General features: G+C 44.3%; 6 protein-coding genes across 32 annotated transcripts; 1 reads left to right on the top strand and 5 right to left on the bottom strand.

Moving 5' to 3' along the window:
- Positions 1–97,950: 97,950 nt before the first annotated feature.
- Positions 97,951–586,096, bottom strand: MYO18A (myosin XVIIIA). Of its 24 annotated transcripts, none has more exons than XM_068270110.1 (48): positions 585,755–586,096; positions 570,672–570,820; positions 525,381–526,500; positions 423,677–423,751; positions 417,156–417,194; positions 412,137–412,205; positions 408,113–408,200; positions 403,579–403,685; positions 402,577–402,753; positions 393,478–393,688; positions 390,868–391,010; positions 386,242–386,342; positions 384,926–384,989; positions 381,128–381,272; positions 364,847–364,858; positions 363,009–363,185; positions 354,113–354,203; positions 342,095–342,287; positions 334,729–334,815; positions 311,497–311,638; positions 302,317–302,476; positions 299,180–299,366; positions 295,988–296,222; positions 291,866–291,975; positions 247,574–247,639; positions 244,858–244,986; positions 232,948–233,091; positions 221,394–221,483; positions 216,397–216,516; positions 207,718–207,829; positions 204,886–205,013; positions 202,913–203,067; positions 200,552–200,675; positions 195,157–195,357; positions 179,879–179,989; positions 178,839–178,943; positions 178,599–178,745; positions 170,573–170,686; positions 166,375–166,491; positions 163,824–163,907; positions 144,928–145,065; positions 142,469–142,654; positions 138,248–138,387; positions 137,142–137,186; positions 125,170–125,292; positions 119,059–120,455; positions 104,823–104,858; positions 101,591–101,678 (listed from the first exon to the last, which is right to left on the bottom strand). In XM_068270110.1, exons 3-46 carry the CDS (start codon positions 526,395–526,397, stop codon positions 119,063–119,065), a joined length of 7,602 nt encoding a protein of 2,533 aa, XP_068126211.1. In that variant the 5' UTR covers positions 526,398–526,500; positions 570,672–570,820; positions 585,755–586,096; the 3' UTR covers positions 101,591–101,678; positions 104,823–104,858; positions 119,059–119,062. The 24 variants fall into 24 exon arrangements, with proteins under 24 accessions (XP_068126229.1, XP_068126230.1, XP_068126232.1 ...); XM_068270124.1 differs by lacking the exons at positions 525,381–526,500; positions 570,672–570,820; positions 585,755–586,096 and adding exons at positions 427,439–427,531; positions 428,770–429,492; positions 438,195–438,256; XM_068270125.1 differs by lacking the exons at positions 525,381–526,500; positions 570,672–570,820; positions 585,755–586,096 and adding exons at positions 427,439–427,531; positions 428,770–429,492; positions 435,962–436,046.
- LOC137547008 (lamina-associated polypeptide 2, isoforms alpha/zeta-like) lies at positions 563,798–566,629 on the bottom strand. Of its 2 annotated transcripts, XR_011026433.1 has the most exons (3): positions 566,417–566,629; positions 564,355–566,323; positions 563,798–564,000 (listed from the first exon to the last, which is right to left on the bottom strand). XR_011026433.1 is itself a non-coding variant. In XM_068270108.1 (2 exons), exons 1-2 carry the CDS (start codon positions 566,477–566,479, stop codon positions 564,854–564,856), a joined length of 1,533 nt encoding a protein of 510 aa, XP_068126209.1. In that variant the 5' UTR covers positions 566,480–566,629; the 3' UTR covers positions 563,798–564,853. The 2 variants fall into 2 exon arrangements, 1 of the variants encoding a protein (XP_068126209.1); XM_068270108.1 differs by having other exon boundaries at positions 563,798–566,323.
- A 35,098-nt stretch (positions 586,097–621,194) lies between the features above and the next one.
- LOC137544811 (gap junction delta-2 protein-like) lies at positions 621,195–639,965 on the bottom strand. 2 transcript variants are annotated; one of them, XM_068265898.1, is made up of 3 exons: positions 639,839–639,965; positions 622,844–623,808; positions 621,195–621,674 (listed from the first exon to the last, which is right to left on the bottom strand). In XM_068265898.1, the coding sequence occupies exons 2-3, from the start codon at positions 623,798–623,800 to the stop codon at positions 621,648–621,650; spliced, it is 984 nt and encodes a 327-aa protein (XP_068121999.1). In that variant the 5' UTR covers positions 623,801–623,808; positions 639,839–639,965; the 3' UTR covers positions 621,195–621,647. The 2 variants fall into 2 exon arrangements, with proteins under 2 accessions (XP_068121999.1, XP_068121998.1); XM_068265897.1 differs by lacking the exon at positions 621,195–621,674 and having other exon boundaries at positions 622,605–623,808.
- Positions 639,966–658,032: 18,067 nt separating this feature from the next.
- On the bottom strand, positions 658,033–673,059 carry LOC137547007 (beta-crystallin B1-like). The gene is made up of 6 exons (XM_068270107.1): positions 672,960–673,059; positions 669,044–669,130; positions 665,326–665,444; positions 664,687–664,819; positions 664,020–664,162; positions 658,033–659,627 (listed from the first exon to the last, which is right to left on the bottom strand). Exons 2-6 carry the CDS (start codon positions 669,107–669,109, stop codon positions 659,459–659,461), a joined length of 630 nt encoding a protein of 209 aa, XP_068126208.1. The 5' UTR covers positions 669,110–669,130; positions 672,960–673,059; the 3' UTR covers positions 658,033–659,458.
- A 61,244-nt stretch (positions 673,060–734,303) lies between these two features.
- On the top strand, positions 734,304–749,600 carry CRYBA1 (crystallin beta A1). 2 transcript variants are annotated; one of them, XM_068270106.1, is made up of 6 exons: positions 734,304–734,411; positions 740,174–740,238; positions 744,024–744,142; positions 746,668–746,809; positions 748,376–748,518; positions 749,250–749,600. In XM_068270106.1, the coding sequence occupies exons 1-6, from the start codon at positions 734,381–734,383 to the stop codon at positions 749,395–749,397; spliced, it is 648 nt and encodes a 215-aa protein (XP_068126207.1). In that variant the 5' UTR covers positions 734,304–734,380; the 3' UTR covers positions 749,398–749,600. The 2 variants fall into 2 exon arrangements, with proteins under 2 accessions (XP_068126207.1, XP_068126206.1); XM_068270105.1 differs by having other exon boundaries at positions 740,174–740,274.
- Positions 749,601–776,899: 27,299 nt separating this feature from the next.
- Positions 776,900–858,339, bottom strand: NUFIP2 (nuclear FMR1 interacting protein 2). Its single transcript, XM_068270104.1, has 4 exons — positions 858,007–858,339; positions 805,716–807,410; positions 784,937–784,969; positions 776,900–781,738 (listed from the first exon to the last, which is right to left on the bottom strand). Exons 1-4 carry the CDS (start codon positions 858,227–858,229, stop codon positions 781,686–781,688), a joined length of 2,004 nt encoding a protein of 667 aa, XP_068126205.1. The 5' UTR covers positions 858,230–858,339; the 3' UTR covers positions 776,900–781,685.
- Positions 858,340–1,072,713: the final 214,374 nt, after the last annotated feature.

Here is a 1,072,713-nt window from a genome sequence, read left to right as displayed (position 1 = left end):
AATCCCCGGGGTCCTGCCGGTTCAAAGCACACAAGGATCTGACTAAGGTCTGAAGCCTTCACTGCGAAGTGTTAGCTAGAGCAGACAGTGAGCAAGTGTCAGCACAGCTCTTAAATAGCCCGGGTAAGCAGGCAACCATGCCCCTAAGCCGCTTGGCCAATCAGGCACTGGAGGTGGAGCCATACGTGTCAGCTGACAGGTGATCAGCTGACACGCTTCCTTAGAGTATAAGAAGGGTGTCGCCGACAGCGCATGTGTCCACCCTCATTTGCAGTCTGAGAATCATGCGGCCGGATCTCTGCATGACATCCCTGACAATGCGGGCAGCCGCACCGGAAGTCCCATATGCGCTGCCAGCGGAGGCAGCAGAAACTGACATGGTAAGCGCAGGATTACTGACAACTACATAATAATATAATAATAATATAATACTGTAACTCGTAGCTTTAGTGTCTCACAGGGAATCTCTGACTGGACCCTTAAATAATTAGTAGCACTTAGTCAGTAGGCACACTGAAATGTTAGGGAGTCTTGTCCAAGGACTCCATACTAGTTAATTGTCGGCTCCAGTTATTGTTATCTCCCTTGGTTATACTTCTGCTTATCAACTGCTTGTAGTGGAACATTGCCAGACAGATGTACGCCTACATATTTCCCACATACCTTTAGCTTCCCCTGTTCGCTGTAGATACAGCTATAAAATGGAGTATTCCCTAAATAATGCCTCATTTTATATTCCTTTATGTATATGGCCAGCGAAGCAACACAAAGAATTTAAAAGGCCTTTGCCTCAGGCCCTTAAATGACAAGTCTGCAAAAAAAAATCAGAATTCTACAAGAGATTCAATGTAAATATGCTAAGCTACCGTGTCCCCAATCCCAATACACATCACATTCATAGAGTAACTCCAGGGAGGAGAGGTCACCTTCACTAATACTTACAGTACACTACATGCTTTAATATTCCATAGTTCACTGCTACAAAAAATAAACTGATATAGTGTGGAAAATAATATTGTGATCCCCTACTAAATTTGTAAGTTTGACCACCTACAAAGAAATTAACTGTGCGCAGTTTCACTTTAATGAAAAGAGACACAAAAATTCAGAAAAAAAAACATAAAAAGTTAAATTTGTTTTGCATGTCATTGAGTGAAGTATTTGATCCCCGAAAACCCGGACAGAATTCTGGCTCCCGCACATTATGTGCCCAATGTGGGGCATAGATTACAATCAATCAATTATAGATGCTCAACTCATCGGGCCTGATCCAGTTCACTTTTCTCTCATGTTTTTCTCCTAGGTCAGGGGTCTGCAACCTTTAAGACATAAAGAGCCACTTGGACCCGTTTCCGAAAAGAGAAAAAAATTGGGAGCCGCAAACCATTATAAAACAAATCGTTAGCAGATATGACCCCCCATATGCACAAATTGTTAGCAGATATGACCCCCATATGCACAAATCGTTAGCAGATATGACCCCCATATGCACAAAATCGTTAGCAGATATGACCCCCATATGCACAAATCGTTAGCAGATATGACCCCCATATGCACAAATCGTTAGCAGATATGACCCCCATATGCACAAATCGTTAGCAGATATGACCACCCATATGCACAATCCTTCAGCAGATATGACCCCCCTATGCACATATCGTTAGCAGATATGACCCCCCATATGCACAATCCTTCAGCAGATACGACCCCCATATGCACGAATCGTTAGCAGATATGACCCCCATTATGCACAAATCGTTAGCAGATATGACCCCCATATGCACAAATCGTTAGCAGATATGACCCCCTATATGCACAATCCTTCAGCAGATATGACCCCCATATGCACAAATCGTTAGCAGATATGACCCCCATATGCACAAATCGTTAGCAGATATGACCCCCCATATGTACAATCCTTCAGCAGATATGACCCCCATATGCACAATCCTTCAGCAGATATGACCCCCATATGCACAAATCGTTAGCAGATATGAACCCCCATATGCACAATCCTTCAGCAGATATGACCCCATATGCACAAATCCTTCAGCAGATCTGACCCCAATATGCACAGTCCTTCAGCAGATCTGAAAATAAAAACCCATTTACTCACCTAGTCAGAAGACCTCCTGTCACGAACTCCTCCTGTCCCGACCTCCGGTCCCGACCTTGTGGCGCGCAACTCCCACGATCCTCTTCCTACGTCACGTCCTGCCTGCATTACACTGCAGGGCTACGGGAAAATGGCCGCCCGAAGCCCTGCACTGCACTGGTCTGGTGGCCTCTCTGATAGGGTCAGGCTGCCGGCCAGCGACAGCACACGCGCGCCGCAACCACTGAAACCGGAGCCGCGGCGAAGGTGAAAAAAGAGCCGGAGCCGCTGGTTGCCGACCCCTGTCCTAGGTGATATTTTTTCACCTTATCAATAAATGCCTTTTAAGCCACCAGCAAGCAGGAAATACTCAGAGTAATTTTTATAGTAATTTTCACCTACTTTTTGGTATTTTTTTTCAATTGCAGAGTGCAGAAAAGGTTATTTTAAATAGGAGATCTCCTAGGAGAAAACTTATCAGAAAAAGTGAATTGGATCAGGCCCAATGCGCATTAAAGCACACCTGTCCACAGAATCAGTTTCTTCCATTACAACCTCCCCATTGCCATGGGCAAGAACAAAGAGCTGTTGAAGGACATATGAGAGAAAGATTGTATACCTGCACAATCCTAGAACTAGCTTTAAAGAGAAACTCCGACCAAGAATTAAATTTTATCCCAATCAGTAGCTGATACCCCCTTTTACATGAGAAATCTATTCCTTTTCACAAACAGACCACCAGGAGGCGCTGTATGGCTGATATTGTGGTGAAACCCCTCCCACAAGAAACTCTGAGGACCGTAGTACTCCTGGCAGTTTCCTGTCTGTGAACCTTGTTACATTGTGGGAAATAGCTGTTTACAGCTGTTTCCAACTGCCAAAAATGTCACCATGTAATAAATGTCGGAATGTAAATTAGGGAGAAGAAAGATTTTACAATGGGCAAACACTGACTAAATCATTTTTACATAATTATTGTAAAAATGAAACACTTTTTTTATTACATTATTTTCACTGGAGTTCTTCTTTAAGACCATTTGCAAGAACTTGTTCGAAGGTGACAATTGTTGGTGCAACTATTTGGAAATGGAAAAAATATAAAATGACCATTATTAGCCTGTGGTCTGGAGCTTTATTCAAGCTCTTGCCTCATGGGTATGGATGATCATGACGATGTTGATGGATAAGCCCACAACTGCATGAGAGAGGCTTGTTAATGATCTTAAGCCAGTTGGGACCACAGACACCACTGGGACCATGGAACACTCTTGGTAACACACTCTATCACAATGGATTCAAATCTTGCAGCACCCAGAAAGTCCCTTTTGCTCAAGAAGGTACATGCAAAAGCCTGTCTTAAGCCAGAGAAGAGCAATTTAGAGAAGGTGAGAAAGTGCTGTGGTCACATGATACTAAAATAGAGCTCTTTGGCATAAAGTGGAACATCCATGTTTGGAGGAAGAAAAATACTGAGTATAACTCAAAGAAAACCATCCTCACAGTCAAGCATGTAAGTGTAAACATTTTTCTTTGCAGCTGTTTTCCTACTACAGGTATAGAACAACTGCACTGAGAGACCAATGAACTTTAGAGTTTTGGATGAGAATCTCCTTCCCTCAGGCACAGCACTGAAGATGTGTTGTGGTTGGGTCTTCCAGCATGACAATAACCCAGAACCTAATTCCAAGGGAACAAAGGAGTGGTTAAAGTAAAAAACATATTAAGGTCATAGAGTGGCCTAGCCAGTCTCCAAATTCTCAGTCCCATAGAAAATGTGTGGAGGGAGCTGAAGCTTCCTATTGCCAAACAATCAATACAGACCAAATACAAAATAATCACAGCTTAATTAACATTAATAGCACACGCCATATTGTTATGCTGTTCAGGCATTCTTGTTATGCTAATCAGTAGCTCTGTGGTGTCCCTCACCTGCAGGTAACACCATATGCATCTGCCTGGTTTACTTAATCCGAGATGAAAAACTAACGATAACAAGTAACTTGTTTATATATCTTATCTAAAGATTAGATAATGTACACAGCAAATCTAGCTGCCAACAGCTTTAATAGAAAATTATTATTTCTTCCTGTGATACAATGACAGCAGCCATGTTTGTAAACATTACACAGAGGCAGGCTTAGCTGTATCTTGAGCAGTTAGCCTGTGAAAAAAAAACCTAATCCCCCCTCCTCCCTCCTCCTCCTCCTCTCTGCCTCTGAAATCTCTGGCTAGTAACACCTCCTCCTCCTCCTGCCCAGACTGAGCTCCCATGAGCCCTTGATACTACCAAGGCTCTCTGAAAACCTGTGGGCGTGGCTTCTTTAGTTTATAGGGAATTAGAGCATTAAAACAAAAAAGTATTTAATTTGGCTTGAGGAATGCCCTATAAACAATAGGAAAGGAACACAATTATGCAATAAGTAAAAGTTCACCTCGGATCCACTTTAAGCCCCAAAATGGCCCTAGTTGTGGATTATGTCCCAGCATTTAACAAAATAATAGCATCTTGAGTTTTTCTAAATGTATGTTTGTTGCCCATGTCTGCAATCTAATAGCCAGTTGATCTTCATACTATGGTACCCATACACTGTTACCATGCTCCATCTAATTGTGTGCTTTATCTTTACACCAGTAAACCCCTGATACTTTTCAAGGTGGGAGGGGGGATATGCAGCAGGGCCGGATTTACCATAAGGCACTGTAGGCACGTGATGGTGGAAAGGCTGCTCATTCCCCTCCCTGAGTGCCTCCCTTCCTCCTTCCCTATGCAGAGTCCTGATGAGAGTGTAAATGAGAGGTTACTTACCCAGCTTTCTGCATTCCACTGAGGAGATCTTCCTTCAGTCAGGGGCACCTCTAGCTACTTAATACTGAGGTTCCTCTATCTACCTAATACTTGGGGGGCACTTCTAGCTACTTAATATTGAGGGTACATCTGACTACCTAATACTAAAGGGTACCTGTAGCTACCTATGACAGGCAAGGGAAGTAAGGGAGAATTGACAGCTGGGCCAGCCAGCACACTTGTGATGCAGTTTGATGGGGGTTTGTAGGTTCATGGAGAGTGAAATCTTAAGTGCCCGGATATCTGTGCCTATAGGCTCCGGTGATGTAAATCCAGGCCTGATATGATGTGAGTCTTAAGCCAATGTTTTGAGACCACTCTGAGTCTCTTTATCAAGACATCGCAATGGCAGCCCTGCAGCAGCACATCACATGCACAAATCTACATACTTCCATATTCTCTCTATTGTTGTGATGCCTTAATAAAGAGACCAGGCATGGTCTTGAAATGTTGGCTTTGCTCCTGGTTATTCTGGACTTGATCCTCTGAAGATGGTTACATATAAATATGTTGTTCGTTTTTAATCGCACTATGCAGTTTATAAATGTAACTGTGTTCTGTCCAGTGCTTTTTGTTTAGTTTACAAGGTGAGCCTTGTTTTACAATGCATGCATAAAGACAAGCAACAGCCTGTTTTCTGGTTACAGTTCAATGTCATCTGCTCCATTCTCTCTCCCTGGTGCTTTGTAGAAAGGGCAGGAAGCTGTTCCATAAATTATACTGTGACATTGCTCTTGTCAGTGCAGAGAAAGGTATATGTGCTGCTGTTACACAAAGGCCTTGCTACTATTATAAATGGCAATTTCTTTCCTACCTGATGGTATTGTTTAGCACCGTGTTTGTGGATTGCTATTTACATAGCGCAATAAATCTGAAATATGACAAAAGTCAATCAATGCTCTAGATGTGTCCATAGACATTAGTTGAGGGCTGGACAATTTGTATCTAATATGATTTTACCAGGAGCTTTAAGTATAAATATGGTTTTGCGGTTTCATCACTATCACTGTTTATGCCTATGGATACACAAGGCAGTGCAGGATCATCCACAAGACAACCTACAGTCCTGGCCAAAAGTTTAGAGACTGTCAAAAATATTGGAAATTAGAAAAGTTGGTGCTTACGTTTTTATAATAGCAGTTTGCATACACTCCAGAATGTTATGAAGAGTGTTCAGATGAATTGCATAGCCTTTCTTTGCCATGAAAATGAACGGAATCCCCAAAAAAACTTTCCACTGCATTTCATTGCTGTCATTAAAGGACCTGCTGAGATCATTTCAGTAATCGTCTTGTTAACTCAGGTGAGAATCTTGATGCGCACGAGGCTGGAGATCTTTATGTCAGGCTGATTTGGTTAGAATGGCAGACTTGACGTGTTAAAAGGAGGGTGATGCTTGAAATCATTGATCTTCCATTGTTAACCATGATGACCAGCAAAGAAACGCATGCAGCCATCATTGTGTTGCATAAAAATGGCTTCACAGGCTTGTGGCTACTAAGATTGCACCTAAATTAACAATTTATAGGATCATCAAGAACTTCAAGGAAAGAGGTTCAATTCTTGTTAAGAAGGCTTCAGGGTGTCCAAGAAAGTCCAGCAAGTGCCAGGATCGTCTCCTAAAGAGGATTCCGCTGCGGGATCGGAGTGCAACCAGTGCAGAGTTTGCTCAGGAATGGCAGCAGGCAGGTGTGAGCGCATCTGCACACACAGTGCGGCGAAGACTTTTGGAACATGGCCTGGTGTCAAGAAGGGCAGCAAAGAAGCCACTTCTCTCCCAAAAAAACATCAGGGACAGATTGATCTTCTGCAGAAAGTATGGCGAATGGACTGCTGACAGTACTGGGGCAAAGTCATATTCTCCGATGAAGCCCCTTTCTGATTGTTTGGTGCATCTGGGAAAAAGCTTGTCAGGAGAAGAAAAGGTGAGCGCTATCATCAGTCCTGTGTCAGGCCAACAGTAAAGCATCCTGAGACCATTCATGTGTGGGGTTGCTTCTCATCCAAGGGAGTGTTCTCACTCACAAATTTGCCGAAAACCACAGCCATGAACAAAGAATGGTACCAAAACACCCTCCAACGGCAACTTCTTCCAACAATCCAACAGTTTGGTAAAGAACAATGCATTTACCAGCACGATGGAGCACCATGTCATAAGGCAAAAGTGATAACTAAGTGGTTTGGGGACCAAAAGGTTAACATTTTGGGTACATGGCCTGGAAACTCCCCAGATCTTAATCCCGTTGAGAACTTGTGGTAATTCCTCAAGAGGCGGGTGGACAAAAAAACAAACAACTAATTCTGAGAAACTCAAAGAAGTGATTATGAAAGAATGGGTTGCTATCAGTCAGGATTTGGCCCAGAAGTTGATTGAGAGCATGCCCAGTCAAATTGCAGAGGTCCTGAAAAAGAAGGGCCAACACTGCAAATACTGACACTTTGCATACATCTCATGTAGTTGTCAATAAAAGCCTTTGAAACGTATGAAGTGATTATAATTATATTTCAGTACATCACATAAACAACTGAAACAAAGATCTAAAAGTAGTTTAGCAGCAAACTTTGTGGAAACTAATATATTTGACAGTCTCAAAACTTTTGGCCAGGACTGTAAGCAGGTGCCTGGGGCCCAGTAGCTGTCAAAAAGCTCATCTGCCACCTTCTATGACCCCTCTCCACCTCAGATTACCAAAAGGACCATTAGGGCCTATTTCATGTTATTCCATCTCTGGCACAAGGGTATGGAAATGCCCCCAGTACTGGCTTCTCTAGAGGTAAAGTAGTGGTAATATATAACACCTAGTGGAGTGGTGGAAACAATAGCTCCTGTGAAACCTGCCACTGTGGGTGATCCTGGAAGGCCCCCCAGCAACACTTCACCAGCCAGGGGCCCTCTACACTAGGTAAACTTTCTCTTCACACCATCTGGCTTTAAGATGAATTACCCTTGGAAAAATGCCATCACTAACCATGAGCACTAGTGTTGCAGAAGTCCACACCTAATCAGGCTATATAAGTTCCAGGTATGTAACCCTCATTATTATACATTTTGACTTCAGTTAAACAGGAATAGTACATACTTTCCTTGTGAGAAGTTTGCCTGGTTTACTTATGCTGGCAGTACCTAGGATCAGCTCACACCATTTTGACCAGATTTTATCGAATTTGGTGGGGCAATTTCTGCTCTCATATTTCATCTTAATGCAGGGCAGAAATGTATTAATGGTGTTGATAAATTTGTTCTTTGTTGGCAATCCTGATTCCAGTGACATAGGAAAACCTTTTTAGCTGCATGAAATAGGTCGAATATCCCCAAAGTGATCAAGTAAGTAAGTCTATTCGTGCATCTAGGATGTATGTTTTGATAAACCAGCAGCCAAGAATCAGTCCTACAATCTGACCCTCAAAAATTGCCAGTCCAAGGCACGACCAGAACATGTGCAGGTAGGTACCGATATCCAGGACCCAGTCTGGTACACATTTCTGATTCTGAATGCGAACTAACCATCTTATGCAAGCAGTATGGAGTGAAGTACAGCACATCGTAAGGATACATTTTAAGTGCATTTGATGGTCTCTTACAGAGATCAAAAACTCTGAGCCCCTGCCAATCACCTGCTCTCATTCCTCCATCTCACCTACATCCGTAGTCTATTAGTCTATTAATCTAGTCTATAGTTCATGTAGTCTACTCAGAGTAGGACCCAAGTTTTCTATAAGAAATGCATAGTTATGGCAAAGTCCATATCTGCTTAGTTGCTTTTCTCACATTTACGGGCATCCACAGGTACCTACTAGTAGGGATTAGAGTTGGGCCGAACGGTTCGCCGGCGAACGTGGTTCGCGCGAACGTGGTTCGCGCGAACGTAGGTGGTTCGCGTGCGGGTACCGCACGCGAACCTTTTGCGGAAGAAGTTCGGTTCGCCCCATAATGCACTGAGGGTCAACTTTGACCCTCTACATCACAGTCAGCAGGCCCAGTGTAGCCAATTAGGCTACACTAGCCCCTGGAGCCCCACCCCCCCTTATATAAGGCAGGCAGCGGCGGCCATTACGGCCACTCGTGTGCCTGCATTAGTGAGAGTAGGGCGAGCTGCTGCAGTCTCTCATATAGGGAAAGATTAGTTAGGCTTAACTTCTTCCTGGCTGCATACCTGTTCTGTTCAGTGAGCCCTCAGTCCACTGCATACCTGTACTGTGATCCTGCCACTGCATACCTGTTCAGTGATCCTGCCACTGCATACCTGTTCTGTTCAGTGAGCCCTCAGCCCACTGCATACCTGTACTGTGATCCTGCCACTCCATACCTGTTCAGTGATCCTGCCACTGCATACCTGTTCTGTTCAGTGAGCCCTCAGCCCACTGCATACCTGTACTGTGATCCTGCCACTCCATACCTGTTCAGTGATCCTGCCACTGCATACCTGTTCAGTGATCCTGCCACTGCATACCTGTTCTGTGAACCCGCCACTGTATACCTGTTCTGTTCAGTGGACCCGCCACTGTATACCTGTTCTGTGAACCCGCCACTGTATACCTGTTCTGTTCAGTGGACCCGCCACTGTATACCTGTTCTGTTCAGTGGACCCGCCACTGTATACCTGTTCTGTTCAGTGGACCCGCCACTGTATACCTGTTCAGTGAACCCGCCACTGCATACCTGTTGTGTTCAGTGAACCTGCCACTGCATACCTGTTCTGTGAACCCGCCACTGTATACCTGTTCTGTTCAGTGGACCCGCCACTGTATACCTGTTCAGTGAACCCGCCACTGTATACCTGTTCTGTTCAGTGGACCCGCCACTGTATACCTGTTTAGTGAACACGCCACTGCATACCTATTGTGTTCAGTGATCCTGCCACTGCATACCTGTTCTGTGAACCCGCCACTGTATACCTGTTCTGTTCAGTGGACCCGCCACTGTATACCTGTTCTGTGAACCCGCCACTGTATACCTGTTCTGTTCAGTGGACCCGCCACTGTATACCTGTTCTGTTCAGTGGACCCGCCACTGTATACCTGTTCTGTTCAGTGGACCCGCCACTGTATACCTGTTTAGTGAACACGCCACTGCATACCTGTTGTGTTCAGTGAACCTGCCACTGCATACCTGTTCTGTGAACCCGCCACTGTATACCTGTTCTGTTCAGTGGACCCGCCACTGTATACCTGTTCAGTGGACCCGCCACTGTATACCTGTTCAGTGAACCCGCCACTGCATACCTGTTGTGTTCAGTGAACCTGCCACTGTATACCTGTACTGTTCAGTGAACCCACCGCATCAGTGCGCATACCTGTGCAGTTAAGTGAACCCACCTACCTACGTGAGTGCACGCAGTGTGATATACCACTCCGTGCATACCCGATATGGACAAAACAGGTAGAGGAAGAGGAAGAGGTAGTGGCAGAGGCAGAGGAAGGCCACCCGGCAGGTCTGCGCGAGGTCGTGTAAATGTAATTTCGTGTGGACCTGGCCCACAGTACAGTGCTCGGAAGAAGGCACGTCCCATCACCTCCCAAGATTGTCAGGACGTGGTTGAGTATTTAGCGACACAGAACACCTCATCTTGCTCAGCCACCAGCGCTACTACTAGCACCACTTCCGCTGCATTTGACACTTCGCAAGAATTATTTAGTGTTGAAATCACTGATGCACAGCCATTGTTGTTACAGCCAGATGAATTTTCACCAGCTAATATGTCTGAGTTACGCGGCAACACTATGGATGTAACGTGTCAGGAGGATGAAGGACCTACTGATGGTGCAAGTTTGGATTTGTCTGAGGCAAGCGAAGCTGGGCAGGATGACTACGATGATGACGGTAATAGGGATCCTCTGTATGTTCCCAATAGAGGGGATGAAGAGGGGGACAGTTCAGAGGGGGAGTCAGAGAGTAGTAGGAGGAGAGAAGTTGCTGAAAGAAGCTGGGGCAGCTCTTCGTCAGAAACAGCTGGTGGCAGAGTCCGGCACCATGTATCGCCACCTATGTACAGCCAGCCAACTTGCCCTTCAGCATCAGCTGCTGAGGTCCCCATAGTGCCCACATCACAGGGTGGCTCAGCGGTGTGGAAATTTTTTAATGTGTGTGCCTCAGATCGGACCAAAGCCATCTGTTCGCTCTGCCAACAAAAATTGAGCCGTGGAAAGGCCAACACTCACGTAGGGACAAGTGCCTTACGAAGGCACCTGGAGAAAAGGCACAAACAGCAATGGGATGGCCACCTGAGCAAAAGCAGCAGCAGCACACAAAAAAAAAGTCACCCTCCTTCTCCTCTTCCTCCTTCAGGTGCATCATCTGCTTCTGCCGCTTTCTCCCTTGCACCTTCACAGGCACCCTCCTCCACTCCGCCTCTGCCCTTGAGCGGTTCCTGCTCCTCTGCCCACAGCAGCAGTCAGGTGTCTGTGAAGGAAATGTTTGAGCGGAAGAAGCCACTTTTGGCCAGTCACCCCCTTGCCCGGCGTCTGACAGCTGGCGTGGCGGAACTGTTAGCTCGCCAGCTGTTACCATACCGGCTGGTGGACTCTGAGGCCTTCCGTAAATTTGTGGCCATCGGAACACCGCAGTGGAAGATGCCAGGCCGCACTTATTTTTCGAGAAAGGCCATACCCCAACTGCACCGTGAAGTTGAGAGGCAAGTGGTGTCATCTCTTGCGAAGAGCGTTGGGTCAAGGGTACACCTGACCACGGATGGCTGGTCTGCCAAGCACGGGCAGGGCCGCTACATTACCTACACAGCCCATTGGGTGAACCTGGTGGTGAACGATGGCAAGCAGAAAGCGGCGGACCAAATTGTGACACCTCCACGGCTTGCAGGCAGGCCTCCTGCCACCTCCTCTCCTCCTGCTACATGCTCTTCGCTGTCCTCCTCCTCCTCCTTGGCTGAGTGGCAGTTCTCCTCTCCAGCTACACAGCCCCAGCTCCGCAGGGCCTATGCTGCATGCCAGGTACGACGGTGTCACGCCATCTTAGACATGGCTTGTCTCAAAGCGGAGAGTCACACTGGAGCAGCTCTCCTGGCTGCTCTTAAGAAACAGGTGGATGAGTGGCTGACCCCGCACCACCTGGAGATAGGCAACGTGGTGTGCGACAACGGCAGCAATCTGCTTGCCGCTTTGCATATGGGGAAGCTGACACACATACCCTGCATGGCACATGTCATGAATCTAGTGGTTCAAAGATTTGTGGCAAAGTACCCTGGCTTAGCGGATGTCCTGAAGCAGGCCAGGAAGTTCTGTGGGCATTTGAGGCGCTCTTACACAGCCATGGCACGATTTGCAGAAATTCAGCGTAAAAACAACATGCCGGTGAGACGCCTCATTTGCGATAGCCCCACTCGCTGGAACTCGACCCTGCTCATGTTCTCCCGCCTGCTAGAACAGAAGAAAGCCGTCACCCAGTACCTCTACAACTGGAGTAGAACGAAACAGTCTGGGAAGATGGGGATGTTCTGGCCCGACAACTGGACACTGATGAAAAATGCATGCAGGCTCATGCGGCCGTTTGAGGAGGTGACCAACCTGGTGAGCCGCAGTGAGGGCACCATCAGCGACTTAATTCCCTACGCGTACTTCTTGGAGCGTGCTGTGCGTAGAGTGGCGGATGAAGCTGCGAATGAGCGTGACCAGGAACCGTTACGGCAGGAACAGGCATGGGACCAATTTTCATCAGACCCAGCTGTTTCCTCAACACCTGCGGCAGCACAGAGGGGGGAGGAGGAGGAAGAAGAGAGGTCGTGTGCAGAAGACGAGTCAGACTCAGAGGATGATGAGCAAGGTGTTTCTTTGGGGGAGGAGGAGGAGGAGGAGGAGGAGGGGACAGCGGCAGGAGAACAACCGCAGCAGGCGTCGCAGGGGGCTTGTGCTGCTCAACCTTCCCGTGGTATTGTTCGCGGCTGGGGGGAGGAGGTTGACTTACCTGACGTCACTGAGGAAGAGCAAGAGGAGATGGAGGGTACTGGATCCGACTTTGTGCAGATGTCGTCTTTTATGCTGTCCTGCCTGTTGAGGGACCCCCGTATAAAAAACCTCAAGGGGAATGAGCTGTACTGGGTGGCCACACTACTAGACCCTCGGTACAGGCACAAAGTGGCGGACCTGTTACCAACTCACCGGAAGGTGGAAAGAATGCAGCACATGCAGAACCAGCTGTCAACTATGCTTTACAATGCCTTTAAGGGTGATGTGACAGCACAACGCCAGCAAGGTACCACTGCCACTAATCCTCCTCCCGTGTCCACGCAGTCAAAGACAGGACGCTCCAGCGATCTCATGGTGATGTCGGACATGCGGACGTTCTTTAGTCCAACGCCTCGCCGTAGCCCTTCCGGATCCACCCTCCACCAACGCCTCGACCGGCAGGTAGCCGACTACCTGGCCTTAAGTGTGGATGTAGACACTGCTGTGAACAGCGATGAGGAACCCTTGAACTACTGGGTGCGCAGGCTTGACCTGTGGCCAGAGCTGTCCCAATTTGCCATCCAACTTCTCTCCTGCCCTGCCGCAAGCGTCCTCTCAGAAAGGACCTTCAGCGCAGCTGGAGGCATTGTCACAGAGAAGAGAAGTCGCCTAAGTCACAAAAGTGTTAAGTACCTCACCTTTATCAAAATGAATGAGGCATGGATCCCGGAGGGCTGCTGCCCGCCCCAAGACTAAGTCAGTCCCCGCACACACAGCATCTCTGCCTGCACGCCGTGTGACTGGCTGCCTGGCCTGCTCCCAGTCCCTCCCAGTCCCTCCACACAGCATGTCTGCCTGCAGGCCGCTTCACTACCTTCTCCGCCACCACCAACAGGGTCCGGGACTCCAGGCGGATTGCTGAATTTTTTAGGCCGCTGCTAGCAGCGGCCGCTGTAATAATTTTTATGGTGCGTGTACATGACTGCCTAATTTTTCTGGCTGCACTGAGGGCAGCTGCAACAACAAAAGAAAAGGCATGTACATGCGCCCATTCCCCTTCGTGATCATTACCTTGCCGTGGTGAAGGGGCTTGCGTATCACAATGAAGCAATGACCGGCGCCTAGATGAGTGTCTCGGGGGGCACACAAAAGATAATAAGGTCGTTGCTTCATTGTGGTCAGACCAAATTTGATCAGCTGGACAGTCACTGTTCTGTCATTCAGCTACATCAGCCAGGCCGACCATATGGGCTGTAAAGCCACCAAAACCTGCACTCTCGCCATGGTGCGCACCAGTCCAGCACGGCCGTCACTAGTACAAACAGCTGTTTGCGGTGCGTTACACGGTGAGTTTGGTGTGTCAGTGTGAAGCAGTACCTTAATTACACTACCTGATTGATGTATACACATGCAAGATGTTTTAAAGCACTTTAGGCCTGTCATTTAGCATTCAATGTGATTTCTGCCCTTAAAACGCTGCTTTGCGTCAAATCCAGATTTTTCCCGGGGACTTTTGGCGTGTATCCCACTCCGCCATGCCCCCCTCCAGGTGTTAGACCCCTTGAAACATCTTTTCCATCACTTTTGTGGCCAGCATAATTATTTTTTTTTTTCAAAGTTCGCATCCCCATTGAAGTCTATTGCGGTTCGCGAACTTTAACGCGAACCGAACGTTCCGCGAAAGTTCGCGAACCCGGTTCGCGAACCTAAAATCGGAGGTTCGGCCCAACTCTAGTAGGGATAGTAGGTGAGATGCAAATCATACAGGATTATGAAAATTATGTATGCAAATGTCTGCAGCTTGAGAATGGAACAATCAAATTCTGCCAAGAAGGAGTTTGGTGGGTCCATTTCAAGCGGAATACATTTGCATACATAATTTGCATAATCCTGTATGAACTCGGAACGATTTGCATCTCATTGACTATCCCTTCTCACTAGAGAAAGATAATCAAGTGTGGGGGATATTTTATCCCTTGCGGACGGATCTTTTTTTTCCTCTGCATTGAGGTGTACAAAGGTGCTCCAGGGACTGAACCTGATGGACACATGTTTTTTCAAACTGATTAAATATGTAATATAAAGGTTAGCAATACAAAGCTAAATTCAAATCCAAAATATGAGCCAAACATTCTATAATTCCGGATACGCTCAGACAGATGGGATATCCATTTTTAATGAATGGAACATATATTTCATGAAATCTGAAACACTGACAACAGCCAAGCCAGCAGAAATGCAGTACACAAAAACATAAATCACATATAGCAACCAGACTGCTGCATGTATGAAAAATGGATTGCCTATAATGATAGACTGTATTGTCTTCAAAAAGGTTAGAAGAGGACAAGCAGCCGATGACCTGCTATGGAAAGCATCACCACTTACACTGCTGGGCAGGGCTGGTTCTTTCCACAATGTGGAAAAAGTAACTTGAGAGACCCCCCCTAGCAATGTCGCCGAAAATGTAAGTCTAATTGACCACCTGTTTTGATATCTGTAGGTACATGATATAATTACCAGATCTATCTCTGAGCTACTTAAAGGACATTCGAGCTGTAAAAAAGTTAAGCTTTACTGACCAGCGGCGCCTCCCAGCCCCTAGTAGTCTATCTGGTCCAGTGCTGCAGTTCTGCTGCCCTCCAGGGGGCCACTGTCACCTCCGTAAGATTAACGACCCCAACTCGGTTGTGGGCTCCTGTGCAGAAGGTCTGTGCGCCTCTTGCGATCAGGCTCCCATCAATTCTGTGTTTGCACAGCTCATAAAGACTGAAGGTGCGTACACACACTACTTCCGCCAACGACGGGTCAGCGGATCGTTCAGAAACAGCCTTATCAGTCTGTTGACAGCACGTCCACACGTGCTACTATCGGCTGAACGTCCACCCAGCGGGAGGGTCTGACGGACCCGTCGTTGGCGGAAGTAGTGCGTGTGTACGCACTTTTAAACTGCGCAAGCTCAGAACACTTCTGGGCACAGGAGCACGTTCACGAGAGGGTCAGTGCAACTGATGCGCTAGCCCAGATAGACTTCTGGGAGCTGGAAGAAGCCCTAGGTAAGTAAAGTTTTTTTTTTTTTTTTACAGCTCGGACATCCTTTCAGTCTGTCATACACTACGTTTTTTTTTTTTTTCTCAAATAAATTTTTATTGAAAAATTTAACAAGGAACAGTAAGAAGCAAATACATGTCATAAGAAGGATATGTAGGTTAGTACATGTGGAATACAACATTTGCTTGAATTTTGGTACAGTTGTAGGTCTTCTGGTAATCTAGTTGCATGTGCAGAGCTTGATTATAACTTAGAATTAAACCTATTTAATTCTATTAGTCATCTTAATTAACATCTCGGATAGATGATAATGGAAATAGGATTTGATGGGAAGGTAGTATGTTATCTGTGGGTATATTTAAGATAACCCATCATATGCAACCTTTACACTTATGGGTATTTATTGTATGCACCATTGAAATGTATTAAAAGGGACAGAAGGAAAAAGAGAGAGAGTAAGGGTTGAGCAAGGAGGGGAAGTTACGGATAGGGGTGTAGGGGAAGGGGTGTAGGAGGAGGGGGGGAGAGGGGGGGGGGGGTCGTGGGGAACATGTCCGCCTCCAGGTCAGGTCGTTCAATGCTAGTTGTTAGATCAAGTTGATATGGTGTTGAGTGTAGGGGGATCGGGATCCCTTTGAAGGATGGACTTAGCTTTTTCTGATTCCCTGAAATCTATCCAGATAGCCCACTTATTGACAAAGGATTCATGATTTTCTAAGGTCGGGGTGAAGAGGTCCTCCAGTCGCATAATACCGTTAATTTCCTTAAATAATTCCGCCATACTGGGGATTATGTTTGATTTCCAGTGTCTGGCTATTAGTAGTCTCGCTGAGATGAGCAGAATTGGGGTTATTGATTTTTTGATATTGGAAGTCCTGCCCGGTAGCAGAGTTAGGAGCGCTATTGAGGCTTTCAAAGGTAGGGATTCGCAGTACATTTGCCTGTGGACCTCAAACACCCCCACCCAGAACTCTTGTATTTTAGGACAATCCCACCATATGTGAATATAGGTCCCTATAGATTGTGAGCACCTCCAACACTGGTCCGAGCTATCTCGATTATATTTAGACACCTGGGCTGGGACCCGGTACCATCTAGCGTATATTTTGAAGTTTCTTTCCTGAAAGTTCAGGGAAACTGAGGATTTGTGAGTTAATTCAAAGATTTTTTCCCAGTCCTCTGCTGGTAGAGTTTGTCCTAGGTCTCTGTCCCAGGTGTCTGTCAGCTTTAGAAGATCTCCTTCGCTTTTTGTACAGACTAGTAGGGAGTATATCATAGAGACCTTATGATTCAAGGAAGAGGTTGTAGCACAGAGCCTTTCAAATGCAGTAAGATTTCTGTGTATGTTAGCTTTGGAGATTAAGGATTTGTAGAACCAGGAAAGCTGGGACCATGTTAGCCAATCTATTTTAGGAGGGTTTTGTGGGTTGCCTATAGACTCTTTAGGTATGAGCTTGTTAGAGGCAATGATATGCCTTACTTGAGGCCAGAAGTTCCTGTCCCAACCCAGGTATGAAGGATGTTGAACTCCAGTGGCTAGGCTGGGGTTGTCAAGAAGGGGGGTAAGTGGGCTATAGAGAGTGGAAAGTTTGAGCCGGTCTCTAATGTCCCTCCATTTTCTTAAAACAATTCGAGCCCAGTATGCAATGTCTTCAGGTTTCGGTTTCAATTCTGTGGGTAGCCATAAAAGTGCTCTTGGGTCTAGTTTAGAGGTAGCTGATTCCAGGGTGACCCATTGTTTGCTATTTCTGTCCTGGAACCAGTTGAGTACATGGGTTAGTAGTGTAGCATGGTAATATGTTTTTATATCCGGCAAACCCATGCCTCCCTCTGATTTGGGTCTAGTGAGGAGTTTAAATTTTGTTTTATGGGTCTTGTGTGACCAGATAAAGTTTAGTAAGAGGGTTTGTAATTTTTTAAGGAAGAAACCAGGTAACCCGAGAGGAATGGCTTGCAATGTGTAAAGGATTTTGGGGAGGGTGTCCATTTTGATGACATTAATGCGACTGGACCAGGTGAGTCTGAGCTTCGACCAGTTTTCCAGTTCTTGTTGGAGTTTGTTTAAGAGTGGTGGGTAGTTTAGTTGAAAAATTTTACTAAGGTCGTTGGGGATCAGGATTCCTAAGTATTTGATGTGATTGTTTTGCCAACGAAAATTGAAGGAATTTTTGAGAGTGTTGACTGTGGATGACGGTAGGCTAATATTGAGTGTTTCGGTTTTAGTAATGTTAATTTTGAAATTGCTTACGTCTCCAAATCTAGATAGTTCAGAGAGAATGTGTGGGAATGCAATGTGTGGGTTGGATATATATAATAGTAGGTCATCTGCAAAGAGGGACAGTTTAAAATGGTGTTCACCAATTTTCACACCTTGGATTGAGGGGTTTTGTCTGAGTGCTATGGCCAAATGCTCCATGCAGATTACGTACAGTAAAGGGGATAATGGGCATCCCTGTCTAGTACCATTTGTGATTTTGAAGGCGTCCGACAGGGTTCCATTTACTCGGATTCTGGCAGTAGGATTATGGTACAGTGACATTATCTTGTTCATGAAGGCCTCCCCCAGTCCCAATTGCCTAAGGGAGAGCTCTAAGAATAACCAATGGACCCTGTCGAACGCCTTCTCGGCATCCACAGACATAATGCATAGAGGGATTTTGGATTTTTTGGCGTGATGTATCATGGAGACCGTCTTTAGGGTGTTGTCTCTGGCCTCTCGCCCAGAGACAAAGCCTGCTTGGTCGGTGTGGATTATTGTGGGGAGTATGGGCTTAAGTCGTTCAGCAAGTATTTTTGCGAAGAGTTTTAAATCAATGTTTATTAGAGAAATAGGTCTGTAATTTACACAGTAGTTTGAATCCTTCTCTGGTTTAGGGATGACAGTGATATGCGCTAGAGTAGTTTGGGATGTAAAGAAATGAGAATCATCAATTGAATTGAATGCCTGCAGCAGGATTGGGGTTAAGATGCTGGAGAATTGTTTAAAGAAGGCTCCAGAGAAGCCATCAGGTCCCGGGCTTTTCCCTTTTTTGATAGACCCAATGCAGGCCATCAATTCAATTTCCGTGATGTTCTGGTCTAATTCCTGAATAGTTTCGGGGGGTAATATACGCAGGGGAGTAGAGTTTATATACGTAGCTATTTTTTCTTTTAGTTTGGATGGGTCTAAGTCATGGAACTTACCTTTAATGTTGTATAGGGAGGTGTAATATTTATTAAATTCTTTCGCAATATCAGACGTTTTAAATTTGGTCTGATTCTGAGAATTTTTGATAGAGAAAATATTAGTAGAGTTCGTGGTTGGGTGGAGGGATCTAGCCAGGAGAGTGCCGCATTTACCTCCGCGATGGAAGAACATACTAGAGGATTTTTCCCTAGCTATCAGAGTATTCTGGTCCAGTAAGGATAGTAGGGTATGTCTGGTGTTGGAGAGTTTAAGATCTGTGTCGGGTAAGTATTTCTTTTTCAATTTGTTTTCAAGTTCATCTATCTCTAGGAAAAGTTTTGAAATTTGTTCATTACGTTCTCTTTTGAGTCTAGAGCCATGAGAGATAAATACCCCACGCAAGACACATTTCAGTGCCTCCCATTTGGTGGCAGCTGGTGTTTCGTCTTGTTCGTGGTTAAGGTAGAAGTTTTCTATGGTCCTTTTTACTTCTGCTGAGCAGATAGGATCATGTAGTAGGTTATCATTTAATCTCCATTGGCTCTGGGCTCCCTGGGACCTGTATAAGGTAAATGAGCAAAAAATTGGAGCGTGGTCCGACCACAGCTTATTACCTATGGTTGCTTGGACTTCCTTGTCGAGGAGTCTTTGAGACGTAAGAATATAGTCTATTCGACTATGTGATTGATGGACAGGGGAGAAGAAAGTGTAATCTTTAGTGTTTGGGTGGAGGGTTCTCCAAGTGTCTACCAGATATAGGGACTGTAGTTTGGATTTGATTTTAATCAGAGTGTTCCTGGGGAGTGGTGTCCGTTGTGAAGAGGAGTCTAAAAGTGGATTGAGACAGAGGTTGAGGTCACCTCCCAAGATTATATTTCCCTCAGCAAATTGTGTCAGTTTAGATAGGTATGAGAGGAAGACATTTCCTTGGTTCTGGTTTGGGAGGTATATATTGGCCAAGGTATATTTGACGTCTTGGATCTGGATTACTAGAAAAATGTATCTCCCTTGTGTATCTATCTGTGTTTTGAGTACTTGTATGTTGAGGGTTTTATGGAATCCAATCGAAACACCCTTGGATTTACCTATGGGATTTGGGCAGTGATACCACTTGTTGTAGTATCTGGATTTAAATAATGGTACTTCCCCCTCTTTAAAATGGGTTTCCTGTAACAGAATGATAGAGGCTTTTTGCTTATGTAGGTGGTATAATATCTGAGATCTTTTAGTGGGGACATTAAATCCTTTAACATTGTATGATGCTATTGTGCATCTATCCATAGTTTAGAGTTCGGAGTAGATGGATAAGTATGTGCTTAGGGATCCTGTCACTCAATATGATTAGTGCCTTTCTCCTAGTGAGGCAAACATATCTCCCATCTGGTAGGAGGATGGGGGAAGGGAGGGGTATAGGTGGGAAAAGAAAGAAGAGTAAAGTAATAGTCTGAACTAGTAACATAGATATCAGGCAGGTAAAGAGCCTGACGAAAAAACCTTTAGGTTTTGTAGCACATCCCAAGGCGGGCCATCGGGTCAAGGCCATTGGGATGAATGATTTGGTGGGAGGTGGAAGCCAACAGCCGATTCCATTAGCTCCCATCAAACCAGGACTCATATGAATGATGAATAACATAACGTATAAAACACAGCAGCATAAAAAGCAGAACAATTCACCCAGGGTGGTATTTTTGCTATAAAGGTCATTAAAAATACCATTAGTTAGGGGATCTGGTATATGCTAGTGGGGGTAGGTGGAGGAGGGGAGGGGGGGGGGGAAGCCAGCACCCAAAGGATCCTCCCTTATATAGATTGGAATCCGGATTGAAATCAGGGATCCAATGTGAGTGGAATATGGAATAATAAGGAGTAACTTTGGGTTATCACATAGTATCGTGGCATGAGGCATTGCTGGGAATCTGGCTTTGTTAGGGGTATTGATTGAGAGCAGGGCCCCTCAGAGCACCTCCCCCATCCCCTCGGGTCTCAGGAGAGACAGTAACAGAATAAGATGGAGTTGTAAACATGAACGGGGAACAGTAGGTAAAAGAACAATTTAGCATAGCAACATATCAACAATAGGCCTAAGCTAAGTAAACCAAACTTTTATCCCATCCTGTGTTCAGGTGGATTGCTATCTGGGTAACAGTGGGTTGGACCCATATGTATAGAGTAGGACAGCGTTCACATAGCTGTTAGTGGAGTAAAGTTATCTGTCGTCGTTGTTTCTATTGGGTCTGGCGCGGTTTGGGACTCTCCTCCACCTCTCTCTTTGTGGGGGGGCAGTGGTGTCAGATTGGATTGGCCATTCCTCTAGAGTGATCTCTGGCAGATCAAAAGTTTCTCTGACTTTTAATAAGTCGTTGGGGTTGTTGAAGGTCACTGACTTGCCATCTTTATTGATGTGTATTGCAAAGGGGTATCCCCATCTGTATGTGATGTCGCGGTCTCTGAGGGTCTCTAGTAACGGTTTAACAGCCCTACGTAGTTGGAGGGTGAGGCTAGAGAGGTCAGGTAGTAAGTGGACTTTAACCCCATCAAAATCGACATTTCCTTTCTTGCGTGCAGCGAGCATAATGGCTTCCTTTTCTTTAAAGAAGTGCACTCTGCAGATAATGTCTCGTGGCCTATTTGGATCAGTTCTTGGAGGGCCTGCTGCTCTGTGGGCTCGATCGATTTCAATTGTGTTGTCTGCAGGTGCCCCCAGGAAAAGATTGAATATTGCTTCAGTGGTGGCCATGATGTCAGGAGCTTTAGTTGTTTCAGGGACTCCTCTTATTCGTATATTATTTCTTCTATGTCTGTTTTCTAGGTCATCTATCTTCATATATAGTGCTGCAATATGTTTGGAGTGTGCATTGACGGTATTCTGCTGTGCCTTTAAGGAATCTGCAAGTTCCTCTTGATCTTTCTCAACAACCTCCATTCTTTGTGTTACATGTGTAAAGTCCTGCCTGAACTCAGCCATGTCCTGTTTATAAGTTTCCATAATTCTGGTGAAGCAGCTCTCCAGATCCTGTTTAGTGGGGAGAGATCTTATATAATCATGTAGTTCTACCTCTACATAAGATTCGGCAGCGTCAGAGCGTGTGGGGGATGCCAGTGCAGGAGATGGCTGGCTCGCGGATCGGCCTGGGGAGGGTGAGGCGCTCATATATGCTCCTTCAGGGATGGGGTCATCTTGAGAGGGACTTCGGATTTGGGCCGGGGACGTAGGCCTACCTTGTGTCGCTGCCACGGAATTCCGTGGTGAGGACCCCTCCGGCTTTGGACTCCGGGTTGAGTCTCTTTGTAAGGACGCTTCAGCGGGCCCGGACTCAGATGTTGGAGAAGCTTTTCCCTTGGGCGGGGTAGGTGCGCCGCCATGTTGTTTTCCGCTTCTTTCCTCCTCCGATTGTGTGCGCTGCCTCTTGTCTGGGGGACTGTGAGGTTGGTCGTGCGGGCGAGTCTCCTCCAGCCCCGCTGCTGTTGGGGAGCTTGCTGGTGAGGTTGTGCCGCCCGTGCGTGGTGATTGAGAGCCGCGGCTTTTCTTCTCACGTTGGGCCTCTGCCATGTTGCCGCTCTCCCGCTCTTGCAGTCTCCCCTCGAGCGGCCTCAGGAAGCGTTTTATCTGGGAATGAGATGGCGTGGTATGCTGGGCTTTGTGTCCTTTCTTTCTGCCTCCACCCATGAGCTTTTTTAGGTGGTTAGAGGGTGCTGTGATAGCGGTTTTGAGTCCTGGTAGTGGGAGCTCTGCAGTTATGCGTCCTCACGCGGCCATTAGCAAGCCACGCCCCCCACTACGTTTTTTTTTAGTAGATCAGGGAGACTACATATACTGTATCTCCCTGATATTATCCTTTTCCTTGTCTGCCACCATTGTTTAATATTAGATTGTATTCTTGCAATAATCTGATCTAATATCGATTGCAATGCTAACTTGCACGGTTTGATCCAGAACAAAGCTATGCTTGTTTTCAGTAGACTTCAGTAGTATAATTAGCTTCTGTAAGAGTCTAAATCCCCACTCTTTAAGGAAAAATCCATGTTTGTAATAATATTGTTGTTATTTGACACTATTAAAAACGATCTTTCCCTTGCAGTTTGTAACCATCTATGTCCCAAACAGTGAGCTCAAATTGCACTTCTTTGCAACCATGGCAACTGCAATACAGAGTATCTGGAACTCCTACCTTGATGATGGTTTAACTAGCTCCACAAAAACAGGAGACATTGTTTATTATTTTGAACACCTGCATTAAACCACCAAGCTGTTATTGGACACCGAGATACTCCGGTTGTTTATTGCCTGATGAAGTGGGATTGTGCCCGTGAAACGCGTTGCAGTTATATCTAGGAGTATGTGAATAAATTATTTCTACCTCAAGCGACAGTATCGTGTCTGTTTTGGTGTGGCTGGTCCACCACCGCCACCCGAATGTTTTAAACCTTTTAGCATATTTCATCCTTTTGACGCCTCTGTTCATCCTTATACCAAGTTCTCCACCCCTGGTGGAAGGGTGGTACACCCTTTTTCTTCTATTTACAGAGAGCGATATGTTAGTCCTGAGTGGGGAGAGGCCTAATCTCCCCACCTGCCTATACAGTGGTAACTCATGTTTGTAAGTATAATACTTACGATCCAATTTCTCTCCCTGTACATACATACTACACCATATTGGGCGCTCGGTTTTTCTGCTTCATTAATCCACTGGCGGGAATTTTAAAGCTCCAGTTTCCCTATTAGGGCTGGTTCACACGGCAACTGGCGGTTGTCCCATGGCATCTAGGTCAAATGCTTTTCTGCACACTTGCAGATCAATGGTGATTGTCATTTTTCACCTCTGCAGGGGGATACGGAGATGCGACATTAAAGAGGGACTCCAGTGAAAATAATGTGATAAAAAAAGTGCTTCATTTTTACAATAATTATGTATAAATGATTTAGTCAGTGTTTGCCCATTGTAAAATCTTTTAAATCCCTGATTTACATTCTGACATTTATTACATGGTGACATTTTTACTGTTGGCAGATGATGTAGCTGCTGCATGCTTTTTTGACAGTTGGAAACAGCTGTAAACAGCCATTTCCCACAATGCAACAAGGTTCACAGACAGGAAACTGCCAAGAGTAGGTACTCAGAATTTCTTTGTGGGAGGGGTTTCACCACAATATCAGCCATACAGTGCCCCCTGATGGTCTGTTTGTGAAAAAGAATAGATTTATCATGGGAAAGGGGGTATCAGCTACTGATTGGGATAAAGTTCAATTCTTGGTCGGAGTTTCTCTTTAAGAAACCCCTGGAAGCTGCATGTTGCTTCCAGAGTCGTCTGAAACGATGGGAAAAAAATCAGGATCAGAACGTGGCATTGGTGGAAATGACGGTAAAAGTACAGGACAAGCGCTCCTATTCACTTGAATGGGCAGCGTTTACCCGACAAGTGTCCCGGCCGGCGTTAAAACGACCCGCAATCGCCTATGTGAACCAGCCCTTAATGTTAGAAGTGTTGTGAAATAGATGAGTTTTACTGTATACATTCATCATTAATTCTTACAACATGCAGAGCCGAGCAGCACACACTGCATTATTCACAACAGAAATGGAACTGCCCTTTAGATGTCTGTCGCAGTGTTTCATTAGTTCCATTAGTAGAGCACAGCTGTTTTCTTTGTTTGTTTATTATTTATGTCCTTGTTTGCCCATTTTTTAATAAATGGAGCAAACAGTATTGTGTTATCTTCCTATTCATTTTTCTAGGGAAAAAAAGTAGAAATTCATTTCTGTGACCATTGTTTGAAATAAGATCAGGTTTATGTAAAAAAATGCTTTAATGGGTAGACTGAACAATCTTAACAGGGAATTACACAAAGGTAAAAATTCAATATTCCATTTAAGATACATAAACATGAAAATAATAAAGGGGATATTAGATATTTTGGTCATTGCTGAAAGCTGAGGGTCCTCTCACATCTCGAGGGTCACTGCCTTGCTCCAGAGAAACAATCACAGCATATACAGGTAAACACAGTTACCCTGCATGCTTTGTATGTATATGAGGTTTGCAGTGAGGACAGAACTATCTAAGATGTCTTAACTACGGCAGAATTTTTAGTTCAATCCCTACTGTGACATGACAGGTAAGCTTTAAAGTGCAACTTCTTAAAAAAATTGCTATAAACATAAGGCAGTAGCACACAATTCATTTTGATTTTGCAGCTAAGCCTGGTGTCTGTACTTTGTGTGTGGACTGCCCAGAACTTGAGAAATAAGCTGCATGGGGCAAGAGCCCTTTTACTCATTCTGGTTCTCATTTGTGCAGATGCAAAACGGGCACGGTAAGTGCATCTGCTCGGGGAATGCATTTCATCCAATTTGCATCCGCTTGCAGCCATCTGCTCTGTCCGATCGCGATCACCACTCATGCGTCCTTACGGTTCTGCCTCTAAAGACAGCTCTGTTTGGTCTCTCCTACAAAGCACAGAGGCAGGTAGGGGCATGAAGGTCCCCATAGGAGATGATAGACCAATTATTCCTAGCAACAGGGAGAATTTTCATTGGTCCACCATGAACCAATGAAAATCCTCTTGTTGCTGAGGATACCCATTGGTCTTTTCTCTTTTGCAACCCTGTAGGGATCCCCATGCTTCTGCCTGGCACTGATCTGTGTCCAGCGACGCAGTGGAGGAGTCAACAGCATTGGAACCGAGGAGACATGTGGATATGTGCAGGATGGCAGAGGTTGAAGCGGGCAAAGCAGACGCAGGGACCAGCCGAGTGAGAATGGACAGTGTCTGTTCTCATAGGCTTTCACTGCATGTGTTTTCCTTGCCAGAAAAATGCAGCAAGTTCAGACAATGCAGCAGACAGATCCATTTTTTTTAACAAGTGAAAGCGGATCTTATTTTTAACTTTAGGATCTGCTTCCTGCGCTGAGTAGAGCTTAAGAGTATGGGTACTTTTTTTTAACAACTCCAACAATCTAACCTACACTGTCGAAGTAGCCTACATCCCATAGACTTTTACTATCCCCTCCCCCAACCCTAACCCTCCTGGTATACGTTTGATAGTGAATGTAGGCTGATTTGACGTGTAGGTTATTACGTCGGAACACCCTGGCCCTGGTTCCCACGTGGACTACATCTTTTGTGTTTGTTCTACAAGTACTTTTGCAAAATGCATATGCAGACAATTTTCCATAGACTCCCAGGGAATCTTTCATATTATAGGGGAGGTAGTGCTTGCTCCTTGTCTGCACTTTTTGATAATCATTACTGCAATGTCATTGGGTAGGAAAAAAATAGGAACACAATTGCATACTAAAGGAGTAAAAAAACAAACAAAGTACAGACACATCTGCAGTTATGCAAACATGCGCGCATTAAATAGTGTGGAAGGGACCTTTGGAACACTGCAGAATGGTTTTATTCTGTATGCACAAATAATCAAGATAAACAAGGGGAAATAATGCCATTAGCCTTTCAAATGAGTAGAGCTGAACTAAAGGGTTTGTTTACTGATGATGAGTACATAATCTGCTGGAGAAAATAACCTTGTTTCAACTGGACATATTGTTGTGTTCCAGATGACATTTCATCACCGACAACCTACAAGTTCTAATAAAGTGAAGGAAATGTGCACACTTATAGACATGCAGTCTACTTTCTCCATCTGAGACTTAATTGACACACATTGTGCAGGATGTTAATTATTTAACAAGAAACCGTAACCAAGGATTGAACTTCATCCCAATTAGTAGCCGATACCCCCTTTACCATGATAAATCTTTTCCTTTTCTCAAACAGATTATCAGGGGACTCTGTATGGCTGATATTGTGGTGAAACCCCTCCCACAGTGTGATGTCAGCACCAGGGTTCTGACATCACACTGTGGGAGCCTTGTTGCATTGTGGGAAATAACAGCTATTTCCAACAGGCAAAAATGCATCATCTCTTTCCACGGACATCCCCTGCCAGCAGTAAAGATGTGTTGTGACCATGTGATAAATGTCAGAATGTAAATCAGGAAGAGGAAAGATCTTACAGTGGGCGAACACTGACTAAGTTATTTACGTATAATTATTGTAAAAATTAAGCACTTTTTTTCATTACGTTATTTTCATTGCAGTTCCTCTTAAAGTTCCCTAGCTAAAGGCACCCTATATCACACTGGGTAAGCTGACTTTTTGACACCCAAATTTTTGGTGTAAAGTGTGGGGGTTGTCTTACACCCCAGGTTATATACAGCCTGGAGCTCTAGCAGCCAGTTCAGAAGCTGCCAGGTAGATGTGGGGATTGGAGCCAGGACGGGTAGATATGCATGCTGCAGCACAGGGCCGGAGCTAACATAGGAAAAAATGGGCATTTGCCCCAGGGCCCCTGAGTTTGTAGGGGCCCCAAGGTGTCCCTCCCCCATCTTAACTGTTGCTCTCCAGGGACTCTGCAGAGTATTTGGCAGAGTAGCGTCTCAACTGAGCTGGCGGGCAGGTGAGACACTACACTGACATAGACTCTGCAGAGGTCCTAGGGAGCACAGTTAAGTTAGTTGGTGATTGGGGGAGGGCCAGCAGCCACCTCAGGGGCCCAGGAGGGAAATTTGGCTGCAACAAAGGGCCCCTAATAACGCTTTTTGGGGTGTGTCTGTTGGGGGGCCCCCAGGCTAATTTTGCCCTAGGGCCCAATTGTTACTTGAACCGGCCCTGCTGCAGCATGCTCCATTGCCCACTCTGCACCCCACAACCTCCAACACCTACACTGTGTGAGGGGCTATGGCGGCACATGGAGGGCTTGGCGTATCAGTGGGTCATAGCTTTTTGTCTATTCTTTAGGTCATAAGTCAGGGGGGAGGGAGACATTACCCATAGGCAGGCCTATACGCAAGTATACAGTATGTGTTATCTGTAAAAGGTCTAGACTCTTTCAACCTTCCCAGCAAATCATTTTTTTATTTCCTGTCTGGTCCTCCCTAAGCAGGGTTGGCGGACTTCTACCCCTTTTATTATCAACATACAACATGATTACTTTCATTGTTACAATTTGTAGACAAAAAATTCAGCCAAGAAATATAATCAGTTAACATGTTCATAATGATTGTCAGCTATTCTGTTAGCAGGAGAGAGTGGATTACATATACATACAATGTCTTTCACCTCCTTAGTAGGAGTGGATTTCTCCAAAGGCCATGCAGGCTGTGGACTAGGGCAGAAGCTTATGGGGGGCTGCTATACATAGAATTAGAGAGGGTCTTGACTCTGCGCATTAGAACTAAAGAAGTTGCTCTGTAAGAAGTCGCTCTGTAAGAGCGGTGAAACATATCTTAGAGCATAAAAAGCTGTCACTTTCTTTAAGCCATAGACTCTGAACAAGCAGGCACAGCATGTTCTCTGACCTGATTAGCTGCATGCTTGTTTCAGGTGTATGATTTAGCCACTTCTTTCCACCAAAGAGGTTAACAGGACAGCCAGGCAACTGGTATTATTAAATATATATATATATATATATATATATATATATATATATATATATATCAGCCTCTGTATGCTTCTATTTAAATGATCAGCCACCTCTTCCAAATGCAGCAAATCCCAGCCTCCTCCTTGTGCAGCAACCGCCCAATGCCCTGGCCTTTGTCGCCATTCCAACAATTACAAGATGCTACTCCATGAGTTCTCATACACACAATCATCACTTATGATGAGTGCATAAAACACTTCAGTTGTCTATCAGCCATGGGTCAGCTTGCTGAGCAGTCCTGTCCACATAAACAATAATACCATACAATGCAGTCTAGAATAGAAGCCCTGTATTGCTGCTCACATTTTGCTGCCTAGAAGCTGAATAGCACTGTGTGAATAAAGAGCTTCGTGATCAGTGATCATAACGACATTGGCAGCTTCATATACAGATGAAATTAGGAAGTATTACCTTGACAGCGGCTGCATTGTAAAATCTACAATGAAATCTTTTATCCACATTCTACTTGCCATTATCCTATGTAATGGTCTGTGTAGTGCAGCATGCTTTCATTTCCTAACATACAAAGATGATCCGCCCGCAATAATGCAGCGTTACTGTGATATTGCTTCTTTTATGATTCCGCCATGAGGTATTGTTCTTTCTTGGATTCCTTTAGTTCTGAGAAAGACAGAATTAGGTTATCAGGCAGTAAGTGAATAGATATAATTTGTTTTTCTCTGGTATCTGTTATTAAGGAAGAACTCTTTGAGGCTGTAATTGAATCTACAAGTCTCATATCACGAAAGCCACAAGCAGTTTTTTTTTTAATTTTGGGGATATGAAAAATTTGAAATGTTTTAGTTTGTTTGGGGTGGGGAATTGAGACTCTACAGCGTCTATAAACAAATAGCAATGCAGGAGAGGTGAGTGCAAAGCTTTGTTGTGATTTGGAAGGACTTCGATAAAACTACACTTTGTAAAACAGAAGAATAAAGAGCGATACTGTTACGTGTTACATTGTGTGATTGGCTCTAGAAAAGCCCCCAATGAACGGACTTGTTTTGGTTGAATATATTTAGGGGTGAGGCCTGGACTGCTTATTTTGTTGTTAGGCTCTATACATCATTGTCTGCATGCATCTGCACTGTAAACAAAATGTGTATTATACTGAGCTTATTACTGCAATTGCAAAGCTGCTACGCCACTCACCTTTTAGCGCACCTCAGAATGACCTAATATGACTCAAGTCAAGGTTTCAGACTTCAGCTACACAATTAGAGGTGTAGCAAACAGTTTGAGGTGAACTTTGGTGGTTCGCGAACTTTTGCGGAAGTTTGATTCGCCCCATAATGCACTATGAGGGTCAACTTTGACCCTCTGCATCACAGTCAGCAGGCACATTGTAGCCATTCAGGCTACACTAAGCCCTGGAGCCCCACCCCCCCTTATATAAGGCAGGCTCGCCGGCCATTACAGTCACTCGTCTGCCTGCTATTAGACAGACTAGGGCGTGCAGCTGCAGATTGTTCTCCTAGGGACAGATTAGTTAGGTTCTTGGCTGCTTAGCTTGCTCCTGGCTGATTATTATTGCTTTTATAGCACCCCTCAACAGCTCTTTTCAGAGCTAATCCTGTTCTTTTTTTGTGTGTGTGTGTGTCAAACTGACACTTTTAATGCAGACACAGGCTTGCTAATTTCATACTGTGTGTGCCACTGCCAGCAACCCAGCACATTCAGTAACTACCTGTGTGCAGGGCCGGATTTGTACTTTTTACCACCCAAGGCCCACTGTCATCAACCGCCCTCTCCAACTATTAACAACCTCACCAATTACCGCTGCCAAACAGAAACATTCCTCCACAATAAAAGCAAAATATATTGCCCCCTGGGAGGCTGCGGAAGTATATTTCTAACAGGAGCACTAGAGGTAGCAGCACCCTATACTATAAGCTATGTTGCCTGTACAGCAGCATAGATCTCTATGTACCCCAGACAGAACTTACATGTTTACAGGATCCACTGTGATCAGCGACACATATGGCACATGTCAAAAATTGGCGCATGCACATTATGCTCTAGTGCTCCGGTGTGAGATTTGGAAATCGTTAGAATGATTCAAAGTTCTCTCCCGGGGGCATTCTGTTTTACTCTGGGAGAATTCACTCTCCCAAAAGTGTGTCAGGAAATAAAATTGTGTGTGTGAGTGATGTGTGTATATGTATGGTATGTGTTTGATGTGTGCAGATATATGCAGTATATGCGTGATACTTGTATATGAGTGGAGTGTATGTGTGCGATGTGGATATAATGTTGAATATGTGTGTATGATGTGTGCATATATATGTGTGTGTTGTGAGAGGGAGCAGAAAGAGATGGGGAGAGAGAGAGGGTGAGAGAAAGAGGGAAGGGTGCAGAGAGAGGCAGGGAGAAAAAGAGGTGGTGCAGATTTAGATGGGTAGAAAGAGGGGTGCAGAGAGAGAGAGAGAGAGAGAGAGGGAGAGAGAGAGGGGAGCAGAGAGAGACGGGGAGAAAGAGGGAGAGGAACAGAAGAGAAAGAGGGGCAGAGGGGGGGGGGGCAGAGAGAGAGGGGGGCAGAGAGAGAGGGAGAGAAAGAGAGAGAAGGGCAGAGAGAGAGGGGGCAGAGTGATGGGGAGAAAGAGGGGCAGAAAGAGAGAGAGGTGGGGGGAAAGAGGGGCAGAAAGAGAGAGGTGGGGGGAAAAAGGGGCAAAAAGAGTGAGGGGCAGAGAAAGATGGGGAGAAAAAGAGAGAGGGGCAGAGAGAGATGGGGTAAAAAAGAGAGAGGGGCAGAGAGAGAGGGGATCAGAGAGAGATGGGGAGAAAGAGAGGGGCAGAGAGATGGGGAGAAAGAGAGTGAGGGAGGCAGAGAGAGGGGGGCAGAGAGAGGGGGAGAAAGAGTGAGGGAGGCAGAGAGAGGGGGGCAGAGAGAGATGGGGAGAAAGAGAGAGAGGGGCAGAGAGAGGGGGAGAAAGAGAGAGATGGGGAGAAAGAGAGAGAGGGGCAGAGAGAGGGGGAGAAAGAGTGAGGGAGGCAGAGAGAGGGGGGCAGAGAGAGATGGGGAGAAAGAGAGAGAGGGGCAGAGAGAGGGGAAGAAAGAGAGATGGGGGGAGAGAGAGACAGGGAAAAAGGGGGGGGGGGGGGGACACACAGAATCTTACTAAAGCTATCTCCTTCCTCCACACGCTGCAATGTCAGCTCCAGCAGCAAGGCAGCTGCAAGACTTTTGACCTCATCTGACCTGGGAGGATGATAGCTGACACAGAGGCTGCCGAGTGCTAAATAGCAAAGGGGAAAGATATCTAGCTAAGGCTGAAGTCACGGGGGACAGAGGTAGAATAATGTCATGTAACTTGAGGAGGAGAGGAAGCTGGGCAGCATCGGCAGCATACACACTACACAGGTATAGCTTATGTTCACTTTCACTTACAGAGTGCAGGCAGGGTGCAGACGCTGAAAGCTGGAGCCAGGGATGTGCTCAGCAGATAAATAGGGAAGGGGGTCTTCTTGTTCTCCTCGGTGCCTGTGCCCTGGGGCTCTCATGCATCCATCAGCCCCAGCGGCAACGCGAGACCTCCCATCTACAGTCTCCTGGTCTGCACTGTGCTTCAGTGGAAGGCATTATAATTGCCAGAGTGCGCCCTGCTGAAAGATCTGCACGCTGTCCCTGCCGCCACTTGGATGCCTGGAGCCTGAACTGCCTGGGACTCAGGAGCGAGAATCTGCCACTGGTGCAGGCAGGCTCACTCAAATCCAGGCAACATCACTCCATTGCCGGTGCGCACGCTTTCGATCTCCTCCTTAGTACTCCGGCTTCCTCCTCCTCGTAGACAGGCTACCGCAGCCGCCTCCGCCTGCTCTGCTCACTTCACACACAGTCAGAGCAAAGCGGCCAGCGGGGCGGGCAGCTCAGCTAACAGCCTCGGACACATGGAGGAGGGTGACAGCTGCAGTTAGACTGTCACCCGTGACCCGCCCCACAAACAGTAGCAAATTTTGTCACCCTAGTCCTGGGCTTTGGAGGCCTTTCCACAAATCCGGCCCTGCCTGTGTGTGTGACAGGGAGCTGCACATTGTACTACCCAGTACTGCATATATCCAGTACCTGTTGTGTTTACTTAACCCACCTCATCACTGCATATACCTAGCTTTGTGTTGCGTGAACCCAGCTCACTGCATCTAACTACCTGTTGTGTTGAGTGAACCCAGCTCACTGCATCTAACTACCTGTTGTGTTGAGTGAACCCAGCTCACTGCATATAACTACCTTTACTGTTCAGTGAACCCACCTCACTGCATATAACTACCTTTACTGTTCAGTGAACCCACCTCACTGCATATAACTACCTGTTGTGTTTAGTGAACTCAGCTCACTGCATATACCTAGCACCCCCCCCCCCCCCCCCCCCGAGATGGACAAAATGGACAAACCAGGTAGAGGAAGAGGTAGAGGCAGACCCAGAGGAAGGCCACCAGGCACCAGCAGGTCTGTGCGAGGTGGTGTTGCTGTGATTTCGTGCGGACCTGGCCCAAAATACAGTGCTCAGAAGAAGGCACGTGCCATCATTTCCCAAAATTGTGAGGATGTGGTTGAGTATTTAACACAGAACACCTCATCTCCCACAGCCAGTGCCACCAGCGCTAGTACAAGCACCACATCCGCTGCATTTGACACTTCGCAGGTGTTATTTGGTGGTGGTGAAATCACTGATTCACAGCCACTACTGCAACAACAAGAAGTAGGCGCAGGTACACCACCTCATACGTCTGAGTTAGGTGGCGATAGTATGGACGTAACAAGTGAGGAGGGGGATGATGAACCACCTGAAGTTGGTGCAGTTGTGGAGGTGTCTGAGGAAAGCGAAGCTGAGCAGGAGGATTATGATGATGATTATACGGATGCCACGTATGTTCCCAGTAGAGGAGATGACCAGGGGGACAGTTCAGAGGGGGAGTCAGAGAGGAGTAGGAGAAGATGACTCCATGATAGAAGCAGAGGGAGCTCGTCCTCAGAAACAGCTGTCCGGCGCCATGAATCGCCAGCTATGAACAGTGTCCGGCACCATGTATCACCAGCTATGGACACCCAGCCAACATGGCCTTCAACGTCGGCTGCTGATGCCACCGTAGCGCCATCACCCCAGGGGGGCTCAGCGGTTTGGAAATTTTTTAACATGTGTGTCTCAGATCGGAGCAAAGCCATCTGTTGTCTCTGCCAGCAAAAATTGAGCCGTGGAAAGGCCAACTCTCACGTAGGGACAAGTGCCTTACGAAGGCACCTGGAGAAAAGGCACAAACAGCTATGGCAAGAACACCTGAGGAAAAGCAGCACCCAAAAGACAAGCCACCCTCCTTCTCCTCTTCCTCCTTCAGGTGCATCATCTTCATCCGCTTTCTCCCTTGCACCTTCACAGCCACCCTCCTCCACACCGACTCTGCCCTTGAGCGGTACCTTCTCCTCTGCCCACAGCAGTACCCATCTGTCCGTAAAGGAAGTATTTGAGCGTAAGAAGCAAATGTCTGCCAGTCACCCTCTTGCCCGGCGTCTGACAGCTGGCGTGGCGGAACTATTAGCTCGCCAGCTATTACCATACAAGCTGGTGGAGTCAGAGGCTTTCTGTAAGTTTGTGGCCATTGGTACACCACAGTGGAAGATACCAGGCCGCAATTATTTTTCACAAAAGGCCATACCCAAACTGTACCGTGCAGTTGAGAGGCAAGTGGTGTCATCTATTGCGAAGAGCGTTGGGACAAGGGTCCACCTGACCACGGATGCCTGGTCTGCCAAGCACGGGCAGGGCCGCTACATTACGTACACAGCCCATTGGGTCAACCTGGTGACCGATGGCAGCAAGCAGGGAGTACGTGGCTGCGCAGCGGACCGACTTGTCACACCTCCACGGCTTGCAGGCAGGCCTCCTGCCACCTCCTTTCCGCCTGCTACATCCTTTTCGCTGTCATCATCCTCCTCCTTCTCCTTGGCTGGTGCCGCGATCTCCTTTCCAGCTACACAGCCCCCGCACCCCAGGGCCTATGCTGCATGCCAGGTACGATGGTGTCACGCAGTCTTAGACATGTCTTGCCTCAAAGTAAGAGTCACACTAGAGCAGCTCTCCTGGCTGCTCTTAACAAACAGGTGGAGCAATGGCTGACCCCGCACAAGCTGGAATCGGCAACGTGGTGTGTGACAACGGCAGCAATCTCATTTCCGCATTTATTTTGGGAAAGCTGACACATGTACCCTGCATAGCACGTGCTTAATCTGGTCGTGCAAAGATTTGTGTCCAAGTACCCAGGCTTAGAGGACGTCCTGAAGTAGGCCAGGAAGTTGTGTGGGCATTTCAGGCGATCTTACACGGCCATGGCACGCTTTGCGGACATTCAGCATAGAAACAACTTGCCGGTGAGACGCCTGATTTGCGATAGCCCGACTTGCTGGAATTCCACTCTGCTCATGTTCTCTCGCCTGCTAGACCAGGAGAAAGTCGTCACCCAGTACCTGTATAATTACAGTACAAGGACACAATCTGGGAAGATGGGGATGTTGTGGCCCAACAACTGGACACTGATGCGAAATGCATGCAGGGTCATGGAGCCCTTTGAGGAGGTGACCAAACTGGTGAGTCGCGCTGAGGGCACCATCAGCGACTTGATCCCCTACGCTTACTTCCTGGAGCGTGCCGTGCATAGAGTGGTGGATACAGCTGTGGAGGAGCGTGAACGAGAACAGTTACGGCAGGAGGAGTCGTGGAAGCGATTTTCATCCGAACCAGATGTTTCCTCAACACCTGTGGCAGCACAGAGGGGGTAGGAGTAGGAAGAAGAGGAGTCGTGTGGGGAAGGAGAGGAGTGAGACTCTGATGATGATGATGAGGAAGGTGTTTCTGTGAAGGAGGAAAAGGCGGCGGAAGAAGAACAACCGCGGCAGCCGTCACAGGGGGCTTCTGCTGCTCCACGTTCCCGTGGTATTGTTCGTGGCTGGGGGGAGGAAGAGGAGTTGCGTGCCGTCACTGAGGAAGAGCAAGAGGAGATGGAGAGTAGGTCTGCATCCAGCTTTGTGCAGATGGCCTTTTTCATGTTGTCCAGCCTGTTGAGGGACCCCCGTATCAGAAAACTCAAGGCGAATGACCTGTACTGGGTGGCCACGCTACTAGACCCTCGGTACAGGCACAAAGTGGCGGACCTGTTACCAACTCAACATAGGGCGGAAAGGATGCAGCACTTGCAGAACAAGCTGTCAATGATGCTGTACAATGCGTTTAAGGGTGATGTGGCAGCACAACGCAATCAAGGTACCACTGGCAGTAATTCTCCTCCTCCCAAGTCCACGCAGGCAAGGACAGGACGTTCCAGCGATCTCAGGGTGATGTTGGACATGCGGACATTCTTTAGTCCAACTCCTCGCCATAGTCCTTCTGGATCCACCCTCCACCAACGCCTGGACCGGCAGGTAGCCGACTACCTGGCCTTGAGTGTGGATGTAGACACTGCGAGCAGCGACGATGAACCCTTGGACTACTGGTTGCGCAGGCTTGACCTGTGGCCAGGGCTGTCCCAATTTGCCATCCAACTTCTCTCTTGCCCTGCCGCAAGCGTCCTGTCAGAAAGGACCTTCAGTGCAGCTGGAGGCATTGTCACTGAGAAGAGAAGTCGCCTAAGTCATGACAGTGTTCAATACCTGACCTTTATCAAAATGAATGAGGCATGGATCACGGATGGCTACTGCACGACCGAAGACTAAGTCAGTCCCCACACACAGCATCTCTGCCTGCAGGCCACTTGCCTTCTCCGCCACCACCAACAGGGTCCAGGACTCTAGGCGGATTCCTGAATTTTTAAGGCCACTGCTAGCAGCGCCTGCTACACTAATTTATCTGGTGCGTTTACATGCCTGCCTAATTTTTCTGGCTACACTGCGGGCGGCTGCAACAAAAAAACAAAAGTCATGTACATGTGCCCATCCCCCTTCGTGATCATTACCTTGCCGCGGTGAAGGGGTTTGCGTATCACAATGAAGCAATGACCGCCGGCTATTTGAGTGTCTCGGGTGGGGGTGGCAAACAAAAGATAATAAGGTTGTTGCTTCATTGTGGTCAGACCAAATTTGATCAGCTGGACAGTCACTGTTGTTCTATCATTGAGCTACCACAGCCCGGCGACCATATGGGCTTGAAAACCGCCACGGCCTACACTCTCGCCACGGTGTGCACCAGTCCAGCACGGCCGTCACTATGCAAACAGCTGTTTGCGGTGCGTTACACAGTGAGTTTGGTGTGTCAGTGTGAAGCAGAACTCTAAATACACTCCCTGATTAATGTATACACATGCAAGATGTTTTAAAGCACTTTAGGCCTGCAATTTAGCATTCAATGTGATTTCTGCCCTTAAAACGCTGCTTTGCGTCAAATCCAGATTTTTCCCTGGGACTTTGGGCATGGATCCCACTCCGCCATGCCCCCCTCCAGGTGTTAGACCCCTTGAAACATGTTTTCCATCACTTTTGTGGCCAGCATAATTTGTTCTATTTTTCAAAGTTCGCCTCCCCATTGAAGTCTATCGCGGTTCGCAAACTTTTCCGCGAACGGAACCTTCCACGAAGGTTCGCGAACCGAAAAGCGGAGGTTCGCGACATCACTATACACAATGGCAGGCGCCTTTAACATCCAGGTTGGCTGAATCACAAAGGTTATTTATTCCTCTTCAGTGTTCTCTAAGCTTAGTAAGTGCATGCTCTTTTCCCCTGCTAGAAATTTGGAAGGTGCATTCCTGTGCACACTTTTTACAAAAACGCTCACTGGCCACTTTGTTAGGTATACCTTGCTAGTGTAACCCTCTCTTCCTTACACCATCTGGGACACTTCCAAATTTCACACTCACTCGGCCACCAGCTCCTCCAAACATAAGCTCTAAGTGGACTCAAAGGGATGACTTTTGACTCCTGTGTTTTAATGCTTTATTGAGGCAAAGTGCACTTGGCTGGAGCCTGTAAGACAAAAGGGAAACAGTGCCACAGTCTGGAATACTGTCAGGCCAACAACCCACCTCTTCTACAGTCAATCTGTGCACTGAAGTCTACAGTCAATCTGTGCACTGAGGTCTACAGTCAATCTGTGCACTGAGGTCTACAGCCAATCTGGCACTGAGGTCTACAGTCAATCTGGCACTGAAGTCTACAGTCAATCTGTGCACTGAGGTCTACAGTCAATCTGGCACTGAAGTTTACAGTCAATCTGTGCACTGAGGTCTACAGTCAATCCGGCACTGAAGTCTACAGTCAATCTGTGCACTGAGGTCTACAGTCAATCTGGCACTGAAGTCTACAGTCAATCTGTGCACTGAGGTTTACAGTCAATCTGTGCACTGAGGTCTACAGTCAATCTGTGCACTGAGGTCTACAGTAAATCTGTGCACTGAGGTCTACAGTAAATCTGTGCACTGAGGTCTACAGTCAATCTGGCACTTAAGGCTACAGTCAATCTGGCACAGAGGAGACCAAACCAACTGGCAAAATACACAGAGGAGCTTTCTGGAAGAGTCCATTGTTAAGATTCAGTCTGGTAAAACTTCCTCAGTTTTAGCTAATGGCACATTTAAAGAGGTTTATTTGGCCTGTCCAAACACTTTGTTAACAGCTTTTGAACATATTAAACTATGTTTAACAAGTGAATTTTGCTGCAACTCTTTTTGCCATACAAAATGTAAGGTGGACAGGAAGTGACAAAGTAAGCAGGGAGGAGCAGAGGCCCCAATTCTCACACTACCCCTCTCCCCCTCCTCCTCTTTCATCTCCTTCTAGTGTCTTTAATTTCCATTCATGATTCCCAACTCTAACCCCCACTCCTAGTGCCTAACACCTCTCAGTAAACCCCTGTGCCCCCCCCCCCCAAAAAAAATAGGCTACTCAAACTACCCCCTATGTTATCCATCCTAATAGCTAATCAGCTCCTAATTGCCAATCTACTATCTGGCATGCCGTGCCCACAGATCACCAAATGGGTGCCAGCAGGGCCGGTCTTAGGTTTCACAGCCCCCTGAGCGAAACCTGATTTTTGTGCCCCCCTTCATCCTCTTCACGCATGCGCGCACACACACGCACTCACACACAGGCCCATATGCAATTCATCTTTTCTCCTAGGACAGTAGTTCCCAACTTTTTTTGACGTCATGACACATCACGCAAAATGCTCAGATCTCTGTGACACGTCACATATGTATAATAGGAAAAATACTATTAATAACCACAAATGGATGGAAAGAGTGCATTATCCTGAATATACTTAAAAATGAAGGCTCGAACCTTTCAGAATTATTAATAAAAACAGTCAGTGGGACAGTTAGCCGCCACCCAACCCTGCCCCCCCCCCCATTTAGAATGATAGCACAGCACCGACAATTTGCCCCACGTGTTATAGCTGCTGTGCGCCCCCCAAAAAAACGCCACCCGATCTCACGTGTAGGTGCCCTCAATATAGGTTGCCAAGCATAGGTGCCCCCAGGGCCGGATTTGTACTTTTTACCGCCCTAGGCCCATTGCCACCAGCCGCCCCCCCCCCCCCCCCCCAACCATATCAATACACAAATGCAAAACACAATAACCCCCCTCTTATATCCCACCATTTAGCAGTGGGTCCCTCTCTGATCGAATAGGTTTCTTTATTGTGCAAGCGTGGCTGAGGACAAGTATGTCCACACTGGGTATGCGTAAGTGAGTTTGGTGCATGCCCAGTAGAACTAAGGCACGTAGCTGTTTTCCTCCATGCATTTCATTTTGCTGGGCATGTGCGGACCTTATTTGCACATGCCCAGTACAGATACGGTCTCGCTTGTGTACTGAAGATACCTATTCGTCCAGAGAGGGATACAGCACTAGAATAGTGGGGTATAGGGAGGTATGGCTCTAGAGAATGTCCAGAGGCTCCCCACTACTAAGGGGTATCTGCCAGGGTAGGGTAAGAATAAATGGTCTAGCCAGGGTCAGTGTCTCCATAGGGGCAAACTGCAAACAGCCCCCAGCATGCCCCCCTCTATAGAGACACGTTAGCTTCCAGCATGCCCCCTCCTCTATAGAGACACGTTAGCTTCCAGCATGCCCCCTCCTCTATAGAAGTACCACAACTCCCAGCATGCCCCTACCCCTCCATAAAGGCATTACCGTTCTCATCATAGGCCCCCCGTCCACATAGGCACTACAGCTCCCAGCATGCTCCTCCCCTTCCAGAGGCACCACAGTTCCTAGCATGCCCCTCCGTCTCCTTATAGTATCGTGCTGTCCCCCAGGGCCCCGGAGCTGGCTGCCAGACCTCCTACAATGTGAATTGAGACCAGGGGGTTACGCCAGTCAGCTCTAGGGGACATGCCAATACTACATGGAGGAGGAGCATGCTTGGAACTGCAGTACCTCTATTGGGGGGGGGGGGGAAGCACAGTGGTGCCTCTATGGAGTGAAGGGTGAAGCATGATGGGAGGAGTGGTACCTCTTTGGAGAGGAGGAGCATGCTGGGTGCAAGGGTACCTCTACAAGGGGGGGGGGGGGAGGACATGCTGGTAGCAGTGGTGCCGCTATGGAGTGGGGGGCATGCTGGAACCACTGGTGCCTGTATGATGTGGGGAGGGGGGCATGCTGGGAGCAGTGGTGCCTCTATGGAGTGGGGGTGGGTATGCTGGAACCACTGGTGCCTCTATGGAGTGGGGGCATGCTGGGAGTAGTGGTGCCTCTATGGAGTGGGGGTGGGCATGCTGGGAGGACTGGTGCCTCTGTGGAGTGGGGGGACATACTGGGAGCAGTGGTGCCTCTGTGGAGTGGGGGGGACATGCTGGGAGCAATGGTGCCTCTGTGGAGTGGGGGGACATGCTGGGAGCAGTGGTGCCTCTGTGTAGTGGGGGGACATGCTGGGAGCAGTGGTGCCTCTGTGGAGTGGGGGTGGGTATGCTGGGAGCACTGGTGCCTCTGGAGTGGAGAGGGGGGGCATGCTGGGAGCAATGGTGCCTCTATGGAGTAGGGGTGGGCATGCTGGGAGGACTGGTGCCTCTGTGGAGTGGGGAGGGGGGCATGCTGGGAGCAGTGGTGCCTCTGTGGAGTGGGGGTGGGCATGCTGGGAGGACTGGTGCCTCTGTGGACTGGGGGGACATGCTGGGAGCAGTGGTGCCTCTATGGAGTGGGGGTGGGTATGCTGGGAGCACTGGTGTCTCTATGGAGTGGGGAAGGGGGGCATGCTGGGAGCAGTGGTGCCTCTATGGAGTGGGGGGGGGGCATGCTGGGAGCAGTGGTGCCTCTATGGAGTGGGGGTGGGCATGCTGGGAGGACTGGTGCCTCTGTGGTCGGGGGGACATGCTAGACGCAGTGGGGCCTCTGTGGAGTGGGGGTGGGCATGCTGGGAGGACTGGTGCCTCTGTGGAGTGGGGGGACATGCTGGGAGCAGTGGTGCCTTTGTGGAGTGGGGGGGGGGGCTTTCTGGGCACAGTAGTGCCTCTATGGAGTATGGGGGAGCATGATAGGAGCACTGGAGCCTCTATGTAGTGGGGGTGGGCATGCTGGGAACAGTGGTGCCTCTGTGGAGTGGGAGGGGGAGCATGATGGGAGCAGTGGTGCCTCTATGGAGTGGGGGTGGGCATGCTTGAACCACAGTGTAGCCTCTAAGGAGTTGGGGGGCATGCTGGGAACAGTGGTGCCTCTGTGGAGTGGGAGGGGGGGCATGATGGGAGCATGATATGGAGTGGTGCTGGGGGCAGAGGTTAGAGGGGTATGGGGGACAAGCATGCAGTCACAGAAGCTACAAGCATAGCAGGAACTCACAAGCTGGCAGCTGCTGCAGTAGTCACAGGATGTATTCCCAGCCAGTAATCCGATCCTCCAGCTTCCTGCACTGAGGTGCCTCTTCTCTTCTCTGTGTATGGTGAAAGCTGCACCCAGAGCCATGCTTCTCTGCCTCGGCTCTTCCCACCATGTGAGCTCCACACACAACATCGGAGCAGCTGATCACTTCCTCCCCACTGATTTCCTGTGTGGCTGTGTCGGGACTCGAAAGGGAGGTGAGAAGGACAAACAGCTGCTGTGGCCCTGCGGATTTGTGCACGGAGATCTCTCTGCCTGACTGAGCCCGGGGGGTTTCTGGCTTGCTATCTGTGTAGCCCCAGCGGCGTGAGAGATCTCCGTGCAGGCGCAGCTGCTGTGTCCCTCCTTGCAGACTGACTGGCCACTGCAGCGCTGCCACTCCTCCCCAGACTCCTCTCTGTAGCCGCCCGCTGGCTGCAAACACACACGGACAGGCAGCAGTGTGCACAGCGGGCGGCTGTGGTTGAAACTGTGAACGGTCTGTGGAAACTGTGGGGATAGGAAATGGCAGAGGCGGCTCCCCACCCGCCCCAAACATTCTGGCGCCCTAGGAACCAGCCTCGGGTGCCTTTCCCTAAATCCGGCCCTGGGTGCCCCCAGTATAGGAAGTCAGTTGAAGGTCTCCATCACCCCTATAGGGAGCCAGGCGTAGGAGCCTCCAGTATAGGTAGCCATGTGTTGGTGCCCTCAGTATAGGTAGCCAGCTATAGGTGCCCCCAGTATAGGAAATCAGGTGTAGGTGCCCTCAGTATAGGTAACCAGCTTTTAGGCGCCCCTTTGGAAGCCGGCGCCCTGAGCGACCACTCTGGTCGCACAGGTCAAAGGCCGGCTATGGGTGCCAGTTACCCAGCAATTGCATTGGCATCTATGAGATGCTTTCCTCAAAAGGCGCCCAAACAAGCTGATTTGGGCTGAGCCTTTAATCTATTTTTATGTGGTTTATGGTTTATGATGCTTTTTGGTTACTGCTTCTATTAACAACAGATGGTTGTGGTATAATTAGTATTGAGAGTGCCACACCAGGTTTCATTTCATTACTCTAAGCAAATTGCATGAGCAGGAAGATGAGTATTTCAAAATGTTCTGTACAAAAAATGGAATCTGCACACCAAGCAATATACTGTTGTCATGGATGCAAATCAATGAAATTTGAACAGCCTGGTAATTCTATAAAATCAAAACATGCTTTATAATGAAATGGCAAGTTATTATTTTTTTGCCATTAAAGAGGAACTGTCGCGAAAATCTTAAAATTAAAAAAAAACACATACAAATAAGAAGGATGTTTCTTCCTGAGTTAAATGAGCCATAAATTAGTAGAAATCTGACATTACCGACATGTTTCGGGTTAGACCATCTCTCTATAGGGGATTCTCAGCATGGCCTTTTATAAAGACACAACCTTAAAAAGATTTATACAAAGATGCTGACAAGCCTCCCTGCTAACTGTACACTTTTTTTTGGCAGTTGGACAGAACAACTACAATTCACTAAGTGCATTTTGAAAATAAAGAAATCCCTGTGAACCCCCCATGAGGAGATGGGCTAGTCCAAAACCTTTCAGCTCTGTCAGATTTCTACTACATACTGTAAGTGACAGAAATATTTTTCCCTAATTGGTGATTTAAGTGACAGCAACATAGGAGAAAAGTAATGTATGGCTCATTTTACTCTGGAATTAATATATGGCTTAATTGTGTATGTTTACATATATTTTAAATGTTAAGATTTTCGTGACAGAGGTCCTTTAAATTACAAAATGGTTTGCATAGACCTAATCAATGCTATATCTAAGTGTAAATAAAATGGGAGTTTAACTTTAAGGCGTGCTCTTATTCAGTCACCTTTTGCGTCTCAAGCTTTACGGTGCAGCAAGTCTCTGAATGGCTATTTGGGGTGAGATGAAAACCTGCGTCCTGCGGGATTGGCACCTGAACTGCCAAGAGGTTCAGTGGGAGACTGGATAAATCTTCAAAGTAGAAATCCCCATTAAATTATCCTCTCTTGAACCGAGCTTCAGTCGCTAGAAGATTTATTTGCAGCATTTTTGTAACACCAAAGGACCATTCCCAGCAGCCCTGGCACATTCCAAACAAATGCCTTCTATTTGATGAAAGTTTCAGTGACTTGCTACCTTATTCTATATGCTGTATCCTAGGACGGCACCCAGGAGATGACGGAGTGCAGTGGACTTTGAATGTGGTGCTTTATTATTGCTGCATGGCTGATGTATCCAGACAACTTGCTATTTTCTGTTTTAATTGTAACACTAATGCACAGAGGAATTCCTTTAACCACTTAAGGACCGCAGTCTTTTCACCCCTTAAGGACCAGAGCCTTTTTTCCATTCAGACCACTGCAGCTTTAATGGTTTATTGCTCAGTCATACAAGCTACCATCTAAATGAATTTTACCTCCTTTTCTTGTCACTAATACAGCTTTCTTTTGGTGCTATTTGATTGCTGCAGCGATTTTTACTTTTTATTATATTCATCAAAAAAGACATGAATTTTGGCAAAAAAAAGATTTTTTAAACTTTCTGTGCTGACATTTTTCAAATAAAGTAAAATTTCTGTATACATGCAGCGCGAAAAATGTGGACAAACATGTTTTTGATTAAAAAAACCCCATTCAGTGTATATTTATTGGTTTGGGTAAAAGTTATAGCGTTTACAAACTATGGTGCAAAAATTGAATTTTCCCATTTTGAAGCATCTCTCTCATTTCTGAGCACCTGTCAGGTTTCATGAGGTGCTAGAATTCCAGGATAGTATAAATACCCCCCAAATGACCCCATTTTGGAAAGAAGACACCCCAAAGTATTCACTAAGAGGCATGGTGAGTTCATAGAAGATTTTATCTTTTGTCACAAGTTAGCGGAAAATGACACTTTGTGACAAAAAAAATAAATTAAAAAAAGTTTCCATTTCTGCTAACTGGTGACAAAAAAAAATGAAATCTGCCACGGACTCACCATGCCCCTCTCTGAATACCTTGAAGTGTCTAGTTTCCAAAATGGGGTCATTTGTGGGGTGTGTTTACTGTCCTGGCATTTTGGGGGGTGCTAAATTGTAAGCACCCCTGTAAAGCCTAAAGGTGCTCATAGGACTTTGGGCCCCTTAGCGCACCTAGGCTGCAAAAGAAATGTCACACATGTGGTATCGCCTTACTCAGGAGAAATAGTATAATGTGTTTTGGGGTGTATTTTTACACATACCCATGATGGGTGGGAGAAATATCTCTGTAAATGAGATTTCTTTTGATTTTTTTACACACAATTGTCCATTTACAGAGATATTTCTCCCACCCAGCATGGGTATGTGTAAAAATACACCCCAAAACACATTATACTACTTCTCCTGAGTACGGCGATACCACATGTGTGACACTTCTTTGCACCCTAACTGCGCTAAGGGGCCCAAAATCCTATGAGTACCTTTAGGATTTTCACAGGCCATTTTAAGGCATTTATTTTCTAGACTACTCCTCACGGTTTAGGGCCCCTAAAATGCCAGGACAGTATAGGAACCCTACAAATGACCCCATTTTAGAAAGAAGACACCCCAAGGTATTCCGTTAGTAGTATGGGGAGTTCATAGAAGATTTCATTTTTTTTCACAAGTTAGCGGAAATTGATTTTTATTGTTTTTTTCACAAAGTGTCATTTTCCACTAACTTGTGACAAAAAATAAAATCTTCTATGAATTCCCCATACACCTAATTGAATACCTTGGGGTGTCTTCTTTCTAAAATGGGGTCACTTGTGGGGTTCCTATAATGCCCTGGCATTTTAGGGGCCCTAAACCGTGAGGAGTAGTCTAGAAACCAAATGCCTCAAAATGACCTGTGAAATTCTAAAGGTACTCATAGGACGTTGGGCCTCTTAGCGCACCTAGGTTGCAAAAAAGTGTCACACATGTGGTATCACCGTACTCAGGAGAAGTAGTATAATGTGTTTTGGGGTGTATTTTTACACATACACATGCTGGGTGGGAGAAATATCTCTGTAAATTAAAATGTTTTGATTTTTTTTACACACAATTGTCCCTTTACAGAGATATTTCTCCCACCCAGCATGGGTATGTGTAAAAATACACCCCAAAACACATTATACTACTTCGCCTGAGTACGGCGATATCACATGTGTGACACTTTTTTGCAGCCTAGGTGCGCTAAGGGGCCCAACGTCCTATTCACAGGTCATTTTGAGGCATTTAGTTTCTAGACTACTCCTTACGGTTTAGGGCCCCTAAAATGCCAGGGCAGTATAGAAACCCCACAAGTGACCCCATTTTAGAAAGAAGACACCCCAAGGTATTCCGTTAGGTGTATGGTGAGTTCATAGAAGATTTTATTTTTTGTCACAAGTTAGTGGAAAATGACACTTTGTGAAAAAAAACAATACAAATCAATTTCCGCTAACTTTTGACAAAAAATAAAATCTTCTATGAACTCGTCATACACCTAACGGAATACCTTGGGGTGTCTTCTTTCTAAAATGGGGTCACTTGTGGGGTTCCTATACTGCCCTGGCATTTTAGGGGCCCAAAACCACGAGGAGTAGTCTGGAAACCTAATGCCTCAAAATGACTGTTCAGGGGTATAAGCATCTGCAAATTTTGATGACAGGTGGTCTATGAGGGGCCGAATTTTGTGGAACCGGTCATAAGCAGGGTGGCTTCTTAGATGACAGGTTGTATTGGCACTGAAGTGCAGGAATGTTCTCAAATCGTGACCTGGACATGGCAATTAAGTCGTACCAGCAGTGATCAGAAAAAAAATTTCTGTCAATGTGGTGGGGCGGGTGAGGGTTTGGCCGGGTGATCAGAAGCCCGCAGGGGGCATATTAGGGCCTGATCTGATGGGTAGCAGTGACAGGGGGTGACGGGGTGGTTGATAGGTGATCAGTAGGTGATTACAGAGGAGAATATATGCAAGCAATGCACTGGCGAGTTGATCAGAGGGGGTCTGGGGGGCTAATTGAGGGTGTGGGCGGGTGATTGGGTGCCCGCAAAGGGGCAGATTAGTGTCTGATCTGATGGGTAGCAGTGACAGTTGGTGACGGGGTGCTTGATGGGTGATCAGTGGATGATTAGAGGGGAGAACAGATGTAAACAATGCACTTTCGGAGGTGATCTGAGGGTGGGTCTGCACGCAATCTGAGGGTGTAGGTGGGTGATCAGGTGCCCACAAAAGGCAGGTTAGGGTCTGATCTGATGGGTGGCAGTGACAGGTGGTGACAGGGGGTGATTGATGGGTGATTGACAGGTGATCAGTGGGTGATTATAGGGAAGAATAGATGTATACAGTACACAGGGGGGAGGGTCTAGGGAGGATCTGAGGGTGTGGGGGGGGGGTGTTCAGGAGCCCCCAGGGGGCAGTTTAGGACCTAATCTAAAAAATAGTGTTGAGATAGTGACAGGGAGTGATTAATGGGTGATTAGGGGGGTGATTGGGTGCAAACAGGTGTCTGAGGGGTGGGCAGGGGGGGTCTGATGGGTGCAGTGGGCGATCAGGGGGCAGGATCAGTGTGCTTGGGTACTTACTAGGAGGGCTGCAACCTGCCCTGGTGGTCCCTCAATCACTGGGACCACCAGGGCAGGAGGCAGCCTGTATAATACGCTTTGTATACATTACAAAGCGTATTATCCGCTTTACATGCGGCAGATCGGGGGTTAAGATCCCGCTTGGCTGGAGGGTTGACGTCGCGGGTGGACACATCCAGCGTGCAATCCCCGGCCAGCTAGTCCGCAACGAGCCGCCGCCGATCGGCGTATTGCGGTCGTTGCGGGCTCCACTTTGCCGCCGCCCCTAGGTAGGGGCGGTCGGCAAGTGGTTAAAATCACAATCCAGTAAAATATATATAGATCTATATATATATATATATATATATATATAGATCTATATATATATATATATATATATATAGATCTATATATAGATCTATATATATATATATATATATATATATATATATAGATATATATATATATATATATATATATATATATATATATATATATATATATATATATAGATCTATATATATATATAGATCTATATATATATAGATCTATATATATATAGATCTATATATATATATATAGATCTATATATAGATATAGATCTATATATAGATATATATATATCTATATATAGTTGGTTGGGAGGGGATCAAGGGATACATGGGAGGGAGATCTGGATTTTTTTACACTAAAATCGCACAGCCTGTCACGGCTGCAGGCTGTGCGTCTCTCCCTGTCACACAAGATCCACAGTGACGGGGAGAGGGAGGCGGAGAGGGAGGCGGAACGGCAACTATGTTGCCTTTCAGAGGGTGATCGCTGTGATTGGCTCACAGCGATCACACGGCAGGGAGCCAATCAGTGACGGCTCCTGCCGATACCCGGAAGCCTTAGCTGTCATAAGACAGCTAAGTGCAGCCGGTTCGGTGCGCGCGATCGCGGCGGGGAGCGGCGGCGCCGGTGATAGAGATCTACGCCCTGCCAGCCAGGAGCCCATCAAAACAGGGCGTAGATCTCTATCACCTTGGTCCTTAAGTGGTTAAGAAACAGCTATCATGCTTAATGAAGCTACTGTAAAGCCTGGTGCCACTGTTCTATTAAGCGATTATTTCCAGCTCTGTAGGGAAGGGATGCAGAAGTATTCTATTTTTATATGTGTTTATTAATCTTTTATATCTTCCAGCTTGAACAGCCTGCTCTCCCAGTACAGAGCCAAGAAATCATCACAGACTACGCGTTTTATAGTGCCCATATATAGGAGATGACAGAGGAGACATTTCTCACAGAATGATCATGTAAGGCCAGTGTAACAGATAGATCCCTCTCAGATCATTATCTGATCAAAGAGGGATCTATTTGATCGAATACCTACACACACTCTACACAGATTTTCAATAGATTTTGGCATGAAATCTATTGAGAATCTGAGCAATAACAAAGAACCAGAAATCCAAGGCTTAAAAATACAAAAAAAGCACACTGACTAAGGTTGACAATGTATCACAATAATTTTTTATTAGGGACTTATCCCTTTAAATAAAAACAAAATAAAACTAGGGGTTGGCAAGAAGGCACAAGGTATGATGGGAAGCTGCAGGCTGTGGAACGCATGAGAAGTGGCACGGCGAGCGGCACTAGGATGTGAGAGGATCGATCCTGGGTAAGTGATCTGCCATTTACTTGTTGCACTACCATCGGTTTGTGTACACTTATAAGTATTCTCCCAGGTTCAGTACTGGTGAGACAAAAAAAGATGTGAGGGGCTCCAGACTGCACTTATACCCGTTTGGCGCATACTTGACCTGAGGAAGCGGCTTACGCCGAGAAACGTGTTGTCACTGTGCTCTGTGGAATTCAATAAATTGAAACTTTCTTTTTTATTATATACTCCTTGTGAGACACATTTTTTTACCAAAAACCTAAAACCTTGTTACTAATTTTTCTATTTGGGCGCCTCCTACAACTTGTCTAGTTTCTCCCAGGTGGCCTCTATGCATTACTTTCATAGGGCCAAATAGTGTATGATATTTATTTATCAGGTGTTACTCATACATGCCCATATACCTTGTGCCTTCTTGTAGCCCTAGTTGTATTTTGTTTTTATTTAAAGAAACAAGTACCTAATAAATAATTATTGCGATACATTGTCCACATTAGTCAGTGAGCTGTTTTCTATTAATCAGCCATGGATTTCTGTTTTTTTGTTTTTCCAAAGTATTTATTGCCATGGAAATGTACCTGGTTTGATATTTGGTGCTCTGTTTTGTGTTTTTAAATCTATTGAAAATATGTGTGTACTGCCTGCCTGGTCCTCAGGCCTCCCAACCCACCCCATGGGCCATGCAGGGTGCTGGCACTTTCTCTCTGTCTCTTCTATCTCGGGGAGCTGTGTGTCCCGTGACTAAATGCTAGAGGCCAAACACAAGAGGCACCATGGCACGTACCATACGTGGCCACTAGAGGCCTCTAGTATTTGCCTCTAGTGTTTGTCATGTGACACACAGTTCCCCAGGAGTGAAGAGACTGGAAGAAGCCCCAGCAGTAGAGAGAAGAAGACACAGGAGGAGGCATCAGAGGACAGGTAAGAATAGCTCTGCTGCTGCATCAGTCAGCCTACAAATCGAACACTGCTAGAGACACGCTCCCAAACTTCCACCAATTAATCTTCCATCCAGTGCGACTGACTGACCTAATGGGAATAATTTGCATCATTCATTTCTAACAAATTCATTCAAATGATAGAGTATCTTTAAAAATATTGACCAGCGTGTGGCCACCTTAAGTGTTCATAAGGCTCTATACAAAGTCACAGTTTGGCACCCCCATCTGGACCAATGAATCTTTCCTTCCATTCTATTACATATTAAGAACCATAGAACTAGATTTGTGTTGTTTGTATTTGTGGATTAAACAACACTCAGGTTTCTGGCGCTACCCATATGGTTACGGTGTTAAAAGAGTTCAAGTATATCCCCAGAGTACAGGCCTTGTGGATCCCAATCCAAGAATGATGCCTTTCTGACATGCTCAAGTTATGTCCTGTTGGTCCAGTTTTTAGGTTACAGGCAGGGCCGGATTTATGGAGGGGCCACAAAGGCCTGGGCCTTGGCCCGCTGTAGAGATGGCCCAAACTGTTCCCGGTGAATTTCGGTGGTTCGTGTTTGCGGTCGAATGCGAACTTTTCCGGAAGTTCGGTTCGCCCTCGTAGTGCATCATTAGGGTCAATTTTGACCCTCTACATCACAGTCAGCAGGCACATTGTAGCCAATCAGGCTACACTCCCTCCTGGAGCTCCCCTCCTCCCCTTATAAAAGGCAGGCAGCGTCAGGCATTGGACTCACTCGTGTGCCTGCGGTAATTAGAGAAGGGAGAGCTGCTGTGCAGAGACCTATAGGGAAAGCTTAGTTAGGCTCTTGTAGGCTTCTTAGCTTGCTCCTTGCTGATTCTTATTACTAAAAAAAGAACCCCTCAACAGCTCTTTTGTGAGCTAATCTTGTTCTTGTGATCTTTTTGCATGTGTGTGTGTGTGTGTCCCACAGACACTTGTGTTGCATAGACAGCCCTGGTAATTCCTACTGTGTGTGCCACTGCCAGGCCCAGCACATTCAGTGACTACCTGTGTGTGTGACAGGTGCACATTACCCATCACTGCATATACTGTACCTACCTGTTGTTCACTGTGCACCCACCCACTTACGTGAGTGCACATAGTGTTACTGTGCCTGTCCGCTACCTGTCTGTGTGTGACAGGTGCACATTGTAATACCGATCACTGCATATACCTACCTTCATATACCACTCCGTGCATACCTGTTAACTGTACCTGTGTGACTGCACATTGTATTAGTCAAGTCAGTGCATACCTTTCACTTCATCCCCCCCAGTATGGACAAAACAAAAGGCAGAGGCAGGCCACCTGGCAGGTCTGTTGAAGGTCGCGCTGTTGTGATTTTGTGCGGCCCTCGACCGAAGTACAGTGTTCAGAAGAAGGCACGTGCCATCAACACCCAATATTGTCAGGACGTAGTTGACTATTTAACACAGAACACCTCATCTTTCTCAGCTTCCACACGGAAGCGTGACATATCTTCCTCCTCCTGCTCTGATTCTGGCACCCCACTTAACACTTAGTCGGCCGCCAACACCAAAGTTCCATCACCCCAGGGCTCACCGGTGTGGACAATTTTTTGTATGTCTGCCTCAGATGAGAGCAATGTCATCTGTACTCTCAGCCACCGAAAATTGAGGCGTGGAAAGACCAAGACCCGCGTAGGGACAACTACCTTACGAAGGCACATGACTACAAAGCACAAACTGCAATGGGATGACCACCTGAGGAAAAGCAGCACACAAAAGCAAAGCCACACACTGCAGTGGAAGATACCAGGCCGCAATTTTTCTAAAAAAGTGATACCTAAACTGTACCGTGATGTTGAAAGGCAAGTGGTGACATCTCTGGCACACAGCGTTGGGTCAAGGGTCCATCTCACCACGGATGCCTGGTCTGCAAAGCATGCTCAGGCCTGTTCGAAGACGAAGTCAGTCCCCGCACACAGCATCTCTGCCTGCACACCATGTGACTGCCTGCCCCAAGATTAAGTCGCTCCCCACAGAGCAATTCTGCCCGCAGGCCGGTTGACTGCCTTCTCCGCCACCACCAACAGGGTCCAGAACTCCAGGTGGATTCCTGAAATGTTATGGCCGCTGCTAACAGCGGCTGCTATAATAATTTTTCTGGTGCGTGTACATGCCTGCCTAATTTTTCTGGCTGCACTGCAGCTGCAACAACAAAACAAAAGGCATGTACATATGCCAATTCCCCTTCGTGAGCATTACCTTGCCGCGGTGAAGGGGCTTGCGTATCACAATGGAGCAATGACCAACGGCTATATGAGTGTCTCGGGGGGGGGGGGGGGAGGCACACCCAAGATAATAAGGTAGTTGCTTCATTGTGGACAGACCAAATTTGATCAGCTGGACAGTCACTGTTGTTCTATCAGTGAGCTACCACAGCCCGGTGACCATATGGGCTGGAAAACCGCCACGGTCTGCACTCTCGCCATGGTGCGCACCAGTCCAGCACGGCCGTCACTACACAAACAGCTGTTTGCGGTGCATTACACAGTGAGTTTGGTGTGTCAGTATGAAGCAGTACTCTAATTACGCTCCCTGATTGATGGATACACATGCAAGATGTTTTAAAGAACTTTGGGGAAGAACAGATAAAAATGTTAGCTGATGCCCAAGGGAGCTATACATTAAAGAGAGGGGCACAGTACATGGAAGAGGGTGCTGCTGCACATGGAATGGGAGGGGCACTGCTGTACTTGGAATGGGAGCCCCAACATACTTGCCGAGAGGTGGAAAAATTATAAACCCGGCCTTGGTCACAAAGGTCCGCTTTATGGGAAAGTTCCTTATTAACCTACTATTATTACAATTTATTTATACAGCACTGTGTACTTCTGTGGCAGTGTACAGAGTACAATACAGACAACAGTGTGTACCATAACAAATACATAGTTCACACACTATAAACTCAGAACATTAAGTTTCATTAACATGCATAGTTAGTATGTAGTATGGTAACATTCAGCAATACAGGTACGTGTTTATTTGATAGTATAAGCAGTGGCATAACAGACGAGGATACAGAGATTAGAACTGTACTGGGGTCCCTAAACAAGAGGACCTACTAGCTCTCTAGTGTACTGGCAACATCTTTATATGCACTTTGAATACAGGTAATCATTACTGTGTTTCCTTTCCTCTGCTTACACTTCACTACAGCTGTCTTTGGAAATAGGTTAGGGTGAGACCTATGGACGGTTAGGGTTAGTCGTCTGGAAGGTTAGGGTTAGAGGCTAGGGTTACGCATCTGGAAGGTTGGGTTAGAGATTAGGGTTAAGCATTTGGAAGGTTAGGGTTAGAGGTTACGATTACGGTAAGCATCTGGAAGGTTAGGGTTAGAGGTTACGGTTGAGCATCTGGAAGGTTAGGGTTAGAGGTAAGAGGTTACGGTTAAGCATCTGGAAGGTTAGAGTTAGAGGTTAGGGTTAGGCATCTGGAAAGTTAGGGTTAGAGGTTAGGGTTAGGCATCTGGAAAGTTAGGGTTAGAGGTTAGGGTTAGGCATCTGGAAGAGTATTCCAGCAGGAAGGGAGGTTAGGGTTGGGTGTTGGGGATAGAAATACAATTTTCTGATAATAGAACAGATAGGGTTGGGTCGGTAAATGAATGGGTTACATGTGAAATTACCCAGAGGAACAGCATTACAGAACCAATATAGTGGAGATGTTATTGATACATGCAATATAAGCTTTTACTTGCAGCAAATCAGCGTTTGACTATTGCTTATTCATCTATTTAAACTTACCTAGGCTAGAGAGTTTTTCTTTTCTCTTTTTTTTTTTAACTATGGCTGATGCACTAAATATTTATCCAGAGCTTTCATTTCTTACCCTTTTCTCACCTTATCTATGTAATGCATTTTCATCACCTAGTGAGTAAAAAAAAAAACAATACAAAAAAATACTAAACTCAAGGTGAAAAAATGTCAAACTTTCATTATTCCCTGACAATTTCTTTGGTTATTTTCAGTGTCTTTTTTTCTTTGCTAAGTGCTTTAGAATTATTACGTAGGCGAAAGGTCAAAAGAAGCGCTACGGGCATCAGGTTCAATATGTCCTTCTCTTTTTTACCTTTGCTCTTTGTTGGAGAAGCAGTAAAATTTAGCAACCTCGGACATAAGGTTCCACAAAGTACTCCACATATTATCTAGATTTCACTGCACTGATAACTGGTTTAATATTTGCTCTTTGAAGAGTTTATAAGTTATATTGTAGGCCCTAAATAGAGCGTGGAGTGAAAATCTCCCATGTTGAAATCTAGAGATTTTTAGGTTTGGTGAAGTTCCTGTGTAAACACAGTTACCATCCATTCAGGGCTCCCTGGTTTTAGGGAGGAGACAATTACCCACGAGGTTGCTACAGTAATTTGGCCCCCCCTGTGTGTCTGGTAATTTGGGCGCCGCATAGAGCACAATGTTAATTGCGTTTATAATGGCGCCTACATTATAATTTGGGTGCTGGAGACGCAGGAAATTATTTTCCAGCTATCTGATAGGTCAATTTCAATGTCATGAGAGGAACATTGCTGCTCATTTAATTACTGGTTCAACATTACATATGGACATCAGCCTTTTTTGAGTAGGTCCTTGTATTTATTAATGTGATCCTCTGTGATGAGGCAGTGGCCCCTTATTCAATTCACTTTTTTCTCCTAAATTTTCTCCCAGTTGGTATTTTCACTTAATTTTCTTTAAGCATCCAGCAAGCAAGACATTTCTCAGAATTATTTTGATAATACGTTTTCACCTAGTTTTTCAATTGCAGAGTGCTGAAAATAGGAACTTCCTTTAAAAAAAAAAAAATGTCAGCACCCTTATGGGGCTGATTCACTTTAAGTGACTCCGAAAATCTCTAAAGTTGATGGGGAACGATCTGGCAGAAATCTTAGCTGGTTAAGGAACAGATGGCTCCCGCGTAATCAGAGAACCTCTGAGCGGGGCTGCATCTGTTTTCTGGGTGTTGATGAAATAACGCAGGCAAAAAAAGGAAATAAAAAAAATGCAGTTGAAAGGCAAGATCCCCGCAAAATCTAAAAGACACTAACGAAACTGGGAGATGCTAATGGTGTATTCAGAGATCTGCCATGGGTGAAATTTAATGCTGCATAAGAGACGGCAAAGCAGAGAGGATGCAGTTTCTCACAATTACATTAAAAGCAAAATAATTGTGTCTGTCGCTCTTCACTCAATCTGAACATACAATAAATGAGAGGAAGAAGAGGAATATTGGGCTGTCAGCATGCTTCAGCAGGGGCTGAGAACAAGCAGCAGAATTATTCTGCACAAGCTGAACTGTGGATTTAGATTTCATACAGGCTTACATATAAAGTACACTATACTGTATCACCCTCTCAGACTCCATATTGATGCTCCAAGCAGAGGCGGCCTTTGGGGAGGGGGGGAAGGCAAGTGGCCCCACACCTGAAAAAGGCTCCCGCACCCTTTGTGACGGGAGAGCGGGCATAGTAGTTACAAGTCACCTTCCTTCCACCGATCCCCCGCAGCCTCTATCTCCTCACTCCCCTGGCATCCATCGTGTTGGTAAAAGCGCTCCCTGTGATGACGTGACCGCATGTCATCACAGGAAGCGCTGTTATCAATGCGACAGATGCTGGAACAGGAAGGAGATGGAGGCTGCGGGGGATTGATGGAAGGAAAGTTAGTTGTAACTATAATGCCCGCTCCCCCCACCGCTGCGGGGCACCTACCTATCTAACCTACACTGGAGGCACCTACCTATCTAACCTATAGTGGAGTAACCTACCTATCTAACCTATACTGCGGGCACCTACCTATCTAACCTATACTGCGGGCACCTACCTATCTAACCTATACTGAAGGCACCTACCTACCTAACCTATACTGCGGGCACCTACCTATCTAACCTATACTGGGGGCAGCTTCCTATCTAACCTATACAGTGTGTGCGTGTGTTTCCACAGCATATCTTTGTGTGCGTGCGTGTGTGCGTGCGTGCGTGCGTGTGCGTGTCTGTGTGTGTGTGTGTGTGTCTGTGTGTGTGTGTGTGTGTGTGTCTGTGTGTGTGTGTGTGTGTGTGTGTGTGTGCACGCGCACATACAGCATGTATGTGTATATCCACAGCATATCTGGGTCTCTAGGCCCCGCATATGACACTCTAAGGCCGCCTCTGCTCCAAGGGACTCCAGTACCTGCTCCCACCTGTCCACACCCCCAGACACCTGTGGCCTAGTCACCTAAAGTAGCCAGTGCAGGGTGTGATTATTTCCTGCTTCCCCAGCTACTCTATGGTTCTGTAGTATAGATGGCCTTTCCTTAGAGGAAATGGAGAAATCATCAGAAGTAGAGTAACTGGTGCCAGTTACTGTGGGCAACTACTTCCTTTCTACCTGATAGATGGATGGATTAAGAATAGCATGCATTATAAATAAACATTATTCCACGCCCAACTCAAGGCACGTTTGTAATGATCAAGAACTACCATATTGACACTCTGAAGTGTAAGAAGCAAAATTAAGGTTTTCCTTTTCAGTCAACTTTATTCAAATAAAAAGTTGCAATACAATTGAACAATTTTGGTTGCATCATCAGACCACAGCCAAAAGAATGCAAACATAATGATATAGAAGAAATAAATAATGTCCAGGATAACTAAATTCAGCAAAGTACAAAGCATTTAAAGGGAACCTGAAGCGAGAGGTATATGGAGGTTGCCGTATTTGTTTCCTTTTAACCAATACCAGTTGACTGCTGATCTCTTCGCCTGCAGTAGTGTCTGAGTTATACTCCTGAAACGAGTAGTGTATGTAGCTAACCTTGTTAGAAACATATTGTCCAATTGTTTGTTCTGAGTCTATGGCTACAAGTATTAGAGGCAGAGGATCAGCAGAAAAGCAAGGCAACTGGTATTGCTTAAAAATAGATAAATATGACAGCCTCAATATCCCTCTTACTTCAGGTGTCCTTTAATTTACACTCTGTACACATGAATGGTCATTTTAGCTTTTAAAGGAAATTCGAGGTGACATGTGACATAATGAGATAGACGTGTATGTACAGTGCCTGACACACAACTATGCTTCATTCCTTTTTTTCTTTCTTTGCCTTAAAGAGTTAAACATTAGGTATAAAAGTGACAGTTTCTGCCCAGGTCGGGACTGGTTCGGACTAGGTCAGACTATAGCATAACGCTCACTGGTGAGGAGGAATTACATCCATAAAACTTTTTCCTGTCAGTAAATGGCTTCTGATAGCAGGAGAGAGATAAAAAGGGTCAATAGGTCATATATTTTAGCTCTTGCATACTTCAATGAATGTGTCATTGAGCAGAGACAATGACAACTGTCATAACTTAAAAAGTAGATTTAAATTTAAAATAAAACTGTGGGATGTCCTAAAACGTCATTTTTAGGAGGAGCAGGATAAATACTATTGTTTATTTCATCAGTTTATTTTCACCTCGGATGTCCTTTAAGAAAAACAGGTATAGAATGGCGGTATTGAATGTCACTGGTGAGAACCACATTCATTGAAGAAACTGACTGAGTAATTCAGCCCACTATCCTCAGAGAAAGTTATGAGAGGGAGTGTAAAGGACAAAATGCTTTAGCTAGTTCTAGTTCTTGAGAGTCATCTGCAAGGATCTCAGTATCTGACTGACAGAACTAACTGGCCTTTGTCAAGATCTATAGTTTTAAGATAGGTAGACAAGGCCCACAGGGTAACAGGAAAGAGAGAAGAAAAGAAAGTAGGTAGAGGAAGGAAGAAAGATAGAGCCTATGTAACAGTCTTCACATTCTGGAGGAAGGCATAGCCATATTGGGATTGCCAGAAAGGTGGAGTGATCAGCTTACACACCTAATAGCACTTTGTAAAACTAGGTTTTTTTTAACAAAACAATAATATTCTTCTAATATAAATGCCTAAGCAGAGGAGAAATGCTAAAGATAGCCTTATGTGTGAGACTGATAACATTTCCGTTTTCACAATTAAAACAGTAGATTATATCCTTAATTTATTATAATAAGAACTCTGACCAGAATGTGAAGGGCAGATAACTCAAGGCTATGGATGGTTATTGCCAGAGGGTCCTTTGCTGCATATCTTCCTATTCAGTCCTTATTTTATTATTTGTTCATCTGGATGAACTCCTCATAGTAACGTATACCCATAGTACTTCTCTAAGGCTGCAGGCTGCAGACACAGGCACTGTATGTTAGATGGGACTGGATTATTCAGTAGGATTCGTTCCACATTATGGATCATTAGTTCATAAATCCTGTGGACATATTTACGAGTCACACATAATACTCCAACTACTCAGCCTTCTTATCATATATCATATTAGAGGGCCTTAGAAGGAAAAATATATATATACACACATACACACACACACACACACACACACATATACAGGATCTTCTCAAAAAATTAGCATATTGTGATAAAGTTCATTATTTTCTGTAATGTACTGATAAATATTAGACTTTCATGTATTTTAGATTCAAATACACACAACTGAAGTAGTTCAAGCCTTTTATTGTTTTAATATTGATAATTTTGGCATGCAGCTCATGAAAACCCAAATTTCCTATCTCAAAAAATTAGCATACTTCATCCCACCAATAAAAGAAAAGTGTTTTTAAAACAAAAAAAGTCAACCTTCAAATAATTATGTTCAGTTATGCACTCAATACTTGGTCGGGAATCCTTTTGCAGAAATGACTGCTTCAATGCGGCGTGGCATGGAGGCAATCAGCCTGTGGCACTGCTCAGGTGTTATGGAGGCCCAGGATGCTTTGATAGCGGCCTTAAGCTCATCCAGAGTGTTGGGTCTTGCGTCTCTCAACTTTCTCTTCACAATATCCCACAGATTCTCTATGGGGTTCAGGTCAGGAGAGTTGGCAGGCCAATTGAGCACAGTAATACCATGGTCAGTAAACCATGTACCAGTGGTTTTGGCACTGTGAGCAGGTGCCAGGTCGTGCTGAAAAATCAAATCTTCATCTCTATAAAGCTTTTCAGCAGATGGAAGCATGAAGTGCTCCAAAATCTCCTGATAGCTAGCTGCATTGACCCTGCCCTTGATAAAACACAGTGGACCAACACCAGCAGCTGACATGGCACCCCAGACCATCACTGACTGTGGGTACTTGACACTGGACTTCAGGCATTTTGGCATTTCCCTCTCCCCAGTCCTCCTCCAGACTCTGGCACCTTGATTTCCGAATGACATGTAAAAGTTGCTTTCATCCGAAAAAAGTACTTTGGACCACTGAGCAACAGTCCAGTGTTGCTTCTCTGTAGCCCAGGTCAGGCGCTTCTGCCGCTGTTTCTGGTTCAAAAGTGGGTTTATGCTTCCATCTGCTGAAAAGCTTTATGGAGATGAAGATTTCATTTTTCAGCACGACCTGGCACCTGCTCACAGTGCCAAAACCACTGGTAAATGGTTTACTGACCATGGTATTACTGTGCTCAATTGGCCTGCCAACTCTCCTGACCTGAACCCCATAGAGAATCTGTGGGATATTGTGAAGAGAAAGTGGAGAGGCGCAAGACCCAACACTCTGGATGAGCTTAAGGCCGCTATCAAAGCATCCTGGGCCTCCATAACACCTGAGCAGTGCCACAGGCTGATTGCCTCCATGCCACGCCGCATTGAAGCAGTCATTTCTGCAAAAGGATTCCCGACCAAGTATTGAGTGCATAACTGAACATAATTATTTGAAGGTTGACTTTTTTTGTTTTAAAAACACTTTTCTTTTATTGGTCGGATGAAATATGCTAATTTTTTGAGATAGGAAATTTGGGTTTTCATGAGCTGTATGCCAAAATCATCAATATTAAAACAATAAAAGGCTTGAACTACTTCAGTTGTGTGTATTTGAATCTAAAATATATGAAAGTCTAATGTTTATCTGTACATTACAGAAAATAATGAACTTTATCACAATATGCTAATTTTTTGAGAAGATCCTGTATATATATATATATATATATATATATATATATATATTGTAATTTGGAGAGCAATACAGAGTAACGCAACTCAGAAATTGGGGTTAATGTGGAGTATCACAAGTTTAATTCTTTCTTTAGTAATTAATAATAATTCCTTTTTTTCTCCTGTCAGACTCAAAGCGCTTGCGAGGCAGCCATAAGAGCGCACTCAGTAGGCAGTATCAGTGCAAGGGAGACTTGTCCAAGAAACTCCTTACTGAATAGGTGCAGCTTACTATACAGGAAGAGCCGAGATTTGAACCCTTAACCAGTACACTATCCAGCCACCATCTTTAAATGACCTTTAATGGGTTGTTACTACAAACCGGCCTTACAGTTAAAGGAAAACTGAAGTGAGAGACATTTGGAGGCTGCCATATTTATTTCCTTTTAAACAATACCAGTTGCCTGGCTATCCTGACCTTTCTGGTATTAGTAGTGTCTGAATCAAACACCTGAAACAAGCATGCAGCTAATTCAGTCAGACTTCAATCAGAAACATCGGATCTGCATCCTTGTTCAGGGTCTATGGCTCAAAATATTAAAGGCTCAGCTGGACAGCCAGGCAATGCATGTTGTTTTAAAGTATATGTAGTTAGGGGGTATATGTCCCCAGTATATGTAGTCAGGGGGTATATGTGTCCAGTATATGTAGCCAGGGGGTATATGTCCCCAGTATATGTAGCCAGGGGGTATATGTAGCCAGGGGGTATATGTGCCCAGTATATGTAGCCAGGGGGTATATGTCCCCAGTATATGTAGCCAGGGGGTATATGTGCCCAGTATATGTAGTCAGGGGGTATATGTCCCCAGTATATGTAGTCAGGGGGTATATGTCCCCAGTATATGTAGTCAGGGGGTATATGTCCCCAGTATATGTAGTCAGGGGGTATATGTGCCCAGTATATGTAGCCAGGGGGTATATGTGCCCAGTATATGTAGTCAGGGGGTATATGTCCCCAGTATATGTAGTCAGGGGGTATATGTCCCCAGTATATGTAGTTAGGGGGTATATGTGTCCAGTATATGTAGTCAGGGGTATATGTGTCCAGTATATGTAGTCAGGGGGTATATGTGTCCAGTATATGTAGCCAGGGGGTATATGTCCCCAGTATATGTAGCCAGGGGGTATATGTAGCCAGGGGGTATATGTCCACAGTATATGTAGCCAGGGGGTATATGTGCCCAGTATATGTAGCCAGGGGGTATATGTGCCCAGTATATGTAGTCAGGGGGTATATGTCCCCAGTATATGTAGCCAGGGGGTATATGTCCCCAGTATATGTAGCCAGGGGGTATATGTGCCCAGTATATGCAGTCAGGGTGTATATGCCCCCAGTATATGTAGTCAAGAGGTATATGTGCCAGAATAGGTAGCCAGGTGTCCCCCCAGCAGGAGGGGAGCAGCGCAGAGAAGACGGAGAGCTGTGAGCAGCGGTGGAGAAGGAGGCCATCTCCCCCCCTTCTCTCACCTCGGGCTTTCATTCCCTCGCTTTCCCCTCCACAAGTAATGTGCGCGGGCAGCGGGCGGGACTTACCTCTCCTCGTCGTAGGAACACCGGATCTGCATGCCGCAAGTCTGGTCTGGTTCAGACCAGAGCAGCGGCACGCAGATCCGGCGCCGCAATGAGGAGAGGTAAGTCCCGCCCGCTGCCGGCTGCCCGCGCACATTACTTGTGGAGGGGAGAGCGAGGGAAGGAGAGCCCCGAGGTGAGAGAAGGGGGGGAGATGGCCCCCTTCTCCACCGCTGCTCACAACTCTCCTTCCACTGCGCTGCTCCCTCCACACAAGCCAGCGTGGACGACGTCCACCCTAGGGAAATAGTAAGTGGACGCCGTCCACCCCCCACTCAACCCCTGCTCTATATGTACGTTGATCGGTTGTAACCATTAATAGACTCCTCCCCTGTGTACACCTCTCTGACACTGCAGCTGTCCTTGGCAGGCTTTGGTGCTACATATCAATTGCTATATATAGAGAACTTGAGGGGGCCCAATGTAAAACTCACACTGGGGCCCAGAGCTCCTAAGCCACGCTACTGTCCACTACCTCTAATATATTTAGCCGTGGAGCCTAAACAAGCAGGCAAATGCTCTGCCTGAAGTGTGACTGAATTAGCCACATACTTGTTTAATGTTTGTGACTTAGACACTACTGCAGCCAAATAGATCAGCAGGACTTTCAGGCAACTGGGATCATTTAAAAGGAAATAGATTAGGCAGCCTTCTTTATACCTAGAGTTGAGCCGAAATTTTCGTAATTTCGCATTACTATAATTACGCATGCGAAATTTGCGATTACGATGCGAAATTACGGTAGCGTAATTGCCATTAAAATCGTAATTGAAAATACCGTAAGCGTAATTTTCAACGCGTAATTTCGCGTTTCGTTCATGCCGTAATTTCGCATTAAACGCTACCGTAATTTCGCGTTAAACCGTAACGCTCGGTATAATATAAAAAAGCCGCCGACTTTAAGGGTTAATAGCAAAGCCCCCTTAAATGCTAAGAGCCTCAAATTTGGTGAATATATTAAGGAGATCAGGAGGAATAAGAGGAAAATTTTTTTTTTCAAAAAGACCTTATAGTTTTTGAGAAAATCGATGTTAAAGTTTCAAAGTAAAAATGTATACATTTAAAAACCCGCCGACTTTAACGGTTAATAGCAAAGCCTGCTTAAAGTTTAGGAGCACCAAATTCCTAGGGTATATTAAGGGGATCAGTGGGAATAAGAGGAAAATTTTTTTTTCAAAAAGACCTTATAGTTTTTGAGAAAATCGATTTTTAAGTTTCAAGGGCAAAAATGTCTTTTAAATGCGGAAAATGTCAGTTTTTTTTGCACAGATAACAATAGTGTATTATTTTTTATAGATTCCCCCAAGTGGGAAGAGTTTTACTCACTTCGTTCTGAGTGTGGGAAATATAAAAAAAAAAACGACGTGGGGTCCCCCCTCCCAGACCCCTTTAACCCCTTGTCCCCCATGCAGGCTGGGATAGCCAGAATGCGGAGCACCGGCCGCGTGGGGCTCCACACCCTGACTATACCAGCCCGCATGGTCCATGGATTGGGGGGTCTCGGAAGGGGAGGAGCAGCCAAGCTTTCCCCTCCCCCTCCGAGCCCTTGTCCAATCCAAGGACAAGGGGCTCTTCTCCACCTCCGATGGGCGGTGGAGGTGGAGGCCGTGATTTCCTGGGGGGGGGGGGGGGGGGTTCATGGTGGAATCTGGGAGTCCCCTTTAAAAAGGGGTCCCCCAGATGCCCACCCCCCCTCCCAGGAGAAATGAGTATAGAGGTACTTGTACCCCTTACCCATTTCCTTTAAGAGTTTAAAGTAAATAAACACACAAACACTTAGAAAAAGTATTTTAATTGAACAAAAAACATAACCACGAAAAAAGTCCTTTAATATTCTTAATTAACCATTAATACTTACCTGTCCCTTTAAATAAATGATCCCTCGCAATATCCTCGGAAATGTTCTATCAGTTACAATGTGACAGTTATTACAATGTAACAACTTTGTTACATTGTAACTACGCCGCACCCGACGCCACTCGCCGCTCAGCCACCGCATACGCGTCCGTGCTGCACGGACCCGACACAGCTCTGAGCTATATAGCTCAGAGCTCTCTAAGCATCTTTGTATTTGGGCTCCAAGGAGCCCCATTGGTCCTTAGCAGACCAATGGGGCTCCTTGGAGCCCAAATACAAAGATGCTTAGAGAGCTCTGAGCTATATAGCTCAGAGCTCTGTCGGGTCCGAACTCCGTGCAGGACGCTAAGTTCCGCCGGCTCCGCTGCCCTCCCTTCCTCTCCCACGTCACCCACATGTCACCCACATGTGGGTGACATGTGGGTGACAGATGTGGGCGGGGGGGGACAGCGGGGGCAAGCGGGGACTTAGCGTCCTACACGGACGCGTATGCGGCGGCTGAGCGGCGAGTGACGTCGGGTGCGGCGTAGTTACAATGTAACAAAGTTGTTACATTGTAATAACTTTGTTACATTGTAACTGATAGAACATTTCCGAGGATATTGCGAGGGATCATTTATTTAAAGGGACAGGTAAGTATTATTGGTTAATTCAGAATATTAAAGGACTTTTTTCGTGGTTATGTTTTTTGTTCAATTAAAATACTTTTTCTAAGTGTTTGTGTGTTCATTTACTTTTAACTCTTAAAGGAAATGGGTAAGGGGTACAAGTACCTCTATACTCATTTCTCCTGGGAGGGGGGGTGGGCATCTGGGGGACCCCTTTTTAAAGGGGACTCCCAGATTCCACCATGAACCCCCCCCAGGAAATCGCGGCCTCCACCTCCACCGCCCATCGGAGGTGGAGAAGAGCCCCTTGTCCTTGGATGGGACAAGGGCTCGGAGGGGGAGGGGAAAGCTTGGCTGCCCCTCCCCTTCCGAGACCCCCCAATCCATGGACCATGCGGGCTGGTATAGTCAGGGTGCGGAGCCCCACGCGGCCGGTGCTCCGCATTCTGGCTATCCCAGCCTGCATGGGGGACAAGGGGTTAAAGAGGTCTGGGAGGGGGGACCCCACGTCGTTTTTTTTTATATTTCCCACACTCAGAACGAAGTAAGTAAAACTCTTCCCACTTGGGGGAATCTATGAAAATAATACACTATTGTTACCTGTGCAAAAAAAAACTGACATTTTCCGCATTTAAAAGACATTTTTGCCCTTGAAACTTAAAAATCGATTTTCTCAAAAACTATAAGGTCTTTTTGAAAAAAAATGTTTTCCTCTTATTCCCACTGATCCCCTTAATATACCCTAGGAATTTGGTGTTCCTAAACTTTAAGCAGGCTTTGCTATTAACCGTTAAAGTCGGCGGGTTTTTAAATGTATACATTTTTACTTTGAAACTTTAACATCGATTTTCTCAAAAACTATAAGGTATTTTTGAAAAAAATTTTTTTTCCTCTTATCCCTCCTGATCTCCTTAATATATTCTCCAAATTTGAGGCTCTTAGCATATAAGGGGGCTTTGCTATTAATCCTTAAAGTCGGCGGCTACCTAACATTGATCCATGCGTCAACTTTTCCGCTTGGGAGCATGGCCATACGCATTAATTTCGTAATATCCACTGTAATGCGAAAATTACGCGAAAAATTACGCTTACGCGAAATTTCGCGAAATCCTTCTTCATTACGATTATGTACTTACGGCCATAATCGTAATTACGCGAAATTTCGCGAAATCGTAATTACGTCATTACGCTCATCTCTATTTATACCTCTCACTTCAGGTTCCCTTTAAACGATCTCTGGATATATGTGATATTTAGCTGTATTCAGTACTTGGTTTTACTCTTTTATAGTCGATTCAGATATCTCAACCTAAGTCTCACATTTAGCAAAGTGGGAACGGTTGTGAGGCGATGATATATTCCTGTATTGTAGGGCTGATTGTTTTTCAACAATGAAAATAACAGTATAGCCAGGAGATGGGGTACTCCACAGGCAAAGATGCAAAGTACTATAGATATTTCACTATTGTAATATCATCCAGTCATCTGTCATAAAGCTTCAGTGTATTGTAATGCGCTAGCTGAAGGTCATTGTGAATGAGCAGCACATGGCCGTGTGGCACCAGCGAGGATAAAGGCTCCCCTTAATACATAGCTGCTTTTTCTATTCCATGGCTGAACTGGTACTGCAAAGATGGCGCCATCAATCAGAAGCACACAGTGTGTCAGGTTTAATAACCTTTTCAGCGCAGAGGGGGAGGAAGGTGTTTCAGAAGGACCCTAATAATATAGCATTTAAGTGACAAATAATAGTGCCAAAACCCTGCAGCCCTTGGGGTGCTCCGGATAACAAAAGCACAATGAAAAGCATAAAGTGGAACTCCAGTCATGCTTTTTTTTTAAAAATGTACGTTGCAGAGGGAGAAATTGTGTTTCCACAGGGGAAATTTCCCCTCACTGCCACATAACAATCACAGGCATGTACACTTATGACACATATCAGACATTAGATACACAGGGGCTGTTGTCAGCTGCCAGTCTCCTGAAACTATAGTCAATAGATTGTACCATCTTCTCTGTCCTTTTAACCTCACCACTGTCCACAGGTAGGGGGGCACGATGGCTGGCTGGTGGGGCCCATTTGGGTGATCAAAATCGATGTTTGTACAGCAAGCTTTGGCTATAAGGTGATAAAATTAAGGCCAACTAGTTCAGCAATGATAGGAACTAAAAGTAAACAACACACACAGAACTCAGAGGCTTTTGAATAGAGCAGATTGTCCAAATGATGGTGCTATTATGGAAGAAAAGTTACCTACAGATGTACTTGGCTAGTTGGCTTGCATGTTTTTGGTCGTATTCACAGTGCTACGTTGCGGAGCTGCGTTATAAAGTCTTATATGCAGCTCACCGCACTGCAATGATAATCCTATGGGCCGTTCACAGTGTGACTTTATCATTATGTTGAAAATGTTGTGTTGTGGTAACTCACTGCTTGCAGTGCGTTACCTCTTAACGCAGACACGTTGCGACTTTAACGTCACATTAAACCGCAACGTCCCACTGTGAATATGCCCTTAATCCTTACTTGTTAGCAAGCTGCTCCTGTGTGAACAGACCACAGAGAAATCTTTCCAGACCCAGCCTGTGTCTGACGACTCTACAAGCAAGAGGAGGGGAAAGAGGCAGCAGGGAAAGAAACAGTGTGTGTGTGTAATTCCTTATCTTAGTAGCCAAGGTTTGCTGCAGACTAGAGCTTGTATTTCACAGACAGGAGGCGTTGAATCAGGATAATAACATTTATTGGCTGATTTAAAAGAAAAACAGTAAGTTTTCAGCTGGTAAGCATTCTTCAGACTTTATTCCTGTTGACAGACAATGTTAGAATATACAATTAGGAGGAGGTAGAGAGGTTTTTTGCAACTATAAGTGTCATCCAGATACATAAATTACAAGGGATCTTGCAAGGATTGTGGGGTACTTATGGCAAATAGATAAGATCCATGGTTTATAAAAACGCCTACAAAAACTACAAAGACATGGAGAGGTTTTTTTTTACAGACCCTATCTTGTTCAGTGTGCGCTGCTGAAGCCTGGAAACAGTTAACTGTGTTACTTGGGGAAAAGGGGGTCAGGGGGCCACAGTGATTTCAAAGGGGGGGGGGAGTGCCCCAGTGTAACGCCACCACTGACTGTCCATCTTCTAAAGTAACTATCATTGCACCAATCATGCAGGGAGCGCCAGTATATTTTAGCATTTCCATCTCTGCCATTTACACTAATGAGTGATTTGCAGGCCCAAGTCTGTCAACTAGCAGAAGAGATGGACAGGTGACAGAGCCAGACACGTCCATGGTAGTAGATCCCCATCACTGATCCACAGTATTGGAGCTGTGCTCGTTGCTACCTCAAAAATTCTTCCTCTTGGTCCTTTGTGTTTTAGCGCAGGTAACTGTACTGTCATGTACTTTTGTGGTTGTAATAAGCAGATGGGAATTGGATCCAAAGTTGTTGCTTTTGAATTCAGACAGTTCCGTCCCCATGTCTGAATTCATTTCTGTGGACCTTCTGCCTAGTAAACAAAGGTCTTATGAGTTCACGTTTTAGCAAATTAATGTAGAGCATGTATTATTATTAATTCTATTCATAAAGCGTCAACTTATTATGCAGCGCTGATCAATAGATAAGGTTACAGACAATAAAACAGAATGCCCAAACATATGACCGTGCATTCCCAGAGAACGTTTAGGTACGAGGCTAGATTCATGAAATCAATGGCGTGGTGATCAAGTAGTCCAGGTAGTTTAGTTATTCAATGGGAAAGGTGCATGATCAAGTAGGTAACATAAGGGGAGTAAACCGTGCCCAAAGGCTTACAATCTAAATTATTTAGTCTGTATATGAAAGGGTTAACTGATAGATTGGGCAGTAAATGATAAGAGATAACCATGTGGGGGGGGGGGGGTCACAGGTAACACGCATGACTGTAGCATAGTGTGCAGTAGTCAAGCAACGGGGAAATGTGGGGCGTGCTAATCATGCAAGGTGCGCTAACACGTCAGCATAAGGAATGGCAAAATGGCTGTGCGTTCCTTGCACACGGCAACCTTACCAAACTTTCCTGCATATGTCTCATAAGTGCCTACACTCCATTATGCCATTCTCTGCAAGAAAGGAAGTAGAACAACAGTGTTCTGGGTACTTTTCACTGACCGGAAAAAAACTAGTCATTTTTATGGCCTATCCATAAATTTATAGGTTGGCAACCCTGCGAGCGGGGCATTTTTTTATACTATCCTTATGCTAATCTTTACTCCTGCAGGAGTGAGTAAATGTGTGAGAACATGTATTGTCTTCATGAATACTTAATGAGCTACATGACTGGAGGTGCAGGATATATATTTTCTGCTAAAAGGTTCCTTTTTTGTTCCCCTCACAGAATGTTGTGAGGTGTGGCGGAGTCCCAGATACTAAAGAGACATGCTCTCCATCACAGCAAACAATGCCGCTCCCACCACAGCCCCAGGCAGAGGGCCTCCGCTCTACTTCTGCTGCGTTTCCTTTGACAAGCTCGCTGTTCTGCTCCAGAGGGACATGGATTTCCTAGAAAACAGTTGTGCATATCTGAGGAAAACATTTGCATTCAGGATTGTAAACATCCAACAATTAACTAAAAACAGCATTCTCATATTGACGATTCTGGAGGGGCGTGAAGGAGTGGCCACATGAATATTCAGGACGGGCTTCAAGCAGAGGCAGAGTAATTATACTGTATATAAGGAAGACTCTGGTGACAAAACAAAAGTGCTTTAAAGCATAAATACTTTTTTATTATAAATCGAGTATAGCATTGAAGCAGCTACGCAAGTCACCTTTTTCTTTAATGAGATTAAAAATTTAATTTCCAGTTTGGTGCACAGTCAGCTGTGATTTTGTTCAATTGTTTAATTGCCAGGAAGTTAAATTTTCCATTCTCTGAATTCCTGGAAACAGTACATTGTTTGGCGCATGTAACATCCTCAAATTCTCATATTCTGCATTTGTACTCTACAGCATAGAGAAGGAAGTAAACATGAGGCATATATGTGAGATTGTCAATATGGCCTGTATTAAGTTTTGAAGTGACATTTTGCATTTGGCCACTAGATGTATGCAGTTGTAACCTAATCCTGCTGAAGAGTGAACATGCATGAGAGGTGGAGCCTGGCAGCTCTGAGGAGACCAGGAAGTGAAGACTGAGACATGGTTGTTTTTGTGGAGAGCTTGTCTGTGAAAAGGGCAATCTGGATCCATCCAAGCTGCAGAGAGGCTGACCGTTGTTTACTCCTTGATTCCTGCTTGCTAGAGTAGAGATTGTTCCCACTTAGCTGCCCTAAGTTTAGGATTCTATGCCAGCTACCCATCAAGGCTGCAAGTGTGGTTCCAGGCTCTGCTGTATCCGCCAACGGCTAGGGTTGATCCTGCAGTTCAGCATGACTTGTAGGTTCTGCTGTATCTGCCATCGGGTAGAGGTGTCCTGTTGGACAGAAGTGGGGACTCTGGTGTATAGGGTACCCTGTGTATTTCAAATCTTGTTGTGTTTGTAACTGTTACTGTTAATACTTTCCAGTAAAAGTTTTGGTTGCACTAAGCTGGTGTCTGTGTCGCCTTCCTTATTCCATAACTTCGCTGCATCCGGGGGTAACCCCTCGGTACACGGTCTTACATATACACAAAACATTGGTGAAGGTGCTGTGTTTAGAGAGTACACAGCAATTTTACTGTTAATTCTGCTCACAAGGTAGCATGCATTGTGAAATTAGCGCAACCCACGTAACCTCAGTAATGTGAGAGTTGCTATAGCAATGCACACTATGCTACTTGCTCAGCATGCATTACTCTAAGAATGCATTCGCTTCTACCTTTCCCAGATGTAGCACCCATCAGTATAGGCAGTCAGAGAGTGCCCCCCCCCCCTCCCCAGTAAAGGTATCCAGAGATCCTCCACTACAAGCGTAGGTAGCCAGAGGCCCCCATCTAGGTAGCCAGAGATCCTCCAACCCCTGTCTAGGTAGCCAGAGATCCTCCAACCCCTGAATAGGTAGCCAGAAAGTCCCCACCCCCTGAATAGATAGCCAGAGAGCCCTCACCCCCTGTATAGTTAGCAAGAGAGCCCTATCCCTAGTGTACGTGGCAAGAAAAGGGAGAAGTCACTCACCTCTCCAGGATCCACATGGTTTGCATCCTTTTCCTCCTAGGCGTCCTGTCTCACTGGTAACAGTGCAGCCTGCAATCATGTAAGCATCACGTCATCACAGGCAGCAATGTCACCTATGAGATAGGATGCCTAAGAGGAAGTAGATGCATCGGCTGTGGATCCCAGAGAGGTGAGCTAACTTTAGCTCCTGCTGTGCACTCTACATGCACTTATGCTTTCCCTCCACGTTCGTTGTCCTGTCCCGCCTAGACTGTCCCTAAGAACAGGTCTGCAGCCATAGCTTGGTTGTTTTGTTTAAGAGACCCCTGTACACATTAGCTGGGGAGGCGGTGCTTAATTGGTAAGTTGATAGAATAGTTCCATAAATGAATCCTTAACCTTTATTAGTAGGAAAGTCGAGGAAAGCACAATCGTATTGCAGGGGTTGATTGTTATTTTCAGTGTGAAACAGCCCTAAGAATATGCTCAGGTGGCCACAGCACACAGCAAAGAATGCTTACCTAAAATATACCAGCTTGGTGTCAGGTAGACCATATGCAGTGTTATCTAATGAGTTGAGCAAGCAGTAAGCTGCAGTACTCCATAATAATCTTTGTACAAGGTAATCCTGTTTACCGCAATGTTTCTAAATCCATCCCTAAAAGTGTTGTCTCGCTGTCACCAGTTTATTGCTGCAGCTGCCTTCACTTCTGCTTACATCACCAATGTGGCAGTGACGGTAAAGAAACTTAGGCAGCGTGCACGGACACCCACGTGGCTTTTTCCCGAAGGCTTACCGCTGATCATCTCTAGCCTGCAGCGATAAGCCATGATCTTGGACTGCCAGCAGGAGTGAAGGGATGGAACTTTCGTCATCGTGCACGGACTCCCCCGTGGCTTTTCCCTGGAGGCTTACTGCTCATCATCTCTAGCCTGCAGCGGTAAGCCCATTGCACACTCCCCACAACAATCAGAATCAGAGGGGGACGGGAATGCCGCTGGGACACGGGGACAAGATAGAGGAGGACAGAGGGATGGTACAGCAGCAGGACACAGGGGACAAGATAGAGGACAGGGGGAAACAGACACATAGAGGAGGACAGAGGGACGGAACAGTAACAGGACACAGCGGGACAAGATAGAGGAGGAATGAGGGAAGGAACAAGAGAGATGAGGACAAAAATGGGCTCGGAATAGAGGGACAGCAGCAGGACACAGGGGGACAAGATAGAGGAGGACAGGGGGACTGGACAGCAGGAGGACAGGGGGACTGGACAGCAGCAGGACACAGGGGGACAGGACAGCTGCAGAACACGGGGACATGATAGAGGAGGACAGGGACACAGGGGGACAATAGATTTTTATGACTTCTTTTCATATACAGTAATGTATGCCAATACATCAAACTAAATTTTGCCTGGAGTTCCACCTGGTGGCAAGAAATGGTAAACATAAAATAAAAAGTTAATATTTCAAGCTAATATAATTTATAAATAAAAATAACTGACACGGAATTTCTTTATACTTTTCAACAATTTTTAGCACTGAAAGTAATAAAACCAACACTCCATGGTTCAATGGCAAACCATGTTAATTTATGGCAAAGTATGGCATATGGGCATGTTCGATGTTACACATCTGTAATAAGTACTGGCAAGGCAAACTCCCTCTGTTGTGCCGCTGTGGAGTGCATGATCCAGCCGGGGTGTAGGCCACTGCACATGCATGATCCCGGTCTCTCTTGTTGTGTCATTGCTACAGGACTTACCTAGAAATGTGTACAATGCAGGTAGGTCACATTTTACACATCACCTCCACCTCTTAAACTGAACCTAAACTGAAGTAATGAAAAAGAGATTCACTTACCTGGGGCTTCTACCAGCCCCCTGCAATCACCCTGTGCTCATACCAGTCCTTAATGATCCTTAGTTTCCCCACCGCAGCTTTGTTTCATTTTCGACCGACTGTCATTTCGCGGGCCATTGTACCCGCGTGGCCCTGGCCGTGTGCATCCTCGTTCGCGTTCCCTTCAGCAAGAGAGTCCTGCGCAGGTGCAGTACGAGGTTTTTTTTACTGTACCTGTGCAGTACTCTCTCGCCGGTGTGAACACGTATGAAGAAGTGCGCAGCCCTGACTGGCAGATGGCCGAAAACTAAACTAAGCCGCAACAGGGGCTAAGCAACTGACTGCAGGGGGCTGGTAGAAGCCCCAGGTAAGTGAATCTCTTTTTAATTACTTCAGTTTAGGTTCATTTTAAATACATTTTAAACAGCACTTCTTGTCAGGAAGACCGGAAAGATAACTGCAATGCAATACACGAGTAGCTACAGTGCAGACACATTTGGTAGAGACTGTATTCACTGTATTCTTTTGGTAAAAGCAGCATCGCACTTAGGCCTTATTTATAGTAGAAGTTGTGCCAATGCCTGGAAACCACATACTGTATCTAGCAGTTTACCAAGTGTTTACAATTATGGTGGCTGTCAAAGGCTATTAGCCACTTTTCTTTCGCGCACTGCTCCTCTAGTGTTGGCTTCTGCTGATCGCATCATCAGCAGAAGCTGTCACCAAGGAAAGCTGTGCAGGAAAGGAGAGGTCTGCAATCCCCGCGGGATCCATGGATTAAGTGAGACGCTGCCACTACACTGCTAATTATACACAGGGGTGCAGGAGACATGGGGAGGGGTGGAGCGGACACACATGGGGAGCCAGGGACACACTAGGGGAAGAAAGGGGGCACAAGGACAGAAGGGAAACAGAAGAGTGCAGACTGGGGACAGAAGGGAACAAAAGGGTTTTTGCCCTCTAAACCTAGGTGCATCTTAAATGGTAGCAAATATGGGTACATACACTAGTTGAGGAAAGTTCTTGCAACCCAAGCACTGCACATTGTGTTTTTTATCTGTCCTCAATGACAACACTCCCTGATAGCTTTTGTGTGTACATCCACCTCTGACTACACAGTTTTAAAGGTCGGTTAAATGCCATAGATTACCACCCTCAAAGCAACTGGTGCAAATAAGGTCTAAATATAGTTTGTCTAGTTTTTTTTAGGTTTTATGAGAAGAAATTAGAAAAACACAAGCATTCTGAAGTAAAAATAAATTAACCACTTTCTCCTCCTGGACGTAGAGCTATGTCCAGGAGGCCATGTGCGCTCCCGCAGCTGACCGCACGCGTGCACGCGTGCTCCCAGCCACGGATCGTTAGCCCAGGAATCAATTAATCGGGCCATGGTGCCCGATCACTGATTCCTCTCCCCCGCAGAAAAAGCAACAGCTTCTCTCGGAAGCCTAGCTTTTTCTGCCTCCTACGCCCCTCTAAGCGTACATGTTACGCTTAGAGTGACGTCATGTAAACAAACCTAAGGTTGCCATCTTGTGGCCAAAAAGTAAAACTACATCTACATTTAAAAAAAAACAAAAACATATTTACATTAAAACAATTACTATTTACATCCCATTCTCCCAAAAATACCCTAATAAAATGTTTAATAATAAAAAAAAAAAACATTACAATGAAAAAAAACAACAACACATAAATATTTACCTGAGGGTCTAAACTTTTTAAATATCTATGTAAAGATGAAATATTTCTTTTTTTTTATTATTATTATTATAAGCTTGTAAATAGTGAGGGATGCAAAATGGAATAAATGCACTTATTTCCAAATAAAATTGTCACCATACATTGTGATAGGGACATAATTTAAACGGTGTAATAACCAGGACAAATGGGCAAATACAATACGTGGGTTTTATTTATGGAGGCATGTATTATTTTAAAACTATAATGGCTGTTACTGTTAAAATGCATTTACAGTAAGGTAGCGCTTAGCAAAATGTACCACCCAAAGAAAGCCGAATTGGTGGCGGAAAAAAACAAGATATAGATCAGTTCATTGTGATAAGTAGTGATAAAGTTATAGGCTAATGAATGGGAGGTGAACATTGCTCGGATGCATAAAGTGAAAACGACTGAGGGCTGAAGTGGTTAAAATAACGTGGCCTGCCTCCTCCAAACTGATTTTTTTTTCATCAGTGTGCTTTACCAGATCATGACAGAAACACAGTGCTCATGATATGGAACATTCGGTAACCATCAGATGTTAAATACTATTGTAGAATCTTCCCTCAGCTGTCAGGCTAAACTGAAAGGAGCACAATGCTGCAGAACTTATTATGGAGCTGCTGTAACATCATAACAATGGAGGAGATAGGAAGAGGAAAAAATGCAGACAAGTGTCAGAATAATGTAGCGAGTGAAGCAATAAATAACCTGCGGAACAATGATCCAGCTCCCTATCTTATTTCATAAACAGCTACAAAGATTATGGGATTAGCAGCTTTAGCTCCGGGCCTTAAAAGACTGAGTAAAGCTAATGCAATACTGCTGTAGTGCCATATGGGTCACAAACTTTTATACGGCAGTCTGAGATTGCATTATCTGGCCACGGACAGCATGGCATCTCTGGTAGGACAGATGGCACCGCTCCAGAGATAGTGGAAAACTATTTATCCTGCAAGATTTATTTGGGGTTTGGATGAAAAATAATGAGCTCCCCCCCTCCCCCTTTTTTTTGTAGCCGTACAGATGCACTGCTGAGGCTTCAAAGTCCAGTCATAGAAATTGGACAGTACAGCTTTCAGTATGAGGGGGGATGGCATCAAACTGCCTGTGTTACAGCTTATTTTCACTAAAGCGGACCTGAACACAGAATTTCTTCTCTGCTCTACAAGATACGCAACAGCATAATAACCTTCAAAGGAAAGATTTGTTACAGTTGATACAAATCCTGCCGTAAATCTGCAGTGTGTCTACTTCCTGCTTTCATAGAAGCAGATATATTGTTAACATCCTCTGTTTACAAATTCCTGAGAGGAGAGGGATTCCTGAGAGGATGCAGCTGAGAGATCAAATTACAGTGGTGATTAGTCACAGATAAGGGGGAATTAGACAGGCTAAACTCTCTGCATTTGTTTTCCCTCTGTCCAGTGCAAGAGTTCAGGTCCACATTAAACCCTACGGGTGATGTTCAGTCTGCAGAGCAGGTTCTCGACTTGCCTGAAGCAATCTGGTGAGGATATGCCCCCTTCCATATATGTATATCATTTCTGTCCGCTCCATATAATATCTGTCCTTAACATATAACCGTCAATAACATCAAATAACTGCTCCACTCTGTACAGAACACATCAGGCCCAAAGGGCAGCCGAGCATTAGGCTACATTCACAGTCGTAGAGGGGCGTTGTGGTGTAGTGTTCAATACTGCAAAGTGTTTTCTTAACCTCATGGTTAATATAGTGGTGACGTAGTATGTTACGGGGAGCACTGGTCAGGCCAAGGTAACAATGTCATCCACAAAATGAACCTTGCTTCAATTCACAAATTACACTTTTTATTAAAGGGGAACTTCAGCCTAAACAAACATACTGTCATTAAGTTACATTAGTTCCTGCACAGCTTTCCTTGGTGACAGCTTCTGCTGATGATGCGATCAGCAGAAGCCAACACTAGAGGAGCAGTGTGCGAAAGAAAAGTGGCTAATAGCCTTTGACAGCCACCATAATTGTAAACACTTGGTAAACTGCTAGATACAGTATGGGGTTTCCAGGCATTGGCACAACTTCTACTGTAAATAAGGCCTAAGTGCAATGTTGCTTTAACCAAAAGAATACAGTGAATACAGTCTTTACCAAATGTGTCTGCACTGTAGCTGCTCGTGTATTGCATTGCAGTAATCTTTCTGGTCTTCCTGACAAGAAGTGCTGTTTAAATTGTATTTAAAGGGAACCTAAACTGAAGTAAGTAAAAAGATATTCACTTACTTGGGGCTTCTACCAGCCCCCTGCAGTCAGTTGCTTAGCCCCTGTTGCGGCTTAGTTTCATTTTCGGCCATCTGCCAGTCAGGGCTGCGCACTTCCTCATACGTGTTCAAACCGCGAGAGCGTACGGCGTAGGGACAGTAAAAAAAACCTCGTACTGCACCTGCACAGGACGCTCTTGCTGAAGGGAACGCGAATGAGGATGCGCACGGCCAGGGCGCGTAGGTGCTGTGGCCTGCGAAATGACTGTCGGTCGAAAACAAAACTAAGCCGCGGTGGGGAAACGGAGGATCAAATTCAAGGGGAACATCAGCCTAAACAAACATACTGTTATTAAGTTACATTAGTTATGTTAATTAGAGTAGATGGGTAATATAATCTCTTACCCACACTGTTTTAAAAGAACAGGCAAATGTTTGTGATTTCATAGGGCAGCCATCTTTTGCATGGGGGCCGCCATCTTTTTGTTTGAAAGCAAGTGACAGGAAGCATGAGACACAATTCCAACTGTCCTGTGTCCTGATCACCCCTCCCAGCTCCCAGCTGTACGCTTCAAATCTCAAATTCAAAAAAAAAAAAAAAAGGGAACAACCACCTCAGAAATCCCATCATGCTTTGCACAGCATCAGGGGGAAAATGCCTGGGCAGTTCTCTTCTGCTGTGCATCTAAAAATGAGGCTTGGGTAAGAAAAACAAACTTCTGATGCTGTGAAACTGTTAAAGAAACACATTGGCCTCAATTCACTAAGCTTTAACAAACACTTTATCAAACGTTTGATAATTTACCTCATGGGTAAAATCGAATTTTGAATTCACAAAGGTGTTATAGATATTGAACGTTTTATCAATAAAGCATTCGATAACTATATAACACCTTATTGAATTCAAAATTAGATTTTACCCATGAGGTAAATTATCAAACGTTTGATAAAGTGTTTGATAAAGCTTAGTGAATTGAGGCCCAAGTCTTTTCAGTGCTGCTGAGTTGATTTTTTAGTCTGGAGGTTCACTTTAAACATCACTGCAAAAAACAAAGTAAATAAAACCCATTTAAAATATGAGTGCATACTTGCTAATGATTACTTCACAGTCAGCTGCAGAGACACACCACACCCCTAACCATCACAATCGCCTACACAACATACGCTGGGATCCCAATTCCACCACATTAGATCAAACAATTTTCCCAATACTGAAAGGTTGGTTTGGATCATACTCATTAGGCAGGTGCATAAATTTAGGCACTTTTGTCATTTTATTGATTCCAAAAAATTTAGAACTAATTATTAGAGTTGGCTCGAACCTCCGATTTTAGGTTCGCGACCCTTTGAACGTGAACATGCGAAAAAAGTTTGCGAACTGGCGAACTTCGCGAACCGCCATAGACTTCAATGGGCAGACGAACTTTCAAAACTACAAACACTAATTCTGGCCACAAAAGTGATGGAAAAGATGTTTCAAGGGGGTCTAACACCTGGAGAGGGGCATGGCGGAGTGGGATACACGCCAAAAAATCGTGGGGAAAAATCCGGATTTGACGCACAGCAGGGTTTTAAGGGCAGAAATCACATTGCATTGCTAAATTGGAGGCCTAAAGTGCTTTAAAACATTTTGCGTGTGTATACATCAATCAGGTAGTGTAATTAGTGTACTGCTTCACACTGACAGACTAAACTCACTGTGTAACACACCGCAAACAGCTGTTTGTGTAGTGATGGCCGTGCTGGACTGGTGCGCACCATGGCGAGAGTGCAGGCGATGGCGGTTTTCAAGCCCATATGGTCGGGCTGAGGTAGCTGAATGACAGAACAACAGTTACTGAGTGTCCAGCTGATCGAATTTGGTCTGTCCACAATGAAGCAATGACCTTATTATCTTCTTGGGTCAGGTGTGCCCACCAACACACTCATTTAGCTGTTCATTGCTTCATTGTGATACGCAAGCCCCTTCACCGCGGCAAGGTAAGGATCACGAAGGGGAATTGACACATGTACATGCCTTTTGTTTTGTTGTTGCAGCCACAGTACAGCCACAAAAATGAATCCACCTGGAGTCCTGGACCCTGTTGGAAGTCAAGCGCCCTGCGGGCAGAGATGCTGTGTGGGGACTGACTTAGTCTTGGGGCAGGCAGTCACACGGCGTGCAGGCAGAGATGCTGTATGTGGGGACTGACTTAGTCTTCGGGCAGGCAGTAGCCCTCCGGGATCCATGCCTCATTTATTTTGATAAAGGCGAGGTACTGAACACTTTTCTGACCTAGGCGAATTCTGTTCTCACTGACAATGCCTCCAGCAGCGCTGAAGGTCCTTTCTGACAGGACGCTTGAGGCAGGGCAAGACAGAAGTTGGATGGCAAATTATGACAGCTCTGTCCACAGGTCAAGCCTGCGCACCCAGTAGTCCAGGGGTTCATTGCTGCTCAGAGTTTCTACATCCACACTTAAGGCCAGGTAGTCGGCTACCTGCCGGTCGAGGCGTTGGTGGAGGGTAGATCCGGAATGGCTAAGGCGAGGTGTTGGAATAAAGAATGTCCGCATGTCTGACATCACCATTGCTAGAGCGTCCTGTCCTTGCCTGCGTGGACATGGGAGAAGGAGGAAGATTACTGGCAGTGGCACCTTTATTCCGTTGTGCTTTGACATAAAAGCACTGTAAAGCAAACTTGCCAAATGGTGTTTCAAGTGCTGCATCCTTTCAGCCTTGTGGGTATTTGGTAACATCTCTGTCACTTTGTGCTTATACCGAGGGTCTAGTAGCGTTGCCACCCAGTATAGGTCATTCCCCTTGAGGTTTTTTTTATACGGCGGTCCCTTAACAGGCTGAACAGCATGAAAGACGCCATCTGCACAAAGTTGGATGCCAACATACATCTCATCTTGCTCTTCCTCAGTGATGTCAGGAATCACATCACAGGGGGCTTGTGCTGATCACCTTTCCAGTAATATTGTTCGTGGCTGGGGGGAGGAGGAGAAGAGGTGGCAGCAGGCCTGCCTGCAAGCCATGGAGGTGTCACAACTAGGTCCACTGCACAGCCACGTACTCCCTGCTTGCCAGCGGTCACCAGGTTGACCCAATGTGCCGTAAAAGTAATGTACCTGCCCTGACCGTGCTTGGCAGACCAGGCATCCATGGTCAGAAGGACCCTTCACCCAATGCTGTGTGCCAGAGATGACATCACTTGCCTTTCTACATCACGGTACAGTTTGGGTATCGCCTTTTTTTTTTTTTTTAAATAATTGCCTTCATAAAGGCAGTTGTCCCTACGTGGGTCTTGGTCTTTCCACGACTCAATCTTTGATCGCAGATAGTACAGATGGAATTGCTCTCATCTGAGGCAGACACACACAAAAAAAAACCTCCACACCGCTGAGCCCTGGAATGATGCCACTTTGGTGGTGGCGTCAGCAGCTGACCTTGTAGAGCATGTTGGCTGGCTGTCCATAGGTGACGATTAGAGATGTGGCGAACATCTCTGGGTGGTTTACTACTTCCGGGTCGCTCTGACCCAGAGTAGTACACCTGCGTTGCCCGGCGGAGCGCGTCCTAGATCGCGCGCCTGTTGCCGGGCACTCTCTGCGCATGAGCGTGACGTTGTTCATGACGTCACGCACATGCACAGGAAGTGCCCGGCAACAGGAGCGCGATCTAGGACGCACTCCGCCGGGCAGCACAGGCGTACTACTCCGGGTCAGAGTGACCCGGAAGTAGTAAACCCCCCAGGGATTCAGAGATGTTTGCCGGCGAATGGTTCGGGATCCGTTTGCCACATCTCTAGTGACGATACATGCCGCCAGACACTGCCACCAGCCGTTTCTGATGACGAGCTCCCCCTGCTTCTTTCAGCCTACTCCTACTCCTCTCTGACTCCCCCTCTGAACTGTCCCCCTGGTCATCATATCTATTAGGATCCCACGTGACATCCATGGCAGTATCATCATAATCATCCTCCACAGCTTCGCTTGTATCAGACACCTCCAAAACTGCACCAACAACAGGTACTTCATCATCCTCACACCTTACGTCTATAGTGACGCCTAACTCAGACATATGAGGTGGTGGTGTAACATGCTTAGCGCCGTCATCTTGTAACAAGAATGGCTGTGAATCAGTTAATTCCCCACCAAATAACTCCTGCGAAGTGTCAAATGGGGCAGATGTGGTGCTAGTAGTAGCAGTGGTGGCTGCGGAGCAAGATATGTCATGGTTCCGTGCGGAAACTAAGGAAGATGAGGTGTTCTGTGTTAAATAGTCAAGTACGTCCTGACAATCTTGGGAGTTGATGGCACGTGCCTTCTGAACACTGTGCTTTAGTCCAGGGCCGCACGAAATCACGCCACCTCGACCTCGAATAGACCTGCCAGGTGGCCTGCCTCTTGTTTTGTCCATATTGGGGGAAATGAAGTGAAAGATATGCACTGACTTGACTAATACGATGTGCGGTTACACAGGTGCAGTGAAAAGGTTGCAGTGACTGCTGGTACAACAATGTGCGGTCACACAGGTGCAGTGAAAAGGTGACTGCTGGTACAACAATGTGTGGTTACACAGGTGCAGTGAAAGCTATACAGCGACTGCTATATAAAACAGCGTGCGGTCACACAGGTGAAGTGAAAGGTATGCAGTGACTATAATTACAAATGTGCAGCTGTCTCACACACACAGGTACAGTGAACAGGTATGCAGTGACTGGTATATAGCTCAGCTCTGCCTGTTCAGTAAGCCAGCACCTATTTCAGTAGGAGACTTTGGGCAAGTCTCCCTAACACTGCTACTGCCTACAGAGCGCGTCCTAGTGGCTGCAGCTCTGGCGTTTGAGTCCCCCAGGAGAAAAGCGGGATATAAATGTCCTGTGTTTGTTTGTTGTTGGTTTGTTTGTATATAAAACTGCGCGCTGTTACACAGGTGCATTTAAAGGTATGCACAGCACGGACTTGTATTACTAATGTGCAGCTGTCACACACACAGGTGTAGTGAAAATGTAGGCACTGAATGTGCGAGGCCTGGCACAGTATAGCAATTAGCAAGGGCCAGCTGCATCAGACAGGGCTGTATATGAAAGTGTCAGTGGGCCACACACACACAAAAAAAACACATCACAAGAACATTAGCTCTTAAAAGAGCTGTTTTGGGGTGCTTTTTAGCAATAAGTATCAGCAAAGAGCAAGCTAACAAGCCTAACAAGAGCCTAACCAAGCTTTCCCTAATCTCTGCAGCAACCTTTCTCCCTTCTCTCACTCTTCTCTTAACACAGCAGCAGACTGAGTAAGAACATAGCTAACACTGCTGACTTTTATAAAGGGGAGGGGGCTCCAGGAGGGAGTACAGCCTGATTGGCTGTCATGTGTCTGCTGACTGTGATGTAGAGGGTCAAAGTTTAGCCCAATGATGTAGTATGGGGTGGGTCGAACTCGCGTAAAAGTTCACGATTCGATGTGAACCACACCGATGTTTGCGCAAATAAGTTCACGTGCGAACCGTTCAGGCCATCTCTACTAATTATTGGAACTCAAATTGGCTTGGTAAGCTCAGTGACCCCTGACCTACATACACAGGTGAATCGAGGGTCAAGTGTAAGTTTCCCTCTTAATTTTCTTTGAAGAGTAGCAACATGGGGTCTCAAAACAACTCTCTGATGACCTGAAGACAAAGATTGTTCACCATCATGGTTTAGGGGAAGGATACATAAATCTGTTTCAGAGATTTCAGCTGTCTGTTTCCACAGTTAGGAACCTATTGAGGAAATGGAAGACCACAGGCTCAGTTTACGTTAAGGCTCAAAGTGGCAAACCAAGAAAAATCTTGGATAAACAGAAGCGATGAATGGTGAGAACAGTCAGAGTCAACCCACAGACCAGCACCAAAGACCTACATCATCATCTTGCTGCAGATGGAGTCACTGTGCGTCGTTTAACCACTCTGCGCACTTTACACAAGGAGATGCTGTATGCAAGAGTAATGCAGAGGAAGCCTTTTCTTTGCCCACAGGTATGGTAAAGCACATTTGGACAAGCCAGCTTCATTTTGAAATAAGGTGCTGTAGACTGATGAAACTAAAATTGCGTTATTTGGGCATAACAACAGGTGGCGTAGTGGTTAGCTCTCTTGCCTTGCAGCGCTGGGTCCCTGGTTCGAATCCCAGCCAGGGCACTATCTGCAAAGAGTTTGTATGTTCTCTCCGTGTCTGCGTGGGTTTCCTCCGGGCACTCCAGTTTCCTCCCACATTCCAAAAACATATGGATAAGTTAATTGGCTCCCCCTAAAAATTGGCCCTAGACTACAGTACTTACACTACATAATATAGACATATGGCAATGGTAGGGATTAGATTGTGAGCTCCTTTGAGGGACAGTTAGTGACAAGATATATATATACTCTGTACAGCGCTGCGTAATATGTCGGCGCTATATAAATACTAAATAATAATAATAATAATAACAAGGGGGGTTATGCATGAAGGAAAAACAACACAGCATTCCAAGAAAACCACCTGCTACCTACAGTAAAATATGGTGCTGGGTCCATCATGCTGTGGGGCTGTGTGGCCAGTGCAGGGACTGGGAATCTTGTCTAAGTTGAGGGACGAATGGATTCCACTCAGTATCAGCAGATTCTGGAGACCAATGTCCAGGAATCAGTGACAGAGCTGAAGCTGCACTGGGGCTAGATTTTTCAACAAGACCCTAAACACAGCTCAAAATCCACTAAGGCATTCATGCAGAGGAGCAAGTACAACATTCTGGAATGGCCATCTTAGTCCCCAGACCTGAATATAATTGAAAATCCGTTGTGTGAGTTATGCTGGGAATGCACGGTACGTTTTTTGCTAAGAATCGTTCCGATAGATGCCTTCGATGATAAAATTCCGACATGTCCGATGTTCCGCTTGATTCTTTTCTGCTCGATTTCTCATACAAGTGAATGGAAACAAGATAAGAAAAACGAGTGTAAGATAAGGGAATCAAGCAGAAAATCGAATGGCTAATAGATTGCGCGCCAAATTAAATGCGCAAAACGGAACGTGTATTCCCAGCATTAAAGAGAGCTGTCTATGCTTGGAAGCCATCAAACCTGAATGCACTAAAGATGTTTTGTAAAGAGGAATGGTCCAAAATACCTTCAACCAGAATCCAGACTCACATTGGAACCTACAGAAAGTGTTTAGAGGCTGTAATTTCTGCAAAAGGAGGCTCTACTAAATATTGATTTCATTTCTTTTTTGTGGTGCCCAAATTTATTCACCTGCCTAATTTTGTTTAAACAATTATTTCGCACTTTCTGGAAATCCAATAAACTTCATTCCACTTCTCAAATATCACTGTGTGTGTCTCCTACACCATATATTTAACTGACTTTTTTTATTGTAACAACCAACGATTTATACAGCAAAATCATGATGATTAACAAGGTTTCCCAAACATTTGCATCCCACTGTACATATAGTTATGCAGACATGTTTCAGGGCTGGTACACATATGAGTGCTAGCGTAATCGCAAACGTTTTTTCCTGAGGCTATTTCAGGCATGTGCCTAGTGATTTTTTAGGCATGCCTAGCAATTTTTGGAGTATTTTGGTGTAGCTGTTTTTTATTGTTTTGTACAGTAGAGCTGGAACTAAACAACTTCTGTAAAAAAACGGTTGGAAAATCTCTCTGTTCTGACGTTTTTTTTTTAAAGCGATTTTCCACTTTTTTTTCATATACCAAACATGGCTGAATTGCCTCAGAAATGCTGCAGGACCCAGTTTTGGGGGAAAAACACATTGCTCTGGTGTGATCCATCCCATACAGATACATTAGCCAAACACTTCTGAAAGTGCTAGTGTTTTAAAAAGCGCTCAGAAGCACTCTAGGTGTGCACCAGCCCTAACACACAGATTGATCTTACACTCCACTGTGTCCATAATCAGACATAATAAGGTCACTAGCCTGTGTGTGATAATTATCCAAGGAATGTCTCCTGAGGGCTGGCTGAGTAGAAGCAGTCTGCAAGTGGTTTAACCTGTGTCTACTTTTCCTATGATTTTATAAGTGCAGTCATTGGAACATTGCTGCAGACTGAGACATGTTATTTTTTTTTACAAACCCTGGGTAGCTCAGTATGTATAATTCCTGGTTTGACAGAGTGGCGGGCACATGCAGTCATAAGAACAATGGTACAGAGAGCAAACAGTTTTTATTACGGACCCTTAATTTTTACTGGACCCTTATCAGTTTGCTGCCTTTACACAATGCTGCTCTGATATATGACTTGAGGTCGGTTCATGGTAGATCCGCTTCTGACAGGCTGTTGTCCTGTGCTGACCCCGAGAGCTGCATGTAAAGTCTCTTGATAAAGCAGGTCAGAGGAATGCACATTGCAGGAATAAAAGTCCATGAGGCATACCAAGACATCTAAAGGAATATCAAGGTGACATGTGACATGATAAGATAGACACATGTATGTACAGTACAGAGCACACAAATGACTATGCTGTGTTCCTTTTTTTCTTTCTCAGTCTGAAAGAGTTAAACATCCGATATGCAATTGACAGTTTCTGTCCTGGTCAGGACCAGGTTGGACTATAGCGTAACCCTCATTGATAAGGCATTACAGCCATAAAACACTATCCTGGCAGCAAATGGCTTCTGAGAGCAGGAAAAAGATAAAAATGGTCAATAGTTCAATGGCATACTTCAATGAATGTGTCATTAAGCAGAGGCAATGAAACAATAAAAAAAAACCTTAAAACTCAGATTTACACGTACAATTAAACTGTGGGATTTTTCAAAAAGTAATTTTTAGGCATAGTTTATTTTCATCACGGTATTCCTTTAAGGTGCCCTTTAACATATTTTCGATAAAATCATTTGGAAAGAAAAGCCCCTATTTAATCAATCCACAGCACAAAAGTATGCAAATTATTCCTAATATTGAAACCAGTTGTAATATCTGTTAACAAAATACATCACGCCTATTGATAACGTGATCATCCAAGATCAGTTGGGTCCACCACCTCCTCTATTTTCAAACAATTCAATCAGAATAATTTGAATGAAAATATAATAGTTCCTTAAACATTGTATTGTGTGGCTTCTTTACATTTATGGTCCCTTAGCGTTCCCCAGGTTTCTCCTGCTGTAGTAACGCAAACCTGCTGTGTTACCCAACAGAGCAAGGTCTTCTAGGGATGATCAATGAAAAGCAAATAATACTCCTTGCATTGAAATTTCACGTAAATATTATGCAGCTTGAACTTGGATCAATAAAAATTGACAGGAAGTTATTGGTCCAATTTCAAGCTGCATATATTTTACATGAAATTTGAATGCAAAGAGAAATTATTAGCATCTTATTGATCCTCCCTACTTCCTTTCTCTCTCTCTTAGTTTCAGTTTTGTGCTGCGCTTCCAACCTTCACTGATTACAGACAAACAGACTTTCCTTACCACGGATTGTACAGCATTCATGTGCAGATCAGAAAGATCCATGGACATTGAATTCTATTGTGCGGTACCTTATTAGATGTAAAAACATGATTAAAACTGGTCACAAGCAATAAGAGGAGAGAGCTGCACTACTTAGGGAGTGTATTCCAGCAGATCCCCTTGCAAGCAGCGGTACCCTCATCCAGCAGATGGATACTCCATGGACCAGTGTTATTCTTTGATGGACATGACATGCTTGTAGGGCATCATTATGTCTGCCTGCCTACAGGAGTAACATTAATTAGCACAACTGGCGGCAGCCCTGCAGGCGACTCCGGATTCCAGGGAATATAGTTTTTGGGGATTTGGACTGGCCCTCGCTTTTTTCTGTACTTTAAAAACAACATAGCAGAATGTTAAAAAAATGGAATTTATCGGACTGTCATAATAGGGTTGTATGGGCTGTTTCTTCTCCAGTAAAAGCAAATCGGACTACAGGATTTTGGCCACAGTTCATCAACATCAAGCGGATGATGATAATGGAAGTGAACATTTATCACAAAACATCAGTTGGCATTCTAAATGTCAATTCACTGTCCTCATTGAGGTTTTGTGATTTTTACAGTGAGAGTGTTCTCTGAGTATACTGGTAGGTGAACAGAGGCGCCAGTAGAATAAAAGTACATAACATTTTAAAAAAATTGCTGGGAGGAAGTGGTGGACTTGCCTTCGTTAAAGCAGACACCAAGGACCGCAACGCGTACGAACGCACGCCATCCGCGTTTGTGTGCGTTGCGTGGCTGATCCCATCACTGAAAAGTGAATAGGACAGCCGCGCGTTTTGACAAAATCTGCGTCCTGCATGCGTTCCCGGACCGCACAGGTCCGGAACGCATGCAGTGTGAACATCAGACAGTGCAGTCTATGCACTGTCTGATGTCGTGCGTGTTGGCCTCCTGCACGCGTTTCCAAAACGCGGCTGGAAACACGTGCAGTCTGAACGGGCCCTAAGGGCCCTTTTACACTTAATCAGTTGCTCTCAGTTAAAAGAGAAAGAAAACTGATTTTCAAAGTAAGTCCCATGTTTTCTTATGGCATCTTTCACACTTAACGCATTTTAACTGAAATCTTCTTCCCAATGCACTGCTATGGAAAAAACACGCACTAACGCACACCAACTGATTAAGTGTAAAAGGGCCCTTAAGGCCGGTGTCCAGTAGGAGCCGCAGCCCAAATCGCTAAGCCGTGACATGCCTGGCTATAAAGATTCGGCTGGGTGCTGTATAAATCTGTAGCATGCCGCCCGATCGCACCGCAGTGCGTTATGGACAGCAAGCCATTAGTTAGATAGGCAGCATTTCCCCGCCCCTCTTATTGAGAGTTGAAATTGATTTAACTTTGCAAGAAGCACTGGAGGGATTCAGCCTCAGTGTTAAAGCGGACCTGAACTCAGAACTCCTCTCTGCTCTAAAAGATCCACAACAGCATTATAACCTTTAAACAAAAAAACATGTCTTTGTTACATCTGATACAAATCCTAAAATAAATCTGCACAGTTTCTACTTCCTGATACATGGAAGAAGACATATTGTTTACAGTCTGTGCCTTCAAATGGGCTTATCTGCCATAGGCAGTCATGTGACACAGGGGGGAGATCAAATTACAACTTATGATTAGACACAAATCGGGAAATTAAACAGGCTAAACTCTCTAAATACATTGAGGGTGCATTTCTTTATGTTTTCCTTCTGTCCTGTGCAACAGTTCAGGTCCACTTTAACTCCTTGGGGAGAGCTGCCTCAGCAGAGCTCCTGCAGTCTATTCACATATGCTGATAAGAACTATTTAGACACTTTGATCCCTGTGAACTACAGCATTGGATTTCTTTAGCTATTCTATGTAAAGACTTTTCATTGTGCGCTGTGCAAGAGTTTAGTTCCAATTTAAAGCACATTTCTGGTGTAGACAAAAAAATAATGAATTGTGTTAGTAATATGACTGACCAGATCCCCATGTGTGGCATGTAGCTCTGCTCCTTTGCAGAAAAAAGGGTCTCAGCCTCAACATAGCGGAGTTATGCGTTGGAACCTGGCTAAAACAGGGTTCTGGGGGGTCTTATAAGGACCTGACACTTCTTCTACATTTACACTTAATTAGTTGGAACGCATTGTTTTTTTCTTCTCCATAGCAGTGCATTATGAAAAATCTTTCAGTTAAAACATCTATGCAGTGAACTGAGCTATTGGGAAACATGGGCATTACTTTGAAAATCAGTTGTCTTTTCAGTTATAACTGAGAGCAACTGATTAAAGGATCCCCGAACTGACATGTGACAATGAGATAGACATGTGTATGTACAGTGCCTAGCACACAAATAACTATGCTGTGTTCCTTTTTTTCTTTCTCTGTCTGAAAGAGTTAAATATCAGTTATGTAAGTGGCTGACTCAGTCCTGACTCAGACAAATTCCAACTATAAAACACTTTCCTAGCAGAAAATGGCTTCCGAGAGCAAGAAAGATACACAAAGGGAAATTTCTTATCAGTGAGGGTCACACTGTAGTCACTTCCTGTCTGAGTCAGGACTGAGTAAGCCACTTACATACCTGATATTTAACTCTTTCAGACAGAGAAATAAAAAAAGAAACACAGCATAGTTATTTGTGTTCTAGGAAATGTACATACACATGTCTATCTCATTATGTCACATTTCAGTTCGGGTATCCTTTAAGTGTAAATGGGACCTTAGTAATAACTTTACTCCATTACCATGTGTTAGTAATAACTTTGTAATTAATGTAACAATAGGTTTTCATTTTCACCAGAGGTATGCTTTAAGTTATTACATTTGTAGATAGATAGGTAGGGGAGGTGCACACACAGGCTCCACCCCTTCCTGTGTATGGCCGTCAGGAAAGTAAAATAGTTGAGAGTCTCTTCAACCAAACTAGCCAAATAAAAAATAGCTGAGGTTGTAGCACAATTATTTAAAAAATAAAAAACAGTACAATACAGATGTAATCAATGTGTTGTACGCAAAAGCAGGGCCTTGCCCTCTCATTTAGATCAATGCCCCACTTGTTTCTAATATGCAGTCCTGGAACCTACGTAAACATCGTCATTGGCTTTTGAGGTGCTTTCACCGATTACTGGAAGGCCTTTCTTGTTTTCATATTCCCCATTTATTGTACATGTACCACCGCTGGTCCATCACTTTGATTAGATTCACCTCTTGCTGTCACATATAAAGAGGCAAAAATTGTCTCAACAGCTGCTTTACAAGCCTGAAATAGCTCTTGTGGAAATAACAGTGTTTAAATCACACGGCTTCAAACATGGCGTTGTTACATTTGATAAACATCCCCAGTTGTGAACACAGCTGGCATTACTAAGCTTAGAGCTGTCCAAAATTCACCTCGCTGAGTAGCTTCCGACTTCTGTCCTTTGTGAAACGGAGCCAGGGATTGTAGACTTGACCTAGTATTATATCCTTTTGTATCAGATACTTTTCAGTCTCTTCTGTTCAGACTGTACACAGTGTGTGGAGCTATGATCCGGCTGCATCACCGACCATCACAACCTTGGGAAAACTACAGGTAATGTCACTAAAAAGGCCATTCCATTTATAGGAGTTTAAAGAGTACCTAAATTATAAATTACAGTTTGCTTTAAACCTAATAAAGTGCCAAGATATACAGAATCACACATAATAAAGTGTGATTTTTCTCACCCTCAGGGTCCGAATTTCACATATAGTCTTGAAATCCCCTCCCACAGTGTAAAATTGGGCCAGGGTGATTTTGTTTTCTTTCCAAACCATAGGTGCAAAGGATGCTGGGGGATTGATGTCATAACCCCCCCCCCCATGTCCATGTGATGATCACATTCAGGCAGGCAAGCATCTGAAATAAGAATTATAGCAAGCCAACAGCATAAGACCGGCTGCAGCAGTTCTCCTTTCTCTTTTCTCTCCTACACACTGTGAAAAAATATGTTATTTGATCCAGGCAGGCAGAGAGCAGGGGAGGGAACCAATAAAAGGGGAGGACACAATGCTTTGGCAAGGCTTCAGCATGAATAGAAATAAGGAAGTGCTACTACATACTGTATATAAATGTGGGTCTGTTCTATCCACTACAATGTATTTTCCTCTAACCCTAACCGATAAACCTAGCCTAATGAACTTATTCCTAGAAGACCTGTAGACCCTTACCCTAAGCTCCTCCCATAACCTAACCAGTTTCTAGTCCTCAGTAGTCATTTTCATAACTACCTTTCATGAACATCATCAACATAATTCTCAAGTGCTAAGCAACTTAATAAATTGCTCAAATACTTATACCCCAAAGTTACAGTGTGCACAACAAATAGTGTATGCTAGCTGGGAAGGTCTGTCATTGACATTGACTGTTACATGCACTCTGTAAAGTGTTTTGTAATGAGTTGGAGCTGTACAAATGCTGAAAATAATAGCTAAACATGTTGAAGGTGAATTTTATTGGTTCATTGGCATAAGCGTAAAGCCTGGTACACACCTTCAATTATGATTGGACAATCACTGACCAATTTTACCACCTCCATGTAGTTTGAGCGTTTACCTACACAATCTTCTCAAAGTATTCAATCTCTGTTAGCCCTCATACTGCATGGAGGTAGTACAATTGATCAGTGCTTGGCCAGACACAATTGAAAGTGCATAGCAGGCTATAGGTTATGTACAAACATCCAATTTTTACAGGAACAACAGAATGGCTGGGTTCTGCTCATCTGTGATAACTCAAAAGGAAGTGCTGAAACTCCATCTGAAATTGAAAAAAGTATTCAATATAAATGACCAACATTGATGTATCATTGAATTCTTTGTTTTAGAATAATGTTGTGAATTTGACCCCATCCCTGTTTATTTTGGTTGGCACCTGCAGTGGGTACATTTAAGACGCAATTCAGCCTCCAGCTATTGCTGGCTGCAGATTTGTGCTGTTTATATCGTAATTTGGGCTCCTTCTTAACCGGGGCCCAACTTACTAGTGAGCGCAACTTGAAAATAGACCAATCAAATGCAGTAGCTGGTGATGCCGATTGGTCCACCTCCAAGTTGCCTATTACCTAACAAGTAAGGTAGCACACAGGGATTTACTAATCTCCCTGCAGCCTGTCGCCTAACAGGTAACGTAGCAAACTGTGTAACAGATTTTTAATTCTCCCTGCACCCAGCCAGCTTACAAGTGAGGCAGCACACTGTGGCCAATACGCAATTACCTTTATCGCTCGAGTTGTCTCGAGAGATATTTTCACACATTGAAAAAAAAACTTTTTTGGTACTTATGCAATTGTAAAGTGATGAAAAGTTATTTAAAAGTAAATCTGTAAAAAAAACAAACAAAAAAAAAAAAAACAGTCCTTGGGGGTTACTTACCTCAGGAGGGAGAAGCCTCTGAACCCTAATGAGGTTTTCCCTGTCCTCTTCACCCTCCGTATCCAGCACTGGCAGCCCCTGAACAGTGGCGATGTAAATGGTTACCTTCCGTGCTCCTGTGCAGGAGCAACTTTCCAATGGACTCCAGTGGGCCGATCTGGTCTGCTCAACTGTGCAGGTGTTTTATGCCTGTGCAGTAGAGCAGACCCAATCGGGCTCGCTATTTCCGCTGGAGCCCATTGGAAAGCCACTACTGCCCCTGCGCACAAGCGCAGAAGGTTCAGTGTGATAAGTTCCGATAAAGTTAACGGTGAAAGGTGAAAATTGTTCTGGTTTTTAAGGGGAAAAACCCTTGGAGGTTAAGTGGTTAAAGAGAAGACATAAGATTATCTCCTAGGAGAGACCATTAATTGATTAAGGGGCTGTGTAAGAGATTTACTAATCTCCCTGCAGCCCTTCACCTAACAAGTGCGGTAGCACTGCACAGTATTTTACATCACAGTCCAGGTGGCTTCATGCATCTCTGGCCCTTCTGCCTTTCTTGTAGTTGTGTAGAAGTGCCTCATGAAACGTCTTATTTCTGAACCCTTTTTGGTTCAATATATGTAATTATCCTTTAATTGAGGAGTTTGAAGTGGTCTGTGAATCAGATGGTCTTGTAGAAGCTGACACAGATAAAAGGCTGAACACTATCAAAATCAATTTTAAGAAAGTTAATGCAAGGAGGACATCTTTAATTCCTTTTAAAAAGTACCTGTTCTGTATTGGCTTTAGTAGTATCACAACGTTTTAACGGCTATGTAAAAACAATGGCACTTTCCAGATTCCTCCTACAGATTTGCTGTTAGATACTTGTCTGAGAATGTAGAAGTGTCTGAATCTTGGCCATATATTTTTGTTTGTTTTTGAGTATAGGGAGTTGACCACAAAATCATTATTTTCATGGTTTAAAGGGGAACTTCAGCCTAAACAAACATACGGTCATTAAGTTACATTAGTTATGTTAATTAAAATAGATGTAATATAATCTCTTACCCACCCTGTTTTAAAAGAACAGGCAAAGGTTTGCGATTTCATGAGGGCAGCCATATTTTTGGCTGAAAGGAGGTGACGGAGCATGAGACACAGTTCCAACTGTTCTGTGTCCTGATCACTCCTCCCAGCTGCGCACGCTAGGCTTCAAATCTCAAATAAAAAAATAAAAAAAATTGCCCCAAAACAGCAGGAGAACAATGTCATCAGAAATCCGATCATGCTTTGCACACGATCAGGGGAAAAATGCCCGGAAAGTTTTCTTCTGTGCAGCTAAAAATGAGGCTTGGGTAAGAAAAACAAAGTTCTGATGCTGTGAAACTGTTAAAGAAACACCAAGCCTTTTCAGGGCTGCTGAGTAGATTTTTAGTCTGGAGGTTCACTTTAAAGCCCCCCCCCCCCTGCACATAGCAGAACACATTGCTTGCTTGCAAGCGAGCCACACATCTGCAAAGCCTCTGCCCTGGATCTGATCTCAATCCCCATCAGGCGACATTGTGTGTACGATCCTTTGCAGACCAGCCTGTGTGGGGGAGAGATGACAGTTATACAAACACCATACTGGAGGGTAGGCAGAATATGAGATGTGGGCTAGGGCTATACTAGCCACCACTAGCAAAGGGACAGGTTTTTTTAAACGCTTCCTTACAGTGTGCTGTAAACACCACTCTTCCGAGTGCATACCCATCCCTTTCCTAATGAAACAGGAGACTGACAGATGGCATGGAAAGGGTGTAGATGAACTAACTACTTCCACTAGTGACTTAGATTTGGGCTAGTCAGAGTATTGAGCCAGGCACATGATCACACATGCAGGCTCATTTCCATGCTTGCCTGTTGCATGGGTTGATAAATTAACAGTGAGTGAAGACAGGTTCATTAATTACTAGTTTGGGTGCACTGATGTGAGGCAAAATTACAGCCTGGCATAACATACACTTAAAATGTCTCTCAACTCATGGACTTTATTAGTTGTCCTACCTGCCGCTGACACAAAGTGTTGTCATCTTTCTGAAAATTACAATCCCTCAACCCCAGGTCACAAAGGCTAGTGCAGAAAGCAGCCATCTTGCATAATAATGTAATATGCACTTCAGTCCATTAGCACAACACTATTTTCCAAAATGTGAGGCTTTCTCTCAGTTTAGACAGAAGCCACTATTAAAGAGTGAAATGTTACATAAAACAATCTTGGCAGTCTGGAGAGCTCAGTGATAAGGCACCTAGGAGAAAAAGAATATAAACCTAGGTCCATGATAGACTGCATGCCATCAGGCTCTCTGACATGCTTTATGCTGCTTTAGACAATTTGATAAGTTTAACCCTCCTGGCGGTTTGCTAAAAAATCGCCAGGGGGCAGCAAATCTTTTTTTTTTAATTTTTTTTTTTTTCATGTAGCGAGACAAAGTCTCGCTACATGATAGCCGCTGCTCAGCGGCATCCCCCCAGCCCCTCTGATCGCCGCCGGCGATCGGGAGATCCCGTTGAAAGAACGGGATCTCCTGGAGGGCTTCCCCCGTCGCCATGGCGACGGGGCGGGATGACGTCACCGACGTCGTGACGTCAAAGGGGATTCCTATCCACCCCATAGAGCTGCCTGGCACTGATTGGCCAGGCAGCGCACGGGGTCTGGGGGGGGGCGGCTGCGGCGCGACGGATAGCGGCGGATCGGCGGGTAGCGGCGGCGATCGGGCACTGCACGCAGCTAGCAAAGTGCTAGCTGCGTGCAGCAAAAAAAAAAAATTATGCAAATCGGCCCAGCGGGGCCTGAGCGGTGCCTTCCGGCGGCATAGCCCGAGCTCAGCTCGGGCTTACCGCCAGGAAGGTTAAAGTGTTCCGATCGTCAGCATTTCTACTTTGCTGTAAAAGATTCCTCACAGCTTAAACGCTACTATCCCAGAATTTTTTTCAGCAGAACATCACTGAAATGGTTGAACAAAGCACCTTGTCCTGCTATTCAGCTTTAAATCCGCATTCAAACTGGAGATAACAGTATCTTTGTTTGCATTCCAATGTTGATACACGTGTGTAAACACAGTGTAACAAGTGAAAATGAGCTCTCTCTGAAGCTCTGTGCTTCAAGTGTGTGCTCAGAACAGCTAATTAGAAGATGTTAATATATAATAAAAAGCAGGTTGAATAAAATGCAATGGCAGTTTTCAGGGCAAGATAAACTACACTTTGGAAACTTGTAATTTGTAAACAGAAAATATTACTTATGCACAAAAGCAAATATGATAACTGCATGAGTAATAAAAAGTAGGAAAACACATTTTTATTAAATGTTATGTCGGAGTTTTAGACTTCTTTAACCTAATATGGGAGAAGTGGGCTACTTACTGTGATAAACAAACTTAAATTATTTTGTCTTATTCTTGAGATATATTGGATGTTGCTTCTTAACCGCTTGCCGCCCGCGTCACGCCAATGGGCGTGGCCGCGGCGGCAGCCCCAGGACCAGCTAACGCCGATTGGCATAAAGCCCTTGCTCGCAGTGCAGGCATCTCCTGTTAGTGGGCGGAGCAGAGCTCCGCCTTCAGTCTCCAAGCGGCGGTTGCCGCTCAGGAGACTGTTAGATGGCGGAATCGCCGTCTAATTACATTGTACAGCGCTGCGATCAGCAGCAGCGCTGTACTGGGGACAGCCGTGTGACACGGCTGTCCCCATGGGACACTAGAGAGCGATCGGCTCTCATAGGCAGAAGCCTATGAAAGCCGCATCGCCGTTATTGGCTGGCTGTGGGGTGGGAGGGAGGGAAAAGAGCGAAAAAAAAAAGGCAGATTTGGTGGGGGCGATCAGACCCCACCAACAGAGAGCTCTGTTGGTGGGGAGAAAAGGGGGGAGGAATCACTGGTGTGCTGTGTTGTGCGGTCCTGCAGCTTGGCCTTAAAGCTGCAGTGGCCTTTTTTTTACAAAAATAGCCTAGTCTTTAGGGGGGGTAAAACCCCCGGTGCTCAAGAGGTTAACTGTATGTTCATGCGTACATAGTTTATTGTTCTTCTCAGACACTCTGGTAATGCTATATAATGGGTAGATATTTCACATATTGCCAACTTTGATATGTCGGTCATACTTTTTGACCATGCTCTGTTTTACTGTGTACTCTTGCCCATCCAGATGTTTGGCTTATGATGATATGCTATATGTGACTGTTTGTACTTAATTCTGTATGCATCTGAATAAAGCTTTTTCTATATAATAATAATAAAAAAAAGAAAGAATGTAAACCTATTACACTTTTCAGACATTTTAGGGACACTTGAAGCAAGAGCGATATGGAGGTAGCCATATTTATTTCTTTTTAAAGGGAGTCTGAAGTCATTTTTTCTTTAAAAAACAACCAAACACTTACCTAAGGAAAGGAAAGGCTCTGTTAAATGGGATATATGACAGTCCTAAGAGCTCTTTCACATTAGGGCAGATTTTCTGCGTTTCAACGCAAAGGGTAAAGTTTGCGTTACCCAAGGTGAAATGAAAGTCCATAGACTTTCATTTTAGCTTTCACATATAACGCAGCCTTTTTGTGCGTTGCGTTACACTGCACCCAGGCGCAGTTTTTCGGCCGACGCTAGCTTTATGCGTTACAATGGTAGTCAATGTAAAACGCACACTATGCGCGTTTTTAATCCGTTAACGCAGGCAATCAGTCCCAGAATGCAACAGAGGAAATATGTAGAAAGTTGAAAACTAAAAGAAAAAAAAATTACCTGCGTTTTTCTATGTGCTGTAACGCATTGAAAATGGATTAAAAACGCACACTCACTGCAGTGCAACGCATATCAAAACGCATTAAAACGCATACAACAAAACGTATGCTTTGAGCGTTCTCCAACGCAAGCTCTGATGTAAAAGAGCCCTAAGGCCCGTTACACACTGAAAGCGTGCAGGAGAACGGCTTCTGCACGCGTTGCGGCGTGTCGTCGTGAAACTCCGGTGCGACGCTGAGTAGCGGCGGTAGTAGTTAATTAACCCGAAGGGGAAACGGCGATTCCCGACGATAAAATGCGCTGGGACGCGTCGTACCGCAACGTTTCGAAACGCAGCGTCGGGTGTGAAAGGTAAAAGGAAAGTCTATGGACTTTCCTTTTACTTTGGTTAACGCAAAGTATAGACTTTGCGTTAAAACGCGGAAAATGGGCTCTGGTGTGAAAGAGCCCTAAGGAGCCTTCCTGTTCCACTCATGGTCCCCACGTTCCAGTGCTCTCCAGTCAGACTGCGCTCTGCTGCTGCCCGAGGCTTTGGATGTCTTCAGGATCCCAAGTGATCCCGAAGACGTGCCGCTCTGTACTGCGCATGTCCGAGCACGCTGACTCGAGCGCATGCATGCCTAGTAAGGAGCTGCCAGTCTTTGGGAGTACTCAGGCTCCTGAAGACTTCAGAAGCCTCCTGCGGCAGGAGATTTGAACCCGGGATCCAGCACTGGGACGGTGAGAGGAAAGGGAAGGCTCATTAGGACCCAGAGCCTTCCATTTCCTTAGGTAAGTATCAGGTTTTTTTGTTTTGTTTTGTTTTTCTTTTAAAATACTTCAGACTCGCTTTAAAGGACACCTGAAGCGAAAATAAACGAATGAAATAAGCAATTGTATCTATCTTCCATCTCCTAAAAATAACTTTTTAAGATATTCCACAGTTTTACTTTATGTTTAAATCAACTTTTTAAGTTTTAACTGTTTTATTGTTTTTGCTCAATTTTTTTTACTTCATTGAAGTACACCAGAGCTAAAATCTATGACCTATTAACCCTTTTTATCTCTTTCCTACTCTCAGAAGCCATTTTCTGCTAGGAAAGAGTTTTATAGTTGGAATTTCTTATCAGTGAGGGCCACACTGTAGTCACTTTCTATCTGAGTCAGCCACTTCCATACCTGATATTTAACTCTTTCAGGCAGAGAAAAAAAAAGGAACATAGCATAGTTATTAGTGTGCTTGGCACTGTACATACCCATGTCTATCTCATCACGTCACACGCGTCACTTAGGGTATCCTTTAAAGGGGAACTGTAGTAAGAGTTATACGGAGGCTGCCATGTTTATTTCCTTTTAATCAATACCAGTTGCCTGGCAGCCCTGCTGGTCTATTTCTCTGCAGTATTATCTGAATAACACCAGAAACAAGCATACAGCTAGTCTTGTCAGATCTGACTTTAAATTATGAAACACCTGATCTGCTGCATGCTTGTTCAGGGGCTATGGCTAATAGTATTAGAGGCAGAGGATCAGCAGGGCTGCCAGGCAACTGGTATTGCTTAAATGGAAATAAACATGGCAGCCTCCATATACCTCTCTCTTCAGTTCCCCTTTAAGCAATACCAGTTGCCTGGCTACCCTGCTGATCCTCTGCCTTTAATACTTTTAGCCATAGTCCCTTAAGAAGAATGCAGCAGATCAGGTGTTTTGATATTATTGTCATCTGACAAGATTAGCTGCATGCTTGCTTCTAGTGTGATACAGACACTACTGTAACCAAATAGATCATCAGGGTAACTGGTATTGTTTTAAAAGGAAATAAATATGGCAAATACTTATCACTACAGGTTACCGTTAAAGGTTTTTTCTTTAAAGAGGAACTGTCACGAAAATCTTAAAATTTAAAACACATACAAATAAGAAGTACATTTCTTCCAGAGTAAAATGAGCTATAAATTGCTTTTCTCCTATGTTGCTGTCACTTACAGTAGGTAGTAGAAATCTGACATTACCGACAGGTTTTGGGTTAGTCCATCTCTTCATAGGGGATTCTTATCATGGCCTTTAGGGCTCTTTCACATTAGGGCAGATTTTGTGCGTTAACGCAAACGGCTAACGTTTGCGTTAACCAAGGTAAAATGAAAGTCCATAGACTTTCATTTTACCTTTCACACCCGACGCTGCGTTTCAATGCGTTGCGGTTCCGACGCATCCGGGCGCAGTTTTTCATCCAATGCACCTGCAAGCTGGCGGTTTCCATCAAGTTTAATTACCAGCTACCGCCGCTGATTGCGTCGCATCGCAGATACCCGATGACACGCCGCAGGCAGACAACGCGTGCAGGAGAACGGCTCCTGCATGCGTTGTCTAATGTGAAAGAGCCCTTATTATTTATACAGGACATTTCCTGAAAAAGATTTATACAAAGATGCTGGCCAGCCTCCCTGCACACTTCTTTGGCAGTTGGACGGAGCAACTGCCATTCACTAAGCACTTTTAAAAATAAAGAAAACCCTGAGAACCCCCATAAGAAGATGGGCTAGTCCAAGATCTATCGGTAATGCCAGATTTCTGTTACTTACTGTAAGTGTTCAGAATTACTTTAAAGAGTAGCTCTAGGTATATTTGCCCATTCTCCCGCCAAAAAGAAAAAAAACAAACCTGCAGAGAGAAGCATTTATCTTCCCTTCCACTTTCACTAGTCCTGCATCTTCAGAGGTTATCATTTAACATAGGTTAACAGAGGTTAACATAGGAGAAAAGTAATGTATGGCTCATTTTACTCTGGAAGAAACGTACTTCTTATTTGTATATGTTTACATGTATTTAAAATTTTAAGATTTTTGCGACAGAGGTCCTTTAAAATCCTATGTTATGGTTAATCTACTGGAGCAAATGGGAAAGTTTAACTGTAGCTCCACTTAAAGTATTATATATCATTTAAATAATACAAAATAAAGCAAGCATAAAATATCCAGTCTAATTTTTGTTTTATTGACCGTCACACAGTTGACTAAAAAAAAAGCTGCAGCTCAAGAACTTCCATAGTATGCATATATCACACCTATGTCACCCCACTAACATGTGAGAAAGTTCCTTTAACAGGGATATAGACGTGGTTTTTTTCTTAATTACAGGAATTTCCTCAGCTAAAAACTCTGCTGTCTGAACCTGCAGTGAGCAACTGGAGCAAATCTTTAAAATCACAATTTCCAGTAGAAACAACCATTTTGAGGGTGATTGTGACGACCATCTCCCAAGTAACCAATGGTAACACTGTGTTGTGAATTAATTACATTGGCTTGGACAAAATGGCTGCTTCCAGGATGGTCAAGTAAGTTGTAAATACTTACCAACTATATTTTTACATTAAATTTCCATTTTGGAAAAAAAATAATAATTCAAGGCCCTTTATATTTAATATGCAACTGAACATGTGACAGATCAACTGACATTAAAATTACATGAATAAAAATTTACTTCAAGCAACGTTGTACTTTTTTATTGCACGGTTTTCTTGAAATCACCATGAAATCTTAAAATTAAAAAGCAAGTTTAAAAGAAGGAGAGAAATTAGTACATATTCTGTGCAAAACCACAAGATGGCTGCTTTTGTTGCTCCTACCGACATCTTAAAGGGAACCTAAACTGAGAAGGATATGGATTTTTCCTTTTAAAATAATACCAGTTGCCTGACTCTCCTGCTGTTCGTGTGTCTCTAATACTTTCAGCCACAGCCCCTGGACAAGCATACAGATCAGGTGCTCTGACTGAAGTCAGACTGGATTAGCTGCATGCTTGTTTCAGGTCTGTGATTCAGCCACCACTGCAGCCAAAGAGATCATCAGGACTGCCAGGCAACTTGTATTGTTTAAAAGGAAACATCCATGTCCCTCTCAGTTTAGGTTCCCTTTAAATACCACATCATTTTCACCTGTTATTCTCTGTAACTATGGTAACGGAGGTGAATGCTGCCATGCAACTTCCAATGCTGATGTTTGAGTGTATTTTGTAAAAAAACAGGTTCTATTCATACTTCATGAGTGACTTTTGTGTTCTGTCATGTAGTCACCATTCGGGGTAGGAGGGTAATCTGACAGGTCCAGCTATCCACTGCAAACTGAAGAGGTAAGCAGAGACATGTCACACCCTTATAAAGGCATGTCCCTCCACTGTGAGACCAATTCATTCAGCAATGGTAGATGTGAGCTCCTTTGAGGGACAGTTAGTGACAAGATATATATATATATATATATATATATATATACACACACTGTACAGCGCTGCGTAATATGTCGGCGCTATATAAATACTAAATAATAAAAATAATAATAATTCAGTCAAACCCCTCCCCTCACCCACAAATAAGCCAAGCTCTTGAAAGCTGCTCAAGCCTCAGTCTACACATGACCCTCCTCTGCACTGTGCTGGCTGTGTGGGATGGTTTACCTGTAGTAATTTTACTGACTTGCATAAATGGCTGGTGGACAGAATTTTCATTATTTTCATTATAAACTATCTATTCATATGTCTTTATTTCAGACAGAGATTTTGATGCTTGTGTTCAGAATTACTTTAAAGAGTAGCTCTAGGTATATTTGCCCATTCTCCCGCCAAAAAGAAAAAAACAAACCTGCAGAGAGAAGCATTTATCTTCCCTTCCACTTTCACTAGTCCTGCATCTTCAGAGTTTATCATTTTTCTTGCACAGTGGTGTCTGAAGAGAGAAAAGGTAGAAAACTACTCTACCAAGATGGCTGCCACATGCCTCTGCTTCCTGTCACAAGGGTATTTGCAAAGGCAATGAGTGTTTTTGCTGGGCAAAGCTACTACTCTTTTACTTGTCCCATAATTCCTATGACCCACTTGCTATCACAGTGGCATCAGGCAGAACATGGCTTCAGAAGTTTGCAGATGGGAATTGGAGGACCAGTGGGGCTTTGAAGCTTGACAAAAAATAAATTCATTTCTATAGCTGATTTTTTTTTTTCCTCAGGTACCCATATTGGTACCAGGGCTGCATATCAACTCACCAAAATACACTAAACAGTCTAGAACTGGAAGAAAAATGGCAGCACCTATGTCTCTAGTCCTACTACTAACAGGCACATACTGAAGTGTACCGGTTGCCTGGGTGAGGGTGGTGTAAATCCTCAGTGAAAACTTAGCAGGAAGTCATAGAATGGAAGAAACTATCCAGAAAATAGACTTCTATAGAATATTTTGCTTTGTGCCAACATATGAAGAAAACAGTGGGAAAAAACAATGTAAAAATGGCTTAAATAAATAAGCAACATTTCCTATGAAAGAAGGAAATAAAAAAAACTTTTCCTAAACATGTCTTGTAGATTTCCTTGGGTCTTCAAGTGAGTGGACATGTGCCTACTCTTTAATAATCACACACAATGGTCACAGACAAGCAACAGGTACACTTTAGCTACAGGATGTCTGGTGTGAGGCACAAGCAGACCCTTTGCCTCAGGAAGAGTGGCCTTCGTAAATTTCTAGCAAGTGCAAAAATTCATACAGATGAATGAAAGTTATTAAAATTTTACACCGTGGCTTGGGACAAATCATGCTGCCAAGAACTTGCATGTACAAACATTTTAACATTCTTTTTGCATATCTGTAAATAAGATTGCTACATGTACATACATTTTTTCGTAACCAAAATAGTTTTACATTTTTGGTTTTACATCGCGATAGACCAGTACAAAAACACTTGATGCAGGCCCTTCTAGCAGGCTAGAAGCTATAGGAATACTGTGTATTTCTTATCATCGGTTTGTGAAGGAAGAATATCGTCCTTGGTTACCCACAATGCAAAACTAAAATTTTTACCCAAGCTGCTCTTTTTTTTTTATATCATCTGCATTCCTGTAAAGAGCGAATCAGAAGTATGACCCCACCAAAGCCAGCCTGTGTGATCTTCTTTCTTCTACTTCCTGCCTCTTCTTCAGTTAAACAGAAACCAAGTGTATATACATAATAAACATATGTAAATAAAAAAAAAGTACAGGATGCTCACTTTGAGGGGTCTGGAAAGCATTAAAAGAATCACTCAGGAGGGCAAAAGAAAGGCACCATTTCAGCGCAGTGCTCCACGGAAGCAGCACCTGTAATGTGCGTTCGGGGCTGCATGTCCTAGTGTTTACAGATAGAGGGAGCTCTTACACCCAAGGACAGTGGAAAATCCAAACTATTATGTTATAATCCAACAATCAAACAGGAAAGAAAAGGAAAAAAAATGCAGAAAACAGTAGATCAGAATAATAATTTATCTGTTTCCTCTTCCACCAGTCATCAAGCATGAACACAAGCTAGATGGATTCAATGGAAGCCACCTATAACCTAAATGCAGAAATCAGCTGATGCAGGGAGATCGGTGGGATCTGGGCAAGGGTGGAGCATCTCGCTAAGTCTGAGATGAACGTTATTTGGAAGCCAATGGACTGCTTAGAGGACATCTACAGAAAGCACATGCCTCAGTCCAAGGATGTTGCAGCATTTTCACATTCCACAGCGTAGCAGCGCCCTCGTATGGTCAGCGCAGTCAGGATAATGCTTAGGAGGATTTGGCTTCTGTGTCGCTGTCGCTCAGGTAGCTCCTCGGAGAATATTTAGATCGGTATGAGTTCTCAAAGTTGTCCCGCTCGTCATCACATCTGTCATAGCTTAGCGGTTTCCTATACGATGGGGGGCTGGCAAGGAAAGAAAAATGACCCAGGTTAGTTTCTACAGCACAGACCTTCGTCATACTTTATCATTTTTTAAGAGGTTTAAAACCCAAACCCAGTGTAAGATTTCCAGACAAGCAGAATTATGCAGAATCAATCAGAATCACACAGTGATTTGTAATTCTAAACCAGAAATGGAGGTTATCAGACCAAAGCTTGAATCAATAAGTGAAAAATATGGACAGTGGCATTGCCAATTCCCCTTTTAAAAGAAAGTTACTTGCCTGACTGTTGTACTGATCCTCTGAGTCACTGACTCTGAACAAGCTCATGTCAACTGTGGTGGGAAGAAAGCTACGTGTTCATATTGAAAGACTGGCTGGACGCTCCTCCCTTATCCCATGTCGATCGTGAAGAGATAGGGGGAGGAGTTTGGATAGAACAGCGCTCCGCCTGTCTATAAAGCGGAGAATAGGAGAAGCAGGAGCAGCGCTTCTCTCAACTCCGCTGAAGGGCAACACTGCTCCTCTCCGCTTACCTCTTCTACCTCACGTTGCTTCCACGCAACATGAGGAGAGTGAGATGCCAGCCCTGGAGCGAGAGGATGGAAGCACTGCTACTCCTTTGCCTATACTCTGCATTATAAACTGGGGCAGCACACAGGGGGTTTGAAGCTGGGGGAGCACAGGGTGGGGAAGCCACGATCACCACCAGGGAAGCTAGGCACCATGGAAGCAAGACTGGGGATTGAGGGGGGTGGGAAGCACAAGACCACCAGGGAAGCTATACTGGGGAGGGAGGGGGAAAGCATTAGGTACCAAGGACTACACCAGACAATACACTGCACTCTTTGCTCCTACTGGCTGTTGGCGATCCTGCTCAAGTGGCAACCGAGCTTTAAAGTACTGAAACTGTGCAGGTTAGGGAAATTGTGGCATTACCCAGAGATACAAGATAGGTTTCAAAATGCACCATAACCTATCCAGTATATTTGGATGGAGTCGGCCTCTGAGTACACCTAACTTGATCCACAGTACAATTATCAGCTTCAGAAAGATCCAGTGTGCGCTATTGCATGCAATTTCAGAATTGATGTTAAGGATTGGGTGTTCAAGCCACATGCAGCAACAATTAAACAAGTGTGTTTACAGAATAGTGGTTACCTTTATCCGGTCACATATTTTGTAAGCTGAACCAATGTTTGGCAGAATTCAGCATATTTACTTAACTGCTAATTCTTTAGAGCTGGAGGACTGCCCTGCCTCATAATGCACTGGTGGACTTATTGGAAAAACAACCAGTACATTGACCACCGCACCCAGCTGAAACATTTTAATATCTTATCCTAGTAAATAGACAGCTGGAGTGGATTATGTCTTTTCTTTTCCAGTTTTAAAAATATAGTCCCAGTGTTTCTAAAAACAGCAATTCCAAGATTGGTTCAGCCTACCAAAAAAAAAAAAAGCTATTGCCTACATACATGAAGCATGTTATGCCAAAATCAGTGTGTTTTTCTGCTAGAGAGACAGTTCCAATAAACTAGGGCTCATATAAACTGGTTTTACATTAGCGATGCCAGCGTACACTAACCCTCTAACCCAATGTGTGAGCTTGTTGTTCGGTGCCTTTCTGTACTGGTGCCGATGGTTCTGACCAGCTGCAGGGGTTCCGTATGAAGCCAACTCTAGCATATGTTAGAGCCGCCTTTTCCTAGTCCCTTTGTGCCAGGAAGTCACTAACAACTCACTCAGTGATGCGGATATGTGAAATTGGTACTTGCATATTAACCCGCTGACCACAGATTCAGCAGCTGACCTGGCTGAGGGTGCTCTCACACTAACTTCTCTCCAATGCCTAACACTATAATACTACCTCCCCCCACACCTCCCTCCATTGCCTAACACTAACCTCCCCCTCTCCTTTGCTTAACACTAACCACCCCTCTCCTCTGCCCAACACTATCCTCCGCTCTCCAAAGCCCAACACTAACCTCCCCTCTCTTCTCCTCTGCCTAACACTAACCTCTCCTCTCCTCTCCTCTGCCTAACACTAACCTCCACTCTCCTCTGCCCAACACTATCCTCCGCTCTCCAAAGCCCAACACTAACCTCCCCTCTCTTCTCCTCTGCCTAACACTAACCTCTCCTCTCCTCTGCCTAACACTAACCTCCCCTCTCCTCTGCCTCCAATGCCTAACACTAACCTCACCTTTGTGATTCCTAACTCTAGCTCTTCTGAATAATAGCAGCCAGCGTGGAATCCGCTTCAAACAGCTGTTCATGCCCAACCTGTGGTCCACAGGCTACACAAGTACTGTTAAATCTCTTAAGATGTCCCATACATTTGTCAGTGTCTACAGTGGCCATGTTAGTGAAAGCATAGGATAAGAGACCCAGGACTTTCATACAGGAGGACAACTGTGTTTTTAAATAGACACGTATTTAGTGAATGGCTTTTTGGTCCTTTCCAGCTTCCATCACTAAGGTCTCATTCACACTATGTGCGGTGTTGTCAGTTATGGTGCATCGCACGTTTTGTGCAACTCTCATCTTGCCGTTAACAACAGCGAAAGTGTTCTCGTGTATTGTGTGGTAATGCCCGGGAAAACTTTATCGCAAGACGTGCGTGATTTTCCATTGTGTATAGCGTGTTGAAGCCACCGATGTGCACGCTAAAAACTGGCCCCACTTCACGTGTCTTGCATCGAGAACGTGTGTGAAATCATGTTTATGCACAAATGGTCTAGTGAGATTAAGGCCTTTACTCATCTACAGTATATGCCCTATATAGTTCTTTCTAATATGCATGTGGATTTTGCAATGTAATAGAACTGGTAACAGAGGTGTCTTGTGACCTTATGCCTGTATCAAGTGCATCTAAGACAGTTGACAGACCCATATCAGCGATTTGCTGTCAATAAAGATGTGAATGGCTAGACTTCCTGTACTAGATTTCTCTCTGTTTGCAAGACTGTGTTAAGCTTACTTTGCAATTACATCAAATACACAAACTTGCAATGCTTTACCAACACCAGCTTGAAACAGAGAGCTATGCCCTAGAGTTGTTCACAGAGGTTTTCCAATAACATGCTTCATCTGTAGATAACAGCACCTCATTAATTTCTGATATCCAGATCTTTGATTGGACAAGGAAACGCAAAATACTTACGCTGTACATACCACATTGATTGGGCTTTCCTTTTACCTGTCAATGAACGATGTAAAATTCACTATTTTCCACATCAACCACTCAAGAATAACTTACTACGGTTACAAGAGCACATCAGACCTCAAACCAAACTCATTCCAAATCATGCATCTTCATCTGTTTCTGGTACTAACAATTACATTTGACACTTTTTTGGTTTCAATAACATAAAATATTCAAAAAACATTGTATTGTTACTTGGTTTATTGCTATAAAACCAAATGATGGTGCCATGTGGTTCCAATGGATGTGCCAGTAAACTGCAAAGTTTAGCTACAAGTAATCAACACCATTATGGGATGATGGGATGATGGAATGGGGAGGAGTACAACTATTACTTAGTACATTTTTCTGCTAGAGTTTTGAGGGCCATTTTGGAGTGATCTGTACTTGAACCCTAATTTTTTCCACTACTGACACTTTGTTAGGCAGTTATTTAATGCCATACTTCACAATGACACAACATGTACTTCAAGGAAGAACTAAGTTTGAAAATTTAATGAAAAAGTAGTGTGATGTAGTGAATGGAAGCCCCATTAGCTTGAACTGAAATGACCAAAAAGTGGAGATAAACACCAAAAATGATTATCAAGTTTCTTAGGAATGTCCCCTCTGTTCTCCATTTTCCCTTTGTTTGGCAGACAACTCTTCTCACACCTTTTATAAATTAAGCAGTATGCACAAATAATGGCTAACTGAGAAAATTATACACACAAAAAGGTGATATCTAAAACTTGCTGTATCTACATTATGCACAGCGGGAGACATGGCAGCGCTTTCAGACAGAGGTTGTACCCGATTGATCTATCTGCATAGATGTGCAGAGCTCCAAAAGCTGGACAACAACATTACACACCTAGCACTCAAAGCAGGTATAACAAAGGAGGGTGTTCGCTTCAGTAAATAATTTGTGCAAATAATTTGTTTTGCATTCAAGGCATGTATTTAGCCCCAGTGGGGCTCTGCATGCCTCTGTTGGTTTTCATTTCAGGTGCAGCCTTGAGCGCTGTCATTTGTCTGCCTGCGTGATGAAATGTGTATACCATTTATGATTAGCAGCACATCTATTGTTTTTCTATTATCTATTATGCATTACAGAAAAAAAATATACAATTTTAAAATCAATTCAAATAAGAAACCCATCAAATATTGCAAAATAAAAGTTTTGTTTTTGGTGCTCCTGCTACACCTGTACATGGTAATATTTTTATAAAACATTTTGCTTTATTATAGCTATGAAACACTTTGCTTATAACAGCAACCAAGGCGGGTAAGTTGCTAAACGCTTTTGCTGCTGGATTGCAAAGACCAACATACAGTATGTATACCTTCCATTATACACTATTTTTTGGACTATAAGACTCACTTTTTCTACCCCAAATTGTAGTCCCTTACACACTCCAATGAGTTCTGGTTCACCATGAGCTTGCTGGTTAGTCTCTACCCCAAAAGTAGGGAAAAAAAGTCACTGCGTCTTATGGTCCGAATGCAGGGAGTTCCTGACTTGTGAACGCCTGCCAATACGAACCTCCAACCTGCCGCAATGTTGGGGACTCCCTCTACTGTGCCCATCAGAGGAGGACATGGGGACAGAGGACACACGGGGACACAAAGGGGCATAGAGGAGGACACAAGGTGGGACACAAAGGGCCTAGAGGGGGACACAAAGGGGCATAGAGGAGGACCCAAGGGGCACACGACGGGGCCTAGAGGAGGGCACAAGGCGGGACACAAAGGGGCATAGAGGAGGACACAAGGGGGACACAAAGTAGCAAAGAGGAGGACACAAGGGGGACAGAAGAACACAGGGGGACACAAGAGGGACAGAGGAGGACACAGGGGACACAAGAGGTACAAGGGAGCATGAGCTACAAAGGGGGCATAATCCACAAGACGCCCCTTCACCATGGATGCATCAGGTTAAGTGTATCAATATTTTTCCCCAGGTTTTTGTCCTCTAAACCTAGGTGCGTCTTGTGGTGAGGAGCGTCTTAAAGTCTGAAAAATACGGTAAATACACAACGTGTACTGAAGAATTTTTGTCTTAAATTGGAAATCCTCTTTATAACGCTATATACGTTAAACAAAAATAAAATGTTTTTAATATATACACAGCATAATCTTGTTATAGCAAACTCTGATTTAATAGAGCTTAGGGTATAGTAAACGAAATTACCAGGTCCTGGCCAAGTGCCATTATAAGTATATGGGCGTAACACCTGGCATAGCAAACCTGGATCTAATAGAAGTTCTGTTATAGTGAGCCTGTTTTTGGCCCCTGTGGTATTCTGTATCTGGCTATAGTAAATAGTGGGCAGGAGCATGCATCATACTTTATGTGGCGACCCATGAGCCGTGGTTGGTGGGCGAACTGTCAGCCACTTGTAGCCTGCTATCTGCACACTACTCCAGAGCATGGGCTAAAGACCGCAAGCTGCATCTACTGGTGAGACCTATGCTTTTTGAATAAACTGCTGCCTAATTACTGAGGTAACTGCTCATCAGTGACTTGGCTGCAAAGCTGCAATATCATCCAGGCTACATAGAAACGTGGACAGAGGAGCACACTATAAGTACTGTACCTGCATTAACTGGTGAGACCTATATTTCCTGTGCAAGCTGTTGCGTGATTATTGCATATTGAGCACTGTGTATTGCGATCTAGCTTATACACTGTCTGTGCTCATTTGCTGAAGCAATAAAAAGAAAAAATGACTCCCAATTATTGACCGAATTAAAATACAGTAGTATAGTATACTTTTATGTGCTTAAGTATGACAATTTCTGATATAGTAACCTTCTGATATAGTAAACTACTTTGCCTGGTCCCTTGGAGTTTACTATAAACAGATTCTACTGTATTTGCCAACAATACATTTTCAGTTCTTAAAACAATCTGCTAAATAAGTTGGATATGTTATTTTATTAATTGCCTTAAGTGTTTTGGAGGTAATAGTGCAAGAGCTGTTGTTGTTGTGTCCAGCATTCACATCACACCTTGCAGAGCACATTCACATAGATTCTCATTATCACAAAGACGGGATTCTTCCCATCGCCAACACTAAGTGCCTCATGTGCGCGCCTTAAACAGTTAAAGCAGGAACTAGCCTCATCTATTCTAATGAATTGCCATCATCATCATTTATTAACAGAGGTCTGCAGAACCTGAGCAACAGCACAATGCAGAAAGAGAAACAGCATCATTAAGTACCGCTCGCTACCATTCAATCATCATGCGGCTGTGGACAATAATCCATTTAATGGATGCAAATTACCCTCTTCCACTAATTAATACATGTAACCCTATGAAAGCCATGGCCTATGCCTACACAATAACATTTTATACTAGCTCTAAGCCAAAACCCCACCTGTCTGTATTTCCTACTTGCTGTATATTTGGCATTTCTATCATTATTTATTTTGACCTGTTCTTTGAATCACTGTACTGAATCACATGCATCATTGCATGAATACACATACTGCACTAGTTCCCCATACTGGCTGAGACTGATGTGTGCTTCAGGTGACCCTTGGTAATCCGTATGTAAAAATAGTGAGGCCATGTTGTGGTGTCCAGGCCCCAGGGTGGTAATGATGTCATTTTGACATGTGACACTGCCACGGGAACTTCTAGCAGTGCTTGAATGTCAAGGACTTTCAAACAAATGTTCATCTATGCCTACCTTTCTCTGCCAGCCACACTGGAGGAACAGAGTGGTACGTAGCCTATGCCGTGACAGGGCTCACATCACATGACTACCTGGGTCCTCAGCCAAGGGCATAGCAATCAGGACTGTGGAGTCGGTACAAAAATCATACCCAAAAATTGCTCCGGCTCACTCTGACTATAGAGTGGGTACAAAAATCATCCAACTCAAACTCAGACTCCTCAGTTTATGAAACCAGTGACTTCAGGTACCCCAGAAATTGCTCCAACTCCTCAACTCAGACTCCACAGCTTTGGTATCAATTGCCAAAGCAGCTGCTATGGGGACCAGGTGGTACTTGATGTATTTACCATTAACTTTCTTGTGTTCCTCCACCCTATGATTTTGTTTAAATGCCAAACAACTATATGCAGTGTAGATTATATGAGTATTTAAATTGCCCAATGAACTCATATCCATAGGGTAGGGGCAGGTGGCGCTGCTCAAGAATACCTACATATTATGGCCCCCCCCATAATCTCTAGCTACGCGCCACTGTCCCCAGTTAACAATTCAAAGTATTCAATTACTTGATACATTTATTTATTTCCTGGTTGTGTTCCATCATTTGTAGGAGCCTTAGCACAGTAGGGTGTCCATTTGGTTAAATTTTCTTACAGAAGAGGTCTTCTCACCTTAGCAACAAAGTAAAATAAAGTTTGATATTACTTTGTACGCACTTTTTAGTACTTTTTCAGTTGTCAAGCGCTAAAAAGTAATTTTATGGATATGGCAAAAATGATATTCTGGGAGAGAAAACTCTGAGAAAAAGGTTACTTGAATAGGGGCCAAGGAGTCATAAAGCTAACCTGTTACCACAAAGTGCCTTAAAGTATAGCTGTTATGTTTCAGTGAATATTTGAATAAAGTCCATAGCAAATATTACCCAAAGGTTGCCCCAGTTACTTCTGTGCATCCTCTTTTCTGTCAATCCCTTGCCTGCCTTCTTCAGACAGAATAAATGAATAAAATTATTGTCACTATAACAGGATATCATTGTTCAAAACATACCACTATAACCATCTCCTTTTGCCCGGGACGTAAATAGAGACTATTTCTGTGCAGGGAGAGAGCTACTGCATCAGTTGTTTGCTGACTAAACGGCTACATCTTTAGACTCCTTTAAACTACTGGCCAATCAAAACCCTTGTCTTATCTAAGAGAAGGAAGTGAGGTCATTGCTGGATGCCACATCATCTCTAGCAACCTTAAAAAATGAAAGCAATGTGATCCATTAGTGGTGCTTCAGGTCATCAGTACTGAAGGCATTTTTATACCAGCCAGGTACATGCTGCCTACCAAAACATATGCAGGCCCAATATCATTATTATACAAAATAATCAACTGAGTTAATTATACAATAAGGTAAAAGTCTAAATGCACTGTGATTACTATCTGTGGTAAGCTGGCAGTGCACTTGAAACTCATAACATTTTTTTACGAACTGTAGATCACTCCGTGAGAACATAGCAGTGCTGGTGGAGGCGGGGTGAATCTGCAGGGAGACATCAAAGAGGCTTTCCAATCGGATAGCTGAGAGCTAGTTAGTAATTGCTTATACATGCACCCACTGTACCCTCCCACCTCGTAGTCTTGATTTTCTACCCCTATGAATCTTCATTCGCCTCCAAAATGCACCCTTCAGGCAGAAACAAATTGTGTTGAAGTTGTGCAAATTGCAGGCACGCCGGAGTATTAATCCAGATCATTGAGCGGAGGGGAGATTGAAAAACAAAGGATCTGTCAGGGAATTTCGCTGCCTGCCCTGCGAGGATTCTCTTAACTGAACAAACAAACGAGCACTCTTAGCCCGGGAGCATCGGCAGGCGGCTCACAGGTGGAAGGCTCATGTAAAATGCCAGCAATGAACATGTTTCTGCATTGTGCGTCTGCAGGCTACATATTGTACAATGGAATAGGGTGTCTATCTACGGACACAACTAGGCTGCCAAGCCAGTGTGTGATAGGTTAAATGAGGTTTGTTGTTTGGAGGCTTTACTGAAGGTTTACAGCAACTTGTTATGCTAACAGAGCACAAGATCTGACATCCGCACATTACACTTCAGTTCCCTAAAACCAAGAGTGAAAAATAACTGCTGGTGCGGCTGCTGCTTACTGGAGAACACCACATTTACTTACACATGTGACATGCTAAAGTGTCTTAAGCCCCTTCCCCATTTGCGCACTGCTTGCAACGCAGGTGGCCGTACATCATATACGAACCCTTGTGTTGCTCTCCTATGCAGTGCAGATGTCCTTAATTTACAATGAACAGGATCACACAGTGTTGTGCGCAAATCTGCCTGGAACTAGTGATGGGCAAACAGTGCAAACGATTGTTCATGAACTTATTATATAATAACAGATAGGAACTTGAAATAAACCATGCAGGTCTCTACTGGTTCTTGTAGTCCCATGCAAACTGAATAATGTTGACTGGCCAACTTTAGATCTTTCAGCAGTGTACTAATTATGATGGAACCTGAGGCCCCCAGTAGCGCCCGGCCCTACCGCTCACATCCGCCATATTAAGAGCTATAATTACAGCAAGCAGCAGAGCGTTCCGTCTCTCTACAGCTGATTCTACTTGTGGAGTCCGGGACTAGTCTGGAGGAATCTCTGAACAAGGCTGTGCAATGCAGTGCAGAACAGCCTGGGTCACAACTGGGTGGCTACACACATGACGTCGCACCAGGGCTGCCTTCAAGGCCATCATAGGTGGGACTGCAGTATGGAGCCCCAACTGAGTCTGGGGCCCGACAATCAATGGGCCCCAACCGAACATATGTCACAGAATGTACAGTTTACGATTTCGCATTGCAATTTTTGTGATTTTGCTATGCTTGTGCATTGCCATTCTCATTTCAGCAACCACCTTAAATCTAGGGGGTTCACTTCAAATATAGGGGGGTAGGGGAGTTTAAGGTGCTCTGGAGCCGCAGATTCTGACCCCTGGGATAGGCCACAATGCTACCGACCTGGACAGTCCCATCAGCAGGCCCTGACCACTTTGGGTTTGCTGGCGAGATCTCGTTGCCAGCTGTGCTCACTAAAACTGGTTGAGTTACTCTACAGACTGGACAGGTCATAGTATATTCAGGCTGTATGTTCAGCTTTCCTTCCCTCTGACTGAATAATACGCACACAAACCATTCTCAGCTTTAGTTCCATCTGATTTAATAAAATGCATACAAACCATTCTCAGCTTTGCGGATGAACCATTACTTCTATTAAGATGTGAGATTTTGAGTCATGAAAGATACAGTGCTGCAGAGATGATTGCTCATTCACTAATGGGAGCATCTCAAGGCTCTTGACAAATGTCAGCAATGTCATTACTTACTGCTGCTCCAAATATTTGCCAAATCTGTTAAGAAAGCAGCTCATTTATTTGCAAAATACACAAATTAATATGTAATAAGGGTTGATGTTTCATTAGTAAACTAAACACACCTTAATTATAAATCTTAATTACAAGTGAAAGGAACCAAATTGGGTCTACCTACTCCTGGCAATGCAAGCAGAATTCATAATAAATCAGGAAGTGCTCTCACCTAATACTTCATGTAGGATTTCTCAAAGTCCGTAGTCAGATTAATTACTGAAGCTCATCAATCTCTCCAAATTTCATAGACAACATAAGTAATATCTGATATATATATATATATATATATATATATATATATATATATATATATACATACACACACACACTTTTTTTTCCTTCTTATGGTGCTGTCACTTGCAGTAGGTAGTAGGTAGTAAAAAGCTGACAGATTTTGGACTAGTCTATCTCCTCATGGGGGTCATCTCAGTATTACTTTTATTCTGTACAAAAGCGCTCCCAGGAAAGGATCTATACAACAATGGCAGCCAGCCAGGGCCGTTTCTCTCATGAAGCAAGGTGGAATATATGCATCAGGCACAGAGATTTCAGGGGCAGCATTTTTGTACTGTGTGTACTTTCCTGAGGAGAAATAAAGTGGCTGAGGGTGAGCAGTTTGTTTGTCACAGACCCACAGCCAGCCAGTGTGCTATTGTGTTGAGCTGCAGCATGTCATGTGAGAACATTAAATGAAGCAGAGTAAATTGTCGGGTGCTGTGTGATCATTCCAAATCGGGGGGGGGGGGGGGGCGGGCACATCCTCAAAAGTTCGCCTCAGGCAGCAAAAAGTCTAGAACTGGCCCTGTAACCAGCCCCGCTCCTACTTATTCGGACGCTATTTTGGCAGTTGGACTGACCAACTACTTCTCACTAAGTGGTGTTGTAAATAAAGAAATGAAGGGCTGGACCTGTCCAAAACCTGACAGACCTGTCAGATTTTCACTACCTACTGTAAGTGACAACAACATAGGAAAAAAAGTAATTTATAGCATGTTTGCTCTAGAAGAAAATGTACATTTCACATGTATGTATTTTACATGTTACAACTTTTTTTTGCAATTGTTGTCCTTTAAGAAAATGACTGCTGGAGGAGCCCCTGATCAGAAACATTTTAAAGCATTTTTTAAAGCTTATTCATAAATAAAAAGTGCCTATCCAGGACTAAGAGTGATTTGTTTTTTAAATTGGGCTATAAATATTTTAGAAAAGTCTTGACTTGCCAATCATTTATTTATTTTGGGTTTCTGAACCTTCCACTATAGTCAGTGAAGCCAACAATCACAAAATGCCGCAGTTGTGCAATTAAAACACTCTTCAACCCATATAATGCCACTATAGTTAAGTTCCTACAAATTACAGATTATTATTCAAAGAAGAAGTGTATTGATTTTTTTCCCTTGGATCCAGGTTTCTAGGCGATGTAATGCATCGTCCTCCCAGTAAACACAAGTCACTTTATAATAACCAACTGTTTCAGGTATTAATGTGCAATAATCCAAATCACACTAGCAAAACCACAGCAGCATCAAGTGAAAGCATTGACAAAAGAGCAGCTATGAATACAATCATATGTGGGGTGGCTATTTATCACCCATTGCAGGTCAGCAGACCCGGGCAACAATAAATGTAATAGGATAGCACAAACTTCGCTTAAAATCAAGGCAATATGGCAATGAAAAAATAATCATTAAAGAAAAAAGCACATTTAAAAAACAAACAAACAAAAAACTTTTTTGAGAACAGGCTTAGCGCTGTTCGAGTCCGCAAGTGCGGTGGCCACAAGGCGGCACAAGTTGTGGATCCGGAATGTATCAGTTCCGGCTACAATAAAGTAGCCGGAACTAGATACATTGCAGTGCCAGAAAGGCACCGCAAGCATGGGGGATACCAACGTGTGGTCCGGGCCCCCCAAGTGGCATAAGACCGGTGCTGGAAGCATCCGGTCCTATTGCCAGTGTGATGAGAAACATCCGTTTCTCATTGCACAGCATGGGCCGCATGTTCGGGTCAGGATCCGGCCCGGGTCCGCAGCCGCACCGGGACGGACTGAAAAATGGAGCATTGTTGGAAAAAAGCCGGATCGTCCCGGAGCTGCGTTCCCGGATCGGATCCGGACGGTCGCATGAGTGTGAATGGATACATTCATTAACAATGTATCCATTCACCATCCGCTGTGTACGGAGCGTTCCGGGTCCGGGGAAGCCGGACCTGGAACGCTAATGTGAACCGGGCCTTATAAATCAGAATGGAGGATTGTTATGTGAAAAAGCAAAAGCATCCTACCTCTCTTGGAAAGGAAGGGTTACACAATGAAGTAGTAGATTGCCGCAAAGAGACCATGGATAATAAAACAGGCGACAAGAACTGCAAACTGCTCCTGCTGTGCAAATTAATTTTCAGTCTGTTTGCTCACTAGCTTCTTTGACAAAAAGCGCTACACGATGCTTAGCAGAAGTACGATTTTCAACAAATATGTAAAGACGAGTATTTGCATTTCTGTGGATCACACAACTATCTCCTTTCAGAACTGGAAAGATTGAGGTCACTCTACAGGGAATGCACAGCTGATACAGAACAGCCTTACAACAGAAATGTGTCCACTGTTTACACTGTAGCAGCCGCCAAGGAGACCCATACATCAATCAATAAAAACACAAGACGTTGTTCCTCAAAAGATAGGGAGAAAATGTTTTTAAAAAACGTGCTGCACCTATCTAGGGGTAATTCCGTGGCTCAGAAATCAAGCACATATTTTTGCATGCATTTTTTTGCACCACATGCATTCATTTGTAAAAACACATTCAAGATTCTCCACAGCAGTCCAATGAAAAATAAAAACCATGCGTGATGTCCCCGAAGAAATGCAGCCATCTACCCAAATTTTTATTTAGCAGAAAATGTAAAAACACACACAAAAAAAAACGTACACAAAGTGAACTGTTGTGAACTACCTATTGGCTTAAATTGGGTGTGCGTTGGTTAGTTTTTCTCTTTTTCTTCTCTGTGGAACAATGTGCGTGAACTTGGCCTCAGAGTAGCCATCAGGAGGTGAAGGGAGACAGCAGAAGCATGTCAGCGTTTCAAATCACCTTCCCCAGGGTTAAAACACCAGTAGCCATTCTTCTTACAATCCTCGGAAGCTCTGGATCCCTCAGGTGAGGTTGCCGTTTGTCGTCATGATGGCAGACGGTAATCTCACTATAGGGTTACAATGCCACCTGGAGGACAGAGGGAGAATTGCAGCGCTGGATCCTGGGAAGGTAAGTAAGGCCTAGTGCACACCGGAGCGTTTCCGCTGCGGTTTGCGATCTGCTTGCGGGTGCGGATCCGCTAGGGTAATGTATTTCAATGGGCTGGTGCACACCAGAGCGGGTGGCGTTTTGCAGAAACGCATACTCCCGGGCTGCTGCAGATTTTGGATTGCGGATGCGTTTCTGCCTCAATGTTAAGTATAGGAAAAACGCAAACCGCTCTGAAAAACGGCACTTCAGAGCGGTTTGCCAGGCGTTTTTTGTTACAGTAGCTGTTCAGTAACAGCTTTACTGTAACAATACATGAAATCTACTACACCAAAAACGCTACACAAAACCGCAAAACGCTAGCTGAAACGCTGCAGAAAAATAAGAAAAAGCGTTTCAAAATCTGCTAGCATTTTGCGGATCTGCTAGCGGTTTTTGGTGTGCACCAGGCCTAAGTGCAGGAACTGCTGTGGATCTCTCTGCGGTGTAATTTTTTTTCTCTGGTTTTAGAGTGTAAAAGCATGGGAAAAAATTGCACCACCCTTAGACCCTAAAATCTGGAATTAGTTATAGTCCCAGGGAGGTTAAAGGACGACTGTAGAAAGAAGAATATGGAGGCTGCCGTATTGGTTTCCTTTTAAACAATACTAGTTGCCTGGTAGCCCTGCTGGTCTATTTGGCTGCAGTAGTGTCTGAATAACACTAGAAACAAGCATGCAGCTAATCTTGTCAGATCTTACAATAATGTCAGAAACATCTGATCTGCTGCATGCTTGTTCAGGGTCTATAGCTAAAAGTATCAGAGGCAGAGGATCAGCGGGGCTGCCCAGAAAATGGTATTGCTTGTAAGGAAATAAATATGGCAACCTCCATATACCCCTCGCTTTAGTTGTCCTTTAACCTCCCTAGCGTTCTGGACGAGCTAGGCTCGTCCAGAGACGCCGGAGGCCACCACTCAAGCCCTGCTGGGCCGATTTTAATATTTTTTTCTTTAAAAACACACAGCAAGCACTTTGCTTACTGTGTGTCCTACCCGATCGGCGCCGCTCGCCGCCGATCCCCGACACGAAAGAGGGCTCCCCCTCGCACAGCCTGGCCAATCGCCGCCAGGCTGCGCTTTGGGGTGGATCGGGAGTCCCTGTGATGTCACAACGTCGATGACGTCACTCCGCTCATCGCCATAGCGATGGGGGAAGCCCTCAAGGAAATTCCTTTCAGAACGGGATATCCTGACGGGCATAGGCGCCGATCAGAGGGGTGGGAGGGATACGGCAGGGAGGGGGGTATCGTGTAGCTAGCGTTAGGCTAGCTACATGATTTTTAAAAAAAATTAGGTATTAAAAACTATGCGCAGCCGTGCGGCTGTGCATAACGAAACGCCCAGCAGATTAAGGTTTTACACTTATTTTTTGTGTTGCGGTGGGAATGCGATGCCCTGCCACATCCCACCCCAATGCAAAAAATGACAAATGATCCTGCTGAGTTATTTACATAGTGCCGCCTCACGCTCAGTGACGTATTCCCGGCTGGACAGGAAGTATGTGACTGGGATTCCCGTCGGCCCACATGTGCGCGCCACCCTCCCGTCAATTAAATTGACTCCCATCACCCATTAACCCCAATGACTTCCATCACTGCAGAAGTCATACAGTAGCACACTGATGACTTTGCGATTGGGAAACTTCTGGTGCAATGCAAAGCGGAAAGTGTGTTAGGCCATTGACTTGCAATGCCCTTGCGTTACCTATGGTAAAACATGGTAGGGTAATGCAAAGCACACTTGCAACGCACACTTGCAATGAAAGTGCAAAAAGGGCCTAAAAGAAAACAAATACATGCACCATAATAGGTAAACAGCACCATGTAACATGTGAACAATATTATTTCATAGATTTTTTTTAATAAAAATATTTCATATAATTACAGCATGTTTCCATTTGCTAGGATTGCATGCGCTGTACCTCATAGTGCCGGTTTTAAAATATTACTTTTTACTGTTGCTTTGGTGTCAGACGTGAATCCCCAGACTAAAAATCTGCTCAGCAGAACTGAAAAGGCGTGGTGCTTCTTTAACAGTTTCACAACATGAGAACTTTGTTTTTCTTACCCAAGCCTCATTTTTGGCTGCACAGAAGCTAAGCTCCGCCCGATCAAAGAAAACTGCCCAGGGATTTTTTTCCCCTGATGAGGGGTGATCAGGACACAGGACAGTTAGAACTGTGTCTCATGCTCCCTGTCACCTCCTTTCCACCAAAAAGATGGCTGCCCTCATGAAATCACAAACATTTGCCAGTTCTTTTAAAACAGGGTGGGTAAGAGATTATATTATATTCTATTTTAATTAACATAACTAATGTAACTTAATGACAGTATGTTTGTTTAGGCTGAAGTTCCTCTTTAAGGACTCCGATATCCAGTAAACTGCCTGCAGCAGTTCTAATGCCTTTTTGAAATAAAAGTGACCCCTTTGATTATGATTAACTACACTATGTTCTCACTTTCTTGTAGCCACCATGGCTGAGAGATATAAAAAAAACATCAAGCAATGGTTTCCAAGTAAAGCACTAGCAAAGTAGTTGGAAGGGCAACTAAGGTATGTACAGATATCCCCCGAGCGATGAATATGAAAGGGTCATAGCATAACTTATCTCACCAGCTGTGTGTTCATACTGAATTATGCATAAAGTAAGGGCCCTTTTCCACTAGCCACAATCTGCTTAAAAAAAGTGGATCGCCGGCGTTTTGCCAATCGCTAGTGCACCGTGATTTATAGGTTAAACCACAATGCATTTTTCCATTAGCGTGTTACGATTTTCCACGAATCGGAATAGTCAGGCTGCACAATAATTGCTGCGATTGAGTTTCACTCCCGACAGCTCACGTCACAATCGCAAGTGGAAAAAGAAGCTTTTGCAAGCTCAAAGGAAATTGCGCTTGCAAGTGAAAAAGCAGCCAGGGGGCTCATTTCCACTAGGTACAGATTTGCTGCATTTTTCCCTCTGTGAGCTGCATGGGGAAACGCTGCCCATCTGTGGAATGGCTTGCCGTCCAGATCGCACTGCGGTGAAATCAAGGACGACATGCTACAGCTTTATGCAGCATGCAGCTGAAGCCTAAGCCAAGCATCCAAACTGCTACTATGCAGCAGCCAAATCGGAAATGGACGCAGCTCCCAGTGGAAAGAAGTCCTTATGCAGCATCACACCTTCTCTTAAGGTGCGTACACACGCACTACTTCCGCCAACGACGGGTCTATCAGACCCTCTCGCTGGGCGGACGTTCAGCCGACAGTAGCACGTGTGTACGTGCTGTCGGCAGACTGATCAGGCTCAGTGGATCGTTCAGAAACAGCCTTATCAGTCTGCCGACAGCACGTACACACGTGCTACTGTCGGCTGAACGTCCGCCCAGCGGGAGGGTCGGATAAACCCGTCGTTGGCGGAAGTAGTGCGTGTATATGCACCTTTACATGTATTTGTCTATTGAGCTATCAGCTGGCAAAACCTCCAGAAGAGATATAGATTAACCTGGACCTGGAAGAATTAAATTAGATACAGAAATAAGATACAGAACAACATTAGTAAACAAAAGTATCAATCTGCAGGTATCTGCAACAACAAGCGGGGTGATTTACTGCCATATACACAACAAAGATGCGGAAGACGTGGTCATCCCTAGTTTTACCATGAAGAACCTGACAACTACAATTGGATCGCTATTTTAACATGAGGCACTGAACTCTGTAAAAATGATTATGATATGTTAACAGAATTGTTAAGGGAACTGCAATCCAAATTTCACCCTGAGTTAGTTAGTAATCCACTCCGTGCAGAACATGCTAGGTCCACTCACAAGCAAACACCTACTGTTTTAATCACTTTCTGGCCTGTATAAATATTTCATCATCAGACTGTCCACCTGTTTCTTCCTCTTCTTGTCGTCCTTCTTTGACTGTTTATTATTTTTTTCATCTTTTCTGTCACCCTGAAGGTTGTCCTCCTCGTCATCATCTAGGTCCCTATTTTTCGGCCCTTTTTTCACACTGCTACCACTACGGTAGGATACTGTAGAACCGGATGAGGAGTCAGACTCGGATGATGATGATGAAGATGAAGAGGATTTCGATTCTTTCTTCTTAGATTTCTTCTTGGATTTTTTTGAGCGCTTCTTAGAACTTTTCTTTTTGTGCTCTTCCTCAGATTCAGAACTAGAACTACTTTTTCGGGCTCTGCTTTTCCTACTTGGTGCTCGAGAAAAGTCCATAGCTGAGGCTGATCTCTTCAGTCCAGAAGAGGACTCTCCTTTTTCTCTCTGTAGGCTCTTCACACTCCTTACGCTTTTTACATCATCTTCATCGTCAGAATCAGGATTGAGACTCTTTCTCTTGAACTTTATTGGTTTATAGCTGAGGACCTCATTAATTGCTGCCTCAAGATCGGGATCTAAATAGCTACGATGGGAGACTGGCTGAAGATCTCTGTTCTCTATTTCATTTTCTTCGGACCCTGGTGTCCTTGCTTGAGGAGGTACAGAAAAACTACGCCCAGAATGCTGACTGTACAAAGAACGAGTATCACTAAATCCAATACTAACAGAGTCATCAAAATCATCTAAACTCCTACTTGCCATAGACAATCGTGTGTCTGACCTGTTTCCTAAATTAGGGCTTTCCAGTCCAAAGTCAGAACGTCTGCTCAGCGAAGGACTTACAGTGGACAAACCATTACGCGTCTCATCTAATTTTGAAGTACTACGTCTTAGGTTTGGGGGACTGGTAAGGCCAAAGCTCAGAGTTGATTTTGTATCGTCATCCTCTTCTAAACCCCGTCTGCTGGATAGACGACTGGACACAACAGACACTTTATCAAATTCTGGACTTGCGATTGACCACCTCTTCTCAAGTCCTTTTCTTGCTCTACTAGAAGCTTCAGTAAATGCTTGAGAAACCATAGATGAGCGGTCATCCAAGTCTTCACTACCCTGAGATTTTCTCCATGAACTTACTGATAGTGTATCATCAAGAACACTTCCAGTAGTGTCTTTCTGAACCTTCCGGAAAGACCTGTCTGGGGACTCTGGCCTTTCTTTAAGAGTGGAAAATAAGGAATCCACATCACCTTTACCCCCTATAGAGTCTTTAATATTTGCCCTTTTTCTATAGCTGAGGGAACTCATGACAGACACTGGTCTTTCATCCACTTCCTTGCCTGGTTTGATTGGCTTGGTGTCTTTTCCCTCCTTCAAATCAGTGCTTAGGCTAGGTCTTTAGTTTAGAATATGAATGGGATTGTGATGCATGAAAAAACAGAGTAGAGAAGACAGAAAGAGTTAAAAAATAATAGCAGAATGCAAAAGAAAAACAGTGGGTAAACTAGATTGTAGATGCAATTCACAAGAAAACAGAGAAAAAATTAAATCAAAATAGATGTATGTTAAAAGCCATATAAAACTATGCAACTTAGATTACTTAAGTTCTATTCAACTATCTCCCGGTTGTTTTCAGGGTTGTGGCAGCCTGGGTTCTCTTGTTCATATATTCTGGGACTGCCATGTTGCGTCCCAATTTTGGGTTCAATGGTGTGACCTGTTTAATGAAGTTTTTATGACCCAGTTTCTCACAATGTCTCCCAAGCTCTCTAGTATCTGCACAATGATGGTGTCCCTGGGGCTTTCTGTATCATGTACAGGTATATGTTGGTACCAGCTCACTGGTCAATAGCCTATAAATGGAAGCCCCCTGATTTAGCTATTCAACTGGACAGGGATAGACTTGACTTGATTATATTAACGGATACAGTGTTCTCTCCAGGCTCTTATAGCCAGGTGCTCCACCCGGGTAGTTTTGTGAGCACCTGGCTGTCAGCAGCTCACCTCCTCCTGTAATGTGAGCACCTGGCTGTCAGCAGCTCACCTCCTCCTGTAATGTATGCTGTAAGCAGAGTTCTGAGGAGAACACTGGGATAGAATATTCTATGCTAGCATTGAGAACTTGGAGGCTATTTGGGAGGAGTGGATTGTATACCAGGGGTTCTGATTTGTACATTATTGACTTCCTGTGTTTGGTACATTTGTTGCTTGTCTGGTGAATACTAGATTGTTGTCTATATGATCTGGATACCATATTTCGATGTATATCATGTTTTGCAAGGTTGCTTTTATATTATTCTCTTCATTGTATTTCTAAGTGATATAATTTCAGTATGCTGTATATACTGTTTTCCTATGGCCTCAAAAAACTGGTAAAATAAAACTATGCGACTGCAAATATTTGCTGGAAGTCATTTTAGTAATTATAGACTTCTGCCAGTAAGCAGGGAATCCATCCTATAAATTCATTAATACTGGGGCCTAAAGGCCCATACACACGGACATACATTTGTCTGTAGTTGTTGGGCAGCGACAAACAGACAAGAGACAACAGCATATTTATGACAGCAACAATGCAAGTTCGCAACAGTTGTACACACGTGACAACAGAAAGAGTGAAGACACGACGGAAGCTGTCTGCCACAGACCACGTATAGTAGTAGTACAATGGTAGGGACTCGCCGCCCGTAGAAGACTTTCGTACACACAACAGGACAACAAAAAAGCAATGGTTCCTGAGACAAAAGTCACAAGAGATTCACCAGATGAATCGCTCAAACATGGCTGTGTGTGCAGAAAGTCTTTGTCGCTTGCCGTGTCCACACAAACAAACCGTTGCTCAACACGTGTCTGTACAGATATTTGTACGCCGTGTGTATGAGCAACCATTGTCTAATGACTGATCACTTATGCAAATGTGCTCTATGGTCAAAGAAATGGGTGACACAGAATCCAGCACAAAATAGATTAAGGCCAACTTGAGCACGATGCCTCTGACTAAATTATTTTGGCTGGATTCAAAAATTAAGAGCTCATAAGGAGTCTTTCCTATCTCAACAATATGTCTTGAAAAATGAGGATAACGGCTCTTTGAGTTGTAACGCTTTTGCCTGATGCTAATTGCTCGGAAATGACTAATGTGTAGCGTGATTCAAGCTGGCGAGAGAGCACCCCAAGTTATAAATTGTGATTGGTTTCCTGCTTAATGACGCATGCAATTTGTTGATGACCCTCGGAAGAGGAATATGGGCTGAGATAAACAGCCCTCCTTGAAGAAGTCTTCCGCATCTAGTGCCCGCCTAATGACTGAAATAGACTGTTACCAGTGCCGATTTGTGAATCAATTCCTTAATGCTCGGTGCTCGGTGCTCGATCTAAACACGAGCATCAGAAAATGATAGGTTGTGTACCTGAAATAAGTGAATAATTTATTGCAAATTAAAATGTCAGCTCTGGGGTGAGGATGTTTTAAATAAAAACACATGCTATTCAGGGTCCCTATTCATTTTCTTTATGCGAAACCAGCTGTCACAGCAGAATCTTTGGCGCTGAAATCTGGGAGAATCTGCAATTGTTTCTATAATGAAAGACACAAATATAGAGGCGAGATGGAGAAACAGATGGTAAGTGTTGAGAAAGGACGTACGCTGTATATTTTAAAGGAAGCCTACCTGTAGAACTTAATTTTGTCCTCACTGGACCTGAAACAGACATCTAAGAGAAGAAAACACATTCATCTTTCTAGCTCCTAGCCGTTCATTTTCCATTTTCAAATCTATTCCAGGAATGTATTAGGTGCGAGTTTAAGAATGATGGAGCATGGCCTACACACAATTTTGTAACACAAGTATTAGGATCCACAGTTCTCCATCACTTGGACAGAACTAAAGCTGACCACATACAGTGATCAGAGCTGATCTCTTTCAGCATACTCTAATCTAAATTCTGATTGTTGTATAATAGTGGACAGTAGTGAGGGTCATGTCTAGGACAACTCATGGAGAAGCTGATAGATTTGCTAAGCTCTGATTTGCTGTGATCACTTTGATCACATCCTGCTTTAGCACATGATTATGATGTGTGCCGGGCCGGATCTCTCTCGACACTTGGACTTCTCCATGAATTCTCCTAGACATGACCATAACTAGTGGGCACGCCATTCTATTCTGAATGCTATTAATTGTTTTATAATGCTTAGTGGGATACAAAAACAGTATTTTGTGGTCTGACCAGTTGCTAAGGTATTATTTATTAATTTTGCAGTATTGATTAATTTTGCATTCAGTATTGCATGAACTTTACATTTTGTGTAAATAATTTTCTGGACTGTCCTGTCTAATCCAAAATTGATATTCTGTCAGGACCATTGCTGTGTGTGTGGTCAGTTATATAGGATACATTTCATCCATTTGATATGTTTTAGGGTGTTTTATTTGGTAGAACACTTTTTCTTTGCTACAGTTTTTTTACTCTCTGTAATCCTGGTTCATATAGTTAATTTGGTGTCCTCTGCACACCTACGTATTAAAAATCTGTTTTGACCTATTCTGTTCTGGAATGGTCACACCTTCAGTAGTGTAAACCTTCATTTACCTGCACTCATTACCTGCTTGATATCACTTAATACATTTACTATACTGACTGATGGAGAACAATTAATTGCCATAGCAGAGATGTTTTGTTGAACAAACATACGGCATAGATTTCGCCCAGAACTAGGTTGCATAACTGCTTCAGGTAAAAGTTTACTGACACTAATGGCCCGTACTCACGGGCTGCAAATGTTGCCTGTCGCCAGCACACGTGAGCGTGTGGGCGACAGGCCGGCGACAGCTCCTCGCCAGGTCCCTCCGCGTACACACGCGGAAGAGGGACCAGCGGCGAGGCGGAAGCTGTCGCCGACGTTCCTCCTCCCTCCGCCGGAAGCTCCATATACTTTAATGGAGGTTGCTGTCGCTAGTCCGCGTACTCACGCGGACTAGCGACAGTTGCGGCGGGGGTGCGGCGGCGACTGTCGCCATGCGATTGAAACCTTTATGGCCCATACTCACGAGGGACTTTTGTCGCCTCAACACGCGGCGCGGGCTTGTTGCGGCAACAGGTCGCCCGTGAGTATGGGCCGTTGCACGCGCGCGCACCCCGAACTGTCGCCCGTCGCCATGCGATTGAAAGTTTCAATCGCATGGCGACAGTCGCCGCCGCACCTCCGCCGCAACTGTCGCTAGTCCGCGTGAGTACGCGGACTAGCGACAGCAACCTCCATTAAAGTATATGGAGCTTCCGACGGAGGGAGGAGGAACGTCGGCGACAGCTTCCGCCTCGCCGCTGGTCCCTCTTCCGCGTGTGTACGCGGAGGGACCTGGCGAGGAGCTGTCGCCGGCCTGTCGCCCACACGCTCACGTGTGCTGGCGACAGGCAACATTTGCTGCCCGTGAGTACGGGCCATCAATCGCATGGCGACATGAGTGACGGGCGACAGTTCGGGGTGCGCGCACGTGCAACGGCCCATACTCACGGGCGACCTGTCGCCGCAACACGCGCGCGCCGCGTGTTGAGGCGACAAAAGTCCCTCGTGAGTATGGGCCATTAAGAGGACAGATGCTCTGCTGAGACCATTTGGTCCTTTAGAGGGAGGAGCAAGGAGTGAAGTGGAAAGGGGGGTGCAGAATACTTCTTCCTGCTACTCACAATGGGAAGTACCATAGCAGACAGCCAAGGTTTTACCCACACAATGGATCTCAAAATCAGAAGAACCTGACACCCTGGAACACCTGTACATGCACTAGACTGTCAAACCCAGGGAACGCTCTCTACTGCTTATTTTAGGAGATGAAAATCCAGTATTTTTATGTAGCTTACCCTAAGCTGAAAACCAGGCCGACAGCTTTCATGGAAAACAGAATCTTGTAAAACTAAGTACACTAGATACATTTATTGACTAAATCATAAGTCGACACGTTCAAGGGCTTCTTCTTTGTGGAATAACCAGAGGAACATTGTTGTTAAGCTTTAAAATGCTTAAACTTGCTATTGCTGCCACATTACATGATAGAAATCAAGGCATGGTTAATTGAAAAAAAAAAAACTACAATGAATTACTATCCACCAACCTTGAACTCTTTAAACTGCCATCATCTGAAAAGGCTTTGGAAGATCCTTTGTTTTTCGACAGCCAAGACTTCACACCATCCACTCGATCCTCCAGTTCCGAATCTGCATCTGAATCTCCATCGCTATTGAATAACAATAATAAAATACACTCAATACAAAGGCGAGGAAAGAAGCAAGAAAAAGCATGCAGTTTTTTTTTTATATAAAATGTGTTAGTCAGAATTTTACTTTAACAGGTGAAGAAAGGTCCAGAGGAACACAATGAAGGAATATTAGACATTAGTGCATGTTGGCGTTCCTGAATTTGTTATAAGACAAAGAAAACAATATCACCAAGACCTGAAACATTGTTCAAGTAACATAGTTGGTTATTCTTTTTTTCCCCATTTTGGGGCATTCAAAAGGTGTAGAACGCATTTTACTGCAGAATAAAGTTAAGAGGAAAACATAAAATCTTTCTATAAACAGTCAAATGTGTGAGGATTATTCTTGTATGTTACAGTAAAACCCACAGATTTCCTATAGCATTAAAAGCCCTTCTTATTTGAATGTATATATTTACTGAAGAGAACTTCGGGCCCTTTCACACTGGCTTCATTCTGTTTGCTTTTTGAAAAGGTTTGCTCTTTCCCAAACGCAAATACAGTATAGTTACAAAAGAAATTGTGGGAATGCATTCACACTGAATGCATTTCGGATTTTCTAAAAAAGCAATCGTAGTTGAGCTGCATTTCTCCTGCGTTTCAATCAAGGCCAATATAGTGAAAAGTTTTGCGATTGCATTTTGCGATTTTTGGTGTGAAAGAGCCCTTAGGCCCGGGGCACACCACAGAACTGCTTCGCAATTTCAGAAACCACTTATGATTTCTGAATCGTAAAGTGCCATGATTTTAAACAGGATTTTTGGAGCGATTTGGCCCTGAAGCCATTGAATGTGATTGCTCCAAAAATTATGCAGGCAGCCAAAAGTATCACAAAGAAATGTTTCAGCCATCAAGAGTTTAATATCTGTATGGAAATGTATATAGTTCATTGCAGTCCCCTTTCCTAGATCTCCAGAATACTGTCCATTCCTGAGGTTTGCAGACAATGCTGTTGAAATTGGAGTTTAGTGCATTCTGTAGCATTCTGAGTTCCCAGGAAACTGTGCTACAAACAGTTAGCTGACTTAACCTCTGTGTTTTAACACAAATTTGCACAGCGGACATAAATGCATGTACCTGACACCATACTATATGTATGAAGATGGTCTGATCCCCAGTATGGAAGCCCTTGGGGATGTGTATTCTCACCCCTGCTATGCTTGTACAGCACCAGTCACTGCACTTCCACAGACCCCTCTGTAAAGGTTCTGAGGCTTGCAGATGGCCCAACAGTATCCGAACTACCACATAATTACTTTTTGCATGGGTTTACTCCAACATGCCAAAAACATATTGATAATTTCCTTGATTCTCCCCAATATTGGTCTTCGACTAGGATACCAAGATTAGATTAGACTATGATTGTAATAGGGCTTAGATGAGACAGGAAATCTCAACAAGAAAAATCCAGACTAAAAAAATAAGAGTTTTTACTTTTTTTTACTCTGGCAAACAAAACTTTCATTGTGGTTTTAGACATTCTATTTTTTACTTCCACAGCTTACTATGGATTTATCTTTGCTATGTAGCACAATGGGAAGGTAAAGCTCTGCTGTATAGATATGCAGTATGGGGAACTGCTGCAACCTGCTCAGACATATAGAGAACTCAGGATGCAACTCCAGCTTGCAGCATGCCTTCCAGGCCTTCACCAAACAAGCTGAAAAACAAGCCAACTAGCTGGGGAAAGCACTAGCTGGGGGAGCAATGCCCAGTCTACTTACTGGGAGCTGCCTGTTTTCTAAAAGGTTCTCTAGGTTACATGATGGCCTTTTCCAAAGGGAATCCATTTGGAACCGCTGCATCAAATACGAAAATCACGTGAATAATAGCAGTGTCACCTTTTACCGACAATAAAAAAAAAATCTGTGAGTTTACTATGGCTTTAAAGCCTATATGCACTAATTTGCCTTAAGGTGATCATTAACAATACTATTCTTTGGACGATCGATTCTCCGATTAGATTGTAATATTGATCACATCGATCCATTTTAGATCGATTACATCAAACTGGTTGAATTGGACAGCTCCTATCCTTCCGTTAGTGGGCCCAAATAGTCGTTTCTGATCGATCGTTCAAAGAATCATATGGTTAATGGCCACCTTTACAAATGGACTTAGTTTAATATATTCCAAAGCACTGACCCTGACTATGTAGATCAGGCATTCTATCTGCATTGGCTGCACAGCTGTAGCCAATCTGTGATTTAAACTGCTGAAGTCAAGTTTCAGCATCAAAGTCAACCAACTGGCATTATTATAAAGGAAATAGCAACATCAGCTTCTACATGCCTCTCACTTTATATTTCTTTTAAAATATTTCACTCTGAGGTATGGTTTCAAGACCACAGCTAGCCAATGGTTCCCTGGCATGCCATTCCTTATATATCTTCTCACAGCTATATTTGCTCACTAACACAGACGTCACAGAGTCATGATTTTGGCACTTTTGATATCGTTTGAAAGCATTATGGCACGAGCTAGATTTCCTCTTTCAAACCTGCACTTTGCGCTGACAGAAGCAATAGTCTGCAATCCAATTGTCCCACAGAATTCCCACCTAAGTATTTTTTCCACAGACTCCAACAGCGCCTTGTTGCTTTTAAAGTCTACTAACGTCAATCTGACAGCCTGGTAAAGGTTTCGGATCAAATGGAAATGCCAATTGCGCTGCCGACAGACTCACTCAGGCAGCTGCTTGCAAACCTGAAAGCATCACGGGTAATTTAAGCCGACTCGCCTGTTACAATAATTTAAAATCAATAAATATTTCAGCATTTCTGGCCTGGCGTCCGTATTGGAGATGACTAGAGCAGAAGGCTGGGCGGCAGGATAGGCAGCAAGCGCAAGCGGATATTTCAGCCAAAGCAGCGTTACATAATATTTAGTGATGCTCTGTAAAGAAAACTAATTTGCTTCACCGAGTGTATTAAAAGGCGGCTGTCACGGCAATGTGTCATCAGCCCAACTCTTCATCCTCACACCGGCAGCTGGTGCAATTCATCAGGGAGATTGCTTTACAGCCAAACTTACAAAAAAAAACTGCACAAAAAGACGGGAGCATTTGAAATAAAAGATGCTCTTAAAAGACGTTCACACCTTAATACAAAGGATTTCACATAGAAACAAAAAAGAAAAAAAAAACTCTGTTAAGGACCTGAAAGAGTATCGCTTTATGCTGGTTTTCTTTCTGACGTCTGGAATTAAATTAAGGATAAGTGCCGGACTTAAAGGCCAAGTCCACCCATACTGAAATACTAAGTTTGGCGCAGAGACGTACCTACAAGGGAGCAGCCCCTGCAGAGCAGATTTACTAACTTTACCTTCCTCTAACTAAGGGGTCTATCCTTCCGATCAGGTGTTTTTATGGCTAGATTTGCTATGAGTGTGAAGATTAGAACCACGCTTGTTTTATGACCCAGGCTGTGAGGATCACCAGGGGTAGGCAATAAATACGGAGTGAACATTGAGGAGCCCATCAAAGTCTTGCTGGGAGGCTGGATGATTTGTACTTACACCCGTGGTTTGGTGCCCCAGCTTCTAAAATTTCCAGTGTTATCTCACTTTTCAGGGTCAGGGTAATGCTGAATGTGTGGCATGCAAGACAGCTGTACAAGGGGATGTGGAGGGGAATAATAGCTCTCCCTCTTTATTATCCTGTCTCCAGAATCCCCCAAAACAACTCAACAACTGCTTCATTCAACATTATGAACCAGAGCTTATGAATAGGAGTTTAAATAGCAGACAGCTCAAAAATGATTATGATGAAGCGTCTATTGGCCAGAATGTGGTATCAGACTTGCCCACAAAAGGAAGTGAATGCCGCGGAGGATCCACGCGGCTTATAGCCTATAGTGTATTAAGTGGATGGCCAGTAAGCAGCAGGAAGGAGAGAATGTAAGGCAATGGCAGCCATGAACAGAGACTGCCCAGATGTTACAGGCAATGTTTGAGCAGGTGTGCAGAGGCTGTTCTGCAGACAGTAAGGCCTGGAAAATGTTCACATATGCAGTAAGGCATTTGACACCCTTCATTCTACTTCCATTCCACTGGGTGGTTGGTGGAGAACCGAGAAGCAGAAAAGCGTATTAAACAACCCTAAGCAGTAGGGGTGGGAAGTAATCCCCCCCAAAAATTAAAACAAGAAAGACTAGTGGGGCACTGTATAGAATGTAAAGAACAATGGAATGCAATAATTAATAGCTCATATACAAATTATTTATAAACCATACTATTCATTAAAAATAGTAGCTACAAAAATATGATTAAGTAAACAATTTGAGCCTGCCAGGAGAAAAGCGCAATACAAGTTTTATGTGTCTCGTCTATAAAAGAGCATTCAAGAAAGATGTCACATTTCAGAAGTAAACATGGGGACATTCCTCAACTTAAAACTGAAAAAATGTGGGGGATTTTGTCAACTACAGTACAATTAATTAAAATATTTAAAAACTCCAGAGAAACTTTGGTTCAGAAGGGACAAGGCCAAAAGCCAGTATTGGAAGGCCACAATCTTTGAGGCCTCAGGCAGCAAGCGCTTTTGTCACTTCAAACAAGTTAAAGAATGTACGGTTGTCAAGGTTGCAAAGAAAAGTAGTTGTAGATTAGATTGATATTTTGAAAATTATTATTATTAGCATTAAATTGCAAAAAAGACTTGTGAAGCACTGCCCTACATTTATGAGAATTTTATAACAAAGGTGGATTTTCCCTTTGATTTTAGCTTAACAAGCACATTTATTCCAAAACTAACTCCTGAAATACAGGAATCCACCAGAATATAAATCTACAAATACATTGTAAAGATTGAATATTATGTATGCTGAACTCAAAATGGCCATAGCAGGGCAGTGGAGAGTAAACGCAAATGCAGACACCTCTAAGTGCTACTTGGATGAATTATTCCAACAGGATCCTTTCAAAACATTCTGCTTGATAGTTCTGAAGCACCACTAATTCATCATCTCCAGAATTTGATCTGAAAAAAGTTTGGTAGACCTAAACATGTTTGATATATTTTGTGAGAACAATACAGTGTACAATACACATTTTCCCTGATGCTGCAGTTCTGTTCATGTTATTCCTCCAGGCTCTGGAGAGCAGTGTAAATGTCCATGTTACATAGCTAGCATGTGAGGTCAGGGTATCTGTTCATATATTTCCCAAATTCTCTTTCATCTCACATGAGACCGAGTCCGTGACAAGAATTAAATACCTCCCAACACATTTGCTATGATAATGTCCATCAATTTTAATGAAGGCATTAATTGACGGAGCCAAGAGGGCTAAAAGGACAAAATACTAATTGTAACATGACTTTGCAAGATATCAGCTGTAAATGTACACAGCTGTAGTTACAGCAAGGGGAGCACCTGGAGGAATGAGGTGAACTATACAACTATAAGCAGCAGTGTCTGATGTGGTCAACATAGGTAATAAGTAAACCAACACAGAGGCACCTGGGAAATTTCTAAACTGAATAGATTTACAGGCTGAGAATATCCGCACAGTTACCAAGAAAAGCCAGCGGACACCCGTAATACCGACTTATGAACAAATCATACTCTGCCCAGACTTTCACAAAGGGTTTTTATACAGAAATAAAAGATAAGACTTCATGTCACTAACTATTTCTCAGGGGAATAATTGCTCTAATACAATCTAGAGATAATTGTTTTCTGGGGGAAGAGGGGAGACAATGAAAGGACCACTATTGCAATAAATTGTAACATTTAAAATGTGTGCACATACTTTAAGTAGTACATTTCTCCTAGACTAAACAGCATTATAATACGCTTTTATCCAATATTGCTGTCACCTCCAGTAGGCAGTAAGTATCTGACAGATCTGACAGGTTTAGTAATAGTCCATCTCTTCATGGGGGAGTCTCAGTATTCCCTTTATGCTTTGAAAAGGCACTGCTTTGAAAGGAACTACAAAGCGAAGCCAGCCACCTCCTTACTAGCCTACACACTATTTTGCTAGTTGGACTTAGCAATTGTCACTTAGTAAGTGTTTTTTGAAAATAAAGAAAACTTTGAGAATCCCCCATGAAGAGATGGGCTACTCCAAATTCCGGTCATACTTTTACCACCTACTGTAAGTGACAGCAATGTAGAAAAAAATAAAAGTAATGTACAGTGCATTTTAGTGAAGCAGTTTGTTTCAGTGCATGGCGCGCAGAGTTTAAGCTGGGCACTGCTATAGCACTAATGCTATAGTACGTGCCCCGTGAAAGGTTAGTTTGGGGTACAGGTGATCACCAGCTCTCCGTCCGAGCTGCTGTGTTAACGCTGCCGAGAATTTGAGTGGCAGCAGGGTGAGCCATCATTTGGCTCAACTAGCGCCCCGTTCACCGGCGATGTTATAATATGTACTGTACGCCATTTTACTCTGGGACAAATGTACATTTCATATATGTGCATTTTGAAGAGGAACTGTTGCGCAAATTTAAAAATTTAAAACACATACAAATAAGAAGTTCATTTCTTCCAAGTAAAATGAGCCATAAATTACTTTTCTCCGATGTTGCTGTCACTTACAGTAAGCATTAGAAATCTGACATTACCGACAGGTTCTGGACTAGTCCATCTCTCTAAAGGGAATTCTCAGCATGGCCTTTATTCTTTATAAAGTACGGTGACCATACGTCCCGCTTTACCCGGGACAGGTCGCGGATTCAGGGTCCCCTGTCCCAGGCTGCATGAGGTCCCGGGAAACATCCCGCTTTTAGCTGCGGGACGTCCCGGCCTCGGGACTCTGGCCACCATATTGCATGAACTGGCCACGGCGTCTAATAGGACGTCTAATAGTTCATAGCCCGCAGCCCCGCTGCCAGCCTCCATATTCTCTCGGCAGGCAGAGCAGGGCTACGGGAAGATGGCGTCCGAACCCCTGTACTGGAGACTATTTGTGTCTTCAGTACAGGGCTTAGGTGCCATCTTCTTGTAGCCCTGCTCTGCCTGATTGTCAGCGCGGGAGACTGCAGGAGGTTCACCCGCGGAGCTGCGCGCCAGAGGCCGGGAGAGAAGACTTCTGCCAGGTGAGTAAATTCCTTATTGTTCCCCAAATTGCGTTTATTTTCTGGTGAAATGTTCCCCAAATTGCGTTTGTTGTCTGTTGAAATGTTGCCCACATTGCGTTTATTTTCTGGTGTCTGGGGTAACTGTTGCTGCATTTATTATTTAATGGTCATAGTTGGCTATATTTGCTGCTTTGGGGTTACGGTTACGCTCCGCCCATACGTCATGGCCACGCCCATTTTTCGGGCTTTCAGCACTCCTCTGCATGCACGCCCGCCCCTTCTGGTCCCGTTCTCCCTCCGCTCTACACAGTCTCTGCGCCCCTCCCTGCACGGGACACACACACACAGGAAGTCAGACACAGAGACGCAGAGACACTTGCATATGATTATAGATTCCCTGAAAAAGATTAATACAAAGATGTTGGCCAGCCTCCCTGCTCGCTGCACACTTCTTTGGGAGTTGGACGGAGCAACTGCCATTCTCTAAGTGCTTTTAAAAATAAAGAAAACCCTGAGAACCCCCATGAGAAGATGGGCTAGTCCAAAATCTGTCGGTAATGTCAGATTTCTACTACTTACTGTAAGTGACAGCAAGATGGGAGAAAAGTAATTGATGGTTTATTTTACTCTGGAAGAAACATACTTCTTATTTCTATATGTTTACATGCATTTAAAATTTTAAGATTTTCGCGACAGAGGTCCTTTACATTTTACACATTTTCGCAATAGTAGCCCTTTAACCGACATGTATATTTTTGAGCATGTACATATAAGGAGAAAAAGAAACTTTTTGTAAATAACTTAGCAGCTACCGTATAAAATGCTCCCAGCAACAAGCAAGGAATACATAGGAGGACAAATTGCTGCACAACTGCTTCCGAGGATAATAACTGTCCCCTGCAGTGTGTGAGGAAAGTGATGGCAGCTAAAGAATTGGCCTTATTTAACAACTTCCTCCTCAGAGATGAATAACCATTTGATGGACCAAGTAAACAGTGTGTTTAAAGTGAGTATGGGGAAGCAGAGCCCATAATGATTTCTTATTTGACTTACACCTACACAGGGACCCAGCGAACGTGTAAATCTGCTTGACATATGTAGCTGTACTATAAACTGCCACCTCCTCTCGGAACACAGAGACATCCGTCAGCTGCCCCTCCTCGCCTCCGCCCCGGCACACCGCTCATCTGATTCCCGACACCGCTGTGGAACTTTGCTAAATCCATTCCCTGCATGCTTAAAGCAGTTTCTGGTGACGCTGTCTGAATACAGAACGCTGCCCTGCTCTCATTATGTGTGGAGGGAACAGCAACAGGGGCCGCGCTGCTAGTAAATGGAAATAATTTTTTCCTGCTTGGCTGGGTAATGGCATAAACAGCAACACCATCTCTCCTCGCCCCTTAACCCCCTTGTGCCTCCTTCATATCCTTCCCCGCCATTTACCAGCGCAGCAGAGGCAGCTGGGAAGGAGCCTCGCGGGAGAGTGTCGCCAACGCCGCTCAGATTGAAAGCATGCCTGGAAACAGGTATGTAGCATTAGCTGCAATCAGCAATTTATTCCCCAGCATTAGACTTTTTACTGTCTAGAGACCTAGAATATATTGCAGCTTCCATATGCCTAGTAACTCATTATCATCCATTCTCAGCAAGCAAAAAACCCCATCTGCTTACAATTAAAGATGATCCGCCATCGCAAAATAATCAGGTCACTAAGTTTACAGTCATGAAATCCACATATTTCAGAGAGGAAATTAAAACTCTGCTCTAGGCAAACATAAAAAGACACCACTTAGTACAGTTTTGTATGAAAGAAAATTACTTTTAAAGTTCTACATGGCTCGTGTAATTACCATAATCTACTTGCTACAATGTTTTGAATGGTGGCACACAATGGAGACTGGGCGTGGCAGAATAGCGCTGCCAGTCCTAAGCGGTGAGCTTTCTATGGCTAGGTTCACTGTACTTCAAAGCGGTTTGTTTTCCCCAACAAAACCAACAGACATGTCCACAGATTTTATGTCAAAGAGTACCTGAAGGGAAAAACGTGCCCCCAAAAGGTACTTACCTTAAAGAGGACCTAAACTCTTCTACAGGAAAGAAGGAAAACACAGAGAAACTCACTCCATTTGTATTTAGAGATAACAACCTAATTCTCCCTTCTTTGCTAGTAATGAGTCACTATAATATAAACTGTCAGCTCAGTCCCGAGGTTTGTGCCAGTCAGACAGGTAATATGTTAACACGGGGTTAACCATGTCTGTGCTCCTATGAAACCAGGAAGTAACTACACTCCAGAATCTCAACAGGAGCTGTGTGGGCTGTAACAAAAATATTTTTCTGTAAAGGTTATTATGCTGTTGCTTATCATTTAGAGCAGAGAGGAAGTCCTCGGTTTAGGTCCGCCTTAAGAGAAGGAAGCCTCTGGACAATCCAGGCTTCTCCCGTCCTCCTACACAACACCTTTCCAGCGCTGTCCCCTCTGCAAAGCAGTCAACAAGCCTTGTGTATGGCTCGCGCATGTGCAGTAGAATGGACCCGACTGGGCTCGGTTTTTCCACTGAAGCTCGAGGGGGTCTGGGCTATTACATAGGTGCAGTGTGGCTGCACTTCAGGGACTGATCACTAGAACGGCCTGATAGAGGAGGACGGGGAAGCCTCTGGAGGCTTCCCTTTCTCGAGGTAAGTATCAGATTTCTCCATTTACAAACCTCACAGGTTTGCTTTGAGTATAGGATCGATTCATTCATGTCCCGACAAGACTGCTATGTCCATTATGTCCGCTGTTGTGACAGAGCACAAAGTCTCATCTAGCGTAAATTTTCCGGTCATGTCTAGCAATGCCCTTTGTGACATGTCTCTCATAACGGAATGGTGAGAACTGATGGTGGTACGATCACACCAAATTTTACATCAGATCCGCTTTGACTGTCCATGGCACGACCATGTTGTAATGTGAATCTAGCCTATTAAAGGGTGAGGGCATAGTGTAGCGTCTCTATTCACAAGAAGAGAACAGCAAAGCGGTCCATGTGGCCAGGCTGGACTACACGCCTGTATAACTGTTAGCAGATTCCGTTATAACCTGAAATTTCAATCCTCAATTTGCTTAATAGGTTTCCACTTTTTTTGACTCTCCGTAATTCCTGTTTGCACAGGAATGAGGCAGGCCAGAGCAATTCCCCGCTAGATACACCTCTGCTATCTTTGCAACTTATCTGCTGTGATGATGATTTATTTTGGCTATATTAACTTAAAATGTTACAACCAACAGGAAGGATATCAAGGAAATTTGTTTGTCCTCATTCTTTGGTCTCCCTGAAGCAACGTCTAGGTATCCAAAGGCATCTTTCTCTGGTGCATGGAATTGTAGTTACTTATAAAGTTTGAAATAAAAAGACTTTACATTTTGCTAAACTTTACTTCATATTTGAAATAAAAGGGCAAGGTAAAATTGGCTCATTTAATAGATTAATTCCATTGTATCTGAAAGAACTAAACACAAAACCACTTAGATCTTTGTGCGTTCAATGATAGTACTAGGTCTACTCTAAAGTACAACTGTCACATAATAAAACCATGGCGTTATATAAAAAATTACAATTAATAATGATGCTTAAATGGCTTCAATAAGGTCAAACATGTTCATCATATGCATCAAAGCCATACATAGTATGGTAATCATTTTAGTATTGTATAACATCAGCTATAAACAAAAGCAGTTCAATGTAGAGTTCAATGATTCCTGTAAATCGGAAAGTACAACACAAGTACAGATGTACAAGAGGACTCCAATCTCTCCAGTACCTGCAGTTCTCATACACTTTTGCCAGTAATAGTTATTGCTTATCCCTACAGTGATTCTATTCCAGCAAAACTAAAAACTAATGAGAATGTGGTCTTTAGTGTTATGTGGCTTGTCTTTACGATGATTTATGTCTATAACAATAATCGATTATTATTTTAAAAAGAACTAGCAGAAATAGCCTCCCATCCATCACCAGTTCAGCAGCCGACCTCCCCAGTGAGGTCCCAGCCACCAGTTTGGAAAGCTCAGATCCCCGCAGAGAATCAGCAAAAACAACTAAAATAACAAGACTATTCTGACATCACATTGAAAGAGGCTTAAAGAGAACCCGAGGTGTGTTTAAAGAATGTTATCTGCATACAGAGGCTGGATCTGCCTATACAGCCCAGCCTCTGTTGCTATCCCAAACCCCACTAAGGTCCCCCTGCACTCTGCAATCCCTCATAAATCACAGCCGTGCTGTGAGGCTGTGTTTACATCTGTAGTGTCAGTCTCTGCTGCTCCCCTGCCTCCTGCATAGCTCCGGTCCCTGCCCCCGTCCCTTCCCTCCAATCAGCAGGGAGGGAAGGGATGCAGGCGGGGACTGGAGTTCTGGAGGAGGCGGGGAGAGCAGCAGACTGACACTATAGAGATAAACACAGCCAGCTCTGACAAGCTGTTTGTCAGCAGCGTGGCTGTGATTTATGAGGGATTGCAGAGTGCAGGGGGACCTTAGTGGGGTTTGGGATAGCAACAGAGGCTGGGCTGTATAGGCAGATCCAGCCTTTATATGCAGATAATATTCTTCAAACCCACCTCGGGATCACTTTAAAGACAACACATGTTAAAAAGGGAAATCCTTAACAATGTAAGGGGGATTAATTAAACAGACATGCAGTTGTCTGGGTCAGTCAGGAACCATGCAGTTATTTAAGGAATCTTCTTGGGGAAGGTAGTTGTAGTTTAATGCATGCTGAAGTTAAGGGACATTATAAATACATGACATTATCATGTCCTCACTTTTTATTCTTGCGTTTATGATACTTGGTCACCATATCCTGTAGACTGAAAACATGGAAATAAAATAAATGCATGAGAAAATGTCAGATGAAAAAGGAATAGAACATGAAAAATGCAGCAACCGGCCTTATCATCCTATACCATGAAAAAAATTGTGTGAGAAAATACAGATTTTTGCTTTCCAATACTGCAATGAGATAATGAGATTTGCTACTCTACGGCAATGTGTACGTTCTGTGACCAGTCTGATGAATACGGTATGGATAAGGTATAATGACCATGACAACGGATGACTGTCTTCATGACCATGTCTTTATGTGCTAAACCTCTGAGTAGGCTGAAGGTGGATCAAATGTAGGAAATGTGTGACAGGGTCCAAAATGCATGAGTGGAACATTAAAAAAGCCAAAAACTACTGTCATATGATGCCTAATTTTGTAGCTTAAGCTGATCATATGACCAATGAGAAAGTTATTTAGAGCCCGTTCAGATCACAAATGCGGATGGCTATGCGTGCGGAACACGTTCGGAACGCAACGCGTATGAACGCACGCCATCCGCGTTTGTGTGCGTTGCGTGGCTGATCCCATCACTGAAAAATGAATGGGACAGCCGCGCGTTTTTGCAAAATCTGCGTGCAGCATGCGTTCCCGGACCGCCAGGTCCGGAACGCATGCAGTCTGAACATCAGACAGTGCACTCTATGCACTGTCTGATGTCGTGCGTGTCGGCCTCCTGCACGCGTTTCCAAAACGCGGCTGGAAACGTGTGCAGTGTGAATGGGCCCAGTGTATCCAAGGAGGTATAAAAAACAAAAAACAAATAAAGACTACTTATCCCAGAAGGAAAGCCTCTGGATCCCATGCAGGGCCGGTTTGAGGGGCCCCAGGGCAAGCTTAAGCAGGGGGCCTCTCGCAGCCCCCTCACTGCTCCCCAGGGCACTTTCCCTGTTTTTAGACAAGTATCTATTTTTTATGTTATGCCACTTAGGGTTCTCTTTGAAAGCTAGACAGAGCTAGTTCTATATCAATCTGCTTGTAGACCTGCTATTACTCTCGTTACTGCAGCATGCGCAACCACCATGAGAGAGAATACATGTTCCTCACCTATTAATAAGATCTTCGTTATCATCACTTTCCATCTCATCTTCAATGGCTGCCTGAAGATCTCCAATACGCTTAAAAGCAAGTTTCAGATCTGCCTGCAAACTCTGATTTGCAGCTTCTAAGCTCTCCAGATCCATCTCCTATAGAAACAAATATAAGAAAGATTTATCAGTCTAGGTTGCAGGAAAGTTGGGTAGCTGCTGGCATTATACGAATTCCAATTTGCACCACCCAGTAAACTTTTAAAGTGACATTAATTTTTCCCAGATGATAAAGTAATATTAGGTTTTGAAAACAAGAAGTATTGGTGCATATTGACAGCAGTTCTTACATCAGGGGAATAAAGAATATCTGTAGTTAAAAGTATCATGGTTTACAAATATAAGGCCACTTATTTGCAAAAAATCAAAAAGATCCCTTTAACAAAAGGGCCCCTAAAGCCCCATACACACACTCAACAGCGGTCTTTTAAGGCTCGTACACACGCCGTACTAAAGGCAACGACGGGTCTGTTGTCTGCCCGGCGGATCGCTCAGAAACAGCCTTATCAGTCCGCCGACAGACTGTACACACGCTGTACTGTCTGCTGAAAACCCGCCCAGCGGGAGGTGACGACGGACCCGTCATTGCCTTTAGTACGGCGTGTGTACGAGCCTTTAGGATCTCACAACTTTTCTTGTGAAACACCTAAAATCTCTTGCTATTGTTCAAGCAGCTGATAAGACAGATAAGAAGACAATCCAAATGTTGTATTGACTTCTTATCAGCCGCTTGAACAATAGCAAGAGATTTTTTTTAGGCGTTTCCCAAGAAAAGTTGTGAGAGGCGAGCCTAAAAGAGCGCTGTGGAGTGTGTGTATGGGGCTTAACTTAATTAACTTTTATCCCAATATTTCTCAAGGTTCATACACACCTACCAACTATCTGTCCAACTAGCTGACAAACTTGTCTGTTAAGCCCCATTCACACGCTCAACAGCGGTCTTTTATGCAGCACAATTGTCTAACAGCTTTTGTTGCGAAACAAGTTGAAACAACTAAAAAAAAAAAAAAAAGTATTTTGCTATTGTTCAAAAAAGCTGATAAGACAGTTGAATAGACTCATCAGCTGTTTGAACAATAGCAAAATATTTTTTATAGTTGTTTCAACTTGTTTCACAACAAAAGTTGTATGACAGACAAGTTTGGCAGATAGTTGGACAGATAGTTGGTAGGTGTGTATGAATCTTCACAGGAGATGTTCTCAATCCTTAATAATACATTTTGTGAGCATCTAGCAAGTAAGAAAATAATTAAAATATGGGTAATGTTTTTTTAGTAGATAAGATAAAAAATTATCTCCTAAGAGAAAATTCAGGAAAAACTTTAATTGAATAGGGGCGTATGCTTGTTGACAAACTGTATAGTATACAAACTTACCTGCCTCACTAAGGGCACAGTTCCACTAGCCGGACGCGATTGCATCCAGCCGGGGGTGGCTTCCCGTAGTTTTCCAGAAGTCTGGATTCGTCTGTCACTGGCTGCTAAGGGGTGCTAGATGCATGCTGCGGAAGTCTGCAGCATGCCATCGATAATTTCCCTGGGTTGCATTACATCATGAATGAAACTTCTCCACTGATATGCATTGGCTTCAGTGATGTGATGTGAATTCGCAGCTAGTGGAAACAGGCACTCATAAGTATAAAAAAAAAAAAAAAAGGCTGTAGAGACCTGTTTCACCACATTGTATTCTCTTCCAGTACTGCCTGTTGCAGGAGGCAAGGCACACCACCAACCACCGCCCTGACCCTATACCAGATCTGCACTACAGCAGATGATGCTTTCTAGGCTAGAAAACAAATGTGAGGCCACACATCATGGAGTTCTGCACTGCCTTCTAGACAGGAAACCAAACTCTTAAAGGGATCCTGAGGTGAGAAGGATACGGAGGCAGCCATATGTATTGCCTTTTAAACATTACTAGTTTCCTGGCAGTCCTCATGATTCTCTGCCTCTAAAACTTTTAGCCATAGACCCTGAACAAAGCATGCAGCAGATCAGGTACTCTGACTCAAGTTTTACTGAATTAGCCATATACTTGTTCCAGGGTTTTGACTCAGACACTATTGATGCCAGAAGATCAATGGGGCTGCAAGGCAACTGGCATTGTTTAATAGAAAATAAATATGGCAGCATCCATATCTCTCTCACCTCGGGTTCCCTTTAAGACTCAAGTGGATAGGAGAAGCCTAGTGGTACCATTGTAGAGCTGATGTATGGCTATGTGGTCGGATAGGTGTGGCTACAGTTGTTTCTGCAATCAGATCCCAGTATTAGAAAGTCCTGTCTGCACAGTAACTGCCACAGGTCCACATAGGCTTGTTTTTTTCCAAATTAAGACTAAGATGAAAGTGATAACACTGTGTACAGCACCTTTAGTGAACAATGTTCGAACGTAAAAACCTCCTTTGTCTGTTCTACCTTCCTTTTAAAGTGTAACTGTTGTGCATAAAATAAAAAATCAATTCTTTATTTTTATCTGGTTATCAAGTAATAAGGATGCTAACCAGGCAATCCAAAAGTTAAAATCACTATTACTTTTCTTGTTGATAAATGATCATTCCCCAGTTTACCTGACTTATTTGCTACACACAAAATTGACAAAATTTGGTACACAAAAGAGAAGTTGCAGGGCATGTTGGGTTGTCCTTTTGTGCTATTCTACTTTACCTTCAGACTTAGGGCTCTTTTCCACTATGAAATGCAATCGCGATTGCGATCGAGATCGCAATCGCGTTTCAATTTCCACCATGCGATTGCGATTGAGCTACTATACTCATAGTCCAGCTCAATCGCATACAAAACGCGGCAGGACAACGATTGCGCTTTGACCAAAATCGCATCGCAATCGGATCGCACTAATGGAAATTGCTGCTGCAGTTTCCATTAGTTTAATGTACCTTGCGATCAGAAGCAAATCGCAAATCGCAGGCTAGTGGAAAAAGGCCCTTAAAGTGGACCCAAATTAAAAATACAAGATTTCAGAAATAAAATCTGTTTCTAAATTATAATAATAAATAGCAGCCTTTTTTCAGCTGCATGATGACAAATATAAAATATTTAACATTTATTGGAGGAACCCCTTCCTTTTTTTCAAATTGCCGGGACAAAATCTGGCAAACTGGTGGAGTAGGTGGTGTCCGGCAATGGAGGAATTGCTAATGGCTGCCCCCAGTATAACCCTAGTTATGAAAAGAGAAGGGTTAAAAGCATGCACTGAAATGCTCATAGGCTTGAAGGAGAGTTTATTTATCTTTGTATATGTCAGAGTGGTGCAACTAAATATTTTTAATTAAAAAAAATGTTTAGTTTGGGTCCGCTTTAACTAATGCGGCCTGATAGGCTGAAGCCTTTTTCCCTCCTGTTTTCCCCACCCACACCTCTGTTCCTCTCTGATTGGCCAATATTTCTCATGCTGAGACAATGCACTTTCTATAGTGAAGGGCGAGCAATGCACACGCAATCAGGCTGAGGAGAGTAAGGGAGGAAATGACATCAGGATTGGCTTCAAAATAGACAGTTAAAATGGGAAATGCTAAGAAGGATTTTCTCTTTTTTTTACTGTAGAAAAATCTCTAAAATCAAACCATGCACAGTGCAATACATATGTTATGTAAATAGAGCAAGTATTTATCTACTTATATATCTGGGTTTTATTCTGAGATAGTATGGCTGACAGCTCCTCTTTAATAATAAAGACAATACAATAGGGATGGACCAATGTTCCCCTTTGCATTGTGTGCGCCTGGTGTGCAGCCCCAAAAACTCATGCAAAGTTTTCTTCATACAAAAATGTCTGAGTTACAAAAGATGCCATTGGTGGCCTAAACATCTAGCATTCTTTAGTTTCATATCAACTGCAGAATACAAAATTGTGTATCTGTGTTGTAACGTAGACCTTTGGCTATCACACTGTAAATGCATCCATTTATTCTGCAGAACCAGCGTTGATGGAGAAAGATCTGTGTTCATTCCTTAAAAACATGGGACATCTCTAGGGACTATCTCCGACTCCTCTAATTGATAGTCTATCTTTCAATGAATATTTAATCAGTTCATAAAACAGCAGCCACAATATTGTGTATGCAATAGGCTTGCTTTTGGCAGATGCAAGTCTAAGCTGCTTGGAGCAAACAGACAAAAAGATATACGACCCCATGATTTAGGAGGACAAAAATAATCACCAGCTCATGTCTTTTCCGACTGGCTTCTGCCTCTTTTTTGGCCAGTTCTCCCATTTCCTCCTTCATGTCTCTAAGCTGCCGCTGCATCCTCTTGTTCTGCTCCTTCTCCCGGTTCTCCGCTGCAGCTCGCTGGTCTCGCTCCTCCGTCAGCTTGTCTATGTTTTCTTTTAACCGGCCAATCAAGCTCTGCAAGAGGAACAGAAGGAACTGAGTGATGAACTCAAAATTAAGAAACTCTTGTCAGATATAGGGGAAGTATAAATATAGGTGCGATATCTGCACCTTCTATTCATTTTAGAACATGGCTATTTTTAAATAATCGTTTTTAGAGCTCAATCATTTCATAGGATTAAATTAATAAAGTTTCCATCTGTGCGTGAGAAAATGTATTAATACTGTCAGGCCTTGTTGACACTTATTAGAATTTGCATGTGTTGTGCGAAACTGTGATTTCACGTTTGTCGTACATCTAATGTATTTCAATGGCATTGTATTCCTGTGCGATATCCAATTTGTGTTTAAAGCAAATTAACGCAGAAAAATCCAGTTTTGTGCGGAAAATCCCATGCCAATTTGAAATTACATTGATATCTTTGTAAATTAACTATTGGTATGCAAGGGAAAAAAAACAATTCATACATAAAAAGGTGTGCAAATATTGCAAAGCTGTGGAGGAAAAAAAATTAAAACAAAATACCCCAAAAACTGTAAACAAAAACCCCCCAAAAACCCAAAAAACAGATTTGTGCATATGGGAAATCGCATGCAAAATTTGCAAGGATAAGTGTGAATGCTGACTCAAAGGTTGTATTTGTTCCTTGCAATTTCTTCTAATAAATGACTTCCAATGTCAAACAGTATATCTATACTTTACACACCTGGGGCTTCTTCCAGCCGGGGCAGCCGTCTCAGTCCCTCGCCGCAGCCCCGGTCCTCCTCCGTGTCCCCGCTGGCCGCAATGATCGTGACCAGCCTGCACAGTAGATGTGTGCAGGCGTAGTACGCGCCAGATGACGTGGACGCATGGGCACAAATGCCTGCGCAGGAGCAGAAGAGCCAACGTATGAGAGGCGCAGGAGACTTGGGTGCAGGATACAGCTGGTATATGGCTGATTCTGCTGCTGCACAAGTCCCGGCCATGTTAAATACTATTCCCCCTCCAGGCCTGCCGTGGATGGTAGGGAATGAAATAACTTGGCTTCCAGCAATTAACATTTCACAGGGACAGCGGCCGGTGGTTTCCGTTGTGTTTGCCATTTGCGATTAACGCATGCGATTACTGCCACGCACCCAATCAAGCATGCCAGCCCAAAAATTTTCAGCATGATCCATACATGTGACCAATCCCCCTCCCCCCTAAAATGGATAATTTGATAACTAGAACCAGCCCTGACTGTAATATTAATCTAAAACAAAAACTGTAAGATACTTACCATATATACTCAAATACAAGTCGACAACGTGTATAAGTCGACTCCAATAGTCAACCCTCTTACGCTAGAATTTTTTAATGACTCAAGTATAAGTCTACCCAGCAAAGTTAATGGCTGCACTTGGGGCTCAGGAGGGGTTAATAACTGCACTGCATACAGTATTGCAGCCAATAACCTCTCCTGTCCCTTAAGTGCAGCCAATACCTCCTGCAGGCCCCCCAAGTGCTGCAATTATTCACTCTCTTTTATGCAGACCAGTATTTCCCCTCTGCCCCTTTCCTTGTTAATTGTTGTGGCCAGGACTTTCAGACCTGTGTTTTCTTGGCATTTCCTTTCCTCAAATTATCACTTACCACAGGGTAAATTGCTGCAAATGGGAATGGCAGTAATAGTACACATATTACTCAGTGTGCTCAGTGTTGCCTGTGACTCGTGTATAAGCCGACCCCTATACTTTTATGAAGTGAATCAGACCTAAATTTCTAGACTTATACTTGAGTATGTGCAGTACATAGCTTATGGCAAGCTGAAGTGTTTTGGCAAAAAGCTTTTTTTAAGCCACGCTGACCACACTAAAATCAGATAACCATTATAGGTATTATGAAAATAATCCTGGAGATTCCCCATCTTGTCATTATATCGAAATTCACTTGTGCGAAGTGGAGGAGCTTGTGTTGTGTTAAATGCAGGCTTCTTTACCAAAGGACCATCACTATGGACTGTTCAGAGGTCCTGTGGAACCCTGTAGTAGTCTGCAGTAAAATACAATTGCTACGTACGTTGCCCGATGAACTACATCGGTGAAATCAATACGAAGCAATAGACCTTACTTCTCTGAAAGAGTCAAAGCTGTGCTTACAAAGATACTCTCTGCGCCTTAAAAAAAAAAAAAAAAAAAAAAAAAAAGCACCTGTAGCCGCGGTGCCAGAAAAGAGGGCTTTATTGCTCATAAAGCTGTCATTTCACACCTCAGAAACATGTCAGCTTACAAAGCTATAGCTGGAACAGAATCCAGGCTCCACTCACCTCCATGCGTTTCACTTGTGTTCTCTCAAATTCCAGCCGCGTTTCCAGCTCTCGGATTTTGGCCTCCTGTCTGCTCACGACAGATTTATCCACCATAGACTGCTCTAGGAACTCCAGCTGACTCTGCAAGCCTTGTAGCTGCACAACGAGAAACATGTGTCATTACAATCACCAAACAAGCAAAGGAACGCTGCCATTACAAAGCATTTAAAATCCCCTGACTGATATTTAAAGAGGTATTTGCATTGTTCTGAACAAACAAATACAGAAAATGCCTGTACCGGCTCCCATGACAATTGTCCTGGAATAAACTGCTGCATCTCCTGTTTCATTAGCCTTTCTGAACAGGATGGATTCTGATGTGACTGTGTACAGTTAGTAATGAGCAGAAAATAGAATATCTGCCACTACATTTCTAATATTTTGCCAGCCCTTCGTGGCCACGTTCACGGCATTCAGCAGGAAGCACAGTGCACACTGTGGGTGGTTTAAGCTGCAAGTAAAATTTTCTTCTGAAAATTATAGAAAGGAGTTGGAGGCTTTTTAGAGTGCTAGTGGACTCACCTAAAGGTGGCCCCTAATGATCCAATCTTTTTCATCCAATTTTACCAAATCTATGTAGTAAAAGGGTACATTTGAGTGAATGTATTCAATGGCTACTATAGGCATTTCTCTTATATTACATAGAAATGGTAAGATTGGATGAAAAAGATTGGATTGTTAGTGGCCACCTTAAAGCGGAATATAACCCTGCATTTCAACTTTGCTCTAAAACATTATTTACAGCATATTATATGCAACCAGAATTTTTTTATTACTAGACCAGCATTGGAAGGGTTACACACAGAGCTTTAAAGTTCCGTGGAGAGACATCGGAAGTTTATATAGATACATTTAAGTAAACACAATGTAACAAGTGAGGAATGTGACTAACTCTCTCTCTCTGTGTCCGGGAGCTCCTGCACAGTCAGAGTGTGTGTCACATTCCACACTTGTTACATTGTGTTTACTTAAATGTATCTATCTAAACTTTGGATGCGTCTGGATTTCTCTCCACTGAACTTTAAAGCTCTGTGTGTAACCCTTCCAATGCTAGTCTAGTAAAAAAAAATGCTGGTTGCATATAATATGCTGTAAATAATGTTTTAGAGCAAAGTTGAAATGCAGGGTTATATTCCGCTTTAGGAGAGCCATTAAAAGTGGCCCTAATACACCAGTTGCCTGGCAGCCCTGCAGATCTTTCTGGTCAGTAGTGCTGAATCACACACCTGAAACAAGCATGCAGTTAATCTTGTCAGATTTTTTTGTCAGAAACATCTGATCTGCATACGCTTGTTCAGGGTTTATGGCTAAAAGTATTAGAGGCAGAGGATCAGCAGGGCTGCCAGGCAACTGGTATAGTTTAACCTCCTTAGCGGTAACCCTGTGCTGGAACACGGGGTAAGCCGTCGCGGAGGATTCCTCAGGCTCTGCTGGGCCGAATTGCATAATTTTTTTTTCAAACACACAGCTAGCACTTTGCTAGCTGCGTGTTTGTTGCGATCACCGCCGCCGATGCGCCGCTACCCGCCGCGATACAGGCCCCCCCATACCCCTTGCGCAGCCTGGCCAATCGCCACGTCACTCCGTTCGTCGCCATGGCGACGGGGAAGCCCTCAAGGAAATCCCGTTCAGAACGGGATTTCCTTATGGGCAAGCGGCGCCGGCGGCGAACGGTGAATACGGGTGGACGCCGCAGGGAGGGGGGGAAGCATGTAGCTAGCGCTAGGCTAGCTACATGCTTAAAAAAAAAAAAAAGTGAAAAAATCCCTCCCGCACCCGCACAGCCGCACTTATCATACCGCCAGGGAGGTTAAAGGAAATAAATATGGCAGCCTCCGTATCCCTCTCACTTTAGGTTCCATTTAAGCCCAGAGATGTCAGAAAGTAGGTGAAGCAAATCTGCAGCTGGACCATTTTCCCATTGCTTTTATATTCTGAATATTTGAGAGAGCGGAGTTGGAAACCATAAGGCAAATTCTCCTGTCCGTGTCTCTGGTACAAATAATTTTTTTCACCTCTCCTCTGTGGACATCCAGGTAAAGATGGCAAATTCAGTATGGCAAGACACACTTAACTGGAATTTAGGGATTTTCCCTCTCTACCAGAAGAGTTTTGTATTGCTGTCTCAGCCCCTGCTGAAGAGACCCACTTTATTTCTTGCCTCTGTTATTTCTCATTAACTGTGAGAAAGCATGTGAGGTAATTTTACTGAAACGCCACAGAAGTGGGCATAACATGCCAAAAGAGGGACCAAATGTTCTCCACTATCAATAAGCAAAATAATACTGTTGATAGTGGGACTTTAACCCTTTAACAGCCAATTTATTTAGAGGCTTGAAAGTGCTCCAGGCAAATTTATTTTAGCACGTTTTTATTTATTTTTCTTGCTTCTAATTTGTACTGATATAATGTGAATTAATGACACCTTGTCACTAGGGGGCAGTGTGAGACAATAACAGAGGACTTGTGATTTCAGTTTATTTTCTGCTAGTAGGGAGAAATCAAAGCACTCCAAGAATTTACAGCACGAGTTCTGCCGACTGAGATCAAAAGCAGTGCACTTGTCTCAAATGAGATAGCTCTATTGAAGCTGCTAATGGCTTAAAGAACTACTAAAAATCTGACTGGTTTGGACTAGTCCATCTCCTTATGAGGGATTTTCAGGGTTTTCTTTTATTCTTTTCAAAAGCATTCCCTGAATGGCAGTTGGTAAGTCTAACTGGCAAAATAGTGTGCAAGAGAGTAGGGAGGCTACTACTATTTCGGCAGTTGGACTTGGCAACTGCCTTTCAGGAAATGCTTTTGAAAGCAAAGAAAACCCAGAGAATCCTACTTGAGGAAATGGACCAGTTCAAAACCTGTCAGATTTTAAGAGCTTGCCTTTTTTCCCCTACTACAGTGGTCCTTTAAGAAAATGATATTTCAGAAACGAGGATTTTATCCTAAAGCTAAACAGAAGGACATCACATCTGACTCACTGGCAACACAGAAGGAACTTTCTTACCCTGCAGCATTACAAATATCAAATATAATAAGCAACTTTAACACTGTTATCTGAACACGAAAAATGCTCTTTAATATAGTGGTAAGGCAAAGAGAAGCAACGAGGTGTGAGAAACAAGAAAAGAAGGTTCAGATGGCAATGGCTAATGTACGGAAAAAGCAAAAAGAAGAAATCAAATATATTGACTTCTTCCTTCAAGTCTACATTAATCCACTGCTGAATAAGTGTCCTCCCCGCCACCCCTTTCCCTTCCAGGATATCGACTGGGAATTACTTAATGTGCTTTATTTACTTAGCCTCACTAACATAGCTCTTAATTACCGACAATGAATGTATTACGTGAAGGAATTGCATAGCGGAGTCATGCTGGGTTGGGAAAAGGTCATGGGGTTATTTGAACTCTCTGCTATCCTCTGAATGGGACAGATGAATATACTTCAGGAAACACATCATTAAATATCCCACATGCTTTCAGGTCAGACTATTGCATATCGCTTTACAAGCCTTGTTCAGTCACTAAGTGTGCCCTCCTATGCGTGAAAAAAGGTGCCTGGAAAAAGGAGCACAGGGGATTGCTGCTAGTATAATTAATGATATTCTACTACCTCATTCCGATCTTTACCAATATTTTACCATGACCTAATCTGACTGTACTCTCACACAGAACCCTCCTTCTACCCATGCTACTTGACCGCATCACACCACGGGAGTCCTGAACCCAATGCATGGCAATGGAACAGTTTCCACTTAGTGCATTGTGTGCGGAGCGATCAGAGAATCCGCCTGCCATCCCCTCCATACACTTTCACATTGGGAGATGCGGAAGTGACACGGACACCAGCCGCACTCGCATCACTGGTTAGTGGAAATGGGCCCTTAACCCTCCCTCTACCAATGCCTAACCCTCCTAACACCCCCCCCCCTCCCCAGCATAACCCTCAACCCCTCCCTGCCGCAAAGCCATGACTTGCGCATCAATAAAGGCACTTGAAGGCCCGAGGTTACCGATAAAATAGCTGGAGGTGGAGTTACCTGCTATGCAAATTGCAGCTACTGTATATAGCGGGCACAAATTTTATCTGTAGCCACGGGCCTCCAAATGTCACTTTATTGCAGCTAATGGTTGCTGCAGCATTGGGTGCCCAAATTTGTCAGCAGTGCCACTAATCGCGGCCTCGCTTGAACGGCTATCATTGCTGCTTATCGTGGCTTCGGGTGCCTAAATTTCCCCGCACTGCTGCTACTCGCAGCTTTTCTATCTGTGTTCTATGGCAGCATCCTTTTTTCCAGTGCGCCGCTCACACCTAAATTCTCTGTACTCCTTCCTATACCCTATAATATTATCTCCATCTTTTAGAAAAAACATTTGCAACCATGTTCTAACTGCGGCCAGTCACGTGAAAATGTGTAACTATTTACTATTCTACTGCTGATGGAAAATTACCTGCAACCTAGTTTTTCCTGGTCACTCTAACCTGCTGCTGTTCACACATCGGTCATCCTTCCCTCAGTTTAGCACACAGAAGAGGGGCTATTACACTGTCCGCTGTACATAACAGTATAGCATAGTGACACACTTTGCTTACCACAGTGCTATGCTAGTGGAGTGGTGCTGTGTAAAAAAAATTAGCAGAAACAGCAGTCATGGGTAAGCAGATAAAGCTAGAGTACAGGACATTTCTCATCAGACAATGGAGTGTAGACTATTATTCAGTCAGCATTATTACACGGCAAAGCTTATTTTGACCAAGAAAGCAAACTTGATTTCTGTCAGCAGATTCTACCCAATTCATTTGACAGCCCTGCATATGTAGACTGCATAATACTGCAAGGTTTTGGTCATGTGACAAAATGTGACAAATATATATAGTATGGGGCAACAAACAAGGTATACTTTCAAATTGTAAACATAGGCCCTCATGCTACAAAGGTATGGCGAAACCAAACAAGATTGTATCATACAGAACACATTAGCACCTTCCATAGTTCTCTTGTTTGAGATAAGTGCCCTGCTTTTGACCTTAGTCTGCAGAACTCATTGTGCTGTAATTCTTGGAACGCTTTGATCTCTCTCTCTGCTAGCAGAAAATATAGAAACTGAAAGCAGAAGTCTCTATTATTGTCTCACACTGCCCCCTAGGGGCCATGAATACACATTACAGCAGTACGAATTAGAAGCAACGAAATAGAACAAGTAAGAAATTTTAAAAAAGTGCTAAAATAAATTGGCCTGGAGCACTTGCAAGCCTCTTGATTTCTTAATAATTTGGCTGCTAAAGTGTAAATATAGATTTAAGGTCTATGATTGATGTTCAGAAGGTAAAACAAAACTTTTTTTTTGACGTTTGTGGTAGAGTAGAGATGGGTTAGGACTTTTGTCAGCTATTGAATTGTTTTCGGTGCCAGTTACGGCCTTTTACCATCAGAAATGAAATGATTTCTGCTAAACTTATAATGAGGAAGTTACTTCTCTACACACAGTTGGTTTCATGTCCTGTAACTAAACTCACAGATACATGAAAGTCAATTATATTCCTTCTCTTGAATAAACCCTTACCGTAGGCTTTTAAACGTACGGCAACTGTTTCAGGTCTAGCCGCTATCTACAGCTACAGTTTACTGACAGCCTTTGTACTGCAGCAGCCACCACTGAGAAACACTATCCCAGATAACACAGCGCAGAAGACATGCAGGCACTAAAGCCCCCATGTGATCAGTTTCCTATCGCAGCCATTTTGTCCTGTAGAGGTATTGCCACAGGCACCTTATACTACAGCTTTCTACCCCATAGAAATCATCGCTGGGTGTAAGCTATGCACAGCTTGAGCTACGCACACAGTACAAGGAAATAATTTATGCAAAACATATCTCCAAGCCTGCGGCTCCTCATCACCTGAAAGCCCACACATTAATTCTGCATCCCAGTCAATCGCTTTTTTTCCAGCTGAGTAATTTTTTTCCCTCCTGGCTCATCTTAAAGCACCGAAAACACAGATGATGTGACCACAACACTCTTTAAATTAATGGTGCATGGTGTAATGTATGAACATATAGATTCATGTTAAAAAGGAAAACGGAAAAAAAAAGAAAACAAGTGGGATCAATATTTTGGGCTGTGTCCATGAACCCTGCAAGACTACCCCAATATACAGGATTTGTTCTCATAGATTACATTATGGCTCATTAGTCTGAAACTTACAGGTTTGTGCTACAATCTGCATTAGTGTCAATGTTTTGCTTGACTTTCTCGCTCATATTTTTTGTTTGTTGAAATGTCAACAATTATTTGCGATGGCCCTGGAAATAACTGTCAGATTAACTGATCAAAATCCCATGTCTGTCTGCACAAATAGCTTCCATGCTAGGTTATATACCGTATTTCGCGCCGTATAAGACGCTCCGGCATATAAGACGCACCCAGGTTTAGAGGGCAAAAATCAGGGGAAAAAAATAATCAAAACCTGGTCTGGAGCGTCTATATATCAGGAGCGTCTTGTACATGTCCTCCCCCAAATGGTGTCCTATGTTCCTCATGTGTCCCCCATGTGTCCTCCTGTATGCCCCATGTCTCCTCGCTGTGTCCTCTGGTGTGAACCCCTTGTCCTTCCATGTCCTGGACTCCCCCCTGTGTCCTCCTGTTAGACCCCTGTGTCCTCCTGTCAGCCCCCTGTGTCCTCCTGTCAGCCCCCTGTGTCCTCCTGTCAGCCCCCTGTGTCCTCCTGTCAGCCCCCTGTGTCCTCCTGTCTGCCCCCTGTGTCCTCCTGTCTGCCCTGTGTCTATTTGTCAGCCCCCTGTGTCTATTTGTCAGCCCCATGTCCCCGCTGTGCCTGGCTCGTGTCCCTGCCTGCGTCTCCTCCCTCCCCCTTGTGTCTCTGTGGCCCCCCCGCAGTGCAAACAGCGGCAGCAGCAGCTTACCTCCTCCATCTTGCCCGCGGCGAAAAAAGACATCCGGCTTCTCCGTGCGGCTTCCTTTAGTGTCAGGCTTCTAATGACGCGTCATTGATGATGCGTCATTAGAAGCCCGGCACTAGAGGAAGCCACACGGAGAAGCCGGATGTCTTCAATCGGCGTGGGCAAGATGGAGGAGGTAAGCTGTTGCCACTGCTCACACAGGGGGCCACAGAGACACAAGGAGGAGGGAGGTGACGCAGGCAGGGGGGGAAGCCAGGCACAGCGGGGACAAAGGCAGGGAATCCCCGATGGCGGCGGGTCGGCGGCTCGTATCGGCAGGCGTTCGTAAGTCGGGGATTCCCTGCCTTTGCCATATAAGACGTAGGGACTTTTCCTCCCCACTTTTTGGGGAGAAAAGGTGCGTCTTATACGGCGCCAAATACGGTACATACCAGAAATGGTACATTTAAAGGGAACCCGAGCTTAGAGAGATATGGAGGCTGCCATATTTATTTCCTTTTAAAGAAAATCTGTACTTCCTGCTGCAATCCTGGCTTGTAATTGCCAGTTTTAGGCAGTGTTTACAAACAAAAGACATGGCTGCTAAAAGCTTGTGATAGGCTGAGAGTAGCTGAGTCTGTGACTCATACAGAGCATGCAGGGGGCCGGGAGAAGGTGTGTATAGCTTCTATCCTATCACAAGCAGACCAGCACATCCCTGCCTGAGTCCAACAAAGCAATCAGAGGAAAGAAGATTAGATTATATAACAGAGATAACACAGCCACTGTGCAACTAGGAAAGGCTGCAGTAATCCAGACCACATTAGAACAGGTATAGGAACTTATAGGATAGAAGAAATAAGGATGAAAATTTTGTTACAGAGTCTCTTTAAACAATACCAGTTGTCTGGAAGTCCTCCTGATCCTCTGTCTCTAATACTTTCAGCCATAGTCCCTAAACCAAGCATTCAACAGACTCAGCTTTTACTGGATTAGCCATATGCTTGTTCCAGGGTTTTGACTCAGACACTACTTATGACAAAAGATCAACAGGGCGGCCAGGCAACTGGCATTGTTTACAAGGAAATAAATATGGCAGTCTCCATATCCCTCTCACCTCGGGTTACCTTTAATTTGTAAATAGTCTCCCTGAGTGTTTATGTGGCATTGTTGCCAAGGCACAACATTAGTTCTTGCAAAGTAACTTTCAAAGTAACTTTCCAGGGAGACAGCACCCAGATGTAAGAAACTGGGAGTGAGCCGGTTCCAAGCCTCGGCAGATAATATCACCTGCAGGGCAAGGACATAAGCACATGCATGACATTTACCACAAAGGTAAAAAGGAGTTACGAAAAGTCGTTTATAAGTGTTTCTGCAATCTCATTGGGTGTTATTTTATAGAGTATGGCATCCTTTGGAGCTTAACAAACATGGCTTATAAATCTGCCTAATATTGTATACTTGCTGTTTAAATAAGTTTGTGAAACAACAACTAGATAAAGATAAACCACTTTAGCCTCAGCTTCAGTATATCTATGTCCTCTGTGACTTCATGTAAGCCACAAGGACAGAGACAATAATCTTGCAGCGGAAGCAAAGCTGTGCATGATTAGGTTTGCGCCTGTGTACACCTCTGGCACTATCTGCTGCAGTAATAACTGGTGAAAGGGAATACATGTTCCCTGAGCCAATAAGATTAATTTTTACCATTAAAAATACTTTTCTCAGCTCATAGTGAAAAATACACACTGTAGCATTATTTCAGAGACAAATATCCTCACCATAAATGTGCCAGAAACATAATATAAGTTTTGTGATAAACAGTAGAAACAGTAGCGGTTTTTATTTTTAAACTGGAATTGGTAAATAATGCGCTTTTTGCTTTGTACCTCTTTTTACCATTAAAATGCATAAAAAGTAAAACTGTTCCAAGGGAAAAAAAGCCATACAATGAAAGTCGTTTGCCTTGAGAACAACAATATACATTTCATTTAGATGTCATAAGTAGAGATAAAGTTATTGCTGATTAAATAGAGACATATACTGTAGCTAAAATGTTGAAACTGCTCTGGTCCATAAGGGGAAACAAAGGTCTGAAGTGATTAACCACTTTACCCCCGCCCGTACGAATTTCTCCGTCCCTTTTTCCATCCTTTAGCCCCCAGGGACTCAGAGATCCGTACTTTCTGCGCTCCCGCCGCTGCCCGCTCGTAAACACGACGCCCGCCGCTAGTAAACACGCCGCCACCCGCTCGCCCGGAGATCAATGAACGGGAAAATCCATTCCCGTTCGTTGATCTAAGCCCCGCAATGATCCGCTGCTCTCCGATGGGCAGCGCGATCATTGTGAAAACAAAAAAAAAACATTTACAGCCTCCTAGTACTTCCTGCGAGCGTCCGGAAGGACGCTCGCAGGTCGCAATAAACAAAAAGTTACTGTTGCCATCTTGTGGCCAAATAGTAAAACTACACCCTAAGCATTTTTTACATAGAAATAAATTAGTGTTACACAAAAAATGTACTCATTACCTCCCACACTCCCCATTTTTTTTTTTTTTTGTAATAAAAAAAAAATTAAAAAATTTACACTTAAAAAAAATACATAAATAGTTACCTTAGGGACTGAACTTTTTAAATATTTATGTCAAGAGGGTATAACACTGTTACTTTAGACGCAAAACTGAAAAAAATGCACCTTTATTTCCAAATAAAATATTGGCGCCAAACATTGTGATAGGGACATAATTTAAACGGTTTTATAACCGGGACAAAAGGGCAAATAAATTTCATGGGTTTTAATTACAGTAGCATGCATTAGATTCAAGATCCAATCCTATGGGCGACATCGTGGGGCTGAGGCTGGACAGATATGTAGTCAGCCTACAAGCTGATGATGCGTTCTGTTGAAATGTATGGGGAGGAGGGAAAACGGAGTGCTGCAATGGTGACTTCCAGCAGCGTGGCAAAAACAAAGCTATGGGGGTGTCGCTAGTTCTTTGCGCCAAGATCAGCAAAACAAAAAGTTCCAAGTAGCTAAAGTAGCTGATCACCTGCAACACTGCAACATGCAGGTATATGGAGAACCTGGCCTTGCCCAAATCAGAGCTCAGAGCCAAATTAACAGCTATAGGCTTCTATTAATTATCTATGCTGCGGAATAAAAAAGGTGGGCCGCTCATGGAAGCCTCACAGATCCGGCGAGCCCTGGAGCGGCTTCCCGCTTTGGAAAAAATTCAGCTAGAATTAGGTGATTTAATGAGGGATGTTTGTAATCACATCACAATCTGCCGAGCGTCTCCAGAGTCATTTCAGAAAGCAAATGGCTTGAGAGCGAAAGATGTGTGTCATTATTTGGGCTGTAAAGGTTGAGGTTCTATCTTCAAGCCTGGCATGGGTTAATTGAGTAAATTGCTCCTCTTTTTTTCCTCTAATACGTCTAATGGGAGGATGATTTGCGATGCTTTGCACGTTATTAGTTGCACGCCTCTCTGCTGATCCCGCACATAAGCATGGTGTGCAGCAGGCTGCCTGTCTCGCAGTATTAATCCTCAAACCCCTGCAAAGCTCACAGGAAATATTAGCCGAAAATGTACAGAGAACAACTAAAACGCTGTTTGATCTGCAGTGAGAGTACAATTATAACTGTAGCTTGCTGTGATTAATCAGCGCTGGATCTGAGGATGGCCATGCAAGTCAAACTGGTGTATGGCCAGGGCCATTTTCCAGCTGAGGTAACCAGCCAGATGCCTAGGGCTCTATCTGTTGGGTCACCATAGATTCATGTGAAGCACACTGTTCTTTATGGAGTTTATACACAGCTGCGAGTTACATGAAAGTGGGGGTGGAATGGTAATCTGTCAACACAGGAATCAGCCTCCTCTATTAGTAGAACAGTAGTGGGTTGGCAGGTGCAACTGATGTGCTACTTAAAGTGACCCCAAGGCGAGAGTGATATGGAGACTGCCATATTTAGCTCTTTTATGAGTTCAGGACCCTAGGCTTACACCCCCCCCCCCCACTAGTGACCAGGCTATTTTTTTTTTCTTTACAATTTAGTGCTCTGCAGCTTTAATAGCTTGCTGCAGAGCCATATCAATTAACATACAAGTGAATACCCCCTCCCCTTTTCTGCCCACCAACAGAGCTTTCTGTTGTTGGGCTCTAATGGCTGGTGTAAGGTTTGTTTATTTTTGTATTTAATTATCTTTTTTTTTTTAATACATTTCTCTATTTTTTAAAATTTTCATTACTCCCCTCATTCCCCCGCCAGCCAATCAGGGCGATCCTCTCTCATAGGTATCAACCTATGTGCGATCACAATCTGATTGCGATCGCAGCCTCTCTAGGGGAAAGCTGAGTGACATGGCTGTCCCCAGTACAGCGATGCAATAGATCGCAGCGCTGTACAATGTGAATAGATAGCGGTGTCAACGTCTAACAGTCTAATAGCGGCGATCGCCACTGGTAGACACTTAAGTGGGGATGCACGTGCATTTTATTGTTTTATTGATCGAGGTCCTTTAAGTAAAGGATTCTTTACCGTAAGGGTAGTTAAAATGTGGAATGTATTACTACAAGAAGTAGTTATAGCTAATTTCTATATTTGTGTTTTAAGTGGGCTTAGATGCTTTCCTTGCATTGTAGGACATCCATGGCTATGATTCCCGGTGGTGTTGATCCAGGGATTTTATCTCGTCTGGAGTCGGAATTTGTTTTCTCCCTTTCAGGGTTAATTCGTCCAAACCTTGTAAGGGTTTTTTGTCTTCTTCTGGCTTCACTGATATACGTGAGAGTGCAAGCTAGTGTCATACGTTTTTCTGGTTGAACTCAAAGCACATATGTCTTTTATCAACCCAACTAACCAGGGCCACCATCAGAAATCTTTGGGCCCCACACTGGGCAAACCTACTGGGCCCTCCTCACGCTCCTCTGCCCCCACATGGCAAATCACAATTTTTGAAGGCCTGAACACACAAATGTCTGTGTGTCTACTTCATGCTCTCCCATGGCTGGGAGTGTTCTGTGTATGCTTCTTTCGTTAAGACTGTTACTGCGCTTGCACAGAATGCTCCCAGCTATGGGAGCACAATGGAGGAAGAGCAAGACCTGAAACAGTGTATGCGCAGGGCCCTGCAACCCAGCTGGATTGTGCGCTCTTCACAGGAGCTTAACAGTTTGGACTGGATGGGTATGGAGGGAGCTGACAGACTACAGGGGGCTGGAAGGAGCCCCAGGTAAATAAAAATACTTTTCTCCTATTTGTCTAAGGTTTACTTTAATCACTAACTGACTAAGGTAACTCCTGGATGAGTCTCCTGGCACCTCGTACCACATTTATGGGCAGCCAGAAAGACAGACACAGAGTGCGGCTGGGGTCCATGTGTGGCACTGTTTGCCGGGCCCCAGATTCACTCGGGCCCCATACAGCAGTCCTACCTGTGATGCCCTGAAGGCGGCCCTGCAACCAACTCTGTGGCTCAAAACACACTAGGCAGAAATGCTTGTGTTTTTGTAACTAATACAAATCTATGGGCCGCTTGTAAAAACACATATAAGTGCCATTACATAGTGCGTTTTGGAAAACGCACAACCTACTGCAAGATTTTCAAAACCGCATGTAGAACGCACATAATGCATCTCAATGGAGATTCAGAGGAATGCATTCTTACATGTGTTGTTTTTTTAATTATGCTACTATATTTTACTTTATTGATCAATGATTAGTGACATTAATAAAAACACAAATGCAAAACGTACAAACAACGCACTAAACCGCAAATGCAAAATTCAATCGCAAATGCATACAAAAACACATCAACAAATAAAACCGCACAGTGCAGAAAACCCATGTTCTTCCAGCCTGTAACTATGTATGCACATCAGTTAACACGAAAGATCTCATAATGGAGTAATGAGATCAGAAGTGCTCATATACTGATACCATACAATCTTATGAAGCCAGAAAAAAATGGACAAACTAACAATTATTGTCAGCTCGAGCTCACTGGGTTGTGTTGAAGTCGAGGGAGACTGTTTCTGGGGTAGAGATATTGCTCCGTGGCGTCTGTGTTGCACCGTCGGCCAAAACGAACAATTATTGTGCAGTATAGGACTATACAATGTTCCTGGCTGGCAGGAGAAAGCAAAAAGAAAGGATATAAGGCCATCATCTTATTGACAGCTCTAAAGCCCAATCTACACGATACGATTCTTTGTACGATTAGATTACGATTCTATTTACGATCAGATTAAATCCGACATGTCCGATCGGGATTCTATTCGATTCAATTTAAATTGCTATGGCAAAACAATGGCAAATCGAATTGAATCGAATCCTGATCGGACATGTCTGATTTAATTGGATCGTAAATAGAAGTGTAATCGAATCATACAAAGAATCGTATCGTGTAGATGGGGCTTAAGTCCAAAAAAGAGGCCAAAATGGAGGTGCCTCCAATAGCAATTAGTGACTCCGCATCCTGACAGGAATTCATATCTGATTGGCTGCCACAGATAACACCTCTGCTTTTCAATTGGTGCAGTTTCTTAGGAAAGAACTGTAAAAATGATTTGCGCTACGCTGAAACGCCACAATATAATGACAGAAAAAAAAAACGCCGCTACATCATCAAGTACATGCACCGAAACCTATTTGCATTCACTTTGTGCTCGAGTGTTCTAATTGCATTAATAAAGATACTGTCAATTCTGACCTCTGTCTGCATATACAATCTTGCTATGACTTGTGTAGCAATTAAGTTAAAAAGTAGATAAAAGTCCCTCAGAAAAGATAAAAAGGTTCTACTTTCAAAGCAATTATGTGTTTCAAGTTTATCGCATTATTCCCAGGCTTTCTACACAACCAGAGTTATTAGGCATATTAAATCTGTACACAGCAATCATCCATGGCTTCTACATAAAACTAAATTATTTCTACAAGTACGAGCGTTCCTGAGGCACATTCCACGATTGGCTGGCACTGTATTTCTAGGAAAATTATGGGGGAGGTTAGCAGAACACTAGTGAAGCTTCTATGCAGAAAAGAGGTGGCAGTGGAAGATGAAGAACGCAGCGGATGTGATCTGCTATGCCTTAGGCTACAATGTCACTGTCATGTGCAGAAAATAGCAGCTCTCTGGAAATCAGGAAATTAATATAATAGGGATGCAAGAATGTGTGTAGGTTTGAAGCTCGCTACCTCATGGTGGGACCTTGGCAACGTCAAGTAGAGAATTGCCTGTTGAGGTGAAGTATGGTGGGGACTTTGTAGGCCCCATGCCGCTACGGTACCCATGAAGGCCTAACAGGAATCCCAAACAGAGATTGCTGAAGCGAAGTCTGTGGAGTTGATGGACTCCCATCAGAAGCCTCCTTGGGTGGCAGAACAAGGAACACTGGCTAGATATAGAAGTACTGGGGTGGCCCAGGGTCAACCAAAACTAGCACTGCTGCCTTGCGGTAGAAGGTGAATCCAAAGGCTAGGGTCTATTTCCACTAGGATATTACATATTACATTTTACCACATGCAAATTTTTGTATTCTTTGTGAATTTTAGTATGCAATCATTATATGGGAAATGGAAGTATGGTGCAGAAATTTGCAACACGCAGTCCATATTTTTTCTGCATTACACCACATTTGAAAAAAACAAAAAAACAACCTAATTCAATGAAAATGACTACATTGACATTGCATTTAAGTTTCGATGTAAATAATCACATTGTGATTTCGCATTAATTAGCAAAGGACCCTAAAGGAAGGGACCCCGACAGAAAATCAGAGTGCCTGGAAGCTTTAGGTAGCAGCTGCATCAACAAAATTGGGTGCTGAAAGCCAATGACCTACACAGCAAATCAATACTGAAACTAAAGCGATGAAAGAATGCGTGAGCCTGATTCTCTGCACATCAACAGGCATTGTAGACAGGAACCGGGGGTCATGATATGACACTGCAGGGCCAAGATGGTGTGCATTTATAATGTGATCAGGATTTTACAGTTACCGTGGTAGTAAGTAAATCACGCTCTGAATGTAGCATATGTTATATTTATACTTTTTGCAATTAGGGGATTCCTTGAGATGGAATTTTATTGCCACTGGAACAAGCTTTGCCCAACAAAGAAACCAGGAGATACGAGCAGTGGCCTTCTAAGTCATCCAGTTTAGGCATCAAGAACACATTCCTTTAGAACAATGTCATATGCAAGTTCTACAGTTTTATGTAGGTGCAAAACTCAAAAACAGAACACGTCTCTGGTCTACTGAAACCCATTCTTTGTGTTCTGTATCCACTGAATGATGATGGTAATGTGACTCCAAGGGCAAGTTAAGCTCGTCACAGCTGGCCTGGAGGTGGGAAAACAGAGGAAGCAGACATATTCACAGCTCTGAGCTGTATTTACTATTGTTGCCATAGCTCTACACATGGGGCCTCATCAAACTGGCCGAGATATAAACTGTCTCTGTTGCCCGGAAGCACTGACATGAATCTGGTTGCTATGAAGACTACAGGGGCTGCTGTCAGGAGTGCAGAAGACTGTCGTCTACACCAGCATAAATCAGAGGACTTTATAGCACAAGGATGATTTTCTCTGGTTTATATTTACAGAGATTATTATAGATGTATCAATAAAGTGAAAAACGAAATCATCACTAAACTTGTCAGTTTAGCTCTCTTGAAATTACTTTGCTTGAACTGTGAGCTCCAGAAACCCCTGTAATGAAGCCGTAAAACGCCACTTCTTGCTGCCAGATGCCAAGATATATGACACAGATATATGCGAGTGAGGCTTAGCTTGGTACACCTCCCTCCATAGCTAGAACTACTGCCACAGGAATGGTTGGCAAGGGGTGCAGCTGGGAAATCAGGTCCTTTATCCCTCATGTTGGACTGCACTATGTCGACTTTTTCTACCATCTATTATGAAGTGTGCAGTGGTGAGACCTCTACATCAACTGCAAATTCCAACTTGAAACTCAAAGCTGCTTGTTTTCGATGCACAATAAATAGGAAGGAGGAACTCAATTGGGTCAATAAATTTGCGTTTATTGAGCCAATTGAGTGCCTCCTTCCTATTTATTGAGTTACATCTGTTTGGATTGGTGACCACAGGAGGATTAAGCACCGGCTGCCTAGGCTGAACCAGGCCTAAGGAAGGTGAGGGCCACTGCACTCCCTTATGCTGTACTGTTTTTGGTGCAGACAAATAGTTGATGGGGGAACGGTTAAAGTGTACCAGAGCTCCCCCCCCCCCCAAAAAAAAAATGGATACATACCTGGGGCTTCCTCCAGCCCCATCAGCTTGGATCGCTCCCACGCCGCCGTCCTCCGATGTCTGCAGCGCCGGTACTGGCTCCCACTTCTGTCAGTAAGCTCCAGTCTATGCAAGAGAAGTGTGCTCTTTGCATATCTCTCCAGCAGCTGCTGGAGAGATACGCAGAGGGCGCTCTTCCCTTACGTCAGACTGGATCCGACTGACGGAAGTGCGAGGACCTGGTACCAGTGCTGCAGACATCGGAGGACGGCGGCGTGGGAGCGATCCAAGCTGATGGGGCTGGAGGAAGCCCCAGGTATGTATAAATTTTTTTTGGGAGCTCTGAGTCCCTTTAAGGTTAGCTGTGGTGGGTGGTTAAGGTTAGGCTTCCATAGAGGGAGGATTCAGTGTCAGAACATGGTTAAGCTTTAGCTTATAATACGGGAAAAAAACTCGTTTCAGCTTCACCAGGCTTCTTTTTTTCCTCTGTGCCCTTTTTGCATACATGTATTTTGGGGAAACACTGACATTTTTTGTATCTAGGGGAAATGTTGCTGCATTATGTGTATTATATGGGAAACGCTGCCACATTATGTATATTTCATGGGAAACGCTTCCGCATTATGTGTATTTTGGAGACACACTGACTTTTTTTTTTATCTAGGGGAAAAGCTGCTGCATTATGTGTATTATATGGGATACGCTGCCATATTATGTGTATTTCATGGGAAACGCTGCTGCATTACAGTGATGTGAAAAACTATTTGGCCCCTTTCTGATTTCTTATTCTTTTGCATGTTTGTCACACTTAAATGTTTCTGCTCATCAAAAACCGTTAACTATTAGTCAAAGATAACATAATTGCACACAAAATGCAGTTTTAAATGATGGTTTTTATTATTTAGTGAGAAAAAAACCCTCAAAACTTACATGGCCCTGTGTGAAAAAGAAATTGCCCCCTGAACCTAATAACTGGTTGGGCCACCCTTAGCAGCATTAACTGCAATCAAGCGTTTGCGATAACTTGCAACGAGTCTTTTACAGCGCTCTGGAGGAATTTTGGCCCACTCATCTTTGCAGAATTGTTGTAATTCAGCTTTATTTGAGGGTTTTCTAGCATGAACAGCCTTTTTAAAGGTCATGCCACAACATCTCAATAGGATTCAGGTCAGTACTTTGACTAGGCCACTCCAAAGTCTTCATTTTGTTTTTCTTCAGCCATTCAGATTTGCTGGTGTGTTTTGGGTCATTGTCCTGCTGCAGCACCCAAGATCGCTTCAGCTTGAGTTGACGAACAGATGGCCGGACGTTCTCCTTCAGGATTTTTTGGTAGACAGTAGAATTCATGGTTCCATCTATCACAGCAAGCCTTCCAGGTCCTGAAGCAGCAAAACAACCAGACCATCACACTACCACCACCATATTTTACTGTTGGTATGATGTTATTTTGCTGAAATGCTGTGTTACTTCTACGCCAGATGTAACGGGACGCGCACCTTCCAAAAAGTTCAACTTTTGTCTCGTCGGTCCACAAGGTATTTTCCCAAAAGTCTTGGCAATCATTCAGATGTTTTTTTTTAGCAAAATTGAGACGAGCCTTAATGTTCTTTTTGCTTAAAAGTGGTTTGCGCCTTGGATATCTGCCATGCAGGCCGTTTTTGCCCAGTCTCTTTCTTATGGTGGAGTCGTGAACACTGACCTTAATTGAGGCAAGTGAGGCCTGCAGTTCTTTAGATGTTGTCCTGGGGTCTTTTGTGGCCTCTTGGATGAGTTTTCTCTGCGCTCTTGGGGTAATTTTGGTCGGCCGGCCACTCTTGGGAAGGTTCATCACTGTTCCATGTTTTTGCCATTTGTGGATAATGGCTCTCACTGTGGTTTGCTGGAGTCCCAAAGCTTTAGAAATGGCTTTATAACCTTTACCAGGCTGATAAATCTCAATTACTTTTGTTCTCATTTGTTCCTGAATTTCTTTGGATCTTGGCATGATGTCTAGCTTTTGAGGTGCTTTTGGTCTACTTCTCTGTGTCAGATAGCTCCTATTTAAGTGATTTCTTGATTGAAACAGGTGTGGCATTAATCAGGCCTGGGGGTGACTACAGAAATTGAACTCGGGTGTGATAAACCACAGTTAAGTTATTTTTTAACAAGGGGGGCAATCACTTTTTTACACAGGGCCATGTAGATTTGGAGTTTTTTTCCTCACTAAATAATAAAAACCATAATTTAAAACTGCATTTTGTGTTCAATTATGTTATCTTTGACTAATAGTTAACGGTTTTTGATGAGCAGAAACATTTAAGTGCGACAAACATGCAAAAGAATAAGAAATCAGGAAGGGGGCAAATAGTTTTTCACATCACTGTATGTGCATTTTGGGGGAAATGCTGCCACCCTATAAAGGAAGGGGGCTCATTAACTACCTGAACTGGGGGCTGTACTAGACTAGAGGCACATTCGGCTTACAGGATGGGTGGTGGTAGGCTACCTACACTGGTCTGGCACCTCTGTCACATTCAAGATTGCCATGTGGCCATGAGTCAAAAAGCAGCTGAAAACACTGTGCCCTCTTGTGTGCTCATGAAAGGACTGTGACAGGCACACCTAACATGTCATAAACTGAGATCGCATATCATATCAGCATACATAAGAAGCAGTGCTGATTAATATGGAGCACCTCCTTTCACATACTTTACAGCTTCACTTACCTTTTCTTGCATCTCTTGTTTCTCTTTACTGGCCTCCTCCAGCTGAGTCTGCAGGTCATTGATCTGCGCCAGGTCTCGGGAGGACTAAAGGACAGAATGACAGGCTTCAATAGGTTGCTTAGTGAGAAAAGGATTCTTTCACACAGAGAGCAAGGAAATATTCATTATGAAGCGGTCGTACAACACACAACAAGCTCTACTCAATCCCTGGGCTCTCAGGCTCAGCTTACCGAGCTGCAGCAAAAATCAATTTGTTTTATTTACATTACAAGCAGTTAATCTATCGATAAAGTTGTGCATTTAATTAAACTGGATGTTTCCAGGCAAGCAAACTTTGCACACTGTCCGCTGCTCCTACAGGCAGAGCACGCACCACATCCTATTGAAAACCACAGGACACAGCCTAATGCTGGGTCCACAGAAACTGCATAAGCAGGGACTTAGTTCCAGCGAGACTTAAGAAATGGTAATGAGCACGAAATGTGAAGAAAGTATCGAAGTCCTGAGCATGTTGCCCCAGAATAATAAGACAGTGGATGCAGTTTTTCAGGTTTTCTCCCATTAAGATGTGACATACTTGGGTAGAGATGCAAAAACTGGCTACACATAAGCAGTAGGGATTTGTATGGAGTTATTGAGTAGTCTCATGTTGAGTAAGGAACTGAATGATGCCGAAAGTTAGAATATTGGTAATATATTATTGATTATACAACAAATCCTGAACTCAGGTAAACATAACAAATTACACAGAAAGGAGTGTACCAACGTATCGCCCAGATTCCTTCCTCTTCTATATGAAATAAGTGGGTTGGGGGGATGAAACTCCTCAGATCACGATCCAGTTGAAGGATAGGCCAGTGTGCATTGATTATTTTCTTAATACTTGGTGATTGCTTCGTATAAGTGCTAATAATTCTCATCGCACCCGAGTTCTATTGTGTTTTCTCTTTGGGACATAGCAATTCCGTTCTCTCGGTAGATCTAGCTTTAAATTCTGCCTCCTCTAGAACTCTCCGTGGGTACCCTCTATGTCTAAATCTCTTGTGCAAATTGCTGCATTCCTTCTCAAATTCTGTCTGATCAGAGCAATTTCTGCGCGCTCTGAGGAATTGACCCTTCGGGATTCCTCGTTTCAGAGGCTCTGGGTGATGACTCTCCCATGATAATAAGGAGTTGGTTGCTGTGGGTTTACGAAAGATACTTGTATCTAACCCCCCCTTCGCTTAGAAGTGAAACATGTCGGGTTGTGTGGTGGAGGTTGTGTGATTTTATAATTATTGGTATTGCAATTGGGCCTGGGTTACTTAGTGACCCCTTCATTACTGACAGAGTAGGACTTGCAATACTTTTAGAGTATGTATATTGTCAGTCAGACTACTTTTTAATTGAGCGATAAAAGTTAAATTTTATCTCAGAATTAGTATAGAGGGACATTTTGTTATGTTTAATATATTATTGCCAATATTTTATTGACTTCCCTCTCACCTATGCCTAACAGTAACCCCCCCCACACACACAAAAAAAGGCCCTCTCATAATCCTACTCCTACTGATAGGCGAACCGCACCACTGTTAACCCGCTAACTTCTTGGCACCCAAATCAAGCACCCAGAGGACCATGGCCGCAAATTAACATTGCTGCCATTGGCAGGGCCTGGTGTAGCCGATCCCCAGAGCCGAAGCACCCCATGGCCACTAGTTTACATTGCGGTCTATGTGAAAGTCTGGTGTATCTGGTGCTCAAATGACCTGGTCCGAGCAGAAGAGTATGCAAATCCATCTCTATAGTGTGAGTGCCTGGCCACCTCCTGAGCCATCTATTCTTTATTGCCTTATGAAAGGAACCCTCCAGTGGTTCCTAAAACATTGACTGTAATCAGGGGATTAAATAAACATTTAAACCTATGTATCTAAAGTAATTGCGGGAAAATATTTGTTTTATTGATGTAACATCCTCCAACCAGCTTAAAGCACCTGCAACACAAAACTCAAAACTAGGGTGCAGGAACATTCTGCAAAAACCACTTTGGTCAAGGGAAGGCGCGGGATTGGTACAAAGACTGTAAATTTGGCCACATGTATTCTAACACAATGGCACAATGACAGCATAATTACTATATTATTTACAAGAGGAACGGATGTACATTTTTCAAGTGTTAATGTTACTTCTGCGGCCATTTTGATGCGAAGAATACTTAGCCGGATTCTCCAGAATTGCTGGAAGATGCTAATAATTCACCAGGACCAATGAACCCATCATCAGCAGCAGAGCGTAACTACAAAGCATGGGGACCCCAGGAAAACTTTGATGGGACCTCCTTAATGGGCAAGGGGCCCATCTTACAAGGATCATAAAATAAGTGTGGCCATAAGGATTTTCACACAAAAATTCCAGATCTGGAGTATCGGAGAGAGGGATGGCTAGTAGTTGGGAACCCCCCCTTACCCCTGGGCCCCCCTATGGATGCAGAAGCTGCTCCCCTGTAGTTATGCTCCTGGCAGGCCTACCAAGGAGGCTATTGTAGTATGGCATGAATGTTAATGGAATTCACCTGAGACACAGCTGCTTTGTGCTTCTTCATCAGCTCATTCATGTCCTCCTGGTCCTCCTCCATCCTGCTCTGTATCTCATTCTTCTCTCTCTGCAGGCGGCTAACTTGTTCCTCCAGCTGCCAATTAAACATAGAAAATATTAAAAGCGACTTTAAGCGTGATAGACCGCCACTCTATTCAAATTAATAGATATGTTTTTTTTAAAAAATGGGGATAGCTTTTTGCATCTTTCACGTAAACGCTGCAGTAGGTCCCGTTGTCTTGTATTGGACGGTTGAGCGCGTCCATGCTACCTCGGGGAGAGGGCTCAAAACATGATGATGAAACGCTGGGAACTGATGCTGAATGCTTTACTGCTCGGTAGCAGGAGATTGTTTAATATTGGCTAACCAAACTTCCACCAACCGCCCACCAAATGCCAGTCTGAACCAGCTCATAGGGCCTGAGCCCACTGATGCAGTTGTGTCCACTTTTCAGTTACACATCAATGTTACAGATGCTGAAAAGCAGACAGAAGTGGACACAACTGCGTTAGTGGGCTCAGGCCCTTAGAAGACAATATACAGTACGAGGATATATAGTCAACTCTATGCTGCACTTCAGCTAGCGAGAGGAATGGATTTGGGAGGGGTGGTAGTTTTAATAAAGAGAATAATGCAGGCTTCAGAAAGTTAATGAATCTATTAGCACATCATTCCAAAGCAAAACGACTTCCCTGGCTCGGCCTGGCTGTCATCTATCTTATTACTACTGGGGGAAGGAAACTGGACACAGCTAAAGAGGGAAATTTATTAAGCTCGGTTTAAATGAAAATGTCATTTTGAGGCTGCCTGCCTTCTACTACTAGCTTTATTTCTACAGAGGGAAAATAATGAGCCAGGAAAATGTGTCCAGCAATACAGAGGTTAACTGAGGACAAAGCCGTCTATAGGGGACTCCGTGCAGCCGTGACGGTCGCCATGCTGGCTGAACGACTGTAATAAGCTGGAAACGCAGGTCAATCTACCAGAATCATAACAGTCAATGGTTTAATTAATCAACGTTTCTGTATTGGGAACGATCTGTATTACACAGATTAACCAATCACAATCTTTTCTTTCCATCCTCCAGTACCACAATGGGGGAGTGAAGGGACTAAGTGATTGCTTTCTATGAGCTGCACAGAGAACCTGCAGACCCTGATTAAGGAAGTCACGCTTTATTCATTTCCATTGCTTTAAAAACCTTCCACCAAAAGTCTTCATTCTGCTCTCCCTTTCAGCATCCTGGTCTCATACCTGCTCGAGTGAATAGGCTTCAATTTGCTATAGATGGCAGTTAAAATGTAATATTAATCGGCTTTATTCCTGAAGTGACCTTGCTACTTTTATTTTTTGCCTCAGAGTTCAGAGATGAGTTTGTATGAAACCACAAACTTTCACGGAGTAAAACTGGAATGACGGTATATGCAGCAAGAGCAGGAGGGACATTATTATTATTATTATTACGGTTATTGATTTGTATAGCGCTATCATCTCTCATTACGCTGTACAGAGTAGGGAAGTAGATTAATAAATACATACATCATGCATAAAACAATAAGAACATAACATCCAACAGAGAAATGTTCCCATAGAACAGGTGCAATAGAGAGGGTAAAGCATAGGAGTGGAAAAGCTAAAGAGCAGGAAGAAGATGCCAGGAGGAGGAGCCACACACAGCAGCACAGCGAGAGGCTAGAAAGAAGATGGCAGGAGCCACACGGCAGCATATGCAGCACAGAAAGAAGCTAGAGAGCAGGGAGAAGATGGCAGGAGGAGGAGCCACACAGCAGCATGCAGCACAGTAGTGATGGGAATTCCGGCTCTTTTAAGAGCATCGTCTCTTTTGGCTCAGCTCCCTTTAAAGAGCCAGCTCGGATGGCTTTCAAACGGCTCTTCATTTAAAGAGAAACTCCAACCAAGAATTGAACTTTATCCCAATCAGTAGCTGATACCCCCTTTTACATGAGAAATATATTGCTTTTCACAGACAGACCATCAGGGGGTGCTGTATGACTGATTTTGTGCTGAAACCCCTCCCACAAGAAGCTCTGAGGACCGCGGTACTTTTGGCAGTTTGTTACAATGTAACAAGGTTCACAGTAGGCCTGAACGATTTTAGGAAAAAATTGAATTGAGCGATTTCTGTCCAAAATTACGATTTCGATTCGATTCACGATTTCCTTCAAATCAAGCTTTGTTCCCCCCCTTTGTGCCTCTCTGTTCCCCCTCTGTCCCCGTCTCTCATTGTGCCCCCTTTGCCTCTTCATGCCTCCTCTGGGTCTCTCTCTTGCCTCCTTTGTGTCTCTGTGCCTCCTCTGTCCCCCAAGTTGCATCAGTTCTGGACATAGCTTCAAGCACTAGTCCAGCGATGCCCGTCTATCCACTTTGCCTCCTGCAGGCTCTAATGCACGGCATACTTCCTGTATATCATGTGACATACAGGAACCCGAAGTTTTGCCAAGCACAAGAGGCGGCAGAGGGCGATAGAAGATCGAAGGTATGTTCAACGCTGCGGGCACTGGGACTTTGGGAAAGTTTGAAGGCGCTTCTTCAAACTTCCTCATGTGGAAATGACGTGATCGCGATATTCGCCGCTTTGACGATTCTGAAATTGTGATCTTGGTGATCGCGATTTCGATTTAAATTCGATTTATCTTTCAGGCCTAGTTCACAGACAGGAATTTGCTGTTTACAGCTGTCTCTAACAGCCAAAACAGCTAGCAGCAGCTACATAACCTGCCCACAGTAAAAATGTCACCATGTAATAAATGTCAGAATGTAAATCGGGGAGAGGAAAGATTTTACAATGAGCAAACACTGACTAAATCATTTATACATAATTATTGTAAAAATGAAGCACTTTTTTTTATTACATTATTTTCACTGGAGTTCCTCTTTAATACCATTAGATGCCACTCAGTTGCGGAAGAAAAGCCCCGCCCTGTCTCCATGACAACTCCAGGCTGCTTCCCTGAGTGGGGCAATCCCTCCTGCTGCTGCTCTGCAAAGCTGTGTGGGGTGGCTGAGGCATCGGCTCCTCTGATTCGCCTCAAAGAATCGGCTCTTAGAGCCGGCTCATTCGCGAACGACCCATCACTAGCGCACTGGTGAGTGACTCACAGGCATCGGCTCTTTTTAAACTGAGCATCGGCTCTTGTCGTTCGCAGCAAAGAGCCGGCTCGTTCGCGAACGACCCATCACTACAGCACAGAAAGGAGCTAGAGAGCAGGAAGAAGATGACAGAAATACCAACCCTCACCAGAACTTGCTTAGATACACTCTGACAGGCTATGTCTATACAGCCTTATGACCCTTACTGCAGTGCCCAACTTAAATAGTAAGTCTGTGGAAAGCGATCACGACTGATTTTCCAGCCAGTACTTTCTGGTATAATACTACTGACAGTGGCCATAGCCATGTTATCAATGCACACAGACCTGGGCATACATCAACGATTGCACTGGTGTATAGGACAGCAACGTGGGACTCCGACCATATGCTATAAAGCCATGCTCTTGTTACTTTCTTGATACATTTGTACGTTATACTATAAGCCATCCTTTGCTCCAATACAGAGGCAGATATATTGGCAGGCTAGCAAGTGTGGCCATAGCTGTAAATGGACTGATTCTAGAGGTAGATTAAGATGATATGGGGGTCTAGACAAAGAAGTAGGTTCGACTCCACCTTATGGTTTCTTTGGTAAGCTGAGGAACGAAAGGTAAAAGAGAAGGTAACAGCTGGACCCATAAACACCTCCTAAGCCCAAAGCACCTGCCTAGGCAGACTTGTAAATGATCCTAAAAATTCCATGTTCCGGTAGTTCAAACAGCATTTAAGCCTGAATTCATTTTCTCCTACCTTATTTTTCAAAAAAAGAGCACTGCAAAAAGGGTGCTAAGGCTGTGAAGCATACAGATATATCCTAAGTGGGCATTGTGTCTGGTTTGACACAGGCTCACTAAAAGCATGTGCAGACTGGGTACAGGTGTCATTTGAGAGAACTGATATATCACAGGTACAGATGTCGTCTGCCAGTGAGCAAGGTGGAGCCTTTATCCAGCATTGGTAATGTACAGGAGGAAGAATACATCCCTATAGAAATGTGAGAGTATAGGGGACTGCTATAGCACAGCACAAGGGACAGAGGCACAATCACCACCCTGAATCTTACCGCTGCTTTTGCTTTGGAAATATCATCAATCTGAAGATGGAGATCCTCAATTTCTACTTCCATAGACTTTCGAGCTTTCACTGCGGCGGCGCTGGTAAACTCCGACTCCTCCAGCTGTAAATGATGGAGAGAATAAAAACGGGGTGAAACATGGGGAAAATGCATCATCCATCTGCAGAGTCTCTGCCGTGCAGCGCAGTGATGGAATGCATTATCTCCCAGGCATGGGCTGAATGATTCTTCCGCTAACACAAGCAAACTTGAAGCTTTCCTCTGAGAATAGCAAACAGTCACAAACAGCGTCGGACAAAATGCAATTATTATTTTATTCTAAAAGATTTGCCAGCCGCCAGAAAAGTTAACACCTGTAGTGAATGAAACCACCCCTGCCATTTTCCTATAATAGTTTCTTCATCTGCTCAGACAATTAAAGAGTTAATAGGAAACTGTAAGCAAGATAATATTTTACAATTGAAAGCTGCCAGAAAAGACATTACAGTATAGACATAATATGAGGCTAGACCTCGGTCCCAAACGGGGTGAGAACAATAACCCTCTCGGCCGCTGGTACTGAGGTGCAGAGCAGCGGCAGCGGAGGTTCCTTGTGCGTACCTCGGAATTCCCCTCCCCCAAAATTTTGCAGAGCAGCCACAGTGGAGCTTCATACTTTACCTTATTTTGGCAGAGGGGCAGGTCCTCCTCACACACTCTTCATTTCACTAGCCCACACAGGGAGTTGTGGCCTTACTTATCTTTCTGGGGGCACCAGCATATTTAAGCGCCAAAAGCATTAAGGTATAGGAATGATGATCTTTATGTATCTGCTTAGAATATAAATTCCAACACATGAATAATGATTAACCAAAAAAGGCTAAATGTAAGTCTCTGCAGACATAAAAGTTCATTGCCAGATCTGGGGATGGGGAACAGTGTGTTAAGGATTACTACTATTTAAAGCATCTATAAAAGTGATTATTACCAGCACAGGACCAACAGAGAGCTACTACTGTGATAGAGGGTGGACCCTTCAGGTCCCCTCTGGCCCAAAGGCCCCAAGGCGGTCGCTACCTCTGCATCCCCTATTGCTACACCTCTGAACATTACATTCATGTCACCTCCAAGCTATTGGCTTCGGCCATCAAGCATACTTATGTGACAACTGATCTACTGAAACGTAAAGCAACAACCACATCTTACAACCCCATTGTTATGGCTATGAGCACATTTGGACCTAGGTTGTTGATTATAAGGTTATAGCTATAGTATCACATTTCCATAAATATCTTGTAAAACACTGAAGATATGACATGCTGATACAAAGTACAGTTGTGCTCATAAGTTTACATACAGTACCCTGGCAGAATTAATGGTTTCTTAATCATTTTCATAGAATATGAATGATAACACTCATGGTTAGTGGCTGGCTGAAGCCATTTATTGCAAACAACTGTGCTTACTGTCTTTAAATCATAACCACTACAAAAACTACCCAAATGACCCTGATCAAAAGTTTGCATACCCCAGTTCTTAATATTGTGTATTGCCAGTTTGTCGTCTTTTGCAGTACGTCAGGATGAGGCTCTTTATCTTTTCAAACATTGAAGCTGCCCATTCTTCCTGGCAAAAAAAGCCTCCAGATCCGTATATTCTTGAGTTGCCATGCATGAACTGCACGTATGAGGTCTTCCCAGAGTGGTTTCATGATATTGAGGTCAGGAGACGGAGTTGGCCACACCAGAACCTTCACGTTATTTTGCTGTAGCCAATGACTGGTTGACTTGGCCTTGTGTTTTGGATCATTGTCACGTTGGAATGTCCAAGTATGTCTTATGATCAAGATTCCTGGCTGATGAGCCCAAATTTTCCTCCAGTATTTTTGGTAACTTCCGGCATTCATATTGCCATCAATTCTGACAAAATTTCCTGTGCGTTTGTAATTCATACATCAGCAATCTACCACAATTTTTCACATTAGCTATGGTATACCTTGCATCATAGGTTTTGTTGACTTCTCTCCAAATATAATGTTTATGGTTGTGACCAAAAATATCAATTTTAGTCACATCACTCCAAATGAATTTGGGCTAGAAGGTTTGAGGCTTCTATCTTGGCTCTTTGGCATATAGTAAGTGGGTAGTGGGATACTTGAAGGCATTTGCGTAGTAATGGCTTTCTTCTGGCAACTCAAACATGCAGCCCATCTTTTTTCCAAGTGCTTCCTTATTGTGCATCTTGAAACCGCAAAACCACTTTTTTTTTTAGAGTCTTGAAGTTATTTGTGGGTTTTTCTTTGCATCCCAAACAATTTGTCAGGATGTCGTGGCTGAAATTTTAGTTGGTCTACCTGACTTTGGTTTGGTTTTGAGCAGTATTCTTAATTTTCCACTTCTTAACCACCCTGGCGTTCTGATTAAATCGCCAGGGTGGCTGCGGGAGGGTTTTTTTTAAATAAAAAAAAAACTATTTCATGCAGCCAACTGAAAGTTGGCTGCATGAAAGCCCACTAGAGGGCGCTCCGGAGGCGATCTTCCGATCGCCTCCGGCGCCCAGAATAAACAAGGAAGGCCGCAATGAGCGGCCTTCCTTGTTTTGCTTATATCGTCGCCATAGCGACGAGCGGAGTGACGTCATCGACGTCAGCCGACGTCCTGACGTCAGCCGCCTCCGATCCAGCCCTTAGCGCTGGCCGGAACTTTTTGTTCCGGCTACGCTGGGCTCAGGCGGCTGGGGGGACCCTCTTTCGCCGCTGCTCGCGGCGAATCGCCGCAGAGCGGCGGCGATCAGGCAGCACACGCGGCTGGCAAAGTGCCGGCTGCGTGTGCTGCTTTTTATTTCATTAAAATCGGCCCAGCAGGGCCTGAGCGGCAGCCGCTGGCGGTGTTGGACGAGCTGAGCTCGTCCAGACCGCTCAGCTGGTTAATTAGAGTTTGAACTTGGCATTCTCAATTCCTTGGATATTTTCTTATATTCCTTTCCTGTTTTATAGAGATCAACTACTTTTTCCCGCAGATCCTTTGACAATGCTTTTGCTTTCTCTATGACTTGGAAGCCAAACAACATCAGTGCAGCAATGGATAGAAAATGCAAGGGTCTATCAGGACATACACACCATCTAATTACAAGAAAACAAACCACAGGTGAACATGGGTACCTTTTGATAGCCATTAAAACTTGTTTTTGTCAAGTTGAGTCTATGTTATCAGGCCAAACCACCAGGGTATGTAAATGTATGATCTGAGTCATTTAGGTAGTTTGTAAAGTGATTATGATTTAAAAAGAGTACAGTTGTTTAGCAATAAATCACTTCAGACAACCACTAACCACGAGTTAGAGAAAAGTTTTCGTGTTTTTTATATTCTCTGAAAAATGGTCAAGAAATCATAAATTCTGCCAGGGTATGTAAACCTATGAGCACAAATGTAGTCAAGTGTACAGCTTGTAAAACGGCGTAAATTTGGTACACACAGCTATGCCTCTAGTGAGATAGTGTATACTTGGGAAAACCTTTGGCTACCTATATTGGGTGGGGGATAACTATACTGGAGAATAGGTAGGGCAGGGGGTCTACCTATGCTGTGGGGGTCTGCCTATACTGGAGTGCCACCTTTGGCTACCTACATTAGTGGGCTACCTCTGGCTACCTATACTGAGGGAGGCATTTGTGGCTAAATAACTTTTACAGAGGTAACAATTTATTTGTATAAAATCAGGACCAATATTGAAGGGTAGAGGTCACTGTAAAAGGATGTACTATGAAAATATAAATTATATGCTTGTCTATTATAAAATACAAAACCACTAACCATTTCCCCCAACCCCTATAGTGTAATTTTGTTTTTTTGCGTACACAGACTTTATTGTACGGGTGGTAGTGTCATTCAGATGACTCAACCCAATGGTTCTGTCACTTGAAAAATGCAACAGTTTTACAAAATAACGTGTGCTGCATTCTGGGAGTTCGGGAAGTAGTGTACAGTCCCGGATGGCCAGTTTTCTTCCTGTAGTAGAGGTGTGTTCCAGCTGCGGTGTTTGGAGGGTGTTCTATGTCACTTTTCTAATGATGCTGGCAATGCTGTCTGTTCCACTGTACAGAATGTAGAAAGAAATGCCATAGGGACTATAACTGGGAGGGAGAAGTCCCCAAAATAATGATGAATGTAATGGAAAATAAAAAATATTTAAAATAAAACGATTGTCTTACCTCTAAAAAGAAGTAAGCTTCGAACGCCTAACAAAAAGATAACCCTTTAGGCGCTCTGAGCTTACTACTATTGCGATTCAGACACTGCTTGTGATTTGATCTGTGGAAGCGCGCTGTGCTCCACGAAACACGTTATCGTCTTAGTGTCTGATTATTATACCTTATTTTGAAATTGGCATTACCCCTTCTTTTTAGAGGTAAGCCAGTCATTTTATTACATATGTACATATATATATATATATATATATATATATATATATATATATATATATATATATATATATATTTTTTTTTTTCTATTACATCCATCATTATTTTTGTGGTGCCTTCTCCCTCCCAGTTATACCCCAGTATAGATAGCCACCACACCACAGTACAGGTAGCCAGTGATGTACCTCCCCCGTACAGGACAATAATGTCAGTGGCAGGGCTGGGCCGAGGCAGAGGCAAGAGAGGCTCCAGCCTCAGGGCACAGTGTAGGAGGGGGCGCACAACTCACTCAGCTATCATACTACTATTGTGTTTGAAGCAGAGAGAAATAAAAAAAGGGGATACATGGCAGTGACTGCAAGCCAGATAACTAGAGATTAAGGTGTTGGGGGCCATGGGGCGCATCTTAGTCTAATAGCAATCAGTGTGTGTGACGGCTGGGGTGGGATGGATTTGGGGGTGGGAGGGGGCACACTTTGGTGTATCAGCCTTGGGTGCTGGAGGACCTTGTCCCGGCTCTGGTCAGTGGGGATATGTAGCTTCCTGCTCCGCACAGTAATTGTGCAGCATCCTTCAAACGCAGGAAGTGAGCCATGACCTCACTTCTCCGTCTGAAGTATACTCCGTGATCACTGTGCCATTCTCCCCTCTCTTCCTGTTGCCCCTGATCTGAGGTATGTGTGTGAGTGACGGGGACACAGTGGCAACCGTACAGTACAGACAGGGCAACCCTGGCAGCATGGAAGGCCGCTGCTGTGGGTGAGGCCCTAGGTGGCCTCTTGGTTCGCCTGAGCCGAGCAGCACCCCTGGTTACACCCTTCTGAACGGTGTTACTGAATAATCCTGAAACACTATACAAGATCAGGCAGTTCATTCTCAGGTCAGGGATGCACAACTCTTTCCACAGAGCAATTACCTCCATCATTTTTCTAGTGTAAATAAAGGACAACCGAAAACAAATTAAGGTCGGCTATCACATAGCTGTACAGGCAACACTTCCACTTTTTCAAAATGGACCCAATAAAGAGAACATGACAAGTACACTTTAAATGCGCAGACCGTCTAGGCAATCTGTGTACAAAGAAATAACGATCTGCCACAATGCGGGCCCATCAGCCGCTGATAGGTCTGGAGTGTTGTAATCCCAGGAAGAATTTTTAATCAGATGCTCCATTTGTCTCTGGATGCTTTTCCTGTGAAATGAATGTCTGCTGCTGTTGTGCTTCTGTACCATCTATCTGGCTGCTATGAAAGAGCATACTTGAAGCTAGATTTATAGCCAAGCAAGTCTTGCCTGGTAAAATATTTCCCCAGAAGTAAATAACATTTCAGCAAATGGAGAATTTATGGTGCGGCGGGAGGAGGGGGGAGAGGATTCTGGGACAGCCACACATCATAGGAAGCCGGGCCACCATTCTGCTCTGCATTATGAAATGGTCTCTTGGGAACTTCTCCTCAGCTTTCTGATAATTGTTTCTGCCCCTTCAGAGTCCAGTTGAAGAGAACACTGTAAAATTTGAGCTTGGAGGTTTAGACGCTTACATCCTCAAGCTGTCACCAGCCCATCGCCAACACTCCACATTACACACACACACACCTAATATAACCTTTCTTCTCAAAAGTGTACCCGTCATTTGTACAGAGAGTTTGCTGGAAAGAACAGTAACTCCTTCATTACAATGAAAATAAATGGAAAATAAAGCAGACCTGGTCAAATATATGCTCACTGGTGGTGATTTATATTACCTGAAGTGTGAGGGATATGGAAGCTGCCATATTTAAACAATTTCCGTTTAAACAATATCAGTTGTCTGGCAGTCCTGCTGATCTTTCATGCCTTAGTAGTGTCCCACCTGAAACAAGCATGCGGCTAATGTAGTCAGACTGCAGTCAATCATCTGATCTGCACGCTTGTTTAGAGTCTATGGATGAGAGTATTAGAGACAGAAGCTTAACAGGGCAGCCAGGCAATCTGTATTGTTTAAAAGGAAATAAATATGTCAGCTTCCATATCCCTCCTAGTCCAGGTGTACTTAAAGAAAATCCCTTGGCTTGGTGCTGCCTACTGGAAGTGCGGTCTATCCCTGAGGTCTATTTTGGGGAAACAGTCTTTTACAGGAGGTTTTTGATTAGGGTTCTGTTATAGGAACTATAAAGAGACAGGGGGCACACCATCTGTTAAAGATCGATGAGAAACACTATATGTTATTGGGGTCTATTATGGGATCTGTATTTTTACTGGGACATACATGCTGCCTAATTATGTTATTTCGGCAAAAAAAACTGGCCCAATTTTGTTATTATGCTGCCTAGTTTTTATTTGGGGGGCATGTTGCTTCCTTGTTATTTCAGGGACGTTGTACTGCCTGCTTACATTTTTGGGAGGGACCAGATGTCTAATTATTATTAGTGGGACTACCTACTTTGCCACTTAGTCCACAGCATCATAGTAAATGCAGGACATTGGGTCCCTGCTCTGATTGGCCGAGGGAGATGCCAGTCATGAATTAGGAGCACAGCATACAGTCCCTTGCGAGCCCACCCACACAACTATCGGCGCCAATAGACGGCGTGACCGTGAGGGGACCGCTGCTATGGGACCTTATAAAGCTAGGGGCAAGTCAGTCATGTCTCTAGTTGAGTGCACTGGCTATAGCTTTTGAAACAAGGAAGGCTACTGGATATGCTAAAATCCAGTGTAGTGACGTAACAAGTGACGCAAGAATCCACATAACCCCCATGGATTAGCTGCAAATGTAGACAAAAACTCTATGGAGGCATTATGCAAATTATATCTCACTCTGGCATCCTGTGGTATACTGTTAGCAGCAACAAGACACATGCGGCTGGATAGTGTAATGGTTAAGGGCTCTGCCTGTGCAGTAAAACCAGCACCTATTCAGTAGGAGATCTTGGGCAAGATTACCTAACACTGCTATTGCCTATTGAGCGAGTCCTAGTGGCTGCAGCTCTGGCACTTTGAGTCCGCCAAGAGAAAAGCACAATATAAATGTTCTGTGTCTTGACATGTCTTGTAAGTGTAAGGTAGGCGTGACTCATGTATTGCATAGAAGGAGAAAGCAAGCCACATATCGGTTTAGCCTGCAAAGATGAGGCTATGATGCTTTTTTGTTATTTTCTTTGATGTTGCATAGCACTGTTAAGAACTTTTGCACCTTACATTCGCCCCTGACAAAGCCCCTATCTTTTATGGGGTGAAACGTGGTAGTTCATGTCTATGTCACGGTTTCTGTAGGCTGATTAGTTTTAATACAACTATAGTAAAAGGTCAATTTTAAATCTCCTGAACCAGTATAATATTGTGTTGTTCTATGGTAGAGATTAGATTATGAACTTCTAGGAGGGCCAGCTAGTAACATGTACTTTGTCCAAAAATATTAAAAACAAACAAAACAAAAAAGACATGGGCCAAAAGAACCCAAGTATATAAATGACAGGAACATGTCAATAAATAATGCTAAAGGAAAGGAGCCGACATCCAGAACTGAATGGCAAAGCAATGTTTGATGATTACAGAACATCTGAACTCTTCTTACAATCACAGGCCTGTGGTCATCACAAAGAAGGGTTATCACAAGGAGAAACGTTAAGTACCTGGCTTCTTAGCTGTGCAATCTCGCGCTTGCTGGGTGCATTGTTCTTTAAGTGGTCCAGCATGATTTGAGCATCTGCAAGGAGAGCTTTTGTTCTCTTCAGGTCTTTTCTCAGACGTTTCTCAGTCTCGAAGTCCCGATGACTGACCTGAGACCAGAAAAGAGCATGGATCAGGATAGAGAAAAGCTGTGCGGAATATTGTGGCAGACTCTGCAATGTCAGCTGCAGAGTTCACCATACCTGTTCGCTAACGGAATTCAATCTGCTCTCCAGGTCTCTCTTCTCTCTCAGCACCTTCTGTTTGTCCTCATATTCCTCTTCTAATTGAACCTCCATCTGTTTCAGCTGTTAAAAATGGAAATTGAGGTAACGTCAGTGGAGAATTCTGACACAACAGACACCATGCTCTAATCCCAATTATGGGCCGGAGTGAAGGTTACACTTCGTTTTTGCTGTGAGATATTGATCTACTGTTTGGACTGTATCTGGACAGCAATTCCCATGTCACATGGATGAGAGCGTTGTTGTGATTTATACCATTCTTGTCATAGCTATAAACTGTCGCAGCATCAGCCATCTATTTTTGCACAGACTCTCAAGGATTCTCGAAATTTCGGTTTCATCATCAGTGTCCCATGCTGGCGACACTACTGCTACAGACAGACACTGTCCTATTACATCTGCAGCAGAGGTATGTGATGGCTTATGCTGGATGGAGGCACACACACACACACACACACACACACACACACACACACAAAACACACAACAGGGGAGAAAGGACAGCGCGCCCTAAAACCAGGCCGCATCTGAAATGACTACCAACAGAGCCGTGCAGAGTCCCCTGGAGGTAAATACACACCCAAACAAATGCTAAACCAGGCACTAGAGCCCTAACCTCTGAATGAAAATGGAATGCACATATGAAATACCAAATGGGCGCAAATAGCTATAAGGTAAAGTTAAATTTTTTAGACAGCAGGGAGAGGTGGCAGCAAGAAATGACAGATGCAGCATGGCTTGGGAATTGCTGATACCTCTCCATGCAGTACATACACACACACACACACACACACACTAACAGGGCCAGATTTCTGGATAGGCCATCAGTTTATCTCATTAGTTTACTTTCACTTCAGGTTCAGTGTAATATCATACAGAGCAGGGCTGCTGGATCACTCATGTTAGGGTTTTAGTAAATCAGGCCCAATATGCAGGTGATTGACATCACATGTGTTATTCAAATCAACAGCTTTGAAGGTATGGCTTAAAAATATTACCTTTTTCTGACAAGACTGGCGGATCTCCTCCACCTCCTCGTCTTTGTTCTCCAGTTCCTTGGAGTGTGACTGGCGGAGCCGCTCCATCTCCATTTCCAAGCGCAGCTTAGACTAGGAAACAACAAAAACCTTTATTATTCAATACCAATTCACAAAAAGTCTTAAAAATAACCAGTTACTGTCAGTGAGTATAGGAAATGCTCGTCCCCACTTTGGTATGTGGATCTCTACCTGGTGGTGTTCATGCCCACAAAAATTAACCAACCATTAATAAAGGAGCTTGTAAAAACTCTCAAAGGAGGATGATGAACAACAAGCGGTTTACTTTTCCTCCTTCTTGTTCATCGGAGTGCCTCCTTTCTACCCTTGTTCCTCGGGATGCCTCCTTTCTGCCCTTGTTCATCAGGGTGCCTCCTTTCTACCCTTGTTCATCGGAGTGCCTCCTTTCTACCCTTGTTCCTCGGGGTGCCTTCTTTCTGCCCATGTTCCTCGGAGTGCCTCCTTTCTACCCTTGTTCATCGGAGTGCCTCCTTTCTACCCTTGTTCCTCGGGATGCCTCCTTTCTGCCCTTGTTCATCGGGGTGCCTCCTTTCTGCCCTTGTTCATCGGGGTGCCTCCTTTCTACCCTTGTTCCTCGGGATGCCTCCTTTCTGCCCTTGTTCATCGGGGTGCCTCCTTTCTGCCCTTGTTCCTCGGGGTGCCTCCTTTCTGCCCTTGTTCCTCGGAGTGCCTCCTTTCTACCCTTGTTCATCGGAGTGCCTCCTTTCTACCCTTGTTCATCGGGGGAGCCTCCCTTCTGCCCTTGTTCATCGGGGTGCCTACTTTCTGCCCATGTTCCTCGGGGTGCCTCCTTTCTGCCCATGTGCCTCCTTTCTGCCCTTGTTCATCGGGTGCCTCCTTTCTACCCTTGTTGTTTATCAGGGCACCTCTTATACCTGCCCCATTTTAAAGAGGATCTTTACTGAATATAATTTAATAAATAAAATTGCTTATATTAATTATTCGCAGTTTGCCAATCTTTCCTTACCCTGATTTACATTCTTACATTTATCACAGGTGGCAACAGTTTTAATGTTGGCCAGGTGCATCACTGCGGCATGCTTGTTTACTGTGTGTTTCGATACCAGCAGAAACAACATCTGGTCTCCCAGAGTGCACTGAAAGGAGAAGCTTTGTGTCATGATAGCCTAGGCTAATCATCACTGGGAGGGTGAGGTTACAGAACATTATATAAGGCACCAAAAGACAGTTAAGGAACATCTTGCTGCAGGGTACAGCTTCCCATACAAATGTCTGTTTCGGATTTCTTTCAAGGGGTAAATCAAATTCCAAATCCAAGCATAAAAAAAAAATTGAAAAAAAATAAAAATCTATATCTGCTGTCAGCAAGAGCCTGTTACCCCTAACACTAGAAATAAATGGCTGCTGTTTTTTCTACAGACGTATCATGGTTGATGTTACATGATGGAAACTGAAATTATCTAGAAAGCAGTGGGTGGTTCCTTAGGAATCAAAAGTGCAGATCTGAGGCCAGGGTGTGACAGACAGTGTAAAGTAGTATAAAATCCCTGTTGGCTGCCAGCACAGTATTGTATTGTATTTATTGTATTGTATTTGAATTAAGGTTGGAGGACTGTGGATATTAAATCAGTAATGTACAGTATTTGTATGTAGCTGCTTAGTATTTATATAGTGCTGACATGCTTCACAGCATTTTACAGATTTTATAGTAAAGTCACTAACCATCTATTATGTGTATATCTATGCATTACCAGCTATAACCACAGGGAGGCAGTGAGTTCTAGTAACACATTTCTTACTATTTCCTGTGTCTGTAAAGCCAAGCTTACCTCGGGTAATGTCTTTTCCAGTAGTCCGAGTGACAGCACCCCTCCTATGAGACTTGTCTCCCTCCTAAACTTTGGACAGGAAGCTAGAAGATACAAATTTGCATAACAGGCAGGCAGGAGTAGTATATAAAGATGTTACCCACCAAAGGTATCCAGTTATAAAAAAAGACACGGACAACATATGCTGCTGAAACAATACTTTAATTATCCCCTCTAATAGGGTGGGCCGGAGGGGTGCTGTCACTCGGACTACTGGAAAAGACATTACCCGAGGTAAGCTTGGCTTTCCCAGAACGTCCTCCTGACAGCACCCCTCCTATGAGACGATAAACAAGAACATTATACACTAGGGAGGGACTACTGCCTGCAACACTTTTCTTCCAAATGACAGATCAGTATTGGCTAATAAGTTTAGTCTATAATGTTTCACAAACGTATTTTGGCTGGACCAGGTGGCCGCTCTGCAAATCTGCTCTATCGAGGCGCCTGCCCTCTCTGCCCAAGATGTTGATACGCCTCTTGTGGAGTGAGCTTTAATCGAGGTTGGTAAAGGTCTCCCTTGAGCCCGATAAGCCGCAGTGATAGCTTGTCTGATCCATCTTGCAATTGATGGTTTAGAGGCTTGCCTTCCTTTGAATTTCCCCGCAAACAGCACCAACAAGGCATCTGATTTTCTCAAAGATACAGTCCTTTCCAGATAATGAAGGATACACCTTCTAACATCCAAACAATGAAGTTTCTTCTCCTTCTCATTCGTTGGTTTATCACAGAATGATGGCAGAAAGATCTCCTGAGATCGATGAAATTTTGAAGACACTTTAGGAAGGAATGCAAAGTCTGGACGCAGAGTAATCCTATCCTCTGAGATAGTACAATAAGGTTGCTTAATGGATAAGGCCTGAAGTTCGCTGACTCTCCTGGCTGTGGTGATTGCCAGAAGAAAGGCCGTTTTCAACGTCAGAAGTTTATCCGGAATCTGATCCAGAGGCTCAAAGGGATGTTCACAAAGACTCTGCAACACGATATTCGAGTCCCAAGGAGGCACCTTAGATATCACCACCGGCCTGAGACGTTTAATTCCCTGAAAAAAACGAAGAAAAAACTCTTCCTGAGCTAATCTTCTTTCTAAATATACACTTAAAGCTGCTGTCTGAACTTTAAGAGTACTGGCACTTAATCCCATGTGAAATCCATCCTGAAGAAACTCCAGAGCTGAGGCGGAAAGTGTAGGATCATTATCCTTTCTAGTACACCATTCACAGTAAATGTTCCATGTTTTTTGATAAATCTGCCTCGTAACCTTCTTGCGGGATTGTATTAACGTCTCAGAAAGTCCATCCGAAAACCCCTTTGATTTCAGGATTCCCCACTCAACCTCCATGCTGAAAGGTGAAGGCGCTTGAGGTCCGGGTGAAGAACTGGGCCCTGCGACAACAGATCTGTTCTGAGTGGAAACAATATTGGTTGACATATTGCTAACTTCTGTAACAGAGCAAACCATGGTCTTTTCGGCCAGAAAGGTACTATGAGGATTACTTGTGCTCTGTCCTGCATAATTTTGTTCAGAACCCTTGATATTAGAGGTATTGGAGGAAATGCATACACCAGGTTCAACCTCCACTCTATGGAGAAGGCGTCTATCTGCCACGGATTGTCCTTTGGATACAGGGAGCAAAAGTTTTGACACTTTGAATTTTGCCTCCTTGCGAATAAGTCTACTGCAGGAATGCCCCATGCCTGACTGATCTGAACAAATACTTCTGGATTCAGAGACCACTCGTCCTGTAATATCGCTGACCTGCTGAGATAGTCTGCTACAACATTGCAAGTCCCCTTCAGATGAATCGCCCTGATGGAAGATAAGCTGTTCTCTGCCCAATGCAGAATTCTTGCTGTCTGAGACCACAACCGAGGACTTCTTGTCCCTCCCTGATGATTCAGGTAAGCCACTACACTGCTGTTGTCGGACCTGATCAGGACGTGACAGTGCTTGATCTGATCCTTGAAGAATTGAAGGCCTCTCCATACTGCTTCCAGTTCTCTGCTGTTGGAGGATCGTCTTGCCATTGTACTGGACCACTGACCCTGTGCTGGAAGAGAGTCCATGTGAGCGCCCCACCCCCATGTACTGGCATCCGTCGTTATGATTCTTTGAACTGGAAAAAACCACATGCGACCTTCTGACAGGTGAGACAGTTCCTGCCACCAGTTTAATGACACTTTTACACTGTATGGGATCAGAATCTTCCTTTCTAGGGCTGAAATAGTCCTGTTCCAGCTCCTTAATATCCACAACTGCAGGGTCCTGGCATGGAATTGACCCCATTGTACTGCAGGGAAGACTGAGCTTAACAGACCGAGTAATGCCATGGCTTTTCTTATACTGATGGCTCTTGATTCCTGAAAAGAAAGAACAGACTTAAGTACTGCCGAAATTTTCCTTTCTGGGAGAAAAACTCTTTCTTGGCGGGAGGAAAAAATAAATCCCAGATATTCCATAGACTGGCTGGGTATTAGTGCAGATTTTGACCAGTTAATTAACCAGCCTAAAGACTCTAGACTGTCAATGCATAATTTAACCTGATCACTTACAGACTGTAAAGAATTACCCCAAATTAGTAAATCATCTAGGTAAGCAATGATGTTAATGGATCTACACCTTAAGACTGCCAATACTTCTGCCATCACCTTTGTGAACAGCCAAGGGGATGAAGCTAGCCCAAAAGGTAACACATTAAATTGGAAATGTCTTACCTCTTCTTGAAGGTGAATTGCAAATCTTAGGAACTGCTGGGACTCTAGATGGACTGGCACATGCAGGTAGGCATCTTTGAGGTCCAGAGAAGCTAGAAAACAGTCTTTTTGCAACAGGGTTATTACAGAATTCACATTGTCCATTCGAAACTTCCTGTATTTTACGGCCTTGTTCAACCCCTTTAAATTTAGAATAAATCTGAAGGCTCCCTGAGGCTTTTTTATCAGAAAAACTGGTGAGTAGAACCCTTGGCCTCTCTGGCAGGATGGTACTTCTCTGATCACTCTTTTCTCCAGAAGGGAAACCACTTCCTCCTGTAACGCCTGTCTTTGGTCTGTTGACCTTGGTTGCGGAGTTACCACATACTGCTGGGGTGGGGGATATTCGAATTCTATTCTGTACCCTTCCAATATTATTTTCAAGAGCCACTGACTTGTGAACCGCTGGCACCACGTTTCGTAGTAGTGGGAAAGCCTTCCCCCTACTGGAATACTGGCGTCATTGCTTATTGGGTTGGTTGGGCCGGGGAAAAAGAGCCTTCCCTTTTTGGTTTCTACTTGGAATCCACTTTTTCCTAGGTGGGATCTTTGCCTCAGGTTCCCTGTTGCCACTGCGAGCTGGGCCCTTGTACTGAAAAGCTCTCTTTTTTGTCGGAAAATTTTTCTTATAGTCTGAGGTTCTTTCTAGCGTCTGGTCTAGCTTTGAACCAAATAACAGCTCACCTTCACAGGGTAAACCACATAACTTGGAGCGAGACGAATTGTCCCCCTGCCAAGTCTTCACCCATATGCCTCTCCTTGCCGAGTTAACAAGGGCAGTTGTTCTGGCTGTTAATTTAACCGTGTCATCCGCTGCATCTGTTAAGTAATTAGTAGAGAAAGAGACTTGGGCCAAAACGCCCTCCTTTCAGGGTCATCCCACTCCTTCCCAATCATTGACTTTAGAGAGGAATGGACTGGGATGAAGCAATTCTGGGGTTCCGCCAAACTCACGTACATCTGATCCAAGGGGGTCAAGGATTTTCGCTCCACTGTTATACCCATAGTGCTCTGCATAGCAGACAACAAGTCCTTCATTAAGTTAGGTGCAAAAGCGAACTTCTGAGGAACCTCTGGGTTCTCCTCCTCTTCTCCAGAAATTTCCTCTAAAGATGAAATTTCTCCTTCCTCTCCTGATAATTCTGAATCCCCTGACTCATTATCCTTCCTTTTACGTTTAGCTGCAATTTGATGCGGTGAAGTGGGAACCTGTAAGGCTTCCCCCACCTCAATCACCAGGGCTGGAGGATTTCCGTCTAAAGGAGCAGGTATAGCACCAGTAACAGAGGCTGAAGTAGAAGGAACTGCAGACTCCGCCAATGTAGAATCCTTTATCTCTTTAATGGCCGAGGCCATCTCAGACCGCATCCACCCCATCAAGTCCTTAAACACCACTGGGGATTCCTCTTTGACTACTTTCTCTCTACATGACTGGCAAAGTTTCTTTGTAGAGGAAGAATAGAAGCGTGAGTTACACATAACACAGCGTTTCTCAGTTCTGCCCGAAGCTTGTCCACCTTGAGTTTGCTGAGACACCGATTTCTCCTTATCACTTTTTGAGGGTTTAGGCTAAAAAAGAAATAAAGAGACTATCAGCCTTACAAGGTGGACCCAGACACTTACAAACAGCCCTCTCAAAGCCTGATAACCTCTAGCTCACCAGAGAGGGGATAGCGCCAGACTCCGCAGAAGTCAGAGGAGAAGGGCCTACAGCGTCCTCCATGATCACCGACAGCAATGGTGATCGTGGCTCAACATATACATATATATACCTCTCGGAATTACCTGCAGCTGAAGTCAATTTTCTTTCCCCGCCGCGGCCCCTGCCGCTGCCGTCAGCTGACACGTCATGCGGGACGCATGCGCATGACGTCACATCCGCCCGGAACTTCCGGTATGCGCTCCTGCCGCCATAAAGCTTCTGCATCTCTGGGAGAAGCCTCCTCCACGCTGTGCGCTGGACCAGCCGAGTCCCCTGCTCAGCCTTAGTATGCCCGCGCTGCACCGCTGCCCTCGCCGCCTGACGTAGTAGCACTGGAGACCTCTCAAAGCGTCCCGTCCGGGACAGGAAAAACAACTGGATACCTTTGGTGGGTAACATCTTTATATACTACTCCTGCCTGCCTGTTATGCAAATTTGTATCTTCTAGCTTCCTGTCCAAAGTTTAGGAGGGAGACAAGTCTCATAGGAGGGGTGCTGTCAGGAGGACGTTCTGGGAAAGATAGTTGTAAATAAACGTGTTTGTTATTTCGTGTGTTCTGGTCAAGAACCATTAGCCCTGAGGTCTGATTAATATGTGTTTCTCCTAACTTTTATATTAGGTTTACAATCGAATATAATGCCTACCATAGTCCTTTGTCCATCATAATCTAGGGCCAATTTCTTTTTAAAGTGGACCTGAACTCTTGCACAGGACACAAGGAAAACATAACAGAAATGCACCCTGTATGTATTTAAAGAGTTTAGTCTGTGTAATTCCCCCTCATTTGTGTCTAATAACCCCCCTGTGTCCCATGACTGCCTATAGCAGATAAGCAGATAAGCCCATTTGAAAGCACAGGCTGTAAACAATATGTCTGCTTCCATGAATCAGGAAGTAGAAACTATGCAGATTTATGATTTGTATCAGTTGTAACAAATAAATGTTTTTTTGAATAAAGGTTATTATGCTGTTGTGTATCTTTTAGAGCAGAGAGGAGTTCCGAGTTCATGTCCACTTTAAGGGAAAAGCCAATGAAGGGGCAATGCAGACACGAGGAGGACATATAAAATCTATGCAGATAGTGCCCTTGCTGACCACAACACGACTAAAGTGTGTTGTAGTAGATCAGAGACCTGTCACAGTACATAAAGATGTTTCTTACTATCCTGGACCAATGCTTTATTAACAAAGTCAAATTAATATGATAGTTACTGAAGAAAATAAGTAATGTGATGAGTTTTTCTAGTCTACTACAGCTAGAAATAAAAAGGTAATGTTGTGCCCGATTATCAAATGTTTCATGTGCACTACCTTTTAATTGAATGACGAAAATGGTAATTATTATACGCTAATTGTTTGTGGGGCGAAGGAGACCGGTGGGACTGAAGGACCACACAGGGGGAAGATGCAGGTAGTCTGTGACATCGCGGTGGGTCAGTGGGCAATCGCAAGTTGGGAACTCCCAGTCTTTGGAATATAAGACACAAATTTTTTTCTCTCCCCATTTTTAGGGGGAGAAAAGTGCATCGAATATTGTTTTTCATTGGAGAAAAAAAAAACCCCAACATCTTGGAAATGGACCAATCGAAGTCCTCAGCTTCTGCATTATTTGACTGGTCCATTTCCAAGCCACATAAAATTAACATAAAATATGCATCAACTCAAAATGATTAGCATCTTATTAGTTAATATTGTGCCAATTCACTAGAAACTACAGCAATGACATTACTACTTCCTGTAGGCTAAATAAGAAAAAAAACGAACTCATGAAAGCTTCCTCAGAAACCTCTGCTCATCCTGCACAGATGCACAAGCATATGATAGGTGGTCCAAGGATTGATCTTCAGAAGCGTAGCTAGGGTTTTCAGCACCCGGGGACAAAGACCGGTTTAGTACCCCCTTCCCCGTGGTTAGGTTTGCTGTGCTTGTAATGCTCTCCTTTGAGCGTCTGTGCGCTACATCCCCCTTCCCCCACCTACACACACACAATCCGCTGTTTTGCCATTATACACTCTGTTATTAGGTCTTCACTAGGACTTTTTACCCATGAACTAATGGCTGCCGCATTAGCTTTACTTTACACACATAGACTGCGCTGTCGAAACTGCTGGCAGCTCTTCCTGCTAGCTAGCCACACATTCTCAGGGAGCAGGGCTTTTCCCAGCCAGGCATGGGCACCTCCACTGCTGTATCTAGTTTCTCTGGTGGGGCAAGGTGGAAGAGGCCACAGGATAATAGCTAATTCTGTGCATCATTGAAGATATGCCGCCAAGGGCAGCCACTGAGCTCCTCTAAATCACTGCGCCCAGGGACATATGTCCCCTCTTGTTCCCCCCTTAGCTATGCCTCTGCCGATCTTCTACAACAAAACACTCTGAAAAAAATGGCTGTCTCTAGTCTGATAAAAACTGCTGTGAAATAATATTTTTGCTTGCCCTCCATTGTTACTGAAAAAATCCACCATTTACTTCAAATTTCTGAAGGGTCCATTTGTGCTTTTCTGCAACAGCTTATTCTACTCCATTCTGCCTACGCTCTGATCACCGCATTGCGTTTTAGTGGGCTAATGACTCCCTTAAACAAATGTTAGGCATTGAAAATAAGAACAGTGAAGACCAGGCTGGACCATGCACCAAAGTGCTGCAGAAATCGCTGATGTAAGCAAAACTATTCTTACTGCTTTCACCTGCCAAACCCCACTCACAATGACTTGCAGCATTTGTCAGAGGTGTTCCGTAGAATCATACTCTGGTGTTACGTGATACAGGTGCTGCTATTCAAACGGACTCAGCACAGAATATCCGATAAACTTCCCAGGAAGTTTACCCAGGAATTAATCAGCTCATCTCGCTTGCTGATACTGATATTTCTAGAATTATTCAGAACACAAGTATGAACTGTGAGTGGTATCAACCTGTTATATGGTTCTGTATACAGGGTGCAACTATTAGCCGAGAGATGTGGGGGCCCTTACTACTTACCCTCTATCCCTCCGATATAGGGGCTCCTTCTCTAGGTTAAGAATGGATGTGGCTATGCTTGGTATGTGTGGGAGGATCATGTTGGCCACACGTTACATGACCTCTGGGCAAGTGGACCCCAGGCTGGTGGAGCGACCAAGAGAAGATAGGGAAAGGGGGTGAACATTGAATTGGGGCAACAAAATTTTTCTGTGAGCCTCTATGATTTGTAGTTACACCACTGTCTGCTTGGCTATCTTTTAGCCTTAACGGGGGAAGGGGGGGCAACCGGCTCAGCTTGAGCAAGACGAAGAAATAACTGTATGACAACCAGTCATTATTATTATTATTATTAATTGAATTTAAAAAGTATCAACACATTACACAGCACTGGACATTAAATAAGGTTACATACAATGCTAACAAGGGTTGGCAGACAGAACTGTAGCACAGGGTCATACAAGGAAAACCGTGTACAAGGAACATGATCATGCGATTTGGGATCCGGTCACAGAGACCCAGTAATTCAAGTCCAAGTCAGTCCATTGGCAAGGTGCTCAATGATTAGGGTGCATGACCAAGTAAGATACACTGGGGGGGCCTGCCAAAGGCAGTCCGAAACTACCTTTTACTGGTGCGAAGCGACCACTGACTAAAATAAATTCTGCCCGGTGCTATGGGTTGCTAAATTTTGCACAAGATCATGCTTCTCTACAGTTTTGGTAAAAAAAAAAAAAGGCCTAAAGTACTAAATTGAAGCCAAGATACTCAGCAGACCATCCCACCCCAATCCCTCAGCCAGCCATCCTGCTGAGATGCCTTCAGTGCTTATTCTGCAAGCATGGAAGGATCCATCAAAACAGAAAAGAATATGCCTTTAAAACACCCCCCGGCGTGCAGTAAAGCAGAGTGAGTGTCCCCGAGTGGTGCATGCAGAATGGAGACTCGCAGGCCCCAGGCCACATTTCCTACAAAGAGATGATATAAGCAGTGAGCAGAAAGCACTAAGTGCTGAAGGTATAGGAACTGAGGCCAAGCAAGTCTCCCGATGACCATTCATCTCTCTGGCCCATTCGCTGACTCTGCAATTGCTCCTTGATGTGCGGACAGCTAATGGCACTTCTTTAACTTTTACGGCTACCAAGAGGAAGATATATAGGAAGCGGCTGGAGAACAGTGATGCTAGGCAGCGGCGTATCCGATGAACAAGGACATGAATTCTCACCGTTTATTCTATAGCGGCTGTGATGGCAGCCAGGAAACTCGTGCTGAGCAGTCTGCGGCTGAACAGCTTCCTCCGCTCTCCTCCCATACCTGTTCCCAAGCCAGCAGAGAAGATTTACACAACAAGCTTATGGCTTTTCCTCTACCTCAGGAAACAATCTCCTTTCCAGCAAGCCCATTTAAAGCCCATATTTTAATTGTTGGCACTGGAATAAATCCACTAACTGATTTACTAATGGAGAATGCTCCTTAAAGAGAAACTCTAGGAAAATATACAAAACAAATACAATAACATATTCCACAAAGCATCTATTTTAAAATTAAAAGAATAAGACAAGACAAGACAAATAACATTTATATTGCGCTTTTCTCCTGGCGGACTCAAAGCGCCAGAGCTGCAGCCACTAATAGGACGCACTCTATAGGCAGTAGCAGTGTTAGGGAGACTTGCCAAAGGTCTCCTACTGAATAGGTGCTGGCTTACTGAACAGGCAGAGCCGAGATTCGAACCCTGGTCTCCTGTGTCAGAGGCAGAGCCCTTAACCATTACACCATCCAGCCACTACTAAAATAATACAATTGGATACCTGTCAGCAAGTTTACAGAGGCGCCAGTAGTGTAAAATTAGATAAAATTCTTAAAAACAGGGAGGCCGTTGGTGGACCTACCTCCCCAATATAGACACAAGATAATGTCGAATTTTCAACACAAAAATAGTTTATTTACATACTCCAATTTAATTGCAATGTGTTTCGCGGGCTCAACCCACTTCATCAGGCTATAGACAGGAGTATAACACTTGTAGTCAGGATCAGTCTGCTTAGCGCCTTAGGATTATTCTGGAGTTCTGTGTTAGGCATTGTTAGACGGAAGGGTTCTGTGTTGGGCATTGTTAGAGGGAGGGTTCTGTGTTAGGCATGGTTAGAGGGAGGGTTCTGTGTTAGGCATTGTTAGATGGAAGGTTCTGTGTTAGGCATGGTTAGAGGGAGGGTTCTGTGTTTGGTGGCAATGTTAGAAGGAGGGTTCTGTGTTAGGCATTGTTAGACGGAAGGGTTCTGTGTTGGGCATTGTTAGAGGGAGGGTTCTGTGTTAGGCATGGTTAGAGGGAGGGTTCTGTGTTAGGCATTGTTAGATGGAAGGTTCTGTGTTAGGCATGGTTAGAGGGAGGGTTCTGTGTTTGGTGGCAATGTTAGAAGGAGGGTTCTGTGTTAGGCATTGTTAGACGGAAGGGTTCTGTGTTGGGCATTGTTAGAGGGAGGGTTCTGTGTTAGGCATGGTTAGAGGGAGGGTTCTGTGTTAGGCATTGTTAGATGGAAGGTTTTGTGTTAGGCATGGTTAGAGGGAGGGTTCTGTGTTAGGCATTGTTAGAGGGAGGGTTCTGTGTTAGGCATTGTTAGAGGGAGGGTTCTGTGTTAGGCATTGTTAGAGGGAGGGTTCTGTGTTAGGCATTGTTAGAGGGAGGGTTCTGTGTTAGGCATTGTTAGAGGGAGGGTTCTGTGTTAGGCATTGTTAGAGGCAGGGTTCTGTGTTAGGCATTGTTAGAGGCAGGGTTCTGTGTTAGGCATTGTTAGAGGCAGGGTTCTGTGTTAGGCATTGTTAGAGGCAGGGTTCTGTGTTAGGCATTGTTAGAGGGAGGGCTCTGTGTTAGGCATTGTTAGAGGGAGGGCTCTGTGTTAGGCATTGTTAGAGGGAGGGTTCTGTGTTAGGCATTGTTAGAGGGAGGGTTCTGTGTTAGGCATTGTAAGAGGGAGGGTTCTGTGTTAGGCATTGTTAGAGGGAGGGTTCTGTGTTAGGCATTGTTAGAGGGAGGGTTCTGTGTTAGGCATTGTTAGAGGGAGGGTTCTGTGTTAGGCATTGTTAGAGGGAGGGTTCTGTGTCAGGCATTGTTAGAGGGAGGGTTCTATGTTAGGCATTGTTAGAGGGAGGGTTCTATGTTAGGCATTGTTAGAGGGAGGGTTCTGTGTTAGGCATTGTTAGAGGGAGGGTTCTATGTTAAGCATTGTTAGAGGGAGGGTGCTGTGTGAGAGCTTGGTTAAGTTTTTTTTTAACATCGGTAAAGATTACCGATATTTTAATATTGCAATTCAGTAGTAGAATTTCACTAATTTTGAAGATATTCTACTAGCAGCAATCCCCTGTGCTCGTTCTCCCAGGCACCTTTAGCACAGCTACAAGGAAACAGAACCTACAGTGTCAAAGTACTACCTTTGGCAGTGCATTTTTAAATTACAAAAAAGAATTGTTTAAACTCTAAGTAAACTATTACATATAATAAAAGGCTAGTGGATTTCAGCCAGGCCATGACTGAAGCTACTCTTTGGAATCAATGTGAAAAAAAACTTTCTAAAACAAAGAAATAGAAAATCCTACAAATGAACGTTTTGTCAGAACAAAGCTATCACAGTTATTACAAAAATATCTTCAGTTTGACAATAGTGAATGACATACTGGATACGTTTTTCCTATTACTGTAACAGCTTTATTGTGACTAATATTACATTCATTCTTCATACAACACTTGCCTGCTGTAACAAAATTCCTTCTATAAATAAAACACTTATTTGAATCCTTCATCTCAGCCAGTAAGCTATCATTTTGTTTACCGTGCACAGCGTGAACAATGATTCACTATGTCTACACAAAATTACTTTTTTTCCCCACACTAAAAAGATTCCCACAATAAAATCTGATTTGCTGGAAATGGTGGTGTGCTGCTGTTTAATGGACCAAGCATATGTCATTACTCCTGTAATTTACATACACACTGAAGACAAAGTGAGGGCAAGATGGAAGTGACTGTCAGTAGCAGACAGAAACAGGCTTCTAGCGGTTTAGTCACTACGGCTAGAGCTAGGACATCCCCTAATCATTATGATAGGGGATGTGTAGGGAAAAAAAGGAAAGTGAAAATTCCCCTTCAGACATTTTGCAATTAGGCCTTTTGCTCCAAGTGTGCCACCATTACAAGGAAGGAGCAAGGGGGAGCCGCTACACTCGCTTTATGATGCCAAATGGGAGCAGGGAAATCAGGTGCCCAAACCATAACTGAAGAAGGATGTCCCGCTACCCCAGATGGTTGGGTAGTAGGGAAAATCTTTAGTCCGACATCATAATACACAGATAAAAGCTCACACGTGTCGGAGCAAAGTGTGGCTCCTAAATCATAACTATCCTGCTTCAGTTACTGCCAGCATTACAGCATCATCCGACTAAAGATAGCCATTCATTATTCAATTACCACTCGATTTTTTGTTTTCGATCGATATTGCAATCAATTATGCTGCAGCTAACTAAAAATTAACATTGTGGAATTAGCTTTTAATCGATTTTAGCCTGTAATATTGACTGTAATATTGTTTAAAAACAAAATTGAGTGATAAATGATTAGTGTATCACCAGTAGGGATGATCATGCCATGAGTATGTCAATTTATATGCAGCTTGAAAATGGACCAATCAATTGAAGCCTTGGTGGGACTTTATTGGTCCATTTTCAAGCTGCATAAATTTACATACATATTTAAATAATGATGCATGAACTCGGACACATTTGCATCTCATTGATCATACCCAACACTTGGGCTATTGTAAGTTATAATGTGCCCATAATCTACGATGCAAACATAAAATCAGTGCATTAAAGGCACTGTAGAAAAATATAGCAAAAGGCAGTAAATGATTCAGGATACCCACTTTTATTGTCATTTTCCTGGTTTCAGCATCAGAGACACTTCTTATATCTATATATTGCTGCGCATTGGTATGTAGCCCCTCCCTCCCAGAGAGGTTTAGCCTAGGCTGTTTAGTTATGTGTAATTCTCTCTCTCTCTCTCTCTCTCCCCTCCCCCCAGCCTTCTGGAAGACCAGGTATATTTTGTACTGGCTTCGGATCTCTCAGAAAACCACCATTTTGCAGAGCTTGCCTTACAGGACTAAATATGTTGCCACCTGTGGTAAATTTCAGAATGTAGATCAGGAAAGGGTTTAGAGGAAACATATTACAATGGGCAAACACCGAGTAAATAATTTATAAATGAAGACAGACAGTGGTTGTGGTCCGACCAATATTTGCATGTCTGTAGGTTCATTGAGGTTATTGCCCTGTTAACACCCATATTATGTCTGCTTAACGGAATACCAAACACAGTTGAAAAAGGATACTTTTAAGTATCTGGGGCTTCCTCCAGCCCCCTGTAGTCTTGAAGGTCCTTCACTTCCTTCCCGCTCCCCTCTCTTGATCTGCTGTTGGCTCCAGTAAAGCTTGAAAGTCATCTGGATAGTGCACTACTGCGTATGCATTAACCCAGTGGCACACCTCCTCAAATGCGTTTCTGTAGCATTCTTGCGGATGCGTAGTTCCGAGTCTCAGTAAACTGCGCAAGCGCAGAATGCTGCCAGCGACAGGAGCGCGTTTAAAAAAAAAAAAACAACAGCTCAGTGGAGGGGACAGCGAGGGACCTTTAGACTACAGGGGGCTGGAAGAAGCTCTAGGTAAGTAGAAACATACTTTTTCAATTCGGCTCCATATTCCTTAAAATTATCCATTCAGTGCTTCTATTATTTTCTAAAAGCCAGTTATTGGGAGATATGGCTATGCTAAATTATTCTTTTCCCATACTTAATTTATTTTTAATTTTTTAGCTCATCACCTTGAACAAAAAACAATATAAATGTTATTGTGTCGTGGTCTTTTTACGTCCCACAAAGCAGGCACTCCATTGTCCAATAACGGTACTGAGGATTCCATACCTGCTCCAGCATTTGAATCGTTCCTGCCTGTTCATCAAGTTCTTCTTCTTGGTCTTTAACTTTGGCCTCTAAGTCTCGGAGCTGCTTTTTAACCTTTGCCAGAGAAGCTTCATCCTTGGACTCTTGACACGAGACGTCCTGAAGTTCAACCTCCAGCTGCTCCACCTTGTGCATCAAGACGGAGATCTCCGAGTCTTTCTCCTGATCAAAAGGATAATGTATGCATGTTAGACTCTCCAAGGACAAACATTTTAATAATTTATTTATCTACGGCAATTGGATAAGACAAACAACTTTCAAACATAGTGAGCTTCAATCCCGTCAGGTGAAAACACACCGTAAAAACTGACATGATTGCTATTGGAAAAGAGCAGCTATTTTCAGACGTAACAAATATCAGAGGAGGTAGGAAAAGACAGAATTACAAGAAAGCGCTGGCTTATTGATTTTCAAGAAGTTTAAGCTGGTGGAAGAGAGAATAAAATGTCATCCCGCTGAGATAAGCACACCATGTAGCGCCCGTGTTTATAAATGAAACAAGGGCTTTTTAAAGACACAAAATTCTCATTAATTCCTGGATCGCCTTACGGAATGGACTTTACTGGGAAGAGGCCCTGTTAGCAGTTGGAGCTGATTTGTAAAACCTCATACAGTGGGAAATTATGCTGCACACACACACATTTTATTTATTCTTTTAAAGGGGAACTGAAGAGAGAGGTATATGGAGGCTGTCATGTTTATTTCCTTTTAGACAATACCAGTTGCCTGGCAGCCCTGCTGATCCTCTGCCTCTAATACTATTAGCCATAGCCCCTGAACAAGCATGCAGCAGATCAGGTGTTTCAGTGGTTCAGACTTATAAGTCAGATCTGACAAGACTAGCTGCATGCTTGTTTCTGGTTTTAATCAGATACTACTGCAGAGAAATAGACTAGCAGGGCTGCCAGGCAACTGGTATTGATTAAAAGGAAATAAACAGGACAGCCTCCATATACCTCTCTCTTCAGTTCCCCTTTAAGGTAATCTGCTGCCTGCAAACCAGAGCGAGAGAAAAATGCCTATCATCAAGACATGGAAAGCAATAGTCTAAAATACTTTTGATAATATTTGAGGAATCTTAAGGAGGAACTTTTTCCTAATCAGTAACCACGAGAAATCTTTAGCTTTTCTCCAATAGATCATGAGAGAGAGACGTCTGTATGGCTGATTTAGTGGTGAAACCCCTCCCCCAGTGTGATGTCAGGGCCATGGCCCTGACAGCTTCCTGCCTGTGAACATCATTCTATTGTGGGAAATAACAGATGTTTCCAAATGCCAAGCAGCATCTCCCCTCTAATATTGTACATACTAACTAGCAAAAAGCCTTCCCATTTCAAAATGGGCGCTAGGCAATTACCTAGTCCACAGCCATGTCACACCTGCTTGCCTGCGACCTCACGCATGCGCACACAGCTGCAACCCCCAGTGGCCGTCACAACCGCTGCCCTAAGCCAGCCCACGTGCCGCACAGCCAGCCCTGACACAGGACTCAGAGACAGGGAGATTATTATGTAGGAATAAAAATCAGGTGTAGGTGTGTGTGTAGGTGTGTGTGTGTAGGTGTGTGTGCGTAGGTGTGTGTGTGTGTAGGTGTGTGTAGGTGTGTGTGTGTGTGTGTAGGTGTGTGTGTGTGTGTAGGTAGGTGTGTGTGTAGGTAGGTGTGTGTGTGTAGGAAGGTGTGTGCGTAGGTAGGTGTGTGCGTAGGTAGGTGTGTGTAGGTGTGTGTGTGTGTAGGTGTGTGTGCGTAGGTGTGTGTGTGTGTAGGTGTGTGTGCGTAGGTGTGTGTGTAGGTGTGTGTAGGTGTGTGTGTGTGTAGGTGTGTGTGTGTGTAGGTGTGTGTGTGTGTGTGTAGGTAGGTGTGTGTGTAGGTAGGTGTGTGTGTAGGTAGGTGTGTGTAGGTGTGTGTGTGTGTAGGTGTGTGTGCTTAGGTGTGTGCGTGTGTGTGTGTGTGTGTGTGTGTGTGTGTGTGTGTGTGTAGGTGTGTGTGTGTGTGTAGGTGTGTGTGTGTGTGTAGGTGTGTGTGTGTGTGTGTGTAGGTGTGTGTGTGTGTAGGTGTGTGTGTGTGTGTAGGTGTGTGTGTGTGTAGGTGTGTGTGTGTGTGTGTGTGTGTATAGAGGTGTGTGTGTGTGTGTGTGTGTGTGTAGAGGTGTGTGTGTGTGTGTGTGTTTAGAGGTGTGTGTGTGTGTAGGTGTGTGTGTAGGTGTGTGTGTAGGTGTGTGTGTGTGTGTAGGTGTGTGTGTGTGTAGGTGTGTGTGTGTGTAGGTGTGTGTGTGTGTGTGTAGGTGTGTGTGTGTGTGTGTAGGTGTGTGTGTGTGTGTGTGTAGAGGTGTGTGTGTATGTGTTTAGAGGTGTGTGTGTGTGTGTGTAGGTGTGTGTGTGTAGGTGTGTGTGTGTGTGTGTAGGTGTGTGTGTGTAGGTGTGTGCGTGTAGGTGTGTGTGCGTGTAGGTGTGTGTGTGTGTGTGTGTGTGTGTGTGTAGGTGTGTGTGTGTAGGTGTGTGTGTGTGTGTGTAGGTGTGTGTGTGTGTGTGTGTGTGTAGGTGTGTGTGTGTGTGTAGGTGTGTGTGTGTGTAGGTGTGTGTGTGTGTAGGTGTGTGTGTGTGTAGGTGTGTGTGTGTGTAGGTGTGTGTGTGTAGGTGTGTGTGTTAGTGTGTGTGTGTGTGTGTAGGTGTGTGTGTGTGTGTGTGTGTGTAGGTGTGTGTGTGTAGGTGTGTGTGTAGGTGTGTGTGTGTAGGTGTGTGTGTAGGTGTGTGTGTGTAGGTGTGTGTGTAGGTGTGTGTGTAGGTGTGTGTGTAGGTGTGTGTGTAGGTGTGTGTGTGTAGGTGTGTGTGTGTAGGTGTGTGTGTGTGTAGGTGTGTATGTGTAGGTGTGTGTAGGTGTGTGTGTGTAGGTGTGTGTGTGTAGGTGTGTGTGTGTGTAGGTGTGTATGTGTAGGTGTGTGTAGGTGTGTGTGTAGGTGTGTGTGTGTGTAGGTGTGTGTGTGTGTAGGTGTGTGTGTGTGTAGGTGTGTGTGTGTGTGACTGTCTGGGTTTTTACCTGTCTGCCAGCTGTAAAGCTAATGACCCAAAGCCTCATGGTGGATTAAACAACATGAACAAATGACACAGCAAATATCAATCAATTCTTTATCTATCTTTTTCCCCTACCACTAGCTTTCAGTATTTTGACAGCCACAGAAAATAGGATACATTTGGAGATGCAATCTGGGCTAATTGAATCACACTACAGCGTAAAAAAGCAAAATACAAACATTTATTATAAATTATTGGCAAACAAATGAGCAAAACTAGGACATTCGCTAACTCTTCTTTTTGCAAGCAGGCATCAGTTTTCAGAGAAAGAGAGATTGCTTGCCAGAGCACTAAGCATTATCCACTCTGGTCAGAACTACTTATCGCTTTCCAGGGGAGCCACTGCTGTAAACAGATTAGTGACCACTGAGTGAAAGGATGTGCCTGTATGTGCACATTTTTATATGGCTACGGGGTCTGTGAGACTGCAGATGCTGGGCTACTGAAATTTGACAAAGTAAAGTTCTTCTTTCTAAAGGGACCTGGTAATGGATGGTTACACTGCAAAACTGATGGCATGGATGCATTCTGTGCAGATTATCCACAACCCTGCAGGCAATGTCAGTATACTAGGCCCAGGACCTTCTGAGCAGGGATCCTGTAAACGGCCAGACTTTTTGGTATGGGAATAAAGCCATGTTTCTCCCACCCTCAGTGCACCATACGGTAGCTTCTACACCAGTGTTTCCCAACCCTGCCCACCAACAGTGCATGTGTTGCAGAAAACCACAAACATGCACAGGTGAGGTAATTTGTGTCTCAGCAGAGCTGATTAACTACCTGTGTGGATTTCCACAAAACATGCACTGTTAGGGGGCCTTCCGGACAGGGTTGGGGAACACTGCTCTACACCACTGCAGAGACCATGTAGTCGTGTTCAAATGTAATACAGAAAACCTGCAGTTGACCATTATATTTCCTTCTGATTGAAGGACATGCAGTGGCTAAGAGAAACAACAACAACCTTTTAACTTCCCAAATCAAGGCTGCAATTTGAATCAAAGGTGTAAGCCTGAAACTTGTTATCATGGTTTTGAAAACAAGACTTCACTTTGCCAAGCACAACTAAACAAATAGTTGACTGTAACATGTTTTATTGAGTTCCTTCAAATCCCCAGGCAGTCAGTTTATTCTACAGGACTAAACAGCACTGCTATTAAAAAAAGTAGAAATCTCGAAATTTAGAATAGATTATACATTTAACTGGAGACTTGGGAGTTCATACCTGGGATTATCTTCATGACAAATACCAAATAGTAAGACATTACAAAAAAAAATAGACATTGGTTTGTCTCTTTTCTTAGATACCAATTACAAATATGTCCTCAAGTGGGAAATAAACCTGCGTATAGATGCCTGGAATACTATTCCAAAGTTGTCTCTAAACCTTGCTATTATAGAGTCAGCCTACAAAGTCTTATTTCATTGGTATTGGGTCCCAGCTAAGAAGAGTCATATTCCTGGAGCAGGCATTGGTCTATGTTTTAGAGGTTGTGGAGTAAAAGGAGACATGATACATATTTTTAGTCATGTACTATGCTGTCTAGCCATAGGTCTAGGATTTTCAGATTATTATAAGCTTTATTTGGGATAGCGGTTCCACAGGAACCAAAGTTTGTTCTTTGACATTTTCCCATAGAAAACTTAAATAAGCATCAAAAAATCATTGCAAACTTTATCTTTGTAATGGAAAAGCAGACCATAGCCAAACCATGGAGAAGAAGAATTATATATTTTAAGAGGTCAAATCCAGGATTGCTACTTTTATGATCCAACAACAACAGATAGCTGGCGTGCTTGATGACCACTCCACCCAGGTTGCTAAAATTTGGGATCAATGGAGACAAACGGTGGCTGTATGGTAGGGGGGAAGGGGAGGGGATGCATCACTGGGATTTTGGGCGACTTAATTTCTTAAATCTTTTTCTATTTATTCTTTCTCAATCTTTCTTTAATCTCTTCCTAAGAATTACGGTATGTCGTTGCTTGTACACAAGGTTTGAATCTAAACTCTTAACTTCAAAATATTGGAGAACATAGCATTAACTAGAGAGACTCAATTCATGGTAAAAGTGTGCATTTGAACACCCAATTAGTTGGAAGTGTTCGAAACACAGGATCATATGCATGGTATCGGTCTTTGTAATGTACAGTATTTTTATGATACAGCTGTTGGATTGTAAAACTTTTGAACTAGAAACATCAGAAAACACGTTTTGACAGCCAGGGGTTCCATCAGATGTTAGACCTGGGAGAGTTTGGCTATTTTTATGCAATTCTCACTCACCTCCAGCTGTTGACGGATGCTGAAGACCTCAGACGTGAGCATATCTTTTTCTCGGCTTAGTTTTTCCTTCATGATCTTCTCCCTCTGTGCCTCTTCCTGTGCTTGTGCCAGCTCAGTGTCAAACCTGAGGGATGAGTGTCAAGCTTAGACTAAGGAATATGAACAATGAGGTATCCTGGGGCTCTCAAGTTCCTGTCATTATCAGGAGTTTCTACCATCAGTATGAAGAAATGAGAATCATTTCTCCCATCTTAAAGCATAACTGAGATGGCTTAAAAAAAAAAAAAATATACATACCTGGGGCTTCCTCCAACCCCCTTCAGGCTAATTGGTCCCTTGGCGTCCTCGCGGGCCGCCTGGATCCTCCGCTAGGTGGCTCGGTTATTCTGCCAGTCAGTGCGCACTCCCCCATGTGGGAACGTTCTGCCTGGGCAGTAGTACTGCGCAGGCACAAAATGCTGCCGGAGACAGGGACATGCAGCAGGGCCACACGTGCAGTACACACTGATTCGCAGAGTTAACGGGGAATCTAGGGGAGGAGCCAGGTGGCGGAAGAGGTCGTTGAGGGACCAATTATTTTTCAGCACAAATGGGCACAGGCGTAGCACTAACCAAACATAATGGATTATTTATGTGTGCTGATTAGAAGGGGGCCAACGCAACTCTGCTGTGTTCGGTTTCTTTCAGAAAGAAACCATCTAATCTCAGCAGATTTATAAAAGCATCTCCAAACATCTTTAGTGGGGTGATATCAAAAGTGACACAGAAAACCTCATCTAGTGAACAAAAAAAAAAATAATTTAATAAATTATGGCAACCTTTGCCAGGGTCATAATAAAACTTTTGTGAAGGTTGCTGAAAGGAGCGATACGTCTCTTGCTGAAGCTCGTAGTGAGAAAATTGTGACACGGAGACACGTCAGTAAGTGACCCTGAAAGCAGCCGTTTGCTTCCAGGGTCTTTTGAAATGTTGGGGGAAAAAAATGGGATCAGAAGGCAGTGTTCATGCAAACGACGGTACAGGAGATGCCCATTCACTTGAACGGGCAGCGCTTTACTGATGTGAACTGGCCCTACAGCAGGAAAGGCTGCCTATAGTGTGTGTTTGAACAGTGGCATAGCTAAGGCGCAGAGGCCCCCCGCCAAGCACATCATATATAACTATTAATATGGTGCACCAAAAACTCCTAAGGACAACCACGATCCCAGAGGTGCAAGTAGGGGATGGGGAACAGTTTGTTAAAGATTACCACTATTTAAAGCATCTATAGAAGTGATTTTTACCAGCACAGGGCCAATAAAGAGCTAATTCTGCCATTGAGAGAGGCGGTGCGATTGCCACCTCTGCATCCCCTATTGTTACGCCACTGTGTTTGAAGCAAAGATTACACCCATCAGTGTAGAAAAAACACACATTCAAACGTGGTTTTCCGGACAATATGCACATTGTCTGTGTTATCACACATTTTGCTGAAGTACCTCAATAACTATCAACGAAAAATACACGGGGTGTAAAATTATACTGTAGGGTTGTAACTTTTTTTTCTCCTGCATGCGACATTCGCATGTAAGTGTGTATGATCTCATTGATTTAAGGTGCGTACATGCGCACTACGGAAGCCAACGACGGGTCCATCAGACCCTCCTTTCAGCCGTAGTGCGGTACGCACCTTAACATTGGTTTTAAGTTGTAATGCGAAGTGTTAACAGACCCAGAGACTTTTGCAGTTGATAACTTTTGAAGGGCAAAAAAAAACCGTTAGAAAGTATTAATTCCAAACGGTATGCTTATTGAATACTGAAGTTGATTATACTTTATGGAGTTCTCCTTTAAGAGAATGTGCTGCCTTAAGCTAAATACTAACCTACGATGGATCGGGGAGCTTCACAGCAAGGATTCAAACAAGGTTCCCCAGATCCTACCTGCGTGAACATGCAACAGCACATGACGGGGCCAAACGAGAGTTCAAATGATCGCGACACTTTGCACGGGAGTCATCAGGGATCTTAAAGATCTGATCACTCATTGCTCAAAAACATTGGCAGTAGTCAGAAGAATAGTGAACAAAATGGTGAGGTGGGTACGAGTCTTTAGGGAGATCTGAGGATCACTGAGTTGGAAGGAAATCAGGAACAGGAAGCCGGAAACACAGCATGCATGTTGCATGTACTGTATAAGGAGAAAATACTGCCACCCTAATCAACACACATTATAAAACATACACACAAATTTAGGAAAGGCTTAACTCAAGTTGGTAATATAATACACAAGGAGCTGAACATGGAGATCTACCTAAACCTCAAGGCAACAGAGTCTCCTTAAATGTAGCCAGATCAATGAGCAAATGATGAGTTTACTGACCTTCGCTGCTTTTTCTCCAGATCATGGTTTCGTCCCTGATTCCCCTCTAGATGAAGCTTGGTATCTTGTAGCTCGGTTGTCAGCCTCTGACATTTCTTCTTAAGTTGCTGTAGAGTTCTCTGTGTCTCTTCATTATCTGCCTGCAGATCTGCCAGCTGAAGGGAAGAGAAAGTGCAGGTTTTATAGCAGACAGCTGGGCAGCCTGTACTGTCAGAGGACATGACTTTCCTGGCTACGAGGTTATCAGTTTGTCTAGCAGTTCAATACAGAATCATACTGAAGCACTAATGAAGGGCTGATTCATATGGTGGTCTGACAGCATTAGGTCCATCATTAGTTACACACTTCAATGTAAAGCTGTGCACACACGCTGGATGGAAGTCATTCACAACAAATGACACATGGACAAAATAGAAGTGAACAATGGAAATTGAATGACCAAAGACTGTTCTCAGTCACAATGGCCTCAATTCACTAAGCTTATCTCCTGTCTTTAATAACGTTTCTAGAGTTGTTACCATGGTGATAAGGCATGTAGTATTCAGGAAACATTTTACCTCATGCAAATCTAAAGTTAACTCTTTTGTCTAAGTTAACTCTTCAATCCTTAAAATAACTCCAGAGTTAAAGACAGGCTGTTAATTAACTGCGTGTGAAAATAACTACAGAGGAGGTAAATTAACTACAGAGGAGGTAAATTAACTACAGAGGAGGTAAATTAACTACAGAGGAGGTAAATTAAGGAATGAAGAGATAAGATAACTCTCACACTGTGTGGAGGTAAGTTTTCTCTTGCTTTATTATCTCCAGCATGATCTTAGTGAATTGAGGCCTTTGTCTGCTCAGTGGATCATTTTAAATAGAAGATGGAGAATTATCTCCTAGGAGAAAACTAAGGCAACAAAGTTAATTGAATAAGGCCACATGTGTTTATTATCCCTTTCAATGAAAAAACTGAACAAAGGCAAATTCTAAGTAGGCTTGGTACTATACTGTATGTGTACCCACTAAAGAACTGCTAGAAATCGGACATTGAGCCCTATCCTCTTTTAGGTATCTGCAGTTCTCTTCTGCTACTAGGACACAATATGATGGATAGGAAGCATGCTTTTCTCATCCAGGATAATAAAGAATTCACCTACCAAGCTGTCACTATCTACCACTCTGTGTCCTCTAGCAGACAGAGGAAGGGGTCACAGCATCTTCCAACAAAGCTAACTATGGCTGCACGGATGGAGAAAGACCCTGAAGCTGGGCATCACTGTTACCTGTGAACAGTACCTGACATTTTATCATTTTATTATATACTAGGAGTCTGGTACAGACAGGCTCTCATAACTACCTGCATCCTTTGAGGAAAATGCTTAATTACCGTATAAACTGGAAATTAGCTTCAACAGTGTTTTTTTTTCCCTAACTTGGTCAAAAAGCTGTGTTCATAATACTGAAGTTAACCACTTAAGTACCAACAGCCTCTGCCCAGAGACCGCTGGTACAGAAACGGCGGAATCCCGACAGATAACGATGAACCGCCGTCACCACCGCACGTCGGGAACCTAGGCCATCCACTCTGCCGTCTCTATGACGGCAGAGTTCCTGTGAGCCGGTCAGGAGCTGCTTACATTGGCTCCTGACCCTGTCTTTCAATGTAAGCCAATGGGCATTGCTTACATTGAAAGAGAGGGTCAGGAGCCAATAACATCAGCTCCTGACCCGCTCACAGGGCTCTGCCGTTATAGAGACAGGCAGAGCAAGTGAGCTGCGACGGGACACGGCAGGGATTCAGCGTCGAGATCGGAAGGAGCGACGAAAACGACAGATGTGCGCAGCGGCGGCTGATTGAAATTTACGCCCTGCCCGTCAGGTAACCACCAAAACAGGGCGTAGATTTCAATCACTATGGTCCTAAAGTAGTTAAAATAGCATAATCGGCAGAAAGCATTATATAACATTGATTAGGGGATCAGACTGACCCTCCGCTCCAGCTGCCTCTTGCCCTGCTGTTCCACTTCCAGCTTATCCTCAAACTCCTGCTGCATCCGCTTCTTTGTGAAGTCAATTTCACGTACTGATCGCTCATATTTCAGGCGCCATTCCCCACCTGCAGATAAAATAACAATGAACAATACTTATAAGCACTTAAAATCAGCACAATGGCAAAACAATGCTAATAATCAATACTCAGTAACTCAGCTTTAGGTATACATAATTTCCAGTGTAAACACTGAGAAAGTAGAGTATGTATGTATTTTTAAGTATGTGTCTCTATACTAGCTTATATTAACCACTTTTGAAGTACATAGTCCGTAGTATTTCCCCAAACCACTTCCTGCATAGCGGACTTTAATTGCTACGGGCCACAATTATCTCATAGATTTCTGTCTATGCCCCGCCCCCTTGTACTGTCAACAGCATAATGATGCAATGCATTCAGTTTACTAATTCCCAATTCTCTGGGTGGTTTAAAAAGACAATTGTGACAACTGATGAAGTCCCTGCCTGACAGTTCCTGTTTCGCAAAACAGGAGTAGCATGAATAAAGACCATTCGTATATGCATTCTTCTAGCGAGACATTGGCTCCTTCCAGCAAATTATACAGCCTTATTCCCAGATAGCTGCAGTTTCTTAAAGGACACCAGAAGACAGCGGGATGTAAAGGTTGCCATATTTATTTCCTTTTATACATTGAAAAGAGTCCAGCTCGGGCTCCGGCAGAAATAGCCGAGCCTGATTGGGGCCGTGCTACTGCGCAGACGACTCACGCCTGGGCAGTGGCGTGGTCCCAATCCAGCCTGGCTCTTTCCAAAGAAAGCTGAACAGGACAGAGCGCCTGCGAGAGCTGCTGACATGCGTCGATAAGCTCTTTTTCGGGGGTCCAACCGCTGGAATGGAGAGACGGAGGAGGAAAGGGAAGCCTTATTTGGATCCAAATGCTTTGCCCTGCTATGGTACCACATAGGGCCACTTTTTTTCCTTACAGGTACACTTCAATGGACATCAGAGACCAAAAAAACGGTGTAATAGAGTACATATTTTTGTTACTAATGGCATCCTTTGGCAGGCTGTGTCCCCCCCCCCCCAGTCTGCCTCCTTTCATCCATTATAAATCCCCTTAGTAGGCCACAATTAGTAATTGACCCTCGGGCATGCCAAAAGAATTCGCATTGTTTTTTTGGTCTTGGATGTCCTTAACGTTTGTATGCATTTGCTGCATGCTTATTTCAGGTGTGTGATTCAGAAACTATTAATACATTTAAAATCAGGAGGATACTAGGCAAGTGGCATTGTTTAAAAGGAAATAAATATGGCAGCCACCGTATCCCTCTCACTTCAGTTGTCCTTTAAGGAATCTGAGGAGATCTCCAAACATCTCCAGTGGAGACATCAGTTGATTGAGCATGCCTGGGTTGGATTAAAAAAAAACTGTTTAAAAGGAAATAAGAATGGCAGCCTTCATATGCCTCACACTTCAGGTCTCCTTTAACAGAAAGTGGAGCTCAGATGCACTGATTATTCTGATTCATCTTTTTATCTTCTTCATACAGGGCATTCCCAAGCTGGCACTTTAATCCTAAAATTTGCTAAAAAAGCTCTTATTCTGGAATTGAGACATAAAATGCTGCCCAGAGCTCTTCAGAGGGTCATAATCAGGATGTCTTTACACTTCCTCAGCTTATAGGTACCACATAACGCAATCTTCCTGCACATAAACATGACCACATAAACCCAGCAGAACACTATTTAAAGCAAATCTGAGATGAAAAACTAACTATAACAAGTAACTTGTCTATATATCTTATTTAAAGTTTAGATAGTTTACACAGCACATCTAGCTCCAAACAGCTTCAATATAATATGATTATTTCTTCCTATGATGCAATGACAGCAGCCATGTTGTTTGTAAACATTACAAACAGGCAAGCTTATCTGCATCTTGAGTACTCAGCCTGTAAAAAAACCTAATCCCCCCCTCCTCCTTTCTGCCTCTGAAATCTCTGGCTAGTAATACCGCCCCCTCCTCCTGCCCAGACTGAGCTCTCATGAGCCCTTGCTACTGTCTGAAAGTGCCTTGGCTCTCTGAAAACCTGTGGGCGAGGCTTGTTTATTTTATAGGGAATAAGAGTATTAAAACAAAAAAGTATTTGGCTTGAGGAATGCCCTATAAACAATAGGAAAGGAACACAATTATGCAATGAGTAAAAGTTCATCTCGGATCCACTTTAAAGGACCATTAAGTCTTAAATTACAAGACAATCTAAAAGGAAAGAGCAGTCTAGTAGCATGCACAAATCCATTAGGTAAATATTCCAGAATACCCAAGCAGCTCGGAGTGACCCAAAACAACTAGGGAAGTATAGGGACCAACAGAGAGCGAAAAGCCCTCTTACTAAGAAAGCAATGCTTGGTGAGGTTTGCCTTCTTAAAACAGAAGGAACTTGTGATAATTCATATTTAAGTGTGTAACTGTGGTTACCCACAATGCCCCACTGCTGAATATGCAAAATATCTCTTTATGCCCTTGAAGCCAGGCTTACATCCAGAACAGTTAGTCTATAGCAAGCCTATAACTTTACATTTTACAGAGCCACATCAACCCAACATGCAGACAGCCTGTTTCAGATAGTTTGTCCTCCCCAGAGTCTGGCTTCAGGGGCATAAAGATTTAACTGGCATATTCAGCGGTGGTGCATTGTGGGTAACCAGTTACAAACTTAAATTTGAATTATCGTAAATACCTTCTGTTTTAACAAGACAAACCACAGTCAATATTCCAGATATCACGCGATATATAAGGAAAGCGCACCAGAGTCATCATCATCCATCTCGCCATTGAGGTCTGCCGCTCGGATCAGCCTTGCTTCCATCACCTCCACTTCCATGGATTCCATCTGCTTCTTAAGGGCATCATATTTTGCCTAGGCACAAGAACACTGTTATAGCACAAGGTATAACCCACACATACCTATCATTCTGGAATGTCATTGAGAGGTCAATTTCACAGCATGCAAATTCAATGTCAATTGTATGCAGCATGGAACTGGGCTGATCACACATACTTCCTGTTGATTTGGATTGGCCCAACTCCAAGCTTCATATAATTTGCATAACCGTTGCATGCAAGCTGGAAAAATTTGCATCTCATTGGCAATCTCTATTCAAGACCAGTTTAGAAGCCTCAATGCAGAATTTCCATTAGTTCTTGTGCGCTAAATGAACAGATCATTGTTATGCAGAAATAAGCAGTCTGTATTTTACTTGTAAAATTCACAATATCCCATGACTTTCAGTGACTTTAACCACTTCCGGATTCTCGGTGCGTATATATACGCCCCTGAATCCTGAAGTGTATTCAATGCGGCCGTTCCATGTCAGTTCACGGAGGGCGTCTCCGTGAACACCCTGCGAGCCGCAGATCGTAAATGTAAACACACGGGGAAGACCTTCCCCGGTGTTTACATGTATACGACGCTGCTGCGCAGCAGCGCCGTAGAGGAGATCGGTGATCCCCGGCCTCTAATTGGCCGGGGATCGCCGGCATCTGATAGGCTAAAGCCTATCCCATCAGGCGCAGGACGGAAATCCGTCCTGCGCCGCTCACAGGGGGAGGGAGAGGGAGGGAAGGGGAAGGAGGCTAGGAAGCGCTGCGGAGGGGGGCTTTGAAGAGCCCCCCCCACAAGCGCAAGCAGTCGGCGGCGATCAGACCCCCCCAGCAGGACATCCCCCTAGTGGGGAAAAAAGGGGGGGGGGGGAAGTCTGATCGGCCTGGCTGCTATCTGATCTGTGCTGCGGGCTGGAGAGCCCACGCAGCACAGATCAGCACAAAATTTCATGGTATGGAAGTGGTTAAAGGAATAATCAGCCAAATTATAAAAAAGCTGAATTACTTCCCTGGGGCTTTCACCAGCCCCCTGCAGTCGACTGTCCCACGCTGACAGCTCCGCTCTCCGCTGCCGGCCCGGGGTTCCCGCATGGTGCAGAGGATGACCTCTAGGTAGTCCTCAGTGCACTTGCGTGAAGCGCTGCTGTCCATCAAGCCCACGTTGTACGTGGCGTACTGTGCAGGCGCAATAGTTCTGGCCTGCACAGTAAGCCGCGGACAACGTGGGCTTGATTGACAGCGGCGCTTGCACAGGCGCGGTAGAGGATGCCTGGCGAGACACCGTGCGGGGACCCCAGGACAGTGGCGGAGAGTGGAGCTGTGGTGTGGGACAGTCGGCTGCAAGAAGCTGGTGAAAGCCCCAGGTAAGTAAATAGTTTTTAAATAATTTGGCTGATGATTCCTTTAAACTAAGCAAACCTGAATCGAAAATAAACTTATGAGATAATGAATTGTGTGCGTAGTACAGCTAAGAAATAGAACATTAGTAGCAAAGAAGATAATCTCATATTGGTTTCCAGTACAGGAACAGTAAAAAATGCTCAGTAGTTATCAATGCAAAAAAAAAAAATAAAACAACCTTCTCGGAGCAATTCGACACACTGGATTGAATACAGTCCTGTTTTCTGAAGAACTTAGACAGCCAAGAAACAGTGAGAGGCAGCTTCAGATAGGGTTTGACTGCTGACAAGTTCAAAGGGTCATTAAATCTGCTTTGATTTATACAGGTGAAACTTGAAAAATTAGGATACCGCGCAAAAGTCCATTTATTCAGTAATACAACTTAAATAGTTAAACTAATACGATTGTGTTTCTTTAATTCTTACTTATTGTTCCTTTAATTTTTTTCATTTTTACCATAGTGTTAGTTTGCAAACTGGGGTAGCAGTGGACTACTTGAGGCAGTTCTGCTCTTTTTAGTGACAGAGATGGTGCAAGAGGTTGTCAGATCAGTGTATTCAGCGCCCGTTATTTTATGTGTCATTACTCTATATATCAGCCAGAACCACTGGTTAGTGCAGTAATGCCAGACACACTACCCATTCATATTAATTGAGACCGGCATCTCTGGTAGAACTCTGGAGACTACTTCATAGACACTTTAAAGTGAACCAGTTGGAAATCTGAGCAACAACAGCTGTTCATCAAATTCAACATACATATTCAAAGGTTTCCATGAAAACTGTATTTCAACATAATCCAGAATTCCATAGATGCATTCGGCTAAATTAGCATGCAAAATATCTTCTCCTGCAAAGGTCACATTAGGTGCTGCATCCTTCATCGCTAAAGTCTTACCATTGGTCAGTTAGCCACAATGGATGGTTTCGCTGACCAATGAAAAAGCTTAAAGAGGATCCGAGATGAAAAACTAACTATAACAAGTAACTTGTCTATACATCTATCTAAAGTTTAGATAGTTTACACAGCAAATCTAGCTGCAAATAGCTTCAACAGTTTATGATTATTTATGCCTGTGATACGATGAGAGCGGCCATGTTTTGTTTGTCACATTACACACAGGCAAGCTGATCTGTATTTCCAGCACTCAGCCTGTGAAAACTTCACTCCCCTCTCCTTCTCCCTGCTGCCTCTGAAATCTCTGGCTAGTAACCGCCGCCTCCTCCTTCTCCTGCCAAGACTGAGCTCCCTTAAAGGGACACTTAAGTCATCCCCAAAAAAATGAGTTTTACTCACCTGGAGCTTCCAATAGCCTCCTGCAGCTATACGGTGCCCACGCCGTCTCCCTCCGATCCTCCTGTCCCCGCCGGCAGCCGCTTCCGGTTTCAGCGACAGGAGCCGGCATGCAGGGAACGCGAGTGATTCTTCGCGTTCCCGGCCACAATAGCGCCCTCTATGCTGCTATAGCATAGAGTATATATCATATAGCAGCATAGAGGGCACTATTGTGTCCAGGAACGCGAAGAATCACTCTCGTTCATAGCCTGTCGGCTCCTGTCACCGAAACCGGAAGTGGCTGCCAGCGGGGACAGGAGGATCAGTGGGAGACGGTGAGGGCACCGTACAGCTGCAGGGGGCTATTGGAAGCCCCAGGTGAGTAAAACTCATTTTTTGGGGGGGTGACTTAAGTGTCCCTATAAGCCCTTGCTACTAAGGCTCCAGAGTGCCAAGGCTTGTTTAGTTTATAGGGAATTATAGTATTAAAACAAAAACAGAAAAAGTATTTAGCTTGAGGAATGCCCTATAAACTATATGAAAGGAGCACAATTATGCAATGAGCAAAAGATTATCTCGGATCCACTTTAACTCGCTTTCATTTTGGTTTCAGCTAGCCATTTGTTATCTTGAGCTAGAGGCATACATTGGTCACGGCTAACCTTACTGTGCATTACTATTTAATCATATATGCAGTATCTGTTGCCCAAAATGAATTTTTGCAGTAGCAATACAGCACACAAACACTCTACACAGGATTCCTGTCATAGAGTGATATGAATGCAGATAGCTGGAACAGGTGACAGCATCAAATCCTGCTAGCTGATGTCAAGGTTTTCCCTTTAAGGGGAGCTAGACGCCTCTGTACTACCAATGTCATCTCCTGCAAGTATACAAAGGTGTGCCTAGACACAAACACTGCTGGGAAAATGTATCTTGTCAAACCTGAAAAGACTAACACAAACAACAGAAATAAATAATATGAATAGCGCTACAAGCAGCACTGTGCAAATCAAGGCCAGAATGTACGTTTTCAAAGGAATCTCCAGCAATTCCAGATATGATCTCTTGCTGGGATACCATAAGTGAGGATCAAGTCATTCGGGCGGGAGCGGTAGGGGTCTAATAGATGCCTGTTTTAACGGTAATTGGGAACCTGATGCCTTCTGGCTATTACATAGGATACATCGATTTAGCTATTACATCGATTTTCCGATCGATTTCCGTTCACTTCTATGATAATCTATCAGAAAATTGGTCAAAATTCAGATCAGACGTTGAAAAAAATCGATCTTGGAGGTAAATCTGCCAGAACCTGGACAGACCTGACTCATACGCCAGGATCCTTCTACTCGACTTTAGCTCGGCGTTTAACACCATCAGCCTCCTAACACTTCAAGAAAATCTTGCTGCCCTCGGAGTCCACCCCACCCTCCGCCTCTGGATCACGGACTTCCTAAGTAATAGATCCCAGGCCGTCAAGCTGGACACTATCATCTCCCAACCAAGGACCACCAATACAGGGGCCCCCCAAGGTTGCGTACTGTCGCCGTTCCTATTCTCCCTATACACTAACAATTGCAGGTCCACCGCGGACTCCGTCAAAGTCCTCAAGTTCGCTGACGACACCACCATCGTTGGCCTCATCTCTGGTAATGATGAGCAGGAGTATCGCCACCAGATTGACAGAATTTGCCACTGGTGTAGGGAGAACGGGCTAGTCCTCAACACTACAAAAACGGTTGAGATGATTGTCGATTTTAGGAAACGCGCCACCACCTCACCCCCGATCAGTATTGACGGCACGGTAGTTGAGAACGTCCCCTGTGCACGCCTCCTTTTCACGACAATCTCTAAGGACCTCAAAACAAAAGAGAAAGCCATCCATATAGCAAGTAGTGGTAATAATAAATTGTAATACACTTAGGTACCAACAAAATATGAACAAGTTTATTAGGGACTTATCCCTTTAAAATCAAATAAAACACATAGCAGGGGATACAGGTTTGCTGGCACAGCAAAAATGACACATACAATAATGGTCATCAGCCACAAAATAAAATATAATATTGCACAGTATAACGGAGACTAATCTTGAAGTAAATGCATTCATATATATAAAATACAACAATCCTCCTATCAATCTCTAAGGACCTGACTTGGAAAGCCAACACTACCTCAACCCAGAAAAAAGCCCAGCAGAGGCTATTTTTCCTACGCCAACTAAAGAAGTTCGGTATGGCCCGCGAGCTTCTGACGAGTTTCTACACTGCCACAATTGAATCTTTCCTCTGCTCCTCCATCCTGGTCTGGTATGCTGGCTCCTCCGCCAGCGACAGACACAAACTGCAGAGGGTCATCAGATCAGCGGAGAGAATCATCGGGAAACCACTCCCCTCGCTTGACCAGATTTTCAACTCTAGACTGCGCTCCAGAGCTCAAAAAATCACTAATGACCCGTCCCACCCAGGTTTCCGCTTCTTTAGTAGGCTCCCCCTAGGCCGGAGATTCCGATGCATTTACACCAGGACCACAAGGCACAGGAACAGTTTCTTCCCCTCAGCCATAAATTATCTGAACTCTTAGAACTCTTAGATCCCTCCTCATCCTACCAAGACAAGTGGTGTCTGGTAGCACCCAGCCTGACCACACGGCTGCACACTTCATATATACGTGTTCAAATGTGTCCAAATGCTGTAACCCTTTATATTGTCTGTCTGCTTACATATATGTATCGTTATGTCCTGCCCGTTCTCACACTAGCCCTGTACTTGCCAAACCCAATTCCGGGCACGGCCCAGTCGTGCTTGGCGAAATAAAAGATTCTGATTCTGAGAAAATTGTTTCGTGTGTACCTTGCATTATGGCTGTAATTTGCTTATCAGTGATGTTTACTGTATTCCAAAAAAGTACTGACAAGACAGAAGCTGAATTTCCATGCCTAAAAATTAACTCTTTCAGGCAGTAAAATAAAACCAGTAAAACCACCTGGATATTTATATGTTTTGCACTGTACATACACACGTTTATCTCATGTCACCTCAAGTACACTTTAAATATACCCAATACTAATTGGGGATGAATGGGAGTAAATGTTAAAAGTACTTCCACTTTAAGTCTTCAATAAGCTGCAAAACACATGACCTTCTAAGATTTTTTTCTTAAAGCTATAACTTTATCGTGCACACAACTTAATAAATAGCCCATTGCAGTCTCTTAATCTACACATGGTAAATAGATCATTATGAAAGTGTAATTATGTCACCATTAGTAAAACAAATGGCAGCCATTAATGCAATGGTGCTGAAAGGGAAGGGAAAGCTCACATTCATCTCACAGGGTAGAGGATTCTCCGGCAGACTGTCTGAAAGGAAGCTGCAAAGTGACAAGAAACCCCAACTCTATGCCCCGGCTGTGAGGACGATGTCTATTATCTCCATACAGCCAGGCATTCATACATGTGAAAAGGACTCACTCCCCGCATTAGCCCTGGCAGACAAAACAAGTCTGAAGTGTTCTCAGTCACAAGAGGTACTCTGACCAGAGAGCTTACTGCCAATCTCTTCCACTCTATTCCAGTGCTGCAAGTAATCGGTATTATTAGAACTGCCGGCAAGAGTGATCTGAAAAAAGGACAACACAAACACAGAGCGCTTAGTGGGAAGAAAAATCCTGCAGTTCCAGAGATGGTGGTAATGCATTAGCAAGAACACCGGCTCCCGCTGAACGAACGCAGCAGTACGGGCCTGTCAGACCCTCTTTCATCATGGCGTCTTATTCTTACAGAAGAATGTGGCCAAAAGGCTGCAGCTACATCTGCGCTACCAGGCAGATGGCCTGACAGAAGCTCCCCACAACAAAGTCTACACAAGCCTACACCAAAAGGTACGCAACTCGGGATGAAAGATTGCTTTCAAATTTTTGGATCGACTATGAAGAACCATCTGTCTGTTTAGTAAACAAACACACATAAAAGCTGCATATGTGTACTTATGTCCCTGTATGCATAAGGCGATTAGGCTTTAAAACTGCCTTCAAACATTGAAAATTGTTAATAGTAGCAAAATGGGCCTATTTCCTATGCATGATGGAGGCAGCCAGTTTGTATGCAGAATCCAGGTCTAGGTTCACAGAGTCCATGGAGTTACTGATGTATGTGTTGGCAAAGGGCAAACCAACTATCTTAAAGTGTACCAGAGCTGGTATAAATAAAACGTTTTATACATACCTGAGGCTTCATCCAGCACCATACGCACGGATATGCTCCCACGCTGCCATCCTCCGTCTTCCCGCAGCTCCGATACCGGTCCCCGCACTTCCGTCTGACGTAAGTGAAGTGCGCGGTTTGCGTATCTCTCCAGCAGCCGCTGGAGAGATACATAGAGGGCGCACTTCTCCTGCGCAGACTGGCCCGACTGACTGACGTGCGGGGACCCAGTATCGGAGCTGAGGGAAGACTGAGGATGGCAGCGTGGGAGCATATCCGTGCGTATGGGGCTGGATGAAGCCTCAGGTATGTATAGAACGTTTTATTTATACCAGCTGTTTTTTTTAAAGGTTTTCTTGATGGGGGGGGGGGGGACATAATAAATGTGAATATTAGGTGTGTCATTCCCCAAACTATGCAACTATACACTGTTGCAAGGAAGTGCATTATGGCTAGAAATCACAGATGCAGTAACCAGACAAAGTGTCTCACCTTGAGTTTAAAATGAAATTTGATTGGCTGCCACAATGCCGCTTTTCTCCCTGAGGTTTGAATAGTTCTACAACAGCATTGTGCACCTATATGCTATAAACCAGGACTGTGGAGTGCGTACAAAAATCTTCCGACTCCAACCCAGACGCCTCAGTTTATGAAACCACGACTCCGACTCCAACTACCCAACATGGCTCAGACTCCTCGACTCAGACTCCTTAGTTTATGAAATCAACGACCAACTCCAACTGTCCAAAATTGGCCCGACTCCGACTCCAACTGCGACTCCACAGCCCTGCTATAAACACCTACAAGGCAATCTAGGCAGATGCCTAAGGCCTGCTAGGTGTCCAGAAGCCTGGATGGCACAAATTTTACCTTCTCAACCTCAACAACAAAATGAAAGCAGAGGAAGCCAACACAGCAAGCCAACACAGCAATATTGGCTATGGCTCTATTTTGTCTGCATCATTCTCTGCTTTGCATGCCACACAATGCTAGAGGTATATATAACAAGCAGAACCCCGAATATGCACACACAAGCTTATAACAGCAGTCCCACTGCAATGACTTAAAGGGACTCCGAGCTCCTCTCATGGGTATGACTTTAAGCCAGACGACCAAGAAAGTCGTGCTATGACCCCTCTGGAGGAGCCTCTTGCAATAGCCATGCGTGTCACTTCCTCTTCCTGCTTCATTCAGTGATGCACTTCTCTAACAGAGAAGATGGGGTGACCCGGAAGTTATAACATAGCCAAGATGGCAGCCACAATTTTTAAATTGAACAAAAACTATTTGGTGTAGAACGGCAATTCAGGCATCAAATGAAAGAGGAGAGCACAAGCTACAGAAATGTATGCATCTTTAAGTACTTTGCAGTACTGGTCGGAGTCTCTAAGCTCAGGAATGTATTATACATTGCTGGCCTGTATATGCAGCATGTGGTAAACGATAATATTTCTTATTCTGCAAGGGATCATTTGTACGAGTGTGAGTGTGGTATATATCGGCATTAAACAGGTCTGCCATGCCGCAGGTTTTCATGCCACAAGGGGTATGCCCTAATAAGGTGCTCTGAAGGGCAGCAGTAAGGCAGACAAAGTGAGTAAGGAGTCAGCAAGTCAGACTTTTGAATCTATCAGATCATATGGCAGGAGATAAGAGAGGGATGACTTGCCTTGAAGCAGTCACAGCCTGTATGGGGAGGATGGAATACTAAAAGGTTTTACCTGCAGATCCTTCATGTCTTTTTCCACCCGCAGCCTCTCGGCAGTCTCGGTCTCCAGTAGCTGGGAGGCAGATTCTCCTGTGTTTCTCTCGTCTGTGAGCTCTGAATTCAGTTCTGTGATCTAGAGTAGATTAGCAGAAAAAAGTAGAAATGCTATTATTGTTTGGTAACAAAAATATAAAGGAAAGCACTCCAGTAAATGTGGTAACAACATCTTTCCTGAACATTACAAACCGCTCAGTGATCCCATGCAGAACTAAAATCTACCCCAAAAACTGCCACTGCAAATCGAAAGTCTGGCATTTTGCAGGGGAAAAAAAAACAAAACACATTTTTTTTTTTTTATCTTTCAGTAGTAGACTTTTTCTTGCAGTTTAACATCTGTGGCTGAAGCTGGGCTTATTGTCTTCTACCTGGTCTTTTACAGGCAGTACTGAAATGGACTGGTGGAGGGTCTCTGCAAAACAAAACCTGCCAGAGGTACAGGAAGTGTGCTGGAAGAAGGATCATACTGACATCCAATTTTGATTGGTGAATGATTAGCCAATTTAACCACTTACAAGTAGTATGAGGGCCAACAGATTTTTAACCCTTTCCAATTCTATGTTGGACTATGTATATGGTAAAATCAAAGTTGTGTAGGCACCCTCAGTGCTGTTCCCTCAGACAGACAGCTCCTACAACATTAGTTATTTCTCTGAGCCCATTATTCTAAATGGAAATACGCTGCAGTACATTTTTAGACTATTAAAAGGTGATGTTGCAATTAGGACCTGGCTACCTGTGAACTTTTGAGCTTCTACTTTTTATGTTACAAAAACTGAACATTTTTATAATTGTATTTTAAATGTACTTCAAGTGTATCTTTTTTAGAGCCAATTTACTTAAAGGAGTACTATCGATTGAAACGACTTTTTTTTTTTAATACTCTATATTAGTGTACACATTACCACTAGTGCTAAGGGCACTTTATTTATTCACCCAGGTCTCTCTCTCACTATCCCTGCTTAAAAATTCATTTCTCACACAGCTCAAAGTAGTTTGGGTCACCCTGAGCTGCTTGGTTACTCTGTCACACAGCTCACAAATATATTTCACTGTGTCACTCACAGCATGCAGCAGACATGAGGAGAAATAGGCTGATCTGAGGTGGTAACAGGTAACTAAATGAGCTGTAATATTGCTGGAATATAACAAGCTATAACACTAGTCTGTGTTTACACTCAGACTGGCTGCCTACTTGAGGTGATTCACTCCAGGCTGCATCCACTTTACAAGCTGCTGAGAGGGGCAGACCACTGTCTACAATTAGCATTATTAGTATCTTTATCAGTCAAGAGAAGCTAAGATAATAAACACACATTGCTAGAATCTTTAACCCCTTACCACCATATCAATAAGATTCTTTCAGCAAGGTGATAATTAAACTATAAACTGAGGAGTTGATAGCATCTCCCCTTTGCAGAGACATGGTCTAGCCCTCTGGGAGCCCAGTATTAGATACATTTTGTATCCAACACTGACGACAAAACTGACGGAGGATTTTACAGCTGAGAGGAACAGCTGTGTGAGGAATCAAATTGCTCTTAGTACTTGCCCTAATGTGTGCTACAACATACAGCATTTAAAAATAAATACATACATCGATAGTATTCCTTTAAAAACATCAAGACACTATAAAATATGTAATGTTAGAATAACTGTTTACTTTGAAAAGAGGTACTTTGTATTTAAAATTAAATAAAAAGTAGGTGTCCTACTGACTCCCGCCATCACCTTATGTTGTTTTCTACAAATGTGGTCCCTATATAAGCCCTCTGAGGATCAGTTTAAAGCCCAGCTACCGACACAAGTGTTTTCCTCCTGTTCTGTGGACACTCGGTAGCTAAGCTTGTTGTCGGTCAATAATCTCATGCATTATCTGATGTAATACCTCTTCTGAAGCAGCTATACATGGGTCAATACCAGCATGATCCAGCAAACAGCCGTTTGCTCCCTGATAGGAAACGGATCAGGTATTAGTGATCAATATTAACACCTTAATCATTCAATCCCAATTAGATTTTAACCGAAATTTAAATAAATGATTGATCCGCTAACGCTGTACTGCCAAGTACAATGCAATGTAGCTGTCAATCCTTCACCCCTCCACCTTCTGCTGGCTTGAGAAGGATTTTCTGACATGCACGAGCACCCTTTCAATTGATAAACCCTCTGAAATCACAGAAGACAGAAGTTGATCAATTGTCTATGTTGGAAGCAACTGATGACCTGAGGATTAGATGGCAGATCAGTAAGAAAAACAAATGCATGTGTGGTCATCCTTAAAGTACACCTGATGTGAAAGAGATATGGAGGCTGCCATATTTATTTCCTTTTGAACAATATCAGTTGCCTGGCAGTCCTGCTGATCTTTCTGGCATCAGTAGAGTATGAATCATCCACCTGAAACAAGCATGTGGCTAATATAGTCAGAAACATCTGATCTGCATGCTTGACGGAGTTTAGCACGGTAATGCACTGCGCGCGTTTTAACGATTACAGTGAAACAAACTTTTCATTGACTATGCGACACTGCTGTCACATGAGACACAAAGGTCACTGGGAACATGGCCTTATACTTTTAGCTCTAGACCTTGAACAAGCATGCAGATCAGATGTTTCTGACTAGATTAGCCACATGCTTGTTTCAGGTGTGTGATTCATACACTACTGATGCCAGTAAGATCAGCAGGGGAGCCAGGCAACTGGTATTGTTTGTGTCATTGTATCCTCAGGGCATCTGTTGCTTCCAACATAGACAAATTATCAACTTCTGTCTTCTACGATTTCAGACGGTTTATTGATTGAATCTGAGCCGGAATATTGTGTGATTTTTTGCACGCAACCTGGAAATTCCGCCAGATCCTTACTTTGCATTTCTTCCTCTGCTCTGAAGTCTTTAATGGCTCATTCTTTAATATCACATATTTTATTTTCACACGAAAAGCAGGCAAACTTTAGCTTCATATTAAAAATCCCCGTGCCTAAAATGATTTCCAGTAGTAACCGAGGCACAGAAGTGGGCAGCATGCTAGCCACGGGCACCTTTTGTCTCGCTGAGTGCCAAGCAAATGAGAATAAGTTATGAACAGGGTAAAATAAATGTGTAGATTAAGAATGAATTCTGTGGAATTACAATTTTTCCGATCTGGAATGGTATTTCCGCAGTGGAAATCGGTATCCAAAAATCGGAATTCTGTGAATACAATATTACAGGGACTCCGAGATGATTTTAGGACAATCTCAAGACTGAAGAATTAGGCTAACCCAGTTGTATGCATAATGGCATATATCCGCAAAATATAGGGGGTTCAAAGAAAAAACAAAAAACTGTTTTTTTATTGCCTAACTTTATTAACAAAAAATGTAAAATAAATAAATAAATTCTGTGCAGATTGGAAATTCAAATTTCTGCGGAATTTGGAAAGACACTGGTCGGAAGTAAGCTGGCCCCCCTACAATCAGCACAAATACAAATTCCATCATGATTGGTTAGTGCTAGGTTTGTGTCCATTTGTGCTTCAAAAATAAAGATTTGTGCTGCTTTTATTTTGCAGATAATATCACTTAATATTTCCAAAACAATCCCATCACCCAGCCCCCATACAACATCCTACAGACACGAAACTGGTGTGGGTGGGTAGTGCTGTGAAGGTGCTCATTTCTGCTGCAAAAATCAACTTTCTATCTTTTATAGTTTTTGAGATATATTTATGTTTTCATAACGGTCAAAAGTTCACTCAGGCTCACTCCGCCTTTGTGATGTTGTCGGGGGGCTGAGTGAACTTTTGACCTATATAAAAATGTGAATATGTCAAAAACTATAAAAAAGATAGAAAGATGATTTTTGCAGAACAAATAAGTACATGCACAGCACTACCCACCCATGCCAGTTTTATGTCTGTAGGTTGTTAAATGGGGGCTGGGTGGCGTACGTTAAAAAAGGGCGCCGGGAGAAAAGGGCGCAGGGTTTTAAAGGATAAGCATGAATAACGTTTAAAAAAAAAATTGTGCTATATTTCGTTTAAAAATAATGTTTTATAAAGTTATAAATCATTAAATAATGTGTATGAAATCGGCAATTGTAAAAATGTTAATCTTCCCTGTTTAAAAAGTGAAATTTATAATAACGTTTTATAAAACATTAATAAGAATGTTACGAACGCTATACCTAACCCTACTCTCACATAGAACCCTCCCTGTACCTATCCCTAACCCCTAGACCCCCCCTGGTGGTGCCTAAACCTAAAACCCCCCTGGTGGTGCCTAAACCTAAAACCCCCCTGGTGGTGCCTAAACCTAAGACCCCCCTGGTGGTGCCTAAACCTAAGACCCCCCCTGGTGGTGCCTAAACCTAAGACCCCCCTGGTGGTGCCTAAACCTAAGACCCTCCTGGTGATGCCTAAACCTAAGACCCCCATGTGATAAGCATTAATAACGTTTTAAAAAAATATTGTGCGGTTTTTCGTTTAAAAATAATGTTGTAAAAAAAAAAATATTGTACTGTTTTTCGTTTAAAAATAATGTTTAAAAAATTATAAATCATTAAATAATGTGTAATCATGAGAAGCAGTTATAAAACATTAAAAGTCTCCGGGCGCCGCTTTTAAAACATTATTTTTCTCCGGCGCCCTTTTTTCCTGTTGGGCGCCCATTAAACGATATTTATTATGGGAGTGAATGGCGGCGCCCTTTTTGTCCACCTGCCTCATGCGCCCAAATTTCCTGCTATTGTTTTGGAAGTAATAAGTGCGATTATCTTCAACATGAAAGCAGCACAAAATCTTAATTTTTGTAGCACAAATGGGCACAAACGTAGCACTAACCAATCATGATGGAATTTTTATTTGTGCTGATTGTAGGGGGGCAGCTTCACGGAGCTCATTTCTGACCATCCCTAGTGTAGATGACTGGTATGAAAGTGTATGACTGAGGGGACTGTGGTACGAGGGTTACCCTGCTCTCCAGGCGGTCGGTGTTCAATCGAAGCTCATTCCTCTCTTTTTCCGCTTTCTCCACTCTGCTTTTCATCTGCTGTATTTCCTCCTAGAGAAAGAAGACATGAGGAGTTACATTTTACAGTATACATTAACAGATAAACAGTTTGTGTGAGGTTACTAGAACTACTAACAATCCAATCAGTGAAGTAAACAGAACTCCACAGAAAATCCCCAGTGCTGGCGCTCTACGGAGTTCCACTTCAACACCAGCAATGCCGTCAGCTAGAATCATGTGACCTCTGGAACTTGATTAACAGTGCGCCTGACTGTGCATGTAATTTATTCAATGCATAATGCTTTTATCTGTTCAATAAACCATTATATATAATTGAAACAAGCTTTCACAACATTCCCCGGCAAATGACAAGAATATAAGGAAAATAATGACTAAATAAAGTTGTGCTGGGTTTTGCACGCAGCGCTCATACACACATTGTACAACAGTGAAAGGGATGCACTGCCTGTCGTGTTTAGCGCTGTTGCTTTGTACTAGAGACAAAAGATTGTTCACTTTGTTGAATTGTCGAGTCGTAACTACTAAATTGTTGATATTTTCTGGAAAATTTTGAAACTCATAATATCATTTGGAATTTTCTGGTATTTTTGAAACTACGGGCTCTCCCTATATGAATCTTTTGTTTTACTTACCGTAGCTGTTTTTCTAGGCCTTAGGCCTTCTAGGTCAGATGGAAATTTTGTACTCTACCTACTTTCCTTGGTATCTCCAATATGCTTTGATTTGTTACTTTCTAGATTTACTGGTTACTCTGTATTTGTATTATAACCTATATTGTTCATATTTAAAGAGACACTGAAGCAGAAAATAAATGATGATATCATGATTTGTATGTGTAGTACAGCTATGAAATCAAACATTAGGCGCAGAGACATGAGTCTAATATTGTTTCCAGTACAGGAAGAGTTAAGAAACTCCAGTTATCTATGCAAAAAAGCCATTGCGCTCCACAACTTTCAAAGTCGCAGAGAGCTCTGTCTTCTGAAGCTTGTTATCTCAACTGTCAGTCACAGTACTTTCTTTTTCTTTCCAGAGGACAGGTCAATAGTTCATTGGCCTGCACTGTAAAATCATTTAGAATGCTGAGTAGTGTATAAACTGCAAATATTACAGAATGATGCAATGTTATAAAATATATATATATATAACTGAAAATAAAAATATGAGAATACTTTCTTTTCTACTAATGCTCTAGTAATTATCCGTACTACACAACCAATTCATTATATCAATTTTAGTTTCGCTTCAGTGTCTAACGACTGTCTTGAACTATACTGATTAGAACATTAGGCATTTTGAATACCTTCTGGCTTTTCTTTACTCTTCTGATGGGCCCAGAATATTTTACTGTACCTGACACTATATACTTATTCTTCAGAATACTGTATGTATGTTGCTACTTATTTATTTTTTTCCTTCAATAAACATTTAATGTGAAAAAAAGTTTGCCTATCAGCATTCAGATCGGCAGGGCTGCCAGGCAACTGGTATTAAATTAGGAAATAAATATGGCAGTCTCCATATACCTCTCAGTTCAGGTGTCCTTTAAAGGGAACCTAAACTGAGAAGGATATGGATTTTTTTGTCCTTTAAAACAATACCTGACTCTCCTGTTGATCCTGTGTCTCTAATACTTTAAGCCACAGCCCCTCAACAAGCATGCAGATCAGGTGCTCTGACTGAAGTCAGACTGGATTAGCTGCATGCTTGTTTCAGGTGTGTGATAAAGCCACTACTGCACCAAAGAGCTCGGCAGGATGCCAGGCAACTGGTATTGTTTAAAAGGAAACATCCATATCCCTCTCAGTTCAGGTGTCCTTTAAGCAAGTCCAGGTATCCAGTGGACAGCAGTACGCGAGCCAGCAATACTAATTGTCTCTGTCTGCAATGACTAAATATCAGCAATCTGCTTTTGAAGTAATTATTGTTGCCCTCGCCCTAAATACCTTTAAAGATTATAAATGTCATTCCATCAGACAGGTTGGGTGATATACAAAGACACGTTTGTGATTAACAGGAAATTTGATCAACAGATAGGCCGTAGTTGTAATGAAAGTGGAATATGAATAATCAGTTGCACGTTTCCTCTGAACAGCGGTACATCTGTGATGATTAATTCATTAACAGGGATTCTAACTTGGTTATTACTGGAGCTGTGGTCATTGGCTGTAATTTACAGTCAGCCTTACCCAGTGTGACCTCTAGTGTGTGGATGTGAGCGGAATGCATGTATGCACCGTGTGTAGTCTTCCTGAAAGTGAATGTTATGTTGTTCCCAATCTGACACTCCACATGAACATAAATGTTATTCAAGTCCAGTTCCTAGTCTGCCATACAAAGCAATGTAATGCTACAATGGTCATGTTCTAGCTCCCCTGTAGACCAGAGATTCGTCAGCATGTTCAATGGGTAGAAGATGTTTTGAGTCAGAACAGTGGTACATTCACCATGTACTGGTTCCCTTTGGGACCAGTAATTGGCCTTCATTTTTCCAGAGTAGTCAGTGTTACAAGACAATGTCTGTAGTACTCATAGCACCTGCAAAGATAGCCGTAAGGCTATGATGCAGTTTTTATTATTTTTCTGACATTTGCACTATTTATTTTAAATAGCACTGTATGCACCTATGCACTTTGATTTCCCCTGACAAAGCCCCCATTTTTGAGGGGGGGGTGAAACATGTTGGGGTGATGTGTTAATAATAGCAAATAGTTCATTCTGGCTCAGAGGGCAGACTCTAGGTGGATATAAACTGATACAGCCACCTACTTAGCCTGCAAACTATAATTGCCTCTCCCAAATCAGTCTAAAGCAGCCTTAATAATTATATTTATAATTTTCAATCATTGAAGGCCTACTATTTATAATTTTTTGTACTTTTTTTTATATGTATTAAGTAAAAGCTAAGTTTTTACGTTCTATATAGGTATAGAATTGTGTTTTGATGTACTCATAGTACTGCCAGACTATATGGTATATGAATTTTTGGTAATACGGTGATTGCAATAATTTAACCCTGCCAAACCGATTCCCAACACTAACCTACCCGTACCTACGCCCAACACTAAGCCTCCCCTGCACCTAACACTAAACTCCAATTAACTTATGTCTGGCACTAGTGGCGTGCCAAATTTGATCAGAACCTGGATGACAAAAATATCCTAAACACTGCTTACTCAACTTGCTGCAATCTCCACTGTTATCTGTAGTTCTGCTACTCTGTACTCAAACTATGTGTGCCGCTTAGAGCCCCCTTCGCTGTCCAGAGTTTGGCTATATATTAGACAAACCCCAGGGCCCAAATTACACCCATCTATGCTCCCGTCATTAGCCCAGAGCCTGGCTATAAAATAACAGAAGCAAGGAACACCCTCATCAAAATGACTCAGTAGGTACCAGCATAGCGGCAGATTACATAGTGGTCTATGGCAGCCCCCAATCTCTAGAACGGCCGAGCACCATAACTATCTGCTTTGTCTTGAAGGTGTAAGATGATTATAAGAACACAACATGGCTGCTGTATGATAAACACCTTACAAGACCTTTCCTTAAAGAAGCACCTAAATCTGGTGCTGCATGATCTCGCTGTAGAGCAGGGAGGACAAAATAGTACAACTGCCACTTCACCAACACAAAGCACGCTTTGCATAGTAAAATTATACAATGCTTAGAATTAAAGGGAGCCTGAAGTGAGGGGAATATGAAGACTAACAATGTATTTACTTCGTTTTAAACAATGTAAATTGCCTGGTTGTCCTGCTAATCATCTGCCTCTACCCATTGAGACTGAACAAGTATGCAGATCAGATGTTTTGACTGAACTCTGACTAGATTAGCTACCGGCTTGGGTTCAGCTGTGTGATCTATACACTAGTGAAACAAGAAAGACCATCAGGGCAGTCAGACAACTGGTATTGTTTAGAAGGAAGAATAAATAAATATGGTCACCACCATATGCCCCTCACTTCGGGTTCCCTTTAATGACAGTTTGGGGCTAAGTTGGTGCCAAGACATGCAAACGGTAAAATACTTGGTTTATGTTAGAGCATTGTCACTGCAAGAGTTCAGGACAAGAGCAAGGAGTTGGAGAGATGCAGTTAATAAAGGGATACATATATGCTTGTCACAGGAATTAGAAGGCACAGTCACAGGAAAAGGAAGGGAAGCTATGGTTACAGGAAGAGAGGAGGTACAGTCACAGGAAAGTGAAGGGAAGCTACAGTTACAGGAAGAGAGGAGGTACAGTCACAGGAAAAGGAAGGTACAGTTACAGGAAGAGAGGAGGTACAGTCACAGGAAAAGGAAGGGAAGCTACAGTTACAGGAAGAGAGGCGGTACAGTCACAAGAAGAGAGAAGGTACAGTCACAGAAAAAGGAAGGCACAGTCATAGGAAAAGGAAGGTACAGTCACAGAAAAGGGAAGGTACAGTCACAGAAAAGGGAAGGTACAATCACTGGAAATGAAAAAGAAGTTACAGTCACAGGAAAGGGAATGGAAGCCACAGATCATAGGAAGCGAGAAGGTACAGTCACAGAAAAGGGTATCTATAGTCCAAGGAAAGGAAAGGTAAAGTCACAGGAAAGGGAGGGTAGCGTCATAGGAAGGATTAGGTTAGTATTAGGGTGAGGGCCAGGCAACAGTGTTAGAGATTTGGGGGAGGCTGAAGATTGGGGATAGTGCAGGATACAGGGTGGGGTGCAATGCGTCTCTGCAATATGCTGCAGGAAGCCAGGACCCAATTCTAGTGTACTCTTTCCCTGCTGTTAATATGTTAAAAAAAAATCCTCCAACAGTGAGCTCCTGAATATCTTTTGTTGCTTATTTGAAGGTTAAAATAAGGAGGTGAGATGTGCTGCACAGACAGGCATACACTATTATCATCTGCTGGTGGTCCATTTCCTCAGGGTTATTAGAATTCACACATGGGAATCCACTGATGAATTACATTTGGTCCCCTTTCATTCTGAACCACAGTAAAAAAAATCCAGGCGAGATCCCCCCACCATATCCACCCTGCAGCTCCTGATAATCATAAACATATTCTGCGCCACTCCTCCTCACTCAGACAGACCCCCAGAGGGCAATAAATGGAATGTGAATATCTCTAACCAGTAGCAGTTCAAAGCCAAGGGGAGGAAAGGCAGCAGGTCTCTCAGCTCACATTAATTCAAATGATCACAGTTCTTCTGCTTCTCAGGGTTATATTTCATGTAATGGTTGTCAATGACCATTCATTAGGACAGTGCTGGAATGCATAGACTAATACTAGCCCATAAAGTGAACCTGCGAATGATCCCAACATTCATAAACAGACCCTGCTGCTCGAGTATATATACCACAAGGTGCCAGGAACTACCTCACTTTTATAAAGTTACCCTAGGTGTAAAGGTTAGGATTTGGAGCATAGCAAAGAGGCCCTCTGTCCTGCGCACTAATCACAGCATCAGTGAAAGCAGAGGTGCTCAAATTGGTTGCAGTGTCACATTACACATGCGGAAAACACTGTCTGTGTGATGCAAAATACTTCATATTTTCCTGCTCAACAATGGGTCAGGAGAGCATCACTACCAGTGTTTGATTTCCAGATGGTCAACATGCAGGTTAAGCAGCGAAGCTTATGCTCACTTGTCCACCAGTGCGTTTCCTCTCTTCACCACGGGGCTCTCCTCCCAGTCTCTTTTTTCCCCCGGGGTGCCTGCATCACATCACAAATGATGGATGCCTAACACTACAGGCCTCTAGTGGTTACGTAAAGTATGGAACACGGTACCTGTAGAGTTTGGCCTTTAGCATTTGTCATGGGACACGGGCGCCCAGATGAGAAGACAGAACTGGGAGCCAAGAGGTGGAGAGAAGAGAAGATCTGGTGGATAGGTGAGTGTAAGCTCTGCACGGCCTGGGGGAGGACACCTGAGAGCCATGGCAGGCAGTGCGCACAGTTTTTTTTTATAGAACATGGGTCACTTACAGTTCAAAACTGTACTGGTATTAGAGCTGTTGAGACCTCTGCAATCTCGGACCTGGGGAAGCTCAGGGCCCTGGGCAATTCCCCAGTTTAATCTCCTATGGAAGCACTGGCCCTGATCATCTTTTATGCATGGAGATTCAGAGTTTTATTCAAAGGAGCAGGTTGAAAAATGGAAAACTTGAGAAATTAAAGTTAACGAGCGCTATACTGAATCTGCCCTAAGCCCTGGCAGGTCCAGTGGTTTCAAAGGAGTTTGTCCAGTGGATTCCTGCACTTTCATTGGCCCAATAGGCTGACTGTCAAGTGACAAGCAGCCCACTGGGCAGAGAGGACGTTCTGAGTTAGGTTCGCTTTAAGAAATAATGACGTTTGAGAATGTACCAATGTGTCACTGAAGTAGGAGTGTGCCAGGCGCATGCCAAGTGATCTTACTCTGAAGCCATTGAATATTTTGTATTCAAATCTACTTTTAAGTCCAGCATTTATATGTTCCATTCTTAGGCTCCTTAAGGCTGCTCTGAACAGTCTAAATAGTCTTTGCCAGGGTTATCTTTATATGGCGATTCTGGCATGGCACCAAAAGACAAGCACTTCTGCTGTCCAGGAAAACCAACAGTAACTGAGAAGTCAAGCAAGGATTTCAGGAAAGCAACTCTGCTAGCACTTAGGCCCCATTTACACTAGCTCAAAACCCTAGCGGTTTTTAAAAACCGCTAGCCCATGTAAACCTATGGCAGTGTTCTCACTGCCGCGTTTGCGTAGCACCGCTAATCGCGATCGCTCCCAAAACACTGCATTGTCCAGGGATTTTTCCGCGTTAATTGCGGAAAAAAATCACTCCCGCAAAACACTGGCGGTAATCACTGGCGTTTTGCGCTTTTAGGTGTGAATGGGGCCTAAAAGGACAACTGTAGTGAGAGGTATATGGAGGCTGCCATATTTACTTCCTTTTAAGCAATACCAGTTGCCTAGGTGTGCTGCTGAGCCTCTAATACTTTCAGCCATAGACCCTGAACAAGCATGCAGTATATCAGGTGTTTCTGACATTATTGTCAGATCTGACAAGATTAGCTGCATGCTTGTTTCTGGCGTAATTCAGACACTACTGTAGCAAAATAGATCAGCAGGGCTGCCAGGAAACTGGTATTATTTAAGAAGAAATAAACATGGCAGCCTCCATATACCTCTCACTACAGTTGTCCTTTAAAAGGGTAATCACATTACTATAAATCAATGTGAAGGACGAGAGTAAAATAAGTTTTTGTTTGAGGCTGGATTCACATATGGCATAGCATGAAAGACTGCGTGTTATGTCACGTTAGGTTAATTTTGTGTGTGGTTTTTGTGCATTTTTACTGCATTTTTGGTGCGTTTTTCATGCGTTTTAATGCGTTTGCGGTTCGCATATACAAAACCCATATGAGTTTTGTGTGCGTTTTCCATGCGTTTTTATATTCCCATTTATGCAAATCACTTGGAAGACAACAGAAAGTGAAAATACAGTAAAAAAAAATATTTGGGGGGCAGGGGGGGACGCATATAAAAACGCAAACCATTGTGTTCCCATTGACTTGCATTATGTGCGTTTTGGCAGCATTCCTGCATAATATGCAACAAACCCAGCGTTTTTGAAAATGTAGCTTTGAAAACGCATATGTGTTTTTACATGCATTTTTTCCTACGGCCCATAGACTTTCATTAGAGGCAAAAATGCAGTGTTTTCTACAACGCTAGCATTTCTGCTATGTGTGCACCCAGCCTCATAAGAAAAATGTGTCCATGCTCTACAAGTCATTTTGTACTTTCAAATGGAAAGATCCTTTTTTATTTATAACATTAGTTGGTCTAAAAGGACCTTAACCCTCAAATAGTATTTTCAGCCCTGAAATTAGTAAGTTTTGATGTCATGGGCGTAACAATAGGGCCTGCAGCCCCTGCTACCGCTCAGGGCCGTTTTGGGGGGCTGGAGGGGACGCAGCAGGAGGGGAAAGCCATGGCCACACTCGGCGAGGGGGGAATTAGTGTCCGGGCAGCGGGCAGATACATACCTTCCTTGTGTTCCACCGGGAATGTTCCTCTTTCTAGCTTCTGCCGTCACTTCCTGTATAAACAGGACGTAGCGGCAGACACTAGAGCGAGGAGTATCCGCAGTGGAACGCAAGGAAGGTATGTATCTGCCCGCTGCTGCCCAGACACTAATTTAAGCTGGAGGGGATTGCAGAGGGGAGAGCCCGAGGTGAGGGACCATCCCCCCTCCCCGCCGTGTGGCCATGGCTTTCCCCTCATGCTGCGTCCCCTCCAGCCCCCCAAAATGTCCCTGAGCGGGCCCCGGGGAGGGGGGGGGGGCGTGAGAATCTATGCAGGGGGACCTGGTGGCTCCTAGTTACGCCCCTGTTTGGTGTACTAAGGTACAGCTTATACCACAATGCTTTATTACGGTACCTCTAATTCTTCTTACTTCAATTGGCTGCACAAAGCATTGCAAATCTGGAGTGATCACTCACAGTGATCAGCACCCTGACACACCCAACTGCCATTGGGCTGTTGGTAGAAGTATGGGATGTCTTATTCTCTGCATTAAAACGGACCCAAACCAAACATTTGTTTAATTCAAAATATTTCGTTGCACCACTCTGACACATACAAAGATAAATAAAGACTCCTTCAAGCCTATGAGCATTTTTAGTGCATGCTTTTCACTCTTCTCTTTTCATAACTAGGGTTATACGGGTGGCAGCCATTACTTCTGAGCTTAGTAGGAGGTTTTAGATCATGGGTGTGTTTGTCATCAGCTACCCTTTCTCACAGGGGCGTCATCTATGTGAAATCTCACACAAGCTGAGATCACCTCCCCCGTGACATCATCAGTAGCAGCCTGTGTTTTTTTTTTTATTATCTCCTCCACCAGTCTGCCAGATTCTGTCCCGGCAATATGAAAGGAAGGGAGGTGTTCCTCCAATAAATGTAAAATATTTAATATTTTATATTTGTCATCATGCAGCTGAAAAAAGGCTGCTATTTATTATTATAAGTTAGAAAATAGATTTTATTTCTGAAATCTTGTATTTTTAATTTGGGTCCACTTTAAGTCAATTTCAGAAATCTTAACTAGATTTCTTATGTTTTGGTCCCCCCCCCCCCCTTTCAACTTGGAAGTGGGCTCCTATCCCCCCAAAAGAACCTCTTTTGCAATAAACTTACTGTGTCTGATCTGCACTGGCCCAATACCAAGCTCCATACAATTTGTATGCAATCTGGAATTATTCATGTCTCTTGGACCTTCTCTACTTCTGAAGATATAAGGAAAAATTGAGAGCCTACTATGGCGTATTTAAGAATCAGTTAAGAATAAAAAAAAGAGAGTACAGTTATACTTGCAAGTGTTGGTTACAAATAGGTAACCACTTTATAGGCAGCAGGGAAACCTAGACCCATCCCCTATAGGGAAGTTAAGAGGTGTCACTCTCTGTAGATAGGAGAAATGGGGATATACCCCCCCACCGTAGGTGGACTCAATGTATGTGTAGACGAGGCAGAGGAGGTGCCACGCTTGCATGGAATTGAAAACAGCTGCTCCTGTTTTATCGCCTGAGGAAGTGGCCTGAGGCCCACAAAATGCGTCACAAAGTATATTTTGGAGTACACAAAGTTTTTGATGCTAATCTCGTGTTGAATGAAGATGAGGGGGATGGGGAGCTGAGTACTACCTCCTCTATTTTTATTCATTTTAATATTGTTTGATCCTGATTTGGCGCCTCTGTTTTACCATCTACACATCTCTACTCATCAGAATTTTTAATAAAGTGGTGGATTGGTGCCCATAGAAATAAAAGTAGACGTTTGTATGCGCATACCTGAGAACAATGTGAGAAAACACAACTGAGCTTTTACCTTCATGCAATGCCTATGGCAGTGATCAGGAAGAGGTGTGCAACATTAAGGGCCGTCCTCCCAACCATATGGACATCAAACAGGGATCTGCACAACCGTCCGTTGCAATCTCAGAGATTTTATTGAAAATCAACAGTCAGATATACAAATGAGAATAGCCTAACATGTTTCACACCCCAACAGGCGCTTACTCATATAGGCTATTTTGCTTTGTGCCCCTTGCCTATTGATTTTGAATAAAATCTCTGAGTGAGCAATGGATGGTTGTGTGGATCCTTGTTTGATGTCAAATCAAAATCAAACTCTTAATTATACTACTGTTAGTTGGAAGCTAAAGATAAAAGCATATTGCACAAAACTGCAACTCACTGCACAGTTATTTTTTACTATTTTAAATGGTGGCTGTACCCAGGAAACCTTAGGAAGGGGCCACATGTACAAAAAAAACAAAAACAAAAAACATTGGATTCTCTATGGAATGTGCACGTATTTCTGTTTAAAATGTTGTGTTCCTGCCGTATAATATTGCACACCGCATGCAATTCACATAGACTGGCAGCAGGAGATGGTGGGTGGCACGCGCCCTAAAATATACACTATACATGACAAATCATCCGTGGAAGTCATTTTCCATAGACACAATGTGGTCCCTGCCTTAGGGTACTTTTACGCTGCAAACTTTGCATTTTTTTTGTAGCAAAGGACAATATATGGTGCAGTGCAGAGGATTTTGTTGAAATAACATGCATCATGATGTGCATTTACCAGGTGACATGCGCAATTACAGTTGAGGTGAAGCATACTTCTATGTACTGTATGCATCACACTCGTAGCATGCAATGCAACTTTTCAACACCCTTCCAGGATGCACAGTACTAAGTTTATAGAGTTAAAAGCCCCTTCGTAAAGATGATTCTACTGATGCCCTATTTTACACATCCAAATATTCGTACTTCCACTCTACACATTATTATACTTCTCCTTTAAAGTGAACCTGAGGCAAGAGTGATATGGAGGCTGCCATTTATTTCCTTTTAAGCAATACCATTTGCCTGGTTGTCCTGCTGATCCTCTGCCTTTAATACTTTCAGCCATAGACCCTGAACAAGCCTGCAGATTAGAGGTTTCTGACAATATTGTCAGAACTGATAAAATTAGCTGCATGCTTGTTTCTGGTCGAATTCAGATGCTACTGCAGCAAAACAGACCAGTAGGGCTGCCAGGAAACTGGTATTGTTTAAAAGGAAATAAATGTGCGCTTCCATATCACTGTCACCTCAGGTTCACTTTAAGAAATATTTCACCAGAAACGTAGAAAACAAACTTCCTAAAGAAGGGCAAGGAGTCCAAAGCATGTCAGATCTCACCTGTGCTATTTGCTGCTCTGTAACCAGTTGTGATTATGTTCTGCCTCGGAAGAAACTAATAATGAATGCGATATCGATGGCGAATGATTGAGCTCCCATCTGGATTTTTTTTCAGCAACTTTAAAATTGCTCAAATACCAACCACAGCAGTTTTCACTTTAATCCCAGAAAGCAATCCCTGATGGATTATCCATTAGACCACAGACTGATGTAAAGTGAATGCTTAAATAGACTGGCAGGGGTAGCTGCGTCAGCCATCATACGTACGTCTTTGCCTCGGATCTGGTCCTCCGTCAGCTGCACCTGTATCAGCGGCCGGACGGTGGTGAACAGCTTCCACCAAGGCCAACCCTTCACTCCTTTGTTCTTCTTGATGTTCTTCTGGATGCAGCGGATAGCAAGCTCTTGGATCTACAGCAAAAGGAGTAACAGTGATCGGTCAGTAAGAGAGAACAGGCTACCAGCATGCCAGCTGCACACATCATAATAAATCAAAAACAAAAGAGGCAATGTGCGGGCGACATAGCTGGAAATAAAGAAAACAAGCCGCCTTCAGCGGGCAGGAATAATGCCAAAGACATCACTGAGATAAAGTGTAGCCAGCACGCCTTGTAAGGCAGAAAGGAGAGGAAGATGGAGAAAGATCATTGCATTGCAGCTGCAGAGATACAGAGCTACAGCTGGCCATGAACATGACATTATGGAAGGTGATAGATGTTCTGAAGACTTTCAATAACCAACTAAGGTTTGAGCATGAAACCTAAAGTTACAGGAAAGCTGAAATGAGAGGAATACGTTAGGTCTGACTGTACTGAATCCAACAGGACGGATCATATTGAACGACAATCGTTACAAAACTAAAGTGTGTACAGTTATCTGCCGAGCACGATCGTTACAAGGGCCAATGCGCCTGCGTTGGATTCTGCACAGCTTCCGTACTTCCTGTGTAGTGCGGCCCGTAAAGATTGTTACATTACAAATTTCAAATAAACTTGGCAAGTTAACAATCATATATTTGTATCTATTGTAACCCCATGTTTGTGTGTTTTTTTATATATATATATATATATATATATATATATGCATATATATATATATATATGCATATATATATATATATATATATATGCATATATATATATATATATATATATATATATATATATATATATATATATATATATATATATATATATATATATATATATATATATATGCATACATATACATATACATATACATATATATATATATATATATATATACACATATACACATATATATATATATACATATATATATATATATATATATACATATATATATATATATATATATATATATATATATATATATATATAAATATGTACGCAACATTTCCCTCTGATCATTCTTTTCTGCGAGAACGATTGTTAAATGTGTATGATGATTGCTGCATCCCATCGTTGCATTCCAATCGTTCTAATATTGTTTATCTGGTAACTATCGTTCCTTGTAAACGATCGTTATCGCAAGTGTGTACGTAGCATAATTCTAATGCTATCTGAATCCCTGACCCAGAGCCAGTATGCAGACCAGGTGCAAAGATTTTCTAATTCTAAAGCTATCCAAATCCCTGACCCAGAGCCAGTCTGCAGATCAGGTGTACTGATTCTCTCATTCTAATGCTATCTGATTCCCTAACACAGAGCCAGTATGCAGACCAGGTGCACTGATTCTCTAATTCTAAAGCTATCCAAATCCATGACCCAGAGCCAGTATGCAGACCAGGTGCACTGATTCTCTAATTTGAACGCTATCTGAATCCCTGACCCAGAGCCAGTATGCAGATCTGCATGCACTGAATCTCTGATTCAAACACCATCTATCTCAGTCCCGGATGCGGAACCAGTATGCAGTTAAGTTCTTCTAACAATATCTCTGTATAACCAGTATGCCGTTCTGGTGCGCGGATTCTTTCATTCAAAGGCTATCTGAATCACTGACCCAGAACCAGTATGCAAATTGGATGCATGAACTCCTAACTGCATTATTGTTCCAGGTCCATGATTCACAAGACACTACATAATTTAAAATGTCAGTATGACAATTTCACTCACATCAAGTTTTCTGTAAACAGAGGCACTGACATTGAATTATTTGACAAGTGTTCTATAAAACAGAGATCAAATATAAAGTCATAGTGCATCAAAGGTGAACCTCTGGTACAAAAACCCATTCTTATCCCATACTTATCTAAGAGGAGGGAAGCCTCTGGATCCTATAGAGGCTTTCCACACCGTCCTCTGGTCCCCTATTGTCGAACACGGCACCCAAAGAATTGCTACAAGGACTTGTCAGAATGAACATCGCGGCCACGCTCCTCTTCAGACGTAAGCGTGACTGTATTGTGCCTGCGCAAGTCAGCCACTGCGCCTGTTATGCTGCTTTCCAGAGCCTCAAGTGCATGAGCGGCTCTGTGCTAGTGCGAAGGCGCAGCTACACATGCTAGAAGGGAAGCATGGCCCTGATGTTCATGGAGGTCCAGAAAGGTCCTGGGCAGTGGGGGTGGTCCAGAGGACAGCATGGGAAGCCTCTGGAGAATCCAGAAGCTTCCCTCTCGTTAAAGAAGAACTTTAACAAAGGATTGAACTTCATCCCAATCAGTACTTCCTGCTGGGCAGGAAGTACGTCACTGGGATTCCCATCGGTCCGTGTATGCAGGACGTGACAGACCGCACTCCGCTGTTTACACTTACTGCGTCACCCAAAGACTTCCATTACCCCCAACACTGTGCTTTAAGGGTGGTGCTTGTGGCAACGCGCTTCAGCCCTTGCATCGGATCAGATACTTCCGATGCACCGCAATGGACGACAATAGGTTGAAAGTCTACATAGACTTGCATAGCTTTTGTGGCCCCTTGCGATAAAATAAGGCAATGCAATGCAGGTTTAACCTGCAAGTGTAAAAGGGGGCTTAATCACAAAGATGCAAAGGAGCATTTTCATTACAGAATTAAATAACCTGGTAAGCCTTTTCATGGATTCCAAATGGGCAGCAATATAGCAAGCCTCACCACCCGCCCCACCCCAACACCACAGCTAGCCGCTATCTGCCTGTTTATTTTGCCTCCTAATTCACAGCTATCACAACAAATTGCAATGAACAATGCACCGCTGCTTGCTCCTGTGGCTGCGCATGTACTATGGGGCATATGCAATGGCTTTCATGTGACACTGTCACCTCTTTTACTTTTAAAGTTCATTTATTTCAACATACTTTTTCCTTTATCTGCACAAAAATGCCCCACGGGTGGCATCTGCGAAGGAAGAATGGAGTTGTGGAGTTTGAGGTGTCAGGTCTTCCTTGTCTATAGACTTCTGAGACAACTCCCGAGAGAACTTCATATTTTCCCCAAACAGTTGCCAGTTATAACAATTCTAACAACAGTCGCTAGGGAAGGCCCACAGCAGCTATCACTGGGATTGTGCAACAGGAAATCTGATGTAAGCGGCAAGTTCTAACCCTCCCACATAAAAAGATTAAATGCCAAAATCTTCAGTTCTGACAAATTAATTTTTCCCCTATGATTATTATTGTTATAAATGTATATAGCGCTGTCATCTTCCACAGAGCTTTACAGAGTATATATTTATGCCATCTTCCTCAGAGAAGGTCACAATCTTACCTCTACCACAATCATTATCTAACGTCCCTACCCTAGTCCATTTTTTTGGGGTGAACAAATTAACATATCAATATGTTTTTGGAGTGTGAGAGGAAACTGGAGTGCTCAGAGGAAACCCATGCAAACATGAGAAGGACATAGACACCCTGGCTGGGAATTGAACCTTGGACTCTAGAGCTGCAGGACGCGAGTGCTATGCACTCTGCCACTCAAAGAGGTTGATTCATGAACGTTATCACGCTGACGCAGCATGAGTTAATTGTTACAGAGCGAGTTCATTATTGTAGGGCGACTTAATTTTAGTGCACTCCCGCTACACACAGTCCTGGCAGTGTAGTGTGCGCTTCTTAGTAATGGCGGATCCTTTTAAATGCAGTGTGATAGTGACGTATTAGCGGCTGCGCTAGTGAAGTATCGCAGTCACGCAACGTCACTAACGTGCGGGATCTAGAAGGATCGGCCGTTACTAAGGAGCACACGCTACGCTGCTAGGACCAAGTGTAGCGTGCGAGCGCTAGAATTATTAACTCGCACAGAAAGAATTAACTCATGCTGCGTCAGCGCGATAACGTTCATGAATCAACCTCAAACTGCAGTAATGGTGCTCAATGACCACGAGATACGAACACTGTGGGCCATTTAGAGCAGTGCTGTCCAACTTCATGGGCACGGAGGGCCATTTTTTTTTCAGACCCCATGGTGGAGGGCCGAAGGTTCTTGCTAGAGCCGCAGGCCCCCCCCCCCCCCTGGAAAAAATGCAATTAAAGGATAATTAGATTGGCAGCACTTTTCACAAAATGCAATTTAAAATAATGGTTAAGTACGCGCGCCAGAAAACACAAGGGTTCCATTGAGCAGCGCGCATAGCGCGCCGCACCGGAAAATGGGTGTGGCCATGGACCAGAATGCGGGTGTGGCCACGGGTGGAGACAAATTTACATGAACTTAGCAATGTGGGACATTAGATTAGGACAGTGGTGGTGAACCTTTTGGAGGCCGAGTGTCCAAACTGCAACCCAAAAGTCACTTATCGCAAAGTGGCAACAGCAATTTAAACTACATACAAACGTTTTAACTCATACATGAACATTATGGAAAATCCAAGTTGAAAATAAACTGTGAAGATAAACAATTTCATCCATCCTACTCCTGAAAAATGTGGGTTTTTTTTAGAACCTCCCAGTTTTATTTTCCGTTTTAAAAAGCTAAAAAAAGTAGGTTTAATGCTATTGTCTCATGATGACGATTCAGCTTTTCCATAGTCTCACAGTTTGCAATCATGTGACCCCCAACAAGACAAATTCAGCAATCATGAGGCCCCCAACAAATCATGAGGCCCCCAACAAGACAAATTCAGCAATCATGATGCCCCCAACAAGACAAATTCAGCAATCATGATGCCCCCAACAAGACAAATTTAGCAATCATGAGGCCCCCAAAAAATCATGAGGTCCCCAACAAGACAAATTTAGCAATCATGAGGCCCCCAAAAAATCATGAGGCCCCCAACAAGACACATTCAGCAATCTTGAGGCCCCCAACAAGACAAATTCAGCAATCGTGATGCCCCCAACAAATCATGAGGCCCCCAACAAGACAAATTCAGCAATCATGAGGCCCCCAACACGACAAATTCAGCAGTCATGAGGCACATAAATAGACAGCATTTCACATAAATAAGCAGAATGCCCCTTTAATATGGTAGGCACCTCTCACCTGGCTTCTAAATTCTCCTCTACTGGCTGCTGTGCCTGGCAATAGTGTTTTGGGCCGGATTGGGGATGATGTGTGGGCTGAAATGCCAGGTGACAGGTGTCCCCCCAGTTGAGGTAGTGACAGGTGTCCCCCCAGCTAGATAGTGACAGGAGCCCCCCCCCAGGCTAGATAGTGACAGGAGCACCCCCCCAGCTAGATAGTGACAGGAGCCCCCCCCCCCCCAGCTAGATAGTGACAGGTGCCCCCCACTTAGATAGTGACAGGTGCCCCCCACTTAGATAGTGACAGGTGCCCCCCACTTAGATAGTGACAGGTGCCCCCCCAGCTAGATAGTGACAGGTGCCCCCCCAGCTAGATAGTGACAGGTGCCCCCCACTTAGTGACAGGTGCCCCCCACTTAGTGACAGGAGCCCCCCCCCCCCCAGCTAGATAGTGACAGGTGCCCCCCCCCTCCAGCTAGATAGTGACAGGTGCCCCCCCCCAGCTAGATAGTGACAGGTGCCCCCCCACTTAGTGACAGGTGCCCCCCACTTAGATAGTGACAGGTGCCCCCCAATTAGATAGTGACAGGTGCCCCCCACTTAGATAGTGACAGGTGCCCCCCCCCAGCTAGATAGTGACAGGTGTCCCCCCCCAGCTAGATAGTGACAGGTGTCCCCCCCCAGCTAGATAGTGACAGGTGCCCTACCCCCCAGTTAGATAGTGACAGGAGCCCCCCCAGCTAGTGACAGGTGCCCCTACCAGTAGCGAGCCCGTTACCTCTGTGTCCCAGCTGGCCTCTCCTGTGTCCCCGCTGGCCTCTCCTATGTCCCCGCTGACGATGCCGCTGCTGCCTCACAGATCAGACCTCACAGATCACGGCGACTGAAGCAAGCAGAGCGCGCGCATGACACCCGCGCGGCAGAACGTCACATGCGGAAGTGACTAATGATTCACTTCCGCATGCGACGTACTCCGTGCGGGTACCATGCGCCCTCTGATTACCTCAGTCGCCGCGATCTGTGAGGTCTGATCTGTGAGACAGCGGCAGCGGGGGGACATAGGAGAGGCCACAATAAGAGGGAGCAGGCATGGCGCCCATAGCGCAAACCATGCCTGCATCCCAGGGAGACGAGCGGGCCGCAGCAGGTGGCCTGGCGGGCCGGATGCGGCCCGCGGGCCGCCAGTTGGACAGCACTGATTTAGAGCATTTTCCCTTTGGAGTTCAAGTAACTAAATCTCTACAAAACACCGGCAGGCCACAAAAGCAGGAGACCGTTTTACTTCCTGAACGATCATTTACTTGTAAGCATACAGTATGTGCAAAATGCAAAAGCTTGTACTGGTCACATCATTGTCCCTAGCATATAAGCAGTAAACAAATGACAAATTAAACCTAATTCATTGCCAATAGATGCTACACACAATCACTAATTCAGCCACCCTTCTTCATGTACAGCAGTTCCCAGTTTCCATGTGCAGCAACCATCATTTTGTGTACAATCATCAAGTATAGCCATTACTCATACCAATAAACCTGCCCTGCATCCTACATGCAGCCCTCCTCTATCCATGTGCAGCATTTCCCCTCTATAAAAAGCCTATATACCAATGCAAGGATATGTATAAAAGATATTGAAGAAACTCAAAAAGGTTTATATGCAAAAATACAAAGAGTCTTTATTGAAGACAAAAGTCGTGCAAAATATTCATAAAAGGTATCCTTCAAGAAGCATATTCCATAGCAGAGGATGGTGAACATACAGCAGTGATTAACATCAAGATTAGTGCAATTGTAAGAATTGAGGCGACAACGTCGACTTGTTTCGGGATAGACCCTTCATCAGGCCTCCACATATAAAGTCAAATGTGGATAATTACTGCATGATCTTAAGCAACATCTGGACAACATTAAGCCGGGTAAGACCACTGGTCCTATTTTAACACACAGAGACCGCACGTAGCAAGGGCTGGAGAAGAGTGGTTGCCAGAGAGAGAGAGTGGTCTCTGTGTGAGAAAATAGGACCAGTGGTCTTACCTGGCTTCATGTTGTCCAGATGTTGCTTAAGATCATGCAGTAATTATCCACATTTGACTTTATATCTGGAGGCCTGATGAAGGGTATATCCCGAAACAAGTCGACGTTGTCGCCTCAATACTTACAATTGCACTAATCTTGATGTTAATCACTGCTGTATGTTCGCCACCCTCGGCTATGGAATATGCTTCTTGAAGGATAAGACTTTTGTCTTCAATAAAGACTTTTTGTATTTTTGCATATAAACTTTTTTGAGTTTCTTCAATATCTTTTATACATATCCTTGCATTGGTATAAAGTTTATGTGAGTGTTGTGGCACACCTAAAGGATATTGTCCCTCATATCTCCCTCTCTATGCAGAATATAAAAAGCCGAGGCAAAAGATCACTGGGAGGGTGGGGCTACATACCAAAATACAGCAATATACAGATATAGGCAAAGACAGATTTATCCTTTCTATACCCCTAAGCCAAGTACGGTATGTTGTGGTTCCCATTTCTTGTGCACCTGCCTCTTCCATGTATATCATCCATGAACAGCAGACCCTTTCTTTAATGAAGCTCCCTCGAGCATCAGTTTCTGTTTATCATGTGTTCCTCACCATTTTCAGCTTCCTCCTTCATATGTAGCAACTCCTCGTTCACATCCAGCTGACCATTGGGTGTAGCCAACCAAGGCCCAGGCCTTTGTGACCTTTCCAGAAATCCGACCCTGAATAAAGGAAGTGTTTTTGATGCTGAAACTAGTATAATTACCGTAAGGGTTGGTATCCTGAATCATTGACTGCATTCTCCTATATGTCACTAAAGTGCCTCTTTAAGAAACCGTAGATGGGCTGGAAACTTACTTTTGCTTTAGAGTTACATTATAGTCAATTATTTCACATATGCCTTTTTATAGAGTTAGGCAATATGTTCACGGATTTCATCTAGTATTAATTTAGCGCTGCTGGGTTTCCTGTCTAATGAGAGTGGGAAACATATTGGGTGCTAAACAATGGAAAAGAATATTGTAGCGTAAGGACAGAGCTTCCATCTGTAGTTGTGTTTCATGCACAGAGGGGATCCTCTCAAACAAGATGGCCTCTCAGTCTCATACATGCAGTAAACTCCACTTGCTTCTAAATTGTTTCCATTTTCTGTAGTGGAAATTATTTGTTTGAACCTCACAATCTGGATTGTGCAGTATGTAGCGTGTACATCAAACACGGCAGTGCTACAAGGGTGAATTACATACTAGTGTTTCTTTATCAATGATTGTGTAAGAACTCCAGGATGAAGACTCTAGCACAAGAGGAGTCCTGTCAGCCTCACAGAGAAAGATCAGTAAAGAAACAGAACACACTCGTGATTTATAAAGAGGAGCGTAAGGGCTGGTGCACACCGAGCAGGTTTTTTGGCGTTTTTGCAGCCGCTTGCGGCTGCGGATACGCTTGGTCAATGAATCTCAATGGGGTGGTTCACACCAGAGCGGGAGGCATTTTGCTGAAACGCATACTCCCGGGGTGAGGCATTTTTTGGATTGCGGAGGCGTTTCTGCCTCCAATGTTAAGTATAGGAAACCGCAAACCGCTCTGAAAACGGCAGTTCAGAGCGGTTTTGCAGGCATTTTTGTTACAGAAGCTGTTCAGTAACATCTTTACTGTAACAATATATGAAATCTACTACACCAAAAACGCTTCCCAAAACTGCAAAATACTAGGTGAAACGATACAAAAAAAAAAAAAAATAAGAAAAGCGTTTGAAAATCTGCTAGCATTTTGCGGATCTGCTAGCGGGTTTTGGTGTGCACCAGGCCTAACCAAGGATTGAACTTCATCCCAGTCAGTAGCTGAAACCCCTATTCCTGTGAGAAATCTTTACCCTTTCTCGAATGGGGGGTCTGTATGGCTGATATTAGGCCAAATTCACAAAGCTTTTTCACCTTATCTATGTTACATATTTAAGCTCACAAAGAGCAAAATATAAATAAGGTAAGGAAAGTAATATTGAAATGAAGTTAATCAGGAACAACTTACTTTGAGTGATTATTTTGCTTGTAAAATGTGCTGAAAGGTGATTTTTATTAATTGGGTGATAAATAAGTGATTTATGAGAAGTTTCGTGCAGAGAGGCCATTGTGAATAAACCCCTCCCACAGTGTGACGTCAGGACCTAGGTACTGACAGTTTCCGCTCTGTAAGCCTTGTTATATTGTGGGAGATCACAGCTGTTTCCAACTGCCAAGCAACCAGTATCTCTCTCTGTGCATATGCAGAACTATAAAACAAACAACCTTTTTAGCCTATCGCAATGTTAGTTAGTGGTTGTGGTTATAAATAATTGCAGTTCTTGTCTGCCGGTAGTAAAGATGATGACTGGCAGGCTGATTGTGGACTAAACAACATAATGAAATTACATGGCAAATACCAATCATTTCTTGATCTTTCTGCCATTATTTTTTTTTACCTCTCACTTTGCAATATATTGATTTATTTTTTTCCTCCTTTTTGCTAAAATTCCTCTTGAAACTGATTCTGAGAGCTTGGCATAGGAATCAAAGATTCCCAAGTTACCTAGCCTGCAAATGTAAAGCTTAAAACACATAGCATATAGTGATTATAGGAAAGGGTAGCAACACAAAAACAACCAGTTAGACTTCCATTTACAGCAGGGATACCGATTTAAGGAAATCTCACTAGAAAGAGTTATTGAATCAAGCCTTAAAGCCCCACTCAAGAAACAAAATGTTTTCTAAGCCCTGCGTAGGCACTAAGTTGTGGAGCTTTTCTTCATCTGCATATAAGCTCTGCGCTTAGCTAATGTCAAATAAATGACTCGGAGGCCTTGTTCACGTGTACAGCTGTATTCATGACCTCGCTTGCATGTGTCCACAGTAGCGATACATTTGAATATGAAAGAACGGTATATAAAAAAAAAATGAAGTCCATTGTAAGTGATCAGGCTGATTTATTGATTAATTAAAGGTTATCGAGGTGGAGTAAAATAAAAAAAAATAGTTATGCATTTAAGAAGAGGGAAGGCTCTGGGTCCTGTCGAGGCTTCTTATATCATGCTGCCCCCCACCGTTGCCTGCATGGACCCCCCAAACAGCTTCTCAGATAGGTTCCCGTGGGCATGCTCCTCTCAGTGTAGGAGTGCGGCCACATTGTGCCAAGTAAGCTGAAGCAGCTCATGCAGGAACCACTCCATGTATTGCACAGGTGCAGTTGGGACACGCTTGTGCATGAAGAAGAGCCTAGCCATGATCTTAAAGGGGGTCCCGGGCAGCAGCGTTGGTCTCCAGGATGACATTGGAAGCCTCATGTGTGCGGATAGCGGTTGCCTTTTTGGTGTATTTGTTAGATTTTTGCATTTTGGGGATAAATGCTGTAGTTTATCTAGCCTCCCTTTAGCACATTTATATTTTGAGGACTTTTGCTGCGTGTATTCTCAAAGAGGACGATGTGCCGGCTCCACACTGCCCATTTGACTCAGGATCAGGCCAAGCTAGTTTCGCTAGACCAGTTTCTGAACTGGGTGTCAGTGGACAAATGGACATGTAGAATAGTCTATGCCTTCCTGTGGGCCTTGTCAAACCAGATATGGGAACATCCATTGCAATAAACTTGCTTTCAGTTTTATTAAACTTCTTGACTATATTTAACAGACTTTGTTTCACTCATTATTTCATGATCCTCTGGCCTTTTGACTACACTTAGGTTTTCAGATGTTACAGTCATAGGCTATCAAAACACACAAGACAGCTGATTTGGAGGCAGCATGGAGACGCATTCTTGCCCTGCAGTGTTAGGGTTCAAATTTGGATCTACATGGTGTTTGTATATTCCCTGACTGTTTCCTGTCTGTGAATCTTGTTGCATTGTGGAAGATAAGAGCTGTTTCCATCTGCTAAGCAAGCAATATCTCCTTCTGTGCATAGAACTCTCAGGAACAAACATTCCGCATAGATCACCTGGCAGGACTAAAGATAATGCTGCACATTAGTGTAGTCGCACTACCACTAGTTTTTCTAACCTTTTATCATTTGCAATTCTGATGTGACCCCTGAGAGGATGGAAAAAAGTTTTACCATCTAACTGCAGACTTAAAAAAAAAAACCAACTCCAGATTGACTGAATCATTATTTTCTGCCATGTTCTTCAGCTTTAGCACAGCAACCCTCAGAAGCTCCTGCATGTACTAGAAAACTGTGGCTGCTAATCATGCAAAGTGCTGAGGAAGGACTGGTGAGAGTGGCAGCGCACACAGGACAGTCACATTAAGTCACTTTCTTCTAGGCTTACTGTACAATCCAGCTCCAGGCAGTGAGAGCAGAAGACAGTATGTGCTAGAAGAGCTACTGAAACTGACATGTATGTGTGATTGAGGTATACTTCTAAAACTTCTAAAGTGCAGACATCAGGAGCTGTACTACCCGCTGAAATATAAGACCCCCTTCTGGAAAGTTTTCTGACAGCAGTTTGAGAAACCCTATCTACACAAGAGTGATAAGGAGACAGCAGCTGCTCTTACCGTATCACTGTGCTCAGCCCCAGCTGTGTGACCATCTTTCGATAAACTAACTGAAACACAGCTCAGCCGAGAACAGGCAGACAGAGGGACCTGCCTGTCCCTCCCAAAAAACAGAGACGTGACCAAGGAAACCCCCTCGTCTGACATCAGCGTGTGATCTTTTATAAAAGGCGAGCAGTTGACCATTTTAGGTTAGTGTGAGAGTGGAAAGCTGCAGGACTCTATTTGGAAGAGCAGGCTGAGGCATTGCTTTCACTGTACCTTTCTCTTCTTGAACTGCTGCCTTGCCAGGTAACCTCTGCATGCAGCCTGGAATAGTATGAGGTTCTTTCGGGTCTGCTCATCCCTCTGCTCCTCGAGTTTTGTCAGCGTGCCAGCTCGGAAGAAAACCTACAAAAGACAAAGAAAAGGAAAAAGTAAAGCCCCAGACCAGAGACGCCTGCAAAGTGTCAGTTTCTGCAGACCCTCTTCTGCACTTACTGCAGTAATCCCCAACAACAACTACTGCAAAGGAATCTGCATAACATTACCAGCCTTTACATCTCACTGCAATGTGTACTCTCCTGACAATATCAGTGGAGAGGTCAATAGGGAGCGCAGTTCAGGTCAATGGCAAGTACCGATCAATGGGAACAGTAGCAAACTTGTGATCTTGGGCAAGATGCAAAGCAGGTCATGTCAACTTAGAATGTAAAACTTGAATGCTATATCCCAACTGCGGCATGACAACACTTACTGGCTCTCATCCTTTGCTGAATACCGCAGGCCCAAAAGCTGATCTTCTGCGCTAGTTACATTAGCCGTTATGTTTACATAAGGCACTTTGAAGGGCGGGGTTAGCATTCTAAACACAAAAAAATGAATGTCCTGTATTCTCTACATCCCAAACAAGTGCTGGTTTGGATCTGTAATATATAAACAGAGGCCAGTGTTTAGAATACGTAGATTCACTAGAAGCAACAGAATGACCTCGTCTTTATCAGTGAGAAGTAACGAGCTGGGATTCCACAGCCTCACCCTTTGCTGTCTGGGCAGTGTGCTTGGCACCGCTGGATCTATCGGGGCAGGAGGAACTCCTGATGGACCTCAGAGGATGAAAGTGTTAACCAGCCAGGCCCAACTCGCACTCTGTGATTGCCATGCCTATGTTGCCTGCCTCATTTGCATGAGGAATTCTGCCTGTAGGAGGCAACTCCTGGTCAGTGCATAATGCGAGCCACAGAGCGCCCAGTGCTTTATTATCCCCCATCCAAGCAGCGCATTGTGTGACAGTGAATGGCAGATAAGTCTTCTGCATTCTGCCATAACCACTGAACATGACGCTGCTTTCTGCCTCTCCGCTGATGGGAAAGCTTCATTCATGTAGGATGTGATCGCTGGCATTTTATGAAAGGGACTAGGTCGGTCTTTTTAACTCCTGCCAACAGTGATTATAAATTCCTGCTCACAGATGTAGGAGCAGCATGAAGAGTGAGCAGTGCGACACGCGTACATTACTGCTCACAATGTGCAGAGAGAAACAATGGCTTCATGAAAAAAACATAAACGAAGAGGAGTTACATTATGGTAATTGGCCAAATTGAATATATAAATTTTGATCGTGGACGGACAGATAGACTGACCACAATCGTTAAATATAGGCCTTTTGGCTTAGGCTACAAACACTACTCTAATGTTTTAGTAGATTACATGTTAGATTTGAAGTAAACAAAAAAAAATGTTAAAAACCAAGCAGGTTTAGCTAAGAAGCTTTGGGCCTCAGTACAAGCTTAACAGTGGGCCCTCCAAGCACGCTATACAGAATGTATATGGCACAACAAAACCTGCCAAGGATATCCACAGTATGAGAGGTGTAAGCATCATAGAAATCAGACTCTTCATATGACCCCGCCCCCTCACTAGTGACCTCTTCTCTGTTGGGCAGGAGATGCACAACTGGTATTCCCATCAGTCCACGCATGCGAGCTGTGCTCTCGTCGTGCACACTTACTATGTCGCCTAATGACTTGCATTGCTGCATAATCCGTGTGGTAGGCATGGATTATGCGAAAACGCACTGTAGACCGTGTCAGGATTGTAACGATTTTGATACCTCCAGTGCACCACGTCAGGCGAACGGTGCAAGTCTCCATAGAGTTGCATGGCCCATGGAAGTGGGCAAGGTGCCTCAAAGCATATATAGAAGTGATGATTGCTAGAAAAGCACTAATGGAGAGCTGATGATGTAGTTGAGGGAGGGCCCCGGTGCGGTGGGAAGCGCTGCACCCCCTATAGCTAAGCCACTGCAGATTACAGTTTTAAGGAAATAGAGAAAAATCTTAAGCCCCACACGCTCAACAGTCGTCTTTTATGCAGCACAATTGTTGAACAACTTTTGTTGTGAAACAACTTGAAACAGCTAAAAAAAAGTATTTTGCTATTGTTCAAAAAGCTGATAAAACTGATAAGACGTCAATTCAACTGTTCTCAGTCTTATCAGCTTTTTGAACAATAGCAAAATACTTTATTTTTTTTTGCGGTTTCAACTTGTTTCACAACAAAAGTTGTTCAATAATTGTGCTGCATAATGCTGGGAATACACGGTTCGTTTCTGCCATACGTTTCTGCTCTCGATCGTTTTTGCCACTCGATTCTGCATTCTATTCTCTTATCTTCCGCTCGTTTTTCTTATCTTTTTCCATTCACTTCTATCAGAAATCGTGCAGCAAGATAATCGAAAGAAAGATCGGACATGTCAGAAATGATCTATCGAACTATCTAATCAGCTAAAAAACGAACCGTGTATTCCCAGCATTGAAGAACGCTGTTGAGCGTGTGTATGGGGCTTTATGGAATCTTTTGGAAGATCATCTGATAAATAAGGAACTCCGAAGCCCAAGGGTAAACATTTCTAGAACACAAAAGTCCTGCTAAAAAGAAGACATTGGAAAACAGTTAAAGATACAAAGATACAAATGATGAAACAAAGTAGACGTACCCGGCTCAGGCCCATGTGATAACTGCTCTTCTCAAGGTCCAGGGATTCTAGAAGTTCTTCCACGGCCTACAAGGGAATAAGAAGAAACATTTTAGATCATTTAAAAAGAAGGAGATTTCTTACATGTGAGGTCTCTGGTGTGGCGTCTGTCTATAAAAATTGTTCTCCCTTGCTGCAACGGCAGATTATGATTTGCTGCTGCAGGGTAGCACAGGCTGCAATGGGTCTATTATACCCCCCAGGCATATTCCTGGGGCAGTGTCTTCTGTATTAAGCAGTGACCATGCAGGTGCCCATTAACATTAATGGTACAATATTTTCCTTGGGTGCAATCATGCGATGAGATTTTTACGATCAAACTGTGAAGAAAATGAAACCATTCTATGGTCGTTTGGAATACAGAATTTTGTCAACTCGAATGTTGGATTATACGATTGAATCTCAGGAGAGAATGTGCCCTAATCGACCAGTTTATAGAAGCAATTGATAATTATCATCTGATTACTTATGATCCCGACAATGAACCCATCTGAGGAAAATATTGTAACATTAACTAGCACGTTTAGAGCTTAAAGGACAACTGTAGCAAAAGGGCTATGGAGGCTGCCATTTTTATTTTGTTTGAAGTAATACCAGTTGCCTAGCTATTCAGTTGATCCTCTGCCTCTAATACTTTTAGCCATACACCCTGAACAAGCATGCAGCAGATTAGGTGTTTTTGACATTATCAGATCTGACAAGATTAGCTGCATGCTTGTTTCTGGTGTGAATCCGACACTACTGCAGACCAATAGATCAGCAGGGTTGCCAGGCAACTGGTATTGTTTTAAGGAAAATAAATATGGAAGTCTCCATATTTTTCTCACTTCAGTTGTCCTTTAAAGGTCATCCTTTAGTTCTCAGCTAAAAGAAGGGCAGCCAGCCCATTGGATGATGGTGACAGTCAGCAACTGGCAACAAGTCAGCACTGATACTACTCGCTCATATTATGACAGTTCCACTTAAAAGTCTAAAAGTAAGGATTTAGTAAGTAATGGAAATTTTAGCCCACAAAAATGGAGCAGGTAATCCAAATTCTGGCTCATTTTCCCCACTTAAAACAGGACCACCCTTCTCTCACAAGGCAAAAGAAGAAATTACTTAGGGTAAATAGAGTACACGTAAAATAAAACCAAATCATAAAAATAACAATCCCACAGTTTTCTGCAAACTCTCACAACAAAAGTAATGCGCAACTGGCTATGGCTAGTTCACACTTGGCCATTCCCTACCATACAGCTATTTCCTTCTGTACACCATGTTGCAGCCTTACATCTGCTCATAGAACGACAACACAAGTGCCATTTCAGCTACCCATCTGCTTCTCAGATGAAGTCCAAATGAGCACATTACACATTAGATACTGCTCTTTAGCTCCCAACTGCAGCACTATCGCTTCAAATATAAAGCATAAAGCAGGTACTAAAGTGGCAGTGAAAGTGTTACATGGCTGAGTGCTTTTTATTTGAACAGACTTTATTCAGGGCTGTGCTGGAGGTGTCTGTATAACACTACTTCAGCTACACAGCTGCCTCCCTGGACTCCTGTCACATTGCCCAACACTCCTGTTACACACTGGAGCCATGTTATTCTGATTCTTACCATTTAAAGCAACATGAACCTTTTTTTTTTTTTTTTTTAAACAAGTAACAAAACAGCTTGTTAATTTTTACTATAAATACATAGTGAAACAACATCGTAAGGGAAATGTACATTGTTTAATTAACCCATTTTATTTTTTATGCTCTCAAGAAAAACTAAGGTCCCCTACATCACTGCAACCAAGTTGCTTATAATGCAGGTTCATATCAGGGTCTGAGGCGTAATTGCAGAGCTACATTTGGCCCTGACCGCTGCCACCTATATAGCCAATATCCAAGGCACTCCCTCCTCAGTGTGACTGTACTGAGGGTCTAGTGACCCATTCCTCTTCCTCACATTATAACCATAGGTCAATTCCAGATCTTTCTGAGTCTATGACAAAACATTCAGCTTCCGAACGTTATTTTATTTGTATAGACCGTCATTTCAAAGGGCTCCCAAAAGCAAAATGCCAGATGGGTGTGTCATATCCTGCTGCAATCACTCGAAAACACCATTACAATGCATCTTGCACATCATTCATGCAGGAAGATGGGTGTTTCTGGTCACTCTGCACTGACCAAAGCTTTACTGTTGCTATAGTGGCAAAATTGAATAAACTGAGCTGTTGCTGTCATGAAAAATTCTAATATCATAACGTAAGGACATTAATTCTGAGGCTGCATTCACAGTGGGACGTTACATTATAATGCAACATTAAATTCACAACGCAGAATTACAACGCAACAAAAAAGTGGCAACGCACATTAACACTGTGTTACCATTGCATACAGTAGGTACAGTAAAGCATACAGGCAATGAAAAGTAACATGTGCATTTAGAGGTAATGCACTGCAGCAGTGAGTTAGCCTAACACTACACATTACAATGGGGCGCTAACGTCACACTGTGAACTTCCCATAGGATTAGCATTGCAGTGCGGTAAGCTGCGTTATAAGACTTTATAACGCAGCTCCGCAATGTCCCACTGTGAACGTAGCCTGAAGCATTTTTTTTTATTCTTTATTTTTTTGCAAAAGTGGAATCTGGATTCAATAGGTAAAACTTATAACTTGTACATGTGTACACAAATTTAGAAGTACATCTCCCCTAGAGTGAAATCCACTATAAATTACTTTACCAAGATCCTGTCATTTACAGTAGGCAGTAAAAATCTGACAGATCTGACAGCTTTTCGACTACTCCATCTCCTCGTGGGGATTCTCACCATTTCCTTTATTCTTTAAAAAAAAAACACTCCTTGGAAAGAATCTACATAAAGATGACAGCCAGCCTCCCTACTCACTTGCTCACTATTTTGACAGATGGACTGAGCAACTGATGTTCAGGAAGTGCTTTTGAAAATGAAAAAAATTGAGAATCCCCTATGAGGAGATGGGCTAGTCTAAAATCTTTCAGAGTTTTAAAACTTCTTGCAAGTGATGCCGACAAAAGGAAAAAATACATTTATAACGCATTTTACTTTGGAACAAGTGTACATTTTATACACATGCATTTTACAATTTTCCGCCATAGTGGTCCTATAGAGTAAGTTCTACAGTGGAATCCCTCTAAAATGCTGCCTTTCCTTAGGGGGCTGGATAGAGGCTTAACTTCCTCCTGCCAGGGACAAAACAGCCATTACTTTTCAGCCAATCCTCCAATGGAGACAATACAAGCCTATTTAGCACTGCTTGTCACGACTCACATTTCCTGCTAGAGAAGGCTGCTACCCACTGATTTATAATACTCATTAACACCTTTACTTCCAACAGAACATGCGGTACATAAATATTAATACAGCCTCATGTACATCTGATGCTGTGCACAATGCTGTGTGCTGCAGCACTCGGAACTCACATAATTACTTGTCTTTGAAGGCTGGTAATCTAGCATTGGGCATAAGGTTAGAGATAGGAAGTCGCTTTAGAACTCATATACATGTAACTAAATGTACCTGCTGTAAATTAAGCATCACATACGAAGATACAGCAGCTCTGTACAAATTCATTATTTTATATGCAAGAGGAATGGGGTGTAGTACTGAGAAGTACAGTCTCTTAATGTACAAATCTCCACTGTCTAAGCAAGGGAAAGAAATCAAGTCAATCAAAGCCACTGGCTGTGACCTGACAAGCTGCCAGCTAACTGCTCACCAGCTAGTGGCTTTGATAGGCTAAATGTTTCCTTTACTGCCTAAATGTGCATATTCGGTGATATCTCTGCTCATCACTATAGATTACATTTCTGAGTTATGTAGCACAACACACAGCAAACAGGAGCAGCGAGCCACATATAGCTGAGAGGCAGATAAATCTAAGGCTCCAACCGTAGAACGAGGAAATAACCCTAAGGGGGTGGGGGGAGGGTTTAAAATATACCTACCTGGATGATCTATACGGTCTCCAGACACCTTCAGTCTCCCTTATTGGATTTGGCCTTCCCTCCTTGTTGCTGTAGCCACCGTTTGGAACTTTGGTGGTATCTCCAGGGCGAATGCAGTGTCCATCCATGAGCCCCCTTTATATGCGCTACCGCATGGCTGTGTGTAGCAGCCATAGCCGTGAGTGTCCAGGGCATGCGCAGTTCCGAATAATTACAAAATGTGATTGCCCGGGGTATCTCTCAGCCCCGGCTGTTGTGCATGAGCGCATGATACCCAAAAGCACAGAGTAGACAGTGTATGTGCTGAGCTCCGACTGGTCCAGGCGGATCTACAAATAGGAGTTACAGCGGCAAGATGGAGGGGAGGCTGGACACAATAAGGCACCTGGAGGTGTCTGAAGAGCTTATACATCATGTAAGTATATCTGTTACTGTAACTGGCATATTAGTGGCTGCTATTGCTACAGTGGTGGCTGATAACTTCCAGGCAAACAAAGGGGGCAGAGCGGCGACACAATGTAGCCCCTGCATGCAGCACTGCAGCAATGCCCTGTGGGCTCGCATTGAATTAACAACTGTACAGAACTTTGGGGGCCTTCAGTAAAGGATTGGCAGGCCGCTTTTGGAACCTGTGACGGACCTTTGGACTTGTCTTCATTGCACCCTGTCCCACAGTCGCAACTTCCCCTCACTGACAACTCCAGTGGTGCATGTCATGATAGGTGTCACTAGAGGGTGTCAGACAGGAGGAATCCTGGGGTTGCCGAGACGGGTAACTATTCCAGCCTGCTCCGCTCGCTCCACATACTCTGTATTTGGTGGCCAGGCAGGAACGGGGGTAAGGCTGGCACAGGTGAATCCTCAGGGCTCTGTGCACAGGGGCTTCTACCTCCTGAGCCTCTGCCTTAGCCCAGCCCTGCCCCAAAGCACTCTCCAATATAGACCTTCTATAGTAAAATGTTAGTGTTTGTTCAGCTCCCATACAGACGTGTCTTGAACTACTGAATTTTGTTATTTGTTTGCTGCTTTCACAAGTGTTGTATTCAGCCACACAGGACCTGTAATTAGTCATTAGCGAGTGAAGCAGTTCAACTGCAGAGAATCTTTCATTTAGACCACTCTGTTCTTAACTCTTACAATGAGAAAAAGTAAAATTAACACTGCCTAGTTCTAAGTAGGACTGGTACTACACACACACTTATTTATCATGTTACATGTTCTTTGGAAGCCTCTTTCAGCCCTGCACTCTCTCCCACATTGCCATCTTCTTATTGTGATGGCCCACCCATTTGAGGGCTAATAAGGCTTATGGAACGGTTTCTTTGGCCAATGAGATTTTGCCTATATTAGAGCATCACTGCCAGCCTGGGCTGCAGCCACGCAGGGGCGCTGCCAGCGTACAAGCGATGCACGCCCCTGCTTTGTTATGGGCTGCTTGGGGCCACCAAAACCTTCGCTGCACCCCTGCAGCCACACAGAACTTTTCTACATTTAGAATACTGAAACAAATAAGACTTCAAAGCTATGAATAGTGGACTACACATTTATGGGGCACCACAACAACAAACAGAATTTATAGGAGATACACGGCTTTCACAAAAACATCATATTTCAAACGTCATGTTTCTAATTTTCCCATTCTGTTAGCATAAAGCTCTGCAAGCTCATTACACAGCCCTGCTCTGCGCAGATAAGCAGCAGCAATGACAGCCTCTAGGTATAGAGAATTGCTGCTGCTGCTGCATTCCTCAGAGCACCAATATACACCACAATAAAGAAAAAATCTTTAGCTTTCTAATTGATTCAATCATTTAATCAAATTGACTGGAAGTCAAAAGCATTAATCAAAAAGTACAGCAAATAGAACATTCCTCCCCCTCCCCCCCAAAAAAAAAATCATATTGAAATATTTATTATTCTTGAATTGCTGCATTTCCGTGGGAATTTGTCTGATGGTAGTATGGTCATTTTCAGTAATTGAATGTTTTCAGTCAATGGCAGCAAGGTAGCATAGTGATTAGCACTCTGGGTCCCCAGTTCAAATCCCAGCCAGGACACTATCTGTGAAGTTTGTATGTTCTTTCCGTATCTGCTTTGGTTTCCTCTCATACGCCCGAAACCGTAGCTAAGGAGCTGTGGGCCCCGATGCAACTTTTACAATGGGGCCCCCCAAGCACTCTATACGTGACAATTGATACGGCGCACCAAAACCTGCCAATGGCAACTACAGTGTCAGATGTGCAAGAAGGGGATGGGGAACAGTTTGTTAATAATTACCACTATTTAAGGTATCTATAGAAGTGATTATTATGAGCACAGGACCAATAGAGAGCTAATACTGTAGTTGAGGGAGGGCCCTTCGGGGCCCCTCTGGCCCAAGGGCCCCGATGCGGTCGCTACCGCTGCAACCCCTATTGCTACGCCCCTGCCGAAACATATAGATAAGTTAATTGGCTTCCCCCTAAATTGTCCCTAGAGTGACTACAATACATGCACTACACGATACATACATAGACACAGGACCATGGTAGGAATTAGCCTGTGAGCTCCTCTGAGGGACAGTAAGTGACAAGACAATATAGACTCTGTACAGTGCTGCAGAAGATGTCAGCGCTATATAAATACTAAATAATAACAATAAAATATGAATGAATGATAGGTTCACAGAAGGCATTACATTTCCTATAACAGCTAACACAATGCGAAAGTTGTGCTGCAGGTTATCCGTGCGTTGCATACAGTCAATGAAATTTGCTTTGTTGGGATGTCGCACGCTGTTATATCGCACTGGCTGCTCTGAGAACGTTGCCTAGGTGGTGCATTTCAGTGGCATGTTCCGCATTACAACTGTTACATCACACCACAAATATGGCCACGCGTGGCCAGCATTCTAGACACAAGATCTTCCAACAATGGACACAAAAGAGGAGAGATCTCAGACTTCCACACAAAGCTGCTTTCTTCAGGTAATAAGTGTACTTGTCTCTGATACACTTTAAAGAGAACCTGAACTCAGAACTTCCTTTCTGTTCTGAAAGGTAAGCAACAGTATAATAACCTTTAAAGAAAAACATTTCTTTGTTACAGCTTACAAAACTTCTGCAGTGTGTCTACTTGCTGCTTTTATGGAAGCATGAAAAGGTTTTACATCCCGTGTTTACATATTAGCTGTGTCTGCTGAGGACTGCTGAATTGTGCTGACACAGCTGAGAGATCAAATTACACTTGTGATTACTTAAAAATGATGGGAACGCACGCTGAGCCATATCCTCAGACTCCATGCTGTCATGCCGACAGCAAACATTGGCCTACTCAAATCATCATAGTAAGGAAGCTACCTGCGTACTGTGGGTTCTTCATGTACCTCTAATTTGACATAACTGCGATTATTTAAATCCTGTTATGAAGCATACTTTTTTCCTGAGAGGTTGATTGATTCAAGCCATTTACGCGATAAAACATAGCAGGGAAATTCATAACTCCTGAAGAAGTAAATATTATATGGTCCGAGGTTTCACGAAACACGTCGAGAAATTGGTTGTTTACCACGGCTGTACATAAACTGTTAAATATATGGATACATTTGTCCCAACGAGGATTTCCATGATACTTATATAGTGGTGGACAGGATTTAAGGGACAATTTCCAGTTTCATGGTACCCTTATTGGGAACTATGCACAATGATTGTAAACTGTTTAATCATGACTTTTCTGTAATGGCTATGCGGATACTGTGGATTTGTATTTATGTGAATATTTTTTTTTTAAATCAGAATCAGAAATCTTTTTAATCGCCAAGCACGACTGGGTCGTGCCCGGCATTGGGTTTGGCACATACAATTGCTCAGAGAGAGAGTGAGAGTAGTAGCAACATAAGAAAAGAAGCATAGTCATGCAATAGTACAGTATAAGGGCATAGACATATCAAAACATACAGTATAATCAGTAGTACATTAGTTAAAGATATATAATAAACTGATGGTTTAATTGGTTATTGAATTGAATGAATGGATCAATACTTACCTATTGAGGTTGATGACAAGGTTTTGTCTACAGTATAGTTCATCCCCTTTAAGGTCCCTGTTTACCCACAAATAAGACTTTCATCTTAAAAGGGGACACATAAGGGGATCACTTTTACCTATTGTAGTATTTCAACTTGACTAGACCGATTGGTCACGTCTTGGGTAATTTGTTTCAAATGATGGTGAATTAGACAGGCACTTCTCTCTAAAAACTCAGTTTTCCTTGTGTCCCGTGCAAAAGTTCAGGTCCACTTTAATAAACTCTTCTTGCACTATAATGAAATACTCACTACACCCTCAAGCAGCAGTTTCTAATCACACTTCTCCCTGCGACATATTTTTCCCCCTACTAATATTTTTCTAGGCAATAGGGTGAACCGTATCTACTGCAGAACATTTCTATTCTGGAGACGGCAGAGATTGCCTACGTTATCAATTCTGTATGTGCGCAGGCATAATTCTAAAACTTAATCTCAGATACTTAACTGCACAGGTGGTAATAGCAGCCCATACATTAAATTACTCCAGAGTCTCATTCCTAGACATTGTCTAAATGTCAGGATAATAAAGACAGAACTGCTAGCCAAGTGAGGATGGATAGAGGCTGTCATGCTGCAAGTCTACCTGGCATTAAATAACCGCACTGAACAATGAACACGGCTGCATTCGAGCAGATCAGGACCTCAATATTTATGCTGTATATAAGGAATGACAAATCAGGCACAGGGCACAAAGTGAATATAAAAAGCTATGAAGATTTCGGAATGCACAAATATACAGGGGAAAAGGGAAGGTTTATGCTAGAATACACACTGTACATCTCCCTCTCTCCTACATAATGCAGGGGAAAAATAAAGAGATCCAGGGACAAGTAAGCCATTATTGATTTGTACAGCATCAGCAACTTCCTCGGAGTGTACAAATAAGCGGTATGTAATGCAAACTATTTACATGCAAACAAGGGCAACACCGAGGACACGCTGCTGAACAGAACATCGAAACGTACAATGTACATACCCGCAAAGCAAGTACAGTAGTCCCAAGATACGATAGAAGAGAGAGACTTGCCCAAAGAAGCTTACAGTCCAGAAGGCTATTGAGAGGACACTAAGGGCCTGTTTCCACTACATGCAGATTGGATGCAGAATGGATGCAGAAAAACTGACTACAATGAATGTCTATGGGCCTGTTTCCACTAAGCTCAATTTTTCTGATGCAGATTTTCCCATAGGCATTCATTGGAGTCAGTTTCTCTGCATCCATTCTGCATCCAATCTGCGTGTAGTGGAAACAGGCCCTTAAGGTAAAGGCTTGTACACACACGCCTCAATATATGATAATGACCGCATCAGCTGATAGTCAGGTGTGTGTCCAGAGGTCCTCAACCAGTGATGGCCATTTGGAAAGTCAACCGCTAGGTGGGTCAAGTTGGCCAAGTGGCGGCCAACTTCTTTGAAGATGCCGCTTCCCCACCCGTCATGCATGCACCATTCTGTCATCCCTTGGTCCCTTGCATAGCAACAGAATGTGCTGTCGGCTACACAGCTGACTTTGCCTGTACAGGCCGGCACAGCGATGTCGCCAAGGTGATCGAGTCCTGATCTCCGACAGGTGACATCAGTTCTTGCGAACAACAAAGTCCCACCCCTCACATACAGGATACACTGTTTAGCTAATATTGTTTTTTCTGGGTCCTCATATGTTCATATCTGACCCACCAGGGGAATCCAGAAAGAACAGAAAACTAGACATCCTGCAGATAATACAAGTATTCTGTTCCCATCGCAATTGCATCTTTTCCATGTCATAGAAGAAGATGGAGAGCATGGAAATCTTGTCGGAGCTGTGCTTAACATTTTAACAGCAATTTTTGAGGGAGTCCTAGTTGTCACAGGGGTGACTGCCTCCTCAGAGGGAAGGGGGGAGGGGGTCAGTTAAGACTGATGGAGTCACGGAGTGGGACAGTGGTGGTCAGACGAGCCATGAAGGGCGACAATAGCAGCACGGGAGGACACAGGAGGCACAATGACTGCATATGGGGACAGTGGAGGTACAGTAGGGCATAGTGGAAGCAAAAGGTGACAGAGGCAGCATAGAGGTGACCCAGGTAGACACTAGAGGCACAGAGGGGACAGAAGTGACACAAGGTAAACAAAGTGAATGCATAGGGTAAACATAGGTGGCACAGAGGGACACTGGAGGCAAAAAGGGGGACACTGGAGTCACAGAGAGCCACAGTATTCCAACTTGCATACAAATTCAAATTAAGAAAGAATCTACAGACCCAATCTTGTTCATGAACTGGGGACTCTCTGCGATGACTACACTGGATTTCATGCATCTTAGACTATAAACCCATTTGAACCATTTATTTCAGTACAGCTGCAATGTTTCCACAAAACATTCTACATCGCCTTTGATTTTTCTTTTTAAGTCTTTTTGTTTTAATCAATACACAACTCCCGGTTTGACCGTGCGTCTCGACCACGTACAATACCTGCATGTAAGTTATGTGCCAAATTATAATGTACATTTTATTTTACGGGGTGCAGTTAATTTAAAATGCACTTTTTAGTTACTCTTATAAAATACATTTGTTTTTAGAACAATTTATATAATAATATGGCACATCATAAAAGAAAAAAAGCACAGCCACTATGTAAAGTAGCCACCATCAAAAAGATTCATCCAGCACACAAGACAACATGTACAAGTCAATAACTTTTGTTTTCCTTACAGTAAAAGGTTTATTGAGACATCACAGGGAGATAGAGCGCCTGGATTGCTTTTGTGTCTCTCTTGCTGTTCTTACGATACATATTAAAAGTTAAATTATGATGGTGCACATTAAAGCAGTTTGTTTATGAAAAAAGGATTAAACGGCAAGTTTTTTTTACTAACTTTTTGTGTTCCTCCAGCATTTTAGCATTTTATCTCCAGCTGCCAGTGCACAAATTATGTACAGAGCAAAAGAAGATAAAGCTAAGTGTGCTGGTCCTTTGTGGAAGGAGGAGCAGTACGGTGACATCACAGCGTATGCATGTTAACCCTATCCATACTCTGGAGACAAAGACCTCACGTTTCCAGGCAGATCTGTTTATTGTGCATTCTCAAAATTCCATCAACAAAAACATGGCAGATAATTTTACAATTTATCCATTAAAAAAAAAAAAAAATCCAAACAGGACAAATTGAATTGCCCAAAATACTGCACATAGTGCTCATAGCGGCTCTACAACAGAGTAGGTGTATATATGACATTGCTCCCAATACTGGAGATATATAGGAAGAGCTGCTACATCTTAAAGGGCAACTGAAGGAAGAAGGATATGGAGGCTGCCATATTTATTTCCTTTTAAGCAATACCAGTTGCCTGGCTATCCTGCTAATCCTCTACCTCTAAAGGTGGCCATACACTGGTCGATTTGCCATCAGATTCGACCAACAGATAGATCCCTCTCTGATCGAATCTGATCAGAGAGGGATCGTATGGCCACCTTTACTGCAAACAGATTGTGAATCGATTTCAGCCTGAAACCGATCACAATCTGTGGAGCTGCCGCCCCCCCATACATTAGCTGTTCCGCCGACACGACTCCCCTGGTCCCGGCTGTCTTCTTTCCGCGCTGGGTTCCGGACCGTTCCTGCAGCTACTGAACTTCCTGTCCAGGGGATGTTTAAACAGTAGAGGGCGCTCTACTGTTTAAACTTCCTGCAGGGACAGGAAGTTCTGTGTAGCTGCAGGAACGGTCCGGAACCCAGCACGGAAAGAAGACAGCCGGGACCAGGGGAGTCGCGCCGGCGGAACAGGTAATGTATACCCGCTGTATTGCGTCGGTCGTCGGGCATTCGAACGCCGCTATCGACGCACTCCCGACCCGCTGGCGATCAAGGAAAATCTTCCACACAGACGGATCGACGGGAACGATCGATTTCGGACGGAAACCGATCGTTCTGTCAGCGGTATGCGCTGCGATTTCACAGCCGATTCGATCACTGTGATCGAATCGGCTGTATATCGGCGGGAAAATCGTTAGGTGTATGGGCCCCTTAATACTTTTAGCCATAAACCCTGAACAAGCATGCAGCAGATCAGGTGTTTCTGACATTATTGTCAGATCTTAAAGATTAGCTTCATGCTCGTTTCTGGCATTATTCAGACACTACTGCATCCTAATAGACCAGCAGGACTGCCAGGCCACTGGCATTGCATAAAATATGTCAGCATTTACCTCATGTTTTACCTCATGTTTTACCACATGTTTTACCTTATGTTCTGAAATGGAGAAAAATCTTTCAGAATTGATAAAAGAAGAGGATAATACCTCATGAGGTATTTTACCTACCAAAAAATATTTACCTCACAGAGCTACCAGAATTGAGCCCAATATGTACTTTGCTGAGGGTTGCGTGAAACTATGGCCATTCTTTGCACCTCCTTATTTCTGCCGAGGCTTTTTCTGCCACATTACCAGGTCCTATGTACTATTCTGAAATTTATGGTTGCAGCCCTTTTATCCTGATAGAAATAATGTTATATATTTTTATAATGAAATTGATGTATTGTGTACCGCTGGCTTCATTTCTAGCAGTGAACATAGATATTGTGCACTGAACTATTGGTTGGCCAGTGAGCAGCACTACTGCATGAGAGAAGGTGTTTTCCTCCAGAAGGATTCAGCGTCAAAGGTGTGCTCCATCTTCACCTCGCTATAGCAATTATTTTTAAGTGACAGAATGGTAAACTTAAAGAGGAACTTTAGCAAAAAGGGGTAAACAAATTTGCCATGTAATTTGTTCATATCGTTTGATCCACAATCCGCCTGCATGTAATCATCTTTACTACTTGCGGACAAAAAAAACTAGGCAGCACCAACTGCCATCATCTATAACCACACCCGATAACAATGTGATAGGCTAAAAGGCTTTTTTGTTTTTGTTTTTGTCTTATTCTCATAGATACACAGTACAAATGCACAGAGGGAGTTACTAGTTGCTTGACAGTTGGAAGCAGCCGCTATTCCCCCACAATGCAAAGAGGTTCACAGGCAGGAAACTGTCAGGACCTAGGTTCTGACATCACACTGTGGGAGGGCTTTCAACACAGTATCAGCCATACAGGAACCCCCCCCCCCCCCCCCATGATCTATTTGAGAAAACCGTAAAGATTTTTCATCAGAAAGGTATCAGCTACTGATTGGGATGAAGTTCACTCCATGGTTACAGTTACAGTGCTCTTTAAAATCTCACATGTGTAAAAGCCACGATCACATATGCCTACAGGTAGCTGAACGCTACAATTTAGAACAAAGTGATCTAATCAGAATGAGCGGGCCTGTGTAGGGGTGGGATTAGAACACACAGGATTCCTGCAATCTCTACAGCTCTTGTACAGTATTCCTTATTACTGCAATCAACAGCTTTTGAGAAAGCCACAGATAACCAAACTATTATCTTCAGATAACTCCTTCTATTCTTGCAGCAAAGTTTGTAGTGGGAGATACTTGCGCCGCAGTACGTTCTTCACAATCGCTTTGTGTAGAGTGCTGCAAGTTCAAAAAGTTAATTGGAAAGGAATAAAATCATTGTACTAGTAAATAAGAAAAAAAAAAAGTACTTTTGTGAACTGGAGCGTTGGGATTAGTTTGTAAATTAATGATGACTCATGCAAATAAGCCGTTTAGCATTTCTAATCTTCTGCCGGTAGGGAACGTAATTTTATTAAGAGTAAAAGGATTGTTCTCCACAGGCCTCTGCAGCAGGACACGTTGTGTGCGAGTTCTCTCGGGTATTAAGGGATCAGCGGTGTTTAATGTATAGCCATGAAGGCTCCCTCTGCTGACTCCATTGTGTTTATGGCTTATGTCGTTGTGTGGAGTGACCCGATAAGCACTGCGGGCTTTATGGACGGTGACTTGACCCCGGCATATAAAACTTTACAACAGAATTTAAGAGTCAAGTCCAGACTTCCGGCTAAAGAAAATAAATTGCACTGAACAGTCACCACGCTGGAGATATTGTGTGCCTGCTTCACCTGCGTAACCAGAGTGGCCCTGCTTTATCTGTATTTACCACTGTATGGGGAGGGGGACTGCTCATCAAATGGTCAGCCTCCTCCTTGTATAATATAAAATGGTCTTCCCAAAACAGAAGGTATTTGCAATACTTTAACAAGCAAATAACCCCCCCCCCCCCCCAAGTAGATATTTCTGGTTTCCTTCGTAAATCAGTGTACCAAATAACAGCTGGAAGGTGGAAAATGCTTCAGGGCAGGGGTGTCAAACGCAATCACATAGGGGTCAACATCTAAAACTTAGTCTAAGTCATGGGCCACATTGCTTACTATTGAACAGTCTCAAAGTAAGGCTTTGTTTCCATATGCTGCACATATGGAAACGGGGTCGCAGGAACATCAGAGAGTGCATAGACTGCACTCTCTGATGTTTCCATACATGTGTTGCAAGTGCATGGTTGCCAGCATTTCGGGGCGATTCTGCCCACGATCCCATTCAGTGTAATGAATAGGATCGCAAGCTCCACCCACCCGGGAGTGACGGGCGACGCAGAGCTGCACTGAGCACACGGCTCTGCATTATTAAAATGGAAATGAGCCCTAAGTGGCGTAGCTATAGCAAACAAGGAGGGCTACTTCCCCCTCCACCTTCTGCAGCGTAGCGCAGTGGAGCAGTTTAATATTAACCTGCCCAGTGCTGCTTCTGCAGAAAACTATCAAAATGAAATGTGGGCCAAGGCAAGCCTTCACGTAACCCATAGTCTTTTAGGTAAGTTGAAGGTGGGTCCCCAGAGAAGGCCCCATGTTTATTTTGCTGAGGTAACCCATGGGTTGTTGCTGCACCCCGCCTCAAACTGACATTTCCGGTGTGCTCCTCTGGATGGGAAGGCCATGTGCTGTTCTTTTCCTGCTTACAATGATGCCTATTTAAAGCTCTGGAGGGCCCCATAGGATGGCAATGATGGCCACATTTGGGCCGCGGGCCTTGTGTGACTCCTGTGCTTTAGAGGGACTAGCATTTATTCCTCCATACACTAAGGATAAAAAATACAGGAGATGGATTGCCTACGTCCTTCAACAAAAATCATGGTGTAACGATTGTGGGATTCTCTCCGTGATCAGCGCACAAGACGTGCGCTGACACTGCGGAGATCCTCCACAAGCGTGTAATTTGCGGGAACCCAGCAAAAGGTGCAATGCACCTGTAGAGGGAAATTCCTGTCGACAGGGGGAGCTGTAGAGTGCAGAGGAACAGCTCCTCTGCCCTGCCACACACGCCAGACAGGAATTGCACGAAGGGAAGAAACGCAGGGCAAGATAGCCCTGAAAGAGATTGAGCAAAGGGACAGATTGTATGTGTGTGCACCAAACTAGTCGCCAACCTGCGACGGTGCATACACAACAGCAGATATGAAGTAAGAACGCAATCGCGGGATAGGCGATTGCCAGAGGTGACACAAGGCTACAGCAAGGCAGAGCACGAGAGTAGCAAAGGCACAGCAAATCATACAATGAGGAGATAAGGAAAATAACAAACGCTAGCTAAACACGAACACCGCACTCATTCGCAACAGTGCACGCGTTTGTGCGCGGTCCCCGCGTGATAAGCACAACAGAGACAAGCACGCCTAACTAACCACCGACAGACAAACATGAAACAGAGGACGCGAGCGCTTGCTTAACGGTTACCTCACCGAGCCTCCAGCAAGCATCCGTAGCAGACAAGACAGATACACGGAAACAGGAATACGTAAGAGATACGATCCACTGCTCTTTCCGTCAGAGCGAGTGCGATCCAAGTAAGGCAACAACAGAACAGAAGGGCCTACCAGCAACAACCGCTGCTCTGGTTAGCACCCCACGAACAGACAGAACAGGCAATACAAATAATGCAATCCTAGCTGCACTAGGGAAACCTGCCTAGTGCAGTCCCAGGAATTACTCTAGGCTAATCTTCAAACAAAGAGCAAGGCTGACACTCCAGGCGAGTGTTCCACAGGACTAAAGGTCCGTACACACGCCGGACTTTAGGCAACGACGGACCTCCCGCTGGGTGGGCGTGCCAGCGACAGTCCGGCGTGTGTACGCTCTGTCGTCAGACTGATACGGCTGTTGCCTAAAGTCCGGCGTGTGTACGGACCTTAACTCTTATGACCAGCAAAGGACTCTGGGAAACATAGCTCTTTATACTGCCAGTCATCAAAGTAGGCAGGTAGGGGATTTGCATAACTAGTGTATGCAAATTCTTCAGCGGCAGAACAGACCAGAAACTTGTAATGGAAAGACAGGTCTCTCTTGCAGAGACCCGCAGCCCACAGACTAGAGGAATGGTCAAACAGCTGTCTGCCAGTGCATCCAGCTGAGCGGATCATTACACATGGATTTAAAACCTGAACAAAAAAAAAAAAAAGAAGTCCTATACATTGAATGTATTAAGGGTAATTTTGTACAGGTGGACTCACATTTTTCATACCACCCTTTAATAAAATAATTATGAACTTAATGATCACAAATTGTACTAATTTGAAGAGAACATGTCCGAAGCCTATTAAGCCTAGAAGCACTCCGCATTACCGCAAATTGGGCAAATCCTATAAAATTCTAGATAACCATTATCAGGGAAAAGCAAACGTACATTGGTCATCGTATAGCTCAGTGCTTTTAGGAAGTTAAAACGTACATCGGCAGAAAGCTGCTGCACGGCATTGTGCAAAGTGGCTAAGTGTCTCACACATTATGCTACTGGAGTACATTTTTTTCCATCTAATAAATAACACTTTTATAGCAGGTCCCCTATGCTAAAAGCATTATTTTCTCATTTAGATCTATAGTAGAGGGAGGACGTAAGTGTTTAAATCACTGTTCTCCTCAAGCTTACAGGAACAAACACAATTTAAAGCAGTATGATTAGTTTTCTCCTTTCCTACAAAATGGATTCCATAATTTCATGCTCAGCAGGAAAGAGAGGATGTAAGAGCCGCAGAAACACAGGAATGTAAGAGTTTTTAGGTGATGCTAGTTTCAAAGGACCAGGTAAAAAAACACAGCGCCTCCACATTCAGCAAAGTATCAAAGAGGCAGTAGTTTTAATGCAATCACCTAGGACTTCATGTGCTACCACCACCTCCAACAACAGTATCATGCGTCATCGTTTCAGGGTCCTGCCCTTTGTCAGGTCAGATGTGAAATCCTGAGGTGATCGGGGCTGTGGAGTCGGTACAAAAGTCATTTGACTCCTCAGTTTATGAAACCACTGACTCCAGGTAACCAAAACTGCTCCGGCTCGTGACAATGTGGTCCTGCGAAACCGCTGGCCACCGTCCCTTCAAAGCAGAGAAGGATGAAGCATCGGTAACAAGTGAACTCCCTCAGAACCTGTCCGCTTGTTCAAAACTGAAATGGTGCTGAAGTTTGGTGTTCGGCAGTATTTCACAGGCCAAATTCAAACAACAATAGCCGTTTTTATGCCCAGTGTGGATACCAAAATATCTTCCGCTGTGCGGTCCAACATACAAGTAAAGTTAGCTAGAAAGTTCATCCTTTGAAATGATTTGACCATGTCTGGTATCGATCAGCTTGCTTTAAAATTGTATGCAGCTTGGGACTAAGCTAATCAAATGCATTTGCTGCTAATTTCAATTGGTCCAATTACAAGCTGCCTGCAGTTTACATGTAAATTTACATGTAAGCCACAATTCTTTGCAACTTATGGACCATCTCTAATTGCCAGTGACAAGGTATTCTTATCAAGGCAGTTTAAAGCAAACCTGTGAGGTCTGTTGCAGTGTATTTTGGATACTTAAAGGACAACTGAAGCAAGATGGATATGAAGGCTGCCATATTTATTTCCTTTTAAGCAATACCAGTTGCCTGGCTATCCTGCTGATCCTCTGCCTCTAATACTTTCAGCCATAGACCCTGAACAAGCATGCAACAGATCAGGCGTTTCTGACAAGATTAGCTGCATGCTTGTTTCTGGTGTTAGTCAGACACTACTGCAGCCAAATAGATCAGCAGGGCTGCCAGGTAACTGGTATTGTTTTAAAGGAAATACATTTGCCAGCTTCCATATTCTTCTCTCTACAGTTGTCCTTTTACTCAGGAGGAGGAAGCCTCTGGGCCCTGGAAAGGCTTACCAGTCCTCAGCCAGGAATGCGCCCCACAAAGTGCAGCTGCATTGCGCCTGTGCAGTAGTACGAACCTGCACAGGCCCGATCGGGTCCTTGCTACTCCCCAGGTGCAGACGGTTTGTGCATGCGCAGTAGCATGGTCCTGATCGGGCTTGGCTTTTTCCCAGTGAAGCCAGAGACAAGTGCTGTGCCAAGGACAAGAGACAAGTGCCATTGACAAGTGTTGACAAGCAGCTTTTCAGGGGTCCCAGTGATGGAAAAGACCAGTGGAGGAGGACAGTGGAAGCTTTCTTCAGGATCCTGAGGCTTCCCCCTCCCTACAGATACACTTTAACCACTTGCCGACCGCCCACAGCCGATGGGCGGCAGCAAAGTGGACGCCGAAAAGGACCGCAATAAGCCCAAGGGCGTTGCGTCCTTTCGGCATGCCGGGGGAGCGATCGAGTCATTGATGACGTGCGCTTCCCCCGGCAACTGGCTCCGCCCACCCGCGACGACAACTCGCCGGCCGTTCGGAAGCGCCGGCAGGTTGTTAACCCCGCTATCGCCGCTACAAAGTGTATAATACACTTTGTAATGTATACAAAGTGTATTATACAGGCTGCATTCTGCCCTGGTGGTCCCAGTGTCCGAGGGACCACCAGGGCAGGCTGCAGCCACCCTAGTCTGCACCCAAACACACTGATCTGCCCCCCCCCCCGCCCCTGATCACCCACAGCACCCCTCAGACCCCCCCCCCTGCCCACCCCCCAGACGACTGTTTGCACCCAATCACCCCTCTAATAACCCATCAATCACTCCCTGTCACTATCTGTCAACGCTATTTTTTTTTTATTCCCTAAACTGCCCCCTGGGGACTCCTGATCACCCCCCCACCCCTCAGATTCTCCCCAGACCCCCCCTCCCTGTGTACTGTATGCATCTATCCCCCCTGATCACCTGCCAATCACCCTCTGTCACTGCCACCCAACAATCAGCCCCTAAGCTGCCCCTTGCGGGCAATCTGATCACCCACCCACACCATTAGATCGCCCGCAAACCCGCCGTCAGATCACCTCCCAAGTGTATTGTTTACATCTGTTCTCTTCCCTAAACACCCACTAATTACCTATCAATCACCCCCTATCACCACCTGTCACTGTTACCTATCAGATCAGACGCTAATCTGTCCCTTGTGGGCACCCAATCACCCGCCCACACGCTCAGATTGCCCTCACACCCCCCCTTATCAATTCGCCAGTGCATTAATTACATCTGTTCTTCCCTGTAATAACCCACTGATCACCTGTCAATCACCTGCCAATCACCTATCACCCATCAATCACCCCCTGTCACTGCCACCCATCAATCAGCCCCTAACCTGCCCCTTGCGGGCAATCTGATCACCCACCCACACAATCAGATCGCCCGCAAACCTGTCGTCAGATCACCTCCCAAGTGCATTGTTTACATCTGTTCTCTTCTCTAAACACCCACTAATTACCCATCAATCACCCACTATCACCACCTGTCACTGTTACCCATCAGATTAGACCCTAATCTGCCCCTTGCGGGCACCCAATCACCCGCCCACACGCTCAGATTGCCCTCAGACCCCCCCCCCCCCCCCTTATCAATTTGTCAGTGCATTATTTACATCTGTTCTTCCCTGTAATAACCCACTGATCACCTGTCAATTACCCATCAATCACCCCCAGTCACTGCCACCCATCAATTACCCCCTGTCACTGCCACCCAACAATCAGCCCCTAACCTGCCCCTTGCGGGCAATGTGATCACCCACCCACACCATCCGATCGCCTGCAGACCCACCGTCAGATCACCTCCCAAGTGCATTGCATCTGTTCTCTCCTCTAAACACCCACTAATTACCCATCAATCACTCCCTGTCACCACCTGTCACTGCTACCCATCAGATTAGACCCCTATATGCCCCTAGGGAACCCAATCACCCGCCCACACCCTCAGACCCCAGCCCTGATCACCTCGCTAGTGCATTGCTTGCATCTATTCCCCCACTAATCACACCTTGAGACACCCATCAATCACCTCCTGTCACCACCTAGCACACCTACCCATCAGATCAGGCCCTAATTTGCCCCGTGTGGGCTCCTGATCACTCGGCCAAACCCTCAGATCCCCCTCAGACCCCCTTCCGATCACCTCCCCAGTGCATTGATTGCATCTATTTTCCCCTCTAACCACCCCCTGAGACACCCATCAATCACCTCCTGTCACCCCCCCTTGCTCTCCTATCCATCAGATCAGGCCCAATACAACCTTTCATCTAAAAGGCCACCCTGCTTAAGACCAGTTCCACAAAATTCGCCCCCTCATAGACCACCTGTCATCAAAATTTGCAGATGCTTATACCCCTGAACCGTCATTTTGAGAGATTTGGTTTCCAGACTACTCACGGTTTTGGGCCCGTAAAATGCCAGGGCAGTATAGGAATCCCACAAGTGACCCCATTTTAGAAAAAAGACACCCCAAGGTATTCTGTTAGGTGTATGACGAGTTCATAGAAGATTTTATTTTTTGTCAAAAGTTAGCGGAAATTGATTTTTATTGTTTTTTCACAAACTGTCACTTTTCACTAACTTGTGACAAAAAATAAAATCTTCCATGAACTCACTATACACCTAACGGAATACCTTGGGGTGTCTTCTTTCTAAAATGGGGTCACTTGTGGGGTTCCTATACTGCCCTGGCATTTTAGGGGCCCTAAACCGTGAGGAGTAGTCTAGAAACCAAATGTCGCAAAATGACCCGTGAAATCCTATAGGCACTCATTGGACTTTGGGCCCCTTAGCGCAGTTAGGGGGCAAAAAAGTGCCACACGTGGTATCGCCGTACTCAGGAGAAGTAGTATAATGTGTTTTGGGGTGTATTTTTACACATACCCATGCTGAATGGGAGAAATATCTTTGTAAATGGACAATTGTGTGTAAAAAAAAAAAATCAAAAAATTGTCATTTACAGAGATATTTCTCCCACCCAGCATAGGTATGTGTAAAAATACACCACGAAACACATTATACTACTTCTCCTGAGTACAGCGGTACCACATGTGTGGCACTTTTTTGCACCCTAAGTGCGCTAAGGGGCCCAAAGTCCAATGAGTACCTTTAGGATTTCACAGGTCATTTTGCGACATTTGGTTTCAAGACTACTCCTCACGGTTTAGGGCCCCTAAAATGCCAGGGCAGTATAGAAACCCCACAAATGACCCCATTTTAGAAAGAAGACACCCGAAGGTATTCCGTTAGGAGTATGGTGAGTTCATAGAAGATTTTATTTTTCGTCACAAGTTAGCGGAAAATGACACTTTGTGAAAAAAAACCCAATTAAAATCAATTTCCGCTTACTTGTGACAAAAAATAAAATCTTCTATGAACTCACCATACTCCTAACGGAATACCTTGGGGTGTCGTCTTTCTAAAATGGGGTCACTTGTGGGGTTCCTATACCACCCTGGCATTTTTCTCCTATGTTGCTGTCACTTACAGTAGGTAGTTGAAATCTGACAGAACCGACAGGTTTTGGAATACCCTGTCTCCTCATGGGGGGTTCTCAGGGTTTTGTTTAGTTTCAAAATGCACTTAGTGAATGGTAGTTGCTCCGCCCAACTGCCAAAAAAGTATTCGGTGAGCAGGGAGGCTGTCCAGCATCTTTGTATAAATCTTTTTCAGGGAGTGTCTTTATAAAGTATAAAGGTCATGCTGAGAATCCCCTATGGAGAGATGGACTAGCCCAAAACCCGTCAGTAATGTCAGATTTCTACCACGTACTGTAAGTGCCAGCAACATAAGAGAGAAGTAATGTATGGCTCATTTTACTCAGGAAGAAACGTACTTCTTATTTGCATGCGTTTTAAATTTTAAGATTCTCGCGACAGTTCCTCTTTAAGGGTTGAAAACAATGTATGGCTGTCTGTAGAAATTTCTCAGGTGCCCCATTATGCAGAACCTCTCATGGCCCGTTATGGCTGGAGGGTCCTACTATCCCTGTTCTTCAGTCCCTGAATCGCTTGCTTCTCCTGCACACAGTAAGTAGAAACAATGCATTGGGTCACTTCTGCCGTTATGGATGCCAGCATCTGACTTGCATGGGGCAGCAGGGACAAGGCAAAGTGTCCTACATATTGCACAATGGGTCAAGACTGCTCCCTAGAAGTAGTGTAAAAAATGTAAAATAGTCTTAAAACAAAGTGTAAAAAAGCGCACATAAAGGCAACTGGGGTGCATAAAAAAAGGCATATTAGAGATTGCCACAGCCATGTAGAATTAATATTAGAGGCATTACTGTATTAAATTAAATATGGTAAGAAATAACACTTTTTAGGGTAAAATGGAAGGTCTCGCTTACCAAGAAAGGTTAGATAAACTGGGTTTATTTAGTCTAGAGAAAAGACGCCTTAGAGGGGATCTAATTACCGGTAACATGTATAAATACATCAGAGGGCAATATAATAGCTTGGCGGATGAGCTTTTTGTCCCTAGGCCTTCTCAAGGGACTAGAGGACATGATCTGCGCATGGAGGAAAAAGGTTTTAGCCATTTATTTAGGAAAGGGTTCTTTACAGTAAGAGTGATTAAGATGTGGAATGCATTGCCACAGGAAGTCGTTATGGCAAACTCTATACCTGCATTTAAAGGGGGCTTAGATGCTTTCCTTGCTTTGAAAGACATCCATGGCTACAATTACTAGGTTATGCCTAATGATGTTGATCTAGGGATTTTATCTGATTGCCATCTGGAGTCAGGAAGGATTTTTTCCCTTTTGGGGCTAATTGGATCATGCCTTGTGGGTTTTTTTCTGCCTTCCTCTGGATCAACAGGGGTATGTGAGGGAGCAGGCTGGAGTTGTACTTTGTACTGGTTGAACTCGATGGACGTATGTCTTTTTTCAACCAAAATAACTATGTAACTATGATACCTATTTACAATTCAGCAGAATATTAATTTTCACCATTTTGCAGAAGTGTGAAATTTTAAACATATTTGTAACTTACTAATGAAACAAGTTGGTCTATTTAATGTAATGGGAACCTTATGCTGTTTTTATATGTGCTAATATAAGTTTTACTGCATTTCACAGAAAACCTTGTTTTGCAGATCTGCAAAAAAAAAAATAACTGGATGAACAAAAATTGCTAATATTTAATTTTATAGGTCCTCGGGTCTTTAAGAAAATGAATGTGTTGGGATTGTTTATTCAGTTCTATATGTGCCAACTGAGTTTAATTAATGCACTTTTTTATGCATGTGTAATAAAACAGCAATCCTTGGCAGAGAAAGAGTTAAAGAGGCACTGTAATTACATACAGTAGCATATGATACATTATTCAGAATACCCAATTATATGTTAATTATTCTTGTTTTGGCATAAAAAAAATGTCCTATATCTATATATTGCAGTATATATGTAACCCCACCCTTCCAGTGATGTTTTGCCTAGGCTATTCAGTTATGCAGCCGTCTGCCTCAGATCAGTAAACAACACCACAGAAGGGGAGCATCCACCAATGATTCAGCATGCAGACCCAGGGCAGAACAAACAAAGCCAATATACAGTCAAAGAGAATAAATATATCCTTCAGGGGTATAGATTTATCCTCTATTATTTTGGTTCTGCCCCAGAGCCCTCTGGGAGGCCAGATGTTTCTACTCACTTCGGAACACAAACATTCTGTAGTGATGCATTTGCCAGCAGTAAAGATGTTGCCACTTGTGATACATTTAAGAATGTAAATCAGGGTGATGGAAGATTTTACAATAGACACTGACTAGATAATTCTTAAATGCATATTATTAACCTTCCTGGCGGTAAGCCCGAGCTGAGCTCGGGCTATGCCGCCGGAAGGCACCGCTCAGGCCCCGCTGGGCTGATTTGCATAATTTTTTTTTTGCTGCACGCAGCTAGCACTTTGCTAGCTGCGTGCAGTGCCCAATCGCCGCCGCTACCCGCCGATCCGCCGCTATCCGTCGCGCCGCAGCCGCCCCCCCCCCAGACCCCGTGCGCTGCCTGGCCAATCAGTGCCAGGCAGCTCTATGGGGTGGATAGGAATCCCCTTTGACGTCACGACGTCGATGACGTCATCCCGCCCCGTCGCCATGGGGCGGGATGAACGGGATCTCCTGATCGCCGGCGGCGATCGGAGGGGCTGGGGGGATGCCGCTGAGCAAAAAATAAAAAAAATAAAAAAAAAAAAGATTTGCTGCCCCCTGGCGATTTTTTAGCAAACCGCCAGGAGGGTTAAATATAAACTATTTTAATCATTAAGTTACATTCAGTAAAGTTGCTCTCAAGGTCATAAAGGGGGTAAGAGACGCTCAGGAGTGTATACAAGAGTTAAAAACAATAAGAGAAAAGGGGGAGGAGGCTCACCTCAATAGCAACAAAATCATATATAGAAATATTAATTTTTAATAAGCACAGGTAACGCGTTTCATGTTTCTCTGCCCACTTCCTCAGGCCAAATAAAGTACCGAAGGGTTTCAAAGGCCACATGCAGAGCACCCCTTTGCACAATTCACCAGGCAAAATAAAGTGCCAGAGACCCAAGAAACACGTTGTTAAAAATTAATTTTATTTATATATATGAATTTGTTGTTCTAGAGGTAAGCCACCCCTCCCCTTTTCTCTTTTATTTGTTTTTAAAGGACAACTGTAGTGAAAAGACTATGGAGGCTGCCATATGTATTTCCTATTAAGCAGTACCAATTGCCTGGCAGCCCTGCTGATCTATATGGCTGCAGTAGTGTCTGAATAACACCAGAAACAAGCATGCAGCTAATTTTATCAGATCTGACACTAACGTCAAAAACACCTGGGGCTCGATTCACAAAGCGGTGATAACCCAGTTATCACGCCTAAAAGACTTTAGGCGTGATAACCTTTGCACCACTGAGTTATCACCGATTTGTGCTGCTCTTCGCGCGAAGCTACAGCGCGTACGCGCGCAAAGTCCCATAGGGCTTAATGGGAGCTTCGCGCGAAGCGTCGGGTGCTGCGCGGAAAACTTTGCGCGCGGAAAATTCGCGCAAGTTTTTTCTTATCACGCCTAAACTGAGTTTAGGCGTGATAAAGGGCTTTTCACAGGCGTGCAAACACTTTGCACCGCTTTGTGAATCAAGCCCCTGATCTGCTGCATGCTTGTCTCTGGCTAAAAGGATTAGAGAAAGAAGATCAGCAGGATAGCCAGGAAACTGGTATTGTTTAAAAGGAAATAAACATGGCAGCCTCCGTATTCTTATCACTACAGTTGCCCTTTAAAGAGACACTGAAGCGAAAAAAAAATTGATGATATAATGATTTGTATGTGTAGTACAGCTAAGAAATAAAACATTAGGAGCAGAGACATAAGTCGAATATTGTTTCCAGTACAGGAAGAGTTAAACTCCAGTTATCTATGCAAAAGAGCCATTGAGCTCCACGACTTTCAAAGTTGCAGAGAGCTCTGTATTCTGAAGCTTGTTATCTCAAGTGTCTAGCAATGTATTGGTTTTTTTCTCTGCAGAGCACAGTTCAAAAGTTCACTACCCTGCTCTGTAAAATAATTTAGAATGCTGAGTAGTGTGTAAACTGCAAATATTAGAGATTGATGCAATGTTATAAAAAAAAAACTATAGCTGAAAATAAAAATATGAGAATATTTTCTTTGCTACTAATGTTCTAGTAATTATCCACACTACACAACCAGTTCATTATATCCTATTTTTTTTCTCTTAAGTATCTCTTTAACTTTGTGCTTGCTTCACTCCTTGTGAGGGCTAAGTCTGGTCACCACGTAGCTGATGCCACGTGTCAGGACCTTACTCCTGTTTTTTCAAAATTGCGACCGTCACCACCCTTCTCTGGGTACCCGAGTGGACTTGGGTTTGTGCATCTCCAACTGCTTCCAGTGGTTGGTTGCTCCCTATGCAACCTCCCCTTGTATTAATTATACCTAATTTTCATTTTTATATTGTGCGACGTACTGCACCAATTAGGTTCCTGTAGTCTCTGTGTTTTCTTTTTAGGGTGTTTTGCTCACCCTTCCACACAGTTCTTTAAGGTCATGAGTGACGAAGGGTGTATTTGTTGAATCTGAGGTTATTGTAATGCTTTAGGAAGAATTTTTTCATCAAGAAAAGTCCAACTGACTTGGCGCTGGGAAAGTATGAGGGAGATTAGGGTTAGACAAGTGACAGGGATACATGCAGAATCTGCTGACAAAACAAAAACAGATTCCCAACCACATAATCAATATTCAACGCCATCACCCATGAAATGTATGCCAAACGTCTTGCTTGCTGTTGTATTCGTGTTCTTGTATGGCTATTACCATTTTGCATTCTTCCAGGGATTCTTCCTCTTTGATACATGGAACATACATTCTTCAGAAAGGCCACGGACATGACTAACTGAATTCACCCAGGTTTTATGGCTGATCCAGCTGATCGCCTCCCAGCAGCCCTTGAAGGCATCTTTGGCTTTCCATCAGAATTAGCCGTCGTGGCAGAGCATGGACAGACACATCATAGCTGTCCCTGAGTTTCACTCGTATTTTTTCGATTACTGTTGGCTTTGTTAAGCAAACAAGCTAAACCCCGGATTGAATTCCCAACGGCAATCAGACACGCACAGGCGGTGCATATTACATGAGGAGTCGGCTCCAGCAAACAGGCTGTCAGTTTACGGAGTCTCGGGGTGATATTTAATGCTAAACAGTGAAGAATAGCACAGTTTTTTTTCCACAGCACAGTAAATGGCATTGAGCTGTGCAGATGCTCAGGTGACAATTTCACGGGCTGTACAATTATACAAGATGTTGAGTGCTGCTGCATTTAGCATTTCGGTGTTGTTGTTCTGCTGAATGCCTTGTTCTGCCAGCTGAGACAGCAGCTCAGGGCACAGCTCATCTCACTCCCGGTAAAAAGGTTATTATTGGCACTTTACCGGGGATGATGGTTAACCACGAGTTTCAAGGTGTATGCTACATAATAATAAACCATTCAATGGACAATAACAAAGGCGAGATGTGTTTGGATTATGTTTAAGGGGGGATTTCGGAGAATAATATGTTTTATACGGTACTATGCCACAGCAATATATGCCTTTAGATAAAGTCTATTTGTTGTGGTTAGATACACACATGCAAAAATGATCAGCTTGAAAGGCCAGTGTGCTTCCTGGATGCCATCTTTAAAGGGACTCCGAGCAGTGCAAAAACTATGATAAGATGCATATCATTTTAAAGCTCTCTTTCTCCTCTTTCCAATGATATATAAACCGCCGCCCTACGCCTTTTAGTTTTCGCTATTTTCACAATTGAAATTGCCGTGGCTGAGATTTAGATCGCGAAAATAGAGAAAACTAAAAGGCGTAGGGTGACGATTTAGGGGTCGTCAGAAAGGGGAGTAAAAGAGCTTTAAAATGATATCCATCTTTCCATAGTTATATTGTATTACACAGGACGACACTTTCCCCAGTGTCAGCAGCTTCATTCAGCAGAATGGAGCTGCTGACTTTAGGAAAAAGTCGTCCTGTGTAATACAATATAACTATGGAAAGATGGGTATCATTTTAAAGCTCTCTTTCTCCTCTTTCTGACGATCCCTAAATCGTCGCCCTACGTCTTTTAGTTTTCTCTATTTTTGCGATCGAAATTGCCGCCGCGGCAATTTCAATCGCGAAAATAGCGAAAACTAAAAGGCGTAGGCTGGCGGTTTATATATCATTGGAAAGAGGAGAAGGAGAGCTTTAAAATTATATTCATCTTTCCATAGTTTCTGCACTGCTCGGAGTCCCTTTAAGTGTCTACTCTAGCATTTGTTAAATAGAAGTACACTGACCACATAGAGGGACACAGGAACAGCCATTGGCCATTGGCTGTTCCTGTGTCCCCTTATGTGGCCAGTGTAATGATTGGCTGCTCCCATATCTCCTGCCTGTGCCTCCCTATGTGGTCAGTGTAATGATTGGCTGTTCCCATATCTCCTGCCCGTGCCCCCCTATGTGGTCAGTGTAATGATTGGCTGTTCCTATACCTCCTGCCTGTGCCTCCCTATGTGGTCAGTGTAATGATTGGCAGTTCCCATATCTCCTCTCAGTGTAATGATTGGCTGTTCCTGTGTTCCCCTATGTAGTCAGTGTAATGATTGGCTGTTCCTTTGTCCCCTTATGTGGTCAGTGTAAAGATTGGCTGTTCCCGTATCTCCTGCCTGCTCCCCCCTATGTGGTCAGTGTAATGGATTGGCTGTTCCCATATCTCCTGCCTGCACCCCCTTATGTGGCCAGTGTAATGATAGGCTGTTTCCATATCACCTGTCATTGTTCCCCTATGTGGTCAGTGTAATGATTGGCTGTTCCCATATCACCTGCCTTTGTTCCCCTATGTGGTCAGTGTAATGACTGGCTGTTCCTGTGTTCCCCTATGTAGTCGGTGTAATGATTGAATGTTCTGGAATCTCCTGCCTGTGCCTCCCTATGTGGTCAGTGTAATGACTGGCTGTTCCCATATCTCCTGCCCCCCTTTGTGGTCAGTGTAATTATTGGTTGTTCCCAGGGGTCTAGTCCAAGGAAAAGAGGCGAGTGGACTCACCCTGAAAAGCTCTGCGCCGCACATTGCGCCAAAAATGGGCGTGGCCACGCATAATGTGGGGTTGGTCATGGGTGGGGCCAAATTTACATGACCTTAGCAGTGATGTAAAAGGTCTGCCGGGGAAGTTTGAGCTCTGCCGTAGTGTATCTTCCGAAAATAGATATAATCTGACAGCATTTCACCAAAAAGACACGTAATCTGGTAGACGTTTATCCAAAATACAGATAATATGGCAGTGGTTCCCCAAAATAGACAATGTGGCAGTAGCAGTTCCCCTAACACACACATAATCTGGAAGCAGTTCCCTAAAATACACGAAACCTGACAGCGGATCACCCAAAATACACAACACCCAAAATACATGTAATCTGGCAGCAGTGGTCCCCCAAACATACACAATCTGGCAGCAGTTCCCCAAAATATGCGATATCTGGCAGCAGTCGTTCCCCTAACATACACATAATCTGGCAGCGGTTCCCCAAAATACACTTAATCTGTTAACAGCGGTTCCCCAAAAATGCAGATAGTCTGACAGCACTTCCCTCAAAATAGGTACCCCCAGCATAGGTAGCCAGGTCTATAGGTGTCCCCAGTATAAGTAGCCATGAGTATAGCTGTCCCCAGAATAGGTAGCCAGGTGTATAATGTACCCAGAATAGGTAGCCAGGTGTATAGACGTCCACAGAATAGGTGGCCAGGTGTATATGTTCCATAAGTAGCCAGGTGTGTAGTAGTCCCCGGTATATGTAGCCAGGTGTATAGCTGTCCCCAGTATATGTAGCCAGGGGGTATATGTCCCCAGTATATGTATCTAGGGGTATATGTGCCCAGTATATGTAGCCAGGGGTATATGTGCCCAGTATATGTAGGCAGGGGTATATGTGCCCAGTATATGTAGGCAGGGGTATATGTGCCCAGTATATGTAGGCAGGGGTATATGTGCCCAGTATATGTAGGCAGGGGTATATGTGCCCAGTATATGTAGGCAGGGGTATATGTGCCCAGTATATGTAGGCAGGGGTATATGTGCCCAGTATATGTAGGCAGGGGTATATATGCCCAGTATATGTAGGCAGGGGTATATGTGCCCAGTATATGTAGGCAGGGGTATATTGCCCAGTATATGTAGGCAGGGGTATATTGCCCAGTATATGTAGGCAGGGGTATATTGCCCAGTATATGTAGCCAGGGGTATATGTGCCCAGTATATGTAGCCAGGGGTATATGTGCCCAGTATATGTAGCCAGGGGTATATGTGCCCAGTATATGTAGGCAGGGGGATATGTGCCAAGTATATGTAGCTAGGGGTATATGTGCCCAGTATATGTAGCTAGAGGTATATGTGCCCAGTATATGTAGGCAGGGGTATATGTACCCAGTATATGTAGCTAGAGGTATATGTGCCCAGTATATGTAGCCAGGGGGATATGTGACCAGTATATGTATCTAGGGGTATATGTGCCCAGTATATGTAGCTAGAGGTATATGTACCCAGTATATATAGCCAGGGGGATATGTGCCCAGTATATGTAGCTAGAGGTATATGTGCCCAGTATATGTAGGCAGGGGTATATGTGCCCAGTATATGTAGCTAGAGGTATATGTCCCCAGTATATATAGCCAGGGGGATATGTGCCCAGTATATGTAGGCAGGGGTATACGTCCCCAGTATATGTAGGCAGGGGTATATGTCCCCAGGTAGCCAGGTGTGCCCCCAGCAGAAGGGGAGCAGCACAAAGAAGGAGAGCTGTGTAGAAAGCGGGGAAGGGCGGACCTCTTCCCCCCCCCTTCCCTCACCTTGGGACTCCTCTTCCTGCCTCTCCCCTCCAGTGTTTTTAAATCTTGGTGGCTAAAGTGGGCGGAGACTTACCGCCGTTCTTCCAGCCGCTGGATGGAGCTCTACTCTGTGCACGGCTAGTCTTGTCTACTCAAGACCAGACTAGCTACGCACAGAGCAGAGCGTCCCTTGCGGCTGGAAGAACGGCATTAAGTCTCCGCTCACTTTAGCTGCCGAGATTTAAAAACACCGGAGGGGAGAGGCAGGAAGAGGAGCCCCAAGGTGAGGGAAGGGGGGGGGGGGGAAGAGACGTCCACCCTTCCCCGCTGTCCACACAGCTCTCCTTCTCTGCGCTGCTCCCCTCCACACATGCCAGGGTGGACGGCGTCCACCCTCTGAAAAAAGCAGGTGGACGTCGTCCACCCGCGTCCACGCCCCACTCGACCCGTGGTTGTTCCCATATCGCCTGCCTTTGTTCCCCTATGTGGTCAGTGTAATGATTGGTTGTTCCTGTGTCGCTCTCTATATGGTCAGTGTAACATTCTTTTTCCATGAAAATACACAATAGGTCTTTGCATGGTGTGTTTTAAACATGGGTGTGGCGCTGTGTACATGCAATTGCAGTAAGTGGAAATGTAACTTTAATTAGATCACTTATTGGAATTTATTTTGAATACAGGCAATTCCTGGGTCACACATGTTCAACTTGCATACGATCAGCTGATACAAACAGAAACTGGCATTATAAAACTATAAGTGAATTGATCTGATTTAATTTTCACTGTGTACATACAATCTTTAAAGAGAACCCGAGGTGTGTTTAAAGAATGTTATCTGCATACAGAGGCTGGATCTGCCTATACAGCCCAGCCTCTGTTGCTATCCCAAACCCCACTAAGGTCCCCCTGCACTCTGCAATCCCTCATAAATCACAGCCGTGCTGTGAGGCTGTGTTTACATCTGTAGTGTCAGTCTCAGCTGCTCCCCCGCCTCCTGCATAGCTCCGGTCCCTGCCCCCGTCCCTTCCCTCCAATCAGCAGGGAGGGAAGGGATGCAGGCGGGGACTGGAGTTCTGCAGGAGGCGGGGAGAGCAGCAGACTGACACTATAGAGATAAACACAGCCAGCTCTGACAAGCTGTTTGTCAGCAGCATGGCTGTGATTTATGAGGGATTGCAGAGTGCAGGGGGACCTTAGGGGGGTTTGGGATAGCAACAGAGGCTGGGCTGTATAGGCAGATCCAGCCTCTGTATGCAGATAATATTCTTCAAACCCACCTCGGGTTCTCTTTAACGTTTTGTGTCTTATCATAAATATGATTGTACTGTACAATTTGATACAATTTTGTATCAGAAACTAGTATATTGAGATCATTTTGGGTGTATTTGCGATCAAAATAGTATTGCTGTAAGGTCCTATTTTCACTCTGTATATACAATCTTAAAAGTTTATGTCTTTGATCACAAATTGCATCGATCTTAATTTTGATAGAGTAAATAAACCTATCCAAAACGGGCTAAACATTGATAAAAAGATCTAACTAATCAAACAAGCATACAAATTGAACAAATCTACAGTCCCCATCACGTTCGTTAGCTGGGCACTACCTGGTACTGACTTTCGTCTGCTTGTAATATGTTCCGAATACAGCATTGCAAACCCAGCCAGACAGGTTATAAAAACAAGTTTAAAAGGTACTAAAAGTAAGAAAAGTAATATTAGACTTAAGATGATATAGGACAACTTACTTTAAATACTATTTGCGCTTTCTAATGGCAAAAAAAGGAATTTTACTGATAAGATTGAGAAAAAAGCTGGATACAATAGAACAAAACAAAGAAAAGCAAAGAAATGCTGTGTTTCTGGGTATAATTTCTATGCACAGTATAAAAATATACATTATAGACAAAAACGCTGAACGTAAACTGTTCAATTACCAATGTTTGCTTGTATAGTCTTCCTTTTATCGTATTGTAATTCTGCTAGATCAGGTTAAACACAGGAGACTTTCTGTCCTATCGATTCATGGCAAGTAGTATTCTAGTCACAGGTGCACTTTGAATAAAGCTATAAAAGGCTTCAGAAGAGTTGCACACTGATGACCCATCCATTAATGTTATTTTCAATCATTGATAGACTCTACTCTGCCCCTTGTGACCTTCGCTGCCCTGTAAAGATTACCTGTTCTAAAACTTTGAGAATGATTTCTTTACAGGGCCATCACAAATGAATGCTGGGGAGAAGATGGCACAAATAAAGGGGTTTTAAAGGGAATCTGAGGTGAGAGGGTTATGGAGGCTGCCATATTTATTTCCTTTTACACAATGCATATTGCCTGGCTGCCCTGCTGATCCTCTGGCTCTAATACTCTTAAAGAGAACCCGAGGTGGGGATCTTAGAGTTAAATCTATACACAGAGGCTGGGTCTGGCTATAGTGTCCAGCCTCTGTTGCTAGTTGAATCTTCCCTAAATCCCCCCTGCGCTCCGCTCTCCCCCCATAAATTACAGCCGCGCTGTCGACACTGAGCGCGTCGCAGCGGGCTCTGTTTACCATTTTAGTGCCACTCACGCCGCTCCCCCGCCTCCTGCAGAGCGCCTATCCCCGCCCACGTCTCCTCCCTCACCGCTGATTGGAGGGAAGGGACGCGGGCGGGGACCGGCGCTCTGCAGGAGGCGGGGGAGCGGCGTTAGTGGCACTAGAAAGGTAAACAGAGCCCGACAGCACGGCTGTCATTTATGGGCTAGAACGGAGCGCAGGGGGGACTTACGGGGGATTCAACTAGCAACAGAGGCTGGACACTATAGCCAGACCCAGCCTCTGTGTATAGATTTAACTCTAAGATCCCCACCTCGGGTTCTCTTTAAAGTTACCCATACATCTTGCGATTTTGGTGGCCAAGAGATGGATAGACCCAGGGACTGATCTCTCTCTAATCAAATCTGATCGGACAGAGATCTGTTGCCCGCCATAAACCGCAGGCCAATCCCTGATCCATTTTAGCATGAAAATTGGCTGCTGTCCTGCTAATGTTTTAGTCCCCCGTCGCCCCACCCCCTGGTACCTGTGCAGTTATACTTTGCCTGCCACCGTCCTCGTATTCCCACATCTATGCCCCCGCATAGTTGCCAGCATTATAGCAGGTGGGGCCACATATAGCACACGTGACACACACATGACGCTTGCGATTAACGCATGCCGCTAATGCTGCACACCCGATCGAGTATGACGATCCGAGATTTTCCAGCATGTACGATCAAGACATGCAACCAATTTCGGCTCGAAACTGGTCCCATCGGCAATCTGGCATGCACTTGGCAGTACCGATTTTCAGCAGACTCGATTATAATCAGAGGCGTATCTAGAGGGGTGCAGGTATGGCTCATGCCATGGGCGCCCCAGCAACATGGGCACCATGCCTGCTCCTGTGTTGCGCCGCCATACCTGTCCCCAGGCCCCCTCGTCAATCAGACCTCAAATCCGATTAGTTCTGTTATGTGAAGAACATGGTTACTTAATTTTTGTATGTAGGCCGCACTTGGCTTAATGTTAGAATAGAGTACAGAGAGGGAATAAGAAGAGATATTTCCAAAAAAGTAACTTTAGCAATATGCCAAGCCAAAAAACATAGGCAACTTTAATACATGCGGGCGATAAGGGTTGTTGTTGTTAGGGGGGAAGGGGGCTCTGAATGGGGGGGCCCAATTTCAGTGTTTGCCATACGCTCTATATTACCCAGATATACCCCTGATTATAATTATCCAATTGGCTGGTAGATCAGCCACCAAGTTGAGTAATCTATGAGCACCTTTAGCCATAGACCCTGAACAAGCATGCAGATCAGTTGCATCTGACTGAGGTCTGACTAGATTAGGCACATCAGGTGTATGATTCAGTCACTGCTGCAGCCAAAGAGATCAAGAGGATAAATAAATATGGCAGCCTCCATATCCCTCTCACTTCAGGTTCCCTTTAACACCTAGCAGATGTCCAAGTTCTCGGAAAGAAGGTCTTTGATTGGACAGTAAAGGTGGCCATACACTTATAGATTTGCAGCAGATTCGACCATCTGATGGATTTCTGTTGAATGCCTGTCAAGTCGCATCTGACAGGAATCTATCTGATGTGTGCCACACACTAGGAACAGATTTCCAATAGATTTCAGGATTAAATCTATTGGAAATCGATCTAAATGCATTATTGGACCATTAGATCCAATGCAACTATATGGGCCATGCTGCTGGCAGCAGATCGACCTAGATTTTCCACCCAGTGAGATACATCAAATCGGCCACCAATCGATCGAAATCGGCCTCAAATCGTTTGATTTGCTAATTCGATAGAAACTATTTCGGTACTTATCCGTTAGCCGGGCGCATCCTCTAGGTGGCGACAAAACTCCACCAGAGTTACATCTTTCCCTACTATCCATGTCGGCCTGGAGGGGGAATAGTAATTAGCGCCACCTGCCGGATGCGCCCGGCTAACGGATAAGTACCACTATTTCTTATAGATTCCATCGAATCGATCTATCGATGGCTGAAATCGACCAGTGTATGGGCCCCTTGAGATGCATTAGAGGGAACATAAGAATATGCTTTATTTCCAGCTCCATTTGAAAGACAAGGGCACTTTTTTGTATAATTAACATTTCCTACATTTTCTGTTCTGGGCTCCAGTCACTGGAGAAGAGAGGTGCAGTATTATAGTATGCACTATGTATTTTAAACATGATTGAGCCTATTGTAAATAATACAGCCAACACGGATGCAATGGCTCAGTGCATCATCTCTACTGCATGTACTATTTATGTTACACACACAGATTACAGTCTCCACTTGCAATGATGCATCCCTAATCAATGAAGTCATTCGTGCATTGATAATACACAGTGTCCTTCTGCCCCCAGTGACTGGAGATTTATTGGAATCTTCGACTGGTAAACTGTAAAAGACGGCTTCACCTGACTTCTTCATTAAACAAACAAGATCATCCTACAGAGATCGTTCTCAAATAATAAAGGAATGCTTAATAAGGCCCAAAGCGACGAGGAAAGTGCAAAGGTTTTAAAAGAACCTTGCTGTGAGCAGATGGGTGAACTATACTGCAGAATGGCACCTTCCCAGCTCCATTGCCTGTACTTTCTACGCACCGCTTACTCCAAAACTTATTTTGCAAAAATATGGCATCTAAAGTAAAAATAGCCGAGAAAAATAATATTAACCCTTTCCAATACTATGTCAGACTAAAGACTGACACTTTGCAGCAGCACCAAGTAATCCCGAAATTACTCTGGTGCTCTTGCAAGGGGGGCAAAGCAACAGCATGAGTCGGTTTTGGCCCTGCCCCCCAGCCACCGATGCAGAGCACAAAGCTCTCGTATCCCTGCGACTGGGTCTTTTATCCCCGGTCACCCAAATCCCCCCAACACCCTGGAAAAAACAGGTGCTGGGCAGGGGGACATGGGTTATCGGGGAAAAGGACTGGAAAGGGTGATCCCTTAGACCAACCTTTTCAGAAATTTGTATCACTTTTATCGCATGGAAATCTTCAAGTACCACCAGTGATTTCGCAAGGTGTCAACAACTCAATAAGTGAAAAAAAATGATAAAGTATGTACACTTATTATTTATTGTATTTATAAAGCGCCAACATATTACTCAGCGCTGGCCAATAATTAGGGATACATACAGTGTTAACCAATATTACACTTAATAGGAAATTTGTGCCTGTTTCTCTGACATCAATCTTTGCAGTCGTGGCTGCAGAATACACACTGATAGAATCAAGTCAGATTCCAGCTGAAGACCTTCCTTTCTTTAGTTTTTATACATGTCAATGAAAAAAACTCCTTCTCACACAAGTACAGTATGTGGAACCAAATTGCAGTAAAGCTACAATAGCTTTCCTCCCACTTCTGGGTGCAAATCTCTCTCTAATCAGATTCAATTAAAGATAAACCTGTCTCTCTCGAATCTGCCCACAATCTTCTGATGTATGGCTGCCTTATGCTGGATACATACGGTGCGTTCCCGCACTCGATTTCCAGCTCGATTCCCGTCGATTCGTTTATTTCCAACATGTCAGATTTTCATTTCAATGAATCGTTAGGTCGAATTGGCATACTTTACATGCGAATCGACCTAACAATCCATCGAAATGAAAATCGGACATGTTGGAAATAAACGAATCGACGGGAATCAAGCGGGAAATCGCGTGCGGGAACGCACCGTGTGTATGCAGCATTAAGAAGTTCACCATTCAATGAATATCTAAATAGAGCAGCCCCCTCCTCTGTTGTGCAGAGCAGTCACCCATCCTAGCACTGCATATTTAAGCTCTGATAAAGTTGACAGTGGTAGTAAAAAAATAAATACAAATCTATGTGTCATTACTAACTTCCTTCTGCCTACTAAAGGGGATCACAAAAAAGTCAAACTTTGAGGGTTTCTTTAACAGTACGTTTTTGGGATGTGGGAGGAAACTGGAGTGAACGCAGGAAACCAACACAGACACAGGGAGAACATACAAACTCTGTGCAGATAGAGTACTGGTTGGGATTCAAACTGGTGACTCAGTGCATGCTAACCTCCACATTGAACTGTATTCCATCCATACACATATATACGTACGTGCATGCATGGTTTTGCTACACCAAGTGCTGGATATATGCTGTACCAAAGTAAAAAAAAAACAAGGGTACTTATGTGCTAGCTAGTGATTAGTTCAGGTAATATCAAATAAAAAAATATGTAGCAAGAACTATCAAAAATATTGAGACAGGACACGCACGCACGCACGCACGCACACACACACAGACACACACACAGACACACACACAGACACAGACACACACACACACACACACACACACACACACACACACACCACACACACACACACACACCACACACACACACACACACAGACAGACACACACACACACACACACACACACACACACACACACACACACACACACACACACACACACACACACACTCTGAGGGGCAATAGTAAAAAAAAAAGCAGATCACACACACACACAGGGATTTCTAAGGGGGGATTCCTGAAAGGTTTCTCGGCAAGTTGCGCACTACTATGCATGCGCTGGCGCAGCATTTGCCCACAAACTACACACGATGCACTGCGTTTGCCTGCAAAATACATACGCTGCACTGCGTTTCCCCGCAAAATACACAGGGTGCCCCCTCAGTAGAGGTTTTCATCTTCCATATATCCCTATATACATTATCCCCAATATACACCCCTATATACATATCTTTTCACAGTGCATCTGCCCTGCAACTTCATACCGCAGTGCACCGACTACAATGTAGATTCTAAAGCCCTGATCTAGAACTAGGTCACAGAATAAGAATGAATTGTTTGTATAAACATGGTGGAACACTGATCATGGTTGCTTTTTGGAGTCCCAGCCCAAATGACATCACACATGCACCTCACTTTGTATATGCCAGTAGTCACATGGGGCACCCATGCGGAAATATAGCAAGAACACTCGAGGGACAGTGTGACACACTTATGTCCTTTCCAGGGCCGGCCCCAGACTATTTGCCGCCTGAGGCAAAAAAAAAAAATTCCACCGCCACCCCCCCCCCCCCCCCAACGCTGCAGGAAGTGACGTCAGTGGAGCGCACGCTTGGAACGAGGAAGAGGTGAGTCCTACCCGCCCGTGCCTCTTACACATAGCGGCTGCTTGTATTTAACGCTGGAGGGGAGCGGAGCACGGGGGACCCAGGCGAGGGAGGGGGGGGAGTCCGACCCCCCTCCCCGCCGCTAGGCCCAATACCCCCGTCCTGCCAGCTACCCCTCCAGCTCGGCGGCCGGCTCCCCGCACCCACGGACGGGCGGGTGCCGCCCCTGGAATTTTGCCGCCTGAGGCAAAAGTTTCACCCCGCCTCATGAGCGGGCCGGCCCTGGTCCTTTCCTTCACCACCATCTCTACTAATCCCTCAAATATGTCCCTCTCCCATCTCGGATATCCCCCTCCCCCTTTACCAGACCACCATCTACCTCAGTCAGATAACTTCACTATAGTATGAAACCCTACAGGCCACATACATACTTAGTACTGACAGGTGGAAAAGCCATTATGATTCAATCGTAGTGAAAGAATCTGTCAGTAACAGTTGATGCATGTATGGCCAGCTTTAGGTTAGGATAACTAATAAGACTGGAGAGAGAAGGTGAAGCAGTTGGTTAGAAACTAGGAGCTCCATAGCAGCAATAATATGCTGCACGGGTGTGTAAGGTAATTTGGGGCTCCGGTGATCGACCGTGAATTACATCTCCCTCCGAGTTGCGATGAGTCGGAGGAGGAATAGTATTTAACGCCACCAGGGAGTTTAGCGGCAGTAGGGAGAGCCGTCATTCGGCTCACCCTGCTCTGAACTCACCAGCGGTGTACTATTACTTATGTGAAGGAACAGTGAAGAGAGAGGGAAGAAGATATTTGCCTCACCAGGATTACATTTTTATTTAGATTTCCTGTATGACAAGAAGACACAGGCCTCAATTCACAGAGCTTTATCAAACACTTTATCAAACGTTTGATAATTTACCTCATGGGTAAAATCTAATTTTGAACTCACTAAGGTGTTATATATTTATTGAACGTTTTATCGGTAAAACATTCGATAAATATATAACACCTTAGTGAATTTAAAATTAGATTTTACCCATGAGGTAAATTATCAAAGGTGTTATATATTTATCGAATGTTTTACCGATAAAACGTTCAATAAATATATAACACCTTAGTGAGTTCAAAATTAGATTTTACCCATGAGGTAAATTATCAAACGTTTGATAAAGTGTTTGATAAAGCTCCGTGAATTGAGGCCACAGACACCCAGCACTAGGGGAAGATGGAAACAAATGTGAATTAGGGAGGGCTGGTGCACACCAAGTGTTTCGGAGCATTTTTCAAATCGACAATGATTTGAAAAGCGCTTGGCTAATGTTACTCTATGAGGGTGTCCCCACAGCAGCGTTGTGATTTTTCCAATATAGTAAACACGCTGCATGTAGCATTTTTTAGGGGGAGCGATTCATTCACAAATCGCTCTGAAAATTGCTTCACAAAATCGCACTCGCAGATTGCTAGTGATTGCTATTGCAATTTTGGCGAGCACTAGCCCAGAGAAAAGAGGGAAGAGACTGAGATGGAACAGAGAGGTTATGTGTATTCCAGTTCCACATCACACAGAGGCTACTTGCCTGTAATATGACTTCTGTCCCTGCCAGTCTCTTACACAAGCTGCCAGCACCCCTTCTGGAGTCTAGGGACTGTCACCCCCAAATCCCCTCGGTGCAGCGGGGGAGCGCTTCCTGGTTGGGGCAGGGCTAACCGCTGCAGCCCTGCCCCACGCGCGTCTGTCAGCGCGTATCTCCGCCTCTCCCACGCCCCTCTCAGTCTTCCTTCACTGAGAGGGGCGGGGGAGAGGCGGCGATGCGCCGCTGATAGACGCGACTGGAGTCAGGGCTGCAGCCGTTAGCCCTGCCTCCAGGAGCGACCAAGTGTACAACCAAGTCTTGCGGGGGTGGGTTTGGGGGTGAAGGGACCCCCGTTTAGCGGCAATTTAGCAGGGGCACACATGCCCCTGCTAACTATGAGCTCTGAAGCGAGATTTATTCTCGCTTCAGAGTCTCTTTAAATATGCAAATAATTCTAAGGGGATGCAGAATTATGCAAATGTTACTACAAATCTATGCAGCTTGAAAATGGGCCAATCAAATCAAATGCTTCACTGCAAGATTTGATTAGTCCATTTACAGTTTAGATTTTCATAATTAGCATATTGAAGAAGCATAGAAAGCCCATTCTCACTTCCCAGGGGGAATAAATGATGGGGAGTCTTCAACAGACTTGGCTAGACTTCCCAATTTCAAAGCCCAGCCATGCCCCCACCCACCCATTCCATGCCTCACTCTGCCTTGCCCATCCCTGCCCCCATACTCCTCAGATAATATTTTCAGGTCTTAAAGGACAAGGAGAGGGATATGGAGGCTACCATATTTACTTCCTTTTAAGCAATACCAGTTGCCTGCCAGTCTTGCTGATCCTCTGCCTCTAATACTTTTTAGCCAGAGCCCCTGAGCAAGCAGGCAGCAGATCAGTTGTTTGACATTATTGTCAGATCTGACAAGATTAGCTGCATGCTTGTTTTTGGTGTCATTAAGTCAGGACTGCCAGCAGGGGCGTAGCAATAGGGGTTGCAGAGGTTGTGACCGCATCGGGGCCCCAAAGGGCCCTCCCTTCACTACAGTATTAGCTCTCTATTGGTGCTGTGCTCATAATAATCACTTCTATAGGTACTTTGAATAGTGTAATCATTAACAAACTGTTCCCCATCCCATTCTTGCACCTCTGACACTGTAGTTGCCATTGGCAGGTTTTAGTGCGCCGTATCAATTGCTATGTATAGAGTGCATTGTAAAACTTGCATTGAGGCCCACAGCTCCTTAGCTACCCCACTGACTGCCAGGTAACTGGTATTGTTTAAAAGGAAATTAATATGGCTGCCTCCATATTCTTCTCACTTCAGGCGTCCTTTACAGCACACCTGAACTGAGAAGGATATTGAGGCTTACAAATGTATTTATTTCTAAACAATGCAAATTGCCTGGCTGTCCTGCTGAGCCTTTACCTCTAATACTTTTAGCTATAGAGGCGGAACAAGCATGCAGATCAGGTGTTTCTGACTGAAGTCTGACTGAATTTGCCTAATGCTTGTTTCAGGCATGTAATTAAGACACTACTGCATGACTGACAGAAAAGTGGTATTTTCTAAAAGAAAATAAATATGGCAGCCACCATATCCCTCTTACTTCAGGTTCCCTTTAAGGCCAATCTCAAGGCCCGGCAGCTATCAGGTTAGTTGGCGAAGGTGGGTTGAAGATGTAAGATGAGAATGACAATTGACAAAAGGTGCCCATTGACGGTACATTTTTTTTTTCATCAGATATGATCTTTCGATATTATTTTAATGATCGTAACTAACCAGAATGCACTTATCGATTGTTCACATTCACTGAATGATTATCGCTTGCCTTCATAAACAGCAAATATTCTATAAAATTTGATCATTAAAAACGCATGGAAAGATCGCATTTGGTGAAAAGATTGTACAGTTAATGGGCACCTTAAAATACCAACTATAGAGACTTGTATGAGCCAAAAACAATTCCTTGGCGAAATAAAAGATTCTGATTGTGATTGTTTGTGACAGCAGACAGTGCTGCTGAGGTAAACAGGCTAGTCTTGCTATATCTATAGGTTTGCAAGGACCCTCTACAGATTCACTTGAAACGTCCTGATTTGCTTCATATTTCTTATGAGTTCAACAGTGGATAAAAGAACATAAAACAAAAATATATATCGATCCTAACAAGTCAAGGTTCTCTGATTTAGAGAGTAGCACGAACTGAGTGAGGATGAATAAGGAGCTTGTGGAATGCCATTATTGAATTACTGATAACTTACAGCCCGAGTGCAAAATTCTACATATGTCTGCAGCATTGAGAAAGCAGCATTTATTCCACCACAGAACAAGCTTTGGCCAAGCCTAGTGCTAAATTCTCGCTTGGCAAACCCTCCGTTTTCATAGTCTGCACAGCAAAGCACCGCTGCTGTGAAAATCAGTTGCCACCACATGAGTTACAGAGAAAGATATCAAAGTGGAACGGGTCAGCCATATAATTTACTATAGAAATTCAATTCAGAAACATTGGGCCCAGCGCCAGCAGCACCAGAGGCAAAAACCTGCGTTCTCTCAGAACGTTACCTGCCAGATGCTGAAAATCACTCCCTCACAGAAGCATCAGCAAACAGCTGAAAGTCTAACCATAAACACTAACAACTGGGCTTATCATTATAAATACAAAGAATGGGGCTCATAGAGAAAAATCGGGAGAAAATGGAGGAGTCCGTGCGACATATCCAAGCTGTGCAGCAGTACAACGTAATCTAGCAAGGATGTGCCCATGTGAGCATTTATACCAAGGGTACCAAGTTAAAAGGAACCCTAAGTGAGAAACATATGGAGGCTGCCATATTTATTTCCTTTTAAAGGGCGTGTACAATGCAAGTATTTATACTTACCTGGGGCTTCCTCTAGCTCCATGAGGAACATGGGCTCCCTCACTATCCTTTCTGGCTGCTCCGTTGTCTTGTAATTCCCCCCCCCCCCCCCCCAGTAATCAGCCGGGAGTATTCTGCACCTGCACAGGCAAAGAACTCCCCCAGGCATGATTACCGGGGGGATTACAAGACAATGGAGTGGCTGGAGAAGATGGCAAGGGAGCCCACACACCTCATGAGGCTAGAGGAAGCCCCAGGTAAGTATATACACACCCATTATACACATCTCAGGTACACTTTAAGCAATATCAGTTTCTTGGCTGTCCTGTTGATCTATTTGGCTGAAGTAGTGTCTGAATCACACACCTGAAACAAGCATGTGGCTAATAAGCTACAACACACTCTAGGCATAAAAACTGAGATAAACTGGCAAGCCTGATGAACTGACTTGTCCAGGGTACATGGCTAAAAGTATTAGAGGCAGAGCAGAGGATCCACAGGACAGCCAGGTAATGCGTTTTGTTTAAAAGGAAATAAATATGGCAGCCTGCATACCCCTCTCGCCTCAGGTTCCTTTTATGTTCTGAAGATCTAGAGCCAGCAGGATTTTTGTAGCGGGATCAGAACAAAATGATGTCACTTTATGATAGTGAGTAAAGCCATTTGAATCATTTGTGTATTCCATTGTAAACCAGGCATAAAAGCTATAGCTTTTAATTTTATAGAGTCATTTAACATGCAGGCAGCTGTTCCAGTCTGTTTTGGCATTCATCGGTGGAAGTTTCAGATTCGTCCAGACTGTATGTGTACGGCCAACAAGAGCAGCAATATGAGGTGCCCAGATAAGCGCGTTCTACTGTTCTGAAAGTCAGATTCTATACTTTGCAGTGTGTTTAACGGCCTTAAGCAAATTTCAAAAATTATAGTGGCTCTTGTTTTTCATAACTTAATTTCTATACTGGTATATACACCACACACTTCCTGACTTCATCACTGTTGGAGTAGTTGGCGTGGCTGTTATAGTTGTAAACGCTCCACTCCCTTCTAGTGATTGGCTTAGGATGTGACTATGGTGCAGCATTGAGAAGCAGCATTCTGGGTACTGGACAGGTGAAAGATAACCTTGGTGAAAGGAGGAGCCGAGAGGTCTGCTTGGTGAGGATGGCCACATAAAAAGCTAAGTTAAGGACCCTTTTGTGTTCATCAAGGAGGGTAGGAGGAAGGAACATTTATTTTATAGCTATACTCTTTAGCTGGTAATCTTATACGTTCCACTCTAAAAAACCCACATCTTACACTAAACAACATAAAACAGCTGTCTGCAAGTTGGGAAAATATTATAAATTATATAAAGTAAACTATAAGTATGCCACAAACCATCAGTTATGAATGAGTATCGGACCTAAAGGCAGTATTATGCAAATTTTGTAAGCAGCATTTAAAACAAAAAAAACCCCAAAGGCCAATGGATTCCCACCAAGGTGGAATTTAATTGGTCCATTCTGAAGCAGCCTATCCCTGGCTTGAGGTTCTAGTGTTCGTACAACTGCAGTTATGTCCACAACGTCAAAGATGAGAAATAATTTTAACAGACTGTTTTAAGAAAATGTAAAAAAAAAATGAAATTAAAACATCTAACGAGACCCTTACCCTCTTCTCATCGGTCACTATGTAGTTGCGGCCATGCTTTTTGGTAAGATGAGGAACCAGTATGTCAAATCTGCGTCTGAACTCACAGAATACCATATTATCAGGGTAGCCTGGAAAAACACAAATGAAACAGATATGGTCATAAATGCACAGTCCAGACACTGTCAAAAATGAGATTAAACTTATCTGAATTCTTAGTCTTAAAGAGAACCAGAGAGGAAGCACCCTCATATATTTTACTACATTTATCAGTGGGAACATGACAGTAAACACCTACCCTGCTTTTAGTTTCATTCTTATCTGCTTAATTAGTCTGTTAGCAGCTGTGATAAGAATCCCCAACTGAGCCTTCAGTCTAGGTTTGACCTGGAAACATAGCTGAGTCACTCTTCTGTGGAGTCTCTTCAAGTCAAAGCCTGCCCCCTCCTGGCTCAGCTTTGTATACTGAGAGCTCTGATGACATGGGAGGGGCTGCTTCTGCTGAGAGAGAAGCTCTGAAACAGACAAGTGTGGCTGCAATATGATCTGTGTGCTCTGTGTGCACTCTGCATAGATAATGATGATGACTGCAGTTTCATTCCTATGAGAGACACTTCCTACACTTCCTGCACATCTTACCAAAATGAAAGCACACAGATGAAAGGCTGCAGCAGCCCTGCTTGTCTACAGTCTCATAGAGGCTAGACAGCACAGCCAGAACAACTCATAAGCCGGAAGCAGAAGGGATATGAGCTGGCGGCCATATTGGATTTTTCCTGGAGCAATAATGGATAAAAAAACACACAAAAAAGGCCCACCAGAGTGGCGAAATCATCAGGTAGAGCATTTATTCTTTACAAGCTATCGACTGATATGTGAAACGTTTATCTCTGGTTCCCTATAAATGTTATCACAGCAAACGTTTAATTTGTAAAATACAGGCGATTCTTATATTTTTGTTATGATTTTTTTTACGGATGAGCTTTCAAATGCGTTTAGGTTTGTATGAAATGGAAGTTTTATACCTGTGGGCTGCAGTGGGGAGGTGTTAACTTGTCGTGTTACATATGGCGCTCCACATCACTTCCTGTTTCCTTCTTCTGGCTTTAAAGGAGGAAGTATCAGAGTAACGTGCCATGTGATATGGAATGCAACAGCCAGAGGCGTCGACAAGGATGATAGCCCCCTGCCGCGGCCTGTGAATACCGGTAGTCGAAACGCACACTTAAGCTCATCCCTACATTTTCTACTTCTGGGCCACGAGCATTGCATTGAATAATTTAGTCAGTTCATACTCTGGGCTTAACGGAGCATTAAGTAATAAGCTTGGGAGAGGGGGCAGTGAAGAGAAGCAAGAAGTTCCCAAAGTGTTAAGGACAAAGCAAATTGACAAAAAAAAGAAAACAAATTGTCACCACTGATTGTTTGTTGTTTAAACTTTCGATGGGTATGATATGGGGGGTGCTGGTACAGACATTAGCCTGATGACTAAAGTAATCATAAACCATGGTTAAGTCACTAAAGGTTTAACTTTGCCAGGCACCACAGACACCTAAGCTACTAGACTGCAGGAGCCTCCACAGACTCGCACAACCACCTTCTAGTTTTGATGCAATGACAGAACCTGACCCCAGTGTGACAGGATATCTGAAAGCCCCTGAATAAATCACATGACAGCCAGGTGTCCTCAGGGTCGGACCTACCATGAAGACACCTGAATCATGTGATTGTCCTGTGCATATACCAAAATCCAGCAGTTTCACTATTTGCATAGAAAATCCAATCAGTTCTTCATCAGGCAGAATCTTTTGAATTACAATTCCAGCTGTGACTTCTTGTCTATGTTAGTGGAAACCGTGTTTTTATTTCCTTAGGCGTGTCTGGTTTTCTAGGTTCTTTAACTGAACCCATTTGCCATCACTCCACTATAGTAAATCAGGTCACAAGTGTTATTTGTTGTGAGCGTCTGCTGTTTTTGTATTTCACCTATGTATAGGCCTGAGAACAATAACGTAACAGGCCGGAACCCTGCGGGGGGTCGTCTCGGGGTGAGTGTTTAGCGTCTGCAGACATACTGCGAAAACAAACCGCAATCCACTTATATGAGAGATTGGAGGCCCTGAATGTGATTGTTTATGTGTAATTAAATCAAGCTCTGAGCTGGTTATTGGAAAAGCAGCTTCTGCTCCTGATTGTCTGTGAATTCCAGTGCAATTGGCAGAAGAGACCGGGCCGCTTATGTTCCCTCTCTCAAGTTGTCTCTCGCTATTGACAGGTGCCACATTCAGCACCAACTCAGCAGGGAACTTGTATTGATTGCACAGCCGGAGATGTGCATTGATTCCCTTCTCTTTTTTTGGTGAGGTGATTGAGTTGTTTCATCTTTTATTTCTCCTTTAACATGGTATAAAAGAAGCCCAAAAGCGGATGATTTCATTGAAAGCGGCAAATAGAAGAAAGGACAACCCAGCACACAATGATAACAATCTGAAGCGTTAAAGGGGTAATTCCTACACGGGTGATGCATGAAGGATTCTTGAGGTGGCAATACACTCATCGATTTTCTCATTTGATTCCTCGCAGATTCGATTCATCTGCTGGGAATTGATCCTCCAAAATGTCAGATCGATCTTTGATAGATTTTGACCAAAATTGATCAAAAGTATTGACCGGACAGGGCGGAAAATTAAAGGCTTTCAGTGGGCGGGGCAAGAGAATTGGCAGATTGATGATCTAGAACTCTGCAGTTCAATTGATTTTCAATAGATTCCCTGCTGGAATCTATTGAAATTGATGCACAGTGTATGGTAGGACTCAGTTTCTTCTAAATCGATTCGTTTCAGAAAAGAATCAATAGTTGTGGAATACTGGGTGGAAATCTACAAGTGTATGGCTAGCTTTTGTGACTTGTAGGAATAAGCCCACTGAAAGATCTTTTTCAAGCATGGAATATGCCTGCAAGCTTGGCTGTCCATCACATGAGAGTGATAGGCAAATGCATCTGCTGGTTTCACATGTGTGATGGTGGAGTGTAGAGAGCCTTATATCTAGAGCAAATAATAGCAGTTTGCCTGAACATTGCTCATAGCTGCCGAGCAATGGAGAGCAAGGTTTTGTGCTGTGGAGTTGTATTTCAGCACTAGGGCACTGCTACCTCTTTACCCCTGGAGGTCCCCCGCTCTCACCAGACATCCATCACTTGCCACTGCTACAGCCATAAATCTCCCCACCACTCATCCGACATCTGCCGCTACCGCTATCGGGCTCCACAGGCACCATCAATCCCCGCTGTGACCCATTGGGAACGCTACCGCTTCGCTTCCTCCTTCCTTTTTGAATACTGAAGACAGGAACCGAACAAAAGCACCTGTACAGCTCCCGCCAGGGCTGCCTACTGGACCACCAGGTAAGCCAAGGGGAGCGGCAATTCCAAGAGAGCCTGGCATGTAGCAGTGGATGTCGGATGAGTGCCAGGTGTCTGGCTTGGCAGCAGCGGTGAGCGTTGGGTGTGGCAGTAGTAGCGACCACCAGCAGATCTTAAAGCAAGTTGACAGATGAAAAAAGAAGAAGGAAGACTGAAGTGTACACAAGAAAGAAGTATACAAAAAATGAAATCACAAAAAAGAATGCAGTTTTTTTTTTTCAATAAAGATTATTTTTTACTTTACAGTGGATAAAAATTGCATTCTATACCCATTCACCTGGAAGGTGATGGAAATCTGGGGGAAAGGGGTCTCCCAGGTTTCACCATAAGCCCAGGACTTATCCCCACATGCATGGCCGTATTGATCTCCACCTCCTACTGGGACCGGAGGTGGGGATAAGCCTCTTGTCCTTGACATGGACTTTGCAGGAGAGGGGCATAAATGTTTCCTCTCTCCTGCCATGTCTCCACACTTCATGGACCACACAGACTGGTATAGCTTTGTGTGGTGGAGTCTTACATGGGTTGTCTGGTATAACAACCTGCATGGGAGGCAAGGAGATAAGGGAAAGTTAAAATGATTGGGGGGGGGGGGGGGGCTTTATAGAAGCAAGAAATCAAGTATTAAAACCTTGTTACTCCCAAACTTTAAACTAAGTATGCCACCAACTTCAGTAGAAGACTATTGAAAGCATATTGTCTACTTCGCTTGCACTCACCTTGTCTGTACATGTGTAGAGCATCCAGAAGCCGAGACCCCCGGAGCTGAGCCCGCAGAAGAGGGACATCCACCTGCATAAACTCTGCATCGAACCGCTCCCCAGACAGGTCTGACTCACTGGAGCCAACACGAGCAGCCGGTACCAGCCGTGCATCACTGTTTGTTTCAACTTTGGGCAGGAAGCAGTAAACAAAGTGGATTTTGGACTTTTTAATGGTGTCAATAAGAGCGTCCTGCAAAAATAAAACAATATTAAACGTTTCCTTGACAAATTACTTAAAGCGGTATTAAAAACTCTGACATAATATTAAATAAAATGTGTTTCCTACTTTTTATAACCCATACAGTCATATTTGCTTTTGTGCACAAATATTATTCATTTACAAATTACAAGTTCCAAAAGTACAGTTTATGTGCTCTAAAAGCTGCCATTGCATTTTATTCATAGCTACAGTATTTATATATTGTAGTGTACCCAGTGACAATTTCTGTAATCTGCACACATTATAAGGAGTTTCCACACTGCCAGGGAATGTTTACATTCCTCTCTTGCTATAGTTAGGTAAAAACAAGATAATGTTATCACCTATTGGGATCTCACTGAAGGGGGTTTTCTATTGAAAAAGTAAATCCTGTGTTTAACTGTTTGAATGCTGTTCTGCTAAAAAGAAATTATGGTAGTATATTATCTGCTGTAAATAATCTTTTAGAGCAAAGGAGAAATGCTGGGTTTCATACCGCTTTAAGGGGAATGTATTTTGTCTACCTTGCTCTAAAATGTATGCCAAACTGAGAAAAGTTATGAAAGAGGTTGTGAAAGCGTACTGCGGTACCTTTATGTCAGCAGTACTGTATACCTACGGTATATTTCAGTGGAGCCATACAATATTAAAGAATTCCACAAAATATAAAATAAAGAGATTTCCAATGTTCTATCGGTTGTTGTAAACAATTTACAAACGTACGTTTGCCCCCGCCCATAACCTGCTTTGACAGATCACTTAATTAAGCTTTTCTGACTGAAAAGTTAGTGTGTTTTTGGCTCGGTTTAATGATCTAAAATACTGTATATACTTGAATATAAGTCTAGAAATTTAGGTCTGATTCACTTCATAAAAGTATAGGGGTCGACTTATACACGAGTCACGGGCAACACTGAGCACTCTGAGTAATGTGTGTACAAATAGTGACATTCCCAGTTACAGCAATTTACCCAGTGGTAAGTTTGAGGAAAGGAAATGCCAAGAAAACACAGGTCTGAAAGTCCTGGCCACAACAATTAACAAGGAAAGGGGCAGAGGGGAAATAATGGGCTGCATAAAAAGGAGTGAATAATTGCAGCACTTGGGGGCCTTAAAGAGGTATTGGCTGCAATTAAAGGACAAGAGGAGTTAATGGTTGCAATACTGTATGCCGTGCAGTCATTAACCTCGCCTAGTCCCCAAGTTTAGCCATTAACCTCTTATGGGTAGACTTATACTTGAGTCAATAAAAAATTCCAGCTTAAGAGGGTTGAATATTAGAGTCAACTTATACACGAGGTCATAGTTACTTGCATTCGAGTATATACTGTATGTTGTCTCTACACCTTTTGCTGTGCTAAGAAAAATATAAAAGATGGGCAAGTTCTCCTAGGTAAAGTCTAGAACTCTTTAAAGGGAACCAGAGATGAACGTTTCACACAAAATAAACATATCAGTCGATAGCTTGTAAAGAATAAATGCTCTACCTGATAATTTCGCCGCTCTGGTGTGCCTTTTTTAGTGTTTTTTATCCATTATTGCTCCAGGAAAAATCAAATATGGCCGTCGGCTCATATCCCTTCTGCTTCCGGGTTATGAGTTGTTCTGGATGTGCTGTCTAGGCTATATGAGACTAGGCTGCTATCTAGGCTATATGAGAAAGGCTGCTACAGCCTTTCATCTGTGTGCTTTCATTTTGGTATGATGTGCAGCTGCCTGTAGGAAATGTCTCTCATAGGAATGAAACTGCAGTCATCATCATTATCTAGTGCACACAGGGATCATATTGCTGCCACACTTGTCTGTTTCAGAGCTTCTCTCTCAGCAGGAGCAGCCCCTCCCATGTCATCACAGCTCTCAGTATGCAAAGCAGGAAATCTGAGCCAGGAGGTGGCAGGCTTGGGCTTGAAAAGCCTCCACAGAAGAGTGACTCAGCTATAATGATTCCAGGTCAAACCTAGACTGAGCCAGTCGGGGATTCTTATCACAGCTGCAAATAGACTAATTAAGCCGATAAGAATGAAATTAAAAGCAGGGTAGGTGTTTACTGTCATGTTCCCACTGATAAATGTAATAAAATACATGAGGGTGCTTCATCTCTGGTTCTCTTTAAGGTGACATCTCTAGATCTGACATTCAAGGTAGCTGTATCAACAGTGACCTCTCCAATTCATTCTCAGGCATTAATTACATTTCTAGCTAAAAACAACAGTACGGCCACCATTTAGCAGCATCCTCATTTTAGTTACAATTTAAACCATATTCTAACTTTAAACATACATGGATTACAAAAAGATGTCACAGTGACATTGCTCCAAGATTAGGCCACTCTGGGTAACAGTAGAACTATCACTTAAAGTGTACCCGAGGCAACATGTGACATGATCAGATAAACATATTTATGTACAGTGCAAAACATAAATAATCAGGCTGTTTACTTGTTTTTTGCTGCCTGCAAGAGTTAATTTTCAGGCATGTAAGTGACAGCTTCTGTCTTGTCGGTACCTTGTCGGAAATATAGTAAACATCACTGATAAGAGCAAGGCCGGCCCAAATACCAGGGCTGATTAGAAGAAAACAGAGTGGCTGGAGAGGACGGCAAGGGAGCCCACAAACCTCATGGTCATCATGGGGCTGGAGGAAGTTCCAGGTAAGTATAATTATACCCTGTATAGTGATCTCAGGTTCACTTTAAAGAAAGCTCACAATTGGGTCTTACCCTCAGTCATTTTTAATTGTCACCTCACCTCTAGTCTATGAGATCTTGAGAGCTTTCCCTTTATATACGGGTGTCTCTATTACATAACAGTTTGTGTCTTATTCTGTACAGCTCCCTCAAAAATGTATGTGCTATATAAATGAATAATAATAATAAAGAACTGTATAAGAAGATTTCCATGTTCAGGTAGAAGCCTCCAGAGTGCAGATATAAGTTTAGCTTCACTCACCACTTGAAGTTTAATCTGGATACAGAGAGACTTCTTCTTGACAGCTGCCACGCCTGTAGTGAAGGTTTTCCTCATGCTGGTGGCTCTCCGCAGGGCCAGCTGGGATCCTCCTTCTAGACCAGCCACTGAACCCGACAAGACTGTCGCTGTGCCTGTTCTGCCAGCAAATAAGCTGCTAATTATTTTCCTGCAGTGAAGTAAAAGACATACTGTTAGAAATCCATACAATTAAAACCTGACTGAAGGCACAACAGCACGACTGTGATAAGAGTTTTCCCATCGCCTTCTCACCAATATTCTCGGGTTCATTTCAAGGATAAAGCAAGCCCCCCTGAACTATTCAGAAAGTAAGCACTACCAGCAATACTACAACTACAAGCAAACAGAATAGAAGACTCTTGTGAGGGAAACCTGCTGACTGCTGTATCACAGATTGTTATGGTCAGATGAGCAGCCACTGGAAACATTTAAAGAGAACCAGAGACGAAATAAAGAAAAGATTTTATACATAACTGGGGCTTCCTGCAGCTCCCACACCGCCATCCTCCACTGCCCACAGCTACGAGAACCGGCCCCCCCCCCCCGCTTTTCTGTCAGTCGGAGTCAGTCTAGCGTAGGAGAAGTACGCCGTTTGTGTATCTCTCCAGCAGCTGCTGGAGAGACATGTAGAGGGTGCACTTCTCCTGCGTAGCTGGCTCCGATGACATCAGTGACGGGAGCCGGTTCTCGTAGTTGCAGGCAGTGGAGGGTTGCAGCGTGGGAGTGATCCGTGCGTATGGGGCTGGAAGAAACCCCAGGTATGTATAAAATATTTTCTTTATTTCGTCTCTGGTTCCCTTTAAAGAGAACCCGAGGTGGGTTTGAAGAATATTATCTGCATACAGAGGCTGGATCTGCCTATACAGCCCAGCCTCTGTTGCTATCCCAAACCCCCCTAAGGTCCCCCTGCACTCTGCAATCCCTCATAAATCACAGCCACGCTGCTGACAAACAGCTTGTCAGAGCTGGCTGTGTTTATCTCTATAGTGTCAGTCTGCTGCTCTCCCCGCCTCTTGAAGAACTCCAGTCCCCGCCTGCATCCCTTCCCTCCCTGCTGATTGGAGGGAAGGGACGGGGGCAGGGACCGGAGCTATGCAGGAGGCGGGGGAGCAGCTGAGACTGACACTACAGATGTAAACACAGCCTCACAGCATGGCTGTGATTTATGAGGGATTGCAGAGTGCAGGGGGACCTTAGTGGGGTTTGGGATAGCAACAGAGGCTGGGCTCTATAGGCAGATCCAGCCTCTGTATGCAGATAACATTCTTTAAACACACCTCGGGTTCTCTTTAAGGAAGAAGATCTTTACCTCAGCAAGCTGATGTAAATTGGTTAACCAATATAAAAGAAAAAGGGGGGGGGGGGCATACTCCTCTTTAAATATCTGGACAATGATTTATTATTAAAGGACAATTGAAGTGAGAGCGACATAGAGGCAGCCACATGTATTTCCTTTTAAACAATTCCAGTTGCTTGGCTGTGCTGCTGATCTATTTTGATGCAGTAGTGTCTGAATCATCTGCATGCTTGTTCAGGGTCTATAACTTAAAGTATTAGAGGCAAGATCAACAGAACAGTCAGGCAATTCACATTGTTTAAAGGGGACCTCCAGACGAAAAAATGCCAATCTATTTACTGCGACGGGGAGACAGGAAAGGCGGGACCAGGCTGAGTTGAGTGATGTGAGATCTTCGGGACGGCTTCACAGGACAAGACAGAGACATTCACGGGACAAGATAGAGACACCGTGTGCAGGTAAGTAGAACTTATTTTTACAGCAAGGATGCCGGATTTTGTTAGTCAGTCTGGAGGTCTCCATATCCCTCTGACTTCAGTTGTTCTTTAAAGCACAAAGTCCAGCTTTAGCTTGTAGTAAACCTATGTAGTTATTTAGTTTGGTAAAGCAACAGGTATGGTCATAAAGAAATTCCTTCTTTCATGGATTTTTTTTTGCAGAAAAATTATTTTTTAAGGAAAAAACTACCCTTATATTACTTGAAGAAAAGCTGATATTTTGTAAGCCCCTTCCCCCTCTCCAAATGTGGGTAAAACGTGGGGGGTCGGCTTATCTGCACCGGCCACTACGGATTCTGCTTATGTGCGGTGCACCCCTATGCAGAATATGCATTTGAAAGGTAACTGTTACACTAATTATGTCTTCCAGCAGTCCTTGGGTCTCCCTTGCAGCTTTGAACTTCCCATGAGACTTCCAAGTTCGCTGTGGGCAGATGACAGTGAGCCTGGAGCTCTAGCAGCTAGGTAGGCTTACTGCAGGGAAAATGGAAGGACTGCTGCCAGAGCCAGGGGAGGGAACTACAGCTACTGGCAGGCTTCCAACAGGTACTTCACATAGCAAGGTCACGCCTCTAATGTGTGCTCTGCATATGGGGCTACAGGAAGACATTGGGGGGTGTGGGCTAAGCCATGAGTCACCCATTGTATCCAGTTATTTAAGGCAATAGTGGAGGGAGTGGGATTATCTGCTGGGGCAGCTTTTGAGCAATTATATCAATTATCCATTACAGAAGGAAGGAGGGATAACTGCTATAAGGACGACATGAGTGGTGACAGCATAAAGAATTACAGAGTGGCTTACAGTAGGCAGGGTAAGGATGGGGACAAGACACTCAGTAGTGGCTGACACCTATAGACCCAGCATGCCAGATCTGTAAGCAGTCTTGGGAGACACCTAAACATTCTAGATTCCTGGCCGAGGTGGCCCCGAATGGAACCCTTGGCAGAGTTGCATCTGGAAGGTCCACCTAGCTTTCCTGTCCAGGTTTCCTTGAATCTCTAGAGTTTTTAGTTGTTCTTCGACTTTACTAAACTCAGCCTACTGTCAGCAAAAATTACATTCTAGCAGAGTGCCTCACATATACCCACTATGGTTTATAAGTTCTCAAGAAAACGCCTCCTCCCTGACCTGGCATTTAGTGTAATCAAGCTACGGTAGAAATGCTTCCCATTGTTGACCATCAATATAGAATGGAGGATTTTTAAAGAAGTTGATTTGCTGAGTTTGCTAAATGAGTGTCTTCTGCATATGGTCACCTGTACTAAGAACAATACAGGTTAGTAAAAGACATCATCACACTGACTTTTGGGAGTCTTGCAGCAGAGCAGCAGCGTTCTGAGAGGCGGGGTTCTGCTTCACATAGTTCAGCCACCCGGTGGCATTGTACTCCACCCAGTTGGTGCCATAGCTGTGCCCCAGCAGGAAGTGGCGCTCCTTATTGCTTCGGAGTAATGGCTTCTTACCTGGTAACAAAGGGTAACAAAGAAATTATGCACTATTAGAGATAAAGACATTTCACAATGGTGGAAGAAAACAAAAATCGATTACCTCTAACTTTTTGACCTACAGCATTTATCAATGCTGATAAATCCAAAAAAATCAAAGCCCAGTATTCATTTAGTAAAGTGTAAAAAAAACTGTTTGTGTTGCTGACAGCATCCAGTTGGTTGCTAGGGGCCCCTTCACATTATTGCTGTTGTGTCACGTTGCATAGAAGTGGCGTAAATGCAATGATTGTTCTATGGGGCGGTCACGTTGATGCGGTGCGGCTGGTACCAATGCAGTAACACACTGCATGCAGTGCGTTAACAAGACGGAGCACGGGATAACATAGGGAGTGAGGGATACTTGTATGGTACTGTATGCCTCACTTCATGGGCACACTGTCAAGGTGCAATGCAACCTCTCAGCAACACTACAGTGCAATTGAAGAATAATCACACCACAACTGATTCAGCTTAGTGCACAAGGAGCTTACAATTGAGGGTAGATGGCTTGAGGGCAACAATACACAATTCTACCTCCAAACACTGATAACTGAGGTCCAGTCTCTTGGAAAAAGCACTAAAAAGCGGGGTTGCTACTCACAAAATCAAATTCCATTTACCCACTGCTCTGTGTTTATTAGGTAGTCTACAAGCTGTCTGCATTGCAAGCATCCAATATATAATAATTGTTTCTGCTGTAATAAATCGTATTTCAGTCAGTCTGGGTCTATTCTGGTACATTGCCAACAAGAGGGAAGCTTGTTATCTCTCGTCCCACATTCCTGCTCCTCACTGATTGGTTGAGGGCAGTCCAGTGTGACAAGGGTGAGAAGGGAAATACACCTCACTCATCTGCAGAAGCTGCTGAAATACGATCATCTATGCTGTGCTCACATGTGTTTACAAAGCAATCTAGATATGGCAGTGCAGTATCTAGGGAAAAAAAAAAGAGTAAGGGAGGAAATGACATCAGGATTGGCTTCAGTCAAATACCGACTAACAGCTTGTACAAAAAAAACACATTTGGACAAGCACCATAAAGGAATATTATTGATATTGAGGTCCCCCACCGTAAATAAGGGGCCAATTGTAAGGAATGTGCTCATGGGCAATGAGCTAATACATTGGGTAAAGGAGAAAAAAAAAGTGCCCAGAAATATAGCACCAGACCATACATTTAATCAAAATGGTATAAATCTTTATTGGGAACAAAGCTTACACAATAAAATCAATGAAAATCACCAAAGGTGAGAAAGGCGGGGGTACAATTGTCATATTGATCAATTAGAATTATACCACATAAAATATGCAATCCTCAAAATCTCAAATTATATACATAAGTAAGCAAACATATAAATAATAAGGTGCAATATCACATGAAATAAATAGACGTATGTTGAGTAAAGTGAACAGTGCCTGGCCAAAAAGGCAAATATTATATATGCTGTATAGACAATTGATACAACACTCCCAAAGAGCACAAGTTGGGGAGTGCACAAAATATTTCCTCTATCAACATAGTTTTAAAGTTCTACTGTGCAAGGGTGAAAGAAATCAAGTGATAAACTTACATTGAGAAGGATGAGAGGAGACCGCCGCCTGCAGGTCTTCTCTCATTCTCATCTCATCCTTCTCAATGTAAGTTTACCACTTGGTTAAATAAAGAATATGGTTGGGTTTTGTTTTAAATACCTCTCGTCACATGTGATCAATATGACAATTGTACCCCACCGTTCTCACCTTTGGTGATTTTAATTGATTTTATTGTGTAAGTTTTGTTATAATCAAAATGGTATAAATCTTTATTGATATGTATAGTCTGGTGCTATATTTATGGGCGCTTTTTTCTCCTTTACCCAATGCAACAGCTTGTACAATTAGCTAGCTGACTTGGAGGTTGATTCACTTTGAAGGACGAGATCCCCGCACTTTGGCCCTAGGCTGCCTGTCAAGTGACAGACAGCCTATTGGGCCAATCAAAGTGCACAAACAAGAAAAAAAAAACATACCACAGAGAGATCTGAAGCAGCTCATGCATATAACTCACTCAGGCATGCAATTACTGCTCTGGCCTGCGGATCTCCATCCCAAGCCTGACTCGGGATTATCGCTAAGGCGGTTAAAGAATATGGTTGGGTTTTGTTTTAAATACCTCTTGTCACATGTGCCATACAACGCAGTAAAATAGCACGTGAAGGACTCGGTCTGTATGTGTTTTGTACTTGAACTGTTTGCAAGAAGTGACAATAGGTCTACGAAAGTTCTCTTTTATTCAGACCATTTGTATATCCAAAGGTAAATAAGGCAGTCTCAATGTGATGTTATCGGTTTGAATTTATGACAGTTTTTGCTGCTAACCAAATGGCTTTTTCAGTCCAAGTGAGGTGAATGTTCTAATACAAATGTGGATTGTATTTACTGATTTTCAGATACCAGGTATTATGCTGCCGTCAGCCAGAATGACAGGCAGACTGCTCATATGAAATGAATATCTGTATACTGTAGAATGCTGGAAAACCTTGAATGATTGACAAAGCAGGGAAGCCCCAACCGGAGTATTACCCATGATGGGAGCCACTAACTGGGGTAAATAGTGAGAAATATTTGGAGTCATCCCCATTCAGTGCTTGTGTTTGACACTTTCCAGGGAAAACGTTTTAAAAACATTTCTGTGATGTATCACTGAGGTGCAGAAAGGCTATGGGGCTGACAGAATTGAAAACATCCTCAGGTACTCTATGTATTAATTAAACCATTGAGTGTGAGAGTGAGTTTGTGTGTGGCTGTGTCGGAAAGGACACTGTGAGAAGCTGGTTCAGAGTCTGTGTAGCAGCGTCTGGTTGCACAGCCCGAACAGAGTAGGCGGTGGTTTGGAGTAGATAGTTTGCATGTGGAAGAAGTAGCGCAATGCCTGGGGGGGGGGGGGTGTACGCCGCTTCAGGTCAGCTACGGTAAACTGATTTTCTTTCCACTTAGCGATTATGACCCCAACGGAATACTGGAATATTCAGAAGATTAGAAATACTTCTGCAACCAATGTCATTAGTATGTTTTCCAACTATAAGGTTTCAAGTGTTGAGAAGTCTTTACTTTTCAACAATCATCTTGTGTGATACTGAGTCATTTAGAATTAAACCAGTTTATAATTTGCACTGGGCAGGATTGCTTTCTAAATACTGACAATTTTCAGTTGGTTTAATGGCTTTCCATGCCTTTTTGCACCTCTTTTTTTTTTCAATATTTTTCCCCTTTGTCATTCCACTTTACTACACATAAACGTCATTTATGGTTATATTTTTATTTATGGAATTAAGTGTTTTGATTTTTTTTTGTATGTGTGGATTTATTGGGTTGTTACCAACATTTGGTGTTAAATAGTAGTGTAAAAGAGCACTTAATGTATTTCTAATGGGGCTTTTGACATCAGATTGATTGTGCTGGGATTTTGATCCAATATTACCTGGTTCTGAGTCCTGCATTTATTATGTATGTTCTCCTTTTGTTCCTAGCTAGGGATGATCAATAAGATGCAAATATTTCCAAGTTCATGCCTGACTTTGTAAATATGTATGTACATTTCTGCAACTTGAAAATGGACCAATCAATTTAAAACCTGGGTTAGACTTGATAAGTTAATTTTCAAGCTGCATACATTTGCATGCAAATTTACATAATCCTGCATGAAATTGAAAGTATTTGCATTTCATTAATCATCCTTATTCCTAGCATCCAGTGATCCGCATGAAAATCACAATGAGGCTCTTGCACACTACATGCGATTCTGAGTTTTTATTCCGATTAAAAAACATAGCAGCATGCAGTATGGAGTCAAAACACGGATCAGATAATAAATAAAATCGGAATCGCATGTAGTGTGCAAGAGGCCTGAAATTGCATCAAAATGGCAATTGTGTTTATATGATTTGTAGTGGAAAACAGCCCTTTTCTGCTTTTTTTCTCTTCAGTTATATAGAAATTTGTTGTCTTGTTTTGCCCTGATTTTGATTATATATGCACTCTTATTACATGCTATTTACCCTCTACTGTATTTGATCATTGCCCTTATTTTACGTTTATACTCTGTAAGCCTAAATACCTAATTGTTGAACAGAATTGAAGTTACTGAGAAAAACGTTGACCTGTTCAATACTTATTTTCCCTGTTGTACAACATAACTCCATTTTACAGTCACAACTTCTAAGAAAGGCTACTGCAGCATTATTTTATAAATAATTTGTCTTGACTTGCCGTAAAAAAAAAAGGTATTTAAAAAAAAAAAATGAATAAATGAAAAGGTAAAATTACTACCACTTACACAAACAGACAGTAAGCCTGAAGTTATCCCTAACTGGCATATTTTGTTTAATGATTTACAAATCCATATCATCTAATTGGAAAACCAATAAAAGAGCATATTTAAAGCTAAACACGGGTCTCGCTCCATTTTCATTGACAAATTTAGCCGCTTTGCTTTAATTAACATTTGAGTCACTTAATAATGTCCTTCACTGAATAAATGCACGGTTTAAGTAAAGCTTGTGAAACTAGGTTTACATATTGACTGGGGACATTCAAAGTAACTAAATTTTAAAATTAAGGTTGTGCTAAATTATTTCATGAATACGTTTTGTAAACGCTCACTCGATTGGCTATTTATAAGGCACAGAATAACTATGGAGAGATCATCTACTTTTAGCACAACCTGCCAGAAAGGACCCTTTCCCACTAGCTAACGCATGCACGAACCCGATTTTGTGCATGCATTACAACGCAAGGCATGACAACGGGAAGTGCTTTGATGCGTATCAGTGATGCTAGTTCCAATTCACCCGACGGGAAATCGCTTGCGTAGTGTGATTAAATGTTCCCGGAGGAGTTACAAGATACCGCTCTGGAATGCTTTAACTAACGTGAATGGTAACATGAAAGTTAGTAGATTTTCATGTCACCTTGCATGTGGTCCATCAGAACGGGCAACACAGAACCTAATGTGAAAGGAGAGTTAGTGCATTGTCCTTCATCGGATTCAAATGACTGCAAGCAAGAAGACTATACAATACTACACATAGAGGGTGTGATAATAATGGAGTCCGAGGACCTTCCAAAGGACACAAAAATGAGACAGGGACACCAGGAGACCCTGATAGTGTAGCACGTTGAGGGTATGGGACACTCAACAGTATGTGCAGAAAACAAGAATAGGTTGCAAGACCAGCCACCACAGTGTAACAGCTGGTGAGGAAAGCCCGTCCTCACTCGAGTTCTTTGGTCTTCGTCAATGTAGGTCGCTCTACAAGAAAAGAAAAAGCAGTCCAAGGAACCAACATACATGGCCAACACTCCGAGCAGGGGGGGTTGGTGTGGGATATTACTGGATTACTGGAAGGGAGGAAGCGCCCCAATATGTGATGTGTGGAATGGATATTGTAAGCTGTATAAAACATACATAAATAGGCTTACCTCTAAAAAAGGGGGTAGCCCAAAAACAGTAATAACATTTTTAATAGAAACTGCATGGGCAAACTTGGCCCTCCAGCTGTTGAGGAACTACAAGTCCCACAATGCATTGCAGGAGTCTGACAGCCACGTTCATGACTCAAAGGCAAATGCATTGTGGGATTTGTAGTTCCTTAACAGCTGGAGGGCCAAGTTTGCCCATGCCTGAACTAGACACTTAAATGATAACGCGTTTCGCGGATCGCAGTCCGCTTCCTCAGATCAAATAACAAAAGTGTCTCAATACTAGCGATTTGAAAGCAGTGAGTGCTCCCTGCTTGCAAATCACTAGTATTAAGACAATACTACACAAGAGATGAGCCCAGCATACAGATACCTGCTGAAATGATTATTCACTATCACACTGGACAACACTCTGTAGACAGTGACAAGGAGATGGAAAGGAAAGCGGAAGCAGGAGGTTCCCCACAATGCGCAGAGTCACAGCAATGAACCAAACCATTCTGCCATGAATGAATGACTAACTTTCGTCCATGTTTTGATGGGTACCTATGATAGGAAAGCTTTAACAGACAAACTGAAATGATCACTTGTGATTGCTTCAGCCATTAACATGTTAATGTTCATATGTACCAGAATTCTTCCCTTATAATAGGTAATTATGGTTAACAAGTTCATCCTGAAATAAAAGTATAAATAAAACATACATACAGGGGTAATTATGTGTCACAGGGTCACCCTGCGACACTGTTATGGCCCATACTCACGGGCGAGAAATGTGGCCTGTCGCCAGCACACGTGAGCGTGTGGGCGACAGGCCGGCGACAGCTTCTCGCCAGGTCCCTCCGCGTACACACGCGGAAGAGGGACCAGCGGCAAGGCGGAAGCTGTCGCTGACGTTCCTCCACCCCCCGCCGGAAGCTCACCGGAAGGTCTGTGTACCTACATGGAGGTTGCTGTCGCTAGTCCGCGTACTCACGCGGACTAGCGACAGTTGCGGCGGGGGGGCAGCGGCGACTGTCGCCATGCGATTGAAAGTTTCAATCGCATGGCGACATGAGCGGCGGGCGACAGTTCGGGGTGCGCGCGTGTGCGACGGCCCATACTCACGGGCGACCTGTCGCCGCAACACGCGCGCGCCGCGTGTTGCGGCGACAAATGTCACTCGTGAGTATGGGCCATTAGAGGGCACCCACTCCTACATTCAGGCCGACCTCCCCCTCCCCCCCTTCCCAACCAATACTATCTCAGCATTCCAAAATGTACACACAGCAACCTTTAACAAAGACAGTAATAAAAACAGTGGTAAAAATGTACAAACGTTGCAAAAATGAAGGATACCAGTTTCCAAGACAAGAGACATGACATTTATATCGCGCTTTTCTCCAGGCAGACTCAAAGCACCAGAGCTGCAGCCACTAGGGTGCGCTTAGTAGGCAGTAGCAGTGTCAGGACTAGTTCACACTGGCGATTTTTCAGTGATGTGCTGATCACCGGCGATCAGCAAATTGCTGCTGCTAATGCAAGCCAATGGTAGCATTCACACTGTAGCGATCGCCAGTGATTATCGATTTGCTGATGGTGCATGCAGCATTTTTGGAGTGATTGCATTGCAATGTTATAGAATCACACCTAAATCGCTTTCGTGTACAGTGAAAACACAGCTTTTTGCTGATCGCCAGCAATCAGCAAAACGCTACCAAAGCACCAAGTGTGAACTAGCCCATAGGGAGTCTTACCCAATGTCTCCTTACTGAATTGGTGCTGTTACACTGAACAGGAAGAATACTGGTCTCCTGTGTCAGAGGCAGAGCCCTTAATCAGTGCACGGTCTTGTCTACAACAAAGAGCAATATTTTGCACAAAAGCTAGTTCAACCTGACATTTCATGCTTCAAAAACTTTGATTGGGGGCATGCTGGGGTTCTGCAGTGGCATCTTAGTATGAAGCATGATGTGTGCATTCCCTTTGTGAAAAGTTCAGAACCCCAGTATGCAGCCAATTAAGGTTTGTAATGCACAAAATATCTGCTTGCTTTGTGTTAGGTAGCACAAAAATCAGTTCACGGACTAAACAGTGTCAAGGTGAAACTGCTTTTATGCAGAATACTGCAAGTTCTTCTAAACTAATAATTTCCATGTAAACAACATTTGTGTTTTGATTTGTTTTTATTATGTGTTCGATCTAGCCACACCACTTTAGCACCTGCACTTTCTGTTTAAGGTTCCCGCAATATTAATGTTTTACTTTTGTTTACCCACTTTTTCATTTTGTCTTAGTTGATAGCTATAAACACCTCTGCCCAAACCTCCCTGGTCCTCTCTGTGTTGCTGTGTTCCTCTTCCCACCAGCTGTATCTTCGAGTCTCCTTGGCAGTACTCGGGTATACGAATGCTTCCGAAGACGAGTGGCTCCCACACCATCCTTCATTCCCGTTGCCGAGCAGTAACCTATCCTTCCCCAAGGAGTTACGACAAGGGCTTGTGGTTCTGCACATGAAAGAGTACAACCCCGCCCGTGCAGTAAGCTGGAGACACTCCGTGCTACTGTGTAGGAGCGGCCATGCTTTTGCAGGTGCAGCACAGCTGCAGTCATGCCAGAGGATTAGCATGGCCCAGGTGATCCCGGAGGGTCCCAGTGTGACTCTCTTCAGTAAGTATGTGTTTATGGACCAGAACTTTGGTTCAGGTTCCCTTCAGTAAGGCTAGATTCAAAGTGGACATGGGGTTCCCTGTAAAAGCATAAATTAAGCAGAACAGAGAAGCTGCACCACACACTATCTGCGCTTTGCACCATACACAGGGGCAAAGCAATAGGGGTTGCAGAGGTTGCAATCGCATTGGGGCCCTTAAGTCAGAGGGGCCCCGAAGGGCCCTCCCTCAACTACAGTATTAGTTCTCTATTGGTCCTGTGCTCATAATAATCACTACTATAGATACTTTGAATAGTGAGAATCATTAACAAACAGCTCCCCATCCCCTTCTAGCACCTCTGACACTGTAGTTGCCATTGGCAGGTTTTGGTGCGCTGTATCAATTGTAAATCATAGAGTGCATTGTAAAACTTGCATTGAGGCCCACAGCTCCTTAGCTACACCACTGACCATACACAGTGAAGCACACCATCAATGAAAAGTATGCTTCACTGTCACTGTTTATGCTCATCCAGTACGTTAAGATGAACCGCATTTTGAACTGCCCGCATTTTGAATGTCGCATAGGTGGTACATTGCAGTGCGATGTTACAATGCATCCATTACTTTACACCGTGGGAGTTTGTTACTCCCTGAAATATAGGTCTGAAACACGATGTGTGCATTCCCTTTATGAAAGGTTCAGAACCCCAGTAGGACCCCAGGTAAGGATTCTAATATGTCTCCTTGCTTTGCCAAATGGCACTGGGCGGTGTAGTGATTAGTTCCTGGATGAACGATATGTGGGTGAACCGGCTCTTATGGGAAATACTGCACATCAATACTAGTCTCCACAGGAAAAGGAGAAAAATAGATAAATAGATAAACAGAAAATACAATCAGTTACCGGCTTCCTCTCCTTCCTGAGGGCCGTAGTATGTGAACAATCTATCCAGTAAGGTGTCTTCATTTCCACCAGGCTGCAAGGCTTCTTCCTCCAGCAACCACAGCAAACCTCTGGCCTCATCAGTCCTTGCAAGAGTCCTTACCTGAGATTAAAAGCAAACGGATTACCCAAGATGCATTTCTGCAGTCTTCCTCTGTCAAGCATATTTTTCATGTACAAGCCCAAGGAATGAGACCTGCTAACAAACTTCCATTAATCAGAGTAACAACCACCTTCTTTTCCCACTTAGCCACATTCTCATCTCATTTCTCCAGTCCTCCAGGCAGCTTTGACTCTAATTGCCAGCCTGATTTTCCTGATGAAACAGCAGCAGAGAAAAAAGGGGTCTGAAGAGGAAAAAAAAGTAGTAATCACAGGGCCGCGGAGTCAGCAGGGGTAATTCTAGGCCCTATTTTCCAAAGACACTTAAAGGAGGGAATCGATACTTAATGCTCCAGCTTGTAAAAACACATTATTTTGTAGTAAAATGTTTTAGTCTGCATTCTTGCTTCAGCTGTATATTCAGTCTGGGCAGCAACAAGGCAAAATTACAGCTCTTGCTAAAGGACAATACAAAGATCCACTTAACAAATAGACACTGCAAGCTTTGTGCTGGGCTGTTCTGTCTGGCCCAGCTGAATGCAGCACAAAACCTTAGAAGTAACATGTGTGTGTGTGTGTGTGTGTGTGTGTGTGTGTGTGTGTGTGTGTGTGTGTGTGTGTGTACGTACGTGTGTACCTGTGTGTGTGTGTACCTGTGTGTGTGTGTGTGTGTGTACCTGTGTGTGTGTGTGTACCTGTGTGTGTGTGTACCTGTGTGTGTGTACCTGTGTGTGTGTGTACCTGTGTGTGTGTACCTGTGTGTGTGTGTGTACCTGTGTGTGTGTGTGTGTGTGTGTGTGTACCTGTGTGTGTGTGTGTGTGTGTGTACCTGTGTGTGTGTGTGTGTGTACCTGTGTGTGTGTGTACCTGTGTGTGTGTGTACCTGTGTGTGTGTGTGTACCTGTGTGTGTGTGTACCTGTGTGTGTGTGTACCTGTGTGTGTGTGTGTACCTGTGTGTGTGTGTGTACCTGTGTGTGTGTGTACCTGTGTGTGTGTGTGTACCTGTGTGTGTGTGTGTGTGTGTGTGTGTGTGTGTGTGTGTGTGTGTGTGTGTGTGTGTGTGTACCTGTGTGTGTGTGTGTGTGTGTGTGTGTGTGTGTGTGCATACCTGTGTGTGTACCTGTGTGTGTGTGTGTGTGTGTGTACGTGTGTGTGTACGTGTGTGTACCTGTGTGTGTGTGTACACCTGTGTGTGTGTGTGTACGTGAGTACGTGTGTAGGTGAGTACGTGAGTGTACGTGTGTGTGTACGTGTGTACGTGTGTGTGTGTACGTGTGTGTGTGTGTGTACCTGTGTGTGTGTGTACCTGTGTGTGTGTGTGTGTACCTGTGTGTGTGTGTGTACCTGTGTGTGTGTGTACCTGTGTGTGTGTGTGTACCTGTGTGTGTGTGTGTGTGTGTGTGTGTGTATACCTGTGTGTGTACCTGTGTGTGTGTGTGTGTACGTGTGTGTGTGTACGTGTGTGTACCTGTGTGTGTGTGTACACCTGTGTGTGTGTGTGTGTGTGTGTGTGTGTGTGTGTGTGTATACCTGTGTGTGTACCTGTGTGTGTGTGTGTGTACGTGTGTGTGTGTACGTGTGTGTACCTGTGTGTGTGTGTACACCTGTGTGTGTGTGTGTACCTGTGTGTGTGTGTGTACCTGTGTGTGTGTGTGTACCTGTGTGTGTGTGTACCTGTGTGTGTGTGTGTACCTGTGTGTGTGTGTGTGTGTGTGTGTGTGTGTGTGTATACCTGTGTGTGTGTGTGTGTACGTGTGTGTGTGTACGTGTGTGTACCTGTGTGTGTGTGTACACCTGTGTGTGTGTGTGTACGTGAGTACGTGTGTAGGTGAGTACGTGAGTGTACGTGTGTGTGTGTACGTGTGTGTGTGTGTGTACGTGTGTGTGTGTGTGTACGTGTGTGTGTTTGTGTACGTGTGTGTGTTACATATAATCTCAGCCTATTGATATTAATATGCAGCTTCAAAATTTCTATTCCCGATAGTCATGCACTGCATGGATACAGGGATTCAGATGCATAACTGCGGTGCACAAGTGCAACTCAGGCCGAAAAAAAAAAAAAAAAAAGAAATACAGCCTAGTTGTTTGTATGCTTGCCACTGTACAGGTGGCAACATCTTTAGTCCTGCCAGGTGATCAATGTGGAGGGTTCACTTACTGAGATTTCTATGCACAGAGGGAGATACTGCTTGCATGGCAGTTGGAAACGGCCATTATTTCCCTCAATGCAGTAAGATTCACAGACAGGAAACTGTCAGGGCCATGGCCCTGACATCACGCTGTGGGAGGTGTGTCACTACAATATCAGCCACACAGATGTCCCTGATTATTTATTTGAGAAAAGTTAAAGCTTTTTCCTGGGAAAGAGGGCATCAGCTACTGATTGGGATCGAGTTCAATCCTAGGTTAAAGTTCCTCTTTAAAGAGAATCCGAGATGAAAAACAAACTATAACCAATAACTTGTCTATATATCTTATCTACAGTTTACTCAGCAAATCTAGCAGCAAACAGCTTTAACAATATATGATTATTTCTTCTTGTGCTACAATGAGACCAGCCATGTTCTGCATGTGATCATTACACACAGGCAAGCTGCTCTGCATCTCCACCCCTCAGCCTGTGAAACCTTCACTCCCCTCTCCTCCTCCCCTCTGCCTCTGAAATCTCTGGCTAGTAACATCTCCTCCTCCTAGTGCCTAGGCGCTGGAGGAGCTGTGGGCAAGGCTTGTTTAGTTTATAGGGAATTAGGGTATTAAAACAAAAAAAAAAAGTATTTGGCTTGAGGAATGCCCTATAAACTATATGAAAGGAACACAATTAACCACTTCTGTACCACAGGGTTTTTTGCTGATCGGTGCTGCGTGGGCTCTCCAGCCCGCAGCACCGATCAGCTGGCAGCCAGGGCGATCAGACTGCCACCCTTTTTTCCCCACTAGGGGGATGTCCTGCAGGGGGCTCTGATCGCCGCCGGCTGCTTGCGCTTGCGGGGGGGCTCTTCAAAGCCCCCCTCCGCAGCGCTTCCTGGCCTCCTTCCCCTTTCCTTCCCCTTCCTCTGTGAGCGGCGCAGGACGGATTTCCGTCCTGCGCCTGATGGGATAGGCTTTAGCCTATCAGATGCCGGCGATCCCCGGCCAATCAGAGGCCGGGGATCGCCGATCCCCTCTACGGCGCTGCTGCGCAGCAGCGCTGTATACATGTAAACACCGGGTAAAATCTTCCCCGTGTGTTTACATTTACCCTGCGAGCCGCCGATCGGCTCGCAGGGTGTTCACGGAGACACCCTCCGTGAGCTGACATGGAACGGCCGCTCATACGAGCGGCCGTTTCCATGGAATCCACTTCAGGATTCAGGGGCGTACTTAAGCGTACGCAGAATCCTGAAGTGGTTAAACAATGCGTAAAAATTTATCTCGGATCTACTTTAAGACTTGCATCTTTTAACCCTAACCTGCACTGACCTTCTTTAAACCCAAAACTATCTATACAACATGCCTCCTTTTACAGAAATCAATTCAGTTATGAATTCCAAATGACTGACATGCCTAGTTATCAGTTCATAAAACTGTTAAGGTTTTCCCTAAACTGATGTATGTCCTGAAAAACAAAACTGATTGGCTGCTGCAGATTGCTGCTTGTCTCAACTTTTTACTTAGTGAATGAACCGAACGCATGAAAGTACTGATTACAAACATTTACCACTCAACATAAAAATAAGTGAGGCTTCAAGACCTTCAGCCGCTGCCAATGACGAGGTAAAAGCATTTCATATGGGATTTTACCGATGTCAATAAGATCCCATCTGTTTTCTGTTACATTAAAGCATACAGGAAAAGATAACGTCTCAGGGAAGAGGCAACCTTGAAATAGGAAATCGGCATTGATGGACAATGTTCCAAAGGTCACAGCAAACATCATCTATCACAGCACAGGTTACAACCTTGCTATAAACTAAGCGCTTAGCACACTTCTTTGCACAAGAATTACATCTCGGCTATAATGTCACAAGCCGCAGCTTCAGGGCCATAAATGCTGAAATCCAGACATCACTATTTCATCAGTTTTACGGGGCTTGTAAAGTGCTGTAATAGTGACAAGTGAAATGATGTGTATAGTGAGATCTACGTCTGGCCAAGGCCGGAACTGCAAATCTTGCACCACGTGACCATTAGGACTCAAATCTCTATAACGTGAAGTGAAGGGACACAATCTGAAAGAGGCCTTGCTGAAGCATAATGAGACTGTTTCAATTATGCTGACTTATTAGTCTGCTATTTCCAGTGAGTGTTTGGGGATTACAGTATTACTATATACCTGAGTTTGCAGTTTGCCAAACATAATGCAAAGTGGGGAAACCACTTGGGGTCCAAATTAAATGGCTCTGCGGGCCAGATTTCCTATGCTTGAAAAATGCGACAAATCTACATCTTGAAGATACAGACATACTTTCCACAGTATATTTCCACTACAGTATCAGTTTCAATAGGTGATTCGTGCTGCCTGTTTTTCTTGTCTAACTAAGAGCTGCAATCTTGCTAGTGATGCCCACTTCACACAGCAGCTTGGCAAAATACAAAAAAAAAATCATGTGCATTTTCTCTCTGCACAGTATTTTGACCTTGTTATCTGGAGTTACTGTAAACAACTCCAGCAGTGGGTTGCAAAAGTATGCGGCACCCTTGAAGTTTTCCACATTTTGTCACATTACTGCCACAAACATGCACCAATTTTATTGGAATTCCACATGAAAGACCAACACAAAGTGGTGTACACATGAGAAGTGGAACGAAAATCATACACGATTCCAAACATTTTTTACAAATAAATAACTGCAAAGCGGTGTGTGCATAATTATACGACCCCCTTTGATCTGAGTGCAGTCAGTTGCCTATAGACATTGCCTGATGAGTGCTAATGACTAAATAGAGTGCACCTGTGTGTAATCCAGTGGCGTACCTAGGGTATCTGACACCCGGTGCTGGGTATTATAAGACCCCCCCCCACACACACACACACACACACACACACACACACACACACAAAAAGTAAAGGGGCAAAAAACGGGTGGGGATATAACATGGCAAAAAATGGGCGAGACCGGATGAGGGCGGAGCTAACTGTAATTTACTGTGAACCCGGGGTGAGAGTGATATGGAGGCTGCCATATTATCTCCTTTTAAACAATACTAGTTGCCTGCCAGCCCTGCTGATCTATTTGGCTGCAGTAGTGAACTGAATCACACCAGAAACAAGCATGCTTGTTCAGGGTCTATGGTTGAAAGAATTAGAGGCAGAGGACCAGCACGGCAGCCAGGCAACTGGTATTGCTTAAAAGGAGATAAATATGGCAGCCTCACTATTATTCTCACCTCGGGTTCCCTTTAAAAGTGCAACGCAAAGACAGTGGACCCAAGTTTTGGTGACCCTTTCCCCAGAAAATTCACATAATTGTGCAGGTTTTCTCAAGAAAATACACATAATGTGTGCAGATTTGCCCAGAGAATAGGTTCAATCATGTCAGCAGATTTGCCCAGAAAATACATGCAATCATGTCGGCAGATTTGCCCAGAAAATACATGCAATCATGTCGGCAGATTTGCCCAGAAAACACTTCAATCGTGAAGCAGACCTGGCCAGAACATAAACGTAAAAATATAAATTATAAAAAAAAACAAAAAAAAAAAAATTTACTCACCTGCAGCAGAGCTCCTGTCCCGGGCCTCCGTCCGGTGCGCAGCTTCCACGATCCTCTGCAGACAGCAACTGAAACTCCCAAAGTCTCCAGAGCAGGGCTTCGGACATTTTAATATAGCCCTGCTCTGCTGCTGCGGTGAACTGACAAGACATCTATTAGATGCCGAAAGTCAGTTCACGCTGGGGGGTGGGGTGCTTGGAGAATTTTAGGGGGTGCTTCAGCACCCAAAGCACCCCCCCCCCCCCCCGGTGCCGCAACTGCCCCCAGTATAGGTAGCTAGCAGTTGCCCCCAGTATAGGTAGCTAGTTGCCCCCAGTGAAGGTAGTATAGTTGCCCCCATTGAAGGTAGTATAGTTGCCCCCAGGATAGGCAGCATAGCTGCTGCCCCCAATGTAGGTAGTGTTGCTGCCCCCAGTGTAGCTAGTATAGTGGCCCCCGTACAGCTGCCCTCCAGTATAGGTAGTATAGTGGCGCCCATAGTTGCCCCAGTATAGCTAGTATAGTGGCCCCCAGTGTAGCTAGTATAACCACATAACGACCGCCCCCAGCCGATGGGCGGCGGCAAAGTCTGGGCCCAAACGACCGCAATACGCCCATCGGCGGGGGCGGCTGCGGGAGTGGCTATGCGGCGATCGCGTCATTCGTGACGCGATCAGCCGCCGGGGACTGGCTCCGCCCCCCGTTCGCCGTAACCCGCCGGCCGTTCGGAAGCGCCGGCGGGTTACTGGCATCCGGATCGCCGCTGCAACAGTGTATAATAGGCTTTGTAATGTATACAAAGCCTATTATACTGGCTGCCTCCTGCCCTGGTGGTCCCAGTGTCCGAGGGACCACCAGGGCAGGCTGCAGCCACCCTAGTCTGCACCAAACACACTGATTTCCCCCCCCCCTGCCCCCTGATCGCCCACAGCACCCCTCAGACCCCCCCCTGCCCACCCCCCAGACCACTGTTTGCACCCAGTCACCCTCCTAATCACCCATCAATCACTCCCTGTCACTATCTGTCAACGCTATTTTTTTTTTAAGTCCCTAATCTGCCCCCTACTCCCTCCTGATCACCCCCCCACCCCTCAGATTCTCCCCAGACCCCCCCCAGACCCCCCCCCCCCCCGTGTACTGTATGCATCTATCCCCCCTGATCACCTGTCAATCACCTGTCAATCACCTGTCAATCACCTGTCAATCACCCGTCAATCACCCCCTGTCACTGCCACCCATCAATCAGCCCCTGATCTGCCCCTTGCGGGCAATCTGATCACCCCCCCACACCAATAGATCGCCCGCAGATCCGACATCAGATCACCTCCCAAATCCATTGTTTACATCTATTCTCTCCTCTAAACACCCACTAATTACCCATCAATCACCCCCTATCACCACCTGTCACTGTTACCCATCAGATTAGACCCTAATCTGCCCCTTGCGGGCACCCAATCACCTGCCCACACGCTCAGATTGCCCTCAGACCCCCCCCTTATCAATTCGCCCGTGCAATATTTACATCTGTTCTCCCCTGTAATAACCCACTGATTACCTGTCAATCACCCATCAATCACCCCCTGTCACTGCCACCCATCAATCACCCCCTGTCACTGCCACCCATCAATCAGCCCCTAACCTGCCCCTTGCGGGCAATCTGATCACCCACCCACACCAATAGATCGCCCGCAGATCCGACATCAGATCACCTCCCAAATCCATTGTTTACATCTATTCTCTCCTCTAAACACCCACTAATTACCCATCAATCACCCCCTATCACCACCTGTCACTGTTACCCATCAGATTAGACCCTAATCTGCCCCTTGCGGGCACCCAATCACCTGCCCACACGCTCAGATTGCCCTCAGACCCCCCCCTTATCAATTCGCCCGTGCAATATTTACATCTGTTCTCCCCTGTAATAACCCACTGATTACCTGTCAATCACCCATCAATCACCCCCTGTCACTGCCACCCATCAATCACCCCCTGTCACTGCCACCCATCAATCAGCCCCTAACCTGCCCCTTGCGGGCAATCTGATCACCCACCCACACCAATAGATCGCCCGCAGATCCGACATCAGATCACCTCCCAAATCCATTGTTTACATCTATTCTCTCCTCTAAACACCCACTAATTACCCATCAATCACCCCCTATCACCACCTGTCACTGTTACCCATCAGATTAGACCCTAATCTGCCCCTTGCGGGCACCCAATCACCCGCCCACACCTCAGAACGCCCTCAGACCCCAGCCCTGATCACCTCGCCAGTGCATTGCTTGCATCTATTTCCCCCCTCTAATCACACCTTGAGACACCCATCAATCACCTCCTGTCACCCCCTAGCACACCTACCCATCAGATCAGGCCCTAATTTGCCCCGTGTGGGCTCCTGATCACTCGGCCAAACCCTCAGATCCCCCTCAGACCCCCTTCCGATCACCTCCCCAGTGCATTGATTGCATCTATTTTCCCCTCTAACCGCCCCCTGAGACACCCATCAATCACCTCCTGTCACCCCCCTAGCACTCCTATCCATCAGATCAGGCCCAATACATCCTGTCATCTAAGAGGCCACCCTGCTTATGACCGATTCCACAAAATTTGCCCCCTCATAGACCACCTGTCATCAAAATTTGCAGATGCTTATACCCCTGAACAGTCATTTTGAGAAATTTGGTTTCCAGACTACTCACAGTTTTGGGCCCGTAAAATGCCAGGGCAGTATAGGAACCCCACAAGTGACCCCATTTTAGAAAGAAGACACCCCAAGGTATTCTGTTAGGTGTATGATGAGTTCATAGAATATTTTATTTTTTGTCAAAAGTTAGCGGAAATTGGATTGTTATTGTTTTTTTCACAAAGTGTCATTTTTCACTAACTTGTGAGAAAAAATAAAATCTTCTATGAACTCACCATACCCCTAACGGAATACCTTGGGGTGTCTTCTTTCTAAAATGGGGTCACTTGTGGGGTTCCTATACTGCCCTGGCATTTTAGGGGCCCTAAACCGTGAGGAGTAGTCTAGAAAACAAATGCCTCAAAATGACCTGTGAATAGGACGTTGGGCCCCTTAGCGCACCTAGGCTGCAAAAAAGTGTCACACATGTGGTATCGCCGTACTCAGAAGAAGTAGTATAATGTGTTTTGGGGTGTATTTTTATACATACCCATGCTGGGTGGGAGAAATCTCTCTGTAAATGGACAATTGTGTGTAAAAAAAATCAAATAATTGTCATTTACAGAGATATTTCTCCCACCCAGCATGGGTATGTGTAAAAATACACCCCAAAACACATTATACTACTTCTCCTGAGTACGGCGGTACCACATGTGTGGCACTTTTTTGCACCCTAAGTGCGCTAAGGGGCCCAAAGTCCAATGAGTACCTTTAGGATTTCACAGGTCATTTTGCCACATTTGGTTTCAAGACTACTCCTCACGGTTTAGGGCCCCTAAAATGCCAGGGCAGTATAGGAACCCCACAAATGACTCCATTTTAGAAAGAAGACACCCCAAGGTATTCCGTTAGGAGAATGGCGAGTTCATAGAAGATTTTATTTTTTGTCACAAGTTAGCGGAAAATGACACTTTGTGAAAAAAAACAATTACAATCAATTTCCGCTAACTTGTGACAAAAAAAAAAAATCTTCTATGAACTCACCATACATCTAACGGAATACCTTGGGGTGTCTTCTTTCTAAAATGGGGTAATTTGTGGGGTTCCTATACTGTCCTGGCATTTTAGGGGCCCTAAACCGTGAGGAGTAGTCTTGAAACGAAATTTCTCAAAATGACCTGTGAAATCCTAAAGGTACTCATTGGACTTTGGGCCCCTTAGCGCAGTTAGGGTGCAAAAAAGTGCCACACATGTGGTATCGCCGTACTCAGGAGAAGTAGTATAATGTGTTTTGGGGTGTATTTTTCCACATACCCATGCTGAGTGGGAGAAATATCTCTATAAATAGACAATTGTGTGTAAAAAAAATAAAAAAATTGTCATTTACGGAGATATTTCTCCCACCCAGCATGTGTATGTGTAAAAATACACCCCAAAACACATTATACTACTTTTCCTGAGTACGGCAATACCACATGTGTGGCACTTTTTTGCGGCCTAACTGCGCTAAGGGGCCCAAAGTCCAATGAGCATCTTTAGGCTTTACAGGGGTGCTTACAATTAGGCACCCCCCAAATGCCAGGACAGTAAACACACCCCACAAATGACCCCATTCTGGAAAGTAGACACTTCAAGGTATTCAGAGAGGAGCATAGTGAGTCCGTGGCAGATTTCATTTTTTTTTGTCGCAAGTTAGAAGAAATGGAAACTTTTTTTTTTTTTTTTTTTTGTCACAAACTGTCATTTTCCGCTAACTTGTGACAAAAAATAAAATCTTCTATGAACTCACCATGCCTCTCACTGAATACTTTGGGATGTCTTCTTTCCAAAATGGGGTCATTTGGGGGGTATTTGTACTATCCTGGAATTTTAGCCCCTCATGAAACATGACAGGTGCGCAGAAAAGTCAGAGATGCTTGAAAATGGGAAAATTCACTTTTGGCACCATAGTTTGTAAACGCTATAACTTTTACCCAATCCAATAAATATACACTGAATGTTTTTTTTTTTATCAAAGACATGTAGCAGAATAACTTTCGCGCTCAAATGTATAGGAAATTTTACTTTATTTGAAAAATGTCAGCACAGAAAGTTAAAAAAGTCATTTTTTTGACAAAATTCATGTCTTTTTTGATGAATATAATAAAAAGTAAAACTCGCAGCAGCAATCAAATAGCATCAAAAGAAAGCTGTATTAGTGACAAGAAAAGGAGGTAAAATTCATTTAGGTGGTAGGTTTTATGACCGAGCAATAAACCGTGAAAGCTGCAGTGGTCTGAATGGAGAAAAAGGCTCTGGTCCTTAAGGGGCGAAAAGACTGTGGTCCCGAAGTGGATAATGGCCTCCATTGTAGCTGGTATGGTGCCCCCTCCTATAGGTAATATAGTGGCCCCCAGTATAGCTAGTGCAGCGACCCCCATGCCCAGTGTAGCTAGTATAGTGGCCCCCGTATAGCTGCCCCCAGTATAGGTTGTATAGTGGCCCCCAGTATAGCTAGTATAGTGGCCCCCAGTTTAGGTAGTATAGTGGCCCCCAGTTTAGGTAGTATAGTGGCCCCCAGTTTAGGTAGTATAGTGGCCCCCAGTTTAGGTAGTATAGTGGCCCCCAGTTTAGGTAGTATAGTGGCCTCCAGTTTAGGTAGTATAGTGTGCCCCCCCCCAGTGTAGCTAGGAGGGGTGACAGCAGGGATAGCGGTGGGGAGTTGGGGACATAGCCCCTCCCTCACCTGGGTCCCCTCCTTCTGCCTCTCCTCCCCCCCCAAATGCGGGCAGCAAACGGCGAGCAATGATTGGAGGCGCAGAAGAGGCACGTGACGGCGACGCAGCGTTCCAGGCTGATATGCAGAAGTGACGTAAGTATTCTCCGTGCCCGCCTGCTCGCTGCCCACTGGCCCCAGCCCGCTGCCCGCATTTCGGGGGCGGGGGGTGGGTGATGAGAGGCAGAAGGAGGGGACCCAGGTGAGGAAGGGGGGGGATATGTCTCCCCTCCCCGCCGCTGTCCCTGCTGTCACCGCTCCTCCTAGCGCTGCTCTTCCCCGCTCCTGCATGACTTGGGGGGTCGTGGCGACACCCCCCTGGCTGTCTGGCACCCGGTGCGCCACGCCCCCCTGCGCCCTGTGATAGGAACGCCACTGGTGTAATCTAATGTCAGTACAAATACAGCTGCTCTGTGAGAGCCTCAGAGGTTTTCTAAGAGAATATTGGGAGCAACAAAACCGTGAAGTCCACAGAACACACAAGACAGGTCAGGGATCAAGTTATTGAGAAATTTAAAGCAGGCTTAGGCTACAAAAAGATTTCCAAAGCCTTGAACATCCCATAGAGCACTGTTCAAGCGATCATTCAGAAATGGAAGGAGTATGGCACAACTGTAAACCTACCAAGACAAGGCCATCCACCTAAACTCACAGGCCGAACAAGGAGAGCGCTGATCAGAAATGCAGTCAAGAGGCCCATGGTGACTCTGGACAAGCTGCAGAGATCTACAGCTCAGGTGGGAGACTCTGTCCATAGAACAACTACTTGTCATGCACTGTACAAAGTTGGCCTTTATGGAAGAGTGGCAAGAAGAAAGGCATTGTTTACAGAAAGCATAAGAAGTCCCGTTTGCAGTTTGCCACAAGCTATGTGGGGACACAGCAACCATGTGGAAGAAGGTGCTCTGGTCAGATGAGACCAAAATGGAACTTTTTGGCCAAAATGCAAAACGCTATGTGTGGCGGAAAACTAACACTGCACATCACTCTGAACACACCATCCCCACTGTCAAATATGGTGGTGGCAGCATCATGCTCGGGGGTCGCATCTCTTCAGCAGGGACAGGGAAGCTGGTCGGAATTGATGGGAAGATGGATGGAGCCAAATACAGGGCAAGCTTGGAAGAAAACCTTTTGGAGACTGCAAAAGACTTGAGACTGGGGCGGGGGTTCACCTTCCAGCAGGACAATGACCCTAAACATAAAGCCAGGGCAACAATGGAATGGTTTAAAACAAAACATATCCATGTGTTAGAATGACCCAGCCAAAGTCCAGATCTAAATCCAATCGAGAATCTGTGGCAAGATCTGAAAACTGCTGTTCACAAACGCTGTCCATCTAATCTGACTGAGCTGGAGCTGTTTTGCAAAGAAGAATGGGCAAGGATTTGAGTCTCTAGATGTGCAAAGCTGGTAGGGACATACCCTAAAAGACTGGCAGCTGTAATTGCAGCAAAAGGTGGTTCTACAAAGTATTGACTCAGGGGGCCGAATAATTACGCACACCCCACTTTGCAGTTATTGATCTGTAAAAAAAATTTTTGAATCATGTATGATTTTCATTCCACTTCTCACGTGTACACCACTTTGTATTGGTCTTTCACGTGGAATTCCAATAAAATTGATGCATGTTTGTGGCAGTAATGTGACAAAATGTGGAAAACTTCAAGGGGGCCGAATACTTTTGCAACCCACTGTATCTGTGTTTCTAAACCATCTACTCAGCGATCCACGCCGCACTCCATCCTCCTGATATGTCCTCCTTCGCAGAAGTTCCAGCTGTGAAGGAGGAAGTGTCAAGGGCATGGAGCACGGCAGGTAAATTAACCCTCTCTGCTGCGGGCCACTCCTGGAACACAAGTGGGTGCAGTTTCACTTCTCGCAAAACGGTGCTTGCTCATACTTCTGGACCAAAAAGAAGCTTAAGCAGGAAATTCAAAGATACTTATTCCAAGGCTTTCATTCTGTGTAGTGCTGCACCAAGATGGAAGCTCTAGGAAAATAATGTTTTCATTTCCAGTCAGGGCTTGACATTGCTATACTGATCTGACCAGTGGCGTAGCAATAGGGGTTGCAGAGGTTGCGAGCGCATGGGGCACTCCCTCAAACACCGTATTAGTTCTCTATTGGTCCTGTGCTGGTAATAATCACTTCTATAGATGCTCTAAATTGTTGTAATCAATAACAAGCTGTTCTTCATCTCCTTTTTCACCTCTGACACTGTGGTTGTCCTTGGCAGGTTTTGGTGCACTGTATCAATTGGTATGTATAGAGTGCTTGGGGGGGCTCAAGTAAAACTTGCACTGGGGCCCACAGCTCCTTAGCTACACCACTGGATCTGATCAATGAGAATTCTCATCAAGGAAGAATACTTACTGACCCAGAACAACATAGAGCCTTGGCAAAAGAATGAAATAATACTATCGGCGTTCTTTCAGAGCACTAAAGCATCAGTGTGTGGTTGTATAGGAAGAAAAAAAAATTCCACCACAAGTCGTGCCACAGAACTAATCTAGGTGCGTGACCGTAATTACCACCCCCAACTTCATCTGGACACAGGAGGAGGGAATCAGAGCTTTGCCCTTGGCATTGGTGGGAGGATGTGGTTGAATTTAGATATTCCTGATGGCCTAAATAGCAGAAAATAAATGTACATGTGACCCTTTCTCTAAACCCCTTTGTGCATGATAAAGAAAAATACTTTTTGTGCAAGAACGATGTAATAACCTATGCTAAAAGCTTCCATCAATAAGTTCTTCAAAACACTTTCTTTTCTCAAACACGAGCCCGAATATCTATTTCAAGCAACGTCAGAAGTCTTGATCCCATTTTACATTTTTCCCTGACAAAAATTGTAACAAAACAAGCGGATTTAGCTCGTCTTTGATCTGCAAATAGCCGAGTGTGTACAAAGAGAAGGGCTGAGCACACAAAAACTCCAGGAAGGTGTTGCATCTTCCAGCGCTGTTAGAACAGGTCATGGACGCCGTTCTGAGGGATGTAAAAATAAAGCGTTCCCCCTTGAAGGGAAAAAAAGCCTTGCTTGGAATCCTTCCCGACACTCTCCTCTCATTAGAAGATTTATCTGTAGGCCGCTGGAGAATGAAAGAGAAGTTTACCTGACCCCGCTAATCTCCCCAGAGGAACGGCGCTCTCGGTTCCCGCGTCCTTGTGAAGGTGCATTTAAAACACAGACTGCTTTTCCCCTTTGTGCCATTGTTTCCTTTTAACAAGGGTTAAAGCACCTCCTTATTTAGAGGCCTAATGAAATAAATACCATATAAATGAAATATAAGACGACCATGAATCATTTATGAAGGTGTGACGGGCTCTCCAGGGTGAAAATCCTTTACTGCTCCTTACCTCTACCTTGGCTGCACAACCTGCCAGATCTGAGCATATGGGTATTTATGAACTGCTTTGAAATGCGGCTTTTTAAGAGCCTCAGCCGCAGACATTTATTGTCAACGTTTTTTATGAGTCATGGAGCTGCTGTCACATTCTATTTAACTTTGCAAGTATTTCTGTTACTTTCCCTGCTAATGTGGATCTTAAGCACAGCAGCCAGGAAAGGAGGGGAGAAAAAAAAAATAGAAATCTCATTCTCAAGAGCATCTGTGAGTCAGAAAAATCCACTCGCTGCCATTTTATGCCTAATAAAGTTAAAAGTTGGATGTGATTGCATCAAAACGAATGATAAAACCGATCTGACAATAGAAAGAATAATAAAACTGTAAAAAGTACTATGAAGACACACCGACAGACATACAGCAAGCTAGGTTAGTTGGAGGACTATAATCACGCACCATTAAGCACTGTGCTGCTACATTTATTTTGGTTGATGGATAATCAGCACAGTGAAACTTTCGAAACTGTTAAGTGTTGACTACCAAAGAAACTTAACATGTGGCTAAGTGGAAAGTGCTTTTATTTGTAGTGTTGGAGCTCCAGGTTCAATTCACGGCCAAGAGTCCGTATGTTCTCCTTGTACTTATGCGAGTTTCTACCAAACTTAACTCTGCTTTCCTGGACAGTGCCTGGATAGTGTAATGGTTAAGGGCTCTGCCTCTGACACAGGAGACCTGGGTTCAAATCTTGGCTCTTCCTGTTCAGTAAGCCAGCACCTATTTAGTAGACCTTGGGCAAGACTCCCTAACACTGTTACTTTCCATAAAGTGTGTTCTAGTGACTGCAGCTCTGGCGCTTTGAGTCCACCAGGACAAAATCGCGATATAAATGTTATTTGTCGGTCTGTCTCACAAAGACATAGTAGTAATTTAAAAGGTGCCAGAAGGCTGCCATCTTCATCCTCTCATACATGCCAGTTGCCCTACTTCTAGCATGATACTCTGCCTCCAATACTTTAAAGTGGAGCTGAAATTAAAAGTGAGGGGGATGTAAATGCTGCCACAGTTCCTTTTAAGCAGTGCACATTGCCTGGCTGTTCTGCTGAACCTCTAACTAATACTTTAGCCTTAGACCCCGAACAAGCATGCAGATCAGGTGTTTGGCTGGATTTGCCGCATGCTTGTTTCAGGTGTGTGATTCAGACAGTACGCTAGACAAAGATCAGCAGGACTGCCAGTCCACTTAACTGGAGTTCCAGTCATCTTATGGAGTTGCGAGAAGGAGAATGGAGGGAACTCATGGACTACGGGGGGCTGGAAAAAGCCCCAGGTAAGAAAAATACAACATTTTTAAGCACAGTTTAGGTGTGCTTTAAAAGGAAATAAATATGGCAGCCTACATATCCCTCTCACTTCAGTTGCCCTTTAAGTCACTAGCTCAGAATAAGCATGCAGGTGTGGAAGTAAATAACTGAAGCCTAAAGCTCAGCATGACTGCCAGGCAACTGGCATAGTTTATGAGGGAATGAAGATGGCATCCTCTGCATTTATCTCACTTCTGGTTCCCTTTAAACTCTCAAGACCCAGGGGTTTAACCCCCCCCCCCCCCAGTGACCATGCCATTTTTTACAATTCGGCACTTTACAACTTTAACGGTTTATTGCTCGTTCATACAGCTTCGCACCCAAATGAATTTTACCTCCTTTTCTTCCCACTAATGGAGCTTTCTTTTGGTGCTATTTGATTGCGGCTGTTAATTTTATTTTTATTAATGAAAAAAGACCTATGTTTTGGAAAACAATTATTTAGTCCCCCCCCCCCCCAATTGGCCTTGGACTACATTACATATACTGCCCAATACATATATAGACATATGGCTATGGCAGGGATTCGATTGTGAGCCCCTCCGAGGCACAGTTAAGTGACAAGACTATACTCTAGACTCTATAGACTATACTGCGTAAGAGGTCAGCGCTATAAGTATTTAAATGAATAATTACCTAATAAAACAGCCTGCCGGCGCTGATCGCTGGGGTCCGCTGTGTTTACTGAAGAGAGCTCGCACTCCTGTGAGCGCCTGTCAAATCTCGCTCCTTGCAAAATGATGCCATATGGTGTCGCGGAGGAGCAACAGAGTCACTCTGTCGCCGCCATCCTGTGTTAGGCGTCCCCAAAACAGCCCTAGCCTATTGTGGGGATAACAGACTAGGACTATGGTAGGGATATTAGATTGTGAGTTCTCTGCAGGACAGTAATGGATATAAATTATTACTGCGTCCTGTAAAGAACTGCAGAAACTGCCATCATTATATACATTTACGATGATTGATACTGAGGCATCTCCTGAGCTCTGAGGGCCTCTGTATTGGGGATATTTTATATGATCCAGAAAGCCTTGCCTAGATTTTAAAATAATTTTCTGCTATGAAGTGGTTGGGAAATGCCTCTCACCTTGATCACATTAGATCATATGTGGTTGAGTAATTGCAGTTACAGCAGCCAGGACAGCTTGAATTAATTTAATTTAAAAAAAAAAAAAGTTTTCAGAACAGAGCCTACAAGTCTGTAATTACATAGCTGTTAATTTGCAGCAACCATAATTTCACATGAATCTAGGAAATGCATCAATCTTCCTCCAGAGAGCAGATAAGCAGATAATTTTATTTAAATATGCAATTTTGTCTTTCTGGGTTTGCTTAAAGCAGACCCAAACCAAACATTTTTTTAATTCAAAATATTTAGTTGCACCACTCCGACACATACAAAGATAAATGAACACTCCTTCATGCCTATGATCATTTCACTGCATGCTTTTCATCCATCTCTTTTCATAACTAGGGTTATACAGGTGGCAGCCATTAGCAATTCCTCCTTTGCCGGACACCACCTACTCCACCAGTTTGCCGGATTCTGTCCTGGCAATATGAAAGGAAGGGAGGGGTTCCTCCAATAAATGTAAAATATTTTAAATTGGTCATCATGCAGCTGAAGAAAGACTGCTATTTATTATTATAATTTAGAAAATAGATTTTATTTCTGAAATCTTGTATTTTTAATTTGGGTCCACTTTAAAGTCAATGTTACCTGACCTATAAAAACAAAAGTCAGATACTAACCTAAGGAGAGGGAAGGCTCCGAGTCCTAATGAGACTTCCCTCTCCTCTCCCGGTGCCCGGTCCCGCGCAGGATCCCCCGTCGCAGTAGTCGACCAGTTTGGACAAATACTGCCACTTCCGCCGCCGAAGGGAGGTTTCGGAAGTCTTCGGGAGCACTCGGGCTCCTGAAGACGGGCCGCTCCGTACTGCACATTCGCGAGTGCCCTCTATGACGCACTCGCGCAGTATGGAGCCGTCTGTCTTCGGGAGGACTCGGCTCCCGAAGTCCCCCGCGGCGGGGGATTTGACCGGAGGATCCTGAGGGCACCGGGAGTGGAGAGGGAAGGCTCATTAGGACTCAGAGCCTTCCCTCTTCTTAGGTGAGTATCTGACTTTTGTTTTTACATGTCGGGTAACACTGGCTTTAAGGTATTCCCGTTAGAGATGCTTAAATGTTTCTGGAAATTTAAATCAGGCCCTACATCACAGACAACAGTGACTAACACCCTACTCATACACAACCAACCATAACGCGAACCTCATCCAACAGAGATACAAAACTAACCAGAACGTTAACTTCACTCAACAGAGATACACAACCAACCATAACATTAACGTCACCCAACAGAGATATACAACTAACCAGAACGCTAACCTCACCTAACAGAGATACCCAACCAACCAGAATGCTAACTTCACCCAACAGAGATACACAACCAATCATAACACTAACCTCACCCAACAGAGATACACAACCAACCAGAACGCTAACCTCACCCCAACAGAACTCTAAAGTCAGGTTCTGTTATATAACCTCGACTGTCTCTGGACATCCATATGCCTACATGCCCACACATTCCAGCTCAAAGGTTCATGGCCTTGGCCAGGGGCACACAAATGCACATCCTGTGTATTGCGCTTTGTGATATGGGGACTAGCAGTGGCGTAACTACAATTCATGGGGCCCCCAGTAAAACTGTTGATGGGGCCCTTCCAATTTTAACACCCCTTCCCTTGCCCCCCCTTCATGACATTGGGGCCAATCTTTCACGGGTTAGAAAACAAGTGTGACCCATCATGATCTTCACACCCATAACAAGTGTAACCACAAAAACACCGGATCTGAAGTACAGTCTACTGTAATGGAGGAAGGAAGGTTAGTAGTCAGGGTCCCCACAGCTCTGGGCCCCCTGTCTTCGCAGGGGCTTCTCCCCTCTAAGTATGCTGCTGGGGTCTAGCACAGGACTATGCACATGTGCATGGACATGGACTCCTATGCTTTGAGGCAAAAAAAAAAAACTATAGGGAAGAAAGAGAGGGAAAAGGCAGAGAGAAAGAGCAAGATATATAGAGCGGATGATAGAAAGCTGGAGGAAGTAAGAGGGAAAGATGGAGTCAGAGGAGAGGTAGGTAGATGTAGAAAAAAGGAGGAAGCAGGAGAATGAGAAATATGGAGGGAGAAAAAATGAGAGAGGTAGGAGCAGGAGAGAGAGAGCGAGAGAGAGGGAGAAGAAGAGGAAAGGGATGGGGAGAGAGAAATATGGAGGGAGGGAGGAGAGTGGGGAGGGAGGAGAGTGGGGAGGGAAGGAGAGGAGGAGGAGGAAGAGGAAGAGGAGGAGGGAGAGAGAGAGAGAGAGAAAGGGAGAGAGAGAGAGGGAGAGGGAGGGAGGGAGAGGGAGGGAGGGGGAGGGAGGGAGAGGGATAGGGAGGGAGGGAGAGGGATAGGGAGGGAGGGAGGGAGGGGGAGGGAGGGAGAGGGAGGGGGAGGGAGGGAGGGAGGGGGAGGGAGGGAGAGGGAGGGAGCAACAGGCAGAAAGGTCACTATGAAGGGGCACTGATATGTGATTTAACAGAGTTGACATATTGCATATTACAGGTTTGGATAATACATGTTAATAAATTCATAACAATAGTCATGAATATGATTTTCGGTCCAAAACCCACCAAATTTCTCTGAAGAATGTAACAGCAATTAACAAAGTTGTAGGTTTATTGCTGAATGTAGTCAGCCTGCCAGACCAAACAAAGAAAAATCTGAAAAAACTGTTCTTAACTCAGCCCAAAACACACATCACCACTGCTGCAGCAACAAATAGCTAATTTACTGCCATACATTTGCTTGAGATATCAGTTCTGATACACCAATCAACACAAAGCGATCAGCGTTTCACAGCAACACTAATATTCCTTTTGCAAGTCCACTGTTAGATACACGTCACTAAAGCTGGCCATACATCTATAGATTTGGTGGCTGATCGACCATCTGATTCAATAATAATCATCATCAATTCAGATGAAAAATTGGTGCCGCCAAAAGCATGCCCGATCGCCGAATCGACCAATTTCAGCCCAAAATGTGCCGAATGTATTGTTTGAACATGCTGCAAGACGTCAGGCCGACGTGCTCAAACGGGTGTGCGGCGGTAAGGCGTGCAATAATTCTGGACGAATATGCAACGTGCCAGAAAACCATAGCTGCTGTCCCCCCAGTGTACATGAACAACCCCTCCCCCATGTGCCCCTACATTAATACCTTACCTTCCTGACGCTGAGTATGGACTTCTCTTCCAAGTTCGAGCCCCATGTGGTTGCCAGCACATTGCAGCCAGGGGAAGCAAGGCAATGAGGCCGCACCACGGGTCCGATTGCCAAAAAGTGTCATGCTGAAAACGTGTAAGAATCGGTCTGCGCTTTATGACAGCCAACAGATATCTCTCAATGATCTAATCTGATTGTAGAGAGGTCTATTGGTTGACTGGCCTCCAAAATTGGTACAGCCCCAAGTCTGAGTTTACCACACAAATTACTATGAGAAACCATCTACTGATTAATAGCTCATTAGCACTGGGGAAAAAAAGTTGAAGTTCTGCCATCTGAATCAGCAAAACAGATTAATAAATGTATAGAACACATCCATGTCCATGCATTTAAAGCAGCCTTTCTCAACCTTTGTACCCTGGAGGAACCCTGCAAAAATGTTTTGATCGAGGAACCCCTGCATTTATTTTGCAGGAGGCATGGTCTTTAAAAGTACTGTACATTCTGGTATATAAGACTACTTTTTAACCCTTGAAAATCTTCTGAAGCAGCTGGGTCTGTCGGACCCGTCGTTTGAAAAAATATGGCATGTGTACGCGTCTTAAGGTTGACACTAAAAGACATTCAAACAACAAGTTGTTTGATCGGTCTTTTGATCTGGTCCATTGTTCTATCCAGTCCATTGACCAGTCAAACGACATTTAAATTAGCTGTAATTAGCATTTCAAACATTTTATCGTTTGTGTGTACAAGTCTGAACAACTTTTTGTATGACAAACCGTTCAAACGTCCAGTTTGAAAAACAATCAGGCATAAAATCAGGGCGGATCGTTCAGAAACAACCTTATCAGTCCGCCGACAGACTGTACACACGCTGTACTGTCTGCTGAAAACCCGCCCAGCGGGAGGTGACGATGGACCCGTCGTTGCCTTCAGTCAGACGTGTGTACGAGCCTTAACCCCCTTGCCATTCCAATTCTGACGGCAAGGGGGCGGCACAGCACTTTTCAAAAAATATTTTTTTTTTTAAATCATGTAGCGAGCCCAGGGCTCGCTACATGATTTTATTACGGGATATGCACACAGCTAGTAAAGTGCTAGCTGCGTGCAGTAAAAAAAAAATTGTGAAAATCGGCCCAGCGGGGCCAGAGAAACCCTCCTGCGCAGGTTACCCCGAGCTGAGCTCGGGATAACCGGCAAGAAGGTTAAAGGGAACCAGAGAAGAAGCACCCTTGTGTATATATATCAGTAAGAACATTAGTGAAAACACTTACCCTGCTCTCTGTTTTATCCTCACTGCTAAAAGTGTCCGTTATCAGCTGTGATAAGAATCCCGGAATGAGCATTCAGTCTGGCTTTGCAGGGAATAATTACAGCCGAGTCATTATAGCAGAGCCACAAGGGGGCAGGCTTGGGCTTGAATAGACACCAGAGAAGACAGACTCAGCTATAATCTTTCCGTAGCAAAGCTAGACTGAGTGCTCAGTTGGGGATTCTTATCAGAGGTGATAACAGTCAGATTAAACAGAGAACAATGAAACAAAGAGCAGATTAGGTGTTTACTGTCATGTTCCCACTGATTTATAAGGTAAAATACAAGAGGGTGCTTCATCTCTGGTTCTCTTAAGGTCCGTACACACGCCGGACTGGAGGCAACGACGGGTCCGTCGTCACCTACCGCTGGGTGGGCGTTCCAGCGACAGTCCGGCGTGTGTACAGTCTGTCGGCGAACTGATACAGCTGTTTCTGAGCGATCCGCTGGGCGGATGCTACAATGCTGTCATTATGTAAGGGAACTTGAAGGGTTATTGTTTTGTATTTTACAACTCTTCCTGCTGCAACCAAAAAAAAATAAGGCTGTACCTTGGAGATTTTGCTCAGGATGCACTGGAGAGATGGAAGAAGTCAGCAGGTAATCATCCTTTCAGTATCCATACTGTGCCAAGTCACATATCCGAAAGACAGTATAATAATAAATAACACAATATGTAAAACATATGTCTTACTGAAGGACCACTATCGCAAAAAGTTGTAAATTTAAAATACATACATATAAAATGTAGATTTCTCCCACAGTAAAATACACCCCCAAAATGTTCTCCTATGTTTGTCACTTACAATAAACAGCAAATATCACCCATTGGATTGCAGTTGCTCAGTTAAACCTCGCTCTCCCCCCAGTAGCATGCAAATGAGTAGGCAGGCTGGCTGACATCTTTTTATAAATCCTTTCCAGAGAGTGCTTTTGTAATTAACCCCCTTGGTGTTATAATTATTTCTGGATTTTAGGGTCTAAAAGCAGTGCAATTTTTTTGCACTCTTTCAGACCCTAAAACTTGAAAAAAATTCATGCTGCCAGGGAGGTCTGTAGCAGTTTTTTTTTTTTTACAATCACTCACCTCCCTGGCTCCAGCGCTGCAGTTATGCCTCCAACCTTCGGGTGGCGCTGAAACGCTAAAGAGAAATTGCTGGCTGTGGTCATGACGACAGCTGGTGATCTCAGCAGGAGGAAGCAGAGCCCCGGAGGAGAGGAAGAAGAATGGTGGCTGACGACGGGATCCCCCAGGAGGTATGTAAAAACGCCTGCTGCGTGCATTGCTCTGCACACAGCCTCCGGAGGCTACCCTCGAGCAGAGTTTGGGATTAACACTCTGAGCTGCGGTTTTCCGCCCTGACCCTAGCTCTGTATTACCGCCATGGAGGTTAAGGAGATACTGAGGAATCCCCATGAGGAGATGGAATAGTCAGAAATCTGTAAGATCTGTCGGATTTTAACCGACTATTGTTAGTGACTTCAATATAGGAAAAAAAGTAATTTTTAGTGCATTTTGCTCTGGGACCAATATACATCTTACATGTATCCATTTTGGATTTTACAATTTTTCAAGATAGTGACGCTTTAACTGACTCCTATGTAAAGCACAAGTATTAAAAATTGAGGTAGAAGCATACCATTGCGCAAAATTACAACACAAGCAATTCACAAATCCATGAAACATTCCATGTAATAGTCATGGAATGGGTGGGCCCTTCGGTGCCCATTGCCTTGCTTACCAGTGTTTGATGCGAAGCTTGGTCTACAGCAGCTACTGAGCCAGATGTACTGGACTCTATTTCATCTAAAGCAAGCTCTATATTTTCCTAGAGGGGACAGATGAGTGATTAGTATTCATGAGACTAAGATTGAAGTTATGACATCATTAGAGATCAGTCTGTTAGTTAGTCTATACATTGATATGATGGTGCATTGGGTCCCACTTCAACATGCCTGTGTCTGTCTGCTCATTACATGACAGTACGCTACAACCATCTAATGTAATGTGTCAGGTAATGATTTAACCTGCTTATCTCTGCTTGATCTTCTTGGCATTTTCGTTATAGATTTTCACAATCCAATAAAGGAAGACGTGCTCAATTTTTAAGATGAGCTACAAGGAGATTACATTAAAGTGCGTGGCAGTGAGAGTCTAATTGGTCAGTCTAAAAACCACGCAGACGTAATTATACAGGGAAAGTGAGGCATCAACTTGACATCTTCAAACAGGTTGCCGCGGGAACCCCTTGCACCAGATCATCCAACCAATTATGTTTAATTTAAGGTTCATCTATAGCAGTACATCTATCAGAAAGAATATGAAATCACAACTACATAATTAGGTCATCATTAACTAAAAAAACTAATGAGAAATAATTACAAATAGATGGCAAAAAAGGAGACTAAGGGTCTGAAGAGGGATGTACTAAAGATAGCAGACTTAACAAGGGTATTATGAGAACCACGCTGTAGCTAGGAGATGCTAGAATTCCAGCTTCAAAAATGTTCTGGCTCGTTAAATTACAGCAGATAAGTATTCCATAAAAGAAATATATTTCAAGGTAGCACTTTAGAAACCTGAAGAACCAATCTGGATTGTGTATATTTGAAACACAGGACAAGGAAAAACAAAATCATGAACCAGTTAAACATTAGCTGTGTACAAAACAATGCACATTTTAAACAGAAGGAAAACTCAGAAATATTTGAACTTTAAAGTGTACTTGATATGTCGGACAAAAAAAAGATTTGATACTTACCCGGGGGCCCTCACTGTACTCCCCGACTGCGTCTGTTCAGCCGCTATCACACCTAGTAATCTGGCTCAATCGTGCCAGTTGGCTCTTCTGCACATGCGTGGCCCCTCCGTGCATGCGCAAAAGAGTAGACTGCCGCAACGGAGCCAGATTACCGGGAGTGATTGCAGCTGAACGGAGGCACCTGGGAGGACGGCCTGGGGCACAACGCTGCTCATGGACCTGGAGGTAGCCCTAGGTAAGTATCACATCTGTTTAGTCTGACATCTCAGGTTTCCTTTAAAACCGTAAATATTGAAGATCACCAATGACATACAGTAACCATTACATTTAAATGCTATAGGTCATTTTACGTCTGTTAAATTGTATTCTTTTGGTAGACAGCCATATTAATATCACAAAGATGTGAAACAATACATCTGTTTAATTAGCCATACCCTGAATAAAAAGGAAAATGGCAAAAATCAGCCAAGACCCCCAAAACTTTCACTGAGATATGATAAAAGATAAAGTTTCATTTTAAGTTAAAGAGTTCTCTCAGCAGGAATAGGACGACATTTATGGGACATTCTTTAGGCATTTCACTAAAAATATGAGGCATGTAAAGGACATCTCCTGTAAGGCCCAGTGCACACCAAAACCGCTAGCAGATCGTCAAAACGCTAGCGGTTTTGGGAGCAGAGAGCAGATATTTGGCCGTGTGCACACCAAGCGGATTTTGTATGCGATCCACCAGCCGCATCAGCCAGTGAAAACGCTTGGCTATTGTATTTCAATGTGTGGTGCACACCGGCGGTTTGAGTTTTTTTAGCAAACCGCAAACGTGCAGCAGGAGGCGCGTTTACGGCTTGGCAAAAACCTCAAACCGCCGGTGTGCACCATCCCATTGCAATACATTAGCCAAGCATTTTTCCAGGCGGATGCGGCCGGCGGATCGCTCAAAAAACCGCTCGGTGTGCACTGGGCCTAAGTCTGTACATAATGAAAAAAAACCCTCTCTAAAGCAATGTAAAGTGGACTTACACCCAACGACTGATTTCTATCTCCGTAGGCTACAAACCCAACTTATAAATGCACAACACATCTAAAAAGGCATAGCCATAATACTACTCACAAAAGTGGCCATTAACTTGAACCTTTTTTTTTTTTTTTTTTGCCTAGCCTATTACATTAATAGCTATGGTTTGTTTATACTTGTTATACTTGTGTGTCTTTTCCACAGTGGATTATATTGCAGCAAATTGCCCGCACCTTATCTAAATTCCAATTGACTCGTGTGAACAATCCTTAAAGGAAAATTGAAGTGAGAAGAATATGGAGGCTGCCATATTTATTTCCTGTTAAACAATACCAGTTGCCTGGCAGCCCTGCTGATCTATTTGGCTGCAGCATTGCCAGAATTACATCAGAAACAAGCATTCAGCTAATCTAGTCAGATCTGACAATGGCCTCAATTCACTAAGGTTATCTCCTGTCTTTAATAACGCTTCTAGAGTTATCATCATGGTGATAAGGCATGCAGTATTCAGGAAACAATTTATCTCAAGCAAACCTAAAATTAACTCTTTTGTCTTTAATTTAAGGAGAGATTTCTTAAGTTAACTCTTCAATCCTTAAAATAACTCCAGAATTCTAAAGTTAAAGACAGGCTGTTAATTAAGTGCATGTGAAAATAACTACAGAGGAGGTAACGTAAGGACTGAAGAGATAAGATAACTCTCTCACTGTGAAAACTTATCTCTACACCTTAATAAGGCAAGACCGATGTGTAGAGGCAAGTTTTCTCTTGCCTTATTATCTCCAGCATGATCTTAGTGAATTGAGGCTAATGTCAGAAACACCTGATCTGCTGCATGCTTGTTCAGGATCTACGGCTAAATGTATTAAAAGGCAGAAAATCAACAGGACTGCCAAGCAACAGGTATTGCTTAAAAGGAAATAAATATGGCAGCCGCCATATCCTGCTGAGATGCGACAGACATAGGCCTCACATGCAATTCACTTTTTCTCCTTAGTTTTCTCCTAGATCATTTTCAACTTCTTTTTAAAATAACTTTTCAGCACTTTGCAATTGAAAAAGTACCGACACGTACAGTGGAGGAAATAATTATTTGACCCCTTACTGATTTTTTAAGTTTGTCCAATGACAAAGAAATGAAAAGTCTCAGAACAGTATCATTTCAATGGTAGGTTTATTTTAACAGTGGCAGATAGCACATCAAAAGGAAAATCGAAAAAATAACCTTAAATAAAAGATAGCAACTGATTTGCATTTCATTGAGTGAAATAAGTTTTTGAACCCTCTAACGATAAAAGACTTAATACTTAGTGGAAAAACCCTTGTTTGCAAGCACAGAGGTCAAACGTTTCTTGTAATTGATGACCAAGTTTGCACACATTTTAGGAGGAATGTTGGTCCACTCCTCTTTGCAGATCATCTCTAAATCCCTAAGGTTTCGAGGCTGTCTCTGTGCAACTCTGAGCTTGAGCTCCCTCCATAGGTTTTCTCAGGGGCGTAGCAATAGGGGTTGCAGAGGTAGCGACTGCATCGGGGCCCTTGGGCCAGAGGGGCCCCGAAGGGCCCTCCCTCAACTACAGTATTAGCTCTTTATTGGTCCTGTGCTCATATTAATCACTTTTATAGATACTTTGAATAGTAGTAATCATTAACAAGCTATTTCCCATCCCCCTTCTTGCACCTCTGACACTGTAGTTGCCATTGGCAGGTTTTGGTGCGCCATATCAATTGTTATGTATAGAGTGCTTGGGGGGCCCCATTGTAAAACTTGCATCCGGGCCCACAACTCCTTAGTTACGCCACTGGGTTTTCTATTGGATTAAGGTCCGGAGACTGACTAGGCCACTCTATGACCTTAATGTGCTTCTTCTTGAGCCTCTCCTTTGTTGCCTTTGCTGTATGTTTTGGGTCATTGTCGTGCTGGAACACCCATCCAAGACCCATTTTCAGTTTCCTGGCAGAGGGAAGGAGGTTGTCGTTCAGGATTTCACGATACATGGCTCCGTCCATTTTCCCGTTAATGCGATTAAGTAGTCCTGTGCCCATAGCAGAAAAAAAAAACCCAAAGCAAAATGTTTCCACCCCCATGCTTGACGGTGGGGACGGTGTTTTGGGGGTCATAGACAGCATTTTTCTTCCTCCAAACACAGCGAGTTGAGTTAATGCCAAAGAGCTCTATTTTGGTCTCATCAGACCACAGCACCTTCTCCCAGTCACTCACAGAATCATTCAGGTGTTCATTGGCAAACTTCAGACGGGCCTGCACATGTGCCTTCTTGAGCAGGGGGACCTTGCGAGCCCTGCAGGATTTTAATCCATTGCGGTGTAATGTGTTTCCAATGGTTTTCTTGGTGACTGTGGTCCCTGCTAATTTGAGGTCATTCACTAACTCCTCCCGTGTAATTCTAGGATGCTTTTTCACCTTTCTCAGAACCATTGACACCCCACGAGGTGAGATCGTGCGTGGAGCCCCAGAGCGAGGTCGATTGATGGTCATTTTGTGCTCCTTCCATTTTCGAACAATCGCACCAACAGTTGTCACCTTCTCTCCCAGCTTCTTGCTAATGGTTTTGTAGCCCATTCCAGCCTTGTGCAGGTCTACAATTTTGTCTCTGGCATCCTTGGACAGCTCTTTGGTCTTTCCCATGTTGGAGAGTTTGGAGTCTGCTTGATTGATTGATTCTGTGGACAGGTGTCTTTTATACAGGTGACTAGTTAAGACAGGTGTCCTTAAGGGGAAGGTTCAGGGATGCTGTAAAAAAAAATAAAAATCTAAATCCACTTACCTGGGGCTTCCTCCAGCCCGTGGCAGGCAGGAGGTGCCCTCGTCGCGGCTCCGCAGGCTCCCGGTCTCCTCCGGTGGCGCGCCCGACCTGGCCAGGCCGGCTGCCAGGTCGGGCTCTTCTGCGCTCCAATGTGCGGCTCACTGGTGCGCGCTGACGTCATTGGAGGTCCTCCAGGGCTGTTCTGCGCAGGCTCAGTAGTTCTGAGCCTGCGCAGTACAGCCCGGAGGACGTCCGATGACGTCAGCGCGCACCAGTGAGCCGCACATTGGAGCGCAGAAGAGCCCGACCTGGCAGCCGGCCTGGCCAGGTCGGGCGCGCCACCGGAGGAGACCGGGAGCCTGCGGAGCCGCGACGAGGGCACCTCCTGCCTGCCACGGGCTGGAGGAAGCCCCAGGTAAGTGGATTTGGATTTTTATTTTTTTTACAGCATCCCTGAACCTTCCCTTTAATGAGGGTGACTAATTGAGTAGAAGTGTCTAACCACTCTGTGGGAGCCAGAACTCTTAATGGTTGGTAGGGGTTCAAAAACTTATTTCACTCAATGAAATGCAAATCAGTTGCTATCTTTTATTTAAGGTTATTTTTTCGATTTTCCTTTTGATGTGCTATCTGCCACTGTTAAAATAAACCTACCATTGAAATGATACTGTTCTGAGACTTCATTTCTTTGTCATTGGACAAACTTACAAAATCAGTGAGGGGTCAAATAATTATTTCCTCCACTGTAGATGAAACAGCACTATCAAAATTATTTTTGAGTATTTTCTTGCTTGCTGGTGGTTTAAAAAGCACTTTATCTACTAGGTGTGAAAAGATCATCTAGGAGAAAACTCAGGAGAAAAAGTTAATTGCATATGACCCCTAGGCAATTCACTTTTTCTCCTAAGGTGATATTTTTAAACTTAACCATAAAATGCGTTTTAAGGCACCAGAAAGTCGGAAAATACTCAAAACAATTTTACTAGTGCCTTTTTTCACCTACTTTTTGATACTTTTTCAATTGCAAATTGCTGAAAAGTTACCGTATTTTTCGGAATATAAGACGCTCCGGCATATAAGACGCACCTAGGTTTAGGGGGCAAAAATCAGAGAAAAGAAAAAAACTAATCCTAGGTGCGTCTATGGTGCAGGGGCGTCTTATGGACCCTTTCTCCCTAAACTACACTGCCCATCTACACCACACTGGCCTAAGATACACTGCCCATCTATACCACACCACACACTTCACTTCACTTACCCCTGCTGCCCCCACTACACTACACTTCACTAACTAACCCCTGCTGCTGTAACCACCTACTACACTACACTACACTACACTACACTACACTAACCAACCCCTTCTGCCACCACCAAATACACTACACTAGCTAAACCCTGATGAAACATCTCACCTGATCCTGTCGCCACGATCCTCTCCTCCCCCATCTGGCTTTCTTCATCAGAGGGCGCCCATCATTCAGGATGCAGGTCTTCAGGGTCCAAGCTGCGGCACTCCTCTTCAGCTGCAGTCTCCTCTCTTCATCCCAGGACGTCTTGTCATGTATTGTGAACGTCTTCAGAGCCCCAGCTGCCCGCGGTCCTCTTCGCCGCAGTCTTAGCATAGACTGCAGCCTTGCGATATACATGTGCTGCCGCCGCCATCTTTCCTAGTTACGGCGTCCTCACCCGACGTCCTCCCTAGTTACAGCGTCCTTCCCCGACGTCCTCGATAGTTACAGCGTCCTTCCCCGACGTCCTCCCTAGTTACAGTGCCCTCTGCTGGTTGATCTGCGACGCACATGTGCGCGTGACGTCAGAGGCACTGTAACTAGGAAGGACGTCAGGGGAGGACGCTGTAACTAGGGAGGACGTCGGGGAGGACGCTGTAACTAGGGAGGACATCGGGGGAGGACGCCGTAACTAGGAAGGATGGCGGCGGCAGCACATGTATATCGAAAGGCTGCAGTCTATACGAAGACTGCAGTGAAGAGGCGCGCGGGCAGCTGGAGCTCTGAAGACGTTCACAATGAATGACAAGACGTCCTGGGATGAAGAGCGCCAGACGAAGAGGAGAGGATCGCGGCAACAGGAGCCGGTAAGTATATTCCAGGGCCACATTTACCGCATCTTTGGAATATAAGACGCACCCACTTTTCCCCCTCATTTTTGGGGAAGAAAAAGTGCGTCTTATATTCCGAAAAATACGGTACTTTAAATAGAAGATTACAAATTATCTCCTAGGAGAAAACTCGGGAGTCTGGAGAAAAGAGGAATTGCATATGGGCCATAGTGTGAAAGGACTAACAAAAACAGAAGTCGTCACTCATCCTCTCACTCTTCTAAAAAAAACTTTTTACAGTACCTGAAGGCTATGCTAACTGATAATCACTCGATCTACAAAAATGCAAATAAAGGAATGTTTGGCGCATAGCTCCACTTGATCCTGAAGATTGCTCATGTCTTGTGCTGACAGTGTGGACATTAGTAGCTAATAAGGTGAAAGCTGCTAACAGACATACGGTCTGGCCTGATCTGTGCAGGACACCTAAATGTGCACTAAGAGTACCTCCTTATAGCGCTCTAGCTCCTGTGCAAAGGTCTTCTCGTGGAAAAGAGCCTGGAGTCTCTCCTGTGCATAGTTATGGCAAAGTTCCTCGAAGGTAGCAGCTCGGCCCTGTTTCACCAGCTCGGGGTTCTGGAAGCCGGGGGTGTCCACAATCATAATCGAGCAAAGGGAGTGCTGGCTGGATTTCAAGGCTCTGCCAAAACAACAAAAGGAAAAAACGCTCAGTACAGGATTGGAGATGGAATTATAGAAACGGATAAACAGCGTGCAGAGAAGATTCTCAAGCTGGCAGGCGTCCACTGAGGATTTTATCAGCTCGTTTCAGTAAGAAGAGTGAGCATTAGCTGCTGCATATTCATTTATACCACCTATCAACAAAGCTATTAATATCAATAACAAAAAAAAGGCAAACACAAAAACCCCAGAAAGCCCTGAAAATCTCTATTAGAGGAAGGCAATCTGCGGAGCAGAGCACTAAATACACCCGCTGCTCCGCCAGCTAGTAAAAACCTCATCCGGCATTTAAACTGCATATAAAAAAAAGGAAGAGAAGCATGGCTATGAACAGGAGGGCATAAATAACTTTTAGCGAGTGCAGCAGAGTAATGCTACCCTATGCACTGCGGAGGAACCCAAGGGCCATGAATCTCTCCCATAAGCTGTGGAGCCGCAAACCTTCCCTCTCCAGATACAAAGCAAATAATGCGATTTACACAGATTAACCACTGCAGAGAATAGGAGCCGCATCCTCATGTTTGTCTTCACATAAACCAACAAAGACAGAAATATGAAAGCTCCTTCGGAGAACTGCTGGTAGCCTGATTGCAATGGTGATCCTTAACAATAACACTTTCATTCCCACACACGGTACAAGCATGCAGGTTAGGGAAGGAGGGCAGGACACCTGCGTGCCCACCTGTTCTAGGTGAATAGTGTATATACTATTCACCTCCTCAGTGCAAAGATTGACTGTGGAAGAGGAGCGTGTGACGTCACGGGCAGCGAGGTGGATTATCGCCCGGAAAGGAACTAGCTTGAAGTGAGCGCGGGGAAGCCGGAGCGGAATCGGGACGCCGTTACCGCATTCAAGGCAACACCGCTGGGCTATTGAGTCCGATAGGCGCATATACTATCTGGATTACATGAGTGTGCACTCAGCGCAGGGCATTACTCTATATGTAAAAGGTTTTATGCTATGTTCAATTTTTATTTTTTTTAACAGTAAAAATTTATTGAGTTTTGTAAAGTTGAAACAGATAAAGGTACAAAGCAGGAAATACAGCGTACAACATAAAATACATTTGAGCATACTCGTATCAAGATATTGCATAGGGATTGTTATATTAGCTAGCAGTAATATAAATCATAACCATTTCATCTTAGTACCTCTTCACGTATCTAGTTACTGGGCGCTGTTGGTAACCTGCTCTGCGGAGGAGAGACGAGTAGAAAGGTGGGCACGGAAGGCCCATGAGGAGATAAGAGAAAAGGAGAAGGTAAAGAGATAAAGAAAAGAAAGAAGAAAGAAGGAAACTGTCCGCTCCAGACCCGGAGCCCCCCCCCCCCCCCCCCCACCTATTCTAAGATTGGAATAAAGTTTTCATTTGTAGGATCGAGTATCCTGCTTTCCCATATACCCCAAACTTTATTGAATTTCTTGGGACTCTTTCTATTTAGATATGTAGTCCTATACATAGGCAGGTTGCTATTAATGGTTTTCGCCCACGTACCAATGGTAGGGACAGAGTTCTTTTTCCAGAATTTTAAAATTTCCTTCCTAGCATAAAAGCAGAGGATTTTCACCAGGCTTAGTCTATGTGTTGAGAGGGTATTTTTCCCGAGTTTTCCCAATAGGCACATTTCCATGTCCAATGGAAAGGAGGTTTGCAGTAGCATGTTAATAATTGTTAGGACACTACTCCAAAAGGGAACTATTTTGGGGCACAACCAGAAGATGTGTATAAAACTGCCTATTTCTACTGAGCATCTCCAGCAGATGTTTGGGTTATTATTGCTCATTTTATGCAGTCGTTCTGGGGTGAGATAGACTCTATGCAAGAATTTAGTCTGGATGAGCTGATCACTAGCTGCAATTACAGTAGTGGGAAATTCTGTTAGTGTTAAGTCCCAGTCTTCCTTAGTCAAGGTAGGTATATCAGTTGTCCATTTCTGAAAGCTTTTTTGTAGTCTTGGGTGGTTAGAGCTGAGAAGTTCAGCATAGATAGTCGATAGCGTTTTGGGAAGGTCTTTGGTCATAAGTAACTGTTCCAAGCTGTCAGTGTCTAAGTCCGGAGGTCGCGATCCAAATTGTGACCTATGGGCGTGTCGCAGTTGCAGATACCTAAACAAGTGCTTACTTGGGAGGTTATATTGTGCCTTTAGGTCTTGGAATGTGTTTAGGGAGCCGTCTTGTTGAATGTGGGAGACATTCTTAATACCATGTCTTGCCCATATGGCGGGGTCAGGGATGGTGGTAAAGTGCTTTAGGTTTGGGTTTCCCCATAATGGTGTGTAGGGAGAAATAGTGTTAGCTTTAAGAATTCGGGATCTAGCTGTTACCCAGGCCTTCCAGGTTGTTAGCATGGCTGGTGTAGTTTGGGGGTTAGCTTTAGGGCCTCCATATGGAAGGTTGGTAAGCTGCTCGTATGAGCCCAACACCGCTGCCTCAACATTTACAGCGGGATTCGATTCATCCTGTGAGAACCACCAGCGGACAGTGACGAGTACTGAAGCCCAGAAATATTTTTGGAAATGAGGGAGAGCGAGGCCTCCTCTACACTTAGGGAGCTGCAAAAGGTCTAGGGCGATTCGTGGTTGCTTACCTGCCCAAATAAACGATAAGATTACTTTGTCAATACGTTTGAATAGCGAAGATGGGAGCCACACCGGAGACTGTCTGAACACATAGGTAAACTTGGGTAGGAATATCATCTTTATTAAATTTATTCTGCCAATCAGGTTAAGTGGGAGTCTATTCCAGACAGTGCATTTATTCTCTAGTTGGCGAATGATCGGATCTATATTGAGCACTCGAAATTTTGTAAGATCTTTGGTTATTTGTATACCTAAATATTTGAATTGGTCCACTACCGCTAGGGAAGAATTTGCTAGGGCCGGCAGGGAAGAAATATCATCCAGAGGGAATAGAAGCGATTTATTCCAGTTGATCCCAATCCCCGACATCCTGCAAAACTCCTCAAAGAGGCGAAGGGCTGCATCAAGCGAGGAAAGAGGGTCATTAAGATACAACAGAACATCGTCAGCGTAAAGAGATATTTTTTCCCTCAGGTTCCCCAGTGTTAAGCCCTTCACTGTAGGAGATTGGCGAACCCGAGCAGCTACTGGTTCCATTGCTATTGCAAATAGGCTGGGTGATAGCGGGCATCCTTGTCTAGTGCCTCGCCCGAGGTTAAAGAACTGTAAAATTACGTTACCTGTACGAATCTTAGCCCTGGGGGAGTCATAGAGCATCTGAACCTATTTGATGAAATTGTTTCCGAACCCAAATTTACTCATGGTTGCCCATAAATATTTCCATTCGACCGAATCGAATGCCTTTTCGGCGTCTAGTGAGACCACGATCCGATGTCCCCTATTAGTATGTGAGGCAGCGATGTTGGTTAATAGCCTACGCAGGTTGATGTCTGTGCCTTTGCCAGGCATAAATCCTGATTGATCATGGTGTATTATTTTGCATATACATGAGTTTAATCTGTTGGCCAATATCTTTGCGAGGATTTTAGCATCTGAGTTTAGGAGGGAAATAGGTCGGTATGATGGACATTTTGTAGGGTCTTTCCCTGGTTTGGGGATCACAATTATGAGGGCTTCTAGCATGGTGGGGGGGAGAAAGCCATTGTCGAAGGATAGTTGAAAGATCTTTTTCAGTTTTGGGGCTAGTAGTGTGGAGTATTGCTTGTAGAATTCTGCGGGGAACCCGTCTAAGCCTGGGGTTTTGCCAGTCTGCATATCTGCGATTGCATCTATGATTTCATTAACTGTAATTGGGGCGTCAAGTAGTTCTTTGTCCTCTATGGGTAATGTTGGCAAGTTAATGTCTGTCAGATAATGAGTAAGTTCAGCGTCGCTTTTTTCTAATCTACTTTTGTATAGGTCAGAGTAGAAACGAAGGAAGACTTCATTTATTTCTTCAGGGTCAGTGATAGAATTATGTGAATCATCTAGCAGGCGAGGTATAGTGATATTAAGCTGAGTGTCTTTTGATAGCCAGGCCAATAGCTTCCCAGTTCTATCTCCCTGCTCGAATATTTTTTGTCTTTGTTCTAGAATACTTTTTTTGGTACAGTCTACCCTATACAGCTCAAGTTGTGTGAGAGCTAGTTGCCATTTATTGTATGTGTCAGTGTTTGGGGTAGCGGTATATTCTATTTCAAGATCTGTTGCAATTTTTTCCCTCCACTGCACACAGGCTTTAGATTGGTCTCTGGCAAATTTTATAGCCCCCATATACTGTCCCCTAATAACAGCTTTGCTTGCGTCCCATACTATTTGAGGGGAGGAGGAGTTAGAGTTTATCTCCCAGTACATTTTAATTTGGCGTTTTATGATGTCGTCGATGGTAGGGTCGACAATCCATTGTTTAGACAGCCTCCAAACCTTGTCTTTTTGCTGTGGCCCTAGTGACAGGATTAATTCCAGGGGGGCGTGATCAGAGATTCCTCTAGCAAGAAACTGGGTGGTTCTAATTAATGGGAGGGTTTCGTTAGAGGCTAAGGCTAAGTCTATTCTAGATAGAGATCCATAAGAAGCAGAGTGGCAGGAGTAAGCTTTAGTTGTGGGATGTTTCCATCTCCATACATCCACCAAGGAATAGGCCTCCACCCATTTGCTGAATTCCAGCGTATCTCTGTTGTTACTTTTAAGGCGATCCAGGTTAGGATTATGCACCAGATTAAAATCGCCGCACATTATAATTTTTTGGGAGGGCATTTGTATAATGGTAGTCATAATTTTATCCAGTATAGCGATATCTGCCGGGGGAGGCAAATAAATATTTGCCAGAATCAAATTTTCCTGGTTAATAGTAGCTCGCATGATTATGTATCTACCCCTCGGGTCTATTTTTATTTCGTGTAAGGTGAAGGGGATGTTTTTATTTATGAGGATCGCGACACCCCTAGAGTATGATGAGTATGTTGCATGATATGACTATGTTCAATTTTTATCGTTTTTTTATGAGGTATTAAAATTTTGTGGAACTCTACATCTGCTGTGTCGTTGGCTGTGATGCCCATGCTTTAGACCCACCTGGATCTGAGGTGGTGTGAATCTGGCGAGCGTGCATTTAATAAGGGGATTACGCGGAATGTGGCACTGGAGCACGAGTGAAGCACTGTAGCACTTTGGGTGTTTTAGAGACGTTTATATCTTGACAGTATTACACTATGTACAGTTGTGTTTAATTTCATAGGTGGCTCTATGAGAGGAGGAGGAGCGCTGTCTCATTAAATATAGAATAGTGTATATAGCAAGGGGATCAGGCAAGAAACCAGAACATCTTAAAGTGATATCAAATTCAGCATTTATTCTGTTCTAAAATTTCAGAAAAATTTCAGCAAAAACCTACATTTTCACTGTAGAGAGCACAAGAAACTTGCTCATTTCCGTTATTAGCAACTGTAACAATTGCCAGCTGAAGCTCTCTGAAGCATATGTCTTCGCTCTGCCCCTCTTTTCTGCTGAAGTGATTCAGCTATTGCCAGGGCGATGTCTGAGGAACAGGTCTTCACTTTAGCCCCTACCCTTTGCTGAACAGAGAGCTTCAGCTGGCAATGATCACACTTACCTTTGCCGATGACAAGAGAAAAGCAAGTGCTTCCTGCTCTCTGCAGTGAAAATGAATATTTTTACACACAAGGAATGAAAGGGAATGCTTTCAAATGTTCTTTTATTAAGCTAAGAGTAGTTACTGAAATTTTAGTTTTGTAAGTACAATCCAACTTTGAAAGGAAATAAATATGGCAGCTTCCAAATCACGCTCACTTTAAAGTGAAGCTACGTTCAGCTGTTTTTGGCGTGAGACACAGACCTGAGTCATAAATTATGCCTGCCTCCCTTCTCCCACTGGTCAATCACCATCATGTGATACTGTGACAGGATTAGGGGACAATGGTCTAGTGGCCGGCGTTAGCCTCTTGGAGAAGCTTAGTGAGGCAGGAAGGGGTGAGCACAAGATGTCATTTATGGCCTTAGTCTCATTCAATGAACATTTGGACACAGGTTCACTTTAAGAGCTTATAACTCAAAATATTTTATATCTAACCAAAATAATTATATTTCTAGTACAAAAGACTGCTTATACCCTTATAGTGAAATATCCGATATGACAGGCATAAAATCCTGCGTGTTCAGGTTTTGAGTCTTTTTTTGCAGATTTACGGTCCATTTGCAGCACGAAGGCCCCTGACTACGGTAAACTGTGGCATGTGTGCTTAACTCTGTGAAAACAGCAGTTATTTATTTTGGATAAAGTCGGCAGATGTGTATTAGTGGAGGGTGCAGACCTATTCTCTGAACGGCGGCCAAACCTCAATTCAAACTAAGCGTAAGCCTTGACTCTCACTCAGCAGAGAAATAAATCACCTGCTTGATGGATGATGGCAACACAATCCATTTAAAGAATGAACATGAACAACAGTGATTGGGCTGCAATTCACCTGAACAGAAGACTGATGCCCTAGTTATCAGCAGGCTGAGAGCTGTTCTATGTGAACACACATTTGTGAGTCAAAATAAAACAACAATTTGTTTCTATAGACACAGAAAAGATGATCTGGCTCTGGTTTAATGGTGCAATCAGTCGGAGAGTGAGGAGTATGGCATTGTGGTATGCAGCACCTCAGACAAGACTCCAAAAGAGATCCTGTGAGGTTGAAAAAATTATTTTTAATATTTGTGGTTACATATTTATGGTAGGGCAGGGGCTTGTAGACTGGCTGCTCGCGCCACCCCTGCTAGCACGTAATTATGTGAGTCTCCTAGTTTAGAGGAGATAGCATAGTCTGTTTAGCCCTTGCATAATCTGCTACTGCGGTTTCAATGCATGTACGGGGCGTTTAAGCTGCTGGCTGGTTTTCGGCAGACTGTTTAAAAGGAAGGTGCAGTTTGGATATGAACTCTTACATGTGTGTGTGTGGTGTGTGTGGTGTGTGTGAATATGTTGGGAAATCTCCCTAGTGGTGGGTGCAGTAGTGAATTATCACCCCGACTGGTGCAAGCATCTTGGGGGCGGTCTGCGCTTCTCCTGCTCCCATTTGAGGTGCAGATTGTGGTCCCAGGCGGTAAAGAGCGTTTAGGACCCCACCTGTTAAACCTCTGTGTGTTAGGTTTAAAAAGCTTACAAGCTTAAAGTGGACCCGAACTCTTGCACAGGACAGAAGGAAAATGCATCCTGTATATATTTAGAGAGTTCAGCGTGTCTAATTCCCCCTCATCTGTGACTATTTACAAGTGTAATTTGATCTATCAGCTGTGCCAGGCAGCTGCCACTGCAGAGCAGCTAATTTGTAAACATGGGCTGTTAACCCTATGTCTGCTTCCATGAAAGCAAGTAGATACACTGCAGATTTATTGCACGATTTGTGTCAGCTGTAACAAATAATTTTTTCTCTTTAAAGGTGTTTATTTAGCGGCAGCAAGTGTTTATTTATACTTAAACTGCCATTACTTATCTTTTACAGCAGATAGGAAGATTTATGTTCAGGTCCACTTTAAAGTTTATCTCCATTTACGATACAAACAATCCTTACACTGTAGTACACAGACATCCAGTCCTAGGAGGAATGATGATTGGGTAATGGTAATATAAATACCTCATTCACCCCGTGTTAAACTGACAGCTGAGTGGGTGTTTTCCATCAGATCTTGATGACCCATTTTGTGCGACTCGTGACGGATCATCAGAGGCATTTCTGGAATTACCTATGATGATGTGTCACAAATGACGTAAAACGGACCGCCAGGACCAGAAGTAATACACCCACTCTGCTGTCAGTATAATGCAGCGTTAATAACAGATTTATATTGCTACTGTCTGATAAGATTTCTTAAGTGGGCTGGAGGCTAGCGCTTTTCATAACCACGGCATTGATCCATACTGAAGACTATTATAGAAGACCTCTGGCATTGGTCTGCGTACAGCCCTCTCCCTCTTTGTTCTCGCTTTGTATACTGTAAAGGATCTGATTGAAGCAAGTGCTGGCTACAGCCGCAGGGACATGACTATCATGCCCGCACACTCAGCCAGGTGGCCCCCGAGGCGGAGAGGATTCGTGGAAGGGGACATGATGTGTCCCCAGAGCCAATCTGTGCCTGCTTAGTGAGAATGACTGCTGTAACCTCCAGTAACAGCAATCATTCTAAAAAAAAAATTCGTACAGGAAGTGCATGACTTCTTGTAACAATTGTATGCATGTGCAGCAGTGATTGGTCAAAGGATCATGTGATCCCTAGATCCCTGTGACTGTATGGATTGCCCCAAGGGATCATGTGATCCCTTGACCCCTGTGACTGCATGGATTGCCCCAATGGATCATGTGATCCCTTGAACCCTGTGACTGCATGGATTGCCCCCAAGGGATCATGTGATCCCTTGACCCCTGTGACTGCATGGATTGTCCCAAGGGATCATGTGTTCACCTAGCCCTTCAATGATCACTGTCACTCAGGCTCGGATTTACCTCAGAGGAGCCTATAAGCACAGATGTCCTGGCATTCTAGACTTTGCCCTTTCATGAACCTACGCTCCCCCCAACCCCTGCCAAACTGCATCACAAGTGTGTTGGCTGTCCCAGGTGTCACTTCTCCCTTACCCTACATAGGTAGCTACAGTTGTCTTAGCATTAGGTAGCCAGGTATTAAGTAGCTAGAGGTGCCTCTGACTGAAGGGAGAGCTTGTCAGTGGAATGCTGAGAGCTGGGTGAGGATCCTCTTTCAACCACTCTACACTCTCATCAGGACTCTGCATAGGGAAGGAGGGAGGGAGGCACTTGGGGAGGGGAGTGAGCCGCCTTTCCATCATCAGGCGCCTGTAGGCACTAGCCTACAGTGCCTTATGGTAAATCCGGCCATGCTGTCACTGTCACTGCTAGTAAGAACAATGATTATTGATTAAAAAAATGTTTACAATAAAAAATGTGTTTTAGTTTAAAAATATCTATATTTTTAATTTAAATAGCAGCCACCCCAGGCAGCAATGATTGGTTCAAGGGATCATGGAGTCTCTGAACCAATCAGTGTACCTAAAGGTCTTTACTACCAATTTTTGCAACAACTTATTCACAACATTTTCACGATATCATGTAACATTGTTACTATGTGTAGAGGCATGTGGCGATCGTGACCATCATGACAAATCACTAAGTGACCGATCACTCAGATCCCCATTGCCTGCTATGAACATTTTACAGCGATCGTTTAAACAATCATTTGTGCCGTCTTTACTGCGGAAGTGAAAATGGATCAGTGCACAATCACTGGTTGCCTCTGATCCCCAATCTTTCTTCACGTGGCTACTTATCTGATGCTTGAATGACTGTTACAGCCAAAAAACAAGAAACAATGTTAGGTAAATAGTAAAACTTTGTTGAAATGTGCGGGTAATTTCACGCAATGCGAAATCGCACATAATGCTTTTCAATGGTGACATATGCATTTGTTTGTGCCATGAGTTCCTGGTTCGAGTCCCAGCCAGGGAACTATCTGCTTGGAGTTTGTATGTTCTCCCCGTGTCTGTGTGGGCTTCCTCTGGGGACTCCAGTTTCCTCCCACATCCCAAAAACATACAGATAACTTAATTGGCTTCCCCATAAAAATTGACCCTAGACTACAATGGACTATAGTGGGAATTAGATAGAGCTTACTCTGGAAAGTGCTGCAGAAATTGTCAGTGCTATATAAATACTAAATAATAATAGTTACCCTGAGTAGCTCCCAGATTATGTGCATCGCTACTGTGCATGTTCAAAGGAACAGCTTCACCATCTGACAGCGATAACAGGCAGCACGGAGGGGATGCTCTATACTATTCAGGGCCTTTCATCTACTTAGGTAAATATCAACTGGAGTGACTCTGTCACTCTGTGGCGTTAAAGTAGACCCAAATTAAAAATACAAGATTTCAGAAATAAAATCTATTTTCTAACTTATAATAAATAGCAACCTTTTTTCAGCTGCATGATGACAGATATAAAATATTTTACATTTATTGGAGGAACCCCTCCCTTCCTTTCATATTGCCGGGACAGAGTCCGGTAGACTGGTGGAGGAGATCAAAAATAAAAACAAAACACAGGCTGCTACTGATGATGTCACAGGGGAGGTGATCTCCGCTTGTGTGAGATTTCACATAGACGACGCCCCTGTGAGGGAGGGTAGCTGATGACAAACACACCCATGATCTAAAACCTCCTACTAAGCTCAGAAGTAATGGCTGCCACCTGTATAATCGTAGTTATGAAAAGAGAAGGGTGAAAAGCATGCACTGAAATGCTCATAGGCTTGATGGAGTGTTTATCTTTTTATGTGTCAGTGGTGCAACTTAATATTTTTAATTAGAAAAAATGTTTGGTTTGGATCCGCTTTAAGTAGCCAGACTGTAGGAACAACAAAAGAAAAGGGGGAAAAAAAAAAAAAGGTTGCAAAAGGATGTATACACTGTTGCGATGGCCTCCAGGAAGTCCACTAAAATATTTACTGGCAATTAGTTACAAAATGGTCTGATTAGACATCACATACACTTTTATATTTTACAAATTGCCTAAGACACACCAAACAGGGGTCTAAAAACACCTTATTAAAGCGGCCCTCTAGTGGCTGTTTAGGCTTCAGGATTGCAGGGAGAAAACTTCCTATAAATTCACATAAAGGGTTTTCTAGCACCACTAATAAGGAGGCACATCCTGCAATGATACTGCAGCAGCTGATTGCAACAGCTACAATAAATGTGTAAGCAGATAAAAATCACTGGTAATGTGACCCAATTATTAGCAGCTGCAGTAGATAACATACGCAGCCTCTAAACATGGAGATTTTGTAGCTGCTACAAATCATAATGTGAAGACGGAGCAATAAACGTAGCAGCATGTTAGAGCGGCGCAGACAAAGACATAAAAACACATCCAAGAGAGGCGTTCTCTGAACTCTCTTCTCACACACTGCTATTTCTTTACCTCATGAAATGTGCTCCTATAGCTGGACTCGTCTGTGGGTAAACACATGCTTTACCTAGTCACACCAGTCGGCCAGATTTGCACCCCGGAATAATAAAAGCCTGACTCCAAAAATAATAAAGTTGTAGAACAGACAGGAAAAGGCCCCTTTTTGTTTCGGGTTATTTTCTCTCCACTTCCTGTGATTTCCTTGGTGTTATATAAGCTCTGTTGGTTTTGGGGAGGGGTAGTAAGGAGCATCAATAATAACTTGTCAGGGGTTCTAACTCTTCTTCACTTTACAATAAAGGTTCAGTTTTTATGCTGTTTATGTCCAGAGAGACTGTTTTACAAGACAGGAAGTGAAGGAAATACTTTCAGCTAGGGACACAGACAGCAGTATAAACCCAGAAGAGACACTTAGCCAAAAATTTCTGAACTGGCCACATCTCTGAAGATCTCTGCTTTCTGGGACACCTGTACACACACACTACACTGTCATCTGAGATGGTCAATGAAAGGCTGTGAATTCATGCTGCAGAGATTTTCTTGTTTATTTTCCAAAAACTGCAGTTTTGTACAATTTTGTTTAATTAAAAAAAAAGTGATCTGCTTAATGTACCTTACCCTAACCCACCAACTCCCCCAGTGTAAACCGCTTCCTAATGTGTACCCCAGTGTGTGAGAATGTGAACAAGATCTCTTGCCAGAACAGCAAACAACCAGCTAAACAAAATTCATTCACATTAAACCTGGACAACAGAATACCCCAGCAGCTGGACTGATCTGAGAGCAGTTTACGGTCTCAGTATGCAGTATGGCGTCTCATGTGGCCGCTTTGCCTCCGTACCTGTTTAGCAGCGAGATGAGCAGTGTGAAGAGCTCAGAGTACAATCCAGAGGCCATTCCTTCCAGACACTCCAGTGCAGACAATTTGGAACCTTAATGTGGAGAAAAGAAGATCATTACTCTAAAATGTACAGGTCAAGAGCATGAGATCACGCAACTCGACTTTATACAAAACGTCTGACATTGATAAAACCAAAAGGGACAAAAATCCAATTGAACACGCTGAAAAACAAAAATATTGTACCGATATTCAATAGGAATCCAACCATTTTGCAGCACAGTCTTTTTGTACTTCATGACTTCTAATGTAAAGAATGATGTGCAGATAGCCACAGCACCAAAACAGCTTTCCTCTAACCCTCCCACAGAGGGACACTACCAAGATCATACTGCCAAGTTAATTGGATTCCCAACAGACAGTAGTGGGGAAGTTAGATTGTGTGACCCTATGAAGGACAGATGGTGATGTGATTATTTTTATATTCTGTACCATATGTAAAGTTTTGCAACAAAAAAAGCAGTACATTCAAAAAGGGTGCCATGGTAATTTGGGCACCAGAGTTAGCCACAAGTACAATACCGAAATTCTACAATGAATTCCTATAGTAGAATACAATTTTTTAACCGATATTGTACTGTGGCTTAAAGCGGAATATAACCCAGCATTTCAACTTTGCTCTAAAACACTATTTACAGCATATTATATGCAACCAGCATTTTTTTTTTTATGAGACCAGCATTGGAAGGGTTACACACAGAGCTTAAGGCTAGGTTTCCATTTGTGCGGCGGCATGCGTCTTGCAAGACGCGATGCCGGCGCAGCTTCTGCCTCTCGCAGCCGAATCCCTCTAGCTGCGCTATGTACGGCTATGGGATTCGGACAGCTACGCACGAAATTATGCTGCAGGGCCTCAGATTTTTCCTCGGCCACGAATTCGGATGGTTCTCATAGACTTCTATAGGCTGCTGAAATCCATCCGAATTCTTGGGCGGGGAATCGGCTCGGATTCGCAGCAGTGGAAACCCACACAGTCAGAGAGTGAGTCACATTCCTCACTTGTTATCTTGTGTTTACTTAAATGTATCTATCTAACTTCGGCTGCGGCAGCATTTCTCTGCACGGAACTTTAAAGCTCTGTGTGGACCCTTCCAATGCTGGTCTAGTAAAAAATAAAAAAATGCTGGTTGCATATAATATGCTGTAAATAATGTTTTAGAGCAAAGTTGAAATGCTGGGTTATATTCCGCTTTAACCTAACAGTCTTAAACGAGCCCTCTCTATACCAACACCTAACCCTATCTGATCGATGTGCCCCCTCCCCCCCCCCATGCCTAACCTTAACTGAATCCCACCTCGCCATTGCCTACCCCTAACCAACCCCTGCCTAACCCTATCAGACACCCCACCGTTGCCAAACCGACACACCACCACCCACTGCCGTAAAATCCACCAATAATTACAACTAAACCTAGCCCTATTCTCCACTAACTGATGCCTAATACTAACATAACATACCACACCCCTAACCCTCCCCCCCCCAATCCTCCTGACGATAAAACTGCCATCTTTGCCGCTAAATACTCCCTCCCTCCAATAATTAATGGGTGCCAGATTTAGCTCCTCCTGTGGTTCTCTCCTTTCTAAACAAGTGTCTGCTCCTTAACGCCTGTGCAAGAGGGGACCCTGCAGGTGACATTTTGCTTGTGGTGCCTTTATGTGGGCATAATGGGTGTTGTGGGGTCATGCTGGGCGATGTGATGCATGGAGCTGTGGGCTGTGGCTCTTCTATAGGGGTTAGCTGGGAGTTGTGGTGCCTCAATGGGAGGCCCATGGGAGCAAAATAGGGGGTCCACTAGAAGGTCGGGAATGCTATTGGGGGAACTGCCAGACAACCTGGCAGCAGGCCAGCCTGCCCAGCAGAAAGCTAGACCAGCCAGCACAGAAGCCAGGTAACTTTTCCTAGTTATGCTTGAATGACACTGACTATTTATGTGAAGGTGTATGATATGCTGCACTTTTTTTCTTGTATTAACGGAGAGGGGTCTTCATCCAACATTTTGCTGGGCAGGCCTACTTAAACTGCTGTTACGTTCATGTAAATTTGACTCCACCCATGACCACACCCACATTCTGGTGTGTGGCCACACGCATTTTCCGCCTGGAGTGTCCCGGATCTCTTAGGATCCTAGCAATGCCCCTGATTGCACGTGTTTTTGCAGTTGCATTTTTAAGATGGTAGAAGCCTGAATTTGATACAGGAACCCACTTATCAGAAATGTTCAATAGTGGGTGAGGTTTAGCTTAGGTAGTACTATTGTACATTCTTTTTGTAATGCTGTGGGTGCAATATTTTTTTTGTTTTGTTTTTAGCTTAGCTTCTCATTATGGCCTTATTTTCTTTCCACTGCATAATGCCAAAGTTTATACTTCACACTATCATAAATCAGGGTAATAGGGAGAAATCTGCAAAGCAGTTGTCACAGTTTTTACAAATGAGGCCACTGACTGATGATGATGATGTAAAGAAGTACAACTAAAGCTGCATGCAGCTGGAGCAGGTAGGTCCTCGGGCAGGTTAAGCAGGTAAGCGTATCTTCTCAGAATGCAGGTCAATGTCATGTGTCTGATCAGTCAGAGGAACCTCATTAAACACTGACTTATGCACTGGTCTAGGATTCTGAGTAATTGAAACTCGAAGCAATGTGCAAAAAAGGGGGAAAAAAAAACCAGGAGGAGGAGGAAAATGGAAGAAAGCAAATGTCAGCTGAACATCTGAGGTACCAAATGAGAGGTTTCAATTAAAGGTTAAAATTTCTACATTTTAAAAAGGTTAGGAGATTTAAAGTCAACAGTTAAAAGGATGTGAATCACATTTCCAGTAAAATTCCCCCATATGTTCTTTAAGGACAGTTTTACATCTATTTTTTGCACCGTGGTGGGGATGCAATGCTCCTGCTGCATCCCACTGCAATGCAAAAAGTGACAAACGTATGACCCTGGGCTAGAGTGCAGCAACAGGGTCATATGCATAGCGCCACCCCCGATTAGTCATGTACAGACTGCTGATCTATTTTTTAACTTCTCACTTGGAAAATGTATTGATTTATTTTTTTCCTCCTTTTTGGCAAAGTTACTCTTTAAACAATAAATTCCTAAAATAGTCAATGGAGTGTTCCATTAGCAGCTGAGCTGTGTCTGTCAAGCCAAGTCGGAGTGTAGTTCAGATTGTACGGAGATAAAAATTGTACTGAAGTAGGGATGATCAGTGAGATGTAAATATTTCTGAGTTTATGCAATTTTTCATGCAAATATTTGCAGCTTTAAAATGGACCAATCAAGTCCCACCCAGGTTTAAATTGATTGGTCCATTTTCAAGCTGCATATATTTGCATAAAAATTAGCATAAACTCGGAAATATTTGCATCGCATTGATCATCCCTACTGAGAGGCTCAAGAATGTGCTGCCAGAACAGATCCAACCCACAGATCAGATCTCTGTAGCGCAGCCAATCTCCGGGAATCCCAGGAAACAGAGCAATGACAGCATAACTCATGCTTCCCCCTCTACAAGTATGGATTTGTTCCCACTACAGCAGAACAGTGACCTTTTTTTTTCTTTTCTTTTTTTGTTGTTGTTTTGTTTACAATTTTACTGCATCTCAAAACAATGACAAATGAAGAAGTGAAGGGATCCTATTTTATACATAGGATCCATTCATGCTTGTTAGTCTGCAATTGTTCCATTGTGATTAGCGGATTGCACTTCTGTGATGTATGTCATCTTCCTGGACAGGCGGATGCATTTCCCATAGAGCGTCTGATCATAACACCTCTGCCCAGGGCTCCAGCCAGACCACAGCGGTCCAACGGAGCAGACACTATGCTGGACTGGCTGCAAGTGGAAACCAGGGCTGTGGAGTCGGAGTCGGAGTCGTGGAGTCGGAGTCGTGGAGTCGGGCAATTTTGGGTGCCTGGAGTCGGAGTCGGAGTCGGGAAAAAATGCACCGACTCCGACTCCTAATGAATTTGTAACTGTAATTAAAATAGAAAATATGATAAAATGTTCTATTTCTCAGATAATAGTCATTAAAAATAATGTATATATACAGTATATATACAGTAAAAGCTGTGCTTTGTCTACAAAAATGAAATGAACCAATCAAAATTAGTTACTTGTGCTGCTTCAATAAAGCAGTCCCCGTATTTTTAAGGTCAGATATACATATCTGATTGTGACTGTATATATGATGTGCACACAGGAATCTCTTATATATACTAAATAACATCTATGCTGTAAGAATAAAGCCTGATGTGTAGCCATGTCACTAATAGAGATGGTCAACGAGATGGAAATAATTCCGCATTGATGCTGATTTATGCAAATGTACGCACTCCCTTTGCTGATGAAATCAAATAATTTGATATGTTATTAAAATTTGGTTTGGTGACTACAAATTAAAGGGTAACTGAGACGGATGAAAAGTAAAGTTTTATACATACCTGGGGCTTCCTCCAGCCCCCTTCAGGCTAATCAGTCCCTCGCTGTCCTCCACCACCCGAATCTTCTGCTATGAGTCCTGGTAATTCAGCCAGTCAGCGCAGTCCAGCCGCATGCCGCTCCCACAGCCAGGAACATTCTGCACCTGCGCAATAGTGCTGCACAGGTGTAGCATGCTCCTGGCGGCGGAGTGTGTACATGCGCACTACGCCTGACTGGCTCAAGTACCTGGACTCATAGCAGAAGATCCAGGTGGTGGAGGAGTACAACGAGGGACTGATTATCCTGAAGGCGGCTGGAGGAAGCCCCAGGTATATATAAAACTTTAATTTCATCTGTCTCAGGTTTACTTTGTTACACAGTAGTACTATACTCTACATATGCACTCCCCACAGAGCTGCAGGGAATCCACTGAGAATGCTGTGCACATTGAACACAGAGGTGTTGTCTTGTTTACAATCTCCTCATTCCCCTGCAGAGTACCTGCACATCATTCTTACATGTACCCACACTTACATTGCCTAGGGCCTGATAGATGTTCTTTGTTCCGGTTTGTACCTTTTACAAGTACTCTTACCAAGTACTAGTTTTAGTCTAAAGGGAATAAATATAGTAGTCTACATATCCTTCTCACTTCAGTTGTCTTGTAAAATTCCTAAGCGTTGGCAGTTAAGAGACGAATTTCATGTTACATACTTTTAATCAACAAAATTGTAATATGCAAATTAGAGGAGTCGGAGTCGTGGAGTCGGAGTCGGTGGAATCCTAAACTGAGGAGTCGGAGTCGGTGGATTTTTGGACCGACTCCACAGCCCTGGTGGAAACCCAGCCTCAAAGCAGCAGGGACAGCCATACTACCCCAGGAAAAAACACACACATATATATAAGTAGATAAATACTTGTTCTACTTACATAACATATGTATTTCACTGTCCCCAATTTGATTTCAGTGAATCTAAAATTGTTAATAAAGAGAAAACTGTTCTAAGTACAAATAGAAAACTTTTTCAGGCATTTTCCTTTTTTACTGCCTCTGACTGAAGCCAATCCTGATGTCATTTCCTCCCATACATACTTTCCCCCTACCCCTCTCCTAGAAACTGCACTGTAATATCTAACTTGCTTTGTAAATGCATGTGAGCACAGCATACATCATATTTCAGCAGCTTCACATTTAACTGCCCTCAGCCAATCAGAGAGGAGCAGGAATGTGGGAGGGGAGATAAGCTTCCCTTCCCTTGGCAATGTACCAAATAGAGCTAAGCTAACAGAGATAAGATTTATAACAGCAGAAACCTTTAGGATTGTATTGGAATCCTTGCAATGCAGGGGCAGGTTGTAAACTGCATAATAGAACACAGAGCAATGGGTAAATGGAATTTTATTTTATGGCTGACAATCCCGCTTTATTGAAACTAAATGGCTGATATAAGAGATTGTTTTATTTCAAATTTGTATAAGACTGAACAATAAAAAGACTGAACAGTAAAACGAATACTCCTTGTACACGAAAGCATGACAGGTTTTAGCATTTGGATCATGTTACTTGTCTGAAAAATTTTAGACTAATAAAAACTAATTAAAGGGTGAAATGGACCCGATAAGCAAGAACAAAATCAGGATCCGAAGCTCTGCGTTCACCTAATTGGATTATCTGCCAGGGGCTAGGAGATCAGATGCAAAAACTAGCATTAATTAAACAGCAATTAATATTGAATTAGCCAATTATTAATCCAAAAATGCAAGAAGTCAAAGGATTAACTAGAAGTGATAACGCTTTAACTTCTGTGCAGTCCTGCCTCCAAATCCACAATAAAATCGCTGGTTTAATACACATTTTATTGTAGCTGCAGAGCCCATTAATGCATTTCTTAGTTCTGTTTCTGGATCATTCAAGCAGCTACATTAATAACAGCCAGATTTAAAGCAGGATTCACTGGCAACGACCGAGAAGCATGATCAGACTGAGCTGTAACCTATAGACACTTGGCATTTGTTAAAGCACACCTAGAGAGAAGGATGTGGAGGTCTACATACATTTATTTCCTTTTAAACAATGCATATTGCGGGCCTGCTAATCATCTGCCTCTGTTACTAAAGGTACTCAATCGGGGATAGGGACCCAACCCACCTTAGGTGACATCGCTGCCCTGGGCTGCGCATATGCGAGTCAGCTGTGTAACTGACAATGCGCTGTGTTGCTATGCGGAGGAGGTGGAGGAAGAACAGAGCAGCATGTGCGTGACAACTTTCAGCAGGCAGGGAAGCAGCATGCACAATGGGATTGGCCGCCGCAGGGTTAAGTTGATCAGGCAGGCGGATTGCTTGCAGGTTGGAGGTCGGGGATCGCGAGTCTCTCTACATACACCCGATTATAAGCTGGGGCAGTCGTTATGGGTGGTTTCAGCTGACTTTAGTTAATAGTGTGTACAAGGCTTAGATGCAAGTCTGCCAAGCAGGTAATAAGAGAAGCCAGCATGTGATATGGAACCACACTAGTAGGACTGAACAGGCATGTTCTGTTAAGCAGGCTAAGGCCTGGAACCCACTAGAGTTATTTTGAGCATTTAGGGAGCGCTTTCAATCGCTAGCGATTTCCATAAATGCTCTGCCAATGTAAATGGATGGGACAGATTCCCATAGAGCGAATGTTAAGGAAATCGCAACTGCAGCACATGCAGCATTTTGGGAGTGTTTCCATTCTAGCGAATTGTATAGAAGGGAAATCGTTCCCAAAATCTCTTGCAAAATGCTATCACATATCGCCAGCGATTGAGATAGCGCTTTGCGCTTTTTAGTGGGTTTCAGGCCTCAAGCCAGGTACACACAATTAGCTCTGGCCAATCACTGAGAAATGTTACCACCTCCATGTAATATGAGGTTTTACCTACACAATCTGCTCATAGTATCCAATATGTGTTGAGCCCTCATACTACACGGAGGAGGTAAAATTGGTCAGTGATTGCTGATTGGACAATCATTATATAAAGTGTGTACCAGGCTTAAGATTGGCCATACACATCAATCTAGACAGTCAATGAGATGCTAAAATGTTCCAGCTGATGCAAATGTTATTATATGCAGCTTAGATTACTACTTATAACCAGTCAAATGCAGTGACTGATGTCTCTGAAAGGTTTTCAGTCCTTATTCTCGAAACAGCTGCAAGAAACCCTTGTCCCATGATGTATTGCATTCACTAAATGTAAATAATACAGCCTAAAAGGTGTTTATCCCCCCCCCCCCCCCAACACACTTTCAATTGCAAGGAGTTTTTGGGAATCAACGGCGATTGTCGGTGTTGCCAAAACGCCCTAATGGGTACCTACCCTCAGGGCTCTTTCATACGGGCAGCTGAAGGCAGTGAATTCATCTTTCGTCAACTGCTGTCTTGCACCAGCCAGGCACTTGTTAGCACTCAGAACCGGCGGTAGGCAGAAGGCCCGCACATGGGGTCAAATGTAAACACAGCTGCAGCCATGCACATACAAGACATGCTGTGGCTCTCTGCAGCCAGGTAATGCGTGGTGCTATAAATGCTGCTCTCCCTCCTGTTTTAAAGAGGCTTAAGTAAAGTCACCAACCGAGGGTAATATCGGGAAGGTGAGTGGGTGTTTGCTGTTAATCACCCACATTGCTGCCTTAACAAAACCTTTTTGCAGAGAAAAAATAATCAAATTCTCCATCTCCACTTCACACTGCCACTCAGTTTGGGCAAGCAAACGGTCACGGAAGGGGTGTAGTTGGGTAGAAGAGGTTTGTGGTGTTCAGCCCCTTGTGAGTAGGGGAGTGCCACTCAGAGGACTGCATCATCGTCCTTTCCTATGATGCATTCCACTGATCAGGATAAAGGAAGCTAGAATTCAAATACCAATTACTACAAGTATCTCTTGCCTGTTGATAAAGGTCAACGGTGGTAACCGGTACAATTTCCAACCAGGGTACAAGGGTATGCGACCAGAAACAGTAGATGCCTGGAGAACACGTGTGACAGGTTGAATAGACCTGTAACTTTGCCAAGGCCTTGTCTCAGCCGGATTGCTCCTACGGCTTCAGGAAGTACCCAAACGAACAGAAGAGACAGCACACCACTGGCTGCAAACAATTTTTGCTGTATTAGGAACAAGTACACACTACATGTTACGGATATTACATCCTTCTTCAGGTGTTAAGCACCTGAAGAAGGATGTAATATCCGTAACATGTAGTGTGTACTTGTTCCTAATACAGCAAAAATTGTTTGCAGCCAGTGGTGTGCTGTCTCTTCTGTTTGTTTGGGTACAAGGGTATGCGATAATGTTTGCAGGCCTAATATGTGCCAGAATAAACATTTTCCTGGGAAATCACTTAAAATGATAAACTGACAAAACCCAATCGTAATGAGCAAACCCAGCTTACCTGATCCATCTCCTTGGGTGGCATCATCCAGTCCTTGCCGGAATGAGGTGGACTTTTGCAGGGTGCTGGTCTTGGTTTGGTGTTTGAATATGGATGAGGAGAGTTCTTCTAATGAACAGCCCAAGAGATAAGCAGCTTTCTGCGCCCATTCATGACGTGCAAACTGCTTTCTGCCACCTTTATGAGGGGGAAAAAAAAAACTATAAGAAGACAATAAGAAGTATAAATAAAACTTGTAAATCGGAGCATGGTTGATCATAAACCTGCCTTGTTCTTAAGGCATGTAAGTGGATTTCTGAAACAAGAGGAACAAAAGGGAAGACTACTTCGAGGCAACCGATTCAACTAGGAGATGCAGCACAACTAGGGATGGCCCTGCCTAGGAGAACTCACGGAGAAGCATGTGATCAGTTTTATCAGCTGACAGATTTATAAGGTTCGGATTTGCTGGTCATGATCATGCGTTAAAAGCAGGAAGTCTTCACAGCAAATCAGAACTTTGCAAATCAGCTGATCAAACTGATCACATGCTTCTCCGTGAGTTCTCATAGGCAGGGCCATTCCTACAAACCCCCAGCTAGCTGTTAAATCATGCTGACGGTTTTGGTACCACTATGCCAGAAGGACAAAGGCACCTGTGACTAGGCCTGAAGGGAGCATGTAGCTTGCACTGGAGCCTTTCCTTTCTTCCAGCCCTTCCAAGACCAATGCAATCTTCTCTTTATACCTTCATTCAGAGGGTTTATAGCCAGACTGTGTATAGTCATCTGAAGTGCAATCCACATAGTATGAATGGAAAGGGGAATTTTTCTTTAATAGGACGTTGCATTAGAACACTCCATATTTCTCACAGTTTGTGTTTCAACCAGAGATATTTTACAGCTATAATGCGCTTTTTTTAACTCACAATAAATAAAGTTCATCTGACACATGGGAGGGAAGTTAGTGTTTGGCATAGGTAGGTGGTAGGTCAGTGTTAGGGATTAATTCAGGGAAGGTAAGTTTTTAGTCTGAGAATAGGATAAGAGAGAGAATAGTAAATCAGTAACACTACCAATATTCTACTAACATCGATAACATGTGATTGTAAAATATCGGTCATTTTACCGATATTCTGCCATCAGCAATATGGTAAGATGAGGACAAAAATTCAAAAAGTCAACCCTTATTCAATTCCCCTTTTCTCCGTTTTCTCCTAGGTGATATTTTCATACCTTATCAATTAAATGCCTTTAAAGCTACCAGCAAGCAAGAAAATACGCAGAATAATGTTGACGGTACTAATTCACCTACTTTTTGGTACTTTTTCAACTGCAGAGTTTTGAAAAGTTATCTTTACCAGAAGAAAAAAGGAGAAAACTTGAGAGAAAAAGTGTATTAAATACAGGCCATAGTGTGAGGATTTTAACGTAATTCATTTATTGACAAGAAAACTGTCAGATTTAATATTATAGACCGATATTCATTCCTAAGGGTTAACGTATATAAACCAAAGCAGCAAGGGCATGTTGGGGGGTGTTGTTCACAGCAACCAATCAGGTGATTATTTTCTTTGTCTAAGCAGCATCAGACTAAACGGCAGCGGTCATGTCATTGCTTCCAGTGAACATCTTTCCTTCCCCTACTTCATTTTATTTATTTATTTTTTGATAATTAACCCAAATGTTCTAAACTAAAGGCAAAAACTGCATCAGCATCCAAAATAAGAGTCGCCGGTGTCAGTTAAGTATCTTTCACGCTGAGTCCGGTTATGAGACACTGAACAACAACATATAACAGACGGGACACATTCAGCTGGAGACATAAAAAAAGCAATGAAGATGAAACACTTTATTTACCTTCATCTGCTTCTGTGTTGTAACGGAGCAGCATGCAACATGCAAATAAAAACACTTGGTTAGAAAACAGACAGACACAAATGTGCAACAGTTATCCAGACTACAGCCCAGACTAAAAGGGCATCGCAGAAGAGGAGGGAGATCAGGTTGGCGGAGCAGGCTGTGCGGGTCAGGACTCTGCGTGTCATTACAACGCGCTGACCACAGGTGCTGCCAAATTAGAGGATTAGAGAAGCATAACGCTGCAGGATAACAGCTGATCGCAGGCTTGTGTTCCTTCGCAACTTTTTAGTCACTATCCGACACAGAGATTCTTATCGGCTTACTAAAATAACATTGCCAGTCAAAAATAATCTCAGCTTTATTTTTATTTTTTATTTCTAACAAAAATCTTCAAAAATGTTTTTTGGAGGAATATCCAAAGAAAGAGATGGAAGCTTTAACTAGACAATGCTTTGTACTGCTGTTCTGGATCTAGTTGAAGTTATTTGGTTTTCCTTTGAATCCACCAGGACTTACATGTTACATTGTTATATAATATTGCCAAAGCAGAGAAGGCTCTGGGGTCATAGCTGTGACCTGGCCTGGACATTGTACATCCTATCCCAAACCTTGCCAATGGTTGTGTTGGTCATCATGCTGATTATGTGCCCTACTAGTAGCAAAAGCAACCTACCCACCCGGCAGGCCCATGCAGGGTTCTGCATGCTATCTTGGTTAAGTAATAGGTTTACCAGCTCATGCAGAGCCACAATAAAATCTCTTATGCAGCAAATGAGATGCCACCACCTCACCCTAATTTCACACTGTCCTCAGTTCACAAAAAAAACGTTTTAGATTGCAATTTGGGTCATAACCAGCTTTCCTAACTTCTTTATTTGTACAGCTTAATTAACTCAGCACCTGCCTCTGACTAAAAATAGGGATCACCCCCTCATCAGGTCAATACATTTATTAATACCATCAAGGAAACCAATTTAAAAATCTCATATCTAAAGGTGGAACCTTTTTAAAGGGATCCTTCAGATTTAGGTTCTGAGCAACAAACATTTGCTGGAAGCCTCCATCACTATAAGCTTTATGTTATTTACAGATGAACTCCAGAATAAAAAAAGCTTTTGTTTTGGATAGTAAGGAAGGGGGTTAAGGAGTTAAACAGGACAGGATGTTGGTAACTTTCTCCAATGAGGGCTTAAGCCTCAAACACATATACGAGGAATGTCACCCAAGGGGGTTGGAACCTTATACCTCGGGTGACATTAGCGGGCTGACACTGCTTTGCTAACCTGCTCTGATGCTATGTGGGGAAAGAAGGCAGATGGAGTGGTGCAGGAGAGATGTCCCGTGGTGGGCCCGGTGAAAGGGGAGAACAATGCTTTCAACCGCCGATCGGTCGAATCAACTCGCATGGCTGAGGCATGGTGGGGCTGCTGACCACACTGGACTCTCAGCAGAGGTGTTTGTTATCGACCACCTTGGCATAGTTTCCTCTAGCATGTGTATGAACCTTTAGAGCCACAGATGTCCATGCAGGTTCTGTGGGAACGGGACCTTCTCCCCAAAGAGGAGACAGACAGTATTAAAATCCTAACAGGGTTTGTAACACTGTCTAAGAAAACCTTTTCCCCTGGAGTTCAGCTTTATAAAGAACAGGGAATATTATTCTTCTAATTTACGGTAAATCTTGGTCTTCATACACAGCTGTTATTTGATTGTACTCAATATCCCTCCAACACATTTCTCTCTAACAGTAAGTAAATAAAGCACTTCTAATTAATCCTGCTGGTATCTTGCTTTGGCATCAGCTACTGTAGCTTTCCACTACTCCTCTGTTTACATAAATACCTCCATGACAGATGAGATTACCTAACTTGACTTTTATTGCAATATCGTTCTTCTGTTTACAAAAGTGTTCCTTTGACAGATGAGATTATGTGGTTTGGCTTTTATTACAATACATATTATAGATGATTTTGGCAGTGTGTTGTATTTTAGTTGCCGCAAAAGAAGAAAAATAGGATTGTTTTGGGATTGTAAGGCAAGTACCAGCATCAACTCTAACTTCTCCTGTTTTAGCCGTATGTGTTATAGGTTACAGTGAACCTGTGGCTAAAAACACTTTAACAAATGAGAATGCACCAAATGTTGTGCTCCATTTTAATTCCGTATATCATCTGCCTCACTAATGGGACCTGGAATGTCCCCCCAATTTATTTAGCAGCTTACTGAAGCTTGGAGCTCTGCAACCCCACAAACTCTGCAGCAAGGCAAAGGTCAATAGGTGGTTTAGGCCCAAGCAGAGCACTGTATACTACAGGCTAAGGGGTGTCCCTGTGCTCCACCTAAAAGCAAGCCAATAGTATTTCAGGAGAATATCTGGGCTGCACTGGAGGGATGTGCAGTGGAAGAAACGTTATTCCTTTCCACCTTATGGTACAGAGGTGTGTTCCAAATTACCACAGATTTGGTTCAAAGGGCATCTTCAGTTTTAAATGTAAAGATATCCTAAGCTTAATGTATATAATCTTATTGCTTTAGGCTTCTTGCACACCAAGACGTTGCATTAGGTGCCACGTTAAGGTCGCATAACGTGCACCTACCACAACGTATGGTGCTGCAAGAGCCGACGGTAGAGTGAGCCGCGTTAGGCGGCTCGAGTCCTATAATGTCTCCCAGAGTGGCGCTGATTGGCCAGCGGGACCACGTGATGCGGAGCGAGACACTCCGCATCATGTGGTCCCGCCGGCCAATCAGCGCCCGCCAGTGCAGTGAATATTAAGTAGCCATGTGCGCGGCTACTGTAGCTGGCTCTCCCCGCCTCCTCTCCGCCCCCCACTGCGCATGTGCAAACAGTCTAACGCGGCTATAGCCGCTCCAACGCCGTAGCATGCTGCACTCTGCACAGAACGTGCAGCGTTACATGTAACGCAATGTGGGCTGTGTGAACAGCCCACTTGTGTTACATTGCTGTGCGTTGGGGGAGCGTTACAGGCGCACTAACGTGCGCCTGTAACGTCTTGGTGTGTAAGCAGCCTTAAGGCCTCTTTCACACCAAGACGTTGCGTTTTAGGGGACATTAAGGTCGCATAACGTGCCCCTAACACAACGCATGGTGGTGTTGAAGTTGGATGTCAAATTGAGCTGCGTTATGAGACTCTTGGTGCTATTCTGGGAAGTCCGGATCTTTTCAATGATTCGGATCGGATCATTGAAAAGATCCGGATCTTTGAACCAAATCTTTGAATCATTTTACTAGGGAAGCAGGAAGCAGGGGGTGCAGCAGAGTGAGAGGTGCGAATGAGGGCACATTGAGGGTGCTAATGGGGAAGGGAGAGATGCAGCAGGAAGATTGTGCTTGTGCACAGAAGCTGCAGTTCCTGTTTCTTCCAGACATCCACTGTGAACCGAATCCTTCATTGTGATGATCCGGATGATTCGACTCACAAAAAAGATCCACAAAGATCTGACTCCTTCATGATCTGGACAACACTACAGTGCAGTGAATATCAATTAGCCATGTGGCTAGGAACAATAGCGCACTCTCCCCTTACTGAGCATGTGCAAACAGTCTAACGCAGCTAAAACCACATATAACACACAGCATGCTGCACTTTCTTTGAACGTCCAGCGTTACACTGTAACGCAACGTGGGCATTGTGAACAGCCCATTGATTTTTCATTACTAACGCCTGTAACGGCCCACTGTGAAAGCAGCCTAAAGCTATAAAACCTATGTTTCCATTTGTCGCTCATCAATACATATGTACATGGGACATTGATATTTGTGTAATGCGCTCCTGGTTTTGAAGTGCTGTACAGTGTTTTAGGCTGGCCACTTGCAGGCTGAGAATGGGCAAATGTGGATCCAAAGAACATTGATGTCCTACACTATAGCTTTAATTTTAATTCCAGTTCATCAAACATCCGACTGCCTCCAACTGCACTTACTGCTGTTTATGGTTTTGGATCCTTCCCACTACATATGCGACTTTGCTTCCTGATGGCACTTCAGATCAGGAGATTTCAGGAAAATGTGATCAACGTGATCAAAGCCATCTGAAATCAACCAGTTTGGTAAATAGCCACTACAGGGGATTTTACAAAAGAAAAATTATGGAGAATGGACATATTTGTATGCTTCTGATTTGCTGGCTTTGATCACATTATTATGTGTCTCTTCTGCTTCCTGTGTAGGCTGCACCAGGAAATGAACACAGTGGATAATTCATTATGCACATTTTTGAATTAACATAACACTAAAAGCATATAAATAAATAGCACAAGACTCAAATGAAAGATTAAACTAAGTATAAAAATGTTATGTTTGTGTGATTATTTTAATGGACCAAAAAGTATGAAGTTAGAAACGGCATGGGGCCGACTAGAGTGCTTACAATAGCGATCTGCCCTTTCTTGGAATCGCTGGCGATTTGACAATCACAGTGCCTGCAGCATTTTCACAGCAATTTTAATTCAAGGAACGCAGGGTCCAAAATAGCATACCTTGAAATATTCCTTGTTCCATAAACAGCAAAACACATGGACTTTCTATTTTAAAGTCAGATACGTTCTTGGCTGGTTTGAACAGAAGTATTTGTTCTGTCTGAACTTCTGTCCATTCATCACCACCAACATGAGGTAGACAAGGAGGAGCTGACCCTACCCTGCTGAGCACAGAGCTGACCCTGCCCAAATGAAGGAGCAGAGGTAGGCGGGCAGGTCAGATGAGGACTCTGTGCAGAGGAACAAACTCCCAAAGTGCTGCCAGTTATTGGTATACTTATCTCTGAGTCATGTGACTGGCTTTTCCAGGGAATTTCACTGGGAAAGCTGCATCAAATAAAAAAAATAGTGAAAGAAATGTCATAGCCCCTATTCACCATTACAAATAATGAAGCATCTGGGAGGGTAAAGTAGAGCTTTAATGGTCTTGGAGGAGAAGGAACATTGCTTTGTCCAGTTCTACCTGTATACCTGTTGGTTGACTGCAGTATTTCAGATGTACCGGTATCTTTTTTTTTCGGTTTTCTTTGATAGATTTATTTCAGTCTTTCGTGAATCTCTCATTGTGTGTCCCATTATGCATGTATGTTTTTGCTGTTAAGTTGATTTAATAGATGTGCACATTGAATGTCCCATAGAGAGGATGTACGGTCATACTGTATGCATTTCTGGGAGCTACTGTACCATCCTTTGATTGCAGCCAGCTAATGAGAGACTTTTCAAATCTATCAAGTCATCAATGACAGACTTCTCCATGATTTCTCGCATTATTGATCATTTCTAGAGGATCTTACTGTTCCTCACTATCTCAGCGCATGTCTTGGAGTCTGCAGAGACTGGTAGAAAATAGCTGAACCTAACCACACAAAACCATGAAATGCCGACACCAGACAGATTACAAACCCATACATACATATGTAATGCTATCAAGAGAATATGGAACAGCAAGTAACAATGTGACAACAATGATTTCATACAGTGTGATCAAACTGACTAGACATTGGTAGTAATGCAAGCATGTGATTGAGGGCAGAGATTGTCCTTCTATGCCACTCTCTGTTTTTGAATCCATGGTGAGAAACTGAGCAAACTTTTGGGGAAAACACAAGCTGCTCTTTAATTACTTGCCGTGTGTCCTACAGGAAGGAGGCCTTCCACAATTTTATATAAAGTGTCTCTGTAGTGACACTAAAGTACCTTAAACTAAGAACAGCACAGAGTGTCCTTTCAGTCAGTGTTGTCCGTTTCTGATTTACATTAGTATAGTACAGTATCCCCTAATGTTACACTCCATGCAAAGGCATCAGCATGGTCACCTGCCGTTGATCTGGATGCCGCCACCTCCACTCCTCTCCGCCCACAATGTGACATCACTCCCAGCCTATTTCACCCTTACCAGCATGAACTGAGAAGCTGGTAAGGTTGAGAGGGAAGTAACATCCCAATGAGTGCAAAGACTGCCGCATCCAGGCTAAGCTCCAGTGACCAAGCTGACCGTGGCTTCTGCATGCAGTGGATACTGCACTTTGGATCAGAAAATTGTCTAAGTACAGCCAGTGTGTCATAAGCTGCTGTGTTTCGATTAGGTACTTAACTGTCATTACAGCTTCACTTTAAAGCTCCAGCTCTGGCACATATCTTAAGCTGGCCACTAACGGTCCAATTTCTAGTAAAAAATCGTTAGAGCGATCAGAAATTCTGATCGGATTGGTTGTAAATAATCTCCATTGGTGGACACAATAGATTATGAGCGAGTGAAAAAAATGTCGCCCGAATGAATTTTCGTCGAATGAAAATTTGGATTTTCTTGGTGGTCGTGATAGATAGGAAGCAATGATTGGATAGTTGATGGTGTAGTGAACGATTTTTCGTCCGATCAGAATTTCTGATCGCTCGAACGATTTTTCGCTAGAAATTGGACCGTTAGTGGCCAGCTTTATATGCATTCAGCAGAACATCATTATATGAATTATGCATTCAAAAGTTTTCAAAGAAACACTGCTATTCTTGCAGAAAAAAAAAAAATCTCCAGCTGCCTGCTCAAAACTACTAGTCAGTGTGAAGATAGGGTGTCATTCAGCAGGGAGGTGTGGCTTCAGCTGACACAGCAATCCATTTGTCCCCTTTAAAGGCAACCCTAGGTGAGGGATATGGAGGCTGACATGTTTATTTCCTTTTAAATAATGCACATAGCCTGGCTGTCCTACTAATCCTTTGCCTCTATTAAGTCAAGCCATAGACCCTAAACAAGCATGCAGATCAGATGTCTATGATACATCTGACAAGATTAGCTGCATGCTTGTTTTGGGTGTGCGATTTAGACCCTACTGATCAGAAAGATCAGCAGGACTGCCAGACAGGCAACCGGTATTGTTTAAAAATAATTAATTATGGCAGCTTCCATAGGTCTCACACCTTGGGCTACTTTGTTCCTTTTAAGCCCAAGTGATTATAAGCTGAGCGCTTCCGACTGACTGACACCAGGTTCACACAGTACCAAATGAAAAACTGATCCTGTAAAAACTGACCCAGTTTCCGTTTGGATGGATCCATTTGTTACGATGGGTATTTTTGCAATAGGATCCATCCCGAAAGTACTATTGTGAACAGATCCTACTGCTTTGCACAGGAGCAGTTCAGACTGGTTCCACTAAACAGAACATTTTAATGCCAAGATGAACCCTGCCTCAGTGGGCAGCTTTCAGCTGCTGGGCACCTATGAATTCATGCAGTGGGTGGTATCCTCCTCTGCAAATACTATTTTTTTGTAACTTATAATTACCTCAAAACAATGTTGTATTAAATGCATATAAACAGAGCCTTAAAGAGACAATGAGGTCTCTCTTTTCATCTTAATTTCCTAAGCAGATTTGCTGCACCCCCACAGCAAAAGGAGTGATTTATGGCTTTAATAGCCGTGCAAAGTTCCAGGGCTCGCATCCTTCACCTTCCTGTAAGAGGCAGAGCTGTGTGCAGTAGCTCTGCCTCATCTCCAGTCAATCTCCGCTGATCTCCACCTCTCCCCGCCCCTTTCAGTTTTCTTTCACTGCGAGGGGCGGGGAAAGGCAGAGATCCGCCAAGATTGGCTGGATAGGAGGCAGCGCTACAGCGCAAAAAGCTCTGCCTCCCCAGGGCAGCAGTATCTTGCGACCTGCAAAGTCGTGGAACTTTGCAGGTCTATTTCTTAGCCATAAATCACTCGTTTTGCCGCGGTGATGCAGCAAATCTGCTTCAGATTTAATGCTGAATTGGACTGGATAAGAAATTAAGGTAAAAAAAATTTCAGTGTCTCTTTAACTAGGGCTTCAACCAGAACACAGTGACTGTCAGGAGCAAATCTGACTTGATAAGGGAGAAGTTCTGAGTGAGAAATGTTCAGTTGTAAGTTTTTACATTTTGGGAGCGTTTTATAATAATTTCAGGAATGTATTGGATAACAGCAGCACCTCTGATTAGCATCTTATATAGTACAGGTAGAGTGATAGGATTCATGCAGTAAGGAGCACATAGCTAAAGTGTCATTTCATTCTATTACTGCAAACCACAAACACCAATTCTGTGCACAGAAAACAAGAAGAATCTCTCTATACACACAGAGATCAGGAAGCATCATACAATCATGCACAAGTCATGTTATCAGCAAGATAGGGCAATTCAATACATGCAGTTATAATGGAGGAAATTTACTAAAGTCACACAGTGGTTCTACGGTATAGATGCATATTCGTCATACATTGATAAGAGTCACATGGGGTTCAGATATGCAATCAATATGAAAACCATTAGAGATGGTTAAAGAAATATAATTCCACCTTGCATGCAAGTTCATGCAAATTGTATGCAGCTAGGAATTGGGCCAATCAGATTCAGCAGGAAATAAATCCGAATGACTCAAATCCAAGCTGCATATAATTTGCTTGAAACTTGTACGTCTCTCTAAAAACAATCACAAACAATAGTAAAACGCTAAAGGTTACAGTCTCAGAAATTGATTCGCTTCAATGTGATCAAAAACATCTACGTGTTTACGGTCTCTACGGTGTAAAAATCTGATTGAAAGTAACCATTCGGTCTCAAGCTACCCATCTGTGCGGCAATTTTCATCTATTTTTAGTTCCATTCCACTTTACAGATGGACAGTGACCTTCCCAGTCTTTTCAGAGATCAAAAGCAAAGCAATTCTACTACATTGCGATCAGAAGTGTTTCTATACTAGTTGATTGTTCCGTTTTCTTAAAAACGTGTAGTCTGACACAGAATGGAATAAAAAGCAAGAACAAAAACATTTACTTTTCATATACTGTTTTTTAACTTCAACGTAAGGTCATTATGACCGTAAAATAAAAAATAAAGATAAAAATAGAAGACCAACTGACTTTTTCAGCACTGCCCTGGATTTCTTCTCACCCCTCCCCCACAGCTATCTGTCATAAGTGGTGGGGGTGTGGCCTCTCCTCTTCCTACATGACGCCAGTCTCTGTATTTGGGGCAGGATCACAGCGCTGCCATCTAGTCACTGCAGGCCTAAACTCCCATAATGTAACACTATATGGTATGCATATGCACAAGCTCCTCCTAGCATTGCTGAATGTAAGCAAGAACTACAACTAGAAAATTGTGTCAGAGCCACAGACCTACATTGAAGACAGAGTAGGCTGTATGTGGGGACACACCTAGTATGCGTGGAAAATCAGGACTAATCAGCACTAGCCCTGCTTTTTTTTCATTTTTATTTTTTTAGCCTTTTTGAAGTACAAGTTAAGAAGGGCTGTAAGTATTTTGCTCATCAGAGGTCAGTTTTAATTATATATCACTCATTACAGTATGCGATTTATCTGTTTTTTTGTGTCAGTCCCGATTCTCAGGCAGGCCCACCTCCTGTTTACGTTTGGTTCCCCCCTGAAGCCGGGACAGTGATGCCCTGCCCAATCCAGCCAAAAAAATCATGGTGCTTGCCACATCCCTACCCATGAAGTTGGACAGCGCTGCCTTATGCTGGGAATACACAATGAGTTTTTTCCGGTCGATTTTCCGTTCAATTGATTTTTGATTCATTTTTCCGGTCAATTTCCCGCTCGCTTCTCTTATCTTTTCTTATCAATTTCCATCCACTTCTTTGATAAATCTAGCAGTGAAACGATCGAAAGTGAGATCGAAATCACATTGGCAATTATCTATCGAACCAAAGATCTGCCAAAATCGACTGAAAATCATGTATTCACAGCATTACAGTATTAAACTAGGTACTACATGACCAGCATAAGGCTAATTTTATGGTCATAATACTTTGCAAAATAGATCAGATATTCGATTCAATAAAACCATTGAATAGGACAAGAATCTACCAAATCTACCAAAAAAAAGGCCTGCTCAATCAATGTTTGATAATTTTATAAAACGAACATTGATAAGTAAAGGCTGTTCTTTATCCAAGCAGGCAAGTACAGAAGAGGTACAGCTGAATAGATCGTTTCATCAGAAAAAGATATAAACAGATTGCGCTCACCACATTCCCAGGCTGACCCGTTATGGACCAGCACATATGCATATGGCTCCGCCAATCAGACGGGACTGGGTTCCTAAAGCCTCTCCTCAAACGTACATGTAAAAGCAAACAAACTCCAGATAGTACAATACTGTTTCCATCAGCAAATCCATGCAGTCCACCACCAGCGTGATCCCGGAAACTTCCCCTCACCACACTGTGCCACCTTTCACTGGCAAGCAACCTTACCAGATATGTTGTCTAACCCAGCACAGACCAGCAATCTTTGCATGTATGTATATGCTAGTTTATTGATTTATTTGTCTAAGGGGTGCAATCCCCTATTGGTTACAGTGATCCAGTTATTGTTGGTATTTGTTATCCTGATCTAAAGCGCACTTTAACCTTTTAAATAAGAACAGAAGGGGGCCATGGTAGGAAGTAAGACAAGACACACAAGATTTATATTGCGCTTTTCTCCTGGTGGACTCAAATTGGCAGAGCTGCAGCCACTGGGGTGTGTTCTATAGGCAGTAGCCGTGTTAACGAGTGTTGTCCAAGGTCTCCTCACTGAATAGATGCTGGCTTACTGATCAGGAAGAGCTCAGATTCTAACACTGGTCTCCTGTGTCAGAGGTATACAGAGTATACAATTAGCAATTTTGTAGCACACACCTAACAGCAACCGCAATACAATCACATTTGATCAGATTCCTGCTGGAATGTGATCTATTATCTAGCGGTGTAAGGTGGCGAGCAGGTAAACGATCATTATAAGGCAGATACAGATCATTTACCTGATCTACAGTGACATCAACATATGGAGACCTAGAGGGGACTGTAACCATCAGGAAGGAATAGCAGAATATTGTCTCTGAGCAGTACGGTATATATAATACAGCGGTGTAATGAGATAGTATGCTGTGCACAGTCAAGGCCAAGATGATAAACAGCTCAGAGCAGGTTATCTTTGTCATATGTAGAACTGTTTATATCACAACAGGAAGATTACGAGGTGATATGTCAATGCATCAAAATTCTATAAAATGTCACAGGAATTCAGAAATTGCATCAGTGAGGAAGAGTTAAGTGACATACAGCAGAGTCCAGCTCGCTAGAACCAATATTCAGTCCACTGCTTGGCACTAAATAAATACAGTACATGCGGGGTGACCAAATCCCATAATAAAGCAAACAAATTGTAAAAGATTATATTTTAGCTCTGCACACTGCCTTCATGTCAAAGCAGTGCACTGTTGCTGAGATATGGGAACTTATTAATAAGAAATGAAAAGAAGTGCCAACGTCTGTATAGAGCTTTTCTCCTGTCGGACTGCAAGCGCTTGAGAGCTGCAGGGGGTGCTCAGTAGGCCAACCTGGAGAGTTAGGATAAACTAGGTCAGCGAATGATGGATTCCTTTCTCTTCACTTTCTTCAACAGTTATTACCCTATCAGTCTTCATGTTATGAAAAGAAAAGTTTTGTCAAGCTGGTGATTATCACACATGAACCAACATATACGCCAGCAATCACGTGGGGCGCAAATCCGGAGCCAGCGTTGGACACTGACAGGTAAAATATACTACACCGGTTCCAGGGGGAGGGGGGGGGGAATTAGGGTCTTGTCGTGTGTGAACATTTTACATTTGGGGGGCAGCGGCCTCACAAGGTCGATTCACGATCGATTTCAGCATCATCAGCCTGCAGCGTGTGGGCAGACAACAAATCTTTCTCCGATCAGAAAGAGATCTGTCTCTTGGTCAATCTGCCACTACATCGCCTGATATTCTATATGCCTACGTGTGTGAAGGTGCCCAATTAATGGTACAATATTTTCCTTAGATGTGGTCAATCAGATTTGTGGGATTATTAGTAATCAGAGGTTAATTTTCAATTATTCCCATAAAGGGGTCAATAAGGGCATTTTCCCCCTTCACAAAATTCTTAAGAAAATTCCGTATTTTAATCGACCATAAAATTGATTTTCTCCACATACTGTGTGTTTTTCTGTACGATTAAAATTGTAAAAAAAAAAAAAATCTGATCTAATGGTCACATCTGAGGGAAATCATTTACTGGTAATGGGGGGGGGGGGGGGAGAGAGAGAATGTGTTTAATACACAAAGCTGTGGTAATATTGGGGTGCACAGACAACGCACAGCAATATCACTGTTACTACTGCCAGCAGTGTATTGCGCGTTGTACAATTAGTGTGACCAATGGTACATGGGTAACGCGATCATCACGCCAATAACATGTTGTGCAAATAGCATAACGTGCGTTACCATAGTAATGATCACATCACCCATGTACCGTGGGTTGCACTTGTTGGACAACGTGCAGTACACTGCTGTCGAGTGTGAACAGTGATTTTGTCGTGCGCTGTCTGTACACCAACCCCTATGACAGACAGGCTCACCACACACCAAGATGGAGGAAGGAGAGAGAGAGAGAGAGAGAGAGAGAGAGAGACACTAAACCTCATTGCAATGAAAACAGCATCCCTGCTTTTCTCATTATCATAAGACCATTTCTATCTTGTATGCTAGAATGTGACTACCAATCACCTCAGGTTAAATATCGCAGTTGTGAGTTCAGGCAACGCTTCAGGTAAACTGAGCAGAACAGGACTCCAGAGACACAAAGTTTATGTGGAAATTCAGCTAAAGAAAGAACACTGCTGTGCATAGTAAAAAGCAATTTACAAATTTACCAATTAAGGTCCACTGAAAGTTCTCCTATGAAGTCATTAACACCATGATCAGGTCATTAGCAGCAGTTTGCTATCTGCATTTTTCATCTGTTATCACACATTAGAAGCATTATTTTCTGTAGGCAAGAACATTTACATTTGTGAATGATCAAACCTTGGTTTTGACTGCCCTCTGGTGGCAAAAGAGACCAAAGACATAACACACCAATGGAAAAAAATATTATATCCATGTCTGGCTCTGGGAACTGTAACACGCTTCTGTACTATGCGTCTGCATTGGAATTATTGTCCTTTTCCATGGAAAATGCTGTTTTCCATACATATGGAGCCAGCTCTGGACAGGAAATGATCTGAGGAGAAACCACTCAGACTTGGGAGCCTTACATCTCCTCAGACAGTTTAGTTTTTGGGCTTTTTTATACTGTTTGAGTCAATAAGAGACAGATCCAGACAAAGGTCTGGCAGATAAATTGATTTGTCCGCATTACTATTTAACAAACTGCAATACTGCTTAGTACGCTTTGCTTTATACAAAGCAGTAAGTGATAATTCTGGCTCAAAGTGTACCTGAGGCAATATGTGACATGATGAGACAAACGTGTATGTAAAGTACAAACTATACTACTAACCAGGCTGTTTTACTTTATTTATTTTGTTGCCTGAAAGAGTTAATATCTAGGCATGGAAGTGACAGCTTCTGTCTTGTCAGTACCTTGTCAGGAATACAGTAAACATCCATGATAAGCTAATTACAGCCATACAAAATGTTCCTGGCAGAATACAGCTTCTGAGGGCAGGGAGAGATAAAACACGTGAACTATTGCCCTTTTTCCAACCCTGGGTCACACAGACTACTGATTAGAGTAAAATATATACTGATTACAGTAAAATATCCAACCTACATTGTAAATGTTTCATTATAAAAGAATACCATGAGATATTTTAAAAAGTCATTTTTAAGCAGGGCCGGGCCGAGGCATAGGCTGGAGAGGCTCCAGCCTCAGGGCGCAGTGTAGGAGGGGGCACACAAATTATTCAGCTGTCATTCCTAATTGTGTTTTAAGCAGAAAGAAATAAGAAAAGGGGATACATAGCAGTGACTGCAAGACAGTTGGGGAGGTTGTGGGCCCTGTGGCACCTCTTAGTCTAATAGCAATCAGCGTGTGATGGCTGGGGTGGGAGGGATGGGGGGCGCACTTTGGTGTCTCAGCCTTGGGTGCTGGAGGACCTTGTCCTGCCTCTGTTTTTAAGAGTAGGAGGATAAATATAATTGTTTATCTCATCAGTTTATTTTCACCGCAGGTTCACTTTAAACAATGATAAATTACTAGAGCTACAAATTACATTTTTCCTATGTTGAAGTCACTTAAGGTAGCTATACACTGGTCGATTTGCTATCAGATTCGACCAACAGATCGATCCCTCTCTGATCGAATCTGATCTTGCCTTTATTGCAAACAGATTGTGAATCGATTTCAGCATACATTACCTGCTCCGCCGGTGCGACTCCCCAGGTCTCCGCTGTCTTCTCCGCTTTGGTTTGGTCTCCGGCAGGCTTCACTTCTTCCTGTCTGGGGGAAGTTTAAACAGTAGAGCACCCTCTGCTGTTCAAACTCCCTGCCGGGACAGGAAGAAGTGAAGCCTGCTGGATCCGGAGCCCAGCGTGGAGAAGGAGCAGCGGTGACCGGGGGGATACGCGCCGGCGGAGCAGGTAATGTATTGCGTCGGTCGTCGGGCACTGGAACGCTGCTAGCGACGCGCTCCCTACCCGCGGGCGATCAACGGTAATTTCCCGCACGGAGCGATCGACGAGATCGATCTATTTCGGAAAGAAATAGATTGAAATTTAGCGTTAACGTTTTGACAGCAGATTCGATCCCAGTGATCGAATCTGCTGTCGATCGACGGGGAATCGGCCTAGTGTATGGCCAGCTTTACAGTAGGTAGTACAAAGCTGACAGGTCTGACAATCTTTAGCCTAATCCATACTCTTCATGGGAGATAATCAGTATTACCTTTAATCTTTACAAAAGTAATCTCTGGACTGGATCTGGCGGCCAGCCTCCCTACTCTTGTGTGTATTATTTTAGTAGTTGGACTGAGCAACTGCTCTTTAGTAAGTGCTTTTGTAAATAAATGCTTATAACACCCCCCCCTCGCATGAGGAAATGGACTAGTCCAAAAACTGTCAGATCCGTCAGCTTTTTACTACCTACTGTAAGTGAAAGCAACATAGGAAAGGAGTTATTTATAGTGTATTTTAATCAGGGAGAAACCTACATTTGATTAGATACTTTTAAACAAGGCATTGCTTAGCCACTTGCTGGAAGTCATCATTTGCTCTGGTAATGCTGTATATTTTTTTTCTCGTATCTGTAACAAATCTCACAGATGTCCAATTTTCTCGCAGACAGAATGTGGCAATCCTAGCCCTAGCTTAGCTTTGTTAGGAATACAGTTTAGACCATGAGAGATGTGATGGATCAAGGCTTTCCAGAACTGCCTCAGTCTATGAAGAGATGGTGCGGTATCTGCAGACAGATATGGATCAGTGATGCAGCAGAGTGCTGGGAAAGTCATACTCTGTTTCCTGAGCTGGGTGAATGATGGGATTCTGACATGCTCCATGCTGTGCAGAGCAGTGAGTGAAACACTACAGACAGTGCTGCCCTGAAGTGGAGGATGAAGAAGAAACGCAAGCAAGGAAAGTGCAAACAACAAATCGTCAAGAGTCAAACATGAGTTACCCAGAGCATCTACATCTGAGACTGCAGGGAAGGAAGGGTTAAACACAACACAACAGAATTAAAGTCAATGTGAAATATTGCTGGTCTATTCACTAGTCACACCTCAGCCCTGAACACATGGCTAATCATAAGCCTGGACTCTGTTTATCGGCCAGGAAATTATGCACATCCCACCAATAATCACTACTGGTAACGCATCAGATCTCTGAAATATTTGGCGTTGGTCATCATGTGTAAAGGGAGAAAGCGAATTAGCAAAAATCAAAACAGCCTGTACATTTAAGGCAGAGGTGTCAAACTCAAATACACAGCGGGCTGAAACTGAACACTAGGCCCAAGTCATGGGCTAACCTCAATGTCTAATGGCCACCTCCCTCCCTTATAGGGAGTTGAATGATATCCCTTCAATATACTGTTCCTTGGTGTCTAGTAGCAGCTCCTTCCCCTGTAATGTTCCCTGGTGTCTAGTGGTCCTCCTTTGTACTCGTAAACATTACCCTAGTGTCACCTTTCCTCCCCTATTCAATTCCTTGGTGTTGAGTGCTTTCCACCTCCCTTCCCCACATGACTTCCCTGGTGATCTAGTGCTTCACCTCCAACATAGCTTCCCTGGTGGTCTACAGTAGACCAAACATAATGCAAAGTAGAGAAAAAAAAAACATTGTGGGCCAAATTTGACCAGATTTGGTTCAAAGATTAACTTGTATGATTTAAAGGGGGAAAAATTGCATGACAACAGTGAGAAATCACATCAACTAAATCCCTGCCTGTTTCATAAAGAAACCTCATGATTTGAGTGCTCAGTCTGTACACTTCAAGGACAAACAATGTACCTTTGGTTGCGCCAGCCGCTCCCAGGTGGTAAATTGCTCCGAGAATTAACCAGAAGGCCTTTTGCTCCTCACTAGAGATTCCCAGGATCTTCATAGCAGCCTGCAGTTTACCGAACAGCTGTGCCGACTTCTGCTTATCTTCTGCCTGTGGACAATATGGACAGCGCTGTTCGAGAACAGATTTCCTTTCTGCTAATATTAGAAGCTCATCTAAAGACTGCATTTTGGACACATTAGCCATTTTATGAGTCTCCCTTATTTATGTGACCTTGTGCATGAACTCCAATGAAAACACAACACATGCCAGCGAGTAGAGCTGGCGGGGGTTTGATTAAATGAAAATCAGCTGCCAAACCCTGGTATAACTATCCAACAGCTGGAAAGCCCTTCTGTAATAACTATTCAACAACAATTAAAAGACTAAAGATGGCAAAACTTCAGTTTCCTATTCTGCATTGGGCCTGTGACAGAGCAGCATTCAAGCCCAACTAAACCCAGAAATGAACAAGGCAAATTCCTAAAGTAGTTGTGTTAATTAGCATTATTTCTACCTTTGAAACGGAAGGCTTTAAAGAACTATAGTTTTTTTTTATTATTATTTAAGATACATAAATGTAAATGTAGATTTCTCCCAGAATAAAAAAATGCTCTATAAATGACCCTTTTACTATGCCACTGTCGCTTACAATAGGTAGAGAAAATCTGACAGGTTTTGGACTAGTCCCATCTCCTCACCAAAAGCACTTACTGAATGGCTGCTCAGTCCAACTACCAAAATAGTGTGCAAATGAGTAAAGAAGTTGGCTGACTTCTTTGTATAGATCATTGATCATTCCCAGGCAATGTTCTAGTAAATAAAAGTAATCTCCCATGAGAAGATGGGCTGGTCCAAAATCAGCCTCCTACTCTTTTGCACAGTATTTTGGCAGTTGAACTGAACAACTGCTGTTTAGTAAGTGGTTTTGTAAATACCTGAAAATCCGCCTGAGGAGATGGATTAGTCCAAAATCAGATCTGTCAGATTTTCACTACCTACTCAAAGTGACCGCAACAGAGGAAAAAAGTAATTTATTGTGCATTTTACTATGGAAGAAACATACATTATGCAGGCCTTTTAAATTTTTCCACAATAGTGGTGCTTTAGATAGGAACTCGCGTAGTTGTGCTTGCCTGTAACTCTGCACTTAAAGTTGTCTGAAAGTCAGCATTTATTCTTTGCTCTAAAAGATTATTTAAAGCCTAAAACCTACTACCAGAAAACAAAAATGTTAGCAGAACAGCACTGAAACAGTTAAACACAGCACTTTCTTCTTCAGTGGGAAACTTATTGCCGAAGTTAGATCTGAACTCAAGTGATTACATTATCTTCTTTATGTCTGCTTAGCAGCTAGACAGCCACTATTAGTAAACATTCCTGTGCAGTGTTTCAGCTTGCAGGGATAGCAGGAGGTAGAAACAGCAGAAAAATCTCCCTAGGTACATTTTGTAAAACATAGGGTTGCCTCTTTAAAACAGAAGGTATTTGCAATTATTCAGATTGGAGTGAGCAATTGAGGTGGTCCCACAGTGCATCACTGGTGAATAAGCAAATCATCCCTTTGTGGTCCCTGATAGCTAAACATCTGCAGAACTGCTGGAATGCAATAATATGTCAGCTTGTTAAAAATTACAGAGCCAAACTAATCCAACATGCATACAGACAGTTTAAGATGGTTGTTTCTCATCAGTGCATAGTATGGATTAATATGGTTCTATGGGGTAGGACTTGAAACTGCGCTAAATAAAGATTGCATTTTTCCCTGTTTCAATGAATCCATTAAGTGACGTCACTTTATTTTTGCTTTTGTGTAGAACCTGAAACACCCAGAGTTACAGACTGACCAGCAAGCTCGTGTTGACTCAGAACTAGCCAGCAGGGACAAAAAAAGTGATGATTTGCATATTCAGCAGTGATGCATTGTGGGCCACCTCAGAGCTCAGTCCAACCTGAATAATCACAAATAACTTTTGGTTTAAGAAGGTAAAATGATGTTTTACATACCACCGCTTCTTGTAAACATGGTTTCTACTGTAAAGGCAAGCATGTTGGGAAATTAAGTCTGGCATCTCTTTTATGCCTTAAGTGATCACACATGAATGACTACCTTCTGAATCCAGTGAGGAGAAAAGAGCTGTGAACAGTTTCAGCTTCCCGTTTACATTTGGTCCATATTCTTTCCACTGCTTTGCTTCTATAAACTTTTACATTCAAGCATCAACTTGACTAAAGTTAAACTTTGCCTTGTTAGATTTTGATTTAGCTGAGCTTTGAAGGACACCTGAACTAAGGAGGCTATGGAGACCGTCATATTTATTTCTTTTTAAACAGTTTGGGACCGCCACAGGTTAAAACTATGCCGCACTTAAGGGGAGATAGGATGATGCTAGAAATAGAATTTTGCACTTTGCCCGCTTTCTCTTCAAACACTCAACCATGCAGTTTTTATTTATTTTTTTAGCTCATAGGACCCTGATTGGTTGTTTGAAGAGAAAACTCTACAGAATCTGGGCATCATGTCTGTAGACCTGTTTCAGGTGGGTTATGAAGAGAGTGTTTTTGCTTGATTGCCAGCGTAATCTAGCAATCTAGCCATTAAACTAGCGATTCTGAAGCCTCCACAGCTTTCTAAGGACCTTATGGAAAGTTGTGAGCAATAAACTCTTGAAACACTCAAATTTCCACTGACCCTCGATGCGAAAGAAAATGATCATGCAAAGCCAGCAGCTTCTTGTCAATTAGCCGACAGCTGGTTAATTAAACAGCAGAGTCTTTGATTGGCTCAGTGTAATACTCTCCCAGGGTCCATAGAGATTTGAGTACAAGGAGAACTGGCCACTCATCACTAGTTCATACTACAACAAAAGCCGCGTTTGGAGATATATTCTCAATTCCTCTTCCCTTGACAACGACAATATTTTAAAACTCTTTAGAGAGGAGCTGCACATCACCAGATGTGCAAAATGTATCTCATCTCAAAACTGAAACAGGAAGAAGAAGTTTGAAAGAGGTTTTGTTTATTTTTATCAATATAGCTGGTTAGGTGGCAGAGTGACAAAATGTCGCAGCAAGTAAATCTTCCCAACGGAGATTTATGGAGGCTGCCTTATTTATTGCCTGTTAAACAATACCGGTTGCCTGGCATTCTGCCGTTCCTCTGCTTCAAATACCTTTAGCCACGGATCCTGCATAAGCATGCAGATCACGTTTCAAACAAAAATCTGACTAGATAGCTGCATGCTTATTTCAGGTGTGTGACTGAGGTGCTACTGATGCTGAAATAATCATCAGGACTGCCAGGCAACTGGTATTGATTAAAAGGAAATAAATATGGCAGCCTCCATATACGTCTCACTTCAAGATCCTTTTAAAAATGTTAATGTTTATGTTCCCCGCAAGAAACAAACACAAAAAAAAGCAGGGTATATAAATACCACTGTTCTCCTCGGGCTTTCTTAGGTAAGCACAAAGCTGTCATTAACTTGCCTCCTCATCCTCTTCCTATAATGCAAGTAGAGATGTGCCAGCCCTGCATTCCCCCATCGTGCCCCACCCGGCTACTTTTTCATGCCATCCGGCTGGAAAAAGTTTCTGGGGAGAACACTGAATACACTGATTTAAAAAAATTTAATTCTACAAATTTTCAAATTAATCTAATTATTAATATCAATCAAGAACTGCTATATTATTAATATAATCATGAATGATCCATGGAGTTCCATAAAGATGCCAAGTGTGTGTCAGTGCCAGGCACTACTTACTTTGGAAGTGGAGGTGATGCCAAACACATTGTTTTCTGCCAGGTGGTTGAGGTGAAGCTCGGTCCTATATGATAAATACATCTAGATTACTTACAATTACCAACAAGCAATAGATGGAGAAAGCAGTGATAACATCTGTCAAAGTGGCCCAGGTCACAGGTGGTACTGAGTCAATATCTTGTTATCCCAAATAGCTGTTGAAACCAGTCACTATGTTAGTAGATAGTTAAACCTCTGTCAGCTTCATTAGAACATATTTAAGTCCAGATGAAATGAGCAGCTAACTCATGTGGCATTTAGGCCTCTTAAATGTAAGTGTAGCCTGAATGTCTTAAAATTAGTTGGTGATTAATAATGTCACAATATTCTCACATTATTTTACATGAAAACTGCAATTAAGATTTTCCAACTTACTCAAGCCTGCTAACTTATGATCACTCCGCCTTTCAGACTCATGCTGTCTTCTTCATAAGAGTTCTTAGAGCTAGACAGCATGAGTCATCAGAAGGGAAGGTGTGAGGTGATGCCCCACCTCACAGGGGAGTCACCAAGTTGATCTGAATTTTCTGCTGCTAGTACTGTGTAGTTGATTTTAACTGAAGTATTTATGTCATTGAGAACATTTTCAAGGCATGAAACAGCATCTGTGGTTTTATTAAACACTTTTGTTCTCAATATATTAACGTAATACATATGGTTTTACTACAAGGTCACTTTAAATCTGAAGTTACCTGCTCTTTGCGGATTGCCATAGAGTATATTTGCATTACCTATCTATAATATAATAATAATATAGTGCATGTGTAGAAAATCCCTAGATAACAGTTATGTGGAATAGTGTTATTAAAGAGGAACTCCAGTGAAAATAATTTAATAAAAAAAGTGCTTCATTTTTACAATAATTATGTATAAATGATTTAGTCAGTGTTTGCTCATTGTAAAATCTTTCCTCTCCCAGATTCACATTCTGACATTTATTACATGGTGACATTGTTACTGTGGGCAGGTTATTTAGCTGTTTCTAGCTGTTAGACAGCTGTAAACAGCCATTTCCTGTCTGTGAACATTGTTACATTGTGGCAGTTTGCCAGGAGTACCGCGGTATTCAGAGCCTCTTGTAGGAGGGGTTTCAGCACAAAATTAGTCACACAGCGCCCCCTGATGGTCTGTTTGTGAAAATCATTCTATTTCTCATGTAAAAGGGGGTATCAGCTACTGATTGGGATAAAGTTCAATTCTTGGTTGGAGTTTCTCTTTAAAGTCTGATAACTACCAGAATCGTTATTTTAAGCACAGCTTGAGTTTCATTCATTTACCGGAGGGTGCTGTCTGCTCCAGCCAAGAGGTAGTAGAACACACTGAAGGAAGCTTCATTTTCTGGGCGTCTGGCCACTCTCAGTTTCTCCAATAGCATTGTCTGAAAGCGAACAATATATACCTCATGAGGAATGTGAGACAGCAACATATGCAAACTGATATTGGGCAACCTAAAGGAACATTTCCATAAAATGACCAAGAAATAACAATTCTTGGCAAAGAATCAGATCCACCAGGATTGATTATTTCCATTTGAGGAACAGAAAACACATTGTGTATCCATGGCAAGCTGATGCCACTGAGTAGAGCCATTCCATTCACCTCTGTATCAGAACGCTGCTGGTCAAAGTTTGTCAGCTGAAATGAAGCCAATGGAAACCAGCTGTTGTAGACACACAACAATGTTAGTGCACGCAGGTCTCATCATTCACTTGTACAAGAAACATAATTACACAGAAGCTTGCACTGAGCATTATTGGTTTAAACTGTGCAAAATTGAAATGTAATTGACTTGCATGTTTCTAGGACACAACACTGCTCAGGATGGATCTTATGTTCATTCAACTTTATAGACTATTAAAAAAGCTATAAACACGCATATGGGACATCTATAGTACAACAGAACCCCTTGTTTAAATGTACGAAAAAAATGATTTACATTACGGTAATTTATGAGGGTCATCTGAAAAGTAGCAGCCTTTTTCAATTAATCAATTAGAGAAACATTTGTATTTATTTTACTTTAGATACACTGCATCTTCTAGTTATTTCGCCATATAATTCGCCTCCTTTATTTAGTTCTTAAGAGGTGACGTGTCATGATGGGATAGACGTGTGTATGAACAGTGCCAAGCAAACAACTAGGTTCTGTTCCTTCTTTTATTTTTCAGCCTGAAACTGTTAAACATCCAGGTATGCAAGTGACCGTTTCTCCCAAGTCGGGAATTAGCTGGATTAGCACAAGACTCACTGATGAGGAACTACAGCCATAAAACTCTTTCCAGGCAGAGAAAAGCTTGAGGGAAGGGGATTGATAAAAAAAAGGTCAATAATTCATATATTTAAGCTATGGGACACAGAAAGACTGTCATTGAAGAGAGACAATAAGTTATTAAATCTACTTTATTTTAAGTTTTCAAACATAAAGTTAAACTGCCGGATATCTTTAAAAAAAAAAAATACATTTTTAGGAGCAGGAGAATAGACTGTCTCTCGGTGTATTTTCACCTCAGGTTCTCTTTAAAGTGTACCCGAGCCTAAGCTCAGGTACACAAAACCAGATACTTACCTAAAGAGAGGGAAGCCTCAGGATCCTATGGAGGCTTCCCTGTCTATTCTAATGTCCCCTGTCGCTGAGCGCGGCCCCCAGAAGATTAGCGACAATGCATTGACGCTAATCAGCTCAGGGCCACGCAGCTCCTCTTCCTTGTACATGGCTGTGCAATAGCAAACTGAGCTCGCCCACGCGTGTGCAGTAAGCCAGAGCCACGGGCTCCATGCTACTGCGTATGAGCGGACAGGCTCTCAAGGCTACAGCGGTGGCCATTAATACATAAGTAAATCTGCGTGGCCCTCTTTAAGGGGGGCACTCTCTGCAACGAGGGGCTGCTTACTAGAGAGGGACGCCTCACTAGGATCCTGAGGCTTCCCTCTCTACAGGGTAAGAACTTGTTTTGAACCAGAGCTTCGGCTCGGGTTCACTTTAAGAATGATTATATAGTTTACAAGGTTTTCAATCTTCATGTTATAGTATCATACTTCTCACCTCTGGATTGCAGGATTTTTTTGGGGGGTGGGGGGGGGAGCTTTGTGTTAATGCTACTGAACAAATAGTTACCACCTTGCAAAGGATGAGAAAAAGAGAGAACACCAAGAGCCCAATATAGTGTAGTATGTACTGGTAATGTATAATTGGAAGAGTAATAATAATAATTTAATACTCACAAACCAGGGTTACCAATTAGGCAACTACTTTCAAAGCAGGTGGGGAGATTGTCCTGACCCCACTCAGGATTAAAAAGTCGCTTTCTATAGTAGAAGAAGTAAAGGTACAACCCTCCACCAAGGGTGGACTTGATGTAGATAATACGATAACAGAGGCGCCAACAGGATAAAAAAACAATAAAAGAACTTAAAAACCCATCTTGGTAATAGAGGAGGTAGTGGTGGACTTGCCTCCTCCAAGCAGAACATACGACTGTGGATTTTCAGTCAAAACAATTTTATTGGATACTCCAAAGTGCAACGCGTTTCGCGGGATACAAACCCGCTTCATCAGGTAATAACAGATAGGCGTAAATAGCATCTGCCAGTATCATCAACACTGAGCACCTCTGTGACAGAGATGCTCAGCGTTGATGATACTGGCAGATGCTATTTACGCCTATCTGTTATTACCTGATGAAGCGGGTTTGTATCCCGCGAAACGCGTTGCACTTTATTTGGAGTATCCAATAAAATTGTTTTGACTGAAAATCCACAGTCGTATGTTCTGCTTGGAGGAGGTAAGTCCACCACTACCTCCTCTATTACCAAGATGGGTTTTTAAGTTCTTTTATTGTTTTTTATCCTGTTGGCGCCTCTGTTATCCTATCTAAATAGTTACCAGCGTTCTGCAGTCACATGAAGAGTGGTGCAGGGAGAGAAAAGATTAACCTGCCAGATAGAAGTTAAACTATTTACATGAAAAAATATTCAGTGTGACGCATAACAGCAAACGTTCATCTCTCGTTCAATATGAATAGGCAACTCTCTCAAATTATGTTTCTGTGTGACAGCTGAGGACCCGTTTCCACTAGAGCAAATCTGCATGTGTTTCCTGCATGCAGATTCGCATAGACAATACAAGTGGATGGGACTGTTTCCACGTGTCAGGATTTCTGAGCGTTTTTCTGTGCAGAAAAAATCTGCACGGCAGAGCCCTCAGAACGCATACAATGTATTTAATAGGAAATTCGCATGCGTTTTCGTATGTTAATTTTACCGCGAATTTGCTAGCATTTTCGCATAAAATCAATGTAAAAGCATACAGGCTCTGACTTGGTTAAATTCGCATACTCATTAAAGAGACACTGAAGCGAAAAAAAAAATGATGATATTATGATTTGTATGTGTAGCACAGCTAAGAAATATAACATTAAGATCAGATACATCAGTGTAATTGTTTCCAGTACAGGAAGAGTTGAGAAACTCCAGTTGTTTTTTCTATGCAAAAAAGCCATTAAGCTCTCCGACCAAATTAGTCGTGGAGAGGGCTGTTATCTGACTTTTATTATCTCAACTGTTCCTGGACTATTTACTTTTCCTCTGCTAGAGGAGAGGTCATTACTTCACAGACTGCTCTGAAAGACTCCTTTTGAATGCTGAGTGTTGTGTAATCTGCACATATTATAGAATGATGCAATGTTAGAAAAAACACTATATACCTGAAAATAAAAGTATGAGAATATTTTCTTTGCTGCTAATCTTCTAGTAATTATTCATAGTACACAACCAATTCACTATATCATATTTTTTTTTTCGCTTCAGTGTCTCTTTAACATATGTGAAACCGCCTGCAAATTTGCGGTAAAATTTGCATCCGCGTGCAAATTTGTTTTTGCGTTTTCCGCGACTAATTCGCACCGCACTAGTGGAAACGGGCCCTTAAGCCTCATACACACGAGGCACAAAATCGCGGGCAAGAGGCAAAAAAAAAAAAAAAAAAAAGCAGTGACATCTCGTCGCCAGGTCCCTCTGTGCAGAAGCTGTACACACGGCACATAGAGGGACAGAGATGCGGCGGAAGCTGTCGCCGAAAGTTCCCAGTGACATCTCGTCGCCAGATTCCTCTGTGCAGAAGCTGTACACACGGCACATAGAGGGACAGAGATGCGGCGGAAGCTGTCGCCGAAAGTTCCCAGTGACATCTCGTCGCCAGATCCCTCTGTGCAGAAGCTGTACACACGGCACATAGAGGGACAGAGATGCGGCGGAAGCTGTCGCCGAAAGTTCCCCCCCCTCGCCGGAAGCTCGGTGCATGGTGTGTGGGTTGCTGTCACTAGTCCGCATACACACGCAGTACGTGTGGCGGACTAGCGACAGTTACGGCGACAGCTGTTGCCGGCAATTGGCCAAGTCAATCGCCTGGCGAAAACTCTGACTGGCAACGGTTCGTGGTGCACCTCATACACACAGAGGACCTGTCGCTGCAACATGCGCGTGCCACGTGTTTGTGGCGATAGTTGTGCCCCGTGTGTATGAGCCTTTAGAAACTTTTTGCAAGGGGACAAAGAACAAAAGGAAGACCTTGAGTTGCCAAAGATGGAATGTGTTTGGTCTTCCTGAAGCAATGGTTTAGGAACTGCCAGAGGGTTAATTTAGCTCTTCACCAACCCTCAACATTTCTGCAGCTGTAAGCTGGTAGAATTTGTTTCCTTGTAGAAAATTAATTCACAGTGCTGTGCACTTATGAAAAGCTGCTTAGTATCCTATGCTAATCCCTTCTGTGCTGAAGGCCAAAATCACACGCCACACCGGCTTACAAACCTAAACACATTTCCTCGGTTACTTGTAACTCTTTTAAGCTTTAAATGGTAACCTGCGGCACCAGGGCATGCTGTGCGTTCTGCAAGCTCCCCTCTCACCTGTATGGAAGCAGATGCCACTTGTCCGGCCTGGTCAAAGTCCAGAGAAATTATCTGGGAGAAGCGCGTGGCATTACCATTCAAATTGGTGCTGCTGTTGCCAAAAGCTTCCAGGATTGTGTACACGGCTTGCCACTTCTCAGCTGCAGGAGACAAGAGAGGATGGATGAGGAGTTCTAGGTGGAAAAAGACTACATGGCATTCTTTATTAACATTATGGACCTCTTGGTTACAACAGAGCGTAAAAGTGCACGGTAGCCAAACAGAAACCATTTGTAACTGAGAAGACTTTAATAAGCCAAAGCAGGATTGGATGTTATGGGACATTACACTTTACACATCATCATCACTCTCTGTTCTGCCTCACTGAATTAGCTTGTAGGAGTTTATTTTTCAAGATAATACTCAGCTACTGCATAGAGCATATGTTGGGTCAGTCAATACATTGCAAAGTGGGAAGTTAAAAAAAAAAAACTAGAAGATCATAAAATGATCGATATTAGCAGTGTATTTCACCCATGTTGTTGTATTCACTAGGATTCTTGCAGGTGCTGTCAGGAAAAAATAAAACAGACAGCAATAACTTCCATTATCTATAAACATGCTCATTAAAGCGGACCCAAACCATTGGTTTTAATTCAAAATATTTAGTTGCACCACTCTGACACATACAAATATACATAAACACTCCTTCAAGCCTACGAGCATTTCAGTGCATGCTTTTCGCCCTTCTCTTTTCATAACTAGGGTTATACAGGTGGCAGCCATTAGCAATTCCTCCTTTGCTGGACACCATCTACTCCACCAGTTTGCCGGATTATTTGCTGGCAATATGAAAGGAAGGGAGGGGTTTCTCCAATAAATGTAAAATATTTTATATTTGTCATCATGCAGCTGAAAAAAGGCTGCCATTTATTATTATAATTTAGAAAATAGATTTTATTTCTGAAATCTTGTATTTTTAGTTTGGGTCCATTCTAACAATAGGCTAAAAGGTTGTGAGAGAATATATATATATATATATATATATATATATATATATATATATATATATATATATATATATATATATATATATATATATATATATATATATATATATATATACACACACACATAAATAAATACACACCACACACACATAAAATTTAGTATTTATATAGCACCAGGACAAAAACTCTTTAAAACAGATACACCACAAATATCTTGTGAAACATACATGGCTATGCAGTTTATAAAACTACAGAGCACAGGAGCAGCACTTGTAGAATAGTGTCATCTAGTGGCTAAAAGTTGTGTTGCTTGCATAAAATGTTAAAGTGAATGTGAGGTGAGAGGGATATGGAGGCTGCCATATTTATTTCCTTCTAAGCAATATCAATTGCCTGGCTGCTCTGACGATCCTCTGTCTCTAATGCTTTCAGCCATAGACCCTGAACAAGCATACCAGACAAATCAGGTGTTTCTGACAATATATTGCCCGAACTGGACACATTAGCTGCATGCTTGTTTCTGGTATACTTCAGACACTACAGCAGCCACATAGATCAGCAGGACTAACAGGCAACTAGTATTTTTGCAAAAATAAATAAATATGGCAGCCTTCATATCACTCTCATTTCGGGTTTCAAAATGAACAAGTATTGTGGGCCCTTGCTCAGGTTTACAATGGTCACCTCCAACTGTAAGAGCCCTTTTCCACTAGCAATCGCTAAACACCAGCTATTGCGATTTTTCATTAATTTAATTAAGTGATTGCGATTTTACATCTGCAATACACTTGCATTGCAAAATCGCTCTCGGAATCTCTCCAAGAAGCAATTGCACTTAGTAAAAAAAAATGTTTTATTTATTTTATATGTATTTAATCGCTGTAGTGGAAAATACCTACTGTGATTCCTATGTTAAAGTGAACCGCCGGACTAAAAATCGACTCAGCAGCACTGAAAAGGCTTGGTGTTTCTTTAACAGTTTCACAGCATCAGAACTTTGTTTCTCTTATACAAGCCTCATTTTTAGCTGCACAGAAGAAAACTGCCTGGGCTTTTTTTCCCCTGATGCGGTGCAAAGCATGATGGGATTTCTGATGTTGTGGTTCTCGTTCTGCTGTTTTGGTGCAATTTTTTTTTTTTACATTTTGAATTTGACATTTGAAGCCTAGTGTGTGCAGCTGGGAGGGGTAATCAGGACACAGGACAGTTGGAACTGTGTATCCTGCTCCTTGTCACCTCCTTTCAACCAAAAAGATGGCTGCCCCCATGACAAAGATGGCAGCCCCCATGCATCACAAACATTTGCCTGTTCTTTTAAAACAGGCTGGGTAAGCGATTATATTACCTATCTTTTCTAATTAACATAACTAATGTAACTTGATGACAGTATGTTTGTTTAGGCTGAAGTTCCCCTTTAAGGTAGCAACCCTAGAGATTAAAAAAAAAAAAAAAAACACTAGCGTTTTGTGATTTTGCTGAATCGCAGTTTAGTGGAAAAGGGCCCCAAGACTTATTTGTCCTGTCCGAGCAGGACAGCTGGGAAGATGATTTTTAATGCTCTACGAGCAGCACCTAGCCACAGGGTAACAGTAGAGAACAGGCATACGCTGTAATATACCTGAGAGTATCTTCCCTGTGCTGCCAGATACTGTAGCCACATATTGGATGAGGTGCTGGCAGCTGGTGGTTTTACCAGATCCGCTACTTCCTAGTAAAACAATGGATTGATCCTGGCGAGTCATCAGCATATTCCAGTAAGCAGCCTGGGCTATGCCATATATATGAGGAGAGGTGTCTTCCTTACGACATCCCTTGAACATGTGCATCACCTACAGGAGGACAATGTGTACAGTTAACAAGAGAGCATACCAGAGTACTAAGCTTTAACAGTAAAGAGGGTGGAGACCGTGTGCTTTGGGACGCAGCAATAGCTTAAAGCTGGTAACATCACTTTTAAAATTGTAACACAGGGCAATAAAAGACTGATTCGGCAATCAACTTGTTGGGTGGTAATAGTGGTAGATTAAAGTGAACCAGAGGTGAAAATTAACTGATGAGATAAACAATTATATTTATCCTCCTACTCCTAAAAATTACTTTTCTAATTATCCCATGGTTTAATTTTATATTTAAACATTTACCAAGTAGGGTAGGTTGGATGTTTTACAGTCTCTAATCAGTTGCAGCCTATTACGTGTCCCAGAGTTAGAAAAAGGTCAATAGTTCATATATTTTATCTCTCCCTGCCCTCAGAAGTTAAATTCTGGCCGGGAAAACTTTTATGGCTGTAATCTATTTATCAGTAATGTTTACTATATTCCTGACAAGCTACTGAAAAGACAGAAGCTGTCACTTCCCTGCCTAGAAATTAACTCTTTCAGGCAGCAAAGTAAAACTGCCTGGTTATTAATATGTTTTGTATTGTACTTTCACATCTATCTCATGTCAAATATTGCCTCAGGTACACTTTAAGAACCACCTTATAGCATTATGTGGTCATCAATCTCCTGACGCCCCTCTCCTCTCCCGTTTTACCCCCACGCTGAAGTAACTTTCAACTGATAAATGGTCTGAAAATGATCCAAGGTTTATTGAATGGATATGCTAAAGTCAACAGATCACTGACAGATTTTAGTAAAATGATTGAATCCGTCGGAAATGGGGAACATTAATGTTATACACAACAAGAACATCTGAATATTGTATCATGGTTTTAACAGCTGCAATCTTTGCTCAGTAACTTAGAAGTAAGAATGAATTGCGATAAAACAACCTTCAGACTAAGATTTTTTTTAATTACTGGTTTACAAATCACAGATTAGTATACGGTTTGTCAGTTGGAGCCAGAAGTTTGATCGCTTGAGTAAAGACAGACTGCTGGGCACATCCTTCATGTTGTGAAACTAGGTTTTCCATTAATGTAGACCAATGTATCCTCTGACTTCAGTGAACTTCGGTTCATTGTGCCCACTGTGGAGAGCAATCTCTATGTCTTTTGAAACACGGTGCCCCATGATGCTTTGCAAATGAGTAATACAGCAACAGAGCTGCACCTGCACTAATCTTTACTTTTCTTAATGGATGCCTTTAATCTTAATTTGATGCCTGGGAATGTGAAAAGTTCCTGCTGTATTCTGCGAATGACATATTGCTGCTAGGAAACCGTCATTAAAAGGAATAGCAATTTTAAAGAATCATAGTTGGCTACCAAGTGAAATGATGGGTAACTTAACAATTACAAAACAGCTTTTGAAAGTTTGTCATGCTGATGCAAGTTTTGTTATATTTGTATATATGGACTAATAATTTAATGTGGCAGTAGTTACCATTCTTTCCTTTCATGCCTCAAAAAACATACAGGTAAGTTAACTGATGTCCCACCTAATTGGGTGAAGACTGTGGTAGGGGCATTAGATGGTAAGACCTTCTGAGGGACAGTTCATAGCATTATTTTTACAATGTTAACAAAGACAACCCACCAAAACTGCACTAGTGAAAATAAAAATAAAATGGGGGGGGGGGGTCTATAGGTTTTATTCCTTAGGACCGTGTAATTTGAACAGGGCTGTGGAATCGGTACAAAAATGCTTCGATTCAGTTTATGAAATTACCGACTCCATGTACCAAAACTGGCTCCGACTCCTCGACTCCGACTCCTTAGTCTAATACTTACCGGGGCTGTGCACTTGGTACAAAAATCACCCGACTAAGACTCCTCAGTCTATGGAACCACCAACTCCGGGTACCCAAAATTGCTCCATCTCCGACTCCACAGCCCTGAATTTAAAGATCGTAGAGTCTATAGTTTTTGAAGGTTCAAAACACTGAGACAATATGTGGAGGAGCTCAAGAGAGATGCAACCAGCTTGGGCGCACTCATTTCTCAGAGTAATGTATTGTATGTAACTGGCCTACTAACATTCAAATCTCTGCACAATGTATGCCCTGCATATCTAAAGCATTTGCTGAAACTGCATCACATTTTCCACAATTTCAGATCAACAGGATCTAATAACTTGGTCGCCCCCAGATTCCACCTCAAAACCTTTGGAGCCAGAGTCCTCTGTCAGCATGTCAGCCCTTACCCATTGGAACTCCTTACCATACCCAATAAGGACATCTCCATCCCTTGAGGCATCTAAATCCAAACTGGAAAGCCACTCGTGTAGTCTGACATTTATTATCGCTTGACTACTTCCTCTAGAACTTTTTTGGTAGTAAGCGTTTATCTCTAATCCTATGTAACAAAAAAATGATATCGATTATAGCAACCCTTTTGCGGACAATATAAGGGACCTAGGGAAGATTTTGCCTTATAACTGGAGTTGCCCTTTAAGATTTCATGGCATGACACTGGGAGGCAAGATTCTACAATGTAACAAGGCCACAACTCTTTGTTCTGAACAATATCATATATATGTCTCTCTGGTTTCCTGAAAAGGAGTAAAGCAACAGAACCGTCTGCAGGTCAGACAGCAAACGCAGCATTTTGTACTCTCCACTCAGCGATATAGCCTTCCCTTGTTTAAACCTCAACTTTCCAAAGAGCACTGAGTGCTTCACAGAACCGGCTTTCAGAAATGACAGGGTTGATGGAAGATAAGGGATGATTTTATTAGGAAACATGACTGCGACCATAATAAGGAATGAATGTACCTGCACATTTGTAGCTCTGGGGAAATTTTTAGTTGCCACGGCAACCAAGAGCACATTTAACTGGGAAACAGGAAAAGAATTGACATGGTTTGAATGACCTAGGCTGCCCTGACGCATCTCACTTCACAGCAAATTTATAATGAAACCTAGAGAGATTGATGTCTCGGAGCTGAAAAATAAGGGGTCTCTGCTGCTGAAGAGGAAGGATAATTTAAGAGCAAAATGGCATCTCTTGAGGCCTACTACTGTATTTCAAAAAGGAACCTAATGGAAAACACAACAGGAGCCAGCTTCACACATACCATCACTGGGTGATCAAATGCGCTCTGCTCAAAGGGGCCTGTCACCAGTTGTGCTGAACAGGGAATCAGGGAAAAGTGCCTCAGGGATAATTTGCATCTGGGGGGCCCTAGATCACCTGGAGCGATACATTGAGCAGCAGAGTACCGAGCTACTGGCGACAATGCAGAAATAACACTGTCAGAAGAAAGCAGGACTGTAGCCTTTGTAGAATATGGATCCTGAAGTAAAAATAATTAATAAAAAAAAAATGTATAGATAGCTTCTGAGATGCTTTTGCCTCTGCTTCCCTCTCTCAATGCATAAGGCAAAGCCAATACATCTAAGATAAAGAGCATTCTATTTTGGGGTGCCACAATGTATTCCAAAACTCACAGTAGCATGATCTCAGCAGAATTCATAAAAGGGTCTGTGTAAGTCTATGCCTTTTCTTTCACCTTCCTGTATGGTTTCTCCGGGCTCAAAGGGTTTATTATGGGCACAATAGATGGGCAGAAAAAGTTGTTTAGACAATAGATAACACTCAGGGGTGAAGTTAGCAGTTCATCCTCACTGATCTTAACTTTTCAAAAGTAGCAAACAAAACAGTGACAGGCAGAAAGGACTAGCATCCAGCAATTCAAGGGCAAATATTCAGGATGAAAACTTTTTATTAACAAAAGGCAATTGAATTTAAGCCTGGCTGCAAAAAAGAGGGTAAAAAATGCTGGGCCTAATTATGCACTTTAAAGCAAAATTCCAGTTACCCCTCTGTTCCTTTCCGTTTTATTTAAACAATCTTTAAAAAAGTGTCACACAGACTATTTAGGTCATTATTACTTTAATCAAGTAGTCCACAAAGGATCGGCACCACACAATGTGTGTATCAAGTAGCTCTTAAACTTTTATTGCATCTTTAAAAGTTGACAGGCAGCGACAGCCCGCTGTTTCGGCCTGAGAGGCCTTTATCAAGTTGCCAAGAAATGTCAAATACTTGAATATTTGACATTTCTTGGCAACTTGATAAAGGCCTCTCAGGCCGAATTAGCGGGCTGTCGCTGCCTGTCAACTTTTAAAGATGCAATAAAAGTTTAAGAGCTACTTGATACACACATTGTGTGGTGCCGATCCTTTGTGGACTACTTGATTGCATTGACCCTGTGGTACAAGGGTGAGGATCCAGGCACACACTTATTTACCACTGAGCGTTAGTGTGGGTGCTCCTGGATACACGTCTTCATTATTACTTTAATGGAAGTAACAAATAATAGTTTTGCTGTTTCAATAACTGACAGATTGGAGCCAAGGGTTTGTCTGACAGGTTTGGAGATGCCATCTTCCTCTCAGATCCGCTGAGTCTTCTGGAGTGGGCGGAGTAGGATAGGCAGTATTCAGTGGCCATTATTTCATGGGTCAGTTCTGTGGACAGTCACTGGATCCATGAGCAGGTTTGTATGTCAGTCATAAATGTTACTATTTTACCTTACTCGAGACAGGCATCTCTATGCAAGTCCGGTGACAAATGATCCTTTTTGGCTGGAGTTGTTTACAGGGTACCGTATGTTAAGTATCTGGTTCTTGTGATGTAAAGTGTATATTCAGGGGTTGGACAAAATAATGGAAAAACCTAACATTTTGGCATCATTATCTTTGAACATGTTTTAAAGGGATACTGTAGGGGGGGGGGAATGAGTTGAACTTACCCGGGGCTTCTAATGGTCCCCCGCAGACATCCTGTGTTGGCGCAGCCACTCACCGATGCTCCGGCCCCGCCTCCAGTTCACTTCTGGAATTTCTGACTTTAAAGTCAGAAAACCACTGCGCCTGCGTTGCCGTGTCCTCACTCCCGCTGATGTCACCAGGAGTGTACTGCGCAGACACAGACCATACTGGGTCTGCGCTGTGCGCTCTTGGTGACATCAGTGGGATCGAGGACACGGTAACGCAGGCGCAGTGGTTTTCTGACTTTAAAGTCAGAAATTCCAGAAGTGAACCGGAGGCGGGGCCGGAGCATCGGTGAGTGGCTGCGCCAACACAGGATGTCTGCGGGGGACCATTAGAAGCCCCGGGTAAGTTCAACTCATTTTCCCCCGACCCCCTACAGTATCCCTTTAAGCAATCAAAACTTTACATATGTTAATTTTTTTTGTTTATTATTTTTGTTATTTGATATGTTTAATTAAAATAATTGTTTTTTACAGATATTTAAACCTTGGTTAAAGTTGGTTATAATTTATAAAAATGGCAGATCTCTCAGACATTCAAAGAGGCCAAATTGTTGATGCTTGTATGGCAGGCGCTACTGTAACAGAAACTGCCCGAATGCTTGGCATTTCAAAAGGTACCGTCTCAAAAGTAATGACTGCCTTTAAAAGAGAAGGAAAAATATCCTTAGCAAAGCACAGCTGTGGCCGAAAGTCGAAGTTGTCAGAGAGACCGTCGGACTCTAAATCGAATAGTTAGAAAAGCTTGTAAGAACACGGCTCCTAAATTCACTGCAGAGCTGAATGAACACCTACAGAACCCAGTTTCCACAAAAACTATTCGTGGGGAGCTGCAAAAATCTGGATTCCACAGAAGAACTGCAATTAGAAAACCTCTGCTCTCAAAGACAAATGTTTCAAAGCTTTTAGAGTGGTGTAGAAACCACCAGAATTGGTCCCTCGAGCAGCGCAAAAATGTGATTTTCTCTGACGAATCATCGTTTTCCTTATTTCCGACCTCCAGCCGAGTGTGGACCGAGTGGACCTACACCATATTAAAATATATTTTGTTGATTTTCAAGGTGTTTCCATTATTTTGTCCGACCCCTGTACATAGGCCATATTGTAAAATGTATGGTTTCTCAACTGAATAAGATGCTGTGACATCACCTGATGCCCAGCCTCCGACACTAAGTATTATCAGGAGTAGGCTAGTGGAAGGGGACAGAGCTTTAAAATAGAAAACGTTACCACACTGTCATGTGAAGAAGAGTCTGTTGTACCGCCTATGTCTCGACAGCAGCAGCTGGTGGGTTGTGTCTTATCTGTGTGGCACATGATTATAGGACCTGCTCCAGCATTCTCATGCTTAGCACCATCACAGGGGGCAGGTTAAGCCTGAACAGCAGCAGTGTATTTGTTTAGGTCCCAGTCACCGTATACATACTAGTGTTTACTCGAAACTAAGACAATGTCATATATTAATGTTTGCTCCAAATGCTGTGCTAGGGCTTATTTTCAGGGGATGTTTTATATGTCTATGAACACACAAGTTGCTGTGCGTGTCCTCCTGCCTTCCCCACTGTGCCGCCTCTCCCTCTGCTGGATCCACCTCTGTGTCCCCCTTGTACCTGTAGTGTCCCCACTATATCCCTGTCTTCTCCGCTATCCCCTGTGCCCCGTGTCCTCTGCTGTGTCTTCTGCTGTCCCCCCTGTCCTCCTGGTGTCCCCACTATATCCCCTGTGCTCCTGTGTCCCCTGCTGTGTCTTCTGCTGTCCCCCCTGTCCTCCTGGTGTCCCCACTATACCCCCTGTGCTCCTGTGTCCTCTGCTGTGTCTTCTGATGTCCCCCCTGTCCTCCTGGTGTCCCCACTATATATCCCCGTGCTCCTGTGTCCCGTGTCCTCTGCTGTGTCTTCTGTTGTCCCCCCTGTCCTCCAGGTGTCCGCCAATGACCCCCTGCATCCTCCTCTTACTCCCAGCTCCATGCCGCTGTGTACCCGAGCTTCAGCCTATGGGGAAGAAGAATGGCAACGTGTGTTTATACTCAAGCTGATGGTCTCGCAGGCCGTCTATGGGACAATCACTGCACTCACCATGTAGCAGCAAGTGCAGTAATCGGCCCCCAGACAGAGCAATGGTCCCTCCCACGAGACCATTGTCTCCAGTAACAATACAAATAGACATACTTTTTTCCCCTTACTGCCGCTAGGGCTTACTTTGAGGGTAGGATTATATTTTGAGCATGCTCGAAAATCCTGCTAGGAGGATTATATTTAGAAATTCCTGCTAGGGCTTACTTTCGGGAGATATCTTAATTTCGGGGAAACCGGGTACTACATGAAGATACTGAGAATGATTTGGGCTTTTTTATTTCCTTTACACATGAATAGCATTTAAAAAATATTTGAAAAGAGAAACTGTAGTGAAAATAATTTAATAAAATTACTTGTTTTACAAAATTACTTTGGAAATTAATTAGGGTTTGCCCGTTGTAAAATCTTTCCTAGCCCCGGTTTACATTTTGACGTTTAACACAGGTGGAGACCTCTTTAGTCCCAGTAGGTGCTGCTTTGTAGAATGTTTGGTTGCTGAGAGTTCCAAAGTCAGTACAAAATATCCCTAGTCTCCCAGAATGCCTAGGGTTAGGATTCCACATAGCCAATCAACCTAGGCTAAACATCACTGGGAGGGGAGGGATACATACCAATATACAGCAATAAATGGATATAAATAATTTACTGCATTCTACTATATGTCACAACAGAGTCTCATTAGCACAGGAATAATCTATGATAATAAGTTTGTAAAGAATGAGTTTTATCTCCTCATGAGAAAGAAACTCTACAAAGGAGTGTTGACTGTCCCTCTCATTTGAATGGAGAAGAGGGGCTTATCATATATGCAATATGACAAGCCTCTTCCTTCAGGTCTATTTCCTAGAGTAGCTGTAGTATAGGCCTTCACAGCCCTTAGGTTTTGCCTTTATAAGTTATATTCTTACCTGTGTGCATTTAGCTCAAAACAAAGCGCAAAGCTGTAGAAAAATGGTGTAAAGTCTGTGGTTTTCCGGCGGCAGCGCAACGCAGAGAACCGATCTGCAGATCTTACTTCCGGGTCTCAGCAAGCCGCTGACGTCACTGGAGAGCAGGAGAATGCTCAGTTTCCATTGGAGAGGCAGAGGACGTGCTCTCAGTACGCACTCCGCTGATGTAAACAGTAGCCACGTGTCTGCTTGCGTGTCAGCTGATTAGCTGACATGCTGACCTGTGATTGGTTTTTGTTCAATTCTGTTTTGTGTTGATTGGTTAGCTCTAGTATTTAAACTCAGAGAGCGCCCCCAGTCATCGCCCGTGATAGTATTAGCTGTGACTTGTTGCTGGGTATGCGCTCTCTCCCTGATTGATTCCTGTTGCCGATTACTGCTTATATCCTAACCACGCTAACCTCTGATTGATTCCTGTTGCCGACTACTGCCTGATACCTGGAATTTGTTTGCTGGCCGCCTGGATTGACCTCTGCTTGGACACGGACTTGTTGAACGCTGCCTGTACTGACCTCGGCTTCCCTTGACTACGCTATCTCTCGAAAGTATATCTGGACTGCCTTAGCACTCTGGAACATCGGTCTCTGCAGTCATCTGACTCATTCGTCTGGATTGCCTCATCCCCTAGGCCTCAGGTGACTATATACATATATACTTGTGGATACTGTGCCCATTGCATTCCTAAGTTATAAGTTGTGTTGGTGGATTACCATCTGTCAGTCTGTATGCTACATCTACCTGCATTGTAGTATTGTATTGTAGTATTGTGTTAGGTAGGACTTTACGCAGGTGTTACAGGCTGGGCTATAGGTCAGTCATATGGGCATACAGCCAGCCTGACCTATAGTCATTGACCAGACAAGCCTGACAAATGGTTCTCCAGTGTGTAAACATCTACAGCTGACACCTGCATCAAGTCTGCAAATTTTAGCAATACTCATGGACGTAAGAAATTCCTTTTACAAATATAAAGTAGCCCCAATACTGGCAAGGTATACAGTTTGTGAGAAAAAAAAAAAAGACTTGTCCGTACCTTCTCAGAATATATAGAAGGAGAGCTCATGGGATTCATGATGACCATAGTGGGTCCAGCGTATGTGTGTATCAGGTTTGCGCCATAGCGTTGCCGCAGAGTGTTCAATACGCTGGCCTCGTTCAGGTAAACCAGTGACGCCAAGTCTTCCACTCGATCATGAGATGGAGGATTCGCCTGAGGAGTGAAAACAAAGGATGAGGTTGGAATTGCACTCATAAGATAACATACACAACTCCCAGACCTGTTCCTGGCTGAATAAAATATCCAAGTGTGGAAAGTTATCTTCAATGGTGGAGCCGAAACGCTGCAAAGTTATAACCAAGTATTTTACAAAAGAAACTTTCACGTTAATGCTTTATATATGTTCATTTTCAGTTCTACCCAAAAGCGAAGTTTAGATTTAGCAGATGTAATAATGCAAAGTGGAGAAGACACTACAGAGAGCTTAGCTCTTGAGTTTCCCTATTGGTCAGTGAAGCCACCTATCGTGTGAAGGGATCAATACTGCAGCTTGATGGATTTTCTTGAAACAGGTCAGGAGTGACTTCACAAAAGTAGCACTTTATCAGAGAACTAAATTCAAATTGTGTCATGCAGCTCTCCCTGCAATGGACCTCTGATTATGCACTTTATTCTCCTATGTCATTTTAAATGTTCAGTTTCTCATCAGGGTCATTTTAAGGCCAGTATACTCAACTATGATCACCTCAGTACACAAAAATAGCCTCTCTGTAACATTACAAGTAATCTGCATTATAAGTAGTCATAAGTCATAAGTGTGTGTGTGTGTGTGTGTGTGTGTGTGTGTGTGTGTGTGTGTGTGTGTGTGTGTGTGTGTGTGTGTGTGTGTGTGTGTGTGTGTGTGTGTGTGTGTGTGTGTGTGTGTGTGTGTGTGTGTGTGTGTGTGTGTGTGTGTATATATACACACATATATACAAAAAAAGACAGGGGTTAGGGGGGGAAAAAAAAAAAAAAAAAAAAAAAAAAAAAAGGACCTACCTTCTCAATGTCATCCTCATCCACATCCAGTGTACTCCCGTCATGCTCCAGTCGAATTTTCAGTTTTCCTTCAGGTAGATTGCTGTTTTCACTGTTCAATTTATTAGCTGCATGGAGACATCAAGAAAAATATTATTTACGTGAACCAAGCACCATTTTTTAGCACCCAGGGCTTCTCAGTAGCACAATAAAATGCATACTAACAAAGTGGCTCATTACTTAAACTCCATTCCAACGCTTTTTACCTTTAAATGTTGGTTAGAGGCTTTTATTGTTCTACTTCCGTGGTCAAGAAGAAACAGTAGGCAGATTAGGACTGCTGCAATTAGCAGTAGCAATGAGTAAACAAAAGCTTTCATCAGGTGGGTGGGAGAGATAGCACACTGCTTCTGGAAGTTTAGAGAAGTCACACTTCATTACATTTGCACCTTCCCCTGGATAAATAAGGGCAGAGGGGAGGGGTGGGGGAATGTAAGCTCCTACAGCTATTAGAATTCAGGACAAAATGCAGGTAAAAAAAAGCTACTTGGATTCATTTAATGTAAAACTAAATGAATTTAATGCTGAACAACATAAGAAATCCTGAGGGTGGCGCAGAAGGTCAAACTGTATTGTGGGGAAACAAAAGCCTAAAAAATTCTCAGCAAAATGCCCACCATGAAGCCTCCTTTACCGACTGCAAGGCTTGTAAAGCCCAACAAGAAGAGTGAACCAACTTGAAGCCGCTGCAGATTGGTGGAACCAGGTTGCTGGTGTGTGCGTGCGATGCAAAGATCTTGTTGGTTGTCAGCAAGCCAGGGTGTAATCAAGGGTTAAATAGACGTTCTGGCTGCAGCAACTAAGATGGACATGGGTGCAGGAGTATCGAAGGAGCTTGGGGATCCCCTCTCTATTCTCAAAATTTTGCTTGGTTGCGGAAATCTCGGAACAAAAATGTTATGAATTGGTGGGGAATCTCCCAGCCCCCCTCCTCAATGCGCAATGACAATGTTTCGGAGATCACAAACCTGGCACACAGCCCAGAATGATAAGGAGGCTCTATCGGAACCCACACCGGTGCCAATACATAATCCAAAATACTTTTGCTAGGAAGGAGAATAAAGCTTTCCAGTTGGCAGTGACAACAATATTTACCTACATGCAGAGTGAATTAATCTTTCTAGCTGCCAGTATCAGCAATTCCACAAAATATCCACTCATAATGATCACATGACTTTGGTGGAAACATCACGGCCTGAACGCTGATCTTAACTTTCAACAGGGATCATATGATGGATATTCTGGTAAGCCAATAATCTGGATAACTTTAAAGGGAACCCAAGACGAGAGGGACATGGAGGCTGGAAGATTTATTTTCTTGTAAACAATGCCAGTTGCCTGGCAGCCCTGTTGATCTTCTGGCAGGAGTATTATCTGAGTCAAAACCCTGGAACAAGCATATGGCTAATCCAGTAAAACCTGAGTCAGCTGAGTCAGAGTACCTGATCTGCTGTATGCTTGTTCCTGGGTCTATGGCTAAAAGTATTAGAGAGACAGATTCAGGAGGACAGCAAGACAATGTGCATTATATAAATGGAAATAAATATGGCAGCCTCCATATTTCCTCTCACTTCGGGTTCCCTTTAAAACAAGCATCTCACCAGCAAGGCAGGGACAATGTTGTACAGCACATTAAAGGTCCCGTTTCCACTAAACGCAAATTTGTATTGCGATTTTCCACAATGGCTCCACAGCCAATGCATATCAGTGGAGTAGTTTCCATTGAATGCAGATGAGCCATTGCGGAGCGATACGATGGAAGATAACCGGAAGACACCTGCGGCTGTCTGCCACGCAAAAAGTGGAAACGGGCCCTAAAAGCATTTTCAACATTTCAATGTTTGCATGACAATAACATTGTGAAGGAGTCAGCAGTGGAAATTCAGCTTTATTTATTTAAATCTTCAATGAAATAGCAGAAAATATAATGCACTCCTATGTGTCTAGAAACTGTAGGCAATTATTCCATTCTTAGCTGCATCCAAAGTGAATTTATCCCTTGGTGCTAAATTCAGCGATTTAGTGCGAGTAAACCGCCTGGCAGCAGGCTGAGGGAAAGCATGTTACTTTATGTAATTAGCGAACTGCTACACGTCCAATCGCTATTCTTGCGGCGACCAATCACTTTTAAGAAGCAGGAGTTGAATTTAATGAAGATTAAGTCAGGCGGCTGTCAGGCTAAGCGGCAGATAAACAATCTACGGCTAGGTTACGAGAGCTTGGAGCTGGGGAGGTAAATGGTCGAGCGGTGATTAAATTAATAGATTTTTTTTTTTAAATTAGAACAAATTTAAACGGTGGGAGAGGTGGCTCATACATAAATAAATAAAAAAAAAAACTGATTTAAGACAGATATTCAAAGTACAAATCGGTTTTCAATTTCCATTAAAAATGCTCTGGCAAACTTACATCGGCAAACAGATACTTTTAACTGCAAATGGCTTTCGTTTGGCAAATAGACCATGTATACGAATATATTTCAGGGAATTAGAGAGCACAGAGCTTCCAGGCAGCACGATATTTATTTAATAAAGCAGTTTGCATTTGGATTTCACCAAGAATGACTTCAGATATTTAATGTTATAGAGAATGCCCAGAGAGTAAACCTTCCACTGTAGAAAAGCATGATAAAATTCTAAGCCAATTTATAAACCGTTGTTACAATAGCGTCTCCTTCAACTGCGCTACTTCAAAGTCACTGATGGGGACAAAGGCAAACCTATTTACAGTAATGTGCTTAATAATAATCGTTGCTCAGTTCCCCCTAAGGACACAGTTTGAAAGCGCTTTCTTGCGTAGAAGAAGAAATGTAACTTTGTGCCACTGAAAATGGCTTTGCATATGAAATAAAGACTTAAAGATACTTTAAATCTTACTTGTTAAAACGATACTTTAAATGTCCTGGTCTTGGAAGGGATTTTTTTCTCTAGGACTCCCATCACAATACATTTTCCTAAGTTTAAGTTGGTTGCAACAATATGGAATACATACCAACTACTTAAAGGACCACTATTGCGAAAAATGTAGTCAGTTAAAATCTGACAGAACTGACAGGTTTTGGGCCAGTCCATCTCTTCATGGGGGATTCTCAGGGTTTTCTTTGTTTTCAGCAGCATTTCCTGAACAGCAGTTGCAAAGTCTAACTGACAAAATAGTGTGCACGTAAGTAGGGAGGCTGGCTGGTATCTTACTATTTTGGCAGTTAAACTGCTGTTCAGGAAATGCTGTTGAAAACAAAGAAAACCTTGAGAATCCCCCAGGAGGAGATGGACTGGCCCAAAACCTGTCAGCTCTGTTAGATTTTAACTGCCTACTTTTTTTTTTTTTTTTTGCGATAGTGGTTCTTCAAAACTGATCTGGCTTTTTCAAGGTTTGTACACACGTCCAAAAAAAGCACACGACCAACCAGACGACATGATTAACCGCACGACTAAGCGACTGCATGACTTGTGCTTCCCACACACCAACCATTTGAACAACTAACTCATTTGCATACTGCGCTCGCAAACGACTTGGCACGGGATCAACTGCGCGATATCCTCCCAACAGTTGTGTGAGTTGATCAACAGACCAAGTTTGGACGATAGTTAGCTGGAAAAGTTGCATGTGTGTACAAGCCCAAAGAGCCATTTCAGTTCCCAAGGATAACATTACACTTCTTTGGTTGCTCCATAGGCCAGAGAGCATGATCATGAAATAACAATAGCCCCCTGCAGGCTTGAAGGGGAAAGGAGCTTAGGGGCCCAGACCGGGACTGTAGTGCAGCCACAGTGGAGCTTCATACTATACCTTGAGTTGAGTTCCGGCAGCAGACCGGTTCTCTTCACTTCCCCTTTACTGTAGCCGCCGTGCAGCCAATTACCTAGTATCTAACAAATAAAGTTTCCTTTGGCTTCCAAATCCTCTCCACATCTCAATCTGATCAAACATCGGTGGGATGTGCTTGAAAAACAAGGACCAGTGTTCTCCCCAGGCTCTTTTAGCCTGGTGCTCCACCCGGCTAATTTCGGTGACCACCTGGCTGTCATCGGCTCACCTCCTGATCCTCCTAAGCAGTGGTGCACTGGTCCTGCCTTCCCCATTATGCCCCACCCGGCTAATTTTATAATCCACTCGGTCCTGTGCAAGAGTTCAAGTCCACTTTAACTTAGATGGTCTGAACTGATCATTTGTAAATATTTTGGATACTTTTTCAAAGGGTGCATAGGTAACCTCAGACACTAAATTGGAGAATTGTACCTGAGAATTACCGTAGGTCACTGCTATTTCCCACCACACCTCACCGGTGCTCATTCTCCCACCTTGTCTTTTCATAGAGAAGAACAAACACAGGAACAGTCTACCTGAAACAATCAAGACTGATCATTTCATGAGACTGATATGGAGTCAGTGCTGGGCCTAAAACAGGATTCACAGTCTTTTTCTCCACCTGAATCTAATAACAAAAGGAGTACAATGCTGCCTGATGGTGTGAGGGGAAACAGTTCCATCTTACCTAGAGAGAAGCCGTCCTTGTGAACCAGCCACACCTTCTCAGTCTCATACCAGTTCTGCTCAGCAGAAATCTGTTCTTCTGTCTTCGCCTGTAAAGAGAAAGTCATCTCAATTAATGCTAGAACAAACACATGTTAGGGCCATCATGGTATAGCGCTCTCCCTAAAACGGCACAGTCTGAGTTCAAACCACGCAAGTCACAAACAGGGAGACTTTACATGGATATGGCATGTGGCAAATGACAAAAAGCAAAAAACCAACACACACAAAAAACAGAACATAAATTAATAAAACACATCAAACCCAATCTGCAGAAAAATATGGTATTTTGCTTTGTGTACACAGAATGCACTTTGAAAAAGTGCATGAAGAAAACTTGGTGCTTGAACACAATTCAGAGGTTCCATAGAAGGGAACGGTAATCGATCTTTTGGGCGACAGCTCAAAGCTGAAGATGTATATCTAGCCTACAGTATAGCCACACATTTGCATAGTCAAGGCACTTCAACTAGGCCAGTGACTAACAGTACTGGAGGCAGAGAATGGAGTTTAAAACAAAACATGGCAGAATCGAAGCGCATGCAGTGTGAATGTGGCCTAGTGTTCTGAGGAATATCTGATAATGAAAATAATACTATTATGCAGCCAATAGGTTCTCTAGAAGCTCCCTTTAAAATGCTGCTAAAACAGAGGTGGTTTTGTTCGCTGAGAGCCTCAAAACAATAACTCCCATGTATTGCCTGATGAAGCGGTGAATGTCTGCAAAACGCAATGCATTGTTATGAGTTTATTGATTAAAGAATTTTTCAAATGAATATCAACTATTTTAGTCTATTTGAGGAAGTAAGCCCAAAACTACATCCCTCTTAAACAGTTTTTACATTTATTTTACTCTATTTTGGTGCCTCTGTTCAACAAATAACCAAGGAATACACAGCAAAAGTATAAAAAAAAAAAAAACACATAATCATCTCAAAACATCCCATTTTCTAGGAAGATTTAGAAAAGTATACATTTTTAAAAATGTTTTGCAAATATAGAATATAAGCGCAAAAATACCTAGACAAGTAAGCACAACAAATATATCATAGTTACACAACATACTAGACACAAAAGTGGACAGGACAGCAGGTAGTTTTCCAGAATATTATTATTGGTATAATATTATCCAGAACTGCAATTTGTGGATGTCATGCAAGTTTAACAAGCAGGATAGTAGCCAGGCTGAGTGTCATCTAAAACCTAGGTTCTCAATGTGTGGTACGCACACCCCAGGGGGTACTTCTGATGCATCTAGGGGGTACTCAGGCTTGATATACTTTGACAAGAATAACAAATTTTGAGTTTTAGAAAATGATAAACAACTGCAAATTAGTATTTTAGCTACTTAAAAGCAGTAGTAAAGATTTGGAAATTGTTTAGAACCAATTATCATGTACTAGGATTAAATATATATTTGTCAAGGGGTACTTGTGATAATGTTTACTATGCCAGGGGGTACTTGGTATGTACCCCTTTTAAAACCCTGTACTCACCAATAAAATGTTGAGAAACATTGATCTAAAAGATTTGTATAAATATAAGACTAATATGAGCAGCTTAGTAGGTATCCAAAAATTAGGAATACCATGGCAGTATCCTCCCCAGGCAAACATCAGACAATTTAATACACAGATGTCAGTAATTAAGAGACGAGCACATCAATCTATAGCCTGGTACATGCTTTCAACTGAATGACCAATCACTGACCAATGTTACCACCTCCATGTAGTATGCGGGTCAACAGGTTTTGAATCTTATAAGCAGATTGTGTAGGTAACTCTCATACTACATAGAAGTGGTAAGATTGGTCAATCCTAATTTAAAGTCCGTACCGGGTTTTGAACTACAGGGTATATCAGAATGTTTGGTTAACTGCAATTCTTAGGCTTACAGATTGTGTATCATAGAATTAGACAAGAAAGAATCATTCATGATCTTAGGAATCAATCATGATTGGTTGGGGAAGCCAGAATGCCTTACTAGCAAATGAGTTGGCATTTCTTAAAGGGGCACTATTGCTAATTTCATCTTTTTTAGCCACTTATACATTCATATGTCGTTCTGGAGTAATGATCTTGCTAAGTATATAGTCCAGTTCAAATGTAAATGTTCACTGACAATATGCATTTAGAGCCAGGCACTCACGTCGGTAGTTTTCGTTTCCGACGCCAATGCAGCCTAATCCATTTTATAGTAGGGAGGCATCACTGGTTTTAGAGCTGCCGTTATTTTCCACCCCTCTGTGCAGCTCCATTTACTTTGTGCCACCTTGTAACTGCTCTAACGTGCAGTTACATAGCTCACAGCAGCCACCGTAAAATGCAGGAAGTGGCTGCGAGCGGCTGTGTGTTGAAACGAAGCACTGCCGCCAAGGACCCCTTTTGCTAAGCAGGAATGAAACGGACACCTATTGTCCGTTTCTATGGTAACCCGACCGGCTTCTGAACAGTGAAATCTAGCAGCTCTTTGATGCCGCCGCTAGATTGCGCAGTTCAGAAGCTGGTCGGGTTACCATAGAAACGGACAATAGGTGTCCGTTTCATTCCTGTTTAGCAAAAGGGGTCCTTGGCGGCAGTGCTTCGTTTCAACACACAGCCGCTCGCAGCCACGTCCTGCACTTTACGGTGGCTGCTGTGAGCTATGACTATGTAACTGCACGTTAGAGCAGTTACAAGGTGGCACAAAGTAAATGGAGCTGCACAGAGGGGTGGAAAATAACGGCAGCTCTAAAACCAGTGATGCCTCCCTACTATAAAATGGATTAGGCTGCATTGGCGTTGGAAACGAAAACTACCGACGTGAGTGCCTGGCTCTAAATGCATATTGTCAGTGAACATTTACATTTGAACTGGACTATATACTTAGCAAGATCATTACTCCAGAACGACATGAATGTATAAGTGGCTTAAAAAGATGAAATTAGCAATAGTGCCCCTTTAACCAAATGGTTGAGGAGACAAATTGGGGTATTATCTGAGCAGCATGGACTTTCGTACAGACAGAATGCATACAGACCTACCGAATGAATGAACCATAGGACTGATTGCAATAATGTATCACATCAAGCACTCCAAAATGGCAAGGGACTACTAAACCAGAGGAAATAGTAAAACATATCTACAAAAATCTATCTACAAACTTGAATAACTTGTACTTTGAATTGGAATCCAGGCCAACATATACCAGTAATATAACCAGTGGATTTTGTGTTACCTTGAAAGAAAATTAAAAAAGGTCATGCTCTTTACCATCTATCTAAAATTAATGGGAGGAAAAGTATTTTGGGTTGCCCTTCCCTCCACTGCACCGCAAGTTAACATTCTTGCAGCAGATTCCCCCCTAAATAGAATGGCCCTGTTCTGGGCTGCCATGGCTTCAGGTGAGCACAGCTACCTCCGGGGCAGAGCTGCAGCCTCTAGACCAGGGGTACCCACAATTTTTCATCTTGTGAGCTACTTTTAATAATTAGCAAGTCAAAATGATCTACCTAGGTATAATTTATGTTCACAATTGTATATACAGAATGGAAAATGTAGTGCGGTTGGGATCTACTATGAAGTCCTTCGCGATCTACCCAATGGGCACCCCTGCTCTAGACTTTATTATCCAGGAAAGTAAGCAGATATTAGGATGCTAGGATTTATTTTTTTAAATGAATAAGAATGAAGAGTTATTCTTTACTCAAAATAATAATAAAGTGATTGGCAATGAAGACCTGCACTCCCAATTAATGAGACGTTGAAAACAATGGCAATGCTATTTGGAAACCTTATAGCTACTATCCTGCATGGTAAACTTGTATTGACCATAGAGCTTGTAGCTTGCTCTTCTGGTACCCAGAGCTCCTGCATGACATGATGTTGCTGGAGGATGGAGAATGGGAATGGCAATGTGTAGACTGACCTGCTATCATGATTTAGCTATAATTGCAGGGAAAACACAACACACAATAAAAGCAACAAGAGAAAACATCACCAGCCAACCTGAGACAGAGCACTGGGTGAGCTCAGAGGCGAAGCTGGGGTATCTTCCGTGGCACCCTGTGAAGCTGACTGGCAATAGGAAGGCAAGCAAGTCTAGTTAATGGTTATGTCAGAGCCAGTCAGAGAGCCTCAGTAAGGCAACGATAATACTAATCTAACAGAGCTAGCAAAGTACAATCTGTATAATATGCAGAACAACATCTATAGCGAACGCAGCAGCTGCATACATTAGACAAAGCTAAATATCTCCATAGACAATGTGTGGGCGCAATAATATGCCTAAAGGTGTCCATTAGCAATAACATTTTTAGTTAACAATCCTATTTTTGTTCAGATAATTCCTGATCTGTCTGACTTGAGATCAGGTGGCATCAGCATTCGCAAACCAACAGTTCTGACATGACTGTGGGTTCACAGACGAGGTCACTGCAGTGAACTGCATCCATAATGGCCAGATGACTTCAGATCAGAGGGGACATGCTGGGTATTATGGGATGGAAGCTGTCTACTCGTGTAACCATGCCACGGTGCACTACCATGCCAGTGGAAACCATGTGTCTACATGAGGAAAGGAACTTTAAATCTAGGCTAACAACTCCTCCTATCCAACAGGATGCCTCAGTGGCCAAGCAGGAGTTCACACTTACATATGGTTTCTGTGTCAGACACATAGAAGATAGGGATGATCAAGAATATGCAAATATTTCTGAGTTTATGCAAATTTATGTAAATTTAAGGAGGTGCTGGAAAGCTATAAATAAAATTTTAAACGGCACAGGCGCCACTTGCGGATGTTGTTGCAGGTATTTAGCTTGCAAAGCTGCTGGGTTCACTTTAATGCAACCTAAAAAGGACATCTGTATAACTTTACAGTAAATATGGATACAAATACAAACAAAACAAACTTAATATAAAAATGCAGATGGAAATGTGTGAAGAAAAAAAAAAGAAACTGAAAAGGGAAACAGAACCGTTACTTATGCCAAACATCTGCAACGTTATTACAAAGTCAGCACACAATTATTCATGGATATCATTCATTAAATTGCCTTAATGCTGTGACTTCCAATAAGCCGATTAACCCAAATATAATAAAGAGCTTATGTCACAATATTAGGGACAATAAATGTGGAACCTAATAGCAGTTGTGGTCTCTCGGGTATCTTACTAAGCAGTCTGGCACACGTAGTGCATGTGCTGAATAAACCACAGACTAGAAAACTCACTCATCCAGACAGGACTAACCAAACAGGTTTCACCATGCTTTGTTATCCAGCTGTGATCACTGGTACTCTGCAGTTTTCCCAATTCTCTCATATAGAAGCTGCTATCTTCATTTCCTTTATTAATTCTGCTAGTCTCCCTGTCACACTGATCCGCTGCTTCTAATACTAACTAGATCAGTGCCTGGAACAAGTACACAGAATGGCAGTTCTGTCTCCTCAGGCTGTATGCTTGCTCTAAGTGTGGGACTGACGCTCCTGAAGCCATAACATCAGTGTGATAGCTGGGCAACTTGAATAGAATAAACTGAATGTGGCAGCCTCCATATAGACATCATTCACTCTTTACCAGCAACAAATACTAATACAATGATTGCTTTACTCCAACCATCTGAACTGCCCAACATTTGCAAAAATAAGCAGGTGGTTTACTTTCCTGCACACAAGTGTTACACAACTAGAAGCAGTGCTGTTTTTAGGCATAGGCAAACAAGGCGGATGCCTGGAGTGACAACTGTAACATACAGTACTTTATGTTATTCTTCCAGCCACCTGCTAGTTCCATTAGGAGAGGAATGGATGGCAAGTTTAACACCTAAATGGGCACTGCTGTATCAATTGTTCCAACTGTGGTTGGATTTCCAGAAAAATATTCTAACCTGTAAAGACCCAGGCTGTACATAAACAGTATAAAGTGGATACACACCCCTCAAGACCATTATTGGAAGGGTTTGTTATATGGGTTCAGACTGAATTTGGGCCAGTGAGATGTATATGGCACAAACTTATAAACAGCATTATTTCTATGTAAACATTCTTATTTGTGCCCACAAAACTAATTGATGTACCGGTAGGTTATGATCTTCCACGAGATTAAGTTAGGGAAACAAAAGATGGAACTCCAAAATGGCCAGAAACAGGCCTGACTTGAAGTACACCTATAGCAGTGTTCTCCCCAGGCTCTTTTAGCCAGGTGCTCCACCCGGCTAGTTTTGGTGAGCACCCGGCTGTCATTGGCTCACCACCTCCTCTGCTGTAAGCAGAGTTGCTCACAGAAGCACTGGCGCTGCATTCTCATCTCGCCCCACCCGGCTACTATTTCATGCCACCCGGCTACTATTTCATGCCACCCGGCTGGAAGAAATTTCTGGGGAGAACACTGTATAGTATATAGGTATATATAGTATATGCCTACAAACAGCAAGCTGGTACACAAGTGAACGTTAACCTAGCAGAGACCCAGCTAGGTAAAGGCAGTGTGTCCAATTCATACTTTGACTAGGGACTGCAGTCTTACCAGCAGATTTACACTGCAGGTGTACTTGAGAAAAAAAATCTGCAGTACAAAACTAAATGATCACTATTACAAATATATGTTAATTGTCATGTTAGTATGTGTTGGGGGAAGACAGGCATGCATTAATAAGTGAATGATGGCTCTTCATGTAAGCTGGAGCGCTGTATTGCAATAAGCAGGTTTGCCTTCATGTGTCGCCAATAGTGCATGTTTAATCAAGTATGGAGTCAGTAGAAGGAGAACTCCCGCTTAGAACCACGCAATGGCATGGGTGATGGGCAGAATGTCTATCACCTAGGTTCTCAACATGTGGTATGCAGACCCCAGGGGGTACTTATGATGGTTCCAGGGGATACTTGGGATTGATATACTTTACCAAGAATAACAAATACTAGAGTTTTAGAAAATTATAAATCTTATTTAAACAACACCATATTAGTATTTTACCTAATTAAAAGCAATAGTAAATGCTTGGAAATTGTTTAGAACCCAATATCATGTACTATGATTTAATAAATATTTGCCTCGGAGTACTTGTGATAATGTTTACTATGCTAGGGGGTACTTTGTGAGTACAGGGTTTTAAAAGGGGTACATACCAATAAAATGTTGAGAAACACTGGTCTTTCACACCAAACTCACCAGCGGAGATCATCAGTGAGATGGAAATTATGTTAATGTAAATTTCATGCAGATTTCTGCAGCTCGGACATGGACCAATCAAATGCAGTAGGAAATGTTTTTACTGAACAAAAGGACACACTAACTTGCTACCCTCACAGCAATCATGCCACCGGCAAAGGATGCAAGCTGCATGCGGTTTGAAACTAGACCAATCAATCAAATTCATTTCAAGCCAGTTCTGCTTGGCCCAATTTAAAATTTGCGTGACATGTGCAAGAAAGTTTGCTTTTATTGTGTCTCATTGACCATCTCTATTCAGTGTTTTACTTTTTCAGTCAGAGGTGTAGCTAGAGTTTTCAGCGCCCAGGGACAAAGACAGCTTTTGTGCCCCCCTCTGAACAAACTGAGTGTGGCCACACATCAGAATGTGGTCATGGGTGGAGTCAAAAGTTAGATAGCTATATGTGCCCCCTTACCCCATTCAGATAGCCAGATGTGCCCCCTTTAAATAGCCAAATGTGTGCCCTTTTAACTAGCCAGATGTGCCCCCCCCCGGTCACCCTGTTTAGATAGCCAGATGTGCCCCCTTTAGATAGCCTTATTCTGCTGCTGTTAATGCTTCTGCAGAGGGAGGGAGAGAAGCAGGGCCACTTCGGGCAGCCAGCGAGCCTCCTCATGCATGTGGGGGTGCAATGGCCGCGCTGAGCCACGGGGCATATGTCCCCCGTTGCCCACCCATAACTACTCCTCTGATTTTAGCCTTATAAAAATAGACACCATAGACAGGAGGCGTACATGCAAAAAAGGCGCCTGGAAAAAAGGGTGCCAGATGTAGCTGATTAAGTGATTTTGGTTCTAAAAGGGCACCAGATGTAACCTCGAAACATGATTTTGTTTATAAAAGCGTGCAGGTTTGTAGCCAATGAGCACGATTCCATTTACAAATGGCACTGGACGTAGTCGCTATTAGGATATCCCGCTAACCCTAATCCCCCCTGGTGCCTTAAAAAACGTAACCCCCCATGGTGGTGCAAACCCTGACAGACCCTCCCCTCCCCCGATGCTTAACCTATACCACCCCCACACCCCAGCACCTAATCCTTAAAGGGAACCCGAGGTGAGAGGGATATGCCATGGAGGCTGCCATAATTCTTTCCTTTTAAATAACACCAGTTACCTGGCTGTCCTCCTGATCCACTGCCTCTAATACTCTGAGCCACAGAACCTTAAAAGCATGCAGCAGATCAGAAACTCTGACTCAGGTTTTACTGGATTATAGCCATATGCTTGTTCAAGGGTTTTACCTCTACAAGGATTTAGATAATACTTATGCCAGAAGAACAACAGGGCTGACAGGCAACTGGCATCATTTACAAGGAAATAAATATGGCAGCCTCCGTATACATACACAATACATACACCATTGGTGGGACTTTGAGACACTCTTTAAAAACTCTGGAATAATTTATGCAAGTATTTCATATGCAGTATAAATTTGGTTTGATGCAAAAAAAAAAAAAAAAAAAAAAAAGTGTAGTAAAAATGCTAAAAAAAAACAAAAACAAAGTTAATCCCTCAGAAAGCCAATCAGACAAGTTGCTCAATGATTTCCGATTGGTTGCTGCCTGGGCCTGCACACCATTGATCTCTGTTGTGTGTCTTTAGATGTTGTGTGGAGCATTCAGGAGGGGCTTAAGATGCACTCATGCAGGACATGCAAGGAGGAGATGGTGGGAGGTGGGTGGAGGTTAGTCATGGGCAGGAAAGAGGTGAAGAGAGCCTTACACTCCAGCATGACACACGCGCACAGACACCTGCCCAGATGTGGACAGAAGACGAGGCTGGGTTGGCAGACAGATCCTGAGGGTACAGTACCTGGCTCAGAGGAGAAGAGGTAGAGGCTGCTGGTTCCAGCTATGGCAGCAAGAAGATGAAAGAGGGCAGAAATGAACAACCAGTAATAAATAATGTCACACAACAACAGAGCAGATAGAACAAACTGTAAGACTTATAACAGGAGAGACTGAGACAACAAGTGAATGGGTATTACATCGAATCCTTTCTGAGGAGACCAGGAAATGAAAGTCTGCTACAGTACTGTATATATCGCTTGTCCTTCAGATTATATCAGATAATGTCTGCGCTGCTAAGGGGAAGCAACAACAAAAACACATGATGAGATCCAATGCTGCTTGTTACAAAAAGTACATTCATACATATCTGCAAATTTAAGTGTCTTTTTATATTCAGCTCACCACACCCCTTCCTACAGTCACAGACTGTTTTACAACCCACCCTGCAAACTTGTTTCTCATGGGCCGTTCCACACAGAGTTTGTTGCGCTGCGACCATTGCGTTGCGGTGATATTGTCCATTGTGACGCAACAGACGGGCCATAGGCACTAGTCTAGTAAAGGGGGCCCACGGGAGCTTCCTGCTCACAGCAATTCGGTCACAACCACTAGCTTGTAAGAAATAGGGGACAAAGCAGGAAACACTAACTACCTACACCACCAACCGAGTAGGGTTAGCAAAGCTGCCGGAAGGCCGCAGGCGAGAGTTCTGGCGTGCAATTTAGCATTACCTATTTCCACCGGTTCCACTTTTTCTTACAAATTAGTGGATGCGACCAAATTTCAAGGAGCAGGAAGCAGTCGTTGGTCTATGCGGTTTCCTGCTGGGAGTCTGGGACCTCTCAACCAGACTAGCATCAGACCCTGTATGTAAATTTTTCACATCAACCAGGTCATGACTTCTTAATTGATTTACAATTGTGGCGGTTGGGTCCAAAAACCTAAGTGGAAAATGGGAATAATATAGATTGTCTGTCCTCCCTTCCCCTTGTTCCCCTTGCTACCCTGTATGTAAATTCTTAAGGTGGCCACTAACAATACAATCTTTTTCATCCAATTTTACCAAATCTATTTAGTATAAGGGTAAACTGAGTGAATATATTGGATGGATAATTTAGACAGTTGCCTTATATATTACATAGAAATGGTAAGATTGGATGAAAAAGATTGTATCGTTAGTGGCCACCTTTATTTGGATTTGACTTACGGAGAGCAAAAAAAAATAAATCTCCAAATCAAAGATATCAGATGATAGACTTTCACGCAAGTTGAAATTATTAATGCAAATTGTGTACAGCTTAGCATTGGCCACTCAAACAAAGGCAGGACGTTCATGTGATTGACCATTTTCCAAGCTGCAGACAATCTGTATTCAATCTGCATGCAAGCAGGAACTTCAATTAGCCTCACCCAGGAGGCAGAAGTTGGCATTAGCAAGCCACAATCCTATCAGCTGACAGTGTTAAAGTGGATCCGAGATAAACTTTTACTCATTGCATATTTGTGTTCCTTACCTATAGTTTATAGGGCATTCCTCAAGCCAAATACTTTTTGTTTTGTTTTAATACTCTAATTTTCTATAAACTAAACAAGCCACGCCCACAGGTTTTCAGAGAGCCTTGGCAGTAGCAAGGGCTCATGGGAGCTCAGTCTGGGCAGGAGGAGGGGGAGGGGTTATTAGCAATTGATTTCAGCAGCAGAGGGGAGGAGGGAGGCAGATGGGAGGAGGGGGATTAGGTTTTTTCACAGGCTGAGTGCTCAAGATGCAGATAATCCTGCCTCTGTGTAATGTTTACAAACAACATGGCTGCTGTCATTGTATCACAGGAAGAAATAATCATATTCTATTATAGCTGGTTGCAGCTAGAGTTGCTGTGTAAACTATCTAAACTTTAGATAAGATATATAGACAAGTTACTTGTTATAGTTAGTTTTTCATCTCGGATCCGCTTTAACCAGTTGCTGTATTACAGATTACAGATCGAGAGCTACAACAACTATAGCGGCATACACACCTAAGATAAAAGTATTTGGAAAACAAAACGATAGATCTGTCGATAATCGCTTGGGAAAAAAAAAAAGTTTGCAAAAGACGACCAAAGAAAGCAACCAAAAACATTTGCCTCTTAATCTTTCAAACCTATCATGGGAGATCTTGTCAGATGAAGATCACTCGCTAAACAAGGTATGTATGAGATCTTTAGATATTTCTTAAACGTTTGTGTGCACAGCGCACGCGTGAAAAATTAGACTACAAAATAATTTCTTCGGTCTTTTGGATGAACTGATCGTTTTGCATGTGTACAAAATCGTTAGAATGATCTGTCGTCAAACCTTCCTGCCAAACCTATGCGGCAGATTTCTTGGTTTGCAAAGATTTTTATCTAACATGTGTACCCAGCTTTAGTGGCAGCTCCCATATTGATAATCTGATAAAAAAAATTGTTTGGTAAAGGCTGCAGCACAACACTGTGGGCTGTACACATCAGGGCTGTGGAGTCGGTACTAAAATCATCTGACTCCAACTCATCAGTTTATGAAACCACCGACAAACTCCAGGTACCCAAAAATTGCTCTGACTCCTCAACTCCAACTCTACAGCCCCGGTACACATAACTACTGTAAGTCACACATACAAGAATAAAGACAAGCAATTTCTATACAAAGTAAAATGGCAGAAGTGCAAGCAGCGCAACTTCTCAGCGGGCAAAAGTGCTGCAGCAACCACCGCAAAGCAAAAATTATTGAAAAGCATACGAGACAGAAAACATTCCTACAGACAGCTGGGACAGACAGGCCGCTAATACAATCCTCCACATAAAACCATAGTAAACAGAGCTGAGCTTATCATGTACTCATCCATAACAGACATCAGTATTTGCACAGCTTGCTGTCACCACACCATGATTAAAGCAACTGGCTGCATATAAAATATTTGTCAGCGGAACTTATAAACTGCTGCCGGCAGAGTCCACATTGCAAATGATTAAACTGACAAAAGCTTAATGTGCAGTCATCACAAGCTACGCAGAGGTCCGCAGAAATGCTGAAAGTGTGTTACATTTTTTTATTTCTTTATTTTAAGGTTCATTGAACTGAGAGTTGAAGCGTCACAAAATCCTATCAACATTAAAAACTGAAAACCTGACTGGATTAGGTTACAGTTGGGATGACTAACTTCAGATCTGTGTATCAATTGAAAAATAGCACCATTATCCCTCAGGAATTCAAGAGGTGACAAAATATACACAAAGACTCTTATACATTTCACATTTCTCCTAAGTTTTCTCCTATAACATAGCTTTTTAGCTTTTTGCAATTGAAAAGTACCAAAAATTGTGCTGTCAACTCAAAATTGAGTATTTTTTTGCTTGTTGGTGACTTATAAGGAACGTTTGAGACCTATGGACACTGCTATATTTATTTCCTTTTAAACAATACCAGTTGCCTGGCAGTGCTGCTGATCTTCCTGGTAAGTAGGGTCTAAATCACACACCTGTAACAAGCATGCAGCTAATCTTGTCAGATTTGTCATATACATGTGATCTGCATGCTTGTTCAGGGTCTTTGGCTTAAAGGACAACTGACATGAGAGTAATATGAAGATGACAAGTTAATTGCATATGGACCAAAATGAGTCCCAGACAGGCAACGGAGTGTCCTTAGGCAGTAGACCGTGGTGAGGCATAGAGGATATGGCCAGGTTGCTCTAGGCACCTGTTCAGTCTACCACACAAGTGTATGTGAATAGGGAAAAGGGGAGAACAAGCAGCAGGCCATACCTGTGCTGGTTTTCTAACTTGTCTGAATGAGGTTTCCATCCTGCCACCCTGTAGTGTCTATAGGTACCCAAAGCCATGGGAGGAGTGCGCAGTGCATCTGAGAACAGCAGACTGAGTGACTGGAGGATGATCATCATAAGGCTGCACACCTTGTATAGGACAGCACAGGAACAATGGCTCTCATTCATTAATAACTAGCAGCATGCTACAACTGAAGCTCCTGGTGTGCAGATTAATAACACATTGTAATGCAATATCTTGCGAGGAATGGTCTGTGGTTTCCATAGACACAGATGTGATTCCTCCCTCACTGTAGTTGGGCGAGCGCGTACGTACAAAAAGGGCGCCCGGACAAAAAGGGCGCGGGGTGTAAACTCTAAATAATAATTAATCATTAATAGGGTTTATAAAAATAGTGTGCTATATTTCGTTTACAAATAAGGTTTAACAAAATTATAAATCATTAAATAATGTTTATGAAGTCGGAAATTGTGAAAACGTTATTCTTCCCTGTTTCTAAAGTTAAACTTATAATTACGTTTATGAAAAAAACAATAATATATGTTTAATTGTTATAATTCTATATTATTGTGAATAACCTTCATTTACGATTTGTTCTTATAATAAAATCTGAAAATATTCTTTATAACAATGATATAAATATAACTACATTCGTAATAAGTGTTGTAAAACATTAGTAATTATTACTAAAATTTTATCAAAACTTTACCTAAGCCTACTCTTACACAGAACCCTCCCTGTACCTATCCCTAACCCCTAGACCCCCCTGTTGGTGCCTAAACCTAAGACCCCTCTGTTGGTGCCTAAACCTAAGACCCCCCTGTTGGTGCCTAAACCTAAGACCCCCCTGTTGGTGCCTAAACCTAAGACCCCCCTGTTGGTGCCTAAACCTAAGACCCCCCTGTTGGTGCCTAAACCTAAGACCCCCCTGTTGGTGCCTAAACCTAAGACCCCCCTGTTGGTGCCTAAACCTAAGACCCCCCCTGTTGGTGCCTAAACCTAAGACCCCCCCCCCTGTTGGTGCCTAAGTAACCCTCCCTGTACCTACCCCTAACCCCTAGTCCCCCCTGTTGGTGCCTAAACCTAAGACCCCCCTGGTGGTGCCTAAACCTAAGACCCCCCTTTATTATGTGGATAATAATGTTTTACTAATTGTGGATGCAAAAAATATTTTGCAATTTACGTTACGTACTGATCGCTTTATTTTGTGAATAATAATGTTTTACAAACAGTATGGGATAAAACTTAATAATAATAATGTTTTAATTAGTTAAATAAGATAAATGTTTAGTATTTTTATAAACGTTATTCGGCACGGGTGCATTTTATAAACGTAAATCACCACAAGCACACTTATAAATCATTAAAAATCTCCTGGCGCCAGTTGTAAACGTTATTTATGTCCTGCGCCCTTTTTTCCTGCTCGGCGCCCATTAAACGCTATTTATTATGAGAGTGAATGGCGGCGCCCTTTTTGTCCACTAGCGGCATGCGCCCTTTTTTCCTGGTTCCGAGGGAACCACCTGTCCTGATAGCTAGACATGTTCGACTTTGCAATATAATACAATGCAATTGCAGCTCTTTATTTAAAGTGTACCTGAGACAAAATTACTTTATAACTCTTGAAAATCTTCTGAAAATTTGGGGGTCGTCTTATACGCCGGGTGATGCCGGGTGATACGCCCTATCCTGTTACCGCCTCTCTGATCTCGCTGCTGAGGACTGTAGTGAAGCGGCGCAAGTGCAATTGTGCGAGATCTGAGAGGCAGACGAGTAGGTAAATAGGATACAAGGGCGGGCCAGATGGGTGAAAAAGGCGTGTTTTATAGGCACAGCACAATCTATTCTTCTATACCGCTCTGATAAACAGGGAGACAGGGAGAGCTGACCAATCTGCTTAGGGAGAGGGAGAATTGACCAATCTAACCAGTCAATCCCCTGTATAGTGTTATATACTGGGTACCACATACAGTACAGCACCAGTACCTGTTCATACACAGCACCAGTATATGATGCTTTTTTAATTTTTATTTGGTGTGCATTGGAAGAGAAGTAGTCTTATTGGGCGAGTACATCCCAAACTATATTTTAACTGGAAAAGTTGGGGGGTCGTCTTATACGCCCAGTCGTCTTATACGCCCAGTCGTCTTATACGCCCAGTCGTCTTATACGCCGGACTAAACGGTACCTAGGACTTCCTCCCTTTAGGTCGTGAGCTCCCTCACCACCTCCCCAGGCCATCCTGATATAGTTGTTCAGTCGAGCATGCGCGGCAGGGCCGATAGTGGCATGCCTGTGTTTATGTCCGGGATTTGCAATAAGTGAAAACAGGGACTTCGTAATGTAGCGGTTTGTGGAAAGGCATGCAAATTTGTTACCCTCCACAGACTGTAGGCACCCAAAGTTTTTTTTTTTTTTTACAAAACATATTAATTTTCACCTAGTTTTGTAGTGTTTGGGGATCTGTCTTTAATGCAGTCAACAACAATGGCTCTTTCAAGCTACAAGTTGTTGCCAGGTCCAGTACACACAGCTCCTACAACACCACATCACACCACACTTTTTGAGCACAAGTAAAGCCAAAATGTGTCACAACATAGCTAGTTTTAGCTTGACCATGTTATAACTAGCCATGCAACGGGACTATAGGGAATTCATAGGCGTTAAAGGCAGAAGCTAGAAAGCACTTGTAGCTAAGCAGACGTAAATAGGAAGCATAGGCTAAAAAAACTTTATTTACAGATGCCATGAAGATCTTCTCCAGGCGCTTCTGAGCCTCCTCTGACGGCGTCTGCTGGATGTCAGTGCTTGGGGCCTATAGGTCAAACTCACATTATTAGTATTTGCCCAATGTGCCAATTCTACACATCTTAAAGCACAACTGTAACATGAGGGATATGGAGGCTGCCATATCCATTTACTTTTAAACAATACCAGTTGCCTGGCAGCCCTGCTGATCTATTTGGCTGCAGTGGTGTCTGCATTACGCCAGAAACAAGCATGCAGCTAATCTTGTCAGATCTGACAATGTCAGAAACACCTGATCTGCTGCATGCTTGTTCAGGGTCTATGGCTGAAAGCCATAGCCATTCCTGAAAAGGAAATAAATGTCAGCCTTCATATCCCTCTCACTACAGTTGTCCTTTAAGGTCCATACTCACAGGAAGATTTTTCTTAACAATTGTGACACTGCGCAATGTTTTAATGAAAATTTGTTTTGCTCGACCGACATAATGGATCACATCGCGGACAACTGTTAATATTTACGTTTAAGTCAATGGACTTTTGCAGAAATTTTAATGCGCATTCCAATCCATCTTCCCGTGGGTAGTTAGCTTAACAGACCTGATTTAACAGAAAGAATGTTTCATTCAGTGTGTCAGTCTGATATAATGAATTGGAGAACTGTGCAAAGTTAGGAACAAAGAGACAGTGCAGTGTGCAATGAGTGCGGAGACAATTGCTGTAAACTAGCGGCTTCATTCGTGAAATGCTGAAATCACAAATACTGTTGTCCCAAACTTAAATGTATCCTGAGTGTACCCAAAGCTGCCCATATACATCAGAGGCAGATGTAACTTCTGGAATAACGAGACCAAAAAAAAAAAAAAAAAGTCTATATCTATGCATCTAGAGTCAGAAGTCAGAATGAGGGAAAGGAGTAGAGAACTGGTACAGGCTTTTACCTTGGAGGAAATAGTGATAGACCAAAGAACATACCTGATCGCTGCTTATAGAGATAGTAAATTTGGCCTCCAGAAAATTCACAGGCAAGCAAGTGAATGATCTGATCACATTATCAATTGGTAAACCTGTCTCGCTGGTTACAAATCATATCTTAGGGCCCTAAAACATCGGTGAGCGTTTTGCAGGTCATTTTCGTTTTTTTAAAAAACACTTCCATTGACTTGCATTAAAATAGTGGTGAAATTGTGGCAAAATAGCAGTGATAGCGATTTTATTCAAAAAACAACAATCATGGCAATTTTGCCACGATTTTAATGCACGTCAATTTAAGGTTTTTTTTTTTTTTAAAAACAACCCATAAAACACTCTCTGGTGTGTCAGGGCCCTTACTTACTTATGACTATTGCAAAAGAAAAGACAGGTAGCAGAAGTGGGAAAGTCTTCTCCATGAGCACCTCTTGGGCAGCTGATCCGTAATGTTCGGACTCAGCATAAGGACTTTGGAACATCTGAAAACCACCCTTCAGTACAATTTCAGTACTGAACAAGCGGACATGGTGAGGGGGGAGTTTACTACTTGCGCTTCATGTGACTGAGATAGCGCCTCCACCCAGCTTGGCTGCATTCACCATGACTGGGATTAAGCTTGGTGGATACCATTACAGCCATTCCCAGTCAGTCAAAACATACACACACGATTTTGCTTACTAAATGTGCACATCAGTTTTTGTATGGCCCTGGACGGTGCTTAGTTGACCCCCCCCCCCCCCCCCCCCCCTCTCCATTGTATCACACAACACAAAATTTTTTGTAAAAATGCCCTTCAATTTTCCCACGGATAAATCCACCATAGCACAACGCTGCTTACTATAGAGACATAAAAATGGCTCCTACTCCAGAGGTCATTAATCTGAGAGAGACCTCTATAAAAAGACCTCCGGGCAGAGTCATATAAACCATAAATTTTGAAAAACTGGAAAAAATAAATATCAGCACCATTGGTATGTGAAAGGTATGAGCAGAAAGTGGTACATTGTCTTGTTTGGTGGGGTGCTAAAAAAACAAAAACAAGTCTCAGCATCTGAAAGCACACTTCTAGTGCTTGATGCCAAGTGCTAGCGATCTGAACAGTTTATATTTTACATAGAAGAGAGAGTGGAGTATTAATCATCACAAATATCATCTTAGCCTATGTAGGAACTTGCGCACATTTTTTCCATATCACAAAACACAAATCGCCTTAAGGTTAATCAACGGGTGGTTCACAGTAATTCACATAGTGCAATTTTTTCATTTGTCTTGTATGCGGGAAAAAAAAAAATCATAATTCAGCTGCATTTTTTGGGACACAATACGCACAATTTCTTTTCTTTTTTTATTTTGCTGCTGTGGAAAAAAAATTGCAATTATAACTGTATTTTTGTACAGGAAAGATTGTTGTGTGCAAATACATGCAAAAATATGTGCGTGGTACTGGTTTCTGTGCACACAAATGTGCACATAGCCTAATGCAGCTGGGCACAGTAGGTTAGTGGGCAGTGTGATAATCCAGTCCAAAGAGCTCTAGAAATTAAATCTCCTAGCACAATTTAATACAAGTGCAAATATAATGTACTTCTCTTACCTAATTCTATGGAAGTTGCATTAAAGGAAAAATACTCCCCTAGTGACTGTGGTGACTTAAAAACCATGCTGCAGAGCTTGCAGTCAAAGTTGGAGGTAATGGCCAGCTGATGTTCAACATGATCTGACCAGCCAGAACTCACTGAAATCTAATACCACTGGTTTGTAGATGGGCTAGTTTCATACACATGCTCGACCGCTGTCCCCTGAAACAAACTAAAGAGGCCCATACACTCAGCCGATTGATCGATATCGACTGATCGCAAATCGATTGCCGATTCGATCGATTTGTGGCCGATTTCGATCGATTTCAATTGATCTGACATGATGGAAAATCTGGGTGGATCTGTTGAGATGGCTTATCATTTTGCATTAGACCTAATGGAAATCTGATGGCAAACAAATGCCATCAGATCGATTTTCAATAGATTTCATACTGAAATCTATTGGAAATCTGTTCCTAGTAAAAAATGTTCCTAAACACATCAGATAGATCAGAAATCTATCTGATGATCTATCTGATGATCTATCTGCTGCTAATCTAACGAGTGTATGGCCACCTTAAGAATGGAGGTACTGCCGAGAATCAATTAAGTCAGATTTCACTAATTAGCCGATCAGTAGACTGTTCGCCCTAAACCGCCAGGGATCGCTTGTTTTATGACGAGTATTGTAATCAGTAAAAGCAAGAAGTTTTGAATCAGGATGATACTACCATTTATTGGCTAACTTAAAAGAATAAAAGTAAGCTTTTGGCTAATGAGCCTTCTTCAGATGCTATATACATACTGTCTGTTCTAACATCTTGTCAGTATGCAAGATTCGAGTTGGAGAAAGACAGAATAGCCCAAAGCTTACTCTTATTATAAGTAAGCCAATTAATGATATCATCCACAATCAAAACTTCTTAGTTTTATGACTGTGATTGGACACGTGTACAGAGCTTAAATTTCCCTTCGACATCCTCCCAAATGTAGCCAAGTTTTCCATGGAGACTGTGGACATTCTGCCATCAAAACACCAAAAATGCTGCAATGCGTTCAGCACATTAAGCTTCTGGACATAACTGACAAAAAACGAATTCACAGTGAAATGTCTGACAATGTCTGGAAATCCTCACAAAGCAATAGACAGCAGTAAGAAAACAGCCAGAGCCATCAAGAGACACAAGGTCATTTTTAGAAAAACACACCTGTCTTGAGAAAGGACCGCTTAGTTTTTGAGTGACATCAGCTGTCGGAGGCGTCTGAGATCTGGGGGGTGCAACTGCCCTCTTCAGGGAAGGCTGAACAAACGTGGGAAATCATTTAAGACCACGATGTACCACTATACCGACACAGCCATAGCTCTAGCACAGCCGGCATACTACAGAGGGGTTCCCCAACTACACCACTTTATACTGCAAGCTTTATGTCTCAATGCCAAAAGCTCAGCTACAGCCGACTACATACATAGCTGGCAGCCAAAGCATGGACCATGGTGTCTACATGATCACCACAAAGCACTGTCTATGAATATCAGCCCTTAAAGAGTAACTGTCAGGCTGCAGAAGCTAATTTAAACCTCTATTCTCCTGTGTTAAACAGTTTAGAAGGAAGCCAAAAAGCCATTAGTGAAGATAAAAATCTCAGTTACCTTTGATGTGTGCTTATCAGCAACGCTGTTATAGACCCAAGAGGACGCAAGCCGCATACTATACTGCAAAGCATTCTGGGGCCCTCCCCTCGGCTGCTAATGAGACGTTACAGCAGCTTGTAATCAGTCCAGCGCGTAGCACTGATAAATCTCCGGGCAGAGTACACTGCAGGAGTCAGCTATTGTTCCTAGCCACATGGCTCATTAATATTCACTGCACACTGTGTTATTCAGTACGAGCTTTTCTGTGATCAGGAAGCAGGCAGGACATGACGACACATTTGACAGAAAAACATGGAGCCTGCCATGAGCTGTCAGGAGCATCTATCTCTGCATATACTATATACAAATTCTGTGAAATCCAAACGTGGACAGTGAAATGCATATGTAATGTAAGTACAGCCAATCTTTAGCTACTGATATATGTGTTTATTTTCTCTGAGACCTTATACCTAACAGCTCCTCTTTAAAACAGCCATATATAGCTAATACAAATGATGCAATAATATAACCATGCTTTATTAAAGATGACAAACTATTGCAGACCTCAGGAGCCAAAAACAGGACAAAGCTAGAACACACAAGGATCTTTTAAGTTAGAGAAACTTTCACAATCAGCATTCGGTATGATTGGAAACTTCTAATTTGTAAGTGAATTGCAGAGCAGACTCCTGAGATTTGCCCAGTCCTGGAAATGATGCTACAAATACAGTTGTATTAGTGAAAGTAATACATTGCATTTTGAGCAAACGCGTTTGTTAAAGTTGTATGCACACATTTAGTCACTGCAGAACAACGCTCAATACATGCATTGTTAGAGATCCAGGTTGGGGTGTGATGGCTTGGGCAGCTCATGCACAGACAGTTACACTGCACACACAGGAGTACCTCTGGTCCTCCAGTGGTTTTCTGAGGAGCTTTAGTAAATAATCCAGGAGAGACCACTTTTGTGGACTGGAGCCCTTCCTTAGTCTTCTTGTCTTCTGCTGGAACCGGAGTGCTAGGTTTTTCAGGCGTTTTTTCAATAGGAGGCGTAGGTGACATCACCTTCTCTGTGGAAGGTTCTTCTTTCTTTTCAGGGCCTCTAAACCTCTGCCTGTGGTCTTTGGTTCTCCCCCTAGACATAAGGCTGGTGAGGCCCACTGAGAGGTCATCTTTAGGGGGTGCTTCCTTTTTACTATCAACTTTTGGCACAGCAGGGGGAACAGGGGTCTGGAGTTGACTTTTGTCCACAGTCGGCACCGGAGGCTGCACACTTTTGTTTCTTGAATCATCTTGTGGAATGACTTTTCTCACCATCTTCCGAACCACTTTGGCCACTTTCTTTTTTGTGCCTTCTTCACTTTCCGCGTTCAGTGATTTTTCACTTTCTCCTCTTCTTAATGTATTAGCAGCAGCTTTGCTTTCAGTTTGCTTTGCAACACCATTTAGCACTGGCTCTGGACTAGCCATCCCTGTAGAACTAGGCCCCCTTTCTGGACTCTTTACCCTGAAGGCACTCTGCCTTGGCTCAGGACTTTTTGCTCGCAGTGGATTTGGCAATAGCGAATCGCTTGGAGATGTAGGACTGAAGGGTCGCTCCTGCTCTCCCCCAGATTCTGAATTTTCAGACTACATTTTGAAGATATAAATATTAGATAATAAAAAAAAATAAAAAAAATGAGGTTTATAGTGCTATAGAACAAATTTGGTGAACAAATATCTTATAATTTCAGTTTAAGAACATGTTAGTATAAGAAACCCAGCTTTAGAAACCCACCCAGATTTAAAAAAATAAATACTGAACATTTTGTTTTGAGAGCAGTGATCTGTGGTACAAATGTGCAATATTCTGTACCAGCAAAAAGACTTCTAGATAAATAATGACAATTAAAAAAAAAAAAAAAAAAAAAAAAGTCTTATCCCTTCTACATAAAAGTTCAATGGAAAAAGTCTTTATCAAAGGCCTGAGTTGCTAGCCTCCGTTAGTATTTACTAAATCCACCTTTGTCGTATCCCTGGAATTCTCAATGGTAACACCTGCATTGGCACACTTTGGTCCACCGCCTTGTTGGGATCTGCAGAGTGCCCATCTCCACACAGCCAGTGTGCCCTAACTGCTAAGCCAACTACAGAGATCCCACAAGCTACCTTTAGTCATTTTATGGGTTTCAAACTCATTGTGCCAGTTTTGATCTATTAGCTTTGATGTTTTTTATTTTCTGTAGATTTGCTGTACAGTAACATCTCTTACTTTCGCATTGGAGATCATCAATGAACTGCATTTCTTTTGCCAAGTTCATGGAAATTTGTACGCAGATTAAAATTGGACTAATTTGAATTTTGACAGGACCAATTTCAAACTGCATCTAAACTACAACAAAACATGTATCAAATAAAAAAAATGCAATTCAGTGATAATATCTACTTTTCTCATATAACAAAGTAGACTCAGGCTAGCCGACCTAGGAACACTGAGCCCAGTTTGTGAAAATTATCCTGAGCTGAAGGTCTTTGATGAACACGTTATCCTACTAAAGACAAAACCTGTCAGGATTTGTAACAAATTGTTTGCCATTAGCAAGTGGTGCTGACTGCCCGATCATATCACCCAAGAGCAGGCTGAGGCTATTGTTCCTCTTCTCCTACTCCACTGTGTGCTGTGTCTCTCCCCCCACCCCTCTACCATAGCAACAGGGCACGTTGCTAGTTTGCAGGTTAACATGTTTTTACAGCACTTGGCCCTGAACTGTTGCCTAAGAGATCGAGTGCTGATCCCTCTGGGGGATAGTACTTGTTCAGATCAGATTGTCTGATCACTGCCAATCCCTGACAGCAGTGAGTCTATGGTCATCTGTGCATTCAACATTGTAATGCTAGGTACACACGATGCGTTTTTTCGGTTGATTTTCCGTCCAATCAATTTTAGATTCGATTTTCCAGTCGACTTCCCGCTCGCTTCTATTATCTTTTCTTATCTATTTCCAATCACTTCTATGAGAAATCTACCAGAAAAACAATCGAAAATAATATCGGACATGACGGAAATTATCTATTGAACCACCTATCTGACACAAAATTGTATGGTTTGTAGTAACCTAGCATAAGACTGTCATGCATTTTGGATAATAAAACAATCAGATTAAGGGACTGGTAACTTAATCTAGGGTTACCCTAATAGTAAAACCATCACAAATAGGCATCTGTAAAATTGCTACTTGATCTCTATGAAATCAGCCACTATTCACTTAAAATGCAAGTGTCCGAGAAGTCATTCACGAGAGATCAGATTGTTCTATTGCTGAAGTCATTTGAAGATATGGATTGGTACCTAAAAGGCAAAATAGGGGGTTACCTGGGCCTCTTGGAAATTTGGATGGGAGGAGGAAGCGATGAGTGGGGAGGGATGGGGAGGGGAAGAGGAGGGAGGGGAAGAGGACAGAGGGAAAGGGGACTAATGCCTGTTTTGTTTGGTTCTAGGTTTATGGGCCTGTCCTGGTCCTGACATATGATTGATGTTAGATTCACTATCATCCCCTCTCCACAACTAGCTCTACTTTATATTTGATTCGAGATTGTCGTTTGATAGGATGTTATCCTAGGAATACTATCTCTATGCTGACTTCCTTCTTTTATTGTGTTTCACTGTATGTATTTTATGGATGAGTATACTGGACGGCTGTTTAATTGTTAAAAGATATGTTTTTGGCTCAGTAGTGAGAACTTAGCCATATTTCTTTGATAGGGAATATTGTTAATAATGTCTTTCCTGCTGTGCCAATAAAAACATGTTTAAAAAAATGCAAGTATACAGCTACCATATGAGCAAGAAGGCACTCCCATAATGCACCACTTCACATCAGTATGCTATAAACCTGCACTTCTGGATGCATGCATCAAGCCAGGGAAACTCCCACAAACAGTAATTTATAGCCCAATCATTTTACTTAACCATACAACCCAACTTAAAAAGATAAACCGTGACCAAGAATTGAACTTCATCCCAATCAGTAGCTGATACCCCCTTTCCCACAAGAATTTTTTTCCTTTTCACAAACGGATCAGCAGGGGGCTCTGTATGGCTGATATTGTGGTGCAACCCCTCCCACAGTGTGATGTCAGGACCATGGTCCTGACCGTTTCCTGTCTGTGAACCTCATTGCATTGTGGAAATAACAGCTGTTTACAGCTGGGTCCAACTGCCAAAAAAGCAAGGAGCATCTCCTTTCACTGACATCACCTGCCAGCAGTACAATGTCATCATGTGGTAAATGTCAGAATGTAAATCAGGGAGAGGAAAGATTTTACAAATGGGAAAACACTGACTAAATCATTTATACATAATTATTGTAAAAATGAAGCACTTTTTATTACATTATTTTCACTGGAGTTCCTCTTTAAAGACAAACAAAAGTTTGCTTTCTTAAAACAGAAAGAATTTGCGATAATTCAGGTTGGAGTGAGCCTGAGATGTCTCCCAGTGCATCACTGCTGAATATATGCAAATTAACCATTGTATCACTGCTGAATATATGCAAATTAACCATTGTTTTGTTTTTCTTAGCATTTTAGTAAGGGGGCTTTTAGGACCATTGTAGCCCCTCACACACTCCAATGAGTTCTGGGTCACCATGAGCTTGCTGGTTAGTCTGTACCTCTCGGTGTTACAAGCCCTACTCCATAGAGCCAAATTAATCCACGCCATGCACTGATGAGGATCAAACAATCCAAAACAGTCTGTATGCATGTTGGATTATTATGGTTCTGTACAAATTAACAAGCTGACACATCATTGCATTCCAGCGGTTCTGGAGGTGTGTTTAGCTTTAACAATGGTTAATTTGCATATATTCAGCAGTGATGCACTGGGAGACATCTCAAGCTCACTCCAACATGAATTATCGCAAATTCTTTCTGTTTTAAGAAAGCAAACTTGTTTTTCTTAGCATTTTAGTAAAGGGGCTTTTAGGACCATTGTAGTCCCTTACACACTCCAATGAGTTCTGGTTTACCATGAGCTTGCTGGTTAGTCTGAAAAAAGGGATTGGGAAAACAAGAGCGCTCTCTAGTGCATTAACTGTTTTAATTTGGCTTCATACGCAAAAGGGTTAAAATAAACTTACAATATAATCAGATAAAACATCGCATATCTCACAAAGAGTGTATCATCACCGCTTCCTGCAGATGGAAAAACCAACTCTGGTCGCCTCAATACTGTGGCCAGCAGTGATTGGAATCCGGAGTTCCGGTAGCGCCAGCGGGAGGAGGAACACGGCGGAATCTTTAGCAGCTGCCTGCGCCTATTGCGTCATTACGCGTTTCGGCGTTCAACGCCTTCGTCAGATCTGACGAAGGCGTTGAACGCCGAAACGCGTAATGACGCAATAGGCGCAGGCAGCTGCTAAATATTCCGCCGTGTTCCTCCTCCCGCTGGCGCTACCGGAACTCCGGATTCCAATCACTGCTGGCCACAGTATTGAGGCGACCAGAGTTGGTTTTTCCATCTGCAGGAAGCGGTGATGATACACTCTTTGTGAGATATGCGATGTTTTATCTGATTATATTGTAAGTTTATTTTAACCCTTTTGCGTATGAAGCCAAATTAAAACAGTTAATGCACTAGAGAGCGCTCTTGTTTTCCCAATCCCTTTTTTCTGCTTATCAGCCAATTACTGGTCCCGAGTAACCCAGGAGCAGCACCCTAAAGTGATTAACCACAGACCCCGTGGAGGTTCAAGTTGGAGCGCAGTGGAAATTTGTTTTGTGGTGTATTTTGCTGGTTAGTCTGTACCTCTTTAAAGACCACGGCCTCAGGCTTTTTAGCAGTCATCAGTGAAAGGTATGGATTGATGTTACATTACACCAGCACTTGTGATGTAGTGGTGTCACATAGTGCCCAGGGAAGTATTATTTACTGCTGCATTTACCTATGTGGTATACCACTTTTAAATGATATATCTCTGGAGCCATGGAAGTTGGTGGCACTAAAAACAAGAACACAGTATACTTTGCATTCATGCCAAAGTTTAGATCATTTAGTTAATTTAAAACTTCACCATTTATTTTTAATTTAAAATAATGTTCTGCTAATTGTATTTAAAAGCTGTGGTTGAACTGAGAAAAAAAAAAAAAAAGTGCGAAATGACATTAAAAGTTTCCCATAGCTCTACGATCTGTCAGCAAGGCTGCTGAAGGGGGAGAGGATTCCTCCTCTTGAGCTCTTTTACAAGAGAAGATTTCTAAAACAGTCATTACTTTTAGGGCTTGCTCACACGGACATCCACATGGCTTTTGGCAGCGACACGTTTGTTGCCGTCTCGGTGGCATTCAGGCTTTCGGCAGCTTCCCGTCGCAGTCTGCATTTTCCGTCCCCATAGGGGGACACTAAGCACTGCGTTTAATCAGCCATGGACGCTACATTTAGCTTCTGTGGTTGCTTCAAATGAAGGGGTTAAAAAATCAGGATTAAAACGCAGCATTCACGCAAATTCTGGTAAAAGCCTGGTACAAACACTCCCATTCACTTGAATGGGAGTGTTTTAACGACGAGTCCCGGATGCCGGCAGTAAACGTCCACAGTAAACGCCCGTCCGTACCAGCCCCCTTACACATAGCTACTAGCTTGTCAGTGACTGCAGTCATAGGGGCAGTTGTGTCTGATGTTTTGTCAGGTGGAAGAGACCAAGCAGGAGGGGGGAGTTAGCAGCAGCAAAGGAGGAGGAGCAGCTGTCAGATAATACGGTAGAAGCAGTTGAGGGTTGTACCTTGTTAGCCATCAGTAAAAGCAAGAAGTTTTGAATCAGGATGATACCATTTATTGGCTAACTTAGAGGTAAATAAAAAGTAAGCTTTCCGCTAATATGTACCATTAAGATAACCCATAAATGGTATCATCCTGATCAGGGCTGGTTCTAGACTTTTTGCAGCCCGATGCAAATTGCGAAGATGCGCCTCCCCCCCCCCCCTATTTAGAATGATCGCACAGCACCTGACAATTTACTCTGCTTCATTTAATGTTTTCACATGACATGCTGCAGCTCAACACAATAGCACACTGGCTATATATGAGTCTTTGACAAACAAACTGCTCACCCTCAGCCACTCCATTCCTCCTCAGTCAGGACAGCAGTGGGAAGGAGGAGGCGGCCTCCCTTCTGCTGTGCAAGTCAAATGAAACACTGCTGCTCTCCTGCCTTTCCCCCTCCTCACTCACTGTCGGACTCCTCACACAGCACAACAAGCTGCTGTTCCCCAATGATGACCTCTTCACCTCACTCTCCTCTTACTTCTCCTCCTACTCTGACTGCTGCTGTTAGTGTAAACATAGTACAAAAATGCTGCCCCTATAATCTCTGCACCGGATGCAGATGTTTCACCTTGCTTCAAGAGAGAACCAGCCCTGATCCTGATTCAAAACCGTCCGATATAGAAAAGTGACATTTCCGAGCACTTATTTTTTGCAAAAAAGAATAGTGAGAATTTTACTCTGCTACTATTAAGTATAGGGGTAGAAAAATGTCAATATTTTGGTATGGGTGGTGCTTTAATAACACACAACGCCAAGGATTTGGGTCAGAGCGCGGTCAGGCGGGAGCTATGCAGAGGGCAGGAAGTTCATAAAGTAAGATTGGGACACAGAGTACCTGGGAGGCAATAATTTACATCTCTTACTCGGAGACAACCTAACAAAATCCCCACTAAAACCCTCAGGTCATATATCATCATAATCATCAGGCCATATCCATGCAACAACTACACGGTTTGCTTCATCATACGGAGGAGGCATGGCTGCAATACACTACTGGGGTTTGTAAACAGTTAATGAGCAACTGCAATATGACTGCAGTGCAGGGCTGTCAGACGGCTCTGCTCTATACTGTGCTCTGACAAAGACTGCTGGACACACAGACAAAACTTCTCATGATAATGTCACCACCACAGGTGTCCGCTGAGAAAAGCCACTCAGCTGTTACTGTACAAAACGACAAACTAGAGCTTCCATTACCAGCCCATTCCACCAACACCCCTCTCAGCACAAACTGCAAAGTCACAGACGCTACTTCTCCAACTACACAAATCCCTGAGAGAGAAGCCCCTGTACCTTTCTGGAGTCTTTTCTGACTGTCAGGAGGAATCAAACACTACAGTGTGAGCAGCATGCTGGTGTACAGCGGTATCCAGTGACCAGGAGAAGGTAAATCACCGCTCTGCTGCTTGTTGGAGCACTGAGGCTGCTTACAGCCAGACTCTTCTGCAGCAGAGAGCAGTGGGATGGCTGCTGTGATAGAGAACTGCTGACATACCAATAACCAGCGTTGTACTGACCCAAGAACTTCAGCAATGAGTCTGGGATTTACAAACGTATCACTGACTGTTCTGTTCTCTGCAAACCTGTGGCTATTTAAAGCAAAGCAAGCTCTGAAATCGTTTTATATGGCTGCAGCAATAACACCAGCTGCTTCATGTCATGCAGTGTAAGCCACCACAACTGTACTCCTCACAGGACCCCAGACTACTCTCTTGGCACACTTGTCTCTGTAGTACAGTAAACAGATATAAAGAACGTAGACATCTTTTATTATTGTTTTATCAGATTTAGTTTTACAAAACAAATTGAGAATTATTTTCACAGACTGTTTTTCAGGAAGCTCCACCTGCTGTCTTTTATTACCAGCTGGATTGGTGATGATGCATTATGGGAGTTACTTTCACCACACAATGAAGTGATACCTTGTACCAAGCAGGGCTTAACCACTCCAGCCCCAACAATTTTCAGCACAGAACTGCATTGTTCATGTGGAGGCTGCCATAGGCAGTAATTAGAATTATGACTATAGCAACACTGGGTGACTACCGTAATTTGCCCATTAGAATAAGAAGTAATTTGGCCACTGGCAATAGCCAGTGCCAAAATTACATGTCCACACCCAGTTGATACAACGCTGCGGAGGAATAGTGTTTAACGCAGCCCAAAGTTTCAGCAGGAGCAGGGTGAGCCATCTTTCAGTTTCACCCTGCGCCCAGATTTGGCTACGGCCATTTTACACGTATTCCCTTCTCCCTTCGGTTATACTGTTATCAGCCCCAGTAAGGTCTGTGACTGGCTCAGACAAGGACTACTGCACATGTGTGGCACGGTCACGTGCCTCCTTGATTACGATCCTGTGGCCTGGAGGGTTCTGAGCATTGGCAAGTTTCATAAACTGCGTATGTGCAGAACGCTCACATCTACAGGAACGCAACTGAGGCGGCAAATGTGGCCATATCAGCAGCACAACGGAGAGGACCAGGAGAACAACAAGAGACCTCAGCTACTACGGGAGTTTGGAAGAAGCCCCAGGTAAGTAACAACTTTTTTCCCCACTTAAAGAGAACCCGAGGTGTGTTTCAAGAATGTTATCTGCATACAGAGGCTGGATCTGCCTATACAGCCCAGCCTCTGTTGCTATCCCAAACCCCACTAAGGTCCCCCTGCACTCTGCAATCCCTCATAAATCACAGCCGTGCTGTGAGGCTGTGTTTACATCTGAAGTGTCAGTCTCAGCTGCTCCCCCGCCTCCTGCATAGCTCCGGTCCCTGCCCCCGTCCCTTTCCTCCAATCAGCAGGGAGGGAAGGGATGCAGGCGGGGACTGGAGTTCTGCAGGAGGCGGGGAGAGCAGCAGACTGACACTATAGAGATAAACACAGCCAGCTCTGACAAGCTGTTTGTCAGCAGCGTGGCTGTGATTTATGAGGGATTGCAGAGTGCAGGGGGACCTTAGGGGGGTTTGGGATAGCAACAGAGGCTGGGCAGTATAGGCAGATCCAGCCTCTGTATGCAGATAATATTCTTCAAACCCACCTCGGGTTCTCTTTAAGGATTACTTCAAATCCCAGCCACTGAAAGAGGTAAAAACAACCAGATATATAAGGAAACTGGACTCCTCACGAACGGGTGTTCACAATCTTCTTTTAAGCAGACCCAAATTAAAAATCCTGATTTTTTATTTTTTTTAAGTATAAACATTAATGTAACTAACTGCTACGTAATATGGAGCAAATAGGGGTCCTTATTGTAATTTATGCTGTGCTAAATAAGATGGTAGTTTACCTCTAAAAGGCATTGAAAAAAAAAACAACCTCGAATGCAAACCCTCACTGGAAAAATCCCTTACGTCTGTTAATTTCACACAAAAAAAAAAACTATGGGTATGGCAAGCATAAAATTTTCCATCAGTAGGAAATATCACCCTCTCCGTAGACTGACAATGGAAGGACGCCAAAACAAAAGCTAAAAAAATAATGTAAATAACTGAAAGCTCTGCTTCCACTACAAGCACTGAGACAAACTTACAGCTCCATTCTGGCTACCCGAGGAACCATTTTTTTTCTTAGGTACAATTTTATCTTCATCCTTCACCTAAAGTTTTAAATAAACAGGAGCAGGGAAGAATAAAATCACTTAACATGTTAAAAATATATAAAAGCTAACAAGAAAAAATAAAGTACATCTAGCTACATGGGATGAACAGTGGTGCTTCTGGCCAACTCGGGACTCAGAAAACAAAGGGCCAGAGTGGCACAAGAATTGCACGCTTACTACAAGTAGGATGAAAAGATCTGTGACCAATGATGAGATATTTACTGCTATAAATTGCAGAACAGACGTGCCAACAAACATAAACAAAACTAAAAGAGCTTAAAATGAGGTAGCCATGGACCTGCCTCTGAAGGAGGACACAACCGGTCTCATATAAATAACAAAAAACTCCAAATAGCATATTGGAGTTTTTCCGAATAAAGTTTTTTGTTATTTATAGGAGAAAGTTTGTCTTTCGTTAGAGGCAAGTCCACGGCTAACTCTTTTTAAAAGGTTGTATACATTTTATTCTTGTTGGCTCCTCTGTTCATCAAATATATCCTCAGTATTTGTAGTTCACTGTTGGTGGAGGGGTGTCTCCCTGATTTTCCTGCACTACAGAGAGTGACTGAGTGGGGTTGAGTTTGTTCTCCCCACCTGCCATCTACAGTGGTTGTCTTTGTGACAGCCCACACTTGCGAGTACCATTCCACCATTCATATTCTGCATCTCTTCAAATATTTGCATATTACACTATAGTGGACTTTCGGTCTGTCTCCATTTTTATCTTTCAAGATTCTTACTAGGGCAGAGCAGTGGGCATGTGACCAGATACTCTTGCATGGCAGCACTATCGTCTCAGGCTCAAACTCTGCCTAGAAACTGACTGTACGGAGTTTGTATTTTCACCTTAAGTTTAAAATTAGTTTCCTCCGGTGACTTTGGTTTTCTTCAACATCTCGAAATATGCTAGGGAGTTCATTCACAACTCCTCCTCACACCCAACCCCATAAAAACTAAAATGGCTCTAGTCAGAGCTACAAGTAGATTTTACCTCAGCTGGGCACCACAGATTTAATGTGGACTGAAATAAAAAAATACAAGATTTCAGAAATAAAATCTATTTTCTCAATTATAATAAGTAGCAGCCTTTTTTCAGCTGCATGATGACAAATATAAAATATTTGTCATCAGACAGAATCCGGCAAACTGGTGGAGTAAGAGGTGTCTGGCAAAGGAGGAATTGCTAATGGCTGCCACCTGTATAACCCTAGTTATAAAAAGAGAAGGGTGAAAAGCATGCACTGAAATGCTCATAGGCTTGAAGGAGTGTTTACTTATCTTTGTATGTGTTAGAGTGGTGCAACTAAATATTTTGAATTAAAAAAAATGCTTGGTTTGGGTCCGCTTTAACAAGCTAGGCATTTTGCCTTGTGAAATATGCAGACCATTTCCACGGCTAATATAAACAATGCAAACACATTACTGAATAAAAGGATATAACAAAAATTGGTACTAGGCCATCTACTAACGGCCGATCTGTATGCCCCTTCCCCCACCACACACACACAGTCTACTGTCAGGTAGAATAGCAGCTTTGTTTGGCACAAAATGAACAACTGATATATTACATGGTCGCCTGCTTGGAGCACATAAAATGCACACCAGTACCTTCTCCTATTGCAATTGGGCACAGCACTCACTTTGGCTACTACCTCCATTTGCACAACTTTACTAAACCTATTTGGCTGGAGGTGTGGACGGTGTTTCCTGCTGGGTCTCTGTACCTTCAGGCAGCACTGAGCTGTTCTTCATGGAGTAGATCAGCTGTTAGTTTTGTGACAAATCCGCCGCTATCCTATCTGCCAGACTTTTCTGCGGTGGAAATATAGAGCATTAGACTGCCTAATACACAAGTACCCAAAAATTAAATAATCGGATCAATAAAATTAGTAAAAATAGATTTACAAATAAACTGTGCACATAGCCACAACACTTCCCTTTTGCTCCCAGAATGCAAAGCGTGAAGAGAAAGCCATGTCAGGGTAGTCATTAGCTGTCAGGTCCTAGTCTGATTGGCTGAAGGGAAAAAATAAAGCCCTAGTTATTCCCATTCAACATCCTTCCACATCCTAGACAGACAATGAAATAAATAAGAGGTATAGTAAACATGCTGTTAAATGGACACGGTTACCCAAATGATACAATTATGCATAGCGCCTTTATTTGTAGTGAAGATAGGACGATTGTAAAGTCATCATTGTCTCATAACACAGACTCTGGATGAGTTGGAAAAAGCAATGAGAGAAATAAAAAGGAGCAGGGACTTGTTCACGGCATGCCTCCCAAATTCTTGAGATGAGAAAGAGAAACACTAATGCCTAATACACATGATGAGATTTTCTGGCAGATTTCTTGGCAGATCGATTATCTCCAGTACGTCCAATCTGATTTCCAATTGATTTGCCAATCGATTTTCCATAGAAGGGAATGGAAAATTGATCGGAAAATAAATTGGAAATCAAATCGGACATAATCGATCTGGCATGAAATCTGCTAGAAAAATCTAATTGTGTGTATTAAGCATAAGACCTGCCCTTGCCATACCTCTAATCATACCACTGCCACACCCATCTGTACATCAGCACTGCAACTCATTAAAGTCCCAAAGTGGCACACCGTTCCTCAGGTTTTCGGATGCTATGACCTGGGTGGCTAGTCAACACCACCATAACATTTGCAGAAGTAGTAGAAAGCCAGGCCAGCACACCAGGAAGGACAACTAAAGTGAGAAGAATATAGAGGCTGCCATATTTACTTTTAAACAATACCAGTTGCCTGACAGCCCTGCTGGTCTATCTGGCTGCAGTAGTGTCTGAATCACACCAGAAACAAGCATGCAACTAATATTAAGATCTGAAAATAATGTCAAACACCTGATCTGCTGCATGCTTGTTCAGGATCTATGGCTAAATGTATTAGAGGCAGAGGACCAGCAGGACTACCAGCCAACTGGTATTGATTCACCTCCTTTGCGGTATGCCCGACACAGTGTCTGGCATACCACTCGCTGGCCTTAGGAGTCCCCCAGTAAAAATCTAACAGATTGCATGCCTGCAAAAGCTTTAGCTAGCACTAGGCTAGCTAGTATTGGTGGCCCCCGATCGCTTCTGACCCCCCCGCTAATACATTACCCAGCCTGGCTCCAGCCCCGCACAGCTCTATGGGGAGGATCGTAACTTCACATGACGTCATGTACGAACCTCCCCATAGTGAAAACCAGAGCTGTGCGGGGAGGCTGCGCCGATCGATGGAGCCAGGCTGGGTAATGTATAAGCGGCTGAATCGGGAGGATCAGAAGTGATTGAGGGGTGCTGGCCACCAATACTAGCTAGCCTAGTGCTAGCTAAAGCTTTTGCAGGCATGTGATCTGTTACATTTATATTGGGGAACTATGAGGCTGCAAAACCTCCTGAGCGGCGTAACGCTCAGGAGGTTAAAGTGAACCCGAGCCAAAGCTCAGGTTCAAAATCAGATACTTACTCTGAAGAGAGGGAAGCCTCAGTATCCTATTGGTGCTTCCTTCAGTGGTCAGAAGCCCCCATTGCTAAGCGTGGCCCTCTCTACATCGGGGCAGCGCAGCTCCTCTTCCTCTATCATGGCCGCGCAAACCTGCATGCACAGTAGCAAGGAGCCCGTGGCTCTGGCTTACTGTGAATGCGCGAGCGGGCTCAGAAGAAGAGATGTGCGGCCCGATGCGATTAGCGACAATGCCTTGTTGCTAATCATCCGGGGGTCAGTGCTCAGTGGCGGGGGACAACGGAGCAGCGAGGGAAGCCTCAATAGGATCCTGAAGCGTCCCTCTCTTACGGTAAGTATCTGATTTTGTACCCAAGGTTTGGCTCGGGTACACTTTAAAAGGAAACAAATATGGCAGCCTCCATATTCCACTTGCTACAGTTCTCATTTAACTGGTGTGCTGACCTGGCTTTGTACTTCTTCTGACAGTCCTGAAAGAGGGATAAATGAGGGAGAAAGACGTACAGAGCGATTTTGTTCTTAAAGAGGGACTGTCCCTCCAAATAAATGATAGTTGGGAGCTATGTTCATAGCATGACATAATGAAAAGTCAGACAGGTATGCTTATGTTGTGTTGTTTTTCAGTGATGTTATAGGTGCAATATTCTGAATCTTACTGGCTGCTACTACTTTCATATATCTCACAACAGAGTTTCCTTCCTACATCACCACTTCCTGCCTGTGAATGAAAACCTCACAGTATGGGCCATGGGGCAGAAACGTTTAATAACAAAGAGGAAGCAAGTCTTGCAACCTCATACCATGTGACACGTAGCAGAACTAACAGCAGACAAGTGTGTAGAATGTGAATAAAGACAGAACCACAACAAAGCAATGCTCACATCTCCAAAAATGAACTTTACATAACAATGTATGACAGAATTTTTCTGCTGCCACAGAAGTTCCGGACGGTGTTAAATATTATTATCCCTCTAATTTTATTATTCCGAGTCGTAGCACCTCGGAGGGTGAAGTAATTTGGGGTCCGACTACTGTCAATAGAATTGCATTTAAAATTCTGCTGTGCTATTCTAAACTTTATGTTCTATGTTTAAGTTGTATGGCTCAGTTATGGCTCAGTTAGGAGTCAGTTATCTGCAAAAATTCAAAAGATACATAGAAGTATCTAATTGTTTTATATGGTTTACGTATGGTTGCAGTAACAATTTGTAGTTGCGGAGTCAATTCGATGTATGTCCAGTAGAATGGCCACACACAAGATGTACTGCAAGATTTAACGAAATATGTCCTTTATCACTATTTGTCTCCATTAAGTGTTAACATTTCAAATGTTATTGCAACATAAGTTGATTATTGTATTTGCATTTTAAAACGTCAATAAAAAATTGAGAAAAAAAAAATTCTGCTGTGCTATAGAAGTAACATTACATCTATGGCAGTGCCCAGGCACTACGCAGCAGTAAGCATGCGCCCAAGTGACCTGCTTCACTTTGTATTGGACTGGAATGGAGAAGCCGGGGGTCATTTTTGGGAGGACAGCAGGGTAAACCTATTGGAAGCAGCACTTTTCAGGAAAGACCGTGACAGCTGCAGCAAAGAAAGGAAGTCATGTGACAGCTGAAAAAACAAACATACAGCATGCTGGGAGCAGCTCATACATTTCCATCAACCTAACAATTAACAAATAAGCTATTCGATACACAATTTTATTGCTTAAAAACCTAGTATTCCAGAGATATAAGAGTCTAGATTGCAATTCTAAAATGTAAAGATCTGACCAGAAAGGGGCAAATATATGTATACTGAGCCCTTTAAACGGGAACCCGAGGTGAGAGGGACATGGAGGCTGCCATTTTGATTTCCTTGTAAACAATGCCAGTTGCGCTGACAGTCCTCTGGCATACAGTGTCGGAGTCAAAACCCTGGAACAAGTATATGGCTAATCCAGTAAACTTTGAGTACCTGATCTGCACATGTTTGTTCGGGTTCTATGGCTAAAAGTATTAGAGACACGGTATTAGGAGGACTGCCAGGCAACTGGTATTGTTTAAAAGGAAATAAATATGGCAGCCACTATAGAACTCTCACCTCAGGTTCCCTTTAAGGGTCCTGCCAGCAGACCTCTCCTTCTCTTTCTAGGCTAAAAGGTGCTGGACCTAGTACACCCGAATACGAGGAGCTGACTGCATTTCTGGAAATCCTGATCATTCCAGTTCTAACATCGTAGGGTTGTTTTGTTGTTTTTTTGGAACACAATTATTTTAATGTAAAAAATCTAAGGGCAATGAATTGCTGGGCTATGAAAGCGACAGTGAACTCATTCTAGCCAGGAGACGCTCACACCAATTAACGCATTCATTCCAAGATCCCAGCTCAGACCTATTAACAGAGTGTGAGAGTGGCAGGGCACTAGAGGCAGGATGCCTGGATTACACAGGCTGGTTAAATAGCTGCTCTTATCTAATGATACGACAAGCACAGGACTATTTAAGGAAAGCAAGTAGAAGACAGCAGCTAGATTTTGCTCTGTTCCAAATGTCAATGTGTGAACAAGTCCCCAGGAGCTCCCTCTCTCTTGCCTTATTTATCTTTATAATATGAGACCTTTGTGGTTTAAAAGGGAACCTGAAGCGAGAGGGAGGCTCTGACCCAAGTCTGACCAGATTAGCTGCATTACAGTTTAATGGTACGTTGACCAGAACTTGAGTTACCCACCTACTCGTTTCAAAATGGAAATTACTGGGATGTAATTCAAGCATACAATATAAACACAAAACATGGGCCGCTGCAATTAAAATAGAACTTTTATTGCAAAATTACTAAAACCATATTGGTTCACTAAAAATCCCTGTTGTGGGATACTGAGCAATGTCCTCACAGTGCGCACTGTATATTTAAGGTGATAGCAATCACCATAAAAAACCCTGTCTGAGGCCTACATACATAGAAAAAAAACTGTAGCAAAAATTGAAACTCTTATCCCAACAAAATATATGTATGGATATCTCTCAGAGGGGACAATGTTCATGGATCCTGTTGTAATAATTGTAGTGTTAATCACATATATAAAGACCCGCTTGTGTTGCAAAATGCTTCGACTCCTTGATAGTACTATTGCCATGTAGGTAGGGTGAAAGTCGTGTAATCACACAGTATGCTGCATAGAACACCTAAGCAATGTCCATCCAGTTTGCTATAGTAAATAGTGTTTATATTGTATGCTTGAATTATATCTCAGTAATTTCCATTTTGAAACGTATTAGCTGCATGCTTGTTTCAGGTGTGTGATTCAAGCCTCATATCTACCACAAGAGGTTTGCCTTGAATAGTTTACGACGAATGACCTTTTGCACGATATTGCATGACATCGATTAACAAAAAGTTTTTTAAAGGATGTTCAACGACGGCCGATAACATGTGATAATCATTTGCTTTGAACGACCGTCATGATTGATCCAATCATGGACGGTCGTTCCGATCTCCATTGACCCTCGCCCTAATTACCGCGATCACTCAACACAGCATTCATACCCATAGTTTGTTACTACGGTACACCATTGGGGGAGATGGATTGGGAAATGGTCGTTTGTTGCATCTTTTGTTGCCGTGCAACCCATCTTCCGTTGTCTTTGTGGTGGGTACTCAGCCTCAGACTCTTCTCCAGCCAATGAGATCAGCAGGACTGCCAGGCAGCTGGTATTGTTGAAAACGCAATAAATATGGCAGCCTCCATATACTTCTCGCATCAGGTTCCCTTTATCCCGCTTATTACTACTAATTTAGGACCGGCTCAGACAGGCCGCAACTCTTTCATCAATAGGTTCACTGTTAAATGCGCTTGTAGCAGGGTTGATGGAGTTTTCTGAAACGCTGCGTTTATCTTATAGTGTGGTCTATAGTTCCTTGTCCCCTGGAGGGCTCAAAACACGACAACAATGAAACGCCGGGAACAGACGACAAGCTTTTTTGCTCAATAGCAGAAAGTGTTATTCACACTTATGTAATCAGCAGGCGATTCCCGATAATCGCTAGTGATTTTTAAAGCGCTAGTGCTTTATCATCCACTGGCAGTGTTCTCACTGCCGCGATTGGAGACAATCACAGGCGTTTTGCAATTCGTGCCAATCGCAAAAGTGTTACCTGCAGCATTTTCTGGGCGATTTTAGAGCGATCGCAGTACAGTGCTTATAACGCGCTGACCGCAATCGCTCTGGAATTGCAGAGGTGTCCAGTGATTTTACCACGCTAATTGTGGTAAAATCACTCGAGCAAAACGCAAGAGCTAAGCGCTAGTGTTTTGGTACTTTAGATGTGAACAGGGCCTAAATCATTGTCTAAACAGCTGGCCATGTGAACTTACATAGCACCAACATCTTCCATGGCACTGGGGGCACTGCTCAAATTATTATTTAACAAAACACAAGCATAAAGCCAGTACAGATAACATTCAGCTATTTTGCACACCTTCTACCAAATATATATGCATGCAACAGTCAAGTAAGATGCAATAGGAGCGACGGCCCTGCCTACACAAGCTTGGGAGTCTGAATGGAATATGAGGTAAGGGAATTTCATTTATGCTCTCAGGAGATTTCCAGCCTGGAGATACTTCAGGCAGTCAAGCCTCCTTTTTCTACAAAGAGGTGTGAGGGCTCGTTTCCACTATCGCGAATCTGCATGCGTCCAACGCATGCAGATCCGCACATGTAATACAAGTGGATGGGCCTGTTTCCACTGTAGCGTTGTTGAGGTGCGTTTTTTTCAGCGTGAAAAAAACGCACAAAAGAGCCAACGATTTCGCCTGCGTCGGGAATCCGTGCGAATCGCCGCTAATGTATTTAATAGTAAAAACGCATGCGTTTGTTACATGCGTTTTTACCCGCGATTTCGCACCTTTTTCAATTTTATTTAGCCCTGGCAGTGTCATGGTTAATTTCGCATGGCACCCTGCCATGCGAAATCGCAGGCGAAATCGCGGGTAAAAACGCATGTGGAAACCCATCCGCATGCGTTTTTACAAGCGTCGGAATGCGGCCGAAATCGCGTCGCAACAGTGGGAACGAGCCCTTAGTCTTCAGGTCACTGAAAGTCTGGCCTCAACACACAACACCAAAGAAAATTCCCGTCTACAAAACACAACAGTTTACTTAACACATGTTTAAAAATCTAGTAAAACTGTATCTTGATTTTGGGCTTTGACATCTTATAAACATATCAAGCTAAATGAACTTGGTGAAAATAATGTTCTAAGCATTAAATATTCAGTGACCCATTACATATGATGCCACAAAAACATTAACGAATAGCAGGGCTCAGGCAATAAACGTGTACTGTAATTACTTTCAGTGTGGTAATCCTGCAATAAGGATTGGGGTCATATCTACAAAACAGCAAAAAAAATAACAAAAACAAACAAAAAAAATAACATAAAATATATCGATAGGAACTGCATTTATCTATGCAAGTAAATGGACACAATATATTCACTCAGGCCTGCAATACACAGAGCGGCTCTAAGAATAGCCCACGTCTACAATCTGGGCCTGATTGGAAAAACTAATGTCTGCCAAGTTTATTTGGTCTGAAACCGTGAAAGTTGATAAAAAATTTAAAAAGTTCAAACAAACAATGAGGACACAGCATAGGGTCCCCATTAAAAGTAATCTTTGCACCTTACCGCAGCCCAGGGGGAAAAGGAACCTTAGAGCAGAAGAAAGAGGGTGACAGAGGCAGAGCTTTCCGGCCGACACAGAGACACAGCGAAAGAGAGAGAGAAGTACTGAAATGTGAGAGCAGGCCTATGAGTCAATTTCCCTAACACTGCAGCTCCAGTCAGGGGACAGCTGCACTGATACAGGCCTCCTAAATATAGCTGAGGAATGCCAGGGGGAAGAGCAGGCAAAATGTGTCCTACAGTTGCTGCTTCCCCTCAGCTTACCCACCTTGTTCTATCAGTAGGCAGAAGACGCATTGACAACAAGCAGCTTTAAGCAGGTAGTCGCAAAACAACCAGCTCACACAGGAAGGAAGCGACAATGGAGCAACCCAGCTCTGTGGTCAGATTCACTGAGGGCACAGACAAGTCACAGCAGGGTGGCAGCTGTTACTGAAGGTTATTCTGGCAAGACTGGTTTCAACACAAGTGTGGTTTTGTATGAAAAATTGCCAGCCTGTAATAATTGTTTTAACAGTTGCACTTAAAGAGTGAAAATAATGTAATAAAAAATGCTTCATTTTTACAATTATTTGTAAAGGATTTAGTCAATGTTCGCCCATTGTAACATCTTTCCTCTCCCTGATTTACATCCTGACATTTATCACATGGCGACATTTTTACTACTAGCAGGTGATGTCAGTGGAAAGAGATGCTGCTTGCTTTTTTGGCAGTTGGAAACAACTGTAAAAAGCTGTTATTTCCCACAATGCAACAAGACTCCACAGTGTGATGTCAGAACCATGGTCCTGACATCACAATGTGGGAGGGGTTTCACCACAATATCAGCCATACAGAGCCCCCTGATTATCAGTTTGTGAAAAGGAATACATTTCTCATGGGAAAAGGGGTATCAGCTACTGATTGGGACGAAGCTCAATTCTTGGTTACGGTTTCTCACCCGATCTCAATCCAATGCAGCACCTTTGGGATGTGGTAGAACATTGAATTCGAATCATGAATGTGTAGCCAAGCAACTGCATGCGGCCATCATATCAATATAGACCAAAATCTCTGATGAATGGGTTTAAAGTGGACCTGAACTCAGAACTTCCTCTCTGCTCTAAAATATAAGCAACAGCATAACCTTAACAGAAAAACATTTCCTTGTTACAGCTTATATAGCTCCTTCAGTGTGGTTACATCCTGGATTGTTGGGAGCACAGAAATGGTTAACCTCATGTGCTTACATATTAGCTCTCAACCTGTCAGAGTATGCAGAAAGCTGGGAGCTCGAATCACACTAACTCATTACTTGCTGAGAAGGGAGAATTCAGGCCGTTCTGAAGGCAAAGGGGGATGCAAGCCGTCACTTCCAAAGTGTACCTAATAAAGAGGCCAGTAAGTGTACATTACTAGCTACACATTCTCCTATAATGCTGGGAATACACAGTGGTTCGTTTTTAAAGCAGATAGATGATTAGATATATAGTTTCCGACATGTCCGATCTCCTGTTCGATCTTTTTGCCGCTCGATTCCTGTTTGAAGTGAATGGAAAAAGATAAGAAAAACGAGCAGAAGATAAGAGAACCCAGTGGTAAAAACAAACCGTGTATGCTCACCACAAAGCAAGTGTCCACAAAGCCGGGAAGAAAAAGGAATCTAAGAAAATCCAGCGGTTAAATAACCGGAAGCTGGTTATTTAACCATCAGCTGAAGGCTTTTATTGGTTCACGTCAATTCCCTCCTTGGATCAGTGAAGGTTTTCTTTGCTTCTCGGTATATTATTCCCAGTGGTGGTACTCCCAGAGCAATAAACAGAAGGACATTGCTGGGGATGCCATAATCCATGTAACACTACCCGTCATCTTTTATCTCAAGTTGAGTAAAGACATCTGAGGAACGCAGTGTGCCAATTACAGGAGCAGGAAGACTTCTACAAAGAAAGCTTTATTACCTTGATCACAAGAAAGAGAAGTCAGATTCTCAAGTAGTTATAGATCATCACAGTTAGCGGAAGAATAAACCGGTAAGGCCATCTTCATTGATATCAAATTAAAAAAAAAACTTTCTTGTATGGCAGTTAAATGTCAGAAGACTCTTAAAAGCAAACTTTATTTCTGATAAAGTACAAAATCAGGAAAGCTAGAAAGTAAGACCGATGAACCAGCCACTACCCAGAGCAATAACAGTCAACTTACACTTTAATAACAAAGGATCTGAGGATCTGGGAAACACACAACACATATTTGCCAGCAGACAACTGCATTTATTTTAATAACCCAATAATGCTCTGGAGGCATCTCAGTAATACCATCATTTATTTCTGGATTGCTGTACAAGTAAAAACCATACTGGATCAATGGGATATTGTCTGGAGGAGATGAAAGCATAATAAATCGCTGCCCCGGGGCTCGGATAGATAACACTTCATTGACTGGAACTTTTGTGGAAGACTCCCAGTGGAGCATCTAACATTACCGACACTGAAATACTCATCATAACCCGGGCTTCATGGATGACCATGTCATTTATTACACGCTCTTCTGCCATCACTTCCACGGCTCAGGAATATACAAGATTTCTGGGCAACCGTGTCAAGGAGTATAAGCACAACAGAATATGGAGGCTACCACTGCTGATCACCTCTGAAAGGCCTGTTACCAGACTTCAATGCTGATCTGTTGGTCCTTCTTTTTTTGAGTGATTTCCCTGACTGGATGTAACTGAAGGAAAATAATAAAGCCTGAGGTTCAGCATAACTGCCAGGCAACTATCATTTTCTGATGGAAGTCAAATTAACAGCCTCCAAGTTTCTCACATGAAAAGTTTATCTTCAAGCATGCCTATAATCTGGGTGTCTATTTTTCTTCTAAATAAAAGGTTATTAGATGCTCTCCACTGAGGCCTGATTAGCTATGTGCCATTAGACAACGCTAGTAAATACTTTCCCCAACCCTCAGCCCTGCACCGCCCCAAGACTTCCCGGACAGCTAACAACGCTGAGAAAGTGTTTTTACCCGGAACTGAGCAATGCTGATGGCGAGAAAGCATACATGTTGCCTGAGTCAGACGCCAGAACAAAATTTTTGCCAAAATCTTCATGCAGAGTAGATGTTGAGAAGGCTGATGGGACGCCAATTTTCAATCATCTCTGGATCTTTCCCTTTTGACAGAAGGATCACAGCCGATTGCCTCATGGATGATGGTAACACACCCTCAGCAAGGCAATGATTAAAAACATCTGCCAATTGAGGTGCCAGAAATGACTTGAAAGTCTTGTCAAATTCAGCCGTCAAGCTATCTGGACCAGGGGTCTTTTTAGGTGTAAGGCTATCAATAGCTCTTAGTACTTCCTCGGTAGTGATTACTTCTGTCAAATTTATGTCAGAAACATCAACATCATCAAGACCTGGTGTAGAGACCAGAAAATCTTTCATCCTTGCTTGATCAAGTGACTTTCTCCCAAGCAAATCAGCGTAAAAACCTCTAGCGATGGACAGGATTCCCAGCCTGGACTTTGCTACAAATCCCGAACCATCTCTGAGACCAATTACCGTTTTAAGCGCTGCGCCTTGTCTGCAGTTCTGGTAGGCATCAGGCGAGTGGCATTTACCATAATCCCTTTCCAGACACAGAGAGGACAGCCGGTCATACTGCTGCTGCTTGAGTTGAGTCTTGACCTCAGAGATCTCTCCTGATCTCCACCTTCCGAAACAAGGACTTCAAATCTTCTTCTCAGTTGTTGGTAAGCAACATATTTACCAACATGTTTTTTCTTGGCTAGGCCCTTGAAGAGTCCAACAACCCGCTTTTTGACTACCTCCCACCACTCTGACCTGTTGCCAAAGCAGTCCAGGATGGTAACCGGCGCCTGAAAAAAATCCTCAACAGATTGTCTTATACTCTCCTCCAGCAATAGAGTCGAATTAAGTCTCTAGATACCACTACCCCTTGGAGGAGCATCCGAAACATTCAAGTCCACCGACAGAATACAGTGATCAAAGAATTCTACCGCCTGTACCCTATGGGACGAGGTAGCAAGACTCTCTGTAACAAAAAACCTGTCTATTCTACTCTGACTAGTAGCTCTAGAAAAAGTGAACCCAGTGAGGTTCGGTGAATGTCGAACGTGAACATCCACCAAACCAGCCTCACTAACTACTCTATTTAATAAAATACTATCGCAACTCAGCCGGGTCCTGCCCCTTTACAACGACGTCTAGGACCAGACATCTTCCCATTTCTATCTCAAACACTCGCCGGCAAGTTACTAAACCAGTTCTAAAAAGCATTACCGCACCACTGTAAGGCTCAGCCGCAAGAGACCAATAACTCGGACCAGATCTCCAGCCCCTCTTGGCCAGGTGGATATCAGCCAAAGAGGTGAGCTTAGTCTTTTGCAAAAACAAAAATGTCAGCATCAAAATGGCTGCTGCCCCATGGTGCACCAAATCAGCAACCAAAAAGCAGAAAGCTAATTGGTTTGACAAAACCATCATGGATCTAAAAAAGAAAGGGCGCAGACTAGAAAGACAGTGGCATAAATCAGGGTCTGAGGAGAACAAATCTAGCCTAGTTCAACACCTCAGACAATACCAACAAGCAATAACCAAGAAAAAAAATCAGACTATCTCGCACAAAATATCTACAGCCAACAACAGAGCTGCTCAACTCTTCCACACAGTGGAATCTGTCTGCAATACTTCCTGCCTAAAAGCCCCAACCACATTCTCCAGGGAAAGGTGTGAAGAATTCTCTGCCTTCTTCACAAACAAGGTGTCTGCCATCCGTGCCAGCATTACACCAACAACATCAATTGACCACTGGACTTTGCATATGCCTACTACCGTACCACCATGGCAAGTCTGAGTGAAGTGTCAAACTAAGTGAAGAAGATTTTGGAATTCTCAAAGTCTCCGCCCCACTACCTGCGACCTGGATCCTGGCCCAATTGGATCTGGGCACTGCATCCTTAATGCAGTGCCCAGAGCTGATCAGGCCAGCACTTCACAAAATCACTCAGTGCTCCTTGCAAAGTGGGCTTTTCCCAGAAGAACTAAAGAAAGCAATCATAAAACCCCTCTTGAAGAAACCATCACTAGATCCTGATTCTGTGACCAACTACAGACCTGTGGCGAACTTACCATTCCTAACAAAAGTTATCGAGAAAGCAGTCGCCAACTAGCTAGAAGCCAGGCTTACAGATAACAACATCTTTGATACTTTTCAGTCAGGATTCAAGAAAAGGCACAGCACTAAAACGGCATTAGTCCGAGTAATGAATGATCTACTTACTGCAAGGGACAAAGGTGATTGCTCAATTTTGATTCTTCTTGACTTGTCTGCAGCATTTGATACTGTGGATCATGAAATCCAGCGCCTAAAGAATTACTGTAGCCTAAAGGGTACTGTTCTCAGCTGGTTTCAGACCTTCCTATCTGGCAGGACACAGCAAGTATGTCTGGGCACACAATACTCTAATCCAGTGCCACTTGCCTATGGAGTTCCACAGGATTCTGTACTATCACCATTACTCTTTGCAGTCTACATGCTCCCACTGGGCAAAATAATCCAGAACTATGGCCTAGGATACCATTGTTATGCAGATGACACACAACTGTATCTGTCCTTCAAGCCTGGCACCTAAGACCCATCAGCATCCATAAATGTGTGCCTAGTGGATTTACAAAATTGGATGAACACCAGCTGGCTGAGGCTGAACTCTGACAAAACAGAGGTGTTGGTGGTAGGTGGTCCACACATGATGGATAAAGTTCAAAACGCTCACCACCTCAAACTAGCAATTGGGGGAAATAACGTACAGTATAAAGACTCCGTGCGAAACCTTGGGGTGATCCTGGATGTTAATCTAAAACTCAGAAAGCAGGTATCCGCTGTCGTCAAGTCTTCCTTCTTCCATCTAAAAAATATAGCGAAAATCAAACACCTTATCCCAGCTAAAGAGCTACCTGTCCTGGTTCATGCATTTGTATCCTCCCGCCTAGACTACTGCAACGCCCTGTTCATCGGATCTACAGAGAAGGTTATGCGCCCCTTACAGCTAGTACAGAATGCTGCAGCCAGACTCCTAGCCAATGCCCCCCGCAGCTCACACATCACCCCAGTACTGCAAACTCTTCACTGTTTGCCAGTAAATATGGAGAATCAATTTTAAGATCTGCCTGCTGACATTCAAGGCTCTAAACCACATGGGACCCAAATGCCAACAAGATGAAGCTGGTTATTCCCAGGATACACTTAACATTTGGTGCTCGGGCCTTTACCTATGCAGCCCCTACTCTATGGAACTCACTTCCACAATCAGTACAAGAGGCTCCTTCTCTGGACAGCTTTAAAAACAAGGCTAAAAACTCACCTCTTTTCCCTAGCCTTTGAGACTGCATAATGCAGGGTCACAGCGCTTTGAGTCCCCAGGGAGAAAAGCGCTATATAAATATTGTTATTGTTAAAAAATAAGGCTAGTTTACGAGCTCTTACTGATTTTATACTGGCAACCCCTACAACTTGGTTGCACATGCAGCTTTTGATGAAAGCACAGACTACAGCTCATTACCATAATCAATCTTCAACAATGACAAAGTTCAGGTGCCTCTACGTGACATATAGTTATGTCTTTCCATTATAAACACAGATAGAAAAAGAATGAGAAGAGAAGCATAAAAGTAAGCTATACTGAAAGTTTCACTATAAACTCATCTGGCTGTGAGCTTCTTTGCAAGGAGTTACCATAGGGAGTTGCTAATGGGAGAGAACAAAGTCACACCTATGATACAGCTGTGTACACAGATCTAGGCAAGAACAGTAGCTGTAGTGTTGGGTGGTCTGCTATCCCACCTTGCCACTGCAGACATAACACCAGCAGCTCATTAACGAGAAGCCTGCTAATACTTTCTTTAAGCACTGAGGTAGATTTGATGCAAGATTAAGTGTGAGCCATTCAGACGATGTCGCAGAATACACCTCATTCCAACAATAAAGCAGGCCATACACTGGCTCGATTCACGGCCGTTTCGACAGCAGATCCGATCCTGGGATCGGATCTGCTGCCAATCGCTTGCGCTAAACGCACCCGCCGATCCGATTTCCTCCCGAAATTGGATCGGTCCGTTGATCGCGCCGTGCGGGAAATTACCCTCGATCGCCCGGCGGTAGGAGCGCGTCGCTTGCGGCGTACGATTCGGGCCCGATCCGAGCATGTATACATTACCTGAAGCTGGCTCCGGGGTCCTCTTCTCCTCGCTGCACCGCATTTCCGCATGTCCCAGTGTACGCTTATACTTCCTGTGTCACTCCGGTGACCAGGAAGTTAAAATAGAGGGCGCTCTATTTGAACTTCCTGGTCACGGAGTAACACAGGAAGCGCCGGGATGGAGCAAGAACAGCGGTGCGGTGCAGTGCGGAGAAGACGCCCGGGAGCCAGCCTCAGGTAATGTATACGGGGGGGGGGGGGGACAGGCGGCAGGAGCAGCTGAACAGATTGTGATCGGTTTCAGGCTGAAATCGATTCACAATCTGTTTGCAGTAAAGGCAGCCATACGATCCCTATCTGATCAGATTCGATCAGATAGGGATCTGTCAGCTGGTCGATCTAATGGCACATCGACCAGTGTATGGCCACCTTAACACACCACTTGTTCCTCTAGAACATGTTATTGGTTCTAAAAAACAGGACTGTTACCAAGCCTTCGCACCAACCTCTGTATTCTGAAAGCTGCCCCCAATCTTGATGGCAGTATCTACTTAAAAAGTGTACCTGAGGCGACATGTAACATGATGAGATAAACATGCGTATGTACAGTACAAAACATTAATAACCAGGCTGTTATACTTGCTTTATTTTGCTGCCTGAAAGAGTTAATTTTTAAGGATGGAAGTGGCAGCTTTTATCTTGTCAGTAATTTGTCAGGGATATGGTAAACATCACTGAAAAGCAAATTACAGCCATAAAAGTTTTCCAGAAGAAAATACAGAATACTTTGGCAGAATACATTTTTCTACATATTTCTGAGAGCAGAGGGAGAGAGAAAAGGGTCAATATAGTTCATGTATTTTTATTTAGGGGCACTTAAAAGACTGTAACTGAGCAGAGACAACAAAACATTCAATCTACTTTCTAAAGGTTTAAATATAAACTAAAATCCTGGGATGTCTAAAAAAAGTCATTTTTAGGAGTAGGAGGATAAATACAATGGTTTATCTCATCAGTTTATTTTCACCTCGGGTTCACTTTAAACCAAAACTGCCCAGAAATTCTAATAGTAATCAGGATAAAAAAAAAGTGAACAGAAGCAGTGTATAGAAGCAAAGTACTGGGCAGATTCCATTTTTCAAAGGCCAAATGTTTTTGGTACTGCAGTTTACCGTAGTTTTGGCCTTCAGCACGTGTCTTTGCATTCAGCAACTTAGCAGGCCATATAGAATCATGATCATGTGACACACAAAACCGTAACAACAATAGATGCTTGAGTACATTTCCCAGAATCCCAGCATTATGTTACAAACCATATGTTTATACGAGGAGGTAGGACTTTGCAATTCACAGGAAGCAAGCGAGAGTAATTTTTAAAAAAAATGCTGTTAAAAAGGAAAAAAAATAAAATAATAAACACTTGAGCTGCGCATAATTTACATGACATTTGAATACAAGAAAAAAAAATAATGATGTGACCTTATTGATCATCCCTATCGATGACTCCCAAGTGATTACCCCCCCCACCCCCCCCCCACCCCCACCCCAATGAAATTGGCATGAAGTCCCCTCCTGGGATTCAAACCCCAACTGACTGGTAGAGCACACGCCTTTTCCTCCCTGCCCCCCATCCCAAAACACCATCTCTCCCCACATAGCAATATTTAAATATTTACTTGCTCTAGCACTGCGTTTCTTCTGGTCTTCCAGGCAGTCTCATGCTCTGTGCTTCATACCTCCTCCCAATCACATGACATGACTCAGGAGCCTGAGGTATGCAGCATAGAGCGTGTGGCTGCCTGGAAGATCAGAGGAGACCGCAAATCAGCTCTGGAGCAGGTAAATATCAACCTGCTCCACTAGGATACTCTGCAGAGTAGACCAGTGGAGCAGTCCAATGATCGTTATAGTTCCGCCACTTGGTTTAAGACTGTTCAATAAAATCTTAAAAGGGTATAGGTTTTGACAGTAGAGAAACGGTTGAGAAGTCATATAATATCACTTGCCCTGTTGCCTGCAGCTCTCCAGTCTAGCCACCCATCATACCTTAAAGCCCCCCTGGGACCCTCTTCCAGGATCCTACAGCGTGCGCCCTTGGCCAGGAGCACTTTGCGCATACGTATGATGTCACTACGTCATGCTCTTGACGTCATACACACGCACAGTGTGCTCCCAGCCGCGCGCTGTGATTGAGTTTGACACCCCCTGTTCTACAGAAACAAAACAAGTGATGATTCTATCCACCAGCATTCAATAGCATTTAGAAGTTGCATTGCAAGCCATGTTCAATTGCTCCCAACGCAGAAATTTGCAAACATGAGCTGAGTCTGCCACCTTGTGGCAAACCATGAACACTGCCACAGCATTACATTCAGCTGTGTAATGAAATTGCTTATTTCCAAACAATTTTACAGCGGTTACCAAATATAGTCAATTACTGATAATAAAAGTAGAATTCACAGAACATTATGCTGAGATTGGTGAAATATGAGACCCCAAGGGAGCAAGACTGGTCTGGTAAAATGAATGATAAAATGATAATCCCAATCCGCTATTGTCTGTATACTGGGTGGGAGGGATACGCCTGTTTGTTCTACTAGCCCATGAGGTTTGGCATCAGAAGGATGGGAGGAATAGCCAGTGATGTGCCAGTCCTTTTCAGTAGCATGGCTGAGAGCAAAGCTGACACCTAATCTAGTTACTGATAGAACTATACTATCCACCTTTGTGTAATTTGAGCTCAGCCAGTACCTTTCTGCCATTAAAGGGGACCTGAACTTTTGCACAGGACAGAAGGAAAACAGAGAAATTCACCTTGTATGTATTTAGAGAGTTTAGCCGGTGTAATTCCCCCTCATTTGTGACTAAGGACAAGTTGTAATTTGATCTCTCCCCTGGGTCAATTGACTGCCACAGCAGATAAGCCAATTTGAAAGCACAGGTTCTTAGCAATATGTCTGCTTCCATGAAAGCAGGAAGTAGGTAAACTGCAGATTTATTGCAGGCTTTCTATCAGATCTAACTAATGTTTTTCTTTAGGGGTTATTTTGCTGTTGCTTATCTTTTAGAGCTGAGATGAAGTTCTGAGTTCAGGCTTTAAAGGGAACCTGAAGTGCAAGGGATGTGGAGGCTGATATTTAAATTTTAAACAATAGCAGTTGCCTGTCTGTCCTGCTGATCTTCTTTTAGCCATAGACCCTGAACAAGCATGCAGATCAGATGTTTCTGACAAACATCTGACAGGTTTAGCTGCATGCTTGTTTCAGGTGTGCGATTCAGACATCACTGATCAGAAAGATCAGCAGGATGCCAGGCAACTGGTATTGTTTAAAAGGAAATAAATATGGCAGCCTCCATAGGCCGCTGTCTTTAAACTAACAATACTGTGAAATTAAAGAGGCACTGTAGTGAAATACAGTAGAAGGTAGTAAATTATCCAGTATACCAACTGTCATGTTAATTGGCCTGGATTCAGCATCAGAAACAGTTCCTATATCTATATATTGCTATATATTGTATGTAACCCCACCCTTCCAGTGATGTCACAGCCTGGGCTGTTTATGAAAGTCTCCTCCCAGAGCATTGTGGGAGACCGGGCATTATATCTGCTGGCTTTGGGAGAACACAGTGAACAAATATTCCGTAGTTGTGCACCTGCCAGCAGTTAAGATGTTGCCTATGAGAAATTTCAGATTGTAAAACAGGGTGACAAAGGATTTTACAACTGGCAAACACTAACTAAATTTATAAATGAATACTGGGGGGGGAGGGGGGAGGGAGACAATTGTATTCATTTTGTTATTTTCAGTACAGTTCCTCTTTAAATGTGAAATCGGAAAAGTGTGCAGCAGTGATAGATGACAAATTATCTTCCACAGTTTATATAAACCAAGACCTTACAAATACAGTACTGTTTTTTTTTTAGAATTGGCAGAGAGAAGAAGCTGCCACAGGAGGGCGATAGAGAGCAATACTTCAAAGACAGAACTCCCATTCTACAGTGCAAGGCTTCCCCATATCCAGAACCACATGCAGCCAGCCACACATCAGCTGCTTAACTGACCTCCTTTTATGGGGATTTTCAGCATTTCAGAGGGCCTAGAAATATATATTCACCAGAGATCTGGCTTTCATCTATTTTTTTTATTACAATGCCAAAATATTTTACTGCAGATTTTTACAAGTTATAGTTACGATAAAGATGAGCTAGTCTGCAGCATAGTCGAATTTTCAGGATTTACAATCTACATATGGGATCATTTACATGGCTAAATGAACAGCATTCTTTCTGTGTGGTTCAAATGATGATCTGGCTGATGAGCCCCATGTGATGTATCAGAACAGCAGAGTTTGTAGCCACGCATGTCATGATGTGGTTACTGGGCAACAGAAAACCAACTCACGTAATGCCTTGCAGGTGTGCATGCAAGGGATGGCCGTTACCACGTTGTCCATACAGAACACCTGCAGCTGCATACAAGTCCCTGGCAGATTCATGGGAACATCTAGGGCGTTTTTTAGGCATAGGCAAGCCAGGCAGGTGCCTAGGGTGACTGAAATCGGTGGCAGGGGGCGGGGGGGGGGGGGTGTCAGGGAGCTAGTCTTTGCACACTGTGCTTTGTGGCTCTCTTCGGACTGGTTTCCACTTAGGCACTTGTAGTGATGAGAGTACGCATCCGGATCACTTAGCCGTTCCATGCATGGCTATAGCGATTCAGGTGTATGCTGCAGGAACATGCACAATGACATCCAAAATCACTCCACAATGTGTAAACCAGACGGCAAACCAATGAAGAAACAGGCAGCGCTTCCCATGCAGCTTGGGAAGGGGGGGGGGGGGGGAATAATGCAGATTTATAAGTAGAAAAAAAAAATCTTAAAGATCATCTGTACAGAAAATATTTGCTTATTTTTACAATAATACTTTAGAAATTGATAAGTCTGTGTTTGCCCATTCTAAAATCTTTCCTTGCCCTTTCTTCTCCCCAATTTACATTCTGAAATTTATCACAGGTGGTAATGGTAACATCTGCTGTCAGGTGCATCTCTGCAGAATGTTTGTAAACTTCATGTTTTCTGAAGCTAACAGAAACAAAAGCTGGTCTCACAGAATCCTCTGGGAGGAGGTTTCCACATAGCTAAACAGCCTAGGCTGTGACATCACTAGGGGAAAAGGGCTACATAACAATATACAGAGAGATAACTATATACATTATACATAGCTACATAGTTTCAGATGCTAAAACCAGAATAAACTAACGTAAAAGGGGTATCCGGAATAGTTTACTACATTATTTTATCTTTTACTAATCCATTTTGACCCCTTTATTGAACAGGATGAATTTCAAATTAGTACTTTATTTTTACGCACACATCCATATTTAAATGTACCGTATTTCCCTTTTTATTTTCAAAAGCTTTCCATATCTGATTATATGAAATGTGCACAACTAACTCTTTCTTATGAAAAATAATAGCTAGAAGCTTATTTATCTTAAAAATCCATATTCCTAACTTTTTCTGTGGTGCCACTTCCTGAGTTCCCGACACCATTCATCTCCATGAAAGGGGAGTATAGAGCAGGCCTGACCTCGGCGATGTCTGTGAGGAGGTTAATTGGTGCCATGTCTCAGAAGACTTTGCCACATAATAACCCTGGTCACACCCAGCCTTCCATATGCAGTGGCCTTTCCTCTCATTCCCATCAATGTATAGAATGTACAGAACACACTACTTCCTTCTAGAGACTGTAAAGCAAACATACGGCTGAATTGCACGGTTATAGTCTCTTGCGACACAAGCCGTATACCACACCCGTGGTACTACAAATGTGAAAATTAGGCCTACCATAATCACTCTGGTTTCTTAAATATGAATTTTAAAAAGTTACAACTATTTTGATTATGCGAGGCATTTTGAAGTAGCACTATTATTATTATTACTACTATTTAGTATTTAGATACTGTGTACAGAGTATATAGTGCTGTACAGAGTATATTGTCAGAGTCATATGTCTAGATCAGGCATGAGCAAACTTGTAGTTCTTTAACAGCTGGAGGGCCAAGTCCCACAATGCATTGCAGGAGTCTGACAACCACAGTCATGACTCATAAAGGCAAATGCATTATGGGACTCGTAGTTCCATAACAGCTGGAGGGTCGAGTTTGCCCATGCCTGGTCTAGATCTTGTAGTTTATGTATCAGTCTAGGGCCGATTTAGGGATTAGGGAGAAGCCACTTGACTTATCCGTATGTTTTGGGATGTGGGAGGAAACCAGAGTGTCCGGAGGAAACCACACAGACACGGGGAGAACATACAAACTGTGCAGATAGTGCCCTGGCTGGGAAATGAACCAGGGACCCAGTGCTACAAGGCAAGAGCACTAACCACCACACCGCCGTGCTGCCCAAAGAGCAGTTAGAGCCATTTTAAACATTTCTTTAAAAGTCCATTTCCAGTTAAACATAGTAATAAAATAATGACATATGGGGAGAAAGAAAAAAAAAAAAAGTAAATTCCCCTCCATAAGAAGCATTCTTTCTCTCCCTGCTGCTTCTCTTTTGCACCACTGAGCAGAGTACTGAAAGGTACAGGGCTGCTGCCCCTGAAGAGGGCACTGGTGCATATTCACTGAGGTGACAGCAATGCTTGGTTACTGTTACTAAATGGCGATCTCCCATTCAGCAACAGTTGCCTTCAGTGGTCAGACAGAATACATGAATGTTGGATGCTGCGTGCCTGTTTGCCACATGTCCACAGCAGCTTTAGAGAATGAGCCTGAGCTGACTTCTAGTTAATGACCCACACAAGCTACCTGAAGACAAATAAATAACATTTATATCGCGCTTTTCTCCTGGCGGACTCAAAGCGTCAGAGCTGCAGCCACTAGGCTCTATAGCCAGTAGCAGTGTTAGGGAGACTTGTCTAAGGTCTCCTACTGAACAAGTGCTGGCTTACTGAACAGGCAGAGTCGAGATTCGAACCCAGGTCTCCTGTGTCAAAGGCAGAGCCCTTCACCATTACACCATCCAGCCAGATGCACTTGAAAACATACTTGAACAGGAACTAAACAAATCCTACTGAGGTAAAATTTGGTTAGTCCACTTTCAAGCTGCATAAATCTACATACAAAATTTGCATAATCCTGCATCAACTTGAAATTATTTTCATCTTATTGACCATCCCTATTCACAAGTCTCCAATTGCTCCATATGTAATCAGAAATTGCCAATTTTCATTTTACAATACTAAGCTTTGCCAGCAGATGGCACTGCAGGTAATGTTTGACACTATGGCATGACTGCAGTATGATACTATTATAGCTAAAAGGCTGTGCTTGGCGACAACCAAGCAATTTGAGCAGTGTGTTCAGAGTCTTGCTGTCTCTTTATAATTAGGTATTTGGAGTGGAGGGTCTGCATGTTCTGGGGGAAAATAGTTGTTTTTTCAAAGCACAGGTAAGTAGGACATTGTTATATATACACCTAATCTAGCAAACAACTAAACACAGGAATTTCAAGGTGAGTCCACAAGTCTATTTTTTTTTTCAACCATCCCTATGACAGTAAGTAAAGGACTGAAGTCAAACCGGTTTTTCTCTCAGTGCAGTACCAGAAGAGTGTAGTGCTACTGTGACTTCTGGACTCTCCACAGATTTACATTCCAGCAAGACCTGCCAATACAGCATGTGCATAGCTACCAACTGTCCCTCTTTTGGAGGGACAGACCCTCTTTAGGAGCCCTGTCCCTCTCTCCCTCGGTCTTTCTCATTTGTCCCTCTTTAAGGACTTTTGTCCCTTTTTCTATGTAAATGTGTATATGACTCTACTAAAAATGTGTTTGACTAAACTTTATTCACATCCTTTAAATTGACATATTACTAATTTTAATAACGTGAAGGAAATTGAATCAGGATAGAAAGAACCAGTGAGTTTTGAATTATAAAACATATTTTTCTTATGAAATCTTTATGGTATGCGTGACTAGGGTTGTGACGGGGCGTGATCAGGGGTGTGGCAGGGGCATGTCTTACGTGACCCTCTTTCTCATCTAAAAAAGTTGGGAGGTATGAGCACGTGTACCTACAAGGGGTATAAAATCAGCCCCTAAAATGAATGCGGTGTGTGCCAGGCTAGTACCTCACAGCAATCTTATCAGAAAACAGAGGATAGGTGGAGTGCCAGTTAATAGAACTCTGCCTTGCAGCAAAACTCCAGCCGAAACTGTTCTAGTAGTTTTGGATTGAGTGGAGACCGCTCAGGGCCTCTTCCTGGTTGTAATGGACATATGTGCTTCCATTGAGAAATGTTATCTCACTACCTGCTAACAGAATGCGAGCAGAGCCGGATCAAGCTCCAATGGGGCCCTGGGGCAAAAGCAACCTGGGGCCCACCTGACTCTCCCCCCCGGCAGCAAATTTGCCCCCTAAGGCCCTCTGACTTGTGCTCCCTGGGAACCACGAACCGTTTTAGCAGCATAGCGACTCACCTGTCCCAACGCTCTGCTCCACTGGTCCATGTGCTCGTCTTCAGCCTCGCAGGTGAGCCTTTTCTCAGGGACTTGCCACATGTCACTACGTAATGATGTGCCAGTTCACAAAAAGGTGCGGCCAGCCGGAATGAAGATGGGTAGCATAGACTATTTATTGGAGCAGTGCGCTGGGACAGGCGAGTTGCTATTCTGCCAAAAACTTTGCAGAAGCCCCAGGAAGCACAAGTCAGGGGGAGAACTGCTGGGGGGGGGGCTAGACAGTGCTCGGGGCCCTGGGGCAATTGCCCCAGGGTTGCGCCAGCCCTAAATATGAGCAGATAACTGTGACGCCGTCGATATGACATATCGAATGCGTCATGGAGTTACGAACGCCAGTTTCTTCGCAACCCAACCAAACTGACATTTGTTGGCTTAAAATCCACTTTTTTTTCTCTTACTCTCTAGCTGCTAACAAACCGTGGCTCTTTGGTAGCTTCTAATTACAGCTCTTCTCACCTCGGTGTTAAAGCGGTTCCCATCAGCCTCCCTGGAAAGGTTATAGCTCATCCATCAGAGATTAGATGGACAGAAGCTAATAAACCGCCCCTTCCCCCAGACTGGTAGGAACCGATCACAGCAGGGGGTTCTCTCAGGATTACCTCAGCTGAAGGATCAAAGAGAATCCATCTCCAAGCTGACCTTTCTGTGATCTCACAAATATGAAATCCATCTTTTGTCATAAAGATGACTTTCCAAATAGGCAACGGCCTTTAGAACCCGCTTATTATGAAATTCGGAACCAACCACACAATTGGATGTTTCCGATATACAGGTAAGCCCTGCCAAAGCAGAGATATGCATTTTGGGGTCACCGTTCACTCTAAACCCCCCAAGTTTGATATCATTGTTATCGTTTAATTCTGATCGACCTGAAAATGTTATTAGATTTAACATAACCTGTATGGTTTGAAGATTAGCACACCTATCATGACTCAGCCATATTTTGGTGTTCATGCGAGGGGCGGGTAGATCTCCTGTTCTAAAGAGGTGTGTGATCCACGCCCCCTAACCCCTCCTTGCTGGAGTGGGGTCTATAACCAGAGAGAGCCCAGAAAGCTCTGGGTCCTTTACCTTTTAATCTGACGCCTAGTAACATCCTGGCAGCCCGCAAGGACACGGGCCAAAACCTCCATCTTTGAACTATTTCTAACAAAGGCCTGTTGGCCGCATGGCAACCGCCATTTTGGACTTTCGCCAAAGACTTGCGATTGCCGCATGGACTACCAATAACGGTATTTGAACTGTATATTCGGACATTGTTTCTTTTCATCTCTCTGTCAAATCAATCTGTTCTAAAATAAGCTGTGTGTACGTAGTTTAGAAATAAATTAACATTTTTTTTATCGTTCAGTCGTGCGGCTTTTCTGGTCATCTGATTGCTGCTATAAAGAATCTGCCCTCTGAAGAGTCAGTCATACTACCGCATTGTTTTATGATTTGCTTATAAATTGTTGATTTGCTAGCTAGGTTGTAAATAACCGTTTCTTCCTTCTAGGATTAGCTAGTACCAGATTTCCTGTGCGAAATCGTTAACTTTCGTTTCTCGATTGTAAATACAATTCGAGATTGCATCATATGGGGACTCAGTAACCTTTCTTTAACGTCACATTGCTTACAGCCTTTAAGCCGTCGGAAGTGACTATTCCCCGAACGGTGACTGGAGCATGTCGAACGTGATTGGGCTGGCTACCGTATTATGATAGCGGGAGTCTCTTTCCTCCCTACAGAACACGAGAGAGTGGTGGCAGTGTATTTACCCGCTTTCCAGCGCAAAATCGATATTTTTACTTTACCGATTGTATATACAATCAGAATTGTACATGTATAGGCACCTCCAACCAATCTTAACAGTTTACTACGCACACAATGAATTTGCCTCCAGCAGTCTCTAGTGCATGAGACCTGCATGGCAACAGTGGCCTAGTAATACGGGATTGGTAGATGTTTGTCCCATTACATATTGTCGGCAGCTGTGCGACTAATCTTTATGATCAGTCTGTTCACCGAACTTCCTGCGTATGCTAACGGGAGCAGATTAGACGGGATTGGCACGCTCTGTCGCTTTTTCTTTCTTCCCTCTGACGATCCAGCAACCGGTCTTCGTTGTCCGTCTGCGCCCGTACTTCCTGCGGGAACGGGAGCAGATCGACGGGATCGCGGAGCTGGATTGTCACAATAACTCCTACAGGGAAGAACACAACAACAAACCTGTTGGGCATTCACTGCTTTCTGTATCCTATTGGAAAGTTTAGACCATGCTCTGTTGGACTTTGTTCTGGATAAAGTAACAGATATGTGACAAGTTATGGTCACCATTACTAGCACAATCCAAAAACAAAGTACAACACTTGTCCTACAAATAACAGGTCTTCAGCCACCACTCATACAGTATAGGGGCACGCTCACAAAATCAGGGTTCCTTGTGTAGACCACTCAGCCACTACTCTGCTGTGCACAGCAGAAATGTGCCATCACATTGTATATGAATGACTTGGTGCCATTCTTATGTATTCGGGGGAGGAGACAGATCAACTGCCCAACCAACAGCAGATGAATGGTGAGCGTAGAAGTGCAGAAAAAAGGTGTACAGACAGTCCAATACTTACAAACTACTTCAGTTACGTTTCAGAGTTACAAAGTTGTCTTCATGCATTTAAAAATACAAAAATGAGCGTGAGGCTATACAGTACTGTTTACTACATATTATTGTTGTCAAATGTTACATATTTATTTTCCTTGTAAGCAATACCAGTTGCCTGGCTGCCCTGCTGATCTTCTGCCTCTAATACTTTTAGCCATAGACCCTGAACAAGCATGCAGCAGATCAGGTGCTTCTGACATTGCACATAACAATAAACTAATACATAAAGGCCCACATGCAATTCACTTTTTCTCCTGAGTTTTCTCCTGGAATAATTTTTTATCTTCAATTTAAAATAACTTTTTAGCACTTTGCAATGGAAAAAGTACCAAAAAAGTAGGCAAGAAAGTACTGTCAAAATTATTTTGAGCATTTTTTTGCTTACTGGTGGAGTAATATTATTTATTTATATAGCGCCAACCTCTTCCGTAGCGCTGTACATAGTACAAATAATGGGGAACAAATATACATAAGAACTACAAGACACTGTACAGTCATGACATTGAATAGTAGAAATACAAATACATACATAGTTGATATGTAAAAAGACAAAAATAAACAACGGGAGCCCCCAATAGTGTATTATTGATGATTATGGGTGACAATGTCGTAAGAAAATAGAGATATACTCACAAACACGGGTTGCCGGAATACAGGCAACCACTAATTGCACATGTGGGGATGTTAAACCTGTCCCCACTCAGGTTAAGAAGTCGCTCTCTGTAGCAAAGGAAAGAAGGGGGTGTTCACACCCATCCACCAGGTGGATAATGTACAGTAATTACAGAGGCGCCAACAGAATAAAAAAAGAACTGTTTAAAACAATAAAAAACAAGGGGGTAAGGGTGGACTTACCTCCCCAGATTCCACACACAACAGCTGTGTTTTAGTATGCAAAAAACATTTAATCTGTACTCCAGGTAAAAACAATTGCAACGCGTTTCGCGGGTCTCAAGCCCGCTTCCTCAGGCAAAATACAAAAAGGAGCAGCTTAGCAGTTGTGTAGCATAGCGCCTCTGTCATAGTTGATATGTAGTTGGTACATGTGCATATGTTAAAATTACAGCAGTATGAGAAACACTAGGAGGAGGTCCCTGCCCTTGCGAGCTTACAATCTACTTTATTTACAAGCAATGAAAATATCACCTAGGAAAAAAAACTTAGATGAAAAAGTGAATTGCATATGGCCCCGAATGAGGGTTTAACGGGTCTGTGGCTAATCCGACACATCTGGATGTATAAAACGTAGCTTTTAATCAGTCATTAATAAGTCATTGCATATAGCAAATGTCATATAAAGTCCATATGTCAGCATATTGGGAATCAAAATTGTTTTGCGGCCTTTAAGACTGTTGGTCCTTCAAAGGCAGAGAGTTGAAGTTTCAATACTTGTAACAACAGGCTGATAAAAACATCTACAATGTCAAAAGCAGAGACAATCCATTAGTATAAGCAGATAAATCGTTTACACATAACTTTTGTGGTAACATGTTTGTCAGTATCTTATGCACTTAAGAGTACTGTACATCCATGTTCGATGCATCAAGCATCCTTTTCGTCTAGCCAGTAGGCAAGCAGGCAATTCCTAAACCAGTGTTGGTCACTGCGAAGCAAAATCCAGCATTATGTGCATCCAGGGTAAAATGTAGGATTCTAAAGGTAGACGGCTGCATCAAAAGGCTGTATGTTTAGTCAAATTATAGTGCCAACAGAAGAAGCTACAACTGTATGGTGCAAAAACATAGACAAGGGATCTAGAATAATATTAAGTACATCCCCCAAGGAAAAACTATATAGACATAGTCTGCCCCAGTAAAGATATGTGTGAGATCATAGAGATGCCTTGCCAGAGCTCACACAAAATACAACAACAAAGAAACAGACATCAGATCACTGTGCTGCTTAAAGCAGAGCCCGCAAAACAGGAGATAAGGTAAAATACATATGGAAGACCGATCAAACACCAGTCCAAGAGGGAAGCGACACAGATAGAGCACATAACCAATATAGTCTATGGAGAGGGATATAATCAAGTACCTGGATAGATAATAAACCAGTATTGCAGATGGACGTATGGTTGCAGTGACTGGGAATCGTCTAATGGGGCAGAGAACCAGAGAAATCTATTCCTCTTAGATGGTGTGCAGATGATATAAATATGCACACCTAACACAACTGGATTAAAGCATGGATCGTAGGTTGTATCCTCCCTCAACTTTGCATATATAATAAATAACAAAGTTACATTGTAAATAAGATGGCCCAGGTGACTCACTAAGTAGATGTGTAAATCAGCTAATTATAGCGCTAATAGATTTGGGCGCGGCTATCTTTTTAATGTTAATTATCGGTTTTTGTAATTTTTTCACTCAACTTTGCAAATATTTAGGGGTCGTTGCGAAATATCGAAATTTGTATGTAAAACGGTAAAGTACAATTGATAAACAGAGGTTTGTGAAACAAAATCTAGACTTTCAGTGTCTGATATTGTGTATGTTTATTACGATATTTGACGATTATATCAATGTATGTCGATAATACCGATATTGTAACGATTGGTGCTTGCAAGATCAGAGTTCTGATTATCAGGTGATCTGCAGTATCACCTATAATGCAGATATATACCTGATTATATGGTGAACTGCAGAATCACCAATAATACAGATATACGATACAGATGCTAAGTGTACAAGTAAGTAACACTATTTTATTGCACTGCGTGTAGTGATTGGTGCAACAGTATGTACTGACAGTTTTGGCAATACCTCACCAGAGGAGCTGGTGGGCACTGTAGTACAGCACCTCTCACCAGAGACGAGGGCTCCCTGGTGAGAGTAGAGTGGTCAGACAGAACGATTCGGCAACAGACAGACAGATTACAGTACAGAATCGATAGGCAAAAGCAGAACGGTATCCAGGCAGAGTTTGGCAGTTAGATCAGATGGGCAAAGGTACAGAATCAGGAGACAGAGACAGAGTGTTTAACAGGCTGAGTTGGCAACAGGATCAGATAGGCTAAAGTACAGAATCACTAAGCGTAAGGTTGGTCAGAGCTAGCCAGAGTCACACAGATAATACACAAATAGTACAATTTAAGCTATCAAGCAGATCCTAAGCTTAGTGTGAATTCCCAGCTCCTGCCGGTTCTAACACACTAGGGAACTGACTAAGGTCTGAGCGCTAATACGAAGTATTCACGACAGCAGACAAATTGCAAGTGAAGCCGAGAGGCTTAAGAAGCGGAGGAGACCCTCCAAACACGCCCATCAGCCTCAGCCAATCAGGAGAGGCTAACGTTCTCCCTGACGTCAGCTGACGCGCCTCCTCCTGGCATAAAGGTCCTGACGGCAAGCGCGCGCACGCACGCATGCGCTAATGTGCCCCTGAGAACAGTAGAGACACGCGTCCCCGGCGTACTAGACGCCTGAGACACGGAAAACCTGGCAAGCAGGGACCCAGCAATGCCCGCAGTGGCCCCATCATCCCCCGCAGCCGACAAGCGGCGACCACCCACGCCCATCCTTGGCGTGCTAGACGCCCGAGGCACAGGGAGACTGGCAGGCAGGGTACCAGAAGCAGCTGCGGTGGTACTGTTATCCACCGCAGCTGATAATTCACTATTCATTACAGATATATGTGACATTACGATAAATAAAGATGTGTAATGATGTAATTACGATAATAGGTCATTATATGTAATTATTTACGATAATATGTGTTATTACAATATTATTTTTTTTCTATGTGTAAAAGGGTGTTTATGTAGGGGAAGTGGTTAGGGTTAGGCACCACCAGGTGGGTGGTTAGGGTTAGACACCATCAGGGTAGTTTTAGGGTTAGGCACCACCAGGGGGGTCTAGGGGTCAGGGATAGGTGCAGAGAGGGTTCTGTGTGAGAGTAGGGTTAGGTAAATTTAGGGTTAGGCACCAACATGAGGGTTGGTTAGGGTTAGGCACCAACATGAGGTTTGGTTAGGGTTAGGCACCACCAGGGGGGTGGTTAGGGTTAGGCACCACCAGGGAGGTCTAGGGTTCGGGGATAGGTGCAAGGAGGGTTCTGTGTGAGAGTAGGGTTAGGTATAGTTAGGGTTAGGCACTAGCAGGGTGGTGGTTAGGGTTAGGCACCACCAAGGGAGTGTTCTGTGTGAGAGTAGGATTGGGTTAAGCTGTATTGTTGACCTACAATACAATATTTAACGTTAATATATTTTCATTATCAACTCCAATCTGTTTTAAAACTGTATATTTAACCAATTTCGTTAACGTACCGGTAATAATCAAAATTAACGATTTTTACATTACAAATACCCTTATTTAACGATAAATCTAAACTACTGATATTTTTATTTTTGCCGGTAAAGCGTGCCCAAATTTGGCCGTGCCTTTTTAAATGTATGCGTTACAGCAGCCCGACTCCTGTCTCCATGTATGGTGAAGCTTATGAGTGCACACCAGCCATCACCCAGACTGAATTTAAAGTTCCTCCACCAGTGGCCAAATCCAGTTAGCTGAACGTGGTCGCCGGCCAATCGGACTGTCTGACTGGGGGCCGAGTGGAATAAAGTGGAGGAGGCGGCGTTGCGCCAGTGTCTGGCGTATATGTGCATTAATAAGGCCAAACAAGATGGTAGTGAGCTGAGGAGAGGGAGGGTATTAGTCTTGGCATTAAAAATGATTATTAACCACTTCAGGACCATGCATATTAAAATCTACGTCCAGTCTTTGAATGCTAGTTTCTGACACATTGTAGATTTTTCTCCACCATTCTTGTGTACTTTGACAGCTGACACCTTCTGGAATGAATGAGGAGTGATTTTGATTGGCTCCTGGTCACCTGATCACTAGGATCGCATAATTATCACTTTCGCTCTTAAAATCCTAATTTCCACCTCTATTTAGTGCCACTGCAGGGTACCTAAAAAATAAATCATTTACATAATTTTGACATCTCTGCATACATAACAGATGGAATAATCTGTTTCTGAAAGTTTTCCTGATGCAATTTGAGATATTTACATATATTTAGTTGAAGAATTCAGAAAATTCATTTTTTTTCATTTTTCAACCATATTATCTATTTAAAACACAAGCAAATTCCAGATTTACTATAATTAAGTGATATCAAAAGAAAGCCATATTTGTCCTGAAAAAACAAAGACTAAATATGTTTGGGTAGACTAAAAATTACCCAAGATCTATCCATTTAAGCAAAGGCATAGCAGAAATATGAAAAATTGGCTTGGTCCTGAAGTGTGTTGGGTGAAATGTCAGCAACATAGGAGAGAAGTTATGTATGGCTCATTTTACTCTGGAAGATGGCAACAGGACATGAGAGATACAATATAGCAAAGAGCTGGCCATATTGCATTGTATAAATACTTTACAGATATGGATTGATGAGAACATTAAATTATATAGAATTATGAACTGATGACATATTATAGAGAGGGAGGGGGCTGGATCTGATTAGACATGGTGAATCCTACAGGGGACAGAACAGACCAAACGTGATGGGGGACAGATCAAATGAGACCTATAAAAACTTAAAGGGACACAATAAATATGAGAATAGAGTGATAATAACCTATACCTAGGGGAACACAAAGAATCGGGATAATATACAGACACCCAGGAAGAACTTACAGTAGATCCTAGTGAGTGAATAACCCTGATTTACAAACAGATCAGCCCCAATGACGGCAAAGGAAAGGAAAAGAATCTGTGTGGATATAGCACACTAATAACCATGTGGAGGAGCAGACGGCCATGGAGACCAATGATATGCAAAGGTGTGTAAAAATAATGGAAATATAGCAGAAATTCAAAACTGAATGTCAGTGTATAGAACAAAGGAAAAAATGCCTGATCATGTACAGTACGTCATAATGTACGTATATCAACTGCATACAAGTGGGATAGGGAAGGGAGGGGGAAAAACTAAGGAGGTGAAGTCTAGATCTGACAGGATTAGCTGTCAGATCTAGACTGGTGTATCATTCAGACACTACTGTGGCCAAACCAATCATGAGCACTGCCAGGCAACTGGTATTGTCTAGACCACATGTGTCGAACTCCAGGCCTGGAGGGCCAGATCCATGCCAGTGTTTAGGATGGACTGAGAAAGAAAGGAATGTGTTCTACCTGATGGACCAACACCTTTCCTGATTCAGACCCATCAATTCATTTGAGCTGTATCAAAAATGTGTGAGGATCTCGGCCCTCGTAGGACCGGTTTGAAATACCTGGTCCATACAGAAATAAATATGGCAGCCTCGTATACCTATAGGAAAAAAGGTGGTTCCTGGAACTCAACAGGTATAGTCATTATGAAAAACCACAAAGTGGGAGCATGGGGCTGTGAAAAGTGGATACTAGAAAAATATTTGGAGACAGACCCTGCTTCAAATTCAAACAGAAACACTTTATTCAAAATTGTGGACAACACTGTATAGACACTGAGTGTTGGACTTGACAATTGAAAAATGCAAAAATACTCTTATTACTAAGACCTATCGAAAGCCCGCGGCAGGCAATACACTATTGCACGCAGGTAGTTTCCACCCACCGTCACTAACTAAGGGTATACCAGTAGGACAGATGCTAAGGGCGCGTCGCAATTGCACGCGGGACCTGGACTTTAAAGTGGAACTAGAGATGACGGAAAAAAGGTTCTTGGAACGCAAATACGACACGGAAACAATTAAAACAGCTAGGCTTAGAGCAGAGAAAACAGAACGCACTGAACTTCTGACGAATAACCGACGTGACAATGATAAACAAGGACCGGTTAGAATGGTGACACGCTATGGCTCTCATTGGGCACAGCTAAGACGGACTTTAGCCAAGAACTGGCATATTTTACAGCTGGACCCTAAGCTGAGAGAGATTGTTGGGGAACGACCGTTATTAACAGCCAGAAGAGCCCCAAACCTCAAGGACATGTTGGTGAAGTCAGAATATAATCCAACTCGGATAAAAACTAAGACTATGTGGTTGGGTTCTCACATTCAGCCAAGGGGCATGCACATGTGCGGTAGAAGCAGTGTATGCAGCTTGGTTGACTGCACCACCACATTTAGAAATGCCAAAAATAGCAGCGAGTTTGAGATCAAAAAGTTCATAAATTGTGATACAAAGCTTGTAGTCTATGTGCTTGAATGTCCATGCCGCCTACTATATGTAGGAAAAACTACTAATGAACTAAAAAAAACGCATCCAAAAGCATATGTCGGTCATTAGAAGTAAGGATAACTTCGATAAATCACCAGTAGGGGTGCACTTTCATTTGTTTCATGATGCGAACCCTGAACTGTTGATATTTAAGGGCATCTATAAAATGGAATCACCAACCAGAGGGGGTGACCTGGATAGAAGATTGAGGCAAATTGAAACACGGTGGATTTACCAGTTGGGTACATTGGCACCCAACGGCCTCAATACAGAATTCAGTTTTGCCCCATACTTATAGGGAGACTGAGCCCCTGAGTATTTGATGCCTTGAGTTGGAGAGATCGAAATGCTAGGGGCCACTTGTGCTGGCTCCCCCTATGGAATAACTCGTGTGAGCTCTGTAACTTAATTCGGTGATACCAGTGGTTATGATGATCAGCCATGTCCAAAACCATGAGTCAATGTGGATAGGTGAAACAACTGTCGTCTATAGGGATCTTAAGGTATACATCTACATGATGAGGAATGAAAATTCTTATCCTATGCTGAGCATTTTGGAATAATGCGGTGATGTTTGATATAATGAGCATTAATATAGTCCATAACAGAACAAGTGTAATAAGAAATCTAAGCATTCTAAGATTCAGTGAAAAAGCTCTGACATAAATAGTAGCCAGTGTTGCCAACTCATCCCTTTAAATACGGACGCTTATGAATTATACATGTCTTGTGGCTAGTTAGATGCAGTTTAGGCACTGATTATCTGTGAAGCCCCAGAACCTGTATAACTTAGATGTGTCAGTATTTAAAGGGATGAGTTGGCAACCCTGATAGTAGCTTGCAAAATTTGTTCTGAGTAAATCAACAGGACTGTAATAACCCAAACATCCACTAGATGGCATGGATACAAGTGTCACCTGTGATGAGCGATGTTACATGAATCCCTGAGATGTAGTTGGTGAAACCACCACAAGATGGCGAACGAGTCAATGCGGAAAAATGTCTGCAACTATACGTATTTTTAAAGCCTGTGTTGGGAACTGTGCTAAGCGTAATACCCACAAGATGGCGATAGAGGGATGCGTAGCTTTGGTCGCATTAGCGGATGACGCTATAAAACGTCAGGCTCAGAAACCCGCCTCCAGATACCATGATTAAGGCCGGAAGCGGCCGATACGCGTGGTGAAGGCGTCCTCACTGCCTGCCAAGCGCTGCCCGGCCACAAACCCTGCTTGAAGCCTACGGAGGAGCCTGGCGCCGGCTGCCCTATGCGGGAGGCAATATACGAGAAGGGCCATGTGGCTGTTTACATCTAGGACAGGCTGAACACGTGTGCACACGTTTCCCTATAGACACCAGAGGGACCTTAACCACTATCCTGGGCACATGAACTGACTGCAGAAAGGGATGCTATTCATCTATGCAACACTCTTCCCCATGGCAATTGGACAAACGACAGCTATGAACTGGTCTACTGAGTGGTGAGAGCCTCAGTGAGACAGCTTGTTTATACTAACTGCATGCGCTCATGCACTAAACACTGCGGACCTATGTTGAAGCCCTTTTCCTTCTGTGACCTTTATGTGCTGTCGCAGAGAGCTAGCTTTGGGACTTTGTTTGCGCTTATATTGCTTCATCTAGCAACCAGTATCTATTGCTAAGCAGGTGTGTGGTGGGATCCCAGGTGTGCTTGGTGAGATAAGTCTGCCGTAAGTGTGAGCCCAGCCAGCTGCGCTATTAGCCTCGTATACCTCTCACTTCAGATGTCCTTTAACATTGATTAAAACGGGTTGTGCGATAGATGTAGGCACATTAGTTTGTAAACAATACTTTGGCAGAGACTAGAGATGGTCAAACTTCTCCCACAAATTTTCCTAGAAGAGAACTCATGGAAAAGATTGATCTCTAATGGCCCGTACTCACAGGCTGCAAAAGTGGCCTGTCGCCAGCACTCGTGAGCGTGTGCGCGACAGGACTGCGACAGCTCGTCGCCATGTCCCTCCGCGTACACACGCGGAAGAGGGACCAGCTCTGCGACGGAAGCTGTCGCCGACGTTCCTCCCCCGCCGCCGGAAGCGCCGTATTGTAGTAAGAGGTTGCTATCGCTAGTCCGCATACTCACGCGGACTAGCGGCAGTTGCGGCAGGGTTGCGGCGGCAACTGTCGCCAGGCGATTGACCGCGCCAATCGCCCGGCGGCAGCAGCGACGAGCGACAGTTCGGGGTGCGTGCCCGTGCAACGGTCCATACTCACGGGCGACAATTGTAGCCCGTGAGTATGGGCCATTAGACTAAGATTGGCTGGTCATGGTCACATGATCAGGTTTCACTTCAGCTTCCCAGATAGGCTAAAACAAAAGGAAGTGCGATGACAGGGTATACTGTAATCACAACCAGGCAATTTTACAAAGTGGTTTCCTCTTGGAAAAATGTATGTACTGTATGTATGTATGTATGTATGTATGTACTGTATGTACGTATGTATAACTGTGAGCAGAAGACCCTTGAGGATGAAAGCCACTTCCTGCTGCACTGCCCCAAATATACTGCAACCTGGGACACTTACTTTAAGAAATTGTTGGAACTATTCCCAGACTTTCTCACACTAGAAGATGAGAGAAAAACATATATCCTACTGGGAGAAGAAGAATCCACAGTGACAATCGCTGCACAGTGCACACTATGTCACAGCATGCCACAGACTGAGAGGAGCATAACGGAACTGTAAACCTAAAAAATGTCCACAGACTGCTTAGCCATTGTCCTCCTATCCCACCCCCTCCCATGTCCCCTATTTCCCCTTGCTTTGGCAATACCTGTGATGAATCTTGGTCATGCCAATAAAGCTATATTTGATTTGATTTGTATATATGTCTGTCTGTCTGTTGAACTTACCAATGCTAGCAAAGACCAATGGAAAGGTTTGAATGAAATCTGAAAACCTCAAAATCAATATGCAGCCTATTTATACAGTAAGCAGCAATAACCATATCAATTGAGTTATTTAAATCTATTAGGATTACATCAGCCAGTATCTACCACAGCAGGGAGCCGAGATGGAATACCTGCCAGAACATAGGTCTAATTAGGACACAGGGATTCCTGTCCACCCTCAGATTTTATGCAAAGTGATTTTAGTTTACACACCACAGACTCCTTGAGCTACGGCAGGAAGAGGGAAAAAAATGACCGTGAAATTCAGCAGAAATGATAATACAAAATTCCTGTCATTCCTTCAGCTGAAACCGGCTGTTTCCTCTTCCACTAAAAGGAGAGCAAAATGCTTCAGCTGAGAGGAACGCTTATAAAGCGGAGGCATCCACACAGCAAAGTGGTATAACTCACACAGTGAAACCTCTAAAGGACACCTGAAACCAGAGGAATATGGAGGGCTCCATATTAATTTCCTTTTAAAGGACAACCGATGTGACATGATGAGATAGACATGTATGTACAGTGCCAAGCACACAAATAACTAGGCTGCGTTCCTTTTTTCTGTCTCTGCATGAAAGCGTTAAACATCAGGTATGCATGTGACAGTTCCTGTCCGGGTTGGACTGGGTCAGACCGTCACTAATAAGTAATTACAGCCATAAAACACTTTCCTGTCAGTAAATGGCTTCTGAGAGCAGGAAAGCGATAAAAAGGGTCAATAATTCATAGCTTTGAGTGCTAGCATACATCAATGAAGGTGTCATTGAGCAGAGACAACGAAACAGTAAAAACTTTAAAACTAGATTCAAATATACAATAAAACCGTGGGAAACCTAAAGAAGTCATTTTTAGGAGAAGGAGGACAGATACAATGCAGTTTATTTTCACCTTGGATGTCCTTTAAACAATACCAGTTGCCTGACATTCTGATGATTTTTTTATGCATTAGTAGGGTTCTGAATCACCCACCTGAAACAAGCATGTGGCAAATCCAGTCAGACTTCAGTCAAATAACTGGTCTGCATGCTTGTTCAGGGTCTATGGCTAAACTTATGAGAGGCAGAAGATCAGCCAGGCAATCTGCATTGTTTAAATGGAAATCAATAAACATGGCAGCCTCCATATCCCTCTCACTTCAGGTGTCCTTGAAGTCCAACAGAAATCTGATATATATTAAAATAATAATTCCAACATTTGTTCAGCGCTTTTCTCCTATTGGACTCAAAGCTCGAGTGCTGCAGCCAACTAGGGGCACACAGTAGTGTTAGGGAGTCTAGCCCAAGGACTCCTTACTAAATAGGAAGAACCGAGATTTGAACCCAGGTCTCCTATGTCAGAGGTTGTGCCTTTAACCAGTGCACTAACTAATACACTATCCAACCAACAAACAACCACTTCAGTCCCCACCCCACACGGTGACAAAATAGAGGACAAATTATAATACCCTGTGAGAGGCTGCTACAAAGTTTCAGGACACACCAAGGTTCCTCTCACATAGGAGAGGAACATGATAAACAAGTAGCCTAGATTATGTCACAAGTACATTCTAGAAAAGCAGGTATTTAAAAGGCTCTTTTTAAAAAGCATACCTGAAGCAGATTAAAAAAAAAAAGAAAATTTAAGGTGGCCATACATTTACTGATATTGCGGCCTGATCACCATCAGATTTGAAAATTTTATAGAATAAGATAAAAATCTGTTCTGCAACAAGTATGAAAAATTCGAGAGATTACAGCCCGAAATCGGTGAAATATCGATGGAGCCTGCTGGAAAAATCTCAGTCAGACGTGGTCAATTGGGTGTGCGCCGGCTACAGCGTGCTATATCACTAGGACCAATAAACAAGACAGACCCCCAACCTCTACCCCCCCCCCCCCCAAATGTAAATGTGTGTCACCCCCCAACACCCCATACTGTGCAAACCTGAGTGTTGTCCACACAGGCCCAATAGCACAAAGCCACTTGTACACAGCTTTTTCCTCCATGCATGAACAGCTTCAGGCTACTAGGCATGCGTGGACTGTACTCAACCATGAGCAGTTTAATATCATGGCCATATATATTCTGTACAGCGCTGTGAAAGATATTGGTGCTATATAACATACAAAATAATAAAGAGAAGAGGGTCTCAGACAGCAGTAGGCTCAAAGAGGATCTGGGAAGTCTCTGAAGCATGCAGAGGCTTTCCACTGCTTAGGCAACTATTTAGCTTTTTTAGTTTTTCTCCTTACAGGTTTGCTTTTATAAAGTGTTGGTTGTATTAACTACTTGCCGACCGCGTCACGCTGAGGGGTGTGGACGCGGCGGCAGCCCCAGGTCCGCCTAACGCCGATTGGCGTAAGGTCCTTGGGGCGTGGTTTGAAGGAGATCGTGCGGATGGCGGAGCAGAGCTCTGCCTTCACTCTCCCAGGGGCAACCACCGCTAGGAGACTGTTAGACGGCAAATTACCCTGTACAGCGCTGCATTCTAAGGCAGTGCTGTACTGGGGACAGCCGTGTGACACGGCTTTCCCCTCCAGAGGCAGGGAAGTGATCAGCTGTCATAGGCTGAAGCCAAAAAAAAAAAAAAAAAATAAGGCAGATTCAAAAATAAAATATTTTAAAAAAAAAACAAAAAAAAATGGGGAGCGATTAGACCCAATAGGCCTTAAAGCTGCAGTGGCCCAATTTGAGAAAAATGGCCTGTTCTTAGGGGGCGTTTAACACTGCGGTCCTCAAGAGGTTAAAATCTGCTATCAGAGCGCTATGCAGCGTTGCCTTTGTTAATGGTCCTGGAGTAGTGTATTAATTCTCTGTGCACCATTCTGTCATTGTAGCCCACAATTTGTTTCTTTAGTGTGGGAAATTGCATTGGGTCTAAGCAGTCAGGGACGACGAACATTCAACAACATTGTGATAATGAAATGGCTGTAAGTATACTTGCATACGTGTTCAGTAACTAGCAGCTAATCTGCAGCACAGAGTGTGACAGGCAAGGGCCTCGCCCCAACACTGGCGACAATCCTTATGTACTTTACTCAACATGACCTATTTTATTTCACCTGACAGGGTGCAGTGCGTTATCCATGGAGTTAACCTGCTGTGACACACCACTATAGGTCAATTGCCTTCTGTACTACAGGAGGGATAAGGAAAGGGACAACTGCTAACTCTTTAGAGTGAGTCACTGTAGATAGTAAGCTATATCTGATGCCATGCAAAGGTGGAGTGCAACACTACTGCTCAGTCACAATCTACAACAAATAATAATTTATCTAGGGGCATCGCAGGTCAAACATGCATTATTCTGGTTCCAACTATTACTCTGAGACCCACATTAGTTTACCACTTGATGGGGAAGCCTCTAGAAAGCATCTTTTTAGGGGACTTTTTTTTCCCGAAAGCTATACTTTAAGCCCATTGTGGACTAGATCAGAGACTCCTCATGATGCCCATTGTCTTCAGGGTCCCTCCCTTACCTTTTTGGGTTTATTTCTGTTAGGTGCTACAGTTGTTTCCGATTCAGCCGCGGCACCCAAGCTGCTGCAAAGCCCCAGCATGAATAGGATTTGGGTGCATGCTGCAGAAAGCTGCAGTATGCCCTCTAGATGGCAAGCCATAACAGGATTGCTCGTAAGGATGGAGGCGCCAGAGTGTAAAAATATATATAAACTTCTAATAGTAAAAATATGAATGCAAGGTAATCTTTTACCTCTACTGATGATAAAAACACCAGTAGTACAGGAAAAGTATTTATTCAAAACACAAAGTAGACAATGCACTTCACAGGTACTAGCCCGCTTCCTCAGGTCAATACAGAGTGTCTTGCAGCAAGCTGAATAGGATAATGGCACCTAGATCAGAGGTGCCCATATCCTTTTCACCTTGCTACAAGGCACTGTGTATTGTCCTGAGGAAGCGGGCTAGTACCTGTGAAGCACATTGCCTACTTTGTGTTTTGAATAAATACTTCTCCAGTACTACTGGTGTTTTTATCATAAGTAGCGGTAAGAGATTACCTCTCATTCTTATTTTTACTATTAAAAGTTGATATATATTTTTACACTTGGGCACCTCCATCCTGAGTATCCAGATAAACCTCTACTGGAGGTAATAGTTATTTTCCCTAAAAACTACAAACCCAGGAGAGTGAGCATCCAGCTTTCCCCAGCATTTCCCCACTGGCTTATATGGTGGCTGCAGGGATCTGCAACCCACTATTTTAGCTGTATATACTTACAGCTTCCCCTTTACTAACAATACTACACTGTGTGGCTCCTGTTCTCTCTGTTTACCTAGGTGTTTTGAGTACAATGTCAATATAAGGATTACTGACACCCTCCCATAACAGGAATAGGTAGCGTTTCCCCGCACGACTCACTGCAGATTTGGGCCGGTTTTGGCCCTAGTGGAAACAGTATTTGACTATTACCCTCTCTCTAATAGCTGGGAGTTCTCTACAGCGATGACCATCGATCCAGGATTGTGCATGACCTAGTTCTGGACAACACGTGGACCACAAGAGGCTTGTGCACAAGCACTTTCTTTCACTGTGCATGTGCGGTTTGGAACTTGCACACACACAGTTCAGAATTACTCGTCAGGGGAACTTCTAGGAGGCTCAGGGAGAAGAAGACCAGAACCAGGAGGGACCCCAAAGACAATGAGCAGCATTAGGAATCTAAGGATTAGGTAATCTAGCCCACCATGGTCTTACTTTGGTAGTTTTTTTTCTCTGTAACGGAGGTACTTTAAAGATGTTCTGTAACTTGACTTGAGGATTTGTTCAGCCCCATCTGTACTTTATTAAAATAGCAACTATTTATCAAAAAGCATGAGGAAAACAGAACAAGACAACAAAATGTCATGGTAGCAAGGCTGAAGCTTTAACCTGAAGAGGCATTCTACATGAGAGAAATGGGCAAACAACTCACAAAAAAAAAAAAAAAAAGTGCCTTCACAAAACAGAAGGCATTTATAATTCAGGTTGTAGTGAGAATATGATATCCCCCATGATGCATCACTGATGAATATGCAAATCATCATTTGCTGTCCCTATAAGCTAACCACACCCCCAGAACCACTGGAATGCAATGATGTGCTTAGCATTTCACTAAGAGGGCTTTTTGGTCCTTTTCAGCCCCTTACACACTCCTAGGAGTTCTGTAGTCTGTAACTCGAAGAAAAAACAAAATTAAGAATGTGCTGGCTGCATCCCTCCCTTTTCAGTCACTGACATTTTGCATCCTCCAGCTGTTTCAAGTCACTGAAGTTATTTTCTTCCCATGCCCCCCTCTGCCTTCCACATACCAACACAGCTAAACTCCTGTATGGCCTCACAAATCACCACACTCACAAATCAGCAGTGTGTGCTGGGCTATCCACACAATACACTCACACAATGTAACATTACTTCATAATGAAGGATTGTAGAACAATATAAATAGGTCTCTAAATTCTGGGAATTAACCAAAATAATTATTAGAGATCATTTGCAATTTCTGCTTGACGAATTTTCAAGTAGAACTGGCAAAATCGGATTTAGATGTAATTCGACACAAAAATGTGACTCAATTGATTCTTTGGATCTTCAGCTTTTCAGTGTTAAAAACCCTCCTTCCTGCTGCATGTAAAAAAAAAAATAGTAAAATTGATTTAATTCGAAGAAACCATTATTAAAATAATCAGAGAAGAAAATCAATAACTCGAGCCCAGAAGTGTAGAATTTTTTTGTTTTTTCTCAAGCTCACACCCAAGGCCATGTAACACCAATGAGAAACACGAACCCAGGGAGGGAAAATGTCTAAATGGGCCAAATTTTGACATTGAGTTATTCAGAGTTATTTTGATGGGACAGCAAATTTACACTGACTACTTTACCTTGTATTAAAGTGTCATGTCTTCAGTGGTGTCCCATGAAATAATAAAATAATTACACAAATGTGAGAGGTGTACTTACTTTTGTGAGATATTGTATGTTGGGAACATATTTTTAGTTTGACTCATGCAATCACTATCATAGCATACTGCTCACTATGTGACTTCCATCAGTCCATCCGCCCTCAATGGCAGAGTAATGCATAGATGAAAATAGCGCACCTTCTATTCTCTGCAGGAATGCTTCCTTCCTTAGGATGGACAGACACCTCAGCCACGCAGATTACTATGTAAATGTGCATTCTTGTGTGTTTACACTATTTGGAAGCAGATTTTCAGATGTCAGGACAAAGAGCTGACAAACCAAGTTGTAAAACGCAGGCAGCTAAAGAGCTCTGGAATGCAGAGTTTTTACCCAGAGAATATTTTGGCAACAGCCGCCTCCTATGGGATCAAGGACCTCCGTTTTTTTGCTGGGAGTTACATTCAACGTCATGACCTTTGGTCGGTTCCAATAAAAAGAAAAATCTATATTGCCGTTCTCAGACCACTTATCAATTCAAAGATGAAAACTGAATATAACAATGATTTATTTATTTTTTTACAAGAAGTATAAATTATTATTCAGCATTTGCCCATTGCAAAATCTTCCCTCACCCTCATTATTTATCAGCAATGCTGGCTTCTTAAAGGATACCTGAGGTGAGAGGTATATTGAGGCTGCCATATTTATTTGCTTTTAAACAATACCAGTTGCCTGGCAGTCCTACTGACCCTGTGTCTCTAATACGTTTAGCCATAGACCCTGTACAGGCATGCAGCAGATCAGCCATATGCTTGTTCCAGGGTTTTGACTCAGACAGACACTACTTATGCCAGAAGATCAACAGGGCTGCCAGGCAACTGGCATGGTTTACAAGGAAATATATATTTTGCAATCATGCAAACATAGTTTAGCGTCGCGCTGCGATAACGGCCATCACGGCTGATCGGATCTTTAAGATCCCAGACAACTCCGTGCAAAGTACCCGCGATCACTTCACTTTCCGTTTGGGTCCGTTGTGTGACATTGCATGTAACGGCCAGCGAAGATGGATTATGGAACGCTCGTCGTGAGCGGGGGTGCCGCTGGATCCACCTTCCTACTATCAGCTGGCGAATATTCAGCTTAAGTAAGGTGGTTGAGACAGAGGCTTATAGTATCCATACAGCCATATATGTGCCTGAAGTCTACACAGCACAACAGTATACACACACACACACACACACACACACACACACACACACACACACACACACACCATTTACAGCTGTCACTGAATAATGCAACCTTCATGCTAAGTACACACGATACAATTTTCTGGCATATTTACCTGTTAGATTGATTTTTTCCCAACACGTCCGATCTGAATTTCGTTCGATTTCCGATCGATTTTCGTTCACTTTTATGGAACTCTATCGTAAATTTGATCAGAAAATCGATTGAAATTCAGATTGGACATGTAGGAAATAAAAATCGATCTGGCAGGTAAATCTGCCAGAAAATTGTATCGTGTGTACCTAGCATCAGAAGCAGTATTCTCTCTGAGGAAAGCAGCCACGGTATGGGGAAAACGCGACCATCCGTAACTGAACTGGTTTTCCCCTTCTGCATCTACGACGCAGGGCCAGATCTGTATGGTGATCTAGATGTGTCTACAACAAAAGATCTTCGCAAATTCCCAGTGGCCCACACATGAAATGTAGCCATAATGACAAAGCAAATCAGGACACTACATAGCAAATTACAGGAATGCAATGTATGGCTCTATAGCTGATCATATACTGTAAGCTGCACCTCCTACAGAAGACACAGCCCGCATTTCATGAAGAGATGATGAGCACTAAACAGTGATGAATGATGGAGGAAATCACAGGCTGCCATGTATACCTGGTTTAACCTGCTCAGGAGAAGAGGAAGGGTGTTCTGACATACCCACATCTCAGCATACTCACTATCTTCCTGGAATGTAGCCAAGCTGCATTCTCTATGGGTATGACCATGTGATGTTCCACACTCTCCACAACTGTCACACTAATCTCTGACACATGGACTGAGATACCCACTATTGCAGAGGAATTACATATTACTACCTAGAGACACAGTAATAAAGCCGCAATGGTCACTGCATCACCACAAGACATACACCTTTGCTGGGAAATATCATTGATATACCAATCATTTTCCAATTTAAAGAGAACATTCAGTGATTTTGTTTTTACTTATTGGTTTTAATGTAGTCTTTATTGTCCCATTCCCCCTGAACTGGTCATTTATCTTCAACCCCCCTCGCTGTCACTTGCCCAAAGCCTGCAGAGTAGTCTGGAGCTCTGAGGTCATCACCACCTGTGTTGCCCCCAGCTTGGCAGACGCCTATCAGGCCACACCTGCTGAGTTGGGGACAGGCCACAGCAACACAAATGGGGGTGGTCTCAGTCCACAGTTGTGTCACTAACTGTCCCTCAAAGTAATACCTGCCATAATCATAGTAAAATGCATAACAAAATACCTAAGCAGCCCGGGTAAACCCAAAACGACAAGGAAAGTATAGGGGACTAAAAGAGTCCGAAAAGCATTACTACTAAAAAGCCAATGTTCAGTGTTTGCCTTATTAAAACAGAATGTATTTGCAATAATTCAGCTTTAAGTGAACTAGTGTGGTCTCCCACAATGCATCACTACTGAATATGCCAATTATCTCTCTATGCCCCTGAAGCCAGGCTTACACCTAGAACCGCTTGTGTATAGCAAGCCTATAGCTTAGACATTTTACACAGCCACATCAACCCCACATGAACAAAGTAAAATGTACCTAACAGACTTACTATAAACACTGGTCCATTTATAGTTCTGTTAGATTTGAGCTGAATAGTGCTAAAAGCACCAGTTGAAAAAAAAAAAAAAAAACAACATACAAGCCCAAAAATGATCACCTGAAAACCTTTTAAAGAGCATTGAAGAATTGTGAGGCCTACAGCCTCTGTACATACTATGAGCTCTGATAGTATTAGCAGCATTGTGAAGGGATGACTATTACCTTGGGAAAAGACCACACCTGTCCCCATCAAGTTTTCTAAAGTAATAACACAATATTTTGACAGGATCTATCCAATACCCCAGGTACGGGCGTGTGCTACTTTTGTTATGCGATTAGCCTCCAAGTACCCCTTGTTAACGTAACACTGGCAGGACAATTAAAGCCATTACAAAATAATAATGGAGCATTTACAGCTGTGAAGATCCACACCTCTCTGCTCAGAGAACAATCAGTGCAATCCTAAACTGACAGAATCAGGAAGAGCCCTTCAGCAAAGGAAGACAGGACACATCCCAGCCAGGGAATGCAGTTCAGAAACACAGGAAGGGGCTGCACATGGGATTCTTTGATGAACTGCCATTCCATTTCTGTCCTTTAGGTCACCACCTCTGAAAAGAGGGCTAATTATATCCAGGGGCTCTGCAGGAGACCAATCGCGTACAGGAACAAACACTCCCGCCATCCATCGGTGGGAAACCAGCCAACCGGATATGGGCCAATGTTGGAAGGAAACTAAATTGGTTTCCAGTCAGTATTGATTTTTTTTTACATATACTTACAATTGTCCTCATGAATGCTTATTGTTTAGTCAACAGTAAAGCCAATAATGGGTTAATACTGCCACAGGAAACAAGCCATGATACAAAGTTTATACAGTTTCTTGGGTTTTCAGCAACAAGGTACCTAGACAGCTGAGTGGGCATTAGATATATAGGCTTCAGTGGGCAGTAAACTATATTTTACTATCTGAGTTATTCTTTAACCACCCTGGCGTTCTATTGATTGCACCAGGGTGGCTGCGCAGCACAATTTTAAAAAAAATGTTTTTGTTAAATCATGTAGCTAGCCTAGTGCTAGCTATATGATAGCCGCTGAGCTGCGGCATCCCTCCCACCTCTTCCGATCGCCTCCGGCGATCAGCGCAAACAGGAAATCCCATTCAGAATGGAGATTTCCTGTTTGGCTTCCCCGTCGCCATGGCGACGATCATGACGACGTCATCGACGTCGTGACATCAGAGGAAGTCCCAATCCACCCCTCAGCGCTGCCTGGCACTGATTGGCCAGGCTGCGCACGGGGTCTTATGGGGGCCCTGTTACGCAGCGGGTAGCAGCACATCGGTGGCAATTGTCCCTAACAAGCAGCTAGCAAAGTGCTAGCTGCGTTTTAAAAAAAATTATGAAAATCGGCCCACTAGGGCCAGAGTAATCCAGCGCAGCGGTCATACCGCTAAGCTGAGCAGACCTAAACTCAGATTGTCCTCTCTACTCTAAAGTTTATTATGCTGTTGATTATTTATCTGTTAAAGAAACACATTTATTTGTTACAGCTGATAAAAATCATGCAATATATCTGCAGTATGTCTACTTGCTGCTTTTGTGGAAGCAGACATAGGGTTAACATTCTGTGTTTACAAATTAGCTGCTCTGCTGAGACAGCCAGCTGACAAAGCTGAGAGATTAAATTACAATGGCGATTAGTCAGATGAGGGGGAAGACCGGCTAAACTCTGGTAAATACATACAGGGTGCATTTACTATGTTTTTCTTCTGTCCTGCGCAAGAGTTCAGGTCCACTTTAAATTAGTGCTGTTAGCTTATGTGATCTCACAGTATCCATAATGAATTACCTCAGGAAGTCCTCTTTCCAGTTCCAAATCAGAAACCTAGTCAGAAAAAAAAAAACTGCCATTTTCACAAAACAGAGAAAATACTAATAAAATCCAGGTTTTAGTACTAGATACTGTACAAAAACCTAGACTCCTTGTAAAGCTACATTTCAGGAATTCAACGAACATCCATATAGCTACAACAGTAAAAAGGCAATATCTTACCTGTGCGCAGGGGCAGGCACTATAGCACTAGTGTTATAGCGGCCCCAAGTCAGTTGCTACATGACCGTGCTGGAAGCACCTGCTTCTTCACATCACAAGCAGTGAAAAAGACCCTTTGTCTTCTCCTCAATACCTTTCTGGTACCAGAGCACTGAAGCCATCTCAGTGGCTTATGATACAGTGCTGCTATAGCCCTTTATAGAAAAGGTAATGTACGGTACTGGTAGGATGGCCAGAGTTTGCTTTGGACCAGAAAAGAATAGCATAGAATAGATGTGGTCATGCGACTACACGGTCTACACTGCAAATTATGTATTTGCCAAGTTAATTTATTTAAAAAATAAAATACAATTTGGAGTAAAGCAAGTGCAAAAGTATGCAGTTGCTCAGAGCAGTCAATCAGAATCCTCCATCATGGTATCCCCTGCACAGTTGCACCAGATTTTCTTGCAATCGTGTTGATAAATCTGTCCCACTATTTTTTCATTGTACTGCAGGAGGCTGGGACCGCACTGATGCTCGTTGTTAAATTCATGGAATTAGGATTTAAGCTTGTTTATTACATAAAGCCAATTTAATCCTTGCTACAGCCTCTACAATGTATACTCCCAAGGCAAAAATCTGACTTCTGTACCACTGTGTGCCAAAGACAAACCCTCTGGGGCAGATTTACCAAAGCTAGGGTATGGAAAGGGCAAACCAGGTGCAAAAGTGAAGGAAGCAGTTGCTAAGTGCAGGTCCCCATAGGTGGATGATCTGAACGATGATGGCTTAATTACATGTTTAATTCAACATAAACCTGAAAATAATACAGTTGCATAAGCCAATGTATGCTATATGTTAACATGTTCATTCTATTGTTATTTCAAAGGTTTTCCTCAAACCCCACTTAAGAGGTATTTATAAAATATTGCCACAATGTATTGTCACTTGTTGAATAGTAGAAGTTTTGATACGATTTATTGGCTAAATTGAATAGAAGTAAAGAGTAAGGACTTGAATTACAGCATGTATCTTCTGTGTTTCTGTGAGCATCACTCCTGAATGTGCAAATCATCTCTTTAACCCCCTCTACCCAGACACACCTCTAGAACCGCTGGTGAATAGCAAGCCTTTACAGAGCCACATCAACCCAACATGCATCAGTGTTCTCCCCAGAATTTTTTCCCAGCCGGGTGGCATAAAATAGTAGCCGGGTGGCATGAAAAAGCAGCCGGGTGGGGCGAGATGAAAATGCAGGGAAACTCTGCTTACAGCATAGGAGGAGGTGAGGAGGAGAGCCGATGACAGCCGGGTGGTCATCAAATCTAGCCGGGTGGAGCACCCGGCTAAAAGTGCCTAGGGAGAACACTGTGCATAAACCCGTTTCAGACTTTATGGCCCTCATAAGTGCATGGCAGGAATTGCTGTGGCTCTATAAGCAGGGCTGTGGAGTCGGTCCAAAAATCCACCGACTCCGACTCAGACTCCGACTCCTCAGTTTAGGATTCCACCGACTCCACTACTCCGACTCCTCTAATTTGCATATTACAATTTTGTTGATTAAAAGTATGTAACATGAAATTCGTCTCTTAACTGCCAACGCTTAGGAATTTTACAAGACAACTGAAGTGAGAAGGATATGTAGACTACTATATTTATTCCCTTTAGACTAAAACTAGTCCTTGGTAAGAGTACTTGTAAAAGGTACAAACCGGAACAAAGAACATCTATCAGGCCCTAGGCAATGTAAGTGTGGGTACATGTAAGAATGATGTGCAGGTACTCTGCAGGGGAATGAGGAGATTGTAAACAGACAACACCTCTGTGTTCAATGTGCACAGCATTCTCAGTGGATTCCCTGCAGCTCTGTGGGGAGTGCATATGTAGAGTATAGTACTACTTTGTAACAAAGTAAACCTGAGACAGATGAAATTAAAGTTTTATACATACCTGGGGCTTCCTCCAGCCGCCTTCAGGATAATCAGTCCCTCGTTGTCCTCCTCCACCACCTGGATCTTCTGCTATGAGTCCAGGTACTTGAGCCCATCAGGCGTAGTGCGCATGCACACACTCCGCCGCCAGGAGCATACTACACCTGTGCAGCACTATTGCGCAGGTGCAGAATGTTCCTGGCTGTGGGAGCGGCATGCGGCCGGACAGCGCTGACTGGCTGGATTACTAGGACTCATAGCAGAAGATCCGGGTGGTGGAGGACAGTGAGAGACTGATTAGCCTGAAGGGGGCTGGAGGAAGCCCCAGGTATGTATAAAAGTTTACTTTTCATCCGTCTCAGTTACCCTTTAATTTGTAGTCACCAAACCAAATTTTAATAACATATCAAATTATTTGATTTCATCAGCAAAGGGAGTGCATACATTTGCATAAATCAGCATCAATGGAGAATTATTTCCATCTCGTTGACCATCTCTATTAGTGACATAGCTACACATCAGGCTTTATTCTTACAGCATAGATGTTATTTAGTATATATAAGAGATTCCTGTGTACACATCATATATACAGTCACAATCAAATATGTATATCTGACCTTAAAAATATGGGGACTGCTTTATTGAAGCAGCACAAGTAACTAATTTTGATTGGTTTATTTCATTTTTGTGGACTAAGCACAGCTATTACTGTATATATACATTATTTTTAATGACTATTATCTGAGAAATAGAACATTTTATCATATTTTCTATTTTAATTACAGTTACAAATTCATTAGGAGTCGGAGTCGGTGCATTTTTTCCCGACTCCGACTCCACAGCCCTGTCTATAAGATAGGGCTCCAGGAGCATAAAAAGATGATTTTCATATTCAGAAGTGATGCATCTTGGGAAATCACAGTTGGGCACTTAAAGCTGAATTATCACACTTCATACCTCGGTTTAAGAAGGCATATTACACTGAGCGTTGCTTTTAAGCAGGAGGGCTTTTTGATTTCTTAGTCCCCTATACTCTCCTAGTGGTTCTGGGTCACCCTGAGCTGCTTGATTATTCTGTTGTACTGGACCGAGCTGAATCCTATCTATAGAGCCATATCAATCCCTGTCATGCACTGCTGAGGACCAACAGTCCGAAACAGGCTGTATACATCTTGAATTGGTGTGGCTCTGTAAAATGTATAAGCTATAGGCCTGCTACACACCAGCAGTTCTGGATGTAGGCCTGGCTTTAGGGACATAGAGAGAATTTGCATATTCAGTAGTGATGCATTGTGGGAGACCACAGTTTTTCACGTAAAGCTGAACTATTACAAATTCTTTCTGTTTTAAGAAGGCAAATTATACTCTGGATACTTTCATAACTGACATCAACCAAGTTTTCTGACAGCAAAAAAATGATGAATGGAAGAGAAAGGAGCGGCAAGTGCTCACAGTACTCCTCTCAATGTACGATACTGGCCAACACCTATTTACTGTACTGTCAGCATTATCAGTCCTGTAAATCCACATGCTCCCGTTACCTCCTGCTTTTGCAGAAAGAGCTGACACAGTACTGAGGAGCAGATCCACATCTGTTTTATGTACGTACGGTATTGACTTGCATGTGCATTAACACGCATTTCCACAACTGACAGCACTTAGTGGGAGATCAGCCATACTCCACCGTACAGCTTGCATTTAAAAATGCTGTTGAAATAACTACTATAAATAGTCAATTGAGGAAGTACCTATACATCCCCCAGCTCTTCCCTGTCATTTACCTATGCCCAGATCCTCCTTCAACCACTTTGTTCCCTACCGGCTCCTTTGTAGAAGCATCACTTACAGGAATCATTGTGAGCCGTGTTGGAATAGGAGGAGTAGATATCTCCTTTGGCTCCAGGACAACCGGCGTCCCTTTCATTTTTTTGCACATCACCTTAAAAAGTTCAGTTTGGAGACAAAAGCTGGCCTCAAGTTGCGTCTCGCTATTCTCCCAAGCGGGAAAAAGAGCCATTCTAATCATAGTGGAATCTTTTCTAGCAAAACACAATCCACAAAAATGCAGAGGAGGCAAATGTATGCGTAGAGAACAGAACATTATCTGTGCCGGCCGAAGAATAACACTCTCATTCCTGAAACACATAAACATTGTGCAGAAGGTCATGAGAAGAGAATATGTACGGACATTGGAACCACAGCTGCAGAAGAAACATTGCTACAGAGTAAAAGTGGCTCGTGCTGCCACTTTATGGTATCTCAAGTCTGGTTCATAAAAGATATCTATACTGAGTGTTTATGTTATGCTGGGTTGCGATTTCCCGCTCGATCCGCGGGATCGATCGCTATCGATTCAATGATTTCCGACCTTTTCGATCTGGTTTCGATCAATACAGCCGTCAATTTTGCATACTTAACATGCAAAATCGACGGCTGAATCGATTGAAACCTGAAAGCACTGACTTAACGAAAAAGCGTTCTGCAGTGTGGCTCAGCTCTAAACAAAGATGCTGGCCTCCCTAATTGCTTGCACAATATTCTAGCAGTGGGGCGGAGAAACTGCCATTCAGTAAGGCCAGATCCACACTATGGGCTGGTGCACACTACGGTCCCATTCACACTAGAGCGTTTTGCCGCAATTTCGGCAAACCGCTCAAACGCTAGCGCTTTTTCAAAGCGCTAGTGTAATTAAACTCAATGGGCCTGTTCTTACTTGAGCGATTTGCGGGAATCGCCGCAAATCGCCCAGAAACGGCCAAAAACGGCAAACGCGTAGCCTGCACCATTTTCAGGCGATTGCGTTTCAGTGCTATAGAAGCACTAAACGCGATCGCGGCAAAATCGCCGCAGTGTTCAGTGATTTCTCCGCATGAAATTGCGGAAAAAAATCACTCCTGCAAAACTTAAAAACGCAGGTGTGAACAAAGCCTACAAGAGCTTTTCTGAGCACTTTGACTTTAAAAGCTCTTGCTAATGTTATCCTAGGTGTGTGTTCACACTGGAGCAATATGATTTTGTAAAAATCTCCCATAAGATTGCATTAGCGAAAGATTTTAAAATCTATGGCGTTTAAAAAGCGCTCGTAGTGTGAATCAGCCCATAAGTGTTTTTGTGAGTGCTTGCGTTTGATTAGCGCTTTGAGCGCATTTTAAAAATCGCTCCCATTCACTTTCATTAAAATCGCAGTACATTTTTACAGCGATTTTAAGGAAAGTGAATGGGATTGATTTTTAAAAAGCTCTCAGAAAAGCGCTTGTAATGTGGATCTGGCCTAAGTGCTTTTGAAGATGAAGAAAAACCCCTGAGGAGATGGACTAGACCAAAACCTGTCCGATTTTTACAACCTACTGTAAAGTGACAGCAAGTAATTTATAGTGCATTTTACTCTAAAACAAAAATGTACATATTGTACTTATGCATGTACCGTACATGCATTTTTAATTTCACAATTTCTCGCAACAGTGGTCCTTTAAGAAGACTGCATTAAAATCTACATGCGTGTGGCCAGCATCAGTTTGTAATGGTTTATTATTCAGTCAGTGGGCACTTTACATCTACACAAAGGAAGACACACACTCCAAACTATTAATAAGGTGTGATGGGGAAAATGAAACCTGTCATAGAAGAGTGGTGAGTCAGAAAGCGTTGGTGATGAGTCAGCAGTTACTCAGCCATTAGTGAGCGGTGCACGCATTCCTCTATAACCACTAGTCACACACACAAGCGGAACTAATGCTCTCATCGGCAAAACCCATGCAGTACCTGCACACTTGATCTTCCATATTAATAACATCCTTGCTGGAGAGAGAAAGGAACAGCAATTATGAACATCAACTTATTTTTCACAAGCGAATGCATAAAGTACCAAGCCATAGTGCAAGCCTTATGTTTAGGATAGAGACTTTACATAAGAAAAAAAAGTTATCAAGGCAAATTAAGTAACCTGTAACTTTCAAAAAAAAACCTGCCTTAATGGCAAATCCACATCAGAGAACAAATCACATAATTCAGGTAGAATATGTCAACTATTTATGCATATGTGTGAAAATGTATCCAGTACGTCCTTCAATGCAATACTGTATTTCATTTTAAAGTAACTGTCGGGCATAAAATCAAAAATCAATTCTTTATTTTTATCTGAAGTAATAAGGATGCTAACCAGGCAATCCAAAAGTTAAAATCACGATCACTTTTCTTGTTGATAAATGATCATTCCTCAGTTTACCTGACTTATTTGGTACACATAAAATTTGGTACACAAAAAGGAAGTTGCAGGGCATGCTGGGATGTCATTTTTTGCTTCTCTACTTTCCCTCAGACTTAAAGAGGAACTCCAGTGAAAATAATGAAATAAAAAAAAAAGTGCTTCATTTTTACAATAATTATGTATAAATGATTTAGTTAGTTTTTGACCATTGTAAAATCTTTTAAATCTCCGATTTACATTCTGACATTTTTCACATGGTGACATTTTTACTGTTGGCAGGTGATGTAGCTGCTGCATGCTTTTTTGGCAGTTGGAAACAGCTGTAAACAGCTACTTCCCACAATGCAACAAGGTTCACAGACAGGAAACTGCCAGGAGTACCACGATCCTCAGAGTTTCTTGTGGGAGGGGTTTCACCACAATATCAGCCATACAGCACCCCCTGATGGTCTGTTTGAAATGGAATAGATTTCTCATGTAAAAGGGAGTATCAGCTACTGATTGGGATAAAGTTCAATTCTTGGTCGGAGTTTCTCTTTAACTAATGCAGCCTAATTGGCTGAAGCCTCTTTCCCTCCTGTTTTCCCCTCCCACAACTCTGTTCCTCTCTGATTGGCCAATATTTCTCATGCTGAGACAATACACTTTCTATAGTGAAGGGTGGGCAAATCGGGCAGAGGAGAGTAAGGGAGGAAATGACAACAGGATTGGCTTCAAAATAGCCACAGTTGAATTGAGAAATGCGAAGAAGTGCAATACATATGTTATGTAAGTAGAGCAAGTATTTATCTACTTATACTGGTATATGTGGGGTTTTTTCCTGAGATAGTATGGCTGACAGCTTCTCTTCAAACAATACCAGTTGTCTGGCATCCTGCTGATCTTTCATGCATCAGTGGTGTCTGAATCACACACCTGAAACAAGCATGTGTCAAATCTAATCTGCATACTTGTGCGGGGGCTACGGCCAAGACCTGGTTCACACTGGGGCACCTTTCTGCAGTGTTCCAGCGCACAATGCATATTTTCCTTCCAGACCATTCTCACTGCAGCTTTTGCGATCTGTATAAATCACAAACGCACTGCATGCAGCTGAACTGGAATCGCAAAATGCAATTGTCAAAAATTTGAACCTTAAATTCGATCCAAGCGTGAACCAGCTCTAAAAGTATTAGACGCAGTAGTTTGAAACCAGCATGCAGCTAATCAGGTCATACTTGGATCAGAGCACATGATCTGCATGCTTGTTCAGAGTTTATGACTAAAAGTGATACAAACAAATAATCAGCAGGTCAGCCAGGGCAACTGGTATTGCTTAAAAAGGAAAAAATATTATGTCAGCCTTCATATCCCTCTCACTTCAGAAATCCTTTAAGAGGCTGCATCAAAACTCCAACATAATTTTATCATCCATCAGTGTGTAATCTATACTGCCCTCCCACACATTAACCAGAAAATTGGCTTCTGCAAGAAGGCTTACAGAGTGTAACCATGTACAGAGATGGGAAGGTGCGGGGAAGTCTGAGGCTGGGAGAACACTAGGCAGTGCAGAAAACCATGCGTTATCTGCACTGAGCAATGGTTTTTCAGGGTGCGCTTTTATATGAGTTTGCGTTTTCATGCGTTTGTGTTTTTCAATATGTTCCATTTATCAATGGAGTAAAAATACAGTATGGGCTCGTTTCCACTTGTGCGGTGCGAATTAGTTGCGGAAAACGTGAAAACGAATTTGCATGCGAATTTTACCGCAAATTTGCGGGCGTTTTCGCATATGTTAGTAAGTATGCGAATTTAACCATGTCAGTGCCTGTGTGCTTTTACATTGATTTTATGCGAAAACCCCCGCAAATTTGCGGTAAAATTCGCATACGAAAACGCATGCGAATTTCCTATTAAATACAATGTATGTGAATTTGCGAATTCTGAGGGCTCTGCCGTGCAGATTTTTCCTGCACACAAAACCGCACAGGATTTCTGAGGGCCCGTTTCCACTATCGCGAATTCGCATGCGTTTGCCGCATGCAAATTCGCATAGCCAATACAAGTGGATGGGACTGTTTCCACTTGTCAGGATTCCTTTGCGTTTTTCTGTGCAGAAAAAATCTGCACGGCAGAGCCATCAGAATTCGCATACCGCATACTGCTATGCGAATCGCATACAATGTATTTAATAGGGAATTCGCATGCGGTATTGGTATGCGAACTTTCATGCGAATTTGCATACGATTTCGCAAGGAATCAATGGAAAAGCACACAGGCACTGCCATGGTTAAATTCGCATACATCGTCATCCATGCGAAATCGTATGCGAATTTGCATGAAAATTTGCATATGACCGCATGCGAAATTCGCATTCACATGCAAATTTTAAGCGCAGCGATTCCCACTGCACAAGTGGAAACGGGCCCTGACAAGTGGAAACAGGCCAATCCACTTGTGTTGTCTATGCGAATCTGCATGCAGAAAACGCATGCAGATTCGCTCTAGCGGAAACGGGCCCTATTAAATTTTAAAAATGCTTCAAAAACGCATGTAAAACTGCATTCCTTTGTGTTTCCACTGAGATACATTATGTGCGCTTTACATGAGCAAGGGCAGTTGTTGAGCGATCAACCCTCACCCGACATTCCATGATCGGGATAGGTGGTTTTTCCCATAATCGACCCGCATTCTCGATCATAATGTTGATTGCAGGTCAAGCAGCATCACGTTTGAACAGTAGTTGGATATATTAACTAGGGCAGGACAGAAATGGGAGGATTAGAAAATCTTCTACATTCAGACACTTGAAGCTTGCCCTGGTGTATGATCTCCTCAGAGTATATACAGGAGATTGCTGAATGTGGCAACATACAGTGATCTGGGAACTGAATGCTTCATATTCTCATTTCAAGAGGAAGCGGCCAATAAAGATAAGTGCACAAGAGCAGACTGGGGAATGTAGGGATACAACTGACAATGGATGCCTCACATGTCAGAGGCAGACACTGTAGATCTCTTGAAATGACAGCAGCAGGTGCTCTACACAAGCACTTGCCAAGAAGATTGATGACAGATCTAAGCACTTGACATTATTATTTCACAAAATTTGCTAGATGTTTTCCCAGACAAAAATGACCCCAACACAATCGGTAATGCAATTGTTGAAATAAATAAAAAAAACAAAACAAAAAACACAGAACATCAAAATAAGCTTGCTACAGGGGTTTGCAAAAGTATTCGGCCCCGTGAAGTCTTCCACATTTTGTCACATTACTGCCACAAACAATCAATTTTATTGGAATTCCACTTGAAAGACCAATACAAAGTGGTGTACACGTGAGAAGTGGAACGAAATTCATACACGATTCCAAACATTTTTTTTACAAATAAATAACTGCAAAGTGGGGTGTGCGCAATTATTCAGCCCCCTTTGGTCTGAGTGCAGTCAGTTGCCCATAGACATTGCCCGATGAGTGCTAATGACTAAATAGAGTGCACCTGTGTGTAATCTAATGTCAGTACAAATACAGCTGCTCTGTGATGGCCTCAGAGGTTGTCTAAGAGAATATTGGGAGCAACAACACCATGAAGTCCAAAGAACACACCAGACAGGTCAGGGATAAAGTTAATGAGAAATTTAAAGCAGGCTTAGGCTACAAAAAGATTTCCAAAGCCTTGAACATCCAACGGAGCACTGTTCAAGCAATCATTCAGCAATGGAAGGAGTATGGCACAACTGTACACCTACCAAGACAAGGCCGTCCACCTAAACTCACAGGCCGAACAAGGAGAGCGCTGATCAGGAATGCAGTCAAGAGGCCCATGGGGACACTGGACGAGCTGCAGATATCTACAGCTCAGGTGGGGGAATCTGTCCATAGGACAACTATTAGTTGTGTACTGCACAAAGTTGGCCTTAATGGAAGAGTGACAAGAAGAAAGCCACTGTTAACAGAAAGGGCTCGTTTCCACTATTGCGGTGCGGAATCGCCTGGGTTCCACCGCTGATTAAATCTCATGCGGATGCGATTCCGCATGCGTTTGTTGCCGCGAATTCGCATAGGTGAGGGTATATGCGATTTTAACCATGTCACTGCCTGTGTGAATTTACATTGGTACCTATGCGAATTCGCGGCAAAAAACGCATGGGGAAAACGCATGCGATTTCCCTATTAAATACATTGTGTGCGATTCGCCTGCATTCCACACGCAGGCGAATTCTGCAGGGTGTTCCGTGCAGATTTTCTCTGCACAATAAAACGCTCCCGCAGACGCATAAGTGGAAACAGGCCCATTCACTTATATTGTCTATGCGAATCCGCATACGCAAGACGCATGCGGATTCGCGATAGTGGAAACGGGGCCAAAAGCATAAGCAGTCCCGTTTGCAGTTTGCCACAAGCCATGTGGGGGGACAGCAAACATGTGGAAGAAGCTGCTCTGGTCAGATGAGACCAAAATTGAACTTTTTGGCCAAAATGCAAAACGCTATGTGTGGCGGAAAACTAACACTGCACATCACTCTGAACACACCATCCCCACTGTCAAATATGGTGGTGGCAGCATCCTGCTTTGGGGGTGCTTCTCTTCAGCAGGGACAGGGAAGCTGGTCAGAGTTGATGGGAGGATGGATGGAGTCAAATACAGGGCAATCTTGGAAGAAAACCTCTTGGAGTTTGCAAAAGACTTGAGACTGGGGCGGAGGTTCACCTTCCAGCAGGACAACGACCCTAAACATAAAGCCAGGGCAACAATGGAATGGTTTAGAACAAAACATATACGTGTTAGAATGGCCCAGTCAAAGTCCAGATCTAAATCCAATTGAGAATCTGTGGTAAGATCTGAAAACTGCTGTTCACAAACGCTGTCCATCAAATCTGACTGAGCTGGAGCTGTTTTGCAAAGAAAAAATGGACAAGGATTTCAGTCTCTAGATGTGCAAAGCTGGTAGAGACATACCCTGAAATAGAGTTCCCCAACCCTGTCCTCAAGGCCCACTAACAGAACATGTGTTGCAGGAAACCACACACAATCACAGGTGGGGTAATTAGTGTTGCAGCAGAGCTGATTAACTACCTCTATGGATTTATACAAAACATGCAGTGTTGGTGGGCCTTGAGGACAGGGTTGGGGAGCACTGCCCTAAAAGACTGGCAGCTGTAATTGCAGCAAAAGGTGGTTCTACCAAGTATTGACTCAGGGGGCTGAATAATTACGCACACCCCACTTTGCAGTTATTTTTCTTTAAAAAAATGTTTGGAATCATGAATGATTTTCGTTCCACTTCTCACGTGTACACCACTTTGTATTGGTCTTTCACATGGAATTCCAATAAAATTGATTTAGGTTTGTGGCAGTAATATGACAAAATGTGGAAACCGTCAAGGGGGCCGAATACTTTTGCAAACCACTGTAAATCCATCTCAGAGCTAAAAAATACTGTCTAAGTGCTGAGGCTTACTAGGATCCCTTTTCCTGGACCTTGTCAACTGCTAGCGACTAGCAAAGTGCTATAAAAGTTGAAACCTATGAGAGTGATTCCACTACACTAATCACCGGCGTTCACCATTCGCACTTGGCGATAAGCCTGCAGCATTTTTGGAGCTTTTTTATTTGAAGGAATGCAAGAGAAAAATAGAATTCCTTCAAATCGTGGACTTTTTTTGCTACAACTCTATCCATGATTGCTAGTAGGTTCCAGCCCTAATATTTTAGTATTCAGAGTGCACAAATGTTACTTCTTTATTTGTAAGAAATGAGGCCTCTGCAGCTAGAGTCCTATCCTGAATTTTTATCAACTGACCATAAGTAGATGAATACGAGGACATACTGTAGATTCAAATTCTGGGGCTGCTCGGATTGCATCCTTCTGCTGTTCAGACTGAAAGGGGGAAGGCACACACTGATGTCTCTGAGAAAATTGCAACCTAAAGCATTAACAGTCTGTGGAGCATGAAGTGGATAGAATTGCATGCTGATCCCCTCATCAGTATACAACCTAAAGCCTTGACTGAGAATCCAGCATGTATACAGCAGCCCCCAAAATAATTTCAAGATCGGCCACAGCAGCAGTACACATGGCTCAGCTACAGCCACGCAATGTGTCTGTATAAGCTTGTGCGTGGATCAGTCACCCCAACATTCAGGTCTGATGGCTACAAGGGAGTGCTATTCTGTTTGCGCACAAAGGTTGATTCACCAAGTTAATGACAGCAGCGAGTGTTATAATCTCCTGCGCACGCTATGCAGCCATAGCGAGCGTGTGCAGTTAACTTGCGCTCAGATAAGTTAAAAGTTTATACTTAACTTTACACTGCACTGAACCCGCCCAGAGCCCGGCGGGTGCAGTAGCTTTGAACTATGATATTCCTGCACTTTGATTGGCCCAATAGCCTGCCTGTGACAGGCAGTCTACAGGGCCAATCAAAGTGCAGGAATATCGTACTTTGAAGCTAATGGACCCGCAAGGCTCCAGGCGGGTTCTGTGGAGTGCAGAAGAGCAGAGAGGAAGTTCTGAGTTCAGATCCTCTTTAAAGTGACTACTAATACCCTCCTGATAAGCTGACACTAACAAAGTCTGTGCTCTGCTCCAAACCCCCTCCTCTCTTCAAACTACACTGAACGCTTTGCTTATCCAAAAGGCACTTTGGTAGAACTTGCTTTTGCAGTCTATAGGCGCCTTCACACAACTATGGTACAGGAGTTATAATTGATAAGAGAACTTTTGTATAGATGATATTGTGTCCCTGTGTTCCCTTATGACTGTGTACACAACTACATAATCCAATATCTTCCCCACACTTGCATTTCCCCTTTCTTCCTATCTCCACTGAACACTGGATAAACAGTGTGCTTCCCCACTGCACTGCCTCTCCTGTTCTGTACTGTTTATAAAGGACATTCCTAAGCATTACAGAAAATATAGAACACTGATGCAATGTTTACGCGCTGGCATTGGAAAAATGCAGTTATAAAGTATAAATAACTAAAACAAGCGCAGAGATATAGAAGTCAGTGTACTGGGAATTCCTGCTAGAATGAATTTGTGATCACCATTTCCTGTAGACAGCGCGGCACTTTCCTGCTCTGACCGCCATGAATCTGTCTTACACACTATCAGACCTAGATCAAAAGAGAGGTCAACATAAGCGGGGTATAGCGAGGGCATATATGACAAGCTGGGGGTGGAGGTAACTGACTAAATAAAGCAAGAAGGAAAATGAATGCAGATAGCTGGTGGTGAGGTAAACCCTCAGGAAATCCAGACCTAAACACAACAGAAGAGGCAGCTTACAAGCCCTCACATCACACAAGCAGCTTACAAGCCCTCACATCACACAAGCAACCGTGGCAGTCAAGAGAACGAAGCTGCTAGTTTATAATTGCATTTCAAGACAGTCAATATGTTTAATATCTGCAGTATCTCTTGCATCACCCCGCTGGAGGGCACCGCTCAGGCCCTGCTGGGCCGATTTTCACAAATTTTTTTTTTAAACGTGCAGCAAGCACTTTGCTTGCCGCGTGTTGGTCCCGATCGCCGCCACTCGCCGACAATGCGCCGCTACCCGCCGTGTAACCGCCCCCCCCCCCCGCCGAGACCCCTGCGCAGCCTGGCCAATCAGTGCCAGGTAGCGCTGAGGGGTGGATCGGGACTCTGTCTGACGTCAACGACGTCATTGCAATTGTCGTCATGGCGACGGTGAAGCCCTTAAGGAAATCCCGTTCAGAACGGGATTTCCTTACGTGAGTACGCGCCGGCGGCGATCGAAGCTATGCGCCGGACTCCGCAGGGAGGGGGGAATCATGTAGCTAGCGCTAGGCTAGCTACAGGATTTTAAAAAAATTAAAAAAAAAAACTGCTGCGTCGCCACCCTGGCGCAGGTAATACAGTAGAACGCCAGGGTGGTTAAACCAGTAAGTCATCACAGCAAATCAGAGGCTTACAAATCTATCAGCTGATCATGTGCTTCTCCATGAGTTCTCCTAGGCTGGGCCATTCCTACCCCTTACACACTCCCAGGATCTTTGGTTCACCATGAGCTTGCTGGGCAATCTGTAACTCTGGGTGCTTCAAGTCCTACTCCCTAGAGCAGAGGTGCCCACACTTTTTCAGCTTGCGAGCAACTTCAAAAATTACAAATTGAAAATGATCTACCAAGCTGTCCAAGCAGAGTCTACAGATGCCTTCCAGCTTATGCACAGTGGCAGTCCATGAGTGATTACCGCAAGCCGCCAGTCAATTAGATGCATATCATAGAGTGCTACTCAGTAAGCCAAGTAGACCAGTGCTTAACAAAATAGAGTCACAATATCATGCTTACAATATTATGCTCAGTGTATACCAAAACTGTAATCAGCAGTAGCACATAACAACTGTAAATGTATGGCTCCCCACCATCACACTAAGCTAATCCAATTCAAATAGAGTATGATGCGTATGTTACTCAGGCGGGCAGTGTGGGATCTACTAGTACATCATGATCTACCCAGTGGGTACCCCTGCCATAGAGCCATATTAATCCAAGCCATGTACTGATGAGGATCAATCAATCAATCAATCTGAAACCATGTGAATGCAGATTGGATTGGTTTGGCTCTGTAATATTAACAAGCTGACACATGATTGCATTTCAGCGGTTCTGGAGGTATGTTTAGCTATCAGGAACAACAAAAAGATGAATTGCATATTCAGCAGTGATGCATTGTGGGACACCTCACATGCTCACTCCAATCTGAATAGCCGCAAATACCTTCTGTTCTAAGAAGGAAAAACTTCTATTTTGCATAGCATTTCAGTAAGGAGGCTTTTTGGTCTCTTTCAGCCCCTTATACACTTCTAGAAGTTCTGGTTCACCATGAGCTCGATAGGCAATCTGTAGCCTGACTAACAGATACAGTGCAAAGCAATAAACATATTTCTTGGGTAATACGGCAGACTGCAGTTTTGGCCGCCCCTTCTACAAGTGTTCTGCTGCCGTTGCTCTCTGAAGGATCATACGTTTCCAATCAACATCTGATCATTAGTTTGACCAAGGGTCAATTAAGAATACCCTTGTTTTAAGACATTTTCCTTAGATTTAATGCTTATAGTTTAAGGTCTAACTTATAAAAATTGTATAGCAAGTACTTAGCTGTAGTATGGGTTCACCTTAACTGAGTCAAAGATTTAGGGCCAGAGAACACACAGCGGCGTGCTGCAGTATCTCCTGTAAAAATAGTGCGCTCATGATGGCAGAGGAATGTCAGCCCCCAGAGGGCAATCTAGGGAGGTCTCTGCTTATTGATGGTGCACGCTGACCTCTCCTTGCATTCTCTTTTAAGTTCTATTGTGTGCAGTTACACCACTGTCAAAGGTGACCGTCATTTATATTAAATGCTGACTTGTTCCTGCATGTTGCTCCATTGTGTCTCTACTCCTCCCCTCTGATGTTTATCATTCCACTGCAGACAAGCCATCTCCCAAAATGTTTCATCAGGGACTTGTCAGAGGATGGTTTATTATTTTTGCTGGTATTACACAGTGTGTCTCCAGCAAAATAAAATGAAACTCCCAATGCATAAGCCAGTTTGCCATCAGAACTGGAAAGAAGGCAGGACAAATAACATTTATATTGCGCTTTTCTCCTCGCAGACTCAAATCGCTTTAGCTGCAGCCACTAGGGTGGGCTCAGTAGGCAATAGCAGTGTTAGGGAGCCTTGCCCAATGATTCCTTACTGAATATGTGCTGGCTTACTGAACAGGAACAGCCGAGATTCTAACCCTGGTCTCCTGCGTCAGAGACGGAGCCCTTATCCAGGGTGGAACACACAATTAATGACTATAAATATCTATATACTATAATATCTATATAACTATAATAAATCTCTAAAGACTATTCTAATACCCCAACATTAGAAAATTACTCCATCAAAACATAATAATAATGGCAGTATTTGTATAGCGCCTTTCTCCTGTCGGACTCAAAGCGCTTGCGAGGCAGCCACTAGAGCGCACACGGTAGGCAGTAGCAGTGTTAAGGAGACTTGCCCAAGAAACTCCTTACTGAAATAGGTGCTGACATAAATGGTGAGAAGGGGTGCCTTATCGGATAATAGCATTATAGGTCTGAAGTAACATGACATGTATGTACAGGACTCCCATTCATACTTATGGTACCCATACACGGTACAACAAAAACGTTCGATTTTCCCGTTTATTCAACCAAAATGATTATTATAATCGAAGTGGATGAAAAATCGGTGCCGTCAAGTGCATGCCCGACCAACAATGTGGCCAATTTGTGGACGAAAATTGGTTTCATTCTTGATTGCGCATGCTGCAAGATGTTGGGCCGACTTGCTCGATCAAGTGGTTTCTTAGTAAAGGCACGCATATGACATCACGCACGAGTGCCCTTACTAGGAAACCAGGTGAGGTGCAGGTGTATGCAGAGGAGATACCCCGGAGGCAGCAGGGGACAAGTGCAGGCCGCAGGAACAGCTAATGTATACTTTACACGGGGCACCGGGAGGACATTCTTTATTAGGTAAGCACAGCGTTGGGGCAGCGAATGCAGTGCACAAGGCCGATTCCGGATACATTTCGGCATGAAATGGATCAGGAATCTGCCTGCAGTGTATGGGCAGCTGACAGATCTCTCTCTAATCAGATTCGATTAGAGAGAGATTTTTCTTTTGGTTTTAACTACATCATACAGAGTTTGCTCAACTAATAAATAGATTCCTTGCATAAATGGCCAAGTACTTCCTGATTATTTGTCGGAGCAGCTTACATGGCAATCTGTGGAGGAGCTGCAAGACTAGGGCGTGCTGAGAGTGGTCATACAGGATAAGTCTGAAGGCAAAGACAAATACACTGCTCAGGCCAATGAAAAGAAACACACACGCAGCATGACCGGACTCTGCACAGCACTGCCTGTTTATCCAAACAGTTCCTTTATTTATAGAGCATGTTTTCTTAAGACCAACTGAAGAAGAATGACCTCCTTTGCCATCTTCCACCAGGTACATCATAGGAAGTGAGAGGGATAGGCTGCCATCTTCATTCTCTAATAAATAATGCCAGTTGTCCGCCTCCTGGGCTGGCACAGAACGAGCACACAGATCAGATGCTTTGACTCTGGTCTGACTGCACTGGCTGCAAGCTTGTAGCCAGATAAGTGTGCTTTCTGGTTGCTCGAGACTCAAATGTTAAAAATAGGCCTATCATACAATGTGGTATAGAGCAATATCGATATACACACAGAGGATATTTTTTGTTTACTTATTGGGTTGTTGGATTGTTAGGATATCCCTCTAGTTTAAAGATTAACAATTAAAAAACTGGAGGCTGTTGAAGACAAGAGGTTATACTATTGCACTGTCAGTTTATATGTAAGAATCTGTATATCATAGTGATAGTGGGGTATTGCTATAGTCTCCAAAAATAAATAAAAACTACAGTATTACAGTTTTATACCCCACTCTATACAGTCACTGAAGGTTAATTAACCTTGGGGTAACCGTGGAACTCCATGAGAAATCACCGCAGAGCCTACAGAGCCTAATGGTGCCAATACATAGTACAATTTTTTCGATAAGATCATTTTGTTCGATTATTGCGTTAGATCAAATATAAAGATTTTTCCAACATGTCCAATCCGCATTTTATTGAAAAAAAAAATATTTTTTTTTAAACTTTCATTCGATCAAATAAACTGGAAACATTTACATTTTTACTGTACCATGTATGGGCACCATAACAATTTTTGCCTTCCCCACTGTGAGTACTGCCGGTGATATGTGCTGATTGGTTGAAACTGCTGGTTAGCTGGTTAGTTCCAGATAACCGGGACTCTATGTACATCGTTTTTATGTTATCAAACGTCTCCTGTGACTAAAATTCCAGAAACCTGCACAAAGATTGTCACCCACAGGTATCTGCACCTGATATCTCAGGTGACTATTTGGTGTTGAGTGGCGTACAGCTGTGTGGCTAGGGAACTGCCGCACAGCACATTCTGAGGTATGAAGGGGAGAGAAGAGATGATATGAGAGAAGAGAAGAGATGATGGTAAGCTTTGGGCAGAAGAGGTAACGAGAGGTACAATGCACCAGATACCCAGATTTCCACCAGATACTTGGCAGTAACGGCCTCCACCGAGAACACTCTAGAGAATCATAAGCAAAACAGAATTTTAGTCCTTGTTATCCCCTTACATACTACTAGGATTTCTGTTCACCATGAGCTTCCTGGGCAATCTGTAACTTTAGGGAACTTACCCTTGAGGCACAGTTTAGCTTACCTGGGGCTTCTTCCAGCCCCCTCTAGCCCTCACTGCCCTCCAGGTCTGCTGCTGTGGCCGACTGAGCCCTGTTGCTGGCTACTGAGCAAGTGCAGAATGATCCTGACCACAGAAGCACGATCAACGATGGTACAGGATTGTGCACTAGCCTGTGCCAGGGCTCAGTCAGCCAGCATTCGGAGGGGTACAGAAGCGGAACACAGCGGAGCAGTAAGGGACCATATGGACTACAGAGGACTGGAAGAAGCTCCAGGTAAGTTAAACTGAATGCCTTTGGTTTACTTAAGGTTTATTTTTAAGCTAAAGGCAAAATAAAGGAAACAGACCTTGGAAGTCTACTTTAAGTGAAACTCCAGGAAAGGCGAAAAAACTCCTGTGAATAAAAGATATATACTGTGTGTACTGTATATAAAAGTTTACAGCACAGCCTTCATCCATTGCAGGCTGGCTCTGAGGTGGCCATCTGATTCCACTCTTCTGATAGCTGCCATAGTAACTGGCTCATTCTGGAAGCCAGTACCAGAGCTCTATCCAATGTGTTGGCTACATTGTGCCCTTTCGTGGCTGGATAGTGTACGGATTAAGGGCTCTGCCACAGGAGACCAGAGTTCAAATCTCAGCTCTTTCTGTTCAGTAACCCAGAACCTATTCAGTAAGGAGTCCATGGACAAGACTTCCTAACACAACTACTGCCTATAGAGCGCGCCCTAGTGGCTGTAGCTCAAGCGCTTTGAGTCCACCCGGAGAAAAGCACAATATAAATGTTGTCTCGTCTTTCTGGTCATGATAGTTCTGAGATTGTCAAGCAGTGCTGCTCATAATGGGTATAATTCACAAAGCTTTTTCACTTTATCTATGATATATTTTTAAGCTCTCAAAGAGCAAAAAAAATATATATAATTACGGGAAATAAGTCCTATTGCAATTAGGTAAATCAGGAACAATTTACTTTAAAGTGAATGGGAACCGCATTTAAAAAAAATGAGACAGATGCTTACCCAAGGAGAGGGAAGGCTCTGGGTCCTATAGAGCCTTCCGGCTCCTCTCCTGGCCCCGTCATTCCAGTGCTGACTCGCCCGGTAGCAGTATTTGACTAAATTAGTCAAATACTGCTTTACCCGGCTGAAGAAGGCTTCAGAAGTCTTCAGGGGGCCAGAGTGCTCCTGAAGGGCTGCCCTGTACTGCGCCTGCGCAAGCACGCTCTTTTGGACGCTCACGCCTGTGCAGTATGGAGCCGCACGTCTTTGGGAGGACACGGCTCCCGAAGACTTCCAAATACCCTTATGGTGGGGGATTGAAACGGGGCTAGGGGAGCACCGAGAGAGGAGACGGAAGGCTCTATACTACTCAGAGCATTCCCTCTCCTTAGGTATTTGCTTTTTTTTTTTTTTTTTTTTTTAAATGCGGTTCCCATTCACTTTAAGTGATTATTGTGCTTGTAAATGTGCTGAAAGGTTGTTTTTATTAATCAGGAGAAAAATAAGTCATTTATGAGAAGTTGTGTGAATTGAGCCCATTGTCTTCCCAGAGCTGTGATAGGAAGTAGCGTGTACCCACAGCCACACCAGAAACTGCCCTCCCTAAATCAAGGCAACTCTCCCTATGGGAACCAGCACAAAAACCGACTGGAGAGAAGCTAGACTATGATAAATGAAGGGAGTATACAGTTTATGGGGACTTTTAACTTTGAATTCCACTGTAACTGGTGTAAAATAAGCTTCTCATTTTGCTGAAGGATTTGTGACCTTGTGACTCCTGTACCTGTGATGCTAGACAGATAACTGCAGCAGTTTTACAACCATCTGCAGCAAGTTTATCACTGTATTTGAGAGATTTTGCCCCAAACAGGTGCAAATATAAGTGGTCTGGGATATGTTTGATTTGACACATGGCGGCAGCTTCTTAGCAACAGAGGGGGGGATTATGAATTACTCTACAATGTTACAGTAAATTTGTCTCAATAAGTAAATCCCCTTGCTGCCAGTACAACTGGGAAATCTCCCCTGCTGCCAGACATCCGGTCTTAAGGGTCTTGTATTAAGGATACAATGTACATTACAGGCAAGGGATATGCAGTGAATGAACAGGATGAGTGGCAAGTAAGGTTCTGGTTTCTACTTCTTACTAACCAGAATCCATTTTCTCAAGCATTGTCTCTTTCACTATATCCATCACATACCTTTTGTGGTATTTCCTGTTTTCAAGACATTCTAGAGTCTGTGCTTCTTGTTTGTGAATACTAGGCGGTGTGTACAGTCTGCATCTAGGTAACCCTATACACCAACCATCCATCACAGGCCAAGAGAACGTGCAGAATCCAGCCAAACCAATCCAACTGACAGGAATAAGGTGAATTAATACCTAGCCAGGGTCAGGGCATATTTCTCTAGCCTGACAGAACACTGGATTGAAAATATCCCATGTGCAAGAGCTGGATGCTACAGCAGGAAACATCACAGCTGTGCTAGAAAGGAAGTTAGAATGTTCATACAGTTTACTTTTACTTTTTTTTTATCCTAGTAATTTAATATTTGTAGATTGTAGCTATAAAAGTCAATACATAACATGATGGGTAAAGGCTCATACACATGTTCAACCTGTGCACAACATGACCAACCACAAGTACGGTAGTTTACATGACAAGTACATACACACACGCTAACCAACTAAACAACCAACTCACTTAAATAGTATGCAGCAAGCTAAATGACAAACTTCACAACATGTCCACATTCAAATAACAACAAAGTTGTTCAAAAGACTTGTACACACGTTCCAACCTGCATGATAGTTGGGCAGATTGATCCTCCGGTTGGATCTGACAAACAGCCTGTTATCAGTTGGTCATCTTGTTTGTCAGTATTGTATATTTAAATCTAGTTTTTAAGTTTTTACTGTTTCAGGCCTAGTGCACACCAGAGCGGTTCTGCTGCGGTTTGCGATCCGCTTGCGGGTGCGGATCCGCTAGGGTAATGTATTTCAATGGGCTGGTGCACACCAGAGCGGGAGGAGTTTTGCAGAAACGCATACTCCCGGGCTGCTGAAGATTTTGGATTTCAGATGCGTTTCTGCCTCAATGTTAAGTATAGGAAAAAACGCAAACCGCTCTGAAAAACGGCACTTCAGAGTGGTTTGCCAGGCGGTTTTTGTTACAGTAAAGCGGTTACTGAACAGCTACTGTAACAATACATGAAATCTACTACACTAAAAACGCTTCCCAAAACCGCAAAATGCTAGGTGAAACGCTACAGAAAAATAAGAAAAAGCGTTTCAAAATCTGCTAGCATTTTGCGGATCTGCTAGCGTTTTTTGGTGTGCACCAGGCCACATTGTCTCTGCTCAATGACACAAGCAGTGAAGTATGCCAGAGCTAAAATATGTGAACTATTGACCCTTATTATCCCTTTCCTGCTCTCAGAATCCATTTACTGACAGGAAAGTGTTTTATGGCTGTAATTCCTTATCAGTGAGGGGTATGCTATAGTCCAACCCAGTCCCGACCCGGACAGAAACTGTCATTTGCATACCTTATGTTAAACTCTTTCGGGCAGAGAACAAGAAAAAGGAACACAGCATAGTCATTTGTTTGCTTGGCACTGTACATACACATGTCGCATGTCACCTCGGTTGTCCTTTAAGAGGCACGCCACAATTTTAAATATATTGCAATGTTAGGGTGCATACACACATCCAATTTTGAATGGCCAAACACTGGCCAATTTTACCACCTCTATGTAGTGTAAGAGCTGTTGGGCATTACACTACATGGAGGTGGTAAAATTGGCCAATCAAAATTCATGTTTACCAGGCTTTAGTCTGAATGGAGAAGCTGTATTAGGTAGAGGGGCTGTTTGACCTGCAGAGACAATCCCTACACCTTCAGAAAAGTCTCTTAACCTCCTGAGCGTTTTGGACGAGCTGAGCTCATCCAGAAACGCCGGAGGGTGCTGCTCAGGCCCTGCTGGGCCGATTTTAATCAAATAAAGAGGAGCACACACAGCCGGCACTTTGCCAGCCGCGTGTGCTACCTGATCGCCGCCGCAGCGCAGCGATGCGCCGCGTGCAGCGGCGAAAGAGGGTCCCCCCAGCCGCCCGAGCCCAGTGCAGCCAGACCAAACAGTTCCGGCCACCGCTCGTCGCCATGGCGACGAGGAAAGCAAAACAAGAAGGGCCGCTCATCGCGGCCCTTCTTGTTACTTCTGATCGCCGGAGGCGATCAGAAGTGCGGATTAGGAGCGCCCTCTAGAGGGCTTTCATTCAGCCAACTTTTAGTTGGCTGCATGAAATAGTTTTTTTTTTCATTAAAAAAAAAACCGTCCGGTCGCCAGCCTGGCGATCTTAATAGAACGCCAGGCAGGTTAAAGGAAACCTGAAGCGAGAAGTATATGGAGGCTGCCATAATTATTTCCTTTTAAACAATAATAGTTGCCTGGCAGCCCTGCTGATCTATTTGATTGCAGTAGTGTCTGAATCACATCAGAAACAAGCATGTGGCTAATCTTGTCAGATTTAACAAAGATGTAAAAACACCTGATCGGCATGCTTGTTCAGGGTCTATGGCCAAAAGGTAGTAGGCAGGGGATCAGCAGGGTTGCCAAGCAACTTTTATTGCCTAAAGAAAAAAAAAAAAAAAAGAAAAAAGATAAATATGTCAGCCTCCATATCGCTCTCACCTCAGGTGTCCTTTAAGACAGCCACACAATACAATAAAATGATCCAATTGTATGACAATTTGATCAAAATGATCAGTTGTACAGAAACATTGGAACAGACTAACCAGCAAGCTCATGGTGACTCAGAACTCACTGGAGTGTGTAAAGGTGGGTACACACGGCACATAAAAGTCTTTGGAAAATGAAAGATCACAGACCAATGTTACCCCCTTTCATGTAGTATGAGAGCCATACTCTACACAGTCTATTCTATGGAGCTGAACTCCCTATCAGATAAAAATCTTTGCAAGATGCTGCATACAAAGATGCTGTACTCATGCAAAAGATCAGTATCTGCAAAATATCACTTCCTGCAAAAGATCCATTCCTGCAAAGTGCATTGATAGGCCTAGTGCACACCAGAGCGGTTCGGCTGCAGTTTGCGATCCGCTTGCGGGTGCGGATCTGCTAGGGTAATGTATTTCAATGGGCTGGTGCACACCAGAGCGGGAGGCGTTTTGCAGAAACGCATACTCCCGGGCTGCTGCAGATTTTGGATTGCGGATGCGTTTCTGCCTCAATGTTAAGTATAGGAAAAACGCAAACCGCTCTGAAAAACGGCACTTCAGAGCGGTTTGCCAGGCGTTTTTTGTTACAGTAGCTGTGCAGTAACAGCTTTACTGTAACAATACATGAAATCTACTACACCAAAACCGCTACACAAAACCGCAAAACGCTAGCTGAAACGCTGCAGAAAAATAAGAAAAAGCGTTTCAAAATCTGCTAGCATTTTGCGGATCTGCTAGCGGTTTTTGGTGTGCACTAGGCCATAGTGTATGACATCTGATCCCATACACACCTTGTTTAATGGACATTCATCTGCAGATCAGACAATTATCTGTCGATCTGAAGATCCAACCTGGTGGATCTGATCTACAGATAATTGTCCGTTAAACAAGGTGTGTATGATGATCTGCAGATATCATAGACTATGAATGCATTTTGCCGGAACGGATCTTTTGCAGGAGCAGATCTTTTGCAGATACTGATCTGTTGCATGTGTACAGCATCTTTGTGTGCAGCATCTTGCAAAGATTTTTATCTGATGGGGAGTTCAGCTCCATAGAATAGACTGTGTAGAGTGTGGCTCTCATACTACATGAAAGGGGGTAAAATTGGTCTGTGATCTTTCATTTTCCAAAGACTTATCTGACGTGTGTACCCACCTTAAGGGGCTACAATGGTCCTAAAAGCCCTCTTACTAAAATGCTATGGAAAATAAGTTTGCTTTCTTAAAACAGAAAGAATTTGCCATAATTCAGATTGGAGTGAGCTCCGAGATGTCTCCCAGTGCATCACTGCTGAATATATGCAAATTAACCATTGTTGCCCTTAGAAGCTAAACACACCTCCAGAACTGCTGGAATGCAATGATGTGTCATTTTGCTAATTTGTACAGAGCCATACTAATCAAACATGCATACAGACTGTTTTGGATTAGTTGTTCCTCATCAGTACATGGCATGGATTAATTTGGCTCTATGGAGTAGGGCTTGAAACACCCAGAGGTACAGACTAACCAGCAAGCGCATGGTGAACCAGAACTCATTGGAGTGTGTGAGGGGCTACAATGGTCCTAAAAGCCCCCTTCCATGCTATGGAAAGCAAAAGTTTGCTTTCTTAAAACAGAAAGAATTTGTGATAATTCAGAATACAGAAACAATGAAAGCCTATTTTTATTTGTTTAAAGAAATCTGATCAAATTTGCTGCTTTACAAAAAAAAAATGGGAGTGGTGGATTTTTCTGATCAGTTTTTATTAAAATTGAATGGTGTAGGGTAGATTATGAACTTCTTAATGTATCGACCCAAGCAACTTTTTCAATAAAATTTGTTGTCATAAAACTGTAGATGTGTGTGATACATCGGTCAGAATGGCGGATGCAAAGCAATGTATAACCTCCTGGGCGATAATCCCGAGCTGAGCTCGGGGTATGTCGCGCAGGAGGAGTTCTCTTGCATAATTTTTTTTTTGTTACACGCAGCTAGCACTTTGCTAGGTTCTGAACGGGATTTCCTGCTTACTCTAATCGCCGAAGGCGATCGGAGTGGGTGGGGGGATGCCACTGCGCTGCGGCTATCATGTAGCGAGCCCTGGGCTCGCTACAGGATTTAAAAAATAAAAAATTAAAAAAAATAATGCTGCACCCCCTCCTGGGCGATATAATTGTATCGCCCAGAGGGTTAAAGGGAACCTAAACTGAGAAGGACATGGATTTTTCATTTTAAAACAATACCAGTTGCCTGAATCTCCTGCTGATCCTGTGTGTACTTTTAGCCACCGCCCCTGAACAAGCATACAGGTCAGGTGCTCTGACTGAAGTCAGACTGGATTAGCTGCATGCTTGTTTCAGGTGTGGGATTTTGCCACCACTGCAGCCAAAGAGATCAGCAGGACTGACAAGCAACTGGTATTGTTTAAAAGGAAACATCCATATCCCTCTCGGTTTAGGTTCCCTTTAAGAGTTAGTTATGGGTGGATGTATGAGTGTGTGCGTGTGTGTGGAGTGGGGGGTGGTTGGTTAAGCATCATTTGGGGAGGGAGTCGTTAGAGTTAGGTATTGATGGGGGAGTAGATTAGGAAACGGAGGGGAGAGTGGTTAGGGTTAGGCAGTGGTAGAGGGTGGGCTTGTGTGAGAACAAGGTTAGGTTTAAAGTTAGTAAAATAGCGGTAAAATCCTCTATAATAAAACCCTACTGTCTCTGCGTCCCATGTTCCTGTGTGTGTCCCACATGCGCTCTGCACATGTGCAGGGACGCAGAGACATTGAGGGATAGTGACACGCGGCAAGCGATGACAGGCGAAGGGCCGACGGGCGCGTCGTGCAGGCGCGCGGCGGAAATGTGCGTGCACGAGAGGCGCATGCTCAGCGACAGACCTAGCCCGTTTTTAAACGGGCTCAGGTCCACTAGTTTACCAATATTTTACAAGTGTCTATTTCCGGTACCTATAGTTCTCATAGGAGATGCCTCCTGGTTGTCCCCCCCCTATGTTCTTCATAGGACATAACAGGCTGCTCTGCAGCTGAGCAATGTGTATGTATACAGATCATGAAAAAAGGGACATCTAAAAGGACACGCACCTGGTGCGTGCGTAGCTCAATACAGCTGGAAACTGTCAGGTAAAACCATTAGTAATTACAAGTATCAAGAACGTGTTTTTTACCCCTTTTATAAAAGCACATACCAGACAGAGTTCAAAAATAACTCAAATTAAATAGTCAACATGTCTGCAAACAAAAATGCTAGATAAGTGCCAAACAGCCTGGAGGCATATAAGAGCACATTACAGGATTATGATCAAATTGCAACACAATACGACAATGAACTTCAAATTAAAGGTTTAAAATTGGACAAACTGCACAGAGGCACATTAGCAGACTTACAGTACCATTTGGTTGCGTTTTTCCTTCTGTTAGCAAGACCTGCAGTCAGTTAAAAATATTCCAAAAGTAACATTAAGGCCACCTTCCAAAATATTCCCTGCTGTCTGATCCAACACTGAGGTCCTCAATAGGTCCAGTTACAGGCACCCCCTGTAATATTGTCTACTGTCCGATCCAACACTGAGCCCCAATAGGTCCAGTTACAGACACCCCCTGTAATATTGTCTACTGTCCGATCCAACACTGAACCCCAATAGGTCCAGTTACAGGCACCACCTGTAATATTGTCTACTGTCCGATCCAACGCTGAGCCCCAATAGGTCCAGTTACAGACACCCCCTGTAATATTCCCTGCTGTCTGATCCAACACTGAGCCCCAATAGGACCAGTTACAGTCACCCCCTGTAATATTCCCTGCTGTCCGATCCAACACTGAGCCCCAATAGGACCAGTTACAGGCACCCCCTGTAATATTCCCTGCTGTCCGATCCAACACTGAGCCCCAATAGGTCCAGTTACAGGCACCCCCTGTAATATTCCCCGCTGTCCGATCCAACACTGAGCCCCAATAGGACCAGTTACAGGCACCCCCTGTAATATTCCCTGCTGTCTGATCCAACACTAAGCCCCAATAGGTCCAGTTACAGGCACCCCCTGTAATATTCCCTGCTGTCTGATCCAACACTGAGCCCCAATAGGTCCAGTTACAGGCACCCCCTGTAATATTCCCTGCTGTCCGATCCAACACTGAGCCCCAATAGGTCCAGTTACAGGCACCCCCTGTAATATTCCCCGCTGTCCGATCCAACACTGAGCCCCAATAGGACCAGTTACAGGCACCCCCTGTAATATTCCCTGCTGTCTGATCCAACACTAAGCCCCAATAGGTCCAGTTACAGGCACCCCCTGTAATATTCCCTGCTGTCTGATCCAACACTGAGCCCCAATAGGTCCAGTTACAGGCACCCCCTGTAATATTCCCTGCTGTCCGATCCAACACTGAGCCCCAATAGGTCCAGTTACAGGCACCCCCTGTAATATTCCCTGCTGTCTGATCCAACACTGAGCCCCAATAGGCCCAGTTACAGGCACCCCCTGTAATATTCCCTGCTGTCCGATCCAACACTGAGCCCCAATAGGTCCAGTTACAGGCACCCCCTGTAATATTCCCCGCTGTCCGATCAAACACTGAGCCCCAATAGGACCAGTTACAGGCACCCCCTGTAATATTCCCTGCTGTCTGATCCAACACTAAGCCCCAATAGGACCAGTTACAGGCACCCCCTGTAATATTCCCTGCTGTCTGATCCAACACTGAGCCCCAATAGGTCCAGTTACAGGCACCCCCTGTAATATTCCCTGCTGTCTGATCCAACACTGAGCCCCAATAGGTCCAGTTACAGCACGCACAGTGGTACGCGATCTACATACACACTCTCCGGAGCCATGCAATGTCTTATGCTGGGAATACACGGTTCGTTTGTAAGCCATTAAGATGGCTCGATTGAGAATTTCCAACCTGTCCGATGTCCTGCCGGATCGATTCCGCGCTCGGGAAAAATGCGTACAGATAAGGGAACAATGCAGAAGGATAGGGGAGATAGGCGACTGGGACGCGGAATCGAGCGCGAAAATAGATCCTGACGCGAAATTGAGCACGAAAACGTACTGTGTATTCAAAACACAAACAAACACAAACACAGAACATTTATATCGCGCTTTTCTCCTGGCGGACTCAAAGCGCCAGAGCTGCAGCCACTAGGACGCGCTCTATAGGCAGTAGCAGTGTTAGAGAAACTTGCCCAAGGTCTCCTACTGAATAGGTGCTGGCTTACCGAACAGGCAGAGCCAAGATTCGAACCCAGGTCTCCTGTGTCAGAGGCAGAGCACTTAACCATTACACTATCCAGCCACTGCTTCCCAGCATTAAAGGTAACCTGAGGACAGAGACATATGGAGGCTGACAGTTATTTCCTTTTAAACAATGCACATGGCCTTATGGCCTGTTTATCCTTCTTGTCAACGGTCTCTGTTATGCTGGGAATACACGGTTCGTTTTTGCCTTCGTTTAAACCTTCGATTCGTTCGGTAAACGAATCGAGTGTTGAAAACGTATGTGAAAATAGTCATAATCTCATTATAGTTTCGATTAATAGACCCCAAAAACGAACGACTAGTGATCGAACATGTTTGATATTATCTCTCTTTATCCATCTAATCGAGCCATTGGTAGGCTTGATGGCTGTTCAGATCGATTATACATTCGTTTTTGCTAGTCCGTCCCTGTAAAAAGGGATTTTCGTTTCGTTTCTTTGCAGCCTTCGATCATTGGAAAAACGAAACCATCAGAATCGGAAAAAAAAAATAAACCGTGGGTGGTGATATTAACCGTATGACTGATTATTTCGGGATCGAAAAGGACAAAAGGCACAATCGAAACGAAGGTTTAAACGAAGGCAAAAACGAACCGTGTATTCCCAGCATTACAGGGGTGTCCAACTCCAGTCCTCAAAGCCATATCTCAGTCCACTGGAATGGGCCAGTGTTTAGGATGGACTGAGAAATGGAGAAATGTGATCTACTTGATGAGCCACACCTTTCCTGATTTGGTCCCATCAATTAATTTGAGCTGTGCAAAAATGTGTGAGGACCCCAGGCCTTGAGGACTGGAGTTGGACATTCCAATACTTTTAGCCATACACCCTGAACAAGCATGCAGATCAGAGGTTTCTGACAAAACCCTAGATTGTAAGCTCGCCCACTAGATAGCAAGTTTCTTATTTTGCTGTATCTGCTTTATCATTTGAATGTGTACCATTGATAGTGAGGTCTCAAACCACACATTAACTATGCATGTACTTGTATTGCTGGATGTCATGGTTGTATAGTGTCTTGAACACATATATATTTGTTTTGCACTATGTACAGTCAGTGCAACAGAGGATGTTGGCGCTATATAAATAACCATAATCATAAAAAATTAGCTGCATGCTTGTTTCCGGTGTATGATTTAGACAACACTGACCAGAAAGGTCAGCAGGACAGCCAGGCAACTGGTATTTGTATAAAAGGAAATAAATATGGCAACCTCCATACATCCCTCTCCTTGGTATCCTTTTAAAGGTATACTGTAGGGGGGGGGGGGGGGGGGGTGTCGGGGGAAAATGATTTGAAGTAACCCGGGGCTTCTAATGGTCCCCGCAGACATCCTGTGTTGGTGCAGCCACTCACCGATGCTCCGGCCCCACCTCCAGTTCACTTCTGGAATTTCAGACTTTAAAGTCAGAAAACCACTCCGCCTGTGTTGCCGTGTCCTCGATCCCGCTGATGGCACCAGGAGCGTACTGCGCAGGCCCAGTATGGTCTGTGTCTGCGCAGTACACTCCTGGTGACATCAGCGGGAGCGAGGACACGGCAACGCAGGTGCAGTGGTTTTCTGACTTTAAAGTCAGAAATTCCAGAAGTGAACTGGAGGCGGGGCCGGAGCATCGGTGAGTGGCTGCGCCAACACAGGATGTCTGCGGGGGACCATTAGAAGCCCCGGGTAAGTTCAGCTCATTTTCCCCCGACCCCCCTACAGTATCCCTTTAACCTGTTCTCCTGAGGTATCATCAAGGGGACTTTATGCCAGTGCAGGCCACCAGGAAAACCAAGGGATGGCGAGTGTGATGGGCAGCAACGGGACCCAATTAAGATGGGTTAACTTGCAACCATGCAGCCAACAATATGTTCCTTACTGGTTGAAAACCACTTTATCATGGAGGTCAAGTAATGCTGAGCACAAGGCCAGATTTAGACATTTTCCACTCCTAGGCCAACTTTTTGTGCCTCTATTTCATGTACGGCTTCAAAATATAATTCCCTGGCGTAGATTGTTTTCAACTGAACCTAAAGCAAGCTATTAAAATATTGCATAATATATGCCAATCGTAAAAGATCACCATCACGAAAATCAAAATTTAAAATACATGTAAACATATACAAATAAGAAGTACATTTTTTCCAGAGTAAAATGTGGTATAAATCACTTTTTGTTGTACGTTGCTGTGACTTACAGTAGGTAGGAGAAATCTAAAAGAACAGACAGGTTTTAGACCAGCTCATCTCCTCATAGGGGATTCTCTGTTTTTTTTTTAATTTTCAAAAGCACTTACTAAATGGCAGTTGCTTCATCCAACTGTCAAAAGTGTGCAGCAAGCAGGGAGGGTGGCTAACATATCTGTATAGATCCTTTTCAGCGAGTGCCTTTATAAAGAATCCCCCATGAGTAAATGAGCTGGTCCAAAACCTGTCAGTTCTGTCAGATTTCTACTACCTACTGTAAGTGACAGCAACATAGGTGAAATGTAATTCATGACTCATTTTACTATGGAAGAAATGTACGTATTTGTATGTTTGCATTTTAAATTTTACACTTTTTTCGCGATAGTGGTCCCTTAAGGATGCTATGAGTACAAACCTGTTACTTTGAAACAGCGTTCAGGTCTGCTTTAACCAATTCAAACCGGCTTTCATGTCAACCCAACAGAAGACCTGACAACAGCTACTAGTGCAGTACATTACCAGCCAAATGCATGTAAAAATATGAACTCCTGATTGCTGAACTGGCTCTGTAGTGTGCGCACACAGGTTTTTTCCCAAAGTGATTACTGTAAAGCATTTGAGTCATATCAATTACGCAGCTAGATGAGGCCCAATAAGTCTTTCCTGAAAGGATGCACATTGTTCTGAGTCTTTCCTGCCCAAAATATGTGAAGTGCTTTCATTTACCTGAGTGAGAAAAACATTAAGGAGAGTCTCTTATGATTTTGCAGTGTAAGAATTCCCTGAAGGCCATATTCTCAGATTCACACTGTGTCTGAAACTCCAGAAATACCTTCCAGCTAAGCTGTCAGAGCAAATAAGTAATGGCCGACTTCCGGTGTCAAAGCTACAGGGTAAAAATCCATGTTGGGTCAAAGATGACTGTTGTCAGGTAAAGCTGTGTACAGACTGGAGAGAAAATTCTAGCCAGATTATGGTAGAGTTTTAAAGCAAACTTCATACGTTTGACAGCAACATTTATTGCATGGCAATTTCCCCAAATTTTCCCAAGAAAACATTCAAGAAATACCCAAAAGATATAGGATATTTAAAGTCACACCACTGCTAGGTTCATATACAGTTAACCCTGCCCATGACCACGCCCACTTTCCCGCTGCATGGCCATGCCCATTTTTTGCCGCGGTGCACATTCACTCTCCCTTGATGCCCAGGATCCTAGCAACACCCCTGCTTACGCCACTGTTGGTAATGTATAGTTCCACTGAAACAATCACATTTTTAGCAAGTTCAGCAAGTCATTTTGATTTAACCTGCCTAAAATCTGTTGCTACAAACCGATTGTTGGAGTCTAATCAAACAGAAATTGCAGTTGGAACAAAACACTAAATTCTGATAAGTTTCACATTTGCTCCAAAATAATCATTTTGTAATAGACTGGGCAGAGCAAAGAGGATTGAGGGGGAGTTTTGGAAAAATTGATTTGATCAGAATACAAGTTTAACTGCACCACTCTTTGTAGCAGGATTTGACTTTGAAACACCCATTTTGACCTGCACATGGCCTTACAGGCAGACTTTACACATAGTTACTACTACTGCCTTTTTGCTATGTAATGAGCTCATTTATTTGCTTTTGAGGACAGAGATCATTCACTGTAGTCAATGACATTTTTCACTCACACATCTAGTTATAAAGGCACTAGACTGGACTTTCCTGTGGACTGTTACAGCATACCACAGAAATTACTGCTTGTGTCTGTTTCCCTCCAAGGCCTTCTTGCTGGAATGTCCACGTGATAGGCATTGATAGAATCCGAACTGCTCTACTCAGAACCCTAGAGAGGATCAGAACTCTCATAGATCATGTCAGTCAGCGTTCCCCTATCCCCGTAGAGTAATCTCAGGCTGAACCTGCAGTAGCTGCCATGTCTGCGTACTGTAACATGACACTGATCAGTTCCAGCTCTCAACAGAATTACACAGAAATTGGTTTCATAGGTCAGCTGGGTGTTGTGCATATACAAGAGGACTGAAAAAGGATATCAGCTTTACAGCTTGTCACATACCAAAGTCACAGGACTTTATACAGGGTGGCTAACTCTTATTCCATCTGCTGGCTTAATTTCCCGGTTTTATGTTATGTTTGTGAAGCTTCAGTGTTGAGTAGTAAGACGACAGTTAAGTGGGGTGTGGCCGACTTGATGGAGTTTACTGCTTCAGTGAACTTATTTTATGTTTTCAGCTTAAAGGGGCACTACAGCGAAAAACTGTAAAATTTAAAATATGTGCAAACATATATAAATAAGTACATTTTTTCCATAGTAAAATGAGCCATAAATTACTTTTCTCCTATAATGCTGTCACTTACAGTAGGCAGTAGAAATCTGACAGAAGTGACAGGTTTTGGACTAGTCAATCTCTTCATAGGGGATTCTCAGCAAGGCTTTTATTCTTTATAAAGATATTCATGAAAAAGGATTTAAACAATGATGCTGGCCAGCTTCCCTGCTCCCTACACAGTTTTTTGGCAGTTGGACAGAGCAACTGCCATTTACTAAGTGCTTCTGAAAATAAATAAATCCCTGAGAATCCCCCCAAGAAGAGATGGACTAGTCCAAAACCTGTCGTTCTGTCAGATTTCTACTACCTACTGTAAGTGACAGCAACATAGGAGAAAAGTAATTTATGGCTCATTTTACTCTGGAAAAAAAAATGTACTTCTTATTTGTATATGTTTGCACATATTTTACATTTTACAGTTTTTCGCTGTAGTGCCCCTTTAATAGTTTATATAAATTAAAGGGAACCTAAACAAAGGGATATGAATTTTTCCTTTTAAAATAATACCAGTTGCCTGTCTCTCTAATGCTGGGTACACACCATGTGTTTTCCCACTCGATCCGCGGGTCGATCGGGATCGATTAGACTATTACCGACATGCTCGATTTGGGTTTCGATCGTTCCTGTCGGCGATTTTGCATACTTAACATGCAAATCGACGGCAGGAACGATCAAAACTCAAATCAAGTATGTCGGAAATAATCTAATCGATTCCGATCGACCCGCGGATCGAGCGGGAAACCGCATGGTGTGTACCCAGCATAATACTTTTAGCCATAGCCGCTCAACAAGCATGCAGATCAGATGCTCTGACTGAAGTCAGACTGGATTAGCTGCATGCTTGTTTCAGGTGTGTGATTCAGCCATTGTTGCAGCCAAAGAGATCAGAAGGAATGCCAGTCAACTGGTATTGTTTAAAAGGAAACTTCCATATCCCTCTCAGTTTAGGTTCCCTTTAAGCAGAGGTAGCAGAAGATCACCAAAGAAGGTTTGTACAATAGATTAGTAAACATGTTAGAATTCCTATCTCCATAAATGTATCAAGATTTTATTTTTTTTCCAACAACCCGATTCAGTAAACCTTTCTTAAGGTGACCATGCATCTCTCAACTAGATGGCTAATCGACCATTCGATAATTATCAAATCGGATTGGGGAGGGGGGAGAAATATCTATCTATCTATCTATCTATCTATCTATCTATCTATCTATCTATCTATCTATCTATCTATCTATCTATCTATCTATCTATCTATCTATCTATCTATATATATATATATATATATATATATACATATATATATATATATACCAAGTGCATGCCCGATCGACAATGCATCCAATTTCAGGCCACAATTGGTTGCATGCATCGATCAGACATGCTGCAAGATGTTGGGCCATCGATCGGGTGTGCTGCATCTCATTTTGAACAGTTAATCGATTGATGCTGATTGGGCAAGCCAGACATTTTTGTGGAATAGAAGTAGCGTGCAAGGCAAGCTAAAGCAGTGCTACCCATCAGTAGATGTTCTGAGGTAGCAAATGTGTGATGCTTTAAACAACCAGAGAGAAGAGAGAATTCTCTCACAGGCCTGATGTGCTAAAGTGACAAGTACATGGGATGTCCCATCTGCTTCAGTACCCCATTAGTAACACACAACAGTTGAGAATAAACACTATAAAAACAAAATGGGTAACATTTCCTCCTGGAAGTAACATACAAACTAGTATTGTAAAATCAGCAATCCAACGTTTATTGGCATTTAATATCGTCCTCATGAGTCTTTCTAGTGCACTTGCCCCAAGGTGAATTGGCTTACTTGGCAAAGCGTCCAGCGCTGTCTAATAGCAGCCTTTGTATTACTGTATTTACAAGGCAGAAACCTCTCAGGATAACATGCACCACTTGGCAGAGCGCAAAAGAAAAACTGAACAAATTACAATTGCTTGATGCCACTTCCAGTTCATGTATAAACACACATACAGCATGGCCTCCGACACCTTGGCAAACTACACACACACACACACACACACACACACACACACACACACACACACACACACACACACACACACACACACACACACACACACACACACACACACACACACACACACACACACACACACACACTAAAATTTAAAAGGCATATGTATAAAATGCATGTTTGTACCAGAGTAAAAAGCACTAAGAAATTTTTTCATATGTCACCATCACTTACAATAAGTTGTAAAAATAGGACGGTTCTGACAGGTTTTGGACTAGTCCATCTCTTCATGAGGGATTCTAAGGGTTTTCTTTATTTTCAAAAGCACTTTCTGAATGGTAGTTTTTCAGTCCCAATGCCAAAATCGTGTGAAAGAGAGTAGGCAGGCTAGCTGGCATGTTTGTATAGAAAAGCCTTTCTTAAACTTTTTAACCTGGAAGAACCCTGCAAATAATTTTTGGATCGCAAAGAACCCCATAAAAAACTTTTTGGGGGATCTCAATAAACCCTTGCATTTCTTCTGCAGGAGGCATGGACTATAAAAAGTAGGTGTGGCTGTTTATTTCACTACCCCCTTTTTCACTGCCACTCGTTATAGTTTACTTAGTCTAGTGCATTTTATTAATGTTCTCATATTATTTTGACCCCTTATTTTGTGCTTTTTCTTTTTACAGTATTCCCTATTATAGTGTGCACTCTCATATTTCACCCATAATGCGGGAAGAGTACTGAAAGAACCCTGGTAGAGAACCTTACCAGAGTGCTTTTTGTAAATAATAAAATATATACTGAGAATTCCCCATGAGGATATGGATTAGTCCAATACTTGACTGTTTTTTACTGCCTAATGCAAGCGACAGTAACCGAAATAAAAAAATTATAGTGCATTTTACACTAGGAAAAATGTACTTCTAATAAGCATTGGTACATTCTTATTTTAGATTTTTACATTTTTCACAACAGTGGTCCTTTAATAAGTTAGAATGAAAGGATAACTGTTTATCTGAAGACTAGAGTGCTTTTAAATGAAGAAATGTTTACTTCCTCAATGTAGGTGGTTCAGTGTGTATATAATAATTTTTTGCACTCTAAACGCGCATTACATTAACTGAAAAAAAAAATGTAAAAAAAAAGTAGCAAGCTGAACAATTGAAGGCAAAGAAACAAAGTAGCATTACTCAAAGCAGCCTGGCTCCAAGTCAGTTCCAGCTGTCCACCTTAAGTTATAGACATTAGATGATGGTGGTAACATACAGTATATGCATAGCTCCACTGCCAAACAATCCTCCAGAAGGCCATTCAATGGACACACACACACTCATATAAGACACATATGCTGATTTATGCACTTAAAATGGTATGAAACTCAGCATTTCTTCTTTGTTCTAAAAGATTATTTGCAGCCTTAAAGAGACACTGAAGCGAAAAAAAAATGATGATATTATGATTTGTATGTGTAGCACAGCTAAGAAATAAAACATTAAGATCAGATACATCAGTGTAATTGTTTCCAGTACAGGAAGAGTTGAGAAACTCCAGTTGTTATCTCTATGCAAACAAGCCATTAAGCTCTCAGACTAAGTTAGTCGTGGAGAGGGCTGTTATCTGACTTTTATTATCTCAACTGTAAGTGAACTGTTTACTTTTTCTCTGCTAGAGGAGAGGTCATTACTTCACAGACTGCTCTGAAAGAATCATTTTGAATGCTGAGTGTTGTGTAATCTGCACATATTATAGAATAATGCAATGTTAGAAAAAACACTATATACCTGAAAATAAAAGTATGAGAATATTTTCTTTGCTGCTAATCTTCTAGAAATTATTCATAGTACACAACCAATTCATTATATCATATTTTTCTTTTCGCTTCAGTGTCGCTTTAAATCTACTACCACAAAAAACTAGCAGAACAGCATTCAAACAGTTAAACACAGCGCTTGGTTCTTCAGTGGAACACTCCTTGCTTCAGTGGGCAGCTTCTGGCCGCATCCAAGGTGATAACATTATCTTCTGTTTACATTTCTTTGCGAAGGTTTACTAAATATATTTGACAAAGTGCTGAAACTGAGCTCTCTCTGCTGCTAGCATGCATGCAGTTGAGAAGTGATCACTAGATAGATTTTCATATATAAATACAGCAGTTATGCAATAAAATGCATTGGCAGATTTCAGAGCAGATAAACTGTACTTTGGGACCTTGTAATTTGTAAACAGACAATATAGCTTGTGCACAAAAGCAAATATGGTAACTGTATGGGTAATAAAAAGTAGGAAAACACATTTTTATTGATTATTATGTCTGAGTTTTATCCCACTTTAACAGAAAGCTGCTGATGCCACCATTATCTTGGGTGAGGGTGAACTGCTACTGGCCATTTCAATCCATTACATCTAATGACTAACCCCAATCTCTCCAACCTCCCGTAGATGGGCATGCTGAGGAGGTGGTTAGAAATGCCTGCCTCTGTTATTGCTCCATAGGAAGGCTTACTACAGGGGTCTCAAACTCGCGGCCCGTGGGCCATTTGCGGCCCTCGATACAATATTTTGTGGCCCTCGCCGACAAAAGCTTCCTTATAGTTCGCTTCAGTGCTCCCAAGTAATCCGCCGCATCCCCGCCGCTAAACGAGGGCTGCAGAGCCCCCAAATCCCCCGGGGGGCAATCCGCCGGCATTTCCTGGAAGGGGCAGAGCTTTCAGCTTCAGCTCTGCCCCTCCTGACGTCAATCGCCGCACGGATCACTGCCTATCCCCGCTCCTCTCTGTGAAGGAAGAGTGAGAGGGGCGGGCAGAGGCGGCAATGCGCCGCGATTGTGAAATTCCTTATGCGGCCCAGCCTCATCCTGACTTTGCCTCCTGCGGCCCCCCAGGTAAATTGAGTTTGAGACCCCTGGTTTACTATAATAAACTGTACAGTACATTCAAAGGACATAACTGAACCTGTGACCACCACAAGTAGTTCAAATTTCCAAGCAGTTATGTGTTGAATTCAACCAAAAATCACTACAGAATTTAATACACATCTGCAATATTAAAGATAGCACATAAAGAGGTAACAAACAACTTAACATACCAAAAGCCAGAAGACAGTGACTTCAATTCTGCAGAACACAAAGGATTTTACCGAACATTTAGTGAAATGTCAACTCACTAAGGCTGTTTCCACATAGCAAGCTATAATTACCGACCAGTTAAGTAAATACCTCAAGAAATGTCAAATCACAAAGATTACAGCATATGGTAAAAGAAAGTAAGGGGTTCAGTGTTTAAGACCAGTTTTGATCTGTCGGAGGAAAATTGCTATCAGCTTGCGATAGCATTAACAGACTGATTCAGAGAGCCAATAGGAAGAGCCTCACCCTCCTGCTACTTCCTCCATTGGTGCCGATAAGCTATCGAACAGGCCTTAAGAATTGAAGCTAATGGCTATGAAGACTAGGATATAATTACTCTAACAGTGTTCCATCTGCAAGTTTAGAAGACACATACATGCATCATGTATTTTACTACAGGTTGTCAATGTAGCAAATCAAGTAAGAAAGCTAAAGGCTTTATGAAGAATAATGCTTTCTTGTGTCTAAGCCAATGAAAATATTTGTGAAACAGACACTTGATGATAAGGGTTAAGACTTGTACACAACAAGAATGCGCTTGTCTGCAAACCAGGAGCAATGACCTCTTGGGAAAGATTTAGGAGCTCACAGGCAACTATTTCAGAAATCTCGTCAGAAATAAGTCAAATACAGATAACAGCAACATGACCAGTGAGGTATCTAAAAACACGAGACTTCAGCTCCAAATGCCCACACACTTCATAAACAAGACCCAATGATGAATATTTAAGTCCAGTGCATTCTGAAAGCATTTCAGTAGGATACTTACATCATAAGCCTCTTTTCGAAGTCCTTTACTGCTCCTCAACCAACTCCTGCTTAGCTCGCTCAGTTCCGGAATGGGCTGAACTTTAAGCCTTACTGTATCTCCAGACTGGCGAATCATCTCCACAATTTCATCCCTAGATTTATTTTCCACATTACGGCCATTGATTTCCACCAGTCGGTCACCAGGAACCAAGCCCAAAGCGAGGTCTTTTGTGCCCGCACCTGGCTCTGCAAAGTGAACAACTCTTCTGTACACTTGCCCATCAGCTGCCCGGTCTAGCATGGTCGTCCTGCGCAGAGAGAAGCCAAAATCTCCAGTGTTCCTCCTCTGGAGCTCCAGTTCTCTAGGCACTGGCGCCTGCGGTGGAAGTACAGAAGGCAACCTCAAATCCGCTGGGAAGGTTTTCCCCACTATTTCTGGGATTTTGACATCTTGGGGAATATTGCTTGATGGGATCACCTGTATTGAAGGCACAGAATGTTGTGTATCAAAAGCTCTGATTTCAACCTGTGGAGAAGGAGCAGCAGAATTCTCAGAAGGGGTGGAAGTTTCAGACAGACTTTCATCTTTGCTCTTTTGGGAGAAGGAGAACCTTTTGACCATCTGTGCCATTCCGGAAGTAGAATTCTGTTTGGCCAGGGAACCAAACTTAGCAGCGCGCTGTAGTACACTACCTTTGCAGTTGTTCTCCTCAATCTTCAAGTCATCACTGGAACTAGCAGTGCTGAGGTGTCCAGAATCATAGAGGGCGCTTCCTCTATTGCTGACATTATCAGAGTCAATGTCTGTGAGGTTCAGTTCAGAGCTGCTAGCTACCTTTATAGGTATAGGGTTAGATATTTCCAGTTTGGCCTTCGAGTCCCTCTTAGAAGAACGATTTAGGTTAAAAAAACCTCTTCTCATGCTCATCTCTTCTAGACTCTTGAGCTCTGCAGCAGACATCCTCTCTTTCTTTTCCTTCTTCTTCTCCTTCTTAACTCCATCTTTCTCCTTATCTTTTTTCATCAAATTGAACATGGTGTAATGTATTTAATATGCAACCTGCAGAACGGGAGCCCTATTGGCATTCAGTTTACTTCTTCCTCCGGTGTTTCTCCAAGACTCATAGATAAATATTTCACTGAAAGACAGAAAGAGAAGAGAACACAATGAGATGATGAGAACGACTTCATGGATGGTTAAGCATGGGCAACCTACTGAAACTGAGCTGGCTGTCTGCAGCTAACAATAGTACAGTATTTCTATTGTATGCTATATTCTGAAGTTACTTTGCAGAGCTCATTATCAATCGTTTCATTTGTGCTATGCAGTTAGAGCAATTAAAGGGCTCATACACAGGGCAACAGTATCCCTCAGCAAGCAAAAGCTTGTTATAGGAGGGGAAAAAAACAAAACAACCTTTTTCATGTGGCCTTTGATCGTGTTTGCATGTGCTGATATATGCTATTTTTGCTTTTCCTGTCCACAAGTATGTTTGCATTTTAGAACATGGAGGAGCTCTGCATCTGCCTTTTGAAACCCTAAGGCACTTTAGTTGGCCTAAAGAAGTGGGTACAGACCAACGAAACGTGTTGCCTGTGCTTATTAAACATTTATTTATTATTATTTATATACATGATTTTGTTATTGAGGTAAGCCTCTTACTCCGTTTTCTCTTTTGTTTTTAACTCCGTTTTATACACTCCTGGGCGCCCTTTACCCCTTTTGTGTTGTATTTTAGAACATTGGCTTTATAGTATGCACTTGCTACAAGAAATACAAGCACATGCATCTTTGTGTAATGCTGTATTTTACAACATTGATGTCCGTACACTACACAATTGAGGCCTGCTCACTCTGCAAGAGTGTTCCCCCAATCAGCATATCCCAGAGCCATATGGCATTCCACTTATTACATTTGCATTTGTTGGCACCAGAAGAATGCAGTGCAATATGGCAGACATATGTCCTGCTTACTAAGGAACACACAAATAGAATGTAGGATAACAAAGCTGGTGTGAGCCATTCCTAGTGAATGTTAGTTCGTTATAAAAGGACACCTGAACTGATCGACTATCAGGGCCAACCTCTACAAATCATGGATGTACAATGGGTCAAAGAGACAGCAACAAACACGGATTCTCAGTCAGTACAGTGTCTGCATGGAGTGAATTTGTTTTCCCCATTCTTGTGTGTCTTTATTCCAGGCTTTGCAGTTTTCTCATAAAATCATACCAATAAGTTAATTGGTTTCTCCTGAAAATTGTCCTTAGCCTATGGTGGGGATAGTAAAGTCGGACTATATATATATGTCTCCAAGACTCTACCCTCTAGAGCAAGGGTGCCAAACTCAAATACAAAGTGGGCCAAAAATTGAACACGGACACCAAGTCGTGAGCCAACCTCAATATTTAGTGGCCAACTCACTACTTTATAAAGTTCCTTGGTGTAAAATGCCCTCCCCTATACAGTTCTCTGGAGTATAAGGCTTCCTTCATTCCCCTATACAGTTCCCTGGTGTCTAGTGGTACTGCCTCTCTCCCATATACAGTTCCTTGATGTGCAGTGGTCCTCCACCCTCCTCTATACAGTTTCTTGCTGTCTAAAAAAAGATCTGCACAACACAGCCAGCTTACCTTTCTGTAGAGCAAGATAAGAGCCCCATCATCTATCCTGTTCTACAGCTAAGATTATTAACATTCTTTCACTGCTAGGGGGTTTCCTACAACGGCTGCCTTTACAGTGACATCAAACAAAGAACACGCCAGGAAAATCCAATTAAACCTCTTACACATGTTTTTCATGATGAGCCGATAAGCTGTTAAACTTCTTTTCAGCAGATTTTCTTCCAATTAATAATCATGATAAACCAAAGCAATACCAAAGAGGCTTCCTGCCCACTGTACTCTACCAGCTCACCCACTACTGAAATAGCTTCCAATAAATCACACATTAAAAAACAAAATGACTTGAAGTGCAAGAGGTCCACTCACACTGGCCTTAAAGTGTAACTGTCGGGCATAAAATCAATTCTTTATTTTTATCTGGTAAACCAGTAATAAGGATGCTAACCAGGTAATCCAAAAGTTAAAATCATTATTACTTTTCTTATTGATAAATAATAATTCCCCAATTTACCTGACTCTTATTTGGTACACACAAAATTTGGTACACAAAAAGGAAGATGCAGGGAATGCTGGGTTGTCCTTTCTTGCTCCTCTACTTCCCCCTCAGACTTAACTAATGCAGCCTGATTGGCTGAAGCCTATTTCCCTCCTGTTTTCCCCTCCCACACCCCTGTTCCTCTCCGATTGGCCAGTATTTCTCATGCGGAGACAATGCACTTTGTATAGTGACTGCATACACAATCAGGCAGAGGAAAGTAAGGTAGGAAATGACATCAGGATTGGCTTCAGAGTAGCCATACTTAAAATGGGAAATGCTTAGAAGGATTTTCTCTTTTTTTACTGTAGAAAAATCACTAAAATCAAAAATGTGGACAGTCTACTTACATATGTTGTTATGTAAGTAGAGCAAGTATTTATCTACTTATATAATGTGTTTTTTTCTGAGATAGTATGGCTGACAGCTCCTCTTTAAAGAAAGCCTGAAAGGTAAGGAATTCAAAAAGAAAAATAAATAAATAAAACAAAAACAAAAAAAAACAAAAAAAAAACAACCTTCCTTATAAAAACGCTACCTGATAACCTGCTAGGGCGATTCCCTCCCTTCTGAATATTAGTGCACTTATATTTAACCGTGTTTTTTTTTTTTTTTTGTTTGTTTTTTTTTTAATATTAACCCATTCAGGTTCCGTCGTTTTCACGTGAGAAATGTTCACCTCCCATTCATTAGCCTATAATTTTATCACTACTTATCACAATGCACTGATCTATATCTTGTTTTTTCCGCCACCAATTAGGCTTTCTTTGGGGGGTACATTTTGCTAAGAACCACTTTACTGTAAATGCATTTTAAACAGGAAGAATAAGAAAAAAATGGAAAAATTCATTATTTCTCAGTTTTCAGCCATTATAGTTTTAAAATAATACATGCCTCCATAATTAAAACTCGCGTATTGTATTTGTCCATATGTCCCGGTTATTACACCGTTAAAATTATGTCCCTATCACAATGTATGGCGACAATATTTTATTTGGAAATAAAAGGTGCATTTTTTCCATTTTGCATCTATCACTATTTACAAGTTTAAAATAAAAAAAAAAATAGAAATATTTCATCTTTACATTGATATTTAAAAAGTTTAGACCCTTAGGTAAATATTTACATGTTTTTTGTTTTTTTTATTGTAATGGGTTTTTATTTTTTTATACTAAACATTTTATTTGGGTACTTTTGGGAGGGTGGGAGGTAAACAATAGATTTATAATGTAAATGTGTGTTAATTTTTTCTTTTTTTTTTTTTTTCAGGTGTAGTATTACTTTTTTGCCTCAAGATGGCAGCCATGAGTTTGTTTACATGACGTCACTCTAAGCGTAGCACGCGCTTAGAGTGACGCATCGGGAAGGAGACGGCCAGAAAAAGCTCAGCTTCCGAGAGAAGCTGTCGCTTTTTCAGCGGGGGAGAGGAATCAGTGATCGGGCTCCATAGCCCGATACATTGATTCCTTGGCTACCGAATCCGCGGCCGGGAGTGCGCGTGCACGCGCACGATCTGCCGCGGGGGCGCGCGGTAGCGCGCATGGTTCCTGGACGTAGAAACTACGTCCAGGAACCAAAATAGGTTAAACAAGGGTCTGATGAACAAGATGTTATACAGGTAGTACTCAGTTAAACAAGATAGGGACTGTAGGTACGTTCTGAAACTGAATCTGTTCTTAAGTCGGAACACTGTGCCATTTCTATCCCCTGTACCCCCAGTGTTCCCCCCTGTGTCACATCTGCCCATTGTACATGCTTATACAAGTTTAAGGCCTGAAACACACCAGAGGAGTTTTTCTGAGCGTTTTGAGTTTTTAAATCTGCTGCTAATGTTATCCTATGTGTCTGTGCACACTGGAGCAATGAGGTTTTGTAAAAAACCCCATAGCATTACATTGGGAAGAGCTTTTAGAGGTTTCAAAACCTCTTCCCAATGTAATGCTATGGGGTTTTTTACAAAACCTCATTGCTCCAGTGTGCACAGACACATAGGATAACCTTAGCAGCAGATTTAAAAACTCAAAACGCTCAGAAAAACTCCTCTGGTGTGTTTCAGGCCTAAAAGCCATTTTTCTTTGAATTTTCAACACAGATTTTCTCAAAAACTCCAAGTCCAATTTGAAAAAAAAAATTTTTGACTTGTTCCCATGGAAACACAGAATCCATGCCGTTCGTATCGGTGGGTCGTTTGTAAGTCGGGCATTCGTAAGTCGGGGACTACCTGTACTTGCATTGCTTATTTTCAGTTTGTTTCATAATACTGGCATGTGACTCAACAATCCAGATTAAAATTGGTTAAACACGTATGAATAATTTCCAGCCTGTTCTGTCACTGAATCTGCCAGACATCTATTGAGCCAACATATCCAATCAATTTAGGGCCCGTTTCCACACAGTGCCAGCATGCAGTGCCAGCATGCGCCTTGTGTGACTAGTAAGACGCAATGCCGGCACAGCGCAAGGCGCATGCAAATCCCTCTATGGAATCACATGCGTGATGTGCATGCAATGCAGCATGCCGTCCATTTTTTCCCCCGCATGCAATTTGGACAGCAACCTACTGATTTCAATTGGCTGCGTTTCCCAGTCTGACTTGCATGCAGGGAAACGCTGTACCTGTGGAAACTGCCCCTTACTGATCCAGTGATGGGCAGGGGCCGGAGGGCAAAGTCCAGTCTGGGAGGAATTGGCTAGATAGATCTGTCCATTATACCTTGCACTAAGTGCCTGCACACACTATTCTAAACTGTTATATTATACCATTCTGAGCCACATCCCCAAGCTTGTTCAAAAGAGTCAGAACTCAGGATCTTTAAAATGGCAAAGTCCCCTTCTCTTCCTTACCCTGCGAGGCAGAGATGGCTGTTGTGCACAATGCATGTATCCCTTCAGGTATGTACACACGCACTATCAAATGCAACGACGGGTCCACCCGCCCCTGCCGCTGGGCGGTCTTTAGCCGACAGTATGCGCATGCATACGTGTTGTCGGCGGACTGATAAGGCTGTTTCTAAACGATCCGCTCAGCGCCGACAGCCTGTACACACGCGCATACTGTCGGCTAAAGACCGCCCAGCGGGAGGGTCCGGTGGACCCGTTGTTGCATTTAGTAGTGCGTGTGTACGCACCTCATAGAAACAGACACTTTGCTCTGCTATAGTAGAGCAAAGCATTTGTACAGCATTCTGCCTCCCAATTGTCATCGGATCCCTTTGGGTGATAAGCATTGTGTGAGAGTACTCAACCATAGCGATTTTGGCACACACTCCATCTAGTTTACCGTCAGTAACAAAAAGGTACACACACAGTAATACAGCTTATATTTAACACACAGCTTATATTTAAAGAGAACCTGAACTGAAAATAAAAAGTAAAAATAAACATACTCAGGTCATACTTACCTCCCATGTAGTCTCCTCATCAATCTTTTTCTCCTCTCCTGCGTCCTGTTTGTCCACTGCAATCAGTGGAATTCTCAGTCCTCCATTTTGAAAATACCATTACCCCATAACAGCTTCCTGGTTAGCACACTGTTAAACTGTAACATCGCCCACTGAAGCCACAGGGAGACATGGACATTACCTTGCACATTCAGTTGTAGCTGACAGCAGCTGATTTATAACTGACAGCAACTGGTATATTTCAGTTCTAACAAAATCTTGTCAGAACTGTAAGGAATCACTGTAAGAAGAAAATGGTGAGCTTCTGAGAGGAACTGATGGCGAGGTAAGTATGTAATAATCATTTGCAGCTACATGATGTGTTTATTTTAAACAATTTTACTCAGTTCAGGTTCCCATTAAAGGGAACCTGAAGCGAGTAAAATTATTTAGAACACAGGACATAGCTGCAAATGAATATTACATACTAACCTCACCATCAGTTCCTCTCAGAAGCTCACCATTTCCTTCTTACAGTGATCCCTTCCAGTTCTGACAATATTTTGTCAGAACTGAAATATACCAGTTGCTGTCAGTTATATATCAGCAGCTGTCAGTTACAACTGAATGTGCAAGGTAATGTCCATGTTTCCCTATGGCTCAAGTGGGTGATATTACAGAGTAACAGTGTGCTGACCAGGAAGCTGTTATGGGGTAGTGGCCATTTTTAAAATGGAGGATGGAGAATTCTAGTGATCACAGTGGACAAATGGGACGCAGGAGAGGACAAAGATTGAGGAACAGACCACAGAGGAGGCAAGTATGACCTGTGTATGGTAATTTTGACTTAATTTTCAGTTCAGGTTCTCTTTAAGGTGACATAACTCCTACTGTGAAAAAAAAACCGCATCTGTATGACTCTGCCTCCTGTCAGGTGTAATAAGCACCTTTGGTTAAAAAGTACTGGAAGTAAAGAGTACTGTGTTAAATTTTTGCCAAGGCTCTGGCAACCCCTAATTGCGTTACCACGGGCTGCTCTCTGCTCGGAAGCTGCGGCCTAATTGATGGCTGCTGGGCGAGCTTCAGCAGACTTCAGAAGGATGGCCATGACCGTATTCCTGAGGAGGGGGTGGAGCATTACCTGTATCCAAATTACAGCAGATCAGGCAAGGTTAGACCACCCCAGCCACCCCCTGATACTGCAGCATTAGGATACAGCCTGGCATGACAGGTTCTGTCTTATTATACTGCAGGTAGTCTTTAATATTGGCCTAGTTTGCAGTTTGTAACGTCCATAATCAGGCATCATGTAAGCACATTTAGGCAGAAGAACCACCAATAAGGTTGGAGGAATTGCTGTTGAGATTAGTGGTTGCAGTGTGTTTACTCTGCGGAGCTGCCGTAGTGCCCTGTTTATTATGCTGACAAGGGCCGCTGTAAACTGACAGAAGAGACACTTGAGTTTGAAGAACACTACTTTGTTATGACTACCAAATAGTTTTCCAGTTATCTCTGCCTGTGAATTGCCCAACTGTGACACGATCAAACACGTTTCATCACAGCCAGCAAACAATCCCCAGCAATTAGAATAGAATGCTAATGGTAAACTCATCAACCTTTCCACACCGGTAATAGCTGCTTTTAAACGCAAAACATGGAGGCTGTAGCGTCATTGTTCCACAGCTAGTTTACCCTGCAAGATATTACCATTTAATCCAGGGCTGTGGAGTTAGGTTCAAAAATCTTCCGACTTCAACTCCTCAGTTTATGAAACCCCCGACTCCAACTCCGACTCCACAGCCCTGATTTAATCGCTATTAGATATTTTACACCACGTTACAGGTCTAAAGCCTAGTACACATGATGCAATTTTCCATCAGATGGACGGATCGATCTGATACGAAGTTATGTCAAGTGTAAACATCCAAACTGATCCCGATCGATAATGCGATCAATTTCCCGTTGATAACTACACAAAATTGCGTTCTCAATCGGGATCTGATAAGACCGGTTGGAAATTATCGGGTCGATGTGACGGTAAATTGCATTGTGTGTGTACTAGGAAAGTGTACCCGAGGCGACGTGACGTGATCAGATAAACATGCGTATGTACAGTACAAAACATTAATAACCAGGGCTGTTATACTTGCTTTATTTTGTTGCCTGAAAGAGTTAATTTCAAGGCATGGAAGTGACAGCTTCGGTCTTGTCGGGAATATAGTAAACATCACTGATAAGCAGATTACAGCCATAAACGTTTTGCTGGCAGAATACAACTGAGAGCAGAGGGAGATAAACTACATGAACTATTGACCTTTTTCTAACTTTGGGACACTTCATAGGCTGCCACTGAGTAGAGGCAACAAAACATGCAATCTGGTTTGCAAATGTTTAAATATAAACTAAAACCAATGTATAAAAAAAAATAAAATTAAAAAAAAAAACATTTTTAGGAGTAGAAGCATAAATACAATTGTTTATCTCATCAGTTTATTTTCACCGCCGGTTAACTTTAAAGTAAATGGGAACTGGGGGTTAAAATAAAAAGCCAGATACTTATAAGGAGAGGGAAGGCTCTGGGTTCTATTGAGCCTTCCTTCTACTCTCCCGATGCCCTCGGTGCAGTGCTGTCCCCAGGAGCAGTATTTGACTAAAATGGTCAAATACTGCTCCTCCCTCCAGACGAAGGTGACTTCAGAAAGTCTTAGGGAGCCGGAGTGCTTCCGAAGAAGGGCCGCTCCATACAGAGCACGATCGAACCCCCTCTCTCGCGCACTCGTGCATGCACAGTATGAAGAAGCCTGTCTTCAGGAGGACTCTGCTCCCGAAGACTTTTGAAGTTCCGAGGCTGGGGGATTTGCTGCCTGAACGAGAGCACTGGAAGAGGAGAGGGAAGGCTCATTAGGACCCAGTGCCTTCCCTCTCCTCAAGTATCTGGTTTCCTTTTTTTTTTTAGTTTAGATCCCATTAGCTTTAACAAAATACTTGGACGTTATAAACGCCATTGTTCTCAATCAGATACGTCTTTGCTTCATGCATGGTACTGAAACCTGGCAAGGCATACTGGTGATAAAATGATCCCCTGTGTGACATCAGTAGCAAACACAAGTTACCCCCTGCAAAGAGTGCTCACCAATGACAGGCAACACCTGTGACCTGACAAATCAGGACACAGCCACACACTGCTGCTGAAGTCATGTGACCAGGAAAGTAATGAGATTTCTGAAAAGGAACAGCTATTTGTCAGACCACATAAAAGGCTCCTAATGGGTTAAAACAACACTGCTTAAAACAACACAGTGAGCAAATATTGAGAAGAGGTGTTTCTGCTTACTCACAAGCTACATTCTTGTCCAGGTGATAAACAGAAAACACGCCTCGGGGTAAAGGAGGGACATATAGCTTGCCATGGGACTGAGCATTATTTACAGACAGGGTATCCCCCTCAGCCAAGAGCACCAGTCAGGCTTTGCTCCCAAGCAAACCACACCCTTCACTCCACAGCTTTACATTATTTGGGGGCTCTGATTTACAATACTATTAGGATGTACCCACTGCAGCTCATACAGTGCAGTTTCCAAACCTCAGGTAGTACCACCCCCTTCCTCCTCCCGCTGCACTTTCCTTTATTGTTTTCTTTTTTTATTCAGAACTTAACACCCTCTCAATTATTCATAAAAGGAAGCAGCAGGCTGATAGCAGCAACAAAAGCACTCCGCACAAAGAGCTCTAGCAGCCACAGAGCTGTCAGTTCTAGAAAGCTGGCCTTGTGCTTTCCAGGCCTCCAAGCACAGGGTGCACATGTGTGGCGGCACAGTGTACACAGTACATGAGCTGGGGAATGGGTCAGCTGACTGATGACACATAACTCCAGGTCACACTATCATCAGGTCACTGTTTAGAACTATCAGCAAGAGCAAAATCTGTAGCTGCGTTTCTGAAACAAAAAACTACTTTCTACTGACAGATTTGTAGGGAGTATGTGCTACTACAATCCACTACAATATACCAAGGCCACAAATACTTTCAGAGATGAATAACCTGTGGCTTTAAGGCTACTTGCAGACCAAGACGTTGCATTAGGTGCCACGTTAAGGTCGCATAACGTGCACCTAACGCATCGTATGTGCAGTGCAGTGAATATTAAGTAGCCATGTGCGCGGCTACTGTAGCTGGCTCTCCCCGCCCCCCACTGCGCATGTGCAAACAGTCTAACACGGCTATAGCCGCTCTAACGCCGTAGCATGCTGCACTTTCCCGACAACGTGCAGCGTTACATGTAACGCAACGTGGGCTGTGTGAACACCCCACTTGTGTTACATTGCTGTACGTTGGGGGCGCGTTACAGGCGCACTAACGTGCGCCTGTAACGTCCCAGTGTGGAAGCAGCCTAAAGAATAAGGCCACAAGTTACCCACATGTTGTGCCACATACAGTCAATGAAACGTATGCTTTCACGTTTTGCGCATGTTTTCACGTGCAATCGCGAATTTGCGGCTGCGAGCGAAAACGCTAGTGCGGTCGTGATATGAGTTATCACGGTTTAGTCAATTAAGCCCCATTAGCGATGGAGTGGGGGTTGAAGCTAATGGGAACTCATTTAAATATAAAAAAGTCAGATACTCACCTAAGGAGAGGGAAGGCTCGGTCCTAATGAGCCTCCCCTCTCCGCTCCCAGTGCCCGGTCCCGCGCAGGATCCGGTCCCGCGGCAGTATTCGACCAGTTCGGTCAAATACTGCCACTTCCACCGCCGAAGGGAGGTTTCGGAAATCTTCGGGAGCACTCGGGCGCTTCATACTACGCATGCGCGACATCCCTCTATGACGCACTCGCACATGTCTATGACGCACTCGCGCAGTATGGAGCCGCCTGTCTTCGGGAGGACTCGGCTCCCGAAGACTTCCAAAGTCCCCGCGGCGGGGGATTTGAACAGAGGATCCTGAGGGCACCGGGAGAGGAGAGGGAAGGCTCCCTCTCCTTAGGTGAGTATCTGACTTTTTTTTTTTTTTTTTTTTTTTTTTTTTTTTACGAGGGGTAACATTAGCTTTAAGTATTTGACGGAATAGAGCTGGAGTGGTAATGCTGCATAGCTGTAGTATGATAAAGCTCTCGTTTACCCCGACTCTTCACTTTGCTTTATAGCAGTCCACTAGAAGGGGTTGTTCACACTACGGGCGTTTTTGACATTTTTGACATTTTTACTCTATGAGAAAGTTCACATCTGAGCAGTTGGTTTCCGATCCGCTCAGATAAGCGGTGCATGGGCCATTTTTGACGTGATTCTGCCTCAATGAAAGGTATTAGGAAAATGCAAAACGCTCACAAAATCGCTTTGTGCATCGATTGCGTGAGCGTTTTTACGAATAAATGCATTGTATTATTTTCCGGATCAAAGAGTTCACTTCCTGACTGACAACAAGAAGTGAAAATCGTCCAATGCACAGAAGTTAAAAATAAAAAAAATAAATAAAAAAAAGCCTCAAAACACGGGCAACGCGGACGGCCACGCAAACGTAACGCAATGTGAACGAGCCCTAACAGTGCTTTAGATGTTGGTATATATGGCTGTGCTTAAATGGAGCCCCGATTAATTAATGTATTAGGCCGGATTCATACTTGCGTGGTTGTGGCAAACAGATTCGCGAAAATTGATTTGATCACCAGCCGATCGGATCCGTTTTCACTCAGTTTCCGTTCCGCTGCAGTTCTGTTTCCCCACATCTCCCGCAGACCTCCACCCCAAAGTGTAGGTTTCTATTTAGGACAGTCAGTTTCTTCAATAGTGTGAAGAAACGTTCTGTTGTCTCATTTTCTCCAATGCAGGACTTCAGTTTCCGTTCCGCTGGGCTCAACGGTCTGGAAAAATTGGTGCAGCAGGAAACTTCAGCAGATCGTGCGGAAGGGATCTGTTTGAACGGATCCATAGGTTAACATTGGATCCGTTACGATCCACTAACGGAACATGTAACGCCAGTGTGAACCCGGCCTAACACTGTACTTGCTTTAGTGATTTTTAGCTCTATTTCAATATATTGACAGTGAAAAACAGTATAAACTGTTACTTCGTGAAATTATGATTGTAAACTAGCTGCACTCTTTGCTGATCCTTCCTTTAAATAGGACTTGTGACTATAGACAATGGAAAGAGAATAGATATAAAGTTAGCGAGTAAAGAAAAAAAAAAAAATTGTGCCTTCAAAATATTGTTTGGATTTGCAACCTGAAAATAAGCCAAACACAAAAATACATTTTCCAGCTGTGTATACTCGATGGAGGGTTGCTGTTTTATCTTTCAGTTGGCTGTTAGATGTTGCATTTAGTAAACACAGCTGGAAAAATCATTTTTGTGTGAAGAGCGAACTATGCCATTACTCATACAATTTTCATATTCAATGCAGCTGTTACAAAGTAATTGCCTTATTGAGTGAACAAAACACAGAATGCAATTCATACTAACCAAGCTTCATGTGACATTTACACAGGACGACAGCATTGAAAACTCCGCCAGCATGTAATGAAAAACATGAAAAATGGAAGCAGGGTGTATATATAGTTCAAAAATCTGGATACTTAAAGAGGAACTCCAGTGAAAATAATGTAATAAAAAAAGTGCTTCATTTTTACAATAATTATGTATAAATGATTTAGTCAGTGTTTGCCCATTGTAAAATCTTTCCTCTCCCCGATTTACATTCTGACATTTATTACATGGTGGCATTTTTACTGTGGGCAGGTTATGTAGCTGCTGCTAGCTGTTTTGGCTGTTAGAGACAGCTGTAAACAGCTAATTCCTGTCTGTGAGCCTTGTTACATTGTAACAAACTGCCAGAAGTACCGCGGTACTCAGAGCTTCTTGTGGGAGGGGTTTCAGCACAAAATCAGTCACACAGCACCCCCTGATGGTCTGTTTGTGAAAAGCATTATATTTCTCATGTAAAAAGGGGGTATCAGCTACTGATTGGGATAAAGTTCAATTCTTGGTTGGAGTTTCTCTTTAAGGACAGCTGAAGTGAGAATATGGATGCCATATTTATTAATATCAGTTGCCCGACAGCCTTGCTGATCTATTTGGCTGCAGTAGTGTTTGAATAACACCAAAAACAAGCATGCAGAAACACCTGATCTGCTGCACGATTGTTCAGTGTCTATGGCTAAAAGTATTAGAGACAGGAACAGTAGGAAAGCCAGGCAACTGGTATTGCTTAAAGAGACACTGAAGCGAAAAAAAAATATGATATTATGATTTGTATGTGTAGTACAGCTAAGAAATAAAACATTAAGGATCAGATACATCAGTCTAATTGTACAGGAAGAGTTAAAAAACTCCAGTTGTTATCTCTATACAAAAAAGCCATTAATCTCTACAACTTTCAAAGTCCTGGAGAGGGCTGTTTTCTGACTTTTATTATCTCAACTTTTCATTAACTATTTACTTTTTCTCTGCCAGAGGAGAGGTCATTAGTTCACAGACTGCTCTGATATAATTATTTTGAATGCTGAGTGTTGTGTAATCTACACATATTATAGAATGATGCAATGTTAGAAAAAAAACACTATATACCTGAAAATAAAAATATGAGAATATTTTCTTTGCTGCTAATCTTCTAGTAATTATTCATAGTACACAACCAATTCATTATATCATATATTTTCTTTTTCCGCTTCAGTGTCTCTTTAAAAGGAGATAAATATGGCAGCCTCCATATCCTACTCACGTTCTTTAAAAAAAAACAAAAAAAACAACAACATTACTTTTAGGATATTTTCACACTAATAGTGCCTGCAGCACGTCCAGAGGACAATGCAAGTCTATGGAGACTTGCACACCACTGCGATGCGATGCAAGTATGAAAATCGATGCAAACTCTGCAGTGTGTTGCCGCATGATCCGTGCCTACCACACAGATTATGCAGCAATGCAATGCAAACCAGTGATGTACTTCCTGTGCAGCAGTGAGCATGTCACTAAGCAGGGGGCGGCACTACGCATATTAAAATATTAAAAGTACTCAACCCCAGGGTAATGTGCATGGAAAAATGGTGAGGTGCGATCATCCTGCTCTGGACTTTCCTGCCGCGATCACATCGCTACAACTGTCAAACCAGCCAATGGGTAGGAACACACTAGGCAGAATCCCATATGTGTTTCCCATAGCACAAAGTGGAAACCGCATATGCGATTCTGCCTAGTGTGTTTCTACACTAAGGGTTTTCTGAATGATTATAAACTCCTACTTACAACTCAGTCCCCCACCCCAGAAGAAATTTCCTCAGCCATAATCAGTTAGGCTGCTTACACACAGGGACGTTACAAGCGCACGTTAGTGCAGCCTGTAACGCACCCCCAACGCACAGCAATGTAACACAAGTGGGCAGTTCACACTGCCCACGTTGCGTTACATGTAACGCTGAACGTTCTCCCGAAAGTGCAGCATGCTACGGCGTTACAGCGGCTTAAGCCGCGTTAGACTGTTTGCACATGCTTAGTCAGGTTGGGGAGGAGCGGAGAGCGGCCAGGCACATGGCTAATTAATATACACTGCACTCAGTGACGTGCAGTGTTTACTTCCTGGTGCGGCCGCTCTGTGCGGCGATTGGCCGGCGGGACCACGTGATGCCGCATGCGTCCAAGAGTACGCATCACGGACGCCAGAGTGAGCTGCACAACGCGGCTCACTCCGACGTCCACATCGAAGAGCACCAGGTCTTGGGTTAGGTGCACATTATGCGACCTTAACGTAGCACCTAACGCAACGTCTTGGTGTGCAAGTAGCCTTAACCATTGACACATTGGTGAAAGCCCCAGTCATGATTCTGTTGTCTGAGAATCTGGTTGACATACACCACTGGTTCCAACTACGAGGTAGTTCCACAGCAAACAATCTGTTTTTGTTGTTATCTTGTATAGTTTCCGAATGCATAATGTAAAAATAAAGATCATAGGGAAAAAGAAAAAAAAAAAAAAAGCGATCTGTTATGATCCCAACACATGACCGACGTCTGCACTCAAGTGTCAGGCTGTGTTCCCAATTTCGCCAGATGCACAATGGTGAGTTTGAGGGCTGTTTCTTGGGCAGTGCGACCGCCCTAGGCACAGACCGGCAAGTTGAAGAAGGGGGGCGCAGGCAGAAGGACATCACCGCTATGGAGCCAGTGATGTGCAGTGCAGTCAAATGGAAGAAGAAAGAAGATTACCAGTGCGGTCACCTTCCTTGACTCCTCCTGGGCTGCCTGCGTCAAGTCATCATGACGTCACCACCGCATGGCGATACCTGATGTCCTGTAGCAGTACTGCAGGCCGTCAGTGCGTGGCGCACATGGAGGAGTCGGCTTTCCGGGCTTTCTTCGCCTGTATGGTTTCCTGGTCCCCGCTTCCTCCTGGACAAGGGGCTGGTCACTAGTAGGCAGGCAGATATACTTGTGACCTGTGGCTGTGTGACTGTCCCTAAAGAGTAAGGGTTTACGAGTCCACGGTGGGGGGGGTGCAATTTTTACCCTTGTCCTGGGTGCAATTTAGCCTAAAAACTGCCCTGGTGAGCACACAGCGGACCCTGAGTGAATATGCTGTGCCACGTTGCATGTCCGGCAACATTTAACCACTACTCATCACTGTGCATGCGTTCTGCTGCTGTCGCTGCCGTTCTGGTCCTGCACCACTGAGTCCTGGCAAAAGAAGCAGGCAAGCTCCCGTTGGATTGCAATCAGAAGCCTGCCAAGCAACTGGAAGGTTTCTCATTGGTCCATCACTCAGTGAACAAATGAGAAGGGTCCCTGTTACTAGGAAAAGTTCTCATTCATGTTAGCAATTCAATGGGAGCCTGTTTCTTCCAGGAACTCCAATCTATAAACCTGCCAAAACATCCCAGACAGTGGAATCGAACAGTGTGGCAGAAGTGCAAAGTACCCGAGATGACAGAAGATAGGCGAGTAGAGCAGGAGCATACACAGTGCCTAATGAAAACAAATAGGGTCGGATCGCACAGGCTTGAATTGATTCCGTCAGCATCCACTTCCTCTAGCCTTCCGAAAATGGAAATTTGTGCAGGTTCCAAATTTGATTTCCGCAATGGATCAATCAGATCCTGATGTGAGTATGCACATGATCCTATAAATAGCGTGATCCGAGGCCATGACTGTTTCTCCTATGCAGAAACGGTCAGGTTATTTGGATAGTGGGAATGAGCAGTCAGGGATTTTCACAGATCTGAGAACAGCAGCTCACATTTACTCACCTGTGGTATATGTGTTCCCCAACCCTGTCCTCAAGGCCCACCAATAGTGCATGTTTTGTGGAAATCCACAGAGGTAGTTAATCAGCTCTGCTGAGACACTAATTACAGTACCTCACCTGTGCATGTTTGTGGTTTTCTGCATAACATGTACTGTTGGTGGGCCTTGAGGACAGGGTTGGGGGAACTGTGGTAGAACACTCGCTTGGGGTTTATAGCAAATCGTCTGAATTTTAGAGATCAGGGCTGGTCCACACTGGGGAGCTTTTCAGTGCTTTGCTGATCGCTGGTGATCAGCAAAAATCGCTGTGCAGATGTATCCCTAAGGGATCATTCTCACTGCAATTTGCATACATTGCAAATGCGCTGCATGCAGCATTTTGGGGGGTGGTTATGTTGGGATTCTCTTTCTATTGAAACTTCAAGCCGCAAAATTGCGATCGCGATTTGGGAACCAAGTGTGAACCAGCCCTAAATAAGGACCGGGGCTCAACCTTTTGGGATTATCCCATGTATTTGCTTGATGGAGCAGCAGAAAATGCAGGTGCCAGCCTAGTCTGTAGGTTTAGCAGCTAATCTCACAAATAAAAGTGATAATCCCGAATGGTTGAGCCCTGGTCCTCATTTGTCTCTGATATGCTGGTTTCTCAGGGAGTGGCTGTTACCGTAGTAAGACCAGTGGCTAATGAGGATTGTGTACTGAAATATGAGTAATCAAACTGTAATGTCTACATCTACTTTCACAGTGCTGAAGATAATCAGTTTTCAGCCTTCTTTAAATACACAAACACAAACTAGCTAAAGAAACCATAATTATGACTAATGCATCCTAATTCAACAAGAAAGCAACCTACACTCCTACAAATTGCAAGTTTAGTACATAGTTCCCATATTACACACATAAAACGAAGACTTTCACTGAAGCACAAGTCCGACCAGTAACACACAAAGCAAATAATGTCAGTTATATCACCTTCCAGATTCAATTTCATCTTCAGGAGAAACAATCCCAACATCTCAGATTAAAAATATTACGATTGGCTGACATTGGCTACTTTGCAAGAAGTTAGGGCTGGTGCACACCAAGAGCTTTTCTGAGTGTTTTTAAAAATGCTAGCGCTTTGGAAAGCTCTTGGCTAATACATTTGAATGGAATGGATCACACCAGAGCGATGTTCTTTTCTCCCAAATGCAAAACGTGGGTCCTGCAGCATTTCTGCTAATTTCTGAGGAGATTCAGCCTCAATGTTATGTATAGGAAAGTGGAAAATCGCTCTGAAAAGAGCTAGATCAGAGTGGTTTTCCAAACGTTTTTGTTACAGAAGCTGTTCAGTACCCGCTCTACTGTAACAAAAAATAAAAAACGCTACACCAAAATACTCCAAAAATCGCTAGGCATATGCCTAGAAAAAAATAACTTCAAAAAGCACTGAGTGTTTGCGATTACGCTAACGCTTTTTGGAGTGCACTGGCCCTTAGTGTTTATCTGGTGAGGGCTTGCAGGTGACAGACTATCCCACACCTAGACTGAATACGTATGGCCTCTAAAGCAATCAAACTCAGGTTATTGAAATGATAAATCCACACATACAAAAAAAGTGGCAACTAAAACCAAACTTTATAAAAAAAAAAAAACACTACATGGTAGAGTAGTCAACAATGAAAACTGCATATCATAATGGCTATCAGTTCCAGAAATTAAAGCTGTTAAAAGTTACAGGAATTGTGCAGTAATGCTGGGAATACACAATACAATTTTCTGTTATGCTGGGCATCCACTATACATTTCTGCGGCTCGATTAGCCGCCGGATCGACTCCTGTCGCGTCCCTGCGCGCCTGGATCAATTTCCGCTCGTCCCCGCGAGCGCTTCCTTATCTTGCGCTCGTTTAATTCCATTGTCCTGCCCACGGGTTTTGAGGGCGGAATCAATCCGGCGGGCAATCAGACATGTCAGAGCTTATCAATCGAGCCATCAGCGGCTCGATTGATAAGAAAAAACGTATAGTGTATGCCCAGCATAATGCTGGGAATACACGGTTAGATCCGGCAGCTCAATTGGGATCGACTCCCGCCGCGTCCCCGCGGCCGCCCGGATCGATTACCGCGGTGATCTGACATGTCAGAAATTATCCATCGGGCCAACAGCGGCTCGATTGATAAGAATTATCGACCCATGTATGCCCAGCATTAAGCCTCATCTACACGCGTAGATGAGGCTCCGATGTTACTTATCGCTCGATTGATAAGATCCGACAGGTCGGATCTTGCTACCGCCGATTCCCTGCTCGTTCCCCGCGAGGGGACAATGGCAGGGAATCAAGCGGAAGATAAGCGGTGCGGGGACCAAGCGGGTATCGAATCCGGCGCACGTGCGGGCGAGCGGGGACGCGGAAGTGGCGATCCGGCGGCTAATCGAGCCGCCGGATCGGAGCCTCATCTTCTCGTGTAGATGAGGCTTTAGATCTTCTGTATTTACCTGCCAGATAGATAATTTCCAACATGTTGGAAATTATCTATCTAACCATCTTTCTGCCGAGCAATTAGGCATTGTTCTACTTAGCAGGAGATAACCAGAAGACACTAGAGATAATGACCAGTCTCTATAGAAAATAATCTAATTACAGAAAGTAAAGCTCAATCTACACGATAGTGCGATTCGATTACGATTCTATTTACGATCTGATTAAATCCGACATGTCCGATCGGGATTCGATTCAATTCGCCATTGCAAACCAATAGCAAATCGAATTGAATCGAATCGTATCCTGATCGGACATGTCGGATTTAATCGGATCGTAAATAGAATCGGAATCGAATCGCACAAAGAATTGTATCGTGTAGATGGGGCTTTAAGGGGCCCATACACCTAACGGTTTTCCCGCCGATATACAGCAGATTAGATCACTGTGATCGAATCTGCTGTGAAATTGTTTGCGCAAACGCTGACAGAATGATCGATTTCCGTCCCAAATCAATCGTTCCCGTCGATTCCCGTCGTTCCGTCCGTGCGGAAGATTTTGCTCGATCGCTGGCGGGTCGGGAGTGCGTCGATAGCAGCATTCGAACACCTGATCCTGCCGGCGCGAGTCCCCCCGGTCACCGATGTCTCTTCTCCACTGGGCTCCAGCTTCACTGAACTTCCTGTCCCGGCAGGAAGTTTAAATAGTAGAGCGCCCTCTACTGTTTAAATTCTCCCGGACAGAAAGAAATGATGCCTGCCGGTCCGGAACCCAGCGGAGAAGAAGACAGCGGAGACTCGCGCTGGCCGGATCAGGTAATGTATGCGGGGGGGGGGGGGGGGGGGAGCGGCAGCACTACCACAGATTGTGATCGGTTTCATGCTGAAATCGATTCACAATCTGTTTGCAGTAAAGGCAGCCATACGATCCCTCTCTGATCAGATTCAATCAGAGAGGGATCTATCTGTTGGTCGATCTGATGGCAAATCGACCAGTGTATGACCACCTTAAAGGTGCGTACACACGCATTACTAAATGCAACGATGGGTCCGCCAGACCCTCCCGGACCACCCAGGTGTTTAGCCGACAGTATGCGCGTGTGTACGGGCTGTCGGCGGACTAATTAGGCTGTTTCTGAATGATCCGTTGTTGAGAAACAGCCTTATCAGGCCACCGACAGCGCGTACACACGCACATACTGTCGGCTAAAGACCTCCCAGAAAATTCTCAACAGAAAATCTAACAGAAAATTGTATGGCTGGAAGAGGAGGAATATATTATAGATAAAAAAAACTCCCAGCATTCAACTCTTTGGCACCGTTTGGCTCATAAAGTATGTGATAACTCCAAACCATAACAGTAGAAAAAGTTTTGCAAGTTTTGAATGCAGGATTAGCATCTTTATCACTTAATACACTCAGACCAGTTGCTGTTAAAATTTGATTTTTATGGTGACAATACCGCTTTAAGGTGCATACACACGCACTACAAAAGGCAACGACGGGTCCGGCGGACCCTCCCACCGGCCGGTCTAGCGCGTGTGTACGTGCTGTCGGCGGACTGATAAGGCTGTTTCTGAACGATCCGCTAAGCGGATCGTTCAGAAACAGCCTTATCAGTCCGCCGACTGTGCGTACACACACGCTACTGTCGGCTAAAAGACCGCCCAGCGGGAGGGTCCGCTGGACCCGTCGTCGTGTTTTGTAGTGCATGTGTACGCACCTTTAAAAAGGCACCTGAAGTGACATATACATGTAGCACTAAGCCTACCTAAGGGGCCCATACACTTATACTATTTCCCGCCGATATACAGCAGATTCGATCACTGTGATCGAATCTGCAGTGAAATAGTTGCGCAAACGCCAACCGATCGATTTCTGTCCGATTTCCCATCGATCTGTCCACGCGGAAGATTTCGCTCGATCGCCGGCGGGTCGGAAGTGCGTCGATAGCGGTGTTCGAATGTCTGACAACCGACGCTAGCAGCAATACATTACCTGATGCGACCGGCGCGTATTCCTTCTGTCCCCGCTGCTCCCTCTCCGCTGGGCTCCGGCAGGCTTCACTTCTTCCTGTCCCGACAGGAAGTTTAAACAGTAGTACGCCCTCTACTGTTTAAACTTCCCGGGACAGGAAGTACAGTGAAGCTGGAGCCCTGGAGCCCAGAGCGGAGAAGAAGAAGACAGCAAAGACCAGGGGAATCGCGCCGGCCGGATCAGGTAATGGGGGGGGTAGGGCGGCGACAGTGGCAGCTTCACAGTTGGTGAATCGATTTCATGCTGAAATCGATTCACAATCTGTTTGCAGTAAAGGCAGCCATACGATTCCTCTCTGATCAGCAGTGGCGTAACAATAGGCCCTGCAGCCCATGCTACCGCGGGGGGCCCGCAGACTCCTCGCTCTAGCAGCTGACGTCACTTCCGGAAGTGACGTCAGCCGCTAGAGCGAGGAGTCTGCGATGGAACGCACAGAAGAAGGTATGTATCTGCCCGCCGCTGCCCGCTGCCCACGCACTATATCTAGCTGGAGGGGAGCGCAGAGGGGAGAGCCCCGAGGTGAGGGAAAGGGGGGGAAACGTCCCCTCTCCCCGCTGACTGTGGGCAAGGCTTTTCCCTCATGCTGCCACCCCTCCAGCCCCCACGAAACGGCCACGAGCGGGCCCCAGGGGGGGGGGGGGGGGGGGCGCTCTGAAATTCTGCAGGGGGGCCTGGTAGGGCCTAGTTACGCCCCTGCTGATCAGATTCGATCAGAGAGGGATCTATCTGTTGGTCGATCTGATGGCAAATCGACCAGTGTATGGCCACCTTAAGAAAGTACCTGAAATCCCTTTATAGTCACAGCTGCCATATACAATTAAGTCTTATGCTGGGCTTTAAAAGGAAATTAATATGGCATAAGAATACTGCATAGGAAAACTGTAAAAACAGGTCAAAGTGTACTTCCTGAACATATTCTACGAGAGCTTGTTGGATACGTTATCTTGGCTGCCCTACCCGATGTGTAGGAGAATGGCCATACTGTGCAAGTACAGTATGGTGGCACCTGTGCGGTGGACCAGCGGCTCCGAGCTACTGCGCAGGCATGACTGTACTGGTGTGGAGGAGCGCAGTTGTGCACTCTGAGGGTTTCCGGGCTGCTGCGGAGGTCTCGTGGAGGACATGGGAAGCCTCTGTAGTATCGCAGGTAATTATTTCTTTGCTAGTGTCCGCCTCAGGTTCGCTTTAAGAATTCACAAACAAAGCCAGCAAAAGTCATTCTGAAGAGACAACTATGTTTTTGAAACAGTTTGGCAACAAACCAAACAGTGATGTAGCCAAATGTAATTTTAGATGCTAAAATAAAGGGCTCTGGTTTCAGGGTAAAGACAGGAAATGCTTCTAAAATGAAAAGCAGTTCTACATCTGAGCCCCTTACTCCCTTATTACATCATGCTGACTGATGGCTTCACTTAAAAGAAGTATAGCACTACTTTAGCCTACTTAAAAACTTAGAGCTACAGATTACTCAGCAAGCTTATGGTGTACTAGTGACCAAGCTCTGTAAAGACACTAGGCTTGCCAGCTGAAATGATCATTATAGGTAGTCTGTGCGTAGTGGAGTGTGCATCAGTGTCACAAGGTAGTGGGGAGACTGTCGCCTGAAACCCTCATGAGTGACCAAAATGTCAACACAGGAGCGTAAAGTGACCATGTAGTGAGAATGATAGAGGCTGCCATATTCATTTTCTTTTAAACCATGCCAATTGCCTGGTTGTCCTAGTGATCCTGTAGCTCTAAAAGGTGGCAATACACTATTTAAGTAATAGTAGATCAACCACTCAGCGTTATATATTGCCCACACACCTTGTGGAGAAGTCGTTAAAGAGCTGACTTTTGTGTGCATCATGCAGCAAGATATGGGACAACCAGCAATGGTCATTGAGATGCCAACAATTCTGTCTTGGATGCAAATAGTACATAGTTTGGAAATTAACTTCCTTTCACAATGGATTGGGAGATATATTTTAGGATTAGTTTCTGCTGTAACAAAGAAATGTTTTGTGTTTAACAATTATTATGCGGTTGCTTATCTTTTAGAGCAGAGAGGACACAGAGTTCAGGTCCAATGTAAGATGAAAGAGGGTCATTGCAAACCCATCTTTATTGTAAATTTGTCTTTTAAGTCTTCAAGGCCTAACTAAGTAAACAAAAAAAAACTCCCCATTATCAGCAGCTTTTGTTGGTGACAATACTGGCAGTTACACAGCAGATATATAAAAAGGATACTATCCTTAATACGATCTGCTATCTTTATAGCAAGATAACTAAAGAAGATGGCAATCAAAAAGGAAAAAAGAACTGCATTCACCTGTACAATCTCCCATCAGCGAGGGCTGGTTTCTAAACATCAAAGCTCATTTCAGGCAATGAACATCAAGACCCAGATCCAGCTAATCCTCAGGCGTTTACACAAAGAGGCATCTGCCAGCCACACGCCTCAAACAAAGAACGTAGCAAATATCCCACCTAGCAATTCACAGAGTTCCCTCTTATCACAAACTGCACTCCAACCATGCTAGATTATTAACTGTGCACAGATGTCATATAATAGTTGGGCTATTCCAGGCACTCTCTGAAACTGCCAAGGATTAATGCTTGGGAATACACGGCTTAATTCTAAGCCATTTAGATGGCTCGATAGATAAATTCCGACATGTCCAATCTGCCGCCCGATCGATCGATTCTGCATGGAGGAGGACAATTAGAAAAGATAAGAAAACGAGCGGAAGATAAGAGAATCACCTGCAGAATAGAGTGGCAAAAACGATCGGGCGCGGAATCGTGCGGAAAAATCGAGCCGTGTATTCCCAGCATAACACTTTAGCATATGCTTTGTATTGTACTACAGAGAGAGGAAGAGTGGAAGAGTGGAAGAGTACACATCACATGACTATTTTCACAAGGATTGTGAGCAGAGAGGAATGCCTGTGTACAGATAAGAATATCACCTGAACCAATCACAGATGATAATTTAGACTATATGGCCTCAATTCACTAAGATCATGCTGGAGATAATAAGGCAAGAGAAAACTTACCTCCACACAGTGAGAGATTTATCTTATCTCTTCATTCCTTAAGTTACCTCCTCTGTAGTTATTTTCACACGCAGTTAATAAACAGCCTGTTGTGGAGTTATTTTAAGGATTGAAGAGTCAACTTAAAGACAGAAGAGTTAACTTTAGGTTTGCCTGAGGTAAAATGTTTCCTGAATACTACATGCCTCATCACTATGGTGATAACTAGAGAAACATTATTAAAGACAGGAGATAAGCTTAGTGAATTGAGGCCTTCGTTTCCACTTGAGTGCCGCATTCAGTTTCCGAATTTAATAGGCTGTTGACTTGGATCCAAATTTGTGGAGATTATTATTATTAATCACTGGAACAATAATCTTTGAAATCCCAGTTGGGGCTTCTTGTTGGGCTATTGATCTGCCAGTGAGTCCTAAGCAAGGATCCATCTAGGAACCTGGTCTTTAGCACTTTAAGCCATCTTGTTCTTGTTGCTTTATTAGAAACTGAGCATTGAGGAGATTTACAGGAATTGATGAGACTCTGCAGAGCTGTAGTGCTGGCCACAAAGCATTCATCTCTCTCAACAACATAGAGAAAATGGGTATGGCCAGCTTTATGTGCACAGTGAGAGACTGTGTGGTGACCCCTCCCAGCTCCTCCCTGACTACCTCATACCAGCGATGATGGGGAAAGGAGAGCAGTTTATAGATTACCAATCGGTCTGAGCTGCATAGGACATTCACACAGGAAGTCATGTAACAAAAATAAATAATGCAGAATAGTGTATAAGTTACGCACAAAACTTTTTGTATAACATCTCCTGCTCATTTTCATTTGCTCATTTTCATTTGCTGGGGAATTTGCACCCAAAACACTTGAGAAAGAGCACTGCAGGCACCAAATGTATAAAGTGTGTACGTAGTTTAAATGTTTGAGTATAATTAGATATATTTGTACAGTACTCCCCTCCACAACAGATCCCCCTGTAATGATAAAGCAGAGTCAATACACTACACACAGCCGCAGGCAGTAACTAATAACTCTGCAAGAGCTTCACACAAAAATCAATGGAATTATGCAGATACAAAAAGCATGAAACAAGTACACAAAGCGGAGCTTTATCTGTACCCGGAATGAAAACAGTCTCCCAACCAAAAATGGCAAAACTAAGAAGCTTGTGTCACGACTGACTTCTACATGCCGCATTCAGAATATATGAAATAAATATGTATGAAAAAAAACAAACACCAAAAACAGGAAGCATTGAAATAACTGTACAATAAGCAACATTTCAGACAGATGTTTACTTAACCTCCTTGCCAGTCCAATTCCCGCCGGCAAGGAGCAACGCACCACTTTTTATTTATTTTTTGTTTCAAATCATGTAGCGAGCCCAGGGCTCGCTACATGATAGCCGCTGAGCGGCGGCATCCCCCCTCCCACTCCGATCGCCTCCGAGGGCTTCCCCGGTCGCCATGGCGACGGGGCGGGATGATGTCACCGGGAATCCAGATCCACCCCTCAGCGCTGCCTTGCACTGATTGGCCAGGCTGCGCAGGGGTCGGGGGGGGGGGGGGTACGGGAGGCTCGGCGGGTAGCGGTGAATCGGCGGCGATCGCGTACCACACGCAGCTAGCAAACAATTATGCAAATCGGCCCAGCGGGGCTTGAGAAGTCCTCCTGCGCAGGTTACCCCGAGCTGGGGATAACCGGCAAGGAGGTTAGAGGATACCCGAATTGACATGTGACAGGGCCAGATTACCGACCAGGCAACAAAAGCAGTCGCTTGGGGCCCCATTCAGAGTCAAAGGGGCCCCATCAGCATATAAACCAGCCCTCGCCATCCTGTCAGCGGTGGCTGGATGGTATAAATCAGGGGTCTCAAACTCGCGGCCCGCGGGCCATTTGCGGCCCGCGATACAATATTTTGTGGCCCCAGGGCCCCAAAGCTTGTAGGGGCCCCCAGTGGCTACAAGAGGAAAAAAAAATTTTTCAAATCGGCCTTATAGTTTTTGAGAAAATCGATTTTAAAGTTGCAAAGGAAAAAAATACACATTTAAAAACCCGCCGACTTTAATGGTTAATAGCAAATCCACCTTAAATGCTAGAAACCCTAAATTTGCAGGATATGTTAAGGAGATCATTAGGAATAAGAGGAAAAAACAATTTTTCAAAAAGACCTTATAGTTCTTGAGAAAATCGATTTTAAAGTTTCGAAGGAAAATAGTATACTTTTAAATGCGGTAAATGTCACTTTTAGTAGCAAGCCTAACGGTAGTGTAATTTTACATGTATCAAAAGAAAGAGCAATACATTTCCTGACAGAGTTTCCAGGGGGTCCATACGCAGCCGCAGCGCTTTGGCCAGGGATCGCTATACAGCCGTAATATGGCTGTATGAAGATTCCGGGCATTTTTTCCTATTTTCCCAATTTTTTTTTTTATGTTTAGAGTGGGCGGGCAGAGGCGGCGATCCGCCGCGATTGACGTCAGGAGGGGCAGAGCTGAAGCTGAAAGCTCTGCCCATTCCAGGAAATGCCGGCGGATTGCCCCCGGGGCGATTTGGGGGCTCTGCAGCCCTCGTTTTGCGGCGGGGACACGTGAACTCCCTTATGCGGCCCAGCCTCATCCTGACTTTGCCTCCTGCGGCCCCCGGGTAAATTGAGTTTGAGACCCCTGGTATAAATGGTTAAAGGGACTCTGAGCAGTGCAGTAACTATGGAAAGATGCATATCATTTTAAAGCTCTCTTTCTCCTCTTTCCAATGATCTATAAACCGCCGCCCTATGCATTTTAGTTTTCGCTATTTTCGCGATCAAAATCGCGGCCACGCCAATTTCGATCACGAAAATAGCGGAAACTAAAAGGCGCAGGGTGGCAGTTTATCCATCATTGGAAAGAGGAGAAAGAGAGCTTCAAAATGATATGCATTTTTCCATAGTTACATTGTATTACACAGTACGACTTTTCTCCAAAGTCGGCAGCTCGATTCAGCACAGTGCAATGAACTATAAGGAACCCAGGGGGATATAATTAGGGCTGGTTCAGACGGACGTTTGGAGGCGTCGCGGTGGAAATGCGTTCGGGCTTTCAGCAGCGTTCGCGTTGCTTTCAGATGCGGTCACATTTTTTCTTCCCCTAGGGGGACATTACCCGTCGCGGTTAACCGCCCCTGGAAGCTACATGTAGCTTCCAGGGGCTCCTTGAACGCCAGGGAAAATCGGGACCCGAACGCCACGTTCGTGTAAACGCGCGTCAAAGCTTGGTACAAATGCTCCCATTCACTTGAATGGGAGCGTTTAACGCCAAGCCCTGAACGCTGGCAGTAAACGCTCTGCAAGCGTCCGTCTGAACCAGCCCTCACAAACATCATGCTGGTAGGTGTGAGGATGTAATTAATTAGTTGTGGGTATGCTTAAAGGCATACCCACAGGCACTGCTCGGAGTCCCTTTAAGGGCTCTGCCTCTGACACAGGAGACCAGGGTTCGAATCTCGGCTCTGCCTGTTCAGTAAGCCAGCACCTATTCAGTAGGAGACCTTAGGCAAGTCTCTCTAACACTGCTACTGCCTGTAGGGCGCGTCCTACTTGCTGCAGCTCTGGCGCTTTGAGTCCGCCAGGAGAAAAGCGCGATATAAATGTTATTTGTCTTGTCAAATGATGCCGTGCGCTGCTGATTGTCTTCAGAGCCAGACTCTCCTCCTAGGTCCCCCTCCTGCTACTGTGCGCTCTGCTGCTGCCCACCCCTCCCTCCCTTCCCACAGAGAACCACAGCTGCAGCAAGAATGATAGCAGCAGATGGCAAACGCTCACTCACCTATCCATGATCCAAGCGATAGAGATCCCGTCATCTGAAACCCATCTGTCTCTTCTACAGTGCAGCCGCTCCCCCTGAACTTCCTGATTCTCAGATCAGACAGGAAGTAGGAAGTAGTAATAGTAGTAGTAACAGAGTGGCAGCACTCTGGAGGAGACAGATGGGCTCCAGACGACAGGACCTCTATTGCTTGGATCGCAATAGGTGAATGTGAGTCATCTGGTACTGTCATTCTCCCCCGCTGCGGCTGCCTTCTCTGCTGGACTATCGTATTCACTGGGATGGAGGCTGCATGGTGGCTATCTAGTTTGGGAGGAAATTGGTTGGGGTGGTTATGCAATTCTGTCTGGAGAACGGCTTCCGGTTTGGCGGTGTCCAGAGCTTTCTGCTATTGCCAGGCTGGAGATGCAGGGGGAAAGTGCTGCTGCTGTGATATCTGGTGTCCTCTTCACATGGGTGCCCCAGCCCGAGTGTAAATGTCCCAGCCATTCATCTCTCACTCTGCATTTTGCCACTGCTATTCCCTGCATTGTGCACCTACAGAGGAAAGCGGGCTGTTGCCCATAGCAACCAGTAGCTCGGCTGCCCCGGTGTGTGCGGCATGTTGCTGTGCAGCTGCATCTTCTGATTCTATTACGACATGATGGGGGGGCCCAAATCAGTTACTTTGCTTAGGGCCCCATTTAGCCTTAATCCGGCTCTGGCATGATGAGATATACATGTGTATGTACAGTGCCTAGCACACAAATAACTATGCGGTGTTCCTTTTTTTCTTACTCTGCCTGAAAGAGTTAAATATCAGGTATTTAAGTGGCTGACTTAGAGCTAGTCCACACTAGGTCCGGAAACTTATCCATGGCTGCGTTTTTCAGCCCTGATGAAAAACTGAGTCCCGGATACTAATGTTAAAAATAGCAGCCGTCCTCACCCAAGAAAAAAAAAAAAACTGATCCGTCTGCGTTTGCAGGGACCCGTTTTCAAAACCTGAACGGAAGGTCCGAAATTGCTGCATTTTTACGGACCACGGATGGGTAGTGAAAAGCAATGAGAAATTTCTTCTGCCTATATATCATTGTCCTTTTTCTGGTTATACTGTTTGCTTATTTTCTGTATTGCTTTTTGAGCTCAATAAAAACCTAAAAGTGAAAAAAAAAAAAAAAAAAAAGCAATGAGAAAACGCATCTCCATCTCCACAGGCAAAATAGCACCAAAAACTGATGAGAAAACGGATAGCCTGAACTTTATTATTGTCCCAAAACCTCCTCCCACTACTTTCCTAATGATAGAGACGTTTTCTGTCCGTTTTTTGGGGGTAAAAAACTGAACGGAAACTGATGCAAAACTGATGCACATGGTTTTTAAAACGGATCAGTTTGCTGTCTGGTGGTACGTCCCCTGATCCCGGACTGCAGCATCCGTCCTGCAAGTGTGCCTAGTGTGGACCTAGCCTCAGTCCTGACTCAGACAGGAAGGGACTACAGTGTGACCCTCACTGATAAGAAATTCCAACAATAAAACACTTTCCTAGCAGAAAATGGCTTCTGAGAGCAAGAAAGAGATGAAAAGGGGAAAATCTTATCAGTAAGGGTCACACTGTAGTCACTTCCTGTCTGAGTCAGGACTGATACAGCCACTTACATACCTGATATTTAACGCTTTCAGGCAGAAAAAGAAGAAAAGGAACAGCATAGTTATTTGTATGCTACGCACTGTACATGCACATGTCTATCATCATGTCACATGTCAGTTTGGGTATCCTTTAAAGTAAACCAGAAGTGAAATAAACAGAGGGGGTAAGCAGTGTACATTGAACCTCTAAACAAAATACAAAAATCCCTCTGCAGACTAGCGCACACCAAGAGCACTTCTGAGCGCTTTTCAGATTGCCAGTGCTTTGAAAAGCACTGGGCTACAGAAATCCTATGAGGGTGTTCCACCAGCAGCATTTTGATTTTTGAAAAAATAAAATTGCAAGCGTACTGCATCTAACTTTTTTTTTTTTTTTCCCTCGAGCGATTGAGCTTAAATGAATGAGAAAAAGCGCTCATTAAAAATTAAAAAAAAAATTTGCTCTAAAAATTGCTTCACAAACTCAGGGGTGGAACACGCAATTTGTGCACCAGCTATAGCCGGCAGCTGAATTACCTCTTTTTTTGCCAATTTGAGCTCTGGCTATGGCCATAATTCTCATTATAGTCTATGGCAGCCGCCAAATCACCACCGGTACAGAGATGAGTCTAAAGTAGCTGTTTGGTCTTAACCAGACATCCAGTACAGCTTTCTCAGAGTCCCCATATTCTTATTTTTGTTTTAAGGGTTTGATTAAATTGGCCGCAATATAATTAATGGACATGGCAAGTCATTTGGGTGCAGGAGAGCCACATATCGATATACACAGTGACTCATTGCTCCAGATATCGATATACACAGCGGCTCCTCCTTGCGCTGAACATAGATATATGCAGCGGCTCCTTGCGCTGGACACCTGAGGTGGCTGGCTTATATGAGCACCTGAGGGAAGGAGCGCCAGGCAGGAGTACATTTATCTGCCAGTCATGGGAACCCTTCTTCTCTTATCTTGTTTAAGACGCATTTTCAGTGTCCTTCTGCACTTATATCATCTGTTATCTGTGGTGAATCTGACCTCAGAGAAAAAACTTTGTACTTACCAGTTGCTTGTGGAAGGGAGATTGCTGTTCTGTCAGATGGAAACCAGTAAAACAGGTAGTGGTTGTTCCTCTTAATAAGCCATTTGTTTCTGCAGGGGGTTACAGTTAGCCACACACAGGTCAGACGGGGGAATACCGAGAATTGCTGTCTCCACTAAGGCTCTTACACACGTCCATCAAAAGGGTACGACCAACTCAACGACATGACCGACCACACGACCGCATAACTTGTATTTTTCGCGCACCAACCAACTGACCGTCCAACTCATTTGCATGCTGCTCAAGCAAGCAGAACAGAGGACTGCATGATATGGCTGCATTAAAAACAAGTACACGTTGTTTAAACATACACATGGGGCCAACTGCAGGATATCAGCCTAACAGTTGTGCGAGTTGATCCACAGGTTAAATCAGGCAAACCACCTGCTTATCAGTCGCTCATCTAGTCATCTGTCACACGCTCACGCCCCCAACAGACCAAGTTTGGACCATAGTTGAGCGGAAAAGTTGCACGTGTGTACGGGGACTCTAGAGCTGTACTCTTCACTGCAATATACAGCTGTGCATCCACCAATCTTGCACTGCTCCTACCCAAAGAAAATTTACCATAATGCTTAATTGTGTTTTTAACTGATAAATCACCGAATGATTTAACCACAGGATATGTTAGGCTCAATAGATGATTGTACATCCCTCTTTATAGGAATGTTAATCTGGACTGGATTTTTGTAAGCTGAAAGACCAATGTAGAGCAGTAATTCTCAACATTATTATTGCATGTACTCCTTTATGTAGGACTGTATGTTCAATAACCCTCTACTGCGAGAGGCATCATCTCCTATGCCTCTAGACCATAGTGGGCCGACATTGAACACTGGGACCTAGCCACGAGCCAACCTCAATGTCTACTGGCCACCTTATAATGTTCCCTGGTGTCCAATTACTCCCCTCCAACTCATATACAGTTCCCTGGTGTCTAGTAGCCCCCACCCTCCCCTATACAGTTCCCCCGGTATTAAGTGCTTTCCCCCTACCTCCCCCATATGCCTTCCCTGGTGTTGTAGGGATTCACCTCCAATATAGCTTCCCTGCTGGTCTAGAGTGGGCCAAACATAATGCAAAGTGGGGAAACCCCCTTGAGGGCCAAATTTAATGGCTCTGAGGGCCAGATTTGGCCCCCGGGCCGGAATTTGACATGAATTCTCTAGACACATATTTACTAATGCCTGGTACACACAATTAGATTTTCTGGCAGATTAACTGTGAGATCGATTATTTACAACATGTGCGATCTGATTTCCCATCGATGACGCATAGAAGTGAACGGAAAATAGATCAGAAACTCAATCGGAAATCAGGTCAGACATGTTGGAAATAATCGGTCTGGCAGTAAATCTGCCACAAAATCTTATTGTGTGTACTAGGCATAACCACTTGCACAATTTCAGCAATAAGCAATGATGTGATCTGCAGGGACATCGGAACAGCATAGAGTGCACGGTCTGATGCCCCCATTCATGGAGTTGGCAGAATCGCATGGTTACATGCATTTCTGCACATCCATGGTGCAATTCCATACACTACAAATTAAAGTGACGACATCCACATTGGGGAAAATAGCGGAACAACGCAGTCCCATGTGTCACAAAAGACACCTGCATTGCCTACAGTGCTGACATGGTAATGGAGGCCTAACTCATAACGACAACAAAAAAAACTCTTTCCAAACATTACTTTATGCCTTTAATAAACTAAAATACTAGTTTAGATTTGTTTATATACCATTCAAATGTTTATCTCAAATTCAAGAGTTGGGTCCAGAGGCATAAGTATGAAGTAGAAGGTCACCCCACAAAGTGTCAATGGGGCCACCTACTCCCAACTTACTACCCAATTATAGACATGTCCTCCTAGCTTCTCCTGTCTTTACCTCATGGAGGAGAATTAGCACAGGAAACCATTGGGCCAAGCGGTGAGCGGACAGGCAGAATCCACCTTATACAGAACTTTGTACATATTTGCGTGCGTGTGTGTGTGTGTGTGTGTGTGTGTGTGTGTGTGTGTGTGTGTGTGTGTGTGTGTGTGTGTGTGGGGGGGGGGGGGGGGGAATTACAAAAAAGCTAGAAACAGCCCTGGCAAAAGTAATACTAATAATACTAATAGCAATATGGATTCCCACTTTATGTTTCAGCTAACTATGGAGAAAAGCCAACAATAAATGTACCAAATTTTCCAAGGATAAGTCATCAGCAGAGGACATCAATGACTAGAAGACTTGGGGAATTGGGAGGAAATGTCCCATTTAAACTATCGCATTTATCAACCAGTTTAAGAAACGTTGTGAAATTTGCTATTGTCCTTCACGTGCCAAACAAAAAGCCAGCTCTCAAAATAACTCTGCTTTTTTTGGAATGGAAAATATTTTAGGAAATTACATAACCTGCGTTAAAATGATTGATGAATAAGATATTTCAGAAAGGAAAGTTCCATTGTAATCGTGCACCTGCAGCTTTGCCGAAAACAAATTACAGTGCAAATTAAAGCTCATTAGGTTATGTTGGAGGGCATGATTAAGCACACCCCCTCCTCCCTCCTCCAGAAAAGGAAAAGAATCATTACTAATGTAATTAAAAAAAGCACACGTGTACTTAAAAAGATAAAGATATATATTTCAGTCCCAGTTTGCTCTCTGATAACAATGCAATACCGGTAATACAAAACGGATCCAGATTCCTTTAATAGATATAGCAAGAAGTTTTGAATCAGGAGGAAACCATTAATGGTATGATCCGGATTCAAAACTTCTTGCTTTAAATGATGAATAACCAGGGGCGTAACCACAAATCATGGGGCCCCAAGCAAAGAATTGATGGGGCCCCCAAATTTCACACACTTTCCATTGCCCACAGCTGGTGACCCTTACAGCCTTGGTGCCCATCTTGCAGAGGTAATAAAAAGTGTGGACATCATAATCTTTCGCAAATATAACAAAGTGTGGCCACAAAAACCCTTCATCTGAAGGATGGACCCCTTTATTGGAGTAGTTGGGGCCCCCTTACAGCTCAGGGCCCCCTGCAGCTGCAGGAGCTGCTCCCTTGTAGTTATGCCCCTGGACACTATACAATACTCTACTGCTACATTAATAGATATGAGGCTCCCTGGCTGTCTTATGCATACACTTTCCCATACCGCCAGCCTGCTCAGGCAATCCCCTACTTACAAACAGGTTCCATTGCGGGAGATTGTTAGCAAGTTGAATTTGTTTGCAAGTTGTGTCCCGTGTTACACATGGTGAAACGTGGATACATTTACTTTTGAACAGCTATGGATTTGGACATACAGTACAAAATAATTTTATTCTTTTTGGGTTGTTTTCAATGTGCTTTTAAAGTGTACCTGAGACAGGGATGCTGGAAAAATTCATACATACGCAAGGCTTCCTCCAGCTCCGTTGAGACCTTTGGCTCCCACACCGTCCTCCCGGGCCACCGCGATCCGCCGCTAGGGTCCTCTGAAGTTCTTCCAGTTAGCATATGTGCAGTTCACCTGCATGTTCGCCATTGTTCTCCTGCGGCCAGGAGCATTCTGCACCTGGACAGTACAATCTCTGCGATAGGGGCAGCGTGATAGGGGCACGTGTGCGTTGCTGAGCCGCACTTGCGCAGTACGCCCAGAACAGAGACACTTCAGAGGACCCTAGCGGCAGTTTGCGGCGGCCCAGGAGGATGGCTTGGGAGCCAAAGGTCTCAACAGGGCTGGAGGAAGCCCCAGATATGTATGAATTCCCCCCCACTACCATCTCAGGTCCTCTTTCAAGTGTGTTGAACTACTTACAACAGTTTATACTATACTGTAGCATTTACCAACATGTCAAGGATACTAAAGCCTACAAACTTATGCTGGGAATACACGACTCGATTCTGAGCCATTTAGATGGCTCGATAGATAATTTCCGACATGTCCGATCTCCCGCCTGTTCGTTTCCGTGCTCGATTCTGCATGGAGGACAATGGGAAAAGATAAGAGAATCGCCTGCAGAATCGAGCGCGGAAAACGATTGGGTGCGGATTCGAGCGGCAAAATCGAGCCGTGCACGCCCAGCATAAGTCATTCACTGACTGCGTATCAAGATTAGAAAAAGTGGCCGGACCCTACAACAACCAAATACATACCTTGACAACGCCGGGTTTTCAGCTAATATGTAATAAAAACAAACAGTACTGTCTAATTTTCCTATAAAGACAACTTTGTATCTCTGAAATGTTGTAACTCAAGTCATTTGTAAGTAGGGGACTGTGTGTAGTACAGGCATTGTACATAGAGCTAGACCTTTCTTGATGTGAAGGGAGGCCACAGCCTCGGGTGGTGAAACAATAGGCCAATCATTTTCAGCATGATTTAGTCTTAATGTGTTCAATATTTAAGAGTTTAAACATCTTAAAGATTGTCAAGTTTAGAAATGCCCCGGATTGTACACCAGCTCATCTCTCTATACTCTGCCCTCTTCCCTATACTTCCCCCTACAAAACTGCCAGTGATGTCAGGTCTGTTCAGTGATTCCCCTATATCCATAAAGCCTTGTACACGCCTGACTTAAGGACACTGAAGCGAAAAAAAACTATGATATTATGATTTATATGTGTAGTACAGCTAAGAAATAAAAACATTAAGATCAGATACATCAGTCTAATTGTTTCCAGTACAGGAAGAGTTAACCTCCAGTTGTTATCTCTATACAAAAAAGCCATTATCTCTACGACTTTCAAAAGTCGTGGAGAGGGCTGTTTTCTGACTTTTATTATCTCAACTGTTAGTTAAATATTTACTTTTCCTCTGGCAGAGGAGAGTTCATTACTTCACAGACTGCTCTGAAAGAATCATTTCTCCTCTTTCCAATGATATATAAACCGCCGCCCTACGCCTTTTAGTTTTTGCTATTTTTGCGATTACAGGGCGACTTTTTCTGCAGAATGGAGCTGCTGACTTTAGGAAAAAGTCTCCCTGTTTAATACAATGTAACTAGGGAAAGATGGATATCATTTTAAAGCTCTCTTTCTCCTCTTTCTGACGACACCTAAATCGTCGCCCAACGCCTTTTAGTTTTCTTAGGAAAGAGGAGAAAGAGAGCTTTAAAATGATATGCATCTTCCCATAGTTTCTGCACTGGTTGGAGTCCCTTTAAGTCAGCTGAGGCAGCCGTATGGAACACGACTACCCTCAAACCACGAGCGATCCGCCGGACGGATCTACCCAATCCAAGTGACAAAGATCCCCCCCACTGAACCCATTGTTTGCACAGCTCCCCTGCCCACCGTCAGGGGCCATTCTGCCACACACCACTGTGAACACGGCCTTATAGATCAAGCACAAGTTGGGGAATGGTTGCTTCCATGGCAAACCTATCACTAGTACCACCAGTAGTTTTGCATAGCTATAGATTCTCATAATCATATTACTTTAAAAATATACAAAAAAGCCCAAAATTACTTACGGTAATTTCTTTTCCAGAAGTCGGAAGGACAGCAACCCTGAGACATGTCTCCCTCCACATTCACTGGACAGGAACTAGATTAAACAATTTGCATAATTAGGTAGGCAGGGCACACACATGTATATATATATCGTTATGTCCTTACCCCCTCAGTTAATAAAAAAGACTCCGCACATAATGATGCTTCCAATAACTTTTAATAAGAATAGCGGTGGGTAGTAAGGGTGCTGTCCTTCCGACTTCTGGAAAAGAAATTACCGTAAGTAATTTTGGGCTTTCCCAGAACGTCTCAGGACAGCAACCCTGAGATGAAAAACAAGAAATAATATTTAGGGAGGGATTACAGCCTGCAACACTTTTCTGCCGAACGTTAAGTCGGCACTAGACAATACATCTAGCCTATAATGTCTCACAAAGGTGTTCTGACTTGACCAGGTGGCTGCCTTGCAAATTTGCTCAACTGATGCTCCTGCCCTCTCTGCCCAGGAAGTTGATACTGCTCTGGTAGAATGAGCCCTGACCGCCGAAGTCAGCTGTTTGCCTTGTTGAGCATAAGATAGAGATATAGCCTGCTTGATCCATCTGGCTATGGTTGATTTTGAGGCCTGTTTACCCCTGAACTTTCCGGCAAATAATACTAATAATGCATTGGAAGTCCTCCAGGACTTAGTGCGCTGAAGATACTCCAGAACACATCTTCTAACATCTAGGCAATGTAACTTCTGTTCCTTCTGATTGGAAGGGTTATTACAAAAGGAAGGCAGAAAAATTTCTTGAGATCTGTGGAATTTCGAAACAACCTTAGGTAGGAAGGAGGTATCTAGACGAAGTGTAATTCTGTCGTCACTTATAACACAATATGGTTCGAGAATTGACAATGCCTGCAATTCCCCCACTCTTCTGGCTGACGTTATTGCTAGAAGAAAAGCAGTTTTGATAGTTAAAAGTTTATCAGAACTATCCACTAATGGTTCAAAGGGTGGCTCACATAGCCCCTGTAGCACAGTGTTCAGATCCCAAGATGGCACTCTACTATGGATTGTAGGTCGAATCCTCCTGAGTGCTTTGAAGAATCTGATGATATCTTCTTCCTCTGCCAATTTTCTGTCAAGAAAGACTGTTAATGCTGAAACTTGTACCTTCAATGTACTACTACTTAGACCTTTCTGGAATCCATCTTGAAGAAATTCTAAAACTGAATTGGAATGACCAGTATCTCTAGAATTCGCCTCACACCAATTGTTGTATACCCTCCAGGCTTTAGAGTATATTTGGCGCGTCACCTTCTTCCTGCTTTGTAACAGTGTTTCCGATAACCTATTAGAAAATCCCTTACTTTTCAGTATTCGCCATTCAGGCTCCATGCTGAAAGATGAAGAAGGCTCAGATTGGGATGCACCGCTGGTCCCTGAGTTAACAGGTCCTCTTGATCTGGAAGGATCAGATGATCCGTAGCTAATCGTTGTAGCAGAGCAAACCACGGTCTTTTTGGCCAAAACGGGACAATCAAGATTGCTTCCGCCTGGTCTCGATAGATTTTGTTCAGTACTCTGGAAATCAAATGTAGAGGCGGAAAAATGTACATTCTGTGATGGCTCCAGCTGATCGAGAAGGCATCTACTACCCATGGTTCGTCTTGGGGACAAAGAGAGCAAAACATCCGGCATTTCGCATTGCTCTTTCTGGCGAATAAGTCCACTTGAGGAACAATCCAGTGTTCTGTCAACTGATGAAACACCCGGTCGTTGAGACTCCATTCGTCCTGGGACAGACTGCATCTGCTCAGGTAATCTGCTAGGCAATTTAGTGTCCCCTTCAGGTGAACCGCTTTTATAGACTTGAGACTGCGCTCTGCCCAATGCAGAATCCTTGATGCCTGCTGTTGCAGTGACTTGCTTCTTGTGCCTCCCTGGTGATTTATGTATGCCACCACTGTACTGTTGTCTGTACGTATCGTCACGTGGGTTTTCCATATCTGTATCTTGAATGCTAGTATGGCTTCCCAGACTGCTTGCAGCTCTCTGCTGTTCGAAGACCTGTTGCTGATCCGGCTTGACCATTGTCCCTGAGCTGTCAGAGAGTCCAGATGCGCTCCCCATCCCCAAGAGCTCGCATCCGTTGTTATGATGTACTGGGTTGGAAACTCCCAAAGATTCCCTGTTGATAGATGTTGTGGCTCCGTCCACCACAGTAGTGACTGCTTGACACTCCAAGGAATCATCACTCTCTTGTCCAGGGAGGAGAGATGCTTGTCCCACTTTGATAGGATCCAACTCTGGAGACTTCTGGAGTGGAGTTGACCCCACTGTATTGCAGGGAAAGATGAGGTTATTGTGCCCAATAAGGCCATCGCTTTCCTCAAGGATATTGTTTTCAGACTCTGAAAAGAGAAAACAGACTTTAACAACAAGGAAGATTTTTTGTCAGGTAGAAAAAGTCTCTTATTTGTAGTACATATCTCAAACCCCAAAAATTCCATCTTTTGGAGAGGCTGAAAGGACGATTTTTCCCAATTAATTAACCACCCCAATGTCTGAAGGAAGTCTATGGTGGACTGAGTCTGGGATCCCACTAACTCAACAGAAGGTCCCCAGATAAGTAAATCATCCAGGTAAGATATTACTTGAACAGACTGAAGCCTAAGCCCTGCCAAGACTTCTGCCATGATTTTTGTGAATAGCCATGGAGCCGATGATAACCCAAAGGGAAGGGCGACAAACTGAAAGTGTCTTACCTCTCCTTCTAACACCACCGCAAATCTCAGGAACTGTTGTGATTCCAGATGAATCGGCACATGCAAATACGCATCTTTTAGATCCAATGATGTCAGATAGGAGCTGTCTTGTAGTAGGTTCAATACTGAGCGGATGTTGTCCATCCGAAACTTTCTGTATCTTACTGCGGTGTTTAGCCTTTTTAGGTTTAAGATGAACCTGTAACTCCCTTGAGGTTTCTTTATTAGAAAGACTGGGGAGTAAAACCCCAGTGTTTCTTGACATTTTGGGACTCTCCGTATAACCCTTTTTTCCAATAGTAAGCTTACTTCAGACTGGAGGGCCTGGGCCTGAACTGGAGCTCTTGGGGAAGGGGTCACCCAGAATTGAGATGGTGGTGGGGCTATAAACTCTATCTTGTACCCCTGGAGAATAATGTTCAGTAACCACTTGTTTTCGAACTTTAACTGCCACTGTTCGAAAAAATGAGCTAGTCTGCCCCCCACTGGAATTCTGGCGTCATTGTTTTGTTGGTTGACCTGTAGAGGTATATGGAGTACTGGGTTTGGAACGCTGGGACTTGTTGGGAATCCATCTTCTTCTCTGGTTCCCCTTGTTTTCCTGTTCGCTTTTCCCTGAAACACGAAAGGAACGGTTAGGGCGGAAAATCTTTCTTTTATATGGGAAATTTTTCTTTTTATCAGCGGACCTCTCAAGTGTTTCTTCTAACTTGGTTCCAAATAACAAGCCCCCTTCACATGGAATACTACACAATTTTGATTTAGATGAGGTATCTCCCTGCCATGTTTTCACCCAGATTCCTCTTCTGGCAGAATTAACTAGGGCTGTGGTTCTTGCTGTGAGTCTGACTGAATCATCAGCTGCATCTGATAGATAGTTTGTTGCATGTAAAATTTTTGGGAAAAAATTCAAAAGTTCCTCCCTAGATACCCCTGAGGCTATCTGAGACTGGACTTCTACTAACCAAATTTTTAAAGATCTTGCTACCGCTGTAGATGCAATAGAGGGTTTGAAATTTAAAGATGCTGCTTCCCATGCCCTCCGCAAAATATTGTCCATTTTCTTATCGATAGGGTCTTTTAAACTACCAAAATCTTCGAATTGAAGATCTGATCTCCTGGATACTTTAGAAAGAGATGGGTCTAGTTTGGGTGCAGTCCCCCAAAACCTTTGGTCTTCAGGGCTATAAGGATATCTTTTATTTAGTGATTTAGGCCAGAAAGCCCTCCTATCTGGATTATCCCACTCTTTCCTGATAATCCCCTTAAGACTACTATGCACTGGGATGAAAGTCACTTGGGGTTCTGACAATGTTTCATACATCTGATCTAATGGAGATAAAGTCTCTTGCTCTATAGTAATACCCATGGCTTCATGCATGGCTGCCAATAACTCCTTCATAAAGTCAGTGGAAAAAGCAAATTTCTGATTCTTTACAGTTTTTTCAGCAGATTTTTCAGTCTCTGAGGGTATCTCTTCCAGAGATGAAATATCCAATTCCCCTTCTGACATTTCTGAATCTTCAGAATCGTCATCTTTCCTTTTCCTTTTTAAAGTAGGGTCCCCTATGGGAACTGAACCTGAAGGACCTGGGATATCTGATACTGCCGGGGCTGCAGAGACTGCTGCAGGCACTGAAGGCATTTGTACATTAGATACTGCAACCTCTGGAACCTTGATAGTCTGCACAGCAGACGAAATTTCAGATCTAATCCATCCTTTTAATTCCTTTAACATAGTGGGGGTTTCTTCTCTAACCACCTTTTTAGTACAATCTTGGCATAATACTTTTGAAGAGGATGACATATAATTTCCACATATAGCACATTTTTTCCCCGATTTATGTGTTGCTTTAGAACCAGCATGTGGTGTAGTCTTGTCAGTTTTATCAGGTTTATCAGGCTTGTCAGGCTTATCAGCTTTGTCTTGTCTTGACCCAGATTTGGAATCTGATCTTTCCATTTTAGGCTGTAATAAAACAAATAAATACCAGCCATTAGCTCAGCCAAGCCTAATAACCCTCCTAAGGGATATGTAAACAATTACCACAATGTTACATACCAGAGAGGGTACGGAACTTGTCTCCACAGAGCCCTGGGAGGAAGATCCACCGGCAGCCTCCATAGTCAAACACAAAGTGAGACTAGGACATCAGCTTAATAGCTGATTTAAATAATTGCTTAATGCCCAACCCTTCTTGCATTATGCAAACGTTAATTCCTACCTGCTGTAGTAATCCCCTTAGCGTTCCTCCAGGCAATCCCCTGCAGCTGAGTGTGATGTGTCAGCAGACGCTGACTTCCCTGCTGCAATGGCCGCTGGAACGCACGCCGGGTCAGGAACTTCCTGCTTCCGGCTTTCCGACTTCCGGTCACGTGAGGCGCCAGTCACGTGACCCTGGGGCGGGCAACTTCCGGATTCAGACGCCGCTTGTCCTCCGAACACAGCACAGGGGGAGAGGCCAGTGCGTGTAGCATGACCCCGCGCTGAGACAACTAGCCAGCGCCGACAAAGGGGATCACACCAGCCGCGGCTCCTGTGGACTCACATGGGTGGCCAGCCTTACCCCCTACATCTAGCATCCTGCTGGACAGGAAAACAACTGAGGGGGTAAGGACATAACGATATATATATACATGTGTGTGCCCTGCCTACCTAATTATGCAAATTGTTTAATCTAGTTCCTGTCCAGTGAATGTGGAGGGAGACATGTCTCAGGGTTGCTGTCCTGAGACGTTCTGGGAAAATATGATTGACAGGAATAATTTAAGAACTGCTATTCTTCTTCTATGTTTCTCGCTCATACTATTGTTTTTGCTATTTGAATGCAGGTGTGCTTGCTGAGTTCCACATTTCTGTTACCGTAACATACCTCTTAAAAAAAAAAAAAAAAAAAAATCTCAAATTTCACTTGTACAAAAACATGGCAAGCAAGCGTGTTCCTCAATGAGGAACTGACTGACTGTCCTCTCAGTGGGCTTTGTGGAGAAGCCAAATGACATCTTCTATAATTGCTGGTAACCACAAGATTGTTGGATTGAGTCCTGCAAAGTTTTTTTTCTTCTTCCCTTCAAGCTCAAAACAGTTAACTTGTAAAGAGGAGACAGTGAACCGCAGCAGTCTCTAGAGATATACTTGGCCCAGCACTCTGTATCTCCATCCACTATTCACAATTCCTCACTGAAACCAATGGAAGTCCCACAACAAATAGGTCTCTTAATATAAGCACCCATAGCAGGATAGGAGTTGCTCACAACCAAAACATAATTACAGCAGAGGTGTAAAGCTAAATTCAAAGAAAAAAATATTCAAGCTACAAGATGCAAAATGATAAACATACAAACAGGAGCCTGAATAGTGTAGAACAACGGGAGCACGGATAGTGTAGTGTTTACTGAAAGAGTAGGTGCAAGATGCAAGAGTAGCTAAATGGTACTCACAAAATTAGGTTGTCTAGGTAGGCAACCAACCAATAAGACATGTGGAGAACTTAAATCTCCACTCAGGTTAAACAGACTCTCCTGATTTGTGGTAGCTCTCGAGTGAAAAAGATGATCACCAGTGCAGGTGTGTGCAAGTTGGAGGCCTCCCTCCAGGAAAGGGTAGACTATATAGACAGCAGTGGCACCCAGGTTGTAATACAAATATTGTGTTACAAGCTATATATTAAAAAAAAAAAAAAAAAAGTGGCTTACCTTAGCAATGACCAGGAATTAATTCAGAAATTAATTTTTATTTGCAACGCGTTTCATTGTTTAGCGTTCAATGCTTAATTTTTCATTAATTCCCTGTCATCCCTGAGGTAAACCACCTCTTTTTTTCCTTTTATTGCTTTTCACACAGTTTTATTTTAGCCTGGGTGTCTCTTTCCCACTGTTTGTACACACTACAAGAGGACTATCTATGCAGGTTAAGATTTGCATGCCCTTCCAGAATTAGCTGCTCCATTTACATATAATGAATGCACAAAGAATGAAAACACAACTATACTAGTTTATATAGCCATTAAGAACAATGAGTACAGAGCATTCACTGTTGCAAGCAAAGTAAAGTTATTGGTCTGAGGTCATCATCTGAGCCCCATACCCGCTCTGTAGTCCACAGTCACACTGTAAAAGTCGCCATACATTGGACTTGGTGGTCGATCGACCATCTAAACCAATAACTATAATTGGATGAGAATCTGTGCCGCCAAGCACATGCCAGATCGATGATGAGACTAATTTTGGGATGAAATTGATTGCATACATCAATTGGACATGCTTTAATCTCGGGCCGGCATGCTCGATTGGGTGCGCAGCGGTAAGAGTGTGATATGGGGTCGAGTGATTAATGTGACGGAACCCCTCGCACTGTCCCTCCTAGTGTAAAATGTGTCCTCCCTGGTGCCTGTGGATGAATACCTGATGGTGTCCGCCACTGGCTCTGTCTCTGCACTTTTCCTCACACACATGCAATACGCCGACAAACATGTTGGGCGTGTGTGTGAGGAACAGTGAGGAGACGGAGCAGCGGCAGACACAGACAGGTGAAGTATTTGGCTACTAGATTACGGGCACCTTAACCATTTCTTCATTACAGACCTCTGATGGGCTGCTCTCACAACCTATACCTACAACCTCCATGACCCATCTGCCAATAAAACTACCAATTCCCCCTCCATGACCTCACCATAACCTCCCTGCCTGCAACATTAAATATTGTTTAGGCTGGCTCTCAAGGTGCCCAATGTGTTGCAGTGTAGCATTGCAGATGCTGGGACCGTTTTACACATATCCATTGTTGTGGTACAACATAACCTTGCACATTCTTGTTTAGTGATGGATTACATGTAGTAACTTCCAAAGCTTCAGCAAACTAGTTTGAATTGGTTTCAGTGACAGGCCATGATAAGGCAGGTCTGTCAAGGCTTACCTGGCTGGCCTTTATACCAAACACTGCAAATCACACACAAACACAGCCAATCTCCTTAAAACACTAGTTAATGTTTGTCATGAATTCATTTTTTTTAATATATCATGATATGATGAACACTGCAAACAAACCATTTTTAGCAATGCCGACTTCCTGTACAATAATGTCATATGCAGCTTGGTTAGGCTAAACGGCTGAAGTTAGCTGAAGTGAAAATAAACTTATGAGATAATGAATTGTATGTGTAGTACAGCTAAGAAAATAGAACATTAGCAAAGCAAATAGTCTCATTGTTTCCAGTACAGGTACAATTAAGAATCTTCCTTTGCAAAACAGTTTCTCTGAGCCCTCTAGTTGGAGACAGTCATATTATCTGAAGCACTTATACATCAAAGAAACTGTGAGAGGCAGCTTCAGATAAGGTTTTACTGCAGGGGAGTTCAAAAGGTCATTAATTCTGCTCTGTTTCATAGTTTGAAGAGGAGCTGTCAGCCATACTATCTCAGAAAAAAAAACATATTTAAGTAGATAAATACTTGCTCTACTTACATAACATATGTATTGCACTGTCCACATTTTGATTTTAGTGATTTTTCTATAGTGAAGAGAAAATCCTTCTTAGGATTCTCCATTGTATCTGTGTCTATCTTGAAGCCAATCCTGATGTCATTTCCTCCCTTACTCTCCTCTACCTGATTGTGTATGCGTTGCCCGCTCTCCTCCCAATCTACAGGCACTCCCACCCAGCTATGCAATAGAAAGTGCATTGTCTCAGCATGAGAAATATTGGCCAATCAGAAAGGAACAGAGGTGTGGGAGGGGAAAAACAGAAGGTAAAGAGGCTTCAGCCAATCATGCTGCATTAGTTAAGTCTGAGATTAAATTAAAGAAGCAAAACAACAACCCAGCATGCCCTGCAACTTCCAGTGTGCGGCAATGTACCAAATAAGAGTCAGGTAAACTAGGGAATGATCATTTATCAATAAGAAAAGTAATAGTGATTTTTAACTTTTAGATTGCCTGGTTAGCATCCTTATAACTGGTTTACCAGATAAAAATAAAAGAATTGCTTTTTGATTTTATGCCCAATAGTTACTCTTTAAAATCCATATTGTGGTTTGTAATTGCAAATGGCAGAATTATGAAAAGTTATAGAAAAAAAATAAAATAAATAAAAGCTATATAACTGAAAATAAAAATAAGACTTTTCTTTGCTACTAATGTTCTACTAATTATCCGTTCTACACATACAATTCATTATCTCATAAGATTTTTCACTTGAGTGTCACTAACTGTCCAAACTCGTCCCACTATCCCAAATATAGTAATCGGGGAGGAGCAGGGAGGGAGCACCAGCCAGTCTTTCCATGTGAGCACACAGCTGACCCCGCCCACCACCTACCTGTGCAGCATAGCAGGGAGAAGAGGGAAGAGGTGGGCGTGGTAGGGTGATGGCTCTGTGCAGAGGAAGAGACTCCCATTTAGTTGCGCACAGATCTCTGGTCAAGCTAATAAGGTTTCAAAAGGGAATTTCTTAGCGACAATCTCGGCCTGAAAAATAAAAATTGTGAATAATGGCTTAACCTCCTATTCACAGTCACACAATCAAAAATCCAGACGAGTGAGTTAGAGCTTTAAATGGGGGGGGGGGGGGGGGGGGAGTGCACTAAAAGACATTTTTAATAGATAAGATGTTAGAAATAAAGAAAGCATTCACCTACAGCAATATCTCTTTATACGGTGAAGCCTCCATCATTCTTTCCAGTAATACAGCCACAAAGGGATAACGGCCTTGTAGCTTTAATCTCACAGCAGGCAATAAACCAGCGTTCAATACAGGCTATCAGCTAAAGTTAGGATGTCAGTAAAAGGGCTATGAATGGTGGTACAGAGCGTTTCTGTGCACAGAGTAATACAAAGGCTCTATAAGCGCCTTACAATTTCATAAATTGACATATTCCTTACAATTTCATAAAATATAGAGAGAAAAGCAAAAGCAATGATACAGAATATCAGGGAAAAGTCTTTTGAGAAGGGAGGTGTCTAGTCATACAGCTAAAAGAAGAACTCTACCCATAACCTTGCTGGCATAGATGGAGGCATTGAGGTTTAAAATTCTATAATAGTAGGCTGGGAAATTTCTGCACCAGGGAAGTTTTAGCGCCATACAAATTGCAGCTACAAGGGGAAATGTAAAATGAAAATAGTGGGCAGTGGGCAATGGGCTGCCTGCTATATGTATCTGTAGCTCGGGGGGGGGGGGGGGGGGGGCGAGTTGGTTAGGCTATGGTAGGGGGTTGTGGGTTTTGGGTACACAGACTAGATTCTCTGCCGAGGAGGCACCAAATGGCCGTTGTATAAAGATTTAAACTTCTAAATATGTTTTTTTAAATACATCTATGCATCATGGTAAGATTAGAGATGGTCAATGAGAGGTTTACATTCCTTGTCTTGCTTGCAAATTGTATGCAGTTTGGAAGTGGGCTGACAGTTTGGATTGATTCAATTTAGAGACAATTTGTATTTAATTTTCATGGAAGCAGAAAAAAAATTGCATCTCTGACCAACTCCTATAAAATGGTTACTACTGTGACAGTGCTATATAATGCGCTGCTTTCTCTACTTGACTTTAGTGCTGCTGTAAATGTAATTAACTTGTTAACTTACTTTGTGAAATGAATTACGGTAAACAATGCATGGCCTCAATTGATGTACCGCAAACAATAACTTTAAATTGTTTTTAAAGACAACGCCTATCGAGGAAAACAAGTAGGATGTTTGCTGATTGAAGTACTGAAGCCACAGACATTTGAATTAGCATTTTGAGATGTACAGTCATGTCTTCGGATCAGGCAGACAACCCATGATGCAATAACAATCACACTAGGCATGATGAAGTGTGTGATAGTGTAATGTAGTAACATTTGGATAGGGACAATGGGCATCTTCACAGTAAACCACTTTCAGCCATGCCAACACACAGGTTGCATGGAATTACATGCTTTAAGCATTACATTTGTTTTGTAGAGTGCACGCTGTAACTTGTAATTTGGTAACATGCATATCTCATTGTGTACTTCACGTGTATTGTATAGCACCTAACGTGAATGAAGCCTTAAAAAGGTACCCATACATCTAGCGACTTATAGGCAAACTCATCCAATTCAATTTTCGAATTGAATATAAATCGGTGCCGCCAAGTGCATGCCTGACCGACTATGCGACTAATTTCGGGGAGAGCGTGTCAATCGGACATACGGCAAGATGTCGGGCCCTTGTGGTCGGATAGTGTACTGATTAAGGGTTCCGCCTTTGACATGGGAGACCAGGGTTTGAATCCTGGCTAGGGTCAGTACCTATTCAGTAAGGAGTTCAAGGCAAGACTCCCTAACACTGCAGGGTGGCCTCTTGAGCGCGTTCCAGTGGCTGCAGCTCTTGAGCGCTTTGAGTCCGACAGGAGAAAAGCGCTATACAAATGTTCGGATAATTATTGTGGTCAATCAGGTGTGCGGTGCAACAGCAAGCAACGAATGCAATGAAACCCCTGCCGCTGTTCCCCTAATGTGTAAATGTATGTGTGCGTTTATACATTACATTTCCTGTGTTGTGGTGCCCATCGGTCAAATCCACCACTCTTCCATTAGACCTATACACGCCACCAGCGCATAGCACACTGCGCATGTGTGACATCCCACGGCATGTACAGGGCTATAGTGGTGGCTGGATGGTGTAATGGTTAAAGGCTCTGCCTCTGACACAGGAGACCAGGGTTCGAATCTCAGCTCTGCCTGTTTAGTAAGCCAGCACTTATTCAGTAGGAGACCTTTGGCAAGTCTCCCGAACACTGCTACTGCAGTGTTAGGGAGACAAAGCATCAGAGCAGCAGCCGTCCTAGTGGCTGCAGCTCTGGCGCTTGGAGTCCGCCAGGAGAAAAGCGCTATACAAATGTTATTTGTCTTGTCTTGGAAGAGCGGCGGATTCAGAAGACAGATGGGCACCGTGACACAGGACAGGTAATGTATAAATGCACATTTCTGGGGGTCCCAGCCCTAAGAGAGGGAGAAGGGACTACTAGACACCAGGTAGAGAGAGAGAGACTGAATTTTTCTAGCTTTCAAACAGGAAATACATTCTCACTGAACAACAACGACGCAAAAAAAAAATAAAAAAAAAAATAAAAAAAAAATTACCGCTAGCTCACCAAATAAAATAAAGAAATTGACTGAGTATATGCTATGAGTTGAAGTATAGTCGTCTGGTCATCATCTGGTGGGTGTCTGCCGTTTGCTTGCAAAAAACATTTTGCACGTACTTGCTAGCAAAGTGTAAGCAAGTGCGCAAGCAGTTTGTTTTTGCCATTGAATCAGTCCCTTGGCTTTTGTAACTTTAGAGACTTGTTTACCTAAGCAGCAAAACAACACCAACCAACAACACAACAACATTATCTGTTCACAAAAAGTTTACTAGTCCAACCAGCAGGTGCAAAATAAAAAAAAATAAAAAAAGATAGATTGCTAATATGCCATATCTCTCTCTATAAAAATAAACTGTGTATATTATATATACACTCCAAAATAAAGATAACTAAACAAACAAATCAGCAAAATGTCAAGCATTTTTCAATCCCTTTAAAGCAGCTTACCAGCATAAATGATTTGTCCTCGGCTAATTTCACTGACAGGAGTGATGGGACTAAGCATTTACCGTAAATGACACAGCCACACCTTCACAAACTTGTAAATGAAATTTGCTTCGATGTGGAGCAGCCTGTGATGAGCAAGTGCTGACGTACAGACTACCCCAGGTTTATCACAGCACAGGAGGAGGTGACAGCGCTTCCAAGCAAGCAGCAACAGGCTGACTGACAAGGGAACCTATGGTGAAATCTAGCTTCCAGTGACACAGGGCTCTGAAATCCATCTGGAATGATGTCAGTATCTGTCATTATTTGGAACACAAGTTTAGCTGCCGCCTTTATTAAACCTATAAAACTGGTGAGTGGCTTTTTCCATTATATGCCTATTTTCCATATATTTGACAACTGAAGTCTGTACTAAAAAAAACTGCTTATTTTCAGACAAAATGGAGGAATGCTGGGCCACTCTGGTGTTCTGGGGGATAAACATTGGGCTAACCCATATTTTGTGAAGTCTTCAGGTGGCAGTTTACCCCCAGTATACAAATTCTCTAGTCAACTCTGCACAGCAGTTCATTCAGGGCTCGTTTCCACTGTTGCGGTGCGGAATCGCCTGGATTCCACCGCTGATAAAATAGCATGCGGATGCGATTCCCCATGCGTTTTTTGCCGCGAATTCGCATAGGTGAGGGTATATGCGATTTTAACCATGTCACTGCCTGTGTGAATTTACATTGTACCTATGCGAATTCGCGGCAAAAAACGCATGGGGAAACGCATGCGATTTCCCTATTAAATACATTGCATGCGATTCGCATGCATTCCACTCTCAGGCGAAATCGTTGGCTCTTTTGTGCGTTTTTTCACCGCTGAAAAAAAAAACGCACATCACCAACGCAACAGTGGAAACAGGCCCATCCACTTGCATTCCATGTGCGAATCCGCATGCGTTGGACGCATGCGGATTCGCGATAGTGGAAACGAGCCCTCAAAGTTTGGAGGGGTTACTGCAATAGCAATCTCCTGAGCAGTATTTCTAGAATATGCTAAAAACAAGAGGACAGCCCCATGAAAGAGACATAGCATGTTTTGCAGGTCTGGCCATTGAGGTGAGATGACATGGTGCACCAATAGAGTAGAATATTGCAGAGGTGGTATCATGTGGAGGAAAGTTCAGAATTGCTCTCATATAAATGTATGGTAGTCAAAGATCCTAACACTATCCCTTTAGATAGACGAGCCAAGGCAGGAGGGCCGCGACCAGACGAGCCAAGGCAGGAGGGCCGCGACCAGACGAGCCAAGGCAGGAGAGCCGCGACCAGACGAGCCAAGGCAGGAGGGCCGCGACCAGACGAGCCAAGGCAGGAGGGCCGCGACCAGACGAGCCAAGGCAGGAGGGCCGCGACCAGACGAGCCAAGGCAGGAGGGCCGCGACCAGACGAGCCAAGGCAGGAGGGCCGCGACCAGACGAGCCAAGGCAGGAGGGCCGCGACCAGACGAGCCAAGGCAGGAGGGCCGCGACCAGACGAGCCAAGGCAGGAGGGCCGCGACCAGACGAGCCAAGGCAGGAGGGCCGCGACCAGACGAGCCAAGGCAGGAGGGCCGCGACCAGACGAGCCAAGGCAGGAGGGCCGCGACCAGACGAGCCAAGGCAGGAGGGCCGCGACCAGACGAGCCAAGGCAGGAGGGCCGCGACCAGACGAGCCAAGGCAGGAGGGCCGCGACCAGACGAGCCAAGGCAGGAGGGCCGCGACCAGACGAGCCAAGGCAGGAGGGCCGCGACCAGACGAGCCAAGGCAGGAGGGCCGCGACCAGACGAGCCAAGGCAGGAGGGCCGCGACCAGACGAGCCAAGGCAGGAGGGCCGCGACCAGACGAGCCAAGGCAGGAGGGCCGCGACCAGACGAGCCAAGGCAGGAGGGCCGCGACCAGACGAGCCAAGGCAGGAGGGCCGCGACCAGACGAGCCAAGGCAGGAGGGCCGCGACCAGACGAGCCAAGGCAGGAGGGCCGCGACCAGACGAGCCAAGGCAGGAGGGCCGCGACCAGACGAGCCAAGGCAGGAGGGCCGCGACCAGACGAGCCAAGGCAGGAGGGCCGCGACCAGACGAGCCAAGGCAGGAGGGCCGCGACCAGACGAGCCAAGGCAGGAGGGCCGCGACCAGACGAGCCAAGGCAGGAGGGCCGCGACCAGACGAGCCAAGGCAGGAGGGCCGCGACCAGACGAGCCAAGGCAGGAGGGCCGCGACCAGACGAGCCAAGGCAGGAGGGCCGCGACCAGACGAGCCAAGGCAGGAGGGCCGCGACCAGACGAGCCAAGGCAGGAGGGCCGCGACCAGACGAGCCAAGGCAGGAGGGCCGCGACCAGACGAGCCAAGGCAGGAGGGCCGCGACCAGACGAGCCAAGGCAGGAGGGCCGCGACCAGACGAGCCAAGGCAGGAGGGCCGCGACCAGACGAGCCAAGGCAGGAGGGCCGCGACCAGACGAGCCAAGGCAGGAGGGCCGCGACCAGACGAGCCAAGGCAGGAGGGCCGCGACCAGACGAGCCAAGGCAGGAGGGCCGCGACCAGACGAGCCAAGGCAGGAGGGCCGCGACCAGACGAGCCAAGGCAGGAGGGCCGCGACCAGACGAGCCAAGGCAGGAGGGCCGCGACCAGACGAGCCAAGGCAGGAGGGCCGCGACCAGACGAGCCAAGGCAGGAGGGCCGCGACCAGACGAGCCAAGGCAGGAGGGCCGCGACCAGACGAGCCAAGGCAGGAGGGCCGCGACCAGACGAGCCAAGGCAGGAGGGCCGCAACCAGACGAGCCAAGGCAGGAGGGCCGCAACCAGACGAGCCAAGGCAGGAGGGCCGCAACCAGACGAGCCAAGGCAGGAGGGCCGCAACCAGACGAGCCAAGGCAGGAGGGCCGCAACCAGACGAGCCAAGGCAGGAGGGCCGCAACCAGACGAGCCAAGGCAGGAGGGCCGCAACCAGACGTGCCGAGGCAGGAGGGCCGCGACCAGACGAGCCAAGGCAGGAGGGCCGCGACCAGACGAGCCAAGGCAGGAGGGCCGCGACCAGACGAGCCAAGGCAGGAGGGCCGCGACCAGACGAGCCAAGGCAGGAGGGCCGCGACCAGACGAGCCAAGGCAGGAGGGCCCCGACCCCACGAGCCATGGCGGAGGGCCCCGACCCCACGAGCCATGGCAGGACGGCCACGACCGCACAAGCCATGGCAGGACGGCCACTACCCCGCAAGCCATGGCAGGATGGCAACGACCCCACAAGGACGGCCACGACCCCACAAGCCATGGCATGAAGGCAGCAACCGGACGAGCCAAGGCAGGAGGGCATGACTGTAGGCAATGTAATAATTTTATCAACCAACTGATTGACCACGTGCATAAGGCATGACTGGATAAATGGGTGGTGGATGGGACATGCATAGGTATTGACTGACAGGCAAGAGGTATCAACATCATACTGTAGGCTGTTAGAATTGATATAGTCATCTGTTTATGCTCCCTGTCCAAGTGAGGGATGGGAAATTAAGAGGGCATTCCTACAAATGTTGGGCTTCGGGTGAATCCCACACACCAGATGTCTGTAGGTAGCTTAACACATCATCTAACACTGCCAATCCCTGATAGGCCAAGCATCTTTCTCTAAGGTCATTCCACAATGGAGCTGGTCAGTTTCCATGCTCATGTGATGAAATGGAAATAAACGTTGCCTGCTAAAGGTGCTAGTGAACGTCAATGGATAAAGATATATTTGGCTGGTCATTAGTCATATTAAGCTTCATACAGAGCAACATTTTTATTAATTTCCAAATAATAAGTAAGTGAAAAATAATAATAATTTAAATCACGACAACTTCCAGTTGCTGCATAATTCATAGATACAGGCTATCTTACATTGCTGCATCTGGTCAGTTACAGCTATTCTACATCTAGGCTTGCATCCATCATTAGGTTTTCCACACATAAATCAAACTGAATGTCTCTAACAATACAGATATTGGAGGCATGTACAACATACCATTAGCCCAGTTCTTACTGGCCTAGAAAGAGCTGCAGAGACATCAGATGCTGCGCAGCTTGCATACTTTGCTGTATGGAATGGGAAGCCTGAGTTCTGGTTAAACATTGTCAGTATAGAATATGTGGTAGCTTTTGGTTTGTGGATGATATGAAGAACGGACAGCCATGGAATCTAATAATGTCATGTTGGAGATGGCAGGAGAAGGATAAAGGTTTGATGAAGTACGATTAGAAAAGAGGGAAATAAAATAGCATATTACAGACATACCGTATGCTTCACTATGGCTGCTTACGAAGAACAATATTGAAAAAGGGCAACAAAGACTGGACTGGGAAAATGTTGTCTGGACTCCTTTATTGACATATAAAGAATGTGTAACGATTGGTGACAGCAAGAACAGATTTCTCTGATTATTGGTGATCTGCAGTATCTCCAATAATACAGACGCTATACCTGATTATGTGTGATCTGCAGAATCACCAATAATACTGGTATAGCCAGGACCTGGACCACCAATGTGAGGGTATGTGTTTGGTGCAACAGTAATGATAGAGATACTCGCTTTTCCCAGAGGAGCTGGAAGATAGGAGTAGATCTATGTAACACAGGAATACAAACTCCAGCAAGCTGGAGATACAGACAATAGTGAGATAGTTCACCCGAGGAGCGGGTGGAACTATATTACAACGTAGAGTGATCACTCGAGGAGCGAGTGATTCAGACTGTACTGCAGCAGGTGATTCCCTGAGGGGCAGGGAATCCCAACAGTGCTGTATTAGCTAGTCACCTGAGGAGCAGGTGATTAAGACTGTACTGCAGCTATCAACCTGAGGAGCAGGTGATTAAGACTGTACTGCAGCCATCAACCTGAGGAGCAGGTGATTCAGACTATACTGCAGCTATCTACCTGAGGAGCAGGTGATAACTAAACTGAGAGTCCCTCACCAGGACTAAGCTCCCTGGTGAGGGCAGAAGAGTCAGACAAGCGGGGTTGGCAACACACGGACAGATACGGTACAAAGACAGGAAGCTAAATCAGAGTAGTAGTTCAGGCAGAGTCGGCAACTAATTAGATAGGCAAAGGTACCGAATCAGAGAGCAGAATAATAGTCAAACTAGCAGAAGGCCATAACAAATAATACAATTCAATTAGTACTTTAAGCTATCAACAGAATCTGGCTAAGTGTGGATCCCCAGCTCCAGCTGGTTCTAGCACATTTTGGGATCTGACTAGGTCTGAGTGCTAACACACATAGCATATGCAACAGCATACGCGGAACAAGTGACAGTCAGGTCCTATATATACTAAACCCGCTCTATAGCGCCGCCCCAGTCACTCAGTCATGCCAGAGCATAGCTGGAGTCAGCTGACCGAGTGATCAGCTGACTCCCCTTCTAGATGCATAAAGGTCCTTTCGCTCGCGCGTAGCCCTTAGTCTATGAGCGATAGAAGGACCAGGCAAAGCACCAGCATGTAACTGTGCGGTGGAAACCGCCGGCTGTGACGCGGAGATAGCCGCCATGCCGCTTTCTGTTGCGGCGGTATCTTCGCTATCCGCATCTGAGAGAATTTCCATCACAGGAAATAAGAAACACCCCCCACAGTCAACACTTAAATCTCCAAATATTTCTAGCAACTTTCCACTTTATTGAAAAGTAAAAAAAAAAAAAAAAAAAACAAAGAAAAAAAAAAAAGTAGACATTTCCCAGGGATTGGGCTTTGAACTAAACCAAGCAACAATACGGCAAAAGTAAATCTAAAATTCATATGTTGCCTACGGACAGCATAGGGAATGGGTAGAATCACGGTCAGGATTTTAACCCTGGATCCTCACAGGTGAGATTTCCTCATTTCCTGTCTCTGTGGCCATTGTCATAAAGAGCAGGAAGTGAAGAAATCTGCACAAAGAGAACACAGAAAGAAATAAAAGAAAAACCATTTCAGCTTTCTGCCATCATGAGATTCCCTCATTTCTCATCCAAATGCCTTATGCGATGATAAACCGGAAGTTAAAGTACACCAGAACTGAGCATGATCTGGAAACTGGCAAATTTATTTCATTTTGAATAACACTAGTTGCCTGGATATTGTGCTGATCATCTGCCTCTAATACTTTTAGCCATAGACCCTGAGCAATCATGGAGATAGGGTGTTTCTGACTGAGGTCTGACTGGATTAGCTGCATTCTTGCTTCAGTTGAGCAATCCAGATACTACTGCAGCCAAAGAACTGGAGGAATAACGGGCAACTGATATTGTTTAAAAGGAAACAAATATGGCCACCTCCATAGCTCTCTCAGTTCAGGAGTCCTTTAAGGAAAATCTTCGAAATGTGACAGACAGCAAAATAAAAAACAGAAAGAACCTGTTATCCAATCTCACAAAACAAACAAGAATAAGAAGTGAAGGGATATTTCTGCAATAAGAACACAGATAAAAAAACAGCTTCTAGCATCGATTTACTGTCTTTCCAGGACATAAATATAAAAAAAAAAAAAAAAAAGATTTTGCTGGACCTACGCAACTAGCAGAAGGATAACAAAATCAAATACAAAACATATCAAAAGCTTTAGTTGCAAAGCATTATGGGTAGAAGAGCTCACAATCCCAAACCAGACAGCAGAAACCAGTGACTGACAGCTAAGATCGTTATGCAACAATGTTGAGTATTCTTAATCTAAATTAATAGCCTCTTACAAAATCTCTTTGCTAGCATTCAATAATTGCAGTGACACACTACCTAGGTTAATGTGTAGCAATATTCATAGACGTCATTGCCTCTACAGTGAATAATACAGAACAAAAAAAAAAAACCTACCTGAATGTCAAAGGTTTTACATTACAAGTACCAAAAAGAAATGTAAAAAGAAGTTCTGTACAGCAGAACAATAAAAAGTATACGGTATATTTTGAGAGCACTTTACTAAACTTAAAAGAGGTGGAGGCGGCAAATGCATCAAATATAGGCTAATAAATTGTTAATCTTATAATCAGAGAGGTAATGTTACCTCTCTTGAAGAATTTGTACCAGTTTATTGAACAAAGGTCTCTTATTAGAGCACATACAATTGACAACGCATTTCATGGGTGCTTGCCAGCTTCTTCAGGTCAGTGAAAAATAGGGGGGGGCTTAACGGCCATGGCTGTGTAGCAAGCATGAGCGCCTCTCTGTTTGACACAGAGAGGAGCTCTTGCTTGCTACACAGCCAGGCAGTAAACAACGTGCGGAGACGCACTAGTGCAGGTGCTTTTGCTTCACAGTGTAACACCACTAAAGAGGAACTCCAGTGAAAATAATGTAATAAAAAAGTGCTTAATTATTGTAAAAATTATGTATAAATGATTTATTAATTGTTTGCTCATTGTAAAATCTTTCCTCTTCCTGATTTACAGTCAGACGTTTATCCCATGGTGACATTTTACAGCTGGCAGGAGATGTCACTGGAAGGAGATGCTGCTTGCTTTTTTTGGCAGTTGGAAAAAGCGGTTATTTCCCACAATGCAACAAGGCTTCCATAGTGTAATGTCAAGACCTAAGAGCTGGTAGGCGCTGACAAACTGTGGGAGGGGTTTCACCAAAAATCAGCCATACAGAGCCCCCTGATGATCCATTTGAGAAAAGGAATAGATTTCTCATATTAAAAAGGTGTATTAGCTACTGATTGGGATGACGTTCAATTCTTGGTTACAGTTTCACTTTAAGCGAAAATAAATCAATACCTTACAAAGCAAAAAAATAAATAAATAAATAAAAGAGAGATCAAGAAATGATCTATATTCACCATGTAATTTGTTCATGCTGTCTGATCCTTAATCAGCCTGCACGTAATCATCTTTACTATTGGCAGACATGAAGAAGAAAAAAAAAAAAAAAAAAAAAGGACAGCACCAACTCCTAACAATGCGATAGACCAGTGATCTGCAAACTTGGCTCTCCAGCTGTTAAAGAGAACCCGAGGTGGGTTTGAAGAATATTATCTGCATACAGAGGCTGGATCTGCCTATACAGCCCAGCCTCTGTTGCTATCCCAAACCCCCCTAAGGTCCCCCTGCACTCTGCAATCCCTCATAAATCACAGCCACGCTGCTGACAAACAGCTTGTCAGAGCTGGCTGTGTTTATCTCTATAGTGTCAGTCTGCTGCTCTACCCGCCTCCTGCAGAACTCCAGTCCCCGCCTGCATCCCTTCCCTGCCTGCTGATTGGAGGGAAGGGACGGAGGCAGGGACCGGAGCTATGCAGGAGGCGGGGGAGCAGCTGAGACTGACACTACAGATGTAAACACAGCCTCACAGCACGGCTGTGATTTATGAGGGATTGCAGAGTGCAGGGGGACCTTAGTGGGGCTTGGGATAGCAACAGAGGCTGGGCTGTATAGGCAGATCCAGCCTCTGTATGCAGATAACAATCTTTAAACACACCTTGGGTTCTCTTTAAGGAACTGCAAGCCCCACAATGCATTTGCCTTTATGAATCATGACTGTGGCTGTCAGACTCCCGCCCGCAATGCATTGTGAGACTTGTAGCTCCTTAACAGCTCAGTGTTCTCCCCAGGCTCTTTTAGCCGGGTGCTCCACCCGGCTAGATTTGGTGACCACCCGGCTGTCATCGGCTCACCTCCTCACCTCCTCCTATGCTGTAAGCAGAGTTGCCCTGCATTTTCATCTCAACCCACCCAGCTATTTTTTCATGCCACCCGGCTACTATTTCATGCCACCCGGCCACTATTTCATGCCACCCGGCCGGAAAAAAATTCTGGGGAGAACACTGCAGCTAGAGACCCAAAAAGGTTGTGTGGTTTTTTTTGTTTTTTTATAGATATACATATGCACAAAGGGAAATACTGGTTTCTTGGAAGTGGGAAACAGCTGTTATTCCCCACAATCCAACAAGGCTACCACAGTGTGATGTCATGACCTAGGTGCTGACATCACAATGTGGGAATGGTTTCACCACAATATAAGCCATACAGAATCCCCCTCCACTGATGATATATTGGAGAAAAGTTAAAGATTTCTCATGGGAAAAGGGGTATCAGCTACTGCTTGGGATGAAGTTAAATCATTGGTTACGGTTACGCTTAATGACAAAACGAAAGTGAAACGCTCAGTCGATAAAGTTTGCAAGCAATAAAATTATAGGTAATGGGCCTATAGATTTGTAGAGCGAAGGAAAAATGAATAAAGAATTCTAGGCTTGCAATGGAAACGCTACAAAGCACCAGAGGGCACCTGGCAAACATCTGATGTTCTAACAATATATTACACAATATGGTACATACACAAATACAGCATAATAAAGAAAGCATTGATCTAGTGATCACAAGGCATGGACGATTTGGCTGTGAAACTTCTGCAAGGATTTGTATTTGATCTCCCTACACCGTCCCTGCCAACTGTCCTTTATGTTACAGATGTTGTAGGGCAGAAATATAGATTGTATGGCAGCATGATCAGTGTTAAAATATGTTCATCCTTGGCATGAGTGTCACCCGCTATGATCTTTTGTGATGGTTTTGGGTGACAGTTCTCCCACAGTCAGTGATTTACTGCTCTCTTCTACGCAGTCATCCCTGTCCTATAGGAGGGTTCGGAGTAATGGACCTGCAGAGTTGTGGTAGCAGTTTGCTGAGTATTTTCCACTGACATGAAGGAACAATTGAGCACACGAGATAATCACTTGGGCAATAAAAATCTAGTGCACATTTGTACCTTCAGGAAATTACTTTGTCAAAATCTACTGGAGATCTGTTTTGGCTAGTAGGAACGGCTGAATGATCAACACTAATCTAGTTTAGGGGACTCATCAGAAAACCTTATAAGGAAATTCAGCTAACGCGATTGGGTGGACAACACCCTCTCGAACTGCTAGGTTTCGGAGAGATTGTAGTAAACTACGTCCACACTATTCAGCTAATCGCAATGCTTCATGCTGTAGAGGGTGCTGTGATTGTAGACCTGTTCCCAAGAGTATTACTGCTGGGTCCCCCAAACAAGACTAGCAACAAATGATCTGATGGAGCAGAGTGGTTTGTAAACGCAGATAGGCACCCAGCCTAACAAGTGAGAAATCTTAACTGAAGAAAAATATGCAGAGATAAATCATACATCATCAGGTAATGCAATTTATTGCAAGAACAGAGAGCAACACAGGAATACAGGAAAGGAGTGAATACAGGAAATCACAATACCATAGAGATCCTCACATCATTCTACAGACAGCGACACCTTGTGGTTGCTTTACTATATTGCAGTTTAAAGTAATCATGTTGAAACTACCAACATGACCAGTCTCTGATCAATTTCAAGCAATTTAGTGTAAAAACAGGGAACTGAAACGTAACATTCATCAGGCAGGCAGTGGAGGGGCGGCAAGTGATCAGAGGCTGCAAAGCAGTTCAACGTATTCTTCCTTAGATTTTCAAATCTAGCTTATATTCAGAGGCCAATGTTGGGCACTAGACTACTTTCAGGTATACAGCTGGAAACCTCATTGGAAAGTTTCGCTAATGTGAATGGATGGATAGCTTGAACTGCTAGGTATCCAATAGGTTGCAGTAAACTACATCCACACTATTTGTGCTGTGATTGGAGAACTGTTCCCTATGAGGTTTCCCGCTAGGTCCCTTAAAGGGAACCCGAGATGAGAGGGATATGGAGGCTGACATTTATTTCCATTAAAACAATGCCAGTTGCCTGGCAGTCCACCTGATCCTGGGTCTCTAATATTTTAGCTATAGACCCTGAACAAGCATGCAGGCAGATTAGGTACTCCGACTCAGTTGACTCAGGTTTTACTGGATTAGTCATACGCTTGTTCCAGGGTTTTGACTCTACTTATGCCAGATCAATAGGGCTTGCTAGGCAACTGGCATGGTTTACAAGGAAATAAATATGGCAGCCTCCAAATCCCTTTCACCTCAGGTTCCCTTTAAAGTAGACTAGTGCCCAGTTTTGCAGAATCTATCAGTACTAGGGCCCTTTTTCACTGGAAAGCGCGATCGCGCAACCTCCACTCGCCACAAAAGCACCATGAAGCCATCAGGAACAGAGCACGATCACAGCAAGAATTCTGCAGGCCGGCGTTTACGATTCAGGGGGGAAAAAAAAGAAAAGAATTGCGCTAGTGGAATATTATTTACATGTAAAGCAAGGTGCTGTTGTGATCGGCAAAACAACTGCAATCCAATTTTTAAGTGGAATAGGGGCCCCAATCAATGTCATATCAGGATGTTTGCAACTAGTGTCCTCATGGAATGTCAGAAAAAAAACATATAACTTTGGGGGAGGGATTAGGGTTAGGCTTGAGAGGGTGGGTCAGGGGCACGAGGGGGTTATACTTGGGCAGCATGAATGAAGACACAAGTGATGTACAATTCACCCCAATACCTCTTGTGCAGATACAGAGAGCTGAAATAACTTTCCTTAAACATAAAATGAACACCCTCGAGTTCTAGCCATAGTGATCAGTAAAACATAACACACTATCCTATCACATATTATTCTGTCAGTCATTCTTATAAGATACAGTAGTATGAGGCAAGTGGAAGGTCTCCAGTAGGGGAATCCAATCTGACAGCTGAGGATCAGGCAGAGAACAGTGAGCAGGGCCAGCCAGGGATCAGCACTAGAAGATGCCCTCCTGTGCAGCCAGCAGCACGTCCTGCCTAGGCACTGCCACCACACTGCACACACTGCCAGCAGCAGCCCAGCACACACTGCCAGCAGCAGCCCAGCACACACTGCCAGCAGCAGGTATCACTGCAGTCACATCACAGCAGCTGCTAAGGCTCCCTCCATGTTCTCTACAGAGAAGACATACATACCCCCCGGGGACCGCCAGCACCACTGCACGATCTGCACAATCATATGCATTAAACAGCCAAACACCGATCCTCCCTCAATGGGGTTTTTTTTTCCAGGAGCTGCTTAGAAATAATGGTGGACCGTAACTCCACCTCCACAGAGATGTCATCGGGTCACATGACCACTCCAGACTTTGCTTAACCCCTCCACATCCAGGAACACAGAGCTGGAAGTGCAGCGTGATGGATGGTGATGAGATGCCTGATGCGGGAAGCTCTGTGTCCCTCACACTGCCACTCCTGAAAGGGAGATCAGAGCCTCGTCTGTGCTGCTGATTACTGATGCAGCAGAGTCAGGAGCAACGACTGTCTGCAGTCTGATCGGATTATTGTTACCATGGTTGCAAAAAAGTACAGTTTTAATTAGTAAAACTATACTGGGAGCAAAAATTGAGGTTTCTTTCCTGGGGCTTTTTCCAGCCACTAAAGTCTTCTAGGTCCATGTGTGTCCTCCAAGTCCCTTTCCTTGTGCTGCTGTCAGTTAAAGTTTGCAACCTGGATGGGTCACGCACTGTGTGGTGAAAATGTTTGCAACTTTATAATATTTTGCAACCGGTTGCAATAATTTATACTTATAGCTATCAGAAAGTGCAAAACCTATTCATTGATTTCAATGTATTTGTATCAGAAAATGCAACCCAACCTAACCCTATTCTCGCACAGAACACCCCTTGCTTGTGCAGCACCTGAAACTACTTGGATACTGGAAGCCTGAGCTAGCATTTCTCCTGCGGTGTTGCTATCAGTGTGTGAAGAGTGGGAGAAGAGGGTTGCATTGACAATCCAACACAATCGGCTGCACATTGAAGACATTTTATAAGTGGTCAGAAACGAGTAAATAACTCATGAAAGAATAAAGTTACGTTAAAACCAAGCACACCCTCGTTTTTCTTGTGAAATTCCCAATAAGGTTGATGTGTCACATGACCCTCTTCCTATTGAAAAAACAAAAGTTGGATTCAAAGTGGCTGACTTCAAAATGGCCACCATGGTCACCGCCCATCTTGAAAAGTTTCCCCCCTCACATATACTAATGTGCCACAAACAGGAAGTTAATATCACCAACCATTCCCATTTTATTAACCCCCCTGGCGGTAATCCCGACCTGAGCACGGGCTCCACTTTGTGTGCTAGGAGCAGTAAGCCCGTGCTCAGGTCGGGCTGGCAAAAACAGCTGCGCACGCAGCATTTCTCCAGGCTTCTACCCGAAGGCTTCTGTACCTTGATCCAGCCGCCGGGATCCCCATGTCGCCGCTCTGAATCCGGGGACCCGGCAGCCAGGCTTCTGCCCGCGGCTATCCGCCTCCACTTTGGGATCCCGATGTCCCCACTTGTCCCTCATCTCCCTCTGATCCTCCCTGCGGCAATCGGCTTCCTCTTCAGCTGCTGGGAACCCCTATGTCCCCCGCTCTTCTTCCGGGGACCCGACGGCCAATCATAACAGACGTAAGCGGGGCAGGGGGCAAAACTCATTTTTAAAGTGGCAAAACATACAATTTTCAAAATGTAAGCAAAACAATGAGAAATGCAATATATGTACAGTATATATATATATATATACGGTATATATCTATACATATATATATATATATATATATATATATATATATACGGTATATATATATCTATATATATATATCTATATATATACTGGCTTGCAAAAGTATTCGGCCCCCTTGAAGTTTTCCACATTTTGTCACATTACTGCCACAAACATACTGTAAATCAATTTTATTGGAATTCCAGGTGAAAGACCAATACAAAGTGGTGTACATGTGAGAAGTGGAACAAAAATCATACATGATTCCAAACATTTTTTACAAATCAATAACTGCAAAGTGGGGTGTGCGTTATTATTCAGCCCCCTGGGTCAATGCTTTGTAGAACCACCTTTTGCTGCAATTACAGCTGCCAGTCTTTTAGGGTAAGTCTCTACCAGCCTTGCACATCTATAGACTGAAATCCTTGCCCATTCTTCTTTGCAAAACAGCTCCAGCTCAGTCAGATTAGATGGACAGCGTTTGCGAATAGCAGTTTTCAGATCCTGCCACAGATTCTCGATTGGATTTAGATCTGGACGTTGACTGGATATATTGGATATATTTACAGCGGAACTGAAACGACAAAATAAAACAAAGAGTTTCACTTACCTGGGGCTTCTGCCAGCCCTTGCAGCCTTCCTGTCCCGCACCGGTCCTCCACGATCCTCCGTTCTCCCGCCGCCAGCTACTTGTGGTACTGTTGTACCGTCGACTTGTAAGTCAACGCAAGCCAGGCGTATCTTTCTCGCCCGCAATAGTGTCCTGTGCTAATAGTGCAAAACGCTGTTGCGGAGAAAGATACGTGTGGCCCGGGGCACGCAGGCGCAGTTGCTGAGTCGACGGAACCGAAAGTAGCTGGCGGCGGGAGAACGGGGGGTTGTGGAGGACCGACGCAGGACAGGAGTTCCTCTTTAGGAATAAAATAAACCAAAGGCTTCATTACCCCGACCCGAGGAAATGTTAGATAATTACGTCGGTAGAGGGAAGCCTCGGGCTTGTTCAGACGCTATGCATCTCCTCTTCAACTTCATTGTCGCCACGCATGGACCCTCTGAACAATACATTTCCCATTACTGTATAATGTTACTGCTACTGCATCTCTTTATTTTTGCAGGTAGAGTTGCTGGGCACGAAGTGATCAGCTCTTGCTGTGAGGAAATACTTGTGGGTCTCCCCAGGATTAGTGATTTTTGCAGTATCCTACACTATTCAATGAAGTAAACATTAGCAAACTGCAGAAACTGAGGTGTACTGAGCTGAGAAGTGATCACTAGATTTCTCATGCAGCGGAATTCTTATCTACTATAGATTTTAATGTATAAATACAGCAGCTATGCAATAAAATGCAGTGGCTGCTTTCAGAGCAGATAAACTGTACTTTGGGAATTTGTAGTTTGTAGACAGACAATATTACTTGTGCTCAAAAGCAAATATGATAACTGAATGGGTAATAAAAAGTATGAAAACATATTGTATTGAATAGTTACGAAAAACAAAAGTTTGCTTTCCTAAAACAAGAATTTGCGATAATTCAGGGTGGAGTGAGCTTGAGATGTCTCCCAGAGCAACACTGCTGAATATATGCAAATTAACCATTGTACCCTTAGACGCTAAACACACCTCCAGAACCGCTGGAATGCAATGATGTGTCAGCTTGTTAATTTGTACAGAGCCATAATAATCCAACATGCATACAGACTGTTTCGGATTATTATTAATATTTATTATTTGAATAGTTACGTCAGAGTTTTATCCCACTTTAATAACAACAATAATTTCCTCAACCAGTCACATAGCAAGAGAAGTAAAAGATCCTCAACGGGGGAATATGCAGAAATATAACACATAACTTTCACTTCTACCAACTAATAAGAACATTTTTTGGCTTGAAGGAAGAACACTTCTTGCAGGGAATAAAAAAATGCTAGCAGTAGTAAAAATAATTTCAGTAACACAAGGTCTGTAATATATTTGACATGACGGCAGGTATCTACAATTAACAGGAAAATATTCATAGACATGCAGTGTGGAACTTTAGGAACTTTCATATATTCAATATTCAACTACTGTATGTTGTAAACAATGTAGTAAAAAAAATTGCAATGAAATAACGACCTCTGCTGGACATAGTACAGACTGCAGACAAAAGTATTTAGACATGGGACCCTATTAACTTTTTTTTCTAGGAAATAATTTTCCCCATTGTTTACAGAATAACTTTTCAGCACTCAACAATTGAAAAAAATACTAAAAAGCTTAGTAAGAAAAAGAAAAAGTAATAAACTTATTTTGGCGTGATAAGAGCTTTAAAAGCATTTTATAAATACAATGTGAAAATGTCTCCGGTAACAACATTTGGAAGGAAGACTAATTGAAAACAGGCCATGGAGTGCAGCAAGTTGGAATAATGTGATCACTTACAACACAGTACTGTGAGCAACCCCATAGAATTGTACTAGTGAGTCAGCATGAAGAATTATTCTGCAACGCAACTGAGCACTGAGAACTGCATATATTGGAAAAGGGCGCCTGATGTAATAATCTTAACCACTTCACCACTGAGGGGTTTTACCCCCTGAGCACCAGAGCAATTTTCACCTTTCAGCGCTCCTTCCATTCATTCGTCTATAACTTTATTATTACTTATCGCAATGAAATGAACTATATCTTGTTTTTTCCACCACCAATTAGGCTTTCTTTAGGTGGGACATTATGCCAAGAATTATTTTATTCTAAATGTGTTTTAATGGGAAAATAGGAATAATGTGGGAAAAAAATTAATTATTTTCCAGTTCTCGGCCATTATAGTTTTTAAATAATGCATGCTACTGTAATTAAAACCCATGAAATGTATTTGCCCTTTTGTCCCGGTTATAAAACTGTTTAAATTATGTCCCTATCACAATGTTTGGCGCCAATATTTTATTTGGAAATAAAGGTGCATTTTTTTCAGTTTTGCGTCCATCCCTAATTACAAGCCCATAGTTTATAAAGTAACAGTGTTAAGGCCCGGTTCACATTAGCGGCTGCTATCCGGAATCGCCGTGCCGGAGCCGTGCCGGAGCCGGACCGCATGCGGACCGGACGAAACGGACGCACGGCATAGCAATGAAAGTCTATGCGACCGTTCACATGCGTCCGTTTCGTCCGGACCGGAGCCGGACCGGATCCGGACTCCGGCGTCCGTTCCAACATGCGCTATTTTTTGGTCCGGCTGGTCCGGCTGACGTATCCGGACCGGAGCCGGAATGTTGCATCCGGCCAATGGAAACCAATGAGAACCGGAGAGCGCACAACACACTGGCTATAAAAACCGGATGTTGTACCACACTTCCTATGCTGACTCTATGGTATGGTGGCCATTTTGGATGGGGACCACATGGCACCAGCGTTCACAGAGTGGAGCAGCAGTGACTTCATGCTGGAGCTCTTTGGCAGCAATATGGAGCAGGATCTGTCTGATAGCGAGGGGGTGAGGCCCTACACATCAGAAGACCTCATCCTACAGGTGCAGCAGGTACCAGCCCTGTGGGACAAGGGGGATGCGGACCACAGCAACATTAAAAAATGCAGAGGCCTGTGGAAAAAAATTGCCAAGCTGTATGTGGAGGACTTTGAGCACTTGAGCAAGAGACAGCAAGGCACAGAGGGTATGTTGACTAGAAGTTTTTGGGGGGGGCTTGTGGTTTAAGCTTGTGATGTATTCCACTTTTGCTATGGATTTGTGTCACCCACGTGTTGCCCACCCACCCGTGGCCCACCCACCTGTTCCCCACCCACCTGTACCCCACCTGTGATGTATCCCACCCACCTGTACCCCACCTGTGATGTATCCCACCCACCTGTACCCCACCTGTGATGTATCCCACCCACCTGTGATGTATCCCACCCACCTGTACCCCACCTGTGATGTATCCCACCCACCTGTACCCCACCTGTGATGTCTCCCACCCACCTGTGATGTATCCCACCCACCTGTACCCCACCTGTGATGTCTCCCACCCACCTGTGATGTATCCCACCCACCTGTACCCCACCTGTGATGTATCCCACCCACCTGTACCCCACCTGTGATGTATCCCACCCACCTGTACCCCACCTGTGATGTCTCCCACCCACCTGTGATGTATCCCACCCACCTGTACCCCACCTGTGATGTATCCCACCCACCTGTACCCCACCTGTGATGTATCCCACCCACCTGTGATGTATCCCACCCACCTGTACCCCACCTGTGATGTATCCCACCCACCTGTGATGTATCCCACCCACCTGTACCCCACCTGTGATGTATCCCACCCACCTGTGATGTATCCCACCCACCTGTACCCCACCTGTGATGTATCCCACCCACCTGTACCCCACCTGTGATGTATCCCACCCACCTGTGATGTATCCCACCCACCTGTACCCCACCTGTGATGTCTCCCACCCACCTGTACCCCACCTGTGATGTCTCCCACCCACCTGTGATGTCTCCCACCCACCTGTGATGTATCCCACCCACCTGTACCCCACCTGTGATGTCTCCCACCCACCTGTGATGTATCCCACCCACCTGTACCCCACCTGTGATGTATCCCACCCACCTGTGATGTATCCCACCCACCTGCGATGTACCCCACCTGTGCACATAAAACATACACAATGACCAATTATTAAACATCAATTTATTGTAAAAAATTAAGACATTTAAAATCACTTAAAAACTTAACTCCAAAATAAACACATTTCAACAAAACATATTAAAAACCAAACATTCACCCTCGTCCTGGTGGTGTGGTAAAATAAAGTCTCAGTTGGTCCCTGTTCCGCAGTGACACTACCCTTGGCCTGGTTGCATACCTCCGCAGGGGCATTAGTGGAAGCACATTCGGGGGTTCCGGAGTCTCTCTTTCCTCCTGCCGCACAAAGTTGTGGAGGATGCATGCTGCCTTCACCACGACAACTGCGTTGCCCGGTTTCAGCAGCATGGGCGTGTGGAACACCCTCCACTTTGACACCAGGATCCCAAATGTGCACTCCACCATTCTCCTTGCACGGCTCAACCGAGCATTGAAGTGTAGCTGGCTGGCATCAAGTCCCCTGTCTGGGTACGGACGCATTACATGGTCGGACAGGGCGAAGGCCTCGTCCCCCACAAACACATAGGGGTAGGCCGGTGCCCTTGTCCCAGGCCAGGGTCTGTCACGGGGGAGACGCAGTCTGCCTTCCTCCATCAGCCGGCAAAGGGTCGTACGCTGGAAAATTCCAGAGTCATTGGAACTACCGTACGACCCCACATCCACGTACACAAACTTGTAGTCCGCATCTGCCACTGCCATTAGAACAATGCTGAAGTATTTTTTATAGTTGAAATAATGGCTGCCACTCCCCACGGGTTTCTGAATCCGGATGTGTTTCCCATCCAGTGCGCCAACACAATTAGGAAACTTGCACTCGGTCCAGAAGCCCTGGGCGATCTCCTCCCATTTCGTGGTGTCCGGCACAGGCATGTATCTGGCCCTCAGTCGCGTCCAAAGGATCCTCGAAGTCCTCACGACGATGCCTGCCACCGTGCTCTTCCCAATACGAAATGTGACATGTAGCGATGTATATGTTTGTCCAGTTGCGATGTACCTACAAGAGAAATAATCGAAATCAATTTTTCATGTCGTTACAGGAGAAAGGTTCAAGACAAGGTGGCGCAATATACGTGATGCATACGTGAAATGGCTACGGAAGAAAAAACTTGCCGAACGAAGTGGCAGTGGCGGGGGAAGGCGACAAAAAGACTACCAATTTGCCAAGCAATTGTCTTTCATCAATGCAAGCCTGGAACCTAGACTGTAAGTACCACTACTGTGGGCAGGAACTGAGAGCTCATTTACTACCATGACTTCGGCCATGTATTGCTATAAACTGGCCTCAATTCCCATGGCTAGCGAACTTTTCTCACAAGCTTTATCAAATGTTGGGTAGAAACGGTTGATAAAGTGTTTGCTAGTGTTTGCTAGCTCTGTGAATTGACGCCACATGCTGTTTGGCACACCAATAAATATTGTTTTTATCTACAGGACTGAAGACAATTTGGAGCAAGAGGAACCGACCCAGGAGGCACGGTTCAGCAGTGAGGAGAGCTTGGTGGATGATGACGTCGCCGATGTAACCTATTGCCCCGAGGAGAGGAGTAGGAGGAGGGAGTCCTTAATCCCAGCTCTCTCCTTTGATGATGACTTGGCAGAAGAGAGCTTGGATGTTGAGGTTGCAGGACCGAGTGTGGAAGAAGCTGCACCTCCACAATCGACCGCTATGGAAGCTCCAGGGGAACAAGAACAAAGTGAGGAGCACCGAGAGACTGCAGCACAACCAGCGCGCAGGGCAACCCCGACACAGGCCAGAGGACGGGAAGATGCTGCCACACCACCAGTGAGGACCACCACACCAGTGAGGCGTCGAGGTACCCTCCCCCCAACAAGGAGAGAGACAGAGTCCGAGATGTCCGGGGCTGTCTCCGGACTTCTCGGGATTCTTCAGAGCCACCAAACTCTCATAACCCGGCAGTTGCAAGATGAGGACAGGGGCCATATCATGGAGCAGTACAAGTCCCACATCACTTCACTGCAATGTGAGCTCGACGCTGTACATGGGCACTACAGGGACGAGCTTAAAATGATGCATGAGATGCACAGAGGAGAAATCGACCAACTGCGTGCGCAGCATCATCAGTCGGTGGGCCAGCTGCAGAACATGATGCAGCAAATGCATCAACAAAGCAAGGAACTACTGAAATTGCAGGCACACCCGTGTTTTCACACTGTGATGTCTCTAATACCATATTTGGAAAAGGTGCCTTCCCAAAACCTGATGGCGTGCCATTCCAATTTGCTGGAGGTGATTAAACAGCACATGGACACGCCATTATTGCAACCACCAATTTTTAGACCCCCACAACCAACAGCGGTGCCCACCTGGCAATCATCACAGATGTACACCGGCTACAGAGGCAGTCAATATGGGCCACCGCTGTCAGGGTCCAGCTCATCCACGACCAGCACCCAAGAGAGTCCAGATTTCCAGGCAGCAACTCCCACCTTTTCTAGTAGTGGTGCCGATACAATTTGAAAAAAAAAGTCAAATTGTTCCTGGACATGCTCCTCTGAATACCTCCGATCCTCGGAGGAAGGATACCATCACAGGGCTTTTTAGCCCAACCTTTTCCCTGCCCCATCTCCTTCAACCAAGGTTCAGAGGTGTTCAGATGACCATGTCGGGGAACTTTTGGTTTTGCTGGACTTGAACTTTAGGGCCTGGTGTCCCCGAAAGACACTACCTGGGTCACAACCTTGTGCCTGTTGCACTGCACCTGTAGTCCTGCACCTGTGCCTTTGATTCCTCTTGTTCCTTACTTTGTTGTTCCTAATCACTTGCACAAGACCCTTGGAGCCATGGGTGAAGGACACCTTCACTGGTCGGTGAGAGGCCTAGCCTTTTCACTGACCTGTGTCCTTCATCCATGGCTCAGAGGGTCCTGTGCCAGTGGTTAGGTTTTAGAAGCACTAATAATTTAGGGCCTGGTGTCCCCGAAAGACACTACCTGGGTCACAACCTTGTGCCTGTTGCACTGCACCTGTAGTCCTGCACCTGTGCCTTTGATTCCTCTTGTTCCTTACTTTGTTGTTCCTAACCACTTGCACAAGACCCTTTGAACCATGGATGAAGGACACCTTGACTGGTCGGTGAGAGGCCTAGCCTTTTCACTGACCTGTGTCCTTCACCCATGGCTCAGAGGGTCCTGTGCCAGTGGTTAGGTTTTTAAAGCACTTCAATTTTAGGGCCTGGTGTCCCCGAAAGACACTGCCTGGGTCACAACCTTGTGCCTGTTGCACTGCACCTGTAGTCATGCACCTCTGCCATCGGTTCCTCTTGCTCCTCACTTTGTTCTTGTTCCTAACCACTTGCACAAGACCCTTTGAACCATGGATGAAGGACACCTTGACTGGTCGGTGAGAGGCCTAGCCTTTTCACTGACCTGTGTCCTTCACCCATGGCTCAGAGGGTCCTGTGCCAGTGGTTAGGTTTTTAAAGCACTTCAATTTTAGGGCCTGGTGTCCCCGAAAGACACTACCTGGGTCACAACCTTGTGCCTGTTGCACTGCACCTGTAGTCCTGCTCCTCTGCCATTGGTTCCTCTTGCTCCTCACTTTGTTCTTGTTCCTAACCACTTGCACAAGACCCTTTGAACCATGGATGAAGGACACCTTGACTGGTCGGTGAGAGGCCTAGCCTTTTCACTGACCTGTGTCCTTCACCCATGGCTCAGAGGGTCATGTGCCAGTGGTTAGGTTTTTAAAGCACTTCAATTTTAGGGCCTGGTGTCCCCGAAAGACACTGCCTGGGTCACAACCTTGTGCCTGTTGCACTGCACCTGTAGTCATGCACCTCTGCCATCGGTTCCTCTTGCTCCTCACTTTGTTCTTGTTCCTAACCACTTGCACAAGACCCTTTGAACCATGGATGAAGGACACCTTGACTGGTCGGTGAGAGGCCTAGCCTTTTCACTGACCTGTGTCCTTCACCCATGGCTCAGAGGGTCCTGTGCCAGTGGTTAGGTTTTTAAAGCACTTCAATTTTAGGGCCTGGTGTCCCCGAAAGACACTACCTGGGTCACAACCTTGTGCCTGTTGCACTGCACCTGTAGTCCTGCTCCTCTGCCATCGGTTCCTCTTGCTCCTCACTTTGTTCTTGTTCCTAACCACTTGCACAAGACCCTTTGAACCATGGATGAAGGACACCTTGACTGGTCGGTGAGAGGCCTAGCCTTTTCACTGACCTGTGTCCTTCACCCATGGCTCAGAGGGTCATGTGCCAGTGGTTAGGTTTTTGAAGCACTTCAATTTATTAGGGCCTGGTGTCCCCGAAAGACACTTGGGCAGCTATGCCCTGCAACTCTTCCAGGCCAGCACAAAGTTGGTGGTTGGTGTTCCTTAAAACTGACCGGGCTATACCATAGATATGTTATTTTTTTTGTCTTCCATGTTGGAAGAATGTTTCCATGTTGGAAAGTGGTTGTTTTTGCAATAAAAAAATTTGTTTTTACATACCTCAGTGTGATGAGTAGTTGTTCTTGTGGTGTGACTGCTCTCCTGAACGTGGTATCCTTCTTCCTAAGGTCATCCTTCACCATCTCCAAAAGGGTATCAAACCTGTCAGGAGATGTAAAGGAAGAAGCTGTAAAGTATGTTGTGGGAGAAGGTGTTGGGTGGAGGATGGGGGAGGTGTGTTTACAGAGGTTTGGGAGTGTTGTGGAGGGTGGGGGTGTAGTGTATAGCTAGGTATACAGGGGTGTGGGGGTCAGGGTGGTGTGTTTAGCTAGGTATACAGGGATGAGGTGTTGTGGGGGTGAGGGTGGGGTGTTTAGGAATGGTGGGGGTTGGTGTATTTAGGCCTATATACTTACAGGGGAATAGACATCCGAGTGTAGCTGTAGAACTTCTGTGGGTGTCGTCTGAGGTCCCGGTAGAGGGCCTGGAACTCTCCCTTCCTCTGCCTCCTGGCTAGTAGAGGGTGCACCCACCATCTCCTGCGAGGAGCACGCCTTCTCCCCACATAGTAGTAGGTAAACAACAGGAAGGAGAGAATTCCCAGGTAATAAGCGTAAAAAATGACTGGATCCATGGTCCCAACTGCTGTCTCTGTATCCAAGGATGGTCTCCACACGTCCAGCTGTCTCCAACAATGACCCCAGAGCTTCTGCTGACCTCCCAGAACCCCAGGTATTTATACAGGTTGTTATCTCTTTAAGAATCCGGATCCGGACCGCAACCGTGTTCATACCGCACGGAAACCGTATGCAACCGGACCGGATCCGGACCGGATCCGGACAGGAACCGTACGGTTCAGGTCCGATCCGGCTCCGGTGCGGTCCGGACATCCGGTGCGGTTTTTGCAAAACCGCAAGTGTGAACGGGGCCTACCCTCTTGACATAAATATTTAAAAAGTTCAGTCCCTAAGGTAACTATTTATGTATTTTTTTTAATTGTAAATGTTTTAAAAAAAATTTAATTACAAAAAAAAAATGGGGAATGTGGGAGGTAATGAGTTAATTTTTTGTGTAACACTAATTTATTTCAATGTAAAAAAATGCTTAGGGTGTAGTTTTACTATTCGCCACAAGATGGCAACAGTAACTTTTTGTTAAGTACAAGGAGGCTGTGAGTGTTTGTTTTTTTTCACAATGATCGCGCTGCCCATCGGAGAGCAGCGGATCATTGCGGGGCTTAGATCAACGAACGGGAATGGATTTTCCCGTTCATTGATCTCCGGGCGAGCGGGCGGCGGCGTGTTTACTAGCGGCGGGCGGCGTGTTTACGAGCGGGAGCGCGGGCAGCGGCGGGAGCGCGGAAAGTACGGATTTCTCCGTCCCTGGGGGTTAAAGGATGGAAAAAGGGACGGAGAAATTCGTACGGGCGGGGGTAAAGTTGTTAATCCTAACATTTGTATAGCGCTTTTCTCCTGTTGGAGTCAAAGCACTCAAGAGCTGCAGCCACTAAGGGCACACTCAAGAGGCCACCCTGCAGTGTTAAAAATTCTTGCCCAAGGACTTCTTACTGAATAGGTACTGACCCTAGCCAGGTTTAAAAAAAAAGGGCACCGGATAAAGCCAAAATAAGTGATTTTGGTTATAAAAGAGCACCGCATAAAGCCAAGAAAAGTGATTTTTAGTACAAAAGGGCCACCAGATACAGCCGAGAAAATTGATTTTGGTTATAAAAGAGATCCAGATATAGCCAACAAAAGTGATTTTGGTCATAAAAGAAACCGTGATATAGCCATGAAAAGTGATTTTGGTTCTAAAAGGCTGCCTAACCCTAACCCCCCCCCCCCCCCATGGTGCCTAACCCTAAGACCCCACTGGTGGTACCTAACCCCAAGACACCCCCCAGGTGGTGCCTAACCCTGAGACCCTACTCTGCTGGTGCCAAACCCTAAGACCTTGCTGGTAGTGCCTAACCTTAAGACTTCCCCCCCTCCCCCCGGTGGTGCCTAACCCTAAGATCCCACTTCCCCGTTGGTGCGTAACTTCTCTACCAGAGGTGCCTAACCTTAATTCCCCCATGGTTGTGCCTAATCTTAGATGCATTTCATGTAAAACTTATGTTATTTTGAACTGATATAACCATATTTATTGTAGTGTAGCCGCATTTCAATTCAAAAATATGTTATTCTGAAAATATGACCGAATTTGTGACCTGCTGATATAACTTATCTTTAGATGTCCCTGCTGTAGCCACATTTATAAACCTTTTCTGCCGCTTATAGCCGCAACTCGCGGCAAATAATATTGAAGTCTATGGCGGCACCCTTTTAACACAGGTGGCTCTGGTGCCCTTTTCAGCTGATACCCTGTGAACTAGCCCATGTAGTATTAAAGTCAGCGGTATAACTAAGGAGCTTGGGGCCCCAGTGCAAGTTTACATGGGGCCCCAAGCACTTTATTGATATGGAGCCCCAAAACGTACAAAGGACAGCTGCAGTGTGAGAGAGGTATAATTAGAGTAAGGAAACAGTTTGTTAAAGGACTTACGAGGCCAAATTATTAAAAAAAAAGTTTAAAAAGTGAAGTACTTGCATCTCTTTAAAAGCTACGGAGGACGCCATCCGCGCCCTCCGTGTTATTCCGCCGGGTCCCCGCCGCTCAATAGACCCCCAGCCTGTCACGACCGCAGGGCCCGGGTCGGGCTCTCCTGCCTCTGGCAATATGGCCGCCGGAACTGGCCGCGGCTGCGCAGTCCACACCTGCCGCGTGTGCGGCTGCGCAGCTCTACGGCCAACCAACCCCCCGATCCACGCTACTGGCCAGCTTTTAAAGAGATGCAGGTGCTTCGCTTTTTTAACTTTTTCTTTAATAATTTGGCCTCGTAAGTCCTTTAAGGATTACCAGTATGTAATGCACATATAGAGGTGTTCTTTATCAGCATAGCATCAATGAAAAGCTAATAAGATGGATGAAGGAGGGCACCTGGTGGACCCCTCTAGTCCAGGGGCTCTGGTGCGGTCACAACCCCCTCATCCCCTTTTGCTATGCCTCTGATTAAATGGTACCTGAGATGGAGTAGGGGGGGAAGGTATAACAAATGTATCGATATCTGGGGCTTCCTCCAGCCCCCTGCATGCTGATCGCTTCCTTGCCATCCTACTGCACCTCCTGGATCCTCTGCAATTTGACCCCGAAAATCCTTCAGTTGGGGGCCAGGTGGCGCAGGTGCAGTCCTGCTGCACACGCTCCCATGACTGGGGGCGTTCAGACACAGAATGCTCCCAGCGACAGGGGTGTGCGCACGACTAGGCCGTGCAGTACACCACAGGCTGAAGACTTTCAGGACCGAATTGTGGAGGATCCAGGCAGCGCAGGAGGACGGAAAGGGAGCAGTCAGCCTGGAGGGGGCAGGAGAAAGCCACCTTACGACCGCCTAACGCCGAAAGGCGGCCGCAAGGTGGCTGCCCCAGGACTGCGTAACGCCGATTGGCGTCAAGTCCTGGAGGAGAGGTTTGCGGCGATCACTGCCTACAGACTGTAAAACTAACAAATGTCTTAAACAGAGGAACACCAAGAGCCCCAATAGTGTAGTATGTATTGACAAAGGGGGTAATGATAAAGAGTAATAGTTGTTATACTCACAAACATGGGTCACCAATAGGCAACCACTGTAAAGGCAGGTGGGGAGATTATCCTGACCCCACTCAGGAATAAGAAGTCGCTCTCTGTAGATAGTAGAAAGGGTCGCAACCCTCCACCAAGGGTGGATACAATATTATATAAGAGAGAACAGAGGCGCCAAAAGGATAAAAGGGGTTTTAAAGGAGCTTAAAAGCCAAAACTTGGTAATTAGAGGAGGCAGTGGTGGACTTACCTCCTCCAAGCAGACACAACACGACTGTACATTCAGTCTATTTATTAACAAACTCCAGATAAAGCAAAGCAACGCGTTTCACGGGTCAGCGCCCACTTCCTCAGGCAATAAAAAAAGGAGTTACAGCATCTAGCAAAACAAACGACACTCAGCGCCTCTGCCTAATGTCTGTTTGTTTATGTTGTACAGGGTTGCGATCTAATGCAGCGCTGTACTGGGGACAGCCCTGTGACTTGGCTGTCCCCTGAAGACACTCCGATCGCGATACCCTCTTATAGGCTTATGCCTATGACAGGGGAGGGAGGGGGGAAAATAAAATAGAAAAATACAATTTTATTTAAAATTAAATTACAAATAATAAAGAATATTAAAAAAAATTAAATTACAAATACAGTGATAAAAAAAAAAACAATTCTGCAGCAGTGATCTGAGCGAGCCAACAGAAAGCTCTGTTGGTGGGCAGAAAAGGGGGGGGGGGGGAATTCATTTGTGTGCTAAGTTGTTCGGCTCTGCAGCAGGCTGAATTTACTGAATTGTAAAAAGTCACCTGGTCACGGGGGGGTACCTGTGGTCCTTAACCTGCTGGGCGGTCTGGACGAGCTCAGCTCGTCCAGTACCGCCGGAGCCTGCCGCTCAGGCCCTGCTGGGCCGATTTGGCTCAAATAAAAAGCAGCACACGCAGCCGGCACTTTGCCAGCCGCGTGTGCTGCCTGATCGCCGCCGCTCTGCGGCGATCCGCCGCGAGCAGCGGCGAAAGAGGGCCCCCCTAGCCGCCTGAGCCCAGCGTAGCCGGAACAAAAAGTTCCGGCCAGCGCTAAGGGCTGGATCGGAGGCGGCTGACGTCAGGACGTCGGCTGACGTCGATGACGTCACTCCGCTCGTCGCTATGGCGACGATGTAAGCAAAACAAGGAAGGCCGCTCATTGCGGCCTTCCTTGTTTATTCTGGGCGCCGGAGGCGATCGGAAGATCGCCTCCGGAGCGCCCTCTAGTGGGCTTTCATGCAGCCAACTTTCAGTTGGCTGCATGAAATAGTTTTTTTTTTATTAAAAAAAAACCCTCCCGCAGCCTGCCTGGCGATCTTAATAGAACGCCAGGCAGGTTAAGTGGCTAAAGACCCTATGCATGGTCCAGCTGCTGTCTCACCTTAGCAAAAGGCAGCAATTACTTCTTCCACATAGAAACCAACTATAAAATTTTACATCGCACTTACATTACCTCACAGAAATTACATATTATATACCATGATAAATCCCCCCTCTGCATTTAGAGGGTGCGGACAGATAGGGGATCTTGCCCATACCTGGTGGTTCTATCCTATAGTGAAAAAATTCTGGGCCCAGGTTGCTTCCGCCATTGGCACAGCTCTTGAAATATCCCTTTCACCTGACCCGCTCCAACTACTATTAGGCAACAAGTTACAGAACTGGAAATATCCACAGCATAGATTAGCACAACATATTGCCAAAGCAGCTCGCTTACATATCGCTCGGAAATGGCTGAAACCTACCCTCTCCTTTGACGGATACCATAATTATGGGAATTCTGATCTCAGAGAAATTGTTAGCAATTGTTAAAGGGGCACTATGGCTAAATTCTTCATTTTAAGTCCTTTTAACATAAAGATTTGTATGTGTAGCAATGTTAATGATAAGTACAGTATTGTGGCTGATGAAAAGGATTTTTTACACTGTCAGTACATATATATAGCTAAGGAGTCATGTCGGGAAGATTTACCTTTCTGACGCCGATTCAGCATAAACCATTGTGTGATAGGAGGCACTGTAACTGCTCTCCATGTTGCCGTTATTTCCCCCCCCCCCCCCCCGGGTCCGCTCAGATAGGTTTATCCCAACTTATAACTGCCAACTCCCGACTCGAGCTCTTTGCAGGCTGCAGCCGCCGTACAGCTCAGGACAGCGCTCTATGGCTCTATAGTTCCACGCTGCTCGCTAAGGACCCCTGATTTGAAGTTGGTTACCACAGCAACGGACAACAATAGGTGTCCGTAGCTGTTTTTCACACCACTTTGGGGCTCTTTAACACTGAATGCTGAAAAGCTGATGTTATAACTGATCATTAGTTCCAGTATTGTGAAAAACTTTCAGTTAAAACACGTATATTGTGAACTGACCCATAGGGAAAGATGGACAATGGACAGCACCTCAGTTGTCTGTTCAGTTATAACTGACAGCAACTGATTCAGGTTGAAAGGACCCTTAGGCTACGTTTCCACTTGTGCGCCGGCATGCGTCTTGCCAGACGCGATGCCGGCACAGCTGCTGCCTCTCGCAGCCGAATCCCTCTAGCCACGCTATGCACGACTATGGGATTCGGACAGTCCCGCACAGAATTATGCTGCAGGGCCTCAGATTTTTCCTCGACCATGAATTCGGATGGCTTACATAGACTTCTGTAGGCTGCTAAAATCCATCCGAATTCATGGGCGAGGAATCGGCCCGGATTCGCAGCAATGGAAACCTAGCCGTACAGAGTACACTGAATAACTCATGCCACTAATTGTCCATCAGAGGAACTCTTTATCTGGAGCCAATCTGGGGTGAAGCCCTGGTGATGTTCAACCATATTTTGGGATGTGATAGGAAACTCATGCAAACTCCATGTAGTGTCGTGGCCAGTGACTGAACCTGAGAATCAAATGGTGAAAGTGCTAGTCACTTGGGGACCGTTTACACTTGTCCTTGCCTTTTATGCATGCGATTTTCTGCATGCACGATTCTGTATTTGCATTTTTTAAATTCTTCTTCATACACATTTTCACGTGTGTTTGCATGCAAAATTTCACAATGCAATTTTTCCATGAATACCAAAAAAGTTAATTTACATGAAAAGCCATCTGATTAACTTCAAAAACACTTACATTGAAACACGAATCACACATAAAAAAAAAAACAGACCTGCTGTCTGAGTTTTAACTGCAGAAAATGTGCAGACTCAATTTTTTCACAAAATTGGAAATACAATACGATGACATTGAGATATATTATATCTATGGCAAACCCATCTTTTCAATTTCACACATTGGGCTTGATTCACAAAGCTGAGCTAATGCATAGCACGGTTGCGCTACCATGGATTTTTTGTGCGAAAACGCGCCCGCGACCGTGCTAGCACGGCTTTGTGAATCAAGCCCCTTGCATGCAATTTTTTATGTGAACCTTGCCTTAGTTTCAAAAATCCTGGCCCAGCGATGTGCGTTCACTATCTATATTCCAAGTCATTAAAAACTACATGGTACTTTCTCCTTTTTCTGTAGCAATAAATAATAACAGAAAAAGAATTTTCACTTAAAAAAAAAAATCTTTTGTGTACTTCTTTCTCCTTGTTCTATAACATTAAAATAATAACAAAAGAGTACGGTAATTTTCACACACACACAAAAAAAACCCGACATGTTAATAATAGAATGAACATTAGAAATGAAACAGTGACCTCTAGTGGGCATATGATTCAATGCAATAAGGTATTTTCTGATACGTGATACTGCATTAGTAAGTCAAAAAGGGGGAAAGGCTAGCTGAGAATTCTTTCAGGGTAGTAATCTTCTAGAAAACAAAGATGAACGTATAAAAACAATGAGCACTTGCAAGAACAGGTCACCTGAAAGGCAATCACACAACAAGCATAGGGAGAAAACAAGCCTGTCTACACTTAGGGTGTCTTGCTGTACCAGGGGACTGGGGTACTCGCACTACAACAGCAGGGGGAGAGTAACGCAACCTTTCACCGTAGGGAGCTATTAATAAAGCTGTCAGGTGCCAAAGGGAAATAAAATACTCAGGACCGGTTCAAGTAACAATGGGGCCCTAGGGCAAGATTAGCCTGGGGGCCCCCCAACAGACACCACCCTGACCAAAAAGCGTCATCAGAGGCCCTTTGTTGCAGCCAAATTTCCCTCCTGGGCCCCTGAGCTGGCTGCTGACCCTCCCCCAATCATCCCCCAACTTAACAGACTCTGCAGTGTCCCTGGGGAGCAACAGTTCAGATGGGGAAGGACAACTTGGGGGCCCCTACAGGCTCTGGGGCCCTGGGGCAACTGCCTATTTTTTCCTATGGTAGCTCCGGCCCTGAAAACACTTAAAGGATGTACACTACTTATGTTCCTTTTAAACTGCCTTTACATATGTTATTCCCATTTGGCGCATCCTCATTTTCAGTTGTATTAAAGTGGTATTAAACTCAGCATTTCCTGTTTGTTCTTAAAGATTATTTACAGCATAAAATCTACTTCTACAAAAAAATTGTAGCAGAACAGCATTCAAACAATGAAAGAAACTACTTTGTTCTTCAGTGGAAAGCTCCTTAAAGTTTACCTGAGAAGACAAAAGGAAAAGATTTTATACTTACCCGGGGCTTCCTCCAGCTCCATAAGCACCACTTAGTCCCTCCCCGTCCTCCCGAGTGCCTCCGTCCTCCTGCTAGCGGTCCCAGTAATCTGGCTTAGTCGCGCCAGTCTGTGTCTTCTGCGCATACGCGGCCCCTCCACGCAAGCAAAGAAGAGCCTGACTGCCGCGGCTGAGCTAGTTACCGGGACCGCTAGCAGAAGAACAGAGGCACTCGGGAGAAGGACGTTCTCATTTTATTGGACACTTTAAAGGACAACGCGTTTCATGGGTCATATATGACAATATTTCTTACCGTTCCTCCTCTTCTGAGGTGTTTTATTGACATTACTGTGCAGCCTTTTATTAGATATTTTGGGGCACCTCCTCCCACCCTTCTGCGTTTCTTACCCCTAATCAGGGGGTTCTCCAGTGGTATCCTTATCCAGATTTTTTTTTTTCTGTAGCGTGACCTACCACATTGTGAAGAAGGTTCCTTATCCACATGGAGATGGAATTCTCCGCATTCCTGTTAATGTGGTTGCCTGTTAGGTCATTTATCACATCATACTATACTATATTGGCACTCCTGGTGTTCTCTCTTCTTTTTTTCTTTCTGGTACTTGGAATTCATCCTTGAATTTCACACACCGTACACACCCATTAACTTACAGACTGGACTCATGCCAAAGCAGTAGCGTAACTTAGAAGATATGGGCCCTAGTATGAGTTTTACATTGGGCCCCCTCAAGCACTCTATACATGACAATTGATTTGTAGCACCAAAACGTTCCAAGGACATCAAAGTGTCAGAGAGGTGTAAGCTGGGGAGGAGAACAGTCTATTAATGGTTACAACTAATCAAAGCACACATAGAGAGGATCATTGCCAGCATAGCCCTAATAAAACTTCACCGGATCCATATGGTTAGGATACGGACCAGAGGCGCCAAAAAGGGTAAAAACAGTACTAAGTTTAAAAACTTGGGGGGAGACGTACTCACCACCCTATCAACAGACCAAAAGCCAATAGAAGCCACAATCGTTGATCAAAATTCAACAATTTATTAGTACTCCCAGGTGCTACGCGTTTCACGGGATTATCCCGCTTCCTCAGGCAATCAAACAGGAGTACAAGCTACAAACGATACAAAGCAATAACATACATAAATATAGGACCCCAAATGCTTGTATTACTTAAAACAATTCAACATAGTAGTCAAAGCCACACAGAGTGATATGCGAATTATAGTACAAGCCTGTAGCATAGATATATAATCATTGAAAATCATTTGAACCTTGGTGTAAATGAGTGTTCTCAAACACTCCCTAAAAACAGATGTAAGAACTATGTATCATATATAAACAACTGTTTCCAGTGTCCAAATAATCAAAGTTTGATCGGAATGGCTCTTTTCACTTGCTCTATAGTAGTATTGACTAGCCTTAAGTAGTGGTATAGTGTGTTACTTTATGCAGGTGACCGAGTAAATAAGGGGGGAAGCTTGGCTTTAAATGAAGTAATTGCTAAGAACATGTTATAATACAAAATCTAAAATCTATCTATGTTAAGAATTAGTGTCTAGTATGGACAAATTATCAGGAAGGACTTACCAGTTGGGGGTCTGGACCGCACTAGAGCGCCTCAGTGAGAAAGCGAGGCGCACTGGGCACTATAAATAGCCCAAATGAGCGGAGAACGCCGTCTCCGCATTGTCCTAGTCAACATCCGCTGCGCTAGGCGGAAGTGATGTATAGCGCGCGTGCGCCGGAGGGTGTCGGCGCCATTTTGGATTAGGTATATTGTGGGCAAATTGTGTTATAATCGTATGCGTCCATCTGACGCTTTCTATGCGTTCAAGATGACGCGTACATGCATCAACTACTAGCGCTGTATGCGCCTACATGCCAGAAAATGTCAAAACGTTTTTAAGCGTAGGAACAAATTGTTATTTCTATTAAATCTAACCTAGCAAATTGGTGGGAGTATATAACCAGGGGGAAAAAAGCAAATTGGGTTTATGTGGATCTAGGGCAATTCACTTCACTGAAATATAGCGTACAGATCCCATTTTCCATATTTTACACAAGAAGAACTTGATGCATCAAAAATAAAAAATAATAAATAAAAATACATAAATAACAATTAAAGAAAATAAACATAATAATACATAATAAGTCAAAAATTGAAAAATTATATAAAAGAATAAAGAATAAAAAATAAATAATAAATAAATAATAAAGAAAAATAATAAGCAATAGAGACATAAAATACACAAAGACCACAAAATTGCAGAGGATCACAACATATAGTCACAGAAATTATGTGGACACCTAGATGCATATATTATATAAAACTGGAGTATATATATAAATTGATATAAAATCAGTTTCAGTTAAACTGATAACACAATAAAAGTATGGTGGCAAAGGCTATTATTATCTCCGTAGATCAACTTTAGGTAAAAGGGAGAACAATAGGTAAAAAACCTGTTTAAAATTAAGTAAAAGAGAGGACAAGCATGATAAAACTTTATCAATCGTGTGCAACTAATGGCACGCATAAAATCACTATCGTTTGGGTATAACTAACGTTTCTATCTTTTTGTCTAAAATGCTTTTTCCAAGACCTCGTTTAGACCGTTAGGAACCAGACTTTTTAGGATAGTAATCCAGTAAATCTCCTTCTGGCGCAAGGCTTCAAACGTGTTCGGGATGTGTGGGGAAATCGCCTCTATAAAGGTGATACGGAAAAGTGAGGGATTGCGATCATGGTGTGTGCCAAAATGTCTGGAGACGCTGTGGAGTGGTAGATTATTGATAATATTCCTCTTGTGTTGGCCGACCCTGCTGCGGGCCTCCTGGGTAGTACGGCCCACATATTGGAGGCCGCACGGACAGGAGATGAGATAGATGATGAACCGGGAATCACAATTAATGTGTTGTTTTATGGGGTAAACACTCAATGTGACAGCTGAATGAAAGGTATTGGTATCATCCACAAACTGACAGGCTGTGCAGCGGGGCTTATTACATGAATAGGATCCAGGTATGATATTGCGTTTGGACTGTATATTCCTGAGCCTACTTGGTGCCAGTAGATTCCGTAGATTGGGGGCCCTCCTATACGTAAGTGGTGGTCTTTCTGGGATTGCTAACTTTAGGTAGGGGTCTTGGAGTAGGAGGTCCCACCTGTTTTGCAGTATTGATCTAATGGTTTTGTGCTGGGCGCTGTATCTGGTGATGAAGCGTGGGAATGGCGAATCTTGAGTAGTGGTAGATGTAGGTTTGGTAGGGGCCGATTGAGTGGCTTTGTGTATGGCATCTCTTAATAGCTTGTTTGGGTATTTGCGTTCCCTGAATTTATTCGTCAAAATTACAGACTGTGAGAGGAAATCCTCCTGATCAGTACAGTTACGGAAAATGCGTTTATACTGGCAATAGGGGGTATTAGTGGTCCAAGGTTTGTGATGGTGGCTGTTAAAATGGATGTAATTATTAGCATCAACCTTTTTGAAAAAGGTTTTGGTTTTAATTTTATCTCCCTCTGTGTGTAAGGATAGATCAAGGAAATCTATGGTGGAGCAATGGTGTTGGGCGGTGAACTGTAGGCCAGCTGTGTTGTTATTTAGGTAGTGAATGAACTGTGAGATCATATTGGAGTCACCATGCCAAATGAAGATTAAGTCATCAATGTATCTTTTATAGAATATGATATTGTTGTGAAAGGGATGTTGAGGATGAAGCTTTAAAAGTTCTAAGAGCCTCTTAGAACTTTTAAAGCTTCATCCTCAACATCCCTTTCACAACAATATCATATTCTATAAAAGATACATTGATGACTTAATCTTCATTTGGCATGGTGACTCCAATATGATCTCACAGTTCATTCACTACCTAAACAACAACACAGCTGGCCTACAGTTCACCGCCCAACACCATTGCTCCACCATAGATTTCCTTGATCTATCCTTACACACAGAGGGAGATAAAATTAAAACCAAAACCTTTTTCAAAAAGGTTGATGCTAATAATTACATCCATTTTAACAGCCACCATCACAAACCTTGGACCACTAATACCCCCTATTGCCAGTATAAACGCATTTTCCGTAACTGTACTGATCAGGAATATTTCCTCTCACAGTCTGTAATTTTGACGAATAAATTCAGGGAACGCAAATACCCAAACAAGCTATTAAGAGATGCCATACACAAAGCCACTCAATCGGCCCCTACCAAACCTACATCTACCACTACTCAAGATTCGCCATTCCCACGCTTCATCACCAGATACAGCGCCCAGCACAAAACCATTAGATCAATACTGCAAAACAGGTGGGACCTCCTACTCCAAGACCCCTACCTAAAGTTAGCAATCCCAGAAAGACCACCACTTACGTATAGGAGGGCCCCCAATCTACGGAATCTACTGGCACCAAGTAGGCTCAGGAATATACAGTCCAAACGCAATATCATACCTGGATCCTATTCATGTAATAAGCCCCGCTGCACAGCCTGTCAGTTTGTGGATGATACCAATACCTTTCATTCAGCTGTCACATTGAGTGTTTACCCCATAAAACAACACATTAATTGTGATTCCCGGTTCATCATCTATCTCATCTCCTGTCCGTGCGGCCTCCAATATGTGGGCTGTACTACCCAGGAGGCCCGCAGCAGGGTCGGCCAACACAAGAGGAATATTATCAATAATCTAGCACTCCACAGCGTCTCCAGACATTTTGGCACACACCATGATCGCAATCCCTCACTTTTCCGTATCACCTTTATAGAGGCGATTTCCCCACACATCCCGAACACGTTTGAAGCCTTGCGCCAGAAGGAGATTTACTGGATTACTATCCTAAAAAGTCTGGTTCCTAACGGTCTAAACGAGGTCTTGGAAAAAGCATTTTAGACAAAAAGATAGAAACGTTAGTTATACCCAAACGATAGTGATTTTATGCGTGCCATTAGTTGCACACGATTGATAAAGTTTTATCATGCTTGTCCTCTCTTTTACTTAATTTTAAACAGGTTTTTTACCTATTGTTCTCCCTTTTACCTAAAGTTGATCTACGGAGATAATAATAGCCTTTGCCACCATACTTTTATTGTGTTATCAGTTTAACTGAAACTGATTTTATATCAATTTATATATATACTCCAGTTTTATATAATATATGCATCTAGGTGTCCACATAATTTCTGTGACTATATGTTGTGATCCTCTGCAATTTTGTGGTCTTTGTGTATTTTATGTCTCTATTGCTTATTATTTTTCTTTATTATTTATTTATTATTTATTTTTTATTCTTTATTCTTTTATATAATTTTTCAATTTTTGACTTATTATGTATTATTATGTTTATTTTCTTTAATTGTTATTTATGTATTTTTATTTATTATTTTTTATTTTTGATGCATCAAGTTCTTCTTGTGTAAAATATGGAAAATGGGATCTGTACGCTATATTTCAGTGAAGTGAATTGCCCTAGATCCACATAAACCCAATTTGCTTTTTTCCCCCTGGTTATATACTCCCACCAATTTGCTAGGTTAGATTTAATAGAAATAACAATTTGTTCCTACACTTAAAAACGTTTTGACATTTTCTGGCATGTAGGCGCATACAGCGCTAGTAGTTGATGCATGTACGCGTCATCTTGAACGCATAGAAAGCGTCAGATGGACGCATACGATTATAACACAATTTGCCCACAATATACCTAATCCAAAATGGCGCCGACACCCTCCAGGGCGCACGCGCGCTATACATCACTTCCGCCTAGCGCAGCGGATGTTGACTAGGACAATGCGGAGACGGCGTTCTCCGCTCATTTGGGCTATTTATAGTGCCCAGTGCGCCTCGCTTTCTCACTGAGGCGCTCTAGTGCGGTCCAGACCCCCAACTGGTAAGTCCTTCCTGATAATTTGTCCATACTAGACACTAATTCTTAACATAGATAGATTTTAGATTTTGTATTAAAACATGTTCTTAGCAATTACTTCATTTAAAGCCAAGCTTCCCCCCTTATTTACTCGGTCACCTGCATAAAGTAACACACTATACCACTACTTAAGGCTAGTCAATACTACTATAGAGCAAGTGAAAAGAGCCATTCCGATCAAACTTTGATTATTTGGACACTGGAAACAGTTGTTTATATATGATACATAGTTCTTACATCTGTTTTTAGGGAGTGTTTGAGAACACTCATTTACACCAAGGTTCAAATGATTTTCAATGATTATATATCTATGCTACAGGCTTGTACTATAATTCGCATATCACTCTGTGTGGCTTTGACTACTATGTTGAATTGTTTTAAGTAATACAAGCATTTGGGGTCCTATATTTATGTATGTCATTGCTTTGTATCGTTTGTAGCTTGTACTCCTGTTTGATTGCCTGAGGAAGCGGGATAATCCCGTGAAACGCGTAGCACCTGGGAGTACTAATAAATTGTTGAATTTTGATCAACGATTGTGGCTTCTATTGGCTTTTGGTCTGTTGATAGGGTGGTGAGTACGTCTCCCCCCAAGTTTTTAAACTTAGTACTGTTTTTACCCTTTTTGGCGCCTCTGGTCCGTATCCTAATCAAAATGCAGTCCACCGCTGGTGGCAAGGATTTTTCCTAAAATTCTTCTACAGAGAGCGACATCTTATACCTGAGTGGGGTCAGGTTCTAATTCTCCCCACCCGCATATGGAGTGGTTGCCTAGGGGCAACCCGTGTTTGTGAGTATAAATCTATTTTAATTTATTTTGTCTCTCTTGCTTTGAAATACCACACCATTTGGGCTCTCGGTCTTCTGTTTTTTGTCTCTTAAAGTGGATCCATATGGCTTGGTCCACACAGGCAAACAGATTCATGAAAACTGATCTGATCATCGTTCGATCGGTTCCGTTTTCACTCCGTTCTGCTGAGCAGGCGAGTAAGGGAGGGCTTCTTACCCTTGCTTCAGTCTCTTCCCCTTGCATCACGTGACTACCAGGAAGCGTGGTAGTCACATGATGCAACATGAAGGGGAAGAGACGGAAGCCTGGGTAAGAAACCCTCCCTCTCTCCCTAACCACCCTCCCTCCCTCACCCGCCCGCTCAGAAGTCTGGTGTCACAAGTCCCCACATCCCCTTAGACTCCCACCCCCAGTGGAGCATCCCCACATCCCCCCAAGACCCCCACCTCCAGTGGATTTTGGCCCTAGAACAGTATGTTTCTTCAATAGTGTGAAGAAACTTTCCATTCTCTCACTGCTCCCAATGCAGGACCTTAGCTTCTGTTTCCGGTCCACTGGCGTCAGTGGTCCAGGAAAATTTGGTACTGCAGAAAAGTTGTATTCCGTTCAGTGGAACGTACGCAACAGATCCGTACGAATAGACACATGTGAACGGTTTTCTACACCATGTGAACGGTTACATAGCATAAGCAAATGCAGGGGGCGATTACAGCTGACCAGAATCCTCCCTCAGACCAGGTAGCAGCAGGTAAGTATCGATTTTTCTTCTTAATTCAGCTCTGGTACACTTTAACAGAGTCAGGTATGAGCACAGTCCTGTGCCCTGCTGTGTGAATGCTTCATTTTCCCCTTCATTACCAATGTTGGCTGTCCTCATTATTATCTGTATCCAAACTGCTTCTGATCGATCCTGTCGATTGGGAGCAGATCGGACATTTAGGAAATAATTGTCAGATCCTGTCAGTCGGATGGGAAATTGCACTATATTTACCCAGCATGATGTTCTACCATATTATTATACTGTATTGTGCGTGGCTGAGGGAGACCTTTCAGGAATCCCCCCTTGAAAATCCTGGGTTTGCCCCTGCATAGGTTAACATTGGATCCGTTTGCATCCATTCTGTTTGTACAGTATCCGCTCCATTCCACTTACGTTCCGCTTTTTAACGCTAAAGAGTGAACACGCTATTCTAAAGTTAGCCAAGAATCAAATGTGTATACAGGTGTCCTCCGAGCTGGATTAAAGGTCTGGAACGTCAATTTTTTTTCATAATTCAATCCCCAAGCATATTGTTCTCCTTCTCACTCCCCCTGGATGCACTGCTCTGTGTGCTTCCTCCTTTTCCCATAGAAACAGAAAGTTTGCTCTGCTATAGCAGGATGCGGTGTCTGTGCAGGACTTGGCTCCCGAACTATCGCCTGAGGGATCAAGTCCGGATCTCTTCAGGCGACCACCACTGTGTGTAGCTACGCACCTCAAGTCCAAATATGGGGGAAGGGAGGTAGTGATAGATCTATTGGGGACATGTATCTGAATGTACCAATCTCAGGTATCATATGGGTGCCTCAATGAGGGGGCATGCTAGGAACTGTGGATCTTCTATGGGAGTATGCTGGGAGTTGTGGCTCAATGGGGGGGGGGGCTGTGGGAGCATGGGAGGGGACTCACTAAAAGACCAAGAAATGCTATGGGGAGGGGGGAGGACCTACTAGACAGCCAGGGAATAGAGTTGGGCCGAACGGTTCGCCTGCGAACGGTTCCATGCGAACTTCAGTGGTTCGCGTTCGCGTCCCGCAGGCGAACTTTTGCGGAAGTTCGGTTCGCCCCATAATGCACCATGAGGGTCAACTTTGACCCTCTACATCACAGTCAGCAGGCCCAGTGTAGCCAATTAGGCTACACTAGCCCCTGGAGCCACTCCTCCCCTAATAAAAGGCAGGCAGCCGCGGCCATTACGCTCACTCGTGTGCCTGCGTTAGTGAGAGTAGGGCGAGCTGCTGCAGACTGTCTCTCATAGGGAAAGATTAGTTAGGCTTAGCTTGTTCCTGGCTGCATACCTGTTCTGTTCAGTGAGCCCACCATACCTGTTCTGTTCAGTGAGCCCACTGGATACCTGCATACCTGTTTAGTGAACCTGCCACTGCATACCTGTTCTGTGAACCCACCACTGCATACCTGTACTGTGAACCCACCACTGCATACCTGTTCAGTGAACCCAGCACTGCATACCTGTTCAGTGAACCTGCCACTGCATACCTGTTCTGTGAACCCACCACTGCATACCTGTTCTGTGAACCCACCACTGCATACCTGTTCTGTGAACCCACCACTGCATACAGGTTCAGTGAACCCACCACTGCATACCTGTTCAGTGAACCCACCACTGCATACCTGTTCAGTGAACCTGCCACTGCATACCTGTACTTTTCAGTGAACCCGCCACTGCATACCTGTTCTGTTCAGTGAACCCGCCACTGTATACCTGTTCTGTTCAGTGAACCCGCCACTTTATACCTGTTCTGTTCAGTGAACCCGCCACTGTATACCTGTTCAGTGAACCTGCCACTGCATACCTATTCTGTGAACCCGCCACTGTATACCTGTTCTGTTCAGTGAACCCGCCACTGTATACCTGTTCAGTGAACCTGCCACTGCATACCTATTCTGTGAACACGCCACTGTATACCCGTTCTGTTCAGTGAACCCGCTACTGTATACCTGTTCTGTTCAGTGAACCCGCCACTGTATACCTGTTCTGTTCAGTGAACCCGCCACTGTATACCTGTTCAGTGAACCTGCCACTGCATACCTGTTCTGTGAACCCACCACTGCATACCTGTTCTGTTCAGTGAACCCGCCACTGCATACCTGTTCTGTTCAGTGAACCCACCGCATCAGTGCGCATACCTGTGCAGTTAAGTGAACCCACCTACCTACGTGAGTGCACGCAGTGTGATATACCACTCCGTGCATACCCGATATGGACAAAACAGGTAGAGGAAGAGGTAGTGCCAGAGCCAGAGGAAGGCCACCCGGCAGGTCTGGGCACCTAGATGAGTGTCTCGGAGGCACACCCACGATAATAAGGTCGTTGCCTCATTGTGGTCAGACCAAATTTGATCAGCTGGACAGTCACTGTTCTGTCATTCAGCTACATCAGCCAGGCGACCATATGGGCTGTAAAGCCACCAAAACCTGCACTCTCGCCATGGTGCGCACCAGTCCAGCACGGCCGTCACTACACAAACAGCTGTTTGTGGTGCGTTACACGGTGAGTTTGGTGTGTCAGTGTGAAGCAGTACCTTAATTACACTACCTGATTGATGTATACACATGCAAGATGTTTTAAAGCACTTTAGGCCTGTCATTTAGCATTCAATGTGATTTCTGCCCTTAAAACGCTGCTTTGCGTCAAATCCAGATTTTTCCCGGGGACTTTTGGCATGTATCCCACTCCTCCACCTGGGGGTCCAGGTGTTAGACCCCTTGAAACATCTTTTCCATCACTTTTGTGGCCAGCATAATTTTTTTTTTTTCAAAGTTCGCATCCCCATTGAAGTCTATTGCGGTTCGCAAACTTTTACGTGAACCGAACCTTACGCGGAAGTTCGCGAACCCGGTTCGCGAACCTAAAATCGGAGGTTTAGCCCCACTCTACCAGGGAATAGTTACTGAAAGGCAACGAAAACAACAGAGGCGCCAGCAAGAATAAAATATTTAAAAACCGTTTAAAAGGAGGGGTGTTGGTGGACTCACCTCCCTCAGGTACAAACCAGCCAGTGAGCCGTCAATAAACAACAATATTATTTATTGGGGATTCTCCGCATATACTCAGAGAATCCCCAATAAATAATATTGTTGTTTATTGACGGCTCACTGGCTGGTTTGTACCTGAGGGAGGTGAGTCCACCAACACCCCTCCTTTTAAACGGTTTTTAAATATTTTATTCTTGCTGGCGCCTCTGTTGTTTTCGTTGCCTTTCATTGATTAAGTCCACCCTGGGTGGAGGGGTGCATCCCCAACTTGTTTTCCTATCTACAGAGAGCGACAATTTTAATACCTGAGTGGGGTCAGGTTATAATTCTCCCCACCTGCCATTCCAGTGGTTGCCTTTGTGGTAACCCAACCTTGTGTGTACATCTATTGTTAATTTCCATTTATTTTGCTTCATTCTGACATACTGCACCATATCGGGCTCTCGGTCTTGTTTTGTCTTTTAAAAGGGAGTAGTTACTATTGGGGAAAGCATTGGTCCTCTAGGCCAGGGAATACTATTGGGTGGAAGATGGGAGTCCATTAGATAGACAGAAAATACTATTGGGGGTCCACTAGACAACCAGGGAATACTATTGGGGGTTGGGGAGACCAGCAGATGACCAGGGAATACTATTGGGGGTTGGGGGGACCACTAGACAACCAGGGAATACTATTGGGGGTTGGGGGGACCACTAGACAACCAGGGAATACTATTGGGGGTTGGGGGGACCACTAGACAACCAGGAAATACTATTGGGGGTTGGGGGGACCACTAGATGACCAGGGAATACTATTGGGGGACCAATAGACGATAGAGGAATGTTATAGGGGATCCACTAGATGACCAGGGATTAGGGAATAGTATGCGTGATGGAGGGTCACTAGCTAGGCTAATAAGGAATACTGTGGGGAGATGGGGGGACTACCAGCAAAGCTGGCATTAGGCCAGCCAGACCAGGATCAGGCCAGTCAGCACAGCACGCACAGCACAGAAGCCAGGCCAGCCAGCACAGCACGCAAGTCAGGTAACTCTGCCTAGTCATGTTTAAATGGAACCAGAAGTGAAAGGGATGTGAAGGCCGCCATATTAATTTCCTTTTAAAAAAAAATTACCAGTTGCCTGGCTGTCCTGCAGATCTTCTGTCTAATACTTCTAGCCATAGACCCAGGAAAAGCATGCAGATTAGATGCTTCTGACAAAAATCTGACAATATTAGCTACATGCTTGTTTCAGGTATGTGATGTAGACACTACGGCAGCCAAAGAGATCAGTGGGCTGCCGAGCAACTGGTATTGTTTAAAAGAAAGTAAATATATCAGCTTCCATATACCTCTCACTTTGGGTTCCCTTTAAGGCACGCTGCCTAAGTTATGTCATAAGGGGTAAGCCGCCGCGGAGGATTGCTCAGGCCCTGCTGTGCCGATTTGCATACATTTTTTTCAAACACGTGTTTGTTGCGATCGCCGCCGCCTGCCGCGATACAGGCCCCCCCCCGCATACCCCTTGTGCAGCCTGGCCAATCGTCGCCAGATCGGGACTCCCTGTGATGTCACGACGTCGATGACGTCACTCCACTCGTCGACATGGCGACGGGGGAAGCCCTAAAGGAAATCCCGTTTAGAACAGGATTTCCGGATGGGCTTGATCGCAGGCGGCGATCGGAGGGGTGGGAGGGACGCCGCAGGGAGGGGGGAATCATATAGCCGGCGCTAGGCTAGCTACATGATATAAAACAAAATTAGGCTAAAAAAACCTCCCGCGGTCGCGCAGCCAAAAATCAATTGACCGCCAGGGAGGTGGAGAGGGTGCTTCATCCAACATTTTGCTGGGTAGGTCTGCTTAGATCACCACTAAGTTCATGTAAATTTGGCTCCACCCATGACCGTGTGGTCTGTTTCATGGCCTCGCCAATTTTTTTGCGCAGCACCAGGGTGCCCAAAAGTGTTTCGGATCATTTACGATCCTAGCAATGCCCCTGCCTATGACCCTTACAGAGCAAAGTTAAAGCCTCTCTAAAGGTGGCCATACACTTATAGAGTTAGAGAAAATTCGACCATCAGATAGATTTCTGTCAGATGCCTGTCAAGTAGAATCTGACAGGAATCTATCTGATGTGTGCCACACTCTAGGAACAGATTTCCGATAGATTTCAGAATTAAATCGGAAATCTATTGAAGATCTATCTAAATGCATTATTGGACCATTAGATCCAATGCAACTCTATGGCAGCAGATTGACCTAGATCTTCCATCCTGTCAGATAGATCAAATCGATCGAAATCGATCGAATGGGGAATTTGATAGAATTGATTTCTGATCGATCAATTCTCTAGAATCAATCGATTGATCGATGGCTAAAATCGACCAGTGTATGGGCCTCTTAAGGCTGGTTTCACACCAGGACGTTGCGTTTTAGGGGACGTTAAGGTCGCATAACGTGCCCCTAACGCAACGCCTGGTGCTCTCTGATGTGGACGTCAGAGTGAGCCGCGTTGTACAGCTCACTCTGGCGTCCGTGATGCCGTGATGCGTACTCTTGGACGCATGCGGCATCACGTGGTCCCGCCCGGCCAATCGCCGCACAGAGCGGCCGCTCCAGGAAGTAAACACTGCACGTCACTGAGTGCAGTGAATATTAATTAGCCATGTGCCTGCCCGCTCTCCGCTCCTCCCCAACATTACTGAGCACGTGCAAGCAGTCTAACTTATAAAGTACTGCATGCAGTACGTTGTTTTATGGGGCAGCGTTACTAAGTAACGCAACGTGGGCACTGTGAACAGCCCATTGATTTTTCATTGCTGTGCGGTGGGGCGCGTTACAGGCTGATCTAACGTGCGCCTGTAACGTCCCACTGTGAAACCAGCCTCAGGGCCCTTTTCCACTAGGGCGTTTGCGACTGCTTAATCGCAAAACCGCAAACCGCTAGTGATTTTAAAATCGCTACGGTTTGCTTTTTAACATAGGAATCGCGGTAGGTAATTTCCACTACCGCGATTCGTTTTTTACTTGATCGCGATTGCGCCGCAGAGCGATTTTTGCTGCGATTTTGCTATGCAGTGCATAGCATAGCAAAATCGCGGTGGCAAACGTCGGGAAATCGCTGGTAAATTTTTAGCTTTTTCGATTCAGCAATCGCTAGCGTTCAGCGTGAACGCTAGCGACTGCTAGTGGAAAAGGGCCCTAAAGGTTAACCACTTCCCATTCCATGATGTGTGTCTCACGTCCAAATTAGCTACCCTAATGGCCCATACTCACGCGTGTTGCGGCGACAGGTCGCCCGTGAGTATGGGCCGTCGCGCGCGCACGCACCCCGAACTGTCGCCCGTCGCTCATGTCGCCATGCGATTGAAAGTTTCAATCGCATGGCGACAGTCGCCGCCGCACCTCCCCCGCAACTGTCGCTAGTCCGCGTGAGTACGCGGACTAGCGACAGCAACCTCCATTGTGGTAAATGGAGCTTCCGGCGGGGGGAGGAGGAACGTCGGTGACAGCTTCCGTCTCGCCGCTGGTCCCTCTTCCGCGTGTGTACGCGGAGGGACCTGGCGAGGAGCTGTCGCCGGCCTGTCGCCCACACGCTCACGTGTGCTGGCGACAGGCCACTTCTGCAGCCCGTGAGTACGGGCCATTAGGATTCCTAGACATGAGACTCACATCCAGCACTAAAGTGCCTGCACACTCATGCTCCCATTCAATAGTGAATGACTAATTAACCCCTTGTGTCACCTATACTTGACCTTAAAGGAAACCAGAGACAATCCTATATAATAAAACCCTACCTGTCCCTGCGTTATCCTCCTGTCCTTGTGTCCCGTGTGTTTTGGCTACTGCGCATGTGTAGCCATTGGGACAGGAGGAGGACGGGGGCGGGTAAATAGGTGCGCGCTTGCGCGCAGGGTGGACGGGTGCGCACAGTGGGTGCGTGCGGCAGGTGCACTCGTGCACGCGCTGGCATGCGGCAGTGACGGCTGTGACAGGGCCGGCCCGCTCATGAGGCGGGGTGAAACATTTGCCTCAGGCGGCAGATCCGGGGGGCGGCACCCGCTGCTGGGGGCCGCCTGCCGAGCTGGAGGGGTAGCTGACAGAAAGGAGGTATTGGGCCTAGCGGTGGGGAGGGGGGTCGGACCCCCCCTTCCTCGCCTGGGTCCCCCGATCTGCGCTCCTCCTCCAGCGTTAACTACCAGCCTGCATATGATGAAGAGGCAACGGGCGGGGGAATCACTCACCTCTTCCGCGTTCCATCGTGTGCTCCACTGACGTCACTTCCCGCAACGCCGCCCACTGTATTGTAAGTGGACGTCCTTGCAGGAAGTGACGCCAGTGGAGCGCACGATGGAACGCGGAAGAGGTGAGTGATTCCCCCGCCCGTTGCCTCTTCATCATATGCAGGCTGGTAGTTAACGCTGGAGGAGGAGCGCAGATCGGGGGACACAGGCGAGGGAGGGGGGGTCCGACCCCCCCCCCTCCGCTAGGCCCAATACCCTCTTTCTGCCAGCTACCCCTCCAGCTCGGCGCCCCCCCCCCCCCCCACACACACACACACACGGCTGGGGGGGCGGCGATTTTTTCTAATTTTGCCTCAGGCGGCAAAAAGTCTAGGGCCGGCCCTGGGCTGTGAGATAGACTTAGAGCCCGTTTTTAAAGGACAACTGAAGTGAGAAGAATATGGAGGCTGCCATTTTTATTTTCTTTGAAACAATATCAGTTGCCTGGCAGAACTTCTGATCTATTCAGCTACAATAGTGTCTGAATAACACCAGAAACAAGCATGCAGCTAATCTTGTCAGATCTGACAATAATGTCAAAAACACCTGATCTGCATCATTCTTGTTCAGGGTCTATGGCTAAAAATATCAGGCAGAGGATCAGCAGGATAGCCAGGCAACTGGTATTGCTTAAAAAGAAATAAATATGGCAGCCTCAATCGACCTGTCGCTTCAGTTGTCCTTTAAACGGGCTTAGGTCTACAATAAAAGTTTTATACATACCTGGGGCTTCCTCCAGCCCCATCCGCACAGATCGCTCCCACGCTGCCGCCTCTTTTGTGCAGACTGGCCATGACTGGCTGAAGTTACGGGACCCGGTACCGGAGCTGGAGAAGGCTGAGGACGGCGTCGTGGGAGCGATCTGTGCGGATGGGGCTGGAGGAAGCCCCAGGTATGTATAAAAGTTTTATTCTTAATCGTCTCTGGTACACTTTAAGATTCATAGACACCTGTAAAGGCTGCCGCCCATAGCTATCGGATGCAATTACTAGGGCGACAGATCAGGGACCCAATGATAACTAGATACATGGCTTTGTTGTTGACTAGCAATGCATCTATGCAGCACTGCTGTCCCCAGACTGTGCACCCTAAGGATTGCACGCAATCGCTACAGACTTCAAACACAATCGCCACAGACGCACAGGCTGGTGATAATGGTACGCTACATGCTCAACTATTGATGAAATATGGCATATATGGTATTGTTTTAACCACAACGAGCCATTTCATGTGTTTTTAAGTTGTTTTAAAACTGTGGCACTAGTCATGTAAAAATTAGTGAGAGTGAAACAAAATGTGTAGTTTTTGCGTTTACACCTAATTTTTCCCGATAAAATGCCTATGAAATTAAAGAATACTTGGAAAAATAACCCAAAGAAAGTTTAGATTGTCCTGAAAAAAACAATATATGTATCAGAACGTCCTCTCTACTCTAAAAAATACACAACAGCATAATGACCTTTAAAGAAAAACATTTCTTTGTTACAGCTGATACAAATTCTGAAATAAATTTGCACTGTTTCTATTTCCTGCTTTCATGGAGGCAGACATATTAATAGCATCCTGTGCTTTCAAATGAGCTTATCTGCTGTGGCAGTCAGGTGACACTGGGAGAGATCTAATTACAACTTGTGATTAGACACAAATTAGACAGGCTAAATTCTCTAAAAACATACAGGGTGCATTTCTCTATGTTTTCCTTCTGTCCTGTGTAAGAGTTCAGGTCCACTTTAAGGAAAAAAAAATACTGGGCTCACGAAGAGTACAGTTGTTTACTTTTCAGTTTGACAAGCAATTCAAAATAGCAGTCCAAACATTCATCTATATTGGTGGTAAACAAGATTTCAGAACACAATCACCAAAATAAAAACCTGCTGAATTGGTCTAAATCAGACAAAGGCAATAAGCATTTACATAACATTAATAATTTCAATATGAATTTTCCATTTTGCCCAAAGTTCATCTTTAACTTTTCCAGCACTATCTGTTTTGGGTAAATAAAGTATTTGGAATGGAAACATTATCCTGTTACAGATGCCATACATCAAGGCAATATCAGGAGCTCTGCTAAATAAGCAAAGAAACTGTGCCACGTGTGCTGAAATTAGGGCATAATAGTTATGTCTATTATTATACACTAGTTGACCTAAGGACGTTTAAAAACAAGCTCTAGGTCTCTTCACGCCGCCACCGGTGCCAGTCCTCCGCCAGACGCGCGCACTCACACGGACAGGATGCAGGGACACTTGTAAATTATTACAAAGGATTAGGAATTGTACTCCATGGTACAGAAAGAGCTCTCATCCACAAGACTTCAGATCTCAGGTATTCCGGGTAAATCCTGTATTTTAAAGAGGAACTGTATCAAAATAACAATAAATAACATTGTTTATTTTTTACAATATTCATTTAAATTATTTTGTCAGTGCTTGCTTGTCCATTGTAAAATGTATCTTCTGTCTGATTTACTTTCTGAAATGTATCACAGACAGCAACATCTTTACCACTGGCAGGTGAAGTCTTCAGAATGTTTGTTTACTAAGAGTTCTAAAGCAAGCTGAAAAAATCTCTGGTTTTCCCAGGATGCTGGGTGTGAGGGGGAGGAGAATTCTGCATAATACACAGCCTAGGCTAATGCTACGTACACACATGCGACAACGATCGTTCGTTGTCAACGACGAACGATCTTTTAATTGACGAAAGAACCACCGAAGTAAAGTTAGTTGTAAAAAGTGTGTAACGATCACATCGTTAGAACGAACGTTACACCACGTAAAAGCACTTAATGCGCCTGCGCATAAAATTGTAAAGTTCCTTGGAGAAAAAGAGAAATGCGCATGTCCAGCCTGGTACGAACGATCGTTTCCAACGATGTACCACTTTTGCTAACGATCGTCGGTGGTAAAAATCCGCCAAGACAGAACTTTGTTTTGTAGCGATTTGCCTCGTTCGTCGTTTGCCTTAATAGTCGTTGGTTCGTTTTTTGTAACGATCGTCGTTGGTAAAGATCGGGGAACGATCGTTACAAACGACTATAGTCGCATGTGTGTACGCACCTTAAGCCTCAGTGGGAGGCCAGGGCTACAAAACAATTTACAGCAGTATGTAGATATAGGAAGTGTTTCTGATGCTGAAACCAGGATATTTAGTGGAAAAGTGTGTACTCTGAATAATTAACTGCATTCTACTATATGTCATTACAGTACCTCTTTAAAACTGATATCTGTCATTGAAGGCACTATTTTTACACAAAAACACAGCAGAATTCTAATTCCTGGTTTGAAAGTATTTTCTTTTAACAGAATCGTTTACTAATATATGTAGTCACGCATTGGCGCATTAAATATCCAAACACTTCACATTCTTTAGCTATGACAACTGTAAATATAACATTTAAAGCCATGATTTCTTGATCTTTGCAATTTTAGCTATGTTGCTGTGTTTAAGATCCGGGCTTCTCCTTGAGGTAGTGTCACTGTTGTCATCATTGGTGAATGAAATTGTGTTTACCGGTGGTGAGGGAAGACAGCCTATTTTCTCTTGAGAAAGGCTTGATAAGGTCTTCAGCACAAAGCGTTCTTGTATCGTGTCCTTCAGATGAATGAGTAAGCTGTTCTGCTCTGGATGCAACACCAAGTGTCTCTTTTTCTTCTTGCTCTTGAACTCGCAACAGTTATTACAAGCAACGGCTAACATCTGAAATACGTAGAACCACCCCAAGTAATGCAGCTCAGCAATGTTCAGAATAAAACAGCCAAGACCAACGCCAAACATAAAATTAAGGAATACCGTTTTCTCGGTTGCTCTGGAGACAAAACAGTCAGTTGTGGTGGGACAAGGGTAGGTGCGACACTGGAAAAGATGAGGTACTTCAAAGCCATAGAGGTAATATTGACCAACTAGGAACAGCACCTCCATAATTGATCTGAGCACTACATGAACAATGTAAATAATGTGCATCTTGTCAAACACAGCAATGGGACCATGGGCAGGATCACTGGAAAACTTTGGTTTGAATCGATCTCCCTTCTTAGGTATGTCTTTTGCCTCCACTTGATCATCAGCATCTGGACTTTTGTTGGTCTTCAGGAAATGTTCTCCAAGTGACAAACTTTGAAGTAGCTCCATGATGTAAGCCTTCTCTAGCTCAGTCTTCTCATCTTTAGCAATTTTATGCAGGACGTAGATGATATAAAAAATGGAGGGTGTGGATACCAGAACAATCTGGAAAATCCAGAACCTAAGATGGGATACGGGGGCAAAGCTATCGTAGCAAACATTGTTGCAGCCAGGTTGAAGGGTATTGCAAGTGAATTTGGATTGTTCATCTCCATACATTGCATCTCCTACTAATGTTACTAAGAGGATTCGGAAAATCAGGAGCATTGTCAGCCATATTTTTCCAATTACTGTTGAATGGTTCTGGACCTCTGTTAAAAGACGTCCTAAAATAGTCCAATCTCCCATTTTAGAACCTGCAATGAAAGGAAAAGAATAACTTCCAATTAGTATCTTTTTGTACTGCATTTTGCTGTTTGAAAGTATGACAGAGTTTTCACAGTGAAGATTTTGTTAAAGTGGAATAAAACTCTGACAACATTCAATAAAAACATGTTTTCCTACTTTTTATTACCCATTCAGTTACCATATTTGCTTTTGTGCACAGGTAATATTGCCTGCTTACAAATACAATTTTCGAAAGTACAGTTTATCTGCTCTGAAAGCTGCCATTGCATTTTATTTATAGATGTTAATATATAAATACAGCAACTATCCAATGAAATGTCTTATCTGTCTCTGCTTGTCAGCTCAGTACAGTTCTGTTTCTGTTCCATGGCTCGATGTAACTAATTGTAGCAACAGAGGAATGTAAACAAACGATACTGTTATCACCTCTTTGGATGTGGATCACAAACTGAAGGAGCTTTCCACTGAAGAAAAAAGTCCTGTGTTTAATTGTTTGAATGCTGTTCTGCCACAATTTTTTGGTGATAGTAGGTTTAAGGCTGTAAATAATATTTTAAAGCAAAGAAGATACTGTATGCTGAGTTTTGGACCCCTTTAAATTGCAAGGAAAGGACTGTAAATTCAGTCTTGTCACAATAATCATTAGTAGTGTTGGTGTCTGAATTCAGCATAACAAATTCGTAACAGTTGAATATTGCTGAACACTACAACTCAGCACCATTTCAGTACCGAACAAGGTCAGCGGGCGTTCACTACCTGCGCTTCATGGCACGTTTCACATGTAGAGATGGCCCGAACGGTTCGCACGCGAACTTATTCACGCGAACTTCGATGGTTCGCGTTAGCGGTGAACCCCGAACTATATGCGACCAGCCCCCTATACTGCATTATTAGAGTCAACTTTGACCCTTTACATCACAGTCAGCAGACATAGGGTAGCCAATCAGGCTACACTCCCTCCTGGAGCCCCCCCCCCCCTTATAAAATGCAGGCAGCGTCAGCCTTTTCACTCACTTGTGCGGCTGCAGTAATTAGAGAAGGGAGAGAACCTGCTGACATAGGGAAAGCTTAGTTAGGCTCTTGTGTTAGGCTTGTTAGGTTGTTCCTTCTTGCTGATACGTATTGCTAAAAAGCACTCCTCATCCTCAACAGCTCTTTTGAGAGCTAATATTGTTCTTGTGATCTATTTTCTTTTGTGTGTGTGTCCCACAGACACTTGTGTTGCATATACAGCCCTGTCTGTCTGTCACAGCTGCTGGTCCTTGGCCCCTTGGTAATTCCTACTGTGCCACTGCCAGGCCCAGCACAATCAGTGACTACCTGTGTGTGTGACAGCTGCACATTTATAATACCAATCACTGCATACCCACCTGTTCAGTGCACCTACCTACATGTGCACATGCATTGTTATATATATGCAGAGCTTCTGTTTGGGTTCAAGGTGCATTTGCAGTTTCTGGGGGGGCTCAGCGCACCTCTGATTGTAGGCCATTCAGAGGCGGCCTGGTGATGCGCTGATCCACCTTTTTCACAATTTTCAATTTTCGATTTTACTTGGTAGTGCACCCAGGCTATGCTTATGCATAGGTTAGTATTTAGTTAGTGTTAGGTCCCCTCCCATGTGAGGATGACTTCTCCGCAGTGGGAGGAACGAGTACTTAAAAAGTTGCATGCAAGCTGTTACAGGAAACCAACATCCTCCAGTGGTAGACAGGTTATGCGTATGCTAGGTGTGTATTTTATCCCACAAGTGGGGCTTGCACTCTCTTGCAGGTAGGCACTTATCTGTTTTTAAGTAGCGCTGTTCATTTCTTTGCCATGTACTAATTGTTATATTCCACCAGTCACTGCACCTGTTCGCGGTACCAGTGTGTGTGACAGCTGTACATTTGTAATACCAATCACTGCATACCCACCTGTTCAGTGCACCTACCTACCTACATGAGCACACGCAGTGTTATATACCAGTCAGTCACTGCACCTGTTCACGGTACCTGTGTGTGTGACAGCTGCACATTGTATTGATACCAGTCACTGCATACCTGTTCACTGCACCTGTGTGACTGCACATTGTATTAGTCAAGTCAGTGCATACCTTTCACTTCATCCTCCCCAATATGAGCAAAACAGGCAGAGGCAGGCCACCCGGCAGGTCTGTTCGAGGTCGTGCGGTCGTGATTTTGTGCGGCCCTGGACCAAAGTACAGTGTTCAGAAGGCGCGTGCCATCAACCCCCAAGATTGTCAGGACGTAGTTGACTATTTAACACAGAACACCTCATCTTCCTCAGCTTCCGCACGGAAGCGTGACATATCTTCCTCCTCCTACTCTGATTCTGGCAGCCCACTTAACACTCAGTCGGCCGCCACCACCAAAGTGCCATCACCCCAGGGCTCAGCGGTGTGGGAATTTTTTATTTGTCTGCCTCAGATGAGAGCAGAGCAATGCCATCTATACTCCCTGCCACCAAAAATTGTTCCTTGGAAAGACCAAGACCTGCGTAGGGACAACTTCCTTACGAAGGCACATGATGACAAAACAAACTGCAATGGGACCACCTGAGGAAAAGCAGCACACAAAAGCAAAGCCACACACTGCAGTGGAAGATAACAGGCCGCAATTATTTCTAAAAAAAAGGTGATACCCAAACTGTACCGTGATGTTGAAAGGCAAGTGGTGTCATCTCTGGCACACAGCATTGGGTCAAGGGTCCATCTGACCACGTGGTCTGCAAAGCACGGTCAGGCCTGCCCGAAGACTAAGTCAGTCCTCACACACAGCATCTCTGCCTTCATGCCGTGTGACTGCTTGCCCCAAGACTAAGTCGCTCCCCACACAGCATCTCTGCCTGCAGGCCGCTTGACTGCCTTCTCCGCCACCACCAACAGGGTCCTGGACCCCAGGCGGATTCCTGAGTTTGTAAGGCCGCTGCTAGCAGCGGCCTCTATAATAATTTTTCTGGTGCGTGTACATGCCTGCCTAATTTTTCTGGCTGTACTTGTGTCAATTCCCCTTCGTGATCATTACCTTGCCACGGTGAAGGGACTCAATGAAGCAATGACCAACGGCTATATGAGTGTCTCGGGGGGGGGGGGGGGGGGGCACACCCAAGATAATAAGGTTGTTGCTTCATTGTGGACAGATCAAATTCGACCAGCTGGTGGACAGTCACTGTTCTGTCATTGAGCTACCTCAGCCCGGCGACCATATGGGCTGGAAAGCCGCCATCACCTGCACTCTCATCATGGTGCGCACCAGTCCAGCACGGCCGTCACTACACAAACAGCTGTTTGCGGTGCGTTATACAGTGAGTTTGGTCTGTCAGTATGAAGCAGTACACTAATTACACTACCTGATTGATGTATACACATGCAAGATGTTTTAAAGCACTTTAGGCCTCCAATTTAGCATGCAATGTGATTTCTGCCCTTAAAACGCTGCTGTGCATCAAATCCAGATTTTTCCCCGGGACTTTTGGCGTGCATCCCACTCCCTCATGCAAAAATTCAGATGTTAGACCCCTTGAAACATCTTTTCCATCACTTTGTGGCCAGCATAAATGTTTCTAATTTTCGAAGTTCGCCTCCCCATTGAAGTCTATTGCGGTTCGCGAAAGGTTTGCGCGAACCCAACTTTTTGCGGAGGCTCGCGTTCGAGGTTCGCAAACCAAAAATCTGAGGTTTGAGCCATCTCTATTCACGTGACCCCAATGCTTCCTACTTCCAAAGCCAGAAAGAGGAAGTATCAGAGTCACGTGAAATGCACCGCAAAGCACAAGCAGTGACCTCTCCCTGACCACTTATAATATAATAATCCGAACATTTGTATAGCGCTTTTCTCCTTTCGGACTCAAAGCGCTCAAGAGCTGCAGCCACTGGGACGCGCTCAGGAGGCCACCATGCAGTGTTAGGGAGTCTTGCCTTGAACTCCTTACTGAATAGGTACTTGACCTAGCCAGGATTTGAACCCTGGTCTCCCATGTCAAAGGCAGAGCCCTTAACCAGTACACTATGCTTTATGTAACACAGATGGCTATAGCAATGCACGGCTCTTGCATTGCTCTCCAGTCTTCAATGTGGTCCAGATTCAAATGCCAACTCTAATCATTAGGCCCTTTTCCTACTTGTACTCTGCATGTAACGCAGGTGACTGTAGAAATGCATGGAACTTGTGTTGCTCTCCAATTTGATGCAGACCCCATACATGTATATTGAATGGGATAGCGCTGCATTTGCACTAAATTGCCCACAGCTTCTGCTTTTACCCAGGGTTAGCTGGTGTGCACCAGGCTAGAGCATTGCTCAGGATTTTCTTGTTATTTGTCGCCTGCTGGTCCAGGATTAGCTATTGCTAAAGCAGCGATTTACAACAATGATGAAATAGGTGCATCCCAGGACTCTTCATTGTAATAGGTAAGTATCACTAATTAAGTGGGTAATGGGTGGTTAGGGTTTGGTGGGATTGGGGGATCAGTAATAGTCTCTGGGTCTGTTGAGGGTTAGGGTTGGCATACGGTTATCAGTTGAGGCAAGGGTAAATTATCAGATTAAGGTTAACAGAAGACCTAGGTGTAATTTACAACTAGGAATTGTTTAGGTTAAGGGATCCTCCTGCTCATGCTCACTTGATAGCTTGCTAATGGGTCTTGCTAAGTTTATAAAGTCAGCTGCATCTCCTTTCTGCTTGACTCAGCTAAGTACATGAACTGAGATTACCGTAGCAAAAGAAGAGGACGTATCTCCTCCAGGCCCCTTTCAAGAAAGATAGCAGACTGCGGATACAGGAGAACAGCCTTGAAGACTTAAAGAGAATCTGGGGTGAACCTCAAGCCAAAAGGTAAATACTTACCAAAAGCCTCATCTACACGGGTAGATGAGGTGTCGATGTGGCTTATCAATCGAGCTGCTGATGCGGCTCGATTGATAAGATCCGACAGGTCGGATCTTGCTACCGCCGATTCCCTGCTCGTTCCCCTTGAGGGGACAATGGCAGAGAATCGAGCGGAAGATAAGCGGCGCTGGCGGGGACAAGTGGGGAATCGAATCCGGCGCACGCGCGGCGAGCGGGGACCCGACGGGGACGCGCGGGGATGTGGAAGAGGCAATCCGGCGGGTAATTGAGCCGCCGGATCGCCTCCACATCTCCCCGTGTAGACGGGGCTTAAGAAAAGGGAAGCCTCTGGATTATCCAGAGGCTTCCCGGGCTGTCTTCTGGTCTTCCACCACCTACTGGGCCCCTCCCACACAACACTGCTGTGCTACTCTTCATGCACAAGCGTGCCAGCGCTGCACCTGCAAGAGCACAACCATACTTGCGCAGTAGCACAGAGATGCTTGAGCACGCGTGGCTCCGGCATACAGTGCAGGCGCGGCCATGTTCCTGCAGGCCCAGTACAGCTGTGCTTGTCTTCATGGTTGTTCTCTGCTATCTGAAGTCTGCTATTTTTCTTAAAAGGGGACTGGAGGAGATACGTAATCTTCTTTTGCTCATCTCACAGTTTAAATACTCAGCTGGGTCAAGCAAGAAGGAGATTCAGTCGACTCTATAAACTTAGACTTGGGTACTTTTTAAGAATAAAATATTGCAATCCCCTGTGTGTTTTCATTGAATCTTATTTTATACACACTAAGTCAATGTGTCTCAGGAGACATCCTATACCAGGGGTACCCAAACTTTTTCGGTCAAGGGCCAGGTCAACATACTTCAGACTGCTGGGGGGCCAGAACATACATAAAATGATGTTGAAAAACATTACATTGAATCTAGGTATTGATTCCCTTCCAGTCATGCCAGAGGAGAACTCCCAGCAGGAGCCATTTAGTCATGTGGCACCCAAAGAACATAAGCTAGTTGACAACCTGTCTTCCAGTTGGACAGCAGTGTCACCTGATACAGAATTGGATTAAAAGCCAGCGAATGACTGCTCGCTGGCTTCCACAGTATGTGGGTGGGTGGTACCAGCACTGCTATTCTATATGCGGGGCGCCAATATTTAAAGGTGCCATGAGCTGCATCTATAAGTTATACATTTTTTTGTTTGGGGAGCCAGTGAAAAAGCCTCAGGGGGCCGCATTCGGCCCACGGGCCTTAGTTTGAGGACCACTGTCCTATACACATAAGTCAAGGATGTGGTGCTAATCTGATTGCTCCAAATTGGGAGCAATTACATTGCATCACAAACCCTTGACCCTGTTGTTGAAAAGAGGAAGGGATTCCACTTTCCACAGAGCTGAGTTTCAGCACCATGGAAAGCTTCTTACGCTACAGCCACTGAGCTTAGTTAGCTCAACCTGCTGCTTGGTGTGATTTGCCTTCTTAAAACCGAATGTACTGGCGATTATTCAACTTTAAGTGAACATCTGTGGTTACCCACAATGCACCGCTACTGAATATGAAAATTATGTCTTTATGCCCCTGTAGCCAGGCTTGCATCCAGAACCGCTGGTGTCTAGCAAGCCTATAGCTTTACATTTTACAGATCCCCACCAACCCCACATGTAGACAGCCGGTTTCAGACTTTTGGTCCTCCACAGTACGTGGCAGGGATTGATATGGCTGTATGGGATACCTGCTGCACACTGCTGCAGCACATAGGAGGGTATGCCCAAAAGTCTGTTAAAGCTTATGTTGGTCACAGTGCAGGTAATTGCCTCCAATTTGGAGCAATCAGATTAGCACCACATCCTTGGCTTATGTTAAGTAATACATTCATATTTTAAGCCATAGACCCTGAACAAGCATGCAGATCAGATGTCTATGACAAATCTGACAAGATTAGCTGCATGCTTGTTTCCGGTGCGTGATTTAGACCCTACTGACCAGGAAGACCAGCATGGCTGCCAGGAAACTAGTATTGTTTAAAAGGAAATAAATATGGAAGCTTCTTTAGGTCTCATACCTCGGGTTCCTTTTAACGAGTGTTGCATAAACTACTACTATCAACTTTACATTTATGCACCCAACACATATGCTGCTTCGTCTACCTGTCATGTTTATGCACACAAAAAAAGAAATGTATGCGTTGGGTGTATGCGTTGGGTGCATATACCATACTTATGCTATTTGTGTAAGTCATTGTATGCAGTTTATGCAATCCTTGTTAAGTTTTACATACGCTATAGGAAAACAGACTTTTGTGGATACCCCCATAGCAAACAATCAATAAAGTGGTATTAAACGCAGCACTTACTCTTCGCTCTAAAAACTTATTTACAGCATAAAAAGTACTACCACAAAACATTTTTGTAGCAGAACAGCATTCGAACAGTTAAACACAGTACTTTGTTCTTCAGTAGAACGCTCCTTCAGCTTGTGATCCGCATATGAAGAGTTGATAACATTATCTTTTGTTTACATTCCTTTGTCAGATACTTTTAGTAAACACCAGCTAAGTGCAGAAACTGAGCTCTCTCTGCTTCTAGTATGTGTGCAACTGAGAAGGGTTTACTAGGTAGATTTTAATATATAAATACAGCATCTATGCAATAAAAAGCAATGGTAGCGGGGCGTGGCGAGCTAGCCTGACGGATGGACGCTGCCTGAGCTAGCTCTGCACTGCCACGCTGCATCGGCTCAGATTAAACATATTTAGAGGCGACCTTTCTTACTTAACTTTATACCCCCGGATAGCTGAACACCTCAAGACCACAATGCCCCATAAACATCAGGAGGAGATCGACGAAGAAGCACCCCAGGGACTCCCACAGCGGACCCGAGGCTCAAACAAGATGGCGGGCGCAGCAAGTACAGGGGCGCGGAAATCTCGCAACACAAAAGCAGCCACTCCAGAATCCGAAGATGAAACTGCATCACAAACATCTCAAGCCGAAATACCTGACCGTGATGCCACATTACTCCATAAAATCAAGTCGCTGCTGCAACGCGAGCTCCACAGAGAACTGGACTCAGCTACCCACAAGTTAGCAACGCACTTCTCCCGCGAGCTCACTAAAATAGGCTCCCGAGTAGAAGACGTGGAGGAGAGACTTGATAACGCCACTACAGTTCTCGAGGCACACGACCAAGACATAGCTACCACGAAAGTGGACGTAGCCAAAATGAAAGCTGACCTTGCGGAAGCGCAACTTCGCCAAGAAGATGCGGAAAACAGGGCCCGCAGAGGCAATCTCCGGATCAGAGGCCTCCCGGAGTCCATTGAAGACATCAACTCCACCGCCACTGCCCTTTTCCAGGAGCTGGTACCCTCCATTCCAGTCGAACGCCTAGAATTCGACAGAATTCATAGAGCACTTGGCCCAAAACGCCCTGACGGCTTGCCGCGCGACATTGTCATTGCCTTCACTTTCTATAAGACGAAGGAGGCCATCTTGAAGGCCGCATGGGAAAAGAGGGACCTTGAATTCCAATCTCACCCCTACAAGATCTTCCCCGATGTGGCGCAAATCACCCTCCTAAAGCGGAAAGCTATGAAACCCTTCACCAACGTTCTCATCTCCCAGGGTATCAAGTATAAGTGGGGCCACCCATTCAAACTTATCTTCACCTACAATGGCCGAACCCATAGCGCAATCACCACGGAGGACGCGCAACGGCTATTTGAAAAACTCAAGCTTATTCTCTCAGCGGCGAAACCTACCCGCTCTGGACCCGGAGGATCTCAGAGCCCACGGCAATCATCCCCACCACAGTCGGAATGGAAGAGAGTCCCGGCGCAGAAGTCGCCAGTTCGCGATGCTTCGCCGCCCCATAGCGGGAGTCCCTGAGCTGTAACCCCCGCTTGCCTCCGCAACATCTCCTTCCACGAAAGTGCAGTCTAAGAAGAGCAATAGAACGATCATCCGGCAGTATGCTTAACTGTAAGTACATTACTATCTTCTCCTGCACCCTATAACAGCTAACTCCATGCAGGGGATTTCCTCCGGACTCCCCGAGTTTATCCTTACAGTCTGATGGACTGAGGATCCCACTATGTTATGTAGCCCTTATTATCCCGGCCCCGGATGGCGCACTACAACTACCTTCACGGAAGATTGCACATCGTGAAGATTGCTTCCCCCAGAGCCCACAGCAGACATTCCTTTCACCCTATGGCCCTGTTACAGACCTTTACCCCGTGTAGCCACATTTTGCCGCCTCCTTTCCTGTGAAGCCAAGGCGCCAACCACAACACCCCGAACTTTGTCTATGGCTCTACTTGACTTTGTGGAAGATTGCACACCCTGAAGCGCACGACACCACCGGTCTATCATAACCTGGCAGGTTGTGACTCTTTCCCTATACGAGGTCCCAACTCGAGAAACACTCTATGGACAGGACCTAAAATGGCATCTCTAAGCCATCAAAGTTCAGGAAGGCTAGGCTGTATTGAAATACATGATAGAGGGTAGTTAGCCTGGGTTAACTTATGTTACCTCCCTCAAAGTTCCGTTATATGCTGTTTTAAACCAACACTTAGAGGCCTTTGTTTTATGTCTCATGTTTTATGTTTCATTACTGTGACTCTTTGAATTGTATGTTTATAGATCGTGCCTATTTTGTAGATTGCACTGTAGGAATAGGGGGGCGTCCTGTGGTGGCGTCCGGCGCTGGGCCGCCCAGTACGGCAGAATCGGCCTCGGGCCGCCTTGCTCTTGGCGCCACTGCAGACCGCACCCTAAGGGGAGGCGGAAGGCCGTACCGGCCGCATGTCACTCCAGGCTCGGCACCATCTTGTCTGTTCATTATAGATACCATAATAAGCCTGGCGCCATTGCTGAACATTATCGTGGGTGATTGTTTAAACATGTGTTTATGCCCTGTCATGGTCTTCATTTAGCAACAAATCCTCCCGCATATTTGGAGCACTGGGCCACCCCTAGACTCTAAAACCTGCCCCCACCCATCAGGCACGCTAGCGCCTATACCCGGCCTATCAACTTAAGATATACTTTAAGCCATACCGCTTAGTCCTGCAGACCGTAGCACGAGACGTTACGACCCTTTGGGCACTTGTGGCAAGTTCAGCCACGTGTCCTTTCGCTCCTGGCGTCATCCTGGCTACTGTCTCCGAGATAGGACACCAACGATATACACATATGGGTGGCACATACCATGCAATGGGGGCCGAGCACTGTAAACCCTTTAGCCACCTGAAAGGTAATCTATTAGTTTACACATACAGCCCACTAGGGCCCTTATCATAATTGCTACCCCCGCAATTGGCCCTACGTTCCCGTCATCCCTGCTCATAGCAATACGCAGCTACCTGGGAAGAGTCGGTGACGCTTTGCCCCCCGAGGGAGGCGAATAGCCGCATTGGCCGCTTCGGGCTCTGCACTACCCTATTACACTGCTGCGGAAGACACAGATTCCGTCCATTACTTATCAAAAGAATCCCCTTGGAATCCCCCACCGACCGAGACTAGCCGCTAATGTCACCCACTATATCATAACCCTCTCAGCCTAAGCAGTATGTAGATCAGGCCAAACCATTTTATGGCATCAGTCCCCAAGGGGGATTCCCTGGTAAAAGTACCACATACCCCTCCACCTATGCGCGCCTACTTGAGGGCTGTAGAAGGTGTCACAACCCCTGCTATCTAGAAAGCCTCCATTAAGTTGATGGTAAAGCATGGTGTCCTTGTTTCTCCTGGGTTACACAACACCCCTTATAAGCTTTAAATGACTCTAAGCCACGGGGCACCACAACAACTTGCCCACAGGCTTCCCAAATTGCTTTCAGGAAATACCCAATGTGCTTCTTTTTTATAAGTAACCTGTGAGAATCAAATGGCCTCCTTCAAATACGGCCAGATTGAACGGCTAGATTGAACGGGTTTTCTACATGCCTCCTGCAACCCCACCTTAAGTCACATATAGATCCTGCCTCTGAGATCCCCTTTAGTGCCCAAGGTATCAGCTCTCCAATGTGCCTCTTTGCATTGGGAATGCTAATGCACTCCCACCCCCATTACCCAGCCATGCAGCTGGCAGTTACGACCCCCACTATGACTCCCAGTCGTGACCTACAGTCATTTTGGGAGATCTTCCTATGTCTCTCTGTTTGTTTCCCGGTCCTGGCCGTTTCTGTCTCCCCTCTTCCCCCTTCACCCTTATTTCTCTTTCCTCTCTATCCCTCCACATTTGAGTCCACGGGAGTTCCTTGGAATAACATCTACCTAACCCTACAGGAAACCAAATATGGCGTCTAATCCAGGGACGGATCTAGACCAAGTTGCCCCAAGTTGCGCCTGGGGCAAGGTCAGGTTTTGGCGCCTAAACTGCCATTCCCCATCCAAATTTTGCCGCCTTTTTAAGAATTCAACAAACTGCGCCTGGGGCAAGAGACCCGCTTGCCCCCCCCTAGATCCATCCCTGGTCTAATCCACTTCGTTTTATCTCACATAATGTCCAGGGATTCGGAGTACCACAAAAACGTTCCAAAGCATTTCAATACTATAAATCCTGCAGAGCAGATATTGTCCTACTGCAGGAAACCAGATTGTCCGTCTCTTCCTGCCCGAAATTCATGAGTAAACATTACCCCGAATTCTATACCGCCTGTGCCCAAGATAAAACTAAAGGAGTCCTCACATGTTTTAAAAAAGGCCTCCCATTTCACTGCGAGAAAAAGATAGCAGATCCGGAAGGTAGGTACTTGTTAATAATTGGTCAATTATATGATCAGGACATAACGATAGTAAATTACTATGCCCCTAACTCACGTCAAGAACAGTTTTTTAGCCATCTACTGCATGTACTCTCTCACCACAAAAAAGGAACTGCAATAGTAGCAGGTGACACAAACGTGGCTTTAGATTACAACTTGGATAGGTACCGACCAGACACCCAATCTCAATCCACACTGACACCTCCACGCCCTACGGGCTCTAAAATAACGCAACAACTCCTGAAATACACATTAATAGACATATGGAGGGAACTCCACCCATTTTCCCGAGACTATACCTTCTACTCTAATGCTCACAATAGTTTCAGCCGAATTGATCACTTTTTTGTACCCCAGTCAATCATCCCAAATGTTACAGAAACCAAAATCCTCACGGTATCATGGTCTGACCACTCCCCGGTTTCTTTGACCTGCCTATCCTTTGTACCGAGAGGGACTAATCACCCTTGGAGACTCAATGACTCTCTCCTCTCCCAACAAGTGCACATAGACCAGATCAGGCAACACATCATGCACTTCTTCTCTGAAAACCAAGGGTCAGTAGCCTCCCCATACATTCTGTGGGAAGCACATAAGGCAACAATGAGAGGCCATCTCATAAGTATAGCATCCTCCCTCAAGCGGGAAAGGCTCCTTAAGGTCAAAAAAGCGCAGGCTAACCTAGAACTCCTGGAGGCCCGATGGAAATCTAACCCCACCATACCCAATAGGACTTTGAGAAATAAAGCTAGAACTGAATTAGACCTTTTGCTCAGCGAACAAGTAGAAAAACAACTCCGCTGGAGACGGCAGTTTTACTACTTTTACGCCAACAAGCCACTAACCCCTTTAGCCCGCAGACTTAAAAATAAGCCTCCTGTTACGCCTATCCAGAGAATTCGTACACAGTCAGGCACGGTTACAGCTAACCCCAAAACAGTCACAGACATATTCTCCTCCTTTCTCACCAAGTTATACACACAATCATCATCCTTCCCTAGGGAGACAGCTGATAATCTTTTTTCTACTCTTCCGTTGCCCTCCCTTCCACAGTCTAGCATAGAGGCCCTTAATTTAGAGATTTCAACCTCAGACGTTCTATTGGCAATCAAGTCACTAAAACCAAACAAAACACCGGGCCCGGATGGATTCTCGGGCACATATTACCGTAAATACGCAGACCTATTAGCTCCCACGCTAGCACAATGTTTTAATGCCCTACGTGCTGGCATAACACCTCCAACTTCTATGTTGCAAGCCACAGTCTCAATGATCCCAAAGACCGAGCAATCAATCCTACAAGCCCACCAATTCCGTCCCATTTCACTTATCAATGCAGATCTTAAAATTTTAGGGAAAATCTTGGCGCAAAGGCTGAACTCTTTCCTTCCTCAGATAATACACAAAGACCAAGTAGGATTTGTGCCGGGTAGACAAGCCAGCGACAATACCAGAAGAGCAGCACACTTCATCCATTTCTTACGTTCCCGCAATATACCAGGGTTATTCCTATCGTTAGATGTATATAAAGCTTTCGATACCCTTTCATGGGACTACCTGGAATATACCCTGACTAGATGGGGTTTTGGTCCCCACTTCCTAAACTGGATTAAGATGCTCTACTCCTCACCTACCGCTAATGTTAGGTACACAGGCCATACCTCCAAATACTTTCAAATACAAAGGGGCACCAGGCAGGGATGCCCCCTTTCGCCCTTGCTTTTCATCCTAGCCCTAGAGCCGTTAGCTATAGCTATTAGGCAACAGGAAAACATCTCAGGCGTGGAATGTGCTGGAATCCATCATAAGACCCTGATGTTTGCTGACGACATGCTAATTGCTGTTACCCAACCCTTAATCTCTATCCCAAACCTACTAGCACTTCTAAAAGGGTTCTCACATATCTCAGGCCTCACGATCAACACCCAGAAATCCCTGGCAATGAACATAAACTTAACCCCAACCCTCCAGGAAGAAATCTCTTCAATTTTAAATTTTCAGTGGGCCAACTCCATACCCTACCTAGGTATTATCTTGACCCCTAAGACAGACTCACTATTTGAGCACAATTACCCTCCGCTTCTCAAACAAATCACTACGCTAATGACAAACTGGTCTCACCTACCACTGTCCATGTTCGGTAGAATAAATACTATTAAGATGTCCATCTTACCAAAGATTTTATACTTATTTCGGACACTACCCATTGCTGTCCCACCCCATTTTTTGAGGTTACTACAAAACAGAATACTAGCTTTTATATGGGCTGGTAAAAGATCCAGAATTAACAAATCTACTCTACTAGCCCACAGATTAGACGGAGGTTTGGGAGTTCCTGACCTCCTTCTGTACTACAGAGCAGCAGTGGCAGCGCGCCTCCTGTCTCTTTACAAGATGCAGGATGCCCCACTTTGGAACTTTCTAGACATGCCCGACAGCCATCCCCTTAAACTACATACCCTCCTTTGGATTCCAAAACACCTTAGGCCGCAACATTTAAGTCCTTTTCTCTCCTCAGACTTGGCCACCTGGGACTCGTTTAGATACTCAGGAGGACTGCAATCCTCACACCTTCCTTTATGTCCAATCATACATAACCCCCTTTTCTCTCCGGGTCACGAGAACCCAGACTCCTTCAAGTGGTGGTTGGACCACCAATTCCTTCTAGTCAAGGATTTCCTTACAGGCAGAGGCCCCCTTTCGTGGGCAGATATTAAAGAAAAGCACGACCCCCCGCCACAGGAATACTTTAGGTTCCTACAGATAAAACATTGGATCTCTGCTCTCACACGAAACAAGGAGTTGCCACTGTTAACCTCTTTTTTTGAGGGTATGTGCCTTAGAAATCCATCCGGCCCCGGCTCCATATCTGTAATTTATTCTAAACTTTCCCGACTAGAATCCACCAGATTGCATCCTTACATTACAGGCTGGGAAAGAGAACTGGGGCTGCACAAGGAAAGCGAGGACTGGGCTGACTGTTGGTCCCGTATCTCTAGCTGCTCCACAAATGTATACGCTATAGAATCTGCATATAAAGTGTTAACCAGGTGGTACCTTGTCCCTTCAAGGTTACACAAACTCTCATCAGCTATTGACTCTAAATGTTTCAGAGGCTGTGGAAGGGAGGGCACCATGTACCATATCTGGTGGCAATGCCCACGTATCATACGTTTCTGGAGTAGGATTTTTGGCCTCATGCAGTCTCTCTTCCATATCACCATACGTAAAGACCCGTGGCTAGCCCTCTTCCACGGCAAAATTGATAGCCTCACGACCAACCAAAATAAACTTGCCTCCTTCCTTTTCCTATCTGCTAAAATGACAATAGCAAAGAACTGGAAGAAAACACCTTCAAATTTCTTGGAGGTCAAAGCACGTATGTCAGAATTCATGGTAAACGAAAAGCTAACAAGCATACTGCGTAACACACACAATAAATTCCTCCAGATATGGCAACCCTGGATTGACCTGGAGTACCCGGATATAGACGCAAACCTGTTCACAACATATTAGGTTCCACTGGACTCCCTTGGACTCTACCCTCTTCTCTCTCCCCTTCCTCTTCTTCTTTTTTCTCCATTTTTCTCGGTATCTTTCCTTTCCCGCTCTTGGTCAGGAGACGGGAAACAGAGGGTGAATGGGCAGTTCAGCCCCTTTCTCCCTCACTTTTAGCCCTGTCTGCGAAGGCGGGCCCCCGGTTCTGGTCACTGTGGGGCTCCTAAGGATCGTACATTATGTTATGTTCTATGTTTACTGCTTAAAGCTAAGGTTGTGCGTGCTTTATATCTTGGTTTGCCCTTCCTGGTATATGATGCCTATGGCTGCCGGAAGGTTCGCGGGCCAAGGTGTATTGCTTATACCGTGTATGTACAACTGTTCTTTTTGTTTCTAATGTTGTATTTCTTAAAAATCAATAAAAATATTGAAACCAAAAAGCAATGGTAGCTTTCAGAGCAGATAAACTGTACTTTGGGAATTTGTAATTTGTAGACAGACACTATTACTTGTGCACAAAAGCAAATATGAATTCTAATTTCAGACACGAATTAATTAATCACAAATTATTTTACTTTCAATAAAGTAAAGTAAGATTCTAAACAGACAATCAGTCAATCATGTTCAACTTGACATTCTTTAATATAAACTTACTGGATAAAAAATAAAAAAAAAACATTGATAACTAGTCTTTAGTCTAATGTAAAGTCTCCTTCTATTTACATTTGAATTCTATTGATTCTTCTGTATGTAACGTATGTAATAATAATGCTTATAAAGGTGCTTATGGACAATACAACCTTGATTGTACAATCCTACCACAGCTGTGCAGTAGAATGGTGTGAATGTGGTAAGATTGTACAATCTAGATTGAATCATCAATAGGCACTTTAAGATTGACAATGCAGCTGTCAGCCTGGAACGTACACTTACCTTATTGTGTGTGTCCTCTTGAATAGGAGACAGGAGGCTTCCATAGGTGACAGTCACATTGTGTGGCTCCAGGTTCCAGCAGACAGGCAGTTACTATTCCCCTGGGCCACTCTCTGGGGAATAGGCTGACAGCACATATCCAAATTGTTTAGCACACACGCTCATTGTACACATAGGAGGACAAAAAGGTTTAATTTACAGTGAGTGACAAAGACACAAGTGTGACATGGGGTCATTGCCTCTTTTGCTGCTATTCAGCAACTGAGCACAGCAGAATGTGCCAGAAAAAAATGGCAGAGAGAAGGAGTGTTCAGGTTATCTGCCTCAGACATACTTTAATCTGACTGAGGTTTGAAGAAAGAGCACTCACTGTTGGTACGTGACATGACAGAGCAAGAATCTGGCATATATTACAGCCTATCTATAGTGAACATACCAGAGAAATACAGTCTGTATAAACAAAGCCTCACAGACAGTTCAGAATCATCTAAACTATTCACCGGCCATTCTGAACTGGAATTGTATGTTTGCCTGTGTTTCATCCCCACATATCAAACATGTTAGTAGAATAATTGGCCTTTCCTCAAAATGTTTCCTTGTGTCAGCCTTGTAAAAAAAATGGCCTTTATTCAGTTCACATATTCTGCTAAGTTTTCTCCTAGATATTGTTTCATTTTCTGTTTAAACGAACTTTTCAGCACTCTGCAATCGGAAAAGTAGGTGAAGAGGTACTATCAAAATGATTCTGAGTATTTTATGCTTGCTGGTGGCTTAATGAGAACCCGAGGTGGGTCTTGGGGGGAGGGAGGGCAGATGGGAAACAGAGGCATGCCTCTGTGTCCCCACAACACCGCCCTCTACCCCCTCCCCCCCCCCCCCCACTGCCGAGCTATAGCCCCCCGAGATTGGCAACGTTATTTGTCGCCATCTCAGAGGCAAACACAGGGAGAGGGATTGCCTGTTCAAAGCTCCAGCCAGAGGCGTTCTTACAGGATTTCCAGAGCTGCCAATGGGCAGCTCTGTCTCCATGGCCGCACCCCCTGCCACTCCCCTGCCTCCCTGCAGGCTGGATAATAGAATGAACCTCTCATCCCAGCGTCGTAACCTATAGGTCACCAAAAAAGTGAAAGTGGGCAGTGTGGTCCACAGGAGCGCCGCAGAGTGCCGGTTTTTGTGACTACCTGATCCGCTCAGCCCCACTGATCAGGTAGCCTACTTTTTTTTTATTTTTTTTTAGCCCACCTCTACTTCTCTTTAAGAGGAATGTTATTAATTGAAAAAATACCAAAAAGTAGGTGAAACAATACTGTAAAAATTATTTTGGGTATTTGTTTGCTTTCTCGCAGTTTAAAACGCATTTTATTTACAAATTGTGAAAATATCATCTAGGAGAAAACTGAGGTGAAAAAGTTAATTGCATATGGCCCAAAGTGAATTGAATAAAGGCAAATGTTTCACCCGTATAAAAATGCATAATAATTTGCAACCTTCTAAAGTTTATATCATCACTGGGCAATATGCGTTGTGAATCCGGTCTACCGCTGGGGGGTCAGATTCAACTCCTCCCTCCCTCTCTGCAGGGTAGCAATAGGGCAATAAGAAGAGGGTTAACTCACCTAATTGCCGCTTCCAGCTTCCACAGCAGCGTCACGTGACATGCCGCCAGCAGGGATGGGCTCACAAGTAATCACGAGTGCTAACTCGTAATTCAAATGAGGCTTAATTGCCGCAGGTGTGCGACTTGATGATAAGGGGTTATTTACCCATAATGCTGCCATCCTGCCTGCGCTTCAAACTGCTTGCACACGTTCTATTGGATGCGTTGCAAGCCTCACCACCGTGCACTTCTGGCTTGAAAGAGGAAGTGCACATGTAACCCTCTAAAGAGGGTCCCAAAAGTTCATATATTTCTATGTGTGAGGTAGCTTGAGCATCTAAGGCTAAGTTGCGCCTTAGATGTTCGCCTGTCGAACTAAAACGGGAGAGGAGCTAAAGCGCTGTAATGGTCGCATAGACTGTTGCTAAGTGACCGAAGCACACAGAGCAGTGGAACTTTCCAGAAGCCCCGAGCGGCCTGTCAGAAGCTACAGCGCAGGCGCGGAGGGGCAGAACTAGAAGGGTGTAGCCGGAGGGAACTGCTTTAGTTGAGTCAGAGCGCGCCAGTCATGTGGAGTGGTGAGAGCCGGAATTTAAAGCGGAATATAACCCTGCATTTCAACTTTGCTCTAAAACATTATTTACAGTATATTATATGCAACCAGCATTTTTTTTTTTACTAGACCAGCATTGGAAGGATTACACAGAGCTTTAAAGTTCCTGGACAGAACTGCAGACGCATCCGAAGCTGACATAGATACATTTTGTTTACATAAATGTATCTAAGTGTGGCATGTGTCTCACTCTCTCTGACTGAGAAGGAGCTGGAGGTCAGCCAAAGAGTGTGTAACATTTATCACTTGTTACATTCTATTTAGTTAAATGTATCTGAATGAACTTCTGCATATCTCTCCAACGGAACTTTAAACCTCTGTGTTTAACCCTTCCAATGCTGGTCTAGTAAAAAAAAAATGCTGGTTGCATATAATATGCTGTAAATAATGTTTTAGAGCAAAGTTGAAATGCAGGGTTTTATTCCGCTTTAAGGAGTCAGGAGGCGGCGGAGAGAGCGGGGAGCAGGCCACAAGGAGAACGGCCGCAGCAGTCACCCCAGAGACTAAGAGAGGACCCGGCGGCCACGCAGCAACCATAGCAAAGCCGAGAGACAGCGGCAACTAGGCCAGACAGTGACCGGAGGCCAGAGGCAGCGTGCACAGAGCAAATCCGAGCTAACCCAGACCGAAAGAAACTCCGGCAGCCAGATGAGTATGGGCCCTAGAGCCAACTACAAGTTACAGTGTGTGTTTTACCACATGCGGTAATAGTGCAGTAATGAAAACGTTGTTTGTGTCGGTAAACAGAGTGAAGTATATTCATGAAAAAAAAAAAAGAGGAGTGAGGAAGCGATAAATAACATGTTGTCATCGCCAACAAAGACCTGGCGAGTTTGCTCTACACAGTAGCATTTTAGTTGACAAATAGAGCCCTTTGAAGTTAATGTTATGGAATTTTTAAGGATACAGAGGAGGAAGGGTGGTTGTAATATCACCCAGGTTTTTAGAAATCGCACAGAGTTAGATAATTTATAAAAATAATATATATATATATATATATATATATATAAGTCACGTGTGTCTAACACTGCCCACTTCTACCCAGCATGCACCTTGTCATTAGGAAGTCAGCGGCAAACTACCGCACTCAGCAAATTATACTGACAGCTTTCTGCACCACACCGCACACTTACCGCACACTTACCGACTGCTATTGCAATCACCGCGCACTCTCAATTTTTTTTTATGAATTCACTGCAAAAACCATCATTTACCGCAAGCGGTAATTTCCCGCCCTTCTCTAAACTACTGCACTCACTTTTATGAATCGAGGCCTTTGTGTTGATGATACAGTTGTTGCTGCCAGCTAAAGTGAAGGAATCTGTTGCTGACTATGTGAAGTGTATTGAGTGTGAAGCCTTTCTGTTACAAGAGACATTATTTATCAGCCTCCATTGAGTACCCCGCTGAGCTGACACAGCCACCTGCTTGCTTTAGGCCTGATTCAGAGACAGTGTGCCTGTCAAGTCCTGTCAAGTCCGTTTCAAGTCAAGAGTTGAAGTTCATGTGTTCTTCTGTGCTATGTTCTGAAATGTTACTAAGAGAGTGATACAAGAAGTGAACCAAAGTGTGATTTATGCATATTACCTGAGTATACGGTCCTAAAGAAAGAGGAGATAACTAAGGTCGTGAGAGTAAAGAGAACCTGTTAGTGTTAAAAGAAGATAAGTGAAAACGGAGGAGTTGCATTGTGTCTTGTGATACTAAAAGTGTGCTACAGTGAGGAGTGCACTAACCTCTGACCAAGATACATAGTCCACTTGCCTGGAGTACAAGTTTTGCAACAACTCTAAATTAGAGCTCATTCAGCCTAAAAATAAAGTGCACAAAAAGAGAGTTATTTTGTGGAAGGGTGATCTGAGTGGTATAGCTGGGTGCATTCACTTTTATACGTTATTTTGTTTGCTTTTATTTTCCTAACCCTTTTTGATTATTTGATTTATATTTTATTTTGTTTGTTATTTTGGAAGGCCCTATCCAGACAGGTGTGTTAAGTGTAAAGTGGGTTTGTGGTAGATTATCAAGGGTAAAGAGTCTAGGAGATCTTTGAGCAAGGTGAACATCCTTTTGGGATCAACCAACGAACTGTGGAAACTGTTCAGTACCATCTTGAAGACTGTCACGAGTTCCCCCAAGGTTTTGCTGAGCAATATAGCTTGGACTTGGTTGCAAGGGACTGAAATTGCTCAGTAGACCATCCCCTTTCCCAGCCCACGCCCCAACAATGGTACTAAGATGTAAACATGTTGTAAAGTGGTTGATTTTTGTACTAGAAGACCTTTGTAGCTCAACTTTCATAAATAATTTGTATGTAACTTAACCTTTTCATTCCGCAGCTTTTACCAGTGCACCGGCTGTGAAGACTAGAAGATTGTGTATTTTGACCTGTGATGTGCAAGGGAGGTGTATTGTGTAGTTGAAGTGTTACGGGTTGATTGAAGCTACCAGTGACCACCGTTAGGTCACAAATAAATCTTTGATAATTTCATCTGAGTCAGTGTCTGGCGGATTCCCCTCAGCTGGGGCCTGGTGCTAACGAATAAATAGTGAGGCTTGCAATGCAATGAATAGGACGCGTACGAGCAGTTTGAAGCACAGACAGGACGGTGGCATTATGGGTAAATAACCCCTTATCATTCAGCCGCACACCTGTGGCAATTAAGCCTCATTTGAATCAAGAGTTAGCACTCTTGATCACTCGTGAGCCCACTATTAGCTGTCAGGACGACCCCAGATGTAATACACTGGCGCATCCTGATGGTGTGTCACATGGTGCCACTGTTTCCCTGGAGACCTGGTGCTCGAAGCGGCAAGGGGAATTAACCCTTTTTTTTATCACCTGCTCGCAACTCTTCAGGGAGGGATGGAGATTGAAAAAAAAAGGAATGCGACCAGCAGTCCGCAGCCGGCGGCCAGAGCCTTTTACAGGACACCTGTAACAAGAGGGATATGGAGTCTGCCATATTTATTTCCTTTTACCCAATATCATTTGCCTGGTTATCCTGATGATCCTCTGCCTCTAATGCCTAATACACACGGTACGAGTTTCCGTGCGATAGATGGATCCGATTGATAAAATCCGTCATGTCCGATATTGCTCCCTACCGTTTCTGCACTCGATTTCTCATCGCAGTAAATGGAAAATGATAAGAAAAACAAATGAAAATAAGAGAATCGAGTGCAGAATGATGCGGAAAAAACAATTGGGTTGGAAAAATGCACGGAAAATCATACAGTGTGTGCATCATACAGTGTGAGCATAATATTTTTAGCCATAGACCATGAACAAGCATATGCAGATCAATTGTCAGATCTGACAAGATTAGCTCTAAGCTTGTTTCTGGTGTCATCCAGACACTACTGCAGCCAAATAGATTAGCAGGGCTGCCAGGCAACTGGTATTGTTTAAAAGGAAATAAATATGACTGCCTGCAAATTCTTTTCACTACAGTTGTCCTTTAAACTTTGCCTAGGCCTGGTCTATATCATCCCAGTATTACTAAATTCCTGCTGTATGTAATGTACATAAAGAGGCACAGCCATGCCTCCCAAGTTTTTTAGATAAGAAAGTGAGACACTTTAGGACACAACCCTGCCACACCCCAAATCACATCTTGCCACACCCATAGTCACTGAGAACAGAAAGAATTCAGAAGCAAAAAACACAGTTTGAAAATTCAGACCACACTGGTCTCTCTACCATCAATAGTTCTTCATTTTTAACATTTAAAAATAAGAAATATATTAATTGAAAAGATAGAAATAACATTTAGAGTAGAGTATATTAAACAAAGTCCCAGAACCCCAGGAGCTGCAGAGTTCCAGAATACCATGGACCCCAGAGTTCCATAATGATGCAGTGTTTGAAAAGGTTAGAGTGTTCCACAATGCCATGAGCTGCAGAGTTCTGAAAATCCATCAGATGCAGAGTTCCGGAATATTATGAGATGCAGAGTTCCAGAATGCCATGAGCTGCAGAGTTCTGGATTGTCCTGAGATGCAGAGTTCCAGAATGCCATGAGCTGCAGAGTTCCGGATTGCCCATTTGCCCTGAGATGCAGAGTTCCAGAATGCCATGAGCTGCAGAGTTCCGGATTGCCCTGAGATGCAGAGTTCCAGAATGCCATGAGCTGCAGAGTTCCGGATTGCCCTGAGATGCAGAGTTCCAGAATGCCATGAGCTGCAGAGTTCCGGATTGCCCTGAGATGCAGAGTTCCAGAATGCCATGAGCTGCAGAGTTCCGGATTGCCCTAAGATGCAGAGTTCCAGAATGCCATGAGCTGCAGAATTCTGGATTGTCCTGAGATGCAGAGTTACAGAATGCCATGAGCTGCAGAGTTCCAGAATACCCTGAAATGCAGAGTTCCTTAGATTGCAGCGCTGTACAGTGTAAATAGACGGCGGTTTCGCCATCTAACAATCTCCTAGTGGCCATCGCTGCTGGGAGACTGATGAGCAGAGCTCCGTGATTCAAGCGGAGATAAGTGTGCATCGGCGCTCGCGATCTCCTGCAAAACCCTGTCCCAGGACTTGACGCCAATTGACATTAGGCGGTTCTGGGGCTGCCGGCACGTTCACGCCAATTGGCATGGGGGACCACTATTGTGAAAAAAGTAGGCAGTTAAAATCTGACAGAACCGACATGTTTTGGGCCAGTCCATCTCCTCATGGGGAGTTCTCAGGGTTTTCTTTGTTTTCAACAGCATTTCCTGAAAAGCAGTTAAACTGCCACAATGTTAAGATACCAGCCAGCCTCCCTACTCACTTGCACACTACTTTGCCAGTTAGACTTTGCAACTGCTATTCAGGAAATGCTGTTGAAAACAAAGAAAACCCTGAGAATTCCCCATGAGGAGATGGACTGTGACAGCCGGATGAAATAAAGTTACCAGTGTGATGAGGAATGATAAACCAGCACCCACTGTAAAAGCAGGTGGGGAGATTTTCCTGGGAATTAGTCAGAATTAGTGATGGGCGAACAGTGTTCGCCACTGTTCGGGTTCGCCCGGATTTTGGCCTGTTCGGGTTCGGTTCGGCACCCCCCGAACACCTCATGGTGTTCGGGAGGGTGCTCGGCCACGCTGCCCGAACCTGAACGTGCCTTCTTTGTTCGGCCGAACACAGCCGTGTCCGGCCGAACATAGCCCCCTATAGGGTCCCAGCATAAAGGGACGGCATGCCCCGAGCGGAGGGGGGGGGGGGGGGGCGGAAATGCCCCCCTCCCCGCTAAGCTCTCCCTTTTGCCGGTACCCTATAACGTTAAATTTAAGCCCCCCAAAAGTACCTGAGGAGGAGGGCAGGAAGCGGGCAGCCGGAGATGCTAGGCGCTAGTACCATCTGGTACTTCCGCCCTCTCTTGACGCACTTCCTGTTTACATTTGAAGTCGCGTCAAGAGAGCGCAGAAGTACCGCGATGATGCGTACGAGGGTACGTGTCATCATGTAGATGACGAGTACCCTCGTTCGTGTCATCGCGGTACTTCTGCGCTCTCTTGACGCGACTTCAAATGTAAACAGGAAGTGCGTCAAGAGAGGGCGGAAGTACCAGATGGTACTAGCACCTAGCATCTCCGGCTGCCCGCTTCCTGCCCTCCTCCTCAGGTACTTTTGGGGGGCTTAAATTTAACGTTATAGGGTACCGGCAAAAGGGAGAGCTTAGCGGGGAGGGGTGGGGGGCATTTCCGACCCCCCCCCCCCCCCGCGCTCGGGGCATGCTCTCCCTTTATGCTGGGACCCTATAGGGGCCCCAAAGGGACATGTTCGGGTTGGGTTCGGGGTTCGGCCCGAACATGCCGAACATCGGGGGCATGTTCGGCCGAACCACCCCTAACCCGAACATCTGGATGTTCGCCCATCACTAGTCAGAATCAGAATCAGAATCATTTATTTCGCCAAGTACAACGTGAGTTGTACCCGGAATTGGTTTTGGCACAACAGGGTCGGTGGTGGTACAGTACAGAAATTAAATAGTCAGCATACAGTAGGTACACAGTAGATACATATATAGAGCATATAGAGCATACATATATACAGTGGATACATACAGTAGGTACAATGCATCCATAGAGACAGAGTGAAGCATGGACCCAGGAAAAAGGACCAGGGGGACATCCGCTGCCGTCTATGGCACTCAAAACGCTTCTGCAGTGATACTTTGAATCAGATGCCCCTGGTCTATCCTTGGGAAAAGAGATAGAGAGAAGGATAAAGAAAGAGAGGAGCTGTAGAACAGTGAAGTGAAGTGAAAAGCCCCTGGGGTTGTGGTGTGACCTGTCCGGTTAGTGTCTCGACTTGTCTGGTTTTCAACTGCGATGGGACCGCGTCTGCTGGTCTGGCATTGTCTTTGTCCCTGTGTACAGCTGCTTTGTGCCGGTGTACAGCTGCTGAGGAGGGTTGGTAACTTTATGTGCAGCCCTGCGATGATGGAAGCTGGAGCGAGCTTGAGGACTCCACCAGTTCGGCAGACGATGGGATGGCTTTCCCAGGGGCCAGAGAGATGGTGGACTGACTCCTCTGGGGACACAGCAGTGGCCTGAATAAGGCAGCTGAGAGGAGGGTCAGGAGAGTGCACTGACCTTACCAGCGGTGGTGTGCTCCGAGGGTGCCTGCGGGCCCAGTCGGCAGCAGTGAAAGGCAGACCAGAGGCAGTGGAGTGGGCATCCTGGATCCTGCAAGGGCCAGCTGACAGAGCACGTGGCCCTGTCAGCTGGCAGCGAGATCAGCTGGTGTCCTGCGGCAGTGGTGGAAGTCCATTCGGCGGTGGATGGCAGCCTGGAAGTCGGAGCATCTGGTTCGCCTCCGATGTCGCAACCACATGTGGGAAGCGACTCCTGGCAGCCATGTGGTGCAGCCGGGACAATAGTGGAGGAGACCAGTTGATGGCTCTGGAGCGGAGGAGCACTAAGTTGTCCCTGGAGCGGAGGAGCCTTGAATTGTCGGCTCTTCCCATGTGTGTGGCCCGGCGAGCAGTGAGTGCAGCGGAGGTGCTGCTGGGGGCCGTCCTCTGGTCCAGTGGAGAAGCACTAAGTTGTCCCTGGAGCGGAGGAGCCTTGAATTGTCGGCTCTTCCCATGTGTGTGGCCCGGCGAGCAGTGAGTGCAGCGGAGGTGCTGCTGGGGACCGTCCTCTGGTCCAGCAGTGTATGTCCTGCGTCCCTACACGTGGGTGGCCAGAGACGGCCGGGGATCAGCTGGTCCGGTTCTCAGCGTGCCCCAGGACCAGGCCGATCAGCACCACATCCTTGGATCCCTGGAAGCAGGGGGAGTCCATACCATGGAGAGGTGACGATGTCGTGGTGGGGAAAGGGGCAGAAAAGAGAAGAAGAGCCGGAGCCCTGTGTGCCAGGCAACCGTCTCACGGCGTCATCTTAGAATACCCTGGGTGGAGGGTTGAACCCCCTTTTTCTCATCTACAGAGAGCAACTTCTTATTCCTGAAAGGGGTCAGGAAAATCTCCCCACCTGCTTTTACAGTGGTTGCCTAATGGTAACCCTGGTTTGTGAGTATTAACCACTTTACCCCCGCGCGTACATATTTCTCCGCCCCTTTTTCCATCCTTTAACAACCAGGGACGGAGAAATACGTACTTTCCGCGTTCCCGACGCTGTCCGCGCTCCCGCTCGTAAACACGCCGCCCGCCGCTAGTAAACACGCCGCCGCCCGCTCGCCCAGAGATCAATGAACGGGAAAATCCATTCCCGTTCGTTGATCTAAGCCCCGCAATGATCCGCTGCTCTCCTATGGGCAGCGCGATCATTGTGAGAAAAAACTCACGTGTCCAGCCTCATTATACTTCCTCCAAGCTTCCGGAAGGAAGCTTGGAGGTCGCATTAAAACAAAAAGTTACTGTGGCCATCTTGTGGCCAAATAGTAAACTACACCCTACACATTTTTCACATACAAATAAATGACTTTTACACATAAAATTAACTCATTACCTCCCACACTCCCCATTTTTTTTTTTTTTTGTAATTAAAAAAAAAAATTAAAAAATTTACAATTAAAAAAATACATAAATAGTTACCTTAGGGACTGAACTTTTTAAATATTTATGTCAAGAGGGTATAACACTGTTACTTTATAAACTATGGGCTTGTAATTAGGGATGGACGCAAAAATGAAAAAAATGCACCTTTATTTCCAAATAAAATATTGGCGCCAAACATTGTGATAGGGACATAATTTAAATGGTTTTATAACCGGGACAAAAGGGCAAATACATTTCATGGGTTTTAATTACAGTAGCATGCATTATTTAAAAACTATAATGGCCGAAAACTGAAAAATAATTATTTTTTTCCCCACATTTTTCCTATTTTCCCATTAAAACACATTTAGAAAAAAATAATTCTTGGCATAATGTCCCACCTAAAGAAAGCCTAATTGGTGGCGGAAAAAACAAGATATAGTTCATTTCATTGCGATAAGTAATGATAAAGTTATAGACGAATGAATGGAAGGAGCGCTGAAAGGTGAAAATTGCTCTGGTGCTCAGGGGGTAAAACCCCTCAGTGGTGAAGTGGTTAATATTTACTCTATCTAGTAACCATTTACCAGTACATATTACACTGTTGGGGCTCTTGGTGTTCCTTGTTTTTATCTGATTGTGTAGTATGGATAATTACTAGAACATTAGTAGCAAAAAAAAATCTCATATTTTAATTTTAAGTAATACAGCTTTTTTTTTATAACATTGCATCATTCTCTAATATTTGCAGTTTACACACTACTCAGCATTCTAAATGTTTTTTACAGAACAGGCAGTGAACTTTGACCTGTCCTGAACTGTTCTCTGCAAAAGAAAAAACAATACAGTTAAGATAACAGCCTTCAGAACACAGAGCTCTCTGCAACTTTGAAAGTGTGGAGCTCAATGGCAATTTGCATAGATAACAACTGGGGTTTGTTAACTCTTCCTGTACTGGAAACAAATATTAGACTTATGTCTCTTGTCAATAAAATGCATTTTAAACTACCAGAAAATGAAATGAGAAAATAATTCAGGTACATCGTATCTCTAATGCAAGTTAATGGTATCGCATTTGACACGTGTTGTCCAAATTTTCACATCCGGATTTTCTGCAGGAAAAAAAATGGCCTATGTGTAGGCTAATTGTTGCAACAGACATGCATATCGCATACCATGCAAGATAATGGAAATGTAAATTTTCGTATTCCAAATGTCAAAATATACATGCAAATGCGCAGTTCATTACATCAAATTTCATGTTATTAACTTTATTTGTATGCAAGGAATAATTTGAATGTGAAAATCTGCATAAAAATGCAAACAATAAAAAAAACTCGGATGCAAACAATCTCAACACGCAGAATTGCAAATGTGAAAAAACATGGTCGGAATCACAGGGATAAGTGTGAAGGCAGCTAAAAGGCTTTCTGGTAAGGAAAAAAAAACCCTCATTTTTCTAAAGCTCTCTCTGTTGAACTGCTTCTATTTCGTGTTATCACAATTCTTTTGTTACCCTTACACTCAGAATTGACACCCTGACAGGTTACTGCATTTTTGAAGTCCATAATTTGCCTTCAATGTAGAGTTGGTTTCTGCAGAGAAAATTGCGTGGGTGAGATTGACACTGTAGTTCCCTCGACTTGTAAGTTGGTATATTGTCACCACGATCATTTCAGCTCACTCTGACTATCTTCTTTAGAAACACAGTTTATGTCAGTGCCATGCTGTTTTGTTTCTTAGAAAACATTATTTGCAGTTGGCAGGCGATGTTACCAATTTTTAACGGTCATTTCACCAATTATTAATTTAAATTATATTTTCGTTTTTAAATGTAAAATTGAGGTTTCACTTCATAGTAAATATTGGTTTAAAGCTGAACCTCAGACAGATTTTTTTTTTAAAAAATCGGTATTGTTCTTTAGTCACTACAGAATACGTACATGTATTTTAACACAGCTAGTTTAAATGCAGTTTTGTCTTCATATAAGCTATGTAATGGCCTGCACAGTAGCACACAGGCAGAGCAGGAACATTCACAAGGCAACTTAGGCAGGCGCCTGGGGCCTAGAGCGTGTCAAGGGGCTCGGCTGTCACCTTCCTTTACCCCTCTCCCACCTCAGCTGACCAGAAAGACTCTAATGGGGAGCCAAAGCTACTGCCTTGCCTTGGGCTCTATTTTATCTTAACCCCTCCCCGCAAAGAAGAAGAAGGGCAATATAAATCAGGCTCTACTGTATAGCACATTACTATCAGCCTAGCATTGGGAGGCTAATTACAGAACCACCAATTGGTTCTTCTGTATTTTAAAGGCCCTGGGTGTTCCATGTGACCGCATGCATCCAATAAGTTAGCTACCTCCACAAAAAGTGAGGCTGGAGTCCATATGGGCAAACATGTTTGTCCCCACAGGATTCCATATGCCTGTATACCACTTCCCACAGCAAGGCATGGTGCCATATGGGTTTACCAGCTGAATTTAGCGCTACAAAACTTGTAAATAGATTTCAAATTGTTCAAGACAAGTAAAAATCAGAAAAAAAAATCACTACTCTACTCCCTTGTCCAAGGGTAGGAGCCTTAAGACAGCCATTGCTAGAAAGTGATGTATTTTGGATCTTCTCCCTCCTTGGGGCCTGGGAGCCTCTAGGTCTCATGCAGAGGTGGGGTATCAGCGTGCACACCTAAATACCCACCTGGGATTGTATAGAATAGGACTTGATCCCTTTAACACAGCTTCCTTTATCCTCAAACCATTATTTTGTATATATCTATTATATCTATGCACTATCATTGTCTGCTTGCTTTGATCTTAGTTCCCCCTTACTTTTCCTCCTACTCATTGGTATGCTTTATTGCTGTTAAGACTTAATGGGTCTGATTTACAATGCTTTTCTGTGTTGAATCATCTCACCTTACTTATAAACTCACAATTTATCTCTCCATAAATGACCTAACTCAAGATTTACCTCCTCTTATCTAGCTCACCTCATGATTTATCTCTCCTTAAAGGGAAGGTTCACGCAGTTACAAAAATCCAAATCCACTTACCTGGGGCTACCTCCAGCCCGTGGCAGCCAGGATGTGCCCTCGGCGCCGCTCCGCAGGCTCCCGGTCTTCTTCGGTGGCCGACCCGACCTGTCCAGGCCGGTTGCCAGGTCGGGCTCTTCTGCGCTCAAAAATGCACCTCACGGGGGCGTGCTGACGTCATCGGATGTCCTCCGTGCTGTACTGCGAAGGTGCAGAACTACTGCGCCCGCGCAGTACAGCCCGGAGGACGTCCGATGATGTCAGCGTGCCCTCTTGAGGCGCACGTTGGAGCGCAGAAGAGCCTGACCTGGCAGCCAGCCTGGCCAGGTCGGGTACCGAAGAAGACCGGGAGCCTGCGGAGCGGCGCCGAGGACACATCCTGGCTGCCACGGGCTGGAGGAAGCCCCAGGTAAGTGGATTTGGATTTTTATTTATTTTTTAATCTACCACGGATCTTACCTTTAACTCATGGCTTATCTCTCCTCCCCATTGAGCTATGTACTAAAAACTGCACCGTCATATCTAGCTAGGTTTGTAAACACATGTGAGCACAGCATGGATTGTATTTCAGTAGCTGCTGCAGAGGGGTGGGGTTCTCAGCCTCAGCCTGTCACAATAAACTGCCCTAAGCCAATCAATGAGGAGCAGGAATGTGGGAGAGGAGATAACGAACCCCTCCCACTATTTTATTTAGCGAACCCTAGCAATTTAAAAATCGCTATCGATTTGCGATTTTGCGTTTCAGCATCGCAATCGCCGCAAGTGGAAAAGGGCCCTTACATAACAGAAAGCTGTTATGGGGTAGAGGACATTTTCAAATAAAGGACGGATCACAGTGGACAAACGGGGCACAGGAGAGGGGAAAGAGATTGATGAGTAGACTACGTAGGAAGTAAGTATGGCCTGTGTATGTTTATTTTGACTTTTAATTTTCAGTTAAGGTTTTCTTTTAACTTTGTGAATCAACCCCAATGTTTGGACAGTAGGTGTGCACTGAGTCTGAGGGGAGGTGTTCAGCAGGATGGCTAAGGACCCTTTGAGGTCAGAAACACGTCAGACGTTTAGAGTTATGCCTTGCTGCAACCTTACCTTACATCTGTGTCTTGTGTTTTAGTCATACAGTAAAGCATCTATATATATAATAGAGTAAGTGCCTCAACCTTCGAGCAAGAAGAAGAAGTACTTTGCATGAGAAGATGTATGCGTGCTCAATCACCAAGTTTTAGGCTTCTTTTCCACGGACTGTTGAGCTGTGTGCTCAGCAAGCAGTTACCAGGCAGCAGCAAGCAGTTACCAGGCAGCAGCAAGCAGTTACCAGGCAGCAGCAAGCAGTTACCAGGCAGCAGTGAGCAGATACCAGGCAGCAACAAGCAGTTTCCAGGCAGCAGCAAGCTGTTACCAGGCAGTAGTGAGCAGTTGTAAGAGTTTGAGAGGCATGTTACTGCCTATCAACTGTCCGTGGAAAAGAGGCCTACCCTAGCAAGTCTGGCTTTGCAAATCTGGCCTAATTGGCTATTCATGAGGCAATGCTCATGCAAATATGCATTTGCTTTTGCATGCCAAACTATGCAGGGTCAAAAAACCAATACTCCCCTGCTACATGCCAGTGATGATTGAAAATGCAAAAATTTGTTTCGATAAATTTTTACCGAATTTTCGCCTAATTTCGTTTTGACAGGCAAATTTTCCATCTAATTTTTTCACGTTAATTTTCGCCTAAGGCCAGTCATTTTCGCATTACTTGCGTATGATTGCGGACATTTTCCACATAAGGGCATTAGCGCCCGCATCAGAGAAGTTTCTTGCGCATTATTGCGGGCATTTTTCCGTATAAACGTCCGCATAGATTGAATTTCCATGCGGATTATTGTGGACATTTTTCCGCATAAGGGCATAAGCATCCGCATACAATGAATTTTCGATGCTGGTCGAAAACGCAAATATTTCTAAAGATTTTCATGAAAATTCGCCAAAAAACGAAAACGGGATTTTCGAGGCGAAAATTCGCAAGCAACACTGCTACATGCTACATTAGCACTATCCAGGAGCGCCACGGGGAGGATTCCCAATGCCCCCCTTTTATACAACCGGGGGGACCACAGGGTCCCAGGCTCTCTCACTGCCTGGGAACCACAGCGACACTCCGGAGGGGGAGGCGCAGGCGACCCCCCCCCCAAGCGTGGCCAGCGTCGGGGAGAGCCGTCTACACCCACCTCCCAATATTAAAAACAGGCACTTACCTTAACGTCCATTGCGTTCTGCTACATGCGCATTAATTTGGGAGCACCACATGAGAAAGGAGTGAAGCATGGGTCACCCCGAGCTTTAGAGCTCAGGGCTGGCTCACATACAGCACTCCAGAGGGGGGGGGGGGGAGGACAGGTGCAGACAACTCACTCCAGGGCTCACACCACCGGAGCAAGCCATCCACCACCTGCCTCCAAAGGATACAAACTGCAAAAAATGCTTTCCATGAGAAAATTAATGCGCATGTAGCAGAACGCAATGGACGTTAAGGTAAGTGCCTGTTTTTAATATTGGGAGGTGGGTGCAGACGGCTCTCCCTGGCGCTGGCCACGCTTGGGGGGGGGGGTCGCCTGCGGCACCTAGCCTCCCCCTCCGGGGTGCTGCTGTGGTTCCCGCGGTCCCTCCGGTTGTATAAAAAGGGGGCATTGGGAATCCTCCCTGTGGTGCTCCTGGATAGTGCTAATGTAGCAGTGTCATTTTCGCATCGAAAATCCTGTTTTCGTTTTTTGGCGAATTTTCACGAAAATCTTCAGAAATATTTGTGTTTTCGACCAGCATCGAAAATTCATTGTATGCGGATGCTTATGCCCTTATGCGGAAAAATGCCCACAATAATCCGCATGGAAATATAGACTATGAATGTATTTTGTAGGTACTGATCTTTTGCAGGAACGGATCTTTTGCAGATAATGATCTTTTGAATGTGTGCAGCAACTTTGTGTGCAGCATCTTGCAAATATTTCTATCTAATGGGGAGTGCAGCTCAATAGAATAGACTGTGTGGGTGTGGCTCTGATACTACATGGAAGGGGGTAAAATTGGTCTGTGATCTTTCATTTTTCCAAAGACTTTTATCTGATGTGTGTACCCACCTTTATTCTTCTTGCTTCAAGGTTGAGGCACGTACTCTATTAGATAGATAGAAGATGCGGCGTATGCTACGACGCGGGACGGCTAGTTGCTTTTAAAATGGGATGAATCTCCATATTAACGGGAGAAAAATTATCCATTAAGAAATTACTTATTTAACCTACCTATTCTGTTGTTTTTAGTGTTCACTGTCAAATTTAGGAGAAATGTGATATGAAAAAAAAGAAAATAATATTTCTGCTGGATTCCATACTTAGGCCCCGTTTACACTTAATCAGTTGGTATGCGTTAGTGTGCATTAGTGCGCGTTGGTACGCGTTTTTTCCATAGCAGTGCATTGGGAAGAAGGTTTCAGTTAAAACGCGTTAAGTGTGAACTGTGCCATAGGAAAATATGGGCATTACTTTGAAAAATCAGTTTTCTGTCAGTTATAACTGAGAGCAACTGATTAAGTGTAAATAGGCCCATACTGTTTTTTCTGTGATGCAAAAAGTGAGACAATGCTTCTGCCCTTTTCTTTTTTTCTTTTAATTCAGCTCAGTGTTAATTTTCCTTCCTGCTACAACTAGATTTGAAGCAGATTCAACCATCAGATAGATTTCTGTCAGATGCCTGTCAGGTCGAATCGGACAGGAATCTATCTGATGTGTGCCACATACTAGGAACAGATTTCCAATAGATTTCAGAATGAAATCTATTGGAAATCTATTGAAAATCAATCTAAAGGCATTAAGGCACCATTAGATTCAATGCAACACTAAGGGCCTGATTCACAAAGCGGTGATAACTCAGTTATCACGCCTAAAAGACTTTAAACGTGATAAGCTTTGCACCGCTGAGTTAGCACCGATTTGTGCTCTTTAACGCGCGCAAAGTCCCGCGCGTAAAGTTTTACGCGCGCAATCGCGGAATTCCGCGCGCAGCGCCCATAGTGTTTAATGGGCGCATCGCGCGCACTGCACCGTGCGCCACTTTGCGCGCGGGAATTTCGCGCGAGTTTCATTTTATCACGCCTAAACTGAGTTTAGGCGTGATAAGGGGCTTTTCACAGGCGTGCAAACACTTTGCACCGCTTTGTGAATCAGGCCCTATGAGCCATCAATCTGCTGCCAGCAGCAGATCAACCTAGAGTTTCCATCCTGTCAGATAGATTAAATCATTTGAAATCGATCGAAATTGGCCTCAAATCAATCAGCCGTTCAATTGTACACCGATGATTGAACGCTGAAATCGACCAGCGTGAGGGTCCCTTTACTGTCCCTTCCACAGTAAACATCACCTAGAAACAGGTTTAAATCACTCTGTAAACTCTGCAAAGGGAGGGAGGAATTCAATCACTTTCTGGTCATAATGTCCTTATCTTATCCGAAATAGGAAGCTTTACGTTATTTGCATGTTGAGATAAGCTTGTTACTGCAGTTAAAAAAACAATCCACGCAGGCACTGCACAGATTCTGCAGTTATGCAAAGGCACCCAGAACAGATAGAAAAAAAAAACAAAAAACGGGGGACATATAGGGGCCTATTGTAGAAAAAAGAAAAGGGGTTTACATATGTCTTGAGGGCACCAACTATTTTTTATTTTTGGATATTACAACCCCCTTTAGGGATTTGGATGTTTTAGAATGTTTCTTACAAATGTAATCTTAACCTGAACACAGCAGCAACACTAAATATAATTAAAACAAATTGTAGTAGAAAATATCGTCTTGCGTTCTGGCCTCATTTTGGCCCCAAGCCATAATATTCTATATCTGTGACCGTAGATAACACTTTATTTGTGGGCCCTGCTGCCTTCACACTGTAAACTAAAGGTGTACATTATGCCCCTTTCAAATCTACATAAGTGAAAAAAAACTCAACAGACAAGATATTAGTTACATTGTTTTTATTTCCATTTTACTGCAAAGAGTCTGACACACATCGGTGGATTGGGTGGAGTTGTGACTGGAAGGACAGTGCTTTGGAAAGGAACAGAGAACACTTTCATGCTGTGCATTCACTGGCTGAGGTTTGAGTGTAAGAAAACAAGACTTGTTTCTCCCTGAGAAAGATGACAGTGCCCATTTGTTCCCACCCTTGACAGAAGCATGTGTATCTGAGTTTTCCTTATGATATTGTGGGAGAGAAGACTTTCCTGCTTTCCTGGTGTCCATTTCTGAGGTTTAATGGATTAACAGCTTACAAACAGAATGCAGAGCAGATGTGACGGATATTCATCTGTGAATTCTTTCCCGCTTGTGGAAAACCCTACAAGACTCGAGCTTGATTGACAGTTCGATAATTGCTGGCACATCTATCATATAGCAAGACATGATGATGCTAAAGCTATATTAACTGACCAGGGCCTATATGGCCCAGCAATGATTTCTTAAGGCAAGTGCATAGACAACTGGAGCAAAATTAGAGTAGTTACCAAGAGCAACCAATTAGAATTCAGCTCTTCAGTGAAACAAAGATTCTGGTAGGCCACTCAGGGCAGCATCTCCAATACTTTGCCAGTATTCTGTGGACCTGTCTTAACAAATCAGGCTCTGCATGTTTAATGCATGTCAACTCTACAATATTGTATCAGCGATATGGAAGCTGTTAACTGATTAAGCACTGTCCATAGGAAGGCCTTCTGTCTGAATATAGTTAGGTAACACTCTGCTATAGTTAGGCTAGGCTCTGCTATTTCTGGGCTCAGATGACTTTGGAGCGTCAGATCAGCTTTGCAAGATGCTAGTTGATGTCTGAAGTTCTTTCTTTCATGCTCTTTCATATCATCCCTCACCTCTTCCTGAATCCTCACTTCAGATGGTCGCATCAGAAGTTCTGCAAAGCTTTGAAACTGATCAGTCATGCTCCAGGCCATCCTACCCTAGAGTAACTAGGGAAGAACGAAAACCTATGGCGAAGCCAGTGTGGTTTTAGTGGATAGGTGGTATGCTCAACATCACCACTATTCCCTTTAGAGATGCAGCAAGGTTTTCTATAGATATAAGGAGAACTTGCCACGTTTCTCTGGAATACACAACAGAAGCAGCAGCAATGTAAACAGTTGTGTTTTTGTGTAGCAGCTAGGAGAATGTGATGTGAGTCAGTAAACTTCTCTATCCTTGGACCATCTGGTTGCACCTAGACTTTCACGAAGCCTGAGAAAAAGACCTCAGTAAATAAATATGACCTTGGACACCAACAAGTAATGCGAGGATGTCCTCTCTCCTGCCAATAAACAGACAATAGTATTAAGATTAAAAAGAAACAAGTCCCTTTGTTTTGAGAGTAGGGTTCAGTGTCTTGTCCTCAATGCTTTTTTAGTTGCCAACTTCAAAGTTTCCTCTCTTGTACCACTGCATGTCCTTCACTCTGCGGACAGACTGAATCTGGGGCTGGTTGGCTCCCCAGTTGTTCCAGTGCTTGTATGGTCCATACTCCATTAAGTATTGGTATCCTCTGTATCCAGGATATTGGTATCCAACCCATCTAGGAACAAACATTTCATTGGTCTCTCATTAGATAATCGTGCATATACCTTCTGGTCAGACTCCTAAAACAATTTAATTTTTACATGTTTTTGTATTTGAATGTATTATGCATTGCTTTTTTAATGTAAGAACAGTGCTTGATTATTGCATGAACTGTCCACTATCCTGGCCTTGCTTACCGTTATTATGTCCACCGGGGAGAAGTGTGCTGTCTTGAGACAGGTTAACCAGGCAAGTATTGCCTGGACAGTGCAGCCCCTAACTGTACTTACAGATTATGGCCCATATGAAATTAGCTTTTTCTCCTGAATTTTCTTCTAAGTGATATTTTCACACCTTGCCAATAAAATGCCTTTTAAGCCATCAGCAAGTAAGGAAATACCCAAAATACTTTGAATAGTACTATTTCCTACTTTTTCGATTACAAAATGCTGGAGAGTTATTAGAAGTTGAAAATTATCTCCTAGGAGAAAACTCAGGAAAAAAATGTAATTGCATATGGGCCATTTATATCACTTATTGAACTCTTCTGACACATATGCAATTCACTTTTTCTCCTTAGTTTTCTCCAATTTGATTTTTTCTCATCTTGTCAATAAAATGCCTTTTAACACCCCAGCAAGCAAGACAATACACAAAATAATTATGATAGTACCTTTTCTACTACTTTTGGTACTTTTTCAATTGTGAAATGCTGAAAAGTTATATTAGAGATAATATGAAAAAATATCATATAGGAGAAAACTTAGGAGAAAAATTGAATTGCATATTGTTCTATGGCCCTTATTCAATTCATGTTTTGTTCTAAGTTTTAATGTTTCATCTTCTCTTTAAAAGTAGTTTTAAAGTGAAAAAGTACCAAAAAGTAGGTGAAAAAAGTACTAATAAAATTACTGGTGGTTTAAAAGGTATTTCATTGATAAGGCGTGGAAATGTCACCAAGGAGAAAACTCAGGAGATGGGCCCATATGCAAATACATTTTTATCCTGACTTTTGTCCTAGGTGATCATTTTTAATCTTCTGTTTAAATAAGTTTTCAACACTCTGCAATTAAAAAAGCACCAAAAACAAGGTGAAAAATTACAAATTATTTGGAGTATTTTCTTGCTTTCTAGGGGATTAAAAGGCATTTAATTGACAAGATGTAAACATATCACCTAGGAGAAAAGTCAGGAGAAAAAGTTTTCTCCTAGGAGATAATTTTTCATATTTTCTTTAAAATACCATTTCAGCACTTTGCAGCTAAAAAAAATATCAAAAAGTAGGTGAAAAGGTACTAGCAAATTATTTTTAGTTTATTTCTTGTTTGCTGGTGGTTTAAAAAACATTACTGTATATACTTGCGTACAAGCTAAATTTTTCCCCATAAAAAATGTGCTGAAAAGTTATTACTTAGGCTCATACACAAGTCAGGCAGTGTATGTGTATGGGCAGTGGAGTGTATGGATGTGTGTTGGCAGTGGAGTGTATGGGTCATAGAGCAGCGATCCTACACTTGCCAGCTGCCTTCCTGATGTGTTCATGCCCCTTAGACCCCTGCAACAGGTTGAGCGCTGTTATAAAGTACCTCCGACTTGTGGAGTGAGCAGCGTGTTAGCAGCACTGGTGCAATGTTCAGGGATGCTTCTTGTCTCAATTATTCCCATTAGAACCCACAACATGGTGACCACTGCGCTCACCAGCTTGTAGAGCAGAACCATGTGCCAGTGCTAGTGCAGGATACTTCCTGTGCAACTACTGCTGTCTCAAAATGCCACTAGATGGTGTCATAGATATGAGACAGCAATTGCTACACAGGAAGAATTCCAGCTCCGCTCCACGAGCCAGTGGGCACAGCGGTCACCATGTTGTGGGGTTCTGAGGGGCACAATTGAGACAGGAATCAGCCCCGACTCTGAGAGCTGATTGGTTGAGGCTGCTTACACAGGCGGTCCATTTGTGTGTTTTACCCACGTCCCATCACTTAGCTCCAGTTATCTCAGCCTATTTTCTGTAAAGAGGCATTACGGGGCATTGTAGTAGCTGAAAAAAGCAATTAATAATAAATGTTTATTGTTCTTCCGCATCTCTAATGTTCAGCAGATTCTCAGCAGTGCCTCGTCAGCTTTTCATACAAAGCAGAATTAGTCTTATTTCATAAAGTGCTTAACTTGCATATCAGAGAGAATATATTTTACAATGCCTTATTCTATATCTGGATAGCTGAATAAGACCTGCTGCCAGGGCCGCCATCAGAAATTTTGGGGACCCTCACACAACATCAAGCCTGGGCCCCTCTACAGACTGCTGTGCAGTGCACGCCCTCTAGCCACCCCAGTATAGCCAGTACAGTGCCCCAGTATAGCCAGTATAGTGCCCCAGTATAACTAGTATAGTGTCCCAGTACAGTGCCCCAGTATAGCCAGTATAGCGCGCCAGTATAGTGCCCCAGTATAGCTAGTATAGTGCCCCAGTATAGCCAGTACAGTGCCCCAGTATAGCGTGCTAGTATAGTGCCCCAGTATATCCAGTATAGTGCCCCAGTATAGCCAGTATAGTGCCCCAGTATAGCTAGTATAGTGCCCCAGTATAGCCAGTATAGTGCCCCAGTATAGTGCCCCAGTATAGTGCCCCAGTATAGCGCGCCAGTATAGTGCCCCAGTATAGCCAGTATAGTGCCCCAGTATAGTCAGTATAGTTCCCCAGTATAGCTAGTATAGTGCCCCAGTATAGCGTGCCAGTATAGTGCCCCAGTATACCCAGTATAGTGCCCCAGTATAGCTAGTATAGTGCCCCAGTATAGCCAGTACAGTGCCCCAGTATAGCGCACCAGTATAGTGCCCCAGTATAGCCAGTATAGTGCCCCAGTATAGCCAGTATAGTGCCCCAGTATAGCTAGTATAGTTCCCCAGTATAGCCAGTATAGTGCCCCAGTACAGTGCCCCAGAATAGCGCGCCAGTATAGTGCCCCAGTATAGCCAGTATAGTGCCCCAGTATAGCCAGTATAGTGCCCCAGTATAGCTAGTATAGTGCCCCAGTACAGTGCCCCAGTATAGTGCCCCAGTATAGTGCCCCAGTATAGCGCGCCAGTATAGTGCCCCAGTATAGCTAGTGCCCCAGTATAGCCAGTATAGTGCCCCAGTATAGCCAGTAAAGTGCCCCAGTATAGCTAGTGCCCCAGTATAGCGCCCCAGTATAGCTAGTGCCCCAGTACAGTGCCCCAGTATAGCGCGCCAGTATAGTGCCCCAGTATAGCCAGTATAGTGCCCCAGTATAGCCAGTATAGTGCCCCAGTATAGTGCCCCAGTATAGCCAGTATAGTGCTCCAGTATAGCCAGTATAGTGCCCCAGTATAGCGCGCCAGTATAGTGCCCCAGTATAGCCAGTATAGTGCCCCAGTATGGGTAGGTGGTGCCCCCCGCTCGTCCCCGCCGCTGTTCTTACCTTAACAGCGGCTGCTCTCCCCTCTCCAGCGCGTGTACTTATTCCAGCAGCATCTCCTGGCTGCTGTATGTGATACGGCAGGAAGCAGGGCAGCGGCTTCCTGTAGCGGCGACGTGTATCGCCGTTACTATGGGAACCGAGCCCTGCTTCCCGCCGGCATCACATACAGCAGCCGGGAGATGCTGCTGGAATAAGTACAACACACACCGGAGAGGGGAGAGCGGCCGCTGCTAAGGTATTAACAGCGGCAGCCTTTGGGGGAGGGGCGGCGGGAAGAGGACAGTCAGGAGGTTAATGCCTGGGGGGGGCCCGAGGCTGCGGGCCCTGGGCCCGCCCCGGGCCCGTGACGGAAGTCACAGCTGTACCCCCCTGATGGCGGGCCTGCCTGCTGCTGTACTTCTTCAGCCGCATGCATACACTGGGCTGGGCATCTGAACTGTCTGTTATGTAATGGTAATGATATGAGCTGCATCTAGACCAGGGGTGTAAAACTCAAATACACAGTGAGCCAAAATTAAACACTGGAACCAAGTTGCGGGCCAACCACCACCATCCATTATAAAATTCCCTGGTGTCTAATGGATCCTCCTTTTGTCCCTATACAGTTCCATAGTGTCTAATACCTCCTCCCTCCCCTACACAATTCCCTATAGTCTAGTGTTCCCTTCCCTCTTCGATACACTTCCTGGTGTCTAGTTCCCCCTCCCCTATACAGTACCCTGGTGTCTAGTGCTTTCACACTCCCTCCACCATATGACTTCACCTCTAATATAGCTTCCCTGGTGGTCCAGAATGGGCCAAACATAATGCAAAGTGTGGAGTGTGCCAAATTTGACGACTCTGTGGGTTAGATTTGGCCTGCAGGCTTGAGTTAGACATGTGTGATCTAGACTGACTGCATAATACAGCGCAAATGTTGAAAAAAAAACTTTCATAAAAAAAAAAGTATAATGTAATGTACTTACGTTCCTCCGAGAACCTGTATACTGGCAACTCTGTCCTGGAATCCGTAGGACCACAGGCTGGGGATATCTTCATCACAGACCTCCATTTTCCTGCCCTCAAAGTTAGTACATTCAAACAGGGAGATTTTGTAATCTTGGACGTCCTGTAAGAAATTAGGTTTGCAATTAAAAACATTATTGCATTGTCAGTAGAGGATCATACAGAGAAATAATTCCTTGTGGCTCTGAACATTTGTTGCCCCTAAACTGCTCTCCTACCGATAATACAACTATAACTGATTATTGACTTTGCATCCATAAAGGGGGGCTGCTGTTCACATACACCACCTTGCCGATAGAGGAGCCAATAACTCCAGATAGTCTTATCCTTGAGTCAATAAAAAAAATCCAGCTTAAGAGGGTCAAATATTGGATTCGACTTATACAGGAGGTCGACTTATATTCGAGGATATATCATTTGATCACTTTTATTCATTTTTTTTCTTGAAAATAATAGTACAAAAATTGCTGCAAAATTGAAGGCAAACCTGTGAGGAAACAAAGAATGGAATGCCTTACGAGAAACATATATATTAAGTTATTTTCTTCTACGGTACAGATGTCTGCTATAGTTATCTGCTGACAAATGAGATGTATCTCTTTATTACAAATCAGTGGTGTATCTTACCATACGGACTGGTCTCAGGGATATGATCCTGTCAGCCCGGAAGCAGTTGGACCAAGAGTCCCAGCGAGGGTATTCTCCTTTCTCCAGAATGAACATCTCACCAATGAAGTCCTTCTGCTCATAAGCAACCCAGCTGTGAAATCAAAGTATGTCACGTCAGAGATAATCAAATACTGAGATGCCAGCTAGGTAGCTTTTTTTGTCATCATTTTTTTATTGAGAGTTTCAATAAGTCATACACAAATGTTTGCATCTATTTTTGACAAACAGACTAACAATCCTTACACAAAAAATTTAAATCAAAATAATACACCAAAGCTATATAATAAGATGTGTTATATATGATTTCGTCTGATTGAGGTTTGTTTTTTGTTGTAAATAGCAATGTGGCTAGCCACACACAATACAGAAATGTCATGTTTTGATTTTACTGCAATTCAATAGAAATAATCAATTGTGAACAATAATCAAAAGTTTTTTTTTATTTGAGTAAGAAATCTGATTAAATTTTTAATTTTTATTGATATACGTCAATCAATATCAATGTAAATATATGGCTATTTCTATAGTCTGTAGAAGGTGATATAATCTGGGGGGAGGGTAATGGCATTGCATGGTGCTCTGTGTAACGTCACTTACGGTCCACACTCCACTCGAATGGATTTAACATGGTCGAATCCACGGTCGCACAGATTCCTGCACTCAGCGCTGAGCTCTACTCTGCGGCCTTGGAAGTTTTCATACTCGTAGCAGATCAGCTGGAACACAAATCAAAGCTCATCGCTAAATATAGAGATTCAGCATTTAAAGGAGATTTATATCCATCCTCTGGTGAAAGTTGCTTGAATTCTTACTGAAATGAAAACCTCTTGAGCGCTCGCAGGCATTTTCATGCTGTTTACTTTTTTACATGTTCCCTACAGGATATTTTACCTCACTTCCTGTTACTAGTGACCTCATCAGTGGTACAAGGAAATGAGAAGAAAGCTTCCTAGATGGAATCCAGAAATAAGTTAAAAATCTCAGAGCTTCTTATCCCCTCCCTCTGGATGTTCACTTTAGCTTTTGTAGTGCATGCTATATGTATAGCTTCTTCCTGTGATATTGGATTGGGCATCCAATAGTAATAACATCATTTAAAAATGTTAAAACCGTCATCTGTCAGCTGCACAGGTTTAATACACTCATCAAGCCAAGTCATTATCTATTTGGAGCCTTGCAGCTTCAAGGACAATATATTTATTAAAGAGAATACAGTGTCTAGGTTTTGCCTATTGGCTGCTTGTCATTGTCTGTGTAGCCCTCCATCCACTTTGCCACCATAAAATAGATTATTTATAATTCTCTTGATCCATGATCATCCTTTATTATAAACCCCTGGCTTAAGTTAACTCTAACTATTTGAGTCAATCAAGTTTATATAATGAGCCTTTAACCCTTATTAAATTCACTGTTTCTCCTAAGTTTTCTCCTAGGAAATCATTTTTCATCTTCTTAAAACAACTTTTCGGCACTCTGCAAATGAAGACGTACCATAATGTAGGTGAAACAGGACCGTCAGCTGCATTTCATGAAGAATTATTGTCAAAAATACATTTTCGCTCACTGGTGGCTTTAAAGACATTTTAATCATAAATTGTGAAAATATCACCTAGGAGAATAATTAGGAGAAAACATGAATTGAAAGGGCCTTTGACTTAAATTCATACACTAAGAGGGCCTTTCCCAAATTAATTCTGGTGATTATTATTTTCTTTTGGCTCCAGTGTAAACTGCAGGGCTTATGCCTTGTATGTATTTAAAACAAAAATTCAGAAGAAGCAGGTGTATACCAACAAAATATCTGGAATAAACCTATATTCATCCTATATTAAACATACTACAGTAGTGGGCTCTCAATTGTCTCCACCTTCCCCCTCTTCTTTAGTTCCTGGAATCGTTTGATGGTATTTATGATGCATATCTAGACATCTGTGAAACTAAAATAAGACAACTAAGCTATGGCTCTTTCAGTACAATATATGTGTATACTATTTATAAGTTGTTGTTATGTTCATTTATGGTATGTATGTAAATCTCCTAGAGTAGACGGACTATGATATCTAACTACTTGTACTCTCATAGGCCTGAAACACACCAGAGGAGTTTTTCTGAGCGTTTTGAGTTTTTAAATCTGCTGCTAATGTTATCCTATGTGTCTGTGCACACTGGAGCAATGAGGTTTTGTAAAAAAACCCCATAGCATTACATTGGGAAGAGGTTTTGAAACCTCTAAAAGCTCTTCCCAATGTAATGCTATGGGGTTTTTTACAAAACCTCATTGCTCCAGTGTGCACAGACACATAGGATAACCTTAGCAGCAGATTTAAAAACTCAAAACGCTCAGAAAAACTCCTCTGGTGTGTTTCAGGCCATACTGAAAGTCCCTTGACTTCTTGGAATCACTCAGAGTGTAGCTCAAAGTTAGATTGTTTATGTTTAGTACCTGTATGTACAACTTTGTGTCAAGCCTTTGATTTCAATGGCTACTTTACACTTTGTTTCTTCATAAAGTTTATTCGTTTTTATTTAAGTGTCATTTTATCGTGTTTTATGGTGTTTTGAGATCCACTATTTGACAGAAATGCTAATCCCTACTGGCTAAGGGCCCTTTTCCACTTGCAATCGCTAGCGTTAGTGCTAAACGCTAGCGATTGCGATTCAGCAAAATCCTTTTTTTCCTGGTGATAGCGTTTGCGATTTTGCTATGCACTGCAGGGCATTGCAAAATCGTGGCAATAATCACTCTGCCGCGTGATTGCGTTTGTGTAAAAATCGAATTGTGGTAGTGGAAATAACCTACCGCGATTCCTATGTTATTTAGCAAACCCTAGCTATTTTAAAATCGCTAGTGATTTGCGCTTTTGCGATTCAGCAAACGCAATCGCTCTAGTGGAAAAGGGCCCTAATACAGGTTGCTTTAATTCAAATTCTCTGGACCCCTTTTGAGCTTCAAACGTGAACTAGCAGCGAGAGAGATATGGAGGCTGACATACTTATTCCCTTTAAACAATGCAGGTTGCCTGGCTGTCCTGCTTATCCTCTGCTTCTAATACTTTAGGCTACAGACCCAGAACAAGTATGTAGATCAGGTGCTTTGACTTAAAGTGGATCTGAACTCTTGCACAGGACAGAAGGAAAACATATAGAAATGTACCTTGTATGTATTTAGAGAGTTTAGCTTGTCTAATTCTCTCTTACCTGTGACTAGTCACAACTTGAATTTGATCTCTCAGCTGTGTCAGCTGGCTGCCTTGGCAGAGCAGCTAATTTGTAAACACAGGATGTTAACCCTATGTCTGCTTCCATGAAAGCAGGAAGTAGACACCCTACAGGTTTATTGCAGGTTTTGTATCAGCTGTAACAAAGAAATGTTTTTCTTTCCTTTCCTTTCTAAAGGCTATTATACGTTTGCTTATCTTTTAGAGCAAAGAGAAAGTTCTGAGTTCAGGTCCACTTTAAGTTTGTCCATATTAGCTGCATGGTCATATTACATGTGTGATTCAGACACAGTTGAAGACAAAATGATCAGCATGACAAATAGGCAAATGGTATAGCTTGAAAGGCAGTAAGTGTAGCAGTCGCTATATCCCTCTTAGTACAGGTTCACTTTAGGGCTTTTTCCACATACAACTCTAGCTCTCTTTTGTTAAACTTACCCCTGTTAATAAAGCCAGGGTGTGAAAAAAGCTTCTGTAGGTCAATATAAACTTATCCCATGATTCACTGGTTTTCAGTGGCAGAAAAGGTGCTGTTAAACTATATTATAAGCAAGGGAAAAACAGCATTTAACTAGATAACGACTGCGTCACGCCGATGGGTGTGAACGCGGCGGCAGCCCCAGGAACGCCTAACGTCTATTTACACAGTACAGCGCTGCGATCTAAGGCAGCTCTGTACTGGGGACAGCCGTGTGACAGCCGACCGCTGTCATAGGCTGGCAGGGGGGGGCAGGGATACAAAAATTATAATAAAAATAGGCAGATTTATTTAAAAAATAAACCAAAAATTGTGGGAGCAATCAGAGTCAACCAACGAAACCTCTGTTGGTGGGCAGAAAGGGGGGGGGGGGGTGATCACGTGTGTGCTAAGTTGTACAGCCCTGCAGCAAGGCCTTAAAGCTGCAGTGGCCTAAATTGAAAAAAATAGCCTGGTCACTAGGGGGGTGTAAGCATACAGTCCTCAAGTGGTTAAAGATTACTGACACTAAATAATTTTGTAAAGAAGATACTTTTGTACAGAATATTCCTATATAGTTCTAGGGAATATGTAACAAGGCCTGAAATGTAATAGCATAGCTAAGTTGAATAGTACTTACCCTGTAATTCTGCAGACCCAGCGTAGAGTGGCTGCCGATGCTTCCTTGTGCTCCACTGTGAGACATCTTTGGAAATCTTCAAAGTATCTGCAATGATTTCTATCACTGTTAATGAATGTGAGACGGCGTACATCAAAGGTATTTGTAGTTCACCTACATGCTTAAGCCTTAAGCACTCATAAAGCAACCTAGGCAGCTGCTTAAAGGACCTCTGTCGCAAAAATCTTAAAATTTAAAATACATGTAAACACATACAAATAAGAAGTACGCTTGTTCCAAAGTAGAATGAGCCATAAATTAATTTTCTCCTATGTTGCTGTCACTTACTGTAAGTAGTAGAAATCTGACATTGCCGACAGATTTTGGACTAGCCCATCTTCTCATTGGGGTTTTCTTTATTTTTAAAAGCACTGAGTGAATGGCAGTTGCTCCATCCAACTGCCAAAGAAGTGTACGGTGAGCAGGGAGGCTGGCCAGCATCTTTGTATAAATCTTTTTTGGACCTTTTGGAAATAATTGCCTGATTCCCGCCAATCAGACGGGAAATTGCATTGTGTGTTCCCAGCATAAAGGTAACAGGTGAGCAATCGCACTAGTGCATTTCAGCAGCACAATGCAAAAACTCTTTTACTGTAATGACTTGTCAGCGTTTTCAGGAGGCATCTGTGATTCTGCATAACATTTAATAATAAGACACAACCTGCACTATTTTTCCTCATTGAAAGCACTGGCCACAGTAAAAAAAAAAACCCACATGTTAAAAAAAAAAAAGCACACAAAACGCACATATCATGCGGCAAAACGCTTGCGGGGTACTCTTGCGGCTCCCGCAGACACAAGTGTGATTGCTTCCTAAGAATTTCAGGCCTGCAGTATGCCCAAAGATTATATTTATTTACATATTTAGTATTTTTTTTATATATATGGGCCTTTTCCACTAGAAAATGCGGTTGCATGTGCAATCTCATTGCAATGCGATTGCGTTTCCATCCATTTTCACTAACGTAATTTTGCAGCGATTGCGTTGAAACCCATCAGGTGTACGGTGTGATTACTGTGTTTTTAACATTTCTGACAGGAGAAAAAAAAATTGCCAAGAAAATTTGCTTAGCTACACTTCTTCGCAGTGGGAGGGACGAGTACTTAATAGGTTGCATGCAAGCTGTTACAGGAAACTAACATCCTCCTCTAGTGGTAGACAGGTCATGTGTATGCTCGGTGTGTATTCGACCCCACAAGTGGGGCTTGCACTCTTTTGCAGGTAGGCACTAGTCTGTTTTTAAGTAGCGCTGCTCATTTTCCTTGCTATGTACTAATGTAATTCGTTTTTGGTCAGCTGCTCCCACTTGACAGCCGTGCTTTTGGTGTGTGTGCGGAGCTTCTGTTTGGGTTCGAGGTGCGTTTGTGGTTCCTGGGGGGGCTCAGCGCATCTCTGATGGAGGCCATTCGGAGGCGGCCTGGTGTAGCGCTGATCCACCTTTTGCGCAATTTTCAATTTTCGATTTTATTTGATTAGCCGCACCCAGGCTATGCATATACATAGGTTAGGATTTAGTTAGTGTTAGGCCCCTCCCATGGAGGATTGACTTCTTCGCAGTGGGAGGGACGAGTACTTAATAGGTTGCATGCAAGCTGTTAATGGAAACTAACATCCTCCTCTAGTGGTAGACAGGTCATGTGTATGCTCGGTGTGTATTCGACCCCACAAGTGGGGCTTGCACTCTTTTGCAGGTAGGCACTAGTCTGTTTTTAAGTAGCGCTGCTCATTTTCCTTGCTAGCTACATGATTAGTATGCAATTTTCCTGCACAATGCAAAGTATAGAAGCTCCAACACACCAAAAATCATGCGATTCAGGGAAAAACAAATTGCACTAGTGAAAAAACAGCACAGCAATTTGCATGTTAATTGTGATGCTTTTGTATTCGGAAAATGGGCGCAATCCGATTTTCTATTCAAAATGACCCTAGTGGAAAAGGACCCTAACCTTTAAATAGGGGGAATGAAGAGTATGTGTTTTTGTTTTTTTTTTTAAATGAGCTGCTTGGCAGAGGGCTTAACATCATATCTGTATAGCAATCGATCCTTAGTTGCCCCTTAACCCTTTCCATTTGGAGTTCTTTACTAAAGGAAGTCGTTTCTGCTGAGTTTTTTTAAGAAATGCGCTCTCCCTCTTACTCTCTCTCCCATTTAAACATGGAACATAACACCGTACCATGGAATATCTTATTTTAAAGAACACATTATAACGTTTGATTTGATACCTTATTTGGACAGTTTGGCATCTTCTATTGGCTTGTAGCAGAGGAGAAAGCCAAGGTATGGTAAATTGAAAAACAGTTCCCTGGGTGTAATTAGGGCCTGCATGAGCAAGTTTCACAATAATAGATGGTTTTATGCCCGCCACCCGGGGTCTTACTGTCCCTACACACAATGCAATTGTTGGTATTTCAATTGGGCAGATTAGCAATAAAATACTGGCTACTATTTACACCCTCCCCCAGTGCATCCCATAGGATGCCATTCATTATTTGCAGGGAATCTTCAAGAAAAAAAATTTAATCTGAAATTATTTTTCCTTTTTTTTTGCAGAATGGAATCTGCAAAAATGAACCAGCAACTACTTCTTATTTAAAAAAAAAACCAGTCACTTCCTTCTAGCGCTGATGGGGGACAAGAGGTATTGGGCTGGGGGGCACTGACAGTGTGGGCGTGTAGTAATACATGCCCACAAACAGTCACATGGTGATCGGCGGTTTGCGGCGGTCCCGATGCACTGCAAACCGCCGCTGCAGGGATGTCCCGCATGGCGGGACATACGAGTGCAACGCAGAATTCACGGTGTCCCGCTATGCGGGACATACGAGTGGAAAGGGTTGAAGAAACATACAGTAAATCTCTCGGGAATCCACCACCTTGCCGCCCCAACGCTGATTCCCCAAGGTAAAATGTACCTGCAGGTGCCTCATGCACTATACTTTACCAGCTGGTGGCCCCATGGTTGCCAGTATACAGTGGCGTAGCTAAGGAGCTATGGGCCCTGGTGCAAGTTTTGCATGGGGCCCCCCCAAGTACTTTATACATAACAATTGATACCGCGCACCAAAACCTGCCAAGGACAACAGTGTAATGGGTGCAAGTAGGGGACTACTATTTAAAGCATCTATAGAAGTGATTATTACCAACACAGGGCCAATAGAGAGCTAATATTGTGCCTGAGGGAGGGGCCCTTGGCCCAAGGGCCCCGATGCGGTCGCTACCTCTGCAACCCCTATTGCTACGCCACTGCCGGTATAACAGACGTGTGTATGACATCATATGTGGATGGAGGACGGAGCACGGAGCCAGCGGCGGACACCGTCAGGTAAAGTATACTGCACAGGGCACTTGGAGGGGGGGCACATTTTACACTGGGGGGACACAGCACCGGGGTTTCCATCGTGTTTCAATCTCGTTTATATGTGTACTCCAAGATTTTGCATTACATAGTGCGTGTGTGTTCCATAAATGCTACATTACATAGTGTGCGTGTGCATTCCAAAAATATTGCATCACATAGTATATTTAGTGTGTGCGTGTGTATAAACCAAAAATATTGCATCATTTACCTAGTGTGTGGATGTGTGTGTATTCCAAAAGTATTGCATTATACATCTAGTGTGTTTCTGTGTACAGTATATAGTGTGTATGTATGATAACTATGCATTATATATCATATTAGTACATATTTATACCCATGCAGGATGTACAGTGTGCATATATACTACAGATGTATGTGACCCATATGACCCCTGCCCGTTATATATACCTGCGTCACGTATGGTATACTATAAATATACAGCCGATGATAAGCAAGCATTAGAGCTGCTCCCTTATAAACGCACATAGAAGGACACCACACGAAGAGTATTACTCACACTGTCGCTGTGACTGAGCCACTGAGAGTTGCTTGTTGTTGGTGTTGAGCCAGACCCCCTCCCTGCTAATATATATGCCATGAATTTGCTTGCACCAAACATTCTTTGTAACTTTTCAAAGGAGTGGTCTAAGTTGAATGAAAGGATACCTGTGAGGCCACAGCTGATATTGTGACAAAAGCGAATGAGGAGCGTGGTCTTTCAGCAGAAGGGGAGCCTATACTGTCAGCTGAAGCTGCTTATTGTTTGCCCTGGCTCAGGGGATCAGCACAAAACAAAGACCTCCATAAGAGACACAGTTATGCGGTGTTGTCACTGGGGAAAAACTGCTGACTCCATTGGCTGTGCAGTGTGCAGCTTCATTACCTCACTTGTTTCAGGAGATTTAAGAGCTAAGTAAACTAATGCAGGCCACAGGCATTGGGGGCAGGCTGAGATCCAGGCTTGATCCTACCACTGTAAGATTATTTAATACAGATACAGACATCGGCATGCATGCTTATATCACTTTGGGCCTGCAAAGTGGAAAGAGGAGCACAGATGACTCCAATGCTACTAGTTTAAAGGGAACTTGAAGTGAAAGGAATATGGAGGCTGCCATCTTCAATTCTCTTGTAAAAAAAAATGCAAAAAAATATAGGCCAGAGGCAGCAGAAGGAAGTTTTGGCGCCTGCTATCGGTGGAATTTTGGTGCCGCCATAGCCGCCCATTGAAATAGTGGCATTAAGATGAAATTTGGGCACCCAAATTTCAATGAGTGCCTATGGTGGTGCCCAAAAAATTCAGTTGTATGCTTTATTTGTGCAGCAGGGTGGTGATTGGCGGTTGGGAGGGGGCTAAGGTGAGTCGTGGGGAAGGGGGGAGTAGTGTTTAGGGTTAAAAAAATATAACTAGAGGCGATGTGCCTGGATATATGTATTTTTTTCTTGTTACTGACCCCTGTGGCTAGGGTCTAATCCAGTGCACTCCCTCCTTCCCCTGTATGTGTTTGTCAGCATGCACACAGTTTGTGCTGGTGTATGCGCATGGTGCACATGGACGCATAACGTTAGCTCCCTTGTGCGATTGGTAGGATGCGCTGTCTGTCCCAGGAGAGGACGTCAGGATGTGTGCTCCTAATCCCTAGATAGGTTTGATGCAATGAATGTGTTTGCATGTCTGCACTATGCATGTTACAGGGCCAGAGTTAGGACACCTATGTTTACCTTGGTACTTCTGCACAGTATAGGTGACTAAGCATAAGAATGCATTCTTCTTTGAACTAAAACCCCGGCTTTTAACTTAGCTGTAGGGATAACAGTTGTGCCTGGATGAGTGAATCTGTGAATGCATTTGTTTGAACATTTGCATGCGAGAGTGCGAAGGGTTAATAGATTTTTAGTGTTTAGGATTAGGCATCAGGTAGGGTGTCTCTGTGTGTGTGTGTGTGTGGGGGGGGGGGGGGGGGGGTGTCAGACACAAGACACAAGATCCCCAATAGTGCAATATGTCAAACCAATTGGTCAAAAGAGTAAATATATGAGAATATACTCACAAAGGTGGGTTACCTCTGATAACCACTCAGTAGGCAGTTGGGGAGATTAGACCCAACCCCACACTGGTTAAAAATGTCGCTCTCAGTAGAAGTAGAAGAACGGGGGTAACACCCCTCCACCAGGGGTGGACACTCAGGATACATAATTGCTCAAAACGGAGATGGCAAATAAGCATAAAATAGTTAAAAAACGTGTAGAGGGGGGGCGGGGGGTTGGGGGGGGGGTAGTGGTGGTGGACTTACCTCCCACAAGTAGACACACGATAATTTATTCACTGAAAAATATCTTTATTAAAATTGAAAGTAATAGCAACGCATTTCATGGGCGACATCCTGGCTGGTGCTCATTCCTGGCTGGATCTTTACAAGCACCATATACTGCCTGATGAAGCAGGATGTTGCCTGTGAAACGCGTTGCTATTACTTTGAAGTCTATTTGAATAAAGATATTTTTCAGTGAATAACTGTGGGAGGTAAGTCCACCACTACCCCATCCCCCCCCCCCCCTTTTTAAACTCTTTAAAACTATTTTATCCATATCTGGCGCTTCCATTTTTGAACAATTGTTTATAGTAGAATATCAGTAAATTTACTTTTATTGCATATGCTTCAGAGGGTCCCTCTTATACCTATTCAACTCGGTGGATCTAATAGGCTTCTTCTAGCTGGGAGCATGGCTATGAATAAGCACACCCACACTGGGCATGTGCGAGTAAGGTCTGGGCATGCCCAACAGAGGGAAACGCTCATGCACAGAAGGGAAAAAACATGCAAGAGCACTCCCCTGCACTGGGCATGCATGGACTGTATGCAATGCGTATGGCCTCGTTCATGGCCGCACTCCTGGCCAGAAGATAAAGAAGGACCCAGGTGGGCTGAACAAGAATCTAAGAAGCCTTTGAACTATCCAGAGGCATTTCACTAATGAGTTAAGTATCTAACTTTGATATTTTATCGCAGTTCAGGATTGCTATAAGCAAAAGATAATGTGTAGAAAGCATTATTATACAATTATGTAGTGCTACTAAACTATGTATGACTCAAGGGGCACTTGAGAGGATGTTAACTTTAATGGGGGGTATTTGGTAATCATGTCTTTCATAAAAAGGTACATGCTGTAATGCCGAGAGACACTGAATCTAGAACATGGATGCACATTATTAAATAAAACAGCCAGCTTTTAGACCAAACATTGCCGGCAAGTCAGAATGACCCTAAAACTAATTACAGAGATAATCTAATCTGAAAATAGAAAATTCTGTAAAAAGCACTCTGGAGTTCAAAATGTTCAGCCACTCAGAGGCTGAGATTGAACGGTGGAAAATTTTTATTACAATAAGTGTGTACAGCGTGTTTCCAGTTTTAGGGTAAATTGGAAATTTCCATACATCTGTTCCAACAGCATAATGTAAGCATGTCATATAAAGTACTGCAGAAAGAGGGCATTTAGCTGCAAATTACTAAGCAGGTTATTTTGATGCTAAATCTGGTTCCTTAATGCTTGTCTCCAAGGCTACAGTACACTTATGAACTCCTTTGGTCATTTTTGCAGTTCCACCCCCCAAAAAGAACTATGAACTCCTAGAACACTGAATAAATACGATATGGTAAACTAATGTACAGGCGGAAATGTAATGCATGCCACTTTACTAGATTGTACCAAAATAAAAGCACAAGAGACAACCTGCTGTCCACAGCACCTTTGTCTCTTTAGAGGGTCTATCTATTAAAAAAAAAAAAAAAAAAAAAAAAGACCACACTTTAAAACGTTGACCTGTCACTTTGAATTCTTAAAGAGACTCTGTATTGAAAAAAAATTCCCCTGGGGGGTGCTCACCTTGGTAGGGGGAAGCCTCTGTCCCACGGCGGTCTCGCTGCAGCCCATGGAATGCACAGCCAACAATTTGTCAGGCTATGCAATATTTACCTTTCCCTGTTCCAGCGGGGGCGTTGTTGTGGCTCTCCGCTCGGAAATAGGTGGAAATAGCCAATCTCAATTGGGTCTGCTCTACGGCACAGGAGACTTGCGCCAGCGCTGTAGAGCGGCCCCGACTGGGATCGGCTATTTCCGCCTATCTCCGAGCCGAGTGCTGCTGCTACTGCGCCTGCGCTGGAGCCGGGAAGGTAAATATTTACAACCCCACCGTTCAAGGAGCTCTATCGCTGCCACCCTGGGATGGAGGAGGACAGGGGAAGCCTCGATAGGATCCAGAGGCTTTCCCCTCCCGAGGTGAGTACCCCCCAGGGGCAATTTTTTAGATACAGATCCTCTTTCAGGCTACTTACACACTAAGACATTGCATTTTAGGGGACGTTGTGGTCGCATAACGTGCCCCTAACGCAACGTATGGTGGTGTTGAAGTTGGACGTCAGATTGAGCTGCATTATGCAGCTCTCAAAGCAGCCGCTCCAGGTTAGTGATAGGAAGTCTGGATCTTTTTAAGGATTCGGATCATTTGAATTGGATCAATGAAAATAACCGGATCTTTGAACCGAATCATTTGAATCATTTTACTAGGGAAGCAGACTGGGTGAAATGACTAGCAGGACAGGACTTTCCCTGCACTGTACATTCTGTATGTTCCTGTTTCTTCCAGACAGACATCCACTGTGAACCAAATCTTTCATTGTGATGATCCAGATGATTCGACTCACAAAAAAGAGCCAGATCAAATGAACGATTCGTTCATGATCCGGACAACACTACAGTCCTACCACAAGTCTCTGCAGTGCAATGAATATTAATTAGCCATGTGGCTGGCTGCAGAGGAGGAGGGGAGACCTCCTCCTCCAACATTACTGAGCATGTGCAAGCAGTCTAACGCTGCTTAGCCCAGTATAGCGTACAGCATGCAGCACTTTGTTTAAACGTGCTGCTTTACTATGTAACGCAAAGTGGGCACTGTGAACAGCACAATTGATTTTACAGTGCTGTGAGTTAGGCTGCGTTACTGGCTGCTGTAACGTGGGACTTTTACGTCCCACTGTGAAACCAGCCTAAAGGGAACTTGAAGCAAAAGGTATATGGAGGCTGCCATATTTATTTCCTTTTAACTACTAGCCGGCCACATCACACCAATGGGCGGCCCCAGGACCGCCTAACACCGATCAGCTTAAAGTCCTGGGGCTCAGTTTTGCAGGAGATCGCACGCACGTTGCACGCGCATCTCCTGCTTGGTCGGCGGAGCAGAGATAGGTACAATCGTTTATTTCATTGGTTTATTTTCGCCTTTGGTGTCCTTTAAAGCTGCAGTGGCCAATTTAATGAAAAATGGCCTAGTCGTTAGGGGGTTTAACACTGCGGTCCTCAAATGGTTAAGCAAACCAGTTGCCTGGCTGTCCTGCTGATCCTCTGCCTCAAATACTTTTAGCCATTAACACTGAACAAGCATATGTAGATCAGGTGTTACTGACATTTCTGCATGCTTGTTTCTGGTGTTATTCAGACAGTACTGCAACCAAATAGATCAGCAGGGCTACCAGGCAACTGGTATTGAAAACATAAATAAATAAATATAACAGCCCTTTAAAGGGAACCTGAAGTGAGACAAAATAGAGACTGCCATATTGATTTTCTTTTGGACAATTTCAGTTGCCTGGAAGTCGTCCTGCTGATCTCTTTGGTATCAGTAATATCTGAATCACACACCTGAAACAAGCAAGCAGCTAATCTTGTCAACAAATCTGACTTGCATGGCTGTTCAGGGTCTATGGCTATAAGCATTAGAGGCAGAGGATCAGCAGGACAGTTGGGCAATTTGGATTGCTTAAAAGGAAATATATATGTCCGCCCCCATATCCCTCTCACTTCAGGTGTGTAAAAAGCTGTGCAAAAAGCTGGTCTAAAAATGCTAACAGACGTCTTCTGCCCCCACATCTGGGAGTCTCCTCACAGAGCTCCCCATCGGTCTGCCCCGCAGCGCCAAATTACCCCACAGCCTAGCCAGATACCCCCAGCCCCATGCAACTCACCCCACAGCACTGCCTATCACCTGCTGCCCCTCGCCGTGACTCCCCTCACTGTAAATGACTCGGGGCCCTGGCAAAAGCATCTTTGAGGGCTCATTTCCACTAGTGCGGCGTGCGTCTCGTAGACGCACTCCGGCACTGAGCGGGTGGGCGGGATCGCAGGCGAATCCCATGAGCTGTGCCATGCACGGCTATGGGATTCGCAGCCTCCGCCGCGAATTCTGCGGGGGGTTCCGGCCGAATCGCTCCCGCAAGCGATTCGGCCGCGCCGCCGTTATCCCCTATGGCAGAGTTTCCCCGTGCGATTCATGTGTGAGGAAACTCTGCGGAATCGCGGCGGAAACCGCGATAGTGGAAACAGGCCCTGAAGCTTCCGCTGGGGCTCCCCATTGGTCCATGGTTTCAGTCAATGAGAATCCACTCTGAGTAGGATGTTGGATCAGTTAATAGATCACCTAAAGGGATCATCTAATAAATGTGTTAGGCTGAGGCTCTAATTTGCTGTTATCAGTTACTGCTTTAAAACAATTGTGACCCGAAAAATGCCAGTTTGCTGGCTCTAAAACTCATGATTTTGTAAGCGTTTTCTAAGCGGTTTTTGCACCTACAACTAACATACATTGAGACAGAGCTAGAACACCGGACTTGTATAATCATTCTCAGGGATGCTCAATAAACAGATAATTTCCTGAGTGGATTCAAATTTTGCTGTAAATAGGATGTAGCTTAAAAACAGTGCCAATGAAAATGGGCAGCAATTGCATTTGATTGGACCAATCATCTCTACTAGCTGTAGGTCAGTTATTCGGAAATTGGCAAAGGCTCAGCACAATAACCGGACAAATAGCTTGTTCAAGGGAGTCAGAAAAGTTATTTCTCTATTCCTCATAAATAGGTTTCATTTAAAGGCAAGCTTGAGTTTGATGTTGAGCTTTGCAGGCGGGTGCAGCAAATGATGAGTAATAATAGAGCAAGATAAATCAAGCTGCAGTATTTATGATGGTCTAGACTGTAGAGGTGAGAGTCTTGCTATTGAAACACCAGATAAAGGATATTGCAACAGTGGAGATGAAAGGATATGAGGGCAAGCTGGACTCCCGAGACAGGAAAACGCATAATTCAGAGATGAGGCTCAGGTAAAAGACCTGTTTATTTTCTGAAGGCAGAGTGAAGCAGACAGCAGCCATACAAATTACAGAAGATTTTTTTAGCGGGTGGTTATGAAGATGATGGAAGCCGAACTTTATTCTGTATTATCCAAACTGTGGTTTAGATACTTCTTAAGGTGGCCACACATGAGTCCATTTCCAGCCAATTCGATCATTTGATTGGATCTGCTAGAAATCGATGCCACATATGATGCCCGAGCAATCTATTTTTGTCAGAAATTGATTTTTTCACACAAGACTGAATATTTTTATAGATCAACGGTGAGTTGGGAGAGCGTTGCTAGTGGAGATCAATTCCGGGGTGACCAAAGCAGCAGCGAAGTTACTCTCACCTGTCCTGTGTCTTCTCTTCACCGCTGGGGCTTCTCCATCTCTTTACTCACGGGGAGCTGTGTGTCCTGTGACAAACACTAGAGGTCACGTAAAGTACGTGTCACAGTGCCTCTAGTGTTTGGCCTCTAGGGATTAGTCACGGAACACACAGCACCCTGGGAATGAAGAGACAAGGAGAAGCCCCAATGGTGGCAGTGAAGAGAACACGCGGCAGCAGACAGGTGCATATAAGCTATGCTGCCCCTACACTCTGCGTTACCCATGGGAGTGGGGGGGGGGGGGGACGGACACAGAGCAGTATTATCCACCAGGCAACCTAGGCAGGTGCTTGGGGCCTTGTGGGTGTCAGGTACTAAGCAGTAAAAACACAAAATGCCAGATCATGCACTGACTTGGGTAGAAGTCCCAGTAATTTAAGTTCACATTATTTTGTGGGCTGGAAGCACGATCAGGTATGATAAAGGAGGGAGGGCCCTGTCAAAGGCTTATAATCTAAGGGAAGGGGTGGTGACACGATAGGAGGGGGGGCTGCATCAAGAGGTTTTTGGCAGAGAGAGTTAGGGCATCAGTGAGGTGGGGTAAACCTACTTGAAGAGGTGGAGTTTGAGGGCTTGTTTGAAGGTGCTGAAGGAGTGGGCAAGCCTGGTGGGCAATGTTCCACAGGATGGGGGCGGCTCTAGAGAAGTAGAAAAGATGGCCCACCCGGTCAATGTAAAGGCTTCTTCAGCGCAGCCCCATTCCATGCTCAATCTCTGTTCTATGTGCAGCCCCAAATCCATCTATTCTCTCTCATTTGTACTTTATCATATGTAGCTCCCATGTACAGCACGTCTTGCCTGTGCAACCCCTGTCCATGTTTATCTCCTCTAACACACCTTCATCTTGTGTGTCTTCTGTGATGAACAAGTTTTACTAATATGTCCATTAGGCCCCATTCACATCTAAAGTAGCAAAACACTAGCGCTTAGCGCTAACATTTTGCTCTAGTGATTTTACCATGTTTAGCGCGGTAAAAATCACTGGACACTTCACGGACACGGTACAATGGTTTGTAAGAATCGCTCCAGAATCGCCCAGAAAATGCTGCAGGTAAAACGTTTGCGGTTGGTGCTAATCACAAAACGCCCGCGATCGGCACCAATTGCGGCAGTGAGAACACTGCCATAGGGTAACAAAGCACTAGTGTGAATGGGTCCTTGGTTTACATTCCTTGTTTTCATCTTTGAACCATCAATACTCCTGATGAAGTGAATTTTAGAAAACATGTTGAGTTAACTGGTGTTCTTGAATTAAGGAAGACTGTATTTGCCCTGATATTGGTGGGCACTGATAAATCTAAGGGAAATTGTGATGTATGTTATAAAAGGTTTATGTCATTGTTCATATATTTTATATAAAAAAGTTGTTATTGTAAAAAATGTTATTTGTGCTCTTTCTGATAGCACAATAATAAAGTTCTTTATTTATATACATCTTGTGATTGTTATTTGCTACTACTATCCATAGCTCTGTTAAAAATTCCTTCTTTTGAGTTTTTTTTACACAGAATCCAAAAACTCCAAAACGTTGGAGGTCGTTCTTTATTATACCTACTATGTGAATTACTACAAGTTATTAATATACCGTCCTAGACACTTTAAGATGCATTGCTATTTATTATATACCTTAATGGGAACTCAGGGCTGCCCCTGCGGAGAATCTAGCATGGGTACAGCAGGCCCTGACCCCCCTGAAGCATCGGCGGTTGATCTGCGTGGTGGTTGACTCAGCAGAGCACAGGCCGAGGGCATTGTTTTCCTACCCAACCCCATCACTCCGACGTGCATCACTACACTGGTCCTCCTCCCTGCATATACACAGAATGTATTGCTGGCCTACAGACTAGTGACACATCTTTACACCCTTTGCCCTGAACTGCAGCCCATTGGATTGAGGCCTGATCCCTGCCGGGTGACAGTCCACATGTACATTTCCCTAAAGCACATTTATCCATGATACCCTTTTTAGAAACCAGGTGTCTGTAAAGGTTGCCATACATCCAGTGATTTTGGCGGCCAATCGACCAAGAGACAGATCTCTCTCTGATCTAATCTGATTGGAGAGAGATCGGTTGGCCGCTGTGAAAAAAATGAAATCTTTCTGGAATCTGCCTAGTGACAATGCCCCATCACCTCACCTTCCCAGACCGAATCCCCCCAAATGTAGATGTGACCCCCCACCCCGATGCCCGTGCATTAATATTTTACCTGTCTGGCGTCTACTGCTGTCTCCACACTCTTCTTCCTCATTCGATGTCCAATGTGGTTGCCGAAGGTATTGCATGTAGGTGATGTGTGTGAATTGATTATTGCACTGAGTTAGCGACACACACCGAATCGAGCATGTCGACCCGAGATTTCCCAGCATGTATAATCGAAACATGCAACCAATTGTGGCCTGATATTTGTCGAATCGGGCATGCTCTTGGCAGCACCGATTTTCATCAGATTCAATAACTATTCGATCAGCCACCTAGTCTACTGATGTATGACCACCTGATGGGCTTCCAGCCTGCACAAGATTTCCAGCCACCAACCCTGCTTGGCAGAGGCGTAGCTATGGGGGGGGGGGGGGGGGGGGCAAGGGGAAACATACAGTATGTCCCTGGGAGCAGCACTGTTAGGGCACTCAGCATCGCTGGTCACACAAAGTGCCCCAGCCTCTCTCTGCAGAGAAGTGCAGAAGCGTTAATAACAGCAGAAAAAGGTGGGCACATCTGGCTATCTAAATTGGGGCACATCTGGTTATCTATAGGGGGGCATATCTTGCTATCTATAGGGGGAAGGGGCACATTTGGCTATCTATAGGAGGCACATCTGGCTATCTGAATGGGGAAGGGGGCATATTTGGCTAATTGGGGGAAGGGGGCACATCTGGTTATATATGGGGGGAAGGGGGCACATCTGGCTATCTAAACAGCATCTGCAAATTTGGCTCCACTCATGACCATGCCCACACTCTGGTGTGTGACCACACCCATTTTGTCCAGAGGGGGACGCATAAACTGTCTTTATCCTGGGGCGCTGAAAACCATAGCTACGCCTTTGCTGCTTTTTAGGCGGGTAGTATTATCAGCTATGTACAGTATTTGCCAGCCAAACATTTTCATTGTCCCTATAATACGACATCTTGGCCCATATGCAATTCCCTTTTTCTCCTGTGTTTTCTCCAACTGATATTTTCACACCTTATCAATAAAATGCATTTTAAACTACTACCAAGCAAGAAACTACTCAAAATAATTTTGATAGCACATTTTCACCTGCTTTTCAGTACTTTTTCAATTGCAGTGTGCTGAAAATTATTTTAAAGAGAACCTGAGACGGGGTTCTAACAACGAAATCCCCATACAGAGGCTGGGTCTGCCTATAGAGCCCAGCCTCTGTTGCTATTCAGATTCCCTCTAAGTCCCCCTGCGCTCTGCGAGACCCCATAAATCACAGCCACGCTGTGCGGGCTGTGTTTACCTCCTCCTGCCAGTCTTGGCGCTCGCCCTGCCTCCTGCATCGCTCCGGTCCCCGCCCGCGTCCCTTCCCTCCAATCAGCAGGGTAGGAAGGGACGTGGACGGGGACCGGAGCGATGCAGGAGGCGGGGGAGCGGCGAGACTGACAGGAGAGAGGTAAACACAGCCCGCTCTGACAAGCTGCGTGTCAGCTGACAGCAGCACGGCTGTAATTTATGGGGCCTCGCAGAGCACAGGGGGGGGGGGGGACTTAGGGCGAATCTGAATAGCAACAGAGGCTGGGCTCTATAGGCAGACCCAGCCTTTGTATGGGGATTTCGTTGTTAGAACCCCACCTCGGGTTCTCTTTAAACTCAGGAGAAAAGTTAATTGCATATGGGTCCTTATGAGGTCCCCTGGCTGTTCATCTTTCCCTCTTCATAGAAAAATACTAGTGTAATAAGGTAAGCAGATCCTGACTATTTATTCATTATTATTATTTAGTATTTATATAGCGCCGACATATTACGCAGCGCTGTACAATGTATATACATATCTATATATCTTGTCACTAACTGTCCCTCAAAGGAGCTCACAATCTAATCCCTACCATTACCATATGTCTATATTATATAGTGTAATTACTGTAGTCTAGGGCCAATTTTTAGGGGGAGCCAATTAACTTATCCGTATGTTTTTGGAATGTGGGAGGAAACCGGAGTGCCCAGAGGAAACCCACGCAGACACGGAGAGAACATACAAACTCTTTGCAGATAGTGCCCTGGCTGGGATTCGAACCAGGGACCCAGCGCTGCAAGGCGAAAGAGCTAACCACTACGCCACCGTGCTGCCCACATTCATGTCTGTGTATTGCTATTTCATTCCCCTCCTTTCGTGTCACCAACCCCTCCCTCTAGATTGTCAGCCTTTGGCAGGGCCCTCTCCCCTTGCGTATCATACATGACTGTGTGCACTTTACCCAGAATTATGGAACTTGTATTTTTACCACTACTACTCCAGTGTCTGATCTTGTATTACTTTCTGCATTGTGTTGTGTATCTTATTGCTTATTACCTGTATTGTTGTATCTATTGCCTAATATGCTGGGTACACACGGTGCATTCCCGCACTCGATTCCCCGCTCGATTCCCGTTGATTCCCGGCCGCTCGATTATTTCTGACATGTCCGATTTGCGTTTCGATGGATCGTTAGGTCCATTTGGCATACTTTACAATAGAATCATCGACACAATCATCGAAACGTGATCGGAAATGCTCTGAAATAATCAAGAGGCCGGGAATCGAGCAGGGCATCAAGCGCGGGAACACACCGTGTGTACCCAGCATTACCTGTATTGTGCTGTCACCCCTGTTATCATTGTCTGTAATCCTATTTATTGTACAGCGCTGGGTAATATGTTGGCACTATATAAATCTAATCCTATATAGTAAAACTGAAGTGTCGCTGCGTCCAACAGTTTGCAGCGTCCCTGTGTCCCAGGTTTTTTGTTACTGCGCATGTGCGCAGTAACGGATAGCTGGGACCAGGGAGCTGGGAGGACGAGCGAGGTGGGCGGGTGCGGGCGAGCGAGGAGGGCGGGTGTGGGTGAGCGAGGTGGGCAGGCGCGGGCGAGGTGGGCGGGTGCGGGCGTGCGCTCGGCGCGCGTGCGGTGTGCGCGCGCATGCGCACTGGTGGCTGCGGCCGCCGGAAAAAGACCTAGAGCCCGTTTTTAAACGGGCTTGGGTCTACTAATAAATAATAATAAGGTAAATATGCAGTAAGTATGCTCTTATCTACCAAGATACTTACAATCTCTAAATAATGGGACAAAAAGTGACAAGCAGGAAAGTACTGCCCTATACCTATTGGCATAGCTAATGAGCTATGGGCCCCAGTACAAGTTTTACATGGGGCTCCTCAAACACTCTATACATTAAAATTTATATGGCACACCAAAACCTGCCAAGGACACCCCACAGGTGCAAGAAGGGGATGGGGAACAGTTTGTTAATGATTACTACTGTTCAGAGCATCTATTGAAGTGATTATTACCAGCACAGGATCAATAGAGAGCTAATACTGCAGTTTTAGGGCCCCAGTGCGATTGCAACCTCTGCATCCCTAATTACTACGCCACTGCCTATACCAGCCTTTCTCAACCTTTTTCCCCTGGAGAAACCCTGCAAATAACTTTTGGTTCTCAAGGAACCCCTGGAAACAATTTTTTGATCCCGAGTAAACCCTGCAAATAATGTTTGGATTTCGAGGAACTACTGCATTTATTTTGCAGGTGGCATGGTCTTTAAAAGTAGGTGAGGCTGTTTATTTCACTACCCCCCATTATATTGTCTCCTTAATCTGGTGCTTTTTTATCAATGTGCTTATGATTTTTATTAATGTGCTCATTATTATTCTGAACCCCAATTTAGTGCTTCTTTTTACAGTACCCCCAGTGGCGTAGCTAAGGAGCTGTGGGTCCCGATGCAAGATTTACAATGGGGCCCCCCAAGTACTCTATACATAACAATTGATAAGGTGCACCAAAACCTGCCAATGGCAAATACAGTGTCAGAGGTGCAAGAAGGGAATGGGGAACAGTTTGTTAATGATTACCATTATTCAAAGTATCTATAGAAGGGATTATTATGAGCACAGGACCAATAGAGAGCTAATACTGTAGTTGAGGGAGGGCCCTTTGGGGCCCCTCTGACCCAAGGGCCCCGATGCGGTCGCAACCTCTGCAACCCCTATTGCTACGCCCCTGAGTACCCCCTATTATAATGTGCTCTATTATACTTCCCTCTTGATGGGGAAAAATGCCAAGGAATCCCTGCAGAGTCCTCAAGGAACCCTGGTTGAGAAAGCCTGGCCTATACCATCACAGTGTCTCATCTTGCCATTGTAGAATAGAGTTTAGCAGCTGATACAAATGGAACGCTGTGTACAGAATCTGACGTTTTTCTAAGCTAGATAATTTGCAAAATGCAGACACAAAAAGAAAGAAATGAATACAACAACCCACACATAGCCTCTAAATTACAAAGATTTGTCTGGTTTAGGACAGTCTGAAATTTGCAGGGAAATATCCAGAATGCTGCTGAGATGATGTACACAGGAAAATAATGAATCAGTGTGTAAAAAGCATCATCCAAATAATCATGGATTTATATGTATAATAAATAAACATAAAGGCCCATTACAAAATGTCCTTAGAGTACAGCGGAGGTAAAATCTTTCTCTAGTCAATGTGCTGGACTTGTATCAAGCTGTGAGCTCCTGAAACGTCTAATATGGGATTGCAAAAAAATAAAAAAAAATCCTATTTAAAGTAGACCTGAACTCTTGCACAAAACAGAAAGAGAACAGTGAGAAATGCACCCTGTATATATTTAGGGAGTTTAGCCTATCCCCCCTCATCAGGAATATATGGCATTGCTGCTAATCTGTAAACATAGGATGTTAACTCTATGTCTGCTTCCATGAAATCAGGAAGTAGACACACTGCAGATTTATTGCAGGATTTGTATCAGCAGTAACAAATAAATGTTTTTCTTTAACAGTTATTATGCTGTTGCATATCTTTTACAGCAGAGAGGAAGTTCTGAGTTCAGGCCCACTTTAAAGTGGATCCGAGACAAACTTTTGCTACCTGTATTTTTCTGCCCCTTACATATAGTTTATTAGGCCGTCTTCCCCCCAAATGTTTTTTTTTTATTTTATTTATTACCTAATTGCATGCAAATGAATGTATCCACACCCCCAGCTCCTCCAGCGCCTAGGCATTCTGAGTCCCATGCAGCAAGTGCTCATGGGAGCTCAGACTAGGGAGGAGGAGGCTTTTGCTGAAGCATGCATGAAATTTCAGAGGCAAGGGGGCAGAGAGGGGAGGAGAAAGGAGGAGAAGAGAGTGGAGTTTTTACAGGCTAAGGGGAGGAGGTGCAGAGCAGCTTGCCTGTGTAATAATAGTAAGCAGAATATGGCTGCTCTGATTTTATCACAGGAAGGAATAATCATATACTGTTGAAGCTGTTTTCAGCTAGATTAACTTTGTAAATCATCTAAACTTTAGATAAGATATATAGACAAGTTACTTGCTATAGTTAGTTTTTCATCTCGGATCCGCTTTCAAGTGAAATGTCAGAGATTTGCTGTAAAGCACAACTTGGTCTTCTGGTCAAGTCCATAATGAAAGTTGGAGATTTAATCCATTTCTTTCAAATAGTTGGGTGCCTGAAACGCGTACAGTCAAAAATGGCGTGGGGAAAAAATGGCGCACAGTGATAAATCTTTTAAAACGGTATTTATAGTTTTAAGGATATGCAGTAACTTTATTTAAAACGCTATTTATCGTTGGTCTGACCCCCGCCCCTCATGTCCTGCGGTGTCCCCCGGTTCCTGTCTGCCTCCGCCGCCCCCCTCGCACGTCCAATTTTGTCTCCCAGTGATTTCATCTCTGCCCCGGACTGGAGTGTAATGCTACAACAGTCCTACCTAAGCAGATCTTACGAACAGCTGGTGGATGTATCTGCTCGCTGCCGCTGATGACTTTCTGATGCACCAATCACGCTGGGGGCGCTGCTCCAGAACTGCCAATCACCGCTGCTCATGTCTCTGCTCCGTCTGCTAATTGGACGCGATGGTCTCGGAGGCGGGAGCATTGGGTCCAATTAGCAGACGGAGCAGAGAAATGAGCAGCGGTGATTGGCAATTCTGGAGCAGCGCCCCCAGCGTGATTGGTGCATCAGAAAGTCATCAGCGGCAGCGAGCAGATACATCCACCAGCTGTTCGTAAGATCTGCTTAGGTAGGACTGTTGTAGCATTACACTCCAGTCCGGGGCAGAGATGAAATCACTGGGAGACAAAATTGGACGTGCGAGGGGGGCAGGGGAAGCAGAAGACAGGAACGGGGGGACACCGCAGGACATGAGGGGCGGGAGTCAGACCAACGATAAATAGCGTTTTAAATAAAGTTACTGCATATCCTTAAAACTATAAATACCGTTTTAAAAGATTTATCACTGTGCGCCATTTTTTCCCCACGCCATATTTTCTTGACCCGGCCTGGCACATTGATTGTGAAAATGACCTTGTCCAAGATTTCAACAGACAGCGTAAAGTTGTTTTCCATATGTACCTGCATGTGACTTACTGCAGTGTGGAAGATATTGGCTGATGCCAACTATGGATAATCAATGATATGCAAATACTTCTGAGTTTATGCAATGTATGTTTATTTATATGCAAATATAGGTAGCTTGAAAATGGACCTATCAAGTCCCACCCAGGTTTAAATTGATTGGTCCATTTTTAAGCCTATCACATTGTTAGTAGAGATGTTGTTTGTTCGCCGGCAAACATCTCAGCATCTCTGGGCCCTGTACTACTTCTGGGTCGCTATGACCCGGAGTAGTACGCCTGCGCTGGCCCGGCAGTGCGCTTCCTAGATCGCGCTCCTGTTGCCGGGCACTTTTCTGCGCATTTGCGTGACGGCATGCTCATGCGCAGAGAGTGCCCGGCAACAGGACGGTTCGGGCCATCTCTAATTGTTAGTGGGCATGTTTATTGGTTCTGTTTGTCGGTGGTGCTGTCTATATATATAGCGTGGCGAATGAATGGGATGTAGATCCGAATGTTAAAACACAGAGTAGTCTACTCTTTTACTATAGAAAAAAATCAATGAAGGCAATCCTGTGAGGTAGAAATGGTTAAAATTGGTAGTAGTAGTAGTGGGAAGTTTTTGGATAGTGCAGAGGCTTGCCAGTGATGCTGCATACACACTTGAGATAAAAGTCTTTGGAAAAGGCAAGATCACAGACCAATGTTACCCCCTTCCATGTAGTATGAGAGCCATACTCTACACAGTCTATTCTATGGAGCTGAACTCCCCATCAGATAAAATCTTTGCAAGATGCTGCACACACAGATGCCCGTACACATTCATAAGATCATTATCTGCAAAAGATCTCTTCCTGCAATAGATCCATTCCTGCAAAATGTATTCATAGTCTATGAGATCTGCAGATCCTCATACACACCTTGTTTATCAGACTTCATCTGCATATCTGGCAATCATCTGCAGATCTGAAAATCCATCCTGGTGGATCTGATCTGCAGATGATTGCCTGTTAAACAAGGTGTGTATGATGATCTGCAGATCTCATAGACTATGAATGCATTTTGCAGGAATGGATCTATTGCAGGAAGAGATATTTTGCAGATAATGATCTTATGAATGTGTACGGGCATCTTTGTGTGCAGCATCTTGCAAAGATTTTATCTGATGGGGAGTGCAGCTCCATAGAATAGACTGTGTAGAGTATGGCTCTCATACTACATGTAATGGGGTAAAATTGGTCTGTGATCTTGCCTTTTCCAAAGACTTTTATCTCAAGTGTGTATGCAGAGCAAGGATGGCCAATGAGATGCAAATTATTCTGAGATGATGCAGGATTATGCACATTGTGTATGTAAATGTATGCAGCTTGAAAACAGGCCAATGAACTCATGTAAAGCTGGAATACAATTGGTTCCTTTTCAAGCTCCATATATTTACATACAGAATCTGCATAATCAGTTATCAATTTGGGATTATTTGCGTCTCATTAACCATCTCTACTTCCCAGATCCTCTTCTAGCTCTCTGTTTTTGCCCATCAGAACCTTCTTTTTCTTGCGGTCCCACTAATGGTCATCTACAAGCCTATCCGTAGTGGACATGCACTAGTAAGCTCCACCCAGTAAATTAAGTGCTGGTGAATGGAGGAAAAAGACTGTTCACAAACATCTTCATTCTATCCCCATGTATTAATAATTAGAATTATAATTGCCCTATACAGGTAGCCTGGAGGGGGTAGCAGCAGGCAGGAAGGGGGGCAGTGGGCACAGAGGTGGGGAGGGGGGTTGGACCCCCTCACCTGGGTCCCCCGGTCTGCTCTCCCCTTCCAGCTATTAGCACAGTGTACAATTATCAGGCAGCGGGCGGGGAAGCGATGAATCCCCTCCTTGACGTTCCAGCACTGCGTTCCACCACTCGTCACTTCCTGCAATGCCGTCCACTGTACAGTACAGTGGATGGCATTGCAGGAAGTGACGAGCAGTGGAACGCATGCTAGAACACGGAAGAAGGTGAATCATTGCTTCCCATATAGGAGGAAGGGGAGCTCAGACCGGGGGACCCAGGTGAGGAAGAGGGGGTCCAACCCCCCTCCTCACCGACCCCTTCCTGCCTGCTACCCCCTCCAGCTCAGCGGCCTTTCCCCACCCACGGCCAGGCGGGCACCCCTCTCCCACTTTTGCCACCTGAGGAAGCCAACTCACCCTGCCTTATGGGCGGCCCGGGGCTGAAAATAAGACAAAGTCTGAACACTGTATAATGTAACATACAAAATAAGAAGATGTCCGCAAAAATTGAATATGATATATAATAAATAGTTAGTTCAGAATTCTGTCAACAACAATAACAAAGCTGCTTGTGCATGGCTATTTTCTCTGTGCACAAGCGTTTTCATACTACTGAGCATGTTCAGACCATACTCAGGCATGCGTACCCACACTGATGGGGGATGAAGCAAAATCTCGAGTAGCAAAATCCTGACCAAAAAAAAAGGAAGCAGATCTCGAGCAGCAGCGGCGGGCTTCAAGGTGCATCTGGAAAACTTCTGGACCATCCAGATGCTTGCCACCACTTAGGTAAGTATGTTTAACCTTTTCTTCCTCACAGGTTTGCTTTAAGATATATGCTCTATAAGAGATAATCGAAAAGATGTTTGGTTAAAGATTCGGCAACAAGGCAGGGTTAGATGTTCAAATAACAGTACAAATAGACGTACATCAGTCAATGTTAGGGTTTTTTTTATTGAATTTTCTGCCACAAGATATTACACTACACATTGTAAATGTTTATTCCTATGTCTTGTGATAGAAAAGCCAATAAAATGTTTTAAACTTTTTTTATACCACAGAGAAATGTTTTTGCAGTTTTTTGTATCCCGGTTATCATGAACTATACAGGGACGGATCTAGACCAAGTTGCCCCAAGTTGCGCCTGGGGCAAGGTCAGGTTTTGGCGCCTAAACTGCTATTCCCCATCCAAATTTTGCCGCCTTTTTAAGGATTCAGCAAACTGCGCCTGGGGCAAGAGACCTGCTTGCCCCCCCCTAGATCTGTCCCTGGGTGTGACCTGAAGACAGGGTTATATTGTACTAACCAAGAACAATTCTTCAATCTATGAGCTTGCTAGTTTCAGACAAGGCTATTGCAAGTGAACAAGCTAGCATAAATCCAGACAAAACCAGTCAGCTCAAACGTCAGTTTATTTCATAAAAAAAAATTAAGTAAATAAGTATTATTGAGGCTCCTTTTTCTCCAACGTAGGGTTCCTGCATTGCGTTCCTTTCCGTTGCCACAAGAGGCCACATAGGAAATGCAAGGCTATGGAGCCTTGCACACTTATTGCGCCCCATTGCCCGATCTGCCGCTCCCCTGACGCAGAGATAATAAGGTGTTGCTGCTTCAACGCAGCAGTGACGGAAGTAATGTAAGTCAATGGGTCATGCAACCTTTTAAAAAGGTTGGTGGCAGCACTGAAACACACGTATGCGGAGCGACGGGGATCCCCAGGAATCCCTGTGACTTACTTCCTGTCTAGCAGGGAGTACGTCAATGGGTGAGGGGTGTCGAGGGGCGTGGGGGGTGGCACTATTCATATGACTCTGTCAGCATATTTTGCCGCAGGATCATATGTTTGTGTTTTTTTGTGACGCGGCAAGGGCGGGGTCTCGCACTGCAACATACACTTTAAGTGTGAAACTGGCCTCAAGTGGACCTGAACGCTTGCACAGGAAACAAGGAAAACAGAGAGAAATGCACCCTCTGTGTTTTTAGACAGAAAAGCCTGTCTAATTCCCCCTCATCTCCAAGTAATCACTAGTGTTATTTGATCTCTCAGCTGCGTCAGCACAGAAATTCGTCAGTCCTCGGCAGACACAGCTAATATGTAAACACAGGATGTTAACCTTTTGTAGACACACTGCGGATTGATTGCAGAAGTTCTGTAAGTTGTAACAAAGAAATGCAAACCCAAATCGAAGAGAGAGGGAAGCCTCAGGATCCTAATGAGGGTTTACTCGGTTGTAACATGCCCCCCTGTTGCTGAGCGCCCACCCCCCTTCACTTCGGGGCCGCGCAGCTACTCTTCCTGGTTTTTAGTGCGCACAATGGTTGTGCGAATCCACTCATGCATGCGCAGTAGCCCGCGGCTCTGGGCTACTGCGCATGCACGCTCGGGCTACCTCGAGTTTCGGCTCGGGTACACTTTAACCTCCTTAGCGGTATGGATGAGCTCAGCTCGTCCATTACCGCCGGAGGGTGCCGCTCAGGCCCTGCTGGGCCGATTTGCGCCAAATAAAAAGCAGCACATGCAGCCGGCACTTTGCCAGCTGCGTGTGCTACCTGATTGCCGCCACTCTGCGGCGATCCGCCGCGAGCAGCGGCGAAAGAGGGTCCCCCCAGCCGCCCGAGCCCAGCGCAGCCGGATCAATCAGTTCCGGCCAGCGCTAATGCTGGATCCACACGGTGCGTTCGCGCACTCGATTTCCCGCTCGATTCCCGTCGATTCGTTTATTTCCAACATGTCCTATTTGGATTTCGATGGATCGTTAGGTCGATTCGGCATACTTTGCATGCGAATCGACCTAACGATCCATCGAAATCCAAATCGGACATGTTGGAAATAAACGAATCGACGGGAATCGAGCGGGAAATCGAGTGCGCGAACGCACCGTGTGGATCCAGCATAAGGGCTGGATCGGAGGCAGCTGACGTCAGGACGTTGGCTGACGTCCATGACGTCACTCCGCTCGTCGCCATGGCGATCAGAAGTATGCGGCAGGAGCGCCCTCTAGTGGGCTTTCATGCAGCCAACTTTCAGTTGGCTGCATGAAATAGATTTTTTTTTATAAAAAAAAAACCTCCCGCAGCCGCCCGGCGATCTTAATAGAACGCCAGGGTGGTTAAAGGTTATTATGCTGCTGCTTATCTTTTAGTGCAGAGAGGAGATTCTAAGTTCAGGTCCTCTTTAAAACTGCAATGTTATTATTATTATTATTATTTATTTATAGATTGAATGCATTGGCTGGACACTGCAAACCAGCACAGGCCATGGGACATGATACCACTCTTTTTCCCTTCAAAATCTTGACACCTCCTTGTCCTGGCCAAAGCCCAACCCTGTTGCACCCAAGCACCACTCCTAAGAGTTCCCATGATGATACAGAATTTGTGCAGCATTCACATCTCTAACAATATTAGATTTGATCCCTGCCATGTGTATGAAACAACAAGACTGTGAGAGAACACTACTATTCAGCACAAGAATGGGTGACCACTGTTATTTACAAAAACATTTGAGTTGATGATGCATAAAACTTTAGTGACTATTTTAGGCAATAACTTTTAGGTTAATTTTGAGGCAAATTAAGCACAATAATGTGCAATTAACACATGTGCACAAAAATGAAAATGAATGATTGAATTTGATATTGATACATGCAATGTTATGGGTGATTTTTATACATACATTAAGGGCCAGTTCTCGTATAAAGCAAGTTGAAATGCTTGCATCAGGTACAGAGATTTCAGGGGCAGCATTTTTGTACTGTGTGTACCTTCCTGAGGAGGAATGGAGTGGCTGAGGGTGAGCACTGAGCAGTTTTTGTCACAGACTCACAGCCAGCCAGTGTGCTATTGTGTTGAGCTGAAATACATCATGTGAGAACATTAAATGAAGCAGAGTAAATTGTTGGTTGCTGTGCGATCATTTCAAATCGGGTGGTGGGGGCATCCTCACAAGATTGCCTCAGGCTGCAAAAAAGTCTAGAACCAGCCCTCATAGCATTACATTAGCAAGAGCTTTTAAAATCACAAAGCGCTTAGAAAAAGCTCTTGCAGTGTGAATCAACCCTACTGACTGCTAATTGTATAGTGCCACTGCCCTCTAAAGTCAAATCCTTTTTTTGCACATTATTACTTGTAGTTAAGGCCCACTTTTTGAATCTCTTTTTTAGCTCTTTTTGCAAGCTCTATATACCGTAGCTTGTTCTTTTTGAGCCCACCCATTGAAAGAATTGTTCTTTCAAATAGAGAGACAATATCAATAGGAGTATGAGGGTAAACTTTTTACCCCACACTGAATGTGCTAGGGAAAAAATGTCCTGCCCTTTTTTTACATGTACACCTCCCACACTTCATTAATCAATATCATTGGCTACACCACACTTACTGAGGAAAGAATATAATGCTGGCCAATCATTTAAGGGATACCCGAAGTGACATGTCACATGATGAGATAGACATGTGTATGTACAGTGCCTAGCACACAAATAACTATGCTGTGTTCCTTTTTTTATTTCTCTGCCTGAAAGAGTTAAATATCAGGTATGTAAATGGCTGACTCAGTCCTGACTCAGACAGGAAGTGACTACAGTGTGACTCTCACGGTACCTATTTCTTGCTCTCAGAAGCCATTTTCTACTAGGAAAGTGTTTTATAGTTGGAATTTTTTATCAGAGAGGGTCACACTGTAGTCACTTCCTGTCTAAGTCAGGACTGAGTCAGCCACTTACATACCTGATATTTAACTCTTTCAGGCAGAGAAAGGAAAAAAGGAACACAGCATAGTTATATGTGTGCTAGGCACTGTACATAACCTTGTCTATCTCATCATGACACATGTCACTTTGGGTATCCTTTAAGTATGCCTTGCTGCAGAATGTTTTTTCAATAAGACAAAAGGCTGAATGCATACAAGTTCACATTTAGGCCCCGTTCACACTTGCGTTTTGGCAAGTAAACGGACCGGATCCTGATCGGATCCTGACCTGATCCTGATCAGAACCGTACGGTTCCGATCCGGATCCGGTCCGTTTGTATCAGGCATGCATCAGGCTGCCATCCGGATCCGTGGGCAAAAAATAGCGAAATTTAAAAAAAAAAATGTTGGGGTCAGCAGAAGGTGCACCTGGTGCACCTGTAGAATCAGGTTCCTCCGCTGTAGGCCTCACCTCCACCTCCATCATTCTGCCAAACAGCTCCAGCACGTCTGTCACTGCTGCTAAACTCCAGACATGCTTGGCCCATGTGTCCCCATCCGAAATGGCCGCTAGGATACGCATAGGAAGTGGGGTAGAACGTCAGGTTTTTGTAGGCAGTGTGTTCTGTGCCTTCCGTTCCCCATTGGTTTCTGTGTTCCTGATGGTGCTGTCAGGCTCAGGTCCGGCTCCGGTCCGGGTACGTGGGCCGGAGAGCCGGACCCAAAAAATAGCGCATGTTGGAAAAGAGTCCGGAGTCCGGATCCGATCCGGCTCCGTACTGTACGGAACGGACACGTGTGAACGTCCGCATAGACTTTACATTGCTATGCGGAACGTACATTCCGTTTGTACAGTATGCGGTCCGGATCAGATCCGGAAAATCCGGATAGCGAACGCTAATGTGAAACGGGCCTTACAATTGTCCAGGTTCTGCACAGAATTGAATAGCTACTTAGTTTTATGACCACTCCCATCTTTAAATAAAAATATTTGTCGGGATGAATTTAATCCTCTCTTGTACAGAGATATAACTTATAAGAAACTAATTATTTCTGAACTATTGATTGGCTAAGGTGGCCCCCAGCAGAACAGAAAGTGAATTATACTTGTTTTGTGCGTATTTCTGGCATTGCCAGCAAACTGGCAGTTCCCACGCAGCAAAAAAAAAATAATAATAATAATAATATAAAAAAATTAAAATCAGCTTTGGGAAAGAAGTGGCAGTGTAAACATACTGTGGTAAAGTTGTCTGATACTCCAAGATGCAAATAGTGTCGCATTTATTTAATAACTGTACTAAGCAAAGATTTGCTCTAAACATGCTCTGTTATTGTTATTAATCTTTATTTATAAAACATCAACAAACTACACAGTACTATACATCAGGGGCGTAACTAGAAATCACTGGGCCCTCCTGCAAAAGTTTAAATGGGCCCCCATCCCCCACTCAAAAAAAAAAACAAAATAGAAATTGGAAAGGCAGGCCAGGCAGGATATTAAGAAAACAATCTTTTTATAGGTAGCCAGGTATAGGTGTCCTCAATGTAGGCAGCCAGGTATAAGTGCCCCCAGTATAGGTATCCTGGTATCAGGGGCGTAACTAGAAATCACTGGGCCCCCCTGCAAAACTTTGGATGGGGTAGGACATTAGACTATGACAATGGCTGCCCACAGGGTGTAGTAAGTTAGTAAGTTCCTATGTAAACTGCTGGGCGTACCATTATCTAATTTTAAAGTACATTTTTTAGTTTGGGTTTTTCATAAGGTTACATACCAGTAAGGAAGGAGTTGAGGTTAAGCCCTAGGAAAGGGTGATTAAAGTTTGGCTTCAGGAATAAATGTAGCCATTAGAAATGGTGCAGAACTCTGTGCTTGGTTGCAGCTGAAGAACACATTTGTAAGACCTATATCTACAGGAGACAGTTATTAAAGTTTATTTAAATGAAACATCCGAGCAGCCCCTGGCAGCTGCTATGTCCCTCACCACAGCTCCAGTGTCCCGGGATCTGGTCCATTTCAGAAGCTGACCTCACCAGGTCGGCTCCTACTACATCTGCGCAAACACCGCTGTCAATCATGCTCGCGTGGTCTGGAGTGTTCGGCGCATGCCTTCCTCCTACCCCCCCACCAGCACCCGGCGTTTATCCCTTCCTCCCACCCAGCGTTTTGTACCCAGCACCCAGCAGGGGTATGTGCATTTATTTCTGAGGTAACATTCACTGTTTTTAATTTATGTCGAGTAATATGTGCATTTCACATGTCAGAGGCATTGTTGTCACATCTGTGGTAACATTTTCTGCATTTCACATCTGTGGTAACACTGTCTGCATTTCGTATCTTCATTTCACGTATGGTTATGGTTTCTGCATTTAACATTTGGGGAAATCGTTTCTGCATTTGACATTTTAAGTAATGGTTTCTGCCTATGACATTTGGGTTAATTTTTTCAGCAGTTTTCCTGTGGCATAGTGGTTGTTTTATTAGTTACATCTTGCTAGTACTGAGTTGGACTCTTTTTTTTTTAAGAACTGCCTTCATTCTTCGTGGCATTCCACAGAATTTGGTCATAATGACAGCATCACACATTTTCTGCAGATTTATTGTCTGTACATTCGTGATGTGAGACCACCACGCCATGGGGGAAATGCTGCATTGTTGTTGTGTGTTTTTTGAGAGGGAAATGCTGCCTTATTATATATGTGTTTTTTGGGGGGAAAAACATTGTCTAATAACCTTTAGGGTGACTTTGCCTGAGTTTTGGGAAAAATGTAGGGCCTTTTTGAGTTACACTGTTACATTACAGTTGACTATGCCCATGTCATGGCCACAGCCATTTCCCTGACACCCATTTTTTACCACGGCGTGCTTCGTACTGCACTCTCTGCCTCTCTTCTTGGTGCCCCATAGTGCCCTGGATCTCCTAGAATCCTAGCAATGCCCCTGCATGTACCACAGATGGTCTTAACACTTGCTGGAACCTGAGTCTCATGAATGATTATTGAATGCAGACATGTATGCGACTTCATCTCAGTTTTTTGTTGTGCATGTGTTTGCATTTAACCACTTCGTCTCCAAGGGGGTTTCCCCTTAAAAAACCAGAGCAATTTTCACCTTTCAGTGCTGTGTCCATTCATCTGCCAATAACGTTATCAGTACTTATCACACTGAAATTATCTATACATTGTTTTTTTGCCACCAATTAGGCTTTCTTTGGGTGGTACTTTTTGCTAAGAATTATTTTATTCTAAATTTATTTTAATGGGAATAATAAGAAAAAAATTGAAAAACCATCACGCCACGTGGAGGGTGTGTGATGACGTGATGACGTAGGCTGAATGGCCGTCCACAATAAGAGGAAGGGAGTTAACGCTGCCTCGCCTAAGACACCGCAGCGATCGGCGGCGGAATTCTTTACCCCCCCTGGGGGAGGCGTTAATGGACTGGGGATGACTCTGTCCGCCGCTAGTGTGCGGCGCTTGGAGCCACTCCTGGTAATAAAGGGGGATAGGATAATGAAGTCTTATATATTATGCATAAATAATTAGGACACAATCACTTGGATGGAGGTGAGGAGTTGTTCTTCCTGCTGGAGTCCCAGCAAGGTCCCCCACCTTAATGATATATGGTTTAAAGTACACATTGAGTAGCACTGTGGGGATTAGGCCCCCTAAGTTAGGTGGTAGGACCACACTTAAATAATTTAGAAAGGATTTTTTTTTGTCTACACTGAGCATAATTTAGAAAAGATGGATTAATATGATTGAGAGTGAAATCACTGTATGCACTAAATAGTACACTTTGAATGTTATGATTTTCATAAGTCTTGTATAATTGTCCGGGGTTTTTTCTTTCTTTTTCTTCTTCTTCTCTGTGGTTGTTTATGCATAACGGGCTTTAGAACATGCCCTAATGTGTCTCTGTTGAATCTATGCTGAGACGGTCGAGGTTGGGGGGGGGGGGGGGGCGGTCTGCCCGCTGTCGGCCCTGCGGGTTGCTGTTGGCCGGTGGCGCTCGGGCCCTTCCCCGGGGACTGAGATGGCTGATGCATTGGAACGGGGGTGGGTCTGTCCACCATCAGAGGAAAGGAGTGGGGTGGAGCTGGTGGCGCCCAGACTCACCCCCATGGGAGGTTTGTTTGATGGGGGTTTGTGGGGATTATCGGCCTCCCCAGCGGAGATGGTGGTGGTGTGCGGCGGTGTAGATTGTTCTGTGGGCAGCATTGGTGTGCGAGCGCGTAGGTGCTTTCCTGCGCGGTATGCTGGATCCCTGCTTGGCACATTTTGGCAGGATGTAAGAGGGGAGGGGTGTAATGGTCCACCCAGCTGGATGCACTGGCAGACAGCTGTTTGACCATTCCCCTAGTCTGTGGGCTGCAGGTCTCTGCAAGAGAGACCTGTTTTTCCATTACAAGTTTCTGGTCTGTTCTGCTGCTGGGGAATTTGCATACACTCGTTATGAAAATCTCCTACCTGCCTCCTTTGATGACTGGCAGTATAAAGAGCTATGTTTCCCAGAGTCCTTTGCTGGTCATAAGAGTTAGTTCCTGTGTAACACTCGCCTGGAGTGTCAGCCTTGCTCTTTGTTTGAAGATTAGCCTAGAGTAATTCCTGGAACTGCACTAGGCAGTTTCCCTAGTGCAGTTAGGATTGCATATCTGTTTTGTCTGTTGCGATTGTTCTGTCCCAGAGGTGGTCGACAGGAAGTCATTCTGATCTTTGTTCTTGGAGTATAGCTGGAGCAGCGGTTGCTACCAGCTATCTCCTCTAATCTGTCTCGCCTGGATCGCACTCGCCTTGCGCTAGTGCTGTGGATCCGTCTCTCTCACTTATTCTTGTTTTCGTGTATCTGTCTTGTCTGCTACGAACGCTTGCTGGAGGCTCGGTGAGGTAACCGTTAAGCAAGCGCTCGCGTCCTCTGTTTCATGTTTGTCTGTCGGTGGTTAGTTAGGCGTGCTTGTCTCTGTTGTGCTTAACACGCGGAGACCGCGCATAAACGCGTGCACTGTTGCGAATGAGTGCGGTGTTCGCGTTTAGCTAGCGTTTGTTATTTTCCTTATCTTCTCATTGTATCATTTGCTGTGCCTTTGCTACTCTCGTGCTCTGCCTTGCTGTAGCCTTGTGTCACCTCGGGCAATCGCATCTCTAGCGATTGCGTTCCTACTTCATTTCTGCTGTTGTGTATGCACCGTCGCGGGTTGGCGACTAGTTTGGTGCACACACATACAATCTGTCCCTGTGCTCATTCTCTTTCGCAATCGCTTCTCTTGCGATTGCGGTCTCACTTGGTTTCCTTTGTTGTGTGTCCGCTGTTGCAGGGTGGCGGCTAGATTGGTGGACATACATACATTCCTCATCTGTGCTTATTCGGTCTTGTGTCGCTGTTAGCAATCGCCATCTCTGGCGATTGCCTTCTCACTTTGTCTTCATGGTTGTGTGTTCATCGTCGCAGGGTGGCGACTAGTTTGGTGGACACACATACCCTCTGTCGCTTTGATCTCTCTCTTTCAGGGCTATCTTGCCTGCGTTTCTTCCCTTTGTGCAATTCCTGTCTGGCGTGTGTGGCAGGGCAGAGGAGCTGTTCCTCTGCACTCCACAGCTCCACCTGTCGACAGGAATTTCCCTCTACAGGTGCATTGCACCTTTTGCTGGGTTCCCTCAAATTACACGCTTGTGGAGGATTTCCGCAGTGTCAGCGCACGTCTTGTGTGCTGATCACGGAGAGAATTTCACAATCGTTACAGTATGACCAGCCAAACCGAAATTCCCAGTGTAGAGGGAATTTCCGATTTGTACGATTTGGTCAAAGATGGGTCCTGTATCTTTAAGAGGTTTAAGATACTGGACTTTGAAACCAGAGATGAGTTTATATCAGAATGTTCCAGATTCTTGGCAAATCCTGAATTTCAGGCCACCAATATTTCCACTTGGAGTGCTCAGATTGCTTACAACCTTTTCCAAGGGGATCTGTTTGTGTGGGCGGATGAGTGTGTGAGACATAACCCTCGCAGATTTCTGAGTCATGTATTTTCTCGTAAGCTTAGAATTCCCCTGCCAGGTGATTTCTATGAGTTTTTTCCTGCAGAGCATGATGCTGATCAGATTAGGTTATGCAACATTTCAGTGTCATTACCATATGAATTGGTGCTTGCAGGCCAATCTGCTGATTTGGTTTGTCAGCCAAAAGATTCGTTGCCCATAGCAACCACAAATAAAGAGGTTATTTCTGTCAAGTCTGAAATGTGCAAAACCATTCAGTATGATAATGATGTTTACAATGATGTTTCTCAGTCTCCGTTTTTTTTTTGCCCCAATCCAAAGCTTTTGTGGATCCTTTAATAGGCAGAATTATTTTCTATATTAAAGGAGTAAAAAAGTCTATGCATGTACCTGACCCCAACCCATATGAGAGCTACTTAGATACTGGCTTGTTTGAACCTCCATTTGCCTCATGGGAAATCGGGGCCTTGATAGAGGAGTTTGATTTTGATTGGAAAGCCTTTTGCGATTTTTACCTCGCAAAAAGCGAAGGTGTCTTGAATGATTGTCTCGATTCTATGTACCTTTTGATTGATTCCGATGAGTGTGACAGGTGTTTTGTGGATCCAGTGATGTGTGTGTGGCAGACGATTTTGGATGAGTTGCACACCCACCAATCAATTGAGTCCCATAAAGAGACATCGTTGTCGGATGACTGTTCCTGCCTTTCTGGGGTAAAGCATGTGAGTCGTGACATTGTGCGATCTGAAATGAGTGGGTGTGCCACTGTGGTTGATTCCTGTGCGAATCCTGGAGGATTCTCTCCTGACTGCATGCAGTTTGAATCTGTGCGATCTGATGCCTGTTTCTCTGATGTTCCTGCAGATTGTGATCAGCATGAATGTGCCAGTTTTCTCAAGGATGTGTGGGACCCCTTGTCATTTAGAGACAGATCTTTAAGATCTTCCATCTGTGATCCTGCTATGGGGAAAATTCCTAAATTATGCAGCATCAAAAGTAAAATTAATATGTCTAATAAAGTTTTTCCTGATGTTGTCGCTATTTCTACTGCAGATGCATCTTTGTCTCTCACTGTTCACACCTGTAAGGGCCCGTTGCCTGGTGACAGTTGCTCCAGTGTTTCTGTCCTGAACGCCTTACAGTCTGCCCGGCAGATCGCAGAGGTTTGCGCTTTGGAAGCCTCAGTTTCACAACCTAAAGCGATTTTTGATTCGCAAGTTTTGCGTTCTGACTCCTCGGATTTGACATGGTTAGCCGAATCTAAGAGTGAGACAGCGCTTCGGTTTTGCGAATCTGATGCTGAAGCCTCTTTGCTTTGCCCAGAGAAGCTTTCTCTGAATCTGCCCTGTACCATGAATGAAAACATGTTCTCCACTCACACTGACATTTGTGAGTCCCTTTCTTGTTCTGAGGGAAATGCTGATTCTGCACCCTGTACTCTGGATGAGTTAATATGGCCTTGTTTAGAGTCTCCTGCAGTGTCCCTAGAGGCTCGTCTAGGTATTGCCACTATACTCACCTGTTTTTCTGCAGTTCTGGAGTTGCAAGCTAGTTTGACTGCTACGCAGAATTCTCGGTGCAGTGAGATTAAAGTTAGGGAGTCAGTGTGTGTTCCAGTAAATATTCCTGTACATTCCACTCATGATGATGAAATTCAGTCTCAGTTTTTGGTGGAACCTTCCCTGGGACATATGCCCTGTCCACAAATTAAAGTTCCAGTTTTGCCCTGTAACATGGATAGTTCAGAATCCTTCTTAGAAAACTTGAAAAATAATGTTCCTGAGGTCTTGCCTGATGTCCTGGAGACCTCCGAGTTCCTCCCAAAGGGTGCAGAACTTGTAGGAGATGTCTCCTGCCCCCCAAGTCCTTCTGAGGTGTTGCCCACTTCAGTAGTCATTGCTGTTGTGCTGACCATCTTTGCAGCTCTGGTGGAGCTTCACTCATATGTAGTCAATGATGATATTACAGTCACAGAAAATTCTGAATTTAAGTCCGAGTCTTCTTTTGAAAGACCAGTACCTGTGACCTCCACTCATGATGATTTTCTGCCCGGTACTGGTTTTGGTCTTGTCGTGTCGGACTCTGAGGTTGGCAGTTCCCCGACATGTTCTGAGGTTTCTCCTGTGCTGGTGTACCCCAATGTGCTCTGTGACCCAGAAAGCCCAAGTGTGCCTCGGTTACCAGCATGCTCAGATGCTTCCTCAGTGGAGACATGCTCTGATATGGCCTGCCTGCTTGCATGCCCAGAAGTGGTCCCTGAAAGTCCTGATCTTGATGGGTGTCCTCGTGATTCTGAATCCAGAATAGTCATTGGTTCCATAGGAGGGCTTGATGGTTCTCCATGTGAGCCTGGTGATTGTTCTGCCCTCTTGGGATCTCTGTGGAGCTTCGGAAGGTTCTGGGAGATTCCGGGAGAGATTTTGCTTGGTACCCTGGATGAGATCAACAGTGGCTTTTGTGTTGTAAGGGACACTTCAAACAGGTATTGTGGCAGGTTTGGTATTTTCGGACGCTCCTTGGAAGGTGGGGGGTATTGTCTGGAGGGTGTTGATGGCTTCTGCTCTGGCGTTCACAGTCCTGATGGGTGTTATACTGAGACTGGTAGTACTGATGGACATGTTGCGGTGGCGTTTGCTTCCAATGAGGTCGGTTTCGGCTGGACTGACTCTGGAATTGGGCTTTGTCGGGCTGTCCTGACCTTCATGAGTCTTCAGTTAGAGTCTTTTGTTAATATCAGTTTAGAGGCTCGTCTGGAATCCGACCCTAGAGGGGGGGTACTGTAATGATCCGTCCAGCTGTATGCACTGGCAGACAGCTGTTTGACCATTCCCCTAGTCTGTGGGCTGCAGGTCTCTGCAAGAGAGACCTGTTTTTCCATTACAAGTTTCTGGTCTGTTCTGCTGCTGGGGAATTTGCATACACTCGTTATGAAAATCTCCTACCTGCCTCCTTTGATGACTGGCAGTATAAAGAGCTATGTTTCCCAGTGTCCTTTGCTGGTCATAAGAGTTAGTTCCTGTGTAACACTCGCCTGGAGTGTCAGCCTTGCTCTTTGTTTGAAGATTAGCCTAGAGTAATTTCTGGAACTGCACTAGGCAGTTTTCCTAGTGCAGTTAGGATTGCATATCTGTTTTGTTTGTCTGTTGCGATTGTTCTGTCCCAGCGGTGGTCGACAGGAAGTCATTCTGATCTTTGTTCTTGGAGTATAGCTGGAGCAGCGGTTGCTACCAGCTATCTCCTCTAATCTGTCTCGCCTGGATCGCACTCGCCTTGCGCTAGTGCTGTGGATCCGTCTCTCTCACTTATTCTTGTTTTCGTGTATCTGTCTTGTCTGCTACGAACGCTTGCTGGAGGCTCGGTGAGGTAACCGTTAAGCAAGCGCTCGCGTGCTCTGTTTCATGTTTGTCTGTTGGTGGTTAGTTAGGCGTGCTTGTCTCTGTTGTGCTTAACATGCGGAGACCACGCATAAACACGTGGACTGTTACGAATGAGTGCGGTGTTCGCGTTTAGCTAGCGTTTGTTATTTTCCTTATCTTCTCATTGTATCATTTGCTGTGCCTTTGCTACTCTCGTGCTCTGCCTTGCTGTAGCCTTGTGTCACCTTGGGCAATCGCATCTCTCACGATTGCGTTCCTACTTCATATCTGCTGTTGTGTATGCACCGTCGCGGGTTGGCGACTAGTTTGGTGCACACACATACAATCTGTCCCTGTGCTCATTCTCTTTCGCAATCGCTTCTCTTGCGATTGCGGTCTCACTTGGTTTCCTTTGTTGTGTGTCCGCCGTCGCAGGGTGGCGGCTAGATTGGTGGACATACATACATTCCTCATCTGAGCTTATTCGGTCTTGTGTCGCTGTTAGCAATTGCCATCTCTGGCGATTGCCTTCTCACTTTGTCTTCATGGTTGTGTGTTCATCGCCGCAGGGTGGCGACTAGTTTGGTGGACACACATACCCTCTGTCGCTTTGATCTCTCTCTTTCAGGGCTATCTTGCCTGCGTTTCTTCCCTTCGTGCAATTCCTGTCTGGCGTGTGTGGCAGGGCAGAGGAGCTGTTCCTCTGCACTCCACAGCTCCACCTGTCGACAGGAATTTCCCTGTACAGGTGCATTGTACCTTTTGCTGGGTTCCCTCAAATTACACACTTGTGGAGGATTTCCGCAGTGTCAGCGCACGTCTTGTGCGCTGATCACAGAGAGAATTTCACAATCGTTACAAGGGGGTTGTGAGAATTGGCCGGATTTCTGTCTGCGTGGAGACCCTGAGGAGGGACAAATGCCGGGGAGGCTGGTAGTGTCCTGCCCCCTTTTTGGACCTTCGAGGGATCCCCCCTTTTCTTCTTTCTTATTCCTCTTTTCTTTTTTTCCCCCTCCAGATGAAACTTCACAGGGTTGGTGGGGGCTAAGCTGGCCCAAAGGGTTGACATGGCATGAGTAGGCATGATTTATAGCAGGAAAGGGGGAATAGGGATAATTAAATGGGGAAAGTTTAATTACAGAAAATTGGGACTCTGAGATTATAGTGGCTGATGAAAGGATCCCTCCTCATGCTCTAGCTGCAAACCAATATCTCTTTTAAATGTGGACCTGAAGGTCTATGCAAACATACTGGCTGACAGGATCTCTCCCTGGCTTGGGGATATTATTCATATCGACCAGGTAGGCTTTGTACCATCCAGAGAAGCACGCAACATTACAATAAGAACCATCGATTTAGCACAATGGTCGAAGAATTCAGCTGGCCCTGTCATGTTCTTATTAACAGATGCCGAGAAGCAGGGTCAGCTGGACCTTCATGAAAGTAGTCCTGCAGCATATTAGTCTTGGGGACCGTATGATGTCATGGATACTAGCCGTATACAGGGGTCTAACACAGGGCAGCATCAGGGGGGGACAACTGACACTGCAGTGAGGGGCCCAGGGCTTCTGTGGGCTCTGCCCCCCCAAAGTACTGGAAGGGCCGCTGGCTGCGGGCCTGTGGCTCACTAATCAGCACACTGCCTTCCAGCACTGAGAGAAGAGTGACATCAGCGCTTGAACGTGGGGAGCAGATAAGTAAGCCCGCTACTATACTATACTGGGGAACCTATACCTTGCTACCTATACTGGGGGCACCTATGCCTGGACACCTACAGTGGTTTGCAAAAGTACTCGGCCCCCTTGAAGTTTTCCACATTTTGTCACAATACTGCCACAAACATGTATCAATTTTATTGGAATTCCAGGTGAAAGACCAATACAAAGTGGTGTACATGTGAGAAGTGGAACGAAAATCATACATGATTCCAAACATTTTTTACAAATTAATAACTGCAAAGTGGGGTGTGCGTAATTATTCAGCCCCCTTTGGTCTGAGTGCAGTCAGTTGCCTATAGACATTGCCTGATAGGTGCTATTGACTAAATAGAGTGCACCTGTGTGCAATCTAATGTCAGTACAAATACAGCTGCTCTGTGATGGCCTCAGAGGTTTTCTAATAGAGTCTTGGGAGCAACAACACCATGAAGTCCAAAGAACACACCAGACAGGTCAGGGATAAGGTTATTGAGAATTTAAAGCAGGAATAGGCTACAAAAAGATTTCCAAAGCCTTGAACATCTCACGGAGCACTGTTCAAGCGATCATTCAGAAATGGAAGGAGTATGGCACAACTGTGAACTTACCAAGACAAGGCCGTCCACCTAAATTCACAGGCCGAAAAAGGAGAGTGCTGATCAGAAATGCAGTCAAGAGGCCCATGGTGACTCTGGAAGAGCTGCAGAGATGTACAGCTCAGGTGGGGGAATCTGTCCATAGGACAACTATTAGCCGTGCACTGCACAAAGTTGGCCTTTATGGAAGAGTGGCAAGAAAAAAAGCCATTATTAACAGAAAAGCATGAGAAGTCTCGTTTGCAGTTTGCCACAAGCCATGTGGGGGACACAGCAAACATGTGGAAGAAGGTGCTCTGGTCAGATGAGATCAAAATGGAACTTTTTGGCCAAAATGCAAAACGCTATGTGTAGCGGAAAACTAACACTGCACATCACTCTGAACACACCATCCCCACTGTCAAATATGGTGGTGGCAGCATCATGCTCTGAGGGTGCTTCTCTTCAGCAGGGACAGGGAAGCTGGTCAGAGTTGATGGGAAGATGGATGGAGCCAAATACAAGCAATCTTGGAAGAAAACCTCTTGGAGTCTGCAAAAGACTTGAGACTGGGGGGGAGGTTCACCTTCCAGCAGCAGAGCCGGGACAAGGTCCTCCAGCACCTAAGGCTGAGACACCAAAGTGCGCCCCTCTATCCCTCCCACCCCAGCTGTCACACACTGATTACTATTAGACTAAGAGGCGCCACAGGGCCCACAACCTCCCCAACACCTTAATATGTAGTTACTGTATCTGGCTTGCAGTCACTGCCATGTATCCCCTTTTCTTATTTCTTTCTGCTTCAAACACAACTATGAATGACAGCTGAATGAATTCTGCGCCCCCTCCTACACTGCGCCCTGAGGCTGGAGCCTCTCCAGCCTATGCCTCGGCCCGGCCCTGTCCAGCAGGACAACGACCCTAAACATAAAGCCAGGGCAACAATGGAATGGTGTAAAACAAAACATATCCATGTGTTAGAATGGCCCAGTCAAAGTCCAGATCTAAATCCAATCGAGAATCTGTGGCAAGATCTGAAAACTGCTGTTCACAAACGCTGTCCATCTAATCTGACTGAGCTGGAGCTGTTTTACAAAGAAGAATGGGCAAGGATTTCAGTCTCTAGATGTGCAAAGCTGGTAGAGACATACCCTAAAAGACTGGCAGCTGTAATTGCAGTAAAAGGTGGTTCTACAAAGTATTGACTCAGGGGGCTGAATAATTATGCACACCCCACTTTGCAGTTATTGATTTGTAAAAAATGTTTGGAATCATGTATGATTTTCGTTCCACTTCTCACGTGTACACCACATTGTATTGGTCTTTCACGTGGAATTCCAATAAAATTGATTCATGTTTGTGGCAGTAATGGGACAAAATGTGGAAAACTTCAAGGGGGCCGAATACTTTTGCAACCCACTGTATTTATGACCTGGTCTTGGACGGGAGGAAGAAATCTATCTGTGGCTACTTGAAATCGCTGCAGGGAATGCCGGGTGTGAACCCCAGGTGGTGGGGATGTGGGGTACGGGGTTTGCCCCCTGTTGCCCGGTGTGATTGAATATGAGTGGGTTAGATGGATGAGTTAGGGAAATAGGATATTATATTTTTAGCAATTATTGGGGATAAAGAGCCATAAAAGGGGCTGATCAGGATTTCTGCTGAATGTAGGAATGGGGGCCCGAAGCCGCTGAAAGCATGCAACATATTCTGGTTAATGTATGGTGAGACTCTCTTCTCTGATTGAATCCAGAAATAATGATAGCCCATCAAGGCGGATGTTAAAATTTTGTAATCTATTTATGTTGTAAACACCTTGTAGTTGTAGCGAGGAAGAGTGTAATGGAAAGAGAAGCCTCCCAAATATGTAATTGAAAAATATTAAGGACTCTGTCCCCATGTATATCTATCTATCTATCTATCTATCTATCTATCTATATATATATATATATATATATATATAAAACGTATTCCTCCGCGGTATTGCGGCCCTGACGGAGGTTACGGAGCTTCCTAACAGCAGTGGCGGCAACGTCAGGATTGTCATAAATAATTGCCATTGCATCGAAAAAATCTTTGACATATTTTAGTGCCTCATGTTCAGGTGATAGATTATATGCCCAGGTTTGAGAATCACCCTGCAAGAGTGTTTTGATTAGGGTGACCTTTCGATGCTCGTTGACTGAAGAATTGGGTCTGATCTCAAAGTAAGACTGGCAGCGACTCCTGAAGTTGCGGAAATCGCTCCTATGACCAGAGAACTTCTCAGGCAACGGCATTTTGGGCTCAGTTACCAGTTGTATTGGTGGACCAGGTTAACCTGGCTCTTGCAGCTGCAGTCCGCGAACAGCCTGCGACAAACTGTCCAATTGCCTCTGCTGATTGGCTACACAGTATTATTAAGGTAGCCAACCACAAGCGAAAAGAGCTTGAACCTGTTTGCATAGTTCTTCCATATTAGATTGGTCTGTTCTAATATAACGATCTGCTAATGTATGAGGGCACTAGCAGACAGACAGATAATAGACGTTCCCACCAGGGGAAATGTCTACAGTCAGTGACTGTAGAAGGCAATACTATCACTGGTACAGATGTATAGATTGGTCAGCAAATCGGGACGGTAACAGATCTGACAGATAAGGTACAAAATCGGCAGGCAATATCAGAGTGAATATTCAGGCAGAGGTCGGCAACAGATCAGATAGGCAAAGGTACAGAATCGTTAGGCAAAATAGTAGTAAGAGCAAGGCAGAGGTCAAATAATAATATATATTTATTCCTGAGCTAGTGTGAATCCCCGGGGTCCTGCCGCTTCAAAGCACACACGGATCTGACTAAGGTCTGAAGCCTTCACAGTGAAGTGTTAGCTAGAACAGACAACGTGGTACAGACAGGGGAGGCCTTAAGAAGCCCGGGGTGACAGATTAGGCACGCCCCGCAAATCAGAATGGAGAGGTGGATCCCTGCGTGTCAGCTGAACGGCTGTCAGCTGACACGCTTCCTGAGTGAATAAGAGGAGCGACGCTGACAGCGCGTGCGTCCGCCCTCTTTCACTCCAAGCCTAGGAAGCCCAGCCGGAGTGCAGCTGACGTCATCCTGCACAGACCCGGAAGATGCTGACACGCTGCTGGCCGCTGCAGCGCTGGTGAGACCCGCAGCCCTGACATTACCCCTCCTCTGAGGCCTGGTCTCCGAACACGCCGGAGCAGGTCTATCAGGGTGAGAAGCAATCAACTCATTAGCATGAAGTCTATGGGCCGGAACCCAAGACCTCTCCTCAGGCCCATAACCTCTCCAATGAACCAGATACTGTACAGAACTCCTTACTCTCCTGGAGTCCAAAAATTTTTCTACCTCATATTCTGGTTCACCATCAATGATCACAGGAGGGGGAGGAGTGGTATCAGCTTCAGAAGCGGACTTAAAGAAAACCTGTACTGAAAATTAAAAGTCAAAATAACTATACACAAGTCATACTTACCTCCCATGTAGTCTACTCCTCAATCTCTTTCTCCTCTCCTGTGTCCTGTTTGTCCACTGTGATCAATGGAATTCTCTGTCCTCCATTTTGAAAATGGCCATTACCCCATAACAGCTTCCTGGTCAGCACACAGTTAAACTGTAATATTGCCCACTTGAGCCATAGAGAAACATGGACACATCAGTTCTCCTATCAGCTGTAACTGACAGCAACCGATATATATCTGACAGCAACTGATATATTTCAGTTCTGACAAAATGTTGTCAGAACTAGACGGGATCATGGTCAGAAGAAAATGGTGAGCTTCTGAGAGGAACTGATGGCAAGGTAACTATGTAATGTTCATTTGAAGTTACCTCATGTGTTTATTTTAAATAATTTTACTCAGTACAGGTTCTCTTTAAGCAGTGAGACATGGAAGGTTCCTCTCATGGAAGCTGGAAGAGACACCTTGTAAGTCACTTCATTAATCTTTTCAGTGACACTGTAAGGACCAATGTATTTTAGCCCAAGTTTGACTGAAGGCTGACGTAGCCCTATATTTTTAGTAGATACCCATACTCTGTCTCTGGGTAAAAACCCCTTCTGAGGAGAACGATGGCGATCGGCTTGCGTTTTCTGAGAGGCAACTGCAGCCTTCAGATTCTGGTTAACAGAGGACCAAATTTCCCACATCCTATTCACCCAATCCTGGAGTGCAGGAAAAGGTGTGGACGAAGAAGGGACAAACGAAAATCTGGGAGAGCGTCCAAACACCACCTGAAATGGAGAGCATTTCGATGAAGCATTCAATAAGTTATTATGGGAAAATTCCGCAAATGGAAGAAAGTGTACCCAGTCTTCCTGGGACTCAGATACAAAGCAACTCAAAAACTGCTCCAAAGACTGATCAATTCTTTCCGTCTGGCCATTAGTCTGAGGATGAAATTCAGACGAAAAAGGCAGGGACATGCCAATATGGGAGCAGAAGCTTTTCCAAAAGCGTGAAACAAATTGCACCCCTCTATCTGAGACCACATTTTCAGGCATTCCATGTAAGCGGAAGATATTTTCGAGGAAGAGATCAGCCAACTCTTCAGCAGAAGGCAGCTTTTCTAACAGTACAAAATGCGCCATTTTGCTAAAGCGGTCAACTACCACCCAAATAACAGTTTTCCCACGGGAAGGTGGCAGATCCACTATAAAATCCATGGAAATGTGTGTCCATGGAGCAGAGGGGATGGGCAAAGGCTGCAGAGTCCCAACTGTGGCACTCCTAGGCACCTTACTCCTGGCACATTCAGAGCATGCCGCTATGAAGACTTTACAATCACCCCGAATAGAAGGCCACCAAAAATGACGAATGAGTAGGTCAAGAGTTCTGGCTACCCCTGGGTGACCAGCTAACTTACTGCAGTGAAGTTGTTCAAGCACAGACGTAAATGCAAGGGAACAAACAGAAGCTCCGGAGGTTTGTCAGATGGAGCCTCAGCCTGAAACGGAGCAAGTGACTCCAACAGGTCAGCAGATCGTTCAGTAGCAGAAATTACTATATGGTCCGACAAACTATTCGTGGGAGTACTAGACTGTGATTCTTCAGGCTCAAAACACCTGGACAAAGCATCAACTTTTACATTCTTATTCCCAGGTTTAAATGTGATTATACTGTAAATCTAAAACGTGAAAAGAAGAGAGCCCACCGAGCCTGCCTGGGATTCAGTCTCTTGGCTCCTTCAATATATTCGAGGTTCTTATGGTCTGTGTACACAGTAATGATATGTTCTGCCCCTTCCAACCAATGCTTCCATTCCTCAAATGCCATCTTGACCGCCAGCAACTCTCTATTACCAATGTCATAGTTGCATTAAGCGGAGGAAAACTTCAGTGAAAAGAAGGCACAGGGATGTAGGCGTTCAGGTTGACCTGCGTACTGAGACAAGACAGCATCTACACCTATTTCTGAGGCGTCAACCTCTACGATAAAGGGACAGAGCACATCGGCATGTTTGAGAATAGGAGCCGAACAGAAAGCTTCTTTGAATGTCTGAAAGGCCCGGGAAGCTTCTGAAAACCAACTGGAAGGATTAGCGCCCTTCTTGGTCATGTCGGTCAAAGGAGCTACTATGGCCGAAAAGTTGCAAATGAACTAGCGATAGTAGTTCGCAAAACCCAGAAACCTCTGAAGAGGTTTAAGACCACAGGGTTGAGGCCATTCCAGAACGGCAGCAACTTTTTTCTGGTCCATAGATAGTCCCGAGTCAGAAATACTGTATCCTTAAAAGGGAATTTCTTTAACCTCGAAGAGACACTTCTCCAATTTAGCATAAAGGGAATTCTCCTTAAGTTTCTGCAGGACATATCTCACATGCTGGCGATGTATATGTAAGGACTCAGAGAAAATGAGAATGTCGTCAAGATAGAATATGACAAATTTACCGAAGACCTCCCTGAATATCTCGTTCACAAAATCTTGGAACACCGCTGGTGCATTACATAGCCCAAATGGCATGACTAAGTACTCATAGTGGCCATCCTGAGTATTAAAGGCGGTCTTCCACTCATCCCCCTGTCTGATCCTGAATAGATTATAAGCCCCTCTCAGATCCAACTTAGAGAAGATATGTGCTCCCGCGACCTGGGAGAACAAATCCTCTATGAGTGGTAATGGGTATCTGTTCTTTACAGTGATGTTGTTTAAACCCCTATAATCAATACAAGGTCTGAGACCACCGTCTTTTTTCTGGACAAAAAAGAAGCCTGCTCCTGCCGGAGAGCTAGAAGGGCAGATGAAGCCCTTCTCCAAATTCTCCTTGATATACGCTTTCATAGATTTTTCTAAGGATCAGACAGGGGGTAAATATGACCCCTAGGAGGCACTGTACCGGGTCGTAATTCTATGGGGCAATCGCAGGAGCGATGAGGAGGAAGTTTATCTGCCGCTTGAGGAGAAAATACATCAGAATATTGTTCATATTGCCTAGGTACGCCTTCTACAGCTAAATTGGCAGAACGTAATGACAAATTTCATAAACAATTTTCCTGGCAAAAAGAGGGCCAGGAGGTGAGTTGCCCTGTACTCCAATCAAACTGGGGAGAATGCTTTTGTAGCCAGGGAAGGCCTAACACAACAGAACATGAGGACATTTTGAGTACATAGAATTGTATCTCCTCGACATGGAACAAACCAATACGGCAAGAGAGCAGTGCCGTTTAAGTAAGAGGTTGTCTTTCCTGTAGAGGAGAGTCATCTATCCCTGTGACATACAATTTTTTCTCCATGGGTACTAAAGGAATATCCCAAATCACAAACAAGAGTAGAATCGATAAAGTTTCCTGCTGCTCCGGAGTGTATGAAGGCTTGTGAGGAGAACTCCTTCGGCGAGACTTTAATGGGAAGCAGCAATTTATCAAACTTTTGGGGTGTCCGAAGTTTGCCTAAGGGTGCACCCCTAACAGAACCTAGGCGGAGGAGTTTTCCGACTTTTTACTGCAATTCTGAACAATACGTCCTTTTCCCCCGCAATATAAGCATAAACCCTCCTGTTTTCTTCTCTGCCTTTCCGTAGCTGAAAGTTTGGTATGGCCTATCTGCATGGGTTCATCACCTTGTGTACTAGGTGTACTGGGAACAGGTATCACAGGACGAAAAGATGGCCGAGCCTGCGACAAACTGTCCAATTGCCTCTGCTGATTGGCTACACAGTATTATTAAGGTAGCCAACCACAAGCGAAAAGAGCTTGAACCTGTTTGCATAGTTCTTCCATATTAGATTGGTCTGTTCTAATATAACGATCTGCTAATGTATGAGGGCACTAGCAGACAGACAGATAATAGACGTTCCCACCAGGGGAAATGTCTACAGTCAGTGACTGTAGAAGGCAATACTATCACTGGTACAGATGTATAGATTGGTCAGCAAATCGGGTCGGTAACAGATCTGACAGATAAGGTACAAAATCGGCAGGCAATATCAGAGTGAATATTCAGGCAGAGGTCGGCAACAGATCAGATAGGCAGAGGTACAGAATCGTTAGGCAATATCAAAGTGAGTATTTAGGCAGAGGTCAGCAACAGATCAGATAGGCAAAGGTACAGAATCGTTAGGCAAAAGAGTAGTAAGAGCAAGACAGAGGTCAAATAATACCAGGGGCGCTCTTAGCGTGAGGCAATCCGGGCAACGGCTTGAACGGCAAGATAGGGGGAAGCGCCGCCGCGGGGGGGGGGAAAGATTCGCCGCTAGTACTACACACACACTGTCTCTCTGTGTGTGTGACATGGAGCCCGTGGTTTGTTTACATGCTGCAGCTGAACCACAAACTCCGACACTGCTGCCGCCCCTATGCTCTCCCCCAGCCAATTGGCATGACGCTAGCCAGCTCTGGACCACCCCCTGTCCTCCTCCTCTAGCCTGGCCAGCCCCCTCTTCATAGCAGCAGCCGCACGGGTTCTCTGATTCCCTTGTGCGCGCGCCGCCTTTAACTCCGCCCCCTGAAAGCGTGATTCGCCGCTGGATTGCCCTCCTGCTGAGCCCCCTGGCGCTGCTTGTCTGCGAAGTGTGCAGCATCCTCCTTGGTTCCCCCTGGCCCCTCAAACACCTGTGACCCACCCAGCCAGGATTCAGGCAAGCAAGCAGCCTAGAGTCTAGCGAGGCTGCGAGAGGTAAGCCGCAATCCTTGCTAGCCATAGCCCAGACTCACTGATGGGCGGGATGGCTGTCTTGCGAAGTTTCAGCTCGCCTCAGGCTCAGATCATCCTCTCTCCTGCTGCTGTCTGCTCTAAATACAAAAAGCAGCATTACAGCACAAACGCTAGTTTCAGCAGCCAGCAGCAGCTGATGCAAACAAGTCCTAAAATAAATCTGCAGTTTCTACTACCTCATGACTCTGACAGTGCCACATTACGATTATTTTATGGGGAAATGCTGGCCACATTACGATTATTTTATGGTAAAACGCTAGCCACATTACGATTATTTTATGGGAAACGCTGGACACATTACGATTGTTTTATGGGGAAACGCTGGCCACATTACGATTATTTTATGGTGAAACGCTGGCCACATCACGATTATTTTATGGGTAAATGCTGGCCACATTACGATTATTTTATGGGGAAACGCTGGCCACATCACGATTATTTTATGGGGAAATGCTGGCCACATTACGATTATTTTCTGGGGAAATGCTGGCCACATCACAATTTTTTTATGATAAAGCATTGCTGTATTGCGATTATTTTTTTGTTTTCTAGTGAAACACTGCTGCATTACGATTATTTTTGACCGGCTGTCAGCTGACACGCTTCCTGAGTGAATAAGAAGAGCGACGCTGACAGCGCGTGCGTCCGCCCTCTTTCACTCCAAGCCTAGGAAGCCCAGCCGGAGCGCAGCTGACGTCATCCTGCACAGACCCGGAAGACGCTGACACACTGCTGGCTGCTGCAGCGCTGGTGAGACCCACAGCCCTGACTTATATATATTCTCTTAAGTGAATGTTCTGTATCATGAGATATATGTTAAAATGTTTCTATAAATAAAGGAAACTGTAAAAAAAAAAATTCATTATTTCACATTTTTCGGCCATTATAGTTTTAAAACAATAAATGCTACCGTAATTAAAGCCCACACATTTGCCCATTTGTCCCAGTTATTGCAACATTTAAAATATTTCCCTTGTACAATATATGGCACCAATATTTTATTTGGACATAAAGATGCATTTTTTCAGTTTTGCACCCATCACTATTTACACGGTTCAGCTGATTTCTGAAACTGGGCACCCCATAGCAGCAATGCTATGCTGCGCGGGGCGCATAGCGGTAATTCGGGGATCTGACGGCTGCCAGACCCCGATTACATCTCCCTCTGAGTTGCGACAACTCAGAGGGGGAATAGTATTTAACGCCGCCTCGGAGTTTAGCGGCAGCGATGAGAGCTGTCATTCGGCTCTCACCGCACCGAACTGAGCGGCGCCGTAATAATATGGACCTCTATTTACAAGCTTATAATTTAAAAAATATTAGTAATATACCCTCTTGACATACATATTAAAAAAGTTCAGTCCCTAAGGTAACTATCTATGTATTTTTTTAAATTGTATTTTTTTTTTAATCTATGTAACTTTTGGAGAGTATGGGAGTTAAGGGGTTCATTTTAAATGTAAATATTTGTATTTAAAAAAATGTTTGTAGGGGTAATTTTACTATTTATCCACAAGATGTCCGCAAACAGGAAGTAATGGGTGGACGTGTGTTCTTGTGAATGACGGCAGCATCTCATTGTTCCCGGTGGGCATTCACATGGGGACTTAGATCAATGAATGGGAACTGGGTTCCCTCTAATGATCGGCAGAGAGAATGAGAGTGGGACCGAGCAGGAGTGCATGGCGGCAAGGGAACGTAGTATCTACATCCCTGCGAGGTGAAGAGGGATTTTGCAGGGACATAAATACTCATCCCGGGGGAGGGAAAGTGGTTAATAGGTCTGTATACAATATGTGTTATGTTATCATTTTTTATGCGATTGACAGGTATTTCTTCAACACCAGTTTCTGCAATTTTTTTTAATTTTTATAGAAGAAAATATTTTGTATTATTGGTGTCTTTTAAAGAGTAACAGTGATTTTATATATATATTCTATGTATATTCTATGTAATATGTATTTGTCTCTTTAAATCTTTAGGTGGCCACTACCTTTATCAGTGTGGGTGGAGTTTTCTCTCCCCACCTATAGAAGTCCCACCCTGTTCTCAGGTTCTTTGTGATTATGACTAAGGACACATCTGTAGCTTGATACGCGTCAGTTTGACTCTGTTGATGTCTATCTCTTGCATGTAGATTTTTCGTAATAAAGACAACCAACTATTATGCACTTGACTGAACTCTGTGGATCCTTCTCTCTTTGCTCATCTTGGTCTAGCTGGCCAAATCTTGCAGCAGTGAGTACATCGAAGGAGTTTAAGAGCGTTGGGATTTTCCTCCTGACTCCATGAATAAAAAATATATACTTACATCAGAAGTGGGTAGTCAAGAGTCTTCTTACACTAACCTGTTCCAGCCCTGGGTACATATAAACATATTAGACAAAAACAAGAACTTGTTGAATATGCTTCTCATGGGCGCCATTGAGTACATCTATACTGGGCATGCGCAAGTAAGGTCCTTGCATGCCCAGTGAAACAAAGCCACTTGTGCATTTTTTTCCACTTGAGCTCAGACCTTACTCATGCATCCCCAGTAGGTGTACGCTTGTACACAGATGAAAGCATGGCCAACAGAAGAAGAAGGTCAAGAACAAAAAAAGGTAAGTATCTAGATTGTAACCCTTCCTCTTTACATGTTTTGATTTAATAATCATACATAAGTGCACCTGAAAAAAAAGCAGAATATAATATTCTGTCCATAATAAATAAAAGTCCGTAAACACATTTTAACAACAGTTCTACATTTCAGGAACTCTAAATGCATTCTCAGTATTAGGGTCAAAGTTCGACCTTCTCAAAGAAGAGAGTCTTTAGTCTGCAGCTGCCAGAAAGGCCACATGTGCATTATTTCAGTGGTTAATGGTGTTACCGAAAATAATGCACTTTTATGCTGTCACTGGTGTAAACTCTTTTTCTTTGCTTTGTTTTGTTGTTTCAGCTTTGTGACGCTGACCTCACTTTGCCCTTCAGATTGTATACTATGCATTCCTCACCTTTATGCCAACAAAGAAATCACATCAACTTTAGTTCCTTTTACGTAAGGTCGCTTAACACCAGTAAGAAGTGAAAATGCATCATGTCTGCGCGATATCTGATGCTAACACTGGCTGACTTTGGGTGACATAATTTATCTTAATTAAAATTGATCAACTTACCGTACATTAAAAAAAGACCATAAATGGGCAGCACGGTGGTGTAGTGGATAGCACAGACACAACATGATGCGACTTCCAGCTGCTGGGTAGCCTCACTGTATTAAAATGAAGGCAGCAGATGAGAGGTTGAGCTGCCAACGAGTGTGCAGTTCAGCCTCCCATGTGAAAGCGGCCTTAAAGTGTATCTGAGATAGCAAAGGAAAAAGATTTTATACTCACCTGGGGCTTCCTCCAGCCCCATGAACACCAATGCATCCCTTGCCGTCCTCCTGAGTGCGTCCATTAAGCCTCAATCCGTGCCGCTAATCTGGCTCAGTCTTGCCAGTCGGCTCTTCTGCGCTTGCGCAGCCCTTCCGACTGGCAGGACTGAGCCAGATTACCATGGCTGATTGCGGCTGAATGGACGCACTCAGGAGGACGGCAAGGGATGCATCAGTGCTCATGGGGCTAAAGGAAGCCCCAGATGAGTATAAAATCTTTTTCTTTTGCCATCTCAAGTTTACTTTAATGGTAGCCAAGTTCTGCACTATTAAACGCAACAGTAAACTAACAGTGGAATAGTGAATATGTATGCCAGGCAAGGTGAATCCAGTGTCTCATTGTTCTTCTCTGAACGCAATGTTCAGGTCACATAGATACTAGGGATGAGCTGTGGAATTCTGATTTCCGGGTTTCCGATGGGAAATCAGCTTTCTGCGGCAGAAATTAGTATGTGGAAATCGGAATTACCGCGTACAAAAGTGTACTGCTGTTGCCAACTGAAAATGCGGGTTAAAGGGGAACTTCAGCCTAAACAAACATACTCTCATTAAGTTACATTAGTTATGTTAATTAAAATAGATAGGTAATATAATCTCTTACCCACCCTGTTTTAAAGGAAAAGGCAAATGTTTGTGATTCATGGGGGCTGCCATCTTTGTCATGGGGGCAGCCATCTTTTTGGTTGAAAGTAGGTGACAGGGAGCAGGAGACACAGTTCCAACTGCCCTGTGTCCTGATTACCCCTCCCAGCTGCTTGTGCTAGGCTTCAAATGTCAAATTCAAAATGTAAGAAAAAAAAATTGCACCAAAACAGCAGAACGAGAGCAACAAGATCAGAAAACCCATCATGCTTTGCACAGCATCAGGGGAAAAATGCCCGGGCAGTTTTCTTCTGTGCAGCTAAAAATGAGGCTTGTATAAGAGAAACAAAGTTCTGATGCTGTGAAACTGTTAAAGAAACACCAGGCCTTTTCAGTGCTGCTGAGTCGATTTTTAGTCTGGAGGTTCACTTTAAGCATAATAGCAAATAATCGATTATTCTGCAAAAAACAATTATTACCGTGTATATGTTTTTTACATTTAACTAACTTTATTGACAAAAATACCAAGAAAAAAACATGGACATCAGAAAGTTGGAAATTAGGATTTCCACGAAAATCGGAAAGACACTTGTCGGATTTAGAAACTGGCATTTCTGACAATCCCTAATCGCTACCCACTCACAGCTTCTGAACTGCAGTTGTGATCGCAGAGATTACAGATGCTTCATCAGATGAAGTTTAATAGAGCAGGACAATGCAGTAGTGAATGGGTAAACTCTATTCTGAAATTACTAATGATTCTAAAATAATGTCTGTGCAATAAATCTAATAAAATAACACCTGTTTGTTTGGGGCAGTCAATGTTGTTTAGCTCTGCATATTGTAACCCAAATTAAAGTGTACCTTAGACAGTACACTGTGCAGTATTTATACTTACCCGGGGCTTCCTCCAGCCCCATGAGGTCTGTTGGCTCCCTCACCGTCCCCTCCTGTTAATTTGTAATCTGACCAGTCGCAGGCAGTCATGTTCTTTTGCGCATGTGTGGCCCTGCAGTGTGCATGCCCCCGCCATGCTACCCTGCCCAGTACTACTGTGCAGGCACAGCGCAAAAGGGGGTGTGCGCGCGGAGCTGAGTCCCGCATGTGCAGAAGAGTGCAGCCGACCAGTTTACTCAGATTACAAGAGAACGAACAGGCCGGAGAAGACAGTAAGGGAGCCCACGCACCTCATAGGGCTGGAGGAAGCCCCGGGTAAATATAAATGCACACATTATAATTATCTCTGGTTTCCTTTAAGATTTGCATGTAGGAGCACCTTATGAAGAGCTGCAAAGGTCTAAACAAGCCAGACTGAATGATCTCTCAGGGAACAACAACTCTCAGCATGCTACAGGCACGGCATGGTGGGCCTATAAAGCTCTTCAGCAATTGTAAGGTCACACATTATCCAAGTGTGACCTAATTTTACCCCTTAGCAGTACTAACATGTTCTCCTGTCTGCTGACCCAGAGAAACAAACACAATATAGAGGATTACGGACAGAGAAATGAAGAAAATGTGAGAGATTTTAGGTGATTTATGGAAAGGGTCATAAAGGTGCATAAATAATGTGTGGCAGACAGGGGCGTAACTAGACATCACTGGGCCCCCCTGCAAAACTTTGGATGGGGCCCCCCACCCCCCTCGCTTTCTGCACAGGAAAACTGAGGACCAATGTGTTTTCCCCATGCAGATAAAAACACTTAGACTTAAAGGAAACTTCAGGCAATCTATGCTACCCCCAGATCTACTTACCCGGGGCTTCCTCCAGCCCCTTGCAGCCAACAAGTCTCTCGTTGCAGCTCTGTTCCCAGTACACACATACACACACAGCCGTATTATTTTACTACATGAGAGCACATTCTATATGGAGGAACAACAAGGACATGCTGAACATAAGATATACTATTCACTGTAACTTTGGCAAAACATTCAGAATGTCACTGATTGATACTGTTATTAAAAGAACTTGGACTCAGTATGAGACAACAATCTCTCAATGAAGCAGCAACAGTAAGACATCAATCTCCACTCCATTGAGTTGTAAAAGTATTCAGAGGCCATAAAGTCATTAGCCCGTGTGATAAGAATCTAGGAATCCTTTTGCTGAAAAGGGAAAGTCTACAACTTTTTTTTCAAAATGTGCTCCTTTGTTTCTAAGGTTGTAGATCAAGTCTTTAGAACTTTGCAGCAGTGAGAGACAGATGTTTTTTACGAACCCTAGGGAGCAGGGACAGTGTACAAATTCCAAAGTGTGTGTGATTCCTTATCTGTGTGGTGGACACAGGCAGTCAATATAACAATGGTGTGAGAGCAGAATACGTTTTTTTTTCTCCATGCTCTTAGCTGTCAGTCTCTCAAACTTTTCCGCCCCCGCGGGCCCCCTGTGGCGTCTGGGCCCCCCTGTGGAGGCAACCCTTGCAGGGTCTATTGTTACGCCCCTGGTGGCAGACTAGTACTAAGGGATTTTAAAGGTTCTTCCTTTAAAAAAGTCTGACAAAGATCACAAACCATAATAACCATAAAGTTATCCTTACCTGAAATCAGATCAGAATGTCCTGTTCCTGCATGTATGAAACTTTTATCTTTATTTACAAGTTAGATATTTTATGCAATTGTACCAGCCACCAGTGGCGTAGCTAAGGAGCTATGAGCCCCGGTGCAAGTTTTACATGGGGCCCCCCACACACTCTATACATAACAATTAATACGGTCCACTAAAACCTGCAACCACAGTGTCAGAGGTGCAAAAAGGGGATGGGGAACAGTTTGTTAATGATTACTACTATTCAAAGCAACTATAGAAGTGATTATTATAAGCACAGGACCAATAAAGAGCTAATAATGCAGTTGAGGAAGGGTCCTATGGGGCCCCTCTGGCCCAAGGGCCCCAATGCGGTCGCAACCGCTGCAACCCCTATTGCTATGCCACTGCCAGCCACTGTTTATACTGCAGGAGAGTACTTTAAAAAACAAGTGCAGTGTTCTTTCCAAACACAATTAGTATACCTACAGAAGGGGAAAATCCACAAACTAACTAAAGGACACAAGGCCCGATAGGATCTAAGGCTCTGATGCCCACCATATAAACCAGTGGTCTAAAACTTAAATACAAAGTGGGCCGAAATTGAACAATGGGACATGTCATGGGCCAACCTCCATGTCTAGTGGCCACCTCCCTCCCTTATAAAAGTTCCCTGGTGTTTAATTCCCCCTCCCCTGTACAGTTCCCTGGGATCTAGTATCCCCCTCCCTACTTGCCTATACAGTTCCCTGGTATCTAGTGGCCTCCTTCTTCCTCTATACAGTCCCCTGAAATTTGGCTATCATTCCTCCCTTTCTTATACAGTTCCCTGATGTCTAGTGCCCCTCCTCCCCATGCAGTTCCCTGGTGTCTAGTGCTTTCCCTCTCCCTCCTTCATATGGCTTCACTGGTGATCTAGGGCTTCATTCGCAATATGGCTTTGCTGGTGGTCTACAGTGGGCCAAACAGGATGCAAAGTGAGGAAACCATTTGCAGGCGCAATCTGATGGCTCTGTGGACCAGATTTGGCCCTCAGACTGGAGTTTGACATGTATGATAATGAAGGACCTTATGGATCAATGTGCAATAAGAGACTGATCATGTACAGTCTACCAGAAGCTGAACTACTTAATTAAAGTGCCACTGAAAGGTCCTAAAAAAAGTAAGAGTTTCACTTACCTGGGGCTTCTGCCAGCCCCCTGCAGCCGACCTATGCCCATGGCGTGACTTACTAATCCCCCGTTACCTCGCCAAGGCTCAATTCTCTTCTCGTAGTGGCTAGGGCGTAGTGGGCGTCGACTTAGAAGTCGGCTTGACTTCTAAGTCGACGCCCACTACGCCCTAGCCACACGTATCCTTGTATGCATTCCCGTAGCAAGGAGCATCCTACGCAGGCGCAGTACGAGAACATCTCTACTGTGCCTGAGCAGTACACTCCTGGTGATGGGAGTGTGAAAAAGGATGCACGCAGGGGCAGTGGACACAGGCTTCTAGAAGTGAAAGTGAGCCGCGGCAGGGGAACGGAAGATCGGTATGTCACATCACAGGCACAGGTCAGCTGCAGGGGGCTGGCAAAAGCCCCAGGTAAATGAAACTCTTATTTTTTGAGGACCTTTCAGTTCCGCTTTACACTAGATAGTGTAGTTTGTGAACAAATGTCATGTTGGCTTGAAAAAGCTAGCTATATAAACTAGTCACCCAGTGTCTATGTGAAAAAACTGGGGACCATGCTTCAAGCTAAATATGAAAGAGAAAGTTGCAAATGGGGAGAAATACATGAAAAAAGGAAGCTGATGCTGCAAGAGAGCTGTACATGAAATAGAGGGGCTGCTGTAGGGATATGTTACACATGAAAGAGGGGGCTGCACATGAACATACTTGGCCTAGTTCAAACCCCCACCCCCCTTCTTTCGCAAACAAAAGCCCAGATGGGATGTTATGCATGAGCCCTGGGTGGGTAATACCAATTGTAACTGTCATATCCAAACTGTCTCAACCAAAACGAAAAGAATACTGCTCATATTAACTGCCTCACCTCTCCTCATGCAAGGTCAGCACATATGGACAGGCTTAAAAATGGAAAGTGGTGAGAAATTATGTCACAACATTTGATGCATAATAGTACAAAAGAGAACAACCAAACTAAAAACATAGCAACCAGACTAAAACCAGTCTAAAATACACAAGCCTTCCTCTCTCTCCAAACAAGGGAAACATGAACATAATCAAATATTATGCAGAAAAATACACAGCATAAGGCAGTTGCATTGGTAAATACATTTTGTTTTGATTACATACACAAGACTGAAAATAGTGACCTAATAATAATAATACATAGCCAGCAGATCTGTCACATGTCATGATGCGCACAAATTGATAAATAATTCATGGATAAAAATATGTATCAAAAAAACAATAAAATATGTCATAAAGAAAAAGGTGCTTAAAGGGAGTTTGAAGCAATTTAAAAAATGAGCAAGAGATACTCACCTAAGGAGTGTAAAGGCTATAAGTAATGGATTGCGGAGACACCGCCGCGCTGTCTGACAGTGAGGCGGCTGGTTCCGCGTTCAGACCGGCGGTTTCTCCGCAGCAGCATGTGTCTGGTTTGTCTGAGCCTAGTACTGCACACAGATGGAGAGCTATGCGCGCGCGCTAACAGGCAGGCCCTTTATGCCAGTAGGAGAGGGATCAGCTGATCAGGACGATCAGCTGATCCCAGCGCAGTAGGTGATTGGCTGGATGGGACTGGGCGGCGCTGAGGAGCGCTCTGCTATATATACATCTTGCCTGTCAGTTGCTGGTTGTCTGCCGTTGCGAATGCTTATGTGTTAGCACTCAGACCATAGTCAGATCCCATAGTGTGTTAGAACCAGGTGGACCTGGGAATTCACACTTTGCCAGATTACTGTGTTATTACTGTGTTATACTTTAGACCAGTTCCAGGGTGTTGAGACCACGGACCTCACACCCAAGATTAGGGATACTGTGTCATTGCTGTGTTATTCTTTAGACCAGTTCCTGGGTGTTGAGACCACGGACCTCACACTCTAGATTAGGCCTCTGCTTGATATCTGTTATGACCTATTGCTCTCTTGACCCTTCTCCTGCTCTCTGATTCGGTACCTACACATATCTGATTACCTGTTGCCAACCCTGCCTGTCCCTGGTTACCGAATCAGCCTTCTGTCTCTGTACCTTATCTGCTCGTGTATTGCCGACCCAGCCTGGCCGACCCTTCTACCTGTGACACCCCCCTCGGTGGGGTGTCCAGTAGCTGCAGGGACTCCCTGTCCCTCAGAGGGACCTCTCTGCAATCCAGTCAGGGACTCTATCTCATAGGAGCCCTTTGACTGCGGTAGAGTCTGACTCCCAGCAGTTCAGGGAATCACTGGCTCTCTGGTTATCTCCAACCCTGACTAGGAGATACTCGTTATACGGTCTAGGGTCACCTGCTCCTCAGGTGGTCCAGGCTCATATACTGTTGCACCAAACACTTACACTTTATCAGGTGTCCAGAGGTTAGTTATACTTGTATTATTGGTGATTCTGCAGATCATCAATAATCAGGTATATATCTGTATTCTTGGTGAAACTGCAGATCACCAATAATCAGATTCTCTCTGTGTGCTGACACCGATCGTTACAGAACGGCAGACCTGAAAAACAAAATGGACGCACTTAACAGCCGTCTTGATACACTCACCACCTCGGTGGAAAATGTCATCAGAGTGCTGGACGGTCAGCAGGCCCAAATCTCTGCTTTATCTGGGTCCTTACAGGTCCTTCAGACGGCTGTAAATTCAGTGCGATCTCCTCCAGTTACAGACTTACATATGTCTGTACCCGAAAGGTTTTCTGGTCATAGATCTGACTTTCAGAATTTTAAGAATCGTATAATGTCATATTTTGAACTGAGACCTAACTTGTCAGGAACAGAGGCACAGAGAATTACATTTATTAAGACCCTGCTGTCAGGAGATGCTCAAACTTGGGCATATAGCCTGCAGACAGGGCACGAGGCGCTGACATCAGTAGAGGAATTTTTTAAGTTCATGGCCATAATTTTTGATGATCCGGACATTGCCTCTACTGCTGAGCGGAAGCTAAAAACCTTGCGTCAAGGCAAGGATCCAGTAGAAGTCAATGCAGCTGAATTCAGAAAGCGGTCTGTGTCAGCTAGGTGGGGGCCTTTTGCACTGTTAGATTGTTTTTTATCAGGGTTGTCAGACGCAGTTTCAGAGTTGATGTTGGGACACCCTGAACCAAAAACTATTGATGAGGCAATCTCTTTAGCAGTACGGGTTGATCGCCGTTTACGGTATCAGAAGCAAACCCGTGGTAAGAACGTGGTCAGATATGTCTCTTACGCCTCTCCTCCACCCGTCTCACCTCCGCCAGAACCAATGCAAATTGGTCAGTCCAGATTGACACGGATGGAGAGGAATCGCAGGAAAACAGAACAGCTCTGTTTATACTGTGCAGAGGAGGGCCATAGAGTGCAGAATTGCCCCAAGAAGTCAGGAAACGCTGCCGCCTAGGTGTAGTCAGAGGTAATACCCTAGGCGCGCAGTCTTTACCTCTAGACAACAATCGTTTGCTCCTTCCCTGTTCTGTCACATGGAAGGGCCAGACTGTTACCACTGAAGCGTTCGTTGACTCTGGTTCAGCGGCTAACTTTATAGATTACGAGTTTGCAGAAACATTGGGAATTCCTATACTCCCATTGGACCAACTGATTTTGGTCACTGCTGTAGATGACTCTCCTCTGCAAAGTAGACATCCTCTGTCCCGTACTCCGAATTTAAGGTTCAGTGTTGGGGTACTGCATGAGGAGAATCTGCAATTTCTGGTCTTGCGTATGGCAACCTCCACCGTCATTCTTGGCATGCCCTGGTTACAACTTCACTCCCCTCAGATAGACTGGGTTTTAGGTCAGCTAACGAGCTGGTCGACCCATTGTTATCAGCATTGTTTAGCGAAAGTAACCGTGGGTAATACCAGCATTCAGGTTGAAGGTGTGCCAAAACAATACGCAGAATTTGCTGACGTCTTCTGTCCCAAGTCGGCAGATAAACTTCCCCCCCACCGTACCTTCGATTGTCCCATTGATTTGAGATCTGGTTGTATGCCTCCCAGGGGTCACCTCTATAATCTGTCTGGGCTTGAGAAACTAGCTATGCAGGAATACATCAGAGAAAACTTGGCTAAAGGGTTCATCTGTCCCTCCCGTTCACCAGCAGGGGCATGATTCTTTTTTGTAAAGAAAAAAGATGGAGGCCTTCGTCCTTGCATTGATTATAGAGGCCTAAATAAGATCACGGTAAAAAATCGCTACCCTTTACCTTTAATTGAAGATTTGTTCACTCAGGTGACCAACGCCAAGATGATGCCCTTCGAGTTGTGTAACGCTCCGGCTGTCTTCCAGGAGTTAATTAACAAGGTATTCAGGGAGGTGTTGTTGGGGAAGTTCGTCCTAGTCTATCTGGACGATATACTGATCTTTTCGTCCAATCTTTCTGAACACCGCAGGCATGGTAAGTTTGTGCTAGAAAAGTTAAGACAGAATTTGCTTTATGCCAAACTGGAGAAATGCCTCTTCGAAGTAATCTCGGTTGCCTTCTTGGGGTACATTATCTCCACCTCTGGCCTCTCAATGGATCCAGGGAAGGTTTCCGCTGTCCTGGAGTGGCTTCAGCCTGTTGGACTGAAGGCGCTCCAGAGATTTCTGGGCTTTGCCAACTACTACAGAAGGTTCATAAAGGGGTACTCTACCATCATCTCGCCCCTCACCAGTCTCACCAAAAAAGGGGCTGATACTCATCACTGGTCAACAGAGGCTCATGCGGCTTTTTCCACACTAAAGAAACTGTTCTGTTCCGCACCTATATTGAGACATGTCGATGTCACCTTTCCCTTTATTGTGGAGGTTGATGCTTCAGAGGTGGGGGTGGGAGCTGTATTGTCTCAGAGGTCAGGCTTACAGGGCAAACTCCACCCATGTGCCTACTTTTCTCGTAGATTTTCACCCGCAGAGAAAAACTACGACATAGGCAACCGGGAGCTTTTGGCCATCAAGTTAGCTTTTGAGGAATGGCGACACTGGCTAGAAGGTGCAGAACACACTATCACAGTTTATACAGATCACAAGAATCTGGAGTACATAGAGGGTGCTAAGAGACTTAGCCCCCACCAGGCCCGGTGGTCCCTGTTCTTTGCAAGATTCAGATTTGTAATTACGAATACCCCTGGTAGTAAAAACATCAAAGCCGATGCCTTATCCAGGTGTTTTAAACCTGAGACAGTACAGCCCTCAGCCCCTGAGACCATTCTACCTCAGAAGGTAGTTCTGGCAGCCACTGAGACCTGGAGGGATTGGACAGTCACTCTGAGTCCTTACCAACAGAATGTTCCAGAGGGGAAGCCTGATGGGGTCATGTTTGTACCACTGCCTTTCCGTTTACAACTCTTGCAACTGTTTCATTCCCACAAGAATGCTGGTCATCCCGGGGCCACCAGAACTCAGGATTTACTGGCCAGATGTGCGTGGTGGCCTACATTGGCAACAGATTGTAAGGAGTTTGTAAGAGAGTGTGCAGTGTGTGCAAGGAGTAAACCCTCTCGTCAGGCCCCTGTTGGCACCATACAGCCCTTGCCAGTTCCAAGTGAACCATGGACCCATGTCTCCATGGATTTTGTGGGTGAGCTCCCTCGGTCTGAGGGCAAGATGGTCATTTGGGTGGTAGTGGACAGATTCAGTAAGATGGCTCATTTTGTCCTTTTGAAAGGACTCCCCTCGGCCCAGGAATTGGCTGATCTCTTCATCCAGCCAATTTTCCGGCTGCATGGCATTCCGGAGAATGTAGTGTCAGATCGGGGAGTCCAATTTGTTTCAAAGTTTTGGAAAGCCTTCTGCCATCAGTTAGACATGGATCTTGCATTTTCATCAGGCTACCACCCACAGACCAACGGCCAGACCGAGAGAGTTAACCAATCCCTGGAACAGTTCCTCAGGTGTTATGTTGCAGATGCGCAATCCGATTGGGTAAAATTTTTGCCGTTTGCGGAATTTGCACACAACAACCTGAAAAGCTCCTCTTCTGGGTTTTCCCCATTCCAGGTAGTGTCAGGAAGATCACCTAAGTTTGCTCCTTTGCCGGTCGCATCTACACCGTTCCCAGCTCTGGAAGACTGGCAGAGGGCTCTAAAGGAGATTTGGGGAATGGTTGAGAGGAATCTGGGGAAGGCTTTCCAAACCCAGAAAAGACAGGCAGATAAAAGACGGTCTGTAGAGTGGAAGTTCTCTCCAGGGGATTTGGTGTGGGTATCCACTCGACATTTGGCCTTGAAACAACTGTCACCCAAACCGTGCCCTAGATTTATAGGACCATTTCCAGTGTCTAAGAAAATCAATAATGTCACTTACGCGATTGATCTCCCAGTCAGTATGAGAGGTGTGAGATCATTCCATGTGTCTCTTTTGAAGCCAGCAGTACACGTGGATTCCTAACCCCCCCCCCCCCCCCCCCTGTGTTGGTGGATGACCAACCAGAGTATGAAATTGAAAAGATCCTGGACTCTCGCTTAGTGCAGAATTCCGAGCAGTATCTGGTCCACTGGAAAGGATATGGCATAGAGGAAAGATCTTGGGTGCCAGATTGTCGCATTCATGCGGAGGAATTAAAAAAGGAGCTTCATGACTTACATCCTGGGAAGCCTGGTGGGAAGTGTGCGGAGTCCACTCCTCCGGGGGGGGGGGGGGGTACTGTAATGGATTGCGGAGACACTGCCGCGTGGTCTGACAGCGAGGCGGCTGGTTCCGCGTTCAGACCGGCGGTTGCTCTTAGTGTGACCTGTGGTACTCGAGAAGCGGGACCATTGCTACAGTAACACGAGCTACTAATGAGCGTTACCATTAGTAACGTGCATTAACGTAGTAAGCGTAACTCGCGGTACTAGCTGCTGTTAGTAAGTACAAACTCAATACTTTAACTGTACTTTTTTGCAGAAGTCAGTTTAGCCTTTAAAGTGTACCTGAAGTGAAATTAAAGTTTACATTTAAACACTTACTCCAGTAGTGTAAAGCCTCTGAAAAGTTCCTTTACATTCCACTGTTCCACCGTCGGGTGCCTCAAAAATTTGACAAGAATTCGACAGTGCTGGCTTAGCAGGTGCTGTATACAGTGATAAACCTAAAGCTTTGAGTGCTAAATACCTTCACTACACTATTGTTCTATTGTTTTTTTTTAGCTAGCTAGTGTAATTGTTTGATTTTTCATTCACTCAGTTAGGTCCTGTCTGTGTCTGTGTGTGCTGTGCAGGCCAGCAGGACAATATAGGGAATAGGAGGATTACTGTGTTATTGTATTGTAGTTAGTACTGCAGTTAGTTGTTATGGCGGCGGCCTGGCGGGTACACACGGTGCGTTCCCGCACTTGATTTCCCGCTCGATTCCCGTCGACTCGATTATTTCCTACATGTCCGATTTGCATTTCGATAGATCGTTAGGTCGATTCTCATGTAAAGTATGCCAAATTGACCTAACGATCCATCGAAACGCAAATCGGACATGTCGGAAATAATAGAGTCGGTGGGAATCGAGCGGGAAATCGAGTGCGGGAACGCACCGTGTGTATTCACCATTAGACAGATAGTGTGCACTGTCTGTCCTCTACTCTGCGGTCTGTCACTCCGTGCTGATTTGATTTAAAGTCCAACCCCGATTTTATTAAAGTAAAAGTACCCCACATCATCTGGTGAAATCATTATGTATAAGTTGTACTATGTCTGCTGGCACCGGCAGCTGGGGGAGAGGCAGCAAGGGCAAGAGGACAGGGAGTAACACTACGGCCACCCTCAGCAGGTCTGCCATGTCAGTGTCGACCCCAGCGGGCAGCCTACCCTCAGTCAACGAGCTTTTCGCTCCAGGCGCCACGATTGAACTCAGGGCTGTTAGCCGCAAGGAGTTTGAGGAGGATGTTCTGGGTTTTGAGGAGGGATGAGCATGAGGAGTTCAAGAGGCTGAAGCAAGCTGGCGCTGGCTCCTACCACCACGGTGCCACAGGCCACTGATACCACCTATATTCAACCCAAAACACAATTGCGGTGTCATTTTTTGGAGGTGTCTGGGCTGAAAACTGTCATGTCCCAGTTGTGCGGTTGGACTTTGAACACAATGTGGGCTGCACGACCATCGACCGCTGTCTGGAACCTATCCTGATGTTAATAATTTACAGGCCCTTTTTTTTTTTTTCAATTTATGTTAACAAAATAATAAATTAGTGTTTCCCTTTAAAAAAAAACATGATGCTACATGCATCATTTACCCTAAAAACCCTTTTTAAAGCTATTTAAAGGGCACTTCCATTTTTTCTATCCGAGTACCCGAATAGGTCGGGTACCCGCGGGTAATTTGGTCGGATATCCGAATTCACTCGGATACCCACAAGGTCGGATCCGGATACACAGATCCAGGTATCTGGGTACCCGGATCCGGGCGGGTATTAAAAAGTACTACCCGAGCAACCCTGATCACCACCAGTCAGGCCAGCATTTACTTCAACCAGCCAAGCATAGCACAGCATCACCGCCAGCCAACCCGGCTACAGCATCACTGCCAGCACGGCCACAGCATCACCGCCAGCCTGGCCACAGCATCACCGCAAGGCTTTTCAGCCCACACATCATCCCCAATCCAGCCAAAAACAGTATTGCCAGGTGCAGCAGCCAGTAGAGGAGAATTCAGAAGCCAGATGAGAGGTGTCTACCATATTAAGGGGGCATTCTGCCTGATGTGCCCTTAATCTTTCAGTGCACTCTGGGAGACCAGGGCCTAATTGCCATATTGGTAACGATAACTGTTTGGATAGAAGGCTACATTTAGAGAGTTATGTAATTTTAGGGCTATAACTTTTATCACACACCAAGATCATACAACCTATTTGTGCTGAAGACTAAAGGTGGACATACTCTTATAGATGGTCACCAGCATGGGCGTCCGCACATCGGGCAAATTGAGGCATTCGCCTTGCCCTGGACGCCCGCTGCCCCCCCTGGCCACGGCAATCTGCATTAGGAGGTCCTGGGGCTGCCGCCGCGGCCACGCCCGTTGGCGTGACGTGGTTGGCAAGTGGTTAAACAAATCTCTTTGTTTTTGCAGTGAAAAACCCCTTCAGTTTATGAACCGCATCTGAAGAGGAGATAACATTATCTTTTGTTTACATTGCTTAGTTGATACAATTAGTTACAGCCAGCCAGTTCAGAAACGAAACTACTTGAGAGCTGACAAGCAGAGACATATAAGAAATTATCACTAGATAGGTGCTGTATTTATATATTAAAATCTATTAGTAAAATGCAATGGCAGCTTTCAGAGCAGATAAACTGAACTTCGGAAACTTGTAATTTCTAAACAGGCAATATTACTTGTGCACATAGCTAATATGATAACAGTATGGGTAAAAAAAAAAAAGTAGGAAAGCATATTTTTATTGAATGTTATGTAAGAGTTTTATTCCACTTTAAGTTGTTAAATGAGGGCCCCAAATCAATTATTACCCCTAAAACCCCATACACACATACAAGACATGTTGCCTGGCAGGGATTGGGACTTGATCCCTTGGGTGGCATTGTAAGACCAAGGTAGTAGGCTAGTGATGTGTTCGTTCGCTATGCGGAGGGTCGATGAAATGGCACACGAGATGTGTGAAGTGGCAGGCAGAATCAGTAGAGAGAACAATCCTCTTGGACAGGATTGGCCAAGTCAATCCGCTGGGCTGTTTTCATCTTGCGTGTCTACATTGCTTGAGCAGCAAGCTTGGGAGACTTTAGAGTCATTTATCAATGTTACCTGGTACATCAGACAGTACAGCAGAGTTAGAATTATGTACTAGAAAAATTATTAATTCTGTTTTGTTCATGTTGACTTTAAAGCAAACTCACTTCAGGTATGATGCATACCTAAGTAGAGGGAAGGCTCTGGAAACCATAGGGTCTTCCCTTGTCCTCAGTCCGTTCCGTCATTCTGCACTGTCCCTGGTTATGTATTAAACCTGAAGTGATTTTCCTCACTTCAGGTTTCCTTTAAGAAAGTGGGAGGACAGTCTGGGGCACAAGAAGTTTTAGAAGAAAGACTAGGGCTAGAGATATATATTTTAGTGTCAACCATAAAAAAGTGATCCTTGAAGCCAAAAGCGTTAATAAGTTGGCCAAGATCATATGTTTTGATAAAGAAATGATGAGGTTAGAGGACTGAGCCCTGTGACACAACAACAGAGAGGATAAATGGTAAAGATGATGTTAAAATAGGCCAGGGGAAAAGTGTTTTTACTGAGATAAGAAAAAAACTATGAGGATGCACAGCCCTGAATGCAGAAAGAGGAGAGGATCTAGAGTGGTAAAGGATGGTCAATGGTGTCAAGAGATGAAGACAGGTTAAGAAGAAAAAGTAAGCAACAGTGGTCTACATATTTTGCAGTTATTTTTTTGTTACTTTAGTGAGGGCAGTTTTAGTAGAATGGTTACAGTGGAAACCAGACTGAAGTTGATCAAAGAGGGATTCAGATGAGAGGATGTTAACCAGGCTTGAATTATTATATTGTTTAACCACTTGAGAATCGCAGTGTTAAACCCCCATAAAGACCAGGCCATTTTTCAGTAAATTGGCCACAGCAGCTTTAAGGCCTCGCTGCAGGGCCGCAGATGTCAGCACACAAGTGATCCCCCCCCCTTTTCTCCCCACCAACAGAGCTTTCTGGTGGGGGGGTCTGATCCCTCCCCCAATGTTTATTTTTATTTTTTGTCAATATTTATTTATTTATTTTACTATTAAATGTTACAATTTTTTTTATTTTTATGTACCCCCCTCCCACCCTCCCTCCGCTAGCCAATCAGTGTGATCGGCTGTCATAGGCTTCAGCCTATGACACCCGATCACTTTCCTGCTTCTGAAGGGGACAGCCGTATCACTCGGCTGTCCCCAGTACAGCTCTGCCTTGGATCGCGCGCTGTACAGCAATAAAAGACGGCGGTTTCACCATCTAACAGTCTCCCAGTGGCAATTGCCGGTGGGAGACTGAAATCAGAGCGGGAATGCGCTGTATCAGCACACGCAATCGCCCCCTGCAAACCACGCCCCAAGGACCTCTTGCCGATCGGCGTTAGGCAGTCCTGGGGCAGTCCTGTCCACGCCCATTGTCGTGATGCGGTCGGGAAGAGGTTAAGCAGTCTGGATAAGAGGGGAATTTGAGAGATAGCTAGAGGGACCTAATGGGCTAAAAGATGGTTAGAGAATCTGAGGTCAGGTTCAGAAACACATACCTACCTGATCCTCCAGAGGCTTCTCACGCTGCCCTTCGGTTCTCCTCTGCTGCCCGTGAGTCTCAATCGTACTCCTTTTCTGGCACAAGTGGCTCCGGCTTACTGTGCAGGCACAGCCATACTCACATAGGTGCAGTACAGCCACGCTTGTGCTGAAGAGGAGTGTGCCCCAATTAGATTACCGGCAAACCCTTGTCAGTAATCTTTGAAGGGCCCGTGAGTGGGAACAGGGGACCGGAGGACCCAGAGGGAAGCCTCATTAGGATTGAGACGCTTCCCTATTCATATGTAAGTATGTGATATTTTACCAGAGCTTCAACTTGGGAAAACTTTTAATATTAGAGGTAGAACAGCATTTTTCACAGACGAACTGCATATGTCTTCTTAAAACAAGAACCTCTAGATAACTGAACATGTACATTTAAAGATCTGGAAACTACATAAAAAGTAATAATATACCAATGTCACTGATACCTATACACATTTTTATTTGTTTTTCCATACGCTTTATGTGAGCAGGGCGAGACTTGGGCAGAGTAGTGAAGTCATGGCCAGTGGCTCATTCATGCAGACAGCAATGTACAAGAGGCCTGGGATCAGCAGGGGACAATGGCACAGAGCGCATTGTGCTGACATGGGGTGAAATGCTGGCATTAGAAGCTGCTGCTCGTCTCTCTATATAAGCTCTGTGCACGGACGGATACAGTAGGCAAATGCCCGATGGATATTCCAGCAGTACAGACAGAGCGAGGTGAGTGAATAACTCATACAGGGGTCATATTCTGCAGTGTATAGGGGGTGTGGTGTGGTATATTACAGCACACCTGACTTTACCAAAAGGAGACAACTTTGCGGGGTTCTCTTTCAAAATCAAGACTAGCTACAAACTGGTTTAATATAAAAAGAAGGCATTGGAGGTAAAGGTATAAATGAATAAGTGTTTAAATTGGAGAGGCGTTTAGTCATAGAATATGTCTTCCATCCAATGACAGTCTGTGGAATTAGAAGTATATGGACTGCTATAACTAGGTCTTTGGCAGTCACACATGGCCTCATGCCATAAAGAGTCAGTGACCCACAACAAGCATTACAGCTCTACATCCTTTCCAGGGTCAGTGGCTCATTAGTGTCTCTCTATGCTCAGCTGTCTTTGTCACAATAGACAAGAGGTCTCCCATTCTCATGATTCTTAAAATAGCATACTCAAAATGTACCTGTGATTAGCTTAATCTGTTGTGATGCTCAGACTACTGCTGTCATATATCCTCCTACAATACAGCCAGTCTGGTGAAGGGGCTATTGGTGAAGTTGGCAATGGCTGTGACTAGTATGTTGCCATACAAGGAGTTTCTAAATTGACAGCAATCAAATTGACAGTATATCAACTGTGTGTGAAACATCTCTACTATGGAAAGTTTTTCCTGACCGTTTATTGGTCAGGACATGACCCAGTTTATAACGTTAGTCAGGAAAAATAATTCAGTTTATAAATAATCAAAATATTTCTCCTGAGCCAGGAAGTGAAATACATAAAAATAATAAAAGCCAGCAGTTGCTGAGCAATCAGGTGGCAGCAGGGCTGGATTTCTGGAAAGGCCATGAAGGTCCAGGCCTTGGCAGCTGCAAGCCAAGGGGGTACCTGGAAGTTAAATAGAGGATGCTACATATGAAAGAGAAGTCCGCAAATGGGAAGCAGCACATGAAAACGAGAAGCTGATGCTCAAGGGACCTAAGTATGGAAGAAAGAGCCTACAGTACATGGATGATACACATGAGGGGGCTGTACATGGAATGGGAGGGGTCAGGATGCTGCTGCACATAGAAGGGGAGCCCCAATATACTTGGCCTAGAAGCAGAAAAAGCATAAATCCGGCCTTAGGTGACAGCTAGTTCTTTAATTAGCAGCTAAGGCTGTGATTGGCTAAATTTAATAACTTTCCTAAGTCAGTGGAGATTTGCATGTTAGGAGATTTAATTTTCTTGCTCATCCCATGTTCATGAGCTCACCAAATATTAACTGACCTAATACTTATTTTTTCATATGAGTGTTTGACCAGAGTTGGGACAAGGTCCTCCAGCACCCAAGGCTGAGACACCAAAGTGCTCCCCTCCATCCCTCCCACTCCAGCCGTCACACACTGATTGCTATTAGACCTCAACACCTCAATCTCTATTTATCTAACTTGCAGTCACTGCCATGTATCCGCTTTTCTTATTTCTGTCTGCTTCAAACACAACAGGGGAATGTTAGCGGAGTGAGTTGTGCTCCCCCTCCTACACTGCGCCCTGAGGCTGGAGCCTCTCTCGCCTCTGCCTCGGCCCAGCCCTAAGTGTTTCTATTCTTAGCATATATAGGGTTTAAGTAGTAAATCAATTGAATAAGCATGACATGCAGGAAACAATATTCTTCTAACAAAAGATTAACAATGGCAGCACTCTGCCACAATAGCTTCACTTTAAATGGCTAATCATCCATTCTGGACTGCATGTCTTTTTATTGGGGGGAGGGGGGGAAGGTTGCTGTGGACCCCATACTAACTGCTCGGCATAGGGCAATAGAGCTAAGACAAATTAGACAGCAGAATAAATGTGAGCCTCTGAAATCAAACCAAATTATTCAATGCTGTTTGTCTCCCACAATTATAATATGCAAATATACATAGATGCAATTTAGAATGCATACACCAGTTGTGTGTTATAACAGTTCTGTCATTTAAATAGTTCCCTACATATATACATATCTTTACACTAGCTAGTGTAATGCAGGTTAATTTATGAGAATAAGTGGATTATGGGGAACATGTGCTGCACGTGGGAAATACATGTTTGTGTTGGCTTCAAGTTCATAGCTTCTCCTTAACATGAGTCTTGTTTTGCTAGGACAGTTTTCAGAACATCTTGAAAAGCACTTACACTCTTTGTATGCACATGTCCAGACTTTTCCAGCATCATTGCTCATTTGACAGCATCTTTCAGGCATCTAAATGAGGCGATGGTTGTACTGAGGTACCCAAACACAACATGCTGCATTTACCCTGACACCCTCAGATATGATGCTATAGATCTCTCGTGTGCACTGCATACATACTTCTCACAAGAGCATCCGAGGAGCGTAAAATACGGAATTTTAATGTTGTGAAAACGTGTGTGAACCAATACAGTGTTTAGTTTTAGCCTAAAGCCTAGTAAACGCTTTCAGTTATGATTGGACAATCACTGGCCAATTTTACCACCTCCATGTAGTTTGAGATATTGAATACTATGAGCAGATTGTGTAGGTAATCCCTCATACTACATAGAGGTGGTAAAATTGGTCAGTGATTGGTCAATTATAATTGAAAATGTGAACCAAAATTTACAATGTGAACCAGTGCAGGAACATCCACAAGGCAATCTAGGCAGGTGCCAGCGGCCTAGTGGGTGCCAAGGAGCCCACCTGCCCCTTTCTCTGACCTCTCTCCACTTCAGCTTACCAAAGAGACCACAAGGGGGGCTTAAATCTATTACTTTGCCTAGGGGTCCATTTCATTTTGAAATTACATTTTACGTCTTGATGTGAACCAAGCCTTCGTTTCAATGACCAACATTTCATATATTTTACATCTGAAAGTGTAAAAGGAACCTGTCTATAAAAAAAAGCACCTGGACCTACTCCAACTCCCTAATTACATAATGTAACATTTCCAAATCTGTCAGTATAGTCAGCATTAAAGAAAACACTTAGAAGTCCAAAATGTCCAAACAGAACATGATCGTCTAAAAGGGAATTTCCACTTTTGTGTTAAAAAATCACTCTAACCAGCATAGACCGCTACAGCTGTGATCCTGATGCAGCTATGACAGATGTTATATATACAGGCAGGCCCGGATTTACATCACAGGAGCCTATAGGCACCAATCTGGCATCTTAGACTTTGCCCTCCATGAACCTACAAACCCCGCCCAACCGCACCACAAGTGTGCTGGCTGTCCCAGCTGTCTCTTCTCCATTACTTCCCTTGCCTGTCTAAGGAAGCTACAGGTGCCCTTTAGCATTAGGTAGAGAAGCACCCTCAACATTAAGTTGCTAGCGGTGCCCCCAAGTATTAGGTAGGTAGTGGAGCCTCAGTATTAAGTAGCTAGCATTGCCCCTGATTGAAGGGAGATCTTGCCAGTGGAATGCAGAGAGCCAGGTGAGTAACCTCTCATTTACACTCTCATCAGGACTCTGCATAGAGAATGAGGGAGGGAGGGGACTGAGCCACCTTTCCATCATCAGGCACCTGGAGGCACGTGCCTACAGTGCCTTATGGTAAATCCGGCCCTGTATACAGCATGCTCAGAGCAGAATACACAGAAATGTTCTGTGTTCAGTCTGTAATGTCCTCTGTACAGGGCGTTAAACGACGAGCGCTATGGCCGTTATTTACTGTCGCAGAACCGTCCTTCTTAACCAGCCCTTAATTGTAATGGTTTATAGTGAGGATTTGGGAAACTATTTTTTTTAAGTTTAAGCAACTAAGTATTTATCTATCTTACCATAATTCCTGTATTACACCTTATTACTCATAACCTATCTTTCTAGCTTTGTTTCCTGCTCAATTGTACACCATATAGTCCATTTCCTTTTCTTATTCTTTATAATCACAATTACAGGAGGGTCCTTCAGTGTCTGCTCCTTCGCCCCCAGTGATCTACCAAGTTTAAAAGTACACAGCTGACACCTATTGTAGTTCCTACTGTGACCTGTAATGGGACATGTGCTGCTTATTCCTCCTCCTCAAATATTCATAGATAGAACTGAGACCTGAGAGTACACCTGTAAGCTGATTAAGGATAAAATGACACCTAAATCAATAATGAAAGCTGGTATCAGGTGACTTTAATCCTGAGTATATGTAGTTTGTTAATAGAGGACGAGGCAAATAAATGAAACAGAAGAAGATGGGGAAAAGTCCCATTCCAGATATGACTACTTCCAGTGCATCTAGCTGCTGTCTGCAGAGTTTGCCTTTATTTATGCACAAGCATCTTGATTAGCCAAACAAGGTACTTTCAAAATCAAAAGCCTAGTAGCTGGCAACTTCCTGCACCACAGACACTGCTATAACTAGCAGTTTCCTCTGAGAGATTGAGTCTGTGCCTGCCGTTTTTGCACTTTGAATAGCAGGATGATGCAGTTGCAAGCAGCAGTCCACAAGGCCTAACACTAACTCACTCAAAACAGCTGCTTCTGGTCATACTAGGATCAAAAAATTTTAACAGGATATTTAGCTGCTTGGTTAATGCTACAAATATAATAGCTAAGCACTCTGGATACTAAGCTATTAGATGGTACTTTAATCTGTTCCTACAGGTGGGCTTTAAAGGACACCTGAAGTGAGAGCAATATGGAGGCTGCCATATTTATTTATTTTTAAACAATGAACATTGCATGGCTGTGCCGCTAATTCTTTACTGCAAATACTTTTAGCCATAGAACCTGAACAAGCGAGCAGATCAGATGTTTGACTCAAGTTTAACTGGACTTGCTGCGTGCTTGTTTTAGGTAGGTGATTCAGACACTACTGGTGCATGAATTATAAGCAGGACTGCCATGCGACTGGTATTGTTTAAAAGGAAATAAAAATGGCAGCCTCAAAAAACCCTCTCACTTCAGTTGTCCTTTAAATGAAACCTCTGCTTATAACCTATAGGGACTCTTAATGCTTCTTTTGAAAATGGTAGTTTCCTGGCTGCCATCTATTGGCAGCTATGGTTTCAAAGGCACTGATTTAGAACATCTATAAACAGTACAGTAAAACCCGCGTTATGCGGAACTCAGGCATCTGGAAGTCTCAACTAACTGGCATGCCTGAGGGGAATAACAGGCAGAACTTTAGGGGTTTTAAGAGCAGAAACAACTTACTGATCATCTGGTACACATCGTGCTGCTCCCAGCATCCATGCATGGCTCCCGGTGTGTCACGTGACCTGATGGCAAGTTACAAGCCAGGAGCTGTACACAGAGGACACTGGAAAGCCGCTGGGAGCTGCAGGATGCATAGCAGAAGGTGCCCAGACGATCCCTAAGTTATTGCTGCTGCTCAGGGCAGAGGATAGTATTATTCTAGCACCAGTTCAACAACCGCCAAGCACATGTATCCGGCATCAGGCAGCACTCCCCCCGTGCTGGATACTGGGGGTCTTACTGTATTATAATTATTTCGTATTTATATAACACTCACATCTTCTGCAGCACTTTACATAGTATATATAGTCTTATGGCTGACTGTTCCTCAAAGGAGTTCACAATCTAATCCCTACCACGGTCATATATGTATCGTAGTCAGTGCTTCTACTTTTCTGTGCCTACTTTCAGGGTACTAACTGAAAAAGAGCGAATCCACAGGTAATGAGGCAAATAAGATTTTGAAAATGAAAACAGGATATTTATCTATTGAGAAGTGTAAAGAGTGACAAGTGACGATCATCATCCACTACTTTCAATACTTCAGCATATAATAGGAAATTGTTTTTCTTTTTCTTTTGCAGAAGACATCACCTCTGAAAAAATGGCCCAGACTAACCCACTTCCCGTTCCTCTGGGACCCTGGAAGGTATCCAGTGACTGTAGACAGGGGAGCGCTCGAAGGGTGAACAATAACATAACTATTTAAAATGAAAGCAGAACACGGAGTCTTCATGTAGATTAGATGTTCCCTATCTGGGTTTCATCCTGAACACGATCCAATAAAGAGATCACGTTACAGGAGAGCATTACCAAAAATGACTAAAGACGGCCACTCGTGTTTACTTTATTGTATTTCTTCTCAGTTGCTCAAAATAGTCTCTTTTGTTTGGCACTAAGAAGAAGAAACCATGGGACCAGCAAAACAAAAATATCCATTCATCATCCTTATCTGAACTGGCTTTAAGTAAAATAAGGCCACAAAGAAACAGCATTTCCCAAATCACATAGCTGTGTTACCACATTGCGGTGGTCTCCAATAAGAGCTGCTGAAGATGCCAGCAGGGGGTGCTGTGTTCAAGAAATTATACCACAGATTAGCCTCAATGGACAGCCAGAGCAAAAGCAGATACATCATACAGTTAGCAGCAGCTGTGAGGAAAGTGAAATGCTGGCCACATAATTAGCAATTGCAATCATCCGATGACATTATACATATAATAAAAGGATTACATATATGCAGAATCAAAGTGACAAGTCTGTAACAGTTCATTATAGGTGCCCCTACAGTTTGCATTCAGATCCAAAGATTAGATCACATTCAATTGATCCACAGGATCAATTTAAAGAATCCAACTTGCAATCACTTGTAAAGGCCCATACCCATTAAGCGATTTTCCAGAACAATTTTGCACGCTAAATGATTTTTTTAAAAATATTGCGCAATATCGTATAACAAAAATTTGTTAAATGGTGTTTAACAGTGGCCGATTACACACGATAATTGTTCGCTATGAACGACCATCATGACGGATCCAATCATGCATGGTAGTTCCCATCCCCATTGACACCTGCGCTAATTACCGCAATGGTTCAACGTCATGTTTGCACCCGTCTGTTCCCACGGTATGCGACTGCGGAAAATGGATTGGGGAACAATCGTTCCTTGCTGCGTGGTTAGTATAAGCTTAAGGACTGAGGCAAACTTGCCAGTGTTTTGGCTAGCGTTTTGCACAGCGTGTACAGTTTGAAAATGCTCTCTCATTCACTTCAATGAGAATCACGGCCAAATTGCGGCAAAATCATTCTAGGAGATTTTGCCGCAATTCTCAATCAAGTGAACGAGTAAGTGTCCTTCAAAAGGCAAACACCCAATCAACCAGTTCTTTAGGAAACAATCGATAATGTGATTGTTCTGGACTGATTGGGCTTATCACCAGCTTCTCTTTTTCATACAATACCATCTGAATAATCTGATTGAAAATACGATTATTTACTAAAAATTGTACTGTCAATGGGCACCTTTACTGTGATAGTATTAGATCAGGTGCTATCATTTTACTGAATAGGAAAATTTTAATTCAATTCGGATATATCATTTTAACATTTTTAGAATTAATGTTTTAGATTATTTTGTGATCGTGATTGATAAACAAAAGTTAAAAAAAGATTGCACTAAAATCTTCACATATGTGGCCAGCATAATTCTTCATCTGACAGTCTAACACCATGTCTGAGCATTCTGCTATCACAGCGGATTGTGGATACACACCATGAGTTTCCGCGTCGCACGCAGCCGTCGATATGCATCGATTTGATTATTTCCGAACATTTCCGAACGAATTTCGCTGTTTTTTAGGTCGAATGCCATGTAAAGTATGGCAAATCGACCTAACGATCCATCGAAGCTTGAATCGGACATGTCGGAAATAATTGAATCGATGCGTATCGACGGCCGCATCGAACGCGGAAACGCATGGTGTGTATCCAGCATAAAGGTGGGCACATACCATGCCATTTTCACTTTAGATCTAATTGAAGTAAGTGATCTGATTGATATTCAGATCTGACATCGATCTAATATAGAAGAAAGCTAGCGTACAAATGTATGCGGTTTTTTTAAATTTAGATCAGATTTCCGATATTTCCCAATTTATATTGATCAAATTGAATTATGAGGACATGCACATGGAATGATAGCCAGTATTTGGATCAACATTTTCAGAATGTCTGATCTACTTCCAATCGAGGAGATCAATTTTGAGCTGGGATCAGTTGTTGGCAGTCAGTAGGTTGTATATTTTTTGTGTGTCCAATCTGTTCATTTTCTTGCTCGTAAATAGGATCTGAAGTGAAAATTGCATGGTAGCCAGCTTTATACAGTATCTCCAGAGATAGATGATTCCAGACCTGGAATGGTGGAATCTGTAGACATACAATCCAAGGCTATGGGTTCAAGTCTAGGTCTGCTATTTTCTAGGTTTAAAATATGTACATGAATTGGCTGATTACAGGGGTATCAGATAAATGATTCTCAGGCTGTGTTCCCACTTCAGCTGAGAACAGACATTTTTTTATCTGTTCTCTGCTCATTGCTAAACAGAGAGTGAACTGCTGCTCCTATTTTATATACTATTTCATATATAGGCAGCGTTCACACTTGTCTCTCTACTCCGCTGCAGTAAGCAGGCTGCACTTCTGTGCAGTCCGCGATAATCAAGGGCAGGCGGATGTGTTCCCCCATATCGCCTGAGGGGCAGCGCATCTGCTCCAGGCTCCAGCGGACCATTGGAGCTCCTACTGGTGGCACATGGTCCGGCACAAATGGGAACAGAAACTTATACCTATGTGCACCCTTGCCCCTTATCAAATAGCCAAACTCTGTTCTCCCACCTGGTTGCTTTTGTATTCAATGGAAACTTGAAGCAAAGGGAGTATGGAAGATGCGATTACTGCATCCATTTAAAATTATACCAGTTGATTGGCTTTTCCTTTTGGCTTTCGAGTGATGCCCTCTATAGTCCTCCCATTTCAGATTGCTTTTACTATATGGTTACAGGCAGTCCCTTACTAACAAACAATTTCCACTCCAAGATTTTGATTGTAAGTTATAAATGGAGTCTTGTAAAACGTGAATAAATTATTTACTTTTAGCTGATTTTGAATTTGGACATATAGTATAAACTATGTTTTTTGGTTGTTTTCATTGTGTTTTTAAAGTGTTTACTTATTACTACTTATGGCAGTTTATAAAATACAGTAACATTTAACAACAAAAACCCGTAATAAAAACGCAATATTGTACATTTTGTACAAGCCAACTTTTTTAAATCTCTGTTTTAATCTCTGAAACATTGAGTTGTTTGTAAGTAGGAGACTGTTTGTATTCCTAAGTGATTGCGCCCACCACATATTATACAGTACATGTGACCAGATAAGTGGTTCCTTATAACAGTTTATTTATTTTAATTTATTTTTGGGCTGTTTGTGAAGATTACACCCATTTTACTTTCCTGCCAAGTACTGGTACTCCACAATAAAGTTAATAAAAATGCCATCACTGCAAAAGTTATTATTTTAATTGTGCATAGTGGGGTACAGTGTTTTTAAACAGATTTTGGGTTGTTATTGTTGTCTGTGTCCCAGTTTCTGTGTACGCAACTTATGTTCTGACAGGAAGTATGAAACTTTGAAAGTCCTGTCTTTGGGACCACCAGCCGTTATAATACATCCATAGCAGTCCATATAAGTTTCAGAGACAGGAAAAGAGGGAACACTTCCCATTAGGTACCCAGACAGCAGAAAACCCTCAAAATTAGTTCCGCTTGTTTTTACACAATTCTTGAAATAAGACATAAACAATTGCTGTTCCCACAAAAGAAAAATGAAACAAACCAATGTGTTGCTATACTGATGGCGTTTTATCTCCACTAGATCACAGTTTACGACCAAGAAAACTTTCAAGGAAAGAGAATGGAATTCACTTCCTCCTGCACAAACATCATGGATTGTGGCTTCGACAACATTAGGTCCCTGAAAGTGGAATGTGGAGCGTACGTTTGGCAAATTGTATTGATATCTCAAATGGTTTTAGAAATCATGTACCCGTCAGGTCTATGACTTTCCCTTGGGAAATTCACCAGAGATGGCCATGTGCTCATGTTATGGGTTTAAAAGCTAAGATGAATATCACATGGTATGTAACCCTGCCCTCCAGTGATGTTTAGCCTAGGCTGTTTAGCTGTGTAGAATTCTACTCCTAGAGCATTCTGAGAGATCAGGTGTTTTGCTGAGTTCGGAACAAACAAACTTTCCGATGTGATCTACCTATCAGCAGTAAAGATGTGGAAATGTTGGCTCAATAATTTATAAAGTAACATTATCAAAAATAAGCAATGTTATTCATTAAGCACTATTCAGTTACTTTCCCCTTTAAGTAATTAGTACTGCAAAAGCAACTCAAGGCATAAAAATAACTTTAATGTGGAAGATTATTTTTTAAATAGAGCCTCAATTTATTATTTGCTGCAGTACATTATTGCGCATTTCTGTATAAAATAACCAGGATCAAAGAAAAGCCACATATATACCATATATACTCGCAAGCAAGCCGACCCGCATGTAAGCCGACCCACCAACTTTTACCTGAAAAAACAGGAAAAAATGGTTGACCCCCATATAAGCCGGGGGTATGAAATGCTGGCCACGTGATCCCCCCCAGTGTGTCCCAGTATAGCTAATATAGTGCCCAGTATAGCTAGTATAGTGCCCAGTATGGGTAGGTAGTCCCCCAGTATAGCTAGTATAATGTCCCAGTATAGCTAGTATAGTGCCCAGTATGGGTAGGTAGCGACCCAGTATAGCTAGTATAGTGCCCAGTATAGCTAGTAAAGCGCCCAGTATGGGTAGGTAGTCCCCCAGTATAGCTAGTAAAGTGCCCAGTATAGCTAGCATAGTGCCCAGTATGGCTAGCATAGTGCCCAGTATGGCTAGCATAGTGTCCAGTATGGCTAGCATAGTGCCCCAGTATGGCTAGCATAGTGACCCAGTATAGCTAGCATAGTGCCCCAGTATAGCTAGTATAGTGCCCCAGTATAGCTAGCATAGTGCCCCAGTATAGCTAGCATAGTGCCCTAGTATAGCTAGCATAGTGTCCCAGTATAGCTAGCATAGTGCCCAGTATAGCTAGCATAGTGCCCCAGTATAGCTACCATAGTGCCCAGTATGGCTAGTATAGTGCCCAGTATAGCTAGCATAGTGCCCAGTATGGATAGGTGGGTGGGTAGGTAGGTAGTTAGTGCCCCTCCCCGCTCCCCCCGAGGCCGCCGCTGCTATTGCCTTAGGCGGCGCAGCTTCCTCTATCCCCGTCCTGCTCCGGTAACTCACAGCAGCGCGCCCCTTGGCGGCTGCTGTGTGATGACGGAGGAAACCATAGAGAGCGGCTTCCTGTAGCGGCGATATGTATCGCCGTTACTATGGGAACCGCTCTCTATGGTTTCCTCCGTCATCACACAGCAGCCGCCGAGGGGCGCGCTGCTGTGAATTAGTTACCGGAGCAGGACGGGGATAGAGGAAGCGGCACCGCCTAAGGTAATAGCAGCGGCGGCCGCTGGGGGAGTGGGGAGGGGCACTACCTACCCACCCACCCACCTACCCATACTGGAAAATAACTCGCAAGCAAGCCGACCCCCCAACTTTTGACCCACTTTTGGGGGGTGAAAAATTCGGCTTGCTTGCGAGTATATATGGGTAAATATTTAAAATGATCTTGTCATGAAAATTTTCAGTATTATGGGGTCTATCCCTGCTCTGCAGAATACATTTTAAAAATGCAACAGCACTTTATGATTGCATGTTGATACGTTTACGCATGTGTGAATTTATCCTGGATCTTTGGTCAAAACAATCACGGAGCCCCATCTAAATCCAGTGTAATTTGCCTTCTTAACACAGAAAGTATTTGGAATAATTCAGCCTTAAGTGAGCAGCTGGGCTTCTCACTACATATGCAAATTATCTCTTTTTGATATGCAAATTATCCCTTTTCCCCCTGAAGCCAGGCTTAAATCCAGAACCTCTGGTGTATAAGCAGGCCTATAGCTTTACATTTTTCAAAACCACATTAACCCGACGTGCAGACAGCCTGTTTCAGGCTAGGTTCACAGTGGGAGGTTGCAGTGCGACTTTATGGTAGCATCTCAACTCAGAAAGTCGCACTTCAATAGTAACTCTATGGAACGTTCACCGTGTATGTGTTGCGTTGGGATTCAACATACTATAGTATCCCAATGTTACTGCATAACGTAAGCACTAACATAGGCAGTGAAACATACGTTTCATTGACTCTATGCTTCACTGTATGCCATCTAAAGGTCACATAACATCCAGTGAGACTTTCTTTCATTCCATTACATTGAGTTCCTATTATATATGGAGTGGAACACAAGTCCCACTGAGAATCTGGCCTCAGACGTTTGATCCTCATCAAAGCATGGCAGGGATTGATATGGCTCTATGGAATTGGGCTTGGTATTCCATCAGAACCCCTTTATTCATGTTCTATCTTGTGTCCATACAGGTGGATTGGGTATGAGCACACAAGCTTCTGTGGTCAGCAGTTTGTACTGGAGAGAGGAGAGTACCCCCGCTGGGATGCCTGGAGTGGCAGCAATGCCTATCACATTGAGCGTTTGATGTCTTTCCGCCCAATCTGTTCTGCTGTGAGTGAGCAAATAGGGTCACATACACTGTTGGTGGGAATGGTCAAGAACCTATGAACACTTATTGCATGCTCAATTTACTGGTCACTGTAATATTTACCTTCAGATTTGGAATCATCTATTCATCAAGGCATCTACAATATTTTCTACTTCTATCCTCACAACCAATCAATGTCTTGCTTACATGTACTAATGTATTCAACTATCAAGAAAGGGACAGCTGATTGGTTGGTACTAGAAGAAGAAAAACGATTTCATAGACAGAGACTTTGCACATGTCTTAAAGGGGAACTGAAGAGAGAGGTATATGGAGGCTGTCATGTTTATTTCCTTTTAATCAATACCAGTTGCCTGGCAGCCCTGCTGGTCTATTTCTCTGCAGTAGTATCTGACTAAAACCAGAAACAAGCATGCAGCTAGTCTTGTCAGATCAGACTTATAAGTCTGAACCACTGAAAAACCTGATTTGCTGCATGCTTGTTCAGGGGCTATGGCTAATAGTATTAGAGGCAGAGGATCAGCAGGGCTGCCAGGCAACTGGAATTGTCTAAAAGGAAATAAACATGACAGCCTCCATATACCTCTCTCTTCAGTTCCCCTTTAAAGAGACTTTGTAACAATTTTTTCAGCCTTAGTTCTTCTATCCTATAAGTTCCTATGCCTGTTCTAATCTGCTCTGGCTTACTGCAGTCTTTCCTAACTGCACTGTCTCTGTAATAAATCAATGTATCTTTCCTCTGTCCTGTTTGTCGGGCTAAAGCTTGATTGTGTGGAATGTGCAGGGCTGCTTGTGATTGGTAGAAGCGATACACACCCTCTGCAGGCCCCCTGCATACTCTGAATGACTCATACACTATGCTTAGCTGAGCCTATTAGAAGCTGGTTAGTTTGTTTGTAAACACTGCCTAAAAATGTTAATTACAAGCCAGGATTGCAGCAGAGAGTGGCAGAAACAGCACAGAGGGGCACAGGAGAAAATAATGAATAGAATGGTATGCTTTTTATTGTAAGAATATTAGAGTACAGATTCTCTTTAAGATCTTTTGGTACTTCTTAACTATAAATATATCACTTCCCTTTTAGTGCTGTGTATAGGAATGATATAATTATGCATCTATAGGCTAATACACTCACTATTATTAGACCCTAAGTGCTTATCCTCTGCATACGGTTCTTTAACATTTATGACCATGTCATCTTCACATTGCTGTCATTTTATTATGTAGTATCATACAAAAAGATACTACTGTTTTTTAGACTTATTCCCATCCCATCCCCATAGAAATATGGTTATTTTAAAAGCTAAAGAATTTTCCTGAAAATTCTATTTTTTAACATATGAATAAGCCAGAACTGCAAAATAATGCTAATAGTCTACTGCCATTTCGTAGCATTTGAAATCATGATGACCACACACTTTCATAATGTCTCAGTGGAGGCCCTAGTTTTTCCAAGCGTCCACAGAATCAGTAGATCTCTTGTATATACTTTTCTTTGTTTTTCTTTACATTTATGTACTGTGGTTATGAAATCATTGAGGAACATTATTTCCTTCTCTCCATGCAGAACCATAAGGAATCCAAGCTGGTTATCTTTGAGAAGGAGAATTTTATTGGGCGCCAATGGGAGATGTGTGATGACTACCCCTCTCTGCAGGCTATGGGCTGGTCAAACAATGAAGTTGGCTCTATGAAAGTTCAAGGTGGCGCGTAAGTAAAAAAAATAATACAGAAGACAGCAAATTAGTCTGGGGTTCAAAAGCTTTTCTGATAAACTGACTCACTTAGATGTTATTGATTCCCAGTTGGCAGTTGCTGGCAGCCAGTTATGGTTCATGCTTCTACACCAGTCTTTACCCTTAGGGCTCGTTTACATTGCGTTGCGTCAGGAAGTAAACTCTTTGTACCGGAAAAGAATAAATACAATGTATTTATTAAAAAAAAACACAAATGCAATCGTTGCACAAATTGATTTTGTGAGCGTTTTGCGTTTCTCCTATACCTTCCATTGAGGCGGAATCGCCTCAGAAATGGTCCATGCACTGCTTTACTGAACGAACAGCGCATGACCCGCACTGATATGAACCTTCTCATAGACATTCATTGCACAAGCATTTGGGGGGAGATTTTAAAAATCGCCTGCGCGCGAAAAAAAAAAGGCCAAAAACGTTTTCAGTGTGAACGAGCCCTTGTACAGATATCTGGCGAGTGGCAATAAATATGAAGTACATCTGTAATATGAAGCAAGTGTTCTGCATGTAGCACAAACGTTCTAGCCTGTCAGATCAACTCGTCCAAGGAAAGGGCAAGGTTCTTCTCCTTATTCCTCCTGCTCCATTCTGTTGTCTCTCCACTCCCCACCCCATGTTAGTATGCTGTCTATGTGTACATGATGGACCTGCATTTGGCATTAATATACTACCACCTTCTTTTTCCTACAGCTGGGTGACCTACCAGTATCCAGGTTACCGCGGCTACCAGTATATTCTGGAATTTGACCACCATGGAGGAGAATACAAACACTGGAGAGAATGGGGATCCCACGCTCAGACCTTCCAGATCCAGTCTCTCCGACGCATCCAACAGTAAAAGGCCAAGGCGCTCCTGTCACCCACATTGCTGTGCTAGTGAGAGGTCACCGTTTACACAGTTTAGGTGCTACCCATCTCTTTTAATGCTAATGTAGCAGAAACAGAATCATTTTATTGTACTGTGAATGCCTGTTGGGAAAATTGCTTCTTAATTGTACCAACTGCGACAATGAATAAATGTACTTCAGAAAGAAAGAAAAACGCATCATTGCACATCTCCTTTTGTCAGCTGCTGTTTTATGTCAAATATACAGTATATATATTTATAAAAAAAATCATTGCTGGGCTTGCTGATGAAGTATTCTCAGTCAGGATGGATTTTCTGCCAGTGAATGGATGAGCTTTGGTAATTTCCAAAAACTTCAATTCATTATAAAATGACTTTAGTCTTGTCTGCTACATTTTTCAGACACCCGGGGCCCATATGCAATTCACTTTTTCACCTGAGTTTTCTCCTAGGTGAAAATTTTAAACTTGTCAATAAAATTTATTTTAAGCCACCAGCAAGCAAGAACATACTCAAAATAATTTTAATAGTACTTTCTCACCTACTTTTTGGTACTTTTTTAGTTGAAAAGTTCTGGAAAGATATTTTAAATTGAAGATGAAACATTATCTCCTAGGAGAAAACTCAGGTGAAAAAGTGAATTGCATATGGGCCCTGGTCAACAAATAGCTTTTTAATTTACCAGCAACTAAGAAAATACTTAAATAATTTTGATAATACTTTTTCAACTACTTTTTGGTACTTTTTTAATTGCAATGTGCTGAAAAGTTATTTTAAACAGAAGATGAAAATGTATCTCCTAGGTGAAAACTCAGGAGAAAAAGCAAATTGCATATGGCCCCCCTGAATTGGGAAATATAAAAAGACTTCCCATGGTGCAGTGCGATTGTCCTGCAGTGGGTGAGCCTGGGGCAGGACAATCACATCTTACCATAAAGATTTCACACACCCTTACTCATGTAAAAGGGGGTATCAGCTACTGATCGGGATAAAGTCTTGGTCGGAGTTTCTCTTTAACCGATCGGTGCATGTGTGCCACACTGCTACAGCCTTAACAATCTACATAATTGTTGCAGTGCCATTGACTGTAATCGAATTGCGTGTAGTACCATTCGCAACACACTGCAGAGTAGGTGTCGCCTCTGCGTTGTCAGAAGTACTTCTGCCGCACCATGTCATAGTGCGGGTAGTGTGGCCAGTTTCCTAGAGACTAATGGCCACTGCGACGGTGGAGTGGCGAGGGAGAGTACCACGTCTCAAAGTGACAACATATAATGTGAAGGGGACCTCAATTGAGCATAATGCGGCATACTGCTTAAAAGCCAGTCATTTACCATTCACCCCCCACAGGCGGGGAAGCAGTATGCACAAAGGAGTTGGCTGTTGCTGGGCCAAGTTGATCTGAAGGACTGATGGCTTGTGGGACGGCGGTTGGGGGCCTCTGTACACATACCTAACTATGGGCTGAGGCGGTCGTTATTGGCCACCTCAGCCGACTTTAGTCATGCGTGGGTACGAGACCTAAGAGCTTGGTAATTTCACTCACACAGCAGTGTTTGACATGGTTCAGGAGCTCGAAAATCCAGCCCCATTCCCAACTTGCAGCACATGCAGGGCTGCCTTTCAGCAGAGCACTCAGTGTATCCTCATAGATTGCATCATTGTAAATTAAGAGCAATATGAATATGATGCTGGTTTATTACAAATGTTTTGCTGTGATGATTCAGGTTTGTTAGGACAGGGAAGAAAGGCACACGGCAGCAGATGTAACAACCTGACAAGGCTGTGTTTATTGGATACACAATACATCCAATTGAAACACTTGATAACTGGACAAGCAGCATCCAGCATCAAAAATATATATAAGTAACCCAAAATTAATTATGTATTGGAATGTGCAGAAAGGGCTTCAAAATTAATTAACCCTATCCTTAAAGTGTACCCGAGGCGACGTGACATGATGAGATAGACAGGTGTATGTACAGTACAAAACATTAATAACCAGGCGGTATTACTGGCTTTATTTTGAGTTAATTTCTAGGCATAGAAGTGTCAGCTTCTGTCTTGTCAGTACCTTGTCAGGAATACAGTAAACATCACTGATAAGCTGATTAAAGTAATAAAAGTTTTTCTGGCAGAATACAACTTCTGAGCTCAGGAGAGAGAGAGATAAAAAGGTTAATAGTTTATGTATTTTAAGTCTGGGACACTTATTAGGCTGTCACTAATTAGAGACAATAAAACATTCAACTTACTTTTTAATTGTTTAAATATAAAAGAAAACCCTGGGATACATAAAAAAAGTCATTTTAGGAGTAGGAGTATGAATATAATGGTTTATCTCATCAGTTTATTGTCATTTCGGGTTCACTTTAAACAGAAAGGCCATAAATCTGCAACAAACCATATCCTACCTAATAAAACCTAAGTGTCTCTGCATCCCATGTCCGTGTGTGTCCCTGTGTTTGTGCTGCTGCGCATGTGCCGCAGGGGCAGCCGTTGTTGGGACAGGAGCAGGACAGCCAGGGGGCCGGCGTGAGCGCGCGCATGTGCACTGACAGGTGGCGGCGATGATAGACCTAGACCCCGTTATTAAACGGACTAAGGTCACTAGTACAGTATAACACTGATCTTTATATTATATCCATTCCATATTAAAAAAAATTAAAAACAGGAACATATTATGCAGTGGTGATCAGTTTGAATTAAATATTCTAATGACAGGGTATCCTACCTAATAAAGCCTAAGGCTCAACACACACCATACAATCGTGGGTGTTCAATCTTACCACTTACATGTAGTATAAGAGCTTATACAATCAATGATTCAAGGTATGTTCAATCTGTTGGCCCTTATACTACATAGATTTGGTAAATCTGTACAACCAAGATTGTATGGTGTGTGTTGAGCTTAAGTGTCTCTGCGGCCCATGTCCGTGTTTGTGTGTGTCCCTGCGTTTGCGCTTCTGCGCATGTGCCGCAGGGACAGCCATTGTTGGGGCAGGACAGCCAGGGGGCCGGCCAGGCGTGTGTGCGCTCGCGCGCTGACAGACCTAGAGCCCATTATTAAACGGGCTAAGATCACTAGTCAGAAATAATCACCTAATGGTTAAATAGTATAGCTGGTAAAATGACACAAAGAGAATACCGTATATTCCGGCGTATAAGACGACTGGGCGTATAAAATGACCCCCCAACTTTTCCAGTTAAAATATAGAGTTTGGGATATATTTGCCGTATAAGACTACCCCTCTTCCAACGCACACAAAATAAAAATTGAAAAAACATCATATACTGGTGCTCTGTATGAACAGATATGGATGCTGTACTGTACGTGGCACCCATTATATAACAGTATATAGGCACTTGACTGGTTGGATTGGTCAGCTCTCCTTGTCTACCTATTTATAAGAGCAGTATGGAAGAATAGATCGCAATGTGACCATAAAACACGCCTCTTTCACCCTTCTGGCCCGCCCTTGTATCCTATTTACCTCCTTCTCTGCCTCTCAGATCTCGCACATGTGCACCTGCGCCGCTTCACTACAGTCCTCAGCAGTGAGATCTGAGAGGCGGTAACAGGATAGGGCGTATCACCCGGCATCAATGACACCCGGCGTATAAGACGACCCCTGACTTTTCAGAAGATTTTCAAGGGTTAAAAAGTAGTCTTATACACCAGTATATACAGTACTTATAATTAAAGGGGTTCTTTCGCGAAAAAAATAGGCAGTTAAAAAATGTGACAGATGACAGGTTTTGGGCCAGTCCATCTTTTTAAGGGGGATTCTCAGGGCTTTCTTTGTTTTCAACAGCATTTCCTGAACAACAGTTGCAAAATCTAACTGACATAATAGTGTGCAAGTGATTAGGGAGGCTGGCTGATATCTTGCTATTTTGGCAGTTAAACTGCTGTTCAGGAAATGCTGTTGAAAACAAAGAAAGCCCTGAGAATCCCCCTTAAAAAGATGGACTGGCCCAAAACCTGTCATCTGTCACATTTTTTAAATGCCTACTTTTTTCGCGAAAGAACCCCTTTAAGGAGATCAGTGTTATTTTCGGTTTGGTGCAGTATTATGTCCTTTCTGTTAGGGTTACACAATACATACAAAACTGGCCTGAAATTGCTTAAACAACACATTAGTCGCCAGTTATTTCAGCAACAGATGAACAATAAGGATCAGCACCACAATGGAGTTAAAAAATGGTGTTAAAAGCGGAGCTGAAGTCTAGGAGAATCCTGGCATAGGTATTAGGTCTGTTGAGATGCTCTGTGATGTACTGATACACTCAATCTACCTGAGAACTTGTGCAAGCCAGATGGCTCCCCTCTATATTTAGCAAATCTCTGTCCCTGGGAAAAGTTCCCTCTTGCTTAAAAAAATCAACCATCATTTCAATCCACAGCCAGGAGTCACAGATCTAAACAACTACAAGCCTGTTGCCTTAAAGAGAAACTCTGACCAAGAATTGAACTTTATCCCAATCAGTAGCTGATACCCCCTTTTACATGAGAAATCTATTTCCTTTCACAAACAGACCATCAGGGGGTGCTGTATGGGCGCTGTATGGCTGATATTGTGGTGAAACCCCTCCCACAAAGAAATTCTGTGTATGTACTCTTGGCAGTTTCCTGTCTGTGAACCTTGCTGCATTGTGGGAAATAGCTGTTTACAGCCGTTTCCAACTGCCAAAAAAAACATGCAGCAGCTACATCACCTGCCAACAGTAAAAATGTCACCATGTAATAAATGTCAGAATGTAAATCAGGGATTTAAAAGCTTTACAATGGACAAACACTAAGTCATTTATACATAATTATTGTAAAAATGAAGCACTTTTTTATTACATTATTTTCACTGGAGTTCCTCTTTAACACCAACTGGCATGAAGACTTTCAAAAGACTGATTCTCAACCATCTGAAGCACCACACCGCTACCCTCCTGGATCCTCTTCAATTTGGGTATGAGGCAAATAGGTCCATAGAGGACACCATTAATATGCAGTCTTGGCCTGAGGCTTCCCTGGAGTTGTGCTTCTGGATGTGCCATAGTACACCGATCTCCTGGATTATAAATTATATACTACATACAGGCATACATCTAAAATTAACAATATTCTACTATTGTGCAGAGCGAATTCTGATAAATTTTAACAATATTGTACTATCACTAAACCTAACCCTATTCTCACAGTGCCCTCCCCCTACCAATGCCTAACCCTACTCAACATCCCCCTGCTGATGCCTAACCCTAACTAACATACCCTTGCTGATGCCTAACGCTAACCAACCCCCTACCAAAGCCTAACCATAACCGACCGCCCTCCCGATGCCCAACATTAGCCAACCACCTACTGATACCAAACCCTGAACCCCTCTCCAATTCCTAACCATAACCAACCCCCCCCCCCCCACACCGAATCCTTACCAAAACAGACCCCTGAACAGACCCATGCCTAATATTTAACCTCCCCTACCTGCACCCCCCCCCCCCAACAAACCCATTGATATACGCACTGCCTTCGCTGCAAAAGACATATACATCACTGGTGCAATTCTGTTACCCTCCTTAGATATCTTGTAACTTGAATGCAGTTTAACCTCATGACTGATTAATCAGCTTTAAGACCCTTTTAACAGGTCAGGAACCCCTTTTATGAGTCCATTACTGCAGCTGCAACTTCCAGAGCTGCATACTGTGATGTTCTCAGGCCTCACCCCCTTACAGACTGAACATCATGAACAACCAGTTATTTCCTTCAACTGTGCTGCTTCAAGAGGCAATGCCATTTTTTTTTTAAACAGCATTTTTTTTAGCTTGAGACGAGTACCTTGATACAAACAAGTAACACTTGCGCATTCTACTTACTGAGCAATTAGATGGTACATTTATCTCTGTGCGTTGTGTAGTGCAGTAGACCTTATACCAATATTCACTCTTCCTGAATAAACATTTCATTACAGAATACTTTCTAAGAATATCTTGTTTGTTTACATATCTTACATGTTTACTACTGGTGTGACATCATCATTCAAATGTGGTGCTCCAACATACTAAACACACTCTCTTTTACAAAGTTATGTCTACATCCCCCTTCATTGTGCAGCTTATAAATAGTGCAGCTGACATAGGCACTTTTCCCTCTTAAAATACCACAACATCTCTGCTGATCTCTTCTGAAATGTTATTTTGAAGAAATGTGAACAGATTTCTAAGCAAATTGCACAAGGTCTTCTCTCCAGGGTGTTCTGAGCCTCATAACTCACTGACGGACAATGAGAAGGGAAAAACAGCGGAAGTTAATGGCACAGTTCAGGCCACAAAACAAAGGAAAGATTTCAGATACTTTGAAATACTGACCCTTTTGTAACTTGCCAATAAAATGTGCCCTTCTTTCCGTTTTGGCAGGCTTGGGGTTGCCTAGCACATGATGAGCATGCCTCCAATGTATGAATTGTCACAGAGGTAAAATAAAATCCAAAGACACAAACATTAACACCAGAAAAATGTATGCAGCACATGCAAATTCCTACATCGTACATGGAGGAGAGCGCAGCCACGAGAGCATAACCAAGAAGTCCTGTCAGATACGTTCAGAGAGGCCTTGCACTGCAGTGGTGGGGCTCCTGGATGGATCAGGGAGCCTCTGGACAATTACCCTTCTGTGTGAAATGTGGTATTTTTCGCCGATAAATCTTGCTTTAAAGGGACACTTAAGGCAGGAATAAAAAAAAAAATCAGTTTTACTTGCCCGTGGCTTCTACTAGCCGTCCCGTGTCCTCGCAGTCATTCACGGAGCCTCCAGTCCCCCGCCACCAGCTAGTTTCATTTTCGCTGACGGGCTCTGACAGGGAGTCGGCAGGCTTTCTGCATTTGCGCAGGCCTGGCCACGCGTATCTTTCTTCATGTTCCCGTCCTCAATAGCATCCTGCACAGGCGCAGGGCGCTATTGCGGACGGGAACGCAAAGAAAAATACTCGTGGCCAGGCCTGTCAGCGAAAACAAAACTAGCTGGCGGCGGGGGACCGGAGGCTCCGTGAGTTACTGCAAGGGCACGGGACAGCTGCAGGGGACTGGTAGAAGCCCCAGTAAAATAAAATTGTTTTTTTTTGTTCCTGGCTTAAGTGTCCCTTTAAATTTCTGGTGACATGATGGCAAGCAGATAACACCAGGCTCTGTGGGTGGCTTTATTTAACACACATCTTCAGAGCAAAAAGATGCCCATATATCTACCGATTTGGCGGGCGATTGACCATCTGATTAGATAATTACTATAGAATTAGATGAAAATCCAAAAGCATGTCTTGATCATTCCAGTGCTTCTCTCCCCCCCCCCCCCCCCCTTTCCTCCCAGTTAGTAGTCTTCGACCGACTGCTCTGTGTCACTGCGGGAAGCTCAGGAAACCTTTAGCCTGAGAGCTCCCAAAAAAATGGGTGGCTCTGCACTGCACCTGTATGAGTGTGCTCTCTCGCACATGCCCATACGGAGCCGGCCTGTCTTCGGGAGCACTCAGGAATGGAGGTGACAGCACTTGAACGAGGGGACCGTGAAGGCTCTATAGGACCAAGAGCCTTCACTCTCCATAGGTATGTTTATATTTTTTTTAATCTACTTCAGTTTTGCTTTAATGGCCCTTGCAAAATGAATGCGTTGCATCTCATTAGCCAAAATGTGACTCAACACCTTAAGTGCAAAAGGGCCCTAAAAGGGTCTATTCACAGCCTAAATGTGATACAACAGAGTATCAGTTATCCAGCACCGGCAGTGTGGGAAGGTCCCAAGTCCTGCTGGAAAATGCTAGTCAGAAAAAAAAAGTTCTCTAAAATTTCTTGGCTGCAACTGTACTGACTTTGGACTTGGAAATGCACTGACTTTGAAAATGCTAAATTTACCAAAAAGTGGGCTTTGGACCACTGAGAAACAATAGTCTGTTTTTTAATTAGCCCATTTAAGATGTTTCTCATGATGTCTGTGGTACAGAAGTGGCTTGACCCAAGGAATGCAACAGTTGTAGCCCATGTCTGTGTGTGGTGGCTCTTAAAGCACTGACTCCAGTTGCAGTCCACTCCCCAAATGTTTGAATAGGCTGTGCCACCTCATTTCTCAAGGCCACGGGTAATTCTTTAAAAAATTCAACTCGCCTTTCCATTATTGTGCATGACTACAGCAGTCCGTGAACAACCAGATTCTTTAGCAATGACCTTTTGTCGATTACCCGCCGTGTGGAGAATGTCAATGATTGTCTTCTGGACAACTATCAAATCAGCAATCTTTCCCATGATTGTGTGGCCTACTGAACCAGAGATCATTTAATGGCTTTAAAGATAATTTGGGTTCATTAGTGGAGTGGAAGGAGACATCATTCATGAGTCTACAATACTGGACTTTTTCACAATACTCCAATTTCTGAGATACTGAATGTTGGGGTTTTTGTTACCTGTAGGCCAAAATCAATGAAATGAAAATAAATAAAAGCTTGAAATACAGGATCTTCTCAAAAAAATTAGCATACCGTGATAAAGTTCATTATTTTCTGTAATGTACTGATAAACTTTAGACTTTCATATATTTTAGATTCATTACACACAACTGAAGTAGTTCAAAGCCTTTTATTGTTTTAATATTGATGATTTTGGCATACAGCTCATGAAAACCCAAAATTCCTATCTCAAAAAATTAGCATATAATGAAAAGATTCTCTAAATGAGCTATTAATCTAATCACCTGAATCAACTAATAAACTCTAAACACCTGCAAAAGATTCCTGAGGCTTTTAAAAACTCCCAGCCTGGTTCATTACTCAAAACCGCAATCATGGGTAAGACTGCCGACCTGACTGCTGTCCAGAAGGCCATCATTGACACCCTCAAGCAAGAGGGTAAGACACAAAAAGAAATTTCTGAACGAATAGGCTGTTCCCAGAGTGCTGTATCAAGGCACCTCAGTGGGAAGTCTGTGGGAAGGAAAAGGTGTGGCAGAAAATGCTGCACAACGAGAAGAGGTGACCGGACCCTGAGGAAGATTGGAGAGATGGACCGATTCCAGCCCTTGGGGGACCTGTGGAAGCAGTGGACTGAGTCTGGAGTAGAAACACCCAGAGCCACCGTGTACAGGTGTGTGCAGGAAATGGGCTACAGGTGCCGCATTCCCCAGGTAAAGCCACTTTTGAACCAGAAACAACAGCAGAAGCGCCTGACCTGTACTTGACACTGGACTTCAGGCATTTTGGCATTTCCCTCTCCCCAGTCTTCCTCCAGACTCTGGCATCTTGATTACCAAATGACGTGCAAATGTTGCTTTCATCCGAAAAAAGTACTTTGGACCACTGAGCAACAGTCCAGTGCTACTCCTCTGTAGCCCAGGTCAGGCGCTTCTGCTGCTGCTTCTGGTTCAAAAGTGGCTTGATCTGGGGAATGTGGCACCTGTAGCCCATTTCCTGCACACACCTGTACACGGTGGCTCTGGATGTTTCCACTCCAGACTCAGTCCACTGCTTTCGCAGGTCCCCCAAGGTCTGGAATCGGTCCTTCTCCCCAATCTTCCTCAGGGTCCGGTCACCTCTTCTCATTGTGCAGCGTTTTCTGCCACACTTTTTCCTTCCCACAGACTTCCCACTGAGGTGCCTTGATACAGCACTCTGGGAACAGCCTATTCGTTCAGAAATTTCTTTCTGTGTCTTACCCTCTTGCTTGAGGGTGTCAATGATGGCCTTCTGGACAGCAGTCAGGTCGGCAGTCTTACCCATGATTGCAGTTTTGAGTAATGAACCAGGCTGGGAGTTTTAAAAGCCTCAGGAATCTTTTGCAGGTGTTTAGAGTTAATTAGTTGATTCAGATGATTAGGTTAATAGCTCATTTAGAGAACCTTTTCGTGATATGCTAATTTTTTGAGATAGGAATTTTGGGTTTTCATGATCTGTATGCCAAAATCATCAATACTATAACAATAAAAGGCTTTGAACTACTTCAGTTGTGTGTAATGAATCTAAAATATATGAAAGTCTAAAGTTTATCAGTACATTACAGAAAATAATGAACTTTATCACAATATGCTAATTTTTTGAGAAGATCCTGTATATCATTCTGAATGTAATACATTTATAGGATATTCACTTTTTGAATTACTGAAATCTTTTTTTAATGATATTCTAATTTATCAAGACACACGTGGATGTATATCTAGAATCTATTGTTCATAGCACATCACTGACATATAAAGCTAAATTGTAGATTTTTATATTACAATTTTCAATACATGTTGTAAGGATTTGGAATCATTTTTGGATTTTTATTGCAGCCCAGTATGGAGAAACTACTCCAAGAGAGAATAAAAAGTTTTTGGTAGAGATAGAATTGTTTCTACTTTTTATTTTGTGTCTCAAGACTACCAATTTTAGGCCTCATTCACATTAAACGCATTCGGAGGCAGATCCGTACGAACATCAGAAGTGCACAGACTGCACTGTCTGATGTTGACATTACATGCGATGCACGAAAGCACTGCTGCACACATTTTTTGGCAAAATGCATGTCTCACCCATTAACTACAGTGAATGGGATAAGCCACACAACGCATGGAAACGCTGATGGCGTGCAATTGTAGGTTCTATGGAAAAGAACTGAGGAAAAAAGCTCTCCACAATAAGACCAAACAAACAAAAAAACAAAAACAAAAAAAAGTAACTTGACTTTAAACTGCTTATTAACCTCGACCTCCTGAGCGGCCCAACACGGGCATACCGCTCGCTAGCATCAGGAGTCCCCCAGGAATAATCTAATAGAGAATGTTTGCAAAAGGTTTAGCTAACACTAGGCTAGCTAGTATAGGTTGCCAGTACCTCCCAATTGCCTCCGATCCCCCCCAATCCAGCCGTTTATGCATTACCCATGCGCCAGCGATCGGCGCAGCCCCGGTCTTCTCTATGGGGAGGATGGTGACTGCGCATGACGTCTGTGATGTCATGTACGATCCTCCCCATAGAGAAGACCGGAGCTGTGCCAATCGCTGGAACCAGGCTGGGTAATGTATAAATGGCTGGATCGGAGGCAATCGGAGGGTGCTGGCAACCTATAGCTAGCCTAATGCTAACTAAACCTTTTGCAAGCATTCATTCTACTAGATTATGCCTGGGAACTCTGAGGCTGCAAAACCTCCTGAGCGGCGTAACGCTCAGGAGGTTAATGTATGACTGTAACAGGGTATTTAAATCCCATCAGTATATATAGGATTCTGTAAGGGCCCGTTTCCACTGCAGCGGAAATCAGGCCGAATTTGCAGTTTACCCGCAAGCAAATTGCATGGGGCAACTCTGCCATAGGGGATAATGCTGCCGCCGTCCAAATCGCTTGCCTTGAGATTCGGACAACATTGCATTTTTCCATGCGGGAAGCAGCGGCTCCCATAGCCGTGCATGGCACGGCTTCTAGGATTCATCTGCATACTTGCAGACCAGGAAGTGCAGCCGTGCGCAGCGGCTAGTGGAAACAAGCCCTTATTGTTAAGGTTTGAGGGAGTAGAGATAAGCATTATTTAGTCATGCTGACCCAATACAGAATTTCATGTTGATATTTGTAGATACAAAATACTACCCCTTCACATTTCCAGATATGATAAACACAAAGTCTTAAACTATAGTTTGTTTTTTTGTTTCTCTCCAGGTCAGATCTCATCAAAAGAGATCAACTGCAACAATTTTCTTACGGTAATTGAAAATGAGGGAACCTGCTACTTTTTTTGCTGTCAGACACGTCAGAAGTGAAAATAAATGAAAGACTGAATATATACTGATAAAAGGATTATCATTTTATTAATGAATGTTAAAGAAAGTAAAGCATTGTAGTAAAGTGCAATAACGTCATGTTAAACACACCAAGAAGGCATGTGTCACCAGTTAGGAATTGTCATCTGACTCTCAAATACACAGGTAGTTTTATTATTCATTTCATTGTGTATTGTATATAATAGGTGTATTGTTTTAATATTTCTTATTTAGGTTGAAGGTGAGCAATAACTTTTGTAAACTTACCATCGGTATCAAAACAGCTAACTTATTTCACTTTCTGTAGAGGACATATAGTTATATCCATCTAAAGGTGCCCATTAACAGTACAATTTTTCCTTTACATTCAATTTTTCAACACTTTTTATGATCGAATCGTGTAGAAAACTGCACTATTTGACATAAATTTGCAATCAATGTGATGCGATTCTTTGGTCGATCAGAAAAGGAAGAATTATGGATCTCAAAGTTGGAATTAATGCCCAAATTGGAATTTAAAACCGTTCTGTTAATGGGAACATCTATAATTACCTACCAATCAGTTACGATGTTTCAGATTACATCGGATGAAAAAAATTATACTGTTAAAGGGCAGCAACAAAGGGGTAAACTATCACTCTTCCAATCATTTTAGTGTATGCGCGTTTGTGTGTATGTGTGTGATTAAAGATAAGAGAACCACGCCACAATCATGTATGGAACTATTTTCTCCAGCACTTTCAAAAACAGGTGATGGCAATGGCACACTTATGCATTGAACCAGCCCAAACGATCATTTTAATGCGTAGTTCATACTATACACGTTATGAAATGCCACCACTACAAATGTTGGCATAATGCAATGCACACTCTGCACATTATGACATGCACTCACCAGGATGGATCTTCAGATCTGCAGATGAATGTCTGTTAAACAAGATGTGTATGAGGATCTGCAGATATCATAGACTATGAATGCATGTTGCAGGAACGGATCTTTTGCAGATACTGAGCTGTTGCATGTGTACAGCATCTTTGTGTTATCTTGCAAAGATTTCTGTCTGATGGGGAGTTCAGCTTAATAGAATAGACTGTGTAGAGTATGGCTCTTATACTACATGGAAGGGAGTAAAATTGGTCTGTGATCTTTCATTTTTCAGACTATGGTCTGATGTGTGTATGCACTTATAGAATTAAGGTTGCTATGGTAGCATGCTTGTTAACTCACACACATTATCCAGTGATTCACTATAAAAAGTGTATTTGAGTAATGTGGCCCATCACAACGCAGGGATATGAACATGCCCATGGATTTCTATCGGCAGTGTGTTTCGCATACAACAATGTGCATAGTGTGCCGGCATTCAAAGTCTTCAAAATGTAAAAGGAATAAAAGGTTTGACTAAATGTATGGCCGCAGGTGTTGCATTTCCAGTAAGAATAGTACTGCTTTCCATATGGCCAGGCTGAAATCCAATTTTCTAATTTTATTTAAAATGTTTTCATTACATCCTAAATGTTTTATGCACAATTGCTGTTTTCTCTTTCATCATTTCGAGACTCATCTCAGAGAGAGACAATATTCTGTATTCTTCACCTGTATCTGATAAATCCTTAGGGCTCATACACAACATACATTTCTGCAAACACATGCATTTACCACAGGGAACACTTTACCACACCAGTGCATTCACATGCTTTGGGTTTTTCAACTGCACACATCTTTGGCCTGGTGCACACCGAGCAGTTTTTGAAGCGTTCCGCAAACCGATTCCGCCCGTGAAAACGCTTGGCTAATGTATTTCAATGGGATGGTGCACACCAGAGGTTTGAGGTTTTTAGCAAACCACAAACGTGGGTCCTGCAGCACTTTTGCCGTTTGCAGATGCAAGTTTAGGAAAAGCTCAAACAGCTCTGAAAAACGCTAGATCAGAGCTGTTTTCCAGGAGGTTTTGGTACATTAGCTGTTCAGTAACAGCTTCACTGTAACAATATTTGTAATCTGCTACCAAAAACGTTCAAAAAAACCCCCACTAGGCATGTTTAGAAAACGTCTCTGAATATGCCTAGAATGGCTCAGAAATCTGCTTCAAAAACCTCTAGCGTTCTGCAGATCTGCTAGAGGTTTTTGATGTGCACTTTGCCTAAGTGTGTGGAAATGAATATAAAATTGCTTTTCTACTCATTTCTTTGTGTATGAGCCCTTGCTGTACATTTTCTATTCTCACACAATAAAGGGAATCTGAAGTGAAAATAAACTTGTGATATGATTTGTATGTGTAGTACAGCTAAGAAATAGAACATTAGTAGCACAGATATGAGTCTCATATTGTTTCCAGTACAGGAAGAGTTAATAAACTTCAGTTATTTATGCAAACGAGCTTCTGTGAGCTCTGCGACTTTATAAAGTCGTGGACAACACTGTCTTTTGATGCACTTATCTCAACTGTCTCATTGTTTCTTCTTTGTTTATGGTTTTTCTGCATAGAAAAGTTCAAAGGGTCAGCAGCCTGCTCTGTGAAATCATTTAAAATGCTGAGTGTATTGTGGAAACTGCAATTATTAGAGAATAATGCATTTATAAAAAGCTATATACATGAAAATAAAAATGACACTATTTTCTTTGCTACTAATTATCTGTACTACACAACCAATTCATTATGTCATGAATCTTTTTTTTTTTTTTTTTTGCTTCAGTGTCACTTTAACTAAGGCTGGTTTCACAGTAGGACGTTGCGTTTTAAGGGACGTTATGGTCACATAACGTGCCCCTAACGCAACGCCTGGTGCTCTCTGCTGTGGACGTCAGAGTGAGCCGCGTTGTGCAGCTCACTCTGGCGTCTGCGATGCCGTGATGCGTACTCTTGGACGCATGCGGCATTACGTGGTCCCGCCCGGCCAATTGCCGCACAGAACGGCAACTCCAGGAAGTAAACACTGCACGTCACTGAGTGCAGTGAATATTAATTAGCCATGTGCCTGGCCGCTCTCCGCTCCTCCCCAACATTACTGAGCATGTGCAAGCAGTCTAACACAGCTCTGCCGCTTATAAAGTACTGCATGCAGTACGTTGTCTTATGGCGCAGCGTTACTAAGTAACGCAACGTGGGCACGGTGAACAGCCCATTGATTTTTCATTGCTGTGCGGTGGGGTGCGTTACAGGCTGCTCTAACATGCGCCTGTAACGTCTCACTGTGAAAGCAGCCTAAAGGAATAAACGTGTATGTTGGCATACAAATACAGGGGAAAAAAAGGGTGAGGAAAGCCTGAAGAACATTTGTAAGCCCTACGTTGATGAAATCCTGCAGAACCACATTGTATTCTATTTATCTAAAGGGAACCTAAACTGAGAAGGATATGGATTTTTCCTTTTAAAATAATACCAGTTGTGTACCTTTTGGGGTTTGAGGATGTGTGCGTTGAGCATGGACCATCAATGATATGCAAATAATTCTGAGTTAATGTAAGATTATGAAAATGTATGCAGCTTGAAAATAGATCATATTCTGCTTAGTTGGAAATTCCTTTTCAAGCTGTATACATTTTTCAGTGCAGCTGCTTTGCAACAATTAGTGGCTGTCAGTAGACATTTTGCAAACTGAATTATTTTGCAATGTCTAATTCATGCACCGTAAACATTCATGCAGCTTAGAATACAGTAATCACAAGTAATCAAGCCTGGAAATGAACACAAGACAGCCAGATTTTAGTCTGCATGAACGCACATAGAATGTATTACTGCCTGACGTTAAAGGACAACTGTAGTCAGAGGTATATGGAGGCTGCCATATTTATTTCCTTTTAAGCAATACAAGTTGCCTGGCAGCCCTGCTGGTCTATTAAGCTGCAGTCGTGTCTGAATCACTCCAGAAACAAGTATGCAGCTAATCTGGTCAGATCTGACAAAAATGTCAAACACCTGATCTGCTGCATGCTCGGTCAGGGTCTATGGCTAAAAGAATTAAAGGCAGACGATCAGCAGGATAGCCAGGTAACTAGTATTTCTAAAAAGAAAATAAATATGGCAGCCTCCATATAATTCTCACTACAGTTGTCCTTTAAAGGCTGTTGTGTTGAAACTGGCAGCTGTGGTGACCCAGTTTATTGAAGAACTAATGCAAAAGAAAAAAAAAATTAATTAAAAAACATACCTATAAAATGTACATTTATCCCAGAGTAAAGTGCACCATATTTTCTTTAACCTATATTGCTATCACTTACAATAGGTAGTGAAAAATTTGACAGATTTTTTCGGCTTGGACCAGTCCATCTCCTCATGGGAATATTCTCAGTCATTCACAAAAGCTCTTAGTGCCCTTTTACACTTACATTTGTAATGTCTCATTTGCAAAGGTATGAATCACTGCAGACTGACATGCTGAGAACAGTGTAATATTGAAGCAGAGTTATATGGAAACAAAAGCCTGTCAGGTATCAGGTTTCACACAATTACAAATGTTTATGTTGCACATAAGATACATTTCCTTTGCTCTCTGTGAGAGAAAGCTCTGTCTGAGCTTTCTGCAAACAGAGTTAACAGATGCACTGTGATAGAATTCCCCCCTCCCCTCATGGCTCACTCTGAGAAGAAAAGTGTGAAAGGAATTAGATAACAGTAAACAAAGAGTTAAAGGGATACTGTAGGGGGTCGGGGGAAAATGAGCTGAACTTACCCGGGGCTTCTAATGGTCCCCCGCAGGCATCCTGTGTTGGCGCAGCCACTCACCGATGCTCCGGCCCCGCCTCCAGTTCACTTCTGGAATTTCTGACTTTAAAGTCAGAAAACCACTGCGCCTGCACGCCCGTGTCCTCGCTCCCACTGATGTCACCAGGAGTGTACTGCGCAGACACAGACCATACTGGGCCTGTGCTGTGCGCTCTTGATGACATCAGCGGGATCGAGGACACGGCAAAGCAGGCGCACTGGTTTTCAGACTTTAAAGTCTGAAATTCCAGAAGTGAACCGGAGGCGGGGCCGGAGCATCGGTGAGTGGCTGCACCAACACAGGATGTCTGCGGGGGATCGTTAGAAGCCCCGGGTAAGTTCAACTCATTTTCCCCTGACCCCCCTACAGTATCCCTTTAAGGATTCAAACGTACACACTTAGCAGCTGTAAAATAAAAACAGACACTTACCTGGGGCTTCTACCGGCCCCCTTCAGCTGTAATGTTCCACGCTGTCCTCCAACGATCCGCCGTTCATTGCCGCCGGCCCCAGTCTAACGTGGCATCTCATCCAACTGCTGCTCCATGGCGCGCATCATCAGAAGCTTACTGCGCAAGCGCAGTACAAGAAAACTTTGTACTGCGCCTGTGCAGTAAGCTCCCAATGAGGCAAGCGGGAACGAGCAGTATTTGCCTTGTTAGACAAATAATTGCCCGGTGCCGGGGGAACGGGTGATCGAAGGACGGCGGCGCGGGACATTACAGCTATAGGGCATGCCCCCCCCCCGAGAACCACTATAAAGAGAACCCGAGGTGGGATTTACTTATGCTAGTGGGGCACAGAGGCTGGTTGTGCACACTAACACCAGCCTCTGTTGCCCCATGGTGTGCCTCCAAGACCCCCCTGCGCGCCGCTATACCCCCCGCAGTGCTGGCGACACGCAGCGTGTAGCCAGCACAATGTTTACCTATGCGGCGTCAGTCAGTGTCGATCCCCCACCTCCTCCATATCGGCGCTACCCGCCCGCGTCCCTTCCCTCCCACTGATTGGAGGGAAGTGACGCGGGCGGGTAGCGCCGATACGGAGGAGGCGGGGGAGCGGCGCTAACAGACAGGCAGAGGTAAACATTGTGCTGGCGACACGCTGCGTGTCACCAGCACTGCGGGGGGTATAGCGGCGCACAGGGGGGTCTTGGAGGCACACCATGGGGCAACAGAGGCTGGTGTTAGTGTGCACAACCAGCCTCTGTGCCCCACTAGCATAAGGAAATCCCACCTCGGGTTCTCTTTAATGCACTTTTCTTCTTCATAGCAGTGCATTGTAAAGAAAACTTCAGTTTTTCATTGCATAATGTGGAAGCGGCCATAGGGAAACATGGACATTGGACTGCACGTCAGTTGTCCTTTCAGTTACAACTGACAGCAACCAATTTCCTATAGGCCCCGTTTACACTTAATCTTCTTGCCGTTCTGATTCTTTCCAGATTTTAGGGTCTAAAAGAGGTGCAATTTTTTCCCACTCTTTCAGACCCTAAAACCTGAAAAAAAATCATTCTGGCAGGGAGATCTGTATCAGAATAAAAAATTTACCTTCCTGGGCTCCTGCGCTGCAGTTTTCTCTTTGCCCACAAGATGGCACTAATCTACATAGAAACGAACTTCTCGATATTTCTCTAATATAGAGAAGTTCGTTTCAAATATTAGCCCCGCCCCCGACGTCACACCGCCACCACCCCTCTGCTCCGACTGGCCGCTGGGTCCCCGGAAGAATAGCAGGGACATGGGGATCCCGGCGGCCAGGGAATGACCCCACACTGCCGGGGAGAGAGGCTGGAGTCCCGCTTCACAGCGCGATCGCGCGCAGGACTCCTCAACTACAGGTAAAGTGCTGCACTCCCTACCCCCGACCTGAGCTCGGGATCACCGCTAACAGCTTCTTTTTTCTACCCCGAGCTCAGGTCAGGAAAACCGGCAAGGAGGTTAATCAGTTGGTACGCATTTTTTCTTCTTCTCCATAGCAGTGCATTGTGAAAAAGATTTCAGTTAAAACGAGTTAAAGAGAAACCATGACCAAGAATTGAACTTCATCCCAATCAGTAGCCGATCCCCCATTTCACATGGGAAATCTATTCCTTTTCACACATGGATCATCAGGGGGCTCTGTATGGCTGATATTGTGGTGAAGCCCCTCCCACAGGAGACTGAGGACCATTTTCCTGGCAGTTTCCTGTGTGTGAACCTCTCTGCATTGTGGGAAATAGCCGTCTACAGATGTTTCCAACTGCCAAAAAAGCAAGCAGCAGGTACTTCCAGCGACATCACCTGCCAGCAGTAAAGATGTCGCCCTGTGATAAATGTCAGAATGTAAATCAGGGAGAGGAAAGCTTTTACAATGGGCAAACACTGACTGCTTCATTTTTACAATAATTATGTATAAATGATTTACTTTTTTTATTATACAATTTTCACTGGAGTTCCTCCTTAAAGAGAAACTCTGACCAAGAATTGAACTTTATCCCAATCAGTAGCTGATACCCCCTTTTACATGAGAAATCTATATTAACCACCCTGGCGTTCTGATTAAATCGCCAGGGTGGCTGCGGGAGGGTTTTTTTTAAATAAAAAAAAAACTATTTCATGCAGCCAACTGAAAGTTGGCTGCATGAAAGCCCACTAGAGGGCGCTCCGGAGGCGATCTTCCGATCGCCTCCGGCGCCCAGAATAAACAAGGAAGGCCGCAATGAGCGGCCTTCCTTTTGCTTATATCGTCGCCATAGCGACGAGCGGAGTGACGTCATCGACGTCAGCCGCCTCCGATCCAGCCCTTAGCGCTGGCCGGAACTTTTTGTTCCGGCTACGCTGGGCTCAGGCGGCTGGGGGGACCCTCTTTCGCCGCAGAGCGGCGGCGATCAGGCAGCACACGCGGCTGGCAAAGTGCCGGCTGCGTGTGCTGCTTTTTATTTCATTAAAATCGGCCCAGCAGGGCCTGAGCGGCAGCCGCTGGCGGTGTTGGACGAGCTGAGCTCGTCCAAACCGCTCAGCTGGTTAAACAAACAGACCATCAGAAGGCGATGTATAACTGATGTTATGGTAAACCCCTCCGACAAGAAACTGAGGACCGTAGTACTCCTGGCAGTTTCCTGTCTGTGAACCTTGTTGGATTGTGGGAAATGGCTGTTTACAACTGCCAAAAAAAGCATGCAGCAGCTACATCACCTGCCAACAGTAAAAATGTCACCATGTAATAAATGTCAGAATGTAAATCAGAGATTTAAAATATTTTACAATGGACAAACACTGACTAAATCATTTATACATTATTATTGTAAAAAGGAACCACTTTTTTTTTATTACATTTCCACTGGAGTTCCTCTAAGTGTGGAAGGTGCCATAGGAAAACATGGGCATTACTTTGAAAATCAGTTGACCTTTCAGTTATAACTGAGAGCAAATGATAGAAGTGTAAACAGGGCCTAATAAAAGGACCCTTACTGAATTGCACTTTAGTACAACTGCCAAAATAGTGTTGAGCAAGTGGAGAGGCTGGCCTACATCTTTGTATAGATCCTTTCCAGGCAGTGCTGTTGTACCGAATAAAGGTAATCATGAGGATATCCCATGAGGAGATGGGACTACTCCAAGATCTGTCAACTTTCTATTACCTACTTTGTGTGACAGCAAAAGGAAAAAGTAATTTATAATGCATTTTACTTTAGGAGAAATGTACAGTATATATTTAATTTTTTTTTAAGTTTCCATGATAGTGGTTGTTTAAAGAATCCAATGATGAATTAAACTATCCCTATCATCAGGCATCTAAATATACCATCTATTGTGTGAGGAATCAGGGCATACAGATATCACTTTTTGTGTGTAATTAGGCCTTTTTAACCCAATGATACAGTTTTAAACACATCATAAATATTGACAGCTGAGAGGATACCAGGTCCATGGGTGGAGATATTTTACTTTGCATAACCCGATTAAAAGGAACCCAAGGCAGTTCTAAAGCAAAAAAAATAAAATAAAAAAGGATTTGCCTAAGAAGAGGGAGTGTTTGGATCCTCCAGAGGCTTCCCATGTTCACCAGGACCCTTTGATTGTGCTCAGGACCCTTTGATTGTGACGGTGCTCTTTATGTACCAGCGTGGCCATGTTGCACCCATGCGAGTAGCACAGAGCTACTTGTGGACAAGCAGCTTCTCCTTCCTAAGCAGGCTGGCCGCACTCATGCATGAAGACGAGCATGGCCATGCAACGTATCCAACAAGTTTATATAGAATATGTTCCATAGTCCATGCAGCAACAGTGGGGGCCAGGAGGACATGGGAAACCTCTACAGGATCCGGAGGCTTCCCTCTTCATAGTTAAGTCTAAATAATATATTTTTTTTTCTTTGCCTTGGGTACACTTTAGAGAGGGTGGGTCACAGATTGAGCTAATTAGATTACAGACTACATGAATGTATATGCCCAACCATGCTGTAGAAAACATTTGGTGAAGAAACCTCTGACTAGGTACTCTAAGGGCCCGTTTCCACTTGTCGTGATACAATGATCGCATTACATCCGAACTGAAACCAATGCAAATCAATAGAGTAGTGTCCACTGACTGCAAATTTTCATTCGCAATGTGACCTGGGAAAAGAATCAGATGCAGGCTGCAGATTCTCACCGCATGCATCCTATTCACCTTACACTTATAGGAAGCCACATCCGGACTTCCGGATGACGACCAGAACATTGCATCATCCTGCTAATGGAAATGGGCTTCAACACCTATATTACATTAGCTGATCAAGGCACTTATTCACAGAGAAAAATCCCTGTGCCAGCACAGGAAAACATACCTGCACTGACAAGTCTACCAAAGCATCTTTCTATCCTGGTACTGGACTTCCCTCTATTTTTTGGACCTTCACCAGCTGTGTCTACAATGATTTGACATGACTTCCAGGGAGAACCTACTGATTCTGTAGCCCAGTGATGGCTAACCTTGGCACTCCAGCTGTGGTGGAACTACAAGTCCCATGAGGCATTGCAATACTCTGACAGCTGTAAGCATAACTCAGCGAGGCATGATGGGATTTGTAGTTTAGTCACAGCTGGAGTGCCAAGGTTAGCCATCACTGCTATAGCCACTGGAGCTGTCAATAATACATCTTGAGTTGGTATGGACGATTTGCTGTGAAGCAGTCAACCAGCTGTTTGGGAACTGACAAAATGTTCTGCTGCTGCTCATATTTTTAGTGCAGAACATTTTAAAATGGTATGAATGTTAAATGCAGCAGTTTTATTTTATCCAATCAACTAAACTGGCTTGTGATTCTTCAACAAACTCCAATGTGATTGCCCACAAAGAAAAGCGTGTGTGTGTGGGTGTGTGATGCCAAAACAGTACATCAAAATCTTTGATGTCTGTCCCTTGTGGAAAAAAAAAAAATCACAAAATACAATGCCTCATTTTCCACAGCGACAATATGCAAAACAATGCTGATCCCACTGCAGAGAAATGTTTTATTAACAAGTTATTGATTTAGAACATAATACTGAACAGTATGTATAAACAGAATGACATACATGCTTCATTTCAACAAATAGGAACTGGTGATCTCGCCACCCAATGCTGTAAGCAGAGTGAATCCAATGTTGTACATGGTTAAAGTTTTTTTTTTTCTTAAATTGCACAAACAATAAAACATTTCCTGCATGTAAAGGCCCAGTAACAACAAAACTTAGAGCATTAACTTTCCATCAAATAAAACATAGTAGATAAAAGACGACAATTAGTGACATCAGCTAAACTATTTTCTACCTAATTAATTCTCCCTGATTTAAAAATGTCATAAAAAAAACCTCAGTTACAAGTGTAAAAAGAACCACATACATCAGACTATGTTTTATTTGATTTCCAGGTGAACATTTTTTTGCATTACTGGCCCTGAAATGGCCAATCCACCCAGATAAGTCAGTTCTGCGTAGATGATGGAGACTAAACCTCAGGTAGCACAGCCATGAGATCTCTACATCGTTCCGCTGTGGGGAAACGGATTTGCCTTTAAAACAGCGAGTCCTAATCTACCTGGTGGATTTTTAGTATTATGAAACAGGTAGCAGGTGGCGTGGAGACTAGGGATGGTAAATGAGACACAAAGAATTCCGAGTCGATCCAGGATTTATTCTGCATATTGGCCTAATTCTGCATCAAATTGGAATTATTTCCATCTCACTGACCAACCTCTGGTGGGAATAGCCAGAACGAGGAAAGCACACCCACAATTTTAACCTCACTAAGAATACATCCAGGAACTTTAGCAGCAAGATCTCACCACTGGAGTCCCCAAAAGACACGAGTGGCCAGCTGGTAAATCAGAACTCCACGTTCTAAAAATGAACTATCCCTTCTGGGTGGACAGACCTTTTAAGATAACCACTAAACCAAGAATACACATCATAATAGAAAGGTATCAATTCTCTGACTTCTTTTTGCTAATATTTCCGGAGCTTGTGAGAACAATAAGCCATTTCAATGTTAAAATGTTGCCATTACATTTGTCAATGCATGTCAGGACCTGCTGATACCATGTCTGAAGGGCTGCAAGCAAATTAGCCTACCATAGCAATGCACCAATAATTAGCCATATACATGGTGACCAATCCAATGGAGTTTCAAGGTCAATTTTGCTTCCGTATTTACATACTGTGTGGTTCCTTAAGCCCCATCTACACGATACGATTCTATTACGATTCTATTTACGATCCGATTAAATCCAACATGTCCGATCAGGATTCGATTTGATTTAATTCGATTTGCCATTGTTTTGCAATTGCAAATCGAATTGAATCGAATCAGGATCGGACATGTTGGATTTAATTGAATCGTAAATAGAATCGTAATAGAATCGTACAAAGAATCGTATCGTGTAGATTGGGCTTTAGATAACCCACACAAACTGGGTCAAACGTGAACGTCTGACCTGTTCTAAATGGCTTTGAGACACAGAAAACCTTAACCGTAAAATTCCACATTTTCTGAGGAAAAAAAGCAATACTTTCAAAGTTCAGACCTAAGCAAAAATTACTTTACATTTCCTATCTGGTTTTATGTACACTGCACAAGCAGAAAAGGCCAGATGGCTGTTTCAGAGGCGCAATCACCGTTTAATGTGGACCTGAACTCTTGCACAGGGCAGAAGGAAAACAAAGAAATGCACCCTGTATGTATTTAGAGTGTTTAAAGCCTGTCTAATTCACCCTCATTTGTGTCCAATCATAAATTGTAATCTGATCTGTCCCCAGTGTCACATAAGCTTATTTGAAAGCACTGGATGCTAATGTCGGCTTCCATAAATCAGGAATAAGCTGTAATAAAGAAATGTTGTTTAAAGATTATTATGCAGTCGCATATCAATTTAGAGCAGAGGGGACTTCCGAGTTCAGATCGACTTTGTATGTAAAGAGTTGCAATGCTTTCAGCTCTGAGCAGTAAATGAATAATGCAGGAAGAGGGGCGAGTTCAGGCTCTAGTAACTATGCAGTGTAGTTACACCAAGGGAGTAAAGTTTTCAGTATTTTTGTTCAATTTCAGGTTCATATTCACTGACCGATTGAAAGCATTAAAGGGAAGGTTCAGGGAAACCTGTAAAAAAAATAAAAATCCCTATCCACTTACCTGGGGCTTCCTCCAGCCCGTGGCAGGCAGGAGGTGCCCTCGCCGCCGCTCCAGTTCTGCGCATGCGCAGTACAGCCCGGAGGACGTCCGATGACGTCAGCGCGCCCGCGTGGGACGCAGAAGAGCCCGTCCTTGGAGCGCAGAAGAGCCCGACCTGGCAGCCGGCCTGGCCAGGTCGGGTCGGCCACCGAAGACGACCGGAAGCCTCTGGAGCGGCGGCGAGGGCACCTCCTGCCTGCCACGGGCTGGAGGTAGCCCCAGGTAAGTGGATAGGGATTTTTATTTTTTTACAGGTTTCCCTGAACCTTCCCTTTAAGCCTTGATGCATTAATACACAATGAAAAACAGCGTGAATGTGAACATTGTCCCATAGCTCTCAATGGAAAGCCATGGTATTATCTAGCTTCAAAAAAGGTGTGCTTGAAGTGCATCAGTTGTAGGCCTTTGAAGCCAATGGAGACATGGCCTTAGACAGTGTTCTCTGCAGGATTTTTTAGCCGGGTGCTCCACCCAGCTAGTTTTGGTGAGCACCCGGCTGTCATCGGCTCACCTCCTCCAATGCTGTAAGCAGAGTTGCTCACAGAAACACCAGCCCTGCATCCTCTCATCTTGCCCCACCCGGGTCATTTTTCGTGCCACGGGCTGGAAAAAAATTCTGGGGAGAAGATTGCTTAGACATCCACAGCTGACTATAAACAGAAATAGAAAATTTTGATTACAAAGAGACTTATGCACTGATTTACAGTACCTTTTTTGGTGGAAAGTGGAACTTAACTTTAACAGTAGTAAAGTACTGCACACCTAACCCCTTCACCGCTGCTGGCAAGGACACGGACCCCTATTGCTGTCCGTTGCTGTGGTTACCAGCTTTCAGCTCTGCGCAGCATTGTGGCAGCAGCATGGAGCAGCCAGGAGTTGTAGCTGTGTCCTGCTAGCATCTAACATTACGATTAAAGTTGTTTTATTCACGAGGCAAGCATTCTTAGAAGGAAAGAGTTACATTTTTACTGCTTTCCTTCTAAGAATGCTTGCCTCGTGAATAAAACAACAACTTTAATCGTAATGTTAGATGCTAGCAGGACACAGCTACAACTCCTGGCTGCTCCATGCTGCGCAGAGCTGAAAGCTGGTAACCACAGCAACGAACAGCAATAGGTGTCCGTGTCCTTGCCAGCAGCGGTGAAGGGGCCTCGGCAGGCAGCATTAGGATCTGTGAAGTGCGGTGACGTCATGCGGCTCACATGAGCTGAAGAACTGCACGAGAGTGCAGTTACAAGGTGGAGGATCCTATTTCTAACGTCTCAAGGGGGAAATATAATGCCACCCCAAACAGCTGATTTAGCTGCCTCCTACAGCATAATGGTATTGTCTAAATCGGCGTCAGTAAATGTTTCTTCTGACTTGGCTCCCTTGCTTCAAATAGGTAATGCCAGTGTACTAATTACATTTGTTCAGCCACTAAACGTGTTTAAAGTATTACTCCACTTGTACATAACTTATATGTAATGAAGTAAAAAGGACTATTTTCGCAATACTGCCCCTTTAAAGATTTGAAAAAATATATTTGCATTTTAAACACTCAAGTGTGAATAAGTCCCTACATATAAAACTAGAAGCACACAAGCATTCAGAAGCAAGGCTCAACAGAAGGTGAAGGTTAAACTATGAATGTATTGCGTTAATGGTCTGATCTTTCGGCCTTTAATATTAGCACTTCTCACAAAGTGTTTGCTAATCCCACATGTACAAAATATAAATACAACATTGTTTATCACAAGCTCCTGAAATGTATAGACAACACCCATTTTCTCATTCCTCCCAGAAAAGCTAGCTGCACAACTGGCCCTGAGATCTCACAGATGGACTACTGGCGAGTCACTGACCAAAAGACAACTGCAAGCTGGCTGTGGCATTTTCTGCAGGATTCCAGCGAGTGATTCTCGTAGTGACGTTGCAGATCAGTAGGACAATTAAGCAGCTAGCATTTTTTGACAGAGCATTGAGTAACACAGGTAGTTCTAACTTTGAAGACATTTCATCTTAATGCTATCAAACTGTGGATCCATTAAAAGGAAAACTTCAAGCAAAAGAGAAGTGATGGGAGCTGTACACTAAAAAAACCCATGAATAGAGAATTCCACCTCATGCAACAATCACGGACAAGAATTGGCACACTTTGGAGCAAATCTCCCCCTCTGAGGTGTTTACACAAGTGAATCTGTGATTGCTGCAAGACTCCTAGGGTTCATGATCTGGAGTGAGCACATGAAGAGAAGACTCGCCTTTGCAACATGTTGCACACACTTATTAAAGAGTACTTGAGGTGTAAACGACAGAGCCTGTCATGACAGGCTCTGTCTAAATGAGAAGAGGGGGTCGAAGGGTTAAACAAATACTTACCTGTCCAGGCATACACCAGGCGAGATATCGTCCCCTCCCCACCGAAGGGCACTGGTGATTCTTTTTAAACTGTCCCGAAAAGCTCTGGCCACATCCACCTGCCTGGCCGGAGCCTACCCCAGCATGGCAGCTGCACCGATTGGTGGCAGTCAAGCCAAGGCCAAGCAGGCAGTGGTTTCCAAAGAGCTCAGCAGCCTTCAGAAACACAGCCGCCAAACTGCCGAGAAAGGGGGGTGGAGCGTCACCTGTGCCCCAAAGACATCAGAACAAGTATATATTTAACCCTGCAACCCCCCTATTAAGATAGAGCCCGTCATTGACAAGCATCATAATTCTTTCCTTAGGTAAGATGGCGTATTGTTTTTCCTTTTTAACTTTATTTGCAACAGCAAACCCTTCTTTAATTTTGTCTTTGTTAAGTATTTTAGGTTTAGTGGCCTATAAAAAAAGTTTTCCCAATTTTTTTATATCTGACTTATGAGTTTGTATGAGACCATAAATATATAGACTATGTTGCAGACAAGACAAATAAAAGGGTCACTGTTTCATATGGCAGAGCTAGAACTAGCTCTAGAATATTGCCAAATAAGAAACATTGATAAACATTTGTCGCCATTTACAGGCACTGTGTATTTGAGCACTAAAAATGTCCTAGTTCAAGGACAAAGGAAAGGGGAGGGGGGTTTGAATAAAAAGGGAATAATAATTACACATATAGGCAACCAAAAATATTCCATATTTGTGTGGTGAATGAACGCTTAGGTTTATCACCCTACTTTAGAATTGCTGCAAAAATTATTTCTGGTATAAGAGAAGAAAAAAAAATTAGTAAACTTGCTAAAAGATACTGAGGGAAACAAGGCACAGTTACAGTACTGTTATCAAACACTAAGAATTATGTGCCCATTTCCTGCGGTAAAATAAATAATTCAAAACTAGAATTTGGAGATATGCATTAACCTACATTTCCAAAATAAAAAACACTGGAGCTCAATTAAGCAAGCAACATTTGTAATGAAATGTTTTCAATGACAAGACAGCCACTTGCTGCTGTGAAACCTGATCATTATTTAAAATGCAACTACTGTAAAACTTTTCAAATGGCTCTCAATCTCATACAGACAGATAAGGTGCAATATTTTGTCATTTGTATTCTTTGCTTCATTGTCTCTATACAGGGTGTGAAATAGTATTTGTGCTCTAAAAACAAGTGTTTACATTTTACTTTAAGATGAAAAAGAGCATTTTAATGTTAAAGTGATACTAAAGCAAAGAAATAGAAGTTTGATACTCGCCAACGGAGAGGGAAGGCTCCTATAGAGCCTTCCTGGACCTTGGCTCAGTCCCCTTGCTCCAGCGCCATCACTCCAATTGCAACCTGCGGAATACGCCATTGGGGATCCTTAAAAGGCTTTGGAAGTACTGGCGTCCTAGAGTGCTTGCAAAAATTGGTGGCTCTATACTGCGCATGCATGAGCACATGCGCAGTACGAACATGGAGCTGTCCATCTTAGAAGCACTCAGCGACGCAACTGTTTCCTAAGCCTTTGAGGGCTCCTGGAGGCGCCAAATTTAAACCAGGGACAGGACTGGAATGAGGACCCCGAAAGGGGACAGGTAAGGCTCTATGAGATCCAGAACCTTCCATCTCCGTAAGTATCTGATTTTTTTCTTTAAATTTTGCTTCACGTTTGCTTTAAGGTTTCCGCCATGCAGTACCCATTCCAAGGCAGTAATGGACTGAAAAGGAAATGCTTAAGGTTTCTTTCCTTTGGGACTGAAAGGCTAAAATACAGCAATCAGGCAGCCATCATGTTACAGGGAATAGAACAACTTGACACACAGAGTCTGCGGTGTATGTTTCTTACCACAGAGACAAGCATAAACAACTGCTAATAAAGGAAAATAAAGATATGCCAAATGAAACGGTTTATTTCAAGAAAAAACTACTGGTTTGATTGGCAAGCACAAAAAAAAAAAAAATTAAATTCTCACTACTGTTGCGTGGCAAAAATAAGTGTACTAAAAGGGACTCAAAACCACCAAACATTTGACTTTGTAACATTTTACCTGTTTACTGAAACATCAAATCATTTTTTGGGGGGGGATGACAAAATGCTACTAGACAAACTGAAAGGTACACAAAGGTACGCTTACAAAAAATGAACATATATGTATGCATCCATCTGTATGTATATATGTCATACATACACACATACTCCTATAAAAAAAAATATTCTTAGCAAAATATACATTTTTCCGTCCAGTTTGGCTGGTTAACACTTCTAAACCCCCACCCAAAAATATATATTTTTTTATTTCAGTGATTCACTCTACAGGTTTGATGTTAAAAATCATAGTCTCCATGTCTGGTGGCTAATAATAAAGCCCTTTTTCCTATAACACTTGCTTTTTATTGGTTGATGAACAGCAAACAGATCTTTTTGCAAAGTGTTCATGTTTGGTGGCTTTTAATTAAGCCCTTATAGATTTATGCAAAATTCAGAAAAAACAAATTCCTTTATAAGGTGTGTGGGGGGTTGGTGGGGGCAGTTTGTTTCAGGGCTGTTGAGTTTGAGTACAAGTCATGGAGTCGGAGCAATTTTTGGATACCTGGAGTCATTAAAAAAAAAAAATGCACCAACTAAGACTCCTAATAAATTTAAACTGTAATCAAAAGGAAAATATGTGTACTCCCTTTAATCATGAAATCATTTAATTTGATGCGTTATTAATTTTGGGATGGATGACTACAAATTAAGTTACACAGTAGTACTATACTCTACATATGCAGAGCTGTTGTGAATCTTGTGCATATTGAATGTTGTCCATCACCCATAAACCTGTTACAGATTGTGCGTGATGAATGGTGTAGTAGAGGAAGAATCCTAGAAGCCTGTATCAGTTGGTGCATAGCTCTGTCCCATTGCAGAGAATGGCCCTGGCCTTTTGACGCGCTGGAAAGGTTGACAGGGTAGAGTGTCAGCTTCCTGCGCAAGAACTCTGTTTTGTTCTCAAAAGGAGATGCCATCTTAATATAGCTTTACAGAGACACTGAAGCGGAAAAAAAAATATGATACGATTTGTATGTGTAGTACAGCTAAGAAAAAAAACATTAGGAGCAGAGACATAAGTCTAATATGGTTTCCAGTAAAGGAAGTTAAGAAACTCCAGTTATCTATGCAAAAGAGCCATTGAGCTCCACGACTTCAAAGTCGCAGAGAGCTCTGTCTTCTGAAGCTTGTTATCTCAACTGTCAGTCGTATTTCCTTTTCCTCTTCAGAGAAGGGTTTAATAGTTCACTTGTCGGCTCAGTAAAATCCTTTAGAATGCTGAGTAGTGTGTGAACTGCAAATATTAGAGAATGATGCAATGTTATAAAAAACACTATATACCTGAAAATAAAAATATGAGAATATTTTCTTTGCTATTAATGTTCTAGTAATCATCTGTACTACACAACCAATTCATTAAATTATTCTTTTTACACTTCAGTATCTCTTTAAAGGTCATAAGCTCATGTTACACACTTTCAATCAACAAGATTGCAATATGCAAATTAGAGGATGCTGAGTTGGAGGAATCATACATTGAGGAGTTGGATGATTTTTGTAACAACTCCACAGCCCTGGTTTGTTCTCCAGTTGTTCCCTTACTAAGCTAACAGTATTACTTGTCATAGCCAATCAGACTCCATATGATAAAGGCAGAGTTGGGCTGGAGTGCAGGAGAGCTAAATATCTCCCATTACAAACGACTTTACTTGCACACTGCAGTAACAAACATGGCTACTACCCATTTCTTCAGAGTGAGCATTTCCTATTTGGCAAAATGCATACTTCATAGCCTGTACAAACGTCACAAGAATGTGAGGACCAAAACAGGTAAGGGATACAGTGTACAACTGCTGATTTTTCTTTTCATTTGACTTAACTTGTCAAAAAAGTGGTGTTACACCTAAACGTGGCCGATGCAGTAGCAAATTAGTACACTCAATTATCCCTATCAGTGGTGTTTCAGGGACTTCTTGCAACCAAGAGATTAACCCTTCAAATGTTGGAGGGGCCCGCAACATGACAATATTTTCTATGTATATAGCACCATTCAATGCATGTGCAGAGGCACTCACAACTATTGCTTGCATAGAAGCCCAGCTCTGTGCAATCCCAGGGCTCTCTGCAAGGCTGGTCAAGTTAACAAACAAGTGGGAAGGACATTGCTTGAAGACAAAGCAACAGTTGGAAAGCAGAATGACCACATAGGTGGCACATGAGAAGAATCTTGCCAAACCTGCACCTATGCCGCTAAACCTAGTCTAGTAACCAACGCTTTGCAGGCCACTCTATAAGAAAGGGTCAATACCTTTATTGCTAAAGTCCTGCTTCCAGTATTGCCCCTCATGTAGAGGGGTACTGCCGTATCAATTATAAAAATAACAATTCCAAGACAATAGAAGCATACAGTTACATGGTAAGAAAAGAAAAAACTTCCTGTTGAAGCCACAAGGTTTGCAACTTGATATTCATCTGTGATTGGTTGATATTCCATTACGCCCATTTATGGGTTAAAGCAGAAAAACTAAACCAAAAAGGTAGGAATTAACAACACACAGTGGGACAAAGCAGCCTAAGTCCAGAGCTGTCTCACTCAACTTGCTCCCCTTTCATACAATGACATCAAACAGGGAACAGATTTTACTCTTTATATATCTTTTAAATATATTAAATGCCTAAATAGATTATTTTCTTTTGCGTTTTGCTATTTTTTTTTCTTAGATCTACTTGTTTTGTTTTTTTTCCTTTTTTTGCTTTTTGTTCATTACTTTTAAAGCATTTTTTTTACTAGTCATCAACAGAATGGGACAAATTCCAACGGTCAAACTTAAGAAACCTGCTTGTCCGAATGTTTTTCCAGAATTCAAAAAGTGCGTCTCCAGTTCCAAAAAAATAGTGAAAAAACTGTGTTTAAGACAGCTTGTTTTTTTAATATATATAGTCGTTCTATTTTAAGTCCCAGAAGAAAAAAAAAAAAAAAAAAAAGCAGTTAAAAAAAATTATATATAAACTGTTATTTTCAAACCTAAAAATGTGGTCATTTTTTTTTCCTTTTTCCATTTTTGTTTTAGCAGGGATAAGTGTCTTATGTAGAAGCCAGTAACACAAAGATGCACAGAAAGTGAAGAATAAGACTGTGGCTGTCAGAATTTCCCTCACAGAGATGTGCTCTCCTCAATTGTTGGCAAATTAAGTAGACAAGCTTAACATTTTCCCCTCCTCTTCTTAATGGACATCTGCACCAGCAACCAGCTAGGCCATAGCTGAACCTGCTTTCTTCACTTCAGTCTTCATGATGAAAAAAAAATTATATATATAACGTATGAATAAACATATGAAAAAAAAAAAGTGTACCAGTGATTAAATAAAATTTTCTTCTTCCACTGGGAAAAGATGCTTTGCTTCCTGATTGGATCAAAGGTTTTATTTTTAATATTTTAATAACATTGCTACTTTTAATTTGTTTAAATAACTATATATTTATATATATATAGAATTTTGTATACATAGTTATCTAAACAAAATATATATGTTCTTTTGTATATATATTTATTTATATAATTATATATATCCAATGTCTTGATTCTGCTTAGGTTTTTTTTTCTATTTCTCTCCCTTGCCGGTATGCGCAAAAATTTCAGATGGGGCATGACAGCCGGATAGTGTCTCTCTCATGCAGTGATGAAATGACTTAGGAAAAAAGCCAGCAATGCCAAGGCAGTAGTCTCAGAGATCAGGGTGGTCCATGGCTTCATTATAAGTGATTATCCTATTGGGATCTGCAAAAGAAAAGAAAAAAAAAGTACTATAACTTTTTACATAAATGTAACAACTCCTCTGTTATGTAGCCCCCTCCCAGGTTAGATATCGAGATGTGTCCCTAGGTAAGGTCAGCTATACCACTGCTCCGTGGGTCTGGCCTCTTTTCCATTTTCTTTCTGCAGAGCAGTGTGCAGCAGAATGTCAGCAGGTGGCACTGTTCTCATTACAGCATCAACTGTGCTGCAAAATAATTTTGCAGCTCCCAAAGCTTGTCAACATCAGGGCCATGCAGAGGATGAAAGAGGACAGCGCCACCTGCTGACCTTCTGCTGCATGATGCTCTGCTGAAATAAAGAAGAGAGGCCAGACCCACCGACTAGCTCAAAAGGGCTCATGACTAGCACCAGGCTGCAGACCGGGGGTTGGTGACCTTTGTTACAGAAAGAGGAAATCTTTACACTTCAGATTGGAGATTAAAAAAACCCAAAAATGAAGTAGTTTATTTCCAGCAAGAATTTTTTTTCTTGCCATTTGTGTTGCAGTTGCGGAATTGTCACTCATTCCTAAAGCCTGTTTAGGATGGCACATCCGCCTTTCCATTTGAGAGAACTTCCCTCACTTCTTAATTCAGTTTAGCGCCAACATATTGCTCAGTACAGGAATTAAGGCACTGGCAAATTTGGGCACAGGGCAAAGCCTAAAACAGCTCATTACTCCTGAAAAACTCCAAGCGGTGTTGACTACTATTCCCCCTCCAGGCCACCATAGACACTGGGGAAATATATAATTCAGCTTCCAGTATTGCTGACACGGCTTTTATTGTAATTTGGGTTCCATCTTTAGACGGCGCCCAATTTACTATCTGTGTGCCGTTATACCCGTAATTCACATAATGGTGCACCCACACCTCTAGAGCCCTTTTTGCCTGTCTCGTATATTCAAATCTGATTTCAAGTGTGATCAAAAATATAATCCATTTGCTGCATCGATCGTTATAAATCTGTTCATTTTCCAAGCTGAAGTCCAGTCTTAAGGGGCCCATACACTGGTCGATTTCAGCCATCGATCAAACGATTTTATAGAAATTGATTTTTTCAAATCAGCCAATCAATCAATTTGCAATTGATTTCAATTGATCTGATCTATCTGACAGGATGGAAAATATAGGTCAATCTGCTGCTGGCAGCAGATCGATGGCCCATAGAGTAGCATTGGATCTAATGGTAGAATAATGCATTTAGATCGATTTTCAATAGATTTCCAATAGATTTAATTCTGAAATCTATTGGAAATCTGTTCCTGGTGTGTGGCACACATCAGATGTGTGTGGCCACCTTTACTAAAATCAAGCATACATGTGTTCAATGAAAAGAATAGACCAACTATTGATCTACCTTTAGAAAATGGGGGACATTTTTCAAGACTGTCTGAGACAAAATATTATTAGGTTTTTAGAAATTTGTGCAGAACTGTATCAGACATCCTAAGAAATCACTAAATAGTGCAGATTCCTTCTTAAACTATTAGGAATAGGAGTTAGGAAGGTGTCTCAGACAGTGCAGTGTGTGAGGGAAATGGATATTGCTGAGGTAACCAACACATCTGCTGTCAGCAGGCTCTGAGGGGGGGGGGGGGGAAGAGCCCTTCACAAATCACACCTAGCCTGCACTGCTACACTATCTGGAGAACTGCTATGAAGCACTTCTTAATCTGCAGCAGTTCAGGGATGGATTTGCAATTTTCTTAACTGTAATGCAGCTCTGGAAATCCACGCTAAACTGCGGTTATTACGCAAGATTTGAGAAGTTTCTTACTATCATGCAGAACAGTTCCTCTACTGGTTAGAGCAGTTTTAGAAGAAAAAAAAACTCAGTACTGCTTTAATAAATCTGGCCCACTGACTCCTGTGTAGTCTGACCTGTTATACGAGTGAATGAGCTGTCAATGCTCACTGCAGAGACCTCTGCATCATACACACATACTATAAATGTGGCCCTAACAATCATTGTGGTGACATTTTGAGGAACCAGCGCTGTACAGATACACTACTCAACAAGCTCCATTTCATGGAGAAGGGATGACTGGTGTTGCACGAATGAGCAGTGTCCATTAACTGATGCTTTGTCTCATTATGCTGGCAAAAATCCCTGTACAGAAAAGTGTTTGTTCTAATTTTTCCAGCCAACAGTGAAGTCTTACCCGTGTTCAACTTGGCTGAGCTTCATGTACAGTCACACAGAGGGTAAGGGGAGCAAATGAGCAGGCTTCTAATAGTAACTAAAGACAAGGCAATAGCTGGGGAAGGAGGGGATGCTTGTCACCCGTTTTGACAGACTTCAAACTGACAGGAAGTATGATCAAGAGCAATTACTTCAGCTTCCAAAACTTTAATGTCTGTATGTACATTTATAGCGTACCTGAGATGAAAAAAAATTCATACATACCTGGGGCTTCCACCAGCCCCCTTCGGCCTGATAGCTCGCCATCCTTTTTCGCCTCTTGGATCCTCAGTTACGGCCAGTTGGTGCAGTGCGGCTGCGCGCGCTCCCCCGTCATGCTGCGCAACCGCAGTAAGCCCCAACTACCGAAGTTACCAGGAGCCATAACTATGGATGCAGGTGGCAGAGGACGGTGGCGAGGGACAGATCAGGTTGAAGGGGACTGGAGGAAACGCCAGGAACGTATGAATTTTGTTTATTCATCATCTCAGGTTCTCTTTATACAGGCATGAATACTTAGCTCTGTGCCAAGTAGAAGGTACTGTACAGGTAGTTCCCAGTTTACTAGCATTCAAGATACAAACAACCAGCTGTTAACGCCGCAACCACGTCACTTCAGCAACAAAACACGACAGAAAAGAAGACCACAGCATTAGCCATACACTATGCACTATTCGAGAAAAGGTAAAAGCTCTTGTGGGGGAAAGGCAATATTGGCTGCTGGCTGGTATGCAGCTCAATACTGGGTTTAAGTTCTTCTCTAAAGCCACATCTACACCATACAATTTTTTGTCCGATTCGATTCAATCTGACATGTCCGATCGGGATTCGATTTGCCATTGCAAAACAATGGCAAATTGAAGCGAATCCCGATCGGACTTGTCTGATTGAATCGATTTGCATAAAAAAATTGTATAGTGTAGATGGGGTTTAACACAAAAGGATAGCAAGACACTTTGGTGCAGAATAATATTTGATCTTTCATGAAGTACTTACCTTGTTTTTGCAAGTTCAAAATAGATTCCATTTCTGAAAAAAAGGGAAAGAAAAGAGACAAAGGTCATAAAACGAATTAGGAGAGAAGAAATCCTTAAACAGGATGGACATTCTTTCCGACGACTTTCTTTTTTTGTACTGGCCCCTAGAGAAATGTGGCAAAAATTAAAGTAATCATATTAATCTGAGCATCCATATTTACAAGCAAGCATGCCTCATAAAAGATCCGTGATAGATTTTGCTTTTACATAAGTAACAGTTAAATGCTTGTAATGGACACAGGGCAGAGCCACAGTGACTCAAGACAGATACATAAACTTTGTGCATGTAAAGCCTGCATTTCACACATGGAATCAATGTATAGAGTGCAGAACAAGGAATGTCCATTACCCAGCAACATTAAAGACTTAAAGGAGAACTGTAGTGAGAGGTATATGGTGGCTGCCATATTTATTTCCTTTTAAGCAATACCAGCTGCCTGGCAGCCCTGCTGGACTATTTGGCTGAAGAAGTGTCTGAATCACACCAGAAACAAGCATGCAGCTAATCTTGTCATATCTGTCAAAATTGTCAGAAACACCTGATCTGCTGCATGCTTGTTCAGGGCCTATGGCTGAAAGTGTTAGAGGCAGAGGATTAGCAGGATAGCCAGGCAACTGGTATTGTTTAAAAGGAAATAAATATGGCTGCCTCCATACACCTCTCTCTACAGTTCTCCTTTAAAGTGACCCTGTAGTGAGAGGAGTATGGCGACTGTAACCTTTGATCATTTTGTAAAATTCTACTGCTGTTACACTTTGATATTTAAAGGGATCCCAAGGTGAGAGACACATGGAGGCTGCCATATTAATTTCCTTTTAAAACAATGCACATTGCCTGGCTGTCCTGCTGATCTGCTGCCTCTAATACATTTAGTCACAGACCCATAACAAGCATGCAGATCACATTTTACTGACAAGATTAGATACAAGCTTGTTTCAGGCAGGGCTTTGGAGTCGGTACAGTTCAGGTGTGTGATTCATAAACTACTGTAGACAGAAAGATCAGCAGGACTGCCAGGCAACTGGTATGGTTTAAAAAAAATAAAAATATGACAGCCTCCATATGTCTCATCTCAGGTTGCTTTTAAAGGTTCGAACCACAAAAGAGAACAAGCATGCAGTTGTACTAACGGAGGGCTGACTACATTTGTTCCAAAAAAATAACCTGCTGAGCTCAAAGATGAATTCACCAACCAGAAGTATTGTAAAAACTGCATTACTTGCCTGGGGCTTCCTCCAGCCCGTTAGGTTATATGTCCCTTGCCACAGCTCTGCTCTCAGCAGGCTGCCCAGGGTCCCCTTTGCAGCAGTTGCAGAGACCACGAGGTTGCAGCTACTGCGCCAGGCCGTGTGCGTTCTCGACACCAGGAGCGTTCTGCGCAATGCTCCTGGTGATGGGGAGCTCTGCTACGTGCTTGCGCAGTAGCCGCCAATCTCGCCGGGTCGGCAGCGGCTGCAGAGGGGATCCCGGGCAACCTGCTGAGGCAGGGCTGTGGTGAAGGACACAAGCTTCCAGAGGCTGGAGGAAGCACGGGCAAGTTTTTTTTTTTTTTTTTTGCTTTTTGCCTGTTAGTTTTTTATCTCGCATCCGCTTTAAAGGAAATAACTATAATGCTGGGCATACACGGCGTCGAGGGGAGGATTATCAATCGAGCCTGATGGCCCGATTGATAATATCCGACGTGTACGATCGCCGCAGGCGGACAATAGCGGCGAATCGAGCAGGTGATAAGAAGCGCCGGCGGGGGAAGAGCGGGAATCGATCCGCGCGGACGAGTGGGGACACGGTAGGGGTCGATCCGGCGGCTAATCGGCCGCTGGATCGACCCGTGTATGCCCAGCATAACAAGTAACTTGTCTGTATATCTTATCTAAAGTTTAGATAGTTTACACTGCAAATCTAGCTGCAAACAGCTTCAACAGAATATGATTATTTCTTCTTGTGATATAATGAGAGCGGCCATGTTCTGTGATCATTACACACAGGCAAGCTGCTCTGCATCTCCAGCCCTCAGCCTGCGTAAACTTCACTCCCCTCTCTCTCTGAAATTTCTGGCTAGTAACACCTCCTCCTCCTCCTGCCCAGACTGAGCTCCCACAAGCCCTTGCTACATGAATCTGAGAATGCCAAGGCACTGGAGAAGCTGTGGGCAAGGCTTGTTTAATTTATAGGGCACTAGAGTATTAAAACAAAACAAAAACAAAAAGTATTAAAACAAAACAAAAAATTTGGCTTGAGGCATGGCCTATAAATTATATCAAAGTAACAATTATGCAATGAGTAAAAGTGTATCTCAAATCCACTTTAAGCAAATAAATATAGCAGCCTCAAGGTCACTACAAGGCCAGTGCAATGACCCGCAACAACCAATCCAGGGATTGCTGTACTTAACATCACCCATTAAGCTGGCCATACACTGGCCCGATTTGCCGCCGTTTCGACAGCAGATTCGATCACTGGGATCGAATCTGCTGCCAATCGTTCCCGCAGCACGCCGAATTTCGATCCATTTCGTCCGATCCCGTCGATCGCTCCGTGCGGAAAATTACAGTCGATCGCCCGCGGGTAGGGAGCGCGTCGCTAGCGGGGTTCGAGTGCCCGACGACCGACGCAATAGAGCCCGCATACATTACCTGCTCCGCGCCGGCGCGACTCCAGTCCCCCGGTCACCGCTGCTCTGTCTGCGCTCTGGTCTCCAGGTCCGGCATGCCTCACTTCTTCTAGCCCGGCAGGAAGTTTAAACAGTAGAGCGCCCTCTACTGTTTAAACTTCCTGTCGGGCTAGAAGAAGTGAGGCATGCCGGACCTGGAGACCAGAGCGCAGACAGAGCAGCGGTGACCGGGGGACCTGGAGACCAGAGCGCAGACAGAGCAGCGGTGACCAGGGGACTGGAGTCGCGCCGGCGGAGCAGGTAATGAATGTATGCCGGGGGGGGGGGGGGGGGGGCTTGGGGGGGAGCGGCGGCGGCAGCACCACCACAACAGATTGTGAACGGTTTCAGGCTGAAATCGGTTCACAATCTGTTTGCAGTAAAGGTAGCCATACGATCCCTCTCTGATCAGATTCGATCAGAGAGGGATCTATCTGTTGGTCGAATCTGATGGCAAATCGACCAGTGTATGGCTACCTTTACTCTAAACACTGTTGATTTATAGAGTTCAGTTTTTTTTATAGAGTTCAGTTTTTGCCGACCTTACATTTTTACGCATTCCCGCTGGTGCAGGAACATGAACGCATACATTTTTACGAGTTAGTGCTGCAACGTGTAAAAATTTACGCATTGCACCACTAACACGTAAAAATGTATGCATTAATGTTCCTGCACCAGGAGGAATGCGTAAAAATGTACGCAATGCGGCCCGCTGACCCCAAGGTCGGCAAAAATGAAAATAGCTGGCATAGGGGGACTGGAGCAGCAGTGAGTGACTACGAGGGCACAGGATGGTTGCATGGGGCTGGTAGAAGCCCCAGGTAAGTGAAACTTTTTTTTTTTTTGCCTGACGATTCCTTTAAGGAACTCCATGTTAAAATGTGAACCACAGCACGTTTCCACTGGCACAACCTGATTCTCGCCAACACACAAATGCCCTGCACGTTGCATTTCTGTGCAGCACAAGTTTCATTCCCATTCATTAAGGCACAAAACCAGTAGTGTTTCATCTGTTTAATTTGGGATTCCTAGAGGAAGCATACCTAGGAATATGCCGGCGGGAGATTTTGGTGCAGGATAAAGCCAATATACGGCTTACCCTACTCCTTGCTGGCGGACGAACTACAGCGTTTTAAAAGTGATTTGAGCACCGTATTTTGACAGCGCGCAAGTTACTTGCTGAGCACAAGTAACTGCACCCAAATCTCAAGCGCTGTTTTAACAGCGGTCCTAGTGGAAATCCTCCTTCAGCAATCTTGGCCTCCTTTTCACAACCATGTTATTGCCCGTACTGTGACCCGCTGTCAGGGCTTCTGCAACTCCAGATCAATAGTTTCACAGTGACCAAAGGAGGTCGGCGCATGGTGCTGTCACTCTTTCAGTGGTGGTCCCTTCACTGACCATTTAAGCCACTTTAACCCCCTTGACAGTATGATTCTTTCCGGACTTTGGGGTCTAAAAGCGGTGCATTTTTTTGCATGCTTTCAGACCCTAAAACCTGGGAAAAAAATAAATAAAAATCATGCCGCTAGAGAGATCTGCAGTAGCCCCAGCAATCACTCACCTCCCTGGGCTCCAGCGCTGCAGTTTTCCCTCCATCCTACAGGTGGCGCTGCAACCCTAAAGGGAGATTGCTGGCTGTCATGACAGACTGCAATTTCACCAAGGGGAAGCAGAGCCTCGGAGGAGTGGAAGAAGAATGGCGGCTGACGTCACGATCTCCGGGAAGGGAGCTAAAACGCCCGCTGCGCTCCGGCGGCTACCCCGAGTGCAGGTCGGGGTTACCGCTCTGAGCTGCAGTTTTTCGCCCCCACTGTAGCTCAGGGGTTACTGCAGAGGAGGTTAACGTACATACATTTAGAATCTATGACACCAGTATGGTTTTGAGGCTCCTGGTTTTTCTTCTACAGTACTCATCTTACAATGGCTATAATAATACCCTAGAGATCCCTACACATTATGTAGTGCACGCGTGTTCTGGTTGCTAAATAACTGACAAATAACTATGCAACTTTTGTGTGTGTACTTGTAATAGTTATCCTTGATGGGTATATTCAATCCCCTTTTTTCATAGATTACACGTTAAGATTCTACAGCGTGTCTGCTGATATCTGATGGAATACTGTGCAGTCTATGGGGATAGTAAGGTAAACAACTGCTAACAGTCACGGATCAATCATTTACCTCATCTAAAGTACATCTGAAAGTTTATGGTAGGTGGTCTGTTGCCAATTTTAACCCTACTGAAACTCTTGATTGGAATATTCACTTTGGATTAATTAAGAAACCTAATGAAGGGAATGTTTGTGTGGGCTATATTTAGACTTTGTGTAACATTCCCCATTGGTTCACTGTCCTCTATTTTTTCCAGACCAGACAGCAGACAGAAATTAGACTGCAATACTATGGGTATATTCACATCGATCTATGTTTTGTTCACTGCAGAACAGTCTGGAGTTGAGGATTGCAAATTGCATTGGCATTCAAAGAATAGCACACCACGGCTTCAGCTGCAGACACGACAACAAAGACTTCAGGATTGTGTGAACTGAAACAGTTGTCCTACCCTGCCCTCTCCTCAACGTGTTCCGTTAGGCCACCTACAGACCAGAGCCTATTTTAACCACTTGAAGACTGAAGGCTTACACCCCCCTAGTGACCACGCTATTTTTTTTTTACCATTCAGGCCACTGCAGCTTTAAGGGCTTGCTGCAGGGCCATACAACTCAGCACAGAGTTTTCTGTTGGTGGTCTCAAATCACTGCTGGGATGTTTTTGTTTTTTTTAATTCAGACCCTCCCTCTCTCAGCCAATGACAGCGAACGACTGACATAGGCATCAGCCTATGAGAGCCAATCGCTCTTGTGCCTTCCCTGGGGACAGCCGAGTGACATGGCTGTCCCCAGTACAGCGCTGCCATAGATCGCAGCAATGTACAGTGTAAATAGACGGTGGTTTTACCGACTAACAGTCTCTGAGCGGCGATCGCCGATGGGAGACTAATGACTGAGCAGATGTGCGTGCCCGTGCATTCCCTGCAAACCACGCCCCTAGAACTTCATGCCAATTGGCGATACGCAGTCCTGGGGGAGTGCGTTCAACTTGATAAGTTGATTTCAGGATTCATCAAAGTTATCTACAGCTGTTGGCGAGCATTTGGTAATCATTCGGTAATGATGTGATAAAACGGAAGAAAGTGCAATTCATGAAAATAAAAGTGGGCGTGGTTTAGCGTAAAATTTAGGATTAGTTATCTCCTTCACTGCTCTGTCGTTATTCTTGTCAGATCATTGCCGACAGAGAAGATGGAGCCATTTGAAGTGGTTATGTATCAGCTGAGAGTGAATCAAAGGCGCAGAAGGGCAAGAATAAGGTCTAGAACCATATCAGTTTGCAAGAGAATGGATTAATTTGCTATAGGAGGACATCAGCATTTCTCTTGAATCATCTTGTAAGAGAACACAGGCAGTGCCAGGGTTAACTAAATTGCTAGCTGCACTACATTCTTTTCAGAAAAGGCTCCTATCAAGCCGTAGCTGGCAAAATTGTGGGATTGTCCAAAGCCACTTCCAGAATCCTGGTCCAGGTGTTAAGCCCTATTCGGAATGTTGCTACGTGGTGTTCAAAGGACTGCCTTTTACCCACAATTCCACGGGAATCTTATGGGCCTTGTGTGACGAATATTACGAAAGTCGTGCGCGTAAGCGCCATCGACTTTCGCATGGTCGTGCACAGTTCCTGTCAGTCTTGGGTAAATGCACAATAGATGTCAATTTCCCTCTCTCTTACTGAGTACAGTAACCTCCCCCACATCCTGTGTCAGGAAAGAATTTCACAAGTAGCCAGACCACCTGGGGAGCAGCATTTGGTACATAGCTCATCTTTCCCCAAAAGGAAAACCAGCTCAAACTGGTTGAGATTCAAAATTTCCCTCCAAGCGTATAGCTTCTCACAAAGGGAACGTTAACTTATTAATAATTCAAAATAGGTTTGTCACAGCAAGACCAAAATTACATTTCCTGATACCTAGGAAACAGGTCTATAATTCACATGAATTATCCTTCTCTAGCTATCAGGAATCAATTGAGAAACCGCTTTATCCGGCATGCGTAGAGCAAATTCGTTAGACTAGGCGTGTATAGTCTCATTTAATACAGAGTCGCATGCTGCTTATGAATATGGTCTCGGATCTGCGATGCACCCATCTGGGGCGGAATTACACAAATTATTAATAATTGGTACATTCCTTGCTCCAAGTCTGTGGGTGGTAACCTGACTTGCCAGGAGGTAACCCTGCCTCCAACACACCTACTTTCCAGGTAGTGACCGCCCCAAAACTCTGGTCAGTAAAAAGCGTTTGCAAGGAACTCCACCCAGTTCTTCAATTTACATCGACTAGGGAAGTCCAGACATGTGCTCACGGAAGAACCGGGCGCATGTTGTGTACAAAGGACTTTTAAGCTGAATGCCTACGTTTAAACTGGACTATTTTCTTCATGATTCAAATGGACTGCTCAGCTAACTAAGTAAGAACTTTCTGTTTTATTCCTTTTATTTTTAAGCTCTGTGTTTTATATGTTAATAGGTGTATATAACTGTATGTAATGCATTTGTGTTATTAAACGTTTAAAAATCGTTTAGCGGTTATGACCTGTTGCTGAACATACACAATCGTACCTATTCTCCTGAACTCGCTACCCTGTGTTTAATAGAAGTATACATTTATAACCCGTATGCGAGAACCCGGCCCAGACATAACGATCTGGCCCAGATTCTTGTATACTGCTAGGGGTTACTAAAGTGTTCTCGAAGTCCTAGTAAAATTACAGTAGCGGGCTGTGTAACTCGCTTGGTGGCAGATCTTTGAATTGTATATGTGTGTGGAGTGATTCGGTTGGTATCAGAACGCTCCCTTCGCGAGTCAGTTCATCAAATTGCGAATGCGGGTTACCCTTCGTGATGAACAAATGACCGTGTAAGAGGATTTCTGACGCTGATCGATTTACCCCACCCGCAGACCGGCTCGCGGTCTGTGACATTTGGTTGGCAGCTTTTTGGGATTTGTGTATGTTCAGAACATCAACGGCAACGTTATTTGATTAACCTGCCAGAACAGATCAAAAATCTGTGGTCGATAACCGGTGCATTACCATTTATATAGACTAAACGTGTAGCACAGAGTTCCCCCCCCAATCTCTTTTGCTATCCTATCTTTTATTTGGCAAAAATGGCTGCAGCAAGATACAAGAAAATGTCAGTGGCAGACCTAGTAAACTTGTGTGAGGAAAAAGGCATTGTGACTTATAGAAAAAAGAAATCGCAATTGATCGAGGACTTGTTGCGACTGAATACCCAGCCGGAGCAGATGCTGGGAGAGCACACTCCTGGTTCAGACGGTGCTGTAACTGGGGCAGAGGAAAGTGAGCGGTTGGAGCAAAGCAACCCACTTCCCGACCCAGAGGAAAACGGTACCGCGTCTGAACCGGTCGCTGTAACTGCTGAGGAGCATGGTGGCCGGCAGGAGCCCGCCCATGCCAACCTGTTCTGTGTTCCTGATGCTGGAATGCAACCTGGATTACAAAGGCTGTTGGAGACAAATCCTGAGCTGTACATGCAGATTGTCAGAGAAAATGCTGACCGTGCAGAACGCCAGCGCCAGGCGGAAATGGAAGCCTCAGAGCGAGAAGCGGAACGGGCAGAGCGCCGGTGGCTTGCTGAGAGAGAAGCGGAAAGAGAGGAGAGAGCAGCCGCACGCAGACATGACCTTGAAATGGCCAACCTGCGAGCGCAAGGCCAAAATCCCTCGCAAAGTGCTCCGGAACCCCGGCCCACAGCAGGCCCGTTTGGGACTCCAAAGTTTAAATTCCCAGAAATGGAGAAGGGAACCGACCCGGACACTTATTTACACTCCTTTGAAAAGACTTGTCGTCAGCATCATCTGCCCCAGGAGCAGTGGGCGAGATATCTGACACCCAACTTGCGGGACAAAGCGCTTGAGGCGTTTGTGGACTTACCCGCTGAGAAAGACAATGACTATGAGGCGATAAAAGCTGCAATTATCGCCAAATACCAGCTGACCCCAGAGGTCTATCGCAAAAAGTTTCGCTCCCTGCAGAAAGGCCACACTGACTCTTACACCGACCTGGAGAGTCGCCTGCTGACTGTGTTCAGGCAGTGGTCGCGGGGCCTCAAAAAAGACTCTCACCAAGGTCTGGAGGACCTCATCGTACAGGAGCAGTTGCTGAACTGCTGCACTCCAGATGTTCGGCAGTTTGTCTTGGAGCGGAAGCCTGAATCCGCCAAAGCTGCCGCAGAACTTGCAGACACTTTTGTGGCCACCCGTGTGCCGGACAGCCGCAAACCTCCAGTCCCGAGCTGGAGAGGGGGGAGACCTATGCAACCCAGCTCTCCTCCCCCTGCGAACCGTGGGAACCGGGTCCCACAGCCACAGAGGCCGGGGGCTACACCTGCTGCTCATTCGTCAGATGCGACCTATGTTCCCAAGTGCTACCAGTGTGGGGATCGAGGACACCTCAAGTCCGCCTGTCCAAAGGCAAAGATGACAGCGCCAGGGCCCAGTCAGAGGCTGCCTAGCAACCCCTTTTCCTCCCCATCGGCTCTGGTTGTCGGCCAGGAGGGCACCCATCGCAGCTCCGATAACCATCAGCTTGTACGGGTGAACGACCAGATTGTCACTGGCCTCCGAGATACCGGCGCCGACATCACCTTGATTCGTTCCCACCTTGTTGCGGAAAAGGACATTATCCCTGATAAGCACCTCACCCTCACAGGAGTGGGGGGCACCCTTTCCCACATTGCCCAGGCTCGTGTGGAGATTGATTGGGGTGTAGGCCCCCAAGAGAAAGTAGTCGGCATCTGGGATAATATCCCTGTTCCCGTGTTGCTGGGAACTGACCTGGGCAGGTTAGTGTCGTATTATGAGCCTGCCGCCAGCCAACAGGAAACCCCTGCCAACCCTCAGGTACTGTGCACCCTTGGGACTGAACGGGAGAGGGGAGGGGATGTGGTAGTACCTTCTACAGAGGTACTGGGTTTGAGTGTACAGCCATCCAATCCTGGCTTTTCTACTACAGAACTTGACAATGATGCTCTCAATATATGTGTAACTAATGTAAATGATGACAATGATGGTGATGATGTTATACCTGTGTTAGCAGTGACTCGCAGCAGCACTGCTAAGCGCCTGAGCTCGGAGCAAGCAGGAGGCGCTGCAGCCCCCCCTCCTTGCTCCAACCCCAGGGATAGCACCCCTCAACAGCTGGCCACCTATACCACAGGCCAGCTGGCTGAGACTAACGGTTTTGTTCAGGCACTGAGGGACGATCCCAGTCTGGAGTCGCTCAGAAGGCAGGCCTCTGAGCCACTCGCAGACGGTGCCAGTTTTAAAGTGTACTGGGAAGGTGGGAAGCTGTATAGTGAACCGATACAGCCCACCACAGAGGAGACAGGCCTGGATGCCAAGTGGCTTGTGGTACCAAGGGCCTACCGAGGGCATGTGCTGAAAGCTGCACATGACATTCCCCTGGCAGGACACTTAGGGATCCACAAAACATTTGACCGCATTCAACGGCATTTCTACTGGCCTGGAGTTCGGTCCGATGTGACTAATTATTGCCGGTCATGTGCGGTGTGCCAGAAGGTTAAGAAGGGAAGAACCTGCAGGGCTCCTCTTTGTCCGCTGCCAGTCATTGGTGAACCCTTCCAGAGGGTGGCAGTTGACATAATAGGACCCCTGCCCATTCCAAGCAGCTCTGGGAAAAAATACATCTTGACGGTGGTGGATTATGCCACCCGCTATCCAGAGGCTGCCGCACTCTCCTCCCTAAGGGCAGACAAAGTGGCAGATGCACTACTTGGCATTTTTTCACGAGTAGGCTTCCCTGCTGAGATGCTCTCAGACCAGGGACCACAATTCATGTCTGACCTTATGGGGGCTCTCTGTACAAAAATCCAAATGACGCACATCGTCTCCAGCCCCTACCATCCGCAGACCAACGGCCTCTGCGAGCGATTCAACGGGACGCTGAAGCAGATGCTTTCAACGTTCGTCGAGTCGCAAGGGGGGGACTGGGAGCGATATTTGCCTCACCTGTTATTTGCGTACCGAGAGGTGCCACAGGAGTCCACCGGGTTCTCACCCTTTGAACTCCTGTACGGAAGGAATGTCAGAGGTCCCTTGAAGCTGATCCGGGAGACGTGGGAAGGAAAAGGTGACCCCACCGACTCGTCCGTGATTGATTATGTCCTTAAATTCAGGGACAAAATGGAATCACTCATGGAGGTGGTAACGGAAAACATGGCCCGGGCACAGGCCAATCAAAAAATGTGGTATGACCGCAATGCCAGAGACCGAGCATATGAGGTAAATGACAAAGTGTATGCGTTACTCCCGGTAAAGCATAATAAGCTGCACGCCGCCTGGGAGGGACCGTACACTGTAGTGAAGCGGGTGACCCCTGTTACCTATCTAGTGAACATGGGAGGTAGAAGGCAAAAAAGCTTCCACGTGAACATGTTGAAGGCCCACAGAGACAGAACGCAGTATGCTTTGCCAGTGTGTAGCCAGCTGGAACCAGGAGAGACAGATCCCCTTTTAGATTTACTGGCCGACACACGGGGGTTCGAAGGTGGGGTCAATGTCAACCCCCAACTCACCCCTTCACAGAAAGCGCAGCTGCAAGAGGTGTTAGGAAGGCATGGCCAGACGTTCACCAGTACCCCCGGGCGAACCAATCTCGCTGTTCACAGAGTAGACACAGGAGCCCATCCGCCCCTCCGGCAATCTGCCTATCGCATCTCTCCTGAGGTACAGGCAGATATGAAGAGAGAGATAGAGGAGATGTTAGAGTTAGGGGTGATTCAGAAATCCTGCAGTGCATGGGCTGCCCCAGTTGTCCTCGTCCCCAAAAAGGACAAGACAACTCGGTTCTGCGTGGATTACCGAAGGCTGAACGCCATCACCACCACTGACGCCTACCCCATGCCTCGCATCGATGAATTGTTGGATAAGCTGGCTGCTGCGAGCTATCTAACGATCATGGACCTGAGCCGGGGGTATTGGCAAATTCCTCTTGCACCCGACGCGCGGGAAAAATCTGCATTTGTCACGCCATTCGGCCTCTTCGAGTTCACGGTGATGCCGTTTGGCATGAAAAATGCGCCTGCCACGTTTCAGCGGGCTGTAAACGACCTGCTGGCAGGGATGCAAGACTTTGCCGTAGCCTACCTGGACGATATTGCCGTGTTCAGTACCACCTGGGATGAACATCTCAATCACTTGTCGCAGGTTCTAGAGAGGCTGTCCTCTGCCAATTTGACAGTTAAACCCAGTAAGTGCCAAGTTGGCATGACAGAGGTACAGTATTTAGGACACCGGGTGGGAGGCAACACCCTGAGACCTGACATTGGGAAGGTTGACGCCATCCTAGCATGGCCTCGGCCTATCACCAAGAAGCAGGTCCAGGCCTTTCTAGGCACAGCAGGCTACTATAGGAAGTTTGTCCCAGCCTATAGTACCCTGGCCAAGCCCCTGACCGATGCCACTAGTAAAAAGCACCCCAAGGTAGTCCGTTGGACCCCGGAGTGTGAGGCCGCTTTCCAGGCCTTGAAGCAGGCGCTAGTCAGCGCTCCTGTGCTTCAAGCCCCGGACTTCAGACGTCGGTTCCTGGTGCAAACCGACGCCTCTGACTACGGACTCGGGGCAGTTCTCAGCCAGGTAGACGAGAAGGGCGGGGAACACCCTATCCTCTACCTGAGCAGGAAGCTGCTTCCCCGAGAGGTAGCGTATTCAACCACTGAGAAAGAGTGCTTGGCGATTGTATGGGCCCTACATAAACTACAATCGTACCTGTACGGTCGCTCTTTCACGATCATCACGGATCACAACCCCCTTACCTGGCTGAATCGTGCTGCTGGAACCAATGGCAAACTCATGCGTTGGAGTCTGTCCCTGCAGCAGTATGACTTCACAATCCAGCATAAGGCGGGGAGTCGGCACCAGAATGCCGACGGTCTGTCGCGCTGCGGAGAACCCGTTCAGTAGCTACGCGGCACGTAGAGCGGGTCATGCAGACCCACTCTGTGCGTCCGTCTGGTAGGGGAGAGATGTGACGAATATTACGAAAGTCGTGCGCGTAAGCGCCATCGACTTTCGCATGGTCGTGCACAGTTCCTGTCAGTCTTGGGTAAATGCACAATAGATGTCAATTTCCCTCTCTCTTACTGAGTACAGTAACCTCCCCCACATCCTGTGTCAGGAAAGAATTTCACAAGTAGCCAGACCACCTGGGGAGCAGCATTTGGTACATAGCTCATCTTTCCCCAAAAGGAAAACCAGCTCAAACTGGTTGAGATTCAAAATTTCCCTCCAAGCGTATAGCTTCTCACAAAGGGAACGTTAACTTATTAATAATTCAAAATAGGTTTGTCACAGCAAGACCAAAATTACATTTCCTGATACCTAGGAAACAGGTCTATAATTCACATGAATTATCCTTCTCTAGCTATCAGGAATCAATTGAGAAACCGCTTTATCCGGCATGCGTAGAGCAAATTCGTTAGACTAGGCGTGTATAGTCTCATTTAATACAGAGTCGCATGCTGCTTATGAATATGGTCTCGGATCTGCGATGCACCCATCTGGGGCGGAATTACACAAATTATTAATAATTGGTACATTCCTTGCTCCAAGTCTGTGGGTGGTAACCTGACTTGCCAGGAGGTAACCCTGCCTCCAACACACCTACTTTCCAGGTAGTGACCGCCCCAAAACTCTGGTCAGTAAAAAGCGTTTGCAAGGAACTCCACCCAGTTCTTCAATTTACATCGACTAGGGAAGTCCAGACATGTGCTCACGGAAGAACCGGGCGCATGTTGTGTACAAAGGACTTTTAAGCTGAATGCCTACGTTTAAACTGGACTATTTTCTTCATGATTCAAATGGACTGCTCAGCTAACTAAGTAAGAACTTTCTGTTTTATTCCTTTTATTTTTAAGCTCTGTGTTTTATATGTTAATAGGTGTATATAACTGTATGTAATGCATTTGTGTTATTAAACGTTTAAAAATCGTTTAGCGGTTATGACCTGTTGCTGAACATACACAATCGTACCTATTCTCCTGAACTCGCTACCCTGTGTTTAATAGAAGTATACATTTATAACCCGTATGCGAGAACCCGGCCCAGACATAACGATCTGGCCCAGATTCTTGTATACTGCTAGGGGTTACTAAAGTGTTCTCGAAGTCCTAGTAAAATTACAGTAGCGGGCTGTGTAACTCGCTTGGTGGCAGATCTTTGAATTGTATATGTGTGTGGAGTGATTCGGTTGGTATCAGAACGCTCCCTTCGCGAGTCAGTTCATCAAATTGCGAATGCGGGTTACCCTTCGTGATGAACAAATGACCGTGTAAGAGGATTTCTGACGCTGATCGATTTACCCCACCCGCAGACCGGCTCGCGGTCTGTGACACCTTGTGTTAAATTACCGCTGTAAAATGGAAATATCGACACATTACCGAATGATTATCGAAGTCACACCAAATGCGGAAAAAGATAAACTTCGAATTCAATAATTTAAGGAACTGGAAAAAGTTATCGCAAAGACAATGATGAATTGAGGCCTGTGTCTGGAGCCATTGTACACTCAGCTGAGGTGATCATCCACAGCCCATTTTCACCTAGCGTGTGTAGGTGGGTCTATAGAGTAAGGATTGAGTAAACTACATCTGTCGGCTGTCAAATACCTCACAACACTTCTGATGTTCAAATGTATATTATACAGTATAAGCTGTGTGTACTAACACTGTGTCAGTCTACAGGAGTCTAATGGCTGCCATACACAGGTCAATTGCCATGAGATCGACCAACAGACAGATCCCTCTCTGATCTAATCTGATCACAGAGGAATCTATTGGCTGCCACACACTCTTGAATAGATTTCAGCATGAAATTGATTCTAAACTTGTGGAGCCGCCACTGCCGTCTGCCTCGCCGTCCTTTCTCCCCCAAGCAGCAGAAAGAATAATACCTGTCCGCCGGTGCGTGTCTATCTATTGAACTATCAAATCTGTTAACAGAATCCACTAAAAGTTTTGGCAAAAATTTCACTGTAAAGGCTCGTACACACATGCAACTTTTCCGCCCATCTATCGTCCACACTTTTCTGTTGGACGATAGGTTGGGCGTGTGAACCCGTGGCAAATGACTAGATGAGCAATTGATAAGAGGCAGTTTGCCCAATCCAACAGGCGGATCAACTGACAATCTATCATGCAGGTTGTCCACGTGTGTACAAGTCCTTTGAATGTGCCTATGGTGCGTGTGCAGTATTTAAATGAGGTGGTAGTTTAGTTGGTCAGCGTGTGTGTAGGTACTGGTTGGGCAAACAACAAGTTGTGTGGTTTGTCATGTTGGGCGGCTAGTCGTGCATTAAGTTGCATGTGTGTACGTACCTCAAGAGACAAATGGGCAGAGGAGTTACAGGCAATATAACTACCACCAGAAATTAAACCACAATATTTCACTGCCCCAGTGTGAACCAGGCCTTAGAGTCTTCAACATGCTAATGCTCATGAAAATCCTACAGCCATGTCTTTCAAGACGTTGTTCCAGTAATCGGCATTGTGCCGTCACATTCTTCACCATAATTAGAGCAACTGGAAACTGTGAAACACATGATCACTTGAGATGGCAAATGAGATGCAAATAATTCTGAGCTGATGCAGAATTATGCATGAAAGTTTATGCAGCTTGAAAATGGACCAATCAAATTCTACCTTTGTGACCAATTTCTACCTTGGTGGGTTTTAATTGGTCTATTATCAAGCTGCATAAACCTGGCGGTGAACAAGTGAATCTGAACTGGGCATGCACAAGTTCCAAACCACACATGCCCAGTGTAACAAAGCATGCGTACACTACTGTATTGTGTACACTGGCACTTCCTTTTACTGGGCATGCACAGTTCAGAAGCATTCATGTACCATCATGGTCATCATCCAAAAGATTATTCAACTTTAACATTACAAAGCAAGATAACAGGAGGGACCTCAAAGACAACACACAAAATAAGCAGTGTCAGCAGCAGGTAATCTATCCCACCATGGGTTTAGTTCACAATGAATTTTTTCACTTCATGGGTACTTTAAAGGAAACCAGAGCTGACAAACTGTTTTATACATACCTGGGGCTTCCTCCAGCCCCATCCGCACGGATCGCTCTCACGCCGCCTTCCTCAGTCTTCTCCCTCCTCGGTACTGGGTCCTGTAACTTCCTCCAGTTGCAGCCAGTCTGACGCAAGTGAAGTGCGCTATTTACTTATCTCTCCAGCAGCCGCATACATAGAGGGCCCACTTCTCTTGCACAGACTGGCTGCGACTGGAGGACGTTACAGGACCGGATACCGGCACAGGAGAAGGCGGAGGACGGCGATGTGGAAGCGATCCGCGTGGATCGGGCTGGAGGAAGCCCCAGGTGTGTCTGAAACGTCAGCTCTGGTACACTGAGCACTGATGAATATTGTAGATAAGAACTAATGTGCTGATACAATGTACACAGTGACAAACAGTTCAGCTATGTCATAACTAGCAGGAGATCAAAGATCATACACCATGACTGAAGAGCCTTATCGCATACACTAAACCAGACTGATAAACATTAGACAGCAGATATTTGTTGAATGTATCAAAGCATACTGGTACATGTGTATAAAAACCAGTGCAAGGAAGTGGAGCAACCACAATGCAGTCCACCGTCCAGGGTTGGCTTTAAGGAAACTTGAAATTAGGACAAGACTAGCAGAAGCTCAGATCTTCCTCTCCAGAAAATTCTGGGGTTCAGGGTAGCAGAAACAAGGAGCAATCTACAAGTGTATGGCCACTTTTAAGTACCAGCGGTAGGGAACCTTGGCTCTCCAGCTGTTAAGGAACTACAAGTCCCACAATGCATTGCAGGAGCCTGATAGCTACAGTCATGATTAATAAAGGCAAATGCATGCTGGAATTTGTAGTTTTATCACAGCTGGAGAGCCAAGGTTCCCTACCCCTGGTGCAGACTATCTATAGGTGCAGGTTAAAGAGCGCCTAAAGTGAGGGGAATATGAAGGCTGCCATGTTTAATTCCTTTTAAACAATACTAATTGCCTGATGCCCTGCTGATCTACTTGGTTGCAGTAGTATACCAATAAGACACCTGTAACAATTATGCAGTTAACCTTGTCATTTTTGTATGCCCCTGCTAGTTCAGGGTCTATGGCTAAAAGTATTAGAAGCAGTGGATAAGCAGAGCATCCTGGCAATAAACGTACACTGTTAAAAGGAAATAATTAGGACAGCCTCCATATCCCTCTCACTTCAGTTGTCCTTCAAGCTCTCCTTTTACCGCTAATGTAAACCGGGCCTTAAAGGTTACCAGAGTCGGAGCACATATGAGAAAAGGGGGGAGCAAGCATGTATGGCGAGCCGTTCTGATGCCCACCGATCCCTCCGTTCTCTTTTCTGCCCGCCCCCTGCATCTAAATACCCCCAGGCACCCTCATCTGGGTCGCCGGAGTCGTGCATCACTGCTTCTGCACTGGCACGGCTGCGCACATCCTACAGTGTGACCGCTCTGCGCATGCCGTCATGGAGGACATTTAGAAGCAGAGGAGTGACAGAAAGGAGAACCGGAGGAGCAGTCGGCATCAGGACAGCTCACCATACATCCCCGTTTCTCAAGTGCTTCAGCTCTGGTATCCTTTAAAAGAACACTTAAATATATCATACATAAGGAAGTAGGGCTGAACAATTTTAGGTAAATATTAAATGGCATGATTTGCCAGAAATCACGATTTCGAGGTATAGGTAGGTAGCCAGCCAGCTATAAGTGCCCCCAGTATAGGAAGTCAGGTGTAGGGGCATCAGTATAGGTACGTAGCCAAACATAGGTGCTCCCAGTATTGGTAGCCAAGCATAGGTGCTCTCAGTGTAGGAACTCAGGTGTAGGGGCATCAGTATAGGTATCCTGCTATAGGTGCACTCAGCGGCATACGCTGGCGGTGCTGACTCACCAGCTCCACGCATTCTAGCACTGAAGTCACTCTTCTTTCTCCAACTCTGCTCTGTCTGTAGTTAAAGCAGGGCTACAAGAAAATGTCCGTATTTGTGGACAACAGCGGCCATTTTCTTGTAGCCATGCTCTAACTACAATCAGGGCAGAGGTCGGAAGAAGTGGGCAGAGAAAGAGCGGGGCAGCGAGCAGCAGACTTAATTGACCGACCTGTGGCGTCTGCTGCCTGCCCAGCTGAGGACGTTGGAGGCAGAAGGAAGGAGAGAATAAGTGAGCCTATGGAGTGAGACCCGCTGAGCCGCCACTATTTGTTCACTTAGTGCCAAGCTGTGTACAGAGGGAGACCTTATATTGTTGCACAGTGGGAGGGCACCAGGATATCGTGAGAAACCGCCACTTTGACGATCACAAAATCGTTGTTTCAGTGATCCTGATTTTGGTTTTTAAACAATTGATTGTTCAGGCCTAGAAAAAGATTTGTTTTTAGCTTAGCATCACTTCCATGTCAAAGTATTCTGCCTAAGCCTAGCTTTGGAAACCTGGATAAGCAGTGACAGGCCAGTAGACAGAGGAAGTGATTTGCTCATTTGAAAACAATGATGGAAAGTGTTATCCAGGTCCATCCAAGTGTCTAAATGCATGCCTATATCACAACAAATACAGAATGCTTTCAGGGCTGTGGAGTCGGTCCAAAAATCCACCGACTCAGACTCAGACTCCTCAGTTTAGGATTCCACCGACTCAGACTCCTCGACTCAGACTCCTCTAATTTGCATAATACAATTTTTTTGATTAAAAGTATGTAACATGAAATTCGTCTCTTAACTGCCAAAGCTTAGGAATTTTACAAGACAACTGAAGTGAGAAGGATATGTAGACTACTATATTTAATCCCTTTAGACTAAAACTAGTCCTTGGTAAGAGTACTTGTAAAAGGTACAAACCGGAACAAAGAACATCTATCAGGACCTAGGCAATGTAAGTGTGGGTACATGTAAGAATGATGTGCAGGTACTCTGCAGGGGAATGAGGAAATTGTAAACAGACAACACCTCTGTGTTCAATGTGCACAGCATTCTCAGTGGATTCCCTGCAGCTCTGTGGGGAGTGCATATGTAGAGTATAGTACTACTGTGTAACAAAGTAAACCTGAGACAGATGAAATTAAAGTTTTATACATACCTGGGGATTCCTCCAGCCGCCTTCAGGATAATCAGTCCCTCGCTGTCCTCCTCCACCACCTGGATCTTCTGCTATGAGTCCAGGTACTTGAGCCAGTCGGGCGTAGTGCGCATGCACACACTCCGCCGCCAGGAGCATACTACACCTGTGCAGCACTATTGCGCAGGTGCAGAATGTTCCTGGCTGTGGGAGCGGCATGCGGCCGGACAGCGCTGACTGGCTGAATTACCAGGACTCATAGCAGAAGATCCGGGTGGTGGAGGACAGCGAGGGACTGATTAGCCTGAAGGGGCTGGAGGAAGCCCCAGGTATGTATAAAACTTTAATTTTCATCCATCTCAGGTACCCTTTAATTTGTAGTCACCAAACCAAATTTTAACAACATATCAAATGATTTGATTTCATCAGCAAAGGGAGTGCATACATTTGCATAAATCAGCATCAATGCCGAATTACTTCCATCTCATTGACCATCTCTATTAGTGACACAGCTACACATCAGGCTTTATTCTTACAGCATAGATGTTATTTAGTATATATGTTACGGCCAGAACCCGAAGTTTGGCCACTTCTAGTTCTGGCCGGCCACTTCGGGTTCTGGCCGGCCAATTCGCGAAGTGCCCGCTGCGCTGCGGCCAATGTTAGAAACGGATCGTTTACTCTGATATGAATGTATCTTCTGGCCGCAGCGCAGCGGCCAAACGTATTAATTTGTTGCAATTAAGCCGGCGGCAATGTAACGATTCAAGCCGCCGGCTTTTTATCTGCCTCTCTCTCTCCTCTTATGGCCAGCCGGCGGGGGGGACACGCGAGTCCCCCAGAGGGCAGCAGAGGGCAGCAGAGCGGGGAGGCTGCAGACATTGCTTCTGCCAGCACCCGCTCTGCAAGAACGGCAGGCTTCCCTGCCGCGACGAACGACTCCGGAGGGACACGCGTGTCCCCGCCCGGCTGCCCATAAGAAAGAGAGAGAGAGAGAGAGAGGGGGGGGGGGGGGGAGGAGAGAGAGGCAGATAAAAAGCCGGCGGCTTGAATCGTTACATTGCCGCTGGCTTAATTGCAACAAATTAATACGTTTGGCCGCTGCGCTGCGGCCAGAAGATACATTCATATCAGAGTAAACGATCCGTTTCTAACATTGGCCGCAGCGCAGCGGGCACTTCGCGAATTGGCCGGCCAGAACCCGAAGTGGCCGGCCAGAACTAGAAGTGGCCAAACTTCGGGTTCTGGCCGTAACATATATAAGAGATTCCTGTGTACACATCATATATACAGTCACAATCAGATATGTACCTTAAAAATACGGTGACTGCTTTATTCAAGCAGCACAAGTAACTCATTTTGATTGGTTTATTTCATTTTTGTGGACTAAGCACAGCTATTACTGTATATATACTGTATATATACATTATTTTTATGACTATTATCTGAGAAATAGAACATTTTATCATATTTTCTATTTTGATTACAGTTACAAATTCATTAGGAGTCGGAGTCGGTGCATTTTTTCCCGACTCCGACTCCAGGCACCCAAAATTGCCCGACTCCACGACTCCGACTCCACAGCCCTGAATGCTTTGACAAAAAAGTGCTACCAATTATTGTTTCAGAAACCTGTACTGCTCCTTAACAAGTGACACATTTACTGTTGTACTAATCCATCTGATAAATACATTTTGCTTTTCCAATGGAGAGGTTTTTACTGCAAATGGTTGTTTCTACTTATAGTACATTTTTTCTTACATCTTCCCTGATCATATGTAGTGATTGGAAAAGAGTAATAAAATGTAAACATTTTCAGGGATTACACATAATACAACGAGGTCTAGCAAGATGTTTACCTTTAGTGTGATAGATAATAGCAGCCCTCAGGTCAAATGAACCCCAGCTATCTTTGCAATCAAGATCTCCATGATACCTCTTATCTTTGGCGGAGGTCTGTAAAGTATTTTTTAGGGAGGTCTGAATAGTTACTTCTATTTCAACCTTGGACTGAAAAACTAATGAACCCTGGCTAGCAGCTTCAGACTTCTGCAGTTCTCCTAAATGTTGGGGTTCTAACGGTAACAATGGTAACACAGTCCCATCTCCCCCAGGCCCATGAGCTGTTTTCAGCGTGGCACCATCGGGAACTTGAGGGCTAGTCCGTTTCTCCAGCTCATAGGCCTTAGGGAAAACTGGGCGCTCATTTCCTGAGGAAACCATCTCAGCACCCTGTGAAACCGGAGGAGATGGGTGCTCCCAAGCCACTGGCCCAGCTTCTATTTTGTCTGTTCCAGCCTCAGGCCCAGCACTGGGTTCATTTATAAAAGACAAGCCCCACTGATTCTGGAAAATTTCTCCCAAACTGTGTTGATTTGACGGTCCAGGTGGTTCTCCCTGCGCCACATCAGGCAGAGCATGTTGCATATTTGAAGGAAATGTAAAAAGGCCAGATTTCTTTTGTTCAGAAGGGTTTGAAGAGGCAGAAGAGGGTTCTATAGACAAAGGCTCGGCTCCCCCAGGCAGTGTATGCGATACAGTACTAGTAGCAGCAGCCATGAAACCCCCATCAGCTCCAACTAAAAGGGGGCCATTGGCAAAGTTAACTGTAGATACAGACTTCATGGCAGACATGGGAACCTGGGACACGCAGTTCAAAGCTGGCGTTTCCCCAGTTTGTGAAGAGAAAGTAAGAGAAGAGGGAGCAGCAGAGTTGTTCTGGGCTGCTTTGTTGAGGTTTTCTTTAACTTTGCTTGCATAACTTATTTTGGGAACTATTTTAGCACTACTATTGTCAACAGGGAAAACAGGAGGCGGTTTAAACAGTGTCCAGGAGTCCTCTTTAGAGGAGGTGACTGGGGAAGATTTTCCTTTGGGCCGGTCATCAAACTTTTTCCCGGCAACAGGTTTGGCATCAGAGTTTTTCCTCTGTATATCACCAGAGTTCAATTTTCTCCGACCAGCCCCGGCAGAGCCAGATTCACATTTCCAAGAGGCTTTTCCATTGTCCAGTCGCATTCCTCCCTTCTGCTCTGCAAAAGCATCAGACTTTAAATTTTCGGGATCCACCTTGATTTCAGGATCTGACATTTTGCCAGTCAGGAGGTTGGAGGACTCAACAGGCTTGGCATTGGTACACTTGGCTTTCCTCTTTTTGGGTGTGGCATAACCGCTCTCAGACCCACTGCCATCATTCTCAGCACCTTTGCTCACATAGCCATTAGTAATAAAACCAGAATTATTTGAAAGCAAGCCATTTTGAATATGCCCAGTCTCCCCCTTGTCTGTGCATTTGATATCTTTAGATTTGCTTTCAAAAGTCTTTTCATTCTTTTTGTCCATAATGTTCTTCTGGAGCAAAGTTTTAGTCTTACTGATAGTTTTACCAAAGTTAATTGTCTTGGTTAGGTGCCGAGAATTGGTATTGGGGTCGGCAGTGACTTGCTGGCTGCCGTTAGTAACCCTGGAGGCAGACTGGCATGCAGACTTGTCAGAACCCAGGACCTTTGTGGGGTTGTATCGGTCTCCTGAAGTACCATTTATCTCTCCATGTCCTGAAGAAGAAAAAACACAAACAGTAAAAATTCAGCAAACTGTATCATATTGTAAAATATATATATATTTTTTTTTTTTTATAACAAGCACATTACAGAGCTAAGCTCTTGGTCTGCTATATCCAGGCAACTGCAACAGAAAAACTTATTTACAACTGAACAAAGGTCAACTCTTTTATATGGGAAGGGCTTGAGTCCCCACCCAGAGCAGGCTATCCTGTGACCTCATTAACCTGATCAATGACTATGACCTAAAAGATGCTATTATGCAGTGAAGATATAATACAGAACTGCATCTTTAGAAATAGCCTGCCTGTCTATTTTTGGTAAAATGAGAACCGAGACCCTGCATTTTAAACACAAATTTAATTACAAACCATGATAACAATTACCAGGCATTGGTTTAATACAGTGTATGTATAGACATTTGTTTTATATCCAGATGCGTTAAAAAGATCCGGGTGTGCTGGATTGTCTCAGCCAAGCATAGGCCAAACCCACTGCTCCCCTATTCACCACGCCTACTCAAAGCCACTCCTACACCCTTTATAGCAACAAAGTGTCGCTCACCTATAGGCTACCAAATAGATCAGTGGTCCTCAAACTAAGGCCCACGGGCCGAATGCGGCCCCACAAGGCTTTTTCACTGGCCCACCACTCAAACCAGAATGTATAACTTACAGATGTGGCCCACTGCACCCTTAAATATCAGTGGCCAGCATATAGAATAGCAGTGCTGGCCCCACCCACCCACATGAAGACAGTGAGCAGTCATTCGCTGGCTTCCAATCCAGTTCTGCATCAGGTGACACTGCTGTCCAATTGGATGGCAGGTTGTCACCTGGGTATGCTTCACTGTCTGGTGCACAAAGACGTTCTTCGGGCGCCACATGACTAAATGGCTGCTGCTGGGAGTTCTCCTCCGGGCATGACTGGGGAGGAATCAATACCTAGATTCAATGTAATGTTTTTTAACTTTTTTTTATGTATGTTCTGGCCCCCCGGCAGTCTGAAGTATGTTGACCCGGCCCTTGAATGAAAAAGTTTGGGGATCCCTGAAATAGATGGTAGCAGTGTGTTCAAGAGGTCTTTCATACATAAGTGATGTGTTTAAAATGAAGTACGAAAATAAGATAGTGACACATCTGTACAGCACCGGGCCACAAAATGTTGCCCGATGGGTTTAGTCATGATCCCAGCCGGTGACAGTTATTGCATATGCACCTTTACAATTAACCGTAGACCAAATTGCCAAAGTCTCTGATTTCCAACGCTTTTTGGAAATCGCAAAACACTTGTGATTCTGAATCGCGGAAGCCCCATAATTCTAAATGCGAAACCCAGAGCAATTGCAATTTGGGTCTGCAGCCATTGAATGCATTTTCAGTGCTTTGCAAATGCTCCATTAGCAAATGTCCCAACGCTGCAAGTGGGACCACCCACATAACAGTTCCCATGCTGCAGCCCTCTGCTAGTCGCCGGCAATTGGCAAGCACTGCAAAGGCGCTGCCAATGGGCCCCAGGCCTTATGCTAGGTACACATGACAATTTTCTGTTAGATTTACCTGTCAGATCAATTTTTTCCATCCTGTCCAATCTTAATTTCGATCAATTTTCTGACCGATTTCCATACAAGTGAACGGAAACCAATTGGAAAATCAACCGAATCATTGAAAAAAAAAAAAAAATGATCAGGCAGGTAAATCTAACATAAAATTGTGTTGTGTGTATATTACAGGCACTTTTGTGGTTTGAGAGTTCCAATGAGGCACTAGCAAAGGGCCCATAACACCATTACTAACAAAAAGCACAGCAGTTAAGTGCTGAAAACACCAATTGTCAATTATGAAAAAGCTCCCAAAAGCCACTACTATTATTTACTCCATTCCTGACAAACTCAATCTCATTCAAATCCAAATTCTGTTTTTCCATCTGCAGTTACAGTGATTGTACACAAAGCTCCTTGCAAACAGGCAAATACCTTTTAAGCATGAACTTGTAACAAATGAGATATTATAAGTATACACACATCCAATTCTGACTGGCCAGTTTTACCACAACCATGTAGTAGAAGGGTGGACAGATTTGTACTATGAACAGATTGTGTAGGTAAGCTCTCATATTACACTGAGGTAGTAAAATTGGCCAATGAAAACTGTTATCAAAGCATGGAAATATTATGTTTCACAAATAAGGCTAGGTGGGAGCCTGGGGACATACAAAAAAACGCCAAGAGGCTCTGTCAGTCTTCCGATATTCACTATCTTGTTTGCAAAACTATCCCTATTGGACTTTGAAGTGTACCAGAAGCCAAGATGCCTTTAAAAAAATAAAACGTGTATGTATTTCTCCTCAAAAGCACAATTAGCTACATAAGTTTTACTTTGTGTCTGTTAAGCTCAACAACCACTTCCTACGCCCAGACTTATTGCCAGCTTGCAGAAAATGGGAGTTTCTGTGGAACCGAACCTCAGAAACAATGGCTTCAATTTTCTAAAGGTCCCCATTAACAGTACAATTTTTCTTCAATGGATGCGATCTTTTGAAGCAATTTTTGTGATCAAAAGAAATCAGAAGGTAATTAAAGGAAAGGTTCAGGGAAACCTGTAAAAAAATAAAAATCCCTATCCACTTACCTGGGGCTTCCTCCAGCCCGTGGCAGGCAGGAGGGGCCCTCGCCGGCGCAGTAGTTCTGCGCATGCGCAGTACAGCCCGGAGGACGTCCGATGACGTCAGTGCGCCCGCGTGGGACGCAGAAGAGCCCGTCCTTGGAGCGCAGAAGAGCCCGACCTGGCAGCCGGCCTGGCCAGGTCGGGTCGGCCACCGAAGACGACTGGAAGCCTCTGGAGCGGCGGCGAGGGCACCTCCTGCCTGCCACGGGCTGGAGGAAGCCCCAGGTAAGTGGATAGGGATTTTTATTTTTTTACAGGTTTCCCTGAACCTTCCCTTTAAGGATTGTTCCCATTAACAGGTTGATTAGGGCATTATCTCTCCTCCAAATCGATCGTAATATCCAACACTTGTATCTATTCACTTTTCTGATCCAATCGACCATAAAATCACTTTACTTTGATTTTTGCCATGCAGTTTTCTGTACAATTTGATCATATTAATTATATCCAAAGATCGCATCTGATGAAAAAGTTTTATTGGTAATGGCCACCTGTGGACACTAATAGACCTGTTCAGTAAAAACTATTAGTCTAATAAGCTGTGGAGTAGGTCTTGGCAACAAGCTACAGTGATGTGCTCCCATTTCTGGCCAGAGTTGTGGTAATTTTTCTGGTACAAGCTGTCTGCCTACTTCAGCCATTTTTTTTCAATTTGCTGCTTCTGTTCTACAAGAGTTAAAGGCACCCACGCCATTCCTTAGAGCTTGCATGACTCTATTCCCTCTGATTGTTTGTAAAAGTCTAAACATGTACACATCTAAAGGGTTACAAAGAAACCTTTATGAATGCGCACTACTCCTGTATCTCACATTTTATTTACAGATGTTCCGTCCAGCAGCACATAGGTACCTAGGATGTGATTAGTTAGATTGGCTCCTCCTACTGGTTGCTTCCTTTGCCTCACCATTTTAAAAATGGCTGATTGTTAGTTACCAACAGCTCCAGGCTCCAACGCCTGATCGTAATTTCCAATAGATTTCTAAACTAAATGAACCAACATTACTGATTAGACAGGACTATTTTATAGTGTTCAAAAGGGGGCAGGCAGGGGCACAGCTGTCTCTATGGTTTCCTGCTAAAACTACTCCTAGGGACCCTGCAGAGTTTTAGCACATCTCCGGCCGACGCAATCCCTCCTCTGTGCTTCTGTGATCTGCAGGTGACGAAGTTCAGTGATCTCCCCGGAATTTTTTTCCAGCCAGGTGGCATAAAAAAATAGCCGGGTGGGACAAGATGAGAGAATGCAGGGCTGGCACTTCTCTGCTTACAGCAGAGGAGGAGATTAGCAGATGACAGCCGGGTGCTCACCAAAACTAGCCGGGTGGAACACCCGGCTAAAAAAGCCTGGGGAGAACACTGAAGTTTGAAGCTGGCCAGAGAGCTAAGTGTGCCAATATACTACACAGTAGCGTAGCAATAGGGGTTGCAGAGGTAGCGACCGCACTGGGGCCCTTGGGTCAGAGGGGCTCTCCCTCAAGCAAAATATTAGCTCTCTATTAGCCCTGTGCTGGTAATAATCACTTCTATAGATGCTTTAAATAGTAGCAATCGTTAAACTGTTTTCCATCCCCTTTCTGCACCTCTGACACTGTGGTTGTCCTTGGCAGGATTTGGTGCGCTGTATCAATTGTTCTGTATAGAGTGCTTGGGGGGGCCCCACATGTAAATCTTGCACCGGTGCCCATAGCTCCTTTGCTACGCCACTGATTCTACAGGTGCCCCCTTGAGTAGAATTAAAACATCAGGACAATGTCTACCAGTGTATGGCAAGTTTCCTTCAACACAGGAAAATCTATACACCTAGCTAAAAGAAGTTTTTTTTCAGCAGTCATGTCTTCCCCTTATGAAATGGTGGCCAGATGTTATACTTTATGATGTTATACAATAAGCACAGCAGGTGATCGCATCAGTACATATGGATGCATGCATTTAGTGGCAGTCTCTATGCTTGCACTCTTCACCTCATCTCATAAAATATAGACCCTGACAATTGCACTGACTGCATAGAAAATACACAGTATATCGTGCAGTGTCCTGGCAAAGCTGCTGTGTATTTGGAAGCAGCGTATACTGACTGGCAGAAGCGGACAGTATTAGCACAGCGCGGTGTCAGTGGCCGCACACCTGTCTCAGTAATGCCACCTCAGCAGTCAGGAACCAGCCCTTCCCCCGGCGGCCCGGAGAGCACAGGGGCGGCTGCAGCCCGGGGCTCACTCTTCTCACACAGCCCTGCCACCAATCCCATCGGTCACCTTGACAGCGAGTACCCCAGTCAGTCCGAGCTGCAGCGGGGCGGCTGCTGGGAGATGCGGGACAGCACTGCTCGCTCCCCTTCTGTGCGCGGCGACACGCACCCACATACTGCACAGCAACGTGCCCGGCCTCCAATCCCCGCCCCTCACCCCGGAGCCGCCCCGCCTCCACCGGCCTCAGCACGGTACCGGCTCCTCTCCGTACACCATCCACCACCGCGCTGGAGCAGGAAGTCTCGCGTCGCCACAACTTGCTGATTTCGCGAGAGTTCGAAAATCACTAGGCGCATGCGCCGCTTTCCGGAATGACGCGAGATGTCACTGCGAGAAGAAGCGTCATCCACCATTACGGCGCATGCGCACTACCAGGGCATTCAACAAATCTATCAGCAGTATCTTAGCTTTACATATAGATACATTATTATGACATAAATATATATGTTAAAAAGCATTCCTAAAATAAACGCTCCTAAACTTGAGCTATAGAGTAACCAAGCAGCTCAGGGTGACCCAAACTACTAGGAACTAATCTCTATCATGGCCTACATTAGAGTAGCGCGCCGCGGCGAAAAGTGGGAAGGAGTGAGGAGCACGCAGCGGCGAAGACTGGGGGAGGGGGGCTGCGGCGCGCGCCGCGCCGAAAAATGGGCGTGGCCATGACATTGTATGGGCGGAGCTAACGTAATGATGTAACAGCGAGGCATAAGAAAGCAGTGTTTACGCCATGATGTGGACAAACGAGACTTTGTATCATGGGTGTGCAGAAACTGTGTGATGCTAATAGTATACCGTAACCACAAAGCAGCAAACATAGCCATCTATGACCATTAAATAATAAATGCAGTAACAGTTACCCCGGACACCAGAAAATAAACGCAATAGGCAACATGTCAGTATAAAATAAATGCAATGCGGGCAAACATGTCAGTACAAAATAAACGCAATGCGGGCAACATGTCAGTACAAAATAAACGCACTGCGGGCAAACATTTCACCAGAAAAGAAACGCACTGCGGCCAAACATTTCACCAGAAAAGAAACGCACTTCGGGCAAACATTTCACCAGAAAAGAAACGCACTGCGGCCAAACATTTCACCAGAAAAGAAACGCAATGCGGGCAAACATTTCGCCAGAAAAGAAACGCACTGCGGGCAAACATTTCGCCAGAAAAGAAACGCACTGCAGGCAAACATTTCGCCAGAAAAGAAACAATGCGGGCAAACAATAACATTTCACTAGAAAAGAAACAATGCGGGCAAACATTTCACCTGGAAAAGAAACAATGCGGGCAAACATTTCACCAGAAAAGAAACAATGTGGGCAAACATTTCACCAGAAAAGAAACAATGCGGGCAAACATTTCACCTGGAAAAGAAACAATGCGGGCAAACATTTCACCTGGAAAAGAAACAATGCGGGCAAACATTTCACCTGGAAAAGAAACAATGCGGGCAAACATTTCACCTGGAAAAGAAACAATGCGGGCAAACATTTCACCTGGAAAAGAAACAATGCGGGCAAACATTTCACCTGGAAAAGAAACAATGCGGGCAAACATTTCACCTGGAAAAGAAAGCATTTACTCACCTGGCAGAAGTGTCCAGCCTCTGGCGCGCTGCTCCGTCCCGGGACCGTCTTCCTCCTCCTGCTCTTCTCTCCCGCGCTGACAGGGCTACGGCAAGATGGCGCCCGAAGCCCTGTACTAGTGACACAAATAGGTCTCCAGTACAGGGCTTCGGCAGCCATCTTGCCGTAGCCCTGCTCGCCTGCCGGTGTCGGAAACAGACACCGGAAGAGGAGGCTGGAGCGGGGCTGCGGGCAATGAACTGGCACGGCGTCTATAGATGCCGCTGCCAGTTCATTGAGGAGAGAGTGGCCAGAGTCCCGAGGCCGGGACGTCCCGCTGCTGAAAGCGGGATGTTTCCCGGGACCTCATTAAGCCTGGGACAGCGGACCTCGAATCCGGGACGTGTCCCGGGCAATCCGGGACGTCTGGTCACTCTACCTACATACCGAAAATTTAGTTTTACCCATCAAACCTAGCTGCCTACAGTTGCTGTATGGTCTCTGTGAGCCGTCATCTTTCTATCTAGCTCTCGCAATGTAATTTTTTTCAGAACTTGCATACATATCCTGACTCTACAATTAGGCTATGCCCACAATGTGGATTTGGCAATGTGTACAACAGAGGATCCAATGTATGATCCACTATGTCCATCATTTTGCTCTTTGGAGTATGTTTTAGGCCTCGTTCACATCATTAGCGCAGATGGCTGTGCGATTGGAACGCAACGCGTGCGATTGGAACGCAACGCGTCCGATCGCACGCCATCTGCGCTCCTATGCGCTGCGCTGCAGATCCCATTCATTACAATGAATGGGATCTGCGCTGCGATTCCCAAAAATGCGTGCAGCACGCGATAGCGCAATCGCGCTGCCACGCAGCGCATATGATGGGAACGGTAGAAGGGCTGTCTATGCCCTTCTACCGTTCTTGCGTGTCGCACACTATACGCGCTGCCAAAATGCGGACGGCAGCGCGTATAGTCTGAACGCCCTTGTTCCAGGCACACATTCATGAAGTCAACGTCCCAGGTGGCCCCCGAACTCCCATCGTTCTTCTGTTTTGGAGGAAGAGTTCCTCTTTGGGAGCCCTGCCCCTCTGTCCCTCTTTCCTCCTCATTTGTTCCTCTTTCAGGACTTTGTCCCTCTTTCTATGTAAATATATATATTTCTCTACTAAAAAAATGTGTTAGACTAACTCTAAATTTTATTCCCATCCTTTAAATTGATATATTACTAATTTTAAAATTTTAATATGAAGGAAAATGAACCAGGATACAAAGGACCAGTGTGGTTTGGATTATAAAAGCATATTTTTCTTATGAAATCTTTATGGTATGCGTGACCCCCCCCCCCCCCCCCCCCCCCTAAAGTGAGAGAGATATGGAGGCTTCCATATTTATTTCCTTTTAAGCAATACCAGTTTCCTGACTGTTCTGCTGATCCTCTGCCTTTAACGCTTTCAGCCATAGGCCTTGAACAAGCATGCAGCAGATCAGAGGTTTCTGACATTTTTAGGTGTATGCTTGTTTCTGGTGTGATTTAGAGACTATCGCAGCCAAATAAACCAGCAAGGCTGTCAGTCAACTGGTATTGTTTAAAAGGGAGATTAATATGGCTGCCTTCCTAGCCTTTTTGCTACAGTTGTCCTTTAATACTTCAGGACAATCTCGCTGCGCTAGGAGTCCACCCCACCCTACGCCTGTGGATCACGGACTTCCTCACCAACAGGTCCCAGGTCGTTAGGTTAGGCACCATCTCCTCACAACCTAGGATCACCAACACAGGGGCCCCACAAGGCTGTGTCCTGTCGCCGTTCCTGTTCTCTCTGTATACGAACAATTGCAAATCCACTTCGGACTCGGTAAAAGTAATCAAATTTGCCGATGACACGACCATTGTGGGTCTCATCACCAAAAACGATGAGAAGGCGTACCACCACCAGGTCGAAAGCATATGCAGCTGGTGCAGAGAGAACGGTTTGGTCCTAAACACAGCAAAAACATTGGAGATGATTGTTGATTTCAGGAGGCGCGCCTCTACCCCGCCTCCAATCCACATGGATGGCGTGGAAGTGGAAAGAGTCCCCAGTGTCCGCCTACTGGGCACAACTATCTCCAATGACCTGAGGTGGAACACCAACACTGCCTCAACACAGAGGAAAGCCCAACAGAGACTTTTCTTTCTCCGCCAACTGAAAAAGTTCGGTATGGCCCAAAAACTGCTGACAAATTTCTACTCAGCCACGATCGAATCCGTCCTATGCTCTTCCATCCTGGTCTGGTACACCAGCTTCTCCGCCAGCGACAAGCTCAAACTGCAGAGGGTCATCAAATCTGCAGAGAGGATCATCGGGAGATCCCTTCCCACTCTGGACCTCCTCTACCACTCCAGGCTGAACACTAGAGCATTAAAGATCGCCAACGACCCCTCACACCCAGGCTACCGCTTCTTTAATCAGCTCCCCTCGAGCCGGAAGCTCCGGTTCCAATCCATCTACACCAGGACCTCAAGACATAAGAACAGTTTCTTTCCCTCTGCTGTCAACCTCCTGAACTCTCGCCATGGAAATGCCTATCCCCACCCCACAATACCAAGACGCACTGAGGCATTTTGCACATAGCTCAAGTGTACTTTTTTCTTTGGTTGTTTTTTATTGTATTGTAACTTATGCCATTGTCTCCCTCTGCATACATGTTCTATAATGTTCTGTTTTTCTGTATAATGTTGTTACTACTGCATGTCCTCTATCTGTAACTACTGTATACCGTGTATCAGTACCCTGTACGTGCCAAGCCCAATTCCGGGCCCAACCCAGTCGTGCTTAAAGAAATAAAGTTTCTGATTCTGATTAAATTTGTGATGGTCGGCTCACTATCTATATTTTATTAACATGAATCTGTGTTGGAATGTTTTATAATATCCCGCCTGATGTCTGCTCATACACAGTGTAGTGTGTCAGCTTCCTGGCCAGGAGATTTGTTTTGTTTCAAAAAACATTTACCATCTTAATCACTACAAATTGTCTTCCCCGTATATTCCAGAGTAATTTTCATGTTTCAGCACTCCTCCCATTCATTAACCAATAACTTTTTCACTACGTATCACACCTAATTAATGTACTGTATATATTTCTTATTTTCTACCACAAATTGGGCTTTCTTTGGGTGGTATATTTTGCTAAGAATTAATTTATATGCATTTTAATGGGAATAATAAAAACCAGGGCTGTGGAGTCGGTACAAAAATCCACTGACTCCTCAGTTTAGGATTCCACCGACTCAGACTCCTCTAATTTGCATATTACAATCTTGTTGATTAAAAGTATGTAACATGAAATTCGTCTCTTAACTGCCAACGCTTAGGAATTTTAAAAGACAACTGAAGTGAGAAGGATATGGAGACTGCCATATTTATTCCCTTTAGTCATAGACTAAAACTAGTCCTTGGTAAGAGTACTTGTAAAAGGTACAGGCCGGAACAAAGAACATCTGTCAGGGCCTAGGCAATGTAACTGTGGGTACATGTAAGAGTGATGTGCAGGTACTCTGCAGGGGAATAAGGAGATTCTTCCTCTATTACACATTCTTCATGCATAATCTGAACCAGGTTTATGGGTGATAGACAACACCTCTGTGTTCAATGTGCACAACATTCTCAGTGGATTCCCTGCAGCTCTGTGGAGAGTGCATATGTAGAGTATAGTACTACTGTGTAACAAAGTAAACCTGAGACAGATGAAATTTAAGTTTTATACATACCTGGGGCTTCCTCCAGGCCCCTTCAGGCTAATCAGTCCCTCGCTGTCCTCCTCCGCCACCTGGATCTTCTGCTATTAGTCCAGGTACTTGAGCCAGTCTGGCGTAGTGCGCATGCACACACTCTGCCGCCGGGAGCTACTACACCTGTGCAGCACTGTTGCGCAGGTGCAGAATGTTCCTGGCTGTGGAAGAGGCATGCGGCCGGACTGCGCTGACTGGCTGAATTACCAGGACTCATAGCAGAAGATCCAGGTGGTGGAAGTGGACAGCGAGGGACCAATTCGCCTGAAGGGGGCTGGAAGAAGCCCCAGGTGTGTATAAAACTTCTTTTCATGCTTCTCAGGTACCATTTAATTCGTAGTCACCAAACCAAATTTTAACAACATATCAAATTATTTGATTTCATGAGCAAATCAGAATCAACGCAGATTACCATCTCATTGACCATCTCTATTGGTGACACGGCTACGCATCAGGCTTTATACTTACAGCATAGATATTATTTTGTATATATGTTATGGCCAAAACCAGAAATCGGCCAGTTCTAGAATTGGCCTGCCGTTTCTAGAACTGGCCGATTTGACGTCGGCCAAAGTCCAAAATGCTGAGAATTTCTGACACTGGCCGGCCAGTTTGCAAAATGGCCAAAGTCAGTTGGCCAAAGCCCAAAATGCACAAATCCCAGAACATCCCGCGTCCTGTCCAGCACCATGAATGGCACTGGGAACTTCCTCTCTGCTCTGAAAGATACACAACAGCATAATAACCTTTACAGAAAAACATTTCTTTGTTAAAGGAAAACTTAAGTGTCCTAAAAAAAATGACTTGTACTCACCCGGGGCTCCCCTCAGCCCCCTGCAGCTGAACGGTGCCCTCGCCGTGTCTCTCCGATGCAGCTGGACTCGCCGGCGGCCACTTCCGGTTTCGCCGTCACCGGCCGACAGGCTGGGAACGCGGCTGATTAGCCATGTTCCCGGCCGCAATAGCGCCATCTTTAATGCTATTGCGGCCAGGAACGCGGCTAATCAGCCGCGTTTCCAGCCTGTCGGCCGGTGACGGCCAAACCGGAAGTGGCCACCGGCGAGTCCAGCTGCATCGGAGAGACACGGCGAGGGCACCGTTCAGCTGCAGAGGGCTGAGGGGAGCCCCGGGTGAGTACAAGTCATTTTTTTTAGGACACTTAAGTTTTTCTTTAAAGCTGATGCAAATCCTGTACCAAATCAGAGTGTCTACTTCCTGATTTTGTGGAAGCAGACATCTTAACATCCTGTGCTTTCAAAATAGCTGCTCTTCCGTGGCAGTCAAGTGAGACAGGGGAGAGATCACATTACAGTGGTGATTAGTCTTAGATGAGGGGGAATTAGACAGGCTTAACTTTCTAAATACCTACAGGGTGCATTTTCGCTATGATTTCCTTCCGTTCTATGCACACTTTGAGGCAGCCGGGAGTGGGAGCAGCCAAAGTAGTGAAAAGTCATTTATGAGAAATATTGTCACCCCATATGTCACCTGAAGGCTGGAGCCCTGGGTCCTGTGTCACCTCATTCTCTATATGCAGCCCCGGGTCCTGGAAAAATAAGGAGAAAGCAGCCGGCAGCATTTAGGCAGCCCAGGGTCCTTGCACAAGAGCAGCGATGAAAGGCAGCCTCGGGTCCTTTCAAGCCTATCATAGGACCTGGCTGCTGGAACGGCGGTGGGGACAGTGGGACTTGCGACAGTGGGGAGAGCGGCAGTGGGGAGAGTGCGTGACATGCAGCTGCGGGGAGAACTCAGCGTGGCTTTCGGCGGCAGATAAATCTACACAGAACTTGCGACAGTGAGGAGAGCGGCAGCAGGGAGAGGTGAGCGACACTTCGGGACTTGGCCGGCCACATATAGCCACAACGCGTTCTGGCCGGCCAAAGTCCGCAATTACAGTATATTTCTAACATTGGCCGCATCAGCCGGCCACTTCTCATTTTGACCGGCCAGAACCCGAAGTGGACAGACTTCGGGTTCTGGCCGTAACATATATAAGAGATTCCTGTGTACACATCATACATACAGTCACAATCAGATGTGTATATCTGACTTTAAAAATACGGGGACTGCTTTATTGAAACAGCACAAGTAACTAATTTGATTGGTTTATTTCATTTTTGTGGACTAAGCACAGCTATTACTGTATGTATACATTATTTATGATGACTATTATCTGAGAAATAGAACATTTATCATATTTTCTATTTTAATTAAATTCATTAGGAGTCGGTGCATTTTTTCCCGACTCCAGGCGCCCAAAATTTCCACGACTCAGACTCCACAGCCCTGATAAAAACAAAAAAAAAGAAACGTGCATAATTTTTCAGTTATTCTAATAAAAAAAAAAACCTGTGCGACTGTAGATAAAACCCACGCATTTTATTCGTCCATCTGTCCTGGTTATTACAACAATTATGTCCCTAGTACAATGTATGGCGAGTGGCAACAATATTTGATTTGGAAATAAAGGGGTATTTTTTCCATTTTGTGTTCGCTTATACTTTATTACTAATTTCAAGCCCTTATATGCAAAAATAACAGTAATATAGCCATCATTACAAATGTATTAAAAAAAAAAAAAGGTTGAGTCCCTAAGGTCAGTGTTCCCCAACCCTGTCCTCAAGGCCCACCAACAGTGCATGTTTTGTGGCAATCCACGGAGGTAGTTAAGGTTCGTATACACGTCCGATAAAGATCGTTCGTTACGAACGATTCGTGACGTTTACACGATATTCAAATTAGACTGAAAAGATCGTTCGTAATGAACGATTGTGTACACACGTGAACGATATAAGTATAAAGTACTGAACGACGAACGATTAAAAAATGCGTGCGCAAACGGAAGTGACGTTATGACAGGCAATAAGAACATGCGTTATCGGACGATCTTTGTACACACTGCAACGATTGAACGATTATCTTTTGAAAAAATCCGCCGGGTTGGATCGGTCGGATTGAACGATAACGGTCGTTATCGTCCCAAAAAACGATCGTTGGAAAATTTGGAGCGCACGATTATCGGTCCAATTGTCGTTATCGTTCGTTTTTGAACGATCGTTATCGTACGTGTGTACTCAGCTTTAATCTGCTCTGCTGAGACACTGATTACCTCACCTGCGAATGTTTACGGTTTCCTACAAACCATGTACTGTTGGTGGGCCTTGAGGACAGGGTTGGGGAGCTCTGCCTAAGGTAACTTTTTTTTTCCTTTTGCTAGTTGGTAACTATGGGGAAGGGAGGAGGGGTATAGGTGGTTTATAAGTATGAGGGTAGGAACCCACTAACGCATTTTTGGCACCGTTTTGGAATCGCAGACAACTCCCAAAAATGCTTTGCCAATGAAAGTGAGTGGGGGTGAACTCATTTGTGCGATTGTGATTAGGGGTAATCGCTATCACAGGACAAGCAGCATTTTGAGCAGGTTTGCGCTCAATGCAAAATATATAAGCGCCACACAAATCACTTATCAAAGCAATTATGCAGTGCTTTGGGGGAAATGAACGATTGGGTTTTAAGTAAAACTTTAACTTTGGTCTGGATATCCTTTTTCCGTACGTAGATCCATCCCTAAAAGAAGAGGTCACACGTGCTTCTCTGATCGGTCCTAGAGAAGCACCTATGACCTCTTCCTTTAGGGGGCGGGGCTACGGATGGAAGAAGGACGCCTGGTAAGTTTGATAAGGTTTTATTTTTTTTTAAAAAACGATTCACAATTTTATTTATTTTTTTTAGTGTACAGCACTTCCAAGTGTCGGGAAAACGCGATCGCAAATGCCATAGGAATCACTGTGTAATATTACTTTTTGTCCATAAGATGTCCCCACACTGAATTCTAGTAATGTGTGGGTTTTTACTTTCACTTTGTTAATAACCACCGGTGGATTGTTCATTATATGCACTTTGATTGGGAACACCAGTTCCCATTCACCGATCAGTGTTCTAAATCTAACGTGTGGCAACAGAGATGCACATCGGTCAGGCGGTTGCAGTGCAGTATGTATATCTATGCCACTAGAGCTAAGATTATGTCTGAAGGGGCGTAGATATACTGTATTAAATTTAGGAAGTGGTTACTGTAGCTTTAAAATTCTTAAAGAGAAACTGTAGTTAACCGTATTTAATAAAATTGCTTTTTTTTAAAATACTACTTGTAAATTCTTTATCCAGCATTTGCCCATCAAAAAAAAAAAAAAAAAAAAAAAATTCCTCATCTTTCCTCTACCCCATTTACATTCTGAAATTTATCACAGGTGGTGACATCTTTACTGCTGTTATGTACAAGCGCTGCAGAATGTTTGTGTACTCAGTGTTCTAAAGCCAGTAGAAAAAAAATATACCTGGTCTCCCAGATAGTCTGGGAGGAGAATTCCACAAAGCTTAACAGCTTAGGCTGTGAAATCACTGGGAGGGCAATACTACATACCAATATACAGAAATATAATGTAAAAGTGCGTACCATAAATATTTTACTACATTCTACTATATGTCACACAGTGCCTCTTTAAACTTTGGCAGTGATGAAATGCCTTTTATGTTGCATACTTCCAGTCATTTGTTCCATAAACTGAGGAATCAGAGTCAGATGCTTTGTGCCAATGCCACAGAACCAAATTTATGGGGCAGAGTAAATGAGGACTATGGGTGATGAAATGCCTTCTAGAACACAAACAAAGCACCCAGCTGAAGCAATTTTATGACATTATCCTTAAAGCAACTCTGTAAGAAGAAAAAGGCCCCAGTCACACTGGCACTTTCAGCCCCCATTTTGCTCTTTGCTGTTGGTGGCGATCATCAGAGCGCTGCAGCACAAGTAATCCTATGGAATTACTCATACTGATCGCAAACGTGCTGCATGTAGCATTTTCCCCGGAATGAGAATCTCAAAATGCAATCACTGGAGAAAAAAAAAAAAAAAAAAAAAAATCGCATCACACAGCAATGCAAAATGCTGATTGCAGTTCTGAATGTGAATGGGGCCAAAAAAGTAAGAGATACATATTTAACTTAATAATATAACTTAGTACAGGGAGTGCAGAATTATTAGGCAAGTTGTATTTTTGAGGAATAATCTCAATATCAAAGCTGAATATTTTTGAAAGTAGTTTTTATAGTTTTAGCTATTTTTTTTGGGGGGGGGGGGGGGAGGGGGGGTGATATCTGTGTGTGCAGGTGACTATTACTGTGCATAATTACTAGGCAACTTGACAAAAAACAAACAAATATTTACCCATTTCAATTATTTATTTTTACCAGTGAGACCAATATAACATCTCAACATTCACAAATATACATTTCTGACATTCAAAAACAAATTAAAAACAAATCATTGACCAATATAGCCACCTTTCTTTGCAAGGACACCCAAAAGCCTGCCATCCATGGATTCGATCAGTGTTTTGATCTGTTCACCATCAACATTGCGTGCAGCAGCAACCACAGCCTCCCAGACCCTGTTCAGAGGGGTGTACTGTTTTCCCTCCTTGTAAATATCACATTTTATGATGGACCACAGGTTCTCAATGGGGTTCAGATCTGGTGAACAAGGAGGCCATGTCATTAGTTTTTCTTCTTCAGTGTTCTCCCCAGGGCTAATTAAGTGGGCGGGCCGCCCGGCTGATTTGAAACCCCGCCCGCCTGTTTTAAAACCCCTCCGGCGCCAAGTATTTACCCTCTGCTGAGCACCGATCCTCGAGAAAATGGCGGCCGCGCAGCCTCGAGCCAGGGACACTTTTGACGAAGTTTCCTCACAGTGGAGTAAGCTTCTCTCCCAGCGATGAACTGGGCGGGATGAATCGGCGTCCTCCACCAATCAACGCGCATCCGCCCTGCCCAGCGGCCAATAGGAGACTGCCTTGCTGGGGACCCGCCCCTATGTGGTTGGCACGCACGCCGCTGGCAGAGACGGATGGTGGGACGCACGCCGCTGGCTGGCAGAGACGGATGGTGGGATATCACCCGGGAGAATCAGCAGGGATGAGTGCCGCAGCCTGCGCCCTGTCTGACAGCAAGGAGCGAGTGCTGCAGCTGGGGGACACGCTCAGGAAGCAGCCGAGGATAGGATTCTCACACCACACGATGTAAGGAGCAACCTGCTGCCATGCCACCCACCCACCCTACGGACCTAATTACCCACCCACCCTACGGACCTACCATCCACCAGCCTTACCTACTTTGCCACCCACCCCACTAGCCACCAGTCTGACCTACTTACCCACCCACCCCACTAGCCTGACCTACTTACCCACCCACCCCACTAGCCACCAACCTGACCTACTTACCCACCCACCCCACTAGCCAACAACCTGACCTACTTACCCACCCACCCCACTAGCCACCAACCTGACCTACTTACCCACCCACCCCACTAGCCAACAACCTGACCTACTTACCCACCCACCCCACTAGCCACCAGCCTGACCTACTTTGCCTCCCATCCACCTCACTAGCCACCAGACAGACGTACTTACCCACCCACCTACCCCACTAGCCAGACGTACTTACCCACCCACATACCCCACTAGCCACCGGCCTGACCTACCTGCCTACCCATACCACTAGCCAGCCGCCTGACCTATCTAACACACTAATCCACCTCACTAGCTACAAGCCTGACCTACCTGCCCACCCAACCAGCCTGACCTTTTTGAATTTCTGAGTAATGGTTTCCGCATTGGACATCTGGTGTAATGGAAATGCTGCCTTATATGTTGTTTTTGTGGGGGGGAAACAATGTTTAATTTTTAAAACCTTTATGGACAATTTGCCTAACTGTATTTTGGGGGAAAAGCGCCCTTTTGAGTTACTGTTACAATACAGTTGGCTACGCAAATGTCATTGCCACACCCATTTTCCAGCAAGTCGTGGCCACGCCCATTTTACACCACCCGGCTACTTTTTCATGCCACCCGGCTGGAAAAAAATTCTGGGGAGAACACTGTTCTTTTATACCCTTTCTTGCCAGCCACACTGTGGAGTACTTGGACGCATGTGATGGAGCATTGTCCTGCATGAAAATCATGTTTTTCTTGAAGGATGCAGACTTCTTCCTGTACCACTGCTTGAAGAAGGTGTCTTCCAGGAACTGGCAGTAGGACTGGGAGTTGAGCTTGACTCCATCCTCAACCCGAAAAGGCCCCACAAGCTCATCTTTGATGATACCAGCCCAAACCAGTACTCCACCTCCACCTTGCTGGCGTCTGAGTCAGACTGGAGCTCTCTGCCCTTTACCAATCCAGCCACGGGCCCATCCATCTGGCCCATCAAGACTCACTCATTTCATCAGTCCATAAAACCTTAGAAAAATCAGTCTTGAGATATTTCTTGGCCCAGTCTTGACGTTTCAGCTTGTGTGTCTTGTTCAGTGGTGGTCGCCTTTCAGCCTTTCTTACCTTGACCATGTCTCTGAGTATTGCACACCTTGTGCTTTTGGGCACTCCAGTGATGTTGCAGCTCTGAAATATGACCACACTGGTGGCAAGTGGCATCTTGGCAGCTGCACGCTTGACTTTTCTCAGTTCATGGGCAGTTATTTTGCGCCTTGGTTTTTCCACACGCTTCTTGCGACCCTGTTGACTATTTTGAATGAAACGCTTGATTGTTCGATGATCACACTTCAGAAGCTTTGCAATTTTAAGAGTGCTGCATCCCTCTGCAAGATATCTCACTATTTTTTACTTTTCTGAGCCTGTCAAGTCCTCCTTTTGACCCATTTTGCCAAAGGAAAGGAAGTTGCCTAATAATTATGCACACCTGATATAGGGTTTTGATGTCATTAGACCACATCCCTTCTCATTACAGAGATGCACATCACCTAATATGCTCAATTGGTAGCAGGCTTTCGAGCCTATACAGCTTTGAGTAAGACAACATGCATAAAGAGGATGATGTGGTCAAAATACTCATTTGCCTAATAGTTCTGCACTCCCTGTAGAGGTAAGACTCTGGATAGTCCAGTGGGTTCCCATATCCCCCCCAACCCCAGCACTGCTGGCCAACGCCCTCTTCGCAAACAGGCGCATGGCCACGAGAACACATCGGACAAGCCTTTGTCATATGCTTAGAGCTAGATCAGCGGCTCGAGGAGGATCCAGTGGGGTCCCATATCCCCCTCAACCCCAGCACTGCTGGCCGACACCCTCTTCGCAAACAGGCGCATGGCCACGAGAACACATCGGACAAGCCTTTGTCATATGCTTAGAGCTAGATCAGCGGCTCGAGGAGGATGGGGGAAATCCTCTGGTCTGGACTATCCAGAGGCTTCCCTCTACTTAAGTATCCAACATTTACTAATTTCTCCTTACAGGTTCACTTTAAAGTGAATGCAATACGACTTTTCCATTGTGTTGGATTCCTGTTTTTGCAAAGCAGCTCCCACTGTAAACCTAGCTTAAAGTGTACCGGAGCTGTGGAAAAAAAAAAGGATTTGATACTTGCCCGCGGCCTCCTCCAGCAGCGTAAACACATCTGAGTCCCGTGCCATCATCCTGCGGTCTGCCGATCAGCCACGGTAACAGGCTCAGTCGGGTCTAGTCTGGGTCTTCTGCGCTGTAGACCCAGATTGACGCGACAGTTACCCGGGCTGATCGCGGCTAGACGGCATGTGCGTATCAAATTTTTTTCCCACAGCTCTGGTTTTATTTAAAGAGAACCTGAGGCATATGAATACAGAAAAATTAGATACTTGCGTAACAAGAGGGAAGCCTCTGGATCGCCCATGTCCTCCTTCAGAACACAGCTACTGCCCTGGTCCCTTTTGGAAGTTTGCGTACACGTCTCTTCATGCATGAGCACGGCTTTCTGTGCATGAAGAAGCGCACATCCACAATAACATATCAGATAAGCTCTTGTCAGATATGTTCTGAGGGTCCTGGTGTGGCAGCGGTGGAGGCTTCTGTCTACTTAGGCAAGTATAGAACTTGTTTTATTCAAGCCACCTCAATTGAACTTCATCACTATCAGTAGCCAATACCCCCTTTCCCAGGAGAAATGTATTCCTTTTCACAAACAGATCATCAAGGGGATCTGTATGGATGATATTGTGGCGAAACCACTCCCACAGTGTGATGTCAGGACCATGGTTCTGACATCACACTGTGGGAGCCTTGTTACATTGTGGGAAATAACAGCTGCTTACAACGGTTTCCCAATGCCAAAAAAGCAAGCAGCATCTTCTTCCACTGCCAGCAGTAAAAATGTCACTATGTGATAAATGTCAGAATGTAAATCAGGGAGAGGAAAGATTTTACAATGGGCAAACACTGACTAAATCATTTATACATAATTATTGTAAAAATGAAGCACTTTTTTATTACTTTATTTTTCACTGAAGTTCCTCTAAGTCTCCTTCAAAGCGATTTTATGACCCTGTAAAGTCTCTATCATAGTTAGTCCATTATTCCTAGCCTACTCTAGGGCCAGTCTGAGAGGAAGCTAAATTTCCAGTACATTTATGGTATGTGAGAGAAAACCTGAGCACCCAGAGGAAACCCATGTGTGTAATGTACCTAAAGCCCAATCTACACGATACGATTCTTTATATGATTCGATTACGATTCTATTTACGATCCGATTAAATCCGACATGTCTGATTGGGATTCGATTCGATTCAATTCGATTTGCCATTGTTTTGCAATGGCAAATCGAATTGAATCGCATTGAATCCCGATCGGACATGTCGGATTTAGTCGGATCGTAAATAGAATCGTAATCGAATCATATAAAGAATCGTATCGTGTAGATTGGGCTTTATGCAGAGTAGGACAAATTAACATGAACCTCATCAATCATTCTGTCCAATCCAGGAGCCAGTAGAAATACTCTGAGCAGCCAGTTCCAGGAATCATTTTTAAAAGGAACCTAAAGCGAGAGGTCTATAAAGGCTGTCATATTTATTTCCTTCTAAAACAGTGCATATTGCCCGGCTTTCCTGCTGATCCTCTTTATACTTTAAGCCATAAACCCTCAACAAGCATGCAGATAAGGTGCTCTGACTGAAGTCTGACTGGATTAGCTGCTTGCTTGTTTCAGGTGTGCGATTCAGACACTATTACAGCCAAAGAGATCAGCAGGATATGCAGGCAACTGGTATTACTTAAAAGGAAATAAATATGGAAGCCTCGCTTTAGGTTCCCTTTAAGGTGCAATGGCTACTCGAGTCCTGGGATTCGTCCAGCCCTGGCCTAATAGGAAAACCAACCTTGGCAACGGGCACATACTTTCCACACAGAACTTTGAAAAAAATCCAGAGGCGAGAGACCTATGGAGGCTGCCATATTTATTTCCTTTTAAACAATACCAGTTGCCTGGCAGTCCTGCTGATCTTTCTGGTCAGTAGGTTCTCAATCACACACTTGAAACAAGCATGCAGCTAATCTTTTCAAATTTGTCATAGATATTTGATTTGCATGCTTGTTCAGGGTCTATGGCTTAAAGTAGAGGATCAACAGGACAGCCAGACAATCTGCATTATTTAAAAGGAAATAAATATGTCAGCCTCCATATACTTTTCTCTTTGGGTTCCCTTTAGATGGAGCCTAAACAGAGGAAAAGAGACACTGCCACATTTATTCCAAGAAAAAAAAATGTCAGGTGCCCGACTTCTGTAACGATGCTCTGCCTCTAAAACTATTTCACTGCCGCAGAATGAGCAGGCAGTAGGCCTGAGCGATTTTAGGAAAAAATTGAACTGAGCGATTTCTGTCCGAAATGGCAATTTCAGTTTCCTTAAAATCAAGCTTTGTTCCCCCTCTGTGCTCCTCTGTCCCACTCTCTCTTTGTGCCCCCTCTGGGTCTCTCTTGTCTCAATGTGCCCCCTCTGTGTCTCTCTCTGTGTTCCCCCTTTGTCCCCCAAGCTGCAGCAGTGCTGGACATACCTTCCAGCACGATTCCAGCCTTGCCAGTCTATGGAATTTGCCTCCTGCAGGCTCTAATGCACAGTATACCATGCACTAGAGCTGACAAATAGCGATAAAGGATGGACAGCGCTGGACTCGTGCGGAAGGTATGTCCAACACTACCGATGCTGCATGCCGCACACGCCGGGACTTAGGGGAAATTTGAAGCGGCTTCTTCGAACTTCCACCATGTGGAAATGACCTCATTGCAGAAACCGCCGCTTTGACGATTCCGAAATCATGATCTTGGTGGTTGTGATTTCAGTTTAAATTCGATTTATCATTCAGGCCTAGCAGGCAGATCTGATTCTTTGACTCTGGTCTGACCCCACTGGCTGCATGCTTGTTGCAGGTGTGACTCAAAAGCAACTAAAGCCAAAAAGCTCAGCATGACAGCCAAACAACTGCCATATATATATATATATATATAGTAATGAAGATGGCAGCCTCTGTATTTCAACTCATTTCATGTTCCCTTTAATAGCAAGAACATAGTTTATACTGTAGGATATCTATGCACACACACATAGCAAATTCCCAAAGGGCAGCCAAATTTAAATGTAGATTGTTCTTTTGGAGATTTAGATCTTCACACTGTTTATATTTGCAAAATGGTTTTCCCATTCATTAGTTTCACATAACCTCCATAGGACTTGACACAGTTAGAGGACTCGTAGGCCAAATATAAACAAAAGCAAGCCACTTTTTAACAGTGTGAAGACTCCGATCATTGTCACCAACCAGAAAACTACTGTGAATAGCTCTCTTGGGAAAATTGCTCTCCAAGGTCAAAAGTCTAGCAGGTGCAGAGCAGCTCCTGTTTCCCTTTGCAAGACAAATCAGCCCAGAGCAACAGCAGATTTACTTCTTCAAGAATAAGCAGAGCACAAGTCACTCAAACTGCATGCTGGTAAGTTTGGAGCATTGGAAGTTCCTCCAAGTCATCTACAAATCGTTTACAGAGTTGTCAGAATCAGAAACAAATTTTTTTTTAAACATAAAACCTACAAAAAGAGTCAGTCTCGTTAAACTAAAGCTCAATACAATCACAAAACTATTTCAAATGCAGCATAAGGTATACTAACGTACAGCAACTACAAATAACCAATAAGATCCTATTTAAAATGCAGGCACTGTATTCAAGAGGTGTTCAAAGTGCCCTATGTGAAAATACAAATCCCTGTGCACACTCAAGTCTCTATACATATCAAAGAAGTAGAGGTTTCCCTTATCAGTATACAGTAAAATTCAACCCTTTCCAATAAGACTTCAGAAGTCAGCCTTCATCCATCATTGGCCAGTATAAGCCCAATATCTGGGACAGTCCAGCGTAGGAAAACTTGGCTGCCGCTAGGGGCAGTGTTGCCGGATAAAATCCAGACAAGGCCACTAGGCACGCTTTGGCAATGCTTGCCGAACATTAAAGCAATTTGCCAGAGGTTACCAATGGGGGGTAGTCCCACAAGCAGCATTGCGATCGCTGAGAGATCACAAAACAATTTGGTAGTGATCCCGTAAAGATTGCATCAGTGGCTATGCAGCACTTCTGCAATTATGCAAATCCCATAGCACTAAGGGTCTAGGAGGTCCTAAGGGTAAAACAGAGCTGCAGCCTCCCTCCACTCTGCCATGTAGATCTGAAGCCGGGTCGTTTGACCCAGTCTAAATCCCCCACAGCAGCACTCCCACAATCACCCACGTCCTTACAGCACACTAGAAAATATGAAGTGCTGGGAAGAGGGGTGTGTGGATTTCTTGGGCGATTGTATAAATGGATTGCAAAGTGTGACGCATTCATTATAATCGAATGTGTCATTACATATATCAACCACAGTGTCACAAGCAACCAGAGCAGACAACTTTCCCCGTTATGCCAGGCCCAATTGCAGAGTTCATTAGATTAGTTCTCATCAGGACCTTCCTGGAAGCACAGTCACCTTCTGCTATTTAGCAAGCCATCAATCTGGCATCAATGCTGACAGAAATCATAACACGGCGTCTATTGGAAGGTAGCGGTCTCAAACATTCACACCTCACTCCAGAGCTGGAGAGAAACTGATCTTATCTGATGGTTCCTTCCAAACAGCTATCCTACAAGGGACAGATATACTTCCTGTAACCCTGGCAATCCATATGTATTCATAAATTCATAGTTTTTAGGGTGATAAACATAGGAATCAAAACGTTTTTTGGCAAGTTATAAAGGTCAGTTTGACACACACACACTGACCCATTTCAACGCAAATTGCACAAACAGCGGCTGAACAATGCAAGTCATCAGCTATACTTTCCAGTTTGATATTCATGTTTCATATCTGTGAATTCGTGACACCTTACTGAATGCAAAGATGCAATCCATTTGTTGATGTGACTGATGGGCATGGAAAGATCAGCTTGCCAGCAATTCCTCCAAGATCACTCTCCCTGAAGGGGGGACTGCCCCAGCTTCAATTGCTGCACAGCTGGATTTTGCTCATCATAGCCACTACCAGCAACAGAGTGGGTCATAACGTAGGGATCCACTGAGGTCCGGGTGTTCGTTTATCAAATGCCATCTACCAACATACCCGGGCAGGACACCGGCTACAAATTGTCATTTTGGGATTATTCAATACGAAGACTTTATTACTTACTAGACTCCAACACTGTCTTGAACTTTCAGACAGACATTCTACCTCATTCTTTCATCACTTACGTAATTCTATCCAACCAATCTGTTCAGCTGCCACATATTTTTATTTGCCAGCTCCAATGTATATTTGTCAATTCGTTAGCCAAGCTGCAAGTAACCATTTTCTTTCTTTTAGGAATAGCTAGCTCAGAGGTACCTTTGCTTTGTTTCAATCCGGAGAGTGGTGGCAGCAAAATTACCAGTGCAACATCAGTAGCATTATTTAACAGATAGTACATACAATCAAGATTGTATAATGTATGGGCACAATAACTAATCTTAAACGATTTACTGTGCTCACAGTTGATTCACCTCCAGGAGTGGATGAGACCTGTATGGCAACCGTGGCAAAGTAAGATAGGATTGGCGAGTTTTTGTCACAGAAAGGGTTAAAGAATCACCTCCAGCACAATGCAGAACAATGCTATGGGTAGTCTATCTACTGCCGCTCCCAATCGAGATTTTTCCCACCGGTCGATAATTCAGAACAGTGCACACAGATAAATCTGTGTGCAGGGTGTGGGGGGTCCCTCTTTGTGCAGATAATGACCTGAGAGGCATCCATCTGTTGACCACATCCACTGTTGTATGTCCAGCTTTATACTGACCTATTGCCGTTTGGGAGAATAAAAGCAAGAATCTGATGTGTTGCACCACAGAAGGTCTTCTTTCAGAAAGGGAAGGAAAAAGGGAGGGTTAAAGATGATCTGTACCACACAGCAGTGATGTCATGCCACCGGCACCAACACTGACACCCTCTCTGTGTCAATAATTGGTTGTTAAAAGCACAAGTCAAAGTACAAAGTACTAAAAAGAAAAAAAAAAAAAAACTCACAAGCCAATAGCTATAACTGCTTTCCATCAGCCCAACTCTATGAAGAATAAACAGGCCGCATCACATGCCTAAATTACAAAAATATACACACTGGCTTTGCAACATGTAAACAAAGCAAAGGATAAATACCAGAACCTCAGTTCACCCCAGTGCTGCGATGTTTTGCATTGTTCTGCGCTATCGACGGTTTGGAAAGTTTTTTTCTGGATTAAGCAAAATCTAATTTTTGGCAAACAAAGCAAAACTTCCTTATTTTGAAAGACTAAATATATCACACTGGTATGCACGGTTTTATTTGTACTTTCGTTAATTCATTTGTTTAAAGTCCTTGAAAAGAAAGATACGTGAATAGATAGGTTAAAGTAAAATTCAAACTAAAACATTTCTGTAGGTCCACATTTCCTCTTCCCAGAACCATCAAGGATTAGGCCACGTCACAGTTTGACATTGCGTTGTGTTCCCTGCATAGCAAGAATGAAACGCAATGGAATGAAAACGTCGCACCGCATTATGCTGCATTCAGTGAAGCACACTGTCAATGAAAAGTATGCTTTTCTGTACCTGTTAATGTGTGTGTTGTGGTAAAGCACTGCATGCAGTGCATTACCATAACCCAGGCTGTTATACCGCAATACACCCGCCGCACTGTAAACATAGCTATAGGTGGTACATTACCGAAAGCAGCCATTATGCTGCACTGCACTGCTGTGGACAGAACCTTGCTGGGTACACACGATGAGATTTCCCGTTCGATTTGCGGATCGATTCGATTAAATCAAACATGTTCGATTGGATTTCGATCGTTTTTTCCGTCGATTTTGCATACCCATCATGAAAAAAACGATCGAAATCCAATCGAACATGTTTGATTTAATCGAATCGATCCGCAAATCGAACGGGAAATCTCATCGTGTGTACCCAGCATTTACACTGGAGCTTCCAGACATAAAAAAAGTGAGGGAAAACCTCCTGTGTGTGGACACCCTAACAGAACGTGTGCATAATGTATCCACATTGACAAAAAAGAAATTTGGCCATCAGCACTCAACTAGAAAGACCAATAAGATGCAGGCAACTATCTGTGTCCCTCACATACCAAAGTGGAACTGGGCACTTTTATTAATTTTTTTTACAAGGCCAATTTAAAGAGAATCTGTACTGTCCGATATGTACAATAAAAAATATATGAATCGAGTCACTGATCTCCTGGATCCCTCTTTGCCTTCTCCGCCGCTCATAAACTGAGGAGTCGGAAGATTTTTGTACCGACCCCACAGCCCTGGTTTTGAGCCCCAACGGCAATAAGAAACAGCGAAAGCAACTGGTGCTAGAAGATACATGCAGCGTCTTGGAAAATCTGATCATTCACATCGCTTGCACAATCACCAGCAATCACATTGAGATGAAAGCTGCCATTCATCTAAATCCAGGCCGTGGAGTCAGTACAAAAGTCATCTGACTCCGACTCAAGACTCCTCAGTTTATGAAGCCACCGACTGACTCCAGGGGCCACATGCATTTCACCTTTTCCCCTGAGTCATCTCCTAGGTGGTATTATTATTAGTATTATTATTAGTGTTAATTTTCCTCTTCTCTTTATACTAGCTTTTCAGCATTTTACAATTGAAAAAGTACTCACAAGTTGGTAAAAATGTACCAACAAATTTATTTTGATTATTTTCTTGCTTGCTGGCAAGTTGTGAAAATATCACCTAGGAGAAAACTCAGGTGAAAAAGTGAATTGCATATGGGCCCAGGTATCCAAAATTGCTCTGACTCAGACTCCAACTCCTTAGTCTAATTCTTACCAGTGCTTGGATTTGGTACAAAAAGCACCCAACTTCACAGTTTATTGAAACCACTGACTCCAACTCCAGGTACTTAAAATCGCTCCAACTCCTCTCCTCCAAAGCCCTGTTTTGACTGCTGTGGATCCACTAAATGACATGGACAGACCCGGCAGCTGTGCGTCTGAACCAGGCATTTGGCTACTGAACATGATGATAATCAATGTAAACTGATGCTCACTCATTTAGATTTCTCTCCCAGAACATCAACTGCTGTTCCAGTTTTAGGGCTTAAATCCACTAGAAGCCTTTTCTAAGCACTAGTGATCTGAAAAAGCTCTTGCTAATGCAATGCTATGGGGGATTTTTATTTAAAAAAAAAAAAATCACATCGCTGAAGTGAGATCACACCCATAGTTTAACATTAGCAAGAGCTTTTCAAATCACAAAGCTTTCAGAGAAGCGCTCCTAGTGAGTTCCAGGCCTTAGAAAGCAGGTTCTGGCTTTTGAGCTCTGCACCATGTGACCAAAAATCCCATGATAACATTCACAGAGAATATGGAACCTTGTTCAATGTGGTCACTGGTCTAAGAGGCAGGGGAGCATCCACTTGAATAACTATCAGTACCCTGAGCACAGTGGTAGTCATCAGAATAGAATATCCACACACAAGAACCAGAGACTGAGGGAGGGCCGAATGGCTGTATAGATAGAGGCCTGCTTGCAGCTGCAAGTTCATTGTGCATAACTTTGCAGAACAGACTTCTGTGATATGTCTGTCTGGCCATATAAAGCTAACAAAGCCAATCTCATCTTAGAGCTTCAAATACGTATTTCTGAAGAAACTCTTTGTAGTCTGTGTGACAATCGGCTCTCGCAGGCTGCTGTGTGCAGGAGAGGAGAATAATCAGCAGGCATTTTCAAGTTAATGTAACAAAGAATGCACAGATACCTTTTAATTTATCACAGGGGACAAGATCAATCCTGTTTTCCTTTGCTTTATGTAACAAAAACATTCACTTTCTGTGAGTGCTTTTACCATTGATACCTTCACCTTTATAACCTCACCTGCCAGAACAGTGAAAAGAAGCAGAATGCCAAATCATTGTTTCCAGTCATTTATTAGGCCAGTTGGTGACCAAACAAATCTAACATATAACTACAGATGGGAGGCATGTCTTAAGGTGGCCATACACTGGTCGATGTGCCATTAGATCGACCAGCTGACAGATCCCTATCTGATCGAATCTGATCAGATAGGGATCGTATGGCTGCCTTTACTGCAAACAGATTGTGAATCGATTTCAGCCTGAAACCGATCACAATCTGTTCAGCTGCTCCTGCCGCCTGTCCCCCCCCCGTATACATTACCTGAGGCTGGCTCCCGGGCGTCTTCTCCGCACTGCACCGCACCGCTGTTCTTGCTCCATCCCGGCGCTTCCTGTGTTACTCCGTGACCAGGAAGTTCAAATAGAGCGCCCTCTATTTCAACTTCCTGGTCACCGGAGTGACACAGGAAGTATAAGCGTACACTGGGACATGCGGAAATGCGGTGCAGCGAGGAGAAGAGGACCCCGGAGCCAGCTTCAGGTAATGTATACATGCTCGGATCGGGCCCGAATCGTACGCCGCAAGCGACGCGCTCCTACCGCCGGGCGATCGAGGGTAATTTCCCGCACGGCGCGATCGACGGTCCGATCCGATTTCGGGAGGGAATCGGATCGGCGGGTGCGTTTAGCGCAAGCGATTGGCAGCAGATCCGATCCCAGGATCGGATCTGCTGTCGAAACGGCCGTGAATCGAGCCAGTGTATGGCCTGCTTTAGCAGAAAGATGTTAAGGCGGCCATTTTTTTTCTAATAAAGAAAAGAAAAAAGTACCGTAATAGGGAAGTGTATACCTTGTGTTCTTTATACTTTGTGTACTCAAATAAAATGCATAGCTTTTTTTATTCAATTTGTATTAATTTAATAATTTTGTTTTACTTTAGATAAACAGACCCTGAGGGCTGGAACCCACAGGAGCGCTTTTGGCAGCGTTTTGGCAGCACTGCGATATGCTAGCAGTTTGCCAAAACGCTGGGCTAATGTTAATGGATGGGGCAACTTCCACAGGAGCGTTTGCGTTTCCCAGAAACGCAAACGCAGGACCTGCAGCATTTTGGGAGCGTTAGCGCTTCAATGTAAAGTATTGAAACGCTAGCAGAAACGCTCAGCAAAACCTAAACTGAGCGGTTTTGCTAGCGTTTTGCGGTTCAGCACACTGTAACAAAATTAAAAATAATTCACAGGACCAATCAGGATAAAAACGCAAAACGCTACGCACCCGCTGGGCAAAAAAATACAATGTTGCAAAACACGACCAAAAACGCGCATGAATCCGCTCAGACAAAACGCCAGCGGTTGCGTTTTGCGTTTGATTTCAGTGGGTTCCAGGCCTTAGGCCCATTTCACACTGCACTGATGAAAAACTGATCCGTGTAGAAACAGATGTGTGGAACGGATCAGTTTTTAAAGCAAATGGGAGTTTAAAAAACAAAAAAAAAACAGCCAGAAACTCACCTAAGGTGAGGGAATGCTCTGGGTCCTATAGAGCAGAATTCCCCAACCATGTCCTCAAGGCCCACCAACAGAACATGTTTTGCAGAAAACCACAAACATGCACAGGTGAGGTAATTAGTGTCTCAGCAGAGATGAATAACTACCAGTGTGGATTTCCACGAAACATGCACTGTTGGTGGGCCTTGAGGACAGGGTTGGAGAACACTGCAGGACCCAGGGCCTTCCCTCTCCTTAAGTATCTGGCTGTTTTTTTTTTTTATTTTTAATGATTCCCATTAACTTTAAAAGCATCAGTTTTCCATCTGTGACCCTCTGTTCTGTCCCTCTGCGTGGTAAATGTAACAGACACACGTTGATCCAATAAAAAAAAAAAAAAATCGATGCGGTCTGTTATAAACGGAGCAATGTGAACACCTCCGTTAGGACCGTTTTTAAGGCCAATGTAATTTTTACCCACTTAATAAAATGCCTTTGAAATCACCAGCAAGCAAGATCGTACTCAAAATTATTTTCACAGTAGTTTTCTACCTACAGTACTTTTTGTTGTGTTCAATTGGAGTTTCGATAGGTTATTTTAAAGCGGTATTGTCACCATAAAAATCAAATTTCAACAGCAACTGGTCTGAGTGTATTAAGTGATTAAGATGCTAATCCTGCATTCAAAACTTGCAAAACTTTTTCTGCTGTTATGATTTGGAGTTATTACATACTTAAGGAGCCCTGGCCCTTTAGTAGTCGTGCCAAAGAATTGCATGCTGGGGGTTCTTTTTATCTATAATCTACTCTTCCTCTTCCCTTTATTTCCTTGCCAGCTGCTTATCTGAATCCTAATCCCCTACTCACTTGTGTATACAAGCAAGGCTGAGGCGACTCAGCGATTGGAGGAGACAAGAAAAAAAGTAAAGGGCAGAAATTACATCACGAGTTAAGGTGGCTATACACTGGTCCGATTCGCGGCCGTTTCGACAGCAGATTCGATCCTGGGATCGAATCTGCTGCCAATCGTTCGCGCTAAACGCACCCGTCCGTCGATCGCGCCGTGCGGGAAATTACCCTCGATCGCCCGCGGGTAGGGAGCGCGTCGCTAGCGGCGGCCGATCCGATCAGGCATACATTACCTGACGCTGGCTCCCGGGCGTCTTCTCCGCATCTTCTCCGCGCTGCACCCGCTCCATCCCGGCGCTTCCTGTCACTGCAGTGACCAGGAAGTTCAAATAGAGGGCGCTCTATTTGAACTTCCTGGTCGCGGAGTGACACAGGAAGCGCCGGGATGGAGCGGGTGCAGCGTGGAGGAGATGCGGAGAAGATGCCCGGGAGCCAGCGTCAGGTAATGTATGCGCGGGGGGGGGTGGGGGTGGAGGGGGGGGGGAAAGGCGGCAGCGGCGGCTCCACAGATTGTGATCGGTTTCAGGCTGAAATCGATTGACAATCTGTTTGCAGTAAAGGCAGCCATACGATCCCTCTCTGATCAGATTCGATCAGATAGGGATCTGTCAGCTGGTCCATCTAATGGCAAATCGACCAGTGTATGGCTACCTTTAGCCTTAAAGAGACACTGAAGCGAAAAAAAATATAGGATATAATGAATTGGTTGTGTACTTTGAATAATTACTAGAAGATTAGCAGCAAAGAAAATATTCTCATATTTTTATTTTCAGGTATATAGTTTTTTTTCTAACATTGCATCATTCTCTAATATGTGCAGATTACACAACACTCAGCATTCAAAATGATTGTTTCAGAGCAGTCTGTGAACTAATGACCTCTCCTCTGGCAGAGAAAAAGTAAATAGTTAACTAACAGTTGAGATAATAAAAGTCAGAAAACAGCCCTCTCCAAGACTTTGAAAGTCGTAGAGATTAATGGCTTTTTTGTATAGAGATAACAACTGGAGTTTCTTAACTCTTCCTGTACTGGAAACAATTAGACTGATGTATCTGATCTTAATGTTTTATTTCTTAGCTGTACTACATATACAAATCATAATATCATAATTTTTTTTTTCGCTTCAGTGTCTCTTTAACTGTGGACAAAAGACATGGCCCCCACCAGGAACAGAATTCTCGTTATTTACTATATAACATTCACTTAAATCAAAACGTGGACAGTATAATACATGTGTTATGTAAGTAGATCAAGTATTTATTTACTTATATAGGTGTTTTTTTTCCCTGGCATAGTATGGCTGATCCTACTGCTTTAAACAGAAGATGAAAAATGATCTCGTAAGAGAAAAAGTGAATTGAACAAGAATGCACTGCAGCTTCTGTACAACCCGTGCCCATAGACAGGTCACATTCTCGCCTATGGAGAGGGGAGGCTCCAGATCCTAATAGCCTTCCCTGCCCTTGCTTGGTTTCCATGTTTTCTCCTTCGCAACTGTGGAGTTCACGTTAACAGAGTTCACTAAAACAAAATTTCCAAAAGAAACTGTTCCCCAGATTCCCAAACAGCAATGGCAAAAAACAAAACTTCCTTTCATCAGACATAAAAACTTGTACTAGAAGTGGTTAAGGGGAGAGACTGCAGATTGCATAGCTGTCCAAAAAGTTCATTTGGGAACAGCAGCTGAACAGAGTCAGCAATTACTATCTTAGACCTCAGTAAAATGCTATTGAGTCAACCCAGCAGATAACAGCAAAGAGAAGTTCTGGAAACAGTAATGGTTACAGACATGCTAACCAAAACTTTAGACATAGTTCACTTTTCTTAATAAAAATAAAAAAAATAGAGTCTCAGATCTATACATTACAAAAGTATATTTTTCAAACAGTGCCCTCTCCCACAACTAACATGTGCAAGAACCAAATTTCATGCATGCGTTATGATGCAAGTCATTAGACGGGAAGTTGCGCTTCGATGAGTATCAATGGCGCTAATTCTATTTCACCCGATGGGAAATTGCTTGCATTGTGGAATTAAATGTTCCCAGAGGCATCACAACGCAAGACTCTGGAACTTTTTAATGTGGACGGTAACATGCAAGTCAATAGACTCATGTTATTTTGATTGTCGCATGCTATGTGCAGTCCGTCAGAACCGATGGCACAGCTCCTAGTGGGAAAGGAGCCTTTAGGGCCAATTTATCAAAGCTAGTGCAAGAAGAAAATCTCATCACAATGAGCCCCATGATAACATGTTAATCACGTTGCTCATTTCCCACTAGCATCCGTCTTTTTCCGAATCGCAATTGACGGACGATCGTGCTCCGTTCCAGGCAGCTATACGGCTCAATCACAGGTAGTGGAAATTGTAGGTTGTGTGATTGCAGCGCAATTACGATCACGCTTCCTAGGAAAAAGGGCCCTCACTTCCCCACCTGGATACTATTTCATGCCACCTGGCTGAAAAAAAAATTCTGTGGCGAACACTGAGCCCATATTTGTAAAATTAACAGTAATATACCCTAATGAAATACATATTTTTAAAAAAAAATTTTACTCCCTAAGGTTACTATGCGTTTTTCTTTGTAGCTGCTGTTACAAGGGTTTTATTTTGGCAACCATGGTAAGGGGGGGGGGGGGGGGGGGGGGGTAAGGAGATCATTTGTTACAGGCACTCTTATTGGCTTTGAGAACACCTGTTCCCATTCACTGATCAGTGTCCTAACCAGCGGCTATGGGAACGCACGTGTGCACAGTGGGCGATTGTGACGGAGTATGTATATCAAAGCCCCTGGAGCTGAGATGAAGTCTCAAGCGGCGTAGATCTACTGTACTTGATTCAGGAACTGGTTAATCTACAGTCTTGGCCAAAAGTTTTGAGACTGTCAAAAATATGAGTTTTCACAAAGTTCACTGCTAAACTGCTTTTAGATCTTTGTTTCAGTGGTTTATGTGATGTACTGAAATATAATTATAAGCACTTCATACGTTTCAAAGGCTTTTATTGACAATTACATGAGGGCATGCTCTCAATCAACTTCCGGGCCAGATCCTGACTAGCTGATAGCAACCCATTTTTTCATAATCACTCGTTTGAGTTTTTCAGAATTAGTTGGTTTTTGTTTGTCCACCCGCCTCTTGAGGAATGACCACAAGTTCTCAGTGGAATGGAGATCTGGGGAGTTTCCAGGCCATGGACCCAAAATTTCAATGTGTTGGTCCCCGTGCCACTTAAGTATCACTTTTGCCTTATGACACGGTGCTCCATCGTGCTGGAACATGCATTGTTCTTCACCAAACTGTTGTTGGATTGTTGGAAGAAGTTGCTGTTGGAGGGTGTTTTGGTACCATTCTTCATTCATGGCTGTGTTTTTTGGCAAAATTGTGAGTGAGCCCACTCCCTTGGATGAGAAGCAACCCCACACATGAATGGTCTGAGGATGCTTTACTGTTGGCATGAAACAGGACTGATCGTAGCGCTCACCTTTTCTTCTCCTGACAAGCCCTTTTCCAGATGCCCAAAACAATCGGAAAGGGGCTTCATCTGAGAATATGACTTTGCCCCAGTCCTCGGCAGTCGATTCACCATACTTTCTGCAGAAGATCAATCTGTCCCTGATTTTGTGGGGGAGATAAGTGGCTTCTTTGCTTCCCCTTCTTGACACCAGGCCATCTTCCAAAAGTCTTCGCCTCACTGTGCGTGCAGATGCACTCACACCTGCCTGCTGCTATTCCTGAGCAACCTCTTCACTGGTTGCACTACGATCCCGCAGCTGAATTCTCTTTAGGAGACGATCTCGATGCTTTCTGGACTTTCTTGGATGCCCTGAAGCCTTCTTAACAAGAATTGAACCTCTTTCCTTGAAGTTCTTGATGATCCTATAAATTGTTGATTTAGGTACAATCTTGGTAGCCACAACATCCTTGCCTGTGAAGCCATTTTGATGTAACGCAATGAATGCTGCATGCGTTTCTTTGCTGGTCACCATGGTTAACAATGGAAGATCAAGGATTTCAAGCATCACCCTCCGTTTAACATGTCAAGTCTGCCATTCTAACCCAATCAGCCTGACAAAGATCTCCAGCCTTGTGCTCGTCAACATTCTCACCTGAGTTAACAACACGTTTACTGAAATGATCTCAGCAGGTCCTTTAATGACAGCAATGAAATACAGTGGAAAGGTTTTTTTGTGATTCAGTTAATTTCCATGGCAAAGAAGGACTATGCAATTCATCTTAACACTCTTCATAACATTCTGGAGTATATGCAAATTGCTATTATAAAAACTTAAGCACCAACTTTTCTAATTTCCAATTTTCTGACAGTCTCAAAACTTTTGGCCAGTACTGTATTGGTAAGAACATCAGCTCCAGTCGAGTGATCCACTTCCTGGGTCTGTGCAGCAGCAAGAGCCGCACCACTTCTCTAACTTAGCCAGTTACTTGAGTCAAGCATATTGCTGAGGGATGGGGCTGGTTGTGCTTCAGTGGGTGGCAGCACACATTGATTAGCAAAGACTGGGTATTCAGAATTAGTACGTGTGCAGACAGGACTGTAAAAACAGCTGGGGCCATTATTGTAAGCCCCTTACGGCACCAGCTGTGAATCATAAATTAACCTTTTTTTTTCATTATGTATTATGTACCATAAAAAAAATACTCTTATCGTTTCAGCCTCACGTCTTCAAACAGAGTTAAACTTATTTGAGGCAAACTGAAGAATGTGCACGACCATCGCTGACATGATTTATGATCATTTTACCAAGAAGAGGTTTAGATCTTAAGTAATGTTATATCTACCAGCACTTTCTTGCCTAATAAGTTTGGTCACAGCTGCATGCGAGATGAAACAATAATTAATCAGTACTAATGAGGTAAATTGTTACCATACTGAATAGAAACCACATTCGAATAATGAAAATAAACATGGTTTTCAGACTGTCACTAGCAGCAGCCCAGTGTATAGAGCCAGCATAAGAGCTGCGGCTGCGTTTGCAGCGCACATGTAAGACGACCGGGGGATGCTTTGGTAAACTATGGACCTAGAGCAAGTTGTACATCATATCTGGAGTTACCATACATTTCTGCAAGCCATATGTTATTTGATTTTTTTTTTCAGTCAATGATTTGATACAACACTAAAAATGAAAATAGTATTTAAAAATTACCGATTTGATCAAAAGCTGTTTTGGAAATGTGGTGGTGGTAATGGTTAGGACATGAGGTACAACAGATGTAATCAATGGCCACATAAGCTTTTGAATATCTGATCAAAACAGAGGTGCAAGTTGGTAAAAACCAATCATTGTGCCCCAATCGTTTTCCAGATTAGGCAAGGTTATGAAAAGCTGCCTTTATGACTGGTACACACCATGCAATCTCCTGTCAGACAATAAATAATGTCCCACAGGTCCAATCTGATTTCTGATCGATTTTATATAGAAGTGATTGGAAAAACGATCAGAGAAGGGGTGGCAGTACAAACAAGATTCTTAGCAGAGGCGGCCAGACTGGCCATCTCATCCAAGAACTATCCTACCTGTGTACAAGGCTTTACTTTTCATAAAGAAATGGTTTATGAAAGGTTAAGATGGTGTGACTGATCTGACGCTGTACTCACATTGCAATCAAAAATGGTCCACTTCATGGACTGAACCAATGAACATGTCAATGGATCCTATCAGACACGTCCAGTGTCCATTACAGAAAGAAGAGTTCTGACCTGCACTATTTTTTCGAACACCTGATGAAAGACAGACATGCCATAACAGCAGGCTCTATATAACATGTACAATGCAATGGACATGCTGGAGACACTGAACAAGGGGGTTGTGCCATGGACAGTGGCAGATGATCCAATGTCACTGTCCACACTAGGAACAAGTTATAGTGTAAACCTAACTGTTGAGCAAAAAGGAAATGTTGTACTACAGTTCCGCATGAAGAGCAAAGGCTAAAAGAAAGCCAAATAGTGCTACACCCAAGTAGAAAATGCTTAACATACAGGCGACGGACTGTAAAACTTGGCTGCTGTACTGTGACTCAGCTTTCTTCCCCCTCAACAATGTGAACACGATCTAGCAGCTAATCCAAGATATTTCTAGATGGAGGAAATCACTGACACTTTAGGGGCTATTTATAAGCCGGAGAGTGACTCAGCTTCTTAAAAGAAACCCAAAGTTAGGGGACTACAAGAATGGAGATGGTGACATCAATTCACTAAGCATTACCGCATTTGGTAATGCAGAAAACAAATTATTTTACCCATCACTTTGCCAAATGCCAATTCACTAAATCTATAACTGCACTGAAAAGTAAAATTGACTAACTAGGTAAATTACCGACTTGTGCTGTAAATACTTCATGAAATGTCAATAAATTGCAATTTACAAGGATTAAAGCATTTGGTAAATCAAGTAAAAAAAAGTGTTCAGTATTTATCTCCAGCTCCAACCAGCCGGTAACTCGATCTCCATGCAATGAATGTTGACAGATGTAGCAGACAGCCAATAGGAAGGAGCCACACTGCCCTGCTTCATACCCAATTTGATCTGATACTCTGGCGGGTGGGACTTCAGAACAGCAAAGCAGGAGGAGAAATTAAAAACTTACACAGTAAGAGTGAGTGAGTGTGAGTGACTGACGGGGGAGTGTGTGTGTGTGTGTGCCCCCCATACCTGCATGTGGTGGAGTTAACCCTGACAGTGTGTTTAACCACTTGACACCCACTGTGCTGCTACCCCCCCCCCCCCCCCCCCTAAAGACCAGGCTGTTTTTTGCAGCACTGGGCTGTGCAGGCTTTTCAGCCTCCTGCACAGCGCAGCAAATGAGCCCAGCGATGGGACTCATCTCTTTTTTTTTTTTTTTGTCCCTAAGGGGACATGCCGCCAGAGGGGTCCGATCGCTGCAGTAGTTTTGTTATTTTTTTTTTTTAGCCTCTGAGGCTCTCTCCCTCCCTCCTCCTCTTCCCCTCCGTGCACTGGAATTGGAACAGGACGGCAACCCGTCCTGTTCCGCCTCTTATGGGCATCAGTCAATGAGAGGATGGCAATCCCTGGCCAATCAGAGGCCAGGGATCGCTGATCTCGTACAGCGCTGGCGCGGACCACAGCAATGTACGCATGTAAACAAAGGGGGTTTCTTTCCCCTTTCGTTTACAAGCAGCCTGCTCGCCGCGATCGTCGGCTAGCAGGATAATCACGGAGCTCCACTCCGTGAATGGGCAGGGAACGATCGCGCATGCGCGCGGCCGTTCCCTGTGAGACTGCAGCCCCAGGACTTGACGCCAATTGGCGTTAGGCGGTCCTGGGGCTGCCGCCGCGTTCACACCCGTTGGCGTGAGGCGGGCTTTAAGTAGTTAATAAACACAGGGTGTACTGTCGTTGGAAGTTACCCGCTATGTCTTGCATTTTACTATTCTAGGACTATTTAAGGAGCAAGAAGCCTATACCTGTCAGCAAGCGCGGCAAGTGACTATTTATAAAAGGAAGGAGTCATCTAACCGTTTTTGGTGCAAGTGTCAGCACAAGATGAAATGGGGCCTTAAAGAAAATCAGAGGCGGAGGTTTTCAAAAGATAAGACACAGAGGCATGTTCTCTGCACAATGACATGCCTCTGTGTCCTCCTGGTGCCGCTGTCAGTCGCCCCTGCAAAATACCGACAGGCTAGCGACAATCTGATTGTTCTGTTTACCTGGCAGTTGTCAATCACTGTGTTCCTTAGCCTCCCCCGCCTCCTCCGTTGCCTGGCTCCCCTGCCTCCATCATCTAATTCCCAGCATCCAATAGCTTCCTCCAATTGAAAGATAAGCTGCGACCCGGTAGGTACTTCCGGGTCGCGGCCATGTTTGATTTCATCTGCCAGTGATCAGGCCTTACACAGGCTGCGGAGGACAAACGAGGCCACAGGCAGCGTCGTGGACACATCCGGGCGGCGTGGAGCAGGAAGTATTTTTTTCTTAAGCCAACTCAGGCTCTCTAATGTTCCATAGCTACAATCCTCAATGGACAACTGTAGTGAGAAGAATATGGAGGCTGCCATATTTATTTCCTTCTAAACAATACCAGTTGCCTGGTAGTCTTTCTGATCTATTTGGCTGCAGTAGTGTCTGAACACCACCAGAAACAAGCATGTAGCTAATCTTGTCAGATCTGACAATGCAGAAACACCTGATCTGCTGCATGCTTGTTCAGGGTCCATGGCTAAAAGTATTAGAGGCAGGGGATAAGCAGGATAGCCAGACAACTAGTACTGCTTAAAAGGAAATAAATATGGCAGCCTCCATAATTCTCTCATTACAGCTGTCCTTTAACTGACCTCCTTTTGTTTCTAAATCCCTGCACCCAAGAGCTGATCTCCGCCATGCCAGAGAGTTTTAAGGCTTTTAGTCATCAGAGAGCTAGGTCCACCTGATGAGGAGGTGTTATGTGCATACCTGAATTCCTAACCCTTAGGGCTCGTTTCCACTGTTGCGGTGCGGAATCGCCTGGATTCCACCGCAGAAGAAATCGCATGCGGCTGCGTTTCCGCATGCGGATTTAGCCGCGATTTCGCATGCGATTTCGCATGGCAAGGAGCCAGGCGAATTTAACCATGTCACTGCCTGAGTAAAGCTCCATAGCAAACCATGCGAAATCGCGGGGAAATCCGCATGACAAAGCCGCATGCGATTTCCCTATTAAATGCATTAGCGGCGATTCGCCAGCATTCCTCCCGCACGCGAAATCTGACGGCTCTGCCGTGCAGATTTCTGCCGCACCGAAAAACGCTCCCGCCATTGACTATGCGAATCCGCATGCAGTGCTCGCATGCGGATTCGCTATAGTGGAAACGAGCCCTTACAGTGAGAAAATATAACAGCCAAGTTCTACAGAGGTTTGAGACCGTAACATACACATGTTTACCTAATGTTACGTCAGTTCAGGTAGTTTAAAGAGTCTTCCAGCTCCTGCTGCCCTGCCTTAGGCCCACTAAGTTATCCATACATGGGTCAACAGGAGCCTCAGATACAATTACTCTCAGATTTGAAATCAATGGGAGTAGTAACTTATAGCTATCAGAATGAAGCAGAAATCTGATTCACATTCAAACTGCATTACACCCTCAGCCTGCTTTGTGTGCTCAGTGTAGTGCTACGCTAGGCAGTCATCAACCTGCACTAGATTAAAATTTACCATGTCTGAGTGCACTTTCTTTTGATTTTGGACAGGTTATCAATTGCCCTCTAGCATAGAAGAGGAAGCCCATCACTGTGATGTAGCAGCCAAATCAGCAGATTGCCATCTTATGTCTGAGCACTTTTTAGACTACACACTGATGGGAAATCAAGTTGATACAAAGAAACAAAATCTTAAAGGGCACCTGAGCAGAACAATTGAAGGATATAGCAACTGCAATACACAACTAGCACAACTAGCAATAACATGGTGGCTGTAACATCTACCTGTTATGTCAGAAAATCTCAGAAGGCCATGACCTCCACACCACTTTCTGCTTGTGTGCAGCGCAGATCTCAGATTTTGATGCTCAATGCCTATGTGATGAAGCCCTAGGCCCAATGGTGGGGTATGGCATGTGATAAAACCCACTGGCTAGCACAGTGATGGCTAACCTTGGCACTTTAGCTGTGACAAAACTACAAGTCCCATCATGCCTCTGCCTCCCCGAGTTATGCTTAGAGCTGTCAGAGTATTGCAATGCCTCATGGGACTTGTAGTTCTACCACAGCTGGAGTGTCAAGGTTAGCCATCACTTGGCTAGCATATGGAATTCAGGATCCTATGGGGATGGTATGGGACATCAAAACAGTTAAATATTAGTCTGGTGGTGTGTATTACAGTGGCGACTTTGTTTTAATTTTCCAGTCACATGCATCGTAAGCTGATCAGTACTGCCTTGATTATATACAGTGGTTTGCTAAAGTATTCGGCCCCCTTGAAGTTTTCCACATTTTGTCAGATTACTGCCACAAACCTGAATCAATTTTCTTGGAATGCCACGTGAAAGACCAATACAAAGTGGTGTACACAAGAGAAGTGAAACAAAAATCGTACATGATTCCAAACATTAAAAAAAAAAAAAAAACTGCAAAGTGGGGTGTGTGTAATTATTCAGCCCCCTGAATCAATACTTTGTAGAACCACCTTTTGCTGCAATTACAGCTGCCTGTCTTTTAGGGTATGTCTTTACTTTTCTTTTACTTTGCACATCTAGAGACTGAAATCCTTGCCCATTCTTCTTTGCAAAACAGCTCCAGCTCAGTCAGATTAGATGGACTGCGTTTGTGAACAGCAGTTTTCAAATCTTGCCACAGATTCTCAACTGCATTTAGATGTGGACTTTGACTGGGCCATTCTAACACATGGATATGTTTTGTTTTAAACCATTCCATTGTTGCCCTGGCTTTAGGTTTAGGGTCGTTGTCCTGCTGGAAGGTGAACTTCCGCCCCAGTCTCAAATCTTTTGCAGACTCCAAGAGGTTTTCTTCCAAGATTGCCCTGTATTTGGCTCCATCCATCTTCCCATCAACTGACCAGCTTCCCTGTCCCTGCTGAAGAGAAGCACCCCAGAGCATGATGCTGCCACCACCATATTTTACAGTGGGGATGGTGTGTTCAGAGTGATGTGCAGTGTTCGTTTTCCGCCACACATAGCTTTTTGCATTTTGGCCAAAAAGTTCCATTTTGGTCTCATCCGACCAGAGCACCTTCTTCCACATGTTTGCTGTGTCTTCCACATGGCTTGTGGCAAACTGTAAATGGGACTTCTTATGCTTTTCTGTTAACAATGGCTTTCTTCTTGCCACTCTTCCATAAAGGCCAACTTTGTGCAGTGCACGACTAATAGTTGTCCTATGGACAGATTCCCCCACCTGAGCTGTAGATCTCCACAGCTCGTCCAGTCACCATGGGCCTCTTGACTGCATTTCTGATCAGCGCTCTCCTTGTTTGTCCTGTGAGTTTAGGTGGACGGCCTTGTCTTGGTAGGTTTACAGTTGTGCCATACTCCTTCCATTTCTGAATGATCGCTTGAACAGTGCTCTGTGGGATGTTCAAGGCTTTGGAAATCTTTTTGTAGCCTAAGCCTGCTTTAAATTTCTCATTAACTTTATCCCTGACCTGTCTGGTGTGTTCTTTGGACTTCATGGTGTTGTTGCTCCCAAGATTCTCTTAAGGTGGCCATACACTGGTCGATTTGCCATCAGATTCGAACAGATAGATCCCTCTCTGATCGAATCTGATCAGAGAGGGATCGTATGGCTGCCTTTACTGCAAACAGATTGTGAATAGATTTCAGCATGAAACCGATCACAATCTGTGGTGGTGCTGCCGCCCCCCCCCCGCTATACACTACCTGCTCTGCCGGCGCGTGTCCCCCGGTCTCTGCTGTCTCTTCTCCGCTGGGTTTCGGACCGGCAGGCTTCACTTCTTTCTGTCCGGTGAAGTTTAAACAGTAGAGGGCGCTCTACTGTAAGCTTCCTGCCGGGACAGGAAGTTCAGTGAAGCTGCAGCCCTGGAGCCCAGCTGAGAAGAGACAGCGGTGACGGGGAGGACTCGTGCCGGCCAGAGCAGGTAATGTATTGCCGCTGTATTGCGACGGTCGTCGGGCATTCGAACGCCGCTATCGACGCACTCCAGACCTGCCGGCAATCGAGCAAAATCTTCCGCACGGACGGCTCGTCGAGAATGATTGATATCGGATGGAAATCAATCGTTTGCGTAACGATTTCACAGTAGATTCGATCACAATGGTCGAATCTGCTGTATATCGGCGGGAAAATAGTTAAGTGTATGGGCCCCTTCAGACAACCTCTGAGGCCATCACAGAGCAGCTGTATTTGTACTGACATTAGATTACACACAGGTGCACTTTATTTAGTCATTAGCACTAACCAGGCAATGTCTATGGGCAACTGACTGCACTTAGACCAGGGGTCTGCAACCTTTAAGACATAAAGAGCCACTTGGACCCGTTTCCGAAAGAGAAAAAAACTGGGAGCCGCAAAACCATTATAAAACAAATCTAACACTGCATATATTGTTTCTTACCTTAATGCTATATACAGGATCATGCAGTTAGCTGTCAATCTGAAGAAATATGACCCCAATATGCACAAATCGTTAGCAGATATGACCCCCATATGCACAAATCGTTAGCAGATATGACCCCAATATGCACAAATCGTTAGCAGATATGACCCCCATATGCACAAATCGATAGCAGATATGACCCCCATATGCACAAATCGTTAGCAGATATGACCCCCATATGCACAAATTGTTAGCAGATATGACCCCCATATGCACAAATCGTTAGCAGATATGACCCCCATATGCACAAATCGTTAGCAGATTTGACCCCCATATGCACAAATCGTTAGCAGATCTGACCCCAATATGCACAATCCTTCAGCAAGATCTGACCCCAATATGCACAATCCTTCAGCAAGATCTGAAAAGAAAAACCCATTTACTCACCTAGTCAGAAGACCTCCTGTCACGATCTCCTCCTGTCCCGACCGCCTTGTGGCGCGCAACTCCCACGATCCTCTTCCTTCCCGACGTAACGTCCTGCCTGCATTACACTGCAGGGCTACGGGAAAATGGCCGCCCGAAGCCCTGCACTGCACTGGTCCGGCGGCCTCTCTGATAGGCTGCCGGCCAGCGACAGCACACGCGCGCCGCAGCCACTGACACTGGAGCCGCGGCTGAGCCGGCTGACGCGAGTGCCGCAGCCACTGACAGCGGAGCCGCGGCGAAGGTGAAAAAGAGCCGCATGTGGCTCTGGAGCCGCGGGTTGCTGACCCCTGACTTAGACCAAAGGGGGCTGAATAATTACGCACACCCCACTTTGCAGTTATTTCTTTGTAAAAAATGTTTGGAATCATGTATGATTTTCGTTCCACTTCCCACATGTACGCCACTTTGTATTGGTCTTTCACGCGGAATTCCCAAAAAATGTATTCATGTTTGTGGCAGTAAAATTACAAAATGTGGAAAACTTCAAGGGGAACGAATACTTTTGCAAACCACTGTATATGTTTGACATTTTGCAGCTGTAAGTTAGATTGGGAACGGTCATTCAGTGTTCTCCCCAGGCTCTTTTAGCCGGGTGCTACACCCGGCTAGTTTTGGTGACCACCCGGCTGTCATCGGCTCACCTCCTCCTATACTATAAGCAGAGTTGTGCAGAGGAGCACCAGCTCTGCATTCTATCATCTTGCCCCACCCGGCTACTTTTTCATGCCACCCAGCAGGAAAAAATTTCTGGGGTGAACAATGCATTCACTATAGTACTTGGAAAAACAGATTAAAGGACCACTACAGCGGAAAAAAAATAAGCAGAACCTCCAGTATGTTGTCTAAATAACACGCTTGTTCCCTTTTCATGGATCGTGTGATGGTTAATTGTGAAATGTTATGATATGCAGTCGTCTATATCATCCTTACTTTTAATAAATAAAGAATCTTAAAAAAAAAAATAAAAAAAAAAAATTAATAATAATCATCAGAACCGATAGGTTTTGAACTAGTCCACCTCCTTATGGGGGATTCTCAAGGTTCTCTGTTTTCAAAAGCATTTCCTGAATGGCAGTTACTAAGTCTAACTGCCAAAATAGTGAGCAAACGAGTAGGGAGTTTGGGTGGTAGCAGCTGGACTTAGCAACTGCAGTTCAGGAAATTAATTTGAAACCAAAGAAAACCCTGGTAATCCCACATGAGGACATGAACTAGTCTGAAGAGCTTAAAACATTTCATCTTACAGAGCCAAAGCAGCACAAATCTGGTAAAGGAAAAAAAAAAATCAATCTGCTGTCTACAGTTTTTACACATAAAAAACCCATCCTAGTCTTGCTGGTTCTTGTGCTGAAGCTACAGTAAAAAAAAAAAATGCTCATCCTCCGCCTCTCCCCAGAGCAGAACACACCGCACATCAGATTAAAGTGTCTGTACAGTGATCATTCCAATATAGCCAAGTGAAGTTATGTATAATCATTGAAGATGACAAATTGAAATGTCCTTTTTTACATGTAACTATACGTACATGCACACTATTAGCTAAGCAGCATGTGCTGCACTGCAGAGGCAATAAGAAGGAAGACAATATCAGTCAGCTGACAGCAGTTAAGTCAAGTAGTGAAAGCCATTAGACTGTCACCAGAAACGATCACAAACCTTTACAAATCAACAAAGTCTAAAATCTGTGCGTGTAAACAGTTAAGCAGACCCGATATTTTATTGTGCAGATGGCAGAATGAGATCTGTGGAAACTGTGCTTGCTGGCCGAGTTTCAGCCAACTAACCTCTGCCGAAAGTGTGGGTGACACTGTTACAAATACACGATGCTAACGCTTGGCACAAATCTTTCACTGTGGCACTCCCCCCCCCCCCTTCTTCTTTACAGAGAATGGAGGACAGTCAATGTACTCCTCAATATAACAGCAGACCAAAGTAACATGCAACAGTTTCTAGCCCAGGCAAAAAAAAAAAAAGAGATGAGCTTCAAACTGACCAGTGGCAACTGGGTTTGATCGGGTATTTTAAAACAGGGATGTGGAGTCTGTACAAAAATCATCCGACTTCTCAGTTTATGAAATAACCGACCCCAACTCCAGGTACCCAAAAATGTGCCCGACTCCACAGCCCTGCTTTTAGGCTGGTTTCACAGTGGGACGTTAAAGTCCCACGTTACAGCAGCCAGTAACGCAGCCTAACTCACAGCACTGCGAAATCAATTGTGCTGTTCACAGTGCCCACGTTGCGTTACATAGTAACGCAGCACGTTTAAACAAAGTGCTGCATGCTGTACGTTATACTGGGGTAAGCAGCGTTAGACTGCTTGCACATGCTCAGTAATGTTGGAGGAGGAGGTCTCCCCTCCTCCTCTGCAGCCAGCCACATGGCTAATTAATATTTACTGCACTGCAGAGACTTGTGGTAGGACTGTAGTGTTGTCCGGATCATGAACGAATCGTTCATTTGAGCCGGATCTTTTTTGTGAGTCTAATCATCCGGATCACCACAATGAAAGATTCGGTTCACAGTGGATGTCTGTCTGGAAGAAACAGGAAAATACAAAATGTACAGTGCAGGGAAAGTCCTGTCCTGCTAGTCATTTCACCCAGTCTGCTTCCCTAGTAAAATGATTCAAATGATTCGGTTCAAAGATCCGGATCTTTTCAATGATCCGATTCAAATGATCCGAATCCTTAAAAAGATCCGGACTTCCTATCACTAACCTGGAGCGGCTGCCTTGAGAGCCGCATAACGCAGCTCAATCTGACGTCCAACTTCAACACCACCATACGTTGCGTTAGGGGCACGTTATGCGACCATAACATCCCCTAAAACGCAACGTCTTGGTGTGTAAGTAGCCTTAATGGAAACCAGAGCTGAGTTAAAATAAAAGGGTTTTTTTTTTTTTTTTACACATACCTGGGGCTTCCTCCAGCCCCATGCACACGGATCATTCCCATGCAGCTGTCCTCAATCTTCTGTCACTAGTCACGGCCAATCTGCGCAAAAGAAGTGCACCCTCTATGTATCTCTACGACAAGATACATAGATGGCGCATTTCTTTTGTGCAGACTGGCTGAAGTTACGGTACCCGGTACCGGCGATACAGAAGACTGAGGACGGCGGCATTGGGAGCGACCCGTGTGCATGGGGCTGGAGGAAGCCCCAAGTGTGTATAAAACTTCAGCTATATTACACTTTTAATTCACTTCTAAAGTATATCTCCACTAGGCTGTGCAGGATTTAAACAAAACAAACAAACAAAAAAAAAAAAAAACGCTCAAAACCCATTTCCTCTTTCTTTCTCTGCATAATTAACTTGTCACTAGGGCCTATATTTATTTTTTCCTCTGAATCGGTTAAAGCGAAGAAACGCTGCCTACTCCGCCAATAGCATTGCTGTCTAAATCCCATGCGGGATGGTTCAGAGCGTATGATGTATTTTACACAGCATGCACCCGAATCCCTATACCCAATGCATGGCATGGCTAGATTCTGGATGCATCCTCGCACCATTGCAAGGGCTCGATGGAAACCGGCCCCTAAGATGAATGCCTGCATTTTCCGTCAGATCAATGGGTCGAATAATTTCCGTAATGTCCAATCGAGAACGGGATCAATTTTGACCAGTACTAATCTAAAAATCAATCCCAATCTCTATTGGGAGCAGATCTGACATGCCGGAAATTATCGATTTGACGGGAAATTGCATTGTGTGTACCAGTCTTTAAAGTGGACCTGAACTCTTGCACAGGACACAATGAAAACACAGAAAACCGCACCCTGTGCGTGTTTAGAGAGAAGAGCCTGTCTAATATCCCGTCATCTTTAAGTAATCACAAGTGTAATTTGAGCATTCAGCTCTGTCCACACAGAAATTTGGCAGTCTTTGGCAGACACAGCTAATATGTAAACACCAGAGGTTAACCCTTGCTCTGCTTTCATGAAACCAGGAAGTAGACACACTGTGTAGCTGTAACAAAGAAATGCTCTGCTTCAAGGCCCGTTCTACACTTAATGCGTTGCATTGAATTGCATCGTGCTACAACCCAACTCAACGCCTTATTTACATAAGGCCTAAAACCTAATCTAGACGGAGCGATCCGAGGGCTTGATCAGCCGCCTGATCGCCTCTTCCGCATCCCCGCGCGTACCCGCCACATCCCCGCTCGTCCGAGCGTGCGTCGTATTCGATACCCGCTCGTCCCCGCCAGCGCCGCTTATTGTCCGCTCAATTTCCCGCTCACGGGGAATCGAGCGGCCGCGAGATCGGACCTGTCGGATCTTATCAATCGAGCCGCATCAGCGGCTCGATTGATAAGTAACATCGCTCCGTGTGTACCTAGCTTAAAGGTTATGCTGTTGCATATCGTTTAGAGCAGAGAGGAAATTCTAAGTTCAGGTCCACTTTAAATGAAAATACAAATAAATAAGGAGTGATACCAGGCTTTATTGAGAAGAAGTGAGAACACTGCTTGAGAGAAGCTTTGCCAGGTTCTTGAAATGTCACAAGACGGTGATTTGGAACATAAAGATAAACAGTATTTAGATATTTTCTCCTTCTTTACAATATGCTCCGTTCACCTTATGCAGGACAGGAAGGAAGTGCAGGTAGAAAACATTTGAGGAGCTGAACACAGACTCCAAGCTATTGTAGAGTCGGAATGTGCTATATCACATCATGTACTGTTATGAGTTACAGCATGGATCACTTATTACAATAAATGAGTCACCTGACAAGTCATACCACCAGTTCACAAATCAGCGATTACATCAATGTTCTGGAAATACAAGCTATGGTTCAAATGAGTGACATCAGCTGTATTGAAAATACTAGAACATTTAATAAAATTATTATTATGCAAACCTGTATATAAACATACGTTCTTCTTGTTCGCTGTGTAGGCCAACAATCAATGTAATTTATTCTACTGTTATTTGTTGTAAGGTACAAATGAACCACACACAGTTTAGTCATAATTAAAGAGGACCTGAACTGTGCAGGACAAAAGGAAAACGGAAATGTACCCTGTATATATTTAGAGAGTTTAGCCTGTCTAATTCCCTCTCATCCGTGACTAATCGCCACCATAATTTGATCTCTCAGTTGTGTCAGCCAGCTGCCTCAGTAGAACAGCTGGTTTGTAAACACAGGATGTGTTTGGGTGACATTTGGGTGCAATTTACATGCTGCCAAATGGCAGCATAACCCCATGCATGTTTGCGCTTGACCCACTGTGGTCTTATCTGGCGTCAGGGAACCACAATATGCTGTATCTGAGATGTGACTCCATGGGGGCAGCCTCTTCACCGCCGGTACTGAGCAAGCGCTTGACTGGTGCACGGGAGCAGCTGATAGGCAGTGAATTCACCACCTTCAGCCTCCCATGTGAAAGAGGCCTTATGCTCTAAAGCGGAGTTCAGGAGTCATTTGAGTAGACTAATCCTAGTCATGCAGTATTTTTAAGTGACTTAATATAGTACATGATTCATTTCTCCAAAATCACCTTTACCCCCAAGCGGATTGAATATCTACTGAATTGCCACTGTCTTTAAACATAAGGGCAGGGCTCTCTCCCCCTTTGGTGTCTTGGAATTCATTACAGATTTTAATCATCATGTTAGGTTTGTTACTGTCATTATCAATTCTGTATTTTGTCACCAATTTTGTATATTGGTGTATTCCATTTGTCTGTATTATTATGTACCACATGTTCATTTCTTAAGGTGCCCATACACTCGTCAGATTAGCAGCAGATGAATTTCTTATCTATCTGATGTGTTTTTAGAACATTTTTCACTAGGATAGAATTCCAATAGATTTCAGTTTGAAATCTATTGAAATTCGATCTGATGGCATTTTTTGCCATCAGATTTCCATTAAGGCCAATGCAAAATGATAAGCAATCTCATCAGATCGACCTAGATTTTCCATCCTGCCAGTTCGATGGAAATCCATCGAAATCGATCAAAATTGGCCGTCGATCGGTCAATTGGCCAACCGATTTGCAATCGATCGATTTTGATCGATCGGTCAGCCAGAAAATCGGCTGAGTGTATGGGCCCCTTTACTTTGTACAGCACTATGGAATATGTTGGCGCTTTATAAATTATTATTATTATTATTATTATTATTATTATTATTATTTATATTATGGCTAATGCTTGAAAATGTGTTTTTATACAGGGACAGTCCTCTCTGCCCTGGCTACAGCTGCTAAAGCTTGCCATCACCATGCCACAGCACCCAGTAACAGGTCTTTGAGCGTTACAGTTATGTCACAAAAGGAAAAAGTCAAGTTATGTAATAGCAGCAGCATGCCACCTTTTCTAGAATATACATCAGAAGGAAGCACAGCCTAGTTTCATGACATGAAGGGGAGCTAGACTGCACAGGGAAGCCTTGTGGGCCTCAATCTCTCACACACAGACCAGCTTCCTCACACCAGCTGGCCTGCTTGCAGATGCAGGGCCCCCTAGAGCCGATGTGAGGCAAGGCCATGGCTTCAGCACACAGGCCAGGCCGCAGCTGACTGGAGAGGGAGGAGGACTGGCCTGCAGAATTCTATTAACCCCCTGCAGGCAGCAGTCTCATAAAACGTGCTCTACATAGCTCCATGCGGTGCCAGCACACATCTCCTCATTCCAATAGCTGACAGGCCCGCTCATTGTCAGGCTGTATCAATAACCGACTGGGCGCCGCCATACCAGGAGCATCCCCGACCTACACCCCAAACTGCCTGCTACACCAACACCACCCATTTCCTATACCTAGGCATAGGAATTCAGCCAGCAACGCTTCTAGATAGAATGCAGAGCCATAAGACCAACATTCTACAAGTTCAGTCACCTGTGGGTCAATCTTATACAGACCAGACAACACAAAACCCAACAATGCCAATCACCACACACACACACATATACAATAAGAATGATATAAAGCCCAAGTGACTGTATGTATGCTATAAGGTCTGATGAAAAACAAATACATCTGGATGCAGCAGCTTATTCTCATATTGCAACAATGTTTCAAAATACCTCTATTATGAGCTGAACCAGGGCTGATCCCAACAACAGAACACATAGCCATAATTATGTTGCTGATTGTAACAGTTTATCAGAATACACGTCTGGCTCCAGACAAAAGCCTGGTACACACAACAAAGTCTGATTGGCCAATGTTACCACTTCCATGTAGTATGAGAGCTCACCTACACAATCTGTTCATAGTATTCCAAGTCTGTTGGCCCTCAGACTACATGGAGCTGGTAAAATTGGTCAGTGATTGGCCAATCACGATTGCATGTATATGCACACCTTTAGTTACCTTGGCACAGCCTATGAGAACACCTCTCTGAAAGCAGACATTGTAACAATGCAGCAGAGCATATGTCAGCTCACAGGCCTAGTCCTCCAATGCAACACTACCGAACACACCAAGAATGGACTCCCAGGTCCTAAGCCAAAATATCAGAACATTGATCTCAGTTTCCCCAGACCTGTAGCCCTGACATGTTACACTGGAACTGATTCAATAAGGTCATCTTGGCAACAGATGTGATCCTGCAAACTGACCTGGATCTATAAAATGCCCATTATGTGGCAAATGCTTTCATCACTCAACTGAAATCATATATTGCCATGAACATTTCAAAGGTTCCCGAAATATAAGTGAATTAATAACGTGGCCTGAAATGTATATAAAATAAAGTTAAGCAGTGAATTAATAATGTACCTGAAATGTATGGCTTGAATACAGTAACCCTCGCTCAAATCTCATATGACCCTGATGAGTGGTGACAGCTGTAAACTTTTGCCTCCTAATGGAAGGTAGACAATAATATGGAATAAATCCAGATCACTTTGCAGGCTCTTATGTTCTGGGGAACCTCAGTGAGTCACATCACTAATCACTGGGGAGTCCAGACTTACACAACATCAGTGTCTACTCAACCCTTACCCATCCAATCCAACTATAAAACCTTCATACATTGCTAGGAACACGGTCTGCAGAAAGGGATCATCCAGGCCTCAGCCAGACCCCCCGGGGGCCTCTATACCACCAGCAATATAAATCATGCTAAATGCCTGGAACATGCATTCCCATTCCCCCTCCCTCCCCACCCAGCACCCTTAACCCCCTGTGATCCCTTCCTTCCTTCCCATCCTCCAAATGCCAACCTGTTTTCTTCTGGTGTGCTTCCTGGTGCTGTAGGGCGTGTTTGTGGTCATATTTTAGCGGCTTAGGTTGATATTTCGCGTTGCCCTCTGCTCCATGTTGCAGGCTGGGGGTATGGTAGTAGTAGTTGCTGTGTGAAGACGGAGAGTGGAGGTGATGGTGGTGATTGTGATGATAATGGTGGTGGTAGTGATGATTGTGCTGCTGGCCAGGCTGCTCCTCCATTGAAAGTGTCTGGGCTCCCCCTGTGCTGAATTCAGAGCACAGAGCCCCCTCTCTCTCTGGATGTGAGTGTGCAGATGTGCCTCTTTCACTAGGACAAGCCGGTTGGCTCAGGGACTTTCTAGAAACGATTGACTCCCTCTCTCCAGCAATCAGGCACCTCCAAGTCTCTCTCATCTCCTCCCACTATCCCCTCAACGCACCCGCCCCCAGGTCTCCCCTCCCTGCACAACTTCTGACTGCAACCTCACAGGGCTGGGCTTCAACGTCAGCACTATGGCTCTCTCTCTGCTTGTAGGCAACAGCACTTTCCTACACAGGCAGCACACACATTCACACAAGCCTCAGGAATGCCTGTACCATTGCAGGGCACAACTACTGCTAATACTAAATACACACAATGCAATTCCTGTCCAGTTGATGGGAATTGTCCCCCCATTCCTTTAGATTGTAAGCCCACAAGGGCAGGGCTCTCTCACCCTTTTGTGTCTTGGATCTTGTTAAGCCTAGTACACACGATTCAATTAAGATCGACGGATCGATCCGATCTTTTTTGACTGGTCTGATCAGATCTCGATCTGTAACGCAATCGAATTTGGGTAGTTAACAACGGAAAATCGATTGCATTATCGATTAGGAACAATTTGGACGTCTACACTCGATGCAACTTATCAGATTACTAGTCGATCTGGTGGAAAATTGTATTGTGTGTACTAGGTTTTACACATTTATTTATGTTAATTTTGTCACTGTAATTACCAATTCTGTATTTTGTACCAACTCTGTATTTCGTATATATTGCTGTATAACATTGTCTGTATTGTTTTGTTACCCATGTTTATTTCTTACTTTGTACAGCACCACAGAATATGTTGGTGCTTTATAATTCAATAATAATTGTACGATTCTTACAGACACGTCCGTTCTTCTCCCGTTAGATAACATAATATATTATCGTGGGAAAATCTACCCCGTTATCAATCAGGAGCAGTTTGGACATGTACACGCTATACAACTTCCCATCGGATTACCCATCGATTGGACGGGAAATTTAATTGTGTATACCCAGCTTTCGTTCTGATTAATGGAATTGATCCAAAACCGGATCGATATGATCATTATATACAATAGAATCATGGACTCGATCATCTGAGGAATCGTATCATTAATGGCCACCTTAATGCTGGATACCAGAGCCGGGACAGGGTCCTCCAGCACCCACGGCTGAGACACCACAGTGCGCCCCTCCATCCCTCCCACCCCAGCAGTCACACACTGATTGTTATTAGACTAAAGGCACGTACACACGCCGTATTTTTACAAACGACCGGTCCGTCAGACCCTCCCGCGCGGCGGTCGTTCTGACAACTGTAGGACGTGTGTACAGGCTGTCGGCAGACTGATAAGACTTTTTGAATGATCCCCGCGGAAGGGTCTGACGGGTCCGTCGTTTGTAAAAATACGGCGTGTGTACGTGCCTTAAGAGGCATTCCAGGGCCTCCAACACCTTCATCTCTAGTTATCTGGCTTGCAGTCACTGCCATGTCTCCCCTTTTCTTATTTCTCTCTGCTTCAAACACAATAGGGGAATGATAGCTGAGTGAGTTGTGCATCCCCTCTACACTGCGCCCTGAGGCTGGAGCCTCTCTCACCTCTGCCTTGGCCCAGCCCTGACTAGTGTCACGACTGTGGGCCTGTTCACCCTGGGGCTGCACGTCACCGAAGGATACACAGGTACTAGTGTCACAGCTGCGGGCCTGTCTACCCCAGGGCTGCACGTCACCGAGGGACACACAGGTACTAGTGTCACGGCTGCGGGCCTTTTCACCCCAGGGCTGCACGTCACCGAGGGACACACAGGTACTAGTGTCACGGCTTCGGGCCTGTGTACCCCAAGGCTGCACGTCACCGAGGGACGCTGCGGGCCTGTCTACCCCAGGGCTGCACGTCACCGAGGGACACACAGGTACTAGTGTCACGGCTGCGGGCCTGTCTACCCCAGGGCTGCACGTCACCGAGGGACACACAGGTACTAATGTCACGGCTGCGGGCCTGTCTACCCCAGGGCTGCACATCACCGAGGGACACACTGGTACTAGTGTCAGGGCTGCGGGCCTGTGTACCCCAAGGCTGCACGTCACCGAGGGACGCTGCGGGCCTGTCTACCCCAGGGCTGCACGTCACCGAGGGACGCACAGGTACTAGTGTCACGGCTGCGGGCCTGTCTACCCCAGGGCTGCACGTCACCGAGGGACACACAGGTACTAGTGTTACGGCTGCAGGCCTGTCTACCCCAGGGCTGCACGTCACCGAGGGACACACAGGTACTAGTGTCATGGCTGCGGGCCTGTCTACCCCAGGGCTGCACGTCACCGAGGGACACACAGGTACTAATGTCACGGCTGCGGGCCTATTTACCCCAGGGCTGAACGTCACCGAGGGACACACAGGTACTAGTGTCACGGCTACGGGCCTGTCTACCCCAGGGCTGCACATCACCGAGGGACTCACAGGTACTAGTGTCACGGCTGCGGGCCTGTCTACCCCAGGGCTGCACGTCACCAAGGAACACACAGGTACTAGTGTCACGGCTACGGGCCTGTCTACCCCAGGGCTGCACGTCACCGAGGGACACACAGGTACTAGTGTCACGGCTGCGGACCTGTCTACCCCAGGGCTGCACATCACCGAGGGACACACAGGTACTAGTGTCACGGCTGCGGGCCTGTCTACCCCAGGGCTGCACGTCACCGAGGGACACACAGGTACTAGTGTCACAGCTGCGGGCCTGTTCACCCCAGGGCTGCGCGTCACCAAGGGACACATTTGGGTACTAGTGTCACGGCTGCGGGCCTGTTCACCCCAGGGCTGCGCGTCCCCGAGGGACACACTTGGGTACTAGTGTCGCGGCTGAGGGCCTGTTCACCCCAGGGCTGTGCGTCCCCGAGGGACACACTTGGGTACTAGTGTCACGGCTGCGGGCCTGTTCACCCCAGGGCTGCGCGTCACCAAGGGACACACTTGGGTACTAGTGTCACGGCTGCGGACCTGTGTACCCCAAGGCTGCACGTCACCGAGGGACGCTGTGGGCCTGTCTACCCCAGGGCTGCACGTCACCGAGGGACACACAGGTACTAGTGTCACGGCTACGGGCCTGTCTATCCCAGGGCTGCACGTCACAGAGGGACATACATGTACTAGTGTCATGGCTGCGGACTTGTCTACCCCAGGGCTGCACATCACCGAGGGACACACAGGTACTAGTGTCACGGCTGCGGGCCTGTCTACCCCAGTGCTGCACGTCACCGAGGGACACACAGGTACTAGTGTCACAGCTGCGGGCCTGTTCACCCCAGGGCTGCGCGTTACCGAGGGACACATTTGGGTACTAGTGTCACGGCTGCGGGCCTGTTCACCCCAGGGCTGCACGTCCCCGAGGGACACACTTGGGTACTAGTGTCACGGCTGCAGGCCTGTTCACTCTAGGGCTGCGTGTCACCGAGGGACACACTTGGGTACTAGTGTCACGGCTGCGGGCCTGTTCACCCCAGGGCTGCGCGTCACCGAGGGACACACTTGGGTACTAGCATCAGAGCCGGGACAAGGTCCTCCAGCACCCAAGGCTGAGAAACCAAAGTGCGCCCCTCCATCCCTCTTACCCCAACCATCATACACTGATTGCTATTAGACATAAGGGGCCCATACACTGGTCGATTTTAGCCATCGATCGATTCTGTTAAATCAATCGATCAGAAATTGATTCTATCAAATCGATGGATTTGCGGCCAATTTCGAAAATCTAGGTCGATCTGCTGCGGTCAGCTGATCAATGGCCCATAGAGTTGCATTGGATCTAATGGTCCAATAATGCATTTAGATCAATTTCCAATAGATTTAATTCTGAAATCTATTGGAAATCTGTTCCTAGTGTGTGGCACACATCAGATAGATTCCTGTCAGATTCGACCTGACAAGAATCTATCTGATGGTCGAATCTGCTGCAAATCTTTAAGTGTATGGCCACCTTAAGAGAGGCGCCCCAGCCCCATCCCCCCCCACCCCCCACCTTAAAGTGGACCCAAACTAAAAATACAAGATTTCAGAAATAAAATCTATGTTCTAAATTATAATAATAAATATCAGCCTTTTTTCAGCTGCATGATGACAAATATAAAATATTTTACATTTATTGGAGAAACCCCTCCCTTCCTTTCATATTGCCGGCAAATAATCCGGCAAACTGGTGGAGTAGATGGTGTCCAGCAAAGGAGGAATTGCTAATGGCTGCCACCTGTATAACCCTAGTTATGCAAAGAGAAGGGTGAAAAGCATGCACTGAAATGCTCACAGGCTTGAAGGAGTGTTTATTTATCTTTGTGTCAGAGTGGTGCAACTAAATATTTTGAATTAAAAAAATGTTCGGTTTGGGTCCGCTTTAATCTCTAGTTATCTGGCTTGCAGTCACTGCCATGTATCCCCTTTTCTTATTTCTCTATGCTTCAAACTCGATAGGGAATGATAGTTGAGTGAGTTGTGTGTCCCCCGTCCCCCCCCCTCCTACACTGGAGCCTCTCTCGCCTCTGCCTCAGCTCGGCCCTGCTGGACAAACACTATTCAATTTCTCATTCGATCGACAGATAATCTGAAGTTGTTTTGCGTGTACATGTCCAAACTGCTCCTGTTCAATAAAGGGATTGATTTTCCAATGATACAAAATCAATCCCTTTTAGAGATGGCCTGAACGGTTAACTTCCAGGGGTTCGCGATCGTGGAGAACCGCAAAATTTTGTGGAAGTCCGGTTCGCCCCTATAATGCACCATTAGGGTCAACTTTGACCCTCTACATCACAGTCAGCAGGCACATTGTAGCCAATCAGGCTACACTCCCTCCTGGAGCCACTCCCCCCCTTATAAAAGGCAGGCATCGCCGGCCATTTTACTCACTCGTGTGCCTGCAGTAAATAGAGAAGGGACAGCTGCTGCTGCTGTTGCTGCAGACTCTCATAGGGAAAGATTAGTTAGGCTCTTGTAGGCTTGGTAGCTTGCTCCTTGCTGATTCTTATTGCTAAAATAGCACCCCACAACAGCTCTTTTGAGAGCTAATCTTGTTCTTGTGATCTATTTTTTTTCTGTGTGTCCCACTGATACTTGTGTTGCATAGACAGCCTTGATAATACATACTGTGTGTGTGCCACTGCCAGGCCCAGCACATTCAGTGACTACCTGTGTGTGTGACAGGTGCACATTGTAATACCCATTACTGTCTATACCTACCTACCTGTTGTTGATAGTGCACCCACCCACCTACCTACGTGAGTTGAGCGCACGCAGTCTCACTGTGCCTGTCCGCTACCTGTCTGTGTGTGACAGGTGCACATTGTAATACCCATCACTGCATATGTTGTGTTCAGTGCACCCACCTCATCACTGCATCTACCTACCTGTTGTGTTCAGTGCACCCACCTACCTACGTGAGTGCACACAGTGTGATATACCACCCCGTGCATACCTATTAACTGCACCTGTGTGACTGCACATTGTACTAGTCAAGTCAGTGCATACCTTTCACTTCATCCCCGCCGATATTGACACAATGGACAAAACAGGCAGAGGTAGTGGCAGACCCAGAGGGAGGCCACCCGGCAGGTCTGTGCGAGGTCGTGTTGATGTGATTTTGTGCGGCCCTGGCCAAAGTACAGTGCTCAGAAGAAGGCACGTCCCATCAACTCCCAAGATTGTCAGGACGTGGACACAGAACACCTCATCTTCCGCAGCCACCAGCGCTACTACAAGTACCACATCCATTGCATTTGACACTTCGCAGGAGTTAATTGGTGGGGAATTAATGGATTGACAGCCATTATTGCTACAACCAGATGAAGGCGCTAAGCAAGTTACACCACCTCATATGTCTGAATTAGGCGGCGACACTATGGACGTATTGTGTGAGGAGGAGGATGATGAATTACCTGCTGTTGGTGCAGTTTTGGAGGCGTCTGAGGCAAGCGAAGGTGGGCTGGATGATTATGATAAGTATGATGATACGGATCCCACATGGGTTCCTAATAGACAAGATGACCAAGGGGACAGTTCAGAGAGGGAGTCAGAGAGGAGTAGGAGGAGACGAGTTCCTGAAAGAAGCAGGGGGAGCTAGTCATCAGAAACAGCTGGTGGCAGTGTCCGGCGCCATGTATCGCCACCTATGTACAGCAAGCCAACATGCCCTTCAACGTCAGTTGCTGATGCCACCATAGTGTCATCACCCCAGGGGGGCTCAGCGGTTTGGAAATTTTTTAATGTGTCTGCCTCAGATCGGAGTAATGCCATCTGTTTTCTCTGCCTCCAAAAATTGAGCCATGGAAAGGCCAACACTCACGTAGGGACAAGTGCCTTACAAAGGCACATGGAGAAAAGGCACAAACTGCAATGGGAAGAGCACCTGAGCAAAAACAGCACACAAAAGAAAAGCCACCCTCCTTCTCCTCTTCCTCCTCCTTCAGGTGCAGCATCTTCAGCTGCTTTCTCCCTTGCTCCTTCACAGCCACCCTCCTCCACTCCGCCTCTGCCCTTGAGCGTTTCCTGCTCCTCTACCCACAGCCAGGTGTCCATGAAGGAAATCTTTGAGCGGAAGAAGCCAATTTCTGCCATTCACCCCCTTGCCCGGCGTATGACAGCTGGTGTGGCTGAACTGTTAGCTCGCCAGCTGTTACCATACAAGCTGGTGGACTCTGAGGCCTTCCGTAAATTTGAGGCCATTGGGACACCGCAGTGGAAGATACCAGGCCTCAATTATTTTTCTAAAAAGGCGATACCCAAATTGTACCGTGAAGTTGAGAGGCAAGTGGTGTCATCTCTGGCACACAGCGTTGGGTCAAGGGTCCACCTGACCATGGATGCCTGGTCTGCCAAGCACGGTCAGGGCAGGTACATAACTTACACAGCCCATTGGGTCAACCTGGTGACCGATGGCAAGCAGGGAGTACGTGGCTGTGCAGCGGACCAACTTGTGACACCTCCGTGGCTTGCAGGCAGGCCTCCTGCTACCTCCTCTCCTCCTTCTACATCCTCTTTGCTGTTGTCCTTCTCCTCCTCCTTGGCTGAGTGGCACTTCAACTCTACTGGTGCTGCGATCTCCTCTCCAGCTACACAGCCCCATCTCCCCAGGGCCTATGCTGCATGCCAGGTACGACGGTGTCACGCCATATTCGACATGTCTTGCCTCAAAGCGGAGAGTCACACTGTAGCTCTCTTGGCTGCTCTTAACAAACAGGTGGATCAGTGGCTGACCCCGCACCAGCTGGAGATCGGCAACGTGGTGTGTGACAACGGCAGCAATCTCATTTCTGCGTCGAATTTGGGAAAGCTGACACATGTACCCTGCATGGCACATGTACTGAATCTAGTCATTCAAAGATTTGTGTCAAAGTACCCAGGCTTAGAGGATGTCCTGAAGCAGGCCAGGAAGTTGTGTGGGCATTTCAGGCGGTCTTACACGGCCATGGTACACTTTGCGGACAGTCAGCGGAGAAACAACTTGCCGGTGAGATGCTTGATATGTGATAGTCCGACTCGCTAGAATTTAACCCTGGTCATGTTCTCTCGCCTGCTAGAACAGGAGAAAGCCGTCATCCAGTACCTGTACAACTACAGTAGAAGGACACAATCTGGGGCTATGGGGATGTTCTGGCCCCCGATGGGAAATGCATGCAGGCTCATGCGGCCGTTTTAGGAGGTGACCAACCTGGTAAGTCGCAGTGAAGGCACCATCAGCGACTTGATCCCATACGCTTACTTCCTGGAGCATGCCGTGCGTAGAGTGTTGGATCAAGCTGTGGATGAGCGTCGGCAGGAACAGTTGTGGGAGCAATTTACATCAGAATCAGATGTTTCCTCAACACCTGCAGCAGCACAGAGGGGGAGGAGGAGGAAGAGTCGTGTGGGGAAGAGGAGTCAGACTCGGATGATGAGGAAGGAGTTTCTTTGGAGGAGGAGGTGGCGGCAGAAGAACAACCGCAGCAGGCGTCGCAGGGAGCTTGTGCTGCTCAATGTTCCCGTGGTATTGTTCGTGGCTGGGGAGGAGGAGGACTTACCTGACGTCACTGAGGAACAGCAAGAGGAGATGGATAGTACGTCTGCATTTAACTTTGTGCAAATGTCGTCTTTCATGCTGTCCAGCCTTTTGAGGCTATATGTATAAAAAAACTCAAGGGGAATGAGCTGTACTGGGTGGCCACGCTACTAGACCCTCGGTATAGGCACAAAGTGCCGGACATGTTACCAACTCACCAAAAGGCAGAAAGGATGCAGCACATGCAGAACAAGCTGGCAACTATGCTTTACAATGCGTTTAAGTTTGATGTCACAGCACAAAGCAATAAAGGTACCACTGCCAGTAATCCTTCTCCCATGTCCACGCAGGCAAGGACAGGACACTCCAGCGATCTCATGGTGATGTCGGACATGCGGTAATTCTTAAGTCCAACGCCTCGCCTTAGCGCTTCCGGATTCACCCTCCACCAACGCCTGGACTGGCAGGTAGCCGACTATCTGGCCTTAAGTGTGGATGTAGACACTGTGAGCAGCGATGAATCCTTGAACTACTGGGTGCGCAGGCTTGACCTGTGGCCAGAGCTGTCCCAATTTGCCATCTAACTTCTGTCTTGCCCTGCCTCAAGCGTCCTGTCAGAAAGGACCTTCAGGGCAGCTGGAGTCGCCTAAGTCACAAAAGTGTTCAGTACCTCACCTTTATCAAAATGAATGAGGCATGGATCCCGGAGGGTTACTGCCCGCCCAAAGACTAAGTCAGTCCCCACACACAGCATCTCTGCCTGCACGCCGTGTGACTGGCTGCCTGCCCTAAGACTAAGTTGCTCCCCACACAGCATCTCTGCCTGCAGGCCGCTTGCCTTCTCTGCCACCACCAACAGGGTCCAGGACTCAAGGCGGATTCCTGAATGTTTAAGGCCGCTGCTAGAAGCGGCCGCTATACTAATTTTTCTGGTGCGTGGCTGCACTGCAGCAGCAAAACAAAAGGCATGTACATGTGCCTATTCCCCTTCGTGATCATTACCTTGGCGCGGTGAAGGGACTTGCGTATCACAATGAAGCAATGACCGCCGGCTATATGAATGTCTCGGAGGGTGGCACACCAAAGATAATTAGGTTGTTGCTTCATTGTGGAGAGACTAAATTTGATCAGCTGGACAGTCACTGTTGTTCTATCATTGAGCTACCATAGCGGTGCGACCATACGGAAGTTCGCGAACCGAAAATCGGAGGTTCGGGCCATCTCTAATCCCTTTATCGATCAGAAAGAGATCAGACATGTCAGAAATAATCGTCCGATTCTTGTCATTTGTATGTGAATCCTGTGCACCTAAAGCATCCTATGTAGTATTTTGCCTGTCCCTACGTCCTCCTGTGTCTGTGCATACGTCGTGCAGGCGGACTTCCGGTAGCTGTCGTTGCCGCTTGCGGGTTGTGGCATGCGTACGCTGCAGAAAGAGGGGTTACGTCTGAGTGCGTGAATTCGCGACCGTGTGCGTGGCACTCACCAATTGTCCTAGAGCCCATTATTTAAAGGGATACTGAGCAGCTTATAAAAACACAATTTGCACTTACCTGGGTCTTCCTCCAGCCCACTGTAGGCCGGCACCCTCTCTCGTTCCCGCAGGCAGCTCCGTTAATCAGCAACTTCTGCCTGAATGAGCCAGAACGAGTACCCGCCGCGCACACTACGCGTCATCAAAATCGTTCTCTAACCGCGCATGTGCATGACTCTCACGTTGACAGGTGTGATGACGCGTAGTGCCCGGCAAAATGATGCGTAGCGTGCGCGGCGGGGAGTCGTACTGGCGACTTCAGGCGGACGTCGCCAATTAACGAAGGTGCCTGCGGAACCTAGAGAGGAGCCAGGAAGACGCCAGGGGACCTCACAGCTTACGGTGGGCTGGAGGTAGTCCCAGGTAAGTGCAAATTGTGCTTTTAAAAGCTGCTCAGTATCCCTTTAATGAGTGGGCCTTTTTATTAGTAATAGATATAAAGGCTGACTTTCTGAGTATATATACCACATATACCATAAATCAATAATAATAATAATCATGCTGAGAGGACAGTTTTGAAGCACAGCTGAGAATTGTACTAAAAAAAGAGCAAGCTGTCCATAAACCTCAGATCTCAGTCTCACCAACAGCCAAGTAATCTGTTATGGTGCAGACTATGCTACATCAGGGCCCAGAGCAACTTTATGCAATAGCTCAGGAGCCGTTTTGTTGTTCTGCAGGCATAATGAATTAGATGTGGCTGGTCCTTTTGTATAAAAGGAGGGCTTGTTTCTCAAGGCTCACTCCCCCCATTTCCTTTAGTGCCTGGCAGACGTCTGGCTGATTCTTCAATGGTTCAGGATTTTATGAAGAAGGATTGTTCTATAATCGCAGCTTTCTTTGCTGAGAAAATCGTACTGTTGCAAAGTAGGCATGCATCTGTTCTAGACGATTACTGATTTAACATTGGCAGGTGCAAAGATTTAAAGGGATACTGTAGGGGGGTCAGCGGAAAAGGAGTTGAACTTACCCGGGGCTTTTAACGGTCCCCCGCAGACATCCTGTGTTGGCGCAGCCACTCACCGATGCTCCGGCCCCGCCTCCGGTTCACTTCTGGAATTTCAGACTTTAAAGTCTGAAAACCACTGCGCCTGCGTTGCCGTGTCCTCGATCCCGCTGATGTCACCAAGAGCGCACAGCGCATGCCCAGTATGGTCTGTGTCTGCGCAGTACACTCCTGGTGACATCAGTGGGAGTGAGGACATGGCAACACAGGCGCAGTGGTTTTCTGACTTTAAAGTCAGAAATTCCAGAAGTGAACTGGAGGCGGGGCCGGAGCATCGGTGAGTGGCTGCGCCAACACAGGATGTCTGCGGGGGACCATTAGAAACTCCGGGTAAGTTCAACTCATTTTCCCCCGACCCCCCTACAGTATCCCTTTAAGGATGGCAGGGACGAAGTTGTGTACAAGCCCATGTAAGTGAAAATGAGGTATGATAGTGGGTTGTCTACATCAAGTAGTAGAGTAGTAATGACTGGAAGTTGAATTATGTATTTCGACACATGCGCTCTTGCCTGCCCAATCATTTTTACTGTTAGCCACTTTTGTATGGGTTCTATTGACCTGAGGAAGCGAAAAACATCCATGAAATGCATTGTGTAGCCCTATTTTCTGTGCAATACACCTTATGAAGTTACTTTAAACAGCCTGGCAGCACTTTTGCCTTGCTCTATGCATTAAATGGAGGGTGGGTGGGTGAGCTCATTGTGTCAAGGTCCACTTAAAAAATGAAAGGGTCTTTTAATTGGCATTTTAAGAATGGCTGAGCTGTTCTGTGTGGGGCTCCACCACATAAACAGTATCAGCCCACATGGTCCTTAAAAAGGAACTTTAACCAAGGATTGAACTTTATCCCAATCAGTAGCTGATACCCCCTTTCATACAAGACATATTTACCTTTTCTTGAATCGATCATCAGGGGGGTCTGTAGGGCTGATATTGTGATAAAACCCCTCCCACAGTGTGATGTCATGACCAAGGTCCTGACAGTTTGCTGTCTATGAACCTTGCTGCATTGTGGGAAATAACGGCTGTATACAACTGCCAAGCAAGCGATATCTCCCTCTGTACATAGAACTCTCAGTAACAAACATTACGTACAGATCACCTGGTAGGACTAAAAATGTCTCCACCAGTGATAAACAGTAAGGGCCCGTTTCCACTTGTGCAGCGCGGATTAGTCGCAGGAAAACGCAAAATGAATTTACATGCGTATGCGAATTTTACCACGAATTTTACAGCAAATTCGCGGGCGTTTTTGCATATGTTGGTAAGTCTGCGAATTTAACCATGTCAGTGCCTGTGTGCTTTTACATTGATTTTATGCGAAAACGCATGCGAATTTCCTATTAAATACATTGTATGCGAATCGCATAGCGGTATGCGAATTCTGCGGGGTCTACCATGCAGATTTTTTCTGCACAGAAAAACGCTCAGAAATCCTGACAAGTGGAAACAGGCCCATCCACTTGTATTGTCTATGCGAATCGGCATGCAGGAAACGCATGCAGATTCGCTCTAGTGGAAACGGGCCCTGACTAAATAATGTATACAGTAAATGAAAATTGTAAAAAATATACAATTTTATTCATTATGTTATTTTCACCAGCGATGGGCTTCCGAGTAGTGAAAATCAGCGATGGGCTTCCGAGTAGGAAGCCATTCGATTTCGGAATTAAAATGAGGCTTAATTGCCTCAGGTGTGAGCACGGGAGACGGGGTTACTTACCCAGAAGTCTATCGGCTTCTATGTGTCTCAATTCATCTCGCATGCGACCTATAGGATGCGTTGCACAACTCACTACCACACTTCCTCCTTCCGGCTTGAAAGAGGAAGTGAGGTAGTGAGTCGTGTAATGCGTCCCATAAGTCGCGTGCAGGGTGGATTGAGACACATAGAAGCCGACAGACTTCTGGGTAAGTAACCCCCTGTCTCCCGTGCTCACACCTGAGGCAATTAACCCTCATTTTAATTCTGAATTCAAATGGCTTCCTACTCGGAAGCCCAACGCTGATTTTCACTACCCGGAAGCCCATCGCTGGTGAAAATAACATAATGAATAAAATTGTATATTTTTTACAATTTTCATTTACTGTATACATTATTTAGTCAGGGCCCGTTTCCACTAGAGCGAATCTGCATGCGTTTCCTGCATGCCGATTCGCATAGACAATACAAGTGGATGGGCCTGTTTCCACTTGTCAGGATTTCTGAGCGTTTTTCTGTGCAGAAAAAATCTGCATGGTAGACCCCGCAGAATTCGCATACCGCTATGCGATTCGCATACAATGTATTTAATAGGAAACACTGATTTTCACTACGGTTTCTTTTTAAAGTACAACTGAACTGCGAGGGATATGGTGGCTGTCATATTTATTTTCTTTTAACATACTAGTTGCCTGGCTATCCTGCTGATCAGTAGTAGAGCTTTTCTGGTCAGTAGTGTCTGAAAAAAGCATGCAGGTAATCCAGTAAGACTTCAGTCAGAAACACCTGATCTGCATGCTTGTTCTGGGTCTAGGGCTAAGAGTATTAGAAACATAGGCTCAGCAGAATAGCCAGGCAATCAGAATTGTTTAAAAGGAAATATGGTAGCCACCATATCCCTCTCACTTCAGGTAAATGGCTCTGCAAGAGGGAAGCAGAAATGTTTGAATTTTCTGCCAGAACCTCTTATTGGTTTATTGATTGGTCCAGATCAATTAACGAGCGGGGAGACCCCGTAATATATTTAAAGATGCCTTTGAAAGGGCTCCCTTACAGTAATGTGCAGAAGTGAATGGAGCATCAAGGGGCTTTCCAGTCAAGAGTTAAAGAGGGCTCCAGATGATTACGATTGAGACAGCTTATAGTGTTGGTGTACGAATTCAGCACCATGTGGTTTGGAACCCGAACAAACGCATTCTGCACTGAACAGCAAGATGGATAACGCACCCCAACTTGCTAAAATGCTGAATGCATTTATTCGGGTTTCAAACCATAAGGTGCAAAATTCCAACACTACTTATTACACTTGGATTAAGAAATGGAACAGTAGTCACATAAAAAAGGTAAATATTTTCTATTAAATAATTTTTAATGGTGTCGAGTTTCCTTTTAAATGTAACTAACTAATTGCTGGAATGGACTGATGCGCCCCTGCAATCTAAACCTGTTGGCAGGTTGCAACTTTACAGATATCTGGAAATATCATTAATAAAGGGGGTTTACAGATTCCACCACAAGTCACCCCCACCCCAGAGTGTATTGATACATGTGTTCCTGGAGTTACCCCACCTTCTCTTGGGGACCAAAGGTTGGAGTGAGTATCTTCTTCTTGACATGGAACAAGAGGCTTTGCAAGGGGAAAAACATTTCTTCCCCCTCTTGCAGTCAGAGTGCCCACCTACCCCCATGTCAAGGATTTTGTGGGCTGGTACTGTTCAATTAGCAAAGCCTCGTGCTGGCCTTTTTTTTTTTTTTACATTTTTGGAAGTACCCGTCTGCATTGGAGACAAGCGGTAAAAAGGTCAAGGGGTGAATTTATTTTCTAATATTAAAAAAAAGTATAAAAAAGTAATACATACCTAGTAAAGTATGTGATGTGTAATCCTAAAGAATGCTCAGCAAAAGCAAAAGAAATTGCCCAGTAATATGCCTACACCTCTTTGAAGTACAAAAAAGTTTGACGTGGCTGTACCTGGGGCTTCCTCAGTGTCTGATAAACTGTGTAGCTTTGCTGGCCTCCCCTCCGTGTTGGAGCTATGCCCCCATTTAAAGCTTTGACTGGAACAAGTCAGAGCAAGGGCCCCCAAGCTCTGTGTACCCTCTTTATACGTCCTCCTAAATGGTTGTGCCCAGCAGTCATGGAAGCATTCTGGGCATGCACAGTTTGGAAACATTTGGAGCTGTATAAGGCGCTTCTGGCCAACTTGGCCAAGGCTCCTGAGAGCGGAAAGAGCATTTAGTGGTGAACAGAGATGGAGGGCATTCTGAGGAGGCTCCTGTACATGGCCATGGGGTAGCATGCACAAAGAGCTTGCGCTGAGTGGACAGAGCATGCCACCTTCAGTGGTGAACAGAGGGACAGGCATAGCTCCATCATGGAGGGGAGGCTGGCAATGCTGAAGAGCCACACAGTATATGGGAACACTGAAAATACCCCAGGTATTGTACATTTTGATTCAGTTCAAGTTTACTTTAACACCTACAATTGGATCAGGCTCCTTGTATCAGGTCTGAGACAAGCAGAAAAGTCATCTGAGGTGTTGTACAAACTACATGTGTGTTTGTACATGATTTAGCATGCAATGACTTGTGCCTTTTGCTGATGGAAGAGTATCCAGTGCATTTCAATTATGCTGTCTACATCATATGTACATATCTGAACTGTGCATTTCTTAATTGGACCACAGTAGCGATTTAGCGTGCATTCTGGCAGACCATTATTTACTGCAGTGGAAACAAGCAAAAAGCAAGTGCAAAGTCATGTATGCTGTAACAAACGCTGGAGTGGCAGCCGCGGTGAACAGCGCTACCACCGCAGCTGCCTCCAGCTCCCTGTCTAGCAGTGTATCCAGGCCTCAGCCGTCTAGCATGTTGAGGACGGAACTGTCAGTTGCACATAGGGTTGCTGTAACGATCGGTGTAACACAGAGAGGGTCTGATTACCGGTGATCTGCAGTATCACCGAGAATGCAGAATATACCCGATTATTGATGATCTGCAGTATCACCAATAATCAGATATATCTACTAACCTCTGGACACCTGAGAGAGAAGTGAGTGTTTGGGTGTAACAGTAACACTAGAGGACTGTACCTAAGGAGTAGGTACAGGGGCAGTAAGGAATACTGCACAGAAGTATGCTCCTTCCGTAAGCCTAGACTCTCCCGGGGGAGGAGCTAAGCAGAATGTGGGAAGGACAGAGCGTGAGTGACACCAATGAGCGGGTGTCACTAACAGATCTGGGAACTGCCTCTAACAGTAAGGCTAGTTCTCGAGGTCGGCCAAGCCAGGTCGTCAACACACAGACAGATAAAGTACAGAATCAGAAGGCAGATACGGAATCCAATAACAGGCATGGTCAGGCAACGGAGAATCAGAATAACGAGGTACAGAATCAGGAGGCAGGTACAGAGTCCAGGAACGAGCAGAGATTGGCAACAGGATATCAGAAATAGCAAGGTACAGGATCAGAGTTCAGAGGAATAGTCAGGCAGGCAGAAGGTCATAACAAATAATACAATTCAATATTCCTAATGCTAAGGTGTGAGCTCCTTAATGTCAACACCTTTGGAAACTATGCTAGAACACAGAAACAGACAAGGCCTGAGTGCTACCACGTAGTGATCGCAACGACAGACACCAGAGAAATGACCAGCATCCAGTATATATACTATAGCGCTCTCCAGCGCCACCCTTAAGTGCTGGACCAATGAAAAGTGGTGGAAATGTCAGCTGACCAGCTTGGTCAGCTAACCTTCTTCTGGCTGTCATATAAACTCTGCCTCTCAGCGCGCGCGCGCGTCATTCTGAACCTGTGTGGACTATCAGTCCCAGCCACACCAGTCACGCTTTGCAATGTCTCTGCTGGCCTGCACGCGGGGTGAGACGCACCGCAATCAGCACATGTGGTGGCCTCCCCGCGCCTGGTCAGACTGTCAGTAGCAGGCCTGTGCGCGCAAACCGACGCGTCAGACGCGTCGGTTTCTCCGTGTTCCGCTATGCCAGCCGCGGAAACAGCCGCCTCATCCTGCGTCCATGCAGCGGCTTTTCTGCGTTTCTTCACAGTTGCCTTGTCGCGTGCGCACGCGCACAGACAGGACCTTTATGCGGGGAGGAGGCGCTTCAGCTGACCGGCCGGTCAGCTGACGTCAGAGGAGATGCTCGCCGCTCCTCATTGGTTGATAGGAGAGGGCGTGCCAGAAGGGTCTCCTCTGCTTCATAGGCCTAGCTGTATCACTCGCAACTTGTCTGCTGTTGCGAATACTTGGTGTTAGCGCTCAGACCCTTAGATAGTTCCGGTGTGCTTTGATCCGGAAGGAAACCGGGGATTTCACACAAGATAGGAATTGTTTGATAGCCTTAAAGATTATACTTTACTGTGTTATTATTTGTGCATGACTCTGGCTCCTTCTAACCACTCTTCTGCTCAGTGATTCTGTACCTCTGCCCATCTGATCTTGCTGCCGAGTCTGCCTGTTTATATCTTCCTGTCTCTGCCTTCCGATTCTGTACTGCATCTGTCTGTCTGTTGCCAAACCCGATCTGTCTGACCACTCTACTCTCACCAGAGGGCCCTTGACTCTGGTGAGGGGCACTGTACTGATAGTACCCACCAGCTCATCTGGTGAGGTATTGCTGAACCTATCAGTGTTACTGTTGCACCAATCACTCATTGCTATTTGTTGTCACATCACCTTCTGATATACCAGTATTATAGGTTATTCTGCAGATCACCATATAATCAGGTATATATCTGCATTATAGGTGATACTGCAGATCACCTAATAATCAGAAATCTGTTCCTTGCTGACACAAATCGTTACAAATGCCTTTTTGTGCAAGTCTTTTACAATGCACATAATCTGCAAGAAGCTTTATTTGCAAATTGTTTCCAATTTGTGTTGCCTGAACTGAAACATTAACCACTTAAGGACTGCAGTCATAAAACCCCTTAAGGACCAGAGCCTTTTTTTCCATTCGGACCACTGCAGCTTTCACGGTTTATTGCTCAGTCATACAACCTACCACCTAAATGAATTCTACCTCCTTTTCTTGTCACTAATACAGCTTTCTTTCGGTGCTATTTGATTGCTGCTGCGAGTTTTAGTTTTTATTATATTCATCAAAAAAGACATGAATTTTGTCAAAAAAATGACTTTTTTAACTTTCTGTGCTGACATTTTTCAAATAAAGTAAAATTTCCTATACATTTGAGCGCGAAAGTTATTCTGCTACATGTCTTTGATTAAAAAAAAACCCATTCAGTGTATATTTATTGGATTGGGTAAAAGTTATAGCGTTTACAAACTATGGTGCCAAAAGTGAATTTTCCCATTTTCAAGCATCTCTGACTTTTCTGCGCACCTGTCAGGTTTCATGAGGGGCTAAAATTCCAGGATAGTACAAATCCCCCCCAAATGACCCCATTTTGGAAAGAAGACATCCCAAAGTATTCAGTGAGAGGCATGGTGAGTTCATAGAAGATTTTATTTTTTGTCACAAGTTAGCGGAAAATGACACTTTGTAACAAAAAAAAAAAAAAGTTTCCATTTCTTCTAACTTGCGACAAAAAAAAATGAAATCTGCCACGGACTCACTATGCTACTCTCTGAATACCTTGAAGTGTCTACTTTCCAAAATGGGGTCATTTGTGGGGTGTGTTCACTGTCCTGGCATTTTGGGGGGTGCCTAATTGTAAGCACCCCTGTAAAGCCTAAAGATGCTCATTGGACTTTGGGCCCCTTAGCGCAGTTAGGCTGCAAAAAAGTGCCACACATGTGGTATTGCCGTACTCAGGAGAAGTAGTATAATGTGTTTTGGGGTGTATTTTTACACATACCCATGCTGGGTGGGAGAAATATCTCCGTAAATGACAATTGTTTTCTTTTTTTAACACACAATTGTCAATTTATAGAGATATTTCTCCCACTCAGCATGGGTATGTGGAAAAATACACCCCAAAACACATTATACTACTTCTCCTGAGTACGGCGATACCACATGTGTGGCACTTTTTTGCACCCTAACTGCGCTAAGGGGCCCAAAGTCCAATGAGTACCTTTAGGATTTCACAGGTCATTTTGAGAAATTTCGTTTCAAGACTGCTCCTCACGGTTTAGGGCCCCTAAAATGCCAGGACAGTATAGGAATCCCACAAATTACCCCATTTTAGAAAGAAGACACCCCAAGGTATTCCATTAGGAGGATGGTGAGTTCATAGAAGATTTTTTTTTTTTGTCACAAGTTAGCGGAAATTGATTTTAATTGTTTTTTTTCACAAAGTGTCATTTTCTGCTAACTTGTGACAAAAATAAAATCTTCTATGAACTCACCATACTCCTAACGGAATACCTTGGGGTGTCTTCTTTCTAAAATGGGGTCATTTGTGGGGTTCCTATACTGCCCTGGCATTTTAGGGGCCCTAAACCGTGAGGAGTAGTCTTGAAACCAAATGTTGCAAAATGACCTGTGAAATCCTAAAGGTACTCATTGGACTTTGGGCCCCTTAGCGCACTTAGGGTGCAAGAAAGTGCCACACATGTGGTACCGCCGTACTCAGGAGAAGTAGTATAATGTGTTTTGGGGTGTATTTTTACACATACAGATGCTAGGTGGGAGAAATATCTCTGTAAATGACAATTATTTGATTTTTTTTACACACAATTGTCCATTTACAGAGAGATTTCTCCCACCCAGCATGGGTATGTATAAAAATACACCTCAAAACACATTATACTACTTCTTCTGAGTACGGCGATACCACATGTGTGACACTTTTTTGCAACCTAGGTGCGCTAAGGGGCCTAACGTCCTATTCACAGGTCATTTTGAGGCATTTGGATTCTAGACTACTCCTCACGATTTAGGGTCCCTAAAATGCCAGGGCAGTATAGGAACCCCACAAGTGACCCCATTTTAGAATGAAGACACCCCAAGGTATTCCGTTAGGGGTATGGTGAGTTCATAGAAGATTTTTTTTTTGTCACAAGTTAGCGGAAAATGACACTTTGTGAAAAAAAAAAACAATACATATCAATTTCCGCTAACTTGTGACAAAAAATAAAATCTTCTATGAACTCACCATACTCCTAACGGAATACCTTGGGGTGTCTTCTTTCTAGAATGGGGTCATTTGTGGGGTTCCAATACTGCCCTGGCATTTTAGGGGCCCTAAATCGTGAGTAGTCGTCTTAACCTGCTGGGCGGTCTGGACGAGCACAGCTCGTCCAGTACCGCCAGAGGCTGCCGCTCAGGCCCTGCTGGGCCGATTTGGCTGAAATAAAAAGCAGCACACGCAGCCGGCACTTTGCCAGCCGCGTGTGCTGCCTGATCGCCGCCGCTCTGCGGCGATTCGCCGCGAGCAGCGGCGAAAGAGGGCCCCCCTAGCCGCCTGAGCCCTGCGCAGCCGGAACAAAAAGTTCCGGCCAGCGCTAAGGGCTGGATCGGAGGCGGCTGACGTCACGACGTCGGCTGACGTCGATGACGTCACTCCGCTCGTCGCTATGGCGACGATATAAGCAAAACAAGGAAGGCCGCTCATTGCGGCCTTCCTTGTTTATTCTGGGCGCCGGAGGCGATCGGAAGATCGCCTCCGGAGCGCCCTCTAGTGGGCTTTCATGCAGCCAACTTTCAGTTGGCTGCATGAAATAGTTTTTTTTTTATTAAAAAAAAACCCTCCCGCAGCCTGCCTGGCGATCTTAATAGAACGCCAGGCAGGTTAAACCCAAATGTCTCAAAATGACCTGTGAAATCCTAAAGGTACTCATTGGACTTTGGGCCCCTTAGCACAGTTAGGCTGCAAAAAAGTGTCACACATGTGGTATCGCCGTACTCAGAAGAAGTATTATAATGTGTTTTGTGGTGTATTTTTACATATAACCATGCTGGGTGGGAGAAATATCTCTGTAAATGACACATTTTTGATTTTTTTTACACACAATTGTCCATTTACAGAGAGATTTCTCCCACCCAGCATGGGTATGTGTAAAAATACACCACAAAACACATTATACTACTTCTCCTGAGTATGGCGATACTACATGTGTGACACTTTTTTGCAGCCTAGGTGCGCTAAGGGGCCTAACGTCCTATTCACAGGTCATTTTGAGGCATTTGTTTTCTAGACTACTCCCCACGGTTTAGGGCCCCTAAAATGCCAGGGCAGTATAGGAACCCCACAAGTGACCCCATTTTAGAAAGACGACACCCCAAGGTATTCCGTTAGGGGTATGGTGAGTTCATAGAAGATTTTATTTTTTGTCACAAGTTAGTGAAAAATGACACTTTGTGAAAAAAACAATAAAAATCCAATTTCCACTAACTTTTGACAAAAAATAAAATCTTCTATGAACTCATCATACACCTAACAGAATACCTTGGGGTTTCTTCTTTCTAAAATGGGGTCACTTGTGGGGTTCCTATACTGCCCTGGCATTTTACGGGCCCAAAACTGTGAGTAGTGTGGAAACCAAATTTCTCAAAATGACTGTTCAGGGGTATAAGCATCTGCAAATTTTGATGACAGGTGGTCTATGAGAGGGCAAATTTTGTGGAAACGGTCATAAGCAGGGTGGCCTCTTAGATGACAGGATGTATTGGGCCTGATCTGATGGATAGGAGTGCTAGGGGGGTGACAGGAGGTGATTGATGGGTGTCTCAGGGGGCGGTTAGAGGGGAAAATAGATGCAATCAATGCACTGGGGAGGTGATCGGAAGGGGGTCTGAGGGGGATCTGAGGGTTTGGCCGAGTGATCAGGAGCCCACACGGGGCAAATTAGGGCCTGATCTGATGGGTAGGTGTGCTAGGGGGTGACAGGAGGTGATTTATGGGTGTCTCAAGGTGTGATTAGAGGGGGGAAATAGATGCAAGCAATGCACTAGCGAGGTGATCAGGGCTGGGGTCTGAGGGCGTTCTGAGGTGTGGGCGGGTGATTGGGTGCCCGCAAGGGGCAGATTAGGGTCTAATCTGATGGGTAACAGTGACAGGTGGTGATAGGGGGTGATTGATGGATAATTAGTGGGTGTTTAGAGGAGAGAATAGATGTAAACGATGGATTTGGGAGGTGATCTGATGTCGGATCTGCGGGCGATCTATTGGTGTGGGTGGGTGATCAGATTGCCCGCAAGGGGCAGGTTAGGGGCTGATTGATGGGTGGCAGTGACAGGGGGTGATTGATGGGTGGCAGTGACAGGGGGTGATTGACAGGTGATCAGTGGGTTATTACAGGGAAGAACGGATGTAAATAATGCACTGGCGAATCGATAAGGGGGGGGGTTGAGGGCAATCTGAGTGTGTGGGCGGGCGATTGGGTGCCCGCAAGGGTCTAATCTGATGGGTAACAGTGACAGGTGGTGATAGGGGGTGATTGATGGGTAATTAGTGGGTGTTTAGAGGAGAGAATAGATGTAAACGATGGATTTGGGAGGTGATCTGATGTCGGATCTGCGGGCGATCTATTGGTGTGGGTGGGTGATCAGATTGCCCGCAAGGGGCAGGTTAGGGGCTGATTGATGGGTGGCAGTGACAGGGGGTGATTGATGGGTGGCAGTGACAGGGGGTGATTGACAGGTGATCAGTGGGTTATTACAGGGAAGAACGGATGTAAATAATGCACTGGCGAATCGATAAGGGGGGGGGTTGAGGGCAATCTGAGTGTGTGGGCGGGCGATTGGGTGCCCGCAAGGGTCTAATCTGATGGGTAACAGTGACAGGTGGTGATAGGGGGTGATTGATGGGTGATTGATGGGTAATTAGTGGGTGTTTAGAGGAGAGAATAGATGTAAACGATGGATTTGGGAGGTGATCTGATGTCGGATCTGCGGGCGATCTATTGGTGTGGGTGGGTGATCAGATTGCCCGCAAGGGGCAGGTTAGGGGCTGATTGATGGGTGGCAGTGACAGGGGGTGATTGACGGGTGATTGACGGGTGATTGACAGGTGATTGACAGGTGATTGACAGGTGATTGACAGTTAATCAGGGGGGATAGATGCATACAGTACGCAGGGGGGGGGAGGGTCTGGGGGGGTCTGGGGAGAATCTGAGGGGTGGGGGGGTGATCAGGAGGGAGCAGGGGGCAGTTTAGGGACTAAAAAAAAAAATAGCGTTGACAGATAGTGACAGGGAGTGATTGATGGGTGATTAGGGGGGTGATTGTGTGCAAATGGTGGTCTGGGGGGTGGGCAGGGGGGGGTCTGAGGGGTACTGTGGGCGATCAGGGGGCAGGGGGGGGCAGATCAGTGTGTTTGGGTGCAGACTAGGGTGGCTGCAGCCTGCCCTGGTGGTCCCTCGGACACTGGGACCACCAGGGCAGGAGGCAGCCTGTATAATACACTTTGTATACATTACAAAGTGTATTATACACTTTGTAGCGGCGATCGCGGGGCTTCCGATTGGCCGGCGGGTTGACGTCGCGGGTGGGCGGAGCCTATTGCCGGTGGATGCGCGCGCATCCCAGCGCGCGATCCCCGGCCAGAGAGTGCCCCAGGACCTGACGCCAATCTGCGTTACGTGGTCCTGGGGCTGCCACTTTGCCGCCGCCAATATGAAGTAGGCGGTCGGCAAGTGGTTAAAGGGGCTAAAGCCTGATATACACATTCAATTTTGATTGGCCAAATTTACCACTTCCATGTAGTTCAAGACTTCTTCCCAGCAGCATGAGAGCCTACCTACACAATTTGTTAATAGTAGTAAAAATCTGTTGGCCCTCATAATACATGAAAGTGATCAAAATCAACCAATCAGAATTGGTTATCTGTACGCTGGGCATACACGGCTCGATTTTGCCGCTCGATCGATTCCCCGTTCAATTCCGCAGGCGATTCTCTTATCTCCCGCTCGTTTTTCTTATCTTTTTCCATTGTGCTCAATGTGGAATCAAGCAGCGAAATGAGTTTGAATTCCAGGGGTCCCCAATGACAATTTTGTGTGCGTGTGTGTGTGTGTGTGGGGGGGGGGGTTTCTTGTTATGTCCAGGGTGTAATTTCTTTAGTAATAAGTAATATTAAAGGACCAATATGATAAATTGAAAAATTCCAAATACACATTGTAAGGGAATGCGGAAAAGCCGCCGTCTCTCAAGGTGAGGCGGCTGTTTCCGCATCCAGCAGGGCGTCACAACTCGGAAAAACCGCCGCATGCCGCTTAGGCAGAGCGGCGGAATCCGCATTGGGAACGGCGGAATACGCATTGAAAACGGCGGTATCCGCATTGGAAGCGGCCCCCACACGTGGTGCTCAAGATACATTGCAAGACAGTTCTGGTGTGGCTGGGACTGATAGTCCACCAGGATTCAGAGTGACACGCGCGCGCGCACAGAGACAGAGCTTATATAACAGCCAGAAGTAGTCAGCTGACCAGGCTGGTCAGCTGACATTTTCCACAACTTTCATTGGTCCAGCAATTAGGGAGGTCCTGGAAAGGTCCTTGAGTATATATACTGCTGGCTGTTCACTTGTTCCTTGTCTGGCGTGCGATCACATACGTGGGAGCACTCAGATCCGTAGTCAGATCCGCCAGTGTGCCGGGACCAGCTGGAGCTGTAATCCTACACTTAGCTAGATTCTGTTGATAGCTAAAGTACTAGTTTGATTGTGATTATCTGTTATGACCCTTTGCCTGTCTCGACTATCCTCCTGAACTCTGATCTTGTACCTCGATATCTCTGATACTCTGTTGCCGAACCCCGGCTCGTCCTAGACCCTGCTTCTGTCTCCTGATTTTGTACCTTGATATATCTGATACCCTGTTGCCAAACCTTGCCTGTACTTCGACTCTGCTTTTGCCTCCTGATCTTGTACCTTATCTGTCCGTGTGTATCGACCTGGCTTGTCCGACCTCGAGAACCGACCTCACTTTTGGAGGCGGTTCCCCGTCCTGTCAGTGGTATCTCCTCCTGAGTGTCACTTTCAGACTAACTTTCCTACTATCATTCTGACTCCTCCCGTCTTGGAGAGTCCAGATCTGCGGAAGGAATCAGCGCAGTACTTCCGACTGCGCTGAGGCTTGTTACTGTTACACCAAAACACTACACTCTACTCAGGTGAACAGAGGTTAGCTAGTATATTGGATTATCGGTGAGACTGCAGATCACTTATAATCTGGTATACGTCTGTATTCCCCGTGATACTGCAGATCACCGGTAATCAGACCTCTCTGTGCTTCACCGATCGTTACAGAACGCCAGACCAATAAACTGATGGACGCACGCGCTGACCCTCTGATCCACTTCGGTGGATACTATCCATCAAGCACTGGGCCAGCACAAAGCTTTGATTGATGCCCTAACAGGCTCTGTGCAAACGCTTCAGACGTCAGTTGATTCGGTGCGATCCCCTCCTAGTGATGACATACGTATGCCCGTACCAGATAAATTTTCCAGCCATAAGTCTGACTTCCGGAATTTTAAGAGTAGAGTGTTATCGTATTTCGAGTTGAGACCCCGATCCTCGGGGACTGAGACGCAACGGGTCATCTTTATTAAAACTTTGCTGACTGGCGACTCCCAGTCCTGGGCATATAACCTGCCTCCCACTGATACAGCTCTGACCTCGGTAGAGGAATTCTTTAAGGCCATGGCCGTAATTTACGACGACCCTGACCTTGCTGCGTCCTCTGAGCGGAAGCTCGAACTTTTGCGGCAAGGCAGAGGCTCGGTCGAGGATTATGCGGCAGAATTCCGTAGGTAGTCAGTCACCGCCAGATTCGACAACTATGCCCTGATGGATTACTTCCTGTCTGGGTTGTCGGAGGAGGTCTCTGACCTAATGCTAACCGTACCCGAGCCCAAAACACTTGATGAGGCCATCTCATCGGCCATTCGAGTTGACCCCAGGCTACGCCATCAGAGGCAGACTAGGGGCAGTCACAGTGTCAGGGTGACATCTTACGCGGCACCGTCCGCTGCACCTCTAGTAGCACCTTCTCCACCTGTCTCACCCTCTCCGGCCTTGCCTCTGCCCGAACCAATGCAGATTGGTCGATCGAAACTGACCCAGGTGGAGCGAAGGCGGAGAATGACGGAACAGCTGTGCCTGTATTGTGCATCAGCAGGGCATAGGGTGCGAAACTGCCCTAACAGGTCGGGAAACAAGTTTGCCTAGGAGTAGTGGGGGGTGACACCCTGGGCACACAATTTTCACCCCTTAAAGAAAGAAAATTGCTTCTCCCTTGTACTGTTACATGGGATGATAAATCTGTAGCCACTGAGGCTTTTATTGACTCTGGCTCAGCGGCCAATTTCATGAACTTCGAATTCGCTCAGGAGTTGGGTCTTCCACTCACTCCCGTGAGACCCCCCATACAGGTCACGGCAGTGGACGATTCCCCTCTGCAACGGAATCGTGCCCTGTCACAGACCCCAGTGGTGAAGCTCACCATAGGGGTATTGCATGGGGAACAATTACAATTTTTTGTGTTACATATGTCAACCTCCACTATCATCCTAGGCATGCCGTGGTTGCAAGTCCATTCACCGCATATTGACTGGGCCACGGGTCAGTTAACCACCTTGTCACCGCATTGTTTTCAGCGGTGTTTGGGGAAGTTAACATTGGGGCAAACCAGAGTCCAGGTGGAGGGTGTACCTGACCATTATTCTGAATATTCTGATGTATTTTGTCCCAAAGCAGCCGATAAATTGCCTCCCCATCGCCCTTTTGACTGTCCCATTGATCTCCGTTCCGGTTGTGTACCCCCCCGGGGTCATTTGTACAATTTGTCGGGGCCCGAAAAATTGGCTATGCAGGAGTACATCAGGGAGAATTTGGCCAAGGGGTTTATTCGCCCGTCCTGGTCGCCTGCCGGGGCAGGCTTCTTTTTTGTAAAAAAGAAAGACGGAGGCCTGCGGCCCTGCATTGATTACCGCGGTCTTCACAAGATTACAGTGAAGAATCGCTATCCGCTACCTCTGATAGACGATTTGTTCACACAGATCACTGACGCCAAGATCTTTTCTAAGCTGGATTTGCGGGGGGCATACAACCTGATACGCATAAGAAAGGGCGATGAGTGGAAAACGGCCTTTAATACACCAGACGGGCATTATGAGTACCTGGTGATGCCCTTCGGGCTATGTAATGCCCCGGCCGTTTTCCAGGAACTCATCAACGAGGTTTTCAGGGAGGTGTTGGGGAAATTTGTCTTAGTCTACCTAGACGATATCCTTATCTTCTCCAACAACCTCTCTGAACATAGGACCTATGTGAGGTTCGTTTTGAACAAACTAAGGCAGAACTCTTTGTACGCAAAGCTTGAAAAGAGTATATTTGAGGTAACTTCTGTCGCTTTCTTGGGGTACATAGTTTCCACCACAGGCCTGTCTATGGATCCTGCCAAGGTTTCTGCTGTTCTGGAGTGGCCTCAGCCGGTTGGGTTGAAGTCTCTTCAGCGGTTTCTTGGCTTCGCCAACTATTATAGGAGGTTCATAAAGGGGTACTCTACGGTCATTTCTCCCCTCACCAGTCTCACCAAGAAAGGGGCAGATACCACGCACTGGTCTCCTGAGGCGTTACAGGCTTTTTCCACCCTGAAGGGCCTATTTTGTTCAGCACCCATCCTCAGACATGTGGATACGTCTTTTCCGTTTATTGTTGAGGTGGATGCTTCGGAGGTCGGGGTGGGGGCTGTGTTGTCTCAGCGATCTGGCTTGCAGGGCAGAATGCACCCGTGTGCTTACTTCTCCCGTAGGTTCTCTCCTGCGGAGAAGAACTACGATATTGGCAACAGAGAGCTCCTAGCCATTAAACTGGCTTTCGAGGAATGGCGACATTGGTTAGAGAAAGCTGAGCATACGGTCACGGTCTACACTGACCACAAGAACTTAGAGTACATCGAGGGGGCTAAGAGGTTGAGCCCCCGTCAGGCTCGATGGTCGTTGTTTTTCTCTAGGTTCTCTTTCATTATTACGTACACCCCGGGTAGCAAAAATGTCAAGGCGGATGCTTTATCCAGATGCTTCGAGTCAGAGACAGCACAGCCCTCCGTTCCAGAGACCATTATTCCCCAGAGCTTGGTACTGGCCGCAACAGAGACTTGGGAGGATTGGAAGGAGACTTTGATTCCCTTTCAACAAGACATCCCGGAAGGGAAGCCCGCAGGAGTGCTGTTCATTCCTCTGCCAGTTCGTCTTCAGGTTCTAGAGATGTTCCATGCGCATAAGAATGCTGGGCATCCTGGGGCATCTAGAACACAGGATTTGGTAGCCAGATGCGCCTGGTGGCCGTCCTTGGCAGCGGATTGCAAGGAGTACATGAGGGAATGTGCGATTTGTGCCAAGAGTAAACCCTCCCGGCTGGCACCTTTCGTTACCCTGCAGCCTTTGCCCACCCCGAGTGAGCCATGGACTCACCTGTCCATGGATTTTGTAGGGGAGCTTCCCAGATCTGAGGGCATGGCGGTCATTTGGGTGGTAGTCAACCGTTTTAGCAAAATGGCCCATTTCGTGCCATTGAAAGGACTCCCCTCAGCTCAGGAATTAGCCGAGTTATTCATAACTCATATTTTCCGATTACATTCCTGAAAACATAGTCTCAGACAGGGGAGTCCAATTTGTTTCACGATTTTGGAAGGCTTTTTGCCAGCTCATAGGCATAAAGCTGTAATTTTCATCAGGCTACCATCCACAGACAAATGGCCAGACGGAGAGGATAAACCAGTGCTTAGAACAGTTTTTGAGGTGTTACGTTGCTGAGGCGCAAGACGATTGGGTTAGATTCTTGCCCTTCGCAGAATTTGCGCAAAATAATTTAAAAAATTCGTCCTCCGGATTTTCTCCTTTTCAGGTAGTGACGGGGAGATCACCCAAATTTTCCCCATTGCCAGTAGCCTCCACTCCATTCCCAGCCCTGGAGACCTGGCAAAGGTCACTTAAGGACCTTTGGGGAACGGTAAAGAGTAACCTGGAAAAGGCTTTTTTGAGTCAGAAGGGTCAAGCTGACAAAAGAAGGTCATTGGAGTGGAGGTTCCAACCTGGAGACTTGGTCTGGGTGTCCACACGTCACTTGACCCTGAGACAACCTTCTGACAAGCTAGGTCCCAGGTTTGTGGGTCCATTCCCGGTAGCCAGGAAGATCAACAATGTTACTTATACCGTTGATCTCCCCACCAGCATGCGGGGGTTAAGGTCCTTCCACGTGTCCCTTCTTAAACCAGCAGTCCAGGTGGGTCCTACTCCTCCTCCTCCTGTGTTGGTAGATGCCCAACCCGAATATGAGGTGGAGAAGATTTTAGATTCACGCACGGTACAAAACTCGGTACAGTATCTCGTACATTGGAAAGGGTACGGCATTGAGGAGAGGCAATGGGTACCGGGGACACGCATGCATGCAGACGACTTAAGGAGGGAGTTTCATGCCTTACATCCCGAGAAACCTGGTAGGAGCTGTCCGGAGTCCACTCCTCGGGGGGGGGGGGGTTCTGTAAGGAAACGCGGAAAAGCTCTCAAGGTGAGGCGGCTGTTTCCGCGTCCAGCAGGGCGTCACAACGCGGAAAAACCGCCGCATGCCGCTTAGGCAGAGCGGCGGAATCCGCATTGTGAACGGCGGAATCCGCATTGAAAACGGCGGAATCCGCATTGGAAGCGGCCCCCACACGTGGTGCTCAAGATACATTGCAAGACAGTTCTGGTGTGGCTGGGACTGATAGTCCACCAGGATTCAGAGTGACACGCGCGCGCGCACAGAGACAGAGCTTATATAACAGCCAGAAGTAGTCAGCTGACCAGGCTGGTCAGCTGACATTTTTCACAACTTTCATTGGTCCAGCAATTAGGGAGGTCCTGGAAAGGTATATATACTGCTGGCTGTTCACTTGTTCCTTGTCTGGCGTGCGATCACATACGTGGGAGCACTCAGATCCGTAGTCAGATCCGCAAGTGTGCCGGGACCAGCTGGAGCTGTAATCCTACACTTAGCTAGATTCTGTTGATAGCTAAAGTACTAGTTTGATTGTGATTATCTGTTATGACCCTTTGCCTGTCTCGACTATCCTCCTGAACTCTGATCTTGTACCTCGATATCTCTGATACTCTGTTGCCGAACCCCGGCTCGTCCTAGACCCTGCTTCTGTCTCCTGATTTTGTACCTTGATATACCTGATACCCTGTTGCCAAACCTTGCCTGTACTTTGACTCTGCTTTTTCCTCCTGATCTTGTACCTTATCTGTCCGTGTGTATCTTTCAGACTAACCTTCCTACTATCAGTCTCACTCCTCCCGTCTTGGAGAGTCCAGATCTGCGGAAGGAATCAGTGCAGTACTTCCGACTGCGCTGAGGCTTGTTACTGTTACACCAAAACACTACACTCTACTCAGGTGAACAGAGGTTAGCTAGTATATTGGATTATCGGTGAGACTGCAGATCACTTATAATCTGGTATACGTCTGTATTCCCCGTGATACTGCAGATCACCGGTAATCAGACCTCTCTGTGCTTCACCGATCGTTACACACATGTAGATTTACACAATGTAGATTTCTAACAGATTAAAATTCACTTTAGATTACTTTTCTCATAAGTCACTGGCCTCAATTCACGGAGCATTATCAAACGTTTATCAAACACTTTATCAAACGTTTGATAATTTACCTTGGGTAAAATCTCACTAAGGTGTTATATATTTGTTGAACGTTTTATCGGTAAAACAATTGATAAATATATAACACCTTAGTGAATTTAAAATGAGATTTTACCCATGAGGTAAATTATCAAACGTTTGATAAAGTGTTTGATAAACGTTTGATAATGCTCCGTGAATTGAGGCCACAGTCTCTTACAGTAGCCAGTAAAATTCTGACAGATCTGACACTATTCTGTTGGACTTAACAACTGCCACTGAGTAAATGCTTTCTAAAATAAAGAAAACCCTGAGAATTCCCCATGAGGAGATTGATTAGTCCAAAACCAGTCAGATTTGTCATAATTTTACTGCCTACTGTAAGAGACTGGAACATAAGAGAAAAGTAATTCATAGTGCATTTTAATAGGGAAGAAATGTACTTCTCATAAGTGTGTGTACTCATGTATTTTACATTTTAGATTTTTTTGCAATAGTGGTCCTTAAACAGTGATATTAATTTTCTGGCAGTCCTAGCAAAGCACCCTTCTTGCTATGCAGAAGGTCATGCAGCAGATATCAGAATAATGAGAACACACTTCTGTGTTCTCTTGGCATATGGATATCAGTCTACATAGCTGGAGTGCCAAGGCTGCTTGTCTGATGGAGGGAGACCTCACATTGATTGAGTACCAAATCTGTACCTTTATAGAAAAGTTCCTCACATCATTGTGCTTTAAAGCACCCTGAGCACCTCTTCTTAAAGTGGACCTGAACTCCTGCACAGGACAGAAGGAAAACAGAGAGAAATGTACCCTGTATGTATTTAGAGAGTTTTGCCTGTGTAATTCCCCCTCATTTGTGTCTAATCAAAAGTTGTTATTTGATCTCTCCCCGTGTCACATGACTGCCATGGCAGAGATGGCAGATAAGCTCACCTGAAAGCACAGGATGTTAACAGTATGTCTGCTTCCATGAATCAGGAAGTAGAAACAGTGCAGATTTATTTAAGTATTTGTATCAGCTGTAACAAAGAAATGTTTTTTGTTTAAAGGTTATTATTCTGTTGCGTATCTTTTATGCTGGGTACACACAATACGTTTTTCAGCTCGATAGATGGATCCGATAGATAATTCCCGTCATGTCTGATATTCCTTCCGAACGATTCTGCACTCGATTTCTCATATAAGTGAATGGAAAAAGGTAAGAAAATTGAGCAGACAATAAGAGAATCGAGCGCAGAATCGAGCGTAAAAAAAAATCGATCGGGTGGAAAATCGAGCAGAAAAACGTATCATGTGTACCCAGCGTTAGAGCAGAGAGGACGTTCTGAGTTCAGGTCTGCTTTAAAAAAATTTTTTAAATTAACCTTTTGTATGTAAAATGAACATATTGGGCTTGATTCACAAAGCGGTGCTAACCTACTTAGCACGTGTAAAGTCTTTAGACGTGCTAACCAGGGTGCTAAGTAGGTTAGCACCGAATTATCTGATTCAGAAATTCGGTGCTAACCTACTTAGCACCCTGGTTAGCACGTCTAAAGACTTTAGACGTGCTAAGTAGGTTAGCACCGCTTTGTGAATCAAGCCCATTGTGTCTCATGTCTCTTTTGATCACTGAAATCTTGGACACCTCTGATAATTAGTTTGCCAGGTGGCCCAATTAACTTACCTACGGCAAGCACTAGTGGCCAAGGACACCGATCTCCCAGCATGCACCAGCATCCAGGAAGATCACATCTCCTGGCATACACTAGTGGCCAGTGATATGCTAAGCTTGGGCACTTTGAACCCAATTTTTTTTAGCTTAGTGAAGCTGGCCCACCTACAATCAGCACAAATAAAAATTCCACTATGCTTGGTTAGTGCTACGTTTGTGCTCATTTGTGCTGCAAAAATTAAGATTTGTGCTGCTTTCATTTTGAAAATGATAGCACTTATTATTTCCAAAACAATAACATCACCCAACCCCCATATAACAACCTACAGACATGAAACTGGTATTGGTGGATAGTGCTCTGCATGTGCTCATCTGTGCTGTAAAAATCATATTTATGTCTTTTAGAGTTTTTAAGATATTCACATTTTTATAAAGGTCAAAAGTTTACTCGGCTCACTCAGCCTTTGCAATGTTGTACGGGGGCTGAGTGAACTTTTGATCTTTATAAAAACGTTAATATCTCAAAAACTATACAATATAGAAAGATGATTTTTGCAGCACAAATGAGCACATGCACAGCACTACCCATCCATACCAGTTTTATGTCTGTAGGTTGTTGTATGGGGACTGGGTGATGGGATTGTTTTGGAAATACTAAGTGATTTTATCTTCAAAATGAAAGCAGCACAAATCTAAATCCAACCAAGAATCTGTGGCAAGATCTGAAAACTGCTGTTCAACAAACACTGTCCATCTAATTTGACTGAGCTGGAGCTGTTTTGCAAGGATGAATGGGCAAAGATTTCAGTCGCTAGACGTGCAAAGCTGGTAGAGACATACCCTAAAAGACTGGCAGCTGTAATTGCAGCAAAAGGTGGTTCTACAAAGTATTGACTCAGGGGGCTGAATAATAATGCACACCCCACTTTGCAGTTATTTATTTGTAAAAAATGTTTGGAATTATGTATGATTTTTATTCCACTTCTCACGTGTACACCACTTTGTATTGGTCTTTCACGTGGAATTCCAATAAAATTGATTCATGTTTGTGACAGTTAATGTGAAAAAATGTGAAAAATTTCAAGGGGGCCAAATACTTTTGCAAGCCACTGAATATGATTGTTTATTTTTATCAATAAAATGCAAAGCGAGCAAACAAAAGCAACATCAAAATAAAAAAATCAAGTCAATATTTGGTGTTACTACCTTCTTTTGCTTTCAAACCAGCATCAACTCTTATAGGTACCCTTGCACAGTCAGGGATTTTGTAAGATTATAGTCGGGCAAGATGGGCATATGACCATTTATACCAAACAGGTGCTAGTGATCATAAATGTCACATGTAGGTTGAAACACGGTCATGAACTAAAACCGAAACAACTGCGTAGGAGGCTTAAAACTGGGTGAGGTACAGCCAAACTCTGCTACCAAGGTGAGGTTGTGGAAGACAGTTTCATGTTGTCATGGCAAGATTGAGCATAGCAAAACTGCGAAACTGGTGACCAATTTTGGAAGTGTACACAAAAGGCTGATACAGGTATAAAGAAAATAGTGCTTTAATAAAATATTTTACTTCTATATACGTACAAATGCACAGTGAACTATCTTATCCAAAACACAGCCAAGAAGCGAGCAGACTAGATAACTTACCGTACTATATACAAAATGCATAAAATATACAATTTAGGTAATGCAGCACAAAATCAGAATGACAGAAACAGGTCAAGTTCAAGCCTAATGTGAGATATCGTGTAATCAAGATTCAGAGAAAAGCAGAAAAGAACAACACCAGTATCAGATGCCAAGCTGACTGAAGTTCTGGTGATAATTCCAGAGGTATGGCACCCTTAAAGGGGCACCCTTGCCAAACACTCATTTAACCTCCTGAGCGGTATGGACGAGCTCAGCTCGTCCATCACCGCCGGAGGCTGCCGCTCAGGCCCTGCTGGGCCGATTTTCTTCAAATAAAGTGCAGCACACGCAGCCGGCACTTTGCCAGCCGCGTGTGCTGCCTGATCGCCGCCGCTCTGCGGCGATTCGCCGTGAGCAGCGGCGAAAGAGGGCCCCCCTAGCCGCCTGAGCCCTGCGCAGCCGGAACAAAAAGTTCCGGCCAGCGCTAAGGGCTGGATCAGAGGCGGCTGACGTCAGGACGTCGGCTGACGTCCATGACGTCACTCCGCTCGTCGCTATGGCGACGATCTAAGCAAAACAAGGAAGGCCGCTCATTGCGGCCTTCCTTGTTTATTCTGGGCGCCGGAGGCGATCGGAAGAACGCCTCCGGAGCGCCCTCTAGTGGGCTTTCATGCAGCCAACTTTCAGTTGGCTGCATGAAATAGTTTTTTTTTAATTAAAAAAAAACCCTCCCGCAGCCTCCCTGGCGATCTCAATAGAACGCCGGGGAGGTTAAAATACCAGTGTCCACATACTTATGATATGTACTTTTGTCCCAGAGTAAACACACTGTAAATGTTTTACTTGTTATACAACTGTCATTTACAATAGGTATTATAATCTGTCAGCTTTGAACCTTTCACCAACAGGTTTTGGACTAGTCCATCTCATTATGGAAGAGTCACCTCTTAAAAAGCAGTAATAAAAAAAATAGGCATGCAAGTAGCTGTTTGGCATCTTTGCAGGGAGAGGTTTTGAAACTGAATAAAGGAAACTTTGAGAATCCCCCATGAGGAGAGGGACTAGTCCAAAACCTATTTGTAAGAATTAAGGACCCTCAAATTATAATACATACTATAAATGACAGCTGCAGAGGAAATTAAAAAATGTACAGTGCATTTTCTGTGGGACAAATGTATCTATGTGTATTTTAATTTTTACTGTTTTTCTTCATGCTGCCCTTTAAATAGAAAGTGGACAAGTGTTCTAGATGGTGGGACTGCATAGGGACACCTGCTGGTGAAAGGTAGAGGTCCAGACAACACCACTTTCTGGCAAAATAGCGAACTGCTGGCAGGTCCAGTGACGTGCAGAGCCACCAGCTGGTTCATAGAGCAACTCCACATTTCGCTAAACCATTAGCATCACCAGCATGTAAAGCTAGGTAATAAGAACCAATTGAAATTTGCCACCAGGTCCAATCATTTTGTGATTGTGAAAATGCTTAGTTCTTGGTCATTCACAAAGAGCTACTGAGTCGTGATTCTTGGAGGTCTGGGAAGATGAATTTCAGGTTTAGAAACCCAGATATCAGTAAGAAAAGTGTACCACTAATAGTAGTGTAGTATTTCTGGAAAATAGGAAATGTAAAGAAATAACTACTACTCACAAATGTGGATTTCTATAGGCAACCGCAATTTGGAGAAAGACTGGCTCCATGAGGTTATAATGTTTCAGTTGGGTAAATGCTCCAGAAAAAACGAGGGACCACTGGATGTAGTCGCAGAGGTAACCCCTAGGACGGGCGTTACCTCTAGTGGTGCCTATTGCCTAACCTTAAACCCCTCCTGGTTCCTAACCCCAATGCCTCAACCCCTATAGACCCCTCCAAGCCCCCCGCACACACACATTTAGCTATAAAGACCTCCACTTCCCAACCTTAACCACTGATATTTTCACCACCATAGGTGTGAGAATGTTAAAATCCAAATTCAGAAACATCGATAGTATTACTACTTCCCTAGATTAAGAAAAATTTGTCATTAGATCAGTGTTTAAACAAATGTGAGGCATAGGAGGGTTGCCATGTAGTATATGACTTGTTATGATGACACTATGTAGCTAGAGTGTTTAATGTACATGACACTATATGACACCCTTTGGCCTCGTTCACATTGCGTTCCGCTCGTGTTAGTGATCGCGATGTGGTTTTTTTGACACAATTTTTTTTTGTTTCCTGCCGCTTGGGTGGGTGTTCCGTTTTTGTGAAAAGCGCTTTTCTAAGCACTTTTCCAGAGCGTTTTTTTAATTCACTCCCTGACCTGACGCAATTGCAGAGTTGTGCATTTTGGAATCTTTTTATAGAGATTCATTGCACAAGCGTTTTGTGGGCGATTTTAAAAATCGCATGCACTTGAAAAAAGGCAGAAAACGCCCCTAGTGTGAACGAGCCCTACCTGTTCCTCATATTGATTCCGCTAATGATGTCAAGCCCATTTTTTAAAATTATTTTTTTAAGATATGCACATATGCCACTGAGCCCGTAAAACACCACATAAAACTGTCATATTTAGAATGCTTTGAAGTAACTTTATAGTGTGTAACTAGACCAAACTTTACAGTTTTAGAATAAGTTATGGTTTACAAAACCACAAGATAACTACATAGCGCAAAATATACAACAGAGATCTTTACATAGCAATCTTACCAGCAAACATACTTTAAAAAGGAAATGGCTTTATCTGCTATAATCCTATATTGACTTTATTCAGATTTTTATGTCTTCTTCTTTGCTCTTCTATTTAACCTTTTTTCTTCTTCCTTTTTCTTCTGGATTGTAGCACACCAACTTCAATCCATCCTCGCCATATCCGGCCGCCAAAGTGATCAAGCATGCCATCAGCAGCCCATTAGGATTTACCACCAAGACTTCCTATTAGTCCATTTGTGGAGACTAACAGGAAGCTTCAGCAGGAAAATGAAAGTAAGCGAGGAACAGCAAGGATGGAGAGTGGATAGCGTACTGCAAACAAGATTAAAAAAAGTAAAAAAATAAGAACAAAGATGAAGCCAGAAGAATTTGTAAAGGTTTACATAGGATATAAAGATACTAAAAAATACTAAATTAATAATAATAATAAGAAGAAGGAGAGGGAGAAGAAGAAAAAATACACAGAAGAAGATGGTGCAAGAAGATCAAAATTTAGCAAAGAAGATAATGGCTGACAGACAAAGAAGGCAGGAAAGCTGGCACTGCTGCAGGTGTTCAATTTATTGTAGCAAAGATAAAATGCAAACGTGCAACAACTTGCAAAAAATTATGGCATGAGGAAACACATACCCTGGTGAGAAGAGGCGTGGATGGCGGTGGGTGCTGGGCACAGGATGCCTGACGGCCGTTTCGCGCTAAACAGCGCTTCTACGGAGGCTACGGAGAGTGTCGTACCAGCAGTTTGGATTAACTTATTAACAGGAGCGATGGTCAGCACAGCGGCAGCCATACAGGACGTCCATTACACCCAGTGCACTGTGGTCAGCAGAGGTCTCTGTGAGCCGGAGCTCACCAACTGAAGCACGCAAGTACGAATGGTTGTTATACCGGAAGATATAGGAAGCGCTTGAAGTTTAGTGGGTGCCATCAATCAACCCCCTGTCCGCAACTGTTTGTGTATGGATCAACTGCCTGCAGTAGCTCCCTAATCGCCCAGTGAAGGGTTTGGTGATATCCTTCGCTGCAGTTAACAGACACTAGGTTTACCAGGAGACATGTAGTTCATTGCACAGTGTGTTTGGTGTTCAGGTGGAGGTGAGGACCATATTGATACCAGATTGCTTGGTGTTTTCTGCAGTAGGCTGCGGCTGGGCGATAACAACTAGCAGGTAACTGGATCAGGTCCCTTATAGGAAAAGCGCGCATATCCTGGCCAGGTATAGATGTTTTTATTTGTGGGTTATTTTTAACTATGTAATGTGAAATTCATGTAGCCAAGGCTTAAATTAAAACTTTTGTATGTGCATAGAGACAGCTGGCTTATTGTTTTTTACAAATTGAGCTATATAGTGTTAAGCTGCTGGCTCCTTGCCAAAGCAAGTTGCACAAATCATTATTAAAGAGGCGGCTCTCCTCACTATTCTTTGTAAGTTATTAGAATAGCCCTAGTCCAGAGTCATTTTCTATGCATGTGGACTCTATCATAAATCATGTTTGCAATATTCATTACCTGGCTGTCTGTATGTCCAATGCTGACTTCCTGTACTAATGTCTGATACTGCTTGGTTGGACTAAGCAGCAGTTTTTGAGCTATCCAAACAACTCCCCTTATCCCATCATAACCCACAGGAAGTAGTTATTAGCTATGATGAGATGGTACCAGCCAGTCTTTCATGTGACTCTCACTGATAAGAAATTATAACTATAAAACACTTTCCTAGCAGAAAATGGCTTCTGAGAGCAGGAAAGGGCTAAAAAGGGTCAATAGTTCATAGATTTTAGCTCTGGCATACTTCAATGATTGAGTCATTGAGCAAAAACAATAAAACATAAAAAACCTGAAAAGCAGATTTAAATATAAAATAAAACTGTAGAATATCTTAAAAAGTCATTTTTAGGAGAAGGCAGATAGACACAATTGTTTATTTCATTAGTTTATTTTCACCTCTGGTGTCATTTAATGTCTAAGGTACACTTTACACCCCCTAGATTCTAAGGGAAAAGTTCCTGGAAATAATTTGCAGATATTCTAGAATAGAATGCAGACTCAAAGGTGATTTGTTTTTCTTTCTTGTTTTACACTGCCAAGAAAAAAAAATATGCTTGTGAAAAATGACACTAGAGCCCTTTTATAAGCTGAGGTTATTTCAAGGCAATGTATTTTGTCGCAACACATTGTCAGAAAAGGCTCTGAGTAAAATCTCCACTTCCCAGCTCCTTTATGACTTGGCATGTCACTGCTGATGGCAACGTCAGCAGAATCTCTTCCAAGAGTGCACTTTCTACGCTGCAAGGCCACGTAAAAGGCAGTCTGAGCGTTCATCAGAGCAGATTCCACACACACTTCCCAGGAAATCACATGTTTCTGAGCTGGCTACCTTGTCAGCAAATACAGAGAGAAAACAAGAGAGGATGATTGTGAATTGTGTAATTGCCCCAGTACTTCTGCTGACTTGTTCTTATGTTTGTCATACATCTTGTTTGCTTTACTGTTCTAAGATATGCTAATGTTATATAATGACGCCCGGTACATACACAGACCTGAAGGCTGCAGCAATGCATTTATTGTGCACACCAGGGAATATCGTGTAAGAGCGTATAATACCGTATCATTATTTTTGTTTACATTTAGACTGGCTGATTTGTTCATTCACATGGCTCTTATTCACATACATAACTAGCAGGATATTCTTATTTAGAACATGGTATCGCACCCCCCATTTCGGAAATCATTACTTACCAAATTAACTTATATCCTAAGGAAAGACCACAAAACAAACAAATGGCAAAAGGCCGCGGGCATTTATTGGTGTAACATAATCAATATCATTGTTCATTGATATTAGAAATTATTACCAACAAAATAAATATAAATAATAACAAACATACCATAATAATAATAAACATATTCAATAAACATAAACAAATGGCCGCCCGCAGGGTGACATTACCCAGGTGACTGTACCCCACTAAAGGCTATGACAGGGAAAATTGAGGGGGGTGACGCTTCTTCCTGATTCAGCAGACCGCCTGCGTCATGTGGCCGGCCGTTTATAGGCTATAGCCCCATTTGCTCTCTAATAGGCCACCTGCGCAGGCCTGCGAAAAGCTGGTCCAATCCAACGCTACTCTTTCCAATCTTCCCCAGATACCTCGGGAGCACACCTGAAATAAATTACAAGAGAGCCAGTACCTGCAGCATTAACCCCTTCAGGGGTGGCTCTACCATGCAGGTGCAAGCTGATTGCCTGCACCCGATACATTCTGGATGTACTTGCATTTTTAATTTGTTGTGTCAATGAAGCAGAGCATCACAAGGAATTTTCTGCAAACATGCAGGGGGCCTTATTCAATCCACTTTTTCTCCTATGTTTTCTCTTAAAGAGAACCCGAGGTGGGAATTACTAATACTATTGGGGCACAGAGGCTGGTTGCGCACACTAAGACCAGCCTCTGTTGCCCCATCGTGTGCCTCCATGTCCCCCCTGCTCGCCGCTATAGACCCCGCAGTGCTGGCGACACGCAGCGTGTCGCCAGCACAATGTTTACCTAAGCGCTGTCTGTCAGCGCCGCTCCCCCGCCTCCTCCGCATCGGCGCACCCGCCCGTGTCCCTTCCCTCCTGCTGATAGGAGGGAAGTGACGCGGGCGGGTAGCGGCGATGCGGAGGAGGCGGGGGAGCGGCGCTGACTGACAGCGCTTAGGTAAACATTGTGCTGGCGACGCGCTGCGTGTCGCCAGCACTGCGGGGTCTATAGCGGCGAGCAGGGGAGATATGGAGGCACACCATGGGGCAACAGAGGCTGGTCTTAGTGTGCGCAACCAGCCTCTGTGCCCCAATAGTATTAGTAATTCCCACCTCGGGTTCTCTTTAAGGCCGGTTTCACGCTTGTAACCAACATTGTGGTGCGATGATAGCATTGCAACGCAGCGATATAGCCTTCGGGGATGACAGCAGCAATGCGCAGTATTCTCCCTTCTGGTTGCCATCTAAGCAGGAAGTGAGACTCTGTAGCGCTCATTTCCTCTGGTTGACGGTAGAATTGCGCGGAAGTGTATTGTCAAAATATGCTTCTGCGCATGCGTGACGCGAATACATGCAGTGAACAGTTGTAAAATATGCGCAGCGCCATAGACTTATATGACTTCCGGTCATTGCAGCGCTGGGTATCAACGTGCGGATGCTCCAGCGCCAGCCAAGCGACAAAACCAGGACTTCTGGCGCACTCCATCGCACCGCGCCAGGTATGAAATGCCCCATTTCTTCGGTGTAGCGTTACCCTGCAGTAAAACAGGGTAACGCATCACACCAGTGTGAAAGGGGCCTATGTGTTATTGTGAGAGACACCTTTTTCACCTTCATTTACGTATTGTTTCAATTGCAATTATTTTGCACAAAAGATGAAGCATATCTCCTATCAGAAAAATTAAGGTAGCCATACATCTAGCAATGCTGGGCAGATTCGACCAAGAGACAAATCTCTTTTTAATTGAATCTGATCAGAGAGAGATCTGTCGGCTGCCCATACACTGCAGGTCGATTCCTGATCAATTTCAGCATGAAATCTTTCGGGAAACAGCCGAGCCTGCCGCGTCCGCTGCCTCACCGCTGTTCTCCTAATGTATAAATGTGTTTGTAATGTGTGCATTTATACATTTCCTGTCCTGTGACGTGGTGCCTGTCCGTCTTCTGAATCCGCCACTCTTCCATAGCCGCATGCACATTGCTGGCATGGGGTGTAAAGTCCAGAGGCGTATCTAGAGGGATACAGGCATGGCATATGCCATGGGCGCCAAAGCATCATGTTTCTGTGCTGTGCCGCCATGCCTGCCCCTATGCTGCACCCCATACCTGCTCCTGTGCTGCTTCCCATACCTGCCCTTGTGCCTCCCTGTCATGCTGACCTCAAATCAGATACATTCTTTTAACTGGGGAACATAGCTACTTAATTTATGTATATAGGGTGCACTTGACTTAGTGTTAGAAAAGAGGACAGAGAGGAAATAAGAACAGATATTTCTGAAAAAGTAACTTCAGCAATATCCCGACACAGGCAAAACACAGGCAACCATAACACATGTCTGCGAGAAAGGATGCTGTTTTCCAAGGGGAAATTGGCTCTAATGGGGCTGCCAGCCCCATCTATGTCGAATTATGTTTATTAAATGTCTTGCGCAAATCTACATGTAACAAAGTCAGAGATGCCATTGTGGTGAAAATAAAATTGGCATGATTAAAAATTATGCTAATTATTATGATACAGAATTATTATTAACCACTTGAGTCCCAGAGGTTTATACCCATCTAGTGACCAGATCATTTTTTACAATTCGGCACAACTTTAAGGACCCATTCACACTTGAGCGGGAACCGTGCGATTCCTGCTCAGTGCAAAACGCTAGCGGTTTCTAAAAACCGCTAGCCCATGTAAGCTTATGGCAGTGTTCTCACCGCAAACGCGTAATATGCAGCGTTTTGCCAGCGATTTGTGATTACCATTTTATGTAATTTTACTTAATGGGATGTGTATGTAGGTGTAATTTTACTACTTAGCCATTAGCTGTCCCCCTCACTTTATTTATGTATCTTCTACTGCCTAGGCTCTCAACGTGTGGTACGCGTACCCCAGGGGGTACTTCTGATGGTTCCAGGGGGTACTCGGGCTTGATATACGTAATCAAAAATAACACATTTTCGAGTTTTAAAAAAGGATAAATCTTATTCTAAAAACACCAAATTAGTGTTTTAGCTAATTAACCTCCTGAGCGGTATGGACGAGCTCAGCTCGTCCATCACCGCCGGAGGCTGCCGCTCAGGCCCTGCTGGGCCGATTTTTATCAAATAAAGTGCAGCACACGCAGCCGGCACTTTGCCAGCCGCGTGTGCTGCCTGATCGCCGCCGCTCTGCGGCGATTCGCCGCGAGCAGCGGCGAAAGAGGGCCCCCCTAGCCGCCTGAGCCCTGCGCAGCCGGAACAAAAAGTTCCGGCCAGCGCTAAGGGCTGGATCGGAGGCGGCTGACGTCAGGACGTCGGCTGACGTCCATGACGTCACTCCGCTCGTCGCCATGGCGACGATCTAAGCAAAACAAGGAAGGCCGCTCATTGCGGCCTTCCTTGTTTATTATGGGCGCCGGAGGCGATCGGAAGAACGCCTCCGGAGCGCCCTCTAGTGGGCTTTCATGCAGCCAACTTTCAGTTGGCTGCATGAAATAGTTTTTTTTTAATTAAAAAAAAACCCTCCCGCAGCCTCCCTGGCGATCTCAATAGAACGCCGAGGAGGTTAAAAGAAAAAGCAAATGCTTGGAAATTGTTTAGAACCAATTATCATGTACTATGATTAAATATATATTTGTCAAGGGGTACTTGTGGTAATGTTTACTATGCCAGGGGGTACTTGGTGAGTACAGGGTTTTACAAGGGGTACATACCAATAAAATGTTGAGAAACACTGTTCTACTGCATACACGCATTACAAGAAGTATCATGTGTATACCTTAGCTTCACTTTTGTCAATGAACATGGCCTCTCATTGATGCCGGTTTCATTGATCATTGGCACTCAGATCAATGAATTGTAAACGCGTAATATGCAGCGTTTTGCCGGCGATTCGTGATTAGCGATTGCGATTAGCATGCATAGCACCGCTAATCACGATCGCTCACAAAACGCTGTAGTGTCCAGTGATTTTTCCGCGTTAATCGCGGAAAAGTTACTCCCGCAAAACGATAGCGGTAATCCCCCCTTTTTTCCGGTTTTAGGTGTGAATGGGGCCTAACAGTTCAGTCATAGAACTTCGCACCCAAATGAATTTTACCTGTTTTCCTTCTCACAAATAGAGCTTGCTTTTGGTGGTATTTGATTGCTGCTGCTATTTTTAGTTTATATTATATTAATCAAAAACGACCACTTTTTTTTTTTTTTTTTTAAACTGCTTTTAACTTATTTTTGTAAAATGTTTCAAATAAAATTACATTTCTATATAAGTTTTTGTCAAAATGACTTGTGCTACATTGTCTTTGATAAAAAAAAATCCAATAAGTGTATATTTATTGGTTTAGGTAGAAGTATATATACAGTAGATCTGACTGTGATCAGTATTGATCACTTACAGATACTATATAATACCAATGCTGATTAGAGACAGTGATTATGCTAATCAGTGACTAGTTAGTGGGTGCGGTGTGGTGGGCTGATCGCTAACTGAGGCTAACTACCTGACAAAGGGACCTAGCTGACTGACTGACCTACTAGTGATACTAAAACAGTGACAGTTTTCAATGATCACTGTTTTTATATCACTAGGATCAGGGGTCTAGTCCTGGGAAAAGAAGTGAGTGGACTCACCTGGAGAACCTCTGCGGCGCGCCAAAAATGGGCGTGGTCAAGCACACCGTGGGCGTGGTCATGGGTGGGGCCAAATATACATGACCTTAGCAGTGATGTAAAAGGTCTGCCAAGGAAGTTTGAGCTCTGCCGTAGTGTATCCCCCAAAATTCATGTAATCTGACAGCATTTCACCAAAAAGACACATAATCTGGTAGAAGTTCCTCCAAAATACAGATAATATGGAAGTGGTTCCCCCAAAATAGACAATGTGGCAGCAGCAGTTCCACCAACATACACATAATTTGGAAGCAGTTCCCCAAAATACGCGAAACCTGGCAGCGGATCACCCAAAATACACGTAACACCCAAAAGACATATAATCTATATGGTGGTCCCCCAAACATACACAATCTGGCAGCAGTTCCCCAAAATACACGTAATCTGGCAGCAGCCGTTCCCCTAACATACACATAATCTGGCAGCTGTTCCCCAAAATACACGTAATCTGGCAGCAGCCGTTTCCCTAACATACACATAATCTGGCAGCTGTTCCCCAAAATACATAACAGCGATTCCACAAAAATGCAGATAATCTGACAGCAGTTCCCCCAAAATAGGTACCCCCAGGTAGCCAGGTCTATAGGTGTCCCCAGTATATGTAGCCAGAGGTATAGTTGCCTAGTATATGTAGCCAGGGGTATATGTGCCCAGTATATGTAGCCAGTGGGATATGTCCCCAGTATATGTAGGCAGGGGTATATGTCCCCAGTATATGTAGGCAGGGGTATATGTCCCCAGTATATGTAGGCAGGTGTATATGTCCCCAGTATATGTAGCCAGGGGTATATATGCCCAGTATATGTAGGCAGGGGTATATGTCCCCAGTATATGTAGGCAGGTGTATATGTCCCCAGTATATGTAGGCAGGGGTATATGTCCCCAGTATATGTAGGCAGGGGTATATGTCCCCAGTATATGTAGGCAGGTGTATATGTCCCCAGTATATGTAGCGAGGGGTATATATGCCCAGTATATGTAGGCAGGGGTATATATGCCCAGTATATGTAGGCAGGGGTATATATGCCCAGTATATGTAGGCAGGTATATATGTCCCTAGTATATGTAGGCAGGGGTATATGTCCCCAGTATATGTAGGCAGGTGTATATGTCCCCAGTATATGTAGGCAGGGATATATGTCCCCAGTATATGTAGGCAGGTGTATATGTCCCCAGTATATGTAGGCAGGTGTATATGTTCTCAGTATATGTAGGCAGGTGTATATGTCCCCAGTATATGTAGGCAGGGATATATGTCCCCAGTATATGTAGGCAGGGGTGTATGTCCCCAGTATATGTAGGCAGGTGTATATGTTCTCAGTATATGTAGGCAGGTGTATATGTCCCCAGTATATGTAGGCAGGTGTATATGTCCCCAGTATATGTAGGCAGGTGTATATGTCCCCAGTATATGTAGGCAGGTGTATATGTCCCCAGTATATGTAGGCAGGGGTGTATGTCCCCAGTATATGTAGGCAGGGGTATATGTCCCCAGTATATGTAGTCAGGGGTATATGTGCCCAGGTAGCCAGGTGTGCCCCCACCCGGAGGGAGCAGAGCAGGGAAGGCGAGCTATAGGGACAGCGGGGATGGGCGGACATCTCCCCCCCCCCCATCCCTTACCTTTGTGCTCCTCTTCCTGCCTCTTCCCTCCGGCGTTTTTAAGTGTCGGCCCGGCGGCGAAAGTGGGCGGAGACTTACCTCGTTCCAGTCGCATGGGACGCTCCGCGCTGTGTGCGGCTAGTCTGGTCTTCTAGCCGCACACAGAGCGGAGCGTCCCATGCGACTGGAACGCAGAAAGTCTCCACCCACTTTCGCCGCCGGGCCCGACACTTAAAAACGCTGGAGGGGAGAGGCAGGAAGGGGAGCACAAAGGTGAGGGATGGGAGAGGAGATGTCCGCCCATCCCCGCTGTCCCCATAGCTCGCCTTCCCTGCTCTGCCCCCCTCCACACAAGCCAGGGTGAACGGCGTTCACTTTGAAGAAAAAGTGGGTGGACGCCGTTCACCTGCGTTCACGCAGGACTCGACCCCTGACTAGGATAGTGACAGGAGGGTGATCAGGGGTTTAGGGGTTAATGTACCTAAAAGTGTGGTGCTTGGTGTACTTACAGGGCTACCTGTCCTCTCAGCTGGTCGATCCGATGCAAGGGGACCACCAGAGACGCAGGCAGCCAGTATAATACACGCTGTTTAAAAAACAGTGTGTATTTTACCACTGTCTTTGCTGATTTTAGACATAAACAGTAATGACTGAGGTCAGCTGCACACACTGACGGGAGCGCACTCTTGTGGGAGCTCCCATCAAAATCTCGTTCCTTGTGAGATGACGCATATATGCAACCCGAAGGAACTACAGCGCTGCGGACCCACCGCCAATCTGCAGGTGGTGATCCACAACTGTTTAAAAATCTATTGTAAAGTGGACAAATCAAATCTTGAGGTGAAAGCATTTGATTGGTCCATTTTCAAGTTGCATAGAGTTTTAGAAACGAAAATACATAGCTAATCTATCAAATATGAATAATATGGATGACTTCATGCTCATTATATTATAAAGGAAAATTATTTTTTTCCTGCATCCTTATTAGTCGTTTAGCTGTGCAGTGCTGAGCCACAGCACTAAACTCTCCAGGCTTCCAAATCTGTGCTCTTACTGCAAGATAAAGCTTGAGAGGTTGTGTGTGCAAAGCACAATGATAGAAGGCTGTGCAATGTAAAAATTGTAGTGTGGTGCATACATTGAACTAGATATTACTCTATTATGCAAGATGGCACCTTTCAGTACTATATGAACGTGACAATGAGGAATTAACTAGTTGACCACTGAGGCGTTTTTCCCCTTGTGGATCAAAACAATTTTCACCTTTCAGCGTTCCTCCCTTTCGTTTGCCAATAACTTTATCACTACTTATCACAACAATATGATCTATATCTCGTTTTTTTCCACCACCAATTAGGCTTTCTTCGGGTGGTGCATTTTGCTATAAATTATCTTATTCTATTTGTCCATGTGTTCCTATTATTACACCGTTTAAATTATGTCCCTATCACAATGTATGGTGACAGTATATTATTTGGAAATAAAGGTGCATTTTTACCATTTTTATTCTGTACTGCATCCAGCACTAATTACAAGCCCTTGTTTTGCATAAATAACAGTAATATACCCACATGACATAAATATTTTTAAAAAATGTTGAGCCCCTTTTTGTATTTTTTGTATTTTTTATGTCACTTTTTTATTTTTTCTTTATAAAAGTGTTTTATTTTATTCATTGATCTGTGCACTAATGAGCAGCAACAAGAATGCGGTCAGATGCGCACATGGGAATGAGCGGGAGCGACTGGTAGCTCGCACAGCTACAGTAGACGAATATCTACATCCCTGGGACTTCAGATGAAGTCCTGCAGGGCATAGATATATTGTATACTGTGCAGTAACTAGTTAAGGTTTTTACAAAAGGCAGATTGAATAATTATATAAAGTCAATAAGGAGGTAGGGCCCATTCACACTTGTGAGTCGCAAAATGGTAGCGCTTACCATTTTGCGTGGGTGATTTTGCTGTGATTAGCACAGTAAAATCACTGTACACTCTCGAGATTCAAAGCGATCGCGATCAGCGCTTTCATAAGCACTGTATTGGGATTGCTTTATAATTGCGAGAAAGTTTTACGATTGACGTTAATCGCAAAATATCCACGATTGGCGGCAATCGCGGCAGTGAGATCACTGCCATAGGGTTACAATTGCGCTAGCGCTTAGGCGATTAGCAGGAATCACCCGCTGAAAGCCCTAGTGTGAATGGGCCTGTAGATAACAGGTTTTGAAAAAGTTCCACTTTAGCTGTAGCATGAAGAGTTATCTTTAACATGGAAACAGTGTCTCTCTTCTGGTTAATATATAGCAGCAGGGCACATGACCTATGCAAAGTAGCTTGGAAGAGTTGTCTTTAGGACTGTTTGATTTGCATGGTTGCACAAGTTCCTGTACAATATTTATCTATTGGCTGCACATATACACAAGACATATACATGCACAAGATGGGCTGATATTTACCAGTGCATCAAAACACTTAACAGCCAAGAAAACAATAGCTTATCAGTTGTTTCTGATCAAGATAGTCCGATCAACAGACAATGCGATCATTTTGATTGGATTATTTGTCAGTCTAGAGTGAATATTGGCTCATAGGTGCTAGCCCCCACTCTTGGAAATTTGTCCTGAAAGGGGTTTTGTTATAAGTGCAAAAAGTGGTGTATACAATAACTCACATAGTGCGTGCTTCCATTTTGAACCAAACTAATGTTTTAATTGGATGAATAAAGGTTGTTTCCTTTGTCAGCAGTTTTTTTGAATGGCGTTAAAGAGACACTGAAGCGAAAAAAATATATGATATAATGAATTGGTTGTGTACTATGAATAATTACTAGAAGATTAGCAGCAAAGAAAATATTCTCATATTTTTATTTTCAGGTATATAGTGTTTTTTCTAACATTGCATCATTCTCTAATATGTGCAGATTACACAACACTCAGCATTTAAAATGATTATTTCCGAGCAGTCTGTTAACTAATGACCTCTGCTCTGCCAGAGAAAAAGTAAATAGTTAACTAACAGTTGAGATAATAAAAGTCAGAAAACAGCCCTCTCCACGACTTTGAAAGTCATAGAGATAATGGCTTTTTTGTATAGAGATAACAACTGGAGTTTCTTAACTCTTCCTGTACTGGAAACAATTAGACTGATGTCTCTGCTCCTAATGTTTTATTTCTTAGCTGTGCTACACATACAAATCATAATATCATAGGTTTTTTTTCGCTTCAGTGTCTCTTTAACAGGCTATTGTAAATGGCTATGTAGACATCATGTTTCTATATTGTATATTTTGCAGTGGACGTCAGCACAGCTGGTATTGTGAAACTGGGCTGAAATTACACAAGAAACGACTTCAGGCCCGAGCAGCTAAAGACACTTAGCATAATAATTCAGTTCAGACTGGCAGTGTAGAACGCACTGTTCTAATGTACACAATGAAAGCTTGATGGTGCAGATGTAGGTGAAGCCGTCAGTGCGGCCTTCCATACAAATATTGCATGCTTCTAGTTTCTATAGCAGCAGAGGATTTTTCAAAAGCTAGACAATTACTCTGCACTGGGCTTGTGTGAATGATGTGACAGTGGCCAGGTAAAATATCAAGAACCACATCCGCCAATATTTTTCCTTCTTAAAGGACAACTGAAGTGAGAGGGATATGGAGGCTGCCATATTTATTTCCTTTTAAACAATACCAGTTGCCTGGCTGTCCCGCTGATCCTCTGCCTCTAATACTTTTAGCCATAGACCCTGAACAAGCATGCAGCAGATCGAATATTTCTGACATTATTGTCAGCTCTGACAAGATTATCTGCATGATTGCTGGGAGCGTTTTGCGCCTGTGCAGTACTCTCTGCACAGAACGTTACCGCGCATGAGCAAAAAGGCAGACTAAAGCCCAATCAACAGGGAGGATTGCAGAGCAATAGAGCAACTAGGGAGGCATCAGAGGTTAGGAGGAGTGAATGGAAGGGTGCTGCCTGATTAGCCAAAATTAACATTTTTCAAGGAGTGATTACTGGGAACGGGGAGAACCAGAAGTCCAGAAGAGGAGCAGACAATGCACAGAGGTATGTGGAACCCTCATGAACATACCGTACCTCGGTGTTTACCTTAGGTAGCTTTGTCTCAGGTATTCTTTAAGGCTGCCCTTACAGGTTACTTATAATATCAGTTTTCTACCTCTAATAGCATGTTAATAGCATTGTAATGTTTGTTTTATACACACTGACTGACCATTAACTTAATCCGAATGTAGAATGAGATGTTAATAGATAATTAAGCATATCAAAGAGCTGTCTAGTCTCCCTAAAAATAGAAATCTATTTAGACTGAGCATAAATCCTACACACAGAGGAGAGTAAAAAGACCTAAATGAATCATGTCATGAGGGCATCTTAATGCAGGCACATTGATTTGATGAAGGAAAAAAGCTTTGGAACAGTTTCTGGCCAGCTGCACACACCACATGCAGATTCACAGCCATTTCCAGATCCTTTGTGCTTCGACCACAAGTTATAGTAGCCCATTCATACAAGTGGTCAATGCTGCCACACAATCACTGCCTGTGGCATTCCCTGTACAACCACCTGGTGTCCCAGCAATGTGGTGGTCCAGGCAAGGATGCAGTGAGTGGGCGGGAGGTACCTGGGCATTTTGTAGCACCCAAATGTCACAAGTAGTGTTTGAGAAGGTCCACAGCTGCTGTGAACTACTGGCTACCCCCTGTAGTGGGATGTTAGCCTTTTGGATCAGCTCTTTATGCCTGGATGGGTGGTTGGGTTGTCAAGAATCGATAATTGCCTGCATAGATGAGCCAGGGACTGTATACTGTCACACGATCTCACAGGGCCGGGCCGAGGCATAGGCTGGAGAGGCTCCAGCCTCAGGGCGCAGTGTAGGAGGGGGCGCACAATTCATTCAGCTGTCATTCCTAATTGTGTTTGAAGCAGACATAAATAAGAAAAGGAGATACATAGCAGTGACTGCAAGCCAGATAACTAGATATTAAGTTGTTGGGGAGGTTGTGGGCCCTGTGGCCCTCTTAGTCTAATAGCAATCACTGTGTGACAGCTGGGGTGGGAGGGATGGAGGGGCGCATTTTGGTCTCTCAGCCTTGGGTACTGGAGGACCTTGTCCCAGCTCTGCGATCTCACGCACTAAACTTTTCCCACAAGTTATCTCACCATGAGCCCTGATGTGACACTGACACACGTAGCATTTTATTATGAGGATGGAACATTCAATGGACCAATCACAGCAGCTGAATCAAAACCACTGCATCCCCATTGGTCCATACATCCACAGGCCTGATGAGAAACTGAGTTACTAGTATGGAAATGCAAAGGGTGGCAGCGATCGCCTCTGGATCATTCAGGATCTCCCTCCATTGCCTGAGGGTACTCTTTTGGTCACAATTGTTGTCAAGAGCCTCTACATTGCCATGTGATTTGTTGAAAATTGTTTTAACATGCAATTATTTTCTCTTTGAGGACCAGTTTTATTTGCAGTTTGGGGGTACGGCTATGGGGTCAAACGTGGCCCCATCAATGCAAACATCTATATGAATCTGGCATTTGTAGAAAGAAAGCGCTGTGTAGAAATAATGTGTTGTGTATCAATCAATGCATATGCTTGCAGATTTATTCCTCCAAAATCACATACAGACAGGTAAAGCAACACACAGGGTGAGGTAGATGACCTAACAGCCATTTCATGTATTTATTTATTTGTTGTATTTATAAAGTACCAACATATTACACAGTGCTGGACATTAGTTTAGGTTACAGACAATATTTAGGGGTGACATACAGCAATATGAAAATACAGGAATACAAGAACAAACAGATCACGCAGCACAGTATGAGTACAAGGTAATGCTTAGTCAGTCACTGGATGGAGCATGGAGATTAGGCAAGTTACCGTAGGTTCACTCAAATGCATAGCGTGGGTGCACAGTAATGGAGGTGCATGATCAGGTAAGACACAAAAGGAGGAGGACCCTGCCCAAAGGCTTACAATCTAGAAGGAGAGGTAGGGACACGAAAGGTAGGGGACCAGAGTTCAGCTGCAGGTTTAGCGCACTTGTGAGGGGTGGTAGGCCAGAATGAAAAGGTGAGTTTTGAGAACCTTCTTGAAGATGTTGAAGGAGGGGGCTGCCCTAATAGGTGGAGGTAGGGGGTTCCATAGTGTTGGAGCAGCTCTTGAGAAGTCATAGGATAAAAGACCTGCCAAAGCAAAATCTGCAAGCATATGCATTCATGCACAGCGTTTTCTTTCTACAAATGCCAGTGGTGATGCTACAGCTGAAGCACATTGCAGCTCACAGATCCAGGTCACAGCACCCCAGCCAGCATTGAGTGCCAGCTCACCTGTTTTTCTTCCCCACTGATTATCTATATGAATCTGTGTGAAGAGTCTTCCAAAGGGTTCATAACAGCCACTAGACAGGTTAGACTCAAGGAAATGTTTTCTACATTTTTGCAGAGAGCCATCTCTCAGAGGCCCTAAACAATGTTGGCAACATTCATCTGAGAGCTGGTAGCTTCTGTAAAAAGACATTGGCACCTTCTGAATCAAGCACAACCTCAAGTCACTGAGTTCCAAAAGCCTCCTCTGATGCCATATAGGAGAGTACCCTCCCTACCTGAAGAATGAGTTAGAGCTGACATCAGTTCAGCAAAATCTTCTTTCCCTCCAAGACAACAAGGAACGTTCCCCTGTATGAATTGCACCCACTAAAACTCTGTCATTAGAGGCAGCAAGGTTGTCCATCCATTCAGGGAAACCAAATTTGAGATTATGAAATGTTACACCTCTGATTCCAAATATGATGTTTTAATGTGACTGACAATGCTATTCTGTGGTAGGCATGTGATGCTGTGCAAGGAAGCATTTTATTTTCTGTTAAAGGAGCACTATATAGAAAGGTGTACAATTTTAACCAGTTCCCCTTCTGCGGGATGAGTATCTACATCCCTGAAAACTGCACTTCAGCTCCTCCCTTCCTATTTGCCAGTGGTGTGCGTGTCCGCAGCGTCACACAGTAATGCACAGATTGGTAAACTGGAACATATGTTGTAATGAGCAGCAGTGATCATTCCATTATGAAAAAAAAAGAATCTATCACGTCATGCTGGCTGGAACAAAGTGATTCAGAATTCCTATCAGACAGAGACTGTTTGGGGACATCTAGTGGCCCCCCCAAAAAAAATCTCTGCCCCCATATAACACACTTGTAATGAAAAATTGTTGCCTTAGGCACTTAGCTTTTTAAATATGTATGCCATGAGGGTGTATTACTGTTATTTTTGCAAATAAGGGCTTGCAATTATTGATAGAGTACAATGAGAAAACCAAAAACAGAAAATGGAAAAAATACAAAAAATAATGTATTAAGGACACAATTTAAATGTTGTTATAATCAAGTGAAATGGGCAAATAAAATGTGTGGATTTTATATACAGCAGGCCATTTTATTTTAAAACTATAAGTTTGAAAACTGAGAAATTATGAATCTTTTCAATTTTTCATTCCCATTAAAAATAGAATAATTCTTATCAAAAAAGTGGCAACCGAAGAAGGCCTAATTTGTGGTGAAAAAAACTGTATACGGCAGATCATTTAGGTGTGATAAGCAGTGATAAAGTATTGCCGAATGTACATTGCTCGGGATTTTAAGGGCAGAAACCCTTAGAGATTAAGTGATTAAATAGGTATTTACACATATATACAAGATGTACAGTGGGATGCGAAAGTTTGGGCAACCTTGTTAATCGTCAAGATTTTCCTGTATAAATCGTTGGTTGTTACAATAAAAAATGTCAGTTAAATATATCGTATAGGAGACACACACAGTGATATTTCAGAAGTGAAATGAAGTTTATTGGATTTACAGAAAGTGTGCAATAATTGTTTAAATAAAATTAAGCAGGTGCATAAATTTGGGCACTGTTGTCATTTTATTGATTCCAAAACCTTTAGAACTAATTATTGGAACTCAAATTGGCTTGGTAAGCTCTGTGACCCCTGACCTACATACACAGGTGAATCCAATTATCAGGAAGAGTATTTAAGGGGGTCAATTGTAAGTTTTCCTCATCTTTTAATTTTTAAATAATCTTAAAACAACTCTCAAATGACCTGAAGACAAAGATTGTTCACCATCATGGTTTAGGGGAAGGATACAAAAAGCTGTCTCAGAGATTTCAGCTGTCTGTTTCCACAGTTAGGAACATATTGAGGAAATGGAAGACCACAGGCTCTGTTCAAGTTAAGGCTGACCAAGAAAAATCTCGGATAAACAGGAACAACAAATGGTGAGAACAGTCAGAGTCAACCCAAAGACCAGCACCAAAGACCTACAACATCATCTTGCTGCAGATGGAGTCACTGTGCATCGTTCAACCATTCAGTGCACTTTACACAAGGAAATTGTAACGAATGGGGAGTTATTTCCGTGGTCAGCGCACAGGACGCGCGCCGACACTACGGAAATCCTCCACAAGCGTGTAAATTGAGAGAACCCAGCTATGGTGCTATGCACCTGTAGAGGGAGATTCCCAGCGGCAGATGGAGCTGTGGGGTGCAGACGAACACAGTCTCTGCACTGCCACAGACGCCAGATGGGAATTGTACGAGTTGAAGCAATGCAGGGAAAGATCGCCCTTAAAGAGAGAGAGAACACAGAGACAGAATGTATGTGTGTCCACCAATCTAGTCGCCACCCAGCGACGGTGAACACACAACAACGGAAATGAAGTGGGAACGCAATCGCCAAAGTGGCGATTGCCAATAGTGACACAAGACCGAACTAGACAGAGCACAAGTATAAAGAAAGAGCACAGAGACAGAATTAATGTGTGTCCACCAAACTAGTCGCCACCCAGCGACGGTGAAAACACATCAGCAGAAACAAAGTATGAATGCAATCGCCAGATTGGCGATTGCCAACAGACACAAGACTGAGCAGGACAGAGCACGAGAGTAGCAAAAGGCACACCAAACAAGAACAATCAGCACATCAAGGAAAATAACAAATGCTAGCTAAACGCAAACACCGCACTCATTCGCAACAGCGAACGCATTTTAAACACGATCACCGCGCGTTAGGCACCCAGTGATAAGTGTGCCACCCTAACTAACCAATACAACACAAACACACAATAGAGAATGCGAGCACTTGCTAAAAGGTTACCTCACTGAGCCTACAGCAAGCGTTCGTACCAGACAAGACAGAGAGAAGGAACCACCGCTGCTACCGCTAGAGCGGATGCGATCCAGACAGACAAACAGGTGGGGCTACCAGTAGCAACCGCTGCTCTGGTTAGCACCCCTAAGGCAGAATACAGAAGGAAGCACTGCCACTACCACTAGGGCGAATGCAATGCAGACAGATGGAGCTGCCAGTAGCAACCGCAGCTCTGGCCTACACTCCCAGACAGACAGAACGATTTCCTGTCGACCACCGCTGGCGACAAGACAATCGAGACAGAGAGACAGAACAAGGCAATACAGATAAAACAACCTGACTGCACTAGAAAGGATGCATAGTGCAGTCCCCAGGAATTACTCTAAGATAATCTTTAGCAAACAAGCAAGGCTGATTCTCCAGGAGAGTTTAGCAGGAACAAACCATCATGACCAGCAAGGGATTCTGGGAGAACATGGTATTTATACTGCAAGCCTTCAAAGGAGGCAGCTAGGCAATTTGCATGACAAGTGTATGCAAATTCCTCAGCAGAGCAACTCTGAAACTTGCAAAGCGAAGACAGGTCTCTTTTCCAGAGACCTGCAGCATTCAGACCTAAAGAATGGTCAAACAGCTGTCTGCCTGTGCAGACAGCTGAGCGGATCATTACAGTAACCCCCCCCCCCCCCCCCCCTCTAGAGACGGCTTTCAGACGTCTCTCAAAACTGATATTTTCAACAAAATCTGACTGAACACTCATGAAGGTCGGGTCAGCCCGACAAGGCCCAACTCCAGAGTCAATCCTCCCGAAACCGACCTCGTCGGAAGCAGAAGCCACCGAAACATGCCCATCAGTACTACAAGTCTCAGCGTAACACCCATCAGAACTGCGAATGCCAGAGAAGAAGCCATCGACACCCTCCAAGCAATACCCACCACCTTCCAGGGAGCGTCCAAAAATACCAAACCTGCCACAATACCTATTCGAAGTGTCCCTTTCAACAGAGAAGCCGCTGTTGATCCCATCCAGGTTACCAAGAAAATTTTCTCCCAGAATCTCCCAGAACACTTTGAAGCTCCGCAGAGATCCCAAGAGGCCAGAACGCTCACCAGGCTCACACGGAGAACTACCAAGAACCCCTATGGAACCTATGACCATTCCGGATTCAGGATCACCAGGATAACCATCAAGATCAGGGCTTTCAGGGACCACTTCTGGGCATGCAGGCAGGCAGGCAATATCAGAACATGTCTCCATTGAGGAAGCATCTGAGCATGCTGGTAACGGAGGCACACTTGGGCTTTCTGGGTCACAGAGCACATCGGGGTACACTAGCACAAGAGAAACCGCAGGACACGTCGGGGAACTGCCAACCTCAGAGTCCGATCCGACAAGACCAAAACCAGGACTGGGCAGAAAATCATCACGAGTAGTGGTCACAGGTACTGGTCTTTCAAAAGCAGACTTGGAAGATTCTGTGACTATAATTGTATCTAACCAAAACTCATCATTGACTACGCATGACTGAAGCTCCACAAGAGTTGCAAAGGTAGTCAGCATAATAGCAATGCCTACAGAAGTGGGTAAAACCTCAGACGGATCTGGGGGGCAAGAGGCATCTCCTAAAAGTTCTGCACCCTTTGGGAGGAACTTGGAAACCTCCAAAACATCAAACAAGACCTCTGAAGTATCATTTCTCAAGTTTTCTGACAAGGATTCTGAACTATCCATGTTACAGGGCCGAACATCAAATACCTTCTGCAGACAGGGCAGACGTTCCAGGAATGGTTCTACCACATGCTGAGACTGAATCTCATCATTAAGAACAGGATGCACAGGAATATCTAGTGAAACTAACTCTGACTCCCCGAGTCTAGCTTCACTGCAGGCAGAATCCTTCATAGCAGTCAAACCAGACTGTAATTCTGAAATGGCAGGACAACAGATGCAATTAGCTGCAATACCTAGATGAGCCTCTGGGCTCCCTGCAGAAGGTTCATTGCAAGGCAATTATGACTCATCCAGAGTACAGGGTGGAGAGTCAGTACTTTCTTCAGAGCAAGAAAGGGACTCACAAATGTCAGTGCGAGTGGACATCATAGTTTCATTCATGGTACAGGGTAGGCTCACAGAAATATTCTCTGGACAAAGCAAAGATCCCTCAGAATCAGATTCGCAAAACCAAAGCGCTGTCTCACCCTTAGACTCGGCTAACAATGTCGAATCAGAGGAGTCAGGATGCAAAATTTGCGAATTCAAGATCGCTTTAGGTTGTGAAACTGACGCTTCTAAAGCGCAAGCCTCCGTAATCTGTGGACCAGACTGTAAAGGGTTCAGAACAGGAACAAGGGAACAATTTTCATCAGGCAATGTGCTTTCACCGGTGAGAACAAAGTGGGGCATAGATTTAATTGCAGAAGAAGTTGCGACAACAACATGAGGATTTTTATTAGTCATAGTAAAATTACTCTTGAGGTTGCGTAGTTTAGGGATCTTTCCCATAGCAGGATCATAGATGGAAGATCTTAAAGAGTCACTGGGAGGAAAAGATCTGTTTGTAAACGACAAGGGATCCCACATATCTCTGACAAAACTGACAGACTCATGCCGATCACAATCGGCAGGAACATCTGAGAAACAGGCATCAGATCGCACAGACTCAAACTTCAAACAAGCAGAAGAGAATCTATCAGAATTCACACAGGTGTCCACAATTGAGGTACACCCATTCATTTCAGGTCGCACAGTGTCTAAACTCACTTGCTTTACCCCAGAAAGGCAAGAACAATCATCCGATAACGGTGTCTCTTTATTGGAGTCAATTGGTTGGTGTGTGTGCAATTCATCCAAAATCGTCTGCCACACACAAATCACGGGATCCACAAACCACTCGTCACACTCATCAGATTCAATCAAAGTGTACACAGCATTAACACAAGCATTAAGAATCTCTTCCCTTTCTGCGATGTAAAAATCGCAAAACGCCTTCCAATCAATCTCGAACTCCTCAATCAAAGCCCCAATCTCCCACGGAGCAAATGGGGGCTCAAACAACCCTGTATCGAGGTAACACTCATATGGGTTGGGATCAGGAACATGCATAGATTTTCCTACACCTTTAATATACCAAATAATTCTGCCTATCATAGGATCCACGTATGCTTTTCCTTGGGGTAATAAAACCTGAGACTGAGAAGTTTCTCTGGATTTATTATCACATTCAAATGTGTTCCACATTTCAGATTTTACAGAAATAATTTTTTTATTTGCAGTTGCTATGGGCAACGGATTTTTCCGCTGGGAAGCTTTCCTAGATTTTCTCCTTTTAGTTTTAGCCGCTACAAGTGGCTGCTGTCTAGATACAAGGGAGCTGTTACTGCATTTATTATCACACTGAATGGTTTTGCATGAACGGGATAGAACAGCTGACTGATTAGCAGATACATACTCATCAAAAATGGGTGGTAAACCAGGCAGTATAAACCAGTGGGAAAAAATCAATGTAAGAAACTGATAAAGATTATCATTTAAGGAATTGCTTTTCAATATCTCATAAGCCCACACAAACAGATCTCCTTGCAATAGAGTATAAGCGAATTGGAGAGCTGACGTGGACGGGTCAGTAATTTGAAAGGTAGGATTCAGAAAAAATCTTACACATTCAGCAAGGAAGTCTTCCTTGGTTTCAGAGTCTAGTCTTTTGAAGCTCTTAAAGGTATAGGAACCAAATTCGACAAAACCGTACAAATCGGAAATTCCCTCTACACTGGGAATTTCGGTTTGGCTGGTCATACTGTAACGAATGGGGAGTTATTTCCGTGGTCAGCGCACAGGACGCGCGCAGACACTATGGAAATCCTCCACAAGCGTGTAAATTGAGAGAACCCAGCTATGGTGCTATGCACCTGTAGAGGGAGATTCCCACCGGCAGATGGAGCTGTGGAGTGCAGACGAACACAGCCTCTGCACTGCCACAGACGCCAGATGGGAATTGTACGAGCTGAAGCAATGCAGGGAAAGATCGCCCGTAAAGAGAGAGAGAACACAGAGACAGAATATATGTGTGTCCACCAATCTAGTCGCCACCCAGCGACGGTGAACACACAACAACGGAAATGAAGTGGGAACGAGTGACACAAGAACGAACTAGACAGAGCACAAGTATAAAGAAAGAGCACAGAGACAGAATGAATGTGTGTCCACCAAACTAGTCGCCACCCAGCGACGGTGAAAACACATCAGCAGAAACAAAGTATGAATGCAATTGCCAGATTGGCGATTGCCAACAGACACAAGACCAAGCAGGACAGGGCACGAGAGTAGTAAAAGGCACAGCAAACAAGAACAATCAGCACATCAAGGAAAATAACAAACGCTAGCTTAACAAACGCTAGCTAAACGTGAACACCGCACTCATTCGCAACAGCGAACGCGTTTTAAACACGATCACCGCGCGTTAGGCGCCCAGTGATAAGCGTGCCACCCTAACTAACCAATACAACACAAACACACAATAGAGAACGCAAGCGCTTGCTAAACGGTTACCTCACCGAGCCTACAGCAAGCGTTCGTACCGGACAAGACAGAGAGAAGGAACCACCGCAGCTACCGCTAGAGCGGATGCGATCCAGACAGACAAACAGATGGGGCTACCAGTAGCAACCACTGCTCTGGTTAGCACCCCTAAGGCAGAATACAGAAGGAAGCACTGCCACTACCACTGGGACTCCAGACCGGAATCGAACGCTGATTCCCCAGCTGCACCCGGGAAATCAGTCAGTCCCCACACAGCATCTCTGCCAAAAGGAATGTACATGTGACAATTCTCCTTCGTGATCGTTACCTTGCCGCAGTAAAGGAGCTTGCGTATCACAATGAAGCAATGACCGCTGGCTATATGAGTGTGTTGGGGGGCACACCGGACCCAAGATAATAAGGTTGTTGCTTCATTGTGGACATACTAAATTCAATCAGCTGGACACTCAGTCACTGTTGTTCTGTCATTGAGCTACCTACCTCAGCCCGACCATATGGTCTTGAAAACTGCCATCGCCTGCACTCTCGCCATGGTGCGCACCAGTCCAGCACGGCCATCACTACACAAACAGCTGTTTGCGGTGCATTACACAGTGAGTTTGGTCTGTCAGTGTGAAGCGGTACACTAATTACACTACCCACAGCACAAACAGAGCCTCTTGAGGTATGCTAAAGCACATTTGGACAAGCCAGCTTCATTTTGGAATAAGGTGCTGTGGACTGATGAAACTAAAATTGAGTTATTGGGGCATAACAAGGGGTGTTATGCATGGAGGAAAAAGAATACAGCATTCCAAAAAAAACACCTGCTACCTATAGTAAAATATGGTGATGCTGAGGGGCTGTGTGGCCAGTGCAGGGACTGGGAATCTTGTCAAAGTTGAGGGACGCATGGATTCCACTCAGTATCGCCAGATTCTGGAGACCAATGTGCAGGAATCAGTGACAAAGCTGAAGCTTGCGCCGGGGCTGGATATTTCAACAAGACAACTGCCCTCAACACTGCTCAAAATCCACTAAGGCATTCATGCAGAGGAACAAGTACAACGTTCTGGAATTGCCATCTCAGTCCCCAGACCTGAATATAATTTAAAATCTGTGGAGTGAGTTAAAGAGAGCTGTCAATGCTCGGAAGCCATTAAACCTGAATGAACTAGAGATGTTTTGTAAAGAGCAATGATCCAAAATACCTTCAACCAGAATCCAGACCCTCATTGGAACCTACAGGAAGCATTTAGAGGCTGTAATTTCTGCAAAAGGAGGATCTACAAAATATTGATTTCATTATTTTTTTTTGTGGTGCCCAAATTTTTGCATTTGCCTAATTTTGTTTAAACAATTATTGCACACTTTCTGTAAATACAATAAACTTCATTTCACTTCTCAAATATCACTGTGTGTGTCTCCTATAGGATATATTTAACTGTCATTTTTTATTGTAACAACCAAAGATTTATAGAGGAAAATCATGATGATTAACAAGGTTGCTCAAAGTTTTGCATTCCACTGTACTTTTGTCCCAAAGTAAATATCACAGTGAATAAATGATTTCCTATGGTATGGGCTTGCATGACAACCAATCAACTCCAGGCTTTGGTTTCCCAGTGATATATGTTGTGATATCTTCAATCACACATAATGAACAGCTATCAAATAATGGTGTATCTATTGTCAACAGTGCAACAAAAATGTCCGGGCAGTAGTCGATAACTTTGCATTATACTGATCTCCTTCAGTACAATTTACATAACTGCCTTTGGATATTACTGTAGGAGATATTAGACAGCAGCATTCAGTAGGAAAAATCAATGGAGATTCTGCCAATAGTAAAACATTTACTGGTAACATAAGATAATTCCATGGTAACACAGTAAGCTGAGCAGACAAGGAAAATATTTCTTAAGAGCAAATGTTAGCCCCCTGCAATGTAATTTTCCAGGCCTCAAGTTAACAACCAGTTGTGGCTTACCAGGATTACTATTAATGCATAGTTTGCATATCAGCAAAGAGAACTTGTCAGCTTTGATCTTATATAGGCGCAAGGCTGGATTTATATTTTTTCTACCCCAAGGCCAACTTTCTTGCAGCTCCACTTCTCTGTGCAACATCCCCTCCTATTCCTTTTGCAGCCTCTTATTCTATTCATATTTAGCAGCCCCCTTCAGTTATATACAGATCCCTTGGGCAGCAGCTCCTTATTTCCATATGTTGCTCCTTATTTGTCACCTCTATATTCCATTTGCAACCTCTTCTTTCATATGCAGTAAACCCTCCTCCATTTCAAGCCGCCCTTGGCCTGCTGCCACACAAGGTCCGGACCGAAGTGGCTTTTCCAGAAATCTGTCCCTGTGTAGGCATACTACTATCCCACATACTATATGAATGTAAAGAAAACATTTTCTCCCAGGTACCATTGGTATAGACTGGTCTCACAGCTTCCCCGTCTTGCAGAAATTTAGAGCAGTGGTGTAGCAAAAGGGGATGCAGAGGATGCCACTGCACTAGAGTACCTAGAGTAGCTGGAACTGAGAGGCACACATAGGGCCCCCTATATAATTAGAGATGGCTCGAACCTCCGATTTTTGGTTTGCAAACCTCGAATAGGAACTTCCGCAAAAGTACGGTTCACGTGAACTTTCGCGAACCGCAATAGACGTCAATGGAAGGCGAACTTTGAAAACTAGAAACATTTATGCTGGCCACAAAAGTGATGGAAAAGATGTTTCAAGGGGTCTAACATCTGAGTTTTTGCATGGTGGAGTGGGATACACGCCAAAAGTCCAGGGGAAAAATCCGGATTTGGCGCACAGCAGCCTTTTCAGGGCAGAAATCACATTGCATGCTAAATTGGAGGCCTAAAGTGCTTTAAAACATCTTGCATGTGTATACATCAATCAGGGAGTGTAATGAGTGTCCTGCTTCACACTGACAGACCAAACTCACTGTGTAACGCACCGCAAACAGCTGTTTGTGTTGTGACGGCCGAGCTGGACTGGTGCGCACCATGGCGAGATTGCTCTTCCTCAGTGATATCAGGTAATGTCTGACTGCCTTATCAACTTTCGATGGTTCTTTCGCTACCATTGTTAAAGCTTACATCTATTTTTTTAAATTACTTTTTCTGCTGGCTGTTCAGTACCTTTAATGAGAATCTGTTATGGAGGGCAAGTATGCCATTCATTCAACTGTGTGAAACTTTCATTGGTACTTTCTCAGTACCATGGTGACCACAGGTAATGGCCGGGGAATCAGGGTTCGATTCCGGTCCGGAGTGAGAGCCTGAGAAACGGCTACCACCAAACATCCAAGGAAGGACCCATTGTGCTGTATAAGTAATGTACCTGCCCTGACCGTGCTTTGCAGACCAGGCATCTGTGGTCACATGGACCCTTGACCCAACGCTGTGTGCCAGAGATGACACCACTTGCCTTTAACGAGAATCTGTTATGGAGGGTGTGACAATCCAGCCCCCGCGATCCCGTCGAGATCTGCTCCCGTTAGCGTACGCAGGAAGTACGGGCGCAGACGGACAACGAGACCGGTTGCTGGATCGTCAGAGGTAAGAAGAAAAGGGCGACAGAGCGTGCCAATCCCGTCTAATCTGCTCCCGTTAGCATACGCAGGAAGTACGGTGAACAGACTGACAATAAAGATTGGTCGCGCAGCTGCCGACAATATGTAATGGGACAAACATCCCCAATCCCGTATTACTAGGCCACTGTTGCCATGCAGGTCTCATGCACTAGAGGCTGCTGGAGGCAAATTCACTGTGTGCGTAGTAAACGGTTAAGATTGGTTGGAGGTGCCCATACATGTACAATTTTGATTGTATATACAATCTGTAAACTAAAAATATCGATTTCGCGCTGGAAATCGGATAAATACACTGCCACCACTGTCTGATTGGATGAATGGAGCAGACAGTCTCCAACTAGGGCGAAGAGACCCCAACGCTATCATAAGACGGTAGCCAGCCCAATCACGTTCAACACGCTCAAGTCACCGTTCGGGGAATAATCACTTCCGACGGCTTAAAGACTGTGAGCAATGTGACGTTAAAGAAAGGTTACTGGGTCCCTATATGATGCAATCTCGAATTGTATTTATAATCGAGAAACGAAGTTATCGATTTCGCACAGGAAATCTGGTACTAGCTAATCCTAGAAGGAAGAAACGGTTATTTACAACCTAGCTAGCAAATCAACAATTTATAAGCAAATCATAAAACAATGCGGTAGTATGACTGACTCTTCAGAGGGCAGATTCGTTATAGCAGCAATCAGATGACCAGAACAGGCACAAGACTGAACGATAAAATCGTTAGTTTATTTCTAAACTACATACACACAGCTTATTTTAGAACAGATTGATTGACAGAGAGAAGAGAGGAAAAGAGAACAGAATGTCTTAATATACAGTTCAAATACCGTTATTGGTAGTCCATGCGGCAATCGCAAGTCTTTGGCGAAAGTCCCAAAATGGCGGTTGCCATGCGGCCAACAGGACTTTGTTAGGAAGTTCCAAGAGGGAGGGTTTGCCCGGGTCCTTGCGGGCTGCCAGGATGTTACTAGGCATCAGATTGAAGGTAAAGGACGCAGAGCTTTCTGGGCTCTGTCTGGTTATAGCCCCCACTCCAGCAAGGAGGGGTTAGGGGGCGTGGATCACACACCTCTTTGGAACAGGAGGTCTCTGCCCCTCTCATAGAGGCAAGAATTTACCTGAACCATGATAAGTGTGCTCATCTGCAAACCATACAAGTTATGTTAAATCTAGTAACATTTTTAGGTTTGTCAGAATTTATCAAGAACGTTGATACCAAACTTGGGGGATCAGACCCCTGGGGTATTAGAGGGTTATTTTAAAACAATCTTACGCTAGATCTGGCAGTCCGATTGGTCCGTAAACCTGTCAGAACCAGCGCCCTGTGGAATCCCATAACCTGTGCAGATGTCATGGGCAGGGAGATCTGCTATGCCAGGAATTATGAAGGAAATATGGAGAACATATGAATATTGGGATTCCCGAGGTCATTGAGAAAGCCAGCTGTAGTCTCTAAGTGGCTTCTGCAGGATGTTAGCAGGACCTCCTGTGGCTGCTCTTTTCATGTACGGAGCTGAGGAGCCACCAAGTCGGGGTTAGGCAGTGGAGGTGTGAGATTTCCCTCTTTCTGCCTGGTTGGGGGTCCCTGAATGCCCAGGACCCTTTGTCACACGGAGGTGCGAAAAAACTAGGTAATAAGAGCATTTGCTACATTTGACCAGGGAGAGGAACTGTTAACCCCAGGCTTCCCTGGTCTTTTTATAAACCAAGCCTTTCCCTATCTGCTGTCATTTTTTTTTATAGTGGCAACAGGGAATATTTTATAAGGCTCTAACTACTTTTTTAGGACGAATAAACGTTGATTCGTCACAGAGGGCAAGTCTGCCATTCATTCAACTGTGTGACTGATAAACAAGTTTCCATATTACTTTCTCAGTACCATGGTGACCACGGGTAATGGCCGGGGAATCAGGGTTTGATCCCGGTCCAGAGTGGGAGCCTGAGAAACGGCTACCACCAAACATCCAAGGAAGGCAGCAGGCACGCTGTGGTCAAAGGAGCAGGAACGGCTACCAACACACATCCAAGGAAGGCAGCAGGCATGGCATGCAAGTCCCGACTCAGGGAGGTAGTGACGAAAAATAACAATACAGGAGGACTTTCGAGGCATTTCTGTATATGAGACTAATCAACTTTAAATCCTTTAATGAGAATCTGTTATGGAGGGCAAGTCTGCCATCCATTCAAGTGAAAGATATGCACTGCAGCTGTTTGTGTAGTGACGGCCATGCTGGACTGGTGCGCACCATGACGAAAGTGCAGGTGATGGCGGCTTTCCAACCAATATGGTCGCCGGGCTGAGGCAGCTCAATGACAGAAAAGTGACTGCCCAGCTGATCGAATTTGGTCTGTCCACAATGAAGCAACGACCTTATTATCTTGGGTGTGCCCCCCACGAGACACTCATATAGCCATCGGTCATTTCTTCATTGTGATACGCAAGCCCCTTCACAGCGGCAAGGTAACGATCACGAAGGGGAATTGACACATGTACATGCCTTTTGTTTTGTTGTTGCAGCTGCAGTGCAGCCAGAAAAATTAGCCAGGCATGTACACGCACCAGAAAAATCATTATAACGGCCGCTGCTAGCAGCGGCCTTAAAGAGAACCCGAGGTGGGTTTGAAGAATATTCTCTGCATACAGAGGCTGGATCTGCCTATACAGCCCAGCCTCTGTTGCTATCCCAAACCCCCCTAAGGTCCCCCTGCACTCTGCAATCCCTCATAAATCACAGCCATGCTGCTGACAAACAGCTTGTCAGAGCGGACTGTGTTTATCTCTATAGTGTCAGTCTGCTGCTCTCCCCGCCTCCTGCAGAACTCCGGTCCCCGCCTGCATCCCTTCCCTCCCTGCTGATTGGAGGGAAGGGATGGGGGCAGGGACCGGAGCTATGCAGGAGGCGGGGGAGCAGCTGAGACTGACACTACAGATGTAAACACAGCCTCACAGCATGGCTGTGATTTATGAGGGATTGCAGAGTGCAGGGGGACCTTAGTGGGGTTTGGGATAGCAACAGAGGCTGGGCTGTATAGGCAGGTCCAGCCTCTGTATGCAGATAACATTCTTTAAACACACTTCGGGTTCTCTTTAAAATTCAGGAATCCGCCTGGAGTCCTGGTGGACCCTGTTGGTGGTGGCAGTCAAGCGGCCTGCAGGCAGAGAGGCTGTGTGGGGACCGAATTAGTTTTGGGGCAGGCAGCCAGTCACACGGCGTGCAGGCAGAGATGCTGTGTGTGGGGACTGACTAAAGCTGAGTACACACGTACGATAACGATCGTTCAAAAACGAACGATAACGACAATCGGAACGATAATCGTGCGTTCAAAAAGTGTGAACGATCGTTTTTGTGAACGATAACGATCGTTATCGTTCAATCGGACCGATCCAACCCGGCGGATTTTTTCGAAAGATAATCGTTCAATCGTTGCAGTGTGTACAAAGATCGTCCGATAACGCATGTTCTTATTGCCTGTCATAACGTCACTTCCGTTTGCGCACGCATTTTTTTATCGTTCGTCGTTCAGTACTTTATACTTATATCGTTCACGTGTGTACACAATCGTTCATTACGAACGATCTTTTCAGTCTAATTTGAATATCGTGTAAACGTCACGAATCGTTCGTAACGAACGATCTTTATCGGACGTGTATACGAACCTTTAGTCTTCGGGCGGGCAGTAACCCTCCGGGATCCATGCCTCATTCATTTTGATAAAGGTGAGGTACTGAACACTTTTGTGACCTAGGTGACTTCTCTTGTTAGTGACAATGCCTCCAGCTGAGCTGAAGGTCCTTACTGACAGGACGCTTGAGGCAGGGCAAGACAGAAGTTGGATGGCAAATTGTGACAGCTCTGGCCACAGGTCAAGCCTGCGCACCCAGTCGTCCAGGGGTTCATCGCTGCTCACAGTGTCTACATCCACACTTAAGGCCAGGTAGTCGGCTACCTGCTGGTCGAGGCGTTCGTGGAGGGTGGATCTGGAAGTGCTAAGGTGAGGCGTTGGACTAAAGAATGTCCACATGTCTGACATCACCATGAGATCGCTAGAGCATCCTGTCCTTGCCTGCGTGGACATGGGAGAATGATTACTGGCAGTGGTACCTTTATTCCATTGTGCTGTGTCATCACCCTTAAACGCACTGTAAAGCATAGTTGCCAGCTTGTTCTGCATGTGCAGAATCAGCATCCTTTCTGCCCTTAGGTGAGTTGGTAAGATGTCCACTACTTTGTGCCTATACCGAGGGTCTAGTAGCGTGGCCACCCAGTACAGCTCATTCCCCTTGAGTTTTTTATATGGGGGTCCCTCAACAGGCTGGACAGCATGAAGGACGCCATCTGCACAAAGTTGGATCCAGACGTACTATCCAACTCCTCTTGCTCTTTAGTTCTCCTCCTCCCCCAGCCACGAACAATACCACGAGAGCGTTGAACAGCAAAAGCCCTCTGCGACACCTGCTGCGGTTGTTCTTCTGCTGCCTCCTCCTCAAAAAAACAAAACACCTTGCTCATCATCTGACTCCTCTTCCCCACACGACTCTTCCTCCTCCTCCTTCCCCCTCTGTGCTGCCGCAGGTGGTGAGGAAACATCTGGTTCTGATGAGAATTGATCCCACAACGCTTCCTCCTGTAACTGTTCCTGTTCACGCTCATCCACAGCTTGATCCACTACTCTACACATGGCACGCTCCAGGAAGTAAGCGTACGGGATCAAGTCGCTGATGGCGCCTTCACTGCAACTCACCATGTTTGTCACCTCCTCAAACGGCTGCATGAGCCTGCAGGCATTTCGCATGAGTGTCCAGTTCTTCGGCCAGAACATCCCCATCTCCCCAGAGCATGTCCTTCTACTGTAGTTGTAGAGATACTGGGTGATGGCTTTCTCCTGTTGTAGCAGGCGGTCGAACATCTGGAGGGTCAAATTCCAGCGAGTCGGGCTATCGCAAATCAAGCGCCTCACCGGCAAGTTGTTTCTCCGCTGAATATCGTCCAAGCGTGCCATGGCCGTGTAAGACACACACAACTTCCTGGCCTGCTTCAGGACGTCCTGTTAGCCTGGGTACTTACACACAAATCTCTGGATTACAAGATTGAGCACATGTGCCATGCAGGGTACGTGTCAACTTTCCCAAATTCAAAGCCGAAATGAGATTGCTGCCATTGTCACACACCACGTTGCCGATCTCCAGTTGGTGCGGTATCATCCACTGATCCACCTGTTTGTTCAGAACAGCCAGGAGAACTGCTCCAGTGTGACTCTCCGCTTTGAGGCAAGACATGTCTAAGATGGCGTGACACTGTCGTACCTGGCATGCAGCATAGGCCCTGGGGAGCTGGGGCTGTGTAACTGAAGAGGAGATCGCAGCACCATTAGAGTTGCACTGCCACTCAGCCAAGGAGGAGGAGGACAACAGTGAAGAGGATGTAGCAGGAGGAGTAGGAGGAGAAGGAGAGGAGGTGGCAGCAGGCCTGTCTGCAAGCCGTGGAGGTGTCACAACTAGGTCCGCTGCACAGCCATGCACTCCCTGCTTGTCATCGGTCACCAGGTTGACTCAATGGGCTGTGTAAGTAATGTACCTGCCCTGACCGTGCTTGGCAGACCAGGCATCCGTGGTCAGATGGACCCTTGACCCAACACTGTGTGCCAGAGATGACACCACTTGCCTTTCTACTTCACAGTACAGTTTGGGTATCGCCTTTTTTGAGAAATAATTGCAGCTTGGTATCTTCCACTGCGGTGTCCCAATGGCCACAAATTTTCGGAAGGCCTCAGAGTCCACCTGCTGGTATGGTAAAAGCTGGCGGGATAACAGTTCCGCCAAGCCAGCTGTCAAACGCCGGGCAAGGGGGTGACTGGCAGTCATTGGCTTCTTACGCTCAAAGATTTCCCTCACGGACACCTGGCTGCTGCTGTGGGCAGAGGAGCAGGAGCCGCTCAAGGTGAGAGGCAGAGTGGAGGAGGTTGGCTGTGATTCTTAAGGTGCAAGGGAGAAAGCAACTGAAGATGATGCACCTGAAGAAGGAAGAGGAGAAGGAGGGTGGCTTTTCTTTTGTGTGCTGCTTTTGCTCAGGTGGCCTTCCCACTGCAGTTTGTGCCTTTTCTCCATGTGCCTTCGTAAGGCAGTTGTCCCTATGTAGGTGTTGGCCTTTCCACGGCTCAATTTTTGGTGGCAGAGAGTACAGATGGCATTACTCTGATCTTTGGCATACACACTAAAAAATTTCCACACCGGTGAGCCACCCTGGGGTGTGGGCACTGTGGTGGCGTCAGCAGCTGACGTTAAAGGGCATGTTGGCTGGTTGTCCATAGGTGGCGATACATGGTGCCGAACACTGCCACCAGCTGTTTCTGATGACAAGCTCCCCCTGCTTCTTCCAGGAACTCGTCTCCTCCTACTCCTCTCTGACTCCCCCTCTGAACTGTCCCCCTGTTCATCTCCTCTATTGGAAACCCACATGGCATCCGTAGCATCATAATCATCATATTCATCCTCCCCAGCTTCGCTTGTATCAAACACCTCCAAAACTGCACCAATAGCAGGTACTTCATCCTCCTCCTCCTCACACATTACGTCCATAGTGTCGCCTAACTCAGACATATGAGTTGGTGTAACTTGCTTAGCGCCTTCATCTTGTTGTAACAATAATGGCTGTGAATCAGTGATTTTCCCACCAATTAACTCCTGTGACAGTGTCAAATGTAGCGGCGTAGTACTTGGAGTAGCACTGGTGGCTGCGGAAGATGAGGTGTCCGTGTTAAATAGTCAACCACGTCCTGACAATCTTAGGAGTTGATGGGACGTGCCTTCTTCTGAGCACAGTACTTTGGTCTAGGGCCGGATAAAATCACGTCAGCACGACCGCGAACATATCGGGGGGGGGGGGGGGGAAGGGGGGGGGGATAACGTAAATGGTATGCACTGACTTGACTAATACAATGTGCAGTCACACAGGTGCAGTGAAAGGTGTGCAGTGACTGGTATTACAATAATATGTGCAGCTGTCACACAGGTCCAGTTAATAGGTATGCATGGACTGGTAAAAATATTGGATAGAAAGCCAGTTTCATTGGTGCTTATCCAAAAAGCACCACAACTCATTATGCTCATTCAGCCCTAGTCTACCACAAGCATCTGTAATAGAGATCAGTCCAGCTTCCTCCCTGCGTAGCCATCTATCCCTACAGCCCCCTCTAGGAGGTACAGGAACCGTTTTTAAGCCACAAAAGCGGAGGCAATCTGGGTCACCACCGTGTGGGCAATCAAACGGCCTGCACCTTTACCCGTCTTAATTGAATTGTAATGTTCCTGAAATCGGGTATCCAGGAGCCTGATTGTTTTACCAATATAAAACCGTAAAGTATAGCATATACCACAAAAAGGGACTTGCAGTGAAGGAGTTCTTTGATTACAATTAGTTGTCCCCCCAGAGTGATCGACTTTCCAGGGAGGAATTGGTGACAGTGGGTACAAATATGGCACCGAAAGTTGCCCTTTGGTTTCATTTTAGTAAGCCAGTCTGGCTCTTTTTTCTCCCTGAATTCACTTTTTACCAACATGTCACCAATGGTTCTAGCCCGCCTAAAAGTGATTAGGAGTTTGTCTTGAAGTTTAGCCCCAACATTAGCACTATTGGCCAACTCTGCCCAGTTTTTATTAACAGATTGGCAAATCATCCTTGCCATGGGAGAGAAGTCAAATACAAAGGGAACTGCAGGCTTCCCCACATTTGATTGGAAAGATTTCTTTCTCTTCTTCCGATGAAGAAGATTTTCTCTTTTCTGTCCATTGGCATGGGTGAAAGCATCATTCAACAAGTGAAGTGGATACCCTCTAGACATCAATCGAAGCCCCAGTTCTTTACATTGAACCTCCAAATCCTCCTGTCTACTATTGTTGCGCTTAAGCCTTAAAAACTGGCTATAAGGAATTCCATCCAGAACATGACGTGGATAGTAACTTGAATAAGCCAAAATGGAATTAGTAGCTGTCTCTTTTCTGAACCCCGTAGTCAACAACTTCCCATCCTCCTCAAAGATCAACAGGTCAAGAAATTTCAGGAGGGAGTGTAGCCTGATTGGCTACAATGTGCCTGCTAACTGATTTTCCAATTAAGGACTAGGGTACCACAGGGCCTCAAAGCTAAGTGGGATTTGGCCCTGATAACCTGAACCCCATTCCTTCTCTCCCCTTTCTTTTTCTTCCCTTCCTTTCCCTTCTCTTTCTTCCCCCCCCCCCCTCTCTTTCCACCCCTTTTTTTCTGCCCTGCCTGTTTGGCCTTATCTTATGCGCCTTGCTCGTCCCTTTCTATGACAGATAGTTGTTAAGTATGATATTAGTGGTCTTTATAATGCTGCAGCTAGGATTTGCACATATCACTCGGTTCTAGGGTGATGCTTTCTGAGTTTGTTGCTCCTTTTTCCCTTATCCTTTGTTTTAACCTGTACAAATTTGTATTTTATATTTTAATCATGTTTTGTATATTTTAACCTAACAATTGTTTAAGGGGATGGGGAGGCAGTTTGTGTTCGTCCACCAATAAAGTCCTGTCCTGCTGACAAGTGCGGACCATTTTTCTCTCCGTGCCTGCTGACTGTGATGTAGAGGGTCAAAGTTGACCCTAATGATGTAGTATAGGGGCGGACCGAACTTCCCAAAAAGTTTGTGGTTCTCCGTGATCGTGAACAACGGAAGTTCACTGGCGAACCGTTCGGGCCATCTCTACTGCCTGGTACTAGTTCTTATCAAACAATGCTTGCGTAGTAAGGTCCTAAGGTACTATGGACCTAATGCATGAAGCGGAAGTAAAATTTCCACGCTCAACAGTATTACTGGTACTAACAGCAAGGGGGAACATGCGTTACCCTGTCACCACTGCTTTTTCCTTAGGAGGGTGTGTGACACTGCGGAGCAAAATGAGTACTCTACAACATTCTCCCTCTACAACACACCCATGTTTGCTCCATGGCAAGAGGGGGCTGAAATAAGCCTATCTTGCCCCAGCCCCACAAATATCCTTGCAGGGCAGAACGCTGTATGTTTATAGCCATAAAAAACACTGGCTTGGCGAACTGCAAATCCCAGCAACAGCATTTCCAAGTACATATGTGTTTAATAGTGGTCTGCTATATAAACAAGTTTTTCAGCCCAAGGTCAATTACAATTATAGAAATGTGCTTTGACTAGCTGTCTTTGTTTAGTGATTCAGAGGCGGAAGGGAGATTAATGTGGAGCCTCAATAGAGTGTTTACCAGGCTCTGTCTATACTTCACTGCTGATAAATCCAATAGTACACCAGCTAGAGCAGGCTTGTTCATCCAGAGTTCCTTGGAACCCCCTGGATTCCTTGAGGACATTGCAGGGGTGGGTTATTTGGCAGTGTCCTCAGCTGGGGGGGAGGGGGGGAGTAACCCCTTGCTTCCTATAAAAATAAGGGCTAAACTGGGAATCCGTGTATTAATAAGCACAAAAGTAACAAAATAAAATAAACAATAGGTCCTATTATAGTTCAGCCTTTACAATTTGCATTTGTTATGTACTGCACTCCTGTATTTTTTGCAATATTGTACTTTCTGCTTTGGATGTATTTATAAACCAACGGCAGGGAAAGGAGATTTCTGGGCAACTTTAACACCAGCTGTATACCTTTGCCTTGATTTCTAGTATATGGTATAGCAGTTGCAGACTGGAATGTATTAAACTGCATTTGGTTACAAACTCCTTTGTAAAGTTATGATTTATATCGATTTTTGAAGTATTTTTTTATTTATGCAGATATTGACTATAGCTGTGTCAAAGAACTTGCAAAGAATACAGCATTAGGACTGTAGAGGGTTTAAAGTAGAACTTCAAAAGCAAAGTTTCCAAGTTTAACATAAACCTTCAGGATTAAAAAAATGACATTGACCTGCCTAATGAGCAGAGCAGGATCATCCACCAGACATCCTAGGCAGGTGCTTGTGGCTTTTCTGACCCTTCTCTATCTCAGATTACCAAAAAGACCACAAGGGGACACTAAATCTACTTTCTTGCCTAGGGTCCCATTACATCTTAATCCATCTCTGCCAATGACTGTCCAAGTGGTCTCCAAGCCTCCTTTACCCTATCCTAGAGCCCCCCTTTTCCTCTGAGCTGAATATCTTTAGCTGCCATCTTTACCCATGGTTGGCTAATAAAGGATTGTCTATTGCTATTTCTCAGATGCCTCATTATTAACATCAATATATTTATGTAAATCATAACTGACATATTCATTTTTGCTTTGGTGTTCTTCATGGTGGGGTTCTCTTATTCGTAGTTTGTGTTCCAACCCCAGGAACGTTGCAATTATTTATTTATTCATTATTAGGTTCTGCATGTCCATATGCTTTTACATTAGTTGCTAAGCACTGCTGCTTCCAGCAACTATTTTTTAGATGGGAGTGAACCAGGGGCACAGACAGAAAGATGAGCATTCTGGGATATTGTCTACACCAATCCATGTACAGTTGCCATGGTTTCCAATACATTTACTATAAAAGTTATAGCACCTGCAGATTTTTTTTTTTCAAATATTTTTATTAAGTTTTCTCATAATAGAATATAAGGAACAAAAGTTAACAATACCAGCAAGATACAAAAGAGACAAACTATAACTTTTGTTTTCAACCTCTCTTAACCCCTAACCTTCCCCCCACCCAAACTCACTCACCTCACCCCCCCGCCCACGAGTCTCTTCTTGGGATAATTCTCCCCTAGTCTATAAGAAAGATTTAGCATCTGGTAGGTACTTTCAGAGCACCTAAAGTTTCCCCTATGTCCTCCAAGCAATACCAGGAAGTGTACATAAAGTCTCTCATTAGAGCCTCGATCTGTTGTGATGTAAATTGATGAAGAATAAGGTTCCTCCAGACTTTGAAAAAATATTTTGTCGTTGTTCTTTTGCCTGAAGAGTGTTTAATCGTTCCATTAAAAAGATATAAGAGAGTTCCTTTTATACCATCTTCATATCTGGAGGAGTTGAGTCAAGCCATTTACACAGTATTTTTTGGCGTGCTGCTATTAAGATAATATGGTATAAAGCTGAAGGAACAACCAAAGGATCGTCAGAGGCAGGGCTAGAGTAGTTGAATAGTAACAAGAGATTAGATTTCGAGATTTTTTTTCCTATTAGCATACCTGACAACTTTGTCCCGAAAATTCTGTATGTTAGAACATTCCCACATACAATGAAAGAGATCTGCGTCCCTTAGTTTGCACTTGGGACACCAGGGATTATAGTGAGGAGGAGGATTTTTACATTTTATATGAAAGCGAAATATAACCCAGCATTTCATCTTTGCTCTAAAACATTATTTACACCATATTATATGCAACCAGCATTTTTTTTTACTAGACCAGCATTCAAAGGGTTACACACAGAGCTTGAAAGTTCAGTGAAATGCAGACGCATCCGAAGTTGTAGATAATGTCATCTTGTGTTTACTTAAATGTATCAAGTGAGGAATGTGACACATTCTGACTGTGGAGAAGCAGCTCGACACAGACAGAGAGTCAAAGCATGTCTGCCTTCAATACATAATAAATAAAACCAGTTCTTAATAAAATGCAAAGTCAGCTCACAAAGCAAAAAACTGTACTTTTGGGAATCTATAATTTCTAAATTAATAATAATACTTATGCACAATTGCAAATATGATAACCGTATGGCATATAAAAAGTAGGAAAACATGTTTTTATTTAATATTATGTCAGGGTTTTAAACCGCTTTAAAGGCAAATTTGCCTTTGTGCATAAATGGAAGATGAGACAATCTCCATTTTTCATCTTTGATGTCACTTCTTTCAACCATATTTCCCGCCAAAATGTTATCCCCCACGCCCTCTTCTTGGAGTAAATCTTCCCATTTACTCATAGCTTTATCAGCTATGAGCTTGCTATAAAGCAGATCCGAGATGAAAAACTAACTATAAAAAGTAACTTGTCTATATATCTTATCTAAAGTTTAGAGGGTTCTGAGAGCCTGGTAAAATTCTGTCAATGTGCGAGTAGAGCTCCCAGGCTTCAGGAGTACCGTATGTCAAATTTTATGGGGATAATAATAGTACTTGGTAAGCAGAGATTATGTGAAACCATTGAATGTACTTGAGCATAAAGCAGAAAGTCACCTGGAGGCACGCCAAATGAATTTGGACCAAAGCTGTAACGATCGGTGTAACACAGAGAGGATCTGATTCAGTGGCGGACATACGGCCGTGCAGGCCGTGCCGCCGCACGAGGGCCCCTGAAGTTCCGTTTTCTTCAGGGGCCCATTAAGTATTTTTTTTTTTTAATTTTTTTTTTATTATTTTATTCCCCGGGGGGCCCCCCGATTCCTACCTCCCTCCCTCCCTCCCTCACCTCGGGGGGCCCCCCGAGGTGAGGAAGGAAGGGAGGGAGGGAGGATAGGAGTCGGGTCCCCCACCCGGATAGCTACCCACCCGGCTACCTAACCACCTACCCACCCGGCTACCTACCTACCCACCCACCAGGCTTCCCACCTACCCACCCACCAGGCTTCCTACCTACCCACCCGACTACCTAACCACCCACCAGGCTTCCTACCTACCTACCCACCCGGCTACCTACCCACCCACCAGGCTTCCTACCTAACCACCCACCCAACTACCTAACCACCCACCCGGCTACCTACCCACCCGGCTACCTACCCACCCACCAGGCTTCCTACCTAACCACCCACCCGGCTACCTACCCACCCGGCTACCTACCCACCCGGCTACCTACCTACCTACCTACCCACCCGGCTACCTACCTACCTAACCACCCACCCGGCTACCTACCTAACCACCCACCCGGCTACCTACCTAACCACCCACCCGGCTACCTACCGGGCTAGTTACCAACCCACCCACCAGGCTACCTACCCACCCACCCGGCTACCCACCCACCCACCAGGCTACCTACCTACCTACCCACCCGGCTACCTACCTAACCACCCACCCGGCTACCTACCTAACCACCCACCCGGCTACCTACCGGGCTAGTTACCAACCCACCCACCAGGCTACCTACCCACCCACCAGGCTACCTACCTACCCACCCACCCACCAGGCTACCTACCCACCCACCAGGCTTCCTACCTACCCACCCGGCTACCTACCTACCCACCCGGCTACCTACCCACCCACCAGGCTTCCTACCTACCCACCCGGCTACCTACCTACCCACCCACCCGGCTACCTACCTACCCACCCACCCGGCTACCCACCCACCAGGCTTCCTACCTACCTACCCACCCGGCTACCTACCTAACCACCCACCCGGCTACCTACCTAACCACCCACCCGGCTACCTACCGGGCTAGTTACCAACCCACCCACCAGGCTACCTACCCACCCACCAGGCTACCCACCCACCCACCAGGCTACCTACCTAACCACCCACCAGGCTACCTACCTAACCACCCACCCGGCTACCTACCTAACCACCCACCCGGCTACCTACCTAACCACCCACCCGGCTACCTACCGGGCTAGTTACCAACCCACCCACCAGGCTACCTACCTACCCACCCACCAGGCTACCTACCTAACCACCCACCCGGCTACCTACCGGGCTAGTTACCAACCCACCCACCAGGCTACCTACCCACCAACCAGGCTACCCACCCACCCACCCACCCGGCTACCTACCTAACCACCCACCCGGCTACCTACCTAACCACCCACCCGGCTACCTACCTAACCACCCACCCGGCTACCTACCAGGCTAGTTACCAACCCACCCACCAGGCTACCTACCTACCCACCCACCAGGCTACCTACCTAACCACCCACCCGGCTACCTACTGGGCTAGTTACCAACCCACCCACCAGGCTACCTACCTACCCACCCACCGGGCTACCTACCTACCTACCTAGTTACCCACCCACCCACCCACCAGGCTACCTACCCACCCACCCACTCACCCACCCACCCACTAGGCTACCTATCCACCCAACCACCCATGGGAGCTGCGCGCCGGATGGAGGCTGGGACAGGAGGTCTGCTGCTGCAGGTGAGTAAATGTTTTTGTTTTATTTATATTAGCAGGTGTATGTTCTGGGCAGGTCTGCCACATGATTGCATGTATTTTCTGGGCATATCTGCCGACATGATTGCACGTATTTTCTGGGCATATCTGCCGACTTGTTTGCACGTATTTTCTGGGCATATCTGCCGACTTGATTGCATGTATTTTCTGGGCATATCTGCCGACTTGTTTGCACGTATTTTCTGGGCATATCTGCCGACTTGATTGCATGTATTTTCTGGGCATATCTGCCGACTTGATTGCACGTATTTTCTGGGCATATCTGCCGACATGATTGCACGTATTTTCTGGGCATATCTGCCGACATGATTGCACGTATTTTCTGGGCATATATGTGTATTTTCTTGAGAAAACCTGCACAATTATGTGAATTTTCTGGGGAAAGGGTCACCAAAACTTGGGCCCACTGTCTTTGCGTTGCACTTTTCAAGGGAACCTGAGGTGAGAATAATATTGAGGCTGACATATTTCTCTCCTTTTAAGCAATACCAGTTGCCTGGCTGCCGTGCTGGTCCTCTGCCTCTTATTCTTTCAACCATAGACCCTGAACAAGCATGCAGCAGGTCAGGGGTTTCTGACAATATTGTCAGAACTGAGAAGATTAGCTGCATGCTTGTTGCTGGTGTAATTCAGTTTATTACTGCAGCCAAATAGATCAGCAGGGCCGCCAGGCAACTAGTATTGTTTAAAAGGAAATAAACCCTCACCCCGGGTTCGCTTTAAGTTACAGTTAGCTCCGCCCTCATCCGGTCATTGCCACGCCCATTTTTTGCCGCGGCGCTACGCGCCGCAGGTTCTATCCACTATTTTTTGACGCTACGCGCGCCGCAGGTCATAGGGGGCCCACAATTACAATTTTGCACAGGGGCCCACTGCTGGCTGTGTCCGCCACTGATCTGATTACCGGTGAACTGCGGTCTCACCAGGAATACAGAATATACCCGATTATTGGTGATCTGCAGTATCACCGATAATCAGATATATCTACTAACCTCTGGACACCAGAGAGAACAAGTGAGTGTTAGATGCAACAGTATACTTTGAGTACTTCTCCAGAAGTATGTTCCCTCCTATGGCCTAGACTCTCCCGGGGGGAGGAGCTAGGCTGAGAGTAGGAAGGACAGAGCGTGAGTGACACCCGAGAGGGAGGGTGTCACTAACAGGTCTGGGAACTGCCTCTAACAGTAAGGCCAGTTCTCGAGGTCGGCAAGCCAGGTTGTTAACACACAGACAGATAAGGTACAGATTTAGGAGACAGATACGGAATCCAATAAACAGACAGGGTTTGGCAACGGAGTATCAGAATAGCACAGTACAGAATCAGGAGGCAAATACAGAGTCCAGGAACGAGCAGAGTCTGGCAACAGGATATCAGAAATAGCAAGGTACAGAACCAGAGTTCAGAGGAATAGTCAGGCAGGCAGAAGGTCATAACAAATAATACAGTTCAATATTCCTAATGCTAAGGTGTGAGTTCCTTGATCATCAACACCTTTGGAAACTATGCTAGAACACAGATACAGACAAGGTCTGAGTGCTACCACGTTGTGATCGCAACGGCAGACACCAGAGAAATGACCAGCATCCAGTATATATACTACAGCGCTCACCAGCGCCACCCCTAAGTGCTGGACCAATGGAAAGTGGTGAAAATGTCAGCTGACCCGCCTGGTCAGCTGACTCTTCTCTGGCTGTCATATAAGCTCTGCCTCTCAGCGCGCGCGCGCGTCCTTCTGAACCTGTGTGGACTAGCAGTCCCAGCCACACCAGACATGTCTTGCAATGTAACCGCTGATTCACCTGCTCTCTAAGCAAGCGGCGGTTTCCCCGCGTCCAGCCACAATGTCAGCAGCTTTGCCATGCGTGCAAACCGCTGCATCCAACGCGGACTCCACCGCTCTGCCCATGCGGCATGCAGCGTTTTCTTCGCGTTGTGCCGCCATGTTAAACGCGGAAACAGCCGCCTCACTCTGAGCCCTTGCGGCGGCTTTTCCGCGTTTCCTCACAAAAGCGAATTAAGTAGCATTCACGATGCTTGAAGAGGAGTGGTACTGTCTGTAAAGGATAAAGAAGTCTCCCCATAGATACCATCTTGATCAACGCAACTCTACCAGCAAAGCCCAGGGGTAAATTTTGCCATTTCTCTAATTGAGATTTTATACTTCTTATTAAAGGCAAAAAATTCAAATTGTATAGTTGAGAGGGATCCCTAGAAAAGGTTATTCCCAAGTATTTTATAGTGGTAGTAGTCAATTTAACTCCCAGGGAAGCCCAAGAGGAGCTATCTACCCTAGGCGAATGCGATAGAGGCAAAAGCTCACTTTTTAATTTGTTGATTGTAAACCCGGAAAAATTACCTACTTCTTTAATTGTGTGCAACGCTATAGGGATGCACCTGCAGATTTTAAGAAATAATAATTTATGGCATTCTGTTACAAAATGGCCTCATTAGTGATGGTGTATCTTATATGGATTTTTATAATAAAATGGAATTACTCTTCAAAGCCTCAGTTCAGACAAGTAAGAAAGACATCTTTATGTGCTTTGACAGGTCTGTAATCTACTGTATTGTGACATTACCTCTGATGACTGATTATTGATCTTGGCACATGATCACAGGTCCCCTGCTATTCATTCAGGTAATGCTATCTAGGAGGAGGGAGTGGGGCTGAGTTTATGGCCGTAACACCGTCAGGCACAATCGTGATCTCTGGGTGGAGATGCTGAGGAACCATACACCACTCTCTAGATACTCTGCTCCCATCATGCCTTGCAATGCAGACACAGGAAGTTTGACGCCACCATATAAATTTCTCAGGTGTTAATTACTGAGCTCTGGAATCTGGAGGTTTGCACAAAGTACAAGTTAAGACATTAGGAAATCTTTATGATAATTCTAAATTTAAAGTGACCATGAGGGATATAAACACTATCTGCCTGGCAGGTCATTATCGGCCGTCTCAGCCAAATTTAAAGGACACATCCAAGCTGTTAAAAATAAAAAAGTCCACTTACCTGGGTCTTTCTCCAGCCCCTGCCAGCCGTTTCATGCCCTGAGTGCCCTCGCCGCAGCTTCGATCACCGCTGGTGGTCCTGGGACCCCTCCGGCGCAGGATTCCTACTGAGCCTGCGCGAGCAGCTCTCAGAGTCGCGCTGACATCATCTGGACTGGACTGCGCAGAACAGCACGGATGACGTCCGTGCAAGTCAGTGAGCCGCACCGTGGAACACAGCAAGACGAAGGAAGATGTGAACCTGGTGAGATCGGCCTCCTCACCGGAGGGGACTGGGAACCAACGGAGCTGCGGCAAGGGCACAGTTCGGTTGCCGGGGGCTACAGGAAGGCCCAGGTAAGTGGATTTCTTTTTTTTCTCCCTCCTTGGACCACTCCTTTAAGCAAGCTTGTGTACAAGACTTTAGGGGCAGAGGATCAACAGGACAGCCAGGCAGTTTTGCATGGTTTAAAAGAAAATAAATATCAGCCTCCATGACTTTCTCACCTCAAGTGTCCTTTAAATATTTTGAAGCAGGTTTCAATAGGACAGGCAGGCAGGTACTCAGCATTGTTTAAAAGGGAATAAAAATGGCAGCCTCCAATGCAGAGTCATTTTGAGTCTTTTTAAGCTAGAAACAACCAAACAATGTTTAAGCTTTGTTTTGGCCTGAACTTGGTCTTTAAAGGGAACCTGAAGTGATACTAATATGCAGGGATATAGGCAGAGATATTTATCTAGTTTTAAACAATACCAGTTTTTTGGCAGTCCTGCTGATCCTCTGCCTACAATACTAGTCATAAACCTTGAATATGCACACAGATCATATGTTCTGATCAAAATCTGGCAAGATTAGCTGCATGCTTGTTTCAGGTGTGTGATTCAGACACTACTGAAGCCAGGACAGTCAGGCAATTGGCATTATTTAAAAGGAAATAAATATGGCGGCCTCCACATGTCTCTTGCTTCAGGTTCCCTTTAAATATGCTGTATCTACTTTGAAAAATTGGAGTTTCACTTACTACAATAAATGTATGCGTGCATCAAACATCAAGTTTAACCCTAACAGATCTGGCTTTGCAAATTTGGCCTAATTGGCTTATCATGAAGCATTGCTCATGCAAATATGCATTTGCTTTCGCATGCCAAATAATGCAGGGTAAAAACCAATACCGCAAAGCGGTTGCCCTGCGGGAATTAGTTCATACTGCATAGTGCTATCCAGGAGCGCCACGGGGAGGCTTCTCAGTGCCCCAAGCTCTCCCACTGCCTGGAGACCACAACGGTACCCAGGAGGGGGAGGCATGGAGTTGCAGGTGACCCCCCCCCCCCCCAAGCGTGGCCAGCGCCGGGAAGAGCCGTCCGCACCCACCTCCCAAAATGTAAAAAGTTTTTCAATTTTGAGAGGCAGGTGCGGGTGGCTCTTCTCGGCGCTGGCCACGCTTGGGGGGGCCGCCCGCACCTCCCAGCCTCCCCCTCCGGGATGCTGCTGTGGTTTCCAGGCAGTGAGAGAGCTTGGGGCCCTGAGGCACCCCGGTTGTATGAGGGAATTGGGAAGCCTCCCCGTGGCGCTCATAAATAGTGCTAATGTAGCATGAACTAATTCCCGCAGGGCAACCGCTTTGCGGTATTGGTTTTAACCCTGCAAACTTTGGCATGCAAAAGCAAATGCATATTTGCATGAGCTATGTCTCGTGAGTAGGGTTGCAACGGTATGAAATTCCACGGTATGATAACCGTCAAAAAAAAATACCACGGTATGACGGTATTATGGTATACGGTATTAAACAATTATTTAGACCTGGGCCCCACCCCCCTTACATTAAATAATGTGCCCCTACCCGCTAGTAATAGGTGGCTGCAGCATAGGTAGCCAGGGATAGGTGTAGCCAGTGGTAGGTGGCCGCAGCATAGGTAGCCAGGGATAGGCGTAGCCAGTGGTAGGTGTCCGCAGCATAGGTAGCCTGTGGTAGGTGGCCGCAGCATAGGTAGCCAGGGATAGGTGTAGCCAGTGTTAGGTGGCCGCAGCATAGGTAGCCAGGGATAGGCGTAGCCAGTGGTAGGTGTCCGCAGCATAGGTAGCCTGTGGTAGGTGGCCGCAGCATAGGTAGCCAGGGATAGGTGTAGCCAGTGTTAGGTGGCCGCAGCATAGGTAGCCAGTGGTTGGTGGCCACAGCATAGGTAGCCAGGGATAGGTGTAGCCAGTGGTAGGTGGCCGCAGCATAGGTAGCCAGGGATAGGTATAGCCAGTGGTAGGTGGCGCAACATAGGTAGCCTGTGGTAGGTGGCCGCAGCATAGGTAGCCAGGAATAGGTGCAGCCAGTGGTAGGTGGCCGCAGCATAGGTAGCCAGGGATAGGTGTAGCCAGTGGTAGTGGCTGCAGCATAGGTAGCCTGTGGTAGGTGGCCGCAGCATAGGTAGCCAGGGATAGGTGTAGCCAGTGGTAGGTGGCCGCAGCATAGGTAGCCTGTGGTAGTGGCTGCAGCATAGGTAGCCAGGGATAGGTGTAGCCAGTGGTAGGTGGCCACAGCATAGGTAGCCAGGGATATGTGTAGCCAGTGGTAGGTGGCCGCAGCATAGGTAGCCAGGGATAGGTGTAGCCAGTGGTAGGTGGCCGCAGCATAGGTAGCCAGGGATGGGTGTAGCCAGTGGTAGGTGGTGCAGAATAGGTAGCCAGGGATAGGTGTAGCCAGTGGTAGGTGGTGCAGCATAGGTAGCCAGGGATTGGTGTAGCCAGGGGTAGGTGGCGCAGTATAGGTAGCCAGGGATAGGTGTAGCCAGTGGTAGGTGGCGCAGCATAGGTAGCCAGGGATAGGTGTAGCCAGTGGTAGGTGGCGCAGCATAGGTAGCCAGGGATTGGTGTAGCCAGGGGTAGTTGGCGCAGTATAGGTAGCCAGGGATAGGTGTAGCCAGTGGTAGGTGGCGCAGCATAGGTAGCCAGGGATAGGTTTAGCTAGTGGTAGGTGGCCGCAGCATAGGGATAGGTGTAGCTAGAATTAGGTGGAGAGCCAGAGGGAGGGAGAGGGGAGTCAGGGGACAAATACTCACTTGTCAGCAGCCAAGTCCTCAGTCCTAAGTGCTTCATTCACTTAGAGTGCAGAGACGCTGGGCGGGAATGAGCGTCATTGATGACGCCAGCCCAGGACTCAGGAGAAGTGCTCTGCATAGTGTGCCGCTGGTGGGAGCCTGGGAGGCAGCCTGGGAGGCAGTCTGGGCGTTCCAGCAGCCGCGTCTTCACTGGCGTCATATCCGGCGCCTGAGAGCCGACTCGCTGAGTGGTGATGGGCGGCAACGGGCGGCGAATGCGGAAGTGGAAAAAACGGTATTTTGACAATGTGCATGGTAGGTGGCTGGATGGTGTAATGATTAAGTGCTCTGCCTCTGATGCAGGAGACCAGGGTTCGAATCTCGGCTCTGCCTGTTCAGTAAGCCAGCACCTATTCAGTAGGAGACCTTAGGCAAGTCTCCCTAACACTGCTACTGCCTATAGAGCGCGTCCTAGTGGCTGCAGCTCTGGCGCTTTGAGTCCGCCAGGAGAAAAGCGCGATATAAATGTTGTTTGTCTTGTCTTATGATAACCATGCACATTGAAACCTCGATATATCGCTATACCGGTATATCGCGACAACCCTACTCGTGAGTAGCCAATTAGGCCAAATTTGCAAAGCCAGATTTGTCAGATGTTACTTGGTTTGGTGCACACATAAATTCTCTATAAAGTGTAGCAAAACTGGAGTTTTCCTACTATATTTTTCCTCTAGAGATGTTTGAGGCTGGTCACCCCCAACAGGATAAAATAGGTACTGCAGCTAAAGCAAGGCCTTGTTGTGACCAAGTTCCTTTACTTTCTCTTTCAGATCGTCTTGCAGTTAGCAGGCATCCTCCTTTGTTACCTCTCTCCCTCCAAGTTAGGCCTTGGCCCTGTGTGTGGTGTAAGCATTCTCTGCTTGCTGATGTCACAGCCTTCCTACTAGCCTGCTATTCTTAGCTGTGTCACAGCTATTTCTGTGCCTCCTCCTCGCAGTGCTGAAATGCAGAATGACGGTTACAGATAGTGCTCAATATTACAGCAGCGAATTAGCTGGAAGTTTGTAACGGGAAGTGAGTGGGAGGCTGCATTCATGAGAACAGAACAAACATACCTCTATGATACCTCCACAGTAAAGAAGAAAAATGCTCAGTCCCCGAAACTTCTCACTTGTTTCTGAGTGCATTTCTGTCTCTGAATGTATTTATAGGGATTTTTGAAGCTTTGGATGGACATGAATGTAGTTAAAGGATACCCGAGGCAAACTGTAAATGAAAAATGTACTATATGTGTGTGTGGGAACTTAGGGTTACAGATTTTTACAGCACCTCCCCTGTGCCTGCGTCCCACTCCGTTTAGCGGTAAAAGGCCCTGATTTTTCCTTTAAATCGGTCAAGTTAGCATGTGCAGTATGTCCACTCAGCAGCCTTCTTGCAACCACATTCCAGTGTGTGTGAAAATTGGAGGGGAGTGCGTGGAGAGCGCAGTCACAAGTCTGCCAAGCCAACATATTGTACATGCACAGCGTAGTATATCCGGGTCAGAGGGCACTGACCTGGCCTTTTACTGCCAGCATAGCTCCCAACTGTCCCTCTTTTGGAGGGACAGTCCCTCTTTGGGAGCCCTGCCCCTCTGTCCCTCTTTCCTCCTCATTTGTCCCTCTTTCAGGAATTTGTCCCTCTTTCTATGTAAATATATATATTTCTCTACTAAAAAATGTGTTTGATTGACTCTAAACTTTATTCCCATCCATTAAATTGATATATTACTAATTTTAAAATTTTACAATGAAGGAAAATGAACCAGGATAAAAATGACTAGTGTGGTTTGAATTCTAAAACAACATATTTTGTTTCTAAAATCTTTATGGTATGCGTGACTAGGGGTGTGGCCGGGACATGGTCAGGGGTGTGACAGGGGGCATGGCTTAAGTGTCCCTCTTTCTCATCTCAAAAAGTTGGGAGGTATGCGCCAGGAGAGGGCCTCTTACCGCTAACCGGAGAGGGACGCTGGCACATGGGAAGTATGGTAAGAATCTGTACACCTCCCCTCAAACATATAGCATCCATTTTTTAAATTTACAGTTCGTCTCGGGTATCCTTGAGGCCGGTTGTACACTATGGAAGTGTGAAGATTGCACTGCTATGGCCTCGGACTTCCAGTTTACTTCCGGGAATTGCAGGGTACCATGCATTGCAGCTTCTTGGATACCCAGGAGCCCAGGAGCACTTCCAATGTATTGCGTTGTGCTGCGACGCGAAGCGGCGTGGGAGAGTAACATGAGGCCTTGGAATAGCTGTCAGCTAAATCCTGCAAGACGCTAAACTAATCTTATGTACTATTAACTATGCGTTAAGCCTGTATGCAACTATCATGTACTGGCTAACCTAGATGCCTACTAACAACTAAATGTGACTGGACTGGCTTAATATGCTGAATTTACCACCATTAGAGTGTAATGAGCGCTTTTTGAATTAGCTTTTTGAGCTGCATGAACTTTCTAAGCTTTGATAATCTGGATTGTGTACATCCATATATATACAATCGATCTTTACCATCTCAGTGACCACATACAATCAAATATTTGGAATTAAGGCCTGTGTACCACACAATTTCTGTGATGTGTGTGAAGGTGTGAATGGTAGACCCCAGAGTGGAGGGTGGTGGAGACCCGGTTGATCTTTAATCCTGTGATTTTAGTGCTTTTAATTAGTGTGACTTGGTGCCTGTTTTGAATGTTCTCAATACTTGAGGTCTCATATCACCTTCTTTCCTCTTCCTTATATTAGTTCATATCACTAGTTGGAGACCCGAGAACAATTGTATCATACGGTACATAGAGGTGTGTGACACCCTACTACCTGTGTGAACGTTTGGTAACAAAAAAGGGAGAGGTCTTTTTTTCTTTAATTTTTGCCTTGGAATATCCGTCATATTTTTATTGCTGTGTTCTCTCAGATTTCCCTAACAAGGACATAGACAGCAATAATCATTTGTTCAAAGGGAAAAAGAGTTTGAGCTCAGGAACCAGTGATCTGCCATACATGCAGTTGGATCCATTGGTTGCTATGCAGTCATCAGGGCCTGTGCTCCCATGGAGGCAAACTGGGTCCAAGCTGGTTGCCAGGCCCCCCAGGTCTCTCCCTAACTTTATTGTGGTCCCCGATAGCAGCGTAGCGACTCACCTGTCCTGGTCGGCGCACTCCACCATTAGTCTGTGCATTGCAATCTTCATCCCTGCTGGCCGCCTCTACTCAGTGACCGGCGGCATGTTACATACAGGGGAGCCTGGCCAGCAGAGTTTCACCTCTGCTCACTTGTTTAAAATATTACATTATTGGCTCTTCCTGGATGCGTCTCTTCTATCTTTTGGTCCTTTGCAGGGGCAAACCCAGGATTTTCAAAGGGGATTCCTGAAAGGTCTCCCTCAGCCATGTATACAGTATAATAATATGGTAGGACATCATGCTGGGTACACATAATGCAATTTCCTGTCCGACTGACAGGATCTGACAATTATTTCCTAATTGTCCAATCTGCTACCGATCGACAACGGGATCGATCCGGAGCAGTTTGGATACAGATAATAATGAGGACAGACGATATTGGTAATGAAGGGGAAAGTGAAGCATTCACACAGCAGAGCACAGGCAGGGACGGATCTGGGGGGGGGGGGGGGCAAGCGGGTATCTTGCCCCAGGCGCAGTTTGTTGAATTCTTAAAAAGGCGGCAAAATGAATGGCAGTTTAGGCGCCAAAACCTGACCTTTAGGCACCAAAACCTGACCTTGCCCCAGGCGCAACTTGGTCTTGATCCGTCCCTGAGCACAGGGCTGTGCTCATACCTGACTCTGTTAAAGGGGTACTATGGCTAATTTCTTCATTTTAAGTCCCTTTAACATAAACATGTGTATGTGTAGCAATGCTAATGTAATGTATTGTGACTGATGAAAATGATTTTTTACACTGCAAGTACACATATATAGCTAATGAGTGACGTCGGGAAGATTTACCTTGCTGACGCCGAATAGCATAAACCATTGTATAATAGGAGGCATCTGGAACTGCTCTTTGTGTTGCTGATTTATTCCCCCCCTCTAGTCCGATCAGATAGGTGTATTCCAACTTGTAAGTGCACAATTGTGCAGGATGCTGCCGTACAGTGCAGGAAGGCACTGTACAGCTCGATCGTTCCACGCTGCTCGCTAAGGACCCCTGATTTGAAGCTGGCACAGCGACGGACACCTATTGTTGTCTGTTGCTGTGGTAACCAGAATTCGGCTTTTCAAGTGTGCAAAACAGCGGCAGCTAGCAGACACAAGCACTATTGCTGTGTCCTGCTTATGTGCAAAATTATATTTATAACTCTTTCTTCCTGAAAACTACTCGGTGTAAATAAAAACCGTTCTCCCTAAGAGATACAAAGCAGGACACAGCAATAGCGCTTGTGTCTGCTAGCTGACGCCGCCGCTGTTTTGCACACTTGAAAAGCAGAATGCTGGTTACCACAGGAAAGGACAACAATAGGTGTTCGTCGCTGTGCTAGCTTCAAATCAGAGGTCCTTGCTGTACTGCGGCTGCAGCCTGCACAGAGCTCAGTAACTGCATGATTGTGCAGTTACAAGTTGGAATACACCTATCTGGTCAGACTAGAGGGGGGGAATAAAACAGCAACACAAAGAGCAGTTCCAGATGCCTCCTATTATACAATGGTTTATGCTATTCGGCCTCAGCAAGGTAAATCTTCCCGACGTCACTCATTAGCTATATATGTGTACTTGCAGTGTAAAAAATCATTTTCATCAGTCACAATACATGACATTAGCATTGCTACACATACACATGTTATGTTATGTTAAAGGGACTTAAAATGAAGAGATTAGCCATAGTGCCCCTTTAAATTCCCCAGAGCTGCTCCATGCTCTGTACACACACTGCTGCTCCATCCAAAGTCAACTGTACCAGGGAAAGAAAGGAGGGCAGTGCTGGGAGCTGCAGGATGCCTGCAGATATTCTGGTGTCTCAACTTGTGCCTGTCCCCAGACACTGCACCGGCCCTGGTCTGAGGGGGGATTCTGGGCAGCTGTAATCCCCCCCGGGTTTTCCTATGCTTTGGTCCATCATCTCTAAACAACAAAATTCTAACAGTCTGCTGTAGCTTTCCTCACTCTGTCCAAATTAAGAAAGAAAAGGTTTTACAAGGATTTCTCTATAGCGGTCCTTTAACCACTTGAGGACCACAGTGCTAAACCCCCCTTAAGACCAGGCCTTTTTTTTTTTAATAAAATGGCCACTGCAGCTTTAAGGCCAAGCTGCAGGGCTGCACAACACAGCACATGGGTGATTCCCCCCCTCCTTTTCTCCCCACCAACAGAGCTCTCTGTTGGTGGAGTCTGATCGCCCCCCAGTTGTTTGTTTGTTTTTTATCAATATTAATGTTTGTGGGTTTTTTTTTACTTTTTCTTTAATTCTTTCCTTCCCTCCTCCCAGCCGGCCAATCGCGCGATCGGCTGTCATAGGCTTCTGCCTATGAGAGCTGATTGCTCTCTTGTCCCCCAGGGGGACAGCCGTGTCACACGGCTGTCTCCAGTGCAGCGCTGCTGCTGGTCGCAGCGCTGCACTATGTAAATAGATCTCGATTACGCTGTCTAACAGTCTCCCGAGCGGCAACAGCCGAGACTGAAGGCAGGGCAGCTCCGCCCCCCGGAAGGAGATGTGCGCGCACCCTGCGAGTGTCTTCTTCAGTAGCCGGCTCAAGGACCTGACGCCAATTGCCATTAGGCACTCCTGGGGCTGCCGCCGCATTCACGCCCGTTGGCGTGACGCTGTCGTTAGGTAGTTAAAGGGATCAGAGAAGCAACAATTATTTTGAAATGAAGCTCCCCATATGGGAGGTTCTTAATTGAATGTATTGTAGGGTGTGTTAGGGTTGGGGGGTGCTGCTCCTCTGGTCCTGACTCGTATAGGACACGCCATCTACAGAATCAGAATTAGAACCCCCCAACTGGCCGCAGCAATTGCAGTTTGTAATTTCCTGGCAGTGTTGTGTGCACACGCTGCTCCCGTCATGAATTGCGGCGCATGTACAACGCTCCCAGGAAGTTACAAACTGTGGCTGCTGTGGCCGTTCGGGTAGAGAAGATGATGCATCCCATACGGCCTTAGGGACCAGAGAAGTAGCACCCTGTAGGTAAGTATTGATGCTCCCACCAACGGCACAATCCAATAAGAACCTCCCTTATGGGGAGATTGATTTACAAAAACATATGGTGGTGCTCAGTTACCTTTAAGAGTCCTGTGGATATCACAAAGCTCTGCTTTCTGATCAGGTTGCAGTGCAGGGCCAGAGCTCTCCTCTTCTCCCCACGATGTATATGAGGGCTTACTGTCTCATTTACTGGCAAAATTGCTGACACATCCATTTTGTCCCATGTGACAGTAATTTGTTATGACACTGCCAGGACAGCAGTGCAATGTATTCCTGCGCTCTGCAATGCCGCGCTGGCTCTTGTGCCAGATCAGGTTCTAAGAAGTTTGAGGCCCTGTTATGATCGCTTCTGCAGCGTTTACTGCTGACTGCACTGGTATTGCAAACCAAGCAGTTCTAATGTCATTACATGCATTTGCTTGCATAGTTTGGTTTGCACTTAAACTAGTTGCTGATTCCATCTGCAGTCGCTCTGAAGTTTATGACAGTTTAATATGCTTTTGTGTAAACAAACATTGTCTGCTGCAGTGGAGGGGCGGTCCCTTTCCTGCAGGCTGCATATCATTGTCTGCCTTTTCCTGCTATCAGCCTGTGATTAATTACCATTCACTTGTGTGGGAATCTGCAGGTCTGCTCCCATTGGATGACCTCAGTATAAAGAACTGCTTCCTGCAATGCCTCATGGGCTATCATAGTTTCAGACTCTATCTGTTACTCTGCTCGTGCCCCACCTCGTTCCTGGTCCGTGTGGACTGCGCTGACTCCTGCGAAGGGGTCAGCGAGTCCTCCTAGTTCTGCTCTTGTTCTAGAAGTTGCTACTTGCTTGTCTTGTGTCATATATTGGTTCATCGCCAATATATACGCATACTTGCGCATTTTGTTATTTTCCTTGTATTCGTGTTACGTTAATATATCAGTGTCGCTGATATATACGTACACGAACTGTTTATTTCCTGTGTTCAGTTAGTCAGTTTTCCAGCACGTTTTGGTAGTTTGCGCGTATCGTGAACACCCGTGCTGAGCTAGTTATCCTGTTCCTGGTCCTGTTTGTGGATTGCGTTCATCTCTGCGAAGAGATAACGAATCCTTCTGAATCCTGTTCCTGGTCCTGTTTGTGGATTGCGTTCATCTCTGCGAAGAGATAGCGAATCCTTCTGAGTCCTGTTCCCTGTATTACTTCAGTCTTAGTCAGAGTTCCTGCTTATGTCATATATCGGTTCATTGCCAATATATACATATGTTAGTCAGACGTTACGAATAGTTTCATTGATAGCTGTAATTGTAATACGCTAGGAAAACATACTTATTGTATATTTATCTGTGTTACGTTCATCTATCTCGATCCTGCTATTCCTGTCTCTCCTGTCCTGTCTTTGTGAGGCACGCCATCGCCGCAACGCATTGGCTGCCTCATTCCAGTCTGTCTGGTCTTGGACGCTTGCTGTCGCTAAGTAATCGCTAGCTAGCAAGCGTTCATTCTGTCTACCTGTCCTGATCTCCTCAGTCCTGGTTTATGCGCTCAGCGCTACTTTGCGCTGAGACGTTATTACGAAAGTGTTTGTGGCTGTTCAGATCTGCACCGGCTCTGTGCACCACAATCTCCTATTGGAGTCAGTCCTCTCCTCCACTAAACTGGGGATATCCTGATCCCTTGTGCTGGTGTGTGTACCTCCTTCACGTCAGCTTATGTGTTGTATGCTGACTGTGGAGATTACACCCCCAAGCTTAACATTATGATAGCCCCATTACCAATCCCCATTGTGGGGGGGGTTCCCAGCAAAAATGACACTGTTTGTTATGGTTCCTGTTCCTTTAAGAAATTTGAGAAGCTCAATTCTGAAACAGAAAATGATTTTTTTTCTGAATGTGCCAGGTTCCTGGCCAATCCTGAGCTCCAGGCTACTCCTGTTTCAACGTGGGCCCCCCAGCTAGTTTATGTTTTATTTAACCATTTACCGCCATCCTAACGTATTAAAACGTCATGCTTACCGCTATTAACAGCAACATGACGTTTTAATACGTCGCGCATTCCCGCCGCTGCTACCGCCGTGTGTCCGCCGCTACCGCCGCCATTACCGTCGGGATCCCATGCTGGGCGATTGGGGAAGAGGACTGAACAGTCCTCTACCCAATCGCAGTGCCTGGAGTGAATGGACGTGACCGCGAACAGCGGCTACGTCCATTCACATAAACAGGAAATGTAACAGTTTAATAAAGTGTGTAAAAAAAAAAAAAAAAAAAAGTGAACACGTCCTATGAGTGTTCACCAGCGCCATCTTGTGGCCAAAAAGTATATTACACTTACAAAATACATACATTTTCAAGTATATACACATCATTAATAAAATTACACTTCCAACCCTCCCCCCCAAAAAAAACACTTGTAAAAAAAAAAAATCAGCTTAAAAAAAATAAATAAATAGTTACCTTAGGGACTCAGCTTTTTTTATTCTATATTTTATGGGGGAAAATTAATTTTAATTTATTACATAGGGGCTTGTAATTATGGCCAGAACAAACAGAAAAATAACCACTTATATTTCAAAATAATATACTGTCGCCATACATTGTGGTAGGGACATAATCTAAACGGTTTAATTATCGGGACCACTGGGCAAATAAAACGTGTTTGTTTTATCCACAGGAGAATGTTTAATTTTAAAACTATAAAGGCTGAACACTGAGAAATAATGATTTTTTTTCTTTTTTTTTCTGTTTTTCTCATTAAAATGCATTTAGAATAAAAAAATTCTTAGCAAAATGTACTATCCACAGAAAGCCTAATTGGTGGCGAAAAAAACGAGGTATAGATCATTTTCTTGTGATAAGTAGTAATAAAGTTATTAGGGAATAAAAGGGAGGAGCGCTGACAACTGAAAATTGCTCTGGTCCGTTAGGATAAAAACCCTTGGGGGTGAACTGGTTAAGGGAAGATTGTTTCAGTGGGCCTACGATGTCTTGGATCATACCAATTTAAAAGAAAGACCACTGGAATTTCTAGCGTTTGTGATCCATAACTGGCTGCGCAAAACCGATTTGCCTAGCCCTTTTGATAAGCTCCTGGCAGCTTGTCAATCAGCTGCTCCTTCTACTGCCTACAAAAATAATCAGCAAGCAGATAATTGTTCTGATAACTTTTCTTCTGCTAAGGCAGCAGGGTCTAAAGCCAAACGTAAACGCTCCAAAAGAAAAGCGTTACAATCAGCGGAGTCGTTGCCCTTGGCGACTGCGCATCAGATCTGTAACGAGACTCCACCATTAGCAGATAATGAAATTCAGTCACCATTCAGGGGAGTCAAATGGACCTATGAAACTACTAATGAACTTTCAGTGCTAGCCAGGGAAAATAAAGGTTCTTGTTTAAATGAATTATCTGAATATGATTATGAAGATATATTACAGAGTATTGAACAGATCAATTTATTCGTGCAGCAAGGGAAATTTGCATACACTACAGTTCAATACTTGCTACAGGTATTGGAGATCCTTAGGAATAAGAAATCGGCCAATCACCTGCTAAATAACCCAATGTATGTTTCTGCCACTAACACATTTGCAAACTATGATCAGCCGGAATGCTCAGCTGTTAAATATGCATGGGATCCTCCATTTGAGAAAGGAGAGATGGAAGCTCTGGTCTATGAATGGAAGAAAGATGCAAGTTCATTTTGTCAGTTTTACAGTGCAAAAAGTGAATTAGTATTGAATGCATGCATTAAGTCTGCTTATAACCTAATAAAAACTGGTGTGTGTGGGTATGACTTTGTGGCTCCATTGATCGATGTGTGGAGAATGATTCTGGACGATTTTTATGCAATTCAATCAGTTGATACCAGGGAAGACACACTGTCAAGTGGAGATTGTTCCACTTCCTCAGTTCCTGAGGACTCGCCTGCTTCAGCACCTTTGGCTGATTCAGCGAGTGATTTTGAGCTCCTTTTGTGTGAAATTGAAGTTCCTGTAATTCCACCCTGTACCATGGATAACTCAGTGTTACTTCCCAGTAAGACAGAAATTACTAATACTTCCTTAATCTTGCCCTGCACAAATTTCTCAGCAGAGGACCCAGAGGTCCTGCTGACTTTCGAGTCCAGCCTAGCCAGTACTCATGACTCTTTGTTTAGTGAAACAGACACCAGAAAAATCTTGCCTGTCTCTGCAAACACTTCTGCAGAAATTACCTGTGTTAATAAAGTTCAACTCCTGTCTGATCCAGCAGATGCCAATAGATGCACTACATCAGTTTCCGAGTCCCAGCAATCCTGTCTAGTAAACTCAGAACCCCAGCATCTGAATTTTCCAATTTTACAAATGAATGGTGATTCAGATGCGCAAACATTGTGTCTTGATCTTCCTGTTTCTACACCTCGCTCTAGTTTCGTGAATAGCTCAGAGCATCTGCTATGTGAACCTGAAATCGCAGAATTATTACCTTGTTCAGAAAATTTTCCAATAAATTTGCCCTGTACCATGAATTGTGCAGTAGATCTCTCCAATGAAACTCAGGTCACAGAATCATTATGCTGTCCAGCAGGTGCTTCCATGGTTTTGCCCTGCAATATGGACTGTTCAGTGATCCTGTCCAGTGAAGCTGTGGTCGCAGAGTCTTATGCTTCACCCAGTACTTTGGATACTTTAAACCCTTTAGCAGAGGAGGCTGAAGCACTGCTTACCTCAGTTGGTGTTGCAGTAATATTCACTTGTCTAGCAGCTGTTTTGGAATTACAGTCTGCTCTAATAAAACTTGATGAATTTCTGCCCAGCGAAGCAGAAGCCATTGAAATATTGTCCTCGTCAGCAAGTGTGTTAGATACCTTGCCCTGTACACAGTCTGATTTAACCAATGTTGTTGAGTCCCTCTCCAGTGTTGTAACAGCCGAGGAACTCCAGCCCTGTCCTCTGAATGTTTCAAAAGTCTTGCCCTGTAACATGGATAATTCTGACTCGCTGGAAAAAATAATAGAAATCTCAGAATTTCAGTCCGGGTTAATGAGTGTTTCTGAAACCCAGCCCTGTATCCTGGAAAATTCTGGTTCTCTGGCCGGTGTGGCAGAAGTTCCAGAGCCCCCTTCCTGTCCAGTGAGTTACTCAGTTTTGCCTAGTTCAGTGGGGATTGCTGCAATATTGACTTGTTTTGCAGCCCTTCATGAGCTCCAGTCCAGTGTATTTGATGAGTCTCTGTCTAGTCCAGAAGAAGCTATGGGAACCCTGTCTAGTTCAGTGCATACATCAGAAGATTTGCCCTGTCTTGTAAATGCCCCTGAACATGATTTGTTAATAACCCTGCTGGAATCAGCGACATCTAAGTCTGATCCTGCAGTTTTTAGTGAGAATCCAGTAACTATGAAGTCTAGTCATGATGAATTTTTTTTGCCCAGTTCTGGTTTCGGTCCTGTCTTGACTGACTTTGAGGTTCGCAGTTCCTTGACATGCCCAGAGGTTTCTCTTGTGCCGGTGTGCCCAGATGTGCTTCGTATGCCAGACTGCCCAGATGTGTCTGTGTTAGCGTGCTCACGTGCTTCCCTAGTGGAGACATGTTCTGATGTTGCCGGTTGGCCTGCATGCCCGGAGATGGTTCTGGTCCCTAAAAGCCCTGATCTTGATGTTTGTCCTTGTGACCCTGACTCTGGAGTTGCCCTGGGTTCCATAGGGGTTCTTGATAGTTCTCCATGTGAGCCTAAGGGGCGTTCTGACCTGTGGGGATCTCTTTGGAGCTTCCAAGTGTTCTGGGAGATCTCTGAGGAAACTTGTCCTGGTACCTTGGACTGGTTCAACGGTGGGTTTTGTGTTGGTAGGGACAGTTCCGGTGGGCATTGCAAAGGCTTTGGCGTTTTTGGACAGTCCTTGGAAGGCGGTGGGTATCGCGCAGAGAGTTTCTTGGGGTTGTTTTCTGGAAGTCGTGGTTCTGATGGGTGTCACACTGAGGCTTGTAGTGCTGACGGGCATGGTTCGGTAGGTTCTGGTTCCAATTGGTCTAGTTTTGGTGAGACTGATTCGGGAATTTGGTTTTGTCGGACGGATCCGACCTTCATGAATTTTCAGTCAGATCAGTTTGCTGGATTTCCCACTTCTGATTTTTTGGTTTGGGTGGTTCAGGAGAAATATGTCAGTTTTCATAGGCGTCCAGAGGCCGCGTTTAAGGGAGGGGGTACTGTTATGATCGCTTCTGCAGCGTTTACTGCTGACTGCACTGGTATTGCAAACCAAGCAGTTCTAATGTCATTACATGCATTTGCTTGCATAGTTTGGTTTGCACTTAAACTAGTTGCTGATTCCATCTGCAGTCGCTCTGAAGTTTATGACAGTTTAATATGCTTTTGTGTAAACAAACATTGTCTGCTGCAGTGGAGGGGCGGTCCCTTTCCTGCAGGCTGCATATCATTGTCTGCCTTTTCCTGCTATCAGCCTGTGATTAATTACCATTCACTTGTGTGGGAATCTGCAGGTCTGCTCCCATTGGATGACCTCAGTATAAAGAACTGCTTCCTGCAATGCCTCATGGGCTATCATAGTTTCAGACTCTATCTGTTACTCTGCTCGTGCCCCACCTCGTTCCTGGTCCGTGTGGACTGCGCTGACTCCTGCGAAGGGGTCAGCGAGTCCTCCTAGTTCTGCTCTTGTTCTAGAAGTTGCTACTTGCTTGTCTTGTGTCATATATTGGTTCATCGCCAATATATACGCATACTTGCGCATTTTGTTATTTTCCTTGTATTCGTGTTACGTTAATATATCAGTGTCGCTGATATATACGTACACGAACTGTTTATTTCCTGTGTTCAGTTAGTCAGTTTTCCAGCACGTTTTGGTAGTTTGCGCGTATCGTGAACACCCGTGCTGAGCTAGTTATCCTGTTCCTGGTCCTGTTTGTGGATTGCGTTCATCTCTGCGAAGAGATAACGAATCCTTCTGAATCCTGTTCCTGGTCCTGTTTGTGGATTGCGTTCATCTCTGCGAAGAGATAGCGAATCCTTCTGAGTCCTGTTCCCTGTATTACTTCAGTCTTAGTCAGAGTTCCTGCTTATGTCATATATCGGTTCATTGCCAATATATACATATGTTAGTCAGACGTTACGAATAGTTTCATTGATAGCTGTAATTGTAATACGCTAGGAAAACATACTTATTGTATATTTATCTGTGTTACGTTCATCTATCTCGATCCTGCTATTCCTGTCTCTCCTGTCCTGTCTTTGTGAGGCACGCCATCGCCGCAACGCATTGGCTGCCTCATTCCAGTCTGTCTGGTCTTGGACGCTTGCTGTCGCTAAGTAATCGCTAGCTAGCAAGCGTTCATTCTGTCTACCTGTCCTGATCTCCTCAGTCCTGGTTTATGCGCTCAGCGCTACTTTGCGCTGAGACGTTATTACGAAAGTGTTTGTGGCTGTTCAGATCTGCACCGGCTCTGTGCACCACAATCTCCTATTGGAGTCAGTCCTCTCCTCCACTAAACTGGGGATATCCTGATCCCTTGTGCTGGTGTGTGTACCTCCTTCACGTCAGCTTATGTGTTGTATGCTGACTGTGGAGATTACACCCCCAAGCTTAACAGGCCCGTGTAGCAGAGAGGGGATTACTATGTGACCAACCATGTGACTTGGATACAGGCCGCCCTCAACTTTCACTAAAAGATACTAAACCTTGCTGTACCTCAACTTTTCTTCTGTGTATGCTCAGAATTAATCTGCAGCCTAATCCTCTGTATAGTGCAGGAACTTAAAATACACAGCACAGCAACTTCCCCCAATCTCACAGAAGTCTTTTGCCTTCCTGGCAACCACACAAACACTGCAAAAGAACTTACTCCTCTTACGCAACATCTTTATTTAAAGCATGCTGCTGGCCTCTCTTGCAGGGGTGAAGAACTTTGATCTCTATATATATTTACAAAGAAAACAAAATCAGTCACATTTCTACCATCAGATCCAGCATGTGGGTGAACCGAAAACATGAAAACGGATCCACTTAAACTTTGAAGCCCTAGTTCAGAAATATGTTTTTATGCACATTGTGTGGACTGTGTCATAATTTACAATGCAGAAAGTTTAGTACATTGAATATAAACCATTTTTTTCATTATTCACCATTTTCACTTTTATTACCTTAAGGAGCATAGATACAGTACATGCAAATTTGATTGGCCAATTACTGATCACTTTTACCACCCCCATGTAGTATGGGGGCCTAAAGATTTAGAATACTGTGACTAGATTGTGTAAGTAAGCTCTCATACTACATAGAAGTGGTAAAATTGGCCATTCACTGGCCAATCAAAATTGGATGTGTGCACCAGGCTTAAAGTATACCTGAGGTGACATGTGACATGATGAGATAAACATGTGTATGTTTGTGTCAGGTATATTACTAACTAGGCTGTGCTTTTTTTCTGAGGTCTGAGTGAGTACAAATCTGTGCAATCCATAAATTAGTTGGACAGGTATCCAAGAAGAGAAGGGATGTTTCCCTGTAGATCTTGTGTCAACTGTAGATATGTGGTTAGAAGCAGAACCTTTACAAACTTTGATGGAACAAAAGAATTTGAAATTAAAGAAAATATAAATTGCAATGCAACGCATGTAATATACACAATACGATGCCCCTGCAATTTAATATACACAGTGACATTTTGTCACATTACTGCCACAAACATGAATACATTTTATCGGAATTCCACATGAAAGACCAATACAAAGTGGTGTACACGTGAGAAGTGGAACGAAAATCATATATGATTCCAAACATTTTTTACAAATCAATAACTGCAAAGTGGGGTGTGCGTAATTATTCGGCCCCCTGAGTCAATACTTTGTAGAACCACCTTTTGCTGCAATTACAGCTGCCAGTCTTTTAGGGTATGTCTCTACCAGCTTTGCACATCTAGAGACTGAAATCCTTGCCCATTCTTCTTTGCAAAACAGCTCCAGCTCAGTCAGATTAGATAGACAGCATTTGTAAACAGCAGTTTTCAGATCTTGCCACAGATTCTCGATTGGATTTAGATCTGGACTTTGACTGGGCCATTCTAACTCATGGATATGTTTTGTTTTAAACCATTCCATTGTTGCCCTGGCTTTATGTTTAGGGTTGTTGTCCTGCTGGAAAGTGAACCTCCGCCCCAGTCTCAAGTCTTTTGCAGACTCCAAGAGGTTTTCTTCCAAGATTGCCCTATATTTGGCTCCATCCATCTTTCCATCAACTTTGACCACCTTTCCTGTCCCTGCTGAAGTGAAGCAACCCCAGAGCATGATCCCGCCACCACCATATTTGACAGTGGGGATGGTGTGTTCTGAGTGATGTGCAGTGTTAGTTTTCTGCCACACATAGCGTTTTACATTTTGGCCAAAAAGTTCCATTTTGGTCTCATCTGACCAGAGCACCTTCTTCCACATGTTTGCTGTGTCCTCCACATGGCTTGTGGCAAACTGCAAATGGGACTTCTTATGCTTTTCTGTTAACAATGACTTTCTTCTTGTCACTCTTCCATAAGAGCCAACTTTGTGCAGTGCACGACTAATAGTTGTCCTATGGACAGATTCCCCCACCTGAGCTGTAGATCTCTGCAGCTCGTCCAGAGTCACCATGGGCCTCTTGACTGCATTTCTGATCAGCGCTCTCCTTGTTCGGCCTGTAAGTTTAGGTACACAGCCTTGTCGTGGTAGGTTTGCAGTTGTGCCATACTCCTTCCATTTCTGAATGATCGCTTGAACAGTGCTCCGTGGGATGTTCAAGGCTTTGGAAATCTTTTTGTAGCCTAAGCCCGCTTTACATTTCTCAATAACTTTATCCCTGACCTGTCTGGTGTGTTCTTTGGACTTCATGGTGTTGTTGCTCCCAATATTCTCTTAGACAACCTCTGAGGCCCTCACAGAGCAGCTGTATTTGTACTGACATTAGATTGCACACAGATGCACTCTATTTAGTCATTAGCACCCATCAGGCAATGTCTATGGGCAACTGACTGCACTCAGACCAAAGGGGGCTGAATAATGAATTATGCACATCCCACTTTGCAGTTATTGATTTGTAAAAAATGTTTGGAATCATGTATGATTTTCGTTCCACTTTTCACGTGTACACCACCTTGTATTGGTCTTTTATGTGGAATTCCAATAAAATTGATTCATGTTTGTGGCAGTAATGTGACAAAATGTGGAAAACTTCAAGGGGGCCCGAAGACTTTTGCAAGCCACTGTATTGGAAAGACAAAAAATCGTTTAAGCAAACAAATTGTGGACCACATTGGTAACATTCGGAATGGTGACCTGGACAGTCCTTTGGGAAAACATTTCATGGATTACCATGATGGCAAACCTGATGGTCTGTCATTTAAAGGTATCATAAAACAACATATCCTATTCCGTGGTGGGGATATAGAAAAAGAACTGTACAAGATTGAATAGACCTGGATCTATCATTTGGGTACACTGATCCCAAGAGGACTCAATACTGATTTAAGCCTTGCACACTTCCTATGATTGAAACGATTTGTTTTTCTTATAGAGATTCATCTATGTGTCACTATTGTATTCAGATATACAGTATGCCTTATTTGCTCCTTTTGTGAAACTATGAAGAGGTAGGAACAGAGGAAGCTACTATGGGAGGAGGGTGAGACAGAGGAACAAGAGGGTTATTATTATTATTTAGTATTTATATAGCGCCAACATCTTCTGCAGCACTGTACAGAGTATATTGTCTTGTCACTTAACTGCCCCTCAGAGTGACTCACAATCTAATCCCTACCATAGTCAAATGTCTATGTATGTATGTATCATAGTCTAGGGCCAATTTAGGCGGAAGCCAATTAACCTATATGTATGTTTTTGGGATGTGGGTGGAAACCACAGTGGCCGGTGGAAACCCTCACAGACATGGGGCGAACATACAAACACAGTGCAAATAGCTCCCTGGCTGTGTTTTGAACCGGGAACCTGGCAGAGTTGAAAGACAAAATTGCTAACCACTACACGAGCCGCGCAGACGCACGGTCATGCATTCACAGAAGCCACCGGCCACTAAGGAGGGGACCCCAGGACACGGGCAGAGAGCGGAGCTGCGGCAAGAGACACAAAGGCTTCTAGAGGCTGGAATGGAGGAAGCACCAGGTAAGTAAATCTGATTTTCTTTGATTTGCCTCATGTATCTTTTAAGGGTTATTTTTTTCAGTTGTCACTTTTTCCCTTTTATTTCCCAGTGGTTGGTTGCATGTTCCTGCACATGTGTGGGATTTCCTCTTCAGCCTCCTCAGTTTAAACTAGCTGCTTCCTTTTCTTGGGAGCAGTCCATGGTCCAGGCTGCATTGCTCATCTTTGATTCCTGCTTGAATTGTTTTTCCAGCTCAGTGAGTCTTGATTGGCCACAGCTGACATTTGCTACACATCCCTCCCTCCCAATGCTGTGTTTCATTTCCTCTCAGCAACAGATGACATGTTACTTTTTCTTTCTCCTGGTCAGTTTCCAGTTTCCATGACTCACAGCAGTTGTGCTTTGTTGTTTCACTTACTTTTAAAGGGAACTAGCAAAATTCATGCCATCTGTGCATGGCTCAAACCAGTGTCGGACTGGGACATGGAAAAACTGAGGAAATTCACCTGCTGGCCAAGCAGCAGTAAAAAGCCTGTGTTTTCAGTCCTAATAGAAACCTGCAGCAAGTCTTCACTGTGAGCAGCAACACCTGAATACTGTGAATAGGGAAGAAAGCACCGGAACACCGCTCACTCGGACAGGGAACAGTGCTGGAACCAGGGAGGCCAAATCCAAAAAACTGTAGCAAAAAGGAAGGGATCCGCACATGTCCTAAAATGATCCTTTATTATGGACGTATCCAAAAGCACCAATCACGCATCTGTAGCTGACATGTTTCAGACCTACTGGTCCTTAATCATAGCTAAAGTAAAAATGGCACAGAAAAACCATATATACCCACCCCCTGTGAAGGGGGCGGCCCCAACAGCCGGGGATACGCCCTCCAACCTCACAGATGGAAGGGGATATTTACAAGGAAGTAGGTATAGGGCTGTGACATATGGAACATTTCAATTGGAGCCAACATTGTTCAAGTCAGAAAACCCACCTAATAGCAACCCCACTCCAAGTATAACAATAAGATAATAATAAAATCAACTGAGTATACAATAAAAGTAAAAAAGGGAGAAAAAGATAGGAGGCGGCCCCATGACAGCATTATGTGATTAAAGCTAAGTCCCATCGAAAGTTCAAACCTTGAGGAAGTCTCGTACCAAGCCTAAAGATCCATAAGGCCTCACGGCTTTTTAGCTGTTTGGATATATCTCCACCCCTCACATTCTGAGACACCCTTTCCAGGCCATGGAAGGAGAAAGAGGACATATCGCCATGGTGTACTTGGCGAAAATGCTTCGCTACATTCGAGACATTGGAGCTTAGCCATCCAGGGCCGCAATAGTGTTCACCAATTCTGGCACGCAGAGGCCTGGTAGTGCACCCTACATATTGCAGGGCACACTCACTACAAGTAACCAAATAGATGACACTACGGGTGCCACAATTGATGAACAGTTTTATAGGAAACCTACGGCCATTCGAAGCAGAGATGGCTTACCGTGTTCGGGTATGAACATGGCAATAGTGACAGGTCTTAACACCACAGCGATAAGAGCCTATGGTGTTAAGCCAAGTGGGAATTCTCGACCTGGAATTATAAAGACTTGGGGATAATGATTGGGCCAAAGTAGGAGTACGTCTACTTGCAAATCGAACCCCCTGTTGTAGGACCCCGCGTAATTCCTCATCGCCCTCCAAAATTGGGAGGTACTTCCTCAGGATCGAGACGATCCTACTATACTCAGTGCTGAAGGTTGTCACAAATGTAGGTTTGGAGTTTTTACCATCCCTCCTACTCATGCCCTCCAGGAGTTGGTCTCTATCCCTGGAGTTAGCCCGCAATTTACCCCTCCTAATCATCCAGTCAGGATAACCATAATTCATCTTTGAGTGAACATCTGTGGTTACTCACAATGCACCACTACATGGCAGGGATTGATATGGCTGTATGGGATAGGGCTGGTACTGGTCCAAGCCCTATCCCATACAGCCATATCAATCTATGCCATGTACTGAGGAGGACCAAAAGTCAGAAACAGGCTGTCTACATGTGGGGTTGATATGGCTGTGTAAAACGTAAAGCTATAGACTTGATATACACCAGCGGTTTTGGATTATAGCCTGGCTACAGGGGCAAAAATAGGTAATTTGCATATTCAGTAGTGATGCAATGTGGGTAACCACAGATGTTCACTTAAAGCTGAATTATTGCAAATTTCCTTCTGTTTTAAGAAGGCAAATCACACCAAGCATTGCTTTTTAGTAGGAGGGCTTTTCCGTCTTTTTTAGCCCCCTATACTTTCCTAGTGGCTTGGGTCACCCAGAGCTGCTTGGTTACTGTGTATTCCTGATCTTGGTATTGTTGAGGGGGGGGGGGGGGGTGTCCATACTGTAGCATGGCACTATAAGGGGGGTCACTAATATGACAGTGAGTACTGCACTGGGGGTACTATAGCATCTGTACCTTTACCTCCTTCAGTCACAATCTCAGATTCTCAGACTCAGTCCTCCCTGAATGTTACAGGACCCAGTACCGAAGAAGGAGAAAACTGAGGGCGGCGGTGTTGGAGCGATCCGTGCAGGCAGAGCCAGGACAAGGTCCTCCAGCACCCAAAGCTGAGACACCAAAGTGCGCCCCTCCATCCCTCCCACCCCAGCTGACACACACTGATTGCTATTAGACTAAGAGGCGCCCCAGAGCCCCCAACACCTTAATCTCTAGTTATCTGGCTTGCAGTCACTGCCATTTAACTCCTTATCTTATTTCTCTGCTTCAAACACAATAGAGGAATGATAGCTGATTGAGTTGTGCTCCCTCCTACACCGCGCCCCGAGGCTGGAGCCTCTCTCGCCTCTGCCTCGGCCTGGCCCTGTGTGCAGATGGGGTCAGAGAAAGCCCCAGGTATGTATGGGCAGCACGGTGGCGTAGTGGTTAGCGCTCTCGCCTTGCAGCGCTGGGTCCCTGGTTCGAATCCTAGCCAGGGCACTATCTGCAAAGAGTTTGTATGTTCTCTCTGTCTGCGTGGGTTTCCTCCGGGCACTCCGGTTTCCTCCCACACTCCAAAAACATACGGATAAGTTAATTGGCTCCCCCTAAAATTGGCCCTAGACTACAGTACTTACACTACATAATATAGACATATGGCAATGGTAGGGTTTAGATTGTGAGCTCCTTTGAGGGACAGTTAGTGACAAGATCTATATATATACACTGTACAGCGCTGCGTAATATGTTGGCGCTATATAAATACTAAATAATAATAATAATGTATAAAGCTTTGAACTTTACTCGTCTGGTTTCCTTTAAAGAGGAACTTTACTCAAAGATAGTAGAAGGGGGGAAAATAAATCAGTGCATTGCAAAGTGGGAAGTTAAATAATAGAAGAGAGATCAAGAAATGATTCATACTCGCTGTATAATTTGTTCATGTTGTGTGATCCACCATCAGTGTGTCATCATCTTTACTATTGGCGAACAACTGCCGTTATCGATAAACACAACCACTAACAATGTGATAGCCGAAAAGGTTGTTGTTGTTTTTTATACTTAGTATATGCACACAGGGAGGTATTTATTTATTATTTATTTATTTATTGTATTTATAAAGCGCCAATATATTACGCAGCGCTGGACATTAGTTTAGGTTACAGACAATATTTAGGGGTGACATACAGCAATAAGACAATACAGAAATACATGCAAACCAGATCACGCAGCACAGTATGAGTACAAGGTAATGCTTAGTCAGTCACTGGATGGAGCATGGAGATTAGGCAAGTTGAGTTCACTCAGATGCATAGCATGGGTGCACAGTAATGGAGGTGCATGATCAGGTAGGACACAAAAGGAGGAGGACCCTGCCCAAAGGCTTACAATCTAGAGGGAGATACTGCTTGCTTGGTATTTGGAAACAGCTGTTATTTCCCACAATGCAACAAGATTCACAACAGAAAACTGTCATGACCATGGCCATTGTAATTCACAGGAACCTTTCCTCTGGCAAACGTGGCAGGCATCACCAAGAAGGGCCAGAATTTCTCCTTCAATTATTTTTTCCCTAAAACGAGGGATGAATTTCAGACTGACCTTAAAGAAACTGTAAGAACTACAACAAATGAGATTTCGTCTCAAGGCACATGCACTGAATTGGAAAACAGATATGAGCAGCTAGCTGCAGAACACAATGCCTAGAAAATGGTTTACTGAGTTAAAGAAAAGTAAGAACAATATGTTCCTATAAATGGAGAACTTTGACAACAGAGGAAGGCAATGTAACCTGCACATGAAACGTGGCTCAAATAGAAATGGATTAAAGCAATTTCTTACTAAGCTATTAAAAAATATTTGAAATTCCAGAATAACATCTTCAAATGAGCCCCTCTGTCCTCCTAAATCCATCTCAGAGGAGAAGCCACAATACATAGCTTCCCAATGACATTATTATAAAGACATAATCACCTAATCACATTATACTACTACTAATTGAGAGATCCTTAAAAAAGCAACGGAACAGGATGCATAAAGGTGGACAACATCTCCTTTCAGATTTATCTTTTACCAGTTACCCTGCAAACAAGAAGGCATCTAACGCCAATAACAACGTAAAGACGCACCATAACGATATACAGTAGAATGTTATACATTATTCAGAATACCCAATTTTACATTAATTATCCTGATATATACAGTGGGTTGCAAAAGTATTCGGCCTCCTTGAAGTTTTCCACATTTTGTCACATTACTGCCACAAACATGCATCAATTTTATTGGAATTCCACGTGAAAGACCAATACAAAGTGGTGTACACGTGAGAAGTGGATCGAAAATCATACATCATTCCAAACATTATTTACAAATCAAAAACTGCAAAGTGGGGTGTGCGTAATTATTCGGCCCCCTGAGTCAAAACTTTGTAGAACCACCTTTTGCTGCAATTACAGCTGCCAGTATTTTAGTGTATGTCTCTACCAGCTTTGCACATCTAGAGACTGAAATCCTTGCCCATTCTTCTTTGCAAAACAGCTCCAGCTCAGTCAGATTAGATGGACAGCGTTTGTGAACAGCAGTTTTCAGATCTTGCCACAGATTCTCGATTGGATTTAGATCTGGACTTTGACTGGGCCATTCTAACACATGGATATGTTTTGTTTTAAACCATTCCATTGTTGCCATGGCTTTATGTTTAGAATCATTGTCCTGCTGGGAGGTGAACCTCCACCCCAGTCTCAAGTCTTTTGCAGTCTCCAGGAGGTTTTCTTCCAAGCCCGCCCTCCCAGTGATGTTTAGCCTAGGCTATGGTGTCATGAAGCCCTGTGCACTCTGGGAGACCAGATGTTGCTTCTGTTCACTTTGGAACATACAACAAGCATTCCAGAAGTCAAGGCGTCACTATCTATGAAAAATCTAAGAATGTAAATTTACAGAATTTACAGTGGGCAAACATTGACTAAATAATCAGTGTTATAGGCCTATATTACAAATGGAGAGTCCCATTTAAGCTAATAGTTAATAAAGAATTGGTGGTATATGCATAACGATGATAGACAACTACTTCCACGGAGACACAAAGCAACTCTAGGAAGAGACCAAAAGAATCACCAAGCCTTTTTCAAATTGTTATCTGCAGAGTTGCATAGAAGGCATGATCAGCTTGGGCTTCCCACTGCACTGCTGTGTAAGGACAGTGTATGCATACGGCCGCATATGGCCCGCAATTGCGCTTCTATGGCCAGAAGCATTCTGCACAAGCACAGTTACTTTCTAAACAAACTGCACATGTGCAGAACGCTCACAAGAGCACAATGGGGGGTGTAGTGCAGGCGGCCTGGACCACGCATGTACAATAGTCCATGATTGGCTCAGTCAGGAACTTTACTGGGGCCTACAGTAGAAAAACTTAGCGGACTGCAGGGGCAAACCCAGGATTTTCAAGGGGGGATTCCTGAAAGGTCTCCTTCCTCCACGCACAATACAGTGTAATCATATGATAGGACATCATGCTGGGTAAACATAATGCAATTTCCCGTCCAACTGACAGGATCTGACAATTATTTCCTAATTGTCCAATCTGCTACCGATCGACAACGGGATCAATCAGGAGAAGTTTGGATAAAGATAATAATGAGGACAGCCGACATTGCTTATGAAGGGGAAAGTGAAACATTCACACAGCAGGGCACAGGGCTGTGCTCATACCTGACTCTGTTAAGTTCCATAGAGCTTCTCTATGCTCTGTACACACGCTGCTGCTCCACATGCTCTGTACACACACTGCTGCTCCATGCTCTGTACACACACTGCTGCTCCATGCTCTGTACACACACTGCTGCTCCATGCTCTGTATACAGGCTGCTGCTCCATGCTCTGTACACACGCTGCTGCACCATGCTCTGTACACATGCTGCTGCTCTATCCAAAGTCAACTGTAGCAGGAAAAGAAAGGGGCAGTGCTGTAAGCTGCAGGATACCTGCAGATATTTTGGTGTCTCAACTTGTGCCTGTCCCCAGACACTGCACCGGCCCTGGTCTGTGGGGGGATTCTGGGCAGCTGTAATCCCCCCTGCATTTGCCTATGGACTGTGGGGGAGGTAGAGGGAGCTAACAGCCCACAATGGGGGGCTGGAGGAAGCCCCAGGTAAGTATAAATCCTTATCTTAAGAATGTCCCAGATACACTTTAATGAACAATTTCAGCTCTTGAAATAACAACATACTCTTTTGCACTTGACATCCCTATTCTTCAACAAGAAAGTGTAATGATCTGCTCAGCTGCCTGTGCAGGCAGGCAGCATTTTGACCATTGTTTAGGTTTGCATGCTGCAGGACTTTGGAAAGGAGACCTCCTGTCAGTTTCGCAGCTTGTGCCTGCTGAGGAATTTGCATACGTTGTCATGCAAATTGCTTGGCCACATTCATTGGAGGCGTGTACTATAAGTACTATGTGTTTCCCACAATGCTTGGCTGGTCACAAGGATTCCTTCCTGAGAAACACTCCTGGAGGAGTGTCAGCCTTACTCTCTGTTTAAAGATCAGCTTAGAGTAATTCCTGGAAAACTGCACTAGGCAGGTTTCCTTAGTGCAGTAAGGATTGCTTATCTGTTTGTTTGTTCTGTTGCGATTGTCCTGTCCCAGCGGTGGTCGACAGGAAATGGTTCTGATCTCTGTTCTTGGAGTATAGCTGGTGCAGCGGTTGCTACCAGCTATCTCTTCTGATCTGTCTCACTTGGATCGCGCTAGCATCTTGCGCTAGCGCTGTGGATCCTTCTGTTCTGTCTCCTTGGATCGCGCTGGCCACTTTCCGCTAGTGCTGTGGATCCTTCTGTTCTGCTGCTCTGTACCTGGATTGCACTGGCCACTTTCACTGGTGCTGTGGATCCTTCTGTTCTGCTACTCTGTCTGCCTGGATCGCACTCGCCTAGCGCTAGTGCTGTGGATCCTTCTGTTCTGCTACTCTGTACCTGGATCGCACTAGCATCTTGCGCTAGCGCTGTGGATCCTTCTGTTCTGTCTTCCTGGATTGCGCTGGCCACTTTCGCTAGTGCTGTGGATCCTATCTCTCGCTTGTCCCTGTTTTCATGTGTCTGTCTTGTCTGCTACGAGCGCTTGCTGGAGGCTCGGTGAGGTAACCGTTAAGCAAGCGCTCGCGTCCTCTGTTGCATGTTTGTCTGTCGATGGTTGGTTGGGCGTGCTTGTCTCTATTGTGCTTATCACGTGGAGACCGCGCATGAACGCGTGCACTGTTGCGAATGAGTGCGGTGTTCACGTTCAGTTAGCGTTTGTTATTTTCCGTATCTCCTCATTGTATGATTTGCTGTGCCTTTGCTATCCTCGTATTCTGTTCTGATCTGCCTTGTGTCACTTTTGGCAATCGCCTTTCTTGCGGTTGCGTTTCTGTTTCGTATCTGCTGTTGTGTGTGCGCTGTCGCGGGGTGGCGACTAGATTGGCGCACACACATACAACCTGTCCCTTTGCTCGTTCTCATTCGCAATCGCTTCTCTTGCGATTGTGTTCTGCGCTTCGTACAATTCCTGTCTGGCATTTGTGGAGGTACAGAGGATTGGTTCCTCTGCACTCCTCAGCGCCATCTGCCGACAGGAATTTCCCTCTACGGGTGCGTAGCACCTTTTGCTGGGTTCCTGCAATTATACGCTTGTGGAGGATTTCCGCCGTATCAGCGCACGCGTTGTGCGCTGATCACGGAGAAAGTTCCACAATCGTTACAGAAAGGCTTTTTTTTTTTGCTGTGCACTTTTCATACATGTTTAAATTTATAACAAAAGACTTGACCACAGGAAATGTTGAAAAATAACCTCAAAGAATGAAAGGTTATTAAGAAAGTAAGAAGACAACTATTTATAAAGAATTCCTTGTTGCTTTTAGTTAACTATAAATACATTCATGTGACATGTCTGTTTCCATATGATTTAAAGAGAGTCTGAAGCCTAATAAATTATTTTTTTTTATCTTGCAGTTGTCTTAAGCATTAAGCTCACAGCTGATTCACTGCATTCCCGCGGCAGAACGATGTATTTATCCAACCCAAAACCCGAGGCAAAATTCTGTGACTTTCCAGATCATGGATTTTGCTGCCCGGGGGAGGCAGAGCTTTGCATTGTAGCTCTGCCTCCAGTCCAGTCAATCTCCGACGATCTCCACCTCTCCCCGCCCCTCTCAGTGAAAGAAGACTGAGATGAGCGGGAATAGGCGGAGATTGACTGCATTAGAGGCAGAGCTACTGCACACAGCTCTGCCTTTATCAGGAAGAAAAATCTGTGATCCGCAGAATATTGTTCCAGGGATTTCGGGGGGGGGGGGGGGGGGGGGTAAATACATATTTCTGCCGAGGGGGTGCGGCGAAACAGCTGTGAGCTTAATGCTTAAGACAACTGCAAGTTAAAATGAGGTAATTTATTTGGCTTCAGACTTTCTTTAACCTTTCTTGTCTCAGAATTTACCAAAACGTGTTAAGTATAACAAGTTTGAGTACCCCCTGTGTTCACCTAAGTATCCCCTCGGGTATACTTATAAGCCTTGAAGACAAAGGTACTAAAAGGCAATATAATTAGAGCAATAATCTCACAACATGTTTCAGGTGTGTGCCCTTTATCAGTTGCGACATCACAAAGCCCTTAAAAACCCTTCCACAGGAAGTGCATAATGACAGTCCAATTGCATTGCCCACCCACCCTTCCCAAACAACACCAAAAAGGGTACATCAAACAATGCATATATCAAAATACAGAAACACTGTATTTATTGTCATTCGAACTGCTTTACTAGCTACCTGACAGCACTGGAATAAGGGGCCACATGGAGGAATGGGAGAGGTCTACACTATCCTTCACTCTGCTTAGGCAAGTATCAAACCTGAAGTGAGTTTCTCATTTCAGATTTGCTTTAAAGAGAATCTGTATTGTTAAAATCGCACAAAAGTAAACATACCAGTGCGTTAGGGGACATCTCCTATTACCCTCTGTCACAATTTCGCTGCTCCCCGCCGCATTAAAAGTGATTAAAAACAGTTTTAAAAAGTTTGTTTATAAACAAACAAAATGGCCACCAAAACAGGAAGTAGGTTGATGTACAGTATGTCTACACATGGAAAATACATCCATACACAAGCAGACTGTATACAGCCTTCCTTTTTAATCTCAAAAGATCATTTGTGTGTTTCTTCCCCCTGCAGCTATCTTCCACTGAAGTGTCAGGCTGTTTCTTCCTGCAGAGTGCAGACAGCTCTGCCCATATGTAATTCCTCAGTATGTGAAAGCCCAGCCAGCTCAGAGGAGGATTTATCCAGCTTGTAAAAGATAAGAGAGAAGAGAGAAGCTGCACTAATCTAAATAGCACACAGGCAGTGTGCAGAGAGGGGCCTGGAGGGGGGAGATGCATCACAGAACCACAACACTGAAGAACTTGGCAGCCTTCCAGACACAGGCTGACAAGTCTGACAAGAGAGAGATAAGTTGATTTATTACAGAGATGGTGATAGTAGAACGTGCTGCAGTAAACCAGAACACATTAGAATAGATTTTGGAACTTGTAGGATGGAAGAAAACCGGATGAAATTTTTGTTACGGAGTCTCTTTAAAGAACATTGCTGAAGGGTAAAATAGTCAATGCTTATTGCAGAGATAGTGTTGGATTTTATTTTCAACTTTTGGTTGTTGCTGGGTACAGCCACCTTTTCTAACCTTGATACACAGTTGGTCAATGACCAACATGGCCGGGCCGAGGCGAGAAATAAGAAAAGGGGACACATAGCAGTGACTGCAAGCCAGATAACTAGATATTAAGGTGTTGGGGAGGTTGGGGGCCCTTAAACGCCTCTTAGTCTAATAGCAATCAGTGTGTGACGACTGGGGTGGGAGGGATGGGGGGGCGCACTTTGGTGTCTCAGCCTTGGGTGCTGGAGGACCTTGTCCCGCCTCTGATGACCAAGTTTGTGACCTTTGGGGTCCTTGGTATCAATAATGTGAGAATGGACACAGTTTACATTTTCCCATTGAAATCATTAAAACAAATCTGATTGGCTGTTTGTGGCTCTGCCCACTTTTCAGAATCTGAAACCCAGTCACCAAATGTACCAGGTGTAAGGCCTCTGCCATTGACAGTGTAAAAAGAGCAGCAATTTAAATTTTCCCCTTGAAAATCAATAGGGGAATTTTGCTGTTGTAGGCTTCTCTCACTTTCCTAAATATTAGTCCCAGTCACCAAGTGACCAACTGTGCCAAGTTTGAGAACCCTGCCATAAACCATGTAAGAATGGCTGCAGTTTACATTTTTCCATTTAAATGAATGGCTGAAATGTTATTGGTTGTTTATGCTCCGCCCACTTCCCTTGAATTTGAACTTCCGAGGCCAAAAAGCCAAAAATCAATCTGTACCTTTATCATTTCAGAATCCATGGAGGACGCCATCCGCGCCCTCCGCTCCGTTCCGCCGGCAAACAATTCTTTTTAGTGCCCCCAGGTCGGGTCTTGACCCCACCGCACGGGTCGCTTCTTGCTTCCACACAAAAGATGGCCGCCGAGCTGAGCCGCGGCTGCGCAGTACGCATGGCCGTGAGTGCGACTGCGCAGCCCTTAGCGCTCCTCCAGCCGCGTACTGGGTCCCGGCATCCTCCTGAGCGTACGTCGGGCACGCTCACATCACGTGAGGGCTAAGGGCTGCGCAGTCGCACTCGCGGCCATGCGTACTGCGCAGCCGCGGCTCAGCTCGGCGGCCATCTTTTTTGTGGAAGCAAGAAGCGACCTGTGCGGTGGGGTTGGGACCCGACCTGGGGGCACTAATAAGAATTGATTGCCGGCAGAACGGAGCGGAGGGCGCGGATGGCGTCCTCCATGGAATCTGAAATGATAAAGGTACAGATTGATTTTTGGCTTTTTGGCCTTGGAAGTCCTTTAACCTCGGTCACCAAGTGGCCAGCTGTGCCAAGTTTGGGGACCCTGGCATTATTACTGAGAGAATCACAGCCTTTTAAAGTAAACCCGAGCTGAGAGTGATATGGAGGCTGCCATATTTATTTCCTTTTAAACAATACTAGTTGCCTGGAAGTCCTGCTGATCTATTTGGCTGCAGTAGTGAACTGAATTACACCAGAAACAAGCATGCAGCTAATTTTGTCAGTTCTGACAATATTGTCAGAAACGCCCGACCTGCTGCATGCTTGTTCAGGGTCTATGGTTGAAAGTATTAGAGGCAGAGGACCAGCAGGGCAGCCAGGCAACTGGTATTGCTTAAAAAGAAATATGGCAGCCTCCATATTACTCTCACCTCGGGTTCCCTTGACATTTTCCCATTGACTTCAATGGGTAAAATTGGTTTGGCTGTTTGTGGTTCCACCAAGATGTGGCAGGGTGGACGTGAGACTGATCACGGAGAAAGTTCCACAATCGTTACAGAAAGGCTTTTTTTTTTTTGCTGTGCACTTTTCATACATGTTTAAATTTATAACAAAAGACTTGACCACAGGAAATGTTGAAAAATAACCTCAAAGAATGAAAGGTTATTAAGAAAGTAAGAAGACAACTATTTATAAAGAATTCCTTGTTGCTTTTAGTTAACTATAAATACATTCATGTGACATGTCTGTTTCCATATGATTTAAAGAGAGTCTGAAGCCTAATAAATTATTTTTTTTTATCTTGCAGTTGTCTTAAGCATTAAGCTCACAGCTGATTCACTGCATTCCCGCGGCAGAACGATGTATTTATCCAACCCAAAACCCGAGGCAAAATTCTGTGACTTTCCAGATCATGGATTTTGCTGCCCGGGGGAGGCAGAGCTTTGCATTGTAGCTCTGCCTCCAGTCCAGTCAATCTCCGACGATCTCCACCTCTCCCCGCCCCTCTCAGTGAAAGAAGACTGAGATGAGCGGGAATAGGCGGAGATTGACTGCATTAGAGGCAGAGCTACTGCACACAGCTCTGCCTTTATCAGGAAGAAAAATCTGTGATCCGCAGAATATTGTTCCAGGGATTTCTGGGGGGGGGGGGGGTAAATACATATTTCTGCCGAGGGGGTGCGGCGAAACAGCTGTGAGCTTAATGCTTAAGACAACTGCAAGTTAAAATGAGGTAATTTATTTGGCTTCAGACTTTCTTTAACCTTTCTTGTCTCAGAATTTACCAAAACGTGTTAAGTATAACAAGTTTGAGTACCCCCTGTGTTCACCTAAGTATCCCCTCGGGTATACTTATAAGCCTTGAAGACAAAGGTACTAAAAGGCAATATAATTAGAGCAATAATCTCACAACATGTTTCAGGTGTGTGCCCTTTATCAGTTGCGACATCACAAAGCCCTTAAAAACCCTTCCACAGGAAGTGCATAATGACAGTCCAATTGCATTGCCCACCCACCCTTCCCAAACAACACCAAAAAGGGTACATCAAACAATGCATATATCAAAATACAGAAACACTGTATTTATTGTCATTCGAACTGCTTTACTAGCTACCTGACAGCACTGGAATAAGGGGCCACATAGAGGAATGGGAGAGGTCTACACTATCCTTCACTCTGCTTAGGCAAGTATCAAACCTGAAGTGAGTTTCTCATTTCAGATTTGCTTTAAAGAACATTGCTGAAGGGTAAAATAGTCAATGCTTATTGCAGAGATAGTGTTGGATTTTATTTTCAACTTTTGGTTGTTGCTGGGTACAGCCACCTTTTCTAACCTTGATACACAGTTGGTCAATGACCAACATGGCCGGGCCGAGGCGAGAAATAAGAAAAGGGGACACATAGCAGTGACTGCAAGCCAGATAACTAGATATTAAGGTGTTGGGGAGGTTGGGGGCCCTTAAACGCCTCTTAGTCTAATAGCAATCAGTGTGTGACGACTGGGGTGGGAGGGATGGGGGGGCGCACTTTGGTGTCTCAGCCTTGGGTGCTGGAGGACCTTGTCCCGCCTCTGATGACCAAGTTTGTGACCTTTGCGGTCCTTGGTATCAATAATGTGAGAATGGACACAGTTTACATTTTCCCATTGAAATCATTAAAACAAATCTGATTGGCTGTTTGTGGCTCTGCCCACTTTTCAGAATCTGAAACCCAGTCACCAAATGTACCAGGTGTAAGGCCTCTGCCATTGACAGTGTAAAAAGAGCAGCAATTTAAATTTCCCCCTTGAAAATCAATAGGGGAATTTTGCTGTTGTAGGCTTCTCTCACTTTCCTAAAAATTAGTCCCAGTCACCAAGTGACCAACTGTGCCAAGTTTGAGAACCCTGCCATAAACCATGTAAGAATGGCTGCAGTTTACATTTTCCCATTTAAATGAATGGCTGAAATGTTATTGGTTGTTTATGCTCCGCCCACTTCCCTTGAATTTGAACTTCCGAGGCCAAAAAGCCAAAAATCAATCTGTACCTTTATCATTTCAGAATCCATGGAGGACGCCATCCGCGCCCTCCGCTCCGTTCCGCCGGCAAACAATTCTTTTTAGTGCCCCCAGGTCGGGTCTTGACCCCACCGCACGGGTCGCTTCTTGCTTCCACACAAAAGATGGCCGCCGAGCTGAGCCGCGGCTGCGCAGTACGCATGGCCGTGAGTGCGACTGCGCAGCCCTTAGCGCTCCTCCAGCCGCGTACTGGGTCCCGGCATCCTCCTGAGCGTACGTCGGGCACGCTCACATCACGTGAGGGCTAAGGGCTGCGCAGTCGCACTCGCGGCCATGCGTACTGCGCAGCCGCGGCTCAGCTCGGCGGCCATCTTTTTTGTGGAAGCAAGAAGCGACCTGTGCGGTGGGGTTGGGACCCGACCTGGGGGCACTAATAAGAATTGATTGCCGGCAGAACGGAGCGGAGGGCGCGGATGGCGTCCTCCATGGAATCTGAAATGATAAAGGTACAGATTGATTTTTGGCTTTTTGGCCTTGGAAGTCCTTTAACCTCGGTCACCAAGTGGCCAGCTGTGCCAAGTTTAGGGACCCTGGCATTATTACTGAGAGAATCACAGCCTTTTAAAGTAAACCCGAGCTGAGAGTGATATGGAGGCTGCCATATTTATTTCCTTTTAAACAATACTAGTTGCCTGGAAGTCCTGCTGATCTATTTGGCTGCAGTAGTGAACTGAATTACACCAGAAACAAGCATGCAGCTAATTTTGTCAGTTCTGACAATATTGTCAGAAACGCCCGACCTGCTGCATGCTTGTTCAGGGTCTATGGTTGAAAGTATTAGAGGCAGAGGACCAGCAGGGCAGCCAGGCAACTGGTATTGCTTAAAAAGAAATAAATATGGCAGCCTCCATATTACTCTCACCTCGGGTTCCCTTGACATTTTCCCATTGACTTCAATAGGTAAAATTGGTTTGGCTGTTTGTGGTTCCACCAAGATGTGGCAGGGTGGACGTGAGACCCCCCCCCCCCCCCCCCAGAACATATCTGGGATCTGTAAGGGATCTATATACCAAGTTTCGCTGAAAACACACACACGCACGCACGCACACCTTATTATTATTTAGTATTTTTATAATGATTGTTGTTTCCTTAACTAAAATTTCATCATCTTCTTTTAGGACTTAAAGCAGATGATATTTTAGGCCACATTCATATAAAATGTAGAACATTTTGAAGGGTTCACAAGCTTTCAAGCACCACTGTTTATTTTATTTATTTGCATGTTTTGGACAATAAAAAGTTGTGTTGCTCATCTATGACAAATACATGTGTTCCTAGAAGTGAAGACAGAGTGTTAAACTTCTGTGACCTCAAGGACGCAGCTACGGTAAATGTTGCAAGTCATGCAAAAAATGTTTGACAGCCATATCCTTGATTACTTAACGTGGTGCTTCTGCAGAAGAATATATTGTTATTCTGTTTCATAAAGTAGGAAGCTTCGGCAGAACATCCTACTTCAGGTTTCTAATTTTCTGTGCATTTTTTTGTTGTTGTCTGGTTATATGCAGTGGCATAATAATAGCCCCCGTGAACCCTACTGTCGCAGACATTGGGGTAGGGTGGGGGGGCTAGGAGGGCTCACTCCTGTATGCAGAACAGCAGCGGCAGAGGAGCCTTATACATTACCTCCTTCCGGGGGCAGGATAGATCCTCTTCACTCCTCTTCAGTGTACAAGTGCAGTACAGCCAATGCCATTCACCATGCAGCTTCCGTTGCTGCATGTTATGTGACCTCCCGTAACAGGGACAGAGCCGCATGGTGATTGGCTGTACGGCGCTTGTACACTGAAGTAGAGTGAAGAGGACCTGCTGCCCCTCTCCCACCACAGGAGGTAATGTATAATGCTTTGCTGCTGCTCTGCATTACATACATCAGTGGACGCCCATCAAACATGCTCCCTGCTGGACAGGAAGTATGTCACTGTTTTTCAGGCCTACAATAAAGAAAAGACTTCCACCTGGCATTGAAAAGAATCCAAGTATCCATAATCTAAATAGATTGTTGCGGTGCCATTGACTCCAATGCAAATGCGTGCCATGTGGTAATGCTTAGCAACGCACTGCAGAGTCTGCATTGCCTCATGACCTGATCCCCTGGGTGACTTTTTTTTTAGATATCCCAATGTTTAATTTTATGTTTAAATGTCTTTGAGGTATGTCAGAGCTAAAATCTATGCACTATTGACCTTTTTTTATCTCTTTCCTGCTCCCAGAAGCTGTTTTCTGCTAGGAAAGAGCTTTATGGCTGTAATTCCATATCAATTAGTGTCACGCTCTGACTTGGTCCTGACTGGAGAGAAACTGTCACTTGCATAGCTGAGAAAAAATATATATATATATCTTATGGTGGCCATACATAGTGCAATTTTTTCATACAATCTTACCATTTCTATGTAATATAAGGGAACTGCCTAAATTACCCTTTCAGTATATTCACTTAATTTACCCTTATACTACATAGAAATGGTAAGATTGTATGAAAAAATTGCACCATGTATGGCCACCATTAGTTATTTGTATGTTTGGCACTATGCATACACATGTCTATCCCATCATGTCAGATGTCACTTCAGCATTCCCTTAAGTATCGCCACTATGATTTGTAGCCTGCCTAATTCTCATTACCCCCTGAACCAAGCATCCAGATTTATGCATCACTTGGTTGCTGAGGTGGGCTTATGACGGTCAGTAGCAAATTAAGGCAAAATGAGGCCCAGGGTGAGGCAGCATCTTTAGTTCCTCTGCTTGCCACGTTACCTTTTTGGTAAAGTGCAGTAAGGACAATGGTTCAGAGGAGATGTCTCTGGACACATCCAGCTTTGGCCTGTGTATCCAACTGTCCTCTCATATCTGGTATTCTGATCATATGTAAGATTGCTCCACTGTCTGGGCGTGTGTGTGTCCAGCTCAAGGCCGGATTTAACATAAGGCACTGTAGGCACGTGCCTACTGGCGCCTGATGAAGGAAAGGCGACTCACTCCCCTCCCAGAGTGCCTCCCTCCCTCCTTCCCTATGCAGAGTCCTAATGAGCGTGTAAATGAGAAGTTACTCACCCTGCTCTCAGTATTCCACTGACAAAATCTCCCTTCAGTCAGTCAGGTTCAGTCTAGCTACTTAATACTTAGGGTACCTCTGGCTGCCTAACACACATGGGGGCATCTCTAGCTACTTAGTATTAGGTAGCCATAAATACCCTCAGTATTATCTACGATGGGGAAGTAAGAGAGAAGTTACGGGTGGGCCAGCAAGCACACTTGCGGTGCGGTTCAGTGGGGGGTTTGTAGGCAGGCCCGTTTTTAGGGCCAGTGCAGCCCGTGCGGCCGCCCTGAGTGCTTGGGGGGTGGGGCGCTGTAATGGAGGGGGGAGTCAGCCGCGGGGAGGGCAGCAGGACCTCTCCCTCCCTTCCTTTCCAGGGCCGCTTTCCGTGCTCCCCCCACTGAGTGCAGATTTAGTGCAGGGAAGCGCTGTATACAGACAGGAACGCACCTGCCTGCTTTCCAATCGCCACTAACTAGCCGCTGGTCTCCTCCTCTGCATAGACGCTGATACACACGCTGCTTCCTGTTTAGCAGGAAGCAGCTTGTGTATCAGCAGCTATGCAGAGGAGGAGACCAGCGGCAAGTGAGCGGCAAATGGAACGCAGGCAGGTGAGTTGCTGTCTGTATACAGCGTTTCCCTGCACTAACTCTGCAGTCAGAGGGGGGAGCACGGAGGGCGGCCCGGGAGAGGAAGGGAGAGAGAGGTCGGGCTGCCCTTCCCGTGGCTGACTCCCCCCTCCATTATGGGGGGGGGGGGGGGGGGCACCTACCTACCTACCTACCTACCCACCCTATACTGGGGGGCAGCTACCTATCTAACCTATACTGGGGGGCACCTACCTAATCTAACCTATACTGGAGGACACCTACCTAATCTAACCTATACTTGGGGGCACCTACCTAATCTAACCTATACTGGGGGGCAGCTACCTATCTAACCTATACTGGGGGGCAGCTACCTAATCTAACCTATACTGGGGGCAGCTACCTATCTAACCTATACTGGGGGGCAGCTACCTAATCTAACCTATACCGGGGGGCACCTACCTAATCTAACCTATACTGGGGGGCAGGAACCTATCTAACCTATACTGGGGGACACCTACCTAATCTAACCTATACTGGGGGGCACCTACCTAATCTAACCTATACTGGGGGGCAGCTACCTATCTAGCATACCGGGGGGCAGCTACCTATCTAACCTATACTGGGGGCAGCTTCCAATCTAACCTATACTGGGGGGCAGATACCTATCTAACTTATACTGGAGGGCAGGTACCTATCTAACCTATACTGGGGGGCAGCTACCAATCTAACCTATACTGGGGGGCAGCTACCTATCTAACCTTTACTGGGGGGCAGCTACCTAATCTAACCTATACTGGAGGGCAGCTACCTATCTAACCTATACTGGGGGGCAGCTACCAATCTAACCTATACTGGAGGGCAGCTACCTATTTAATCTATACTGGGGGGCAGCTACCACTCTAACCTATACTGGGGGGCACCTACCTATCTATCCTATACTGGGGGGCAGCTACCTATCTAACCTATACTGGGGGGCAGCTACCAATCTATCCTATACTGGGGGGCAGCTGCTTATCTAACCTATACTGGGGGGCAGCTACCTATCTAATCTATACTGTGGGCACCTACCTATCTAACTTATACTGGGGGCACCTACTTATCTAACCTGTATTGAGGGCACCTACCTAGCTAGCCTATACTGGTAGCAACTATACTGGCTACCAGTATTGGAGGCACCCACCTAACTAACCTATACTGGGGGCACCTATCTATCTAACCTATGCTGGGGGCAACTATTCTGGATACCTATATTAGAGGCTACCTATACTGGAGGCACCTACCTGGCTAACCTATACTGGGGGCAACTATACTGGGGCACCTATGTCTTGCTACCTATACTGGAGGCAACTATAGCTGGCTACCTATACTGGGGTACCTAGGCCTGCTACCTATACTGGGAGGACCTATAGCTGGCTACCTATACTGAGTGCAACTAGACCTGGCTAACCTATACTGCAGCAGGCACCTATACATGGCTCCGCGGGGGAGGGGGTGTGCAATTTTTACACCCTCGCCTTGGGCGTATTTTAGCCTAGAAATTGCCCTGTTTGTAGGTTCATGGAGGGCGGAGTCTAGGGTGCCAGGACATCTGAGCCTATAGGCTCCTGTGAGGTAAATCCGGGCCTGGTTCAGCTGAACATACATAGCCACTGTCTGATGCCTGTATGTCTATCAAGTGGGTTGTGAACTGGCATGTCTTACATAGGTATCTTGTGAAGTGCTTAAAATGAAAAAGCAGTTGAGTCAGGAACAGCACAAAATATTTGGCTGTAGATCCAGTCAGCTGATCATTCCTGTGGAAGCTTTGGCACTCAGCCTGGGTGGGATCCATGTTTGTGACTCACTACATGACTGCATTTCTAATACCAGGGAAATGTCAGCTGTACAGTGCTGGGGAAGTCCCTTTGCCAGAAGAAATGTTTATAGTCACTGTATCCACTATACAAGGATTTAATTAACTGCTTCCATTCACACTGACAGCCTCTGGCTTTCCAGGCAAAGAATACCATTGCTCTTGACTGTAAATTAGCAGAGACTCAGTAGAGGTTTACAGACAATGGTTTAACCACTTAACGACCACGGTCAGCCAATCGGTGGACCTAGGTGTTAAGTGGTTTCCCATGGAAGCCTTTCCATGTCAGTTCACGGAGGGTGTCTCCGTGAACTGCCTGCGAGCCTCCGATTGCGGCTTGCAGGTGAAATGTAAACAAGCGGGGAAGAAATCCCCGCTGTTTACATCATACGGCTCTGCTGCGCAGCAGCGCCGTAAAGGATATCGGCGATCCCCGGCCTCTGATTGGCCGGGGATCGCCAGCATCTGATAGGCTGAAGCCTGTCAGAGGCTGCGCAGGACGGATCTCCATCCTGCGCCACCCAGGGGAAAGAGGGGAGGGAGGGAAGGACAGGGAGGCCGAAAATCGCTGCGGATGGGGGCTTTGAGGAGCCCCCCCCGCAAGGCGAAAATAGCCGGCGGCGATCAGACCCCCCCAGCAGGGCATCCCCCTAGTGGGGGAAAAAGGGGGGGAAGTCTGGTCGCCCTGGCTCTATCCTGATCTGTGCTGTGGGCTGGAGAGCCCACGCTGCACAGATCAGGCAAAAATGGCCTGGTCCTTAAGTGGTTAATTAACCATCATGTATTGAAAACATCCAGCCTTTGAATTCTCTAATAATAATAGCACAAAAAAATGATCGTCAATATCACAAAGCTGTAAAAGGTGTTAGTTTTGTGTGTGTTTCTTAAAGAGAACCTGAGGTGGGTTTGTTATCAGCACACAGAGGCTGGGTCTGCCTATACTGCCCAGCCTCTGTTGCTATACCGATCCCCCCTAAGCCCCCCCTGCGCTCTGCTATGCCCCCATAAATCAATTGCCGAGCTGTCGTCACACAGCATGTCGCAGCCGGCTGTTTACCTCTGTAATTGTCAGTCTGGGCGCTCCCCCTCCTCCGCCATAGCTCCAGTCCCCACCTGCGTCCCTTCCCTCCAATCAGCGGGGAGGGAAGGGACGCGGGTGGGGACCAGAGCTATGAAGGAGGCGGGGAAGCAGCCGAGACTGACACTTACAGAGGTAAACAGCTGGCTGCAACATGCTGTGTGTTGACAGCTCGGCTGATGATTTATGGGGGCATAGCAGAGCACAGGGGGGGCTTAGGGGGGGATCGGTATAGCAACAGAGGCTGGGCAGTATAGGCAGACCCAGTCTCTGTGTGCTAATAACATTCTTAGAACCCACCTTCTTTAACCAGTTCAGGACTGCAGTGTTAAAGAGACTCTGTAATGTCAAAAAGATCCCCTGGGGGGTACTCACTTCGGGTGGGGGAAGTCTCCGGATCCTAATGAGGCTTCCCACGCCATCCTCTGTCCCACGGGGGTCTCGCTGCAGCCCTCCGAACAGCCGGCGACAGAGCCGACTGTCAGTTCAATATTTACCTTTGCAGGCTCCAGCGGGGGCGCTGTGGCTGCTCTCGGCTCCGAACTACACGGAAATACCCGATCTCAGTCGGGTCCGCTCTACTGCGCAGGCGCCGGAAACTTGCGCCTGTGCAGTAGAGCAGACCCGATGGCGATCGGGTATTTCCGTGTAGTTCGGAGCCGACAGCCATCAGAGCGCCTGCGCAGGAGCCGGGAAGGTAAATATTGACGTCATCTTGCACGGAGGGCTGCAGCGAGACCCCTGAGGGACGGAGGATGGCGTGGGAAGCCTCATTAGGATCCGGAGGCTTCCCCCACCCGAGGTGAGTACCCCCCGGGGATCTTTTGATGTTACAGATCCTCTTTAAACCCCCCTAAAGACCAGCCTGTTTTTTCCCTAATTGGCCACTGCAGCTTTAGGGCCAAGCTGCAGGGCCGCACAACACGTGCAGCACAGCACACAGCACACGAGTGATCCCCCCCTTTTCCCCCCACCAACAGAGCTCTCAGTTGGTGGGGTCTGATCACTCCACATTTGTTTATTTTTTTTATATAAATATTTATTTCCTTTTTTTAAAAATAAAAATAGCCTTTTTTTTTACTTTTTTTCCCCTGTTCCCTCCCACCGCCAGGCAGTCAGGGTGATCAGCTGTCATAGGCTACAGCCTATGACAGCCAATCACTGTCCAGCCTATGGAGGGTGTTACACGGCTGTCCCCAGTACAGCGCTGCTGCCGATCGCAGCACTGTACATGTAAATAGACCGCGATTATGCCATCTAACAGTCTCCCTGAAGGCGGGGTGGAGCTCCGCCCCCCAAGAGGGAGATGTGCGCGCAGCCTGTGCGCGATCTCCTTCAATAGCCGGCTCCAGGACCTGACGCCCATTGGCATGGGGCGGTCTTTAGGTAGTTAAAGGACAACTGAAGCAAGAGAGATATGGAGGTTGCCATATTTATCTCCTTTTAAAGTGGACCTGAACTCTTGCACAGGACAGAAGAAAACATAGAGAAATGCACCCTGTGTGTATTTAGAGAGTTTAGGCTGTCTAATTCCCCCTCATTTGTGTCTAATCACAAGTTGTAATTTGATCTCTCCCCTGTGTCACCTGACTGCCACGGCAGAGTTGGCAGATAAGCTCATTTGAAAGCACAGGATGTTAACAATATGTCTGCTTCCTTGAAAGCAGGAAGTAGACACCCTGCAGATTTATTGCAGGATTTGTATCAGCTGTAACAAACAAACAAAGAAATGTTTTTCTTCAAAGGTTATTATTATGCTGTTGCATATCTTTTAGAGTAGAGAGGAAGTTCTGAGTTCAGGTCAGCTTTAACCACTTGCCGACTGCCCACAGCCGATGGGTGGCGGCAAAGTGGACGCCGAAAGGACCCGCGATGACAACCCGCCGGCCGTTCGGAAGCGCCGGCGGGTTGTTAACCCCGCGATCGCCGCTACAAAGTATATAATTCACTTTGTAATGTATACAAAGTGTATTATACAGGCTGCCTCCTGCCCTGGTGGTCCCAGTGTCCGAGGGACCACCAGGGCAGGCTGCAGCCACCCTAGTCTGCACCTAAACACACTGATCTGCCCCCCCCCCCCCCGCCCCCTGATCGCCCACAGCACCTCTCAGACCCCCCCCCCTGCCCACCCCCAGACCACTGTTTGCACCCAATCACCCCCCTAATAACCCATCAATCACTCCCTGTCACTATCTGTCAACGCTATTTTTAAAAATTTTTCCTAAACTGCCCCCTGGGGACTCCTGATCACCCCCCCACCCCTCAGATTCTCCCCAGACCCCCCCCCCCCTCCCTGTGTACTGTATGCATCTATCCCCCCTGATCACCTGTCAATCACCTGTCAATCACCCGTCAATCATCCATCAATCACCCATCAATCACCCCCTGTCACTGCCACCCATTAATCAGCCCCTAACCTGCCCTTGCGGGCAATCTGATCAACCACCCACACCATTAGATCGCCCGCAAACCCGCCGTCAAATCACCTCCCAAGTGTATTGTTTACATCTGTTCTCTTCTCTAAACACCCACTAATTACCCGTCAATCACCCATCAATCACCCCCTATCACCACCTGTCACTGTTACCTATCAGATCAGACCCTAATCTGCCCCTTGTGGGCATCCAATCACCCGCCCACACGCTCAGATTGCCCTCAGACCCCCCCTTATCAATTCGCCAGTGCATTAATTACATCTGTTCTTCCCTGTAATAACCCACTGATCACCTGTCAATCACCTGCCAATCACCTATCACCCATCAATCACCCCCTGTCACTGCCACCCATCAATCAGCCCCTAACCTGCCTGTCACAGACCGTTGCGGGGCCGCAGACGCGTCCTGGAACTGCCCGTGAAGAAAAAGCGATCGCACTCGATTCTCTGCATCGATTGCGCTTCAGATCACTAGAATCGGGATTGATTGTGTAGGAGCCTCTGCTTAACTGCAGCATGGCTCTTTTGATATGCTAATGAGCAGGAACAAACCCTTGTGTTCAGGAAGCTAATCCCAGCAGGGGGCTATTCAAAACCTGCTTCTTTCCCAGACTGGCGGGAGCCACTAGCCAGCCATAAGAAAAGCATGGGTGGTATGATTTCCTGTCGGTATACGAAAACCGTATGTCGCACAGCTATAAAATTCATATCGTCTTGTTCGGTAAAATCTGCCCATCGTGCTGATATGACATTCATTGTGATAGCCCGTCCGGTTATTGAGATATGAATCTTCTCAGGAGCCTGACCCGCTGGCTTAGCCATGTCTGATGTCATATTAATCTGTATTTTCCAACAAGTATGAATCTGTTACCCCCCTAAATATAACGTGTATGGTTCAGGAGTTACAGCATTTCATAAGTTTAGCCCTAAAATCTCTCAGAGGGAATGAACTGTCATTTGTTGGTAACTCAGAGGGGGCCGGCATTGCTACACCCCCAAACCAGCTTCCTCAAAAGTATCTGCGAGGGGCCCTCCCCTCAGTCCTCCAAATTCCACCCTGAAACATCATCCTGATCTCATCTGTGCCAGCTTGAGGATATGCTGGCATCCACCTGGTCTGAACTCTGAACTTTGATTGAAACCTAGAACTTTACAAGTTTTCCCACTAAAGGACATCTTTCCAGGAACTAAGTATTTTTCTCCCTTCTTTTATTTTTCATACTGGCTATTACTGTCTTAATAATTGTTGATTTTAATAATTGTCTGTATATATTAATTATTTATATTGCTTTCAATAAACCAATGCTATCGTCAGTTGTTGTTCTAGCTACCCTATTATTCAGCAGACACAGAACTGATCCCAGGTCTCTGAAGAGACGCTACTATTGTTTGTTGTTGGCTAGACAGAATACAGCGTGTTTTAACCGTTTTTATTTGTAGATCTAGGCTCAGACAGTCAACGGGCTCCTCTGTCCCATGGTAACAGAGGTGGTGGCAGATACCCGGAACTAGTGTTTAAAGTTGTAATTACCGTACCTCACGGGCTCCCTTCTGGTTTGTCTGCGGCCAATTCCCAACGGTTCCTGCGCATTGACTGCGACCAGAGTTCGCACGATCCGTGCGCTGGCACCGTTTGGAAGGCCATTTGCGGTCTGACCACTAGGGCTCTTGTGACACTGCCCTTGCGGGCAATCTGATCACCCACCCACACCATTAGATCGCCCGCAAACCCGCCGTCAAATCACCTCCCAAGTGTATTGTTTACATCTGTTCTCTTCTCTAAACACCCACTAATTACCCATCAATCACCCATCAATCACCCCCTATCACCCCTTATCACCACCTGTTACTGTTACCTATCAGATCAGACCCTAATCTGCCCCTTGCGGGCACCCAATCACCCGCCCACACGCTCAGATTGCCCTCAGACCCCCCCTTATCAATTCGCCAGTGCATTATTTACATCTGTTCTTCCCTGTAATAACCCACTGATCACCTGTCAATCACCCATCAATCACCCCCTGTCACTGCCACCCATCAATCACCCCCTGTCACTGCCACCCATCAATCAGCCCCTAACCTGCCCCTTGCGGGCAATCTGATCACCCACCCACACCAATAGATCGCCCGCAGATCCGACGTCAGATCACCTCCCAAGTGCATTGCATCTGTTCTCTCCTCTAAACACCCACTAATTACCCATCAATCACCCCCTGTCACCACCTGTCACTGCTACCCATCAGATTAGACCCCTATGTGCCCCTAGGGCACCCAATCACCCGCCCACACCCTCAGACCCCAGCCCTGATCACCTCGCCAGTGCATTGCTTGCATCTATTCCCCCCACTAATCACACCTTGAGACACCCATCAATCACCTCCTGTCACCACCTGTCACCCCCTAGCACACCTACCCATCAGATCGGGCCCTAATTTGCCCCGTGTGGGCTCCTGATCACTCGGCCAAGCCCTCAGACCCCCTTCCGATCACCTCCCCAGTGCATTGATTGCATCTATTTTCCCCTCTAACCACCCCCTGAGACACCCATCAATCACCTCCTGTCACCCCCCTAGCACTCCTATCCATCAGATCAGGCCCAATACAACCTGCCATCTAAAAGGCCACCCTGTTAATGACCGGTTCCACAAAATTCGCCCCCTCATGGACCACCTGTCATCAAAATTTGCAGATGCTTATACCCCTGAACAGTCATTTTGAGACATTTGGTTTCCAGACTACTCACGGTTTTGGGCCCGTAAATGCCAGGGCAGTATAGGAACCCCACAAGTGACCCCTTTTTAGAAAAAAGACACCCCAAGGTATTCTGTTAGATGTATGACGAGTTCATAGAAGATTTTATTTTTTGTCAAAAGTTAGCGGAAATTGATTTTTATAGTTTTTTCACAAAGTGTCATTTTTCACTAACTTGTGACAAAAAATAAAATCTTCTATGAACTCACCATACACCTAACCAGGGCCGTTTTTTGGGGCGTGCAGTAGGTGCAACTGCACGGGGCGCAGTGCAGCAGGAGGGAGAAGGGGGGCGCTGGCAGAAGTACTATACCGACAGATAGCAAGACGGTGACACGCAGAAGAAGACCAGCGTGATCATCACCTCTCTGCACTCTTCCTGCTGTGTCAAGTGAGAGGAGAGGAACATCCAGGGCAGGGTAAAGATTATGTATAGCCCTGGCTGTTTAGTTTATGCACAGTGCCGCTGCAGAGCCGTGTCTTCTGCTCTGGACGTTCTTTCAATATTTAAATGATTGGATGATTTATTTTAGCCACATGTGAGTGTAGAACGCTGTGTGTGTGTGTATAGTGCAGGATTCCTTCTCCCCCCTGCATCAGCAATGTAACTTGATACCTTCCAGGATAACAGAAGCGTACTGAACTGGAATGTGAACTACTCCGCCAGGTACTTTCTCTTTTCCATATTCCTCTCTGCTTGTATCCTAAATTTTCCCTAGTGCCCCATGCACATGCTTCCCCCTCAGAGCTCACACTCTGCAAGTCAGGTTATCTCTGCCAGTATTTCAGCTCCTGACCTGCTATTTTCACACACTGATGCAGGGTGTGTGTGTGTGTGTGTGTGTGTGTGTGTGTGTGTGTGTGTGTGTGTGTGTGTGTGTGTGTGTGTGTGTGTGTGTGTGTGTGTGTGTGTGTGTGTGTGTGTGTGTGTGTGTGTGTTACAGGTTTGTACGTGTGTGTATGGTGTGTGTTACAGGTTTGTACGTGTGTGTGTATAAGTGCGCATGGTGTGTGTTACAGGTGTGTGTGTGTGTTGTGTGTGTGTGTTACAGGTTTGTACGTGTGTGTATGGTGTGTGTTACAGGTTTGTACGTGTGTGTGTGTGTGTGTATGTGTGTGTGTGGTGTGTGTGTGTGTATGTGTGTGTTACAGGTTTGTACGTGTGTGTGTATGTGTGCGCATGGTGTGTGTTACAGGTGTGTGTGTGTGTGTGTGTGTGTGTGTGTGTGTGTGTGTGTGTGTGTGGTGTGTGTGTGTTACAGGTTTGTACATGTGTGTATGGTGTGTGTTACAGGTTTGTACGTGTGTGTGTGTGTGTATGTGTGCGCATGGTGTGTGTGTGGTGTGTATGTGTGTGTTACAGGTTTGTACGTGTGTGTGTGTATGTGTGTGTTACAGGTTTGTACGTGTGTGTGTGTATGTGTGTGTTACAGGTTTGTACGTGTGTGTGTGTGTGTGTGTGTGTGTGTGTGTGTGTGTGTGTGTGTGTGTGTGTGTTACTGGTTTGTACGTGTGTGTATGGTATGTGTTACAGGTTTGTACGTGTGTGTATGTGTGTGTTACAGGTTTGTACATCTGTAGTGTGTGTGTGTGTGTGTGTGTGTGTGTGTGTGTGTGTGTGTGTGTGTGTGTGTGTGTGTGTGTGTGTGTGTGTTACAGTTTTGTACATCTGTAGTGTGTGTGTGTGTGTGTGTGTTACAGGTTTGTACATCTGTAGTGTGTGTGTGTTACAGGTTTGTACATCTGTAGTGTGTGTGTGTGTGTGTGTGTTTCAGGTTTGTACATCTGTAGTGTGTGTGTGTGTGTGTGTTTCAGGTTTGTACATCTGTAGTGTGTGTGTGTGTGTTTCAGGTTTGTACATCTGTAGTGTGTGTGTGTGTGTGTGTGTGTGTGTGTGTGTGTGTGTGTGTGTGTGTGTGTGTGTGTGTGTGTGTTACAGGTTTGTACATCTGTAGTGTGTGTGTGTGTTACAGGTTTGTACACCTGTAGTGTGTGTGTGTGTGTGTGTGTGTGTGTGTGTGTGTTTCAGGTTTGTACATCTGTAGTGTGTGTGTGTGTGTGTTTCAGGTTTGTACATCTGTAGTGTGTGTGTGTGTGTTACAGGTTTGTACATCTGTAGTGTGAGTGTGTGTGTGTTTCAGGTTTGTACATCTGTAGTGTGTGTGTGTGTGATGCAGAGTTGTACATCTGCAGTGTGTGTACGTGTGTGTGCTGTACATCTGCAGTGTGTGTACGTGTGTGTGCTGTACATCTGCAGTGTGTGTACGTGTGTGTGCTGTACATCTGCAGTGTGTGTGTGTGTGTGTGTGGACTGTGCATCTGCAGCGTGTGTATGGACTGTGCACCTTCTGTGTGTGTTTAAAGCACACATGTCAAACTCCACCATAAAAATTTAACCTGCAATGGTTTCCCCACTAGTGGAGGTACATTGTGGGTGAAAGTCTAGATCACTGGGGAAGCCAAATGGGAGAAAGAGTGGCAATGCACTAGACACCAGGACACTGTATAGGGGAGGGAGGACCACTAAACACAAGGGAGCTGTATAGGGGAGTAAGGAAGGACCACTAGACACCAGGGGACTGTATAGGGGAGGGAGGACTACTAAACACAAGGGAGCTGTATAGGGGAGTATGGAAGGACCACTAGACACCAGAGAACGGTATAGGGGAGGGGGCCATTAAATGCCAGGGAACTTTTATACTGGGAGGGAGGTGGCCTCTAGACATTTAGGTTGTTTTTTTTTTGGGGGGGGGGGGCGTATTTTTGATACTCGCCCTGAGAGCAATTTAACCTAGAAACTGCACTGCACCTAACAGAATACCTTGGGGTGTCTTCTTTCTAAGATGGATTCACTTGTGGGGTTCCTATACTGCCCTGGCATTTTAGGGGCCCTAAACTGTGAGGACTAGTAGTCTAGAAAACAAATGCCTCAAAATGACCTGTGAATAGGATGTTGGGCCCCTTAGTGCACCTAGGCTGCAAAAAAGTGTCACACATGTCATATCGCCGTACTCAGGAGAAGTAGTATAATGTGTTTTGTGGTGTATTTTTACACATACCCATGCTGGGTGGGAGAAATCTCTCAGTAAATGGACAATTGTGTGTAAAACAAATCAAAAAATTGTCATTTACAGAGATATTTCTCCCACCCAGCATGGGTATGTGTAAAAATACATTATACTACTTCTCCTGAGTACAGCGGTACCACATGTGTGGCACTTTTTTGCACCCTAAGTGCGCTAAGGGGCCCAAAGTCCAATGAGTACCTTTAGGATTTCACAAGTCATTTTGCGACATTTGGTTTCAAGACTACTCCTCACGGTTTAGGGCCCCTAAAATGCCAGGGCAGTATAGGAACCCCACAAACGACCCCATTTTAGAAAGAAGACACCCAAAGGTATTCCGTTAGGAGTATGGTGAGTTCATAGAAGATTTTATTTTTTGTCACAAGTTAGCGGAAAATGCCACTTTGTGAAAAAAAACAATTAAAATCAATTTCCGCTTACTTGTGACAAAAAATAAAATCTTCTATGAACTCACCATACTCCTAACGGAATACCTTGGGGTGTCTTCTTTCTAAAATGGGGTCACTTGTGGGGTTCCTATACTGCCCTGGCATTTTAGGGGCCCTAAACCGTGAGGAGTAGTCTAGAAAACAAATGCCTCAAAATGACCTGTGAATAGGACGTTGGGCCCCTTAGCGCACCTAGGCTGCAAAAAAGTGTCACACATGTGGTATCGCCGTACTCAGGAGAAGTAGTATAATGTGTTTTGGGGTGTATTTTTACACATACCCATGCTGGGTGGGAGAAATCTCTCTGTAAATGGACAATTGTGTGTAAAACAAATCAAAAAATTGTCATTTACAGAGATATTTCTCCCACCCAGCATGGGTATGTGTAAAAATACACCCCAAAACACATTATACTACTTCTCCTGAGTACGGAAATACCACATGTGTGGCACTTTTTTGCAGCCTAACTGCGCTAAGGGGCCCAAAGTCCAATGAGCACCTTTAGGCTTTACAGGGGTGCTTACAATTTAGCACCCCCAAAATGCCAGGACAGTAAACACACCCCACAAATGACCCCATTTTGGAAAGTAGACCCTTCAAGGTATTCAGAGAGGAGCATAGTGAGTCCGTGGCAGATTTAATTTTTTTTTTGTCGCAAGTTAGAAGAGATGGAAACTTTTTTCCATTTTTTTTGTCACAAAGTGTCATTTTCCGCTAACTTGTGACAAAAAATAAAATCTTCTATGAACTCACCATGCCTCTCAGTGAATACTTTGGGATGTCTTCTTTCCAAAATGGGGTCATTTGGGGGGTATTTATACTATCCTGGAATTTTAGCACCTCATGAAACATGACAGGTGGTCAGAAAAGTCAGTGATTCTCCAAAATGGGAAATTTCACTTTTGGCACCATAGTTTGTAAACGCTATAACTTTTACCCAATCCAATAAATATACACTGAATGGTTTTTTTTTTTTTATCAAAGACATGTAGCAGAATAACTTTCGCGCTCAAATGTATAGGAAATTTTACTTTATTTGAAAAATGTCAGCACAGCAAGTTAAAAAAGTCATTTTTTTGCCAAAATTCATGTCTTTTTTTGATGAATATAATAAAAACTAAAACTCGCAGCAGCAATCAAATAGCACCAAAAGAAAGCTGTATTAGTGACAAGAAAAGGAGGTAAAATTCATTTAGGTGGTAGGTTGTATGACTGAGCAATAAACCGTGAAAGCTGCAGTGGTCTGAATGGAGAAAAAGGCTCTGGTCCTTAAAGGGACTCCGAGCAGTGCAGAAACTATGGAAAGATGCATATCATTTTAAAGCTCTCTTTCTCCTCTTTCCAATGATATATAAACCACCACCCTACGTCTTTTAGTTTTCGCTATTTTCGCGATTGAAATTGCCGCGACCGAGATTTCGATCGCGAAAATAGAGAAAACTAAAAGGTGTAGGGCAACGATTTAGGTGTCGTCAGAAAGAGGAGAAAGAGAGCTTTAAAATGATATCCATCAAGCCATAGTTATATTGTATTACACAGGACGACACTTTCCCCAGTGTCAGCAGCTCCATTCTGCTGAATGCAGCTGCTGACTTTGACAAAAAGTCGCCCTGTGTAATACAATATAACTATGGCTTGATGGATATCATTTATTTTAAAGCTCTCTTTCTCCTCTTTCTGACGACACCTAAATCGTTGCCCTACACCTTTTAGTTTTCTCTATTTTCGCGATCGAAATCGCGGTCGCGGCAATTTTAATAGCGAAAATAGCGAAAACTAAAAGGCGTAGGGTGGTGGTTTATATATCATTGGAAAGAGGAGAAAGAGAGCTTTGAAAAGATGTGCATCTTTCCATAGTTTCTGCACTGCTCGGAGTCCCTTTAAGGGGTAGAAAGACTGTGGTCCTCAAGTGGTTAAGCAATACCAGTTGCCTGGCTGATCCTCTGCCTCTAATACTTTTAGCCATAGACCCTGAACAAGCATATGCAGATCAGGTCACTGTTTCCGACATTATTGTCACATTAGACAAAATTAGCTGCATGCTTGTTTCTGGTGTTATTCAGACACTACTGCAGCCAAGGCTGCCAGGCAACTGGTATTCTTTAAAAGGTAATACATATGGCAGCCTCCATATACCTCTCACTTCAGTTGTCCCTTACCTGTAATTGACCAGTACACTTACACAGAAAATTAAAAGAAAAGTATGCCTAGGCCTGCAGAGTACACCTTTTATGTTGCATTACTCTCATTAGGGATCATTCGCATTGGAAGCAGTGAAAGAATACTAGTGCTGAGCTGACTGGCACTTTTACCAGGGTTGCTAGGCACTCACTGGTGATGAGAGGACAGACTGAACGAGTGCCTACTTAGATCTAGGAAAATATTTTTGCCTGGGGTCTGGCCAGCCACATTGGCACCGCCTACTTCAAGCATTGCAGACTCTCATTGTCACTGCCATATCGAAAGTAAAAGAACATGTTTTACCACATGAGTATACTATGCATTGTAACACTTCCCAATCCTATGTTGGTCTATGTCTGACACTGGCATTCCCCCCATAGCACCAATGTTAGACATGCATAGGAAAAACTGGCTGCCACTAGTTGGGGTTGTTGCTGATAAAATGTGGCACACTGCCATCTTCTCTGATCAAAGTAGTGGACTATGTCCCATCCGCCACTGCGCCCGCATCTCCCCCACCACTCCGTTGCATTTTCACCAATTGTGGGGGTGCTGCTGCCAGATCTCCATATGTGGATCAAAGGGTCGGACTTTGATCCTCTGTGGCAGCATTCTGGGGACCAGGTATATTTTATACTGTTTTTGGAATTCTCAGAAACAGACATTCTGCAGATATCACCTGCCAGTACTAAAGATATTTCCACCTGTGATACATTTCAGAGCATAAATCAGGGAGAGGAAAGATTTTACAAAGGGTGAATACTAACTATGGTGAATAATTAATAAAGTGATATTGTAAATATTAAAAAAAAATGTTTTATTAATTACATTATTTTCACTACAGTTCCTCTTTAATCACAAGAATGTTTCTTTTCTCCTGATCATTTTTACATAGCACTTTATCTTAAACTGAACTGTGAATATATGTTCAAACGCATTAAAACACTTCAGTTTACTGCAAGATGGAGCAGAGCGAGCTCCACATCTCCTCCCAGAAGAGACCATGGCAGGACACAGAAGTCCGCCTCCGTAAGCTGACGAGGTCCCAGACACTCCTGTATGACGTCACCACTGGAACTTGATGGGTCCTGGTGAGTATGTTGGGCATGTTTTGGGTAGTGGGTGGTACAATGTTACATTAGTTATGAAAAGATGGAGAGATAATTATAAAAATGAAAGAATGATGTTGAGTTTTAACAACTATTGTAGAATGAAGCATACAAGAGCTTATGAAAGCACAGCATTTAGAATGACATCTGATGGTGCGCTCTGGTGGCTACAATAGGAATTGCAATCCATGCACACATCCGCACATCAGAAAGCCAAAAGAGATCAATTGAAGCTTATTATTATTATTATTGATTTATAAAGCACTGACACATATTTCATGGTGCTATACCGAGTACGAAACGAACATGAGGTGCGTAATAATGGAGACAATGGTATACCCACCTTTTCCGACAAGCATATTCTCTAGCTTAGGCCATGCACCCACTAAATAACCTAATTACGCACTGCCTGTACATATACTGTATACTTCCCCACCTCTTGTTTCCACCCCATTCCTTTAGATTGTAAGCTTGCAAGGGCAGGGCTCTCACCCTTTTGTGTCATGGAATGTTATTAATTCAATTGCTTGCACACTGTTAGACATTTATACATTTTAGTCATCCTGTTAAATCAAATTGTAATCAGCAGTGCTGTATCTTGTATCAGTGTTCATATTTTCATGTATATCATTGTCTGTATCATTATGTATCCCTTGTTTGTTTTCTTACATTGTACAGCGCCACGGAATATGTTGGCGCTTTATAAATAAATAAATAAATAATAATAATAATAATAATATACAAAATATAGATATTTGTACAGAATTTACTGTAACATGATGAACAAAAATGTATAGCAAATTCCAAGACACAAAAGGATGAACAAGCCCTGCCCTTGTGAGCTTACCAGCTAAAAAAATAGGGAGGAAACAAGAGGAGGGGTAGTATACACTATGAGGCAGTGTGTTTAGGTTATATTTAGTAAGGAGCACAACTTGACCAGAGGTTGAAGGGGAATGGCCTAAGTTTGAGAATGCTTGTAGGTGAGTTTAGAGGTATGCTTATGGAGTTCAAAAGTTGTAGGGTGGCGGAAGAGGATTCCAGAGGAGGTGTGAGGCTCCTGAGAAAGGTTGTATACTGTATGTGAATGTGAATGTGAGGAGGTAATTCCAGAGGAGCAGTCCCAGGTAAGTTAAACTCTTTTTTTACACTTAAATAACCCTTTAACCACTTCACATCCAGACTTTGTTTCCCCCTTATGGTCCAGAGCATTTCTGACATTTTAGCTATGTCCCTATTTAATTAGCAATAACTTTATCCCTACATATGACACCTAACTGAAATATATATTTTTTTTTCTGGGACAAACTAGACTTTCATTGTATGACATATTTTCCCTCTGACAATTTTGTTTTCTATGCATTTAAAAAACAAACAAACAAACAAAAAACATTATTTCGCAGTTTTACCAATTCCAGTTTAAAAATAAAAAGCGCTACTGTAGATAAAAACACAAATTTTGTTTGGCTATTTCTACGGTTTATCACAAAAATTAAGTTCCTGTAATGCTGGGGGGTCATACTTTCTGACCACCCAGCACAATAAGGCTGAGAGCTGGTTAATGGAAGAGGTTACACAGGCTGCCCAGAGCAACTGCAGCTCTGGGCTTCCGATATCGCTACAAATAAAACACAATGGCAGCGCAGTGCGATGTTGTGCTGCCTTAGTTCGCACTATGCTGCATTAGCGATAGCAAGCATTCAGAAAGGTACAAGACAGGACTATAGATTGGAGTGTAACTAGTAGCAACCGCAGCTCACAGTCACATCCACAGAAGCAGAGCAAGCTGGCTAACAACAGTGACCAGCAAGCATCCACCCAGGCAAGACTACAGGATAGAACATAACTAATAGCAACTGCAGCCTATAGTTACGTTCCCAGAAACTAGAGTAGCAGGAATACTACCAGTCACCACCAACATGGTGATGGCAGAATCCAAGCTATCTGGATAATGGACTTCACTGATCCACCACGGATGCAGCGAACGTCCATCAAACATGGAACTAGGCAATACACAATGATAAGAAAAATAACAAACGTCTCAACTAACGGATAAATATATATTAGCAAGTCTGCATATATATTTATCAAGAACTAGCTAAAACACAAGTAATAAGGTCGCATAGAACTACAATAACAGAACTATACAGAGTAACAAAGTGCCCAGTAGATCAGCGTACTGACCACTATGACGGGCGGGGTATGAAATGGGAGGCAGACTTTTATGCTGGCAACAGCCAATGGATGCAGGTATGCAAATCTCCACACAGCTGAATGGTAACCACTCAATCCTGAGCTAACTTGATTACCATTTGCTAACTGGCTGGCTGTGAATGCAAAATACATGCAGAATACAAGAAATACATGCAGAATTATGTAACAACATGCATGCAGGAAATCCAGGGCTATCTGGCCACAGCTCAGCTGCAACAAGCAATTGGTGGAATGATGACAGCATCCTGAGCTGCCCAGAACTGCAGAGCGATTGCAAATGACAATGAGACCCATTGCAAATGCACAACCGAATGCAAGCAGATAAGCCAGAACTGTCCGTTTGCAGCTCCACTGCAATGGACAGAATAAACTACAGGAGGGATCCTTACAGTTCCTGTCTCAATTTATGATTCTGAAATAATGCTACAGCGTGTATTTTTCAGTATGAACTGCGAAAATAAAAGTATTTTTAATGGTAAAAATCAATCTTATTGGTTCAGGGAACATATATTCCCTTTCACCAATTAGTGCTTCAGGAGATAGTGCCAGAAGTGTGCACAGGAGCAAGCCCAATCCTGCACATCTGTGTTTCAGCTACAAGACGTATATCTATGGCTTAGTGGTTTAGATGAAGTCACAGAGAACATAGATATACTCTAGTGGTGGATAAAGTGGTTAAGGAACTTAGTAGGTAGGCCATTCTAAGCATTTAATACTAACCCCAGTTTTGTGGATTTCTGTGGCTTTAAAGAGGAACTCCAGTGAACATTTTAGTGTTGGCAGGTGATGTAGCTGCTGCATGGTTTTAGGCAGTTGGAAACAGCTGTAACAGCTATTTTCCACAATGCAACAAGGTTCACAAACAGGAAACTGCCAAAAAAAGTATGTACTTTTCTTGTAGGAGGGGTTTCACCACAATATCAGTCATACAGCGCCCCCTGATGGTCTGTTTGTGAAAAGGAATAGATTTCTCATGTAAAAGGCGGTATCAACTACTGATTGGGATAAAGTTCAATTTTTGGTCGGAGTTTCTCTTTAAGGTGTTTAACTTGCTTATGTTTCGCCATGTGATCCCAGATAGAGGCCATTTTGGCTCTGTAAAGACTATCCCATATCTTTCAGGACTTCATGTTCTTCTTTTTGCTGATGATAGTTGTTTATCTCTTGTACTTCTGCTACAGAATGAATTTAAAACCGAGCAGCTGCCTCCTGGTGGTACTGCAGGGTGGAGAAGTATCTGCCTGCACTTTTTAGCATTGAGGAGAGTTAATTCTGACTGTATCCTCAACTTCATTTGCAAAAATACTGCTTTGCCTGCAGACACTTTCTTTACTCCTCGAGTGAACAAATGTCTTCTAAAGGCAAATATTTCAAATAATTTGCACTTACTGTATCAGTTTAGGGCACCAGGTCTTATGTTTTTTGTGCATTGGTGACTTGCTAGGTTTGGTTTTCATGTCAGAGGTATGGCTTCTTAGATACAAGTTTTTCCTGAGGACCACTTCTAAACATATTTCTCCAGACTATGGATGGGTGTACAAGATCCCACCGGCTTCTTTCAACTCTGAGCTTAAAGGACAACTGTAACAAGAAGGATATGGGGGCTGACATATTTATTTCCTTTTAAACAATACCAATTGCCTGGCTATCCTGCTGATCCACTGCCTCTAATACTTTTACCCATACACCCTGAACAAGCATGCAGCATATCAGGGGTTTCTAACATTATTGTCAGATCTGACAAGGTTTTCTGCATGTTGATTCTAGTGTTATTCAGAAACTACTGCAGCCAAATAGATCAGCAGGGCTGTCAGGCAACTGGTATTGTTTAAAAAGAAATAAATATGGCAGCCATAATATTGTTCTCACTTCACTTGCCCTTTAATTTAAAGCACACCTGAACATAGAAAAAAAAAACAAGAATGTGCCATACCTTTATCCAAGAGGCCTGTCATTGTCCTGGTGATACTGACGGGCCACTTGGATTATGAGATAGGTAAGGTAGACGGATGTGTCTGGCTTTTTTTATCTGAAACTTTGTTGGCACGACTGGAAAATTTTTCCTTTGAGACACACTCTGCTACTGTGTAAGTTTTTTTTACATGTAAAGTGTAACTGAGATGACCAGACGGACTGCAGGAGGATGAAGGAAGCCCAAGGTAGGTATTAAACCTGAGGTGCAGGAAAAATTTCTGCAGGATATCTACCTCATTACTAATTTTATCCGTCTCAACTATATAATTAACTTTAATTTATCGAACTTAATAGGGAGCCAGATTTATACAAGTAGAAAAATGTATTGCTTCATATATATTCAAAAATTATTAACCGCAACACGTATTAAAATCAATAAAAACTCATCTAATACAACCCACACCAAAATGGGTTTTCACCCGGATATTATAGGTGCACCTATGTATTGATTGATACCGGTATAATACTTTTATAGATTTTTTCTTCAGGCCCCTTTAATCACAGGTATTATCCATTGTGTTGGCTATATTTGGGTCACCATATGCTGTTTCTTCAGCCCACCCCGTGTGCCATTACAGCACGCCTCTTTCAAAGATGAATACGCGGAGGCACGGGGGGACCAGCGTGATGACACGCCCTCACGTGACGCGTTTCGTCCAATCGGCTTCTTCAGACGTGATGACGCAAGTATCCCCCCCGTGCCTCCGCTCTCTTCCTTGTTCAGCCTCTGCACCCGGACGGCATGGAAGCGCGGAATTTGAATAGCCGCATCCGCATGGAAATACTGAAGGATCCCCAGTCTAACAGCCTTGAAAGGCAGGATACGTGAGTACCGGCTTGGCCGGCCTGCTGCCTCCCACAAGCTCTTAATCAAGCAATGCTTTGGCAATGATATGTATGTGGTGAAAGGGGTGTTATTGCGGACTGCCTAAAACTGGAGGAATTGTCTGGTTGATGCTAAGGCTGCAAGGTTTTGCATATATACGCATGTACGTAATGAGAGTGTATTCATCTTTGAAAGAGGCGTGCTGTAATGGCACACTGGGTGGGCTGAAGAAACAGCATATGGTGACCCAAATATAGCCAACACAATGGATAATACCTGTGATTAAAGGGGCCTGAAGAAAAAATCTATAATATTATACCGGTATCAATCAATACATAGGTGCACCTATAATATCCAGGTGAAAACCCATTGTAGTTTGGGCTGTATTAGATGAGTTTTAATTGATTTTAATGTTGTTGTGGTTAAAAAAATGTTGAATATATATGAAGCAATACATTTTTCTACTTGTATAAATCTGGCTCCTAATTAAGTTTGATAGATTAAACCTGAGTTGTTCTTCATCTCAGATTTCATTTAACTGTTATAGAAGAAACCCACTTGTTGTTTACATAATGTGAGTGGCATTATATGCGATACACACGCTACGTTACTTGCGTAAATACATAAATTTTATCTTGTGCTGTCTGTGTACAGCAGTTTTACGGGGGTTTAGTGGCTTAATCCCATTGTCTGTCCATCCTTAGTTACAGCCTCTCTAATTATTCTCATGTTCATGGGACTGTTGTGTCACATGACATGTGACTATTGTTCTGTGGTTATGACTGAAATATGCAGAGACCAGAACTGAAGACAGCTGTACAGCAGATGAAGAGGAAATAGGGAAATGTAGTAAGTAACCAAAATAAATGTGTTCAATGCAAGGGGATGTGGCTGCACATAAGTGAGGCACACTATAATAGAGGGAACTAAGTAGCATTAAAGTGGGGTCAGTACAATAAAAAGTACAGCAGTAAAAAGCAATATATGTAGTATAATGATGGGCAATTTGACAGGGGGTAGTAAAATAGTAAGTATTATAATTAATAATCTTAACATTTGTATAGCACTTTTCTCCTGTTGGGCTCAAAGCGCTCAAGAGGCCACCCTGCAGTGTTAGGGAGTCTTGCCCAAGGACTCCTTACTGAATAGGTACTGACCCTAGCCAGGATTCAAACCCTGGTCTCCCATGTCAGGGGCAGAACCCTTAACCTGTACACTATCCAACCATTGTTGTGGGAGCTATAATAAGAAACACTACAAAGCGGACCATTATTTTAGGTACTGTTATGGCTGCCCACATACTTCACAATAGCACACTGTGCCCTACCTTTCATTCTTTGCTGTTGCCCAGAGCTGCACCAGGTCTTCTGGGATCCTAGCAATGCCTCCTATCCTGTTTTCTCCAGCTAAAATACATTCCCCATCTCAACTCCTTTCAACAAGACCCAACATACAGTAAAGACCAGTACATGTCCTCTTGACCAGGGGTGTAACTACAGCAGAGCCCAGAGCTATAAAGGGGCCCCAACTACTACTTTACTCCCTCTAACAAAAGGATCCATCCTTCAGATCAGGTGTTTGTGTGGCTATACTTGCTATGGATGTGAAGATTATGATATCCACACTTGTCTTATCACCCTTGCCAGATGGGCTCCAAGGCTGTGAGGGTCACCAGGGTAAGCAAGGGAAAGGGTGTGAACATTGAAGGGGCCCTGTCAAAGTTTTGCTGCGGGGCCCTTTGATTTATAGTTACGCACCTGCTCTTGATCATTGCTGTTTGGTATATACAGACAGGCAAAACGCTTCATCCTCCTCATACATCGGTGGTGCCTGGCAATCCCTCCACAGGACAACACAGGAACAGCACAAGAGCCCACAGTCAGGGCCGGAGCTACCATAGGAAAAAAATGGGCAGTTGCCCCAGGGCCCCAGAGCCTGTAGGGGCACCCAAGTTGTCCCTCCCCCATCTTAACTGTTACTCCCCAGGGACTCTGCAGCGTCCCTGGGGAGGTGATTGGGGTAGGGTCAGCAGCCAGCTCAGGTGCCCAGGAGGGAAATTTGGCTGCAACAAAGGTCCTCTAATGATGCTTTTTGGTTCGGGGGGGGTGTCTGTTGGGGGCCCCCAGGCTAATTTTGCCCTAGGGCCCAATTTTTACTTGAACCAGCCCTGCCCAAAGCACACAGTGATGAGGTTCCAGGAAGACAGAAATGGCAGCTAATGTGTTTCAGAAGCAAAGACTTTAGTCATAGCTTAACCAAATACAAACAGGAAATGACATTATACAAAAGACCCCTGGCCTGGCACAACAGAGCTGCGGCGAGGGACAGATAGGCTGCAGGGGTTGGAGGAAACCCCGGGCAAGTTTTTTTTTCCGGATCTGTCCTTTAAAGAGAACCAGAGACGAAGCAACCTCATGTATTTTATTACATTTATCAGTGGGAACATGACAGTAAACACCTACCCTGCTTTTAGTTTTATTCTTCTCAGTCTAATCTATCTGTTATCAACTGTGATAAGAATCCACCGACGGATTCAGTCTAGGTTTGACCTGGAATCATTATAGCTGAGTCACCCTTCTGTGGAGTCTTTTCAAGCCCAAGCCTGCCCCCTCCTGGCTCAAATTTCCTACTCAGAGCTGTTGACATGGGTGGGGCTGCTGCTGCCGAGAAAGAAGCTCTGAAACAGACAAGTGTATCTGTGTGCACTGTGCAGCCAGTCATTATCTACTGTATGCAGTTTCATTTCTATGAGAGACACTTCCTACAGGCAGCCACACAGCATACCAGAATAATCAAGTTGAAAGCAGACAGATGAAAGGGTGCAGCAGCCCTGCTTGTCTCATATAGCCTAGACAGCACATCCAGAACAACTCATACCCCGGAAGCAGAGGCGTATGGAGAAGGGTGCAGGCATGGCAAGTGCTATGGGCGCCAATAGCATCACGGGCGCCATGCCTGCACCCGTGTTGTGCTACTGAAGCCGCCTGGTGTGTGTCCCGATAGTGGACACACTAAGCTGCTCGTTCCGTCCAGGGGAGAGAACAGAGAGGAGGCGCCACTAGGGGGAGCTCCAGGCGAGAGTGAGTGCACTGAGCTCTGAAGAGGCTCGTGCAGTGCAGAGATGGGAACTCGCCGAGAAGGATTGAGGGGCTCACTTGCTCGAGCTGCAGAGAGCCGGAGGCAGGTGACTTGTCTGGGTGTGGGGCGGATCACTTCTCTCTCTCCACAGGTGGTTTTGCAGTGGCTCTTAATGCCTGCACTCGTCCCCCCTCCAGGATCACAGATCTGCCCTCACCTCGGCATCATGGATGGTAGAGGAGAAGATGAGCTAAGAGGTACGCAGATCTGCAGGAGGGGGAGTGCAGAGAGGCATGAAAATGTATTAGTATTAAGCCCAATCTACACGTTACGATTCTATTTACGATTTAATTACGATTCTATTTACGATCCGATTAAATCCAACATGTCCGATCGGGATTCGATTCGATTCAGTTCGATTTGCCATTGTCTTGCAATGGCAAATCGAATTGAATCCCGATCGGACATGTTGGATTTAATCGGATCGTAAATAGAATCGTATCGTGTAGATTGGGCTTTAGCCCTGCACAAGTGGAAGGGAGCATTGTTTATCTATGCAACCCAGACTCTGCAGGCAGTGTCTGTTCAGCTGCAAAGTGATGTATGTGTAGTCAGGGCCGGTTTAAGCAACAATGGGGCCCCAGGGCAAAATAAACCTGGGGGGCCCCCCCAACATATACCCCGGAACAAAAATCGGCATTAAGAGACCTTTTTTGCAGCTGGTATGGTCAGGGTGTGAAGCCCCAATCGGTCGGAGCTCCACTATCTGGCTATTCCAGCCTGCATGGGGGACAAGGGGTTAAAAAGTTTCAGGAGGGGGGACCCCACAATTTTTTTTTTAAATTCCCACACTCTAAACATAAAAAAACATTTTTTTGGGGAAAATAGGAAAACATGCCAGGGATCTTCATACAGCCATATTGCGGCTGTATAGCGATCCCTGGCCAAAGCGCTGCGGCTGCGTATAGACCCACTGGAAACCTCGTCGGGAAATTTATTGCGCTTTCGTTTGATGCATGTAAAATTACACTACCGTTAGGTTTGCTACTAAAAGTGACATTTACCGCATTTAAAAGTATACTTTTTTTCCTTCGAAACTTTAAAATTGATTTTCTCAAAAACTATAAGGTCTTTTTGAAAAATTGTTTTTTCCTCTTATTCCTAATGATCTCCTTAACATACCCTGCAAATTTAGGGTTTCTAGCATTTAAGGTGGATTTGCTATTAACCATTAAAGTCGGCAGGTTTTTAAATGTGTTTTTTTTTCCTTTGAAACTTTAAAATCGATTTTCTCAAAAACTATAAGGCCGATTTTGAATTTTTTTTTCCTCTTGTAGCCACTGGGGGCCCCTACAAGCTCTGGGGCCCTGGGGCAGCTGCCTCCTTTGCCTTAATGGTAGCGCCGGCCCTGTGTGTAGTGCGCTGACAGGCTGCCCTGCAATCTGATCCCCCTGTCTCATTGCTGCGTGTAGGCTGCTCTCTGACTCTCACAAGGGGACAAGAATGTGATGAGAAGTCACTGTGGGTACAGCAGGCTGTCCTCGGGCTCGGAGGAGCTCACAATCTAATCCTACCATAGCCATAGTCTAATGTGCTACCATATTATTATTATGTATTTATATAGCACTGACATCTCCTGCAGCACATTACAGAATACATAGTCATGTCACTGACTGTTCTCAGAGGAGCTCACACTATAATCCTACCACAGTGTAATGTCCTACCATATTATTATTATTATGTATTTATATAGCACTGACACCTTATGCAGCACTTTACAGAGTACATAGTCATGTCACTTACTGTCCTCAGAGGAGCTCACAAGCTAATCCTAACATAGTCATAGCCTAATGTCCTACCATATTATTATTATTATTATTATTATGTATTTATATAGCACTGACACCTTATGCAGCACTTTACAGAGTACATAGTCATGTCACTTACTGTCCTCAGAGGAGCTCACAATCTAATCCTAACATAGTCATAGCCTAATGTCCTACCATATTATTATTATGTATTTAAATAGCACTGACATCTTCTGCAGCACTGTACAGAGTACATAGTCATGTCACTGACTGTTCTCAGAGGGGCTCACAATCTAACCCTACCATAGTCATAGTGTAATGCGCTTTACAGAGTACATAGCCATGCCACTGACTGTCCTCAGAGGAGCTCACAATCTAATCCTACCATAGTCATATGGCCTACCATATTATTATGTATTTATATATCTTCTGCTGCACATTACGGAGTACATAGTCATGTCACTGACTGTCCTCAGAGGAGCTCACAATCTAATCCTAGTGTAACGTCCTACCATATTATTGTTATATATGTATGTAGCGCTGACGTTCTGCAGCACTTTATAGAGCACATCGTCATGTCACAGACTGTCCTCACAGGAGCTCACAATCTAATCCTACCATAATCATAGTCTAATGTCCTACCATATTATTATGTATTTATATATCTTCTGCAGCACATTACGGAGTACATAGTCATGTCACTGACTGTCCTCAGAGGAGCTCACAATCTAATCCTAGTGTAACGTCCTACCATATTATTGTTATATATTTAAGTAGCGCTGACATGATCTGCAGCACTTTACAGAGTACATACTCATGTCACATATTAGTGTTAGGTGTTTAAAGGGGAAAGGTTATTGTTAGAGTACAGAGAACTTTAGCAATATGAAGCTTCCAAAAACATATGTACATGAGAAAGGATGCCATTTTTATAAAGGGACACTGTGACCAGGAGGTGGGGGGGCGCAATTTTAGTGTTTGCCATAGGCGCTATACTACCCAGATACGCCACTGCCCGGAAGCAGAAGGGATATGAGCCGGCGGCCATATTGGATATTTCCTGGAGCAATAGTGGATAAAAAACACTGAAAAAGGCACACCAGAGTGGCGAAATTATCAGGTAGAGCATTTATTCTTTACAAGCTATCAACTGATATGTTTATTTTGTGTGAATTGTTCATCTCTGGTTCCCTTTAAGTGAGATAGTGTAGCAGAAGATAGGCAGCACCCAACCATTAACTGGCAACGTGCTTTAGATCTGGTCCCAGGAATTTATAGAAGAATAGATCCAGCACCGTCTTCATTGTATCTCTAATGAAGGTTTATTAAGACATCTTCAATAGGATACATAGCATGCGCCAACACATCCGTGGTGTCCAGTGTCTCTTTAGTCCATTGCAGACAAAATGCAAATCCACTGAATGCATGATAATTACAGACAGCAATGCAGTCATGACATGTCCGATGCAACAGACATGACTGAATGCTTGTTTCATTCTGTATTCTGTTCTGTGCACAGTGACAGCTTATGTGCTGTTACTTAAAGTGATCATGACACGAAGCTCAGGATCAAAATGAGATACTTACCTGAAGAGAGGGAGGCTTCAGGATCTTGTTGAGGCTTCCCTTGCTGCTCCAATGTCTCTGGCCACTGAGTGCAGCTCCCCTCCAGATTGGGACAGGCTTCTCCTCTGTTACGAGTGAGGGCATGGAGTAAACGCACAAGCCCACCCACGCTTGTGCAGTAGCGCGGAGCTGCCCGTACACAAGCGGTTCCAGCTTACAGCATATGCACAGGTGGGCTCGTGCAGCTACTGCAAGGCTACGCTGCCTGGATATAATTAGCAGCGATGACTTGTTGCTAATGTTCTGGGGGGTCGCACTCAGCAACAGAGGACATCAGAATACCAAGGGAAGTAATTGTCTCATTTTGTACCCAAGCTTTGGCAAGAGCCTCATTTTGTACCCGAGCTTTGGTTCGGGCACACTTTAAAGTGAACCTAAAGCCGGTTAAAAAAAATGAGATTAACTCACCTGGGGCTTCCCTCAGCCCCCTGCAGCCGATCGGTGCCCTCGCAGCTCCGGTCCGATGCCTCTGGACCCGCCGGCGAACACTTCCGGTTTGGCCGTCATCGGCCGACAGGCATGGGAACGCGAGTGATTGTTCGCGTTCCCAGCCTGTATATCGCCCCCTATGCTGCTATTGCGACGGCGATACCGGAAGTCGTCGCCGGCGGGTCCAGAGGCATCGGAGCGGAGCTGCGAGGGCACTGATCGGCTGCAGGGGGCTGAGGGAAGCCCCAGGTGAGTTAATCTCATTTTTTTTAACCGGCTTTAGGTTCACTTTAAGCTATGTACACATGCTGATTTAGACTTGGCCAAGGTGGTCAATGAGGACCACCATGGGTGAAAGTCTAGGGTGTGTATGGGCGCCTCAGACATTGCCTACAGATTCAGCATGCCAGATCTTTAGCGATGTCCGACACCTGACCAACCCGAGTGCAAGGTTTACCTGCTCACCCTACTCACCGGAAGCTGCCCCATTGTACACCTCACATCCTCCCTCCTCCCAGCTCCATAGTAACTGATAGCTGCACGTTCTGATCCTTGCGGGCGACAGTTCACATGTGTGTACAAAGCTTTAGTGCCTAAACAGCACTAGGGAAACATTTGCACTTGGAACTGCAAAGTGAGGGTGATCAGAAGAACACCCTGAAAAGAAAAAGCACAGAGACAAAAGAAGCCCAAATGGTGCAATATGTCACCTAAAAGGAATAGTAATAAATGTAGCAGTGTGGGTACTTAATAGGGGAGGCTGCATGAGGGAAACTAACCACTAGATGCAGGTGGAGATGCATATACCCGACTCCATTTGGGTGCCCAGGAAACTGGATGTGGCACTCTTTAAAAACAACATTCAGGTTCTCAAAGATGGCTTGTAGCCGAGTGTGACAAAAAAAAACAAAACCGCGAGAGGAGGATGAAAAGGGGGTAAGAGGTGCCCAGGGTAAGAGGCGCCCAGGAATATATAAAATTGAGTTAAAAAGAACTAAAATGGAAAAAAGGAGGTGGCTTGCCTCAATAACAACAAATTCATATACACAATGAATTTGATTGTGCACTGGCAACGCGTTTTGTGGGTCTCTGCCCACTTCCACAGGCCAAAATAAAGTGCCAGAAGGTATTTGAAGCCAAATATAGAGGCTCTATATTTGGCTTAAAATACCTTCGTTATAACAGTGTACACACACTACATTGAACTTGCCTGAGGCAGCCGATAAAGACTGCATTGAGCAAGGATTATACATGCATCTAGTGTGTACAGTGCTGCCCATCGCAATCAGCAATTTTCAACCCCGCAAGGGGACATGAAGCCGCGGCGGCTAGGTGACCCTGGACGCTGCATGCGCCTTTTTGGGCTGGCTGAAATAACGCGGTAAATCGGGATCAAAACGCCGCATTTGCGCAATCGGCGGTAATCAACGGTAACCACACAATGCTAAACGCTCCCATTCACTTGAGCAAGGAGTCCCGAACTCATGGCGGTAAACGGCGCCAAGCGTCCGTGTGAACCAGCCCTTAGCTTTATGAGCTAAAGTCCAGTGATCACATTTTTAAAACTGAACATGCAGTCTGCGTTCATTTGTGAAAAAACATGTAGATACGAATCATTACTTTTTAATACAAATGTGAACCCATCTGAAGAAAAAAGCAAACGGCTTCACGTTTTAGATATGTGCGAACCGCACACAAATAGGGCAAGTGGGATCGCTGCCTCTACATTTTTAGGTGAACACACATAGATTTTAGCTTTTAATGATTGACGTTGACAAATTAGGATAATGCCTGAAGTCTGACATCATAGAAATGGTAAATCGCTAAGCAAAGAGAAATGCAGGGTCAATGTACCTTAGACTGCTAACCTTATTTACTCGGAGAGCTTCAAAGGACAGATAGGAATCCGTTGAGGGAATGATATAATGTGCTTCAGGTTAGTGAAAAAAAAAAACCCTGAAAACAGTTATAATTAGGGATGGTCAATAAGATGTTAATAATCTCTGCTTGCATACAATTTAAATTGAATATGCATAAAAAACTGAGTTATTAACATCTCATTGACCATCTCTAGTTAGTATACATTTCATAAGTCATGTGATTTTGTCACAACATGAACCACTATATGTACAAGCAAATAAATGATGAAAAGAGGTATGGTGATAAGCCGTAGCTCCCAGCTGTTGCTTTTTCCGAGGGACAGTCCCTCTTTGTGAACTAAATTCCCCTGTCCCTCTTTCTTCCTGATTTTTTTTCCTCTTTTAGGCCTGATGTACAGATCTTTGTAAATATATGTATTTTTCCCCAAAAAAATATTTTGAATTGACTCCAACCTTTAGTACCATCATTTAAATTGATATATTTCTTATGTTCAAATGTTATTATGAAATAAAACTAATGATGATAGGAAGGGCCACTGTGGTTTCAATGATAAAACTACCTCGTTTGCTTGTAAATGCTTTGTGGTAGGCATGACTAGGGGCGTGGCTATCCAATGTTAGAGGTGTGGCAGGGGCGTGTATCTATTTCTTAACTCAACTAGGAAATAACAGCTAAAGTATAGCTGAAGTTGTAAAGTATAGATGTTCCTGTGTTCTCCCTTGTGAGAGAATGCGGAAAAGCCGCCGCGTGTACTGTCAGCAAGGCGGCTGGTTCCGCAGCGTGCAGCTAGTGTGGCTGAGCCTGTTAGTTCACACAGGTTTAGGAATACGCGTGCGCGCGCTGAAAGGCAGAACTTTTATGATGGCCAAGGAGGGATCAGCTTACCAGGCCGGTCAGCTGACCTCAGAGCTGGTAGCCATTGGTTGATCACTTCAGGGTGGCGCCAGAGAGCACTGGCCACTCTCAAGTTGTCTGCCATTGCGATCACTACGTGGAAGCACTCAGACCTTAGTCAGATCCAACAGTGTGTTTGAACCAGGAGGACCTGGGAATTCACACTGAGCCAGATTACTTGTGTTATCATTCTGTTATACTTCAGACTAGTTCCAGGGTGTAGAGACCACAGACCTCACACCCAAGACTAGGGAACTTGTGCTATCATTCAGTTATACTTCAGACTAGTTCCAGGGTGTAGAGACCACGGACCTCACACCCAAGACTAGGGAACTTGCATTATCATTCTGTTATACTTCAGACTAGTTCCAGGGTGTAGAGACCACGGACCTCACACCCAAGACTAGGGAACTTGCATTATCATTGTGTTATACTTCAGACTAGTTCCAGGGTGTAGAGACCACGGACCTCACACCCAAGACTAGGCATTGTTTGTTATTTGTTATGACCTGTTGCTTTCCTGACTATCCCTCTGCTTTCTGATTCGGTACCACGCATATCTGATACCTCGTTGTCAAACCCTGCCTGACTTGGATACCGAATCAGCCTTCTGTCTTTGTACTTTATCTGTCTGTGTGTTGCCGACCTGGCTTGCCCGACCTTGAGAGCTATCTCTCTCCACTTAAGAGATAGTCTCCAAGATCAGTCAGTGACATCCACCTTCAGGTGTCACTCACTAGCTGGTCCTTCCTACCTTCGGCCTGACTCCACCCCTTAGAGAGTCTCAGGCTGCTGGAAGGTTTCTGTACCCTCCATAGCAGTATCTTCTGTACTGCTTAGGGTCACCTGTTCATCAGGTGGGTTGCTCAAAGTCATACTGTTACACCAAAACACTCACCATATATATATCTAGAGGTGTCCAGAGGTTAGCTCTATATCTGTATTATTGGTGATTCTGCAGATCATCCATAATCAGGTATAGATCTGCATTCTTGGTGATACTGCAGATCACCAATAATCAGATTCTCTCTGTGTGTTGACACCGATCGTTACACCCCTACAGTAAGCAATATCCCTTTTCCTTCTCTACCTTAGTATAGCAGTTTAATCCTATCAGGACCACTAGCACAAAAATGTGAAAAATAACACTTTATTCTTCACAAACTAGAAAGGATCTATACAAAGACGTAAGCCAGCACCCCTCTTCATTTGCACATTGGACTGAGAAACTGCTGTCCAGTAAGTGCTTTTGAAGATAACAAAAACAAAAAATAATAATTCTCCATGAGGACATGGATTAGTCTAAAACCATTCAGATTTTTAATGCCTACTGTAGGCACATAGGAGAAAAGTAATTCATAGTGCATTTTTCTCTCAGAGAAATGCACTTCATATTGGTTTGTGTACACGTATTAGGCCCCATTCACACTTAAAAGCACAAAACGCATGCTTTGCGGGAGTGATTTTTCCGCGATTTAACGCGGAAAAATCACTGGACACTGCAGCGATATTTCCGCGATCGCGTCTAGCGCTTCTATAGCACTGAAACGCGATCGCCGGGAACTGCCTGAAAATGGTGCAGGCTACACGTTTGCGTTTGGCGATTTGCGTTAATTGTCGGTGATTAGCGCAAATCGCCCAAGTAAGAACGGGCCCATAGGACATTATAGCACTATTTTTAAAGCGCTAGCGCTTGAGCGTTTTGCCGAAATCGCCGGCAAAGCGCTCTAGTTTGAATGGGCCCTAATATTGCTCCTTTAAGATCAATGTGAGCATCACTATCAGGGCAGTCATGCAGAGCTGGATGCAGCATCAGCCACCGCTACTCTACACACTTCACAATCAAGGTGATGATGCTTCTCATAAATGCAAAGGAAAAAAAGTAATTATAAAAAAAGACATTAAAATTAACAATGTAACAAAAAAATATAATGTAAACATGCTGTGGTAACAATGGAGGAGAGGCACAAAATATTGATGATGCGTGAGAAGCGCAGAGCAATTATACTGTTAATTCCACTGACAAGGTAGCGCATATTGCGCAAGTAGCACAACCCATGTTACTTAGGTATTGCTTTGTTGGAGTAACATGGGCTACATAAGTAGCATGGTGGGTTTTACCATAGCAATGCTCACATTACCTAAGTAACATGGGTTGTGCTATTTGTGCAATGCACTACATCAGCACAGCAACCTTACAGATGCTTTGTGCATATACCGCAGTGTTTGTTTCTTTAAGGTGCCGATAGTGTCTCTTTTGTTTTTAAAGTTACAGGTTTTATTTAAGTACTGAAAACAACAAATAAACAGTTAATGGTTTAAGTCGGAAAACTGATAGGCAGATGTGCTTGAAGTACTGGTCTTTTACCATACCTTTCTGAACATGCTAGTTTTTGTTGCTATAACTCTGAATAACCAAAAGAGGGCAGTATTGCAACAAAAACTACTATGCATATTGTGTAGCTTCTATTCAAAGGCACAACAACATATTGGTATAAATAAATTAGTAGGACCTTATAACTAAGCAGAACTGAAAAATTAGGTTTTGTTACAAGTAATTTTATTTACATATAGTATTAAGAAGCAGAATATATATACTGTATGTGCGTGCATGAAAAAAGGGCCCGGCTGGATAACGAAATGGCGCTGGTGGATAACGAAATCTCAATAATGATAAATATGGTTTTAAAACAGACGGGAGTTGAGAACGAAAATATATTAATGTTAAAAACCGTAACGTAATTCAACAATATTCACACAGAACCCTCCCCTGGTGGTGCCTAACCCTCCCCCCCCCCCCCCCCCCAGTAGTGCATAACCCTAACCACCCCCCTGGGTGGTGCCTAACCTTAACCACTCCCTCTGCAGAAACACCCTTTTACACATAGAAACGATAATGTCTTTGATAACGTAAAATCTGTACATACAAACAAAATAATATGACAAAAACTATAACGTTGCAAGCTTCTAAAGCGATAACATACTTCAAAAACTTTAATGTTCTAATGTTGTTTATGATATTTATTTGAGCGCCATTTTTTTGCCGTAATAACTATAATTATTATTATTAATTGGATTTATATAGCGCCAACATATTACGCAGCGATGTACAATAAATAGGATTACAGACAATTGTCTGTAATTCTATTTATTGTACAGCGCTGCATAATATGTTGGCGCTATATAAATCCAATTATTAATAATAATAATAATAATAATTATAGTTATTACGGCAAAAAAAGCAGAAAAAATGGCGCTCAAATAAATATCATAAACAACATTAGAACATTAAAGTTTTTGAAGTATGTTATAACAGGGGTGACAGCACAATACAGGTAATAGACAATAGGTACAACAATATAGGTAATAAGCAATAAGATACACAACACAATGCAGATAGTAGTACAATGCCAGATGATACACTGGAGTGGTAGTGGTAAAAATACAATTTCCAAATTCTGGGTAAAGTGCACACAGTCAAGTATGATCCACAAGGGGAGAGGGCCCTGCCAAAGGCTTACAATCTAGAGGGAGTCTATGCATTAGAGTCTATGGAGGCGCCCATTTTTCCTGCTTCCATGTATGTAGTTTTTGAAGTTTCAGTTGCACTTCATTAATGATGCCTCAGTAAAACCCTTTTCTTTAATGGACACCTGAAGTGAGAGTGATATTAAGGCTACCATGTTTATTTCTTTTTACAGAATATTAGTTGCCTTTCAGTCCCGCTGATCTTTCTGGCATCAGTAGTGTCTGAATTGCACACCTGAAACAAGCATGCAGCTAATCCATTCAGGGCCCGTTTCCACTAGAGCGAATCTGCATGCGTTTTCTGCATGCAGATTCGCATAAACAATACAAGTGGATGGGACTGTTTCCACTTGTCAGGATTTCTTAGCGTTTTTTTGTGCAGAAAAAATCTGCACAGCAGAGCCATCAGTCGCATACAATGTAGTTAATAGGAAAAACGCATGCATTTTTGCCATGCGTTTTTCTATGCGTTTTTGTGTAAAAACAATGTAAAAAGCACACCAGCATTGACACGGTTAAAAATGCTTGGCCACAAAACGCATGCGAAATCGCTTAGAAAAACACATGGAAAAATCGCATCCGCATGCAAAATCGCACATGCGTTTTCCGCACTGGAATCGCACCGCACCAATGAAAGCGTACCCTCAGACTTCAGTCAGAGCACCTGATCTGTTCAGAGTCTATGGCTAAAGGCCTATTTCCGCTATGGCGAATTTGCATGCATTAACCCAATGTGAATTCACATATGCAATGTATTTCAATGGGCCTGCTGTTTCCATTACAGGTGAAATCTGCTTCCCCCCTGCAGGCGAAAAAAACCCTCGGCCACCTCTAACAATTTTCTGTGCAGTTAAGGCGTTTTCGTGTTCATGTATATGTGTTCTTGCATGCAGATGTCAATAGTAATGAATGGCGATGGGAAAATTAAGAATAAAAACGCTTACGCATGCGAATTTGCATGGAAAAAAAGCCCGCAAATTTTTAATCCACAAGCGTTTTTTCTATGCAAATTCATCTAGGTATCGTGGAGACAGGCCCTAAAAGTATTAGAGGAAGAGGATCAGCAGTACAGCCAGGCAATTAGCATTGTTCATGCAGGTTAGCTGGTTCTCAGCTGAGACGGTTCTTTTCTGCTGAGAATCCAGCATGTGTACAGTGGCTCTGTGGAGAAAAGGAAATATCTCTACTTACCAAAGGTCCTGCAAGAGACAAGCTCAATAAACTGGTCAAGTGGCATTCTGACTGCTTGCTGGTTCACTTGGTGCTCTATAACCATGTTTCTCAACATTATTATAGCAAATACCTCGTTGTGATATAGCTGAAGTGGGGCACGTCCAGTAAAATTGGGTGTGGCTAGGTCCATATTCAACTTAAGGTGACCATACATCAGACAACTTGGCGGCCGATCGACCATCCAATTCGATTATTATAATGAAATTGCATGCCCGACTGACAAAGCGACCAATTTCGGGACGGAAATTGGTCACATTGTCGATCGCGCATGCCTCAAGATGTCAGGCCGAAGTTGGTTTGTTGGGAGTGTAAACACACGCCGGGTCATAGAGTGGGATGGAGAATGCGTGTCTCTGAGTGCAGCCGCTCGCCTTACGGCACTAAAAGGTAATTGTGGCTGCTAATATCCATGCAGCAGGTCCCCGGGGAGCGGGGGGAGCAAAGACAATATAGCAGGGTCGGCGCTGCTGGGGCCCCGGGGCAAATGTCCCTTTTGCCTCTATGGTAGCGCCGGCCCTGTCAATAAGAACCGGGGGGAGCTCATGGGAGGTTATTCGTGAAGTCGATGGTCAGTTCAATGGTTTTTGCTGAGTTGAGGATGAGCTTATTTTCTTTCACCCGTCAATCAGGAATATATCATGCACTGTGTGTACCAGCCTTAATGGGGGACACATCCAATTTTGATTGGCCAATGATTGTATACATGTAGTGTGTGCAGTATAAGCGCTACCTATGCAATCTGTTCATAGTATTCAAAATCTTAGTCCTCATACTATATGGAAGTGTTAAAATTGGCCAATGTAATTGGATGTGTGTACGCACCCCAACTGTCATATGTATTTGGCAAAATTAGAAAAAAATCAGGTATATAAAGGAATTGAATTACCCTATATAGCTTACTATCAGTAGTCAAATTATATAATCAATTTCATACAGTAGCTACATTTAAAGAAAATATTAATAAAATAATAATAATAATCTGTATTTTACAAGTAAGTGACTATATCCTTCAAGTAAGTTTTAACATCTTAGTCTATCCAAAACCAAATCACCTTTTTCTTCAGCAGTTTTTGTACCTTTTAGAAATGTGACACATATATACTGCATACCTTTCATAATGCCACAAACATACAGATGAATATTATTAATATTGATTTATATAGCACTAGCATCTTCTGTGGCACTGCACAACATCATACAGGGTATAACAGTACAAAATAAACAGTACAACAGTTAGTACAATACAATGGTGGATTACCGCTAATGTAGGTAGGACCATAGTAAAACAGATTGTACTTTAAAATTTGTACAAAAATAAGTAAATAAACCTACTGCTCAAAACATGGTGGCGTAGTGGTTAGCTCTCTCGCCTTGCAGCGCTGGTTCCCTGGTTCGAATCCCAGCCAGGGCACTATCTGCAAAGAGTTTGTATGTTCTCTCCATGTCTGCGTGGGTTTCCTCCGGGCACTCCGGTTTCCTCCCACATTCCAAAAACATACAGATAAGTTAATTGGCTCCCTCTGAAATTGGCCCTAGACTACAGTACTTACACTTCATAATATAGACATATGGCAATGGTAGGGATTAGATTGTGAGCTCCTTTGAGGGACAGTTAGTGACAAGATATATATATACACTGTACAGCGCTGCGTAATATGTCGGCGCTATATAAATACTTAATAATAATAATAATAATAAATAATAAAAAACATATCTGTAAATATAATCTCACATCTTCCTGAGAAAATAAAACCTGTTACAGCCTGAAATGTTTTCAAAAAAATCTAGTTTAGGTGAGCTGGAAGAGGCTACAGCCATTTTTACAGCAGCCCTGATCAACAAGGGGTTGCTTTTAGTTAATACATTTCATTTCTCTGTCTCACTCTTCTATCCCCCCCCCCCCCCCCCCCCCCACACACACACACAAACACACACCCTTACAAGAACTTACTGTATATTTGTGGAATATGTGGTGTTGATCTTTCTTTGCTCTACCACTGAGGTTGCAGGGTTGGGCAGTGTATCAGAATGACACATTGTTGGTCTACGTTTGTGACTTGCTGTAATTAGGATTGGTAGCATTTGTGGTCACTTGTTGGGTGTAAAATAGTCGCAAGGACTCAAAAGCAGCCTCAAAGTGACACAACAGACATGACTACATTATTTCTTCCTGTACACCCAGATAATGTGGTCATTAAAGTAGCCTTGTAGTGTGTCCCTTAGGCTGCATTTTCACTTGTGTGGTGTGAATCGCCGCGGTAAAAATTTGCATGAGGTCTATTCGGCGAATTCGCATGGATGACGATGTATGCGAATTTAACCATGGCAGTGCTGGTGTGCTTTTCCATTGTTTCTATGCGAATTCGCATGAAAATTTGCATGAAAATTCGGATACCCAAACCTCATGCGAATTTTCCTATTAAATACATTGTATGCGATTCGCATAGCGGTAAGCGGTATGCGAATTCTGATGGCTCTGCCATGCGAATTTTTTCTGCACAGAAAAACGCAAAGGAATCCTGACAAGTGGAAACATTCCCATTCACTTGTATTGCTATGCGAATTTGCATGCGAAAAAAAAAAGCATGCGAATTCGTGATATTGGAAATGGGCCCTTACTTTCTGTTAGGGCTCATTTCCACTATAGCGAATTCGCATGCGTTTTTCGCATGAAAATTCGCATAGCAATACAAGTGAATGGGACTGTTTCCACTTGTCAGGATTCCTTTGCGTTTTTCTGTGCAGAAAAAATTCGCATGGCAGAGCCATCAGAATTCACATACCGCTTACCGCTATGCGAATCGCATACAATGTATTTAATAGGAAATTCGCATGAGGTTTGGGCATGCGAATTTTCATGCAAATTCGCATAGAAACAATGGAAAAGCACACCAGCACTGCCATGGTTAAATTCGCATACATCGCCATCCATGCGAATTCACATGCGAATTCGCATGAAAATTCGTATAGAATCCGCATGCGAATTTTTGCTGCGGCGATTCGCACCGCACAAGTGGAAATGCAGCCTTAGTATGGCTACCTGGGTACTATGGACTCCACTACAAACTTTACTGTCCCACCCATCTAAAACCTGCCTGGCATGTTTATTGGTAAAGCCCCATTTCCACTGACAAAAGCTGACGACATGTGGTTACTACAGATGCGAATATGCATTTTTTTATGTGAATTTGTAAAACACATTATTGTGGGTTTAGAATGCAACATGACATCACTTCCTATCCATTTCTTTTGTTCTTTTTTAAGGGCCTGTTTCCACTAGATGCAAATTTTGTGTACATTTTCTGCACACAGTTTTGCATAGTAATGTACTTCAATGGGCCTTTTTCCACTTTATCCAGAAATCACACGTAGAAAAAAATCAGCAGTGCTACAATTTTTTAGATTCCGTATGGTGTGTGCCCTGTGTTTTTCGCATTAGCGGTTTTACATGCATTTTCGCATATGTTAATAGAGATGAAAGAGGGAAAAAAATTAATTAACAAAATCAGTGAAATTGCATATGCATGCGAATTCGTGGCCAGAAAATAGCTTGTGAATTTACATACTTGTAGTGGAAATGAGACCTAAAATGCATGCATTTTTTGCATAAAAAATGCAATCAAAACACATGTACAGGGCCCATTTCCACTACAGAGTATGCAGCATTTTCTCACATGCAAGCTGGACGGGGAACCGCTGCCTATGCAGACAATAGGCTTGCCGCCCCGAATCGCTTGCCAATGCGATTCTGGATGGCTTGCTGCAGCTTTCTGTAGCACACATCCAAAATTCTATAGCCATGCATGGCAACACAGCTGCTGTGTCTGATTCAGAAACGGCTGAGGCACCCAGTGGAAATAGGCCCTAAATGCGAGTTACATGCGGATCAATGCACAATGCATAAAAATGCAGCAGACTGTACATTTTTTATTTCCTGAAGAGATCTTCATGAAAAAACTGAAGTTAATATAAACTAATAGATTGATATTGTACACAATGCTCATGTGGATTTCCGCAATGCTAGTCTGCATGCAATGGAAACAAGCCCTAAGGGTACCAGATGAACAGGAGATATAACTGGCACAGGAGGGGCTAGAGTAAGTAGAAGCATGAAAAGGGGGTGGTATTTGGAGCTACAGGATTGTTTTACAGGATAACAAAGTGTAATAAGAAAAATATATATGTATATATACAGGGAGTGTAGAATTATTAGGCAAATGAGTATTTTGACCACATCATCCTCTTTATGCATGTTGTCTTACTCCAAGCTGTATAGGCTCGAAAGCCTACTACCAATTAAGCATATTAGGTGATGTGCATCTCTGTAATGAGAAGGGGTGTGGTATAATGACATCAACACCCTATATCAGGTGTGCATAATTATTAGGCAACTTCCTTTCCTTTGGCAAAATGGGTCAAAAGAAGGACTTGACAGGCTCAGAAAAGTCAAAAGTGGTGAGATATCTTGCAGAGGGATGCAGCACTCTTAAAATTGCAAAGCTTCTGAAGCGTGATCATCGAACAATCAAGCGTTTCATTCAAAATAGTCAACAGGGTCGCAAGAAGCGTGTGGAAAAACCAAGGCGCAAAATTACTGCCCATGAACTGAGAAAAGTCAAGCGTGCAGCTGCCAAGATGCCACTTGCCACCAGTTTGGCCATATTTCAGAGCTGCAACATCACTGGAGTGCCCAAAAGCACAAGGTGTGCAATACTCAGAGACATGGCCAAGGTAAGAAAGGCTGAAAGACGACCACCACTGAACAAGACACACAAGCTGAAACGTCAAGACTGGGCCAAGAAATATCTCAAGACTGATTTTTCTAAGGTTTTATGGACTGATGAAATGAGAGTGAGTCTTAATGGGCCAGATGGATGGGCCCATGGCTGGATTGGTAAAGGGCAGAGAGCTCCAGTCCGACTCAGACACCAGCAAGGTGGACGTGGAGTACTGGTTTGGGCTGGTATCATCAAAGATGAGCTTGTAGGGCCTTTTCGGGTTGAGGATGGAGTCAAGCTCAACTCCCAGTCCTACTGCCAGTTTCTGGAAGACACCTTCTTCAAGCAGTGGTACAGGAAGAAGTCTGCATCCTTCAAGAAAAACATGATTTTCATGCAGGACAATGCTCCATCACACGCGTCCAAGTACTCCACAGCATGGCTGGCAAGAAAGGGTATTAAAGAAGAAAAACTAATGACATGGTGTGATGAAACGCGGAAAAGCCACTGCCTCTCAAGGTGAGGCGGCTGTTTCCGCGTCCAGCATGGCGTCACAACGCGGAAAAAACGCCGCATGCCGCATAGGCAGAACGTCGGAATCCGCATTGGCAACGGCGGAATCCGCATTGGTAACGGCGGAATCCGCATTGGAGGCGGCTCCCGCACTCGGTTCACTGGATACATTGCAAAACAGTACTGGTGTGGCTGGGACTGATACTCCACCTAGATTCAGAGTGACACGCGCGCGCACAGAGGCAGAGCTTAAATAACAGCCAGAAGGGAGTCAGCTTACCAGGCGGGTCAGCTGACATTTTCCACTACTCTCATTGGTCCAGCAATTAAGGAGGTCCTGGAGAGGTCCTTGTGTATATATACTGCTATACACTCTGTAGTCAGGAGGAGCTCCACACCAGAAAGAAGATGAGTGTGCCTCGACCTTCACCTCTGCGTCCACTGAGGTGCTCAAAGCATTCAAGTAGTAAAGAGGTCGGCACCACTCCAAGCATCAGGAAAAGCTCTTTTATTGCATCACCATTGTGGCTTAACAATGACAAACGTTGTTTCGGGCATAGCCCTTTTTCAAATTGCAACAGCCATATACAAACACACATGTGCAGTGCCTTAAATACCCCACCTCCACTAAAATCACCAATCGGTGACTAACTGGGCGGAGACCAGTGGTGGACCTGATGGGGAACTGCAAAGGCTAATATGCAAATCACAATTAACCATTTACCTGCTGACAAAAAGAGTCAATGTAGAGAGTAAACGTGCCTCCATTGATCAAAATGGACAGATCATGTGACATCCAAAACACTTCCTGGCCCTTTCTGGCCAATCAGGAAGAACCACATCATCCAACGGAACAGCGCGTCTAAAAAATACGCATGCATGCATGATCATACGCGTAAAACGCCAACCAGCCGCGAAGTAACCTCAAAAACGCGAGAAAAAAAAACAAAAAAAACAAAAAAACCGAGAAAAACGCGAAAACGCGGGAAAACGCGAAAAAACCGCGAAAACGCGGGAAAAACGCGAAAATGACGCGAAAAACGCGGGAAAAACGTGAAAAAACGACGGCAAAACCGCTTCAGAACAGTGCGTCATAAAATACGCATCCCAACCTGGCGGTACGCATGGAACACACCCCAAACGCGGAGTGCGCTCCCAAAAGCGTACGACTGATCCACAACGCGTAAAAAAAAAAAAAAAAAAACGCGAAACATATGGTTATACGCGTAAAAACCGACAACAGAACACTTCAAAACAATGCGTCACAAAGTACGCATCCCAACATGGCGGTACGCATGGAGCGCGCCCCAAGTGCGGAGTGCGCTCACAAACGCGTACAGCTGATCCTCAACGCGTCACAAAATATGCAAAACTTATGGCTATACGCATAAGAGCAGAATGCATGCATACCAGAACACTAAAGTTTGACCAACCAAACAAATATAGTGTTCATAGAACCAAAATACCAACTAGACACTCATGTTCCCATACCAAACAAAATCCACAAGTGTGGACAAGTCAATGTTGGCACTATGAAAAAAAAAAAAAAAAAAATTACAGCAGGCAAATGATTCAATACGTCACCCTCAGCAGGTCCATCACAGTACAGCCCAGGGATATCTAAAACAAATACAAAAGCAATAAAATAAATGTAAGATCAAAAGTTAAATGTCAATCAATCAAAAACAGTAGTAAATTGCAGGCATTAAGAAAGACCCCGCCCATCAGATAATAATTGACCCTCAATGAATACAAAATGCTAGGTCATATTCCCGATTGAGTCCATTAGGCTCCATCGTCCCCAACCGTCTTATCCAGAACGCCTCCCTCTTGCGTAGTGCAATCTCCCTATTGCTTCCTCTCCAATCCATAGGCACCGAATCGATAATCTTAACTTTAAGTTGTGTAACTGAATGTTTCATCTGTGCAAAATGTTCAGAAACCGACTGGCCCTGTGTCTTATGTTGTATCGCCGACTTGTGCGACGAAATACGATCCTTAAGGCGTTGCGTGGTCATGCCCACATATGCAAGCCCGCAAGGGCACTTAAGCATATATATGACATAACTAGAGTCACACGTGTAAAAATCTCGTAACCGAAAAAGAGTACCCTGGGACGGGTGAGTGAAGGTATTACCCTTCAACACCATGCCACACATGTGGCACCCCATACATGGGTACATACCCGTACGTTTATTCGCCGGTCGTCCTTTACTCTTTGTATGTAACTTGTCCCGTATTGTCGGGGCCCTCTTAAAGGACATCATAGGCGGGTAACGAAACTCGGGAACCCGTGGAAAACCGTCGGATAAAATTCGCCAATGCCGTCGTATGACCCGTGAAATCACATCACTATTCGCACTAAATGTTGACACAAATGGAAGACGGGGGCCAGTCGGTTTCTGCCCACGTCTAGTCCGTGGAGTAAATGTCTCAGACGGGTAGCCTCTTTGTCGAAATCTGCCAATCATTTCATCCCTACGTCTAGTACGTTGGAACTCATTGCTAACTATCCTGTCTACCCGACCCAACTGGCTCCGAGGTATACTGTTCTTGGTACCCATGGGATGGAAGCTTTCATAATGCAATACGGAATTGCGATCAGTACTCTTATTGAACAGATCAATCACCAATTCTCCTCCCTCCCCTCTGGTGATAGATGTATCCAAAAATGATATGGTGTTTAAATCACTGTGGGACGTTAGCCTAATGTAAGGGCAGCAGCCGTGTAACTGAAAAATAAACTCCATAAGGGTCTCATGTGACCCCCTCCATATGCAGAAAACATCATCAATATAGCGCCACCAGCAAATTGCATGCCGGTGGAATAATGCATTATTATAAACAAACGCCTCTTCATATAGGCTCATGTATAGATTTGCATAGGAGGGGGCCACATTTGACCCCATGGCCGTGCCACGACGTTGCATAAAAAATTGTCCCTTAAACTCAAAATAATTAAAGCGTAAAACAATCCCCAGCAAAGTCAAACAAAATCTCCTCTGATCTGAAGAGAGATCAGTACGCGTCATTAAAAACCAATCGACAGCCTCTACACCCCCATCATGTGGGATGGAGGTGTAGAGGCTGTCCACATCAAGGGTAACAAAAAGGATCTGATCATCAGGCAACCGCAATTCCCTAATCTTTTCAAGGAACATGGAGGTGTCCTTCAAATACGAAGGAGTTGACCGAACCAATGGTTGAAGTAAAGCATCCAAAAATTTAGCAAGGGGAACAAATATCGAGCCAACCCCGGCCACAATCGGGCGGCCAGGGGGGTTGGCTAGAGACTTGTGAATCTTGGGGAGTGTGTAAATTCTAGGGGTGGAGGGATGATCAGCCTTTAAAAAAGTAAACAGCCCATTATCAATGACATTTTTTCTCAAAGCATCATGTAACACACTATCGATTTGTTTCTGTATCCACACCAGGGGATCTCCCATTAGTGGTTCATACACTGCTTTATCAGAAAGCTGTCGTAAGATCTCATTCTCATACATACTCGTGTCCATCACCACCACCGCCCCTCCCTTATCAGCTGGGCGGATGGTGATGGACACATTATTCTGCAGGGCACACAAAGCCTCCCTCTCATCCCTACTGAGATTATAATGTAGGGTATGTTCACCCTTCCTCACACCTTCCTCCAACTTCTTAATGTCACCCTGAACCTTGGAAACAAAATTGTCAATAACGGGATGACTCAGGGGTAAAAAAGAGCTAGGGTTTCTAAAACCCAGCTCCTTCAACCTAAATTGTCCATCAGCATCTTCTTGATTGGTAGAAGGAAAAGTGGGCAAACATGAAAAAAAGTATTTCAATCTAATGTTCCGAAAAAAACGAAACAGATCTTGATCTAATTGAAAAAAGTCAGTGGCAAAAGTGGGACAGAAGGAAAGTCCATAATTCAAAACGTCAGTCTCTAACGGAGATAACGTATATGAGGAAATATTTACCACAAGGGACTCTACTTCCTCCTCCGGCGTAATACCCGTGGACTCAGAACTTTCTTGGAAGCTGCGCCTCCTCCGGCGCCTCCCTCCCCTATGCCTCCTCCTCTTCCACAGTTTGGGGAATCATCCCGTGAAGAGGCCCCGGATTCCTCTCGAGGTGAATCGGAGCCGGGTCTGGGGGGCCTCCCACCCCGAGGTGGTTTTCTTCCTCTAGGAACAGGATTACGCAGCCCAGATTGTCGCTGCCACGGATATACGTATCCAGAGACATAATCACAAGCATCTCGAGTAAATTTGCCCCTCTTATCCTCCTCGATCTTTTTGGTCAAAATGCCCAACTTGTTGTTAAGAGAATCCATGAAATCATCAAACTTATCCGTGGGAAGGGTCTCCTTAATCTGTTTAGTCAAGACCTCAATCTTTGTCGTGAGTAGGGGTAATTCACGCTGGATGCGGACGATCGTGTGCAACATCGCATCCAATGATGCCTTGTTCCAAATGTTGGCCCACACATCACAGTATGCATCATCATTAGGAAATAATGTCGGTGCCACATGTGCCCTCATCGACCGAGGAATCCTCTTGGCGTGACAGTATTCTGCCAAAGTCCTGGAATGCAGGTCCAGGTTAACCTTCCTCCTCATGGTCATCTCCAGGTCATGCTGTAGTGGCTTAGGATCCGGAGTTTGTAAAAAAGATGTACCCCTTTCCACTATCGACAAGATCTCAGTAGCTTGTAGATCACTATAGCAGAACGTGCCTGCAACCTTCTCCGTCTGTGGGGTCGCCATGAAGCTCCACTCCCTTGGACACTCACTAATGTTATACACTCTGTAGTCAGGAGGAGCTCCACACCAGAAAGAAGATGAGTGTGCCTCGACCTTCACCTCTGCGTCCACTGAGGTGCTCAAAGCATTCAAGTAGTAAAGAGGTCGGCACCACTCCAAGCATCAGGAAAAGCTCTTTTATTGCATCACCATTGTGGCTTAACAATGACAAACGTTGTTTCGGGCATAGCCCTTTTTCAAATTGCAACAGCCATATACAAACACACATGTGCAGTGCCTTAAATACCCCACCTCCACTAAAATCACCAATCGGTGACTAACTGGGCGGAGACCAGTGGTGGACCTGATGGGGAACTGCAAAGGCTAATATGCAAATCACAATTAACCATTTACCTGCTGACAAAAAGAGTCAATGTAGAGAGTAAACGTGCCTCCATTGATCAAAATGGACAGATCATGTGACATCCAAAACACTTCCTGGCCCTTTCTGGCCAATCAGGAAGAACCACATCATCCAACGGAACAGCGCGTCTAAAAAATACGCATGCATGCATGATCATACGCGTAAAACGCCAACCAGCCGCGATGTAACCTCAAAAACGCGAGGAGAAAAAAAAAACCAGAAAAACGCGAAAACGCGGGAAAACGCGAAAAAACCGCGAAAACGCGGGAAAAACGCGAAAAAGACGCGAAAAACGCGGGAAAAACGTGAAAAAACGACGGCAAAACCGCTTCAGAACAGTGCGTCATAAAATACGCATCCCAACCTGGCGGTACGCATGGAACACACCCCAAACGCGGAGTGCGCTCCCAAAAGCGTACGACTGATCCACAACGCGTAAAAAAAAAAAAAAAAAAAAAAAAACATTGACTTGTCCATTGACTTGTCCACACTTGTGGATTTTGTTTGGTATGGGAACATGAGTGTCTAGTTGGTATTTTGGTTCTATGAACACTATATTTGTTTGGTTGGTCAAACTTTAGTGTTCTGGTATGCATGCATTCTGCTCTTATGCGTATAGCCATAAGTTTTGCGTATTTTGTGACGCGTTGAGGATCAGCTGTACGCGTTTGTGAGCGCACTCCGCACTTGGGGCGCGCTCCATGCGTACCGCCATGTTGGGATGCGTACTTTGTGACGCATTGTTTTGAAGTGTTCTGTTGTCGGTTTTTACGCGTATAACCATATGTTTCGCGTTTTTTTTTTTTTTTTTACGCGTTGTGGATCAGTCGTACGCTTTTGTGAGCGCACTCCGCGTTTGGGGTGTGTTCCATGCGTACTGCCAGGTTGGGATGCGTATTTTATGACGCACTGTTCTGAAGCGGTTTTGCCGTCGTTTTTTCACGTTTTTCCCGCTTTTTTCACGTCGTTTTCGCATTTTTCCCGCGTTTTCGCGTTTTTTTCGCATTTTTCCGCGTTTTCGCGTTTTTCTCGTTTTTGTTTTTTTTTTCTCCTCGCGTTTTTGAGGTTACATCGCGGCTGGTTGGCGTTTTACGCGTATGATCATGCATGCATGCGTATTTTTTAGACGCGCTGTTCCGTTGGATGATGTGGTTCTTCCTGATTGGCCAGAAAGGGCCAGGAAGTGTTTTGGATGTCACATGATCTGTCCATTTTGATCAATGGAGGCACGTTTACTCTCTACATTGACTCTTTTTGTCAGCAGGTAAATGGTTAATTGTGATTTGCATATTAGCCTTTGCAGTTCCCCATCAGGTCCACCACTGGTCTCCGCCCAGTTAGTCACCGATTGGTGATTTTAGTGGAGGTGGGGTATTTAAGGCACTGCACATGTGTGTTTGTATATGGCTGTTGCAATTTGAAAAAGGGCTATGCCCGAAACAACGTTTGTCATTGTTAAGCCACAATGGTGATGCAATAAAAGAGCTTTTCCTGATGCTTGGAGTGGTGCCGACCTCTTTACTACTTGAATGCTTTGAGCACCTCAGTGGACGCAGAGGTGAAGGTCGAGGCACACTCATCTTCTTTCTGGTGTGGAGCTCCTCCTGACTACAGAGTGTATAACATTAGTGAGTGTCCAAGGGAGTGGAGCTTCATGGCGACCCCACAGACGGAGAAGGTTGCAGGCACGTTCTGCTATAGTGATCTACAAGCTACTGAGATCTTGTCGATAGTGGAAAGGGGTACATCTTTTTTACAAACTCCGGATCCTAAGCCACTACAGCATGACCTGGAGATGACCATGAGGAGGAAGGTTAACCTGGACCTGCATTCCAGGACTTTGGCAGAATACTGTCACGCCAAGAGGATTCCTCGGTCGATGAGGGCACATGTGGCACCGACATTATTTCCTAATGATGATGCATACTGTGATGTGTGGGCCAACATTTGGAACAAGGCATCATTGGATGCGATGTTGCACACGATCGTCCGCATCCAGCGTGAATTACCCCTACTCACGACAAAGATTGAGGTCTTGACTAAACAGATTAAGGAGACCCTTCCCACGGATAAGTTTGATGATTTCATGGATTCTCTTAACAACAAGTTGGGCATTTTGACCAAAAAGATCGAGGAGGATAAGAGGGGCAAATTTACTCGAGATGCTTGTGATTATGTCTCTGGATACGTATATCCGTGGCAGCGACAATCTGGGCTGCGTAATCCTGTTCCTAGAGGAAGAAAACCACCTCGGGGTGGGAGGCCCCCCAGACCCGGCTCCGATTCACCTCGAGAGGAATCCGGGGCCTCTTCACGGGATGATTCCCCAAACTGTGGAAGAGGAGGAGGCATAGGGGAGGGAGGCGCCGGAGGAGGCGCAGCTTCCAAGAAAGTTCTGAGTCCACGGGTATTACGCCGGAGGAGGAAGTAGAGTCCCTTGTGGTAAATATTTCCTCATATACGTTATCTCCGTTAGAGACTGACGTTTTGAATTATGGACTTTCCTTCTGTCCCACTTTTGCCACTGACTTTTTTCAATTAGATCAAGATCTGTTTCGTTTTTTTCGGAACATTAGATTGAAATACTTTTTTTCATGTTTGCCCACTTTTCCTTCTACCAATCAAGAAGATGCTGATGGACAATTTAGGTTGAAGGAGCTGGGTTTTAGAAACCCTAGCTCTTTTTTACCCCTGAGTCATCCCGTTATTGACAATTTTGTTTCCAAGGTTCAGGGTGACATTAAGAAGTTGGAGGAAGGTGTGAGGAAGGGTGAACATACCCTACATTATAATCTCAGTAGGGATGAGAGGGAGGCTTTGTGTGCCCTGCAGAATAATGTGTCCATCACCATCCGCCCAGCTGATAAGGGAGGGGCGGTGGTGGTGATGGACACGAGTATGTATGAGAATGAGATCTTACGACAGCTTTCTGATAAAGCAGTGTATGAACCACTAATGGGAGATCCCCTGGTGTGGATACAGAAACAAATCGATAGTGTGTTACATGATGCTTTGAGAAAAAATGTCATTGATAATGGGCTGTTTACTTTTTTAAAGGCTGATCATCCCTCCACCCCTAGAATTTACACACTCCCCAAGATTCACAAGTCTCTAGCCAACCCCCCTGGCCGCCCGATTGTGGCCGGGGTTGGCTCGATATTTGTTCCCCTTGCTAAATTTTTGGATGCTTTACTTCAACCATTGGTTCGGTCAACTCCTTCGTATTTGAAGGACACCTCCATGTTCCTTGAAAAGATTAGGGAATTGCGGTTGCCTGATGATCAGATCCTTTTTGTTACCCTTGATGTGGACAGCCTCTACACCTCCATCCCACATGATGGGGGTGTAGAGGCTGTCGATTGGTTTTTAATGACGCGTACTGATCTCTCTTCAGATCAGAGGAGATTTTGTTTGACTTTGCTGGGGATTGTTTTACGCTTTAATTATTTTGAGTTTAAGGGACAATTTTTTATGCAACGTCGTGGCACGGCCATGGGGTCAAATGTGGCCCCCTCCTATGCAAATCTATACATGAGCCTATATGAAGAGGCGTTTGTTTATAATAATGCATTATTCCACCGGCATGCAATTTGCTGGTGGCGCTATATTGATGATGTTTTCTGCATATGGAGGGGGTCACATGAGACCCTTATGGAGTTTATTTTTCAGTTACACGGCTGCTGCCCTTACATTAGGCTAACGTCCCACAGTGATTTAAACACCATATCATTTTTGGATACATCTATCACCAGAGGGGAGGGAGGAGAATTGGTGATTGATCTGTTCAATAAGAGTACTGATCGCAATTCCGTATTGCATTATGAAAGCTTCCATCCCATGGGTACCAAGAACAGTATACCTCGGAGCCAGTTGGGTCGGGTAGACAGGATAGTTAGCAATGAGTTCCAACGTACTAGACGTAGGGATGAAATGATTGGCAGATTTCGACAAAGAGGCTACCCGTCTGAGACATTTACTCCACGGACTAGACGTGGGCAGAAACCGACTGGCCCCCGTCTTCCATTTGTGTCAACATTTAGTGCGAATAGTGATGTGATTTCACGGGTCATACGACGGCATTGGCGAATTTTATCCGACGGTTTTCCACGGGTTCCCGAGTTTCGTTACCCGCCTATGATGTCCTTTAAGAGGGCCCCGACAATACGGGACAAGTTACATACAAAGAGTAAAGGACGACCGGCGAATAAACGTACGGGTATGTACCCATGTATGGGGTGCCACATGTGTGGCATGGTGTTGAAGGGTAATACCTTCACTCACCCGTCCCAGGGTACTCTTTTTCGGTTACGAGATTTTTACACGTGTGACTCTAGTTATGTCATATATATGCTTAAGTGCCCTTGCGGGCTTGCATATGTGGGCATGACCACGCAACGCCTTAAGGATCGTATTTCGTCGCACAAGTCGGCGATACGACATAAGACACAGGGCCAGTCGGTTTCTGAACATTTTGCACAGATGAAACATTCAGTTACACAACTTAAAGTTAAGATTATCGATTCGGTGCCTATGGATTGGAGAGGAAGCAATAGGGAGATTGCACTACGCAAGAGGGAGGCGTTCTGGATAAGACGGTTGGGGACGATGGAGCCTAATGGACTCAATCGGGAATATGACCTAGCATTTTGTATTCATTGAGGGTCAATTATTATCTGATGGGCGGGGTCTTTCTTAATGCCTGCAATTTACTACTGTTTTTGATTGATTGACATTTAACTTTTGATCTTACATTTATTTTATTGCTTTTGTATTTGTTTTAGATATCCCTGGGCTGTACTGTGATGGACCTGCTGAGGGTGACGTATTGAATCATTTGCCTGCTGTAATTTTTTTTTTTTTTTTTTTTTCTTTCTTTTTTTTCATAGTGCCAACATTGACTTGTCCACACTTGTGGATTTTGTTTGGTATGGGAACATGAGTGTCTAGTTGGTATTTTGGTTCTATGAACACTATATTTGTTTGGTTGGTCAAACTTTAGTGTTCTGGTATGCATGCATTCTGCTCTTATGCGTATAGCCATAAGTTTTGCGTATTTTGTGACGCGTTGAGGATCAGCTGTACGCGTTTGTGAGCGCACTCCGCACTTGGGGCGCGCTCCATGCGTACCGCCATGTTGGGATGCGTACTTTGTGACGCATTGTTTTGAAGTGTTCTGTTGTCGGTTTTTACGCGTATAACCATATGTTTCGCGTTTTTTTTTTTTTTTTTTTTTTTTTACGCGTTGTGGATCAGTCGTACGCTTTTGGGAGCGCACTCCGCGTTTGGGGTGTGTTCCATGCGTACCGCCAGGTTGGGATGCGTATTTTATGACGCACTGTTCTGAAGCGGTTTTGCCGTCGTTTTTTCACGTTTTTCCCGCGTTTTCCGTGTCGTTTTCGCGTTTTTCCCGCGTTTTCGCGGTTTTTTCGCGTTTTCCCGCGTTTTCGCGTTTTTCTGGTTTTTTTTTTCCTCCTCGCGTTTTTGAGGTTACATCGCGGCTGGTTGGCGTTTTACGCGTATGATCATGCATGCATGCGTATTTTTTAGACGCGCTGTTCCGTTGGATGATGTGGTTCTTCCTGATTGGCCAGAAAGGGCCAGGAAGTGTTTTGGATGTCACATGATCTGTCCATTTTGATCAATGGAGGCACGTTTACTCTCTACATTGACTCTTTTTGTCAGCAGGTAAATGGTTAATTGTGATTTGCATATTAGCCTTTGCAGTTCCCCATCAGGTCCACCACTGGTCTCCGCCCAGTTAGTCACCGATTGGTGATTTTAGTGGAGGTGGGGTATTTAAGGCACTGCACATGTGTGTTTGTATATGGCTGTTGCAATTTGAAAAAGGGCTATGCCCGAAACAACGTTTGTCATTGTTAAGCCACAATGGTGATGCAATAAAAGAGCTTTTCCTGATGCTTGGAGTGGTGCCGACCTCTTTACTACTTGTATATATACTGCTGGCTGTTCACTTACTCTTTGTCTGGCGTTGCGAACACATACGTGGGAGCACTCAGACCCGTAGTCAGATCCTTAAGTGTGCCGGGACCAGCTGGAGCTGTAATCCTACACTTAGCTAGATTCTGTTGATAGCTTAAAGTACTAGTTTGATTGTGATTATCTGTTATGACCTTCTGCCTGCCTGACCATCCTCTTGTATTTTGATCTTGTACCTTGCTATTCTGATACTCTGTTGCCGAACCCCGGCTCGTCCTTAGACTCTGCTTCTGCCTCTTGATCTCGTACCTCGATATTTCTGATACCCTGTTGCCGAACTCTGCCTGTACCTAGACTCCGCCTCTGCCTTCTGAATCTGTACTTTATCTGTCCGTGTGTTACGATCTGGCTTGTCTGACCTCGAGAACCAACCTCACTATTGGAGGCGGTTCCCCGTCCTGTTAGTGACACTTTCTCCTGAGTGTCACTCTCAGACTTACCTTCCTACTCGCAGCCTGACTCCTCCCGCCTTGGAGATTTCAGGTCTTCGGAAGGAAGCCGTGCAGTACTCCTCACTGCACTGAGGCTCAGTCCTCTTAGTGTTACTGTTACACCAAACACTACACTCTACTCAAGTACAGAGGTTAGCTGGTATATCGGATTATCGGTGATACTGCAGATCACTTATAATCTGGTATACATCTGTATTCCCAGTGATACTGCAGATCACCGGTAATCAGATCCTCTCTGTGCTCCACCGTTCGTTACAGAACGCCAGACCAAAGACAAAATGGATGCACGCACTGGTCCTCTGGGTGAACTTGCCACCTCAGTGGATAATGTCAATCGAGTGCTGGGTGAACACAAAGCATTGATTGAGGCTCAGACGTCAGTGGATGAAGTGCGATCCCCTCCTAGCGCAGACATACGCATGCCCATTGCAGAACGGTTCTCTGGCCACAGATCTGACTTCCGCAATTTTAGGAGTAGAGTGTTATGATATTTTGAATTAAGACCCCGATCCTCTGGTACTGAGGCCCAGAAAGTCACGTTCATCAAAACTTTACTGGCCGGTGATTCTCAGACCTGGGCATATAACCTGTCCCCTAGAGACACAGCTCTGACCTCAGTAGAGGAATTATTTAAGGCCATGGCCGTAATTTACGACGACCCAGACCTTGCTGCGACCTCTGAGCGGAAGCTCAAGCTTTTACGGCAAGGCAAGGGTCCAGTCGAAGAGTACGCGGCCGAATTTCGTAGGTGGTCAGTTACCGCCAGATTTGACACCTATGCCCTGATGGATTACTTCCTGTCTGGATTGTCGGAGGAGGTCTCCGACCTAATGTTAAGTTTACCCGAGCCCAAAACAGTCGATGAGGCCATCTCATCGGCCATTCGAGTCGACCGTAGGCTACGCCATCAGAGACAGACTAGGGGCAGTCACCATGTCAGGGTGACATCTTACGCGGCACCTTCCGCTGCACCCCTAGTAACACCATCTCCGCCTGTCTCACCCTCTCCGGCCTTGCCTCCACCCGAGCCAATGCAGATTAGTCGATCAAAACTGACCCAGGTGGAACGAAGGCGGAGAATGACTGAACAACTGTGCCTGTACTGTGCAGAAGCGGGGCATAGAGTGCGAAACTGCCCTAACAAGCCGGGAAACGAGTCTGCCTAGGAGTAGTGGGAGGTGACACCCTAGGCACACAATTCTCACCTCATAAAGAGAAAAAATTGCTTCTCCCTTGTACGATTACATGGGATAATAAGTCTGTAACCACGGCTAATTTTATGAACTTTGAATTTGCTCAGGAGTTGGGTATTCCTCTCACTCCAGTGAGACCCCCCATTCAGGTCACGGCAGTAGACGATTCCCCTCTGCAACGGAATCGTTCCCGTCACAGACCCCGGAGGTAAAGGTCACGATAGGGGTACTGCATGGGGAACAACTACAGTTTTTCGTATTACATATGTCAACCTCCACTATCATCCTAGGCATGCAGTGGTTACAAGTCCATTCGCCACAAATAGACTGGGCTACGGGTCAGGTAACCAGCTGGTCCGATTATTGTCGCCAGCAGGGTTTAGGGAAGGTGACATTGGGCCAGACCAGGGTTCAGTTGGAAGGGGTTCCAGTACAGTATTCTGAGTATGCCGATGTGTTCTGTCCTAAGGCCGCTGACAAGTTACCGCCGCATCGCCCATTTGATTGCCCCATTGATCTCCAAACTGGTTGTATGCCCCCTAGGGGTCATCTTTACAATTTGTCCGGGCCAGAGAAACTGGCCATGCAAGAGTATATTCGTGAGAAGTTAGCTAAGGGGTTCATTCGACCATCCCAGTCGCCCGCAGGTGCAGGGTTTTTCTTTGTTAAGAAAAAAGACGGGAGTCTGCCACCGTGCATAGATTACCGGGGCCTGAATAAAATCACGATAAAAAAACGTTACCCCTTGCCCCTAATAGATGACCTTTTCACTCAAGTTATCAACTCTAAAGTCTTTTCAAAATTAGACTTGCGGGGCGCATACAACCTGGTGAGGATCAGAAAGGGCGATGAATGGAAGACGGCCTTTAACACACCCGACGGGCACTATGAGTACTTGGTGATGCCCTTCGGGTTGTGTAACGCCCCGGCCGTCTTCCAGGAATTGATTAATGAGGTATTCAGAGAGGTGTTGGGCAGGTTCGTGTTAGTATACCTGGACGATATACTTATCTTTTCCAACAACCTCTCTGAGCACAGAACACATGTCCGAATTGTACTGGACAAACTGAGGCGGAACTCGCTTTATGCAAAGTTGGAAAAATGTATTTTCGAGGTGACATCTGTTTCTTTTTTGGGGTACATTATTTCCACTTCGGGTCTGTCAATGGATCCTGCCAAGGTCTCTGCTGTGATAGAGTGGCCCCAACCCGTGGGGTTAAAGTCTTTGCAGAGATTCTTAGGCTTTGCTAACTACTATCGGAGGTTCATAAAGGGGTACTCCACTGTTATCTCACCCCTCACTAGTCTCACAAAAAAAGGGGCAGATACTAACCACTGGACCCCAGAAGCCCTACAAGCGTTCTCTACCCTGAAAACCTTGTTTTGTTCAGCACCCATCCTGAGGCATGTCGACACCTCTTACCCCTTTATTGTCGAGGTGGACGCCTTGGAGGTCGGGGTGGGGGCTGTGCTGTCTCAGCGGTTAGGGTTACAGGGAAGATTACATCCTTGTGCTTATTTCTCTCGTAGGTTCTCCCCGGCGGAGAGAAACTACGATATCGGCAACAGAGAGCTCCTGGCCATTAAACTTGCCTTTGAAGAATGGCGTCACTGGCTGGAAGGAGCAGAGCATACCATTACAGTGTACACTGATCACAATAGCCTGGAGTACATCGAGGGGGCTAAGAGGTTAAGTCCCCGTCAGGCTCGATGGTCATTGTTCTTTTCGAGGTTCAGGTTCATTATTACGTACACCCTGGGCAGCAAGAACATCAAGGCAGATGCCCTGTCCAGATGTTTTGAGCTGGAGACAGCCCAGCCCTCTGACCCAGAATCCATTATCCCACAGAGGTTAGTGCTAGCGGCAACTGAGACTTGGGAGGACTGGACAGAGACCCTGAGTCCCTTCCAGCAGGATGTCCCTGAGGGGAAACCGGAAGGGGTTCTGTTTGTGCCCTTACCCTTTCGTCTCGCATTTTACAGATGTTTCATTCCCACAAGAATGCGGGATACCCGGGGGCAGCCAGAACTCAGGATCTGGTGTCCAGGTGTGCTTGGTGGCCTTCTCTGGCAGCAGACTGCAGGGAGTTCGTTAGGGAGTGTGCTGTATGCGCAAAAAGTAAACCCTCCCGGCTGGCACCTGTGGGTACCTTGCAGCCTTTGCCCACCCCGAGTGAACCATGGACTCACTTGTCCATGGATTTTGTAGGTGAGCTTCCCATGTCAGAGGGTATGTCGGTCATTTGGGTGGTAGTCGACCGCTTCAGTAAAATGGCCCATTTTGTGCCCTTGAAAGGACTCCCCTCGGCCCAGGAATTGGCCGACTTGTTTATCACACATGTCTTCCGGCTACACGGCATTCCGGAAAACATAGTGTCGGATCGGGGAGTCCAGTTCGTTTCTAGATTTTGGAGGGCATTTTGCCAACAAATGGGCATGAAGCTGTCATTTTCATCGGGCTACCACCCACAGACCAATGGTCAAACGGAGAGAACCAATCAGTCTTTAGAGCAATTTTTGAGGTGCTACGTTGCAGAGGCGCAGAACGACTGGGTCAAATTTCTGCCTTTCGCGGAGTTCGCGCAAAATAATTTGAGAAGCTCTTCCACCGGATTTTCTCCGTTCCAGGTAGTGTCTGGAAGATTGCCCAAATTTTCACCATTGCCAGTGGCCTCCACCCCGTTTCCAGCTCTGGAGGCCTGGCAAAAGTCTTTTAAAAAAATTTGGCGCATGGTGAGAGATAGTTTGCAAAAGGCGTTTTTGAATCAGAAGGGTCAAGCTGATAAAAGACGTTCGGTGGAGTGGAGCTTCCAGCCAGGAGACTTGGTGTGGGTATCCACACGTCATTTGACCCTGAAACAGCCCTCAGACAAATTGGGCCCCAAGTTTGTAGGTCCGTTTCCGATAGTGAAAAAGATTAACAACGTTACCTATACCGTTGATCTTCCCGCCAGCATGCGTGGGGTAAGGTCATTTCACGTATCCCTGCTCAAACCTGCAGTCCATATGGGCCTCCTCCTCCTCCTGTCCTGGTAGATTGTCAACCTGAGTTCGAAATTGAGAAAATTTTGGACTCACGCATTGTCCAGAACTCGGTACAGTATCTGGTACACTGGAAGGGGTATGGCATTGAGGAGAGACAATGGGTACCGGGGACTCGCATGCATGCGGATGATTTGAGGAAAGAGTTTCATGCCTTACACCCCGAGAAACCTGGTAGGAGTTGTCCGGAGTCCACTCCTCGGGGGGGGGTTCTGTGATGAAACGCGGAAAAGCCGCTGCCTCTCAAGGTGAGGCAGCTGTTTCCGCATCCAGCATGGCGTCACAACGCGGAAAAAACGCTGCATGCCGCATAGGCAGAACGGCGGAATCCGCAATGGTAACGGCGGAATCCGCATTGGTAACGGCGGAATCCGCATTGGAGGCAGCTCCCGCACTCGGTTCACTGGATACATTGCAAAACAGTACTGGTGTGGCTGGGACTGATACACCACCTAGATTCAGAGTGACACGCGCGCGCGCACAGAGGCAGAGCTTAAATAACAGCCAGAAGGGAGTCAGCTTACCAGGCGGGTCAGCTGACATTTTCCACTACTCTCATTGGTCCAGCAATTAGGGAGGTCCTGGAGAAGTCCTTGTGTATATATACTGCTGGCTGTTCACTTACTCTTTGTCTGGCGTTGCGAACACATACGTTGGAGCACTCAGACACGTAGTCAGATCCTTAAGTGTGCCGGGACCAGCTGGAGCTGTAATCCTACACTTAGCTAGATTCTGTTGATAGCTTAAAGTACTAGTTTGATTGTGATTATCTGTTATGACCTTCTGCCTGCCTGACCATCCTCTTGTATTCTGATCTTGTACCTTGCTATTCTGAAACTCTGTTGCCGAACCCCGGCTCGTCCTTAGACTCTGCTTCTGCCTCTTGATCTTGTACCTCGATATTTCTGATACCCTGTTGCCGAACTCTGCCTGTACCTAGACTCCGCCTCTGCCTTCTGAATCTGTACTTTATCTGTCCGTGTGTTACGATCTGGCTTGTCTGACCTCGAGAACCAACCTCACTATTGGAGGCGGTTCCCCGTCCTGTTAGTGACACTTTCTCCTGAGTGTCACTCTCAGACTTACCTTCCTACTCGCAGCCTGACTCCTCCCGCCTTGGAGAGTTCAGGTCTTCGGAAGGAAGCCGTGCAGTACTCCTCACTGCACTGAGGCTCAGTCCTCTTAGTGTTACTGTTACACCAAACACTACACTCTACTCAAGTACAGAGGTTAGCTGGTATATCGGATTATCGGTGATACTGCAGATCACTTATAATCTGGTATACATCTGTATTCCCAGTGATACTGCAGATCACCGGTAATCAGATCTTCTCTGTGCTCCACCGTTCATTACACATGGCCTTCTTGTTCACCAGATCTGAACCCTATTGAGAACCTGTGGTCCATCATAAAATGTGAGATTTACAAGGAGGGAAAACAGTACACCTCTCTGAACAGTGGCTGGGAGGCTGTGGTTGCTGCTGCACGCAATGTTGATGGTGGACAGATCAAAACACTGACAGAATCCATGGATGGCAGGCTTTTGAGTGTCCTTGCAAAGAAAGGTGGCTATATTGGTCACTGATTTGTTTTTGTTTTGTTTTTGAATGTCAGAAATGTATATTTGTAAATGTTGAGATGTTATATTGGTTTCACTGGTAAAAATAAATAATTGAAATGGGTATATATTTGTTTTTTGTTAAGTTGCCTAATAATTATGCACAGTAATAGTCCCCTGCACACACACATATCCCCCTAAAATAGCTAAAACTAAAAACAAACTAAAAACTACTTTCAAAAATATTCAACTTTGATATTAATGAGTTTTTTGGGTTCATTGAGAACATGGTTGTTGTTCAATAATAAAATTATTCCTCAAAAATACAACTTGCCTAATAATTCTGCACTCCCTATATATATATATATATATATATATATATATATATATATATATATATATATATATATATATATATATATATATATATTATATATATATATATATATATATATATATATATATATATATAGTAAATAATCACAGTCTGCCTTCAGTAAGAAATGCCTGTCAGAATGACCAGTAGTTCCAGAGATCTAGACTGGTGTATTTAGCCACGCCACCACCAGAGTTTCCCATAATGGATTTGGCAAATATCCCAGCCAGGTTATCAGCATTGCAAATGGCATTTTTTTTTCTGAAGAAGGACTGAAGTGTGCTCTCATGACAGGTGTTCTTAAAAAATAAATTTAAAAAAAGTTATCGGTTTTAGAGACAAAACAAGTTTTCACTGCCTGTACAGAGCATGAACAATGAAAACTGTAAAACAATTTGTACAGGTGGTCACAGGTTTCCAAATGTTTGGACAAATACGCGATAAATGTACTTTGCATAAAATTAATGGCTTAAGCAAATATCGAAATAAGGGAGCGTATGCCCAAGGGAGAGATGCAAATAATGTCATGGTTAAATGAAAAGTAAGCTGCCTGACCACCTGGTTGCAAACATTGCAGGGTTAGAGCGGGAGACTCTGAAGCCAGCAGCAGGGATTGGGTGAGCTCTGTTCTAGGCCTGGCTGTGTACTGAGCCACTTCCTATTGTGACTTCACAGACTACACAGCAGTGTTCCTCCATCAGGAAACAGAAGATCTCTCTTGCAGCAGGTGCTGTGCACCATGTCTGTGGGTGACTTTACTGAATTATGGAATTATGTCTGTAAACCTATGAGGGGTACACATGGTGACATGTGGCAGTGTCAGGGCCGGTTTAAAGAGACACTGAAGCGAGACTAAATCTCGCTTCAGGTCTTATATATAGCAGGGGCACGTGTGCCCCTGCTAAAACGCCGCTATCCCGCGGCTTAACGGGGGTCCCTTCACCCCCAACCCACCCCCCGCAAACCTGGGTCGGAAAAAGGTCGCTGGAGCTGATCTTCCTGGAGGCAGGGCTAACGGCTGCAGCCCTGCCTCCAGTCGCGTCTATCAGACGCGCATCGCCGCCTCTCCCCCGCCCCTCTCAGTGAAGGAAGACTGAGAGGGGCGGGGGAGAGGCGGAGGTACGCGTCTGACAGACGCGCATGGGGCAGGGCTGCGGCGGTTAGCCCTGCCCCAACCAGGAAGCGCTCCCCCGCTGCTCGGAGGGGGTTTGGGGGGACAGGGACCCCCGTTAAGCCGCGCTATAGCGGCGTTTTAGCAGGGGCACGCATGCCCCTGCTAGCTATGAGGTCTGAAGCGAGATCTATTCTCGCTTCAGACTCTCTTTAAGCAACAATGGGGCCCCAGGGCAAAATAAATCTGGGGGGCCCCCTAACAGATACCCCGGAGCAAAAATTGGCATTAAGGGACCTTTTTTGCAGCTGGTATAGTCAGGGTTTGAAGCCCCAATCGGTCAGAGCTCCACATTCTGGCTACCCCAGCCTGCATGGGGACAAGGGGTTAAAACGTTTCAGGAGGGGGGACCCCACATAATTTAAAAAAAAAAAAATCCCCCACTCTAAACATTAAAAAAAATGGTAAAATAGGAAAAAAAATGCCAGGGATTTTCATACAGCCATATTGCGGCTGTATAGCGATCCCTGGCCAAAGCGCTGCGGCTGCGTATGGACCCCTGGAAACCCCGTCAGGAAATTTATTGCTCTTTCTTTTGATACATGTAAAATTACACTACCGTTAGGTACTAAAAGTGACATTTACCGCATTTAAAAGTATACTTTTTTCCTTCAAAACTTTAAAATCGATTTTCTCAAAAACTATAAGGTCTTTTTGAAAAATTGTTTTTTCCTCTTATTCCCAATGATCTCCTTAACATATCCTGCAAATTTAGGGTTTCTAGAATTTAAGGTGGATTTGCTATTAACCATTAAAGTCGGCTGGTTTTTAAATGTGTATTTTTTTTCCTTTGAAACTTTAAAATCGATTTTCTCAAAAACTATAAGGTCGATTTGAAATTTGTTTTTCCTCTTGTAGCCACTGGGGGCCCCTACAAGCTCTGGGGCCCTGGGGCAGCTGCCTCCTTTGCCTCTATGGTAGCGCCGGCCCTGGGCAGTGTACTTGTTGCTGGTGATCTTGGCACAGGCTCACCCTGCTTTTGCCCAAATCCCCAGCGCCGTTAAAGCGAACCTGAACTCAGAACTTCCTCTTTGCTCTAAAAGACACGCAACAGCAAAATAGTCTTTAAAGAAAAACATTTCTTTGTTACAGCTGATACAAATCCTAAAATAAATCTGCAGTGTTTCTACTTCCTGCTTTCATGGAAGCAGACATATTGTTAACATCTTGTGCTTTCAAATTAGCCTATCTGCCGTGGCAGTCAGTTGACACAGGGGAGAGATCAAGTTGCAGTTGTTGGAGAAGTAATTTGTGGTCCGCTGGATCCCCAAATTACCCATGCGTGGGGCGTGTACTGTAGCACTAGTGCTATAACTGAAGCGGAGCCCAGTTTTGGCGCTCGGCGCTGAGCAGCATGCACCGAACCCACCTGCTTCCATGTGGCATGGGGGTTGATGCACTAAACTGTGGTAATATTGCTGTGCACAGACATCGCAAAGCAATATTACTGTTACTACCAACAGTGTGTACCACGAATTATGTTATTAGCGTAACCCGCAGTTCCCGAGCGCAAATGTTGCTACAGTAAAGCACGTTACCAGTAGTAACACACGTTGCTTTAGAAATGTTCATGCTACTTGAGTATCGCTGGTCGTGATAATAGTGTAACTCGCAGGACACACTGGCGGTAGTAATGGTAATATTGCTGTGCGATGTCTGTGCACCACAATACTACCGCAGTCCAGTGCATCAGCCCCATGGTGAGATAGAAATGTGTATGTACAGATCCAATTACACAAATAGCATCAGGTAAGCAAGTGACAGTTTTTCTCAAGTCGGATTAAAGCAATACTCACTGAGGTCTGGAGCACACCAAAACCCGCTAGCAGATCCGCAAAATGCTAGCAGATTTTGAAACGCTTTTTCTTATTTTTCTGTAGTGTTTCAGCTAGCGTTTTGCGGTTTTGGGAAGCGTTTTTGGTGTAGTAGATTCCATATATTGTTACAGTAAAGCTGTTACTGAACAGCTTCTGTAACAAAAACGCCTGCAAAACCGCTCTGAACAGGCGTTTTTCAGAGCGGTTTGCGTTTTTCCTATACTTAACATTGAGGCAGAAACGCATCCGCAATCCAAAAAATGCCTCACCCCGGGAGTATGCGTTTCTGCAAAACGCCTCCCGCTCTGGTGTGACCCTCCCCATTGAGATACATTGACCTAGCGTATACGCAACTGCAAGCGGCTGCAGAAACGCTGAAAAAGCCGCTCGGTGTGCACCAGCCCTGATAAGGAATTATGGCCATCAAACTTTTTCCTAGCAGAAAATAGCTTCTGAGTGCAGATAAATAAAGGTCAATATTTCATATATTTTGGCTTAGAACACTCACCCTTTTGTGTCTTGGAATTTGTTATTCATTTTATTCATTATGTTACATTTGTCACAGTATTTACTATGTCTACCAATTCTGTATCTTGTACCAGTGTCTATATTTGGTATAGACCATTGTCAGTATTATTATGTACCCCTTGTTTGTTTCTTACTTTGTACAGCGCCACAGTATATGTTGGCACTTTATTAATCAATAATAATAATAATAATCATTCAGAGACAATACTATTTTTGTAGCTGGAGACTGAAACTGTGAGATTCTAAAAAAAAGGGTAATTTTAGCAGTAGGAGGATAGATACAATTGTATCTCATCAGTTCATCTCTGTTTTTTTTTTATAACTTGGATCCCTGATATAAGTTTTGAGTTTTTTAAACTGTCGGTCTATATAGTGTCCCCAGTTTATGCACTCCGGTGCTGTTGGAAGATCAGTCTCTAGACCAGACCATCTCTCACCCCCTTACCTATACCTCTTTATTACGCTCTATGGTGGATCCCACTGGCAACCCTCTGTCCTCAGACACTGTCAATCATTCAGTTGCAATGCCACTATTGTTATAAAACTGCTATGGACATAGTTCCCTACTGGACAAGTCTTTTTGTTATGGTTATTAAAGAATATCTTCACATTTTTATTTGCAGCCAATAGACAGTAAGTTGGAGTTGCTCTTTTTTTGAGCCATGGCAACAGTACTATGTTTGGAACGCAGACTGTCCAGTCACTACTGCACTATACCACTTACCAGCAGCAAACTTTGACACTCCTAACGACCAGCTGCTCCTTTAGGCGATCCATATTCTTAGTGTCATTGCCCCCTTTTAATAGGCTGTACCCATTATTTCGCATGAGAAAATCTAGATAAATCAAAATGCTGAATTAAACTTTCTTTCATTGGGTAGAGAGGAGGCACCCCTATTCAGATAAAACTAAAAACAATAAAAAGTTAAGAGTAAACAAGCTTACGTCAAAGTAGTACTGAAGGTAATATTTATTATAGATACAAACAACGCTTTACAGGTTATACCCGCTTCATCAGGTCAATACTGTATCTAATAACAAAATCATATACAAAATAATATAATCATAAATCCATCCTGAAAGCCAAAAATGAAGAAACTTTTTGTTACATATATGAAAAGGGTCAAAAATGGACAAATGACGCATAACAATCCTCAAATGTATGTTGATTGTTTGCGTCATTTGGTCCATTTTTTTTAGCTCTTTATTATATAAAAAGTTTCTTACTTTTGACTTTCAGCATGGACCTATGATTATATTATATTGTATATAATTTTGTTTTTAGATACAGTATTGACCTGAAAAGTGTGTATAACCTGTAAACTATTGTTTTACATCAATAATAAATATTTCCTTTAATGCTTCTTTGAGGTAAGTTTACGCTTACCTTTTTATTGTTTTTAAACGTTTTATCTAACTAGGGGTGCCTCCTCTCTACCCAAAGAAGAGAGTTTAGTTCAGGCTTACCTTATAATTCAGTAAAAGAGTGAAAAAGGGAAAAAAAATAAAGTGGGTATAACCTATGAAACACATTATTTGGATCTATAATAAATATTAACTATAGTGCTACTTTGAGGTAAGCTTGTTACCTCTTAACTTTTTATTGTTTTTATAAGTTTTATCATACTATGGGAGTCTCCTCCCTACCCAATTGTACATGATCCTTGCTAGATGAGGTCTGTTAGTTACAGTAGTAAACATTAGTGCACTGCTATACACTTCTTTCTTCGGAGAGAGACCCAGACTCAACACTATCTGAGTGAAGATGGACTTTTTCACACAAGCGGTTGCAGGACTAGTACACACTTAGTTGCTGAACTAGTAACCTGAACTTTTAAGTACCCTTCTTCTATTTTATTTACACCTATTCAGGCACACTACACCTTACGGGGCTTCCAGACTCTCTGTGTTTCTTAATCGTCTGGCACAGATATACATCCAACCCAAACTTCTCCGCTTTTGTTTTATGAGGGCTGCCATTTTGCTTTTTGGAACCTCTGGAAATAACCTTTGTCTGCAGAGCTGATGTCCCTGAGTGGCAGCTGTTCCAGGCACTAAAATGTTACCTCAGTATCTCCACTACCAAAGGTTTTCTTAAAATAAAGCGTTAGAACAGGGTCAGGAGCCTCAGGCATTACTGTAAATAGAGATCTTCTTATCAACAGAAATGCTGCTTTGTAAACAAAATGTATTTTGTGGAACAGTGGCAAAACTATGGTCCTCCAGGTCCCTCTGTCAAAAATCTGCCACCTATCTCCTCCACAAATGACAGTAGCTTACAAGTAGCCTCCCCCCCCCCCACCACCACCACCTTCAAGAATGCACTCTGAAAAGCAGTCAGTTGATGTTCCCAGAATTGTCTGGCAGCACCATGTTTATCAATGTTAAAGAGAACCTGTACTGCGTAAAAATATTTAAAATAAACACATGAGGTAACTTCAAATGAACATTACATAGTTACCTTGCCATCAGTTCCTTTCAGAAGCTCACCATTTTCTTCTGACAATAATCCCTTCCAGTTCTGACAATATTTTGTCAGATCTGAAATATATCAGTTGCTGTCAATAAAATATCAGTTGCTGTCAGTTATAGCTGAGAGGAAAACTGATGTACCGGGTAATGTCCATGTTTCCCTATGGCTCAAGTGGGCAATGTTACAGTTTAACTGTGTGCTGACCAGAAAGCTGTTATGGGTAATGGCCATTTTCAAAATGGAGGACGGAAAATTCCCTTGATCACAGTGAACAAACAGGACGCGGGACAGGAGAAAGACACTGAGGAGTAGACTACATGGAAGGTAAGTATGACCTGTGTATGCTTATTTTGACTTTTAATTTTCAGTTCAGGTTTTCTTTAAGTGAAGAAGGGTCGGCATGTTGATCTGATGGTGCCAACCCTACCTCCCAATGCATTCTGGGAGACCAGGTGTTGTTTCTGCTCACTCTGGAACTTACAACAAACAAATATTCTGCAGTGATGCTCCTTGCCAGCAATAAAGATGTCACCATCTGTGAAAAATGTAAGAATGTAAATCAGAGTGAGGAAAGATTTCTCATGGGCAGATATTCTTTAAATAATGTATATATGAATACTGTTAAATATAAGGATTTTTAATAGTGAAGTTACATTCGGTAAAGTTCCTCTTCGCATCTGTGTATTAAATCCCAGGTAGCTAGACTGCTGGCTGGAGTAAGTGGATTATTTGTACTGTCTGACAATTGTCTAGGCATCTCCTTCACCTTTGTCTTTGGAGTTACCATCAGAGCCGGGACAGGGTCCTCCAGCACCCAAGGCTGAGACACCAAAGTGCGCCCCTCCATCTCTGCCACCACAGCCATCACACACTGATTGCTATTAGACTAAGAGGCGCCACAGGGCCCACAACCTCCCTAACACCTGAATCTCTATTTATCTGGCTTGCAGTCACTGCCATGTATCCCCTTTTCTTATTTCTTTCTGCTTCAAACACAATTAGGAATGACAACTGAGTGAATTCTGCGCCCCCTCCTACACTGCGCCCTGAGGCTGGAGCCTCTCCAGCCTCTGCCTCGGCCCGGCCCTGGTTACCATAATGAGGATAAAGCTAAATACCCACTGCAATACTGAATCGCTAGAAACTGCTGATGAATGAAGTTTCCACGATTTTAGATCTTTACCGATGGGATGTGGACAACAGCATTAGGAACATTGCAAGAAGATTACCAAAGATAGGATCGTTAAACAAAGAAGGATGCAGGGGAAAGTTCCACAGACTTTAGCAGAAAGATCGTTCAAAGATCTGTACACACAAGGGATGTTGTACAAATTGATCCAATTTGATCCATTGTGACGATTTTTCAAAATCCACAAGCATTGTCGTCCGTGGACGTTGTTTAACCCTTTTTCTTTAGAAGATAGTTACACAGCGTTGGTTGAACCGATTGTTCACCTGTCATTTTAACAGATGAAACCTTGCCGTCAGTATGGACCTTATCTCTGACACAGAGATAAGCAATTTTGACAGATCTTCTATGAACTGAAACCTCAGCATATTGCAGTATTCCCCGATTAGCTCTTTCTAAACAGGGGACAATGTGACTCACATGCTGTTTCTGCCTGTGCATTTAAAGAAAAACAACTAGTCAGAGGGAATTTTTCACTTGATTCTAAAAACTGTAAATAAGTGATGAACACTTGCACAAAGGGGATGTCCAGTTTCAAAAATAGCCCTCAGTTTAGAAACCAAAATAGCATGATTTTCACAGCAAAATCACCTCTTCAAATGCAGCAAAATTCCCTTTTTTCACGAATGGGTCTGAGATTTGACATTATAGTAGTAGCCACTTGGGAGCTAACTACAATCACAATGGGATACTCCTGCTCCCCTTTTCACTGAACAGGAGGGGCTGCTTTGCAGAGAACCAAGCAGCACTCCTGTACATTGAACAGTGATAGGCTCCCTGCACACTGCAAATCCGTTTTGCGATTACAATTCCGCTTCCGATTTGCATTTCCGATTTTCCCTGAATGTAATCAAAAGAAAAACAGAGGAAAAAACACAGCATGCGGTAATGATTAAAAATCAGAATCGGATGTAAAAAACAATTAAAAATAGGAATCGGAATCGCATGCAGTGTGTAGGGAGCCATAAACAGTCACTCGAAGTGATCACAAAAGATTATTGAAGGTGTAATTTATGTGTATGTACTGGTAGTTTTACTTATTAAAGGGACTCCGAGGAGTGCCTGAATTTAAAAGAATACACTTACCTGGGGCTTCTTCCAGCTCACCGTAGGCGGCGAGGTCCCGCGGCATCCTCCTGGCTCCTCTCCTGCAGCCTCCGCCTCCCCCGTTACCGGCGGGCCTGGTGTCGGCCGGCTCTTCCTGGTTAATGACGCAATGCGTCATCACGCCGGCCGCTTCACGTCATCATGGCGGCCGGCGTGACAGGTCTGTGCATGCGCGGTAAAACCAGGAGGACACCGTGGGACCTCGCCGCCTACGGTGAGCTGGAAGAAGCCCCAGGTAAGGGTATTCTTTTAAATTTGGGCACTCCTCGGAGTCCCTTTAAAGCTGGAGTTGCAAATAAGGGGCTTGATGTTTGTAAACCATGGTTCCCTGTAGTTGCTTTTTCTTGTCAGCAATAGCAAACTCAGTGAATAAATATATATTATTGATCAAGAGATTTTAAAACTTTTTCTGAAGATTTAAAGGGAACCTGAAGCAAGAGGTATATGGAGGCTGCCATATGTATTTCCTTTTAAACAATCCCAGTTGCCTGGCAGTCCTACTGATATCTTTGGCTGCAGTTGTGTCTGAATCACACAACTGAAACATGCAGCTAGTCTTGTCAGAGTTTAGGAGATCTCCCCCCCAGCACCTCCCCTTAACCATAAATGGATCCACAATAACCCAAGTAGAGTAATTCAAGTTTCTTGGGTCCACTATCTCAAAGAACCTAAAATGGGACAACAACACTGCCACTATTGTCAAGAAAGCACAACAGAGAATGTACCATCTACGGCAACTGAAAAAGTTTGGCCTACCTCAAAATCTAATGGTGCAGTTCTACACTGCAATCATCGAATCCACCATAACATCATCTATGACTGTATGGTTCGGCACCTGTTCAGCATTAGAAAAGGGGAGGCTGCAGCGCATCATCCGAACAGCGGAAAGGATAATTTGCTGTAGCTTACCTTCCCTGCAGGATCTTTACGCTAGCAGGTGCAGAAAGAGAGCAACCAAAATTGCCTCTGACCCCTCTCACCCAGCTCACTCCATCTTCCAGCGCATGCCTTCAGAAGTAAGTTTCCAGTCAATCGCTACCAAAACCTCCAGACACAGGAACAGCTTTTTTCCTCAAGCAGTAGCCATACTTAACCTCCCTTGCGGTCAATTAAAACCGCCAGGGAGGCAGCGCAGCAGTTTTTTTTATTTTTTTAAATAACATAGCTAGCCTAGCGCTAGCTACATGACAGCCGCTGAGCAGCAGCATCCCCACACCCCCTCCGATCGCCTCTGGCCCATCAGAAAATCCTGAACGGAATTTCCATTAGGGCAGGGTGCGATGACGTCACCGACGTCATGGACGTCGTGACATCAGAGGGAGTCTCGATCCACCCCTCAGCGCTGTCTGGCACTGATTGGCTAGGCTGCGCGGGGGGACATACTCTAACGCGGCGAGCGGTGGCGATCGGTGAGTTCACACAGCTAGCAAAGTGCTAGCTGCGTGCAACAACAACAAAAAATACGCAAATCGGCCCAGCCGGGCCTGAGAAATACTCCTGCGCGGCATAGCCCGAGCTCAGCCCGGGCTTACCTCCAGGAAGGTTAATGCTGAACCACGTTAGAGCTGCTAGGACCTGAAAGTAATTCAGCACAGAACTGAAAATGAACAATTCTCACATTTCTTACTGCCACTATACTTGCATAATGTCCTTGACGTGTAATATACACACTGTCTGTCCTTGTATTGTTTTTGTTTGTGTTTGTTAAGCAACTGCCAAGACAAATTCCTTGTAGGTGCAAACTTACTTGGCGAAAATAAATTGATTCTGATTCTGAATACATATGTCAGCCTCCATATCCCTCTCACTACAGGTGTCCTTTAAAAGTAAATCAGCTGATAATGTCTCACTATGGTAAAATGCTCCAGGGTACAGGGAAGTAAACACAAGAAAATCATCTTGGTTATTGAAGTCTGGTCCTGGCAGAAACTGATAGCGTTTTGTTTTGTCTGATACAGGCCTGCATACCTGAAGACAGACTCACTGACTTTACCTTCTGGGTGTGTTTTTGTTTAACCAATGCTTCACACATCTGAAAAATCTAAACACCCACACTGTGTTGTGTTACTGAGCTGCTTGTCATTACATCACCTGTTCTCAGCATGCAGTTTCTGTGACGATCACAGCTGACAGGTATACCGGTGTTACTCATCACCCGAATACCTGAAGCCTTGTGTAACATGTGTCGCTGCAGCGTAGTACCTCAGCTGTGAGGAGCGACATATTCTGAACCAATCTGGGCTTTGTGAGACACCTTACTGGCTCGTAAAATTGATCTGTTAATTCAAAACTAAATAATAACTTGGTTATGGACTGTAATAATCAGATGAGGCATGTCTAGAGCATTACTGAGACATTATTCTGTACATTAACGTAGTCAATAAGCTACTTCATATCATTGTTATCTAAATTTCTCATATAATCAATCACAAATATGTCACTTTAATCAGGTTTTGACATGTAGGAATGGATTTTAAATAATTAATAAATGGCAGACAACTTCTCTAGGCATTCCGAACAAGCTATGCTGGTGGCATCAGAATAAGGGCTGGTTTGATGATGCTAAATGCTTTTCTGCTACTGAGCTACTGAGCAGAAAAGCATTTGGCATTGGTTGTCATCTTTCTGCCCGTGCGTTGTGTTTTGAGCCCCTGGAGGAAACAAAACTGTGATGCAACCTATGCTAGAAGCAGTAGTGCACAGGGGGTCAGCAGCACATAAGAGTTTGTTATATGCAAAGGGTGCAGGCAACTAGCAGTTATAAACACATCAGCTCCTTTAGAACAATAAATCAATGTGAACAGCAACAGTTTCGGACAATCCCTGTCCTTTGTCAAGCTGGCATTAAAGTGATACAATAAAGCATTTATGCACACGCAGCAGGAAATGACATCACACTGAGTAATCAAATAGTAATTCAAATATTTACATAAATTTGCAAAATTAGGCTAATGAGAACACAATTAAAGCGGACCTGAACTGAGATCTTCATCTCAGCTCTAAAAGATAAACAACAGACGCTGGCTCGATCCCGGCGCATCCCCGCTCGTCCCCGCTGGCGCCTGGATCGATCCCCACTCGTCCCCGCGGGCGCTCCTTATCTTCCGCTCGATTCCCCGCTATTGTCCGCCCGCGGGGATTGAGCGGGTTATCAATCCAGCTGGTCATCGGACCTGTCGGAAATTATCAATCGAGCCATCAGCGGCTCGATTGATAAGGGGGAAATGAGCCGTGTATAGGTAGCCATACACTGGTCGATTTGCCATCAGATTCGACCAACAGATAGATCCCTCTCTGATCAAATCTGATCAGAGAGGGATCGTATTGCTGCCTTTACTGCAAACAGATTGTGAATCGATTTCAGCATGAAACCGTTCACAATCTGTGGTGGTGGTGGTGCTGCCGCCACTCCCCCCTCCCCCCGCATATATTACCTGCTCCGCCGGCACGACTCCCCAGGTCTCCGCTGTCTTCTCCGCTCTGGTCTGGTCTCTGGGTCCGGCATGCTTCACTTCTTCCTGTCTGGGGGAAGTTTAAACAGTAGAGCGCCCTCTACTGTTTAAACTTCCTGCCGGGACAGGAAGAAGTGAAGCATGCCGGAGACCAGACCAGAGCGGAGAAGACAGCGGAGACCTGGGGAGTCGTGCCGGCGGAGCAGGTAATGTATTGCAGCTGTATTGCGTCGGTCGTCGGGCACTCGAACGCCGCTAGCGTCGCGCTCGCTACCCATGGGCGATCGACGGTAATTTCCCGCACGGAGCGATCGACGGGATCGATCTATTTTGGGACGAGTGGTCGAATCTGCTGTCGATCGGCGGGAAATCAGCCTAGTGTATGGCCAGCTTATGCCCAGCATTAGATTTACCTGCCAGATAGATAAAGTTCAACATGTTGGAAATGTATCTATCTTACCATGTATTTCCCGAGCAATTAGGCATTGTTCTACTCAGCAGGAGATAAACAGAAGACAATGCACCAGAGATAATGACCATTCTCTACAGAAAATAATCTAATTATTCATTCAACAGAAAATCTAACAGAAAAATTTCACAGAACAATCTATTTACAGAAAATTGTATGGTGTATTCCCAGCATAACAGCTGATACAAATCTTACAATAAATCTGAAGTGTGTTTACTTCCTGCTTTTATAGAAACAGACATATTGTTAACCTCCTGCATTTACAAATGAGCTCTCTGCCGTGGCAGTCAGCTGACACAGCTAAAGGATCAAATTACAACTTGTGCTTAGTCACAGATGAGGGATAATTAGACAGGCTAAACTCTCTAAATACACACAGAGTGCATTTTTATATGTTTCCATTGCAAGAGTTCAAGACCACTTTAACCCAAAACATAAAGAAGAAGGAAGAAAACATAATCACGTCATCATCCTGCAGCTTTCCCTTGCATAGTGGTGGGTCTGATTTAGTCCATATTTTGACCCATCCCTTTCCCTTGCATAACAAATGAAAAATACACATAGCATGTGAAATTAAAGGAACAAATGTACCGTAAGTCAAAAGCATGGTTCAAACCGTTAGGGAAAAGTGTATCCAATTTATTGATTCAATACACTTCTTTACGTTTCAAAGCTAAATTCCGATCACCCCCTTTCAGTAAATTTGGCACGTGGTGGATGACCATGAATTTTATATCATCACAGCTATGTCCCACGGGGACAGCGAATTACATAAATTAATTGTTTGGCATGTCAAAAAATGGTATATAAACACAACGAGGGTTGTCCACAGACCTCAGGAATCACTCTGTTAATCTCGGGGAGTCACAGATCATCGTAGGAGGTCCATCAAGCCTCCAATCATAATCCAGTCCATACACAATCAATCGATTCTGGACTCCGGTGCTTTTTTGTCTGCTGTATAACCGCATACATTATTACAATAAACTCTGAAGATTATTCGTGCAAGGGTTGAGTCCGGAATCGATTGATTGTGTATAGACTAAAAAATGGCGTATCTCATATTCTTTTGTCCCTGCGGAATTCTGGATACAAATGGATACAAATCAGACCACAAGGTGTTATTAGTGAAATGGATGGTGGTGTCCAAAAAAGGTAAGGTAAATAAAACTTGTATACTATTAAAATAGTAATGGAAGGCCATGAGAGAACCCGCATTGCCCCACCATACAGCTAATATGTCATCAATGTAGCGCCACCAAGCAATACAATGCCTGGCGAACGCCACATTGGGAAACACTAAAGAAACCCTCAGTTTGTTCATAAATGCGCCTGTGAAAGATGGAGCAACAATGGATCCCATGGGCGTCCCCTTCTGATGAAAATAAAAAGAGTCCTGAAACAAAAATATTTTCAAGCACAAATTTAAACAGTTGTTCAAAAAAGGCTAATTGATGGTCATCATATATATCACTGTCTCTAATGAGATCCATTGCTACTTGGATACCCTCCTTCTGTGTAATTGAGATGTAAAGGTCAGATATGTTCCAGGTAACCAAAATGATATTCGCAGTGCCCTTTACACCTAACAATGCAAGTTTCCTCAAAATGTCATTAGTGTCTCTTAGGCCTTTGTACTCTCAATTATGAGATTCAACATTTTATCCAGGAGGGCTGCTAATGGCACAAAAATGGACCCAATGCCCGCCACTATGGGCCTTCCCGGTGGAGCTTTTATTAAATTTTGGGCGCGTATATAGCACAAGGGTCCATGGGTTGGGTACCGTTAAGTAATTGAACAGATCCCTAGTAATGATGTTCCTTCTTAATACATCATCCAAGATGACTTTAACTCTCTTTTATAATGCAAAAATGGGATCAAGTGATAGTTTCTTGTACATTACGGTGTATACCACAGATAAAGGCAGGGCCACGGTGGTACTAGACTCTGACTGCTACATACAAAAAGACGCTGCATTACTTTAGACACTGTATATGGCACTGTGGATGGTTACTGCCTCAGGTGCTGCAACAGGTGCTGGGTGATGCCAGTGTTCTAAGCAGAAAACGAGAAGAAGTGGAGCGCTCCAGTAGTGCACTGCCAATTTGGATTAATCCAATTACAACCTGTCAGCAGTGCACCATTGGATCGCTCTACTTCTCGTTTTCTGACTACTATTTTTTTTGAAGTTCATAAAAGCCTCTCCACCCCACCAGGAAGGTCCATAGTGGAGGGCATGGGATCCATCTTTGTGCCATTGGCAGTCCTGCTGGATAGAGTGTTGAATCCCTTAATAGAGTTGAATCCCTGTAGATAAATTGGATATGCTTTCCCTTAACGCAGCAGTGTTTCTCCCACCTGTGCTCGTGACTCCCCAACATGTTTTACAGGCAACCTCACCTATGCACAGGTGGGGTAATTAGAGTCTCAGCTACTGTAGGTGGATTCCATGTAGCTGAGACACTAATTACCCCACCTGTGCATAGCTGAGGTTGCCTGCAAAACAACAATAACAACAATATTTTTATAGTGGTTCTCTACCTGGAGACTCAAAGCGCTGTGACCTGCGTTATGCAGTCTCAAAGGCTTGAGAAAAGAGGTGGGTTTTTAGCCTTTTCTTAAAGCTGTCCAGAGGAGCTTTGACTGTGGAAGCGAGTTTCATAGAGTAGGAATAGGAAAAGGCCAGAGCACCAAATGTTAAAGGGAAGATCCGCACAGACTAAAAAAAAACAAACTGCACTTACCTGGGGCTTCTTCCAGCTTCTGGCAGTCGATTGGTGCCCTTGCCACAGTTCCTCTCCCTCCCGGCGTCCAGCGGTGAAGAAGCCGACCTCTCCAGGTCAGCTTCCGGGTCGGCTTCATGTGCGCTCCACGGCGCGGGTCATGTGGTGTAAGTGACATGATCATCTGGCCTCTACTGCAGTAGAGACCCGATGACGTCCCTACACCACGTGACCCCCCGCCGTGGAGCGCACAGAAGCCGACCTGGCGAGGTTGGCTTCTTCACCGCTGGATGCCGGGAGGGAGAGGAGCTGCAGCGAGGGCACCAATCGACTGCCAGGAGCTGGAAGAAGCCCCAGGTAAGTGCAGTTTGTTTTTTATAGTCTGCGCGAACCTTCCCTTTAAGTGTATCCTGGGAATAACCAGATTCATATTACTGTCAGAACAGAGGGTTTGTGGAGGGGCATAAAGTTCCAATAGATCCGGTATGTATTTGGGTCCCATGTGGTTTAGATCCTTGAATGTCAGCAGGCAAATGTAAAATGGATTCTCCATTTTACTGGCAACCTGTGAAGAGTTTGCAGTACTGGGGAGATGTGTGAGCTGTGGGGAGGAGGAAGGGGGGGGGGGGATTGGCTAGCAGTCTGGCTGCTGCATTCTGTACTAGTTGTAAGTGGCACAGAACCTTATCTGGGGATCCGACGAACAAGGCATTGCAGTAGTCCAGGCGGAAGGGTACAAGTGCATGAACCAAGGCAGGTAGGTCTTCAGCAAAACATGCACTGTTGGGTAGTCACGAGGACAGGTTTGATAAACACTGCTATAACGGTTTGAACCATGATTTTGACTTACATTTGTTCCTTTAATTTCAGATGCTTCATTCATTATGCAAGGGAAAGAGACAGGTAGAAATGTGGTCTATTTCAGACCCACCACTATGCACGGGAAAGCTACAGGATGACTTGACTTGAGTATGTTTTCTTCCTTTTCTTTATGCCATGGCTTAATTGTGTTTTCATTAGCCTAATTATGAAAATATATGTATATGTATGATTACTCAGTGTGATGTCATTTCCTGCTGCATGTGAATATATGCTTTATCACTTTGATGTCAGCTTGACAAAGGACAGGGGTTGTTCGAAACTGTTGCTGTTCATATAGATTTTTTGCTCTAATAAAGGAGCTGGTGTGCTGCAACTCACTTGTTTTATAACTGTGGTGCAAGAAACAGTGCTTCGGAAAATTGCGGGTGGCCCCGATGCCTGATATATACCGGGTGGCACGATCGCCCAAGTCGCCCCCCCTCCATTATTCCTATACCCATGGCGGCTCCCAAACTTATGCAGAATGCCGGTGCACAAAATTCCTGCCTCAAAAATCTCCACCCCCTGCTAAAGGACACAAAGAAAAAAACATTCATACCAACAGAAAGGTATTTAGTTTTTATGAGACAAAAGTAAACAACAATGTTTAAATAGATCATTTATTAAATAACAATAAACAACTGGGAAACAAATCATACAAATCTATAAAGTACAGTTAAACCTTGGAATGAGAGTAACTTGGTTTAAGAGCGCTTTGCAATACTAGCAAAAATCTTTGTGAAATTTACACTTGATATACAAGCATTGTCTTGATATGCAAGCAAAAAAGGTATACATGCATCACGTCATCACAACTGAGCCAATAGTTCCTACCTCTTTGGCGCTTCAGGATTGTACTTAATCTGAGTGTAGAGACTGTGCAAAATCACATTTCGCGTGCGGCCTGCAGCATCGGCAATGTTGGACATTCCTTCAGCATGAGTCCAACACTGTCCATCCTCTATCGCTGTCTGCCAGCTCTTGTGCATGACAGGTTCCTGTATATCACATGACTTACAGGAAGTATGCCGTGCATTAGAGCCTGCAGGAAGTGCAGTGGATAGACAGGCATAGCTGGACTCGTGCTGGAAGGTATGCCCAGCACTGCCACAGCTTGGGGGACAGAGCGGGCGCAGAGACACAGAGCGGGCACGCAGAGTGAAACAGAGGGGGGACAGAGAGACAAAAGGGGTTAAGAGAGAGACCCAGAAGGGGCACAAAGACACAAAGGGAGCAAGAGAAGAGAGAGATGCAGAGGGGACGCAGAGAGACAAAAGGGGTACAAAAGAGAGAACCAGAGGAGGCACAGAGAGAGACCCAGAGCAGGCACAAAGAGACAAAGGGGGCACAAAGAGAGACAAAGAGGGGACAAAGACAAAAATGGCACAAAGAGAGACACAAAGGGTGCACAGAGCGAGACAGGGGGACAGAGAGGCACAGAGGGGGAACAAAGCTTGATTTGAAGGAAATTGTGACTCAAATCGAAATTGCGATTTTGGGAAGAAATCACTCAGTTCAATTTTTTCCTTAAATCGTTCAGGCCTACTTGCAAACCAAGGTTCCATTCTATAGGGGCAAAAAAGTCTAATCTTTATTTTAGCACACATGCGGACAACAGCACATAGTATCTCACACGTATTGGAACAAGTGTGGCTCCTTTTAAGGTGGCCATACACTTATAGATTTGCAGCAGATTTGACAATCAGATAGATTTCTGTCAGATGCCTGTCAAGTCTAATCTGACAGGAATCTATCTGATGTGTGCCACACACTAGGAACAGATTTCCAATAGATTTCAGAATGAAACCAAGTTTGCCAACTAATTGATTAAAATGTGATACAATGGGCTGGAGGTTAGTATCTTCGGTCTAGGACCATCCTCCAAGCTCTCATTGATATAAGTTATAGCTCTACACAAAACTGTGGCACTCTAGCACTGGGCACTTATCACTCCTGATGAAGTTTCCAATTAAGGAAATGAAACATGTTGAGTTTTGTGTAGAGCTATAACTTCTATCAATGAGAGCTTGGAGGATGGTCCTAGACCAAAGATACTAACCTCAGGCCATATCCAAAACGCCTCTCTTTTTAAAAGTGTTCTCCTTATAACAACCCCCCTATAGGCCGGAAAACCCTCTCAATACCCTGGAGCCTAAAACTTGTCATGTCCGCCTGATGTATAAACAAAAAGGGCTTCAATATACTAGATAAATTGGTTAAATTATTAATAGTACTTCCTGGACCATTATAGTGCTCAGAAATCGTTTTACGGAGGGCCCATTTGGTACGCCCGATATACTGCATTTTACAAATCCTGCAGGATATAATGTACACCACATTGCAAGATTTTCTGTTGATATAGTGCCTCATACTGAAGTCATTTCTCGAGACAAATAACTTTTCGTGTCTGGTTGTGGACCCTACAGTATCTACAAGTGGCATATCCACATTCATAGGAGCCCTTCGTGTTGAGCCAAGTTGGAGTACGATTCACAGTAAATTGGAAGAGACTGGGGGACAATGAGGAACCTAGGGTAGGAGCCCTGATGAGAAACTGCAGCCCCGTGACAAAACTGTACGGAGCTTCAGGTCTGAATTTAGGACAGGTAGGTATTTTTGGATAACATTAAAGCGGACCAAAACCAAACATTTTTTTAATTCAAAATATTTAGTTGCACCACTCTGACACATACAAAGATAAATAAACACTCCTTCAAGCCTATGAGCATTTCAGTGCATGCTTTTCACTCTTCTCTTTTCATAATTAGGGTTATACAGGTGGCAGCCATTACTTCTGAGCTTATTAGGAGTTTTTAGATCATTGGTGTGTTTGTCATCAGCTACCTTCCCTCACAGGGGCATAGTCTATGTGAAATCTCACACAAGCTGAGATGACCTCCCCTGTGACATCATCAGTAGCAGCCAGTGTTTTGTTTTTTATCCTCTCTTCCAGTCTGCCGTATTCAGTCCCCGCAATATGAAAGGAAGGGAGGGGTTCCTCCAAAAAAATGTAAAATATTTTAAAGATTTGTCATCATGCAGCTGAAAAAAAGGCTGCTATTTATTATTATAATTTAGAAAATAGATTTTATTTCTGAAATCTTGTATTTTTAATTTGGGTCCACTTCAACAACTTTATGATACTCCAAACTGTAAGAAGTGACAAAAGTCACTTTTGCTTCTATATCCTCCTTCTGATTCTTCTGACCTGAACACCCTTTAAGCATATCTCTGCCATCTTTATCCATGGCTACACGGCCAGCTCTCTCAATCTGTTCCCTCTGATCTACCAGGCTTTATGAACTACAGTAAAGTAGACAAAAGGAGAGAGGAGGAGCACCCCGTAGTGAATTGACAGGGTCTCGGTCTCTTGAAAAAGTGGGGTGATGGAGGGAACCAGTGAACATATCCACCCTGAATAGCTGACACCCTCCTCAGCCTGATCCAGCCTGGTCCCAACTGGTATTCCTGGGTGATGTATAACCTTCTATCACACTGAGTCACCAGCCAGCATCATATCCATTAGCCATAGCACGGCCTAATATAGCACTTTATTCATGCTGTACACTATTTTGTTTAAACAATTCTGATTGCACGATGTTATCACCGGCAACGGTGACGGACCTAGCCCGTTTTTAGATAGATGGATCAATGTTTGAGGTTTATTTTTAATGTTTTTATCCTTAAGTTTTCATATGGAATGCAAATTTACACAATAAAGTATTGTTGATTTGTTTTGAAACAGTGAGTGGTGCTGTTTTATGGGCGATCCCCTTTTTCCGGGTAATTTCCAATACTTAACCCATAGCAGGGTCTATACTGGTCTGAGTGCAGTGTCTCTTTTTTGGTTACCGTAGTGAATTACTGTTTTATCGATGTGCAAATCGCAATAAAATCACACTTATTCAATAAAATTGTTACCATGCTTGTAAAGGGCTTGTTCCCGTCAACTCCACACGAAATGCCACTCCTACCTCCACGGCCAGCTGCGGAATCAGTTTCAGCTGACAACAGACTTGGGCTCCCTGTGCGAACTCCCATGCCAGTGACGTAATGAAGTGTTTCGGCATATCCACGCCTTCATCAGGTCCTATTATTCAGGTCCAATTGTATGTAAAAAGTGTGATTTTGTTGCAAATTGCACATCAATAAAATGGTAATTCACTCCTCTCTCTTTTGCTCTACTTTACAAGATACACTCAACAACTAGGTGGAAAGAGCAGCAAGAATGGTATACTGCCTATGCAGCTGTAGTGATAGCGCAAGATTTCCCTTCACTTGCATCTTGGGTTTCTGAACTACATCCAGTTCTTGTCCAAGTTTCTTTGGCTCTGAGCAATTGCTGACAGCTCGGATCATTTCCCCCACCGGAATGGCATTCAAAGCGTTCCGGGGATGGCAGCTGGATGCCTGTAAAAGGGGGTTGCCAGAGCAGGGAGTACGATATGTTTTAGTCTCAATTCTCCCAATGTCACATGAGCCACATAGTGTCACATCTAGATAATCCATTTTTTAAACATCGTGGCTCATAGTGAAAGATTGAGGTTGAGACTATTGCCATTACAATAATCAAGAAAGTCCTGCAATGCCTCTTGAGGGCCAGCGTCCTCTGCTCCCGGTGGTATACAGGTGGTGGTTTGCAGTGAACCTCCCCACTTACCAATCTATAAATATACATGCAATAAATCATGGTTTGATGAGTGATAATAAAGGAACCTGATGTTTCAAGGTTCCACAGGCTGCTGCATTAAAAAAAGTAACCATACAATGGTAGACATCTTGCTTAGTGTAAAGTTACTTTGCAGAATTGGTATATCGGCCATGTCATCTATGTGCCGGGTAAAGCTGAGAGGGGTGTATGTGACATAGTAATATAGAGCTGGAGTCAGGCAGAGGGGTAATGATCATTACTATGAGATTCTTCCTCCTCGGATGCATAGGAACTGATCCGGATGCAGTGCCCCTACCCCCCTTCCCTAGTGATATAAATCATGCCCTTTACCTTGCCACACTATCTTATGGGCCAGCAAGCGGAAGGTGGGCAGTATTCACATCACTCGGTCGGGATAAGGTTGGCTATCCAAGTCAGCTATTGTCAAGAGAAGATATTACCCACAGTAACAAGGATGTGGAGGGTGGAGAGGATTTCATGGATTGTAATTACTTTCTCCACCACATTTCTTTAAAATTATCTTTGAAATTACTTATAACCCCCCCCCCCCCCCCCACCAAACAAATCTACTCTGTTATGAAAACAAAATGTACACTGGTCCATATGGGGGTACTGTACTAAGGCATTGCAAAGAGCATTATGAACCCTAAGATAAGTCCTTGTAGAGTCCTAGGTGAGCATGGGGATGGATGCTGCCATATTACTTTGGTAGTTCCCCTACTGTCCCTACTGTAGTAATTAAAGCCTGTTAGTACTCTGGGATGAAGCAGGAAAAAAGGGCGCCCAAGGTGCCCCGGAAAGAAGGGCGCTGCCACAGGTGACAATGATAAAAGCCGCAATTAGCGGAGGTGCCCAATAAAAGGGCAGACCCGGTGCAACCCACTATGCAAATTGTGTCCGCTGTTTATAGCCACAATTGGCATAGAGGGTAGCCTTGTCACCCGCTATTTTATCGGGTGTATACGGGCACCCAAATTTCCACTTGTTGCCGCTAATCATGACTTAGTAGCAGGTTTTTTTGTGTCAGGAGTGTGTTTGTGTGTGTGTGTGTGGGGGGGGGGAGTCCTCAGAGGTTAAGGTTAGGCACCACTGGGGCAAGGGGGTTTGTTACAGTTAGGTATCACTGGGGGGGGGGGGGGGGGGGGGCTAGGGTTAGGCATCGGTAGAGGGAGGGTTCTGTATGAGAGTAGGGTTAGGTCATGGTAAAATATAGGTGAAGTTTGCCGACATTTTACTATTGGAATTAAGTAGAATATCGGCAATTCCAGGAATCTTTTTTACATGTACATGTGTACATGTACATGTGTATGCAGATAACACCCAGATCTACCTCCACACCCCTGACATATCCACCACTACCATGGACAAGGTCTCCTCCTGCCTATCAGCCATCTCCTCCTGGATGTCCGCTAGGTTCCTGAAACTAAATCTAGACAAATCGGAATTTATGATCTTCCCACCCCGGCCATCCACGAACCTCCCAGATGTGCATGTCACTGTTAACCACACTACCATTCGCCCTACCTCTCAAGCCCGTTGTCTGGGTGTCACCCTAGACTCCGCACTCTCCTTCATTTCCCACATCCAAAACCTCACAAAGTCCTGCAACTTCCACCTTCGTAACATCTGTAAGATTCGCCCTTTCCTGACCTCTGCCACCACCAAACTCCTCATCCATGCCCTCATAATTTCCCGCCTTGACTACTGCAATGCCCTGCTGTCTGGTCTCCCTATGACCCGAATAGCCCCACTGCAGTCCATCATGAATGCGGCAGCCAGAATTATCCACTGCTCCCATCGCTTCACCACGGCAGATCCCCTCCTTGAATCCCTCCACTGGCTTCCTATCCAGTCCAGAATCAGATTCAAGATACTGTGTCTGACCTACAAATCTGTCCACAAAACCTGTCCAACCTACATTTCTGATCTTACTCAGAGGTACACACCTAGCCGCTCACTCCGCTCTTTCAATGAACTTCGCCTAACCGCCCCCCACATCACCCAGTCCCATGCACGCCTCCAGGACTTCTCAAGAGCTGCTCCAACACTATGGAACTCCCTACCTCCACCCATTAGGGCAGCCCCCTTCTTCAACATCTTCAAGAAAGCCCTCAAAACTCACCTTTTTACTCTGGCCTGCTACCCCTCACAAGTGCTCTAAACCTACAGCTGAACTCTGGTCCCCTACCGTTTGTGTCCTTACCTCTCCCTCTAGATTGTAAGCCTTTGGGCAGGGTCCTCCTCCTTTTGTGTCCTACCTGATCTTGCACCTCCATTACTGTGAACCCATGCTATGCATCTGAGTGAACCTAACTTGCCTAATCTCCATGCTCCATCCAGTGACTGACTAAGCATTACCTGGTACTCATACTATGGTGTGTGATCTGGTTTTCTTGTATTCCTGTATTGTCATATTGCTGTATGTCACCCCTAAATATTGTCTGTAACCTAAATTAATGTTCAGCGCTGCGTAATATGTTGGCGCTTTATAAATACAAAAAATAAATAAATAAATGTACACCCATGGGGACACCACCAGTACTACTGTGATACACATCCCCATGCATACCACTGCTATGTGAGACCAGTACTCTGTAACTACTGCATTGCATAGTGATATTCATTGACATTGTTACCTCTATTTTGTTTCACTTTTAGTGTCAGAGAGAAAAAAGAAAATTATGAAGGAGAAACTTACATAATTATAGGTGAATGTTGCTGTTCAGCGCTGTTAGACACTACTTACATGCTTTTTCCATCTTTCTATGCATAGCTGAGGCATCAGTTTTCACCATGGCCTGCACTGCAATGCTGCACAGAAATACGTGTTCTCTGAAATGCTGCAACCACTTCCCCCAGTCCTGCTTGTTCCATTTGAAATGGACAAATAAAACCTTTATAGGTAAAGCTTATAGCAGAATTCCTGTTAACCTTTCTGCATTATAGGAACAGTGTTCAGTGGAGGTAGCGAAACTAATAGTCAAAAAATGTCACCAGAATTTGGCTTGTAAATTTGCATCTCCCATGATCCTTTGTGGTGGAATCTGTTCTATGTGGCTGCAGTCAGAGTTATTGCCTGAGGGAGTGGCATTTGAGACACTTTTCCAGTTTTCTTGCCAAACCCATATAGATTTGTGTCAGATCAACTTCAGAATTTACCTGGTGTATGGTTTAAGCTAGGCACGCATTATACAACCGGAAATCAGATTGGACTTGTCGGAAATAATCGATTAGCCCCGTCTATCTGACGGGAAACTGCATGGTGTGTTTTTGTATCCTCTTGGTGTCCCCTGATATTGGTGTCCTTCAAGTTTTGCAATCTTCCAGGACAGGTCACCTCACTTGGCCATGGTGCTACTCACTCATCCTCCCTCCTCCCCTCTCTATAGGACAGAGTGCGTTACTTGACTAGAAACTGAACAATGTTTTTGTACAAATCACCACACAAGCAGGAGGTGCCCTGCTGCAGCTCACAGGGAGAGTTACAATAGCAATTGGCCAAGTATTATTCATCTCAGCGGATCGCTGAAAAGAAGTCTCACTGCATTGCAGGACACCTGTCCACATGCTTAACTGTCATCCTAAACAATCACAGATAATTATTTCAGACAATGAAAATTCAGTGTCTGTACAGTAACAATAGCCCTGCAACCCTTGTAATCGTAGGTGGGCTCTGGTGTTATGTGCGCCGCTGCTTCTCCACCTTCTTCAGAGTAAGTGCAGCGTAGGAGTGTAATATTTACCTGCTCCAGCACTATGTCCGGTCTCCTTCTCTAACTAAAAGTCACTTGTTCTATGTTGCCGTGTACTGGGTCCAAATCACGTGACATGCATCAGGAGCTGAGTATGCAGAATAGAGCGAGTGGCTGCTGGAAAGAAGAAGATACCCAATGCAAAGCTGTATCGGGTAACTATTACACTACACCGCTGCCCTTACTCTGCAAGGTAGGGTGCAGTGGGGAGGTGTGTGACTGGCTATGCAGGGAAGTATGTGTGTGTGTGTGTGTGTGTGTGTGTGTGGGGGGGGGGGGGTGAAGGTTGTGGGCAGGAGGCCCCATGAGAACTTTACTTGGGTGCCCATGGGGTTGTTGATATGCCTATTTATAAGTTATCTGGGTAGAAATTGGATCTGGAAAGTTTCGTTTCAATTAAATGTGATAGCACTTTATTCCTACCAATGTAGCTCCCAACTTTGAGGTAACAAAAAAAGGAAACCTTTGAGACACACCCCTAATCACACCCCCACCACACCCCTAGTCACTGATACCAGTTTAAAAATTCAGCACATATTGGTCCTTTCTATCATCATTAGTCATCTTCATTTTAAAATAAGAAATATATAAATGTAAAATGATATAAATAATTTTACAGCAGATTAACACATTTTTCTGTAGTAAAATACATATAATTACATAAATTTGTAGATAAGTCCTGAAAAAGGGACAAGTGAGGAGGAAAAGGGGACAGAGGGATTTCATTCCCAAAGAGGGACTGTCCCTAAGGGGACAGTTGGGAGCTACGTAAAGAGAGGTCAAGCTGAGACTATCTCTTTGGATACAAATAAATATGCAAATTATCCCTTTATGCCCCTGAAGCTTACATCCAGAACTGCTGGTGTCTAGCAAGCCTATAGCTTTAAATTTTACAGAGCCACACCAACCCCACACGCAGACAGTCTGTTTCGAACAAGCTGTCTGCATGTGGAGTTTGTGTGGCACTGTAAAATGTAAATATTATAACCTTATGCTGCGCCACCACTCACTCACAGTACATCAACCCCAACTTAAAGCTCCTAGATTGCACAAAACGTCCCATAACAATATTCACAATAATATGTCATAAAAGAAGTCATGCTAGTGCGCTGTGTAAAATCCAATCCAGATATCGTTATGTATATAAAAGTCCACTGCACGCTTCCAGACTCACAACCTGTAAAAAACAGCTTAACATAGTGTATTACTGCTTCACTTATGCTTCACTCCTGCATCACCATGAAAGTCGTGCAAGTGCCAAACGGTGCAATACTGTGTTCCCACCACCCCGCAAACAGGGAGGCTCACCAGATGCAAACCACCTCTCTATCAGGTGAGGGTCTCGCATAAACTGTATGTTTCACTCGGTCATCAGTGATCCATACACGACATCAGCTTATAAAATTCGGCCTTTAATTCTTCGATAAAACGTAAAATCTCATTGTACAATATGTCAATTCAATTTAAAATCACAACAACGCTTCTCACGCACTCCAGCAACTTACAAGATCCAGATTAGTGTTTGGCGTATCACAGTGGTATGTCTCATGGGCCTAGTGCGATTGTTGCAGATACCGTCCGCGGCGTTGCGCTCTCTCAGTTCCCCGCGCTCTCCAGGTCCTTCCGCGTCCCATTGCCTCCAGCTCTTGTGACTTGCGTCATGCGTACTGGCTTTGCCCTACGCGTTTCGTCATCGACCAGACTCATCAAGGGCTGTAAAATTTAAAGCTATAGGCTTGCTAGACACCAGCGGTTCTGGATGTAAGCCTGGCTTCATGAGCATAAAGAGATAATTTGCATATTCAGTAGCGTTGCATTGTGGGTAACCAGAGATGTTCACTTAAAGCAAAATTGTCGCAAATACCTTCTGTTTTAAGAAGGCAAACCATAATAGGCAATGCTTTTTAGTATATACTTTCCTTGTGGTTTTGGGTTATCCGGAGCTGCTTGGTTACTTTGTGATACAAATAAAAGTTTTGTCCACTCCACAACTCTAGTTATCTATAATCTCAATAATTTCAATCATTTCAGCTAAAAGAAGCACAGTTGCACAGAAGTGCAGGAGCAGAGCAGTAAAACATAGTGAAACTGCAGTTGTGGGAGAGATGTTTTCCTGTTCCCACCACAGCACAGGACAGGATATGGGCCAGCACAAAAATGCACTGAGCTTTCTATTGTGTCCACTGCTAATTTACTATGCAGACAATTAGTTTCTTACATAGCTGTCAGCGCCAGTGACACAGCCACAGAGGAGCATTTGTGCTGGCTTTTCCTGCACAGAAAAGTGACTTGATGGTCAGGGCATAACCTGCCCATTTGTATTTGTCAATTAGTTACGCTTCCAGATAGAAACCAATACGCTTTAGCTATTGTCTCTTTCTTACCTAGACAACCAATACAAAGAGGGGTTTTTGGTTATTGTGCTATTGCGAGATCTGTTAGAAAGTGATTTGAAAAGTTGCTATCTTCCATGAATAAAGTGGACACAAAAAGGACAAAAAAATAATGTTCAGGCTGATTTCAGAAAAACTGGAATATGTAAAGTCAAGCAGTTGCCCATAGCAGCAAGATGCCATTGTTTTATGTTTCCCAGTGTATGGAAGATGACAAAAGAATTTGTTGCTGTAACTTATTCAAGTTTTTTCTCCTGTTGACACATTGAACCCTTATTCAATTCACTTTTACTCGTAAGATTTCTCCTAGGAGATGATTTTTCGTCTTCTATTTAAAAAAAACAAAAACGCTTTTCAGCACTTTGCAATTGAAAAAGTAGATGAGAAAGCACTGCAAAAATTATTTAGAGAATGTTCTTGCTTGCTGGTGAATTAAAAGCCCATTTATTTATAAGATTAGGATATACAGTAGTAGTAGAGTCATATACTTGGATACTCTACAAATATACAGTGGGATGCGACAGTTTGGGCAACCTTGTTAACTTCCCTGGCGTTATGATTATTTCCAGATCTAGGTTCTAAAAGCCGTGCAATTTTTTAATAAGCTTTTAGACCATAAAAACCACAGAGAGATCTGCAGGAGCTCCTGCATGAAACTCACTCAGGCACCGGATTACCACCCTGTTCTATGGCTTTCCGTCCTGAGCCTGACTCGGGATTACCGCTAAAGAGGTTAATCGTCATGATTTTCCTGTATAAATCGTTGGTTGCTACAATAAAAAATGTCAGTTAAACTTATCATATAGGAGACACAAACAGTGATATTTGAGAAGTGAAATGAAGTTTATTGGATTTACAGAAAGTGCACAATAATTGTTTGAATAAAATTAGGCAGGTGCATAAATTTGTCATTTTATTGATTCCAAAACCTTTAGAACTAATTACTGGAATTCAAATTGGCTTGGTAAGCTCAGTGACCCCTGACCTACATACACAGGTGAATCCAATTATGAGAAAGAGTATTTAACCACTTGAGGACCTAGGGCTTTACCCCCCCTTAAAGGACTTACGAGGCCAAGTCCATCAAAAAAAATAAAAAAAAGTTAGCTACCTTGCTCAGCTTGTAAGGCACGGAGGACGCCGTCCGCGCCCTCCGTGCCGTTCCGCCTGGTCCCCGCCGCTGCACAGCCCCCCGAACGGTCCCCGACCGCGTGGCCCGGGTCGGGCTCCCCAGCCTGTACCAAGATGGCCGGCGGAGCTGGCCGCGGCTGCGCAGTCCGCATAGCCGCGAGTGCGGCTGCGCAGCTCTAAGGCCAACCCCCCCGATCCACGCTACTGTTGCGTGGATTGGGGGGTTGGCCTTAGAGCTGCGCAGCCGCACTGGCGGCTATGCGGACTGCGCAGCCGCGGCCAGCTCCGCCGGCCATCTTGGTAAGGGCTGGGGAGCCCGACCCGGGCCGCGCGGTCGGGGACCGTTCGGGGGGCTGTGCAGCGGCGGGGACCAGGCGGAACGGCACGGAGGGCGCGGACGGCGTCCTCCGTGCCTTACAAGCTGAGCAAGGTAGCTAACTTTTTTTTATTTTTTTTGATGGACTTGGCCTCGTAAGTCCTTTAAGGACCGGCCACTTTTTTTCCATTCAGACCACTGCAGCTTTCACGGTTTATTGCTCGCTCATACAACCTACCATCTAAATGAATTTTGGCTCCTTTTCTTGTCACTAATAAAGCTTTCTTTTGGTGCTATTTGATTGCTCCTGCGATTTTTACTTTTTATTATATTCATCAAAAAATTTTGGCAAAAAAATGATTTTTTTAACTTTCTGTGCTGACATTTTTCAAATAAAGTAAAATTTCTGTATACATGCAGCGCGAAAAATGTGGACAAACATGTTTTTGATAAAAAAAAACCCATTCAGCCTATATCTATTGGTTTGGGTAAAAGTTATAGCGTTTACAAACTATGGTGCAAAAAGTGAATTTTCCCATTTTCAAGCATCTATGACTTTTCTGACCGCCTGTCATGTTTCATGAGGGGCTAGAATTCCAGGATAGTATAAATACCCCCCAAATGACCCCATTTTGGAAAGAAGACATCCCAAAGTATTCACTGAGAGGCATAGTGAGTTCATAGAAGATATTCTTTTTTGTCACAAGTAAGCGGAAAATGACACTTTGTGACAAAAAAAAAAAAGTTTCCATTTCTTCTAACTTGCACCAAAAAAAAAATGAAATCTGCCATGGACTCACCATGCCCCTCTCTGAATACCTTGAAGTGTCTACTTTCCAAAATGGGGTCATTTATGGGGTGTGTTTACTGTCCTCACATTTTGGGGGGTGCTAATTTGTAAGCACCCCTGTAAAGCCTAAAGGTACTCATTGGACTTTGGGCCACTTAGCGCAGTTAGGGTGCAAAAAAAGTGCCACACATGTGGTATTGCCGTACTCAGTAGAAGTAGTATAATGTGTTTTGGGGTGTATTTTTACACATACCGATGCTGGGTGGGAGAAATATCTCTGTAAATGACAATTTTTTAATTTTTTTTACACACAATTGTCCATTTACAGAGATCTTTCTCCCACTCAGCATGGGTATGTGTAAAAATACACCCCAAAACACATTATACTACTTCTCCTGAGTACGGCGATACCACATGTGTGGCACTTTTTTGCAGCCTAACTGCGCTAAGGGGCCCAAAGTCCAATGAGTACCTTTAGGATTTCACAGGTCATTTTCAGACATTTGTTTTCAAGACTACTCCTCACGGTTTAGGGCCCCTAAAATGCCAGGACAGTATAGGAACCCCACAAATGACCCCATTTTAGAAAGAAGACACCCCAAGGTATTCAGTTAGTAGTACGGTGAGTTCATAGAAGATTTTATTTTTTGTCACAAGTTAGCGGAAAATGACACTTTCTGAAAAAAACCAATAAAAATCAATTTCTGCTAACTTGTGACAAAAAATAAAATCTTCTCTGAACTCACCGTACTACTAACAGAATACCTTGGGGTGTCTTCTTTCTAAAATGGATTCATTTGTGGGGTTCCTATACTGTCCTGGCATTTTAGGGACCCTAAACCGTGAGGAGTAGTCTTGAAACAAAATTTCTCAAAATGACCTGTGAAATCCTAAAGGTACTCATTGGACTTTGGGCCCCTTAGCGCAGTTAGGGTGCAAAAAAGTGCCACACATGTGGTATCGCCGTACTCGGGAGAAGTAGTACAATGTGTTTTGGGGTGTATTTTTACACATACCCATGCTGGGTGGGAGAAATAACTCTGTAAATGGACAATTGTGTGTAAAAAAATCAAAAGATTGTCATTTACAGAGGTATTTATCCCACCCAGCATGGGTATGTGTAAAAATACACCCCAAAACACATTATACTACTTCTCCCGAGTACGGCAATACCACATGTGTGGCACTTTTTTGCACCCTAACTGCGCTAAGGGGCCCAAAGTCCAATGAGTACCTTTAGGATTTCACAGGTCATTTTTGTTTCAAGACTACTCCTCACGGTTTAGGGCCCCTAAAATGCCAGGGCAGTATAGGAACCCCACAAATGACCCCATTTGAGAAAGAAGACACCCCAAGGTATTCCGTTAGGAGTATGGTGAGTTCATAGAAGTGTTTATTTTTTTGTCACAAGTTAGCAGAAATTGATTTTAATTGTTTTTTTTCACAAAGTGTCATTTTCCGCTAACTTGTGACAAAAAATAAAATCTTCTATGAACTCGCCATACTCCTAACGGAATACCTTTGGGTGTCTTCTCTCTAGAATGGGATCATTTGTTGGGTTCCTATACTGCCCTGGCATTTTAGGGGCCCTAAACCGTGAGGAGTAGTCTTGAAACCAAATGTCGCAAAATGACCTGTGAAATCCTAAAGGTACTCATTGGACTTTGGGCCCCTTAGCATACTTAGGGTGTAAAAAAGTGCCACACATGTGGTACCGCCGTACTCAGGAGTAGTATAATGTGTTTTGGGGTGTATTTTTACACATACCCATGCTGGGTGGGAGAAATATCTCTGTAAATGACAATTGTTTGATTTTTTTACACACAATTGCCCATTTACAGAGAGATTTCTCCTACCCAGCATGGGTATGTGTAAAAATACACCCCAAAACACATTATACTACTTCTCCTGAGTACGGCAATACCACATGTGTGACACTTTTTTGCAGCCTAGGTGCGCTAAGGGGCCCAACGTCCTATTCACAGGTCATTTTGAGGCATTTGTTTTCTAGACTTCTCCTCGCGGTTTAGGGCCCCTAAAATGCCAGGGCAGTATAGGAACCCCACAAGTGACCCCATTTTAGAAAGAAGACACCCCAAGGTATTCCGTTTGGTGTATGGCGAGTTCATAGAAGATTTTATTTTTTGTCACAAGTTAGTGAAAAATGACACTTTGTGAAAAAAAAACAATAAAAATCAATTTCCGCTAACTTTTAATACCGCCCTGGCATTTTACGGGCCCAAAACCGTGAGTAGTCTGGAAACCAAATGTCTCAAAATGACTGTTCAGGGGTATAAGCATCTGCAAATTTTGATGACAGGTGGTCTATGAGGGGGCGAATTTTGTGGAACCGGTCATAAGCAGGGTGGCCTTTTAGATGACAGGTTGCATTGGGCCTGATCTGATGGATAGGAGTGCTAGGGGGGTGACAGGAGGTGATTGATGGGTGTCTCAGGGGGTGGTTAGAGGGGAAAATAGATGCAATCAATGCACTGGGGAGGTGATCGGAAGGGGGTCTGAGGGGGATCTGAGGGTTTGGCCGAGTGATCAGGAGCCCACACGGGGCAAATTAGGGCCTGATCTGATGGGTAGGTGTGCTAGGGGGTGACAGGAGGTGATTGATGGGTGTCTCAAGGTGTGATTAGAGGGGGGAATAGATGCAAGCAATGCACTGGCGAGGTGATCAGGACTGGGGTCTGAGGGCGTTCTGAGGGTGTGGGCGGGTGATTGAGTGCCCTAGGGGCAGATAGGGGTCTAATCTGATAGGTAGCAGTGACAGGGGGTGATTGATAGGTAATTAGTGGGTGTTTAGGGTGGAGAACAGATGTAAACACTGCACTTGGGAGGTGATCGGACGTCAGATCTGCGGGCGATCTATTGGTGTGGGTGGGTGATCAGATTGCCCGCAAGGGGCAGGTTAGGGGCTGATTGATGGGTGGCAGTGACAGGGGGTGATTGATGGGTGGCAGTGACAGGGGGTGATTGATGGGTGATTGATAGGTGATTGACAGGTGATTGACAGGTAATTAGTGGGTTATTACAGGGGAGAACAGATGTAAATATTGCACTGGCGAATTGATAAGGGGGGTCTAAGGGCAATCTGAGCGTGTGGGCGGGTGATTGGGTGCTCGCAAGGGGCAGGTTAGGGGCTGATTGATGGGTGGCAGTGACAGGGGGTGATTGATGGGTGGCAGTGACAGGGGGTGATTGATGGGTGATTAACAGGTGATTGACAGGTGATCAGTGGGTTATTACAGGGAAGAACAGATGTAAGTAATGCGCTGGCGAATTGATAAGGGGGGGTCTGAGGGCAATCTGAGCGTGTGGGCGGGTGATTGGGTGCCCGCAAGGGGCAGATTAGGGTCTAATCTGATGGGTAACAGTGACAGGTGGTGATAGGCGGTGATTGATGGGTGATTTATGGGTAATTAGTGGGTGTTTAGGGTAGAGAATAGATGTAAACACTGCGCTTGGGTGGTGATCTGATGTCGGATCTGCGGGCGATTTATTGGTGTGGGTGGGTGATCAGATTGCCCGCAAGAGGCAGGTTAGGGGCTGATTGATGGGTGGCAGTGACAGGGGGTGATTGATGGGTGATTGATGGGTGATTGATGGGTGATTGACGGGTGATTGACAGGTGATCAGGGGGATAGATGCATACAGTACACAGGGGGGGGGGGGGGGGGCTGGGGGGGGGCTGGGGAGAATCTGAGGGGTGGGGGGGTGATCAGGAGGGGGCAGGGGGGAGGGGGGGATAAAAAAAAAATAGCGTTGACAGATAGTGACAGGGAGTGATTGATGGGTGATTAGGGGGGTGATTGAGTGCAAACAGGGGTCTGGGGGGTGGGCAGGGGGGGTCCTGATGGGTGCTGTGGGCGATCTGGGGTGGGGGGGGGGAAATCAGTGTGCTTGGGTGCAGACTAGGGTGGCTGCAGCCTGCCCTGGTGGTCCCTCGGACACTGGGACCACCAGGGCAGGAGGCAGCCTGTATAATACACTTTGTAAACATTACAAAGTGTATTATACACTTTGTATGCGGCGATCGCGGACTTAACATTCCGCTGGCACTTCCGTATGGCCGGCGGGATGTTGCGGCGGGTGAGCGGCGCCAGGCGGAGGCGGAGGATCACGTCACGGATGGCGTGATCGCTCCGCCCATGCCCCTACAAGGACCGCCGCCTTTGGGCATGAGCTGGTCCTTGTGGGGTCCACTTCCCGGCCGCCTCTGTGCGTTAGGCGGTCGGGAAGTGGTTAAGGTGGTCAATTGCAAGTTTCCCTCCTCTTTTATTTTCTCTGAAGAGTAGCAACATGGGGGTCAGCATTCCAAGAAAAACACCTTCTACCTACAGTAAAATATGGTGGTGGTTCCATCATGCTGTGGGGCTGTGTGGCCAGTGCAGGGTCTTGGACTCTTGTCAAAGTGGAGGGACGCACCTGCCTAATTTTGTTTAAAGTGAATCCGAGATAAACTTTTACTCATTGCATAATTGTGTTCCTTTCATATAGTTTATAGGGCATTCCTCAAGCCAAATACTTTTTTTGTTTTGTTTTAATACTCTAATTCCCTATAAACTAAACAAGCCTCGCCCACAGCTTTTTCAGAGAGCCTTGGCACTGTAGCATGGGCTTATGGGAGATCAGTCCGGGCAGGAGGAGGTTACTAGCCAGAGATTTCAGAGGCAGAGGGGAGGAAAGAGGAGGAGAGCATAGTGAATTTGTCACAGGCAGAGAGCTGGAGATGCTATCAGCTTTACCTGTGTTTAATGTGACAGAACATGGCTGCCCTCATTGTATCACAGGAATAAATATCATAAACTGTTGAAGCTGTTTGCAGCTAGATTTGCTGTGCAAACCATCAAACTTTAGATAAGATATATAAACAAGTTACTTGTTATAGTTAGTTTTTCATCTCGGATCCGCTTTAAACAATTATTGCACACTTTCAGTAAATCCAATAAACTTCATTTCACTTCTCAAATATCACTGTGTGTGTCTCCTATATGATATATTTAACTGACTTTTTTTATCATAACAACCAACACTTTAATACAGGAAAATCATGCCGAGTAACAAGGTTGTCCAAACTTTCACATTCCACTGTACAAATATTAAAGCAAACCTGTGAGGAAGGAAAGTTTAAAAGTTATACTGTATACTGTACTTACCTAAGCAGGATGGTCTAAAGGCTTCCCAGATCTTGATCAAGTCCACCACTGCTGTGCAGTACCCTCTGCTTCTTCATGGCTGCACTTCCATCCTCGTATAAGCACATACGTAGTGCGCAAGTGCAAGTACAGTCCACGTTTGCCCAGTGGAACAAAGCCGCTCATGCACAGAGGAAAAAGCTGAGTTGTACTGGGCATGTGTGGACTGTACTTGTGCATGCCCAGTACGGATGTGCTCACACATATACAGGAGCATGGCCACAACAGCATGTTCCACAAGGACTTGTCGAATACGTTCAGAAGGACCCAGCACTTGAACGGAGGTTTTGAGGAGGATCAGGAAATCTTGTTGACTATCCGGAGGCTTCCTACTACTGAGAAAAGTATCTTATTTCTATTTTGAATTCTGCTTCAGTTGCTGAATTGACCTCGCTTTTTGACTGAACAGCAGCGACCGAAGGGCTATTTCACAATACAATTTGCATGTGGTTTTCTTCCTAAAACTTTGCGTATTTCTGCAGCACTGCATGTCTTTATGTTTTTGGCGTCTATTATTAAAACTGCAACTCATTTTCGTGAAAAAAAAAATGTAGCATGAAAAATTACAAAGGTGACATAGTTACAGAAAACCATATGAGATGTGTGCTAAAAATGTGCATGCACAAAAACGTCTGCAAACACAAACCTTATAGGAGTGCAAAAAAAGGAATATTTTATAATGCAAAAATGACATTTAGTAGCACAGATATTTTTTGTTTTGTTAAAGCCTAATTTCAGGGTAGAAAAGGGCATTTTAGTTTTGGACAGTGTGGTTGGAGGTTAGTATCACTTCTGGGTTTCTATTGCTGTCCTGGGACACGCAATAAAAACCCTCCGCACTGTAGAAAACGAATAAAGAGGAAAAACAATCAGTAATTAAGCTTTAATATAAGCATTATGTTGAGCAGCTTCAGACTAGACATGCTAGAAAGAACCCTGTGTAGGCAGACAATTCTCAGCATGCTCTCCTGATGAGGCATAGCACTTCCAGAACAGGGAGATTTGCAGATATGATTTGATACATATCTGCTCTGGCCCAGAGCTCCTTGTTGTGTTTAGTAGTCACAGAGGCAGAATAACTGAAACTAGGTTTATTTACAGGATTCACCAACTCTACACAAGCAGTCAGGGCCAGAGCTACCATAGGAAAAAATGGGTAATTGCCCCAGGGCCCCAGAGCCTGTAGGGACCCCCAAGTTGTTGCTCCCCAGGGACTCTGCAGAGTCTGTTAAGTTGGGAGGTGATTGGGAAAGGGTGGGCAGCCAGCTCAGGGGCCTAGGAGGTAAATTTAGCTGCAACAAAGGGCCTCTAATGACACTTTTTGGTCGGGGGTGTCTGTTGGGGGGCCCCCAGGCTAATTTTGCCCTAGGGCCCAATTGTTACTTGAACCGACCCTGCAAGCAGTGTCTTCTCTGTGTCTTCTCTCCAGTGTCGGATTGGGAGGTGGAAAAACTGAGGCAATCCACCAGTAACCCTGTGTGATCACTCTAAATAGAGACCTGTAGCAAATCTTAACTGTGAGCAGCAACACACGATTACTGCTGCTTGGCCAGCAAGTGGATTTCCTCAGCTTTTCCAGCTCCCAGTCCAACACTGCTTCTCTCCATGTTCTTAGCTAAGGCAAAACAGGAACAAACGACCAAAATAGTCTAGAAAATCTTATGCAGGCATATAAGTAGAATAGTGCCATATACAGGCCAGCTATATGAATAACGCCTCTTTCTTTTCCATCACACTTCAGTCAATGCTGCTGTTGCATCTCAGCTAGATGACATTGATGGTGTCTCACACTGCTTTATGGAAGGGGGCATGGGGCAAGGACCTTTACTGCCAAGTTTCTGGATAAGCCCACAACAGCCACATGACCAAGAAGGTTGGTACCCTCTCTTGGGAGTCATTCTACAGAAAGGACTTAAAGAGACACTGAAGCGAAAAAAAAATTATGATATTATGATTTGTATGTGTAGTACAGCTAAAAAATAAAACATTAAGATCAGATACATCAGTGTAATTGTTTCCAGTACAGGAAGAGTTAAGAAACTCCAGTTGTTATCTCTATGCAAAAAAGCCATTCATTTCTACGACTTTCAAAAGTCGTGGAGAGGGCTGTCTTCTGACTTTTATTATCTCAACTGTTTACTTTTTATCTGCCAGAGGAGAGGTCATTAGTTCACAGACTGCTTTGAAAGAATCATTTTGAATGCTGAGTGTTGTGTAATCTGCACATATTAGAGAATGATGCAATGTTAGAAAACACACTATATACCTGAAAATAAAAATATGAGAATATTTTATTTGCTGCTAATCTTCTAGTAATTATTCATAGTACACAACCAATTCACTATATCATATTTTTTTTTCGCTTCAGTGTCTCTTAAACCCCAATGTATTTTCTTCATTTAGATAAATCATCAAGTAGGAGTTATATCCTCTAGTAGATTTATAATAATGTCTGGGTTCACACTGAGAATTTCAGTAACTTCCTGTTACAGATTTCAAAAGAAAGGAAACAAGAGAATTTCGCAACTGGAACACACACCAGAACCCCCCCCCCCCCCCTTTTTTTTGCAGTCTGTTACCCTGTCGTTGAAATTTCCCCCCATAGATGTCACAAAAACAGTCAGTGAAATAAAATCTACTACAAAAAATTGTATCACATGCAGTCACAAAGTCTGTACCAGCAAATAGCCGGGAGCATTCGCTTTAACTATAGTTTGTCGAAAACCAAAACAAAAGTCCATCTTGTCCACACTTAAAACCAACACATTTTATTAACTTGTATAAAAAAGTCCACATGAATTCTGGTAATTGTAAATTAGACCTTTTTTCTATGGGTGGCTGAATGACTCATGTGTCGAGCAGTCCAGCCTCCTGGCTGCTGGCCACCCCATTCAGCTGCAAATACATGTAGCCAAATGGAAGCATGTTTAATACTGTGCCTGTCACGTCTGTCGGTGAAAAACGTCTCATGTTACATCTGAGCACAGCAAAAGTTGAGGTAATTGAGTGTATATTCAAATCATTTTTTATGCCCCTGAAAAGACTGATACACATCTACATCCTCTGATTTATATGCATATATAGGCTAAATTTGACAGAGCTATACAGTTCAACTTGCGCCAGCCGTCTCAGATTTTTGGGACCTTCATCATCCAAGATTTGGATTGATATGACCAGGAGAGAAACTAAATTTAATGGCCCACCCACTGCAAAACTTTGATAGAGCCCCCAAACGTTCATACCCTTTTCCTTGCCTACACTTACAGCCTAGGGGTCCATCTTGGAAGGGTCATAAGTGTGGCCTTCATGATCCATAACAAATAACAAATGTAACCACAAAAACACCTCATCTGAAGGATAGACCTCTTTATTGGAGGAAGTGAAGTAGTACTTGGGGCCCCCTTACAGCTCTGGATGGGGGGGGGGTCACAGGGACTGCTCCCCTGTAGCTACGTCCCTGGATATGACTGTACAGGTGCAATCTAATGTGAGCTGTATTGTTTCAGATGTGTAAATGTTGATGGTTCGTGTGTTTAGCATTATCTGCAAGCTCTTTTTATAAAAAAGACACACAAGGAAAAGGTCACTGAAAAAAACAATATTTACACACCAGGAAGCAAAACTTCCTGGTAAATGCTGATTAACATCTTTTTGACTAAATTTTTCAGACTTGTATATGCCAAACAGGCTAAGCAAGGTCAAAGTTTTATTTGAAACTAAGATGGGAAAGGACAAACAAGGAAACTGCAGGTACTTTTTGACACCGCTGTGTAGGTGGTAAGGTCATGTCTACATTACGTTTGCAACACACAGCACATGGAAAAGTTACATATACATGCTAGATTTGCATCTCTTAAAATCATGATTATCTCAGCGGACAATCTAATATGGATAAAGATGTCACGTGATGTTGCTGGTCCCCACTTCAGCACCACCAAGTTGAATATCATACATGTAACTGCTACTAAAGTTTTACTGCAGAGAGTTTCAGCTGTCCATACCCAGCCCCGTTTCTAGGGGTGTGCAGGCCGTGCGGCCTCCCTGAGCGCTGAGGGAGGGGGGGAGGGGGGGCGTGATGGAGAGGGGAGCTGTGGCTGCGGGGAGGGCGGCCCGAGTTCTCCCTCCCTTCCTCTCCCCAGGGCCGCCCTCCGTGCTCCCCCCTCCGCTGCAGAGTTAGCACAGGAAAGCCTTGTACAGAGCAACTCACCTCCCTTCGATTCCAATCGCCGATCACTTGCAGCTGGTCTCTGCATAGCCGCTGATACACGCTCTACTTCCTGATTAGCAGGAACCAGTGGAAATTTTCATGTTACGAGATTATTTCATGATAGCCACACTCATTTGAATTCCTATATTTTTATTATTAATCACAGCTTTTTTAATAATTTTTTTGACCCATGGGTTGTTTATATTTTACAATATGTTATGAAACTCTGAAGCAACAGGCAACCTTTTTTCTTCCTTATACTTTCTTCTTTATTTTTGTGTCCTCTTTCCCTTTTCCTTTCTCCCTCCGTTTATGCTTTCCCTTCATTTTTTTTCTTCTCAATTATTAATTTCTTTTATTTAATTTGCTTTCCTCTTTAATCCTCCATGTTTTAAAGTGTACCTGTAGAAATATACAGTGGCTTGCAAAAGTATTCGGCCCCCTTGAAGTTTTCCACATTTTGTCACATTACTGCCACAAACACGAATCAATTTTATTGGAATTCCCAGTGAAAGACCAATACAAAGTGGTGTACACGTGAGAAGTGGAACGAAAATTATACATGATTCCAAACATTTTTTACAAATAAATAACTGCAAAGTGGGGTGTGCGTAATTATTCAGCCCCCCTGAGTCAATACTTTGTAGAACCACCTTTTGCTACAATTACAGCTGCCAGTCTTTTAGGGTATGTCTCTACCAGCTTTGCACATCTAGAGACTGATATCTTTGCCCATTATTCTTTGCAAAACAGCTCCAGCTCAGTCAGATTAGATGGGCAGCGTTTGTGAACAGCAGTCTTCAGATCTTGCCACAGATTCTCGATTGGATTTAGATCTGCACTTTGACTGGGCCATTCTAACACATGGATATGTATTGTTTTAAACCATTCCATTGTTGCCCTGGCTTTATGCTTAGGGTCATTGTCCTGCTGGAAGGTGAACCTCCACCCCAGTCTCAAGTCTTTTGCAGACTCCAAGAGGTTTTCTTCCAAGTTTGCCCTGTATTTGGCTCCATCCATCTTCCCATCAACTCTGACCAGCTTCCCTGTCCCTGCTGAAGAGATGCACCCCCAGAGCATGATGCTGCCACCACCATATTTGACAGTGGGGATGTTGTGTTCAGAATAATGTGCAGTGTTAGTTTTCCGCCACACATAGGCCCATATGCAATTCACTTTTTCTCCACAGTTTTCTCCTAGGTGATATTTTTAAACTTGTCAATAAAATGCCTTTTAACCCACAAGAAAGCAAGAAAATACTCAAAATAGTTTTGATAGTACTTATTCACCTACTTTTTATTACTTTTTTAGTTGAAAAGTCCTGTAAAGGATTTAAAATTGAAGATGAAAAATTATCTCCTAGGGGAAAACTCAGGTGAAAAAGAGAATTGCATATGGCCCATAGCGCTTTTCATTTTGTCCAAAAAGCTCCATTAGGATCTCATCTGACCAGAGCACCATCTTCCACATGTTTGCTGTGTCCCCTACATGGGTTGTGGCAAACTGCAAACGGGACTTCTTATGCTTTTCTGTTAACAATGCCTTTCTTCTTGCCACTCTTCCATAAAGGCCAACTTTGTGCAGTGCACGACTAATAGTTGTCCTATCGACAGATTCCCCCACCTGAGCTGTAGATCTCTGCAGCTCGTCCAGAGTCACCATGGGCCTCTTGACTGCATTTCTGATCAGCGCTCTCCTTGTTCGGCCTGTGAGTTTAGGTGGACGGCCTTGTCTTGGTAGGTGTACAGTTGTGCCATACTCCTTCCATTTCTG

Source organism: Hyperolius riggenbachi, chromosome 2 (genome assembly GCF_040937935.1).
Source record: "Hyperolius riggenbachi isolate aHypRig1 chromosome 2, aHypRig1.pri, whole genome shotgun sequence".
Lineage (NCBI taxonomy): Eukaryota > Metazoa > Chordata > Amphibia > Anura > Hyperoliidae > Hyperolius > Hyperolius riggenbachi.
This window is presented reverse-complemented; position numbering and strand designations above follow the sequence as displayed.

Coding starts and splice junctions, on each gene's coding strand:
- MYO18A (XM_068270111.1), bottom strand. CDS start 526,397: ATGTTCAATTTGATGAAAAAAGATAAGGAGAAAGATGGAGTTAAGAAG. Junction 296,223..299,179: donor TCCAGATTAAACTTCAAGTG/GTGAGTGAAGCT, acceptor TTATTTTTGCAG/GACGCTCTTATTGACACCAT. Junction 178,746..178,838: donor TGAATTCCGTTAGCGAACAG/GTATGGTGAACT, acceptor TTCTGGTCTCAG/GTCAGTCATCGGGACTTCGA.
- LOC137547008 (XM_068270108.1), bottom strand. CDS start 566,479: ATGGAGGCTGCCGGTGGATCTTCCTCCCAGGGCTCTGTGGAGACAAGT. Junction 566,324..566,416: donor CAAGTTCCGTACCCTCTCTG/GTATGTAACATT, acceptor GTTTTATTACAG/CCTAAAATGGAAAGATCAGA.
- LOC137544811 (XM_068265897.1), bottom strand. CDS start 623,800: ATGGGAGATTGGACTATTTTAGGACGTCTTTTAACAGAGGTCCAGAAC.
- LOC137547007 (XM_068270107.1), bottom strand. CDS start 669,109: ATGTCTCACAGTGGAGCACAAGGAAGCATCGGCAGCCACTCTACGCTG. Junction 665,445..669,043: donor TGGGTCTGCAGAATTACAGG/GTAAGTACTATT, acceptor TTTGTGTTCCAG/CTGATCTGCTACGAGTATGA. Junction 664,820..665,325: donor ATTCGAGTGGAGTGTGGACC/GTAAGTGACGTT, acceptor TTGATTTCACAG/CTGGGTTGCTTATGAGCAGA.
- CRYBA1 (XM_068270105.1), top strand. CDS start 734,381: ATGGATATTCCAGCAGTACAGACAGAGCGAG. Junction 744,143..746,667: donor CTGAAAGTGGAATGTGGAGC/GTACGTTTGGCA, acceptor GTGTCCATACAG/GTGGATTGGGTATGAGCACA. Junction 748,519..749,249: donor ATGAAAGTTCAAGGTGGCGC/GTAAGTAAAAAA, acceptor TTTTTCCTACAG/CTGGGTGACCTACCAGTATC.
- NUFIP2 (XM_068270104.1), bottom strand. CDS start 858,229: ATGGAGGAGCAGCCTGGCCAGCAGCACAATCATCACTACCACCACCAT. Junction 807,411..858,006: donor AGCACACCAGAAGAAAACAG/GTTGGCATTTGG, acceptor TTTCTTCTTCAG/GACATGGAGAGATAAATGGT. Junction 781,739..784,936: donor TTTGAACTTGCAAAAACAAG/GTAAGTACTTCA, acceptor TTTCTTTTGCAG/ATCCCAATAGGATAATCACT.